The sequence below is a fragment of the Pelophylax lessonae genome (genome assembly GCF_965119305.1).
Source record: "Pelophylax lessonae genome assembly, chromosome: 13".
Classification (NCBI taxonomy): domain Eukaryota; kingdom Metazoa; phylum Chordata; class Amphibia; order Anura; family Ranidae; genus Pelophylax; species Pelophylax lessonae.
The window spans coordinates 119,471,626-120,454,125 of NC_138780.1; the positions used below are offsets into that span (position 1 = coordinate 119,471,626).

General features: G+C 42.7%; 3 protein-coding genes across 5 annotated transcripts in view; 1 reads left to right on the forward strand and 2 right to left on the reverse strand.

Moving 5' to 3' along the window:
• SLC25A21 (solute carrier family 25 member 21) overlaps positions 1–166,713 on the reverse strand; it is a 611,357-nt gene extending 444,644 nt beyond the window's left edge. The window contains exons 1-2 of one of the 3 annotated variants that reach the window (XM_082275211.1): positions 166,668–166,713; positions 152,320–152,436 (exon numbers count right to left, since the gene is read on the reverse strand). In XM_082275211.1, the coding sequence (XP_082131337.1) occupies positions 152,320–152,389 (70 nt within the window). In that variant the 5' untranslated portion in view covers positions 152,390–152,436; positions 166,668–166,713. Of the gene's footprint in view, positions 1–152,319; positions 152,437–156,301; positions 156,311–166,603 lie in introns of those variants that run through there. The other 2 variants (XM_082275210.1, XM_082275212.1) reach the window with 2 other exon arrangements.
• A 100,960-nt stretch (positions 166,714–267,673) lies between these two features.
• On the forward strand, positions 267,674–858,019 carry MIPOL1 (mirror-image polydactyly 1). Its single transcript, XM_082275213.1, has 11 exons — positions 267,674–267,771; positions 377,785–377,929; positions 381,691–381,793; positions 437,883–437,988; positions 480,012–480,141; positions 502,947–502,980; positions 508,890–509,060; positions 643,746–643,844; positions 724,667–724,761; positions 819,723–819,953; positions 857,802–858,019. The coding sequence occupies exons 2-11, from the start codon at positions 377,796–377,798 to the stop codon at positions 857,866–857,868; spliced, it is 1,170 nt and encodes a 389-aa protein (XP_082131339.1). The 5' UTR covers positions 267,674–267,771; positions 377,785–377,795; the 3' UTR covers positions 857,869–858,019.
• A 117,084-nt stretch (positions 858,020–975,103) lies between these two features.
• FOXA1 (forkhead box A1) lies at positions 975,104–982,463 on the reverse strand. The gene is made up of 2 exons (XM_082275420.1): positions 982,152–982,463; positions 975,104–977,297 (listed from the first exon to the last, which is right to left on the reverse strand). Exons 1-2 carry the CDS (start codon positions 982,221–982,223, stop codon positions 976,071–976,073), a joined length of 1,299 nt encoding a protein of 432 aa, XP_082131546.1. The 5' UTR covers positions 982,224–982,463; the 3' UTR covers positions 975,104–976,070.
• Positions 982,464–982,500: the final 37 nt, after the last annotated feature.

Genomic DNA, 982,500 nt, shown 5'->3' on the forward strand with positions numbered 1-982,500 from the left:
TACAGTTAACTGGATTGCAAGGTGTACCACTCCAAAGGATTTAGTGAGGTAGGGCATTACCAGGGGCCATGTTAATACCATGTTAATCTGTGTTTTTCCTTTCTGTTTTCAGGTAATTTTTTTTATTATTTGGTATTGGTTAAACTTTTTGAATGTAATATTTATGTTAGTTTGTAATTTATTTTATATTTATTTATATTCTGTTTTACAAACAGAAACAAATCCCCCATATATTCACCAAAAAACAAATTTAAAAACCACAGCACAGAAATATACCCCTAGTAGGGGTCTAATACATGCTTCAAGCTGATTTTGGTGCAGAACATATAGGCTCCTGTATTCGTAAGTGTCTTGTAAGCATAAGACTGATAGTGCAGACCAGTCTAGATATTAATCCTTCAGTTAATACAGGTCCCCCGTATGTTGTAATGGTAGTCTTTATTCCCCTCTATATAGGTGTGTCCTCTCGGTGGTTTGAATCAGTCAAAAATGACGCTACATTCTGGCTTCTTGGGTTATTATCAACGGCATAATTATTCTCGCCCAAACTTTGGGCTCCAACATTAGTGGATAAACCTTTTCCCAGCGATGCCACTCAGTGCAGTAATGTGCTCTAGTGTGGTCTGAGGAGGAATATGGAGACAGGACATAAGAAGGTCTCTAGTAAATATCCTTCATCATTATGATCTAGTGTCGCCGGATCATAGACCCAGACCTTCGGGGACGATGGTGAGCAGCTTGTCCTGCCATTTTTGACTGATTCAAACCACTGAGAGGACACACCTATATAGAGGGGAATAAAGACTACCATTACAAAATACGGGGGACCTGTATTAACTGAAGTATTAATATCTAGACTGGTCTGCACTATCAGTCTTATGCTTACAAGACACTTACGAATACAGGAGCCTATATGTTCTGCCCATCAATAATACTACATACAGCAAGAAATATCGGTATTGCTCGGTCTCTTTGGCCCTGACGAAGCCCGATGCGAAACGCATTGGCTCATTGGGACCCTCAAACCGAATAACAACAGAGACTTCTTGCACCAACATCAGCTTGAAGCATGTATTAGCCCCCTAGTATGGGTATATTTCTGTGCTGTGGTTTTTAAATTTTTTTTGGTGAATATATGGGGGATTTGATTCTGTTTGTCCAGTAATCCCTCATATACTACACTATATATTTTTTATGATCTAAATAAAATGTAATTTTTTTTATAAAATGGTTTCTTGGTTTTCCTTTTCCAATTGGGCCCTAAAACTCATACTTTCTCTATTTTTGTGATATATGTAATTTATTTTATTTATATTCAATTCTCTTAATCTTATAAACACTGTGGCCTGCATCATTTCTGATTAAAGAAAATTTGTTTTTGTGTGGCTCTTAAGCCTCATACACGCAATCAGATCATCGGACAAATTTTCTTTAGTTTTTTGTTGCATGCTAGTCTCATATGGAAAGTGAAGAGGTTACTTTCATACGAAAATTCCCGTACGACAGAATTCAACTTCAGAAGTGATGTCATGTGTTGAATTCTTTTTTATGTATTCTTTAGTTTCCGAGCATGTGTAGTCTTGCTCTTACGATTTTTTTTGGACGAAAACTGTACTAATTAAATGAAAATCAGAGTTGTGCTCACATACAATAAAAATTGTATAGCCTGCACATCCAGTTTTTGTCACACAAAAATTCGTAATCGGCTGTCAAAAGCACTATACTTACAATCCGAAAATCGGCAGGTCGTTCATAGGACGAAATTTTACTTCCGATTTTCTTATCGTGTGTACGGGCCTTTAGTTAAGGAGCAACAGATCTGGCTCTACCACTAATCATGTAGCCTAACAACTATATACTAAAAAAACGAAAAGTGTAAATCCTCATAAACTCACCACACTGCTGCAAATATTTTGAAAAGAAAAAGAACATGTGAAGTGGGTAATACAAATTTTTAATATGTATTTAGAGTACCAACTATCAGAACTGTGGACCTCAGAAACTAGGTTAGAAGATTTTGCAGACCAAATAAAAAATTTAGAAAATTTGGTTCAATTTGCTGCTTTTATTTCTTATTTTTTGCAAATTCAGGAGAGGCAAGAGTCAGAACCTAAGAGGGGCTCACCTGTTAATTTAGGAAAGATGTATAGGTTTATCATTAGGCACATGTCTATAGGAAGCAAAGGCAGAGGCTCCCTATATAAATATTGGCCACTCGTCATCTAACACTTGTTACATCATGCACTTGGGAAGCTTGGACCATCAATGTCATGTGTATTACTGATAGAATCACCAGGTGAAAATAAAATAAAAAAATAAAACAAATGCAACCACCACATCTAAGGATTGGTAAGCTGCAATATAAAGTATTAAGATGCTGTTCCTGGGTTTAGATACCCTTTAACCCTTTAACCAGTATGAATGATATAATCAGAGCAATCATGATATTGTCACTTGCACTATATCTACATATTATAATTGGCTATGTGTAAACAAGGTGTATAGATGACTACATTTCATTATAAGGTCATCTATGTTAGTTGCCCGCTATACCCGAACAGTATAGTAAAATATAGTAATTGAGCAGGACATTGCTACTCCAGAGTTCTGGGAGGTTTGCCACAAAGCTAAAAAGGGCACATTTACTGTGAACACTTTCTGCTTATAGTCTGCTCCTCCGAAGAGGAAAGAGGGAGAAATTATGTGGTGTCCTTACAAATTCCTTCACAAATTGTAGCAAAGTCTAACATAACCGTTTTAAAAGCCATGATATCCGCATAATGTACACACAGTGCTCACATCCGTGCCCCCCAGGCATCTTCAATAACTCAATCAGGCTCATGTTTCAGCCACAGAAATCGTGAATAGGAGCCTATACCACCTTTACACTGAAGTGTCCGCTCTATATACTGTTATATGCTTAGTTAAATATGAACTGAAATAAATGTTTTTAGGCTGAAGGCACTTTAGAATAGCAATATGTTCTAAAAAAGCAAAAGGGTATTTAGCAAGATTACCACGTATTATTTAGACTGGCAAGGTGTTAGAACTTTATATATACCGGTATATGACCAATTTCTCTTTCAAAATCTGCCAGGTGGCACTATTAACCTTAACCACTTCTGGACCGGAAGATTTTCCCCCCTTTGACCAAGCCATTTTTTGCAATTCGGCACTGCGTTGCTTTAACAGACGCTGTACCCAAATAAAGTTGATGTCCTTTTTGTGCCACAAATAGAGTTTTCTTTTGCTGGTATTTGATCAACTGTGTGATTTTTATTTTTTGCACTATAAACAATAGAAGAGCAACAATTTTTGAAAAAAAAAAAAAATATATATATATTTTTCCACTTTCTGTTATGAAACACCCCCCCCCCCCCCCAAAAAAAAAAAATCCCAATAAGCGTATTTTGATTGCTTTGCTCAAAAGTTATCGCATCTACAAACTAGGTGAAAGAATTAGGTCATTTTTGATTATTTTTTTTTTTTACTAGTAATGGCAGAGATCAGCAATTTTTAGCAGGACTGCGACATTGCGGCGGAGACATCGGACACCTAACTGACATTTTTGACACATTTGGGGAGACCAGTGACATTACTACAGTAATCAGTGCTAAAAATATGCACTGTTACTGTAATAATGACACTGGCAGGAAAGGGGTTAACCCAGGGCAAGCAAAGGGTTAAATGTGATCCTGGGGGGTGTTTTCTAACTGTGGGGGGGGGGGGGGCTTGTGAAATCAACACAAAGACATATGTTCCTAAATAGGAGGAACACAGGAGCTCTGCATTGATTCCTAAGAGAACAACGGTCTACTGTGTTTACAGCAGCAGACCGATGTTCTCTCTTCACAGGGAGCGATCGCGGGTGCCAGGCGACAACTGCGGCCACATTGGCTTCCCCGCTGGCGAGTGGGCACGCACGTACCCTCTTCCCAGGATTGTGCCCGTGAACTGCCGCGATTCACGAGAACATGGCGCCGTATATAGGCAGCAGCTGGTCGGCAAGTGGGTAATATTCTCCATTTTATTTAAGTGTGATATAACGATTTTCCAAATGTAACATTAAAAGACTATCAGAGGCCAATAAGGGACAGTCTAATCAAGTTCCAAGGAACTGAAGAGGCCTGTGTTGTAGCAATCCTTGAACCTTTTTCACTGGGACCAGCCCCAATGGTCTAAGGGCACTGTTAGGGAAAACGGGTAAGCCACAACAGAAGGTGGGGAGAAACAAACCTCCCTTCCAATAAGGATCACACACAGAACTTCAGTGATTACACTTTAAATGGGTTATTAGCATGGCATGCCCATAACTAGAGAACCAGAGATTGGTTCCCAAAACATAAAAAAAAGGGATTTTTGTACTTACCGTAAAACCCATTTCTCTGAGTTCATCGATGGACACATCGCTCCAATGGTTATATTGCCACCTCCAGAAGTAGGACGAGACAGATCAAAAAACACCTGACTTCGCCCATGGGCCGTCCTCAGCTGGTATATAACCCCCTCTCTGCTCTAGAGAATCAGTTTAGTAGCAAACAGTATTAGAAGTATCAGAACTCCATAGAGGGGTGGGTGCTGTGTCCGTCGATGAACTCAGGGTACTCATAAGCAGAGAGAGAGAGACAACAGGGACCCCCAAGGACTCACACTACCGAAAGGAGGAGCGACGAGAATTCAGACCCAGTATATGTCTCTACGAGCTTTGCACATCTAGAGAGTAAAATGTTTTGCCCATTCTTCTTTGCAAAATAGCTCAACCTCTGTCGGATTGGATGAGGGGCATCTGTGAACAGCTATTTTCAGGTCTTGAGATTCTCAATTGGATTTAGGTCTGGACTTTGACTGGTCCATTTTAACACATGAATATGCTTTGATCTAAACCATTCCAATGTAGCTCTAGCTATATGTTTAGGATCATTGTCCAGCTGGAAGGTGGACACACAAAAGGCTTTTTATCTTAATGCATAGAATGCATTAAGATAAAAAACCTTCTGTGTGTAGCAGTCCTCCCCCTCCTCTAATACTTACCTGAGCCCCCCCTCTTGATCCAGCATTATCCACAAGTCCCTTGGCTGTTTTGGACTCTCCCTCCTGTTTGGCTGAGACACAGCAGCGGCACAATTGGCTCCCCCTGCTGTCAATAAAAGTCAGTTAGCCAATCTGGGGAGAGAGGGGGTGGGCCGAACCACAGCTCCGTGTCTGAATGGATGCAGAGCTGCGGCTCGGCTCAGGTGCCCTCATAGCAAGCTGCTTGCTGTGGGGGGCACTCAACAGGAGGGAGGAGCCAGGAGAGCCAAAGAGGGATCAGAGAAGGGGAGGATCTGGGTTGCTTTGTGCAAAATCATTACACAGAGCAAGTACGTAGAACATGTTTGTTATTTTTGACGAAAAAATAAAAAATAAACAAGACTTTACAATCACTTTAAGTTCCAGTTTAGGGACCCATTTTTCACCCATGCAGTTTGTTCCAATGTGTTAGCACATTATGAATAGGCTACAAATGCATCTCAATTGGCCACTTAACAGTTGTGATGCTTTTTTGCTAACACACTGCAGCACAACACAAACTAATAAAACGTGCTGTGGTGCGCTGTCTTGTGTTACATAGTTGTTGAAAAATATATATATTCCTTTACCCACAGTTGCTCCAGGAGGAAGGCAAAAAACCCAACAAAGCATGATACAATTTGCACCAGTAGGGGAAAAAATTCCTTCCTGATCCCCCGAGAGGTAATTGGATATACCCTGGATCAACTTTACCTTTAGCAGCTATTGTACAGTGAGCTAGGGTTCCACTAACAATGAATGGCACTGCAACGCATAACACATACAATGGATTTAAAAAGTATTTTCTCCACTTGATGAGGACTGTCTTCACTGTGTTCCATGGTATATCTATTGCCTTGAAAATTCTTTTGTACCCTTCTCCTGACTGATACCTTTTAAGAATAAGATTCCTCTTATGCTTTGGAAGCTCTCTGCAGACCATGGCTTTTGCTGTAGGATACAACTAATGCCCCGTACACTCGTTTCCGATAATCGTACGATAAAACTCGCTTTCAAACTGATCGCACGATAATCTGATCGTTAGTACACAGCTTTCAACAGCCAATCACGACAGTTCATCCAACAAAATCTGAAGGGACAAACAGGAAAACTTCTGTCGTACGATAGCCCCGCGAACGACAATAGTTTCATTAGTACACTATGCGTCCGCTAAAAATCGATCGACAAAGACCACGCATGATCAGAAACACTAAAATAGCATGGAAAAAGCCTGGCTGCCATTGTTTTTGTTTTGCACCATCTGATACGTAGCTAGCAACCAGTAAGCTTTTCCCGACAAAAATCATACGGTTTGAAGCACAGATTCCAGACTCTAGCATCTGCCACTAAAACCTTTATACTCTCTTCCCATGCATTAGGTAATTTTAAGCCTTCTGCACAACAGTAATATTTATGGCCTTGTGCACACTGGATGTTTTTCCGTCTCTCCTAGACATGTTTCCTCCTGGGGTGCATTTTGGTAGAAAAAATGCCTGATGCTTGTGAAAGTGTGCAATGCGTTTAAGCGCACTTAGCCAGCATCAAGCGTTTGGGCATTAAACATTTCATTGCCCAGAATAATAATTTATTCTGGCCATTTAAACTATTTAAGCGCTAAACACGCCTAGCGTTAACGCGTGATTAGACTCATTAGGTGTTTTTCTGCTCCTGGACACACTGGCAGAGGGTTTTTTTTTTTTTTTTACCCTGCCCCTAAACTCCTCTAAAAGCTTATGCAAGCATGTACATGCAGAGGAGTTTAGAGGCAGGAGAAAAAAAACTGCTAGACGGCCCCCAGGAGCAGCTGAAAATATGTCCAGTGGGCACAAGGCCTATAAGCAGAGGCGTACCTAGGGTCTCCAGCGCCCTTGGCGAGGAGCTGTATCGCCCCCCCCCTACCCCGAGAGAGGGTTTGACAGAGAGAGAGGGGGGTAACAGAGAGAGAGGGGGGGTGACAGAGAGAGAGGGAGGGGGGTGACAGACAGAAAGAGATAGGGGGGTGACAGAGAGAGAGAGAGAGAGGGGGGATGAAAGAGAGAGAGGGGGTGACAGACAGAGAGAGAGAGGGGGGTGACAGACAGAGAGAGAGGGGGGGTGACAGACAGAGAGAGGGGGGTGACAGACAGAGAGAGAGGGGGGTGACAGACAGAGAGAGAGGGGGGTGACAGAGAGAGAGAGAAGGGGTAACAGACAGAGAGAGAGAGGGGGGGTGACAGAGAGAGAGGGGGGTGACAGAGAGAGAGAGGGGGTGACAGAGACGGGGGAAAGGGCAGAGACAGAGGGGGGGTGACAGAGAGGGATGTGACAGAGAGACAGAGAGGGGGGTGACAGAGAGACAGAGGGGGTGACAGAGAGGGGGGTGACAGAGAGACAGGGGGGGTGACAGACAGAGAGGGGGGTGACAGACACAGAGAGGGGGGTGACAGAGAGAGAGAGAGTGACAGAGAGAGGGGGGTGACAGGGAGAGAGAGAGAGAGGGGGGTGACAAGGAGAGAGGAGGGTTACAGGGAGAGAGAGGGGGTGACAGGGAGAGAGGGGGTGACAGGGAGAGTGAGAGGGGTGACAGGAAGAGAGAGAGAGAGGGGGGGTGACAGGGAGAGAGAGGGGGGTGACAGGGAGAGAGGGGGGTGACAGGGAGAGGGGGGGCGACAGGGAGATAGAGAGGGGGGTGACAGGGAGAGAGAGAGGGGGGGAGAGGGGAGGTGACAGGGAGAGAGAGGGGGGGTGACAGGGAGAGAGAGAGGGGAGGTGACAGGGAGAGAGAGAGGGGGGGTGACAGGGAGAGAGAGAGGGGGTGAAGGGAGAGAGTGGGGGTGACAGGGAGAGAGAGTGAGGGTGACAGGGAGAGAGAGTGGGGGTGACAGGGAGAGAGAGAGAGAGAGTGGGGGGTTACAGGGAGAGAGAGAGAGTGGGGGGTTACAGGGAGAGAGTAGGGGGTGACGGGGAGAGAGATTGGGGGTGACAGGGAGAGAGAGGGGGGTTACAGGGAGAGTGGGGGGTGACAGGGAGAAAGTGGGGGGTGACACAGAGAGCATGAGAGTAGGAGTTGACAGGGAGAGAGAGAGACGGGGTGACAGGGAGAGAGAGAGAGGGAGAGGGAATGACAGGGAGAGAGAGAGGTGTCCCCTGGTCAGTTTGTCCTGGGAGTGGAAAGGAGGTTGAAGGTGCTGGTCGGCGGTATGAGCTCCTCTGACTGCCTCAGTGTAATCCCCATCCCCAGCCTGCCGCAGCTGGGGCTGATTGATGATATCACGGTAATGTGACCGCTGACCTGCCTCATGTGTGGGCGGAGACAGAGTTTCGGAGAGCTCGCACTGACGCCACCTGGAGTGGACACAGGGCTCCAGGATTGGAGCCGCACGCTGCCTGGGGGCGCCGGGGACGCAGGCTGTGGGGAGGGCGCAACAATCACTGCCAACACTTCCAATTTTTTGGCGCCCCTCCCCCCCTGGCCTGTGCCCCCCCCGGCCTGTGCCCCTGGTGGGCGCCAATCTGGCCAACCCCTTGGTACGCCCCTGCCTATAAGATTCTTATACTGTACATAAAAGGGGAAAGTAAAATTAAAGAAGTACAGCCAAACCTCATTTGGCTGTACTCCCACTGTGAATCACAGGAGTGCAGATCCTTATGCACTCCTGTGACTCATTGGCTGACGTCACAGAGCCGGTCCAGGCTTGGAAAGGATCACAACCATATGGTCGGGATCCGCCCACATGCCTGGACCAGCACCAGGCTTAGCCTCTCTCTGCTCTGGGATCTGTGAGAACCGAGCGATCGGTGGTGTTTGATCGCTCAGGTCTCAGTGTTAGAGCAGGCAGGGGACAGATGCAGCATCAGACCGATGCTGCATCCACCTAGGTTAGTATAATTCAAGAGAAAACAAGACAGGGCACGTGTGAATTTTGAATATGCTATTTGCCTTTTGAAATAAAGCACTACAGAACAGTTTCCTCTTACGTACTAATGCAATAATAGCTTTGACTCATTGTGCTCATGTATTTCACAGACGTTCTGCATTTATTTAAGTCAGCGCTGAAAGTTTCAGCATGATTCAGGCCGAATTACTGTATACAGAGGCTATTTTGACCACAAAAAAAAAAAAATAATATAAAACATCTGTAAAAAAAAATCCAGAAGATAAACAGTCTGGTGTACATTTAAGAGGATAGCACATGTATATCATGGTTAGGGAGCTTATAATCGTTAAACATTTAAGGTCTCACATGGCTACTGATTAGATAAATCACGCATGTCAGATCACATACTCAATTTGGTGTTAGATCAACATATATCAAGAAGACTGTACAAAGAATATTGGTAGGATGTAATAAATATTTGTAGTAGTAATAATTTTGACATTATGCAGCAGGAACAAAGCTTTGAGCTTCTTTACACTAGACACGTTGGAAAATGAATGTCAGAGCTTTCGCAATCCCAGCAAGTTTCTCGTGTGTTTAGAAAAATATAATAAAAATTACTACTACTATTAAAGGATAAGTCCACCCTAAAACTAAAATCCCTGCATCTATAGATCTCCACGTTCTCATACTAACCTATCTAGCTCGGTAAAGAAAAAAATCAGTATACTTACCTTTTTTTTAAGCCGATCCGACCCAATCCCACGCTGAGTTGTCAGCCACGGCTTCATTGTGGTGCAGAAGACACAGCCGACAACAGAAGCCCCATAGTAACTCTATGGGTAACGTCACTTCCCGTCAATTCATTTCACAGCCATTGTCTGCCGTGTCCTCTGCAGAGCTTCCGTTGCTGGAGACCGGGTCAGATCGGATTCAAGAAAGGTAAGTATACTGATTTCTTCTTTACTATGGATGCAGGGATTTTAGTTTTAGGGTGGACTTATACTTTAAAGTGCATTAGTTCATTAAACTGGATTCATTTAAATAAAAAGTGTTAAAGTGGTTCCAAAGGCAGAAGGTTTTTTATCTTAATGCATTCTTTGCATTAAGATAAAAAAACCTTCTGTTTGCAGCAGCCCGCCTCAGACCCATCTCCATCTAGCAATGTTGCACGAGAGCCTCGGCTGTCTGGGACTCTCCCTCCTGATTGGCCGAGACACGGCAGTGGGCGCCATTGCCTCCCACTGCTGTGAAAGTCAGTTAGCCAATGAGCGGTGGCTCTGTCTCTGAATGGACACACAGAGCAGCAGCTCAGCTTGGATGTCCCCATAGCAAGCTGCTTGCTTTGAGGGCACTCGGGAGGGAGGGGCCAAGAAGAGGAGGACCTGGGCTGCTCTGTGCAAAGCCACTGCACATAGCAGGTTAAGTATGACATAAAAGTTTTACCCAAGCTTAACCACTAAATGATATATCCAGGAGTTGGAGTCCGGTGCTCTGGCTGGGGCGTTCAATCCCAAGGTAGTAGATAACAATAAGCTTAAAGCTGGTGACTCGGAGTGCTCTTGCATAGAAAACTCTTTTTTGGCTACATGTATAAAAGCATGGTGCAAAAGATGCTAACGCGTTTCAGCTTTTGCAGCCTTCCTCATAGCATCAAGGTAAGTGTGACATGTTTGTTATTTTTAAACAAAAAAAAAAATAAGACTTTAGGATCACTTAAAAAAGTATACGTATTTTAGATGTAATGTTGTGACAAAAGTCTATGCTATAGTCTGGATGATGTTGATGTCATGGTAGATCTTTCCATCACCAGGCTGTCCCCGATTCTTCAAACTGCAATAGCACTTAAGGAGGAGGGGGAGATTTACTAAAACTGGTTCACACAGAATCTGGTGCAGCTGTGCATATAGTCACCAATCAGCTTCTAACATGAGCTTGTTCAATTAAGCTTTGACAAAAAACCTAGAAGCTAAATGGTTACTATTCACAGCTGCACCAGATTTTGTGTGAACCAGTTTTAGCAAATCTCCCCCACAGTCACTTTGCAAATTCCCTCCTGATATTGCCCCCAATTCTCCCCCCAGCAAGGTATAGCTACTCATCTGCACTCCTTTACCGCCTCCCAGCTCCACTGCAGCCCTCATGCCAATGCTCTAATGGAGTGGAGTCTTGGGTATTGAGGAATAGGAATGGGCTCAGGAGAAGTCGTCACTGCACACCACCAATCATGAGCAGTGTGGGGAAATGTCACATTGCTTATGATTGGTGGTGTGCAGTGAGGGCTTCCTGGTGGGATTGCTCAGGTGGGTTGGGACTAAGATCCAAACACGCTTGAGCCCATCCCTACTGAGGAATATGTAACCACACCATGTGACGAGCTCTCAATTACCAGACACACATGCTGTAGGGAGTTAGTGATATAGAGCAGTGTTTTTCAACCACTGTGCCGCGGCACACTAGTGTGCCGTGAGATATTGCCTGGTGTGCCGTGGGAAAAATTAAAATTTCATCCGAAGCGCATGTTAAGGACCATAAATAGCTCCGGTGTCACTGTTACACGGACAGGAGGACAGGAGGAGACAACGCAGTAGATCGCCGATGAGCAGAAGAGCGCCGATGGATCTGGATCTGGAGGAGACATGAGCAGAAGAGCAGAAGAGCGCTGACTGATGGATCTAGATGGAGACATGCGCAGAAGAGTGCTGAGTGTGATGGACAGCGGCTATCTGGAGGAGACAAGCGCAGTAAGTACTGAGTGACAGCGAGATACTGCAGTGATGGACAAGTTTTTGAAAAGGAAAGAACTGGACTCTGAACAAAATTCAGAGCCAGATGAGAGCCCAAGTATGAGTGGGGATCAAAAGAAAGCAAAGATGGTTAGCTCAAGCAAATTCTCTGGCACAAGGCAATATAGCGAAAGCTATATTTCATTAGGATTTACTTTCACCGGAGATGCAAACAAACCAACTCCACTGTGTGTAAATTTTTTTAACATTTTCTAATGGTGGTGTGCCTCGTGATTTTTTTCATGAAAAAAGTGTGCCTTTGCACAAAAAAGGTTGAAAAACACTGATATAGAGTATATTGCTCATGGAAATTCCAACACCATCCAGCTCTGGAGCTAACCAAAGATAGACTCCTGCTGTAGGAAGGCAGCAAGGGGGCATTCAATGTCAGTGGGTAAACCTTCATGCTGTGGTGAGCTATATTGTTGCACTATGCAAAGTGAAATGGGAGTGTTAACCAGTGCTTAAGGCATACTAAAATGACATACAATAATATTAAAAGGCCACACTAACGTGTGCTACTAATGCTGCTTCCCATATCAGGGTCATTGTGCCCATCACTTGAAATAGTATTTTACACATCGGCAAATGTGTCACAAGGGTGACAAGTGAGGCAAAATCTCCCAAGTGGAGTTATAAGAAAACGTTAACGAAACAAACAAACTTTGTCCCAGAACTGGAAAACAGATTTTCTGAGTTACCTGGAAAATCCTTTTCTTGGAGTACAGTGTGCTATGGTACTACCTGCCTACAGTTTTCATGTTCTCCCTGTGCCTGCGTGGGTTTCCTCCCACACTCCAAAGACATGCTGGTAGGATAACTGGTTCCTGTTTAAATTGGCCCTAGTAGATGTATGAATACGAGTTAGGTACCTTAGATTGTAAGCTCCTTGAGGGAAGGGACTGATGTGTATGTACAATATACTGTATATGCAAAGCACTTTGTAAAAATTGACAGTGCTATAGAAGTACCTGCAATATTAATAATAATCTAAACTATAGTCATAACCATGGGTTACAGGCAGCTACCTTCAGGTAAATGGACACCAGCAAAAAAGCTGAAGGCATATAACCCCTTCCACTCCCATATAGCCTCAGTTTTGTCAAGCAATAGGGAGATCATAAAAAAAAAAAACATAAGGCAATGACCTGTGTCCTGTACTATACTCCAAAAACAAGATTTTACAAGGAAAGTAAAAAAAAAACCCTATTTTCTTAATCATACAGCACAGGATCATAGTTACATAGTAGGCGAGGTTGAATAAAGACAATAGTCCATCCAGTTCAACCTGTGTAGGTGTGTGTGGCTGTAATCATCTCACATACCCCTGAATGTTCTGATCATTAAGATGTACGTCTAAGAGTCTTTTGAAAGCCACCATACTTCCTGCAGAAACCACCTCTTGTGATAGAGAATTCCACAATCTTGTAGCCCTAACAGTAAAGAACCCCCCACGTTGCCTGAGGTTTAAACGCTTCTCCTCTAATCGCATTGTATGCCCTCGAGTCCTCATGCAATCCCTTCACCTGAATAGCTGTTTTTCTAAGCTGAGATCCCCATTGAGATATTTATAAATTGCTATCATGTCCCCCCTCAGGCGTTTCTTCTCCAGGGAGAATAAATCAAGCGATTGCAGACGCTCTTCATAATTAAGGTGCATTTTTTCCAAGACAAAATTATCTCCACTTCCCTTTGAGTGGCCTAGTACATCCTTTATAGCTGATGTAGGCTATTACCTACACTGCTGTCTACATAGATTCTGGTCAGACGGCCTTGCAGGCCTTGGAGAAACATAATTGCCTGCAGTTTCAAGACATTGATGGAAAGTCAAGTTTCCTCTGACAACCAAGTCCCCTGCATCAAGAAAACATCCAAGATTTCACACCAGTCCAAAAGGATGGTGTCAATCATATGAACTGTCCACGTCCTTGGAGGAAAAGGTTTCCCAGACTCCAGTTCCTGTTTGAAAATTCAACAAGCCAGGGTGAGTCTGATCTTGCAAGTCAACTGCATGAGGTGGTCAAGATTCTGTTTGTCCTTTGCAGCCTGAATATTGAGTTGCAATATTCTGGAGTGAAACTGGGCATGCAACACTGCCTAGAAAGACAATACCATCAGACCCAGTACTCTTATGCCATTTGAGAGTGTGGGTGCTTTCAGTGGTGCCTTGACAAAATGTCTAGAATTTGCCTAAAAATGGTCTACAGGCCAGTGGGTGGATCAAGCCTGCCTATTACGGTATTTACATGAAGCCACAGGTTATCATTCTGCACCATTACAACCTTATAGCCGCCAGTGTCCCAACAACCGATTACATCATCGGTTGATAAGGAGGATGTCGGGCACCTGCACAACATCCTTTTTTGTCCTTCCTCTTCCCCTCTCCATCAACATTGGGGTCACATTAGCGAGGGAGAAGAGAAACATTGGAATACTAATTAGTATCAATGTGCCAAGGTGTGTTTGCTTTGGAAGAATAAATCACCTCTAATGTTGAGTAACCTACGTACGTGGATGTTGCTGCATTTTGTAAAACTATTAGTTTTGTTTTTTTTTAATTTTAGAATGGGGTGCCATGAGATTTTGTGGAATTTTAAAAGGGTGCATTGACAGGAAAAAGGTTGAGAAACACTGCTCTTTTAACCTCTTTTAACCACCTTAGCCCTGCTCACATTGCTGCTACTGCAGTAATGTGGCTCGTTATCGTCCAGCGACGTAGACCTACGTTGCTGGGCTCCGCCCCTTGTGGGTGGCGCGCGCGCCGCCGGAGGCTCGCTCCCGCTGTTTTCAGTCACAGCGGGAGTCGGGCCAGGGGAGGAGCGGCGGTGATCACCGCCGCTCTTCCCAGATCGTCGGGGAATCGAGTGTGGAGATCCGTCCACTTGTGTAAACAAAGCGGGCGGATCTCCTACGTGACAGGCATAGCTGAACCTGCGATTTGTCCCTGTGTCACTCAGTCACCTCCCCCCACACGTCAATAAGCACCAGGCATACATTAACCCCTCCCACTCCAATAAAATTAACCCCTTCCCTGCCAGTGTCATTTTTACAGTAACAGCGCATATTTATAGCACTGATTACTGTAGTAATATCACTGGTACCACCAAAAGTGTCAAAAATGTCAGTCAAGGGTCCGATCTGTCCGCAATGTCGCGGTCCCGCAAAAACAATTGCAGATCGCCGCCATTACTCATTAAAAAAAAAAAAAACACCAAAAATGACATAAATCTTTCCCTTAGTTAGTAAACGCAATAACTTTTGCGCAAACCAATCAAAATACGCTTATTGCGATTTTTTTACCAAAAATATGTAGCAGAAAACAAATTGGCCAAAAATGATAAAAAATTTTGATTTTTTACATTTTTTTTTGGGGGGGGGGGGGAACTTTGTATAAAAAAATGTGAAAAATATTGTTATTTTTTCAAAATTTTCGCTCTTTTTTTGTTTATAGCGCAAAAAGTAAAAATCTCACAGGTGATCAAATACCACCAAAAGAAAGCTCTGTTTGTGGGGAAAAAAAGGACGTACATTTAGTTTGGGTACGGCGTTGCATGGCCGTGCAATTGTCAGTTAAAGTCGCACAGTACCGAATCGCAAAAAGTGGCCTGGACGTAAGACAGCAAAATCCTCCGGTGGTAAAGTGGTTAAACCAAAAAGCAAATATTTATTAAATTGCAGCTTACCAGTCCTTAGATGTGGTGGCTGAATTTGTTTTAAAACCAATTCATTGGGGGTCAGTGAGAAGATTATATTGTAGTCAGAATGTTAACATTACAGATAGGTAAAAAAAAAAAAACGTTGATGTCATGGCTCTGATATCCTAAGGCGTCTCCATCATCTAGAATGTAGGCACTCTAATATAGAAGGTGTGCTACTGGCTGGATCACCAGCCAAAAATAAAGAGAAAAAGCCTAAAAAGAAAACAAATGCAGCCACCACATATGCGTTTTGGTAAGGTGCAGTATGTTATATTTTTAGTTTTGGATTTATTGCCACTTTAAATATACAGCATTTCTTGGAAAAAAATGAGAGTAGCCAATAGAGGGTTCAGTGTAATCTGTGTCTCTTCCGCTAAACAATTGTTCAGATATCAGACATTGAAAACGCATTGTTTTCAAAGAGTCAGCTAACTCACAGAGTTGAGTTGTGGCAAGAAGCATTAAAATCCACCATTTTTCTCTAACACACTCTCAACAGAGAGAAGACAGTCATGGTTTCTCTCTGCAAAGCAGGAAGCGATGCGTGTCTATGCAATGAGCAGAAATGGCTGCCCCCATGTACTTAATATATGTCATTATTAACCAAACATAGCAGCAATGATTTTTAAAACAAGAACGCATTGATCAGTATACCATCACACTGATCTCATTTACATGTTTATCCAAAAACAGAAAATAAACAAAACATTTCCTCTCCTTGAAATGCTTATTGCCTGGCTGTCTCTAGCCTTGATACATTCTGATTCTCTGATCTGAAACAAGCATAATGATATAAGAATAATATAAGAATTTCCGATCAGAATAACCAGTCAGTAATATAAGCAACTGTTTTTCTCCCCAGTTTTGCTCTGTTATATAGTCTATGGTGTACAGCCAACCTGTGCTAAACACAGTGCCCAACCCTGATCAAAATGCTACACAGCGGAAACATTACATGGCTGTTTAACCACAGATACATTTGTATATCCTGGTCTAAAATTGCCAGTAAACATTGCTCCGTGGTAATGGAAGAAATCTGAACAACATTTTACCAATGTGTATAAGTAGGAAAACAGAGGGAGACTGCAAGGGCAGTTACATCAAATACACTCCACATATACAATATATATATATATATATATATATATACACATACCTATAGAGGTATATACAGTGTGTATGTGTATACACACACACACACACACACACACTATATTATCAAAAGTATTGGGACGCCTGCCTTTACACGCACATGAACTTTAATGTCATCCCAGCCTTAGTCCGTAGGGTTCAGTATTGAATTGGCCCACCCTTTGCAGCTATAACAGCTTCAACTTTTCTGGGAAGGCTGTCCACAAGGTTTAAGAGTGTGTCTATGGGAATGTTTGACCATTCTTCCAGAAGCACATTTGTCAGGAAGATCAGGCCTGGCTCGCAGTCTACACTCTAATTTATCCCAAAGTTGTTCTATCGGGTTAGGGGCAGGACTCTGATGCAGAAGAACACTGGGCTGCAGCACCGGACTGACTGGCCTTGGGCTTACCAGACCAGGGCTTCTTGTGACCACCAGAGGCCTTGAAGGATTTTCCTTTTTCCTGCGCCCCTGAGGAAGGACCCCGCCGCTTGCGGGGTGATTTACCCTTCGCGGATTGGAGTAGGAGGGTACTCTAACCCCCTGTGAGACCCTTGAAAATCTCATCCATGGAGTCCCCAAAAAGACGTTCCCCCAGATAGGGGATATCAGACACCGTATTTTTAGAGGCACGATTTGCCGACCAGCTCTTCAGCCACACCATGCGGCGGAGTGCAACCCCAAACGCAGACAATCTTGCCACCAGGGGAGCCTCGTTCAGGGTCGTGTCACACAGATACACCATGGCCTGGGCCATTTGGTCCATGAGCTCAATGAGATTCGGAGGAACCGACTCAGCCACCAAGTTGCGCCTAAGCACCTTAATCCATTCCGTAACAGTCTGGGAGACCAGCACGGAAGCGAACACCGGCTTGAGGAGTGAGGCCACCACCAAGTATATGTGGCGGGAAAGGGACTCCACGCGACTATACATTGGGTCTTTAAACACTGGGGAGTCCTCCACGGGAACCGCCATGGATTTATTCAACCTGGAAACAGTGTGGTCCACTTTAGGTGACACCGTCTAGTGATTAGAGACAGGGTCCGCAAAGGGGTAACGGCGGTGAAAACGCTTAGGCACCGCCAGCACATGCTTAACGCAATGCCACTGTTCGTTCACGATATCCTAAAAACTCCTTGGGGCAGGGGAAAACCTTCCACTGTCCGCTGCCCAGCTTGATGTGCCACTGTCCGCTGCCCAGCCTGATGTGCCACTGCCTGCTGCCCAGCCTGATGTGCCACTGCCTGCTGCCTAGCCTGATATGCTACTGCCTGTTGCCCAGCCTGATGTGCCACTGTCCGCTGCCCAGTCTGATGTGCCACTGTCCGCCGCCCAGCCTAATGTGCCACTGTCTGCCGCCCAGCCTAATGTGCCACTGTCCGACGCCCAGCCTAATGTGCCACTGTCCGCCGCCCAGCCTAATGTGCCACTGTCTGCTGCCTAGCCTGATGTGCCACTGCCTGCTGCCCAGCCTGATGGCCCTCGGCCCGCTATCCAGCCTGACGATCCTTCACCTGATGCCCAGCATGCCACTGGCGCTCCCCTGCCTGATGTCCAGCTTGCCACTAGTGCTTCCCTGCCTGATGCCCAGCTAGTTTTCGGTCCCAGCGTTGGGACATGTGCTGCATTGAGGGCATGTATATTCCTAATGTTACGCCTCTTCAGGAATTTGATCTGTGGGGTACCTAGACTGCTTCCAGACCCCGGTGATGGGGTGCATGATCAATTACTGGACTCTGGTGGCACACCTTCCAGCAAGTTAAAAGACTTTAGCCTGGAGAGTGCAAGGAAGTCCACAGACATGGAGGGGATACCTTTCTGGACTTTTGGGGTAGAAACACAATGGAGCGTCTGGAGGCCACTCCTCAAAGGGGGGAACTGTCAGGATCAGTGTCATTACATGGGTCACCTGCTGGTGGCACTGTTGTTTCTGGAACTGAGGGGCGCAGTTCCAGGGCCCACCAGCGGGTGTCTCCCAGCAGTTGGATTGTACTTTTAATTAAGCTGCACCTGAGGAGGACTGCTGAGGGAATATAAGCCCGCCCTTCACTGAGGCTCAGTGCTTTAGTATTTTCTCTGCTAGCCATGTCACTGTCTGAGCCGGATCCTGAAACCTGCATCTTGAAACCTGTATTCTGATCCTGCTAGCCGTGTCACTGTCTGAGCTTGATCCTGAAACCTGCATCCTGAAACCTGTATTCTGATCCTGAGTCCTGTTCCCTGTACCCTGCTTCCTGTACCTGGCTCCCTGCTTTCCTTGTCTCCTGCCCCTGTCCTGCTATTGTTTGCTCCATCCTTTTGTATATAGTTAGTTAGGTTTCTATTGGGGTTTTGCACTTACATTTATATTTTGTTTACTTGTTTATTGTCCGCTGGTGTTGCTATTGGAGTGTGTCATTCAGCTTAATAAATGTATTTACACCTTATTCATCTGGGTCCTGATTCCTTAGTGCAGCAAACTGATCTGATCACCCTTGCTGGATGCCTGCATGTGGTATCCCTGACATCCACCTTGCCCTCCTTCCAGGGGACTATAAACAGGTTGAGTAAAACCTCTGAAAACGTTATGCAATCGGAACCGGGACAATCACCCCTTGAAGCAAGAGATCTTGCACTGCCCTAAAGAGGGCCTGCAAGCAGACTGGGGACAGTCACACGTTGGAAGGAAAGAACCTTTCTGGATGGTGAGCACGAAACTCAATCTTGTATCCGGGTCGTATGACTTTGTGGACTCACTTGTCTTGTACCAGGGAAATCCACGGGTCCGATAACCAGCAAAGACTTTCCCCACCCCAGATATGGGTGAGGACGCACCTTCATGCTGGGGGAGCCTTGCCTGCGAGTCTGGAGAAGCCCACCCTCGACTTGCCAGACCAAGTGCGCTTTGATCTATCAGAGGAGGCCCCGAAAGGCATTGATCCCTTGTCAGTCGATCCTGAGGGACGAAAAAAACATCTTATGAACCGAAAAGGAGGGCCCACGACTACGATGAGGGCCTTGCCCTTAGTAGCCTGTGGAAGAAAGGTACTCTTCCCCCAATAATGTTATCCAGGGTAGCTCCAAACAGGCGATCTCCTTGAAAAGGAAGAACAGCCAGGGCTTTTTTAGAACTCTGGTCCACAGACCAGCATTTTAGCAAAAGAACACACAGAAGGATCACTGCCGAAACAGAGAGCCGAGCCACTAGGGGAGTTTCATCCAAAGATGCAGCACAGAAAAAATGGCAGCCCCTGGACCAGCTGGTCCACCAGCTCAGGAAAGGTAAGTGGGAGCTGTTCTCCCTCCAGGTCACGTTGTAAAAGCTTAGCCCACTCAGTAAGGGTTTGCGACACCAATGGTGAACACTGGTCTTAATGACGAGCCAGCCAGGGTGAACATATTGCAGGCCACAGCCTCCGCCTTTGTTGGCAGTCGGGTCCTTAAAGACCGGACACTCTTCAACTGGAATCATGGTTGCTTTGTTTAACCTGGAAAACGGAGAGTCCACCACCGGTGGAACAGACCACTTTTTAAAAAGGGACTCTTCATAGGGGTATTGCCTAGCAAACAGCTTAAGGACCCCAAGGTCATCTTCACTCTTTCGTGACAATTATATCAAATTAGGTGGAGAAAGGAGAACACTTTTTGCCGCTCTGGGTAGTTTTTGAGTGCCAAAGGGAACCTGAGCCCCTGTTGCAGTAGCAGCTGTGTCCCCCATCTTTAGAGGTTCACGCAAAAATACAACCACACAGGGGCAGCGGAAGGGAGGGCGGATGCCAAAACAGAGGGTAGTGGTAATTGGCAGATCGTTCGTCTGATTAAATTTTAAAGCTTGTACACACTATAATAAACTCAGGCGAGAATTTTTGATCAAAGAACCTTGGGAACGATTTTCGTATAGTGTGCACACAACTTGACAGCAGATTCTGAATTTTCGTACGAAAATTCCCGAAGGGACAAAATCCCAAATTTTTCACGTTTGGGAACAGAACGAATGATTTTCATTTAATGTGTACCATTTTCGTACAAGAAAAGACTGCACATGATCTGAAACAATTAACAAAAAAAAAATGGATTTTTGTAAAATCTTACCGTAAAATCCTTTTCTCTTAAGCTCATTGACAGACGCAGTCCTCTTGATTAATATTAAATTGGGTTATACTGCCCTCTATAGGAGTAGGACACTAGGCAGAAGGAAAACGTTCTGGCCACACCTTAGGGGCAGTCCCAGAGGGTATATCCTCTCTCTCCCTGCTACAGGATGTTAGTTATGTCACAAAGCAGTGTCAGAGAATTTAACCCAACCCAACTCAAAAGTAGAGAGTTGCGGGTACTGCGTCTGTCAATGAGCTTAAGAGAAAAGGATTTTACGGTAAGATTTTACAAAAATCCATTTTTCTCTGTCGCTCATTGACAGACGCAGTCCTCTTGATTAATATCAAATTGGGACGTCCCAAAGCAGTGCCACAAATGAGGGGTGGGATAACAGAAATCAAAATCCAATCTAGAAGGCCCAACCGGTGCCAACTAGAAGTTTTAAAGGCTCATCAAACCAAAGGATGAGACTCAACTGAAAACCCAACAGAAAAAAACCCTCGAGGTAGACCAACGGTCTCCTCAAATTGCGGCCTGCAAAACCTTGCGGCCAAAAGAGGCATCCGCCGATGCCAACACATCAACTTTATAAAATTTTGTAAAGGTATGAACCGACGACCAGGTAGCCACCTTGCAAACCTGGACCACTGACGCCTGATGGCGGAAGGCCCATGAAGCACTAAGCGCCCGAGTGGAGTGCGCCTTAACAGGGAACGGAGGCTCTCGACCCTTAATAGAATAAGCCTGTACCACCGTCTGTCTGATCCATTTGGAGATAGTCGCGGCAGATGCAGGCGACCCCTTTTTGGGGCCATCCGTGATCACAAAAAGTGAATCCGTTTAACGAAACAAGTCCGTAGTTTTCAGGTATACCCTGATTGCCCGAACCACATCCAAGGAATGTAACGCAAACTCCCGAGGATGACTGGGCTTAGGACACAGGGAAGGTAACACAATATCTTCGTTCAGATGAAACTTTGAAACCACTTTAGGAAGGAAGGATGGATTCGGACGAAGAACCACCTTATCCCTATGAACCACCAGATATGGGGAACGACAAGATAATGCGGCCAGTTCTGACACCCTGCGTGCATAAGTAATGGCCACCAAGAAGGCCACCTTCTGGGATAACGTAATCAAGGGAATCTCCCTGATATTTTCAAAGGGAGGTTTCTGAAGAACCGACAACACCAAATTAAGATCCCAGGGCGGTAAGGGCGGGCGCACTGGCGGAGCCAGGTGCCGCACCCCCTGGATGAAATTCCGCACCAAGGAATGGGTAGCCAAAGGTTTCTGAAAGAAAATTGCTAACGCTGAAACCTGACCCTTGACAGTACTCAAGGCCAGCTTCTGCTCAACCCCCTGTTGCAGAAAAGCCAAGATTCGGGTCACCGAATAGGCACGTGGAGGAAATCCAAAGGATTCACACCACGCAATATAAGACCTCCATGTGCGATGATAGACTTTTCTGGAAGTCGTTTTCCTTGCTTTAATTAAAGTAGGAATAACTGAAGTTGACAATCCCTTGTCCTTCAGTACCTGAGTCTCAATAGCCAGGCCGTTAAAGCCAGCGATTGTAAAGCAGGATGGAAGATCGTCCCTGAGACCGCAGATCCCCCCTGAGAGGAAGTCTCCAAGCAGCGTCCGCGACCAGCCTGACCAAGTCGGCGTACCCGGGTCGACGAGACCAGTCCGGAGCTACCATGATACTGTCCCCACGGGGCGACCAGCGCATCTGCTGCGTCCGCTCGATGATCTCGGGAGCGGGCTACAAACCTCCGCACCTACCTGTTGAGCCGAGCTGCCAACAGATCCACCTCCGGGGTGCCCCAATGAAGGCACAGCTGGTGAAATATCTCTGGATGAAGAGGCCCCCCTTGATCCAGAATCTGACGGCTGAGATAATCTGCCTGCCGATTTTCCACTCCCGGAGTGAATACCGCGGAGAGAGCCGGAACAAACCATTCCGTCCAACGAAGAATGCTGGCCACTTCGATGGCCGCCAGGACACTCTAGGTGTCCCCTTGGTGATTGACCTAAGCCACGGCCGTGGCATAGTCCGACTGGATCCGAACCGGGCTGCCCTGGAGCTGCTCGGTCCAGTAAATCAGACAAAGTCTGATCGCTCTCAGTTCCAATACATTTATTGGTAGCCTGGATTCTATCGGAAGAAATGACTTCCCCTGGCTGAGCATCGGAGACCGAAGCCACCAGACCAGAGACTCTCTGGTGCTCGCTCAACCGGATCCGATTGTCCAGAGAATCGGGATTCCGATTCCATTTGAAAAGAATCTCCTTTTGGAGAATTCGGGTATGAGACTGGGCATACGGTACTGCCTCTAAGAAGGCCACCATCAGTCCCAGGATCCTCCTGCAAGTCCGAAGGGAAGGCCAGTTGACGGACAGTAACATCCGAATCGTTCACTAAATCTTCCGGAACTTCTTCGTAAGGAGACACACCCTTGCCAAGGATGTCTCCAAAGTTAGACCCAGATAGTTCAATCTCCTGGTGGGAACTACTCTTAAGTCCAGAATTGGACGCACTTTGCCCTCCTTTCTGGGTATTGTGAATAGGTTCGAATAGAACCCCTGAAAACGTTCTGCTCCAGGAACGAAAACTACCGCTCCCTGTTGCATCAAGTCCATTACTGTCCCCCGCAAAGCTTTTAAGCGATCCGGGCATAGTCGAATGTTGCAAGGGAAGAATCACACCGGTAGAAGTGATCGAAACTCGATCTAGTGTCCCGACCGTATGACCTCGCGAACCCCTTTGTCCGGGATTCTGGAAAGCAATGGATCCGGAAACCGGTGAAGACGTCCCCCCACCCCAGAGATGGGTGGGGGCGCACCTTCAGGCTGTATTGGTCTTATCTTCAGGTTTGCCTGAGCCGGACTTTTGTTTACCCGACCAGCGCCCTTTGAAACCCCCTGAAGGGGCTTTGGAAGGCTTCCCCTTATCCCCCGCCCCAGCGGAACGAACAAACTTCTTATGAGCGGAAAAGGAAGGTCCTCGCCTATTACGAGGTCCTTTACCCTTAGCAGTCTGTGGCAAAAAAGTGCTCTTGCCCCCAGTGAGATCTTTTATAATCTCATCCAAGGTGGCCCCAAACAGGCAATCCCCTTGAAAAGGGAGATTAGCCAAAGCTTTTTTGGAACCTTGATCCGCCGACCAGCACTTTAACCACAACACGCGTCTGGGGACCACTGTTGAAACCGATGCACGCCCTAGCAAGGGAGTGGCGTCCAGGGCGGCGTCACAGATGAACTGTAGCCCTTGTATAATTTGCTCCAGCAAATCTGATACTGCCGGGGGGATACTTCTCCCCCTTATGTCACGGCGTAACAATTTGGTCCATTCTGTCAATGTTTGTGAAACTAAACCAATGGCAACCACTGGCCTAAATGTTGACCCTATCAGGGAAAAAAATGGAGCGGGATTCCGCTTCCACTTTTCGATCCACCGGATCCCTAAAGGACGGAGCGTACTCCAACGGAATAACAGTGGCTTTATTTAGTCTGGAAATCGGTGAGTCCACCACTGGTGGTACCGTCCATTTTTTAAGGAGGGATTCCTCAAACGGATAGCGCCTAGCAATGCGTTTGGAAATTGCAGGGGTTCGTTTCGGACGACCCCATTCTTCTTTAATTAGATTACCAAAACATTTGGGCAAGGGAAAAACCTTCGCCATTTTGGTAGGCTTGCTAGTACCAAAAGGAATTTCAGTGTCAGCTACCTCTGCTGGTGTAACCTCAAGACTTAAGGTTTCCCGGACAGACATAACTAGTGCGTCCACCAACGCTTCTTCTTGCGCTATGGCGGAGGCAGAAACGTCCTCCTCACTGTCTGAGGAGACCGTACCCGAGACAGCAGCCCCAGAAGAGGGACCTGCAGCTGCAATGACAAGCTCAGAATCTGTATCTGAAGTGTCAGATGAAATAGGGGTAGGCGGGGGTCGCTTTCTTGCCCCCCGTCCCTGACAGGCCACCTCCACCCGGGATACCAAAGACTCAAAAACTGCTGATAATGCATCAATCATAAGTGGGGCACTGGAGGGTCCTGCGGCCACCTCGAGGGGATCAGGTGGGGATACATGTGTGGCAGGGTCCATGATTAATCCAAGACACTTGCCAGCAAACAAAAAAATAATTGCAAAGAAAAAAACTTTTTTTTTTTTTGTAATCCCCCAGCGCAACAGCGCCCCTCAGTGTTACCTGCTTAGGACCCCACAGAAAGAGAGAGAGACCCCAAGGCTCACCACCTGATGCACAGAAGTTTCTATCAACCTGCTCACAGCGCTGTCTCTTACAGACAGGAAGTCTTTTGGATCGTTTTTCCCGGGTAAAGGAGGCGGCTCCGCCCCTTTCCACGCCTTCCGGAGCTTCCCATGCTGCTCCTCGAGGTAGCTGGTCATCTGCAAAATGGCCGCCCCCATGCCGGAGACACGAGGCTACGCCAAGATGGCGGCCCCGCGCGACCTGCGGGAGGATGGCGGCGGCCCCTGTGGAAAGATGGCGGCGGCCTGCGGAAGGCAAGCATCGGCCTGTGCGGCCTGCGGGAGGATGGCAGCCTGCGGGAGGATGGCGGCGGTGGATGGCGGTAGTCCAGCATTGCAACCTTATGTATCAGGTAGGATCATATCACCCTCTTACATGGCCATCCTAACAGTAATGCCAGCCACTGACTTCAGTCATGGTCCCTTTACAGTGCCCACTCATACAGTGACTTCCGATAGTCAGCTCCCAAACCAAGCCTCCTGGTTCTTATTCACCAAATCACCCTCAAAAGGGGGATCTGTGACACCTGTTATAGGATAGAGGGGGGACCCAGGATCATGAGGGTCCAATCATCCCAGGGAAGGGCCCGCGTCCACCCACAAATCCGTCAGGGGGAGAGGGGGAACATTTTACTCACCATACCGGAACAGGCGGACGCCAACTCCTGACAGAACCCCTCTCCACCGAGGTGGGGGGGCTGTCGACCAATACGGACGCCGCGACTCAGTTTCCAACTGGTCGTCGGCATCCCGGCGAGACGTTTAACTCACAGGGTCAGTCCCCGTCCAGTCGGACTATGTCGCGGCCGACCCAGCGCGGAGCTAGGGCCTGCACACGCTCGTAGGCTGACTGGGGTGACCACTGGATCTCAACATCCAGCCCGTCCCCCAGCTCCAGCATACTTGCTTGAAGATCTCACAGGAACAACTGGAGAAAAAACGCTGCCTAAAAAAAATTTTTCTAAAAAAATCTTGCCAGGACCAAAGATCCCAGCAAGGAACTTAGGTCCTTACTCCTGACTAGACAGAAAAAAACTAACATCCTGTAGCAGGGAGAGAGAGGATATACCCTCTGGGACTGCCCCTAAGGTGTGGCCAGAACGTTTTCCTTCTGCCTAGTGTCCTACTCCTGTAGAGGGCAGTATAACCCAATTTGATATTAATCAAGAGGACTGCGTCTGTCAATGAGCGACAGAGAAAAAGCCTTTTGTCATACGAGAATTTTAGTGCGCATTTTTGTCCATCGGACAATTGTTTTTCCCGATTTTCTTATAGTGTACCCACTTTACTTGAGGATAAAGCTGACCGTACACTGTGGAGTTTTGGCCTGTTCCTGATGAACCAATTCAAAAATTTGAATTACTTTTATTTATGTAAAACCTTTATTCCAAAAAGAGAAAAAAACTGTGGTTGTAACTGTTTATAAAGGCTGCATTCAGACATTGGCGTTCTGAATCGCGGGCAGAATAGCCGTGTTTCTGCCCGCGATTTCCAATCGCACAGGTGTAAATGACAAATCGTACAAGGCACATTTCAAATGCCATTCATTTGAATGGCACCTAAAAACGTGGTGCAGTTCTGCCATGATTGTCACGCTGCAATCATGGCAAACCGCATCGCGTGAAGCATGTCACCCAAAAGAAGCTCCTGAACTTTTTTTGGGTGACAAGCTTGACGTGATTCAGTTTGCCGCAATTTATCGAACGACAATCATGGCAGAACCATACAGCGTTTTTAGGTGCTATTCAAATGAATGGCAACTGAAATGTGCCTTGTGTGATTTGTCATTCAAACCTGAGTGTTTGAAAATCGCGGGTAGAATTTCGGCTATACTGTTTGTGATTCAAAACGCTCATGTGTGAATGCAGCCAAAGTGTTAGCTGTAGTTTGGCTTCAATTTGTTAGTGTATTTAAATCTACTGGTACATCTAATAACTCCTCTCCCCCCAGATTAATAATGCTGTTGTCCAAAGGTATTTCTGGGCTCCTTCATCCAGAGTGGGGGCACTTTAATACAAGAGGCGTGTTACTGGCCAGATCACCAGGTGAAAACAGGGGGAATAAGCCTAAGACCCCATTCACACCGAATTCAGCTTTGAAATTGTGCAACCTTGCTTGAAATCAAATGATTTCAAAGTTGCACGTCAGTGCGACTTCAGTTGTCGACTTGGCTGACATCTGTGCAACTTCATGCATAGATGTCAATGCAAGTCACACCTGAAATTGCCATAAATAGTGAAGGAACTACTTTTTCTAGGCACCGCAAAGTCGGCGTCCAAACTGATTTAAATAGATCTATTGTCGGCAATAGGGTGCGTCTTGTAATGTGATTTGGACCTGTTAAATTGCATGACAAATCGAACCGGTGTGTAAGGGGGCTAAAAGAAGAAAACGAATGCAGCCATTACGATTAGTAAACTGCAAGATATTACATTTTTTGTTTTAGGTAACACCACTTTAACCAGTCTTTCTGGCCATGCCATTACAAAAGTTCATTTGTTAGACTTCGGCCCTTATTCTTTGGAATCCAAATCAAACTTGTTGATATATGAACTTCATTTTGTAAGGAGGCACCCAGCATGTGTGGGCAAAGCACCTCTATATTAAACAAACTTCATACAACCAACTTGTTTTAATCAAGCACAACAAAAACCTTTATTGGAGTTCATTTTTCAGTTTCTGGTTCACTGAGCTAAACAAAAAACTAATTATATAAACTAAAATACATGAATACTGTAATCAGGGGACAACAGTATACCTCTCGTCTGATCGTGTTACAATGCGCTGATTGCATTCGTAAAGACAGGAGTACAGAAACACACATTTATACTTGAACATGGACGATTTATCGAGCCGTGATCACTTGTATAACCTTCAATCATTGAGGTTTACAAATCACTACTTCCACAAGACGGCACACCACCCATGCACCCAACCTTTACTCGTTTACGCATTCAGACCTCTCTAACTATTCAATATTTTGATATTAGAGTGCGCCTTTAGCCAACAATTTTTTTTTTTTTTTTAATGTCTGGGAAAAATTTTGAATTCGTAAAGTTTTAGTGCTATCTGGAGCTTTGTTTGAGAGATTTGTCCTCACTTCCCGTTTTAGGGACATTTTTCCAGACAGGAAATGAGAAGATCTGCAACAGGAAACAAATAGCAATAGAACACTGGCAGGGGTTCTAGCATTTCCCTGTTTAACTTATGTCTGTGTTACTGTTGGAGAGGATACCTTAGCTCCTGTTTGGTTGTCCTCTTGGGTCCCCCAGGTTTTCTTGCTTCTGCAACACTGGTTTCCACATGATTGAAATATATAGTGCCGTTATTACACACTGAGTTGACAAATGTGCCTTATGCGTTTTTTTTTCCCCCCCTTCACCCTGTTTTATATTACGATAAAAATAAAGAAAAAAATAATAATAATGTGTGTCCTCTGAACAGGAAGTGCGGGTAAAGCTGGCTATACAATAGTAGATTTCTTTTAAAAATTCTCAGTACATTCAAACGGCTTGACAAATGATCAAAAGTACTTTAAAGTTTAATTTGCTTTTAAAATTCAATTTTGTGATAAATGGACTTTACCACACAAAAAACACATATACTTTGTTTACTTCAGTTCCCAGTATTGTGCCCTCCAGTTTCCTCCTGGCCTCCCTGAACTATACAGTTTCCTCCTGGTGCCCCTGAACTGTGCTGTTTTCCTATCCCCCCCCCATACTGTGCTGTTCTCTCTTAGTCCCCCTATACTGTTTCCTCCTGGTGCCCCTGAACTGTACTGTCCTCTCCTGGCCCCCCTGTACTGTTAGCTCCTGACCCCCTGTATTGTTCCCTCCTTGCCCTCTATATTGTTCTCTTCTGGCCCCCTGTACTGTTCCCTCCTGGCCTCCCTGTACTGTGCTGTGCTCTCTTAACCCCCCTATATTCCCTCCTGGCCCCCCTGAACTGTGCTATGCTTTCCTAGTCCCCCACTATACTGTTCCCTCCTGCCCCCTATAATGTTTTTTATGCCCCTGTACTGTTCCCTTTACTGTGCCGTTCTCTTCTGGCCCCCCTATACTGGTCCCCCCTGAACTGTACTGTGCTCTCCTGCCCCCCCCTATACTGTGCTGTACTCTCCTGGCCCCCCTATACTGGTCCCTTCTGGCCCCCCTGAACTGTGCTGTGCTCCCCCCCCCATACTGTGTTGTACTCTCCTGGCCATCCTATACTGTTCTTCTCTAATGGCCCCCCTTACTGTTGCCTCCTGACCCCCTGTACTGTCCCCTTCTGGCACCCCGAACCATTCTCTTCTGGTCCCCCATGTATGGTTCCCTCTGGTCCCCCATGTATGGTTCCCTCTGGCCCCCCTGTACTGTGATCTTCTGGCCCCCTGTACTGTGCTCTCCTGCCCCCCCTATACTGTGCTGTACTCTCCTGGCCCCCCTATACTGGTCCCTTCTGGCCCCCCTGAACTGTGCTGTGCTCTCCCCCCCCCCCATACTGTGTTGTACTCTCCTGGCCATCCTATACTGTTCTTCTCTAATGGCCCCCCTTACTGTTGCCTCCTGACCCCCTGTACTGTCCCCTTCTGGCACCCCGAACCATTCTCTTCTGGTCCCCCGTGTATGGTTCCCTCTGGCCCCCCTGTACTGTGATCTTCTGGCCCCCTGTACTGTGCTCTCCTGCCCCCCCCCATACTGTGCTCTCATGGCCCCCCTATACTGTTCTCTAATGCCCCAGCCGTTCTGTTCCCTCCTACCCCCTATACCGTTCTCTTCTGGCACCCCTGAACTGTGCTGTTCTCTTCTCATCTGCCTGTACTGTTCCCTCTGGCCCCCCTGTACTGCGCTCTCCTGACCCCCTATACAGTTCTTTAATGACCCCGTTCTGTTCCATCCTGGCCCCCCTGTACTATGCTGGGCTCTCTTGGCCTCCCTATACTGTTACATCCTGGATCCCCTGTACTCTGCCCTGCTGACCCTCTCTACACTGCTTATCTCAAGTCTGACCCAGAATTGAGCATCTGTGCAAAAAAGCAAGCACAAAATTCATATTAATGAAGTTAGTTTTAATATTTATTCTATTCCTTAATGTGATTTCTAAGAATAAAAATTATTTCAGGGGTTCCCCGAGCTCTCAGATTTTTGCCAGGAGTTCCTTGAAGGTAAAAAGGTTAAGAAACACTGGTTTAGAAAGTCAAACGTTTGCATCCTGCTCCTTCCAATTTTCTCATCACTGTGGTTGAAAACGAACATCCATTTTACCTCACTGACTATTAGAAAGCAAAACAAACGTTCTTAAAATTGACTTTTTTTGTTTGAAAAATGACTAGTGTAAACCCAGCTCAAAGAGGAGTTCCAGTCAGATGTGCGCAAATTAAAAGTCAGCAGCTAGAAAAACTGTAGCTGCTGACTTTTAATAAACAGACACTTACCTGTCCGGGGATCCAGCACTGTCCTCCCCTGGGCCAGGTTCTTCTCCTGTTTTCGGTCCCCCGCACCCGCATCTTAACTGAGGACAGCCGACTGTGACGTGAGCTGTGCTTTGGGAATGGTCCCGCAGCCTTCTGGGACCTGTGATGTGTCCCAGAAGCTTGCTGGGGGGTGAAGAAGAGGAAGGGGGAGGAGGGCATAAAGTGGATCTTCCCCTTTAGGATGAAGTTCCACTTTAAGCTTGAACAGACCCAAACATATTTCCAAGCCAGATGTTCTGTTAAATTGTGCAGACTGCTAGAGATGCTTCCAAGATGGCTGTGTTGTGCCTTTATTATTCTTATTTTGTGGTTCCAAGATGATTTTTTTTTTTTTTTTTATGAAGGAGCCGTCTCAGTAGTGACTTTCCCTACAGTCCACATTCTCCTGAATTTTCCCTGTTCGTTGTAATCATTAGCCCTCTTGGCACGTCAATAACAAGGGAGCCAACTAGACTTCTTTCTTTCTTTCAAATGTCAGCACGGAGAATTACAAATACTCTTACTACTTGTTTCCAACATGGAAAAGATGAATAAAAATAAGCATTGTGAAATAATACAGAAACATGACCAACTTTTTCCTTCACCGTTCTGCATTTTCTTTCATTTTTTCTTTTTTTCCCCATTAAAGTTTTTTTCTTTTTGGTACTGTATGAGCTGGATGGATATTTGAAAACAATAAAAACTCACATGTAAAATGATTAAATAAAATGACACTAGATATACACAAATCTACCAGCATGGTATATCAATGGGCAGAGGATCTATACGTTACAAAGGATCTGTTTCGAGGAAAAAAATTCTGAGAATTAATACATTTTACTAATTATATTCTTAAAAGGCACTACAATGTCTGTCAGCTTCCAGTTTTTTATATATAGTTGAATTCTAAATGTGCTCACTATAAAGTATGTCAAATGAACGAAAAGCACATTATGGACAATGACAAAGAATTTTGTCAAATAATCGTACACAGTGGCATCTTTTAGTAGCATTAACGTTGGATTTAATGTGAAAAACCAAGCCAGGCAAGTAGCATTCACAAAATGAGTAATTAGCACTGAAAACCTTCACAATGCTCTCAAGAAAGGTTTCCTTAACCACTTGCTTCCCAAGCCAATTCTGACACTCCACTCCTACATGTAAAAATCAACTTTTTTTTTTCTAGAAAATACTTAGAACCCCCAAACAATATATTTATATATATACTGTATATATATATATATATATTTTTTTTTTTGCAGAGACCCAATAGAATAAAATTGTGGGTGTTGCAATTTGTTATGTCACACGGTATTTGCGCAGCGGTTTTTCAAACACAATTTTTTGGGAAAAAAAAAAAAAACACTTTCATGAACTAAAAAAAACAAAACACTAAAGTTATTTCTTTGTATAATGTGAAAGATGATGTTGCGAGTAAATTAATACCTAACATGTCATACTTTAAAATTGCGTCAGCCCGTGGAATGGCAGCAAACTACAGTGCTTAAAATTCTCCACAGGTGACATAAATTCAACATGAACATCAGCTGTTTGTGTGTTCGCTGAACACACGAACAAATAGGGCGCTCGGCGGAAAGTTCGCCCGCCGCACCCACAAAAAAAAACCCTCCTTCACCTCCTGCATCCAGCATAATGAGCGGCTAGAGCTGTGACAGCTCTTTTATAAGAAAGGGACGGGGACACCCGACCCTTCTGATGTGACATCAGTTAATTTATTCACTGCCCCAGCATCATAATGCACTGCGCTGGTGCAGTGAATAAATTACTGACGTCATGTCAAAAGGGGTGGTGACACCGCCGGGTGTCCCCACCCCTTTCTTAAAAAAAGAGCTGTCACAGCTCTAGCAGCTCTTCACAAAGATCTAAGACTTTTTCTATGAACACAAAAGGTCTATTTCTCTCAAATATTGTTCACAAATCTATATAAATCTGTGATAGTGAGCACTTCTCCATCCACCTCACAGGTGTGGCATATCAAGATGCTGATTAAACTGTACACAATTCCTGGAATCTGAAAACATCCCAGTTCTTGCATGGCCAGCATACTCACCGGACATGTCACCCCTTGAGCATGTTTAGGATGCTCTGGATCGGCGTATACAACAGCATGTTCCAGGTCCTGCCAATATCCAGCAACTTTGCACAGCCATTGAAGAAGAGTGGACCAACACTTCACAGGCCACAATCAACAACCTGATCAACTCTATGTAAAGGAGATGTGTTGCACTGTGTGAGGCAAATGGTGGTCACACCAGATACAGACTGGTTTTCAGACCCCCCCCCCCCCCCCCCCAATACAGTAAAACTGCACAATTTAGAGTGGCTTTTTGTGTAGCCAGCCTAAGGCACACCTGTGCAGTAATCATGCTGTCTAATCAGCATCTTGATTTGCCACACCTGTGAGGTGGATGGATTATCTCGGCAAAAGAGAAGTGCTCACTAAGGCTGGATTCACACTGGGGCGGTTTCAAAGTCGCCCGACTCTGAAGCCGCCCGTGCAGCGCAACTTTAGCAGGGCTTGCAAACGACTTCTCCAATAGAAGTCAATGCAAGTTGCCCCCAAAGTAGTACAGGAACCTTTTTCTAAGTCGGAGCGACATGAGTTGCTCCGATTAGAACGGTTCCATTGCACTGAAGCGCGCGACTTGTCAGGTGGCTAAGTTGCCTGACAAGTTACCCTAGTGTGAACCGGGACATACACAGATTTGGACAGATTTGTGAACAATATTTAAGAAAATAGGCCTTTTGTGAACATAGAAAAAGTCTTAGATCTTTGAGTTCAGCTCATGAAAAATGGGGGCAAAAACATAAGTGTTGCGTTTATAATTTTGTTCAGTGTGTGTGTATATATATATATACAGTGGGTACGGAAAGTATTCAGACCCCCTTAAATTTTTCACTCTTTGTTATATTGCAGCCATTTGCTAAAATCATTTAGGTTCATTCTTCTTCCTCATGAATGTACACATAGCACCCCATACTGACAGAAAAACACAGAATTGTTGACATTGTTGCAGATTTATTAAAAAAGAAAACTGAAATATCACATGGTCTTAAGTATTCAGACCCTTTGCTCAGTATTTAGTAGAAGCCCCCTTTTGATCTAATACAGCCAGGAGTCTTTTTGGGAAAGATGCAACAAGTCTTTCACACCTGGATTTGGGGATCCTCTGCCATTCCTCCTTGCAGATCCTCTCCAGTTCTGTCAGGTTGGATGGTAAACGTTGGTGGACAGCCATTTTTAGGTCTCTCCAGAGATGCTCAATTGGGTTTAAGTCAGGGCTCTGGCTGGGCCATTCAAGAACAGTCATGGAGTTGTTGTGAAGCCACTCCTTCGTTATTTTAGCTGTGTGCTTAGCGTCATTGTCTTGTTGGAAGGTAAACCTTCGGTCCAGTCTGAGGTCCAGAGCACTCTGGAGAAGGTTTTTGTCCAGGATATCCCTGTACTTGGCCGCATTCATCTTTCCCTCGATTGCAACCAGTTGTCCTGTCCCTGCAGCTGAAAAACACCCCAACAGCATGATGCTGCCACCACCATGCTTCACTGTTGGGAATGTATTGGACAGGTGATGAGCAGTGCCTGGTTTTCTCCACACATACCGCTTAGAATTAAGGCCAAAAAGTTCTATTTTGGTCTCATCGGACCAGAGAATCTTATTTCTCACCATCTTGGAGTCCTTCAGGTGTTTTTTAGCAAACTCCATGCGGGCTTTCATGTGTCTTACACTGAGGAGAAGCTTCCGTCGGGCCACTCTGCCATAAAGCCCCGACTGGTGGAGGGCTGCAGTGATGGTTGACTTTCTACAACTTTCTCCCATCTCCTGACTGCATCTCTGGAGCTTAGCCACAGTGATATTTGGGTTCTTCTTTACCTCTCTCACCAAGGCTCTTCTCCCCCGATAGCTCAGTTTGGCCGGACGGCCAGCTCTAGGAAGGGTTCTGGTCGTCCCAAACTTCTTCCATTTGAGGATTATGGAGGCCACTGTGCTCTTAGGAACCTTAAGTGCAGCAGAAATCTTTTTGTAACCTTGGCCAGATCTGTGCCTTGCCACAATTCTGTCTCCGAGCTCTTCAGGCAGTTCCTTTGACCTCATGATTCTCATTTGCTCTGACATGCATTGTGATCTGGAAGGTCTTATATAGACAGGTGTGTGGCTTTCCTAATCAAGTCCAATCAGTATAATCAAACACAGCTGGACTCAAATGAAGGTGTAGAACCATCTCAAGGATGATCAGAAGAAATGGAAAGCACCTGAGTTAAATATATGAGTGTCACAGCAAAGGGTCTGAATACTTAGGACAATGTGATATTTCAGTTTTTCTTTTTTAATAAATCTGCAACAATGTCAACAATTCTGTGTTTTTCTGTCAGTATGGGATGCTAGGTGTACATTCATGAGGAAGAAGAATGAACCAAAATGATTTTAGCAAATGGCTGCAATATAACAAAGAGTGAAAAATGTAAGGGGGTCTGAATACTTTCCGTACCCACTGTATATATATATATATATATATATATATATATATATATATATATATATATAAATGGATTTTTGTAAAATCTTACCGTAAAATCCTTTTCTCTTAGCTCATTGACAGACGTAGTCCTCGGTGATACACCACCTTCGGGTTATGTTGCCTCCACAGGAGCAGGACTAGACAGGAAATTAAAAAGCTCTGGCCACACCCTAGGGGCAGTCCCAGAGGGTATATCCTCTCTCTCTCTGCCTCAGCAAATCAGTTATGTGAAAAAGCAGTCTTTAGAGATTTTAACCCAACTCAAAAAAACAGAGGGGCGGGGACTACGTCTGTCAATGAGCTAAGAGAAAAGGATTTTACGGTAAGATTTTACAAAAATCCATTTTTCTCTAGCGCTCATTGACAGACGTAGTCCTCGGTGATACACCACCTTCGGGACGTCCCAGAGCAGTATCACAACTGAGGGGTGGGAAAATGAAATCAAATCCCAATCTAGAAGGCCCAACCGGTGCCAACTAGAAGTTTACAATGCTCATCCTTAATGATGAGACTCAACAAAAAAGAGAAAAATTTTATTTATTTTTTTTTTTTTTCAAACAGAAAAAAACCCTCGAGGTAGACCACCGGTCTCCTCAAATTGCGGCCTGCAAAACCTTGCGGCCAAATGAGGCATCCGCCGATGCCGTCACATCAATTTTATAGAATTTTGTAAAGGTATGTACCGACGACCAGGTGGCCGCCTTACATACCTGGACCACTGACGCCTGATGGCGAAAGGCCCAGGAAGTACTGAGCGCTCGAGTGGAGTGCGCCCTAACAGGGAACGGAGGACTCTGACCCTTAATAGAATAAGCCTGTACCACCGTTTGTCTAATCCATTTGGCAATGGTCGCGGCAGATGCAGGCAAACCCTTTCTGGGGCCATCCGTGATCACAAAAAGTGAATCCGTCTTACGGAAAGATTCCGTAGCTTTCAGGTATACCCTGATTGCCGAACCACATCTAAGGAATGCAACGCATGTTCCCGATGATGCTTGGGCTGAGGACACAAGGAAGGTAGTACAATATCTTCATTCAGATGAAAATCTGAAACCACCTTAGGAAGAAAAGATGGCTTAGGATGAAGTACTACCTTATCCCTATGAATCACTAGGTAAGGGGACTGGCATGATAATGCAGCCAGTTCTGACACCCTGCGAGCAGAAGTAATAGCCACCAAGAAGGCCACCTTCTGGGATAAAGTAAGCAAGGGAATCTCCCTGATGTTTTCAAAGGGAGGTTTCTGTAGAACCGACAAAACCAAATTAAGATCCCAGGGCGGTAAGGGCGCGCGGACTGGAGGAGCCAGGTGCCGCACCCCCTGGATGAAATTCCGCACCAAGGATTTGGTAGCTAAAGGCTTCTGAAAGAAGATTGCTAATGCTGAAACTTGACCCTTGATGGTGCTCAAGGCTAGCTTCTGCTCAACCCCTTGTTGCAAAAAGGCCAATATTCGAGTCACCGAATAGGTACGTGGAGGAAATCCTAAAGATTCGCACCACGCAATATAAGTCTTCCATGTGTGATAATAGACTTTGCTGGAAGTCGCTTTCCTTGCTTTAATAAGGGTAGGAATGACTGAAGTAGACAAACCTCTGTCCTTCAGTACTTGGGTCTCAATGGCCAGGCCATTAAACCCAGCGACTGTAAAGCATGATGGTAAATTGGTCCTTGAGACCACAGACACTCCCTGAGACGAAGTTCCCACGGAACGTCTACGACTAACATGTCCAAGTCGGCCAGGCCGGCTTGAGGAGGCCAGTCTAGAATTTCTAGGACCACTGGCGCTGATAGAATCTGAACCAGGCGTCCCTAGAAGTATCTGGCCCCGACCATCCGAGAAAATCTGGTCGTTTTCTGTTCCCACACATTTATCAGATACCTGATAGTTATCAGGAAAGGTGATCTTTTCTGGTTGAACCTCAGGGACCGAAGTCACCCGACTAGAGGCTACTTGGCCTATCTGGTCAACCAGATCCGATTCCTGTGAGGTATCGGGACTAATCTTAGGAAAAGGTAAAGGAAAAGATCTATTCAGGGAACGGTAACTACCGCTTCCTGTAGTACTTAAATGTTGGAAGGGAAGAATCGCACCGGTAGTAGTGGTTGATGCTCGATCTAATGTCCTGAATACCGGTGAAAACGTCCCCCCACCCTGAAACCGGGTGGGGGCGCACCTTCAGGCTGTGTACTCCTTTGCTTCGGGTTTGGCTGGGTTGGTCCTTTGCTTGTCCGACCAGCCCTTCTTGAACCCTCCTGGAGGAGTCTTGCCTTTCCCGCTAGTACCAGCCGGGCGCCCTTTATGGGCGGTAAAGAAAGGTCCTCGCTTGTTGCGAGGTCCCTTAGCTTTAGCAGCCTGTGGCAAAAAAGTGCTCTTGCCCCCAGTGGCATCCTTAATGATTTCATCTAGGTTGGCCCCAAATAGACGATTCCCCTGAAAGGGGAGATTTGTCAAGGTCTTTTTGGAACCTAGGTCAGCTGACCAGCATTTTAACCACAGCACACGTCTGAGGATCACCGCTGACTTAGATGCATGCCCTAATAAGGGAGTAGTGTCCAAGGCTGCGTCACAGATAAACTGTAGCCCTTGTATAATCTGTTCCATCAAATAAGATGTCTCCTGGGGAATATCTTTTCCCCTAAGATCTTGGCGTACCATTTTCGCCCATTCCGTAAGTGTCTGGGAAACTAGACCAATAACAATTACTGGTCTAAATGCTGACCCTATCAGAGAGAAGATGGTGCGGGACTCTGCTTCCATCTTTCGATCCACCGGATCCTTAAAGGACGAAGTGTCCTCCACTGGAATAACCGTGGCTTTATTCAGCCTGGAAATAGGTGGATCCACCACTGGTGGTACCGTCCATTTCTTAATGATGGATTCCTCAAACGGATAGCGTCTAGCAATACGCTTGGAAATAGTAAAGGTACGTTTAGAATGCTCCCATTCTCCTTTAATCTGATTACCGAAACATTTAGGTACAGGAAAAACCTTCACCGTTTTGATGGGCTTATTAGTACCAAAAGGAATCTCTGTTTCAGTTGCCTCTGCCGGTAAAGCCTCAAGTTTTAAGGTTTCCTGCACTGCCACAACTAGTGCGTCCACCAATGCTTCTTCCTGAATTATAGCAGGAGAAGAAGCGTCCTCCTCACTGTCTGAGGGGGCTTTACCTGGGATAACAGCCCTTGCAGAGGAACCTGCAACTGCAGTGACCACCTCTGAATCAGAGTCAGAGGTGTCAGATAGTATAGGGGTAGGCGGGGGTCGCTTCCTTGACCCCCGTCCCTGACAGGCCGCCTCCACCCGAGCCACCATAGACTCCAAAATTGCTGTAAATGACTCTACACTCTGTGCACCGGCGGGTCCCGTGGCCCCCTCGAGGGAAACAGGTGGGGGAATATGTGTGGCAGGGTCCATGATAATTCCAGTCACTTCCTGGATAATATGATTCAAAAATAAAAAACTTTTTTCTTTTTTTTTTTTTTTTCTTTTTTTTCTCAGACCCCCAGCGCCACAAAAGCCCCTTAGTGTTACCTGCTAGGGATCCCTATCGATCGAGAGAGAGAGAGAGAGAGACCCCCAGGCTCACCACTTGATGCTCAGAGTTTAACTGCAACAGGTTACAGCGCTGTCTTGACAAACAGGAAGTCTTTTGGCTGGCTGCCCAGGAAGAAAGGAGGCGGCTCCGCCCCTCTGCACGCCTTCCGGCGCCTCCCCCAAGCTCCACGAGGTGTTTGGATCACCTCAAACATGGCCGCCCCCATGCTGGAGACACGAGGCTACGCCAAAATGGCGGCTCGTGCGATCCAGCAAAAAAAATGGCGGCGGCCTGTACTGAATAGCGGTGTGCTGCAGTGCACACAACACTCTCTCTGCATGGGGATATGGCGTGGTTGGCGGTACCGGCCCTGGCGGACCGCATGGCCATTCGGGAGGCCTGCTAATAGCTGGAGATCTGATTAGGAAGGCAGTCTACATGTCCGTGGCTTCTGACTGGTAGGTAGCTTATTCTTAACACCGTAAGATTCCCAGAATGCCACAGATTACATCTTTTTAACATGTATACAATTAGATTGTTAGCTCCCAAACCAAGCCTCCTGGCTTTTTGCACATAAAATCACACTCAAAGTAGGAGGATCTGTGTCATGTTATAGGATAGAGAGGGACTCTATCTTACCATACAGAGAGGGGCCCGCGTTCACCACAAGACCCGTCAGGGGAAAAGGGGGAACATACTACTCACCATACCGGAACCAGGCGGGCACCAACTCCTGACAGTACCCCTCTCCACCGGGGCGGGAGGGCTGTCGACCGATACGGACGCCGTGACTCATGGTCTTTGGCGTTTCAGCGAGACGTTTAACTCGCGTGGACAGTCCTTTAATGGGACTTTGTCGCGGCCGACCCAGCGCGGAGCTATGGCCTGCACGCGCTCGTAGGCTGAACTGGGGTGACCACCGGATCTCAACATCCAGCCCGTCGCCCAGTTCAGCTTTCTTGCTTGAAGATCTCACAGGAACACTGGAGAAAAAAAGCTGTCTAAAAAATCCTTTAAGAAAAAATTCTTGCCAGGACCTAAGATCCCAGCAAGGTATCTAGGTCCTTACTCCTAACTAGACAGAAAATAACTGATTTGCTGAGGCAGAGAGAGAGAGGATATACCCTCTGGGACTGCCCCTAGGGTGTGGCCAGAGCTTTTTAATTTCCTGTCTAGTCCTGCTCCTGTGGAGGCAACATAACCCGAAGGTGGTGTATCACCGAGGACTACGTCTGTCAATGAGGGCTAGAGAAATATATATATATATATATATATATATATATATATATATATATATATATATATATATATATATATATATATATATATATATATATACACACACACATACACACACAGACACACACACACACACAATATCTCACAAAAAGTGAGTACACTCCTCACATTTCTGTAAATATTGTATTATATCTTTTCATGTGAAAACACTGAAGAAATGACACTTTGCTACAATGTAAAGTAATGGGTGTACAGCTTGTATAACAGTGTAAATGCGCTGTCCCCTCCAAATAGCCCAACATACAGCCTTTAATGTCTAAACCGCTGGCAACAAAATTAATGTCTAAACCGCTGGCAACAAAAGTGAGTACACCCCTAAGTGAAAATGTCCAAATTGTGACCAAAGTGTCAATATTTTGTGTGGCCATCATTATTTTCCAGCACTGCCTTACCCTATTGGGCATGGAGTTCACCAGAGCTTTACAGGTTGCCACTGGAGTACTCTTCCACTCCTCCATGGTGACATCACAGAGCTGGTGAATGTTAGAGACATTGCACTCCTCCATCTTTTGAGGATGCCCCACAGATGCTCAATATGGTTTAGGTCTGGAGACATGCTTGGCCAGTCCATCACCTTTACCCCCAGCTTCTTTAGCAGGGCAGTGGTCATCTTGGAGGTGTGTTTGGGGTCGTTATGTTGAAATACTGCCTTGCAGCCCAGTCTCTGAAGGGAAGGGATCATGCTCATACTTCCAGTATGTCACAGTACATGCTGGCATTCAAGATTCCCTCAATGAACTGTAGCTCCCCAGTGCTGGCAGCACTCATGCAGCCCCAGAACATGACACTCCACCACCATGCTTGACTGTAGGTAAGACACACTTGTCTAAGTATTCCTCACCTGGTTGCAGCCATACATGCTTGACACCATCTGAACCAAATTCGTTTATCTTGGTCTCATCAGATACAGGATATGGTTCCAGTAATCCATCTCCTTAGTCTGCTTCTCTTCTGCAAACTGTTTGCAGGCTTTCTTGTGCTTCATCTTTAGAAGAGGCTTCCTTCCTGTAGCCCCCACCCTTTCAACCTCTGCAGCAATGCTGGCAGCACTTATGCGTCTATTACCCAAAGACAACCTCTGGATATGACGCTGAGTATGTGCACTCAACTTCTTTGATCGACCATGGCGAGGCCTGTCCTGAGTGGAGCCTGTCCTATTAAACCTCTGTATGGTCTTGGCCACCCTGCTGCAGCTAAGTTTAAGGGTCTTGGCAAACTTCTTATAGCCTAGGCCAATGAGGCCATATTTATGTAGAGCAACACTTCTTTTTTTCAGATCCTCAAGAGTTCTTTGCCATGAGGTGCCATGTTGAACTTCCAGTGACCAGTATGAGAGAGTGAGAGCGATAACACCAGATTTAACACACCTGCTCCCCATTCCCACCTGAGACCTTGTAACATTGAGAGTCACATGACACTGGCGAGGGGAAATGGCTACTTGGGCCCAATTTGGACATTTTCACTTAAGAGTGTACTCACTTTTGTTGCCAGTGGTTTAGACATAGCAGCGGGTGTCAGCGGACAGGTCACCACTGACATCCGCTGCTCCATAGGGGTGCATGGAGCATCCGATCAGGTCCGCCTGATAAACTGACAGGCGGGCCTGATCGGAAACCCCGTGTGAAAGGGGCCATACTGTATATTATATATATATATATATATATATATATATATATATACATATACACATACACACACACATTTACACACACACACACACACATATCTCTATTTCATTACAATTACAAGGAAGCCAACATCATGGGATATTATACAGGCAGAGACATGTACTCTTTAGAGACATGCCTCCAACCCATAAAGATCACGAACAGAGTGGGCTGCCAGTCTCATTCTGAAGGCTCTGTACCCAGAAGCACTCAGAGCGGATCACCTTTGAGGTCTCTTGAGGCTACAGGAGATCAATTAAGTGGGAGATCACCAATCTCCCCCAGTCTAAATACTACTACAGTAGTCCTGGAATCAGAGAGGACATCATGCTGTGCAGAAGCCAAAGATAGTTGGGCATGTCACAGCTTTGAGCCTATCTGCTGCAGCAATAAAAGTAGAAGGCATACTACGCATGCAGAAAAACCAAAACAGTGTTGCGCCAAATCTATAATAACACTTAAATACAAAGTGGTAAGAAGTGCTTCCAGGTGAAAAATAAAGAGTTCACAGAAATCAGTGAAAAAATCTTCAGTGCTTGACACCACTGTGACTGTGCTCACCAACCCTTTACCAGTAAATGTGGCCTCTCACCTCACATTTAGACCCCTGCATCACCAAGGGTCTAAAACAGCTTGTTCCCTCTAATGGGGTATGCACGAGACACTCTGGTGCCACAGAGGGGTAACTGCCAGAATCTCATTTCCTGTGTCACGAAGCATTAGTCTCAAGTGTGAGCAGCTTCTGGTGTCCGGGGTTAAGTGAAATAAGTACGGACCAATCAGAATTGCTTGTGGGCTGGCTTAGCCCTATAATAGATGCAGAGGCAGTGCAATCTCCACCCCTACCGAAGAAGTCAATGCTTATGGGCTGACGTAACGTGTATAGGGGCGGAGCCTGCATGCCTGACATCATATCCTCTCAAGACTAGCATCCTGGATTGTTTGATACCGAATCTTTTATGCTGATTTTATCATTCACTCATGTAAGTGCAACTTTAATAAATATCTGGATTTATTTATCATACGGAGAGCACTAGATTTGTTCCTTTATCTCTCTATGTATGTATTGGACCGATTTTGGATCTGAGCAATCTTCCATATATCGATTGATGTTACCACCTTGTGCATACCCCATTAGAGGGAACAAGCTGTTTTAGACCCTTGGTGATGCGGGGTCTAAATGTGAGGTGAGAGGCCACATTTACTGGTGAAGGGTTGGTGAGCACAGTCACAGTGGTGTCAAGCACTGAAGATTTTTTCACTGATTTCTGTGGACTCTTTATTTTTCACCTGGAAGCACTTCTTACCACTTTGTATTTAAGTGTTATTATAGATTTGGCGCAACACTGTTTTGGTTTTTCTATATTTTCATTGTGTAGTGTGAACACAGTTAGTGGATGCTGCCAATCATTTATTTTAATATTGATTTAATTAATATTAACACAATAATATTATATATATATATATATATATATATATATATATACACACACACACACACAATTATATATATATATATATATATATATATATATATATATATATATATATAATATTATTAAATATGAGAAGTGATAAACAAATAGTGCCCTCAAATATATAAATGCAAATATAGATATATATATATATATATATATATATATATATATATATATATATATACACACACACACACACACACACACACACAATTATATATATATATATATATATATATATATATATATATTTGCATTTATATATTTGAGGGCACTATTTGTTTATCACTTCTCATATTTTTTGCACATTTTATATGCTGCACAATTGTTTTGCGCTGAGATTTTCACTTTGTTTTTGATACTACGCATGCAAGCTGTTTTAACGCCCTGGTGTGGCTACTAGGGGGCACACAATTGTAGCATCTAGCCCAATTGGCAGGATGGAGGGGGATTGAGGGGCTAGCAGTTTTTGCGGAGAATACTCTCCACAGCTGCATGTGTAATAGGAAGAGGTTCAGCACTGGTACATACTATTCAGAAGATATGGAATTGCATAGGCGGATATCTGGAAAATGTTGCTGAAGTTGAACTTGCATTTTACCATGTTCTTTGGTGTTAACCACTTGCCGACCGCCACACGATTATCTACGTCGGCGGTCAGCCCCTCACAGGCAAACTAACGTAGGGCTACGTTGCTTGCTTGTGAGGGTCTAGGGAGCGAGCGCGCGCCGCCGGAGGCGCGCTCCCGCGTGGTCACGGACCCCCCCGCGCGTGTGACCAGCGGACCCAATGTCCGCCGGCCACTCTGCGATCAGCGGGGGAGAGGGAGAATGTCAGGCAGCTTGTGTAAACAAGCCACCTGTCATTCTCCTCGCTGTAAAGACACTGATCACATGGATCTACTATGTAGATCCGTTGATCAGTGTCCTTACAGCTCAAGCCACAGCCAATCACAGTAGAAAGCACGCCCCTAGGGACACACACAGCCCCTCCCTCCCAAATAAAGTTAACCCCTTCACTACCAGTGTATTTTTACAGTAACAGTGCATATATATAGCACTGATTACTGTAGAAATGTCACTGGTAACCCCAAAAGTGTCAAAAATGTCAGTCAAGGGTCTGATCTGTCCGCCGCAATGTCGCAGTACCGAAAAAAAATCGCAGATCGCCGCCATTATGCGTTAAAAAAAAAACAACAAAAATGACAAAAATCTTTCCCTTTGTTAGTAAACGCGATAACTTTTGCGCAAACCAATCAAAATACGCTTTTTGCGATTTTTTTTACCAAACATAGGTAGCATAAAACAAATTGGCCGAAAATGTTAAAAAATTTTGATTTTTACATTTTTTTGGGGGGGAATTTCATATAAAAAAATGTGAAAAATATTGCTATTTTTGCAAAATTGAAGCTCTTTTTTTGTTTATAGCGCGTGATCAAAAAATCGCACAGGTGATCAAATACCACCAAAAGAAAGCTCTGTTTGTGGGAAAAAAAGGACGCCAAATTCGTTTAGGTACAGCGTCGCACGACCGCGCAATTGTCCGTTAAAGTCACGCAGTGCCGAATCGCAAAATACCCCCTGGTCGGAATGGGGGTAAAATCTTCCGGGGCTTAAGTGGTTAATGCTAGTGACAGTCTGCATCATAGATGTCATTTTTTTTATTCTGCCAATTTGTTACACTTTAAAAAGAAATATCATTAGGAAGAAGGTGGTTTGATTGCATTTACAAAGAACCCCCCACCTCCCCCCAAAGTTTTATAAATAACATTACATTTCTCTTGAAAAAATAACTGAAAAATTGTGATCATGGCAGATACACATCTAGTTAGTTCCTGGTTCTTCTTCCCATTTAGAACGAAAGAAAAGAAAACTGGAGAGCAGGAAGGAAGTGGTCCATTGTAGCAAATATTGCATAATGTAATTATCATCCAGCTTCCTCTCTGTGTGCTTATAGGATTCAAGAGCCCAGCCAGTGACAAATGCAATTAACCCTTTTGATAGTAAGAGATGCTTTCCTGAAAACATGTGAAAGTGATCTACGATTAAAATCTGAAAATCTTTCTACCTACTGCATATCTGTCCATCTGTTTACAGGGAGGCGGGATGGAAAAACGGCTGTATAATCACATTGGTAGGCCAGAATACACAAAGTCGACATATTTGCAATACATTTTCCTAAGGCTGAAAAGCTGTATTTGAAAGGCAAGCACAAGAGGCGTATTAAGAAGCAAGCACAGAAGTTTACATGGAAGGGAAACAGTCACGGTCAGGATATTTTTCATTAGAGCTGCCATGCTTAGCTAATAAGTATCAGACATCGGGCAGGAGATCTCCCATAGTGATAGGACACAGGAATCTGTGGCCCAGTAAGTGGATTCAGGAAAGAAATGAAAAGCAAAAGGTATTGCAGAAACCAAAATATGACAATTCCGTGGTTTAAAAAAATAAAACAGGGTATGCGTTTACCGAGGTACGTATTCAGTGAGGTACAGAGCATTGTGGAAAGTGTATCCCACAACAGCCAATCAGAATTGAGCTTTTCTTGATCTGACCTTCCTAAACTGAAACCGGATTGATAACTATGAGTAAATGTATTTTGCTCATCATAAGTGATATTTTGTATGGATTTACTAAATAAGACAAATAGATTGTCTAATAAAGATTTAAATGTGACATACACTGATCAGCAATAACATTATGCCTACTTACAGGTAGTTGAATAACGAGGATTATTTTACTACATTGGCATCTGTAAGTGGCTGGAATATTTTAGACAGCAAGCAAGCGCATTGTCCCTTGAGTATATGTGTTGAAAGCAGAAAAAATGGGCAAGCATAAAAGGATATGAGCAAATTTGACATGGTTAAAATTGTAATGGCTCGACCCATGTTGACCGTATCCACATCCAAAAGTACCTGTTATGGGCGTGTGAGCATCAGAACTGGACCATGGAAGAAGGTGGCCTGGTATGATGAATCATGTTTTCTTTTACATCATGTGGATGGCTAGGTGCGAGTGTGTTTCTTACCTGGGCAAGACATGGCACTAGGATGCAGTATGGGAAGAAGGCAAGTAGGCCAGGCAGTGTGATGGACAATGTTCTACTGGGAAACCTTGGGTCCTGTCATTCATGTAAATGTTACATGACACATACCACCTGCTAAAACATTGTTGCTGACCAAGTACACCCCTTCATGAAAAGGGTATTAGCTGATGGCAGTGGCCTCTTTCAACAGTATAATACTTCCTACCACACTGCAAATTCTCTAGATCTCAATCCAATTGAGCATCTGTCGGAATGGCTAGAAAAACAAGTCTGATCCATGGGGGCCCCACCTCGCAAACTACAGGACTTAAAGAATCTGCTACTGACAGCTTGGTGCCAGATACCACAGAATACCTTCAGAGGTTTAGTGGTGTCCAGGTCGTGATGGATCAGGGCTGTTTTGGCAGCAAAAGGGGGACCTGCCCAAAATTAGGTGGGTGTTTCATCACACCCAGGGGTTCCCTGGTCTCATTTCAGCTATATATGACTCTCTGAATGACAGACCGTCTTCAGAATCCCTCACCTACATGTCTCATTGGAAGCGGACCTCCAGACTTCCATAGATCTTGCAGAGTAAGGCATGGACATCGATTGCCACGTTCTTTCAGTATAAATATGCTCCATGCTGCGTATAAGGTTCTTCTGTGGTGGTATTGGGTCCATGCCCAGGTTGCCCATGCCATCCCAGGGTGTAGTTACAGCTGCTGCTTTTGAAATTGTGGTTAATGGGGGGACGTGTTGCACTCGTGGTGGTCCTGCCGAGATTTTTAGGGTTTTCGACTAGGGTGTTTGGCCTACTTTAAACTCTATTTCATATGATGTTGGGCAAAGATGTCCAGTTGGCCCTTCTGCATTGTCCCATACTTGGCCTGTATGCTGATCAACAAAAGTTGTCCGCCTATCTATTTATCTCTGCTAAATGGACTAAAACCCAGGCCTAGAAGACCTCAAGTGTTGCCTTCCAGGGGGTGAGGATGACTGTTCTGATGATTAATAAGTAGATATCCAGCATTTTGAATGACTTCCACTCTGAAATTCTTAAAGGGATTGTATTTCTTTTTCTTTTTTTTTTAAATAACAAACATGTTTTACTTATCTCCTCTGTCCAGTTTTTTTTTCACAGAGCAGCCTGGATCCTCCTCTTCTTAGGTCCCGCTTCACTGCTCCTAGCCCCTCCCTCCTGTTGAGTGCCCCCACAGAAAGCAGCTTGCTATGGGGGCACCTGAGCCTAACTGCAGCTACATGTATCCATTTGGACATGGAGCTCCGGTTCAACCCTGTTCCCTTTCTCTCCTGATTGGCTAACTGACTTGCCATTGACAATGGCACCTTGGCTGTGTATCACCCAATCAGGAGGGAGAGTCCTGGATGACTGAGGGACTCGTGGACTTCACTGGACAGAGATGGGGCTCAGGTACGTACTAGGGGGTGCATACAGCAGTTGCATTAAGATAAAAAACCTTCCGCCTTTACAACTTCTTTAAGGTTTGGGAACCGTGGATATCCTATGCATTTCCCGTGCTTCTCCTGGATTGCTTGGGCCGTCTAGGACTACCACAAAAAGTTCTTACCTCCTTTTTCTCTTTTCTTACTGATCACCTTTTCTTCTTTGGCTTGCTTTCTTCCTTCCTATGTTTTTGGGTGCCTGTAATCCTCCTGGGGGGCTTTCTCCCTCGGGTAGGTCCTTCCTGAGACACCAGCAACCCTGCCATAGGGTCATGATTTTCCCTATTGTTAGATATCAGTTGCCATCCCTTTGACCCCATGTTGCCTAATCTTAGCTACCATGTATATTATTCTTTCTAGCTCTTATGTTTTTCATTACATGTCTCGCCCCTTCGTGGGCATTTATGCACTTATTTCTGATCTTGTTGAATCACAATAAAAATATTGTAACAGAAAATTAGGTGGTTGTTCATGATGTTATAGCTGATCAATGTTATCAGAATTATGTGATGCTACATTATATACAGACAGCAATGTAAAGCATGTGCCTTGCTTTAAAGCTGAACATTTTTTATCAAATAAAATAAATACAATATGTTTAAATATAAGTAGAACCCTCGTATCTCTCTTCCTTTGTTTCATCTCTCACATGCAAGCTTTTTCTTCTATTCTCAGACTTCCTGTTCTAGGGTGGCTACGTCTGTTCTCCATGCCCCCCTTGTGTATGTGAACTTAGTCAACCCACTCTTGCTTGTCCCCTAGATGTACTACACATCTAACTGAAGATACAATCGGCTCCTTTGGAACTGTAGTACTGACCAGAAATAACGGCACTGCTTGCTCCACACTATTAGTGGTGAGGTTTATTGTTGGAGGACTGAGAGCATGCGCAGGACAGATAAGAAACTTAAAAAAAGTAGACTAAAAAAATAAATGAATAAACAGAACATGGCCATGGTACGCCTAATACTTTAGACTTTTACCCTCTTCATGACCAGGCCATTTTTTGCTATTCAGCACTAGGCTATTTCAAGGTAACTGTGCGGTCCTGCTGTACCCAAACAAAATGTATGTAATTTTTTTCACAGAAATAGAGCTTTCCTATAGTAGTATTTGATCACCACTGGGTTTTTTATTTTTCGCAATTAAACAAAAAAAGTCCAGTAATTTTGCAAAAAAAAAAAAATCCAATACAATTTATTTTTTTTTTTTAAATCAAAATTCTTCATAAATTGGCCAAAATGTATTCTGCTACATGTTTTTAAAAGAAAAAAAAAAACAATAAGTATATATTAATTGGTTTGCGTGAAAGTTATGGATAGCATCTACAAATTACGATCTTAGTATTAGAATTTTTATTTTTTCACTTTTTTTTAATACTACTAATGGCGGTGATTAGCGACTTATATAATGGAACTGCGATAGTGTGGCGGTCAATCTGACACTTAGGGGTTTATTTACTAAAGCTGGAGAGGGCAAAATTAATCACTATTCTGCAGAGAAAGCGATCAGCTTCTAACCTCAGCTTGTTTAATTTAGCTTTAGCAATAAAACCTGGAAGCGGATTGGTTTCTCTGCAGAATTATGAATAATTTTGCCCTCTTTAGTAAATAAACCCCTTACTGACACTAATGGGATCTGACTAACTGCCACTGACATCACCAGTGACATTAATACAGTAATCGGTGATAATATGCCTGCAAACAGATGAGAAACTGACAGATCACTCCCCCTGTACAGAGCTCTGTACTGTTTACTACTAAGAAAATGAATGCAGCCACCATATCTAATGACTGTTAAGCTGCAATACATTGCATTTTTGGTTTTGGGCTTAATGAATGCTTTAATATTCCAGGATGGCTATCCACAAGTATACAATAGATGACAACTGACCTTAGGAAATAGGTATTTCTACCACTACTTGAAATCCCCTGTTCTTCCTTGTATTCAAACATACACTATATTGTCAAAAGTATTGGGACACCTGCCTTTACACACACATGAACACTAATGGCATCCCAGTCTTGGAAGTCAAGGGGCCAAGCCCAACCCCTGACAAACAATCCCATCCCCTTATCCACCTTCCACCAAATGATTTGGACCACAAACAAGGTCCATAAAGACATGGATGAGTGAGTTTGGGGTGGAGGAACTTGACTGGCCTACACAGAGTCCGGACCTCAACCAGATATAACACATTTGTGATGAAATAGAGCGGAGATTGCGAGCCAGGCCTTCTTGTCCATCATAAGTGCCTAACCTTATAAAATGCGTTTCTGGAAAAATGGTCAAACATTCCCATAGACACACTCCTAAACCTTGCAGACAGCCTTCCCAGAGGAGTTATGGCTGCAAAGGGTGGGCCAACTCAGTATTGAACCCTATTGAATAATACTGGGATGCCATTAAAGTTCATGTGCGGGTAAAGGCAGGCATCCCAATACTTTTGACAATATAGTGTAGATAGCACCTCAGACCATAAGGCAAATTTGTCCCATAAAAAAAAAAAAGTTTTCAAAAATGCTTCCCTACTAAAAATGCCTCATCTGCATCCTAAACACTTCTGGGAGTGCTGAATGCTTGCTTCCCCTCTGCATGCTGTGCTTTCTCCCACTGACCCTTACTTCACCACAGGACAGAGTAATACATAGGGGCTGAAGGGGGAGCGGGCACCCAGAACTTTAGGAAGGGTTTTTGATGCAGAAAATCTTTCATCCAGTGTAGCACTAGAAGGCAGTAGAAAGTTGTAACTGTTTTCTTTGCAGGCTTCCTTTTTTTCAATTTTTTTTTTATTTTACTTAGTGTCACTGTAAACTAAAACAAATGTATTATTCTTTTAAAATTAGTTTTGTGTAAAGCAGGAAAGGGTTAAAACCTTTGACAGGTTTAAAGTGGAACATCACCTAAAAAACAGGAAGTTCTGCTCCCCCCCTTAAATAACTTTTGGTAGGAGAGTGGGTACAGTAGGGAAAACTATTTGATCCCCTGTAGATTTTGTAAGTTTGGCCACTTACAAAGAAATGAAGGGTCTATAATTTTTATCATAGGTGCATTTTAAATGATTGAGACGGAATATCAACCAAGTAAAACATGACTTAGTACTTGGTGGAGTAACCCTTGTTGGCAAGCACAGAGGTAAGACGTTTCTTTGAATTGGTTACCAGGTTTTCACACATCTCAAGAGGGATTTTGGTCCACTCTTCTTTACAGATCTTCTTTAAATCCTTAAGGTTTCTTGGCTTTCGCTTGGCAACTCGAAGTTTCAGCTCCCTCCATAAATTTTCTATAGGATTAAGGTCTGGAGGCTGGTTAGGCCACTCCATGACCTTAATGTGCTTCTTCTTGAGCCACTCCATTGTTGTCTTGTGGGTATGTTTTGGGTTAGTGTCATGATGAAAGACCCATCCATGACCCATCTTTAGTATTCTGGCTGAGGGAAGAAGGTTCTCATCCAAGATTTTACGATACATGGTCCAGTCTATAGGCCGCTTAATGCGGCAAAGTCAGCCTGCACCTTTAGCAGAGAAAGAGACCCAAAGCATAATGTTTCCACCTCCATGCTTGACTGTAGGGACAGTGTTCTTAGGGTCATAGTCAGCATTTTTCTTCCTACAAACACGGCGAGTCGAGGTAATGCCAAAGAGCTCAATTTAGGTCTCATCTGACCACAGCACTTTCTCCCAATCCTACTCTGAATTATTTAGCATGACTGTTCATGTGCCTTCTTGAGGGGGATTTGCAGGAGCTGCAGGATTTCAATCCATGGTAGCATATTGTGTTACCAATGGTTTGTTTGGTGACTGTGGTCCCAACTGCCTTGAGATCATTACCAAGCTCGTCCCGTGTAGTTTCGGGCTGATCCCTCACTTTTCTTATGATCATCCTTACCCCATGAGGCAAAATCTTGCATGGAGCTTCAGACCAAGGGCGATTGATAGTTATTTTGTATTTCTAGTAGTATTTGTAGTACTATATTTAGTTTCAGGCCTTTAGCTTTAGGCATTTTGGAGTGGAGATGTAAACCATCACCATAGAAAGTAATTAATTTTTTCTGAATGGGGCCTAAAATGTAGTTTGTGTCCCTGTTGAGATTTTTCTAATAAAATTTTAAAAGTGGTCTGCGTCCCCACAATAGGGATGTCTCTTCTGTTCCTGTACTGTCTGACATCATCTAGTCAGGGATTAAGAGGAAATTTAAGATAGCAGGCAAATTCTGCCATGGGTTAAAACCTTCTTCACGTTACTGAAAATTGTTAATATGAGTGCCTCTGTTCTACTTCTTCCATACCTTTCCTCAAAAAGTTGTGAGCCAGGCATAGCAGACATTAGATTACATTGACTGCTAAATAAAGCTGGCTATAGATGGATGGAATCTCAGATGGTTCAGATTTTGTCCATCTATGGGCAGGCTGATTGCACCCAAGTCAATCCATCAATTAACTTGGGTACAACCAGCATGTCGGATTTTAAACATGCGGTTTTTGCTAGCAGCTATAGCTGCTAGCAGTATTCACTGTATTCTCCCGGCCGTGGCAGCTCCCTGTGAATCGCCCTGCTGTAGCAAATTGGGTCCTGCTTTGCTGTTTTTTTTGTCTTCCTCTGGATCAACTGTGGGTATAGGATTGTGTATATGGATTGTATGATTTTTTTTTTATTCTTTATTGGTTAAACTAGATGGACTTGTGTCTTTTTCGACCTAACCGTGTAAAAAAATAAATAAATAAAAATTACAATACAAGCAATTATAACTAACTTGCAGACCATTATACCTTTGTCTTAAAGTGTATGTCCAGTCAAAATATTTTATTTGAATTTTTTGGTAAAGTGTAAAAGGATTAGGCACTCTATTGGTTTTTACTGCTATCTCGGGATCCAGTAGGATAATTTTCCTGACTTACCCTAGGTTAACACTTCTGCGTCTTGTGTGCGGGCTGTGTTTGTGCGGGCATGGCAGCCCATTCAAATGAATACACTGCCATGCCTGCCTTTACACAAAAAGAATATGCATGCACCTTTTCAAAATCTTGGCCGCAGGGAAATCGCATGGTCTTTTTGACCATACGATTTCCCTGCGGTTGCCGCAAACATGTTGCAAGCTGAGATATGTGTGTGTGTGTGGGCATCCAGAATCAATAGCAGCCCGCGTGTCTCCTAAGCTCAGCGCGATTTGGCTGCGGGTGCGTGGTGACTCCTGCACCCGCAGCCACACGCATAGGTGTGAACCAAACCTACTGCTATTGTAATAATTTCGGCAGGCAGGAAGTAGGGTAAAATATGCAGCAGTGAAATAATAGTAATAAAAAATAATAATGATAATAATAAAAAAAAAAGAGTGACAGGAACTTAAGAATCCCCTTTAAAAATTCTGACTTTGATGCCCCTATATCCAAAACAAACAAACAAGTCCCAAATCCCATGCCCACTTTAGTGAAGGGGACAGATAATACATATAAATTAAAAAACAAAAAATCAAATTTCTATTTTTTAATATTTTATTTATTTCATTCCTTTAAAAGAAGGGGTGTGCTTTGACCTAGGAGTGCTATTTTTATGAAAATATACAGCTGTGCCGCCATAATTATGCCTACATTTTTTCTTGAAAACTAGCTTTACCAAACATACATATCTTTATGACAAGTTTCCAGTAGATGTACTGATGACACGCAAAGGCCTCACAGGTAAATTAGTGTTGGAAACAAAGAGACGTGACTGCCCACCCAACGTGCGCTGTGACTGATTCTGTCCCTGGAGAAATCTTAGTGCGGCTTGGCAGTACACCAGGTATACGTTTACCGTATCTGCATTTCATAGAAGAATGCTGAGATTACTTCAAATAGAATATTGATCAATGCAGAAATAAGGAATATTAATCAGTGACATAATTTAGACAGAAAGAGAGAAACAGCAAAATACAGGGGCATGTTACTCAAACAATGTCACCATATATTTTGAACTCGAGTACACATTTTACTAAATCGTGCAAGTATATTCCAACTATATAATTTTTTTTTTTTTTTCTACAAACAAGAAAAAAAAAATATGTAGCATGGTTATGAAAAAATAGATCAGTGTGGCACAATATGTGAATGATTTGACTGATAAATGTTTTTTTTTTTTTTTTATTACTTTATTTAACAAAGAGTTGCATTGTACAAACACACGTAAGGGTAAGGCTTAATACGGTCATATAAATAGTCATGTTTCAATATCGGTGGCTAAACAAAAGTCTGCCCAGCAATAAAAAATATACAAAATACAACGGACTTCAAATCGGTCAATTGCCAGCAAAAACATAGAAATCTTAGAGAGAGGCAACAGATAGCACCTTCAACATACACATATGAACATTTACATTGAAATGCAACCATGTATGATAAGAAAATAGTAAAAAAATACCGGGGTAACCAATGGAGCCCCAGGGGCCGAATAATCAAAAGGAAGGAATATACCCAGAAAAGCAAAGTACATTTGTCAAGGTAACTGCAGAAAAACTGCAAATGGAATATCTTAAAACTGAGGAAGGGGTGCAAAAAAACAAAAATGAGATAGCTGGAAGGGGAACAGAAAACAGGGGAGGAAAATAGAGGGCAAGTATAGAAAAAAAAACTAGATCAAAGGCCCCCAGGAGGAGAAAGAATGGGAGCCAATGCTAGGCGCCAAGCGGCACGGAAAGGAAACTAGAAAAGGAGCAGAAAAGCAGAACCTCTCAGCCGGGACCCCACAATAGCAGTCCCAGGAACTCAACTAGGTTGTGAGACCTCCTGCAGCTAGGCATCGGTATAACCATAATATTGCCGCGGCCTCTATGTGTCACAAAAGGTCTCCTTTCAGTTACATAGAGTGGCCCTGAGGCCTTCCATGTCCCTGCGTTCATTAACCTTGGAAAACCAAAGAGACTTCAAAGGCGGATTCATATACCTCCAACAGAAAGGGATGCACACCTTTGCCGCATTCAACAGCTGAATCCTAAGGGAGGCCTTATATTATTTAATGTGTCGTTCCATGAGGTGCAGCAGTCATGCCATGGGGTTCCCAGCCACATTGACATTTCTCAGGTGTTTAATGGTGCTGACAGCCCCATAAAATATGTAGCAACGTGCCCCAATCAATGCAACAGCTCCAGCACAAGTCTGATGCCTGTGGAAAAACATGGTGCAGGGTGGGTCGTGGGCACCCTGTACTACCTAGTCAGAATCTTATAGCTGGTCTCTTGGACCTTGGTGGCAAGAGAGGATTTCTGTACAAAATAGATAATTCTTTTTTTTGTGTATCAGTAAAATGCAAAGTGAGATCGGATTCCCACTTATAGAGAAAGGTATGGGTGAAATCCGCTGCCGGTCATATAAAAGCAGCATAAATGGTAGAGAGGCTGTAGCAAGCCAGTTCCCACCTATGGCAAATAATCTCCAGCTCCATGAGCTGACGGGAAACACCAGGGGAATGGGAGCACTAACAAAAAGATTTTGGAGCTGGAGGTTACTTCAAAAGTCCAAAGGTGGGTCCGATGTGTCAGCAAAGGCAGTAGAGGAGAGCTTGCCATGAGGCCCCAAAAATTCCCAAAGGTGAAAGTGACCACCAGACACCAGGCCTTCAAACTGGGGGCATTAAAGGCCGGGTTTGAACTCCAGATTACCCAAAAAAGGGACCATGGGAGAAGGCAGCGGGAAAACTAAATAGCTGTGGAAAGTGTACCGAGCAACCATCCAGGTGCTACCAAGGGTAGGGTGAACACTGAGGTCTTTCAGCAAAGTTAAGGTTATCCAGGGCCAGCTCCTCACCATGCCGCCCAAGTCCTTCAGCTCCATAGCAACCCAATGTTTTGCCTTGACATGACAGTGCCAATCAACCAGCCTTGTGAGATGAATCACCCTATAGTAGAAAGTAGGCCACTGCATCTGGGAGGCCAACTCCACCCTGATGCTTGAAAAGTGCAAAAGTTGGAGATGAGGTTTCCGATCGGACCATACAAAGTCCAGGAACAGGGAATTTACATGTTTGAAAAACAAGGGAGGTAGCCAGATAGGGAGGTCTTGCAACAGATAGAGAACTCTGGGCAGTAGCGTAATCTTGAGGGCTTTACAATGGCAGAATCAGGTTAGGGGGAGCGCATGCCAATGGAGCAGGTCCTCTCGCATTCAGAGTAACAATGTTTCAAAATTGGCCATGTGAAGAGTAGTAGGGTGGAAGGTGATATGGAAGGGTACCATAAGTGTGCAGAGACTGAAGCAAATTCGGTAGAGATGACAACTGGTCTGCTTGGAAGAAAATGAAATCGTCTGCAAAAGCGGCCACCTTGTGGATGCCCGAAGGCTGCGGAATGTTCAATATGATAGGACTGCAGTGAGTGTACAATATGTAAAGCACTTCGTAAGTTGTTGGCACTAAATAAACACCTGAAATAAATAAAATTAAATAAATATATTGCAATAAAGTATCTGTGATTTATCTAAGGGCTCTTTCACACGGGCGATCCGATCAGATCCGCCTGTCAGTTTTTTAGGCGGATCTGATCGGATCCTCCATGCAGCTCTATGGGGCAGAGGGTGTCAGCGGAGAAACCCGCTGCCATCCGCATCCGATCCTGTGCGTGAAATCTGGACGGATGGAAACCCTATTTTTCCATCCGTTCAGTAATCGGATCGGATCAGGTGAGATCGGACAGGCGGTCCGCTCTCATCCGATCCCCCATAGAGGGCAGCGGGGGCTGAGACACCTCCCTCTCCGCTCTGCAAGCGGAGACGGAGCTGTCACCCGCCGGCTCAGCGGGGATCGCGGATCGATCCCCGCTGAGCAGCACGGATCCGCCTACGGAGGCGGACCGTGTGAAAGAGCCCTAAATAGAATTCACAGAAAATGGTTACAAAGTGTGTTTGTATAGCAAAAATCAAGTAAAGCTCACTATTTTCAGGCAATCACTTCCAATATTTTTTTTTCCTCCCACAATAAATAATTTGAAGCTCTATGCGTCACGTGTTATAAAAATGTCACTACTACAGTATATGTGAATAGAAACAAGATTGCAAAGCAATAATGGCACTTTCACAATGCCCTGCTGCAGTTTAGCCACAGAGCAGGTACACGATAGTCAGTGCATCCACAGTTTTCGTGCGGGTTACCTGCGGTTTTCCATACATTTCTATTATGTGCCACATTTTTGTTCTGGATGCTGTATCTTTGGTGCGCTTTCAGTAAACACACCAAAAACGTGCGAAAAAATAGAAGTCTATAAGAAACTGCAGGTACACTGCGCTGCCACTAAACCACAGTGGGGCAGTGTAAAAGCGCCCTAAAAGTACCCAAGACTTTGGGGGTAATAAAGTTATAAATTAGTGATCGACTGATATAGTTTTTTTTAAAGCCGATACTGATATTTTGGCCTTTGAATATCGGTATCGGCTGATATTTTTGTACATTTAAAACATTTTTTTTTCTTGACAGGTACTGTTGTGGAGAGATCTGGGGGTCTAAAGGACCCCAAACCCCTCCTTTGCACTTAAAAGCATTCAAAACGCCAAGTTTGGCTATTTTGAATGCTGTCATTTTTTTTAATTTGGCGCTGGGTACCCGGAAGTGAAGTCATGACATCACTTCCGGGTTTTTACATGGAGACCCGATCAGAGCCAAATGTGGCTTTGATCAGGTCTTCGGCAGCAGTGCAGGCTGGTTACCCGGGTCTCCTGGTGGGACGGGAGACCCGGGCGAGCCGCGGAAGACGACAGGAACGTCCCCTCCCGCTCCTTGTAATGACAGCCGGGCGCCTTCTCAGCTGCATTGGTTGTCATTACAAGACAGCCGACCATCGGCTATGGACGTCCGTACTGGGGTGATGCCTCTAGCTGCAGGCATCACCCCGGTACATGCACTTTCCCAAAATATCGGCAATATCGGTAACCTCGGGGGGAGATTCCGATATATTGGGGAAAGTGCACATCGGCCCCCAATATATCGGCATTGACAATAATCGGTCAATCCCTATTATAAATTATACAAATAAAAAATGAATACATAGATATAAATATAATCCAGAACTGTATAAATTACATTTACAAATTGATGTAACAATAGCAAAAAAAAAGTCAACAGTTACTTGCTTCAGTGAATCAAAAGTTCCTAATTCATTCAATAAAAGGAAAAAAAAAAAAAGCTATTTTGGTATATTAAAATTTCTATTTGAAACAGAGTACATTTATTCCACGTGTCTTGTCGGATGTCAGAATACATTCAGGCTGGTTACTGTATATCCAGAAAAAAACATGAAAAAACACACTATAGGGGTCTGATGTGAAATGATAGAAAAGACTCCCATACCTCTATTACGTAGCCAGGAGAGGTTGCTATTCAGCTAACCAAGTAGCATGTACAGTGCCTTTAAAAACTATTCATAGCTCTTGAAATTTTCCACATTTTCTCATGTTACAACCAAAAACGTTAAAGTATTTTATTGGGATTTTATGTGATAGACCAAAACAAAGTGGCACATAATTGTGAAGTGGAAGGAAAATTATAAATGGTTTTCAAATTTTTTACAAATATGTAAAAAGTGTGGCGTGCATTTGTATTTAGCCCCCTTTACTCTGATACCCCTAAAATCTAGTGGAACCAATTACCTTCAGTCTATCACATAAAATCCCAATAAAATACATTTACGTTTTTGGTTGTAACATGACAAAATGCAGAAAATTTCAAAGAATACTTTTTCAAGGCACTGTAGTAGAGCTAAAGCACTCACAAAGGGAACAATTTGTGATACTGTGTGGTTTGTTATTACTACATGCTATTTTGATTCTTTTTTACATATGCTGTGTCGTAAATGAGTTTTCTTTATGTTTTTGACTGTTGTAGAACAAAGCCAGATTTTTGATAAAGTGGACCTGTCATGATAAAATCAATTGCAAAATGAAAGCAGTATTAAATCCAAAACTAAAAATGTAATTTTTTGCAGTGCTTGGAGGTGTCTGGTTTTCTTTAGTTTTTTTCCCTGTTTTCTCCTGGTGATCTGGCCAGCAACATACCTCCAGTATTAGAGTTCCCCACTCCGGATGAAGGAGTATAGGGGAACCTTTGGACAACAGCTTTGCCAGTCTGGGGGAAGGGGAGTGTTAGATGGACAAGCAGATTTAGATATACTAAAAAAGTGAAGCCAAACTTCACCCCAAACTTTCTAAGCAGTTACAGCAAACAGTTGTATGTCTTTTAACCACTTGCCAACTGCCGGCTCTGTCCGTTAGTGGGAGCGCATGCCCTGATTGGCTATAGGGGGAGCCAATCAACGGGTCCGGCTACCACAATTGCCACCGGGCACCTGCGATCGCTCCCCATGGGGACGGAACGGCGGTTTGCCTTTGCAAACACGGCAGATGGCTGTTCTGTCAGTAATGAACACAGGCATCCTGTGTTCCTCATATTTAGGAACACAGGTCTCGGTGTTAATTCAGCAAGCCCATCCCCCACACAGTTAGAAAGCACCCCCTAGGGACACATTTAACCCTTTGTTCGCCCCCTGGTGTTAACCCCTTCCCTGCCAGTGTCATTAGTACAGTAGCAGTGCATAATTTTAGCACTGATTACTGTAGTAATGTCACTGGTCCCCCCCAAAAAGTGTCAAAAATGTCAGTTAAGTGTCTGATCAGTCCCGCAAAAATTGCTGATCGCCGCCATTACTAGTAAAAAATAAAAAAATTAAAATGGCATAAATCTTTCCCCTAGTTTGTAGACGCGATAACTTTTGCGCAAACCAATCAATATACACTTATTGGGATTTTTTTTTACCAAAAATTTGTAGCAGAATACATATTGGCCTAAAATGAAAAAAAAAATGATTTTTAAAGTTTGTTTTTATTGGGAATGTTTTATAGCAGAAAGTAAAAAATATATATATTTTTTTTTTCAGAAGTGTGGCTCTTTTTTGTTTATAGCGCAAAAAATAAAAAAACGCAGAGGTGATCAAATACCACCAAAAGAAAGCTCTATTTGTGGGGAAAAAAAAAAGAAGGACATCAAATTTTATTTGGGTACAGTGTCGCACGACTGCGCAATTGTTAGTTAAAGTAGTGCAGTACGGTATCACAAAAAATAGCCTGGTCATTAAGGGGGGAAAACCTTCCGGTCCAGAAGTGGTTAAGGTGAAGGTTCTACATAGATAAATAAATAAAAGCAGACCACAGTAAGCCCCCCTGTCAGAGGTAAATGGTTTGTCTCATTGCTCTAACTGCTGCATCTGCTGGACAGCTTGCTCTTTTGAAACACAACAGACTTACTGGCTGTATCACCAGGTGAAAATAAAAGAAAGAAAGCCTAAAAAGAAAACAAATACAGCCATCACATCTAAGAATTGGTTAGCTGCAATATAATGAATGTTTTCTTTTGGGTTTAATAGCACTTTAACATTAGTGGCCAGTAAAAGCACCATAAGATGAGTGTAGATATTAGTGATATTGTAAATTGCCATAAAAGTCACTGTTATGAAAAATTTTATTTTTTATCTCTTACAGATATTCTTATGATTACTGTACTGTGAGTCTCATCCTTAGTCAAAGACATATTTTTTTTCTATCAGAATCAATAGCTGGTGCAAGACCATGGTGCAGGAACCAGAAGTATACCCTTTAAGGCATTTTAGGGATTAAGCTAATAGCTAAATGGTTAAAGACAGGGGGTCGTGGTACAGCGATTAGCTTAGTGATTGGCTGCTAGGTCTAAGCACTGCATCATGGGAGGAGGTCACATGTCCCCCTCCACCCAGAAGCACCGGGTTTTTCACAGGAAAGAAGGGCACGTAAAAGGTGGTCGGGAAGAGGGCAGGGGAGACTCTCTAAATAAATGGCACACAAACGTATTACACAATACATTAAAAAATACAGGAACTCAACAAGGTATGCACTGATAAAAATATTATTTCTAATATAAAATGGAAGCTATTACATGTGAGGATTATATAGAATCTTGTAATCTCACTTAGCTTCAATACTTTTTGAGCATAAAGAATATGATGTAAATGCTGAATGCTTTTGAAAAGCTCAAACAAAGGCTGGACCAGGATAAATACTTAACGCCAACTCAGTTTCTCATTCTTTGGCTCATACTATGTTAGCGTGACCCAAAACAGTAATGAATGTTCATGTTCTGTTCTTCTGTCTTATTAGTCAGAATTGCTGGAGTTTCAAAAGAGCTCTGGAACAGCCCGGGTCTCAGCTGTCCTTAATTTAGGTCATTGTCCTTAACTTTAGACATCAAACTGGGAATGGATTTATGAAGAGTGTAATATTGATGGACATTGTTAGGCTTTGAATAAATCAAGAGTGAAATTTAAATTGTGTTGATCCTAAAACAGAACTTCACCTAAAACGAAGTTCCCCTTTTCCTCCAGCAGCTACAAGATTTGTAGCTGCGGACTTATTTTTTATTCTTTTTTTACAAAACACTGTAAGGGTCCTTTCACATGGGGCAGACTCCAGCTGCAATCTGCTTGCTCAGTAGTTAATTCCTGGTGAGCAGGTGGAGGACAGGTCTGTGTCCACTCTACTTATGCAGCCCGCTCTCCACTATGGGTGGTCAGATGCAAACAGACTACCTGTCCGTTTATACCAGTGTGCAGGCCCGGATTGGCCAATCAGGAGCACCGGGAGAATTCCCGGTGGGCCGGATTGGTCGAGGGCCGTTGTCTTGGTGAAGAGGAAGTCACTTACTGAACTCACTTCCAGGACATGCTGCGTTCCATGCCTCGTCCCACTACAAAAACACGCCCCCGGCCGCTCAGCGCTGCCGATAATTGGCTTGCAGGCGATACACTTCTGGTGGGAGGCGTGGAAGAAGAGCTGGCACCCTATCACAGGATGGATCAGAGAGCGATCATGGAGCCGTCAGCCCTGTGGAGATAATAGCAGGGACAGGAGCTCTGGCCACTCCTCCCTCTGGGGAATTCAGCTGAGGGGCGGGGCTACACATCACTGCCTCGGGTGAGGGAGATGGAGGCTGTAGATTGCAGAGTGGAGCAGAGTCACCTCGGAGCTAAACCAGCTTACCTGCAGTGTGTGTAGCAGCAGGTCAGTGTGTAATAATGACAGCAGTTTAAGGTGTTCTGTGTGTCCAATCACCAGCAGGAGTGCTCCTTCCTTCTTCCCCAGTATAGTGAGTGCCACTCAGTGTACAGATATCAGTGTTATCTATAGGGAATAGCACCTAATGTGTTATTCCCTATATATATATATATATATATATATATATATATATATATATATATATATATATATCTCTGATATGTGTACACTAAGGGCTTTTCCCTAACACTGACATCTGTACACTTCAGCTGGAAGAATGTCTCTTAGTGCCGGTTCACACATATGCGATGCGGGAACCGTGCAAATGCACTGCAGGTTCCCGCATCACATTCAAATCGCAGGCAGCTCACACTGCCATATGCGAATCGCTGGGGGGTGTCAATACAAAGTTACCGACACCCCCAGATCAGTTTGCATATTGCAGTGTGAACTGTCAGTTCAGACATGAATCGGATCGCATAGGTGTGAACACCCATGCAATCCAATTCTGCTGCGGACCCAAAAAAAGGTATCCTGTGCGAGTTGTGTCCAAATGCGATGAGAATTTAGCCATACAATCGGTATGGCTCAATTCGCATCACACAAACATCACATGATTTTCAGAGCAGTGCCCTGCGAATCACATGCAATGTCTGTCATCGCACGAATGTGAACCGGGACTAACATTGGTGGTCAAGTAGGGGTGTTGAAAATAATTGTATAATCGATGCATTGCGATTCAGCCTTAACCGATTCTCCATCAATGCAGGCAACAGCTGAATCACAATTGCATCAATGACGTCATTCTGGGGCGCCCCTGTCAGAGTGCTCCCCTCCTTCCTCCTCTCCTTGTGTATGTCACACAGAGCAGCGATCTCCTGCTGTGTCACGGAACTTGGATCTGAATTGTTCTGCAGCGATGTAACAAAGTCCCGCCTCCTAGACCGGCTCCTATGATAGACGGCACACTGATCCAATGCTAGAAAATTGAATCAGTGTGACGTGTATCATAGGAGCCAGTCTAGGAGGTGGAACTATGGTGACAGCAGCCGCCAGGCAAGTTAAATTTAAGCTCTGTGACACAGCGAGAGATCGCTGCTCTGTGTGATCCAGGCACTGGTGAGGTTGAATTAGATGGGCACTGATAAGCTGCATTGGATGAGCACTGATAAGGCTGCAATTGATGGGTAATGATAAGCCGCATTTGATGGGCACTAATAAGGCTGCATTTGTTGGCACTGCTGATGTTGCATTGATGAGCACTAACATACTGCATTTGATGGGTATTGGTGAGTCTGCATGTGATGGGAACTGATAAGCTGCATTTGATGGCACTGATAAGCTGCATTTGACGGGCACTAATAAGGCAGCATTTGATGGGCACTGGTGAGGCTGCATTTGATAGGCACTATTGATGCTGCATTGATTGGCACTAATAAGCTGCATTTGGTGGGCACTGGTAAGGCTGCATTTGATGGGCACTGATGGGGCTGCATTTGATGGGCACTGATGGGGCTGCATTTGATGGGTACTGATGAGGCTGCGTTTGGGCACTGATAAGCTGCATTTTATGGGCACTGATAAGCTACATTTGATGGGCACTGGTTAGGCTGCATTTGATGGGCACTGATGGGGCTGCATTTGATGGGTACTGATGAGGCTGCGTTTGGGCACTGATAAGCTGCATTTTATGGGCACTGATAAGCTACATTTGATGGGCACTGGTTAGGCTGCATTTGATGGGCACTGATGGGGCTGCATTTGATGGGTACTGATGGGGCTGCATTTGATGGGCACTGATGGGGCTGCATTTGATGGGCACTGATGGGGCTGCATTTGATGGGCACTGATGGGGCTGCATTTGATGGGGCTGCATTTGATGGGTACTGACGAGGCTGCGTTTGGGCACTGATAAGCTGCATTTTATGGGCACTGATAAGCTACATTTGATGGGCACTGGTTAGGCTGCATTTGATGGGCACTGATGGGGCTGCATTTGATGGGTACTGACGAGGCTGCGTTTGGGCACTGATAAGCTGCATTTTATGGGCACTGATAAGCTACATTTGATGGGCACTGGTTAGGCTGCATTTGATGGGCACTGATGGGGCTGCATTTGATGGGGCTGCATTTGATGGGTACTGACGAGGCTGCGTTTGGGCACTGATAAGCTGCATTTTATGGGCACTGATAAGCTACATTTGATGGGCACTGGTTAGGCTGCATTTGATGGGCACTGATGGGGCTGCATTTGATGGGTACTGATGGGGCTGCATTTGATGGGCACTGATGGGGCTGCATTTGATGGGCACTGATGGGGCTGCATTTGATGGGCACTGATGGGGCTGCATTTGATGGGGCTGCATTTGATGGGTACTGACGAGGCTGCGTTTGGGCACTGATAAGCTGCATTTTATGGGCACTGATAAGCTACATTTGATGGGCACTGGTTAGGCTGCATTTGATGGGCACTGATGGGGCTGCATTTGATGGGTACTGACGAGGCTGCGTTTGGGCACTGATAAGCTGCATTTTATGGGCACTGATAAGCTACATTTGATGGGCACTGGTTAGGCTGCATTTGATGGGCACTGATGGGGCTGCATTTGATGGGTACTGACGAGGCTGCGTTTGGGCACTGATAAGCTGCATTTTATGGGCACTGATAAGCTACATTTGATGGGCACTGGTGAGGCTGCATTTGATAAGCACCGATAAGGCTGCATTCGATGGGCACTGATGAGGCTGCATTTGATGGTTACTGGTAAGGCTGCATTTGATGGGCATTGATAAGCTGCATTTGATGGGTACTGATAAGCTGCTTAAGTGTGGGCTGGGACACATGGATGGGGACACAGGGGTCCCCATGATCCCCTATTGCCCTGGGGCCCCATGAGTTGTCAGTCTGCCCCTGAGCCAAACTGCATGTTTTAGTGAACATGAAAGGATTAGTTCATCTTTTCCAAAAACTGCCAATACAGATAAGGGGGGGGGGGGGGGTTAAAATGAAATAGTAAAACTCTGACTAAAGATGAATAAAGCCCTTGTTATAGGTAAAGGCCATTTATATACCTCCTGAAACCTGACTAAAAACCTCCCAGTGATGGTATCCCACTTCCACCATCACATGAGTGACCTTTTAGCTCACACCTACTGCACTAGGGGAGAAAAAGCGCGGAGACGGAGCTCACCATTATGATGGTGGAGGTGAACAGCTGGGAGTGTTGTAGCAAAGTCTTAGCAACAAGGTAGGATGGGATGATGCCATATGTGGGGGTTTTTCAGTCAGGTGAACTAAAGTGGGCCGGTCTAAGGCATGAAACTCCAGGGCTGAAAATGAGTCCCACTCCGGCCCTGCCAGTGTGCCATCCGAACCAGCACGACGGAAGGAGAACCCCATCTGTTTGTTTTTGGTCACACATGTCCCTTTACACCCGTCGCTCCATAGAGGAGAATAGAGGTTCCATTCGGGCCTGCCTGAAATATGGATAGGCGGACCTGATCGGAACTCCTCTTTAATATGGCAAGGAGTTAGCACAGTTAATACTAGTCCTCAAAAATAACATTTATAAATAAATCCAAAAACCACAGGTGTGGCAACCCAATGAAAAAGGACATAGTTGGCAATTCAGATAAATCCTGGTGACCATTTTCACTAGGACTGAATGAGGGAAAATAAAAAAGTTGTCACTAGAACAAGAGCTGAGGAGTAGTGACATACTTATGGGGGTGCAATTTGCACTAGATGCAGACTCAAACACACAACAAAAACAAAATTTGGAAGTCTACACCACACCCAGAGAGTTGCCACCCGCTGTTCCCCTGACAGCAGCAGTTCAGGGCCACTGTAATTCTCCTCCTCTCCAGTCACATGACATCCCCTCACTTCGAACTGCCACTTCATCTGGTCTGGTAAGTTTAGGGAGATGGGAGTTCTTTCCAAGAGGTCTGTACTGTGAATATGGGGGTCTTTACTGAATGGTCTATAGTTATATACTGTGTAATGAGGGGGTCTGTCCTAGGTGGTAAAAGAGAAAGGGGAGTCTATCTATAATGAAAGGCCTGTGTTGCATGGGGGTCAGACTCCGAATTCAGAAGATGAGCAAGAGCAGATGGAAATGTGGGAGATAGAAGTGGAACACTGACCTCAAAGCACAGAAGGTGTCACTTGCATAGTAGGTCTGCCATAATGGGCGAATTTGCTATGTAAACTAGTAGATTATGGCAAACAGCTCTTGGGAAGCCCACACTTTTTATTTTGTCAAGGAGGGTTTACTTCTGTTTTAAAGAGATTCCCTCTGACTTTTCCCATTAAATACACAGGTAAGGAAATAAAGGGAAATATCCACAATGGGGCAAAGACAGAAAAAAGTCTGGAATTTTAATCATTCCCTAGTTTATCCAAAATAAAAAAAAATGTTTGGGCTTCAGCTATGCTTTAAAGATGCTTGGACATTAATCTCCGTTAAATAATAAAATTGTACTTGTTCATACAACAGAGCCTTTCCTGGTTACTAAAGCAAACATATTCATCTCCTGGACTAAAAAAAGTAACGGGTTCCCTTGGCAGCAGGTGCCACGAGAAGTGTACTTACCTTCACCATTCTCCCTAACTGACATGACCCAAAGCTGCAAAAATGGTAGAAAATCTGAACCTGCTCAGGGCTATGCATTTTCTGCCCCCTCCCATTCCCATGCTAGAGTGCTCCTGACTTCTAACTGGCCACTTCAGCACCGAACCCTACCTAAAGCAGAAAGAGGGTCCTATACTGAGAAGTATGCTGGTGGACCAGTATGAGAGAGTGAGAGCGATAACACCAAATTTAACACACCTGCTCCCCATTCACACCTGAGACGTTGTAACATTAATGAGTCACATGACACCGGGAAGTGAAAATCGCTATTTGGGCCAAATTTGGACATTTTCACTTAGGGGTGTACTCACTTTTGTTGCCAGCGATTTAGACATTAATGACTGTGTGTGTTGAGTTATTTTGAGAGGACAGCAAATTTACACTGTTTTACAAGCTGTACACTCACTACTTTACATTGTAGCAAAGTGTAATTTCTTCAGTGTTGTCACATGAAAAGGTATAATAAAATATTTACAAAAATGTGAGGGGTGTACTCACTTTTGTGAGATACTATATATTCATTATCATTATTTACGGGCTCAGATTAGGGTTATAGCTGGGGTTAAGGCCAAAATTATTTAATCCACTAGGAAATAGACAAATTGATGCCACTGTTGCCTCTTCGTCTATCCCCCCATCTCATTAAAGTTGACTGGCAGTATATTACCCATCATCACAAGCTCAGTGATGTTTTCATACAGAAAATCAACTTACAGTATTATGTGACAGTCAGCCTTTCTCCCCAGAGGAATCCCTAAATCATTTTCAGGTCTCAGGGAAACCCTGCTAAGATAAAGTCATTGGGGCCATTGGGAAAATACCCCTTACAATGGTGTTCAGTGGGCAGAATGTCCACGCCCCCTTACAGTGATGATCGAAATGCCAAACTTACAAAGACCGAAAAGATCACTGGTGTCCTGCTGCTGGCTCTGCCAAGTGGTTTTGAACTTGAAACTGGGAAGGCACCATTAAAAGACTACTAGCAATTTCTCTTGCACTGAACCCTAGCGGAGAATGGCAGTAAAGTTGGCTAAGCAGCAGTAGAATTCCATTTAAAATTTTCTTTTAAAAGTTTTAAGAACGTTCATTAAATTTTTGAATGGGTTCAAATTGAGGTTAATTTGCAACCACAGTGACAAGAAAATTCAAAGAAACAGGATGGAAAATGTTTCTCGAAGGAACATATTTCTTACGACTAGTACACACTAGTAATTTTCAACCCATCAGGGCTAAACAAATTGAAAACTGATACTTCAGGAGGAACGAACGTTAGTACCGCAATCTCCCCTGCTGTTCTATTGTGTTTTGAAAGGGGGCAGCCCCCCCGCCAGAGCACTCCGCCATTGGCTAAGAGCGCTGACTGGGAACCGATCGGCAGACCTTTTTCGGTTGTGTCCCTTTGACAGAAGCCGGCTTAACGGCTGGACTGACTGCAGTACACACGGGCCGAATGTTTGCCAGTTCCTATTGAACCGGCCCATGTGAACTAGGCTTAGTAGTGTATGTAGGTTTTCTTTTGGGAAATTACATAAATTCAAAACAAAACGAAATTATAAAGTAATAAAAAAATATAGCTTCAGTATTACTATAGCTATATTTATATATTGGTTCAGTTCTGGGGACAGCTCCCCATATCCATATCCTAGATGCATAGCAAAACAATGGTCAGAGAGGCGGAAAAAACACTTCAAAGGAATGCAGGACTTTAAAGTATATGGGGTTGTCACTGAGGTGAGCACATACACAATATTCATATAAAATAAATTTTATTGTACATAGTTAAAAACCTCCAGTTGGGTATGAAAACATGTATTAATATACAAACACTAGCACAGCGGCTTAAATTGTTGCACATTTCCAGTCAATATATTGATTTGCTTCATTGGTACATTGAGGACCAACACGTTTCACAGAACAATTTCTTCAGGGAACTTTAATGTATATCAACTTAACCACAGTGAAAAGAGAGTGGAAAAGACCCTAAAGAGAGGTGGTATCATGCGACCCCAAATGGTATGTTAACTTTAAACATTGTACATTTATTGGACTTGTTTACATTAAAGCATACTTAAAAAAAAAAAAAATCACAAGTATCAAAAACCGCCCACACACCGTAATAATGTTGTTATTCATTAAAAGTTACAAAACATAGTCTATTGTTTGAAGCAAGATTTATAATAAAGTGGTATATTAAAGGCACACTGGTGAAGCGATACAACTCCTCTATATCAATCTGGATTAAAGACCAGTTCCTAGACAGGAAAATGCCTGAAACAAAATCGAAAAGGAGTTGCTTGCTAAATTTATCAGATAATAGTGTTACTGTCCTGGGTACATCTCCAGATGCTTAATCATAAGGGACAGGATTCTGCTGGACATGCAAAAATGCTAGTGGTGACTTTGCCACACATGCAGTTTGGATAAAAAAGTTATCTGGGTAAAAACCTGGTCCACTTGGTCCCTCGATTGTATGATCCAATCTCCATCAGATTTGGTCCCAGAATCAATACTGGGGGCCAAACGGTCACCTTATAGCTAGGGGTGCACTGATCCGATATTAGGATCAGATATCAGCCTTGATACTGCCAAAATAGCTGGATCGGTAAAATTTACAGATCCACGGGCCGATCCGGTTTCGTAGCAGCAGAACCTACCGTGGCTCAGCCCTCACTTACACGGAGCCGCTACTTCCTGTATAGGTCCAGCTCACAGGGGGAGGTGATATCAGATGCACTCCGCCTGTGAATGGAGGAGCCATACACAGGAAGCAGTGGCTTTGCTCTGTACAGCAGCCACATGCTTCCCGGGCTCAGCCACAGACAGTGCCTACAAGCAAATCCCTGCAATTACCTTTATACTGTATACTGTGTGTTATATATCTATCTATCTATATATATATATATATATATATATATATATATATACACACACACACACACACACATATATATATATACACACAGTATACACACACACACATATATATATATATATATATATATATACACACACATTTTTACATGTTTACGGTTTGATTGCTATTGTATGTTCAAGCAATAAACTGTTTTTTTTTCTTGTGGCTACATTTTATTCTTTTTAATTTTGAGTTTGATTACATATATTTTAGATTTTGAATGCACAATTGTTACAACAAAACAATAGTTCCGGATCGGTATCGGCAGATACACAAAGCCAGGTATCGGGACTAGAAATGTCGGATCGGTACACCCCTACTTATAGCCCTGGTCCTGTTTCATACATCTGGAGGTCTAAACAGTTGCACTGTGGTGAAGTTGATATACATTAAAGTTCCCTGAAGGAGCAGAAAAATTGCTCTGCGAAACGTGTTGGCCCTTAATGTACCAATGAAGCAAATCAATGTATTGACTAGAAATATGCAACAATTTAAGTCACTGTGCTAGTGTTTGTATATTAATCCTTTTTTTCATACTCAATTGGAGGTTTTTAACTATGTTTGTACAATAAAATGTATTTTATACCAATATTGTGTATGTGTTCACCTCCATGACAACCCCATATCCTTTAAAGTCCTGCATTCCTTTGAAGGGGGTTTTTCTCCCCCTCTGACCATTGTTTTGTTCAGTATTACTGTAGCTCCTCTTGACTTGTTTATTCAGCCATCAATAAAGCACTGCAAAGGCAGTGAAACATGTTTAAGTGGGGTACACACTAGTAGAAAATCTGCCGAAAATTTCCATCCGAGGTAAAATCGTATGATTTTTCACTAGTGTGTACACAACTTTCAGCAGCCGATGCCGACATTTTCAACAAAAAAAAAAAAACGGAGGGACAAACACCCAAATTCTTATCGTCTGTCCCCAGACAACCAATTTTCGTTTAATGTGTATGCAGTACATCTGCGAAAAATCAGATACGAAAGACTGTGCATGATCTGAAGTTGCTGACGACCCGGAAGTCTAGGAACAAATTTCCCCAAAAAAAAAATAAAAAATCAGACGAGAAATTTTGTGAACATTATGCACTGTCAACTAAAAACGGTTATGACCGCTGAGCATGAGAGAGAAAAATCGGAGGATATTTCGTCTGATTTTCGTCAAGTGTGTACGAGTAGTGTTGAGCGAACACGGACTGTATTATTCGTGTTCGTACCGAATAATTGGATTTTTTGTACCCGGACAACACGGACACGGACACTTTACTGTATGTTCGGGTAAAAATCCGTGTTCGGTCGTTTTATTTCCGGGTTTTGCATGCTTTGGCGCTCTTTTCATGGCGGGCTTTCAACAGCCAATCAACAATCGTTTAACTGGTGTGCCTTAAGCCATCCCAGCCATGCCTGCAAATGTCTCAGTAGCTGTGATTGGCCGTCTGAAGCATGTGACCAAGTCTTTATAAGTTCGAGGCAGCCGCAGCGGCGTCATTATGCTGCTTAGATTCAGGGACAGAGCACACATCAACGTGCTGGCTGCTGATTAGGGAAAGATAGGCAGGAAAAAACCATTTGTGTCCGGATAGAATTGAGGGACAGGTCGGAGTGTTTAGGCAGGGCGAGTTGTAGGCATTTTAGGGATAGAGTCTGCTGAATTATATAGGGTCAGTGTCTTCTACAAACTACAATCGATATTGCTGTGTGGGGGGTGGGGTCTGCACTCAATCCTGATCTACGATCTCTTCTCAATCCTGTTAGGGACAGAGTCTGCTGAATTTTAGGGAAACTGTGTTCTACAAACTACAATCGATATTGCTGTGTGGTGTGGGATTGGAGATAGGCAGGTGTCAGTGATCCACATCCATTTTTCTGTGTGTGAGCTGCAGTGAACACAATCTTTTTGGGCTGCAGTGAACACAATCTTTTTGGGCTGCAGTGAACACAATCTTTTTGGGCTGCAGTGAACACAATCTTTTTGGGCTGCAGTGAACACAATCTTTTTGGGCTGCAGTGAACACAATCTTTTTGGGGTGCAGTGAACAAAATCTTTTTGGGGTGCAGTGAACACAATCCTTTTTGGTGTGCAGTGAACACAATCTTTGTGGGGTGCAGTGAACAAAATCCTTTGTGGGGTGCAGTGAACACAATCTTTTTGGGGTGCAGTGAACAAAATCCTTTTTGGGGTGCAGTGAACAACATCCTTTTTGGGGTGCAGTGAACACAATCTTTTTGGGGTGCAGTGAACAAAATCCTTTGTGGGGTGCAGTGAACACAATCTTTTTGGGGTGCAGTGAACACAATCTTTTTGGGGTGGAGTGAACAACATCCTTTTTGGGGTGCAGTGAACAAAATCCTTTTTGGGGTGCAGTGAACAAAATCATTTTTGGGGTGCAGTGAACACAATCTTTTTGGGGTGCAGTGAACACAATCTTTGTGGGGTGCAGTGAACACAATCTTTTTGGGGTGGAGTGAACATCCTTTTTGGGGTGCAGTGAACAACATCCTTTTTGGGGTGCAGTGAACACAATCTTTTTGGGGTGCAGTGAACACAATCTTTGTGGGGTACAGTGAACAGAATCTTTGTGGGGTGCAGTGAACACAATCTTTGGGGGGTACAGTGAACACAATCTTTGTGAGGTGCAGTGAACACAATCTTTGTGGGGTGCAGTGAACACAATCATTGTGGGGTGCAGTGAACTCAATCTTTGTGGGGTACAGTGAACACAATCTCATACTGAAGGTTTGAGGGTGCTGCCTGTTCCATACTCCCCCTACTCCTCATCTAGCCTTTTAGGGGTACAAACAATAGTAATTGGGGCCTAGTGTGGTTGTGTACGTGTGATATACATACACTTTTTTGGGATCATATTTTCTATTCCGCTATTTAATCAAAAACCTTTGGGGATCAGTTAAATTGGGGGATAGTCTGTGTTGGTACGTGTGAGAGAGATCCACCTTTCCAAGTTGTTGGGGTTCATCTCATACTTCTGAAGGTTTGAGGGTGCTGCCTGTTCCATACTCCCCCTACTCCTAGCCTTTTAGGGGTACAAACAATAGTAATTGGGGCCTAGTGTGGTTGTGTACGTGTGATATACATACACTTTTTTGGGATCATATTTTCTATTCCGCTATTTAATCAAAAACCTTTGGGGATCAGTTAAATTGGGGGATAGTCTGTGTTGGTACGTGTGAGAGAGATCCACCTTTCCAAGTTGTTGAGGTTCATCTCATACTTCTGAAGGTTTGAGGGTGCTGCCTGTTCCATACTCCCCCTACTCCTAGCCTTTTAGGGGTACAAACAATAGTAATTGGGGCCTAGTGTGGTTGTGTACGTGTGATATACATACACTTTTTTGGGATCATATTTTCTATTCCGCTATTTAATCAAAAACCTCTGGGGATCAGTTAAATTGGGGGATAGTCTGTGTTGGTACGTGTGAGAGAGATCCACCTTTCCAAGTTGTTGGGGTTCATCTCATACTTCTGAAGGTTTGAGGGTGCTGCCTGTTCCATACTCCCCCTACTCCTAGCCTTTTAGGGGTACAAACAATAGTAATTGGGGCCTAGTGTGGTTGTGTACGTGTGATATACATACACTTTTTTTGGATCATATTTTCTATTCCGCTATTTAATCAAAAACCTTTGGGGATCAGTTAAATTGGGGGATAGTCTGTGTTGGTACGTGTGAGAGAGATCCACCTTTCCAAGTTGTTGGGGTTCATCTCATACTTCTGAAGGTTTGAGGGTGCTGCCTGTTCCATACTCCCCCTACTCCTCATCTAGCCTTTTAGGGGTACAAACAATAGTAATTGGGGCCCAGTGTGGTTGTGTACGTGTGATATACATACACTTTTTTGGGATCATATTTTCTATTCCGCTATTTAATCAAAAACCTTTGGGGATCAGTTAAATTGGGGGATAGTCTGTGTCGGTACGTGTGAGAGAGATCCACCTTTCCAAGTTGTTGGGGTTCATCTCATACTTCTGAAGGTTTGAGGGTGCTGCCTGTTCCATACCCCCCCTACTCCTCATCTAGCCTTTTAGGGGTACAAACAATAGTAATTGGGGCCTAGTGTGGTTGTGTACGTGTGATATACATACACTTTTTTTGGATCATATTTTCTATTCCGCTATTTAATCAAAAACCTTTGGGGATCAGTTAAATTGGGGGATAGTCTGTGTCGGTACGTGTGAGAGAGATCCACCTTTCCAAGTTGTTGGGGTTCATCTCATACTTCTGAAGGTTTGAGGGTGCTGCCTGTTCCATACCCCCCCTACTCCTCATCTAGCCTTTTAGGGGTACAAACAATAGTAATTGGGGCCTAGTGTGGTTGTGTACGTGCGAGATACATACACTTTTTTTGATCATATTTCCTATTCCGCTATTCAATAAAAACCTTTGAGGATCAATTGAATTGCGGGATAGTCTGTGTCGGTACGTGTGAGAGAGATCCACCTTTCCAAGTTGTTGGGGTTCATCTCATACTTCTGAAGGTTTGAGGGTGCTGCCTGTTCCATACTCCCCCTACTCCTCATCTAGCCTTTTAGGGGTACAAACAATAGTAATTGGGGCCCAGTGTGGTTGTGTACGTGTGATATACATACACTTTTTTTGGATCATATTTTCTATTCCGCTATTTAATTTAACTGGGCCTCCATGCGAGACCTGTGTGCCTTGTTGCGCTGTTTTGAGTACTCCACCAACATGGCCAGTGGCAATGACGCCGTTCTCAGCTTAACTATCCCACTTCCATGCCTCCTTGAAAAAACAATTCGGGCGATGATGGAAGAGGATGTGGCACAGGATGAGGAGGAGGAGGAGGATGAAGAGGTAACATTTCCAAGGCTTTCAGGGCAGTCATTCGCAAGGGGCTCCGAGGGTGGGTTCCTGCACACGCAAACGCCAGGGACGCAATTGTCCAGCAGGGGCACAGTTCTGGAGGATGAGGAGGATGAGGAGGAGGAGGAGCTGGAGGAGGAGATGGAACCATGTTCACAGCAGGGTGGCACCCAGGCCAGCTCATGGCCATCACTGGTGCGTGGCTGGGGGGATACAGAGGACACGGACCATACACCTCCCACAGAGGACAGCCTTTCGTTGCCTCTGGGCAGCCTGGCACACATGAGCGATTACATGCTGCAGTGTCTCCACAACGACCGCCGAGTTGCCCACATTCTAACTTGTGCTGATTACTGGGTGGCCACGCTGCTGGATCCCCGTTACAAGGACAACGTACCGTCCTTAATTCACTCACTGGAGCGCGATCGCAAGATGCGCGAGTACAAGCGCACGCTGGTAGACGCCATGCTGCTGGCATTCCCATCTGACAGCGGGGCCACAGTGGAAGCACAAGGCAGAGGAGGAGGAGGTCGCCAACGCAACCAGGGCACCGCCAGCACCTCAGAAGGCAGGGTTAGCATGGCCGAAATGTGGAAAAGCTTTGTCAGCACGCCACAACAAACAGCAGCACCAGCAGCTCAGATGGAACGTCTTAGCAGGAGGCAGCATTTTACCAACATGGTGGAGCAGTATGTGTGCACACGCCTACATGTAGTGAATGACGGGTCTGCCCCCTTCAACTTCTGGGTCTCCAAATTGGGCACATGGCTTGAGCTTGCCCTTTACGCCTTGGAGGTGCTGGCGTGCCCTGCAGCCAGTGTATTATCTGAACGGGTATTTAGCACGGCTGGGGGCGTTATAACAGACAAGCGCAGCCGCCTGTCCAGAGACAATGTGGACAAGCTCACGTTCATTAAAATGAACCAGGCATGGATCCCACGGGACTTTTCCGTACCTTATGCAGAATAGCAATGGATACCGACCTTACCCACCCATTGTTCTATTTTTGCTCTTTCTCACTCTTTTGGGGTGTACCCTCATTTAAAATTTTTGAAAAGAAGCAGTGTTGGCTACCTCGTCCTCCTCCTCAGGGCCAGATTAATGTAGGGGCTATTGGAGCTGCAGCTCCAGGCCCCTACCTTTTATATAGGCCCCGGGTTGGCCATATTCACTGTTACCGCTCTTCTGTCACTTGTAAACACAGAAGTCTGGCTTCTATGCTCGCTTCCCCAGGCAGCACCCTCAGAACCTCCCCACACAGCGTGAAGGCCGGACAAGGAGGGACAGTTGGCGATGCATGGATGTGTTTATGGGCTTCAGAGACAGCATCCCATGTTGAATTAGGCATGCATGGCTGCACCCTTCCTCCTCTGGGTGCATGGCAAGGCACGGCCCTTAAGGCCCTTCAAAATCCTCAGCACCAAGCCCATGATGCTGTTAATCCGGCCCTGGTCCTCCTCCACCGCCGCTTCCACCTACACCGCCCATAGGTGTGCGCAGCCTATTGCATTAAGGTGTGCACCCCAAAGTTGAAATACACATGCATGTGTTTGCCAGCAGGGAGAGTAATGTATCGGGGCCATGTACCTGTAGGCAAGGAGAAATAGAGCAGAGCAGGTCCCAGGGAGATCTTTCCCATCTCCTCACTGGCAATGCTATGTGCCCTAGGTGATTAGGGTGTGCCCAGGCACACCCAGCACACCCTGTGCGCACGCCTATGTCACCGCTAGGCTTGTGACGGTATCAGATTTTCATGCTGCGATTAATTGATTAAGGTTTTGCCACGGTATACGGTATTATCACGGTATTCTATTATTAAATTTAAATTATTAAATTTCCACCTCACTTCAATTTCATTGCTGAATTTAGGGGCTTTGGTTCACTTATGCACATTATTATATAGTCAGTCAGTACAGACTCTGTGAACCAGGCCTAAAATAGGTCATCAAGCAGTGTCTGGCCTAACTGGTGATAACTGGTTCTGGCGCTCGGCTCCGATCCGATGGCCTGGTCATTAAGAGGGCAAATCCTTGTGGTCAAGAAGTGGTTAAACCTGAAGGAGGTGTTGTTTATAAATTACTTTACTATTGCTTTAGGCCTGGTTCACATGTATGCGGGTTGGTGGTTCACATTTGCACAGGCATAGCAGCCCATTGATTTGAATGGGCTGCTATGCCCTCATTTTCCGCAGAAAAAAGGTGCATGCAGCATTTTTTTAAAATTCAGTGGCCTTGAAATCCATCCTGCTTTTGCACCATGCGACTAACCTGCAGTTCCTGCTCTGGCAAGCTTTCTGCATTTTTTGTATACGTGGGCACGGCATTTAAAAATAAACAGTTTGCGTGTGCAGCAACGGCAGGTAAGTCGCATGGTGCAAAAGAAGGATGGATTTCATGGCCACTGCATTTTTTTAAATTCTGCATGCACCTTTTTTCAGCTGAAAACGCAGGCATAGCAGCTCAAGCCCATTCACATCAATGGGCTGCTATGCCTGTGCAAATGTGGGCCCCCAACCCGCATACATGTGAACCAGGCCTAAAGCAATAGTAAAGTCATTAATTGGTTAAACCTGCAGGAGGACCGGTGTTTTTATCTATTAATGACTTTACTATTGCTTTAGGCCTGGTTCACATGTATGCGGGTTGGGGGCCCACATTTGCACAGGCATAGCAGCCCATTGATGTGAATGGGCTTGAGCTGCTATGCCTGCGTTTTCAGCTGAAAAAAGGTGCATGCAGAATTTAAAAAAATGCAGTGGCCATGAAATCCATCCTTCTTTTGCACCATGCGACTTACCTGCCGTTGCTGCACACGCAAACTGTTTATTTTTAAATGCCGTGCCCACGTATACAAAAAATGCAGAAAGCTTGCCAGAGCAGGAACTGCAGGTTAGTCGCATGGTGCAAAAGCAGGATGGATTTCAAGGCCACTGAATTTAAAAAAAATGCTGCATGCACCTTTTTTCTGCGGAAAATGAGGGCATAGCAGCCCGTTCAAATCAATGGGCTGCTATGCCTGTGCAAATGTGGGCCGCCAACCCGCATACATGTGAACCGCCAACCCGCATACATGTGAACCACCAACCCGCATACATGTGAACCAGGCCTAAAGCAATAGTAAAGTCATTAATAGATAAAAACACCGGTCCTCCTGCAGGTTTAACCACTTCTGGATCGCAAGGATTTGCCCCTTTAAAGACCAGGCCATCGGATCAGAGCGCCAGGACCAGTCATCACCAGGTAGGCCAGACACTGCTTGATGGCTATATAATAATGTAATGTGGGCTGCTAGGCGTGTGTGTGTGTATATATATATTTATTAGAGCTGCACGATTCTGGCCAAAATGAGAATCACGATTTTTTAGCTTGGAATAAAGATCACGATTCTCTCACGATTCTCTGTGTAACAAAAAAAAAAAAAATTGGGATAACTTTACTGTTACGTTTTTTTTTTTTTTTTTATTCATTAAAGTCTAATCATTGCGTTTGAAAGACTGCTGCGCAAATACAGTGTGACATAAAATATTACAACAATCGCCATTTTATTCTGTAGGGTCTCTGCTAAAAAAATATATAAAATGTTTGGGGGTTCTAAGTACTTTTCTAGCAAAAAAAAAACTGATTTTAACTTGCAAGCAGCAAGTGTCAGAAAAAGATCCAGTCTTTAAGAGGTTAAACTTCCTTTCTCCCTGGCAGAGGGAAGGAAAAGATACAAATGTAATCATTTTTGTTTATAGTTAGGAGACTTAATGCTGAAAGGTGTTAGCTGAGTGAGTGAATGAGTCATCCAGCTCACTGAAATGTATCAATTCACAAGTCAGGCAGACTTGACAGAGAAACTCGGTATTTTAAAAATGCCACAATAACAATACCGTGGCTATGCAATACCGCGATATATCGAATTACCGAAAACCGGCATATGTCTAGTCACCGCCACATCCACCACCACCTCAACCTCCCTCCTACTCCATATGGGCCTCGTCCTTCAGAGATGAAGAAGAACATTGTTTTATTTTTCTGTTTTTTTTTGTTGTTTTAAGTTATTTCCCTATCCACATTTGTTTGCAGAGCACTTGCCATGCTCTTAATTACGTTTTGCTGCCATTTGCAGCACTCTAGCCCTTTCCTTTGGTGTTTTAGAGCCATTTTAGTGCCTTAAAGTTCGGGTCCCCATTGACTTCAATGGGGTTCGGTGTCCGGGAAAAGTTCGGTAAAAGTCCGGGACACGGACCCGGACTTTTTTTTAAAGTTCGGCCGAACCCGTCGAACACGGACATCTAGGTGTTCGCTCAACCCTATGTACGAGCCTTTAGGAAGTGTGGTTAATCAGGTGGAGATATCTATAGTATGCATGCAGTGCTTTAATGATGGCTGGATCAATATGCCGAGATAAGCTAATACTGGGGTATGGCTGTTATTTTTATTTCTTAACGGGGAGTGGAGACCACTACAGCAGCTGGCAAATGTTGAAGTTCATTTGAACGACATTCCACCAATCATCGAATGTACAAATAATTATTGCACAAATGTTTGTATGAATATTGGTAATAATGTTTGTTTGAAATTCTACTAGTGTATGAACAGCTTTTAGGCTTTTAGGCATAGACACGTTCTGCTTCCTGGCAACGTATCCACCCAGCACCTCATTGTGCTAAGCACAATGAGAGGAAGATCCTTGGACTAAATCCTTAAGGTATTGCTGACATATCCTCCAAATTAGTGATAAGATGATGTGAAGCATTCGCCAAGTGACAGCATTCACAGCCGTGTCAATATTTCAGAGTGGGGATTCCTAGACATCTTCGTGCGGACTACCTTTGATGATTGCCACCAACACCTGCCATCCAGAGAGTCTGCGGAAGTTCCTACTATCCGGTATTGAGGACATCTTCGCTTTCAGCCTGCATGACCCAATTGCTGTATGGTATTTTGGGTCCATGCCATCTGGTGAGTGAATTTTCAAATTTTGGTGTGGGATCTATCACGGTTACCAGTCAGCACTTTCCTGTGTGGGACCATTTTCTTCAATTATTTATTGGACTTTCTTTTTCTCATAATTATTAATGATTTAAAAGTGTATATTTATTTGTGCACATATTTCTCTTTAGCGCTGCACTATTTATTAATTTTTTACATATGAGCAGCTTTTGTCATATGCTAACAACCCATTGATCCCTCCTACTAGGTTTTGAATTCTGAATCAGGAAGCAGATCAGTGGAGGTTTATGTGACCTGATTTTAGAACATCATTTTTTCCTATAATTTTCAAGGCAAAGTACCTGCATGCACATAGGGAATCAATACTTAACTAATTCTTCATTCTGATGCCTTGACTTACAAAGTTTGCCTAAAGTATTTTTTAATTGTGGATAAAGTGGGGAAGGTTTCCTTTATTGCTGCCTATATCCCCAATGGACAGATTTTCCCTTTCTATTCCCTCTGTGGCTATTGTCAAAGAAACAGACAAGGAAGACAAGGGGAATACAAACTAACAGTCATCACCTAAATAGTAACTTGTACCTATAGGTAAGCCTATGATAAGACTTACCTATAGGTACTGTAAATATCTCCTAAACATGCACCGTTTAGGAGATATTTACTTTGCATGCAACCAGTGACATAACTGGCGCATGCGCTCTAATGGTACGGCCGCCCTGGCAGTTCCTTCAGGGCCCTGTGCCATGAATGGCAGCTCCCATGCACATGCGTGGAAGTAACATCGCGGCTCCGGCCAATCAGATGGAGGGAGGATGCGAACTCGGAAGAAAAAAAGACAGCCGAGAAGTGGTTGCAAACAACACTTTGGTTTATTCATGCCATTTTCTTCAATGGTGCAAGCCTCAAAACAGCAAAATAAAATAAAACACAAAATAAATCCTTGCCACTGTGGGCGGCTACCTTCTCACACTGGAACCTATCTAATGAAGTCTGTCCCCAACCTACTGTTGGGCAGACTTGGCTGATTACACAGCAGACTCTCAATAGTCCATGTTTTATCTCTTCACATTGAACATGTCCCTTTTCCTCTTCCCATTGAACACAGTTCATTTATTTCTTCCACATAGAAATAGTTCAAGACCTCACCTTGAGTAGTCTTCAGTCTTAATTAATTTCCCCTTCACACAGGAAATATCCATTGGTTTCTTTCCACATAGAAACGATCCAAGACCTCACATCGAGTAGTCTTCACACTTTTTACCCTCCTCAGCTTCACATCGCTTCAGGAGGTCTTCCACATGCTCACACAGCTTTCAGGGGGCACTCATCTGTCTGTCCTCCTCTCCCAGCCCACACGGCGACAGGAGGCAGCAATCCTTAGACTTCCTTTGGACAAATTACAGAGGCCTTCATTTCCTCATTCCGAACAGCTGAATGGCCTTCAACTTCCTGCTGGCTATCTCTGCAGCCAACACCCTATAGTAATTGGTGAACTTTCTAAATCAGGTGGAAATGTATCTCCTGTCTGTGACTACATCCACAGATTTACCTGACTTCCTGTCACAGCTAGTATGCGTTGTATACTAGGTCATTATGACTTTGTCTTTCAGCTTGTTTATTTTTCTTTTGTTAGGTTTACAACCTCAACAACCAATAGAGACACCCAGTACAGTAAAAATTGTGTAGGAGGGGATTTCCTGCATTTTGGAGATATTTCATATTACTTTTTGCTGTGTATCAAGGGCAGAAAATCAAAGCTCACTTATGGTACACAGGAGAAAAAAGAAAAATCCTGACAGGGTTTTAACAATTTCCTACTCTATTGCCTAAATAAAAATGAAAAAACAAAAAAACAATGTTTGGGTCTATGTAGACTTAAAGTGGAACTTCAACCAAAAGAGAAAGTTCCGCTTTTCCTCCTCTAAGCTACCCCCTCACACATTTGGAATGTCTTTTTTTAGGGGAGTGGGTATCTTGGGTATTTTGACAGATACCCGCTCCCACTTTCACTCTGACCGCCTAGACCAGTGTTTCTCAACCTTTGTTCAGTTGAGGCACCCTTTAAAATTATGGAAAATCTCAAGGCACCCTTTAAAATCACAGACAGTCTCAAGGCACCCCATTCGAAAACGTGTAAAAAAACTATTCTAATAGTTTTACATAATGCAGCAGCATCAACCAATGTAGGACACCCAACGTTAGAGGTGATTTATTCTTATAAAGTGAATACACTTTTGCACACTGGTACCGACTAGTATTCCTATGTTTCTCTTCTCCCTCAGTTTCTCTCCATCACTTTGCTAATGTGACCCCAGTGTTGACAGAGAGGGGCAGAGGAGGGTCAAACAAGGATGCTTTTCTTATCAAAACTGATGACATCACTGGTTGTTAGGACAACCCTCCAGGGTGGCTGGAGGGTTGTAATGGTGCACAATGAAAACCTGTGGCTTTGTGTAACTAAAAGGCAGGCTTCATCCATCTGCTGGCTTGTATACATTTTTTGGTAATTTTTAGGCATTTTGCCAGGGCCCCCCTGAAGGAACCTTAAGGCACCCCAGGGTGCCTGGGCACCCTGGTTGAAAAAGGCTGGCCTAGACTATTGGAACGGAAGCTGTCCCCCCTCCCACCTTTCATGTCACAGGTCCCAGTTGATTGCGGGACCATTCACAGGGCTCAGTGCATGCAAAGAGTCACAGCCAGCTGCTCACAGTTAAGATGTCGGCACCTGGACCTAAAAACCCGGCAAAGAGGTGGGTTGGATGAGGACATCGCTGGATCCTGAGACAGGTATGTGTTTTTTAAAAGTCAGTTGCTACAGTATTTGTAGCTGCTGACTTTTAAATTACCGGGTCCTTTTTAAGGTAGGCAAACCCAGGGCTCCAACAAATTCTGGAACCAGTTTTCCAAAATATAAGTATTCAAAGTTAAAAAATATGGAGGTGTTTTTTTTTTATTTTAAATGTATTATTACAATACATCTACATTATATTTCAGAGGGTAGAAAAATTATTGTAAGTGTGTCCTAAAATCGACTTTAGGGCATATTTTTTTACTGAAATTTTGAGCTTTGTAAATCATTGTGCTAATATTCTGCAACATAAAAACATTGGAACAACCACTATTTTATTCTCCAGGGTGTCTGCTTTCAGAAAATATACAATATAATGTTTGGAAGTTTTACATAATCTTTAAGCCTAAAATTATTTTTTTAAACATGTGTGCAAAAAATGCAAAACGGCTCTGCAAGTAAAAGGGTTAAAGGATACCAGAATCCTAGAACAAAAATAATAAAGTAATATATTTATATGTTTTATATTGCAGTGTACCAGTCTTTATATGTGTGGCTGCATTTGTTTTCTTTTTTTTTTAGGCTAAGTACACTTTCAGCATGTACAGAAAACACCTGTGGATCCTGCCAGAAATTGTGTCCTTATCACTTCCTCTGAGCTGACCAGTAAGCAAAAACAAACTCATTCTTTTGTAAACTACAAATCCCATCACCACCATGTAATGGAGATGGCACCATTTTTCTTACTAATATGAAGCACTATTCAAGCACTATTCCTCCCAAAGACACCAACAATCAAGCACAATTCCTTCCACTGTCAGTAAAAATTCTTCCCACTGACACCAAGAATGGGGCACCATTCCTCCCACTAGTACCAATTAGGAGACACTATTTCTCCTACTGACGTTATGTAATTATTATTTAACTCCCACTGACCACCAAGCCTGAGGCATTATTTATAACAAACCTGGGACATTTTCTGCTCCCTAATGTCTGAAGGATAGTAAAGTGGCCCGTTGTCTAGAAAGTTTGGAGACCCCTGATCTAAAGGGAGGGCAAAAGATACAAAAAGATAAAAAAAATTCAGTTGGTTGATACAGCGTAGGCATCCCTGAGGAGATGAGTTTTTAGAAATTGCCTAAGAGTGGACAGAGTAGAAGGTAGCCAGACAGATTGGGGTAGGGAGTTTCAGAAGTTGGGAGAGATTTTGGAGAAGTCCTAGATGTAAGCATGAGAGGAGATGACGAAGCAGTTGGAGAGACTGAGCTCTTTGGATGGTTTGGTTGATATTCTAACTTTGTAAATTGTCAATATTTTGAATTTTATTTCTTGTTGGGCAAAGGGAAGCTAGTGGAGGGATTTGCAGAGAGAGTTGGCAGACACTGAGCGATTGGTGAGGTGGATGAGGCTGGCAGCACCATTCAGGATAGACTGAAGGGGAGATTGCCTGTGTAGAAGTAGGCCAATAAGGATGGAGTTGTAGTAACTGAGGCAAAAGATAAAATGTTGATGAAATTATTAGTTTGGTGGTGTCGTTGGTTAAGTAGGGGAAGGAGGCAAGATTTGGACAGGGATTGGATGTGGGTCTGAAAGAAGAGAGGTCAGAACTCAGGAATACACCTAGCACCATGGTATGAAGGGAGAGAAAAATAACTGGGGAGGGGGGGAATATTATGAATGCAGTTATTGCAAGAATATTAAGATGTGGTTTGACATCCATACTGATATGTCAGTAAGTAAATAGTGATGCACACAGAAGCTGAAAGGACGAGCTGAGAGATAGACTTGGTAGGGCCAGCTTAGAGATAGTATTGGAAGCAATGCAAGGATATCAACTGACCAATGGAAGAGGTGTAAATAGGGAATATAGAATGGGCTCCGAGGACAAAGCCTTGGGGAATCCCAATGGAAAGAGGAGTCATCTGAGTTTTTGGGTGACACTGAAGGATCGTTTAGGACAGGTGGGAGAGGAACCAAGAAAAAGTGAAGGCCAAAGGAGTGACGTTTTTTGAGGAGGAGTGGGAGGTCAGATGCGTAAAAGTCAGCAGAAAAGTCTAATAGTAAGAGTACTGAGTAGTGGCAATTGTTTTTGATCCATTAGTAATTTGTTAGTGGGTTTTAGAAGGGCAATTTTTGTGGAGTGTTTCAGACGAAAGCCAGACTGCAAATAATCAGAATTGGTGAGATAGGTGTGCCTATAGTACAATAGTTGATGGGCCAGAACTCTCAAAATGTAAGCAAATACAACTGTAATATAAGATCTATTTCTTTACCTCTTGGGTGGAGCTCTCCTTTAGAGTAGTGTCAATTTCATCAGTACAAATAATGTATTTCTTATATATTTTACAGGTCGTAGGTGAGAAAAAAAAAGCATTCCTAAAGATTTTCCATTTATATTTTTTACAGTTAACAAATCACAGATCTGGAGACAGCAAAGCGTAACAGCATCAAAAGGACACAATCCACCAGCGTGCTAATAAAAAAGAGTGCTGAAGAGCCTACAATGCTGAAAAAAGGTTTAGAGAGCTCAAAAGAGTTAGACTAACGCTGGCCTGGTGTTCTCAGGGAAACAATTTAGGCCAATTAGCATCAACCGGTCCCCCATTCATCATACCACTGTAAGAATATAAACAAACTGTCAGCTCTAACCTAACAAACATCACCCTGCTACTAAGTCGCATTATCCCGGCCTCACAGGCAATATTCCGCTTTAGGGCATCTGTGGAGCCGAGCCGCTGAAATTAAAGACATATGTTCCAGCCTGGGTTAACGAGCAAATTTGTAATCAGCAGACTTCTGACAGGTTTCCGTCAGTGCTGTCAGCTCTCCTCCGCCTCCTACCCGCTCTGCTGTACCCTAAACTGTAGCAGTGAGGAGGGGAAAGAGGGGGATAAAGAGAGGGTGGGGTCAACCTGCTAACTAATGCAGCCAGGTGTGCCCAATTAGGCATCTTGGTCAGAATTATTAACCCCTGCAATGCTGTAGGCCAAAGTTTGGCCCTATCCAGCAGAACATATAAAATTGAAATGAAAACACAACAAAGGCCAAGTATATCCAAACCAGATATTTCATTAATGGGTGGACACTGGCAAGCCTAAAAAAGTGCTGAGAAATGTCAGAAATGCAGGCGTAAAATGATGCGGCTATTGCACTACACCCAAAATTACATATTCTTTATATCTGTACCTAACAGAGCAAAATAATGCACATATATTAAAATAATAAAAATTTGTTTAGGGCTATGGTAAATTACGCCAAGTGTCTAGTGCCTTTTCAATTCAAATTGCTTGCGTATGCCAGCTCTTCTGATACCCCACAATTTTAGGGTTGCTGGTTACCTGGGGCTCAAGCTCTGTATTGCCGAACTTGCATGCTTTTTTTTTTAATGTGAGACCCTGATGCATCAACGCATGCATCAGTGGTTCATAAAAAACATAGGGACAGCATGCTGTATGTGTTAAAGTAAACCTGTCATAAGAGATACAAAGGGGCTAACGTCCTTCTATATATGCTACTTGATTGGCTGTTATGCTGAACCCATGGGTCACTAACCCAGAACTACTATGAACCTGCAGAAAGTCAAAGAAAATCAACAGTCCGTATCTGTATTTGTGTTCCAGGACAGCAACTCAAAGTAGAATGGCAAAACTTTTTTTTCATTTTGGATAGAGTAAGGGAGGGTTATAACCCATCAGGTCTTTGTTGCCATTAGATAGATTTCCCTTCACTCCCTCTCCCATAGACAAAAGAGGTAGTGATAGGAATTACCACCAAAGTGTCGCCATTGGAAGATTTCCCCTTCATTCCTGCTGTAGGGACAACCCAGAATTTGGATTTTCCTTTCACTTTCATTTTCATAACAGTAAACATTACAAATAAAGAGGGTGAATCTCCCTAGACAGCAAAAAAAAAAACCTGACAGGTGCTCAAATCTCTCTCCACTCAATCCAAAGCAGAACAAAAAAAGAACACAACATTTTTCATGCAACATTTGTTAAGTTATCAAATGTACTGAGAATTTTTGTATGAATGTATATTTGGAAATATATCAGTGCTGTGCACCTGTGCCCAGACTACAGACATTAAAGGGCTTGTAAAGGCAGAAAGTTTTTTATTTTAATGCTTTCTATGCATTAAGATAAAAAAACCTTCTGTGTGCAACACCCCCCCCCTCCCCTCAGGCCCTCTAATACTTACCTGAGCCCATCTTTATCCAGCGATGTTGCAGAGTTTCTCAGCTGCCAGGGACTCCGCTCTTCATTGGCTGAGACAGCAGGCCGGTGCGATTGGTTACTGCTGCTGTCAATCAAATTCAGCCAGCCAATCAGGAGTGAGAGGGGGCGGGGCAGGTCACAGCTTTGTGTCTGAATGGACACAGGTAGCTGTAATTTGGCTCGGGTGCCCCCACAGCAAGCTGCTTGCTGTGGGGGCAGTCAACAGGAGTCAGGGGCCAGGAGCACAGAAGAGGGACCTGAGAAGAGGAGGATCTGGACTGCTCTGTGCAGAACCACTTCACAGTGCAGGTAAGTAGAACATTTGTTATTTAAAACAAGTAGTTGAAATAGCTTTAGGATAGGGGATTAAATATAGATTTTGTTAGGGCCCCATGGCCTAGGGCAGAAGAAAAATGTCAGGATGAATATCAGAGCCATTTAGGTAGGCTATGTTCCCTATACCATTTCTTTAGCATTCCCATGTTAAATTATAAAACCCGACATTGGAAGATGCCAACAGATGCCTATACATAAAGTGGTGATTGAAAGTTTGGGCACCCCAGGTAAAAATTTGTATTAATGTGCATAAAGAAGCCAAGGAAAGGTGGAAAAATCTCCAAAAAGCATCAAATTACATATTAGACATTCTTATAATATGTCAACAAAAGTTAGATTTTATTTCCATCATTGACACTTTCAAAATTACAAAAAACAAAAAAATTGTCTGCAAAAGTTTGGGCACCCTGCAGAATTTATAGCATGCACTGCCCCCCTTGCAAGGCTGCCAGTGTCATGGATTGTTCTCAATCATCGTCTGGGAAGACCAGGTGATGTCAATCTCAAAGGTTTTAAATGCCCAGACTGATCTGACCTTGCCCCAACAATCAGCACCATGGGATCTTCTAAGCAGTTGTCTAGAAAACTGAAACTGAAAATAGTTGATGCTCACAAAGCTGGAGAAGGCTATAAGAAGATAGCAAAGCGTTTTCAGATGTCAATATCCTCTGTTCGGAATGTAATTAAGAAATGGCAGTCATCAGGAACAGTGGAAGTTAAAGCAAGATCTGGAAGACCAAGAAAAATATCAGACAGAACAGCTCGCAGGATTGTGAGAAAAACAATTCAAAACCCACGTTTGACTGCACGATCCCTCCAGAAAGATCTGGCAGACACTGGAGTTGTGGTACACTATTCCACTATAAAGAGATACTTGTACAAATATGGTCTTCATGGAAGAGTCATCAGAAGAAAACCTCTTCTACGTCCTCACCACAAAAATCAGCGTTTGAACTCTGCAAATGAACATATAGACAAGCCTGATGCATTTTGGAAACAAGTTCTGTGGACCAATGAGGTTAAAATTGAACTTTTTGGCCGGAATAAGCAAGTTTGGAGAAGAAGGGGCACAGAATTTAATGAAAAGAACCTCTGTCCAACTGTTAAGCATGGGGGTGGATCAATCATGCTTTGGGGTTGTATTGCAGCCAGTGGCACAGGGAACATCTCCCGAGTAGAAGGAAAAATGGATTTAATAAAATTTCAACAAATTTTGGATGGTAACTTAATGCCATCTGTGAAAAAAGCTGAAGTTAAAGAGAGGATGGCTTCTACAAATGGATAATGATCCTAAACACACCTCAAAATCCACGGGGGATTACATCAAGAGGCGTAAACTGAAGGTTTTGCCATGGACTTCACAATCTCCTGACCTCAACATAATTGAAAATCTATGGATAGAACTTAAAAGAGCAGTGCGTGACAAACAGCCCAGAAATCGCAAAGAACTGGAAGACTTTTGTGAGGAAGAATGGGCAAAGATACCTCAAACAAGAATTGAAAGACTCTTGGCTGGCTACAAAAAGCTTTTACAAGCTGTGATACTTGCCAAAGGGGGCAGTACAAGATATTACCTCTGCAGGGTGCCCAAACTTTTGCAGACACCATTTTTTTGTTTTCTGTTATTTTGAAAGTGTAAATAATGGAAATAAAATCTAACTTTTGTTGACAAATTTATAAGAATGTCTAATCTGTAATTTGATGCCTTTTGGAGATTTTTCCATCTTTCCTTGGCTTCTTTAGGCACATTAATACAAATTTTTACCTGGGGTGCCCAAACTTTCGATCACCACTGTACCTTTATCCATCTTCTAGAGTGCCCTGGAAGCTCCCGAAACTGGGCCATTCAGTAAGCATTGGCTACATTCTGCTCAAAGATTGGAGTATCCCTCAATACAATACTTTGTGCTTCTCCAGCCAATGAAAAGGCTTGCTCTGCAGCAAAACAATGACAAACTGCCGGACGCCAGCACACAGCGCTCAACTCAATCTGCCGATGATCTCTCCAGCACTCAGTGACCAGAAGATGTGTCCACATTTACAGTACGTTTACACACTTAAATAAAACCACAAAGTCTTTTGAAGGGGATGTAATGCATATAGGGGGACAGAGCCAGGCCCGTGACTTCATCTCACGGCCATATTGTTTGAGGGAGAGTGGAGTGGTGAGATTGAATCTGAACTGTCTATGTTTATATGCAATTTTCAGAGCATTTGGAGTGCTTGTAACCCTTTTAATGCTAATAAATACTTTAGACAAGTGGTCTCCAAACTTTCTAAACAAAGGGCCAGTATACTATCCTTCAGACTTTAGGGGTTGGACAATGGGAGTAGAAAATGTCTAGGTGTCCAGTGGGATTAAACAATACCATCTCTTTGGTGTCAGTGGGAGGACTAGTCCCCCATCATTGGTGTCAATGGAAGGAATTGTGCCCTTTTGATGTTGCCTGTTGGAGCAACAATACCCCATTGTTGGTGTCAGTGGATGAAATAGTGCCACAAGTGTCAGATAAGGGCAAGCAAAGGGCCGCAGTTTAGAGACCCCTGCTTTAGACGGAGAGCACTCTTGTTCCTATTCTTTTATTTTCCCATGACATATATATCTGAATGGTGCATGCAGTGTGGATAGCAAGTGTGCTCAACATCTGATCTCAAAGATTGCCTAGAGGGTGGCCTAAGGTGTATTTAGACCTCACTATATCTTTAGAGATCAAAAATATAGGCAAGCATTTAATTGACAGCACATTTAATTGACATCATGAGGTGTATACACGCATGGCACCATACATAATTGACCACAGGGACATTTTGTGCACCATTTCCACATTGATGGTTGGAATTGGGTATTTCATATAAAGAATATAAATTATGTAAAGTTGCGATATATACAGTATAATCAAATGATGTGTTTTATTTCTGAGGGTATAGTGAAATCACTGTAATGTTGTTTTAACTTGCAACTTATCTTTCACTGCTTTTATATGTTTTTGATCATTTATGTGCACAGATTGCTTTATTTATTTATTTTGATTTGTAGAAGAGTCCGGGTGCTTAACTGGCCTACCTGCAGTCCAGATTTTTTACCAATTGAAAATATTTGGCTCATCTTCAAATGAATAAAATAGGACAAAAGAAGACCGACCCAATACTGTAGAGCTGTTGGAATCCTATTTTAGGCAAGAATAGGACAACACTCCTTTCCCAAAACTCCAGTCCTCAGACGTTTACAGGATGTTGTTAAAAGAATAGGAGATGGTACACCATGGAAAACATGGCCCTGTCACAACTTTTTTGAAACCTGTTTTTTTATTTTGATATTTTTTGAACATCCATTTAGATGCACAGAATTTAGGTGCTGCTAGTGCTGGAGCAATTGATTACTAATTATTTGCAACAACTCTATTTTGTTTTTTACTATTGTTTGATAGTGGCAGCTGATGTCTAGATTTTTCCCTAATTTAGTTTTATTCCGTGGCACTTGTTTTATCACTTATTTCTATAGTACAGTATCACCGCTGAAAATTTTATTGAGAACAGTTGGTTCCACGCACAGGGAAAAACACATTATAAGTGGAGAATACCTGTGAAGGGGATAGGGAGGGAGTGGCAACAGCTCCTCCAAGTACCCTGAACAAGGTTGTGGGAAGGAATGGATGATTAGCGCCCAGACCGCTGCCAAACAAACACGCTTAGCCTGGTGGCAGGTAAACCAAAGACATACCCAGCTAGAAATGTTGTGGCCCCAAGATGATGTCAGTGCTGGAGCATGCACAGATGCAGGGTGCATTTCGAGGAGACATCCTCTTCCTCAGTTCAAAAAAGGTCTGAGGACTGACTTAAGAACCTGCAATTGCTATTAGCATACAGAATAACCTGGGCTTAGTTCAGGCCTTAGCTAGAGGAACATCCTACAAGATGTTTGAAGTTCTGTATAGGAATCTATTGGGCATATTTCTCTGGTGTGAAGAAAAATATTGTTTTTTCTGTATGACTAGGATGTACCTTCAAAGACATTTACAAGTACTTGTAAGCCTGGAGATGGAGAATGGGCAAGTAGCAGTGATGTGCCGGAGACTCTCTAGATCAGGGGTCTTCAAACTATGGCCCTCCAGTTGTTCAGGAACTACAATTCCCATCATGCCTAGTCATGTCTGTGAATGTCAACGTTTTACAATGCCTCATGGGATGTGTAGTTCCGCAACAGCTGGAGGGCCGTAGTTTGAGGATCCCTGCTCTAGATGATGGGACATAGCCTTGTCTGTTACAAGCTGTGGTTACTGGTCTGAATATTTGGGGTTTATTTGGAGAAAAAAAAGGCACCTGATAGTCAGAGAGATAATGATAGAAATCAGTACTTTTATGCAATGTGAGTAATGATCTGCATGACAGACAACACAAATTCCAGGCATGGTGTCAGCAGGATGACAGCTGTCAGACTGTTATTCTAAGTCACTATTATAATGCCACTTGCAGGCTATTTATTATAAGTAACATTGATGTGTCACTGCTATATTTCAAAGTGCTAGAAATCTTTACCGATACATGTCACTGTCACAGAATGTATTGGTCCTAATGCTAAGCACACCTCCCTGACATTAAACAGGCGAATGTCACTTTTTCTGTAAAATCCAGACCTGGTCTGTGCGTGCGTGTGTGTGCGTAAAACAAAAACAAAAAAAAAAAAACACACACACACATGACTGCTAAAGTATCGCTAAAGCCTGATGAAGTCTTCCTTAAAGCTACAGTTAGAACTGCCATTAAGGCCGTTATTCAATACTCCCTGGTTAAAGATGAAGATTGATTTTAAGCAAGCTGCTCAAACAGTCCAGAAGAGATAAGATGGTAAAATATTGATTTTTTTTTCTTATTAAAATATACAGTATAAAATAAAGAGTTTGAGGGTGACAAAAAAAAAAACACTGATTTGTGGAAATGTCCATATATATGTGCATATCTTCATCCCCCATTAGATAAATCCCAATTAACCACTTCTGGACCGGAAGGATTTGCCCCCTTAATGACCAGGCCATATTTTGCAATTCGGCACTGCGTTATTTTAACGGACAATTGCGCGGTCATGCGATGCTGTACCTAAATAAAATTGATGTCCTTTTTTCTCACAAATAGAGCTTTCTTTTGGTGGTATTTGATCACCTTTGCGATTTTTATTTTTTGCGCTATAAACAAAAAAATGCGACAATTCTGAAAAAAAAAAAACCCCAATATTCTCCTATATAACATTACCCCAAACAAATGTAAAAATCAAAATTTTAACATTTTAGACCAATTTGTTTTCTGCTACGTATTTTTGGTAAAAAAAGAAAAAACATCAATAAGCGTATTTTGATTGGTTGTTGCAAAAGTTATTGCGTCTACTAAATACGGGAAAGATTTATGTAATTTTTACTGTTTTTTTCTTTAACTAATAATGGCGACGATCTGTGATTCTTTTGCGGGACTGCGACATTGCGGCGGACAGATCGGACCCCTGACACTTTTGGGGGGACCAGTGACATTACTACAGTAATCAGTGCTAAAAATATGCTCTGTTACTGTAATAATGGCACTGTCAGGGAAGGGGTTAACACTGTGGGTGATCAAGGGGTTAAATGTGTACCTAGGGGCGTGTTTCTAACTGGGTGGGTGGGCATGGCTTGTAAAATGATCACAGAGGCCTGTGTTCCTATATATAAGGACAACAGGAGCTCTGTGATTATTCCAGGGAGAAGAATGGTCAGGCTGACCGTTGTTCTCTCTCAGCGGGGAGCGATCGCGGGTGTCAGGCGGCAATCGGAGCCGCCTGCCCCGTGCATCGGAGTCCCTGCTAAAGAGCGGGGTGGGAGCGCACCGCCCCCTAGCTGCAGGCATGCAACCGACATATACCTAGGTCGGTTCGCACAGGAGCGGCTGCCTGCCGCAGTATAACTGCAGCGGGCGGTCGGCAACCGGAAAATTTCCTAAAATGTGAAACACAAGATGCCATTATTTTGAACTTTTTGTGTCCAGTTACTCGAAGCATAAACTTTAAACCTACAAAGCTGGTACTGCCTCCCTTTCTCTAGTTCTCTCTCTCTCTGCAGGACAAAGACCTTGTGCAGGCAGATGCTTCTTCTTTAACCCCAGTGAACCAGATATGCAAATGTTTCCTCACCAAAGTGATACAATATTTCTCTCTCAAAAAAAAAAAAAAAAAAAAAGATACACGCACACACTTTAAAATGTCAAGCCCTGAGCCACTAGCCAGGCCTTAAGAGTTACTCTTTACCAGTAGCCCCACTCAACCCCTACCCTGCCCCGCCCCGAAGTCCATCCCTAATAACGCCCTCATAAGTTATCTCATGAAATTACATTGTTAAATGTTTTATGCAGAATAAAATTACAAACATAAATTTATAATAACTTTAACAATATTAACATAAAGCATATCAGTACCCATCAGTGCAGCCTCATCAGTGGCCATCAGTACAGTGCCCATCAGTGCTGCCTCATCGATGGCCATCAGTGGAATCTCATCAGGGGTCATCAGTGGAGCCTCATCAGGGGCCACCAGAGCAGCCCGGCCAGTGCCCATCAATACAGTCTCATAAGTACTGCCTATTAGTGCAGCATATCAGTGCTGCCTTATCAGTGCAGCCTCATTATCTCATGAAATGACACTGTTAAATGTTTTATGCAGAATTAAGTTACAAAAATAAATATTGACAACAATTTTAGCAATATTAACATAAAGCATATCAGTACCCATCAGTGCAGCCTCATCAGTGCAGCCTCATCAGTGCCGCCTTATCAGTGCCGCCTTATCAGTGCCCATCAGTACAGTCCCATCAGTGCAGCTTAAGAGTCCTGCCTCATTAGTGGTCATCAATGCAGCCTATAAGTGCCCATCAGTGCAGCATATCAGTGCCCATCAGTGCAGCCTTATCATTGCAGCCTCATTAGTGCCCATCAGTACAGTTTATCAGTAACTATCATTGCCGCCTCATCAGTGGCCATCAGTGCAGCCTATTAGTGTCCATCAATGCAGCATATCAGTGCCCATTAGTGCAGCTTCTCAGTTCTGCCTCATCAGTGGCCACCAGTGCTGCCTTATCAGTGCAGCTTTATCAGTGCCTATGAGTGCAGCCTCATCAGTGCTCATCACTGCCTATTAGTGCAGTCTATCAGTGCTTATCACACCATAACCAAAGTTCCAGCGCTGACACTGCAGCATTTACACTTGGCGGAAGTCCAGACTGACCAGAGGCCTGAAAGTTTGCAAAAAGAGGGAAAAGCAGCGCTATCCATAGGTAGGTTAGTATAATAGATGCCGTAAGGACAGCCTATGGGAAAAAGTCATGTTTATTGAAGAGTACACATATAAAAGTAAAAATTGTGTATATATCAATCAATAAAAATCATTCCAAACCGGTATCCATCCGGGCTGTGTCCGCTGGTGGTGAGAGGTGATGACCTGCAGAGCCACTGGGTGAGGAGTCCAATCCCCAGGGTAGGATGTAGGAAGCCCCAGCCGAGCTGGGCATCCAGATGGTAGAGCCTAGGAGCAACGCCGGACCAGCCGGTGCTCAGTACGAAGCGCCTCCCGCGATGCAGAGCCGAGTGGAACAGAATCGCCTAAACCGGAGATGACAAAACCGGAAGTGGAACCAGCTTGAAACGCATGAAGGAACAGGCTGCCGTGACATGTTTCGAGCGCATGCGCTTTGTCAAGTCACGGAAGAGACAGGACAATTACACAATTTTTGCTTTATATATATTCTCTTCGATAAACATGACTTTTTCCCATGGACTGTCCTTACAGCATCTATTATACTAACCTTTGGATAGCGCTGTTTTTCTCTATCAGTGCTTATCAGTGACAATCAATGCAGCCTATCATTGCCCATCTGTGCAGCATATCAGTGCCCTTCAGTGCCGTCTCATCAGTGGAGCCTCATTAGGGGCCACCAGAGCAGCATATCAGTGCAGCTTAAGACTGGGTTCACACTATTGTGAATTGGTTGCGGGGAAATCCACATCCAATTTGCAGGTCAGGAGATTGTGACTGGCTCTCTATGGAGCTGGTTCACATAGTCAGGAGTCCTGTGCGTCTTCTGGTCCATTTCAGATCCGAATTCAGCCAAAAATTCGGACTGAAATTGGACCTGAAACAGTGAACATGGACACACCAGATCCCTGCTGTGAGCCGCTTTGTGCGGCAGTGTGAACCCAAACTTATAGCGCTGCCTAATTAGTGGCTATCAGTGCAATCCAATCAGTGGCCATCAGTACAGCCTTATCGGTGGCCATCAATGTAGCCTATTAGTGCCCATCAGTGCAGCATATCAGTACTGCCTTATCAGTGCTGCCTCATCAATTGTCATTAGTGCAGCCTCATCAGTGGCGATCAGTGCAGCATATCAGTGCTGCATTATCAGTCCAGGCTCATTAGTGCCCATCAGTGAAGTTTCTCAGTACCCATCATTGCCGCCTCATCAGTGGCCATCAGTGCAGCATATCAGTGCCCATCAGTGCAGCATATCAGTGAAACCCCATCAGTGCAGCTTATCAGTTCAGCCTCATCAGTGGCCATTAGTGCCGCCTCATCAGTGGCCATCAGTGCCGCCTCATCAGCGGCCATCAGTGCCACCTCATCAGTGCCCATCAGTGCCCATTATTGCAGCAGGGAGGAATCGGGAGGATCTGGCCGCCAGATCACACAGAGTGGGGATCTCCTGCTGATGAGGCACAGCTTGCATATGAATAGCCGGCTCAAGAGGCAGGACTGTTTGACAGCGGCTGGCTATTTATAAAAACGCTGTGTCATAGTGGGAGATTCCTGCTCTGTGTGATCGGGCCACCAGATCCTCCTGATAGGCTCCTGGCTGAAGCGGTGCAGCCTTTTTATCAGGGTAAGTGCGGCCCGGGGGGCAGGAAGCCCCCCCCCCCCCCCCCGGGCCGCTCTGAAGGTCGCATCGCTTGTGCCAGAAGCGATCCGCCAGGAAACTGTCAGCATGGTCCGCCCCTGCTCCACACTCACCCTACATTAATTTCTACTCGCCAAATGTGAGCATGCAGCATAGGATCTGTTACGCCAGACAGGGATACAATCAAGAAAACCCACGATGCCCAGCCTGCATTTTAATTCTACCAAAAGTTTTAGTAGCAGCTGCACTGTGGGGCAATTTAAAGATAACTCTGGCAGGCCCATTTCTAACTGAGACATGGCAGAGAATTCCAATAAGGCACAAATCAACAAAGTCCTAGAGGGGTCAGCTACCATTGGAAGATCCCATCCTGTCAAGTATTGAAGTTGGGAAGCTAGAAAGTAGGTGAGGGAACGTTGGACAGCCATTACTCCCTGATCTTTAGGATATTATGAAGTAGTTTGACCGATGCTACCCAATGTTTCCAGATTAATGCTCGATATTAGGAATCTATCCGGTCAAACCAATATTTAGGAATCCATACATAAGTTGAAGGGCCCACACCATTTTGAGGAGATTGGCTCTACCAGTGACAGACAAGGGTAGTTTACACCAGCTGGAACACTTATGTTTACATTTTTTGTAAAGCATTTGTTCCGGCTTTGTGTAAGTACAGAAAATACCCGTTAATCCTGTCAGAAATTAATTGTGTCTGTAATTTCCTGTGCACAGAAGTAAAATTCTCAAACAATGTTGTTATCAACTTTCCCAGCCATACTGTGGACTAAAACAACTCCTCCTTCTGTAATAAAGGAGAGGGCTAGGAGTTTGTAGTCCAAATCAGAAAGGAACAGTATAGAGTGACAATGCTACTCCTCCATAGATGCAGTACAAGGACTGTACAGTATTGTCACTCTGGGACAGTGGCAGTTCACCAGCAAAAACCGAAAGGAGAAAAAAATAATGCAGCCACGACCAAGAACTTGTAAGCTGTATTATATTGTAATATATTTGAATTTTGTTCTTGGGTTTAGATACCCTTTCATCTCTATCCCAAAATATCCCAATTCCAAACTTTGTTTTCTTTGCGGTTTGTTTTAGCTACAGTACAAATGAGGTGTTCGTTTTTTTTTAGGTCCATTCTTTTGGGAAAGTTCCCTTCATTTCCTGCCTTGGAAGCACTGCAGAAAGTGGGAGGAACTCTCTCCAAAGTGAAAAGAAGTCCCTCACAGCAGCCTAACAAGTGTTCCCACTAGAATTTTTTTTGGACACCTCCTTCCCCACAATGATAACCCTAAAGTTTTTGTTTTACCATCGCTTTCTTTTCCGGTGACAATGATCACAAAGAAACTAGAAGTGTCACACACAGAACCATTCTACACCACAAAACCGAAAGTCCAAACTGTACAAAGATTTATTAAGAATTGGTCATTCTGAATAAAGACACGCTGCACTAAAAAAATAAATGAACTTACCAAATTTCATGTGTCTCCAAACAAATGAACTCAATTAGGGTGCAAAATTACCAAAAATGCAGGCAATGTGAAAATATTGCAGTTGATGCAAATGCAAAGTGCTATCAATACAAAATGATCAGTGTAAAATAGTGTGAATAATATGTATAACCTATCAATAAATGGCAATAAACATGAATAAGTAAAGAACATATACAGTCATATTGACACATAGTCCATGTGAATTTATCTGTGAACAAACAATGTAAAAAGTATGATCAATGTGCACAAGCATTCAATAAAAAATTATAAACACCAATACAAATCAAGTTCATTTAAGTTTGTGTTCACTTGTGATCAATACAAACGTATCCATGGCCAGTGTTGGATTTAAAATTCCAAGTAGAAATATTAATCCAGAAAGGCACACACAGGCTCACCACCAGCAATCTCCAGTGGATGTATGCACCCCTGACATTAAAGGCAATTTTTTTGAAAATAATAAACAAAAGCAGCCCCAATCCTCTTCTTCTCGGGTCCCCAACCAGCGCTCCTGGACCCTCCCACCTGGCGAGTGCCCCAAGAGCAAGCAGCTTGCAATGGGGGCACCCAAGCAGGCACGCACACTGCATGTCCATTCAGACACGGAGCCATGGCTCCCCCCCTGCCCCCCCCTCTCTCTCTCCTCAGCTAGAGTCAATGGCTCCCACTCACTGCTGTCTCAGCCAATGAGGTGGGAGAGTCCCCAAAGAGCTAATGATCTTGTGAAGGGGGGGGCTCAGGTAAGTATTAGGGGGGCTGCACACAGAAGGTTTTTACCTTCCTGCATAGAATGCAGGAAGGTAAAAAACCCGCAGCATTTACAAACCCACTTTAAAACGAAGCTCTTATTACGAGGGCCAATGAAGCCTCAAAACAATCTGGGATCAGAGATGGTGAGGTGAGTGATGGATATGCAGGTAATCACAGCAGGTGACAGGATATTCCAATTGAAAGCAAAGCTTAACTGAAAAAACAGTGGAAAGCATCATAGTGTAAGCTATAAAACACATTTTATTGAATAAAGGCACTCACTTTAAAGCCTAATACACATAAATCGGAAAATGAGATGCAAAATACTGTTTTCTAAGCGACTGTATGATAATCTTATCGTCAGTACATAGCTTTCGAAAACCGATTACAACAATTCGTCTGAAATTTTTTCGAAGGAACAAACACAACATTTTTTGCTCGTACGATACCAGATCATAAGATTTTCATTTAACCACTTCCCACCCAAGGATGTGCCTGTACGCCCTTGGGTTTCAGTGGGTATACTGGGATGATACAGGCATCATCCCGGTACTGGTATTTTCAGGCGGCGATTCTCTACAAAGCAGAAGTGATCTAATTAGCCACTCGATCACTTCTGCTGGTGGTGGAAGGGGGTCCCACCACCTCCTGCTGCCGCCCTCTCCCGGGCTCTCCGGTCACCGGGAGTGATGTGGCCGGTGCCAATGGCTGCCTGGGACATAGAGAGAGTAACTGATGTTGTACCGCTATCTCTGTAGCTCTGTAACCTGGAAGCGACGAGTATTCGTCACTTCCGATTCTGCCCCTTTGTTTACCTGGCCATCAGCGGCCAGAGAAGCAGCCGATCGGACTGATCTCGGTCCGATCGGCTGCATTGGGGACCAGTGGAGAGGTTTGGGGTCTAATAGACCCCAAATCTCTCCATAAAAAGGACCTGTCACTACCCATGCTATCACGCTGCTCCTGATGATATCACTCTGACAAAACACGTAGAGCGTCATGTCTGCCCCGTCACTTCCGGTGTTTAGATTGCATTGCGCTCTGGCACCCGGAACATTGGATTCACGCTGCGGATATACGTTTGTGTCTGCTGATTTTAATGATTACGCCTTATAACGATTGAGAAGCGAGTTACCCTTTTTATATACAAAGTCCCATCTGGGCTGATCGTTGCCATAGTGGTTGGGAACATCTAAACTGGTTACTGGCTGTATACTTTCCACTCCTGCAGGGCTACTCCCATCCAGTGAGTGCAGTCCTATTGGGGGAACACCATTTCACTGTTGCACATAACTGCACGGATTGATTTTGAAAATTACTGACATTTTTTGCCCCTTCCTTGCACTATTTGGAGTATTTGGAATTTATAATCTATTTATTATCTATATGATATTTACTTTGAATTGACATTGTGATTTCTTCTACACATTTGTGTCATCAGATTTATTGATTTTTATTTATGTATTCACATTTATGATTTTGCACACATGATGAATTGGTTTTCAGCACTACGGCTAATTTCTGTATTCTTGCACTTTTGCACATTGGGATTATTGGATTTTATATTTATTTATTTGATATTGATTCAGTATTGGTTTTTATTTATTTATTAGTATCAGGTTTCCATTGAGTGATACTGATTTACTTTTATGAATTTTCCAAGGCACATTAGAGCACATCTTTGTTTGTACACATCACACACAGAATTTACCATTTATTAATTATTTACCGTATTTTCCGGCGTATAAGACTAAGACTAATTTTCAAGTTAAAACATAGGTTTTGGGCTATACTCGCCGTATAAGACTACCCCCCTTCCGAAGCAAGGCAACACCATTGAAAAACATCAGATTTCTCATAGATCTCCAAGGTACCCCAAGTACTGTAATACATGTAATCTCTCATAATATCTCCAAGGTACCCTAAGTATTACCAGTAGATGTAATCTCAAGACGCTGGCTGTGCGGGAATCCTGTACCAGTATACCGTATGTACCGTAGCTTCGGCTACATATAGTATACCGCGCTGAGCCAATCACAGTGAGCGATGTATTCTATTATTGAATGCAAACCCTGCTCGGATTGGCAGAGTCAGAGAGGCGGGCTGAAGTTACTCCACCAATCCGAGCAGGCTTTGCATTCAATAATAGAATACATCGCTCTCCCTGATTGGCTCAGCACGGTACACTATATGTAGCCGAAGCTACGGTACATACGGTATACCGGTACAGGATTCCCACACAGCCAGCGTCTTGAGAGATTACATCTACCGGTAATACTTATACTTAGGTTACCTTGGAGATATTATACTCGGCGTATAAGACGACCCCCCATTTTTGGGGGATTTTTTTGAGGTTCAAAGTAGTCTTATTAGCCATAAAATACAGTATATATTTATATTTTTTTGCTCCTTTATACATATACCAATTTGTCTTTAGGCAGCGCCACCATAGCTTTTTTCTTTTTACAAGGGATGTTGTTCATCCTCTGTGATAGTAATAAAATTTGTACAAAAAACAAAAAAAAACAATAATGTAAAAATTTTTTTGTATTAAAAATAATAATAAAAAAATATTAAAGTGCCCCCCCCCCCCATCCCACTGTGCTTACACATAACCTCTTTCACATTATACAAAAAAAATCGGGCTCACTTCACGCTTTTGTTTTGTTTTTTTTAACTCATGAATGTGTTTTTTTTTCAAACAAAATGCGTTTGAAATACCGCTGCACAAATATCGTGTGACATAAAAAATTGCAACACACACCACCACTATAGGGTCTCTGCTAAAAGTAAAAAAAAAATTATATAATAGATAGATAGATAGATAGATAGATAGATAGATAGATATATGTAGCACCCTCCTAGGTAGGTGCTAGGAAGAAGCATATAGATGGCCCTGTCTGCATATAAGGAGGGCCTGATCATTTTGTACGGCCGTCATGTGCTTCCAAGGGTGTCTGTTGAGTCTGGTGAGTCTCCCCACTGTGCAAAGCTTCCTGGGATAGGGTATAAGTCTGAGGGGGGCACATGACGCAGTGACTTTGGCGGGAAGCAGAGTCCCAGGAGGAGGGTGACTGCGGTCTCTCCTCCTGTCAGCGCAAGTGAGAGTGTCCTGGGTGGTCAGCCTAGAGGACGAAGGTTGAGCTGAGCTGCAGAGGAGGGATCCAGAGTGCTGTGGACCGAGTGGAGCTGCTGGGCAGAAGTTTCGGGGAAAAACAGTATCGCGAGTACCTGAGAATGCCCAGAGGTTTGCCTAGGAGAGGGGACCACTCCAGAAGGTCAAGGGATCCAGGAGCCAGCTAACCTGTGGAGAATGTTTAGAGAAAAGGGGGTGCCAGTGTTTAAGTCCTAAAGATAAGTCACTAGGAAGAGGGTGCCGGAGTGGGCCCTGAAGTGTTTAGCAGCGCAGCAGCATAAGTAGCTACCTATGTAAGGAGTGCCTAAGGGAGCTAAAGAAAGGACTTCTTTATGTGAGAAAGTAGTCTAAGGTCAGTTTGGAGTTAACAGGCATCAAGCCAGCGTTAACCAGTGTCCACCAGCGTTGACTGGCATCTAGCCAGCGTTTTCAGTTGTCCCCAGCAAATTGTGCCTAGTTGAGCCAAAGGAGTATCCCACTCATTCCCTTCTCCCACCCAAGTTCTCAATAAATACAAAAAACCCAAAGATACGCTCATTCATCATACATTGCGTGTAGCAGGCATAAGGAGCCAGAGTAACTGCACAAAGAAGTATCAAGCTGCCACCTCCTCTCACTTCATAATCAGCGCAGACACAACCGTACTGTAGAGAAAGATAACAGAAGCCGGCAGCTTCTGAGAGAGGGATGGAGATAAACAGATATAACTTATGTTGGAGGATTTGCTTTATCCCTGTGCATCACCTGAGGCTAGTCACTTCAGTGGGTTATTGTAAGTGTTTACTATCACTTTCATTTACAGTGGGCATAGAAAAGAATCAAATACATTTAAAATAATCACATTTTGTTTTTTTGCATCCTGAAATGAAGAAAGACACAGTTTTTGTTTTATCCAGCTGTATTTACACAATGCAACTTATAACATCCAAGTGAAAGATATAACACCAACATGTCAGAAACAAAAAAAAAAATCAAAAACAGAATCACTGAGTTGGAAAAAGGATCGCCCCCTCCTAAAAAGGACTTGTAAACTCAAATCAGGTGTAGCCAATTACATTCTCAATGGCACACAAAGCCATTTGACTTTCAACTGTGATCAGCTGTGGTCATTTTGATGAGCTCAGCATAAAAATAGCTTTCCTGGAGCATTTCTGTCCCTTGTATTACAACTGAGATAAACAATTAAAGCGGAGCTCCGGCCACAAAATCGACATAATCGATTTTGTGCCCACCCGCTTGTATTTTCCCACCTGAAACAGAAATGGATAGTTAGGATGTTTTTTTGTTTTTTTTTTACTTACCTTGTTATTGTAGAAAGAAATACTCACCTTTCTTCCACTTCCTCCCTCTGCGGCCCGCCCCGCGCCGTCACTTCCGGTTTGCAATGTTTCCTGGGAGCTGAACGTCATCGCTCCCAAGAATCAATGCGACGGCACCGGCCCCGCTCGTCACTTCCGGTGCGACGCCGCATTCCCTGCTAAACAGCTTCTGGGCATGCCCAGAAGTTGTGGAGGAATGCGGCGCCGCACCGGAAGTGACGAGAGGGGCCGGTGCAGGCGCATTCTGGGAGAAGAAGACACGGAAGAGGACGCAGAAGAGGATCTCGCTGGCTTCAGCTGCCCACAACAGAGATGGCAATGCTGGAGAAGAAATTTTAAAAGTGAGTATTTCTTCTTGCAGGTAAGTGCGAACTGGGACAGATCAGAGGCTAGCCATTGTGGAATGTACTAGCCCTGACTGTCCCGGGGGTATGTTTATTGAAAAAAATTTTTTGTGGCCGAAACTCCGCTTTAACTATAGGTGGCAAGGCACTGTCAAAAAAGAAGTTGTGGACAGGCACAAGTCAGGAGATGGATACAAAAAAAGTTCAAAGACTTTATAAATGCCTAGAAGCATAGTGAAGTCTATTATTAAGAAGTGGAAGGTATTTGGTACAACACTGACCCTCTCTGGATCAAGACGTCACTCCAAACTGGATGATAGAGCCAGGAGGAAACTGGTCAGAGGCTACCAAGAGGCCTACAGCAACTTTAAAGCAGTTGCAGGAATTTATAACAAAGAGTGGTCATTTTGTGCATGTGACAATTCCATAAATTCTCCAAAAATGTGGCTTGCATGGGAGGGTTGCAAGAAAAAAGCCACTACTCAAGAAAGGTCACATGTAGTCACGACTGAGCTTTGCCAAAATGCACCTTGAAGATTCTGAGACCACGTGGAAAAAGGTGTTATGGTCAGATGAGACTAAAATGGATATGTCTGGTGGAAATCCAATACAGCTTACCATTCAAATAATACCATCCCTACACTAAAGCACGGATGTGGTAATATCTTGTTATGGGGGTGTTTCTCTGCAGCAGGGACTGGAGCACTGGTTAGGATAGAAGGAAAAATGGATGGGGCAAAATAACCTCAAATTCTTGAGGAAAATCTGCTGCCCTCTGCCAGAAAGTTGTCAATGGGAAGAAGGTTTACCTTCCAACATGACAATGACCCAAGGCATAGAGCAAAAATGATCACAGAGTGGTTGAAGGAGAAAGAGGTGAATGTCCTTGCAGGGCCTAGTCAGAGCCTAGACCTAAACCCCATCGAAAATCCGTGGAATGACTTGAAGACTGGAGTCAATAAACGGTCATCAAATATAACTGCTTTTGAGCAGTTCTGAAAGAACAGTGGGTAAATATTGCAAAGTCTCAACAAAGTTAGTAGAGACATATCCCAACAGACTAAAGGCTGTAATTAAAGCAAAAGGTGGTTCAACAAAATAGTGATACGAGGGAGTGTTCCTTTTTCCAACTCAGTGATTCGGTTTTTGAATATTTAAAATTGTTTTCTGACATATTACTTATATCTTTCATATCATGTTGTTAGATCTTTCATTTGGATGTTATAAGTTGCACTAAGTAAAAACAGCTGGATTAAACAAAAACTGTGCCTGTCTGGATTTCAGGCTGCATAGCAACAAAATGTGATTCTTTTAAACGGGGTAATTCTTTTCTATATAGTCACTGTATATATGGTGAGTGGACAGCCATGTTAAATCACTAACCTTGAAATTGTGAATAGCCAAACATCCGTTAAACAAGAGAAGCTTTCTGAGAAACAGACACACTGGATTTCCAAATGGCAGAAAAATGGTTCACAAACTTGCTGACCTCTAGAAAAAAAACTGTGGGAAGAAAAAGAGCAGAACTTGGGATGGTGGTCATAAACACAAAAGAAGGGTGAAAACCCAGGGGATGAAAGTATCCAACTGTTAAAGGCAAATTCGGCCCATGTGAGGAAAGAGGCCGATTAGACTTGCAGAGGAGGAAGCCTTCTAGAGAATGGTCAGGGAGCTCGGTTTATCCATTAGATTGCACGGGATATGTGGCAGAGAAGGATAGAGCAATTTCCAACTGGGAACAGAAGGCCTTCTAAAAATGAGAGATGAATTGAGATCCTTCTAAAGAATGTTTCCCACAAGGCCATCACACCTGACGATTAAAAGGGTGGACAATTTTTGGCAGAAGTCAGCTAGGGTAATACAACAAAATGGTCCATCTTGCTAAAACATTCCACCACCATCCAGATGATAGTATTGCCCTCAAATAGATTACAGGGTCATTAAGTATGGGATCTATATGGATTATTTTTGAACAGGATTTTTTTCCTAACGTGAAATCCATATTTCTCTTTCATTCATTGAAAAAGAAGTTAAGCACTGCCTATGGGCAGTCCCAGCTGGTAGTAAACTCCCTCTCTGCTATAGGCAGCTCAGGTTAGTCACAAAGCAGTACCAGATAAGAAAACAAAAAAGGAGGGGTGGGTGGATTTTATGGTGAGTAACAAAAATCCTGTTTTCGCTGTCATTCATTGATGGACACTGAATGACATGTTTTTGACCATAGGGACATCCCAAAGCAGTGTTTCAATGAGGGGTGGAAAATCAAGAAGAACATGCAACAAAGAAGAAACCTCCAGAAGAGGAGCAAGCACTTCAAAACAGCGGCCTGCTGGAGCATTAATGGTGCTCAAGCTAATATTCTGCTTCACTCAATGTTGAAGAAAAGCCAAAAACCCAAGTTACTAAGCAAGAAAGGTAATGCAAGATTGCATCCTCACGCTAAGAAATGTAGGCCTTCCAGGTACAATAAATTCTCCTAGAAGTGGATTTATGCACCTCAAGTATGGTGGTGGTGGGGGGGTCACCAAGCCCAACAAGACCAACAAGTCCCTATCTCTCCTTGAACAAAGTTTTCAATAGTCAAGCTGTCAAAGCCAGCAACAGTAAAGCAGGATGGAAGATCAGTGCTTGGGACAGGGGATCTTCCTGCAGGGGCAGCTGCCAAAGGCTGTCTGCAACTAACCTTACAACGTCAATATACCAAACCGGAGCCACCAGAATGACCAGGATCCCTTCATCCTCTATCCTGTGCAGCAGGCGAAGGAGCACCTTGAGAGGAGGAATCCTCTCCACAGCACCACCAGCACACCCACCAAAGGGTCCTTCATACTTGCCATGAACCTCAACATCTTCCTGTTGAGATGGGAAGCTAGGATATCCATGCCTGGGGTGCCTCAAAGCAGATAAATCTGATGAAACAAACCTGGATGCAGAGCCCACTCTCTTGATCCAGAGACTGAGGTAGTCACCAGTCAGTTTACTACGCTCATAATGAAAATGGCAAAGGGAGCTGCCACATGGTGTTTTGCCCATGGGAGAAGGAACGAGGCCCTTGTCCCATCCTGTTGATGGACAAAGGCCGCAGCCATTGCATTATTCAACCGGATCCTCAAAGCAGCTCCTCCCAATGAGCAAGGCAAAATCTGATTGGCTGCAGCTGCAGGACATTGAACGCTGGAGGTGTCTCAGTTGTCTATCAAACGACCGTGAGCAGACCTGTGCATCGGATACTCCCCTCTCCCAGCTGGGCAGGCTGGTGTCTGTTTTGACCACTGTCCAATGGAGAGGGAGATCAAAGCCACCAGAGTAGGGAGGTCCTGGCCATCCATCTCATGCACATTTTGTTGTCCAATGACGCAGGGACCTGTCCCAGTTGGATAAATACTCCCTGTGCAATCCTAGGGGAAAAAATGAAACCAGAGGTCTCACAGGGTGCCAGGTCCTTACAACTACACTAGGCAGAACAAAACTGAGCTGCCTATAGCAGGGAAAAGGTTTACTACCAGCTGGGACTACTCATAGGTGGTGCTTAGCTTCTTTTTTCTGCCTAGTGTCCTACTCCTGTAGGGGGCAGTATAACCCTATGGTGAAGAATATGCAGAGGCTGTGTCTGTCAATTAATGAAAGAGAAATATGGATATAGTTTACTGTCACTTTAGTGGATATTATTTGATGTCAAGCTTTGGCACACCACCTCCCACACCTACTGATCGGTGAGGAAACTCACTCCATTGGAAAACAATAGTAAGAAAATGGAGGAGAGAGAGGAGTGTCAGTACTTGACTTTATGAAATGCAAAAACCTCACTAATGGAGTCCCCAAGAGACACGAGTTGTTAAATGGTCACCAGCATTTACAAAAAAGTGAAATCTTAGTTTTGGGCGATTGTTTATTTAACATAGTAATACACAGTAAATCTTCCTCTTGGACATCCAAGAATAGCCTGTGGGACTCAAAAGAAAAAATAGATGATGTTCCAGAAACAGCTAGATTTTCTACAAGATAAGAACTAATAGGAAATACCGAGACCAGGCTTTGAAATAGAAATACACAGTATATGCTCCAACCTTCCTATAGGAGTAATTTCTACTTTAAAAACAAGTTGATATACACATAGCTGCCCAAAAATGTCCTTGTAAAAGAAGGCAATGATTAACCCTATTAGAGAACAGAGGGCACTCATAATTCTAGGAAAGTATTCTTTCTCTTGTGACTACAAGATTTGTAACAAATAGTTGTAGTATGTCCACAGGATCTACTGCAGGGCTCAGGAAACTAGTCGAATGTAATGATTAGAATGCAGCCTTCCTGTGCCAACAGCTTCTGAGCCAGACTAATCAGCAACCCAGGATCTGGTCACCTGATCTACCCAGCCCACCCAGTTCCTGGATACCGAATTCTAGTGTAGCACCCTCCTAGATAGGTGCTATGTAAAGGCATCTAATGCACCTGCTGCTTATCGGGGAGCCTGATCTTTAGTTAGGCCTGCTCTCTGTGCTCAGTGTGTATTCATCTGGTTTGAGGGAGTGTCCCCACTGTGTCCAATGGGGAGGCATGTTGGACAGTGGAGGAAACCTGGCCAATGATACATAAGCTTTTGTAACTGTCCCAGTGGGTTGGCACCTGGAGAGGTGCATCATGGGATTGGTGATAAAAGCGGGGAGCGCATGAGGCAGGGTGTCTTTTGGTGGGAGCAAAGTCCCAGGAGGAGGTGGACGGCTATCTCTCCTTCTTTAGGTGTGAGGAAGGTGGTTCAGGCGGTCGGCCTAGTGAACCAGGTGTGTGGAGCTCAGCTGCAGAGGATCCAGAGCACTGACAAGTGGAGCTGCTGGCAGAGACTGTTGTGAAAAACAGGATTGTGAGTACCAGGAGTTCTGCCTAAGGGTCTGCCTAAGAGAGGGGACCACTCCAGAGAAGTCCGGGGATAGAGGCGCTAGCTCACACTGGAAGTTTATACGTAAAGGGGGTGCTGTGTAGTTGACCCTGAAGAATAGGATCAAAGGGGGTGCCAGGAAGGGCCCTGAAGTTGTTCAGCAGTTTAGTACAGATTACTTCAGAAAGCTCATTCACTTATACTTCACTGCTAAGGGCAAAGTGAAGCAGCGGCCTAGCCTTAACGAGCGTTACTCAGCATTTCACGTCATCCCAGCCAATTGTGCATCGTTGTATAAAGTTGGAGTATCCCACTCATTCCCTTCTCCTATCCAAGTTCCAAATAAAAACACAAAAACCAAAAGCTACCTGTCAAACCGTCATGTTGTTGCTAATGGTGACTCAGGGGAACCCGTAATAAGCAGCTCCCAAGGGATTGCTGCTACACCTTGGCTGTGAAATGTCCTGCCCCACTGGCACATCTCATTGGCTGGAAGCTATCAACCCAGGGATCTCATTGCTGGGCAGTTTCTTCAATGACTAAAAGTGACTAGGAGCAAGTGATTATTTTATGGTGATGAGGAGTATGTGGGGCCTCCAAGCCCCCCTTCCCCCCCAAAGGTCACACCCACAGCTTAAAAGTTCAGTGTATAAGAGGAAGACAAGCTGCTACCTGTAGTGCCTCACACCGGTCTGTTTCCCCCCACATGTGTCCACACCTTTGTTATAAACATGTTCATTTCTCAGTTCTACTCTATACATAATGGGGGAGATTTACTAAAATTGGTGCACACAGAATCTGGTGCAGCTGTGCGTAGTAACCAATCAGCTTCTAGGTTTTATTGTCAAAGTTCAACAGAACAAGCTAACGGTAAAGCTGATTGGTTACTATGCACAGCTGCACCAGATTCTGGGAGCACCAGTTTTAGTAAATCTTCCCCATTGTGTTATGCTATGAAACAGTCTGTGAATGGGGGAAATTGGGTAGTCAACTGGTTGATTGCCATCTACCGGTCAATCATATCCATGTAACAAGTAGATAGTAACCCAGCTGTACCGACAGCTCCTGGCCCTGCCTTTCAGATCTCAAATCAGAGCAGCAATTGAAAGTCCTAGGGTCCTCCTTGGCTCTGAGGTGTCACATAACACAGCTTATGGGAGACCTGGGAGGACTTGTGGCACTCTCCTGAGTGCCATTGCATCTAAGCTCTATTGAGTGAATTTTTATAGATGTAGTGAGAATCTGTCCTTATGACTGAAATATGAATTCTGCATTACCTACTTTTGATCCCTGCACTCTAAATTACTTACTTCTGACCCCTGCACTCTGCATTACCTTCTCCTGACCCTTGCACTCTGCATCACCGATTTCTGACCCCTGCACTCTGCATCACCGATTTCTGACCCTTGCACTCTGCATCACCGATTTCTGACCCCTGCACTCTGCATCACGATTTCTGACCCCTGCACTCTGCATCACCGATTTCTAACCCCTGCACTATGCATCACCAATTTCTGACCCCTGCACTCTGCATCACCAATTTCTGACCCCTGCACTCTGCATCACCGATTTCTGACCCCTGCACTCTGCATCACCGATTTCTCACTCCTGCACTCTGCATCACCGATTTCTCACTCCTGCACTCTGCTTCACTGACTTCTTACCCCTGCACTCTGCATCACTGACTTCTGACCCCTGCACTCTGCATCACTGACTTCTGACCCCTGCACTCTGCATCACTGACTTCTTACCCCTGCACTCTGCATCACTGACTTCTGACCCCTGCACACTGCATCACTGACTCCTGACCCCTGCACACTGCATCACTGACTCCTGACCCCTGCACTCTGCATCACTGATTCCTGACCCCTGCACTCTGCATCACTGACTCCTGACCCCTGCACTCTGCATCACTGACTCCTGACCCCTGCACTCTTCATTACATACTTCTGGTCCCTGCTTATTACTGAACACTTTAACCACTTAAAGACCAGCCGCCACAGATATACTGCAGCAGGCTGGCTCTCCTGCGCAAACCGACGTATGGGTACGTAGGCTCGCGGAAGCAGGTCTCGGGCGCTTTCGCCCGCTATCTAGCCCTGCAGCTAAGCAACAGGTCCAGCGGCCGTGATGGCTGCCGGAAACCCGGCGATCACTGCAGGGACTGACAGAAGGCAGTGTGCCGTTGTAAACACGGCACACCGCTCATCTGTCACTGATTGAAACAGTGATCCTGTGGTTCCTGGTATTTGGGAACACAGGAGCTCGGTTTTCATCCACCAAGTCTGGCCCCCACACAGTTAGAATCACCCCCTAGGCACACATTTATCCCTTTGATTGCCCCTGGTAACTCCTTCCTTGCCAATGTTATAATTACAGTAACAGTGCATATTTTTAGCACTGATTACTGTATTAATGTCACTGGCCCCCCCCAAAAGTGTCAAGAGTGTCAGTTAGGCATCGGATCTGTCCGCCGCAATGTCGCAGTCCTGCTAAAAAAAAAAAAAAAAAAAATTGCAGATCCCCGCCATTACTAGTAAAATAATAAATAAATAAAAATTACAAAGCTTTCCCCTAGTTTGTAGACGCAATAACGTTTGCGAAAACCAATTAAAATACACTTATTGGGATTTTGTTTTTACCAAAAATATGTGGCAAAAAAAAAAAAAATTGGCCAAAAATGATGCAAAAATTTGATTTTTACATTTTTTTTATTGGGAATGTTATATAGCAGAATGTGAAAAATACTGCTTTTTTTTTTTTCAAAATTGTCGCTCTTTTTTTGTTTATAGCCCAAAATCAAAAAAACGCAGAGGTGAAAAAAAGGACGTCAATTTTATCTGGGTACAGCGTTGCACGACTATGCAGTTGTCAGTTAAAGTAACGCAGTGGCGAATCAAAAAAATATACAGAAACAAAGAACAAAGAGAAAAAAAATAGCCTGATCATTAAGGGGGCAAATCCTTCCGGTAAAGAAGCGGTTAAAAAGTTTTACTTTTTAATGGGGCCTTGCTAGTCTATCCCCTTAAAAATGTACTGCACCCTGAACTGCATCACTAGATCTTAACCTCTAGTCTATAGAAAGAAAAGATAAAATTGTCCAGATAGTTAGGACTCGTATAGTATAAAACTTGGCAGTACACGATTATAGGGCCCCAAAATGTACATTTTCCTAATAATATTATTTTCCATCCACACAGAAAATAAATGACTCCTAATTGTTGATTAAAATAATTGTTTATTTTAAGATGACTTTTCCTTTACTAATCAGAATTCCCACAGGAAGCATTTAGGTGGAATTCATCCACTGAACTTTATAACCAAACTTCAGGCAAATAGCTAAACATACAGATGAAATACAATTAAGGGGGCTGTTCTACCTGCCAAAGGGTTTGTACTTTTGTATTTTGGTCTTTCCAGCGCTGAGATTTACACAGATCTGCCACACAGCACAGCTTTGTCTAGTAGGAAACAATCTTGATTTTTCTCTTCGGCAGGTAAATAAAAAACGTATGTCTCGTCCCTTCACCAGTCTTTGACTGGATAGTGAAAGGAGAAGCAGCAGACTGATGATCTTTCCTCTTTCACCCTCTCCTCTCCTGATATGTGCAAGCACATATGCGCTGCAACACAATATGGCTCCTTCTACACTGATTGCATTAAAAAATTTTTACACAGATCTGCCACACAGCACAGCTTTGTCTAGTAGGAAACACAATCTTGATTTTTCTCTTCGGCAGGTAAATAAAAAACGTATGTCTCGTCCCTTCACCAGTCTTTGACTGGATAGTGAAAGGAGAAGCAGCAGACTGATGATCTTTCCTCTTTCACCCTCTCCTCTCCTGATATGTGCAAGCACATATGCGCTGCAACACAATATGGCTCCTTCTACACTGATTGCATTTAAAAAAAAAAAAAAAGTGTATATATCTCTTTATGGTACATCAGGGGACACAGAGCCATATTAATTACATATGGGTTATGGGTTACCTTCAGGTAAATGGACACAGGCAACCAATCAGACAGGAAGTCCCCCTATATAACCCCTCCTATACATGAAGCACCTCCGTTTTTTCGTCAATGTTTTAAAGGTAAGGGTCACGGTGGGAAAGCTCTCCATATTTTATGTTTTTTCTAAAGAAGAAGAAAGAAGATTATGCTACATACCCTGACAAAAGATCGCTGAATCTAAGGGGTTAGCAATCTGATTCACCCAAAAAAAGTCAAAGACTAATAATATGGTAAGTGAGCCTCGGGAAAGCAGATACAAGGTTTTCTCTGTAACGTTGTCCTTTATAGGCACCGGACCCTGGGATCCGGACCCTTGGTAAAACCAATCCCAAAGGCGCTCCGGCAGGGTGCTCTACAGGTCCAAGGGGGTGGCCCTTCCAAAACAAGGGGACCCAGTCCTTGAAGGTCAGCAAGTGACAGTAACTCACCGTGATGGGTGAAGATTGGATTCTTGTTACAAAACAGAATCCTGCGGCGGGACTGGTAATTTCACTTTAAAAATATTTGTAAAAGTATTTTTATGCACTGTTCCCTTTAAGAGAACAGATACCATGTGCCATCTGCCAGGGGGATGGAAGAACACAGAGCAGCAGCAGGGTTGCGTTAATCACTGTGGGTTTATGTTTATAGGCACAATCAGGTTCTGTATCTTTGGGATAATCAGTGTTTTGTGTGATAAGCTGTATAGCCTGGCACAAGCCTTAAGTACACTAAAAAGTTAGTACCTCAAGCTTGTCTTGCCTAAGAGCAATGTCCTCCCGAAAGAGGAGTGGGGAGGCACAGTTGGAAGGGGCACTATGGTGCCACCATCAGACCTTGGTCATAGCTGTGCTTCTTCTGTTTCTACCCCCCCCTCCCTAACGGGCCAGAGGCGACTAGCCAATCTGAGCCATTATGGCTGTCAGGCATAGTAGCTACTTCTAGTGCCTACATCACTAATAACGATTTGGCATCAGCGTTAACCGGCCTTGAGGGTAAGATTGGTGACATTATTGCAGCATCACAAGGAGGGAGGAAACCTGATAGATCCCCCTCACCTGAGCCACCACCTGAATTAGTTCAGGATTGGGCAGAGGATGTGGAAGAAGTAGCTGTAAATGACCCTATAGAGCAGTGGTTCTCAACTCCATTCCTCAGGACCCACTAACAGGCAAGATTTTAAGTATCACCTTGGGGAGATGCAGACTAGAATACTGCAATCACTGAGCAGCAAAATATATCACCTGTAATTTATTTCAGTTATCTTGCAAACCTGACCTGTTAGTGGTTCCCGAGGCCCGGAGTTGAGAACCACTGCTATAGAAGGCCAAGCTGAGGTTTCCACTCCTGGGGAGTCAGGATCTGAGGAGTAATACTTGGCCTCTTAATCCCGGAGATTGTTCATTCAATCTCTCACTGAAATGGTCCAGTTTGGATACAAATAACCTCCCTTAGAGATGTCTGAAGTCTCTTTCCTCTCTAGGCTCATTGCACCTTCCTCTCAAAAAGGTTTTCCCTTTTGTATCCTATGGAGAAAAAAAAAATCACAAGAAAATGGAGTATACCTTCTGTGGATGCTGTCATTTCTTCAGATAACAAAAGTTTAAACTTGTCCTGTGGATAATGCCCAGGTTTTTAAAGATCCAGCTGATAAAAAGTTGGAATCTTTACTAAAATTCTCCTTTGCTGTTGCAGGTTCTGCAATACAACCGGCAGTAGCAGCTATAGGAGTTTGTCAGTCTTTAAAAAACCATATTAAGCAACTGTCCAGGGCAGTTCCTTGTCAAAGAGAGTCTGTGGAATATTTGACTAATCAACCTCACACTTTATATTTTGCAGTGGATACCGCAACAAATGTCCCGCTTTGCTTTTTTGACAGTGCATATGGGCAGAATCCTATGGCTAAAAAGCTAGTCTGCGGAATTACTGTATAAAAAGTTGCTGGCTGGCTTTCTCTTTTAGCTAAGAAGAAAAGCAAACACTCTTTTAAGATTCCCAGCACTCAGACTCCCAGTGCTTCTAATCCCAGGCAGTTGCGACGGCCCAAGCCATCTGGATCTAGGACCAAGCCTTCAGGGCAAGGGTAGAAGGAACCCTGGGCCCAGAGATCTACCAAGTCTACCTCCAAGCCTTCCTTGTAAAGGGGCGCCCTCACTTAATCGGCTGGGGGGAAAGCTGCTCTCGAAGGCCTGGGTAGAAATAATTCAGGACAACTGGGTTATTTCCACCACCTCGCAGGGATACAAACTGGAGTTTCGGGTGTCCCCGCATCCTCAGTTTGTAAAGTCAAACATACCTGCATATCCTCTAAAAAGAAGAAGATCTCTCTTTCTGGCTCTGGGCCATTTAAGGTCACAAAGAGTGATTACAGAAGTGCCGGAGGAGGAAAGATTCAGAGGTTTTTACTCAAACCTTTTCGTAGTCCCCGAGCCAAATGGAGACGTGAGACCTATTCTGGATCTCAAAGCTCTGAACCAGAGCTAAGGCACACCTGTGCAATAATCATGCTGTCTAATCAATATCTTGATATGCCACACCTGTGAGGTGGATGGATTATCTTGGCAAAGGAGAAGTGCTCACTAACACAGATTTAGCCAGATTTGTGAGCAATATTTGAGAGAAATAGGCCTCTTGTGTACATAGAAAAAAGTCTTAGATATTTAAGTTCCGCTCATGAAAAATGGGGGCAAAAACAAAAGTGTTGCGTTTATAGTTTAGTTGAGTATATACAGTATCTCACAAAAGTGAGTACACCCCTCACATTTTTGTAAATATTTTATTATATCTTTTCATGTGACAACACTAAAGAAATTACACTTTGCTACAATGTAAAAGTAGTGAGTGTACAGCTTGTATAATAGTGTAAATTTGCTGTCCCCTCAAAATAACTCAAACAGCCATTAATGTCTAAATCACTGGCAACAAAAGAGAGTACACCTCTAAGTTAAAATGTCCAAATTGGGCCCAAAGTGTCAATATTTTGTCCACCATTATTTTCTAGCACTGCCTTAACCGCCCTGGCGGTCTGATTTTGTCAGAATTTCTGATCTCTAAGCGGTACATTGCTTGCATGGAAATCAGTTGTTTTAGATTTCTTAATGAAAGAAGAGAAGATGTTGCCATCCATAATTGCTGTATTGTTGATCGAATTTTGTTCCTTTTCCAGTGTAGATCACTGAATTCCAAATTTAGCCAGTTGACGATTCGCATAGCATGTAGGATTTTACACCAAATCGTGCCCTCTTTGATGCAATGTATTGCACCCAGCTGAGCCTTCCCTTGTAGGCTATTAGACTTTCATCTATGCTGAGGTCTCTTTCTGGCACACAGCTCCGTTGGAAATTCTGTAGAATCATTTGATATACTTAACAAATTTTCTTTAGTTTTGGTGCAAGATGAGTAGTTTCATCAAATTCTTCATTGTTTTCAAAGTGGAGATATTTCATTATGAGGGAAAATCTGTACTGGTTGTCCAATACTACTTCTGCAGGGGTTTTCCCCACCACTCCCTGAAGAATTATTAGGCCCAGAAATTTTCAAATGTCCCATTTGGTCACTGGTTCCCACTTTCTGCATCTTGCAAACTTGATGCATAGCCAATTGTTGCTCTTCGTACCGGTTTGTCTCGGTAACTATTTTTTCAATAACCTCATCGGTCAGAAATAATAGTAGGTATGCCAAGGGGTTCTCATGGTCAACGTCAACTTTCATACCAGGTGCTCCAGTAAATAGGAATCGTGGGGGTGCTGCCTGATCCGTACCACAGCCAATAGAGCACCAAGTTCTCATATCGCTGAGCTCAGTCGCAGAATCTTCGCTGGCATCACTTTCAGTACCTGATGATGAATTTTCCCACGAATCATTATTGCTCAGTTCTTCAAATAATTCAAATAATTCCGATTCACTGTCACCGTTTTCCAGTTCGTCTACGCGCTATTGAGCTAAAAGAATGCTTTTTGGATGCCATGGACGATCTCAATTTTCCAGGCACAACGAACCGCAAAAGTACAGGCAGGGCACTGGAAAAGCCACTAGGTGAAAAGCTGTGGTGAAATGGCTTGATACAAAGTTGTAATCCCCACAGTTTACACTGTATCATGGCATTTGTTTTATTTATTTTATTAATTTCCTGCCGGTTCCACCCCCGCATCATCTGAAGCACACAGTGGGAGGATGGCTGGAGGAGGGCAGGAGGACAGTGGGTGATCCTAGCAGAACGTAAGTTTGATTGCGGGGTAATCTGAGTGTGGTTCGGGGTTCCAGCTTTTGGCACTGTATATTAACCCCGAGCCACACTCGAGAATAACCCCAGGGAGGTTAACCCTCTTGGGCATGGAGTTCACCAGAGCTTCACAGGTTGCCACTGGAGACGTCTTCTACTCCACCATGACAATATCACGGAGCTGGTGGACATTAGAGACCTTGCGCTCCTCCACCTTCCATTTGAGGATGCCTCACAGATGCTCAATAGGGTTTAGGTCTGGAGACATGCTTAGTCAATCCATCACCTTTACCCTCAGGTTCTTTAAGAGGCAGTGGTCATCTTAGAGGTGTGCTTGGGGTTGTTATGTTGGAATACTGCCCTGCGGCCCAGTCTCCAAAGGGAGGGGATCATGCTCTGCTGCAGTATGTCACAGTACATGTTGGCATTCAAGGTTCTCTCAATTAATTGTAGCTCTCCACTGTCGGCAGCACTCATGCAGCCCAAGGCCATGACACTTCCACCATCATGCTTGACTGTAGGCAAGACACACTTGTCTTTGTACTCCTCACCTGGTTACCACCACACACGCTTGTCACCATCTGAACCAAATATGTTTATCTTGCGCTAATCAGACCACAGGACATTGTCTGCTTGTCTTCAGCAAACTGTGGGCTTTCTTGTGCATTATCTTTAGTAGAGGCTTCCTTCTGGGACAACACCCATGCAGTGTGCAGCGTATGATCTGAGCACTGACAGGCTGACCCCCCACCCCTTCAACCTCTGGAGCAATGCTGGCAGCACTCATATGTCTATTTCCCAAAGACAACTTCTGGATATGACGCTGAGCACATGCACTCATGTTTTTTGGTAGACCACGGCGAGGCCTGTTCTGAGGGGAACCTGCCCTGTTAGACCGCTGTATGGTCTTGGCCACCTTGCTACAGCTTAGTTTTATGGTCTTGGCAATCTTTCTATAGCCTAGACCAGTGATGGTGAACCTTGGCACCCCAGATGTTTTGAAACTACATTTCCCATGATGCTCATGAACTCTGCAGTGTAGCTAAGCATCATGGGAAATGTAGTTCCAAAATATCTGGGGTGCCAAGGTTTGCCATCACTGGCCTATGCCATCTTTATATTGAGCAACAAATCTTTTTTTGAGATCCTCAGAGAGTTCTTTGCCATGAGGTGCCATGTTGAACTACCAGTGACCAGTATGAGAGAGTGAAAGCGATAACCCCAAATTTAACACACCTGAGACCTTGTAACACTAAGGAGTCACATGACAACAGGAAGGGGAAATGGCTAATTGGGCACAAATTGGACATTTTGACTTAGGGGTGCACTCATTTTTGTTGCCAGCGGTTTAGACATTAATGGCTGTGTGTTGAGTTATTTTGAGGGGACAGCTAATTTATACTGTTATACAAGCTGTACATTCAATATTTTACATTGTAGCAAAGTGGCATTTCTTCAGTGTTGTCACATGAAAAGATATTATAAAATAATTACAAAAATGTGAGGGGTGTAGGCTTGTGACGGTATCAGATTTTCATGCTGCGATTAATTGATTAAGGTTTTGCCACGGTATACGGTATTATCACGGTATTCTATTATTAAATTTAAATTATTAAATTTCTACCTCACTTGAATTTCATTGCTGAATTTAGGGGCTTTGGTTCACTTATGCACATTATTATATAGTCAGTCAGTACAGACTCTGTGAACCAGGCCTAAAATAGGTCATCAAGCAGTGTCTGGCCTAACTGGTGATAACTGGTCCTGGCGCTCGGCTCCGATCCAATGGCCTGGTCATTAAGAGGGCAAATCCTTGTGGTCAAGAAGTGGTTAAACCTGAAGGAGGTGTTGTTTATAAATTACTTTACTATTGCTTTAGGCCTGGTTCACACGTATGCGGGTTGGTGGTTCACATGTATGCGGGTTGGCGGCCCACATTTGCACAGGCATAGCAGCCCATTGATTTGAATGGGCTGCTATGCCCTCATTTTCCGCAGAAAAAAGGTGCATGCAGCATTTTTTTTAAATTCAGTGGCCTTGAAATCCATCCTGCTTTTGCACCATGCGACTAACCTGCAGTTCCTGCTCTGGCAAGCTTTCTGCATTTTTTATATACATGAGCACGGCATTTAAAAACAGTTTGCGTGTGCAGCAACGGCAGGTAAGTCGCATGGTGCAAAAGAAGGATGGATTTCATGGCCACTGCATTTTTTTAAATTCTGCATGCACCTTTTTTCAGCTGAAAACGCAGGCATAGCAGCTCAAGCCCATTCACATCAATGGGCTGCTATGCCTGTGCAAATGTGGGCCGCCAACCCGCATACATGTGAACCACCAACCCGCATACATGTGAACCAGGCCTAAAGCAATAGTAAAGTCATTAATAGATAAAAACACTGGTCCTCCTGCAGGTTTAACCACTTCTGGATCGCAAGGATTTGCCCCTTTAAAGACCAGGCCATCGGATCAGAGCGCCAGGACCAGTCATCACCAGGTAGGCCAGACACTGCTTGATGGCTATATAATAATGTAATGTGGGCTGCTATGCGTGTGTGTGTATAATATATATATATATATATATATATATATATATATATATATATATATATATATATATATATATATATATATTAGAGCTGCACGATTCTGGCCAAAATGAGAATCACGATTTTTTAGCTTGGAATAAAGATCACGATTCTCTCACGATTCTCTGTGTAACAAAAAAAAAAAAATTGGGATAACTTACTGTTACGTTTGTTTTTTTTTTATTCATTAAAGTCTATTAATTGCGTTTGAAAGACTGCTGCGCAAATACAGTGTGACATAAAATATTACAACAATCGCCATTTTTTTCTGTAGGGTCTCTGCTAAAAAAATATATAAAAGGTTTGGGGGTTCTAAGTACTTTTCTAGCAAAAAAAAAACTGAATTTAACTTGCAAGCAACAAGTGTCAGAAAAAGATCCAGTCTTTAAGAGGTTAAACTTCCTTTCTCCCTGGCAGAGGGAAGGAAAAGATACAAATGTAATCATTTTTGTTTATAGTTAGGTGTTAGCTGTGTGAGTGAATGAGTCATCCAGCTCAATGAAATGTATCGATTCACAAGTCAGACCCAGAAGCAGAGAAACTCGGTATTTTAAAAATGCCACAATAACAATACCGTGGCTATGCAATACCGCGATATATCGAATTACCGAAAACCGGCATATGTCTAGAGGGGTGTACTCACTTTTGTGAGATATTGTGTGTGTGTATATACAGTGGGTACGGAAAGTATTCAGACCCCCTTAAATTTTTCACTCTTTGTTATATTGCAGCCATTTGCTAAAATCATTTAAGTTCATTCTTCTTCCTCATGAATGTACACATAGCACCCCATACTGACATAAAAACACAGAATTGTTGACATTGTTGCAGATTTATTAAAAAAGAAAAACTGAAATATCACATGGTCCTAAGTATTCAGACCCTTTGCTCAGTATTTAGTAGAAGCCCCCTTTTGATCTAATACAGCCAGGAGTCTTTTTGGAAAAGATGCAACAAGTCTTTTACACCTGGATTTGGGGATCCTCTGCCATTCCTCCTTGCAGATCCTCTCCAGTTCTGTCAGGTTGGATGGTAAACGTTGGTGGACAGCCATTTTTAGGTCTCTCCAGAGATGCTCAATTGGGTTTAAGTCAGGGCTCTGGCTGGGCCATTCAAGAACAGTCACGGAGTTGTTGTGAAGCCACTCCTTCGTTATTTTATCTGTGTGCTTAGGGTCATTGTCTTGTTGGAAGGTAAACCTTCGGCCCAGTCTGAGGTCCAGAGCACTCTGGAGAAGGTTTTTGTCCAGGATATCCCTGTACTTGGCTGCAATCATATTTCCCTCGATTGCAACCAGTCGTCCTGTCCCTGCAGCTGAAAAACACCCCACAGCATGATGCTGCCACCACCATGCTTCACTGTTGGGACTGTATTGGACAGGTGATGAGCAGTGCCTGGTTTTCTCCACACATACCGCTTAGAATTAAGGCCAAAACGTTCTATTTTGGTCTCATCAGACCAGAGAATCTTATTTCTCACCATCTTGGAGTCCTTCAGGTGTTTTTTTTAGCAAACTCCATGCGGACTTTCATGTGTCTTACACTGAGGAGAGGCTTCCGTCGGGTCACTCTGCCATAAAGCCCCGACTGGTGGAGGGCTGCAGTGATGGTTGACTTTCTACAACTTTCTCCCATCTCCTGACTGCATCTCTGGAGCTCAGCCACAGTGATCTTTGGGTTCTTCTTTACCTCTCTCACCAAGGCTCTTCTCCCCCGATAGCTCAGTTTGGCCGGACGGCCAGCTCTAGGAAGGGTTCTGGTCGTCCCAAACGTCTTCCATTTGAGGATTATGGAGGCCACTGTGCTCTTAGGAACCTTAAGTGCAGCAGAAATCTTTTTGTAACCTTGGCCAGATCTGTGCCTTGCCACAATTCTGTCTCTGAGCTCTTCAGGCAGTTCCTTTGACCTCATGATTCTCATTTGCTCTGACATGCATTGTGATCTGGAAGGTCTTATATAGACAGGTGTGTGGCTTTCCTAATCAAGTCCAATCAGTATAATCAAACACAGCTGGACTCAAATGAAGGTGTAGAACCATCTCAAGGATGATCAGAAGAAATGGAAAGCACTGAGTTAAATATATGAGTGTCACAGCAAAGGGTCTGAATACTTAGGACCATGTGATATTTCAGTTTTTCTTTTTTAATAAATCTGCAACAATGTCAACAATTCTGTGTTTTTCTGTCAGTATGGGGTGCTATGTGTACATTCATGAGGAAGAAGAATGAACTTAAATGATTTTAGCAAATGGCTGCAATATAAAAAAGAGTGAAAAATTTAAGGGGGTCTGAATACTTTCCGTACCCACTGTATATCATACATACATACAGTACATATATATATACACATTCAAAGTCACCTAAATCCCCTTTGTTCCCCATTTTGATGCTTGGTTTAAATTTCAGCAAGTTGTCTTCACCACGTCTAGATGCTTAAATGCATTGAGTTGCTTCCATGTGATTGACTGATTAGCAGTTTGTGCTAGCAAGCAATTGAACAAGTGTACCTAAATAAAGTGGCTGGTGAGTGTATACATCAAGTATACAGTATTGTGCAAATGTTATAGGGAGGTGTTAAAAAATGCCTTAAAATTAAGAATGCTTTATTTATTTTATTTATTTCAGGTACTTATATAGCGCTGTCAATTTACGCAGCGCTTTACATATACATTCACATCAGTCCCTGCCCTCAAGGAGCATACAATCTAAGGTCCCTAACTCACATACATACACAGTAGGGCCATTTTTTTTTTTTTTATACAGGATCCAATTAACCTACCAGCATGTCTTTGGAGTGTGGGAGGAAACCGGAGTACCCGCGCAGGCACAGGGAGAACATGCTAACTCCAGGCAGGTAATGTCGTGGTTGGGATTCGAACCAGCGACCCTCTTGCTGCTAGGTGAAAGTGCTAACCACTACACCACCAAATCAAATCAATATTTGGTGTGACCACCCTTTGCCTTTAAAACAGCATACATTTTCTAGGTACACTTGCACGCTGTTTTTGAAGGAACTCGACAGGTAGGTTGTTACAAACATCTTGGAGAACTAACTACAGCTATGTGGATGTAGGCTGCATCAAATCCTTCTGTCTCTTTATGTAATCCCACCCTGACAGACTCAATGATGTTGAGATCAGGGGGGCAAACCATTAATTCCAAGACTCCTTGTTCTTCTTTATGCTGAAGATAGTTCTTAATGGCATTGGCTGAATGTTTGGGGTCATTGCCCTGCTGCAGAATAAATTTGGAGCCAATCACATGCCTCTCTGATGGTATGGCATGATAGATACGTATCTGCCTGTAGTTCTAATGATTGATCCTGACCAAATCTCCAACTCCATTTGCAGAAATCCAGCCCCAAACTTGCAAGGTACCTTTACAATGCTTCACTTTTGCCTGCAGACACTCATTGTACCACTCTTTAGCCCTTCTGTAAACAAATTGCCTCCTCCAACAGCGAAATATTTCACATTTTGACTCATCAGTCCAGAGCACCTGCTTCCATTTTTCTGCACCCCAGTTCCTATGTTTCCATGCATATTTGAGTCACTTAGTACAAGTCAGGAGGTATGGCTTTTTGGCTGCCATTCTTCCATGAAGACCACTTATGGTTAGACCTATTTAGACAGTAGATGGGTGTACCTAGGTCCCACTGCTTTCCGCCAGTTCTGTGCTGATGGTACTGCTGGACATCTTCTGATAATGAAGGGAAGTAAGCATGATGCACGTTTCATCTGCTGTATTAAGTTTCCATGGTCGACCACTGAGTCTATGGTCCTCATTGTTGCCCGTTTCTTTAAAAGGACTTGAACAGCACATCTTGAAACCCCAGTCTGCTTTGAAATCTGTGAATGGATATGCAGAGCAATGGCTCGGAAGTGAGCCTGCGTGGGTGCCCCAATTGCAAGCTGCTTATCCTGGGGGAACTTGGCGGAAGGAAGGGGCCCGGAGCGCAGGCAAGGGACGAAAAAGAGAGGGGCTGCTCTGTGCAAAACCATTACAGAGAGCAGGACCAATCTCAATGCATGTGCAGTAGGGGCCAGCTATGAGTCTTTAGGAAGTCACAGCAAGTTCTTGAAGACAAGATGGCAGCACAGTAGATCCACCTAGAGAAGCATTGGCTGCAGGCAAGACAACAGTGGCCTTCTTGGGATTGGAAGTATCTCTTGCTTAAATTTTCTTTAACCACTTGCCGACTTCCTAACGCCGATCTACGTCGGCAGTCAGCCCCTCACAGGCAAAGTGACGTAGGGCTACGTCACTAGCTTGTGAGGGTCTAGGGAGTGAGCGCGCGCCCCCGGAGGCGCGCTCCCGCGTGGTCACGGACCCCCCCGCGCGTGTGACCGGCGGACCCGATGTCCGCCGGTCACTCGGCGATCGGCGGGGGAGAGGGAGAATGTCAGGCAGCCTGTGTAAACAAGCTGCCTGTCATTCTCCTTGCTGTTAGGATACTGATCACTCGGATCTAGTATGTAGATCCGTTGATCAGTGTCCATACAGCTCAAGCCCCAGCCAATCACAGTAGAAAGCATGCCCCTAGGGATACACACAGCCCCTCCCTCCCAAATAAAGTTAACCCCTTCACTACCAGTGTATTTTTACAGTAACAGTGCATATATATAGCACTGATTACTGTAGAAATGTCACTGGTAACCCCAAAAGTGTCAAAAATGTCAGTCAAGGGTCCGATCTGTCCGCCCCAATGTCGCAGTACCGCAAAAAAAAAAAATCGCAGATCGCCGCCATTACACGTTAAAAAAAAAAACAACAAAAATGACAGAAATCTTTCCCTTTGTTAGTAAACGCGATAACTTTTGCGCAAACCAATCAAAATACGCTTTTTGCGATTTTTTTTACCAAACATAGGTAGCATAAAACAAATTGGCCGAAAAAGTAAAAAAATTTTGATTTTTAAATTTTTTTTTGGGGAATTTCATATAAAAAAATGTGAAAAATATTGCTATTTTTGCAAAATTGACGCTCTTTTTTTGTTTATAGCGCGTGATCAAAAAATCGCACAGGTGATCAAATACCACCAAAAGAAAGCTCTGTTTGTGGGAAAAAAAGGACGCCAAATTCGTTTAGGTACAGCGTCGCACGACCGCGCAATTGTCCGTTAAAGTCACGCAGTGCCGAATCGCAAAATACCCCCTGGTCGGAATGGGGGTAAAATCTTCCGGGGCTTAAGTGGTTAAAAAAAACCCTTAATTTTCAAACTCCCGGCAACAGTTCCTCCTAAACTGCCGCACTCCCAGCTGCTCATTTTCTCCTTTCTTTTGCGCTCTTGCTGCTCTGTTTGGCTGTTAGGAAAAATATGCAGAGCTAATGGCTATGAGGAACATGAGTCAGTCATTCTCATTATTAAAGAGCCCGCTGATTGGCTATCTAGGTACTACTGTCACATGATGGACAGTAAGCATCTGTGTAAGCATGAGTCAAGTAAAGCATGCCTGACGAAGGGGCCCTGTGTGGCTCCACAACAATTGCAGTTTACTGCTGTGAAGTGATCACTTTAATACATTTTTGGATGCTATTTAGGAATCCATGGTGTGCTGGCAATATATGCTTTGAGTTGTATAAGCATGAGATCGCAACTTGGAACCTATACTGGGCTTCCTATTTTTCTTCTAGCGGCCAAACAGTGTGATGGAGCAGCAAAGGAGGCATATGAAGGTCCAACTGGGGAGGGCAGCACAGGTTCACTGTAATCATTGCTTCTCTTTATTGAATAGTGCCATCGCTTAGTAATGGTTTCCAGTCTTCAACATAAACTGACCACTTTTGTCTCAGTAATGTGGACATATGTAATGCAGCATAAATCTACAAGCACTGAACACATTTCTAGCTGACAGGTCTGATCTTGATTCCACTAGCTAGTGAAAGTGCCAGAAAGAAAAAAAAAAAAGACGATATGGTGAATTAAATTGTTCTTGGTACAAGATTCATATTTCACCCCTTGGCAAAAATCAATATTTTCCTAAGCAAACTGAAGCTTAGCAGTCAAGTCTTAGAGAAAAAAAGCAAGAACATGACACAGTGAAAACCTAGGCCAGGCTGAATTGCAGGTGCTGTCAAAAGCAAAGAGGGCATGTTTTTTGCAAAGTAGATCAATTCTAGTGCCGGTATCGTTAAAGAGCAGGGGGACGTTGGTCTTCAGAGCAGCAGAATCCAGTGCAACAGAGGTGAGTATGCAAAGAAAGGTCTAAGATAAGGTAAAGAAATTAAAAAGTTCTTGGACAGCCGCACTCCAATGGCAACGTCTTTATTGATGCATAAAATCCATACAGTATCAGTAGATACAAAAGACAGCAGCAGCTGACGCGTTTCACACCTAGCACGGGTACTTAATCATAGCTGATATACATTACACACAGGAGGGAGGATATATATATATATATATATATATATATATATATACAAAAATATAAACATATCAACCATGATTCAATTAGCTTACTAAATAAACCAATAAGCCTTAAACAATTCACTTGAACACCGCTTACAATCATGTGTGATGAGTAGAAACTAGGGATGCACCGATATTCGGATCGGATATCGGCGCCGATATGGCCATTTTAGATGGATCGGGGGATCGGTAACATTGACCGATCCACTGGCTGATCCGGTTTTTGCTTGGTAACGGCACAGCCATCCCTTACTAGGTGCAGTAGTAGTATGGGATGGGAGCCGCTACTTCCTGTATAGGTCGGCTCGCAGGCGTAGTGATATCAGATGCACTCAGCCTGTGAATGGAGGAGCCGTACACATGAAGCAGAGGCTTTGCTCTGTACTGCAACCGCTTGCGTTGTGTGTAGCTCAGGATCGGTTCCGGTATCGGCGATTTCACAACGCCAGATATCGGTATCGGGTCCAAAAAAGTCGAATCGGTGCATCCCTAGTAGAAACTAACACGGATGATAAAAGGGTGAGAGAAAACAGGGCTCTAACTAAAAGCTAGGAGTCCATATCACTACCCAAAACACCAACCATGAAAAATAAAAATAAAAACATTTAAGGGTCCTTTCACACTATCCTCTGTCTGGCGCGGTCTGTTCTCTGCTCAGCGGTGGATCGATCCGCCGATCCCCGCTGAGCCGGCAGATGGCAGCTCCCTCTCCACTCTGTGCGCGGAGAGGGAGCTATAAGATCCCTGCTGTCCCCTATGGGGGAATCGGATGAGAACGGACCGCTTGTCTGTTCACATCCGATCCCATCCGCTGGATGGATGGAAAATAGGGTTTCCATCCGTCCGGATTTCACGGACAGGATCGGAATCGGATAGCAGCGGGTGTCAGTGGACATGTCTCCGCTGACATCCGCTGCCCCATAGGGATGCATGGAGGATCCGATCAGGTCCGCCTGAAAAACTGACAGGTGGATCTGATTGGATCGTTCATGTGAAAGGGTCCTTTTAAGGCTCCATGTACATGGGACGTTAGAAAAAACGTCCTGCAAAGCTATTTCTGACGCCGGGAAAAAGCAGCTGTTAAACGTGCTTTAAGTAGCTTTTTCCATTTGCGTTATTGCACGTTTGGCCACGTTACTTTTAGCAGCGTTTTTCTGCCTCCATTCAAAATCAATGGTTCCCTATGGGAACCTATTGATTTGAATGGAAGTCGCACCGCACAGGAGTGGACAGCAGAATAGCGGACAGCAAAAGAGCAGACAGCAAAAGAGCAGAAGACCCCGGAGAGGAGAACACAAGAAGAGCGGACAGCAAAAGAGCAGAAGACCCCGGAGAGGAGAACACAAGAAGGGCGGACAGCAAAAGAGCAGAAGACCCCGGAGAGAAGACAAGAAGAGTGGGGGGTGCAGAGCTCCCCCTGCCCCAAAGCACCAACACCCCCCCCCCCCCATGTTGAGGGCATGTGGCCTGGTGTGGTCCAGGGGGGGGTGGGGCCGCTCGTTCGTCCCCTCCCCCTTCCTGGCCTGCCGGGCTGCATGCTTGGATAAGGGTCTGGTATGGATTTCAGGGGGAAATTTCGGGGGCGCTTTTTCGGCGTGGGGCTACCCTCAAATTCCATACCGGACCCGAAGGGCCTGGTTTGGAACCTGGGGGGGACCCCCACGCAGTTTTTTTCCCCATTTTTGGCGTGGAGTTCCCCCTCAAGATTCTCACAGTGCAGGTCGCGCCGCAAGTCGGATCCGACTTGCGGTGCGACTTCCATTCAAATCAATAGGCTCCCATAGGGAACCATTGATTTTGAATGGAAGAAAAAAAAAAAAAAACTTATAACGTGGCTGAACGTAGGTTCATCACGTTCAGTCACGTGCGGTCGCGTTTCTGCGTTTGAAACGCCGGGAAACACACGTTCGAACGCAAATAATTGCGTTCTAAAAAAAGTCCCTGAACGCAACTGCCTGCAAATGACTGTAAAGGACCATGTGTACATGGATAGATAAGATAACATGGAGCTGCGTTCAGGGGCTTCTGAAAAAAACGCCCAACTGCTCCTAAAACGGCCATTTCCAGCGTCCCGTGTACATGGACCCTTAGGCCCCTTTCACACATACGGTCCGTTTGTCCGTTTTTCATCCATCCGTTGACGGATGAAAAACGGACATCAATGCATCTCTATGTAAAAACGGATGACAACTGATGATCATCAGTTAACATCCGTTTTCATCCACTTCCGTCAATGTCCGTTTTTTTGAACGGATGAATGCCCTATTTTTCATCCGTCAAAAAAACGGATCGGACGAAAAACGGATGACAACGGATGAAAAACTGATGTCAACTGATGACAACGGATGACAACGGATGAAAAACTGATGTCAACTGATGACAACGGATGGAAAACGGACGACAACGGATGAAAAACAGATGAAAAACGGATAACAACTGATGAAAAACGGATGAAAAATGGATAACAACTGACGAAAAACGGATGACAACTGACGAAAAACGGATGAAAAACGGATGAAAAACGGATGAAAAACTGATACATTTGACGTGACTGAACTGATGAACTGAACGGACTGTATGTGTGAAAGGGGCCTTAGTGTCATAAAAAAATTGGAACATAAATAAACAGAAAAAGGAAAACAAAAATAACATAATATTGACCAATGAAAAATGCAAACATCCCAGGCCATAAATGTGATTAAATATGATGCAGAAACAGTGGTAAACCAATGAAAACCTGTGACTTTGTGTAGCTAAAAGGCAGGTTTCATCCACCTGCTGGCTTGTATACAATTTTTGATCAACTTTTAGACATTTTGCCAAGGCACCCCTGAAGAAGCTTCAAGGCACCCCAGGGTGCCTGGGCATCCTGGTTGAAAAAGGCTGCTTTAAACCACAGTAAATATATACCGAAAACAAGCTCCCTCAAATTCTATGTATTCTATCGTGATACCATACTAAACAGGAGGAAGGGAGAAGGAAAGGGGAGGAAGGGAGCCTTCCCACAGATGTAGGGATGCATGCGAGTATGCACATTGACACAGATGTAGCCAAACCAGGCTCAATCATAACACATATGCACTCATCTATATGACCCCTTAAAACATTAAGCCAATAAAACAATGACCATATATCGTACATGATGTGCCATGTATCAAAGATGGCAAACCAAATACGAAGGGAAACAGCAGACCAAGGAGGAAGATCAAAAAAAAAAAAATCAATCATAGTATACAAGTAAGGGCTCTTTCACACGGGTGATCCGATCAGATCCGCCTGTCAGTTTTTTAGGCGGATCTGATCGGATCCTCCATGCATCTCTATGGGGCAGTGGATGTCAGCGAAGACACCTCCGCTGACACCCGCTGCCATCCGAATCCGATCCTGTCCGTGAAATCCGTGAAATATTTTTACATCTGTTCAGGGATCGGATTGGATCGGATGAGAGCGGACAGATGGTCCGCTCTCATCCGATCCCCCATAGAGAGCAGCGGTAGCTGTGACACCTCCCTCTCCGCTCAGCGGATCGATCCCCGCTGAGCAGCACGGATCCACCTACGGAGGCGGACCGTGTGAAAGAGCCGTAACTACAAATATATAAAAATATGAAAATATTTATCATTTGGTTATCCGTACACAATTAGATTGTCATAAATATCAATTGTAACAATGTGAAACATCCCTTTCAAAATGTAAACCAATTGGCTTTCTATTATTAAGGCTGAATATCCAAAAGACCTCTCTTTTGCACAGCAATCTGAATGTATGCCCCCCTCTAGGTCTAAGATTACATGAGGGACAGTTACAGGGAGGTTTAGTGTGGGATTAGTGTTAGGTTACAGGGGTTAGAATGAAGGTGAGTGTTATGGTTATAGGTATGTCAATTCCTTCCCTGTATTTACATAAGACTAGAAGACTGCCAAGCCACTGCCAGGAGAGGGAGCAGGGGGAACTTAAACTGCTAAGGAACAACCAGAACCCAACTACAGTGCATTTCATGAACCTTAAAAATTAAAGTAATTATTACCACAAGCTATTTTAATTCACATTGTCCCTTCTCTTTCTGTATTTGGATGATGGTAATGTAATTATAAAAAAAAAAAAAAAATCTTCCTTTATCCTAATTGATATACAGATGTCACATGACCCAGATCTTTCCCAGCCTGTCTGTAGGGAAACATAAGCAGGAGGAGCTTCTAGTCCTCTGCTGCTGGTTACAGGTTAAAAAAAAAACAGCCTTTAGAATACAGAGTAAAAATAAATAAACCATTTTAAATTGTCATACAAATATATATTTGAAATCAAATCTTTAATAATTTGTGGAATAAACATGGTGTGTGTAGATTTCTGCCAGTCAGAGGCTGTGTCATGCCCCTCTAGCCTGTGTCCTATAATAAGAGGGAGGTGAAGCCTCCATTAATCTACATGTATTATCCTGCCCCCATTGTGTTTATCTGGTTAGTGGGCATATAGGAGGAGGGAGGGAGTGGGCAGTCATTTACAACTGTGTATACACCCACATGTGTGACTCTGTAGTCACATGGGCTGCTCAGATGCAGAGGAGAGAAAATGCTCAGCATAGAAACTCACTGAAAACTGAGCATGTGCAGAGCAGCCACCACAGCTGCAAAATCCCTAGCTTAATTGGGAACTTGGACAGAGGGTGGAGATAGAGAGCAGCAGGAGTATGAACAGCATGTAATACACCATGTATTGATAGTTTTTTATGATGTGGGTTTATTGATACTTTAATTGCTCCACAGTACCCAAGGCTACAGAGGTCTTGGAGGACTTGTTCTAAAGCTTATTTAATGCTTGTTAATGTGAGCCTGGCCAAAAGTCAAATTTCTTAACATAATTTTACACAGAAGTGATATTTATTTTTTCTTTGTTGATTTTGACAAGCTTACTGTATGTCTCTTAGACTCGGTTCACATCTATGCAGTTTGTGATTGGTGTGTTCTACAGTGCATTTTGCATATGTGATTTTACCACGATTTTGCGTTTTTTTTTTTAATGTTTTTTTTGGCCAACTTGCTGTTGGGCAGATTTAAAAAAAAAAAACGTAACTTGTGGCAAAAACCAACTGCATGCTTTTCTGCAGCTTCTCCGTTGAAGTCTATGGAACAACAAAAGCAAAATAAGCATACAGTAGTTTGCGTTTAAAAAAAAAAGTCCCTGACCCTTTCCAAAAACGCAGCGGCTGAAAAAAGCATAGATGTGAACATGTCCCATGGGAAACCCTATTAAATGGACTGTAGTGCGTTTCTGAAAAAAGCACCAAAAAGGCATAGGTGTGAGCCAGGCCTCAGGCCAAGTTTACATGGGCTATAGCATGTACGTATGGCTAACTTTTGAAAAACATTTCCCGAGCTTTTGGTAAGCTAAACACAGATCTTAATGGGAGTGATCCTAAAGTTTTTTTTTTGGAGAGGGAATAAACACCTGTCAGGATTTTATTGCGGTCTGTATCCCTGTTAGTTAGATTCACCCTCTCCATTTGTCCTGTGACCACTGAAAGTGAAAGAAAATCCTCAACTTTGAGTAGTCACCAGAACAGGAATAAAGGGGAATCTTTCTTATTATGGTGACCCTGGTGACTACCAAGGTTTTCCCTCACTTTTGAGGGATCACCTCTCATTTCCTGGCCTGGCTATGGGACAGAAAGTAAAGGGAAAAAAGGGAAATATCCCCAACTGGACACAGGTGGCAAAAAAAAGAGAAGTCATCATGACAGGCATTATAATTCTCCCTTACTCAACCAAAAAAAAAATAATAAAAAATATTTAGGCAACCTTCAGTTCCATCTTGCTGCTCAAAATGTAAATAAATAGATAAAATTATAAAAGTGACAGAAGCAGTATTAAACCATAGCTCCTAACTGTCCCTGATTTCAAGGGACTATCCCTGATTTGGAACAATGTCCCTCTTTCCCCCTCATCCGTCCCTCACTTTGATTTGATCTGATATAGATATATATATATATATATATATATATATATATATATATATATATATATATATATATATATATATAATAATAATATATAAATATAATATATATAAAATGCACCTTTATCTTTCAAAAAGTGTTTCTCAGTGCTAAACCTTTCTAATTTTTAAATTGCTACATTTGTAAATTTAAAAAGCCAATATAAAAGGAATAGTAGTGGTAAAAAAAATAAATAAAAACGCACTTGTGGGTTTAACAAATCATTTTTGTTGTATAATTCTCTTTTAAGGGGGCGTGGCAGGGGGTGTGCCCTATACCTACTTACTTTTGCTGATAGGTGTCCCTCATTCCAATCTGAAAAAGTTTAGGCTTTTTTCCCCCTCTATTTCACCTTGTGATCCAGACATTAAGGCCTCATGTACACTGATGCAGCTAAACCGACTTTTAAGAGCAGTTGGGTGTTTAGTGGCAATTTTTTTAAAGCAAAAAAATTTGTTCATGGATGAAATTTTTTGGCATTTGATGGCAAATGTTTGAAACACGTGTCTAAAGGCGGTAAAAGTGTTTTAGTTTTTAGGCTTTTCGAATAGGGAAAAACAGATATTCCGGGCGGGATTTTTCCTGCAATGTAATTGTGACGGTACTCACCGTCACTGGCAGTGAAAGACAGATACTTAATGGACACTGGGAATGTGGTTTGGATTGTTTCAAGTGGGACAGTGATGTTTGTCGGCCATGTGTCTTGAGAAGTGTGTGAGGACTGTTCCTGGCCTGTTTGATTCTGAACATGTTCATTGAAAGAGCTAAATCACATTGGCCTCTGTTCCATGTTCTTCAGTGTCAGAGACGGACTGTCACTGGTGGTCTTTTCCTATTGTCTGTGTTTAGAGGTGTGATGTGGATTCTGTTAAGCCTGTCTGTCACATTGTTAATGAACTCACATATTGTTTCTGTCCAGATGGCTAGATAATTAGTTCAGGTTAATTCTATTTCTGTATACAATTTCATCTGCATATGATGATGTAATCAGGCAACCCCTGACCTGATGGGGTAATCTGATCAGGAGGGGGATGTCCATGCTGTATATAAACTGTGTGACTGTTCAATAAAGGAGAAGGTTCCAGAACAAGATAAGTTTTCGGCTAGCTTTGTATGGGGGGCGGCTGGGAAATCTGATATCTATGTTCAAGACTGAAGGTAGCCGTATACTGACGGAAGCCCACAAACACAGTGTGGGTCGCGGTTCCATTACAGTAAGCATTTGAGATAAGTACAATCTGTTATCTGCAAAAACGCTTCTGAACTAAAACGATCATGAACGCCGGAAAACGCGGCATGTAAAAGTGGTAAAACGGACGTTTCCTAACTTTGTTTACTAGCTGTCAACTTCCAGCATTCAGAAGAGCTTTTCAAACGTCCAGTGTACATAAGGCCTAATTCTGCTTTTTTTTTTAACTTAGTTAGACTAAGTGGCAATTAGAGGGTTGAGACAAATCATTTACCGCCGACAGGGTTGCTTACAATGGTCAGCTTTTATTCATTTATGTAAAAACCTTCATCCCAAAAGGAAAAAAAAAAAAACTGTTGCTGTAACTGCTTAGAAAGCCTTAGGCTACATTCACACCGGCGATTAAGGTCCCGTTCACCATAATGACAGGTTTCCAGCAGCTGCAGTTATTCGTGGTTCTCTGCACAGCCAGCGACTACCTGCGGTGCAAAAGAGACATGCAAAGTCTTCCCCCCCCCCCCAAGAATAATTCCCCCTGTATACTGCACAGCGCATCTCACTATAGCCACAAAAGAGTGATTGCAGGCTCAGCTAGAGTGTTGAGAAAAAAAGCAGAGGACTGCAAGCTTGGATCTGTCCCCAACCGCTAGTGGAGGGTACACTAGTAGGTGAGTGTATTATATTGTGCAGTAAAGTACAGCATTTTTTTGCTCAATAAACATAATACATGTGATGGGTGACACAAGGTATGAGGGTAGGCAGGGCCAAGAATAATGAGTCTAGCTGATGTCATTATATGCAGAATAGAGCATCCCAGGATTCTGGCTCATCAGATGCTCCAAAGGTTTTCTGAAAATATTAACAGGCTGTGATTGTATTTCAATTGTGGTGTTTATTTATTATGTGACAGCTTAGTACTAATTCACTTTAAAAGCAGGCCTGAACTCAAAAAATGTACCTTCCACTTTCCCAATCCTCCCCCTTCCACAACAAATACTTTAATTTTTTTCCCTTTGTACTCCAGTTAAACCCGTTCCTTGCTCCGCTCTCAACTAGGTGAGAATGATGAGCCAGCCTCCTGAAATTCCACCGTCACATATCCCAGGAGGCATTGGCTTTCACGCAGACCAGGACAATGTATCTGGCACCATGTCATCAGGGGGCCAGCTGCCAAAGGCAGGAAGAGACAGCTGGCTCCCCATGACACATAAAAAATGGTGACATAGGAAAAGACTTGTAGTAAGAGAACGGTGGAGAGAAGAGTGCTATGATGTAGACAAGAAGGCCTGGCTCACAGTCTTCGCTTGAATTTATCCCAAAGGTCTCCTTTCGGGTTGAGGTCAGGACTCTGTGCAGACCAGTCAAGTTCCTCCACCCCAAACTCGTTCATCCATGTCTTTATGGATCTTGCTTTGTGCACTGGTCCAAATCATTTGGTGGAGAGGGGGGGGGGGGGTTGTGTTTCAGGGGTTGGGCTTTGCCCCGTAGTTCCAGTGAAGGGAACTCTTAAGGCAGAGGTGTCAAACTCAATTTCATCATGGGCCGCATCAGCATTATGATTACCCTGAAAGGGCCGGATGTATCTGTAAGACCAGAGTACCCCCCTCCTTACACCAAATGTCAAGAGTCTTCCACCCTCCCTTACATCACAGTGCTCCTCCTCATCTTGTGCTGCTGCTGAGATAAAGCTGGGGGCATTGCTGGGAAGCAGAAAGTGCAGGGTCTGGGGGGAGGACCAAAGGCAATGCTGGAGCTCTCTTGCAGGTGCAGGAGAGGTGTGAGGGCCACATGAGATAGCCTGGAGGGCCAGATTCGGCCCTCGGGCCTTGTGTTTGATGAGCAAGTTTGATGAGCAAGTTTGGAGTGGAGGAACTTTACTGGCCTGCACAGAGTCCTGACCTCAACCCGATAGAACATCTTTAGGATGTATTAAAATGAAGACTGAGAGGCAGGCCTTCTTGTTCAACATCAGTGCCTGACCTCACAAATGTGCTTCTGGAAGAATGGTCAAACGTTCCCATAGAACACACTCCTGAGAAGCCTGTCCACAAGGTTCAGAAGAGTTGAAGCTGTTATAGCTGCAAAGGGTGGGCCAACTCAATATTGAACCCTACAGACTAAGCCTAGGATGCCATTAAAGTTCATGGGTGTATAAAGGCAGGTGTCCCAATAATTTTGGTAATACAGTGTATATATATATATATATATATATATATATATATATATATATATATATATATATATATATAGACATACAGGGAGTGCAGAATTATTAGGCAAATTAGTATTTTGACCACATCACCCTTTTTATGCATGTTGGCTTACTCCAAGCTGTATAGGCTCGAAAGCCTACTACCAATTAAGCATATTAGGTGATGTGCATCTCTGTAATGAGAAGGGGTGTGGTCTAATGACATCAGCACCCTATATCAGGTGTGCATAATTATTAGGCAACTTCCTTTCCTTGGGCAAAATGGGTCAAAAGAATGACTTGACAGGCTCAGAAAAGTCAAAAATAGTGAGATATCTTGCAGAGGGATGCAGCACTCTTAAAATTGCAAAGCTTCTGAAGCGCGATCATCGAACAATCAAGCATTTCATTCAAAATAGTCAACAGGGTCGCAAGAAGCGTCTGGAAAAACCAAGAATAATAAAAGCCCATGAACTGAGAAAAGTCCAGCGTGCAGCTGCCAAGATGCCACTTGCCACCAGTTTGGCCATATTTCAGAGCTGCAACATCACTGGAGTGCCCAAAAGCACAAGGTGTGCAATACTCAGAGACATGGCCAAGGTAAGAAAGGCTGAAAGACGACCACCACTGAACAAGACACACAAGCTGAAACGTCAAGACTGGGCCAAGAAATATCTCAAGACTGATTTTTCAAAGGTTTTATGGACTGATGAAATGAGAGTGAGTCTTGATGGGCCAGATGGATGGGTCCATGGCTGGATTGGTAAAGGGCAGAGAGCTCCAGTCCGACTCAGACGCCAGCAAGGTGGAGGTGGAGTACTGGTTTGGGCTGGTATCATCAAAGATGAGCTTGTGGGGCCTTTTCGGGTTGAGGATGGAGTCAAGCTCAACTCCCAGTCCTACTGCCAGTTTCTGGAAGACACCTTCTTCAAGCAGTGGTACAGGAAGAAGTCTGCATCCTTCAAGAAAAACATGATTTTCATGCAGGACAATGCTCCATCACATGCGTCCAAGTACTCCACAGCGTGGCTGGCAAGAAAGGGTATAAAAGAAGAAAAGCTAATGACATGGCCTCCTTGTTCACCTGATCTGAACCCCATTGAGGACCTGTGGTCCATCATCAAATGTGAGATTTACAAGGAGGGAAAACAGTACACCTCTCTGAACAGTGTCTGGGAGGCTGTGGTTGCTGCTGCACGCATTGTTGATGGTGAACAGATCAAAACACTGACATAATCCATGGCTGGCAGGCTTTTGAGTGTCCTTGCAAAGAAAGGTGACTATATTGGTCACTGATTTGTTTTTGTTTTGTTTTTGAATGTCAGAAATGTATATTTGTGAATGTTGAGATGTTATATTGGTTTCACTGGTAAAAATAAATAATTGAAATGGGTATACTGTATCTTTGATTTTTATTAAGTTGCCTAATAATTATGCACAGTAATAGTCACCTGCACACACAGATATCCCCCTAAAATAGCTAAAACTAAAAACTACTTCCAAAAATAGTCAGCTTTGATATTAATGAGTTTTTTGGGTTCATTGAGAACATGGTTGTTGTTCAATAATAAAATTAATCCTCAAAAATACTCATTTGCCTAATAATTCTGCACTCCCTGTATATATATATATATATATATATATACACACACACACACAGTGCCTTGCAAAAGTATTCGCCGCCCTTGAACTTTGCAACCTTTTGCCACATTTCAGGCTTCAAACATAAAAGATATAAAACTGTAATTTTTTGGGAAGAATCAACAAGTGGGACACAATCATGAAGCGGAACGAAATTTATTGGATATTTCAAACTTTGTTAACAAATAAAAAACTGAAAAATTGGGCGTGCAAAATTATTCAGCCCCTTTACTTTCAGTGCAGCAAACTCTCTCCAGAAGTTCAGTGAGGATCTCTGAATGATCCAATGTTGACCTAAATGACTAATGATGATAAATAAAATCCACCTGTGTGTAATCAAGTCTCTGTATAAATGCACCTGCACTGTGATAGTCTCAGAGGTCCGTTTAAAGCGAAGAGAGCATCATGAAGAACAAGGAACACACCAGGCAGGTCCGAGATACTGTTTTGGAGAAGTTTAAAGCCAGATTTGGATACAAAAAGATTTCCCAAGCTTTAAACATCCCAAGGAGCACTGTGCAAGCGATAATATTGAAATGGAAGGAGTATCAGACCACTGCAAATCTACGAAGACCTGGCCGTCCCTCTAAACTTTCAGCTCATACAAGGAGAAGACTGATCAGAGATGCAGCCAAGAGGCCCATGATCACTCTGGATGAACTGCAGAGATCTACAGCTGAGGTGGGAGACTCTGTCCATAGGACAACAATCAGTCGTATACTGCACAAATCTGGCCTTTATGGAAGAAGAAAGCCATTTCTTAAAGATATCCATAAAAAGTGTCGTTTAAAGTTTGCCACAAGCCACCTGGGAGACACACCAAACATGTGGAAGAAGGTGCTCTGGTCAGATGAAACCAAAATCGAACTTTTTGGAAACAATGCAAAACGTTTGGAGTAAAAGCAACACAGCTCATCACCCTGAACACACCATCCCCACTGTCAAACATGGTGGTGGCAGCATCATGGTTTGGGCCTGCTTTTCTTCAGCAGGGACAGGGAAGATGGTTAAAATTGATGGGAAGATGGATGGAGCCAAATACAGGACCATTCTGGAAGAAAACCTGATGGAGTCTGCAAAAGACCTGAGACTGGGATGGAGATTTGTCTTCCAACAAGACAATGATCCAAAACAAAGCAAAATCTACAATGGAATGGTTCACAAATAAACATATTCAGGTGTTAGAATGGCCAAGTCAAAGTCCAGACCTGAATCCAATCGAGAATCTGTGGAAAGAACTGAAAACTGCTGTTCACAAACGCTCTCCATCCAACCTCACTGAGCTCAAGCTGTTTTGCAAGGAGGAATGGGCAAAAATTTCAGTCTCTCGATGTGAAAAACTGATAGAGACATACCCCAAGCGACTTACAGCTGTAATCACAGCAAAAGGTGGCGCTACAAAGTATTAACTTAAGGGGGCTAAATAATTTTGCATGGCCAATTTTTCAGTTTTTTATTTGTTAAAAAAGTTTGAAATATCCAATAAATTTTGTTCCACTTCATGATTGTGTCCCACTTGTTGTTGTTTCTTCACAAAAAGTTACAGTTTTATATATTTATGTTTGAAGCCTGAAATGTGGCAAAAGGTCGCAAAGTTCAAGGGGGCCGAATACTTTCTCAAGGCACTGCATATATATATACACACACACACAAAATAAAAAAGGTAAAGGACGCATGAACAAGAGGGAAAAGTTCCTCTATATATACAGTGTCTGTACTTTAGGTAATAGTGAATTAGATTGTAAGTTCCTGAGGGCAGGGACTGATGTGAATGTACAGTATGCAAATACATATACGAAAGTCTCCACCACAGCACTATGCCAGCTTTTGCATCCTTCAGAAGAGAATAATGGCCACATCCTTGTGTTTATAGACAGTGAAGCAATAAACTAACATTAATCCTCCTTGTAACATTTTGGCAGATATCTAACTTATGGCTCTTGTATGCCATCTTGTGGTCAATATAGACAACGACATTTAAAAAAAAAAAAGGGAAATCTGAATTACAGAACTGTTTATGTTGCCTATAGCCACAATTCAGACTTTCTCCTAAATTCTTCCATCACTGATTACAAAAGGAAAAGGATGATCAGACCAATCTGTAGAGGCAACACCCATCATACAGACTTTCCCAAATAAGACTGACCATGCCTCACGGAAAGGGGTGGAAAGGAAATAGGTTGGGTTGTCTACGGAAGCCAGAGCAATTTACATATACATATTTTGGAACAGCTATTTTGTTCTTTTATGCATATTCAAGTTCACAAAGATTTGAATTAGCTGAGTTGTAAAGGATGAAGATGTACTTGCTGCCACGTTACAAACTGTTTAGTAGAACGTTTTACGCCTCATGCACACAGGACATTTGAATTTCTTCTCTAAAGGCCTTTTAACCCTGGCAGGTAAAAGCAGCTTGAAAAAACACACCCAAAGCCATGTATTACACTTGTGTTTAGGCACAACAAGCATTTACAGTCAATAAGTAGAAATAGTGGGGAGCTTTACCTTCATGCAGCGAATGCATTGAGGTAAGGAAACAATTTGGCTTTAGAACCACTTTAACTGGACTTCATCTTTTATTAATCTAAAATAAATGATAAATTATGTAATAAAAGATAAATTAAAGTAAATATATGGCTCCTAGACGTTCTAGTGGAATTCAACTATAGAAATAAAAAATGGAGATAGGAATTTTTCAAAGAAGGCATGCAAAGTTTTTTCAGCCTAAAAAACTCTTCCTCCTTCCCCAGCAGTATTTTATTTTCTGTGTACACAGTACAACACATGTTCCATGCAGTGTTCACCCTCAGCCGGGGTCGGGATGATGTAACTCCTGGTTGCAAATGCAGGAGTTACATCAAGGCCAGATAAATCCAAGGAGCCAGGGGGGTCAATGCTCCTGATTACAGCTGGCGCCAAACTTTTGAGGTTTTCTCAATGGAGCTGGCTCCCAAAAAAAAACCTGCTGGATCCTGGATTGGACAGACTGGATCCTGAATTCTATATAAAGCCTCGTACACACGCAACGATTATCGGCCGACCGATCGTCCGACTTTTGTCCAAGTTGTGTTTTGTTGGTTGGAATGTGCCTAGACTGCACACAAATTTTCTCGGCCAACAAAATTCTACTTCCGAAGTGATGTCATGTGTTGGTTTGCTTTCTTTGTGTTTTTTCTTCTCTGAGCATGCCCAGTCTTGCTCATCAGATTTTTCCCTGTCGAAATCTGTACTGACTGCACGAAAATCGGCCATTGTGTTGACGGCCAACAAAAATTTTATAGTCTGCACACCAGATTTTTTTCGGCCGAAAAGTCGGAGTTGGTTGTCGGAAGCATCATACTAACAAGCCGAAAATCGGCAGATCGGATGTTGGCCGAAAATTCCCTGCCAATTTTCGACGCGTGTGTACGGGGCTTTAGTTTGTCCAACCTTGAGTTCCATCATAATCAGTGGCTGCCCAATGGCTGAAGAGGATGCCTGGGAACCTGAAGTAGGAGAGAAGAAATGTGACAGAACCTGTATCGCACAGCGCTGGAGAAGAGCACACTTGCAATGCAATGTGTCATAATGTGCAGGTTTAAGGGGTACATTATAACAAAAGCCGACCCAGCATACAATTTATTACTGCTTTAAAGTGTATGCAATTTTTTTTTTTTTTAGATAGACTGGTGAAGGGTTAGACCCCCTGTCAGATTTTTATATTGCAGTCTGTGTCCACACTAGGGAGATTACCACCGACTACCCCTTTTTCCTGCTGCCCATTGTCTCGGAGACAGAAAGTGTGGGGAAATCCAGACATTCTGAGTTGCCATCAGAGCAAAAGGTGAGGGAAAACCCTCTAATGGAAACAACTGACGGATCCTGTAATTCTAGAAGATGGGAATACCATTTACTTTGGAGAGATTTCCTCTCATATCATGCTGCATCTCCAGGACAAGAAGTCAATGAAAATCTCCAATGCGGGACACAGACAGCAAACAATAACTTGGCACTACATACACTTTATAGCCTAAGTTTACCTTTCTTAAGAAAAAAAAATAGTCATAAATGCACATATTTTTGGAGGAAAGAAAAATGTGCATTTATAATTTATCATCCGCAATCGGGTATTAGTTGGGACGCACCTTATACCAAATAAAAATGTAAATGTTTTATATATATTTTTAAGCCCAAAAAATACAAAATAATAATAAAAAAAAGCCACTGTAACTGTTTAAAGGTGATAATGGCTTTAAATTGCGAGTCACTTACGAAAAATCTTTAAAAAAATTAGAACAAAATGATTATTATTCTTATAAAGGATTTATATAGCGCCAACAGTTTGCACAGCGCTTTACAACATGACGAGAGACAGTACAGTTACAATACAATTCAATAAAAGGAGGAATACAATTCAATAAAAGGAGGAATCAGAGGGCCCTGCTTGTTAGAGATTACAATCTATAACGTTGCTATTTAAGACTACTTTGTCCACAGGGCGATAACGGTGCTACATGATTTCAATTAAAAATAAACAGTGTGGTCACCATGTTAAAGAAAGTGGAAAAATAATAGATTTACTGTTATTATCATGAAATAATATATATTTATATACACACACACTAAAGTGCAAATGTTTTAGGCACGGGTGAAAAAATTCTGTAAATTAAGAATGCTTTCAGAAATAGAAGTGTTGGATTATTTTTTAATTTAACAGAATAGAAAGTAAATGGACAGAAAAAGAAATACAAATCAAATCAATATTTGGCGTGACCACCCTTTGCCTTCAAAACATCATTAATTCTTCTAGGTACACTTGCACAGAGTCTTTGGAGGAACTCGGCAGGTAGGTGGTTCCAAACATCTTGGAGAACTAACTACAGATCTTCTGTGGATGTAGGCTGCCTCAAATCCTCCTGTCCTCTCATGTCATACCAGACAGACTTCATTAAGTTGAGATCAGGGCTATGTGGGAGCCAAACCATCACTTCCAGGACTTCCAGGGCTCCTTGTTCTTCTGTATGCTGGATTGAAAACATTGTATGTTTGGGGTCGTTGTACTGCTAGAAAAAAAATTGGGGCCAATAACATAGCTCCCTGATGGTATGGCATGATGGATAAGGATCTGCCTGTATTGAGGATACAATTGATCCAGTATTGAGGACACCTTTAAGCCTAACCAAATCTTCAACTCTATTTGCAGAATTGCTGCCCCAAACTTGCAAGGAACCTCCACCATGCTTAACTGTTGCCTGCAGACACTCATTATTGTACCGTTCTCCCGCCCTTCGCAAACAAACTGCCTCCTGCTACAACCAAATATTTACAATTTTGATTAATTAGTCCAGAGCACCTTTCTGCCATTTTTATGCACCCCAGTTCTTATGTTTTCGTGCATAGCTGAGTCTCTTAGCCTTTTGTCCATTTCGTATGGCTTTTTGGCAGCAATGTCCATGAAGACCACTACTGGCCAGTCTTCTCCGGACAGTAGATGGTGTACCTGGGTCCCAGAGATTTCGACCAGTTCTGTGCTGATGTAACTGCTGGATATCTTCTGACGTCAAAGGAAAGTAAGCGTGATGCGTGCATCATGTGCTCCAATAAGTTTCCTTGGTCTACCATTGCGTTTACAGTCCTCAACGTTGCCCATTTCTTTGTGATTCTTCAAAAGAGCTTGAACAGCACATCTTGAAACCCCAGTCTGCTTTGAAATTTTTGCCTGGGAGAGACCTTGCTGATGCAGTATAACTACCTTGTGTTTTGTTGCTGTGCTCAGTCTTGCCATGGTGTATGTCCTGGGATATAAAACTGTATTCCACAGCCTCGCTTTAGAGTTTGGCTGTTCATCGCCCAGATTTAAGCCTCCTACACAGCTAGTTCTGTTTGTTGATGAGCGTGCTTCAGTCTAAATATGAAATTGATGATCATTGGCACCTGCTTGTTTTTTTATCTAATCATACACCTGACTGTAATAAAACAAAAAATCTCTGACTTTGTGTACGTGTACAAAGTGTGCAAGTTGAAGAATCAATGCTGGTTCGAAGTCAAAGGGAAGTCACACCAAATATTGATTTGATTTAGATTTTTCTTCTGTTTGCTCACTTTGCATTTTGTAAATTGATAAAAATAAACAAAATATATATTTGAAAGCATTCCTACTTTACAGTATTTATTTACACCTGCCTAAAACTTCTGCACTATACTGCACGTCCAACTGGGGAGGGCAGCACTGGTTCACTTTAAGCTGTAATCATTGTTTCTCTTTATTGAAGAGTGCCATTGATTGGTATATAATTGTTCCGGCATAAAGTGCACTTGTAATCGTGGTTTTCAGTCTTTAACATAAAATGACCAGTTTTGTCTTGGTAATGTTGTATATACACTGTGGCAGTATGAGAAACGGTCTCTGTGAAATTGGTCACATTATACAACAAGGATGTGCACATTGGCTCACTGCAGGACTTCTTTTGCACCCTTCTCCAGGTTTTGGTATACCTGGATGGGGCTCTGTAGTTTGGAGATTCCATAGTGTCATAGGTGGGACGGAGCCTCCAACCCTGTGTCCATGTTTTGTGCCCTTATAATGGAGGTATAGGAATCCCTCAGGGCTCCCAGTTGGAGACTGCTCCACCCAAGGGAGACAGGGGGTCCCCAGGAGTCAGAGAGGCTGCATGTGGCAGCCAAAGCCTGTGTGTCTGTAAGAGACAGTAAATGGCCTGAGGACTGAGGCTGTGTGCATCAGTGTGAACCTATCCATACTAGAGGAGCTGGGTGCAGTAATTTACAGCTGTCCACACTGAAGAACCTATGGTCTGTGTAACCAGTGAAAAGAGCAGAGGTATTGCTAAAGAGAGCCAGGTGGGCTAGTATTTTCTGTTTATGCCTTTTTTTTCTGTGCGAGACATTAAATGGTGGACTTTTGCTTTGTGTTTTTTGCCGTTTTTAATAAACATGGGCTGCCAGGCCCTTAACCTCCCTGGCGGTATGATTCTGTCAGGAATTCTGTTCCAAAAGCGGTACAATTCTTTTCATGGAAATTTGGCATTATGTATTATAGGCCTACAATTCTTAGTAATTACTGACTTAAACCTGACCAAAACAAGTCTCTAGTAGACATCCCAGATGTGATAAATTTGAAACACAAACAAGTGAATTATAATCGAATCAATAATATTATTTTATTATTTAATATATAATATATATAATAAAATTATATTATTGATTAGATTATAATTCATGCGTTATATATTATATATATATATGTGTGTATATATATATATATATATATATATATATATATATAATATATAACGCATGAATTATAATCTAATCAATAATATAATTTTATTATATATATTATATATTAAATAATAAAATAATATTATTGATTCGATTATAATTCACTTGTTTGTGTTTCAAATTTATCACATCTGGGATGTCTACTAGAGACTTGTTTTGGTCATATACATATGCATATATGTGTGTATATAGGTATATATATATATATATATACATACATACATACATACATACATATATATATATATATATATATATATATATATATATATATATATATATATATATATATACACACATATGTATATATGCATATATATAATATAAAATGTGTTATGTGTTTTGTGCAACGTTTTTTTTTTTTTTTTTTTTTTGACTTTCCCTCCCTAGTTCCGCTCCCATGCAGCATTGCTGCTGCAGGGAACGGAACTAGGAAGTCCTCCTACCGACAGACGAGCGGCGGAGATCTCACTGGCGGTCACAGCAATGAGAGCTCATCGCTGGATCGCCAGGATAAGGTAAGAGACGCTCCGCTGCGCTGTCTGCACGCTCTGCCCATTGACCCCGAGCGTGACTCGGGGATACCGCTAATAGCAGAAAATTCCTACCCCGAGTCACGCTCGGGGATACCGCTAAGGCGGTTAAAATATAGTTCCTGACTACCATGAATCACTTGAAAAATGCATCTGCCACCGAGCTAATGGTCCCCCATGTTACAACACTTATAAAGTGTGTGTGTGTGTGTGTGTATATATATATATATATATATATATATATATATATATACACATACATACATACACACACACACACACACACACACACACACACACACACACACACACACAGTATATTATATATATATATATATATATATATATATATATATATATATATATATATATATATATATATATATATATATATATATATATACACATATATACATATACAGTGGGTACGGAAAGTATTCAGACCCCCTTAAATTTTTCACTCTTTGTTATATTGCAGCCATTTGCTAAAATCATTTAAGTTCATTCTTCTTCCTCATGAATGTACACATAGCACCCCATACTGACAGAAAAACACAGAATTGTTGACATTGTTGCAGATTTATTAAAAAAGAAAAACTGAAATATCACATGGTCCTAAGTATTCAGACCCTTTGCTCAGTATTTAGTAGAAGCCCCCTTTTGATCTAATACAGCCAGGAGTCTTTTTGGGAAAGATGCAACAAGTCTTTCACACCTGGATTTGGGGATCCTCTGCCATTCCTCCTTGCAGATCCTCTCCAGTTCTGTCAGGTTGGATGGTAAACGTTGGTGGACAGTCATTTTTAGGTCTCTCCAGAGATGCTCAATTGGGTTTAAGTCAGGGCTCTGGCTGGGCCATTCAAGAACAGTCACGGAGTTGTTGTGAAGCCACTCCTTCGTTATTTTAGCTGTGTGCTTATGGTCATTGTCTTGTTGGAATGTAAACCTTCGGCCCAGTCTGAGGTCCAGAGCACTCTGGAGAAGGTTTTTGTCCAGGATATCCCTGTACTTGGCCGCATTCATCTTTACCTCGATTGCAACCAGTCGTCCTGTCCCTGCAGCTGAAAAACACCCCCACGGCATGATGCTGCCACCACCATGCTTCACTGTTGGGACTGTATTGGACAGGTGATGAGCAGTGCCTGGTTTTCTCCACACATACCGCTTAGAATTAAGGCCAAAAAGTTCTATTTTGGTCTCATCAGACCAGAGAATCTTATTTCTCACCATCTTGGAGTCCTTCAGGTGTTTTTTAGCAAACTCCATGCGGGCTTTCATGTGTCTTACACTGAGGAGAGGCTTCCGTCGGGCCACTCTGCCATAAAGCCCCGACTGGTGGAGGGCTGCAGTGATGGTTGACTTTCTACAACTTTCTCCCATCTCCATCTCTGGAGCTCAGCCACAGTGATCTTTGGGTTCTTCTTTACCTCTCTCACCAAGGCTCTTCTCCCCCGATAGCTCAGTTTGGCCGGACGGCCAGCTCTAGGAAGGGTTCTGGTCGTCCCAAACGTCTTCCATTTGAGGATTATGGAGGCCACTGTGCTCTTAGGAACCTTAAGTGCAGCAGAAATCTTTTTGTAACCTTGGCCAGATCTGTGCCTTGCCACAATTCTGTCTCTGAGCTCTTCAGGCAGTTCCTTTGACCTCGTGATTCTCATTTGCTCTGACATGCATTGTGATCTGGAAGGTCTTATATAGACAGGTGTGTGGCTTTCCTAATCAAGTCCAATCAGTATAATCAAACACAGCTGGACTCAAATGAAGGTGTAGAACCATCTCAAGGATGATCAGAAGAAATGAAAAGCACCTGAGTTAAATATATGAGTGTCACAGCAAAGGGTCTGAATACTTAGGACCATGTGATATTTCAGTTTTTCTTTTTTAATAAATCTGCAACAATGTCAACAATTCTGTGTTTTTCTGTCAGTTAGGGGTGCTATGTGTACATTCATGATGAAGAAGAATGAACCTAAATGATTTTAGCAAATGGCTGCAATATAACAAAGAGTGAAAAATTTAAGGGGGTCTCAATACTTTCCGTACCCACTGTATATACATACATACATACACATACACACACACACACACACACACACACACACACACACAACACTGAAGACATTTGCTGTCTCCTCAAAATAACTCAACACACAGCCATTAATGTCTAAACCGCTGGCAACAAAACTGAGTACACCGCTAAGTCAAAATGTCCAAATTGGGCCCAATTAGCCATTTTCCCTCCCCGGTGTCATGTGACTCATCAGTCTTAAAAGGTCTCAGGTGTGAATGGGGAGCAGGTGTGTTAAATTTGGTGTTATTGCTCTCACTGGTTACTGGAAGTTCAACATGGCACCTCATGGCAAAGAACTCTCTGAAGATCTGAAAAAAGAATTGTTGCTCTACATAAAGATGGCCTAGGCTATAAGAAGATCAAGACCCTGAAACTGAGCTGCAGCCCAGTGACCAAGACCATACAGTGGTTTAACAGGACAGGTTCCACTCAGAACAGGCCTGGTCATGGTCGACCAAGGAAGTTGAGTGCACGGGCTCAGTGTCATATACAGAAGTTGTCTTTGGGAAATAGACGTATGAGTGCTGCCAGCATTGCTGCAGAGGTTGAAGGGGTGGGGGGGGGGTTTGGGGGGGGGGTCAGCCTGTCAGTGCTCAGACCATACGTCGCACACTGCATCAAATTGGTCTGCATGGCTGTCGTCCCAAAAGGAAGCCTCTTCTAAGATTGATGCACAAGAAAGCCCGCAAACAGTTTGCTGAAGACAAGCAGACTAAGGCCATGGATTCCTGGTACCATGTCCTGTGGTCTGATGAGACCAAGACAAACTTATATGGTTCAGACTGTGTCAAGCATGTGTGGTTGCAACCAGGTGAGAACAAATACAAGTGTGCCTTGCCTACAGTCAAGCATGGTAGTGGAGGTGTCATGGTCTGGGGCTGCATGCGTGCTGCCGACAATGGGGACCTACAGTTTTTTGAGGGAACCATGAATTCCAACATGTACTGTAACATACTGAAGCAGAGCATGATCCCCTCCCTACAGAGACTGGGCTGCAGGGCAGTATTCCAACATGATAACGACCCCAAACACACCTCCAAGATGATCACTGCCTTGTTAAAGAAGCTGAGGGTAAAGGTGATGGACTGGCCAAGCATGTCTCCAGACCTAAACCTTTTGAGCATCTGTGGGGCATCCTCAAACGGAAGGTGGAGAAGTGCAAGGTCTCTGACATCCACCAGTTCTGTGATGTCATCATGGAGGAATGAAAGAGCACTCCAGTGGCAACCTGTGAAGCTCTGGTGAACTCCAATCCCAAGAGGGTTAAGGCAGTGCTGGAAAATAATGGTGGCCACAAAAAATATTGACACTTTGGGCCCAATTTGGACACTTTAACTTAGGGGTGTACTCACTTTTGTTGCCAGCGGTTTAGATATTGATGGCTGTGTGTTGAGTTATTTTGTGGGGACAGCAAATTTACACTGTTATACAAGCTGTACACTCACTACTCTACATTGTTACAAAGTGTAATTTCTTCAGTGTGTCACATGAATAGATATAATAAAATATTTACAAAAATGTGAGGGGTGTACTGACTTTTGTGGATGCGGTTTTATATATATATATATATATATATATATATATATATATAGATATATGGATATAGATATATCTCTCTCTCTATATATATATATATATATATATATATATATACATACATATACATATTAGTAGGTATTAATGTTAGCAACAGTCAGAATCATATACTGTATGTCATTTTTAAATTTGAGTATAGTTCCACTTTAAACCTAATTTCTTTATTTATACCTATCTGCCTCTGTACCAAAGTCACAAGAGGTGCCACATTTAGAGCGCTGACCTTGCCAAGATCAGCCGATACCTGGCACTGAGCAATATCTGTTCCATTAACAGCAAAACCGCTGGCAGACAGTAAACTAAATGGCATTACTAAGGCTGGAATTCCAAAGTCCTAATCATTAGTGAGAGCCAGAAACTTCACGTTTCACCTACTGAGAAAGGTATTGGTTCAGCACATTCCTCCCCAGTGTTCTGTAAATGTGCAGCTTGCTTTAAATTACCACGCTGTTTTATAGAACCAAACACAGTGCCCATGGAATCAAAGAATTATTGTTATAAGAAGCAGATTAAAAAAAAATAATGTAAGAACAAAGAGTGCGATGGAGATGTGAGGCAAAAATAATGAGGTAGAAAGTAGAAGGACTGAAGCAATAATGGAATAAAACCAGGACCACAAACATAAATATAATGCAATTACATTGAAAGCCAATTTGTGACATGAAACGAGATCATTGTGGAGTATTATCAATATTAATAATCACTTTTACATTTCTGCATTATTCTATATTCTTTGTCAAATAATCAGCAGTGAAAAATTTGCACTTCTGTCCAATGATATTAAAGTGACCTTGTCAACTTAAAAAAAAAAAAAAAGTAAAAAAAAAAGGTCCAAGCAATTGAAGAATCCTTATAGTCATCTCTCTGGGCACCCGAGGATCCTACCTTTGCTCTGTTCCAGCTCTCCATCAATCTCTTTAGCAGCACACAATATAGGGAGTGTTGGAAGCCTGTGTACCCCACCCCTGTGCTTTAATGCAGGGTAGATACAAGCAAAAAAAATACTCTAGTTGTCATCTTGGAGATCAGTTAGGGCTCAATCACACTATCTTCATTGAGCTACATAGATCAAAGCAGGCTCTTTAATACTGGTGCCAGTAAAGTCCAATTTCTTTGCTCCTATTTCTATTCCTATTCTGAGGGATGTGGCACCTATACACATTTTGCGCCTAGGCACCCTGCGGCCTGGTAGCGCATTATACAAACTTTTGCAAAGCAGGCTCTATTCAAAAGCATATAGAGAACAATGGTTTTCTATGTGCCCTGTTCATATCACAGTGATGCATTGAGGTGCATTGTGTAAAAATACAGCATGTCAGGAATAAGTTCACTTTCAGACTTAAACAATCCAATCTGCCCCCTGCGCAGATGTATGCCTACTGAGATGTGATGGACGCAGCCTCCATTGTGTGTTTATATCAAGCATCCAAAAATAATAAAATATGCCGCGCAATATAAAGTGCTTAATGAATATATCAATAAATATGTGTATATGATCAAATCACGATTAAATAAACAGATAATATGTAAATAAATAATAAAGTGCCTTATATATAATTAGTAATTCATCAAATAAAATATGCAAATAATATGCAAATATCTTCAATAGTGTCTTTTTTTTTTTTTTAAATGTGAATACATTTTACGCATAAGAGCAATAATCAAAAAGATAAATAGTGAATAAAGTGTCAGGTGCCAATTTCCGGTGCTTTGGTGTTTATAAATCTAAATAGTTCATTATAGACGTGTTTCCATAGAAAACTTCTATAGTGACCTCCACCGCAACACCCTGTGTGCCTGGGTTCTCACCTCCTTTCCTATGACCAAGCCGCTAAGCAAGGTCTCACTGCGCAATTTAACCTCTCAGGGTGGCCTTTTGTGAAGTTGATGGTAAACCAGCTTTTCAGGGGGATAATTCTCCTTAATAGATGTCCATCATTTTACCAAGCGGAGTCACATGAAAGAAATAGGGGGGCCCCAATAGTGCTTATATCTTTCAAACAGCGTTCTTTTATTTAAAAAGGTGGTAAAGTATTCACATGAATTGGGTGCTCATGTGCACCAAACATACAGCATTTTGCATAGATAGGATGTAATGGCAATCAGGTAGGAATATAAACCCTCTTGTGTGCTGCTCCTTGCTTCGTGGCAGTGATACCGTACATCAAGCATCCCTCTCCTGGCTGTGCCTGTGCAGTACACACCATCTATGGGGCATCTATGGGGCATCTATGGGGCTTATCTACCTCTGTCTTACTGTTGCGAGATGGCCCCTCAGAGGTCTATGGGGTTGTAATATGCAGATAAAACATTTGTGTATAGATAAAAAAAAAAAATGTTTTCCCTTTTTTTAATAAGTGATTACCGTCCCTCTGTTCCCAGCTACATAAGAGCTGGGGGTGGAGAAGCAGCAGGACACTGAGCTTCCCAGTGAAAGACTGTGAAGGAGGGCCTTTCAGGACAGGTCTGATTATTGGAGGAGAGCAGGCTAAGTTCCCAGCATACCTAGAGAACTGATCATGGTGTGCTCTCCTGCTTAGTGTGGTCTGTTTTTATTAGGCAGGAACACCAGGGATTTCACACAAAGGAAGCAATACAAAGACAACAGGATGCTTTTTCATACAAGTACAAAATAAAGCAGGCACATATCAGGAATATGAAATGTTGGGGTAACAAATGTTTAAAGTGGTACTCAACTTCCCTCAACCCCCTATGTTTTTTCCCAACTTGCCTGTAGTGCTCTTCAAAGCACATACTCACCACACACCCATCATTGTCCTGCTGTGATCCACTGTGCGACACAGAGGGTCCCGTGCCGCCATCTTGGTTCTCTTCAGGTGGTTGCCTCCCCTGGGTGCAGGCAGCCAGCTCTGATAATGTGTCAGATCCGCCCTCCAGACAGTCCCATGGCTGCTCTGTGTCTGTATTTCAATCCCGCAGCCTCTTGGGAAATGTGATACAAGTATCCCAGGAGTCTTCAGGACCAGGTTCTCGTCATTCTGGCCTAGGCCAGAATGGAGGAGGAGATGGCTAAATATTTTTTTAAAATCGCGAAATTCATCCTGCAATTCTGCTAGGGGAGAGGGAAGTATTTAAGCAGGGACAAATCAAGCCCAAATTCAGACCTGAAAACTGAGCTAAAGGCGCATAGGACCCCTGTGCAACGCACTACTCAGCCGCCACTGAGATGTGTGAATCAGCTCCATTGAGAGCCGGGCACACTCTCCTGTCATGCGAATTGGATGCGGCACAACCCACATCCAATTCGCACTAGTGTGAACCAAGTCTAACTCCCTTTTTGGAATTAGGTTCTGCTGATGCACATTAAATGTGTGACACATACGTTAAAGCAATGCACAAAAGCGGTGAATGAATCCTCAAACTGAAGATCCCACCAAAACATTTTTGTTTTATATAGAGGGTAAAAGCGTAGAACCCTGAGAATTGGCTACAACATGTACTGACTTTATTTCCCCTAATGTCCTGTCCCAGTAACAACATGGTCACCAAGCAAGAAGTCAGCTAAAAATCTCCAACAGGACACAAAAAGGTGATAGGTTTTCATACCTTACCGTAATTTACTAAGATAAAGTGTTTTTATTGGTGTGTCCCAGTTTAGGATTTGCCCTGATTCAGTGCCAATGTTGCCATCTGGACAGGATGTGAAAGAAATCTCCTAAATTGAGCCTCAGATAGCAGTAAAACCCGGGCAGAGTGGAGACACACTCTCGTTTTTGGACCTACTGGGCCACATTTTCATACAAATATTAGATGCCATTATAACAGAACAGAAAGCTGACAAACATGGCACCAGGAAAACGTAGTTTTGTCAATTACAAAAAGTTGTAGGAGGCAAGTGTAAACAGATATCGAGGCATCTGATCAGTGGCAGATTAAACTCTTTGGAGGCTCCTAGGTAGTGGAAACCTTGGGGGTCCCCTCACAGGTTTCTGGAGGTTTCATGTGTGTGGTAATAGAACCTTGAACTAAGTAGTGTACGTATCAGTCACTAGATGGGGATAACCATCACTACTGTACATCACACGTATATAGGGTGCACCAAGATTGATTTACAAACCGACAACTGAAAGAAGATGGGCTTTTAATTGCCTAGTACACATGATGAGAATATCGGAGGAATGAAGGTTTTTTTTTTTTTTTTGTTTTTGGGGGGGGGGGGGGGGGGTTTGCAAATACTAAACTAATTACCCGAAATTAATTCGTTCTGTTGACTTGCGGGGAAATTTTTCATGTTCGTCCCTTTGGATATTTTCAAATCAGTTGTTATTGGCTCCTGAAAGCTGTATACTAACTAATAGATTATCTGACAGTTGCTCCAAATGCGTTTGTCCGATATTCTCATCTTAAGAGACAAACTATAATGTGAACCTGATGTCTATGGTTTATGTATTTTAAAGAGGAGCTCCAGTCAGGGCAAAAAAAAAAAAAATCTAAAATCAGCAGCTACAAATACTGTTATTTTTATTATAAGGACACTTACCTGTTCAGGGATCTAGCAATGTCGGCACCCCGAACCGATTCTTTAACCGTCTTCGGGTGCAGGCGCCAGTAACCTTCACTAAGGGAAACCAGAAGTGAAGCTTTGAGGCTTCACAACCAGTTCCCTACTGCACAAGTCGTGCAATGGTCCCGCCGTCTTCTGGGACCTATGTGTCCCAGAAGGCAGCTGAGGGACAGAGGAGGGGCCCGTCATACTCAGAGATCGCCACGGCGATCTTACCCAGAAGTGGGAGCAGGTATCCGTCAAAACCAGGTACCCGCTCCCACCCCCCCATAAAAAGTGCTAAATGTACCAGTGGAGGGTGTGAACAAGCAGAGCTTCCCCTTGTTTGGGTGGAGCTCCGCTTTAAGTTGTTATTACATGACATTATTACAGTAGTTTCTCTATAGAGTCTTTAATGTAAAGTTTTTTTCAGTTCATTTCAGAGGTAATCTGGCCCATTTGATGGGTTGCAAGGGGGAGAGAAGGAAAAATCTGGCCCATTTGATGGGTTGCAAGGGGGAGAGAAGGAAAAATCTGGCCCATTCTATGGGTTGCAAGGGGAAGAGAAGGAAAAATCTGGCCCATTTGATGGGTTGCAAGGGGGAGAGAAGGAAAAATGTGGCCCATTCGATGGGTTTAAAGGGGAAGAGAAGGAAAAATCTGGCCCATTCGATGGGTTGCAAGGGGAAGAGAAGGAAAAATCTGGCCCATTCGATGGGTTGCAAGGGGAAGAGAAGGAAAAATCTGGCCCATTCGATGGGTTGCAAGGGGAAGAGAAGGAAAAATCTGGCCCATTCGATGGGTTGCAAGGGGAAGAGAAGGAAAAATCTGGCCCATTCGATGGGTTGCAAAGGGAAGAGAAGAAAAAATATGCCCCATTTGATGGGTTGCAAGGGGAAGCGAAAGAAAAATCTGGCCATTTGATGGGTTGCAAGGGGAAGAGAATGAAGGGGGCAGATAGAAGATAGTAAAAACAAGAAAATAAAAAGAAGTAAGTAGGGAAGGGTGTTTCTACAAGGAAGAGAGGCTGCTAGACAAGAGACATGTGGACCTGTTGGGTAATGACAGATTGGGGGTCAAAAAAGTAAGGCAAAAAGTTGGCTACCTATGGGGTTCAGATGGTATGAAATTTGTCCAATATGTTTCTCTATAGGGCAGAACACACTTTTTTTTATTCAGAATCAAAGCTAAAATCGAATAAATAGGTAAAGTAATTTCTACAATAGGAGAAGCTTGTTCCAGTAGTCGGCATTGATTAGTAAATACCATAGTCCCTTACCTGCTGATCCGCCAGCCAGGACTTGCTGAGAGGCCTCTGTCCAGAAACTGACTTTGTGCTCGGCAGGCATGATTGGCAAAGATCGATACAGACGGCTATAACGTTCACTGGCTGGAACTAGAAAATGGAAAGACTTGTGGATAAATCATACATGATACACGGAACTTCATTTAAAGTGTATAGCCAAAGCTTTTTTGTATTTTGGATGGAGTCAGGAAGGGTTAACACCAATGATAGTTTATTTTGCGGTCTGCCATCAGGGAAATTTTACTTTATTTCCTGTCCAAGAGACATAAACAGGGAGTCATAAGAAATCTTCCAAAGTGAGGGGAATTCCCCTCTAAGACAACTGTTCCTAAAACAGATGTCCTCATTGAAAGACATCCTCTTACCTCTGTAAACTGAAACATTTTGGTTTTCCCTTCACTTTCTCTGTCACTCACCAGTACAAATAGTGGAATAATTAGACAAAAAAAAAACACTTGACATAGGGTCTCAGACCACTCTGTAAAAAATGGCTTTGCCTAGAAAAAAACATTTTATCCTCTCTATCTGTCCTGTTTACCGCTATCACTGAAAGTGAAAGAAAATCCCCAAACTTTGGGTTGTCACCAGAACAGGAATAAAATAGAAACCTTCCCAATGGGGGCACTAGATCCAGTAACCCATTGATTCCCTCACTTTGGAGAAATTTCCTCTCACTTCCTGTTTTGGCTATGGGACAGGAAATAAAGGGAATTCTCAATGAGACATAGCTGGAAAAAAAAAAAATGGAGGTTTTAACCCTTCCTTTACTCTACACCAAATGTAAATAAAGGATTGTCTTTAATTCGGCTTTAATCCCCTCATTGGCATTTTTCATACAGTATTTTTTTACAGTTCCATCAGTTTGTGCAGTGCTTTACAATATAAAGGGAGACAGACAACTACAACACAGAAGGAATAGAAGGGCTCTGCTCATGATGCTTATAATCATCAGGACCACAATACTCCTTTTAGACTCCTTTCACACCCAAAAGTCGTGCAATTTTGTCACAATTTTTTGCCGCGATTTTGACTGGATTTGAAGCAATGTCTGTGTAATCTTGAGGGCTATGGACCTCAAAACGCATCAAAGTCAGACCAAAGTAGTGCAGGGACTACTTTGAAGTCGCACAGATATGAATAGTACTCATTGGAAATTATGGACTACAACTTCATGCCACTTTGCAGTCCCAAGTCGAAAAAGTGTGAAAGGGGACTTAAAGCCCAACTCCAGGCTGCTTTTCAAATGTACCCATGAAGTGGGGTCCCTGCAAACACTTCATGGGATACATCCTTGTTTGGCTAGATAGGATGAGGGGGGTACATGTATTTACCGTATTCCTCCCTTTTGCAGGCTTCCTCCTTCTCATGCAATCAGTCCTCCAAAGTTGCTTTACTTTGCTGGCTAGAGGATTGCAGCTTTTCAGCTTCATCATGTACAATGCAGTCCTGTATTTTTTGGGAGGATGCTAGGGGCCCACCCACAACCTGGAGCGCTGGAAATGAAAGAGCACCAGATTCCAAGGGAGCAAGGAATAGGGTAAGGATTTATACTCCCCCCCCCCCCCTCCCGAGCCAAACAAGCATTTAAATGCAGCTCAGTGGTGAGCTTAACGCCAACGTAAAAATTGCCTCCTCCTGCAAGAATGTTGGTCTGTTGGCATGCAAACTTCTGGACACAAAGGGTTAATGTAGGTTTATGCAGTCAAAGCAGTAGTAGAGCACTGTACCATATGACCCTTCCATTAATGCAGAAAGTTTGGATTTAGGCTCTATTCACACTTGTATGACTAAAAAGTATTCAACTTTGGAGTGAAACTTTGGATGGGTGCAACTTGGATGTGACTTGTCCCTCTGCAAAGTTGGACCCACTGTTGCATGTAAAACATTTCCGGTACGACTTTTATGCAACTTTTGAGGGTTAAATCGGAACTTTGCCCTTCTTCACGAGTTTCCTTTTTCTTACGCATTTTGTTTATTTTTTTCATGAAGACTAATATCTTCCCGACCCCTCTTCTGTCATTCGCCTAGACCAGTGATGGTGAACCTTGGTACCCCAGATGTTTTGGAACTACATTTCCCATAATGCTCATGCCCTATGCAGTGCAGTTGAGCACCATGGGAAATGTAGTTCCAAAACATCTGGGATGCCAAGGTTCACCATCACTGGCCTAGACGAATGACGTCAGCGCTCCCTGGTGCCTCTCAGGAAATGTGACGTTGATATCCCGAGAGGCGTCAGAAGTATCCATTCACTAAAGTAGAAGGAGGAGGTACTCCTCCCGATGACATCTTGGAATAAGATGGTGGCGGGGGACCCGAATGCTGGCTACAGTGAAGGGGATCGCAGCAGTACAATGCTGGATCCACTGGGTGGGTGAGTATCCTTCCTGTGCAGAGCAACACATCAGGTAGGCAGGGGAGGAAATTATTATTTTTTTATTTTTTTTAGATGGGTTAGGGAAAGTTCTGCGTTAAAATTGAAAATGCCACACAGCTGTATTTGGAGAGGAGCTTAAGAGCACAATTTTTGTGTGAACGCACATAAACCTGCCTAATGTGTATAAATGCAAGCTGATGCATGTCAATTTATTCTAGTGGTTAGAATTAATGAAAAATCTAGCAAATAGAAAGTTTATACTTAAAGGGTAACTCCAGTTTCCTGGGGCAAAAAAATCAGCAATTAAGGAAAAAACAATAGTGTATACAATTGCAACACAAATCATATTGTAATTGAATGTTATAAAAAATTACCTTTCCTTTTCAATCCGCAGCTGTTGTAATTTTCTGAAAAAGCAATACAATATGGCTACCTGGAGGTGTTCTGTACACAGAATGTGTGCTGACCACACCCCAGAAACATCATTTCCTGCTTGTGTGATTGGCTCACCAATTTTCCCAGATGTTTGCCTTAGGCTAGCCATAAATGTTCAATCTTCTTGTACAATTTCCCTTAGATTTACCAAAAACCATACAATATGAGGTCAAACAAACTAAACAACTTTCAGTTGTATCCAACTAGGCAGGCCCTTGCACTACATAGTTTACGGTAAATCTAAAGGAAAACTGTAGAAGAAAATTGAACATGTATATGTTCAATTTTCTTGTACAATTTTCTGTTAGATTTACCAAAAACCATATAATATAAGGTCAAAACTAAACAACACTTTCAATTGTATCCTATTAGGCAGGCCTTTGTAATACATAGTTGAAGGTAAATGTACAGAAAATTGTATAATGTATGGCCAGCCTAAGATACAAGTCAGATTTCTGGCATCCCCTGCAACAAAAATGTCATTTTTGGTGAGATACTCCCAATAGGAACACATCTAAAGAGATGCAGGCCCAACAGCTTTCCTTATTAGAGCCCTGCAGCTGCCACAGCGGATAAAAAATTATGAAACCACTCCCATTAGACCTACTCAGCACAGAGGAACAAACAATGATTTATTCAGAATAACAAAAGGTAAAAATCTGCAACAACGTTTGTTATAATCCTTGCAATGTACAGAGATCACCCAGAGGGGAATGTTTTTTTCTCAACAAAAGTGGAGTTACACTTTAACCGTCTGTAAACGTGCATAAATGCATGTTTGAAAAACACAACATGAGAGCTGCCCTTTGGGGCTGGTGTGAACGAGTCTTTAAACTCCAAACTGTCTGCTAGCAATCAAGTAACTGTATGTAAAAATAATAGTCATCGCCGCGTCCTGAACACTTCCCAACACATGTATGAAGTAGATGGAACAAGATGAAAAACACAAAATCATGACACTAACAGGACAAAATCCATGGACTTTGTAGCAATTGTATCACATCATGCGACAAAATGTGGGACTGCTACCCGCGTTTGGTGTGCTATTAGAAAATAATGGCACCGCAAGTGTGTTGTGCATTTTTTAAAATGACACTCAGGTGTGCATGCAGCCTAAGACATGTACAGAGGGCTTTGTATTACCAGCTCTCCTCCTGGGCAGACAACGACAGAGTATTCCAGGAGTGTACACAGCTCTGTACTCTGCAATGTCTGTTAAATTATAACCTAGATCCAGAATCATTCCCATACCTCCCCCTACCACCCACACATACAGTAATATAGAGTATGATCAGACACCATTGCTTGGTATTGTGCACATCCAGCACTATTGTCTATGGCACATATACAGTCAGGTCCAAAAATATTGGGACATCAACACAATTCGAATCTTTTTGGCTCTATACACCACCACAATGGATTTGAAATGAAACAAACAAGATGTGCTTTAACTGCAGACTTTCAGCTTTAATTTGAGGGTATTTACATCCAAATCAGGTGAAAGGTGTAGGAATTACAACAGTTTGTATATGTGCCTCCCACTTTTTAAGGGACCAAAAGTAATGAGACAATTGGCTGCTCAGCTCTTCCATTGCCAGGTGTGTGTTATTCCACCATTATCCCATTTACAAGGAGCAGATAAAAGGTTCAGAGTTCATTTCAAGTGTGCATTTGGAATCTGTTGCTGTCAACTCTCAATATGAGATCCAAAGAGCTGTCACTATCAGTGAAGCAAGCCATCATTAGGCTGAAAAAACAAAACAAACCCATCAGAGAGATAGCAAAAACATTAGGTGTGGCCAAATCAACTGTTTGGAACATCCTTAAAAAAAAAAAGAACACATCGGTGAGCTCAGCAACACCAAAAGACCCGGAAGACCACAGAAAACAACTGTGGTGGATGACCAAAGAATTTTTTCCCTGGTGAAGAAAACACCCTTCACAACAGTTGGCCAGATCAAGAACACTCTCCAGGAGGTAGGTGTATGTGTGTCAAAGTCAACAATCAAGAGAAGACTTCACCAGAGTGAATACAGAGGGTTCACCACAAGATGTAAACCATTGGTGAGCCTCAAAAACAGGAAGGCCAGATTAGAGTTTGCCAAACAACATCTAAAAAAGCCATCACAGTTCTGGAACAACATCCTATGGACAGATGAGACCAAGATCAACTTGTATCAGAGTGATGGGAAGAGAAGAGTATGGAGAAGGAAAGGAACTGCTCATGATCCAAAGCATACCACCTCATCAGTGAAGCATGATGGTGGTAGTGTCATGGCGTGGGCATGTATGGCTGCCAATGGAACTGGTTCTCTTGTATTTATTGATGATGTGACTGCTGACAAAAGCAGCAGGATGAATTCTGAAGTGTTTCAGGCAATATTATCTGCTCATATTCAGCCAAATGCTTCAGAACTCATTGGACGGCGCTTCACAGTGCAGATGGACAATGACCCAAAGCATACTAATAAGACCTTTTTAAGGGAAAGAATTGGAATGTTATGCAATGGCCAAGTCAATCACCTGACCTGAATCTGATTGAGCATGCATTTCACTTGCTGAAGACATAACTGAAGGGAAAATGCCCCAAGAACAAGCAGAAACTGAAGACAGTTGCAGTAGAGGCCTGGCAGAGCATCACCAGGGATGAAACCCAGCGTCTGGTGATGTCTATGCCTTCCAGACTTCAGGCTGTAATTGACTGCAAAGGATTTGCAACCAAGTATTAAAAAGTGAAAGTTTGATTTATGATTGTTAATCTGTCCCATTACTTTTGGTTCCTTAAACAGTGGGAGGCACATATACAAACAGTTGTAATTCCTACACTGTTCACCTGATTTGGATGTAAATACCCTCAAATTAAAGCTGAAAGTCTGCAGTTTAAGCACATCTTGTTTGTTTCATTTCAAATCCATTGTGGTGGTGTATAGAGCCAAATAGATTAGAATTGTGTCAATGTCCCAATATTTATGGACCTGACTGTAACTGAGGATTTTTTTTAAGATTAGAATTAAGCTCACCATACATGTACCAATATCATTCAATTGATCATTCTATGCGACTGAAACAATCACCTTGAATAAGAATAACAGAACCTCAGTTTGATCGATTTAGTGGTATTTTAACAAATTTTGACATTAGTAAGTCAAATAACCTTGGAGAAGTTTTAGCATTCACTGCTATTGATTAAATGAATATCTGCATATGAGTTAGACAACTGATGATTAAACAGATTGATTAAAGTGACACTAAACTCTGGTTTAAAAAATAATAATAATAATAATCTATTCAAATTTATACTCTCAATTTAGCAAAGTCCCCTCTACTGCATTCAGCCTCCTCCAAATCCCTTTGTTTTTGCAGCTGTGATCTAAGGATGGTCTCAGGTGTGATCGTAGTCCCAACCCACCTGATGAATCCCACCAGGAAGCCATCACTGCACACCGCCAATCATAGACAGCATGGCATTACCCATACCGCAGCTGCACATACACACGCTGCTCACGATTGGTGGTGTGCAGCGACGGCTTCCTGGCAGGATTGCTAAGGTGGGTTGAGACTACGATCCGAACACGCCTGAGCCCATCCCTACTGTGATCTTATTTTCTGTTAGAGGGTGGGTACATTCCTTCCCAATGGTCCCACTGTATCATGGCTGGATCTAGGGGGTTGCAATTTCAGTTGTGCCTCCCAGGTAAGCCCTCCAGTGGATGTTTTGCCTGGCTGCTGAGCTCCCCCCCTCATCTCTATACTTAGGACTGAGGACAGGGGAGGGCAGCCTGGGGCAGTGAAGTCCAGAAAAGAAAAGTGGCAAAGAGGAGAGAGCCAGGAGGAGGTGCGGGCTGTGCTCTCCCCTCCTGTCAAAACAGAGCTCCTCCATGCAGTTGATGCTACAGGATTGGTCCTACATTGGGCTGTACAAACAGTTTGATTACCTGCCCCCTATCTCCTGCAAGGACTGCTCATCTTCCAGCAGCAGGGCAGGTGAGGCGGGTAATCAAACTGTGTGTACAGCCCAATGTAGGAGGGAACCTATGTCATCTGCCGCATGGAGGAGTGCTGTTCTGACAGGAGGAGAGAGCACAGCACAGCCTGCACCTCACCCAGCTCTGTAGGGGTTTTCCCCCTGTGGGAGGGGGGGGGGCTTACCGGCAAATTGTACTTAATGTGGAAAAGTTTACACAATAAAGGGTGGGGGGAGAGAAAACAATAGTTTGTGTAAGAGGGGAGATGAGGGGCTGTTTGTGCTGGGAAGGGTAATGGGGATTGAGGGGGGATATGTGCTAGAGGGGTTGGAGGAATTTTTGTGCTGGTATGTGTGGAGGAGGGACTTGTGTGGGGAAGGTCATTTGGAGGGGGTTATGCTAGGAGGAGGGATTTGAGGGAAATTGTCCTAGGAAGGGGGATTGGAGGGGGAGAATGCTGGGAGGAGGGATGGGGGGGATTTTGTTTCAGGGTGGGGTGGGGGAAGTTTGGCTAATGAGGGGGACTGGGAGGATTTGTGCTAGGAGGGGAGATGGGGGGGGGGATTTGTGGTAGGATGGAAAATTTGAGAAGAAAAAGCACAGTGATTTTTTTTTGGGTAAAGGAAATTTGTGCTAGGAGGGAGGGAACTTAGGTGAGATTCGAGCTGGGAGGCGGGATTGGGGGGCAATGATTTCTGTAGGGAGGGGGGATTTGGAGGAGATTGTGCTAGGAGGAGGGACTTAGTTACATAGTAGGTGAGGTTGAATAAAGACAATAGTCCATCCAGTTCAACCTGTGTAGGTGTGTGTGGCTGTAATCATCTCACATAGCCCTGAATGTCCTGATCCTTGAGATGTACGTCTAAGAGTCTTTTGAAAGCCACCATACTTCCCGCAGAGACCACCTCTTGTGGTAGAGAATTCCACAATCTTGTAGCCCTAACAGTAAAGAACCCCCCACGTTGCCTGAGGTTAAAACGCTTCTCCTCTAATCGCATTGTATGCCCTCTTGTCCTCATGCAATCCCTTCGAATGAACAGCTTTTTTTCTAAGCTGAGATCCCCATTGAGATATTTATAAATTGCTATCATGTCCCCCCTCAGGCGTCTCTTCTCCAGGGAGAATAAATCAAGCGATTTTCAGACGCTCTTCATAATTAAGGTCCTCCAATCCCCTAATCAGTTTAGTTGCCCTTCTCTGGACTCTCTCCAGCTCCAACACATCCCTCCTGAGGACTGGCGACCAGAACTGGACAGAATACTCCAGATGCGGTCGGACCAGAGTTTTATAAAGTGGAAGGATTATAGTCTTATCTCTGGAATACATCCCTTTCTTTATGCATGCTAATATTCTGCTGGCTTTGGCAGCTGCCGCTTGACATTGCATGCTATTGCCTAATCTATCATCAACCAAGACTCCCAGATCCTTCTCCATTTTTGATTCCCCCAAGGGTTCTCCTCCGAACGTGTATTGTGCTTTTATGTTTTTAGTCCCCAAGTGCAAAACCTTACACTTCTCCACATTAAACCTCATTTGCCATGTCGTTGCCCACTCCGTTATTTTGTCCAGGTCATTCTGTAGGATATCTGCTTCATGCTGTGCAGTTATTGCCCTGGCCAATTTTGTGTCATCTGCAAAAACTGATAACGAACTACTGATCCCGACCTCAATGCTGTTTATGAATAAATTGAACAAGGTTGGTCCCAGGACTGAGCCCTGGGGCACCCCGCTTACAACCTCAGACCAGTCTGAGTATGCGCTGTTTATTACCACCCTTTGGACACGCCCTTTTAGCCAGTTCTGTATCCAAGAGCAAACCCTGCTGTCGATACCTGCAGACCTTATTTTATAAAGTAAGCGCTTGTGGGGAACTGTATCAAAACGCCTTAGCGAAATCCAAGTACACCCCATCCACTGGTCTGCCCCTATCTAGCTCACAGCTCACCTCCTCGTAGAATGTTAGGAGATTGGTTTGACAAGAACGCCCATTTGTAAACCCGTGCTGATTACTGCTGATGATGTTGTTGTCTTTAACAAACTCTACGATATAGTCCCTTATCATCCCCTCCAGAAGTTTACATACTATTGATGTCAAACTGACAGGCCTATAATTTCCCGGGATATGCCTCTGCCCCTTTTTGAATATCGGAATCACGTTAGCTTTCTTCCAATCCCCTGGTACATTTCCTGTCCTAATACTGTCAGCAAAGATCAGAACAGTGGTCTAGATATAATCTTACTGAGTTCCTTGAGTACTCTCGGATGTACGCCATCCGGGCCTGGTGATTTGTTTGTGTTAAGTTTATCCAGCCTTTCCCTGATTTCACCCTCTGTAAGCCATAGTGGCAAGTCCTGTGTATTTCTACTAACCATACAGTCATGGTCAGTGTACCCCTCCATTTCCTGTGTAAAGACTGACGAGAAAAAAGCATTCAGCACGGTTGCTTTTTCAGTGTCCTCTGTAACCATCCTCCCATCATCGTTAATTATGTGTGCAATATGCTCAGCCCTAGATTTTTTGCGGTTGATATATTTAAAGAATTTCTTAGGGTTCTTTTTACTATCCTCCGCTATTTGTCTCTCAAAGTTGATTTTAGCCATCTTGATTTCGTGTTTACTTTTCTTATTTGCCTCCTTGTATTGCTTGAAAGCCGATACTGTGCCCTCTGATTTATATTTCTTGAAGGCCAATTTTTTTCCCCTTATAAGTTTTTAATGCTACAGTTTAGCCAGCCAGGTCTGGCTTTGTCTCTTCTAAATTTATTTCCCATAGGAATGCACTGCAAGATGCATTTGCTTAATATGTTCCTAAAGCATTCCCATTTTTCCCCTATGGTCAGTGATCCCAAGGTTTGGTCCCAGTTTATCCTTTCCATCAATGAGTACAATTTTGGAAAGTTTGCCCTTCTGAAGTTTAAGGTTCTTATGTTCCCCACTTGCTTTGTTATATTGGTATTTACACTAAATCATCCTGTGATCGCTAGACCCCAGGTAGCCCTGGACTCCTACCTCCGAGATTATGTCTGGGTCATTAGTGATCAATAGATCCAGGACTGCGTTTTCTCTAGTCGGAGAGTCCACCAACTGTGACATGTAATTATCCTGTAAGGTTTCCGTGAATAGACAGGCCTTCTGTGAGTGTGTAGTCCCCTGTTCCCAGTCAATGTCGGGATAATTGAAGTCCCCCAATATGATGACTGATCCCAGTTTTGCCACTTTACCCAACAGTGCTAAAAATTCCAGCTCTACCTCCTCCCCTTGTTTAGGTGGCCTATAGCAAACCCCCACAATTACTTTTCCCTTTTCTCCTTCCCTATGGAGTTCTACCCACACAGATTCTAAATCCATGCTCATCCCTTCCGTAATGTCACTCCTCTCTATCACCTTTACAATGTTTACATACCCCTCCCCCTCTTTTTCCTACCCTGTCCTTCCGGTATACCAAATACCCTTGGATATTGGCCAGCCACTCATGTGAGGGGTCGAACCAAGTCTCCGTTATTCCCACAAGGTCAATGTAATCCTCATGTACTAACATTTCCAACTCATCTATTTTATTAGCTAGGATCCTGGCATTAGCATATACCCCTCTTAGTTTTACGGAAGTTAAACGTGATTGGTGATTATGTTTAACTTGGGGGATTTTGTCCTAGGAAGGGGGATTGGAAGAAGAGAAATTATGCTGGGAGATGTGATTGGGGAGATTGTGTGCCAGGAGGGGGTAGGGGAAGTTAGGCTAACAGGAGGGGATTTGTGCTAGGAGGGGGATTGGTGCTAGGAAGGGAAATTTGAGAAGAAAGAGGATGTGTGCTAAGAAGGGTGATTTTTTGGGTGACAGAGATTTGTGCTAGGAGGTGGGATCAGCAGGCAAACATTTGTGCTGGGAGGAAGGGGATTTGAACTCGGGAAGAGGAATTTTTGCATTTTTGTTTTGGGAAGCATTTTGACTTGCAGACAAAATTATGCTTAGAGGGAAATGTGCTGAAAAGTGATTTATTTTTATTTTTTTTCTTTGATGGGAAGGGATTTATGCTGAGACAGGATGCTCACACTTGTGGGGTGCACAAGTTTCTATCTTCGCTGCTAGATTACAGTGTCCTGGTACTGCCCGCACTTCACACAGGGCACTCAAACGATCTTCTCCTCCCCACACACCACATAGCTGAAATATTATTCCCTTACAGAAACAGACTCTCAGTGTGCATAGTGTATAGCTGACTGCTATGTTACAGTTCTGACCTGTGAAATTCCCAGATTGGAATGGCAGTGCAGCTACAGTAGCCAGCTACACACTGTGCAGATTGAGGTTGTATCTGTAAGGGAATCCAATCTCAGCTATGTTCTGCCACCAGTAAACCTGATCCTCTTCTCTGCTGACCCCTGTACACTGACCTTATGACCACTGTCCTGTGCCCTGCTAACCGCCTGTACTATACCCTACTGGCTCTTGTATACTCCCCTGCTGACCTCTCCTCCCCTGCTCCGCTGATCCCCAGTACACTGCCCTGCTGACCCCTATCCTGTTAACCCTTGTACACTGCCCTACAAACTGCTAACCCTATTTTCTGCCCTGTTGACCCCTGTACACTGCTCTACTGACTCCAATACACTGCCCTGCTGACTTTGCATTCTCTGCCCCCCTGATATGTTTTACTGCACCCCAAAATCACTAAGGCAAGATCAAGCCCTGCACTGTATGTAGGAACATAGCCAAACTCTCCAGCTCACTCCCGAGAAGGACTTATGGACTATAGGACTATGAGATTTGTAGTGTGCATGACTTCAGTGACCATGCATGTTCCATACAAATGGAAGTGAGAGGATAAAGGGAAATGGAGGGTTCAGGAACTCATAGAAGTTAAAAAGGAGGCAGAAGGCAGTAAGAAATTATTTCTTACAGGGCCAGTAAAGAAAACTAAAAGGCAAAACTTTTTTTTTTTTTTCCTATTAATATTGGATAGTGTGGAGAGGGATTACAACACTTGTCAGGTTTTCATTGTGTGCCTCTTTCCCTATTAGGGAGATTCACCTTTTATATTTGTCCTGTTTACCATTATCACCAAGAGCGAAAGTAAGGGAAAATCTAAAATTTTTGGCTGTCCCCACACAGGGTGGATTAAAACAAACAAAAAAAAAAACTCTGAGTACAATCTTCAATAGGAGCAAATAGAGGTGCTGCCAGAAAATTCAACACCAAAGGTAAATCCCTCTTCGGGTATAGCGTTTTCCTAGGTGGTCTTAGTCTCAGGACTGCCTTCTCTCTATCAGTGGGTTCAAGGCCCATCTGGTGTCTGTCAGTGCTGATAAGGCTGAGACTTGTACTTTGAGGGTACGAAGCCCCAAACCGAAATCTAAACCCTTCTGCAGAAACAAGAGAATGTCCTGGACACCTGGCCTCTACGGGTTAAACTGGCTGGCCTCTGCAAACTCTGAAACTTTCTGCCAAATTCTATTGTATGAGCGATTAGTGGATGGCTTTCTGGCTTGGAGTAGTGTCTGCACTACTTGTGAAGAACATCCTAATTCCTCCAGCCTTTTCCACTCAACTTCCAAACCCTTAAATCCAAGATCTGTGGATGTGGGTAGGTGAAGTCCCCCTGAGACAGAAGATTGTGCAACTTCGGGAGAATGAATGGGTCGCCAAGAGACACAAGGGTCAAGAGCGTGAAACAAGGCCTCCTCGGCCAATAGGGAATCACCGCCAGGATGGTCACTTCCTCCTCAGTTAGGCGCTGAAGGAATCTCAGAATCGGTGGGGTTGGAGGGAACGCGTACCCCACTTGGAAGGACCAAGGTTGGACTAAGGCATCTACTCCCTGACTTCAGGGCAGGGCATCTTGTGATAAACCCAGGTGTCTTTGCGTTCAGGTGTACGTTTATGAAACTGTGAATTTTTTTCTCACTTCACTTCTCGGCAGTTCTCCGAGGATAATTATCACCTCTGGCACCCTTTTTATGAAGCAGTGAACTTCAGTTCTCACAGGGTGATCAGAGGAGAAGATCTGTGTGGAAGTGAATGGGCCGCCTGTAATCTCGTGAGACAAAGCGAGATTACCATAACTGGTGTACGTTTATTAAGCAGTGATTGTCACTGCTGAGTACACGTGCGTTCGACCCCCCACTAAGTCCCCTTACATAAAAATATGTATATACTGCATACACACACATACATTTTATATATATATATATATATATATATATATATATATATATATATATATATATACACACACAAACATTAAATATATATATATATACGCACATAAATATGGCAGGGGGACATGATTACTGTGTTGGGGGGTCTGAACGAGGAAGAAGGAAGTCAATAATCTTCCCCCTTAGTTCTCCCCCGATTCTGTCTTCTCTCCCCGATTCACCACCTCTGGGTTGGTGAATCTGAGGATGTGAATTCTGGCACAGATCACCAGTGAAGTGCAGAGATCCCAGCTTCATACACTGGCCCTTTCTGTGTCAGTCAATGACAGATTCCCATGTGTAGAGATGATCAGCGGAGAACATGTTCTCCCCCGACCATCTCGGTTTCATAAACCAATAAAGATGGGAAATGAGCTGTGATCAGCAGGATCACTGCTCATCTCGGTTTCATAAAAGGACATCTCAGTGGGGATGCAAATAGGTCAAACTGAGGATTGCTCCACTGATGACCGATTCACTGGAACACCCCATCATCAAGAGACCACTCATTGTTAATGCATTTCCTGGACAAGAGCTCCTTGTCCATCCTGATCCATCCACCAGTAGGATGGTCCCCAGAAATGAGGGGACCTCCTGGGAAGAGGGTGAGGGGGCAGATTTAACCGCTGTGAATCCCCCTGCCTTAAAAAAAGAAAAAACAGGCTCCCATACTTATTAGAAAAATTAGCGGCCTAAGACTCCATACTACAGGGGAGCATGAACCCGTAATGATTACACCAACATGGTGGTGAGGTAAGGGCTGATCCCTGTGATCCTGCAGGCTTGAGGACAGAAAGAATGGCGTGGGGGGGGGGGGGGCAGCTCTTTCTTTATAAGAGTTAAAGGGGTCCTGTGGGTTGTTTGTGGGTGGAGCAACCAACCATATGTATGCTGCCATGGAGACACCAGGAAAATATTTACACTTTCTAGAACTGTAAACAGGACAATCAGAGAGGGTGACTCTCCCTAATGGGGACACAGACAGCAATAAAACCTGACAGAGATTTCATTCTTCTCCACAAAACTAAAAGAAAAAGTTTTGCCTTTAGATGTCACCAGTGACACAGCGATGGCATCTCCAGCTACAAGCCGCCGGTGTTATGTATGTGTAGTATATGGGACTGATCACTACACTGAGCTCCCCCTCCACACATCACATGACTGCTCATTGCCGCACATGGTGCCCATGTCACCCAGAGAATCCTCTGTACCTCCCCAACTACATACACCCAGCACCGACCTCTCCCCGCACTACTCCTACCACCTACCCGCGCCCTATACATACATCAACAAAGGGCTCATTGGCTCCTGTTGGTCCACAGCGGGGCTACAAAATGCATTTCCCCTACCTGATTTGTGATTGGCCTAGTCCCTTGCTGTGAGTTCCAAGCCTCGTTCTTGCAGCCAATAACATCACACAGACACGCCTCTTGCTGATGTCATTAGCCACATGATCTACATTGCGCCTCATGAGTTATGAATGAGCTTGCGGCGTCACGTGGAATGTCTGCAGCTTCGGATTGGGTAGCAATGTGTTGTCACGGTAACGGAGGCTCTGCGCATGCGCAGTGGTAAAGCTTTTGGACCGGTGTAAGGAGGTAAGACTAGAAAGTTGAGTTGTATGATTGTGGAGTGTACTTGTCTGTGTGTGTTTGTTCTCTCATCTAATAAGTGTTATAGAACAGAGAATTATGGGTAGGATGTGTGTTCTCTTCCTATGTCTGGCATATAGTTGATAATTGTGATATCCATTGATGGCAGAAGCTGTGTTCATCTACTCCTCTGTACTGCACAGTGCCAGGACAGGTCATCCGGTGCCCACAGCAAAGATGCCAACCTGTAACACTTCATTACACGTCAGTCAGCGTGCGTCCAATCACATTCTGCAACTGGGATGGCTCTCCTCACCGCCGCCGTCTTCATCTCTATGTCACAGTGCGGCTCCAGGCCAGCCAATCAGGCTTTATGTGTACCTGGAAGTGTGCAGTCACCATGGGGACCTTATCCTCCATACCTCTGCTTTGCCATTCTCTGGCTAGAGGCAAAATTATAGGCATAGTACACATGTGATGAGAGACACCCTCCCCCACCATGAGAACACTGTGCCGGGGGCAGCTGCCCCTCTCTCTCATCCTGGCCCTGATGTTCCTCCATCTGTGTTCCAGGTTGATCGATCTGTAATAATGAGCACAATTACACAATCAGGAGTAAGGTCACACATTGCATTTCCTTCCTATGAGTTTTCATCCTCAAGTGTCCTTGGCCTCAGAGAAAACACAACACAATGGGGAGGATTTACTAAACCTGGAGATTGTAAAATCTGGTGCAGCTCTGCATAGAAGCCAATCAGCTTCCAGGTTTTATTGTCAAAGCTTATAATGGCTGTAAACCACTACAGTTAAAAAAAAAAAAAAAAAAAAAAAAAAAACTGTAAGGCAATTGCATAATGTGCTAGTATGCATCACATACTAACACATTATGAAATACCCTAAAAAGGAGCCCTTCCCAGCGGTGCGCTGTCACCATTGAGTTGGCTTTCATTGTGCCCTAGTCTTTTCTCCAGGTTTGCGGGCTCTGGCTGTATGAGTGGCCAGAGCCGCGATGACGTCACTCCCACGTGTGACACTCAGCTCTGAAGGTCCGGCACCGTATGCGGGACCTTCAGATCGGATGCGCCATTGACGTCACCGGCTGCATCCAGGGTGAATATCTCCTAAATGGTGCACATTTAGGAGATAATCATTTTACCTACAGGTATATCCTGTAGGCTTAGGTCGGGTTCACAAATGTGCGGCTGCGGGTTCGTGCCTGGGGTCCGTATCTGTTCAATGGTTTAGGTGCTATTCAGGTCCCAATTTTCGCTTGAATTCGCACCTGAACGAGACCCAAACATGCGCAGGACCCTTCTGCTATCCAGCCATGGCCGTCCCAGACCTGTGTGAACTGGATCCATTAAGAGCTGGTCACACTTGCATGTCATGCGAATTGGATGCGGAAAAACTGCATCCAATTCCCACACATGTGAACCCAGCCTTACCTGTAGGTAAAAATCACAAATCAGACTTTACTACCGCTGTATTTGAAGTTAAAAGCTGATTGGCTACCATTCACAGCTGCAGCAGATTCCTAATGTTCCAGTTTGAGTAAATCTCCCCTAATTTATCTCTGTATAATAAGAGTTATATGAATGACATTGGAAAATGAATAGGAGCAATGAGGGCAGCTTATGAAATTTGCAAAGCTGCACAGGATTATAATTGAGGCTCCGTTCACATCTAGGCGTTTTGGTGCGTTTTTGGGGAGTATTTCTGCTCTAGGATCAGCTCTCAAAACGCTCAACAAGACAAATCCTATTCATTTCAATGGCCCCTGTTCACATCTGAGCGTTTTGACGCTGGGAGCAAAACGCCCAATGCTCAAAAAAGTACACGAGCTTCTTTTTGGGCAGATTACAGGCGTTTTCCATTGGTCTCTATTCAATCTTAAAACGCCTGCACAAAAAACACCTGAAAAAACACCCATAAAAACGCCTGAAAAAGCACCCATAAAAACGCCTGTAATAGCAACGCCAAGATGTGAACGTAGCCTTAGATTGTACTACCCCAAAGCAGTAAAAAGCTCAGTATACTCTCCCATTGTGATCTGTGAGCCTGGAGCTGCTCTACATATTCCTATCACTGCACTGCAATAATGAGTGTTGGCGTGCAGTAGGGTTACTCTTTGTGAGGTTCGGTAAAGCCGAGCTAAACTCCATAATACTTCCTTCTCCTTCGACTGTCTGACATCCCTTTCTGGCGTCTTCTCCCCGGCTTCTTCTGGAGGCCAGGCTGCAACAATCTTCATTGACCTGTGCAGGAAGAGGTCACTCCCGCAGGAGTGATTCCTCACCACCTGTCAAATGCTTTCTGAAGAGAGACCCCAACATGGGTTTCTCTTCAGAAAGCAAAGCGGATATAAAGAAGCCCTTATACACACTTAAAGTTTGCTGTACACACTGCTTCTTTACAAACTGAAGTGTGTGTGTGTACAAGACCTTGCAACTGAGGGATTTAAAGACTTGTCCAAAGACACAGCAATTGAAAGCACACTGATATCATAATGTTTCTAAAGCGATAACAAGTGGTATTTAACAAAAAATTACAAAAAACACTGACCGGGTGGGTTTTATGATGAGAGTCCATTACTGCCTCTGTCATAAATACTTTCCCTGTCTTTCAGCGATAATGTACACTGAGCTGTGCATGAGAAAGCAGGGACATTAAAATCTTTTTCTGATTTAAAAAAAAAAAAGCAGCTGCACCCTGGTATTTTCTTTTCAACAATTCAATGATGCCGTCACTCCAGGTATGCCATTTTGTTCTGGAAATAAAGGACCTTTTTTTGTTATATTATCAATATAAATATATAGATATACATTTCTCTATATCTAGAGCCCTGAATAATGGCCCGTACACACGATCCGAAAATCGGACGAAAATTAACGCTTGTGAAAGGATCGGACGATAATCAGATCGTTAGTACATAGCTTACGAGAGGCGATCACGACAGTTCACCCGATATTACCCGGTCGTGCAAGCATAAAAATTTTGATCATATTATAACACATCGTACGATAATCGTATTATCAGTATGTTGTTCGTCCGAAAAAAATGGTGAGCAGTAGACAGCGCATGAGCAGTAGACATCATTTTCCCCTCACACGCTACAGCGTGGTTACGCATACCGGAAGCTAAGAATTATCGTCCGAGAAAATTCGTATCGTGAGTAACCTCTCCCGTTAGCGAATATTATTGAGAGCTGCTAGAATACGAAAAATAACGGATGGAACGTCGCCCGATTTTCGGATCGTGTGTACTGGGCATAAGGTGGTCCTTCCTCTCTAAAACACATCTGCATTTTTCCAGTATCAGTAAAAGCTTCTTCAGCCATTGATTAGTTGTCATCCTTATCATTGTTTTGGTGCCATCCTGTCTGTCAAGGTTTAGCCACCTTTTTTTTTTTTTTTTTATCTCCAAGAAAGGTTTAGCCACTCCTATCTGAGCTGCCATAGTATCAGCAGCATATACAAGGTACCAGCCAAGGTATGCTGGGTTTCCTGGCCACCTTTTCATCCTTTGTTAGGGTTTGAAGCCCTCTGGTCTCCCCTACCATTTTCCATTAGAACCTATAGTGGGTAAAACACCTCTGGTCTCCCCTACCATTTTCCATTAGAACCTGTATTGGGTAAAACACCTCTGGTCTCCCCTACCATTTTCCATTAGAACCTGTATTGGGTAAAACACCTCTGGTCTCCCCTACCATTTTCCATTAGAACCTGTATTGGGTAAAACACCTCTGGTCTCCCCTACCATTTTCCATTAGAACCTGTATTGGGTAAAACACCTCTGGTCTCCCCTACCATTTTCCATTAGAACCTATAGTGGGTAAAACACCTCTGGTCTCCCCTACCATTTTCCATTAGAACCTGTATTGGGTAAAACACCTCTGGTCTCCCCTACCATTTTCCATTAGAACCTGTATTGGGTAAAACACCTCTGGTCTCCCCTACCATTTTCCATTAGAACCTGTATTGGGTAAAACACCTCTGGTCTCCCCTACCATTTTCCATTAGAACCTGTATTGGGTAAAACACCTCTGGTCTCCCCTACCATTTTCCATTAGAACCTATAGTGGGTAAAACACCTCTGGTCTCCCCTACCATTTTCCATTAGAACCTGTATTGGGTAAAACACCTCTGGTCTCCCCTACCATTTTCCATTAGAACCTGTATTGGGTAAAACACCTCTGGTCTCCCCTACAATTTTCCATTAGAACCTATAGTGGGTAAAACACCTCTGGTCTCCCCTACCATTTTCCATTAGAACCTATAGTGGGTAAAACACCTCTGGTCTCCCCTACCATTTTCCATTAGAACCTGTATTGGGTAAAACACCTCTGGTCTCCCCTACCATTTTCCATTAGAACCTATAGTGGGTAAAACACCTCTGGTCTCCCCTACCATTTTCCATTAGAACCTGTATTGGGTAAAACACCTCTGGTCTCCCCTACCATTTTCCATTAGAACCTGTATTGGGTAAAACACCTCTGGTCTCCCCTACCATTTTCCATTAGAACCTATAGTGGGTAAAACACCTCTGGTCTCCCCTACCATTTTCCATTAGAACCTGTATTGGGTAAAACACCTCTGGTCTCCCCTACCATTTTCCATTAGAACCTATAGTGGGTAAAACACCTCTGGTCTCCCCTACCATTTTCCATTAGAACCTGTATTGGGTAAAACACCTCTGGTCTCCCCTACCATTTTCCATTAGAACCTGTATTGGGTAAAACACCTCTGGTCTCCCCTACCATTTTCCATTAGAACCTGTATTGGGTAAAACACCTCTGGTCTCCCCTACCATTTTCCATTAGAACCTGTATTGGGTAAAACACCTCTGGTCTCCCCTACCATTTTCCATTAGAACCTATAGTGGGTAAAACACCTCTGGTCTCCCCTACCATTTTCCATTAGAACCTGTATTGGGTAAAACACCTCTGGTCTCCCCTACAATTTTCCATTAGAACCTATAGTGGGTAAAACACCTCTGGTCTCCCCTACCATTTTCCATTAGAACCTATAGTGGGTAAAACACCTCTGGTCTCCCCTACCATTTTCCATTAGAACCTGTATTGGGTAAAACACCTCTGGTCTCCCCTACCATTTTCCATTAGAACCTATAGTGGGTAAAACACCTCTGGTCTCCCCTACCATTTTCCATTAGAACCTGTATTGGGTAAAACACCTCTGGTCTCCCCTACCATTTTCCATTAGAACCTATAGTGGGTAAAACACCTCTGGTCTCCCCTACCATTTTCCATTGGAACCGGTATTGGGTAAAACATCTCTAAATCAAACTTACAGGCAGTTCACAACATATGGAAGTAGCTTTTCCTTTACTGTTTTATGATATGCCCTGGCACTGCTGTCTAAAGACTCGTTCACAAGTGCTACACTACCAGTAGTAGTTGCAGTAGTTATTAATTTGGAACCACTAATCAATATGAGGATAGGAGTTGCCTATCTATAAAATGTCCAGAACAGTAGCTTAGTACACAAGCTTAGTACACGAATGTGCGGCGGCATCAGCCGGTTCAATAGAAACCAGCCAATATTCGGCCCGTGTGTAAAGCAGTCAGTCCGACAGAAGCTGACCATTCAGCTGGCTTCTGTCCAAGGGTCATGACCGAAAAATGTCTGTTGTTTGGCTCCCGATCAGCCCTCTCAGCCAATGGCTGAGAGCGCTGGCCGGAGTGTCCTGGCTGGGGGGGGGGGGGGTCGTCCCTCTATCAGAACACAATAGCACAGTAGTGGAATTCACTGTACTAACATTGGATTGTTAGTACAGCGGTTCTGACCCGAGCTATGGTTGAATAGTCTTCTAAAGTTTCTGAGGTATGGAAATAGTAAGCCTAGGGATACACTGACGATAAAATCTCTTTCCTTTGAAAAGGCTTGTTGGCTTTTATCTCATTAACATTATATTGATTTCAGTTTGCTACAAGTGAGGTAACTACTAACACGCAGTTAATTTTCTCAGTAGCAAATCAATTGAATTGCCAGTGTAGCCCGAGTGTTCACCCTCCCGCAGCGTGGGGTTTGGTGTCAAAGAGCTGTTATATGGAAAGCTGGCGCCATGCCTATACAATTTCAGCAGAAATTCGATATTTACCTAGGCGTTTGGGAAGTTTGCAGCAACACTTGTTAAGAAGCTTATCATAATGGGAAAAGTAAGAACTGGCAGACTGTAGGCACCAAAAGTTGCCAGAAAAGCTAATTTAGTACATTTGTTTTACCTAGCACTGGCACATGTAAAGTACATCTAAAAGCCCCTGTGTGACCGTCAAGGCAGGCCAAATCCTTTTCATTTGTATCTCATGTGCTCCCCCTCCCTAACACTGCAGCTCACAGTGATGGGTTTCAGCAACAGTGCTGTCCATTAATCAGTGGATGGGGCTAGGTACTGACCGACAAGCTTTACCACTGTGGACTAGGCTAATGCGAATGGGCCCTAAAGGATTTGAAAAATTCTTCAATTACTTTAAAGGGGAGTTCCTGCCTGGGGGAAAAAATAAAAGTCATCAGCTACAAATACTGTAGCTTCTGACTTTTAATATAAGGACACTTTCCTGTCCAGGGATCACGCAATGTCGGCACCCTAAGCCGATCCATCCATTGGCTCTGGGTGCAGGCGCCGTCATCTTCACTAAGGGAAACAGGAAGTGAAGTCTCGCGGCTTCACAACTTGTTTCCTACTGCGCATGCGCAAGTCACGCTATGCTTCCTGAATGGTCCCGCTGTCTTCTGGGACCTGTGTATCTCCCAGACAGTGATTGGGGGGGGGGGGGAAGTAGGGGCTGAAAATTTCGTAGATCGCCGCAATCTTATCCAGAAGTAGGAGCGGGTACCTGGTTCTGACAGCTGTCTGCTCCCCTATCCCCCCCCCCGAAGGATGCTAAATGTGGCAGCGGAGGTGGGAGGAAGCAAACAAGCGGAGCTTCCCCTTTTGGGTGGAGCTCTGCTTTAAGACCTCATGCACACAGTAAGTTTATTTAACTCTCCTAGAAGCCAGCAGCGTTTTTGCAGAAAAAAAGCCTGACGCTTCTAAAAGCTTTTACATGCATCAAGCTCTTAGGTGTTAATTAATTTCATTGGCCAGTATAACTAAATTATTCTGGCCAATGAAATGAATTAATGTTCAAGCACTAGCGTTGTGGCATGTTTAGCAGCTTTTAGTAGCAGCCTCAAGCGTTTTTTCTGCCCAAACTCTGCTACTCCTGGACGCACTGGCAGTGTTTTTTTTTTTTTTTCTACCTATAAACTCTCCTGCCACTAAACGTGGCTAAAAGCCTAAGGGTCCTTTCACATGGGCTTTCCGCCCGGTGGACTCTGTTTTGCTCAGCAGGGGAAGGATCTGCCGATCCCCGCTGTGCAGGCGGATGACAGGTCCATCTCCGCTCACTGTGCAGAGATGGACCTGTCAGATCCCCGCTCTCCTCTAATGGAGATCGGATGAAAACGGACTGCCTGTCCGTTTTTTCATCCGATCCGATCGTCCAGATGGATAGAAAATAGGGTTTCCATCTGTCTGGATTTCACAGACAGGATCGAATTGGATGGCAGCGGGTGTCAGTGGACATGTCACCACTGACATCCGCTACTACAGAGGGGTGAATGGAGCATCCAATCAGATCCGCTTGAAAAAACTGACAGGCGGACCTAATCGGAAAGCCCATGTGAAAGGGGCCTATGGGTGCACGGACACACAGGATAACACGCAGGGGCCTTTAAAGGGAGGAAACAAAGATGCCCCTAGGAGCAGCTGTAAAAACATCCGGTGTGCTTGTGGCCTAAAGTGGAACCTCACCCAAAAGGCAATCTGAGTGGAAGTTTTCCACCTTCCCTGCCCCTAACCTTCTTGGACATGTCACAGGTCCAAGCAGTTTTTTTAGGATTTTTTTCTAACCAGAGTTAGGGCCCTTTCACACGGTCCGCCTCCATAGGCGGATCCGTGCTGCTCAGCGGGGATCGATCCGCGAGCCGGCGGATGACAGCTCCGTCTCCGCTTGCAGTGCGGAGAGGGAGGTGTCACAGACCCCGCTGCTCTCTATGGGGAATCGGATGAGAGCGGACCTCCTGTCCGCTCTCATCCGATCCGATCCCCAGGACGGATGGAAAATAGGGTTTCCATCTGTCCGGATTTCACAGACAGGATCGGATGCGGATGGCAGCGGGTGTCAGCAGACATGTCTCCGCTGACATCCGCTGCTCCATAGGGCTGAATGGGGCATCCGATCAGATCCGCCTAAAAAACTGACTGATCGGACCGCCCGTGTGAAAGAGCCCTTAGGCTTTAAAATTAAATTTTTTTTCAATTTAAAATTACTTTAAAAACATTTGTTTTGCATTTTTACTTTTTTATTTTACTATATCATTTTATACTTGGTATTATAGTGACATAAAAAAAAAAAAAAAATACATAAAGTACAACTACCTGAAAAATTGCACTTTAGAAATGTATAGATAGCCCCAAAATAAGTCATTTGCAACCTCTGTGTAAAATAAAATAAACTCTAACCAATAAAATACATGTATGAATTTTATACTAGTTCGGGCCTCACTATTTAGTTGGTGGCATCCTTTCTCTATAGGCCATAGCAGTGCGATGTTGACCCGTCGGAGCGTTTCTGCTGTCGCACACAATTGTTAAATGTTAGCACATTATTGCAAGGATGTCAATCACTGTTGTAAATGAGATATGATTGAATTATATTTGTCAGTATGAAGAGGTTATAGCCATTTGTTGAACGAGGAAGTGGCTTTCTCCTTCCCCCCCCCAGCCATTCTGAGTGGGTTGGGGGGGGGGGGGGGTGAATATGACATTACTTTGTGAACATCTTACATACAAACATAGAGGCAGTTCTAGAAAATTTGAACGTACTTGGGAGCAATGGATAGCTGTTCCAGGGTTGTTAATTCTTTAACAAAAATTATCTGATTGAGAGAAAAAAAAAAAGACATTTGTAGAACAAAAAATAAATCTGGGGTCTATTTTATCAATGTTTCACTCAAGATAATGCTGCGATTGCTGTGTTCTAGAGCTCTGGTAGTGGATCTACTGCCTGATTTTAGTCCAGTTCTAACAGAACTAATGTTTAGGTTTTGCATGTTTGTTGCAGCCGCTTTGTGAAGTTGTCTCTTTGTATCTTCTAAAGATTTATATATAGAGTAGAGTGAGACCCCGTTCACACTGGGGTGACGCTACTTGCCGGGGCGACCTCACAGGTCGCGGTGCGCAGCTCGCACCGCGACCTCGGAGCGGCCGGCACGGACTTCATATCATTGAAGTCTATGCAGGTCGCTCCAGGTCGCCCCAAAGAAGCTTCGGACCCTTTTTCTAAGTCAGAGCGACTTGTGTCGCTCCTATTAGAACGGGTCCACAGCTACTCTATGGCAGGCGACCTGTCAGGCGACCAGGTCGCCTGACAGGTCGCCCCAGTGTGAACGGGGTCTTACTCACAGGGTTTTGGTATTTTGATTTGTTAATATTTTATTTAAAGTAATACTAAACACACACTGTTTAATTTATATTGTCCTTTCTATTTCTGTATGGGAATGATGGCACTGTAATTATTTTAATAAAAAAGTACTTTTTTTTTTTTTCTAATCGATATACAGCTGTCACATGACCCAGGTCTTTCCCAGCCTGTCTGCAGGGAAACATAAGCAGGAGGAGTTTCTAGTCCTCTGTTCCTGGTCTAAAAAAAAAAAAAAAAAAAAGCTTTTGAAATAGAGAATAAAAATAAATATTATCAATAAACTGTTTTATATTGTCCAACAAATATATATTTGAAATCAAGTCTTTATTATTTTTTGGCAACAACATGGTATGGGCGTATTTCTGCCAATCACAGGCTGTGTCACACCCCTTCAGCCTGTGTCTTAGAATAAGAGGGAGGCAAAGCCTCCATTAATCTATATGTAATATCCCACCACCATTGTGTTTAGCTGTTTTTTGGTCATTGAGGAGAAGGAGGGGAGTAGTGGGTTGCCATTTACTCTATAGTCACATGGGCTGTTCAAATGTGATAGGGAGGAAATGCTCAGCATAGAAACTAACTGAAAACTGAGCATGTGCAGAGCTGCCAACACTGCTTTGCAAAATCCCTAGCTTAATTGGGCACTTGAACAGAAGAGGGAGATAGAGAGCAGCACGATCAACCAGGGATTTTGCAGAAGACAGAAAACAAATCTCAGAGTGAGTATGTATGAACAGCATGTAATACCAATTGATATTTTTATGGTGTGGGTTTAGTGATACTTTAAGAGACTGCTCTCTAGAATCCGATTGGTCTGAGGATCTGGATCACCAGCAATATATTTGGTAGGGTAAAGAGGCATATGGTTCGGAGTCCAGTTCAATTTTTATTCATCAAAAGTATTCCAAAGAAATCCATTGTTTTCTATGTGCTCTGTTCACAACATAGCATTGCTGTCATATGATTTTTTTTTTCCTGCGCAGAAACATCTAACATTAATTTCTCTGCAAGGACAATAGGAACACAATAGTACTTTATGTGCCCTGTTCACACCACAATGTTGATCAGTTTTTTTTCTGTGCATAAAACTGCATACATGTTGCAGATTTCTACATGCGATACCTGTGTTGTGGTGTTAGGAGGGCACCACAAGGCCTCATTCACACTTTGTACATGGTGTGAATGAGGCCTTCTTTTCCAGGATGGTGTATTTGTCAGTTAGTACATTGCAGGGCAGGCTGTAGAATGTGTGCAAAATAAAACAAAATGGTGCAAAAGGGAAGCTTAAAAAGTGTTTGGCTGCATACAGTATATGCAAACAAAACCCCATTCATTCTAACATATTATGAAATCCATTTATTCTCATCAGAAATTATCTGCATAACCACCTGTGGCTACACCACACACTTTCCATAGCACACTTGTCACCTGTCCAACTTAAGTCTGTGAGATTCTGCGTATCGATAACATCCCAGGTCTATTTGCTCAGGTGTGACTTCCAGAATACACCTTACTTCACACTTCGTAATGTGACCATTTGAACAGTTACTGAGTTGTTACCTGGTATTGAAAAGGTGTTTGTTTAACAGTACTTAAAAATCATATCCTATTACGCAAAAATAACAAATGTCAGCTAATGTATTCACATATTCCATGTGAAATCTCTAGTCTGATAGTTTGGCTTTATTTACATAATGTGTGGCATCCTAGCCATTGTAAATTTCAGGATGTGATAAATATTAAGCTGAAGGTATTTTCCAGCCTAATTTCCTCCAGCCGTCTGTACATGGTTATACTCCTCAACTAAGCAATATATTCCCTTTCAACACCATAACCAATTTGACATTGTAAATTAAGGGTAATTGGTGTTAATATAAGAGAGGCAGTGGCATAGCTAGAACCTTCAGGGCCCCGATGCAAGAAACTATGAATGGGGGAATGCCAGGGCCTGGTAACATTTTAGACTTTTGTGACCTGGTAGTTCTGCCACTGGTGTCAGTAGTTTTTTATTTTTGTTTTATTTTTTAACTTTTTATTTATTTTTTAGGAGCCCCGTTGGGGAGGCTTTGGTGAGATATCAGGGGTCTAAACAGACCTCTGACGTTCCTTTGAGACAGAGAAAGGAGATTGAGGACAAAGCCCTCAATCTCCTCTGCAGCCTCCAGAATGAATGGACAGGAATAGCTCTGTACAGAGCTTTCCATTCATTCACAAACTGAAGCAGTTTACTATGCCTCAGTTATGAATGGACAAAGTCCGTGATCAGTAGGGACCATTGACTCTCTTTTCAGAAAAGGAAGGGGCTGGTAAATGACACATTTTCTGGCCCTTTCCCCGCTCTCCATCCTGACAGATCCCCCGCAGCAGCTGGCGGGAGAGGGGAGGGGGGAAACCGAAAGAGCTGCGGGGGATGAGGGGGTGATGCAGGTAAAGAGTACAGGGGGATGGGAGAGCACAAGGGGGCAGCAATAAGAAGCTGGATAGGAGGAGCAGCACAGGGATGGCTGCATATAGAGGAAGTGATTTCTTAATTTCCCCCCTGCCGCTGAATGCCCACTTCTCCTCCTCTCCCTCCCGCAGGTATTCAGCGGCTGCAGGGAGAAAATGGAGAGATTGATTCCTCTATGTGCAGCCACCCCTCTTATCTAGGTGTGGGGGGGGGGGGGGTGCACTGGCCCGGGCCGGGTCCCTATTGTGACCCCTGTAGATACACCCCTGGATAGAGGAAAATATCTTGTTAGATAACTTCATATCTTTATCACAAAGTCCACTCTTTATTGAAAAGCTCACATAACAAATGATCACATTTTTTAAAAAATGTTTTAGAGCTCCCAGGACCACTTCAGCAAACATGTGAGGGGGTCCAGTACCACTACTAAACATTTCAGTAAGTGTCAGGAATATCTAGTACTGATATCCTGTGAAACAGGCATGACCAGAAATGCATGGACTTGCATAGAGAACACCAGGCGCAAATATTATACAAAATTTATGTGTTTTTTTAAGGACAATGCAAGTAAAACCACAATATAAACACATGTAGAATACAGCAAGATACCAAAAAAAAAAAAAAATTCTAATGAGTGAGAGTGATCATAATAAACAAACTACCTAAACCAACTAACTAAGCTAACTATATACAGATGGCAGGGTAAGGCTAAGAGGAATAGTCAGTGTCAGAGCGAGGATCAAACATAGAAGATCAGGCAGAAGAAGCAGGGGACAAGCCAGGACAGTTTAAGGGAACACCAGAGCAGAAACAAGCAGGCTGGTGAAGAAACAGGGTAGCAGGTTTCGAGGCACATGGTAGAACACCAAGGCAAGATGGAGTAGCAGAGCAGGGACTAAGTATGTTCCCAGCAGCCAGTTTCAAGTGATGAATAATTGCCAGGAACTGCTGACTGCTGCTGAGAGACGCCCGTTTATGGACACCAAAACTATGACCTGTAGTTCTGGGAACCATAGTGCCACCAGCAGGTGATCCAATTCCTGACAGTAAGATTTGATTGTTTATGTAATCTTTTCAGGTAAAAGAGTAGACTTTGCAACACAAGTCAAGGTGTGTTGGCCACATATTTTCTTCCTGGTTCTTGTACTCATGGTTTAATCATAACTAAGGTTTAGTTATGGGGTAGACTTTTGTGTGCTGAATTATTTCTCTCAAGGATTCCACAAACCAAGCTCTCCCTGCTCCTCTTCTGAGTTGAGCGGCACCTTTTTTTCTCCTTGATATTGCTCTTAAACCTCTGAATGGTGCACTGACACCAGCTCCCTTTACTGCAACCAGCGGGGAGATTAGTGTCCCAGCTTAGAGCGGCACTGCAAGTTTCATTTGGATCACTGGGTAGACAGGTGCTGCTATACCAGCGGCTGGTGTGATCTAGACCAGGGGTCCAAACTTTCTAAACAAAGGGCCAGTTTACTGTCTTTCAGACTTTAAGGGGGCTGGACTAGGGCCAGATGGAGTAGAAAATGTCTTGGTCTCCAGTGGGAGTAAACAATGCCCTATCTTTGGTATGAGTGGGAGGACTAGTGCCTCATCGTTGATATCAGTGGAAGGAATAGTGCCCTATTGCTGATGTCAATTGAAGGAATAGTGCCCCTTTGTTGGTGTCAGTGAGAGGAATAGTTGTTATAGGACAATAAATTGGTTGTATGGAGATATTAATGAATGGATGGAGGCACATCACTGGGTGCACCAGGCCATATTCTTTTTTGCTACATTATTTTCGGTGGAATACACTCTGGTCCATAATGGCCTTTTGCATCATGTGGATGTATTAGAATGACGTTGTGATATATTGATTCAATTCTATTGTATTACTATACAGATTATGTAAACTACTTTAATATGGCATTTCTGATTTGGGACTGATGGCTGGGGTTTGCCTTATCCTGGCATCTGCAATACATTGAGGAAGTTAATGCCTCTTTTTTGCTACCCATGCTTACTCATATGAGACAGGTTGGGTTTGTGCCGCATCAGTACTATGTCTGCACTCGGTGTGTGATTTCAGCGCTTTGCGTCGTCATCATACCGGTGCACCCTGTTTCTATCCTGTTGCAGCCTGGAGGGGTATTGCGCTCACAGTGCCATGTTGCCCATGATGCAGTGGACGCTGACCTGTTGAGTGCTTCCCATCTTTGACTGCACTCACATGGTGTTTGAAAGGACTAACGATTGGCCCCTGGGGATGAATAGTGGAAGTGAAAAGCAGATGGTCGGTGTTTTTTTTTTTTTTTTTCTCTTTTGTTCATTGACAGTCTGGTCCACCTCCCGGGGTGGGAGCAGGGCACTATACTGGCAATGGGGGCTGAGGGGGGCCCCCTGTCCTGCCTGTGCCTGTCCTTGAGGCCTAGGGATCCCTCCTGGGTCCCTGGAAGCCTCGTGGTGGCACACGGGCCCCAATTTTGCTGAAGCCTGTGTGTTTCTATGCACAGCGGCCATGTTTGTGCAGCCCAGGAGCCATTTTGCTGTGGTTTGCCATTGAAAATAGCGGCAGCCATGACAGCAAAACCCTATGGGCAGCAATTTTGGCGGTGGGAGCCGCTCCTTATCCCCTGGTGCTGCCACCTGGATCTTTTCACTTCCTAAATGCGGCACGTGAAGTCCAGATAATCCTCGTGGCTGCAGGTGCCTGTTTTTGCTGGACGGTGGGTCTAGTGGGGTTCTCTCCCTCTCTGCTCAGGATCGATTGGTGCTTTGTGCCTGGCGGCCGTGTGATGCTGCCAGCGTGATGGGGGTTGTCCCTTTGCAGTGTACATTTTTTATTTGGGGTTCCTTTTGGTGACACATGGAGTCTTTGGAGCACATCTCCCAACCTTATCCCCTCTCTGAGGCTGCGGGGCCCTCCGGGTCCCAACTATCCATTGATGCACTGAAGGCGGTCTTGGAGTCCTTTGTGTCCCTGTTGGAGGTGGCTTTCAGGCGATGGGCTAGCAAAAAGCGTCCTCGCCTTCCCCTTCCTCATCTGTCTCATCAGATCCTGAATCTGATTCGGCTGCCGTGGACGTGGGTCACCCTGCTGGGTCTGCAATCACGGACCTGGAATCCTCCAATAGTGAGGATGATTCCTCCACATCTGTAAACCCGCACGAAAAGGCTCTGGTGGAAGCACTGATTATATCTCTGCATGAGACCTTGAAGATGGAGAACGCAGCTGCGGCAAAGGCGCAGGTCCCCTTTGGCACTTACAAGCCATCCAGAGTGGCAAAGGTGTTTCTTTTCCCCGCCTATTTTGACAGAATCATCGCTAAAGAGTGAGGACGACCAAAGCGTCCCCTTGTTGGGGTCCCTAAGCGATTTTCTAGGTGTTACCCCTATGAGGAGTCCCTTATTAAGAAGTGGACTGTTCCACCGGTGGAGGACCTTCCGTTTTCCAGATAGAACAAGGCAAACATGATTCCGGTTGAACAGTCCTCGGCCTTTAAGGATCCGGCTGACAAGAAGGAGGAGGCTGTGTTCCGCAATATGTACACTCTGACTGGTTCGGCACGGTGGCTGGTATTCACCATTGCCCCGGTGTCTCAAACTCTGACCGAGTGGGCTAAGCTTTTACCCCATGACCTGGAAAAGAAAAGCTCCCCCCTGCCTTTGCTGAGCTGGTCCAGGGGCTGCAGTTTATCTGTGATGCCTCTTTGGATGCAGCTCCCCTAGTGGCTCGGCTCTCTTTTTCGGCAGTGGTGCCGTCGCCTTTGCCTCCTTGGGACCTCTATTTGGTGCTCTCAGTCCTCCAAAATCCTCCGTTTGAGAATCTTTGGGAGATTCCCCTGCCTACGCTGTCCCAGAAGGTGGCCTTTTTGGTGGCTATCACCATTGCGCGCAGGGTGCCGGAATTGGCAGCGTTATCCGGACGTTCACCTTACTTGGTGATTCAGAGATAAGGTGGTTCTTCGCCCCGTCAGTCGTTACTCCCAAAGGTTGTCTCTGATTTTCATTTGAACGAAGACATTATGTTGCCTTCCCTTTGTCCCAGGCCTAAACATCCGCAGGAAATTGCCATGCATGCCTTGAATGTGATCCGGACAATTAGGATATACCTGGCAGCTACGGAGTCTTTTAGGAAGTCAGACTCACTATTTGTGCTCACGGATGGGCCTCGTAAAGGGTTGCCACCATTTCCAGATGGATCAGACAGACGGTTATTCTGGCCTATTCCATCAGGGGTCAGGTTCCTCCTTTCCCTGTCAAGGCTCACTCTACTCGGGCGCTTAGTGCCTCCTGGGCCTTCCGTCATCAGGCGTCAATGACGCAGGTTTGCAAGGCGGCCACATGGTCGTCGGTGCACACTTTCACAAAGGTGGATGTGTTGGCATCTGCGGATGCTTCTTTTGGCCGCAAGGTTTTGCAGGCTGCTGTTTAGAGGATCTAATCCTCTTTGAGGGTGTATTAATGGTGGGCTTCAGTTGTTTTTGTTCGAGCTCATGTTGCCTGGTTGGCTATTGTTTAGCCTTGGGAATTTATTTCCTGTTCCCACCCCTCATGTTTAACACTGCTTTGGGGTGTCCCAATGGTTATGAAGATCAGGAGCTGTGTCCGTCAATGAACGAAAGAGAAAATGGGATTTTTGACTTAAAATCCATTTCTCTGATGTTCATTGATGGACACAGCACCCACCCCTCTGTAGATTTTACAGTAAGTCAAAAATGAAATTTTTTCACACCACCAGGTGCAGCTTTTTGTACCTTTTCACAAACTCATCATATGGTTTCTCTAATTACTGCTAGATGGCAGCAGGTGCTGCACTTTATTTTTGTTTATTGCTTATTCTTACGCCAATATTTATTTAATCGTATAATGAAAGTTCTTGGTGATTTATGCTTTGGCTGCCCATATTTTCTCTGTATATTCGGCTTTGGGCACTTGGTGGTCTATTTCTTTTTACTGACACACTCCTTTTTCTGTGGACTGAACTTTGAGACTTCCCTTCCGTATACTACTAGGTGCACCTTTTTACACTTTTCACACGCTCACAATGTTTGCTCTATCACTGTTATTTTCATTTCATTATTCATGTATCACTATAAGCACACTTAATATTATTTTTATAGCAACTTCTTTGGTTGCCTACATGGTTTGCCCAACCACTTAGAATTTGTTTCCTGTTTGTCCCCTTGAGTCCCCTTGAGTTCTCGCTGAGTCATACTTCCACAGCTCCCAAGTGAGACTCCCCTGGAAGTCATCATTTGGAAATATTGTCATATCTATTCTTTTTTTTTTTTTTTTTTTTTTTTTAGTGCAACTGTGATTTAATTTGAATTTCTCTTCAATAAGTTTTTATTAAAGATTTTCAACATACAATAACATATTTCGTTAGCATTGCATAGAACAGGATAATACAACATGAGAAAATATAGCTCATATCACAACTTGTAGATACATTACACAGAGCCCCTCAGAGTTCTAGCCAATTCCCTAGGGAACCTCAAGCCCGCGCCAGGCGACACAGCCGGGTTGCCCCAAAGGGCCCAGGTGAGAAACCCAAGGAGCTCGGCACCCCTTCGGGAGCATACTGTGCCCATGCCCCCCGGGCTCCCACCCCCCCCCCCGGCCAAATCTCCAGCAAGCGGCCATGGGTCCCCAGTACACTAGTTCTATATCCCATATCTCTTCCTCCCGGCTAACCGGGAGCATGGGATAGAACCGGCCTCCGAAGACTCTGCTGTGATAGGGTACATAACAAGAATGGAGTAGATAACACTCAAGTGTTGAAAACCAGTAGACTATCAACTGGACAGTCCAAACAAACAAAACCTCCTGTATTCAGTAAACAATCAGCAATACCAATTCACAAGCAAGTGAATAGCAAACGTGCTCAATTAGGGTATTTATCTAGCCACCCCCTCCATTGCTGCTGGAATGTCTGGAAATTATTTCCCGAGCTAAAAAAAAATTTTTCATATGAGTGAATTATTTTCACTCGGTTGATGACTTCATAGACCGTAGGGATTTTGGTAGACTTCCATGCCGCCGCTACATTAGTTCTAGCCGCCGTTAAAATATGTGAGATAATACATCTATGTTCATTCGGGACGTGCTGAATGCCTAAATTCAGTAGGGCCAATGACGGCGTCATAGGTATTTTTAGTCCTGTAACCGTGGCCACCAAAGCGTAGATGGCCACCCAGTAGCTCCGTAGTTTCCTACATTCCCAAAAAGTATGGAGTACAGTGCCCCTCGCTCCACATTCTCTCCAGCAAGCATCTGAAGAGTCCTCGTACATATGGACCAGTCTGGATGGAGTAAGGTAGCTCCTATGCAATATTTTAAGAGCCCCTTCCCAGTGGTTAGTGCAGTGCGTATATTTAAAAGAGGATTGTACAGCTACCCGCCAATCCCCAATGGAATATTCTGCATCAAGGTCCCTTTCCCATGATAACATACACTTCAGTTTGGGCTGGGCCTTAGGTTGCCTCAATACTTTATAGAACCAAGACAACCCGCCAGCTCTCGGTTTCCCCGAAGTGAGGTACTCCCACACCTCCTGAGGTACCTGAACTCGCAGTTCCGGGAACCTCAGGTGGTAATGTCGCAGTTGTGCCAGAAAAAAAAAAATCATAGGGGGTGGAGGAGGACAGGACCTGGGAATAGGTAAGGGAGCGCTGGGCACCAGGGCTGGGACACCTCAGCGAGGGAATGAGAAATTCGTAGGAAGCCAGTGTGAGGTCTTTAGGCAAGGTAGGAATTCCAGACACCTGTCGCAGAGCCCCCCATCCATGAACTGTAGCCTGAATGGCCGGAACTCCAGGAAGTTGGAGACTCCGCCCAGTTTGAGCCGCTATTAGTAGGGAGGGAAGGTCTCTATTAGCTACCAGGGCCCTCTCAATGATAACCCACAACTTATCGGAGTGGGGAGTACACCATTCCTTAGCCTGATCCAGGAGGGCTGCTGCCTGATAACTTCTAAGATCCGGCATTCCCACTCCCCCCCCAGCTCCTAGGCCTGCGCAGGGTAGAGTAGGAAAGCTTGGGTACTTTCCCATTCCACAAAAACTTCCTAAGCTGCTTGTCCATGTCATTAAAGAAATGTTGCGGAACGATTATAGGTATCGTTCTAAAGTAGTACAATACTTTGGGTAGTACCAGCATTTTGAACGCCGCCACTTTGCCCACCCACGACAGTTCGTGTTGGGCAATGTGAGACAGATCCCTATGCACTATCTTAGTTAATTCAGAGTAATTAATCAAGTATGTAGAGGCTGTTGGAAATGATAACTGTATACCCAGATATAACAAGGACTTAGAAGCCCATTGAAAGGGATGGTCTGTTCTCAACGCCTCTAGATCTCTAGAGGGGACATACATCGGGAGGCACTGGGACTTGGTAGTATTCAATTTATAATACGAGACCGCCCCGTACTCCTCCAGCACCCTAGCCAGGTTGCGCAAGGACGAGGGCGGGGAGGTCAGAGTGAGTATGACGTCATCTGCAAATAACCCTATTTTATGTTCCCTGTCTCCCACCCTAACACCCAATATGGATGGGTCACACCGAATGGCCTCCGCCAGTGGCTCCATAACTAGGGAGAAGATCAGGGGAGACAGAGGACACCCCTGGCGGGTGCCATTTGTGATCGTAAAGGTGTCCGACATAGCTGTGCTAGTAAAGACCCTAGCTGAGGGAGTAGTGTACAAGGCCGAAATGGCCGAGCAGACAGGACCCCGAAGCCCAAATTTCGTTAACGTCGCCTTTAGGTACCCCCAGTGAACCCTATCAAACGCTTTTTCCGCATCGAGCGTCAGGAACACCGAGGGCACCCTGCGACTTTCCACCACAGACAGAAGATCAAACATCCGTCTAGTTCCATCGGGGGCCTGCCTGCCCGTAACAAATCCAACCTGATCACTCCGCACTAGTAAGGGTGTGACCTTCGCTAGTCTTTGCGCCCATATCTTTGCATAAAGCTTCAGATCAGAATTCAGCAAGGATATGGGGCGGAAATTCTGTGGAGCATCAGGCGGCTTCCCCGGTTTTGGCAGCGCCACTATGACAGCCTGGAGTATCTCTGCAGGGAAAAATGATCTGGTCATAGCGGCATTAAACACCCGGCCTAAGTATGGCGTTACGATAGAGCCGAAGATCTTAAAATATTCAGCTGAAAAGCCATCCGCCCCCGGTGACTTACCAGGAGGCAGAGAGCCAATAGCCATCTCAATCTCCTGGTCCGTAATAGGGGCATTTAAGCCCGCCAACATCTCTTCCGAGACCGTGGGCAGGCTCAATCTTGCCAAGAACCTCTGTATGCCCTCCGCCGACGGTTGCGGCGAAGTCGCATCGTCCTTTAGATTATAAAGATCAGTATAGTACTTGGCAAAGGCATTAGCTATCTCAGACGGGTGGTAGACAGTGCGAGAGGTGTGAGGATCCTTTAAAGAGGATAATTTAGCCTGTTGTTGCCTCTTCCGAAGATAGTTGGCCAACATCTTACCCGCGCGATTTCCAGAAGCATAAAACCGCGCTTTAGATCGAAACAGCAAAGATTGGTGTTCCTCCAGCAACTTAGTTCTCACCTGCGCTCTACAATAATTAAGTTCCAGCAGCAATGTAGGTGTAGGAGTGGCCTTATGTCTCGTCTCCAGGTCCTTAAGTTTAGACATGAGAGAGGACATAGCCTTTGCACGTTCCCTTTTAACTCTAGAGGCCAGCTGTAGGAGCAGGCCCCGAACATACGCTTTATGTGCACACCACAAGGTAAAAATGTCTGTGTCAGACCTATCATTATGTTGGAAAAAGTCCTCAATCTGACCCCGCAACCGCTCCCCGTGGCCGGGGTCCCGGAGAATAGAAACGTTGTTCCGCCACAAGTGTACAGGCACCTCATTGTGCTTCTCCGCGACCACCACAGAGACCGGGGCGTGATCAGACCAGGAAATGGTATGAATAGTGGCGGACTCCACCAGACGCAGTACAGACAGGTCTGCCACAAAAAGATCCAGTCTGGAGTACGACTGATGGGGTGCCGAAAAATACGTGTAGTCCCTCTCAGTGGAATTGACACATCGCCACAGGTCATAGAGATCAGAAGAGTGCAAGAACCTCTGTAGCGTGGTTCGTGCATGCCTCTGAGGGAGGGTACAGTCCAATGAAGCGTCAGTTATACAATTGAAGTCCCCACAATATAGCAGGAGACCCTTCTTGACTCGATCCACTTTCTTAACCAGTGATCGTAGGAATTTGATTTGGCGTTGGTTAGGCGCATATACATTAACGATAGTATATGTGACATTGTTAATGTCACATATGAGTACTAAATAACGACCTGCGTCATCCACAATCGTGTCATGCAGCTGAAACGCCACAGATTGAGATACCGCTATTAGAACCCCTTTTCGCTTGGTCGCCCCAGAGGCCGTGAAAATATGGGGGTATCGCTTATCTGAGCATTTAGGCTGTTTAGATTTCGCAAAATGGGTCTCCTGCACACACAGAACATCCCCCCTAAGACTGCGAGCCTCCCTCCAAAGAGACCGCCGCCTAAAGGGGCTGTTCAACCCATGGACATTTAAAGTAACAAACTTTAGTGGCATGAGAATTTAAAATATAAACGAGTAAGGGTCATCCCAAGGATGAGGCCAACGTCATAAAAGAGAAAATGGTCATCAAAAAAAAGCAGGGAGTCACTGAGTATACTCTCACCATACCCAGCAAATCCGTCCACTGGAGCAGAGCCATGAAACCTCCCTACTGCGGGAGTGTACTGAGCACATGAGGAAAGTCCAAAGTCCACGTTCAAGTCGGTGCTTGTAAGGAGGCTGAAAAAACAAAGGAAAACAAAAACACAAGTCCAAAAAACATCACAAAACATAACACAGGTAGAGTATGGGGTAAACCCCATCATGCGAACTCAATCGCAAGTAGTGGGTAGGGGGGAAACAGCTCCCACCCTCCAGTTCCCTCCTGTACACCAGCCCACAGAAAAAGCGAGGATTATCACCCCCTTCTATGCCACAGACCCCCTGTCTTAGGGGTAGTGCAAGATCACTTTACCAAGGACCATTCCGGATCCAAGTGTGAGGGAGAGTTGGACACTTGCATAGAAGCCTCCGGATCAGGCAACAGGCCCCAAGTCTTAGCCAGGCGAAATCCCTCCTCCTCTGTACGGATAGCATAAGTGCGGCCTTCTCGTACGATAAGCAATTTCGTGGGGTACCCCCACGAGTAGACTACCTTGTTGTTCCTGAACAGTTTCGTCAATGAAATCAGTTTCTTGCGGGCAGCCATCGTGTACTGAGAGAGATCCGCATACACAGTGATCCCTTGGTATGGGTCAGGGAGGGGGGATGTCTTCCTAGCCATTCTCATGAGGTCATCCTTCACATGAAAAAAATGGATCCTCGCTATGACATCCCTGGGCACTTTTTCAGGCAGATGCTGGGGCTTGGGCAGGCGATGAGCTCTATCCACAATAACCTCACCAGTTAAGGTGTCAGGCAGCAGGGCCATTATGAAAGCCTGCACATAGGAGCGCAGTTCAGTAGGGGGAACAGTTTCCGCCACTCCCCGCAGCTTAATGTTGTTGCGCCGATTTCTGTCCTCCAAGTCGGCCAATTTAGCTTTAAGCGTCTCCACCTCATCCGATGTGTCGTTGTGAGCGTCCACCAGCTCGTTATGAGCCACCGAGAAATCGGCCATCTTCACCTCCACATGATCTACTCGGTCTCCCAGGCCTGTCACATCGGTTCTGAGATGTGTAACACAGGACATAAGATCTCTGTATAGCGAGCCAGTGAATGTTAGGAGCATTTCCTTCATCCTGGTATCGTTGAGAGGCTGCCCCGTGGTAGGAAAGTCTATGATATGCTCATAAAATTCCAGAGTGCTGTCCTGGGAAATGTCTCCCGCCCTGCTATCCCCCACATAATGATGTTCGGAAGAGCGCCGTGGAGCTGCCTTCTTCGGGCTGTCAGATGGAGAGGGACCCGGGGGAGACCTATGTCCAGAGCCCGGGGATTGAGCAGCCCAGGAAGGAGAGCCCGCCAAGCCACCTCCCCGGGGCTCGTTAGCCCCGCTGCGCTGTGAGCAGGCCGCGGCGCCATTTTGAGAGCGCGGCGTGCTGGTGGAGGCAAAAAAGTCTGTAAGTTTGCGGGGCTTCCCGTGGTTTTTTCGCTTCCCCATGGCCAGCGGGTGTGGAGAGAGGGTTCAGGTGGGTAACCAGGCTGGTGTCGCTTACCCTCGTCGCTTATGCACGCTGGAGAAGAACCGAAGGATACGGAGCTCTACTCTCACGCGGCCATCGTCCTCGGCTGCCGGCCACGCCCCCTCTGTCATATCTATTCTTAGCTGATTTGTAAGTATTATAACTCTTCTGGCGGTTTTTGAGGTTGAAATTATCCTATGTATTGCAAGCTACCATTAGGTATGTTACATGCCTGATGTTGTATCTTATAGGTACTATACATGCATCTACTCATGAAGAGTGAACAAAAATTTTGGAAACGCATTGGGTTTATGGATGCAATTTTTGTGTTAATTGTGTATTGGATTGTAAATGGTCAACACTATATTTATTATGTATAAAATGCCTTACAATGGATTCATTACCAATCAACTTGTTACCATTTCATCTGTTTGTATGCAATAACCATGTAACCATGTTGGAAACTAGTTGTTCATTGGTCGTATGTGCTGTGCCTCATTTAAAGTCCCAAATAAATTGGTTGTATGGAGATGTTAGTGGGAGAAATAGTGAGAAATGTGATGTCCCCAACAGGAATTATGCCCCACTGTTGGTGTCCGTGAATGAAAGCGTGCCCCAAGGGACGGCTAAAGGCAAGTAAAGGGCTGCAGTTGAGAGACCGCTGATCTAGGCATTTATAAAATTATCTTCCTTACAGAATATAGGCCAGTACACACGAGTCGAAATTCGGCCGGGAATTTTCGTCCGACGACCGATCTGCCGATTTTCGGCTTGTTAGTATGGTGCTCTCGACAACCGACTCCGACTTTTCGGCCAACAAAAATCTGGTGTTCAGGCTATAAAATTTTTGTCCACCGTCAAAACACGTCCGATTTTCGTGCAGTCAGTACAGATTTCGACAGGGAAAAATCTTATGAGCAAGACTAGGCATGCTCAGAGATGAAAGAACACAAAGAAAGCAATCCAACACATGACATCACTTCTGAAGTAGAATTCTGTCGTACGGGAAAATTCGTGTGCAGTCTAGAGCTCATTCCAACCAACGGACACCACTCTGGACAAAGGACGGATGACCAGTCGGCGGAAATTCGTTGCGTGTGTACTAGGCTTTATTCAGAGTGAAACCATGCTTCTCCTGTTAGCAGTCTGACAAGCTATAAAAGGGAATACTTTAGAACCCATGAACATGTTGGCTTGTTTTTGTAGACATCTCTAATCTAATAGATTTACTTGGACTTCTAAACATCATTTTGGTGTTCTTATCTTCCTTGCTGTCTGAAAGCTGCCACACTGCAAAATGTTACAAAATTCTCATTGCAGTAGTGCCGAAGCAGTGGCCTGCAACAGCTAACAATGATTTCAATAAAACCCACTAGTGCATTATAAATAGAGGATATTGGACCTTATTTGACTGAACCTCGATTATCTGTGCTTATTAGAAGCACAAATCAATGTAAAAAATTTAGCCGATTAGGTGAATTTCATACTTACTCACCTTTCTCTTGAGCAAAGACCTGGATGATTCACTTGATCCCGTAAAAATCAAGTTGTTAATCTCAGTTGCCTTGATTTATGATTTGCATTTTTTTTTTTAATTCACAAGAAAGGTTTGGGTTTGCCCAATTTGTAGATCATTTCAATTTACTCTAATTTTCAGATTATCAGTGACATAGAAGACTGCACCCGGTCCCTGTGAATTCCAGTGTTCATTTTGACATCAAATTTTAATTTAGTTTAAAATGCCGTTTTAGTTGTATTTTAGTCATCTGAATTGTTTTTAGTTTTAATCGTATGTCAGTCGACTAAAATCTGCAGTGCATTTTAGTCAATTTAGAGTCCAATGTGATTGTGCTCTACAAAGTCACACACAATTCGCATGTAAATCATCCAGGTGCGACTTTCATGTGACTTTTAAAGGTTTAGATTGAAGTCTATGGCCCTCAAGTCACTTTAAAATCAGATCAAAGTAGTGCAGGAACTACTTTACCACTTGCCGACCAGCCACCCCAGTTATTACCTGTACGGCGGTCCGTGGGAGCCATCCTGGGGGTGTGCGCGTGTGCCCACATGCCAGCAGGGAAGCCCATCCATGGGGCTGGCGGTTTGCGATTGCCGCCGGGCACCCGCGATCCCCGTGAAGAGAGAATGACAGGCGGCTGTTGTAAACACGGCAGACCGTTGTTCTCTCAGGAATCAATACAGAGTGCCTGTGTTCCTCCTATTTTTTAGGAACACAGGTCCCTGAGTTGATTTTGCAAGCACAGTTAGAAAACACCCTCTAGGCTCACATTTAACGCTTTGAACGCCCTTGGGTTAACCCCTTCCCTGCCAGTGTCATTATTACAGCATATTTTTAGCACTGATTGCTGTAGTAATGTCGCTGGTCCCCCCAAAAGTGTCAAAAATATCAGTTAGGGGTCTGATCTGTCGGCCACAATGTCGCAGTCCCGCTAAAAATCGCTGATCGCCGCCATTACTAGTAGAAAAAAAAATGACATAAATCTTTCCCCTAGTTTGTAGACGCAATAACTTTTGCGCAAACTAATCAAAATACCACTATTGGGATTTTATTTTTTAACAAAAATATGTAGCAGAATACAAATTTGCCTAAAATTATGAAAAAATTTGATTTTGATTTTTTTTTTTTTTTTTAATTGGGAATGTTGTATAGCAGAAAGTGAAAAAATTACTCTTTTTTTGTTTTCAGAATTGTCGCTTTTTTTTGTTTATAGCGCAAAAAATAAAAATTGCACAGGTGATCAAATACCACCAAAAGTAAGCTCTATTTGTGGGAAATCATTTCTATTTGGGTGCAGCGTCGCACGACCACACAATTGTCCAATAAAATAACGCAATACCAAATCACAAAAAATTACCTGGTCATTAAGGGGGAAAATCTTCCGATCCAGAAGTGGTTAAAGTCGCTGCGACTTTAGGTCACACAGACTTGAATTGTACTCATTGGGAAGGCAATGGTGTGTAACTTGTCATGCGACTTTATGATCCAAAATTGCATGACAAGCCCCAGAAGTGTGAATGAGGCCTACAATCTAATGGGCTTTGTTAAATTGTGATGCATTTCTCTAGAATTGCTAAACTCCTTATACACTCCTAAAATAAAAATCTAATAACATGTTATTTATGGTATTAGGCTAGGTTCACACTGGTGTGATGCAGGAACCACAGTGATTCCTATGCATGTTCTCGCATCAAATCTATTCACACTGCTCTCTGTGAACCGCTGCGGGTGTCATAATAAAGTTAATGACACCCCCAAATTGGTCTGTAAAACGCAGTGCAAACTGTGGAATTGGACGGGAAATGGATCGCATGGGTCTGAACACTTATGTGATCTGATTCCAGTGTGGACCAAAAAAAGGGTCCTGCACAATTTTGGTTTGAATGAGATGCGATTTCAGCCATACATAACTGTATGGCTAAATTTGCATTGCACAGACATTGCATGTGATGTGCACTGCAACTGCGGTTTAAATCACATGTGACTGGCATCGCACAAGTATGAACCCAGCCTTGAGGTTTGAACATGCCCTGCAAACATAGATTTAGCTCTTGTGATATAAAATGTCTTAAATAAATCCAGGTTTCATAAACAAAAATATTGCTTTTTGAAACACAGAAGTGCAACTTTAAAATAAAAAAAATGGAAACTCTATTGGCTGTAATGCCATTGCGCATATTACTGAATATATCCCCAACATTACATTTTAGGAAAAAAATAAGAAAAGCCTTTTTTTGTTTCAGCAACTTAGCAAATGCCCCCTACTATGCGGTAGTGCAGTGTAAATTTTTACTTCAAATTTCAATTTCGTTTTAGTCAGTCTTTTGACTAAAATGCCATTTTAGTTCATCGACTAACCACTTCCCGCAAACCGACATTGGCTTGAAGAAGGGGTTGTACCGGGATGATGCCTGCAGCTGCAGTCAGCCGGCAGTCGGCTATCTGGTGATAACTGATGCAGCTAAGCAGCCGCTTGTCCATTATCCCAGCGAGTGAGAGGGGACATTCCCACCGCTGCCTTCCACCGCTCTGCTCAGGTCTCCTGTCCCACCGGGAGACACGAGCAACCAGCTGGCACGTCCGCCGACTGGTTAGAGTCTCAAACGAAGCCAGATTCGGTTTGGATTGGGTGTCTGATCAAGTAACCCGGAAGCGACGTCACAACGTCACTTCCGGTTTACTCGGCTGCCAACGGCACCATTTGCAATAGACTGACAGTTTTCAAAAATGCAGATTTCGGCATTTTGAATACTTTGAAGTGCATTGGAGGGGTTTGGGATCCCTCCATAAAGAGTACCTGTTACTGCCTATTACTGTCCCAAGGGATGTTTACCAGGGGTGTTGAAAATAATCGATGCATCTCGATGCGGCCTTAAACGATTCAAATACGATGCTGAGGAACGGTCGCATCGATGCATGGATGACTTCATCAAAAAACTAGATTACAAGCGTTTTTGTTAGATGTCAATGCCTGCCTCCAAACAGCTGCAAAAAACGCCCAAAAAAAAGCCCAGTTTTTCAACAAAATTAACACTAGTGAATTCTCTATATACATCTTTATACAAAGTGTGATGGGATCAAGATGTTCCATCCAATAATGCAGATTTAGGGTCCTTTCACACGGCCGCTCCGTGTGTCCGCAAATCATCCTATTTTTTTGCGGATGATTTGCGGACATAATGTAAGTGAATGGCACTGCGGATGTCAGCGGAATACCATCCGCTGACATCCGATTTTCCTCCTTTCAGTTCTGTTCCGTTTTTTGGAACGGAACAGAACCCTATTTTTTCATCCGTGTAAAAAACGGAAAGGAAGGAAAATCGGATGTCAGCGGTGTCATCCGCAATGCCCATATACTTACATTATGTCCGCATATCATCCGCAAACGGATGGGATGATATGCGGGCACACGGAGCGGATGACAGAAATGTCATCCGCTCCGTGGAAAAAAAAAAAAAAAAGTCCCGCAGCGGACTAAAGCAGCGGAGCGGCCGTGTGAAAGAAGCCTTAGACCAACTGCACCAATCAGATGTTGTTGGTACATGCTAGCCAAGCCGTGAGCACACCTGCAACCTTTGCGAAATTGTAATATTCACCCACATATAAGATGAGAAAATGGTAAACTATTTCAGAGTTATTTGCCAGCGTTGGAAAATGCATATTTATTTATCACTGAAACTATGTTCAATATTGCCATATACTTGTATCTTAAGATGTTGTTAAACAAGATAAAGTGTTTCCTTGTATTTTACCTGAGAAATTCAGGTTTACAGGAAGTATTATTAGTGACTTAACTCAATGTCTCAATGAATGTCATGTTACAATCTTGCTGTTCGATTCCGGGTCAGGCAGGTCTAAATCACATGCAATGTCTGTGCGATTGCATGGCTAAAATTCGCATCGCAGTCGGACCAAAGTTGCACAGGCCCGTTTTTTTTTGGTCCACACCAGAATCAGATTCACTGCGATATGCAAACTAATCTGGGGGTGTCTTTAACTTTGTATTGACACTCCCAGCAGTTTGCATATGGCAGTGTGAACTGCCTGCGTGTCGGGTGCGATGCGGGAACCCACAGTGGATTCGCAGGGCTCATGCACCCTGGATCTCAAAGGAGCAGCTCCGACAGGCTTTTGAGCTCTATTTATTTCTGCCTGGAAATTCCCCTCCAGGTTAGCCAATGTGTATATACACACTATGGCTTTTTCAGGAGTTTACAGGCATATGCTCTTACAGGCAGGAAACCCCACCCCCCCCCCCCCCCATCTCGCATTGTTTGAAGAAGCTTTCAAGCAAAAAAGACGCCCAAGTGCCCAAAAATGTGCGGAAAGGTGTGAAAAAGCACATACAAAGCTTAAAAATGCACACAAAAAAAAATAGGAAGCCGAGGGGAGGGTTTGTGAAAAAAAAAAAATGCTTGTGCTCAAAGAAGCTCAATAAAAACTGGCAATAAAAAAGCACAAGCTTTTTAAGGCTGAAATAAAAGCTTAAATGCCTGTAAAAGCTTTTTTTTTTTTTTTTTGTACTTGAGCTGCAGTGTGCATGAGCCCTAAAGCTGAACTCCAGCCTTACCTTTTCCCACACTGTTAGCAAGTCTATTAAAGGATAAGTCCACCCTAACACTAAAATTCCTGTATCTACCGCCCCTCTTTCCTACATCATAAATACGACAAATTCTACCTTGCCAATTCTGACAACAAAACCAAAGGGGTTGCAATCTGCCTTGCTAGACATCTTCAATTTTCCCTCTCCAAACTGGTCACGGACCCTGATGGTCGCTACATTCTTGTCTCGGGCACTATAGATGGGTCTAGCTATACCTTCATCTCATATTATGCCCCGAATAGGGGCCAAGCACAGTTTTTTTCTGAATTAATACTTAAACTCTCACCCCTCTTTGAGGGCTTTGTAGTTCTAGGCGGTGACACGAACCTAGCATTGGACCGCACAGTGGATAACTCGGCACCTAGGGCCCTTAAAAATAAACATCTCCCTAGACAAAGCACGAAACTTGCTAAATCTATCTACGACTCTAACCTCACTGATATTTGGAGAGGGTTAAACCCCAAAACTAAGGACTATACTCACTACTCGGCACCACATCGTACATACTCGCGTATTGACCATATCTTCATTAAAACTTCTACCATCCCTCTTGCTGTGAATTCCACTATCAGAGACACGGCACTTTCGGACCATGCACTAGTTACGCTCACCATATCCAAGACACGGTACTCTGACAACACTTTTCGGTGGCGCCTTAATGAATCTATTTTGAGCAATCAGTCCCATTGCACACTTATTGATAATTCCCTTCGAGACTACTTTCTCACTAACGATACTGAGGACGTATCCCCCACAGTCCTATGGGCGGCACACAAACCCTCTATCAGGGGTCACATAATCCAACTCTCATCACGACTCAAACGGGAGCGTAAACAGCGGGTATCTACTCTAAACTCTGCCTTTTTGGCCTTCTCACAGCAACATAAAGCCCACCCCTCTGCAGCCACCCTTGCCCAACTAGATTCTGCCCGCCTAGAGCTGAATCTAGCGCTCACTACTGAAGCTGAGAAGCAGATTAGATGGTCGGGGGCTCGCCTCTACCATCAACGAGACAAAATAGGTTCAAAACTTGCTGCTAAAATTACCCCTAAACACCACGCCACTTCTATTCCCAAAATCCGCACTAAACTGGGAGACCTTACACAACATCCCCATAAGGTCCTGACTGTATTTCAGGAATTCTATTCTGACCTCTACTCTGCTTCTGATACATCCTCTGGGCTTCTGGAGACCTTCCTGGATGATATCCCGCTCCCCACACTGTCCCCTGATCACTCTAAATCCTTAGAAAAACCTATCTCGGAATCAGAGATCCTTATGGTTATAAAATCCCTGAAACTCCGATCTGCACCAGGCCCTGATGGATTCTCTAACCTTTATTATAAAAAATTTGGCATGGTCCTTGCCCCCTATATGGCCCGTTTTTTTAACTCTCTCCGCGATGGTCACAGCCTAGATAAGGACTTAAACTCTGCTATCATTTCATTGATCCCTAAACCGGGCAAGGACCCGAGCGAAGTCGGTAATTATCGACCCATTTCCTTGATTAACAACGATCTTAAGATCCTTACTAAAGTTTTGGCCAATCGGCTATCCTCTTTTTTATTGCTCGTTATGTCCACATAGACCAAGCTGGATTCATCCCGGGCCGTCAGGGCACTGATCAGATCCGGAGGGCCATAGTCATAATTTCTTTACTCCAATCTCAATGGGATGGGGGTAGCAAACAGGAAGGCTACCTCCTTTCAATTGACCTACACAAGGCATTCGATTCGGTCAGGTGGCCGTATCTTTTTGAGATATTGAAAAGATGGGGCTTTGGTCCAAATTTCAGCAACTTGCTTCAGTCGCTTTACTCCTCACCTGTGGCCCAGATTCGTATGGCTAGTCAGTACTCTACTCCCTTTCCCATCCGGCGGGGTACGCGGCAAGGCTGCCCGTTATCTCCGATTATCTTCGCTATTGCGATAGAGACGTTAGCCATCGCGATTCGGAGGCACCAGGATATTAAAGGGGTCATGTGCGGACACTTGGAACACAAATGCGCTCTCTTCGCGGACGATCTCCTACTGTTCATCACCTCCCCCCTCACCTCCACGCCCAACATACTCAAACTTCTACGGGATTTTGGACATATCTCAGGACTTCAGGTGAATATGCCCAAATCTACGGCTCTAAATATCTCTGTCCCCAACAACCTTGTAGATAACCTTCGTTCATACTTCCCATTTACTTGGACTACTCATTCTATTCCTTACCTGGGTGTTAATCTTCCTAATACTATTGACAGGCTTTATTCAGTGAACTATCCCGGGATGTTCAAAAAATTGGAAGCAGACCTCAGAACATGGGCTAAAATGGAACTTTCCTGGATAGGCAGAATCAACACTGTCAAAATGACACTACTGCCCCGCATCCTCTATCTCTTCAGGTCGTTACCTATCCCTCTTAAAAAATCGCAACTCGCGCACTTGCAATCCGAAATTGTACGCTATTCCTGGGGGAATAAAGGTCATCGTTGCGCGAAATCTATCCTATTCCGTAGGAAAGAAGATGGAGGACTTGGTCTTCCGAACTTGTGGTGGTACTACCAGGCGGCTTAACTCTCCCAAATATCTATGGTATACGTTAAAAGCCCAAAACCGGACTGGGTCCAAATTGAACGCCAAGCGGTTCCACACAATACTATTGATTATCTTTTATGGTGTATTCCTACACACAGACCTCCCGTTCTTGCCCCAACACTATCTCACTCTATTCATCTCTGTGATACACTATATAAGCAACCCTCTCTGGTCTCAGTTCTAAGACCTTTAACTCACTTATTCCACAATCCAAATTTTCCCCCTGGCATGGACATTGGAGCCTTCAAGTGGTGGCTCAATAAGGGCCTCTTTAGAATCGGACACTTCTTCAACAGACTAGGCCCCCTCACGCAAGGTCATTGCACTAAACTGCTTAAAATGCCCCATTCTGAAATTTTTAGATATTCACAAATCTCTCATTTCCTACACTCCCTGTGGCACGACAAAAACAAACCCCCTGCCCTGACACCCTACGAAAATTGGTGCTCTAATATAATGGATCAGAGAGGTGGGATCTCCATCATTTTTGCTTCCTTGGCGGAAGCCACAGACAAACCTTCCTATGTCCGCTCGTGGGAATCTGATCTAGGATCAGAGGCCACCCAGGATATATGGTCCCTAAACTTCTGACGCTCCTTTACGGGCGTCATCAATGTCTCCCTGATTGAGGCTAATGTGAAAGTTTTTCTTAGATGGTACAGGGTCCCGGCCAGGTTGGCTTCCATGTTCCCCAATGCGTCCCCCTTATGCTTCCGAAACTGCGGCTTGGTGGGCTCCATGTTTCACACGTGGTGGTCCTGCCCAAGAATTAGACCTTTCTGGAACAAGATTTTCTACCTGTTGCGGAAAATCTCAGGATTAGCTATACCCCAGGACCCCAAGATTGCTCTTCTCAACTTTAAAATTGACAAGGCCCCTAAACATATGTCTAGGCTCCTCCTTTTTCATTTTGTTAGGAGCCAAAATGACACTTGCTAAGTCTTGGAAGCGGGATGGTATTTAGATTCATGCATTAAAACGTAAAGTCTCATGGATTATGACGCAAGAAAAACTAGCCAGTATCCTTCTCGACAAGGAACATCTATTTGAAGCAGTTTGGGAGCCTTGGGCTGTCTACACTAAGACCCCACTCTTCCCAGGACAATTTACATCCACCCGCGGAGACCCCTGAAGAGACTTGCCCTACCTTCTTCTCCTGCTCGCCTCTTTCCTCTCTCTATTTCCTTCTCTTTATTCACCCTATTTCCTCCCTCCTCAACATTCTTTCCTCCTCTTTCTCTACAATACCCCTGTTCTGAATTTATAACACTTCTGGATTTTTGATATTTCAACTCACTCAGCCGCAGATGACTGCAATCTACACGGCTCCGCTGGCCCCACTAAGGGGCTGCCGGGGGCTTTTTCAATTGCCTCTCGCGGCTGCTTCCTTTACTGTTATGGCGTACAGCTTCCAGGCACGGAATATTCCAACCTTCATGGACATTGAGAGGACTACTTTATTAGTCTCCTGGCACAGTTAGTCCCCAATAGGGGTGCCTGGATCGTTAGAGGGTTTGTTACTTACGTTGTATGTCTTCCTCAATCTCTTAGGTTTGCGGGACTTCACAGTCCAAATTCCTTTTGTTATGCTGTACACGCCATGTTTATACCATGTTATACCTTATTGTTATTCTCAACCTGCTGTGCATTTTGATGCGTTGCTGTTCATTTCTATCTGAAACTAATAAAAATCTTTGACAACTAAAAAATTCCTGTATCTATAGATGTCCATGATCTAACACTAACCTATCTCTCCCTGTAAAGAAGAAATCAGTATACTTACCTTTTTTGAAGCCGATCCGACCCAATCCCACGCTGAGCTGTCAGCAGTGTCTTCACTGTGGAGGCGGGTGCAGAGGAGGCAGCCGACAACGGAAGCCCCATAGTAACTCTATGGGTGACGTCACTGCCCATTCATTTCACAGCCGTTGTCGGCCATGTCCTCTGCAGAGCTTCCTCCGCTGGAGTCTGGGTCAGATCGGCTTCAAAAAAGGTAAGTATACTGATTTCTTCTTTACAGCGCTAGATAGGTTAGTGTTAGATCGTGGAGATCTATAGATGAAGGGATTTTAGTTTTAGGGTGGACTTATCCTTTAAACGTAAATACTTGAAGTTCTCTGCAAACTCGCATCTCTGCAATATTTAAAGCTGTAGTAACTATTTTGAGCCAGTTTTCATTTTCAGTTTTCTATTTTTTAGGCTTTTCCCCTGCTCCTTTCTCCTCGTCTGACATAAACCACAAGGTTGGGTATGAGGATGTAGCAAGTTTATGTGGATCTCTAGACCACTTATTGCAGCTTATCAGGCCTTAGATGTTGTGACTGTATCAGTACCCTTTTTCCATTTTTTTTTTCTCTTTATTAATATCTGATGATCCTGCCAGCAACTTACTTCCTATTCTAAGGTGACAATTTACCCTAGGTTCACACCTATGCATTTTTTAGTGCGTTTTTCAGTTTACAGAAATGCACTATAGTCCGTTTAACATGGTTTCCTATGGTACACATATCTATGCATTTTTTCAGCTGCTGTGTTTCCCACCGCAGATTGTGTTTTGCATGTAACAGATGTCAATGGGCCCGCCCCAAAAATGCCAGTGGTGTGTTTTTTGATGCGTTTTTACATGAGTTTTGCTTTTTTTTGTCCTCCATCACAAACTGTGTATAGCTGGTTGTTAAGAAGCGGGCCGGAAAGCCGGCTGCTGCATCCATAACATCCAATAAATCACCAGCTGTCCCCACTGAAATCTGAATGTAAAAAAAAAAGAATTGCCAACAATCTATTGACAGACCCTTATCTGAACATGCAGGTCAGGAAGGAGAGCGGACAAGCGAGCCCCCCCCTCATTTGAACCATGCCCGGCCACGTGCCCTCAACATGGGGCAGGTGCTTTGGGGCTTTGCTCGCGCCGAAAGCTCCCACCCCTTAGCTATTTAAGAACTGATTATCAGCGCTTATCAGTGCAGCTCATCAGTGCCGCTTATCAGTGCCCTGCAACTTTTTGCCCATCAATGCAGCCTCATAAGTGTAGCCTATGCATGCAGCCTCATCGGCATATATCAGTATAGAAGAAAAATTACTTATTTGCAAAATTTTATAAGAAAAAACTAAGAAAACCGGTTTGTTTTTTCAAAATTTTTTGTGTTTTTTTTTATTTATTTAGCAAAAAATAAAAAACCCAGTGGTGATTAAAAACCACCATAGGAAAGCTCTATATGTCTTAAAAAAATGATAAATGTAATTTGGGTACAATGTTGCATGACCACACAATAGTCATTCAAAGTGCATTAACGCTGAGCGCTGATAATTGGCCTGGGCAGGAAAGGGATAAAATTACCCAATATTGAAGTAGTTAATTAGGACAGAACAGTTGCTTCTGTTTGTCATTATTATCTTCTAAAGGATTGTTTTTAGATGCAGCCATTCCCCTTTTATATCATGGTTGGAGTCCGCAGGTGTCCTGCTCCGTCCTCCAATAACAAGTGAGTGACCGTATGGCTCTTTGTGTGGTATAAACTTTAAGTGGAAGTCTGGGACAGTACATGCCAGCACTGCTCCATGTAGATCCATAATAAAATCTGGGTTCAGAACCTGAGGTCATCTGTATTTGTTAGTAACCACAATTCCTATTTACATTCTTTATGAGTAATACCTATTTTGGCCACTAGATGCAGCTGTTGCATTGTGGCCATTCCTGGAATTGAACGATTTTTCTTGTTCGCCAAGCTGATGTAACATCTTAGTTTATTTTACCAAAAATATGCTGCTGATGTTTTCTGTCTTTTTCGGCGATTAGAAACATTTCTGGATAAGGTAACTGAATTGCACTGCTTCTTTGAAAGCTGATGACAGATTTGGTATCAATGCTCACAAGTTGGTCCCAGAAGCAAATGTTAAGCATAACTCCTGCAATTTAGGGACTCTCTTCCTATTTCCAGCATGCAGGAAAATATTTGTTTCTTCTCTTTAAGTATTTACAGGTGTAATAATCAGTTTTTTTTTTTTTTTTTTTGGTGATGTCAGGCATTTTTGATGCTCTAATTTTTAATATCACAATTGAATTTCAGCAGATATAAGCAATGCAGTTTGCAATGCATACATTCTTTAAACTTTTAAGATGTATTTTAAAATGTTCAAATTGTAGGAACTCAAATCTGATTTAGCTTTCTGTAATTTATACATCAGAAAATTTGCCTTCCCCAAAGATGGCCTGTTTACATACATATGGCTAGGATTCTGCAGCCTGTCTGTAGGTCATAGGGAGTATAAAGCATTGGGCTGCATATTTAATACATAGTGTAAATGTACTCTGCATCTTGGTGAAAATGTGGCTGGTTCTTTTTGAAAACACCTTTTTGCACATATTGTAATAAATCAGTACTTGTTGTTTATTTTAAAGCTAAACTCCGGGCAGACAATTTATGTCCCCTTAGTATTGGTGCTTTCAAGCCTCACTGCCATATGCTTCTTCTTTCTTCTCCCAGTGTATCATCCCTGAGAAATCCAATGTGCATTATTTAAATTATGGCTCCATTTCTTGTGACAACAATATTACAAGACCGGTAACTGCTACGCCTTGTATCCTCCCTGGCCACTGGTCTTTTCTCTGTCCTGCTGTAAGTTCTTTCTAAGCAAACAGAGACACAATTGCGTTGCTGCTTGCTTTAGTGGCGGACCCGGGAATCTGAGGCTCCTGGTCTGAACCGCCCACTGATGCCGCATCACTTGATTGACATTCCAGGAGGCTCCTGGTCTGTCCCGTCTCCTATGACCTCTCACAATGCCTTAAAGGCCAGAAGTCTCCCGGTGTGTCACAGCTCTCTTTGGAGAGTACACAGAAAGAAAAGTGGCACAGCTGGAGGTTTACAGGTGGCAGAACAGGCTCAGTCCCTCGAATAATTACATTATAAGTGTACTCGCCCTCGTGGGTGAAATTTAGAAATGAAACAAGATAATGTTGACCCAAAACCATTTTAGTTTCTATAATGGCTATCACCACTCGGTTTTTATGCCTAGAACACATTAAAGTAGACTGTTAGGCAAATCTTTTTTTTTGGATAATGTAAGGGAGGGTTATAACTAGGGATTGACCGATTTTCAGCAAGGCCTATATATATCGAGGGCTGATCTGCACTTTCCCTCATATATTGGAATCGGCCCCTGAGGTTACCGATATTGCCGATATTTCGGGAAAGTGCTGTACCAGAGTGATGCCTACAGCTAGAGGCATCACCCCGGTACCGGCGTCCATAGCTGATGGTCAGCTGTCTTGTAATGACAACTGATGCAGCTGAGAAGCTGCTCGGCTGTCATTACAAGGAGCGGGAGGGGACGTCCCCCTCCAACTGCCTTCTGTGGCTCACCCCGTCCCACCAGGAGACCCAGGCATCCTACCTGCACGGCCGCCGAAGACCTGATCAAAGCCGCGTTCGGCTCTGATCGGGTCTCCATGTAAAAACCCGGAAGTGATGTCATGGCATCACTTCCTAGTACTCAGCGCCAAATTCAAAATTTTTTTTTTAAATGTCTGAAAATATCGTCAGATATCGGCCGATAAAAATTTGGTATTTTTCTTTTACTTTCAATGATAATGGTAAACAGAACAAATCGAAAGGATGAATCTCCCCTAACGGGGGCACAGACAACAAAAAACCTCACAGGGGTTCCAACCCCTCTTCATTCTGTCCAAAACAGGTTTGAATTTATTCAAGGAAGGTTTGGCTTTAGTTATACATTAATCAAAATATCAAACATGACACATTTAGAATTTTGCACTTTTGGGAACTTGGTGAAATAAGAAATTCTGAAATGCTAAACAGGGCTACATTTTTATTTATTTTTTAAATAAAAGATTGTAATTTTAAAGAGTAAAATTAAGTGTGTGTTTTAAAAATAATTATTGTTAGGCATCAGAAGATCACAACTGCCTTTAGTACATAATGAATGTGGTTGTTTTCCTTCTTTGAGTAATCTTTGCTGGATTTACTCTGAAAGCATGGCGGCAGATGCTTGTACCATCTCAGTATTCCCTTGGTTTCCTCATGTGAAATGTTTCTCTTTCCCTGAGCCAAAACAAAAGTTCAGTCTTGTGTAGGTCATTCGACCAAGAGCCAATTCTGTGCCGACTGACCTTCATGTGTGGATGATTAGCAAACACTTAAGACCAAGATAACATTACTTTAATAGCGTGTTTTAACTTGAAGCCAAATGCAGTGCGATACATTTAAAGTAAAATTATCACTATTTGATCTTGTTTTGTTATACAGCGTATTTGTGTTGAAGGAAGGATTATAACTCACAACATTCTCCCATTCATCTCCAAGCTTCTAATAATCAATCTTATGGAAAGAGAATCATTTTCCTACTCATAAACACAGGTAAAATGAAATGAGTATGAGCAGGGGTGTCCAAACTTTTGACTTTCCGGGGCCAAATTGGAAGAAGAGGAATTGTCTCGGGTCACGCGTAAAATACACTACGAATGTAAATGGATGATCATCTGTTTGCCCATAGTAATGCACTGCTGTTAGTTTTTCATCCATCAACGGACGGATGAAAAATGGACATATGGAACGCCTATGTGAAAGGGGCCTAACAATAAGGATGTACAGAACGTCCATGTGAAAGGGGTCTAACAATAAGGAAGTACAGAACGTCCATGTGAAAGGGGCCTAACAATAAGGAAGTACAGAAAGTCCATGTGAAAGGGGCCTAAAAATAAGGCTCAGCTCACACTAGTCGACTCCACAGTTGCAGAATTTTTAGTGCAACTGTGGAGACCTGATACAACTTTTAAAGAGGAAGTAAACCCTAAAAAAAAAAAAAAAAAAGGAGAAAAAAAAACCTGTAAAGACAAAGGCATAATGAGCTAGTATGCATTGCATACTAGCTCATTATGAAGTACTTACCTAAAAACAAAGTCCCCGCAGTGCCGCCCGCTCAGCGACAGGAAGGAAGAGGCATTGCCTCGAAACGTGTTAGCCATTCACCGTAACAAGAACATTGAACTCCAACATCATGGAGGTTGTTTGATGGAGTTAATATGCTGGTTTACATCGCATGTTTGTGAGTAGACATTTTTAATTAATAAAGGCCTGCTGAGGATAATGCCCTAGGCTGGTGCGCCCTTCTTTTTGTCTTTGTCTACAGTGTTTTGTCGACCACCCCGGTCGTAGAGGGCAGCAAGGCGTAGCCATTAGTGGATGTCAAGTGAGAGTCCCGGGATATAAACAGTCTGAGAACCAGGTTCTGAGTGCAGGAGCAAGGTGCCAAGCATCGCTATTTTCTTTTTGACTGATTCCTCTATGCAGGGAAAAAGGAGAAGAGAGGGAATTGTTAATGTGAATCTTAGCATGGGGTGCAGAGTAGAGAACCCTCACCCAATTGATAAAGTTGTCCCCCAAGCCAAACCAAGACAGAATCTCCAAGAGATGTGGCCACTCAATGCTATCAAAAGCCTTGGCAGCGTCTAAAGCTAGAATGGCCCTACCCTGGATTATCCACCGGTATCTGTAAGTTTAGAAATGGTCGTCTTATATTATCTCCCGTAGATCGTGTTGGGTTAAACCCAGATTGGTCTCGTTGAACCACACGGCCAGTTACCCCAGATAGCCTATTGGCAAGGAAACGGGCAAGGAGCTTAAAATCTGTATTTAATAAATAGGACAGTATGAGCATGAGTCTTTCCTATTATGGTCTCCTTCATGGAATCAGGTAGATGACCTGTTCTAGCCGCCTCATGTAAGGCCCACAAAAGCGGAAGGAGAAGGATCGGCTCATACCTGGAGTACACTTCCACCGGGAGGCCATCTGAGCCCGGTACCTTCTGGTTAGGTGCATTCGCAAGGACCTCAGTTAATTCCTCATTAGTTATCAGGGAGTCCAGGGTGGCTCTTTCATCAACAGACTTCTGGGGAAAGGTACAATCTGTAAAAAATAGCGTTAAGTCTAGAGGCGTTGTATGGGTTTTTGCTGTATATAAGTCAGTGTAGAAAGGTTTGACCTCATATTATATGGTTTTGGTAAATCTAAAGAAAAACTGTACAAGGAAATTGTATAATGGATGGCCAGCCTTAGTGTAAACGTATTTTTACAAAAAAAGGCACCTCCGAAAAATGTACATTTTTAAGTAAGTTTATGATTTTGTGTTGGGTCGCATTCATAGCGGTTTTGGACCGCAGGTTGGACACCCCTGCATTAGAAGTTTGTAAATTTAGAGGAACTGGCATGTTGAGAGCCCATTCACACTAGCACGACTTGTGAGGCGACTTGTGTAGCCCCAGGTCGCTTGACATAACAAAAGCAATGTTAATCAATCACTGCCGTCTTAATTGGCACTACTGAAGTCGCTCCGACTTCAGAAAAGGGTCCTGTACTACTTTGAGGTGACCTGTGATCCGACTGTCCCATATACTTCAATGGGAGTCGCCTCCTTATCTTAATTGAAGTGACTTGTTATCAGACTTTCCAGGAAGAAGAAAGAGATTAGCCAGGCATTCCCCACAGACAAAGTCGCCTGTCTCTTCAAAGTAGTGCACAAGTCTCTTCCAAGTCTCTAAACAAGTCTCTTCAAGTCACAGGGCGACTTTCTGGTCGTGGTAGTGTGAACTGGCTCTTAGTGTTGCATGTTACAGGAATACCTAAATGACAAAAAGTGAACTGTAAAGTGCAGATAAGACATTTATTAATAAAAACTGAATAAAAATATTTGCACTCACAAAAAGATGTGGCATTCCGCTACAAAGAACCACCACCAACCAGATAATTGTGCATAGACATTCCACTCTCCTCCAATAGCAGCCGGCATATGAAGGTCAGAGATGCTGCCTGCAATTAGGGTGTTAACAAAAAAAAGCTTAGTGTTATGCCAGGCAAAAAAACAAAAACCTATTGATCTTAACCAAAATTCAGAGCTTCGCAAGGACACTGGTCAGGGCTGACAAGACACAGTCTACAACATGCTGTATGTTGTCATGTAAAATTCAACCTTGTCTGACTTAAAGTGAAATGTCACCCTGGAGGGGAAGTTCCACTTTATGCCCTCCTCTTCTAGTTGTGGCATTTTTTTTTGGGGGGGGGGGGGGGCAGGTACATGGTTTTGACAGGTACCTGCTTCCACATCTGGTCGGATCATCGAGGCGATCCACTGGAGGTTCACACTTGCTATACATTGGTGTCTGATGATTGCTAATGCTCATTTGGCTACATCCATCTTTGTCAAGGTGTACTGCTTTTACTTGGTAAACTGTTCTGTGAGGATATACTGCTGATTGCAGGAGATGTGATATATTGTTGGTGAGGGTTGTTAGGCTTCTGATATGTAGAGACCATTTCTCTATCGCTCATTGACAGACGTAGTCCTCGGTGATTCAACACCCTCGGGTTATGCCCAGGGGTTCGTTTTGAAACAAACCCCTGTTATTTCCAAACGCATGGCTAGGTGCTATCCGTTTGAGGAATTCCTCTTTATAGGATAGACGGTACCACCTGCTGTCTTGCCACAGACTGTTAGGATAAAAGGACCTCGTAACTAACGAGGACCTTCCTTTTCTGCTCATAAAGAGTTGTTCGTTCCGCGAGGGCGGGCGATAAGGCGAAACCCTCCAAAGCCCCTTTAGAGGGGTTTCAAAGGGCGCTGGTCGGCTAAACAAAAAGTCCGGCTCAGCCAAGCCTGAAGATACAGCCTGATGCGCCCCTACTCATCTCTGGGGTGGGGGGGATGTCTTCACCGGTTTCTGGAGGACACAGGATCGAGTTTTCGATCACTTCCACCGGTGCGATTCTTCCCTTCTAACATTGAACGGTTTCAGGGATTCTATTCAAACCTATTCACAATGCCCAGGAAAGAGGGCAAGGTGCGTCCAAATCTGGACTTGGGAAGAAATAGAGTCCATCCGTACAGTGGTGGCCTCCCTGCATCAGGGGGATTTCCTGGCGTCCATAGACATTTAGGAGGCCTATCTTTATATCCCCATCATCGCAGGACATCAGCGTTTTTTCGCTTTCCCAAAGATCATCCCTGGTTCCCACCAGGAGACTGAACTATCTGGGCCTAAGGTTGGATACATCCTGGGCAAGAGAGTTTCTCCTTGCGGAGAAACTCCAGAAGGTTCAGTCAACGATTCGGATGTTGCTGTCCGTCAATTGGCTGGGACTGATGGTGGCCTTCTTAGAGGCAGTACCGTATACCCAGTCTCATACCCGAATTCTCCTGAAGGAGATTCTTTTTTAATGGAATCAGAATTCCAATTCCCTTGACAATCGGATCCGGTTGAGCGAGCGGACCAGGAAGTCTCCGATGCTCAACCAGGGGAAGTAATTTCTTCCGATAGTATCCAGATTACCAATAAGGGTATCGGAACTGAGAGCGATCAGATTTTGTCTGATTTACTGGATCGAGCAGCTCTAGAGCAGCCCGATTCGGATCCAATCGCATATGGCCTCTTCATCCAGAGGTTTTTCACTAGCTGTCCCTACATTGGGACATCCCGGATGTGGATCTGTTGGCACCTTGGCTTAACAGGAAGGTGCAGAGGTTTGTAGCTCGCGCCGCGATCCTCTAGCGGACGCAGCAGAAACGCTGATCGCCCCGTGGGGGCAGTATCAGCTACGGCATGCCTTCCATCCTCTCAAGTTGCTGCGGGAACTTCTTCGCAGGATAGAGGTGGAGGGAATTCCAGTTATTCTGGAAATTCCGGACTGACCTCGTCGAGCCTGGCACGCCGACTTGGTGAGGCTAGTCGCGGACGCTCCTTGGAGACTTCCTCTCAGGGAGGATTTGCGGTCTCAGGGACCGATCTTCCACCTTGCTTTACAGTCGCTGGCTTAATGGCCTGGCCATTGAGACCCAGGTACTGAAGGACAAGGGAGTGTCAGCTTCAGTTATTCCTACCTCCAGTTAAAGCAAGGAAAGCGACTTCCAGCACATGGAAGTCTTTTATTGCATGGTGTGAATCTATTGGATTTCCCCCACATACCTATTCGGTGACCCGAATTTTGGTCTGTCTGCAACAAGGGGTTGAGCAGAAACTATCCTTGAGCACGATCAAGGGTCAGGTTTTTGGCGTTAGCAATCTTCTTTCAAGAAACCTTTGGCTAATCATTCCTTGGTGCGGAATTTCATCCAGGGGGTGCGACATCTGGCTCCGCCAGTGCGCGCACCCTTACCGCCTGGGATCTTAATTTAGTGTGGTCGGTTCTTCAGAAACTTCTCTTTGAAGATATTAGGGAGATTCCCTTGCTTACATTATCCCAGAAGGTGGCCTTCTTGGTGGCCATTACTTCTGCACGCAGGGTGTCAGAACTGGCCGCATTATCTTGTCGTTCCCCATATCTGGTGGTTCATAGGGATAAGGTGGTTCTTCTTCCGAATCCATCCTTCCTTCCTAAAGTGGTTTTCAGAGTTTTTCATCTGAATAAAAGTATTGTGTTACCTTCCCCGTGTCCTAAGACTAGCCATCCTTTAAAGTTTGCATTACACTCCTTGGATGGGGTTCAGAAGGATACACTTGACTACTACGAACTTGTTTTCGTAAGACGGACTCACTTTTTGTGATCACGGATAGCCCTTGAAGGGGGTTGCCTGTGTCTGTCGCGACCATATCTACATGGATCAGTCAGACGGTGGTACAGGCTTATTCTATTAAGGGTCGGAATCCTCCGTTCCCTGTTAGGGCGCACTTCACTCGAGCGCTCAGTACTTCCTGGGCCTATCGCCATCAGGCGTCAGTGGTCCAGGTATGTAAGGCCTGGTCGTCGGTACATACCTTTACAAAACTTTATAAGATTGATGTGATGGCATCGGCGGATGCCTCATTTGGCCGCAAGGTTTTGCAGGCCGCAATTTGAGGAGACTGGTGGTCTACCTCGGGGGTTTTTTTCTGTTGAAAAATTTCTGTTGAGTCTCATCATTGAGGATGAGCATTGTAAACTTCTAGTTGGCACCGGTTGGGCCTTCTAGATTGGATTTGATTTCCATTTTCCCACCCCTCATTTGTGGTACTGCTTTGGGACGTCCCGAGGGTGTTGAATCACCGAGGACTACGTCTGTCAATGAGCGATAGAGAAAAATGGATTTTTGTAAAATCTTACCGTAAAATCCTTTTCTCTTAGCTCATTGACAGACGTAGTACCCGCCCTTCTGTTTTTGAGTTGGGTTGGGTTAAATTCTCTAAACACTGCTTTGTGACATAACTGATTTGCTAGAGCAGGAAGTGAGAGGATATACCCTCTGGGACTGCCCTTAGGGTGTGGCCAGAACGTTTTCTTTCCTGTCTAGTCCTACTCCTGTAGAGGGCAGCATAACCCGAGGGTTTTGAATCACCGAGGACTATGTCTGTCAATGAGCTAAGAGAAAAGGATTTTACGGTAAGATTTTACAAAAATCCATTTTTTTGACTTGTGCATTGGACCGTGCCTAGTTTAGGTTTCACTTTGTAGATTTGCCTTAGGTTCTTAAATTTATGATGTTCCTGTGACCTAATATAGTACATTAGAATATGGTGTTCCACTGGTGAGCCCATGGCCCCATCATATCTAAAACCAATACTGAATGGTCTTTTATATCTGCCTTCAGCTTTAAAAGCAGGCATTTTACATTCATAAGGAAACTGCCAGGTCTGTAGACCTTGGGTATAGCTTATCAGACACCGTGCATAGTGAGCACATATTGCTATTAATTCACCAGCTTATCTTGCAGCTTCACTCATTGAAGATAATTCAATTGTTTTCTATGCTGTACAAACAGCACTGTGCTAGGTTTCTGGTTTTATCAAGATATAAAGGACATGACTGCTTTTGGGTGCACTGAATAGAGAAGCATGCCCATCAGATACTCCAAATCTATTTGGTCATAAGTAGTAGATTTTTTTTTTCTTTTATCTAGGAAAACATCAAAAAGGGTATGGCGTAAAAGGGGTATGGTATAACCTCCTATAACCTCCAACATGTTTTTAAAATATTTTTTCCAAACTCTTAACTTTTTACTGTGCATAAAGAATACAGGAATGATGATAAAGAAAGTAAAGGTGATTTTAATGGCAGCCAGTTGTATTCCAGCTACCACTTGGGTGAAAGCAGGTATCTCCTACATGCAACTCCTTCCTCTTTCCATTTTTAATGTTTTTATGATTGTGTCCAGTTTGTGAAGATTGCTTTCTAGCATATACAGTGTGGGAGAGAGTTCAGTAATTTTTCAGTTTTTTTCTTTTTGTTACTAGGTCTGTTTGGATGTGTCTGGTATCAGTGAATGCTCTGTCATGGCTGGGCTGTGTAATAGACCTGTGCAATCTGTGCGCTCATATCCTGCATTCGAGCTTCCAGAGATTTTGTTTCTTGGGGGGAAGGGGGCCAGAGGTTGATAGTCACAGGCCTTTACATGAGACTTAAATTGTGATAATATGGTCCCCAAAACAAGCAGGACCTCCTTGGGTACGTACACAGAAGACACCACTGCATTAAACATCATGTTCAATTGAGGCAATATGTGGGCAACTCACAAGCAGTCGTGGTAATATGTGGGCAATATATTGGGATTTGGGACAGTATATGGGCAAGACTTGTTTTTTAAATAAACAAGTCTATACTTACTTGCTTTGTGCATTGATTTTGCACAGAGCAGCCCAAATCCTCTTCTTCTGGGGCCCCCCACCAGTGCTCCAGGCCCCTCCTCTTTATCGGGTGCCCCCACAGAAAGCCGCTTTCCATGAGTCCCGAGTCCCACTGCTGCACCCATTGACAGACAGTGGGACACAGTACCCTGCCTCCGGCTCCCGTGTCACAGCTTTTGATTGACCACAGCAGGAGCCAATGGCTCCTGCTGCTGTCAATCTGTTCAATGAGGAGAGTGACATCCTGTATCGGGCTCAGGTAAGAAAAAGGGGGGGGGGTCTGGGGGGGAGCTGCAGCACAGAGGTTTTTCACCTTAATGCATAGAATGCATTAAAGTTAAAAACCTTAAGGCTTTACAACCACTTTAATTCTTAGGTAAAGAAAAACTTTACTCCCCCTGTACATTTTTGTTTTTTCCTTTCCCCTCTTACCTTGTTGTTGTCCTCAAAATAACATATTCCCATTCCTATCGAATCCAGCATTGCCTGGTGTAAACTGTTGGTGCATGTTGGGTCCCCTACCATCTTCTCATTTTTACATCACCCGGGGGCTGGCTAGCTCTTCCTTGTTTATGCAGGCATCCCCTTGATGATGTGGTGCATGCATAGTGTGGGGAAGATTGACCTGGCCAATGCACAGTGTTGCAAAGATTGCCTGGCCCATGCACTGTGCGGTAATGATTGCCCCAAAGCCTCCTAGGATGTTTGAAGTGTGCATCCCAGAAGGTTTCACGCAGAGGGAGCATCTTCGTCCAGCTGAAAAATGCTGCAAGTGCAGGCTAAGTTGTGAAAAAAAATGTATTTTGTAAAAAAAAAAAAATTAAATATCCAATTGTGTAACTGGGAGAGGAAAAATTATAGAAAGGCATTGAAGGGGGGTGTGGCGACCGCCGAGAAGTATGGCCACATAACCAGGGAGCTCCGGAGCACACCCGGCTTCTAATACATCCACAGCCTGCTACAGTGATTGTCAGAACCCACAAACCTGTCCATCCGACGTCGGAACCACCACTGCTGCCAGTCATCATGACGATGCAAAGAAAAAACAGGCGAAGCGCCTCTAAGTGCAGTACGTTTATGGAAATGAAGGCACACAAGTTGTGGCAACTCACATGATAGTAAATCAAAGTAGGCTCAATCTGGAGTCAATCGGTGAACGTACAGTCCAAATCCTGAGTCCGGGAGAAGAGAAGACGTGACCTAAGGCGGTAGATGGAAGTGGAGGACAGGATAAGCCAGCTGCTGTCTTCCGGAACCGGCTAATCTCCATGTATCAGGCTGGAGCGCAGCGTCTGCAGCGTGACGTCACCAAGGTCAGAAGGGTACACTACGCGTTTCAGAGCATGCGCCAAGCTCGTGGGGAGCATGCACGCTCTTTTTTCAAGTGTTAATACAGAGACTGCTCGGAGCCAAGAATTTATATGAGCGTAATCCATAGGTGGGAGTGTACGGGAAAAACAAACCACCAATGGAAATAGATGGCGGCCATGTTAAAAACGGGCAAACTTATATGAACTGCAATACTATCTGTAACTATAATTAAACAAACATAGAATGAACTCAGACTACTATGAAGGGAAAAATAATATTATATATATATATATATATATATATATATATATATATATATATATATATATATATATATATATATATATATATGCTACAGTAGAAATCTCTCCATTAAATAAGGAAGAATAAGAAGGTCAGGGGATAGAAACTGTGGAGAGATTTGTACTGTAGCATATATATATAATATTATATATATAATAATATAACAGCTTTTGATTGACCGCAGCAGGAGCCAATGGCTCCTCCTGCTGTCAATCTGTTCAATGAGGAGAGTGACATCCTGTATCGGGCTCAGGTAAGAAAAAGGGGGGGGGTCTGGGGGGAGCTGCAGCACAGAGGTTTTTCACCTTAATGCATAGAATGCATTAAAGTTAAAAACCTTAAGGCTTTACAACCACTTTAATTCTTAGGTAAAGAAAAACTTTACTCCCCCTGTACATTTTTGTTTTTTCCTTTCCCCTCTTACCTTGTTGTTGTCCTCAAAATAACATATTCCCATTCCTATCGAATCCAGCATTGCCTGGTGTAAACTGTTGGTGCATGCTGGGTCCCCTACCATCTTCTCATTTTTACATCACCCGGGGGCTGGCTAGCTCTTCCTTGTTTATGCAGGCATCCCCTTGATGATGTGGTGCATGCATAGTGTGGGGAAGATTGACCTGGCCAATGCACAGTGTTGCAAAGATTGCCTGGCCCATGCACTGTGCGGTAATGATTGCCCCAAAGCCTCCTAGGATGTTTGAAGTGTGCATCCCAGAAGGTTTCACGCAGAGGGAGCATCTTCATCCAGCTGAAAAATGCTGCAAGTGCAGGCTAAGTTGTGAAAAAAAATGTATTTTGTAAAAAAAAAAAAAAAAAAAGAAAAATTAAATATCCAATTGTGTAACTGGGAGAGGAAAAATTATAGAAAGGCATTGAAGGGGGGGTGTGGCGACCACCGAGAAGTATGGCCACATAACCAGGGAGCTCCGGAGCACACCCGGCTTCTAATACATCCACAGCCTGCTACAGTGATTGTCAGAACCCACAAACCTGTCCATCCGACGTCGGAACCATCACTGCTGCCAGTCATCATGACGATGCAAAGAAAAAACAGGCGAAGCGCCTCTAAGTGCAGTACGTTTATGGAAATGAAGGCACACAAGTTGTACCCTTCTGACCTTGGTGACGTCACGCGGCAGACGCTGTGCTCCAGCCTGATACGTGGAGATTAGCCGGTTCCGGAAGACAGCAGCCGGCTTATCCTGTCCTCCACTTCCATCTACCGGCTTAGGTGACCTCTTCTCTTCTCCCGGACCCAGGATTTGGACTGTATGTTCACCAATTGACTCCAGATTGAGCCTACTTTGATTTACTATCATGTGAGTTGCCACAACTTGTGTGCCTTCATTTCAATAAACGTACTGCACTTTTTTCTTTGCATTGTCCACAGAATTGTTCTTCCTGTGTGGTGAAGCTGGCCCTTTGTTTGCAGATCGAGACGCATCTTCCAGCCCAATCATCTTCAGTGTTCCCTCACCTGATGGACTTTTATATGCCCACTTTCTATGTATTTTAGGTAATCTGTTTTATCTTGCTTGTTCTCAGTTTTCTTATTTTGTTATACTCTTCACATCGACTCCACCACATCAGACCAGAGCGCTAGCTTATTATTTATTCAGTCATCATGACGAGGAGAAAGACCGAGCCGCCCGCAGTCCGCAAATTGTCTGATTTATTCCGCCCATCGGCCTCGGGGCTTCAACAAAATGGCGCCGGAGCCTCTAATCCTCCGCAGATCGCCCGCCCTCTAGCGCCCGCCCAGCAAGTCGCCGAAATGACGTCATCAGCGTGCCCCTACTGCTCCGAGCAGCCATTACAGATGGGGCAGGCCAGATCTGCAGATTGATCTCCCTCCACGCTATCCACCCAGAGCCCAGCCAAATCACGGCCTCGGTGGGAGGAAGGACGCACTCTGCCTCAGCATTCCTCCATGGAGGTGAGTGACCATGGCTCTGCCGCCACTGCTGCCTGGGCCTATGTTCCCCCACCTGACCCTTTTGCATCCATCCTCACCACGGGACAGCCTGTATCAGACACCGCCCTGAAGGACATGATGTCCATTTTGCACAAATCAATGCAAGCTAATGTCACAGCTTCCATAAAATATTGTCAAAAGGAATTGCATGGTCTTGATGACAGGATCAACACCATAGAACATAAAATGGACGAGTTTTCCGTCTATGACAACACACTGGTGGACTCACACACCGCACAGCAGGATGACATTCACCGCATACAGGCTAAATTGGCAGTCCTGGAAGACAGGTCTCGGCAAAACAATTTGAAAATTTGCGGCATACCAGAATCTGTCCCACCCAACCAGCTTCCAGGCTATGTACGGGACCTGTTCCAGCAGGTTGTTCCTGAACTTACAAATGCGGACCTGACCATCGACAGGATCCACCAGATCCCCAAACCATCGTTCCTTCCGCAAGAGGTACCTAGAAACATTTTGCTCAGGATCCACTTCTTCCAAGCCAAAGAAAAAATTTGGACACCTTCAGACGTAGGGACCGCCTTCCGGAACATGCCACGACAATCCAAGTATTACCAGATTACTCTCAGTATACCCTGCAACAGAGACGTAATCTCAATTTAATCACCAAGGCACTTCGCAATAACAAAATTTTGTATAAGTGGAAGTATCCAGCAAAACGTTGTGTAACTCCTCAGGGCTCCTCAACCCAAATTAATAACATCGACCAAGGTATACGTATGCTCCGACAGTGGGGTATCGTTCCTGATGCCTCTGACTCACCCCACGGCAATGAGATGCCTCCGCTACCTCCCCATGTACAACCAGACTGGCAGGTAGTGTCCAGACCCTCCAATCGTCTGAAGTGACAATCACCACAAGATTTCCCCGGGTGCGCCCAGCCCTCGCTGCTTTGAAGAAGCACACTCCACCGTGCTCCTTACCCCCGCTGCCTTTGTAGCTCCAGCTGCTCACCTGGTCCTGGAGGACCATGTTTTTTTCATCTCTTGAATGTTTCTTCGTTTATTTATTTTTCTTTTATTCCCTCTTACCCATTTTGCCGTACATGTGTTATTGTTCTCTCCTACTTCCTCTGCAGTATGTACCCTCTACTTCAGCTCCGGAACCACCGCCTGGGATACCATCAAAGCTCCGCGCGGACCTTCGTAGGCTGTTAGTTGAACAACATGATAAAATGTTAGCACGCCTCCGCCTGAAATACTATTCCTCTCACAACAAGGCAGGCAAATTCCTAGCCTCCCGTCTTAAAGCCAGAAGTATCAAGACCAAAATAGATTCTATTACACACCCGCACACTAACGAGAAACACACAGAAAATCGCGGATGCATTCGCGGATTATTATAGTGCTCTTTATAATCTGAACCAAGACAGTTCCACTCCCCAACCCACCGACAATGACATTCAAAATTTCCTTAAGCATCTCCGTCTACCGTCCCTATCTGCAGAATCGTTATCCTATCTTAACCACTTAAGCCCCAGCCCTATTTCGGACACTTTTTGTTCACACGTTAAAACCAGTATTTTTTCCTAGAAAACTACTTAGAACCCCCAAACATTATTTATATTATTTTAGCAAAGACTCTGGAGAATAAAATGTCGGTCATTGCAATAATTTTTGTCACGCGGTATTTGCGCAGCGGTCTTTAAAGCGCCATTTTTTTGGAAAAATTTTGAAAAATCACATTTCACTGCAATTAAAAAATACTAAACAGTAAAGTTAGCCGATTTTTTTTGTATATTGTGAAAGAACATGTCACGCCGAGTAAATAGATACCCAACATGTTACGGTTTAAAATTGCGCCCCCCCGTGGGATGGCGACAAACTACGGTCAATAGAGATCTCAATCTGCGACGCTTTAAATTTATTTAACGGTTACCAGTTTAGAGTTAGAGTGTAGCTCTTTTTTTTTAAATGATTGCTAATGCTCTGGCGATCGCGGCGATACCTCACATGTGTGGTTTCATTTGCGGCTCGACTTGCGTATACGTTTTTTTTTGTGCGCGAGCGAACGGTGACGGGGGCGGCTAATTTTTTTTTTTTTTCCCCATTTATTTTTATTTATTTTTTTAACTTTATTACAGTTTAAAAAAAAAAAAATCTGATCACTTTTATTGCTGTCACAAGCAATGTAAACATCCCTTGTGACAGCAATATGTGTGACAGGTACACTTTATGGAGGGATCGAGGGTCTAAAAGACCCTAGACCCCTCCACTACACTTCCCTGTATGCAAAACGCCAAAAACGGCATTTTGCATACAGCCGATTTTCAAATTTGCCGCCTTTTGCAGCACAGTAACCCGGAAGTGACGTCATGGACGCCGCCTCCGGGTTACGTCAATGGAGATCCGATCGATGCCGTTTCCGGCATTCATCGGGACTCCATCCAGCCGGCGGACGCGCCGGCTGGGTGCTCGGGGCTCCCGGTGGGACGGGAGCCCAGAGCAAAGCCACGGAAGGCGGCGGGAGGGGGGGGGACGTCCCCTCCCGCCACCCCGGGTACCGATCGAGCGGCTCCCGAGCCGCAGCGGTCGGTACCGACGGAAAGCCAACCGTCGGCTTCAAACAACGGTACAGGGATGGTGTCTCTAGCTAGAGGCATCATCCCGGTACACTACCGCAAAGTTTACCGACGTAGACCTACGTTAGTATGCGGTAAGTGGTTAATGGTCCCTTCACCCTTCCAGAATTGTCTAAAACTCTTAAAGCTCTTCCCTTAAATAAATCACAGGGCCCCGACTGTTTGACAAATGAGTATTATGGTGCCATGCAGGATATACTATCCCCCCACATGTTAGACCTCTTCTCTCAGGCCGTCACTGTAGGTTCCTTACCCAATGAAATGTTCCAGGCCAACATCACTACCCTCCCTAAACCTGGTAAGCCCCCTGACACCCCAGCCAACTTTAGACCCATCTCTGTATTAAACAATGATGTTAAAATTTACGCTAAAATCATCGCCAACCATCTTGCTACAATCTTGCCAACCTTAGTTGGTGCAGACCAGATGGGTTTTGTCCAGGGCCGCCAGGCTCCTGATGCCACTAGACGTGTAATCAACTTGATGCACTATGCTGAGAAAGGCATTGAATGCTTCAATACAGAAATATAAATGAATAGAAGAATTTAGATTTCATTTTATAAAATAACATAACTTTGAATGTTCATGGAACACATTGTAAATTATTACACAGTTAGACACACTGGCTATGCAGGCCAATATCCATGGAAGTTTTATAAAATTTTACTGTAACTACCCAAAGTGTATGCATTGAGTGGGCACAGAGTATGTACCTGACAAATTATTGGATCTCATAAATTTCATATTCATATGTCTATGGCCAACCTAACCTGTGGCCAGGGTAGAACCAATCAATTTGCTAAATGGTTTCGGTTTTTGCTTATCAGTCATCAGAGATGTTGAAAGTATAATCGCTTCTAATGTTTGTTCTTCTCACTGCAGACTGATTGATGGAGAAGGCATGACTGAAGCAGTTTGTATGCAAGCTTGAATGTCATTAGTATGCAACTGTCTGCCAATGGCTGAGATCTTCGCATCCTAGCTGAGATCCTGTTAGTTAGAACGTCAGGCTGTCATGTCCTGGGATCCATCAGTCACCACAGCCAACTCTTCAATTGCAAACGTTTGTATTCCAGCTACATGCTTTACAACCAAGTATAATAGTGGAAGATTATTAAATGGCAAACTCACCCGCCCAAATGTTCAGAGACTTAAAAGTAGAACAATAGGCAAACTTTTTTATTTATTTATTTTTTTATAGCCCTGAAGGTTATATATAACCCTTGTAAGTTTTTTTTGCCCTGTTTGTTCCAATAGGGAGATTCCCTTCACTTCCGGTACCATAGCAAAAACATGAAGTGAGAGGAAATCCCTGCAAATTAAAAGAGAAGTATGGGCTTTATTAGAATTTTTTTTTTTATATATATTTTTAAGAATCATACTTACCTAGCTGGATGTAGCATTGGTCCCTGCCAGCTCTAACACTGATTGACGGTGTTTGATCGCTCAGTTCTCACAGCTCTCTGAGCAGAGAGCTGGTGACTGTTATTGCAAAGCATTTTACATCCTGAATTAAAAGTACAGCTCTATCACAATAAAGTGTATCTATACCCAAAACACACTTTTAAAATATAGCGGCCTTCCAGTCCTACGATGAAGTGTGTACTTTTTGTTTTTTTTTTCCCCCTTTTTTAGCCAGAAGTTCTGCACTTCCTTCCACTGCATTTCCGGCAAAATTTAAATACAATTTCTGTACCTGCTGGAAAAATTCTTAGCCTGAAAACAAACACAGTCACCATATCTAGGAACTGGTAGGCTGCAATATAATACATTTTAGTTCTTGGGTTATGTTTTTAGGCTTATTCAACAAATCAGAGCAAAGTTCTTTGGTGCAGGATCCCATAGAAAGCAGTCAGAATTCATTTTCTAATAGCTGTCTTTTGTAAAATAAGTTCCAATTGTTATTTATGCTACAGCTGAAAGAGAACTATGCAGAACTGTGACTGAAGAGCATTAGTAAGGTACTTGAAACAGGTGAGAAGTACAAAATGTTTTGAAAGCTCTTGTACTCGAAGGGATCTTTCACACGGTCCGCCTCCGCAGGCGGATCCGTGCTGCTCAGCGGGGATCGATCTGCGATCCCCGCTGAGCCTGTGGATGACAGCTCCGTCTCCGCTTGCAGTGCGGAGAGGGAGGTGTCACAGCCCCCGCTGCTCTCTATGGGGAATCGGATGAGAGCGGACCGCCTGTCCGCTCTCATCCGATCCCCAGGACGGATGGAAAATAGGGTTTTCATCCGTCCGGATTTCACAGACAGGATCGGATGCGGATGGCAGCGGGTGTCAGCGGACATGCCTCCGCTGACATCCGCTGCTCCATAGGGCTGAATGGGGCATCCGATCAGATCCGCCTAAAAAACTGACAGGCGGATCTGATCGGACCGCCCGTGTGAAAGAGCCCCGTTTCAGATTCAGCCAGTGTGAAAGTGTCGGTTCACACTGATCCGACTCGAAGTCGCCCCAACTTCGGGCGACTAATGAAGTCGCCCATGCACCGCGACCTCGGCGCGGCTTGCAACGACTTCCCATAATGGAAGTCAATGCAAGTCGCTCCGACTTTGCAAAAAAATAGTGCAGGAACCTTTTTCTAAGTCGGAGCGACTTGAGTCGCTCTGATTAGAACGGTTCCTTTGCACAGCATTGGAAGCTACTTGTCAGGCGACCAAGTCGCCTGACAAGTCGGATCAGTGTGAACTGTCACTTAAGCCCCGTACACACGATCAGATTATCGAACGATCTGTCGTCCATTTTTTATGGCATGCTAGTCTGACGTGGAAAGTGAAGAGGTTATTTTCATACAAATTTTCCCGTACGACAGAATTCTACTTCAGAAGTGATGTCATGTGTTGGATTGTTTTGTATGTGTTCTTTCATCTCTGAGCATTGCCTAGTCTTGCTCTTAAGATTTTTTTCCGTCGAAATCTGTACTAATGAGATGAAAATCGGACGTTGTTTTGACGGGACGACAAAAAATATATAGCCTGCGCATCAGGATTTTGTCAGCCGAAAAGTCGGAGTTGGCTGTCAAAAGCACCATACTAACAATCCGAAAATCAGCAGATCGGTCGTCAGACAAATTTTCCCTATCGATTTTCTTATCGTGTGTACAGGCCTTTACACCGAACAGTCTTAAAAGGCCAGAACACCAGTAGAAAAATACTGTTTTTATTGCTATTATGTTTTTGATGAGGATACCTGCTTGCAGACCCAGTTTGAAAAGATAGTAAAAATGTTTCTATTTAAAAAAAAAAAAAAAAAATTGCTAAAGTGGTATTAAATCAAAAAGCAAGAAATATAATATATTTCAGTTTACCAACCCCTAAAATGTGGTGGCTGAATACAACATTTTTTTTCTCTTTCCTTCATTTCCTTTTTTTTCTTCATTTTTACCTGGTGATCCAGCCTGTAACATGCTTCCCGTTTTGAAACATTCTCCAATCAGGATGAAAGAGCAATGGAGCCAGCCTTGGACAGCAGTATTGTCTGCAGAGCGGGTAGTTTTAGGGCTGTTCCTGATGTCTTCAAGCCCTGCTCTGGATGTGAGGATGTCAGGAAAAGTGGGGAGCACCGTTCACCAGTGAAACGGAAGATCGGGAGAGAGTATAGGCTTTCTACTCTCCCCTGGACAAAACGAGCAGTTAACCCTTGCTGTGCGGGTACAGGCCTACTGCAAAGAAAAACTTTTTTTTGCCTGGAGTTGGGTTTTAACCACTTCAGCTCCTGAAGTTTTTACCCCCTTAATGACCAGGCCATTTTTTTCGATGCGGCACTACGTTGCTTTAACTGACAATTGCGCGGTCATGCGACGCTGTACCCAAATAAAACAAATGTCTTTTTTCTCCCACATATTCAGCTTTTTTTTGGTGGTATTTAATCACCTCTGCGGTTTTTATTTTTTGCGCTATAAACAAAAAAAGAACCAAAATTTTGAAAAAAAAAAAAAAAAACAATATATTTTACTTTCTGTTATAAAACATTCCCAATAAAATTTAAAAAAATTGAATTTCTCTTCCGGTCATTGACAGACACAGCTCCATAGTCTTCACCATAGGTTTATGCTGCCCTCTACAGGAATAGGACTAGGTAGACAACAGAAAAGCTTGGCTACTCCCTGTGGGCCGTCCTCAGCTGGCATAACCCCCCTCTGCTTAGAGATACTTAGTTTTTGTTTGCCTAGTTCAGGAGTAGGACCTAGTCTTCATGTTGGGCCCTAGGTCCTGGCTTTTCTTGTTTGTTTTTGGATCCCGTTTTTTTTCCTGTGGAGATCTTTTAGCAACTGCTGGGGTGAGTGACAGGCTGGGCTATTGCAGTTCCAGTGGTCCCCTCTGCCTGGCCTGCGAGCGCATGCAGACCGTAGCCCCGTGCCTGGTTGGCTGTGGCATAGCCCCACTGGAAGGGGCTGGCCGTGAGTTAAACATCTTGCATGATCACATACGATCAAGTCTCGGCCTGAGTCACAGCATTCCTTCTGGCCGATAGCCCCCCCCACTTCGGTACCGAGGAGGTTTCTGGTACTCCCTGGGGTAGTTGGTCCCTCCAGGGTTCTCTTCCACCCCCTTGGATGGCATTGAGCTGGCTTGTCTGCCCATGCTCATGGTGGGGGGGGGGTGGCTGGTTCGCAGGCTGTGGGTGCCCCTGGCCTTGGTGCCTGCAGGCGCACTGTCCCCCTGTTGCCCTCGATGGGCCTTCTATTGGGTGGGTGGCCTTTTTGGCTCAGCTGGTGGGCCTAGGGGGTGGGTGGCTTGGGAATCCGGGGGTCCGAGTACCACACGGTCGGGCAGGCCAAATATTTAGGTCGTGGCTATGTCCTACTGTCTGGACCTTCTCTGGTGCAGCCTCAGTTGTGGCGCTAATGTTTCCATTGTACCCTGGGACATCCGTCTCCCTTTTACTCCCTTGGCTGGTCGCGGTTCCCCCACGGATCGAGCTCACATGGCCAAAGATTTAGGCCGCGGCTTTGCGGCCTTCTAGTAGGGCGGCTTATGGGGAGAAGAACAGGGTCCCAGGCAGGTGTAGCTGCCAGGGTGCTGTGAGGCATCCTCCTTCCCCAGTGGCTCTGTGGGGTTAGTCTGTCTGCTGGTTTTCCCCCATTAGTGGCAGGTGGCCCCCCTTATTGGGGTCCATTTGCGGCCTCCTTGAAGAGACCCCCTGGCAGGGTTTTCTCATTAGCCCCCCTTTTTACAGGTCTCAATCGGCGCCCACTGTGGGGGGCTTGAATCGCTGACCCCCTGTGTGGGGTAAGGATAGGGGTTGGCTTAGCGATTGCGCCCTTTCTCATCAGATCCTGCATCTGGTTCGGTCGCTGCGGATGGAACCACCCTGCAGGATCTGAGTCCACGTTTCCCTGAACCATCAGACAGTGAGGATGATTCCTCCATGGCTGCTGCACCACACAAGAGGCACTGGTAGATGCATTGATTGCCTCAGTGCAGGAGTAATTTATTTTAAAGGATGCAGCCGAGGCTGCTGTGGACATATCTGTTCTGTTTGTCACTCATAAACCATCCCATGTGATTATGGTTTTCTCTTATCCAGCTTATTTTGGCAGTTGTGTCTATAAGTGCTGGTGTACGTCAAATACGACCTTTGATGGTCCCAAGATCCTTTGCTGTCAGGTATCCCTTGAGGAGTCTATTTTGAAGCAGTGGACGCTCCCACTGGCAGTGGGTGCCCTTATTTTCCAAGTTGACTAAGGCAACCATGTTTCTGGTGGTAGAATTCCTGGCTTTTAGGTCTCCGGCTGACAGAATCTCTAAGGCCCGTTGCATGTTTACTATGGCTGGTTCCTTATTGGGACATGTTTTGGCCTCCGTTTGGTTGTCTCAGACACGGACGGGCTTTTTCATCTGACCAGGGGGGAAGACCGGTTTCTTCCCGCCTATGGCAAACTGGCAAACCGGTTAGTCCAGGGTCTGTAGTTTGTCTGTGGTGCATCTTTGGATGTGGTTCCTATGAGTCTCTAAGCTATCTGTCTCAGCAGTGGTGCTTAGGAGTATTTTGTGGCTGAAACCATCCGGGGCTACCCTGGATGGTTTCAGCCCACAAGAAGTTTTTCTTTCGTTCCTCAGGGACTTCAGAAAAAGGTTCCAAGCCCTTCAAGGCCTCTTCGAGAGGTTTCTAGTGGCCTTGGTCTGAGATCAAGCTTCTCCAGACCTGCTGACAAGACCTGTTCGGCATGACGGTTTGCCCCCATCCATGTCTGGGGTGGGGGCATGGCTTCACTGGTCCTGGGGCAGTGGACCTCCTGGGTCAGTGATCGGTGGGTCCATGAGGTGATTGTATCTGGTTCCAAGATGGAATTCTGTTTTCCTCCGGAAAGGTTCTTTCCTTCCAATGTGCACCTGCCCCCGGCTCGGGTGCAAGCTCTGTTGTGGGCAGGGCAGAATTTGTTGTCCCAGGGCGTGATTGCACTGGTTCCAGTGTCCGAACGTTTTCGGGGGTTTTTATTCATACCCTTTCATGGATCCCAGGAGGAAGGGCAAGTTTGTCCTTTTCTGGATCTCAAGGTCCTGAACCAGTTTTTGTGGGGTGCAATAATTCATGACATCCTTTTGGGGTGGTGGTGGCGACCCTGAATCAAGGGGGTTCCCTGGCTTCTTTAGTCGTCAAGGATGCCTACCTGCACATTCCTATTTTCAAGAATGACCTCCTCTTGCGAGCAGAGTCTCCGTCAGCTCTGGTGGCCGATGTGAAAATTACTTTCCAGACTTTGTGGGAGATTGGGTGGCTTCTGAATTTCAAAAATCTGCCCTGGTTCCGACCAGGAGATTGGATTTTTTCAGGCTGAATCTGGATTCAGCTCTAACCAGAGTGTTCCTTCCTCTGGGAAAGTTGCAGAGGTGGCATTCTGCGATTCAGCTGTTGTTAGCCCACAAGTGGCTTCCCTTCAGGCGTGTATGCGAGTGCTGGGGCCTGATGGTTTCCACCTTCAAGGTGGTTCTGTCTGCACAGTTCTTTACGATTTTCTTCAAAAGGAGATTCTGGTCAAATGGGACAAGTGTCCCAAGTCGCTGAAAAATGTGATTTGTCTGAGTTGGGAGACAAAGAGTTCTCTGGTCTGTTGGTTGCACTCCCCAACCTTGCTCCAGGGCAAGTCCTTTCTCCCCTTGTAGTAGACAGTGGTCACGACAGATGCCAGCCATTCTCCGGTGGGCAGATCGTTCATTCCGTCGTGCACTTTTCTGGCTTAGAAAATTGGCAGGCAGATTTCCTCAGTCGTCAGGTGTTGGACCAGGGGGAATGATCCCTTCATTCGGATGTGTTTTCATCAGATATGTCTGCGGTGGGGCATCCCCGAGATGGCTCTGTTGGCATCCCATCTCCACGGAAAGGTGGTAAGGTTTATGGCCAGGTCGCGAGATCCTCTGGCAGAGGCCATGCATACTGTGGTGGCTCCATGGAGCTGGTACCATCTGATTTATGCCTTTTTTCGCTCCAGCTTCTTCTGCAACTTCTATGCAGGATCGAGGACAAAATAATTCCAGTCATTCCGGTGGCTCTGGACTAGCCTTGCTGGTCTTGGTACGCTGACTTGGTGTGACTGGTTGCCAACGTCCCCTAGGAGGATTCCTCTCAGGGACGATCTGTTGTCTCAGGGGCCGATCTTCCATCCTGTTTCACAGTCACTGGCTTTAACAACCTGGCTGTTAAGAGCCAGGTGCTAAAGGACAGGGGCTTGTCTGGCTCGGTAATTCCAACCATGTTGAAGCGAGGAAAGCTTTATCATCCGATGTGGAAGGCGTACATTTCCTGGTGTGTGGTTTGCGGAGTCCATCGTCATTCCTTTTCGGTGGTTCAGATTCTGGCCTTTCTTCAACGGGGTTGAATCAGGAACTGGCCTTGAGCACCGTGAAAGCCAAGTGTCTGTCTCAGCAGTCTTTTTTTTTTTCAAAGACCTTTTGGCTTCCCATTCATTGGGGCGTACATTTCTTCAGGGGGTTCATCAAGTTCTCCTCTGTGACCATGGGATTTGAACCTGGTTCTGTCGGTTCTTCAAAATCTCCCTTTGAAACATACGGGCCACAAAAGGTGGGTTTTTTGGTGGCTATCACCTCTGCTCGCAGGGTGTAGGAGTTTGCGGCTTTGTCTTGTCGTTCTCTCTATATCAGGACCTGGGCTCGAAACCTGGGACCTCCTCTGTCTCTGCTATTGATTCTTCTTGCTGAGCTATCTGGGATGATTGGACAATCTTGCCTAATATATTGGACAACCCTGCCTTGTGTCTTGATTGCTATTAAACCTTGAACTCCATGCTCCTTCCAAGAACTTCATATATAAGCCTTGCCTCTGCACTTCCTGTCGCCAGATTATTGTTGTCTGATCCTGCATACTACTTGAGCTACTTCTATTGCTGTTTGAAAAATGACTTTGGCTTGAGACCCCGACTACAAAACTCTCCTTCTGCATCGACCTTGGCTTGTGACTCCCAACACGGATTATTGGTCTAGTAATTCAGACTTTCCTGTCTCTCGCAGAACTGAGAACTGCGCTTGCCTGACGTTGTCGGCCATTGGTCTCCACTCATTACAGGTATTCTCCTAACACTATCTGGTGGTTCACTGGGAATAGGTGGTTCCTCCCAAGGGTTGTCTCTGATTTCCTTTTGAATGAGGACATTGTGCTGCCGTCCTTGTGTCCCAGACCGGCTCATCCCAGGGTATTTGCCTTTTTTTTTTACTCTGGATGATGTTTGAACTATTTGGCAGCCACTGAGTCCCTTCAGGGGTCAAACACACTCTTTGTGATTACAGATGGGCTGCGGAAGGGGATTCCTGCTTCCTCTGCTACCTTTTCCAGATAGATTAGACAGACGGTGACCCAGGCTTATTTGCTTACGGTTCGGGCCCCTCCCTTTCCCTGTGATGACACATTCTACTCGAGCACTTAGTGTTTCTTGGGCCATCTGTCATCAGGTGTCAGTGGCGCAGGTGTGCATGGCGGGCACTTGTCGTCAGTGCGTATTTTTTTTTAAGTTTTACAACATGGATGTTTTGACATCTGCGGTTGCCTCCTTTGGCCACAAAGTTTTTGCAGGCTGTGATTTTAGAGGATCTGTTTTTCCATCTTGAGGATGTGTTTCAGGTTGGGCTCCTGTTGTTCTATTTGAGCTGCTATTACCTGGAATGGCTTGTGTTTTAGCCTTGGGTTTGTTATTCCCATCCCTCATGTTCGGCACTGCTTTGGGACATCCCTATGGTGAAGAATATGGAGCTGTGTCTGTCAATGAATGGAAGAGAAAATAGGATTTTTGTACTCACTGTAAAATTCCTTTCTCTGAGTTCATTGACAGACACAGCGCCCACCCCTCTAAGGAGTTTTTATGCATTTGTAACTGCTTGTTACAAAACTGAGTATCTCTAAGCAGATAAGGGGGTTATGCCAGCCAAGGACAGCCCACAGGGCATAGCCAAGCTTTTGTGTTGTCTGCCTAATCCTGCTCCTGTAGAGGGTAGCATAACCCTATGGTGAAGGATATGGGGTTGTGTCTGTCGATGAACATGGTGAGTACAAAAATCCTATTTTTTTTTTTTCATCAATTTAGGCCAATATGTATTCTGCTACATATTTTTGGAAAATAAAATCCCAATAAGTGTATATTGATTTGTTTGCACAAAGGTTATAGCGTCTATAAACTATGGGATAAATTTATGGACTTTTTTTTTTTTTTGGCGGCGATCAGCGATTTTTAGCGGGACTGTGACATTGCGGCGGACAAATTTGACACTGACCTTTTTAGGGGACTAGTGACACCAATAATTTGATGATTGCTAAAAATGCACTGTTATTGTATGAAATTACACTAGCAGGGAAGGGGTTAACACTATGGGTCAATCAAGGGGCTAAGTGTGCTCCTAGGGAGTGCTTTATAATTGAAGGGGCAGTGCATGTACTAGAGGAAAAAGGAAATCTCTCCTTTCCTCCCTGATAGAACAGCAGTCTGCCTTGTTTACATAGGCAGAAAGCCGTTCTGTCATTCCGCTGAACAATCGGTGGGTCCCGGCAGCCATTGCGGCTGTTGGACCTGCTGATAGGCTACCGCTGTGTCCAATTACAAAATCACATATATGTAGTATATATGGGGCAGGCGGTCCACAAGCTGTTAAAGGGTTTGTAACCTTAAACAGTAATGTCACTGCCAGCCCCATTCTTGTATCCAGCCATAATGCACTGTGTAAGTGTTTTTTTAAAACAAAGCCTCTAAATACCTTTTTTTCAGAGATCTTCAGGTTGGTCACATGACTCCCGGGCACTCTCCTACTCCGATCCAGGGCTACAGCGGGAAGGGTTGAGATCTCCCTCTGACTTCAGTCGGGGAGGTCACATGACTGCAGTGCTGGCTGCTCAGCCCCTCCCGCCCTAGATCATAGTAGGAGAGGGGCTGGGAGTCACCTGACCGGCCTGAAGATCTCTGAAAAAGGTATTTAAAGACTTTGTTTTCAAAAAACACTTACACAGTGCATTAGGGCTGGCAGTGACATTTTTTGTTTACTTTTCTACTAAGATTGGCAGGAGGGGGGCCGAGACACAGACACACGGAGCTGACAGGAAAGGGGGGGGGGGAGGGGGAGAGAGCTGCAGATGATGGAAGCGCATAAACTGCCCACGGTAATCAGGGCTCAGCAGCCATGATTATCGTGGTCAGCACACAAATGGAAACACAGGTACTGACAGGATCAGCCAGGTTTTTTACATCCTAGAAAGGGCAGATTATTCAGTATGATCACTGTGCTGTTTAATCTGCTATAATGGAAAAGGATCTCCTTTTTTTTTTTTTTTTTTTCTTTCACCTTAAAATTGTATCTGTGGGAAGTATTGTCTAGACATCAGGCATCTCCGAGTGACTGCACACAATTATAGCCTCAGTGCAGAGTGCCCTCAATACCCATAAAATATACTTTAGAGTGCACTATAAAGCATATTAAAACGCATCTATTTTGTTACTGTATATATAGCCCTGCTCTTTCCCACCCCCCACAACCTGCTTTTGAACAGAAAAGTGATAGGTAGCTTTACTGGCCAATAGAAAGACTAAATAAACAGATTAACATCCAACCTAATCTCCTGCTGTCCTCGGTCTGCCAGAATAATGCCTCATGATGAGGATTCATTGATAAACATCCTGTGGCCTGAGACCATGCTCAATTTGAGAACTAACCTTTCAAGTAAGGCAATCAAGAACCAATGAGCATAATTCCTGATCATGTAATCACCATAGGCCCTTTTCACATGGGCAATCCTATCAGTTCCACCTGTCGTATTTGGACTTCTGTTCATATACACCCACCTAACTATGGGTCCAATCAGGTTCACAAAAAAAAAAGTAAGGGTATTTTTTCTTTTCCTTCCTGCGTAAAAGAGGCCTATGCAGCCAAGCATGGTGAACACGTTGCTATTTTTACAAACAAGCCACCTCTGGCCAGCTGTTAAAGTGGTATCCAGACTGTTTAAAAAAAAAAAAAAAAATGACAATCATTATTTCAAATTAATTTTCAAAAATATTATAAGCTGTTAAGTATACATGTCATTTTTTCACATTTTTATACAGTTGTCATCTTATAATAAAACAATCTGAGTGGGATAGTAGTTAAATTGTACCAAATAAAAAACGTATACTTACAGTGTAATTAGGTAGACAATTTAGTCAAAGAGTTGTGATCAATTTAGCTCCTAAATTTGACCTGGGCATCAAGGTATCAATGACCCATGGTCATGAAAGGGTTAATCAAAACCTGTTATAAGGGAAACACGGAGGTTAAGCTCTACTTCTGAAAATGCTTACTCGTTGGCATTCATGCTGACTCTCTTGTTTCAGTACTTGCTGATCCGGTTCTGCCCTGTCTACCCTTGCAGCAATAGTTTAAGACTATTATTAGGGTTCATGCACGAGGGCATGTTTTTATGCAGGATCTTGCTGGCACCAAGATCCTGCTTTAAAGGTTATTTGTATGCTGTATTATTATACAGAGTTTATATAGCACCAACATTTTGCGTAGCTTTTTACAAAATGGAGGGAGATGGCATTACAAAACAATTCAATACATGAGGGATCAGATGCTCCTGCTCATTGGGGCTTACAATCAAAAATGGAGGATCAAGTGATTCAAAAGGTAAAAACTGTTAGGAATGAGCTGCTGGAGAAAGTAAAAGCACTGCTTATTAGTTAGAAGTGGGATAGGCCTCCTTGAAGAGATGGGTTTTCAAGGATCACCTGAAGTGGAAGTTCAGCCAAAATCTTTCTAACGCTAAATCTTCTCTCTTCTCTCAGCCACATTCTAAAAGGAATCTATTTAAACCTGTAAAGAAAGAAATTGCTATTCATACAATTTCTGGATCTAATCTGGTCCAGTCTCCAGCAGCGGATGCTGTTTGCAGTAGAGCAGTGGTCCTCAACTCTGGTCCTCAGGGCCCACTAACAGGCCAGATTTTAAGTATTACCTTGGGGAGATGCAGACTAGAATACTGTAATCACTGAGCAGCAAATGATATCACCTGGGATGTATTTCAGTTATCTTGCAAACCTAGCCTGTTAGTGGGCCCTGAGGACCAGGGTTAAGGACCACTGCAGTAGAGGACTGACAACAGCTGACAAATGCCTGGGAAGTGACATCACCCATAGTTACTATGGGGCTTCTGTTGTCGACTGCCTCTCCTGCACACACAAGCTCCACTGACTGCTTAGCTTGGGCCATGACTGGAGCAGCTGCAGGACAGGTAAGTATAGTGATTTCTTCTTTACAGGGCTAGATAGATTAGGTTTAGAATGTGGCTGCGTGTAGGTTTGAATTTAGTTAGGTTTTGGCTGAACTTCTACTTTAAAGGTGGACAAAGTAGGAGATATTCAGACAGATTGAGGTAAGGAGTTTCAGAGGATGGAGAAGGCCCTGGGCAAGACATGAAGGCGAGCATTGGAGAATTGATAATGGAGCTAGAGAGCAGGAAGTCTTGGGGAGGAGCAAAGAGAGAAGTTTGGTTGCTAAATTGAGGCAAGTGTGGTGATATTGCTGGGGTCAAAGTTGTGGATAGTTTGGTAGGATGTTGTTAGTAGTTCTGGATTTTATTATTTTTATGAGCAGAAGCCAATGGGGGAATTAACAAGGATAACAGACACTTAATGGTTGGTAAGCATTCATGATGGACTGAAGGGGGAATAGCCTCTGTAAAGGTAGGCCAACAAGGAGGGAGTTGCCAGGTGGGAGGGAGGGAGATAACAATGGAGTACATTTAGTAGCTTTGTGGTTTGGTTGGTTAAGAATGAGATTTATTTTAGAGATGTTATGAAGGTTAAGGTGTCGATTTGGACAGTGATCGGATGTGGGGCCGAAAAGGACAGGTTAGAGTGCAGGATTACACCTAGCACGTTGGCGTGAGGGGAGGGCCTGATAGTTGTGCCATTGATTTCAAGAAAGGGGCGCAAGGAGGAGTGGAGGAAGGGGCGCAATAGAATGAGCATAGTTTTGGAAAAACTGAGTTTGAGAAAGTGGTGTTTCATCCATACTGATGTGTTAGTAAACTCGTGATGCATGAAAAGACTGATGAGCCATGTACAGAGGAGTAGAAATGTAGATTTAGATGTCATCCGCTTAGAAAAGTCAGTGGAGGGTTTAGGAGGCTGACCCAGCTGTATGCATGTAACACTTTTACATGCATACAGCATACATGGTCCCCATTGGCCGCTGCTGCTGCTTAGGGTTAACATGCAACCCTCAATAATGCGCAGCTAACGTCAGCATGGCCACTAATTACACATTATTGATGTTTACGTCTGCCCCTGAATAAATCATTCATGCAGTGGCTGATTCTTAATGACGATGACCTCCTGGATCTCACCAGGACTGGAATTGAAGGCAAATCCATATTTGACGTTGTCATCTGAACAAGAAGAGAGGGAAATTGTGGACACTTGGTTAGGTGACCACTGCATGAGCGTGCATATTATGCCCCTTTTACACTTGTGCGACTTGAAAGTCGCGCAATTTTACAGCGATTTTGCTGCAATTTTTTTGCCGCAATTTTGACTGGACTTGAAGCAATTTCTATGTCTTTGGAACTTAAAACACATTAAAATTGGGCCAAAGTAGTGCAGGAACTACTTTGAAGTTGCTGCAACTTTAAGTTGCGCATATATGAATGGGTATCATTGGAAAACATGGCAAATGACATGTCGTGCAACTCTGATGTCCAAAGTTGCATGACAAGTTGCACAAGTGTGAAAGGGGCCTAAGAGGTTATTTTCCTCTTCTTTTTTTTTTTTTTTTTTTTTTAGAGGTCCTCACATCTCCTTTTGTTCACCAAACAGAGTGTCAGAAAATTTGGAAACCGATTGAAAAAAAAAAAAACTGACATGGGGTTTAACCATTCCTTGCTCTATCCATCCTAATACATGGTAGTAACAGATGTACGAGGGGAAAGTTTTTCCTCAGCCTTTTGGACCTTGTGGCTAAGCTCCAGGTACCCCTGAAAGTAACAGGAGGTGCCAGGCTCAAAGAAGCATGGGTCAGGAGCTGGGGTTTATTTCAGGGATGTTCTGACTGTAGTGCTGTCAGGTGAAATGTCCAGGTATTCAGCTGAGACACAGAGGTAATGAACGCAGACAGGTGGTGCCTGAGGTAAGTAGCAGGTATCAAGTGGAGCAGGAGACAGAAGAGTAGTCAGTCCAAAGCCAAGGACAGGAACCTGATGTGGACAGAGGTAGTCATAGCCAGGGGGATAGCCAGAGTCATACACAGGAGAGCAGAGTGAGGAAGTCCATTAGGCAACCCAGGGTCAAACCAGGAGGCCGGCAGAAGACATGTCCAGGGGCAACCCGAGTAGATAGCAGGAATCCAAACAGATACAAGGTATCACAGGACAAACACGCTGGAGAGCAGATCAACTAGCACTCGCATAAGGCAGTTAGCTCCCTTTTACAGGCAGTTTGGCCCCAATCTGGGCTGAGAGCGCGTACGGCTGTGTGGCAGTGTGCATCCATGCGCCAGCGTGCATCCATGTGCCTCCTTGCGCATCCTTGTGGCCATGTAAGGTACTGACAGGAATGCCAGGTCTCTTTGAGCCTCTGCTGCGGACTGCATCCTGACAACAAAATACTAGTATGCTTTTCTTTTTTTTTTTTTTTTTTTTGCTTTAGGGAAGTATTTATACTGGCAATCTCTTGTTTATAATTGAGAGTTCCAGTAATTGGCTTTTAGTCAATTTTATTTTTACATTTTGTGTAAAGTTTGCAAGGATAAACTGATGTTTTATGTAGGATTATTATTTGTATTTAAATGATGAATTAAAAACTAAACATTTACCTGTGAATCCTCCGGGTCTACCCCCTAAGCCTTCTGGAATCATTGATCCTGTTAGCCCTATTTTTTTAAAAAATGAGTAAACCCAGACATAAACAAACCAATCTTTGACAAATCCTATACTTAGGGAATGACATGTTACCCCGTGGGTTCTCTTACTCTGGCATCCACACGGATCAGAAAATTGGAACATGGTTTGGCAAACAGTTTAAAATGTTTATAATAACTCTACTTATAACATTTATGTTTTTGTAGTAATCTTTGGACAACATACAGAAATAGTATTTTACTTCTTATGAAATTATACATGATATTCTTTTAACTATCCCGATGTTGAAAACCTTTTAACTTAAAGTAATACTTTGGACAACTTTTACATTTAATTAATAAAAAATAATGAAATATTTACTATCACGTATATTCATGGCAGGTAGTAAACCATGTTGGGTGTTTTGTTGAGATGCTATACAATGCATACTTGGAATGTAAATTTGGAAGCATCCTGCATCTTATCTCCACAATGACAGAGGGATGATCTTGTCTCTACTAAGTTAGAGGGATGGGGTATATCCTTCCCATGTGCGTGACACTGTTTATTTTTTATTATTTTTTTTTAAACAGTTTTTATTGAAAAAAAAAAAAAAAGGAATGCAATACAGAAATGTATAAAAACAGTAAGAGCCCATTCAGACTAGCGCGACACGACTTTGGGGGGCGACCTGTGACGTCACGTGCACCGCTGTGCACCGCGACTTCTGCAAGACTTGCAGAGACTTCACATAATGGAAGTCTATGCAAGTCGCATCCAGGTCGCCCCAAAGTAGTACAGGACCCTTTTTCTAAGTCGGAGCGACTTGTGTCGCTCCTATTAGAACGGGTCCTGTGCTAATCAATGGACCGCGACTTGTCAGGCTGACAAGTGGTCTGACAATTCGGGCTAATGTGAATGGGCTCTAAATGTGCATCTGTCTTACATTTGGCAACAATCCACTCCAAAAAAAAAACATACAGAGAAGTGAGGACATTGCAAATGGTAAGTGAATATCTTTCAAGAAACCCAAAAAGAAATCACATAACAGAACATCATTTTACCATAGTACTATTCTCGTTCACCCTGCCTGACCAGGAGCATGGAATTCAGGTAAGTACAGTATTCATGGCGGCTCCTAGAATGAGATTGGGGGCATATGACATGTACAATCTGCAGGATGATGGGGAATGAATATCAGGTCTAATGAGTGTGGGTCCTGGAGTGAACTCTTGTCCTGGGTAGTATTATCCAACGTGGGGCGGGAAAAGTTGTCTGTAGAGTAAATTGTCAGAATAATAGTGCGCAAATGATGTTGCATAGTCTGTAGGTATCTGCGACTTGTGCCAGACGAGACACTGTTTAATTACATCTGGATGCCAATCAGGTTTGTTTCAAACTTTGCTATGTAATGGGCCTGGTGGCGGCAAGTGGTGAAAATCCATATTTATTTATTTTATTACAGATACTTGTATAGCCTCATCAATTTATGCAGCGCTTTACATATATTTATTATACATTCACATCAGTCCCTGCCCTCAAGGAGCTTACAATTTAAGGTCTCTAACTCACATTCATACATACACTTAGTATATTATGTTAAACAAAACCAAAGAAAAGTCCCAGCTCAACTTACCAACCAGCTTGCAACCAACCAAATTATCCTGTCGAACAGTTTGCATTAGAACCAGGGTTTTAGTTTGCACACATTTGCAAATACATGCGTAAGCTACAGAGCCACTTCACGGCACCTCAGTATTTTCTGCAGTCCTAACTGAGAGCCTCCACATTGGAAGCACATGCATTCTAATGGATAGATACTGGGCAGTTGAGCCTGGAGGGAGCCCACCCCTCCTTAAAGGCATAGGGGCACACTGGACATCCAGCATGTGGCACAATGACAGCAAAGGTGTCCAGTGCATCCCTTCACCAGTAGCATTGGGCTCAGGTGTGTTCGGATACTAGTCCCAACCCTCCTGAGCAATCCCGCCAGCAAGCCATTACTGCACACCACCAATCATTAACAGCATGTTTATTTTCAGTTGCGGGACGGGAAATGCCTCACTGCCTATGATTGGCGGTGTGGAGTGACAGCTTCCTGGCAGGGTTGCTCAGGTGGGTTGGGACTAGGATCTGAACACACCTCAGCCCATCTCTATTACCAGTATTCCAACAGTACAAACACATGGCCACTGCCCCCACCTATAACTGGCCTTTGCGGCAGGGAGCACATGGAAGGGTGACGGTTGTCAAACAAAACCTAAGAAAATTGTTCCTGAACATAGTGTTGATCTTTAATATACGTCATATGAATTAAATCCTTTTAAATGCTCGATTGTGTTAAATGTATTTTCCATGCTCTGATTAAGGTTATAATATTCACACTTTGGTACCTTGACTTTCATATTTTTATATGATTTATTTTCCCGTTATTGCAAACTAAATTTACTATTAACACCTATGACCAAGTTCTGAGTGTCCAAACATTATAAATGCCTTGTTTGGTACACGACTCTTCGCAAGAACCAGGAGCTTTTAACCATCCATAATGTCAGATAAGGGGACTAGTGTGCATCATTGCATAGCAATGTATAATGGAGTTTTATAATGTAGATGAATATATATATATATATATATATATATATATATATATATATATATATATATATAAATATACAGCCTTCCAATTAAACTGTTCAGCCTGCACAATTAGCACTTTGCCCGGTAGCACGAAAATGGCTGTATTTTTCCTGGCTTCTGTATACTAAAGCTGGCTGTTACATCTGAAGGAAATTTTCAGAACCTGCCAATCATAATAGGCAAGTGTTAGTTATTTAGTGCTTTTTAAAGACATGAATAGATGGCTCTACCATGAGCTGCTCATAACGGGTTTTTAGTTTTTTTCCTCTTGTGTTTAGTTCTCTTTTGAGGACCAGAAATAGCTTTGAGAGTTTAGTTGGTGTGTGAAAGTAACTTAATGTTTTTACTAAAGGAAAAAAAAGACTTTCAAATCATGTTGTTTTAAAGGAAATCATCAGTCAAGACAAAGATTTTCAGTAAATCTCTATAAGATCAGGCTATAGCCATTGTATGTTTTAAATGTGGGCTCTAGAATTGACTGTGCTAAAATGTAAAGTGTAGATCTAAGCAAAACTTTTATTTTTTTTTTTATTTTGGATGGAGTGGAGACTATTGAGGGAATAAAGGCAGATAATATCTCAGTAATACACTCCGAGGCACTGTTGTGTACTGTAGTGACGTAGGGTGTCATGGCGGACACAGGCAAAGAACATCCCTGGCAGTGTTGCATACGAAAGAGTCTTCTGGAGGCTGCATTACTGGAAATTAGTGTAAGTAGAAGACGGGCCGCCAAAAGGGAATGTAATTTCCCTTCTATTGCAGGAGACTTCAGTTTGGAATTTGTAAGGCATTTGGCTTTAATATAGTTGTAGAGGCAGAAGGTTTTTTGTTTACCTTACTGCATTCTATGCAGTAAGGTATAAAAAACCTGCATGCAGCCCCCCTAAATACACACCTGAGCATAGGTGTACGGTCCTCATTGACCTGTCACGCTAAGAGGATTGGAAAATTTTGATTGCCCGTTTCTATATGCCAGGTTTTTTAGTGATCCAAGCTGAAATTGTACTCTCATCACTTTTCCGCTTCTTATATGCTTTTATCTTGTTGATCTCTATCCATTTTAGCAAATGACATCCTAGTCACTGGACTTTGTGGGAGTTGTATGTCTGCAACATTTAGTGGTAGTGTGCATTTGTCTGCCATAGTTAAGGTGGAACTGCACTATATTTAGGCAACACAAACCAAAAACGCTATTTCATTCATTTTTAGTATTTAAAACAAACTCCCCCCATCCATCCCTGTCTCCATGCTGAATTTTGCTGAGAAATTATATTGAAAAATGCCTCCTGGCATTTCTGGCTGTGGCCATCTTGAGTAAGGGCAGATGATTCATGTATTATTTTCTTCCTGGAATCCGTCTCAGGCATTGGCTAACCTGAGAACTCTCCCTTCCCTTCTCAAGATTCCTGGGATGTATGACATCATTTGCCGAGGCATGGAAGCCAGGTAGTAACTGAAGAAATGCAAAACAAGTAAATATGATATACTTTCCTATCTATTTACTAATGCTAGCAGCATAAGGATAAGAAATAGTCCGTGTTGATTGAGAGAGTGAAGTTCCACTAGCTGGTAATGTTTGTGTAGTTGCATGTCGAGTCACTCTGCAGACAAGTAGGAACTCTGTAGTAAAAACTTTCCAAGATTTTCAAGTGTTGCAGTCTGAAGCGCTTCTTTAAGACTTTGGTTGAATTTCTTGATTTGCTTAGGGGTAATAAACTGATATTTTATGTGCACAATATTTTTTCTGTCTCAGGAAAGATTCAAATTCATATGAAACAAATTGTAGCCCATTGTCAGACACTAGTTCATTTCTTGCTAAAGACTGTGAAGAAAAGTGTCATTATATCAGCAAATGTTCTATGTTGAGACAAATGCAACTTCTCACTATTTACTAAAATAATCCACTAAGATTGTAGCAAACTACTAGTCCAAAGGTGCCTCTGTAGGGACTACAATAGCAAGCTTCTCCCCAAGCAGAATCAGGAAAGGGCACTGCCTGGAGTGGTGCAGTAATAGCAGATTTCTCATGACTCGGACACTTTTTTTTTCCTTTTGTATACCTACAATAGTGTGTAGATAGATAGATAAAAAACATATAGTAACATTGGGGAATTCAGCTCAGTTGTAGAAGCATTGGTAGTGAGTCCCCACTAGTGTGGTTTTCAAGGCTTTTAAGTTCACTATTATTAAAAAGAAAACTTAAAGTCCAAAAACAGTTGTCAAAGCAGGGGATTTTCACCAGCAAAAACAGATAACAGAAAATGCAGAGCCACCTGGTTTCTGCTTCGGCAGCACTTCTGTTTGTGTCTTAACCAGTGGCGGGACTACCAGGGTCACAAAGGTCTCACTTGCGACTGGACCCAGGCGTCCGGCCACTGTCAGGGGGCCCCAGTGGGGGTGCACTGATAGGCAGCACTAATAGGCGGCACTGATGGACTGCACTGATAGGCGGCAGTGATGAGCACTGATAGGCAGCATTGATGAGCACTGATAGGCGACATTGATGAGCACTGATAGGTGGCACTGATAGGCGGCATTGATGAGCACTGATAGGCAGCACTGATAGGTTGCGCTGATAATTAGGCACTGATGATTAGTGCCCTGATTATCAGTGTAAACTATGTACTGACAGTCTTTACTGACAATGTACTGACTGAAGGGCTCTTCTCTCACACAGACACAGCGTGGAAGGAAAGGACTGCCGATAACTAGCAAGTCTGTTTACATGTGATCAGCTGCTCTGACAAGTAACACAAGATTGAATGGCAGTTAGTACTTCAGCATCTATTCCTGGCCACCAGTAAGTTCCCATAGCCTTTCATTTTTTTCTTACAATTCCTTGATGATACTCATGTGCAAGTTGTATAAGGCACTTTCTCGAGGCTTCTGGTACTAGTAAGGATGGGATCCACAGTCAATATAGGCAATAACTAAAGACAGGCCTTGTCTAATCCTGTACAAAGGTTGTAGAATGAGCAAATTTTATTTTCTGACTTTGTCCATTGTTTTTTGTGGAATGTTCCATAATTGTACATGTACTGGGCATGCAAGACAAAGGTTTTTTTTAATAATTTCTTATAGCGGTATTAAACCCAAAGCAAACGTTTGTTATGTTGCAGCTTAACTAGTCTTAGATGTGTTGGTTGCATTCTTTTTCTTTTTTTGGGGCTTTTTTCCTTTATTTTCACCTAACAATCCTGCCAGTAAGTCTGTTTTTAAACTGAACAAGCTGGCTTGCAGATGTTGCAGTTAGTGTGTTGAGACTAACTGTTTACCACTGACAAGGGTGCTTAAAATGATCAGCTTTGATTTATTTATGTAAAATCTTTATCCAAAAGGAACAAAACTGTTTGCTGTATCTGCTTCTAAAGTATTACCTCTAGTTTGGTTTCAGTTTGATAGTGTATCTAAATCTGCTAGTCCATACAATACTCCCCTCCCCCAGACTGACAAGGCTGCTGTCCAAAGTTGTCTCTCTGTTGCTCCTTCAGAGTGAAGGCATTCTATTACAGGAAGAGTCCAGGTAAAAACAGAAAAATGCCTAATAAAACTAGTGCAGCCAGCACCTCTAATAATTGGTAAGCTGCAATATATTACATTTTTGGTTCTGGGTTTAATTACTGCTTTCAGTTCTTAGGAAACCACTTCCAGTACAATGGTGTCTTTCTTTAGAATGTAGAATTCAGCTTGCACGCTCGTCTGTTTCATACTTTCAAGAGAAAATATATAAGATGAAGGGATTTTAATGGTGCCTACACATTTGACAAAATCATTATATATCAAAAATGTGTCATTTATTTAACAACAGTGCATTAAAATGATTCACTTTTTAAAAGAAGGGTGAAAAGTAATATTATTAAATTCACAGCATATAGTTGGAAGTATAAGTGACTTTATACAAATATCTTCATTTGTGAGTGGATTGAAGCTTCAAGTATTTGCTTCCACATGTTTCGCCATTTTGGCTTCATCAGGAAGAACAATACTACAAGAAATAAGCTGTAGAGATAAAAGAACATACAATCAGGTATACAAACCAGATTTTTAAATACAAATACCGTAAACCTTTTATTGCAATATGCATTCTCCCCACAATAAGCCACTAAGCTGAACCTAGGTCACAGTCACATGCATCTCACACATCACACCTTACACTCCTAAAGGAGAATAGTCTTATGACCTGTACATACGTTTGAAGCGATTGTACGATAACCTGATTGTTAGTACTCAGATTTCTCGTCTGATACCAGATTGTACGATTTTCGTTTAATCAGTACAGTTGTTTTCCAAAAATACAATACAAATACGCTGCAATACATGACATCACTTCCAAATTTTTATTCTGTCGTACAATCATTTTTTGTAAGTTTAGTAAGCACTTTATTTTTGATTTGTGACTATCGTGCAAATAAAAAAACAAATGCTCGTTTGTCTGATAATCTCATTGTGTGTGCCAGGCATTATTCCATTTTTGTAATTATTTGTATATATTTATTCATTTTGTTATCTTTGCTTTTTATTTATTATTGATGTAATAAAATAATTTTGGTAGGTGGATTGTTTTATGTATACCTGTATTACTGTATGTAACACGGTTTGTTATTTAATGTCTATTTCCAACATTAAAGGTTTGGTGCAATCGTCTGGGGGTAATCTGTGAAATGGGCACCTTCCCAGTGTCTATTGAAGGACCTTTTTAGCTGTCCACTACCCTCTGTATTTCCTAGGGATTTTTCTATTTTTGCCATTATTCTCCTTTTTGTTTTTAGTTCCACTCCTGGATATGCCCAGCCAAACTCCTGGTTTGCTTCTGACATCATTACATCAGTGGGTGTACCGCATGGTTTTTGGCTGGAAAGAAGAGAAGAGAGCCAGCATGCCCTCCTCTCTCTTACAGTGGATGTTGGCAGGTAGAGTCGTTCCTATTTGAGGATATACTGCCTTACAGGCTTTTGTCTTACCCAATTGCTGGATGTAAGTTCTGAGGGGCAGAATTTTCATCCTGTATTGAGCTTTTTGGGGGGGCTTTTTACATTCTAGGAATCTTTATATTTCATTGCTTTCTAAGGATGTTTTTCCATGATCTATCCTTATTTCTCTTCAAAGTCACTCCTCAGATCTGGCACCTTATTCCTGGAAAGGAGTTTGTTTGGGAATCTTTTTAAAGTGATTGTAAATCGTCTACTCCTGAAAACGTTGATTACGATACACACGTTCCATATCGGTGAAAACGCCAAAATGAGCGCAATAAGTCTAGCGCCAGACCTACTTCGTAACGCTAAACTGACCTATAGGGGGCTTTTAAAGCGCCACCAATGGAAATTATAGGTGCTAACATGTTTAAGGTTTGACATGTTGGGTATCTATTTTCTCAGTGCAACCTCGGCTTTTTTATATTTTACCAAACAATTGGGTAGTTTATTGCATTTTTGTGCCCACTAAAATTTACTTTTAATGTGTGTTTTTTTTTTTGGTTGTTGAAATGTTTGCAGTAATATTGTGTGAACTAAAAAATTGGAGCTACCACTTTTTTATTCTCTAGTGTGTCTTCTTTCAGGAGCTATATCATGTTTGTGGGTTTTATGTAATCTTCAGGCCTAAAATTATTTTTTAAATGTGAGCAAAAATGGCTCTGCCTGTGAAAGGCTTAAAAGGATACATTTACCTTCAGGGACATGTTAAATCCATAAGATTTGTTGGTTAAAAAAATACTTGTTCCTAACTTTTTTAGCTGGCTCCTAGATTTAAAGCAAACTTGTCAAGCCCTGCTATACACGCTATAAATTAGCAGCTTTTGTATGGTGCTTTGTGAACTATATCATTCAGCATAGAAATGAGTGGCAATTGCCTTCCTCAGTACATTAAGAAACATTAATAAAAACAGTGTAGCACACTGGATAAGTACAAATAAATGCTCCTAAAAAGTCCAAGCAATCAGGTGTCCGAAGCGAAAATCTTAAATGTGATCATTATCACTTCAAGGTGCAGTAGTATGTGCGATAATAATCACTTCAAGGTGCAGTAATGTATATCACTAGTGAGTCACCGCCATCACCAGATATGTTACCCTTGTAACCACGTCCATTGGGATGAAACGCGTCAGTGGACTATTTAGCACTGATGTCCCCGTTGCTCTGCAATTCCAGGTTTGAGTGTTATGTGATTTGCTTTTGTTTTGTACTGGTTATATGGTTGTTTTCAATAAACATACTACACTATGATTGTGCCTTCTGACTCTGGCTGAGCTGCTTCATTCCCAATTGGATACTTGTGTGGTGATTCAGCGGGGGTCTCCTCCATCCAATATCCAGGTCATGTACGTTTAAGGCATTCCAACTACTGTAATGGTAGCCATACCATCTGGTGAGTCTCCAACTTATCTGGTGATGGCGGTGGCTCACGAGTGATATTCATTGCTGCACCTTGAAGTGATTATTGTCGCATATACTACTGCACTTTGAAGTGATAATTATCACATTTAAGATCTTCACTTCTGACACCTAATTTATTTGTACTTATCTAGTGTGGTACACTGTTTTTATTCTTGTTTTACTTTATGTTGGTTGGGTACACCACTTTAGTGTTAGCTTCCTAATTCTAACACACAGCGCAGAAATGTTATTATTACATAAAGAAAATTGAATTGTCCATGGGATTTTAGATGAGGCGCAACACATTTAATGATAAACTCAATAAAGTAAAGGTTTATTGGTAAATTACATTTCAACAGATCGGCAGTGTCCATACATAGATGACAGGAGAAGACCGCTTCCTATTCATTCATCCATCAACATATAGGTGTCTGGGGAAGACTACTCAACGTTCATTTCTATGCTGAGTGGATTCTGAATAGTAGTAGTCACATATACAGCAATTTTCTGAGTGTAAAATAGCCCCTCTCCCTTCTATAATGTGGTATTAAAGTCTACCATAAAAATGTGCCCCCTGCATTTGTATGCCACAGTGTGCTGGATTGTACTGCACATTAGAACAGTATGACAGACCTACCAGTGAAATGGAGCACTCCGGCGCTGCATTATCACTGCTTCTGCTGGTCTCGGTGCTTCCATCTTCACCCGGTCTTCTTTCTGGGTTCTGTCTGTTTGTCCACTTGCATGGCGGGGGTGCGATGTTGTCACGCCAGTGCATGCACATGGGAGTCACATCACTACCGCACAGACTGGGTGCTGTAAATGTGGTCTGAGCTGCGCATATTCTGCTCAGATCACATTGCCACTGACAGGTGGTCTCTTCTGTTATAAAATTCCTGCCTGTCAGCTGTTTTACAAATGTGACTGGTACCAATTTAACCACTTCTGGACCGGGCCTTTTTCTGACGCTTGATGTTTACAAGTTAAAATCATTTTTTTTTTGCTAGAAAATTACTTAGAACCCCCAAACATTATATATATATTTTTTTAGCAGAGACCCCAGAGAATAAAATGGAGATCATTCCCATCTTTTTTATCACACTGTATTTGCGCAGCGGTCTTATGAACGCAATTGTTTGGAAAAAATACATGTTTTTGAAATAAAAAATAAGAAAAAAGTAAAGTTAGCCCAATTTTCTTCTTTAATGTGAAAGATAATGTTACGTTGAGTAAATAGATACCCAACATGTCATGCTTCAAAATTGCACACGCTTGTGGAATGGCGACAAACATTGGTATTTAAAAGTCCCCATAGGCGACATTTTAAAAATTTCTACAGGTTACCAGTTTAGAGTTAAAGAGGAGGTCTAAGGCTCAAATTATTGCACTAACTCTAACAATCGCGGCAATACCTCACATGTGTGGTTTGAACACTGTTTACCAATGTGGGCGTGACTTGCGTATGCGTTCGCTTCTGCACACAAACTAATGGGGACGGGGTGCTTTATTTTTTTTTTCTTCTTTATTTTATCTTTTATTTTTTACAGAATTAAAAAAAAAAAAAATGATCACATTTATTCCTATTACAAGGAATGTAATAGAAATAAGCATGATGATGACACTTCTTTAATGTGAGATCTGGGGTCTAAAAACCTCAGATATCACATCTACACTAAAAAAAAAAAAAAAACATTTTTCTTCATGATGGAAAAAAAAAAAATGGGCTCTTTTAATTCGTTGCTAGGAAGCAATGTATGACGTCGCCCCGATCCTCCAAGGCCATAGAGTCGAGTGAGGGCCATCTTGCACTCACTCGACTTCCTGTCTGAGGGGACAGCTGAACGTATCATTTTCCCTGCTACCGACGGGTCCGGTAAGCAGGGAAAACAACCGGAAGCAGCCACCGGAGCCACCCTTATGTTAAAGTGGACCACCCGCCATTTAGTCCATTGATTTTCTTTAAATATTCTATTGTCATTTGACCTTTGACTGCATATAAACCCACTAATGGTTCCTGGTCCAGGACATAGACCCTCGTCTGTCGTATACCATTAATTTCGCAATTTATTTAATGTTAAACTGATAATCTCCATGTATATGTGTGTTCTTTCTATTTGAACCCTTTTTTTGTAAACATTTACAATTTTGCTAATAGAACTATATATTCAACCTTAAATATTCTATTATCTGTCACCATTTACACTGTGTTCCCATTTTTTGGGGGAAATGTCTTCATTAATGGTTGGCTGGAGAGCACTGATTTGTGGTTTGCATCCTAACCTCTGGAAGAACTACGTAAACTATTTGCTAGAAATCCCAGCTGTGTGAGCTCTGGGGAAGCCGTGCATGCCAGCGCCTGTTCTGCCGCCTTGGAAACCATATATCTCCCGCGTTTGAAAGCCAGGGAACCTTTTATGTGTAGGCAGATTAGCTATTTATATAAAATAAACATTATAAACAAAAGGCACTGCAATGTCTGACCGCTATATGACCTTAAAGAAACTTTTTCTCAGCTACACCCTGCAGAACTTCCCAGGTGCAACAAATGATCCTTTCTACCTTGTGTGTGGTTCCCTGTGTGTGGCGCTTGCCCTGTGGCACCTTCAGAACTTATGCCCTGTGACTCTGCATGTGCCTGCCCTATGACTCCCCACTTTCACTTGCTTTGGGGGAAGAGCCACATTTGCTGGCTTGTATTGTTTTCCTTTTTACTCATCTATCCAGTTTTGTACATTGTGTGGCGTCTTGACAGATTTCTACTGTATAATTGAGAGTGTGTGTGTGTGTGTGTGTGTGTGTGTGTGTGTGTGTGTGTGTGTGTGTGTATATGTGTGTGTATGTATGGGTGTGTATATATATATATATATATATATATATATATATATATATATATATATATATATATATAATACACTCTGTGCACAACTTTAAGAGCCGGTTTACACGGAGGCGACACGACTCCTTACTACTTTCGGGGGCGACTTGTGCATTACCATGCACCACGACTTTGGAGCGACTTGCAGGGACTTCACATAATGGAAGTCTATGCAAGTCGCTTCGATGTCGCCCCGAAATAGTACAGGACCCTTTTTCTAAGTCGGAGCGACTTGTGTAGCTCCTATTAGAACGGGTCCTGTAGCGGTCAATGGACCGCGAGGGAGCGCAACTTGTCAGGCTGACAAGTCGTGCTACTGTGAACCGGCTCTTAGGCAAGTTATATTTTTGAGGATTAATTTCATTATTGAACCACTACAGTGCTCTCGGTCAATCTGAAATGTTACTATACCTCAAACCTAAATATTTAAGAAAGTAAAAGTGAGGTTTTGGCTTTCTTAGGAGAATATCTATGTATGCACAATTATTGGGCAACTATTAGGCCTTATGCACATTGGAAGTTTTTACAGCTGCTGTTTTTGGCATCAGGCGTTTTTTTTTTCCACAGCCAGTAAACTCCTCAGCATGTTATTCTATGTGTCCATGCACATGTAGGCTGTTATCAGCAGATTTTGGCAGGGGGGTTTCTGGCTGGAAAACCCCCCAGAACTAATGGGTTTTAAGAGGTGTTTTTCAGCTGTAAAAACGCTCTAACTCTGATAAAAGCTTAAAAACGCTGAAAAAAAAAAAATTGCAGCTATTCTGCGTTTATCAAAGTTTTTGAGCCATAAGCTTTTATGGAGTAGTGGAGTACTTCGATGCATGCGATGGAGCATTGTCCTGCATTAATATCATGGTCTTCTTGAAAGATGCTGACTTTTTCCTGTACCACTGCTTGAAGAAAGTGTCTTCTAAAAACTGGCAGCAGGTTTGAGCGTTGATTGTAAGTCTATCTTCAACCCGAAAAGGTCCAACTAGCTCATCTTTAATAACTAGCCCATACCAGTACCCCACTTCCACCTTGCTGATGTCTGAGTGGAAATGGAGCTATGTGCCCATTACTGATCCACCCACAGGCCCATACATCTGGTCTGTCAAGAGTCACTCTCATTTAATCAGTCCATAAAACATTTGAAAAATCTGTCTTCAGATATTTCTTGTCCGTGTCTTGGCGTTTTAACTTGTTACTTGTTTAGTGGTGGTTAGGCTTCAGCCTTCCTTACCTTGGCCATGTCTTTGAGCACTGAAGACCTTGTACTTTTGGGCACTCCAGGTAGATTGGAGATCTGGAATATGACAGCACTGGAGGATAATGGGTTCCTGACAGCTTCACATTTGATTCTTCTCAAATCTTTGGCAGTTATTTTGCATCTTTTTTTCCTCAACACATTTCTTGCGACCCTGTTGACAGTTTGCAACAAAATATTTGATGGTTCTGGGATCACGCCCCAATATCTCAGCAATTTCAAAAGTGCTGCATACCCCTTTATACAAGGTTTGACTTTTCAGAGTCTGTTAAATCTCTTTTTTGGCCCATTTTGCCTGAGAAAAAGAAGCTGCCTAATAATTATGCACGCCTTGGTACCTTAGGCCACACCCTCCCTCATTACACTATTACACATAACTTGATATGCTTTAAATCCAATCAGCATTCAAGTTTATACAGCTTGGAGTTGGATAATATGCATAAGAATTTATTTCCTCTTTCGCTCATTGACGGACACAGCTTTTTAGGTTTCTTGAACCATTGGGTCATACTACCGCCTACGGGAGTAGGACACCAGGCAGAAAAAAGTACTTGACTAAGCCTATGGGCAGTCCCTGCTGGTATACTCCCCCCTCACTGCTATAGGTCTTTAGTTATTTTTTCTGCCTAGTCAGGAGTAAGGACCTAGTTCCTTGCTGGGATCTCTGGTCCTGGCAATTTTTTTCTTTTTGTTTGGCTTTTTTCTCCCGTTTTTTTTTTTTTTCTGCGAGATCTACAATCAACTGCCGGACTGGGTGATGGGCTGGATAATCTTGATCCAGTTGTCACCCTAGTTTGGCCATTGAGCGCACGCAGTCAGCTCCGCGCTAGGTCGGCCGCGACATAGCCCCACTGGACAGGGGCTGGCCTGCGAGTTCGCATACGACCAGGTCTTGGCCAGATTCACAGTGCTCCTTCTGGCCAACAACCCCCCCCCCCATTTTGATGGCGAGGAGGTTCTGTCTGGAGCGGTGCCTGGTGAATAGTTGTTCCCCGTATGGCGAATAGTTGTCCCTCCTCTCCTCTTGGGGTTGCCACGGGCCCCTCCCTGGGACGATGGGACCATTGGGTTCCCCTCTTTCCCAATAAACCCCCACCTGTATTCTGGGGGTCCCTGTGGGTCATCTAGCCCCCCACTCACTTTTGTGTCTGGGTGGAGGTGGCTTTTGGGCAGCTGGCTAGCAAAAAGCACCTCCCGCCTTACCCTGCCTCATCTGTCCCATGTGCGAGGTCTGCGGTCACGTATGCTGACTTATCTGATAGTGAGAAGGATTCCTCCACACCTATTGCTGTGCACGAAAAAGGAGCTGGTGGACACACTGATTGTGTCTAAGCTTGAAACTTTTAAAATGGAGGAGTGGCAAAAGTGTTTCCTTATCACTCTTTTTTTTGACAGATTTGTCGCAAAAGAGTGGGAGCGTCCTAAACGTCCCTTTGTGGTTTCTAAACGCTTTGTAGTGAGGTACCCCTTTTGAGGAGTCTCTCCTTAAAAAGTGCACAAAAAAGGAAAAAAAAAAACAGCGCTAACCACAGTTGTTGATATGAACATTAGGACAGCAGCCCATGTGAACCAATAGTATTTATTAAAGAACATATGTTAAAAGAATAGATACCAAACCGGTAATTTGTTGCAAAAAATGCACAATATGGTGGAGAGATTGCCGTAGATGGTAAATTACTCAGCCATCACACCGTCACACAAAGGGGGAGGGAGGGGGGCACACCGAACCTGCCGGTGTCCACTGTAAACTGCCTCCTGCTTCCCCCCACAATGCAGAGTCCAGTGGAGCGGAGCAGATGCGTCTCACCGGAAAAATGTCAATGCCAGAAGTGACGTAGCGGAGATCAGAGCCGGCTTGGACCGCAAACAATGCCCAGTTGCCATGACGACATGTTTCGCGGAAGTATCGCTTTGTCGGCAGGTTCGTGTGCCCCTCCCCCCCCCCCCCATCTACGGCAATCTCTCCACCATATTGCGGACCTCCCATCCAGCGGTGATGTGTACTGTGCACCCCTCATGACCAGCGGTTTCATTGCAACAAATTACCGGTTTGGTATCTATTCTTTTAACATATGTTCTTTAATAAATACTATTGGTTCACATGGGCTGCTGTCCTAATGTTCATATCAACAACTGTGGTTAGCGCTGGTTTTTTCCTTTTTTGCGCACTCTTATGCTGGTCTCAGCATTTTCCAACAGCAGCACCATTGGTTGAGTGATTAACTTTATAGTGAGACTGCCAGAGTCCCAGCGCTGGAACTTTCTGGTTTCTCCTTAAAGAGTGGACTGTTCTACCAGTGGTGGACCCCCCCGGTTTCCAGGTTGAGTAAAGCGACCATGATTCCGGTTGAGGAATCGCCGGCTGACAGAAAAGCGGAGGCTGTGGCACGCAATATGTTCACTATTGCTGGTTCGGCACATAGGCCGGTCTTCTTCATTGCCCTAGTGTAGCAAACTGACAGAGTGGGCTACACCTTTGCACCGTGACCTGGAGGGTGAGCAGCTTCCCCCTGCCTTTGATGAACTGGCGGACAAGTCGGTCCAGGGGCTGCAGTTCATCTGTGATGCCTCTTTCGATGCGGCTCCCCTGATTTCTAGGCTGTCTGTTTTGGCAATGGTACTTAGGCACGTACTGTGACTTAAGTGTTGGTCTGCGGACCAGACCCCTAAAAAAGCTTTGGCTGATTTACCCTTTCAGGGCGATCGCCTTTTTAGAGCTACCCTGGATGACATCATTAAGAGTCTCACAGGGGCGGAGAGTACTTTCCTTCCGCAGGCTGGTAAGGAACCTTGTTGCAGACGCGGCCAGTTCTTCTCGGCTCACAATAAGTTTTTTATCCCTCAGGGTCCATCAACAAGTGTTAAAAGCCTTTCAAGTCCTCCTTGGAAGGTTCCAAGCGGCCCGGTTTGGCAAGCCAAGAGCGCAATTCTCTAGACCTACGCACAAGGCTCATTCAGTATGAAGGTGCGCCCTCATCTGTGCCTGGGGTGGGGGGATGTCTTCACTAGTGTCCAGGCCCATGGACCTCCTTGGTACAAGATAATTGGGTCCACGAAGTGATACGGTCCAGCTACAAGATCGAGTTTCATTCTTACCCTCCAAAAAGGTTCTTTCCTTCAAATGTGCGTCTGTCCCCGGACTGATTTCAAGCTCTCTTTTGGGCAGTACAAGACCTGGTGCTTCAGGATGTGATTGTCCTGGTTTTGGCCTCAGAACGATTTCAGAGTTTTTTTTCAAACCTGTTCACGGTCCCAAAGAAAGAGGACATGGTGTTCCCGATTCTGGACCTCAAGGCCCTGAACTGTTTTGTGCGGGTACAGACGTTCAGAATGGAAAAAATTAAAAAGATGGTCTGGTGTGACCAGTGATACACCTCCATCCCCATAGATACATACAACAAAACAAAATTTTGCCCTGGAACTTTAAATGAGGTGAACAGATGAGGCCAATAGATATATATAAATATATATATAAAGTAAACATGGTTTCTAAATTTATTAAAGGTTAATAACAATCATCATACAAAAAATGCATGACCTTAATTCTAAGCGGTATGTGTGGAGAGAACCAGGCACTGCTCATCACCTGTCCAATACAGTCCCAACAGTGAAGCATGGTGGTGGCAGCATCATGCTGTGGGGGTGTTTTTCAGCTGCAGGGACAGGACGACTGGTTGCAATCGAGGGAAAGATGAATGCGGCCAAGTACAGGGATATCCTGGACAAAAACCTTCTCCAGAGTGCTCTAGACCTCAGACTGGGCCGAAGGTTTACCTTCCAACAAGACAATGACCCTAAGCACACAGCTAAAATAACGAAGGAGTGGCTTCACAACAACTCCGTGACTGTTCTTGAATGGCCCAGCCAGAGCCCTGACTTAAACCCAATTGAGCATCTCTGGAGAGACCTAAAAATGGCTGTCCACCAACGTTTACCATCCAACCTGAAAGAACTGGAGAGGATCTGCAAGGAGGAATGGCAGAGGATCCCCAAATCCAGGTGTGAAAGACTTGTTGCATCTTTCCCAAAAAGACTCCTGGCTGTATTAGATCAAAAGGGGGCTTTTACTAAATACTGAGCAAAGGGTCTGAATACTTAGGACCATGTGATATTTCAGTTTTTCTTTTTTAATAAATCTGCAACAATGTCAACAATTCTGTGTTTTTCTGTCAGTATGGGGTGCTATGTGTACATTCATGAGGAAGAAGAATGAACTTAAATGATTTTAGCAAATGGCTGCAATATAACAAAGAGTGAAAAATGTAAGGGGGTCTGAATACTTTCCGTACCCACTGTATGTCTCCGGTGGGGCACCCCCGAGGTGGATCTGTTGGCGTCCTGGGTCAAAAGAAAAGTTCAGAGGTTTGTGGCACAGTCACTGGGTCCTCTGGTGGACGCCACAGGCGCTCTGGTGGCCTCGTAGGGCCAGTGTTGTCTGATCTATGCTTTCCCTCCTCTCAAGCTTCTGCAGAGGCTCTTGTGCAGAATCGAGGTAGAAGGGATTCTAGTCATTCTAGTGGCCCCGGATTGGCCTCACCGATCTTGGTACGCCGACCTGGTGCAGCTGATCGTTCACGCCCCTTGTAGACTGCCTTTAAGGGAGGATCTCTTGTCCCAAAGGCCAATCTTCCATCCTGCTTTACAGTCGCTGGCTTTGATGGCTTGGCTGTTGAAAGCCAGGTGCTGAAGGATAGAGGTTTGCCTGGGTTGGGGATTCTGACAATGCTAAAAGCTAGGGAGTCTACCTCCAGGAAGATCTACCATCCTATGTGGAAAGCGTACATTTTGTGGTGTAAGTCGATTGGTGTTCACCCTCGCTCATTTTCGGTGGCTCGGGTCTTGACCTTTCTTCAATGGGGGGGGGGATTTAGCCTTGAGTAGCATGGAGGGGCCAGGTGTCGGCCTTGGTAGTCTTCTTTTAATGACCCCTGGCCACGCACTTTCTGGTGCATACCTTTATTCAAGGGGTTCGACATCTAAATCCACCGGAGCAGTCTCCTGTACCGCCCTGGGATCTGAACTTGGTGCTTTCAGTTCTCCCTTTGAAAATATTTGGGAGATTTCCCTGCTTACGCAGTCCCAGAAGGTGGCCTTTCTGGTGGCTATCATCTCTGGCTATCATCTTGTCGTACTCCTTACTTGGTGGTCCACAAAGATAAGGTGACTCTTCGCCCATATCTGTAAATCCTTCCAAAAGTAGTCTCTGATTTTTATTTGAATGAAGACGTGTTGCCTTCCCTGTGTTTCAGGCCCAAACATCCTAAGAAATTTGTGTTGCATGCCCTGGATGTGTTTCAGGTGATTCGGGTGTATCTGGCAGCTACGGAGTCTTTTCAGTGGTCAGACTCACTATTTGTAATCACGGATTGGCCAAGAAAAGGGCTATCCACTTCTTTTGCGACCATTTCAAAATGGATCAGACAGACGGTGACTCAGGCTTATTTGATCAAGGGTCAGGTTTCTCCTTTCCCTATCATGGCTCACTCTACTTGGGCGCTTAGTGCTTCTTGGGCTTTCTGTCATCAGGAGTCAATGTCGCAGGTTTGCAAGGCAGCCACCTGGTCGTGGGTGCACACTTTCACAAAATTCTATAAGGTGGAGGTTTTGGCATCTGCAGATGCTTCTTTTGGCCGCAAGGTTTTGCAGGCTGCTGTTTAGAAGGTCTGTTCCCTCTTTGTGGGTATATTGTTCAGGTGGGCTCCAGTTGTTTTTTGTTGAGCTCCTTTTACTTGGTTGGCTGTTGATTAGCCTTGGAATTTTTCTTTTGTTGTCCCACCCCTCATGTTTGCCACTGCTTTGGAACGTACCAGTGGTTCAAGAATCCTGAAGAGCTCTGTCTGTCAATGAGTGAAAGAGAAAATGGGATTTTTGACTTACCGTAAAATCTATTTCTCTGCGTTCATTGACTGACACAGCACCTGCCCCTCTCTGGAGTTGTAATACTTCTGACACTGCTTGTAACAAAACTGAAGACCTATAGCAGAGAGGGGGAGTATACCACCAGGGACTTCCTATAGGTGCAGTCGTTGTTTTTCTGCTTAGTGTCCTAATTCTGTAGGGGGCAGTATAACCCAACGGTTCAAGAATCCTGAAGAGCTGTGTCCGTCAATGAACACAGAGAAATGGATTTTGCGGTAAGTCAAAAATCCCATTATTCATTCAAAATACTCACCTGATAATTGTGCACAAGGTGTGTGTGTGTGTGTGTGTTTGCGTGCGCATATATATGTGCACTATGATGCCAGCTCTCAAAGATAAAGAGATAAAGCCCAACTCCGGGCAAAAAAAAAAGTATTCCCATGCAGTCAGGCCGTGCCCACAGTTCATGGGTCAACTGCTCGTTTTGTCTAGGGGTGAGCAGAATGCTTATACTCTCACGATTCTTTGTTCCAGTAGAAAATGGTGCGCCCCCCACGATCGAGTGGTGGACTATTCCTGTTCCGTGGAGCCTGCTCTGGGCTTGATGACGTCAGGAACAGTTTACAATTCTTTAAGACTGTTGGAGCATGGGGCTGTCGGGCCAGTCTTGTTCTGGGAGGACCGGAGGATTAGGTAAGTATATCTGCTTTCTCCTCTTCCCTAGACAAAATTGAGCAGGTAACCCATGCAGTGTGGGCACTTCCCTGCTGCATGGGAAAATGCAATTGCTTTAGTAAATATAAACTGCTAAATACCTTTTTCTCATCATCAGGTAGAGCAGTCTTGTGACCTCTATCAGTGTCTGGTTAAAGCTTGTAGGAGGAGCTTTTATTCTACTCTGACTGCCCTATAAGGCTGCAGGACCCCTAAACTGAGCATGTGCAGCTTGCCCCCAAGGCTCTGTTCAATCAAGGGATTGATTGGGGACAGTGGAAGAAGGGGAGGATCAGAGAAGACAGGATCAAATAGCCTATTTACACAGTAACACTTTAAGCATTGTTTGCAAAACTTTACCCTCACCTCCTGAGCTTTGCTATTGGTCAGTGGATCAGCCCACCATATTAAATTGCCAATGGGGAGACTTGAGAGGCAGAAAGGGGTGGAGTAAAGTTCAACTTTAAAGCAGAACTCTATGAATTATATTGTTAGCTATCTTTTATTGGCCCAGCTAGGCACCATGTGATATGCGGAGAGTCACGGCAAGAAATGAAATTCATTGTAGTCTGTGCTACATACAGTGATAGCTTTGATCTTCCAGGTGCACCACCACAATTTATAGAACCCCTTGTATTTTTTCAATGAATATATTTAAAATTATTTGATTGGATGAGATGGTGATCTCGATGTCATCCACCCTTCCACTCCACTTCATACAATCAGATAACACCTTGAATTCATTGAAAAAAAATGCAAGGGTTCTCTGAAGGCTGCATCCCCAGTAGTCCTTCCAAATGTGAGTATCCATATCTTATATCTAAGGCCCCTTTCACACAGGCGGACATGTCTCCGCTGACATCCGATGCCCCATAGAGAGGCATGGGGGGACCGTTCAGATCCGCCAAAAAAACGGACAGGCGGATCTGAACGGTCCCCCCATGCATCGCTATGGGGCATCGGATGTCAGCGGAGACATGTCCGCTGACACCCGATTCGATCCGTCAAATATGGACGCATGGAGACCCTATTTTCCATCCGTCCAGCGGATCGGATGGGATCGGACCAACGGTCCGTTCCCATCCGATTCCCCCATAGAGATGTATGGGGCTGTGACAGCTGTGTCTCCGCACACAGTGCGGAGAACAGTTGTCATTCTCCTGCTCAGCGTGGGATCGGCGGATCAATCCCTCGCTGAGATAAACGGAGTCCGTCCGACGGACGTATAGTGTGAAAGGGGCCTACCACCGAGCAGTCTTAGGCCAGAACACCAGTGGAAAAAAAATGTATTCAGCCACCACATTTTAGGGGTTGGTAAACTGAAATATATTATATTTCTTGCTTTTGGATTTATTACCACTTTAGCGATTTTCTTTTATTTTATTTGAATGACAGCTGTCATTCTCCTCCTGAGAAAAGCGGAGTCCGTTTGACGGACTCTATGTGTAAAAGAGTCCTAATTCCTGGATTTATGCTTGGAACGGCAGCTACAGTTATCTCTCAGTTGTTTGCATCTGCATTTTTTCCATCATATGTTTGAATTACTCAATTTGTAACAGGCTCACTTTAATTTTGTTTGTCCAAAAAAAGTTATAATTCACTGTAGAGAACTAGCCACTGCAGCAACAGTGATGTTTTATGTTATTGTTATATTCATCTGGATAATAATAAACCACAATAGGAACATATTGCTTATCTTAAATTATGAATTACCATATTTTTATGTAACAGGTTATCTCTACCTGCAATACCAATCATTTCCACTGTGTGTCACCTGTAGTCTACTAGGACTCAAAAAAAAATCTGTTTTTGCTGCATTTATAGCGTATGATTCTTGTTTAATGACTTTACCAATAACAGTGTACCATTCACGCTAGTGCTTACCCAATGGAGCTTGCAATCTAATGTCCCTGCCACGCTTACACAAACACAATCTAGTTCTAAAATAAAACTGTTTGTAACAGGCTACATATGCTGTTTTAACTGTGATTTTATTTGATACGTGTTAAAAATTTATGTGAATAGAGTAAATATAGCCAGGTATGAATAGGGACTACACATAATTCCTACCATTAACAGGAAGACAGTTTTGCTAGGTTACCTACAGAGAAAAAAATCACGTTCTATTGCAGAGATCACCAATAGAGGTAAATTTAGAATGAACAGGCTGCATACTTGGCTGGTATTTGCTCTATTTGGTTGATTTCTCTTCGCAGTCAGCAATGCCTTCTGGTAGCCTTTGATCTCTCATCCATGGTTGTACTAATGTTTTATTGCTAATAGCAAGGCTCTATAGGATAGGATAAAGGATGCCAACTTCTAATGAATATGATGGAAACTTTAGGTGTGATTCCAAGAGAACGATTTTTGGGTTTATTAAGTATATAATATTTAATAGAAAATAAACCCAAGCTTCCAGCTGTCTCTTTTATTTTACATTTCAAAAACAATGTTTAAAAAAAAAAAAACAGAGGCTATAACTAAAGCCTCGTACAAACGATGAGACTATCGGATAATTGATGGTCTGTCTTTTTTTTTTTTTTTTTTTTTTTTTTTTAATGCTAGTCACATATCGAAAACTAAAGTTATGAAAATTCTTGTAATACAGAATACAAATTTGGAAGTGATGTAATGTCTTGTAATGTATTGCAATGTATTCTTTAGTTTCCGAGCATGCGCAGTCCTAGTCACTCAATTTTCTCTATCGTTCATTGAAAGACGTAACTCCATATAATTCTTTACCATTGGGTTATACAGGAGTAGAACACTAGGCAGGGAAAAGCTTTTCCACGCCTATGGGGCCATCCCTGAAGGCATACAACCACACACTCTGCTATAGGCTTCAGTTTGTTCCTGCCTAGTTTAGAAGTAGGACCTAGTTCCCTGCTGGGACTTCGGTCTTAGCTGTTTTTTTTTGGGAACCTTTTTGTAAGACCTTATTTTTTAGTTAGTTTTGTTCCTGAGAGAACTACAAGCAACAGCTGGCTGGGTTTCAGACTGAACAAAGACAAAAGAAAAGGTGCACCTAAATTAGAGACTGTTGTGTCCTGTATGAACTGGGCACAGAACCGTCAGGAGACCTATTGGAATTCCAGATAGTCTCACATAGTAAGTAGGGAGCCACCGCAGCCAAAATAGTAAGGGGCCATAGTAAAACCCCTTGGAACGGCTGCAGAAAGGGATGCTCAAACCAACTTTGTTAGAATTTTCAAAAAACTTTATTGAAGAGCAATTGACACATTGTCTAAAAATACCCCAATGCAGGGGAGCAATATACAAATGTTAGAAGGTGCAAAGGTTAATAACCAACAACAAGCAAGACAAATGACATAAAAAACAATGACTCACACTTACAAGGCCGGCCACACATTCATTCCTGAAGATCTGACCAGCAGATACCTGAGCAGGCTACATACATTCCTGAACCGGAATATGTGAATGCTGCTGGCTCATGGGTCTGCTGGTCGGCATGCCACAATTAGTAAAGATATCTGATGAAAATAGTATGACCAAAGACTTCACCAGAAATTCAAAAGGATCGTAGACATCATTAACCACTTTACCACCGGAGGATTTTGCTGTCTTCCGTCCAGGCCACTTTTTGCGATTCGGCGCTGTGCGACTTCAACTGACAATTGCGCGGTCGTGCGACGCCGTACCCAAACGAAATTTACGTCCTTTTTTTCCCACAAACAGAGCTTTCTTTTGGTGGTATTTGATCACCTGTGCGATTTTTACTTTTTGCGCTATAAACAAAAAAAGAGTGTTTATTTTGAAAAAATAACAATATTTTTAACATTTTTTTATATGAAATTCCCCCCAAAAAAGATGTAAAAACCAATTTTTTTAAAAAATTTTGGCCAATTTGTTTTATGCTACATATGTTTGGTAAAAAAAATCGCAATAAGCGTATTTTGATTGGTTTGCGCAAAAGTTATTGCGTTTACTAACAAAGGGAAAGATTTCTGTCATTTTTGGTGTTTTTTTTTTAACGCGTAATGGCGGCGATCTGCGATTTTTTTTGCGGGACTGCGACATTGCGGCGGACAGACCGGACCCCTGACTGACATTTTTGACACTTTTGGGGGTACCAGTGACATTACTGCAGTAATCAGTGCTATAAATATGCACTGTTACTGTAAAAATGACACTGGCAGGGAAGGGGTTAATTTTATTGGAGAGGGAGGGGTTAATGTATGCCTGGTGCTTACTGACGTGTAGGGGGGGAGGTGACTATGTGATTCATGGACAGATCGGATGTCCAGCTATGCTGAACAGTCCGATCTGTCACTCCCTGTCACTATGGAGATCCGCCCGCTGTGTTTACACACAGCGGGCGGATCTCCAGACTCGATCCCCGACGATCGGGTAAGAGCAGCGGCGATCGCCGCTGCTCCTCCCCTGGCCCGACTCCCGCTGTGAATGAAAACAGCGGGAGCGAGCCTCCGGCGGCGCGCAAGCGCCGCCCAGAAGGGGGAGTGTCCAGTCACGTTAATACTACGTGGCTGGACGATAACGAACCACTCTGCCGCAGTAGTATTACTGTGAGCGGTTGCAGAGTGGTTAAATATACTCCCATCTGGTCAACCTAGTACTTCTAAACCAAAAAAAATGGAAAGTAGAATAATTCTGGAGTCCGCATAGCAGGCATTCATATAAATAGGAAGTACTTGTTGATTGTTCAGACACAGACCAGACCGTAACACTCCTGCTCATAGATAGCTAGAATACATTTTAGCTCTTAACTTCCAGTGCAATTCCAATATAGGGGGGTGTATCTGGAGGAATGTCTGCCTACCAACGGAGATGGGCTGTATGTAGTACCAGTCCTACACGATGGACAATGACTGATGTCCTTGAAAGGGTGAAGTATAGGCCCACTAAGATTTGGAGTAGCAATTTCAGACCGACATTGTCACCCTGCAACAGAAAGTCTCTCCTTATTTTGTGGGTGTTAGTGCGGGAGCTGGGGAGAGACGCAGTATAGCTTGATGACTGCGCGGGCTCACACCATGATTAGGCTGTATTTAATATGGGTAAATTGCCATTGGCCCAACGGTGGCCATTCACTGGATTGCATAGAATTTGCTATGTGCCCAATACAGCCAGGTGTTCACTGCCTTTTCTCTATCCCCTACCGTAAATGGGCTATTGCTCACCGTTCACATGTGGCCTCTGATGGAAGGGCTTCTGTTGTTAAGGTCTCCCAGCCCGGCCAGCGAGCGTGAGCAGGTTATAGTCCAGCACTAGGCCTCGCCACGACAGAGCCGCAATGGATGTGGGCTGGCCTGCAAATGAAACCCCTAGTTGGAAAAAAAAAAGAACCACCTTGCCGGGATGCATATGACCTGGGTCGCCCTGAGTCGCAGCGTACCCTCTGGCCATCAGCACCCCCACCCCGGGTAGAGAGGTAGTCTGTTCGGAGTGTTGCCCACCTGATGCCGTTGGTATGGTGATCAAGAATTATATGGAGCTGCATCTGTCAATGAACGATGGAGAAAACTGAGTTTCTCTTACGTCCTCCGACAGTCGCCGCCTCTTCATATTCGTCACATATGGTGTATTAGACTTTGCTCCGAAGGAGTAGCTAGACGAGTTTTTGTCTTACCGTAAAATCCTTTTCTCTGAAGTTCATTGACAGACGCAGCATCCACCCCTCTATCTTGAGTGGGTTGGGGTTTTTCCTCTAAACACTGCTTGCAAATAAAATTAAGCTTATAGCAGAGTGTGTGGGTGTATGCCTGCAGGGACGGCCCCATAGGCATGGTAAAGCTTTTTCCTGCCTAGTGTTCTACTCCTGTATGGGGCAGAGTAACCCAATGGTCAAAAATTATATGGAGCTGCGTCTGTCAATGAACTTCAGAGAAAAGGATTTTACGGTAAGACAAAAATCCAGTTTTTTCATACAATTACTATTAAGGATGCACAAATACCAGTATCAGTGCCGATACGGAGTATCTTCACTCGTACTTGTGAAAATGCTCCTGATACCGAAACCAATACTTTGCAGTTCGATTTGCGCCAATACACAATGAGTGCAGTGTGATTCCTGTCCAAGTCGCATGTGGTTTCTGGCATCGCTCCTGTGTGAACCCAGACTTGTCATAGTGAAGTTTACACAGGAGCGGGAAAACCTCCCTGCATGACAGGTTCCACTAGCTCCGACTCCCATCCCACTGTAGACCTCTGCGGCTCCTTCTGCCTCTCCCATGGCTTTGTTGCCCTCAGCCTCCAGTGGCTCTCTTCCCCCAGCCTCCAGCAGTCTGAGCCATCTCCTTCTAGTGCTGACAGTACAGACTAAAGGGCTAATAATTGGTCAGCACCCTAATATGGACATTTCTGACCAATCAGAAGCCATCTAGCCCGTACTGTCAGGAGAGGAGAGACAGCCGCGGGGATTTAAAATCTCCGGACCAGTGATTTGGCTTTTCTGCCTCTGACAGCAGGCAATCTGGTACAGCGGGACTGGGGGGGTGGCGTTCAGTGGATGGCTCAAGCCACTGGAGGCTGGGGAGAGAGCCACTGAAAATGTGGGGATCAAAGCCATGGGAGAAGCAGGAAGAGCCCAAATCGCAGCCACAGATGTCCACAGTCAGATGGGGGCTGGAGTTGGTGGAACCCGTCATGCAGGGATGTTGCCCCGCTCCTGTGTGAACTCTAACTCAAAAATCACTATGATAAGCCTGAGTTCATACAGGAGTGGTGGGGAAACAGCATGTGATTCGGACAGGATTTGCACCACATTCCTGTTCACATTTCATGCAATTCTTTGCAGGTACACATTTAACCCCTTTCCTGCCAGTGTCATTATTACAGTAACTGCATATTTTTAGCACTGATTACTGTAGTAATGTCACTAGTCCCCTATAAGTGTGAAAAATGTCAGTTAGGGGTCCGATCTGTCTGCCACAATGTCGCAATCCTGCTAAAAATCGCAAATCCCCACCATTACTATAAATATAAATAAAATAAATAAAAATGACATAAATCTTTCCCCTAGTTTGTAGATGTGATAACTTTTGCGCAAACCAATCAAAATACTCTTATGACGATGTGGGGAGGGATGTGGGACACTGTTACACATCTCTTGGTCTTGCCCGAAACTCTCTCTTTTTTGGGATGGACTAAGGGAGCTTATTCGAGAGCTCACAGAATATGAAATCCCAGATACCCCAGCTGTCTTGTTACTCCATATCTCAGATATACCGGTACGAAAATACAAAAAATCAGTACTTCACCACATTTTGAGTGCTGTCAAATCGTGCATCCCATTATACTGGAAGAAGCAGTAGACTGCATGTGCAAACATGAAGAAATTAACAAAATGGAAGACCTTATCCTTATAACTCCGCATAATAGAGAGAAGTATTAAAAAGTTTGGGGGTTGTGGAATGTCTTCCTCATCTCTGACAAAGGGAAAACCCTAATTTGTCCAGCTCGAACGAACAAATAAAATGGGATGGCTTTTCCACACATGCCACAAACTTCACCACTGAACTACAATATGTAAACATACATCCATGTCTCTCTTACCCCCCCACCCCTTTTTTTTTTTTTTTTTTCTCTATGCCCTTTTTCTCTCCTCCCTATCTGTTATCTCATACTCCTTCTTCTGTCATAACTTTACTTCTTTCTAACTGCATATTCTCTCTATACCTCCTTGGTTTCTGAAAATTTCAGGACAGATGGAATGGGTTACCGGAAGTTGGACTTAACTCACTTTTCCTAATGTTTCCATGATACATGATAGTATAATTTTGAAATAGAGCACATAACCGTTATTACGGGTAGTTAGTGGAGACCTATTGTAATGCTTGTTACAGAATTATCATGTACATCTCCACACTGTTATTTGATGTTTATCTGTTCTTGGTCATTGATATATTTGTAACTGCCTGTCCATCTGTCTGTGCTTAAATAAAATATTTGAAAAAAGAAAAAAAAATACATTTATTGGGATTTTTTTTACCAAAAATATGTGGCAAAATACAAATTGGCCAAAAATTATGAAAAAATTAGATTTTTACATTTTTTTTTATTGGGAATGTTATATGGCAGAAAGTGAAAAATACTGCTTTTTTTCAAAATTGTTACTCTTTTTTTGTTTATAGCTCATAATTCAAAAACTGCAGAGGTGATCAAAGGAAAAGAAAGCCCTGTTTGTGGGAAAAAAAAATATTTGTGTACAGTGTCGCACGACTGCGCAGTTGTCAGTTAAAGTAACGCAGTGCCGAATCGCAAAAAATGGCCTGGTCATTAAGGGGGCAAATCCTTTCCGATCCAGAAGTGGTTAACTTTGATTACTATGGCTTACAGCTAGTAAAAACCCAAAGTTCAGTATCTCAGAAAATTAGAATATTACATAAGACCAATAAAAAAAGGATTTTTGATACAGAAATGTTTGCTTACAGAAAGTATTTCCATGTACAGTATACTATGCACTATACCAATGCTTGCTCGGGGCTCCTTTTGCAGAGAGAGACACCAGACCCAACAATGCAGACTAGCCGAAGGCCGCTATCAAAGCAACCTGGGCTTCCATAACACCTCAGCAGTGCCACAGGTTGATCGACTCCATGCTACGCCGCATTGATGCAGTAATTTTTGCAAAAGGAGCCCCGACCAAGTATTGAGTGCATACTATACTGTACATGAACATACTTTTCAGTAAACCAACATTTCTGTATTAAAAATCCTTTTTTCTCTATCGTCCATCGACAGATGCAGCCTCGTCTCCATGAGCTGAGTGGGTTATGCTGCCACCTGCAGGAGTAGTCTAGGCAGTACGTTAGTACAAAACTTTTAACATGTACACGCCCACGGGGCTGTCCCTCCAGGCATAACCCCCACTGCCACAGCCCAGCACATCAGTTTGTTTCTGCCTAGAGAAGAAGTAGGACCTAGGTCTCCTGCTGGGACTCAGGTCTCAGTTTTGTTATTCTTTTCAGAGTATTTCTTTTTATTTCTCTTTACTCACTTGCTAGCTAGTGTTCAGGGAAGAATTTTCCTGGTGATCTACAAGCAATGATCCCTTCTGTGGCTTCGCACTGCATAATCTAGATCCTTATGGTCCCCCCAGTCTGGCCTACGAGCATGAGCAGGTTATAGTCCCGACCTAGACCTAGCCACAACGGTGCCCCTTTTCCGGATGGGGACGAGCCTGCGAGCAGAAGCTTTGCCGGGGTGCGACGAAATGGAATGCCCTGGGTGGGAGGCAGTCTGCCCGGAGCGGAGCCCACCCAGTCCATGGTATGGTGAGTAAATGTGCCTCCCTTGCCCCTGCTGGCCTTAGGGGGATGTGGGCCCTCTCCTGGGAATAATGGGATTTGTGTCTCTTAAGAGATCCCCCTGGCCTGCCCAGTTCCCAGTCTGTGTGTCCTCCCTCTCCCCCTCTCCCCCGTGTGTCTGGAGCTCCTGGTGCCCTGGGGGGGGGGGGGGGTGACATAATACCTTAGGCTTGCTTGTCCCTGTTGTGGTTCCTGAGGCCTTCATGTGTCGGTTCCTGGCCGCATGGCTCGCTGTGGGCGCCGCCATCTTAAGTGTGGGCAATGTAAATTTTCCCCCATAGATTTGTATGGGGCAGCCATTTTCCCTGAAGCTTCCTATTGATGTATGGGCATCCATCTTTGTGTAGCCCCTGTGCTATGCTGAGCAGCGTGACCTTCCTCAGGCGACATCACTTCCTGTGCTTTTGTTTCCTGCTGCTAACCGAGGTCACTTCCTATCTTTCATTCCATGCTGCTGGAAGAATCAGGTGGATGGTTTGTCTGAGGTGGTACAATACTTGGGGATCCCTGCGGGCATATTCCTGTGCATTCTGCTGTCAGTTTAGTTTAAAAGGGGTTCCCTGCAGACCATTGCGATCAGTGCTGGGTGCTACGATCGGCGCTCTTAAAGCGACAGTACTCAGTTTTTTCTACTTGCAATATGGAGTCCCAAACTCAGACCCGCTCCGCAGGAACGCTCTCAAGGTTTCTACTCAAACCTGTTTATGTTGCCCAGAAATGAGGGCAAGGTGCGTCCAATCCTGGACCTCAAGGCTCTGAACCGCTTTGTGCAGGTGCAGAAGTTTTGAATGGAGTCCATTCGGTCCGTGGTGACATCATTGAATCAGGGATTTTCTAGCCTCCATCGACCTCAAAGATGCATATCTCCACGTCCCCGTATTCGAGGGACATCAGCGTTTCCTATGCTTTGCGGTGGCAGAGGAGCACTTTCAATTTGTGTTGTTTCCCTTTGTCTCGCCTCGACTCCCAGAGTTTTTACCAAGGTCCTAGCCCCTGTGCTGGCCTTGTTACGACGACGAGGTATCTCCATTGTGGGATATCTGGACGATCTCCTGTTTGCAAGCAGTCTCCCTTTCAGATATGCTGGACAGCATCCCTATCACCATTCAGACCCTTCAAGAATTTGTTGGACGATCAATTTAAAAAAATCTGCTCTGACGCCATCTGTGTGGGTCCCTTATCTGGGGCTGATCCTCAACTCTGCTCTGGCAAGGGTCTTCCTTCCCTTGGACAAGCTTCTGAAGTTATAAAGGGCGGTCCAGTTGCTGATGGAGACCGATCAGTCCTCGTAGGCCTGCATGAGGGCCCTGGGTCTAATGGTCTCAACTTCGAAGTGGTCCGGTTTGCTCAGTCTCACACGAGACAGTTACAGAAAGAGATTCTGAAAAAATGGAACAGGGATCCTCGGTCATTGGACCGGAAGGTTCGGTTGAGCCATCTCACAAAGTCGGCTCTCTCTTGGTGGCTCAAGTGACCTGTCCTGTGCCAGGGCAAGTCCTTCCTGCCAGTGTTTTGGACCGTGGTCACCACAGACGCCAGCCTGTCAGACTTGGATGGAGTGCTGGGGAAGCTCTGTGCCCAGGGGACTTGGACAACAGAAGAGTCTTTCTTGCCAATCAATATTTTGTAGCTGAGAGCGATCAAGCTCTGCCTGCTTCACTGGACGAGTTGGCTTACATCAATCATCAAGGGGGTACCAAGAGTGCCCTGGCGGCAAGGAGGTGGCCGAGATTCTAGTGTGGTTGGAACACAATGTCCTGGCTCTTTCTACAGTCCACATCCCTGTTGTGGAGAATTGGCAAGCGGATTACGTGAGTCGTCAGGTGTTGGATCAAGGGGAGTGGTCCCTTCATCCGGAGGTGTTTCGTCTCCTGTGTGCCCGGTGGGGGACTCTGGAGGCGGATCTGTTTGCGTCTCGCCTCAACAAAAAAGGTTCATCGTTTTGTGGCCAGGTCTCTGGATTCTCTGGCCGGCGCCACAGAAGCTCTGGTGGCTCCTTGGAGTGAATATTGCCTGATCTATGCCTTTCCTCAGCTCGTTCTCCTGCCGAGATTTCTTTGCTAGGTGGGGATGGAAGGTGTTCCGGTCATTCTGGTGGCACTGGACTGGCCTTGGTGGTCCTGGTACGCAGAACTGGTAAAAATGGTTGTGGATCCTCCATGGCGTCTTCCTCTGTGGGAAGATCTGCTATCTCGAGGACAGATCTTCCATCCTGCTTTACAGTCACTGGCTTTAACGGCTTGGCTGTTGAAAGCAAGGTGTTGAAGGATAGAGGTCTCTCTGATTCGGTGATTCCTACCCTTTTTCAGGCCAGGAAGTCGACATCTAGAAAGATCTCTCATTCTACATGGAAATGGTACATTTCATGGTGTTAATCGCTGCAGCTGCACCCTCGCTTGTTCTCTATAGCTAAGGTTTTTGCCTTCTTGCAAAAAGGGTTTGAGCAGCGCTTGGCGTTGGGCACTATCAAGAGCCAGGTGTCTGCCTTGGCTATTTATTTCCAACATTCGTTGGCTGCTAATTGTTTGATTTGCTCTTTCATTGAGGGGGTGCATCATCTGGCTCCTCCGTGGAGATCCCCGTTGCCACCATGGGATCTTAATCTGGTTTCGTCTGTTCTTCAGAAGCCTCCTTTTGAGATTTTTAGGGAGAGTTCTCTGCTTTCTTTGTCACAGAAGGTTGCCTTCCTCTCTGAGTTGGCGGCGCTGTCCTGTCCTCCGACCTAATCTGACTTTTCTTCCTAAGGTGTTTTCAGATTTTCATCTGAATGAAGACATTGTGTTGCCTTCCTTATGTCCTCAGCCTAAACATCCCAAAGAAGTTGCCTTGCACTCTCTGGATGTGGTTTGGGCGATATGGGTTTATCCGATGGTTACTAAGTCCTTCAGGGAGTCAAACTCTCTCTTTGCCCTTCTGGATGGTCCTCGCAAAGGTTTGGCTGCGTCCGCTGCTACCATTTCGAGATGGATCAGGCAGAAGGTGATTCAGGCTTATTCAATCAAGGGTCAGATTCCTCCTTCCCTGTGAAGGTGCATTCTACTAGAGCGCTGAGTGCCTCTTGGGCTTTTCGCCAGCAGGCCGCTGTTGTACAAGTTTGTAAGGCAGCGACTTGGTTGTCTGTGCAACTTTACAAAATTTTACAAGGTGGATTTGTTGGCATCTTCGGGTGCCGCAAGGTTTTGCAGGTTACGGTTTCATAAGAGAATGTTTTTTTTGTCATTCTCTTAGGGGTTTTTTTTGCCTGGATGAGTTCCTGTTGTTTGGTTGAGCTCCATGGTACCCAGTTGGCTAGGTTTAGCCTCTTGGAGTTGATGTTGCTGTCTGGTTGCATTTTTCCCACCCCACATGCCTATACTGATTTGGGACATCCCACTCAGCTCATGGAGATAAGGCTGCGTCTGTCAATGGACGATAGAGAGAAAATACGATTTTTGTAAGATCTTGCCGTAAAATCGATTTCTTTGATGTCCATCAACAGACGAGGCACCCGCCCCTCTGTATGGGGATGGTTTATTTGTCTTCACTGCTTGCAACTAAACTGAAATGCTGGGCTGTGGCAGTGGGGGTTATGCCTGGAGGGACAGACACGTGGGTGTATACATGTTAAAAGTTTTGTACTACCATACTGCCTAGACTACTCCTACAGGTGGCAGCATAATCCACTTAGCTCATGGAGATGAGGCTGCATCTGTCGATGGACATCAGAGAAATAGATTTTACGGTAACCTCTTACAAAAAAACGTTTTGGGTTTTTTTTATTAATCCTATGTAATATTCTAATTTTCTGAGATACTGAATTTTGGGATTTCACTAGCTGTAAGCCATCATCCTCATCAAAATTTAAAAGAAAGAAATTCTTGAAATATATCACTCTGCGTAACACATCTATATAAAATATGAGTTTCACTTTTTGAATTGAAATACTGAAATAAATTAACTTTTTGATCATTTTCTAATTTTATAAGATGCACATGTATATTGTACATTCACATCAGTCCCTGCCCTTAAGCAGTGGCCAAAGCTTTCTTAGCCTTCTTCTTTTCTGGGTCAGGGGAGTGTACATGCTTGTGCTCTTCTGTGACCAAGAATCAGCCGACCCTGGGCTAAAAAACCTGCTGTTGGCTGACGTCACAGACCTGCTCCAGGCTGTGGAAGGATCCCTACAATAATGTCATGATCCACCTAGATGGCTGATCAGCAGCTGGCTCAGCCTAAGCAAGCTGCTGAAAGCCTAAGTCAGCCACTACCCCCCTCAGCCCGGCACTCCATTGTGCACTGGAGGGGCAAAGCAGAGAGAGAATGGTGACTGACAGTCACCGCTCTCTGCTCTGGGAAGACAGAGAACTGCGTGATCAGTGGTCATGTGATTGCTCAGTTCACAGGCTTAGAGCTAGTGAGAGACAGATGCAGCGTCACTGCAGCATGGATGTCGGTATTAATGTTTATTTTTGTTTCTAAAACCCAACACTTCCCCTTTAACAACATAGACTATTTAGACTTCTGAATATAGTAAACTGGCCACCAGAATTGCTGGGGCTCTGGTCTAGAAAGAGCCACCTGCCAGCTGCAAGCAGAAAATGTGAAACCTATGAATTCAACATTTCTTACATTTAATATATATATATTTTTTATTTCTGAATATACAAGGAAATAATTGTATGAATGAAGTAAACACCTTTTCTGTAAACTCTCACCAGGGACTGAAAATGAGGTGCAATGTTCTCTACAAATGCTTAATGTTTTTATGTGATATTTGTTTATGGCTTCACTTTTTAATGTAAAGTGTGCATACAATTCTGTATCGTCTTATTACTTGTGTTTGCCTTTTAGGCAGAGTTCCAGCTGTTGCAACAGAAATGTATGACAGCATCTCTTCAGAGGAAATTGGCGTTGCTGTATATTGTGAGCATTGAACAATTCATTTTATGGTGAGCTTGTTTCATTTACATCATTTTATACATAGTAATATTGGGTGGACGTACTTTTTAGATTGTTTTCTTTGTCTATTTCATTTGTGATTTACAAGAATGAAAAAATAATAAAATAAATTCTTAGTCCCACAAACCCCTCAAATTATTTTAAAATTTGTAAAATGTATTATAGATTTTACCAGGATCTATTTCTCACACTAAGAAGGGTCTCCTCCAGCTTTTCTTACTGTCCGCTTGTGCAGTTATGCTGCGCCATTGGAAATCCTCAGGATGCCCTGCAGTTTCAGAATAGCCTAAGGAATTATGTCATGAAAAATTGAATATTTATTGGCCCAGTTGTCTGAAAGAACTAAAACATATTTTGAAATTTGACGCCCATGGTTGTTTGTTTTTCAGGGGTTTTTACTGTTTCAAATTGTACTTCTAGTTTATACCTGGTCATTCTAGGTTGTGATGTCAATTGACTTGGACAAAGGTGCCTGGTCTCGTGTCCAGAATGTTGCAACTCTCGTGATTGTGCTTTTTGTGCTTTTCTTCTAGTCAGTGCAAATGATGTGCCTTACCACATCTTTTAAACGCTGGCAAGCGAGTAATACCAATATATTGGAAGTGGGTACATGTTCCTGGTTGCATGATATAGTTTATGAGATTATGTAGGCGAAGGAGTGGGTAGCGACCTGCAGAGGTACATTAGAGCATTTTCATACTACTTGAGCGGCCTGGCGGGAACATACTGCAGTTTCAGACTATGTTCCATCCAGCCTTGACGTTGCCCTCCTGAAATTGGCATACACTAACTTTGGATTACCCACCTGATCTCCGAGTAGTGATCTATCTATGCATATATGTTATCACTTTGTTATATGTTATCACTTTAATTCTTGTCTGTATAATGGTACATACTGGTGTGAGTGGTCTTGAGCAGGTATAAGAAGGCGTCCAATCATTCCCTACCACTTCATTGTTTATTACCTACGTTGCACTTGTGAGATATTAGGTGCTAGGGAAATAATACTCAATTTGTAGAAGACAATCTTATGCTGTATTTTTGGTGGCCCTTGGCACTCGATGAACTGTATCATGGACACCAGGGCAAACCCCTGTGTGGTGTTCCCATTCTATGGTCCACCAATTTATCTTACTGATCACTACTGTGGTCAATATGGCCTCCCTTTGCTGTTGGGTTGGCCTTTGACCAACATGGTTATTTGCAATATCGCTGACTCCTGGTTCCTATCCCAGGCCAGGCTATGCGACACTTTTGAGTTTGTATTATTCTTAAGTATTCTTTTTTATTTTCTGTTATTTTTTTATTTTATACTTCTCTCGTACACCATCAAGGTGATTTGTGATTTATATTATACATATATGCTTGGATTCATAGGAGTGGTGGACGACCCTGATAACCTTGATTTTGTTTATGTATGTTATACAGTGCATCTGGAAAGTATTCACAGCGCTTCACTTTTTCCCCATTTTATTATGTTCCAACTCTATTCCAAAATGGATTAAAGGATTTTTTTTCCCCTCCAAAATTCTACATACAATACCCCATAATGACAAAGTAAAAGAAGTTTGAAATGTTTTCAACTTTATTACAAAAAAACTAAAAAATCACATATATAGAAGTATTCACAGCCTTTGCCATGACACTCAAAATTGAGCTTGATTGCATCCTGTTTCCACTGCTCATCCTTGAGATGCTTCTACAACTTGATTGGAGTCCACCTGTAGTAAATTCAGTTGATTGGACATTATTTGGAAAGGCACACACCTGTCTATATAAAGTCCCACAGTTAACAGTGCATGTCAGATCACAAACCAGGCCACAAAGTCTAAAGGATTTTCTGTAGACCTCCAAGACACGATTTCAATGAGGCAGGGATCTGGGGAAGGGTACAGAATAATTTCTTCAGCATTAAAGGTCCCAATGAGCACAGTGGCCTCCATCATCTGTAAATGGAAGAAGTTTGGAATCACCAGGGCTTTTCCAAGAGCGGGCTGCCCACTCAAACTGAGTGATCAGGGGAGAAGGGCCTTAGTCAGGGAGGTGACCAAGAACCAGATGGTCACTCTGACAGAGTTTCAGCGTTTCTCTGTGGAGAGAGGAGAACCTTCCAGAAGAACAACCATCTCTGCAGCACTCCACCAATCAGGCATGTATGGTAGAGTGGTCAGACAAAAGCAAAAGGCACCTGAAGGACTCTCCGACCATGAGAAACAAAATTCTCTGGATTATATATATATATAAAAAAAAAAAAGTGAGTCCATCCAAAGGTGATGTTTTAATTTGAGCCTTGTGGGTTGAGTCAGTACGTGTCTTTCTATAACGTGTGTGTGTGTCGGATACTCCAACAGTTAGAGTTCCTTGCCATTATTCCCAACTCTCTTCCTGCCAACTTGGGAACTTTGGTGTTCCCACCCATCTTTGCACATTACATCACCTCCTGTTGATTTCTCCATAGAATGGAATAAATTAAAAATTCACATTGACATACCTGTATATCAGTAAGTTGTAGAAATGAAAAGTGACTGTTCTAATTGTGATATAGAGCTAACATATTCTACAGTGCTGCAAAAAAGCTTAGAACTAGGTCACATGGCCATTTGGTATCATGGTTCACCCCTGTAATTATCAATTGTTATCACGTGTGGATGTAATGTGATCAATTAGTGTTAGACAAGCTTTATATGGACCTTTTATGGTCCATGCAAATCTTTATAAATAAATACATGTCACTATATACAGAAACCGCATAAAATAGTTTAAACATAAAAAAATTCTACCTTTTCTGAGTAAAAAGCAATCTCTGAGCTCCAGGCAAGTTCCTTTGCTTAGGCTAAGAGGTGCAAACTCGAAGAATAATGTCATCAGTGTCCTTCAGGTAGGAGGAAGCATTTCCTCAGTCCCCTCTTCTCCAGTGATCCAACTGCAACTTTGTAACTTTGTAATAAGGCACAAGGTGAGATAATAATGCAGGGGCTGATCTGTGTCATACATTTGTGAAAGCAGCCAGAAACTGAAGGGGCACCAGGATTCACATGATAGTGTCATTTCTGAGCGAGCATCTCAGTCCAGGAGTTGGATGATGCGTAAACAAAGAATCACCCTTTCCTTCTGGAGAAAAAAAACGAATTAGAGTAGTATCAGCAAGAGTGTTGTGAACCTTCGGAGAGGTAAATAATACATGTAAATGATAGACATGGTGCACTAAACATGAAAAAGTATATCTAACCACTGTAACCATTGCCTCCAGAGTAATAGAAATGCAATATTAAAAGCTGCTAAGATGCCTCCCATTACTTCTGTATGAGCTGAAAAGCATCTAAGAAGCCCACAATTGTCAGGAAGCATCCATAGGCTTCAAATCAAAGCTCCAGGACATGCCAATCACAATTCTCAAACATGAATGTGTACTCATACATAAACTTATATTTGCAAGATTATGTAAAGCACTTGGGAAGTGTTTGCAGTTCTCCATAGATACCAGCTATTAACGCCTGCACAGTTTTACACACATCTTTGGCCGGAAAGGTAATGCAGCAAAAATAAATACTTTCAAGTAAATTGTTATAATTTTTATCAAGAAATGACTATTTTACTACCTCTAAACTGTTGGTACATCTTTTTTTAAAAAAGCATAAAAAAAAAGGAAAATCATCAACCCACCACCACCACCACCACCACTACCACCACCACTACCACCACCACGACCACTACCACCACTACCACCACCACTCTAGCATCTGTACCATCAGTGGTTAAATCATTTTGTACCTCTGATCACTCTAATAGTGTATTTCCTAGGGGTGCACCGACCTGACTTTTTCAGTCCCGATACCTATGCCTGGGCTTTACCCGATACCGAACCGGTACTATTGTTGAATTAATAATAAACTGTATACCTTCCACCTTATACCTTCCTTGAAGAGACTAAAGGCACCAGACTTTACTAACTAAACATAACTAAGACAAAATAACAGATGTATGTAATGTACTGAATTCTTATTTATTTAAAAAAACAATTGTGCATTCAAATCAAAAATAGAATGTAATCAAGCTTCTTTAAATAAATGTTAAATAAATAAAATGTAGCAGTAGAACTCTTTGGCTTGCTCCCTGTTGATTCTAGCATTCGACACACACGTGAAGCTGATGAATGACAGGTTCTGCTGCGACAAAAACAAAAACCTGAATCGGCCCATGGATCTGTTAATTTTTCAGATCCCAGATCCAGCTATTTTGTCAGTATCGAGGCCGATATCCAATCCTAATATCGGATCGGTGCACCCATAGTATTTCCACACTGCACCATGCCTAAAGGGCAATACACACTATAAGATTTTCTGAAGACTTTTACCTTCAGATTTACCTTTTCTATGTAGTGCAAGGGCCTGCCAGATTGCATACAACTTGAAAGTGTTTAGGTTTGACCTCATATTATATGGTTTTGGTAAATCTAAAGGAAAAAGTCTTCAGAAAATCTTATAGTGTGTATGGCCCATACGAATGGTACAGGTTTTCCTCTGTACTCTGTTTCTATATGCACTTGACCTCCGGAAGATTTACCCACTTTCATGACCAGGACATTTTTGCTATATGGCACTGCTGCGTAACTTTAACTGACAATTGCGCTGTCATGCAACACTGTATATAATTTAAATTTGTATAATTTTGTTCCCACAAATAAACATTTCTTTTATAATGGTATTTGTTCACAACTGGTTTTTTTTAGTTTTTTGCGCTATAAAAAAAAACAACAATTTTGAAAAAATATATATTTTCTACTTTCTGCTATAAATCTATATCCAATAAAAAATGTAAACAAATAAATAAAATGACTTCAAAAAAATAAGGCCAATATGTATTATTCTACATATTTTTGGTAAAAAAAAAATCTCAATAAGTGTATATTGATTGGTTTGTGCAAAATTTATAGTGTCTACCAACTATCAGATATATAATGGAATTTTTATTTTTTTTATACTAGTAATGGCGGTGATCAGAGACTTATAGCGGGACTGTGATATTGCTGTGGACATTCTTAAATTAACTCAAAAAAAGAGTTCTGGCGCTACTCCAACAGGTAGTCTCCTGAAAATTTCATGCAAATATGTAGAACACAAATATCCATAAAAACACTGTTCGCCCAATCCTAAGTTTTGGATAACTTGTAAATGTGATGAAGAGAAATTAAAGGATGGCGCTCAAGTGTGTCAATAGCTGATAATTACCCCAAAGGAGACATAGATAATGATCCAATAAAAGTTTATTCCATGAATCCAAAGATAAAAAGCAATATGTGTTAAAAATAAGTGATTCCTCCTACCAGTCCATGAAGCCTCTGTATATCACTGCTGCCTCAGCACGACTCCCTGATGTGAATCCCAGGGGAAGGAGAAAGCTGGCAGATGGAAATGGATATGGCATAGATCAGTGAGAAAGAGGAGCGGGTCCCAGCGGAGGTAGGGGCTCACACGGTCCGGTGTGCGGCCGCTTCTTGGACCGGAGCCCACGCTGTGCTACACTGATGCCCGCTGTGAGCGCCGAGGGATCGCACACTGATGACGTCACCGCTGTCAGCCGAGTGTGTGTCCGTGGCCGGCGGGGGAATCACCTGAAGGACGGGGAGCTTGGAGGAAGATGTTCGCTCGCTTCTACAGAGCCTCCCGATTGCCACAACGACATGTTTCGCTACATTGGTAGCTTTGTCAATGTTTAAATTAACTGACACTTTTTGGGGACCAGTGACCAGCTTTGTCAATGTTTAAATTAACTGACACTTTTTGGGGACCAGTGATCAGTGCTTAAAGTATCCACTGTCACTGTACTAATGACACTGGCTGGGAAGGGGATAAACAGCTAGGGCAATCAAATGGTTAAATAAATGTGTGACTGATCACAGCAGAAGTGGCGAGCCCCCTACCTGAAAGAGCAGAATCACGTGTGTGTGTGTGTGTGTGTGTGTGTGTGTGTATATATATATATATATATATATATATATATATATATATATATATATATAGTGATTCTGTGCAAAGCGGCCGCCCTGTAGCAGTAAAGCAGTAAAGCTACAATGGGCCTGTCGCCAGGGGGATATACAACCCTATCCACAGACAGGCCACACAATAAAAACATTCTGTTAATATGATTAGAGATTTGAAATTATGTACGTGCTTCATGTGTAGGGCTGGTATTGCTGTGATTTATTTTATTTTTTGTAGATGCAATACTATTAGAAACATCTAATTATTAGACAGAGGGTACTAATAATTTTGGCACTAACGGGTACAAATGCACTTTTATTTTGCAGCCAAAAAAAAAAGGCAAAATAAGTATTTTCACAATATTGGTTGGGAAATTTCGAAAAGGTCAGTGTACTACTATCTTTGTTTAGGCAGTAACCTATAAACAGGGTAAACAGGTTCTTCCCTTATACTTTCTATATATACAGAGTCCAAAAGTTTCAAAATTTAAAAAATATTTCAAAACAATGTTTCTAAGAATAATGAATGCAAAAGGAAATGTAAGTGGTGAAGAAATTACTTTTATTAGGCTGCTGCTGTGCACAGGCTTTCACTATTTAGCAGCTGTCTATATAAACTTGACACACCTTGTGCCAGGACGGCATGGACTTTGTACTCAAACTATAATATTAAGCAAAAGGTAATAAAATGTACTGTTTTTTTTTTTTTTTTTTCATTGTAACGCATAGTATACAGTGGAGAAAATTTATTATTTGATCCTCCTGCAGATTTTGTAAGTTTACCACTTACAAAGAAATGAAGGTTCTATAATTATCATAAGTGTATTTTAAATGATAGAGACAGAATATCAACCAAAAATCCAGAGAAACACATGATACAAATATATAAATTGAGTTGCAGTTCAGAGAGTAAAATAAGTAATTGATTCCAAGCAAAACATGACTTCATACTTGGTGGGTAAACCCTTGTTGGCAAGCACAGAGGCAAGATGTTTCTTGTAGTTGGTTACCAGGTTTGCACAAATCTCAGGAGGGATTTTGGTCCACTCTTCTGTACAGATATTTTCTAAATCCTTAAGGTTTCTTGGCTGTTGCATGGCAACGCAAAGTTTCAGCTCCTTCCATTTTCTTTAGGATTCAGGTCTGGAGACTGGCAAGCCACTCTATGACCTTAATGTGCTTCTTCTTGAGCCACTCCTTTGTTGCCTTGGTGGTACGTTTTGGGTCATTGTCATGCTGGAAGACCCATCCTTGACCTCTCTTCAGTGTTTTTGCTGAGGGAAGAAGGTTCTCATCCAAGATTTTACAATACATGGCCCTGTCCATTGCCCCCCCCCCCCCCCCCCCAATGCGGCAAGGTCAGCCTGTACCTTTAGCAGAGAAACAGCCCAAAGCATAATGTTTCCACCTTCGTGCTTGACTGTAGGGACGGTATTCTTGGAGTCATAGTCAAAAATTTTCTTCCTCCAAACACGGCAAGTCGAGTTAATGAAGAGCTGAATTTTGGTCACATCTGACCACAGCACTTTTGCCCAATCACTCTTTGAATCTTTAAGATGTTCATTGGCAAACTTCAGACGGGCCCGTACATGTGCTTTCTTGAGCAGGGGTACCTTGCAGGAGCTGGAAGATTTCAATCCTTCACAGCATAGTGTGTTACCAATGGTTTTTTCGCTGACTGTGGTCCCAACTGCCTTGAGATCATTCACAAGCTCCTCCTGTGTAGTTCTGGGCTGATCCCTCATTTTTTCTGATGATCATCCTTACCCCATGAGGCAAAATCTTGCATGGAGCTCTAGACCGAGAGCGATTTGTTGGTAATTTTGTATTTCTTCCATTAGCGAATAATCGCTCCAACAGTTGTCTCCTTCTCACCCAGCTTTTTGCTGATGGTCTTGTAGCCCATTCCAGCCTTCTGCAGGTCTACAATCTTGTCCCTGACATCCTTTGACAGCTCTTTGGTCTTACCCATGATGGTGAGGTTTGAATAGAAGAAAGAGATTCTGTGGACAGATGTCTATTATACACATAACGAGTACTCGTTAGGAGCACCTTTTTAAATTGACAGGACTAAACTGTGTACCACATGAGCACATACTGTAGCCAGTCTGCGGGAGACAGAATTATTCTTGGTTGGTAGGGGATCAAATACTTATTTTACTTACAGAACTACAACTCTCTTTATAACATTAGTATCATATGTTTTTTGGTTGATATGTCTGGAGGAAGAAAAATGACTATGACCCTAAGAACCCCCTCCCTACAGTCAAGCAGGTGGAAACATTATGCTTTGGGACGGTTTTTCTGCTAAAGGTACAGGCTGACTTTGCTGCATTGAGGGGCTAATGGACGGGGCCATGTATTGTAAAATCTTGGATGAGAACCTTCTTCCATCAGCTAGAACACTGAAGGTGGGTCATGGATGGGTCTTCCAGCATGACAATGACCCAAAACATACCGCCAAGGCAACAAAGGAGTGGCTTAATCGTATAGAAAATTTTTGGAGGGAGTTGAAACTTTGCGTTGCCAAGCGACAGCCAAAAAACCTTAAGGATTTAGAGAAGATCTGTAAAGAAGAGTGGACCAAAATCCCTCCTGAGATGTGTGCAAACCTGTTAACCAACTACAAAAAAACTTCTTGCCTCTGTGCTTGCCATCAAGCGTTTCTCCACCAAGTACTAAGTCATGTTTTGATTGGGATCAAATACTTATTTTACTCACTGAACTGCAACTCAATTTATAATAGGGATCAACCGATTATCGGCAAAGCCGATATATATCCAGGGCCGATATGCACTTTCCCCGATATATCGGAATCGGCCGATATTACCGAGATTTCGGAAAGTCAACGGGAGACCCGGGCAACCAGCCTGCACGGCCGTCGAAGACCCGATCAAAGTCGCATTCGGCTCTGATCGGGTCTCCATGCAGAAACCTGGAAGTGATGTCATGATATCACTTCCAGGTACTGGCGCCAGATTAAAAAAAATGACAGCATTCAAAACAGCCAAACTTGGCGTTTTGAATGCTTTTAAGTGCATATGAGGGGTTTGTAGTCTTTTAGACCCCCAGATCTCTTCACAATAGTAAATAAAATAAAAAAAATATATATATTTTTTTAAATGTATGAAAATATTGGCCCATATCGGCCAATACCGATATGCAATGGTCAAAGTATTGGTATCTAGGACGAAAACCAATATTGGTCGATCACTAACTTATAACATTTGTTTCATGTGTTTTTTTTTTCTGGATTTTGTGTCGATATTCTGTCTTTATTTTTTAAATTATAGCTATGATAACAATTATAGACCCTTCATTTTTTTTTTTTTTTCATTTTTTTTTAAGGAATAATGTCAGACAGAACAAGAAGTGTGCTGACAAGCAAAACTCAAAAGCCGCATCCATGCAAACAGAAGCAGACAAAATGTTCTCTATTCACCTCAAAACAGTGAACCTTATTCATGTAAGGATGTAAGGCAATTAACAGAGCCACACAAAGTATGAAAAATAGAACAGTTCAGTGTTCTTTTCTATTTGTGTAACATTTGCTGCTAAGATGTATTCCAGGGTAAACCAATATTGTGGGCCCAGCTTTTGAATTGTCTGTCGCTCTTCCTCAACTGTTCCAAGAAGAGCAGCAGTTTTAGATTGTTGTTATAGGCCAGCATAAGAAATTGGTAGGAATTAATAATCTTTCATGATCATGTAATAATTTTAAAGGGGTGGTGGTACAAAGGTGTAACAACTACAGGTCTTTGGAGTCTAGGTGAGGTATTGGCTTCATCACCAATTGTAATCATGTTCCTATGGAAGGGGAGACTCTGAAAAGTTACTCTTAGGACTGGGAACTTCCAGGGCAGTCATGGCTCCCCTAATTATGTGAAGAAGCATGTATTATTTTATTACGGAATTCCTTCACAAATGGACCTTTTTTACATTGAGCCGAAACCGGAAGTGACGTCATGACGTTGCTTTGGTCCTCCTTGGCCATAGAGATGAGCAGAGGTCATCTTTCCTTCACACAGCCGCGCCGCTGTGTTACCGAGTTACCGATTAGCCGAGTTACCGATTAGCCAGGTAAGCCCGGGAACCACCACCACTTCTATAAGTGATCCGCTACACAGCGCCTGAGGAAAAAAAAAATACCAGGGTTATGGCATCTAGCTGCCATAGCGCATTTCCACAGTTATGCAATTGGCAAGTGGTTAGGGAGAGTCACCCTCTCTTATTGTCCTGTTTACCATTATTATTGAAAGTGAAAGTAAAAGAAAATCACTAATTTTGTATTATCCCCTGAAAGATAATGGAAGGTGACCTGGTGACCTGGTGACCTGGGGGGCCCCAAGGAATTCCCTTGATTTGCAGAGAATTCCTTACACTTCCTGTTTGACGATAGGACAGGAAATGAAGGTAGATCTCCCCAATGGGACACAGATGGCAAAAAAAAATCTGGGGTTATAACCCTCCCTTGCTGTAGCCAAATTTGAAAAGAAAATACCATAGTTCTACTTTAATGGATCACAACCTTTAAAAAGGACCCTTGAGCATTGGGCAAGACCCTTGAGCTTTAAAACTTCATTAAAAAATGTCTGAAGTCCTCCACATCAGTTGTAATGGTCTCCTAGAGGCATCTAAGATGGTACCTTGCATGGCAATATTGTCTGTCCATATGTATGGGGCTTTGCAGGTACCAGTCATTGGAAGATACATTTGAAAAAAAAAGCCTTACTTATTTGCCGTTTGAATCAAGACATCTCTTTGATCATACACTTAACCATGACATGCCCAAAGCTTCTGCTTCTTGCTCTGTGCATCTACTTCAATGTAGGAGATTTGAAGATGAGACACAACAATCACAATCTCCATCATGTATTCCTGCTCTATTTTCACTTTTATAAAACGTTTTATACAAAACTTACTCCCACTAAAATTGGTAGGCATTTCTTTGCTGCCTCTATTGGGTCTGAAAAATGCCTCCTGCTTATAGTGTGGTTGCTCATCCCAATACCCCCACCCTTCCCTGCTGCTTCCACTCTTCTCAAGACCTCACAACCTGTTCTTTCTCACTGATATGGGTTTCTACACCCTATAGTTATCACAAATTGTTTTTTTTTTTTTTTTCCTCTCACCCTGGCACTTCTGTTTCCTGTAGCTGTAGTAATGGTTTTTATAAAATAACAAACATACCTATACTTACCTGCTCTCTGTAATCGTTTGGCACAGAGCAGCCCCAATCCTCTTCTTCTGGGATGCCCTGCCGGCGCTCCTGAGCCCTCCTCTTCATCGAGTGCTCCCACAGAAAGCTGAATTTCACGGCATTAACTCCATGCGTGCACAGAGAGCGGGACTCTGCCCTGCCCCCTGCTCCCATGTCAATGGATTTAATTGACAGCAGTGGGAGCCAATGGCTCCTGCTGCTATCAATCTGTCCAATGAGGAGAGCGACAGCAGCTGGAGCCACTGTGCTCGTGCACAGCAGTGGATAGGATCAGGCTCAGGTAAGAAAAAGGGGGGCTCTGGAGGGAGTTGCAGCACAAAAGGTTTTTCACCTTAATGCATTGAATGCATTAAGGTGAAAAACCTTGAGGCTTTACAACCACTAATTTTTTTTATTGAAGTTTTATATGATACATTACGCATAAGAACATTGTAGTGTCTCAAGATAAGAAGGCAGGCACGTCACAGGTAAACGAGAAGCATTGTACATTCCTTTTCTATTCATCTTTTAATAAAATAAGATTGAACAAAAAGCAATCCAGCAAATGCAGAGGTAATTTTTCTATTCTCTCAGGTTATATTTCAATATTTAAACATTGGATGATAAACTTTACAATGAATCTGATAATTAGTATAGAGCAGTGATGGCGAACCTTGGCACCCCAGATGTTTTGGAACTACATTTCCCATGATGCTCAACTACACTGCAGAGTGCATGAGCATCATGGGAAATGGTAGTTCCAAAACATCTGGGGTGCCAAGGTTCACCATCACTGGTATAGAGTGTGGCGCTAAATCCCCCAATAATTCACCAATAAATATGAAATATCAGGACGTTTATGAAAATAAAGAACCAAAGATTTAAAAAAATGCCTAATATGTGATAAATGTATAGAATTTAATCCAGTAAAAATAATCAACTAGGATAATAAAGAATATTTATAAATAATAATATCAATAGCATATTCAAAAATATCTTCAATCAAAGTGCTAAATATATAGATAATCAAATTATAGTAACCGTGTTTATAATACACAGTCAAATGCCCTACTGGGCAGTGATCCCAATCACCAGCACTGTAAATTAATGTTAAAACATACATAAAGTTCATTAGCACATAATGTCCCAGAAAATCCAGTGTCTATATTAGTGTACCAGCAATTTCTTGCATATGTGACTCCTCTCCAGAGTATTCCATGCTCACACCACTGTGCTATAAAGCAGCTTACCTGAAAAGTGGACCCATATTCTCATATAGGTCACACTGCGCTTTATACAATCAGTAAACCGTCTTCATCCACAAAATAGTGATGTTGTGCTCAATCTCCTCTTCTCAGTTCGCAGTCATATGCAATATTAGAAAACCATGTAGTGTAGTGCTTTTAAAAGCATTTTTTTTTTTTAAATAGCAAAAATTCACATTTAAAACACACTCATAAGAGAGTGTAACAGGAAACGGAAATCTCCAAAGCAAGTCACTCTCTTCCAATCTTCCGTCCTTGTCTGCAACCGGAATTTACGTCACTCTGCTCCTCCCGACGCGTTGCGTCACAAGACACTTGACTTCCACAGGGCTGCTCCGGCGCAGTTTCTCTATGTTACAAATACTGTAAAGTAAATATAGCAAAGCAAGCGTAATTGATCGCAGAACCTTCCTAGTTTGCATTTTGTAAATTTAATACAGCTCTGTATTCAATAATACATCATTAGATGCATTGTTTTAAAGGCAAGCAGTGCAAGTAGTTGCGTTTGACTTGATATTAGCATCTTGCAGTCTCTGTACAGCAGAGTTTATAGACGGACCTTGTCTTAATACAAAACATGCTCATAGGCAAAGAAAACAGATTGATTAAGGCTAGGTTCACACCTGTGTGGCCGTGCAGGCCACGGTTTGCACAGTCACAACAGCCCATTCATTTGGATGGGCTTCCATGCTCCGCAACACGCAGGAAAGAAGTCCCTGCACTATTTTGAAATCACAGCGCGCACTGGAACCGTAGAATAGGATTAATGTCACCGGCCCGCGGATCCCGTGTTTCCCTGTGTGGGTGGTTGCAGCTGCGGGAATTTGTGTGGATCCCACAGTGACACCACCTACACAGGTGGGAACCTAGCCTAAAACAAAATAATCACTGTGCTGTTAATTTTTTTTTTACTTTCTATAAAAATGCTGGGTGGGTCTGTGACAGCATGGGCTCAGAGGAACTGGACTGAAAGAGGATGCTGGCGGTCACTCAGCCTGAAAGACTGAAGACTTATAGAAGAAAAGAAGTGCTGCATGGACCACTCCAGACTGAGGGTAAGAATTACAGCTAAAGCTGCTTTTTATTTTATCTTTTAATAGAATCTTCTTTTTTTGACTAAACGTCTGTTTTTTTATTTTTTTGTGCTACCCACACATAACAGCCTTGTAAGAATAGAAAAATTAATTGCTATTCTCTGGTTACTTGGTTAGTTGTATAAATTTCGAGATTTGTGACATTATGCAAAGTGTATATCATGTTACTCAGCCCTGTGTCCTCCATACTGGATGTGATCAGTAGTTGTATGGAATAAAAAACAGGTACAATGTGTCATCACTAAGACTTGGCATCGGCTCTTAGTGCACTAAAATAACAAGCTGTTTGTTCCCTGGGGAAACTCTGCTATGAGCTAACATTGCTTTCATAGGCTGTACCCTTTTAGATTAAGAGGAATTAGTGAAAGTTGGCCAGAGGCCATAGATTTCAGGATATTTTGAAAGATCCTGGTATCTGGTTAATAGCGTGCTAGTGACTGTGCCATTTGAACACCTTCCATTCACCTGCTGGAGGGTGGAGATCTAGTATCTGTTTATAAATTGCTTATACATCCAAAATGTTATACAAATGCAGATAGATAAAGGCTCCAAAGTCAATAGTGGAAGTCAGCTAAGGATTCAGCCTGGACTAAACGAAAGAAAAGTTTTAGAACCTGATATGAAATCAAAGTAAATATACTTGTCAATGTATATTTGACCTAGTGATCATCTCAAAAGGGTAGATTTAGACGTGCATTGAAATCTTCCTTTCCTCTGAAGCCCGATCGGATCGCATTTCAGAGACTACTGGCAAGTGATGAGGATGCACTGTGATGCCTCTTTTAACCCCATTTTTACTGACATATGTGTCACAACTGCATGCATTACACGCGGCTGTGTGGCATTTGTGGCCCTACTCCATTTACCCCACCAGTTGCTACATGTCAGGGAAAACCTAGGCGCAAAGCAACGTGACTACAGCATATAAACACCCCTATCCGCTGCCTATTGTAGCTTAAGAGGGGGCAGTTGGTGAGCGGCAAAAATGCCACACAGCCACACATTTTTGGCGCCCGCCCCCCAACCATACATCTAAATGAAGCTTTTGTGCTGATTGCTTGAGATGTTCATTATTTTTATCAGTTGCAAAATATTTTACTGTGAGAGATAATTTTGATGTGATGAAATTACAAGGAGGACTAATTAAGCCTGTGCAATGGTGGTTCCTCATTTAAAATTTGTATCATTCTTTTTTAATGGGGTTTTCCAGAACAATAAATATCTCTTGCTTATTTGTAGGACATCTGTGTAATAATACAGATGTAAAACTTTATATATACCAATATTTTTGCACTGCGTTTTACAATCACCCAATCACCATAAATGTAAAAGTGCTCACTGTTATACTGAGCCTCAATAAAGGTTACAATCACTACTTGTGCCAAATTCAATCAATCGTCCTTAAAAATTATGTGTAAAACAGTGTCCTTAAATTTGTTACTCTATTGTATGGCGCTTTTTTTGGGGGTGACATCTCTTTTTCTAGTCATCCCATCCCCTTTTTTGAGTATGCTGTTTTGCCATTTGAGTACCGTTCACTTGTGAGCGAGTGGGTAAACTTTTTCATATCCATTTATCTTATTTTTTATTGGTTATACCTTTCCCTTTTTTTGTTTTGTCCTTAAATTCATCCATGATATATCTTATCTGAAATTCCACCAGAGAGTCCCTCCAGCATGTTACACACAGCCCCTTACCGTAACAAAAGCCTTCAAATTCTAGGTGGTCTATCAAGGCTCGGAGGTGCATGGACCTTGTAATGGATCATCCACCATAATCAAACCTGAGGCTCATCCACTGGAGATTCCACTGTATATCCCCTTTACTCCAAAATTGACAACCCAGCAAAGAAAACAAATGACAGCCTCCAATAGTGTAAAACCACTATATTTCTGGAAAAAGCTGTGAATCTACTTACAACATATCCATTACACTATTGGAGGCCATCATTTGTTTCCTTTGCTAGGCTGTCAATTTTGGAACAAATTTTGGAGGGAAGGAGATATACAGTGGAGTCTCATGTTTCCCTATGGTGGATGATCCACTCATATGCACACATACTAAGGTCAATTTATTAACCCCCAGCATGTCTTTGGAGTGTGAGAAGAAAACATAGTACCTGGAGAAAACCCATGCATACATGCAAATAGTGTCCTGGCCAGGATTTGAAATGAGGACTCTAGTGCAAATAGGTATGAGATTGGGCCTCAAGGTGGTTAGAGGCCTGTTGCTCTAGTAGTTTTAGAAGCGTTCAGTGTTTCCACATACCTGTGATTAGTTTCAGAAGCGTTCAGTGTTTCCACATACCTGTGATGCAGGCATGATTTCAAAAGTGATATTGTCATGGAGGGCTTGGAGGAAGCGTTGCAGCAAAGGGAAAGCAAAGAAGAAAAAGATAGGAGAGTTACACATATTCAGTCTGACAGTGCAGCAGAGTGTACAAAGGAGGAGATGAGGGTTCCCCAGTATACATGGGTCACCTCTCTTCAAGAACAGGAAGGATATGTTTAGACCCTACTAGAACCCATTTGGCGATATGATTAAAATCATCTGAAATCATGAACATGATCCATGTACACCAAGCCTGCTAGGAAGTCTTGTATCTGTCCTTAATGTGTGCCGTTAGACTTTCCATCCTTGTTAGGACAGCAGGACAGAGATGAGGGCCACTTCTGAGATTGTCCCGGGTGTGCCAAGGTTCTAGGGGACATCGCTGGATCGAGAGGGGGCTCAGGTAAGTATGGGGGGGAGAGGGGGTTGTGCACACAAAAGGTTTTTTACTTACGATAAAAAACCTTGTGCCTTTACAACCACTTTAAGATCAGTGACAGTATTGTTACAGTTGGCACTGCCAGGCATTACTTAGAAAGGTTGATGGGGACCCCCCTAAAATTTTGCTGTGTGGTACCATGATCTGTAGTTACATCTTGGTCAAGTTATTTTAGTCTTTAGCATTTGCCAAGAAAAATGTGTTTTGAGTGGATTTACCATTTCATAATGAAAAAGAAGCCATACTTTTAATTAATGTCTTCAAATTGTTTTGTAAGCTAAATGATATAATTGGCTCGTTGGAGGAAGTGGTTCTGATCTTTTAGCCAAATTGCATATTACATTTTAATTACCTGTACTTTAGTTTTTATTAAAGTTTAATGTCCTATACATAATGTGATTCTATACAAATAAAATATATGTTGCATAATTTATGGAAACACAGAGAATGATTTTAAATTGCTGTTGAAATTCATATGGAAGTCTGTTGTGTATATTGACCAATCATAAGTGTTTTCTAGTTTATTTTCTAATTCAAAATGTATTCACTTATTTTGCATGTCCAGAGATACCAACAACATTGCACATATAAACTTTGAGCCCTTCCTTTCCTGTGCTTTTTGCTGCCATCACAGGCCCAGGCCAAAGCAAACGTTGCTATGCTACATTCAGCCTGTCTGTGTCTACACTGAAGCTGCTGCCAAGGAGTAAAAAGAAAGGGGTGTGTTGGGCGCTTGTGCCGACAAGTGGGACCCGCACTGGGGTGGGATGGAGAGAACAAAATCCGGATGGTGCAAAGTTCCAATGTTGACTTCCGAGGGCAGCGCTGTAGGCAGGCAGAAGCCAAAATCCCGCTGGCACATGAAACAAAGGAGGACAGGCGCCACTCAGTAAGACAATCAGAGTTTATTGCACAGAGATCATAGCACACTTACATTAGGGCAAGGTGAAGGCTTCTCCTGATAGCTCCTCTACCCCTATAGTGGCATGGCGCTTCCTCCTCTCGGCCGAACCAGCAGCCGGGAGATGACGGTACCTCGATGGAGTCCAATGGCGGAGCAGGATCAAGTCAAAGATGGCGATAAGCCGCTTGTCAACTGGTGATGACGTAACGCGTTTCAGAGCATGAGCATGCGCACAACGCTCCTTCCTCAGACGGAACGCGTTACGTCATCACCAGTTGACAAGCGGCTTATCGCCATCTTTGACTTGATCCTGCTCCACCATTAGACTCCATCGAGGTAGCGTCATCTCCCGGCTGCTTGTTCGGCCGAGAGGAGGAAGCGACATGCCACTATAGGGGTAGAGGAGCTATCAGGAGAAGCCTTCACCTTGCCCTAATGTAAGTGTGCTATGATCTCTGTGCAATAAACTCTGATTGTCTTACTGAGTGGCGCCTGTCCTGCTTTGTTTCAAGGAGTAAAAAGAAGGAAGGCATCCACTTCAGATATCTATATCAATTTCTTTACTGCCAGGAGCCTTACATAATGTCTGTGCTGTACTGCGCCATAAAATCACAGGAGATCACACAATAATAGTGTAGGGTGAATTTGTTTCTGGACCAAAGAAGGTATGAGGGTTCCCTCTAGATGTGCATTCTTCTTTCTTCAATTAGCTGCTGAAATGACATGTAACCAGAGGATAGAAAATGTTCAGCTATCAATAGGCATGGGTGCCTGATGCTAGCAGCTTTTAGTCTCCGCTTCATTACATTAGTGCAATGCAACATACAGTAGAAATCTTCCAGTGAAGACTTCTAGTCGAATGTTGTGGTAATTCCTGCCTTGTCTGGTGATTGGTTATTTTTAAAATAAATAAAGATATAGTATACAGTATATAGCCGAGTGATAAGAAATCCAGTCATACCAGGTAAAGACCCATAAATTAAGGGACACATCAGGACAATATCCAGAAAACAAATAAGGCTGTACACCCAGGAATCATAAAAATGACACAATAGTGTGCTGGTACGTCTTACTCATGACCACATCTTTATCACCGTCTTTTGTCTAATCATAGTATTTGAAAAAAAAAAAAAAAGTTGCATAGTGTTAGAGGGTCCTTTTCACACCATTCGGCACATAAAAAAAACTCACCACATTGCATTAAAAATGCTAACATATATTTTCTTGTGTGTTGTGGTACACTAGATTACCAAAAATATTGGCATGCCTGCCTTTACACGCACATGAACTTTAATGTGGACGAGAAGGCCTGGCTCACAGTCTGCGCTCTAATTCATCCCAAAGGTGTTCTGTCAGGTTAAAGCAAGGTCCATAAAGACATGGATGAGTGCGTTTGGGGTGGAGGATCTTGACTGGCCTGCACAGAGTCCTGACTTCAACCCGATAGAACACCTTTGGGATGAATTAGAGCGTAGACTTCGAGCCTGTCCTTCTCTTCCACATTCAGTGCCTGATTTTTAGGTTACTAAGGAGGGAGGGGACCATTTAGGTAGGTGCAATTTCCCTTAAAGCTGAATTTCAGGCATAACAGGCTTGTTAAATGGAGCTCTGTTTTCATTATTTATCAATAAATGTATTATTTTTATTACAAGCAGCATGAGTACCTAAATTTGACTTGGTATCAGCCTCTTACAGCCCCCTGTACAATTCAACTCAGACTGGGAGAGGACGAAGCAGCACAAGGAGCCAATGAGCTATTCAGAATGCATACTGATAAGAGTAGATAGAGTGACAGAGAATGTGTCACATTGTGTTTTGGAAGGGACAAAACCTGTTAGTGTCACTGTTTGGAAAAAAAAAAAAACCTGTTAGTGTCACTGACTTGCAGCACAGTAAACTCAGGTCTCTTTCCATGCCAGACAGGGTTGTGCTGTATTTACAGAGCTTGGGACTGGATGGATAGAAATACAATCTTTTGGCAGGTAAACCGCTCCCAAATAGGGAATTTCATCTGTGTATTTAGCTGTTGCCTGGAGTTACAGTTTGAACCTTAGGACCTCTTTAAGTTATCGTTCACACCGGTGCGTCTTTTTGTGCAATTTGACAGATCAAATCATATGACAAGTCGCATCCTATTGTCGGCAATGGAACTGTTCAAATTGGTGCAACAGAAATTTTGCAGTGCCGCACGGATTTAAAAAAAGTAGTTCCTGCATTAATTTTGGCGAATTTCAGGTGCGACTTGCATAGACATCCGGGCATGAAGTCGCACAGATGTCAGCCAAGTTGCACCTGAAGTCACACTGTCATGCGGCTTTGAAATTGTGTGATTTCAAGTGAAGTCACATAATTTTTAAAGCCACATTCAATGTGAACCAGGGCTTAAGGTGATCTTGCCAATTAAATAAGCATGATGGATATGATAGGGTGGTGCAGCAAACCTGCTGAAGGAATTTCTTAGAACAAATGGGTTAAAACGGAACCTTAACTGTATTTGATCATCACAAACCAATAATGCTATTTAATTCATATTAAAGTGGTTGTAAAGCTCTAAGGTTTTCACCTAAATGCATTCTATGCATTAAGATGAATATCTTTTTGTGGTGCAGCTCCCCCCCCCCCTTTTTCTTACCTGAGCCTGATCCGATCAAGCGATGTGCATGAGCGCAGCAGCTGTTGCTCTTCTCATTGGACAGATTGATAGCAGCAGGTGCCATTGGCTCCCACTGCTGTCAGTAAAAATCCATGACACAATGGATGCAGCAGCGGGACTTGGGACGTGCGGATGCCCCCAGGGAAAGCGGCTTTTCGTGGGTGCATTTGATGAAGAGGAGAGACCTGGAGGACCCAGGATCGGGGCTACTCTGTGCAAAACTATTTGCAAAAAGCAGGAAAGTATTGGCATGTTTATTTTTATCTTTAACCACTTCTGGACCGAGCCCATTTCTGACACATGTTGTTTACAAGTTAAAATCTGTATTTTTTTGCTAGAAAATTACTTAGAACCCCCAAATATTATATACAGTGCCTTGCGAAAGTATTCGGCCCCCTTGAACTTTTCAACCTTTTGCCACATTTCAGGCTTCAAACATAAAGATATAAAACTGTAATTTTTTTTTTTTTTTTGAAGAATCAACAACAAGTGGGACACAATCATAAAGTGGAACGAAATTTATTGGATATTTCAAACTTTGTTAACAAATAAAAAACTGAAAAATTGGGCGTGCAAAATGATTCAGCCCCTTTACTTTCAGTGCAGCAAACTCTCTCCAGAAGTTCAGTGAGGATCTCTGAATGATCCAATGTTGACCTAAATGACTAATGATGATAAATAGAATCCACCTGTGTGTAATCAAGTCTCCGTATAAATGCACCTGCACTGTGATAGTCTCAGAGGTCCGTTTAAAGCGCAGAGAGCATCATGAAGAACAAGGAACACACCAGGCAGGTCCGAGATACTGTTGTGGAGAAGTTTAAAGCTGGATTTGGATACAAAAAGTTTTCCCAAGCTTTAAACATCCCAAGGAGCACTGTGCAAGCGATAATATTGAAATGGGAGGAGTATCAGACCACTGCAAATCTACGAAGACCTGGCCGTACCTCTAAAATTTCAGCTCATACAAGGAGAAGACTGATCAGAGATGCAGCCAAGAGGCCCATGATCACTCTGGATGAACTGCAGAGATCTACAGTTGAGGTGGGAGACTTTGTCCATAGTACAACAATCAGTCGTATACTGCACAAATCTGGCCTTTATGGAAGAGTGGCAAGAAGAAAGCCATTTCTTAAAGATATCCATAAAAAGTGTCGTTTAACGTTTGCCACAAGCCACCTGGGAGACACACCAAACGTGAAAGAAGGTGAGATGAAACCAAAAATCAAACTTTTTGGCAACAATGCAAAACATTATGTTTGGCGTAAAAGAAACACAGCTCATCACCCTGAACACACCATCCCCACTGTCAAACATGGTGGTGGCAGCATCATGGTTTGGGCCTGCTTTTCTTCAGCAGGGACAGGGAAGATGGTTAAAATTGATGGGAAGATGGATGAAGCCAAATACAGGACCATTCTGGAAGAAAACCTGATGGAGTCTGCAAAAGACCTGAGACTGGGACGGAGATTTGTCTTCCAACAAGACAATGATCCAAAACATAAAGCAAAATCTACAATGGAATGGTTCACAAATAAACATATCCAGGTGTTAGAATGGCCAAGTCAAAGTCCAGACCTGAATCCAATCGAGAATCTGTGGAAAGAACTGAAAACTGCTGTTCACAAACGCTCTCCATCCAACCTAACTGAGCTTGAGCTGTTTTGCAAGGAGGAATGGGCAAAACTGATAGAGACATACCCCAAGCGACTTACAGCTGTAATCGCAGCAAAAGGCGGCACTACAAACTATTAACTTAAGGGGGCTGAATAATTTTGCACGCCCAATTTTTCAGTTTGTTATTTGTTAAAAAAGCTTGAAATATCCAATAAATTTCGTTCTACTTCATGATTGTGTCCCACTTAGTTTTGGGTAGCTCCACAACATGTGGAACAGGGTACTCAATTCCCCACATTCCCTCCAGCACCGTGGGGATAGCTGCGGTGAGAATTTGGCTATGCGGTAAGGGGTGAGGTACCACCTTAAGTTCAGTTTGTGGGTTAATTCCCATAGACTAAAGCATTTTGTTGCCGCATATGTAGTGGTCAAGGCTTATTGCCACTCCAAGATGTGAAATGTCATACCGAAATCTCTTTCCCATTGGATGTAGGGGGTAGTTTTATCAATGGTATTTTTATCATTGAAGGTTCTTCAAAAAAAATTACAGTTTTATATCTTTATGTTTTGAAGCCTGAAATGCGGCAAAAGGTCGAAAAGTTCAAGGGGGCCGAATACTTTCGCAGGGCACTGTGTATGTATATATATATATATATATATATATATTTCTTTTAGCAAAGACTCTGGAGAATAAAATGGCGGTCGTTGCAATATGTTTTGTCACGCAGTATTTGCGTAGTGGTCTTTCAAACGCCATTTTTTTGGAAAAAATACATTTCACTGTATTTAAAAAAAAACTAAACGGTAAAGTTAGCCCATTTTTTTGTATATTGTAAAAAATTTCATGCCGAGTAAATAGATACCTAACATGTTGCGGTTTAAAATTGCGCACACCTGTGAAATGGCGACAAACTATGGTCAATAAAAAAAACTCCATAGGCGACGCTTTAAAAATTTTTAATGGTTACCAGTTTAGAGTTACAGAGTAGCTCTTTGTTTTTAAATGATTGTTCTTGCTCTGGCAATCATGGCGTTACCTCACATGTGTGGTTTGAACTGCGCTTTCATTTGTGGGCCCGACTTCTGTGTATGTTTTCTTTCGTGCGCGAGCCTACTTATTTCATTGAATGTTTTCATTTTAGCACAGTTTCTTTTGCAAAAAATAAATAAAAATCTGATCACTTTTATTGCTGTCACAAACAAAGTAAACATCCCTTGTGACAGCAATAGGCAGTGACAGGTAGTCTTTATGGAGGGATCGAGGGTCTAAAAGACCCTAGACCCCCTCCACTGCACTTCAATGTATTCAAAATGCAGAAAACAGCATTTTTGAATACTGTCACTTTTTTAAATTCGGCACATTTAGCCGCCAAGTAACCCGGACGTGACATCATGAATGCCGCTTCTGGGTTACATCATCTGAGACCCGATCAAAGCTGAATCTGGCTTCGTTCGAAACTCTAACCAGCCGGCGGAGGTGCCAGCCGGCGGAGGTGCAGCGATTCAACAGGGGTTTATATGGATGGTGTGCCTGAAACAAGCAACCATTTGCGAGTGCAATTTTTATTGTTTTTAAAGTTTACTGCACTAGAGCCTGTGCACTCTCTCTTGTCTTTCTGTATGTAGACAGGTTGGTGTGCTTTGCTGAGAAATCCCCTTCTCCCCTCCTCCAGATGAAAGAAATAAAAAAATGCCCATGAAGACTTCTGGGATTTATGACATCATTTTGGCCTAGCCCAGAAACCAGGTAGCAACTGAAGAAATGTAAAAAAAAAAAAAAAAAAGTTTAAAATAAGTCGATATAATATACTTTCCTATCTATTTACTATTGCCAGCAGCAAGGATTAAAAATAGTTAATGTTGATTGAGAGAGTTTAGTTCCGCTTTAATCTCCCTTACAGGGTCAGTCAGAGTACATGAACCAGGAAAGTGGGAAAGGCGTGACTAGACGTGAATGTGTTTCCTGATTGTGACATCATTGAAGAACTTGATTTGATAATAGAAGGGTGAATGAGGGCCTGTTTAAGGTAGACTGAATATGCAAGTTGTCTGAGAAGTGGCTGTGTTGTCAGTAGCAACCAGGCTGCTTTTTTCATTTCTTTGTGTCAATTTGATAGATGTATTAAAATACAAATGCAAATCCTATCAGCACTACTATTGTTTTTAAGTAGGGATAGACTGATATGTTTTTTTTAGGGCCGATACTGATACCAATATTTTGGTCACAACGTGCCGATATGGGCTGATATTTTGTACATTTAATGTTTTAAAAAATAAATTTATATATATATATTATATAAATAAAATTTTTGACACAAATGTGGTATTAAACATTTTAATTTTTGTTTAACCACTTGCCGACCAGTCACGTTGACCGTACTGCAGCAAAGTGCCTCCATATCGTCCAGCGACGTAGATCCACTGACAAAGGAATGATCAGTCTATAATTTTAATGTAAGGTTTATTTTAACAGTGAGAGAATCCAGGAAAACGCATTTCAAAAATGTTTTAAATTGATTTGTATTTTATTGAGTAAAATCAGTATTTGACCCCTTCGCAAAACATGACTTAGTACTTGGTGACAAAACTCTTGTTGGCAATCACAGAGTTCAGATGTTTCTTGTAGTTGGCTATCAGGTTTGCACGCACATTTCTGGAGGGATTTTGTACCACTCCTCTTTGCAGATCCTCTCCAAGTCATTTTTTGAGGCTGACAATCAGTAACTCGAACCTTAAGCTCCCTCCAAATATTTTATATGGGATTAAGGTCTGGAGACTGGCTAGACCACTCCAGGACCTTAATGTGCTTTTTCTTGAGCCACTCCTTTGTTGCTTTGGCTGTTTGTTTTGGGTCATTGTCATGCTGGAATACCCATCCACGACCAATTTTCAATGCCCTGGCTGAGGTAAAGAGGTTCTCACCCAGTTTTTTGACGGTTCATGGACCCGTCCATTGTCCCTTTGATGCGGTGAAGTTGTCCTGTCCCCTTAAGAGTAAAACACCCCAAAGCATAATTTTCCCACCTCCATGTTTGACAGTTGGGATGGTGTTGTTGGGGTCATAAGCAGTAGGGATCGACCGATTATCGGCAAGGCCAATATATCGAGGGCCGATATTGACTTTTGCCGATATATCTGTATCGGCCGGGACTGGCTGATATTGCCGATATTCCAAATATTGCTCATTTGAGGGTAAAATGATGTCACATAGCATAATTCCGTTTACAAATGTTATTGAATATGCCACTGACATATGAACAAATTAAAGATATAAGCAATGAAGTGATGTCATGACATCCCTTCCGGGTACTGGCACCGGATTAAAAAAAATGACAGCATTCAAAACAGCCAAACTTGGCGTTTTGAATGCTTTTAAGTGCAGAGGAGGGGTTTGGGGTATTTTAGACCCCCCAGATCCCTTCACAAGAGTACCTGTCAAGTGATAAAAATAAAAAAAAAAATTTTAAATGTACGAAAATATTGGCCCATATCGGCCGATACCGATATGCAATGGCCAAAATATCGGTATCGGCAAAGAAAAACCGATATTGGTCGATCACTAATAGGCAGCATTCCTCCTCCTCCAATCACGGTGAGTTGAGTTGATGCAAAAGAGCTCAATTTTGGTCTCATCTGACCACAACACTTTCACCCAGTTCTACTCTGTATCATTCAGATGTTCATTAGCAAACTTCAGATGGGCCTGTAAATGTGCTTTCTTGAGCAGGGGTACCTTCCAGGCGCTGTAAGATTTCAGTCCTTCACGGCGTAGTGTGTTACCAATTATTTTCTTGGTAACTATGATCCCAGCTGGCCTTGAGATCATTGACAAGATTTCTCCATGTAGTTCTGGGCTGATTCCTCACCGTTCTCATGATCATTGAAACTCCACAAGATGAGATCTTGCATGGAGCGCCAGACAGAGGGAGATTGACATTTATTTTGTGTATCTTCCATTTGCGAATAATCATACCAACTGTTGTCACCCTCTAACCAAGCTGCTTGGCAATGGTCTTGTAGCCCATTACAGCCTTGTGTACGTCTACAATCTTGTCCCTGACATCCTTGGACAGCTCTTTGATCTTGGCCATGGTGGAAAGATTGGAATCTGATTAATTGATTGCTTCTGTGGACAGGTGTCTTTTATACAGGTAACAAGCTGAGATTAGGAGCACTGCTTTAAGAGAGTGCTCCTAATGTCAGCTCAATACCTGTATAGAAGACACCTGGGAGCCAGAAATATTGCTGATTGATAGGTGATCAAATACGTATTTCACTCAATAAAATGAAAATCAATTAATAGCCTTTTTGAAATGCATTTTTCTGGATATTTTTGGTGTTGTTCTGTCTCACCAGTAAAATAAACCTACCATTAAAATCATACACTTTTGAACCTCCTTTGGATAAGGTAAGTGAGAGAAAAGCACATTGAGATGGCTGGGTAAGAAATGGCATTGGAAAATCCTTCTATTTATTATTAAAAAAAAAAGATTTTTTAATACAGACTTACCTGTAAAATCCATTTCTTGAAGTACATCACGGGACACAGAGCCATTAATCTTAACATATGGGTTATATAGCCACCTTTCGGGGAAGGACACTGGCAACCAATCAGAATCGATGCCCCCTATAGAACCCCTCCCACACAGGAAGTACCTCCGTTTTGTAGCAAGCAATAAAGACCCCATTAAAGAGTGGAGGGACCTCTGTGTCCCGTGATGTACATCAAGAAATGGATTTTACAGGTAAGTCTGTATTAAAAAATCAATTTTTCTTTTCATATATCACGGGACACAGAGCCATAAATCATAACATATAGAATGTCCCAAAGCAATGCATCTGAGGGGAGGGGGACTCCAAAAAATACCGCCATCTGACCCCAAAAAAAGGATTACACTGCTGCCTGCAGAACACTGCGGCCAAATGCAGATTCCTCCTGGGTCCCAAAATCCACTCAATAGAAAGGAGTGATCATATGCACCGACAACCAGGTCACGGCCTTGCAAATGGGAGCCATAGAGGCTTGATAGCGATGTGCCCAAGAGGCACCTACTCCTCTGGTAGAATGTGCCTTTACAGGAAAAGGTGAAACTTTCCCTACTAAATCATACGCCTGGGTAATAACCTGGTGAACCCAAAATGAAATCATAGATTTAGATGCTGCCAACCCCTTTCTGGGGCCTTCTGGCAGCACAAACAAGTTCTCGTTCTTGCGAATTCGAGCTGTTTCCTGTAAGTAAAACTTAAGTGTACGCATTACATCAAGAGAATGCAATAACTTTTCCTCCTCTGAGTGAAGATCTGGAAAAAAAGGAAGGTAGTATAATGTCCTGATTCAAATAAAAGGCAGACTGGTACCACCTTGGCAAAAAACCTGGGTGTGGACATAAAATTACAAGAAAGAGCTGCTAGTTCCGATACCCTTCTAGCTGAAGTTATAGCAATAAAAAAGACCAGTTTTCTGGTCAAAAGAACCAGGGGAACTTGCCCGAGAGGCTCAAAAGGCTGTTTTTGCAAAACGGCCAACACCAAATTTAAGTCCCAAGGAAATAATGGTGGGTTCACAGGCGGAAGCAAACAAAACATTCCCCGGACGAAGGTCTGAACCAACGAGTGGGAAGCGATCGATTCCTGTAAGAAAAACGATAAGACTGAAATCTGCCCTTTGATAGTGCTCAAGGCTAACTTCATATCTACTCCTGCTTGAAGGAAAGCTAAAATTCTCCCGATAATATAATTGCGGGGATGCAATTTCCTGGCCTCACACCAGGCAATGTAGGATTTTCAGATTCTGTAATACATTTTTCTAGAGACTGGTTTTCTAGTGTTTATCAGTGTATGAAATGCAGGACCAGATACCCCCCGCTCCTTCAAGATTAAGGATTCAATAGCCAAGCCATCACATTTTGAGACTGTACAGCAGGGTGGAGTAGCGAACCTTGAGAGAGTAGGTCCGGACGCAGTGGAATGGCCCAAGACCTTATCACTGCCAATCTCTGGATTTGTGCAAACCAAACCCTCCTCGGCCATGCTGGAGCTACCAGAATCACTGGTTTTCCCATCTAGCTGCATTCTGTGCAACAGCCATGATATCAGCTGCACCGGGGGAAAGGCATATGTCAGGGAATACTCCTCCCAAGGAGTCACTAAAGCATTCACTCTGACTGCGAGTAGATCCCTGGTCCTGGACACAAATTTCGTCAACTTTTTGTTGAACCTGAATGCCAACAGATCGATGTCTGGTATCTCCCAGCGTAGACAGATTGATTGAAAAAGCTCGGGGTGTAAGGACCATTCTCCCGGAAACATCTGTTGGCGACTCAAAAAGTCTGCCTGCCAGTTCTCTATTCCCGGAATAAAACTGCTGTCAAGCATGGCACAAACTTCTCTGCCCAAGACAGGATTAAGTCCACCTCTTTCTGTGCTAACCAATGCTTTGTGCCTCCTTGATGGTTTATATAAGCCACAGCTGTGGCATTGTCGGATTGTACCCTGACAGGGTGACCCGAAGCCTGGACGTCCAGAATTTCAAAGCCCGACTGACTGCTCAGATTTCCAAAATCTTGATGGGGAGACTTTTCTCTACCCAAGACCATTTCCCCTGGACAGTGGCTTTCTCCAGAACCGCTCCCCAGCCGGAGAGACTGTCATCTGTAGTGACTAAATACCAAGTCACTGGAAGAAAGGATTTCCCTTTCTCCAGATTTATGGTCAACAACCACCAATTTAGATTCTGACATACTCTTAGTACCAGAGACATAGATCGGTCCAGAGACTAAACCTTTCTGGTCCAGGCAGACAAAGTGTTCTGTAAGGGTCTGGCATGGAATTGGGCATAGGGAATCGCCTCAAATGCGGACACCATCTTCCCCAATAACTTCATGCAAAGACATATATAGAAGGATATCTCAGCCTTACTGCAGACCAAACCCGATCCTTCTGGTCTGCGACCTTTCTTGCTGGCAAGAATATCTTTGCCTGTGCTGTGTCCACAAGAAGACCCAGATATTCCAGACGCTGGACCGGTTGTAATGCTGAATGTACAAAGTCCAGTATCCAATCCAGACGTTCTAGGAACTGTACTGTCTGATGGACATTTTGGCTTAGAGCCAAAGCCAATCGATCTATTAGTAATAGATCGTCCAGATATCCTATTATAGATAACCTTCAGAACCTTGGAACAGCCAATAATGGAGCTAGGATCTTTGTAAAAAACTCTTGGAGCTGTGGCTAACCCAATGAGCAGGGCCACAAACTGAAAATGACGGTTCTCTATTGCACAGCGTAGGAACCCTTGATGAGCCTGGAATATAAGCACGTGAAGATAGGCATCCTTGATGTCTATGGATGCTAGAAATTCCTCTCCCTGCAGGGAGGCTACTACTGAACGAATTGACTCCATCCGGAAAGTACGAACGTTCAGAAACTGGCTTAAACCTTTGGGATCCAGAATAGGTCTCACATTCCCTTTTGGTTTGACTAAAAACCCTTGAACTTTTCGTCCTCCGGAAATTATATTATCACTTTTTGAGCCTTCAGCTGGTCCAATGCCAGAACCTTCTTTTTGGGGGATCTGTTGGTAAACTTGACCTTATAAACCGGGGATACGGAAACACCCTAAATTCCAGTTTGTACCCCTGTAAAATGGTGGAGATAACCCAGTTGTCTTGGATCAATTCCACCTAAACCTTTGAGAACTGCCGCAGCCTTCCCCCCACCCACATGAGTGGGAGCGCCTCTTCACAGAGAGGGCTTAGTGGAAGACTTGGCTGATTTCTGGGTCCAGGGCTTTTTCTGACCCTGCCCTGAAGGCTTGGTTCCGGATACAGATGCTTGAGGCAGTCGCCGCTGTCTGGAAGTAAAAGCACTATTATTATGAGTGCTGGGGATTTTGAAAGAAGGATGTTTGCTCCTTTTTACGGATAGCAACGTACTCTCCCCGCCCCCCCCTCCAAGATCTTTTGGATATACTTATCCAGATCATTTTTTACATGGTAATTCCGCAGACCAATTTTTTAACCAAAGGATTCTGCGCATATGCACTGATATCAGAGCAAATTGTGGCATTTGTTTTATGGAGTCCGTAAAAGCATCCACTGCAAAACATAAAGTACAAGGTAGATCTGACAGATCTTCCACAGACTCTCCTTGAGAAGGAACTGTCTTGGCCACTCGCTTCAAACGGTCTTTCAAAGACTGAAAAACTCCTATGGCTGCTACTGCTGGTTGTATCGTAGAACCTGCAACCGCAGAGGAGACTTTCAATAAAAATTCCAACGTCTTATCTGCTGGATCTTTAAAAACCTAGGCATTATCCACAGGACAGGTTAAACTCTTGTTAACCGCAGAAATGGAAGCATCCACAGAGGTTATATTCCATTTCCTAATAAACTTTTCCTCCATAGGATACAATAATGAAAACCTTTTGGGAGGAACAAAAATCCTATCAGGAGGGTCCCAATCTTTATGCATTTCTTGCTCCAAGAGCAAATGTATGGGAAACGTCTGAGGACTATGAGTAAGAAGCAATGAGCCTAGAGAGGGAAAAAAAGACTTCAGCTGTATCTAGACCAGACCATTTCAGTAAGAGACTGAATAAACAATCTCTGGGTCTGAGAGGTAGATAGACTCCTCTGATCCTGACTCCCCAGAAGTAGAAACCTCAGCTTGACCTCAAGGCTTCCCAATGCCACAGCCAAATTGTCCTTAGTGACGTAGGTTGCAGCAGAAGTACTAGGAGTAGCTACTATGCCTGACAACCGTAATTGCTCAGATTGGCAAGATGCCTCTGGCTCTTACAGAGGAATAGACACAGTGGAAACATAGCTAGGAACTTCAAGGCCTGACAGGTGGCATCACAGTGCCTTTTCTAACTCCTCTGCATTGTATAAAATGGCTGTTTGATCCTGTCTTCCCCGATCCTCCCCTTCTTCCACTGTTATAGAACAGAGCCTTGGGAGCAAGCTGCACACGTTCAATATGGTGTGTTTTGCTAGAGCGTTTTTTTTTTTTTTTTTTTTTTTCCCGTGGGAGGGTGCATGTGATCTGTACAGGGCCAATCAGGATTGTCCAGACAGATAAGGTCATGTGTCCTGCAGCCTCATTGGACAATCGGGAGAATAAAAACTCCTCCTACAAGCTTTACCCAGTGCTCTGCCGGACACTGATAGAAGTCACAAAGCTGCTCTAACCGCTGAACAGAAAGGGTATTTAGCAGTTTATATTTAGTAAAATAATTGCATTTCCATGTTATGTGTACTGTAGGAGACCAGATATAGTGCGTGCAGAGTCCTGGGATTAGGAACTCTTTAAGTCAGGGATTCTCAAACTATGGCCCTCCAGCTGTTGCGGGACTACACATCCCATGCGGCATTGTAAAACTCAGACATTCACAGACATGACTAGGTAGGATGGGAATTATAGTTCCTGAACAAATGGAGGGCCATAGTTTGGAGACCCCTGCTTTAAGTAAATGAGGTGAAGATCTACTGACTTCCATCCAATCATGTACAAGCAAAACTTCAGTTTATTTTATTTTTTTAAATTTTTTTTCCTTGTATGCACTTGGGTATTCTTTGCAAGCTCTAATTTGACCGCATTTAATATGCATGAGAGAAAATTCCATTGCAAAGTGCACACAAGGGAGTTTTTTAAACTTTTTTGGAGTGATCATTGGCCATAAATACACCACATACAATCACTAGCAGCATATAGTAACAATTAATTTGGAATTATAGTGCAAAGCTCTTATAGGTGATTTTAGTAGCACTTGTACCAGAAGAAATCACCTGTGTGCAACCAGCTGTAAGCTAGCCATAGATGGATCAGATGTCTGCTCATTAAGCAAAGACCGGACACATTTCAATCCATATGTACCCATTCCTCTACGATAGAAGTCGATTGTTAGATTGACTTCCGTCGAACAGGAATGATGGCAAATTTTTGTCAATCAGTGGATGTAGCCGAAGATCAGTGCATTCTTTCTGGTCAGTGTATGCTTTTTTCTTTTTTTTTTCTTTTAACCACTTTAGCTCTGGAAGGTTTTACCCCCTTCCTGACCAAGCCATTTTTTGCAATATGGCACTGCGTTTATTTACCTGACAATGCACGGTCGTGTGATGCTGTACCCAAATAAAATTGATGCCCTTTTTTTCCCATAAATAGAGCTTAATTTATGCGGTATTTGATCACCTCTGCGGTTTTTATTTTTTGCGCTATAAACAAAAAGACCGATTTTGAAAAGACAGATTTTGAAAAAGAAAATGATCTTTTTTACTTTCTACTATAAAACACATCCAAAAAAATCTACTTTCTTCATAAATATAGGCCAATATGTATTCTGCTACATGTTTTTGGTAAAAAAAAAAAACACAATAAGTGTATATTGATTGGTTTGCGCAAAAGTTATAGCGTTTACAAACTATGGGATAGATTTATGGACTTTTTGTTTTTTAATTTCTTTACTAGTAATGGCAGCGAACAGCGATTTTTAGCAGGATTGCGACATTGCAACCGACAAATCTGACACTAAGTGACACTTTTTGTGGACCAGTGACACCAATACAGTGGTCAGTGCTAAAAAAAAAAATGTACGGTCACTGTACTAATGACACTTGCAGGGAAGGGGTTAATAGGGGCAATCAAAGAGTTAAATGTGTTCCTGAGAGTGCTTTCTTACTGAGTGGGGCATGGTTGCACTGTAGGAAAACAGGGATTTGTGTTCCAGCTTAGCAGTAACATAAGATTGCTGTCTTCCATACTAGCAGAACGGTGATCTGCCTTGTTTACGGCCATTGTGTATCTCACTGAATGATCACCGGGTTCCTGGCAGACATTGAGTCCGCTGGACCCACTGATTTGCTTCCGCTGTGTCCAATCAAAGCTTGAGTGGGTCTTTCGGCAGCACGCCGCAGACCAGGAAGCAGAAATTACGTACAGGTACATGATTTTGCGCTTAACCACTTTACCACTAGAGGATTTTGCTGTCTTACGTCTGGGCCACTTTTTGCGATTCGGTTCTGTGCGACTTTAACGGACAATTGCACGGTCGTGCGACGCTGTACCCAAACCAAATTTACGTCCTTTTTTTCCCACAGACAGAGCTTTCTTTTGGTGGTATTTGATCACCTGTGCGATTTCTACTTTTTGCGCTATAAACAAAAAAAGAGCGTTTATTTTGAAAAAATAATATTTTTCACATTTTTTTATATGAAATTCCCCCCCCCCCCCCCAAAAATGTAAAAATCAAATTTTTTTTTAAATTTTTGGCCAATTTGTTTTCTGCTACCTATGTTTGGTAAAAAAAAATCGCAATAAGCGTATTTTGATTGGTTTGCGCAAAAGTTATTGTGTTTACTAACAAAGGGAAAGATTTCTGTAATTTTTGGTGTTTTTTTTTTTAACGCGTAATGGCGGCGATCTGCGATTTTTTTGCGGGACTGCGACATTGCGGCGGACAGACCGGACCCTTGACTGACATTTTTGACACTTTTGGGGGTACCAGTGACATTACTACAGTAATCAGTGCTATACATATGCACTGTTACTGTAAAAATGACACTGGCAGGGAAGGGGTTAATTTTATTGGAGAGGGAGGGGTTAATGTATGCCTGGTGCTTACTGACGTGTGGGGGGGGAGGTGACTGTGTGACACAAGGACAGATCGCAGGTTCAGTTATGCTGAACCCTACAATCTGACCCTGCCTGTCACTTCAGAGATCAGCCCGCTTGTGTTTACACAGGCAGGCGGATCTCCACACTCTATTCCCCGACGATCGGGGAAGAGCAGCGGTGATCGCCGCTGCTCCTCCTCTGGCCCGACTCCCGCTGTGACTAAATACAGCGGGAGCGAGCCTCCGGAGGGAGACTGGGGAGTGTCTGACGACGTAGGTCTACGTCGTCAGACGATAACGAACCACTTTGCCGCAGTAGGCTCAACGTGAGCAGACGGCAAGTGGTTAAGGGCTGCCCTGCTGAAGTATATGTACGTGGGGCCGTCCTTCAGCGGTTAACACACTTGATGTCATATGACGTTCATTCAGGATGGGAAAGCCACCGCCCAGCCGTCATTTGTATATAGGCCAGGTATAGAGTGGTTAACACTGTTCTCATGTCCTGTCAGAAACCTGCATCCCAGAACCTGTGTGATGTCTTGTGTGTTTCATCCACCACTTCCCTGTCTGTCACCTGCTTCTGTGATTCCTTACCCCCTTGCCTACAGCCTACTCCGTGAAAACCTGTGCACTCTAACCTGTCCCGTGTACCAGTGACTCCATGTGACTGAGCACTTCTACCCGCTTCCAATGCTCTCTGTGTGGTGTGGTCCGTGCACTCCTGCCTGATTGGACTGTGTTATTCAGTGACCTGTGAATCCAGCAACCCAGTGCGGCAAGGGACTTGCTTACTTGCTCTTAGTTCCAGGAACAGCCTACTTGGATGAGTCAGAGGGCCACAACCTGGATGTCACCTGCAGCAAAACCCATCTCCATCTTCCGGAGCCCTGGGGAAGACAAGGTGGCTCCTCGGACTCTGCACTTTGGCCCTTCTTAGGGCTTTTCTCCCTCACGTTGCATGAGGGCACACTGGGCCTGCCCACCAGTGCCGAAAAGAATCCTTCCTCTCATTCTTAGAAAACCAGTCTGCCCCCTAGTGGGAATGGTCTCCCATCCACTACAGTCCTCCCTCTGCCTTGCCCACATGTTTCTGCTGGCCTTCTGCAGCTTTCCTCTGCCCACAGATTTTTGCTGCAGTGTGTCATTGCCCCTACGATTCTTGGCAAGGTAAAATCACAATGAGTGGTAGGTTGAGTGAGCTTTAAAACACTAATGCATGTTTTTTTCTACCTCTAGGCTCTTTTTGCAGCTTCTGTCATGTATGTTTGGGAGTTAGGCTGAATTCACACTGACTTGGGTTAAAAGGCAGGGACATTTCTATCCATTGTATGCGCGTTTTAATGCACGTTGACTTGTGTTGATGTGTGTTTTGATGTGTGATTTTGCATGCATTAAAATACATTGCATTTTGAAGGATTTCCTGTGACATCACATCTTGTATGTCACAATATAATCACAAAGCAAGTTTTTTTTTTTTTTTTTTGTATTGACCTGCTTTTTACATTCGTTGACCTGGCTTGAGTTGCATTCTAATGCAACACAGGTCAACAGAGCTTTGTAGTGTAAACAGGACACACCAAAAACAATTGCTTTGTTGCGCTGAGATGCAGATTAAGGGTCCTTTCACACAGGTTTTCCACCCAACGGACTCAGTTTTGCTCAGAGGGGATCGATCTGCCGATGCCCGCTGAGCAGGCAAGGGACAGGCCCGTCTCCGCTTACTTTGCAGAGACGCACCTGTCAGATCCCCACTCTCCTTTATGGGAGATCAGATAAAAAAAGGACCGCCTGTCCGCTGTCCGTTTTTCCTATCCGATCCGATCCTCCAGACGGATGGAGAACAGGGTTTCCATCTCTCTGGATTTTATGGACAGAATCGGATCGGCTGACATCCCTTGCTCCAAGCAGCATCTGATCAGGTCCGTCTGAAAAACTGACAGGTGGACCTGATCGGAAAGCTTGTGGGAATATAAGGCCTTCAAAAGAACAACAGCATCAGATAATTTAAATTAAGAGGGACCAGATAAGGCTGTAATCAGAGCGCCTGCCTATTGCACTAGACTGCAAGTTCTGAAAATATTCCTGGCATCTGGACCTTTGAAATCTGCGTATTTGTTCAAGTCATATCCTGTGCCATATTGTAATAACCTTGAGAAGTCTTCCCACAGCAACCAGACCCTTCCATCCTGGGGGGAAAGATGATGTTGTTTTAAGGTGTTATTAATAATTACATTAATTATCATTTCTCTAGTCTCCTCTAAGACTTACCAAATGTCTTGGCTTCTTCCCTGCAGCTGTCCTCTGATCATTGTAATATGATTTTATAATCCTTTCTCCTGCTTTAGCATTCATCAATGTATCCAACTTGAAAGACAGATGTGTTGATTCAAGGCCTGGAATTATTAATTGCCCAATTTATTAACCCACCTAATTTCTTTCTTCAGGAGTAGGGGAGCCAGTATTAAGTCTGTTTTTTCTTCTGGATCTCTCCTGTCCCTCGTTCTCTCCCTTCCCACAGTTTAATGTCTAAATCCAAATTCATAAAGGGACTGCGATCTGGTCTTGTTGAGCTGTGGGATTCGCAGAGCTTTTCCCACAAGCCCCTTTAATCAGAATTACACTGTCATTAATATTCATAAAGTCAGCAGGAACTCTCGTGGACTGACAGAGAACTCCTTGCCCCTCCTCCCCCACAGCTCAGAAGCCTTATTAAAAGCATCTTAAAAAATTAATGGAGTTGGGAAAGTTAGTAAGAAGTAGAGTGTTAACAGAAGGAGGTGGCGAGCCGCGTTGCCTTGAGATGTGCTGTTCGTTGGCCACTTGCGGAGGATATGGGTGGTCATTTAACAGGATTTACATGCATCGGCACATCAAATTTCAAAATTGAATAATAATAAGCAGCCTTCCCAAGTAATTAAACTTACAGTGTACAAGAGAGGAATAAGAAAACAAGGCAATGACATAGAAGGATGCCGGGAATGTGACTGACATCCTAAATTGGAAGCAATGTCTTTAACTCTTCCTATGCTCATCAAGTATATAGGTTATAAAGGCAGTGTAATTGAGCCATCAGCCAGGAAATGCGTTGTGTAGTAAGGGCTGAGGGTGTAAAATTAAACCGTTTTAGGCCTAAATTGATAAAAACAACTCTGCCCTGTGTGAATTCCAGGCAGCCAAAAATATATGTGCAACATACACTCACCGGCCACTTTATTAGGTACACCTGTTCAATTGCTTGCTAAAACAAATTGCTAATCAGCCAATCACATGGCTGCAACTCAATGCATTCAGGCATCTGGACGTGGTGGAGACGACTTGCTGAAGTTCAAAGCAAGCATCCGAAGGGGAAAGAAAGGAAATTTAAATGAATTTGAACGTGGCATGGTTGTTGGTGCCAGATGGACTGGTCTGAGTATTTCAAAAACTGCAGATCTACCTGGATTTTCATGTACCACCTCTAAGGTTTACAGAGAATGGTCCGAAAGAGAAAATATCCAGTGAGCTGCAGTTGTGTGGATAAAAATGCCTTGTTGATGTCAGAGGTCAGAAAAGAACAGGCAGACTGGTTCGAGATGATAGAAAGTCAACAGTGACTCAAATAACTTCTCGATACAACCAAGTTATGCAGAATACCATCTCTGAATGCACAGCACATCGAACCTTGAAGCAGATGGGCTATAGCAGCAGAAAACCACACTGGGTGCCACTGCTGTTAGCTAAGAACGAGGCTACACTTCACAAAGGCTCACCAAAATTGGACAATAGCAGATTGGAAAAAACATTGCCTGGTCCAATGAGTCTCGATTTCAGCTGCGACATTCAGATGGTAGGGTCAGAATTTGGCATAAACTACATGAAAGCATGGATCCATTCTGCCTTGTGTCAACGGCTTCAGGCTGGTGATGTAATGGTGTGGGGGATATTTTCTTGGCACACTTTGGGCCCCTAAGTACCAATTGAGAATCGTTTAAATGCCACGGCCCACCTGAGTATTGTTGCTTACCATGTTAATCCCTTTATGGCTACAGTGTACCCATCTCCTGATGGCTCCTTCCAGCAAGATAATGCACCATGTCACAAAGCTCAAATCATCTCACCACTGATTTCTTGAATATGACAATGAGGTCACTGTACTCCAATGGCCTCCACACTCACCAGATCTCATCCTATAAAGTACCTTTGGGATGTGGTGGAACAGGAAATTCACATCATGTATGTGCAGCCGACAAAACTGCAGCAACTGTCAATATGGACCACAATCTCTGAGGAATGTTTCCAACACCTTACTGAATCTATGCCACAAAGAATTAGGACAGATCTGAAGGCAAAAGGGGGTCCAACCCGGTACTAGCCAGTGTACCTGATAAAGTGGCCGGTGAGAGTATATGGAGGCTGCTGTGTTTGGTCAATACATATGTAAGCTGTGCTTGCTACTTCTTCCTACTTAGTAGTGTCACACAATGATTGTATATCAGCTCAGGTCCGTCATGCTGCTCGCTGTGCTGTGGACATCAGGGAAGCAAGTGAAGTAAAGTACTATATCATGATCATCAAAATGTAGTCAGCAGGTTATGAAGAGGTCACAGCCAGTGATGTTCAGGTAGCCATCGGTCAAGGTTATTCAGGCAAATGCATATTAGGTAGAGGTCAAGCAGGCAGCACACAAATGAACAAGATGAACCAGAAGTTAGTCTGGAGTCCTAATCAAAAGATCTGTGGAGATTCACAAGACAAGTAGTAACAAGCAAAGACCATTATAGCTCCCATACCAAAATAAGATGACATTACATTGGTGACCTAAATAAGGATTTGACAGACCTTTTAATTACCCACTATGTCCAGGAGTAATCAAAACTTCTGTGACCAGAGCAGATTTTGAAAAAGGTTTACTGAAAAATTTAATTTTATACTGCTTTGCGTACCCCATTACATTTCACACTGTTTTTTTTATTTCTGATACATTTTATTATGAGCAGAATAATGTATTTCGTATAATTATTACTATTCCAAATATTTTCACAAAATGTATTTTCTTGTACGTATCCAAATACAGGGATACCAAAATATGTTTAGGTGTTGATGCATATGTCAGCTTTGTGTGTTTGCTAAAGATATGCGTATTTTTTAGATTTCTGGATATTAGGCATTTTTCAATAGAGACCTCTAATTTACCGACCGACCGACCTTAGATAATGTTATTGTACAGGAGGCTCCTTGCAATTGGGGTAAATTGAAAAGATAAGACGTTGTTGACTGCATAAAAAACAAATATATGCATAGATTCAAAATTGTGTATACTTGAAGATACCCAAGATTGCAAGGAGACATCTCATTAAAATCTGTTACAGCCCAATAATTCAGATTCAAGCCTAAAGGACGCTGCAAAAATTCTTCTTCTAACTTTGGCATGCATAGGGATGTCTCTGTGCTGCTTTTGTGAAAGGGGGTAGGGTGGTTTTTATTTATATATTATATTATATTATTTTATATATATATTATTTTCTGATATTTTAACATTTTTTATTTAAACTTTTCTACTATCACAAGAGGGATGATTAGCCCTTAATTTAAAAGTAGTGGTAAGTCCTCTTTACCAAGACATCAGGAAGCTATTAGACCCTTGAAGCCTTCGGTTTCTGTAGTCCAATCAGACTGGGGTGGGAGTTCCTGATTTTCTGTATATCTGGGACTTTGACAGCTGAGATCCCTGAAGTGTTCAACACTTCCAGGTTCATTTTCAGCAGAGGAAATTGTCTATTTTCTGATTTCCTCCACCACTCCCCGTCCTGAACACTGCTGTCCAACCTAAACCTTCTTGCACTGGTATTGGGCCCACAGAGGAGCAAGGTAATCCTAGGAACCAAGAAGTGGGGAGGAATGAAACCTGGATCACTTCTACACTAAATAGAAAATCAGCCCGTTTAATGGCAAAAGCTTGTTTTCATCCCTTCACTGCCCTAACGTAGACAGCAGTGAAAGGATTACTGTTGCCAATCACTTGATCTGTATGCACCCAGGGTGGTAACCAATCAGCTCTGTAGCTCCTCTCTAGGAAATCAGACTTTCGCTGGGAGGGATTTTTTATACAATGGAAGTTGTAAAGGGGTTCAAGGGTAAGTAAAGCCAACACATTTTATTTATGTATACTGTAGATAGGGTTGGAACCTCCTGAAGATGAGAACAGTTTCCACTGCAGTATCTTTATTGAACATATTTTGTCGTGTTAAATCAGAGTGTTGGTGATTACATTTATAGTGCTGCCATAGCCTCATGAATTAAATTCAGTACAGATGAAATGTGCCGGTTATTATATGGAAATATTATGATGCCAATGAGCTTAGGAAGGAGTGTAGAAAATATATGCGCTACTCCTTTTTTTCTTTTAGCTATAAAGGTTTTAATAATATATTTTGGAAATGACATCCTGTACTTGTAAGCCGTGCTTCAATATATGCATGTGACATTGGTTGATAGAGAACTTGATATGACTGCGGTACAGTGTTCGGTTATGCTTAATGACAGATATGCCACAATCCTTCTCCTGGTGCTACCATAGTAATGTGCAAACATTGTGTTTGAGAACTACAGTAAAATTAAATTGTAAGGTTTCTAATCAATGCCAATACCCTATTTTTTTAGAGGAACAAGGTGCCTTATTGATGTCCCTCCCCATGCTCATCATGCGTACTTCTAACTTACAGTTGTGCTTTAGGGTCCATTCACACTAGCGCGACTTGTCAGGCGATTTGGTCGCCTGACAAGTCGCGGTCGGTCGCTCGCCATTGAATAGTACAGGACCCGTTCCTGGAGGCGACTTGCATTGACTTCAATTATATTAAGTCCCTGCAAGTCGTGCCGAGGTCGCGGTGTACGCTGTGCGCCGCGACTTCACAGGTCGCCCCAGCAAGTCGTGTCGCGCCAGTGTGAATGGGCGCTTAGAATTTTGCCTTTGCAGAACTTTGTTTTGCATAAAATACACTGAAAAGTTTTAAATTTAAATAGAAATAATGAACCACTTTGGCCTTTTCTGCTATTCATATTTTATGATTCCTTCTGGTAACCAAAGCCATTATTTAGCCATTATTTAGCCTATATTTCTTTCTTAGTGTTTGTTCAGTCATTTGGTTTAATGACCTTTGTTTAGTTTACAGGTGTGTTTCACGTTGTATTTATTTATTTATTTTTTTGTAACAGCCGATGATATTTGACTTGAGTCATTCCATTCCTCCCTTCTCCACATCTTATAAATGCTGCCCTTTGGATGTTAATTATGTAGAGAAACAAAAGAATGACAGAGAATTGAATTTATGGCAAAGTGTTTTGCTGAGAAGTCCGTTTGTTGTCTGTCAGACGTCAGTTTGTGGTAAAGGAAAAAAAAAAAAAAAAAAAAACCTAAAACGATTTATTATACTGGAATATCATGCTGTCTTATATTGTGTATAGTGAGCCTTGCTGCCATTACTATCTCTGTTTACAGTTGTGTTCTTCAACTCGTGTCCACGTCTTCTAGGGACACTTAAGATCCAGAGAGGGCATCAGTATGGATGTTTTTTAAATTTCAGTCTGTGTTTGACCTAAAATCATATTGCTTGATTTTGCCTGGTGTTTCATCATGTGAGAACCGTGCCAGAAAAGAATACAATCCTAGGTCTCGGGTGGTCTTCTTTCATACGTTTGAAAAGAAAAAAAACAAATGCCTGAACAGACATGATTCAAATCCAAATATCTAATCTCTTTGAAGTTGTCCTAGAGGTACACAGCTCTCGCTTTTTATACTAAGTTTATTGAATACTTGATTATTAAAGGTGTGTTTCTCTTAAGCCTAGTACACACTAGTAGTTTTTTTTTCTTCGTTCAGCCCAGCATCATTGAACGGAAAAAGAACTAACTGCTCAGGAGAAACCACTGTACTGACTATCCAACATTAGTACAGCAACCCTGTTGTTCTATTGCATTCTGACAGGGGGGGAATACTCCGTTCAGCTTTTGGCTAAGATTGCTGAACAGGAGCCATTTTTGGTCATGCCCCTTGGACAGCGGCCCCATAGCGCTACAGCGCCCCGCCAGAGGTCAGGCACGCGCTAATTAACCCCCCCCCCAAAGAGAGAGAGACTACCCTCAGTAACTCACTGTCCCCAGATCCCACTGGTAAAAAGTTCCGGAGAAAAAAAGGCTAGCTAAAAAAAAATCTACATAAAAAAATTACTTTTATACCAGGACCAAAGATCCCAGCAAGGAACTAGGTCCTTACTCCTGACTAGGTGACTAGGCAGATTAAAACTGACATCCTATGCAGGAAGAGAGAGGGTGTACCCTCCGGAACTGCCCATAGGCGTAGCCAGAACTATTTTCTGCCTAGTGTCCTACTCCTGTAGGGGGCAATATAACCTAGTGTCCTACTGATATGGATCAGAGAACTGCGTCCGTCAATGAACTTAAGAGAAAAAGATTTTACGGTAAGTCAAAAATCCAGTTTTTTGGTAATGCCCCTTGGACAGAGGCCGTCAGAAGGGCCAGCTTTTGTCAGACCGACTACAGTACACAAAGGCCGAACATCAGCCAATTTCTGTTAAACCAACTGATGCCACCTGACATTCGGTCTGTGTGTACTAGACTTTAGAGTCCCCTTGTTTTCATCCCATGTACAAATATCTCAAGGAAAGGAATAGCAAAATGCTTGATCCAGTGTTTGCCCATAGAGGATTAGCTTCATCCATTAAGTAAGACTAGTAGGGCCACCATTATTTTGGCAAAAATTTGTTTTTATCCCATATTATAGGGACTTGGTATTCTCTGATCCTAGGCAAGGAGTTCAATAGCAAAGGCAAGATTCTTCTCTGTTTTTGCTGTACAGAGGGATAACATTTTTGGGTCCGTGTTTTCTTCACGGTATGTCAACCTCAAATTGTTGGAATCTCCCACTTGCCTTTGGCACTATCTCTACAAACATTGATACTTGCACCGTTATATCAATCTACCTATTGTATTTAATATTATGGGGACTGTGATATCTCACAGCAAGGAAGATTGAGCAGGAATATTTGTACCAAAGTCCCAGACAAAAAAGAAGATAGCGGCAATCAGCTCATCAGTATGCATCAAACATTGCTCTATTTTTGTCCTTTTTAGCAGTGGTAGTTTGGCTACTATGAACCAAAGAATTTTCATGTTTTAGTTGACCAAAGTATTGCAGTTTGACATTTATAAGTAGCATATAAGGGAAACAAAAGTAATATTTATCCAAGATGGCTTGTGATATTGTTTTCTTCTGCTTAATAGTTATTGTATTTGCCTGAAAAAGACTGAAATTACAATTTATTTGGGTTAGTACAATTATTGCAACAACTACATAGGGATTACCAACAGTGACAATGGAATGGAGTCTTTTATCGTTTAATTGTATGCAACATTAAAGGCAACCCTCTTATTCCAGACCTTTGTTTCTCTATTTAACCTTTACCCATGTAATAGTGTTCAGGTCTAGCAGCCAATCGCTAGGCCCAGACACTGTCACATGATTGTGGGAGTGATGTCAACACACCCCTTAGCTTCTACACCTTAAAAATAAGTGTCTGCTGAAATTGAGGGAAGGAACTGCCAGAGAGGCATTGGTTAGTATAACTAGGGTGGGGTGGGGCTTTACAAGAACACTGTTATTTTTAAATCATTTTTATTGAGGATAATTCTCAGTTTCTAAATTGATCAAAACATCGTATTTTGAACGTTTAGCCATAAATACATTTGTTATATGAAGGCACCGTGTTCATGGTAAGAACACCACATGGGGTGGGAATGGCTACCGTGGGGGTTGTTTATCAGTTTGTGGCTTCAGGAGACCTGGATGGATCCGTTGCATGCAGGAGTACCAAAGTCTTTGGTGTCTTCTGACAGTTTGGCGGTATCTCTTAGTGCCGGTTCACATTTGTGCGATGCGGGAACGCTGCGAATATGCAGCGTAATCCCGCATCACATCCGCACCTCTGGCAGTTCACACTGCCATATGCGATACACAGGGGGTGTCAATTAAAAGTTAACGACACCCCCAGTTGCGATCGCATATCGCAGTGCGATCTACAAGTCCGCACAGAATCGAATCACACTAGTGTGAACCACTATGCGATCCAATTCTGTTGCAGATAAAAAAAAGCCTCATGTGCGAGTTTAGTGCGGATACGGTGCGAATTCAGCCATACAAAGTGTATGGCTGAAATTTGCACCACACATGAGATCGCATGTAATTTAGGAGCAGTGCGCTCCGAATTACATTCGATCTCCGCGATCGCACTAATGTGAACCAGAGCTAAAATGTAATAAAAGGCAATTCTAAACATTTCAAATGACAGCTTGCTGTGACACACATTTTGTATATCATAAATAGTTTAACTCCCTACAGTTCCTTACATAAATTAGATGCACATTACAAATATGTGCCAGCTATTTATTTTTTTTGGCCCCTGTATGTATGAACTCTTTCGCTGCAGACTTGTCTTACTCCCATTATAGAAAAAAAACGCAAACCAGATGGAAGACTTGAGGTATCCAATATCCAACACACCTAGATCCAAGCGAAGGAATAAAACTGGCTTGGTGTGGTATGGGATTTTTGGTGCTACAAGTTTTCTCACACAGATTTCTATTACAGTTTTTACCATTCGTGATATACTGTATGCTTATCACACTTAAAGTGTCACTAAACTCACGTCATACAAATCTATCACTAAATAGTGTATTACATGGTGTTCATACTCACTCAGTCATTATGACTTATGTTTTCTGTATTCTGCAAAAAAACCTGCTTTATTCTGTTGCTCTCTATCTCCACCTTATGGCCATGTCCCTAATTCAGCTAGGGATTTTGCAGCTGTGGTGGCAACTCTGCACATGCTCAGTTTTCAGTGAGTTTCTATGCTGAACATTTTCTCCGTATTACATCTAAGCAGCCCAAGTGACTATAGAGTCACACATGTGGGCATATACACAGTGATAAATGACAGCCCACTCCCTCTTTCCCTCCTCCATGCCCACTAACCAGCTAAAAACCATGGGGTCCGTATATTACATATAGATTAATGAAGGCTTCACCTCCCTCTTATTTTAAGACACAGGGTGAAGGGGCATGACACAGCCTGTAACTGGCAGAAATCCACCCACACCATATTTTTTCGACAAAATAATAAAGATTTGATTTCAAATATATTTTTGTATGGCGATTTTAAACTGTTTATTGATATTATTTATTTTTACTTCGTATTCCAAAGGCTGTTTTTTTTTTTTTTTTTTTTTCATTTTAAACATGTGACAAGCAGCAAAGGACTAGAAGCTCCTCCTGCTTTTGTTTCCTTGAAGAACGGCTGGGAAAGAGCTGGGTCATGTGACCGCTGTATGTCAATTAGGAAAAAAAGGTACTTAGGTTTTTTGTTTGTTTTTATTTAAAATAATTACAGGGCCATCATCCACATACATAAATAGAAGGGACAATGTAAATTAAGCAGTGTGTGTTAAGTATCACTTTAATAAAAAGTTATAGTCACTTTTCTTTCTTAACCTCAACGTAGCTTCTAAACTTAGCCTCTGGACCCTTATGGGCCATACACACTATAAGATTTTCTGAAGACTTTTTCCTTTTAGACTTACCAAAACCAGATAATATGAGGTCAAACCTAAACACTTTCAATTTGTATGCAATCTGACAGGCCCGTCCACCACATAGAAAAAGTAAATCTGAAGGAAATCTAACCACAAAAGTTGGATAGTGTGTATCCAGCTTTAGGCTCCTTTGACACGGGCTGTGTGCCCGACGAGTCCATTCTGCTCAGTGTGGGATTGATCTGACGATCCCTGCTGAGCAGGCGGATGACCGATCCGTCTCTGCTCTGTGTGCGGAGACGGAGCTGCCAGATCCCCGCTCTCCGCTATGGGGAGATCGGATGAGAACGGACCGCCTGTCCGTTCTCATCTGATCTTTTCCGATCCGATCCGATCCTCCAGGCGGATGGAAAATAGGGTTTCCATCTGTCCGGATTTCACGGACAGGATCGAATCGGATGTCACCACTGACATCTGCTGCTCCATAGGGCTGCATGAAGCATCCAATCTGGTCCGCCTGAAAAACTGACAGGTGGATCGATCGGAAAGCCCGTGTGAAAGGGGCCTTAACTTCAACTAAAATGTTATACTATCATGGGAGTACATACTATGCTATAAAAATGATAAATACCACCATTGGGATACTAATGATGATAGGACATCAAGTGATAAATGTGTGATGGAAGTCTTGGGAGTTGATTTACTAAAACTGAAGAGTGATAAATCTGGTGCAGCTCTGCATGGAAGCCAATCAGCTTCCAGTTTTTTTTTTTTTTTTTGTCAAAGCTTAACTAAACGTGCTGAAGTTAGAAGCTGATTGGCTACCATGTACAGCTACACCAGATTTTGCGCTCTCCAGTTTTAGTAAATTAACCCCTGGGTGTCAAGTTGGTGCAGACAATAACCCTAGAAAAATCTGTGCATCAAAATCAAATAATCCAACACTAGAGTTGCAATGGATATTAAAACTAAATGAACTATTGCTTTTAGTTTGTTGACTAGGTTCTACCACCTTTGCAATGTTATTTCTGTTTGGAACCGCAGCTTCTCTTTTGCTGCATTATGTTTTTACTCATGATATATAGACAGTGTTACTTTTAGTCAGCATAACTATAATGTGGACCTGAATTCAAAAAGTTAAGACTTGCTGTTTTATATGGAACATCTAGAAATGTTAAAGTGATTGAAAAGGAAAAATTTTCATAAAAAAAAAAAAATGTATACTTACCTGCTCTGTGCAGTGGTTTTGCACAGAGCAGCCCCAATCCTCTTCTTCTCGGGTCCCCCACCGGCACCCTGGCCTCTCCCCCTTGCTGAGTGCCACCATAGCAAGCCGCTTGCTGTGGGGGCACTCATGCGTGCTCACTCCCGAGCTGGCTCTCTTCGTCTATAAAGAGAGGTACACACTATAAGAAAATCGGCCGAACGATCGTCCGACTTTCCTTGTTACACAGCAAGTCGGAAACCGAGAATGGAAATAAGGTACTAAAATTCTCATACTACAAAGGACTTTTTTTGTTATTTATTGTTTCTTATCATGTGCAGTCTTTTACTTCTGATTTTGTCCCTTTGGAAATTTTCATTCAGAATAGGCTGTCGGAAGTTGTGTACACACTATCAGAAAATCTTACGATCCTTCCTCGGATGAAAATGTTTGCCTGATTTTCTTATAGTGTGTATGAGCCTTAAGACACAGCGAGCACGGCTCAGCCCCGCCCCTGACTCACTGGCTGTGATTGACAGCAACGGAAGCCAATGGCTCCTGCTGCTGCATCTCAACCAATCAAGAGGGAGAGACCCAGGAGAGCCTCGGGTCTTGTCCTCATTGCTGGTTTGAGATTGGTCTTAGGTAAGCATTGGGGGGGGGGGGGCTGTAGGGGGAGCTGCACACTGAAGGTTTCATACCTTCATGCATAGAATGCATGAAGGTGAAAAACCTTCAGCCTTTACAACACTTTAATCATCACTAACCACTTCTAGACCGGAAGGATTTGCCCCCCCCCCCCCCCCCCCCCATTGACAGGCCATTTTTTGCGATTCGGCACTTCATTATTTAATGGACAATCGCACAGTCGTGCGGCACTGTGCCCAAATAAAATTGATGTCCCTTTTATCCCCACAAATAGAGCTTTCTTTTGGTGGTATTTGATCATCTGTGCGATTTTTTTTTTTTTTTTTGCGCTATAAACAATAAAAGAGAGACAATTCTGAAAAACAAAACAATATATTTCACATTCTGCTATATAACATTCCTAAAAAAACAAACAAAATTTTTCATCCTTTTAGGCAAATTTGTATTCTGCTACATATTTTTGGTAAAAATAAAAACACAATAAGCGTATTTTGTTTGGTTTGCGCAAAAGTTATTGCGTCTACATCTAGGGGAAAGATTTATGTCATTCTTTTTATTTATTTTTTTACGAGTAATGTCGGCGATCTGCGATTTTTTTTTTTTTTGCTGGACTGCGACATTGTGGCGGACAGATCGGACCCCTAGCTGACATTTTTGACACTTTTGGGGGGGACCAGTTACATTACTACAGTAATCAGTGATAAAAATATGCACTGTTACTGTAATAATGACATTGGCAGGAAAGGGGTTAACACAGTGGTGATCAAAGGGTTGCGAGCCTAGGTGAGTGTTTTCTAACTGTATGGGGGAGGAACTTGTAAAATGACCACAGAGACCTGTGATCCTATATAGGAGGATCACAGGCGCTCTGTGATCATTTCAGAGAGAACAACGGTTTACAACAGCTGACCAGTGTTTGCTCTCAGCGGGGAGCCATAGCGGTTGCCCAGCGGCAAACGCTGCTGTCGGCCCCATGGATCAGCATTCCCGCTGCCTAGTGGGGACAGGAGTGTGCCTCCGCCAGCGAGCGCTCGCCCCCAACATCGTTCACATGAACCGATGTACACATACGTTGATTTGCACAGCAGAGCCTGCCTGCCGCAGTATAGCGGGCGGTCGGCAAGCAGTTAAAATGTACCCGTGTTTTAGATTTCTCCTGTAAATATAGTGTTGTTCTTTTTGATATGGGAGTGTGCCTAAGGACTCCTGTGCCTGAAGCCTCATAGCTGTATATTTGTAGTGTGAAGCAGTGGCGGCCAGTCAATAAGGGGTGCAGAGTGCTGAAGGCTCTGGCATCAGGAAGTAGAACCCTGCCTCTACCAAGATGGCCACCCTCACACAGAGATACAATGTAGAACAAGGCATGGTATGCCGGTAATGTGGAAATGATCAGCTACAGGGAGACCACAGGCAATACTGATGACTAGTCCTTTCCTTTTTCTTTTTCTTTTTTTTGGACATCTATTTGCAATTCCTCTTTAACATCTTTGTTTGAATGAGTGGACATACCTGTTAGGCCCCATTCACACGGGCGCACCGTCCGACAGAGTCCATGCTGCTCAGCGGGGGATCGATCCGCCGATCCCCCGCTGAGCAGGCGGATGACAGCTCCGTCTCCACTCTGTCTGCAGAGACAGAGCTGTCAGATCCCCACTGTCCTCTATCGGGAGATCGGATAAGAACGGACCGATCGTCCGTTCTCATCTGATCCCATCCGATCCGATCCTCCAGATGGATGGAAAATAGGGTTTCCATCCGTCCGGATTTCACGGACAGGATCGGAATCGGATAGCAGCGGGTGTCAGTGGAGATGTCTCCGCTGACACCCGCTGCCCCATAGGGATGCATGGAGCATCCGATCAGATCTGCTTGAAAAACTGACAGGCGGATCGGATCGCCTGTGTGAAAGGGGCCTTAATCAGTTCAGTTTTTTTTTTTTTTTTTTCTGAATTATTAAATATTTTAAAAGCTCAGAGAATATCAATATTTGCTGCGAGAGTCAAGGTGTTTTTAATTTTTAAGACATCAGAGCGATTTCATGACACAGTACACTCTTTAATTTGCCATGAAATGCATACAATACTTTAGCTACCATGAAAGTCTTTGTGGCATTTACGCTGTAGGATTTAGACTACGGAAATGCTAATGCACTAATCACTATCAAAACAATGAGTTTCAACAGGGTTAATATATGGATAGAGAAGGTCGCTGTTCGGTGTTCCCTGTTTGGGCAGGAGGGGGCACCTCTTCCCCTCTGCAGGTACACAGTCGCTTGTGCTGTGTCTTTTCCGGTAATTACTCCCAGAATATTTGTTGCTTGCTTATGAATTAACTTGCATTTATGGAACTAAATCATTGCAATCATTTAATTACACCTGAGGAGCTGAACTATAATTGCTTGCTGCTAACGAGGATCTGAGATGGCTTGAGCAGTATTAATTTGGTGTTTACTTTTCTGAGTGCTAAAAGCATTAAAATGATTGTGCGATAGGATTACATTTTACTAATTGCTGCCATTCATTAGCTGGGTAAATGGCGAGGGAGATCACACTGAGGAAGGAGAGAATGCTGATGCTGGAATGTTTAGGCACTATTCTCTAGCGGGCAAAGAGACTGCAAAACGTTCACACAAGCCGTCTTCCTGCTCTACAACAGGCTTTACCAAAATGCGGAATATTAACAGCTGTTCTAAAAGCTTAAGGCTGGGCTCGACTTTAATGTTTTCCCTTTTGCTGATTTTATTTCTAATTGACTGTTTGCACCATAGGCAATTACAGGGGGCAGTGCAGTTGTTTTGGGTACTGCATGCCATAATTAGGCAGGGTAGGGTTAATAACCTTGTAATAAAGAACACACCAGAGTTATAGAAATTCTTGTGTCATTTACAAATTATTATACATGATTAAAAACCAATAATTGTTTGTTCCCTTTTCCCCATAAAAGACAATTATGTGTTAATGGACCACTATAGTGAAATAACGGATGTACTGGCAGGAGCAAAAGGTAATAAAACTTTGTTTAAGCGGAACATAGAATAAAACAAAAGTTGTCGTGTTAAAGTGGCTGTAAACCGCACTTAGCCCCCGTTCACACTGGTGTGATTTGTAATGCGATTCGACAGTTCCAAATTGCATGGCAAGTCACACCCTAATGTCAGCAATGGAACCGGTCATGTTATAGGGACTTTGAAAAAGGTTCCTGCGCTACTTTTGCCGATTTAATTGTGGCTTCCATATACTTCTGTTAAACGAAGTAGCAAGCCACAATTAAATTGGAGGTGCAAATCGCACTGATCTGCGGCTTTGTAATTGCGCAGATGTAGCATGATTTCAAAGCAGCACCAGTGCGTCTTCTGCCTCATTCCTCTGCAATCTGCAAGAGCCACTTCTTACAAGTTTTCCTGACACCAAGAGAAAAAAGTTGACGGGGAGGGACCTCCAACAGATTGACAGTCTTAGCTCTCTTCCTGTGTGCTGTGTGAAGGAGGGTGTGTCCCATCCCTCCATTCGGCTCTCAGAGCTCTCCCCACTGAGCTCTGCAGAGTGTAATTTAAGCTCTGCGCCTTCTTTTTTCTGAGAGATTTTAAAATTATGCACTTTAAACAGCTGTAGAGAAGAGATAAACTGGTAAAATTTGCATAGGAGGATTTGTTTCATCTGTGTATCAACTGAAGCCAGTCACTTCACTGGTTATATGTAAGGGTTTACAACCACCTTAATGCTGTTGACAGGCTTCACCTTCTACTGTATATCTCATATGTCATTACAACAATAAACTTCTCTTGGGGCTCATTCACACCTAGTGGATTAAAGTAAATATGAAGGAAAAAAAATAAAAAACCCGTCTATACTTACCTGCTCTGTAGAGTTGCCCCGAACCTTCTCTGTTCGGGTCTCCCACCTGCACTACTGGCCCCTCCTCTCTGTCCAGTGCCCCCATGGGAAGCCACTTTCCATGGAGGCACTCATGCATGCTTGCTCCTGAGCCCCGCTGCTGCCTCCATTGACACAGACAGTGACACTGCTTCCTTGTCACTGTTTTTTAGACCCTGGATGTCTCATTAAAGAGAACCTGCCAGGGGGATCAAAAATAAAAAGTTATTAAAAACGAAAGTTACACTCAAGCACATAAAATCCCCCCCCCCCCCAAATGAAGAATTGAGTCCCCCACATATATGGCCGTACAATCGTAAATGCATGTGGCGGGGCACCTACTCCTGTAAACATCATTTGGGATATACATGTTACATTTTGCCACGCACACTGGGATGCGAGCAATAATTCTAGCATCAGACTTCCTTCGTAACGCTAAATTGATGACCTATAGGTGACTTTTAAAGCGTTGCCTATAGAAAATATAGGGTACTGAAGTTTGTCGCCATTTCATGGGCGCATGCAAATTTTGAGTTTGACAGGTTGAGTATCGTATTTTACCAAAAAAATTTGGTATTTTATTGTGTTTTTGTGCCCCCCTACAATTTACTTTTAAATGTGTTTTTCATTGAAACTTTGTGTTTTCTAGACCTTTGCAGTAATATCATGTGACCTAAAAATTGGAACTACCACTATTTTATTCTATAGGGTGTTTGTTTTTACATAAAACCCCCACTTGTTATATATTTTCTGAAATCTTCAGGCCTAAAATCATTTTTAAATGTGCTCAAAAAATGTAAAAACCGCTCTGGCTGTGAAAGGGTTACCTTCAGGGAAATGTTACACGTTTCCACTTGTAAGATTTGTTATTTAAAAAAATGACTCCTAACTTTTTTTTAGCTGGCTCCTAGATTCAAAGCAAATTTGCTTTAAAGGAGAAGTTCACCTTTGGGAACATGTTACATGTTCCACCTATGTTCCCACTCCTGCAGCATTTACCTGATTCTCTGCACCTAGTGACAACAAGCGGAGTATCTTCTCTCCAAACCCCCTGTCTATTTTTTTTAAAACGCTCCGACCATTGGGTTGCATCATTTATTTACAGAGTTCTGTAAATGGGAAACTATCAGTACTGACAGGCGGCTGTCAACTTGTAGCTCTCACTAAACTTCTACGGCGCTGTTGATCGCTCTGGTAGTTCATTGTCTCTTCCGGTCAGTGTGTAACTACCTGCCTGTATGAAGTACGAGCAGACAGATACACTGACAGTCTGCAGGAGACCTTCATGGCACATGTGATGGTGGGTGCAATGCTTTCCAGGCTCCTAGTAAATAAATAATAAATGCACTTTTTTTACCTGCAAAAAGTTGTATATTTATTCGTTTTTTTTTTAAAAAGATGAACTTATCCTTTAAGTTTGTTATATGTCCCCAAACAGGTGTATTTAGAAAGATATTCCTACTGAAAATGTGGTGAGATCAAGGCAATTGTTTTTTTTTTTGTTAGTCTTCTCCAGGTAATGTTAGTCATAAACTGTAGATAGAACATCCTACAAAGAATTGAAATATACTTATGAGGTCATTTTTACATGCTTTGTACATTTTGTTTAGACATATACATATAAAGAAACTATTCTTAAAGTGGAGCTCTACCCTAAAATTATACTTACCTCCATCTTCTCGCTCCGGGTCACCTGAAAAACAAATGGATAATCGCATTTTTTTTTTTTACTTACCTCGTAGAGAAGAAAATACTTACCTTACTTCCTCTTCATCCCCTCGGCGACCACGGCCCGTCGTCACTTCCTGGCTTTGCAATGATTCCTGGGAGCTGAACGTCATCGCTCCCAGGAATCATTGCGCCTGCACCGGCCCCGACGTCAGTTCCGGGGCGCGTGTCATTTCCTTCTAAACAGCTTCTGGGCATGCCCAGAAGCTGTGGAGGGATGACGCGCGTGCACCTTAAGTGACGGCGGGGGCCGGTGCAGTGCATCGTGGGACCGAAGAAGACAGAAGAGGACACAGAAGAGGATCGCGCTGGCTTCAAGCGGCCCACACCTGAGATGGCAGCGCTGGACAATACATTTTCAAGGTAAGTATTTGTCCTAAAAGGTAAGTGCAACCCGGGACAGATCAGAGGCTATCCATTGTGGAATGTTCTAGCCCTGACTGTCCCGGGGGTATTTTTATTAAAAAAAAAGTATTCCAGGGTGGAACTCCGCTTTAAGGCGGCAAATGATGTAAATTTGCAATGGAAGCACATGGAGGGTTAGGAAGCAAAGAATCTGTTTCCTAATGCAGAACTCCAGAAATGCGCTGAATCCAGAATTTGATGAAATAAGGGTTTGGCAAGATTAGGATACAGAAATTGGCCAGCCAGATTTAAATCCTAAACTAAACAGCAATGATCACAAATTAAAATGCATCTTCTTCTGACTAATTTTAATATGTAAATTAGAGACAGGATTCATTTCACTATGTTTAAAAAAGCGTGTTTGATAATAAACGGAATCATAAAGCCTGAAAATGACAAGCCTGTACATAAGAGATGTATCCAAGAGCAAAATGCAGCAAGAAGTCCATCAAGTTTTTTCAGCCTGAAAGGGTTATTCATCTCTGTTATTTTAGTGAATGCATCCGTTATGAATCTCTGACAAGCGTGAAGTTTGGTGGTGCCATACCTGTGACGAGCGATATATCCTCAAATTACTGCTTTAAGGTCAAGCTTTTTTTGAATTTGTTTTTTTAAAGGGTAACTCCGATCACACAGCTAAGCAAATGGTCATATATTCTGTACATATATATATATATATATATATATATATATGTATGTATGTGTGTGTGTATGTGTGTGTATATATATATATATATATATATATATATATATATATATATATATATATATATATATATATATATATATATATATATATATATATATATATATATATACTTGTAACATGGGGGAACATTAGCTCTAGTGATAGTTGCGTTTTCAAGTGATTCACAGTAATCAGGGACTATATTTTAAGGACCTGGTAGCCAATTTATATTAACAGGCAAATAAAAAGTCTGCAACATAGGTATCCCATGCAGGGGTTTTTCTCTCTAAAGACACAAACAGAAAATACTAGTCCACCTGGCTCTTAAGCTCACTTGGCTTTAGTTGCAGTACCTCTGCTCTTGATGCTGGTCAACCCGACCATAGGTGTTTCTGTGCAGACCGCTTTACCCTAGCGTTTACAGCTCTTCTCTGGCCTTAGTCCTCAGGCCGTTTACTGCCTCTTGCAGACACACACATGCTCTGGCTGCCACCTACAGCCTCTCTGACTCCTGGAGAGAATTGGAGTTCTCCTGACTCCCCATGAACAGACCTCCTGTCTGTTGGATGGAGCAGTCTCCAACTGGGAGTCCTGAGGTATTCCTATAACTCATGATAAGGGCTGTGCACCTGAGCACACACCCTGCTGGTCTTCCACAAAACCCAGAGATAGGGTTGGAGATTCCGTCCCACCCAAGACACTATGAAATCCCCAAACTACAGAGCCACATCCAGGTATACCAAAACCTGGAGAAAACTGCAAAAGCAGTTTTCTCCACTGCACATCTTCACCCTGTAGTCCTGCACTGAGCCAATGTGCGCACCCTGGGTCCTTTAACCATTTTCACTGTGGCAGCGTCTCATCCTGTCACAAAAAAAAAAAAAAAAAATATATATATATATATATATATATATATATACACTATCTTACCAAAAGTATTGGGACGCCTGCCTTTACATGCACAGTCTTAGTCCATAGGGTTCAATATTGAGTTGGCCCACCCTTTGCAGCTATAACAGCTTCAACTCCTCTGGGAAGGCTGTCCACAAGGTTTAGAAGTGTGTTTGACCATTCTTCCAGAAGCGCATTTGAGAGGTAAGGTACTGGTGTGAACGAGAAGGCCTGGCTCGCAGTCTCTGCACTAATTCATCCCAAAGGTGTTCTGTCGGATTAAGGTCAGGACTCTGTGCAGACCAGTTAAGTTCCTCCACCCCAAACTCGCTCATCCATGTCTTTATGGACCTTGCTTTGTTCACTGGTGCACAGTCATGTTGGAACAGGAAGGGGCTATTCCCAAATTGTTTCCACAAAGTTGGAAGCATGAAATTGTCCAAAATGTCTTGGTATGCTGAAGCCTTAAATGTGTTCCTTTCACTTGAACTAAGGGGCCAAGCTCACCCTATGAAAAACAACCCCACACCATAATCTGCCCTCCACTAAATTATTTGGATCAGTGCACAAAGCAGAGCTAAGACTGCAAGCCAGGCCTTCTTGTCCACATCAGTGCCTGACCTCACAAATGCGCTTCTTGAAGAATGGTCAAACATTCCCATAGACACTCTCCTAAACCTTCTGGACAGCTTTCCCAGTAATGTTGCATAAAATGTAATCTAAAACTCCAGCCGGGTTTGGAACTATCTATGGGCCAAGTCGATCCATCCATTGACTTGGTACAACTAGCATGTCAAATTTTTAGTATTCATTGGGGGAGATTTAAGTCAGATCAAAATTGGATCCCCTTCATTAAAGTGTGAACCCAGCCTTAGTGTTTTTTTACTGTTACCAATCCCTGATTTGGACTGCTTTTGGATGTTCCATTGTCTCTAAATAACAGAATCCTCTGTCCCTAATAACTAAGAATCTAAACTGGACTTTTGTACTTACCATAAAATCTGGTTTTTAGAGCTCATCAGGGACACAGGTCCCTCTCCTCTGTGGTTGGGATCTGCTCATATTATTGCTTTTCTACAAAACTGAATCATGATGGGAGATTGATCTATCAGGCAAAAATTCAGTTTGATCAGGATTTATTAAAGTTCTAATTACCCATAGCCTAAGGACTTTCTCAAATACATTGTAATACATGCTCCAAAGTTATATTCATCTATACATTTTGACATATTCAGGTTTCAACAAAAATACTGTTTTTTCTTTGCCCAAAAGGTCTATACATATGCAAAAGCTGGGGATTTGGTTTATGGTTTATAATACTATACAGATAAACAGATAAACTGTCATGTCCAGATCATTGTTGTTCACTAGGATGATTAAATCGTTTTTTATCCGTAGCTCAATAATTTCAGATTCAGAGTATTCTGCCTGCAATGGTTGAAAGCTTTTTATAAACATAAAAACAAAAATGTAATATATTGAGGCTTACAAACCCTTAGATGTGGTGTCTACATTAGTTCTAATTTTTCAGAAAGAACATTTTTAGCAAGTACAGTTAATGTGTTAATCTTGTCAGATATGCCGAAAAGCTCACACATCACACTCAGTTTCTTCTGTAAACTACTTGTCCTGTCAATTCACCATGTAATGGAGATGAAAAGAGAGTCATTTTTAAAGTTGAGCCTGTGTGACAACCATGGCTCCCTCCATCTATACCATGGACAAGTGAGTGTAGAGAAATATCCTGAAGTATGTTATTCACAGGATTACAAGGAGAAAATAAATTAAAAAAAACTTTAAAAAATGAAAACCAATGCAGCCACCACATCTAAGGACTAGTAAGTTGACCTATATTATTTTTTTTTTTTGGAGTATAGATATACTATACAATAAGATAAGGATATTAAATATATTTTTAACAATGTAGTGCTTTTTTCTGCATCAAAAGAGCATGGAAAGTAGGTTATATGGGTTCCAATGGCATAGTTCACACTAGTTTAGTGTGTTCCAGTGTGTTTTAATTCCAGAAAAAGAAATGCAACATGCTGCTTTTTTCCTGCACAGAACTGTACTGCAACAAGTTAAAAAGCATTGAAAAAATGCATCAAAAATGCACTGGACCTCAGTACAGTGAATAATAAAAAACAGGAAAAAAAGACGAAAAAAAGCATGTGGAATGCATTCGAAAATGCATCAAAGACCTGTTAAAAACATGCATTCAGAAACCCATCCAGAACAGGTCTGGAGGACATTTTTGTGGTGTGAATGGGCACTAAGGCTCAATTTACATATGTGTGAATCGTATGTGTTTTAACCCTGTCCGATTCGCATAACATGTGAACCGAACCAGCTTTGGAGCCAGTTCACACATGTCCAGGGCGGCCGCTGTCCGAAAGGGGGCCTTAGGATTTTGGGTCCGGTTTAGGTGTGAACTCAAGGAGAAAAATTTGCACCTGAAACGCATCTGAACCAGTGAACAAAACCGCACCGGACTCCGGCTGCAAACCGCCGGACATGTATTGAACCTAGCATTATTGATATTTTTGCAGTATACAGTGGGGGGAGATTTACTAAAATTGGTGCAGCTGTGCATAGTAACCAATTAGCTTCTAACTTCAGTTTTTTTAATTAAGCTTTGACAATTGGGCCCCTTTCACACGGGCTTTCCGATCAGGTCCATGTACCCCTATGGAACGGCGGATGTCAACGGTGACATCTCCGCTGACACCTGCTTCTATCCGATCCGAATCCTATCTTTGAAATCCAGACGGATGGAAACCCTATTTTCCATCCGTTCGGAGGATCGGATGAAAACGGACAGGCGGTCCCTTATTATCCGATCTCCATAGAGAAGAGTGGGGATCTGAAAGGTTTGTCTCTGCACACAGAGGAGAGACGGACCTATCATCCGCCTGCTCAGTGGGGATCGGTGGATCGACCCCCGCTGAGTAAAACGGAGTCCGCAGGGCGGAAAGCCCGCGTTAAAGGACCCTAAGCCTTCGTTCACATTGAACATGACTTTGAAATCGTGCAACTTCATATGAACTTACACGATTTCAAAGCCACATTTTAGTCCAACTTCGGGCGGCGTCTTGAAAGACATCTGTGCGGGTTCATGCACAGATGTCTATTGACGTTGCCCCCAAAGTCGCCAAAAGTAGTGCAGATGCTACTTTCGGAAATCAGTGCGGCGCTGCAAAGTTGGTTAGTTGCTATGCACGGCTGCACCAAATTCTGTGTATGCCCATTTTAGATAATCTCCCCCCCTGTATGTTTCAGGGCAACAAAAGGGAACTGAAGATCTGAGCTAAGTGGAACAGTATGGAAAGAATTTTGTAAACAAAAAAATATCTGCAAATGCAGGTGTAGAATTGTGCTAAATATATGTTAGATTGTCGGCATTTTTATTACTTAGACAAGTATCCTTTTAAGACAGTCTTCCTTAACCAATATAACATATATAATGTTCTCTTATAACAGTATAGACATGTCTGATAATGGCACCTGTTTACACAGTCAGGTCAGCTGTGTCTCAGAAAAAGAGACCAAGCCTGCGACAGCCACACAAAAGAAAGACTTTTGCTCCCATGAAAAGGGTGGTAATATTTGAGTATGTTCCTAGATCAGTGTTGAGATAAACCCAGGAATTTGAACATTATTGTAGGTCCGGCTCTTGGCCTGGCCAATCAACAAAAGCCATTTCATAAACTTTTTAAGTGTGAAAGGCAACAAGGCCCCTCCTTTCAAAGTCCCATAAATTACCGCAAACTGTTAAGCACACTGTGGTTTGTTGGCTTAGGCTAAATATTTTCAAAACCATTTGTCTTGTAAATTCCCTCTGCTGAATTCACGTAAAGCCTAGGCGTGTTTCATTGTGTCATTTCAGGTTTATTTAACCAGAGCAGGCTTTATTTTACCTGTGAAGTCTTGGATCACTTGCGGAATAAAGGTGCCAGTTTAAACATCTGCAGCCTTGGACTGGAAATTGGTGAGGAAGCCTAGGGAGGTGGTTTGTTTAGGGCGAGGATGGCTTTCATTGGCTATTCGATGTACACCAGCAGCATCAAGTAGCACAAGTGTCGAGTGCTCTTCATATTTTCTCAGGCTGTCAAATTGTCCCAGACAAGTACATTATGATCCATAATGGAATTCAGTTTACAATTCTGTTTCTCAGTCGTGGGAAACCCTTCTTAATACTTCAATAGGTTCTCCTGCAAACTGACTGAGATATGTGACATTGGATACACTTTCGGTGGCTTAGTGGATACCACTTTTACGCTTATGTATTATAAGGCTGCCAAAATACAGATAATAATTGCTAATAATGCAGCTGATTAGAGGACATTTGCTTGCGGTAATAAGACACATAGCTCCCAACTGTCCCTGATTTCGAGAGACTAAGTTGAAACAAAGTCCCTCTTTCCTCCTCATTTGTCCCTCATTTTGGTCTGATGTATATAGTTGCATATACAATGCACTATTTATTTTTCAAAGTGTTTCCCAGTGCTAAACCTTTCATCCAATTTCCAAATGGCTGTGTTTTGTAAATTTTGAAAGTCAATATATGTTTAATCTTTGTTTATTGGTTGTTTTGTTCTACAAATACATACATAAAAAGGGGGGGGGGGTAACAGAAGGCTCATAAGTTTCAGGTTTAGATCCGTATTCGGTACTCTACATATATCAGTAACAGTAGGCTATACATACTAGTACGTAAAGCAAGTCAAAGTACAACATGGTCATTCCCGATAGGTAGATAAAAAGGAGCATAACCACCTAAGTAACCGGGGCCTGAGGTAGGTATTTGCATAGAGTGAAATTTCAGTAGTATGGCAGTACCAGTAACATAGGACACATCAAAGGACCTTCACCTGAAAAGGGCTTTCAACAAGGAGAGCAAGAAGCCAACCCTCCTCAGTTACATACATAACAACAGTATGGTTTAACCAAACATATAGAAGTCTTAACAAAGTTGTAATAACCAGTAAACATGAGTAGAAGTAGAACAAAAATAGGGGGGAAAAAAAGGGGGGGTTATGACCCAAGCACTATAAGGAGAGAAAAAAATGGTTATCCAAGAAAGACTAAAAGCCAGTATAAAGGAATATTATTGGTTAGAATAAAAAAAAAAAAAGCTTTTGGGTTTAACTAATATTTCTCTATTAAGGAGGCATGCTAAGGGGTGTGTCCTATGCCTACATACCTTTGCTAGCAGGTGTCCCTCATTCCCTTCTCAAAAAGTTGGAAGGTATAAAGGCAGCATACTGTCATCTGCTCATGTAAGTGTTGGTAGTGCTCATTTTTGCTCACAAAGCTTTATGGCAACTCTTCCAAATTATTCCTAGAAAATAGATTGACTCCATAATTGTACATTAGATCTGAACTCCAGGCAATAAAAAAAAGTAACTCTGCAGTGGCTTCTCCTCTTCAAGGGTTAACTGCTCGGTTGGCCTAGTATATGATGAGTAAGGTAATACAGTGGGTACGGAAAGTATTCAGACCCCCTTAAATTTTTCACTCTTTGTTATATTGCAGCCATTTGCTAAAATCATTTAAGTTCATTCTTCTTCCTCATGAATGTACACACAGCTCCCCATATTGACGGAAAAACACAGAATTGTTGACATTGTTGCAGATTTATTAAAAAAGAAAAACTGAAATATCACATGGTCCTAAGTATTCAGACCCTTTGCTGTGACACTCATGTATTTAACTCAGGTGCTTTCAATTTCTTCTGATCATCCTTGAGATGGTTCTACACCTTCATTTGAGTCCAGCTGTGTTTGATTATACTGATTGGACTTGATTAGGAAAGCCACACACCTGTCTATATAAGACCTTCCAGATCACAATGCATGTCAGAGCAAATGAGAATCATGAGGTCAAAGGAACTCCCTGAAGAGCTCAGAGACAGAATTGTGGCAAGGCACAGATCTGGCCAAGGTTACAAAAAGATTTCTGCTGCACTTAAGGTTCCTAAGAGCACAGTGGCCTCCATAATCCTCAAATGGAAGACGTTTGGGACGACCAGAACCCTTTCTAGAGCTGGCTGTCCGGCCAAACTGAGCTATCGGGGAGAAGAGCCTTGGTGAGAGAGGTAAAGAAGAACCCAAAGATCACTGTGGCTGAGCTCCAGAGATGCAGTCAGGAGATGGGAGAAAGTTGAAGAAAGTCAACCATCACTGCAACCCTCCACCAGTCGGGGCTTTATGGCAGAGTGGCCCGACGGAAGCCTCTCCTCAGTGTAAGACACATGAAAGCCCGCATGGAGTTTGCTAAAAAACACCTGAAGGACTCCAAGATGGTGAGAAATAAGATTCTCTGGTCTGATGAGACCAAAATAGAACTTTTTGGCCTTAATTCTAAGCGGTATGTGTGGAGAAAACCAGGCACTGCTCATCACCTATCCAATACAGTCCCAACAGTGAAGCATGGTGGTGGCAGCATCATGCTGTGGGGGTGTTTTTCAGCTGCAGGGACAGGACGACTGGTTGCAATTGAGGGAAAGATGAATGCGGCCAAGTACAGGGATATCCTGGACAAAAACCTTCTCCAGAGTGCTCTGGACCTCAGACTGGGCCGAAGGTTTACCTTCCAACAAGACAATGACCCTAAGCACACAGCTAAAATAACGAAGGAGTGGCTTCACAACAACTCCGTGACTGTTCTTGAATGGCCCAGCCAGAGCCCTGACTTAAACCCAATTGAGCATCTCTGGAGAGACCTAAAAATGGCTGTCCACCAACGTTTACCATCCAACCTGACAGAACTGGAGAGGATCTGCAAGGAGGAATGGCAGAGGATCCCCAAATCCAGGTGTGAAAGACTTGTTGCATCTTTCCCAAAAAGACTCCTGGCTGTATTAGATCAAAAGGGGGCTTCTACTAAATACGGAGCAAAGGGTCTGAATACTTAGGACCATGTGATATTTCAGTTTTTCTTTTTTAATAAATCTGCAACAATGTCAACAATTCTGTGTTTTTCTGTCAGTATGGGGTGCTATGTGTACATTCATGAGGAAGAAGAATGAACTTAAATGATTTTAGCAAATTGCTGCAATATAACAAAGAGTGAAAAATTTAAGGGGGTCTGAATACTTTCCGTACCCACTGTATATGACAGATGCTGGACCAGCGCTATTAAACCCACAGTGTGGGTGGAAAATTATAAAAATGAATGTAAACAATAGATATAAAAGCAGATATAGGGAATCAAAAAATATTGATAAAAAAAACACAATAATGATAAATGTTTCAGGTGTATATAGATACAAAGTCCATGGAGTAGAGTCTATGTAGAGATGGATGGCTGGGTGGCCGCTGGCTCTATCAGAGTTAGGAGGAGACTCTGTGCATGGTAGATAAATAAAAGAGAGAGAACAGAGCAGCGCCACCTGAGTGTAGTATTAAAACAATCCTTTATTGGCATAAAAAGTAATGCACTCACATTAGTGATAGGAAAGCAGGCTTTACTGCAAGTCATCCGATCCACTGCAGGGGAGGCAGGAGAGGTGTAGACAGCCCTGGATCCTGGCTGTGTCAGTGGCTTCTGGCACTTCCTGGTGTCCTGTCGGCGTCACAGCTTCTCCCTCATCACATCCGGTGGAAGCGGGGTGGTGCTAGCGGTCGAGGCATGCGTGCCCCTTCATCAGGCATTGTACATACTGGCATTGACAATGACTGATGAAGGGGCACCAGGGCTGTCTACACCTTTCCTGCCTCCCCTGCAGTGGATCGGATGACTTGCAGTAAAGCCTGCTTTCCTATCACTCATGTTGAGTGCATTACCTTTTATGCCAATAAAGGATTGTTTTAATACTACACTCAGGTGGCGCTGCTCTGTTCTCTCTCTTTTGAGTAAGGTAATATACTTACCCTGTTCCTCACTTCCTCAACACCTGGCTCTTTCCTACGCTGTCTGACGTCCTGGGTTGGGTACCGGCATTCTGAATCCTTCTGTACAGTGCACGATTGAGCCTTAAAGTCCTACCAAAGTGACTCAAATAGATAGCAATTCAGACAAGCATTGTACTAAGGGCCTCAGTTTTCATGATACTTCTTCCACCTACCTCTTATAGTAGTTGGGGAGTGTGTATGCTGTGCAGTCCAATTTGCCAGCAACAGAATTGCTAAATAGGTTGCCTGTCTGTCCTTATGGAACCTCTCCCACTGTCACCAGATGCAGCAAGATGTTGCTCTGGTGCTGGCCTGAATGCTGCTGAATATCGATTGTTAGCAATAGGAGGAACATTGTGCTATCTCAGCTACAGAGGGAGTGATTCCATAGATACAAAAAGGCAGCCTCTTAGGGATCCTGCTGTTGGTTCACCCAAATACAGCAGACCTCAAGTATAAATTAGGGGAAATGTAAAGCACAGCTGGTACCTACTGCCACTAGTACTATATTTCTAGTACTAGTACTATATTTCACCTGTCATTTGTGTGTAATTGGTTACTGGGGGCAACATACAAAAGGCTGCCAGGTGAATGTAATTACCCAGAAATCTATACTGCAAGATAGGAGTGGTTATTTGCTTTCAATTAATAGTTAACCAACCTCTGTATCTCATCTGACTGATTTCAGTAATTCTGATTAAAACTTTTGATCCGCTGAAACCTCCTGCAGCTTTTTGTAGATTGATTTATAAAAATCAACAATATATGTATTTCCAGATTTGTGTGTTTTATGCATTTAATATTATAATTAGTAGACTGTTTTCTTTCCCTGCCATTAATTTACGTGAAACTCTAGATTAAAAAAAAAAAAAAGATGTTTCTGAGGGAAAGTAAAAATAAAAAAGGAGCTTATGCTGCAATACTTGCTTTATTACCAAGCATTACCGTAATTCCTTTGTGCCACTAGATGTCAGCAATTTGGCCAGAATCTTTTACCCTACATTCACACCTGTTTTTTTTAGTGCATTTTGCAGTTTGCAGAAACACACTATGATCCATTTAACATAATAAACCAATACTATATACCTGTGCACCCTGGATTAATCAAATAGTCACTGTGAAATCTTATTCGTGCAAAGTAAGGAAAAAATGATATTATGTATATCATGATGTACCAAACTAATATAGTTTTAAACATATTGAATGTTAATCAAAATTACATAACAGTAAAAGTGACAAGTAAAGCAGCAGGATAAAAAGCCAAGTTAAGGTCAAATTATGTGAAAGTATATATTGCTATAAAGTAAACCACACTTAAAAACACAATTTAATGCATGCTGTTAGTGTTATTGTCCATCAACACCATTGTGCTTAAAAATAGTGACGTGTCACGTCACTTCCTCTACTTGGAACGTGGAACGGCGTCCCTGCTGTAAGAATCAGCCTCCTGTTTTACGATCTTGTAAGTGTTTTAATTCATTATGCGCTACCAATAAATAGAATATACTACACTATGAAAGGCCCTTTGTTCTTTACATTACATTCTATGGCACAAACCCTGGAGTCTAACTGGATTTAGTGGCACCAGCGGAGTATATCTTTTGGCATGGGGGAGACCTCATTGATTGTATGCGTATAAATAATTTCATTTCTGGTGAGTAGGCATTTCATTGATCAGTGGTGGAAGGTCACTCATCATAGTCCATGCTTTTCTGGAGAAGTTGGAATTTTCACCAAAATGTTACTATTTTTAAGCACAATGGTGTTGATGGACAATAACACTAACAGCATGCATTAAACAGTGTTCGTAAGCGTGGTTTACTTTAAAGCAATATATACTTTCACAATCCATTTAACTTGGTTTCCTATGATACATGTTCACAAAGGCAAGTGTTGCGTTTGAAATGTGATTTTTGATGCGTTTTACGTTTTTCTTTTCTCTTTTCTCTTTAAAAAGCACTGTATATAGCTGGTTCCTAAGGAGCAGGCCGGGAAGCCGGTCGCTGCGTCGTTAACAACTGATGAGTCATCAGTTGTCATCGAGATTCCCCGCTGACAGCTGAATGTAAAAAGAATTGCCGGTGAAAAAAAACAACATAGGGTCCCCCTCCAGGTCCAAACCAGGCCCTTTGGGTGTGATATGGATTTGGAGGGGACCCACCCACATGCCAAATTTTTTTTAAAAAATGGTGTGGCCTACCAGACCCTTTTCTGAGCATGCAGCCTGGCAGGTCAGGAAAAGGAGGGGACAAGCGAGCACCCCTCCCACCCCAAAGAACTGCCCCCCAATGTTGATGGGGACGAGGGCCTCATCCTGACAACCCTGGGTTCTCCAGGTGATGTCACCAGATGGCCACATAAGAAATGGCAGGCAGCAGAGCTGATACAACGGAGTGGGTCAGTGGCGGCAGAGGAAGAAGACATCACCGGAGTTAAAAGAAACCACTGGAGGAAGAAGACCGAAGGAAGAAGACATGTTCGAGCTACGATGGGGAACATTCTTCATTTTTCATAAAGGACTTGTCACAAATCGCCTCTTGTTTTCTTGTAATAGTACACTGCGTGTTGTTTGGTGAATGGGTAGGAGTACCATGTACCCCATTCTCATTCACATGGGGGATGCAGGGATCTGGAGGCCCCCCCTCCCTTTCCTAAACTGCTGGGTTGCATGCTCGGATAAGGATCTGGTATGTTTTTATTTTAGGGGGCACACACCATTTTCTTTTTTTTACATTTTGGCGTAGGGGGTCCCCTTCAAATCCATACCAGAAACAAAGGAAACCCCGATGACAGCTGATGACTCAGCAGTTAAGAACGTGGCAAAAATGCATCAAGCGCAGCCTGCATAGATGAGATCCTTGACTTAGTCCATATATATAAATATTTAAGCAGATGAGGCAAAGTGCACATCAGTAATCATACAATCACATATACAGCTGCATCTAAAAAAAATAGAATATAATTTAAAAGTTAGATTATTTCAGTAATTCAATTCAAAAAGTGAAACTCATATATTATATAGATTCATTACTTACAAAGCGTATATTCCAAGCATTTCCTTCTTTTAATTTTGATGATTATGGCTTACAAATAGTGAAAACCCAAAATTCAGTGTCTCAGAAATTTAGAATATTGTGAAAAAGTTCAATATTGTAGACTCCTGGTGTCGCACTCTAATAAGCTAATTAACTCAAAACACCTGTAAAGGTTTTCTGAGACTTTAAATGATCTTTCAGTCTGGTTCAGTAGGTTACACAATATTGGGGAATTTTCTATCCAATACAAACATAACCTTTCTTATAATATTGGGGAAGACTGCTGATTTGACAGTTGTCCAGAAGGCAGTTAATGATACCCTCCACAAGCAGGGTAAGTCACAAAAGGTCACTGCTAAAGAAGCTGGCTGTTCACAGAGTGCTGTATCCATGCATATTCATTGAGTTTGAGTGGAAGGAAAGAATGTGGTAGGGAAAGGTGCATAGGCAACAAGAATAACCACAGCCTTGAGAGGATTGTGAAGCAAAGGCCATTCAAGAATTTGGGGTAGATTCACAAGGAGTGAATATATATATATATATATATATATATATATATATATATATGTATGTGTGTGTTTATAGTATCTCACAAAAGTGAGTACACCCCTCACATTTTTGTAAATATTTTATTATACCTTTTCATGTGACAACACTGAAGAAATGACACTTTGCGCTCCTCCACTTTCCATTTGAGGATGCCCCATAGATGCTCAATAGGGTTTAGGTCTGGAGACATGCTTGACCAGTCCATTACCTTTACCCTCAGCTTCTTTAGCAAAGCAGTGGTCATCTTGGAGGTGTGTTTGGGGTCGTTCTCATGTTGGAATACTGCCCTGCGTCCTAGTTTCCGAAGGGAGGGGTCATGCTCTGCTTCAGTATGTTACAGTACCTGTTGGCATTCATGGTACCCTAATAACCTGTAGCTCCCCAGTGCCTGCAGCACTCATGCAGCCCCAGACCATGACACTTCTACCACCATGCTTGACTGTAGGCAAGACACACTTGTCTTTGTACTCCTCACCTGGTTGCCGCCACACACGCTTGACACCATCTGAACTAAATAAGTTTATCTTGGTCTCATCAGACCACAGGACATGGTTCCAGTAATTCATGTCCTTAGTCTGCTTGCCTTCAGCAAACTGTTTGTGTGCTTTCTTGTGTATCATCTTTAGAAGATGCTTCCTTCTGCGATGACAGCCATGCAGACCAATTTGATGCAGTGTGCGGCATATGGTCTGAGCACTGACCGCTGACCCCCCCCCCCCCAACCCTTCAACCTCTGCAGCAATGCTGGTAGCAATCATACGTCTATTTCCCAAAAGACAACCTCTGGATATGACACTGAGCACATGCACTCAACTTCTTTGGTCGACCATGGCGAGGCCTGTTCTGAGTGGAATCTGTCCTGTTAAACTGCTGTATGGTCTTGGCCACTGTGCTGCAGCTCAGATTCAGGGTCTTCCCAATCTTCTTAAAGCCTAGGCCAGGGGTGCCAAACTCAAATTCATTGGGGGCCGCATCAGCAGTATAGTTGCCCTCAAAGGACCAGTTGGATCTGTAGGACTATGTGTCCACTCTTTATTATCATAAATAATTGTCACTGTGTTCGATTATTACTGGTTTTAGTAATAATTTACGTAATAACTAACTCTGAAAGCAGAAGCTTAGAAGGAATAATGGCAAGCCAATATTCAAACGTACAATTATTGTACAATTTATTGAGTGCAGAGTTCAGGAATGTGCTGTGTACAGAGTGACGGTTCAGGAATGCACTGCGTACAAAGTGCAGGGTTCATGAGTGTGCTGTGTATGGAATGCAGGGTTTGAGTGTGCCGCGTATAGAATGCAGGGTTTATGAGTGTGCTGCGTACGGAATGTGGGGATTATGAGTGCGCTGCGTACAGAGTGCTGAGTTTTAAATGCGCTGCGTACAGAGTGTGGGATTCACGAGTGAGATGGGTACGGAGTGCAAAGTTCAGGAGTGTGCTACGTATGGAGTGCAGGGTTTATGAGTGAGATGGGTACTGAGTATGGGGTTCATGAGTGCGCTGCGCACGGAGTGTGGAGTTCAGGAGTGTGCTGGGTACAGAGTGTGGAGTTCAGGAGTGCACTGGGTACCGAGTGTGAGGTTCAGGAGTGCGCTGTGCAAAGAGTGCAAGGTTGCGTATGGAGTGCTGGCTTGCGTGCGGAGTTTTGGCATGTGCTGGGTACGGATTGCGGGGTTCAGGAGTGCGCTCTGCTCCCATCCTCCCACCTGCCTCCACAGCCCTCACCACCCCACCCCGGCCCCGCCAAAAAAACACCCAAAAAAACTCTCATGTCTACTTACTCCTACTTCCTATATGGCCCAGCTCTGGTACAACCCAAAATAGGCGGCTCTGTGCCAGTGTATTGGGCAAAAAGCCCGCTCTCAGGGTGCAGCCTGCTGATAGAAAGAAAAAAAAGCACTGCCACTAATAACCGGCTCTGCTAGAGGGCCTGAGGAGAGAGAGCAGGTATTCCCTTGGAGACTGGCCCGGCCGGCTGGGCATATGCACAACTCAAACAGCCAGCGCCGCTAGAAGGACTGAGAGAGAGCGGGAGATGTTTCATTGGAGACCGGCCGGCCGCGCATGCGCTCACACAAAGCCGGCGCCGGAGGATGTTTTCAATTGTTGCCTGGGAGACAGTAACAAGACAAAGAGGTGGTAGGCAGTGGCCGCTACGCGGGCCGCATGAAAAGGCCTGGCGGGCTGGATTCGGCCCGCGGGCCTTGTGTTTGCCACCCGTGGCCTAGGCGATCTTTATGTAGAGCAACAATTCTTTTTTTCATATCCTCAAGAGTTCTTTTTTATGAGGTGCCATATTGAACTTCCAGTGACCAGTATGAGAGAGTGAGAGTGATAACCCCAAATTTAACACACCTGTTCCCCATTCACACCTGAGACCTTGTAACACTAACGAGTCACATGACACCGGGGAGGAAAAATGGCTGATTGTGCCCAATTTGGGAGGGTGTACTCCCTTTTGTTCCCAGTGGTTTAGACATTATTGGCTGTGTGTTGAGTAATTTTGAGGGGACAGCAATTTTACACTGTTATATAAGCTGTACACTCACTACTTTACATTGTAGAAAAGTGTAATTTCCTCAGTGCTGTCACATGTAAAGATATATTAAAATAATTACAAAAATGTGAGGGGTGTACTCACTTTGAGCTTGGCTCCTTAGTTCCAGTGAAGGGAACTCCTAAGGTGTCAGCATACCAAGACATTTTGGACAATTTCATGCTCCCAACTTTGTGGGAACAGTTTGGGGATGGCCCCTTCCTGTTCCAACATGACTGCACACCAGTGCACAAAGCAAGGTCCATAAAGACCTAAACAATTACATAATGAAAGGCGAGGTGCTTGGGGAGCAGTATGTTTCACCTCACATGCTTTCATTTTTGAGAAACTAAGGTGGAACCCAGTCTGTTTTCCAGGTCATCTTGACAGTGTGGGATCCAAAAAGAGTTTCGCTTCTCACTTTTGAGCAGCAAGTGGGATAAATAAGGAAGGGCTTTGGACTCAGGAAGCCTCCTGAGAGAGCTACATGTGGAAATCATTATGTAAGAAGAGAAAGAAAGGGTTTGCAAAACACTTGTTTTTTGTTGTTGACTGGGAGAAGTTGTTCACCTGTCAGAGAGGAATATGTGCTGTTTAGTTAGTGCTTTTTTTTCAAACCTTTTTTTTAATAAAACTGACTACAATTCAGAATTTGTAACCACTTTCTGAAAGCCCTATAGCAGATTTACTGCTACAGGGTGGCCGTATATATACATGATTCTGCACTTCCACATAGGGGGCGTGTGCTTCTGCTGCGATTAGTCACTGCAGATGCCGGTCAATGGATGTCCGCCGTCACACCGCTGATTGTCGAGGAGAGACACAGAACAGGGCTTTGCCTATGTAAACAAGGCAGATCTCTATACTGTCAGCAGGGAAATGGTGGATTTTGTTTCCCTGCAAAGCAGGGAATAAAGTCTGCCACATCCCTTAGTAAAAACGGCACACTGTGTAAACAAAAACACTGATTAGGCACACATTTAACCCTTTGATCACCCTGGATGTTTAATCCCTTCTCAGCCAGTGTCATTAGTACAATCACAGTGCATATTTTTAGTACTGATCAATGTATCACTGGTTCCCTCAAAATGTCAGTTAGTGGCCGATTACCTCTTGCAGCCCCCCTTTAAGTCGCTGATCGCCGCCATTACTAGTATAAAAAATGAATACAAATTCCAGTATATATACTATACCTTGTAGACACTTTAACTTTTGCGAAAACCAATCAATATACGGTTTCTGAGAATTTGTTCACCAAATATATGTAGCAGAACACATATTGGCCTAAATTAATGAAGAAATTAGATTTTCTCTTACGTCCTCCGACAGTCGCCGCCTCTTCATATTCGTCACATATGGGCTATTAGACTTTGCTCCGAAGGAGTAGCTAGGCAACAGAATATGTTAACATTAAAGCTTTTAACATATCCCACCCTCAAGGGGTGGTCCCCTCAGTCAATACCCTCCTACTTCCTGCAACCATATCTCAGTTTCAATGTCTAGCTTGTCAGGAGTGGCTGGCTCTCTCTGTGCTGGGGCTTTGTGCCCCAGACTCTTTCTTCTTTTTTGATTTTTTGTTTGAGTTTTCTCTCTACCTTTACTTAGCTGTTCTTTTTGTCAGCATTAGTTAGTTCTTCTGATGAAGAGGATTCGTGCGGGCTGGGTCTTGGGCTGATCCCCCTGGTCGCAGGTCATGGGTCAGTGGCTTCCCAGCCTGCCATCGAGCGTTCAGCCAGGTAACGCTCCTGGCACAGTGAACGACCCATCCCTGTTCGGTGCAGGGATGATTGGTGAGGTGGCTACCTCACTGGACGCTGTGCGGTTTCTTAACCCCCATTCTGTGCGTCTTGTCTGCGACTCTCCCTGCCTCATGTGCAGCGGCTTGTTCGCCTGTGCGGGTCCCCCACGCCATTGTGAGGTAAGTGTATCTATGTGGGGACCTGTCTGTCTGGGGGGGGTGTCAGTCTGGGACTGTGTAACCTGCCTCTGTTCACACTGTTTGTCTCCCTATCTCTCGGCTGCATGCTGTGGGCTGCAAGGGGGGGGGGGGGGGGGAGCTGTGTGACACTGTTTGTGTCAGCCTTGTCAGTGTGAGAAGCTGTGTGCTGTGGGGCATGTTTTGTGGCATGTTTGGGCACTATACAGCGATCGCTGCGGCGATCTAACATGTTTTTTTATACATGGATGACATGTGTGCATTACAGTACTGTGGAGCGGCGGTTTCGGCGCCAAACGGCGCCATTTTGCCTACACTCGCTCCGGCCGCATGTTCTACATGCATGGCGGCCATTTTCTGGCAGCAGCACTTCCTCTTCTCCAGGAACACCGATCGAGGCAGCAGCAGCGGCGAGGGTCTCCTCAGGTTATATCCTTCCTATCCATTGCCTGTGTCAGTTTTATTGTCCCTGTGGGGGTCTCATTGTGCTTGTGTGTGGTGCGGTGGGCTGCGCTCGCCGCGCTTGTTAAAGGGGCAGTTAACCCTTTATTATCCGGCATTGTTATAGGGGCAATGGATTCTCAGGAGGGCAAATTTCCTACAGCCTTGGTGGAAAGCCAGGGGACCGCTGTTTCCCCCCCAGGGGGGGATTTAGCCACTATTGTGGCTGGCCTTGCTGCTCAGGTGCAGATGCTGGTGGCTGCTCAATCTACTAAAAGACCCAGAGTTGCTCTTTCCTCTGATTCTGAGGGTGAAGGTGATGGGGCTGTTATGGCGGGGGCCTCCTTATCGGGGTCCCGCTCCTCCCTGGATCTAGTGGGGTCCGAGGTGGAGGTTGAAGTTGAAGGGGTTGATAATTCTCCCCCTGGCTCGCCTGAAGAGCTTGCAATCATGGATGATTTGATTGCTTCCATAAAGCAAACGCTGCGTTTGCAGGATGAAGTGTGTCCCCCCGCTGCCTTGGCGGCTTATGGGACGCAGAGAAAACGCAGGACGCTGCAGGTCTTTCCCTGCAATGATGATTTTCAGCGCGCTGTTAAGGAACAATGGCGCAATCTGCGCAAACCTTTTGCTGTACCAAGTAGGTTCAAGCTGCGTTATCCTTTCTCGCCTTCCACTGATGAAAGGTGGTGTGTGCCACCTCCAGTGGATCACGCGATTGCGGTTTTAAACAAATCCACTGCGATTCCTGCAGAGGATTCCCCTGTGTTCCGTGATGCCACGGATAGGAGATTGGAGTCTCTTGCCCGTCATACTTATTCTGTTACGGGTTCTATGCTTAAGGCTCTGTTTGCCTCTCTCATGGCGGCCCAGGCGGTCGCAAGTTGGACGCAGATGCTTAGGCGCGTCCTGGTGGCCGATTCGGCCTCGCCGGCGACCCTGGATATGGTGGATCAAATCCACCAGGGGGTCATGTATCTGTGTGATGCGGACTTGGACCTAGTCCCGTTGGCTGCACGTGTGTCTTCACGTAAGACCTTAGCCAATCTGCCTTATGATGGGTCTCGCCTTTTTGGGGAGTCCTTGGATGTGTTGATTAAGGGGGATCACCGGAGGTAAGAGCACTCTCTTGCCCCATTTCCCCAAGGCTAAGGGGGCTTCTGGGAAGAAGCATGCTAATTTCCGGCCCCCTCAGGGGTCCTTTCGTGCCTTTCGGTCGCACTACAAGGGCAAACCGTTCAAAGGTCAAGGCTCTCAGAAGAAGCCCTGGTCTGGAAAACAGAAGTCCGGTCCATCCGGATCCGCGGCCCATAACAGTGCGGCCTGAAGGGGCGCCCTCACCCAGTTTTGGGGTGGGGGGACGCTTGCTCGGTTTTCTTCAGCCCTGGTTGGCCCGCGTGCGGGACAGATGGGTTCAGGAGATCGTTCGATCTGGTTACAAGATCGAGTTTCTCTCTCGGCCGGAGAGCAGATTTTTTCCCTCGAATCTTCAACTGTCTCCAGAGCGTTTACGGGACCTGCACCTGGCGGTGCGGGACCTGAGGGCTCAGGGAGTGGTAGTTCCGGTGCCTCATCGGGACAGATTTCGGGGGTTTTATTCCAATCTGTTCACCGTGCCCAGAAAGGAGGGCAAGGTTCGTCCAATTCTGGACTTGAAGGCTCTGAACCGCTCTGTGCGGGTTCACAAGTTCCGCATGGAATCCCTGCGGTCGGTGGTGGCTGCCCTGGTTCCGGGGGAATTCATGGCCTCCATCGATTTGAAGGATGCGTATCTTCACATCCCCATTTTCGAGGGTCACCAGAGGTACCTTCGATTTGCCATTGCGGAGGATCACTACCAGTTCGTGGCGTTGCCTTTTGGTCTCGCCTCGGCTCCGCGGGTCTTCACCAAGGTGCTTGCACCGGTTCTGGCATTATTGAGGGCCCAGGGCATTTCTGTCCTGGGGAATCTGGACGACATTCTGGTTCGGTCTGCGACCAGCCGGGGTCTGGAGAAGGACCTGTCTATCACGATGCAAACTCTGCAGGAGTTTGGTTGGACGATAAATTTTCCAAAGTCGACACTGAGTCCGTCGGTTCGTCTTCCCTACCTGGGAATGATTCTGGACTCGATGCAGGCGAAGGTCTTCCTGCCGGAAGACAAACTCAGAACTCTTCAGGAGGAAGTCAGGTCCCTCAGGGACGTTCCGCACTCGTCTCTGCGGACGTGCATTAGATGTCTGGGATTGATGGTCTCGGCCTTCGAGGCGATTCCCTTCGCCCAGTTTCACACGCGGGGTCTCCAAGCGGAGATCCTGTCCATGTGGGACGGGCGACCTCAATCTCTGGATCTTCAAATCTCGTTGAGTCATCGCACCAGAAGAGACCTTCTGTGGTGGCTCCAGTCCCCGATGGTGTCCGGGGGCAAGTCGTTTCGTCCTATCTCGTGGACGGTAATCACCACGGATGCCAGCCTGTCGGGCTGGGGTGGTGTTCTGGGCGTTCTGTCCGCCCAGGGGACTTGGTCGGAGGGGGAGTCCTCCCTTCCGATCAACATTCTGGAATTGCGTGCGATAAATCTCTGTCTTCATCGCTGGACGGACCGGCTGCAGGGCTGCCCGGTTCGGGTGCAGACGGACAATGCCACGGCGGTGGCCTACATCAACCACCAAGGGGGCACCAGGAGTGCCCGAGCGGCTCGAGAAGTGGCCGACATTCTGTCTTGGGCCGAGACTCATGTCCCGGCGATAACGGCGGTTCACATTCCGGGGGTGGAGAACTGGCAGGCGGACTATCTGAGTCGCCAGACCCTGGATCAGGGGGAATGGTCTCTCCACCCGGCTGTCTTCCAGACGTTGTGCGCGAAGTGGGGTCTTCCAGATGTGGACCTGTTCGCGTCTCGTCTCAACAACAAGGTGAGAAGGTTCGTGGCAAGGACGCGCGACCCTCGGGCAGGCGCGTCGGACGCGTTAGTGGCCCCGTGGCATCAGTACAGGCTGATGTACGCGTTTCCACCGATTCAGTTGCTGTCCAGGTTCCTTCGCAGGTTACACTCGGAACGCAGCACGGTGATTCTTGTGGCACCGGACTGGCCTCGCCGGTCCTGGTACGCAGACCTCGTGAATCTGGCGGTCGACGCCCCGTGGCGTCTGCCTCTTCGAGACGATCTCCTGTCTCAAGGACCGATATACCATCCTGCTTTACAGTCGCTGGCTTTGACGGCCTGGCTGTTGAGACCGAGGTCCTGAAGGAAAAGGGTCTCTCCCCAGAGGTCGTTCATACCTTGATCAACGCGAGGATGTCTTCCTCGGGGAAGGTTTATTACCGTACTTGGAAGGCCTATTTTGCCTGGTGTGAGTCCAGGGGGTTTTCGCCCCGCACGTACTCGGTTTCCCGAGTGCTGTCCTTCCTTCAAACGGGTGTCGCTCAGCGTTTGGCGCTGGCTACGATAAAGGGTCAGGTGTCTGCGCTGGCCGTTCTGTTTCAACGTCCCGTGGCTTCCAACTCCTTGGTTGGCACTTTTGTTCAGGGAGTGCGGCATCTGGTTCCTCCTAGGAGGGATCCTCTGCCCCCTTGGGACTTGAATCTCGTTCTATCTGTGTTACAACGTGCTCCTTTTGAACAGATCAGGGAGATCTCGTTGTCTATGTTGTCCAAAAAGGTCGCCTTTTTGGTTGCGATCACTTCGGCTCGCAGAGTGTCGGAGCTGGCGGCTTTGTCCTGCAAGTCTCCGTATCTGGTTGTTCATTTGGATAAGGTGGTCTTGCGACCTAATCCTTCTTTTCTTCCGAAGCGAGTTTCGGAATTCCATCTTAATGAAGATATTGTCTTGCCTTCGCTGTGCGCGAAGCCTAAACATCCAAAGGAGATGAGCCTACATTCTTTGGATGTTGTTCGGGCGATAAGGGTTTACCTTAAATCGACTGAGTCCTTTCGAAAGACGGACTCCTTGTTTGTTCTTCCAGAGGGTCCTCGGAAGGGCATGGCGGCGTCGGCCTCTACCATCGCCAAATGGATCAGGCAGACCATTGAACAGGCCTATGCTTTGCAGGGGAAGGTTCCCCCTGTGCCTGTGAAGGCGCACTCTACAAGATCTCTGAGTACGTCTTGGGCCTGTCGTCATGGGGCTTCTGTAGCCCAGGTGTGTAAGGCGGCGACCTGGTCGACCGTGCACACTTTCACAAAATTCTACAAAGTAGATGTTCAGGTATCGGCGGATGCTTACTTTGGCTGCAAGGTTCTTAGTGCGGCAATTCCCTAGGGTCCCTTGTTGGGGACCTCTGGCTGTTGGGATAAGTTTTTTTATCCCCTGGTTATTTGTCTTTTCCTGGGTTGTTGCTCCTGTTGAGCAATTATTTTTCCTGTAGCCCAGCTGGTTTCCTTCCTTTGGTAAGGTTCCTTTCTTTGATGCGGAGACTGCGTTGCCTTTCGGCGCGGATGCGTTTCCCACCCCTCATGTTTGCACTGCTTTGGGACGTCCCCATATGTGACGAATATGAAGAGGCGGCGACTGTCGGAGGACGTAAGAGAAAACTGAATTTTTGTAAAATCTTACCTGTAAAATTCCTTTCTCTGAGTCCTCCGACAGTCGCCGCCCCCGCCCCTCTTTTGGGGTTTGGTTGTATACTCTACTGCTATTCCACTGAAACTGAGATATGGTTGCAGGAAGTAGGAGGGTATTGACTGAGGGGACCACCCCTTGAGGGTGGGATATGTTAAAAGCTTTAATGTTAACATATTCTGTTGCCTAGCTACTCCTTCGGAGCAAAGTCTAATACCCCATATGTGACGAATATGAAGAGGCGGCGACTGTCGGAGGACTCAGAGAAAGGAATTTTACAGGTAAGATTTTACAAAAATTCCGTTTTTTATTTTTTTCATTGGATATGTCAGTCTTTTTTTTTTTTTTTTGTTTAAAGTTCAAAATATAAAAAAAACCCAGAGGTGATCAAATACCACCAAAAGAAAGCTATAATTGTGTGTGTGTGTGTGTGTGGGGGGGGGGGGGGTTAAAATGACATAAATTTAGTTTATGGACAGTGTTGCATGACTCCATAATTGTCCGTTAAAAAAACACATTGCCGTATAGTAAAAACTATTGCCTGGTTATCACACACACATTTGTCCTGCACTTCTATTTAGCAAAGAAGCACAAAAATGTATTTTTTACCCAAAAATGATGGTGAGAATAGGCCTCTATTCCTAGGTTTACATCTCACCTGGTAGCCAGACCTTATTAGACTCAGCTGTCCCGGGTATTTATATATGTGGGCTAACTGATGCTCAGTGTTCTCCCTCTCATATTAGGCTTCATGCACACAGGACGTTTATTTAACTCTCCTAGAAGCCAGCAGCTTTTTTGCAGAAAAAAAGCCTGACGATTGTAAAAGTATCTAAAGCTTTAAGGAGCTTTTCAAGCATCAAACTCTTGGGCATTAATTAATTTCATTTGCCAGAATAAATAATAATTCATTCTGCCCATTGAAATGAATTAATGCTCAAGCACACGCCTAGCGTTTATGTGCGTTTAGCAGCTGTTAGTAGCATCAAGCTTTTTTGTTCCCAAACTCTGCTATTTCTGGACGCACTGGCAGTGGGTTTATTTTCCTGCTTCTAAAAGCCAAAGCCCCTGCAACTAAATGCTGCTAAATGCCTAGGGGGTTCATTTACTAAAGGCATATGCATTGTACACTACAAGTGCAGTCGCTGTAGATCTGGGGGGGACATGCAAGGAAACTAAAAAAAAACAGCATTTTTGCTTGCACATGATTGGATGATAGAAATCAGCAGAGATTCCACTCATTTCAGATATTCTCCTCAGATCTACAGCAATTGCACTTCTAAGTGCTATGGTAGTGCACACCGGATTTGCCTTTAGTAAATCAACCGCAATGTGCGTATGGGCACATAGGATAACATGCAGGTTATAGTTTAGAGGCAGGAAAAAAAAAAACTAGGCCCTAGAAGCAGCTGTAAAAATGTCCGGAGTGCATGAGGCCTAAGTTATAGATTTCTATAGAGAAAGGGCTTATATTTCCACAAATGTGTGTTTTGCTCCCCAATGAACAAATGTCTGGTTTTGTGTTTATTTGTAAACCAACAAGTAAACCTTGTCCTTAGCAGGTTCTTTTTGATGAGCTCTTTACCTAGCTTTCATCCCAGCATCTAAGTAGTCTCACCCAGCAGGCTTATTGTTCTTGTCTAATTCATTACCTACATGCGATGAGGACACTGTCCGGTCAAAGCCACTCACACGCTTCACTTGCTTAGATGTTTCAACCTCAAGCAGTGGTACAGTATATCTCCAGAAATGACTGTAAGACAAAGCATCATTAAAGATGGACTGAACTGAAAAACCTTAAAATCCTTCTAACAGACACAGCCTTGTAGATAAAGCTTGAGGAACTATAGAGAAAAATTCTGTGTCTGTGTTCCAATGCAGCGCAAATAGATGGTTGCTTGCAAAGTGCTGTATTGCATATAAACCAATACTATTTTAGTAATCTGAATTTATGTGGGTAAAAGATTGATTCCAATTGTCTGCAGTTGGTCATTGCACTTTTCTTTATTAAATAAACATAAAACTGTAAAATATTTTTGCTGTCCTTGAAAAATCTTTTTTTAATAAGTGCCTGTATACAGTTAGGTCCATATATATTTGGACACAGGCACAATTTTTATTTTTCAGGTATTTACCAAAACATGTTTAAGCTATAGTTCTATAATGGATATGGGCTGAAAGTGCACACTCTGAGGTTTAATTTGAAGGTATGTACATCCAAATCGGAGGCAGGGTTTAGGAATTACAGCTCATAAGAATAGACATCCCCCTTTTCCAAGGGACCAAAAGTAATTGGACAATTGAATCAAAAGCGGTTTCATGGCGAGGTGTGGGCTATTCCTTTGTTATTTCTTCATCAATTAAGCAGGTAAAAGGTCTGGAGTTGATTCTAAGTGTGGTATTTGCATTTTGAATCTTTTGATGTGAACCTATATCAAAGGAGCTGTCCATGCAAGTGAAACAGGCCATTGTAAGGTTTCAAAAATGAAACAAACCCATCAGAGAGATAGCAGCAGGATCCTCTCTATGGTAAAGAAAAACCCACTCACAACATCCAGACAAGTGAAAGACATTCTCCAGGAGATGGGCGTATCATTGTTTAAGTCTACAATCAAGAGAAGACTTCATGAGAGCAAATACAGAGGGTTCACCACAAGATGCAAACCATTCATAAGCCTGAAGAATAGAAAAGCCATATTAGACTTTGCCAAAAAAACATCTAAAAAAGCCAGACCAGTTTTGCGAAAGCATTCTTTGGATAGATGAAACTAAGAATAATCTGTACCAGAATGACGGGAAGAAAGAAGTGCAGAGAAGGCTTGGAACAACTCATGATCCAAAGCAAACAACGTCCTCTGTAAAAACATGGTAGAGACAGTGTAATATCATGGGCTTGCATGGCTTCCAGTGGCACTGGGTTTTGGTGTTTATTGATGATGTGACAGAAGACAAGAAGCAGCTGGATGTATTCTGCAGTGTTTAGAGATACACTGTCAGCCCAGATTCAGCCAAATGCAGCATAGTTGATTGGACGGCGCTTCACAGTACAGATGGAAAATTATCCAAAACACACTGCAAAAGCAGCCCAGGAGCTTTTGAAGGAAAAAGAAAAGGCATATTCTGTAATGGCTGAGTCAACCACCTGATCTCCACCCATGCATGCATTTCACTTGCTGAAGGCAAAAAAGGTAGAAATACCCACGAACAACTGAAGACCGCTGCAGTTAGAGCCTGGCAAAGCATCAGAAAGGAGGAAACCCAGCCTTTGGTAATTCCCATGGGTTCCAGACTTCAGGCAGTCATTGCCTGTAAAGGATTTTCAACAAAATATTAAAAATGAACATTAATCAATAATTATGATTATATGCATTTGTTCAATTACATTTGATCCCCTAAAAATGGAGTATAAAAATGGTTGTAGTTCCTAAAATGTGTAAGCCATTTTCAGCAAAGATGTGCTCTTCCCCAGCTCATTAGAAACTACTGGTCTCTCTAGGTGACATAGGTGTAAGTATTCCATGGCATATATGTCACTTGGGGTACTCTTAGTTGGGCATAAAGCTCTCCTACATAGCACTGCATTTCAGGTTGACTGATGCATGGTCCTGTCTCCATTCCGTCTTCCCCACTGTAACTGCTGTTCATCATGGGCATGAAGATCAGCCTCAGCAGTGTTCTAAACCAGGGGGGTCCAAACTTTTCAAAGAAAGATCCAGTTTACTGTCCTTCAGACATTAGGTGGGCCTGACTGTGCCCAGTGGGAATAAACAATACCTGATCTTTGGTATTATGGGGAGAAATATTTAGTGCCTGTGGAAGGAATAGTGACCCGTTGGTGTTGCTGGCAGAAATTATGCCCCATTGTTGGTGTCAATGGCAAGAATTATGCTGCAAGGGCTGGATAAAGGCAAGCAAAGGGCCACAGTTTGGAGACCACTGTTCTAAAGTTCTGTTTCTCTGCAAAAAATAACCCGGGACAAAGATGAGTCAGTTACCTTCAGCAAACCATTATTTTTCATCTTAAAAAAAAAAGAATTTACTGGTTTGCTGTAGGTAACTGCTCCAGCATTTGTATGTAAACCTTCATGAATATTAAAAATGATGTACACCACAGGTTCTTAAACCTGTTCCTTTAAAACAGGATATACAGTATAGTGCTTATGCGGTATCATTTGTCCCTCTCTATGCTGTAAAATACCTGCTTGATCCTGTCTGTTCCCATGTCCCCCTTAGTATGCTGACCATGGTAATCGTGGCTGCTGATCCATGATTCCGTGGTCAGTTTACGTTCTCTGTCAGCCTGCGGTCTCTTCTCCTTCCCCTCCTTCCCTGCCTGTCAGCTTGGGAGTATGTGTGTCAGCCATCTCTTTTCCGGCCCTCTAACTGCTATGGCTGTGAAATCAGGAATCCCAAATCCTGGAAGCCCCTCTGTTACAGTGCAGTATTTGTGTTTTAAAAATTATGCAGCGAAACACCTTATTTTAGAGTGCCGATGTGTGCTCAGGTGATCTCCTGCAGCTCTTCTCCTCCCGGCTGATGTCAACTCTCAGCCCCTCCCACTGTAGTTCTCAGATTGGGGAAGCTGAGCATCGGGAGGTCACGTGAGTGCACATCAGCTCTCTGAAATAAGGTATTTCATTGCCAAAAAAAAGGATACTGCACAGTATATCTTTCTGTAACAGGTGGGGTTCCAGGATTTGGGATTCGTGACTTTACAACCACTTTAAGGATGGACTGACTGAAGCTTTTTTGATATGCCTAGGGGGTTATTTACTAAAGGCAAAGTGCAGTCACTGTAGATCTGAGGGGGATATACAAGGACAATGAAAAATAGCATTTTTGCTTGCACATGACTGGATGATTGAAATCGGTAGAGCTTCTGCACATTTCAGATCTTCTCCTCAGATCTACAGCGAATGCACTTCCAAGTGCACTAGAAAATACCAAGCCTTGTAGGTGCACCCTTAGTGCAATTTATAGTGCTAAGACAGGGGATGCATTAGTAGTAGATTTCTTTAAAAACAAGTAAAGGTGGTACCTAGTTTTTTTCCTCCTGAAAACGGGTACACTTGTTGCTGTTTGTGTTGTTTTTACTTGTACTTGAATAAGAACTAAACTATAGAGGGCAAAGAAGTAGTCACCTTTAGACCCTGTGGCCTCCCTGCAGCTGATCTTTTCCCATTACTGACTGTATCTTGTTCTGCCTTGTATACGTGGAGACAACCATCTTGGTAGAGGCAGGATTATGCTTCCTTGTGTCATGTCTCTAGCATGGATAACAGTGAACAGCACAGTGGTAACATCACCAACTCTCACAAATCTCCTAAAACTAGCAGTCAGAGGCAGCAGTCCCTTAATTCTTACATTGCATATATACTTTATAGCTTTGAAGATGTAGGCACAGGAGTACCTGGGCACACTCGCATAACCATAACTACAGTGCTGTTTTTCAGGTGGAGCTCAAAACACAACTTGAAAAATAAAAACTTGTGGATAACATGTTTTCAAAGTTGTAAAATTTTAAAACTAATTTCTATGTCTCTTCATCAATAATTTTTATCCATATGGCACTTATAGGATATGTGATGTTTAGTGGTGCAATAATACCTTAAAATGTAAAACTAAGTATAATACCATAATCTATCATTCCAACCACAAGTCTCGTATTCTATTTACAAAAAGCTTGCATCAGAAGTACTAAAAGACTGCTAATTGGTGAACAAATCTAAACTTCACTGAACAGAAATGAACTTTTTAAAGGGAATCTGTTGAGAGATTCATAATGGTTGCAATTGTTGAAATCTCCTTTGAGAGCACTAGTTTGCTGGCTGTCATTGTGATGCTTTGGCTTCGGTTCTGTAATGGACTCAAAAACAATTATTGAGTTCAGATACTTGTCTAATACTCCGATAGAGCATGCTTGTTCTCAGCCTGTGATTTAACTACTGAATTTAGACACAGCCAGACATCTAGAATGTTTAGTAGGTTGTCTACAATAGCAATCCCTCCAATGGCAAGTTGCTTTAAATAGGTTTCCCGTAATTCAGAAATGTTTTCTTCTTCAGACCCCTTTTTTTGTATTTGTTCCACTTTATAAAAGTACCATAATAGAAAGTTTCTCCCCACTTGGCAAATGTTCTGGAAACAATTTGTTGTCATTTGTATATCCTGCAAGCCAACTGGTAATTTAGCTCTAGAAACCTTAATAACATTTAGGAAAATGTTATCGGAACAAGCCTTCCTAGCATTAAGGGGCACCCCCACTTGTCAGAGTGGGGAGATGCTTATCAGCCTCCATAGCCATCTAGGCCCAGAATATTTCAGGTACAAGGGTCCAGAATGTCGTTTCTCTGGATTTTACCTCCATTCCACTTAATGCTGTCAAACTTGCAATTCTTCCCACAGAAGAGGGGGGATCTTCACGCTGTCCACCAGAGCTGCCTTTGCAGCAGGCCTGAACTGCAGTACCATAGGTAGGTAGTTAGATTTCAGGGGTTTGACTTCAAGCAAAAAAGAATAAATCATAGAATGTTTAGATTCTGTCTGACACATCCATTTTTGAGTTTATTAGGGAGTATTATTAACAACAGATCATAACAGCTATGTAAGATAAGTCCTCCCCTATAATTGCGAATTTGTACATAGATTGGGGGGGGATATATAATACAAGGTGCATCTAAAAAAAAAAAAAAAAAAAATTGGAACATCCTAAAAAAGGTAATTTATTTCAGTAATTCAATTAAAGTTAAACTCCCATATTATATAGATTTATTACACACAGAGTGATACAATTCAAACATTTCTTTCTCTTAATTTTGATAATTAAGGTTTTACAGCTAGTGAAAACCAAAAATTCAGTATCTCAGAAAATAGTATTGTAAAAATGTTCAATATTGAAGACTGATGGTGTCATACTCTAATCAGCTAATTAACACAAACTACCTGTAAAGGTTTCTTGAGCCTTTAAATTGTCTCTCAGTCTAGTTCAGTAGCTTACACAATCATGGGGAAGACTCTAACCTGGCAGTTGTCCAGAAGAAATTGCCACCCTCCACAAGGAGGGTAAGTTACAAAAGGTAATTGCTAAAGAAGCTGGCTGTTCAGAGTGCAGTATCCAAGCATATTCATGGAAAGCTGAGTGGAAGGAAAAAGTGTGCACAAGCAACAGGAATAACCACATCCTTGAGAGGATTGTGAAACAAAGGCCATTCAAGAATTTGGGGGGGATTCAGTAGTGTCAGTGCTTCAAGAGCCACCATGCACAGACGTATCCAGGACATGGGCTACAACTGTTAAATTCCTTGTGTCAAACCAATCCTGAACCAAAGACAACGTCAGAAGCGTCTTACCTGAGCTAAGGAGAAAAAGGACTGAACTGTTGCTCAGTGGTCCAAAATCTTCTTATCGGATGAAAGTAAATTTTGCATTTAATTTGGAAATCAAAGTCCCAGAGTCTAAAGGAAGAGTGGAGAGGCACAGAATCCAAGTTGCTTGAGGTCCATTGTGACGTTTCCACAGTCAGTGATGATTTGGGGAGCCATATCTGCTGGTGTTGGTTCACTGTGTTTTATCAAGTCCAACGTTAGCGCAGCCCTCTACCAGTAAATTCTAGAGCTTTATGCTTCCTTCTGCTGACCAGCTTAATGGAGATGCTAATTTTATTTTTCCCCTGCCCACACTGCCAAAAATACCATTACCTGGTTTAATGATCATGGTATCACTGTGCTTGATCGGCCAGCAAACTCGTCTGATCTAAACCCCATAGAGAATCTGTGGGGTATTGTCAAGAGGAAGAAGAGAGACACCAGATCCAACAATACAGACAAGCTGAAGGCTGCTATTAAAGCAACCTGGGCTTCCGAAACACCACAGCAGTGCAACAAGCTGATCGCCTCCATGCCACGCCACATTGATGCAGTAATTCATGCAAAAGGAGCCCTGACCAAGTATTGAGTGCATACTATACTATACATGGACATACATTTCAGTAAGCCAACATTTCTGTATTATTTTTTTTTTTTTTTTTTTTTTTTTTTTTTTTTATTGGTCTTATGTAATAATCTAATTTTCTGAAAAACTAAATTTTGGGTTTTCACTAGCTGTAAACCATAATCATCAAAATTAGAATAAAGAAATACTTGAAATACACCATATCACTCTGTGAGTAATGAATCTATATAACATGAGTTTCACTTTTTGAATTGAATAACTAAAATAAATTAACTTTTTGATGATATTCAATTTTTTTAAGATGCACCTGTATATGTGGCCACAAGTGTACAACATTGACAATAAATTCCTACTTTGAAAGAGTAAAAAAAAAAAAAAAAACTGTTGCTGCAGTTCTTGAAAAAGCAAATCTTTATAAATAATATATTATAGCAATTTATGGAAATATTGATTTATATTAAGGATCCTTTTAAATTATATTATTCAGTCGAATAATTTTATATTATTGATTTTTTTTTTATATACAAAATATATTCTGTTGGTTTAGATTTAAATTCAAAGCAGAACTATCTACCTATCATCTCTAATATATGTCATAACAGATGATTAACAATTTACATATGAATTGATATTAGATCTGCACGATTCTGCATAAAATGAAAATCACAATTTTTTTTTTTCTTAAAATAAAGCTCACGATTCTCAACGTAACATCGATCCATCACATTATACAAAAGAATTAGGCTAACTTTACTGTTTTATTTTCTTGTTTTTCATTCACTGAAGTGTATTTCTTCCCAAAAAATTGAATTTGAAAGACCGCTACACAAAAACAGTGTGACATAACATTTTGTAGCGACTGCCATTTTATTCTCTATGGTCTCTGTTAAAAATAAATATACAATGTTTGGGGGTTCTAAGAAATTTTCTAGCAAAAAATACTGATTTTTAACTTGTAAGCAACAAGTGTCAAAAAAAGGCTTAGTCTTTAAGTGGTTAAACTGACCTAATTTACAGACCAAAGTTCATCCCTTTGATCTAAAAGAACAAAATGATACATTCTTTATCTTTAGCTATCAACGCTGAGCAATGTTGTGATAAACTTTGCCTTCTTTGACAGCTCTGAGCAGAGAATGCCTCTGCACTGTTGCATGAGTCGTGGAAATGCCAGAATAAGATCGTAAGGGGGGTTGAATCGAGATCTCATTTTTTTTAATGATTAATCATGCAACTCTATTTGATATTATGGAATAATGTGAATTGAAATGACCGATTAATAGAATAAAATTTTTGGTATTTATGTACCATGTGTTTTTGGGACATAAACATTTGCCCACACATAGCAGTTTTTATTTTTACTTTTATTTCTATTTGTTAGTTTATACAAAGGAGGAGAGTTTAAACATTGTATAAGGCCTAAAATATACGTTTACCTTTTAGTTACCTGTTACATGTTAGACATGTATTTAGGATGCAACCTGTTACTGTACAGCACTTCCGCTCATGGTGGCCTCCTTAAAGCGGAGTTCCGGGCACAAAATTCAATTTCTAATAATTACTGCATTGTATTCCTTACCCTCCGCTGAGTCAGAATTGGATATTCCCATAGTTTTTTTTTTTTCACTTACCTGTTTACAGAGGTTTGTATACTCACCTTTCAAAGGACTTCCTCCCTCCTGCGCCTCGGCTCTCCTCGTCACTTCCGTGCCGCAATGCGTCCTGGGAGCTCTTCCTGGGCGCTCCCATGATGCACTTTGCAGTCACATGGGCGGCCGACCACTGTTCTCATTTCTTGACTCACAGGCCTACGCCCACTGGAATCAGGAAGAAGGGAAGACATTTCCCCACAACGGACTCGGCAATCCACAACAAAGATGGTGCCGCACATCAGAAATTATATAAAGTAAGATTTTATTCTTGCAAACTCATTATTTCACCATTCTAACCAGGATTAGCGGATGTATCGATGTGTAAGGGTGATTGTTAGGGGGAGATTGAAAAAAAAAAACGATTCTGTGCCCGGAACTCCGCTTTAAAGGTGGTCAAAAACAACTAGAAGCTGTTTATAAAGGCAGCCTACAAGGTATTAATGGACTTTACTGGTATGATGAAGTCCCACTCTCTGGGACGTAACGCTTACAGGGAGGAGATACGCGACGTCACCCACGATCATCCCTTTGTGATATTATGTTATGAATGCTCGTAGGCTGGCAGATGGGTCATAAAGGCTTATGAGAAATGCCTGTAACTGTAAGTGTGTTTCTTTTTACTATTAATAAATCGATATTAGCAGAGAACACTATATGTCCCTTGTTTATTTTCAGAACCCCTGACTATTGGTGATCGTCTGTGTGGGAGTCCTAAGGAGAGTGTCTTGTTGAGATAGCCCTATGTGGATGCGATGTGTTGCACTATTAGTTTAACTTCAGGAGGACTTCCGTGATCGGACCGGTGGAGACATACCCTTTATGGGAAAGCCTTTATGACCCATCTGTTGATTCAAGGGTCTTGGTGTTGAGGTGAGTGGCTAAGTGTGTTTATGGTGGAGGTTACACATCGTCTGTTCCATGGAGTTCGATAGTTTAAAGACACAGCTTTACCTTTTCTGGAATCTTTTGTACTCGCTATTGATGAACTGTTAATTTCATAGCGCAACACTATTATTTCTATGCTGCTTAAAGCTAGGAAATTGACCTCCCCTTCACACCTGTAAGATTTTCTTTGCATGGTGCAAGGCATGCAAGTTTAACCCCAGACAATATTCTGTGGGAAATGTCCTCTCCTTTCCCCAGTCTGAGCTTTAAAACACATTTAGGATATTCCCTTAGCCCTCTTCCCTTTTTTTTTGACTATCACTTCAGCGAGAAGGAAACAGCTGCCTTCTGTTTGAAAGTCGGATTCTCTTTTTGTATTGCCTGTGGGTTCCCACAAGGGGTATCCTATGTCTTTCTTCTCTTTTTTTGGTGGATTAGGCATGTTAACACCAATGCTTATGCTTTAAAGAATAAGTATCCTACATTTTCTGTTACTGATTGTAAAGTCTTGTTTTTTTCCTATAAAAATAACAAACATGTTCTACTTACCTGCTCTGTTGCAGTGGATTTGCACAGAGTGGCTCCGGATCCTCCTCTTTTCGGGTCCCTCTTTTGTAATCCTGGCCCCTCCCTCCTGTTCAGTGCCCCCACAGCAAGCAGCTTGCTATGGGGGCACCCGAGCCGAGTCACAGCTTCCTGTGTCCATTCAGACACGGAGCCCCGACCCAGCCCCACCCCTCTCTCTCCTAATTGGCTAGTTAACTTTGATTGACAGCAGTGGCAGCCAATGGCGCTGTTGCTGTGTCTCAGCCAATCAGGAGGGAGAATCTCGGACGAGTGAGACACTCGTAGACATTGCTGGACAGAGAAATTCCTCCGGTAAATATGAGGAGGCTGCTGCACACAGAAGGCTTTTTATTGTAATGCATAGAATGCATAAAAAAAAAACCTTCTTTACAACCCCTTTAAGGCTCACTTGACTCATTCAGTTGGTACCTTATAAACTTTTCAGCACCAGGTGTCTGTTTCTCAGATTTGTAGAACCACCACCTGATCATCTGTTCACATTTTTTGATTACCAGGTAAGGTTTTATAACTTCATTTTCTTGGAGTACAGTGCAGAACACAAGACACCTTCCACCTCCTGGCTTTGTAAAACAACTTTCTTAGACAGTGTCTTCATCTGAAGGTGTTAGCATATAAATCATAGTTTTGATTAACGGCAGCCTGTAAGTCAAAGTGTTTTCATTCTTTTTTTCTGTATAATCCATTAAGTTACACCTTCTTCTGCCTTACAGAGGGCGATAAATAGAATATTTACCTGGTTCCCTGGAAATGTGATATGTAAATGTACTCAATCTCTGCACAAATATGCCTTCAGCCTCTGCTTAAATACCTTTAGGTCCTTAGTCAAACGCTACAATAATACTGTCTATAATATTAGAGATTGGCTTTTACTAGAAGCTGAACCCAGTGCTGTCTACACAGCTTAGCGAAAGACCTTAGGTGCCCTTTCACACCTATGCACATGTAGTAATGGGCTTTATTCAAACTTTTTAAGGTGCTTTGAAATGTAAACACCCATTAACGCATCTATTGCATTAAGACATGTTTTTGATGTGTTTATGGTGTGTTTTTAACACGTTTGCATTGCATTAAATAACTTTTTCCAGATGCCTCCTCTGTGTTGCTTTTCTATTGTATGGATTTTTGTGCTAACATCCTGGCTAGTAACACTTTCTAAACACATCTCAATAATGCTGTAAGCGCCATAGGGGTATTTATGTCACATGTGAAGTGCCTTTACATGGACATTGATGGAAGCATTTGGGGACTGGTAAGGCCTGCCAAATGACACATGTTGGGTCAGATGCAAAGTGACACAAACATTACCATGTGAACAACATTGGTCACTGCAATATACACATTTTTGATGGGTATTTTTGGGTCTTTAAAAGTGCTCATGAAATGCCTATTTTTGAAGCTAGCTAAAACTTAGCCTTAATTAATTCATTTTCACATGCACTTGTTTGTCTTTACATTTTATGTTTTATATGTATTTTTCATGCATTTACATTAGAGATAATAAAAAATTGCCATGGTGTAGATTTACTAAAAATGTACTAAAAGTGATAATATGTGCGGTTGTGTGGGTCAACTATTCATTTCAAAACAGCCCACTTAATGCTTGTCAGACACCAAAAATGCAGCTTTACTTATTTTAAAAAATTGCTCTGAGCTACGAAGCAAATATCTGAACTAAGCATGCTATAATGATGAAGAAAAACGACCAAGTTTGTAGAGACCTTAAAAGGTGGGAAAGAAGTTACTGGAGCATCAAGTAGATTGCCTGCATAATGAGTACGGGGAACACTAACTGCTGTTTCCCCTCATGCTGCTGAGGATCTACATGGAGATTACCGGTGGCTCTCTCAACGCAACAGGTTTGTATCGAACTTCAAGAACAAAGATCCAGATGTCTTGTTTGTAGATGACTCCATGATGCAGTAATGCAGCAATTAGATATTTAAAAGGAACTGTTCTCCCTGCTACATGCATTAAATGGTATAGGTGGGGCCATCACATGCCAGGCCACTGGAGAATATCAAACCGAAGATAATCACTATTGGATTTGTACCAAGAACCATGAAAAGTCTGAAGATGAAGTGACCAAGGGGTTGGAAGCCATCATAAAACTCATTTACATTTTGCAGCAAGAAGCCAAAATAATTGTCATTGGATTACTGCCACAAATATAGAAGCCAAATCCTCTGGAAGAGATGACTACCCATGTCAACCAGATCATGTTCTTCTGACTCCCATGTTATCCCGGAGTGCAGCTGCTGGACTTTTGGCTTTGTTCACTCAGAAGGTGCTAGCTTTCAAAATCAGAGGTTTGATTGCTTTTACCTGAGGCCTACTAGCTATGCTATGGCATGCAGGTCACTTCATAAACTGATAATGCAACTGCTGAAGGAAAAACAAGCCATCTTGACCTGATGACCACATCACTCATCATTGGCTGTTACCTCACTGCTCGCTAACTACAATTACCTCAGCTTTACATCTGTATGTAATTACACCTGCTCAAATGTAACTTCTGCAAAATCCCTTATTGCCTCCTGTGTTATTGACCACTTAATTCCAGACACTATTAACCACTTAACTTCATAGAGTTCTGTAGGCCATTTAAATCCATTGCTAATTAATTAAAAAGAGAAACCTCCCTTCAGAATGCAGCCATTGTGCAGCCTTTGTGTAGTGTTTACATATAAGCTGGTGTTCAGGATTCCCCTAATGAATCAGGTAATTCCCTATTTCATTCAACATGTTTCCTCTTTGGAATTGCACCTTTCATGTTCCTGTAAAGGTTTCATAGGTTAAGGATGTATGGCAGACAACCCTGATGTGAACGGGGTACCAATACACATGACTAATAGTGGAATGCATTTATTAAAGACAATGTAGCATTACAGCTTCACTATTGTGGATGTAGAACTGTCTGCAATTTAATCATGTCACTACCAGTACAGCCTGTATAAAATTGAAAATCTCCTAATTTAATGTATTATCTTCAGAGTTTTGTTCTGTAACCGTCATATTGTACGTTCATAATCATCTTGGAAATGTTTGTGAATATACAATGGGTACGGAAAGTATTCAGACCCCCTTAAATTTTTCACTCTTTGTTATATTGCAGCCATTTGCTAAAATCATTTAAGTTCATTCTTCTTCCTCATGAATGTACACATAGCACCCCATACTGACAGAAAAACACAGAATTGTTGACATTGTTGCAGATTTATTAAAAAAGAATACTGAAATATCACATGGTCCTAAGTATTCAGACCCTTTGCTCAGTATTTAGTAGAAGCCCCCTTTTGATCTAATACAGCCAGGAGTCTTTTTGGGAAAGATGCAACAAGTCTTTCACACCTGGATTTGGGGATCCTCTGCCATTCCTCCTTGCAGATCCTCTCCAGTTCTGTCAGGTTGGATGGTAAACGTTGGTGGACAGCCATTTTTAGGTCTCTCCAGAGATGCTCAATTGGGTTTAAGTCAGGGCTCTGGCTGGGCCATTTAAGAACAGTCACGGAGTTGTTGTGAAGCCACTCCTTCGTTATTTTAGCTGTGTGCTTAGGGTCATTGTCTTGTTGGAAGGTAAACCTTCGGCCCAGTCTGAGGTCCAGAGTACTCTGGAGAAGGTTTTTGTCCAGGATATTCCTGTACTTGGCCACATTCATCTTTCCCTCGATTGCAACCAGTCGTCCTGTCCCTGCAGCTGAAAAACACCCCACAGCATGATGCTGCCACCACCATGCTTCACTGTTGGGACTGTATTGGACAGGTGATGAGCAGTGCCTGGTTTTCTCCACACATACCGCTTAGAATTAAGGCCAAAAAGTTCTATTTTGGTCTCATCAGACCAGAGAATCTTATTTCTCACCATCTTGGAGTCCTTCAGGTGTTTTTTAGCAAACTCCATGCGGGCTTTCATGTGTCTTACACTGAGGAGAGGCTTCCGTCGGGCCACTCTGCCATAAAGCCCCGACTGGTGGAGGGCTGCAGTGATGGTTGACTTTCTACAACTTTCTCCCATCTCCTGACTACATTTCTGGAGCTCAGCCACAGTGATCTTTGGGTTCTTCTTTACCTCTCTCACCAAGGCTCTTCTCCCCCGATAGCTCAGTTTGGCCGGACGGCCAGCTCTAGGAAGGGTTCTGGTCGTCCCAAACGTCTTCCATTTGAGGATTATGGAGGCCACTGTGCTCTTAGGAACCTTAAGTGCAGCAGAAATCTTTTTGTAACCTTGGCCAGATCTGTGCCTTGCCACAATTCTGTCTATGAGCTCTTCAGGCAGTTCCTTTGACCTCATGATTCTCATTTGCTCTGACATGCATTGTGATCTGGAAGGTCTTATATAGACAGGTGTGTGGCTTTCCTAATCAAGTCCAATCAGTATAATCAAACACAACTGGACTCAAATGAAGGTGTAGAACCATCTCAAGGATGATCAGAAGAAATGGAAAGCACCTGAGTTAAATATATGAGTGTCACAGCAAAGGGTCTGAATACTTAGGACCATGTGATATTTCAGTTTTTCTTTTTTAATAAATCTGCAACAATGTCAACAATTCTGTGTTTTTTCTGTCAGTATGGGGTGCTATGTGTACATTCATGAGGAAGAAGAATGAACTTAAATGATTTTAGCAAATGGCTGCAATATAACAAAGAGTGAAAAATTTAAGGGAGTCTGAATACTTTCCGTACCCACTGTAGCTGTATTGCTTGTATGAAATCTTTAACAATAAAGTATATTGTGATCAGGGGCCAAAAGTGAATAGAAAGAATCTGCCCTGAAGAATCTGATTATCTTCTGGGACACTGGGCATTATGGATTACAAAGTGGCTTGGTACTGAAGCAAATAGCAATATGTTGCCATAACTCCACAATAAAGGGTGTGGTTGGTGGAAGAAAAGGGCCAAAAAAAAGCTAAAATAGGTTATCTTGTAGTGTGGATCTGTGCAGGTTGTCTGTTTGGATTTTTCATCTTCAGATCCTTTGCTTCTGCATAGCATAATTCATAGAAATGTTTCCCCCTTATTATCATGTGTGTATGGAGAGTAGTTATAAAAATATCAGGGGTTAAAAAATAAAAACGCATAAACTCCCCCACTCCATCCATATCAAACTTTTCTTTATTTTGGGTGTGTTTCTTTTTTCCATTTCAGGCAGGAGCACAGAAATACTGAGAGGTAACACGGAAGGGTAGTGCTACCTAAAATATTTCAGCACATTCAGGTCCTGTATAAAGCCCTAATTAGCAGTAGGTCAATTCTAGGATGTACTAGAAGGTAGATTGATGTCAAGAAATGTATTTGGAATTGGGTAGAAGGTAGATCGATGTCAAGAAACGTATTTGGGATTGGGTAGAAGGTAGATCGATGTCAAGAAACTTATTTGGGATTGGGTAGAAGGTAGATCGATGTCAAGAAAAGTATTTGGAATTGGCACGTTCCTGTGGACTAGTCAGAAGGTAATACATAACTGATTTTGTGTTCTTTGTATGTGGCTTTTCTTTGTTTTTGTTTTTTTGGCACAAAAACATAATAGTTGACTTTTTTTAATACTCAGGGGCCATATAAATCCAAGAATTCCTAAAAACGCCAACATCTCTATAATCCCATCCTCCCCCTTTCACCCCAATGCATTTCACCACATTTTTATTGAAATTCCCAATTTGTGTCAAAATGTCTGAGAAATTAAAACTCAGTTCTGATCATCTCTACTAGACGCTTCATTCAACCTCCTATTGAGGGAAGACGGTAGGAACTCCTTTCAGGCTGTACTTCTGTATTCATCTTTAGATGGCACAGTAGGACATTGCCACTTCTGCAAGTGAACACCTTATTCTTGGTTAATGTTTTACTGATATTATTTCATGAAGAAATGCATGCTGGAATGATCCTAGAAATGTGATATTCAAATTATACTTACTTACTCTCCTATATTTTCATAATCATATTGCATATATACATAATACATATACAGTACATGGTATTACTATTCAACTATATGTCAAACAGAGCAGTCAGTATTCTTGGTTAAAAAAAAAAAAAAAAATCCGATAAGTTACTTAGAGTATATTGGTTTCAATACCTGATTTTTATTAGTCTTTCTGAACCTTGGAAGAACTCTTGAAATAATCTTCTGGTCTCAGGGAACCCCTCAATAAAAATGAATTTATCCATGTTAATGGTCAGTGTAGTAGTGCACCCTTACATTGTTGGTTGGCATAGATGTGTCCCCCTGCATTGGTGGTCAATGGTAAAATGCCTACTTACATCGGTGGTCAGTGTAGCTGTACCATCTTACATTGGTGGTCATGTAGACATGTATGGCAGAGTTGTGCTAAATCTCAAAACTGGATGGAGAAAAATAGAATCCTTAGGCAAGTAAAACAGCTCTCATGTATGCATTTTATCTGTGTATTTAGCTGTTTGCATGGCATGCAGCTGTAACTTCCTTTTTTAAAAGTAGAACATACAGTATGTGTATTTTAACACACAATTGCTCATTTATTATTGTGAAGACAACTAAGCAAGTCTTCAAATTTTTATAACCTTTCACCTCTTCACTTTCTCTTGAAGTCCTCAGAGAATAGTACTAGGATCACATTAGATTTACAGTCAGTGAAGCGATTAAGGCTAGGTTCTAGATCTATGCAGGTTGCGGTTGACACATTTTTCAGGCGCATTTTTCAGTGCATTTTTTAACTCTTTTTTTTTTTTTTTTTTTTTTTGACTTATAGGATTATATGACAGTTCTGTTCATGTTGCATCAAAGTGGTGCAGGAACTTTTGTTTCCAAAATTGCATGTTAGAGTTATATATTAGAGTTAAAGTAAAATATTAGGATTAGAGTTTAATGTTAGGGTTAAGGGCTAGGGTAAAATGTTAGGGTTAAGGGTTAGTGTTAGCCGTAATCGCTAGGGTTAATCGGTAATCGTTAGAGTTAGTGTTCTAACCCTAACAATTACCACTATCTCTAACCGTAACATTTAACCCTAACTCTAGACTTTAACCTTAACCCTAACCCTAGTCCTTTATGCTAACATTTAACCCTAGCCCTTAACCCTAACCCTAGTCTTTTACGCTAACATGTAACCCTCATCCTAGCCCTTAACCCTAGCCCTTAACCCTAACCCCAGTACTTTACCCTAACATTTAACCCTCACCCTAGCCTGTAACCCTAGCATGAGACTTTGGACACATAAAGGTTCCTACACAATTTTGATGTGATTATGATGCTACTTGAGTGCCAGAGAGTATAATGTTACATCAAAGTCACTTTACATGAACATAACTGTCATACTTACCTATTAGCAAAAAAAAAAAAAAAACACAAACTGCATCAAAAATGCAACACTTGTGTTTTTGGTGTGGTCCATTAAAGTCTATTACTTGCAAAATGCAATCTGCTGCAGGAAAAAAAGTCTCTGACCCTTTCCATTAATCGCACTGGCTCAAAACGCACAGATGTGAACTAGATCCATAGGAAACCATGTTAAATGGACTGTAGTAAGTTTCTGCAAAACACACTAAAAAACCGCATAGGTGTGAACCAAGGGTCAGCGTGTTTGCTACACTGGAATGGGCTTTGAGCAGAAGAACTCCACGTTTCTTAGAAGGGTGTCTTCTTAATTCTGGATTCTGCTGGGCCTGTAGGTGCCTTTCTGTTGCTGGTAGGGGTGATACTGAGTACTTGCTGTTGTTGGTGTCTGTCTGGGAATGTGTCCTTGGATATGTGCCATGGCATTACTAAATACACTTGTAAGGAATAGCTGATAGCATATCATTAGGTTAACTGCAGCAAAAAGGTTAGATTTACAGGGAAAGGACGTTTAAGCTGATCTTATTTCAGCTGCCTGCAAATACCAAGGTGCGTTCATGCAATGTGTTTCAGAAAGGACATTACTTGTAACCATTTACTAATAATCAGTGGATGAGACCACTGTGGATGAGATGTTCAGGAGCGTATAGCCAATACTACTTACAGCCTAGCAAAACCCTTCTACTCAGAAGAGTTTTGTATTTCACAGATGAACAGTTTCTGCCATACCCCTCAAGCTAATCTCTGTTTCCTGCAACCCTGTAGTGCAGGACTCCCATTTTCTAAGACTTTAAATTATTTCTCCAGGAATTTCTGCTCTGCCGCCCCCAAAACATAAAATCTGGTGCAATCAGAAATTAATAGATTTGTATGTTGATGGCCCCTGCTTTTCTTATTCTTCCATACTCGGTGCAAGCAGTCTCATTCTGATTCTGAAATTTTAGATGGCGAGGAAAGGACAAAGGAAATGTAATATTAAGAAGCAGAAGGATTACACATAATCACACCTATCACATCTACAAGCATCACACATTGTTCACTGTATATACTTTTCAATTAGAAGGAAATGTAGCCTGGAGTTCTTTTAACAGAACTTGAGCTATTTCCCAGAACATCAGCATTTATGAGCTTATTAATTAAGGGAATTTGCTATTTGGAAAGTGCATTAATCTCTCACACCCACATACTTTTTCCTGTTAAAATCCAGTTTCTATGGTTTATTGCTTTTTGAGCATTTTAAGGTCTAGCTGCCATATTTCATGTCACTTTGAACAAGCAGGGACCCCCGGTTTTATTGATAATACATAGAGCAGTCTGCTTCTTATATACTGGAGCTTCCATGTTTTTATCTCAGTTTAAAGCTATGATTTTCAGATTTCATCTACATTGCCACCTGCTGGTTGAATCTAAAATTGTGGCAAAAAACCATAAAATATGTTAATTTTCTATAGAAAATGTACTTTTATTGTTATACTTTAGAATACATTGCATCATTTTGAATGAGCTGGCACAAGTAAGTGGGCAAGGCTGTTCTTTGTTCTAACACGGCTTAGTTGAACACACGGAATGAGCGTTGCCTGCTGCTGCAGTAATTCATTTTATTTTCTTACTATAAAGTTTTTTATTGTGCCACCAAGTAACAGTTTCTAGTTCACAGGATCTCATTTCTGTAACCCTGTGTATTTAAACACCCAAAGAAACATGCTATTTTATTATTGCATCATCCCTAAAAATTATTTTAAACTTAAAGCCGTAGTATACTGTTTTTTTTTCACTTTTAACTACAGGTAAGCCTATAATAAGGCTTACCTGTAGGTACAATTAATATCTCCTAAACCTGCACGGTTTAGGAGATATTTGCAGTGCATGGTTCTGCTCACGCGAGCGGCGCATGCGCTCTGAAGGTCCGGCGGACCTTCAGCTTCTCTTGCCAGGAGCTTGCTGGAAAATGACTCCGGCGCGCATGCGCGGGAGTAACGTCATCGCGGCTCAGGCCAATCACAGCGCCAGAGCCGCCGAACGCGGAAGAGACGCTGTGGGATCATGTCAGCGCCCGCAGCGGTGTCCGGGGGTCCGTGTCGGGGCTTCGTTCTAAGGTAAGTAATTCATAATGAGCTAGTATGCGATGCATAATAGCTCATTATGCCTTTGTCTTGCAGGTTTTTTTTTTTTTATTTTAGGTATTACAACCGCTTTAAAAGTTAGTGTTACTAAACCCAGGACCCTGCATTCACTATATCTGGTCTCCCACAGTACACAGAACATGGAAATGCAATTCTTTTAGTAAATATAAACTGCTAAATACTTTTTCTCATCAGCAGTTAGAGCAATCTTGTGATTGTTTTTGGCCTTTTAAGTACAACCATATAAGGATTAGATGTATATTGGGAAAGGGGTTCTTGGTTTGGGAGATATATATCCCCTTTCCTTAATGCCTTATACAAACTATCTTTCCTTTTTTGTAGTCGGGGTATATACAGAGGACACAGATATCTCCTCTCTGAAATTGGAGTTTACATGGGACCTGACAAGGCTCTTGTGCTGATTGCTTCAATGGGGAATAACAGATTGTTTGCCGGATGGCTACTGGTATGTCAATGGCGCATGGAAATAGGAATTTTTGATGAAATGAAGGAATAGTAGTTGATGTTTGGTTATTTATTACAGAGTGGTAAATAATCCCTGAGGAAGAAAAATAATCAGTCAGTTAAATAACAATAAAATCAGCGCAATCCCAAGTGAATATAAATTTACACCACAGTGGCAGCATACATTCAGTGTCTTCACTAAACACAAATATCAAACCAAATATCAAAATAATGCAGCGCCAAAGATACAATAATTATTAATTAAATAAATAAATGTAATAACCAACACCTATTAATTCCCAATTCCCAGGTGTAAAACAGTGGTGATACAAAAAAAAAAATAAAAAAAATCAATTATAAATGTGCAAAAAAATATTTATGCACATAAATATTCATAAATATATAAATAATTTACATATTAACTATGTGAAAAAAGTCCATAGTGAAATAGATAAATAAATAAAAGATGTATAATCGTTGTCAAATAAACAATCCTTTTATATTAAATATAAAGTGCTGGTGCTCCAATCCACACACAAGTGCTCCGTGTGCTTCAATAAGTGCTCACTAGCAGCTCACCTTACTCTCTGACCCATATATTCCAATGAGTCAGATAGGCTGTTACACTCAATGGTGCTATAGATAAACTAGAATGACCTTCTCCTCCTTCCTCCTTTAGGTCTCAGGGAAGTACAGACGTGAGTACCGTTTAGTATGTGAAGGCAAAAAAATGAATACTTCTAGTGCTCTCTGAATTCAATTTATTCAAACAAAAATATGACAATAATAAAATCAGAAATCCAAGCACTTGAACAGTGCGGGCTTTCACAGGCTCAGAGCAATCAATCTGGATACGGCTTCTGTGCGCAGGCTCCGCCCCAGTACTTGTTTCATCACTCAATAGACTTCGTCAGCAGGGTGTCTGGTTCAGAAATTCTGCTCTGCTTGTCTTATAAAGCTACAGGACCCCTGACCCTCTGTCTGGACAGTGGTGATTGGCCCTGTGCTAATCACATGCACCCTCACAAAAAAAAAAATTCCCTAGCAATACACACTAAACTGAGCTTGTCCCCTAGACTCTGTTCAATCAGGAGATGGATTGGGGACAGTGGAAAAAGGGGTGGATCAGAGAAGACCAGATCAAACAGGCTTTTTACACAATGCATACGATTAACCTCTTAGGTTCCACAGTAAATGTAACAAGCATGTTTTACTCCCTATACAGACTAATTTTACTCCTGTGGGTTTAGTAACACTTTAACTGTCTTTATTAATTCTCCTACAGTAAAGTTTCTCTCCAGTCAAAACCGAAAATTAAATTTTGAGATGCACCCACACGGGATCACAGTCTACGTGGCCAGTACTTCAATCCACCTTTGTCGCTTCTGTCAGTAATCTGGTGGCCTGAGAGTTTGTTTCTGCATAGAAACAGATTCGAATCCCTGAAAGGGAAACGGAAACTATAATGTTTTTAGCTAATTATTTTTAATGTAAAAAATGTTAATTATTTTTAAACATATAAACATTAGGTTTATATGTTTTGAGACTAATGTTTTAGATCTGTCGTTTAGCCCCCGTTCACACTAAGGCGACCTGTGAGGCGGCCTGGTCGCCTCACAGGTCGCCGCAGGTCGCCTTCCATAGGGAAGCTGCGGACCCGTTCTAATAGGAGCGACACAAGTCGCTCCGACTTAGAAAAAGGGTCCGGAGCTTCTTTGGGGCGACCAGGAGGCGACCGCCATAGACTTCAATGTTATGAAGTCCGTGGAGGCCGCTCCGAGGTCGCGGCGCGCTGCTCGCCCCGCGACCTTGGAGGTCGCGGTGCGAAGTAGCGTCGCCCCTATGTGAACGGGGCCTTACTATATAAATGCAAGGTTTGTTTTACAAATAAGTATAGAATGTATATGAGAGTATTCCCAGAGCACTATAAGTTGGCTAATAAGACATATGCAGACATAGTTGACTCAGTCAGACACAATGGGGGACATTCATCAATTCTGATTTGCACCTATATTTGTCAATAGTTTGCTTCATAAGTGTCCCTAAGGTGTCTCTCACTGAAACCTTGGATGACTCGTTCAGAGAATTGGGGAAGGAGTTACTGTTCTAACTCATTCGCTTGTTTGTAAATTGTAGCTTGAGCTATTGTGCAACATAAACTAAGAGCATTTTTCAGCTGGAGTTAGAAGAAAGCGGAAAAACACAGAATAGAGTCAGAGGAGCAGTGTGTTCATATACACAGTACATATGTTGCCATTAGTTCATTTAAAATATGCATTTTCTTGTAAACTGTGCTGAAATATTGAAAGCAGAGTTGTTTTTTTATTGTAACGCCACAAAGCATGTGTGTGAATACACCCCGTACGCAATTTTTTTTAGTATGCATCATACGCATTTTTTTTGCATGCCACACATAGGGCAGTTCATTCACTAGAATGGGCTGGTCTATGCTTGTTTGTCTTGCCAAAGAAGCTCCTGGTCCTTTTTAGGTGATGAGTTTTGCACAATTTTTTCATGACAGTTGCGGCAAAATCGCATCACATTTGGGATGATGTTAACAATGAACGGCACCCAAATGCCCATAGAGCATTTTACTGTGATTGTTCTGTGATTTAAAATCATGCCGTCTCTGCCTGCGATTCCAAACTGTTAGGCGTGAACGGGGCCTGAGAGATTATTTGATGGAGGAATCTGCTAGATTCTTTTTATTCAGCCCATAGGCTGAATGAGAAAACAGACCACGCGTGGCCAGCTTTAGTCTATGTTCACACTAGTGTTTTATCATGCATGCTCGTGTAGTGCTGGTTCAGCAGGGAGTAGGCCGATGTGCATTTCAGCTCATTGTACTGCTTGTTTTCTTTTCTTTTTTTTTAACTTAATTTGAAGTGTGAAATAGTGGCAGTTCATTCATGGCACACATTCAGTACTGTGTGGGAAAATATGCAGACATGCTTCATTTTTCCGCACTTCATCATAATGTACCAGCCTTGTGGTATGAACGGGGCACATAGGGACAACTATATTCTATGTGGCCTATAGGTGACCTGCTTTTATCCAGGGTGGCAATAGTGTTAATGAGCCCTAATTGCTAGGTAAGAGATGATTTCTGTTTGTTTTTTCTTTGGTGGGAAGCAGAAAATGATATTACTCAGCAGCCCTAGGAGAGAGAAGTCAAGATAGAAAGACGGGTATTTCCACTGTTAGGCTGGGTTTACACTGGTGGGATCACATGTGATGTCTGTGCGATGCAAATTCAGCCATACAGTTTGTCACATTCACACCAAAATGGTGCAAGACCCTTTTTTGGTCTGCACTGGAATCAGATCTTATGGGTGTTTAGAGTCAGACCCATGTGATCCGATCCCATCCTACTTCACAGTTTGCACTGCGTTCTGCGAACCCATTTGGGGCGTCACTAACTTTATATTGACACCTGCAGCAGGTTTGCCGAGAGCAGTGTGAACTGCCTGCGATTCAGAACCCACACAGGAATCGCTGTGGTTCCTGCATCGCACCTGTGTGAATCTTGCCATACTGTATTCTAATAGGGGTGGGAGAGCAATGTTTCTAGGGACACTAAATTGATGAGCCCGGGATGGGAGAGCGATGTTTCTAGGGACACTAAATTGATGAAACTGGGATGGGAGAGCGATGTTTCTAGGGACACTAAACTGATGAGCCCGGGATGGGAGAGCGATGTTTCTAGGGACACTAAACTGATGAGCCTGGGATGGGAGAGCGATGTTTCTAGGGACACTAAATTGATGAGCCCGGGATGGGAGAGCGATGTTTCTAGGGACACTAAATTGATGAGCCCGGGATGGGAGAGCGATGTTTCTAGGGACACTAAACTGATGAGCCTGGGATGGGAGAGCGATGTTTCTAGGGACACTAAATTGATAAGCCTGGGATGGGAGAGCGATGTTTCTAGGGACACTAAACTGATGAGTCTGGGATGGGAGAGCGATGTTTCTAGGGACACTAAACTGATGAGCCCGGGATGGGAGAGCGATGTTTCTAGGGACACTAAACTGATGAGTCTGGGATGGGAGAGCGAGGTTTCTGTTTGGCATGCTTAGGATGACAAATACCTGCAGGATAACAATGAGACTGCAGTTTTGCTTGAAGCTGCTGGAAGACTCTGGCAGGTTGTAATTATACAAAGTTCCATAGACACTTCTTTGTGGATTTCATGTCCCTCATACATAGATCTTTGGGGCTATGTGTTCCCCCGTGGTCCCTGGCAGCACCTCCTCTCTTTTTTTCGCCATGTGAACTTTGATTGTTTATGAATGTTTTTTATCATGTTTATTCTTTATCCACCATTAAAGCGATTTTAAACCCAAAAGCAAACATTTATTATATTGCAGATTACCAATTCTTAGATGTTATGAGAAAAGGGAGACCTCTACCTGTGCCACATCCAAATATTTCTTCAATACTGCAAAAATTGCAGGGACTGATCCTGCTAGTGTGAGGATTTTACTGGCACCCACATGACACCAATACAAATATATATACATATAAAAATCTTTATTTACAATGTATTTAAAAAAAACACAATAGTGTATACACATAATTTAAAACCAGTAGTGTCACAATTCATCATATGATACAGCGGTCCCAATAAGGACCCTTTATCCTTTTATAACGTATATACTGTATCTTATATGTAGAGGTGTGTAAAGTCTTGTCCGCTTTTCGACGAGTTTCGTTAATTGCGTATCTTCCTCAGGACCAACTTATTGAGTATTCTTTCATGATATAACATGGTGGAAAGGTCACACATGCTGAATATGTCTGGTGGGCGGACATAGGGGCTCCACTACTCAATGTAGGGAAATCCCCTAAGGGTTTGGGACTTTTTAGGCACTCAAGATAATACAAAAATTTATAAAAAGTATTGATATTTTATTATACAAAAAATACAGAACATACATCATAAATAACAAAGTAAATGGGCAAACAGTTCCATAAAAGAAAAACACAGCACAGAGAAATGCAGAAAAATAACAGCAGAATACCCATCGCGTTTTGAAGCTGTATGCTTCTTCTTCAGGGGTAATTTAGCTAGATACTGCAAGTGAAATTATAGTCTGTGGTTGTGTTGAGTTTATTCTGTTTGCTGGATTAAAACCAAGTATGTAATTTCCAAGCTTGCCTGTAGGCTTCCAAAACAGTGGAGATTGAACTTAACCCCTTGATCAAACAAAAAGGTCCAAAGAAGTCCAAAAATTCATCTGGCCTGAGGTGACGGTGGTCACTTGTGTATGGTCCTCTAAGCTGCATATTGTCTAAGGAATCTGTGTCCTGATACCAACTTATATCTGAGTTCCTACAAATTTTTGGACTCCAGACACATACAGCATATGCACTGGTTATTTCCAATAAACTTTGGTGCTAAATCCACCCCCCACCGAGGGGACCAGTTTTTCTCCCCCTCTTCTTTTCTTCCTCCCCCTTTTTGTTTGATCAAGGGGTTCAGTTCAATCTCCACTGTTTTGGAAGCCTACAGGCAAGCTTGGAAATCACATACTTGGTTTTAATCCAGCAAACAAAATAAACTCAACACAACCACAGACTATAATTTCACTTGCAGTATCTAGCTAAATTATCCCTGAAGAAGAAGCATACAGCTTTGAAACGCGTTGGGTATTCTGCTGTTATTTTTCTGCATTTCTCTGTGCTGTGTTTTTCTTTTATGGAACTGTTTGCCCATTTACTTATGATGTATGTTCTATATATTTTTTATATAATAAAATATCAATACTTTTTATAAATGTTTGTCTTGAGTGCCTAAAAAATCCCAAACCCTTAGGGGATTTTTCTTCTTTTCTATTGCATTTCGGGATGTGGCACCTCCTCTAATAGGGGGCTTATGTCTGTGGACTAACCATGTTCTTCACTCCTCAATGTATATCAAGATGCATTGCAATGAAACAAAGAAGGTAAACCATTCCAGGTATTCAGGTTAGTATTACTGGATCCAAAGATGGGTGTGTGTCTCCAAACAATGTTTGATAGAATCAGGTAGTAGATAGCGGGGTTAATAAGATGGTATATGTGCAGCAACCTTAGAATAAAGCCATACAGCACCTCCATGAGATGATACCACGAGGGAATAGAGACTATAAAGCCAGACTCCAAAGAGATATATACTGAGATCTCAAGAGTGTGCCGTACATCCGCCTAATGCCCTGTCCATCTGCCGTGTCCATCCATTTATATTTGATCTGTTCAATCGCTAGGCCTCGTGCACTCAGGGGCGTTAAAAAAAAAAAAAAAAACGAGCTGCAAAGCCAGTACCGATGCCAGGAAAAAGCGGCTGTAAAAATGCGCTTTTAGAAGCATTTTGTGCGTTTAGCCAAGTTTCTCTGCACTCTTATATTCTACTCCCAAATCCAATTATTTATTACAGCTTAAAACGCCTGATGCGGCTTAACGCTGTATACAGCTTTAACACGCGTTTGGCTGCACCAGGACGCATTTTACAGCTGTAACGTTGTTGCTCCAGAATGCACTGGCCCCGTGTTTTTTTTTTTTTTGCAGCTCGAAAACCCCTTTGCCACTTACAGCTCCTAAAAGTCTATGTGTGCATGGATACATAGAATAGTATAGCGAGGCCTTTTTAAGCTGTAAAAAAAAAAAAGAAAGAAAAAATCTAACGCCCTTAGGAGCAGCTGTAAAAAAGTCCAGTGTGCATGAGGCCTCAGATGTAATGGCTGCATACATTTTCTTTTTTAGGGTCCTTTCATACGGGCAGTTCAGGTCCGCCTCAGTTCCTCAGGCAGACCTGATCGGACCCTCCATTCACCCCTATTGAGCGGTGGAAGTCAGCAGTGACATGTCCACTGACACCCGCCACTATCCGATCCTGTCCGGCAAATCCAGATGGATGGTGACCCTGGTTTTCCATCCATCTGGAGGATAAGATAAGATCGGTTGAAAACGGACCGCCTGTTCCTCCATAGGGAAGAGCAGGACTTTGTCGTCTCTGCTCTGCAAAGTGAGTGGAGACGGATCTGTCATCCGCCTGCTCAGCGAGGATCAGAGGAGTGATTCCCCTGCTGAGCAAAGTGGAGTCCGCTAAGCAGACCACCTGCGTGAAGGACCCTTAGAATGTATTTTCTTTATTTTCACCTGGTGATCTGATTTGTAAGTCTGTTGTTTTTCAACAAAACAAGCTCTCCTGCAGCTGTAGAAGTTACAGAGATGAGACAAACCATTTACCACTGACAGGGGTGCTTTCAATGGTTATCTTTTCTTCATTTCTGTAAAACCTTTAGGGCTCATGTACACTAAAGCTTCTAACCTTGAGTTTTATTAGTTGTTGGCTTTTTTTTGCCAAAGCTGCTAAACTCAACTCAATAAAAGCCTTTGTGTCCATGCATACATAGGCTTTTACAAGAGTTTAGAAGCTGCCGCGGTTAGGGGAAGTTCAACCTCCCCTAACCTCCCTCTCCTGAACGCAAAATATTCACGTTCAAGATAGGAACGTTTTGACCGCTGGCCGCAAAACACAGCAAACTTGCGGTAAAATGCGTCATCACACGGCCAGTGGTCAACCTAGTCTGTGTGTACATTAAGCCTTATCCCAAAAGGTAAAATCTGTAACTGCTTAAGAAGTGTTAGCTTGAGTTCAGCTTCAATTTTGTTAATGAATCTAAATCTGATAGTCCATCTAACACTCCCCTTCCCACAGATTAGCAGTGCTGCTGTCCAAAGGTGCCCTGTGCTCTGGCCAGGAGATGTCTTACTGGCCAGATCACCAGGTGACAACAGAGATTTAAAAAAAAGCCTAAAAAACGAATGCAGTCACCACATCTAAGGATTAGTAAGCTATATATTATACATGTTTGTTTTTGGGCTCAGTGCTACTTTAACTCCTAAAGATTTTGAAAATATTTATTGAAATGCATTGTCAGTTGCTCATCTTTCACCAATAGGGTTGCGATTATACTGTAGACCAGGGGTGTCAAACTCATTGTGGGCCACATTAGCATTATGATTGCCCTTTAAAGGGCCAGTTGTAAGTAAGCCTAGATGTCCAGAGCAACCCCCCCCCCCCCTCCCTTACATCAGATGTCAAGAGCCCAATACCAACAAAAGTCAAGAGTCCCCCTCCCTCTGTTACATCACAGTGCACCTCCCTTACCTTGTGCTGCTGCTGGAAGGAAGTTGGGGTGGAGCTGGGAAGCAGAAGGTGCACGGTCTGGAGGAGGACAAGAGGAGGGCTGGAGTCAGTTGCCTGGAGTTTACTGAATTCTGAGACCAGGAGAGGAGGAGACAAAGGGGTGCTGTGACTCCACAGAGAGGTGGAGGATCTGTAGGAGGAATTTTGTCCTCCTTTCTGCTGCCAACTGCTGAGACAAGGTGGTGGCATAAGCAAGGGGATTTCTGCAGCTGTGAGGGCCACATGAAATAGCCTGGAGGGCCAGATTCGGCCCACGGGCCTTGTGTTTGACTCATGTGCTGTAGACCATGTACTCTTAGAAGATGGGGTTCTCATTAGTTAGAATATTAGACCAGCAGCATGGGGAACTAAAGCATGCTGATAATGGTGGGAGGAACAGGGATAATTGAAGAATTGATTGAGATACCGAACTTGATGTCATAAAATAAAAGCAAAGCAGTGCTTGCTATAACACATAGATTTTAATTTTACATTTGAGAAAGACAGTGTTATGCAACACTGGGAAGTAAAAATTGATCCACATTAAACGAGAAAGAATAAAGGAGCGAATCGCTGTGAATGTCTGTACTGTGTGCTTTAGGATTAGAATGAGAGTCAAGCTTTATGTCACGTCTGTGGCTGTTAAATGTACTTATAGATGATAATATACCTATATGCCATAACTAGCTCATCTTTGTCTAGAGCTAGCTCGTTCTTCAGAGCCAAGTCCCACACAAAGGCTTATTCAGCTAGACAGAGGAAATAGTCAAACCTCAATGTGAAGCACAGTAACCCTTGACAATTAATCACATTTCCCTTTTACAGGAGTGAAATCAGTCAAATATTCATTTGAGTGGTTGATTTGGCTTACTGTACTTGTCCTTCACTTTATTAAATAATCTGGCTGATATATTGCATATGTGTCCACCAGTTATAAAATAAACAGTTTTTTTTGCTTTCACTAAACTTGTTTTATTTTAGCTTGCAGAAAATCTGATGAAGGATATCTTACGATGGCCATACCCTGATATTTTTACTAAATCAACCAAAATATTCCTCCATTTAAGCTATACGGCATGGAAGGAAAAATCGGTCTCTGTAACTATGGTATTCTAACAGCTGATCTGGTTGGATGCACTTTCTATTCAGCCAAAAAAAATTCCAGCAGGCTCCTTTGAAATAGTTGATTGAATGATCAACTTCTGTTGGATGGAGCGGGGCCGCCCACTGAGTGACGCTCTGCTGGCTCCTTAGGAATAGAATCCAGTTGTAAGCTGCATATGCAATAATATATGGTTCTACAGCATCTAGCAACATTTTATACACTCAAGTTCTGACAGAAGTTTTTGGGGATACCAATCACCCTCTTACAAATATAGTGGGAATGCGCTAAGATCAAGAGGCTCTGGACCAGTGTGTACCAGCTCGCATACACAATACTGGACAAGGGTATACAAAAAAGGAGGCATTGCTAAACCTAAAATCAATCTGAATGCACAAACACACTTCTCCATCTTTTAACGTTTCTGTTGATTGCAGCCAAATAAACCCTTGTAATGGCATGGTGGTCTTCTACCCCCAACAATCACTCACATGAAGCAATAGATGACATGATACCTGATCCGTGTAAAAATGGCTTCGGTTCATACTGATACATAATGTAAATTTCAGTGTATATGGTCTCCATGGATAACAAGAAAAATAAATCTTGCAATGATTTCGATACGCCACTGCTGACTTTATGAATTGGACTATCTTTTTGACTACTCAAGTGGTGTTGCTTGCTGACAAGGATTCAATCCCTGGTCCCCCCTCCCCACCCCTACTCTTCAATTAACCACTTCTGGACTAGAAGGATTTGCCCCCTTAATGACTAGGCCATTTTTTTTGCAATTCGGCACTGCGTTTCTTTAGTGGTCAATAGTGCGTTTGTGTGAAGCTGTACCGAAATAAAATTGATGTCCTTTTTTCCCACTAATAGAGTTTTTGTTCAGTGGTATTTTATCACCTGTACGATTTTTATTTTTTGCGCTATAAACAAAAAAAGAGCGACAATTCTGAAAAAAAAAACAATATTTTTCACATTCTGCTATATAACATTCCCCAAAAAAATGTAAAAAAAAATCTTGTAATCCACTCCCTGGTCATCTCTCGTCTCGATTACTGCAACTCCATTCTCATTGGCTTACCTTTAAAAAGACTATCCCCCCTTCAGTCCATCATGAATGCTGCTGCCAGGCTCATCCACCTTGCAAACCGCTCTGTGTCTGCTACCCCTTTTTGCCAATCCCTCCATTGGCTGCCACTCAACCAACAAATTAAATTCAAGCTACTAACCATAACCTACAAAGCCATCCATAACTTAGCGCCCAGCTACATCACTAATCTGGTCTCAAAATACCGACCAACTTGTTCTCTTCGTTCCTCCCAGGAGACCTCCTGCTCTCTAGCTCCCTTGTAACCACTTCCCATGCTCGCCTCCAGGACTTCTCCCGAGCTTCTCCCATCCTCTGGAATGCTCTACCCCCATCTGTCCGACTATCTCCAACTTTGACTACTTTCAGACGATCCCTGAAAACACATCTCTTTAGAGAAACCTATCTGGCAACCACCTAACAACTGTACTCTTATTTTCTCCATCAGCCCATCCCCTACAGTTATCACCTCTTGCATCTCTTGACCGTCCCTCTTAGATTGTAAGCTCTAACGAGCAGGGTCCTCTGATTCCTTCTGTATTGAAGTGTATTGTATTTGTACTGTCTACCCTCAAGTTGTAAAGCGCTGCGTAAAATGTCGGCGCGATATAAATACTATATAATAATAATAAAAATCTAAATTTTTTAACATTTTAGGCCAATTTGTTTTCTGCAACATATGTTTGGTAAAAAAAATTGCAAAAAGCGTATTTTGATTGGTTTGCGTAAATGTTATCGCGTCTACTAACTACGGGAAAGATTCATGTCATTTTTATTTTTTTTTTGGGGGGGGGTTTACTAGTAATGGCGGTGATCTGCGGCAGACTGATTGGACCCCTAAGTGACATTTTTGACACTTTTGGGGGGACCAGTGACATTACTACAGTAATCGGTGCTAAAAATATGCACTGTTACTGTAATAATGACATTGGCAGGGTAGGGGTTAACACAGTGGGTGATCAGGGGTTAAATGTAAGCCTAGGGGAGTGATTCTAACTGTGGGGGGGGGGGGGCTTTTGAAATGATCACAGAGACCTGTGATCCTATATAGAAGGATCACAGGTGTTCTGTGATCATTCCAGAGATGTTTACAACACCTGACCGTTCTCTCTCATCGGGGAACGATCGTGGGTGGCCGGCGGCAATTGGAGCCACCGTGCCTGTGCATCAGAGTCCCCGCTGGGGACGGGAGCGCGCCACCGTCAGGGCATGCTCGCCCCCTAGATGCTGTACAGTTACGTTGGTTGGCGCAGGAGAGGCTGCCTGCCGCAGTAACTTTTTATTTTTATTTACTGCGGCGGGCGGTCCGGAACTGGTTAAGCTTTGGCAAAAAAAACCTGGAAGCTGATTGGTTTCTATGCAGGAGTGAGCCTGATTTTGCACTCTTCAGCTTTAGTAAATGAACCCCAATGTGTTGTAATAATGCATCACACCCCCCTACACAGCATACACCAGTGTGCACTAATTTTAGCATGTAGACTGATGAGAACGAGCTCTCACATTTGACTGAAACCATTGATGTCGGCAACAATATTTGGTAGCCGGTGACGATGTGGCCTAGGCTGGCAAGAGGGAGACTGATGACTTTTGTTCATGCCAGGAAAGAGTTTTTCTTACTTAATCCTGGCATAAGTTGTGTAAAGCATGGATTTAAGGCTCCATTCACTCTTGCAAACGGGGTCGTTATCGATTACATGTAGAAGAACCAGCGGGGGTTCCCATTTATTGGTAGCGGGACTGTCAGTGTCCAGGGCCAATCGTTCACATGTAATCGCTCTATGAGAACATGCGAGCGGCTGTGAATACCTGCATTCTCCCATTGCTTTAAATGGGGCTGCTGCTTTCTGCTAATTGCCAGGAACTCCCGCTGGGTCTCCCGCATGTGATTGGTATTGGCCCCATTTGCAAGTGTCAATGGGGGCTTCATGACGGGTCCATATAAAAAAAAAAAACCTAAAGGCTTGAAAATGAAAATCTGTTATTTATTGATCTCCTGTATAAGGCCTCTTTCACACGGCTGTAAACATTTTTGTTTTCTAGGAGAAAAATTCCTGCGTAATGATCAGTAAAATACTTGCTTATAGATACACTAAGACGCATAAAATCGCCTAGGAGCACAAAATTATTTATTTGTCCACTTTGTTCAGACTTAATTTACACACTTATGAATGTGTATACATGCGTTCATACGCTAAAGTGCGTGTTCTTAGACCGATTTTTGGATTTTATGTTACAGATCTGAATGCAGCACATGCTTACGTACCTGTGTGAATGGCTTCATTAAAAAAAAAAAAATGCAACTGTAGTCAGACCTGTAATTCTAAAACCACTTGTATATGTGTTTTTTTACAGCTGTGTGAAAAAGCCTTTTTAAATATTAAATGTGTCATTATTACATGCTCTGCACAATGCTTTTGCACAGAGCAGCCCTGATCCTCCTCTTCTGGGGTATCTCGCTGGCACTCCTGGCTCCACCCCTTTGGCAAGTGCCCCCATAGTAAGCCACCCGTGCAGGCTCGTTCCTGAGCCATACTGCCTATGTTTATAGACACACACTGCGCGGCTCAGCTCCAACTCTGCTCCCTTGTCATATGATTTGATTGACAGCAGCGGGAGCCAGTGACCCCTCACTGCCATCAGTCTTTCCTGTGAGGAGGAAGAGAGCAGAGAGAGCTGTTGCTCTTGGGCACAGTGCTGGATCGAGATTGGTCTCAGGAAAGTAAAAGAGAGGGCTGGCGGTGGAGGGGAGGTTTGGGTGAGGTTGGGAGCTGCACTCACAAATGTTTTTTACCTTAAAGCAGAGAATACATTAAAATATAAAACCTTAAGTCTTTAGAACCACTTTAAACATGGGTTCATGTACAGTAAAACCTTGGATTGAGAGTTACTTGATTTAAGAGCGTTTTGCAAGACAAGCAAAATTTTTTTATAAATTTTGACTGAATAAACAAGCGATGTCTTGATATACAAGTAGCGTCTAGGCACATCTAAGTATGCAGGCATCCGGGGAAAAGCTGTCCACATAGACCGTCTTCCACACCCCCATCGACGTCATCCCTTCCACGCTGCGCTCCATGAGCGCTTCAAGCCTTGCTTTCAGATCGCTCTTCTGCCGGGTAGTCTTCCCGATCACGATTGCAGACTGATGGCGGTGAGAGCCGGCGGTGAGGAGGATGGTCTGTGGACAGCTTTACCCCGGATGCCTGCATACTTAGATGTGCCTATTTATTCATCAACCATGTGAGTTGCTAAATGTTGAACCTTCATTAAATATAACCATATTGCTACACTTAGAGGCGCCTCTCTTCTCTTTTATACTCTGTAGCTCCTGCTGGATTTTGCTTCTAATCCCCTTGTGGAGGCTGCCATTTGTGGATGGACATTTTATGGTTACACACCCTATCACATTGCTATAATCTTTTTATATGGACTATAAACTGAAGAATTTATGAGTAAATAGTTGTGGAATGAATCATCTGAGTTTCCATTATTTCTTATGGGGAAATTCACTTTGATATAAGAGAGTGCTTTGGATTACAAGCATGTTTCCGGAATTTATTAAGCTTGCATTCCAAGGTTTTACTAAACTGTAATAAAGGAATTCTTGTTTGTTTACAGATAGATTGGTGATGGCTTCCAGTTCATCTCAGGAACTAAGGAGATCTAAAGGAGTTGATGGTGACAATGTCCCGGTACCCAGTCCAAGAATCCTGTCTGCACATAGAACTTCAAGTGTAGAAAAGAGTGATGTTCAGCAGTCAAGGCAAGTTGATATGCTGGAGAGTCGTATGTATTGTGTGTATAAAGCAGCATGCGGGTGTTGATCATAAGAGAAATTTTTTAAAAATACTCTGCAGTTTGGGGGAATCGCAATTCTATCCGACTTTTACACTTGACTTCTAATTGACTTGAATTAAACTGTGCGCTTTCTGAAAGTGCATCAAAGATGCAACATGCAGGATTTTGATGCAATTTCATGAAAACGCACAGTCTAATAGAAGTTTGTGGCTGCGCATGTAAAATACAAACACCCAAACCACAGTGCACTGGTGTGAACCTGCTATAAATAAGAAATATACACCTCATTTTATTTTGCTAACATGGCAATACCTACTGGTTAATGAAGAATGAGTGTACCCCATGTTTCTTTGGCCCACCTCCAATAACTTAAAATGGTTGTAAAGATTAATGCAGTCTCTGCATTAATGTAAAAAACCTGTGCACAGGTTCCCTGCAGCTCGTCTAAAAAATTACCGGAGTCCGGTCTCCGTCCAATGCTGTGCCCAGGAGCAGCAGCTTTATCCGCACTCTCCTGACTGGACATGGAGGCCGCAGCGGGAGCTTTTGGTTCCAGCTGCTGTCAATTACAGACTTCAAGAAGAGAGTGGGGGGCAGGGGTGAGCCCGCGCGAAGGCCCCAATAGCAAGCAGCTTGATATAAGGGCACTTGACATTGGGGAGAAGCCCAGAGTGCTGGTGGAGACCCCAGAAGAAGAGGATCGGGGCTGCTCTGTGCAAAACGATTGGGCAGAGGAGGTAATTATGTTTGTTAAAAAATATGTTTACAGTTACCTTAACTTCCTTTTAAAATTTTGCTTTAATAGCCTGCACTTTATTGGCATAAAAAACAATTCCAGACATTTATTTTTTGTTTTAATGAAGAGGTGATTAACTTAGATAACACTAAAAGCCTGACCGAAGATTTAAAATGGAACTTTAGTTCTACTGTATGTCCTTGTTCTCTGCTCCTCCATTACATTTGGAACATTATTTTTTTTTTTTTTGGGGGGAGCGGGTACCTTGGTTTGATAGGTGCTCAGATTGTCTAGGTGATCCAGGCAGAAGTTTGCCCCCCTCTCTTTGCCTGAAGCCTTCTGGGACACGTGACGGGTCCCAGAAGGCTGCAGGACCATTCACAAAGTAAAGTGCAGCTCGCACATGCGCAGCGAGAAGCCGGGAGTGAAGCTCCAAGGAGTCACAGCCAGCTTCCCGCAGTAAACATGTTGGCACCAGGGACCTGAAGACAAGTGAATAAAAAGCCCTGGTGAGGACAGTGCTGGATTCCTGGACAGGTAAGTGTTCTTTTATTAAAAGTCATCAATTACAGTATTTGTAGTTGTTGATTTAGATTTTTTTTTTCTCTTTAGGGTGGAGATCCTCTTTAACCATTCCTAAATGCATAACTAAAAATATTAAAGTGGCACTAAACTAATTTTTTTAAATCAATATTCAAATCAAATTCACCCATCCATATCTCCAAGCTTCATTTTGCTGAGAAATCACTTTAAAAAACACCCATCATCTAGCATTTCGGCCCATGGCCATCTTGAGTAAGTGCAGATGATTCATGTAACATTTACTTCCTGGAATCCATCTGCCCTTAGCTTAGGAATGCAAGCAGGAGGGTGTGCTTAGCTGAGAGAAGCTGAAGACTCCTGGGATGGATGATATCATTTGCTTAGGCCTGGAAACCAGGAAGCAACGGAAGAAAAAAAAAAAAGTTTAGAACAACTAAATATAATATACCTGTACTTTCCTATCTATTTACTAATGTTAGCAGCATAAGGAATAAAAATAATCACTGTTGTTTAAGAAAGTGAAGTTCTGCTTTAACAAATCACTCGCAGACTGCATTTGTAATGTGCAAAATGTGAAAAGCTTAATCATTCATACACATATGTTGCATTGTACGGTCTTCCTTAAGGCTCGGTTCACACTGCCGCGACTTGGGATCCCACTTGTGAGACATGCAAAATCTTATGTTAGTCAATGAGAGCTGTTTTAAAGCGTTTGTTACCCTAAAAAAATTATCCTGTTCCTTTAAAGCAAGCTATCCATCACAATGCATGTGCTGTGTAATTTGGCCCTTTGTATTACCTGAAATACCTGGCTGATCCTGCCTGGTTCTGCCCTTCCCCCTGTAAACTGACCATAGTTTGTTATTGCCATTGAGCCTTGACACCGTGGTCAGTTTACCTGGTCTGTTTACTTGCCTCCATCATCTGCACATTTCCGCTGTCCTCCTCTCCCCCCCCCCCCCCCTACCTGCCTGTCAGCTAGTGGCAATGGCTGCCCCTCCCCTCCTGCTGCTGAAAATTCTTTTACATTTTCATACTATCCCCAGTGTTTGATATAGCTGTGTGCCCCAGTGTGTGTGCTGTATAAAAAAAATTATGTTCTGTAGCTTATTTCAGAGCACTGCTTGGCGGACACGTGACCAGCCACTTCACTCCTTCCCTTCTGATTGACATCAGCGGGGGATTCTTGGCTCCTCCTGCTGTAGCTCTCCGATCAAGAGAAGGGAGTGGCGGCCCTGTTACGTGAGCGCCAAGCAGCGCTCCGAAATAAGGTATAAAAGAGTATTTTATTTTTTAAAGCACACACACGGGGCACCTATCATTATCAAACCAAGAGGATTGTGTGGAGAGAACAGAGTAGCTTAACAACCACTTAAATTAGCACTACTGAACTTTAGGAAAGTGTTCCTGTACTACTTCAGGGTGACCTCTATCCGACTTGTGACCATAGACTTTAATGGAAGTTGCCTCCATGTCAGATCCTCATCTATATTGATTTTAAGGGGAGTCCCCACGCCAAAATAAGAAAAAATGGCATGGGTTCCCCCCAATCCACTCTAGACTCTTAGCTCTGGTATGGATTTTGAGGAGAACGCCCAAACCGAGCCCCACTCGTCCCTTGCCACCAACATTTTTTATTTTAATTTTGGCATGGGGTTCCTCTTAAAACACTTATTGGGGAGGGCCCCACGCTGGGTTTTTTTTCTCATTAAATTAGTGTTTAAAACTGAAGAGATGTGCGATTCAAATGCGTTCTCATAGAAGGCAATGACCCTGGAATTTGCATCTGAACCGCACCGTAGTGCTCAGAAAATGCACAGGATTCTTTTCAAATTTGCAGCGAGCTTGCCCTGCCGCTGCGCCGTATATGTGAACTGGCTCCATAGAATGCTGGTTTGGTTCACATGTCATGTGAATTGGGTGCGGTTCAAAACACATCCAATTGGCATATATGTGAACAGAGGAAAGTTGCTTCAAAGTTGCTCTCTTCAAAGTCGCATCACGTAGTCGCCTGGCAAAGTCGCACCGTAAGTTGCACAACATAGTCCTGCAAAACTTTAAAGTATATATAATCATTGCATTTTATTAAAGTCCAATTATGTTCTGGAAGAACGTTATTTCCTATGTGCTTTGTAGATAGTATATAAAGTTATATATGATTAATAACTGAAACCAGCTACCTAAGAATAAACTTCTACTCCGTAAACATTAACTGTTTTCTAACATTTGTGTCAGTAAGGCTTGAATAGCAAGAGAACTTTCCTTTTTAACTTGATCCTTAATGCCATGCATTGCTAATGGAACAATTGGCTTAGCCCCAAGTTGCCTGTTTAATATGTAAAGAAGGTGTACAGAACATGACAGCACATGGCTAGTGGGGATAAGCGGGAGACAGCTGTCATGTGATTGGCTCTTGCTGAATAAATATTTCTCTGCTCCTCACACAGTGACAGGCCAGATTTGCAGCCAGCCTCCAGTACCCAGGAATGGGGGAAGCAAGACATGCCATTGTTACAGGAGCTGGATTATCTGAGACAAACCAATAAAAAGGTACAATTCACACTGTTTCCATATTTTACTTACACAGTGAGACCACTTTCTGCCTCTGTTCATATTTTGTGTTTAAATTAAAGAACTGGGGTTGCTTGGTCATCCTTATTTTTGAGTTTAGGTTCTCCTATGTAAGGTGCTGCCAGTACAGGGTTCTGGTTAGGAGAAGTTGTCCCCTAGGAGAGTGAACTTGGACATGTATCATTTTACTGCATTGGGTCGAAAGCACTTTACAATAAGCTACATCAAAACATACAACTGTATAGAATAGAAAACTGCAAAATAATTACCGGTACTCAAGAAATCTGCATGCACCATTGTTTAATGAATTACACTACTGTATATCCACCTAGGCTCGGTTCACACTGGTGTGATGCGGGAACCCTGCGATTCCACTGTGGGTTCCCACATCGCACCCGACTCGCAGGCAGTTCACACTGCCATATGTGAACTGCTGGGAGTGCCAATACAAAGTTAATGACACTCCCAAGTCAGTTCACATATCGCAGTGCAAACTGTCATTTCAGACAGGAACAGCCATGTGAACAACCATTTCTGGTGCGGACCAACAAAAGGGTCCTGCATGAATTTGGTCCGAATGCAATGCAAATTCAGCCATATAATCTGTATGACTAAATTTGCATCGCACAGACATTGCATGTGATTGGCACAGCAGTGCAGTACCAATCACATATGATGTCTGACATCGCTTCAGTGTGAACTGGCCCTTAGGCCTCATGTACACTTCTGCTGATAAACAGACGTTTAGGAGCAGTTGGGCGTTTTTTTCAGCAGCCCCTAAACTCTCCTCTGTTATCCTATCTGTCCATGTACATTGAGTCATTTATAGTCATTTAGAGGCAGTTGAGTTTAGTGCCATTTGAAATTCCAAATGCTTGTAGCAGCATCTAAACCCGGTAACTCGCGTTTAAACAAATATATCAGCCAATCGCTCACTCCGAAGGGGAAGACTGGCGTGCTGCTCTCCTCAGGCAGGGAACTCCAAACGGATGCATAAAAGAAAGGAAAAGGAGGCGCAAACACCTAGTGCATTACCCATGGTACTGTTAAAATAATTTAATAAAATGCTGAATGCATACTCACAAACATGAAGAATTAAAATTGTATTGCAAATTCCCATCACCCATGTGTTGGACCATGTTGAGGAAGGGAGCTTGACTCCCGAAACGCGTTAGCGGTCGCAATTTCCAGGACATGGTCCAACACATGGGTGACGGGAATTTGCAATACGATTTTAATTCTTCATGTTTGTGAGTATGCATTCAGCATTTTATTAAATTATTTTAACAGTACCACGGGTAATGCACTAGGTGTTTGCGCCTCCTTTTCCTTTCTTTTATGCAACTCGCGTTTAGTTTATAGGTGTTTTCAATGGGGATACATTTCTGACTATTTTACAATGTAAAAATGCTTCTAAACCTAAACGGGCATAAACTCTGCAAAACTGACTTTTTTATTCGTCGATTACTAGCTGTCAAGTTCCAGCCTTCAGGAGAGGGTTTCAAACATCCAGTATACATGAAGCCTTAATGCCAAATTACATACATGTACGTCATTTTTCTTTATGTAGTTATACCGGGATGATGCCTGTAACCATAGGCATCATCCGGTATTGTTTTTACAGCGGTCGCCTGTGTAAAAGCCTTCCTAGCTACTAAATAGCCGTTGAATGGCTTTACATGCGACGGCAGGGGTGCCCCCCCCACCTCCGGCCGTCCACCAATGCACCTCTAGGCTCAGTTGTCCCACCAGTGCACCCGCAATGAAACCAAAGAGCTTGTCACGTACCAGAAGATCTCCCATAAGCTCTATGGTATAGGAAACCGGAAGCAACAAGCATTTTTGTAATTTCCAGTTTCCCGTATTAAAACCGCCATTTTTACATTTGGAAAGTATCTGGTCACACTGATTTTAAGGGCAGAGGAGACATTTGGAGTCTAATAGACCCCAGATCTCTCCATAAAGAGTACTTGTCACTGCCTATTGCTGTCACAAGGGATGTTTACATTCTTTGTAAAGTATCTCACAAAAGTGAATACACCCTTCACATTTTTGTAAATATTTTATTATATCTTTTCATGTGACAACGCTGAAGAAATTACACTTTGCTGCAATGTAAAGTAGTGAGTGTACAGCTTGTATAACAGTATAAATTTGCTGTCCCCTCAAAAAAACTGACTACCTCAAAATAACTCAACACACAACACATGTCTAAACCGCTGGCAACAAAAGTGAGTACACCCCTAAGTGCAAATGTCCAAATTGGGCCCAAAGTGTCAATATTGTGTGTGGCCACCATTATTTTCCAGCACTGCCTTAACCCTCTTGTGCATGGAGTTCACCAAAGCTTCACAGGTTGCCACTGGAGTCCTCTTACACTCCTCCATGACAACATCACGGAGCTGGTGGATGTTAAAGACCTTGCGTTCCTCCACCTTCCATTTGAGGATGCCCCACAGATGCTCAATAGGGTGTAGGTCTGAAGACATGCTTGGCCAGTCCATCACCTTTACCCTCAGCTTCTTTAGCAGGTCATCTTAGAGGTGTGATTGAGGTCGTTATCATGCTGGAATATTGCCCTTCGGCCCAGTCTCCGAAGGGGATCATGCTCTGCTTCAGTATGTCACAGTACATGTTGGCATTTATGGTTCCCTCAATGAACTGTAGCTCTCCAATGCCGGCAGCACTCATGCAGCCCCAGACCATGACACTCCCACCACCATGCTTGACTGTAGGCAAGACACACTTGTCTTTGTACATCTGAAACAAAATAAGTTTATCTTGGTCTCATTAGACCACAGGACATGGTTCCAGTAATCCATTTCCTTAGTCTGCTTGTCTTCAGCAAACTGTTTGTGGCCTTTCTTGTGCATCATCTTTAGAAGAGGCTTTCTTCTGGGACAACAGCCATGCAGACCAATCTGATGCAGTGTGCGGCGTATGGTCTGAGTACTGACAGGCTGACCCCCTCAACCCTTCAAGCTCTGCCGCAATGCTGGCAGCATTCATACGTCTATTTCCCAAAGAAAACCTCTGGATAGGACGCTGAGCATGTGCACTCAACTTCTTAGGTCGACCATGGCGAGGCCTGTTCTGAGTTGAACCTATCCTTTTCAACCACTGTATGGTCTTGGCCACCGTGCTTCAGCTAAGTTTTGCGGTCTCGGCAATCTTCTTATAACCTAGGCCATCTTCATGTAGAGCAACAATTCTTTTTTTCAGGACCTCAGAGTTCTTTGGTATGAGGTGCCATGTTGAACTTCCAGTAACCAGTATGGGAGAGTGAGAGCGATAACACCAGATTTAACACAGCCACTCCCCATTCACACCTGAGACCTTGTAACACTAACGAGTCACATGACACCGGGGAGGAAAAATGGCTAATTGGGCACAATTTGGAAATTTTGACTTAGAGGTGTACTCACTTTTGTTGCCAGCCACAGCGAGCATAAATTTAGACATTAATGGCTGTGTGTTGAGTTATTTTGAGGGGACAGCAAATTTACAGCGTTATACAAGCTGTACACTTACTACTTTACATTGTAGGAAAAGGTAATTTCCTCAGTGTTGTCACATGAAAAGCTATAATAAAATATTTACAAAAAATGTGAGGGGTGTACTCACTTTTGTGAGATACTGTATGTATATATGATATATATACATTTGTTTCCTTTTTATTAGTTGAACTAGATGGACTTGTCTTTTTTTGGCCAGATTAACTATGTAGTGAAAGGGCCTGCCTGGTTGCACACAAATTAAAAGTGTTTAGGCTTGAACTCATGTTATATGGTTTTGGTAAATCTAAAGGTAAATTTTATAAGACAATTGTATAATGTATGGCCAGCCTTACTGGGCAAAAAAGTATTCTGATTAATGGTACATACACACTAGGTGTGGACCAGCACAGTCCCACTGCAAGACCATGCAAAATCCTTTGTCTCCTACCTGGCTAGTTCACACCACTGCGTTGTGGTGATATATGCTGAAAAGAAGTACAGCATGCGCTGTGGCCAGTAGAACGTAGTGAAATGTCACTGTAAGCCATTTTAATAAAGTTTGTTTAAAAAAAAAAAAAAAAGTTAACAGTGTGATGTCTTGCGTCCAGCACTGCTGTTATCCCATCACACACCAGCCACTGTTTTCTAATACAGCTGCTGGTTTGTATGCACTCTAAAGGAAGGTACAGTGCCCCTGTCCAAGCTGGAGAAGACCAGGCCCAAATTCAGTGTGCATCCAGGATAGGGTGGCTTCTCAGACACATAATATAGATTTGTACTATAAAATTTACTTGCAGGTTCAATAAGGCAGTAGGGTTAGATTTACCTTTTACAAATCTTGACAAGCTCTCTTTATTCTTTGCTCTTCCTTTATTGTGCGGGATCATGTTATAAAGGTTCTGTTCCATACATTTGTGCATTTAGATATTAAAGGAGTTGTAAAGTCAGAAGGTTTTTTATCTTAATACATTGTATGCATTAAGATAAAAATCCTGTGTGCAGCAGCCCCACTAATGCTTACCTGAGCCCCCTCTCTATCCGGTGATGTCAATGACTGTGTCCGGGACTCCCCTCCTCATTAGGTAAGACACAGTAGAAGCACCATTGGCTCCCATTACTGTCAATCAAAGTCAGTCAGCCAGTGAAGAGAGAGAGGGGGCAGGGCCAGGCCTCAGCTCCGTGTCTGAATGGATACATGGAGCTGTGACTCGGCTCGGGTGCCTCCATAGCAAACTGCTTGCTGTGGGGGCATTCAAAGGGAGGGAGGGGCCAGGAAAGCCGAAGAGGGGCCCGAGAAGAGGAGAATCCAGGTTGCCCTGTGCAAAACCAACTGCACAGAGGAGGTAAGTATAACATGTTTGTTATTTTTATTGAAAGAAACAAGACTTTACAATTACTTTAAACCTAGGTTTACCTTCTTTTCTCGGGGATGTCAAAATTAGATGTGTTTGTGTACTGTATGCAATTTAAATGTGTTTTTCAATGGAAACCAATGGAAACTGGTTGAAGAATGTAATCTATATATTTCTCCAGATAACTTGCTGCTTTATTCAACTGAGCACTGCAAATAGAATGGTCTACATATAGGGACTGACACAAATAAAACTGAAAGCTATGCTCGTGAGAGCTTTCAATTTAGAGATAAAATATATCAACTGTTAAGTTCAGCTGAGCAATACATCCGTGGAAATATAGACTCTTTCACAGGCCTGGAAACAATACTTCCAGAATCCACTGATGTCATAACAGGTTGTCTTGCTTACTTGACCGTGGTAAAAGCAAACATCTAATGCTTTCCTAGATCTGTCAAAGGCTTCACATAATTGGCTGTGTCAAAAACACCTTTATTACAGTTTAGTTTTGCCGGCAGATAATGCCTCAGATTAACCAAAGGATGAAGTGACTTTCTGATAAACCTAATGCTAAATTTGTCAGACTGACTGTAATGATCTAAAAGAGTTATTAATGTGAGAGAGCAGAGCCCAAGGAGTTTCCTTCTCTGCGATGGAGCATTAAAGAAGACCTTTGTAAATATGCAACATCAAGTCCTTGTATAAAGAAACATATAACTAAGGCATCAGGCACACTGCAGCTCAAAGAAGCTGCTTTTTTGAGCGTCTGAGCTTTTTTTTCTTTGCCTGTTAACTCTTCACCATGTTAGTCTTTGTGTTCATGCACACTATGGACGTTTTCTGGTACAATCATTTTTATTGAAGAATTAGCAGTAACAAAACAGCTGGTCACCCACACACGGGAAAGAAGAAAGTGTGAAATAGTAACATAGGTAAAATCCACATACAACATAACCAATTTCATAGGATAGATGTCTATATCTTAACTTTGCAGCACATGCCGTGGGTCTGTGTAGGTGACCTAAGTCCGGGAACTTACGAACGTACATAAGGAGTCAGGGGTGGGGGGCAAGCGTAAGCCAATTACCAAAAAAGAAAAAAAATATATAAAACGCGGGGGTTACATAATTGTTGAGGTTTAAAAAAGTCAACAATCCATTCAGTTCAACCTATGAAGTGTGTGTGTATGTGTTTATGTCAATAGTACATTGTATGCCCCTGTATGTTGTGGTCGTTAACAAGCCTATCTAAAAGTTTTTTTAAACTATTGATGCTCCGTAATGATACGACTGCTTGTAGAATAAAATTCCACATCCTTACCACTGTGACAGTAAAGAACCCTCTACCCAGTTTAAGGTTAAACCGCTTCTCTTCCAATTTTAGTGAATGGACACATGTCTTTTTAAATTCCTTTTTACTGAAACGTTTTTTCCCTATGCTCGGGTCACCAGTACATTATTTGTATATTGATATCATATCCCCTCTCAAGTGTCACTTCTCCAGAGAGAATAAGTTCAATGCTTGTACTCTTTCCCCATAGCTGAGATCCTTTAGTCCAGGGATTTCAAACTACGGCCCTCCAGCTGTTTGCGAAACTACACATCCCTTGAGGTATTATAAAACTCTTTCATTCACAGATATGACTAGGCATGATGGGAATTGTAGTTTCCAAACAACTGGAGGGCCATAGTTTAAATACCCCTGCTCTAGTCCCTTTGTAAGCTTTTTTGCTCTTCTCTGGACTCATTCCAGTTCCAGCACATCCTTCCTGAGGACTTGTGCCCAGAACTGGACTGCATACTCAAGATGCGGCCGGACCAGAGTCTTGTAGAGTGGGAGAATTATCGTTTTATCATGGTGAATCCCCTTTTTAATGCATGCCAATATTCTGTTGGCTTTTCTTGCAGCAGCCTGGCATTGCATGCCATTGCGGAGCCTGTCATCTACTAGGACCCCCAGGTCCTTTTCCATCCTAGATTCCCCCAGAGGTTCTCCTCCTAGCGAGTAACTTGCGTTCGTATTTTAGATAACCAAATGTATACGTCTTTCAACATTAAACCTCATTTGCCATGTAGTGGCCCACCCTATTATTTTTTTTTTTTAGGTCTTCGTGTAAGGTTTCCTCACCCTGCATGGAGCTTATTGCTCTGCTTAGCTTAGTATCGTCCACAAATACTGATATTGATCTGTTTATACCATCCTCTAGATCGTTTATGAAAACATTAAACAGGATTGGTCCCATGACAGATCCTTAGGGGACCCCACTTTCCACACCAGACCATTCCCAGTACTCACCATTTACCACCACCCTCTGGACTTGCCCCTGTAGTCAGTTTTAAATCCTGGTACTCCCCCTATGGTCCATACCTACATACCTTAGTTTGTACAGTAAATGTTTGTGGGGAACTGTATCAAATGCCTTTGCAAAATCCAGATACACCAAATCCACAGGCCTTCCTTTATTTAGATGGTAGCTCACTTCTTCATTGAAGATTATTCGATTGGTTTGGTAAGAACGATTCTTCATGAATCCATGCAGATTACTACTAATAATACCATTTTCATTACTAAAATCTTGTATATAGTCCCTTATAATCCCCTCCAATTGCTAACTGGCCTGTAGTTTCCAGGGATATAGCTGCGCCCTTTTTTATTTATTGGTGCCACGTTGGCCTTTTACCAATCAGCTGGTACCATTCCAGTCAGTAAACTGTACATAAAAATTAGAAACAGTTTAACCACTTTAATACAGGGCACTTCCCTCCCTTCCTGCCCAGGCCAATTTTCCCCTTTTAGCGCTGTTGCAATTTGAATGACAATTGCGCGGTCATGCAACACTGTACCTACACCAAATTTATGTTATTTTCCCCCCACAAATAGAGCTTTCTTTTGGTGGTATTTGATCACCTGTGCGATTTTTTTACTTTTTGCTAAACAAATAAAAAAAGACCGAAAAGTCTGAAAAAAAAGAAAATGTTTTTTTGTTTATGTTATACAATTTTGTAAATAAATAAGTTTTTTCCTGCACTGATGAGCACTGATGAGACTGCACTGACAGGCACTGATGGGGTGGAACTGATGGGGTGGCACTGATATGCGGCACTGATATGCGGCACTGATAGGTAGCACAGATATGCAGCATTGGTGGGCACTGATAGGCGGCACTGCTGGGCACTGATAGGCGGCATTGATGGACACTGATAGGTGGCACTGATGGGCACTGATAGGTGGCACTGACGGGCACTAATGGGCACTGATAGGCGGCACTGGTGGGCACTGATGGGTGGCACTGACGGGCGGCACTGATGGGCACTGATGGGCACTGATAGGCGGCACTGGTGGGCAATAATGGGCACTGGTGGGCGACACTAAAGGATAGCAATGATGGGCACTTGTGGGCAGCACTGATAGGGAGGACACTGGTGGGCATCACTGATGGGGAGGGCAATGGGGGGCTCCCTGAGCCCTGATTGCCATCCCTGGTGGCCATAGTGGGCATCCCTGGGGTCATAGTGGGCATCCCTGGGGTCATAGTGGGCATCCCTGGGGTCATAGTGGGCATCCCTGGTGGATCTAGGTGCATCCCCCCCCCCCTGAGGGTCTGCACTGGTAATCAATGATCTGATTACCAGTGCTGACCCCCCCCCCCCCCCTGTCAGGGGAGCCACCGATCGGCGCTCCTTTGCTCGTGCCTGTCAAGCACGAACTAAGGAAAGCCGATCAACGGCTGTTCCCATTTACTATGTGACCAGCCGTGATTGGACACGGCTGATCACATGGTAAAGAGCCTCCGTCAGAGGCTCTTTACCGAGATCGGAGATGCAGGGTGTCAGGCTGACACCTCGCATCACCGATCGCCGCTCTGCGCGCCCTTGGGGGGCGCCCAGAGCTGTGTTATCCTGCCGCCGTCATATGACGTCCGGTCAGGATAACACAACCACATTCCCGCCGTCAATTTGTAATAGGGCGGGCGGGAAGTGGTTAAGCCATCTGGTCCCTGTGACCCATTTATATTACGTTTTTCAAGTCTATTTCTGATTCTGTCTTCTGATAGCCATGAGGGTGCATTCTGTGATGTGTTATTACCATTAACTTTACAGTCTTGGTTACTATATCCCCCAAATTCATTTGTGAAGACTGAGGGGAAGAATACATTTAAAAGCTTTGCCTTCTCTCTGTCTTTTGTAGCTAAATTCTCTTCATCATCCTTTATGCTACCAATATGTTCTGGGTTCACTTTTTCTTTAGATACCTAAAGATTTTTTTTTTTTTTTTTTTTACTCTCCTCCGCTATGTGCCTTTTCTGTTCTATCGTAGCTGCCCTGATTGCACTCTTAGAGGGTGGAAGGGGGTAATAGGGAGGGTGGAGGGTGGGGAGAGAGAAGGGGTATGGTAGAGTTCCTAAAGGCTTGGGTTTATCTAAAGTCAATTATAAGATGCCCAGACTGGTCAGATGCAGGGTAGGAAGAGCATTAGACCATTAGGAGGTTCCGTACTTTAAGAAATTTGGTGTGAAAGTAATTTAGAATGTTAGCCATCTTTTCATTGACCATAAGGTTAGTCAAAATGCTCTTCACGGCAGCAAGCGAAAATTATGGTCGTTTTCAGGAGTTTAGTGGCAAGGGAGTTTAAAGGCAGAATAAAAAACCCATCACGTGCGTTCTGGAGAAAAACTATTGAGTATAAAAAAAAAAAAAACGCTCAAAAGCTCCATAACGCGCATTAATGCTAGGAGTGTTCCTGCATTAATGCATTCTTTTGGCCAGAATTTTAGCCAGTAAAATGCATTGATGCAGGACGCAGGAATGTACATTAGCGCACATTAACACCCATGAAAAACGCAGCTTTTTACAACGTTTTGCTGCTGATAAACCCCTGTAGGAGAAAAACAATGTGAAGAGCATTCAATGTGCATGAGGCCTAATACAAATACATTTTGTAAAAAAGCAACATACTGAGAGATAGAATTGTACAAAATCAAGTCAATATGTGGAATTAAAACAGTCCAAATACCATGCAAATGGTGAAAAAACATGTCCTTGTGTAATCTTAAGCCCCGTACACACGTACCGATTGTCGGCCGCCGAACGATCGGCCGATTGTCGGCTTGTTAGTATGATGCTTCCGACAGCCGACAGCGCATTTTCGGCCGAACAGAATCTGTCCTGCAGGCATTAAATTTTTTGTACGCCGACAACAGAACGGCCGATTGTGCGTCAGTCAGTACAGATTTCGGCCGACAATCAGCAGATTTGCAAGACTGGGCATGCTCAGAGAAGAAAAAAGACACGGAAAGTTAACCATCACATGACATCACTTCTGCAGTCGGCTGTTGTTGGCTGACAAAATTCGTGTGCAGTCTTTTGCAGTTTTCAGCGGACAGGACAGCCCTGGACAAAAGACGGCCGATCGTTCGGCCGACGATCGTTACGTGTGTACGGGGCTTTAAACTCTTTATTCACCTAAAAAATTGTGTTCAGATAGACCCCACCTTCAGTGCCACCATATTAGTTTGACCTTTGTCTCGAGCAAAATGTGTTCATTTTAACAGCAGTATGATCCAGAGTACCAGGTTCTCCCCCACAACATAGAGTATACAGCCTAGAACACAGCAGATTTGGCATAAAATGTCAACCACATTGAAAACTTGAGGCTAGTGCGAATTGGATGGATGATAGGAGATTGTGACCGGCTCTCAATGGAGCCAGTTCACACATCTCCAGAGTGGCTGCAGAGTAAATTTCACAGGGGTCCTGTGTGTCTTTGCCTCTATTTTCGGTCTGAATCCAGCCGAAAATTCAGGCCTGATTCATCTCTGAAACGGAGAACAGGGAAGCACCGGACCCCTGCTGTCAGCCGCATCTGTCTGCAGTGTGAACCCAGCCTAATGATGTTACCACAAAAGACTTTCTCTACGGGTTTCAATGGACCTCCTTAGTCATGTTTTTAACCATTTCAAGACAGGGCAGTTAGACCCTCTTCCTGCCCGGGCCAATTTTCACCTTTTAGCGCTGTTGCATTTTGAATGACAATTGCGCGGTCATGCAACACTGTACCTAAACCAAATTTGTCATTTTCCCCCCACAAATAGAGCTTTCTTTTGGTGGTATTTGATCACCGCAAGTTTTTTTCTTTTTTGCTAAACAAATAAAAAAAAGACAGAAAAGTTTGAAAAAAAACGTTTTTGGTTTGTTATACAATTTTGTAAATAAATTACGTTTTTCCCTGCACTGATGAGCACTGATGAGACTGCACTGACAGGCACTGATGAGGAGGCACTGATGGGGTGGCACTGATGGATGGCACTGATAGGCGGCACTGATAGGTAGCATTGGTGGGCACTGATAGGCGGCACTGATAGGTGGCACTAATGGGCACTGATAGGCGGCACTGGTGGGCACTGATGGGCACTGATAGGCGGCACTAATGGGCACTGATAGGCGGCACTGGTGGGCAATAATGGGCGCTGGTGGGCGGCACTGATAGATGGCAATGATGTGCACTGATGGGCAGCACTGATGGGGAGGGCACTGGAGGGCTCCCTGAGCCCTGATTGCCATCCCCTGGGGTCATGGGTGGGCATCCCTGAGGTCATGGGTGGGCATCCCTGGTGGTTCCAGTGGCGTCTCCCCCCCCCCCCAAGGGTCTGCACTGGTAATCAATGATCTGATGCATCTGACGGAGATGCGGGGAGTCAGACTGACATGCCGCATCACCGATCGCCGCTCTGCGTGCCCCCTGGGGCGCGCAGAGCGGCTTATCCTGCCGCTGTCATATGACGTCCGGTCAGGATAATGCAACCACTTTCCCGACGTCAAACGCCTATAGGGCGGGCGGGAAGTGGTTACGCAATGTTTCTGTATAAAAAATCTTGATTTTGCATGTTTATAGGATTTATAGTTTCTACTTTCAGCACTTCCTTTAAATGGGGTTCATTTACTAAAATTGGAGAGTGCAAAATCAGGTGCAGCTGTGCTTGGTTGCCAATCAGCTTCTACCTTCAGCTTGTTCATTTAAGAGACCTGGAAGCTGATTGGTTTCTATGCAGAGCTGCACCAGAATTTGAACTCCCCAGTTTTAGTAAATAAACCCCTTTGTGGTTTTGTTTGATATTTAATTTATAATACTGAGGCAGCTGTGTTTTATTTCTATATCACTGGGGTTAGTATTTTAATGGTGTGATGTACAGTATATTAGGTTTATTTATTAAAAAGGATCTGTTAGAATCTGTGACCAAAAGGGCAAGCAGGGGGCAAAGGTCTGGTCCACCTGTATTGTCTGTAGGCTCTTTGCAGGTTATCTATTCCTTTTTACTGACTTAAGCTGGCCATACATGTGCAGATTCCATGGATGCCTTCATAGTGTTGGTAGACGTATTTCGCGCTGCCAGCTATTGTTTTCTGACAAATGGCACCTGTGGCTGTCAGAATACCTAAAAAGTACTGACTGACTTTAGCTGATTCACCCAGCTTCTTCAATTTTGTAATCAAAGTTTGTCTAGTTGGGTGGTGTTGGCAGAGTCACCCACAGCTCAAGCTTCTGATGATTCACAGGAATTGGCCAAATGTAAAGCTGTGTATGGACAAAAGTGAATTTCTTTCCTACAACCACAGGCTCGATTTCACACATCAACATAGACAGTGGCAAACCATTGTCTTTTCCCAGCAGGGACGACTTCCCTTGGTGGGAGAACACCGTGATTATTGTTAGCGTCTATAAGAGCCAATTGCAATAATCGCATGCAAAATCCAGGAGGCTGGTTGTACCCAAGTTGATGAATCGATCAATTTGGGTACATACAGCCTGCCCAAATTGTCTATGAATTGTTTGAATTGTCTATGACTGGCTTAGGAAAAACGTATCGTAATCGTGAAGCCCCGTTTAATAAGGAGGCCCTCAGATCGCATGTTAATGAGTATGGGGTACATAGTACTAGTGATCGACCGACATCGGTTTTTCATTGCCCATACCGATATTTTGGCCAATGCATATCGGTATCGGACGATATTTTCATACATTTAAAAACATTTTTTTTTTTTTTTTTACCGATACTCTTGTGGAGGGTTCTGGGGGTCTTAAAGACCCCAAACCCCTCCTCTGCACTTAAAAGCATTTAAAACACCAAGTTTGGCTGTTTTGAATGCTGTCATTTTTTTTTATCTGGCGCCAGTACCCGGAAGTGATGTCATGACATCACTTCATTGCATATATCTTTAATTTGTACATATGTGAGTGGCATTTCTCCTGACATAATTGTACCCTCAAATGAGCAGTATTTGGAATATCGGCCAGTTCCGGGGCCGATACAGATATATCGGCAAAAGTCAATATCGGCCCTCGATATATCGGCCTTGCCGATAATCTGTTGATCCCTACATAGTACCCCTACTCATTCACCAAAAAAGTGTTAAAAGTAAATAAAAACACAACACAAGTTTTTGTCCTTTGTTAAAAAAAAATTTCCCCTGATGTAGATCCATCATCGATCATGACGCCCACTGCCAACCCCCCCCAAAAAAAAAAAAAACTCTGGCCCCGACGAGTGCTCCCAAGGTCTGCCTGCCTATCCATGTAGCAGCTCTTAAATAATAATTTTTTTGAGTCGGTGGTGGCAGCAGGCCTCGTGATTGATGATGGATCTATATCAGAGGCCTTTTTTTCTTCTTTTTTTTTTAATAAAGGACTTCTGTCATTTTATATCACTACGCTTTTTTTTGGTGAATGAACTATGTACCCCTACTCATTCACAGAGGAGAGGCTGGGATCTGAGGGCCCCCTTTTTAAAGGGGGCTTCCAGATTCCAAGAAGCCCCCGCCCGCAGACCCCCACAACCACCGGCCAGGGTTGTGGGGAAGAGGCTCTTGTCTTCATCAACATGGGAACAAGATGATTTGGGGGGGAGCAAAGCCCCCCCATGTTGAGGGCATGTAGCCTGGTTGGTTCAGGGGGTGAGGGGTGCTTGCTCATCCCCCATTTCCTTACCTGACAGGCTGCATGGTCGGATAAGGGTCTGGTATGGAATTTGGGGCAAACCCAAGCCGTTTTTTTTTTTTTTTTTGAGAGGGTGACCCCACGCCGTCTTTTTTTTTTTTTTTCCATTTCCAGCATTCTTTTCACAAGCCGCAGGCAAGAGATCATAATCACTCTTGTAGCTCTAACCTAAAATCTAATTTTAATCAGACTGATTTTGCCATTTCGTCAATGCAGGAAACAAAAAGCAGATCCTACTATGTACAATGCTAGTCAGCAGGATCTGTCCAAACCAAATGCACAGTGATTTTACAAGTTTTAGTCCGTAGGGTTCAATATTGAGTTGGCCCACCCTTTGCAGCTATAACAGCTTCAACTCTTCTGGGAAGGCTGTCCACAAGGTTTAGGAGTGTGTCTATGGGAATGTTTGAACATTTTTCCAGAAGCGCATTTGGGAGGTCAGGCACTGAGGTTGGACATGAAGGCCTGGATCGCAGTCTCCACTCTAATTCATCCCAAAGGTGCTCTATCGGGTTGAGGTCAGGACTCTGTGCAGGTCAGTCCAGTTCCTCCACTCCAAACTCGCTCATCCGTGTCTTTATGAACTTTGCTTAGTGTACTGGTTGCGCAGTCATGTTGGAACAGGAAGGGGCCATCCAAACTGTTCACATAAAGTTGATAGCATTAAATTGTCCAAAATATCTTGGTAAGCTGACGCCTAAGGAGTTCCCTTCACTGGAACTAACGGGCCAAGCCCAACCCCTGAAAAACAACCCCACACCATAATCCCCCCTCCACCAAATGATTTAGACCAGTGCACAATACAAGGTCCATAAAGACAGGGATGAGTGAGTTTGGGGTGGAGGAACTTGACTGGCCTGCATCTCAACCCGATAGAACACCTTTGGGATGAATTCGAGCAGAGACTGTGAGCCAGGCCTTCTCGTCCAACATCCGTGCCTGACCTCACAAATGCATTTCTGGATAAATGGTCAAACATTCCCATAGACACACTCCTAAACCTTGTGGACAGCCTTCCCAGAAGAGTTTAAGCTGTTATAGCTGCAAAGGGTGGGCCAACTCAATATTGAACCCTACAGACTAAGACCGGGATGCCATTAAAGTTCATGTGCGTATATATGTGTGTGTGTGTGTATATATATATATATATATATATATATATATATATATATATATATATACAGACACATGCAAGCCATGCAGCAGAGAGCAGCTGAACGGACAGGAGATGAGGCTCAGGGGTAGAAAGCAATCGTCATTTTCATTGGATTGGCAGGACAGTAGAAGAATATAGTATTAGGTGTGTTTAAGGTAATTCATGCTGCTTCAGAAATGTTATTATGGTATGTGAACAGCAAAAAAAAAAAAAAAAAAGAAAAAAAAAATGCGTGCAAAGCCAGATTACCTCAATATTGCAAGTATTCACAATCTCCCTTCTTGGAGAAGCAATAAAGTCTGCTTCCAGGAGAGAGGCAAGACGATGTCAGTAAGATGACAGCTAGGTCAACATATACCTTAATAAGAAATAGCACATTTTACCATCAATATAACCTTCTGCCCAGTACAGGTTGGTTTCCATGCCAACATGAAACAATATATAAATAACTTAAGATGCCTAGGGTGTCTGGCTGCCTAAATTGGTAGTTGAGACTTGAACAACCTTTTTTTTTAGATTAATATTTAGTATCATTTTACCAAATTCCTGTTTTATTTCTACATAGGCAATGATTTGTTTAGTATTGCAATAGTACTTTTACTTGCTAAAACACAAAAAGCTCAGCACTTTGCCAAGGAAAAACAATGAGGACACAGCAGTCATTTTTATGGGGCGCCATTATAATAAACTTCACATTCCTAACAGCTTGTTATTGAAATAAATGAATTTTAAGCTGAACTCTGGTATGCAGCAATCTACTGTTTTATACTCCATCTTCCTGCTGTGCTACGTTCTGCCAATATTTTAGAATTTTTTTTTTTTGGGGGGGGGGGGGGGGGGTTTCTACCTTTAGCCCAAGTTCACACTACTGCGGTGCAAGACACCACATGTAATTCGCACAGGAATCACAGCACATTCCTGTGCAAATTACATGCGGTGTCTCTGGGGTTCCATTTAAGCCATGGATTTGTATGGCTTAAATCGCACCGAAAGGGTGCAGGACCCTTTTTTTGTCCACACTGGAATCGGAAAGCATGGGCGTTCACACACATATGATCTGATTCTGCCAATCGCACTGTGTTTTGAAATACGATTGTGGGGTGTTGTTAACTTAACCTACACTCCACAATCAGGTCGCATGGACAGGTTGCGATTTAGATGCTGTGCCTAATCTGCAGCGTATCTAGTGTGAACCCAGGCTTAAACTGAAGGTAAGAAGTGTGTAAATCTAAAAATATACCAAGTCTGACAAGGGAAAAACCTTGCAGACAAGGAAAATTGGGATTATAATGTGCCCAAAAAAATTTCATAGAAGCACAAGTTATAGAAAATATATATATAAATTTTATTGGAGAAAACAGAAGGTGTATCACATAATACAACACATCCTACAGTGCGGTGGATTGACGTGTTTCGCCCACAGTCTGGGCTTCCTCAGGATCCGGATGTGTGACAGATTGTTCAAGAAATATATATATATATATTTCCTGACAGACTCCATGGCAGCACACGTATGGGTAGGCTCCGCCTCCTCTCCTACCCTATAGGACCCCACTCCCATAAATCTTTGCTCCATACCAGGAGCCGTGTTCCTTTTTCGTCCTCCTCCTGCGAGAAGGAAGTCTTACCTTATAGGACGTCTATCGGTTTCAGGCGAGCTGGTGGCGTGTGGACCTTGTTGATGTCAGATGCCTCCTGTTTTATGTCCAGCAATCTCGATATTTATCGGGTGGACCCGGGCAATATTATTTTAAAATGCTGAAGAGGCCGTAAATCCTGAATGAGAGGTGGGCTGCATTGATGGCCAATACGTCCTTGCTATTGAGCGGATAGGCCCTGGTGCCCTGTCACACACGCATGAATTCATCCAGGCCTGAGACTGTTCGTTTATCGTCATGGTGGTAAAGTATAAAACTTTCTTTTGGTTTCATTGTATTTCCTGTTTGTGCGGTGGAGCGCTCCTGCGTTCCAGATCGTCGCTTAGGCTCCTCCCCCTGCCTCGCTGGACCTTCAATTGGTTGTCCAGGATGAGGCTTGGCCCTGGTATCGTCTGCGCATGCGCGCGCATCGCTCCCGATCTCCTATGACGATATTGCGTCGTTTGGGGCGTGGCTTTGCGGCGCCCGGGAGATTTAAGCAGCTGTCATTCCTGTTTACAATGGGATGTCTGCGGGCGTTGCGGTGGCTTCCCCGTGCTGTTTCTCTGCTCTTCAGCGGTGAGTCATGCTTTGATCCAGGTGCCATTTGGGGTAAAAGGGTTGGTGTGGAGACGAAAGTCAGTACATGAATGCTTACTTTCTTCCTGTGCAGGCTTTTGCTTCTATCTGCAAATGGATGCTTCACCACCCCCCGGTGGCCAGTCCCTGCGCAACAGGTGAGCTAGTTTTTCTTAACCCTTACCTGCTTGCGTTGGCTGGTGGAATGGAGCCTAAGTGTGTTTTTCTTTCCCTATTTAGCCCTTTTAGGTCTGACCAACGCCCTATTTCTGGATCAAAGGATCGTTCTCCTTCAGCCCATCGGCATTCTTCATCAAAGTCTGGTCATAGGTCTAGCTCCAGGTCTAAACGACATGAGCACACTTCCAGTTCAGTCGCTCCACGGCAATCCCGCCATTCTGACCGAAGTTCAGGGAAATCATGCTGGGGCTGTCGAGCCCATATCCCTGAGGATAGATCCCTATGTGATACCTGTTATTCCAGGGTTTTGAGGGAAAAGCAAGACACTGCACAACCAGTGGAGGCTATGGTCAGGCGGATTGTAAAAGAATCCCTTAGAGATTGGGATTCGAGCAGGCTTTCGGGTCACTCTTCAGAGGCTCCTGGTTTCCTCCTAAGGGATGAAGTGGAGCCAGGTACCTCACAACCAAGTCGTCTGTCAGAAGATTCTACAGACAGTGAAGATGATTTGGCAGACCAGAATGTAGGTTTTGAACTTGCTATGGTCCCACCGCTAGTTAAGGCGGTTAAGGAGGCATTAAAATGGGAAGATCCAGCTGAGTCCCCAGCTAAACAGAAGAAATACTTCAAACACCTCAAAAAAGAGCGTTCCCATTTTCCCCTCCTAGGGGAATTGGGAGAAATTATTACAGACGAGTGGCAGGGAGTTGAAAAGAGAAACTCTTTGTCATCTAAGGTCTCCAGAATGTATCCCTTTAAGGATGATAAGGTGAAACATCTAGACTCCGCTCCCACGGTGGATGCGGCCTTGATGAGGTTGGTGAAACACGTAACCTTACCATTGGAAGACTCAGTCTCATTCAAAGACGCTCTTGACAGGCGGATTGACACAGATCTTAAGAAGATTTATCTCTCCGCAGGTATGGCGTGTAAGCCGGCTCTGGCTTTGGCAGCCACATCCAAGGCAATGGAAGTCTGGGTAGACAGCGTGGAGGCTACACTTCAGACTGTCTCCGAAGAGGTGGCCAGGAGTTCAGCCATTCAGGAGTTGAGACTGGCAACGGCTTTCTTGGGTGAGGCATCCATTGATATAATCCGCTTGGCGGCGCGGGTCATGCTGTCCTCTGTCACGGCCAAACGCGCCTTGTGGTTGCGCCCCTGGTTGGCCGACCCTGCCTCTAAGCAGGCCTGGTGCAAAATTCCCTTTGAGGGTTCCTCCCTCTTTGGTAATAAACTGGACAGTGCTATTACCCGTGCCACTGGTGGTAAATCTGGTTTCCTTCCCCAGGATCGCCGGTTGATAGATCAGAGAAGACCTCAAAACAGACAAAATCCTGATCGTGCCAGAGAGGCCCGTTTTTACAGGCCCGGTCGTGAGTTCAGGAAGAACTGGAAGCGCCCTCAGTCTACAGGGCAGAAGTTCTCCAAAGGAAAATCTTCAGCAAGCCGAGAGGCGACGAAGTCTTTTTGACATCGAACCTGTCCAGACGGTGCGGGTAGGCGCACGCTTGCTTCAGTTTGCGCACGTCTGGGCAGCCTCGATCGAAGATCAATGGGCCGTCAGAACCGTATCACACGGACATGTGTGGATTTTCGACAGAAGCCCCATTCTTCGCTTCATTCCTACGGCCTTACCCCGTTCAGAAGAGAAGAAGTCAACTCTTCTTACATATGTAGAATCCCTGGTTGCCCAGGGTGCAGCAGTGCCTGTCCCAACCGAGGAACGGTTCCAAGGCATCTACTCTCCGCTCTTCATGGTCTTGAAGAAAAGCGGCTCTTGGAGGCCGGTTATAGACCTAACACACCTAAACACCTTCATCAAGAAAGAGAGGTTCAGGATGGAAACACTTTTTACAATTCGGCAAGTGGTACAGCCAGAGGATTGGATGATATCCATAGACTTGAAAGATGCCTACTTTCACGTCCCAGTCGCAGCAGAAATGCAAAAATTTCTCCGATTCGCAGTGGGTCAGGTGCATCTTCAATTTACCTGTCTCCCTTTCGGGCTTACCACATCACCTCGAATCTTTTCCAAAATCTTACTGGCTGTAGTAGCCCTGATCAGAGCAAAAGGGATTCGTCTTTACCATTACTTGGACGACTTGCTCCTTCTGTCAGAACATCAGGATCAAATTCTGCTTCACAGATCTCAAGTAATTTCCACCCTTCAAGAGTTCGGGTGGCTCCTGAATTTGGAAAAAAGTCATCTGGAACCCACGAAGTCGTTGGTCTTCCTAGGGGCCCTCTTCAACACTTCCAGAGGCACTATCTCCCTTCCATTAGAGAAGATTCCGACAATTCGCAACAGGATTCGTCCGGCATTATCAGCCTCTCATCTCCGGGCATCCCAGTGCATGAAGATAATTGGGACCATGGTTTCCACGGCTCCCATGGTGAAGTGGGCACAGTGGAAGATGAGGCCCTTTCAGATGGGATTCCTCCAACAATGGAATTTCGAGAATCCAGAAGTCCTCATTCGGATAACTACGTCCATGAAGGACAGCCTAACCTGGTGGCTTCAGCGAAAGAATCTTTTAAACTGCCATTCAATCGTTCCAGCGTCCTGGTTGGTCATGACCTCGGACGCCAGCAGGACGGGATGGGGAGCGCATTGCCTGTCGGAGGTGGCCCAGGGCAGATGGGACTTCCCTACATACGGGGTGGTCTCGAATGTGCTGGAGCTTCGGGCAGCGTTCTGTGCTCTCCAGGCCTTTCAGCATCTGGCGACCGATGCCTCGGTCCTCCTAAGACTGGACAATACGACAGCCGTCGCCTACATCAAGAGACAAGGGGGCACCCGCAGTCCTTCTCTTCTGAAAGAAGTGAAACCTATTATGGATTGGGCTCAAAGACATCTGTCCAACTTGTCAGCCGCCTATCTTCCGGGTGCCCAGAACGTCCAGGCAGACTTCCTCTCGAGGTCTGCTCTGGACAACAACGAGTGGTCACTCCATCCAGAGACCTTCATATGGGTCATGTCTCTAGGTTACCATCCAGAGGTAGATCTGTTCGCATCTCCAAGCAATGCCAAACTGGAGAGATTCTACACGAGGTGGCGTTATCCCCAGGCCTACGGGGTAGACGCCCTGACGGATCATTGGAATTTTCAAACGGCCTATGCGTTTCCTCCAGTGCCAGTCATCTTCAAGTTTCTTCACAGACTCAGGACAGAGAGAGTGCAGATCATAGCGATTCTTCCCTTCTGGCCAAAGAGACCGTGGTTTCCTCTGTTGCTCCAGCTGAGCTGTCGGGACCCGATACCTCTGCCAGTCAGGCCGGACCTTCTGTCCCAAGGGCCTATTCTTCACCCCTGCCCAGCACAGCTTCATCTCATGGCATGGCTGTTGAGAGGGAAAGATTGAAAGCGCTCGGTTGTCCAAACGAGGCAATCGCTACAATGATGAGTGCCAGAAGACCCGGCACGAACAAGGTCTATGAAAAAATCTGGTCCAAGTTTAAGGATTATGTGGATAGCAGATCTAGCTCTGTCTCTGACCCAGGAATCCAGGATATTTTGGGCTTCCTCCAGTCCGGTCTGGACCTGTCATTGGCAGTAAGCTCCCTTCGGGTCCAAATTTCAGCCATTTCGGCCTTCACTGGGACTGCATGGGCGAAACACTCCCTGGTTCGCCAGTTCTTCAGAGGCGCTACTAGGTTAAGACCTCCTAGAAAGCCCAGGTTCCCTAAGTGGGATCTTCCTACGGTCTTGGAGTTTCTTTCCTCACTCACCTTGAATCAGAAGGATCCATTCTTCCTTAAAAACATCTCCATGAAAACAGCCTTTCTGGTGGCTATTACTTCGGCCAAACGGGTTTCTGAACTCGGTGCCTTGGGTTACAAGGAACCATTCCTTACGTTTTTCCCTGATCGGGTAGTATTGGTTCCGATGCTTGGCTCCAATCCGAAAGTAATGTCGGTATTCCATGTCAACCAGGAAATCGTCCTACCCACGTTCAAATCTCAAGATGAAAATTCTGTCCATCCTTTGGACGTGGGGGAAACTCTTCGGCTATATCTGGAGACTACAGCTCCTTTCCGCCAGTCAGACCATCTTTTTGTCCTCATCTGTGGAAAAAACAAGGGCAAACAAGCTTCCTCAAGATCTATAGCAAGTTGGATAGTTCAGACCATCCAGTGGGCATATAAAGCCAAGGGACTGGCTCCTCCAGAGGTGGTGACAGCTCATTCCACTAGAGGGATCTCTACGTCGTGGGCAGCTTCTCTTCATGTAGCTCCTGACGTGATTTGCAGAGCGGCTTCTTGGTCATCAATTCATACCTTTATGTCGCATTACTGTGTTGAACCGGCTTCTTTATCTTCGGTCAACTTTGGTTTAAAAGTCTTGTCTGTTGACGGTGCAAATTAAACCTTTTTCTGTTAAACCAGCAGTTACCCGCCCGGGTGTGTATGGCTAGTTATTTCCCATACGTGTGCTGCCATGGAGTCTGTCAGGAAAACGGAAAATTTATATCAATACTTACCGTAATTTTCCTTTCCTGATGGACTCCATGGCAGCAGGAGTCCCCTCCCATCTGCTGGAGTAGTTCTAGTTATGGAACACGGCTCCTGGTATGGAGCAAAGATTTATGGGAGTGGGGTCCTATAGGGTAGGAGAGGAGGCGGAGCCTACCCATACGTGTGCTGCCATGGAGTCCATCAGGAAAGGAAAATTACGGTAAGTATTGATATAAATTTTCCGTTATATATATATATACACCTTCCTAGATAAAAGCACAAAAGTAAATCTCATGCGTCAAGCCACGAGATTTAAAATGACAGACTGGAAAAATAATCTAATGGGTATTAAATACAATCAAGTATTGAAAGCAAATGAACACAAAACTCAGAAAGCATATAGCCTTCCAACATCACTTAGGATGTGTAGTGCATAGCCAGTGAAGGGAACATTTCCACCTGAAAAGGATCGTAGTAACAACAAACATTCCTGCCACCGACAAATCACTGAAGGTAAGAAGTGGTCATGTGACCTTGCTTCTTTTTAATGTTGTGCATGGGCTAGTGGGAGGAGTCAGGTGGAGCCAGCATATCACTGCGGTAACACCCAGAGTAAGTAATTAACATTTTGAAGATATGCCCAGATTTGCCTAAATGTGTACAGTGCAAGACAGTAAACCACTGCTGTGGTTTGCAGTCCATATCACACTGCACAGCACAAGACACTAGTCTGTGCTCCTCTTCTACAGCCGTGGCCAAAAGTTTTGAGAACGGCACAAATATTAATTTTCACAAATTCTGCTGCTGCAGTGTTTTTAGATCTTTTTGTCAGATGTTACTATGGTATACTGAAGTATAATTACAGTAGAAGCATTTCAAAGGTGTCAAAGGCTTTTATTAGCAATTACATTAAGTTTATGGAAAGTCAATATTTGTAGTGTTGACCCTTCTCTTTCCAGACCTCTGCAATTTGCTCTGGCATGCTGTCAATCAATTTCTGGGCCACATCCTGAGTGATGGCAGCCCGTCCTTGCGTATTCAAAGTTTGGAGTTTGTCAGTTTGTGTGGGTTTTTTTTCACCTGCCTCTTGAGGATTGACCACAAGTTCTCAATGGGATTAAGGTCTGGGGACTTTCCTGGCTATGGACCCAAAATTTGATGTTTTGTTCCTTAAGCCACTTAGTTATCACTTTCGCCTTATGGCAAGGTACTCCTTCATACTAGAAAAGTCATTGTTTGTCACCAAACTGTTCTTGGATGGTTGGAAGAAGTTGCTCTCGGAGGTTGTTGTTGTACCATTCTTTATTCTTGGCTGTGTTGTTCTTCTTCTCAGGATGGGTTGTATACTTCTTACTGATCCTGTATAATGGGGATATTACACCACACAATATCACCTAATACATTCAGGAAAATGGTAACCCAGCTGTACTCACTGAGAGAAACAAAGTATCCATTTATAACAAGTAGCCCAACTGCATACACTAATGCCCAAGTCCAGCATTTCAGTTTACACATGGAAGGGGGACTCTGCAGAAAACGCTTTCTCATCCTAATAAAATAAGATGCTGTTACCAGTGTTTGCTGTCTGTATAACACAACCCTTTGGTATAGGATCCCATCAGTTCTCACCAAGCTATTTCTCCAACAAAGTGATCACTGCTGAAGGTGAGGTTCATGCGCGGGCAATCTCTTACACAATTTTTGGGAGTATCCTGTTTTGCGTACATTCTGGCAACCAGTGCTTCAACTTATTCATACATTCACTGACATTTCCCTACGTGATTATTCTGCAGCAGTTTTGCGTAATCGTACTCCTCCATCCAGGGAGCGCTACCATAAGTCTCTACTCAAACACTTGTTAAATGCGGCTCACGCTTGTATCCCTAGTATGTGGAAAAAAACAAGCTGCCCCGATGGTGGCCCAAAGGATCGCAAGAGTAAACTTTGTCGGACAAATGGAGGACTTGACTTCGGCCCTTTGGGGCAAGATTGAGGAACATAAGAGCAGCTGATTCTACTGGGGCCTCAAAGTGTATGAACTGCCTTTTTGTCCCCTCTCCTTCTTGTTCCCATACCCCCCCCCCTCCCTTTTTTTTCCCTTCATTTCTTTACCTTTCTAATTTTTGTTAAATTATTTCTTGGGGTGCACAAATCCAGGCTGATGTGGATAACACCTGGCTATTGCATGCTTTTATTTCGTCACTGCAAGGCACTTTTTGTGTGCTGAATTTTGATCAGCTTTTTGCTCTGTGATCACCGTTAGATCCCTAGAGGACTTTCCCAACTCGATGTGCCAGCTTACATAGTCTTATTTTGCAATTGTCAGATACTATTGTTTACTGTCTTGCACTGACCTGGAATGTGCATTTTACAACGGTATGTGGTCCTTGTACTATATCATTGTTATCTTGTGCATGCCATTAAATAAAAAAAAAAAAAAACACACACACACAAAGACATTGACAGTACTCTAGGCAACATACCAAATTCTGCAGAGGAATTCCTGAGTACCATCATTTGGTGTGCACAGGGAGGGGATGAGATCTTCCGATAACTCTAATTTAGAAGCTAGCTCTTGGGAAGTTGCTGATTGCAAAATTTTCATGACCCACACAGGTAAATTGGTATGGTGTGATGATTGTATAAGCCCAGTTCTCACATTTATATACTGTGACAGAGGGAGGCCCTGTCACTGTGAAAATATGGAAAAATGTGACACAGGATTCGCATTTAGGCTACGTTCACATCTAGGTGTTGCTATTTTTACAGGTGTTTTTTTTCCGGGCGTTTAGAGATGTTTTTGCAGCATTTTTGTGCAGGTAATTTTGGGTTGACAATTGACCAATAAAGAAAAATAAAACCGCCTGTAATTTGCCAAAAAAGAAGCTCATGTACTCTTTTGAGCAACAGGCATTATGCTTAAGGCGACAGAACGCTCGGATGTGAACAGGGGCCATTGAAATTAATGGGATTTGTCTTGTTGGGCATTTTTAGAGCAGAAAATTGCCCAAAAACACCTAGATGTGAACGAAGACTAAGGGTAAATGTGACGTTCCAGTTACTGAGCAGAGAAAGCTGTGTATTTGGCTTTCTCCAAGTTCTGTAGTTCTAGGTCGGAAAAAAATTCAATCCGGTGTACGGGTTTGGTTAGATGCTTGCAACTGTCAACTTCTCATGTACCTGACTGATGAGGCCGATAGTGCAGAGGAAGGCCTCCCTTATGTTGCTGACTCGCAGCCCCTGGTAGAGCAGACAGGTGGAACGGGAGAGCAGAATGGTATGAGGGCCTGGGGGGTCAGCTGTTGGACGGGCAGCTCCAAGGTCCCAGATACTTTAGAGGAGACAAGCAGCTAGTAGGAGGATCCGAACAGCAGGCAGGCTGAAGGCCGGAACGCCACACTCACGCACACCCAGAAGTTGGATCTGGCAGATGGTACATAGTTCAGAGGAGTGTGGGTTCAAGTGGCGGTAAGTAGGCTGGTAGAGCTCAGACGGGAGATGCTGGACCGGAGCCCACAGGCAAATGGACCAGTTCACAGACTGGGTCAACACCTGGCGAGCGGCATGGAATCCAAAGGAGCAGGCAGGTTCAAGGTCAGGAAGGGAAGTCCAAAAGTCAAGCCAGGTCATACAGGAGATCAATCATAGAAGCAGGCAAATGGGAGCAGGGGGTCACAGGAACCTGCAGATCAGACAGCAAAGACACAGTGTTGGTGAGGTGTTTAAATAAGGCAGCCTATTGCCAATCACTGAAATTAGTCTGCACTAAGTTAACCCTTAGGTGGCAGACCCATGACAGCAACCTGGTGAGTACACACGTGTGCAGGGTCGTTATATACTCAAAAGGGTCTCTGTTCCAGGTAGGCTGCTATTGTGGTGTCAGGAGAACCCCAATGCAATGGCCAGAGGTGGGCCGTGCAGCAGGACACTGTGACTAAAGGCTAGAGAGCCAAGTATCCAAGAGAGGCCCTGTCACTGTGAAAATATGGAAAAATGTGACACAGGATTCGCATTTAGGCTACGTTCACATCTAGGTGTTGCTATTTTTACAGGTGTTTTTTTTTCGGGCGTTTAGAGATGTTTTTGCAGCATTTTTGTGCAGGTAATTTTGGGTTGACAATTGACCAATAAAGAAAAATAAAACCGCCTGTAATTTGCCAAAAAAGAAGCTCATGTACTCTTTTGAGCAACAGGCATTATGCCTAAGGCGACAGAACGCTCGGATGTGAACAGGGGCCATTGAAATTAATGGGATTTGTCTTGTTGGGCATTTTTAGAGCAGAAAATTGCCCAAAAACACCTAGATGTGAACGAAGACTAAGGGTAAATGTGACGTTCCAGTTACTGAGCAGAGAAAGCTGTGTATTTGGCTTTCTCCAATTTCTGTAGTTCTAGGTCGGAAAAAAATTCAATCCGGTGTACGGGTTTGGTTAGATGCTTGCAACTGTCAACTTCTCATGTACCTGACTGATGAGGCCGATAGTGCAGAGGAAGGCCTCCCTTATGTTGCTGACTCGCAGCCCCTGGTAGAGCAGACAGGTTGAACGGGAGAGCAGAATGGTATGAGGGCCTGGGGGGTCAGCTGTTGGACGGGCAGCTCCAAGGTCCCAGATACTTTAGAGGAGACAAGCAGCTAGTAGGAGGATCCGAACAGCAGGCAGGCTGAAGGCCGGAACGCCACACTCACGCACACCCAGAAGTTGGATCTGGCAGATGGTACATAGTTCAGAGGAGTGTGGGTTCAAGTGGCGGTAAGTAGGCTGGTAGAGCTCAGACGGGAGATGCTGGACCGGAGCCCACAGGCAAATGGACCAGTTCACAGACTGGGTCAACACCTGGCAAGCGGCGTGGAATCCAAAGGAGCAGGCAGGTTCAAGGTCAGGAAGGGAAGTCCAAAAGTCAAGCCAGGTCATACAGGAGATCAATCATAGAAGCAGGCAAATGGGAGCAGGGGGTCACAGGAACCTGCAGATCAGACAGCAAAGACACAGTGTTGGTGAGGTGTTTAAATAAGGCAGCCTATTGCCAATCACTGAAATTAGTCTGCACTAAGTTAACCCTTAGGTGGCAGACCCATGACAGCAACCTGGTGAGTACACACGTGTGCAGGGTCGTTATATACTCAAAAGGGTCTCTGTTCCAGGTAGGCTGCTATTGTGGTGTCAGGAGAACCCCAATGCAATGGCCAGAGGTGGGCCGTGCAGCAGGACACTGTGACTAAAGGCTAGAGAGCCAAGTATCCAAGAGAACTGGACAACACAGTCTGAGAGACTTGTAAGAGGACGGTACTGCAGTTAAAGCTGAGTGAGTTTATGAGCCAGCTAGCTTGGCACTTCCCAGTTTTTGTATTCTGCTAAAACTGGAGAAGATCCCCTGTGTGGGAAACTTTGTTGGACAGTCGCTTTGCTTTATGCTTGTCTGCCATGGAGTCACAATATAAATGCATCTACCACAATAGCTAACTACCCCAAGTCACATGGGGTAGAGTCCATCTACCCCATCCATTATAATGAATCGATTTAAAGCTTTATTAACCACTTGACCTCCCGAAGATTTTACCCTCTTAATGACCAGACCAGACCATTTTTTGCAATTCAGCACTGCGCTACATTGACTTAATTTTTTTTTTTTCACACAAATAGAGCTTTCTTTTGGTGGTATTTGATCACCACTGTTTTTTTACTTTTTTTTTTTATTATATAAACAAAAAGAAAATTTTGTAAAACGATATTTTCTACTCTGTTCTAAAACATTTTCAATAAAATCAAATTTCTTTATAAATTGAGGCCGAAATATATTCTGCTACATGTCTTTGGTAAAATAAAAATCCCAATAAGTGTATATTAATTGGTTTGTTTGCAAGTTATAGCATCTATAAAACAAACTAAGGTGTATATACTGGAATTTATGCAGCTTTTAAGCAGCTCTGACTTTCTGACTGCCTGTCACATTTCTTGATATTTTAAAATTCTAAGCTATTTGCTAACAGGCATGTTGAGTCAATTGACCATTTTATTTTTTGCCAAAAGTTTTTAGAAGATGACAAAAAATATATATATTTTTTTTTAACACAAAGTTGTCACTTTAATGAGATCTTTCTTACACATGCTGAGCTACACCCTAAAATATATTTTGCTACTCTTCCTGAGTATGGAGATACCACATGTATTAGACTTTTTGGAAGCCGATCTGCGTACAGGGGGACCAAAATCAAATGAGCACCTTGAATCTTTTAAAGGGCATAACTTGCACATTTGATTTCCTGTCTACCTATCACAGTTTTGGAGGCCCTAAAATGCTAGAATAGTACAAATAAAACCCAAAATTACCACTTTTTGGAAGGTAACCACTCAAGGTATTTTCTAAGAAGTATTGTGATTATTTTGCAGATCTCATTTTTGTCACAAGCTTTTGAAAAATGAAAATAGAAAATAAAAAATATCTTTTCTCTGTCGCTCATTGACAGACGTAGTCTTCTTGATTCACAAGAACTGGGTTATGTTGTCTCCGCAGGAGTAGGACTAGGCAGAAAGAAAAAACGTTCTGGCTCCACCCTAGGGGCAGTCCCAGAGGGTATATCCTCCCTCTCTCTGCTACAAGGCATCAGTTTTTTTCTGTCTAGTCAGGAGTAAGGACCTAAGTTCCTTGCTGGGATCTCTGGTCCTGGCAAGATTTTTTTTTAGAAAAAATATTTTTTAGGTAGTTTTTTCTCCAGTGTTTTTTCCTGTGAGATCTTCAAGCAAATACGCCGGACTGGGCGACACTAGTGGTCACCCCAGCCGGCCTATGAGCGCGCGCAGACCATTGCATTGCGCTTGGTCGGCCGCGACACATTCAAGTAAGTATGCGGGGCCGGGCGACGGGCTGGATGTTGAGATCCAGTGGTCACCCCGGTTTCTGCCTACGAGCGCGTGCAGACCAGAGCTCCGCGCTGGGTCGGCCGCGACGGAGTCCCATTGGAGGGACTGACCTTGCGAGTTAAAAGTCTCGCTTGGACGCCAGGAACCAGAGAGTCGAGGCGTCCGGAGTGGTCCACAACCCCCCACCCCGGTGGAGAGGGTATTGTGAAGAGAGGGTGCCTGTCGGTTCGGTATGGTGAGTAAATGTTCCCTTTTTTCCTCGTCATGAGGCAGTATGAATTATGGGCCCCTCCATACATGGTCAGTATCTGTCTGACACTAAAAGTCCCCCTTGTAAATACAGCATGTGTTTGGTGGAAAGTGGACTTGGTTTGAGAGCTAACACTCTACCCAGCAGACTGTAGTATTACAGCAGACATAGGAGGTATAATCCTACCTTAATTGTAGTGTACCTCCTGCAGATCGATAAACCACCATTTAGCAGAGATGCAGGTGGATGTGCTGGGAAAAACGATTTCGGCAGTCCGCCGCCATTTTGCCGTAGACCGGGTGCATGAATGTCCTCAGGTCACGCCGACCGCCATGTTTTTGGAGTCTATTGTCTCCTGTATGGGGGCGGCCATGTTTGATGAGCCCAGCTACCTCGTGGAGAGCTGGGAACGCCGGAAGGCGTACACAGGGGGCGGAGCCACGTCCTTCTACCCGGGAAAACTAACACAGCTCTTTCCAGTCTGTAAAAGACAGACGCTGACTGCAGTTGGTTGGAAACTTCTCTGCATCGGGTGGTGAGCCTTGAGGGTCCCTCTCTCTCTCTCTGTGGGGATCGAGAAGCAGGTACTCTGAGGGGCACTATTGCGCTAGGGGGATACACATAAAAAAAAAAAAAAGAAAAAAGAAGAGATATTTTTAAAAAAAAAAAAAAGTTTTTGTTTTTTCTGGCAGAGGTGTCCTGAATTAACATTGACCCTGCCACTCATGTATCTCCACCGGATCCCCTCGAGGTGTCTGCAGGATCCTCCAGCACCCCACTGATGGTTGAATCATTGTCAGCTATTATGGAAACTTTTGTGTCCCGGGTGGAAGTGGCTTGTCAGGGACAGGGCGCAAGAAAGCGACCCCCGCCTAACCCCTTATTATCTGAAACTTCGGATTCAGAATCTGAGCCTATTTCTGCAGTTGCAGGTACTTCATCTGGGATTGGTGTCTCGGGTACTGTCTCTTCAGACAGTGAGGAGGATGTTTCGGCATCAGCCATAGCCCGAGAGGAAGCGTTGGTAAACGCACTCATTGTATCTGTTCAAGAAACCTTAAGATTACAGGGTATTCCGTCGGAAATAGCTGAAACTGAAATCCCCTTTGGGACTAAAAAACGCATCAAAGTAGCGAAGGTTTTTCCATTGCCCAAATGTTTTGGCAATCCAATCAAAGAAGAATGGAGTCTGCCAAAACGCACTTCTGCTATTTCTAAACGCATTAACAGGAGTTATCCGTTTGAGGAAACCCTCATTAAGAAATGGACAGAACCACCTGTGGTGGATTCACCAATTGCTAGATTGAATAAAGCCACGGTTATTCCTTTAGAAGACGCTCCGTCTTTTAAAGATCCAGTGGATCGCAAGATAGAAGCTATGTCTCGCACCATGTTTTCCTTGATTGGATCAGCTTTCAGACCAATAATTGCTATTGGACTGGTTTCGCAGACTGTAACTGAATGGACCAAGTGGTTGCGCCGGGACTAAGAAGAAGTCCCTCAGGCGGTATCAGATTTGTTGGAACAAATGATACAGGGGTTACAGTTTGTGTGTGATGCGGCGTTAGACGCCACTCCATTATTGGCGCGAGCATCAGTTTCAGCAGTGGTTCTCAGGCGTACACTGTGGCTAAAAGGTTGGTTAGCCGACCAAGGTTCCAAAAAAGCATTGGCTAATATCCCCTTTTTAGGAGAGCGTCTATTTGGAGCCAACTTAGATGAGATCATTAAGGATCTCACGGGATTAAAGAGCACCTTTTTACCGCAAAATGTTAAAGGTAAAGGACCTCGTCAAAGACGAGGGCCTTCTTTCTCTGCTCACAAAAAGTTTTTTCGTCCCGCGGGTGAAAAAATTAAGTCCTCCAAAGCTCCTTCAGGAGGCTTCAGGGGACGTTGGTCGGGCAAGCAAAAGCCCGCCCCCTCCAGACCTGAAGATAAATCGTCCAAAGCCTGAAGGTGCGCCCCCACCCATAACTGGGGTGGGGGGGACGTTTTCGCCGGTTCCCGGATCCATGGCTTTCCAGAATCCCGGACAAGTGGGTTTGCGAAGTCATAAGGTCAGGGTACAAGATCGAGTTTCGATCTCTCCCACCGGCGCGATTCTTCCCTTCCAATATCCGACTATCCCCGGATCGTCTAGAAGATCTACGGAGAGCAGTCACGGATTTACTACAACAAGGAGTGGTAGTCCACGTTCCTTGGACAGAACGTTTTCAGGGGTTTTATTCAAACCTATTTACAATACCCAGGAAAGAGGGCAAAGTGCGTCCAATTCTGGACTTAAGGGCACTCAATTCCTTTCTCAACATAAGAAAATTCAAGATGGAATCCATTCGCACAGTAGCAGCCTTCCTGCATCCAGGGGATGTCCTAGCGTCCATAGACATCAAGGACGCCTATCTTCACATTCCCATTTTCGCAGGACATCAGCGGTTTCTACGCTTTTCCGTAGAAGAGAACCACTATCAGTTTGTGGCGTTACCTTTCGGTCTCGCCACGGCTCCTCGGGTCTTCACGAAGGTGTTGGCCCCAATGTTGGCACTACTGCGCCAAAGAGGCATATCGATTCTAGGTTACCTAGACGATCTCCTACTTCATGCAGAGTCTCCTCAGACCCTGCTACAAAACATAGAAATTACTATAATTTCTTTACAGGAATTCGGGTGGCTGGTGAACCAGCAAAAGTCATTTCTGGTTCCCACCCAGAGGCTCGAATATCTGGGTCTAATTCTAGACACAGTCAGGACAAGAGTTTTCCTTCCGGTAGGGAAACTCCGGAAGATTCAATCAGAAGTCCAGTTGTTACTATCCAACAGCTGGTCTTCTCTTCGAACTTGCATGAGGGTTCTGGGGTTGATGGTGGCTTCCTTCGAAGCAGTCCCATTTGCCCAGTCCCATACCCGAATTCTTCAGCAAGAGATTCTTCTCAGATGGAATCGGAATCCGGAATCCCTGGACAATCGGATCCGATTGAGCAAACAGACCAGAGAGTCTCTGGTCTGGTGGCTTCGGTCTCCGATGCTCAGCCAGGGAAAGTCATTTCTGCCAATATATTGGACGATAGTGACCACGGATGCCAGTCTATCCGGATGGGGAGGAATTCTCGGTCAGTTATCTGTCCAGGGACTTTGGTCCCCGGAAGAATCCAGGTTGCCGATAAATGTATTGGAACTGAGAGCGATCAGACTTTGTCTGATTCACTGGACCGAGCAGCTCCAGGGCAGCCCGGTTCGGATCCAGTCGGACAACGCCACGGCCGTGGCTTATGTCAATCACCAGGGGGGCACCAAGAGTGTCCGAGCGGCCAAGGAAGTGGCTTGCATTCTTCGCTGGGCGGAACGATTTGTTCCAGCGATCTCTGCGGTGTTCATTCCGGGGGTGGAAAATTGGCAGGCAGATTATCTCAGCCGTCAGACTCTGGATCAGGGGGAATGGTCCCTCCATCCAGAAGTTTTCCACCAGTTGTGCCTACGTTGGGGCACCCCGGATGTGGATCTGTTGGCATCACGATTCAACAGGAAAGTACAGAGATTCGTGGCTCGCTCCCGCGATCCTCTAGCAGAGACCGCAGACGCACTGATCGCCCCGTGGGGGCAATACCAGCTAATGTATGCCTTCCCTCCTCTCGGGTTACTGCCAAGACTTCTTCGCAGGATAGAGGAGGAAGGAATTCCAGTAATCCTGGTAGCTCCGGACTGGCCTCGCCGAGCGTGGTACGCCGACTTGGTCAGACTGGTGGCAGACGTCCCGTGGAGACTTCCTCTCAGGGAGGACCTACTGTCTCAGGGACCGATCTTCCATCCTGCTTTACGATCGCTGGCTTTAACGGCCTGGCTATTGAGACCCAGGTACTGAAGGACAAGGGATTGTCAGCTTCAGTTATTCCTACTCTAGTTAAAGCAAGGAAAGCGACTTCCAGAAAGATTTATCATCGCACATGGAAGTCCTACATTGCATGGTGTGAACCTCTGGGGTTCCGTCCACGGTCTTATTCGGTTAGTCGAATATTAGCTTTCCTGCAACAAGGGGTTGAGCAGAAACTGGCCTTGAGTACTATCAAGGGTCAGGTCTCAGCATTAGCTATCTTCTTTCAGAAGCCTTTGGCTACTCATTCCTTGGTGCGGAATTTCATCCAGGGGGTGCGACATCTGGCTCCGCCAGTGCGCGCGCCGTTACCACCCTGGGATCTTAATTTAGTATTGTCGGTTCTTCAGAAACCTCCCTTTGAAGATATTAGGGAGATTCCTCTACCTACGTTGTCCCAGAAGGTGGCCTTCTTGGTGGCTATCACTTCTGAACGCAGGGTGTCAGAACTGGCCGCATTATCTTGTCGTTCCCCATATCTGGTGGTTCATAGAGATAAGGTGGTTCTTCGTCCGAATCCATCCTTCCTACCAAGAGTGGTTTCAGAATTTCATCTGAATGAAGAAATTGTATTACCTTCCCTGTGTCCTAAGCCCAGTCATCCTCGGGAGTTTGCTTTACACTCCTTGGATGTGGTCCGGGCGATCAGGGTATACTTGAAAAAGACAGACTCGTTTCGCAAGACGGATTCACTTTTTGTGATCCCGGATGGACCCAAAAAGGGGTTGCCTGCATCTGCCGCGACTATTTCCAAATGGATCAGACAGACGGTGGTACAGGCTTATTCTATTAAGGGTCGGGAGCCCCCGTTCCCTGTTAAGGCGCACTCCACTCGGGCACTTAGTGCGTCATGGGCCTTTCGCCATCAGGCGTCAGTGGTCCAGGTGTGCAAGGCGGCTACCTGGTCGTCGGTGCATACCTTTACAAAACATTATAAAGTTGATGTAATGGCATCGTCTGATGCCTCGTTTGGCCGCAAGGTTTTGCAGGCCGCCATTTGAGGAGACCAGTGGTCTACCTCGAGGGTTTTTTTCCATTGGAATTTTTATTTGAGTCTCATTCTTTGTTTATAATGAGCCTTTAAAACTTCTAGTTTGGCACCGGTTGGGCCTTCTAGATTGGATTTTGATTTCTGTCAATCCCACCCCTCATTTGTGGCACTGCTTCTGGATGTCCCAGTTCTTGTGAATCAAGAAGACTACGTCTGTCAATGAGCGACAGAGAAAATCGGATTTTTGTAAGATCTTACCGTAAAATCCTTTTCTCTTAGCTCATTGACAGACGTAGTACCCGCCCCTCTATCATTGAGTTGGGTTGGGTTAAATTCTCTGTTGCTGCTTTGTGACAGAACTGATGCCTTGTAGCAGAAAGAGGGAGGATATACCCTCTGGGACTGCCCCTAGGGTGGAGCCAGAACGTTTTTTCTTTCTGCCTAGTCCTACTCCTGCGGAGACAACATAACCCAGTTCTTGTGAATCAAGAAGACTACGTCTGTCAATGAGCTAAGAGAAAAGGATTTTACGGTAAGATCTTACAAAAATCCGATTTTTTTTTTTTTTTTTACAGGCTTGCACGCCTCTAAACTAGGAAATTCTTCCACAATGTATTTGTTAAACTTCTGGTCAGCAGATGTTTAAAGAGGTTGCAAACCCTTACATATACCCAGTGAAATGACTTGCACATTACACAGAGATGAAACAAATGCTCCTACATACATTGTACCTGTTTATCTTCAGTTTTCTTCTCTACATCCCTTTAAAGTCCAGAAGTCATAAAGCTTGTCTGAGCTGTCAGAAAAAAGGGGGCAGAGAGCTTAAATTACATTCTGCAGAGCTCAGCGAGGAGAGCTCTGAGAGCTGATTGGAGGAAAGGGACCCCCCCCCCCCCTCCACACAACTCACAGAAAAACCGAGATTAGGCTGTCTCTCTGCGCTGTCACCTTTTTTCTCTTGGTGTCAGGAAAACATATCAGAAATGATTCATGCTGATATCAGAGGAATTAGGCTGCTGATAGAAATGGCACTTAGTGCTCTTGATGAGACAAGTACACACTATAGAGGGATATGCTTTGTTCATATTTCATGTCTGAGGTTTACAACCACTTTACACACAAGGACCATCAATACATTTTTTTCTGCTTTGGTTTGAGAGATAAAATGGTAATCAATGAGGATTTTGTTGGTTGATAATCTTTTAGGATAAAAACTGATGAGACACTGCTTTGTTTGTTATACTTGCCTAACGTTCAGGACAAAGGTGAATACTAGGTGGTGAAATAAGCTGCAATGAGTGATTGCATGAAAGGCTGTTTACTGCGTTGTATGAACCTTTTTTATTTGTATATTATATTCTGGATATTTCGATTTTTTTTTTTTATTGAGAAATTCAAGAGGGCACAGGATGAATCCTCGTGTAAACCAAAAGGCCTTTTTCAGGCATGTTACAGTTTTTATAAAACCGTATTAATACCAAAACCAAAAATGTATTAATTGCAGCTTACCAATTCTTAGATGTGGTTGCTGCATTTGTTTTCTTTTAAGGCCCCATGCACACAGGGCGTCAGAAAAAACAAGCTGCAAAGCTATTTCTGACGCCAGGAAAAAGGGGAGTCAAAAACGCGCCTTTAGCAGCATTTCACATTGGTGTCAATGCGCGTTTAGGCGCGTCGGCGCTTAGCAGCGTTTTTAAATAAACACAACCCTCTTCTATTTGTGACCAATCACATTTTTCATTTTTCACATTTTAAACGCCTGATGCCGCTAAAAGCCGATATACAGCGTTAAGCCGCGTTTAGGCGCATTTAGCAGCGTCTGGCATTTTTACAGCTTAATGCTGCTGCTCCTGAATGCACTGGCCCTGGGTTTTTTTTGCAGCTTCAACTTCTGACGCTCCTAACAGCAGCTTCAAAAATGCCCTGTGTGCATGGGGCCTTAGACTTTTTTTCTCTTAATTTTTACCTGTTGTCTTTCAACTTCCTTTAACAGACCATGCTTTCCAGCCAAAGTAGCAGTTAGTGGATTGAGGCGAACCTTTTTAAGGAGTTGTAAAGTCTCATGGTTTTCACCTTAATGCATTAAGGTGAAAAACCTTCTTGGTTGCTGCTGCCCCTCAACCCCCCATTATTACGAGCACAAGTCCAGCAGCTCTAGCCGCTGTCTTGGGTCCTCAATGGATAGATTAATAGCAGCTGGAGCCATTGGTCCCCACTGTTGTCAATCAAATCCAGTGACACGAGAGAGGGGGGCGGGCAATGGACGCAGCATCGGGACTCGTGAGCGCGCCTGCACGGGTGCACCCAGGGAAAGCGGCTCTCCTTGGGGGCACCAGATGAAGAGGAGGAACCAGAAGTAACTCCAGGGCATCCCAGAAGAGGAGGATTGGGGCTTCTCTGTGCAAAACCCCTACAGAGAGCAGGTAAGTATAACATATTTGTTATTTAACCACTTACCGCAAACCGACATAGCCCTGCGTCGGCTGCAAGAAGTGGCTGTACCGGGGTGATGCCTGCAGCTAGAGGCATCATCCCAGTACCATTTTTTAGAGCTGACAGTCAGCTTTCAGGCGGGAACGATCGATGCGGCTCGGGAGCCGATCAATCGTTACCCCAGCGAGCGGGAGGGGACGCCCCCTCCCGCCGCATTCCGCGGTTCTGCCTGGGTCTCCCGGTTTCACCTCCGCCGGCTGGTTGGAGTCCCGATCAAAGCCTGATTCAGCTTCGATCGGGTCTCCGATGACGTAACCCAGAGGCGTTGTCCATGACGTCCGGGTTACTCTGCCGCTAAAGGCGCCAAATTGAAAAAGTGACTGTATTCAAAAATGCAGTTTTCAACATTTTGAATACATTGAAGTGCAGTGGAGGGGTCTAGGGTCTTTTAGACCCCCGATCCCTCCACAATGAGTACCTGTCACTGCCTATTGCTGTCACAAGGGATGTTTACATTACGCACAGTAAAAAAAAAATCATATTTAAATAGTTGGTTTTGGGCTGCTCATTCTTAAGAATTACATGCAAAATAATTGTACTGCTTTCAGCACCTAAAATCGGAAAGAATCATACCGCCAGGGCGGTTAAACCTCTTGGGCATGGAGTTCACCAGAGCTTCACAGGTTGCCACTGGAGTCCTCTTCCACTCCTCCATGATGACATCACAGAGCTGGTGGATGTTAGAGACCTTGCGCTCCTCCATCTTCCTTTTGAGGATGCCCCACAGATCCTCAGTAGGGTTTAGGTCTGGAGACATGTTTGGCCAGTCCATCACCTTTACCCTCAGCTTCTTTAGCAAGGCAGTGTTCACCTTGGAGGTGTGTTTGGGGTCGTAATCATGTTGGAATACTGCCCTGCGGCCCAGTCTCCCCAGGGAGGGGATCGTGCTCTGCTTCAGTATGTCACAGTACATGTTGGCATTCATGGTTCCCTCAATGAACTGTAGCTCCCCAGTGCCGGCAGCACTCATGCAGCCCCAGACCATGACCCTCCCACCACCATGCTTGACTGTAGGCAAGAAACACTTGTCTTTGTACTCCTGACCTGGTTGCCACCACACACGCTTGACACCATCTGAACCAAATCAGTTTATCTTGCTCTCATCAGACCACAGGACATGGTTCCAGTAATCTATGTCCTTAGCCTGCTTGCCTTCAGCAAACTATTTGTGGGCTTTCTTGTGCATTATCTTTAGAAGAGACTTCCTTCTGGGACAACAGCCATGCAGACTAATTTGATGCAGTGTGCAGGGTATGGTCTAAGCACTGACAGGACGACCTCCCACCCCTTAAACCTCTGCAGCAATGCTGGCAGCACTCATACATCTATTTCCCAAAGACAACCTCTGGATATGACACTGAGCATGTACACTCAACTTCTTTGATTGACTATGGCGAAGCCTGTTCAGGGTTGAGCCTGTCCTGTTAAACCGCTATATGGTCTTTGCCACTGTGCTGCAGCTCAGTTTCAGGTTCTTGGCAATCATCTTATAGCCTAGGCCAGTGATGGCGAAGCTTGGCACCCCAGATGTTTTGGAACTACATTTCCCATGATGCTCAACTACACTGCAGAGTGCATAAGCATCATGGGAAATGTAGTTCCAAAAAAATCTTGGGTGTCAAGGTTCGCCATCACTGGCCTAGGCCATCTTTGTGTAGAGCAATGATTCTTTTTTTCAGATCCTCAGAGAGTTCATTGCCATGAGGTGTCATGTTGAACTTCCAATGACCAGTATGAGAGTGCTAGAGCGATAACACCAATTTTAATAAATTTGCTCCCCATTCACACCTGAGACCTTGTAACACTAACAAGTCACATGACACAGGGCAGGGAAAATAGCTAATTGGGCCCAATTTGGATATGTTTACTTAGGGGTGTACTCAGTTTTGTTGCAAGCAGTTTAGACATTAATGGCTATGTTGTTATTTTGAGGGGACAGCAAATTTACACTGTTCTACAAGCTGTACACTCACTACTTTACATTGTAGCAAAGTGTAATTTCTTCAGAGTTGTCACATGAAAAAAATAATAAAATATTTACAAAAATGTGAGGGGTGTACTCACTTTTGTGTGTGTGTGTGTATATATATATATATATATATATATATATATATATATATATAACTTTTTTTTTTTTTTGCAGAGGCCCTAGAGAATATATATATATATATGTGTATTGTGAAATGTGGAAGTTAGGTAAATCTGTGGATGTAGTCACAGACAGGAGATACATTTTCACCTGGTTTAGACAATTCACCAATTACTATAGGGTGTCGGCTGAAAAGGTAGCCAGGACGGCTTAAGGAAGTTGAAAGGCCTTCAGCTGTTCGGAATGAGGAAGTTAAGGCCTCTATAATTTGTCCAAAGGAAGTCTATTGATTGCTGCCTCCTGACGCTGTGTGGGCATGGGGAGAGGAGGACAGTCAGATGTGTGCCCCCTGAAAGCTGTGTGAGCATGGGGAAGACCTCCTGAAGCGATGTGCGCTGAGGAGGGTAACAAGTGTGAAGACTACTCGAGGTGAGGTCTTGGATCGTTTCTATGTGAAAAGAAACCAATGGACATTTCCTGTGTGAAGGGGAAATTAATTAAGACTGAAGACTACTCAAGGTGAGGTCTTGGACTATTTCTATGTGGAAAGAAATAAATGCCTCATTTGCTATGTGAAGAGACAAGCAAAGGAATGGTTGCTATGTGAAGAGTGTGAAGAGACAAACAAAGGGATGTTTTCTATGTGAAAGGAAAGTCCAATAAACATGTGCTGTGAGAAGAGAAAATAAATAGACTATTGAGTGTCTGCTGTAGGATCAGCAAAGTTTGCCCAACAGTAGGTTGGAGACAGACTCCGTAGATAGGTTCCTGTATGTGAGAAGGTAGCCGCCCACAGTGGCAAGGATTTATTTTGTGTTTTATTTTTATTTTGATGTTTTTGACGCTTGCAGTCTGGTGAAGAAAATTGCATGAATAAACCAAGCTGTTTGCAACCACTTCTCGGCTATCTCCCTGTGTAACAAACCCCCTCAAGGGGTCATCCATACCCGCCACCGAGCTAATCAATCTCCCACAGTATATATATATATATATATATATATATATATATATATATATATTTTTTTTTTTTTTTTTACACTGTCCCTTTACATTTTTTTAAATCACCTTTATTCCTATTTCAAGTAATGTGAACATCCCTTATGATAGGAAAAAGCCATGAAAGGTCCTCTTTATGAAGAGATCTGGGGTCAATATTACATTGCTGACTGTGTCTCCGCAAGGGAGATTTTCCCTCACTTCCTGCCATGGTGACACAACAGAAAGTAAAAGACTCACCAACAAGGATAACTAGCACAGCCTTATGACAGATTCCGGGGGTAAAGCGATTGTTTTCATCCAATACGGCAAAACATTCAAAGCTCTTGTAAATGAACAAAATTCTGAAGGGTAACTTGCTTCCTATCCATTGTAATTCACACGTACTTTAATCACTTCCATGCATACTGAGATTAAAATTCAACACATTGGCATGGAAATCGAACTAAGTGTTTTAGAAAATAAGTCATAAAGTACCATTGAATGCTCTAATGTGATGATGAATGCTCTAAGGGTGATGAAAATAGGGTGCAGTTTTACCCCCCCCCCTCCCCTTAGGCTGCAAAGGTGGTCAAGGTTTTGCACATGCTGCAGCAAAAGTGATACCCCCCCCCCCCCCCCGTCACATTTGGTGAATGGGGTTTCAATAAAACCGCCACATGTGGCTACAGAGAAGTGGTGTGGGCTTTTAAGAGTTACAGCAGGCACTGAGAAGGCCTCCCGGTCGCATGTCAACCACCTTCTGAAAAGCAACCCCCCAATGGGTTTCTTCTAAGAGGGGCTGCAGAGGTTGCTGCATGTGTAAACGAGCTAAATGAAATGATAATACAATTTTATACATATAGAAAGGGTGGAAATAAAAAATCAATACTTACTGAGAGCTTCCAAGCACCCTGAAGAAGGTAACTGAGAGCTACGGTGGCGGGCAGCATCTTGTCAACCTGTATCTGAAAACTATATGAAATCTCCAAAAGCAATCTGCACCTGCGAAGAGAAAAAAAAATGCAAATTTTTCTATTTTTTCTTAAATATTGCTGAAAATTAACTACAACTAATGTCAATGACGTTGAACAATAAGAGCCGGTTCACATTAGAGCGATCTGACTTGCCGGGGCGACCTCACAAGTCGCGGTGCGCTGCTCACACCGCGACCTCGGAGCGGCCGGCACGGACTTCATAACATTGAAGTCTATGCAGGTCGCTCCGGGTCGCCCCAAAGAAGCTCCGGACCCTATTTCTAAGTCGGAGCGACTTGTGTCGCTCCTATTAGAACGGGTCCACAGCTTCTCTATGGCAGACGACCTGTCAGGCGACCAGGTCGCCTGACAGGTCGCCCCAGTGTGAACCGGCTCTGAGGTTTGTTTATAAAACATTTGTTGGACGAATGTCACATTGGTGGCAAGCTGGATGAATTATCCCTGTATTTTATGCAATAAATTAATTACTATGAGTGCCAGCTCCATCTTGGGGCTAAAATGCAGTATATTTTTCCTGAAATACATTAATGAGAAAATATACTGTATACTAGATGGCAATATCAATTATACCAATTAATGTAATAATATGGGTAAAAAGTGTCTAGCTTGTACCAATTTGTGGCATTTCTCCAACCAATGTTTTACAAATAGACCCCTCACTGGACAACAGCTGATCTCTGTCTCTAAGGCCCTTTTCACACATGCGGTCCGTTCAGTTCATCAGTTCAGTCACGTCAAAATGTATCAGTTTTTCGTCCGTTTTTTCATCCGTTTTTTTTTTTTTTTTTACATCCACTACCAATTATAAAACGGACAATTTGTCCGTTTACATCCGTTTTTCGTCCGATCTGTTTTTTTGACGGATGAAAAATAGGGCATTCATCCGTTCCAAAAAACAGACATTGACGAAAACGGATGTTAACGGATGATCATCCCTTGTCATCCATTTTTACATAGAGATGCATTGATGTCCGTTTTTCATCCATCAACGGATGAATGAAAAATGGACAAAAGGACCGTATGTGTAAAAGGGGCCTAAGGCTTAAAATATGATCTATTGATCCAGAGGAAGACAAAAAAAAAACAGCAAAGCATGATCCAATTTCCTCCAGCAGGAGAAAAAATTCCTTCCCGATCCCCAAAAGGCAATGGGATTTTCCCTGGATCAATTTTACCTGTAAATGTTAGTATCCAGTTAATCTATGTAGATTTAGGAAATAATCCAGGCCTTTTTTTAACCGCTTCCGGACCGCCCACTGCATATTTACTGCGGAAGGCTGGCCCTCCTGCGCAAAGCGACGTAGGGCTACGTCGGTCGCATGCCTGCAGCTTGGGGGCGAGCGAGCGTGCACTGCCATCGGCTTGCTCCCGCCCCCACTGGGCAGCGGGGACTTTGATGCAGGAGGCTGGTGGCCTCGCTGAAAAAGAAGAACGGTAGTTGTTGTAAACACAGCTGACCGTTCTTCTCTCTGGAATGATCACAGAGTGCCTGTGATCCTTCTATATAGGCTCACAGGTCTCTGTGATCATTTCACAAGCCCAACCCCCATACAGTTAGAAACACGCCCCTAGGTACACATTTAACCCCTTGATCACCCACAGTGTTAACCCCTTCCCTGCCAGTGTCATTACAGTAACAGTGCATATTTTTAGTACTGTAGTAATGTCACTGGTCCCCCCAAAAGTGTCAAAAATGTCAGTTAGGGGTCCGATCTGTCCGCCGCAATGTCGCTGTCCCGCTAAAAAGTGCAGATTGCCGCCATTACTAATAAAAAAAAAAAAACAATAAAAATGACATAAATCTTTCCCATGGTTAGTAGATGTGAAAACTTTTGCGCAAACCAATCAAAATACGCTAATTCCGATTTTTTTTTTTACCAAAAATATGTAGCAGGCAACAAATTGGCCTAGAATGTTAAAAAATTTAGATTTTTTTTAATTTGACAACATCATAGGGTAACTAGGTACTGAGACCAACGTATAATAAGTAAACCATGCTGTATTACACCCGACGCGTTTCTGGAGAATTATCCGGCTTCGGGGGTGTTGTACAGTATATTGTGAAAAACAAAGTAGCTATGACATAGATGAGTCATTTATTGAAAGCCATATATTTAAAAGCAAATATGAACTGTCCAGTCTCTGCAAGGTCGGAAGATGGGAATGCATGATCATGCCAACCCCCAGGGGGAAGAGAACGACCACGGAAGCCCAGCGAGACCAATGGTAGGGCACAGGCACACCAAGGTATAGGGTACTACTTGTGAAGGTACTCAGGTAGATGTTAAGTGTGACCAAAAGCTCACAGGCCGCATGCCCAGGGACGCCACCAAGCAGAAGCCGGAATATATTTGTTTATAGCGCATGTTGATCATATCCCTCAATAATCTCCTCTTTTCAAGAAAGAATAAATTCAGTTCCTCTAATCTTTCCCCATAGCTTATCTCCTACTCATTAGTTGCTGTAGACAAAAGTTCTGCTTTGGCTCTGGTTTTCTTTGCTGTAGTCCTAACATATGGATCCCACTTTGAAATTCAAGAGTATCTGTGGTCTTCACAATCCACTGTATGTGAATGTATACGTGTGACTGCATTAATAGAGTTCAACAATAGTCTATGTATCCAGTAAACTTTCTAGTGGACATTGTAGTCCCCCTTTGTATCCTCGTCCTACGTGCCTCTTCTACTAAAAACTTTCATAGTGTTGTTGCCGCCTAGGTTATTGGTTTGATAACCTGTCATCTCTTAGTCCAGAATAGAAAGCCATTAGACCAGCATACGTGTGTTAACCAATGTTACAGGTATTATCACTTTGACAGAAGGTAGGTCATTCAGGCCATAAACCAACCCTCGTTCTTCATAATAGCAAGTGTCATAAACTGCATATTTTTATTGTTTTCAGAAACCTGTCTTCTCGTCTCATTATGAAACCAAGGATGACTTCTCCGTTGCTTTCCTTGGCTCGCACATTTATAACGGCACTTACATGTTTTGACTATACAGTGAGTTCTGTTATTGTAGCATACCTGACAAGACTAGAAGCTATCGCTGCCTGTAACTGGTTCCAATACTAATAATGTTATACAAAGAGCTAATAGTTAACTATTGTTATTTATCTTTATTCATGCACCAGTTGTGGCTTTCAACTTTTACATCTTCCTGGTGCAAGTTTCTAGGTTATCGCAATGGGTGTGAGAGGATAGCAGCAGCTATAAAATGCCAGCCTGCTGATTAGATTCTAGGTGTGATCTTATCGGTCCTGTATGTGCCACCTGACATAGCTTATTGCAGCACATAAGCACCTGGCTGAAATTCCCCACCCTTTTTTCCTTTCCGAACCCAGTGATTAACACTAACATTATTCAGTATCATGGCAGTCACTTGTGAAAAATCATTGAATCATAACACAGAATACCTGAGTAATACATTTCTTATAGAGGTGTGACTGACATCATAGACCCCCATTGTGTGATAACTGGCTAAAAGTAGAACTCCACTTTTTTAAAATTAAATGTCAATATATTTTTTTATATTAAATGGGAGGGGCTCCTGGCTCCTTCCTCCTGCCTGGTGCCCCCAGAGCAAGCAGCTTGCCACGGCACACAGAAGGTTTTTTTACCTTCATGCATAGAATGTATGAAGGTAAAAAACATTGGGCCTTTATAACCACTTTCAGAACAATATATTGCAACTCACCAGCCTTTCGGTATTGTGGCTTTTTTTAGTTTTCACTTTTTAGTTTTCTTTCCTTTATTTTCACTTAGGATTCTGCTAGTAACACTCTTCCTGCTCTAGAGTGACAACGCTTACCATGCTGTATCTATAGAGAAGTGGCTTTGTCATCCCAGGACAGGATTACAGTAACCTAAGCCAATAGGGGAAAAGTTCTGTAGTCCTCTGAGATAAATGGGAACTATGTAACTGATAAAATGTTTGACTGAAATTGCACTGGGCACCAGGGGCTTAGCGTGGGTTGTCAGCACCTGGGGCAAGGCAAGTAATTTGCGCCCCCAAACCCGGGGAGTTTTAGCACTCCCTGAGTCCCTTCCACTAGTACAGTAGTTCTGACCTACCTGATTCCTACACTGACCTACCTGATTCCTACACTGACCAGTATACTTACCTTTTTGATTCCTACACTGACCTTCCTGACCATTACACTGACCTACCTGACCCCTACACAAACCTACCTGCCCACTACACTGACTACCTACACTGACCCCTAGACTAACCTACCTGGCCATTTCACTGGCCTACCTGCCCCCTACACTGACCTACTTAACCCCTACACTAACCTACCTACACTGACCTACCTGACCCCTACACTGACCTACCTAACCATTACACTGACCTACCTGCCCCCTACACTGACCTACTTTACCACTACACGGACCTACCTGACCCCTACACTGACCTATCTGGCCACTACACTGACCCCTACACTAACCTACCTGACCATTACACTGACCTAACTGACCCCTTCACTAACCTACCTGACTCCTTCACTGACCTACTTGACTCCTACACTGACCTGCCTACACGGACCTACCTGACCCCTACACTGACCTACCTGGCTACTACACTGACCCCTACACTAACCTACCTGACCATTACACTTACCTACCTGACACCTACATTAACCTACCTGATCCCTTCACTAACCTACCGGACTCCTACACTGACCTACCTGACCCCTACACTGGCCCTTACACTGACCTACATGACCACTATACTAACCTACTTGACATCTACACTGACCTACCTGACCCCTACACTAACCTACCTGACACCTACACTGGCCCTTATACTGACCTATCTGACCACTATACTAACCTACTTGACCCCTACACTTACCTACCTGACCTCTACACTGACCTACCTGACCACTACACAGACATATCTACACTGACCTACCTGACCCCTACACTAACCTACCTGACACCTACACTGACCTACCTGACCCCTACACTGACCACTACACTGACCTACCTGACACCTGTACTGACCTACCTGACCACTACACTGACCTACCTGTCCACTACACTAACCTACCTGACCCCTACACTGACCTACCTGACCACTACACTAACCTACCTGACTACTATACTAACCTACCTGACACATACTAACCTTCCTTACACACCTATTCCTGCACTACTCACACCCCCCCATCCCCCCTCACAGTACGATGTAGTTGGTGGATCCATCATCTTCCTTACCTCTCCATGGCCTCATCATCCATTTGATCAGAGCTCTCCCCAGCTAGCAGCCACTGCACCTCTCCCATGGCCATGATCTTCTTCGAGCACTGCCTCTCCCCCTTCCTCTCCACTGTTTCATATGCTGCACCAGAGGGACAGGCTGGACCAAATGAGCCCCCGGGATGGGGGGAGTTGGAATAGGGTGCTGCTGAGAGGAATGCCTTAAAGCTGCAGCATAGACCCTCAGGACGGCCAAGGGAATCATTTTGCGCCCCCTAAATTTTGCACCCGGGGCGAGATGACCAAGCTACCCCCCACACCTCCACGCTACATTTTTTTTTTCTCTCGGGAGATCTACAATCAACTGCCGGGCTGGGCGACAGGCTGGATGATCTGGTTCCAGTGCCCCCCTCCAGCCTAGTCATTGAGCAAGAGAAGACCGCAACTACGTGCTAGGTCGGCCGCGACATAGCCTCATGGACAGAGGCTGGCCCGCCATTTAGACATCTCGCAGGGTCGCATAAGTCCGGGCTTGGGTCTGAGTCGCAGCAGTCCCCTGCCCGACAACTCCCCTACTTCGATGGTGAGGATTCTGTTTGGAGCATTACCCGCATCAATGAAAGGCACTTAGTACAGTCCCCCCTCTCCCCTTTTTGGAGTTTTTTTTGGGGTGGACGTGGGTAACCTCTAGGGACAGTAAGATCTGCCTGCAGGTTCCCTCCTCTCATCCTTAAAATTCCGTCAGTGAGCTGGGCTTCCCCCACTTCCTTTCCCTCCTGTCTGGACCTGGAGTCTGGTGGGGGTCCCAGGGCAGAGGATGCAGCGGAGACGTCTGGGGTCTCCCCCCGCTATCCCCACTCTGTAAGGGTCTTGGGATAGTGTGTCCTGCCCTGATAGTCCGGAGGGATCCCAGTGTAGGAGAATCCTAAGTGCATGCCCCACTGTTTGCAGTGTGGGTATAGTGTAGTGGGGGTCCCAGTGCAGAGTGCGCAGCGGAGTCTCCCCTAATGTGTGTCCTACCTTCAGGAGGGGCTCCCCTTGCAGAGGGTGCAGCATTGCAGAGGGCACAGCGAAGAGCCTGGCAGCATGCTGTATCTGATGGCGGCTATTTTCCCCTAGTCTGGCTAGTCTCAGGTTGATAGCCATGTTTGTGTAACCCGATGATGTAATGGGGGCCATTTTCCAATAGTCTGGCTGGTCTCCGGTTGGCGGCCAGGTTTGTGCAGCTGGGTGATGTCACAGGGGCCATTTTCCCTTAGTCTGGTTGGCGGTCATGTTTGTGTAGACCGATAATGTCACGGGGTAATTTTCCCTTCGTCTGGCTGGTCTCCGATTTGGTCGGCCATGTTTGTGTATCCCGCTGTCACAGGGGCCATTTTTCCCCTAGTCTGGCTGGTCTCCAGCTAGCGGCTATGTTTGTGTAGCCGAGTGATGTCACAGGGGCCATTTTCCCTTAGTCTGGCTGGTCTCTGGTTGGCGGTCATGTTTGTGTAGCCCGATGATGTCACGGGGTAATTTTCCCTTAGTCTGGCATGTTTGTGTAGCTCGCTGTCATGGGGGCCATTTTTCCCTTAGTCTGGCTGGCCTCCAGCTAGCAGCCATGTTTGTGTAGCCCAATGATGTCACGGGGGCCATTTTCCCTTAGTCTGGGAGACGCTGGAGATGACCGAAGCCTCGTGGGGATGCCGAAACTCCTTCTCTTACTCCTCAGTTTCCTCTTCCTGTGCCCGGGACATATGAACAGAGATGTACAACATGAAAAACAAACCAGAGGTTTGAAAATATCTCTCATGGACTTTTGGACAGACCACTTGAGTAAAATCGATACAAATTTTTATTAAACATAGATTAGAAAAGATACATCATATACAAAGCAGAAAAGTGTCCCTAGCATGGGTACACTATACACTTGTATAAGAGAACGTAGTAATGGTATACATATCAGATGACAGTGAAGAGATGTCAATTATGCCTAACATGTTTCGGACTTTGTGGGGTATCGTCCTTCTTCAGAGGCTTGATCTCAGTTCACATATGCATCTAAACAGAACAGTATTATACAAATATAAATAAAAAAAAAATAATAACAATGGACAATGCCTGTTAAATGAATGGATACGTGAGTATTGTAATATAAAGGATATAGATCAGAGCATTTAACAGGCACCCTAGCTTCCCATGGTTGCACTGACGGTGGTCCTGCAGTCCTTAGTGTTCCAGGTGGAAGTGTCCCCCACCTTTCCCTGCTCAGTCTGTCTCATCTGATTCTGAGTCTTATGCCGTCGTGGACACAGCCTGTCCAGGGGGGCTTAATATAACACCCCCAGATTTATCCGATAGTGAGGATGATTCCTTCATGGTTTTAGCAGTGAATTAAAAAAGCATTGGTAGACACACTTATCACTGCAGCGCGTGAGACTTTAAAAATGGAGGATGCAGGTGATGTGTGTTTTTTGGTCTACCTTCGTCCTACTACTGGAGGAGGCATTGTAACCCAGTAGGTATGATTTATGGAGCGCTGTGTCCGTCAATGAACTCAGAGAAATGGATTTTATGATAAGTACAAAAATCCCATTTTTGTGCAATCCTCTGATTCTGGTTTTACCTATTGCTTACTTAGGCTGGCCAGGCATTATACAATCTTATACAATTTTCCTTTGGATTTACCAAAACCATATATAATGAGGTCAAACCTAAAAAATTTCAATTTGTATGCAATCAGGCAGGCCCTTGCACTAGATACAGTCCGGTCCATAAATATTGGGACATTGACACAATTCTAATCTTTTTGGCTCACTCTATACACCACCACAATGGATTTGAAAATGAACCAAACAAGATGTACTTTAACTGCAGTCTTTCAGCTTTAATTTGAGGGTATTTACATCCAAATCAGATGAAAGGTGTAGGAATTACAACAGTTTGTATATGTGCCTCCCACTTTTTAAGGGACAAAAAGTAATGGGACAATTGGCTGCTCAGCTGTTCCATGGCCAGGAGTGTGTTATTCCCTCATTATCTCATTTACAAGGAGCAGATAAAAGGCCCAGAGTTAATTTCAAGTGTGCTATTTGTATTTAGAATCTGTTGCTGTCAACTCTCAATATGACATCCAAAGAGCTGTCACTATCAGTGAAGCAAGCCATCATTAGGCTGAAAAAACAAAACCAATCCAACAGAGAGTTAAGCTGGATACACACTATCCAACTTTTGTGGTTAGATTTCCTTCAGATTTACCTTTTCTATGTAGTGCAAGGGCCTGCCAGATTGCATACAAATTGGAAGTGTTTAGGTTTGACCTCATATTATATGGTTTTTGTAAGTCTAAAGGAAAAAGTCTTCAGAAAATCTTATAGTGTGTATGGCCCTATAGCAAAAACATTAGGTGAGGCCACAATCAACTGTTTGGAACATCCTTAAAAATAAAGAATGCACTGGTGAGCTCAGCAACACTAAAAGACCCGGAAGACCACGGAAAACAACTGTGGTGGATGACCGAAGAATTCTTTCCCTGGTGAAGAAAACACCCTTCACAACAGTTGGCCAGATCAAGAACACTCTCCAGGAGGTAGGTGTATGTGTGTCAAAGTCAACAATCAAGAGAAGACTTCACCAGAGTGAATACAGAGGGTTCACCACAAGATGTAAACTATTGGTGAGCCTCAAAAACAGGAAGGCAAGATTAGATTTTGCCAAACAACATCTAAAAAAGCCTTCACAGTTCTGAAACAACATCCTATGGACAGATAAGACCAAGATCAACTTGTACCAGAGTTATGGGAAGAGAAGAGTATGGAGAAGGAAAGGGACTGCCTATGATCCAAAGCATACCACCTCATCAGTGAAGCATGGTGGTGGTAGTGTCATGGCGTGGGACCAAGTATTAGAAAGTGAAAGTTTGATTTATGATTCTTAATCTGTTCCATTACTTTTGGTCCCTTAAAAAGTGGGAGGCACATATACAAACTGTTGTAATTCCTACACCGTTCACCTGATTTGGATGTATATACCCTCAAATTAAAGTTGAAAGTCTGCAGTGAAAGCATATCTTGTTTGTTTCATTTAAAATCCATTGTGGTGGTGTATAGAGCCAAAAAGATTAGAATTGTGTCAATGTCCCAATATTTATGGACCTGACTGTAGTTGAAGGAAAAACTAAAGGAAATTGAATAAGAAAATTGCGTAATGTATGGCCAGCTTAAGGGTACAGCTTTCACAACTTTAGGCCATAGACCCACCCACTCTTCAGCCTCCTGCTCAGTAAAAGTGCATTTACTGGCCACTGAGGGTCTCTCATTGGACACGTAGACAGCAAGCTGAAAACTATAGGATGGGAGAGGGGCAGATGCAAGACCAATCATCCTGCACAAGGGGAGAGAGCAGCAATGACTGGTCTTTATTACAGGAAGCTCCTGCACAGAGGTAAAGTTTCACACTGGATTATACACCGAGCTGGAAGAAATACACAAAGCACACCAAGATTCAAGATGCATGCTTCCGTCTTTAGACAATAATTGCTTATCCCAAAGTTCAGCTTTAACTATAATCAATTAACAGTTTGTATAGTTTCCGGACAATGGTAGGAAGTTATGCAGCCCAACACTGAAAACTGTGGTGTCGGTGCTTAGTCCTCCATTTCATCATTAAGACTGGCAGCAGAGTTTGCACAGATTGGGGGCAGCTCCAGATACATGAAGATAGCAGAGCTTTGTTTTCCTGGTTCAATCCTAATGGTACAACAATCTAAATGAAATGCAGGTCGTGATTTTGAATTCCTGCACATGTGTGGACTTTTAGCAAATACAGTTTCTTCACATAAAGGGGTGTTTTATGGCACATATGTCAAACAAAAGGCCTGTGGGCTAAATCCGGCCCGCCAGGCCTGGTCATGTGGCCGTCGCACCCACTTGTGCAGCCACAACATGGAAGAACTCCATTCCACCACCTCCGGCTCTAACCCTCCTCTCCCACTGCCCTCTGTCACTTGTAAACACAGTGCCCTTCTGTGTTTACAAGGAACAGCTTTGGTCTCAGTGGCAGCAACTAACAGATTCCTGCATGCACTCACGCCAGGGACAGATCTCCAGAATCTGAGAGGGAGAACGATCTCCCTGCAAGACAAGGCAGAGCTGCCTACACAGGGTGGTACTAGAGCCAGGCCAGGTAGGAGAGAAATATGTGAAGATGTGAGCAAGCTTTGGGGGGGGCGGGGGGTCCTTATGCACTGTGCATTGCTCACCCTCAAACCCTGTACTCTGTACACAGCACACCCTTGATCTCAGCAATCTATACGCAACACACTCCTATACCCTGCTATCTGTGCATAGTGCACCCCTAAACTATGTACATAGTGCAGCCCTAAACTCTGTACATAGCTCACCCCTAAACTCTGTACATAGTGCACCCCTAAAATCTGTACAAAGCTCACCCCTAAACCCTGCACTCTGTACACAGCACACCCCTGAACTCTACTCTCTGTATGCAACACACTCCTAAACCCTGCTATCTGTGCATAGCGCACCCCTAAACCCTGCACTCTGTACATAGTGCACCCCTGAACTCTGCACTCTGTGCGCAGGCCATTCCTATAACTGCACTCTGTACATAGTGCTGCCACTGAACCCTGCGCTTTGTATATAAAACACTCCTGAACTCTGCACTCTGTCTATAGCGCACTCCTGAACGCTGCATGTAGCGTAATCCTAAACTCTATACGCAACGCACTCCTGAACCCTGCACTCTGTATGTAGCACATCCCAGATACAACCGGCCCTTTGAAGGCAACCATACTGCTGATGTGGCCCGTGATGAGTTGGTCATCCCTCTTTTATGGGATTGTGCCATATGGGACCATTTTACTTGTTAACATTGTTTAGCACAGTAGATAAAAAATGATGTGCAATAAACTGTTGTTTATAACTTTTTTTACAATTTTGTGTTTTGGGGGTTGGAACTGCAGGTATTCTAAGATTTTGAATTGGGTGGGTGCAAGCGAGCAGTAAATCTACTTATCCCGTTGTCAGTCTGGGCTGCTTCTAGTGCTGTATGGTGGGATTTTCTGTTACTCTGCAGGCGGATGGGTAGGATCGGGTGGCCCTGCTGTGGTGGATGGTGACATTGGGTGGACATCCTAGCAAGGCATATGCCTGCATAGATCTGTTGCTGAACTGCTGACTACTCTGGAGGAATTCAATGATCAGGTTAGAGCATTGTCACCCATTCACAGGAAGTGTGACCATGACAGTAATTCAAGCAGGATCATCATGACATGGCAGGCTTGTTTTGTTTTAATGCTAATGGTTTACTGATACAGACAGGCTTCTAATGTGGAAATACTAATCTCATCTGGAGTTGTATTCAAAGGAATACAGTGTAATGTAGTGCTTTTTGGCACCTTTGTATCATTTGGGAGCTGGAATATCCCTTTAAGTCTTACCATTATGCCTCGTACACACAATCAGATAATCGAACGACTTATCGTTCACATTTTGTTGCATGATACTAGTATCGACATCAACAATACGTACTAAACTTATGATTTTTTTCGTATGATTCTGGAAAAGCTTCCTGGTTGCGTAGCTTTGTATCGGAGTGCAAAACAAAAACAATGGCAGCCAGGCTTTTTCCGGGTTATTTTAGTGTTTCTGATCAAGCGTGGTCTTTGTTTATCGATTTTTAGCGAACGCATACTGTACTGATTAAACGATTGTCGTTCGCTAGGCTATTGTACAACAAAAGTTTTCGTGTTTGTCCCTACGGATTTTGTTGGACGAAACTGTCGTGATCAGCTGTCAAAAGCCGCGTACTAACAATCAGATTATTGTGCGATCAATATGAAAGCAATTTTTTTCTTACGATTATCTGATCGTGTGTACAAGGCATTATTGTAATATAGTTACATAGTTAGTCAGGTTGAAAAAAGACCATCTGGCTCAACCAATAACTAGATGTCAGCATAAACAAAATCAGCACATTAGCAGAGAGGTTCCGATCCTTGCACTTTCCAGGTGTGCCCTGATTATCCCAAATGTATGCCTCGTACAGTTGTGTTCAAAATTATTCAACTCCCACTGAAATTGATTGTTTTGGCCAGTTTGACAATGATTTTGATCATTCAGTCATCCTGCTTACAATTAAATCAAAGAGGCACGTGTAGGTCAGACAAATATAACATAACATTTATAATGAAATAACCATAAATGTCTTTTCTGTGCTCACATCATTATCAGTTTTATTCAACCCCCAAGTGACATTCAATCTTAGTACTTAGTACAACATCCTTTTACAGTTATAACAGCTTTTAAACGTGACGCATAGCTTGACACAAGTGTCTTGCAGCGATCTACGGGTATCTTCGCCCATTCGTCATGGGCAAAAGCCTCCAGTTCAGTCACATTCTTAGGCTTGTGCACTGCAACTGCTTTCTTTAAGTCCCACCAGAGGTTCTCAATCGGATTTAAGTCTGGTGACTGTGATGGCCACTCCAAAATGTTCCAGCCTTTAATCTGCAACCATGCTCTAGTGGACTTGAAGGTATGCTTGGAATCATTGTCCAACGTCTCCCAAGCCTCAGGTTTGTGACGGACTGCATCACATTGTCATCCAATATCTCCTGGTACTGAAGAGAATTCATGGTACCTTGCACACGCTGAAGCTTCCCTGTAGGGAGAAAACAGGCGCCACACTGAGTGCAGTATGTCAGGATCGTATGTTTAATATATCAAATGAACAGGTACTCACAAACGGTATGATAAAAACAGCATAGCAGTTTGTGACAGGGAAATCCCAGTGTCCAGATTCAGGATGGCACTAGCGGTCTCGAAGCCCTGGGTAGTAGCGAGTGGAGAATCGACACTTCCCATATGCTGGGGACACAGCGCTGGCCGTCCTGACGTCACTTCCGGGATACGTACTGGCGCCGGCGACGCGTTGTCGGAGCATGCGCTCCTTCTTCAGGCCGATAATGCGCCATTTTGGACGAGGGCTTAAATAGACAGAAGGGCAGAGCCAGCTGGGTCCTAAAGAGTGCCATAATTCTGACTCAAAAGGAAGAAGCCTGAATTATCAGAATTATGGCACTCTTTAGGACCCAGCTGGCTCTGCCCTTCTGTCTATTTAAGCCCTCGTCCAAAATGGCGCATTATCGGCCTGAAGAAGGAGCGCATGCTCCGACAACGCGTCGCCGGCGCCAGTACGTATCCCGGAAGTGACGTCAGGACGGCCAGCGCTGTGTCCCCAGCATATGGGAAGTGTCGATTCTCCACTCGCTACTACCCAGGGCTTCGAGACCGCTAGTGCCATCCTGAATCTGGACACTGGGATTTCCCTGTCACATACTGCTATGCTGTTTTTATCATACCGTTTGTGAGTACCTGTTCATTTGATATATTAAACATACGATCCTGACATACTGCACTCAGTGTGGCGCCTGTTTTCTCCCTGCAGCTCATCACAAGCCCCTTCTACTTGTTTGCAGAGCAGCCTGCGGAGTGTGGTGCATGGATACGTATGTAGATGGACTCTTTATATAAGGACTCTTCTTATTTAATTTATACCATCTAGTCAGTGTGCTCGTTTATTAGTACAAGTTGGCTATTGGAGTGTGCGGAAGCGTTTGTTGTTATATATTTTTTTGTTTTTTGGACACTTATCTTTTCCCAGTTGTGCGCCAGGTTTAACCCCCTTCCTTTGAAGCTTCCCTGTACCTGCAGAAGCAAAACAGCCCCAAAGCATGATTGACCCCCCGCCATGCTTTACAGTAGGCAAGGTGTTCTTTTCTTCAAAGGGCCTCCTCCAAACATAGCGTTGATCCATGGGCCCAAACAGTTCTAATTTTGTTTCATCAGTCCACAGAACACTGTCCCAAAACTTCTGTGGTTTGTCCACATGACTTTTGGCATACTGCAGTCGACTCTTCTTATTCTTTGGAGACAGCAAGGGGGTGCGCCTGGGAGTTCTGGCATTGAGGCCTTCATTACGCAGTGTGCGCCATATTTTCTGAGCAGAAACTTCAGTACCCACATCTGACAAATCTTTTCTCAGTTCCTCAGCAGTCACACAGGGACTTTTCTCCACTCGACACTTCAGGTAGCGCACAGCAGTCAAAGTCAGCATCTTCTTTCTGCCACGACCAGGTAGCGTTTCAACAGTGCCCTTTGCCTTGAATTTGCGAATGATGCTTCCTATGGTGTCTCTTGGTATGTTTAACATCTTTGCAATCTTCTTATAGCCATTGCCCTTCCTGTGAAGAGTAATCAGCTCTTCTCTTGTCTTCCTGGACCATTCTCTTGACTTCACCATGTTTGTAACCACACCAGTAAATGTCTAGAAGGAGCTGAGTATCACAGTCATTTTAAAGCTGCCTAATTGGTGCTTATTAGGCTTTATTGCTGCTCCCTGACATCCACAGGTGTTTTCAATACCTGATTGAAAACACTTCAATGAACCTCTGTTCTTCAGAGTGGTAGACTTTAAGGGGTTGAATAATTGTGTCAATGAAGAATTCACAAAAAAAACATTTATTACTGTATTACAAAACCAATTGATGTCATTTTAGTTGCATATGGTTCTTTAAGAAGTCCTTGTAGGATTTAATTCTGAATACAATTACAAATGTACACTAAATTCCCTAAAACCCTTTACAGCATTTGGGGGTTGAATAATTTTGAACACAACTGTACACACATTCAGATAATCGTATGTTCGCATTCTGTTGCATGATACTAATATCGAATTCAAAAATGCGTGCTTAGCGTATGATTTTTTTTTTGTACGATTCTGGAAAAGCTCCTGGTTGCGTAGCTTTGTATCAGAGTGCAAAACAAAAACAATGGCAGCCAGGGTTTTTCCAGGTTATTTTAGTGTTTCTGATCATGCATGGTCTTTGTCTATCGATTTGTAGCAGACACATACTGTACTGATTAAACAATTGTCGTTCGCTAGGCTATCGTACGACAAAAGTTTTTGTCTTTGTCCCTTCGGACTTTGTTGGACAAAATGTTGTGATCAGCTGTCGAAAGCTGTGTACTAACGATCAGATTATTGTGTGATCAATTTGAAAGCGATTTTTTTCGTACGATTATCTGGTCGTGTGTATGAGGCATTATTGTTGTAGTAGTAACTAGATGTCAGCATAAACAGAATAAACACATTAGCAGAGAGGGTCAGATCCTTGCACATTCCAGGTGTGCCCTGATTTTGCCAAACGTATCTACCTGCCACCATGGACGCCCCTGCACAATGGAATAGCCACCTGAGGATCCATTCATTGTAATGGTCTTGTTTTTGCATTTAGCAAAGGCCAAAGCTTTGCCAGGGAAACTACTAGCTTTACACTGTCTAAATTCTAAACATTTACATTATAAACTAAATACACAGAGTGTTGGAATAGCGGCGTTGTCTGCTTTAAAGAAGTGTGGGGATAGATAATGTCAATAGAAAGGTTGCAGAGCCAGTTTTTATTGTCATACATTGATCGCTGGGCTTCCCTGTGTATTCTCAGCTGCAGGAAACCCTGATGAGTCGAGAGAGGGATCTGGACACTCTGAAGTTGGATGCAGAACTGCTGGAACAAGCCACGCAGGCCCGGATCGCTGAGAAAACTGCAGGTAACACAAAGCCTTTACGTGGATGAGACATGCGGTTGCACAAGTGACGTGGCTGACTTAATGCAAGCTTTATTTGCTCAGGGAGGGGAAGGAATGACTTTCCTTTCCTGAACTTTTTGTTTGGCGGTTTGGAAGCGCTTGTATGGCTCTGCGATGAAGATCCTGGTACTGGTATTAGTGAGGACTCTACCTTCATTCAGGCTGATTTGGGCATTAAGCGTCTTGTTAGCACCATGTCAATCCAATCACAAAGAGCTTGTTTGTTTAGCTGGTAGGTCTTGAACAAACAGAGCAGCAGAGAGGAGGGAGAGCGAAGAAATAGCAGCTTGTATTGTGCACCAAGGATCTTACACATCACTTTCTGACTCTGTACCATTAGGGTGACACTCCAGTTAGAAAAGAAATGAATGTTCCCTAGCTCCATGGAAATTCTTTATCTGTGTAGCTAGTGCTTGGCTCTGTTAATGTCTTAGGGCTGGAGATACCCTTCAGCCCCAAAAAATCAATTTAAAAATAAAGTGAGCCCAGTGGGAAATTATTAGCCGACCAGTGACTGCATCATATAAGGTGCACTCACAATTCGGCAGTGCCATTGTATTAATGGATGCCAACGGTACTAAAATACAATAGCGGGCAGGGGAGGGTCCTCCATCCAGGCTGTTATTGTGGATGGGGGAATCTATTCATGCCTACCTTTAGGCTATATGCATTTTACTATCCCATTCTCTGATCTTCTGATCCCACACTTATTTACTTAGGTGTCTCAATGCTTCTAAACTCTTCTTGACCTTTCATTGCATGTTATATGACATTATCATAGCTTTAAATAGGAGATTGTTTTAATCATCCCTGATCTACCTGTTCTTCCTATATAAACAGCAAGCACAGGCACTCCCACTGTCAGCTGTGTTTGAAATGTCAGCTGATGTGCCAGACATGGTAGGAATTTAATATAGTTTTAGGTAATTACACTTATAACTGCAGCGATTGTTGGTAGTAGAAACATACCTGCTGTAAAAAAAAAAAATCAGACTCAATTCAGTTGTTTAATGCAATAATTTTTGAGAACCGCCTATATTTTCAGCAATGACAGCCAGTGAGAGCTGCAAATTACACTCAGATTGCTGTAAATAACATATATGTCGATGTGAACTGAGCCCAAAGTGGTAGTAAAATAGCCTTAAAAAATATGGGCCCCCTGGTTTATGCCATAATGGGCTAGTATACATATTATGCACTATATACTAGCCCATTATGACAAACTTACCTTTCAAATGAAGTCATGCAGCAGGGGTCTTTTTCCTACTACTGGGGCTTCCATCTTCACCCGGTCTACCTTCTGGGTTTGCGGGCTTTGACCGTTTGAATGGCCAGGCCGCAATGGCGTCACTCCTGCAGATGTGCGCGGGAGTCACTGTCGCAGCAAGGAGCTCTGTATTCCACAGCATACAATGGAGTTGATTTACTGAAATTGGAGAGTGCAAAATCTGGTGCAGCTTTGCATGGCAGCCAATCCGCGTTTAACTTCAGTTTGTTCAATTAGGGGTCCTTTCCCACAAGCTTTCTGCCCGTTGGACTCCATTCTGCTCATCAGGGATCAATCCTCTGATCCCCGTTGAGCAGGCTGGTGACAGCTCTGTCTCTGCTTACTTTGCAGAGACGGATCTGTCAGATCCCCGCTCTCCTCTAAGGGAGATCGGATGAAAACTGACCGCTTGTCCGTTTTCATCCGATCCAATCTTACAGATGGATGGAAGATGGTTTCCATCTGTCTGGATTTCATGGACAGGATCGGATCGCAGCGGGTGTCAGCGGACATGTCACCACTGACATCCGCTGCCCCATAGGGGTGCATGGAGCATCCAATCATGTCAACCTGAAAAACTGACAGGCGAACCTGACCGGAAAGTCCGTGTGAAAGGGCCCTAAGCTTTGGCAAGAAAACCTGGAAACTGATTGGTTTCTATGCAGAGTTGCACCAGATTTTGCACTCTTCAGTTTTAGGAAATCAACCCCTGTGGGCCCTGATTGCAGAATATCACTGCGAGATGTGAATATCTCCTAAACAGTGCACTTTTAAGAAATATTCATTGTACCTACAAGTAACCCTTATTGTAAGCTTACCTATAGGTACAAGTTCATTTACAGAGATTACTACCGCCTAAAGGTGTCTTCTATTTTGCTGTTGTTTGCTGTTTTTTTCTTTTTAACCCACACTAAGTGGCCCATTTATAAAGCAGCAGTGTGTCCTCCCCATGGCCATAGAACAGAAAACCGGACACATTTATAAAGAACAGTGGTGCAGTGTGTACCTTTTGCTTCGCTTGCTTTGGGACTTTGAAACAAATAAATTCCATTTATTTTTTAAAAAACAGAGAAGAAAAAATTGCCAGAATAGGAAACCAGTCCCTGGACTTTGACATTCTTCTCCTATCCGAGTATTCCCTGCAGTGTTCATACCCCCTGATTAATAGAAAGCTGTAGTTGTGACCTAGCTGGGGTTGTCAGTCCGCTGGAAGAAGACCGCTGCTCTCACACAGGGCGTTCCTTTAGCGTGCTGCCAGGGTAGGGGTTTATTTTGAAGCTACATTTTAGGACAAAAGTAGAGCGATACGTGCTTATTGCTCCTACCTGTTGTAACCTCAAAATTCCTGCAAACTTCTGATGAATACTGTACTGTTCTGATGGTAATATTTGACACTTCTCAATAGTGCCAAAGCTTGCCTGCCCCTCCAGCACCCTACAAATTCCTACTAGCCAATCAGGCAGCCCACCAATAGTGATGGTCCAGTATAAATGTGTGGGGAGGACTGGAGCTAGTAGCAACCTCCAATATTACCTGAAAGTGTCAGAACAACATTGCATTCCAGTTCCCTTTTAATTGCAAACTGAAATATTACATTACCGTGTCTCCCCGAAAATAAGACCGGGTCTTATATTAATTTTGGCACCAAAAGACACAGTAGTGCTTATTTTCGGGGTAGGTCTTATCATGTAATGTGCTGTCTTCTCTCCCCCTTTCGCTCGCTGCCTGTAAGGAATCCCCAGTGTGAACCGAGTAAAACTGGTTGTAAAATCCTAGAATCCACTCTATTACAGTATTATATCCTGTCCATTGTGTGTGTTTCTGTAATATAATTGTGCCAAATACCTTCGTTACAGCGCCGCTCAACGCTTCCGTGACCCGCTGGAGCTCTCTTCCCCGCCCGAGCACTGCAGAGGGGAGGGGCCAAGATCCCCCGCTGACAGCTGGGAGAAGAGGAGGAGAGCAGCGGAAGGTCAGCTGAGCGCCGAGCGGCACTGTAACCGAAGGTATTTGGCAGAATTTTATTACAGAAACCCACTCAATGGACATTATATAAAACAGTAATCGAGTGGATTCTAGGATTTTACAACTACTTTAAACTAGGGCTTATTTTCAGGGTAGGGCTTATTTTCAGGGTAGGGGTTTGCTCGTGATAAGTAATCCAAAAAGTGTGCCACATCCCTAAATTAGAGTACAAGAGAGAATTCCCCTATTAATGGGACTTTTTAGGCACATAAATATACAGATTCAACGATCTATGCAAAAAATTATAGTTTATTAAAGTGACAAACATAGGAGCATAAATGTTATGCTCCTATGTTTGTCACTTTAATAAACTTTATAATTTTTTGCATAGATCGTTGAATCTGTATATTTATGTGCCTAAAAAGTCTCATTAATAGGGGAATTCTCTCTTGTATTTTATTTTCAGGGTAGGGCTTATTTTCAGGGTAGGTTTTATTTTCAGGGTAGATTTTTTTTTAGGGTAGGTCTTATTTTCAGGGAAGGTCTTTTTTTCAGGGTAGGTCTTATTTTCGGGGAAACACGGTATTGTGCTTTCTGTTGCCCAAATGCTCCTGGACCTGCACATTGTATATGTCACTTCACCTGTTAGAAATTACCCAATCTAGAATGCTTTCTATCTAGTTACCACTTGTTTAAAGTAAATGTAACCCATTACCTTGTAAAACAACCTTTTTGTCCTAGTTGACACATATGTGATGTCAGACATTGCATGTGATTCCCACTGCACTGCTCTGCAAATCAAATGCGATGTCTGTGCATTGCGAATTCAGCCATACAGATTGTATGGCTGAATTTGCATCGCATTCGGACCAAAGTTTCACAGGACCCTTTTTTTGGTCTGCACCAGAATTGGATCGCATGAGTATTAACACCGATGGGATACGATTTATGTCCAAACTGACAGTTCGCACTGCGATATGCGAACTGTTCTGGGGTTGTCGTTAACTTTGTATTGACACTCCCAGTGATTTGCATATAGCAGTGTGAACTGCCTGCAAGTTGAGTGCGATGCGGGAACCCGCAGTGGATTTGCAGGGTTTCCGCATCGCATATGTGTGAACCGGCCCTTAAAATAGAAACGAAAGGCAAAACATTTGTGTTTAGCTATAAAAAAAAAAAATGTATGAATATCTTTTTTCCCTTTTTATAAGTGATCAAATTCCCTCTGTTCTTACCTGCATAATCTGATCATTGGATTAGTTCCCAGCACAGCCAGAAAATGGACCACGATGTGCCCTCTTGCTTAGTGAGGTCAGTTTTTATTAGGAAAGCAGAGGGACTGGTGGGAACACCAGGGATTTTACACAAAGGAAGTAATACACAGAGGACAGGATACTTTTTCATACAAGTACATGTTACAACAGACACCTATCAGAAATACAAAATGATGGGTTTACAGAATTTTTTATGTATATGCCTGTTTCTAAAACACTAGCTTCATTGTCCTACCATTGTCCGGTCTGTTTTCTTGTGTTCATCTTTAAATATACCATCAAAAGCATTTTAATATATTAGTCTAATAAGTGCAAAAGATTCCAGTTGATCCTGCCAAAAATCCATTGTGTTTGTGAGCTCCTGTGCTGCACTGAAATCTCTAGCAGTGTTATTAGCCCTACCTAGTTTTCTGTGTGAGCTGCAGAGCATCCCCTCCATATGTTATGGAGATGAGGAGGAAAGGGGAAGGTGTTCTGTAGTCCTAACATACCCGAAGTGTAATCTATTTTTGCATACGTTCCTGCAATCTTCATGCATAGTTTGTTCAGAACACATTTATACACCTTGAAAAATAACAGATATGTGCATATGGCAATTGACAATACTAAAAAGTATATTACATATTAATTCTGAAATTAAATTAAATTAAATCGAATACATCCAAACCACAGACAAAGTACTGTATATTGATATGAACTGGGTCTCTAGAACTTTACATACTAAGAAAACAGAGTAGCTTTGACCAGAAAAAAACCTCCTGGTTTAACCACTTTCCACATGGTCTGTTTTTTCCAAGACGCAAGAAAAGCTTAAGAAAATAATCACATTGAAATCAGCAAGCAGCGCGTATTCATTTTCTACTATAAATTGATTTTAATCCGCAGATTAGACCTTCCTAAAACATCTGGCTTGATGAGGAATCCACATAGAGGTTCTGTGTGTTAGCCTGGGGAAGAGGCAGGTAAACGCAGAGAAATGAGATCATTTTACATCCATCCCATCAATGTACATAGACTAACATGGAGACAAGTGCAGACCTGTGGGCCTGATTTCTGCTTCACTACAAAATACATATGAGCTTTATTTAGAAACATTGTTTGATTTTTCTACCTGGACTTAGCAATGTAGGAATCTAGTATTTTTTGTTAAACCACTTCAGCCCCAGAAAGTTTTACCCCCTTATCGACCAGGCCATTTTTTGCAATACGGCACTGCATTACTTTAATTGACAATTGCGTGGTTGTTCAACACTGTACGCTAATTAAATGTACGTCCCTTTTTCCCCACAAATAGAGCTTTCTTTTGGTGGTATTTGATCACCTCTGTGGGTTTTATTTTTTTTTGCAATATAAACTAAAAAAAGACCAAACCGTGAAAAAAAAAAAACAATATTTTTTTATTTTTTTTTCCTATCAGTTTAGGCCAATATGTATTCTGCTACATGATTTTGGTAAAAAAAAAAACCCAATAAGCATATATTTATTTATATATAGATTGGTTTGCGCAAAAGGTATAGTGTCTACACATTAGGGAATAGATTTATGAAATGTTTATTTATTTTTACTAGTAATGGCGGCGACATTGCAGCGGACAAATCTGACACTAATACCTCGTTTCCACTGAGTGGACCAGTTCAGTACGGTACACTATTTTGAGTGTTTCCATTATGAAAGTGGCACATACAACCAAACCAAACCGCACCATTCCTGGTCCTCCTTCAGATGTAGAGCCATAGGAAATGGTATGGTGCGGTTAGGGCGGAGCTACTGGCGTCACACGATACATTCCACTGATTGGGGGACAGGAAAACGTCAATGCTCACATCAAACAAAAGCGCAAAACAAACACTGCATCGCCGTTCAGCCCAGATAATAGGAGGCTTGCAGTGGAAACCCTTCCAAACTCTACCGACCCGAACCGTTCCGCTCAGTGGAAACGAGGCATAAGTGACACTTTTTGGGGACCAGTGACACCAATTCAGTGATCAGTGCTAAAAAAAAATGCACTGTCACTGTACTAATGACACTGGCAGGAAAGAGATTAACATCAGGGGTAAGTGTGCTCCTAGGGAGTGCTTTCTAACTGTGTGGGGATGGTCTAACTGGAGGAAGACAGAGATCTGTGGTTCTGCTTAGCAGAAACACAAGATCTCCATCTTATTCTCTGACAGAAAGGTGATCTGCCTTGTTTGCAGATATAAAATACACAGGTACATGCAGCTCTGTATATTATATGAATGTAAGCAGTGGAAGTATGTGAATTTGACAAGCCACTTGCAGTCCCCTATAAAACAGACCTCAGACTGGGAGAGGGAGGAGTAGTACTGGGAACCAGTTAGTTGTACTGCAGTGCTCATGTGCTAGCCAGGGCTATGCTGATATGAAGAAAGAGCAAGAGATGCGTTCATCTTTCTAGTACTTCTCTATTCACTGTCCAATCACAGGCTGGGGGATGAACAATACTTGTAATTGAACTTACCTGCACCTGAGAAATATCAGCCAGGCAGGGCTTTACTATGTGCCAGCCCTGTGTAAGTGTCAGAAATGGATGGCCAGAAATACACATCCTTTGGCAGATAAACCTGCTCCCTTATATGCATTTCATTTGCATATTTAGCTGTGGGCAATACAGCTATAAAGGAATAATTGACCCAGTGCCATCTTAAGAGCACTATAGGCCCCGGGCAATTCTGTGCACTGGGGCCCCGCCTACACAATCACCCACGAGAATAAAAATGCAAATTATCGCTAAGGCTATATTTATTGGTACCTCCAACAAAATCAGTGTTTAAACATTAAATTAATAAAAAATAAATAATTTAAAAAAAGGCTATAAAAAATGTAATAAATTAATAAATAATTTAAAAAAAAGGCTAAAAAAATGTATAAATTATTTTTAAAAAACGAAAAAAATAAAATGTACTGATATCCTTATTAATTTGGGCATCAATTGTATACAAAATGAAAGTGACATGCAGATCTTTTGGCTTTCTGAAAATACAATGACAAAATAAATTTCTGCACATAAAAAAAGTTAGTACTTACTCTTTCTGTCTTTCTAAAGCGGCGGGCGGGGGAACAAACCGGTCTGGGGGCCCCACCACCAGGTAAATTAAACTGGGGGGTGATCAGATTGGGGGAAATTGCCACCCTGCGTGGGGTCCCAGGGCAAGTGGGGCCCCTAGGCAACTGCCCAGCATGCCCATTCAGAAAGATGGCCATGAATTGACCCATATGTTGTGATATGTTGAGTCTTCCATTGCCTTCTCAGATATCTGTTGCCCTGCTCTTCATTCGCCCTAGTTCTAGGACATCCGTTATGAACTGGTGACCAAACCTGAACTGTTGTTTCAAGAAATGTAATCTATCCTACTATCCAGTAAATAGTGAGATATTGGCCTTATGTGAACTGACCTTCAGTAAACTCACAGCCAGGCATTTGCCAAAGTATATTTATCGGAATGAAGGCATGTCCTGATGTAGAGAGGATTTGTGATGGCGCTTGTGATATCATAAGCACTAAGCTCCGCCTTTAGTTTGGGTCAATGATGTGTGCCTGTAGCAACCAATTAGAATTGTGGTTTGATTATATGAAATTAATCAAAGATGAATTCTGCCCATTTGCTATTTGTATTGCATTTTACCTGACAGAATACATTTGATTGGGCAAAAAATACAATTACGCACCTCTGCACAGGTAAATGCCCTCTTGACATGGCAGTGGCCAATAGTATGGAAGAATTGCCAGTATTTTTTTGGGTGAGCGCCATTCCCATGAATTTTGAATTAAAATGTATCTAAACCCAGAAACCGGAAAAATATTTTGCAGCTTTAGTTATGGCTGCATTCATTTTCATTGTTCAGATTATTTTCACCTGCTGATTTCTCCAGTCCTAGGGTGACACTCTCACTCTCAGTATTCTATATGTGGAGGAGCAATGTTGTCACTTTAGGACAGCCACCCTTCTCTGTGAACTACAGAACACCTTCGCCTCTTCTTATCTTATATACCATAGGGAAAGGTGTTCTCTAGTGCACAAAGCTAGCTGATAACAGTGCTAACTGATAGTAGTCAGCATAGGCAGAGAGCACAGGGAAGTCAGCTCACAAGATTTCTGGCAGATCTGGTATTTTTTGCATCTATCAGACAGAAATATCAAAATGCTATCCAGTGTGTATTTAACAGAACAAAGGGGAGCAAAAAAGAGAAGTTCATTGCCGGGAATTCCATACACTTTAAAGGAAGTCACGTGAAATCAATGTAAAATCATTACACATTCACGTTGTTTTGTAACCATCAATCATGTTTTAATTATACTGTGTGTATGTATGTGTATATATATACAGTATCTCACAAAAGTGAGTACACCCCTCACATTTTTGTAAATATTTTATTATATCTTTTCATGTGACAACACTGAAGAAATGACACTTTGCTACAATTAAAGTAGTGAGTGTACAGCTTGTATAACAGTGTAAATTTGCTGTCCCCTCAAAATAACTCAACACACAGCTATTGATGTCTAATCTGCTGGCAACAAAAGTGAGTACACCCCTAAGTGAAAATGTTTAAATTGGGCCCAAAATGTCAATATTTTGTGTGGCCACCATTATTTTCCAGCACTGCCTTAACCCTCTTGGGCATGGAGTTCACCAGAGCTTCACACATTGCCACTGGAGTCCTCTTCCAATCCTCCATGGCGACATGACTGAGCTGGTGGATGTTAGAGACCTTGCACTCCTCCACCTTCCGTTTGAGGATGCCCCAGAGATGCTCAATAGTGTTTAGGTCTGGAGACATGCTTGGCCAGTCCATCACCTTTACCCTCAGCTTCTTTTGCAAGGCAGTGGTCTTCTTGGAGGTGTGTTTTGGGGTCATGTTGGAATACTGCCCTGTGGCCCAGTCTCTGAAGAGAAGGGATCATGCTCTGCTTCAGTATGCCACAGCACATGTTGGCATTCATGGTTCCCTCAATGAACTGCATCTCCCACATGTCTGCAGCACTCATGCAGCCCCAGACAGTGACACTCCCACCACCATGCTTGGCTGTAGGCAAGACACACTTGTCTTAGTACTCCTGACCTGGTTGCTGCCACACACACTTGACACCATCTGAACCAAATACGTTTATTTTGTTCTCATCAGACCACAGGACATGGTTCCAGTAATCCATGTCCTTAGTCTGCCTGTCTTCAGCAAACTGTTTGCAGGCTTTCTTGTGCATCATCTTTAGAAGAGGCTTGATTCTGGGATGACAGCCATGCAGACCAATTTGATGCAGTGTGCAGCGTATGGTCTGAGCACTGACAGGCTGACCCCCCACCCCTTCAACCTCTGCAGCAATGCTGGCAGCACTCATACGTCTATTTCCCAAAGACAACCTCTGGATATCATGCGAAACACGTGCACACAACTTCTTTGGTCGACCATGGCGAGGCCTGTTCTGAGTGGAACCTGTCCTGGTAAACCGCTATATGGTCTTGCCCACCGTGCTGCAGCTCAGTTTCAGGGTCTTGGCAATCTTCTTATAGCCTAGGCCATCCTTTATGTAGAGCAAAAATTCTTTTTTTCATATCTTCAGAGAGTTCATTGCCATGAGGTGCCATGTTGAACTTCCAGTGACCAGTATGAGAGAGTGAGAGCGATAACACCACATTTACCACACCTGCTCCCCATTCACACTTGAGACCTTGTAACACTAAAGAGTCAGATGACACCAGGGAGGGAAAATGGCTGATTGGGCCCAATTTGGACATTTTAACTAAGGGGTGTACTCACTTTTGTTGCCAGCGGTTTAGACATTAATGGCTGTGTGTTGTTATTTTGAGGGGACAGCAAATTGACGCTGTTATACAAGCTGTACACTCACTACTTTACATTGTAGCAAAGTGTAATTTCTTCAGTGTTGTGACATGAAAAGATATAATAAAATATTTACAAAAGTGTGCGGGGTGTATTCACTTTTGTGAGATACTGTGTGTATATATATATATATATATATATATATATATATATATATATATATATAAATATTATATACTGTACCATGTTGAACACATATGTGATGTTGCCAGGAGGTGATCTTTCTGGTTTCCTCACTAGGAGCAAAGACCGATTTAAAAAATTCAGTTTTCATAAAACAAAGTACCGGAGTACCTGGCAGAACTTATTCTTGCCTGAGGCAGAAGATTCTCCAACAGACTGTGCTGTACTATGTCAATAGTATTGCTACAACCAGAAACAGGATAATGATCCCATGCTGTTCTTCCAACTATACTACATCTCAGAACGTTCCTCTTCTGCTAGGTTGAAACCTCCCCTTAGTTATATATTTTCATCATTTTTAATTCTAGATCCATTAAGGTAATTCCCTGCGTGAAAATGTGAGAAACTGAAACGTAAAAGAATTAAATCCATATTTATAGAGATACTGTATGTAGGATACATTTTTCATAAATTAGAATAAAACTTTTATTATCCCAACATTATATGTGCCTGCTGTACCATGTATGAAAACGTCTCCTGTTCTCTTTATATTGCTTCCTTTGTGTGAAGTCCCTGGTGTTCCTGCCAGTCCCTCTGCTGCCCTATTAAAAACTGACCACACTAAGCAGGAGAGCACACCGTGGTCAGTTCTCTAGGTGTGCTGGAAACTCGGCCTGCTCTCCTCCAATGATCAGACATGTCCCCCCTCCTCCTTCCCCCACAGCTGGGCCAATTGGAAAGCACAGTGCGCTTTGCGCATGCACAGTAGGGAACCGGCTGGAAAGCAGAAAAGGCTTCACTGCTGGTTTCCCTTATGACAAATGGCGGAGGCAGCACCTGACAGCCGATCCAAAAATCAGCTGGGGTGCCGACATTGCGGGCTCCCTGGACAGGCAAGTGTCTATATATTAAAAGTCAGCAGCTACAAATACTGTAGCTGCTGTATTTTACTTTTTTTTTCCCCAGGCGGAACTTTTCTTTAAAATTAGAGTGACCATTTCCATGAAAAGGAAAAAATATCATGCACACTGTTTTATGCACACAAATCCCATAGTTCATAGTCAATCCCAAAAACAAGAAAGAGCGGGTATCTTTGTTCCTACATATAGTGGGGCCATAGATATAGAACATGGCCACCTTCTAACAGAAGTCAGAGCACAGCAGCAAAAAAATTAATTGGGAACTTGGAGGAGCTTGAAAGCAACAAAAGGCACTTTATTTAGTTACTAATACATATTTGAATACAATTTTTAGTGTCACTTTAATAAAGTTAGATGGAGGCTGTCTATCCTCCCTTTTTTCCTACTCTGATATGACCCTTCTGCTTCACTCACCCAAAAAAAAACAGAAGATATTGATAACTGCATTGATCAGGAGTTTGCATGCATACTCTAAATATGCAGAAATTTTTTACATAGTTAGTGAGGCTGAAAAAAGACACAAGTCCATCCAGTTCAACCTATGATGTGTGTGTGTGTTTGCTTTTAACCGTACATTGTATACCCCTGTATGTTGTGGTCTTTAAGGTGTCCATCCAATAGTTTTTTGAAACTATCAAGGCTCCCCGCTGATACGACTGCTTGTGGAAGAGAATTCCACATCCTTACCGCTCTTACAGTGAAGAACCCCTTACGCACTTTAAGGTTAAACCGCCTTTCCTCTAGTTTTAGTGAGTGGCCACGTGTCTTATTGTATTCCCTTACTCTAAATAGTTTGTTCCTTATGCTAGGGTCGCCAGTACAGTATTTGTACATTGATATCATATCCCCCCTCAATCGTCTCTTCTCCAGAGAGAATAAGTTCAGTGCTTGTAGTCTTTCCTCATAGCTGATGTCCTCCATTCCCCTAATTATTTTTGTTGCCCTTCTCTGGACTTTCTCCAGTTCCAGCACATCCTTCCTGAGGACCGGTGCCCAGAACTGGACAGCATACTCCAGATGTGGCCGGACCAGAGTTTTGTAGAGTGGAAGAATAATCTCTTTATTTCTGGAGTGAATCCCCTTTTTTATACATCTCAGTATTCTGTTGGCTTTGCTTGCAGCGGCTTGGCATTGCATGCCACTGCCAAGCCTGTTGTCTACCAGTACCCCCAGGTCCCTTTCCATCCTAGACTCACCCAGAGGTTCCCCCCCTAGTGAGTAGCTTGCTTTCTGGTTACTGGCCCCCAAGTGCATTACTTTACATTTTTCTACATTAAATCTCATCTGCCATGTAGTTGCCCACCCCGTTATTTTGTTCAGGTCTGCTTGCAAGATTTCCACATCCTGCATAGAAGATATTGGCATGCCTAATTTAGTATCATCTGCAAATACTGAGATTGTACTAGATATCCCCTCCTCTAGATCATTTATGAATAAATTAAACAGGATTGGTCCCAGGACAGAACCCTGGGGGACCCCACTTTCCACACCCGCCCAATCCGAGTACTCCCCATTAATCACCACCCTCTGGGTGGTGATTAAAATCAAAATGAAAATAACATATCAATTTAAACAGTAACTCCACTTTTATTGAGAAAAAAAAAAAACATTCCCCTCTGGGTGATCTCTTTACATTACAAGGATTTTAACAAGCTTTGCTTCAGATTACTACCAGCTGCTGCACCTGCAGGACTTTAATGAGAAAAATTGCAGGATCTGCATCCCTTTAGACGTGATTTCCTATTGGGGGTATCTCATCAAAAATGACATTTTTGTTGCTGGGGATACCAAAAATCTGACTTGTATCTTAATACAGACTTCTGAGAAAAACTGTGAGCCAATCACACAAGCAGGAAATGTTTCTGGGGGGTTGTTCTGTACACAATCTGTGTACAGAACACCTCCAGGTAGCCATATTGCATTGCATTTTACAGAGAATTACAGCACTTGCAGATTGAAACGGAAAGGTCATTTTTAATAACATTCAATCACAATATGACTTGTGTCGCAATTGTATATGTTATAGTATACTACATACTCAAAATATGCTCATGTCTCCTCTGGTGTGTTGTGTTAATTTGCATAAAATATGTCTCACATTCACGTGCATTGTGTTAAATTAGCTCAATAATTTGGTTGCAAAAAATTAAAGAAAGATCTGGTGTGATTAGGGTCCATAACACATTATCAAGACAGTTTTTTTTCATCACAGAGTTGGAAGTGTTAAGATTTAGGTTAACAACAATCCAAAAGCTTAGAGAAATAGAACAGCAGAGATCCTACAGCTTTGTATGGTACTGTACATAGAATAATGTGTGTTGGGTGTTTATTAAAAGCCATTTGTAAACCCACTTAGACATTTGTCACTGGAACAGGTGTCACCATTGGAAAACGGTCCTCTCTTCCTATTCTGGTGAAAATTTTAATATTTTCTATCGCATATCGCTTTCTGTCGCAGTGCCGGTGGCAGTAGCTTCCTGGACGATTGTAGAAGGTGAATCTTATTAACAAGGACAAAGAAAGTAATGAAAACCTGCCAAGAGTTTCACATTTCACTACTCTTTTCAAGACAAAAAAAAAAACAGTAAAAATGATGGTTGTGCTTTACTGCTCCTTCTCACAATGCAAGTCTATGAGTAGGCAAGCTCATTGAAAACAATGCACTCCTCGTGTACCTGATACCTTATCCCAGCAGTTGTTAAGAAAGGCCAAGGGTAACTGCACTGAGCCACTGACAGCTCCCTCTAGCACAGTGTTAATTTCGTCGACTAAAACCGACTAAAACGTTTTCGTCGACTAAATTAACACAATTTTAGTCGACTAAAACACGACTAAAACTAAAACAATTCAGATGACTAAAATACGACTAAAACTAAAATGGCATTTTAGTCTTAAGACTAAAATATGACTAAAACTAAAATGGCATTTTAGTCAAAAGACTATAACTAAAACTAAATCGAAATTTGCTGCCAAAATTAACACTGGTGCATGCTCAAAGCTTAATACCATCAATAATATCATATTAGATTTTTCACTCCAGGACCAGCAGTAGTATATAATGAGTTTGGAAATTGTAGAGAAATGCCTAAATAATGCATTACAAATTACAATTGAACTACACCCATTCGATTATAGATGACTAAAATTAGTTTTAGTCGACTAAAATGTACAGGAGTTTTAGTCGACTAAAATGTACTGGAGTTTTAGTCGACTAAATACGACTAAAACTAAAACACTTGCAGAAGACTAAAATGGGACTAAAACTAAAATGCCATTTTAGTCCTAAGACTAAGACTAAAACTAAATTGTAATTTGCTGCCAAAATTAACACTGCTCTAGCAGCTAAATAAAATTGTCCATCTTTAATGCAGTAAAAAAAATATGTAAATGCTGCAATAACTGCAAATATGTGCTCACAAAAATACACTATACTTTTTTTCTTTACAAAAAAAAAAATGTATTAAGATTAACACAAAAAACAAACAATACAGTGAAGTGGACCATTGTCTCCAGCAAAAATGACAGTTGACGAAGAAAAATGATATACATCCCAGTGTGAGTTCTTACACTGGTCATTGTACAACAGATCAGGCAGAAAAGAGGCTAAAGAAGCATATAAAAAAACAGAATTGTCTAAAATACACTATACTTTATCTGTAAAGGAAACCTGTACTGAGAGAAATATGGAACCTGCCATTGCTGCCCCTACTAGTGCTCAGGCTGACTCCATGTTTTCCCAGCATAGGTTTCCATTAGGCCAGGTTACATGAATTGGTGTGCTGGAGTCGCATTTATTTTGGATGGCATCCCATCACAGTAGGGCAATGCATCTATCCTGCATGGCATTTCTTGTTGTTTTTAAAAAGAAAAGAGCCAGGTGCAGTAATGGTTGGGATCAGGTTCATTGCCCGCCCATTCAATATGAATGGGCTACTTTGTTACGTAAATGGAAATCAACGGTGACCCCCAACCTGGGAGAGGTTATTAGGCTTGTAAAAGAAATACGTGGGCACAAACAGAAAATGGCATATAAGATTGGTGATGTATCCAAGTTTCACAAACGATGGGCCCCATGGGAAATTTTACAACCTTAAAGATGCATGTTCAGGAACTACAATTCCCATCATACTTAGTCAAGTCTGTGAATGTCAGAGTTTTACAATGCCTCATGGGGCGTGTAAAACAGCTGGAGGGCCGTAGTTTGGAGATCCCTGCTATAGATCCTCTTCGTGGACTGTCGACTACTTACCTGTAGCTTTGAGTTCACTAAAGCCCCGTACACACGTACCGATTGGCCGATTGTAGGCTTGTTAGTATGATGCTTCCGACAGCCGACAGCGCATTTTCGGCCGAACAGAATCTGTCGTGCAGGCATTAAAATTTTTGTTGGCCAACACCAGAACGGCCGATTGTTCGCCAGTCAGTACAGATTTCGGCCGACAGACAGCAGATTAGCAAGACTGGGCATGCTCAGAAAAGAAAAAAGACAAGGAAAGTGAACCATCACATGACATCACTTCTGCAGTCGGCTGTTGTTGGCCGACAAAATTCGTGTGCAGTCTTTTGCAGTTTTTAACAGACACGACAGCCCTGGACAAAAGACGGCCGATCAGTACGTGTGTACGGGGCTTTAGTCACTTGTATGTCAGACATTTTAAATAATATGGCCCAATGACACAGATAATCCTATATGCATTTACGCATTTTAATGGGCTCAGTTGGTTCAGTTGATTGATAACACGATAAGTACTTAAACACACCAGACTTGCTCATTGTAATGTTCCTACAATAAACATTGTAATTCTCCTTGATAACACTAACCACCAGAACTGTTCATTTTCTTATTGTTTTGTATTTTATATGAAATCCAATAAAAATCCATTAAAATAAAATAAATGGGCTGCCTTAACGCAATGCATGTTAATGCATATTATACATGTGTTAAGGTTTTGTGTTTCTTTACCTTTCGATCTTGATTCCTTGCCAACATTTGTTATTTCCTTGTATCTACTTTGCATAGGTAATGTTATTTGTCTCTTAACTTGTAGTTGATTATGCAATTTTTTAATTTTTTTATTTGAATGAAACTCTTTAAATCTTTTCAACTAATAATTTACTAGACTATCGATGGGTGCTCAGAAAGAAGTGTGACAGCCACAAAACTGTTGTGCAATAAGCCTGAAGTGTTGCAGGAGTTTAATGCCAACTCCCCGTCGGAGTTTGTACAGGTGCCGCGGGGAGCCAGCCCATTGCCCCAACTGCAAATCACAGCTAAACCAGTCCTGTATCTTCTGGAGTTTACTTATGGAACCTAACCGTAAATAATCACCCACCTTTACTCCAAGCTAACCGAATGAATGGACAGGTCCTGCTGTCAAAAATAAGCTAAATTTGGCAGGAAATATGAGTAGTAGCAGTGTTTTTTGCTTGATTTTATTAGTTTGTAAATACTATGAACACATAAACACACACACATCTTTTTCCCGACTATTGGGATTGGAGAAGGGAGGGGCAGAAGAAGGATAAGGAATGGTAAGAAGGTGGAAGAGCAGACGAATACGGATAAACATATTAGGTGTCCGAGGAATAAGAAACGTTTATAGAATGCTACGGGCATAAATATAAAATGGAACTCCGGGCAAACAGTTAAGTAGACAGTTCAAATACATATATATTTACCATTTTACCTGCCAGAGGAATTTTGGCCAGCCGTTGCTGTGATACACACACCTCTGCTAGTCTCAAAGATTGCTCCACTACTTCCTGATAAATATTACTGTTTCCTAGGTCAGTTCCCTGCACACTGGCCAATGAAAAGGCTGGAGAGAGGTGACTTAAAGTGTAACTATAGGCAAAATAAAAATGACATGCAGTAACAAAAAAAAGAAATGATGCGATCTGTACATATCATTAACACAGCAGTTTTTGTTTTTATTAGTCCCCGTATAACATAATTAAATTAACTGTTGAACCTGTCAGCAGTTCTATTATGTTTCTAATTTTTGTGATGTGACAATGCTGCTAATTCTGCAGTGAAATCACAACAGCAGTCTTTCTGTGGACAATGTAGTCTTAGGTTACTGTATTTTTAAATCGACTTTAAAAGACACTTTTGTTAAAAGATAATATATATATATATATATATATATATATATATATATATACACGTATATATATATTAGGGATTGACCGATTATCGGCAACACCGATATATCGGGGACAGATCTGCACTTTCCCCGATATATCGGAATTGGCTTTTGATTTACCAATATTGCCGATATTTCAGGGAAAGTGCTTGTACCGAGGTGATGCCTGCAGTTAGAGGCATCACCTCAGTACCGGTGTCCATAGCCGACGGTCGGCTGTCTTGTAATGACAACCGATGCGGCTGAGAAGCTGCTCGGCTGTCATTCCAAGGAGCGGGAGGGGACGCCCCCCCCCTCCCACCGCCTTCTGCGGCTCGCCCGGGTCTTCCGTCCCATCAGGTGACCTGGGAATCCTACCTTCACCGTCGCCGCCGTCCATTCCTTTGAATTTGGCAGCGCCGCCGCGTACCCGGAAGTGAATTAAAAAAACTTACACAATTCAAAACAGCCAAACATGGCGTTTTGTGAATGCTTTTAAGTGCAGAGGAGGGGTTTGGGGTCTTTTAGACCCCCAGATCCCTCCACCACAGTACCTGTAGACATTAAAAATATATATTTTTTTTAATGTCCGAAAATATCGGCAGATATCGACCGATATCCGATCACTAATATATATATACCGTATTTATCGGCATATAACACGCACTTTTTCATCCTAAAAATGGAGGAAAAAGTAGCAGTGCGTGTTATACGCCGATATGAAAAAAAAAAAAGTCCAGGAAGCAGCGCCGTGAGGTAGAAGGGGGTGGGCGCGGCCGAGGAGAAGGAAGGACGCACTGTCATCGGAAGTCACGTCTCCTATGCCGATTTCTATCATAGGCGCCGGGACTTCCGATGACCGCGTGCGTCCTTCCGTCTCCTTGGCCCCGCCCGCCCCCTTCTACCTCACGGCGCTGCTTCCTGGACTTTCAAAAAAGTGATTCACATAGTGTCATTGGCGCTGGCGAGGCTGCAATCACAGGCATAGCGCTGGCGAGGCTGCAACTATGGGCACAGCGATGGCGAGGCTGCAAGTATGGGCACAGCGCTGGTGAGGCTGCAAATATGGGCACAGCGCTGGCGAGGCTGCAAGTATGGGCACAGCGCTGGCGAGGCTGCAAGTATGGGCACTGCACTGGCGAGGCTGCAAGTATGGGCACTGCACTGGCGAGGTTGCAAGTATGGGCACTGCACTAGCGAGGCTGCAAGTATGGGCACTGCACTGGCAAAGCTGCAATGATGGACACTGCGCTGGCGAGGCTGCAATGATGGATACTGCGCTGGCGAGGCTGCAATGATGGACACTGCGCTGGCGAGGCTGCAATGATGGATACTGCGCTGGCGAAGCTGCAATGATGGACACTGCGTTGGCGAGGCTGCAATGATGGATACTGCGCTGGCGAAGCTGCAATGATGGATACTGCGCTGGCGAAGCTGCAATGATGGACACTGCGTTGGCGAGGCTGCAATGATGGATACTGTGCTGGCGAAGCTGCAATGATGGATACTGCGCTGGCGAAGCTACAATGATGGACACTGCGCTGGCGAAGCAATGATGGACACACTTCTAAACCTTGTGGACAGCCTTCCCAAAAGAGCTGAAGTTGTTTTAACTGCAGAGGGGGGGGCCAAATCAACATTGAATCCAATGATCTAAGACGGGAATGCAATTAAAGTTCATGTGCATGTATAGGCAGGTGTCACAATACTTTTGGTAATATAGTGTGTGTGTATATACGCACTGTTCAAAATAATTAAAGGAGCACTTTTTAATCAGAGTATAGCATCAAGTCAATTAAACTGCTGGGATATTGATCTGGTCAGTTAAGTAGCAGAGGGGGTTGTTAATCAGTTTCAGCTGCTTTGGTGTTAACTAAATTAACAACAGGTGCACTAGATGGGCAACAATGAAACAACCCCCAAAACAGGAATGCTTTTACAGGTGGATGCCACTGAAATTTTTATTTCTACTCATTTTTTTTTTTACTGTTTTTCACTAGTTTTGCATTTGGCTAGGATCAGTGTCACTACTGGAAGCATGAGGCGATACCTGGACCCTATAGAGGTTGCACAGACAGTCCCAACCCCTTCAGAATGGCACATCAATACGTGCCATTGCCAGGTTTGTTGTGTCTCCCAGCACAGTCTCAAGAGCATGGAGGAGATTCCAGGAGACAGGCAGGTGCTCTAAGAGAGCTGCATGGTGGCGTAGAAGGTCCTTTACCCATCAGCAGTACCGGTATCCGCTCCTTTGTGCAAGGAGAAACAGGATGAGCACTGCCAAAGCCCTACAAAATTACCTCTACCAGGCCACTGGTGTGAATGTCTCTCACCGAACAATTAGAAACAGACTTCACGAGGGTGGCCTGAGGGCCCAACATCTTCTAGTGGGCCCTGTGCTCTCTGCCCGGCACTGTTGAGCTTGATTGGCATTTGCCATTGAACACCAGAATTGGCAGGTCCGCTACTGGTGCCCTGTGCTTTTCACAGATGAGAGCAGGTTCACCCTGACCGACATGAAAGGCTCTGGAGAAGCTGGGGGGAACTTTATGCATCGCTTAGAATGACCGGTTTGGTGGTGGGTCAGTGATGGTCTGGGAGGCATATCTATGGGGGGGCGCACAGACCTCTACAGGCTAGACAATGGAACCCACATGCATGCATAAAAGCACGTGTGGGCCAAACAAACTACAATTTTGAGTTGCGATGAAATTTCAGCAAAATGGTATAGCCTGCTGCATCATTTGTTCACTTTTATTTTCGGTGTGTTTTTGAATTTGGCCCTCTGCAGGTTGATAATTTTAATTTCCATCAAACCATGTGGTATCCTTTCATTCCTAACACATTACCAAGTCCATATCAGTATAGATATCCAGCATGATATTTTTCCCCAATGAGATCTGATATGTTTTCAAAGTGTTTCTTTAATTTTTTTCTCAGCAGTATATATATATATATATATATATTTATTTATTTATTTATTATTATTATTACATTTTTTTTTTCTTCTATTAACAAAAGTGGGGTTGACCTTTTAAAGTCCATTTAAAACTACAGAAACCTAATACTATCTATATATCTTTTCCTTTACAACCAAACAGTTGGTGTACAGAATGTATATAAATAATTTTTTTCTTGTGTGATTGGCTCACTGATTTTCTCAGAAGTCTGCACTAAGACACAAGTCAAATTTTAAGTATCCTCTGCAATAGAAATTTCAGATTTGGTGAGACACTTCCCAACGGTTAAATACTTTTAAAGGGATGCTTTCCCTGCATCTTTTATCGATAGCACACTTAGTAGTCTTAGTTACAGACCTAGTGATCTGCATTTTTACTGCCTCCTAACTGCTCTCTATATAATGTATTGAAACTGGGGTATGCTTGTAATTTTTTTGATTTTTTTTTTTTTTAATAAAATTGTAAGTGCAGTGATCCCTCTCTGTTTTTTTCTAAAGATGGCCCTTGGGAAGGTCTGATTGCTCTGCACTGTGATTCATTATCAATGGGCACTTCATCCTGCTTGCTGGGTTATATGTACAGGAGTACATACAGTGGGTACGGAAAGTATTCAGACCCCCTTAAATTTTTCACTCTTTGTTATATTGCAGCCATTTGCTAAAATCATTTAGGTTCATTCTTCTTCCTCATGAATGTACACATTGCACCCCATACTGACAGAAAAACACAGAATTGTTGACATTTTTGCAGATTTATTAAAAAAGAAAAACTGAAATATCACATGGTCCTAAGTATTCAGACCCTTTGCTGTGACACTCATATATTTAACTCAGGTGCTTTCCATTTCTTCTGATCATCCTTGAGATGGTTCTACACCTTCATTTGAGTCCAGTGTTTGATTATACTGATTGGACTTGATTAGGAAAGCCACACACCTGTCTATATAAGACCTTCCAGATCACAATGCATGTCAGAGCAAATGAGAATCATGAGGTCAAAGGAACTGCCTGAAGAGCTCAGAGACAGAATTGTGACAAGGCACAGATCTGGCCAAGGTTACAAAAAGATTTCTGCTGCACTTAAGGTTCCTAAGAGCACAGTGGCCTCCATAATCCTCAAATGGAAGACGTTTGGGTCAACCAGAACCCTTCCTAGAGCTGGCCGTCCGGCCAAACTGAGCTATCGGGGGAGAAGAGCCTTGGTGAGAGAGGTAAAGAAGAACCCAAAGATCACTGTGGCTGAGCTCCAGAGATGCAGTCAGGAGATGGGAGAAAGTTGTAGAAAGTCAACCATCACTGCAGCCCTCCACCAGTCAGGGCTTTATGGCAGAGTGGCCCGACGGAAGCCTCTGCTCAGTGTAAGACACATGAAAGCCCACATGGAGTTTGCTAAAAAACACCTGAAGGACTCCAAGATGGTGAGAAATAAGATTCTCTGGTCTGATGAGACCAAAATAGAACTTTTTGGCCTTAATTCTAAGCGGTATGTTTGGAGAAAACCAGACACTGCTCATCACCTGTCCAATACAGTCCCAACAGTGAAGCATGGTGGTGGCAGCATCATGCTGTGGGGGTGTTTTTTAGCTGCAGGGACAGGACGACTGGTTGCAATCGAGGGAAAGATGAATGCGGCCAAGTACAGGGATATCCTGGACAAAAACCTTCTCCAGAGTGCTCTGGACCTCAGACTGGGCCGAAGGTTTACCTTCCAACAAGACAATGACCCTAAGCACAGAGCTAAAATAACGAAGGAGTGGCTTCACAACAACTCCGTGACTGTTCTTGAATGGCCCAGCCAGAGCCCTGACTTAAACCCAATTGAGCATCTCTGGAGAGACCTAAAAATGGCTGTCCACCAACGTTTACCATCCAACCTGACAGAACTGGAGAGGATCTGCAAGGAGGAATGGCAGAGGATCCCCAAATCCAGGTGTGAAAGACTTGTTGCATCTTTCCCCAAAAGACTCCTGGCTGTATTAGATCAAAAGGGGGCTTCTACTAAATACTGAGCAAAGGGTCTGAATACTTAGGACCATGTGATATTTCAGTTTTTCTTTTTTAATAAATCTGCAACAATGTCAAAAATTCTTTGTTTTTCTGTCAGTATGGGGTGCTATGTGTACATTCATGAGGAAGAAGAATGAACCTAAATGATTTTAGCAAATGGCTGCAATATAACAAAGAGTGAAAAATTTAAGGGGGTCTGAATACTTTCCGTACCCACTGTACATGCTGCAGCTGTCATGCTTTGCAGTATGGCATAGTAGAGAGTATCCCCGCGCTGCCCGTGTGCAATATATTGTATATATCTGTATTGAGGATTTCCCCTTTGCATAGCAACTCGTGTAATCACACCAAAATATAAAACTATAAAAGTGGACAGGATTCTTCCCTGTGGTGGCTGCATTTGTTTTCTTTTCCAGTATCTTTTTTTCCTTTCATTTTTACCTGGGGATCCTTCTAGTAACAGACTTTCTGTCCTAGAGTGACAACGCTAACTCAAAGCACGGTATCTATGGAGGAGCTGCCATCTTAGGACAGGACTACCAAACACCTCCCTGCATTTTAGAATCTATAGCAGTGATGGCGAACCTATGGCACGAGTGCCACAGCTGGCACACAGAGCCTTCTCTGGGCACACGAGAGCTGCCGCCACTGCCCGCACTGTGACAAGGGGAGAAGCAAACATGGGCTGTCCGTATATTTTTCCCGCTCGCCCCCCTTCTTCTGTCAAGCAGCATGGGACAGGGAGAAAGCAGTTCTTGCAGAGATTGCCGGCCACTCTGATTCCTCCTGCCTCCCTATTGGCTGAAGCCAGGGACCAATGAGAAGCCAGGACAAGTGCACCATGGGACATGTAGTCCCGGAAGACTATGGCTCCTTTTTAATCAATTAAAGAAAAACGACAGCCCCGGCATGCCCGTAAAATAAGAGGAGGGACAGCCTGCAGCCCGGGAAAACAAAGGGCTGAAAGAGAAGAGAGAGCAAGGAGTGTGGAGACAAGAGTGAGAGGAGGCACAGGTCGTTCAGGAGGGAGAGAGAGCCCAAGCCACAACAGCTCCTGGAGTTGAACCAGCCAGAGAGGAGCAAAAGGACAGTTCTGAGAGGACACTTATCAAGAGTGAGGGGGTAATCAAAGGCACCAACAAAAGGAGAAGTTGCTGCCAGGCACACAGGCACTGGATGCCAGGACCGGGTGAGTGCTGAATTGACTACAATCCCTCTTGGAGTGTGAGATCATCACCTGCGTGGCTGGGTGTCTGCAGCTTAATTGCAGTGTTTGCACTTTGAAAAAAATAAGTTGGTTTTGTGATGAAGTTTGGGCACTCGGGCTGAAAAAGGTTCGCCATCACTGATCTATAGAAATTGCTATGGTTTTGTATACAGTTTAACCGTTTTTACTTCGCATTGTAATACTATGGCATTGATTTACTAAAACTGGAGAGTGCAGAATCTGTTGCAGCTGTGCATGGTAACCAATCATCTTCTAACTTTGTTTTGTTCAATTAGACTTTGACAATAAAACCTGGAAGCTGATTGGTTTCTATGCAGAGCCGAATCAGATTTTGCACTCTCCAGTTTTAGTAAATCCCCCCCAATGTGTACTGTATCAAACTGCTACTGTAAAATGCATATAATGACAGTGCTGCACTGTTGTGATTTCACTGCAGAATGAGGTGTTGTCACATAATAAAATTGGAAAAATAATGGAACTGCTAGCGGGATGAACATATATTATAATTCTGTTATATGAGCTCTTTCAGATCTGTGTACCTGCAGCAATGCTCGCCTATAACTGCCCATTGCATTTATGTGTTTTTTTTTGTGCCCCTTAATGCATGTTATTTTCTTATGCATCTAGCAGATTGGAGTTCGGGGTGATTTAAAGAACAAAGTATTTATCATGGTGTATGATATATACTGTACATTTTGTGTGTTACTATTCATTTTTGTTGGCTTTAAAATACCTGTTACCACAACCAAAGGTTCTGCATGTTCTGCTCTAAAAATCATGCTGTGCACTAGCATAAATGAGAACTTGCCACATAAAAATATACACTGCTCAAAAAATTAAAGGAACACTTAAAAAACACATCAGATATCATTGGGGGAAAAGATAATGCTGGATATCTATACTGATGTGAACTGGGTAATAATGTGTTAGGAAGGAAAGACTTGTTTGATGGAAATGTAAATTATGAACCTACAGCGCCTGAATTTAAAGACACCTCGAAATTCAAAGTGAAAAAATGATGCAGCAGACTAGTCCATTTTGCATTTCATTGCAGCAACTCAAAATGGTACTCAGTAGTTTGTATGGCCCCCACGTTCTTGTATGCATGCCTGACAACATCAGGCCATGCTCCTAATGAGACGACAGATGATGTCCTGGGGTATTTCCTCCCAGATCTGGACGAGGGCATCCCTGAGCTCCTGAACAGACTGAGGTACAACTTGCTGGCGTCAGATGGACCGAAACATAATGTCCCAGAGGTGTTCTATTGGATTTAGGTCAGGCGATCGTCGGGGCCATTCAATGGCATAAAATCCTTTATCCTCCAGGAACTGGCGGCATACTCTCGTCACATGAGGCTGGTCATTGTCGTGAACCAGGACCCACTTCCCCACGTAGGGTCTGACAATGGGTCCAAGGATTTTATCCTGATACGTAATGGCAGTCAGGGTTCCATTGTCTAGTCCAGTGTTTCTCAAACTTTTTACTGTCAAGGCACCCTTTAAAATTATGGACAGTCTCATGGCACCTTTTAACATTATAGGCCATCTCAAGACACCCCATTTTAAAATATAAAAAACTATTCTAATAGTTTTACATAATGGGACAGCATTGACCCAGCATGTAGGACACCCATTGTTAGAGGTGATTTGTTATTTCAAAGCAGATGCACTTTTGCACACTAGTACTGACTAGTATTCCAGTGTTTTTATCCTCCTTCCTCAGTTTCTCTCCCTCACTCAGCTAATGTGACCCCAGTGTTGACTGGGAGGGGTGGGGTCAAATAAGGAAGCTGTGCAGGCGATCAACACTCTTCTTATCAATACTGAATACATCACTGGTTGTTAGGATTGCTGGTAGCTAAAAGGTTATAATGGTGCACAATAAAAACTGTGGCTTTCTGTAACTAAAATGCAGGCTTGATCCACCTGCTGGCTTGTATACATTTTTAGGCAATTTTTAGATATTTTGCCAAGGCACCCTGGTTGAAAAAGGCTGGTCTAGTCTGTAGAGGTTTGTGCGTCCATCCATAGATATGCCTCCCCAGACCATCACTGACCCACCACCAAACCGGTCATGCTGAATGATGTTACAGGCAGCATAACGTTCTCCACGGCTTTTCCAGACACTTTCATGTCTGTCACATGAACCTGCTCTCATCTGTGAAAAGCACAGGGCGCTAGTGGCAGACCTGCCAATTCTGTTCAATGGCAAATGCCAATCGAGCTTCACGGTGCCAGGCAGTGAGCACAGGGCCCACTAGAGGTCGTCCAGCCCTCAGGCTACCCTCATGAAGTATGTTTCTGATTGTTTAGTCAAAGACATTCACACCAGTGGCCTGCTGGAGGTTATTTTGTAGGGCTCTGGCAGTGCTCATCCTGTTTCTCCTTGCACAAAGGAGCAGATATCAGTCCTGCTGATGGGTTAAGGACCTTCTTCGGTCCCATCCAACTCTCCTTGAGTAACTTCCTGTCTCCTGGAATCTTCTCCATGCTGTTGACTGTGCTGGGAGACACAGCAAACCTTCTGGCTATGGCACGTATTGATGTGCCAGCCTGGAGGAGTTGGACTGCCTGTGCAGCCTCTATAGGGTCCAGGTATCCCCTCACGCTACCAGTAGTGACACTGATCCTAGCCAAATGCAAAACCAGTGGAAAAAAAGTCAGAAAAAATGAGTAGGTAGAAAAATTCAGCGTCCTTCACCTGTAAAGCCATTCCTGTTTTGGAGGTTGTCTCCTTGTTGCCCATCTAGTGCACCGGTTGTTAATTTCATCAACACCAAAGCAGCTAAAGCTGATTAAAAACCCCCTCTGCTACTTAACTGACCAGATCAATATCCCAAGAGTGTTCTTACATTTTTTTGAGCAGTGTATATGTGCATGCAATGTGCACATATGTGGTTTGCCTCTTACATATTTCTCTTCTGGGAAGACAAAAGAAGCTCCACACTTTCACATTTTTGATCAAATGATCTATATTTCAAAATGTAGAATAAACAAATACTTGGGGAGTTCCTCCATAACAATTTGTTATGGATTTGTGAAGGAGGCACAGACACAAATTCTTGTAGGAAATTTTAATCAATGGATTCTGAAAGTAAGGTGAGAAAATAATGTAAATCACCAGAACTGAAAAAAGTTTTGAGTGGAGATGGACTTAGTCTGGGGCACAGACTGGTATAACCTTTGAAATATGCAAGCGGTTATTTTGAATGTAATTGCTTTATTCGAGTCAGAAAGTACTTTCTGGTTAAAAAAAAAAAAAAAAATATATATATATATATATACATATATGTATATATATGTGTGTGTGTATATGTATGTACAGTGCCTGCGAAAGTATTCGGCCCCCTTGAACTTTTTGACCTTTTGCCACGTTTCAGGCTTCAAACATAAAGATATAAAACTGTAATTTTTTTGTGAAGAATCAACAACAAGTGGGACACAATCATGAAGTGGAATGAAATTTATTGGATATTTCAAACTTTTTTTAACAAATAAAAAACTGAAAAATTGGGCGTGCAAAATTATTTAGCCCCCTTAAGTTAATACTTTGTAGCGCCACCTTTTGCTGCAATTACAGCTGTAAGTCGCTTGGGGTATGTCTCTATCAGTTTTACACATCGAGAGACTGAAACCTTTGCCCATTCCTCCTTGCAAAAAAGCTCGAGCTCAGTGAGGTTGGATGGAGAGCGTTTGTGAACAGCAGTTTTCAGTTCTTTCCACAGATTCTCGATTGGATTCATGTCTGAACTTTGACTTGGTCATTCTAACACCTGGATATGTTTATTTGTGAACCATTCCATTGTAGATTTTGCTTTATGTTTTGGATCATTGTCTTGTTGGATGACAAATCTCCGTCCCAGTCTCAGGTCTTTTGCAGACTGTGGTGGGTAGGAAAGTGCGCTGATTCAATATAGGGTGTGCTGCTACCTTAGAGTGTATGTTGTAGAATAGGTAAAGAAATCAGGTGCGCTGCCCTAGTGCATATGTGCAACATACAAAATGATGTAAACAAATAAACCAAAAATGCAATAATAATGCAAAAAAATGAAAACGTATGCAAATCGTGTAAAACAAAAAATGTCCAGAAGGTGACTAGTGATACACCAATGTGCAATAAACGTCCATATTATAAGTCCATAAATAAAGTGCAAAAAATGGTGACAAAAACTTCCAGCTTGGGGAAAGGTGAACTGTGATTGGAAGGTGCAAAGTCCCACCACCAGCTTGGCCTCTTACCAGAAGTTAAACGTTAAGGGCATATATGAATATGACCGCTCCAAAGGTCATGCAGCCAGGTAGAAAAGTTCCCAGAAATACAGAAGGCACTCTGACACACTCGTGCTCCCTAGACTCTTACCGGACAAAAGCCAAACAAGAAGCCTGGTTCTATGGTGATGAGTGGTCCTGCCGGGGGTTACTGGACTCTAGGATGGCTGATGTAGTTGCTTGTGTCCAAGAGGAACAGACCCAGTCAGAAAGCCTGACGAAAGAAGATCCTGCCAAAGGTGGCTAGACTCTGATTGGCTGCTGTAACTCCTTAGTCTGGTCGACCTCAATAATAGGGGACACAACAGAGGGGACCGCAATGGTGCATTACCAACAGTAGATTTTTATTAAAACAAATGGTTGCACTTACAGTTGTGAAGACAATAATAGCGAGTTCCCTCACGGAGGAGCTGTATGGCGGGGTCCGCCTGCAGTGCGGACCGCTGCCTGGTCTAGATGTGATGACGCGGCGCCTCCTCTCTGACGCGTTTCTCCCGATAGGGCATCCACTTAGATAGGAGGTATAAAATCTACTGTTGGTAATGCACCATTGCGGTCCCCTCTGTTGTGTCCCCTATTATTGAGGTCGACCAGACTAAGGAGTTACAGCAGCCAATCAGAGTCTAGCCACCTTTGGCAGGATCTTCTTTCGTCAGGCTTTCTGACTGGGTCTGTTCCTCTTGGACACAAGCAACTACATCAGCCATCCTAGAGTCCAGTAACCCCCGGCAGGACCACTCATCACCATAGAACCAGGCTTCTTGTTTGGCTTTTGCAGACTCCATCAGGTTTTCGTCCTGTATTTGGCTCCATCCATCTTCCCATCAATTTTAACCATCTTCCCTGTCCCTGCTGATGAAAATCAGGCCCAAACCATCATGCTGCCACCACCATGTTTGACAGTGGGAATGGTGTGTTCAGGGTGATGAGCTGTGTTGCTTTTACGCCAAACATAACGTTTTGCATTGTTGCCAAAAAGTTTGATTTTGGTTTCATCTGACCAGAGCACCTTCTTCCACATGTTTGGTGTGTCTCCCAGGTGGCTTGTGGCAAACTTTAAACGACACTTTTTATGGATATCTTTAAGAAATGGCTTTCTTCTTGCCACTCTTCCATAAAGGCCAGATTTGTGCAGTATATGACTGATTGTTGTCCTATGGACAGAGTCTCCCACCTCAACTGTAGATCTCTGCAGTTCATCCAGAGTGATCATGGGCCTCTTGGCTGCATCTCTGATCAGTCTTCTCCTTGTATGAGCTGAAAGTTTAGAGGGATGGCCAGGTCTTCGTAGATTTGCAGTGGTCTGATACTCCTTCCATTTCAATATTATCGCTTGCACAGTGCTCAATGGGATATTTAAAGCTTGGGAAATCTTTTTGTTTCCAAATCCGGCTTTAAACTTCTCCACAACAGTATCTCGGACCTGCCTGGTGTGTTCCTTGTTCTTCGTGATGCTCTCTGCGCTTTAAACGGACCTCTGAGACTATCACAGTGCAGGTGCATTTATACGGAGACTTGATTACACACAGGTGGATTCTATTTATCATCATTAGTCATTTAGGTCAACATTGGATCATTCAGAGATCCTCACTGAACTACTGGAGAGAGTTTGCTGCACTGAAAGTAAAGGGGCTGAATAATTTTGCACGCCCAATTTTTCAGTTTTTTATTTGTTAACAAAGTTTGAAATGTCCAATAAATTTCGTTCCACTTCATGATTGTGTCCCACTTGTTGTTGATTCTTCACAAAAAATTACAGTTTTATATCTTTATGTTTGAAGCCTGAAATGTGGCAAACGGTTGAAAAGTTCAAGGGGGCCGAATACTTTCGCAAGGCACTGTGTGTATATATATATATATATATATATATATATATATATATATATATACACACTGCCTGGCCAAAAAAAAAGTCGCCACCAAAAAAGAAGTTCACACACTCTAATATTTTGTTGGCTTTGTTTAAGGCACGCATTCCCTGTGGCATTGTTTCGATAAGCTTCTGCAATGTCACAAGATTTATTTCCGTAAAGTGTTGGATTATTTTTTCACCAAGATCTTGTATTGATGATGGGATAGTCGGACCACTGCGCAAATCCTTCTCCAGCACATCCCAAAGATTCTCAATGGGGTTAAGTTCTGGACTCTGTGGTGGCCAATCCATGTGTGAAAATTGATGTCTCATGCTCCCTTAACCACTCTTTAACAATTTGAGCCCGATGAATCCTGTGCAGAGTCCTGACCTCAACCCGATAGATCCCTCCCTAGGATGCATTCGAATGGAGACTGCAAGCCAGGCCTTCTCGTCCACATAGGTGCCTGACCTCACTAATGTGCTTCTGGAAGAATGGTCAAACATTTCCATAGACACACTCCTAAACCTTGTGGACAGCCTTCCCAGAAGAGTTGAAGCTGTTATAGTTATAAAGGGTGGGCCAACTCAATATTGAACCCTACAGGCAAAGACTGGGATGCCATTAAAGTCCATGTGCGTGTAAAGGCAGGCATCCCAATACATTTAGTAATATAGTGTGTGTGTGTGTGTGTGTGTATATATGTGTATATGTATATGTATGTATATATATATAATATGTGTGTGTCTTTTTTTTTTTTTTTTTTTAAATGTGGCTGACAACTTATTTCTAAATTAGTTTGTAATTAGGGAAAACAACTACATTAAACATGATTATTTGAATATAGTTTTATAATATAAAAATAAAATTCTTTATACATGTTTATATAAGATTCCATTTACTTGGATGGCTAAAAAATGATTTCTGAAATTAGCTTGTGATTAGTTCAAGAATTACATTATACATGATTATTTGACCACAAGGTGGCACTGTTCTATTTGCAATTATGGATAATATTTATTTGCGTTCAACACCGGAGCTTTAGGACAGAGTAAGTTATGAACTCGGATTTTACTAAATACTTGGAACTATTCTGCAAATTTTAAGTGTAAATTAGCAATTGAGTAAGTTCTTCTAAGCAGCTAGTGGATATGAGGTGGGCACATGTTAGTATGTTTATAGTGTATTTAGAACTGTACTGTACCTGTGAAAAAATACCAGAGAGTTCTAAAAACAAGTCTGTACAAACTTTGCCCCTCTGATCTGAAAGAGGATCTTATTAGTGGCAAGAGCCTGTTTAGAAGTAAGAGTAGAGTGAATTAAACAGGAGATGCTATCTTGAAGCAGTACCGGTAGACGTTCATGAGATAGTAGACCGAAGCAAAGCTAAATCTATTGCTTAAGCTTTATAGATATAAAGAACTGTAAATAGAAATATGCCACTAAGGAATGTCACAACATCACCATAGTAGCTATAGTTTTAATATAATAAATACATTTGCAATGTAGCATAATTGAGGAAAGCCAGGGCACTGCCACAGTAACCACATTTGTATTGATTTTTTTCTTTTATAACGTTTTGCACTCAATTTCATATGAAATGAAAACAGCAGAAGGTTTTGGACCTCTTGAACACACTATTCTTGAAGTATTTGAAAAACATTATATACTGTACACCCTCCGCATTGTCTGAGCTTACTATTGTGGCTGTACACTGAGACTATTAACTCATGCTTTTTGCTAAATAAAGATTTAGGGAAAAATAACAAGCAGTTTTTTTTAAAAGGCACTTAAAGTACATGTAAAGGGTCATGTACAAATTTATGTCAGTATAGTCCATGCTGAGTACTACATTGATATGCAAGCAATACCTCAAACAAGTCTTCAGAAGTAATGTAAGAGTCAACAGGTGAGAAGTGCATGGATGACATGGATGTCTAATTTAACATTACTGCAGTGATAGAGCGAAAGACATAAATTCTAGAACAAAATATTTTGCATGGATATACACTTGTCCTGGTTCACATTTCTGCGATGCGGGAGCGCTGCGAATATACAGCGTGTTCCCGCATCGCATCCGCACCCCTGGCAGTTCACACTGCCATATGTGATATGCTGGGGGTGTCAATTAAAATTTAACGACACCCCCCAGATCAGATCGCAGATCGATCTGTAAGTTCGCACAGAATCGGATCGCACTGGTGTGAACCATCATGCGATCCGATTCTGCTGCGGACCAAAAAAAGGGTCCTGTGCGTGTTGGTGTGCGATTGCGGTGCAAATTCAGCCATACAAACTGTATGGCTGAATTTGCACCGCACAGCGATCGCATGTAATTTTAGGAGCAGTGCGCTCCGAATTACATGCGAGCTCTGTGATTGCACAAATGTGAACCAGCGTAAACTTGCACTGTCACCAGAAAGAAACGAGTAAAATGATATATATATATCAGGCACCCTAAGATACCATATCTTACCTTGCAAGTACCTCCTCCACCCCTTCCTCAGTGACCCCCCTGAAGATCTTTTCTGACTGCAGAGTAGCTGCCATCAGTTTCAGAACCTTAATTTTTTCTTATAATGGTACATTTTCTCAGCTTAAATATTTTATATGTTTTCTATTGTAAATAAAACCATGATTTACGAGATTTGCAAATCATTGCATTTTGTTTATATGTAGCTTTTACACAGCATCCAAGCTTTTTTTGGAATTGGGGTTGTACTTCGTTTCAGTTGCCCAGACTTTTACCAGGTATGTTTTAAACCATAGTTAATGGTCCTTTAGGAACGTTTACAAAGGTTTGGAGAGAGCAAGGGGTACTTTTAAGGTATTTACCAACCTGAATGTAGTCCAGGACTGTTTGGGTCATTGTTTGCAAACTTTTATTGTGGCCTTAACTGCTGTCCTAGGGGCTGCACAAAATATTAAAAACCGTGAAAGACTGCAGACTTACTAAAAAACTGTTAGAGGCTACAAACATATCAAAGAAGTTATTGGGGACTGGAGATATGCTGTAGGAGAGGGTCAGAGACTGGATTCGTGTTATGAGACTGCTAAAGCTTACTGCCATTAAAATCTTTTTTAGGTAAAAACCTTTTTAAATGAATACTCCCATTGGTGGCAGCTATAGTCCAAGGGCCTTATGGAAAGCACTAAACAACCATGTGCAACCCTCAGTTACCAGTATAGGCACCAGTTATACAGAAGATCAAAGAAGTGCATAACAATTATGTTTATGGTGCCTTTTAGTTTTCCTTAAGCCTAGTATGCACGGGCTGAGATTTGGGTGGCATTGGCCTGTTCAATAAAAAACGGCCAACATTCGGCCCAAGTGTACAGCAGCTGGTCCTGCAGAAGCAAAGCCATAGGCTGAGAGCACTAACCAGTGTGTTCTGGTGGGGGGGGGGGGGGGAGCCCCGGGGGGGGGGAGCCCCCTCTGTCAGAACACATCGGTCAGTTAGTACAGCAGCTCCTCCAGAACTGTCAGGTTTTTTTTTTTTTTCCATTTAGCCTGCTGGGTTGAACAAAAAAAAAAAAACTAGTAGTGTGTACTTGGCTTTATTCAGTTCTGGTATAGAAGGGAACAATATCTACTTACATGAGTGGAGTCATTTTGCCTTTACAGCTGCTTAATAAAAAAACACAAAAAAGAAAACAAGATGGTAACAATGTGTTTCCAGACATCTTATCAATTACAATATCATAAAATACAGAAAGTCAATATGATATTTGTTAAGGGTCTGTTGGCACCTGTGAATATTGTGACTTCTATTCCTCTTCTACTTGGTTGTATACTTTCTAGAACCCAATCTTTATATGCATTATGTGCATGGGTGTTTGTATGACCTTTTTGGGTTTTTTTTTTCCTGTGTTTTTATTGCGATTTTACATCTCTGCTGATTCTTCTATTCCTCTTCAATACTGCACAGACCCATTCATTGTGTTCATTCTCTACTTTCCATTCTTCCCCCTACTCGCAGCCTTCCCTTATTTTTCTTCCTCCCGCTCAGGATTCTGCCTGGGATTAACCCCATAAGGATGAGGAACGAAGATTATGAGCCACACGAGAAGCTCTTTGGAATATTAATCAGATTAGAGCATTTAATTCTGTTTGACTTTTGCAGACACATTTCTTATTAACCTTCTCTACAAAGCCATCTTTCACTGATCTGAAAGAATAGATAAAAACCTGTTTCTCTTGTCATTAAAAAGTCTGGCTACATAATTTGCTTCTCCCATGCTTAATTCAATTATTCCTTGCATGGTGTGGTCTCAAACATTTTGTCAATTTTTGTTTATTGCATAGAGGTTAACCTATTCTGCCACTTTACCGTTATTTGTTAGGTTGGAACTATGCTAAAAATAAATCTAAAATAAAAACGCGCATACAACAATTGTACATTTATTATGTAGTATACACTGGGATAGAAAAGGAAGTGTCCTTAAAATATACATTTCACAAAACTCAATATTGTACCTATCAGCGTTAGCACATAGCATTAGGCTGGGGCTACACAGACTATTATAACTCAATATTGTACATATCAGCATTAGCACATAGCATTAGACTGGGGCTACACAGACTATTATATAAAGGAAAAGGAATTGGCAGCACTCCAGGTTGAGTCAAAATCCAGATTTATTGACTGGACATCCAATTACACCACATTGAGCAGTGAGTTCTTGTCTCTTCAACAGACTATTATAGCTCAATATTGTACATATCAGCGTTTGCACATAGCATTATGCTGGGGCTACACAGACTATTATAACTCAATATTGTACATATCAGCATTAGCACATAGCATTAGACTGGGGCTACACAGACTATTATATAAAGGAAAAGGAATTGTCAGCACTCCAGGTTGAGTCAAAATCCAGATTTATTGACTGGACATCCAATTACACCACCTTGAGCAGTGAGTTCTTGTCTCTTCAACAGACTATTATAGCTCAATATTGTACATATCAGCGTTTGCGCATAGCATTAGGCTGGGGCTACACAGACTATTATAACTCAATATTGTACATATCAGCGTTAGCACATAGCATTAGCCTGGGGCTACACAGACTATTATAATTTGTTGATCACTGACATCAGTGTGCTGCTAATTATAATTTTGAGTGAAGAAAAGCTAAAAACATTTCTTGCTTGCCATTATTAATTAAAAAAGAATCTGCAGCAGATGAGCAAATCTGAGGACTGCTTGCAGTTAGCACGCAGCACAAGCCATAAGCATTCAGCACAATCCATACCTCCTCAGCCATTTAAAGAATGCTTTGCATTAATTCGTGGAATGCAAAGTTTCCTGTGAATGGCTGAGGATCTCTGAGCCCCACTATATTATGTTCTAGGAGTAGGACAGGAAGTCGCCATCATACTGCTGGAACACAGTGCTGTATACTGTAAAATTATAAAAATTCCTGCGAGCAACCTTATTTTTAGGGTGTTTTTTTAAAAATGCCGCAGACACTTCACTTCTCATAAAAAGTGCGATAGAGCCATTAAATGTAAAATAGTGTTGCGCAAAAATAAAAAACCTCTTAAAAGATAATATATAAGTGATAAAATATGTGAATAGAATATTGGATTGAGTTATATTTAAAATAAGGTGACCTCTATGTTTAGGTGAATAAAATAAATGCCTATACGTGTTCAATAAATATGTATAAAGCCAAAGCCCTTAATCAATTGTGGTAATAAATAAATAGTGATTCATAATAATAGTGATACAAAATGTACAATGTCTCCAGTAGAATATTTGTGCCAATACTGATAATAAATATGCAATGTCTCTGATAAAATAATTGTGCAAATGGAAAGCAATATACTACTAATATTACCAAAAAATATGTGCGAACAGTATAATATATAAATAATGGTAGTGTCCAAAAATAGCAAGCAGTATGCTAATAATAATACAATATCACCAATGAAAAAATGTGCAAATAGCAAATAATATAATATAAATAAATAAATAGTGTCCAATAATTCCATGTTATAAAGTGCCAATAAACTGTCCACTATATGTGTTTTAGCCACCAGATATGTGGCTGTGCTCTCAAAAGACCAAGTGAGTGACCAGGGTGTCACAGCTGTTTCCTAATTGTGCACCCCCTTGTGATTGGGCGCTCACCTTGTGTTTAAAATAAATGCGCTCAAATGCTGAATGCCTGACGATTCCAGATGATCTATTCCCATAGATTGACCAATCTCCTCTTTAGCAATCTCGTAACTGATATAATAGTATACAAATGCTAGATATCCGGTGAGTCACAGTGATCTTATCCCCTTTGGTAAACCATTTATCCTCACAGTGATCCGTATACATGGAATAGAAAAAGCTCACAATAGTGCTTATATCATTTGAAATACCTTCTTTATTCCATTAAAAAGCTGTGATACACTCACATTTAACGGTGCATCCATGCACCTTTAGATAGCCTCTTAGGTGATGATCCTCTTTGCAATGCCTTGGTGGTATAGTGGGAGACGCCGCCGCTGTGCACTTATCCCCTGCAGTGGATATCGCTGACAGCCTGACAGTCTCACAACCTCGTTCAGTGAAGTGCTCCGTCCGTCCTTGCCCCTCCCCCAGCGCTGTGTACTGCATGTAGCTAAGCCTACATGCAGTTAATGCGCACAGAATGCCCTACATGCGCACCTGTTAGTGCGGTAACTACTTTGTTTTGGCCAGCTTGGCCCAAATGAACAATTTAAAGGGACATTAAATGTGGAGTTAGGCTCTATCCCCTGCATTGCAGGGAGACGCAACTGCTAGGGTTTTTTTTCTTTCTGGGGACCGAAGGTTCGAAGAACCTGCTTTGCCTCCCCCTTCATACCTCTAACTCCAGCACTGCCAGAATCAGTAATATTATGTGACTAACATCTTTTGGTTTGTGGTCTTTACAGTATAGTATTGTCTATTTTTTTCCATATCTGTGCAGTCCTTTAGCATTCATCTTTTCCTCTGTGCAAGACCTATCACTGCATCTCTATCTTCTTTGTACAGAATAACTGGTCTTGTCTCCACCCTCCTGTAGCTTCCTGCAGGCAACTTATTGTGGATGGACCAGCTGGGTCCCTCCCACCCCTCTGCTTTCTGCACAGGCTATGTACAGTACAGTGATGACATCACTGCTATTTTACCAGATGAAAAGTGGGTTTCTAAAAGCATTACTACTACTTGGTGCTCACAAAGTAAATTTATATCCTTTGTGGCTATGGTGCAATAGATATTCAAATTAACTTTTTTGTGTAATCTTAAAGCAGAAATGTATGCAAACAGCTGAAATACATACATATGCCAATATTCAGAGCATGCAGCACTTTAGCTTTTTTGTGTACTCTCCTTGGTTTTAGCCAACTCACTTGACAATATGCATCCCCACTCTGGTTGCCCCCCCTCCCAACCATGAGCCTACCTACTTTACACAACCACTCGGGCTCATTTAACATGAGCCTGTAACATATGCAAAATTTGCAAACTAACCTTTTTGCCCAAGGGTGTGCACTGAAAGGTACCTTTGAAGAACATGGTAAATATTCTTTAGTACGGTAGAGAGGCGCTTTCATTCCAAGCGCACAGATGAGCCCCCCCACCCCCTCCACAAGCAGGCAATTTGGTGTGTTTACTTGACGATTCACTTTAAAGCCTAATCAAACCTTTACATTTTAAGTCAGAGTGGCTTAAAAGTAAAGAATATGTCTGTTTTTTGGTGGTAATGTTTTAGTGCCCTGTGACGGCAGCACGCAGGGGTTTTAGACTGCTGCTTTCACACAGAGTGCAGCAGTCACAATTACTGTACTCCAATCAAAAACACTCACAATCCTTTGGCAGCGTTGCTGATTGGAGAACTGTAAAGGGGACGTCTCAGACCACTAGACATTGGCACCATGAAATCAGCAGTATGGCTCTCCAGTGTGCTTCTAGCACCGAGAAGTTTGATTACAGTGGTAAAGCAATAACACAAAAAAAATAACTTAAAAAGGCTCTATTCACATATAGGCGTCTCGGATTGTGGGCAGAATTGCCGTGATTCTTCCCGAAAACCCAAATTATTGCAAATTGCGGGACACCAGTGCGATTCCTGTGACTTGCAAAGGTACCCCAAATGCAGCGTGATTTTGCCACGATTGTCGTCTGAAAAATCGTGGTAAAATTGCGCAAATAGAACCGCAGGACGCCTGCCGCCCAAAAGAAGATCATCTACTTTTTTTGAGCGACAGAAGTCCCGCAAGTCTGTTTGCACGATTTTACCATGATTCGTCGGGCGACAATTGTGGCAAAATTGTGCCGTTTTGGGGGGCCATTGCAAGTCATGGGAATCGCGTGGGCATCCCGCGATTTGCAATGATTCGGGATCACGGGCAGAATCAGGGCGATTCTTCCCACGATCCGAGACGCTTATATGTAAATGGATCCAAAAAAAACAGGGCATTCTTCACTTTTAAGCTAGTTTAATAGTTTTTGAATGAATGCATATCTGGATATTTTTTTAGTTTTTTTTTTTCTGAAGCTCTGCTTTAAGCGCAGCGCAGTAGTAGTAGGTAAAAAAAAAAGAAAGAAACAAAAGCCAGATAGCTTGTATGTACAGGACAGCAGCTGGGTAAGTACACGTGCAGCAAGTTTACACTTTCCCTTCTTACTGTGTCCCTACCCCACTTACAACATTTGCTTTTTACTTACATCATATAACAATTAGGTCCCTAAACAAAGTCGTCGTATTTGCCAAAAAAAATAAATAAATGTTCAGCGGAGTGTCTCATTTGACTAAGAATTACCAGATATTTGATAAGCTTGTTTAAAAATGGAGGTATCCAAATAAAACGGTAAACATCTTCTCTTCCACATCAACGGAGGGAGGATTTTCCTCTATGGCTTACACAGCGGGTGATAATATTTGTGAATGTAATGTAACTGCTCTGAACCTTCACTGTGCAAATATTGAAATCTACTGCAAGTCAAAGAAAGGAAAAGAAATCTCGGATGATGCACTTCTATTTGCATCATTCTAATTAGCTTGATTGTCTTGGCGTCATGTTAGTTTGTGTGCAGTGTGTTAATGAGGCACAACTCTAACCAAAATGTTTGTTTTTTAGTGGCGGTGTTACCAGCCCCCAGTAGGTTCTCCAAAGGAACATATGGAAAATTCACTCCAGAGAAAGGTCCAAGGAAGTTCAGCTCACAGCTGAGGACTGGCTGTCACAGCAGGCATGGGGTGAAGGGAAATTTCCCCTTCAGGGTCACAGACCAAAAAATAATATTGGAAGAGGAGATCTATCCATTCTGAACTCCAAATAAAAAAATATTTTTTTGAAAATATTTAAGGTTTAATGATCAAACTGTTTGTAATAGATGTAGTTGCAAGCTGGTCTATTTGCCAAGGACTCTGCTGGGATGTCCTGTTCCCTAGATGATGGAATATAAAGCTGAGCAAAATATGCAGACACCTTAAAGTGACCTGTACTGAAAAAGATTTGCTGTTTTATAGGCAACAAATGGAAATGTTAGTTGTGCCCATGTAGTTCCCTGGAAGATTTGCTTTTTTCTTGAATTCATTTCTGTGCCTACAGTCTGAAAGCTGTATATCTGCAGTGTTAGCCACAGCCATTGCTGCCTCTGAGTGTCAGGCTGGCCATAGATGGATCGAAACTTGGCAGGTTAAGTAGGGATCAGCCAAATTTTAATTGATGTGTGGCTGGCCCTGCTCAACAGAAGTGTCAGGTCACCTGTGGTCAGGTGACAACTGCACTCTGTTGGAGGCAGTGGTGCAGCGCAAGGTAGTGAACCCGATAGCAGACTGCTGCGGATGGACTGGAACGTGAGCCCAAGATTCCCCAGGGCGTGGAGTCTAAGACCCAGCAGGTGTTCACCAGAGCCTCTAGTGGTGAGGATGGACTTGGCTGCAGCTGGGCCCAGGTCGCGGCCCCTGGGGTTCCCCGGGTCACGCTCCATAGGAAGAGAAGGGAAGTAGCCACTCAGGACACACAGAATGGTGATGGGTAAGCCGAGGTCGGGGTAACAGGCAGACGAGGGTAACCAAGGGACAGGCCAAAGGTCAGGGTAACAGGCAAACAGGAATAGTCAGAGACAAGCCAAAGTCGGTACACAGAAGGTAGATCAAGGCACACGGCAGACAGGAAACAAGAAACAAACACTGCTGAACAGAAAAGCAGACCTGCAGTGCACTGGTTAATATAGACTTCCTGTGATGACCTGGGGTGGGGCAGGAACAGGAAGGAGAGATGATAAAAGGGAACCAGAAGTGAAGTCTGCCCTCTAATACAGACATGCAGGAACAGGTAAGCTGCCAAACACTATTGCAATTCCATGACAATATTACCATTTAAAATTCTGACGAAGGAGAATGTCCAAACACTTTTCCTGATCAACAGCTGCAGCCACTGATCAGTTTATTCTGTCAGCAGTGGGTGCAGCTGTCAGAATACAATGTCCTGGCAGGGGTGATTCCTCCATCTATCTTGTTTGTGTGGATTAAGGAATCTGTTTTTTTTTTTTTCCTTTTGTTTTGATGGCTAGCTTTAGTCTTTTGAAATGAGGAGGGAGATTTGGCCATGTCGATACTGTGCTTGCTTTTTGTTTCTTACTAGAGAGAAAGCTGCAATACCGGGATCTCCCTGCTTCTGTGTTATACGTTCTGTGGATCTGTGCATCTTCCACCTGTTTCCTAAACATTACCCTTATCAGTCATCTTTATTGCTAGCTCTTGAAAAGAGGAAGCAAAACCTTCTCCTCTACCAAGATGGTTGCCTCCAGACAGGGGCACAGTGCAGAACAAGTATGGTAAGTTAGTAATGAGGGGAAAGACCAGCTGCAGAGAGATCACAGGCACTACTGGTGACTTTATCATAAGAAAAACTAAAATGGTCTGGCTCCACCTCGTAAATAAGCCACAGTAGAGGAGGAAATGAACTCTCAATCAACCCCCACTGAGCCAATAGACACTCACGAGTATTAAACTAGTGGTGACTTTGCCCTCTTCTTGTCATTTTTGTTAACATGTCCAAAGTTCAAATTCTCTTTAACAGGCAGTTCTATTGGGTGAGCTTTGGCACTTACTTGGGACTGCCACTCTAGGGGTGAGCAACCAGTTGAACGTTGCAGCTGGAACAGAGATCTCTAAAGTTATCTGGAGATACAGAATAACTAGGATCTTCAACAATCAGACAACATCTACAAATAACACTGTAATATTATATTATAAAGAATTTATATAGCACCAACAGTTTGTTCAGCTCTTTACAATATAAAGGAAAACAGTACAGTTACAATACATTAAAATACAAGCGGTTTAAAAGGGCCCGGCTCATAAGAACTTACAATCTGAAAGGGTGGGACAAGTGGTACAAAAGGTTATAACTGGGAAGGATGAGCTAAAGAAAGTGATAAAAGTTTAGTTATTTGGAGGCGTGATAGGCTTCCCTGAAGAGATGAGTTTTCAGGGATCACCTAGGGGCAGCCAGAGTAGGAGATAGCCAAAACAGACTGAGTTAGAGAGTTCCAGAGGATCGGAGAGGCTCTGGAGAAGTCCTGGAGACTGGAATGGGAGGAGGAGACAAGAGAGCTTGAGAGCAGGATGTCTCAAGAGAAGCAGAGAGGATGGTTTGGGTGATATTTGGGGACAAGATTGGTGATGTAACGCGGGGAGTTATGAATGGCTTTGTATGTTATTGTTAGTATTTTCATAGTTGGTAAGGTTGAATAAAGACACTAGTCCATCCAGTCCAATCTGTGTACTTGGTGTATGTGTGTTCATGTTGATTATCATTTCCCATATCCCTGTATATTGTGTTCACTAAGATGCACGTCCAATAATATCAATACTTCCTGCTGACACCACTGATTGTGGAAGAGAGTTTCAAATCCTTATCGCCCTGATATTGAAAAAAATACTCAGAGATCGCCAGGTCAAAAGGGTGCGAACAAGCGGAGCCTTTTGGGTGGAGCTCCACTTTAAGCTTTCCTTGACTCATTTGCCTTGTATTTCTTAATAACAACAGGGTTTGCACTGCTTAGTTCTTGGATCCTATTGTACTTTTAACTGTGCTTACGTCAACTGCAGAAAATTTGTAAAGTTCATTCATTCCCTTCTGTTCCTTCCTAGCCCTTGTGGAAGAAGTATACTGTGCACAGCGTGAGCGAGATGAGGCGATTATGGCTAGACTTAGATTGGCAAATGAAGAACGAGATGAGGCACTGCTCCGTGTGCAGCAACTCCAGTTGGTTCTCCGACAGTAAGTCCTGGCTTCATTTAATTTTGAGTTTACACATCAACTTACAACCCAAATATTCCCCAGAAAACAATCTATTCAGTACAAAAGGCCTTGCAAAGTGTGGCCCAAAGTGGGACATGTATGTATAGCAATAAATAAATTAGGAGTGGGCTTACCTGGAGGTTGCCCCATCTTTCTTAGGCTAAGCTACACTGGCAATAAAATCAGGCATTTGAGAGGTGTTAAAAACGCCCCTAAAAGGCCAATGGTATGCACAAGATACAATAGACAGCACACAGTGCTGTTCACATTACCAAAACATGAAGTGTTAGCGTCAATTTGCTCAAAATTGAAGCCTCATGTTGAGTCTGGAGGCGTTTGAAGCCCTTCAACGCCTTCCATTTAAATCTAAGGCAACGCTCAGCAAATGCTCTGGCAGTCGTTTGCGGCGTGGTTGCGGGGTGTTAAAATGAGTTTATTTCTGTCACTTTCCATTGTGGAGCAGTTTTAACACGCCCTAATGCTCACCAAACACTTCAAAACCATGCATAGGGCGATTAGGGAGCGCTTTTCACTAAAGCTCATTGACGCCAGTCTAACGCCTATACTGGTGCCATACAAACGATATAAGAGCATTTGTTAAGCGTTAGAAATTTAATCAAGTGTGAACAGGCCCTTAAACATATGGCAACACACCAGAGGCCCAGGCACCTGGTGACCCCACACATCAAATTAGGCTCACATTACATGATCTGAACATTAAATAAACTACTAATTTACAGAGTGTGGAAAAGTTATAGCTATTGTATAACTACAGGTGGACAGCAGAGGGTTGCATTGAAATATTTAGGTTTGTGATGTCTGCATTACATGTTTTCTGCTTTGTTACTTGAAATCAATATAAAGTGGTTATTGAGTAAGTGAAATGAATATATCACTGCGCCAACAAACACCCCTGCTTGCGTTCTTATAATAGCCTTGAAAAGTTTGAGCTTATCTTGTACACTGGTAAACACTAACAATGAACTACTTTTGGTCTGTTAAAGTGATTGTAAAGGCTCCCTTTTTAAAAAAAAAAATAATATAACTAATATGTTATACTTCCCTCCTCTGCAGTTGGTTTTGCACAGAGCAGCCCGAATCCTCCTCTTCTCGGGTCCCTTGTTGCTGCTCCTATCCCCTCCCTCCTTACAAGTGCCCCCACAGCAAGGAGCTTGCTATGGGGGCACCCGAGCCAAGCTGCAGCTGTTTGTATCCATTCAGACACGGAGCTGCCGTTCAGCCCTGCCTCCTCTCTCTTCTTATTGGCTAACTGACTTTGATTGACAGCCGCGGGAGCCATTGGCGCTGCTGCTATGTCTCAGCCAATCATGAGGGAGAGTCCCGGACGGACGAGGGACTCGTGAAAATCGCTGGACAGAGATGGGGGCTCAGGTAAATATTAAGGGGTGCTGGGGAGGCGGATACACCCAATGGGCTTTTTATCTTAATGCATAGAATGACTTTACAACTCCTTTAAAGTAGTATTAAACCCTCAGCGTTTTATAGTTTATCCCAATGACCACAATAAAATAAACATTCACTAGTAAACTATTAGTAAGATTCTTACCCCAGCCCTTACAGTTTAAAACTTTCAGTGCTGATGTTTCCTGCTCTCTCAGTGCTGCTTCCCTGAACTTCCTGTCCTCACAGTAAAGAGTTAACAGTGGACAATGTAGTCTCCAGTCAATCTGTTAGCTTTGAGGATGGGGGTGCAGGGGATTGCCTTGCCTTATTAGGCTATTGGGCTGTGTGTTTCTATTTATACAACAGGTGGTTCTAAAGGCAGAAGGTTTTTTTTAACCTTAATGCATTCTCTGTATTAAGGTAAAAAAGCTTCTGTGTGCAGCTCCCCCCACCAGCCACTTCCCCCCTTATACTTACCTGAGCCCGCTCTCAATACAGGACTGTGACCTGTCCACTCTCTCCCTTCTTACAGGGCAGATTGATAGCAGTGGAATCCATTGGCTTCTGCTGCTGTCAATCAAAACCGGTAACCAGGAAGTGGGGGGGGGCGTGGCCAGGCCATGGTGTCTGTGTCTATGGACAGACAATTCGACTCCGGATCAAGCCTGCAGGTGTACCACCATAAGAAGCGGCTTTTTTTTTGTGGCACACTGAGAAGAGGACAAGCCAGGAGTGCTAGTTGGGGACCCAAGAAGAGAAGGATCTGGGCTGCACAGAGCAGGTTTACAATCACTTTAAACGGGAACATAGGCGAAGATTATTCGGTTAAAGATGCTGCATTCTCAGTAAGTGATTAAATCATCAGCTGAAAGTGCTAATAACATTTTTTTTTTATATATGTGTTCGATAATTGCATAAAAATGACCAATTGATCCTGCCATAAATCCAGTGAACTAACAATATATTGCCTCTGCTGCACTATTCATACCTGCTTAGGTCACTTCTACAAACAGCAGAAAACCCCCCACTCCCTGTTCTAGATAGGGGTCTGCGTGCTGTGGTCCTAACACTTCCTTCTTCTCATATTCTTTTTTAGCATTGGTTGGCATTGTATAGCTCTTGATTTGCCGTAATGCTATAAAGTCAAAGCACAGCTACCTGTTTGTAGAGACATCTGCAGACAATGTCAAAGGGACAGTTAAAGAAGAACTAAAGGCAATTTTTTATTTGTATAGAGTTAAGCCTGGTACACACTAGTAGTTTTTTTTTTGTTCAACCCAGCAAGGCTGAATGAAACAAAAACGGACCGCTCAGGAGGAGCTGCTGTACTAACTATCTAATGTTAGTACAGCGATCTCCCCTGATGTTCTCTTGTGTTCTAACAAAGGGAAGCCTCCCCCTGCCAGAACACTCCAGCTGACAGCACTGTTCATGAGCCGATTGGCAGACCTTTTTCAGTCATGCCCCATCAACGTCGGTCAGATTATGTCGGACCAGCTGCAGTACACACGGGCCGAATTGTCAGAGAAATCGCCCGATACCACCCAGCATTCAGCCCCTGTGTACTAGGGCTAAGAAAGGGTTTTAACCCCTGTACATTTTTTGACAACTGTACCCTATTGGTGAGGAGAAATCCCTCGTTGTCGTCAGGGCCTCCATTGGAACATCCCCCCTCTGTTCCTTTTCTGGTGACCACTCAAAAGTTGGGATTTCTTTTGTCTTCATTCTCGGTCATCACTGTCACCAAAACAAATAGAGAGAGTGGATCTCCTTAATAGGGACACAGACAGCAATAGGAACCTGGCAGTTGTCCCAATCCCTCTCTCTATATCCCAAAAAGTTTAATTATACTTTAACCACTTGCCGACCACCAGCAGTACATATACCGCGGCAGGCTCTGTCCCGCGAAATGACATACCTGTATGTCGCTTCGTGGGATTGCGAGTGGGGGCGGGCGCATGCCCATTCGCCACAAGGGAAGCTGATCTACGGGTCCAGCGGCTGCGATTTCCGCCGGGCACCCCCATGGAGACAGAGCGGCAGTCTGCCGTTGTAAACAAGGCAGACTGCTGTTCTGTCAGCAATGAACACAGGCCCCTTTGTTCATTCCATAAGTACACCCCCACACAGTTAGAAAGCACCCCCTAGGGACACATTTAACCCTTTAACCCCTTCCCTGCCAGTGTCATTAGTACAGTTACAGTGCATATTTTTAGCACTGATTACTGTAGTAATGTCACTGGTCCCCTAAAAGTGTCACAAATGACAGTTAGGGGTCCGATCTGTCCACCGCAAAGTTGCAGTCCCGCTACAAATCACCGATCGCCGCCACTACTAGTAAAAAAAAAAAAAAATGACATAAACCTTTTCTGTAGTTTGTAGACGTGATAACTTTTGCGCAAACCAATCGATATTTTCTTATTAGGATTTTTTTTACAAAAAAATATGTAGCAGAATGCAAATTGGCCTAAAATGATGAAAAAATTATTTTTAAATTTTTTTTTTGATAAGGAATGTTATATAGCAGAATGTGAAAAATATATACAGGGAGTGCAGAATTATTAGGCAAATGAGTATTTTGACCACATCATCCTCTTTATGCATGTTGTCTTACTCCAAGCTGTATAGGCTCAAAAGCCTACTACCAATTAAGCATAATAGGTGATGTACATCTCTGTATTGAGAAGGGGAGTGGTCTAATGACATCAACACCCTATATCAGGTGTGCATAATTATTAGGCAACTTCCTTTCCTTGGGCAAAATGGGTCAAAAGAAGCACTTGACAGGCTCAGAAAAGTCAAAAATAGTGAGATATCTTGCCACTTGCCACCAGTTTGGCCATATTTCAGAGCTGCAACATCACTGGAGTGCCCAAAAGCACAAGGTGTGCAATACTCAGAGACATGGCCAAGGTAAGAAAGGCTGAAAGACGACCACCACTGAACAAGACACACAAGCTGAAACGTCAAGACTGGGCCAAGAAATATCTCAAGACTGATTTTTCAAAGGTTTTATGGACTGATGAAATGAGAGTGAGTCTTGATGGGCCAGATGGATGGGCCCGTGGCTGGATTGGTAAAGGGCAGAGAGCTCCAGTCCGACTCAGACGCCAGCAAGGTGGAGGTGGAGTACTGGTTTGGGCTGGTATCATCAAAGATGAGCTTGTGGGGCCTTTTCGGGTTGAGGATGGAGTCAAGCTCAACTCCCAGTCCTACTGCCAGTTTCTGGAAGACACCTTCTTCAAGCAGTGGTACAGGAAGAAGTCTGCATCCTTCAAGAAAAACATGATTTTCATGCAGGACAGTGCTCCATCACACGCGTCCAAGTACTCCACTTTTATACCCTTTCTTGCGTGGCTGGCAAGAAAGGGTATAAAAGAAGAAAAGCTAATGACATGGCCTCCTTGTTCACCTGATCTGAACCCCATTGAGAACCTGTGGTCCATCATCAAATGTGAGATTTACAAGGAGGGAAAACAGTACACCTCTCTGAACAGTGTCTGGGAGGCTGTGGTTGCTGCTGCACGCAATATTGATGGTGAACAGATCAAAACACTGACAGAATCCATGGATGGCAGGCTTTTGAGTGTCCTTGCAAAGAAAGGTGGCTATATTGGTCACTGATTTGTTTTTGTTTTGTTTTTGAATGTCAGAAATGTATATTTGTGAATGTTGAGATGTTATATTGGTTTCACTGGTAAAAATAAATAATTGAAATGGGTATACTGTATATTTGATTTTTGTTAAGTTGCCTAATAATTATGCACAGTAATAGTCACCTGCACACACAGATATCCCCCTAAAATAGCTAAAAAAAAAACAAACTAAAAACTACTTCCAAAAATAGTCAGCTTTGATATTAATGAGTTTTTTGGGTTCATTGAGAACATGGTTGTTGTTCAATAATAAAATTAATCCTCAAAAATACTCATTTGCCTAATAATTCTGCACTCCCTGTATTTTTTCAGTTTTTTTGCTCTTTTTTTGTTTATAGCGCAAAAAATAAAAATCTCAGAGGTGATCAAATACCATCAAAAGAAAGCTCTATATGTGGGGAAAAAAGGACATACATTTTATTTGGGTCGCATGACTGCACAATTGTCAGTTAAAGTAACGCAGTGCCGAATCACAAGAAATGGCCTGGTCATTAAGGGGGAAAACCTTCCAGTCAGTAAGTGGTTAAGGGTAGGGATAGACCGATATGTTTTTTTCAGGACCGATACCGATATTTTGGTCACAACTTATCGGTATCGGCCGATATGGGCCGATATTTTGTACATTTAAAGTTTTGAAAAATAAAGACAATTTTTGACACAAATCTGGTACTGAACATGTTCATTCTTGTTTAATGCTTAATGGTTGGCTTGCTGGCACCCTGTGGTGGGTGGGTGGGTGGCTGGCATGCTGGCACCCTGTAATGGGTGGCTGATTTGCTGGCACCCTGTGGTGGGTGGCTGGCTGTCTGGCACCCTGTGGTGGGTGGGTGGGTGGCTGGCTGGCACCCTGTGGTGGATGGCTGGCTGGCTGGCACCCTGTGGTGGATGGCTGGCTGGCTGGCACCCTGTGGTGGATGGCTGGCTGGCACCCTGTGGTGGGTGGGTGGGTGGCTGGCTGGCACCCTGTGATGGGTGGCTGGCTGGCACCCTGTGGTAGGTGGGTGGCTGGTACAGGGGCGGTGGGTGGCTGGCTGGTACAGGGCCTGTGGGTGGCTGGCTAGTACAGGGCCTGTGGGTGGCTGGCTGGCTCGCTGTCTGGTACCCTGTGGGGGATGGCTGGCTGTCTGGCACCCTGTGGTGCGTGGGTGGGTGGCTGGCTGGTAAAGGGCCTGTGGGTGGCTTGGTTTTTACAGAACCTGTGGGTGGCTGGCTGGTAAAGGGCCTGTGGGTGGCTGGCTGGTAAAGGGCCTGTGGGTGGCTGACTGGTACAGGGCCTGTGAGTGGCTGGCTGGTACAGGGACTGTGGGTGGCTGGGTGGCTCGCTGGTACAGTGCCTGTGGCTGGCTGGCTGGTACAGGGCCTGTGGGTGGCTGGCTGGCCCCGGGCTGCTGTGGGTGGGTGGGTGTGTGTACGGCTGTGATACACTCCCGCGAGACTAGTCCTGACTCCAGACGAAGCTGTCCAAGGCGAGGGAGGTGGTCTAAGAAGGCAGAATGACATCACAAAGATATCGGCAATATCGGCCAGTTCTGGGGCCGATACCAATATATCGGGGAAAGTGCATATCGGCCCCCGATATTTCGGCCTTGCCGATAATCGGTCTGTCCCTAGCTAAGGGTGTCTTCAAAAATTAACTCAGTTTGTGTGCACCTTATAAAATACCTGCTATCCTCCTTTAGGCCCCGTTCACACCAGAGCGTGGCGCAGGAAACCCATGTTTGTGTGCGTGTTTCCCGCACAGTATTTACAATGCACTGAAGATTGGATACAGACTCTTTGCCCACCCTTAGTGACAATTTAAATGGTTTAGAGTCTACAGCCAATTTCCACTCATGCATTCCTCACAACTTAGAGATCCCCTCTACTTAACAATAGTTTTATCAAGTACCTTCCAAGATCCACATGTCAATTCTTTTCCCTCCTTTTTCCCCTCTACTTTACTTACTCTTGTGACATTGTCACCCGCTCCACGCTATGTATTCTTCTTGGTGGTCTAGAGACCTCCTCTGACCACTACAGTGTGATTATTGGAACGTAATGTTATATATAACCCCCCCCCCCCCCCACATGTCTTATTGTTCAACCCATATGTTATGCCCCCCCCGGCTGAGATTTTTTTTTTGAGTTGTACATTGTATTGTTTTCGTGTCTGGTGAGGGGTTGTGTTGTTATCCTCTTCTCCAGACAATGTCACTTCTCTGTACTGCTTTTTATAAAACCAATAAAGGACATATTTGCCTTTAAAATGCACTGCAGTTGCTATCTGTGGCAGGTGTCAATTTTACGTTAATGAAACCTCAAACGCAGGTCACAAATGCAGTGCGTTTACCTGCACTGTATCACATGATACAGAAGTATGCGATCCAGTTGCAGTGAGTTTCCAAAAGTAGCAAATATACTACTTTTCGTGCGATGCAGTGCAATTCAAGCCGGACTGCACTGATCCGCCATTGAATCGCAGAGGAATGTGCAAGACCATTCTGTATGATTCTTAGTGTGAATTGACCCTAAGGCCCCCTTTCACATTGGGCAGATCTGTTTTGATGGACTCCGCTTGCTCAGCAGGGATCGATCCGCTGATCCCCGCTGAGCAGGCGGATGACAGGTCCATCTCTGCTCACTGTGCAGAGACGGACCTGTCTCCTCTATGTGGAGATCGGATGAAAACAGACAGCCTGTCCGTTTTCATCAGATCCCATCCGTTCTGACCGGCTGGATGGATGGCGAACGTGTCGTAATAAGTCTGTTTTCAGCGGATCTTGACACGTCCACTGACATCTGCCTCCCCATAGAGGAAAATGGCATATAGTCCAGATAAATGTCTAGATTTCTTTTCCCATCTTTTTTCACTTTGTACCTACATGTAAGTCTAAAAGCATGTGAAAACATTGGCAGTATGCAGACGCGCCCCAGACTGACTGAAAAATACACAAATGTACAAGTACTGACAATGCTGGATAAACACATTAGATAGTGGCCTTGAAAGATTGACATTCAGGAGATGAAGAGGCTCCCATACAAACAAATAGAACTATGGAGGGCACGAAGTCCTGATGCCTCGCTACCTTCAGCCATAATTGCTCATTGTTAAGCCTGTGAAGACATAGGGGCACCCTGATCACAATGGCTTAATCCAAATTTATAGCAATAACAGGGGTATATATTTACCGTATATAGTATTCTGCTTTTTGGCTTGAGTTTTTCTTAAGAATATGGAATGTACAAGCCCCATTCCAAAAAAGTACAAATTGAGAAAAAAAAACAGAATGCAATGATGTGGAAGTTTCAAATTTCAATATTTTATTCAGAAAACAACATAGATGACATATCAAATGTTTAAACTGAGAAAATTTATAATTTTAAAGGACAATTAAGTTGATTTTAAATTTCATGGCATTAACACATCTTAAAAAAGTTGGGACAAGGCCATGTTTACCACTGTGTGGCATCCCCTCTTCGTTTTATAAGTCTGAAAACGTCTGGGGACTGAGGAGACAAGTTGTTCAAGTTTAGGAATAGGAATGTTGTCCCATTCTTGTCTAATACAGGCTTCTAGTATCTCAACTGTCTTAGGTCTTCTTTGTCACATCTTCCTCATTATGATGCACCAAATGTTTTCTATGGGTGAAAGATCTGGACTGCAGGCTGGCCATTTCAGTACCCGGATCCTTCTTCTACGCAGCCATGATGTTGTAATTGATGCAGTATGTGTTCTGGCATTGTCATGTTGGAAAATGCAAGGTCTCCCTGAAAGAGACGATGTCTGGATGGGAGCAAATGTTGTTCTAGAACTTGGATATACCTTTCAGCATTGATGGTGCCTTTCCAGATGTGTAAGCTGCCCATGCCACACACACTCATGCAACCCCATTCCAGCAGGCTTCTGACCTGAGCGCTGATAACAACTTGGGTTATCCTTGTCCTCTTTAGTCCGGATGACATGGCGTCCCAGTTTTCCAAAAAGAACTTCAAATTTTGATTTGTCTGACCACAGAACAGTTTTCCACTTTGCCACAGACCATTTTAAATGAGCCTTGGCCCAGAGAAAACGCCTGCGCTTCTGGATCATGTTTAGATATGGCTTCTTTTTTGGCCTATAGAGTTTTAGCCAGCAGCGGCGAATGGCACGGTGGATTGTGTTCACCGACAATGTTTTCTGGAAGTATTCCTGAGCCCATGTTGTAATTTCCATTACAGTAGCATTCCTGTATGTGATGCAGTGCCTTCTAAGGGCTTGAAGATCACGGGCATCCAGTATGGTTTTCCGGCCTTGACCCTTACGCACACAGATTGTTCCAGATTCTCTGAATCTTTGGATGATATTATACACTGCAGATGATGATAACTTCAAACTCTTTGCAATTTTTCTCTGAGAAACTCCTTTCTGATATTGCTCCACTATTTTTTGCCGCAGCATTGGGGGAATTGGTGATCTTCTGACAATCTTGACTTCTGAGAGACACTGCCACTACTCTGAGAGGTTCTTTTTATAGCCAATCATGTTACCAATTGACCTAATAAGTTGCAAATTGGTCCTCCAGCTGTTCCTTACATGTACATTTAACTTTTCCGGCCTCTTATTGCTACCTGTCCCAACTTTTGTGGAATGTGTAGCTCTCGTGAAATCCAAGATGAGCCAATATTTGGCATGACATTTCAAAATGTCTCACTTTCAACATTTAATATGTTATCTATATTATATTGTGAATAAAATATAAGTTTCTGAGATTTGTAAATTAGTCCATTCCTTTTTTACTCACAATTTGTACAGTGTCCCAACTTTTTTTGGAATTGGGTTGTATAAGATAGACCTACGTATGGGTTCCCCTGAAGAAGCCACGTGAGCAGAAGTGGCGTAACGCGTAGGGCCATTTGACCGAAAGTGATGTTTGAATGCGGAAGTGAGGATCGTGATCACCTGTTTGCAGCTAAAGGCGCAGTTTTTAATGTCTGTTTGTAAGTGCATTTGACTTATTTTAAATAAAGTAGTTTATCATGGCAATATTGCACTATGTGAGCCTTTCATTTTGAGATTCCTTGGTTACCTGGAGAACGCTGTACCCCGATCCATGTAATACAGACTGAGCACTATCCCTGATCGAAGTATAAGGAAGGAGAGGAGAGGAGTAGTTTATGTATACCAAAAGGCGCATTACCATATACATTGAGGTGAGCAAGTAGCACACCCTGAGGGGGAACGAGTGAGAAGAAGCACCCCACAGTTTTACACGGTGTTAGATGGAGGGTGAACACCTTGTAGAAGAAATACATCACCTTGTTTTTTTCCCTATTTTGGACACTTTAAGTACTTTATAAGGACTATATATCAAGATTGAAAAACAATACACTCACCTGTATATCTAAGCACTGAGCACTTTATTTGTCACTTGTATGAATTTCTTGTTTTTTATTAATTTATTTGGTTGCAAGAGTGTGAGTATTCTTATTTATATTAACTCTATAGACACTGGTGCACTTTATATATTATTTATTTGAAAGGAATTTTTTGAACACATATTAAGATTGGTTATTATGCATTTTATATATATTTAATATTTTAGAAGTGCACATATATATTTGTTGTCAATATATAGATATGGTTGAGCATCATCACAGTTATTGAACACTCGTTTGGTTTGTGTTCACCAACAATTTAAGAGATTAGGTACGATACTTCCCTGAGGCGCGGTACCCCCCCCCCCCCTCCCAAGTATATACTTTACACTGTATGGCTTTCAGTACTGGTACATGCAGCATCTAGGAAGTGTACACTAAAATTCCCCCAGACAGCACGAGACCCATACCAAAACACATATACGTATGGGTTGCCATGTAACAAATAAGCAATTGTAAACTTTTTCAAGGCCCAATCACACCAATGCTTTCTGCGGTGCACATGGTGGGTGTGAAAAGGTCCTTTTAGGTTTCCCTTTAATAACACACTAAACTACAGTGCACATATGTGAACTAGCCACAAATGAAAGTATGAGATTTTTTTATTTTGAATGCATTTTCATGCAGTAAAATCCATGTGTTCTACTGTATAAAAACAGACAAGTGTGAATAGACCTTAAGTGTATTTTCTATTTTTTATTTTCCCATGACATACACTGTAGATATTGCCAATATTATTGAAAGGCTTAACTCAACCAAAACTGATATTTTTATAGTTAGGAGGACACCATTTGCCAAGAAAAGTGTCTGTCTGGACTGGCATCCAGGAAGAATAAAGAGACTTTTTAGGTGTCTACTCCTCCAAGAAATTACACACAAACATTTATAAAATTAGAAATGTTTATTAATGTTTATGACCAATCAGCACAGCATAGAGCTGGTTGATAGTCTTTAAAAACATTATATCCAAAAGGGTAAAAACAACACGCATCAGAAAATATGAACACAACCCCTTATTGTAGTATACCCACTTAAGCTCCTGAAGGTTTTACCCCCTTAATGACCATGGCATTTTTTGCTATTCGGCACTGCACTACTTTAAGTAGGAATTGTGCGGTCATTCAACACTGTACCTAAATTATATTTATAGGATATTTTTCACACAGACAATGCTTTCTTTTGGTGGTATTTGATCACCACTGAGATTTTTTATTTATTTATTTTATTATCTAAATTAAAAAAGACTTAAAATGTTATATATATATATATATATTTTAAGTCTTTTTTAATATATATATATATATATATATATATATATATATATTGTTTTTACTTTCTGTTATGAAATGTATCTAATAACATAAAAAAAATCTAATTTCTTCATATATTTAGGGCAAAATGTATTGTGTTACATGTCTTTGGTTAAAAAAAAAATATATATCCCAATAAATGGATATTAATTAGTTTGCGTGAAAGTTATAGGGTCTACAAACTATAGTATGTATACTGGAATTTTTTTTTTTATACTACAAATGCGGTGATCAGCGACTTCTAGTGGGATTGCGATAGTGCAGTGGGCAATCTGACACCAAACTGACACTGGGTGAAAACGAAATAACTGACATCACCAGTGACACTAATACAGTGATCAGTGATAATACAATTCCCTGTCACTGTACTAATGCCACTGGCTGGGAAGGGGTTAACATCTAGCGGCAATCAAAGGGTTAACGATGTGCCCAACAATGCTTATTGTGTGTAATGTGTGCTGCTTTTACTAATAGATATGGATGTGTTTTCTCCCTGCTTTACCAGGAGAAAAACCTGCCACATCGCTGCTCCTTGTACAGAGCCCTGTGGTGTTAGTAAATCTTTTGCCGGGACGGGCTGACCGTTTTGTGCTGTAGCGAATGACAACACAGATAGGGAGGCGAGCGCAAATGCACCCACCCAGGAATGCTGGAACACGTACATGTACGTTATCTGGGGCTGCCCTGCTGCTGTAAAAGGGGGGTGGGTGGTCCGCAAGTGGCTACCCCATCCACAGTATCTGAATATATAAACATATGGAATGCCTTCAGCATATGAGGGTAAATTACTGATATCCCCCATCATATGTATACCAGTCCATCTGATTGTGCAGCATATACATTAATGCAGTCGTACACTGTGGAGGGGCTACAATCTCTCCACCCATTTCACAGAGATGCTTTCTCACGGAGAGGGGTGTTCATAAGAGATGTTGAAGTTCTGCTGGAGAAATTTCCTTATTGAGTTCAAGTGATAGTTGCCAGGGAGTGGTGAGGAGAGGGAGTAAACACCAAGACAAAGGGATGCCAAATCCCTCAACTATTCCTGACGATGAACTCAAAACTGTACCATATCTATGTCTATACTTCACAGCCGAAGAGAACAAGTGGTGAGAACTGGTTCTTGTTCAAAATTCCCTGATACAGAAAGCAAAAATACGCTGACCGCCAGAGTGTGCACCAGCAGGGAAATCATTTTCTTTGTGTCACGTGCACACTAGAATGAGTGTTTCACTGCGTTCTGGAGCTGTGTGATATTACTGCACAGTAGATAGTAAGATGAATTGTCACTTTGCACACTTTATTATAAAGTTCAGTCTAAAAAAAAAGAAGCTGTGCAATGGAATAAAACATGCAACACACTGCTTCCCAAAATACTTCTTTTGATCTGCGGGGTTATGTTAGCGGGCCCTTAGTGTATCACCTCCTAGTAATTATTACATCTTTTTTTATTACCGATATTTATATAGCGCCCACGATTTACATAGCAATTTATACCCCAAAAAATCCTGCAAGACAATAGCATAATGTGCTAGTACGCATCACCTTAGAATGAAGCCCCACATCGGCACCCGGTCACCGCCGAGGGGACTGACATTTTCCCCCGGTGTTTTTTCCGGGTTTGCGGGCTGTGGCGCTGTGAGTGGCTTGAGCCAGGATGACGTCACTCCCGCACATACGCACGGGAGTCCTTGGTGCTGGGAAGAAGCTCTGAAGTTCCGGGACAATATGCATGACATTCAGAGCGCATGTGCCGCTGACGTCAGCGGCTGCATGCATCGTAGATATCTCCTAAACGGTGAAGGTTTAGGAGATATTTATTTTACCTACAGGTAAGCCTTATTATAGACTTACCTGTAGGTAAAAATAATAAAGCGTTTTTTACTACCACTTTAACATATGTATTTTACATTTATATCCGTCCCTGCTCCAAGGAGCTTACAGTCTAAAGTCCCTAACTCACATTCATACATACACATACTAGGGCCAGTTTAGACAAGGTCCAGTTACTTACCAGCATGTTTTTTGCATATGGGAGGAAACTTATGCAGGCACAGGGAGAACATGCAAACTAGAAGCAGGGGCCGTGACTGGGATTCGAACCAACAGCCCTGTGCTAACCAGAGTGCCTGTACAGTTCTAGGCTGTGTTCAATAATGTCTGGTGCTGATCAGCCCCTTCTGCAGCCTCTCACCTTGTGAGTTCTTGCAAAGTTACAATGTTGAAGTCTGATCACTGGAGTAGTGGAAGCTTTGTGGTTTAATAATTTGAGCCTAGGCAAGATTTTTGCAAAATTATTTTTATTGTCTTAACATGTAATAAAACAAACACATTATAACAAAAAACAATACCATGTACAAGGCACACAACTCACTGTGAACCAGCTACTAGATTAGTCTATACAATAAAACCAGAATTTCTCTTTTGACACCTCATCTTCTTGACTACGTGGGTTATGCTGCCCCCTACAGGAGTAGGACACTAGGCAGGAAAGAACTTAACTACGCCTATGGGGCAGTCCCGGGGGGGGGGGGGGCATACTCCCACTTACTGCTATAGGTACTCAGTTTTTTTCTGCCTAGTCAGGAATAAGGACCTAGTTCCTTGCTGGGATCTCTGGTCTTGGCAATTTTTTCTTTTTAAATGGAATTTTTTTCCTCTTTTTATTATTTTGTTCCTGTGAGATCTACAATTAAGTGCCGGACTGTGCGACGGACTGGATAATCTAGATCCAGAAGGTCTGGGGGGGTCTTGTCATCGAGCACATGCAGACCGCAGCTCCATGCTAGGTCGGCCGCGACATAGCCTCACTGGACGCAGGCTGGCCTGCGAGTTAAATGTCTCGCGAGGGCTCATATGAACTGGCTTCGGCCTGAGTTGCAATGTTTCCTCCAGGCTGACAGCACCCACATTATGATGGAGTGGTGGTATATATGGAGCGGTGCCCACCCTGCTCCTGGTGTGGTAAGTAGCTGTCCCCCCTCTACTCCTGGAGGGTTTTGGGGTGGATGTGGGCCCCTCCCTCCCAGTTACCATTCCCACCTTTCTCGGTGGTCTTCTGCAGGCCCTTGCCCCCCCATTCCCCCCCCCCGGCTGATAGGCGGTCAAAGGCCTTGACCCACCATATGTTCACTGTGGCTGGTTCAGCACTTAGGCCGGTATTTACTATTGCCCTGGTGTCGCAAGCTTTGACAGAGTGGATAAAACTTCTACACCCAGACCTGAAAGGGGAACAGCTCTCCCCCGCCCCCGCCTTTGCGGAGCTGGCAGATCAGTTGGTCCAAGGGCTACAGTTTGTCTGTGACGCCTCTTTGGATGCGGCTCCCTCGATTTCTAGACTGTCTGTCTCAGTGGTGATCCTGTGGCACATTATATGGGTGAAATGCTGGTCTGTCGGACCAGGCTTCTAAGAAGGCCTTATACGACCTTCAATTTGTGGGGGATCGCCTGTTTGAAGCTTCCTTGGATGGCATCATCAAAGGCCTCACAGGGGAAAAGAGTACTCTTCTTCCTCAGGCTTCCAAGGGTAAGAAGTCCCGTTGCAGACGGGGGCCTTCCTTTTCGGCTCACAAGAGGCTTTTTCATCCCTCAAGGTCTCAAGACAAGGAATCTAAGCCCTTCAGAGCCTCCACCAGGGATTCTAAGAGGACCTTATCTGGCAAGCCACAAGCGGGTTCTGCCAGACCTGCAGATGAGGCTTCCTCACGCCCTCACCCGTATCTGGGGTGGGGGGAGGTCTTTTGTGGGTTTCCGGATCCGAGGACCTCCCTGTGGGTCCACAAAGTCATTTCCTCTGGCTACAAGATCGAGTTTCGATTACATCCTCCAGACAGGTTCTTTCCTTCCAACCTGCACTTGTTCCTAGATCGCTTAGGGGATCTCTTTGGGGCAGTGCAAGACCTGTTTCTTCAAGGGGTGATTCTCCCAGTTCTGACATCGGACCATTTTCAAGGTTTTTACTAAAACCTGTTTACAGTTCCCAGGAAGGAAGGCAAGGTGCATCCATTTCTGGACCTCAAGGCGCTAAACTGCTTTGTGCGGGTACAGAAGTTCTGAATGGAATCCATTAGCACGGTGGTGGTGTCCCTACATCAGGCGCATTTCCTCGCCTCCATCGACATCAAGGACACCTACCTACACATCCCAATATGTGTAGGCCACCAGTGCTTCCTCTGCTTTGCCATGGGGAGGAGCATTATCAACTTGTGCCATTACCCTTTTGTCTCACCTCTGCTCCTCGGGTCTTAACAAACTTATTGGCCCCGGTGCAAGCATTGCTGCGTCAGTGGGGGATAGCAGTACTGGGGTATCTGGACGATATGCTTTTGTGAGCATAGTCTTTGACTGCTCTGTTGAACAACTTGAAGATTACGTTGCGAACTCTGAGGAAGTTCGGTTGGATTCTGAATCTTCAGAAGTCTGTTCTGGTTCTGTCCACAAACCTGGACTATCTGGGTTTGACTCTGGACTTGGCCTCAGACAGAGTGTTTATTCCTTTGGAAAAACTTCAGAAATTGCAGGAGGCAATTTAGCTTCTGCTGTCCAGCAGACAGTCATCTCTTCAGTCTTGCATGCAGGTACTGGGCCTGATGGTGTCTACCTTCAAGGTGGTTTCATTTGCACAGTTCCACACAAGTTCTCTGCAAAAAGCGATTCTGGTTAAATGGAACAAGTATCCTCAGTCTGTAGACAATCTGATCCTGTTAAGCTGGAGTACGAGGGGGGCCCTGGTTTGGTGGCTTAGTTCTCTGGCACTTTGTCAGGGCAAATAGTTTCTTTCCATGTACTGGATGGTCACCACCACGGATGCCAGCTTGTCCGGGTAGGGAGGCGTCCTCGGCACAGAGTGTTCTCAGGGGCTACTGATCAATGTAGTAGAACTCCGAGCAATCAGACTCTGTCTGGATCATTGGACATGATGTCCCCAGGGGTGTCCGGTATTAGTTTAAATGGAAAATGCCATGGCTGTGGCCTATGTCACCAAGGGGGCACAATAAGTGTCCTGGTGGCTCGGGAAGTAGCCAGCATTCTAAGCTAGTCGCCGATGCTCCTTGGAGACTTCCTCTCAGGGAAGATCTGTTGTCCCAAGGGCCAATCTTCCATCCTGCTTTACAGTTGCTGGCTTTGACGGCTTGGCTGTTGAAAGCCAGGTGCTGAAGGATAGAGGGTTGTCTGACTCGGTGATTCCTACGCTGTTAAAAGCTAGATAAACCACTTCTAGGAAGATTTACAGTATCTCACAAAAGTGAATACACCCCTCACATTTTTGTAAATATTTTATTATATCTTTTCATGTGACAACACTGAAAAAATTACACTTTGCTACAATGTAAAGTAGTGAGTGTGCAGCTTGTATAACAGTGTAAATTTGCTGTCCCCTCAAAATAACTCAACACACAGCCATTAATGTCTAAACCTCTGGCAACAAAAGTGAGTACATCCCTAAGTGAAAATGTCCAAATTGAGTCCAATTAGCCATTTTCCCTCCCCGATGTCATGTGACTTGTTAGTGTTACAAGGTCTCAGGTGTGAATGGGGAGCAGGTGTGTTAAATTTGGTGTTATCGCTCTCTCAGATACTGGTCACTGGAAGTTCAACATGGCACCTCATGGCAAAGAACTGAGGATCTGAAAAAAATAATTGTTGCTCTACATAAAGATGGCCTAGGCTATAAAAAGATTACCAAGACCCTGAAACTGAGCTGCAGTACGGTGGCCAAGACCATAAAGCGGTTTAACAGGACAGGTTCCACTCAGAACAGGCCTCGCCATGGTCGACCAAAGAAGTTGAGTGCACGTGCTTGTCATATCCAGAGGTTGTCTTTGGGAAATATACATATGAGTGCTACCAGCATTGCGGCAGAGGTTGAAGGGGTGGGGGGTCAGTCTGTCAGTGCTCAGACCATATGCCACACACTGCATTAAATTGGTCTGCACGGCTGTAGTCCCAGAAGGAAGCCTCTTCTAAAGATGATGCACTAGAAAGCCCGCAATCAGTTTGCTGAAGACAAGCAGACTAAGGACATGGATTACTGGAACCATGTCCTGTGGGCTGATGAGACGAAGATAAACTTACTTGGTTCAGATGGTGTCAAGCGTGTGTGGCGGCAACCAGGTGAGGAGTACAAAGACAAGTGTGTCTTGCCTACAGTCAAGCATGGTGGTGGGAGTGTCATGGTCTGGGGCTGCATTAGTGCTATCAACATGATGATGACCTCAAACACACCTCCAAGACGACCACTGTCTTGCTAAAGAAGTTGAGCGTAAAGGTGATGGACTGGCCAAGCATGTCTCCAGACCTAAACCCTATTGAGCATCTGTGGGGCATCCTCAAATGGAAGGTGGATGAGCGCAAGGTCTCTAACATCCGCCAGCTCTGTGATGTCGTCATGGAGGAGTGGAAGAGTACTCCAGTGGCAACCTGTGAAGCTCTGGTGAACTCTATGCCCAAGAGGGTTAAGGCAGTGCTGGAAAATAATGGTGGCCACCAGTGGCGGCTGGTGAAGTTTTAAGATGGTGGGGCGCCAGACCCCGCCCTTCCATTTTGACCCATCACACTTCTCAGAAGCCCCACCCCTTACAGACTCCACCCATTGTGTCCCCTGTATTTCGCTTGCATGAACAAATTCTCCCAATATATCACATATTAAGGGGTCTCTCAGTACTAGTATATCCCATAATGGGGAGCAGAGGCCTTATTATGGGATAAACTGTGAGAGACACCCTATTATGGGATACCAATCAGTCCTATACAATGGCAGGGATTAGTACTATACAGCAAAGGCACTTTTATACCTGAGTGCCCAGAGAGACCCCTGGTCTATTAGGACCCTATAACTACCTCTGAGTTAACTCATACAATAACATATATACATTAGTACCATACAGCACAAAAACTGGTATACCTGTATGCCCAAAGGGGCCCCAGATCTATTAGAACCCTAGAATCAGTCCTATACAATGGCAGGGATTAGTACTATACAGCACAAACACTCTCCTATATAAAACCAGTGGAACAATTGCAACTGCTGTACTGCCTGGAGAGTAGCAGTGTTATATTGTCGGCTTATGACAATACAAAGCAGTTTCCTACACGCTAGCCTCTCCAGCTGTTGTGGGACCGAAAATCCCAGCATGTCCTGATATATCTACAGCAGGTGGTTCTTTCTCCATGTCCGTCGTTCCTTCCAAAGGTCAGTGCTGATTTTCATTTGAATGAAGACATAGTGTTGCTCTCCCTGTGTCCCAGGCCTAAGCATCCTAAGGAAATTGCCTTGCATTCCCTGGATGTGGTTCGGGCAATAAGGGTGTACCTGGCAGCTATGGAGTCTTTTACAAAAGTCAGACTTACTATTTTTCTTCACTGATGGATCTCGCAAAGGGTTGGCTGCTTCTGCTGCGACCATTTCCAGATGGCTTAGACAAACTGTGGTTCAGGCTTATTCCATTAAGGGTCAGGTTCCTCCTTTCACTTTTAAGGTGCACTCTACTCGGGCGCTTAGTGCCTCCTAGGCCTTCAATCATCAGGCGTCAGTGATGCAGGTTTGCAAGGTGGCTACCTGGTCGTCTGTGCACACTTTCACAAAGTTTTATAAGGTGGATGTGTTGGCATCTGCGGATACTTTCTTCGGCCGCAAGGTTTTGCAGGCTGCTGTTTAGAGGACTTGGTCCTCTTTGAGGATGTTTTAATTTTTTCAGGTGAGCTCCAATTGTTTTATGGTTGAGCTCCAGGTTACCTGGTTGGCTATGTTTAGCCTTGGGAAGTATTTTTTTTTTTCTTGCTGTTTCCACCCCTCATGTTTGACAATGCTTTGGGACATCCCACGTAGTCAAGAAGATGAGGAACTGTGTCCGTCAATGAACGAAAGAGAAAATGAGATTTTTAACTTACTGTAAGATCCATTTCTCTGATGTTTATAGATGGATACAGCACCCACCCCTCTATGGAGTTTGTTTTTTTTCTCCTGACACTTCTTGTAGCAAAACTGAGTGCCTATAGCAGAGAGTGGGAGTATACCCCCTGGGACTGCTCCATAGGTGTAGTCCAGTTCTTTCCTGCCTAGTGTCCTACTCCTGTAGGGGGAAGCATAACCCATGTAGTCAAGAAGATGAGGAGCTGTGTCAGTCAATGAACACCAGAGAAATGGATTTTACGGTAAGTCAAAAATCCCATTAAACCTACCTCTCCCCACCAGTTGAATCTTCCTTCAGAACGGATCAAGAAGGATAACAAAAATACAGATAACTAAAAAAAAGTCTGCATGAGGGGGGTATTATCACATAAAGCAGCATAGTACCCATGATGCAGTGATTAGGTAAAATACCAGCAAAATCAAATAAGAAAAGGAAAAGGGGAATCAAAAAGTACTAACCAGGTGTAAGCAGGGAAGCCTTACAAAACAATCACCTATTAAAACCACTATAAACTATAATTTAGGTAAAAATAGAAAGGCAAAACATTTTTGTATAGTTATAAAAAAACATTATAAATACTTTTTTTCCCTTTTTTTGTATACGTGATCACATTCCCTCTGTTCTCAGCTGCATGAGTACTGGGGGAGAAGAAGCAGAAGCACACTGAGCTTGCCAGTGAATGGCTGTGCAGCGGGGGCCTGTCAGGATAAGTCTGATCATTGGAGGAGAGCAGGCTGAGTTCCCAGCATAGCTAGAGAACTGACCACAGTGTGCTCTCCTGCTTAGTGTGGTCAGTTTTTAATAGGAAAGCAGAGGGACTAGCAGGAATACCAGGGATTTCACATGAAGAAAGCAGAATACAAAGAGAACAGGATACTTTCTCATACAAGTACATGGTACAGCAAGCACATATCAGGAATATGAAATGTTGTGGTAACAAACGCTTTAACTATGTGTAGACATAGCAGACAGCCAACTATGCCAAACTTTTTCAAAATAAATTTTTCAGGCAGCCCCTGCTCAAAAAAGTAGCTCTTTATAGAGGCAAGACCTTGTTAATCAAACATTTGCAGAATGATAAAGGGGTCTTAGGTTTTCTCCAGTATGGTAATATAGTCTTTCGGGCATAAAACAATTAAATAGAAGAGTCCTCTGCTAGGTAAAGTTTTTGACTGCGGCTCTAGGATTGCTATTTATTGATTGATTAAAAGTAGTGAGGTTGATAAAATGGTACAGATTGTAAAACACCCAGTGTTAGGGGGAAAAGTGATCACTCATTACACTTTTGCAGCCAAAAAGGAGAAAGAGAGCAAAAAGAAAAAAAAATCAAAGAGGGATAGGCCTGGAAAGTTTTACTTAACTTGGCTGGTGCCTAGTATTTGAAGCATGTGTAAAGCCATTTTTTGGGGGTTTTAGTTTTGAATAGAGCAGAAAATGGTTAAAACCCCTGGCAGGTTTATTTTCTTCTGCCGATGTCCCATTGAGGATATTGTTCTTCATCTTCACTTGATGCCCAGAAGGCACAGCCAAAAGCTGAAAGAAATCTCTTGACAGGTGTTCTATTTTACATCCAAAACTTAATAAAAAAGTTTTGGTTATAAATATACTTTTAAAGAGGAACTGAACTCTGGAAGCTGTGCAAAAAACGGCAAGTAAAGTGTCAAGGACTAGTTTAGCCTGTAGGCTCCCTGCAGGTGATCTTTACGCTGTTATTGACTTACCATGCCAGTTCTAAACAGTGTCTGTGTGGAGGAGGCCATGTTGGAAGATACAGGGCTTTACATTCTGATGTTAGAGACTAAAGCAAAGAGATCTGTGAACAGCAGGGCCACTGATGGGGCTGGCTGTACTGGGCTCAGGTCTCATCAGTTCAAAAGGGGGGCCCGGCACCTGCAAAGCAGGAGAGCCAGTTGTACTGCCTTGTTGCCGACTCTTGTGGCTCACCCTGTAGCGCTGCTGGTTTCTCCTCCTTTTGCCACCTCTGGCTGTGCTGCAGGTGGATCAGTATCTGTGCCACACCGCCCCCCTGCTGTTTCCCCCCCCCTCCCCCCCCATGTACCCCCCCCCTCCTTCAGAGAGCATTTGACAGGTGTTGAGGAGGCATATTGCCTCCTCACTGCTTCTTTTAACCCCATACTAGCACACTGCAACTGTTTGCTTTGTGCTTAGCGTACTTGCAGAGCAGTGCTTTTCACCTAAATGGGTTTTATCCAATGGGTGTATAATTTCTGCCATGGCTGCGATGCATAGCATCTAATCAGTGGCATTTTAGCAAAAATATAATTTGATATTTTCGGGGGGCTGTCAGGTAGGCTGTACGGGGCCCTGTGATTTCTAACAGCAGCCCTAGTGAGCAGGACAGAAATGCAATCACCTCATCTAGCTTCAAAGCTGACCAGACTAGCAATCAGAGACAGCAATGTCTTAGATACAGCTATAAGGCTGTAGACATAGGAGTGCCTAGGCACACTCTCATACCAGAGGTGCACTGCTGTTTTTCATGATATGGCAAAGTGAAGAATGGTGGGGAAAGAAATGTAACTGGAAATGTAAATGTAACTATATTATCGATATACACCAAAAAGGTATTCTTTACAATTTTCAGTGCATGTAATTGCAAGTGGAACTGAGCACTGTAATATGCCCTGGGATCAGCATCATGCTTTATATATATATCATTTACTCACATTTCTTCATCGCAGGAATAAAAAGTAAGGAAGCAAAACCCCTAATTAAAAGAGAAATGATCAATAAAAACATGTGAAGAGCCTGATTTCCTAAACCATCTCAGCACATATGAAGAACTGATCCCTGTAGCCATATATTGCGGTAAACATTAATAAGTTAACAGGCTGCAGCCGAGAAGAGATGAGCTCGGCATTATTGAAAGATACAGCAGAACAGCTGGCGCCATAATGCGCCGGGTGTGCAGGGTGTCCCCTGAAGACACTCGCAGCAAAATTACTTCAACTCCCAAAGATTTGGGAAGAGAATTCATTTTGCTTTTGAATTGAGGAGTAAGTCGCTGACCACTTAGTACTTCGCATTTCTTGTCCTCTCGTGGCTTTGTCTTTACAGCTTCTCATCCTCTTTTCTCTTTTGTCTAGGGTGGAAGATGTTAACCCTGAAGAAGATGATATGGTAAGAATCTTCTTCTGTATGACATGTAGACTAGGCCTGGCTTGTCCGTTGTTATAGTGACTCTACTTGTTCTGGTCTACCATTGACAAAAGCCTTCCATCAGATCCGCCAACAGTAAAATGCTGATTTTGATGGAATAGTCATAATTTTTGGACTCCACTAAGGGGAGAGCCTGGTAAAATGAATGTGGTTTGGCACATATGGATATGGTTATGTGCTTGAGGCAAAAAACAGTTCATATTCCTAATTTTTAAAGACTTACAGTATACCAGAACACTTGATTTAATGGCAGGTAAGCATGCCAATTTTCAGTGATACTTTTCTCAAAATACCAATAACTGTAAAGTTCACGGAATATTCTGTTTCCTATCACTACTTGCTTTCTAGAATTAAAGTATATGTGAACCCTCATCTTGTAAAACAACCCATTTATTAGAAATGAAAGGCAAAACATTTGTGTATTCTTATAAAAAAACCTTATAAATACCTTTTTATTTCTCCTTGTTTTAATAAATGATCACATACCTTTTGTTCTTAGCTGCCTAAGGAATTACTAATAATCCCCTTTTCCCCTCAGGCCTGGAACAACTACAGGAGTTTTCCTGATGGGTCACCCACGGGTTTGCATGTTTCACACTTCTTAACTGGCAGGTCATTCCCCATGTGGGCCGCTCTACGAGAGACCCATAACATTCAACAGTTGGAGTTCTTTTGTTACCTCCAACTCCGACACTGCCTTACCTCACTACATTCCTTACGTTCCGGAAAACGACATTTGAGCATACCTACCAACACTCCGCGGGATTCCGGACCTGATTGCAGCCCTCAACGCGTTCCCTGAATAGTCGTTCTTCTACCCCCCTCTCCTATGTCGTGGGAGCAAGACTTGCCATCTGAGATAAACTGGAACAGGGCCTGGTCTTCTGTAGCTTGATGTTTGTTTAACACTGCCCCCTTGGAGGCGGAGTATAAGGTGCTTTTAAGTTGGTATTGGGTCCCTGCCCTCATTGCCTATGCAAATCTGATCTATAAAAAACATTGTTTCCGGGGTTGTGGCCATTGGGGTGATGTTTTCCACACATGATAGACATGTCCTAGATCAACTGGTTTTTGGTCCTGTGTATTTGGCCTCCTATTTACTCTGTTTTACCTACCTATATGTAGAGAGGCCAAGTTTGCCTTATTGCACTGCCCTATTCCAGGTTATTTTTTTTTCTCATCAGCGGAAGCTAGCTTCTTACCTTTTCCTGTCAACTAAAAGAATGATTGCCCAAGCCTGGAAAAAGCCCTTGGTCTCCTTCCAGGGGGTGAGACACCATATGACCGCGTTGATGCTCAACGAACAGATGCCCAGTATCCGCAACAACTCCCATGCTAAGTTTCTCCCTCAAGCCAGCTTAGGCCTACTCTGATGGGCAGCCTCGTTGTTCCTGAGCATTTGTTTTCCCCTCCCTCTTGGCCTCTGGCCTCCTGGTCTTATCCCCTCTTTCTTTTGTCTCCTCTTCTACCCCTTGCTTTACAGGTGTGAGATTCTTTTTTCCACAGTGCCACCCAGTGCCAGTGTCTATTTCCTCTCATGTTCTCTCTTATTCCCTTACTCTCTTGTATTTACATAGGCTGTATATTGTGCCAACGCATGGCTATTAGCAGGCCTGAGGGGTGTCCCACTGCTGTGGGAAGCCTCTCCAGGGTCTAATTGACTTTTATAGTTTATAAGTTATGATCAATTACCGGTGCTAGGTCCACTGTCTCATTTTTGCCTTCTTTTGCCACTGTATAAACCAACCTTTGTTACAGACATCAAAGCTAGCCCCTGCGTGGGTGGAACTGATGCTCAATTGTTCTTTGTTAAACTTGATTAGACATTATTGAAACAGAAATGTTGGGTAACATATACTCTAACACAAACAAATGGTTACTGCCCACACCTGTAACTGGTCTCTGCAGTAAGGGACATTGGAAGGGCAATGCATGTAACAAGACACAAAAAGATTCCAAGCTCTCCTTACCGATAAGTCTGCGACCAAACAGACTGACCTGTCTTAACAGTATGCGTTAAAAACAGGGGTTTAGTTGTACACATCTGCAGATACATGCATAAGCCACAGAGCCCCAACAAGGCACCCCCTTATATTGGCCAGGCAACGCACTAACAGCTTTGCTGCCATGGTGCTATAGGCTAGGTGTACAGTGTGCCCCTGTGCCTTTACGAAGGGGTTGGCTCCCTTCAGGTATATCTGCCCTACACCTGTCCATTTAAATGCATGTACTTCCATTATTGGAGACTCACAGAATTTAGGACCACAGAAAATGGGGTGCCTTGTCGGGGCTCTGTGGCTTACGCATGTATCTGCAGATGTGTGCAACAAAACCCCTGTTTTTAACGCATACTGTTACACAGGTCAATCTGGTTGGTCACAGATTGGTCGGTAAGGAGAGCTTGGAATCTTTTTGTGTCTTGTAACACAAACTCTAAACCTAGACATTAGATGAATGTCCCATTGTCATATTTTTTACAACAACGGAACAGTATAATATCCAATGTATATAATATACAGTACACTGTATATGTGTTGCAATAATAATAGGAGCATTGATTATTCACAAGAGGACAAACACTTCAGAGGTAACTCCAGTGAAGAAGCTTGGACAATCATAAGCCCCCCCCCCCCCCCCCAAGACCTAAGCTTATTGTCAGCAGGGACAAGATCAATCATACATATTTGTAGCTGTGTGTTATTCCATATAAACCGTAGCTCCCTACTGCCATGTAGCCAAGGTCATAAATACCCATTGTTCTATATTTTCAAGAAGATTTCTCAATTAATAGCAGCAATTTTTTTAATAGTATTCTGAATCAAAATATGTGCATAAGGAGGGCATAAATGGGAGGTAGAAATTGCCTCCTTCCATTTCTATGCAGTGTTCAGTTGTTAAAACGGTTGCTTGATCGTTAGACTTCACTGCTGCAAATTCATTTTTCTACCTTAGTCCAGTGTTTTGCAGCATGAGTAACAGGCATACAAGGCATTTTTAGAATTGTCAGATAGTATGCCAGTTTACTGCGATTCTATTTTTTGTTCATAAGTGCACCTACTGAAGTCTAATGACCCCCCGCTTCATTTTTGAATATTTGAATGGGTATATTTTGTCATAGAGTGGGTCACACTAAAATTGACTTTTCGCTGCATAACCTACCCATTGTTGAAAGGCGCCTTCACCACAGTGCTTACACTGGAGAGATTGCTATTCTTCTTTGTAGCAGTTCCCTTGTGTGTAGAAAAAGATAGAGGGGTTGAAGGACCGGGGAAGGGGTGGAGGGTAGCAGTATTTGTGCTCATATGTTCACCTATCCTTTAACTTCCCGAGTTCACCCTAGTGAAAACCAGTTGCAGTTTTGTGCTACTAAAGCAAACTTGTCAAACATATGGGTTGTTTAAATTGAGGCTTTGATTAAATGAAAGGCAAAGGGCTACCAAAAGTGAAAACAACATGGCAAACCAGTCAAAAGATGTAGGTAGCTGACGTTTTATGGAAAACTCTACTTTTCTTGTAAGTCAGACTTGGCTGCCTTGTACACATCTAAATTCAACCTTATAGTAAAAGTTGACATTTGCATGTACAGTGCATCCGGAAAGTATTCACAGCGCTTCACTTTTTCCACATTTTATTATGTTACAGCCTTATTCCAAAATAGGTTAAATTCATTATTTTCCTCAATATTTTACAAACAATACCCCATAATGACAACGTGAAAAAAGTTTGTTTGGAATCTTTGCAAATTTATAAAAAAAAAAAATCACATGTATATAAGTATTCACAGCCTTTGCTTAATACTTTGTTCAAGCACCTTTGGCACCAATTACAGCCTCAAGATTTTTCTGAGTATGATGCTACAAGCTTGGCACACATATTTTTGGGAAGTTTCTTCCATTCTTTGCAGGACCTCTCAAGCTCCATCAGGTTGGATGGGCAAGGGTGCACAGTCATTTTCAGATCTCTCTAGAGATGTTCAATTGGGCTCTGGCTGGGCCACTTAAGGACATTCACAGAGCCACTCCTTTGTTTTCTTGGCTGTGTACTTAGGGTCATTGTCTTGTTAGAAGATGAACCTTTACCCCAGGTCCTGAGCACTATGTAGCAGGTTTTCATCAAGGATTTCTCTGTACGTTGCTGCATTCATCTTTCCCTCGATCCTGACTAGTCTCCCAGTTCCTGCGGCTGAAAAATATCCTCATAGCATAATGCTGCCACCACCATGCTTCACTGTAGGGATGGTATTGGCCAGGTAATGAGCAATGCCTGGTTTCCTATAGACATGACGCTTGCTATTCAGGCCAAAGAGTTCAATCTTTGTTTCATCAGACCAGAGAATTTTGTTTCTCATGGTCTGAGAGGCCTTCAGGTGCCTTTTGGCAAACTCCAGGCGGGCTGTCATGTGCCTTTTACTGAGAAGTGGCTTCCGTCTGGCCACTCTACCATACAGGCCTGGTTGGTGGAGTGCTGCAGAAATGGTTGTTCTTCTGAAAGGTTCTCCTCTCTCCACAGGGAAAATAATGAATTTAATAAATTTTAGAATAAGGCTGTAACATAACAAAATGTGGAAAAAGCGAAGCACTGTGAATACTTTTACTGAAAGCATTGTTTTGTTTTTGTGTTGTTTTTTTGTTTTTACTATATCTTGAGTTTGAATTTATTAGGTATGTGACTTGATTTATATTTACACTGAAAAACAGTTAGTGGGAATAACACAATTTTATATGGGGATGAATCAGTTCTTTTATAATGCATATATTTTTCTGTTCTGATAAGGGGAAATACCAAATAAGATAATACATTTAATTTGGATGATATTTGTATACTTTATTTGTTCATTTAAGTAGTTTTATGACCTCCCAAAGTCCCACAAACCCTGCCAGTGAAGTCCACCTAATGCAGCTTCCTGTAATAGGGTGGCAACGATGCTGCCCTGCTCCTAAATTCAGAGTAGAGTTGCTACTCATGTAGACTGTGTCTGCTTACACTACAGTGGGATGAAAAAATGTTGGAGGGGGCGTGGCTTTCTGTATAGTCACTGTTGATTCACAAGCTCGTAGCTTGTCAGTCAGCTTCTGGCCAAATCTAGTTCAGTCCATTGCTTTCTAATATGACAGCACTGCCTCAGCTGCAAAAATCCTTCCACTGTGAGCTGCAGTGTCTTGGAGGGAGAGCACGTGAGATACAAATGTAAGAGGATTTAACTCAGGAAAGGTAATTGTGTTAATTCTATGAGGCTTGTGTGTCACATAGTAACTGGATTTTAAGACTTGTTTAGACTGGCATACAGAAATCTTTTAAGGTACTTTAACCTGGGCAGGGCCAAATTACTGCATAGGTAACATCAGTTGTGGCCTAGGGTGACAGGGTTGTCAGGGGCAACATGCAACATCCCACACATCATTTAGCTGACTTTCAGGAACATATTATTCTGAATAATTAAAGGTTCCAGATTACTGCCCTACCTGCCAGTGCAATCCTGCCAGGTTTGTTGAACCTTAAAAGTGGGCTAGTGGGGCAGGAAATATATATGTGGTCTTGAGCATGGGATTAATTATTGAGATGCATAACATTCGAGGTCTTTTAGAGCAGTGGTCCTCAACCCTGGCCTACAGGGCCCACTAACAGGCCAGATTTTCAAGATAACTGAAATACATCCCAGGTGATATCATTTGCTGCTCAGTGATTGCAGTACTCTAGTCTGCATCTCCCCAAGGTAATACCTAAAATCTGGCCTGTTAGTGGGCCCTGTAGGCCAGGGTTGAGGACCACTGTTTTAGAGCATTGCATTAGCTGTAGACATTTTTATTTCTGGCTAAATAGGTTTTATTGGAACTTGTTAGCTTAACATCTGCCTCCTACATTTTCTTCAGACTCTTCAGGAGCTTCTTGGAAGATTGGGAGAAGCAGAAGGAGGCACATCTATTCAGCAGAATGGGGAACTCATTCTTGAGCGTATTAGGAAGAGTCGAGAAAGACGAGAACAAATCACGGCTGAGGAAATGGGAGCTGTCATACAAGAGCGGGATGTGGCTCGTACTCAGGTAAGATTCAGCACTGTGATTATTTGGTCTGGTGTTTTTATGGTAAGGATGATTTAACATATATATATATTGAGAACAATACTTAAAGTGTTTTCAATACAAAACGTTTTTTGTTTTAGATAGGGTAGAGAACAGACACTTCGGGAAAGAAGATTTACTAAAAGTGGGGCACAGAATCTTGTGCAGCCGTGAATAGTAACCAATCAGCTTCTAGGTTTTAATGTCAAAGCTTAAAGTGTTACTAAACCCACATATTAAATTTAGCCTGTGTATGCAGTAAAGCATTCTTGTTATACTAATTGTAGAACGTAAGGGGTTAATCCTCTGCATTGTCTAAAAAGGCTGTTTGATCCTGTCTTCTCTGATCCTCCCCTCCTTCCACTGTCCCCTGGTAATTTCCTGATAACACAGAGTCTATGGAGTCAGGCTGCACATGCTCAGTTTGGTGGAGGTCTTTTTTTTTTTTTTCTTGGGATAGTGCATGTGATTAGCACAGGGCCAATCAGCACTGTCCAGGCAGAAGGTCAGGGGTCCTGCAGCCTCATAGGAAAACTCAGAAAACTCCTCCTACAAGCTTTAACCAGTGCTTGGCTGGACCCTAAAAGAAGTCACATGACTGCTCTAACTGCTGATGAGAAAAGGCATTTAGCAGTTTATATTTACTAAAATGATTGCATTTCCATGTTCTGTGTACTGTGGGAGACCAGATATAGTGAATGCAGGTTCCTGGGTTTAGTAACACTTTAATTGAACAAGCTGAAGTTAAAAGCTGATTGGTTACTAAGCACATCTGCACCAGATTCTGTGTGCCCCACTTTTAGTAAAGTTCCCCCTCCCTGTCTGTGTTTAACTATCTTGGACCACTTCCTGATGACATTCGTTCCACCACACAAGACGTGAGAAAAAGAATATGCAATAGGGACATAAATAAAAAAAAATCTATAAGGGGTCTAGACGCCTTCTCTTATACCAAAAAGCATGTTTATCTCTGTCTGTGTTGCTGTTGGAGCATTCCCCTCATGTCCTGCCTAGTAATATATTGTTTGTAGGACAGGAAGTGAAAATAAATCTCTCTAATAACATTTTTGGCTTGACTTATACAATTGTTGCTGGCACCAGAACAACACATAACATCTGACCGTGGTCCTGCAAAAGTGAAGATGAGTATTAAAACAGAAAAATATTTTGTGTGCAGCCATTCCTATACCCAACTTATGGAGCCGACCAGCCCAAACAGATATATTTTTGTGCAGTCTAAGCTGAGAACTAGATAGGGTCAAATATACTTTTGCTATAATTATTAGGCCTTGTGTATCAATGTATCTGTACTAGAAACTGTTATATTTTTCCATGTGTACATAGAAATCTTTCCCAACAAATCAATGACTGCTCACATACTGTGGGGTTGATTTACTAAAACTGGCGAGTGCAAAATCTGGTGCAGCTCTGCAAAGAAACCAATCCGCTTCCAGGTTTTTTGTCAAAGCTTAATTGAACAAGGGTTAATTTAGAAACGGATTGGCACCCATGCGCAGCTGCACCAAATTTTGCACTCTGCAGTTTTGGAAAATTAACCCCTGTGTGTATTGAAATGGCTCTTGGGAGATGTATTTCTGGGGGCATGAATAGCAAGAATGAGAAGGGAAAAAAAAATTAAATCTGAGACATGGTGTAGAGGAGAAGGTGGTTTGTGGGTAATTAGATAATACTTGGACACTAAGGGCCGGTTCACATTTCTGCGAGTGCGCCGATCGCATGTAATTCGGAGCGCACTGCTCCTTCATTACATGCGATCGGAGGTGCGGATGCGAATTCAGCCATACACTTTGTATGGCTGAATTCGCACTGTATGCGCACCAAACACGCACATGACCCTTTTTTCCAGCCGCATCAGGATCGGATCGCACAGTGGTTCACACTTGTGCGATCCGATCCTGTGCGAACTGTCAGATCGCACTGCGATATGCAATCAAACTGGGGGTGTCGTTAATATTTCATTGACACCCCCTGCGTATCGCATATGGCAGTGTGAACTGCCAGATGTGCGTTTGCGATGCGGGAACAGGCTGCAAATTCGCAGCCTTCCCGCATCGCACAAGTGTGACCCGGGACTAAATCTTTCTGTTTAGGATAACCCATAGTGCTCTATATATCCTGTGCCAAAAGATAGCAAAACTATTCTCTCTGCCCTGAAGGTTACTAATCTGTGTGCTTTTTGGGGTTTCTGTTTCCTCAATTTGCAGGTAAAAGTTAAATAAGTACATGGATCACTACTTGCTCTTCAAAGTATTTTATACAAAGCATAATTGCCACACTTGTTTCTATAAAAAAAAAAAATGGATGCTGTGAGTTTAGGCTTTTTTTTTTTACCAGTTTTGTCAGTGGCAGGGTTAAAACACCATCCTTACACCAATCCCGAAATGTCTCAGATTCCCGTCTGCAGATTGACATCCCTATTCCACTGCTCAGAGGGCCCCGTCACTCTCCTGCGCTGCAAAATAGGGTCACAGATGCTCTCGCAGGTACAAAGCAACCTTAGAATTTTGTAGTCAAAGGTTGCCAGCTCACAGCTAACTGATTTCCCTTTCTAAGGCAATATAAACATTCACTTGTCTTCCTGTAGACCCTGCCAAATTCCATAATTCCAGTAGCAAGGCAGCTTAAATGAGGCTGAATGTCGTCAAAAGGAGGCAGAATTACTGAATCAGTCTGCAGCAAGTCGTTAAAGGAGCAATTCCACACAGCCGGGCAGAAAATAAGCTTCTGTAAATAGCCTAATTGGTTTCCCTAAATAAATCTACCATGCCAATAACACGGGTTGGACTGCTTTGAAATATACAGTCCTTCTGACTAAGTGTCAGTTTATATTTTGCTCTTAACTTTAAGCCTCAATTCGGATCACTTATCATCCCCTGTCAAAAACACAGCAAAAATTCATCCTCAGTTTGTAGGCAACCCTCAAAAAATAAACTTCATTACTACACATCACTTCTTGCCTGGACTTTAAAGAGAAAGCTGAATAGTCGCTAGAATGGCCCATTCTGCTCTATTTACCTACAAAAGTTGTGTTGCCGATGTAGTGCAGATATGTCAGACTGGTGCTTTATGGGTCAGTTGCCTATTTAGAGGGAATGTACTGCCTTTTCAACTATTTTCAATCTTAATATGTAAAATCTGTTTTGTGCAAATAATGTTATCAACATATACTGATGTTTTTTTTTTTTTTTTGAAGAACGGTGTAATTTGTGATTATACAAGGGTTCTTAAAAAGGTTTCTTCTCTTTTGTAAACTAAGTTATATATATAAAAGTGCTGAAACTTTTTGAAGATCGCTCGTATATGTACATGGGGGCATACATATTTTATCATTAAAAGTGCAGGCTCTGCAATGCTATACAATAGTTGCACTTTATTTCTAATAGTCACAATGTACAGTAAGTCTATGAGTCAGCTGGCTTTTTAAAAATAATCCACTGACTGTGTGGCTATCAGCTGATATCTCATTTCAGCAGGTGTGGGGAAGTGAGCCATTGTGATTGAAGTGGATAACTGGTTCTCCATTTACTGGCTACTCTGTGTATCCTTATTGATCAAAAAATATGCTATGCTATTCATACTAAAATTTTGATTTAATTAAAATCCAGCCAAATTGTTAAAAACTTCTGTCATTTTTTTTTTTTTTGCCTTTACCTAATAAAATACAATTTTTTTTCCCGTAATTACTATGGTAAACTCCCGAGCATTTCTCTGCACTGAATGTCTTCCTTTACAAGAGAGAATATATTGCTGTGTGTAAGCATTCTACTTAAAGCGGAGTTCCGGACATTTTTTTTTTTTTTTTACCTAAAAATACCCCTAGAATAGTCATTGTTTGTGCATTTAAACAATGATGTCCTCTAAACTGTCCCCTGCAACATGAATTCCTTACCTTGTGAAGTTCTTGTACAAGCGCGGCCATCTGCGGTGTGGGCAGCTGAAGCCGCAGTGTCTCTCTTCCTGGATTTCACAAGTCTCAGAATGCTATACCCTCGTCACTTCCGGGGCAGGCGCGTCATCCCACAGCAGGTTCTGCGTCATTGCGCATGCCCATATCGCTGTTCTCCATCCATATGCAGAGAATGACGCGCATGCACCGGAAGTGACGAGGGACACCGGTGCAGGCGCATTGACTCCTGGGATTGATGACACTCATCTCCCAGGAGTCAATGCAAAGCAGGAAATGACGTCGGCGGCCGCATAAGGAGGAAGTGGGAGGAAAGGAAGATATTTTTCATTAAAAATAAGGTAAGTGAACATAAAAAAAAAAAAAATAGCCATTTCGATTTTAGAAAGGGATATAGGTAAGAATGAAGTGTAAAATTAGAGTGGAACTCCGCTTTAATTTGCCACTGTGTACCATTGGAGTCCAGCATGCCTGATGAAGTGCATTTATAACACAACATAACTCTAAAAATAAACCTTAGACTTAAAGTATGCTGGCGTTGGTTTTATAATACATTCAGTAAAACAGTAGCAAGGGTGAATATTTGTTCTATAGGGATAGTTCTAGTGGGAACTGAACTTGGTAGTCACAGCAATTCGCAGATATGTTGTTTTACTAGAATGATTTATTTTTCTATTACCTCTTTTTTCTTTAATTCTTATCTATACATTTATGACTGTTCCTCTTCCTTATACAGTATGTTTTTGCTTGTATTCTGTATGTATCAATTGATTCCATAAAGGTCTGTTTATTTAGCTAATTCTCAAATAAATATTGAACTATAGAGTATATAAATATTGAATTATAGATATTGTATTATTAAATCAGTTTTCATTGCATAAAAGTGTAACATTGCTATATGTGAATGATTTCCAATGTATACTGCATAAAAAATCAGTGCTTTTATTGCAGTACAAATACAGTAATAATGTATGGCTAGTTTAACCACTTTACCACCGGAGGATTTTGCTGTCTTACGTCTGGGCCACTTTTTGCAATTCGGCACTGTGCGACTTTAATTGACAATTGCGCAGTCACGCAACGCCGTACCCAAACAAAATTTACGTCCTTTTTTTCCCACAAACAGAGATTTATTTTGGTGGTATTTGATCATCTCTGCGATTTTTATTTTTTGCGATATTAATTAAAAAATTAAATTAAAAAATTTTGAAAAAATAACAATATTTCTCTTACGTCCTCCGACAGTCGCCGCCCACTTCATATTCATCACCAATGGGGTTATGTCCTTTATTCCGTTGGAGTAGCTAGGCAATAGAATATGTTAGTACAAAGACTTTTAACATATCCCACCCCCAGGGGGTGGTCCCCTCAGTACATAACCCTCCACTTCCTGTATCCAACTCAGTTTCATTTGTCTAGCTGTCAGGAGTAGCTGGAAGTTTCTGTGCTGGGGCACCTTGTCTCAGCTCTCTTTCCTTTCTTTGGATTTTATTTGAGTTTTTTTCTCTCTTTCTTGTTAGCTGTTATTTTACCAGCGTTAGTTAGTTCTTCTGATGAAGAGGATAATGCGGGCTGCGTCTCGGGCTGACCCCCCTGGTAGCAGGCTGTGGGTCAGTGGCTTCTCAGCCCGCCATTGAGCGTTCAGTCAGGTATCGCTCCTGAGTTATCTGAACGACCCATCCCTGTTCCGTGCAGGGATGCTAGGTGAGGTGGCTACCTCACTGGACGCTGTGCGGTTTCTCAACCCACCTTCTGATGCGTCCTGGATGCGACTCTCCCTGCCTCATGTGCAGCGGTTTGTTCGCCTGTGCGGGTCCCCCACGCCATGTGAGAGGTAAGTGCATTTATGTGGGGACCTGTCTGTCTGGGGGGTGTCAGTCTGGGACTGTGTACCTTGCCCTGTGTTCACACTATTACGTTTTCCCTATCTCTCCCATTGCAAGCTGTGGGCTGCAGGAGGGGGGGCTGGCTGCACTCTGTGTCAGTTTTCTGTCTGTGTGAACGGCTGTGTGCTGTGGGGCTTGAGTTTCTCATGCTTGGGGCACATTACAGCGCCGCTGCGGCGGTTTACCATGTTCCTTTTTTGGGCAGATGGTGTGTTTTACTTCACCCTCATGGGGTGTGGGAGCGGCGGTTTCGGCGCCAAACGGCGCCATTTTGGCTGCGATCGCTCCGGCCGCATGTTTTACATGCATGGCGGCCATTTTCTTGTAGCCTCCATAGGCTTTCATAGAGCGCCCTGTATGCCAGCATTTCCTTTCCTTCAGGAGCACCGCAGGCAGCAGCAGCAGCACCGATCTCTCCAGGTTCATTTCTTTTTATTCCCTGTATCCTGCCTTGGTATACTTGTCCCTGTGGGGGTCCCTTGTGTGGGATGCTTAGTGTGAGTGGGCTACGATCGCAGCGCTCTCTTAAAGGGGCGGTCACCCATTTATTTTTGCTGCTACAAGGGCATGGATTCTCAGGAATACTAGTTTCCTGCCAATTTAGTGGGAAGCCAGGGGACTGCGGTTTCCCCCCCCCGGGGGGGGATTTGGCTGCGATTGTGGCTAGCCTTGCGACTCAGGTGCAAATGCTGGTGGTTGCTCAATCCTCTAAAAGGCCCAGAGTTTTCAATTTCCTCTGTTTCAGAGGGTGATGGTACTGGGGCTGCTGGGGCAGAGATCTCCTTATCAGGGTCTCGTTCCTCCCGGGACCTTATAGGGTCAGAAATGGAGGCTGAGGTAGAGGGGGTTGATAATTCTCCCCCTGGCTCGTCTGAAGAGCTTGCGCTCATGGATGAATTGGTTACTTCTATCAAGCAAACTCTGCGTTTGGAGGAGGAAACAGGTCCTCCAGCTGCCTTGGCGGCTTATGGGACGCAGAAAAGGCGCATATCATCGCAGATGTTTCCATGCACTGATGATTTTCAGCGCGCTGTGAAAGAACGATGGCGTAATATACGCAAACCTTTTGCTGTACCAAGTAGGTTTAAGCTGTGCTATCCTTTTACGCCCGCTACTGATGGGCGTTGGTGTGTCCCACCTCCGGTGGACCAGGTGTTAGCAGTTTTGAACAAGTCCACTGCGATTCCTGCTGCAGACACCCCGGTGTTCCGGGATGCCACGGACAAGAGGATGGAGTCCTTTGCCCGTCGTACCTATTCTATTATGGGTTCTATGTTGAAAGCTTTATTGCTTCACTTATGGCGGCCCAGGCGGTCGCGAACTGGACGCAGGTGCTTAGGCGTGTCCTGGTGGCTGATTCTGCCCCTCAGGCGACTTTGGTTATGGTGGATCAAATCCACCAGGGTGTCATGTATTTGTGTGATGCGGACCTGGATATGGTTCCGTTGGCTGCACGTGTACACAGTGTGGCGGTGTTATCTCGCCGCCTGGTTTGGTTGAAGTGTTGGTCTGTGGATCAATCTTCACGTAAGACCTTGGCCAATCTGCCTTTTGATGGTTCTCGCCTTTTTGGCGAATCCCTGGATGCCCTAATTAAAGGGGTCACGGGGGGTAAGAGCACGCTCTTACCTCAATCCCACTAGACTAAGACGGCTCCTGGAAAAAAGAATGCTTTCTTTCGGCCCCCTCAGGGGTCCTTTCGTGCCTTTCGGCCACATTTTGGGACAAGCCGTCCAAGGGTCAAGGCTCCCGTAAGAAGCCGTGGGCAGGTAAGCAAAAGTCCGGCCAATCCGGTTCTGCGGCCCACAACAGTGCGGCCTGAAGGGGCGCCCTCACCCACTTCACAGGAAATCGTTCGATCTGGCTACTAGATCGAGTTTCTCTCTCGGCCGGAGAGCAGATTTTTTCCCTCAAGTCTTCTGTTATCCCCGGAGCGTTTGCGGGACCTGCATCTAGCGGTGCAGGACCTGAGGGCTCAGGGAGTGGTGGTCCCGGTGCCTCATCGGGACAGATTTCGGGGGTTCTATTCCAATCTGCTCACCGTGCCCAGGAAGGAGGGCAAGGTGCGTCCGATTCTGGACTTGAAGGAGCTGAACCGCCTTGTGCGGGTGCGCAAGTTCCGCATGGAATCCCTGCGGTCGGTGGTGGCTGCCCTGGTTCCGGGGGAGTTCATGGCTTCCATCGACTTGCAAGATGCGTATCCTCACATCCCGATTTTCGAGGGTCACCAGAGGTACCTTCGATTCGCCATAGCGGAAGATCATTACCAATTTGTGGCGTTGCCTTTTGGTCTCGCCTCGGCTCCAAGGGTGTTCACCAAAGTGCTGGCACCGGTTCTGGCTTTGTTGAGGGCCCAGGGCATTTCGGTTCTGGGGTATCTGGACGATATTCTTGTTCGGTCTGCGACCAGCCAGAGTCTGGAGAAGGATCTGTCCGTCACGTTGCAGACTCTGCAGGAGTTTGGTTGGACGATCAATTTTCCAAAGTCGACATTGTGCCCATCGGTTCGGATTTCTTACCTGGGTATGATTCTGGACTCTGTCCAGGCGTAGGTCTTCCTGCCGGAAGAAAAACTCGCAGCTCTTCAGGAGGCAGTCAGGTCCCTCAGGGACGTTCCATCTTCGTCCATTCGGACGTGCATGCGGTGTCTGGGATTGATGGTCTCGGCTTTCGAGGCGATTTCCCTTCGCCCAGTTTCACACACGGGATCTCCAAGCGGAGATATTGTCCAAGTGGGACGGGCGTCCGCAGTCTCTGGATCTCCAGATGTCATTGAGTTCTCAGACCAGAAGGGATCTTCTGTGGTGGCTTCAATCCCCCTCAGTATCGGGGGGCAAGTCTTTTCATCCCCTTTCGTGGGCGGTGATCACCACGGACGCCAGCCTGTCGGGCTGGGGTGGTGTTCTGGGCGTTCTGTCCAGCCAGGGTGTTTGGTCGACGGAGGAATCCTCCCTTCCGATCAACGTTCTGGAACTGCGAGCGATACTCCTCTGTCTTCGTCGTTGGACGGACAATCTTCACGGCTACCCGGTTCGGGTGCAGACGGACAATGCCACGGCGGTGGCTTACATCAATCACCAAGGGGGCACCAGGAGTGCCCGGGCGGCTCGAGAAGTGGCCGCGATTCTGTCTTGGGCCGAGACGCATGTCCCGGCAATATCGGCAGATCACATTCCGGGGGTGAAAATTTGGCAGGCGGATTATCTGAGCCGTCGAACCCTGGACCAGGGAGAATGGTCCCTTCACCCGGCTGTCTTCCAGATGTTGTGCGCGAGGTGGGGTCTTCCGGAGGTAGATCTGTTCGCGTCTCGTCTGAACTACAAAGTACCACGGTTCGTGGCAAGGACGTGCGATCCTCGGGCAGACGCGTTGGACGCGTTGGTTGCCCCGTGGCATCAGTACCAACTGATGTATGCGTTCCCGCCGATTCAATTGCTGTCCAGGTTCCTTCGCGGAACCGACCACGGTGATTCTTGTGGCACCGGACTGGCCTCGCCGGTCCTGGGACGCAGACCTCGTAAATCTGGCAATCGACGCCCCGTGGCGTCTGCCTCTTCGAGAAGATCTTCTGTCGCAAGGACCGATCTTCCATCCTGCTTTACAGTCGCTGGTCTTGACGGCCTGGCTGTTAAAACCGAGGTCCTGAAGAACAGGGGTCTTTCCCCTGAGTTCATTCACACCTTAATAAATGCGAGGAAGTCTTCCTCGGGGAAGGTTTATTACCGTACTTGGAAGGCGTATTTTGCCTGGTGCGAATCCAGGGGTTTCTCTCCTGACACTTATTCGGTGTCTAGGGTGTTGCCCTTCTTTCAGACGGGTGTTGACCAGCGTCTGGCGCTGGCCACGATCAAGGGTCAGGTGTCTGCTTTGGCCGTTCTTTTTCAACGGCCTGTGGCATCTGATTCTTTGGTTAGCACTTTTGTGCGGGGGGTACGTCATCTGATCCCTCCTAGGAGGGACCCTCTTCCCCCTTGGGACTTGAATCTAGTTCTATCAGTATTGCAGCGTGCTCCTTTTGAAAGGTTCAGGGAGATCTCGCTGTCTTTGTTATCCAAGAAGGTCGCCTTTTTGGTGGCTATCACCTCGACTCGTCGAGTGTCGGGGCTGGCAGCCTTGTCCTGCAAGTCTCCGTGTCTGGTTGTGCATTTGGACAAGGTGGTCTTGCGACCTAACCCTTCTTTTCTTCCAAAAAGGGTTTCGGACTTTCATCTCAATGTGGACATTGTCAAACCTTCGCTTTGCGCGAAGCCGAAGCTTCCGACGGAGGTGTTGCTTCACTCCTTGGATGTTGTCCGGGCGATTAGAGTCTATCTCAAATCGACTGAGTCTTCTCGCAAGTCGGATGCCTTGTTTGTCCTTCCGGGAGGTCCTCGGAAGGGCATGGCGGCGTCGGCTTCTACAATCGCCAAATGGATCTGACGGACCATTGATCAGGCCTATGCTTTGAGGGGGAAAGTTCCCCCTGTACCTGTGAAGGCGCACTCTACCAGATCTCTGAGTACGTCTTGGGCCTGTCGTCATGGGGCCTCTGTGGCCCAGGTGTGTGAGGCGGCGACTTCGTCGACCGTACACACTTTCACGATATTCTACAGAGTAGATGTTCAGGCATCGGCTGATGCTTCCTTTGGCCGCAAGGTTCTTAGTGCGGCAGTTTCCTAGAGCCCTTGTTACGGGTTCTTTGGCTTTTTGGGATTTTTGTTTTTTCCCTGGGTTTTCTTGCTCCTGTTGAGCGAGTGTTTTGTTCTTATGCCCAACTGGTTTCCTTCCTTTGGTAAGGTTCCTTTCTCTGATGGGGAGACGGCGTTGCCTTGGGCGCGGCTGAGTTCTTCCCACCCCTCATGTTTACACTGCTTTGGGACATCCCCATTGGTGATGAATATGAAGTGGGCGGCGACTGTCGGAGGACGTAAGAGAAAACGGAATTTTTGTAAAATCTTACCTGTAAAATTCCTTTCTCTGAGTCCTCCGACAGTCGCCGCCGCCGCCCCTCTTTTGGGGTTTTGATGTACTCTCTACTGCTATTCCACTGAAACTGAGTTGGATACAGGAAGTGGAGGGTTATGTACTGAGGGGACCACCCCCTGGGGGTGGGATATGTTAAAAGTCTTTGTACTAACATATTCTATTGCCTAGCTACTCCTACGGAATAAAGGACATAACCCCATTGGTGATGAATATGAAGTGGGCGGCGACTGTCGGAGGACTCAGAGAAAGGAATTTTACAGGTAAGATTTTACAAAAATTCCGTTTTTTCTACTTTGACAGTTAAAAAATATCCAATATATTAAATTTTTGTCATATATTTAGGACAAAATGTATTTAGCTACATGTCTTTGACAAAAAAATTCTCAATGAGCATATTTTTAACCGCTTTAAGACCGGAAGATTTTACCCCATTCCTGACCAGGCTATGCTGAATCCTGCAATCTGACCCTGCCTGTCACTTAGGAGATCCGCCCGCTTTGTTTACACAAGCGAGCGGATCTCCACACTCGATCCCCAACGGTCGGGGAAGAGCGGCCGTGATTACCGCCGCTCCTCCCCTGACCCGACTCCCGCTGTGACTGAAAAAGCGGGAGCGAGCCTCCAGCGGCACACGCGCGCCGCCGAGAGAGGGGAAAGTCTGATGACATAGGTCTACGTCGCCAGACGATAACGAGCCACTGTGCCGCAGTGGCAGCACAGTGAGCAGTGGGAAAGTGGTTAAAACACTGAAGATAAAATTGACTGAAACAGGGTAATATTATCTATCAAAATAATAAAAGTAAAAACTGGACACACAATCAGATGCAGAAAGTGTTCGCAAAAAGGACCAGTCGGGACAGAAACACGGAAACTGCAGTTGCTGGAACAGTGTCAGAGGTTAGCTGAAGTCTGATCGGAGCTGGTTTGTCAACTGTCTGATCTCACACCCTGTGCTTGCAGCTTGCGAGGTCTAGCATTTGAAAGGCAGCAACCTTCAGATTACAGATGACCCCTGACCCTATGATACTCCAGCTAAAGTGTTAGGGTCCCACAAAGTAAAGTAAGCTAAATAAGGGGGGAAGTCTAAACCTTTCATAAATAAGCTTGCACAGCTTTAATAAGTAAATACCAAATATTCATATTCTTCATAAGCCAAATGCTTATTACATTTTTTTTGTTATGGCACTTTTCCACTGCAAGTACGGGCTCGGCTCTACTCGGCCCTGCTTGGCCCGGTTTGCTTTTCCACTGCTGGTACCGCATGGTACGGTGTTGGAACGGTTCGGTATGGTACGGTAAGGTTTGCTTTTCCACTAAAGTAGTACTAACAAAAAAAGGAAAAGAAAAAGATGGGGCTTTGCAGGCCAATGGGAGTAGAAGGATCAGACTGAAAACCAGTTTATAAAACCAAACAGCATTTTATTAGTATATTGGATAAAAAACATGAACCACCATGCATAATGAATGCAATTGGACTAACATACAATATAAAATCAAGTAGAATGAGTCATTTACAACATAGAAATACGTCCCAAAAGGGGAACAGAATCAAAAAGCCTGTGTAGGATGGAGAGTAGGTCTCACGATGGAATCGGTCAGTGTAGGTACCCAGCAAGCCGACGCGTTTCGCTCAAGGCTTCCTCAGGGCCTGAGAGACCAAGACAGACCGGTATTTCCTTATTGATAATGACTCAAAATAGATGACAAGGTTGTGGCGACACAGCTGCTGAATAGGGTTTACTGCTTCCGTATTCAAAACATACGTTTCATTTTGGCGTGTACATTGTCCCTCCTATCAAAAACAGTGAGACATATATGCATATCCTTCCCTGCCTGGAGCCATTGCTGTATATAAAAATAGGTCTGGAGTATGATGCCGTATTTGACTACATAAAATGTGCCTGCCACTACCTGCTTGAGGCTACCCTTACACCATAATAGATCCCCCTACACCTAATGGTGAGCATCTATAATCTTGAATATATTAGGGAGAGCTTGCGGATAGTCGAGATTGCCAGGATACTCCCAACAGTGGAGACTATAAGGGTCCAAAAAAATGTGTGAATTCAGCACAAATTGAATGTATGTACACGCCAAAATGAAACGTATGTTTTGAATACGGAAGCAGTAAGCCCTATTCAGCAGCTGTGTCGCCACAACCTTGTCATCTATTTTGAGTCATTATCAATAAGGAAATACCGGTCTGTCTTGGTCTCTCAGGCCCTGAGGAAGCCTTGAGCGAAACGCGTCGGCTTGCTGGGGGCCTACACTGACTGATTCCATCGTGAGACCTACTCTCCATCCTACACAGGCTTTTTGATTCAGTTCCCCTTTTGGGACGTATTTCTATGTTGTAAATGACTCATTCTACTTGATTTTATATTGTATGTTAGTCCAATTGCATTCATTATGCATGGTGGTTCATGTTTTTTATCCGATATACTAATAAAATGCTGTTTGGTTTTATAAACTGGTTTTCAGTCTGATCCTTCTACTCCCATTGGCCTGCAAAGCCCCATCTTTTTCTTTTCCTTTTTTTGTTGGTCTCCTTATAGGGGTAAGGGCCAAAAAATACATGGCAACTTTTGTATGTAAAGTAGTACTAAAGTTAAGTAGGTGGGGTAACAACAGGGTGGGTGGGATTCTCTGACCAATCAGTGGCTAGTAGTGACTTCATGCAAAGGATTGTGGGATATGGTACAAGGTATGGTACCTCTTGGAACCACAATCGAGTTGGTACTGTTTTTGAGAGCCGTACCGTTCGGTTCCATGCAGTGGAAAAGCGCCGCCGTACCGTACCGTACCGTACCGAACCGTTCCTACACCATACCATGCGGTACCAGCAGTGGAAAAGCACAAAAGCGAGCCGAACCGTTCGGTTCCATGCAGTGGAAAAGCGCCATATAGTGTTTTTCTTAATAGTGTTTTTATATGTGGGCTAGTTCTTAACATCTGTAATATTTCATCCTAACATTACATACATGTATTAATTTGTAGACAAAACATACATGGTGACAATTTATAAGGGGGTGTCGCAGTTTCAATGATTTTGCGAGTGCAAAATAAAGACCTCACTTTACAAAAGGCCAGTCATTGTAATTAACAAAAAAATAATCACCAGCAAAATAGGTCATGATATTGATGTGTTTGTTACTGTTCGTTCTCAGGGATTTGAAACAACTATCACCCGGTATTTTAAAGAATACCTAGCACAGGGGTTTCTAACCTGTGGCCCAAGACGTTTATGAATGGGGCCCAACACAAAATTGTAAACTTACTTAAAACCTTTGATTTTTCTTAAATTTTTTGGTAAAAATGCATTTCCACTTAGCGAACACATGCGGCCAAAGAAAAAATTGACAGTTTCTCTTTACTTGACTTTTTTAAGTTTTATCTCCCAAAAGAAAAATATCCCCCTCTTCATAATCACGCCTTATTCAGGTCATCGGTTTTCGGCAGCACCTTTATTTGTGAGAAACTGTTTTTTGCCCAGGTAGGGCAAAATTAGAACCAAAATATCTAATGAGCGACTTGAGAATTGGTACTACAATCATCCAACCAGATATATATGTGTCAAATATCGCACTAGTTTTATGTTGCCCTCTTTTACTTTTATAATAAAAAATATTACGAAAAAAAAAAAAGTTGTAATACTCAGATAGGTACATTTTCTATAATAGTGATCGTTACCTTGTGATCTGCCCAACTTTTTCTGCTTATCAGCCATCCCTACTATTATAGATAGGAGCAGTCCGGATCCATAACAATCAACACAGTGGGTCTTGCCTGCCCACACCTATTGTTCGTGTATTTTATGTGTGGCCCAAGACAATTCTTCTTCTTCCAATGTGGCCCAGGAATGTCAAAAGGTTGGACATCCCTGATCCAGCATATGGTAGAATTAGCTGAAAAATATACAATGTTTCTTAAACCATGACAATAGGCTAGTCAGTACAATTGCATTCCAGAAGAGGCACTTCAGAATTATATTGATGTTTTATTGTGCAACTGAACCCCTTAAAGCATGTCCTGGACTGCGTTTGCTATTTAGATTAACTAGGTAACAAACAGGTAGGCCTGATAAAAAAAATAAAATAAATATATATATATATATATATATATATATATATACTGTGTGTGTGTATGTATATATATATATATATATATATATATATATTTTTGTGTGTTTGTATATATAGATATTGTATTTTTATATATATATATTTTTTTTTTTTTTCTTCAATATTTATATATAAAACATACAGTATATTTTTCATATCAGTGCCACATATAATACCAAAAATGTTGAAATGATCCTATCTTCCTGTACACTGGCTTTATGAAGCGTCATGCCTTTAAATATGAGTGATGTCAGTGTAAAAGTTAGCATTTCACAAAAACTAACCTAAGGGGTGGCTTGTCTGTTGTGGGATATTGTTGCGCATAAGACGTGTGAAGGTGATACATCCTCCATCAGAGCTGTTTTATAAATACCCATAGTAGTTGGACAGGAAAATGCTTCTTTCTCATGATAGATTAACTTTTATTTTTGAGATGTTTGTGAACCCCTTACACGCTTTTAAATTACTGTGAAAGAGCTCTTTTCCAGCAAATGTTAGACCTATAGCTCCTACTAATTACATTAGCAAAATCCTGGTGTAATTCAACACATAACCCATTCATTAGAATTTGCAGTTTGTTTGTAGTAGAGATGTGTGATTACGTGTTCTGCACTTCTGACATTTACTACAAGTGATATCTGGCTTCCATTTTGTACTCCTCACCCATTTTGTCATCCTCGCTGTGCTCCTGGGTAGTATAGGTAACGTTTCATACTGTATAAAGTTATAGTGTGTTGTAGAAAATCTTTATGGCTGCATCTGGTTTGATTTGAATTAATTTGTCATTTCAGGGTGCTAAACCTTAGACCTATAAAGTTCTACATTGAAATGCTGTTAATCTGGCAGCTCAGGTCATCAGCAGTCAGAGTGTGTGTGTGAGCAGTACAGAGCAGCACTGTATTCCGAGCTGTGTGCATGGGCGCTGCTTCTTACATATCAGTCTAGCGCAGGAAAAAACAGCAGCACGTATTTTCATAGCTCCCTGAATAAAAATCTAAAAATAAACTGCACATTGTAAGTCCAAAAAGCCCTGGCGTTAACCCTTGGTGACCAGTGCACTGCTATAAGTCAAACAAGCGAGTCACTTTCCCAGTAGTTGTGGTTTCTAAGCAGCTACAGCATGCAGTGTGCACCAACAAAGCACTTATTCTGAATTCAAAACGTTTCTTTTAGAATTAAACAGCTTTTTTATTTTAATACTAAATCCACCCAAAAACAGCCATTTAAGTTTCAGCAATGTTGGCAGCTTATAACACCTGCTGCTGGTCTTTTTGGTTTGCATGCCTGCTGCCACCATTACAGTGGGGGTCTGACGCTTCCTATGGGACCCGATTTTATTTTATTTGTTACCAAGGACACAGCTGCCAGGGTTTTGGCTGCAGCAACAGAGACTCATTGAAGGCGTATGGGATCGCATTGGTTCTGCCCCCGATCCAAAGTCACACTGCAATAGTGGCAAAACGCCTGTTTGGGTGCCATTCATTTTTAATGGATGCTAAAGACGGTGCAGTTTTGTCGTGATTGTCGTGTAATAAATTGCAGTGCAAGAATGGCAAACCGCATAACAGCTTTTTTTTTCCGCTGGCAGCTGTCAGAATACGGTGGGCACTGCCAAGCAGTGACTGCAGCTGATTGGTTGCAGTCACTGTTAGGCAGAGAATTATATGTTTGACTCCTTCTGTATACTGTATATACAGCCTCGTACTTGAGGTGGTTATACCAGGATCATATAAAATAAAAATAAAAAAACTGCGCTACGAAACTTTTATTCCAAAAAGAAATTGTACCATTATCTGTGCTAATAAATTACACTGCTGCCACCATGAATGTGTGTGTGTGTATGTATATGTATCTATATATATATATATATATATATATATATAGATGTATGCAAACATCTAAAGTGCAGTGTGTCACTTTAACAGGCAACCAGAGGAGACACCAAGACGTACATTGGCAGCGTCTACCAGTGGTGTGATTTGATATGGAAACAGCACTTTATGTGATTTATATCAATAACGCCTAAACTGTTATAAACCATGTGAGCAGTACTGTTATCTTTTTAAATAAGATTGTGGTGGTTTGGTTACTATGCCATTGGAAGTTTTCCCTTTTTTTTTCCACATGATATCTGGCATATTACACTGTGTGGAGTGATTGCCTGACATCTGCCCTTGAGTTAATGATTTCAACCAAAAAATCTGTCTTGCCAACCATGATAATGGAAGGCATTTGGAGTTGGTGAGTTTTTCATCTAAAGGGAGAGGGATCACTAACGGCACTTGAGGTGGTGTTTGAAAAAAGTAGAGATTTAGAAAAAGGAGGACTACGCTAAATATATGTTACAGAGCAGTGGCACATTGAAGTATCAGCACGAAGAACAGCACTGGGTGTTTTGCATTATATGAACTTTATTTAGATATAGTTTAATTTCAGTTTGTATTATCGCAGCGCTTCCTGTTAAAGTGACACACTTTAAATTTAGTTGTTTGCATTTATATACCAGGATCAAGGTTGAGGCTACAACCATGATACCGGTACCGTTATTTTTTGGAGGAAATTCTCTTTTATGTAAATTGACCCAAATGGCTATACAGCTGCTGGATCACTTTTACAGACAGCGGAAGGGGGTACTCCCCCTCCTGCTACCTTAACCAGGCCCTAGTGTCCCATTGGGGAGCCCGTTATCGATGTGACCATCGGCTTTGTCTTCCCTGCTCACAGTGAGAGCAACTGATGTCGTTTCTCCCACTGTGCAACATCAGAAAACTGAAGCAACGAGAATTTTATTAACAATGTGGCAAGTGATGGCACCCTAGGTAAAAAAAGTGAGTAGCTGCCCCTTTAAAAGAGTGATATACAACTATTGGATTGGACAACTATTGGATGATATTTGAACTATTGGACTATGAACTATTGGACTATACAACCATTGGATGAAAGAATAGGCAAAGGTATTGGAGCTTGACAGTGTGTACTCATAAACACAGTATATGGTAAATGTAGCTCCAGGTGGTTCTCTAAAGACATGTACGTTTTGTTATAAGTACACACGGTGAAGGCCAATACCTTTACCCTTTCTTTTTCTAGGAGAATTTTAATACTCTTGGTTTTGGTTTGTTTATTTACAAGTCATTATCGGCTTCTACAGCAGCCAATCAAACTGATCTTGGTTTGATTGGCTACTTTGGGGCCATTGGAGAGATATGGAGCCTCAAAGACCATAAAAAGAACCAGTCATGGCCCTTCTGTTCATCCCTTGTGATAGCAATAAAGCTGACCAAAAAATAAATACAGTGCTCAGTATAAATGAGTACACCCCTTTTGAAAAGTAAGATTTTAATCAATATCTCAATGAACAATTTCTAAAATTTTTACAAAACTGAGTTTTATAGAACATTTGTTAAGCTCATTACATGAAAGTAAGGTTAATAATTGAACTTAGATTACACAATCTTCAGTTTTACTCAAATTAGTTGATACAAAAATGAATACACCCAAAAACAAAAACTGCTACATTTAGTATTTTGTATGACCTCTGTGATTTGTAAGGACAGCACCAAGTCTTATAGGCATGGAATAAACAAGTTGATGAGGGTGAACAGGATGCTGGTATGGGGTATGTTGGTGATCAGGACTCTGGTATGGAATATGGCGGTGCTACTGTTAGGCTAGCACTTGTGACAGGGGGCTGGCTGCAATGTTTATTTCCTTTGCATCAGGCATGGATGTCCCATACCTGGATTTGGAGATTGTTCTGGATGTGGAACTCCTCCACTCCCTGAATAAGAGCAAAGTATCCACAGCAGTTTGTTAACATGTAAAAAAAAAATGGTCTCTATCCTAATTTACTTCATTCGGGAACCATAGTTCTGAGCATTTCATAAAGAAATTTGGACACAGAAACAAAATCCTTTAAGCCGTCTACCTCCATCTAGTGGGGAAACCAACCTCAGCATGACGTTTCCCCCCAACCCCCCCCCCCCCCCCCCACCTGTTTACCTCAAAGCTGGGAGGCAGATTCTAGCATTCGTTTAGGACAAATGGGTTTGGGAATTGGTAGTCGGGGGCTACAAAACCAAGTTTCACACCCCCTCTCCGCAGAGGTTTTTACCCCTGCGACCTACACTATTCTCCCCAAAAGGAGATTTGATTTATTTCTGACCATCAAAGGACTCCTGGACCAGAAGAAGTTGAATCTAGTTTCAGCTATGAATAAATTCAAAGGTTTTTAATCAAACCTGCTGATGGTGACCAACAAGGGTGTATGACCTGTCCTGGATCCCAAGATATTTGAATGTTTTTGTACCCAACTACAAGAGCACTAGCAGTTCTTGTGATTTACTGTAGGGCCATAAATTATCAGTTTGTGACCTTGCCTTTCGGTCTAACACTAGCTCCTTGGGGGTTCACCAAAACATTGGCATCAGTCTTAGCCTCCTTAAGGTTGAAAGGGAAACTGATTATGGGGTATCTGGACAACCCTCTGGAGTGTGCAGTGTCTTGTTCAGAACTGGAGTCCAATCTGTCTGTCACCATTTGGACTCTGGACATGTTTGAAAAGTCCTCACTAGTTCTGTCACTTTTCATGTAATATGTGGATTTGATCTTGGACATCACTGGTTCAATGTATTCCTGTCATCAATCTGTTCGATCTGACACACTGACAGCTGCTGGGCAGAGAGAGAGGATTGCTATAGTGCTGCTTCATGCTGGGCTATGTTTTTATAATTTTTATGCGAGTGAAATCTTTTAATAAAATTTAGAAAGCTTTTTACAGTATTAAGCCCCGTACACACGCACAGATTGTTGGCCAACCGATCGGTCGTCTTTTGTCCAGTGTTGTTTGTTGATTGAAATGTGCTCTAGACTTGCGCTGGACTTTTGTTGGCCAACAAAAACCAACTTCAGAAGTGATGTCATGTGATGGTTGACTTTCCGTGTGTTTTTTCTTCTCTGAGCATGCCCAGTCTTGCTCATCTGATTTTTGTCTGCCGAAATCTGTACTGACTGAGGAACAATCGGCCGTTCTTTGTTGGCCAACAAAAATTTTATAGCATGCACACCAGATTTTTTTCGGCCGAAAATTAGCATTTGGTTGTCGGAAGCATCATACTAACAAGCCTACAATCGGCAGATCGGACGTTGGCCGACAATTTACGGCCAACAATCTGTGCGTGTGTACGGGGCTTTACACTATTGTGGCATTTATGTATTTTTTTGGAAAATCTCCACGATGAGCCTGTGAGGAGCTGAAGTGGTGATACACCTGAAGGAAGATCAGAAGGTGCACACCCCGTGATTCTGAAACATGGAGGAGAATATGCTGTGAGGCCTTGTCTTGCTCATCCACCCATTTGGGATTTCTTGCTATTTGAGCACAAATTACCATATTTTGGGCAACATAAGTTGATGAGTTTTCGGATCAAGTCACAGTAGTGAATACAAATATATGAAGCAGGACTGAGGCATATACATAAACCATTAAAGATTTTGTGGATAGTGTTTGGCTAAATGGACACTATAATATATTCTCTACACAGGGACAGTTACGTTTAGTATATTTTCACACTGAATGGCTTTTGGGATGTTTTTATGTACTGATATTAGTTATTAGTTAATTTGTTATTTTATGCTTATCTAAACTATATTATAATATTATTTTATCCTATAACTGGTATATCAGTGTACTACAGGGTGTAGATTCATGCACTGACGGGTCTCTAGTATTTTTATATACTGACATCCACTCTTTTGGCTTGGGTGGTAATTTAGTCATTTTAAAAAAATTTAACAGGTGTATTTCTTTTTACACTTTTTATGTTTTTTTTTTTAGGTATAGTAATTAATTAAGAGCTGTAGTAATACGGGATAGCCTTTTATCTGTTTATGTCATCCAATGCCGGTGTTGTACATACTGAGTTGCGTCTCTATTAAAGGTGTACTGGTTTGCTGCAGGGGCAAGAACCCTTGCATACATGTGGCAGTCAGATTGGTGGTTCCATGGGATTGCTGTATTCTGATATATGCTTACCTGATGGTAAACCTATTTCTGCTGTTTCTAAGCCAGATCAAATTTAAAGGAATTGGGTGATTGTGGTAGCTATGTATTGGTCCCTAAGGTCATTGTGCACAGATCTAACCAGCCTAAAAGTGGACAATCCTTGGCGTCTACCACTTCTAGAAGACCTGTTGCTGTAAGTCATTACCATCAGTGCTTTCCAGCTGCAAGCTTTAATGACTTGGCTGCTGAAAGGCAAATGTTGAGGGAAGGAGGGTTATCAGATGCAGTCATCCTCACTATGCTTAAGTTTCCTAAGTCCACGTCTCAAAAAGTTTATTATCACACTTGGAATACATATTTTGCTGGTATGAGTCCCTAGAAATATACCCTGGTTCCTTCTGTATTGCCTGTCTCCTGACCTTTCTTCTGAACAGAGTAGACATTTATACTGAACACCAGGAATAATCTATTTTACATTGGGCCTGCTTGGTTACATGCAATTATGGATATGTCACATCCAGAGGGCCCCTAGAGATTCTCAAATTCAGCATAGTAGTCTTTGCACATACAGTAATCTCCTGTTATGGGTGCTGCAGTGACTTCCCACCTGGTACGCTGAAGCAGAGAGTTGCTCACTTGGTACCTTGACATTCAGAAAACATTCAGAGTGACTCTCTGTCCTCTGTGTACCAGAGGGGGAATCATTACAGCAGCACTCAGAAAGAGACAGATCGTACTGTTTGCATCAACGACTATTAGAATCCCTGGCAGTGACATATCCATAATTACATGTAACCAAGCAGGTCCAATGTGAATTTTAAAACATATTATTCCTGGAGTTTAACTTATAGCAGAATTAGGGTCAGGTGTCAGCTTTTATAGACCTATTTTAGCATCTTCTAGCATAGCTTCCATTTGTCCACACCTTTATTGAGGGCATTCCACAAATCAACCCTCTAGTCAGGCAACTATCGGATCTTAACTTGGTATTGTCACTGGTAAAAAAAAACATTTTTTGAGAATATTAAGAAGAACTCGGAGCTGGCATTGTTGTCTTTCAAGACTCCATTTTTGGTCCTTCCTAAGGATAGGTCCATTCTGTGCCAGAGACTTTCCTTTCGAATGAAGACATTTTACTTTATTTGCTTTGTCCCAAGCCAATCCACCCCTAGGAAATAGTTTTACAATCTTTGGTATGTACTCAGGGTGATTAGGAAATATCTGAATTTCACATTTGGGTTTTGCAGATCAGATTCCCTGTTTGTTGCAGTAGAAGGCCCATATAAGGGCCTTGTAGCATCCACTGGTACAATTTCATGCTGGATCAGGTAGCCTATTTTCCAAGCGTATGTTATTATGTACCGAGGTACCCTGTTTCTAGTTACAATGCATTCTATGAGAACAGTAATTCCTTCCTTAGCTTTCCACTATCAAGCATTATTTCTCAGCTTGGAAAGCAGCCCCTCAGTAGTCAGTCTATTCGTTCATCACGTTTTGCAGGCGTCATCCTTGTTGGCCTTCACCTTTTCTCTGAAATGGTTAGTCTGGTTTTACATTTTGTATTTTTCCGGGCCTGTTGGTGCTGCTGCTTTGAGATGCCCCAATGGTATTTACCTAAAGCGGCTGTGTCCTCCAATGAGCAAAAGACAAAATATTTAGTTTTTTTCCTCCTTCTCGTGGTAAAAGCCCTAACTCTGTGTTCTTTGTAGGACACGGCACTTCTAGTTCTGTTGCTGTTTGTCTATGAATTTATATATTTTGTGTTCTTGCTGTACTAGAGTCTTACTTCTTAAGGTGAACCTATATCCAGTGGTAATTATCTTAACGGAGTCCTGAAAGGCTTCCTAAAAAAAGTCACTGCATGGCCTGTTAAGAACATCAATCTAAACAAGACCTTTTTCTGTTATTTTAAATGGCAGAGCTGTTTATAGCTCTACATATAACTTAGAGTAGAACTATAGGCATATAGGCAAATCGGGAGATTTCTATTCATTTCCTATCCCATAGCTAACAGGAAGTGAGAGGAAATCCCTGCAAATTAAGGGAATTTCTTGGGGACCCCAAGTTCACTAGAACTAGTGTCCCTAATGATAATGGTAAACAGGACAAATACAGAGGGGGAATCTCCTTAACAGGGGCACAGTGCGCTATAAAACCAGACACCATCCCCCTTTACTTTATCCAAAAATGAAAGTGTTACTAAACCTAGGACCCTGCATTCACTATGTCTGGTCTCCCACAGCACACAGATCCTTGAAATGTAATTATTTTAGTAAATATAAACTGCTAAATACCTTTTCTCATCAGCAGTATATAGCAGCCCTGTGACTTCTGTCAGTGCCCAGCCGGGCATTGGTTAAAGCTTGTAGGAGGAGCATTCACTCTCCTCTGACTGTCCTATGACACTACATGACCTCTGACCCTCTGTCTGCACAGTGCTGATTGGCCCTGTGCAAATAACATGCATCCCCCCCCGCAAAAAAAAAAAAAAACTCTCTACAAATACACACCAAACTGAGCATGTGCAGAGTGCCCCAAGGCTCTGTTCTATTAGGAGATGGATTGGGGATTGTGGAAGAGGGGGAGAAATCAGGATCAAACTGATTTTCTCTTACGTCCTCCGACAGTCGCCGCCTCTTCATATTCGTCACAATGGGGTATTAGACTTTGCTCCGAAGGAGTAGCTAGGCAACAGAATATGTTAACATTAAAGCTTTTAACATATCCCACCCACAGGGGGTGGTCCCCTCAGTCAATACCCTCCTACTTCCTGCAACCATATCTCAGTTTCTATGTCTAGCTTGTCACACTGTGCCCAGAAAGGAGGGCACGGTTCGTCCAATTCTGGACTTAAAGGCTTTGAACCGCTTTGTGCGGGTTCGCAAGTTCCGCATGGAATCCCTGCGGTCGGTGGTGGCTGCCCTGGTTCCGGGGGAATTCATGGCCTTCATCGATCTGAAGGATGCGTACCTTCACATCCCGATTTTCGAGGGTCACCAGAGGTTCCTTAGATTCGCCATTGCGGAGGATCATTACCAATTCGTGGCGTTGCCTTTTGGTCTCGCCTCGGCTCCTCGGGTTTTCACCAAGGTGCTTGCTCCCGTTCTGGCTTTGTTGAGAGCTCAGGGCATCTCTGTCCTGGGGTATCTGGACGACATTCTGGTTCGGTCTGCGTCCAGCCAGGGTCTGGAAAAGGACCTGTCCATCACGATGCAAACTCTACAGGAGTTTGGTTGGACGATAAATTTTCCAAAGTCGACGCTGAGTCCGTCGGTTCGTCTTCCCTACCTGGGAATGATCCTGGACTCGATCCAGGCGAAGGTCTTCCTGCCGGAAGACAAGCTCAGGACTCTTCAGGAGGAAGTCAGGTCCCTCAGGGACAGTCCGTGCTCGTCCCTCCGGACGTGCATGAGATGTCTGGGATTGATGGTCTCGGCTTTCGAGGCGATTCCCTTCGCCCAGTTTCACACGCGGGGTCTCCAGGCGGAGATCCTGTCCAAGTGGGACGGGCGACCCCAATCTCTGGATCTTCTAATTTCGTTGAGCTTTCGCACCAGAAGGGATCTTCTGTGGTGGCTCCAGTCCCCGATGATATCGGGGGGCAAGTCCTTTCGTCCTATCTCATGGACAGTGATCACCACGGATGCCAGCCTGTCGGGCTGGGGTGGTGTTCTGGGCGTTCTGTCCGCCCAGGGAACTTGGTCGGAGGGGGAGTCCTCCCTTCCGATCAACGTTCTGGAATTGCATGCGATAAATCTCTGCCTTCGACGCTGGACGGACCGACTGCATGGCTGTCCGGTTCGGGTGCAGACGGACAATGCCACGGCGGTGGCCAACATCGACCACCAAGGGGGCACCAGGAGTGCCCGAGCGGCTCGGGAAGTGGCCGACATTCTGTCTTGGGCCGAGACTTATGTCCCGGCGATAACGGCAGTTCACATTCCGGGGGCGGAGAACTGGCAGGCGGACTATCTGAGTCGCCAGACCCTGGATCAGGGAGAATAGTCTCTCCACCCGGCTGTCTTCCAGATGTTGTGCGCGAAGTGGGTTCTTCCAGATGTGGACCTGTTCGCGTCTCGTCTGAACAACAAGGTGAGAAGGTTCGTGGCAAGGACGCGCGACCCTCAGGCAGACGTATCAGACGCGTTGGTAGCCCCGTGGCATCAGTACAGACTGATGTATGCGTTTCCACCGATTCAATTGCTGTCCAGGTTCCTCCGCAGGTTGCACTCGGAACGCAGCACGGTGATTCTTGTGGCACCGGACTGGCCTCGCCGGTCCTGGTACGCAGACCTCGTGAATCTGGCGGTCGACGCCCCATGGCGTCTACCTCTTCGAGACGATCTCCTGTCTCAGGGCCCGATATTCCATCCTGCTTTACAGTCGCTGGCTTTGACGGCCTGGCTGTTGAGACCGAGGTCCTGAAGGATAGGGGTCTCTCCCATGAGGTCATTCACACTTTGATCAACGCGAGGAAACCTTCCTCAGGGAAGGTCTATTACCGTACTTGGAAGGCCTATTTTGCCTGGTGTGAGTCCAGGGGGTTTTCACCTCGCACGTACTCGGTTTCTCGAGTGTTGTCCTTCCTTCAAATGGGTGTCGACCAGCGTTTGGCGCTGGCTACGGTCAAGGGTCAGGTGTCTGCGCTGGCCGTTCTTTTTCAACGTCCTGTGGCTTCTAACTCCTTGGTTGCCACTTTTGTTCAAGGAGTACGGCATCTGGTCCCTCCTAGGAGGGAACCTCTGCCTCCTTGGGACTTGAATCTCGTTCTATCTGTGTTACAACGTGCTCCCTTTGAACAGATCAGGGAGATCTCGTTGTCCATGTTGTCCAAGAAGGTCGCCTTTTTGGTGGCGATCACTTCGGCTCGCAGAGTGTCGGAGCTGGCGGCTTTGTCCTGCAAGTCTCCGTATCTGGTCATTCACTTGGATAAGGTGGTCTTGCGACCTAATCCTTCTTTTCTTCCGAAGCGAGTTTCGGCATTCCATCTCAATGAGGATATTGTCTTGCCTTCGCTGTGCGCGAAGCCTAAACATCCGAAGGAGGTGAGGTTGCACTCTTTGGATGTTGTTCGGGCGATAAGGGTTTACCTTAAATCGACTGAGTCTTTTCGCAAGACGGATTCTTTGTTTGTCCTTCCCGGAGGGTCCTCGGAAGGGTATGGCGGCGTCGGCTTCTACCATCGCCAAATGGATCAGACAGACCATTGAACAGGCATATGCTTTGCAGGGGAAAGTTCCTCCTGTGCCTGTGAAGGCACACTCTACTAGATGTCTGAGTACGTCTTGGGCCTGTCGTCATGGGGCTTCTGTGGCCCAGGTGTGTAAGGCGGCGACCTGGTCGACCGTACACACTTTCACAAAATTCTACAGAGTAGATGTTCAGGCATCGGCAGATGCTTCCTTTGGCCGCAAGGTTCTTAGTGCGGCAGTTCCTTAGGGTCCTTTTGTTTTGGACCCCTGGCTGTTGGGATACGTTTTTATCCCTGGGTTATTTGTTTTTTCCTGGGTTGTTGCTCCTGTTGAGCAAGTTTTTTTTCCTGTTGCCCAGCTGGTGTCCTTCCTTTGGTAAGGTTCCTTTCTTTGATGTGGAGACTGCGTTGCCTTACGGCGCGGCTGCGTTTCCCACCCCTCATGTTTGCACTGCTTTGGGACGTCCCCATTGTGACGAATATGAAGAGGCGGCGACTGTCGGAGGACGTAAGAGAAAACAGAATTTTTGTAAAATCTTACCTGTAAAATTCCTTTCTCTGAGTCCTCCGACAGTCCCCGCCCCCGCCCCTCTTTTGGGGTTTGGTTGTATACTCTACTGCTATTCCACTGAAACTGAGATATGGTTGCAGGAAGTAGGAGGGTATTGACTGAGGGGACCACCCCCTGTGGGTGGGATATGTTAAAAGCTTTAATGTTAACATATTCTGTTGCCTAGCTACTCCTTCGGAGCAAAGTCTAATACCCCATTGTGACGAATATGAAGAGGCGGCGACTGTCGGAGGACTCAGAGAAAGGAATTTTACAGGTAAGATTTTACAAAAATTCCGTTTTTTTACACGATGCGGACGATTAACCCCTTAGGTTCCACAGTGAGTATAACGAGCATGCTTTGCTGCATATACAGACTACAGGTCCTTTCACACGAACAATCCGATCAGACCTGCCTGTCAGTTTTTAGGTGGACCTGATCGGATCCTCCATGCATCCCTATGGGGCAGCGGATGTCAACGGAGACATGTCCGCTGACACCAGCTGCTATCCAATCCGATCCTGTCAGTGAAATCCGGATGGATGGAAACCCTATTTTCCATCTGACCAGTGGATCAGATGAGAACGGACAGGCGGTCCGTTCTCATCCGATTCCCTCATAGAGGACAGCGGGGATCTGACAGCTCCATCTCCGCACACCGAGCGGAGACGGAGCTGCCATCTGCCTGGTCAGCAGGGATCAGCGGATCAATCCCCGCTGAGCAGAACGGAGTCCGCCGGCGGATGCGGACAGTGTGAAAGGACCCTCATTTTACTGTTGTGGGTGGACTGTTACAATGCAGTCCCAGAAAACGTTCACATAACCTGCGTTGCTTTAAGATCAGTGGGAGAGTGGCAAATTATGCAGTGAGCCGCAATTGTGCAGTAATGCATGATGATGCAGTGCTATTCATTCTGAATTTCACCCAAACGCCTGTTAACTTTTGGCACTTTTCCACTGCAAGTACCGGCTCGACTCTACTCGGCCCTGCTTGGCCCGGTTTGTTTTTCCACTGCTGGTACCACATGGTACGGTGTTGGAACAGTTCGGTACGGTATGGTATGGTTTGCTTTTCCACTAAAGTAGTACTAAAGTTAAGTGGGTGGGATAACAACGGGGTAGGTGGGATTCTCTGACCAATCAGTGGCTAGTAGTGACTGCATTCAAAGGATTGTGGGATATGGTACCGGGTATGGTACCTGTTGGAACCACAATCGAGGTGGTACTGTTTTTGAGAACCATACCGTTCGGTTCCATGCAGTGGAAAAGCGCCGTACCGTACCGAACTGTTCCTACACCGTACCATGCGGTACCAGCAGTGGAAAAGCACAAAAGCAAGCCGAACCGTTCGGTTCCATGCAGTGGAAAAGCGCCATTTGTGCAGCACTTGGTTCCTTGGTTTGAATTCCAGCCAGGATACTATCTCCTTAGAGTTTGCATGTGCTCCCTGTGTTTGTTTGGGTTTCCTCCCACGCTCCAAAGACATGTTGATAGGTTAATTGACTTCTCTCTAAATTGGCCCTAGTATGTGTGTGTGTGCGTAAAAGGTATGCATGTGATATAGGAACCTTAGATTGGAAGCTCTTTAAGGGCAGAGACTGATCAGAATGGAAGTCATGTAAAGTGCTGTGTAATTTGACAGCACTATGTATACTTGTCATAAATAAATAATAATGTGCATTTATTAAATGCTACATAGTGGACCTTCAGGTATAAATGGGCCCTTAGAGATTTGGGGGTTTCCCAAAACTGTGGTTCTTTTATTGCAAAAACAATTCTATATGCTTTGTGAAATGGCAATTAGGTTATTCTGCCAGTGTGCAGAAATAAATCATGCTCAGCAGAGTTCATCAGTTCAGTGGCTAATCCTGTGTTAGCAGCACTGCTATCTCTGCTGGTGCCTCTCTGTGATAGGCTGCATGCTTACAGTGCTTAGCCCAGATCAGTCACAGCAAAAGACTATATAAATATGCAAACGAAACCATGTCAGTGTATCAACAAATACAGAGGTATAAACTCAAATATTTGATGCTCCTTCTAAGCACATATTTTCAGACGAATAAAAAAACAAATTACTACAGGACGGATAAATATTGACACTCGTCCTTCGAAAGGGAAAAAAAACCTCCATCCAGGCTTCCTTTTGCCAGAGTGTGTGTATGTTTGTGTTCACTGCCATGATATAGCGGAATCCCGTGAACATCACATGGCCTAGGCTGTCCTTGGCACTCTGGCTGAACAGATTCCATCTTATAGTGCAATTATTCAGTCATTTCCTGCAGAGCTTTTCAGGTGTAAAGGTCCTCAAGTATGAGACAGACTCGGGAATAATTTGACCTGGTACTGGAAGACTCCAATTTTAAGGATAACTCACTATGTGGTACAGATGCCATGTTTGGTTTTGATTTTTCCTAGGTAATTATTATTATTTTTTTTTTTTAATTAAACTATTAAAAAAATATCTTTTCACTTGGCCTAAGCTAAACACATACTAGTCTATTAAGTATGAATAATTTATTAATTTGTGGTGTTGGAGAAAATGATTGGCTGCCAAGGGTAGGGAAAGATTGGCGCTACCATAATTTTCTGTATTTTAAAGGTTTTGAGATGTTTAACCCTTTGCGCCTAAGGGTAAAATAAATCTTAAGAGGCGGTTCACACTGAGGCGATCCGACTTCGGGGGCGACCTGTGAAGTCGCGTGCACCGCTGTGCACCGCGACTTTGGCACGACTTGCAGGGACTTCACATTATGCAAGTCGCTCCCGGGTCGCCCTAAAGTAGTACAGGACCCTTTTTCTAAGTCGGAGCGACTTGTGTCGCTCCTATTAGAACGGGTCCTGTACTACTCAGTGGACCGCAACCTAACGCGACGTGTCAGGCTGACAAGTCGCGCTAGTCTGAATGGGCTCTAAAGCCTAAGCCCAATTTGCAACTTTTGAATTTTGCTAGTAAAACTGTACGTATCATCACACCTACAGGTGGATTATACCTTGTTTTTCAGGACAAAGTGGACTTTTATTCGTTGGTAAATGGTAATGGATATCTCCTGATTTTTTTTTTTTTTTTTTTGTATTATCGAAGGAAAACTGACCCAAAGTATTTAAAAAAAAAAAAAAAACATTTTTTTTAAATCTAACTGTATGTTTCTCACTGCTACCGGAACCAACCCAAAACAAATTCTCCTGCTCCTGGCGATCGTAGCAATACCATATACGTGTATTTTAGTTGCTGTTTGTACCCGTAGTACAGCCCAGAAACAATAGTACATATTTTTTTTTTTGTCCCACCTAAAATACACGGACATTGACACTAACTGACACTGATACTAATTAAAAAAAAATAAAAAATCCTGTCCAAAAAATGCTGACCCTGACCTTAATCCAATCACTAACCCTGGGGCTGACCTAGATCAAACCTTGATCTAGGTATTTTTTACTCGAGGTATGGTTTCTAAGCACTAACTAGTATTTATATCAGGTTTCAGTCCTCAAGATCGCCCCACCAGGAGGTGATCAAACCAGGGTCCAGTAGCAGGTACAGTGCACCCGGAAAGTATTGACAGCGCTTTACTTTTTCCACATTTTGTTATGTTACAACCTTATTGCAAAATGGATTATATTCATTATTTTCCTCAAGATTCTACAAACCCTACCCCATAATGACAAAGTAAAAGAAGTTTGTTTAAAATCTTTGCAAATGGTTTAAAAATGAAAAAATCACTTGTAAATAAGTATTCACAGCCTGTGCCATGCCACTCAAAATTGAGCTCAGGTGCATCCTATTTCCACTGATCATTCTTGAGATGTTTCTACAACTTGATTGGAGTCCAACGGTAAATTCAGTTGATTGGACATGTATTGGAAGGACACACCTGTCCATATAAGGTTCCACAGTTAACAGTGCATGTTAGAGCATAAACCAAACCATGAAGTCCAAAGAATTGTCTGTAGACCTCCAAGACAGGATTGTATCGAGGCACAGATCTGGGGAAGGGTACAGCGTTGAAGGACCCAATAAGCACAGTAGCCTCCATCATCCATAAATGGAGGAAGTTTGGAACCACCAGGACTCTTCCTAGAGCAGGCCGCCCTGCCAAACTGAGCGATCGGGGGAGAAGGACCTTAGGGAGGTAACCAAGAACCCAGTGGTCACTCTGACAGAACTCCAACATTTCTTTAAGGAGAGAGGAGAAACTTCCAGAACAACAACCATTTCTGCAGCACTCCCTTAATCAGGCCTGTATGGTAGAGTGGCCAGACGGAAGCCACTCCTCAGTAAAAGGTACATTACAGCCCACCTTGAGTTTGCTGAAAGGCAGCTGAAGAAATCTCAGAAAATTCTCTGGTCTGATGAGACAAAGATTGAAATCTTTGGCCTGAATGGCAAGCGTCATGTCTGGAGGAAACCAGGCACCGCTCATCACCTGGCCAATACCATGCCTACAGTAAAGCATGATGGTCGCAGCATCATGCTGTGGAGATATTTTTCAGCAGCAGGAACTGGGAGACTAGTCAGGATCAGGGAAAGATGAATGCAGCAATGTACAGAGACATCCTTGATGAAAACCTGCTCCGGAGCGCTCTGGACCTCAGACTGGGGCGAAGGTTTATCTTCCAACAGGACAACGGTCCTAAGCACACAGCCAAGATAACAAAGGGTTGGCTAAGGGACAACTCTGTGAATGTCCATGAGGGACCAGCTAGAGACCAGAACTCGATTAAACATCTCTTTAGAGACTTGAAAATGGCTGTGCACCGACACCCAAGCACCTGATGAATCTTGAGAGGTCCTGCAAAGAAGAATGGGAGAAACTGCCCAAAAATAGGTGTGCCAAGCTTGTAGCATCAGACTCAAAAATTCTTGAGACTGTAATTAGTGCCAAAGGTGCTTCAACAAAGTATTGAGCAAAGGCTGTGAATACTTATGTGCATGTGATTTTTTTTTTTTTTTTTTCGTTTTTTATTTTCAATACATTTGCTAAGATTTCAAACAAATTTCTTTCATGTTGTCATTATGGGGTATTGTTTGTAGAATTTGGAGGAATAAAGGAATTTAATCCATTTTGCAATAAGGTTGTAACATAACAAAATGTGGAAAAAAGTGAAGCACTGTGAATACTTTCCGCATGCACTGTCTGTGTATTTATGTATTTTGGGGGTTATTCACTAAAACTGTAGAGTGCAAAATTTGGTGCAACTCTGCTTAGAAACCAATCATTTTCCAGGTTTTATTGCCAAAGCTTATTTGAACAAGTTGAAGTTAGAAGCGGATTGGCTACCATGCACAGCTGCACCAGCTTCTGAGTGCACCAGTTTTAGTAATTATACCCTTTTGCATTCTTGCTGTACTGAGGTTTTTTCACAGTGTATGGGGGTTTCTTTAGTTTTTTTAGTTAAACCTAGAGTCTTGAAGGTGAAGGTGACACCATATACAGTGGTGAATATCTGAACTGTTTACTCCAGTGAACACAGAGAAAACAAATATATATTTTTTATTTGGCAGCACAAAAAAACAATAAAGATAGACAAAGGGCAATTTAACCCAAAGACATCAGACCAATATTCCCCAGTGCACCTGCGTGTTAATACCAGGTTGCAGTCCATCATGCTCCACCAGGAGGTAATCAAGCTGGGGTCTGGTAGCAGGTATAGCAGGTAGAAAGGTTGGTTAGATGTGGTTGTAGGTTGGGATCAAGGAGTCGAGGAACAAGCCAAAGGTCGATAACTAATGTTAGTGGAGATGAGGACAGCTGCATGTAGGGTTGCCATCTCACCCCTTTAAACCAGGACACACATTACTTACACAGGTTCTGTGGCTGATTAAGGTGGTAATTACACTCACTTGGTGCCTTATCTGCATTATATCAGCCTCAGAACCTGTGTAATTATTATGTGTCCTGGATTAAAGGGATGAGGTGGCAACCTTAGCTGCAGGTATGGAAAGAAGAAAGATATCAGCTGGACAGAGCACAATAATCTAACAAACAGGAAGTGCAGAGACATGGCTCCAATCAGGAATTTCATGGGCGGAGCAAAGATTTCAAGATTCACCAGAAACAAGACACAAGGCAAGAGTGTCCTAAGAGATCAGGCAAGGAGCTGCCCAGCATCTCGGATGGCACAGTGAAAAGAGCCACAGCAAGACACCACAGAGGTCACAGGTTAACATGTGGGCCCAGACCTACCATAGTTTTTAAGCCTTGGTTAGAATCAGTGAAGTATATTTAAAGTATACAGTAGAGTAGGGAAGAGTTAAAACCCTTATTGTTTTTTTTTTTTTTTTTTCCATCTGTCTCCCATTGGGGGGGGGGGGGGAGAAATAGGTATTCCCTCCAAAGTAAGGAAACCCCTCTCTTAGAAAGCTTTCACTGCAGTGGGATCAGCTATTGGAAGCTTTCTCTTTTATCCCTGTTCTGGTGACTCCTCAAAATTTTGGATTCTCAATTACTTTTAGTCCATGTGACAGTGGTCACCAGGACAAGTAGAGAGAATGAAAAACAAAACATAAATCCGTGCATCTTAGAGTATCTGTGCATGTATGCACGTTTGGATTTATACTTTTATTGATTGATTTAATAAGGGGGAATTAAACATAATACATCCAAATTGTATGATCATTTTACTGTAATTACCAAATACAACTTCCACCTCCCATACTTTCCTCCTTATCCGTGTGTCAGTACATAAGAGATTTCCATTTTTTTAGCCTAACTTTTTATATCTTCTCTTTCCAATTTAATTGCTGCTAAGGATGATTGACCTCTCTCAAGGTATTCGTTCAACCTGACATACAAATTAAATTAGTCTGAAATGCCACACACGATTTGCATCAGTTTGTCCACTGTAGGCACTGTTTTATGAAATTACACTTCTTTGAGCAAAATGTCACCAAATATTTTGTACTTCTCCACTTTTCTCTTTTTTATTGCTTGTTTATGGTCTTTACAGGACAATCCCTTGTTTTTTTTCTTCTGGTAATCCCCTTCAGCATCCAAATTCTCCCGTTGAGTCGCAAAAGTTACGTCATGTTGCACTCAGGTGATTAATGATGATGACCACTTAAGATTGTGACGGGTAATTCACGGTGTTAAATGTATTATTCCTATCAGTTGTACTGATTGATAGGCTGTGTGCCGTGTAATGACAGAACACGTGTTGTTATTGTGTGCGCTGTGGGAGACTTGTAGAAGTAATCATACCAAGCGATACTTCTTTGGGTAAAACAATGAACTGTAAAGAAATTTGTCCATTTTCACAAAAGTGCTCAATCTGATGTTATACACTATATAGCCAATATTGGTGGGGACCTGATCATCACACCTATATGTTGGACATTCCATTCCGAAAAACATGGGCATTAATATGGAAATGGCCCTCGTTTGTAGCGGAAAGTCTCCACTCTTCTGCTTTTTACAAGATTTTGGAGAATGTCTTTGGAATGTGCACCCTTCAGTCAAAAGTGCAATTGTGAAATCAGGCACTGATGTTGGATGAGAAGATCTTGCTCTCAGTCAATTCCAGTTCATCATAAAGTTGTTAAATAGGTTTGTGATTAGGGCACTGTGCTGGCCACTCACGTCACTCCACATCATACTTATCAGATCTTGTCTTTTTGTTTGAAATTGTAAACAGGGGCTCAGTCATGCTCAAACCGAAAAGACATAGACGCTTCCTTCGGCTCTCTAACTGAAAGCCTATATACCCGTGATACATACAGGGAGCTGGAAGAAGAGTCTGTAGGAGCCTGGCTTTGATCGCGGGTGCAATACTTTGAAGATTCCTATGGAAAAAATATACACATTTTTTCTTGCAAAAATATGTGCATTTATTATTTTTTTTAAGGTGTACCTGGCCTTTAAAAATTGCATTCACATGGCTGCAATAAAGATCCTTCTCCTAGTGCTAAAGCTTTGTGAATTGTGCCTGGGTGCTGGCATTGAATGTCCTAATTTAAAGAGGAACTGCAGTCTGCACACATAATTTGTAATAAAAATATCTTCGCCATTCTGAAGCTTCCCTCCAACTACTTTGCATATTATTTTGTATATACTGTGATTCTGTACTTGCCAAATATGCTACATAAATCTAATTCCACTAAGTCTGGCTGAAGCCATTTTAACTGCGGGCAGCTGAAGACACAGACACACACAAGCACACACACATATATATATATATATATATATATATATATATATATATATATATATATATATATATATATATAGATGCACCCACATTTATACAGACAGACACACTCACACCACTGCTTGCCTGCACATTTCTCCTCTCTTCATGAATACTCATGGATCTCTGCAGTCTCCTGTTATCTCCACCCTCATCCAGCCCCCTCCAGCTCTCCTTGGCTTTCCTCTGACTAATCCCTCCCTCTCTTGCTGGCAAACTCTCAGGAGAGTTAAGGTGGATACACACTATACAACTTTTGTGGTTAGATTTCCTTTAGATTTACCTTCAACTATGTAGTGCAAGGGCCCGCCTGATTGCATACAAATTAAAAGTGTTTAGGTCTGACCTCATATTATATGGTTTTGGTAAATTAAAGGAAAAAATCCAAAGACAATTGTATAGTGTGTATGGCCCTATAGAGAGAGAGCTGTGCATGATGTCATTAGCCTAGGTTTTTTACCAGACAATAAAAAAGAAGTGGGCTGTAAAAGATATTTACTGTCAGAAAAAAATGTTTTACTATCCAATGTAAAACAACAATTTCAGAGGATTTAATAGATGGAAAGATGAAAAAATGACTGAAGATCTGCTTTAAAGGAGTTGTAAAGTCAGAAGGTTTTTTATCTTAGTGCATTTTATGTGTAGCAGCCTCCCCAGCACCCCCTAATACTTACCTGAGCCCCCTCTCTGTCCAGCGATGTCCATGAGTCCTTCGGCCCTCCAGGACTCTCTCTCCTGATTTGCTGAAACACAGCCATAGTGCCAATGGCTCCCGTTGCTGTCAAGTCAGTTAACCAATTAGGAGAGAGAGAGAGGGCGGGGCCGAATTGGAGCTCCGTGTCTGAATGGACACACGAAGCTGCAGCTCCGTTTGGGTGCACCCATAGCAAGCTGTTTGCTGTGGGGGCACTGGACAAGAGGGTCTAGGAGCAGCAACAAGGGACCTGAGAAGAGGATGATCCAGGCTGCTCTGCGCAAAACCAACTGCACAGAGGAGGTAAGTATAACATGTTTGTAAAAAAAAAAGTTAGTACTTCACTCAGGTTTTGTTGTTTTTTTTTGTATTTTTTTTTTTGGTTTAGTTCGGTTTGCTTCTGGACCTTTGTGTGCTTCTGGACCTTTGTGTGGATACATGACATTATATCTGTCTGGTACCTTTTGGTAGTTTTTCCAGCTAGGATCTCTGTAGCAATATTGAAGTGCCTGGCCTGACAGCTGACTTTTATATTTGAACCCAAATGTGCTTATTATCGTCCAAATAAATTTATGGGCTTTAGCTTCACTTTTGCTTTATTTAAAGTAGCTGAGAAACCACAATAGATTTAAAGGAAAATAAGATAAACATGGATTTAGATTTTTTGGGGTTACCCAAAAACCCCAAGTGAAAGTTTCATGTTGTCATTCAAAGACCACAGAAGAATCGCTGGCAAGTAACACTGCTGTAACATCCGTATTCATTACAGAGTCAACATAGCAATTCACATGTACAACTGTAAAAAATTATTGGCAAGCAGTAAACCTAAAATCGTTGCAGGAACTGCACTTTATAATATCACAAGTGCTGTGAGGCCATTGTCCATTAATTGATTTGGACACCCTTGTAAAGATGACGTAATCATGGTCCAGACAACAGGACATATTAATTACATACTGTATATGATATCATTATTTGGTTACTGGACATTTCACTGGCATACAGCCTCTAGTTTTATATTTGGTATAATAAAGACACTAGTCCTTCCATTTCAAAATGAGTGTGTGTGTGTGTTTACATCACTACCATTTTCCATAGCCTTGTACATTAGGTTTGCTAAGAAACACAGTTTTTTTTTTTTTTAATTTATCAGCACTCCCTGCTGACACCACTAACTGTGGAAGGAAGTACAATATATTTCCCAAGGTGTGACTTGAAACCAGAAACCTCCATATTGAGGTGACACTTAAGTTCAAAACTTAGCCGATTCAGCAGGGACCAGCTGACATACGAACCATGTATGGGCAGGCTGATTGTACCCAAGTTGATCAATCAATCAATTTGGGTATGACCAGCATGTCAAAATTTTCATGCGATTATTGGCAGTGGCTATAGTTGTTAGTAAAAATCACTTTGTTCTTTGGCAGGGAAGGCTTCCCACACTCCCCACTGGGAGAACACAATAGCTCCACATGAAGCATTCTCCCGTTAACACTGACTGTTTTGATTGGGGGGATCAAGCGATTTTCTGTAGTTCTTAAGGCACGGGTGCTTAACCTGTGGCCCTCCAGCTGTGGCGAAACTACAAGTCCCATGAGGCATTGCGCGCCTGTGACAATTTCAAGCATGACTCTTAAAGGCAGAGTAGTTCCGCAACAGCTGGAGGACCACAGGTTGAGCACCTATGTATTAGGGCAACTCTAATTTAGAGCATTAGGCATGCAGCCAGGGATGGATTTCTTTCAGTGCAGCCTTTAGGCACACAGCCTCTACAACCCAAAATAACACCCTTCTGCTAGGATCACCACTGTTACAAGGAAAATTTCGCTAAAACCAATATGGTTTACATTAGGAGTCTACCGATATATTTTTTTCAGGGCCGATACCGATTTGTTTTGCTGCCTTTCAGGCCGATAGCCGATATCAGGTGCCTATATTCTGTACATTTAAAGTTTTTATTTTGACACTGTCATTATTATTTTTTTTGATCACTTTTGATGCTGTCACAAGGATTGTAAACATCCCTTGTGACAGTAATAGGCAGTGACAGGTACTCTTTATGGAGTGATCTGGGGTCTATAAGACCCCAAACCCCTCCTCTGCACTCGAATGTATTCAAAATGCCAAGATCAGAGTTTTTGAATACTTTCTATTTTTTAAAACTGGCGCCTTTAGGATGCCAGTAAGCTAGAAGTGATGTTGTGTTGTCGCTTCTGGGTTACTAGATCTGTGACCTGATCAAAGCCAATTTCGGCTTTGTTTGGGTCTCCAGCCAGCCAGCGAACATGACGGCTGGTTGCTCGGGCCTCCTGGTGAGACAGGAGACCTGGGCGGAGCGGCGGAAGGCGGCAGGAGGAGGGGGACATCCCCTCCCACTGCCTGTGATAACAGCCAAGCAGCCGCTTAGCCGCACAGGTTGTTATTTTAAGAAAGCTGGCCAGTGGTACCGGGTTGATACCTGCAGCTGCAGGCATTACCCTGGTAAAACCCCTTGAAGCAGTATCTGTAAAGTTTGTGGCTGATACCGATACTTTGAAAATTCTTGAATATAGGCCATAATAATTAGCCCCTCTGATAATCAGTCGACCACTAGTTTACAGTTCTGTAAAATGTGATGATAAGCTTATATGAGAAGACTGAGTTTCTGCTGTCAAAAATGATGGGAAAAATGTATGGCTAATAACTATATAAGGAAACACTGCCTCTTTTCCATTGTCACCTATAGACACCGAACTACTGTGGCTACTTGCATATACAGTGTTAAATACTGCTTAGTAACCCCGTGCATTTTTTAAGCAGCTGATCTCAGCCGTAGTTGCAGTAACTACATTTATATTTCTATCCATTGTGGATTAGGACTGACCACAGAGAGGCAGGAAGATTACATAATTGTTTCTAACTGCCTGTCTTCAAGTGGTTACCATTCATTGAAACTGTAGTCACTCCTGAATAATACTGCATTGCGGATTGAATGTATTGTGTATACAGTATATAGCAAAAAGTGTGTTAATTTGCTCAAAGAAAAGGACAATGTCACCTGTATGCCACATTCAGGATCAGGTGGTCTTTATTCTCTATGATGCCTGATTTACTGCTGGTAATGGTACAGGTTTCATTATTGGTAAGGATCACATATGCCAAATCTAACAACATACTGTATATATAACAGCAGAACATTCAGTTTGTACTGATATAGTTTACTTATTGCTGCAATGTCTGTACACAATTTCACAGGTTTTTTAAAATAATTGTGTTAGAAAAACAGGAGCAGGGCTATATTTGCCAAAAAGGACTTGTAAGCTCTTGAGTAAGAACAGTGGGACAAGCACCAAAATTCAGCATTTATCATTTCTGGTTATAATTTTCTTTGCTTTACTTTTCTGACCATCTATGAGAATATATAGATCAATCCAGAAACAGAACTGAAGGACAAGGGTATGTGGGCTACTTAGAGGAATTCTTATTAGTTCAGCAGCCATTTTTTCTTTGTCTGCAGGGAATATCATTGTGAAATGTGTGATTTCTGTATATAAAACGAGGAGCAGCTTAACTGAGAAAGATACAGCTCTAATTTTCATAGTCTGATCCATGTAAAATGTTTGGTGACAAAAATGGTAAAAATTGTATAAGAACATGCGTCATTACTTTATTCCAATGGAAACATGAAAGCTAAATACAGCACCGAATTGCAACAGTTATAAGAGCACGCCATTTCAGTGCTATGGTAAGCCCATGGATGAAGTATAATCCATCAAGCAGGTTTCCTCCATTGGGAGAATGCTTTATTTCACATTGCTATTATAACTAGTCATTGAATGGAGTGCTGCAAAAATGTTGCTGTTGTGCTTCCTTTTACCATTTTTTACTGAAGGTTATCTACCTTTTAAGGAATAGTTTTCTAAAGGTTGGTATTTTTTGTGTATCTCCGAGCGAATGTGTCAGTATTGTGAACATGTCATTTTGTTAAAATGTTTTAGTTTTCTTAGTAGTTGTCTAAAATGAAATGCACAGTTGACATACACTCACCGGCCACTTTATTAGGTACAGTTGTTCAATTGCTTGGTAACACAAATTGCTAATCAGCCAATCATATGGCAGGAGCTCAATGCATTTAGGCATCTAGATGTGATGAAGAAGACTTGCTGAAGTTCAAACCGAGCATCAGAATGGGGAAGAAAGGGGATTTAAAGCGGAGTTTCGGCCTCAATAATGACTTTGGGCCATATGCTTGCTGACATTAACCTGAAAAATAAATGGATAGTCACAGTTTTTTTTTTGGTTTACTTACCTTGTTTTTGAAGAAAGTATACTTACCTTCCTTCTGCTTCCTCCCTCTGCGGCCGCGGCCCATGCCGCCACTTCCTGCTTGCATTGACTCCTGGGAGCTGAACGTCCTCGCTCCCAGGAGTCAATGCGCCTGCACGCACAGAAGCTGTGCAGAGATGACGTGCCTGCCCCAGAAGTGACGAGCGGGGCTGGTGCAGGGCATTCTGGGATGAAGAAGACAGGGAAGAGGACACCGAAGAGGACGCCCTGGCTTCAGCTGCCCTCACCTGAGATGGCAGCGCTGGACAAGAAATTTTGCAAGGTAATTATTTCTTCTAAAAGGTAAGTGCAACCTGGGACAGTTCAGAGGCTATCCATTGTGGAATGCACTAGCCCTGACTGTCCCGGGGGTATTTTTTTCTAAAAAAACTTTTCCTAGGCTGGAACTCCGCTTTAAGTGACTTTGACCGTGGCGTGGTTGTTGGTGACAGATGGGCTGGTCTGAGTATTTCAGAAACTGATCTACAGAGAATGGTCTGAAAAAGAGAAAATATGGCAGGTGTGGACGAAAATGCCTTGTTGATGTCAGAGGTCAGAGGAACAGATAATCAAACAATCGTTCCTCGTGCTAAATTTTTCTCCTGATTTTTCATATAGTGCAGGGATCCTCAAACTATGGCCCTCCAGCTGTTGCAGAACTACATATCCCATGAGGCATTGTAAAACTCTGACATTCACAGACATGACTAGGCATGATGGGAATTGTAGTTCCTGAACAACTGGGGGGCCATAGTTTGAAGACCCTGCTATAGTGTGTACCCAGCTTAAATTTTTCATTGTACGTGAACACAACATCTGATTTTTGCTCGATGTGTACAGTAATTATATATAAATAATTGAATAGAGAAAAATGTGCATGATCAGAAGCAAAGAAGGACCCAAAAGAAGGTGGCAGCCAACATAGAAATCATACACAAGAACATTTGCCTTTGTTATTCGATTATTTTCGTACACGTTATTATCATTGTCAGTTACATCATGATACGCACCTTTGTGGAAAATCGGACGAGTGTTTATCTGATTTTCTCATAGTGTGTACCCCACTTTAGTAAGTCTGCTCATCAAATTGATGGGCCTTGAGAAAAACAGGCTTGGTTTGTCTGTAGTGACATTGCGGTGGTTTACACTGGAATTCGGGTCAACCGGTCATCCAATTTTCTCATAGTGTGTACCCCACTTTAAGGGCTTGCACCTTCGTTTTTTTTTTTTTTTTTCATCCAAACAGTTGGAATTGGCTGTATCGAAAACACTGTACTAACGATAAGATTATAGACTGACTGTTCCTCGTTCCTAAATTTTTTTTTCCATTTTCTTAGTGTGTACCCAGCTTAAAATATTAATTGTATGTAAATATGACTGATTTTCGCTCAATGTGTGCAGTAATTGTACATAAATAATCGAATAGAGAAAAAAGTGTATGATCAGAAACAAACAACGACCCAGATGAAGGTAGCAATAAATATAGAAATCATACACAATATAGAACATTTGCCTTTGTCGTTCAAGTGTTTTCGTACAAGTTAGCACCATTGTCGGTTACATCATGATACGTTAGTGGAAAATCAGTCGAGCGTGCGTCTGATTTTCTCATAAAGTGTACCCCACTTTAGTAAGGGTGCTCATCGACTGAATGACCCAAGTGCTCACTCCAATGGGAATAATAGACGTGCCGCTCTCCTCAGACGGGGAACTCCAAAGACTATAGACCTGAAAAAGACAGGAGGCCCAAGCACCTAGTTCATTACCCTTGGACACCTTTAAAATGTTTATTAAAATGCCAAAAACATACTCACAGACATGAAGAGCAAAATGGCATGGAATGAGTCCACCACAATGTGGAAATGGGCATGTCCATGTATTAACCACTTAAGCCCCGGAAGATTTTACCCCCTTCCTGACCAGGGGGTATTTTGCGATTTTTTACTGCGTGACTTTAACGGACAATTGCGCGGTCGTGCAATGCTGTACCTAAACAAATTTCACGTCCTTTTTTTCCCACAAACAGAGCTTTCTTTTGGTGGTATTTGATCACCTGTGCGATTTTTTTGATCATGCGCTATAAACAAAAAAAGAGCGTAAATTTTGCAAAAATAACAATATTTTTCACTTTTTTTTTTATATGAAATTCCCCCCAAAAAAATGTAAAAATCAAAATTTTTTAACATTTTCGGCCAATTTGTTTTATGCTACATATGTTTGGTAAAAAAAATCGCAAAAAGCAAATTTTGATTGGTTTGCGCAAAAGTTATCGCGTTTACTAACAAAGGGAAAGATTTTTGTCATTTTTGGTGTTTTTTTTTTTAACGAGTAATGGCGGCGATCTGCGATTTTTTTTGCGGTACTGCGACATTGCGGCGGACAGATTGGACCCTTGACTGACATTTTTGACACTATACAAATGCACTGTTACTGTAAAAATGACACTGGCAGGTACTAACTGTATTGGACAGGGAGGGGTTAAGTGTGTCCTAGGGGCGTGATTCTAACTGTAGTGGGACATGGCTACTAGTGTAAAAACAGAGATCAACGGTTCTACATAGTAGAACCGTCTGATCTCCATTTTTACACAGGGGAGAATGACAGGCGGCTTGTTTATATAAGCCGCTCTGCCTTTCTCCCGCTCTACCGACGATCGTAGTGTGACCGGCGGACATTGGGTCCGCCGGTCACACGCCCGCACTCCTCCGTGAACGAGCCGAGGCGGGCGCACGCCCGCTATTGGCTCAAAACCCAGTGACAGGCGAGCGACGTAGATCTACGTCACTCTGCCTGGCCGGGGCTGACTGCCGCAGTAAATACACTGTGCGCAGTCGGCAACCGGTTAAGACCGCTGACGTGTTTCGGAAGGCACGGTCCCGAAAGCGGGAGCTCCCGAAGCGTTGCCTCCCGAAACACGTCAGCCGTCCTAATACAGGGACATGTCCATTTCCACATTGTGGTGGACTCATTCCATGTGATTTTATCTCTTGATGTCTGTGAGTATGTTTTTGGCATTTTAATAAACATTTTAAAGGTGTCCAAGGGTATTGCACTAGGTGCTTGTGCCTCCTCTCTTTTTCATGTCTAAAGGCTGCTCATTCAATTGATTGGCCTTGAGAAAACAGGTCTGGCTTGTCTGTAGTGACATTGGGGTGGTTTACACTGAAATTTGGGGCGAGCAAGTTTCATCTGCTTTTGTTCTGTTCTGGAGAGCCTGTTAGCATTCACTAAAACTGAGATGTTTGATTTTAAATGTATTTAAAAAAAACTTACATCAAGCTTTTAGCAACAAATCAGTATGTTTAGTTCTATCAGAGAATAATCATGTGCAAAGTACAGCAATCTGTTGCAGTCAAACTGAAAATATCTTCTAACCAATTTATTCTACAATAAATTGAAATCGAATCAGTTGCTAACGCTTTCACACCTGCTTGCTCTTTTTAATGCGTTTTTGAATAAGCCCTAAAGTGTTTCAGTTGAATTCAGGGAAACAGAAATATTAGATTTGAATAGTTTGGAATTTGTGAATATAAAATGTAGCCAGTGACAAACCACTGAACCAGGGCTTTGGCAGCCTTTCATATGTGTTGGAACTATTAGCTGTTGGTGGGACGCAGGTGGTAAACCTCTACAGAAAGTTAGGGCTTTTCTAACCTGAGTATTTTAATAAAACAGGTATGATTTTAAGCTTGCTGTTATAACTGTTGTTAAGCAACTTTCCTGGTGACAAAGTTGCCTGATAGTGTAACGGACTTGGCAGAACAGTGCCTACTTTTACATCCTGCTGTACAGGAACTGGTTTCCACTGCTCCAGGCAATGCTTGGCTCCTTCCCAGGTTTAGTTCCATTAGGATGAAGGGGTAGAAAATACTCCCTCTTCCTTTATGCAAATAGGTGATTTTTTTGTTTTTTAATCTAATAATACAGCCAGGATTATTGAGGATGGTCGCTGTGTATTATGTTGCAGTTACCATAGACAACTAATCAGATTTCTTTTAAATATTATAGAAAATACAATTTTTATTAAATAAAGGTCAGTATGTAGTCATGTGCACATAATTTAATGATTATATCTTTATTAGAAATTGGAATATACATCCAACATACTCTTCCCCATCACATCTGCCCAAAAAATCACACCTTAGCTGAACCCCATAAGAACATCACATTGCTCCGGCCTGTCCAGTGGAGATACATTGTTTGAGGAATTCTGGCACGTTGTAAAGCCACATGTGCCCTGAAAAAGTGTCTCCCCTTTACATGTAGAAAAGTTTTTCTCTGGGATTGCTCCTGGCTCTGTAGAACTACAAGTTTCAGCACCCTGGGTCTCCACTGCGTTTGCCACATTCTGCTGAATACTTAATGGACACCTAATGACCTGCAGAAAATAATTTTTTTCATCAAAAAATGTATACTTACATTTTAATACTTGTATTTGATTTAGACCAGCGGGCAGAATGAGAAAACAAATAAATGGATTCGCCAGCTGTTGCATTCTGACAGCCGCTGCACCTGTGGTTGTCAGAATACTTGATAAGTGACTGCATCTGATTGGCTGCAGTCTCTGTTTGCACAGGTATTTTCTGCTTAGCTGCTAAGATTTTCACGTCAACGTTTTCCAAGCCAGGTGGTCCCGGCAGGGCTATCCACAGTTTGAATTTTGGCCGATTCAACAGGAATCAGAAGTAGTGAGATTTTTTCTAGTGTTCAATTGGGTAAAACTGTGTGCAGGGCTGAGCCAAAGGGGTAGGCAGGAGAGATGGTCGCCCTGGGTGCTATTGCAGATGAGGTATGTAAAAAGTGGCACATTGTGGCCTTTTTCTCTTGCCTGACTGTGTGTAAAAATTAAGATAGCCATGATGTCTGCAAAATGTCAATGGCTGTTGTGTGGGCATTACTAAAATTATGTGCTGGCTCTACCTGATGAAGGGCAAGAATAGTCATGTGATATTTTTCTCTCCATTCGCAAAGCTGTTGTTAAGTTAAAAAATATTTATTTGGAAAAAAGCTCCAGGGATTTAACTTACCTGTAGACTGATGGTTTTTGGTGGTCTTCATGCGCTAACTGCTTGGCTGCATTGTGTGTGAAGATCCTGTATAGACCAACCTTTTTCAGCTAGGGTGCCTCCAGGTTTCTTCAAGGGTGCCTTGAAAAAATTCCTAAAGGGGGAAGCCTGCCTTTTAATTATACAACCTTCTCGCCACTGGAGTCCTAAGAACTAATGATGTCTTTGGTTGATGAGGTGGACATCAGGCACCTGCACAGCATCCTTGTTTGCTGCTTCCTTGTCTCTCTTCATCATCACTGGGGTGAAGGGGGGTCTTATTAGCTAAGCTAGGGAGAAGAGAAACATTAGAACACTTGTCAGTACCAGTGTGCAAAGGTATTTGCTTTGGAAGAATAAATCACCTTTGTGTGAAAGTTATTGCATTATTCAAAACTATTAGAATAATTTTTTACATTTTAGAATGGTGCTGTCCATAAGAGACTGTCCATAATTTTAAAGGGTACCTTGGTTGAAAAAATTTGAGAAACACTGCTCTAGACTGTGCGCTCCTCTTCCTCTCCCCTGTCTCCACTTCTTTTCAAAGATTGCAAAACATTACTCTGTGAGTGGAGTGGGGGGATTTTGTCATATACCTGCTTCTCCTTCATTCACACATTTTGCATTATTTGAAAAAGAATGCAAGGGATTTTGTGAGCAATGGAGCGGTGCAGAAGAGAAGGCCAAATTCATGGAGTCTATACAGACTCCTCACACGTACGCAGCCAAGCAGTTAACCCACGCAGTTATATCCCTGATGCTTTTTCCCTAGAATTTTTTTTCATTTAACTTTAACCACTTGCCGACCGCTCACGGAGCTGGTACTGCGGCAAAGTGGCTCGTTATCGTCTGGCGACGTAGACCTACGTCACCAGACATTCCCCTCTCTCGGAGGCGCGCTCCCGCTGTATTCAGTTACAGTGGGAGTCGGGCCAGGGGAGGAGAGGCGGTGATCAGCGCCGCTCTTCCCCGATCATCGGGGATCAAGTGAGGAAATCCGCCCACTTGTGTAAACAAAGCGGGCGGATCTCCTATGTGACAGACAGGGACAGATTACAGAATTCAGCATAGCTGAACCTGCCATCTGTGTCTGTGTCACACAACCCCCTCCCCCCACACACGTCAGTAAGCATGAAGCATACATTTAACCCCTTGATCACAAATAAAGTTAACCCCTTCCCTGCCAGTGTCATTATTACAGTAACAGTGCATATTTATAGCACTGATTACTGTAATAATGTCACTGGTACCCCCAAAAGTGTCAAAAATGTCATTTAGGGGTCCGATCTGTCCTCCCCAATGTCGCAGTCCCGCAAAAAAAAATCGCAGATCGCCGCCATTACTAGTAAAAAAAAATAAACAATAAAAATGACAAATCTTTCCCGTAATTAGTAAACGCGATAACTTTTGCGCAAACCAATCAAAATACGCTTATTGTGATATTTTTTTTTACCAAAAATATGTAGCAAAAAACAAATTGGCCTAAAATGTTAAAAAAATTGGGAATGTTATATATCAGAATGTAAAAAATATTGTTTTTTTTTTTGTTTTTTTGTCGCTCTTTTATCAAAAATTGAAAATCGCACAGGTGATCAAATACCATCAAAAGAAAGCTCTATTTGTGGGGGAAAAAAAGGACATAAATGTAATTTGGGTACAGCGTCGCGCGATTGCGCAATTGTCCGTTAAAGTAACGCAGTGCCGAATCGCAAAATATAGCCTGGTCAGGAATGGGGTAAAATCTTCCGGTCTTAAAGCGGTTAAAAATACGCTCATTGAGAATTTTTTTGCCAAAGACATGTAGCTAAATACATTTTGGCCTAAATATATGACAAAAATTGAATATATTGGATATTTTTTAACTGTCAAAGTAGAAAATGCCAATTTTTTCGCAAAATTTTCGCTCTTTTTTATTATCGCAAAAAATGAAAAGCGCAGAGGTGATCAAATACCACCAAAAGGAAGCTCTGTTTGTGGGAAAAAAGGACGTAAAATTTGTTTGGGTACAGGGTTGCATGACCGCGCAATTGCCAGTTAAAGTCGCGCAGTGCCAAGTTGCAAAAAGTGGCCTGGACGTAAAGCAGGAATATCCTCCGGTGGTAAAGTGGTTAAGCTAGAAAACCTTAGTAAGTTAATAGTGAATGAAGTGACTGGACTCAGGTAATTCAGAGATTAAATAAATTCTAGTTCATAAGTTTTACCCATTTAGTGGCAGCCATTTCTTCTCTACAGCCATTCAAAGTTCAGAATTTATACATCTTGTCTGAGCTTTCAGAAAACGGGGATGGGTAGCTGAACAAACAAGGTCCATAAAGACATGGATGAGCGAGTTTGGGGAGGAGGAACTTGACTGATCCTGACCTCAACCTTATAGAATACCTTTGGGATGAATTAGAGCAGAGACTGTGAGCCAGGTCTTCTTATCCAACATCAGTGCCTGATCTCACATATGCGCTTCTGGAAGAATAGTCAAACATTCCCATAGACACACTTCTAAAACTTTTGGACAGCCTTCCCAGAAGAGTTGAAGCTGTTACAGCACAAATGGTGGGCCAACTCAATATTGAACCCTATGGACTAATACTGGGATGCCATGAAAGTTTATGTGCGTGTAAAGGCAGACGTCCCAATACTTTTAACAATATAGTGTATGCTTTGATCAAGTTTTTTACAGCCTGGAGTTAGGTTTTAAGGAGTGCAGTGGTGTCCACTTCCTGTCCACAACCTGCATATGTAAAATTAGGGAGCAGGAACTTACTAATTAGTCATCAGCTATCGTTATTCTTCTTTTTCTGTCTGTTCATTCCCTTTCAAAACATGTGCCTGCAGCAGAGCCCGATTGTCTCCTAGTTCTGCCCTTCTCTCTCCCAGCTGCTGTGGAATGGGTGACACTAGGAATATTTTATCACTGATTCAGTTACTTATGCTCATTGTGTTTAAAAATGTATTTATTTTTAAAGAAACCTCTCAAATGCAAAACATGTTGATATCCTATTGATTTACTGTAGGTAGCTAAACATTTTCTATTTCTATTGGTTCAGATCTAATCCACTGTGCCATTAATGGCTCGTTTCCACTGAGCTTTCTGGTACGGTTCGGTACGGTACGCTATTTATGCCGTTTCCATTATGAATGGTACCCTAATTCCGAAACGTACCGTACCACTTTTTGGTACCCTTTCTTTGGGGTACCAAGCACATTAGTACCGTACAAACAGGGTGGAGCTACACTCTGCAGAACTTTGATTGGTTGACAGAGAATCCTCTATCACAGCTTTCCTGCTACACTACGCCTATCATTAAAGGGTACTATTGGCAGTGGAAACGCAAGGTGTACCGTTCCGAACCGTACCGTACTGAACCGAACCGTTCCGTACCACTCAGTGGAAACGAGGCATTAGAAGAGAATGTACAACACCCATCAACAACCATTCAGATTTGTGTATATGGTCTCAACAAATATATGTTTTTGGGCGCAGTTTGTTTCTATTTTTTTCCCACAGGAGTTATAATTGTAAATTAAATTCTGGTTATGTTTTGTGCTTTAATGTACTTCCAAATCCCATAAGCATTTTTTTGACACAAAGGAAAGATTAAATGGAAAGGGGAATGTTTGTTTATATGAGAAATCCCAGAATCCTCAGGTCTGGCCATTCAGCCTGGGCACATGAGTCATAATTGTAAAGTGATTAATAACATTAAAACCCAGCAACAGGTGAAACCCAAGAGAGGAGTGATAGCAGATTTCATTAGTCTATAGCTGCCTATCTCTTCTGTTACTATTATCTTTCGTGTTATCTCTTTTTCTATACTTATTTTCCTCTTCCGCTCCTGTATACATTTCTAATCTCTACTTATCTGTAACCTATACCAGAACCTATGGAAATCAGATGATTATAGGGCTCTGACCTAATACATAATAAACGGTTAATGGGGAACCAACCTTCTCTAATAAACACTTGTGTTTAGGTATACATACCATTTCTTTTTTTTTTTTTTTTAAGCAAAAGAACATCTTTACGGAAGAGATCATATTGGTACTATGCATGAAGCCACATGCAATCCTACATAGTGTACAAAACACACTGGAGAAGAGTGCAATATAAAGACAGGTGTGAAGGAGCAGCAACTTCTGTCTGACGCCTTCTAGTCCTGGGAGTACAGCTTGCTGTCTTGCGGCCTCTTTTGCCTCCTGTAACTGTTTCTTCACGTTATCCTGTTCTGGGGAATAAACCTCTTTCTTCTGCTTCACAATGTACTCTTCAAAATATTATGATTGATTTGAGATCCAAAACATTGTCACCGGGAATGACAGAGCATCATCAGGAATGGACAACTGGAAAGCTATTGTCTGGATCATGGGGAATGGGCCCTTCACCCAGACATCTTCAATCTGATAAGTCAAAAAATGGGGGACTCCAGATGTAGATATCCTAGCCAACAGATTCAACAACAAACCACCTCTGTACCCTCTAGCCTCAGTCTCGGGTGCATTTATAATTCCTTGGTTTCAATTCAGGCTAATCTATGCTTTCCCTCCAGTGCAAATTCTACCTAGTCTGCTAAAAAAAAAAAAAAAAATGGCAAGAGAGAAAAACTGTGATTCTGATGCAACAAACTGGCCCAGAAGAACCTGATACACAGACATACAACTCCTGGTGGCTTCCAAACAAGTCAGATCTGCTGTCTCAAGGCCCTTTATTTCATCCTGCTTCTCAGGCTCATTGTTGTTGAAGCCCGGGTCTTAAAAGATAGAGGGATCTCTGAGTCAGTAATTCCTACCTTGCATATACAAGAAAACCTGCTTCCAGGAAGATCTAGTATTGCACCTAGAAAACCTTCTTTGCCTAGTGTGAACACAGGCACTTTAATCCCAGAGATTATTCTGTGCTTCGCATTCTTGCCTTCCTACAACCAGGCCTTGACCACAGCTTGGCCTTAAAGCGGAGTTCCACCCGAAATTTATACTTACCTCCATCTTCTCGCTCCGGGTCACCTGAAAAACAAATGGATAATCGCAATTTTTTTTTTTTTTTTACTTACCTTTTAGAGAAAATATACTCACCTTACTTCCTTCTTCCTCCCCTCGGCGGCCACGGCAATTCGTCACTTCCTGGCTTTTGCAATGATTCCTGGGAGCTGAACGTCATCGCTCCCAGGAATCATTGCGCCTGCACCGGCCCCGACGTCGTCAGTTCCGGGGCGCGCACGTCATTCCCTTCTAAACAGCTTCTGGGCATGCCCAGAAGCTGTGGAGGGATGACGCGCGCGACCCGGAAGTGACGTCGGGGCCGGTGCAGTGCATCGTGGGACCGAAGAAGAAGGAAGAGGACCGAAGAGGACGCGGAAGAGGATCGCGCTGGCTTCAAGCTGCCAACACCTGAGATGGCAGCGCTGGACAAGACATTTTCAAGGTAAGTATTTCTCCTGAAAGGTAAGTGCAACCCGGGACAGATCAGAGGCAAGCCATTGTGGAATGTGCTAGCCCTGACTGTCCCGGGGGTATTTTTATAAAAAAAATGTATAACCAGGGTGGAACTCCGCTTTAAGCACTCTAAAAAGACAGGTGTCGGCCTTGTCCAGTCTTTTTTCAAAGACCTCTGACTTTGCTCTCCATTGTAAAACCTTTTCTTTAAGATGTATCTCACATTAATCCTCCATTGCAGCACCCGATACCTCCTTTGGATCTCTGCAGAAACCACTCTTTAAATCCATCAAGGATATTCCCTTAGAAGGTCTATCCTGGAAAGTAGCCTTTTTGGGAGTTATCACATCTGTCAAACATTTCTCTGAGTTGGCGTCTTTCTTGTAAGAGCTTGCTTCCCATACATCACAAAGACAAGGTTATATTTTTGCCCAAGACCATCCTTTCTTCCCAAGGGGATATCAAGTCTTCCACTTCAGTGAGGATATAGTCCTACCATGCGTATGTCTTGCTCCAAAGCATCCAAAGGAAATCAGTCATCAGTAGTTGGACATAGTCAGAGCCATTAGAATCTATCTAAAATCTACAGCTTCAACCAGATAGACAGATCCCCTATTTGCCCTGTCTTCAGGACTTTGCATTGGGCACCCTGCAGTGATCCTTCCAGATTGGTGGGTGTTTCCAGGGCATTTCACCACTAGGCCTCTGTAGCCTAGTGGCATAACACCATCTGGTCCTCTGTTCAGACATTTTTCAAAGTTTTACCAGGTTGATGTCCTGTCTTCTGCAGATGCATCTTTTTGACCCTTGTTGTTAAATCTGTTGGCACAGTTCTGTTTGCCTTGTGGTTGCCCACCCTTCTTATTCATTGCTTGGGGATGACCCAGTTGCTGTGAATACTTTGCCTGTCTCCTGTACTGTATGATTAAAGTGAAACTAAAGTCCCACTTTTAAAAACTGCAAGCAGGCAGGCTCTTTATTAGGCTACACGTACACTAGCCTACCCTGACCGCAGCAAAAACGCAAAACTTGTTTTTTTGCCGTGTTATGCTTTTTCCCGCAGCCGGCGGTCAAAACGTTACTATTCTGAATGCGATTCCTCTGTGTTCAGGAGAGGGAGGTACCTTACCCAACCTTAACCTTACCCAAGCAAGGCAGCTCCTAAACTTTGCTAAAAGCCTAGTGTACATGGACACATAGGCTTTTATAGAGTTGAGTTTAGGAGCTATGGCAAAAAAATACCAAAAGCTCCTAAACTCAAGTTTAAAGAACAAAGAAAACTGCATGATGCTTACAGTGAAACATGGTGGTGGCCGTGTCTTTCTTTGGGACTGCAGGAGTGCTGCTGGTGTCGGGGAGCTGCATTTCATTGGAGGTATAATTTATTCACAGATGTGCTGCTCTATATTGAAAGAGAAGATGCTACCATCACTCCGTAGTCTTGGTCGTTGTGCACTTTTCCAACATGACAATGATCCAAAACACACATTTAAGGCCACTGTTGCATTTCTGAAGAAGAACATTTGAAAGTGATTTAGTGGCCAAGTACTTTGTCTCCTGATCTGAACCCATTCGAACACCTATGGGGAATTCTGAAGAGACAAGTTGAGTATCGCTCTCCATCCAGCATCCAGGCTCTAAATATATAAAGTATAAATTCAACACTCTTTAAAATGTATTGAATGAGATATATAAATATCCAATCGCCTTCGAAAGTAAATGAGAAATATTTTCCATGTATACCATGGGTTAACATTAGACCAATGGGTTAAAACGTGACATTTCTGTTGATAGGAAACTAACCGTCTGATGGTTTTTTGTCATCTGCAGTCCCTCCCAGGTGGTCTGGGATGCCCATACAGAGCACATCAGACAACTTGTATCTTATGTGTATACGGTCTGAAGAAACAGACAAGATCTGCAAAACTGTGGTTATAGGACCTTGTGTATATGGAGGTTTTTATGTAATTATTTTTCTTTTGGTTGAACTAGATGGGCTTGTTTTCAACCTGAGTGTTTAAGGCCAGTGTGGTGCATATACAGTATTTAAACAGGGATCAAAGTCTTTACCAGAGGCGTAACCATCTAGCAATCAAAATAACAAGCAAGTTACAAGATATATTGTACAGTCTGTTTGGTTTAACCTTATTAACATTTTGTCAAGGCTCCCAGAGGTATATAGTAAATGTATGTGGACACCATATTACATATACAGCTGTGGTACTATTAGCAGAAAAACCAAAACCAATTTATATTTTATGGTACTTTTTTGTGCAATTTTATGATATTGTATGCAAATAAAAATCATGTTTTAACAGTAGATTGTATGGATAATGGTGTGACACCTTTAAAGTCCAGATTGCTACAGTAGTCATTGATTTGATTTTCTTGTAGGAAACAACTAGCGAAATACAAATTGTGCAACGTACGATAAAACACATTTACTTTCAAATCCAACTAGGGTAAAATAGGGGTTGTTATCGATTGCAAGGACAATAGCTAGAATGGTGTAAACTTTAGAAGGCTTATTAACATAAGAAAGTCTAAATTTGGAAAAGAATATAACAAGGAGGGGCAATATGCACAGATGGGTTTGAAACAAATACAAGATGGTGAAGTGGTTGTAAAGGCTGAAGGTTTTTTTGCCTTAATGCATTCTCTGCATTAAGGTAAAAACCTTTCTCTTTCGTTCATTGACGAAACACTGCTTCAGATCTTCATAACCGTTGGGTTATACTGCCCCCTACAGGAGTAGGACACTAGGAAGAAAAAAAGTCTGGCTACACCAATGGGTAATCCCAGGGGGTATACCCCCTCGCTCTCTGCTATAGGCACTGCCTAGTCAGTCTCCTGGATTTTTCCTTTGAGATCTACAATCAACTGCCGGACTGGGCGACGGGCTGGATAATCTAGATCCAGTGGTCACCCCAGTCTGGCCAGCAAGCTTGTGCAGACCTCAGCTTCGCACTAGGTTGGCTGGACGGGGGCTGGCCTGCAATTTAAACGCCCCTCTAGGTCACATACGACCGGGTCTCGGCCCGAGTCACAGCGTTCCTCCCGGCAGACAGCCCCCCCCCCATTTCCATAGAGAGGGGTTCTGTCTGGAGAGGTGCCTATCTGGCTCCTGGTATGGTGAGTAGCTGTCCCCCCTCTCCCCCTGGAGGGTTTTTGGGTGGACGTGCCCCCTGCTTGCGACGGCCGGACCCCCAGGTTCCCCTCCTTCTCGTCATCTGTTTCCCATCTTACCCCCCCTCCCTCTCTACATATATATGTTGGGGCTGTTTGGATGGTCTTATAGGTGATAGAGGCTGGGGGGGCGCCACAGGCGACCGGACGATTGACTTGCAGGGAGGTTGTACCTGGTGGGGGCTCCTGCCAGGGCCTCCCCTCCTATCTGGGTCTGTCCTTGAGGCCTGTGTTCCTTCCTGGGTCCCTGTAAGCTTTGTGGTGCTGCGAGGGGCTGGCATTTTGTTGTAGCCTTTGTGTTTCTATACACGGTGGCCATGTTGGTGTAGTCCAGCGGCCATTTTGTGGTGGTTTGCCATTGAAAATAGTGGCGGCCATGACAGTGGAGCCCTGTGGGTGGCGATTTTGGCGGTGGGAGCCCCTCCTCATCTCTGGTGCTGACTCCGGAAACTTTCACTTCCTGATCTCCACGCGTGGGGATGCAGATTATCCTGGTGGCTGCAGGTTCCTGTTTCTGCTGAGTGGTGAGTCTGGTGGGGTTCTCTCCCTCTTCTGAGGATCGTTTGGTGCTTGTGCCTGGCGACCGGGTGGTGCTGCCAGTGCAGTGGGGGTTGCAGTGTTTTACACTTTTTATGGGGTCCCCCTGGTGACTCATGGAGTCTTTGGAGCACGTCTCCCCACCTGATCCCATCTCTGAGGCTGCTGGGCCCTCCCTCCATCCATTGATGCACTGACGGCAGTCCTGGAGTCCTTTGTGTCCCAGGTGGAGGTGGCCTTTGGGCGACGGGCTAGCAAAAAGCGCCCCCCGCCTTCCCCTGCCTCATCTTTCTTATCAGATCCTGAATCTGATTCCTCTGATAGTGAGGATGATTCCTCCACTTTTGCAACTGCGCACGAAAAGGCGCTGGTGGAAGCAGTGATTGTATCTCTGCGTGAGACCTTGAAGATGGAGGATGCAGCTGCGACGGAGGCGCAGGTTCCCTTTGCCACTAACAAACCATCCAGAGCGGCAAATGTGTTTCCTTTCCCCGCCTATTTTGACAGAATTGTCACTAAAGAGTGGGGATGGCCAAAGCGTCCCCATGGGGTCCCTAAGCGCTTTACTAGGCGTTACCCCTATGAGGAGTCCCTCCAGTTTCCAGATTGAACAAGGCAACCATGATTCTGGTTGAAGAGTGCCCGGCCTTTAAGGATCCGGCTGACAGGAAGGTGGAGGCTGTGGCCCGCAATATGTACGGCACTGAGACCGGTATTCACCATTGCCCTGGTGTCGCAAACTCTGATTGAGTGGGCTAAGCTTTTACGCCATTATCTGGAGGGAGAACAGCACCCCCCTGCCTTTGCTGAGCTGGAGGACCAGCTGGTCCTGGGGCTGCAGTTTATCTGTGATGCCTCTTTGGATGCGGCTCCCCTAGTGGCTCGGCTCTCTGTTTTGGCAGTGGTTCTTTGCTGTGTCTTTTGGCTCAAATGTTGATCTGCAGACCAGACTTCTAAAAAGGCCTTGACTGATCTACCCTTTCAAGGAGATCGCCTGTTTGGATCTACCTTGGATGACCTCATTAAAGGTCTCACAGGAGGGAAGAATACCTTTCTTCCGCAGGCTACTAAGGGCAAGGAACCTCGTTGTAGATGTAGGCCTTCCTTTTCGGCTCATAAGTTTTTTCATCCCTCAGGGTTGACTGACAAGGGCTCAAAGCCTTTCAGGGCCTCCTCTTCAGGATCCAAATGAACCTGGTCTGGCAAGCCGAGAGCGGGCTTCTCCAGACCTGCGGATAAGGCTCCTTCAGCATGAAGGTGCGCCCTCACCCGTATCGGGGGTGGGGGACGTCTTCGCTGGTTTCTGGACCTGTGGACTTCCCTGGTGCAAGAAAAGTGAGTCCACTAAGTCGTTTGGTCTGGCTATAAGATCGAGTTTTGCTCTTGTCCCGCGGCAAGGTTCTTTCCTTCCATTTTGCGCCTGTCCCCGGACCGCTTACAGGGTCTTTTTGAGGCGGTACAAAACCTGTTACATCAGGGGGTGATTGTCCCAGTTCTGACTTCGGAACATTTTCAGGTTTTTTACTCAAACCTTTTTTCACTTCCTAGGAAGGAAGGCAAAAAGCGTCCAATCCTGGACCTCAAGGCGCTGAACTTCTTTGTGCTGGTGCAGAGGTTCAGAATGGAGTCCATTTGCACAGTGGTGGCATCAGGGGGATTTCCTCGCCTCTATTGACTTCAAGGTTGCTTACATTCACATTCCAATATCTGCCAGTCACCAGCACATCCTCAGCTTTGCCGTGGGAGAGGAGCATTATCAGTTTGTGGTGTTACCCTTTGGTCTTGCATCGGTCTTCACAAAAGTGTTAGCCCCCGTGCTAGCTTTGCTACGCCAACGGGGGATCACGGTACTGCGTTACTTGGACGATCTCCTTCTGCTCTGGTGGAAAACCTAGAGATCACAATATGAACTCTGTGAGAGTTCGGCTGGATTCTGAATTTTCAGAAGTCTTCCCTGGTTCCATCCACAAAGCTGGTCTATCTGGGCCTGACTCTGGACTTGGCCTTAGCTAGAGTGCTCTTTCCTCTGGACAAACTCCAGAAATTGCAGGCTGCAATTCGTCTCCTGCTGTTCAACAGATGGCTATCCCTCCAGACTTGCATGCGGGTGCTGGGCCTGGTGGTGTCTACCTTCGAGGCTGTTCCATGATGGTGTCTACCTTTTGAGGCTGTTCCGTTTGCACAGTTCCATACGTGGTCCCTGCAAAGGGAGATTCTGACCAAATGGGTCAAGACTCCACAGTCTTTGGACAATCCAATCCGGCTGAGTCAGGGAACGAAGAAGTTCTGATATCGTTGACTTCGTTCTCTGGCGCTTCGGCTGGGCAAAATCATCCTCCCCTTGTATTGAACAGTGGTCACTGTCCGGCTGGGGAGGCGTCCTCAGCAAGCATTCTGCTAAGGAGATCTGGACGCTGGAAGAGTCCAGATTACCGATCAATGTCTTGGAACTCCGAACGATCAGACTGTCTGGACCATTGGACGGATCGTCTTCAGGGTTGTCCAGTGCACATTCATCATTATTATTATACAATGCCACGGCCGTGGCTTATGCCAATCATCAAGGGGGCACAAGAAGTGCCCTGGCGGCTCTGGAGGTAGCCAACATTCTAAGGTGGGCAGAATGGTTCGTTCCAGCCCTCTGCTGTACACATTCCCGGGATTGAAAGCCGGCAGGTGGATTACCTCAGTCGGCCGGCGTTGGACCAAGGGGAATGGTCCCTTCATCTGGAGGTGTTTCATCAGTTGTGTCTCTGGTGGGGAACCCACCGAGGTGGATCTGTTAGCGTCTCGGCTCAACAGAAAGGTGCAGAGGTTTGTGGCTCAGTTAAGGAATCCTCTGGCAGATGCCTCAGATGCGCTGGGGTCAGTATCGTCTGATTTATTCCTTCCCTCCTCTCAAGCTTCTGCCAAGACTTCTACGCAGGATCTAGGCAGAAGAGATTCTGATCATCGTAGTGGCTCCAGATTGGCCTCACCGGGCTTGGTACGCCGATCTGGTGTGGCTGGTCGCCAATGTTCCTTGGAAGCTTCCTCTCAGGGAAGAACTGCTGTCCCAAGGACCGATCTTCCATCGTGCTTTACAGTCATTGGCTTTGACGGCTTGGCTGTTGAACGCCAGGTGCTGAAGGATAGAGGTTTATCTGAGTCAGTGATTGCTACACTGTTAAAAGCTAGGAAATCTACTTCTAGGAGCATCTACCATCGTACGTGGAAGATGTACATTGCGTGGTGTGAGTCTCTTGTGGTTCATCCTCGCTTCTTCTTGGTGGCTCGGATATTGATCTTCCTTCAACAGGGGGGTTGAACAGAAATTGGCCTTGAGTATTATCAAGGGCCACTCACTCCCTGGTGCGTAGCTTTCGTCAGGGTGTCCGACATTTGGTTCCTCCAGTGCAGGCTCCATTGCCACCTTGGGACCTCAATTTGGTGCTTTCGGTCCTCCAGAAGCCTCCCTTTTGAGAATCTTCGGGAGATTCCCCTACTTACGCTGTCTCAGAAGGTGGCCATCACCTCTGCAGGCAGGGTGTCGGAACTAGCGGCGTTATCTTGTCCTTCACCTTACCTGGTGATTTACAGAGCTACGATGGTTCCTCGCCCCTGTCCGTTGTTCTTCCAAAGGTTGTCTCTGATTTTCATTTTGAATGAAGCAGTGTGTTGCCTTGCCTGTGTCTCAGGCCTAAACAGCCAAATGAAATTGCCTTGCATGGCTTGGATGTGGTCCAGGCAATAAGGGTGTACCTGGCATCTACACAGTCTTTCAGGAAGTCAGACTCTCGCTTTGTGCTCATGAATGGGCCTTGTAAAGGTTTGTTCCGCTTCCTCTGCGACCATTTACAGATGGATCAGACAGACAGTGATTCAGACCTGTTCCATCAGGTTCCTCCTTTCCCTGTTAAGGCGCACTTTACTCGGACACTTAGTGCCTCTTGGGCTTTCCGTCATCCGGTGTCAGTGACACAGGTTTGCAAGGTGGCCCCTTGGTCGTCAGGGTATACTTTCACAAAGTTTTAAAAAGTGGATGTGTTGGCATCTGCGGATGCTTCTTTTGGCCGCAAGGTTTTGCAGGCTACTGTTTAGAGGACCTGATCCTCTTTGAGGGAGTATTGTTTTTTTAAGGTGGGCTCCAGTTGTTTTGGTTGAGCTCCTGTTGTCTGGTTGGCTGCTATTTAGCCTTGGGAATTTTTCTGCTGTTCCCACCCCTCATGTTTAACACTGCTTTGGGACGTCTCAATGGTTATGAAGATCTGAAGCTGTGTCCGTCAATAACCGAAAGAAAAAATTGGATTTTTGACTTACCGTAAAATCCATTTCTCTGATGTTCATTACAAACACAGCATCCACCCCTCCTGTGGAGTTGTAATTCTTCTGACACTGCTTGTAACTAAACTGATTGCCTACAGCAGAGAGAGGGAGTATACCCCCTGGGACTGCCCATGGGCGTAGCAAGACAAATTATTTTTCTGCCTAGTGTCCTACTGCTGTAGGGGGCAGTATAACCCAACAGTTATGAAGATCTGAAGCTGTGTCTGTCAATGAACATCAGAGAAATTGATTTTACGGTAAGTCAAAAAACCCATTATTGTCTGCTCCAGCACCCCCAAATACCTACCTGAGCCCGATTTCGTTCCAGCATAGTGCCTGAGAGCAGCGGCGCTGCTCCCCCCCTCCTCACTGGACTCAGTGAGAGCAATGGGAGTCATTGGCTTACTGCTGTCATTCAAACTTAGAGACAAGGGGGTGGGGGGGGGGGTAGAGCTGAGCCACAATGTGTGTCAATGGAAAACACACACAGCGCGTCTCTGGATCAAGCCTGCACATGTGCCAGCATAGGAAACTGCTTCCTATGGTGTGGCACACGGAGAAGAGGAGGAGCATAGAGTGCCGATGGAGGTCCCCAGAAGAGGAGGGTTTGGGATTGCTTTGTGCAAAACCATTGCACAGAGCAGGTAAATATGAGATGTTTGTTATTTATAATGGACACATACAGCACATCTCAGTATCAAGCCCGCATGTGTGTCACTATAGGAAGTGGCTTGCTATGGTGGCATTAGGAGAAGAGGAGGAGCCCAGTGTGCTGACGGGGGACCCCAGTAGAGGAGGAGGATTGGTGTTGCTCTGTTCAATACCATTGCACAGAGCAGGTAAATATGACATGTTTGTTATTTAAAATGGACACACACAGCATGTCTACATGTCTCAGGATCAAGCCTGCATGTGTGCCACCATAGGAAGTGGCTTACTATGGTGGCACATGGAGAAGAGGAGGAGCCCAGAGTGGTAATGAAGGTCCCCAGAAGTGGAAGATTGGGGTTGTTCTGTGCAAAACCATTGAACAGAGCAGGTAAATATGACATGTTTGTTATTTAAAATGGAAACACACAGCGTGTCTCAGGGTCAAGCCCGCATGTGTGCCACCATAGGAAGCTGCTTCGTATGATGGCACAAGGAGAAGAGGAGGAGCCCAGTGTGCTGATGGGGGACCCCAGAAAAGGAAGATTGTGGTTGCTTTGTGCAAAACCATTGCACAGAGCAATTAAGTATAACATGTTTGTCATTTAAAAAAAAATTACTTTACTGTCACTTTAAGTGAAGAAGGAATATTGCAAGTATTTAAGAGGTCTATAGATTGGTAAAGTCATACATGTAAGAGAAAAAGACAAGTAAGAGAGAAAAGGGAGGAGAAAAGTGCAAGAATCAAGAGAAAGAAAGAGACAAAAAAAGGGGGGAGGGGGTGTAAAGACTCCCTTTTTGTTTTGTGAGGCATACTAAAATTGTAATTGATGACTTATTAGAAGAGTTTACTGTCACATAAAAGATCCCAAATCTAATAGATTGCTCCATTGGTGTTCTAACATTCGTCATATTCGGATGTGCTTTTCAATGCTTTATGCAATATGTGTGGGTTGATACTATTCTAGCACATACTGGTCACTACATGCAGTTGGTTTTTGTGATAATGGATTTGCTAAGAGACTTGCTGTTGGAGCCAGCTTTATGCAGAATAACATGGTTCAGTTACAACCACAGCTCTCTGTTGATAGCCAAGTTGTCTGACTCACCTAATGAGGCACAGCAGGTCACTAAGTTGCGTTCTTTTGTACCAGCATATCAGTCACCGTGACTGGGCAGGTGAAGGCACACCCATGTTACTAGGCCATGAGCCCTGAACACAAGCAATGGGTCCATTTGGGTGATTTCCCAGTCTGCTACACTTGGAATGGCACTTTTACAGGTATACAATGGCAGTCTCAAAATGCAAAAAGGCTTTAGGATAAATGACATTCACTCGCAGAATGGTTTACAAACAGCCTTATCGCAAGACAGATTAGGTCATGTTAACGCACACTACAAATCATTTGGTTTCTTAGGAGACAGCAGTTTGAAAATGTTTTTTCTTAGACGGAGTGTGAGGTTGTTCTTTGACCAGGTTTCTTCAAATGGCTTCATATCCTTTAGCGCCCAAAAGGGAGTGCTTGGTGCATGAAACTGCTAGGCATTTTTCAGCTGCTTACCTCTAAACAGAGCATTGAGATTTATGGTTTGTGAGCTTAAAGTGGACTTTTCAGTAAGTTTATCAAGTTTATATGAATATCTCTCTGACATGTGACAATATACAGCAAAAGTAAATGTATGCGAGCGGTTGCAGCAGGGGGCTGATCTGTGTCATTTTTTTTACCATGGCTAAGAACTGCACTGATACTTGCCAATCATAAGCGCATCATCCTCTGAGCCAGCACCCTGGTCTGGGAAATATAGTAGATGCTGACCCTAAATTATGAATGAACAATGTTGGCTCTGTCCTTCTGGACAGAAAGGCAGATAAAGGCGTTGTCAGGGGAAATACTTTGGTCACTGCAAAAGGTAACACAAATCTGTAAGTGTAACACTGACACCTTACTTAAAAAAAAATAATTTAGATGCCACTCAGGTTGAGGGGTACAGTCCAACTAGACTCCTATGGGCGCAGAAAGGGAAGGGGAGCTTGTCCTAGCTCTAAGTAATGCAGGAATGTCAAAGGAAAAGATCCATACTGTAAGCCACACATCATGAAGCAGACCCATGTGCATGAAGTCTTCTCCTGATGTGCAGCTTATGGATCTTTTCTTTTGACATTACTGACACATTACTTATCATTTATTATCTTAACCCCTTCACGCCGGCGGAACGCAAATATGCGGCCCCGGCTTCAGGGGGTTGTAACAGGGTGATGCCTGCAGCTAGAGGCATCACCTCAGGACCATTGTTTAGAGCCGACGGTCTGCTTTCTTGTAATAACAACCAATGCAGCTGAGCTTCCACTCAGTTGTCATTACAAGGAGCAGGAGGGGACTATCCAGCCTTCCATGGTTTGCCCGGGTTTCCTGTCTTACCAGATTCGGCTTAGATCAGGTCTCCAATGTAAAAACCTGGAAGCAATGTCATGACATCACTTTGGGGTACTGGAGCCCTAAAGGCGCCAGATTTTTTTTTTAATTGGATTGAGATTTTGTGCCACTTTACTTCCAGCATTTGGAGCGCAGGTGATGTGCATAGCATCAGTTTTTTTTCGTTGCCGTTGCTATCCAGAGCTATCCAGAGCTATCTCTCCAAAGCACAGATCACGGCAATCCCCGCTTGGGGAAACAAGCAACGGCAACGAACAGGGAACCATATTACCAATACAGAAGCCTTAGAGACGGCTATCTCCCGAATAGCTGGCTGTTCTTTACTATAAGAGTGGCCTTTGCAGCATTTCAATTTCTTGAAAAATAAGCACCAAGGATTGGGAAAACTATTTGTGACCCCTCCTATGAAGTAGGTGCTTCCCTGTTTTCTATGTGCAAGTAGGAATTTACAGAGGGTCCCCTCATTTAATCATGTGTCAAGATGACCTAAAGCCATCTGGATGTGCTGAAACGGAGGGCAACTTCATTTAACTAATCTTAATTCATTTTTCTGGATTCTTCAGACCAGGCAAAGAAAATCCTGTAACCATCTATACTTGGCTCTAGCTTTCCAATCTGGGAATACAGGACATATCCTCGGGGAGAAATTCAGCAGGGTGCAGGGTTCGCAGGAGTGGATTCAAAATCCCTGAAGAAGATACTTTTGTTACTATACACATTATCGAAACGCGTTGGACTATGTATCACTCCATAAGTAGCATCATGCTTTTTGTATATCTATGTATTTGATGGACCAATTATGTATGGTCTTATGTTACACCACTGTATTGAATCTTGAATAATGAGATCACAATTGAGAGAATTTATTAATAAATATTTTAGAAAATCAACTCGTTATATATAATTTATTGTTACCCTTAAAGTCCCACCAAGAAGGGGGTTTTTGTTTCAAAACCTGTGTCTTGGGATTATGGTAACACAATACCTTCCAGTTGTCTACATAACTCCTTAAACAACACAACATAGCTCTCTGATATCTAGGCCAAGTTGGCTCCTCTTACCTTAATTACAGTTGCTGGCTGGCAGGCTGTGGTCTTGCTGGCTACCGCCTGGCAGGCTGTGGTCTTGCTGGCTACCGCTGGCAGGCTGTGGGTATGTGGCTGGCACTGGCAGGCTTGCTGGCTGGCTGGCTGTGGCTGGCTCTGGCAAGCTTGCTGGCTGTCTGGCAGGCTGTGGCTTTCTGGCTGGGTGCTGGCAGGCCGTGGCTTGCTGGCTGGGTGGCAGGCTGTGGGCCTGTGGCTTGCTGGCTGTGGGCCTGTAGCTTGCAGGCTGTGGATTGCTGGCTGGCAGGTTGTGGCTTGCTGGCTGGCTGGCAGGTTGTGGCTTGATGGCTGGCAGGCTGTGGCTTGCTGGCTGTGGGTCTATGGCTGGCACTGGCAGGCTTGCTGGCTGGCTAGCAGGCTGTGGCTTGCTGGCTGTGGGCCTGTGGCTGGCACTTTCAGGCTTTCTGGCTGGCTGTGGGCCTTTGGCTTGCTGGCTGTGGGCCTGTGGCTGGCACTGGCAGGCTTTCTGGTTGGCTGTGGGCCTATGGCTTGCTAGCTGTGAGCCTGTGGCTGGCACTGGCAGGTTTGCTGGCTGGCTCTGGCAAGCTTGCTGGCTGGCTGGCTGGCAGGCTGTGGCTTGCTGGCTGGCTGTGGCTTGCTGGCTGTGGGCCTGTGGCTGGCACTGGCAGGCTTTCTGGCTGGCTTTGGGCCTATGGCTTGCTGGCTGTGAGCCTGTGGCTGGCACTGGCAGGCTTGCTGGCAGGCTGTGGGCCTGAGGCCAGGGGCGGACTGAGTGGTCGGGCACTTTGGACGTGGTCCGAGGGCCTGGCTGGGAAAGGGGGAGCCCGGCTGGCAAAGGGGCCCGTCGCCCAGTACAAAATTAACTCACCCGGCGATACGTAGTGGGAGGAGGGGAGGGGCCCGGCGGCCGGCGCTGCTTCAGTGAAAAGAGGGGCCCAGGCTAGTGCTGGATTTCCATGGTGTCCTGTGTGCAGGTGCGTGTTGGCATTGCATACTGACGATCCCTGGCGGTTTCTGTTTGATTGTGCGTAGTTATTGTAACATATGGCCTCTATGTGAAATCCAGCTCCACTTAATGGTCTCTCCTGTGAGAAATGATGTGTGCATACATTTGCATTACCCCACACAATTTTAATAAAAATATATGATTCATATATTTTTATTAAAATTGTGTGGGATAATGCAAATGCACACATTATTCCTCAGAGGAGACCATTGAGTGGAGCTGGATTTCACATAAAGGCCATGGAGTGATTTACACTGGCTACAGGCACACAGCAGCAATACTGGCCTCCCACCCCCCTTCAAACACTGCTCTCACCCCATCCCTTTCCTTCCTTGCCATCTCAATCCCTCTCCTCAAGTCCCTGCACACAAGTCCCTCCTGACATCTTACAAAACCATGCTAACATCTTCCCACACACACTAAACACACCTGTCACTAAACACATGGAGTGCCGCTAAGTTGATATACCACTGGCCTGTATTCTCCCTCCACCTCTCTCAGAAATTGAATGAACTCCTGCAGCTGGGATCCCCTACCGTTAAGGACTCGGGCAATGAGCTCCCATCTGGCCGGCACAGCCATCACCAATGGAAATCCAGCGCTGAAGCAGCAACGGCCGCCACGCCCCTCCCCACCTCACCTCACACAGAAGTAGTGCCGCCGCCGCCGGGCCCCTCCCCAGCTCCCCTCTTCACACTGAATCATCGCCGGGCCCTTCCCCTCCTCCCACTACTTATCGCTGGCCAGGTGAGTTAATTACTGGGCGGCGGGCCCCCTTGCCGGCCGGGCCCCCCCTTCCTGGCTCTCCGGCCGGGCCCTCAGACCACGTCCGAAGTGCCCGACCGCTCAGTCCGCCCCTGAGTGTCCCATTGCTGGTGTCAGTGGGATGAAATAGTGTCCCGTTGCTGGTGTCAGTGGGATGAAATAGTGTCGCATTGCTGGTGTCAGTGGGATGAAATAGTGTCCCATTGCTGGTGTCAGTGGGATGAAATAGTGCCCCATTGCTGGTGTCAGTGGGATGAAATAGTGCCCCATTGCTGGTGTCAGTAGGAGGAAATAGTGTCCCATTCCTGTTGTCAGTGGGATGAAATAGTGCCCCATTGCTGGTGTCAGTGGGATGAAATAGTGCCCCATTGCTGGTGTCAGAAGGAGGAAATAGTGTCCCATTGCTGGTGTCAGAAGGAGGAAATAGTGTCCCATTGCTGGTGTCAGTAGGAGGAAATAGTGTCCCATTGCTGGTGTCAGTGGGATGAAATAGTGCCCCATTGCTGGTGTCAGTAGGAGGAAATAGTGCCCCATTGCTGGTGTCAGTAGGAGGAAATAGTGTCCCATTGCTTGTGTCAGTCCTGCTGTGTACCCAGGACGGGAAGTTTTGTTTGAAACACATGCCGAATATTCAAAGTAAGGGCTCGTTCACACTAGCTTTGCTCTCTGCAGATTGATCTGTATTCATTGTAACGCCTCCTCACCACCTGGTTTAACCCCTTAATCCCTGCACCGGCATGCCGCATACGCGTACATCGCACATAGTTGTGGGGTGCTTGCAGAGCTGCTCCGTCCACTTGTGGCAGCGTCCACTGAAAGTGACGGGGGGGGGGGGTATAATTCCCCACTGTCTCTGTAGCTAAAATGGAAGCAGTTTGGGGGGGGGGCAGTACTGCTAGCGTGAATGAGCCCTAAATGCAACTCAGGGTTTAACACTACTTTAATTTGCTAATTGTCAACATAGTTTTATTCTGAACGGTACCATGTGTGAGGTAATCTGTAATTCTCCTCCCAAATCAAGTCATTATTGTGCATTCTTTATATTGAATTTCTCTTTTTTTTTCTTTCCCATTGTGCGTTACACATTTTACTTTGTCAACCTTATGAAATAACTGATGTGTTCATGTCAGGTTTTAAAGTGGAGTTTAGTATATTTTTGGCAAGCAGCTGGTTTTCTTCATATGTAAACTCATTGTTATTCATGCATTTGACTTGAGTCTCCGTAGCGCGCTCCAGAAACATCATAGTGCGCCTTGTAATGCATCGTGTCATCTAATGTCATCTAGTTTCAGGGGAAGGCAGGGCAAGACTGCGTCCCTATTGTACAGGCTCTTTGTTCGTTAACTGTCAACATTGAATATTTAGACTTAAGATTTGTGTGTAGATGGATTTAGCGCAAATCCATTGGAAGTCCTTTTAAAGGCTGACTTAAAGGAGGACCTGGCAGCATATAGTGAACCGTATATATAAAAGGTGTCCCTTATCAGCTTACAGTGCAAGCACTCAACTCAAATCTGTTTACATGAGAGCAAATGACTTTCTCGGTGTCTCTTTCCTAACAGTTTAGCAGGTAGTGTTGAGTTCTGTTACTGTGAGCACCTCCGACAACTGTCTTGCAAAAAGATATATTTCCCCCATCCCCGCCTAGTAACTCCATGGTCACCTAACAGTTCTTCCACAACAGAAAGGCAGATAGGAATGTAAAAGTGTGTACATTCATTTTTAAGCAATTGATATCAGTGTTAGAAGTCTAAAGGTTGCCATGTGCACAGTACGATTGTAAAATCAAAACTGACATGGCATCTACTCAATAAAATTCATTGCTAGATGCTTACATGGTTTTCATTGCACAGTTTAGGCCTGGCACTTTAAGGGTTTACAACAACAAGAGAAGGGCGCACCGACCTTGTGCATTACCACACAAAGTTTATTAAAATCGAAATGGGTAGCATACATTATACTCACAAACATAGGATGTGTACATGCATGTGGGAAATGGGAACCACTCACCTCCAGAACACTTCTCTACTGCTGGATGGCGTGAAAGCGTCCACAAAGACCTGGTTTGGCTTACAAGTTTCGAGGGAGAACCCTCTTCCTCAGAGCCAAAATCGCCACTCGAGGAAGAGGGAGGCTCTGAGGAAGAAGATTCTCCCTTGAAATGCGTAAGCCAAACCAGGTCTTTGTGGATGCCATCCAGCAGTAGAGAAGAGTTCTGGAGATGAGTGGTTCCCATTTCCTACATGCATGTACACATCCTATGTTTGTAAGTATAATGTACGCTACCCATTTCGATTTTAATAAACTTTGTGTGGTAATGCACAAGGTCGGTGCGCCCTTCTCTTGTTGTTGTCTTACAGTGTTTTTCGATACCCTTGATCCTGAGGGGGCAGCAAGACCATCTTATCTGTGCTAAAAAGATCATTCAGACCATTCACCTTCCCGCATAACACTTGAGCTCAGGAGAGATCTGTTTTTGGAATCACTTAAAGGGTTTATCCTGAGGGTGGAACTACCGATCAGAGGGCACCATAGGAAAATATTTTTGGGGCCCCTTCACATTCCCCAGCGACTTGTTCTTGTGTACTCTTTTATCACTGGTGACTAATGACCTACTGGATATCTGATGACTGGGACCCTTTTTACTGGTGGTCAGCAGCATTTACTGGCTTTACTTACTGTCTTGCAGTTCTAACAATATTGCCACTTTTACCTTGGTGACCAGGGGCATGATGCAAACCTATGCTACCTATGTTGATGATCAGTGGCCTTTCTATTTTTATCTATAATTTCCCTTTAACATTGTTGACCAGTGGCCCTATATTCAGAGAATTTCTTCCCTTACCTAAATGAACTGTTAGCTATCAAGAGGACACATGCTTGTAGTTGCAGCAGTCATACTGCTCCTGGGGGTAGCAGCCAGCAGAGCAGCTTTGTAACTTTTCTTGGCTGCTCGGTTCCTTCCTTCTCATCTGGGGCCAGACCTAAAGAGGCTCCAATAAGCGAATCGAAGCTTAGACTGCAGACTGACATGCAAACACCAAGTTGGCTTCTCAAAATCGAGGGCTGACCAGCTTCCTGCATCTAGCTATTGATTGTTAACTTGTGCTTTTGCTCGTGCAGGGCAAAGGAAAGAGTTTACAGAAAGTGCAATTCCAATATTGTTCAGAAAAAAAACAACCTCTTTTGAGTGATTTATGCCAGGATTTTACAAATTTTGTTGCAGATTCTTAACATTTGCTGATCTGAAGAAAAAGCAGTTTGTTTCACTATGTCCTTTGGTGATTGAATCTGAATGGGGTTTGGTTTAACCAGTTCTGGACTGGAAGGTTTTCCCCCTTAATGACCAGGCCATTATTTGCGATACTGCGTTAATTTAACTGACAATTGCGTGGTCATGCACTGCTGTACCCAAATAAAATTGATATCCTTTTTTCCCCACAAATAGAGCTTTCTTTTGGTGGTATTTAATCACCTCTGCGATTTTTATTTTTTGCGCTATAAACAAAAAAAGGGCAAAAATTCTGAAACAAAAATATTTTTTACTTTCTGCTATATACATTCCCAATAAAAGAAAAAAAATTAAAAATTGAATTGTGTTTACAAACTAGGGGAAAGATTTATGTCATTTTCATTTATTTCTTTTTTCACTAGTAATGGCAGCATTACGTGATTTTTAGCAGGACTGCGACATTGCGGCGGACAGATCGGACACTTAACTGACATTTTTGACACTTTTGGGGGGACCAGTGACATTATTACAGTAATCAGTGCTAAAAACATTACATTGTTTCGCCGGACAGAGCCGACCTGCTGCAGTATATGTACTGCTGGCAGTCGGCAGGTGTTTAATGCAATACCTGGTGCACTCTGTGTTCTGTTGTAAAAAGCTGCAGTGTCTGCATCCCCAAGTGTTTAACACTTAGGGAGTATCTCTCTAAAACTGAATTTCCTATTGCAAAACTTCACTTGTATCTTAGTGCAGACTTGTGGGAAAATCAGTGAGCCAGTCATACAAACAGAAAAACTACAGAGGTTGCAGATGGAAACAGAAGGGTAAGTGTTAATAACATTAAATGACAGTATGGCTTGTCCTTCAATTGCATATGCCAGTTGTCTTCAGATTGTGGCCCTTTGCATAGTGACACATCAGGGTTGACAAAACAGTGTGTTTACTCCATGCCAGAAATAGTTTTCAGCTTTCCTGCCCACTTTTATTTAAAAGCAAGTCAAAGTTCATACAGGTATGTCTTCCCACGCAGGGGGTTCTCACCATTAACCACTTAAGCCCCGGAAGATTTTACCCCAATTCCGACCAGGGTTTTTTTTGCGATTTTTTACTGCGTGACTTTAACGGACAATTGTGCGGTCGTGCGACGCTGTACCTAAACGAATTTCACGTCCTTTTTTTCCCACAAACAGAGCTTTCTTTTGGTGGTATTTGATCACCTGTGCGATTTTTTTGATCATGCGCTATAAACAAAAAGAGAGCGTAAATTTTGCAAAAATAACAATATTTTTCACATTTTTTATATGAAATTCCCCCCCAAAAAAATGTAAAAATCAAAATTTTTTAACATTTTCGGCCAATTTGTTTTATGCTACGTATGTTTGGTAAAAAAAATCACAAAAAGCGTATTTTGATTGGTTTGCGCAAAAGTTATCTCGTTTACTAACAAAGGGAAAGATTTTTGTCATTTTTGTTGTTTTTTTTTTTTCGCGTAATGGCGGCGATCTGCGTTTTTTTTGCGGTACTGCGACATTGCGGTGGACAGATCGGTCCCTTGACTGACATTTTTGACACTTTTGGGGTTACCAGTGACATTACTACAGTAATCAGTGCTATAAATATGCACTGTTACTGTAAAATTACACTGGCAGTGAAGGGGTTAACTTTTTTTTGAGAGGGAGGGGTTATGTGTGTCCCTAGGGGCGTGATTCTAACTGTGATTGGCTGTGGCTTGAGGTGTAGGAACAGTGATCAACGGTCCTACATAGTAGAACCGTATGATCACCATTCCTTCACAGGGGAGAATGACAGGCGGCTTGTTTACATTAGCCGCCTGCCTTTCTCCCTCTCCACCGATGATCGCGAGTGACCGGCGGACGATCGGGTCCGCCGGTCACACACGCGCATAGGGGTCCGTGACCGGCGGCACGCACTCGCTCCCGAGACCCTCACAGGCGTGAGGCGGTCAGCAAGCGGTTAACGTCAGCACTGACATCTCTGCTGACACCCGCTGCTTTCCGATCCAATGTGGTCCGTGAAATCCTATTTACCATCCGTCTGGAGGGTCGGATCGGATGAAAACACAGACGGTCTGTTTTCATCCAATCTCCTATAAAGGAGAGCAGAGATCTGATAGGTCATCTTAAAGAGTGGCATTGGGTCACCCTACCTAAATAAATATATCTATTTTTTTTATACAAAAATTGAGTTATTATGTGGTCAAATAAATGTTTATTCAATACATTTTCAGAGTATAACAAGAAATAAGGCAACAGTTCGATATACAGGACTGTATAAAACGTTACATTGTAGTCAAAAAGAGTGCCAAGAAGAGAGGCATTCGGGCAATAGACAATAGGCAGCACAGTTGTACCTGTAAGTATATTACAGTGAATTAAAGTCTACGTCTTTGACAACAGAACGACCACAATCATGCATAAATGAATTGTATTAAGGAAATGTAAAAAAGAAATCAGAAATAAGAGAAAAAAGAAAGCCTAACTAAACAATATCAATAGGAGATGATGGAGGTATTATTTAAATGCATAGCTCCCAACTGTCCCTGATTAGGAAGGACTGTCCCTGATTTGGAAAAAAAGTCCCACTGTCCTCCTGGTTTTTCCCTCATTTTGGTCTGATCTACACTATATTGCTAAAATTATTGGGACGCCTGCCCTTACACGCACATGAACTTTAATGGCATCCCAGTCTTAGTCCGTAGAGTTCAATATTGAGTTGGCCCACCCTTTGTAGGTATACCAGCTTCAACTCTTCTGGAAAGGATGTCCACAAGGTTTAGGAGTGTGTCTATGGGAATGTTTGACCATTCTTCCAGAAGCACATTTGTGGGTTCAGACACTGACGTGGACGAGAAGGCCTGGCTAGCAGTCCCTGCTCTAATTCATCCCAAAGGTGTTCTATCAGGTTTAGGTCAGGACTCTGTGCAGGCCAGTCAAGTTCCTCCACCCCAAGCTCGCTCATCCATGTCTTTATGGACCTTGTTTCTGCAAACATCCCTTGTGACAGCAATAGACCTGTGACAGGTTCTCTTTATGGTGAGATCTGTGGTCTATAATACACCAAAATCGGTGTGATCGAATGCTTTTCTTTTTTAAAAATGGCACCGTTTACTTCTGGTTAAACCAGAAGTGATATAAGGTTATCGTTTCTGGGTTATTATATTATAGAGCCAAACAAAGCCGATTTGGTGTTTGTTCGGCTCTGTGATTAGCTGGCAGAAGCGCCGGCTGGTCAATCGGGACTCACGGTGGGACAGGAGATCCTGTTTATGCCGTGGAAGGCAGCGTAGGGGCAGGACGTCTGACTGTTGGCTCTAAAAAACAGTATAGGAATGATGCCTGCAGCTGCAGGTATCATCCCAGTATAACAACTAGAAGTCTAGTGACATTTGGGTACATCGCTTAGCGTCAAGCAGATAAAGTGGTTGTAAACCCTTACATATATATACCCAGTGAAGTGACTGGCCTCAGATGAAACACAGAGATTAAACAAAGCCTCATACATAAGTTGTACCTGTTTATCTGCAGTCCTCTCTTCTGTACACCTATCTGCAGTCCTCTCTTCTCTACACCTGTTCAAAGTGCTGAATTTACAAATCTTGCCTGATTGTCTTCGATTTGGGAAAAAAGGGGACGGGCAGCTGAAATTACACTGCAGAGCTCAGTGAGGAGAGCACTGAGAGCTGATTGGAGGGCTACGCACCCCTTCACACAGTATACAGGAACAGAACTGAGGCTGTCAATCTGCTGTAGCTCCCACCCCTGTCACCTTTTTTTCTCTTGGTGTCAGAAAAACATGTCAGAAGTGATTCCTGCAAATAGCAGAGGAATGAAGCAGCAGGCAGAAATGGCAGTTAGTTTTCTCAGTTGAGACAAGAACACACTATAGAGGGACATGCTTTGTTCATATTTCATGTCTTAGGTTTACAACCACTTTAACTGTTACTGGAAGGCAGATGTCCTACTCAAGGCCCAAATTTCTATATTTCTGAAAGGTGTAATATTCTTGTCCAATTAAATAAATGTCCAGGCTCCTCCACCAGCTACTGGGAAGAGCCTGCGCAATCAAGAATGCTAATTCTGTCATGTTTATACCTTGAAACGAGGAGACGGTTTCCTCTCATCATCCACGAGTGTCTAAACATCACCCCTGAACAACACATACCTCTGTCTGACACCAAAGGCACGCTGTTTGGTCTGGAGGGAGCAGTGTTATTCTTTGTCTGCAGCATCCGAGGGGAGACATTTTTCTCTCAGCAGCACTGCCGGTCTCCGCACAACGAGACGTCTGTTCCTGAAGGAAAAGCGAGAAACACATTTTTCCGAGGGCCAAGCAAGCGACCACGGCATTGGAGAATGAGTCGCCAAGCCAGATTTGCTCACAGTGCTTCTCCATTCATCCCTTCCATGCTAAAGTTCCAAGGAGCACCTCTCGGCTGCTTAACCCTTGCCTGGACCATTTTGCTTTCTTAGGCCAACAAAAATAATTATACTCATGGTTGCTTATTTTGGGCTGCACGGGAGGAAGGTGCTGATACCAAGAAATGTCGTAATTGCTCTTTATGGCTTCTCTTACTCAAATAGCTGCTTGTGTTATTTTTATGTATGGGCTGAAGGAGTAGCATAGTATTAAGGTCACTGCTCCAGAGACAGGGGATCCTACTGCTAAGCCCGACAGTTTTTCTCTGACCAAGACGGGAGTTGTTTTCTTGTCCTGTGTGTCTGAATGAGACCCAGTTTGTACAGCCTCATTTAACTATTGCTTTAGGACATCTGCTAAAATAGTTCTTGCTATCCTGTGAGAGCCTAGTTTTCTGTTTATCCTGTCTGTTTTCATAAAAGTTAACTAGTAAATAATTTATTACAGATATATTTAAAGTGTATCTGTAGCCTAAACTTTTTTTAAAATTTTGGATAGAGTAAGGGAAGGACTAGAACTCCCGGCAAAGTTGTCTGTGTTCCCGCTAGGTAGCTTCACCCTCTGTTTTGGGTCTTCTATCACTTTCTGCTCTTTTGACATTGGTTTTACCGGACAGAAAATTATGGGAAATCCATAATTTTACAGATGGCATGAGAAAAACAGAGAATGGTAAATCTTGGAATGGGGGGATAGCTGTTCCAGTGACAGCTGTGTAAGAGAGGAGTTAACGTGGTTGTAAACCTTAGCTTTGTAATATGAACAAAGCATATCCCTTTATAGCGTGTACTTGTCTCAGTCCAGAACACTAAGTGTCATTTCTGTCTTCTGCCTCGTTCCTCTGCTATCAGCATGAGTCACTTTTGACAAGTTTTCCTGACACCAAGAGAAAAAAGGTGATGGGAGGGCACAGTCTATGATTGACAGTCTCAGCTCTATTCCTGTGCTGTACCTAGGGAGGGGGGGGGGGGGTTGTCCCCTTCCCTTTCCTTCCCTTTCCTTCTCTTCCCTTCCCTTTCCTTTGCTCTCCTTTCCTTTCCTTTCCTTTCCTTTCCTTTCCTTTCCTTTTCCTTTCCTTTTCCTTTCCTTTCCTTTCCTTTCCTTTCCTTTCCTTTTCCTTTTCCTTTTCCTTTTCCTTTCCTTTCCTTTCCTTTTCCTTTCCTTTTCCTTTCCTTTCCTTTTCCTTTCCTTTTCCTTTCCTTTCCTTTTCCTTTTCCTTTCCTTTTCCTTTCCTTTCCTTTTCCTTTTCCTTTTCCTTTTCCTTTCCTTTCCTTTCCTTTTCCTTTCCTTTTCCTTTTCCTTTCCTTTCCTTTTCCTTTTCCTTTCCTTTCCTTTTCCTTTTCCTTTTCCTTTCCTTTTCCTTTCCTTTTCCTTTCCTTTCCTTTCCTTTCCTTTTCCTTTCCTTTTCCTTTCCTTTTCCTTTCCTTTTCTTTTCCTTTCCTTTTCCTTTCCTTTTCCTTTCTTTTCCTTTCCTTTCCTTTTCCTTTTCCTTTTCCTTTTCCTTTTCCTTTTCCTTTTCCTTTTCTTTTCCTTTCCTTTTCCTTTCCTTTTCCTTTCCTTTCCTTTTCCTTTCCTTTCCTTTTCTTCCCTCCCCTTCCCTCCAATAAGCTCTCAGAGCTCTGAATTCTGTACTTTGAATGGATGTAGGGGAAAGATGCTGCAGATAAACATGTACAATGTATGTAGGAGGATTTGTTTCACCTATGTGTATCACCTTAGGCCAGGCACTTCACCGGGTATATATAAAGGTTTGCAGCCACTTTAACCCCACTTCATAGAGATTTCCTCTCACTTCTTGTTTCTCTGGGAAAAATGAAAAGGGTATTAAACCCATAAACAAAGTTTATTTATTACACTTTACCAACTATTAGGAACCAAGTGGAACTAAAGTCCTGCTTTCAAAAACTGGGAGCAGGCGGGCTTTTTTTTTGCAGAAAAGACATATAATGTGTCTTCTGCAATAAAAGAAACCCACCTGCCTGTCTGCAGTAAGCTCAACTCAGTTATTTTCTGGCATAACGCTGTGTGCGGGGATGACTGCAGTCCTCCACATGTGCGGGAGAGACGTCATCCCGTGCGGCCAATGAAGACAGCTTCAACCCGGCACCCAGAAGAAGCCAGGTAGAGGATGAATATGAGGAACATCAGACCATTGAAGAATAGCTAAGTATCTTATTGTTTAGCTCCACTTTAAATGTGGTGTCTGCATTTGTTTTCTTGTGTTTTCTTTCTTTCATTAGTGTTTCTTTTTTTTACCTTTTATTTTCGCCAGGAGACCTGGCCAGTAACTTCCTGTCTTCTATGTCTCCCCTCTGGATGGAGGAGCAGTGGAGACACCTTTGGCCAGTAGTATTGTCAGTCTTTGGAGGGGGTAGTGTTAAATGCAATAGCAGAGTTAAATTAATTTGGCTGACAAACTAAGGCCTAGTTCCAGGTAACACATTTTAAGCATTTACAACAACATTTTTATTTTCTCTTTTGGGATAGTTTTACATAAATGAATAAAAGCTGATCATTGTAAGCACACCTGTCAGTGTTAAGTGGTTTGTCTCAACCCTCTAACTGACACTTTTGCTGGACAGCTTGGTCTGTTGAAAAAGAAGAATCAACAGGTGAAAATAAAGAGAAAAAAAGCCTACAAAAAAGAAAAGTAACTTAGCCATCGTATTTAGGAATTGGCAAGCTTGAATATAATAAACCTTTGTTTTTGCATTTAATACTGCCTTAAGGAAAATATTCCCTATGTAACACAGACAGTAAAAAATAAACTGAAATGAGTTTAAAGGTTTTACAACTATATCCAAAAAAGGTTTGTCTATTCATACATTTTTAAAAAAAAATGAAATATGGAGCTAGAACCATTTAGTGTGCACTCTCTGTTAAAGTAGAACTCCAACCCACAGATTTTTTTGTAGTTTTGAATTGAGTAAGATAGCATAAAAAGCTTTATTGGATTTTGTTTACTGTGTTTCTGTTGGGTGGATCTGACCTCCTTATTTGTCCTTTGAATATTTTGTCGGCCCCCTTAAACTTTTTACGACCTTTTGCCACATTTCAGGCTTCAAACATAAAGATATAAAACTGTAATTTTTTGTGAAGAATCAACAAGTGGGGCACAATCATGAAGTGGAATGAAATTTATTGGATATTTCAAACTTTTGTATGAAGAAATAATTGATCTGAAGCATCACAGCAACCACCTCCATCCCTAGTATTGTATACAACAGGGGGGGGCGTAAGGATAATGGGACTTTAAATGAGGTAGGTTGCTATTGCAAATATCCAAATAAAAATAAAGATAAAATAATTTCAAAATATTTGTTTATTACTTGCTGCACGATAAAAGAATAGATCATGCAGCAATAATCAATAAATAGAATAAATAGAATCTTGCATATTCACAGTACAGATACAGACAATTCAGGTATGGACATACAAAAAGGTAGTAACGGAAATGTCTTGCTAGGCATATACACATAATAAATCCCACAGAAGGAATAGAAGAACCAGTGATTTCATCACATCAGTGACCAAGTTATCTAATCAAGAAAATAAAATTTAAATATATAAAAATGTGTCCAGATTACTTGTCTTTTTCAGATATTAGTGTTGTATGTGATAAAAAAAGGGTGGAAGGACATTAGTAGAAAAAAACTTTGTGCCAGGTGCAGCATAGCTAAGATTCAGCATGCAGCCAGAGAAAAAAAAGAAAAAAGAAAAACACAAAGTGCAGAGCATGGAAAAAGTGGAAGTGCAATAGATGACAGGATAGTAATCTCACCAATAACAAAGTAATTCAAGAGACAACCGTGCTGCAGGGATAGTCCTAGTGCATTCAAACCATGAAAGACAGGTGTCCAACAACTGCACAGCTTTATACCCCCATGAGCCAGGGCGGATCACCGCCAGCGCCATGTAACTGTCACAGAGAGGGGTGGTAAAGGACTGAACATGGTATCCGGCAAAGACCGGAAGCCACTCACCACATATTACACCCCCAGCAACCAGAGATGAAATAGCAGCCCTAACCCAGTGATCCACCCATGGATCACAGGCTGGGCTAATCATGACGCCGATGCTCAGCATGACAGCCCCGCCCTCAGCCCAGGATTATGGAGCAGAGGACAGGGCGGCAGATCGAGCATCGCAGCCCCGGAAACAAGCAGCCACAGTGTGATCTCGATCCCACAAGGGCCGACGGCTTAAAAACAAAAATATAAATATCATATGTAATAAAGTTTGTTGAAAAGATATATATAAAAATAAATAAGTAAATATAAATGTATATGCATCAGGGAAAAAATTAAGTTAACACACCGATGAGTTCCCTCGAAAGTTTTCAAAAAATCTATAACTCTGATACTTATATATTAAAAACAACAAAAAAAGTTGCAGAGAAAAATCGCATAGTCTCCCGTCGCTGAGTACACTGTGGATATACGCCTGATCCGGGGCTGAGGCGGGTAAACGCCACTTGGTCCATAAAGTGGGGGGGGGGGGGAGGAGAAAAAATCCCACAGAAGGTTTTTAATATGTAAGTATCAGAGTTATAGATTTTTTGAAAACTTTCGAGGGAACTTATCGGTGTGTTAACTTTATCCATATATGATCTCTTTAGCCTAAACCAGCTCTTATTTACAGAAAATTTGTACTAAGCTCCTGAAGAGTGGATGATAACTCCACGAAAAGCTTAGAGCCATAAAAATATGAAGATTTATCAGGACATGGATTACGCAATATGTATGAAAGAGCCCATGAGCCACTGGATGTATTCTTGCTATGTATTTGATATATATATGCCGTTGTATGATATTTGTATCTGCTATTATATATCTATTTATTATGTGTATATGCCTAGCAAGACATTTCCGTTACTACCTTTTTGTATGTCCATACCTGAATTGTTTGTATCTGTACTGTGAATATGCGAGATTCTATTTATTCTATTTATTGATTATTGCTGCATGATCTATTCTTTTATCGTGCAGCAAGTAATAAACAAATATTTTGAAATTATTTTATCTTTATTTTTATTTGGATATTTGCAATAGCAACCTACCTCATTTAAAGTCCCATTATCCTTACGCCCCCCCTGTTGTATATTTCAAACTTTGTTAACAAATAAAAAACTGAAAAATTGGGCGTGCAAAATTATTCAGCCCCTTTACTTTCAGTGCAGCAAACTCTCTCCAGAAGTTCAGTGAGGATCTCTGAATGATCCAATGTTGACCTAAATGACTAATGATGATAAATAGAATCCACCTGTGTGTAATCAAGTCTCCGTATAAATGCACCTGCACTGTGATAGTCTCAGAGGTCCGTTTAAAGTGCAGAGAGCATCATGAAGAACAAGGAACACAGCAGGCAGATCCGAGATACTGTTGTGGAGAAGTTTAAAGCCGGATTTGGATACAAAAAGATTTCCCAAGCTTTAAACATCCCAAGGAGCACTGTGCAAGCGATAATATTGAAATGGAAGGAGTATCAGACCACTGTAAATCTACGAAGACCTGGCCGTCCCTCTAAACTTTCAGCTCATACAAGGAGAAGACTGATCAGAGATGCAGCCAAGAGGCCCATGATCACTCTGGATGAACTGCAGAGATCTACAGCTGAGGTGGGAGACTCTGTCCATAGGACATAGGAGTGTGGCAAGAAGAAAGCCATTTCTTAAAGATATCCATAAAAAGTGTAGTTTAAAGTTTGCCACAAGCCACTTGGGAGACACACCAAACAGGTGGAAGAAGGTGCTCTGGTCAGATGAAACCAAAATCAAACTTTTTGGCAACAATGCAAAACGTTATGTTTGGCGTAAAAGCAACACAGCTCATCACCCTGAACACACCATCCCCACTGTCAAACATGGTGGTGGCAGCATCATGGTTTGGGCCTGCTTTTCTTCAGCAGGGACAGGGAAGATGGTTAAAATTGATGGGAAGATGGATGGAGCCAAATACAGGACCATTCTGGAAGAAGATGGAGTCTGCAAAAGACCTGAGACTGGGACGGAGATTTGTCTTTCAACAAGACAATGATCCAAAACATAAAGCAAAATCTACAATGCAATGGTTCACAAATAAACCTATCCAGGTGTTAGAATGGCCAAGTCAAAGTCCAGACCTGAATCCAATTGAGAATCTGTGGAAAGAACTGAAAACTGCTGTTCACAAACGCTCTCCATCCAACCTCACTGAGCTCGAGCTGTTTTGCAAGGAGGAATGGGCAAAAATTTTAGTCTCTCGATGTGCAAATCTGATAGAGACAAAAGGTGGCGCTACAAAGTATTAACTTAAGGGGGCTGAATAATTTTGCACGCCCAATTTTTCCATTTTTTATTTGTTAAAAAAGTTTGAAATATTCACTACATTCCGTTCCACTTCATGATTGTGTCCCACTTGTTGATTCTTCACAAAAAAAATACAGTTTTATGTCTTTATGTTTGAATTCTGAAATGTGGCAAAAGGTCGCAAAGTTCAAGGGGGCCGAATACTTTCGCCAAGGCACTGTATCTATATTCTACAAGGGGTTTGTGACTTTGCATAATATTTTGATCCTGCTTATTCTGTTTCCAACCCAGTAAGGTGCCTCTACACGTATAGTGTTTTTCTAAAGCAGAATTCAAGCTAAAACGTTTTTTAAATGGAAAATACCTCCCAAATCGTCCAGAGAGGTCCTTCCTTACATAGACCCAGGAGGGTTCTTCTCTTTCTCAATTTTTTACTATGTTTATGAAGAGGGATGAGGCTGTGGATGGCTGTCCTTAGAACCGATATCTCCTCATATAACTAAAACGGTTTTTGTTTTGTTTTTTTTCATTGTGGGTTAGAAACTCTATTTGGGGGGGGGGGGTGCTTTGTTTGTCCCCGTTGGGGGATTTTCTCTCACTTCCTTGTCCAATGACACTTATTCCTGACCTCCTTCTACATATGCTAATTTCCTAGCTGTCTCCAGCTTTACTATCTAAAAAAATCACTGGTCTTGCACAAGCACGATCCAATTCAGAAAGCCTGTTGTGCATACTTGTTCCAGATCAGTGGCACAGCCAGGCCTGAAATGTTTAAATCTGCACCATCTGCAGATTTCTAATATTTTCAGAAGGCAGGGTCTGTCAGCCCGATCCCAAATGCACACATACCCGCAAAGAAGTCGAATTGGGAGCAATGGCCATGACCATGCATCTCAGTAGACATGAATGGGACTGCTTTTGCCTGCACAGGATGCACAGGTGTTTCTTGCATCCACGTACAGGCAGTCCCATTCATGTCTGTTGGGACATAGTGGCTGCATGGACACAGCTGCTGGTCCCAATTTTGACATCCATGCGGGAGCTGGTGCACCCAACCCAAACGCACCTGCACCCACACGGTTGCTGAATTGGTAGCAACGGCTTTGTCTGTGTAAGCACTACTTTCCAGTAGACAGGAATGGGACTGTGTTTGCCTGCACAAGATGCACTGGTGTTTCGTGCAACCATTTACAGGCAGTCCTATTCATATCTATTGAGATGCAGCTGCAGATATTTTGACATCCATCCAACCCAATCCCAAACACACCTGCACCCACATGGACATCAAATTGACAGCAATGGCAGCCAACGGTCGGTGCAGCCATAGACATGAATGAGATTGTTTTTGCCTGCACGAGATGCACAGGTGTTCTATGCATCCACCTACAGGCAGTCCCTTTATACCTGTTGGGATGCAGCAGCTTCAAGGACACAGGGGTTGGTCCAAATTTTGATATCCATGCGGGGACAGGTGCACCAAGTCCCAAATGCACCTGCATCCCATTGGATGACGGATTGGGAGCAACGGCTATGTCTGTGCAGCCTCTGCTTCCCAATAGACATGAATGAGACTAATTTTGCCTGCAGAGGATGCACAGGTGTTTTGTGCAACTGTATACAGGCAGTCCCATTCATGTTTATTGGGACGCAGCAGCTGTAGCAACACAGCCATTGTTCCCAATATTGAAATCTGTGGGGGAGTGAGTGCAACAAACCCAGCCTAATCGCAAACACATCTGCACACACAAGAATGTCAAATTGGGAGCAACAGCTGTGTCTGTGCAGCTACTGCATTCCAATGGACATGAGTTGGGCTGTTTTGGTCTGCATGGGATGCACAGGTGTTCAAAAAAATCCACGTTTAGGCAGCCCCTTTCATGTTTATTAGGGCGCAGTGGCTGCAAGGATCCAGCCGCCAATCTCAGTTTTGACATCCATGTGGGAGCAGATGCACCGAACCCAACACAATCCCAAAGGCACCTACACCCGCATGGATGTTGAATTGGAAGCAATGACTATGTCTTTGCAGCTGTTGCATCCCAATAGACATGAATAGGACTGTTTTTTTTTTTTTTTTTTTTACCTTTTATTTAGTAAAAAAGCATCCAACAAACCCCAACCAAACGTTAACCACAAACATACTGTAGTTTGCAAAGTGCAGAGAGCCCCCCGGGCAACATATGCAAAATAGCAACATCAAAGTAAACATGAAAAGACTACAAAACAACATAGCCTGAGGACTAGCTGGGAAGTCCATGTTGAGAAATCTGGACCACATCAAGTCCAGAATTCAGCAGCGTAGAGAACCCCCTACCATTCGGAAGGTGACAACATCAAACCACAGAATCATAACGTAATATAAGCCAGGAGCATCTCCTTACTGCTACAAGGCTCTTTTAAGTGCTGAAGTCCTAGATGTGGGTAGAATACCCCCCGTTTTTTTCTCTTTTAAACAAATAAGAAAAGATATTGGGTAGAGGATAATGGAAGAAGAAATAGGAAAAAGAAAAAAAAAAAGGGTAAAGGAAGGAAGGTAATGTGCAATGGCAGGGCAGTAGGGTAAGGTTTGGGCACAATAAATCTTCAGTAGGGCCCTGCTTTCTTTGGAATACACAAACCTGTTCCAATGTGTCCATGTTTTAGAGTAATGCTCTCGCCTCTAATGAGCAGAGAGCACTGGGTCTTCTAAGGTGTTTATATCCTCCACCTTGTGGAGCCACATTGAGATAGACGGGTGGTGAGGATCCCTTCATCTCAGAGCGATACAGACTTTGGTGGCACCAAGTGAATGATGCAGGACCGATTTCTTATAGGTCCTGACTAGGATCCCTGAGAGTTGAAGGAGAAAAAAGGTGGGATCCTCAGGCATCACATAGTCCACAAACATTTGTGTAAGTCTACACACTTCCTTCCAATGATGTTCTAGGTTCAGACAAGACCAAAAGATGTGAAGCAGCATCCCTCGCTCTTACTAGCATCTCCAACAGCGTTTAGAAGCCTCAGGAAAATAACTTTGGAGAATTGACGGCATACTGTGCCATCTTGTCAAAAGCTTAAAGTTGCCTTTCTGGACGCGTGTGCAAATCGAAGATTTCAAAGCCAATTGAGTAATTTTCCAACTTTGGTCAGGTGTAAAAGTCCTGCCAAGATCTGCTTCCCATTTACAAAGACAAGGCAATGTGAAGCCATCCAACGGTGTGATCAAAAGAGAGTACATCTTGGAATGCATGTAAGGAGAATACCGCTGTCTGTACAAAATGCCTTGAATGTCATCAGTGAGCAGCAATATTGTGCATGGAGAGGAGGCTTAGAGAGTGAAAGAAACTATGCAACTGCAAAGCTTTCCAAAATTTCAAAGTATAATGACCTTCTGAGTGAATTATTGATGGCAATGTAGGCCAAGCATTGAAAGTAAAAAAGCGGGATGCCTGGAAGCAATTAGAGTCCAGAAATGAGTGGAATAGTCCACCGTCCAGGCCTGGGGAGAAGAGTGGGTTACCCAAGACTGGGTAAAGCAGAAAATTGTGTGAAGAAATGGCAAATTCGAAGCGTAGGGACAATCATTGGGTGCGGCTTTAGAGACCGGGGCAGGTCCGCATAGCACCAAGGTGCCCTCCTGAGAGAGACGTTACTGTATTGTTGCTCTGATTGTGCCCATATCTTGATGTCCCTGTGCCTGCACTAGTCAATTACCCTCCCCAAGTGAGCCACCTAATAATATTTCTGGGTATCTGGGACCACCAAATAGTTTAGGCAAAGTTGAAAGACGTTTGCCAAGCCTGGGCTTTTTGTGGGCCCAGATGAACTTGGTGAACAAAGCATTGATTTGTTTAAATTAGAGAGAAGGAATACAGATGGGGCCTGAAAGAGGTACAGAAACTTGGGTAAAATACTCCTCCTATGATGTTACAGTGTCCAAGGAGGACATGGACTCTGCTGAGGAAGGGGAGGGAGATTTAGAGCGTAAACATTGGCCATCGTTGGTGAAACATAAGTGCCCATATATTTTAGGGTGGTAGTGGTCCATTTGAACTTAAAGTTAAACCATAAAGAATGCAAAAAATTGCAAGGTACTGCTACGCTCATAGCCTCAGACTTAAACTTAAATTCATTTTTAAGTTTGAGAGGACCCCATACTGTTTGTATTCTATTAGCAGATTAGGTAGGAAGACATGGGGATTAGTCAAAGAAAAGAGCATGTCATCTGTGTAGGCAAATACCTTGTATTGAGAGTCTCCAGCGCGCAAACTTGTAAAATCCGCATTCAACCGAACCCTACTCAAAAACGGCTTCTATGTTGAAGCAAAGAGAAGTGGCAAGAGGGGGCAACCTTGTCTGGCACTATTTATTGTAGAAAAGGGGTCAGAGAGCACACCAATGGTTTTAACAGAGGCCTTCAGGACCGAGTAAACACTCAAGAGGCAATGGATCATCCTATCTCTATTTTGCATGACTGCAAACATAAAATTCCAATTCACCCAGTCAAAGGCTTTCTCTGCATCAGTACCCACAAAGACATAGTGTGGTTGGCCAGGTACATCAGGTTAAAAACCTTGGTAGTATTTTCCCAAGCTTCTCACAATGGAATGAACCCTACTTGTTCTAGGTGAATTAGTTGAGGGAGGTTGAGCTGAAGGTGCATGGCTAAAATTTTCGTAAAAAGCTTGGGATTGACGTTCAGAAGCGAAATTGGATGATAACTACCGCATGAGGAAGGATCTTTGCCCTCCTTAGGGATGACTTAGATAAAAATGTATTAGTGCTGTCGGGGGGGGGGGGGGGAGAGAGGATTGTCCTAGAGCGTTAAACAGTTTGACTATGTTGGGGCCTAAAAGGGGCAACAGAGTTTTTTAACATTTTATAGTAAAGCCATCCGGGCCAAGGGATTTGCCTGGCTTGGTAGAGCCTACAGCTGATTGTATCTCCTTAATAGTTATTGGAACTTCAAGATTGCATCGCAGCAGGGATGAGAGCTGTGGGAGACAGGAAATATAGTCATCCAATTGTGACTTAGATGGTGGCAGAGTGGGAAGGGTATAGAAAGAGAAATAATAAGTTCCAAATGCCTGAGCTATCTGTTTAGGTAAAGGTAGCCTTCTTGCCATCCAGCTCCACAATATAGCGTATACAGGATGCCACTCATTGGTCATGCAGGGCTTTAGCCCGAAGTCAACCACACCACATATGTCACCGGACTCATATTATACTGTAGTTTTCTAAAAGGTCACATCACCGCCTTAGCCTTGTAGCATAAATGATCTGATGCCTGTCTACATAGGCTCATCAAGACTGCCTCAAGAGAGGAGATGGGAGTACATTTATGTTGCTGCTCAAACTTCTCTATAGCAGTTAACAAGTTTGCCAATTTGGCTTCGTCATCCCTTTCAATGTGGGCACTATGTTTAATCAGGACTCCCCTGATTACTGATTTGTGCGCCTTCCAGACCACATCAGGATTGATCCCAGGGGTGTCGTTGGTCTGAAAGTAAAAAGTGAATTCCTTCATCATGTCTGCCAGGACCGTGGAATCCTGTAGAAGGTTTTCATTTAGGTACCATTGCCACTCCCAGGAGAAAGAAGAGTCTGTAAGAACTAATTTTAACATGACCGGGGAATGGTCAGACCAAGTGATACTACCAATTGTTACATCCACTATAGCAGCTAGATGCTAATGCGGAACCAGGAAAAAATCAATGTGCAATGATGCAGTGAGGCGAAAAAGGTATAATCACATTCCCTAGGAAGTAGTCACCACAGGTCAATCAGTTGATGTCTATGTAGTGCCTGTAGGATGGGAGCAAGGAGGAATAGAGCAGGTGCCAGTAGAAATGTTCAAACCTGGTTCAAAAAGAACATTGAAGTCCCCTCCAAGTATTAATTTACCATCAGCAAATCCCAGGAGCACTTCTAGGGTATTATACATGAAAGAAACCTGGCGGGTGCTAGGAGCACAAAGGGTGACCAGTGTCACCTTATGTCACCAGTAAAGCCTTTAAAATAGAAGTATGGGTTTCTTTTTTTCCCCCCATTTATACCTTCCTAGGTGGATGCAGCATCGGACCCCTGACGCCTCTACATTGAGAACCGAGCGATCGAACAATGCCAATAGCTTGGTTCTGACAGCTCCTCGAGCAGAGAGCTGTTGACTGTCAGTCAGCAGCTCTCTGCCCTGCCACCTCCTCGCTCATTGGAGCGCTGGGTTGTCGAGGGGTGGGGAGCAGCAGGCTCTCGCTGAGAGGCTCTCTCGCTGAGAGGCTGAGCCGGGGGTCAGTCCAGGCACCTGACGGATCCCGATTCCTTGGTCGTGATAACGTGGTGCCTGGACCGACATCTGTGGAGTCAGCAGAGAGTGGACTTCAGACCGCTTTCTACTGAAAACGGGTCACAGTAGTGCAGAACGAACTGCACATCTGTGATCCATAGGAGATGAAAAGCCAAATGAGCTTTGGCTGTACATCTCCTTTAAGAAACAATTATCGGCCAGCATCATCCAAGCATATATCCGTCAGGCACCAAGGGACACAGCAGGAAATCAAGATGGAACACCCTTCAATTTAGCTTCCTGGTTGGAGGCATGATAAGCAAATGGACAGAACCTGTTCTAAAGAAATGGAAGTTCCCCGTCCCTAAATTTCTTATACGAACGCAACTTTGGAGCAGGTGCATTTCAAATCATGTAGGAGCACCTGCCTTTTCTCTGGGAGAAGGAGATGTGTCACTCACACCTACCAGCAGAAACACAAAAAAAAAGGGGGGGGGGGGGAGTTGGACAGGGAAAAAAGGTCCCCAGGTAAAAGAGAGGACCGAAGAGAAGGGGGTGAGCTCGGAAAGGGAAGGGACCAGGGGGAGGGAAAGAGAAGAAAAGACAAAAAGAGGATGGGAGAGAGAAAAGAGGGGAAGAGAAGGAGGCCGCAGGACAAGCCCCAAGACCTTCGCACACGTAATCTACCTAAACTCCAGCACTCATATATTAGAAAGTACAAAGAGGCATATACAGTATCTCATAAATGTGAGTACACCCCTCACAATTTTGAAATTTTTTTTATTATATCTTTTTATGTGACAACACTGAAGAATTTACACTTTGCTACAATGTAGAGTAGTGAGTATACAGCTTGTATAACAGTGTAAATTTGCTGTCCCCTCAAAATAACTCAACACACAGCCATTAATGTCCAAACCGCTGGCAACAAAAGTGAGTACACCCCTAAGTGGAAATGTCCAAATTGGACCCAATTAGTAATTTTCCCTCCCCTGTGTCATGTGACTCATTAGTGTTACAAGGTCTCAGGTGTGAATGGGGAGCAGTTGTCCTCACGAATCTGGAAAGAGAAAAAAGCATTCACATATAGTTTGTATGACTTCCTGACATTGCTGGGTTGGACCAGTTCAGATGTCTTCTTGTTCATGGTGGGGATGGACGGAGTTGGAAAAGATTTTTTACTTTCAACATCCCTGTTTACTGAACCTACTGAAGATCCGTCATTCAGTATTCCACTGTTGATTTTGCACTGTAGATTCAGCCCAAGATTTTTGGATCCACAATGTGAAGCCACCAGAGGCGATGGCTCACTCTTTTTGGATTTTAAAGGTTTTTTGCTCTTTAAGGAGCTGGCAGATAAAGCCAAACATATTTTTTTACCCTTACTGGTGGAAGGAGTGACTGGATTTTGCTGATCCTCCTTAATTACATCCATTTTGGTGAGTTCAATCTCACTAGTGGATGGAACCAGTGTTTCTCACCCTCCATGGTGTAGGAAGTGACCAGGCCTTGCTGGTTCTCCATTGCTGTGTCCAGTTTGGTTATTATACTCTCACTGGTGATAGAAGCCAGTGGAGTTTTCTCACTGTCCTTCGTGGATAGGATGACTCGACATTTCTGGTCTTTCACAGTCACAAATACTGTAGTTACTTCATCCTCATACTTACTGGTAGATTGAACATGTCCAGTTTCCTCCCCCTCCTTGGTTAATGAGGCGAATATACTTTGCTGGTCTTCCACAGTCATTGTTGGTGCTGTTGCCTCGCTGTCACTGGTGGATGAAACCAGTGCAATATTCTCACCCTCAATGGTGGAAGGGATGACTGCACTTTGTTGGTCCTCCACAGTTATAGATTTTTTTGTTGCCTCACTGTTATTGGTGGATGGAACCAGTGCAGTATTCTTACCCTCAGTGGTGGATGGGGTGATTTCACCTTGCTGGTCCTCCACAGTTATAGATGGTACTGTTGACTCGTTGTCACTGGTGGATGGAACCAGTGCAGTATTCTCATCCTCAGTGGTGGAGGGGTGACTGCACATTGTTGGTTAACCACAGCCACAGATGGTGTCATTGCCTCGTTGTCACTGTTGGATGAAACCAGTGCATTATTCTCATTCTCATTGGTGGATAAGGTGACTGCACGTTGTTGGTCCTCCACAGTCATAGATGGTGTTGTTTCCTTGCTTCAACTATTGGATAGAACCAGTGCAGTTTTCTCACCCTCTAGGGTGGTGGTGGTGACACTGGGGGATGGTGGATAATTTTCTCCTGGAAACAGAAAAAAAAATTATTTCTTTTTCTATTTATATTAAACAGATCTGTGGACATTTAAATGTATTTTTTTTTACATATGTGGGTGCCATCCATATCATGAAAATATTTTGTGTTGCACATCTATAGAATATACCTTCTCTCATGGACAATATTGTCATTGTCGCAGTGGGAGTTCATTATCAGCTCATGGCTATCTGTGCCAGGACAAGTGCATGTTAAAGTGCTTCAAAAAGCCCCCATGACATCCCTAACAGCTATTCATCCTCTGACTATCCAGAATTTGTGACCACCAAGAGATAGCAATCCTAATGTGATATTTCACCGTGCTCTTGATGCCAAAGACCACTGATCTGCTACAAGGGAGGGGCGCCATATTTCTTCAGTATCTACGCAGGTTGCGCTGCCTGCTTAGTAGTGATTGTGCTTTAACCACTTGCCGAACAGCTACCGTAGTTTTACTGCGGCAGGTCGGCTCTGTTACGCAAAACAACGTACATGTACGTCGCTTCATGTAGCAGTTAGTGTGGGCACGTGCACACGCCAGTTGGCTAGAGGGAGAGCCAATCATCAGGTCTTGCAGCCATGATGTCCACCGGGCACCCGCGATCTCTCCCCGTAGAGACAGAACGGCGGTCTGCCGATGTAAACATGGCAGGCTGCTGTTTTGTGAGTGATAAACAGGTCTCTGTATTCATCCAGTGAGCCCATCCCCCACAGAGTTAGAAAGAACCTCCTATGCACACCACCTTTAACCCTTTGATCGCCCCTGGTGTTAACCACTTCCCTGCCAGTTTCATTAGTACAGTAACAGTGCATATATTTAGCACTGATTACTGTAGTAATGTCACTGGTCCCTCCAAATGTGTCAAAAATGTCAATTAGGTTTCCCATCTGTCCGCCGCAATGTCACAGTCCCGCTAAAAATCGCTGATCGTCGCCATTACTAGTAAAAAATAAAAAATAAAATAAAAATGACATAAATCTTTCCCCTAGTTTGTAGACGCGATAACTTTTGCACAAACCAATCAATATACACTTATTGGGATTTCTTTTTACCAAAAATATGTAGCAGAGAACATATTGGCTTAAAATGATGAAATATTTAGATTTGTACATGTTTTTTTTTTGGTAATGTTTTATAGCAGAAAGTAAAAAATATTGTCTGTCTTTTTTTGTTAATAGAGCAAAAAAAAAAAAATCGCAGAGGTGATCAAATACCAATCCCAAGAAATAGTCCTCTGCTGTTTGCTGAGAAACTGATGCATGTAGTAGTGTTAGTCTTCCTGGTCTTCCTGGTCCTCCTCTACTCCCACTCTCTCCTATTGTGGTGTTGTCCAAACTGTGGCCCGCAGGCCCGATGTGGCTCTTTGCTTGCCTTTAACCAGCCTTTGGGGCACTATTTGTCCCACGGATACAAGGGACTATTCATCCCACTGATACCAACAGTATCGTCACAGCGATCAAAGTGGGTGCCTGTCAAAACCAAGTACCCGCTCCCCCCCCCCCCAAAAATAAATAACCTAAAGGGAGGAGGGGGGGGGCGGTGTGCAGTGAAGCAGAACTTCCCCTTTTGTGTAAAGTTCTACTTTAAGGTAGAACTATAGACAAAACTTTTTTTTTTTCATTTTTGGATAGAGTAAGGGAGGGTTATAACCCGCAAGATTTTTTATTTTTTTTTGCCTTCTGTGTCCCATTGTGGAGAGTTCCCTTCACTTCCTGTCCCATAGCAAAACAGGAAGTGAGAGGAAATCGCTGCAAGTTAAGGGAATTCTTTAGAGACCCCCAGGTCACCAGAATTAGTGTCCCTAATCTAATCGAAGATTTCTTCTCTATTACTTTTCTGGGGACAACCCAAAATTTGGGATTTTCTTTTACTTTCACTTTCAATGATAACTGCAAACAGGGCAAATATAGAGGGTGGATCTCCCTAATGGAGGCATAGACTGCAATAAAAACTGACAGGTGTGCTAATCCCTCTGCACTTAATTCAAGACTTAAAAAAAGTTTTGCCTTTAGTTATACTTTGTCGTTCCATACCTGTAGAATCTCCTGTGCCCCAGAAGTCATATGAACACCAAACTATGACAGATCTCAATAGCACTTATTATTCTTTCACTCTGGCAGTCATATGTGCCATATTGTTAATGTGAAAAAGAGACCGGGCAGAGTACAAAAATGTTATTAGAATGCATTTATTTGTACCCTAACAACGGAATTATGCCACGTTACCTAGTGTCAAGGCCTTGTATGATACATTGCCAAGCTGTGGTTAACACCAAATTTGCACATGAAGTAGCTGCTACTTTTTCCCTTACATCTGTTTCTCATACTCGGTAGCTTTTTATTTTAGAAGTTTGAGTGCTGTAACTGGTGAACTAAAATGTGGAGACTAATCTGCAGTATATTTTTCTTTTTTTTTCTTTAAACCTTTAGGACACTGTCCCAAAACTGTTTCAGTGCATTTGGGGTTTTCAACACAATAAAGTTTGAGTACTGCTACTAAATGACTGGCTTGTGTAAAAAATAACACCAAACTTTTCATGGCCTAGTAGGGCTTAAATATTGGTACCAATGCAAACATGGCCTTATTTACCTTAGGGCACTTTTAAAATCTGTGATTAGTGTATCACATGGTGGTGCCACTCCTCTTGGAAGTTAGAGATCCCACAAATTCACTTTAAGTTGGCCACAGACTTGAAGTAACAATGGAAATAACAACAAAAAGAGGGCACGCTGACCTAGTGTACTACCACAATAACAATTTATTTAGAAATAAAAAGGTATACTACTTACAAACGTGTGACATGCATTGGCATATAGAAGGCTGCAGACGCAACCGCCTCCAGGCCCACGGTACTCGGCCATTGTTGTTGGAAGAGTAGCATCCTAAGGCTTACGCGTTTCATGAGTCAAGCCCTCTTCTTCAGAGCCAAAGAGAGTCAAGTTTATTTCTAAATAAATTGTTATTGTGGTAATGCACTAAGTCAGCGTGCCCTCTTTTTCTTGTTATTTTTTAAATGTATGCGAGGACACCTACAGTCCTATGAGGGCAGCAAGACCTTTGGCATCATATCTACTAACCAGCTAAGCAGAAAAGTGTTGTATATCCTAAGCATCACATTTAAGAGCAGGAGGTTATAATGACCCGGTCTGGCTCATGTCACCAGTAGAACTTAACCTTTGTTGACTGTTCTAAACCAGTACCTAAGTTATTGTAAAAAAAAAAAAAAATGCCCAGGTATCAACCTCTTGCACATAAAACAACATACTCCTGCGCAAGAGTAAGCTGACTCTATAGGGTTTCTAGTGTCTTGCCAAAGAGTGGATAATTCCTTAGATTCCTTGCTGCCCTCTAGGACTGTTTCGAAGAACTGACTACCTTCAGAGGCACTGAAGAAAAAGGTAGGTCCTTTGAAATGCTACAGCCCAAGGGGTCTCATCCAGGCCCCCCCCCCTCCCTAGGTCCAGTGATTCTAGCAATTGGGGAGAGATCAGCCACTCGTGGCCCAATGAGCGAGGTTTTAGCTTATGTTTTTGAGTAGACATCTTTATGGTTTAACTAAATAATTTTTTTATATATTTGTTGGATAATGCACTAGGCCATTCTCACATCAACCTCTTGCAGACCATGTACAGGAGGAATGGAGTGTGAAGAATCAGTACAAGGAATTACTGTTAATTTTACTGTCAACTAGCATGCTGATAGGAGGAGACAGCATAGTGACAGAGCAATTAACACTGCTTCACTGTTTGGTCACAGGCTGGGGCAAGTCCAGGACAAGCTGGCCTCAGAGGAAGTGGAATAAATCATGTAGGCTATCTGACTGTGGATATCTTTGTGCAGAAAAAAATTACTGAAGGGCAAATCTCATGATTTAGGGTGAATTTTCTAATAAAAACAGTTTTTCTCTTTTAACCTACTAATCATTTTTAGTTTTGGCTGAAGCTGTGCTTAAATGGCTAAAGCCAGTTTCAAAGGGTTAGGCTGTCTGAAATTATTATTTTTTTGGCAGATTTTGGAGAGATGACAGCTTCTATATTACTAAGTGAATCTACTGTTGAGAACACTGGAGTGCTGGGCAATCCCAACTACTGTAGACATTAGGAAGGGGTTCTACTCCCCAATAATAGATATTATTTATATTTTACTGTAGACTAGAGCAACAGTGATTATCTTCAATTTATTAAAGGCTTGACATTTCTAGAGGACTACATAATAGCAGCTTGGTTTCTTGCATTGGAGCACATTGCATTGAGTTAAGGCCCGTACACACGTGCAGATTGTCGGCCGAAAAGATTCGGCCGACGACAGATCGGCCGATTTTCGGCTTGTTAGTATGATGCTTCCGACAGCCGACAGCGCACTTTCGGCCGAACAGAATCTGTCGTGCAAGCATTAAAGTTTTTGTATGCCGACACCAGAACGGCCGATTGTTCGCCAGTCAGTACAGAATTCGGCCAACAGACAGCAGATTTGCAAGACTGGGCATGCTCAGAAAAGAAAAAACACAGGGAAAGTTAACCATTACATGACATCACTTCTGCAGTCGGCGGACAAAATTCGTGTGCAGTCTTTTGCACTTTTCAGTGGACACGACAGCCCGGGGACAAAAGACGGCCGATCGTTCGACCGACGATCGGTACGTGTGTACGGGGCTTTAGGCATCCTATTTAAAATGAATTGGTTGTAACGCACCTAAATGCCCCAACATGTTCTTGCTGAATCTTTTAGGCACACTGAGAAAGTGGGAGTAAAATAAGCCCCATCATATCAGTGGCATTAATTATAACTCCCAGCTTTGGTGACAGTGGCCACAATATTAACCAACAGCACTTGTGGGACTGCAAACATAGCTCCCAGTATTGCTATCAGTGATGGAAATAATGTCTCCCAGCATTGGTGTTAGTGGCCTCGGTAATAACTCCCTGCATTGGTGCCAAGGAATGCATTAAAAACCCCCAGCATTGGTGTCAGTGATGGCACTAATACCCCTGGCACTGGAATCAGTGATAGGAATTATAGCCCCCAGCATTGATGGCAGTAACTGCAGTAATACCCCCAGCCCTTGTCAGTCTCCACAACTTTAAGTCCCACCATTGGTGTCAGTGATGGCACTAATACCCCTGGAACTGGAATCAGTGATAGGAATAATAGCCCCCAGCATTGATGGCAGTAGCTGCAGTAATACCCCCAGCACTTGTCAGTCTCCACAACTTTAAGTCTCACCATTGGTGTCAGTGACCGCAGTAAAAACCTCCACACTTGTGCTCAGTGGGCTGCATCTTCAATTACACAGTTAAGAAATCTTATATAGGGATGTGTTCCCTAATTAACCTGCTGTATTTAAATTGTTCTGGTCTTTTTCAAGGTCTCTTTTGGTATGCTGTGTTTGAGGGTTTTTTCTGTTACATTTTCTGCCAGACTCAGTTGAGTAGTCTTTAGAGATCTGTTACAGGGTGGTAGAATAGGGCAGTGTCTTGAAGCTACAGTCAGAGAAGTAAAACTGAGTGGCACAAGAACCTCAAGTTTTTTGGAAAGTTTTTACAGTGGTAGCTGTATGAGTTGAACCCTGCCCAGCAACTGTTGACTCTGAGAAGTTGTAGGAGCCTAGAAATAGATTTAGGTATTCAACATTCTTGTGCATCCACCTTACATTCTGTAGTTGAAAAGTTGCCTAAAAACTGGTTTGCTACTATTGCAAGATAAGAGAAGATCTAAAGTCACAGCATAATATACACTTTCATTTTTATAACATCCACATTCACCTAGGTGAGTATAATTTATTTATTTTTTCCATAAATCCCATACTTTTCTTTTAAGGCACACATGCATTTGCATCATGCTGCAGTGCTAATAAACAACACCCACATGATTTGGTTTTCTGAGGATTATAATACCTCAGGGTGATATCACTTCATGTGCACTAACATCCTAGACAAATATCGTTTATAGTTATATTATAGTTTATAATATATATAAAAGGGAAAACAAAGATCAGAAACATGATCCTAATGAAGCAAAGTGTGTGTTGGGTGAGGCTGTGTTTCTAATGGTGTTTATAGGCATTAGATGAGTTGATTGGTTCATCAGAACACATTTTTTATTATTTTTCCCAGAATGTTTCTAGGTCTTGGATTCTATGACAGTGTATTCAGGACAGAGATGTATAGTAACTAAGTAGAACTACTTCACTACTGTACTTAAGTACCGAAAGGCAGTATCTGTACTTTCCTGGAGTATAATTCTTTTCTCCTACTACCACTTTTACTTCACTACATTTTTTCGATGATTTCAATACTTCTACTCCGATATTTTTTTTTGTGCTGCATAGTTACTCGTTACTATTATAAAAGTTACCACTGCCAGAACAGTGGATGGCAGGTTTCATGAAGCTCAAAACATGTGTATTATCAGCGCATATGAAAATAAAAGCTACTGTATGCATAAATAAAAGCTGCATTTGAAATAATAAAAGACAATATGATGTTCAAACTTTTGACTTCTTTCTTTAATAACTACATAACACAGTACTTGTACTTTTACTTTCAGCACTTGAGTAGCAATTTTTTTTCAAAACTACTGGTACTTTTTCTTTCAGTACTTGAGTAGCAAAATTTAAAAAAAAACTACTTGCAATACTTAAGTACAAAAAATGTTGAATACTTTAGTACTTCTACTCAAGTCACTTTTTGATCGAGCACTTCCACTTCTACTCAAGTCACTTTTTGATCGAGCACTTGTATTTTTAAGTATGGGTTTCGAGTACTTTATACAACTCTGATTCAGGAGTTGTACATGACACCAGGAGACACATGAAACACATTCTATAACACAGGCTTTCCCCAGCAGTGTTCATTGGAACCTTAGGATGCCTCCAGAGGTTGCTAGAGGTTCCCGGAGCAGTGACAGATTAATCTCCCACCTATAATGACCACCAATATAAGGTGGCAATTTCCCACTGACATCCAATGTAAAGGGTCACTTTTAAATTAATCACCATTGTAAAGGCGCTTCTCTCTATTGACCACCAATGTGAGGGGGCATTTTTCCATTGACCACCAATGTGAGAGGGCATTTTTCAATTGACCACCAATATAAGGGCACACTTTTCCACTGACAACTGGTCTAGGAGGTCACTACAATTTTCACAGTTTGTTTTTATTTTCTGGCCGTTATTTGTTTCCGTATTACCGTATTTATCGGCGTATAACATGCACCTAAATTTTAGGGGAGAAATTTCAGGAAAAAAGCTGATATTTAAAATAAACAGCTTTGAACTCAGAACATTTTTTTTTTAATCAAATGTAGTCTCACCAGTGCCCACGAGTGCAGCCTCATCAGCGCAGTGCCCATGAATGCAGCCTCACCAGCGCAGTGCCCATAATTGCAGCCTCGCCAGTGCCCATAATTGCAGCCTCGCCAGCGCCAGTGCCCATAATTGCAGCCTCACCAGCACCAGTGCCCATAATTTCAGCCTCGCCACCGCCAGTGACACTATCAAAATCACTTTTAAAAATGTCCAGGAAGCAGCGCGGAGAGGTAGAAGGGGGCGGGCGGCGCCGAGGAGAAGGAAGGACGCGCCTAGGATAAATGTCGGCATAGGAGGCGGGACTCCCAATGACAGCGTGTCCTTCCTTCTCCTCTGCGCCGCCCGCCTTCTTCTACCTCTCGGCGTTGCTTCCTGGACTCTTTTTTTTTATATCGGCGTATAACACGCACTGGTACTTTTTCCTCCATTTTTAGGAGGACAAAGTGCGTGTTATACGCCAATAAATATGGTACTTATTATTGCTGCATAGAGCAGAGGAGTGTTGTAAAATAATCTGCTCTGGGTGTCATTTCCCCAGTTTTGCCATTTTCTTTGTTCTTTTATTTAAAATGACCTACAGCTTACTAATCATGCTAATGACCTGTAGATGTAATCATCTTTTAGCAGGGGTTCACAGAGACCTTAGAAACATTTTACAGGTTCATCTGGGCTAAAAAGTGCACCTGTACAGAGTGTATGTTAAGCCAAAACTGGTTACAGCTATTTAACAGAAGAATGCCCTTCACTTTGGAAAGATTTGTCTCTGGGACAGGAAGTGAAGATGAATCTCTCTGATGGGACATAGACGTCAAAATGAAAAAACTCTTTACCAAGCCAACAAAAAAAAAAGGTTTGGCCTATATGCAAAACCAATCACTAAACTCTCATATAAGCTTGAATATGTTAATGTTATGTCAAAGATAATTTTTAATATGTTCAAATGTTTACCTTTCAATAAAAAAAAAAATACCTGATGATCCTACTATGAAGGTTATTGTTCGGGCACTTCCTGTTTATAGTGTGACACCAAGCTTCCACAACCTAACCTCCTTACCGCAGTTATATCTACATATATTCACATTTCTGATATTACTGTTTTTACTTACTGTTTACTTGTACTTGGTCAGGGACACAGAAAGTATTGAAGCCCCAAGATCAATATGGCAGGCAGTTTGCATTTATAGAAGCTCAAAAATGGCAGCCCACATATGTTTCTCATGCCAGTTTTCCTTTCCTTGCTTTTGCCCAAAGATTAACTTTTCTTTTAACACTAACACTCTAAGGTTATTTTTGGTGAATGTTCAGCTTATTTGCTTTTCTAGCATTAGAATTCCATTAATATTTACAGATAACTGTATTTCTAAACTAGTAGAATATACCCTTTGGTCCACTAACATTTACCTAAAGCAAAGGGAATCTAGGTTCAAAAATATTTTTTCATGTGAAGTATTTGCTTTTTACCACTAATCTCAGTGATTACAATACTCTCCCTGACAATTACTCTAATTGTTTTTCTGCCCAGAAGAACATGCCATCCTAATGCAAGCATCATTCATGGTCAGCATCTACTTCCTGGTTCAATGCCGATTCAGAGAGATAACAGTAATTTAAGGCATGAGCCCCTTAAATTAGTGACTACAGATGTTTAGCTTTAACGTAACCCCCTTTTACCCCTTAATATGGGGCCTGCCTACCCACCCAAAAAGACTTGTGGTGGCTTCCTAGCTTACTAGTAACCTCATATCCCCTCTCTTCCTCTTTTGTAATTGCTGCCACCAAGAATGTTGACATCCCTAGTTTGTCTGTTTTTTTAAATGAGTAGGCATCCTGTTCTCATTGCGTTCATTTCTGTCCTCTCCTTTCTGACTTTTCTGCCTACCCTGTATCTTATCCAAATGAATATGACACAACCTCTATTGGTGCATCTCCTTTTTCCAACCTCTCAGGCTTTTTTGTCTCTTGCTTTAAATTCATTTGAAATAGGCTGTATTTTATGATAAACCGCTTCATCTGATGCTGTACCATTATATGACTTGTTGTCCTACCTTTCTCTGATATGCAAATAAATAACTTTAGTTTAAAAAAAAAAAAGAAGTAATTTAAGGCATGGTGCATGTGCTGCTTGATTCTCAAATATCTGACACAGATTAGCCTAGCCCCCTTTTGCAGGCCATCACATTGTGACTTGCTGCAAAGTTACAATGTTGCACTGGCTTCATTGTAGAGCAGAGATCGCCGACTACGGCTGCAGTACCTATGCAATGACGTCACCCATAGGCTTTCTATGAGGTATCCATTGTAAGCTGTCCCTTCTCTACACTGAAGCCAGTGCTGGGACCGATCATGTGATTGGAACAGCTTTGAGAATAAGTAAGGATATGCATCTTTCCTTTTACAGGGTAGATATAATAGGTTTAGAATGGGAGTGGGAGTAGATTTAAGCTGAGTTAGGTTTAGACTGGACATTCACTTTCAGACGAGACTAAGTCAATGTGACTAGACTGTAGTTTAAGGACTGATTTTTAGGTCTGGTTCACACTATACTGTTCGTCTGTGCAGGGCCATGTTTGCCTACAGGGATACACAGGTGTTCTTTCAGTATTTGCTGGCCTCTCATTCTCTGATAAAGGCCTTTATTCAGGAGGCAGCTCACATGGTGTCTCCTTTGAGCCCTATCTGATTATTCCCTTGGCTAACCTTAGTTGCAAGGTGTTTTTTCTTGTTTCTATTACATATGCAATATGGATCTCTGAACTGGCAGCCTTATCTTGTAAAGAACCCTTCCTTTTCCCTGATACATTCCTTGTTCTTTGATCAAGACAAGGTTGTTTTGAGGCCTCAGGCCTCCTTTCTCCCTAGGGTGGTTTCCTGCTTCACGTTAATCAGGACCATCTCCTGCTTTCACTTTGTCCTGCTCCTAAGAACCCCAAAGAGATCTCTCTTCATTGGTAAATGTAGTACGTTTTTATCTCTCACCCACTGCTTCCATCTGAACCTTGTACTCAGCCCACAATGCCCTGTTTGAGCTACCAACTCTGCCTCTTCACTAAAATCCAAAGCAGTATTATTAACCTTGCCTGAGTTATCCCCTTCTGGACTACGAAACACATCCCCCTCACCTCAGGTCATGAGCTCACTGGGTTTCTCCATGGAATAATAGCACATTTCTGTACTTCCAACAAGTCAAAATACGGGAAATTGCGCATGTTCTGATTTTTTTTTTGGCTAGGCCAATTTAGATAGAACAATGTTTTGATTAAAAGTTGGGTTGGTTCCTTCAGAGGTGTGGTTGAGAAATAAGCGGATTTGCAGTACAGTTGTAAAGTAGCAACATTTTCAGATTTTCAGGTATAGCTAAAATATATTTCCTCTCATGGCTCTCCTTGTACATGGCCAGCCCAATGAGCAAAGTTGTACCACTAATGGTTTATGCCCCACCTGTTAGGAAACTTTACTGTAAATATGCTTATCTAAAGACTGCAAGCAGAAAGACATCCTATACCATGTTATGGAGGCTCCATTTGGTCACACTGTGCTCAATATCCAGTAAGAGGAGGCCCTCTGGATAGAAAACAACTAAATTCAACATTGCCCATTCCATTGCCCAAATTTAACTTAAAACCTCCCTCTCCTCCTTGCAGGAATAGATGGTCGGAGATCAGTCCCTTTTCACATATGCCACCACCAGAACTACATCTACATACTTTTCCTACACACATGGGCAGGCTGTTGTGCAGCATTGTGTTGCTGGGAAAGAAATTGTCTGCAGCTGCCAATCAGCAATCATTTTCAACATTTCTGGTCGACAGAAGTCAAATGTTAGATCGACTTCTGTTGTATAGAAACAGCTGTAGATGGATCAAAATGCGCACAGTCCCTGCTGAACCGGCTAAGTTTCAATCCATCTATGGCCAGCTTTAGAGCGCTGTTGGCAAGGGCGTGTCCATAGCTCCTCCATCAAGGGTGGAGACACCCTAGAACAGTAAGGTGGCCAGATCACCAGGTGAAAACAAAGGGGAAAAAGCCTAAAGAAAGAAAAAGTAAAGGTTCCAGCACCAGTTTTTTTTGGGGTTTAGATATACTTTAAGCTTCATTGCGTTACACATGGATGCAATAGGTCTTTCCGTACCTGTTGACAGTTAAGCCAGCATTTTCTTTGATTCTTCATCACTTCAATGTCCTCTTGGTATTCTGAAAGAAGATTAGGGATAGCCCGCTACTCTGCAACTGGTTATAGCAACCAGAGGAAGTGGACAGCAAGTTGTCGTAGTTTTCTGCCGCCAACTACTCCACTTAGTGTTCAGTGAATGTGTGCCAAATGCCCCCCTTTTAATGTGCCAAATGCCCTCCTTTTAATGTTAGACCATACCAGTATTTAACATGCAGATACAGTGACTGCAAACAGTCACCAAGAAAACAGATATTTAGAATGCTCGTCTGAACTAAAACACAGTTACATTATATTCTCATCAATCCGGTATTATGCTTAATGTTTTGCTTGTACCCAACAGGTTAATAGAATAATTAGTTTTTGACTTCGCTGGGACTGTGGCTATGACGCAGGAAGTGCTTCAGCAGAATAGGTGTTGACCACCAGGACTTGATAAAGATCCTGTTTGTGACAGGGAGCCAGGTGGAAAACCTCATTGTGTTTCATACTGAAACTTGCAGGTGACATGTGCTTCTTTTCTTCTGTATATGCCTAGGAAATGAACCTGCCTTTATGGGCCCACAGAAGGGAAACTTTCCCTTTCTACTCTCAACACTTAGCATCTCTGCCGGTTTCAATAACTATTTTTATCAACCTGTTTTAAGAAGGAAGCCCTGGGCCTGACATGTGGTTGTGGGCAGAGGGACAGGAGGAAGGCGACCAATGAAAACACATGTCCTTAAGAAAAAGGAGTGTTTGCATTGGAGCTGACTGGGAACCAGTGACAGCGGGATCTTTGGCATGACTGAACATAAGCAGCTCAGTGTCTAGTGTACGGCTAACTTAAGGATGAAAGAAGCCGAATGTCTGTGGCCGAGGAAGTTTGGTTATTTTAGTTAAGAAAAGCAAAGTCTGGCAGTGCTTAGAGGAAGGAGCACAGATGCTCGGCTCACTGATGCCTAACTAGGATGTTAATAGGAGAACTTATCCAATGCTCCTTGTGTGCGCTCTGCGACTCGTCAATCCCTGGTCTGTGTGCTGCACTGAGTTCCTCTGTGTTTCCTATTTGCTGTATACCTTCCTGCTGCGTGTGTGCTGGGAATGGTCTATTAATGCAGCCAGTGCCTTACTGGTCAGTGCATATATGGCCAGCATGAAATCTGCTGTACTGTGCTATGTTTGCGATCAGATTATTAGTCAATGGGCAGATTTATGGAAACTGAGGCAAAGAAACTAGGAGGCTGTGTATGTGTTCAGCAACCAATGACAGTCCATGATTCATTTTTTAATTGCAGGCTGGAGAATTGAATCTAAAACCGGTACAGGTGCTTATGGGCACTGATCCTTTGCTGCTGTTTTTATAATTCTTCAGGGATGAGGGTTATTAACCACTTTACCACCGGAGGATTTTGCTGTCTTAAGTCTGGGCAACTTTTTGCGATTCGGCACTGTGCGACTTTAACTGACAATTGCGCAGTGGTGCGACGCCGTACCCAAACGAAATTTACGTCCTTTTTTTTCCCACAAACAACTTTCTTTTGGTGGAATTTGATCACCTGTGCAATTTTTACTTTTTGTGCTATAAACAGAAAAAGAGCGTAAATTTTGAAAAAAATAACAATATTTTTCACATTTTTTTATATGAAATCCCCCCCCCCCCCCCCCCCCCAAAATGTAAAAATCTAATTTTTTTTACATTTTTGGCCAATTTGCTTTCTGCTAACTATGTTTGGTAAAAAAAATCACAATAAACGCTGAATACAGTGGGAGCGAGCCTCCGGCAGCGCACGCGCGCCGCCGAGAAAGGGGAATGTCTGGTGTACTACGTCGTCAGACGTTATCGAGCCACTTTGCCACAGTAGTGAGCAGTCGGCAAGTGGTTAAAAGGAGTACTGAGACAGGTTGCTGTGATTTATTTTTTCAGGAAGGTATGTACAGCAATCTGCCAGCCCCCCTTACCCCCCCCCCCCCCACCAGCCAGCATTCCATATTTGCAGAGACCCAGTGATGACATCACTGGATGCAAAAAAAGGTATATGATAAAAAAGGGAAAGGTTTTATTTAAACATTCAATTAGCTTGTTGATGAGGGTGAAGGTAGAAATCAAGGAAAGTAAAATATATTCAAATGAACCTTGAATAAGATAATAACATTAAAGAGGAGCTCCAGGCACCTTCAGAAAAAAAAATAAAAGTCAGCAGCTACAAATACTGTACATATACACAACGTTCGACCTGCGCCAGTGAAAGAGTCAAGTACATTCGATCTTATGAAAAAAGTTTCAACTGTGGCTGTAGGTAGTCTTTTTAGGAGGTATGCAGGATAGTTCAATCCCTGGGGTTAGTGGAGATGGAATGGTGGAGGTGGCTGCAGGCTTCATACAGAGCTAGAGGGACTCTGCAACAGACAAAAAAGGGGTAGGAGAAGAAAAGCAGCGCCACCTCAGTGTAGATTATAAGGTTATTTATTACATAAAAACAACGTAGTAACTCACACAGAGGAAATCGTTGATCAGCAAATGGTGATGGTTCATCTGCAACACTGCAGGGATGTTCGGGAAGTACACTGTGGCGGCCGTGGTCCTGGCTGTGCCGGTGGAGTCCGACACTTCCTGTGGTTCTGGCAGTGTTCAGTATCCAGGCTTACATCCAATAGTGGCAGGGGGGTGCTCGCGTTCGGAGCATGCGTGCTCCTTCCTCAGGTGAGATTGCCTGAGGAAAGAGCACGCATGCTCCGAACGCGAGAACGAATGCCAGAACCACAGGAAGTGTCGGACTCCACCGACACAGCCAGGACCACGGCCGCCACAGTGTACTTCCCGAACATCCCTGCAGTGTTGCAGATGAACCATCACCATTTGCTGATCAACGATTTCCTCTGTGTGAGTTACTACGTTGTTTTTATGTAATAAATAACCTTTTAATCTACAATACGCTGAGGTGGCGCTGCTTTTCTTCTCCTACCCCTTTTTAGCTACAAATACTGTAGCTGCTGACTTTTAATATTAGGGCACTTACCTTTCCAGACATCCAGCAATGTCCCCACCCGAGCCGATTAATCAATCGACTATAGGGTGCTGGCGCTGCCATTTTGACTAAGGGAAACCAGCAGTGAAGCCTTGCGACTTTACAGCCACTTTCCTAGTGTGCAAGTAGTGAAGTGTCCCAGAAGGCTGCGAAGGAAGGAGGGGGCCGAACTCCTGGCTCAGTTTGCCATAGCAAACTGAGCTGGAAGTGGGAGCGGGTACCTGTCAAAACCAGGCACCCACTCCCCCTAAAAGGTGTCAAATGTAGCAGCAGAGGTGGGGGGGTGGAGGCCGCCAAGTTAAACTTCCCCTTTTGCGTGGAGCTCTGTTTTTAATAGAGTGGGGAAAACATGGAAATCTATCAGGTCTACATTGAGCAGATTTTATCTCCCTTTCTGTCCTACCAACTTTATTACTGGGTAAAAAAAAATTGTTCTGAAAAAAAAATGGCCAGAAAAGGCCAAGTAATCAACGTGCACTCACAAAGATGGTAACCAGCTCGAAAACCATAAGTGGTGGCTTAATGTTAGGGATAGACCGATATGGTTTTTTCAGGGCCGATACCGATATTTTGGTCACAAAGTATCGGTATGGGCCGATATATTGTACATTTAAAGTTTTGAAAGATAAAGACAATTTTTGACACAAATCTGGTACTGAACATGTTAATGTTTGTTTATTAACATTTTTAACATTAAAGGCTTGTTCTTCACACCTTACCTGCATGAAAACTGATAGGAAAATCGCACAGCTTTCACTTGCAGGTACATCAGTTTCACATCATGTGATGTGAAACGAGTCCTAGAAGAGTAGACAACTGTGAAAAATAAACTGCTGGGAAAATAATAACTAAAGGCTTCCCAAAACAAAATATACATACACTGCTGCAGTAGTTCACTCACTGTCTGCAATGATTAAATCTAGTAGCTGCAGTGCAAAAGACAGTGAATGGACACTAGTACTACTCACTTTCAATACTCCCAGTTAAATAGAACAATATATCTTCTAGCATGAGAAGCAAGTCTTTCGTAGTGTGCCTCATTTTCTTTCCACCACTGAAGAGGATCACCACTTCCTCTTTCAATTACTGGTTCCTTCAAATAGAGATGAAGTTCATCATCCTGAGTCATTATTGCAGATTCAGAAAAATCCTCTGCATGAGGCCCCAATAAAACACTGAACATGGCATCTATTCGACCACAATGAAGTTTCTCTTCTGTCCGTTGTCTTTTTAGACATTTTTCTATTATTGCAGCATCCTGCTCTTCCAGATTAGAAACCTGCTCTTCCTATGGCGAGGTGCGCTGTGGGAGGTTTGTGCAGGGTCGGGGCCTGGTGTCTTTGAACTGGCTTCACGGAAAGTTTGGTCGTTTCCGTATGGACGAATGGTGCTATAGACAGCTGCACCATTTCATTACTAGCCTTCCTCGAGAGGTTAGGTCCCCGTCTACCATGACCCCATTTGAGAAGTTGTGTATATCGGCTGAACTTATCCCTCACTCCATCTCGCTGTTGTATGGGCTTTTGCAGGCTCTTGGTGCGAGTGGTAGACCCGTGTACATTCGGGGATGGGAGAGGGACCTGCAGCACATGTTTACGGAGACCCAGCTGCGTCGCTTATGTGTTTACTCATAAGAGCTTGGTTGATACCAAGATGCAAGAAAACAGTTATAAGTTGTTAACTAGATGGTATAGGGTGCCGGCCGCCCTGACCAGGATCTTTCCGGCTCTCGGAATCTTGCTGGTGGGAATGCGGGCTCCTTCCTCCACATTTGGTGGGAGTGCCCGGGGCTCCATCCCTTCTGGCGGGATGTTCAAGAGCAAATTAAGGTTATATTGGACATTAAAATAGACGATTCCCCATTGTACTTTTTGTTGCATGTGTCATCCATCCCTCTGCGCCACTACCGAAAGTCGGTCTTCCCTTACTTGCTAAATGTGGCTAGGCACCTGATTCCTGTGTATTGGAAGTCCATTCAGGTCCCAGTACGATCCAAGTGGATCCGCCTGGTCAACAGCATTATGGCAGCGGAGGAGTGGGTCGCAAAATGCAGGGACCGTTATAAGCAATTTTACAGTATCTGGGCCACTTGGATTCATTACGCCTCAGTCACTGTCTCTGCGCTGACACCCCGGGGAGCTCCGGCCACGCCATCTACCCCAGTACCAGTGGACTCTAGGTTCACACCAGGCAAGGCCGTATAGTTTTTGCAGATTTGTATATCACTCAATCGCATATTTCTATCTTTGTACCTCAGTATGTATCGTGGACCCATATGGGAAAGAATTTTAATACTTTGCTGTTACTGCTGGTGCTGCTCTAGGACATTCTATTGGTTGTCTTTTCCCCTCGTTCTTTTCTAACTTTCTTCTTCTCTGTGTTTCCCCATACCCCTCTTTCTTATTCCTCCCCCTCTGGTCCCATGCCCCCCCCCTTACCCTTTTTTCCCTTCCCTCGGTTTCTCTCCTTTCTTTACCCTTTTGTATCCTCGAGTCACACCTTCCTGTCTGGCTGGTTTGTTTAGTTCAAGGGAGCCGAGTTATAACCAGGTGGATGGCCCCCTTAGGGGGGCCACTGCACTCTCTTCTATATTCTTCCTGTACGTTTTTACATTCATTGGCTACCTTCTGTACTGTATTTCTAAGGTTATCAACCTGGTTAGTGCCTTATGTGCCTTGGTGGATGGGCCTTTGTCCAGCCCTCCACGCCCAGCCTACTTGTTTGAATTGACAGAGTTTCATGTTTTCCTTTCTGTAACCTATGTTATTTGCTTTTTTGAAAATAAAATAAAGATTATTCAAAAAAAAAAAAGAAACCTGCTCTTCCTGACTTGTCTTTTCGGGCAGGAACCACCTGCACCTCCTGTTGAATATCTTCTGTCAGCCATTGTTTTTGCCTTGGCCAATACGTCGTCAAAAGAAAAAGCAGGATTCTTGTATCAAGGATCCAAAAGAAATGCAAGCACTACATTTTTATTCTCTTCATGCTTCTCAAAACGTTTGGCGAGGCTGTCCCTCATGGCCTGCCTACATGTTTTAGTGCCATGTGTGTTGGGTCCTTCATTCTCTTGAAGAAGCATCTTCAGCATTCTCACACATGGGATGACAGATGACACAGATGAGTCGTAATGACTCACCTCTCTAGTCACTTCCTCTAAGGGGAGGAGGGTCTCAATGACATTGGCTACAATGTTCCACTGATCAGCAGTAGGACAAGAATATCCTCCATATTCACATGAATAGATGAAAAGAGCTCGCTTTTGCTCCAGCATTCTTTGCAGCATGTGAAGTGTTGAGTTCCATCGTGTTGGAACAGCGTTAATCAAGTTGTTTTTGGGTAAGCCAAGGTCTTCCCGAATGCACTTCAGTCGCTGCTTGGCAAGGATTGAATGGTGGAAATGGCCTGCGCACCTCTTCAGCATGCCCGTTATATCAAGCAAAGCTCTCTGGTTTGACAGACCATCATTTACCACAAGTTGGAGGGTGTGTGCCATGCAAGTGAGGTCTGTCACTTCAGCTGACCTCATTCCTTTCACAATGTTCACTCCGCTGTCTCGAAGCACAAGCATCACTCGGTCTTTGGTGATTCCCCAGTCTTCAAGCATGCCTAGAAACCTTTCTCTAATGTACTCCCTAGTGTGGAATCCTTGCATAACTTCTGTATTCAACACCAAATGCCTTCTTGTCCATCCACTGTGAATGAAGTGGCATGTAAGACTCATTAGTGACTCTGTGTGTCCTGACCAGCAGTCACTCATGAATGAGAGTTGCCAGCATTCTCTGGTTTCAGCATAGCCTTTTACTTTCTCAACAACCTTTTGGTGAATTTTTCCCAGCATTTCAGTTCGATAATACTTGTCACTCTTCAGTGTGTACGGATAATCGGTGGCTGGCTGTATGGCACCCTGTGGTGGGTGGCTGGCTTGCTGGCACCCTGTGGTGGGTTGCTGGCTGGCTGGCAACCTGTGGTGGGTTGCTGGCTGGCGGGCACCCTGTGGTGGCTGGCTGGCACCCTGTGGTGGGTGGCTGGCACCCTGTGGTGCCTGGCTGGCTGGCACCCTGTGGGGGATGGGTGGCTGACACAGGGGCTGTGGGTGGCTGGCTGGTACAGGGCCTGTGGCTGGCTGGTATAGTGCCTGTGGCTGGCTGGCTGGTACAGGGCCTGTGGGTGTCTGTCTTTGCCGATAATCGGTTGATCCCTACTTGACGTCAGCATATTGTTTCGCCCCATGTCATGCCGCCACTTCTGGTTTTGACGCTGGCAGACATCTTTGTGAATGCACTTTCATTTCTTGGCCTATTCTGTTGCTGAATTTCATTATTGAGTTTGGTTTTAATGCCCAGTCTTTGGCTTTAAGTGATTTTAAGAGGCTGTATAAGAGCAAATAAAATAGTACAATATATATTGCTTTCTTTGGCTCCATGTGGTGTGTGATCGCATTATGCAGTGACGAGTGTTGGATGTCACCCCTCCTGGAGGAGTGGTATGGCCTTACATTACCAGAGGAACAGTAACGCTGACTGATGACTATTGCATATGCGCTGTTTGCTGCTCTACTCTGGCAGCTTAGGAGTTGGTGAGTGCATAGTGGTGGAGGTTGGTGTTACATGTGGTGGAACAGAACTTCAAGTTACCCTTGCCAGAATTGCAAACAAGGTAGATCAGTTAAGTCAGTTGTAGCCCTGGTTGACAGTACGGGTTCTTTGACAAAGTCCAAGTCAGGGATCCCTGAAACCGCCAGGTCATATTATGCTAACCTCCTGGGCAGGAGGGAACTTGATTGGACAACCAAGTTTTCTGGATTCTATTCCAGGACTGGGAAATGCCAGTTCTCTTGTGAGTTTGACAGAGGACATCGACTGCATATGAGGTGGTTAAGGCTTTTGATAAGCTTGCCATTAACAAGTCGCTTGGGCCAGATGGATTAACAGCCAAGTTTTATAGGCATTTAAAGGTTACTCTGGCCCTGTGTTTGGTGGAGGTTTTTAATGGCTGTCTGAGAGACGGTTCGCTCTCTCCCTTCATGCCACAATCTGTGGGGATTCTTCTGTCAAAGTGTAAAGATTCTTCAAGAATTGGCAGCCCATTAGCCTTCTCAATGTTGATAGGAAGATACTGGCAAAAATAATTTTCTGGCGTTTATAGTCTGTAGCGGACAATCTACTTTCTCACCAACAGTACTGTGTTTTTCAGGGTAGAAGCACTTTTTCAGCGGTGTTAGCTGTCCGGGAGGCCCTGGAATGGTGCAGGCTGGAGAATGTACTTGCTGGCATTGGATCAGGCTAAAGCATTTGATCGGGTCAATCTTGAGTACCAATGGCTGCTTCTTGGCAAGTATGGTCTGGAGGGGGGCTTTATCGATTGGCTGAATACTTTGTACAGAGGGGCTGAAAGCTTCATGCTTGTAAATGGTTGGATCAAACGGCCCGGGTGTGTGTCAGGGGTGTCTTTTGAGTCCTCTGCTATACATGTTCACAATCGATCTCTTCATCAGAAGGTTAGAAAGTGGGCCGTTGTGCCTTTGTGCATTCCTGAAGAGCCTCCTTTGAGGGTTGTTGCCTATGCTGATGATGTGTCTGTTTTCATCTCTGGGACAGAGGAGACGGAGGAGGTGGTCTCCGTGATGAAGCAGTATGCTGAGGCATCTGGCTCAAAGATAAATCAGGATAAGAGTGAGGTTTTCTGGATGGGAGAGGAAGGCAATGGCTTCAAGCTTCCGGACACCTTCTCAGAGCCCCAGCAGAAAGGTAAAGTTTTAGACATCAAATTTGGTGCCCGCGATTACGGCCTTGCAAATTACGAAAGCAGGCTACAAGATGCTGATGCCAAGGTTGCTAGCTGGAAGGAATGGAAACTCTCTTACAGGGAAAGGATTAACCTTAATAAAACTTACCTAATCTCTGTATTTCTGTATGTCAAATTTGCCTGTGTTTTGCCAATGTCTCTCTATGCGAAGATTTACAGATGTTTCTTCCAGCTGTTATGGGGAACAAACCGAACCTCATTAAGAGATCTGTAACCTACCTTCCAAGGCAGATGGGTGGTCTAGGTATGGTCAACCTGGTGGTATTCCTTTCTCTGATGTTTTTGAAACATAATTTTGGTATGCTGGCAAAGGAACCGCCTGGTTGGGTTGTTATTTTTTTTTCGGTCCTAGTTTAGCCCTTTTCTGCGAAGCTGGGAGAATGGTGGGCCAGTAAAAAGCCTGAGGGTCTGACATGGTAAACTCCCTGCTTACATTGCCCTCTGCATGAAAATTCTTTGGCAGTGGCGAGTGACTTCAAAAGAAAGAAACTCACTGTTCAAGGTGGTATGAAAGCCTGATAACACACACTGGTGCATGCCCCGGCTCGCCTCCGTGGATAATCAATAAAGAAAAAGGAACGGCTGCACTCCAGATGAGGTCAAAATCCAGGTTTATTGACTGGACATCCCAATGTGACAATAGTGACAAGGTAGACGCGTTTCACACACTACAATGTGTGCTTAATCATTACAAAACAATGTAATGATTAAGCACACATTGTAGTGAGTGGCGAGTGACTGCAGAGGAAATTAAGTCTCTTCCTAGAAGGGCCCTGAAAAGGAGGGTTGTTGAATCAGCCTTTAGCGAGCCACTGGCCTGGAGGAATTTCCCATGCCCTGGTATGAGGGAGGGTCTGCGATGGATTAATCTGGAGAGAATGCCTTTTTTTGGGATTTTTTTCGGATTTGGCCTGGCACTTGTTCCATGGCAGACTCGATGTGAAGGGCAACTTGAAGCATCACTCCGCTGCGGAGAACCGTGGCTGTCCAAGAGGGGAGTGTGGTGGGGTGGAGGGAGATGATGGAGCATTTCTTGCTTCAGTGCCCCTTAAATATAGAAGTCTATAAGCGAGTGGGTGGGTATTCCTTTTCTTTCTCGCTTGAGTTATGCAGAGAGGTCGTATGGGTCTTTTGAAACACATTGGGGTTTTGAGATACTTTTTCTAGTTAGCTTAGTAGTCCATTACTTCACGTGGAATGCACCGTGTGGGTTTCCACACAGAATAAAGTTCTTCCTGTCGAGGTGGTGGTGCACAATATTCTGGGTGAAGTTGGGAAGATTTGGGGTCTTGAGAATGACAGGTGGCGGTCCCCGTAGCTGCTGTCTGTCAGTCAGTCTCTGGTTTTGCTTTCTTTCTGTCCATTCATGCCCCCTAGATTTTGATAAGATCAGATTTTTGGATAAAGGCTGCATGCATGGGTTAAATGTGTAATAGTTTCTTAGCCTGGGGGGTGTGTTTAGGTTGAGGTTAGGGATGTGTTTGGCATAATTTTGTAGTTTGCTAGTAATACAATTATGTTTCTTTGTACAGTATCTCACAAAAATGTACACCCCTTAAATTGTTGTAAATATTTTATTATATTTTTTCATGTGACAACTCTGAAGAAATTACACTTTGCTACAATGTAAAGTTGTGAGTGTACAGCTTGTATAACAGTGTAAATTTGCTGTCCCCTCAAAATAATTTAACACAAAGCCATTAATTTCTAAACCGCTGGCAACAAAAGTGATTACACTCCTAAATGAAAATGTCCAAATTGGGCCCAAAGTGTCAATATTTTGTGTGGCCGCTGTTATATTCCAGCACTGCCTTAACCCTCTTGGGCATGGAGTTCACCAGAGCCACTGGAGTCCTCTTCCAGTCCTCCATGATGACATCACGGAGCTGGTGGATGTTAGAGACCTTGCGCTCCTCCACCTTCCTTTTGAGGATGCCCCACAGATGCTCAAAAGGGTTTAGGTCTGGAGATGTGCTTGGACAATCCATCCACCACCCTCAGCTTCTTCAATCAAGGGGTCGTCTTGGAGGTGTGTTTGGGGTCTTTATCACGTTGGAATACTGCCCTGCAGGCCCAGTCTCCAAACGGAGGGGATCATGCTTTGCTTTAGTATGTCACAGTAAATGTTGGCATTCATGGTTCCCTCACTGAACTGTAGCTCCCCAGTGCCGGCAGCACTCATGCAGCCCCAGACCATGACACTCCCACCACCATGCTTGACTGTAGGCAAGACACACTTGTCTTTGTACTCCTCACCTGGTTGCCACCACGCGCGCTTGACACCATCTGAACTAAATACGTTTATCTTGGTCTCATCAGACCACAGGACATGGTTCCAGTAATCCATGTTCTTAGTCTGCTTGTCTTCAGCAAACTTTCTTGTACATTATCTTAAGACAAGGCTTTCTTCTGGGACGACAGCCATGCAGACCAATTTGATTCAGTGTGCAGGGTTTGGTCTGAGCACTGACAGGCTGACCCCCACCCCACCCCTTCAACCTCTGCAGCAATGCTGGCAGCACTCATACGTCTATTTCCCAAAGACAACCTCTGGATATGATGCTGAGCACATGCACTCAACTTCTTTGGTTGACCATGGTGAGGCCTGTTCTGAGTGGAACCTGTCCTTTTAAACTGCTGTATGGTCTTGGCCACTGTGCTGCAGCTCAGTTTCAGGGTCTTGACAATCTTCTTATAGCCTAGGCCATCTTTAGGTAGAGCAACAATTCTTTTTTTCAGATCCTCAGTTCTTTGCCATGACGTGCCTTGTTGAACTTCCAGTGACCAGTATGAGAGAGTGAGAGCGATAACACCAAATTTAACACACCTGAGACCTTGTAACACTAACGAGTCACATGACACCAAGGAGGGAAAATGGCTAATTGGATCCAATTTGGACATTTTCGCTTAAGGGTGTACTCACTTTTGTTGCCAGTGGTTTAGACATTAATGGCTGTGTGTTGAGTTATTTTGAGGGGACAGCAAATGTACGCTGGTATATAAGCTGTACACTCACTACTTTACATTGTAGCAAAGTGTCATTTCTTCAGTGTTGTCACATGAAAAGATATAATAAAATATTTACAAAAAATGTGAGGGGTGTACTCACTTTTGTGAGATACTGTATATAGTTCTATTTATGCTTTTTGGCAAAAGGCTGTTTGCTTTTTTGTTTTCTGCTGATGTAAGCCTGTTTGTTTTTGTTTATTAATGTATATATTCTTTTTTTATTTATTTTTGTATATATGTAAATGTTTTTTAATAACAAGCTTTAAGATTTTTAATAAACAAAAATGTACACCTCTTCTGCTCTCTGGCTTTTTTATTCCTGCACTCCTTAAAGCTAAGAAATCAACCTCGCTATGTATATCATATACCCTAAAAATACTCTGTGTGACTATTTTGTACTTTTTCCAGTCTGGGCTTGAGCAACATTTGGCCTTGAGCACTGTAAAGGTTCAAGTCTCTTTCAGAGAATGCTGGCCTCTCATTCTCTGATAAAGGCTATTGTTGATGGGGTAGCTCGCATAACTCCCCTTGTTCATACATCTGTCTTACCTTGGAGTCTCAATTTGCTCCTGTCGGCTCTATGAAAGCCTCCCTATTAAGCCCATTTAGGATATTTCCTTGACCGACCTTACTTGTAAGGTCCTTCCTTGTTCTTCATTAACACAAGGTGGTTTTGAGGCTTCGGGCCTCTTCTCTCTCAGATGGTTTCCTCCTCCTACCTTAATTAGGACATTACCCTACTTTCTCTTTGTCCTGCTCCAAAGCACCCCAAAGAGATCTTTCAACATTGTTTAGATGTAGTACACACAGTTTAAATTGATGCCTCGGCCATTGTTTCTATCCAAACCTCAAATTCTCTGTTGTTCTGCTTGTGGGCTTTTATAAGAGCTATACTGCATCCTGTTACGCTATCTCTACGTGGAGTAGACAATTTATCATTAGGGCTTACACCTTAAAGCATAGGAATCCTCCTTTCACTGTTAAGGCTAACTCGACTTGTTTAGTCGGTGCCTCTTGGGTTTTTTAGCATTAGGTGTCTATTTCTCAGATTTTCCAGGCTTCCATCTTCTGTTCACACATTTGTAAAATTTTACTGGGTAGATGTTCGGGTCTCTGCTGACACCAGCTTCAGTCGTAAGGTGTTTAAGCCGCTCTTTGACTTGGGTTGGGACTTGATTTTCTTGTTTTAGCCTAGTCAGCATTGTATGCTGTTTTCCCTATTGCTCAGTTTTATTGCATAGAGACGATTAAAAAGAAATCTCTCCCGTGGGGACAAAGACAAAAACACAATTTCAGTAGATTGGGGAAGGGTTTAGAACTTTGCACAATCATTTTCATTTGCATGCAGTTAATTTTCATAGTTTTCTGCACCAGGAAATAAAAAAAAAAAAAAAATACCACAATGTAGTCAGACTAAAAACCGTAATAAAAACACTTTCACATGCTAAATAAAACTGTAAAAAAAATTACCACAAGTTAGGTTTTTAAGTCCAGAATTAGATTTAAAAAAGAGGCCCCAGCACCCACTTTCTACCCCCCCCCCCCAATCGTATTATAAGCTGAAATTCCAAAATTCCCCCATCCAATTCCCCACTTCCCTCTCTCTAAAGATGGCTGCCTCAAGCGATGCTTACATCCTCCATTCAGAAATCTTTTCGGTGAAGCCTTATCATAAACTTCAAATACTATTAGAATACTATAGAATACTAGAATATTATTCTAATACTTTTTGGTGATGCCTACTAATAAACTTCTAAGTATGGGTGTAGCCCATTCAAGCCTTTGGGAAGTTACTGTGCAGGCATGGGTAGTTTCAGAGAATCTGTGGGCTGCTTCTGTCATTGCAGAGAGGGAACTGTGCACCTAGGTGTGGGGGGAGGGGGTATTTTAAAAAAGGTTAGCGGTAGGGAGTGGGGGATGAGGATATTATCAAAACCTGAATTTTATTTTTTTGCCACTTAAAACCACGCTTTTGTGTATTTTAGCCATAATCATGAAAGATCAGAAAAGATCTGGCCATTCCAAGTGTCAGTTACTAATTATACACCTGTGTCCACTATCAAGTAGATATAGGAGGAGTCCCTTGTAGTGCATTAGCACATCTCTCCCAGCAAGGAGTGTTGTCTCCAAGGGTTAGAGAGTCTGGATTCACCCCTTTTTTATGGATAGTGTAGGACCCACTGCTAATGGGGTACTTTGACGTAGTGGTGGGCTTGAGCACGATATGGCCATATGGTGGGACCAAATCCCCATTTTTATTTATGGATTGTCTCCATATTTGATAGTCATTTCTTTTGCATATGTGCGCTATTCTTTTTTAATATACATGTCGCTTGGTTCATAGCTGCACCGGCTTTAGATATACATGTTCAGGGTTTGCTCCCCCAATTTTTTGCTTGTTAATTATACACCTGTAATCTCAGAATTCTAAATGCACAAGTGAGGTAATTCATACTTAATATGTAAAGTGAAAGTTTGCATTCTTTTTAAAACCAGCTAAAGTTCTAGATGACATGTTTATATCCTATGTTCTCTGAATGAATTGTTATGGCCTCCCTTAAACAAGTGCTTGAACTTACAGTCAGTTAAGTCCCAACACAGTCTTCTCAATGCTAGTTGTGATTAAGTCAGAATTGTAAGGAGTCCAAAGAATACATATCTGGTAACCGTGCAAATCCCAAATAATTAACAAGTAGGACACATCCAAGGATGGAATCAATGAATGTGATTGTTTGGAAAACTAGAAAATATGCCTTAAAATTTTAGCATGGTGTGTGTGTGTGTGTCTGTTTGTGCAGAGATGTCTTATCTTGTTATGTTAAAATATTTTTTTAACTATTTATTTCATCAAAGCATCAGTTTAACCAAAATGTATATTTTAGATTGGATTAAATGCTAGGCAGCTAACTACCCAATATCACAGGTTCCTTCCATCTCTCATGGGCTCTGGGTGAAAAAGAGGTCTCTGTTTCTGATGTCTCCATGCCATTTAGTAAGCTCATAGAGAATAAAGCAAGAAGAAAGAGTCCATGGAGGATGGGGTAGAGCAGGGAGATCTCAAGACTGGATGATTAAGCCATCCATCATTTACACATAATCAAGATTTCTATTGTCTGTCTCTTTAAAGGAAAACTCCAGTCTTTTTTTTTTTTTAATAGTTCAAACCTATATAGGCTTGTCAGCACTCACAATTTCCCTGCTAAGAAGACTGCTCCAAATTTTGTCCAAGCTTCATCTGTCACCAACACACAAAGTAAGGAGATATCTCTGTCAAGAGGAACACAGACACCATCAGAAAAAAAAATATTTCTAGTACAGTGGGGAAATGCTAAAATCTTTTTCAGTTTTATATTTCTTTTTGTATCTTCCTTGGAGAAAGCTTTCCTAATTTTCTCTCTCATCAATGGTGGTCTTTAGGTCAGAAAGCAAGGGGAAATATCTCCATTGGGGACACAGTAGAGCAGCAACCTTCCTGAGTCTCTTCAAAAATTGGACGCAGTTAGAAAGTTGCATGTGGAAATTTAATTGTATCTGTCACAATGTCATTGTGATAAAAAGCAAAGATCATGAAATGTCAATGTCTATCAAAAGCCTTTTTGGCAAAGGTACAAATTATTAAGGCTATGATGGTGATCTATTTCACAGTGCATAGAATGTTTGGTGTATGACTGATATGAAGGGAAGTTGATCCTTCTGGATCAAGGAAGGTAAAAACTCACTCAGCCTATTAGGCAGAATTTATTGAAAATATTTAAATCAGAGGCAAAAAGGCTGATTGAATTATTTCTTGTACTCTCTAGACATGTGAAGAATGAAAAAGTTTGTTTCGTTTCCGATGGCTTTATTAAGTTAAACATTTTGTTTAGGTACATTTATTATGTTGAGTTATTTTCGGAATTTGTTTTGTTTAGTTTTCAATTCAAATTTTTTCAGCCGTATTCAAATCAAATTCAATTTAATCTTATTTTGAAATTATATTGATTTGAATTGCATATCAAAAATTATTTAGGTGCTCATATACTGTTTAAATATTTTTGCTTTCATCAAATAAAAAAAACGTTTTCACTACATGGAAAGCCTCCATTATGGGCCCAACAGAATCAGTAACGTGAAATTATAGATAAATTATCATTATAATATATAAAAATTGTTGATCTACAAAAGTATCAACAAATGCTGGTCCCCAAACACCTTGATGCTATTCATAAAATGCCACTAAATTCTTCTATTGGAAATTATGGCGGGAACTTTATGCGTTGTATAAAAATGTATTTCTTCTTACTAACATGAAACCCACATGATCGGAGATCCTATCTTTTTGTATAGCTTAAGACACACATGCATAACAATTAGTGTTGTTCTAAAGGCTCAAGGTTTTTACCTTCATGCATTCTATGCAGGAAGATAAAAAACCTTCTGTGTGCAGCAGCCTCCCCTAATACTTACCTGAGCCCCATCTTGATCTGGCAATGTGCACGAGAGCCTTGACTCTCGGGGGAATCTCTCTCCTCATTGGCTGAGGCAGCAGTGGGAGCCATTGGCTCCTACTGCTGTCAGTCACAGCCAGTGAGCTAATCAGGAGAGGGAGGGGGTGGGGCCGAGCCGTGGCTCTGTGTGTGAATGGACATGCAGAACCATGGCTCGGGAGACCCCAGAGAAGGCTGCTTGCTCTGGGGACATTTGGCAGGAGGGAGGAGAAAGGAGTGCTGGCTGGAGACCCGAGAAGAGGAGGATCCAGGCTGCTCTGTGCAAAAAGGAGAACTTAGAATCTGAACAGATTCCCCCGGCGCTGATTGAGCTCCTGGACCAGATGGCTCAAGCCCTTGTGTTCATGTTTGATGCGTCCTTGGATGCGGCCCCCTAGTGGCCAGGGTGTCTGCAGTGGGGGTTGCCATTAGACGCATTGTGTGGTTAAAAAGCTGGTCGGCAGACCAGGCTTCGAAGAAGGCCTTGACTGACCTTCCCTTTATGGGAGAGAGGTTGTTTGGATCTTCTCTGGATGAACTGATCAAAGGGCTTACGGGTGGGAAGAATACTCTTCTCCCTCAATCCTCTAAGGGCAAGGTGCCACATCATAGGCAGAGGCCTTCCTTCACTGCTCATAAGTGGCTTTTTCGTACCTCTAGGTCGCAAGAAAAAGGAAAGCCGTTCAGGTCTTCTGGGGGTTCCAAGAAGTCAAAGTCAGGTAAATCAAAGACCGGCCAGTCCGGTTCTGCAGACAAATCCGTGTCTGCATGAAGGGGCGCCCTCACCCTCTTCTGGGGTGGGGGGGGACGTCTTCGCTTCTTTCCGGAACCATGGTCTTCCCTGATTCAGGACAAATAAGTTCACAAACTGATCCGATCAGAGTACAAGATCAAATTTTGGTCTCGACCATCGAACAGGTTCTTCCCGTCCAATCTGCATCTGTCTCCAGACCGATTAAGGGATCTACGAGAGGCGGTACAAGATCTGCTTGCAATAGGGGTGGTTGTTGTGAAGAAAAAAGTGCGCTGGTCTGTGATATGCTGCTACCAGATGAAAATGATAAGTGATTAAATAATGGGTGGTGCGCTATATCAATATATTGAGTATATATTCCAAACAATAACAATCAATACAAAAAACAACCTCAAATATAAACAAAATGTATAGGTGCAAAAAGATAAATGGTGAAAAAGTCCCAAGACACAACTGTGTCAATAGTAGGACCACCAACAGTGGTGTGTTGGTGACAGGTGAATATGTATTCCAAACAATACCAATCAATACATAAATAAAATATATATAGGTGCAAAATTATATGGTGTAAGAAGTCCCAAGACACAACTGTGTCAATAGTAGGACCACCGACAGTGGTGTGTTGGTGACAGGTGATAGTTAATTCAATTGGTGAGTTGAAGTTCCCTCCACCTGCTGGAATTCCTCCTTACCGGACGGAATAGAATAAGTGCTTTTCTATGGTGAAAATAAACGATCCTGGTGCCCAAACTGAACGAAGTGCTCCCCACCGTGCATTCACAAGAGCCCGTCAGGCCTCTTACCGGATAAATAGGGTTATCATGCACTGCTCACTGCTCTCAGATCCAACCGATATTGGCAGCCACAATGGATGTAGAAGTCATATACCACTCCACTGTTCACAGTCGGGTAGATTTCTATGTTCAGACAGTACTCATGGCCACTTGTTATAGGTGATTAAGAGGATCGTTTCGCTCTGTATCCTCTGCAGCTAGATGTCCTCAATCTGTGCATAGTTGCAAGTTGGAGTATCCCACTCATCCCTTCTCGTATCCCACTCCAACCATTCCAGATCAGGGACTGGATCCAGCACAATCCTCCCCAGAGAATAAGCAGTGTGTGGAGAGATCCGATGATGAAGGCACAAAGTTGGAAGAACTAGTAAAGAAAGTCCAGCATCCTCCGCACAATAGAGCGTTATTGTGACGGGCTCTTGTGAATGCACGGTGGGGAGCACTTCGTTCAGTTTGGGCACCAGGATCGTTTATTTTCACCATAGAAAAGCACTTATTCTATTCCGTCCGGTAAGGAGGAATTCCAGCAGGTGGAGGGAACTTCAACTCACCAATTGAATTAACTATCACCTGTCACCAACACACCACTGTCGGTGGTCCTACTATTGACACAGTTGTGTCTTGGGACTTCTTACACCATATAATTTTGCACCTATATATATTTTATTTATGTATTGATTGGTATTGTTTGGAATACATATTCACCTGTCACCAACACACCACTGTTGGTGGTCCTACTATTGACACAGTTGTGTCTTGGGACTTTTTCACCATTTATCTTTTTGCACCTATACATTTTGTTTATATTTGAGGTTGTTTTTTGTATTGATTGTTATTGTTTGGAATATATACTCAATATATTGATATGGCGCACCACCCATTAATAGGGGTGGTTGTGCCAGTTCCCTCCCAGGAACGCTTTTAAGGGTTTTATTCAAACCTGTTTACTGTGCCTAGAAAAGAGGGCAAGGTGCGTCCAATCCTGGATCTCAAGGCTGTGAACCGATTTGTGCGGGTACAGAAGATTTGGATGAAATCCATCCGCACAGTAGTGGCGTCCCTACACAAGGGAGACTTCTTAGCCTCCATATATATCAAGGACGCATATCTACACATCCCTATCTACGCTGGACACCAGCGGTTTCTTTGCTTTGCCGTAGCAGAGGATCATTATCAATTTGTGGCATTGCCTCTGCTCCCAGGGTTTTTACCAAGGTACTGGCCCCGGTGTTGACATTGCTGCGCCAATGGGGGATTGTGGTACTGGGGTATCTCGACGATCTTCTATTGAGAGCAGACTCTCATTCAGCCCTGTTGGGCAATCTGTCGATCAAGAGCTCGAGTGGGATATCAATTTCCTGATTCCTCCGTTGAGACTGGATTATCTTGGCCTGACTCTGGATTCTGCCTTGGCGAGGGTCTTTCTTCCCCTGGACAAGCTACAGAAGTTGCAGCAGTCGATTCGGTCGCTGTTGGCAAACAATCTGTGCTCTTTGCGGATATGCATGCGGGACTTGTGTCTCATGGTATCAACCTTTGAGGCGGTTCCATTTGCTCAGTTTCACACAAGACCTTTACAAGAGAGAATTCTTGTCAAATGGAACAAGGATCGAAGTCCTTGGACAATTTGATTCAGTTGAGCCACAACACAAAGTCTGCTATGTTGTGGTGGCTTCAGTCGCCAGCACTAAGCCAGGGCAAGTCTTTCCTGACATTGCTTGGGATGGTGGTGACCATGGACACCATCCTGGCGGGGTTGCTGGGAAAGCTCTGTGACCAGGGAATCCTGACAGCAGAAGAGTCAAAACTAACATTCAATGTTTTGGAGCTCAGAGCAATAAAGCTTTGTCTGAGCCAATGGACAACTCCTCTGCAAGATTGTCCGGTTTGGATTCAATTGGACAATGCCACGACTGTGGATTACATCAATCCCCAGGGGGGTACCAAGAGTGTCTTGGTGGCCAGGGAGGTGGCCGAGATTCTGGCTTGGGTGGAAAAGTTTGTTCCAGTCCTTTCTGCTGTACACATCCCAGGTGGGGAAAACCGGCAAGTGGATTACCTGAGACGTCAGGTGTTGGATCAAGGGGAATGGTCCCTACACCCGGAAGTGTTTCATCTCCTGTGTGTCCAGTGGGGGACACCCGATGTTGATCTGTTTGCTTCTGGTCTCAACAGGAAGGTTCAGAGGTTCTTAGCCAGGTCTCTGGATCCTCTGGCTGACGCCACAGATGCACTGGTGGCTTCTTGGGGTCGGTATCGGCTGATTTACGCCTTTCCTCCGCTGGAACTCCTGCCAAGGCTTCTACGCAGGATAGAGGTGGAAGGGATTCCGGTCGTTCTGGTAGTCCCAAACTGGCCTCGTCGCTCTTAGTACACAGTCCTTTTAAAGTTAGTCACCTATGCTCCTTGGAGACTATCCCCTCAGGGAGGATCTGCTGTCTCAAGGGCCGATCTTCCATCCTGCTTTACAGTCGCTGGTTTTAACGGCATGGCTGTTGAAAGCCAGGTGTTGAGAGATAGAGGTCCTTCTGACTCTGATTCCTACACTTTTGAGGGCCAGGAAGTCGACCTCTAGGAAGATCTATCATGGTACGTGGAAATCGTACATTTCATGGTGTGAATCGCTGCAGGTGCACCCTCGCTTGTTTTCAGTAGCTAGGGTCTTGGCCTTTCTACAAAAAGGGGTTTAAAAGCAATTGGCTTTGGGCACTATCCAAACCCAAGTGTCAGCTTTGGCTATCTATAGAAGAAAATTCCCTATAGGCGGGACTTTTAAGGGCAATGAATGAAAGTAAGTATAATCAAGAAAGTATATATAATAGAATAAAGAGAGAGAAGAAAATCTCAAAAATCTCAAAAAATACAATATTTTATTTACATAAAGTACATAAAACCATACGTGAACCCAGAGACAGCCTCCGGGATAGTTAAAACAATATCTTGCAGTTAAAGAAATACATACAAAACACCTGACAAAGGGAAAGAGCACTGTTCTTAAACATAGGTAGCTGAGACCGAACGCGTTTCGAAAAATAGTTCGATCAATTTCTTTCTCAGGGGTCTATACAAGCATAGCTATGTATACATATCTAAAGAGATAAGAGAATGTAATTACATTGAACAAATATCCATTGTATAACATTAAAATTTTAGAAAATAAAATTCAAAAAAGCATATAAACATTTCTTTTATACACAACTTCACAAGTGCTCAGATGTTTGGAATGATGAAAAACGCATATATTAAAAACCCAAGAATAAATAATTTATGCAAGGCTGAGGTCAGTTCCAGAGTGGGTCGCATCCCAGGATCCAACCGCCCAGTGTCCACAAGAGGCAGAAACAAGGAAACCTCCAACAGTATATAGGATGTTCTAAGAGGTGTGCAATAGATTAAATTATTCATCCAGCAGAGCAAAATTGTAATGCAGAACTTGCCACTAATCAATAACACTTACATATCTTCCACAGATAGAATATAGGGGGATGGGTGGGACGATTCAAAGTGGTCCAGAGGGTTGAACGAGCAGTTTCTACTCCTCCATATAAGACCTAGTATTGAAAGGAAGATAAGGAGATGGGCATTAATATTGGGCGTAAAGGGTACCAGGGATCAATTGCAGACCCCATAAAGACAAGCTACAAATGCTCAACCCATGTAATCATATAATCCAAGAAAGTCTAAACCATCAGTGTGAATAGCAAGCCCATTAATATGTCCAACCCAAAGTCAAAAACGGCAGTGTAAAATAGCAGGCCCATTCCCCCGTGGGGATAGTGAATACAGCCCCTAACAAGTAGAGTAACATCATCCCTAAAGAGTCATACATGTTACCTAGTGGAGAGCATCACGTATAGAATGACCACACTCTTCCAAGGAGAGATAGGGAGTGTTAAGCTGAGTAAGCTATTTATAGAGAGTAATAGCTGTATCATTGCAAACAGCTGATTTAGTAACCAGCCAGCCCCCAGGAAGGGGAAACGCCCTCCCACTATTGCCTGTGTCCAGAGAGATGGAGCAAAGACAACCGGGCGCCGCAGGTGTGTAGTGTGCTGCGCATGTGTGCACTCCCGGCGAACGGGCGTGACGGGCGGCGGCGTCATCCATCCACAACGCAGAAGTAGGAGTCATGGCGACGGGATGCCATCACAAAAGACTCCTAACACTTAGAGGCCGGCAGCCCAAGGACTTTCATTCATTGCCCTTAAAAGTCCCGCCTAGAGGGAATTTTGTTCTATGTAGCGACTTTGGAATGTGGGCACATATTTATCTAATTGGCTCCAGTTAAGGCAAGCTTTGGCTATATATTTCCAATGCCCGCTAGCTACGCATGCCTTGATTCGCACTTTCATTCAGGGAGTGCGCCATATGGCTCCCCCGCGATGACCCCTGCTACGTCCGTGGGATCTAAATTTGGTATTATCTGTTATTCAAAGGCCTCCTTTTGAGAAACCTCCTTTTGAGGGAGATTTCTATGCTTTCTTTGTCTCAGTAGGTTGCCATTTGGCGGCTATCACTTCTGCCCGCAGAGTATCTGAATTGGCAGCATTGTCCTGCCGCTCACCTTATTTGATGGTCCACAAAGATAAGGTGTCTTTTTAAGGAGTCTTTCCTTCCTAAGGTGGTTTCTGATTTTCTTTTTTAAATTAAGACATTTTGCTGCCTTCACTCTGTCCCAAGCCCAAGCATCCCAAGGAAATTGCCTTGCATTCTTTGGATGGGGTTCGGGCAATCAGGGTGTACCTGGCGGCTACTGAGTCTTTCAGAAAATCAGATGCTCTTTTTGTCCTTACCGAGGGACCTCGTAAAGGATTGGCTGCGTCTGCTACTACCATATCCAGGTGGATCAGACAGGTTGATCAGGCTTATTCACTAAAGGGTCAGGTTCCTCCTTTCCCTGTAAAGGTGCATTCTACTAGGGCGCTGAGTATATACTATAATTATATATATATATATATATATTATTTACAGTATCTCACAAAAATTAGTACACCCCTCACATTTTTGTAAATATTATATTATATCTTTTCATGTGACAATACTGAAGAAATGACACTTTGCTACAATGTAAAATAGTGAGTGTACAGCTTGTATAACAGTGTCAATTTGCTGTCCCCTCAAAATAACTCAACACACAGCCATTGATGTCTAAACCACTGGCAACAAATGGGAGTACACCCCTATGTGACAATGTCCAAATTGGGCCCAAAGTGTCAATATTTTGTGTGGCCACCATACTTTTCCGGGACTGCCTTAACCCTCTTGGGCATCGAGTTCACCAGAGCTTCATAGGGCTACCACTGGAGTCCTCTTCCACTCCTCCATAACAACATCACGGAGCTGGTGGATGTTAGAGACCTTGCACTCCTCCACCTTCCGCTTGAGGATGCCCCACAGATGCTCAATAGGGTTTAAGTCTGGAGACATGCTTGTCCAGTCCATCACCTTTACCCTCAGCTTCTTTAGCAAGGCAGTGGTCGTCTTGGAGGTGTGTTTGCGGTCATTATCATGCTGGAATACTGCCCTGCAGCTCAGTCTTCGAAGGGAGGGAATGATGCTCTGCTTCAGTATGTCACAGTATATGTTGGAATTCATGGTTCCCTCAATGAACTCTAGCTCCCCAGTGCCAGCATCACTCATGCAGCCCCAGACCATGACACTCCCACCACCATGCTTGATTGTAGGCAAGACACACTTGTCTTTGTACTCCTCACCTGGTTGCCGCCACACACGCTTGACACCATCTGAACCAAGTAAGTTTATCTTGGGCTCATCAGACCACAGGACATGGGTCCAGTAATCCATGTCCTTAGTCTTCTTGTCTTCAGCAAACTGCGGGCTTTCTTGAGCATCATCTTTAGAAGAGGCTTCCTTCTGGGACGACAGCCATGCAGACCAATTTGATGCAGTGTGCAGTGTATGGTCTGAGCACTGACAGGCTGACCCCCCACCCCTTCAACCTCTGCAGCAATGCTGGCAGCACTCATACGTCTATTTCCTAAAGTCAATCTCTGGATATGGCGCTGAGCACGTGCACTCAACTTCTTTGGTCGACCACGGTGAGGCCTGTTCTGAGTGGAACCTGTCCTGTTAAACCGCTGTATGTTCTTGGCCACCGGGCTGCAGCTCAGTTTCAGGGTCTTGGCAATCTTCTTATAGCCTAGGCCATCTTTATGTAGAGCAACAATTCTTGTTTTCAGATCCTCTGAGAGTTCTTTGCCATGAGGTGCCATGGTTGAACTTCCTGGGACCAGTATGAGAGAGTGAGAGCGATAACACCAAATTTAACACACCCGCTCCCCATTCACACCTGGGACCTTGTAACACTAATGAGTCACATGACACCGGAGAGGGAAAATGGCTAATTGGGCCCAATTTGCACATTTTCACTTAGGGGTGTACTCACCTTGGTTGCCAGTGGTTTAGACATTAATGGCTGTGTGTTGAGTTATTTTGAGGGGACAGCAAATTTACACTGTTATACACGCTGTACACTCACTACATTGTAGCAAAGTTTAATTTATGCAGTGTTGTCACATGAAAATATATAATAAAGTATTTACAAAAATATGAGGGTGTACTCACTTTTGTAAGATACTGTATATGTATATATGTATATATATATATACTTTTTAATGTTTTTATATGCATTGTTTGTTGAAAATTACATTCTGTTTGTCCAATGCACTGTTATGGCCAGGATGTTTTAATGTGTGATTGTGATATACAGTATGTTAAGAAAGAGTTTAACAGTATGGTATATACCTAATAAGCTCATATCTTTTTTTGTGATTGCTCTTGACATAGTCTTATACCAAAACATTTAGGGAGTGGCAACACAGGACACGATGATTCTGGAAAATTCTTTCATATGTGTTTGGCTAAAAAGTTGGGATACGCTGGGAGTGAGTGCACCACAAACAGGTCTGGTGTAGCCACACTCTACACATTGCAAAGATAGTTTTTTGTATTTTACATGAAAAAACATAGTGCTTGATACACTTGAGTGTATTTTGTCTGCTTTTTGGTTACAAGTCCACCCTAACACTAAAATCTGTAAATCTACAGACATCCACAATCTAAGACTAACCTATCTATCCCTGTAAAGAAGAAATCACTATACATACCTTTTTTTAAGCCGCTTTGGTCCAGTCCCAGGCTTGTCAGCTGCGGCTTCTCTGTCGAGGCAATTGCAAAGAAGGCAGGCGGCAACGGAAGCCCCATAGTAACTCTATGGGTGGCGTCACTTCCCATTAATTTCCCAGCTGTTGTCGACTGTCTCCTCTGCAGACCGGACCAGATTCAAAAAGGTATGTAAACCAATTTCTTCTTTATAAGGCTAGATAGGTTAGTCTTCGATCACGGATGCCTGTAGATTTAGAGATTTTAGTGTTAGGGTGGACTTCTACTTTAAACTTTTGATTTTAGTACACATTATTATTCTATGAGCCTGTCTATTTCCATCAATCACAAGTTCATCATCTTCTAAAATTTGAAAAGAAATTCAAAGTAGAAATGATAATACTTCAATGTATTTTCCTGTGCTTTTTTGACCTTCTGTAATAAAAGATACATTAATTCCCATAAAATCTAACTTACAATTAGGTGGAGGGTCATTATCTTGCTGGGTGAATACCCAAGAAAAGTTGAAGACATATTTTTTGTGAACTTTATTTGGGCTTTTTTATATCACAGAATTTTATTTCTCATGATTTATCGATGCCACAGTTACGTTTTATCATTTTGTTATTTATTCAGTTACGATTCAAATTTATATACAAAATAATATGAGGTTAAACACTGCTTTGTGTTGAGCATATTGTACTGTATTTTTCGCCGTATAAGACGCACCCAATTTTAAAGGAGGAAAATCTAGAAAAAAAAGATTCTGAACCAAATACGGCAGTAAAATATTTTATATCAACAGGTGAGGTTATAGGCATGGCACAGGTGATGGTATAGGCATGGTACAGGCATGGCACAGGTGAGGGTATAGGCATGGCACAGGTGATGGTACAGACATGGCACAGGTGAGGGTATAGGCATGGCACAGGTGATGGTATAGGCATGGCACAGGTAAGGGTATAGGCATGGCACAGGTGATGGTACAGGCATGGCACAGGTGAGGGTATAGGCATGGCACAGGTGAGGGTATAGGCATGGCACAGGTGATGGTTTAGGCATGGCACAGGTGATGTTTTAGGCATGGCACAGGTGATGGTACAGGCATTGCACAGGTGATGTTTTAGGCATGGCACAGGTGATGGTACAGGCATGGCACAGGTCAGCTTCAATCACTTACCTTCTCTCCTGGGCTGCCTGCGAGACGTCCACGGCGCTGCTCCTCTCCTCTTGTCCTCTTCTTCTGACGGTGGCGGGATTCCGGGAACCGTCCACGGCGCTGCTCCTCTCGTCCTCTTCTGTCTTCTTTGACGGCGGCTCTCTCGGTCTTCCGATCGGTCCGGCGGGAAGGAGATCGGGCGGTGACGGTGGGTGACTGACGCACGCACCGGCACCGCCCCAATGCGACGTCAGCAGGCAAAATGTGTATTTGTCGTATAAGACGCACCAACTTTTCCCCCCCAGTTTTGGGGAGGAAAAAGTGCGTCTTATACGGCGAACAACACGGTATTTTAAAACTGTTGGAAGGGTTTGCAAAAGAGGACTTTGTTGGAGAGTGAGCCACCAGAGTTCTGTAAATAATGGAATGTGGGTACTATCAAATTCAACAGATCACATTATTCAGACTTTTTTTCCTAACTTCTCCTCTAAAGGAATTAAAAAGGCAAATTGCATCTCTAGGTGTTGAAGAGGATCCACATAGGCATAGCTTGCTTTCTACTGCTTCAGTCTGAGAGCTAACACTAAAATTCTTAGAGTGAAAGCCATTGAGGTTATACAGTCTTGCAGAGGTGAGACTATTCATTGGTGGACTAAACTAAAAAAAAACAGTACCACTTTAATGCTGCAGAAGGTGAGTCCTGTGGCTGGTGACAATGTATGCTTGTGCTGGTCAGAATGTAAGGCTCGTCAGGCTCAGCTTGGACTACAGGAAAATGGCGTCAAGCCACACCCAGGATCAGCAGACTGTAAAGCTAAGATATTAAAAGATAAGAAATGGCTTCAGATCAGTTCTCCACTCATAGAAGAACCCCCCAATGCATTTTGCCCATGTGGGTTTAATCATAGAGGCCTTGGGGGGGGGGGGGTATTTCACAGGTAGAGAACCAAGCTGAAGCGAATTCTCCTCATCCTTTATTACCTTCGCTTTACAGTCTGCTGATTCTGTGTGCAGCTGGGCACCATTTTCCTATTGTTGGATTTATTATTCTATAAATTCTGTTCTGGTGGAGAGGTGATGGAGGGTATTTACAATATACTAATTTCAGAGCTGCAAACTTCTCTCACCTCCTTAATTAGCAGATAAAATTCAATTTTTACTTAGAAAACACCTCACATAAGGTATGTACATACAATATGATCCACCCACTGACATTGTACAGTATGTTTCATCAGTTGGATAATTATTATTTAGATGAAAGCAATACAAACATACTTGTTTGCATGTCCCTTAGGAGAGGTAAGAGGTAGCTGCTTGTTGAAATATCCAGTTCTGGCCTATCTTGGGGAAAACAATAGTAATTGTCAAAAAAAAATTAAACAGGCCTATGGGATCTTTACCTAAGAAGCAGAGAGTGTTAGGAAGGAACATTCTTCGATCTGCCCAAATATGAGCAGATCAGCAGACATTCTCTATTGCCTGTAAGAATCGATAGTACCCCCCAGTAAGTGCCCACTGTGTGTTCCAGATATGAGATTGAGGAGATATCTACACGTCCATTCCTTAAAGGAGTGTAGTAAATGCCTATTTATTGAGTGAGGAGGAGATTCCCTGGGAAAACTGGAAACAGTTTGGGTTTAATGCTGGGCTGGCATGATCAGCAACATGGAGGAACTAAGAGGTAAAAGATGAGGTGGGAAGATCCCACCTTTGGAGTTCCCTTGAGGTTGTAGAGGTTGCAAGTATGTCTGGTCGTCTGCTGATGAAGTGGGCATTGTTCCAAACATGCTGAAAACTAATTAGTGGGTTTTCACAGTTTTTTTTTTTTTCACCAGGGTCTGTCATTCATCACATATAATCACTCATCCATCGGGTTATGCTGGTGATGTTAGTAAACTTTTTCCATTGTACACATTCAAATTTGGCCATTCGAATTAAGGTAAAACAATGGATATCTGTCTGGTGAAAATCAGCGGGATTCGCCTGCTCTATATTTGCTGCAGACCCATCACTTTTATTCAAGTACACATACTGACATTCCTCAAGTAAAACATTTGTCAGCTTCGGTGGGATATAAATATCAGGAATGTTGGCCACAAATGTCAGCGAATGTTCAGTGGATTTGCCCATGTCTTAAAAATAGGAATATACTAGATAATTTACTTCCAAATAAACATGGCAAGTAGTATAACCTGCTTTTGAAAATAGTTTAGTGTATCCTCTGCATCGGAGTATATCATGACATATGACGTAGTTCATTTAGTGACTGTGATATTGAATGGTAAAGGTAATAGCAATGAATCTTATTTCAAACAAGCATTTATTTTAGATCCAAAAAATGTAATTCTTGCCATTTCCAATTAAGTTCAGTGTACAAGTGTTATCCAACTAACTTTACATTTTTACTAGTCATAATAAAATGTTCTTGGAAGAGTTGACAGCCAACGCATTGCAGGGGTTATGCACAAATCCCTGTTCATTAGGTTATAGATTTTTTTGTGCAAGAGTTTTCAAGACGGGGATGGTTAATCCTAGATTTTAATTCCTAATAATCTTTAGTTAGAAGCTTGTCTGGCAGCAGTTTTAAAGAGTATGTGTAGGCAAAAAATATTAAAAATATGTATTACATCTTAGCTTCAAGTTTAAATATTACTAAGCTAACTTTTAATTAAATTTACAAACAGTTAACCCCTGGAACGTGTTGGCCTTCAACACTTTATGGATCCTTTCCAGATGAAAAAAAAATACCTGGAATGATTTCTTTGGCTTTTGCCGTCTCATTCTTTCCTACCACATAAGCTGACTTTTCCAGTGACACCATTGATGTTTCTCTAAGCCATAGAGTTCTGCCACACTTTACCAATCATTTGACTTAGCTATAGTCCTAGCTTAGAAGGACTGTTGTTGGCATAAAGTCCAGCTGCTACTGCTTTACCATCAACAAACTCACTACTAGTTTGCATTAAAGAGACTGTCATTGATGGGAAGGGGAGCAAATGGCTGCAAGTATGAAGTTTGTACCTTCAGGAGCCATCCTTTCAATGCCAAATGCTGGGAAGTGTTGATGCTTACAGCTAAACACTTGTTCTGTATAAATACATGTATGTACTGTATGTATATGGATATATACACATACAGTATATTTGTATGCATATGTATAGTGTGTGTATGCATATTGACTGAATATTTAAAAATATAACCAGCCGGGTTTTGGTGAGATGGGCTGAAAGGAACCAAAAAGCTCTTCAATGAACCAGTGTGAAGCTCGGCATAGGCTTCTGAAAACAGAACATATTTACATGTCTCCATTCCCTTGCAAATAAAAAAAAAATAAGGGGGTCTATTCCTTATTTTAGGAGAGAGTTGTTGCCAGCTCTGAATACCTAAAGTAGTAAAACAAATACAGATCTCTTTCTGTTTGTCTGTTTGCATCATGCTTGTACCATTAATCAACTGCAAGTGCAAAACTGCTATAATTTTGTAATATAAAGCGGCATTAAAGCCAAAAACAAACATTTATTAATTTGCAGCTTGCCAATTCTTAGATGTCGTGACTGCTTTAATTTTCATTTTTTAGGCTTTTTTTCTTTATTTTCACCTGATGATCATTCCAGTAAGTCTGTTATTTTTCAACTTACTTTAACAGACCAAATTGTTCACACAAAGTAGCAATTAGAGGGTTGAGACAAACCATTTAACTTTGAAAGGGGTGCTTACAATGGCCAACTTTAATTCATTTATGTAAAATCTTTATTCAACAAGGAAAAACACTGTTTGCTATAACTGCTTGTAAAGTGTTAGCTGAAGTTCAGCTTCAAACTGTTAGCCAATCTAAATCTGGTAGTCTAAAGCCTAGTACACACGATCAGAAAATCAAAAAATACCGCTTTCGGAGCGATCCTGCGATAATCTGGTCGTTAGTTATCCGAAATCATCCGAAGATCGTACGATTTTCATTTAATCAGTACAGTTTTTGAAAAATTGGAAGAACAAGACTACTCATGCTCAGGAAGGAAATAATACATTACTAAAGAAATACAATGCATTAAAGTCGTACGAGGATTTTCGTTAGTTAAAAAAACTCTTAATTTTCAGAGACTAGCATGCAAAAAACAGACAATTATTTGTCCGATATTCTGATCATGTGTACCGACCTTAACACTACCCGCTTTACTACTTCATCCAGAATTCAGACACCCTAAGCAGGCAAAAAAGTCCCTGACCCGTTCCAAAAAAAAAGCACAGATGTGAACGTGACCCAAAGGAAATTATGTTAAATAGCTTGTAGTGTGTTTCTGCAAACCTGAATGTAAAAAGCATAGGTGCGCACCTTGCCTAAGATAGAAATTTATTGGCAGGGTCACCAGGTGAAAATCAAGTGAAAAAAAAGCCTAAGGCTCGATTCACATTTATGCATGTTGCTTTTGAGCATTTTAGCAGTGCTTTTTGCTGTGTTTTCCTGCATTTTTTCCCTGCGTTTTTACTGTGATTTTGCCACAAATCTTGCTTCTTTTTTTTTGTTTTTTTTAACATTCACTGTATATATCCAGTTGCTAAGAAGTGGGCCAAGAAGATTAACGCCGTTTCCTTAACAACCAATAAATGTAAAAAAAGAAGTGAAAAAAAACAGCATGGAGTCCTCCCCCAGGTCCATAACAGGCCCCTTGGATAAATTTGGAGGGAACACCCCCATGCCAAAATTTTTTTAAAAAATGGCTTGGGGTCCCACCCAATATCCATACCAGACCCTTATCCGAGCATGCAGCCCAGCAGGTCAGGAAAGGGAGGGTACAAGCAAGCTCCTTCCTCCTTCCTGAACCATACCAGGTCACATGCCCTCAACATGGGGGGGTGCTGTGCTTTGGGGCAAGGGGAATCTGCCCCCCACCCCAAAGCACCTTGTCCCCTGGGCTATGGCTGTCGGGGTCTGTGGGCGGGGGGATTATCAGAATCTGGAACCCCTTTAACAAAGGGGCCTCCAGATCCTGGGCACCCCCATATGTGAATGAGTATGGGGTATATTGAACCCCTACCGTTTCACCAAAAAAAGTAGTGTAGTGTGATGAAAGACAATAGACAGTTTTTGACAAATCCTTCATTAAAAATGTCTTATTCCTCCGGTCTTATTCTTCTTCCCCCGCTCTTCTTCTTCTCCCCCCGCTCTTCTTATTCTTTCTCCGCCGCTGCTCCTGCCACCGAAAATAAAAAATGAACCTCCACCAATGCTGCGGATGACATTATTCATATACCCCTCCCCCTTGTGAATGTCACTGTACAGGACATGATGGGTCTGTGTTGTCACAAGCGGGCGGGGTCTTTGTATGATGGCCACGCTCTATAGTTATATAAAGAATGTGTAACATCGATATGGACAGACCAGCGGGGCGTAGCATCAGAGGAGGGTCTATTTTTTATTTTCAGCGGGCCGGCGACGAGAGTAGCGGCAGCAGAGAAATAAGAAAACCAGAGAAAGAATAATATGACCAGAGGAAGAAAAACAATTGTCTATTGTCTTTTCACACCACACTACTTTTTTTGACTCCAAGACATTTTTTTTTAACAATTTTTTTTCTTTTGTTTTTGCTGGTTTTTATTTTACATTGCCCGCTGACCCCTGATGACTCATCGGTTGTTAAGAATGTGGGGGGCGGCTTCCTGGCCTGCTCCTTAGCAGAGGTGGCTCTTTGATAAAGCAAAATAGGCGGTCACCTATGGCCTCGTGCTCATTGGGGCCTCGCAGCCGCCTGATTTGCCTGATGGAGGAAGGGGAGAGCCCAGCATTGGGAAGAATGGCGCTGCCTGTGGATGTGCGGGATCAAACTCCTCATGCTGGAACTCTGTACTAATACCAGCTGGACTGCCCCCTCCCCCCTCTCATCTCTATCATGGGCTGCAAGTAGGGAGAACCGGGGTAAGTAGCTTCCCCTCGGCCTGCTGTAATGCACATAAGAAGGGCCCCACCAGTGATGGCAGGGGAGGAAACCATCTCACTGGCTGGTCCAGAGACCAATGAACTGCAGGCTGCCGGATTGATTGGTAGTTGAAGCCTCGCCCCCCACGTGTATTGTGGTTTCACTCGGCTGCCAGTAGTGATGGTAATCTGATGAGTTCAGGGATTGGGGTGAGTCCAATGAAAGAAAGGTCCATTTTTTGCACACTGACAAATTATTGCTCTGTCCATCACCAAGACCCTGTATGCAAACAACTCCTCTTCCATGTGACCGGACTGACTCCTGGAGCCCGCACACACCCTGAGACATCACAGGTTATCCGGGATCACACACAAGAGCCTTCTTCTGTCTCCTCTCTCTCTCTCACCCCCCTCTCTCTCTTCCGCCCCCTCTCTCACCCCTCTCTCTCTTTCCTAATATCTCTCCCATCCCCCCTCTTTCCCCCTTATCTCTCCCATCCCCTCTCTTTACCACTCCTCTCTCCCACCTCTCTCCCCCTCTCCCCCACCACCCCCTATCCCACACCCTCTCCCACCCCTCTCTCTCTCCCATCCCCACTCTTTACCACCCTCTCTCTCTCCTCCCTTTCTATCTCCTCTCTCCCCCTCTTTACCACCCCTCTCTCTTTCCCACATTTCCCTATCTTCCCCCCCCTTTTCCTCTCCTCTCTCTCCCACCCCTCTCTCTCGCTCCCCCCTAACCCACCACCTCTCTTCCCCCTCTCTTTCTCCCACCCCTCTCTCCCATCCCCTATTTCTCATCCCTTATTCCCCTCCTTCTCCTCTCTCCCCCCTTTCCCTCTCCTCTCTTTCCCTCTCCTCTCTCCCCACCTCTCTCTCTCCCACCCCCTCTTCCACCCCTCTCTCTCCCACCCCTTCTCTCTCTCCCACCACTTCTTTCTCTCCCACCACTTCTTTCTCTCCCACCCCTTATATCTCTCCTCCTCTTTACCACCCCACTCTCTCTCCCCTTCTCTCTCTCTCTCTCTCACTCCCTCTCTCTCCCCCTCTTTACCACCCCCTCTCTCTTTTTCTCTCTCCCCCTTTCTTCCCTCTCCTCTCTACCCCTCTCTCCCCCCTCCTCTGTCCCACCCCTCTTTCTCTCTTCCCCCTCTCTCCCCCACCCCTCTCTCTCTCATCCCTCTCTCTCTCTCTCTCATCCCCTCTCTCCCCCCCTCTTTACCACCCCTCTCCTCTCTCCCCCTCTCCTCTCTCCCCTTCTCTCCCACCCCCCTCTTTCCCCCTCCTCCCCTTTCCCCCTCCTCCCTCCCTCCCTCTCCTCTCCCTCTCCTCTTTCTCTCCCCTTATCTCTCCCACCCTCTCTCTCTCTTCTCTTATCTCTCCCACCCCTCTGTCCCCCCTCTCTCTACCACTCTTTACCTCCCCCTCTCTCTCTCCCCTCTTTCCCTTTCCTCTCCCCCACCCCTCTCTTTCTCTCCCCCTCTCTCCCACCCCCTCTCTCTCTCTCCCCCCCCCCTTTCTCTCTCTCCCACCCACCTCTCCCCCTCTTTACCACCCTCTCTCTCTCCCCCCTTTCCCTCTTCTCTCCCTCTCTCTCTCTCACACCCCCTATCCCACCACCTCTCTTCCCCCTCTCTCTCTCCCATCCCCTTTTCCCCATCCCCTATTCCCCCCTTCTCCTCTCCGCCCTCTTTCCCTCTCCTCTCTTCCCCCTTTCCCTCTCCTCTCTCTCCCCTCTATCTCTCTCTCTCCCACCCCTTCTTTCACCCCTCTCTCCCCCACCCCTCTCTCTCTCTTTCCTCCCTCCCGCTCCTCTCTCCCCTCCCTCCCACCCCACTCCCACTCAACTCCTCTCTCTTCCCTTTCTCTCCCCCCCTCTTTACCACCCCCCTCTCTCTCCCACCCTTTCCCTCTCCTCTCTCCCATCCCCTCTTTCCCACTCCGCCCCACTCCCCCCCTCCTCTGCCTCTCCTCTCTTCCCCCCTCTCTTTCTCTCCCCCCTCTCTCTCTGCCCCCCTTCATTCCCCATAATCTCCTCCCTCTCCCCCTCCCCCACACCCTCTCACATATTATCCTTCTTCCCTCCTATTTTCCTCTCTCTTCCTCACCCTCCTCTTTCCCCTCTTTTACAACCGCCTCTCTCTTTCTCCCCCTCTCCTTCTCCCTCTTAGTAGAGAAGATGGAGAGCGGGAGGTAGGCCGAGTTGCTGCACCATGGGCCTCTGGGATGTACTTGCTCCATGGGCCAAAAGTTGCCAGTCAGCTCCTGCCCTGGGATCATAGGATGTGTGTAGAGGCTGCACAGGGGAGATGATCTCTGGTCCTGCATCCTCTAATGTCTGTCCCTAAACACATTAAATAGAGGATTAGCTCATGCATAAATTAATGATTTCTGTGTTCAGGTTCACTGACCATGATCATGCATTGGCTGTGTCCACAGCTGGTATGCGGCATACAATGGGGGAAATATGTATTTGATCCCCTGCAGCTTTTGTAAGTTTGCCCACTTACAAAGAAATAAAGGGTCTATCATTTTTATCATGGGTGTATTTTAAATGATAGAGACAGAAAATCAATCAAAATCTAGAAAAAACTTTCAGCTTTTTTCTGCCTACAAACACAGCGAGTCCCTCTCCTGAAGAAGGCACATGTACAGGCATGCCAATGAACAACCAAATGATTCAGAGAAGGATTGGGAGAAAGTGCTGTGGTCAGATAAGGCCAACATTTAGGTCTTTGGCATTAACTTGACTTGCCGTGTTTGGAGGAAGAAAAATGCTGACTATACCCTAAGACCACCATCCCTACAGTCAAGCATGGAGGTGGAAATACTATACTTTTGGGTTGTTTCTCTGCTAAAGGTACAGACCGACTCTGCCGCATTGAGGGGCAAATGTATGGGGCCATGTATTGTAAAATATTAGATAAGAACCTTCTTCCCTCAGCCAAAACACTGAAGATGAGTCGGGGATGGGTCTTCCAGCATGGCAATGACCCAAAATATGCCGCCAAGCAACAAAGGAGTGGCTCAAGAAGAAGCACATTAAGGTCATGGAGTGGCCTAGCCAGTCTCCAAACCTTAATCCTATGGAAAATTTATGGAGGGAGCTGAAACTTCGAGTTACCAAGTGACAGCCAAGAAACCTTAAGGATTTAGAGAAGATCTGTAAAGAAGAGTGTACCAAAATCCCTCCTGAGATGTGTGCAAACCTGGTAACCAACTACAAGAAATGTCCTACCTCTGTGCTTGCCAACAAGGGTTTCCCCACCAACTACTAAAGCACGTTTTGCTTGGGGATCAAATACTTATTTCACTCACTGAACTGCAACTCAATTTATAACATTTGTTTTATGTGTTTTTTCTAGATTTTTGGTTGATATTCTGTCCCTATCATTTAAAAACACCTATGATAAAAATTATAGACCCTTCATTTCTTTGTAAGTGGGCAAAATGTGCGGGGGATCATACTTATTTTCCCCACTGTAGGTTAAGGAAAATAGATTATGGATCTATGGCCAAAGTAATGTGAAATGAAGGTATAACAAGTGGCATTAAGTGACAATCACTATACAGAGGGAGCTTGTGTTGCAGTGCATATCCTGTTGTGATATGATCCAATGACATGCTGGACTGGCCATGGGTGAACGACCATCAGTTCATTGTACACTGTGCAGTGCAATGTATCATAAAATGTTATTGCTTTAATTATTTTCCCCATTATGGGGGTGAGTGGCGCCTCATGTCTAAGTTTTGCCTAAGGCCTCACAAAGCCCAGAGCCGCCTCTGCTCCTTAGCAACCAGCTATGTACAGTGAATGTAAAGCCAAAAAAATAAATAAAACACACAAATCGAAAATGCAAATCGTGGCAAATCATGGTAAAAACGTAGTACTTGCTTTTTGGTTGCAGGTCCATTGAAATCTATTACATGCAAAACGCTGCATTTTGTGGGAAAGAATATCCCCTGACCCTTTCCAAAAAGGCAGAGGCACAAAAATGTGTTGATGTGAATGGGTTCAATAGGAATCCATTTAAAAAAAATTAAATACATTCCTGCAAAAAGCATGGAAGACCGCATTAGTGTGAATTGAGCCGTAAAAAGGAAAACTAGTGCAGCCATCACATCTAAGGATTGGTTAGCTGCAATATATTACATTTTTGTTTCTAGGTTGAATACCGCTATAACTCCCCCTATCATTCAGGTGGCATGTATAAATTATTTCCATATAAATTTCATACCATCCCGAGCTCCTGTCTCTTTTTCCTATCAGGCTTCATAACACATAATATTGTAAATTCCTTTCGCCAGCTTGGTTAAAAGCACCTTTTCACTCATTGCCAATAAGCCAGTAGAAAATTTCTTCTTGAAAGATGAATTTAGAAGCGGTTGAAATGATTCATTTCATGATATTCTATTATCCCTCCTCCCCAGTGCAAACATCTGGAAAAGGAGCTTCATCTGCTGAGAGAAAGCAAACAGATCTGTACGGATATTGTAACAACGCAGAGGACCTTTGATCCAGCTTCCAAGGTGAATAACTCTTATGCTGCCCAGTCAAACTCTTATAACTTCTTTTTTTTTTCTTCCATGTCTAATTATTTTCTTGTGTGTGTCAACTGAGAGACTTATGAGTTGTTGTTCTGTCATTGACACTTTGCACATCACACTCTTGGGCTAAGTTTGGCCACCATCAACCCATCCCTTTCATCTCCAAAGCACAAGCCTAATGGTCTAATGGATCTGTGCAGTGTTGTTGGACTCCCAGCACCTGAAATAGTATAATTCGTATTTATTCTGTCTGGAATACAGGCTGTACCACAGACCTATTTTTCATGTAATCTGACGGCCTGAAGGTGTACTATAAATTTGATACAGGCCAGAAATAAAATAGATGTGGCCACAATGTGATATTAGTATGACTAGCGCACCTTATCTGTATGCGTAATTATAACGCATCCTGAGGGAATCAGTGCATGGGACTGTCACAAGACTGCCATGAAAAGTTTTGTTAGTTTTGTTTCCATTAAAATATGTGAAGAGTACACAGTATAAAATAAACACTCTAGAGGGATGAGTTAGGAAAAGTTCTTAAAAGTTTAAAAAACAGAAGATCGCAATCTAGCAAATTAGTGGAATACTTAAAGTGTATCTAAACTCAATAATACAAATTTAATATACCTCATTTTAGCAATCCATAAAGGTGGCTCCATTAATTTTTTTAGGCTTTCTTTCCAGTATTTTCACCTGGTGATCCAGACAATAACATATTTCCTCTCTTAAGATGCCTACGTTCAGTCCTCCACTGTATCTATAGAAGAGCAGTGTAGCCACTCTTGGATAGCATATCTTGGAGAGGGTAGTGTTAGATGGACTTTACATAAGTGACTAAGAAATTAAAGTTTAGCCCCAGCTAATACATTTTAAGCGTTTATAGTAACATATATTTTTGGATACAGGTTTTTAACTATATGAATAAATGTTGACCATGGTAAGCACCCCTATGCTTAAAGTGTCGCTATTTTTTTAAAACAAATTTTAAAATGATATTCAAGTATGTATTCCTAAAAGAGAAGTGTGGGTATTTAAAAAAAAAACAAACAACTATACTCACCTAGGTGGATGCAGCATCTGTCCGGTGTCACATCTGCCCCCCCCCCCCCCCCCGATGCCTTTAAGACCAAGAACTGAGCAATCAAAGTGTTGATCGCTTTGTTTTCGGTCTTCAGTGGGGTTTTGATCCTACTTTCCCTTTTTAAAATGGTTGTCAACCTCAGACATGAAATATGAAAAAACATCTCCCTCTATAGTGTGTACTTGCCTCAATTAAGAACACTTAGTGTGATTTCTGTCTGCTGCTTGGTTCCTCTACTACCAGCGTAAATCACTTCTGAAAAGTTTTCCTGACTCCAAAAGAAAAAAGACCAGTCGATGCTGCTCTCTATCCTTATGCAGATGACTGATCTTGTATCCACCCACCTTTGTGTTCTACAGGCATCCTATAGTGGGAGCACCTGCTGAGTCCCACCCACAATATACTCAAAATTTGGAAAATGTACATTTTGACAGCTGACAGCAGAACTGGTATTCCCAATATTCCAATATTTCTCTTTGGCTTCTCTTCTGGTGACAAGCGTCACTGTGGGATATCTGTCATTAGAACAAAACATGACAGTGAATGTGAGCAATAACAACCTGACATAGGTTCTAACCCCTCCCCATTCTAAACAAAGAACACAAATGTTTTGACTGATATTCCCTTCTTTAAAGTGGTTCTAAAGGATGAAGGTTTTTTTTTTTTTTTTACCCTAATGCATTCTCTGTGTTAAGGTAAAAAACCTTCTGAGTGCAACACTCCCCCCCCCCCCCCGCCCCCGATGATCAATCCATCACTGTACACAAGAGCAGCAGCTCTCTTCCTCATAGGCTCACAGCCAGTGTGGAGGCAGCGGGGGGCATGCCCGAACAGCACTCTTTGTGTCTATGAGCACACAGAGCCTCCTTGGGAGCAAGCCCACATGTGTGCCCACGAAGCAAGTAGCTTGCCATGGTGGGCACTTGGCGGGGGAGGAGTCAGGATGACCAGCAGCTGAGCAGAGAAGAGGAGGAGCAGGGTAGCTCTGTGTAAAACAGTTGCACAGAGTAGGTAAATATAACATGGTTGTTCTTTACAAAAAATAAAAATTAAGGTTTTACACGCACTTTAAATAGTATTGCTTAATCTGCATAGTCAGTGTGTGAGAAATTAAAGTGGTTGTAAACCCTTCCATATACTCAGTAAAGTGACTAACTTCAGGTGATACACAGAGATTAAGCAAATTACCCTACATAAGTTGTAGCTGTTTATCTGCGGTCTTCTATACATCTGTTCAAAGTCCAGAGTTTGTAAAGCTTGTCTGAGCTGTCAGGGAAAAGGGGGCGGAGAGCTGAAGTAACACTTTGCAGAGCTCAGTAAGGAGAGCTCTAACAGCTGATTGGGGGGAAGAGACATACTCTCCTTTACACAGCACAAAGGAACAGAGCAGAGGCTGTCAATCGCCTAGAGCTCCCTCCCCTGTCACCTTTTTTCTCTTGGTGTTGGGAAAACTTGTCAGAAGTGATAACAAAGGAATAAAACAACAAGGAATGTTTCTTTGCAGAGCTGCACCCGATTTTGCACTCTCCAGTTTTAGTAAATCAACCACTTAGTGCTCCTAATTGAGACAAGTACACACTATAGAGGGATATGCTTTGTTCATATTTCATGTCTGAGGTTTACAACCACTTCAAAGTTTTGTAGCTTACTAGATGGCACAAAATTACAAGACAAAGCCACCAACTCAATAACAAATAACATTTTTTTACCTATAGTGAACCTTTCCTTTCCCCAGGCATGTAAAGATTGCGGTATCTTCATAATCCACTGTGAATTCTTTGCTTAACAAATGCAGCCCACCAATACTAAAGAGTGATGTTACTGATTTGTAGATTGTGACTTTTTGTCAAAAGTCAGCATCTACTGTAAGCCATCACCCTCATCTCTATCCACTCCCCCTGGCCATTATTATATTATATACAGGGAGCAGTGTTACATGACAGTCACAGGAAAGGCAGAAGTGACATCCACATGTAAGCTATGGTTGACACTGGTTTCACCTTCGCTGAGCCGGTCTAAAGGCGAGATAGAAGCTCCCAACAAGAGAGTTATTAGGTCTCTGGGGACAGACTGGAGCAGAGTTTTCCTTCACTTATTACGCACTGGTAAGTTGTTTATAAGCCGAATAGTTTATATTTGGCAGCAGTTTCTGTAAACGTTGGCAAAGGGAAAGGGTTCCTTAAAAAACAGTTAAACACATATTTGTATCCTCACCAATGATAACTATGTGCAATGTGTCTGAACCTATGAAATATCAATGAATAGGCCCTGCAAAGCCAAGCTGCTTCTTCCAAGAGGAAAAGATCAGACGGAAGGAGAATGCCCTGGATGGACCTGTTATGGCCTCCGCAGTGCTTCACACATCAAGCTCTGTTTCGAAAGCTAATCTCCATCAAACTCATCTTGTTCCATATAAGCACAATAGGGTTGATTTACTAAAGGCAAATAGACTGTGCACTTTTGAAAGTGCATTTGTTCCAGAGCTTAGTAAATGAGGTACAACTTCCCTTTACAAAGGATACCCAATCACATGCAGGGAAAATAAAAAAACAGCATTTTTTGCTTGTTTGGGGTTGAAGGTTGGAAGTTGGCAGAACCGACTCATTTGCTAAGCCCTGGAGCAAGGGCACGGTGCTCCGCAAAAGTGCACAGTCTGTTTGTAAATCAACCCCAATGACTCCCTCAGTAATAAATTAGGGAACACTAAAATGATTGCAAAGCATGCAAAAGACAATTGTACAAATGGGTATTACAAAATTTAAAGAATATGTTAACCCAAAATTTCATATTCCTGATATGTGCCTGCTGCACCATGTACTTGTATGAAAGTCTGTCCCTGGTGCTCCTTCCAATCCCATTTCTTTCCTTTAAAAACTGAGGACACTAGACATGAGAGCATATCATGGTCAGTTTTCTGGCTGTGTGAAGAACTCAGCCTGTTCCCCTCCAATGGTCAGGCTTTTGCTGACATGACCGCTCCCCCCCCCCCCCACCCCCGCACAACCATTCCCTGGGAAGAGAACCGGTGTACTGCTGTTACTCCTTCTCCGGCTCTCTGGGCTCCTTATACAGCTAAAAACCAAGGGTATGTGATCACTTATTAAAAAATGTGAAAAGGGTATTTATAAGTTATTCGCAAATGTTTTCCCTTTCATTTCTATTTTAAACTAAATGTTTTTTTTTTTTTTACAAGGTGAGGGTTCACATATCCTTTGTAATAAAGTACAAGTGTCTCTGCGTCCAGTCCCTGTGTCCATGGGATTGCGCTACTGCGCATGTCCTCATGGACAGCCGTTTGGACTTGAAGCGCAGAGACTCCGGGCGGCCGGGCCAAACTGTTGAAGCGGCGGGTGTGCGCGGGCACGTGGCGGGTGCGCGCTCGCGTGGACTCACTTTTAAGCGGCAGCGGCCGTTACAAGTGGCGGCGGGCGAGCGATGTCAATCGAGAGCCGCTCGGTCAGCTCTGCGCGTGTCCCCGATGTTGCTAGGGCAACAGGGACGCTATGGGCAGAGCTGGCTACGTCATGCAGCTCTCGCGTTGTTAGAAAAAAAAAAACGAGATAAGCGAGAGCCGCTCAGTCAGCTCTGTCCCCGACGTTGCTAGGGCAACAGGGACGCAGATCTGACAAAGTCATGCGGCTCTCACGTGATAAAAAAAAAAAATGTTACAAGGGAGAGTGGCTCAGTAAGAACTGCGCATGTCCCCGAGGTTGCTAGAGCAACAGGGACGCAGTGCACAGTGCGTGACAGGTCGGACAAGGAGGCTGATGAGGGAGAGACTTAAAGATATTAAAAGGACATTGTATGAGGAAACTTATACTTGGAATTGCATGAAAAAACTTATACTTGGCAAACCCTTTGACTGTAATTATTGTGGTGAAAAAAGCGATTAGAGCCATGATTAATTTTTAAAGGAAAAAAAAATTAGAAAAGTGAAATTTTTCACATTATTCTTCTTTAACATTTCTAAAGAATAAATATGATAAGATAGAAATCAACTGCATGGTTGTCCACTTTTTTTGTACTGGAACAAGTCTGTTTTTACAAATGTTTGACCACATATGTTCTAGCGCCCGTTAATTTAACGGGCTTAATGTCTAGTACTTACTGTAAATAAAGTGATTGCAAAGGCAGAAGGTTTTTTACCTTAATGCATTCTATGCATAAAGGTAAAAAGCCTTTAGGATGCAGCTTCCCCCGAAGCCCCCCCTAATACTTACCCCAGCCGGATTATGGTCCAGTGATGTGCAAGAGAGCGGCTCCTCTCCCGGGTCACTGCCTCCTCATTGGCTGAGAGACAGCAGCAGGAGCCATTGGTTCCCGCTGCGGTCAATCACAGCCAGTAAGGAGGGAGTGGCAGCATGGCTGAGACCCGTTCCGTGTGTCTTATGAACACACAGAGCGGGGCTCGGGAGCGAGCATGCACGAGTGCCTCCATTGCAAGCACTATGGGACCTGCGAAGAGGAGGATCGGGTGCTCTGTGCAAAACCATTGCATGGAGCGGGTAAGTATACCATGTATACCAGGAAAAAAAAAATACCTTTAATATCACTTTATTGTAAAATTCCCAAAACCCCTATGTGTATTGTAATAGTAGAAATAGTTGCAATCATAACAAAATAAGCGTTCACGATCAAAATAATAATATAAATAAGTGTGAAAAATAGGTGAGATACCCATTTCAATTTAGAATAAATTCTGGCAACAGCAATAAATTTATCCTCAGAAAATGAATTAAATAGACTGAATATTACATTTTATCATTTCAAATTCAAACCATTCAAATGATAAAATCTAAATAAACGGTTCCAGCGTAAAAATAAAAAAAAAAATGTTTGGCTACAGAATTCTCACTTATGAGAATTCACACTTATGCGATGCGGGAAGGCTGCGCAGCCTGTTCCCGCATCGCAAACGCACCCTTGGCAGTTCACACTGCCATATGCGATATGCTGGGGGTGTCAATGAAATGTTAACGACACCCCCAGTTTGATCGCATATCGCAGTGCGATCTTTACAGTTCGCACAGGATGGATCGCACAAGTGTGAACCACTGTGCGATCTGATCCTGAGGCGGCTAAAAAAAAGGGTCATGTACGACTTTGCTGCGGGTGCAGTGCGAATTTAGCAATACAAATTGTATGGTTGAATTCGCACCGCACAGCCGATCGCATGTAATGAAGGAGCAGTGCGCTCCGATATTACATCCGATCGCCGCAGCCGCACTAGTGTTAACCGGCACTTAAGCAAAAATATTTTTATTTATTGTTTTGGCTGAAGCAGAGGATAGTTAAAACCCGTAAGTCTTTTTTTTTTTTATCTCTGCCATTGCCATTGGGGGATTTTCTCTCACACTTCCTGTCCCAAATACCCTCATAACAGTTGTTCCCAGTTAAAGTGATTGTAATGTTATACTTACCTGCTCTGTGCAGTTGTTTTTGCACGGAGCAGCCCGGATCCTCTTCTTCTCTGGTGCCTTGTTCCTGCTCCTGGTCCCTCCTATCTAGTGCCCCCACAGCAAGCATCTTGTTATGGGAGCACCTGAGCCCATTCAGACACGGAGCTGCCGTTCAGGCCCACTCCCTCTCTCTCTCCTGATTGGCTCACTAACTTTGATTGACAGCCGCAAGAGCCAATGGCATTGTGGCTGGATCTCAGCCAATCAGGAGGGAGAGTCCCAGGACGGCCTAGGGACTCGTGGACATCGCTGGACAGAGATGGGGCTCAGGTAAGTATTAGGGGGAGCTGGGGGGGGGGGCTACTACACACAGAATGCTTTTTATCTTAATGCATAGAATGCAATAAGATGAAAAAAACCTTCTGACTTTACAACTCCTTTAAATATTTTCCCTTACCTATTCTTTTAGGGCAGGTTCACATTACAGTTTCTATGTTCTAAAAGTGTTTCTGCATGCACATCGTTGATGCGTCCAGTGCATTTTTAATACATTTTTGATGTGTTCCAGTGTGCTTTTCCCTTTTTTTTTATTTTTCTCAGTTGAGAACAATTGACTACCAAGTGTGTCCTGGTGCATTTTTTATACATTTTGCCACATTCCTGATGCATTCCATACAGAAAAAATGTGACATGTTCTACTTTTGTTGACTGCACTTGATAGCACTGCACTGGTGTGAACTAAGGCCATTGGAATCCATGTTCAACACTGTCCATGCCTTTTTGATGCAGAAAAGAAACACATCTGGGGGGGGGGCTGGAGCTCCGCTCTAATATAAGTGTTTTGTTATTTTACATGGTGCAGGTTAGGACTGACAGTGTTTGGGACAGTGCATTTGTTGCCATTGATGTGTAGCACCCTACAAGGTAGGTGCTAGGCAAAGTATAGTGGGTCTTGGCTGCCTAACAGCAGGGCCATGCTTTTCAGCTGTGTTGTCATGTCTCCCAGGTGTGGCTGCTGAGAGGGGAGTCTCCCCACTGGCTCCATGAGAGGATTCTCATTGGGTAGTGGAGTAAACCCAATCAGAGGCACATTCAGTCCTGTATCTACCCCAGAAGGCAGATTCTGCCGCAGAGGATTCTGGGAGTGGGTATAAGTTTGAGGAGAGCGCATGACGCAGCGTCTTTGGCGGGAAGCAGATTCCCTGGAGGGAGAGTATGGCTGTCTCTCCTCCTGTCAGAAGGATCGGGTGGCTTGCCTGAGAGTACAGAGAGATAGCTGAGCTGCAGAGAGGATCCGGTGTGCCGAGGACCAACGGAGAAAGAGGGGTTCAGTTCCAGGAAAGCATTCCAAGTTCGTGTGTACTGTGAACTACCCCTAAGGTTCTGCTAAGCTTAAAGAAGACCACTCCGGTGAAGGTCCCTGGGATCCAGGAGCTAGCTAGCGGTAAAGGGGGTGCCTAGTGAGAGGACCCTGAAGTGTCAGAGGGGGTGCCTAGTGAAAGGACCCTGAAGTGTCAGAGGGGGTGCCTAGTGAGAGGACCCTGAAGTGTCAGAGGGGGTGCCTAGTGAAAGGACCCTGAAGTGTCAGAGGGGGTGCCTAGTGAAAGGACCCTGAAGTGTCAGAGGGGGCGCCAGTGGTTGGGCCCTGAAGAGTTAAGTGTACAGCGTGCAGTGTAAAGTGCTGAGAGTTGCAGCAGCACAAGCAGTTACAAGTAGCTACCTCAGTCAGTGAAGGGCTGGAGGGAGCTGTTCACCAGACTTTTGAGCTAAACAGAGTGTCAAGAGTCAAGTGTATTACAGTCCTGGATCTTCTGAGTTAACCAGAGTGTTAAAGTCAAAGTTCTAGCACATTTCAGCAAAACAGTATCTTCAAGCACCAGGAAGCGTTGGTCGGCATTCAGTTGGCGTCAAGACAGCGCTAACAGGCATTTTTCTGTAAGGAGTCCCAGTTAAACCTAGTTGAACCAGAGGAGTATCACACTCTTTCCCTTTCTCCCGTCCCCATTACAAAATAAACAAAACAAACCAAAGATGCCGGAATGGTCATTGTCTCCAATCTCACACTGGGGTATTCAATTTAAATGTGTTGGAAGTGTTACCGGTAACAATGGCAGACCCATATCAGGCCCAATGCCTGGAAAACCTGCTACAGATGGAAACCTTGTGCAATTCTTTTGCACCTGTGCACTGAAGTCCCATTGGCCTTATTGAGGCACAAACACCACATCTGTAGATTTTTACAGGCCTAAATGTTGACAATACAGGAGGCCACTGTCATCCGATGAAGCAGGTGAGCACCTATGGAGAAGAGGGTAGGAATGTGGGGTGTTTGTTTAGCTAAATGTAAAGTCATCTTGAATTTGTCCTGAACTGTTTCTTCTAAGATGACAATATTTACCGGTCATCCCTGTGCCAAGATGGTCAATGCTAAGCCCTCAAGGGAAGATACCATTTAATTATAATCTCATTCTTTCAAGATTTGAATCCTTAAAACTGAAGTTTTTCAGTGTTGGGGTAAATTTGTGTCCATGAATAAACCTTCTCCTTCCCCTTTCTATCTCCTAAATCCACCAAACAGTTGTGATTTCTACAGCTAAATTGTACAATTAATGCTCATTCCTGGGCAATTTTATTTCCATTCTCTGCTCCTATCCACCCTCTTCCACTAATTAATAAAGTTTTCTTTTTTAAACCTTTTAACAAGGCTTTTTACTATCCCCAAGCCTGACATCATGTGACCTGCTGTGGCATCCGATTTTGGGGTATGGACCAGATATCCACTGCTGCAAGGTGGGGGCTGCCTTGTTGCTGCGCCCTTGCGATGTTATCAAGCCATCACTGGAGTCTTCAGAGCCTGTTCGGAGTTCCCCAGTCAAAAGCCAGTGAACATTGTCCAGGTCACCAGTCAGTAATGTGTGCACCTGAAGAAGAAACCTTTTCACTCCGCGTTCCAGAATAGAGATGTGGGCAGATGACCACAGACATTGGTAATAATTTGGGCCATTTAGATTTTTTTCTTTAATTGCTCACCGACTAGTTAGAAGGGGATGAGAATTTATGTGTGGGGAGGGGGGTCCCTGACTGGACTTCAATTTTAAGCAGAATGAAAAATTTACTGAAGGCTTATTGCCAACACAGTAGCTCAACTCTGGCCTTTGTAATTGCTATCTATAGGCACCATTAGTAGTAAACATCCCATACGATTGTATACATTGGCCGTAGAATATCCTGTTAATTAAAGTAAAAAAAAAATGTTTTGGCATCAGGCTCCCTATATTAACATTTGCTTCTTTTAGTGTAATAAATGCATTTAAGACCTTTTCTGTGAACAGTTTACCCAACTCACTACTATGAGAGGTTGTTGCAGCTTTAATACTTTGTTTATTGGCGCTGTGCTATTAGCCATCAGCGAAAATATTGGCTATCTATTAAGGAAAAACCACCAGGCACCACTTTAAATATTTCATATTTCGGTACATTTGCAAATGAGGGCTTAGTGTCCAAAGCAAGTAGTAAAAAAATGCTCCCGGTACATACAAAGTTGTATTATACATTAATATTTCTTCTAAAATATGGGGTGGCAGGAGGGAAAGCTATGGAGGGAGCCAAACACTGAGAAGAGCTGGCAGAGACAGTGCGGGTTAGGGAATTTATTAGTGAGAGGTACCAGTGTTTGGCTTGAGAAAGAGCAGTGTTGAGACAGAACAGGAGGAATTTACAGGAAAGTTAGTGTTAGTGTGCCACTTCCTGCATGGAAATTGAGACGAGGAAGCGTAAAGCAAAAGAAAGCATGTTTGTGAGTTTAAGCATGGTAGGAGGTTAGAAGTGTTAGCATGATAGAATCACAAGGGAGGAAGGGTCTGCACACAGATTTGAAGATGACTGAGTGGTCCAAACACTGTACCTGGACAAATGTTTAAATGCCGTAATGTTTGTTCAGTCCAGATTTTGTCAATGAGGTTGAGCATTTTTTTTATTTTTACATCCTAAGTGCTCAAATTCTGAACGTGGCCCAAACAGTATGACAGACTTTTTTTTTTTTTTTTTTAAGTTTTTCCCTAAAATATACAGTATCTCACAAAAGTAAGTACACTCTCACATTTTTGTAAATATTTTATATCTTCTCATGTGACAACACTGGAGAAATGACACTTTGCTAAAATGTAAAGTAGTGAGTGCACAGCTTGTATAAAATGTAAATTTGCTGTCTCCTCAAAATAACTCAATACACAGCCATTTATGTCTAAACTGCTGGCAACTCCTAAGTCAAAATGTCCAAATTGGGCCCAATGTGTCGATATTTTGTGTGGCCACCATTATTTTCCAGCTCTGCCTTAACTCTCTTGGGGATGGAGTTCACTAGAGCTTCACAGGTTGCCACTGGAGTCCTCTTCCACTCCTCCATGACAACATCACGGAGCTGGTAGATGTTAGAGACCTTGCGCTCCTCCACCTTCCGTTTGAGGATGCCCCACAGATGCTCAATAGGGTTTAGGTCTGGAGAAATGATTGGCCAGTCCATAACCTTTCCCCTTTAGCTTCTTTAGCAAGGCAGAGGTAATCTTGGAGGTGTGTTTGTGGTCGTTATCATGTTGGAATATTGCCCTGCTGCCCAGTCTCCGAAGGGAGGGGATCATGCTCTGCTTCAGTATGTCACAGTACATGTTGGCATTCATGGTTCCCTCAATGAACTGTAGCTCCCCAGTGCCAGCAGCTTTCATGCAGCCCCAGACCATGACACTCCCACCACTATGCTTGACTGTAACACTTGTCTTTGTATTCCTCACCTGGTTGCTGCCACACATGCTTGACACCATCTGAACCAAATAAGTTTATCTTGGTCTCATCAGACCACAGGACATGGTTCCAGTGATCCATGTCCTTAGTCTGCTTGTCTTCAGCAAACTGTTTGTGGGCTTTCTTGTTCATCATCTTTAGAAGAGAATTTCTTCTGGGAGGACAGCCATGCAGACCAATTTGATGCAGTGTGCGGCGTATGGTCTGAGCACTAAGAGGCTGACCCCCACCTCTTCAACCTCTTCAGCATTGCTAGCAGCACTCATATGTCTTTTTCCCAAAGACAACCTCTGAATATGACGCTGAGCCCATGCACTCAACTTCTTAGGTTGACCATGGTGAAGCCTGTTCTGAGTGGAACCTGTCCTGTTAAACCTCTGTATGGTCTTGGCCACCGTGCTGCAGCTCAGTTTCAGGGTTTTGGCAATTTTCTTACAGCCTAGGCCATCTTTATGTAGAACAACAATTCTTTTTTTCAGATCCTCAGAGAGTTCTCTGCCATGAGGTGCCATGTTGATCTTCCAGTGACCAGTATGAGAAAGTGAGAGCGATAACACCAAATTTAACACACCTGCTCCCTATTCACATCTGAGACCTTGTAACACTAATTTGTCACATGACATCGGTGGAGGAAAATGGCTAATTGGGAAATTTTCACTTAGGGGTGTACTCACTTTTGTTTCCAGCGGTCTAGACATTAATGGCTGTGTGTTAGTGTAAATTTGCTGTCCCCTCAAAATAACTTGTTATACAAGCTGTACACGCACTACTTTACATTGTAGCAAAGTGTAATTTCTTCAGTGTTATCACATGAAAATATATAATAAAATATTTACAAAAATGTGAGGGGTGTACTCACTTTTGTGAGATACTGTATATATGTATATATATATGTGTGTGTATATATATATATATATATATATATATATATATATATATATATAGAGAGAGAGAGAGAGAAAATAATAAAACACCAAATGTTGAAAACTAAGAATGTGAAAGTAAAACCAACCCAAAATCGTTATCGTATCCCTTTAATATAACCTTTGATAAAATAGTGTCTATGTGAAACTACATAAATAGATGAATAAATAAGTAGATATATACAAATATATACCTTTTCATTATATTTAAATAGACATAGCCTTGAACAAACAAATTACTGAGGAGGTGGGAGGCTGGTGTAACCCTGCCAAATGACTCTTTGCATAGGTGATCTTTTTGTTTTTGTATACTTGGCAATGTGATCTGTTTGAACTTCCTTAAGGGTGTTTTTCATCATACAATCAGTCCTGCAGCACATCACTTTCATATTAAGTAGTATGGGAATATTTTTGAACAAATAAAATGAATCCATATTATGTGGTGACTTGATTTAATAGGTAAAGTATGTGTTTAAAGTACCTCTGAACAAAATCTGTGGGCAGTCTTGGCAGTTATACACTTCAGGTCTCTTATACCACTATACAGAGCCAGAAATAACAGAAGTTGTGCTTTCTATAGATCTCTAACCATTGCAGATCATCTTTGCTGTTTGTGTGGCTTTATTATGTAACCCTATATATTTTTACTGATCCCTAAAAATGTTGGAAAAAAACATTTTGACATTTAAAGTATTTTTAAGGGTTAAAACGTTTTTTTGTTTTTTTTTTTTACTTTTTTTACCATCTGTGTCTAATTAACAAGCTTTCCCTCCACATCCTGTTCTGTAGACTCAACAGGAAGTAGGAAGATATCTCCTAACTCTCAGGGAAATCTCCTCCTGGACACTTGTCACAGAAGCAAATGCCCCCATTGGAATATTTGCCATCTGTTCCTGTTCTGGTAGCAACTCAAAAATGTGGATATACCTTCACACAAAGAGTAAAAAAAAAAAAAAAAAACCTTACAGTGGTACCAACCCCCTAACTACACTATCTAAACCAAAAATACATGTTTTTCCTTTAATAATACTAATACGAAGTTCATTTTTTTTTTTTTTTTTTTACTAAATGTCAGCTCCTCTTTGTACCAATATAGAGTTATTCTCACATTATATCTCACATTAAAGATGACCTGTCCTGCTTATTTCTATTACAAGGTATGTTTACATTACTTGTAATAGGAATAAAAGTGATCAATTTTTTTATTAAAAGGGACAGTGTAAAAATAAAAGGTAAAATAAATAAGAAAAAAAAAAATTAAAGTGCCAAGTCCCGAGCTCACGCGCAGAAGCGAACGCATACACAAGTCGCACCCACATATGTAAATGGTGTTTAAACCACATATGTGAGGTATCGTTAGAGCGAGAGAAATAATTCTAGCCCTAGACCTCCTCTGTAACTCTAAACTAATAATCTGTAGAAATTTTAAAGTGTCGCATATGGAAAGTTTAAAGTACCAATGTTTGTTGCCATTTCATGACCGCAGGCAATTTTGAAGCATAATATGTTGGGTATCTGTTTACTTGGCGTAACATTATCTTTCACGTTCTGGAAAAAAATTGGGCTAACTTTACTGTTTTCTTATTTTTTATTTAAAAAGAAGTGTATTTTTTCCCCAAAAAAAATTGCGTTTGTAAGACCGCTGCGCAAATACGGTGTGACATAAAGTATTGCAGCAATCTCCATTTTATTCTCTAGGGTCTCTTTAAAAAAAAAATATACAGTATCTAACAAAAGTGAGTACACCCCTCACATTTTTGTAAATATTTTATATCTTTTCATGTGACAACACTGAAGAAATGACACTTTGCTACAATGTAAAGTAGTGAGTGTACAGCTTGTATAACAGTGTAAATTTGCTGTCCCCTCAAAATAACTTAATGCACAACCAGTAATGTCTAAACCGCTGGCAACAAAAGTGAAGCACCCCTGTCTCATCCCGTTGCAAATTTCAAACTAGGTAGAAAAATTTCCATTAACCTTTACCGATGCTGTTGGACTCCTATACAGTGCTCTTATCCATTGAGTCATCCTCAGGCCAATACCTAGGTCCTCTATTGTTTCCTGCATGAACTCCCAATCAACCCTGTCAAATGCTTTCTCTGCATCTATTGACAGCAATAGGCTTGGGGCATTAAGACATCTAGCTTTATGTAGTAAAAATAATGTTCTAATCCCGTTGTCTTTCCCCTCTCTACCTGGGATAAATCCTGTCTGGTCTACTCTGCATGGATCCACTCTGTCGTTAAGTCTTTTAATCGAGTTGCTAGAGATTTTGCATATACTTGTGTCAGCATTTAGCAGTGCTTTTCCTTCTTTAGGTATTCCTGTTATGTGAGCCTAGAATGATTCTGCTCTCATCTTCCCCCTTTTACCTATCCCGTTCATATATGTGCAAAGTTTTGGTACTAGTTTTTCCTTAAACCTTCTATAATAATGGGTAGTGTACCCATCCGGTCCTGGGCTTTTCCCCATCAGTGCGTTTTTTTAATACCTCCATTATCTCCTTCTGAGAGATTGGTGCTTCCAGGGCTAATAGCTTTTCAGTTCATGATTTAGGTCATTTTGAATCCCTTATGTATTTTTGTATCCTTTGTTTTCCATTTTGTTCTGTTTCATATGATCCCTTTTGCCGTTGTAACTTTGAAATGCTTTAGTTATTTCTCTTGTTGAATGGACCATTTCTCCTCTATTATTTTTTATTTTTTTCTATGTAATTGTTCGACTTTTTGCTCTTTAGTATTCTTGATAAGTATTTTCCTGGTTTGTTTCCCCATTTATATCTTTCTCTGGCAACTCTATAAAAGGTGCGTCTAGTCTCTTCTTCCAGTAGTTCTTTTAATTTATATCTTTTTAATACCAGAGCTTGTTGTATCCCGCCCTCTGGGCTCTTTTTATGTTTCTGTTCTAGCTCCTGTATCTCTGTTGGTAATCTATTTATATTGATAGTTCTTTCCTTTTTTTTCCTAGAGCCTATCGAGATGAGTACTCCTCTAATATATGCTTTGTGGGCCTCCCATATTGCAGCGTCAAAAGTATCTGGGATTTCATTCTCTAAAAAATATCGTTCTAGTTCTTTCTCTATCCTTTTCCCTATTTCTACGTCCTGTATCATTTCTTCATTAATCCTCCAAATATTTATCTTTCTCTGGGATCCTGGAAGTTTTATTTTCATAGTGACTGGGGCATGATCGGATAAGGTCATTATCCTTATTGATGTGTTAATGACTGCTTCTATCAACCTATGTTCTATCATAAGATAGTCTAATCTTGAGTACATAGAGTGCACAGTGGAGAGGAAGGAATAATCCCTCTCCCCAGGATGTTGGACTCTCCAAGCTTCCACCAGTTGAGAATGAAATAGCTTTTTCCATACCGTCCTGAGTTGATGTCCTCCCATCACCTGTGCACTCGATGTACTATCTAAAGGCGGGTCCATACAGAAGTTGAAGTCTCCGGCTAGGATCAAATTACCTTTTTTGAAATACGTCAGCTTCTCTAGTATTTGTTCAAATATCTCTTGGATTTTTATTTGGGCAGTATACGTTTGCCAGAGCACACTCCATTCCCTTTATTTGTCCTTTCAGGAAGATGTATCATCCATCTGGGTCAACCAATCTTTCCTCCAGGGAGAACCTCATGTCCTTCACAAAGCCAATTGCTACACCCTTTGCTCTCTTAGTTGGAGAGTCTCCAGAATACTAGACCGGATAATATTTGTGCAATATGAGTCTCCTGTAAAAATATTATGCTGGCAGAGTTTCCTCTGAGTTCTTCTAATACCTTATGTCTTTTAGTTGGCGCATTTAATCCAATTACATTGCATGTCAATAAATTTAGGGTGTTCATGTTGTCTCTCCTTCTCCTCTCGCCTCCTGAAGTTTACCACCTCTTTCCCTCACTCAGTGTAAACCGAGTGTGGGAGTGGTGGTGTCCTCTAAGAATCCTCTGTGGGGGTTGAAGCCTGAGTTCCAAAGGGGAAACAACTTCAACAAATATTGCCATAGGGTCAGCACACCATTGTTTTTCCCTTAATTCCACCCCAACCTTCCCTAGCCCCTATCTTCCCACCTGACCTCATGTATTCTATTCTGTATTCCATTTTTAAATCTTTCATCTATCTCCTTAGATCTTTTATTGTTTGCATATAGCTGTCTTGTATTTATAGTCTTCCACTCGTGTCAATAGGTGACCCAAATCATTATGTCTTGTTGTCAATTCTGTTTTTAAGGATTTTTCTAATGCTGCAAGCATAACCGCCATTTCGCCCATTGTGGGTAGTTGGTCGCTCGCTGTTTGCTCTGCATTGCGATCCAACCCTGCATCAGCTTCTGAGTCTTGTTGTGATCTTGATTGCCCTGTGGTATCCAAACCTAATGATGGCCTGCTTTGTCCGCTCTTTTCCCTTGCTTCCATTTGTTTTATATGGGTTCCTTGTGGTTTCTCTAGAGTCTGTTTATCCAGGGTATCTTCTTGTATCATAAACTTTTTAATTGTTCCGGGTCTTGAACTCACTTTATGTGACTTTGCGGTTGCTGATTTGCCTCTCAATTTTTTTTAAGCTTAGTTTTCCGGCCCCCCAAAGACTCACAAACCCCAGAGGAGCCTCTATTTCCCAGCAGGTCATATGCTTAATCAAGATCAACAAGCAGTCAACTAGTGCAGTCAATGTAAAGCAAAGTCAGCACCCATAACTGATAAAGGACAGAAAAAAAAAAAAAAAAAGACATGGATTGATCTCACCGCTCTGTTGGTGGGGTCAGCAGAAATATGATTGATGATCGGGTTGGGGTTTAATCGTTTTCCTGATCCTTGGGGGGGAAATCCGCGTATGAGCTTCGGGGTTCGGGGCTACCCCAATTCTTTCCCATCCTTTTATTGCCTTATGTAACTCCAGTTTTCCTCTAATCTCCAGTCTCCTGATTGCTCCTAATTACTCCTGGTCACCGCAATAGCTCTCCTTTGTCCCAAGAACTCTCGTTGCCACCACCGGGTTTCGGTGGTACCCCCTTCTCCTTCCTTCTTGGTGGACACTGTGCTGTGCTCCTGCGCTCCCAAACGCCACACGGCCGTGCTTGGGCAGACCAGACAGACCCACAACCCTCGTGTGTGCCGACTGACAGGTAGGTCAGGTCGGGTAGATCGGGTCTGTTTTGAGTCACCCCGCTTCCGTCCAGCCCCGGTGGCTCTGACCACCACGGCCAATCGCGGCAGCTTGCCAGGCTCCATCTCGGGGAAAGGACTATGCCGGGTTAGTGGGGGGGGGAGGGCGGGACGACTAGGGCACGGAGATCTTCCACCACATAGCAAGATACTGCTGGTTCCTAGCGAGCTCTCAATCACGTGCCATGTAGGCTCCTCCCCCAGGATTAAGGCACTTTTAATACCAAAAGAAGCCACAAAATACATACAGCAGGATTAAAACTTAATCATTTTACTTTTAAAGAGAAAAGTTTGGGTTTAAAAAAAACGATACTCACCTAGGTTAATGCAGCATTAACGCCACTGCTAAGAATAAAAACTGAGCAATCAAAGACCGCTGATCTTTAAGGTTTTAGTCTTCACTAAGCAGAGACGGTGACTAGGGGGTGCCTTTCCTTCAATCAGCTGTCACGTAGTGTATACCTAGGCTCCACACCCAGTGCTGGAACAGAAAGAAACAATTCTAACACAATGTTCACTTTCTAAACAGTGTAGAAAGCTGAAGCCAGCAAATATACAAATAAAACTTATACAGGGAGATTTGTTTCATCTCTGTGTATCACCTGAAGCTGTTCACTTCACTGGGCACATGTGAGGGTTTACATCCACTTTAAACAAGTCTGTTAAATAATTGTGTAGGAACCCTACCATAATCAGAAGTGTTCCTATCCTAAATTTGAGCTGCTGGTCTTTAGCCAGCCTGAATTGATAGTTCTGCTTTCTACAGGTTTTCTCCTAAGTTTTGGTTATTGTTTACATCTGGCTACTGCTGGGAAGTGTACCTGGGATCCAATTAGCTTGGGTTTTGAATATTTATATCTCCCTGGCCATATTTTTATTCAAGTCGAAAGTAAAGCTAGCTCTGAACATCCAGTGCTGCTGCTCTAATACACAGAAGCCAAAGTGGTATTTATATACCCCTTTACTCGACTTGTCTATTCAGAGATCTCATTGTACTCTTTGTTCTTTATTTGTATGATGCTGTTTGTCACACACATTAGAGGTTTCACTGTGGCGTGTCCCAACCTTAAAAAGTTTGGGAAGATCTGTTTTAATGAAATGTTTAAATAGGTAACGTTCCCTTTTAAAAAAGTATGTATGGGAAATTTATGCTGATTCTGTGATTCACAGGAGTGTTTGGAAACACTAGCTGGCAGTTGCAGTAGTGTATGTTATAACCTTTCTTTGAGACGGTAGAGTGTAACTATGGTGCAGGTCTTGTATTTGTCAGTTATCCTCTAGCAGGTTAAAATCATGTATACTGTATGTAAGGCCATCTGTCATTCAGCCTTCCAGCCATCAAACTATTTCTTTTAGGCCTGGAGAAAGTCCGTGTGACCAACTCCTGTTACCCAGCATCCTCTGTGTTTACTGATCAATATTTGCTCTCTGCGTTGCCTGTTTTACAGACCTGGGTTTTGTCGTAGATGTGAACTGCAGGTTTAAGTGTTTGGAAGGTTCTATGAGGCAACGGCTGTCAGTTGTGTTTACAACCTGAAGGCTGCAATGAATGTTTAAATTTCTCTGGAAAAGAAACTACTTTCACACAGTTTCAGGCTTACCACATTTGTCATAGGGCTCATCTTTACTCTGAAAATGAATGGTATTGCTTCTCTTATTGCCATAAGAGGCACAGCTATTTGTCACCTTAGTCTGCTCCACAGAAACAGAAAAATTTGTCTTCTAGTCTCTTTAGTCTCCTCTAGAGAAACAAAACAATTCTTAAAATTGATTATCTTATACAAAAGAGGTTTAGTTTGCTCAACTGAATAATTATATCCATCCTAAAACCTGGACCTCAGCTTCCGGTTCCAGCGGCACCCCATGTGAAAGAAGAAGCCCCAGAACGGTCAGCATACAAAGCCACTCCTTGCAACCGGTGGGCGCTCACTAACCTCTCTGCTCTCCCCCTGGCACCTCCGGAATCAGCGGATGGATAGTTTTTTAGTCCACGGCGGCTCTAGCACTCCCGCTCGGAACTTGCCTCCCCCCCGCCATGCTCACCGCCAATATGGTGGACGGAGACTGCATGAAGGCTAGCAATAAAGAGGTGAGATCCACACCACATACAGCTGCAGATCCCACTCTCCCTGAGGACCAATATACTAAAATAGCAGAGGCTGTAGCTGCTCTGCTTTCCCCCACCATCACAGCTGCAGTTGACAGAGCAATAACAGCAGGGATCTCTCAGTTGAGAAAAGAACTTGGAGACCATGCTAAAAGGCTGTCGGAATTTGAACACTGCATATCAGATATTGAGGATGAGTTGCAGAGCTCCCAGGTGAATGATCAGCAATATGCACAAACCCAGCTGTACATTCTTGAGATACTTGACGATCTTGAAAATCGTTATCACCAAAATAATCTGAGGATAATAGGCCTTCCAGAATCTTTCACTCCCAGCGTCCTACACAAGATTTGCACCTCACGCACTCTGGCTGCCTTGGGGATCACCTGTACATGCTTGGCAGAAAGGGCCCATCACCTGGGTTCACCCTCGAATGATAGACGCTCCCCTCGGCCTGTCATCGTCCCATATTTTAACTACTCCAACAGAGTGGCCCTCCTGCGGTCCTTCCGCAACTCCAAAGCTCTCAAAGTGGATACTCCATACTCCTACCCACATCCAAACTTTAAATGGCACCCAAGGGAAACTCACTTCAACCCCCAAGAATATCAACCTTATCCTCAAGCATTTCTACGCCAATCTCTATGGCCCCGATCCCATTGACAATACTATAGCAAAAGATCTTCTAAGTCAAGTCTCTTTCCCAAAGGTAGATCAGCCACTCCTAGACCGAATGAACGCCCCAATCACGCTTGTCAAGGTCTCCTCTGCCATTGCTTTGTTGGCCAATGGCAAGGTCCCGGGCCCTGATGGGTATACGTCCGAATTCTTCAGATTGGCTTCTGACACTGCCTCTCCGGCGCTAGTAACCGTATACCAGTCAATTCTACACGGGAGACAATACCTCCCCTTTAGGCTATCAAGCCCATATCAAATTTATCCATAAAAAAGAGTAGGACCCTACGGAACCGGGATAATACCACCTGATATCGCTACAAAATATTGATTTCAAAATACTCTCCAAAATCATGGTCAATAGGCTAGCTCTAATATTGCCAACCCTGATTCCCCCAACACAGGCGGGCTTTATAATAGAACATTCTGCCAAGTCCTTATGGTCTTGGAACACGCAAGAACCAACACATCCGGTGATATAGCGATTATCGCCTTCGACGCCGAGAAAGCAATCAATAACGTAAGCCTTCAATGCTTACAGTTGGTTCTTGAGAGTTTCGGATTTTCTGGCCCCTTCCTCCATTTAATCTCTACCATATATTCGAATTCACAATGGTCAATCGTTTTACGCAACAAAGTCTGGCTATCGACCTGTTTAATGGCGGCCAGAAGAGCCATCCTCAAACAGTGGACCTCCATTACCCCTCCGAACATTGCAGATGTAAAAGCAGATTTGTTAGGCTTATTGCGAAAGGACAAGCTGGATATAGCTCTGTCTCACCGGGATTTAATGCCACGCTTCCACCACAAATGGGACCAGTACATCGCCAGCCAAAGTCCTGGCAGCCTCCAACAGAAACCCTGCTACCACCCTAGTAGCGAGCTCACCAAACCTATTACATAATTAAAGGTGTTCGTTTATTTGTCACTAATGGAAGGTCAATTACATCTAATTGTTGTTTGCTGATCTACATTAGTACCCCAAGATACTAGTTCAGGCTCTGTTATTAGTTGTGTACATCTGTTTTACATCTGCACTAACTGATAGCTCTTGGTTTTGGAAGTTCTAAACCTCAGGTGTTTTTGCCTCTTTCCCCTTATCCTCCCCCCTCCTTTCTCCCGCCTCCCTCATCCTATTACTCCTTTCCCTTGTTGTTTTAGTTTGTATGTTCTATTTTTTGCTTTGCATCAATTGATACTCATGCGTGTTTTTGTCTAAGACCTTTACGATGTAAAATAAAGTTTCTTAAAAGAAAATCCTGGACTGTTGTCACAATGAAGCCAAGCTTCTAGCTCTTATTCCCACCTTTCTTTTTCACCTCAACCCTCCTTGAAGCCTATCCTTCTGCAATATGAAAGCAAAGTTTTATGTTGACACACATTGTACAAGCACAGTGCGTCATCGTAACTATCAGGAAGTAAGTCCAGAGCAATAATGTGCAGTTAAAAATAGAGTGAAAACATGTAGACTGGAAGGGACTGAGGCATGTTATAACAAAATTTCTTTATCGACCATTAAGGGATACACGGTCAAAGATAATTCTGAGACAAATGTGTTATACCATCACCTTCAGGAGAATTAGACACTTTCAACAAAGAAAAGGTAATCAGCTCATATAACACCCACACCCATAACACACACACATACTCCCATCATGCTTCAGTTTTTTTTGCTAACCAGACACATTTAGCTTTTTTAATTTTTTTGACATTTTTGTTAAATTCTTTTTCATTTTTTAGCAAAATATATTTCCTAGTTTTCCTGATTGGCTATTCTTGGTGCTGCTTTTGAGGTCCTACTCACCTCTCTTGGTTTTGAAGATGCAGGGCTTGCCTGTAATATTACCTTTGGGCACTGGGCTCTGCTTGCAGCATTCTCCATGCCCCTATTGTCCTGGGTTAGTTAGCCGCAGACAACTTTACAGGTTTAGGGCCATGATACACCTGCTGATTTAATCCTGTCCCTGAGGGACTTCCTTGGCAGTGTGAATACAGGAGGGGTGAAGAATGTGACCTATTTTACTGGGTCCTCCTTGCCACTGCGGTAAATAAGGGGCCTCCCCCCATTTTTGTGGAGCCTGCTATGTGCAATTTGTTTTATTTTGCAATCCCCCCTTGGGGTTAACACTCTGAATATTTTGTGCTATACATCTGTGATACTTTTTAAATGCATTCCATGCGCTATTTGTTGTGCACAATTGATACACTGCAATATGTGCAAATGCTTGCCATTGCTCTGCCTCTCCTGCCCCTGCCTGAGAATATTCACCACGTCTTTTTTCAGGGATAATAGGATCCTCCCTCCTCAATGTTGCCTACTGTGACCTGCTCACAGATGGTCACCTAATCTCTTCTGTTCCTCTCCATTTTCTGCTTGGGTCCACACTAGAGTTGACCGATTTCATTTTTTTAGGGCCGATATTGATTTTCCAGCCACCGTTCAGGCGATAGATGATATTCTGTACATTCAAAGTTTTTATTTTTACACTGTCCTTTTAAATTATTTTTCTTTTCAACACTTTTGTTGCTGTCACAAGGAATGTAAACATCCCTTGTGACAGGTACCCCTATGGAGGGATCTGGGGTCTATAAGACACCAAAACCCCTCCTCTTCACCTAAAAACAATCAACACATCAAGTTTGGCTGTTTTGAATACTGTCATTTTTTATAAAATCTGGCATCTTTAAGGGTTACTACATTAGATACGCAATGAGAGCCAATTCGAGCTTTGTTAGGGTCTTCGGCCAGCCGGCGGGATGTGCTGGCTCGTCGTAGTGGAACGGGAGACCCGGATGGAGCTGTGAAAGGCGGCTGGAGGGGAGAAACGTCTCCTCTTGCTGCTTGTAAAAACAGCCGAGTGGCTGATTAGCCGCATCGGTTATTATTACAAGAAAGCTGCAGGCATCACTCCAGTACAACCACTTGAAGCAATATCGGCTATATCAGCAAGTTTGTGATGAATATTGATACTTAAAAAAAAAAAGTGAAAATCGGCCCCCAATAATCGGTCAATCCCTAGTCCACACACTCCTCTGAGTCATTTCTAGAACCGTCTGGCATGGCTCCCGCCTCTGCATTATTCAGAGTGGACTTTCCAGTGGCCATGTCTGACCTCATACAAAAAATCACTGCCTTAATAGCTGATTCAAAATGCAGGGACTACAAGCCTAATTCTACATATCGGAGTCTGTCTCTGATGTACCCACAGCTACTTCTGAACACTCGTCTATGGATGACAAGGAATATAACCTATCTTTTTTTTTTTTTTTGGATGATTCAGGTCTGCTGGATGAAGTTCAGTCTGCTGACATAGCTCCTAGGCTTAAAAATTCAATCTAAGTTCTTATTGATGTGGTGTGCACATATCTGATATTGATAAATCTGAATTTTCTAAGGTTACAAGTCTGGGCTCCCATAAAAGTCTCCAACTTGTCCAGACTTTCCCAATATACTTGTTACTAATTCTGTTTCGTATAATGCCTGGTCTGCTTCTGACAAGCTGGAATGTTAAGGACATTGTAGTGTTTGAAGAAACAATAGACGAGACACCCTTCTTAAAACTGTCATTGCTGTCTTGTCAATTTGCCAAATTTCGGGTGTATGGGCCAAAAATGGGTCAATCCTAATTGTCCCTTTCATTTTGAAACTATTAGACCTTTTTCCTGTTGCCCTACACTATTTACGAAGGGCTTGTAAATATATTATTTATCACAGGTATTGTATTAATGACATCCAGAATTATAGTCTGTCTGCAGAACAATGGTGCAAAGAATGCTTTCTTTGAACACCCTTGATGAAGAATGTTGAAGACCGGGACTCAGTTCCATCACAAATCTTGGATTCCTAAACATTTGCAAACTGGGAGCAAGTCCTCCTCACAATGAGGAGATGCTCCCACTTCCTCAACTCGGGGTGATATCTGTTGGCCTTTGTGACCACCTGGATCAAAAGCTTTTCTGGTGTCTGGGTAAAGGACTTGGTATCCAGGGGCTACGAGCTAGAGTTTCAAACCTGCCAACCTCTCCACAAAGACTAACAAAATGCCACCCTGCTCTAGCACAACTCTTCTCTCGATAAGTCATTTTTATTGTTCTAGAAAAGAGAAGGTTTCAAGGTTTCTACTCCATTCTGTGCAAAGTCCTCCAAGCAAGAGGAGGCTTACATCGCATTCTGGATCTAAAGCCACTCAACGCCTTTGCATTAAAGCCACCAGGTCAGTCATTGCTTTCCTTTTATCAGGGAAAATTTCTGGCCTGTGTGAACATCAAGGATACCTACTTGTATGTCCTGGTATTTGCAGCTTATCAACGCTACCTGTGTTTTGCTGTGAGCATGCATCACTACTAGTTATTTTGTCTTTACCTTTTGTCTGTCCACTGCTCCTCATGTACTCCTCTAAGTGCTAGCCTGTGCTTGCTCTACTGAATTCACAAGGGTGTTCCCATCAATGGATGTCTGGAGAACCCCCTGTTGAGAAAATGGTCTGCTTAGACCCTATTAGTCTGTGTTCAAAAGACTGTTCAGATGGTACAAAGGTGTGGTGAGATCCTAAACCTTCAAAAGTGGACCAACCCTGGAATTATCTTTTGGAGTTTCTATCTCTCCTGCAAGATCCTGCTCAGTCCAGGTTTTTTTTTCCACAGCAAAAAAACTCCTGACTCTGCTCCCAAGTTCAGACTCGGCCATCCAACTCTCTACAAGACGCTTTGACAGATCAAGTCCATAGACTTTGTAGGACTTTTTACACTTTTTGTTTTATGCATCTGCAATATATTTAGCTGATTTAACCTGAAAGTTTAATTTGGCTTTAATACAGACAGAGAAGCTACAAAATAGGTAATGCTTTTTAATTTAACAATTCAATGTATTCTAGTTCAAAAATGTTGATAATACCTATTACCTTCCATTTACTAAAACTGGTGCGTACAGAATCTGGCAACGCTGTGCAATGTATCCAGTCAGCTTCTAACTTCAGCTTGTTCAATTGAGCTTTGACAATAAAACCTAGAAGCTGATTGGTTACTATACACATCTGCACCAGATTCTGTTTGCACCAGTCTTAGTAAATTTCCTCCACGCTGTCCATATTTCTCTGTCGCTCATTGACAGACGTAGTCCTCGTTGATTAATAACAACTCAGGTTATACTGCCCTCTACAGGAGTAGGACTAGACAGGAAAGAAAACGTTCTGGCCACACCCTAGGGGCAGTCCCAGAGGGTATATCCTCTCACTTCCTGCTACAGCAAATCAGTTTTTTTTTTCTGTCTAGTTAGGAGTAAGGACCTAGATGCCTTGCTAGGATCTTTCGGTCCTGGCAGGATTTTTTTCTTAGATTTTTAGACAGCTTTTTTCTACAGTGTTCCTGTGAGATCTTCAAGCAAGAAAGCTGGAACTGGGCGACTGGCTGGATGCTGAGATCCAGTGGTCACCCCAGTTCAGCCTACGAGCGCGTGCAGGCCATAGCTTCGCGCTGGGTCGGCCGCGACATAGTCCCACTGGACGGGGACTGACCCTGCGAGTTAAACGTCTCGCTTAAACGCCAGTGACCATGAGTCACGGCGTCCGTATTGGTCGACAACCCCCGGTGGAGAGGGGTACTGTCAGGAGTTGGCGCCCGCCTGGTTCCGGTATGGTGAGTAGTATGTTCCCCCTTTTCCCCCTGACGGGTTTGTGGTGAACACGGGCCCCTCTCTAAATGGTAAGGATGGGTCTCCCCTCTATCCTATAACATGTCACAGATCCCCCCATTTTGAGTGTGATTTTTGTGAACAAGAAACCAGGAGGCTTGGTTTGGGAGCTGACAATCTAATGTCCTTTCAAAACTGTAAAGATGACTGAAGTCAGTGGCAGTACTAGAATATTACTGTGGTAGCATAAGGTATCCTACCTGTCAGAGGTGTTCACATGGCGATGTCTATGCATGTATAACTGCAGTCCAGATCACATTCCTCCAGCAAGGGCAGGCTGCCTTCCGACGGCCCACGGACCGCATGCGGCCCACCAGGGTCCGGTACCGCCGGCCAGGCTGATCACCATCCAGGGTGAAGTTTGGGGGGCCGATGCACTCCCGCAGGCCGCTAGGCCGAATACAGCATCCCGCAGGCCGCTGCTAAGCCGCCGCTATTCTACAGGCCGCCGCCATTGTCTTGCAGAGCACACGAGGCTGCCATATTGGCGTAGCCTCGTGTCTCCAGCATGGGGGCGGCCATGTTTGAGGTGACTAAACTCCTCGTGGAGCCAGAGGGAGGCGCCGGAAGGCGTGTTAAGGGGCGGAGCCGCCTCCTTTACCCAGGAAAAAGGGCCAAAGACTTCCTGTCTGTAACAGGACAGCACTGAGCAAGCTGATGAAAACTTCTGTGCATCAGGGATGAGCCTTGGGGTCTCTCTCTCTCTCTGTGGGGTCCAAAAAGGCAGGTAACACTGAGGGGTTTTTTACTTTGTCATTTTTTGTCGCTGGCAAATGTCTTGTATAATCATTGACCCTGTCGCATAGGTATCCCCACCTGATCCCCTCAAGGTGGCCGCAGGACCCTCCAGTACCCCACTTGTTTTTAATGCATTATCGTCAGTTTTGGAGTCTTTGGTATCCCGGGTGGAGGTGGCCTGTCAGGGACGGGGGGTCAAGAAGCGACCCCCGCCTACCCCTATTTTTTATCTGATATTTCAGATACGGATTCGGAGCTGGTCAATGCAGCTGCAGGTCCCTCTTATGGGGCTGTTGTCTCAGGTAATGTCTCCTCAGCAGTGAGGAGAACGTTTCTGCCTCCGCCATAGCACAAGAGTGGTGGATGCACTAGTTGTGTCCGTCCGGGAAACCTTTAGTCTTGAGGTTACACCGGCAGAGGTAGCTGAGACTGAAATTCTTTTTTTGTACTTGTTAGCCTACCAAAAGGGCGAAGGATTTTCCTTTACCCAAATGGGGTCGTTTTGAAACTAACCCCTGTTATTTCCTAACGCATGGCTAGGCGCTATCCGTTTGAGGAATCCCTCTTTAAAGGATAGACGGTACCACCTGCTGTCTTGCCACAGACTGTTAGGATAAAGAGGACCTTCCCTTTCTGCTCATAAAGAGTTGTTCGTTCCGCGAGGGCGGGCGATAAGGCGAAACCCTCCAAAGCCCCTTCAGAGGGTTTTTCAAAGGGCGCTGGTCGGCTAAACAAAAAGTCCGGCTCAGCCAAGCCTGAAGAATACAGCCTGATGCGCCCCTACCCATCTCTGGGGTGGGGGGATGTCTTCACCGGTTTCCGGATCCATGGCTTGCCAGAACTCCGGACTAAGGGGTTCGCGAGGTCATACGGTCAGGATACAGGATCGAGTTTCGATCACTTCCACCGGTACGATTCTTCCCTTCTAACATTGAACGGTTTCAGGGGTTCTATTCGAACCTGTTCACAATGCCCAGGAAAGAGGGCAAGGTGCGTCCAATTCTGGACTTGGGGAAAGATGGAGTCCATCCGAACAGTGGTGGCCTCCCTGCATCAGGGGGAGCTCCTGGTGTCCATAGACATTTAGGATGCCTATCCTTATATCCCCATCATCGCAGGACATCAGCGTTTTCTTCCCTTTCCCAAGATCATCCCTGGTTCCCACCAGGAGACTGAACTATCTGGGCCTAATGTTGGATACATCCTGGGCAAGAAAGTTTCTCCTTGCGGAGAAACTCCAGAAAGGTTCAGTCAACGATTCGGATGTTGCTGTCCGTCAATTGGCTGGGACTGATGGTGGCCTTCTTAGAGGCAGTACCGTATACCCAGTCTCATACCCGAATTCTCCTGAAGGAGATTTTTTTCTAATGGAATCAGAATTCCGATTTCCTGGACAATCGGATCCGGTTGAGCGAGCGGACCAGGAAGTCTCCGATGCTCAACCAGGGGAAGTCATTCCTTCCGATAGCATCCAGGTTACCAATAGGGTATCGGAACTGAGAGTGATCAGATTTTGTCTGATTTACTGGACCGAGCAGCTCTAGAGCAGCCCGATTCGGATCCAATCGCACTATGCCACGGTCGTGACTTATGTCAAGAAAGGGGCACTTAGAGTGTCCTGGTGGCCATCGAAACGACTAGCATCTTTCATTGGACGGAACGGTTTGTTCCGGATCTCCCCGCAGTGTTCACTCCAGGGGTGGGAAATCGACAGGCAGATTATTTCAGCCATCAGATTCTGGATCAAGGGGTATGGCCTCTTCATCCAGAGGTTTTTCACTAGCTGTCCCTTCATTGGGGCACCCCGGATGTGGATCTGTTGGCACCTTGGCTCAACAGGAAGGTGCGGAGGTTTGTAGCTCGCACCCGCGATCCTCTAGCGGATGCAGCAGAAACGCTGATTGCCCCGTGGGAGCAGTATCAGCTACAGCATGCCTTCCATCCTCTCAAGTTACTGCGGGAACTTCTTTGCAGGATAGAGGTGGAGGGAATTCCAGTTATTCTGGAAATTCCGGACTGACCTCGTTGAGCCTGGTACGCCGACTTGGTGAGGCTAGTCGCGGACGCTTCTTGGAGACTTCCTCTCAGGGAGGATTTGCGGTCTCAGGGACCGATCTACCATCTTGCTTTACAATCGCTGGCTTAATGGCCTGGTCATTGAGACCCAGGTACTGAAGGACAAGGGAGTGTCAGCTTCAGTTATTCCTACCTCTAGTTAAAGCAAGGAAAGCGACTTCCAGCACATGGAAGTCTTATATGGCGTGGTGTGAATCTTTTGGATTTCCCCCACATACCTATTCGGTGACCCGAATCTTGGTCTGTCTGCAACAAGGGGGTTGAGCAGAAACTGTCCTTGAGCACTATCAAGGGTCAGGTTTCAGCGTTAGCAATCTTCTTTCAGAAACCTTTGGCTAATCATTCCTTGGTGCGGAATTTCATCCAGGGGGTGTGACATCTGGCTCCGCCAGTGCGCGCACCCTTACCGCCTGGGATCTTAATTTAGTGTGGTCGGTTCTTCAGAAACTTCTCTTTGAAGATTTTAGGGAGTGATTCCCTTGCTTACATTATCCCAGAAGGTGGCCTTCTTGGTGGCCATTACTTCTGCACGCAGGGTGTCAGAACTGGCCGCATTATCTTGACGTTCCCCATATCTGGTGGTTCATAGGGATTAGGTGGTTCTTCTTCCAAATCCATCCTTCCTTCCTAAGTGGTTTTCAGAGTTTTCATCTGAATAAAAATATTGTGTTACTTTCCCCGTGTCCTAAGACTAGCCATCCTTGGGAGTTTGCATTACACTCCTTGGATGGGGTTCAGAAGGATACACTTGACTACTACGAACTTGTTTTCGTAAGACGGACTCACTTTTTGTGATCACGGATAGCCCTTGAAGGGGGTTGCCTGTGTCTGCCGCGACCATATCTAGATGGACCAGTCAGACGGTGGTACAGGCTTATTCTATTAAGGGTCAGAATCCTCCGTTCCCTGTTAAGGCGCACTCTACTCGGGCGCCTAGTGTCTCCTGGGTCTTCCGCCAGCAGGCGTCAGCGATCCAGGTTTTCGAGGCGATGACTTGATCGTCGGTTTATACTTTTACAACATTTTATAAAGTTGATGTGATGGCTGTAGCAGGAAGTGAGAGGATATACCCTCTGGGACTGCCCCTAGGGTGTGGCCAGAACGTTTTCTTTCCTGTCTAGTCCTACTCCTGTAGAGGGCAGTATAACCCGAGTTGTTATTAATCAACGAGGACTACGTCTGTCAATGAGCTTAAGAGAAAAGGATTTTACAGTAAGATTTTACAAAAATCCATTTTTTTGTTCTGTTTGGATACCATCAGATTAAAAGGTCTCTCCGCTCCAAGTTGCTGCGCCTCCTCACTCAAACTCCAGGTTCAGGAAGCAGGCTAATCCATTCATGCTATCTCATTGAAAGTAAAAGAAAAGGCTGCTGTCATACTCTGGATAAATAAAAAGTTAGCATGTTTATTGTAGAAACTGTCCACAGATATGGCAATGGCATTCCCCACCCTAAGACTGCCCCTCTTATGCATTTCACCCAATCCGAGAATAATTGTTTAACCACTTGCCGACCGCCGCATGCCGATCTACGTCGGCGGTCAGCCCCTCACAGGCAAAGTGACGTAGGGCTACGTCACTAGCTTGTGAGGGTCTAGGGAAGGAGCGCGCGCCGCCGGAGGAGCGTGCGCCGCCGGAGGCGCGCTCCCGCTCCCACTCCCGCGTGGTCACGGACCCCCCCGCGCGTGTGACCGGCGGACCCGATGTCCGCCGGCCACTCTGCGATCGGCGGGGGAGAGGGAGAAAGTCAGGCAGCTTGTGTAAACAAGCTGCCTGTCATTCTCCCCTCTGTATGAGAGCTGATCATATGGATCTACTATGTAGATCCGTTGATCACTCTGCATACAGCTGAAGCCACAGCCAATCACAGTTAGAATCACGCCCCTAGGGACACACACAGCCCCTCCCTCTCAAATAAAGTTAACCCCTTCACTACCAGTGTATTTTTACAGTAACAGTGCATATATATAGCACTGATTACTGTAGAAATGTCACTGGTAACCCCAAAAGTGTCAAAAATGTCAGTCAAGGGTCCGATCTGTCCGCCGCAATGTCGCAGTACCGCAAAAAAAATCGCAGATCGCCGCCATTACGCGTTAAAAAAAAAACAACAAAAATGACAAAAATCTTTCCCTTAGTCAGTAAACGCAATAACTTTTGCGCAAACCAATCAAAATACGCTTTTTGCGATTTTTTTTACCAAACATAGGTAGCATAAAACAAATTGGCCGAAAATGTTAAAAAATTTTGATTTTTACATTTTTTTTGGGGGGAATTTCATATAAAAAAAAGGGAAAAATATTGCTATTTTTGCAAAATTGACGCTTTTTTTGTTTATAGCGCGTGATCAAAAAATCGCACAGGTGATCAAATACCGGCAAAAGAAAGCTCTGTTTGAGGGAAAAAAAGGACGCCAAATTCGTTTAGGTACAGCGTCGCACGACCGCGCAATTGTCCGTTTAAGTCACGCAGTGCCGAATCGCAAAATACCCCCTGGTCGTTTAGCAGCCAAATCCTCCGGGGGTTAAGTGGTTAAATACTCTATGATTGTCCCAAATCTCATAAGAAGATGCTCCTGTGTAGTATGTATTATAGATAAGAATACTTGTTTCTCCAAGTTCCTTAGTTTATGATATTCATTAGAATAGTCAGAGATGAATGAAAATGTTTTGATGTAATAACAGATATATTAAATGTGTCTCCGCACAAAAGTATGGTACATAAACTAAATTTCCAGTAACTTGAAAAAAAGTTCATATATGGTTTATTAACTACTGTCACAACACTTTGACTATATTGCTGGCATAAAGTTATGCAGCAGCACCTAAACAGTATTATCTTTTTTGTAATTCTTCTATGTTGTTACTATAACTTCTCTATCATGCAGTAAGTGATGGTGAGATTATATTTTGGGGGTTAAGTTTGAAGGGCGATTGATAGGATTTAACTTTCCAGAACTAATGGGCAGAAAGGTATATGCACATTCTTCATTGTTTTGCTGGTGCATCAAGAAATGCCACAGTACACATCGTTATGCACTATCCTTCCCTCTTCATCTTGTTCAATAACAAGACCTCCAAAAGAAGGACATGCCTATTACTGTCTTCTGTAGAGGTTATGAGGGGTTTGCAAGAACTGACGACCTGCATTTGGAAAGCACTTCTGCTCAACCTTTTATGTCATCAAAGTTAAGGTGCCCATAGACATAATATTAACCTCACTTGATTCATTCAGTTACAGCTTGATAATTAAAGCATAGAATGCCTATGGTCAGTCTACTTATTCTCCAGACATCCCCTGTCTGACTGTACTCAGGGAAGAATTGATCGAAGAGTTAGGTTTGTTCATCCAATTGCTATTTTCTCCTAAAATAAGCCAACATTGTGGATGAGCTCCTCTTCTCTCCTAAATTCTTCACACCTGTTCAGGTGATCCAAACATGCACATTGTTGGCAAGATGTTTAATAGGAATTAGGCAGATTGTGTCTTTTATGAGAGTCCTGGGTGATGGTGGCCTCCTTTTGAAGCAGCCCTATATGCCAGATTCCACTCCAGATCTTTGCAATCCAACATGGTGGCTGCATGGGACTAGAAGATATAGTCTCTGGACCTACCAATGCACCTCACATCCAGGACCAGGTTTCTTGGTAGCTCATAAATCAAAGAAATGCTTCTGTATATTGATCTGGAATGATAGATGTCAGCCTGACAGGCTGGGAAGGATCCTCCGGAGGTGGGCAAACTGCGGCTCTCCAGCTGTTGTGGAACTACATTTTACATGAGGCATTGTAAGACTGATATTTACAAGCATAACTCCCAGAGGCAGATGCGAGATGGGACTTGCAGTTTTGCAACATCTGGAGGGTCGCAGGTGCCCACTCCTGCTCTGGACTTTGCAGTGGATGCTCTGGTGATGAGTTCAGCCTCACATATGCTTTCCTCTGCTGCAGCTAATTCCTTGTCTGCTTTGTACCAAACTGGCCTAGGTTGATGTGGTATCTCATCTGGCTCCTAGAAGACTCTTCCAAAATGCCTGGATCTTTTGTCCCAAGGACCAGTTTACCACTCTGCCTCATGGCATGTCCCAAAGGAGAGGGGCCTCTCAATTCTGCTGTTCCTGTGCTCCTCAAAGCTGGCAAACCCACCTCTTTCAAGGTCTACTATTGCACTTAAAAGCATATTTCCTGTGATGCTTGCCTGTCAGTCTTTGGTAAAGGCCTTTGTATAATTTGTAGCTCACATACTGTAGTTCTACCTGTGTGTTCACCTGTGACTCCAAAGAACCCTAACCTGGTTCTGTTGGCTCTATAAAAACTGCCTTTTGAGCCAATCAGAGGTATCCCTGTATCAATACTTACCCACAAGGTTACCTTCCTTTTTACCATCTATTCTGTTGGCTCACTTCTGAGTTAGCCCTCTTTTATTAAGAATTGTTTCTTGTTCTACATAAAGTTGTCTTGAGTCCTACAGTCTCTTTTCTCTCTAGTTGGTTTTCTCCTTTCACATTACTCTTGAGGTTGTACTTCCATTCCCTCCGTCCTGCTTCAGTACATCCCAAGGAGATTTCCCTTCATTGTTTGGATGTGGTATGAGCTTTTCGATTCAGTTCTTCTTTTAATGCTGATAGACTCTCTTTACGTTGTTCCTGAGAGACCCTGTAAGGGATGCTCTGCCTCTCCTTCCACTGTTTCAAAGTGACTTAGGCAACTCATTACCAAAGCCAAAAGGGCTTAAGGACAAGTTTCCCTCTTTTCTTGTCATGGCACATTCCCCTAGATCAGTAAGTGCCTCTTGAACATCTGTTTCCCAGATTTGCAGGGCTGCCACCTGATCTTCTGTTCACACATCCTCTGTTTTACCAGGAGATATTCATGCCTCCACTGATGCCATCTTTGGACATATGGCCCTTAAGGCATCTCTTTGAGCTGAAACTAGCCCCCTGTCTGTTGTTTGTTGTGTTGCCTACTGCTCAGTTGGACTGCTTTTGAACATTCAAGGTGTTCTTTCTAAATTATCAATCAATAAAGGAAACATGATGTGACTTACTGTAAATTATTTTCTTGGAGATCATTAAGTGATACAGATCCCACCCCACTGTCCTGTAATCACTTCTTCTACTGTTTTTGTACACAACTGAGACATGATGGGAGTGGGAAGAGATATACTAGCAAACTGGCTAAGCAACATTTGTTGTCCAATTCTTTTGACAGTGGCAGTATAACCTGACAATCTCAGAATTCCTTCTGACCCTGTGTCCCTTAATGAAATCCATGAAAAGGATTTTACAATAGGTCAAAAAACCCATTATCTTGAAAACTAGCAATAATTTGTGATACACAGCATATTAAGGGGGTCATTTATAATATATATAATATTTCTATCTGCTCTCTGTTTTGCACGGCTGCAATATGCACACTAAGGTTATTCCCATTGATAAACATTAGGCACAAAAGTGTGTAGACAGCAAAGCCCCACAGAGTTGTAGTTAAAAGAGAGCTGGTCATGTGACTTTGACAGGTCACATGACCAGGTATTCCTCCTGGCTGCTTTTATTCATTTCTGTTGCTCTCATATTCAGAGCCCTGAAGCCGGGTGGACTGCAGAGCACATTTGTAAAGCACATCACTGTGCTTTATAAATCCACATTGATGTTTTTATTTTTATTTTAAAGCAGTGGTATGGCTGCAGTTCAGCCATACCACTGCTTTTGAAATGAGCCCATAAATGTTACTAAATTAGGGGCTATATATACTTTCTTTCTATATAGACAAACAAAGGGTAACCTTTGTAGCTTTAAATACCAGATTTTTGTTCCAGCATTTATTATTTTATTTTTAAACAGACATTTTACAATAAATGTCCATTATCTAAAGACGTCACACCCTGTGACGAAACGTGTCATTTTGGAACGCACATTGGTCACGTGCGAGGCGGAAGAAGCAGGTGGAACACACTGTTTGCATGGCGTTCCTCTGCTTATGCTCCCAGGACAGTCCTGTGAGTCCGTTTTGTCTGCACTCCGGCCCAGTGCCCTTTACCCGTTCAGGAGACCTAGTTATTAATATTTTTTATATATGCCACTGAAATTAAAGAGGAACTAAACTCTGGAGCATGTGCCCAAAAAAGGCAGGCAGAAAGCAAAGGACTGTCACCAGTGTTGCTTTGGTCTCCCTAGAGCTGATCTTTTCCCCAGTACTGGCTTACCATGCCTTGTTCTACACTGTGTCTCTGTGTGAAGGCGACCATCTTGGTAGAGACAGGGCTTTGCTTCCTAATCTCAAAGTTTCCAGGGAACGAAACCGAGGAGCAGTAGTGACAGTACTAATTATTACTCCTGAGATCTCTTGAGACTAGCAGTTATAGGCAGCAGTGCCTTAGATCTCACATTGAATCTATGAGGCTGTAGGAACAGGAGAGCCTAGGCACACTCCTGAAGTTCACCTCTATTTTTAGTTGGAATTACAGGGTCCTGCTTAGGCATAGTTATAAATCCTAGTTTTTCCCTATGACATGACAAATCTTCCCTTTTTTTTTTAAATTTAGTTCCACTATAAAGCTAAAATCTACATGCACAGCTAGGGTAGTGAACAAGCATGCTGTTTGTCGTGTGAAACGCGATTACCATTTCCATTCTGTTGTACCTTGTATCCAGATTTGTACAAATAAAACTTTGCTATTATCAAGTTATCATTTCGGTGTGCGACCACTTTCTCTTAATAGCTGCACAGCAGTGTCTCCTCTTTGGGGTTCTCCTTGTTTTGCTACAGCTCATCCACCTGGAGAATTCCGAGATATTTCAGGCCACTCCACTTGTCCAGAATTCTTTCAAATTTGAAAAAATCCACATACCCCTTGTGGAGCTTACATTTAACAAAACTCTCAACTTTAGTGTAATTATATTTTATAACATGTGTACCCAGTGTACTTGAAAACATGCAGATGTACAGTATCTTTTTGTAACATATTTATTGTAGTTCTGTGAAAGTACTTGATGGTTTTTTTTTTTTTTTTGAGTGTCCCAGCTATTGTTAAATGAAAATCAGCACTGCACCGTCCTGCGTCATACCACTGTATATCTACATCACCTGTGATCCCTGTGCAGCAGGTAATTACAGCTCAGCAGCTGGACAGAGGCTTTAAGATGCATCAATTGTTCTCCTTTGCCAGCTGCTCTGTAGGAAGGACAGTCAACACATCTGTTCCTTTAGCTGTTAATTAAACAAAGCCCAGTGGCTGCTTGTTGTTAACCCCCTCGAGCCCACCTGCAGTGTTCTGGAATCTCGTCATTGTTTGTGCTGTCCGCCATTATTGCACTACTGTAAGTCATTCTGAATTGGCTATTGCTATTGTTTCAGAAACCGGATTAATGCATTTTCAATACTTTGCTTGTTTTATGTTTTTTAGTGAGCAAGTTAAAGCGGATCTCTGGCAAACAGCTAAATATACAGTTGAAGTAATCACGCATGTCAAAGGATTTGTATTTACGTTCAGCCACTTTTGTGATTCACACACCTCTGACAAACAGTAGAACACAGCACAGCAGGGTGACACCAAGGTATCTGTTAGAGTTAGGCCCCTTTCACACAGGCGGACCGTTCAGATCCGCCTGTCTGTTTTTTTTGGCGGATCTGAGCGGTCCACTGACATCCGATCCGTCAAAACTGGACGGATGGAAACCCTATTTTCCATCCGTCCAGCAGATCAGATCGGATGGGATCGGAAGAAAACGGGCCGACGGTCCGTTCCCATCAGATTCCCCCATAGAGATGTATGGGGAACTGACAGCTGTGTCTCCGCACAAAGTGCAGAGAACAGCTGTCATCCTCCTGCTCAGTGGGGGATCGGCGGATCGATCCCTCGCTGAGATAAACAGAGTCCGTCCTACGGATGGGGTGTATGAAAGGGGCCTTAAAGTAAAACTATAGTTACCATCACTCCAGCGTTGCGCTGTCTGGGAACTGCCCTCCAGCCGCTGTCCTCTTCAACTGGGCGGCTTTTAGGTACCGCTCTCAGACCATTTTAAAGGTTGCGTCATTCCCATGCATGCGCAGGAATTCAGTTAGAACGGTATTGCTGAAATTGTGCACTTTCCCAGCTCTGTGTACAGCAGCGGACAGGCAGGTAAAAAATGTGTCTTCTTCATAAAAATCCTGCCTGTTCCCAAACTTTTTTTTAACTTGAAAGTCTTCTTTAAAGCATAACTCCATATTTGTTAATTGAAAAAAAGCACTCCCCTCTGGGTGAACTCTGTACATTACAAGGATTTTAACAAACTTTGTTGCAGATTCCTACCTTTTGTTATTTTGAAGAAATCCCTGTGTTTTTGTCTGTGTCCATGTGGGTAAGTGAGACCAATGGGAGTGGTTTGATAATTATTAATCAGCTGTGCACCTGCAGGGCTTGAATGTGGAAAGCTGCTGGGCCTGCATCCCTTTAGCCGTGATTTCCTACTGAAGGTATCTCACCAAAATTAAATTTTTGTTGCGGGGATGTCCAAAATCTGACTTGTATCTTAGGCAGACTTCTGGGAAAATTGGTGAGCCAATCACACAAGCAGGAAATGATGTTTCTGGGGTGTGGTCAGTACACATTCTGTGTACAGAACCCCTCCAGGTAGCCATAGTGTATTGCATTTTCAGAAAATTACAGAGGTGCAGATTGAAAAGGAAAGTTTTTAATAACATTCAATTACAATATGATTTTTGTCGCAATTTTATACGCTATATTATTTTTTCTTTATTTGCTATTTTTTTCCCCCCACGAAAGTGGAGTTACCCTTTAATGTTGAACTCTAGGCAGATATATAAATAATTGCAGCTCTGTAATCTATAATACATTTTTCATTGTATTTTTTTTTGATGCACGCAGTGTAAATATCTGTATTTGGCCTGGTATTAATCCTTTTGCAGTCCTTTTAGAGGAGGGATGGAGTGTCAGAGGAAGAAGCAATATTAGGGGACAATTCTTGTGCTGACAAAAAGCATGCTGATAGGAGAAGAAAGCAGAGTGAAAGAGAGATGAGATCATCACTGTGCTGCTTATCATTTCACTGTCCAGTCACAGTCCGCGGCAGGCCTAGAACAACCAGGGCTGAGGGTAATTGAGTTAAAAGAAGCTGTCCATTGAAATGAAGATCTCTATCAGCAGAGAAAAGAAGAGGAAATTGAGGCTAAATATTACCGCAAAATCTGCTTTTGTTATTTTATGTTCATCTTGCTATTTTTGGCCAGAGTTCTGCTTTGAGAGTGACAGTAATGCCCCCTTTCCACTCACAACCTTATGATTTGATTAAATCAGATTTAGGTACCATTGCTAACTGTATGTAAACTTAATGTCATTTTGTTTAAGGCCCCTTTCACACTTGTATGACTTGGGACTGCAAAGTCGCATGACAAATTGTACTCCATGTTTTCCAGTGAGTACTGTTCATATCTGTGCGACTTCAAGTTGCAACAACTTCAAAGCAGTCCCTGGACTACTTTGGTCCGACTTTGATGCGTTTTGAGGGTTATAGCCATAGGCATTGCTTCAAGTCAAAGCTAAAAAATTGTGCCAAAATTGGGCAACTTTTAGGTCGCACAAGTGTGAAAGGGCCTCAAAGAACACATGGCTTGGAGTTAATTCTGCTTGTATTTTGACTTCCCTGCTTATCAGGTAGACATTTTAAAATAGAACCTTTCTGTTTTCAATAAATACCTTGTTTTAGACCCAGTGGTGTTATCACTAGGTCTCTTTGCTTTTCTATGAGATGCAGACAGATTGTACTTGGTGGGAGGGGTCAGAAGGCTTCCTGAAAATATCAGTAAATTAAGTTGCGCTAAAAATTGAAACATATAATGAAATAGTCCATATAAATGTCCAATAATGAACGTGAAGTGAGGTAACTTGTGCAGGTACCGCTTACCGGAAACTGAATATAAAAAGGCCAAATAGTGAAAGGTGACTCCAACTGCCCTCAGGGAGTATAGCACAATGGACCTCACGGCTCCGATGTAGATCTCCTCAATGGGACGTTATATGAAATAAAGAAAAGCAAACGCCATAGCGTAAAACCAAAAACAAAAATGGAGATAACAAACATCAGATGACAGGTGCATACAGTGGAGAGGGATAGCAGCCGCCGGCCGGACGGCTCCGCTCGCCCGTCCTTCGTGGACAAATCACCTTTGAGAACATTATCTTTGATGAAACGCATCAGGTCATGGCGTGCTGACGTCACCTTTACGTATTTGTCCACGAAGGACAGGCGAGCGGAGTCATCCGGCCGGCGGCTTCTATCCCTCTCCACTGTATGCACCTGTCATCTGATGTTTGTAAGTGTCTCTCTGTTTTTACAATAAACTACCATTGGGTTTTATGCTATGGCGTCTTCCTCTGTGTTCCCTGGGTAATGCTTACTACTGCATCCTGAGCCCACGGTGGAAGTTCCAGCGGAGGTTACAGCGGAGATTTTGATTTGAACATCTTGCCTGCTTATTATACTACCTGGAGTCGGTAAGGGTACCCACACCCACTGTTGCTCCTTTTGGTCTGCATGATTGGGACCCTCTTTTCTTATGCTCTCCATTAGTGTCTTTCTGGTAAGCGGCAGTCCTACTGGGAGAGGTGTCTGAACTACTTTTTTGGCTATCACATTATCATCTGGTAAGAGGTACCTATTGAGTCTGGTGGTGATTGATTCATCTTATCCACAACTATCCACTATTCACATTTTTCAGCACGGGAACCTTGGTGTTCCTCAGCACTTTGGGTGTTATCTACATTTTTGTTTTTGGTTTTACGCTATGGCGTTTGCTTTTCTTTATTTCATATAACATCCCATTGAGGAGATCTACATCGGAGCCGTGAGGTCCGGTTGGAGTCACCTTTCACTATTTGGCCTTTTTATATTCAGTTTCCGGTAAGCGGTACCTGCACAAGTTACCTCACTTCACGTTCATTATTGGACATTTATATGGACTATTTCATTATATGTTTACATTTTTAGCGCAACTTAATTTACTATTGTTTTTTGGGGTGTCAGTCGCACTTGAAGTTGCTGCTTTTTTTTGGTATTCTTCTTTGAATTTAGCGCAGTTGTTTTCCATTTTTTACATTCCTGAAAACATCACATCACCTTGCCTCAGTTCTCCTTTCAGTCTAGGTTCACATGTATGCGATGTGGGAACCAGTGCGGTTCTATCGCATCTCCCCCCGCAGGCAGTTCACACTGCCCTCTGCGAACCGTTGCGGGTGCCAATACAAAGTTAATGACACCCCCAGATTGGTTCGCAGATTGCAGTGCAAACTGCAAATTCAGACAGGAATTGTATTGCATGGATGTGAACACCCATTCGATCCGAATCCAGTGCAGGGGAAAAAAACTGTTCCTGCACCTTTTTTGTGCGAATCCAATGCGAGTTCAGCCATACAACTGTATGGCTGAAATCGCCTTTGCACAGACATTGCATGTGATCTGCACAAGAGCCCTCAGCCCAGATGCAAGCAGTTTGGTATTAGGCTCTTTGGTGTTATGCAAATATCAAAATGCCTTAATGGGTAGATCTCAGTTTGGAGGAGTGGGTGTGTAACGGATCAACCGGCACCCCAACTGGGTACCTCCGTTGACAGATGCTCCTAGTGCTTCCCGAGGGCTCAAAGCACTCCACCAGACACCATAACTGCCTCAGACCCCACGAACTGCCGCAGCTTGGTTGGGGTCTCGCCGTCCCCTACCCACCCTGGACCTACGCCAAGGCTCCAGGTTCCCGTGGATGAACCTCTCTTTCCCCAGAGACTGAAGCAGGAACAAGCTCTACACAAGCTCTTACAAGAGCTTAGTGATTATCCAAGGGAGTATGGAAGACCATAGCAATCCCTTGTAGCATATTCCCCCAATAAGAGACATTACTCCAGATTGAGGGTGAACTAGATCAACTTTATTGAACAAGAAACTGACTTTTATACAGTTTTCCCCCCAAAAGGTGACCGCCCAGGTGGACCTTGTGGAAAACTGGACGTGACATTCACAATCCAATAGCAACAGGGTTTTACACTCAGTCATTCCCATACAGCGTACATAATCCCTCCCCCCTAACCTAAACGAATTATCTAGCCATCTGGACAGTGTGAGGTCATTAACATTAGACAATGGGACGGCACAATCCACATTCCCTCCCAATACACAAACAATAGGACAAGGCTGCCAGTGACAGTCTGTGTGTCTCTCTCACATTGAAGCTGTAATACACATTATCCCAATCCACAAACAATAGGGAAAACCTGTCTGACATTGAGGGATATGTAATATACACATTATTTAGTAATTACAGATTTCATGGCAATGGGAATAAATCTTCATATTTCTATATGGAGATATTGCTGACAAATATGACTGTCCCATCTGAAGCAATTCAAACCATTAATTATCTGTTTTTCACTTCCAGTGACGGTGGATACCATCACAGGGTGTACCTGCATTTGCAACCAGCTTTGAGCCTCCTATGTAGACTTTACCTAAATCGTGTATAAAGAAAGAAGATTCAGTTCTACAAAGTCATTCAAAAACCTTGCACATAAATATTGTACAAATGCCTATATAGCGTTTAGTGTTTAATAAGTGTTCAATGTCCAGAATACATTTACTTTTAAATGGAACCAAACAAAAATATAAATTCAATCAAAAGGTTAATGTGCTCAAAGAAGGAGTCCGTGATATAGTTAATTGCAAATGAGATATAATGATGAATGAGAACGATCCCACAAACGCTCCTTCAATGAAATTTTACTACAGACAGGATTCCAATGGTTCACACCACACAATTCTCTGGAGAAGAGACTAAAGCCAGGTACACATGAGCCAAATGTCGGGAGACATTGGCCGGTTCCAAAAAAAACAACTGACATTCGGCTCGTGTGTATGTCGGTCTTTCCGACATGCGTGCTGGAAAACCAGCAGCCGATCGACTCCCAATCAGCGCTCTCAGCCAGTGGCAGAGAGCGACACTCTGGGGGGGGGGGGGGGGGACACAATGGTTCAGCAAGGGAGATTGATGTACTAACTTTGCATAGTTTTTCGCTCAACCCCAAAAAAAACATAGTGTGTACCAGGCTTTGTCAGAGCTGTTGACCCTCATGCTAGAAATAGTCAATAGAGCTTATATGTGAATCCTCCTTGGCATTCACCTCCTCCAGTTTCTCTGCACCATGCGGCTTCCCACTTCCCCAGTCACAACCAGTGATATGTAGCACATAAGGAACAGAACACACTGCCCATAGTGTAGTACCGTACTGCTTAAACCTAATAAAAGTGCACTTACTCCGTAACAAGCAATAGAAACGGTGCTGTTTGTATTAAAAACTCTGATAATCCAGCATCAAAGATGGCTGCCTCTCAGCGCACATTCATGGTGACATCTGCCCAGGCTCCTGCCTACGCGTTTTATCACATATGTCTTGTTTCTGAACATTTTGCTAGCAGCTGTAGTAGAATAATTTTTGGGTGATTTAGCGCAGATTTCCTTGTTTTACTGGAATCTACTATCTGGAATCTACTGGAATCTTACCAGTTCTTGGAAGGTGGTGGCTGTTTTAGGCTTTGTTCAGTTCTTGTACTTCTCTTGGGCGACAGACGTCCCACGATTCTGTTTGCGCGTCTTTATCGCGATTCATCGAGTGAAAATCGCTGCAAAATTGCGCCAGGTTTGGGGTGCCATTGAAAGTGACGTAGACCTCACGGGCGTCCCGCGATTTTCCGTGGGGATATTGCCCGCGATCGGGGATGCCAAGATGTGAACATAGCCTAAGTTATAATTTTTCAGGCTTTTCCCTTAGCCATGGTTCACATTATGACATTCCTGTGCAGTTCAAATGCGATTTAATACGGTGCGATTTGAGTCTATTCATTTTGAATGGACTCAGATTTCACCACATTGCACCAAAGTAGTGCATGCACCAATTTTAGAAACACATTGCAACCGGATCGCATGGCCGCTTTGTACTAAGCGATCCGGAGCAGGTAAATGTCCTGCATTTGGGGTGTCGTTAGCATTGACGTTAGACACCCGCTGCAGATCGCAAGGGCAGTGCAATTTGGACGTGGTGCGTGAAATGTGAACGGAATGCGTATTTCCCTCACCGCATTCTAGTGTGAACCAGGGCTTAATTTTCAATCCTGGGAATAACCCACTCCCTCTCTCTTCATGTCTACACTCATTTTTTCCCCATTATATGGCGGAGGCCATGGTTGTCATACAGGTTAGACTTCGAACGTGTTCATCTTATGTTCATCTCCGTTATATGGTGGATTGATGGGACCAGTAGGGTTCTTTGTGTTTTCTCAAAGGAAGTGACAAGGACATTGCAATTCTGGCAAGATCAACAGACATTTTTTGTTAATACATTTTTGGTTTTGGGGTTAGTTACACTTTAGGCGGGACGTGGAAGGAAGGTTGCTATTACACAGCCATTGTCTCTGGCTCGGATAGCGTGACAGGGACACCCTATCAGGGTACATGGAAGTACATAGAGAAAATCAAAATCATGATGAATTAGCTGTGATAGCCGTACTCATACTTGGTAATTTTAAGCTTTAAACTTTTGGACAGGGGTGTCCCCAACAGTTTACTGCTGTCAGTTTTTGTGATTATTTGGTCCTGACTTAGAACTAATGGCAGAGGCCTTGTATAGCCATGAAGGAACAGAACAGGAGCAGAAGATACTGTATATCTCCTGAGGTTACTTTTTAGAAGTTTGGGTTTCAACGCTGAATTAGTGTTTTATTTCAATAATAAATCTGGCAGGATCTCTTAAATCTGTAATCATTTCTAAGCTAGTGTCTTTGTTGTGGGAAAGGTGAAGAGGAATTAATAGACTGCTGCTTATGAATCTATCCCTTGTCCAGCTTACTACACATTTGTCAGTGTGCCACCAATTCACCCTTTCTCAGATTTTGTGGATCACTGACCAGGGAGCCTTGTGCCAAATCAGGGTAATGAAGGAAACGAAGGAAGGTACAGACTTAAATGGAGACTTTGTAGTAGACAAGATGAACCAGAACAGTGTTGGAAACTTTTTTTCTTTTCGCTTTTTATATAATCTGTGAAATTTGAATTGCGTTGATGGTAAACAAGGAAACCCAATAATATCTTGCCTGCTCCTGTACAAAGGCTTTGTTATTTATATAGCTATATGTATTGCCAAAATCAGTTATACTTAGCTGTGCATAGAAAGAAGCAGCTCTGTGCTATCTGTGCCATATGTAGAGTGGAGACCCTTCATAAAAAGGCTTGTCATTCAGCATTTCATGATCTTTCTTGTTTCTGCTATCTCCTATGTAGTCTGGTGTAGGGCCGGAATGGGGGGGGGGGCAGGAGGCCCTGGGATGGTGTGTGGTTCTGTGAAGGAAAGGGTGCAGGGAGCTTGTCAGTGCTCCATTTTACATCTGCCTGAATGAGAGGAGTGATCATGCACCCGTCTCAAACAGCTGGAGAATGGAGCACAGAGCGGGAGTGCAACAGCTGCTTAGAGAGAAACCTTACTCTCGGCGAGGAGAAGAGGAGGAGGTGAGGGTGGCAGGAACTCGCTGGTAACATTGCCCATTATCTCATGCACAGGCCATACCGTGGCTGGTGCGAGTGAGAAGGTGGGAGACACCTGCCATCTAAAGAGGAAGGGATGTGTCATCTGTTTCTCTCCCCCTGCCACTCCCCCGGCCCCCGATCTCCTCCACATCACAAGCGCTATGCCACTACATAAATCTTCGCTGCAGCTCTAACGCTTGCGATGTGGAGGAGATCAGGCATCGGGGGAGCGGCAGGGGGAGAGGATCATATGACACATCTCTTCCTCTCCAGATGACAGCTGTCATGTAACCGGTAACCAGTGGGCACTTTGGTAGCGCCCACTGGTTACATAGTATAGCAGCTGTGGGGTTCAGCTCCCACTGGGATCCACCTCCAGCAGGCAGGAGGTTAACTGTGAAGTAATCCATCTACAAAGAAAATTTGATTGGAGCTCCAAAAACCCTCCTAAAATTATATAGTTATAATGCATGGAATATAAAGTTTCAGGCTGCTATGACCGTTAAATTATACTGTAGCATATACACTCTATTACACGCAAATTCTTTAAAAAAAAATGTATTGCATGTATACTGTACATTTCACCCTAATTTGTGTGTATTTATAGAAGATTATGATTTTTGCATATCTTGATGATATAGTTGGAGACTTTCATTTCACTATAGTGTATTATAGTATATTATTTGTGTATTAATTAAGTGTATATGTTATATTTCAATGGCCTCATTTTTTATAGTTCATGTATTATGAATAGTATGTTGGAGGGGGGGGGGGTTGTTGAGCTATAATTAGGCTTTTTTGTAGTTGGGTTACATATTAGTCTTTACCAGGAGCTCCTACCTCACTTACTACTAATCTCTAAACTCTTCACTTCATCTCTTACTTCTGACCTCTGACTCACTTAACTTCTGATCTCTGACCTCTGTGTCACTTACTACTGACCTGTAAACTCTGCGTCACGTACTACCCCTGCATTCTGCTTCCCTTTTAGCCACAGCCAATATGTGCTACGTACACCGCACTTTTTTTCTCTTGCTGAAAATAACCCAACTTACAATCCTGCACACAGGCCCCATTACTTTTCACATCACTGTTCCCCCAAATGTTACTGCTGGATAGAATTTTACATGTTTTAGCGCAGTGTGCTGCATCCCACTCCCTACTCTTCCAACCGGCCCCCCTTGTTTGGTGCCCGTGGGGATGCAGCTTGGCATCTTCACCTTGGGCACTGAATGAGCATGTCCCGGAACTGGTTGGGAGGACAGAAAATCTATTTACAAGGAAGTGCTTGTAAAATCAATTAATAAAAACACAGATGGAACAGCTTCCAGCAACATTCTGATTGGTTGCTGTAAGTACTTTTTTGTGCTGTTTTTCAGGGGTTTTTTTACTTTTTATCTACTTCATATTGTGAAAATGCTTATGTACAATCCTTATAAAACTATCTGTACAGACCCATAAATACCTACTTTTCTGCTAGTCTGTTACTCACCCATTTTTAAGTACATAAAAGGAAAGTATCCTTATTTCCTATAGTTGGCGAAATGCCGGCAAAAGTCATGACTGTATTGAGTGCACTGCAGGACATTGTTGACCTGCTACTAATGGGACAATCACCCCTTGACTCTTAAGCCATTATGTCATTGTTTGTTTGTTTATTTTTTATTTTTTGCCATGGAAATTTGGTGTGTATAGGAAAATCGGTATTCATACAGTGTCCTAATGTCTGACCGCCATTTATGCCAAAGGACTTGTATAGCTGAGCTGAAGAGCTGCTGTCCTATTCATGATGCATCTGAACACATCTGTTGAAAACGTATGTGATGGTGCCATTATATTGCAGTGCATTCACTGAACTATTATCACGCAATGACCTCAGATGCAAACCTATTGAAATATTTTTTTCATTGGTTCCACATAATTATCCCAAACAGTAATTATATTTTAGGTGCTGCTAGAACTTTGTGTGGTGTGATCCAGTATAAAGAAGTAAGGTGTAAAATCGCATGGCAACTTTGAACAGGAGTGGTCTGGGACTTTACAGTCCACAGCATTAGTAATGAAAAAGGGACCACTATGCCCCCTTTTTGGACATGAGAGGGGCATGGTTAAATAGAGTCTGAGACTACTCACCTTATATACTCTGTAATTACACTGCCACAAGAGATAGTTTTACAGATACATATTAACTTTACAATAGGGCTCAGCAACCATTTCCACATTGTGTCATTTTTACAAGCAGCGTGCCAGTGAACAATAGCGCATCATAGTCTTAGTATGATTTCAATTATTGCACGCATAGTTTCACCACGAGTGTCACTTAAAGCCAATAATAATAACTGATTTTAACTTACTATAGACAGGATGCCTATTATTCAAAAAATAAACGGGTGCACACAAAAACATGTTCATATTTACATGTACTAAAAAGTAGACCAGACAGTTTTAGTGTGATCCCTATCCCTGGTTTTTATGGCTTTGTTGTGGTATGTCTGACCTAGAAGTTGTTAATTTCAGCTGCAAACACTTCTGAAATAAATTATCCCAGCAGTATCACAAAAAGATCTCAGATCGGCCTCAATTTCTGCATCTTTAGACCTCAGATTTGCCCCAATTCACACCTTTCAGACCTCAGATCTGCCCCAGTACACACAGATCAGACCTCAGATCACCAAAGTTCCATACACTTCAGACCTCAGATCAGTCCCATTGATTTCTCAAAAAATATTGGCCATTCTTATTGTACCCCCTGATATAGTGTTTTCATTTTTTGCTATTTTCTGGTTCACTTGCTAAACAAGATGGCCGCTCACCCTAACCCCGTCAAACAGCATTACCAGCCCAGTTCAGAAATAAGTGACCGACCCCCCCACAAAATTATACCACTCTTACTGTGCCCAGCAGGATACAGATTTTTTTTTTTTTCATTTTTATTAGTTGTTCAGCTAATGTAATGTGTGCATGGCTTTTTTAGGAAGCTTTGCGAAATTAACAATTTATTTTTCAGCAGTTCATTTAACATTGAGATACTTACGTATGCGACTAGGAGTGTGAATAGTGATTTCTAAACACTGGAATACAAGGCTACTATACACACAGGGTGTGCCATCTGAAACTCCACCACTACTGCATGAATATAAATGATAGATTTACCTTGAACGCTTTCATTGTAGCCACACGTAGACTGATTTCACAAATGTTTCCTCTTTTAGCACCTGTTCAGTCCGTTTGCAGCTGCTTATATTCAATTACAAGTTTTATTCCAAACTTTGGAAGTTGTGAAAGGCATTGCACATACATTTATATGAATGTGTTAAGTATTCAAAAGAGACCTTGTGCAAGATAGGTCTACAGCCATTATATACAGTATGTAGGGGGGTGGGGTATGTAGAAGGGGTGATTATCAGCTACAGAATAATGTACTGTATTAACAAAATCACCAGGTAGAAAATCCCTTGTAGTACCGTGGGACCTGTATATGGAATATTTCTAGATAAAAATACTTCTAGGAACAAGTCATCACAGCATGGTATTGTTTGCTAAAAAGATTAATACTAGAAGGATCACAAAGGGATCTTGGTAAACAAGTCCCTCTTCTATTATATAAACCTATCTCTAGAGAATACGCTTGACAAAGGGTGATACAGCCCAACATTTTGTGATGATAATATTCAGCTAAATAAATGGATACTCCACGATAACACAGTCCTTGGTTGGACCATATTTGATATCTCTCTGTAAAGGGACCAGACTCTTGTAAAGACCCTTAAAGAAATCTGAAGTGAGGGAAAACCTCTAAACTGCCTCTTCCAGCAAAAAGCAGCCAATTTCAGTTTGCCTGCATACGCAATCCATTTTAACTCCCATCTCCCCTGAATCCAAGGATGCTCCAGTATGCAAATATTGGCTCCCTATCCTATCCCTACCCTTCACTATTGGCCTATCACTTTTATAGCTGGTCTCCCTGGACACTAATAAGGAGGCAGGATGGTGTGGAACCGCATGTCACCTCAGGAAGCTGGGCAGATACTTGTATATTGGAGCACCTTCAAGACTCTTGGTTGTGCCTACTATGTATTGCAGCTTTCTTCTTCAATTTCATTATTATGAAGATAGCATAATACAGCAAGGTATATGCGGTTTATATGTAAAGGAACTTTGCTTCTGTGCAGGAAGGATCTGAAATGAATAATGGTAACGTTTACAGATACCGGGATCACTCCTGTCATGGACTTGCAATAGCGTTGGCAAGCTTACCTGTCCCTTCATGTCTGTATGAGGTCAGACTGCATTTCTGGTTCCTTTTTATCACCTCTACTTCCTGTTCCTGCCCCGCCCAGGTCATCACAGGAAGTCTATATTAACCAGTGCACTGCAGGTCTGCTTTGCTGTTCAACAGTGTTTGTTTCCTGTTTTCCGTGTGCTTGATCTACTTTTCTGTGTACCGACTTTGGCTTGTCTCTGACTATTACTGTTTGCCTGTCCCTCGGTTACCCTTGTCTGCCTGTTACTCCGACCTCGGCTTACCCATCACCATTCTGTGTGTCCTGAGTGGCTGCTTCCCTTCTCTCCCTATGGAGCGGGACCCGGGGGACCCCAGGGGCCGTGACCTGGGCCCGGCTGCAGCCAAGTCCATCCTCACCACTAGAGGCTCTGGTGAACACCTGCTGGGTCTTAGACTCCGTGCCCTGGGGAACCTTGGGCTCACATTCCGGTCCATCCGCAGCAGTCTGCTATCGGGTTCACTACCTTGCGCTGCACCCCTGCCTCCAATAGGGTGCAATCGTCACCTGGCAACTCCCTTGCCACATTCGAGAATTTGAAAACAAAAAGAGCCACTAGGTCGGACTTTAAAGGCAAATTGGACCACACCATTTATATTAAAAATCTATATTTTATTTATACATGGAAAATATAAAAATAATTTGCTTAGATAGAAAACAAAATTTTAGTTAAAAACATGTATTCACATATGTGCAAAATTCAGCCAACAAAGGCCGGGTACTTCCAAAATATTGTTATTGTTTCATGATATCGGGTAAGTGAGCCCCCTGTGTGCAGTCTTTGCAAATTCTTTTTTATATTTTCTATGTATAAATAAAATATAAGTAAAGTTTACAGATAGCAGCACATTAACTATTTATACCAAAAATGTAAAATCTGGCAGCCATTGTAAAGCTAAGAGAAAACATTTCAAAAGTATGTCTTCTATATAAACATTACATTAGGTTATCACAGTCATAAAGAAGAGGTAGAGACCCAATCCTTTGAGTAAACCCCAGGGTAAATGCCGATTTGTAGAGGTGGAAAAGAAAGAGAGAGAGTGAAGAAGAAAAGAGTCAGGGAGGTGAAGGGAATCACAAGGGTCAACCAGGTGGTAGGACCAGCCAGAGCAGGCTTGGAGTCAGATGGTGCAACCATCAGGATTCATCAAAGTCAGGAGGAAAAAAATGTGCCTACCCATGGCTGCCATGTTTTGCCATATTTGTGGACCTTGTGCCAGAGGGTAGCCTCGATCTTTGCATGTATCATTGGTTATGCAACTCTATGCTTAGTGTATTGCAACTTTCATTACAGGTTGTGGCATGGGATTGGGTCTGTTGAAGTTAGTGATATCACAGAAAGAAATGCCAGTGCTGCTGAAATCAATTAAGTATCAAAAGTTGGGATGTGCTAGCAGCAAGGGATAAAATAAAAGCTTCTGGCCAGGTGACTTCATGGCAGGGGACATTTTTTTATAAGTCAAGCTACAAAGAGAAACATCAAGGAGGTATTCTTCTTGCAAAGGCCCATATCATCTGCCAATCCCTGTAAAATATATAAAGCTCAATGTCTTATCTTTCTGTGTAATGAACTGAGATGTGTGTTTAGATAGATGCTTTTATTTCTATCAGTATACCATGTTTATGTTGAGTGCAAAGAGGAAACATTACCAGCTTTCAGTTCATTGCTCTAGGCTTCCCCTTGCAGACATCCATGACTCAGGTAGTTCCTGCCGTTAGCAAATAACACATTTGCCAGAGAGCAGGTAAAGAATATAACAGACCCGCACTGTCACTGTTATTTCTCTTCTGTGTGTAAAGACAGCACAGTCAGTTTATTTGTGTATGTACCCACAGTGTGCAGACTGTACAATCTTGTCTCATTTATATTACGTTGGCAGTGTCCACGGCGTTCTGTTTAAATAGACAGTGCTCACTCTATTGACTGTTTACACGGCTCTGTTTTAATATGCTTATAGATCGGCTGATATGTGTTTTTTTTTCATATATGTGTCAATAGGACCTTAGGTAGCTGAATCCAGTGTTTTTGGCACCGTCATCTCTAGTAGATAGCATTGGCAATATTTTTATGTTGACATTAAAAAGCCATTATTATGCACCTGTAAAAACACAGTTATTGCACTTTCTGTTGACATTATGTGTAGTATTGTGCATTCATCTTCCTCTACTTATTAATTTATCTGTCAAATGTGCCAATCAAATATGACATTATAAGAAGAATCCAGGATAAGTGTTTGTCAATCCGATCATCCTAAAGCTGAGCCTCAGGCAAACCACTGAAAACACAGTTAAAATGCGTATACATTAACCTGTCAAAAGACTGGAATTTTTGTGCAGCCATTCTTCTGATCCAGACACCCCTGTCTGGTCATCTTTTGCGTTTCAAGAATGCTCTTGGTTATCCCACTGCTCCTGCTCCCAGCCTGCTGACTGGGCAATGATACAGCCTCACCATACTGTTTAAATCATCACTCATTTCATTCCCTCCTGTGTTAAGCCCCGCACACACGGGCCTAATAGGCCGAAACCAGCCATTATAGTAGAAAGTGGCCAACTTCCGGCCCATGTGTACAGTTGCTTGTCTGACAGAAGCAAATCTCACAACCGGCTTCTGTCGAATGAGCATGCTGGAAAATCAGTAGCCGATTGGCTGCTGACCAATGTGTTTTGGTGGGGGGGCAGATCCCCCTGTCAGAACACAATAGCACAGCAGGGAGATCGCTGCACTAACATCATATAGATAGTACAGCAACATCCTTCGTTTTTTTTCGTTCAGCCCACTGGGTTGAACAAAAAAAAAAAAATGAACGTGTGTACTAGCCATTAGTAAGCTCCCACCACTACTACATCAATTGGACTGAGTGATAAAGAGGCTGATTTGTTCAAAGATTCAGGTAATTGTATTGGTTGTATTACAAATTACATGTCATGAAATTCTAATTTTGTTACGTGTTTTTGCGTGCCTTAAGATCTGCATTATATAGGCTTTATAGGTATTTAAAGCTGAATATGAGACCATTTTTAGAAATGTAAACTCCTGCTGATATTCATTCAGAGCTTAAACTTCTATAAAGATCACTTGAAGTATCTTGAGTTCATCTGTAAAATCGCTTTCCATGATGCCATGAAATCACCTTTTTTTCTGCCTATCTGTAAGTGGGTTTATGTGACTAAAGCACATCTTAAAGCGGAGTTCCGGGCACAAAATTTTTTTTTTTTGTGCCCCTCCGCTAGGTAGAGCTCACCTGAAAAGGAATTGGATAGTTATTTTTATTTTTTTTGTTTACTCACCTTTTTATTGAAGATCGTAAATACTCACCTCTGACTGCTTCCTCCCTCGGAGCCGCGGCTCACCCCGTCACTTCCTGCCTCGCGATGATTCCTGGGAGCTAAACGTCATAGCTCCCAGGAATCAATGCGACGGCACCGGCCCCGCTCGTCATTTCCGGGCGACGCCGCATTCCCCTGCTAAACAGCTTCTGGGCATGCCCAGAAGCTGTTTAGGAATGCGGCGCCGCACCGGAAGTGACGAGAGGGGCCGGTGCAGTGCATTCTGGGACACGAAGACGCGGAAGAAGACAGAGAAGAGGACCGCGCCGGCTTCAGCTGCCCACAACAGAGATGGAAACGCTGTGGAAGTAATTTTCTAAGTAAGTATTTCTTCTAAAAGGTAAGTGCGAACCGGGACAGATCAGAGGCTAGCCATTGTGGAATGTGCTAGCCCTGACTGTCCCGGGGGTATGTTCAGCAAAAAATCATTTCTGTGCCCGGAACTCCGCTTTAAGCAGAGTGACAGGTGACTAGCATTGATGTACTGAGGGGTCACTAGGCCCACAAGCAAATCTGCAACAACTAAAGCTGGCTGTAGATGTATCAAATTCAGCCAGTTCAGCAGGGACTGGCTACGTTTCGATCCATTTATGGCCGTTCCTGTTCCAAAGAAGTCAATCTAAAGATTGACTTCTATTGAACCAGTTTATTGAAAAATGTTCTTCCCATCAGTGCTGAAGCACTGATCAGTGTTTTCTGGCAGTGGAGAAGTCCCCTCTGTCAGATTACAATAATACAGTGAGGAGGATTCCTCCATCCACCTGACCTGTTTGGATGGGGACTCTGTTCAATTTATTTTTTCATCAGCCCACTGGCTGCAAAAAAACTGATCCATGTATGGCCAGCTTTACAGGCTGTTAAATTGGCACAAACAGATATTATATTTTTACTTTATATGTACAGTACCCTACGGCTTCCCCCTTAGCTTCTCCATGAAAGAGATATGTCCCAACATAGACCTCAGATTAGTGGGTGCACTTTGCCGGGCAGTATTTTATTCTTCCAGTGTAAACATACTCACAGTTCTTCCATCTTCTTTCACATTCCTCACCACTAGAGTGCTAAATATATCAAAGTCCAAAATAAGATTTGACTTACCAGCAAGCACAGAAATGGTATATCAGTTGAATAGAGTTTGGTAAATTATACTTTCAGGGACCCCATCCCTCCCTGTTGTCACCATACCCCAGTTAGCATGTACCTACCTAAACTATAAGGTTCCGGTGATCTTCACTATGCTGTTTGGAGCGAGGCTTTCACAATTCAGCCAGCTGGCAAATGCACCCAACCAATGCCCACCAGGCCAGCTGTCTGCTGATACCTTCCTCTGACCCCAGTGGATGAGCTAGCCATAGCATGATGCTAACAGGATTAGGTTAGGGCACAGCAAGAATGGGGGCAGAGAGTACACATAAAACCAATGACTGGAAGATTAGAGTAAACTGTTACTTTACTGTGGTAGCAGTTTGGTGCTAAGTATACAGATTCTGAGTATATGAACTGTAAGTACACAGCATAGTATTCTACCACCAAAACTGCACAAATTTTGTAGCAACAGTGAAAACCCAGCTGGACTGACCAGGAACATTAACAAGAATATGTAAGTGACTGTTAGCAATATGAAATGTAGTTGGCTACGAGCTGTGCCATCTAAAGCCACAGCCTATGTTGGCTATACATCAATCTGGTCCTGCATCCACCACACATGTGTATAGCAGTTTACATTTATTTCTGTGGCTGGCCAATCTGTAAATCAAGTCAACCTTTAGGTCAAAAACAGTAAAAAAAAGTTTGGACCAGAAATGCATTCTAAAGTGCAAAAATAAAAAATGCCACATGATGCCGTATGTCACTAATATTAACAAAGCAGTGCCCCTTTAAGATTCTTCTTTACCTGTTGGTCCTGCTATAGATCTGTTACTGTTTCACTTTCTTTAACAGTTTGACAGAACAGTCTTAGATAGGCATTAAGTTTTAAACCATGAAAGCCAGCTAACACTTTTTTGTGTGTTATACTAATAGTTTTTTCCCTTTGTTAAAATAGATATAAACTATATGAATAAAAGCTGACCACGGTAAGCATTGTATAAAAGGCCCATGCCTTGGGTGCCATTCTGCGAAAATTGCAGCTGGGACAATAACCTCTCCTGCCCACAAATCAACCTGGCCTACTCCTGCACTGTGCAGACCACATTGAACTTTGCTGTTCGTGTAACAGCCCCCTGCTCTGTATCATAGCATTTGTTTTGCTCCTGATACAAGGAGCAAAGCAAACAGTTGATTGCACCAGGAGAGCTACTCTCTCAGTGTAATTTGCTGTTGGTGCAACAGCCCCTGCTCTTTACTTGTGAATGAAAGCTTCTGGACCACCATGAAGTTCTCTCTTTCTGTGTGAAAGGCAATACCACAGTACCACAGTGTGGAATGCCACAATCATAAACACCCTGGGTCCCTGGCTTTCACTCTAGTGTATTGTTTACAGAAAACCATTGGAATCACTCTATTACCCCTGCCATAGACCTGTATCCTCTAGGGCAGTAGTTCTCAATTCTGATCCTCAGGACCCACTAACAGGCCAGATTTTAGGTATCACCTTGTGGAGATGTAGACTAGAATACTGCAATCACTGAGCAGCAAAATATATTACCTGTGATGTACTTCAGTTTTCTTGCAAACCTGGCCTGTTAGTGGGTCCTGAGGCCCGGAGTTGAGAACCACTGCTCTAGGGGGATTGTTCCCCCCCCCCTTTCACCATTTTTTTTCTCTTTATGTACATCTGTCTTGTTATATTGCAGCTTTAAAATGCAGTGCTGTGGCTCACCACAGGACAACACTGGATTTGCTGGGTGGGTAGGTGTGTGCATTGTGCCAAACACCAGTGTAAAAAAGGTAATAGGGAAAAAAAAAAACATGATAGAGGTCTTTACGCCAGGCTGCTACATACAGACATGGATCTTAAAATTAATGGTATTAAATACAATTGCCTCATGTATACCTGCATGCCTTTGGTATGTCATAGAGTAAAGCAAAGAAAGTGTGGTTATAAAAAATTGGGTCATAATGATATTTCAAGCTAATGTTTTCCTTTAAGCGGAGTTCCGGGCACAGATGTCATTTTTCAATAAGCATACCCCCGGGACAGTCAGGGCTAGCACATTCCACAATTGCCAGCCTCTGATCTGTCCCGGTTCGCACTTACCTTTTAGAAGAAATACTTACTTATAAAATTTCTTCCACTGCGTTTCCATCTCTCTTGTGGGCAGCTGAAGCCGGCGCGGTCCTCTTCTGTGTCTTCTTCCGCGTCTTCTTCTCCCAGAATGCGCCGCACCGGCCCCTCTCGTCACTTCCGGTGCGGAACCGCATTCCTAAACAGCTTCTGGGCATGCCCAGAAGCTGTTTAGCAGGGGAATGCGGCGTCGCCCGGAAATGACGTGCGGGGCCGGTGCCGTCACATTGATTCCTGGGAGCTATGACGTTCAGCTCCCAGGAATCATCGCGAGGCAGGAAGTGACGGGGTGAGCCGCGGCTCCGAGGGAGGAAGTACCCTGAGGTGAGTATTTATGATCTACAATTACAAGGTGAGTTTTAAAAAAAAAAAGACCTAACTATCCAATTCCTTTTCAGGTTATCCAGAACTAGCGGACGGGCACAAAAAAAAAAACATCTATTTTGTGCCCGGAACTCCGCTTTAATAAGTATCACACATGACTTCAACCCTGTAATCAGTCACCCACTCTGCTGTTTGGTATCATCGTTTGAACCACATTAGACATGCAACAGACACCACAAATTATAAAATTGTCAAATTATAGATCACAATGTTAAAGGTAAAGGCTGTGAGATCCTCTCCAAGCAGCTTTATGCTCCTGTGACTACAATTGCAAAAATTATTTAGAAGTTTAATGTCTATGAGAGTTTAGCCAACTTTCCTGGGTGTGGCTGCAAGAGGGTAATTGACCCCAGGTTGAACAGAAGAAGAGTTTTTTGTGTTTTTAATGCTTCGGTGATGCTTTTTTGAAGCTTTAACCACTTACCTACTGGGCACTTATACCCCCTTCCTAACCACGCCAATTTTCAGCTTTCAGTGCTCTCACATATTGAATTACAACTACTCAGTCATTCAACACTGTACCCATATGAAGTTTTTTTTGTCCTTTTTCTTCCATACAATAGAGCTTTCTTTTGGTGGTATTTAATCATCACTGTTTTTTTTATTTTTTGCACTATAAATGAATAAAGCCTGAAAATTTTTCTTTGTATTAGTTTTAAAGTTTTGCAAATTTAGTAATTGTTCTTCATAAATTTTGGCCAAAAGTTATACTGCTACATATCTTTGGTATAAAAAAACAAATAAGTATACAAGTATATATTATATGGTCCTTGTGAAGGTTATAGAGTCTACAAGCTATGGGGCCAATCATTGAAAATTGATCAAACCTGATGTACTGCCGGCCTATCTCATTTCTTGAGACACTAACAAGTCAGGAAAGTACAAATACCCCTCAAATGACCCCTTTTTGGAAAGTAGACATTCCAAGGTATTTACAAAGAGGCACGGTGAGTTTTTTTAGGTTGTCATTTTTTTCCCACAATTCTTTGCAAAATGAAGATTTTGTTTCACAAAATTATTTCTCACACACTGTATAGGCATACTTGCAACTACACCCCAAAATACATTCTGCTACTCCTCCTGAGTATGGCGATACCACATGTGTGAGACCTTTTGTCCATTTATAAGATATTTGTTGTCCATTTATACAATATTTCTAACGCATAGCATGTACATAGCAAAAATTACACCCCAAAATACATTCTGCTACTCCTGAGTATGGGAATACCACATATGTGAGACTTTTACACATTGTAGCCACATACAGAGACCCAACATTCAGGTACTCTAGGGACATAAAATTACAAATCAAATTTCCAGACTACCCATTACACTTCTGTGAGGCACTGTAGGGCACTAATAAGCAGTGCAGTGGCACTGATGTGGCATGGATGAGCACTGATGTGGCACGGATGAACACTGATGTGGCATCGATGAGGCACAGATTAGCACCAACGTGGCATGGATGTGTCTCGGATGAGCACTGATGTGGCTTGGATGTGGCACAGATGAGCTCTGATGTGGCATGGATGAGCACTGATGTGGCATGGATGAGGCACGGATGAGCACTGATGTGGCATGGGTGAGCACTGATGTGGCACAGATGAGCACGGATGTGGCACAGATGAGCACTGATGTTGCATTGATGAGCACTAATGTGGCACGGATGTGGCAATGATGAGCTCTGATGTGGCATGGATGAGCTCTGATGTGGCACGGATGAGCACCAATGTGGCACAGATGAGCACCAATGTGGCTTGGATGTGGCACGGATGAGCACTGATGTGGCACAGATGAGCACTGATGTGGCACGGATGAGCACTGATGTGGCATGGATAAGGAATGGATGAGCACTGGTATGGGTGGGCACTGGTGAGGCATGGCTGTGGCATGGATGAGCACCCATGTGGCATGGACGGGGCACAGATGAGCACTAATGTGGCACGGATGCACACTGATGTGGCACGGGTGAGCACGGGTTAGGTATAGGTGGGCACAGATGAGGCATAGATGTGGCACAGATGGGCATGAATGAGGCACAGTTTGGCATGGATGAGGCACAAATGAGATGCAGATGGGCATGATTGAGACATGGATGGGCATGATTAAGGCACAGATTGGCATGAATGAGGCAAAGATGGGCATAATTGAGGCACGGATGAAGCAAAGATGGGCATGATTGAGGCATGATTAAGCCACGATTGAGGCACGGAAGAGGCAGGGTTGAGCAGTGCTGCAGTCTCCCTCCTTCCCTCGCACGCTGTACCAATCGCTGTGTACACTGTGCGAGGAGAGGAGAGAACTGAACCGGATAAGCGCCAGTTTCTTGACAACTAATCACTCCATCATTGGAGGAAGGGATCATATGGTAAAGGGCAGCTGTCATTGACCTTTTACCACGATCCATGATGCGACAGGACCGGTGAACCCGACACGCATGATTCTGGAAGGACGTCATTGTATGCCCTCCCAGAATAAGCCTACCATGCTGTAGCCGTCATTTGGCTATGGCCTGGTGGGCAAGTGGTTAATGAAGCTTTGCAGATGCCCTTTGTGTGTGTTGATATCTCATACTTGCAATACCGCCAAAAAAAAGGGAAGCCAAAGCTGAATTAAAGCCTCTCAAAAGATGCAGGTGCTTCTGGTAAAATCATTTTTATTGTAAAAAAAAGGGAAGTATAACAGAATAACAAACGTTCACCCACATAGGGGTATGACAAATCGAACTTAACTTCCAGGCATGGGCAAAAAAGACATATGAGCAGTTAATTTTGAAGAATGAGTGACCACTGAGCAACCTATGGGTGCAAGCCGCAGGTCCACATATGTCACCTAGGCCCAAGGGCCTATTGAGAGAGCCCATGTATCAGGTGCATTAGTATGTGTCAAGGGGAAAGGTGTGTATAGGTATATTGGGCACCTCCAGCCGGGGATTGGGATGAGTGACTAATAACAAAGAGGTAGAACAAAAATGCAAAAAGATTTGATGGCATAACCGCAAGTCAACAAAAGTTCCCTAGGTCCAGGGACTTGGGGGTCACACAATAGTAGGGAGGGATTGAGGCCGGGCAAGAGCCTCAAAAAGAGGAAAAGGGGGAAGGTGGAAGAATATAGAGGAGAGGGGAGAAGTCCTGCATTTTGGGGGAATTACATAGCGGACTTTAGGAGAGACCCAAACTGTTCTGATGCAGGGTGGGGAGAGCATAGGACCACCAAGGTGACTACACTTTAAGGAATTTAGGATGAGAATCATGAAGGATGCTAGACATTTTTTCATTGATCATGAGGTCGGTCAAAGGGGACAGGCTCTAGCAATCGTTTGTTTGGTTGCTATGAATAAGTAAGACACTAACTTTTGTTGGTAAGAAAACAATCCTTGTATCGGGCAGTGCAGTAAAGATACTTTAGCGTCCTTGTGGATATGTGTGTGAAAAGCTGAAGGTGCTTCAAGCACGCTTTATCATAGACTTCTATGGAGGCTTTGGAGACGCTTTGAAGCACCACTAAAGCGACATGGGGTATAATTTTTGAAGCAAACAAATGCAAGGTGTAAACAGGACTGTAAGCTGACCATTTTATTTAGCGACAGGTGCTTTCACTGGTGTTCAGAGAGCTTTAAAAAAGTGTGTCCGAAGCCATATTTTGAAGATAGTGTAAACGGTTGTGCAACAGAGCATTAGGAAAAAGGACCAATCATTTTCAATCAACGCCATTTTCCTTTTGTTTTATTTAAAAAAGTATTCTGTTTTATCAAAAATCAAAGAACAATGTAGGATTTTTATTAAATATAAAAAAAAAAAAAACAACAATAATTGTGAATCACATTGGTCAGTTTTAGGGTATTGTTGGCTTTTCTTTTTTTGTGGAAGGGTACCAACAAATGTTTCCACTTCTATTTATGCATACAGCCAGTACTGCTGGGGGTTAAGTTAGTCGATGCTTCCAGCAAAGTTAATTTGCTGCCACTACTTACAATTGATAGCCAGGGATAGGTGCCTGATCATATGATTACTGTGACACACCAACCCCCCTTCCCAATCTTGTCCGGTGGTTCTTGCACCAAAAAGTGGTAATCCTAGGGCAGATGGATAGCAGCTGTCACTTCTGTACCCTGTACCCTGTACCCTGCCCCGTCTCAGTCACTATGTGTGCAGTCATCCAAATTCCATCCATATAGAGTTTTGGCATTAGGAAAGGGGGTGCAGTTTGGCATCCTCAACTCTGTCTCTGAAGTGGTTCACATTCCCTGTAATTGTCACTTTTCCAGGACAGCTTTGTCTGCATGCTAATGAGAAAAAGATAAAAAAAAGGCGCGTTAAATAAAAAAAAATAATTTATATCAAAATACCAGAAAACAGTATTGCTTGCGACAGCATGCTTTTAAGTCCATTTTCTGCATTTCCAGGAAGTGTATAGAGAGTTACTACATATTGGGGTTGGCAGCTGTCCATGGTAGTCAATCAGCTTATAGCTTCAACTTGTTCAATTACACTTTAACAAAAAAAAAAATGGAATCTGGTTTCTAAGCAGAGCTGCACCAGATTTTGCACACTTCAGTTTTAGTAAATCAACCCCCATTATGTGAAAAAAAAAATGAAATCCTGCATGTTATTCTGATGTGGTTACATTTTTGTTTAATTCCTAAAGGGTATGTGAGTATACAATCAATATTTGCTTTATTTATCACTTGTTTCCCATGGAATAGAAATATTGAGATATTTGAGATTAGGAACAGCTTCAAAATTCTTATGAATGCTTCGAAATGTTAAAATGTAGGAAGCTGATGTCATTTATTCCCAATGTCACTAACAGCCCCGGTTTAACTCAGTGGCAGAAGAAAACAGCTTCTATTTCATTTCATTGAGCATATTTACGTCAGTTTCCAACAAGGAAGTCAAAGACTTTTCACATTCCGAGTCACAGAGCTCTGAGTTAGAGAAGAGAGCAGTTGACAGGGTGAGTCATAGTTAGGAGTTACCTTCATAACAGTGTTTTTCTTGTTCATCAGAAAAGGGGAAAAGCCATAATACAGTTCCTGCTGGGTAATAGACTGTAATCCTGACACAAATAGAAGATGCTAAACTGCTATTCTAAAATATTGTACATTTTTGTATATAGCATCAATTATTTTTTATTTTAGTAAGGTGATAATAATATAAAAAGTTTTAAGAACTGGTGTTAATTTACCATTGCTTTCTATAAACCACTTTTAATAATTTTCTTGGATAATAAGTTCATAAAATCAAGAATATCTGTCAAAAAGGGTTATAAGAATAGATATCTCCTGCACACTGCATACCCACTTCCCAAAAACCCACTGGAATAAAGTACCAGATTGCATAGTTGTATGAGTTTACCTTTGAATGATCCACAGGTGGCCAGGTAAGGGACAGCTGGCTGTTTTAACATCTGCTATACACATAAACGGTAAAGCGATAACGTGCAAATCCCTTCCAATCACTCAATCTTCTCTCACATGCAAGCAGTTTTATCTTATCTATTTCATCGTCATACATTGCGGCTGGTTTACTAAGGCCGGCCATACACAAAGCAAATTTATTTTCTGCAACCACGGATTGCAAGAAAGAAATTTGCTTGATTCCCCCATCAACACAGACAGGGTTGATGAAGGAATTCCTCTTTCCAGGCCAGTCTTCTCTTCCCAGGGCGCAGGAGAAGACATTGATCATGCCAGCATCTATAGCAGCCACTAGTGATAATTGCAGGTAAAACCCAGCATGCTGGTTGTACCCAACCCAAGTTCATAGATCGATCAACTTGGTACATTCAGCCTGCCCACACACGATTTGAGTCTTGGCCAGTTTCTGCTGAGCTGGCTGAGATTTGAGCCATGTATGCCCAGCCTAAGGGATTTGAGAATGTTCACCCAACAATTGTGTGACTATTTACTTCAGTTATTCAGTCATATGTAAATGAAAAAAGTAATTTCATTACACATGATTGGATAACTGAAGTGTTTCTAAAAATTCTAAAATCCTTTAGTAAATCCGCCTCCATTTCTTTTAGTGTATAAGTACATTTCTTGCAAGTGTCGAAAATGCCTTTTAATCTTACCAGAGATCCAGTGTCCTTTTAACTTCCTTTGCAATAAACTTAAGGCCCATTCCACACTTGCCGCTCCGTTGGCAGACTCCGTTTTTCTCAGCGAGGGATCGATCAGCCGATCCCCCGCTGAGCAGGCGGATGTCAAAAAAAGGGTTTCCATCCGTCTGGATTTGACGGACAGGATCGGACCGGATGTCAGCGGACATGTCTACGCTTACATCCGATGCCCCATAGAGATGCATGGGGCATCCATTCAGATCCGCCTGAAAAACTGACAGGCGTATCTGAACGGTCCGCAAGTGTGAAAGGATGTGGATGTAAATACCCTCAAATAAAGCTGAAAGTCTGCAGTTAAAGCACATCTTGTTTGTTTCATTTCAAATCCATTGTGGTGGTGTAAAGAGCCAAAAAGATTAGAATTATGTCGATGTCCCAATATTTATGGACCTGACTGTAGGTCTGGACTGCATTTCCCCATTTCCCTCAACCCAGTTTAGCTTTGTAACTGGAGCAGAGGCCCACAGTGAACTCTCGAGCAACAACAGGAGAAGATTTGGAGTTTGTAAAAAAGGGAGTTTAATAAAAAAAATATTTTATTGGTCCTTTAAGGCACAACCCTGCTTTAAGACAAATCCAAGTAATTACTTTTGCTTCAGAAATGTTGCAATTTGCAAGAGGCTTGTGAACACATGGTACCGTCTCCATTTTTGAAGGTAACTCAAACCTTTACTCTTAACAGCAGTTGCATCATTTTCGAGTTCTGTCTTAGGTTTTATTATTTTATTGGCAGGTAACTGAACCAACAGGTGTCTGGGGACTAGGAGCAGGGACGACGCAAGATATCCTACCAGTATATTGCACTATGAACTGTAATGCAAAGAGGGGGGAGCACTTTCTTGGCTGACGGCCCAGATGGAGATCTTCATTTTGACATATGGAGAATGTTTGCTGTTTGGGCTTAACAGGATGTGATTTTCTTTCTTTCAAACAGTCTGCTAACTTGGCAGTGAAATGTGCAGGCAGCAAATGAACAAGTTTTCTACAGAATGTTTACGGCTTAATTGTCAGGGTACAAAATTTCATAAGATTAATTTGCTTGTCTTCTTTGAGACAAAGCTAGTTACAGGGTATGTTTTGATTCCAGAAACCATATATTTGCATTAATCATGTGCATGATATAGTTCCCGAAATGTTTAATGTTATCAATACTGTCCTAGCCCAGTGGCTCGGAAGCCACATGCATCTCCAAAGTCCAGTGTTGCTCACAAAATCTTTCAAGATTGTTTCAGTGTATCCCCTTGTGACCAGGCCAAGAAGTGACTGTAATCTTTCTGGGAATGGCGTGACAACATCAACCTCCTGTGCAGATGATGTTGCTTATGTGAATTAAGGATTACCTATATGAATTACATGCTGGTTCAATGCAATATAATACAGTAATCTGCAGATATCTCCATTTCCCTATTGCAAGTGGAATAGGGGGTTGAAAATTGGGATCAGTTTAGCTTAGAGGCCCTTGTACTTCCTTCAGCCATGGGTAGATTTGCCAGTGAGCTTGGAAATTGTTTGTCTCAAAGTACGCCTGACATGGTCAAAAACATTTCTAATCTAGCATCAGTATTATGGAGCTGCACCTTGCGGTGTCTACAAGTAACAAAGAAGCAAATGTACTGTCGATGCAGCACCTATTCCCTGCGCTCTGAGTGGTGCAATCCTCTTATCCAACCCGACTGTAGGCTTGTAGATGAGAACAGATGACACTGCAACTTGATAATACTTCAGCCTTGCAGCCCCTCGCTGGACCAGGGTGGTCCGGAAAACACTATAAACGACAACAAACACAAGGGCGCACCGGCCTAGTGCATTATCTCTTAGACAGGTTTATTCAAATAATAGATTAAAAATACTCACAAACGAGTTTCTTTATAAAAAGCACATCAAATAGATATAAAATCCTCAGCAACAAGATCGGGATTGAATCTTCCCCTGAAGCTGTGCAGGCTTACACGTTTCGAGGCAGCGCCTCTTCTTCAGAGCCTCTGAAGAAGGCTCTATTATTCTATTATATCTATTTGATGTGCTTTTTATAAAGAAACTCGTTTGTGAGTATTTTTAATCTATTATTTTAATAAACCTGTCTAAGAGATAATGCACTAGGCCGGTGCGCCCTTGTGTTTGTTGTCGTTTATGGTGTGTACAAGTTACTATGTTACTACATGGGGTCACTATTTCTGTTAAGATTAAGCCTTGGATGAAGCCTGAATATACACTTACACAACACCGCAATAGCAACTTTAAAAAACATCCCTTGCATATGAATCCATGCATTATTAACTTTTAAAAATAAGTTTAAAAAACAGTATTGGTATTTTCAAGGAGATTTTAGAGTGTATATCACCAGCAGTATTATGAATGACAGTGAATAACTCATGAAACAGAAAAATATTAAAGTATACAGTAGGTAAAGCTAATATTTTTTATTTTTAGTTTTGGGAAGTGAGAAAATATCAAAACTATATCTTCCTTCCTGCTGTGTCCCTGGGACAGGATTTCATCTTTTTGATGGGACAAACTGCAAAAGTTTAAAACATTATCTGACAGAGGTCCTAACCATTTACTCCTATATCCAGTGCTGCATTTATATTCGCTGTAATCAATTACAGATTAACTATAATGGTTTAAATTATGCAGATTAACTATAATGATGTGTGGTAAAAATCCCAAAAATAATGGTATAATGGTTTTAGGTTTGTTTTATTTTTTTTTTTGCATTAATATGTTATTAAAATTATTAAAATTTTGCAATACTAATGCAATCTTTGTTTTACAAATAAATTAGTAATGCTTTAAAAAGGAATCGCTGAGACATGTTCGAGTTAGAGAGACATTGATTGCTCCCTTACATGGAAGCACAGACATTTTTTTTTCACTGATACTTCATACATTATGATTTTTTGTGAGTAGGGATGCCACCTGTCACAAATTATGATAAAAAAATAGTACAGGAGAATAGGGAGGAGATTATTCTTCCAGAACAGGTGGCAACCCTATTTACGAGGAAAAGCACCATTCATGAGAATTCCACGTATCAGATTATAACAAGCCAGTGAGGTCATCAAAGTATTTTTACCACCTATATATGGTCATACAGTTCAAAGTACTAACTGGCTTTTTGCAAAAATAGGCTTCAATATTATACAGTATCTCACAAAAGTGAGTACACCCCTCACATTTTTGTAAATATTTTATCATATTTTTTCATGTAACAGCAATAAAGAAATGACACTTTGCTACAATGTAAAGTAGTGAGTGTACAGCTTGTATAACAGTGTAAATTTGCTGTCGCCTCAAAATAACTCAACACACAGCCATTAATGTCTAAATCGCTGGCAACAAAAGGGAGTACACCCCTAAATGAAAATGTCCATATTGGGCCCAATTAGCCATTTTCCCTCCCCTGTGTCATGTGACTCGTTAGTGTTACAAGGTCTCAGGTGTGAATGGGGAGCAGGTGTGGTAAATTTGGTGTTATCGCTCTCTCTCTCATACTGGTCACTGGAAGTTCAACATGGCAAAGAACTCTCTGAGGATCTGGAAAAAGAATTTTTGCTCTTCTTAAAGATGACCTAGGCTATAAGAAGTTTGCCAAGACCCTGAAACTGAGCTGCAGCACGGTGGCCAAGACCATACAGTGGTTTAACCACTTAAGCCTTGGAATATTTTACCCCCTTCCTGACCAGGGGGTATTTTGCGATTCGGCACTGCGTGAATTTAACAGACAATTGCGCGGTCGTGCGACGCTGTACCTAAACAAATTTGACGTCCTTTTTTTCCCACAAAAAGAGCTTTCTTTTGATGGTATTTGATCACCTGTGCGATTTTTTGATCATGAGCTATAACAAAAAAAGAGCGTCAATTTTGCAAAAATAACAATATTTTTCACATTTTTTATATGAAATTCCCCAAAAAAAATGTAAAAATCAAAATTTTTTAACATTTTGGGCCAATTTGTTTTATGCTACATATGTTTGGTATAAAAAAATCGCAAAAAGCGTATTTTGATTGGTTTGCGCAAAAGTTATCGCGTTTACTAACAAAGGGAAAGATTTTTGTAATTTTTGTTGTTTTTATTTTTAACGAGTAATGGCGGCGATCTGCGATTTTTTTTGCGGGACTGCGACATTGCGGCGGACAGATCGGACCCTTGACTGACATTTTTGACACTTTTGGGGTTACCAGTGACATTACTGCAGTAATCAGTGCTATACATATGCACTGTTACTGTAAAGATGACACTGGCAGGGAAGGGGTTAACTGTATTGGAGAGGGAGGGGTTAAGTGTGTCCTAGGGGTGTGTTTCTAACTGTGATTGGACATGGCTACTAGTGTAAAAACAGAGATCAACGGTCCTACATAGTAGAACCGTCTGATCTCCATTTTTACACAGGGGAGAATGACAGGCAGCTTGTTTACATTAGCCGCCTGCCTTTCTCCCTTCCCGGCGAACGATCGCGAGTGATCGGCGGACATCGGGTCCGCCGGTCACACGCACTGACTTGTTAGGGAACGAGCCGGGGCGGACGCGCGCCTCAGCGGGCGCGCGCTCGCCGGCTATTGGATCACAAGCGAGTGACAGGCTAGTGACATATCGGTACGTCACTTTGCCTGGCCGGGGCTGACCACCGCAGTATATGTACTTGCGGCGGTCGGCAAGTGGTTAACAGGACAGGTTCCACTCAGAACAGGTCTCGCCATGGTCGACCTAAGAAGTTGAATGCATGTGCTCAGCGTCCTATCCAGAGGTTGTCTTAGGGAAATAGACGTCTGAGTGCTGCCAGCATTGTTGCAAAGGTTGAAAGGGTGGGGGGGTCAGCCTGTCAGTGCTAAGACCATACGCCGCACATTGCATCAAATTGGTCTGCATGGCTGTTGTCCCAGAAGGAAGCCTCTTCTGAAGATGATGCAAAAGAAAGCCCACAAACAGTTTGCTGAAGACAAGCAGACTAAGGATATGGATTACTGGAACCATGTTTCCTGTGGTCTGATGAGACCAATATAAACTTATTTGGTTCAGATGATTTTAAGTGTGTGTGGCGGCAACCAGGTGAGAAGTACAAAGACAAGTGTGTCTTGCCTTCAGCCAAACGTGATGGGAGTGTCATGGTCTGGAGCTGCATGAGTGCTGCCGGCACTGGGGAGCTACAGTTCATTGAGGGAACCATGAATACATGTATTGGGACATACTGAAGCAGAGCATGATCCCCTCCCTTTGGAGACTGGGCTGCAGGACAGCATTCCAAGATGAACACTGCCTTGCTAAAGAAGCTGAGGATAAAGGTGATGGACTGGCCAAGCATGTCTCCAGACCTAAACCTTACTGAGCATCTGTGGGTCATCCTCAGATGGAAGGTGGAGGAGCACAAGGTCTCTAACATCCACCAGCTCTGTGATGTCGTCATGGAGGAGTGAAAGAGGACTCCAGTGGCAACCTGTGAAGCTCTGGTGAGCCCCATACCCAAGAGGGTTAAGGCAGTGCTGAAAAATAATGATGGCCACACAAAACATTGACACTTTGGGCCCAATTTGGACATTTCGACTTAGGGGTGTACACACTTATGTTGCCAGCGGTTTAGACATTAATGGTTGTGTGTTAAGTTATTATGAAGGGACAGCAAATTTACACTGTTATACAAGCTGTACACTCACTACTTTACATTGTAGCTAAGTGTCATTTCTTCATTGTTGTCCTAAGAAAATAAATAATAAAATATTTACAAAAATGTGAGGGGTGTACTCACTTTTAGGAGATACTGTAACTAGACTTTGTATCCATACAGGACCTGTCACTAAATACAAGCTGTAAATGTTTTTTTTTTGTTTTTTTTTTGTTTTTTTTTTTGCTGTATATACCTAAAATACGTTTCAGACGTTTATGTAGAAATAAATTAACAAATGTCACAGTTATGAATATGAGTTAACAACGTATTTTTGGACACAACTCAAACAATACTACAGAAATAGTTTTATAAAAAAAAGTTTCCACATAATTTTGCCATGTACTACAAAATACTCCATAATAAAATATTAGCTAAAATTACCTGTGTGGGTGCTAGCAACTGTTCTAAAGACCAGTGTTTGTAGCTGTATGTTGCACTACCTGGCAAATTGAGTTTAAAGGCAATTTCTCTCTTTGTTCTAAAGGAAAGACGTACAGGGGTAAATATTATAACCATTACAAGCTCTATTAAGAGGGGGCTTCAACAGCAGATGGTTATCATTTCTGTTATATGTAACCCATTCAAGCCCAAATCAAATGTGTGTTATGGTTATGGATACATTTTTTTAAACAAATTGTTTCAGCTAGTATATACATGTAATCTATTTTAACATTTTAGTATTTCAGATTGTAGCAACAAAAACATACGTCAAAAATGCTTGCTCTGTTTTGCTTTCAGGGCATTGCCATAGGATTATCTGGATGACATCATTCTGAGATAAACAGTCATTTTATATGCTGTCAGCCAACATCCAATGGACTGTGCTCACCCTAGAGTGACTTGGGTGGATTCTGTGTCTCCAGAGAACAGCACTGGATCTGTCTCATTGTTTGGAGTATCTGGGCCTGACTTAAAGCCTCGTACACATGATAAGATTATCAGACAGATTTTCATCCATTTTTTGTTGCATGCTAGTCTTCTATCGAACGTGAAGAGGTTACTTAACATACGAAAATTCTTGTACGACAGAATTCAACTTGTTGAATTGTTTTGTATGCATTCTTTCATTGCGTAGTTTTGCTCTTACAAATTTTTTTCGAACGAAAACTGTATTCATTGAACGAGAATTGGACGTTGTGTTCACGTACGATAACATTTTTTTAGCCTGCACATTCAGCTTTTGTTGTACGAAAATTCTTAATCGGCTGTCGAAAGCACTGTACTAACGATCCGCAAATCGTCAGATCGTTTGTCGGACAAAATTTTACTTCAGATATTCTTATCATGTGTACAGGCCTTTAGACAAAGCCCCGTCCAAGGTTTTTTCTCCTGGATAATCTTTGGTCTCTCTGCTACTATGTTCAGACTCTGCAGTCCAGGAGATACCCAACCCTCTATTTCTGCATAACCTCCTTTAAGACAGCTCCATATGCCTGGTTTCTCTACAGACCATTGAAATTCAAAGTTCCGGCAACATGGGGCAAGCAGACTATTTCTCTGGGTCATCCCATGCACTTCATTAGCAGGACCAGACTTGCCTTGGCTTAATAGGTCACAGGTTCAGAATTGGAAATTGCTTCTTCCCATTGGTTTGAAAGATACTTACGGTGGATTCCAGCCTATCGAGTTCTAGGTACCCTCTCAATTCAGGGGAGGTGGTTGTTCAAGGACTTTTATCTCCTGATTGATATTCTGGATTTCAGAGTAAATTGAGTTCCTTCTATGCTTTACTTCTCAACTGCGAGGTCATCCAACCAGGTTTCAGTCAGGCAATACCAGTGGCATAGCCATCTAGGAAGGACAAGATGTCTTGCAGTTTGAAGGAATGAAGATCTGATTCTGGCTTGGGTACAACCTAACCCTTTTTGCAATGCACATGACAGTCATGCAAAATATTAGGATGGACTTCTTCAGTCATCAGCGTTTAAGAGAAAACTACCTTTACCCTGAGGGATCAAGCCCTCTGTTGCAGGTGGGGGACATCAGTCATCCTGGTAGTCTCCATGGGCCCTCTAAGATCATCCAGAAGTTTTCCTAGGGATCAGTTCACCACATTGCATCTCAGTCTCTGGTTTTCATGTCTTGGCTGTTAAAGTGCAAGTTCCGATGGTCAGGGGCATACCTGATTTGGTCTTCTCTATGCTCCTAAAATCATGAAGTCTACTATCTGTCAGGGCTGGGCTCCTGCTACTTAACTGCTCATCTGTCGGTTAATTACCAGCCACTCATTGGTACCACAGTGACTCACCTGGTTACCATTAACCATACGTCATTAGTCCAGCCTAAAGCCAGCCCCGTTTTGCTATTTAAGCAGCTTAGCTTATTTCCTCCTTGTCCTTGCATGGTTTGTGATCTCTACGTGCTTCCTGTAATGTTCCGTTACCTTTGGTACCCTAAATTACACTTTCCACAAGTGTATGCGCCCCACCATTTACTTTTGGAAAGGTGCGCATACACCTTTAAGACTGGAGCTGTCATCACCCAGCGCCGGACTAGATGGCTATTTAAAGCGCCGGTTCTCACTCACATGTGTTCGTTCAAACACCCTTACCTGGATGCTAACCTTGCTTGAAGCTTCCATGCTTGCAAGCTTACCTCGCTGACGGAACCTCGCTGCGCTGATCCCTGTATCCCGCTACTGGATCATCCGCCTCTCCTGAACCACCCTTCGGCTGTATCGCTAATAGTGCTAAGTACCCCGCAGGGGAATTCTCTATAAACTTATACTAAGCTTACACTATCTAGCTCTGCATAGTAAAGACTGTTTATCACATCTGCATAACTAGATTGCTAGCTCTTGAGACTACTGCTACTTTTCTGCACTGGGTTGATCTCTTTTGTATGTCCACCTGCTATTCTGTCATCTGCTACCATACAACATTTCTAAACCTTCCTGCATCCATCTGCTACTGTCTCACCTTCAAGTGTCTATCACCTACCACCTCCACTCAACCTATCCCTCAACCTTCATCATTGTGTTACCACATACCTAAAGTCACTCTAGGAACCAGCTTGCTAATTGTGTGTATTTACTGGCTGAAATAAGACCTTCCACACATGATGAGTCATTGAGGTTGGGAATGGTATCTCAGCATATCTCTTACATGACTACTGACGTGGAACTATTTCTGCAGCTGAAAATCCACACCATATAAGAAACGCAGGAGCGTTACACTTCCTTCCTGCACTCCTGTGTATAACTTGGCCTGGCTGACTTCTCTTCTGATTCCTGTTGCTAATTTTTACTTTTTACTATGCTGACTTCTGGTTTCCTGACCCCAGCTCGTCTGATTACCCGCTCTGGCATCCAAACCCTGGCTTCCGTTTTATGACTACGTAACTGAACTCTGTTATTTTTGCCATTTCATTAAAGGTGTGATTTTACCTGCACTTTTTGTCTCTATCTGGTTTATGAATCCTAACACTATCACACTGGAAAAGTTTATTCCCTTGCTGCAAGGCATGGAAATTCTATCAGAGGAAGTTCTCTGTGTGGTTAATTCTGTCTTTTCTGCAGTCTGGTCTGGATCAGCATATATCCTCGAGTTCCATCAAGGGTCAGATCTAAGCCTTAGCAGTTCTTTTTGAGAGATCCCACTCCCTAGTAAAAGTTTTTGTATAGGGTGTTGTTCACATCCTGCCTCCTATATGCTGCTCAACTACCTCATTGTACTGCAACCTAATTCTGTCAGCTCGTCAAAGACCGCCCTTAGAACCTGTTAGGGGTATTCCACTATCCTCGCAAGGTTGCCTTTCCTGTCATCATCACTTTTGCAAGGTAGTTTCTGATTTGGCAGCCTTCTGTAAAGACCTTTTCCTGTGCTACACAATGACCAGGGTTTTTTTGAAGCTTTGGGTCTCTTTCCCAAGGTGGTTTCTTTCCTGTTACCTTATACATGACCTTATTCTACTGTGTTCTGTTCCAAAACGTTTAAGATGTTTTCCATCCATTGTCTGGATGTGGTACTTGCAGTTTGAGTTTATCTCTCAAGTTTAGCTAAAGCTCCCTTTTGTCAGTCTAAGTCTTTAATTTTTCATTCCTTAAATATCTGAGTAGGGAACAGCCTGGTTTTTGTTCCAATAGCTAGCTAATCGACAGCTCATCTTTGCAGCTTTTGATCTCAAAGGCAGGTTTCCATTTTTTCCCTCAGTCAAAGTACACTCCACTAGAACAGTTAGGTCTTTTTAACTCAGGTGTTACATTTTAACACAACTTTTAATGTGCATTAATGCACCTTTTTTTGTGTTCTTATGCCTTTTAAGTTTTACCAAGTAGATGTTCAAGTCTCAGCTGATACTGGCTTTGGTTTTAAAGATTCTTTAGATGGTTCTGTTGAGTGAACCCTGCTGTTTTTGAGGGCCTGTTAGCCTTGTTGCTGTGTTGTCCTTGGACTGCTTTTGGATGTCACGATGTTCCAGAATACTATTTTATGTAATGTGTGACTAAAAAATAGGATTTGTTTAGTCTTGCCTGTAAAATAAATTTCTTGGAGCACCATACAGGACACACGTCCCACCACTCTGTTCTTATGCTCCCCTCCTATCATTGCTTGCTACTACATTAAGGCATGCTGGGAGTTGGAGGGGTTTTACTGGACTGGCCTTACAGCTTTGCTTGGTCATTGTCCAGTTCTGAAGGCGGCAGTACAACCACATTATCCAGAATACTATGCCATGTCTATAATGTACTTCAAAGAAATAATTTTTCAGGTAAGATAAAAATTCTATCTTTGTACTCCATTGAGGGATACAGCATCCTCCACTGATATGCTATTGTTTCTTTTTGGGTTCCTTGCAAAAACGGATGAGGTGGGAGGGGTTATAGCCGTTAGGGGACTGGACTTTAGTTTTTTTATGTGTCTTATTTCTTTTCTCCTGTAGATGACATTATAACCATTGGTTGCCTATTGCCAATAAAGCCTGTGTCTCTAGTGGACTCGGAAAAAATATTTATTTTACATAAAAACACACATAATCAGCTGTAGTTTATTTTTATATAGTATTAAAATATATTGTGGAGGTGATGAAAGAAAACTGTTTTGTATCATGAGAAAAAACAATAGTTACTGAGAATCCTGTCAATCAAATTAGTATAATAGCAGATCTGTAATGAAAAACAGAAAAATGTTAGAGGAAAATGGAAACCAAGAAGGATAGCAAAAGAAAGGGATCAGGCAGAACAAGAAAAGCAAGAAGGGACCATCGAACTGTGCCTTTTGTTTTGTATGGTTTAAGAGGTCCCTGGGGACCTTAGAAAAAGGACAACAAGATAAACCATTTAGGAATAGGTTTTGTTCATAGGTTGCCTGCTCTGGTTAATATCGCTAAGTATTTATTTGCTAAGTATGTAGGCGACAAACATACATTATGTCTTCTCACTATAAAAAGGCATTGCCCAAAGAACTACTTGGGATTTTCCAGAAGCCTGTTTTTTTATAAATCCCACGTCAAGCCAAGATATTCTACCTATTGTTAAATAGACTGGGGAAAGTTTGGAACCTTTCTCAGTTTCTTTTTATTATTGTTGCATTTTGTTCCATTGAGGAGCTGCCTCCTTACATCTTGTCTTTTGTGACGCTAGGACATAAAATAGGGGCATGTGGTTAAAGTGGACAGAAAATATTAGACACCAATAAAAACAGAGGTTCTAACCTTTCTACACTCTATTGCTACTGCCTCTGTCCCCATTAGAGAGATTTCCCATCACTTTGCCACCCATGACCTACTTTGTTTTACAAACGTTTTTATTCATTTTTAGAGAGTTTGTGAACAATACGTATGAAAATTGCATGCAACCCTCCTACCCTCAGATTTGAAGCAGTAAAGCATTGTATGCATATCATGATTATTAAAAAGCTAACAGCTATTTTGGCAGATTCCCAAGACAATTTTTTTCGAGTCTGGCACTCTTGCATTGACCATGCTCATCTGCCTAGATTTGACCACCTTCTTTTTACCATTTAACGTTTGGCTACTGAGCCCCCTGGGACCTCCTTCTCCCTTTCCCTCATTCCATTCCCCTTCTTTCTGCCCTTGGCTTTTTCTTCCCTCTCTTTCTTCTCTATTTCTCAGAATTTTCCCAATATGTTTTTTGGTAAGATATCTATAAGTACTGGCAGCTTTGTGCAACCTGGCTTCTTGTTACTGACATTTCTGTACTGGTATTTTGTGAAATTAGAAATGTATCTTCCACTGGTTTCCACAAGGCTCCAGTCTGTACGTTTGTTCTGTTTAGAACTTTTTGTGATGTTTTTCAAATGCAATGGATGTATTCCTAATTCCTCTTATGATATTGTTCTTATTAATATTGTGCATATTGTTAATAAAACCCTTTATAAAAGAAAATGGTATGCAACCGATTGCAGTAGGACAGTAGGTTTGGATCAGTAAAATAACGTGGAATCAGGTCATGCTAATTATAACAATGTAAGATGCCAATGACAACAGCAAACTTTTTAGGTTATTTGTGTTTATTGGAATTTCCAGTACAAGAGTACCAGGTGCCAAGCAAAACTGAGATACACAGTATCTCACAAAAGTGAGTACACCCCTCACATTTTTGTAAATATTTTATTATATCTTTTCATGTGACAATACTGAAGAAACTACACTTTGCTACAATGTACAGCTTGTATAACAGTGTAAACTTGCTGTCCCCTCAAATGAATTCACCACACAGTCATTAATGTCTAAACTGCTGGCAACAAAAGTGAGTACATCCATAAGTAAAAAAATGTCCAAAAAATGCCTAATTAGCGATTTTCCCTCACCGGTGTCATGGGACTCGTTAGTGTTACAAGGTCTCTATTGTGAATGGGGAGCAGGTGTGTTAAATCTGGTGTTATCACTCTCACTCTCTCATACTGGTCACTGGAAATTCAACATGGCACCTCATGGCGAAGAACTCTCTGAGGATCTGAAAAAAAGAATTGTTGCTCTACATAAAGATGGCCTAGACTATAAGAAGATTGCCAAGATCCTGAAACTTGGTTATGGTCGACCAAAGAAGTTGAGTGCACGTGCTCAGCGTCATATCCGGAGGTTGTCTTTGGGAAATAGACGTATGAGTGCTGCCAGCATTGCTGAAGAGGTTGAAGAGATGGGGGGTCAGACGGTCAGTGCTCAGACCAAACGCACACTGCATCAAATTGGTCGGCGTGGCTGTTGACCCAGAATGAAGCTTCTCTAAAGATGATGCACAAGAAAGCCTGCAAACAGTTTGCTGAAGATGAGCAGACTAAGGACATGGCTTACTGGAACCATGTCCTGTGGTCTGATGAGACCAAGATAAACTTATTTGGTTCAAATGGTGTCAAGCGTGTGTGGCTGCAACCAGGTGAGGAGTACAAAGACAAATGTGAGACAACAACAAGAGAATGGCGCACTGACCTTGTGCATTACCACTAAAAAGGTTTATTACAATCCTAAGACCAAACGCACACTGCATCAAATTGGTCGGCGTGGCTGTTGACCCAGAATGAAGCCTCTCTAAAGATGTTGCACAAGAAAGCCTGCAAACAGTTTGCTGAAGATGAGCAGACTAAGGACATGGCTTACTGGAACCATGTCCTGTGGTCTGATGAGACCAAGATAAACTTATTTGGTTCAAATGGTGTCAAGCGTGTGTGGCTGCAACCAGATGAGGAGTACAAAGACAAATGTGAGACAACAACAAGAGAATGGCGCACTGACCTTGTGCATTACCACTAAAAAGGTTTATTACAATCCTAATAGGTAGCATACATTATACTCAGAAAGATACTCACATAAGATGTATACTTGCATGTAGGAAATGGGGGCCAGTCGCCTCCAGGACACTTCTATACTGCTGGATGACGTCCACAATGACCTGGCATACGCGTTTCGAGGGAGAACCCTCTTCCTCAGAGCCAAAATCACCAGTCAGATCACTCACCTTCCCACATACCACTTGAGCACAGGAGAGATACTGTTTTTGGATTAACAAAGACAAGTGTGTCTTGCCTTCAGTCAAGCATGGTGTTGGGAGTGTCATTGTCTGGGGCTGCATGAGTGATGCCAGCACTTGGGAGCTACAGTTCATTGAGGGACCATGAATTTCAACATTTACTGTGACTTACTGAAGCAGAGCATGATCCCCTCACTTCAGAGACTGGGCAGCAGGGCAGTATTCCAACATGATAACAACCCCAAACACACCTCCAAGACGACCACTGCCGACCATATAAAGGAAAGTAGCTGGGCCTGTGGTGTCCATGAGGGCCGCATAAATAGCTTAAAGCAAGCCGTTAGGGTGGAGCTCTTTTAGGCAGTGGCCTTCAAAGTGAGTTTACTCGAGCAATCTGTGCAGTTTGTGGTAAGGCTAATCATATAATATTTGATGTAGCGAAACACCTCTGAATTGGGTAGTCCCCATTTTTCTTTAAGCTATAGGGATTTTACACCATCTAGCATCAGGAGATTGTGAACTCATATTCACCTTTTGACTGCCAGCAGATCTTCATAGGGAGGTGAAAAGGGGTTGTGGAAAAGTCCAATTAAGGGTAAATAGGAAGAGATTAGGTGGTCAGAGTATTTTACTAGGTCCCATTGCTTCAGCATACACTATATCATCAAAATTATTGCTACGCCTGCCTTTACGCACACATTAACTTTAATTGCATCCCAGTCTTAGTCCGTAGGGTTCAAAATTACGTTGGCCCACCCTTTGCAGCTACAACAGCTTCAACTCTTCTAGGAAGGCTGCCCACAAGGTTTAGGAGTGTGTCTATGGGAATGTTTGACCATTCTTCCAGAAGCGCATTTGAGGTAAGGCACTGATTCTGGAGAGAAAGCTTGGCTCGCAGTCTGTGCTCTAATTCATCCCAAAGGTGTAAAGGCATTCTGTTTGGCAGACATCCCAATACTTTTGGTAATATAGAGTATGTTGCATAGATGATCATCAGTGGAGAGTCCTTGAGGAGGGGAAACCAGATGGGATTGTATTTTAGGAATGAGTAACAGTCTATAGTGGTAAGGTGGGTCCATATAGGAAGGTCCTGACTGGCATGCAGAGAGACTAGTGGCGTGATCCGGGCTGTAATAAAGTAATTCATCAGATTAACAACTGCTAAACCATCTGCCAGCCAGAAGTTTCTGCTGTTCAATTTGTAGGACATGACTAAGTATCTGTATTGGAAGAACTCTAAAAAAAAAAAAGTAGAGCCATGGCCTACCTTGAAAGTTTTTTTTTACATTTGTTGAGCAACTACTATTACATCAGTACATGCTATGCGAGGCGAGATAGACATTTAAATGAAACAGATGCACACATGCATAAATACATGAATGCAGTGTTTTTTCTGATAACAATGTTAAAAAATAATAAAAAAACAATATTATTGTACAGTAGCATAAGATTGTCAGTTGAACAAAAGCATTTATTAAAAGCAAATTCCATTAAATAATTATCGTGTTTCAGGTATCATTGTTGTTGTGGAAGGCATACAAAACACATGCATACATATAGGTGTTTTTTCAAAGGCAGATGTATCAAAGTGAAATGGACATTAAATATTACAGTTGCCCCCCCCCCCCCCCCCAATTTTATCAAACTCAACAGAACAGGGCTATAAATGGACAAATACCTTAAACACTTAAACATTTAAATGCAAATAGCAATGCAGAAAGAGGAAATTAGGAAATTATGCAGCACAGAGAAGTACACTTCTACTGACCTTGTAAGGTGGTCTGTGTATGCTGCATACACAGCATATTACAGAGAATTTAATCAATAACATTTCTGACTTTTGCACCACTATGTGGAGTGAAATACGTTAGTGGTTCACTGATTGGTTTTCTTTTTGCCTGGATCTGTTCTTGTCGGTGTTAGGGTTATGGATAAATTGAAATTTTCTTTGTCAAATTTAAAAAATGAAAATTACTTTTTGTGGATTTCCATCTTTTTTTTCTTGTGTGAATTGTGTTTTTATTGAAAGGGCTAATTCATGATGAAGCATGCCACACTGCAAAGCACACATTTTGTGCATTAGCCACAATTCGTCACACGTGTTAGCCCATTCAAAATACAGGCGGTCCCCGGGTTACGAACAGGATAGGGTCTGTAGGTTTGTTCTTAAGTTAAATTTGTTTGTAAGTCGGAACAGGTACATTTTTGAAGAGTAGCTCCAGCCAAAAAACATATTTTTAAGTTTTTTGGCTAGCATAGTGAATGGTTACCACCCCTGTAATGTTTGTTTTGTTGTCTGTGCCCCTGTTCAGAATATTTCACCTTACTTGCTATCCCTATGACAATTGGATTTTGAAAATTTTGGGTTGTTGTGGAAATAAGGATTAGTGATAAAGCGTCAGTAGAGACACCTTTATCCTATGTGAACTCTTACAGGTGGGCATTTCCCTTCCTAGGGATAGATTTCCTCTCACTTCCTGTTGTCTCCCTCCATTTGTAAGTAGGAGTCGTTTGTAAGTGGGAGGTTTGTAACCCGGGGACCACCTGTAAATGGACTACAATGCATCTCAGTGCACAGCATAATGCAAAGGGTACCATGTGTGCATTGGGTGCATTGCAGCTCATGTACGTTAGGGTGCCATTCAAAAAACACTTATTTTTACAGGAACTTTGGGCCCATTCACACAACCCACAATGCAGTAATGAACAGTGCGTGCATGTGTGACTGGACCAACAGTTTCTGCGTAAAAACAACTTCACTTTGAAAAATACAGCAGGTTAACTTTTTTACAAGTGGCTTTTCCCTTCTTCTTTGTCTAAATGGATTGAAATACCGAGGTTATTTTCAGATATGGCGTGCTTTGTAGGATTCAGGGAAGGACTGGGTCAGGGGCAGGGGGGCAGTTGCCCCCCCGGACTGCTCTGATGCTCTGTTAAAAGGCTGCACCGCTTCTGACACAGACATGCCTAAAGGATTCCTGGTAAAGAGAAGTAAAAAGTCCCTACTGCTGACCTACTGAGTGCGGGATGAAGACAAGGACAGAGCGCAGGCCTCCCCCCAGCATGAATGGTCTAAACTGTGTGCAAGCAGAGGCTGATTCCATGCCCCACTGGAGACTCTCCTCCCCAGGCAGCCCCGACTGAGCTGTCCCAGCTCCCCCCAACTGCTCCCTGCTAGCCAGGTTGGAAACCCGGATTCAGCCGGTGATTAGAGAGTACCTGGAGCAGAGCTTCTGCCTGGAATGGGGGTCAGGAGGAGGCCGGGAAGAGGGAGAGTGGGAGGGGGCCGAGTCGATGCACCATGGGCCTCTGGTTTGTACTTGCCCCCTGGGCGAAAGTTGACAGTCAGCCCCTGGTGTGATCGGGCCACTTTGTGTTGCCAGAACTACTGGCTCTATACCAGAAGAAAAATTTGAAACACCTTCATTAAACTAAAATTAGAATTCATATAGTGGAATTTTAGTTAATTGTTCCCTATTGACAATGCAGAGATAATTGAGAAGTCGTGGATAAAACACAGGATATAGGCATGAATTTACCTGTAAATGATGGGAAGAACATTTTTTTTAAAAGTTATAAGGACTGGCCCCTTGCATCTGTCCTCTGCTTACGTTGCATGGCCAGCTTTGTATTAAATCTCTGTTTCTATTTGAAACATACACAGTTTAATTTACATTATCAGACTATTGAGGATTCAATTGATTGTTGAGACACTCAAAGCTATTTACTTAGGGAAATGCAGTTGTAAAGTGCAAACCATGTGGTGAAATTGCAGCTATCTAAAAAATTGGCTCTTTAAAAGTAAAGCTGGCAGCGGTAAAGAGTGACATACTGTATATTCAGACCACACATCAAACTTTGTTTTATGAGGGGCTGATAAAAGAGCTGCATTTTTGTGCTTTATGGAACCCGAAGTATTATGGAACTTAATTAAAAACAACATAATTAATAGGAAATAATCCAAACTCAGAAAATCTTTCATATAATCTCGTGCACATTATATATTATATATTTTTTGTTACATTTGTAATCAAAGTACATGCCTATTGCCAAATATTCACTAAAAAGGGTAGTTTATGTATTTTGGATAATATGTTCCTAATGAATCTTTAGATGTGGGATACCCATTGTTTGGTAAAAAAATGTTGACCAGTTTAAATAAAGTTGGGTTACCTGTACCTACCTCCCTTAACTCAATTAAAGCGACTGTCCCTCTTTTTGAAGCAAATTCCTTTGCCTTCCTTCCTTCCCTCCCTACTTCTGCCTCTTTTTGGTCTAATGTAGGGGTCTCTAAACTTTTCAGTACAAGGACCACATCATACATCTTATTCAAGCGCCCAAAAAAAAAAATCCCTTTTTTATAAATGATTGAATCAAACTTAATTTTAACTTTTTATGCAGCATGATATGATTTAGAACAACATCACCAACATCAACAATTTCAGTAAAGTAAAGCGAAAAATAAACTTGAGCCAATTAGAGTCCCCCCCTTACATTGGGGTACCATCAAAGCCCATTTATATCAAGTCCCTGTCAAAGTTCATCTTACATCAAACTCACCTTTACATTAGAGTGCCCCTCACATCAGAGTCCCCATGAAAATTCTCTCTTACATCAGATAAAATCTTGCAGTTAACTGGATCTAGCCCACAGGCAGCAGTCTGGAAAGCCCTGGTCTAATGTATTGAGTTCTATAAAAAAATTATTATTTACCAATGAAAAATGTTTCATTAAAAATTATTTATTCTTTGCAGTCTACATAACTGGAGATGTGTCCTTTGCCTACATATATTGTGCTAAAATGTGTCCCTCTTACTCATTTCAGAAGTAGTTATACCTGTAGTTATGATCCACCTAATATTTCTATCACAGATTAAAAAAACAATACTTCCCATAAATAAGTAAAAATTATGATGTGTTGCACTGATAGATCGCTTAGTTGTTTTGCTCACTTGTTGAGGTACTAGACAATGAGAATCAAACATCCTTGGGCACTCTAGGAATTATATTATTATTCAGAAGTACATTTCTGAACACATGACTTTCAGTCAAATGGCCATTAATAATGTAATTTGTTTCTTGGACATACTACCATTTTATTTCAAGTTAAAAAAATATATTTTTTTTGATGATGTAACTTTGACTCAGAGTTTTAAAGCAAGATTTTCACAAATGTTTAGTGAGGCCCGCAGTAAAATAAAAAGAAAAAAAATAGACGGAGGGCCGGCATGACAAGCATTAAAGAGGCTTGTGAAAGGAGGGGTCTTTAACATTTGTTAGAAAATGAGGTGACCAGGCTTATATAAATAAAGTCAGTGATGTTGCGGCTGAAGGCCTGGTTAAGTGGTACGCAGGTACATGTCTTATTTTGATGCCTAACAGGACCTTGTAGCTCCAATTTTTCTTGCACTGTGATGTTAAGTTATTGATCTGTAATTGTATATATTTATATATGTTATATATGTTAGTAAAAGGCTGCTATGGCCATTTACCTCCAGACTGGTGTAGTGTGGTCAATTGTAGGTGTTAATGGTCTGAGCAGTCCAGAGGCAAGCCATATTTATTACTCTAGTCATGTATCTTTCATAAGCATTATGGGCCAAATATTTTGGATTGTTAAACCCATAAAATCTAATATGCCTTCTTGTTACTTTTTGCCAGGTTCAACTGTCCTTTCTCCAGCATGATGAGAACAAGGTTGTAGAAGACTATAAACGACTGGAAGAAGAGCTTCAGAACCTGCGTGTATACTACAGGTATGATGCTGTTTCAGGAAATGCTATATAAATTGTAGAGAAAAGGCAGCACTTGGTAAAATCTTTTGCACTAGCACAATTCCTTATGAAGCAGAACTTTGCTATAGGGCCTATAGACCTAGATGAATTTTCAATCCAAGACCTATCCTAATTTGTTTGTCCAGAAGAGGCAGGAGCTTGTCAAAAGTGGTTATTACATTAAAGAAAGTGCAACTGTATGTACACCAGCTGTTATGTTTCCATTGAATCATTAATACCTAAAGTATTTTAAAATGATAAAAATGATTATTGTAATTGATTAGTCTAAGCAGACTGATTGACATGTATTGATAGAAAGAAACCATAAAGCACAAATGTTATGTTCTATTACTGAACAGACAATACAGTATGTACTGTACTGTATATGTAACCAGAAAAATAACACAAGTTTCTATAGTTAAAAGCTATAAATGGAAATGTTTGCAAGCATTAATGCACAAAAAAGGTATTTATCTTATATATTAAATCATTGTTAGATTATATTGAGGGATGTAAAGTTATGCGCTTGGGTGCCAAAATACACATACAAAATACACATTAGGAGGGCATCCCCTGGAAAAATCAGTGATGGAAAAGGATCTGGTGTTGTCCACGTAGACTTTATGCCTAATAAATCTACTACCGTCAACCTTAGAAGGTTATATATCAACATGCAAACTCCAGCAGAGAATATGGGAATGAGGGCACTTTTATCTCTAGATGCTAACAAGGCTTTTGATACCGTAGAGTGGTGTTATCTATGGGCAGTGTTGGAGAAGTTTGGCTTTGGCAAAACCTTCATTGCATGGGTGTATCTACTATATCAGAGTCCGCAGATGGCCATTCGGGAGGGGGGGTAGGACTTCTCAGCCTTTTGAGTTAGGAAGAAGGACTAGGCAAGGTCCTCTTTCCCCCCTACTGTTTGCCAATGCTACAGAGCCTCTCGCAGCTCGGATTAAAACGAGTGATTCTGTAAAAGGTTTTCGACTCCATGAAAAAGCACTATTATATGCTGATGACATGCTATTGCTGATGGGAGACACCTGCCATACATTGAGAGCAGTGATGGACATAATTTCTGAATTTGGCAGGTACTCTGGTCTCACTGTCAATTGGATGAAGTCAGCTCTATTGCAATTAGACCAGGTTCTGGACCATCGGCTATATGTCTTCTGCCTGGTACCAGTGGTAACGCAGTTTAGGTACCTAGGAGTTATAATATCATCAACAATTACTGATTTTTTTCACCTGAAAATCTTGGACTCTTATGAAGGTTCAGGGACAATGTTAGGATATGGTCCAAGCTTTGGCTCTCGGTGGCTGATAGAGCGAATTTGGGGAAAATAAAACGAATGCCCCAGTTACTCTACTTTTTACACAATGCTCCAGTGGTTATTCCTCTAAAAAAATATTCCGACAGGTAACTCCATTTTTCGCTCCCTGCTTTGGAAAGTAAGACCTGCTAGAATTAGACTAGAGCAGTTGCAATGATCTAAATCTCTGGATGTATTACTTAGCAGCCCAGTTGCAGCACATGGTGGGTGCCCTGAAAGTCCATGATCCAAGGGAGGGGTTTGCTGGAGATTCAACGTTAAAGGTAGTACTATACTCTGTAGGGGCTCAAACCCTCCTGAAGGTTTGGAGGCCCAGCCCTTTTTAAAATCTAATAAGTCCTATCCCACTTATAGGCTAATGCATAGGATCTGGTCCAAGGTGAAACAGTTACAGCAAGTGATGGGCTTTACAACGTACAGCCCAATATGAACTAACCATGCTTACCTAGAACTGGATACGTTGTTACAATGTGCTACCAGATGGCATGCAGGGGGCGTTACACACCTCCATCATATTTTTGATAATGGTAGGCTACTCACATTCAATCAATTAAAACTTCGATATGGCCTTTCACAGACCATGTTTTTTTTTTTTATTATTTTCAAATACAGCATGCTATTAAGGCCTAGCCCTCTTCTGCTTTACAGGAACAGTCCCCAAACCCTATGTTCTATATGATGCAACATTCCACATCTACTAAAGGTTTCATCTCTAGATGTTAGGCAATGTTGTTAGGGGACTATTTGGAAAAATTCCCTAATACAGCGATGGAGAAATGGGAGAAGGATGTAGGAGCCATTTCTGGAGATCAATGGTCAGAGGCATTGAAGTCTGTTCGTAGCTGCTCACTGAAAGTAACCCAAAGATTGTCACAATTATATATATATATATATATATATATATATATATATATATATATATATATATATTGCTTTCAGTATACCGTACTCCCCTCAAACTGTGGGACTGCGGCCTGATTCACTGTGTGTTAGGTGGAATAGGGATAATGGTGATCTTATACACTTTTTGTGGAGGTGCCCAAAGTTGCATCGGTACTAGACTTCTGTTGTCCGAACTGTTAACAGTGTTTATCAACTAGAAGTACTAAAACACACTAGCAGCGCTAAAATTCATAAATAATAAATGAAGTGCAGTCCATTGGGATAATGTCCATATGTTCATATAATCATGCAATGTGCCCAGAAGCCGTGAATGGATATATTGCACTGGACCCTCCACCGCACCAACGTGCTCCCCCTAATGAGAGACACTCACCAGAAATCTGGTCATACAGGGACTTGTAATGCCAGCCTATCTCAGGCTCAGAAAACGATATCCACAGGAATTTCCCAGGACAAACGGCCCTCGATCAGTCTCAATCGGATCAATTCTTGTGGCCGACCCACAGGAGATTCCAATTACATCAGGGGTAGTACATGTGAAAATAATAGCTCACATAGGGCAATATTGCATGGCTAAAATCAGACTTTATTACCCACAACAGGATCCCCAATAGCTGATGCACTTACAACATATAAAACAAAGCAAGCTTGTCATATAAAGGATGAGGCATAAACCTGCGTGTAGAGGCCAATCCCCGTGGTGTCAGTTCGCCGCCGGTACCAGGCTGTAGCGAGCATCGGGTTCAGCATCAGACGCCAGGTCCTACCTCGTGACCGCGTGACCACGCCCTGTCGGTATAGTCAAATAGCGGTGACCATACACGCGTGACCACGCCCTCAGTTGAAGTTACTTGCTAACGAAACGCGTCAGGGCGTGGTCACGCGGTCACGAGGTAGGACCTGGCGTCTGATGCTGAACCCGATGCTCGCTACAGCCTGGTACCGGCGGCGAACTGACACCACGGGGATTGGCCTCTACACGCAGGTTTATGCCTCATCCTTTATATGACAAGCTTGCTTTGTTTTATATGTTGTAAGTGCATCAGCTATTGGGGATCCTGTTGTGGGTAATAAAGTCTGATTTTAGCCATGCAATATTGCCCTATGTGAGCTATTATTTTCACATGTACTACCCCTGATGTAATTGGAATCTCCTGTGGGTCGGCCACAAGAATTGATCCGATTGAGACTGATCGAGGGCCGTTTGTCCTGGGAAATTCCTGTGGATATCGTTTTCTGAGCCTGAGATAGGCTGGCATTACAAGTCCCTGTATGACCAGATTTCTGGTGAGTGTCTCTCATTAGGGGGAGCACGTTGGTGCGGTGGAGGGTCCAGTGCAATATATCCATTCACGGCTTCTGGGCACATTGCATGATTATATGAACATATGGACATTATCCCAATGGACTGCACTTCATTTATTATTTATGAATTTTAGCGCTGCTAGTGTGTTTTAGTACTTCTGTTTTGATTGTCACTATCATGCACCTTCATTTTATGCGGTTATATTTATAGCAGCAGCTTTTAGATATATCATTTGTTTTAGCATTTTATATATCACTCTATATACTTATAGGTACCTGGTAATAGCGCCGGTTGAGTAAGTAATTGTAGTCCCCACTTGTGTCCGTTTCACTTGCTCCTTTTGGATATTTTTGTGTTTTAAAACCTGGCTGCTATGGATGTCATATCCTTTTTGAAGAATAGGAACCTCATTGAGGAAACTATTTTTTCTGCTGAGTTTATAGAGGAACCATCACATGATCTAACCTTAAATCTCACCTTGTTAGGCAACCTACTTGAGAAACAAGTGAGAACATGGTGGGATATCTGTACCTTTAATCAATATATCAAAGAGGGCATTATAATGAGGAGTTTGAGGTGGGACGTTAGTCCCCAGGATGCCCTCGATGATGAGGTATCTACTAAGGAATGGTTAGATTTTTTCAACAAAGCAGGTACTGACTTACAACAATTAGTACTGAAAAGGAAAAAACGTAAAATGGCTCTTCTTGAAAAAAGGATTGCTGAATTACAATTAATCCTGGAGCCGGATAAAGATCTAGCTCAGGTTATTAAGTTTAATACAGATGTAAAGAAGAAATTAGATAAGATAGATAAGGACACACATAAAAAGAAAATTAAGAAATATAAGAGGGACACGTTAGACTTCAGGACCAGCAATATATATGCTTGGCAAAATCCGCCGGGACAGTCTATTGCACGGCCCATGGAGTCGGTTCCCAATACCCCGCTCCCATCCACCTCTAGTGGTATGGGTGCTAATTACTATGTCAATTCGGCAACATCGATGCCAAATAAAAAGGGAAAGAAAAAGGGAAAGACTAAATCCAATGACAATAACTATCCATCCAACCACGATCAATGGCAACATGTTCCTTTTAGGAATAGTGGGCAAGATGGATCTATATATAGAGGAGGTCTTAATTCACCTAAACCTCTCCCAACCTCTAACAGGTATGATTCATTGGGTGACGCGAATGCGCCATCCACGCCTGTACCCCCACCTCGCCCTTTTTTATGGAGGGGCGGTCGGGGCAGGGGAGGGAGACGGGGTGGCAGACCCTGGAGGGGGAGACCCATGGAATGGGGTCCCCCGAGTTATCCACCGAGGGCCGGCCCATCCTCCCAATATCCTATCCAAGCACAACACGTAGGCGAGGATGTCGAGCAGGGAGGAAGTACCAACAACAAAAAAAGAAGGCTAGTGGATTAACGGGTGTGTACAATTTGGCTGGCATTGTTCTCACGCAAAAAGAGACTAACATTTTAAATGCTGGTTTGAAATGTGCCAAGCATAGACCCCTCAACAAATTTGATGTGTACGTAGATGTGCATAAATATGTGAGAAAAATTAATTTAAAGAGACATTTTCTTAATCCAAATCGAGTTATTAACAACAGTCGATCTTACAGTGTGGATACCACTGTGGGGGTGGATAGTGGTTTAAAAAACCGCTCCCTGTTTAATCCTCCACAGTCCTCCAACCACTGTGTGGATGTGTTTAAAAATCTGGTGCTGCAGGATGTGGCAGCTCTGCAGCCCAGAAAAGGGGTGAACCCTAGACACATCCAACAAGGTTTGGAGGCCTTGGAGGAAAGAAAAAATGTCATAATTAGACCTGCTGATAAGGGGGGAGGGGTAGTGATCCTAAAGAAAGATTTCTATCTGAACCAACTCAGCAGTATGCTTTCAGATACAGAGACCTATGAGGAGCTGAGAAGGGATCCAACCCTAGAGTACAGGAGGATCTTGAAAGACCTGATACAGTCGGGCTATTATCATCGGGTTCTTTCGGATAAAGAGCAGAGATACCTTATGCCCAGTTTTAACAGAGTACCAACGATATATACTCTGCCTAAAATACATAAGGACGCACATAATCCTCCAGCCAGACCCATCGTCAATGGGATCAATTCAGTTACCGCTAGACTGGGTGAATACCTGGACTTCTTCTTACAGGCCAGTGTGGTAAATCTGAGGTCGTACCTTAAGGACACCAAAGATTTCCTCCGGGCCTTGAAGGAAGTCCAGATATCCCCAGATAAAGAAGTTTTTCTAGTAACAGCGGATGTGTCCTCGCTATATACTATAATTCAGCATGAGGATGCATTACTAGCTCTGAATTGGGCCTTCTGTAGTCGTACCGACCTCCCGGACCCCCAAAAGAGATTCTTGAAATGCGCACTGGAGTTCTGCTTAGCGCACAACTATTTCTGGTTTAATGGAACATTCTATAACCAGAAACGTGGCGTGGCAATGGGAGCTAAATTTGCTCCCAGCCTCGCCAATCTCTTTATGGGGGAGTGGGAGGATCGGTATATTTATGCGCTTGCTAAGAACGAGCTGAAGATCTACAGAAGGTACATTGATGACCTGTTTTTCATATGGGAAGGTTCAGAAAGTACCCTGCGAGAATTTGCTGACTCACTCAACTCCAATAATAACGGTGTTAAATTGGAGTTTAGTTGGAGTCAGGAGTCCATCCATTTTTTGGATGTAGAAGTGATGGTAAAAAATCACACACTGGAGACTCGTGTGTACTTTAAACCCACTGACCGTAATGGGTATTTACCCATTTATAGTGGTCACCACCCACGTTGGTTACAAAATATCCCTAAGGGGCAGTTCCTCCGGGTGAGGAGGAACTGCTCCTCAGATACGGACTTTCTGACACAGGCTCAGGTTCTCCGACATCGTTTCTGTGAGAAGGGTTATGATGAACGGAAGCTTGATAGTACCATCATGGAAGTCCTTGGCATTTCTCAGCAGGAATGCCTGGTGGATACTGTTAGACCAACTGATAACAAACAGGAGTGGAGTTTTCTCACACAATACAACTCCCAATATAGAGATGTAGAGGACATTATTAGAAAACATTGGGGTGTATTGAGTGTGGATAGGATTTTGGGGAGCCTTATTCCATCTACACCCTCTTTTGTATATAAAAAAGCGCGCACTTTTGGGGATCAATTGGTGTGCAAGGTCCTTGACCCCCCCACCAAGCCCTCCATGTTTTGGGACGACAGGACGGGTTTTTATGCCTGTCGTCGTTGCAAAACATGTAGACAGGTGCGGACCCATTTGCGAGGATTTTCCTCTTTTAGTTCTTCCGCGAATGGTGAGACCTTTGACATTAAGGATCTCATCACTTGCCATACCACTCATGTGGTATATGGCTTGGAGTGCCCTTGTGGCTTAATTTACATTGGAAGAACGAAGAGAACTATTGCAATACGTGTTTCAGAGCACATTGCAAATATTCGAAATGGTTATAAGGACCACAATGTCTCTTTACATTTTAAAAAGTATCACAATCAAGATCCGAGTGAGTTGAAATTTTGGGGAATTGAAAATGTCAAACAGGTCTGGAGGGGTTCAAACAGAGTAAGAGAGCTTTCCAAGCGTGAAACGTATTGGATATTTTTGACCAACTCTCTACACCCCAAAGGGCTAAACGTTGATTTAGACATCAACTGTTTCATCAGTGATTATTAACTTTTTTAATTTCCCCTGTCTCATGTGATGTTTTTGTCCTCTTGGATTTAGTCGTTTAAATCTTTGTTTCCTGTTTTAATAAGGTTAATTTTTAAATATAGAATGATGTTTTTTATGTATTGTCTTAATGATAATTTTATCTAATTTTTACAATTTTTACAATATGTAAGTGATTATCGTTATGTTTATTGAATGGTAATCACCTTTTTATTTCGATATTCTTGTTGTAATAAGTCGCTATTTATTGTAACATATTGATTATGCATATATAGGCTATATGATCTGCCTGTGATCCGACGAGTGCCAGTTCCCTTTTTGTCCTTAGAGGCGCTGTGGAAAATGGATAGTCTTGATCGGAGATGGCAGTGATTCGCTGTGTGGGCGGAAGCCAATGTTACATGATATGACTTCCGGTAAGGGCGGAAGTGATGACGAGCGGGATGGTCCTGCGTCATCCGGCTGATTGGTGCCCCCGCCCTGTCGGTATAGTCAAATAGCGGTGACCATACACGCGTGACCACGCCCTCAGTTGAAGTTACTTGCTAACGAAACGCGTCAGGGCGTGGTCACGCGGTCACGAGGTAGGACCTGGCGTCTGATGCTGAACCCGATGCTCGCTACAGCCTGGTACCGGCGGCGAACTGACACCACGGGGATTGGCCTCTACACGCAGGTTTATGCCTCATCCTTTATATGACAAGCTTGCTTTGTTTTATATGTTGTAAGTGCATCAGCTATTGGGGATCCTGTTGTGGGTAATAAAGTCTGATTTTAGCCATGCAATATTGCCCTATGTGAGCTATTATTTTCACATGTACTACCCCTGATGTAATTGGAATCTCCTGTGGGTCGGCCACAAGAATTGATCCGATTGAGACTGATCGAGGGCCGTTTGTCCTGGGAAATTCCTGTGGATATCGTTTTCTGAGCCTGAGATAGGCTGGCATTACAAGTCCCTGTATGACCAGATTTCTGGTGAGTGTCTCTCATTAGGGGGAGCACGTTGGTGCGGTGGAGGGTCCAGTGCAATATATCCATTCACGGCTTCTGGGCACATTGCATGATTATATGAACATATGGACATTATCCCAATGGACTGCACTTCATTTATTATTTATGAATTTTAGCGCTGCTAGTGTGTTTTAGTACTTCTGTTTTGATTGTCACTATCATGCACCTTCATTTTATGCGGTTATATTTATAGCAGCAGCTTTTAGATATATCATTTGTTTTAGCATTTTATATATCACTCTATATACTTATAGGTACCTGGTAATAGCGCCGGTTGAGTAAGTAATTGTAGTCCCCACTTGTGTCCGTTTCACTTGCTCCTTTTGGATAGAGTGTTTATCAACTGTCGGTACCCCTAGACCCGAAATCATGCATATTGGGCATCCTGGATGATATTGGACAGGATGTTTATACCAGAGAAGCAGTGCCCGGAAACTCCTTTTGCAGCATTGGATCTCCTAGTTCTCTCCTACATTAGAGATGTGGTTAACTCAAATGGGTGCAACACTACTTTGGGAATGCCTGATCTATCAGCATGGGGGGGGTTCTGTCTAGGTTTGGCAGGATTTGGGGTGGGTGGCTGGCTGTACTCGGCTTGGCTCCAACGGATTTAGTCTTGGAGAGATTGTATTTTAGCATGGTGTTTCCCTTTTTTTTTTTTTTTTTTTTATATATATTGCAATGGGTCGCTGTCATGATACAAATACTGTAGTGTGTGTATCTTTGTACTTTGGCATTTACAAAAATGACATTTAAAAGTCTGTAAAAGTGTGCCATTACTCTTTCTTCGGAAAGTGATTTGACTGTGTATTGTTTTATGGTTTCTAATAAGGTTTCTGATTCAAAATAAAAAGGTAAAGGATCTGACGGTGCAATGGTAAGTTGCGCTTACAAAGCTTGCAAAATGTTCAAAACGTAGTGCAGTTGTGATCCGCAGCAGGTGTCAATGTTAAATTAATGACACCCCAAATGCAGGTCACAGATGCCGTGTGTTTGCCTGCACCGGATCACATGGTACTGCGATCCAGCTGCAGAGAGTTTCCAAGAGTAGCGCATGCACTACCTTTGGTGTGGTGCGGTGTGATTTGAGCTCATTTAAAATGAGTGGGCTTAAATCGCAATGCACTGAACCGCTTGTGAATTGCACAAGAATGTGAAGCACGTTCCTGTGTGATTCCTGAATCCTGATGCATTAAAAAGGGAATACTATCAAGAGATAAATCAATAATTCTACCCTGTAACAAAACATTGGTTCAGCCTCATCTTGAAAATGCAGTTCAGTTTTGGTCACCAATCCTCTGGAAAGATGTTGTTGACTTAGAACCAGTTCAGCAAAGGGCAACAAAATAATTAAGGAAAATGTTGGTCCTCAGCTTTGAGGATCGATTACATCACTCTGGAGAAGAGGCGCCCAAGAGGGGATATGATTACAGTGTACAAATATATCAAAGTAGACTTTAGTAACTGAAATAGTTTACTCAAAAGTCCTGAAGAGGACACATGGCCACATTTGGAGATTAGGAAAGGATGTGTACCCTTGGATTGCAGAAAGGATTTCTTACTATTAAGGCCCCTTTCACACATATAGTCCGATCAGATCCGCCTGTCATTTTTTCAGGCGGACCTGATCGGATGCCCCATGCATCCCTATGGGGCAGCGGATGTCAGCGGAGACATCTCCGCTGACACCCACTGCCATCCGATCCGATCCTGTCCGTCAAATCCGGACGGATGGAAACCCTATTTTCCATCCGTCTGGCGGATCGGATGAGAACGGACAGGCGGTCCATTCTCATCCGATTCCCCCATAGGGGACAGCGGGGATCTGATAGCTCCGTCTCCGCACACAGAGCGGAGACGGAGCTGACATCCGCCTGTTCAGCGGGGATCGGCGGATCGATCCCCCGCTGAGCAGAATGGACTCCGTCGCCGGAACGGAGCCATGTGAAAGAGGCCTAAAACAGTAAAACTATGGAACTCCCTCCCCCAGGAAGTGGTAATAGTTCTGAGAGTGTCCACAACTTCAAAAAACTTTTAGATATCTTCCTTAGGAAACAGAATACATGGGGCTTAGGGAATAAAAATCACACTCATAGGTTGAACCTGATGGACCTTTTTCAACCTTATAAACTATGTAACTACAGTGCCTTGAAAAGGTATTTATACTGCTTGAAATTTTCAACATTTTGTCATGTTACAACCAAAAACCTAAATCTATTTTATTGAGATTTTATGTGATAGACCAGCACAAAGTGGCACATAATTGTGAAGTGGAAGGAAAATGATAAATGGTTTTCAACCTTTTTTACAAATAAATATCTGAAAAGTGTGGCGCGCATTTGCATTCAGCCCCCTTTACTCTGATACCCCTAACTAAAATCTAGTGGAACCAATTGCCTTTAGAAGTCACCTAATTAGGGGGCGGAGCCGGCTAGCGAGGTGAATGGCAGCTTGAGCCTGCAGCTCCTCGCCACGCAGACAGACCGGAGCAGATTACAACGGAGAGGGTCACTCCACAATACCACAACTACACTCCGGACACCTGCGAGCACCGACCGGACATGTCCCACAAGCGGAAAGATCGTGGAAAGCCGGGTAAGATGCTAAACTTCTTCACCCCGAACACTAGGCCGCACAGCCAAGATGGCGCCGGCCCGCCACGCTTATCACAGCCCCAGCGCTTACCTTCCCCAGGCTCCAGAGACAGTGGGAATCCCTTGGGCACGCAAAACAACGAGGGGGGCCACCTGCCACAGTCTTCCCCGACTTCACAGTCCAATAGCCCGGTGAAATCTAAACAAAAAACGGACCATGCCACCACAGTTCCCTCACAGGGCATCACCATCAATGACACCCTGGAATTCCAGGAGACTATGGCAGCTCTCCCTGCAGGTTATCAGCCTGTGATGGCTTCTATGTTAAGGGACATGATGCTCTCACTACGCTCTGCTATACATTCTGACATGCTGCAATTAATGTCTCAGTGCAACACTGCAGTGGTCACTGTGACTGACAGAGTGACAAAAATTGAAGACAAGATGGGGGAGTTTGCCAACACATTTAACGACATGGTAGATGCACATAACGACCATGATGACGACATAATATGGCTTAAGTCTAAAGTGGCAGACCTTGAGGATCGTTCCAGACGGAACAATATTAAAATCAGGGGCATACCCGAATCGGTTAAACCTCAAGACCTGTCTGACTACTTCACTTCCATTATGCAGGACTTGTCACCGAATGTAGCACCCACTGACCTGGCAATTGACAGGATTCACAGGTTACCAAAACCTAAGCATATTCCAGACAAATACCCCAGAGATGCTATCACCAGGATACATTTCTACACTGTGAAGGAGAGGGTCATGGCACGGATGAGGAAGGCAGTGGACCTCCCGGCCAGTGTGCAGGGCCTGTCACTATACGCAGACCTATCTGCTCACACCATGAACAGGAGAAGAAACTGTAACAAAACCCTTGAGAAACCACCATATCCAGTATCGCTGGAACTATCCGGCAACACTTCTAGTCACTAAGGGGGACAAGGAATTCAAAATAACGACCCTGGAATACGGCATTAACCTGCTCCGTCAGTGGGGTATTCTGGACTCTGATGATCCAGACATGCAACGCCAATCTAGGGGTCCTGACTGTTCTCCATCCACCTGATTGAGGACTCCTGCCAGAAAGTATCCACTTGCCTCATATGGGAGTTGACCCTCCATTCACTAAATCGTCAAGTTATAGATGTCCGGCAGTTCTGTTCGGTTGCTTATAGTATTTTCGTACTAATTGCCCCAAGTTAGCAGACTCCATTCTGCTCAGATTTCCACCCGGATATCGTCTATTTTTACTTACAGGCGCCAACTGTTCCTAGCGCCTTGTGTTGTATGTGTTTATCCTTTTTATCATTTTTCATACTTTATTTTTGTTCTTTCTTTTGACTATTTTTGACGCTCGCACTTTGAAGTGCTCACACCGCTTCACACCACCATGTCTTTCAAACTGACATCATTGAACGTTCGAGGTCTTAACAGTCCGTTTAAACGTCATATGCTATGCAGAGAACCTAAAGCGCAAAAATGTGATGTCATGCTCATTCAGGAAACCCATTTCTGTGCTGCTACACACCCCATGCTCAAGTTCCAGCAATTCCCACATGTTTACTATGCCAATGGCCCTAAGAAAAGAGGGGGAGTGGCCATCCTCATTAAAGACTCTGTGGATCATAAATACATTTCGCATCACTCTGACCCTGAAGGTCACTTCATCCCGTTGAAGTGCACAATAAACAACGTCACATATTCCATCATCAACGTCTATGCCCCCAATGCTAACCAAAATTATTTTCTGAAGAAGCTATGGAAAAGCATTAAACCGGACCTCTCAGGATTTGTATTGCTGGGAGGAGATCTGAACTTGGTACCCAATTGTCGCCAGGACACTTCTAGAGACCATCCAAAACATCCCCGCAGAGCAGATTTATCCAAATTTCTGATTTCCTCGGACCTGCAAGACATCTGGAGATGCCATCACTCCTCGGAGAAGGACTTTTCCTTTTTTTCCAAAGTTCATTGCTCATAATCCAGAATTGATGTAATCCTCTCTGATAAATTTTTGCTACAACAGGTAGTGGAATCTACCATAGGCCAAATTACGTGGTCGGACCATGCACCAGTCTCAGTGACTATAGGCCCTCGGGTTTGCTCCACGAGAGCCAACAGATGGAAAAACGATATCAATATCTTTTGTGACCCGAGGACTTCCTCCGAGGTCCAAGTGGCCCTGGAGGAATTCTTCCGCACCAATGACAATGGGGAAACTTGCCCGTTTACAATATGGAACGCTCATAAGGCATTTATGCGAGGCCTTCTCATGTCTAAAAGTGCAGCTAAACGGAGGCAGAGGAGGCAGCAGTTGGAAGACATATTACAAAAAATACAACAGTTGGAATCCCTTAACAAACAAAACCCGCTTTCACGTATCACTGACCAATTGACGCAGGCCCAAAATGAGTTGCGCTTGCTGCTACTTGGACAGCATCAAACTCAAATCCGTAAGCTGAAAGCTAACTTTTTTGCTCACTGAAACAAGGCTGGCAAACTTTTGGCCAACCACCTGAAAGACGAACGCATCCGACAGCGTATATCTAAACTGACTCACCACTCGACTGGACAGACTTTGACCAACCCCAAAGACATCGCAGATGCCTTCAGCCATTACTATGGTTCCCTCTATAATCTGAAAGACGACGTGTCCACTCCCCAACCGACCCCGGAGGACATAGACAATTTTTTAGCGTCAGTCTCCCTACCCAAACTGACTCCATCAGCATTATCGGACTTGAATCTCCCTATTTCCGCGACGGAAATTTCCACTGCGATCCATTCACTACCCTTGAAAAAAGCCCCTGGCCCTGATGGATTCTCATCAGAATACTATAAACAATTTGTGCAGATTTTGGCACCAAGGCTTCAAGATGTGTTCCACAAAGCTGCCTCGTCTGCCTCCTTTCCTCCAGAAATGTTGGAGGCTACTGTGATAACGCTTCCTAAGCCGGGGAAACCCCCCGACTGTGCGAAGAATTTCAGACCCATATCGTTACTGAATGTGGATCTGAAGGTCTATGCAAAAATTATGGCCAACTGGTTGGCTAAGTTCCTGCCTGACCTCATTATGCAGGACCAGGTAGGTTTTGTGCTGGGCCGTCAGGCTACTGACACTACAAGGCGCCTCCTGAATCTCATCCACCATGCCAAATCAACACATACGCCCTCAGTGTTCCTGTCCCTTGACGCCGAAAAGGTTTTTGACAGGATTCACTGGGGATATCTCCATAAAGTTTTGCAACGTTTCGGCATGGTGGGTGAGATTTTGGACGCAATTATGGCCCTATACACTCAACCTTTGGCCTACGTCTACACGGAAGGTATGTTCTCTATGAAATTTGATATCACAAATGGGACCAGGCAGGGATGCCCACTTTCCCCATTGGTCTCCGTTCTCCTGATGGAGCCTCTGGCGGAAAGGATTAGAAATCACCCGGGAATCAGGGGTCTGGACATCCACGGTATCCCAAATAAGATATCATTGTTCGCGGACGATGTTATCTTATCCATGACAGCCCCAAAAACATCCCTTGTTGCAGCTCAGGAAGTTCTTCAGGAATTTCAGTCCATTTCATACTACAAGATCAATGACACTAAGTCACACATGCTAGGGGTGGGACTCAATGATAAAACGCAAACAGAGATTAAACACCTAGTACCCTTCCAGTGGAGCCGGGGCCCCATCGATTACTTGGGAATCAAGCTGACGAGCAATATGAGGGATTTGTTTAAATTTAACTTTACCCCATTTATGGACACCTTGACAGGTGACTTCGACAGATACGGTAAACATTTCCTCTCATGGTCGGGCAGGAATGCCGCATTTAAAATGATAACATTCCCGAAGCTTCTATACCTATTCAGGGCGCTTCCCATCAAGATTCCCCAAACATTCTACTGCAAAGTACAATCCGTGGTCTCTAGGTTCTTGTGGGCCGGGAAAAAACCCCGCTGTTCCCAAAAATTTTGGTCAGACATCCCCTGGTGGGAGGCATGGGGGTTCCAGATGTGAGGGACTACCATATAGCAGCCATCCTCACACAATCCATTCATTGGTTGAAACCGGATCAGGCTCCCAGCTGGATGTGTGCGAGATTCCCCTCCTTTGCCGGGGAGTTTCTCACGTTTCGGAGGGTAACACAATTGATCTCTACTCTAGATAAGACTAGTATCTCTATGCCTGCACAGGTTCACTCCCTATGTTTTGGGCCTGGCGCACGGCTCAAAGGTATAGGCACATTCTATACAGCTCTCCAGGATAAAGGATCATTTGTCAAAAACACCCATCATCTCAAATGAAAGGGCGAACTCAATCAAGAATTCACCACTAAGCAATGGCTAAACTCTTATAAGCTTACTAGAGCACACACTAGGTGCTCCAACTTCAGGGAAGGGCTTCAAAAATTACATCTCAGGTGGTACAAAACACCATACACTTTAGCCAAATATTCTCCAGAAGCATCTAACCTATGCTGGAGAAAGTGCGGTCAAGTGGGCACCTTACTACATGTGATGTGGTCCTGTGTATCTCTGAGAAGTTTCTGGGCCTCTGTATCCAAACTTATTGCTTACATAACAGGAATCCTAAACAGAGTAACGGTTGAACAGGCCATCCTGGGTATTAATGTAGACAAGTACCCCCCCCCCCAATTTAGGACTGTTGTTCAAAATATCCTTTTCGCTGCTAGACTATCCATAGCCCGAAAGTGGAAATGTGCAGATGTTCCCTCTCAGAGGGAGGTCATTCAACTTGTGGGAGACTCTTTTATCTATGAAAAAACCCTAGCCTTCACTGAACTTAAAGTGCGACAATTTCAGGCCAAATGGTCGATCTGGAACGATTACTTCCCCAAACATAGTTTGAGCTGAGCCCAACTGTAAGTGGGCGGCAGTTGGGGGGTGGCCAGGGCGGAGGGAAGCTAGACTCGAAATGGGGGGTGACAGCATGTTCCCGCGATGGGGCACCCCCACCGAGCCAAAAGAATTACTACTTACGGAACAATAGTAGAAATGGGTCGCAAGTCCCTCCGTCCTTTCCCCTCCTGATCAGGTATTGTAGCAGCTTACAATAAGATGTTGGCTAACGTGTTCATTTACTAAAATTATCCCTACAAATGTATCCATTTAGGGGCATTAGGCCTCATACGTATGTTTACTAGATGGCATTATATATTACTTGTTTGTTTGTTGACATTGTAATTCTCCTTTCTATTGAACGTACAGTTGTGATATGTACAATGCTTCGTTTCATCGTACATGTATGTTATTCTTGTGTTTTTTTATTCTCTGAAAACCAAATAAAAAGAATTTTAAAAAAAGAAGTCACCTAATTAGTAAGTCCACCTGTGTGTAATTTAAACTCAGCATAAATACAGCTGTTCTCTGAAGCCCTCAGAGGTTTGTTAGAGAACCTTAGTGAACAAACCGAAAGGCCAAGGAACTTTATCTAAAGCTGAACCGCTTGCCGACTGCCGCACGACTATTTACTGCGGCGGTCAGCCCCGTACAGGCAAAATGGTGTAGGACTACATCGCTAGCCTGTGAGCCTCTAGGGGGCGAGCGCGCACCGCCGGAGGCGCGCTCCCGCCCCTGCTCATTCCCTAACAAGTCCACGCGTGTTGACCGACGGACCTGATGTCCGCCGGTCACTCGCGATCTCCCCGTGGAGAGGGACAAAGGCAGGCGGCTAATGTAAACAAAGCCACCTGTCATTCTCCCTGATCTAACTGCAGAGATCATACGATCCTGCTATGTAGGACCGTATGTCTCTGTGGTTACATCACTAGCCACACCCCTTTACAGTTAGAATCACGCCCCTAGGGACACACTTAACCCCTGCATCACCAATAAAGTTAACCCCTTCCCTGCCAGTGTCATTTTTACAGTAACAGTGCATATGTATAGCACTGATTACTGTAGTAATGTCACTGGTAGCCCCAAAAGTGTAAAAAATGTCAGTCAAGGGTCCGATCTGTCCGCCACAATGTCGGAGTCCCGCAAAAAAAATCGCAGATCGCCGCCATTACTCGTTAAAAAAAAAAACACCAAAAATGACAGAAATTTTTCCCTTAGTTAGTAAACACAATAACCTTTGCGCAAACCAATCAAAATACGATTATTACGATTTTTTTTTACCAAACATATGTAGCAGAAAACAAATTGGCCAAAAATGTTAAAAAATTTAGATTTTTACATTTTTTTTGTTGGGAATTTCATATAAAAATATGTTATAAATAGTTATTTTTTCAAAATTGTCGCTCTTTTTTTTTTTTTTGTTTATAGCGCAAAAAGTAAAAATCGCACAGGTGATCAAATACCACCAAAAGAAAGCTCTATTTGTGGGAAAAAAATGACGTCAATGTAATTTGGGTACAGCATCGCACAACCGCGCAATTGTCCAATAAAATCACGCAGTGCCGAATCGCAAAATAGGGCCTGGTCAGTAAGGGGGTAAAATCTTCAGGGGCTTAAGTGGTTAAAAAAGTTTTAGCGATTTCAATATTGGCATAGAAGCCTGGTACCTCACTTACGGTTGTCCATTGCTGGATCTGATATCTCTAATCTAACCTAGAGTGGCTACTTTTCTCATTTTCTTGTTTCCAGGAAATGCTGAATAGTTGTTTTTTTGCTTGCCTATCTCTAAATTACTTCTGGATATAATGGAGAGGGATTAGAACTCCTGTCCGGAATTTATTGCTGTCTGTGTCCTAGTTAGAGACATTCATCCTCTCTATATGTCCTGATTACCATTATCATTAAAAGTAAAAGAAAATTCTAATTTTGGGTTGACCCTAGAACAGTAGTAGATGGTGTGACAATGTAGGGCTCTTTCACAGTGAGAAGTCAGTAAATTGGTATAGAGATGATACAGGACTCTTAAAGATTCAGCATGAGAAGCCCCAGCAGGTGGTTTTTGAGCAGAGAAAACTGTATCTTAAATTTTCTCTGGTCTGGTAGTTCCAGATCGGGACCTGGAGCTTGAAGGTTCTAGAGCGTCTTGGGTGGGAAGGAACCTTTAGTCCTGTGTCTGGGCTTTGCTAGTTTCCTACAGCCTGTGTGATTGCACAGGTTTGCAGCATCATTATAAACAGGATCTGAGAGTAGCTCAACACATTGCTGCCATTCAGACACACAGTCAGTGTGTGGAGATAGCGGTGGGCTGCAGCCAGGAAGTGTGAAGTTCTCAGGTGATATGGCCTATAGTGAGAGGAATTCTTGCCCATAGGGCTTAGAAGAGTCAGGACAAATATGCGGGTCTGGAGAGACCAAGGAAACTGAGATGGCTAGTGAGTTCACAGAGGGGGCTGGAGGAAGTCCTGTGTTGGGGCCTGTGTGTGCAGAAGTGGCTGCAGGCATAGGTGAAGTGAGTCGGAGGAGCCCATGGTCTGGGAGACTGGAGTGAGCAGCAGTGCTGCTGACAGGAGAGCCTGGTAGCTGGCATTTTGGTTATTTGTATTAGCTGGAGAAAAACTCCTGCATGGAAACCCTTATGTTGTAAGGACCTTCTTTTTTGCTTTTTAATAAAAGTCGGCTGCCAAGTCCTTAACTATATGTTCTGTCTGATGTGAACTCACTTTACAACAGTGTTAATTTTGGCAGCAAATTTCAATTTAGTTTTAGTCTTAGTCTTAGGACTAAAATGGCATTTTAGTTTTAGTCCTATTTCAGTCTTCTGCAAGTGTTTTAGTTTTAGTCGTATTTAGTCGACTAAAACTCCAGTATATTTTAGTCGACTAAAACGCCCTACATTTTAGTCGACTAAAACTCATTTTAGTCATCTATAATCAGATGGGTGTAGTTCAATTGTAATTTGTAATGCATTATTTAAGCATTTCTCTACAATTTCCAAACTCATTATATACTACTGCTGGGTCCTGGAGTAAAAAATCTAATATGTTATTATTTATGCTTTGAGCATGCACCAGTGTTAATTTTTGGCAGCAAATTTCGATTTAGTTTTAGTTATAGTCTTTTGACTAAAATGCCATTTTAGTTTTAGTCGTATTTTAGTCATCTGAATTGTGTTAGTCGACGAAAACGTTTTAGTCGGTTTTAGTCGACGAAATTAACACTGCTTTACAAGGCATCTATCATGAGAGCTAAACATCTCCCATATCACAAGGGGAAATCTTCCAATGGGGACACAAATTCTGGTGACCCTGGTGAGTCTGTCCCAAGTCTGCCCGCAACAGACAATGCAAGAAGCCCAGCCTGTACACCAATAACACTTTGTTAGGATAGACCATGTATCTTAAAAAGGTAAGCCGCATTAAAAAAAAAAAAATAATAATAATAATTGTAAATGATCAGCTTGTAAAACAACCCATTCAGTTTAAAATAGAAATGAAAGGTAAAACATTTGTGTATAGATATGAAAAACATATGATAAATACTCCCCCCCCCCCCTTTTTTTTTTTTTTTTTAGAAATGATCACATTTCCTCTGTTCAGTACTGCATAATTGCTAGGGGAGAGGAGAAGCAACAGCACACTGAACTTTCTAGTGAATGGCTGTGCAGAGGGAGGCGTTTCAGGACAAGTCTGATCATTGGAGGAGAGCAGGCTGAGTTCGCAGCATAGCCAGAGAACTAAATATAGTGTGTTCTTCTGCTTAGTGTGGTCAGTTTTTATTAGGAAAGCAGAGGGACTGGCAGGAACATACAAGTACATGGTACAGCAGGCACATATCAGGAATATGAAATGCTGGGGTAACAAACACTTTGTTATGCTATGTGAAGTAGGTGTTATCCCAATTTGGCTGCTAAAGTAGAAATACGCTTTAACGTCATAAACTTGACTCATTTAGCTTTTCCTGAGTTCTTTGTAATCGCCTTCAGAATCCGCACACATCCCTTTATACAGGGATACTGCTTCTGTGGAGGTTCTGTCATTTACAGCAGACGTGTTCCAGGATTTCCAGACTATAGACAAAAGGAATTGCGGTGGACAGGTGCAGTGCATCTGGAGTGAAATATGAAGGAAAAATACCACACTAGTGCAAAAAACAATAAAACAAAGTGAGCTGCAACTATTTAGTGAGATATGCACAATACAAAAATAGAATAAGTATAAGTTGCGCTAATAGTGAATGTCCATAAAAATCAAAAAACAGTCCATAAGTGAAGTAATAAGGAATCCTTGATGTGATAAACACCACTCTCCGTCACCAAAGGTAGGATCAGATAACTCTGCCACCACCACCAAAGGCTAAAATGGTCTCTTACCAGCTCACATTGACCTAGTTTCCAGAGGTCAATAACACTTGTGGCTTAATACCCAGTCGGGGGTCTTTATGGGATCCAGGGTCCTCTTAAATCTCCACACACCAATAACCAAAAGGAAACATCATAGATATACCCTGAAATATAAAGAGCTCCACATAGTGTAAGATCGTTAAACACCTTTATTCAAATCTAAAATATTGCACATACATAGTGAATGGTGAAAAATTGCCCACACACTAAAAAATGAAAAGATACAGTGGATACGGAAAGTATTCAGACCCCCTTAAATTTTTCACTCTTTGTTATATTGCAGCCATTTGCTAAAATCATTTAAGTTCATTCTTCTTCCTCATGAATGCACACATAGCACCCCATACTGACAGAAAAACACAGAATTGTTGACATTGTTGCAGATTTATTAAAAAAGAAAAACTGAAATATCACATGGTCCTAAGTATTCAGACCCTTTACTCAGTATTTAGTAGAAGCCCCCTTTTGATCTAATACAGCCAGGAGTCTTTTTGGGAAAGATGCAACAAGTCTTTCACACCTGGATTTGGGGATCCTCTGCCATTCCTCCTTGCAGATCCTCTCCAGTTCTGTCAGGTTGGATGGTAAACGTTGGTGGACAGCCATTTTTAGGTCTCTCCAGAGATGCTCAATTGGGTTTAAGTCAGGGCTCTGGCTGGGCCATTCAAGAACAGTCACGGAGTTGTTGTGAAGCCACTCCTTCGTTATTTTAGCTGTGTGCTTAGGGTCATTGTCTTGTTGGAAGGTAAACCTTCGGCCCAGTCTGAGGTCCAGAGCACTCTGGAGAAGGTTTTTGTCCAGGATATCCCTGTACTTGGCCGCATTCATCTTTCCCTCGATTGCAACCAGTCGTCCTGTCCCTGCAGCTGAAAAACACCCCCACAGCATGATGCTGCCACCACCATGCTTCACTGTTGGGACTGTATTGGACAGGTGATGAGCAGTGCCTGGTTTTCTCCACACATACCGCTTAGAATTAAGGCCAAAAAGTTCTATTTTGGTCTCATCAGACCAGAGAATCTTATTTCTCACCATCTTGGAGTCCTTCAGGTGTTTTTTAGCAAACTCCATGCGGGCTTTCATGTGTCTTACACTGAGGAGAGGCTTCCGTCGGGCCACTCTACCATAAAGCCCCGACTGGTGGAGGGCTGCAGTGATGGTTGACTTTCTACAACTTTCTCCCATCTCCTGACTGCATCTCTGGAGCTCAGCCACAGTGATCTTTGGGTTCTTCTTTACCTCTCTCACCAAGGCTCTTCTCCCCCGATAGCTCAGTTTGGCCGGACGGCCAGCTCTAGGAAGGGTTCTGGTCATCCCAAACTTCTTCCATTTGAGGATTATGGAGGCCACTGTGCTCTTAGGAACCTTAAGTGCAGCAGAAATCTTTTTGTAACCTTGGCCAGATCTGTGCCTTGCCACAATTCTGTCTCTGAGCTCTTCAGGCAGTTCCTTTGACCTCATGATTCTCATTTGCTCTGACATGCATTGTGATCTGGAAGGACTTATATAGACAGGTGTGTGGCTTTCCTAATTAAGTCCAATCAGTATAATCAAACACAGCTGGACTCAAATGAAGGTGTAGAACCATCTCAAGGATGATCAGAAGAAATGGAAAGCACCTGAGTTAAATATATGAGTGTCACAGCAAAGGGTCTGAATACTTAGGACCATGTGATATTTCAGTTTTTCTTTTTTAATAAATCTGCAACAATGTCAACAATTCTGTGTTTTTCTGTCAGTATGGGGTGCTATGTGTACATTCATGAGGAAGAAGAATGAACTTAAAATGATTTTAGCAAACGGCTGCAATATAACAAAGAGTGAAAAATTTAAGGGGGTCTGAATACTTTCCGTACCCACTGTATAACTTAAAAAGGCAAAGACTGATTACAATTAAACTGTTATAAAGTGGCAATTTAGGCGTTTCTTTTTGGCTGTATTCCATCAATCCCAAAAGAAAGTGACTTCAGCATTTATATATTTTTTCTTACAAGGGCCACCAGGTTCCCCCCACCTACCTCATAACAGAAAACAAAAAAAAAGTGGCCATTTAAAAAAAAAAAAAAAAATCCCAGAGATGGGCACCTATCCAAATTTAGAAGCCGCGGCCTGAGACAGATAGGTCAAATGAAGTTCACATAGCTGCACCTATGGTAAGAATTAGGCAGTACCTTTTCAATAGGTCTCTTTTATTGCTCATAATACTGTGAATGAGTTATATATCTCTTTTTCTATATAACAGTAACTTGCCTGACTGGTTTATCCTGTTTTTGGGTTTCCATGTATCTCCAAGTATAAAGCAGTTCCTCTTCCTTTGTGTTCAGTTAATTCTCTTTTTTTTTAGTTTGTGCCATTTATATGTCTATATTACTGCTACATTCATTTGATGAAATTTACTTACATGTCCCAAGAAAATATGAAGTGTTATGATTGGATGGCAGATTGTAAAAGTTCTGAAGGGCAGTCATGATGCTGTGGACTTGCATTGGGTATTAGTGTATATAAACCCTAACAATGAACTTCTCCGTTTTGCTATATTTTGGTCTGTTAAATATACCACTGAAAGCATTCTGGTAGATCATGCTGCCAGAAATCAAGCCTGCAAGTTTCTGTGCAATCTACAAATCTCCCAAGCAGCGTTTCCAGGCTTCCCAAGTTCTCCTTTGTGAACTACAGAATACCCCCCATCCTATGGTTTGCACATGGAGGAGGGTCTGTAGTTCTGTCCCTGGGTAACAAAGCTGCTTCTCTAGCTGCAGGAGAAAGTGACCACCCAGAACTGGCTAGCAGTAGGTCAGTTTTAATAAGGGGAATAGACCCCAACCACTTTTTTTTTTTTTACTATTATGATCAAAAGATACAGTGTTGCCGTGCCTGCGAGTGGGAAGGAGCGGACCCCCACTTTTATTTTCTTTTTGTTTTTTGTTTTTCACTTTTCTGCCTACCTTCCCTTCCCTCCTCCCTTTCTCCTTCTTTTCCTTCCTTCCTCTCTTTTCTACCTCTTCCCCTTCCTCCCTGCTTTAGGGCACTGTGCTTGCCCTTTCCTTTCTAGTAAATTATAAAATGTCACGAGGTGTGCTCCAGACAAAAGGTGGAGGGTTGGTCCCGCGGTCCTCCCCGCTTCGGGATGGAGATTTGGTGGGCCCCCTTGCCGGCCATGTGATAGATGCCGGCGGGGATTTCTGTCCCCCTCCACTCGGGTGGGTGACGCTGGACCACCCTCCACATGAACTATTGTTTACGGCAGCATTGCATATGAATGCATCAAAATGGTCGTAAAGACGACATATGAACCCAGGTTACATTACTTGTTGTTGACCCGTGATAGTCTGTTGTGCACATGGTTGTTCCCTGTACTACGTAGACTGCATTTCTTTTACTATCATGCGTTTGTTTGTAGTGTTGTTGTTCTTAATTTTTCATGGCATACCTCTAAATAAAGAATTAAAAAAAAAAAAGATACAGAGACTGTGATTGGTTTACACTATTTCTGCACTTGTTTTTTCTTTTTTTTCCTTTCAAATGATGCAGCAGTGAGCTGCAAACAAAAGACAGCTCCAAGAACAGATGTTTAGCAAGTGAAGGCTGAACTTTAAAAATGCCTTATCAACATTAAAATAAATACCAACATATCCTCAAAAGAAATGAAACCCAAAAACAAAGTACCTTGCAGAAAAAAAAGAAAGAAACAAATGGTTAACATAGCAGCTTAAATGACTCAAAACACAAAAAGGGGGTCATTGCCCAAGAGCTTGTAATCAAACTTGTTACAGAATGTAATTCTAATAAGGATTTTTAGACTAAACTGTGAATACCAGGCAATTTCCCTATAAATTACCTTTTTTGCATTTGCTGGCCATGGTTCAAAGGCCATACAATAAATTTTGGGTTTAAAAAAAAAGAAAACACAGCAAATTCAGGCAAAAATATACTGGGACCCCAGAACTTGAACAACATTTGCCAAGAACACATAGTCTTGGAAAATCCAAACCTCATCTCTAGTGAAAAGTTTACCAACAAGTAGTTATCACAGAGATACATCTTCAAAATGTAAGAATTATAATTTAGGCTATGTTCACATGTTAGTGTAGCGGACCGTGGGCAGAATCACCGCGATTCTGCCCGCGATCCGGAAATCATTGCAAATCGCGAGACGCCTGTTTCGTTGCCGTTGATTTGCAATGTCACCCCAAACGCAGTGCGATGTTGCCGCGATTTCCGCCTGCCGAATCGCGGTAACATCGCGCAAACAAAATCGCGGGTTGCATGAGGCCCAAAAAAGGTACAAGAGTCACCTAGGTTTGCCTAGGCGACTAATTGTTAATTAGCCTACTGTTTAATAGATCGCTGTTTATGTTGTCTGTTCATTAGAGGTACTGATGATATTACTGTTTACAGTTTGCATTGTTTAGGGTAAGGTGTTTAAGCTCTTACCTGATTTTGTGTGGTAAATATTCTGTGTGAAATTGCAATAAAGTCAGTTCCAGTTTGCACCTAAGTTATTGTCATCTAGTTCTTGGGTGTAATGCTCCGCTATAACACCTGGTTCTTGTTTCCAGAGTGGAGGAGTGCTCCTGATTCCAGAGGGGAGTGTATCTTAGCGGGAGTGCCAGGTGGTCCACACATTATATGTTTTTTTTTTTGGTTATTTTTCTCTGGCAAGTGTGTCTGTCGGATCAGCATGTGAAAAAACTGGTTTCTTTTGTCATGCTTCAACAAAATGGTGGCTGCCTACATACAGACACCAACTCCCTGTTGCATAAATGTGAATGAGATGGGTAAAAGATGGCTTTGGCTCCTGTTTTCCACCTGTAGAGGACTCCTCAATTACTTTTTGCTCTTAATCATAGGGGCCTGTTTGCATTTCCCGTAAGCACCAGCGCTTTTGAAGCTAGCTCAGCGGAGCTTTTGAGGGGTTTACATCGGCGGCTACAGCAATCCTCATACTGGCTTTAGTGAAGAACTCCTAGCGGTTATGGCAGAGACACATCCACTGCTCCTCTGATCCTGTATGCAGTACACCGTTACATCGAAATGTGCTTTTGCTGACTGAGCGTTAGTGAGTGCAACTTAAATTAGATTTTATTTATCTCAATAAACTGCACCCTCACTGACTTATTGTAAGACCCTAATTAATAAGGCATTGCCATTTTATAAAGCCACTTACCAAAATAGAGGTTGTCCCAAAAAAATGTAAGAAGGTATGGCAAGGTTGGATTTTTTGACTCATCCACTCTTACTCGAGGCAGTCATAGTTAAACATGGTCACATTAGAAAAATATAGTGCAACGTTTCGGAGCCACGCAGGACCCCTTCGTCAGGCATGTGATCATCTATCACGTGATCACTATCACATGCCTGAGGAAGGGGTCCTGCGCGGCTCCGAAAGTTGCACTATATTTTTCTAATGTGATCTTCTTTGGAATAACTTTTTTGGACTGCTTTTGCAAGATCCTTGGTGTGCTGGCGAATATGTATCTACTTGTAACTGATCCAGTTGCTAGCTGGTAAATGCTTCAGCACCCAGTACACACGTGCCTACAAACCAGGAAGGTGTGCGATAGGAATATGAACTATATAGTTAAACATGGTTCGGGTTGGTTGCCTTCATTAAGAGAAGGGCATGATATCCAACTGTTGAGGTAATCCTGTTGAGTACCTGGATATCTATCCCACGTGGACAGGAGACGTCAGTGTGTTAACATTGCTGTGGGGCTCCTGTAAAGGTGGTATTGTCATGCTGACATTTTCCTAGGATGTATCTCAAATGTAAATGTCTTCATATTCTTTTGTAGGTATTGCACTGGGGGAGCGGGGAGGGGTTGGGGGTTTTAAAGAGATGTTTTGTTGCCTTACTGTTTTTCTTTTGCATCTGGCTGCACCAGTAAATTTTGCTGTATTTTTAATTTTCTGGGAGTTTTTTTCCTGGTTTTTGGTATCTTTAGATTCCCTGTTTTATATGCTTTAACTGGTTTCGGACCGCCCACCGCATATATACTGCAGCAGGCTGGCCCTCCTGTGCGAACCGACGTAGGGCTACCTCGGTCGTGCCTGCAGCTAGGGGGGAAGCACGCCGGGACTCCAATGCACGGGTCAGGCTGCTCCGATTGCCGCCTGTGATCGCTCCCCGCTGAGAGAGAAGAACGGTCAGCTGTTGTAAACACAGCTTACCGTTCTTCTTTCTGGAATGATCACAGAGCACCCGTGATCCTTCTGTATAGGATCACAGGTCTCTATGGTCATTCCATTAGCCCCGCACCTACACATTTAGAATCACACCCCCAGCTCACATTTAACCCCTTGATCACCCACAGTGTTAACCCCTTCCCTGCCAATGTCATTATTACAGTAACCGTGCATATTTGTAGCACTGATTACTGTAGTAATGTCACTGGTCCCCCCCAAATGTGTCAAAAATGTCAGTTACTGGTCCGATCTGTCCACTGCAATGTCGCAGTCCCGCAAAAAAATCGCAGATTGCTGCCATTACTAGTAAAAATTACATAAATCTTTCCCGTAGTTATTAAATGCGATGACTTTTGCGCAAACCAATCAAAATACGCTTATTGCAATTTTTTTTTACCAAAAATATGTGGCAGAAAACAAATTGGCCTAAAATGTTAAAAAAAATGTGATTATTTAAATGTTTTTCTTTTTGGGAATGTTATATAGCAGAATTGTCGCTATTTTTTTGTTCATAGAGCAAAAAATAAAAATTGCAGAGGTGATCAAATACCACCAAAGAAAGCTCTATCTGTGGGGAAAAAAGGACATCAATTTTATTTGGGTACAGCGTCGCACGACCGAGCAATTGTCCGTTAAAATAACGCAGTGCCTAATCGCAAAATATGGCCTGGTCATTAAGGGGGGAAATCTTCCAGAAGTGGTTAAAACATCAAAATCAATAAAAATAATTTTCCAAAAAAAAAATGATCTCAATAAACTGAACTACTACACTATAGGCTGTCCGGTGCCCCTCTCTCTTTTTCCTTACTCTGCTCACAGCCACTGGCTTCCCAGCCAGGATGAGGAGGCAGCCTTGCACATCTAGATAGTAATTAGCTGCTTATTACTTAGATTTTACCCATAACCTCCGGGTTTATAGCTTTAATGCTATTCTATGTTGTTTTTTGCCATTTACTGTTTGGCTTGATCCTCCAAATGTAGCTCTATTTATTAAGAACAATTACATTGTTACAAAACATCTTCACCCGTAAGGGCCAATTCACACCACATGCAGTCCAGTGTTTTTTTTTTCTGCATCAAAAACCTATGGACCGAAGGTTACATGGATGCCAATGGCAAAGTCCACACTATTGCATTTTAGTACAGTCAAAAGAAGAACGTGTTGCATGTTTTCTGCAAGGAACTGTTCTGGAAAGCTTTAAAAGTGCACTGGATCGCTTTGAAATGCATCACACCAATAAAATGAAGAAAATTATATACAAAAATGGAAAAATGCATCTGGAACATGCCAAAAATAAACGGGAATGCATCCAAAACACACATGCAGGATGGCATCCGGACTGCGTTTCTGTGGTGTGAACCGGCTCTAAGAGAGGGCCCATCTGAACCCGGGTTCACACATGCTGCTGCCACAGCAGGGGTCCGGTGCATCCCTGTTTTCTGTTTCACTTTTGAATCAGGTCCGAATTTATGCCTGAATTTGGACCTGAAACAGAGCCAAAGACCCACAGGACCCTTTTCCAGTGCAGACCATGGCTGCCCCGGAGCTGCATGAACCGGCTCCATTGGGAGATGGTCACAGTCCCATGCAAATTTTATGCGGGAAAACCCGCATTCAATTTGCTAAGTGGAACCCAGCCTTATTCTGCACTTGGTATAGTCTTGGTAGACTGGTAGGCTGCCCCATTATTTACTAAACCATATTGCAATGCAGGAAGAGCGCCAAACATCATTTCTCTTCTCTTGTGTCTTTAAATTTAGATCTAAGAAAGAGGTCATATAAGAGAGATAAACTAATTTTTTTTGGCAAAATGAAAATGTCATCCTTTTTCAGTGGATATTTCCTCTTTAGTTGCTCAAATAAATATCACGCTCTATTGTACCTGGCTTCTTGGAGTATTTTTACAACTTTGGTCATCAGGATATTAAAAAAAAAAAATTTCTGGGATACAGACCAAACATCCTACTCAAATCCTGCCATAATGGAGAACACTTCCTGGATTGTTACCATTGTAATTCTTCCTAGATCACTCTTTCACAGAGATGCAGTCTGAATCCACTACATAATGATGATTTATGGTTTCATTTTGTGTTGCTATATTTTAATTGCTCATATGCCAAGTCAGCTCAGTTACCTGGATATTATATTAGCTGGTCTACAGAAAAACAGCTCAATTCACAGATGAAATACATTCAGTAGTTGTTTTTCATGCTAAGGGATTTGCACTTGTATCCATAAGGTTCTGGGAATTACACAGCTATGGCACACAACACAAACCTGTTTTGCAGGGAAGGTGACCTGACTTTTCTCTGCTGCAGTTAACATACACTTACAAGTCTTGACCCTCCCCCAGCCTTTGACTGGACAGTAGCGGAAGCGGCAGACTGATGAGCTTCTCTCTCTCTCTGCTCTATCCTCCTGTCCTCCTACATTTTGCTGCACCTCACCTGATGGACTTCTTGTGTTTCTTTTTCCTCCCCCTCCATGAGCTCCACTTTACAAATTGTACAGCAGCAGCTATGTACTAGAGCACTAATGCCATTGGATTTTTAAAGAACTTTTTTTTTGCCTTCGGTCTAATTCAGGATACTCGTTGAATAACTAAAGATGCTGAATACATGGGTCGGTGGTCATGGACGATGGATTAGGTCCACTTGCCATGAAGACAATTTCACTGGTTGTTTGATGCTTTTAGCTTTACTTTTCCCCAAGGTTTGTCCTAACTCACCATTGCTGTCAATACTAAGTCCGTATTTACAGCTGCAAGAAAAAGTATGTGAACCCTTTGGAATGATATGGATTTCTGCACAAATTGGTCATAAAATGTAATCTGATCATCATCTAAGTCACAACAATAGACAATCAATAGACAGGGATGAGGTTTTGATGTTGGTGTGCTGTGCCTCTTTTTCGCCACACATAGTGTTGTGTGTTTCTTCCAAACAACTCAACTTTGGTTTCATTGGTCCACAGACTATTTTGCCAGTACTGCTGTGGAACATCCAGGGTCTCTTGTGCAAACTGTAAACGTGCAGCAATGTTTTGTTTGGACAGCAGTGGCTTCCTCTGTGGTATCCTCCCATGAAATCCATTCTCGTTTAGTGTTTTACCTATTGTAGATTCGCTAACAGGGATGTTAGCATTTGCCAGTGACTTTTGTAAGTCTTTAGCTGACACTCTAGGATTCTTCTTCACCTCATTGAGCAGTCTGTGCTGTGCTTTTGCAGTCATCTTTACAGGACGGCCACTCCTAGGGAGAGTAGCAGCAGTGCTGAACTTTCTCCATTTATAGACAATTTGTCTTACCGTGGACTGATGAACAGCAAGGCTTTAGGAGATACTTTTATAACCCTTTCCAGCTTTATGCAAGTCAACAATTCTTAATCGTAGGTCTTCTGAGAGCTCTTTTTTTTGCGAGGCTTCTTGTGAAAAGCAAACGCAGAATTGGTGTGTATTTTTTATAGGGCAGGGCAGCTGTAACCAACACCTCCAATCTCATTTCATTGATTGGACTCCAGTTGGCTGACATCTCACTCTATTTTGCTCTTGGAGATGTCATTCGTCTAGGGTTTCACATACTTTTTCCACCTGCACTGTGAATGTTTACATGGTGTGTTTAATAAAAACATGGCAACATTTTATTCTTTGTGTGTTATACGCTTAAGCAGACTGTGATTGTCTATTGTTGTGACTTAGATGATGATCAGATCACATTTTATGACCAATTTGTGCAGAAATCTATATAATTCCAAAGGGTTCACATACTTTTTCTTGCAGCTGTATGTATATGTGTATATATAGTATATGCATGCACACAGACAGTGATTTTTTTCCCAGAGAGTAGGTGCAGGTAGCCCCCTCCCCATTTCTGGCTCGGGTCACCTCTTCATTCTGCCCCCTACTCCCCTCCTAGAAACGTTCTTTGGCTCCACCCCCTACCCTCTTCCTAGATTGGCTCCCGCAACAATAGACTAATCCCAGGAAGAATAGACCCCCCCCCAGCAGCAAAAGATCTGCCCAGCAGCAGTAGATTCACCCTAGCAACTATAGATCCCCCTTGCAACAATAGACCCCTTCAGCAACAACAGACCCCCCAGCAATAATTGGAACTCCCAACACCAATAAACCTAAAGGCTACAAAAGAAGCCCCCAGTAACAATAGACCCCCCACAACAAAATACCTCCCGCAACAATACTGTAGTTCGACCCTAGCAACATTAGACTTCCAACAGCAACAACAGATCTCCCAAAAGCCAGCATCAATAGACCCTTCCCTCAACATTAGATCTCTTTGCCTGTGTTTGTGCGCATGCGCGGCCGGCCGGTCTCCAGGGAGACCTCTCACGCTCCCTCTGTCCTTCTAGTGGCGCCGGCTGATGGAGCTGAGCGTATGCCAGGCAGGGCAGTCTCCTGCTCTCTCTCCTCAGTCCCTCTAGCGGCGCCGGCTATTAGTGTCAGTGTTTTTTCTTTTTTCTTTTTTTTCTGTCAGCAAGCTGCACCCTGAGAGCGGGCTTTTTGCCCAATACACAGGCAGGGGTTGTACCAGAGCTGGGAGAGATGGGAAGAGAAAGAGGCAGAGAAAGCACAGATGTGAGTTTTTTTGGGGGGGCCAGGGTGGGGTAGTGAGGGCTGTGGAGGCAGGTGGGAGGATGGGAGCAGAGCGCACTCCTGAGCCCCGCACTCCGTACCTAGCGCACGCGAAAACTCCGCACGCAACTCCGCACTCCGCATGCAACCCCGCACTCCGTACGCAACCCCGCACTCCTGAACTCCGCACTCCGTACGCAACCCAGCACTCCTGAACTCTGCACGCCGTACGCAACCCCGCACTCCTGAACCCCGCACTCTGTACCCAGTGCACTCCTGAACTCCACACTCTGTACCCAGCGCACTCCTGAACCCCACACTCTGTACCCAGCGCACTTCTGAGCCCCGCACTCTGTACCCAGCGCGCTCCTGAACCCCGCACTCTGTACCCAGCACGCTCCTGAACCCCGCACTCTGTACCCAGCGCACTAATGAACCCCACACTCTGTACCCAGCGCACTCATGAACCCCGCACTCCGTTCAACCGGCCCTTTGAGGGCAACTATATTGCCGATGCGGCCCCCAATGAATTTGAGTTTGACACCCCTGCCCTACACTATATGTAATAATATATATATATATATATATATATATATATATATATATATATAGTTTAAGTGTTACACTATTATGCATGAATGGTCACTTTAAATATAGTAATCTGGAATGTTAATGAATTTATTAGTTATGTTGAAAGATCAAGGACTGTGGTGTGTTTGAAATCATTTACGGTTAATATTGCCCATTTCCAGCAGACTTATTTATCTAAGCAATAAAATTTGAAATAACAAAAATCCTAGTAGCTGCAGTCATTAGTGGTAGGAAGGAAGGGCGGTACTGCTATATTACGCAATAAATTTATCCTGCTTATGCTTATTCCACAATAACTGGTCACTGAAGGAAGATATGTCTTTGCCTCCTTTTTTTCCCTGTTACTACCAAAACTGGGAGAATTGGCTGGTGGCTACTTATCCTAAAGCAAGGCTCGAGGTTCTCAAATTGTATCCAAACTAAATAGCCCTGATGTTTTAAAAGTAAAAAATGCAGATTTGCCTGCAATGCTCACTTTCTTTTTATCGCTCTGCCCTCCACTCACCTGCCAGTCTTCCTCCATGTTGAGTGACTCCCATTGTCATTCATCCCATTTTCTGTGAGGCTAAGACATCATGGACTCACTCTTGGAGGTTGTGACACCCCATCTACTTGGACTTACAGTACATTACTGCAGAGAGAGGCACTGGCGTCATAACATAACTGATCAAAGCTGGATTTAAGATTTTAAAGTATGTATACATAAAACAAAACGCAAAAGAAGACCAGGTATTGGGCATACATTTCAAAATTATAGAATTTTTGTGGAGCTTTAATGAGCACTGGAATAGGATTATACGTCCTTTTGCATGGCCAATTAAGCTTTGCAATGATAAGCTATTTTTGCATTCCTTTCAAAACTTTCTGTAGAAACATGTAAAATTGTTGCATTATTATGCTTAGATCATGTCCGTGTGGCCAGGAAAATTTGAATATATTGAGGAATTACACTTACACTTTGTAGATGTTTTATGTGAATCTTTTGCATGTGCCATAGATCATAGATTTATCAGGTAATAGGAACAATCTGAATAAAATAAAGAAATTAGGCACTGATTCTAAATATACCAATGACTCAATGTTGTGCAAAATACTCAAAAAAAGTGACGTGACTGTGAGTCAAATCAATTGCTAATCATTTAGTGCTCTGAACACTCATATTAAATATAAATTAAAAATTATAATGTGCCATGTCAAAAAGAAAATTCAATGCTGAGAAAATAAAGATCAGTTAATTACTCAATATTGGTGTGCTACATAATAATGTACCATATCAGAAGGTGAATCAAATGCTGTGATTCAAAAATCAAAGGATCAAAATTGGTGTACTACAAAACATAGTGAGGGATAGTAAGTCCAAGAAAATGTCTATAAAAGTGTGTCCAACACTGTGTAGTAACCAAGGATAAGGAAAGCAATCCACCTTGTGAGCTGTGATGTGTAGAATGCTCACCAGAATTCAGCAGGTCCCAGGGACCTATACCGCTTTGCACACAATCCAGGCACAATATGGATGGACACTCTCCTCCTCCTCCTTTGTTTGGTGGATAGCTAACCACTGATGTCACTTCCCCTTAGCCGTTCATTACTACACGGTGTTGGACACACTTTTATGGACATTTTCTTGGACTTACTATCCCTCACTATTTTTTGTAGTACACCAATTTTGATCCTTTGATTTTTGAATCACAGCATTTGATTCACTTTCTGATATGGTACATTATTATGTAGCACACCAATATTGAGTGATTAATTGATCTTTATTTTCACAGCATTGAACTTTCTTTTTGACATGGCACATTATAATTTATATTTTATGAGTGTTCAGAGCACTAAATGATTAGTAATTGATTTGACTTACAGTCACGTCACATTTTTTTTGAGTATTTTGTTTTAGTTTACACATTTAAAGGGGCAGCAGGTCATTTCCAGCCTTTACCTATATTAACAGACCAGGCGCCTTCACATTGTTTCACAATAGGAACAATCTGTTATTAACAATCTGGGATGAGTAACATTTAAGGATGCCTTTGGTTTAGGAAGAATAATATAATTTACTCTTTAAAATCAAAGCAGGCTTAGTGCCAGTTTGCTTCTTTAAGGTTAATGTGGTTAATGAGTAGTTAATGTTGTGACAGGGAATGGGGGATCTTTTCCCCTCGTTCTCTGTCACAATCTGAAAAGAACATGGCCATGCAGAGCTTCGCCCGCCAGGCCACCTCTTCCATGAATGGAAAATGACAATGTCCAACAGCCTTTGTAGCTTCTCAATGAACTAACACAGCACTTAACATTGATCATTGATGCTTCTTGTTAGTGGCTGCAAGGACACAACTGCCCCTTCTAACTTGACAGACATGCATGTGAGCCACCCTGAATGCCCTGCCCTTGATTTATCCACCGCTATATATGGTCCAAGTCAGGGGTTCTGAAAACTACAGAGTTAGGACTGCAGTATACAGAGGAGCTTTGACAGTGGACACTGGCTTCCATGCAAATTTGCGCAACAAAACCCTCTTTTACAGTGAATTGTTAGACAGGGTCAATTTGGAGTTAAAGGTCACAGGCTGCTATAGAAACCTGAATATGCAAGAAGTTCCGAAAGCAGAATGTATAAAGTCCAGATATAATCTTCTTCAGATTCATGCATCAAAAAATGTAATGCATGTCAAGGGTACAAAAGGGTATTTATCAGGGTGTGAAACCATTGAACAAAGTCTGTACTGGACTGATAGACAAGAAGGAATCCTGAGGGATACTTCGTCTTATGATTGCTCCAGATGCAGGTCAACCAGACCGTATATGTTCTGGTTCTCCTCCTTGCACACCCAGTCCCTACTTAACCACCTCCTTCCCAAGCCTATTGTGTCACTTCGCTCCTACATGTAAAAATCTACTTTTCTTTTCGCTAAAAAATTACATAGAACCCCTAAACATTATATATATATACAGTATATATATATATATGATTTTTTTCTTAAGGAGGTCTGGTGCTAGAATTATTGCTCTCGCTCTGACGTTCCCGAAAATACCTCACATGTGTGGTGCAATCACCGTATACATATGCGTGTGGGAGTAACGTATGCATTCGCATTTATGGGTAAGCACAGTGGGACGGGGGCACTTTTACATTTTGTTTTTTTGTAATAACTTTATTTCTGTCACAAGGGATGAACAAAATCCCTTGTGACCGCATGGGCTGTGACAGGTCCTCTTTATGCAGAGATTTGGGGTCTATTAAATCTCTTTTCTGGCCCCCCATGCAGTTGATCAGGCTGGGATCGGTCCGATTGGCTGCTTCTCTGGCTGCTGGTGGCCAGGTAAACAAAGGGGAACCGAAAGTGACAAATACTCATTGCTCTCGGTTTCCAGGGTTACAGAGAGAGGGGACGGACATTAGTTCTTCTCTGTCCTAGCCAGCCATCGCCGCCAGCTGCATCGCTCCAGGCCTCTGCAATGGGACCTGCGAGTCCGGAAAAGGCGGCTATGGGAAGGGGGGTGGGACCCCCTACTGCTACCCACAGAAGTGATCGAGTGGCTCATTAGCCACTCAGATCACTTCTGCATTGTAGAGAATTGCTGGCTGCAAAAAATTATAACGGGATGATGCCTGTAGGTGCAGGCATCATCCCGGTATTACCACTGAGCCCCAAGGAGGTACGGGTACGTCCATTTGGGGGATGTGGTTAATCAAAGAGCCCACCTTCAGACACCACTGTCTTATACCAAGACCTTCTACTTACAGAAACCTGACAAAGGTGCAACAAGCAATCATAAATTCTCCTAAATAAGCATTCAAGCATAAACTAAATTCTGATTGTCTACTCTGTTATGAAATTTTGCATCACTTTACTGCACATATCCAATGTAGTTCTACGTATAAATATACTTATTTTTACTCATAGCAGGCTTTTGCTGCTTTAGATAGATACCATGTCTAGAAAAGCCACATTCCTTTTATTATGAATTGTGCAATCTAAGCGGATGTTAAAAGGATTGTTAATGAATTCACTTCCAAGTTGTAAGATAAGAATAGATTTGTAATGGAGTTGGCAAGAGCGGTTCTAGCCAGTACGTCAGTACGACTACTGCGTGGAGAAAGCGTCACTGCTCAGCCTGCTTCCTGGTATTATATGACAGGATCACAGCAAAAAGAATTTTTCTTATAGCAGGTGTGGCTATGCACAGACACACTAGTGTTTCAGCAATAAAATCAAATTGGTTTCCATTACCTGTGTTTAAAATGCTGCATTTTTATTAAAACCGTTTCAAGAAAAGGGAAGTTTCTGTTTTATGATGCATCTGGTTTTATTGGTTTTGCTTAAAATTACACAGGAAATGAAATAAGAGATGTGGAGATGTCACCTACATTAGACATGATTTATTTTGGCTCAGCTAATTTTTCGGGGAATGCAGACCCTTGGTTTACCAAAAGCCAGGGACCTTGCTTAGAATCCCACCAATGAGTTTTCTACAAACCAGTGACCTCACCGACAGTCAGACTTGTATAAAGTACTCGAAATTTCTACTTGAGTAAAAGTACAAGTGCTCGATCAAAAAGTTACTTAAGTAGAAGTGGAAGTGCTCGCAGAAAAAGTTACTTAAGTAGAAGTACTAAAGTATTCAACATTTTTTTTACTTAAGTATTGCAAGTAGTTTTTTCAAAAAATTTGCTACTTAAGTACTAAAAGTAAAAAGTACCAGTAGTTTTGAAAAAAAATTTCTACTCAAGTACTGAAAGTAGAAGTACAAGTACTGTGTTATGTAGTTATTAAAGAAAGAAGTCAAAAGTTTGAACATCATATTGTTTTTTATTATTTCAAATGATTAACCTGTGTTTGTTAGTAGTTTCTTGATGCACTTTAAGCGCTGTAGCACCATTTATTTGTTTGTTTCATATTTTCTTTTTATTGGAAAGATTTGGTATAGCAGCTTTTATTATACACAGCCTTTATTTTCCTATGCGCTGATTTACAAATGACATTATACACATTTTTTTGAACTTCATGAAACCTGCCATCTACTGTTCTGGCAGTGGTAATTTTTTTAAAAGTAACGAGTAACTATGCAGCACAAAAAAAAAATACTTGAGTAGAAGTATCGAAATCATCGAAAAAATGTAGTGAAGTAAAAGTAGAAGTAGGAGAAAAAAATTCTACTCTAGGAAAGTACAGATACCGCATTTCGGTACTTAAGTACAGTACTTAAGTAGTTCTACTTCGTTACTATACATCTCTGCCGACAGTGCAGCCTGATCAGTTTAGTAGAAGCCAGTAACGTCACCTACCCATCAATTTACTGACAAGCAAGTAAAGTGATGACTTTAGGCCTCTGGACGCATCCTACTGTGATACATTTCAGCAACAGCCTATCAATCAATCACAAGCCGTTGACATAAGTATGAAGCTGGCTTACAATTTGTAAGAAACAAATGAATGCAGAATTAAGCCCTGGATTGCATCAGAAGCTGAGACATACCTGGGAAATAACTGTGATTATGGCATATGAATGCTGAAGTCCGTGAGAATGCAGCCTTCATACAAGGAAATGGTGACATTGCCGAGAACGATTCTCACCGCTTCAGTAGATAGTAGTATTTTCTTATTCAGTGCAGCCTTTATATCCCCAATGTGGGAGATGCAAAGTATACACCGATAACCCCTTCACTTTCCTACTTCAAAAGAAGCCACCTGGGCTAAGTAGAGAATGTCCAAATGTTTTAATAGTGGTCGTAAAAGTTGTAATAGTTGTAAAAATAATTGTAAAAGTTGTAGTTCGTCATCAAAATGTGCATTATCATTTCCAAGGCTTTCTAAGCCTACGACACGGAGAAGATGCTAGTAGTGGCAGGCGGACTAATGAGGAAGAATGCAAGCCTTGCAATGCTGGAGAAGGGCAAGTATGGCATAATGTTGACTTGAACAATGTGGCTTCAGCGCTGGGTAGCCACAGCTCATAGTGTTACGCTTTAGGAAAGTGTGCACTTAAATGATATTTATTTTAAAATAATTCACTGTAATGCTTCTGATCTTTGTTTATTTCCTGAGATTGACGTGCTTTTGAAATACACTTTAAACACAAGTCTGTGAATTCTAACTTACTTTAATGGTGTAGTACGATCAGTGCCATCTTAAGAGCATTATAGGCCCCCGGTCAATGCATTGCAATGGGGCCCTGCCTACACAATCACCCATGAGAATAAAAATGCAAATTGTATATAAGGCTATATTGATTGGTACCTCCAACAAAATCAGTGTTTAAACATAAGATCAATAAATAATTAAAAAAAAAAGGCAAAAATAAATAAATAAATATATAATAAATAAATGTAAAAAAAAATAAATATAATTAAAAAAATAAATAAATAAAATAAAATGCACTGATATCCTTATGAATTTGGGCATCAATTGTATACAAAATGAAAGTGAAATACAGATGTTTTGGCTTTTTGAGCATACAAAGACCATTAATTTCTGCACATAAAAAAAAGTTAGTACTTACCCTTTCTGTCTTTCTTTCCTTTCTGCCATGCTGGCTTCCACTTTAGGCTTCTACAGCAGTGCCCCCTGCTTACAAGTTCGGTGGCTGGGTCCGGTGAACACACACATGGACGGGAGTCAGACTGTCCTGTGTGTGCCTGTTTCCGTGGAGACGGACAGGCATTCCTGCAGATGTGGGCTCCCCCTCCACAGCCCAAGTGGCCTGACAGCAGCGCAGGGCCGACATCCGCTTGTCACCTGCTAAGTTTGGTGGCGGGATGCACACGGGAGCCGGGACTAATGCTTGGCTGGGTCGTTGAGCTGGTGGCGCCCCTGAGCAACTTCCCAGAGTGCCCATGCGGTAACACGGCCCTGAGTACGATTGAAAATCATAGGGGTTTGTTTGACCCGCATTGCGTTTCTTTGAATACAATAGCTCCTAGTTAAAGACATTTGCCTTGCAGCCTTTGCTTCGTTGTGTGTTCAAAATATTTTTTTTAGCCCGGTGTTTATATGCAAAGGGCAGCATTCATCAACAATGCTACAGTCTACATAGGCCATAACAGTGCAGATGTCGCATTTCTAACTTGGAGGAATGTTTTTATACTGAAAATTAGAGCTTTTGAAACCAATGTTCTGTGATAGATTTGTACAATAGTATTCAATGCTATGTCCCAGTGAATTGGCCAATGGGGTTGGAGATAGAGCCATTTCTAAATTTGTTCAGTGTGTGACCCTCCTACCACCGATGAACAGCAAGGCCCATATATCCAGAGTCCCAGTGGTTTTGCAGTATAGAAGCGTGTGATAAAGGGGAGTGGTGACTGTGGAAGTAAGCAAGGAGAAGTGGCAGTGTATTAAATGTCACAAGCTTTGCCTTATTTAAAGTCCTGAACTTGCGTTTGTGAAACAGCCAGCAAAACAAAACATTTCAGGGCTTTTTTATGCCACTCCAGCAGTGACAGGCAGTTTGCATGGGAACCTGCAGTGTGTTGATAAAATGCAAGGTTATCAGTTCACATGTTAGGAAACGAACCTGAGACATTGGTGCAAGATGTGCCGAGCACTCTACATTGGCAGTGTTTGCACTCTGCTTCTTATAAATAGGCCCTTTAGGTATCAGAAAGTTGCTGTGTCCATATAAATTGTCGAAATGAAAGCAAACTGGTGTGAAGTCAGTGTTTAACTGTAAAGCAATGCCATATGCATTCTTTATTATCAAGCTTTTTGTGTGTCACAGTCTAAGGATCGATCAGTCAGTTCACATTAACCACTTCTGGACTGGAAGATTTTCCCCCTTAATGACCAGGCCATTGTTTGCGATTCGGCACTGCGTTACTGTAACCGACAATTGCGTGGTTGTCCTTTTTTTCCCCACAAATTGAGCTTTCTTTTGGTTGTATTTAATCACCTGTGCGAATTATTTATTTTTTTCTGCCCTATAAACAAAAAAAGAGCGACAAATCTGAATATATATATATATATATATATATATATATATATATATTTTACTTTCTGCTAAATAACATTCTCAAAAAAAATAAAAAAATCTTTTTTCATCATTTTAGGCCAATATGTATTCTGCTACATATTTTTGGTTAAAAAAAATCCTAATAAGCGTATTTTGATTGGTCTGCACAAGACGTATCTCGCCTACAAACTAGGGGAAAGATTTTATATCATTTTTATTTTATTTTCCAGAGATAAGGAACAGAAAGAATACTGTAAACATTATTAACAATTCAGTCAAACATCGACCATCACACAAGTAATACGGGATGGAGGTAGGCAAATCCCTCAAACAAGTGCAACAAAAGATACCCTGTCCGGAGTGTTTTCATTTTTCTTTTTCAAGAAGTGAAAAAGAAGGAAGAGAAGAAATGATGATGAAGTACCAGAGAAAATAAAAGAAAAGAGCGGAGAGAGAGGGAATGGGAAAGAGGGAAGAAGGAGGGGGGGGGGCAGGGAAGGAAGTGAGAGGAAGGGGATAGGGGAGGTGCTGGTAAGGGGCCGTCCTGCCTCAGGCAGCCGAGAACAGGATTACCCATCAGTACTGTTGCCAGAGCCGCTGAAACCCAACCTCCGGGACAAAGAGCTACGACCCCAGTAAGAGGGTTCCCTCCCCAGAGGTGATGAATAGACCCCAGAGTCTCCATTTATTGGCGTGTTTATAACTCTTGTGCAAAGACGCCGCAATAAGATTCTCCATTTTGTTGATTTCCTCAATTTTCCAAAAGTAAGTTAACAAGGGGCAGGACAAGAATATGTGTAGTAACATACCTCTGGCAGTCTGACATCTCCAACATCTGTCGGATGTATCGGGAAAGATGTTATGCAAAACCACAGTAGTATAGTACCATCGTGTAAGGAGTTTAAAGCTCGTCTCTTGAGTCTTGGTGCAACGCCAAGCGTATCATTTTCTGTCGCTGTGTCAGTGAAAACTGGCAGTTGAGGTCCGCTTCCCATTTCCCGAACCAGGGTAAGTCTAGTAAGTCAGGAGGTGTCATCAAAAGGCCGTAAGTCAGTGAAAGCGTCCGGATTAGCGTCCCCTCCCCCTCACAGTATTCCTCAAAGCTCGTCAAGGGTCTAACAAAGTCAGCAGGGCTCGGAAGAGAGCTCAAAAAGTGGCGCACCCGAATAGCCGTCCAAAAGGGGAGCGCAAATGAACCCCCCTCTGCCATCAGTTCTGGAGTAGAGGGCCAACGCCGCCCTACCAAAAAGTGTGAGGCTTAGAATACACCAGCCTGCCAAAGCTCCACAAGTGCGTGTTCCGTGGTGCCCAGTGTAAAAGATGGGTGTCCCAGGATCAGGAATAGAGGAGAGGGCACGGGGGCAAGTCGGAGTCGCGTGCACACTTGAGTGGCTGTGTGAAGAGTGACACCTATCAGGGGGTGGCGTTTTAGTACACTAGGGAGAGCTCGGTAGCACCAAAGGGCTCCCCGCAAGGGGATGTCTACCTGAGCCTGTTCCAGTTGTGTCCACAATTTAGTGGCAGTGTGTCTACACCAATCAATAACCCTGCTCAGGTGGGCACCCTGTTTGTACTTGTGGACATCGGGAAGGGCCAAGCCTCCAAAATGTTTCAGTAGTTTAAGGAGGGTGCGCTGTAACTCAGGTTTTTTATGGGCCCAAACAAACTTAATAAAGAGGGAGTGCACCTGTCTAAAAAAATTTGAGGGGATCCTCACCGAGAGAGTTCGAAAGAGGTACAAATATTTGGGAAGAATACTCATCTTGAGTAGATTACATCTACCAAACCAAGAATGAGTACCTTTTTTTGCCATTTATCCAGTAGCAGTTTGGTATGGGTCAACAAGGGAGGAAAGTTAAGAGCATATACTTGTGATAAGTCTGGAGGCATATAAGTGCCCAGATACTGAATCGCTCTATCCGTCCACCTGAACCTAAAATTACTCCTCAGGGTCCATTTTTATTTTTTATTTTTTTATTATTAATGGCGGCGAGTAGCGATTTTTAGCGAGACCTTGATATTGCGGCAGACAGATCGGACCCCTAACTGACATTTTTGAAACTTCTGGGGGGGACCAGTGACATTATTACAGTAATTAGTGCTAAAAATATGCACTGTTACTATAATAATGACACTGGCAGGGAAGGGTTAACCCAGGGCGATCAAAGGGTTAAATGTGAGCCTGGCGTGTTTTCTAACTGTGAGGGGGGTGGGCTTGTAAAATCAATACAGAGACCTGTGTTCCTAAATAGGAGGAACCCATTAGCTCTGAATTGATTCCTGAGAGAACAACGGTCTGCTGTGTTTACAACAACAGACTGCTATTCTCTCTTCACCGGGAGCGATCACAGGTGCCTGGCGGCAATCGTGGCCATCGGCCCCGTGCATTGGCTTTCCCTGCTTGCCAGTGGGGATGCGCCTTTTCAGGATTGCTCCTGTGAACCGCCGTACAGGTACGGGGATTCACGGGATACTTCCACCGTATATAGGCGGCAGCTGGTCGGCAAATGGTTAAACATCTCGGCAAAGATGTAGGCTTTAGATAAGGATACATTTGAGATATATAAGGTTCTTTGGCTAATTTGGCTCGACTTCTCCACCTCAGATACCCTGAAATTGTATATAGTCGTTCAACAACCAGTTCAGTACCATGCCCTGATCATCTCTCTACGATTTGGCTCACAATATTTGCTCAAGTATTATCTCCCTCCCTTTCCCCAAACTTTTCAGGGCTTACCCCCTTCTTCTTCTCTTTCCCTTTTTTTTTTCATACTTTTTTCCATCTCCTTCATCTTTTTGAGTTTTTATCCCTTTTTTTTTTTTGTTTTTTTTAAATTATACATTTGTATTTTTCTATGCCTGATACATATCCCCTTAAGAGTATGTTCCAAATGATATTGTTACATCTGTCATCAACATTCAGCTTGTATTGATGGCTAAGAGGGTATCCCTCTATTGTTATTACATTAATATGTGCAATACGATTATATTTGTCTCTAAACATATCAGCAAACCATAAACTAGCAGATTTCTTTTACATTTTTAAATGTGCTTTTCAGGTGCAGAGACATAATGCTGACTATCAAGTACAAATAGAACTATACCAGTGTACTTATCTTTGGTACTTTGCCTAAAAGATAGAATCCAGTCAAAGAGTAAATTAAAATGTATGCACATGTTCAGGCAAAAACACTTAGCCACCATGCCTAGCCGATTTAAACAATGCAGCCTTCTCCACAACTGCCTATTTATCTGAGTATCACAGCTTGTGTATGAGATCTTCCTTACCATTTGCTGCATCTGCCCAGTTAGCCCTTCCATATCCTGATAGAATAGTCTTGGAGGGATGGTATTGTATATTGCTAGGGTTTTTGTTCTTAGGAGGGTGCATGTGATCAGGGCCAATCAGCACTATCCAGACAGAGGGTCAGGGGTCCTGTAGCCTCATAAGACAGTCACAGGTGAATGCAAACTCTTCCTGCAGGTTTTAACCAGACACTGATAGAAGTCACAAGACTGCTATATACTCATGAGAAAAGGTATTTAGCCGTTTATATTTACAAAAATAATTGCATTTCTATATTCTGTTTACTGTGGGAGACCAGATATAGTGAATGCAGGGTCCTGGGTTTAGTAACACTTTAAGGATTTTTCTTTTTCTTTGTAAATATCTTTATTCACAGTTTACAGAGTACAGCAACACTGACAAAAGAAAACAGATATAGTGTACACATAACAAATGACGACAGATATGAAAGTACCGATCTAGTAAGCAGGAGTCGTAGATCAGAATGAAAAACATAAAATATGTGATGGTTGGCAAATATGAGCACATGCATCCCACAAAAGCAGGGGGGGATGGGCAGGTATCTATAGTAGGAACTCAAGCCTTGGCCAGCTTCTGTCGGACCGACTCCAGTACACACGGGCCGAATGTCAGCCAGTTCGATATTCACCCAACATTCGGCCCGTGTGTTCTAAGCTTAAAGAGGAAGTAAACTCTTCCTTTTTTTTTTTTTGTCTTTTTTTTTCTCCCCTGCAAAGTAAATGCATAATGTGCTAGTATGCATTGCATACTAGCACATTATGAGACACTTACCTGCAACAAAGCCGCGTTGTCGGCCGCATCCATCTTCACCCATCTTCCTTCCGGGTCTGCGGATTCCAGCTGTATTACTGGCCGAAGCCACGTGACGTCACTCCTGCGAATGCGGGCGGGTGCCGCCAGTCACGGCACAGCTCTCTGAAGAAATGCCATGGGCGGCCGTTTCTTCAGAGCGCATGCGCCCGATGACATCAGCTGCATGCAATGTAAATATCTCCTAAACGGTGCAAGTTTAGCAGATATTTACAGACCCTATAGGCAAGCCTTATTATAGGTTTACCTATAGGTAAAAGTCATCATCAAAGTGGGTTTACAACCACTTTAACCACTTAAGCCCCGGAAGATTTTACCCCCTTCCTGACCAGGGGGTATTTTGCGATGCGGCACTGCGTGACTTTAACGGACAATTGCGTGGTCGTGCGACGCTGTACCCAAACAAATCTGACGTCCTTTTTTTCCCACAAGCAGAGCTTTCTTTTGGTGGTATTTGATCACCTGTGCAATTTTTTGATCATGCGCTATAAACAAAAAAAGCGACAATTTTGCAAAAATAACAATATTTTTCACATTTTTTTTATATGAAATTCCCCCCAAAAAAATGTAAAAATCAAAATTTTTTTTAATTTTTGGCCAATTTGTTTTCTGCTACATATGTTTGGTAAAAAAAAATCACAATAAGTGTATTTTGATTGGTTTGCGCAAAAGTTATTGCGTTTACTAACTAAGGGAAAGATTTTTGCCTTTTTTTTTAACATGTAATGGCGGCGATCTGCGATTTTTTTTGCGGTACTGTGACATTGCGGCGGACAGATCGAACCCTTGACTGACATTTTTTACACTTTTGGGGGTACCAGTGACATTACTACAGTAATCAGTGCTATACATATGCACTGTTACTGTAAAAATGACACTGGGAGGGAAGGGGTTAACTTTATTGGAGAGGGAGGGGTTAAGTGTGTCCCTAGGGGCGTGTTTCTAACTGCCATTGGATGTGGCTAGTGGTGTAATAGCACAGATCAACGGTCCTACATAGCAGGACCGAGTGATCTGTGCTTTTACACAGGGGAGAGTGACAGGTGGCTTTGTTTACACTAGCCGCCTGCCTTTCTCCCTCTCTACCCGACGATCGCAAGTGACCGGCGGACATCGGGTCCGCCGGTCACACGCGCCGGCTTCGTCGGAGGGGTGGCGCGCGCTCGCACCCTATTCCCTCCCAGGCTAGTGACGTACCGGTACGTCACTTTGCCTGGGAGGGGCTGACCGCTGCCGTATATAGTCGGGCGGCGGTCGGCAAGTGGTTAAGAAGCATGGATTTAAAGATTTTCACTGTAATGCATTATTCACCATAATGCATTCTCTGCCTTACGGTAAAAAAACCTTCTGTTATCAGGGTCCCCTCAAGCCCCAACTTATACTTACCTTAGCCTGATCTTGATCCAGCACTGTGCCTGAGAGTTCACAGCACAGAGAAGCAGCAGCAGTAGCCAATCAAATTCTGTGACAAAAGAGCAGGGGGGGGGGGGAGGCTAATCCGTGCTGTCTGTGTCTATGGATTTAGATAGCTATGGGGGCAATTGCTAAAGAGAAGGAGCCACGGCGGGGGAACCCACAAGAGGAGGACCAGGGATGCATTGTGCATATTTAAAAAAAAATAGGCTTTAGAATCACTTTTATTACTAAATGAATTCTAAATCTTGAATTAATTCTGATCTTCGAAAGTCCAACTCCAGGTTTATTTTCTTCCTGTAAGAAAGGTGTCATGGGAAGTTACAAAATGTAAATCGGACTGCACTCCTCTCAGTATTCCCTTACAAGAAATATTCCGTCTTCTTGAATGATTCCCAGCCAAACACTGATGATGATGATGTCAGGGCAGAGAGGAAGTGGCTGAAAGCTGATAGGGAGATAAAGCCTCTGACACACCAAGGAGTGTCAAATGCAGTGCTGGAATGGAGGTGAGGTTAGAGGCACGGGCCACCTCTTCCCTTCCAGGGAAATATTCAGCAGTATTTCTTTAGATTCTGACAAGGTTGTTTTACCTAAGCCAGTGGTTCTCAACTCTGGTCCTCAGGACCCACTAACAGGCCAGGTTTGCAAGATAACTGAAATATATCACGTGTGATATCATTTGCTGCTCAGTGATTGCAGTATTCTAGTTTGCATCTCCCTAAGATAATACTTAAAATCTGGCCTGTTAGTTGGTCCTGATTACAGGAGTTGAGAACCACTGCCCTAAGCGAACAAAACATGAATGTAGGGCATGTCAGCAATACCAAATAATATCACATAAATTATACAAAGGATAAACGAATCACAGCACAAGCGGCACACACACAGCACAATGGGTGCGCATGCACTCCCCCCTACTTGGAAAAGCCAAATCACCTATATATACACCTGTATTTGATTCTGCACAGTTGGCCCGCCCTATAGCAGTAAAGCTCCAGTGCGTGATCGGCAAGTGGCTATATAAAATACAGGATTTCAAACTGACACGTATGATAGTGTACATTTGCCTTAGCAAAAACCTGCCATGTCTTTATGTCCAGCTTAGGCAACCTACATCATATGGCAAGTGGCTAATTAAGTGGAGTTCCACCCAAAGTGGAACTTCCGCTCTTTTGTTTCCTCCCCCCCTCCGGTGCCACATTTGGCACCTTTCAGGGGGGAGGGGGGAGCTGGTACCTGTTTTTGACAGTTACCCTTCCCCACCTCCGTGATACGGCGCCGTCCCTCGGAAGTTTGGCCTCCTCCTCTGCCGCCGAGCCAATAGGATTGCGCTTCACACATGCGCAGTAGGGACCCGCCCGTGAAGCCGCAAGGGTTCCCTTACCGGCAATGGCGGCGGCAGCACTCGACAGCCGATGGCAAAATCGGCTGCGGTGCCGCCATCGCCGGACTCCAGGACAGGTAAGTGTCCTAATATTAAAAGTCAGCAGCTACAGTATGTGTAGCTGCTGACTTTTAATTTTTGGAGGAGGTGGAGGGGGAGGCGGAACTCCGCTTTAATAATAGATTAATTAAAATGGTTTTGGGTCAGTTTTTTAATTTTTTTTGCTTTTTTTCCCCTCATTGGTTTTTTAAACTAGATTTGTTTTTAGTACTTGTATGCAATCCTTTGTTTTACAAATAAACTAATAAAACCAAGCAAATGTTTCCCAGGGGACCATGAGTTACCTAAAGAGACAGCGCAGCGGTATCTCTTTGCAGGCAAACTGGGTTGTATTGAACAGATACCTAGACGGGGCTGATAAGGAATAAGTCACTGGGTTCTATTTGCAAATTTCAGATTGAACTGCTGATCTCTGTAAATAACAGGTGATATACAGCAATTAACATATGAAAGGAAGACTAAAGCTAAACTTGCTGGCCCAAAAAAGAATAAAGCAGAACTTTAGGCAAATATATTATAAATAAATATATATATATATTTTTTTTTTTTTTCATTTTTAAGGGTAATTCCACTTTTGCAACCAAATTGGGATAACACTTACTTTATATTTGTTACATGTTCTCATTCACATAGCAGAACTTTACCCAAAATAAAAATTGCTGCATATATTTTACTTGCTCGTTTCTGAAAATCTCTTAACTGAAGGCTAGGTAGTTAATGTTTACTATGTTTGTATTGTGCTGGCAGATCTCGTTATCAATTGTAAACAAGATTTGAATGCCGTCTGTCCTAACAAAGGGTTAAAGCGGTGGTAAAGGTGTTTTTTGTATTTATACCTACAGGTAAGTCTAATAATAAGGCTTACCCACAGCGGGGGTGGTGTCACCGGCGCATGCGCACTGCACTCTCAATGGATGGCGTGCATCACGCATGACAACATAATTTGGTGAAGCAGATGGCCGCAGTTCGCGAACCTGGAAGGAAGACCGGGTGAAGATGAAAGCCCTGGCAGTGGTGACAGCGCGCTGCCGGAGGGCTTTGTTTTCAGGCACGTTTTTCATAATGTACTAGTATGCGGTGCATACTAGCACATTATGACATTAAAGTGTTACTAAACCCAGGACCCTGCATACAATATATCTGGTCTCCCACAGTACACAAAACATGGAAATGCAATATTTTAGTCAATATAAACTACTAAATACCTTTTCTCATCAGCAGTATATAGCAGTCTTGTGACTTCTATAAGTGTCTGGTTAAAGCTTGTAGAGCGAGTTTTCAATATGCACTGACTGTCCTATCAGGATGCAGGACCCCTGACCCTCTGTCTGGTCAGTGCTGATTGGCCCTGTGCTGGTCACATGCACTCTCCCAAGTAAAAAAAAAAAACTCTAGCAATACACTCCAAACTGAGCATGTGCAGCCTGTCTCCTGGCACTGTATTGTCAGGAAATATATTTGGCACAGTGGAAAAAGGTGAGGATCAGGGGAGACAGGTTCAAACAGCCTTTTTACACAATGCAGAAGATTAATCCCTTAGGTTTCACAGTATAACAAGTATGTTTTACTGCATATACAGACTGATTTTTACTGTTGTTGGTTTAGTAACACTTTAACTTGCAGGGAGAAGATTTTCTTTGACTTTTTTTTTTCTTACAGTTTCATACAGCTTTAATTATCTAGAAGCTTGGCTTCTGTAATGTTATGTTATGATGGGACTTTTAGTGTGTTCCTCTTTGTCAGTGGTAATTGAGCTTTTTCACATTTCAAATTGTAAAAAGTGTATCCTGCAGTCTGCCCCAAGACCTTTGCGTTTTTTATGTTTTTTGGACAATGTGTTGTTGGGCAGATTTTAAGACGCAGATAGTGGCAAAATCGTGGTAAAAGCACAATGCTTGCGTTTTGGATGTGGGTCCATTAAAGTCTATCACATGCATTTTGCAGGAAAAACAGTTCCCAACCCTTTTCAAAAACGGAGAGGCACAAAAATGTATTGATGTGAAAGTGTTTGATAGGAACCCATGTTTAGAAAATGAAATACATTTCTGCAAAAAGCTTGAAAAAATGCATTTGTGTGAATGGAGCCTTACGCAGGTCATAGTTAATGTGATTTTTCTTTCCTTCAACCATGGGTTGCAGATAGCAAAATTGCTTGATTCTTCCATCAACACAGTCAGTGTTGATGGAGGAATCCCTCCCGCTGAGCTATTGTGTTCTCCCGGTGGGGGGCCCAGAGAGAGTTTTGGCAAACTTGAATGTACTCTTTACTGTAATATTTGCAGTCATTCATGCTAGGAACTCATTCTGTGCCAGATGAACTGAACCTCTCAAACATCTCTTCCCCCTCCCTCCCCTTGACCATTCACAGACTGCTTTGTGTCTGTGCACATTTCACAGAATACAAAGCATTCTGTGACTAGACAAGGAAAAATAGTGGCAAGCAAACACACTGCGGTTTTCGTATTTATAAAAAACTTCAGCTCTCATGGCCACTCTGGCAATCCTTGCGGCCTCAGTGAATGTATAAATGTTACAGCAACGACAAGCATATTCAAAGTTGCATACATGTTTTAGGACTCAAAGTGGTTGTAAAGTCAGTAATCGCAATAACTGCCAGCCCCTCTTTTATAACAAGCTATACTACACAGTGTATGTGTTTTGTTAAAATAATTGCAGCTAAATACCTTTTTTCACATTGCTGATGTGTGGTCACGTGACCACCCACCACTCTCCTTCCCTGATCTAAGGACTACAGTGGAAGGGACTGATATTCCCCTCTGGCATCAGCTGGGCAGTCATGTGACTGCACATTGGCGCTGTGAAATAAGGTATTTAGCTGCAGAGTAGTAGTATATCTTGTTATAACAGAGGGGCTGGCAGTAATTGTGATCACTAACTTTACTGCCACACGGAATAGATGCAGGAGGGAAGGGGCAGGTTTGCCGATCGGCTTTAACACTAAGAAGTGACAAACAGGGATTGAGGGGGAGAGGGAGAGACTCTAAACTCAGCGGGATGACAGAGGCATGTAAACTGACCACAGTATCATGGATCAGCAGCCATGATTACCGTGTTCAACACACCTAGGGGGACACAGGAACAGGCCGGATCAACCAGGTATTTTACAGCATAGAAAGTGACAAATGACACCGCATAAGCACTATGCTGTTAAACCTGCTTTAAAGGAACAGGTTTTTTTTTTTTGTTTTTTTTTTTAAGATAACAACTTTTTTAATTTTACACTGCAGAGTCCCCGAGTTCTCCTTTTAAAAAAAAAATACTTTTAGAATCCTGACCATTAAAAAAAAGAAAGTCACATTACCTTTCTTTTAATGTTAGAGTCATTGGGCACTTCTCTGAAAGAGTAAGGCTTTACTTCAATTTTTTTTTCAGGGCTGCAGACTGATTTGTTAAATCCTGACTACAGATTGTGCCCCCACCCATCGCATTTCTTTGTTGAAAAAAAGATATGCATTCAATTATATTTTTTTTTATGTGTCTACACCCTGGTGATATCAAGAGTGCTCTTCCGTCTCTTCTTTCTTTAATAGTCAAATGATCATAAATACTGGAGAAAACTGTGTCTGTAGTATGTAACACTCCTGTTCCATTGCTGCTGCTGGTCTCATTCCAGCATCCTGGTTTTGGCTGAGTTGCATTCTTCCGGTCTAACTGTCCACCTGCAGGGTGATTGGTATAGACACAGCCTCTGGGTGAGGTCCAAGCCTGTTTTAAGTCTTCCAAGCCCTTAGTGCCATGCTTGTGATCGTGTTTGCAACACGAACATCAAGCTCCCTATTGGCCTGCTTTGACCTTACCTTCATCTGATCCCTGCCCTGCCAGCTACTTTGGATTTCCTCATTATCGGCATTGGATTGGACTTTGGACTACTTTCTGAACTCTGCCTGCCTTTGGACCACAAATTTGACCCTGACTATTCTCTGAGCGTTGTCTGCCCTGAACCCATTAGACCACTCTGCCTGTCTGCTAACTGCAAGTACCCGTTTACTGTGCCCAGCGTGGTGGCCAGGCACTATAGCCTTGTGTATAAGAAATGGGGACAACTGAGTTCCGGTAGGCCTGCTTGCTTTATGGAAAAGGGGGCTGCTATAGTTGAAGAACAGTGAGCCAGCTATAGTGCCTGACCATCAACGCTAGGGGTAGGTTTGACAGCCAAGTAATCACATGCTTCCGCTCTCTTCAGCATTCTCCTGTTATTTTAGGACAGACCAATGACACTCCCTGGGGGCTTGTCCTTGACATCCTGGGCTCACAGGTAGGGAGTTTAAAGACTGGGCATATCTAGTGATCCAGGGGACTTTCCCTGGGACACAGTGCCTGAGATAGGCACTCCTTTTTTAATTTTGATCTAGTGCTGGGCAATTAAAATTTAAAAAATAACTTAAGCTTAAGTTAGACTTCAATAATATAAAATACTTTATTACACAATGAAATAATAACTGACTTTGTATATGATTTATTACCTTATATTTCTAAACTTGGCTGGGTGGCAGTGGACCATGATATGAGGGAGGATTGCAACAAGTGGTCTTTGGACCTTTGGCCTAGTTCCACTTTACTAAAGTTTTTAATAGGTTGAGATTTTCCCACCTATTTAATTTAGAAGTATAAAATAAAGATTAAAAAAAAAAAAAGTTGAAATGTTAAAAAAATGAATACCTTTATAATTGTTTTTGCTTATTTTAGAGTTCTACAGCCTTGCAAATGTCAGAATGTTCTGTTTGTGACCAGCTTGAAAATAGGATAAGGCATTTTGCTGTTTCACATGTCATTCGGTAGATACGGAGAGCAGACGTGGAAAGCGGTGACAGTTGGTGGATTTGTGGGTGAAATCTTTTAGTAACAGGCACACAAGTTGAGAGAAAAGATAAAGCTGCTTTTAAAAAAAGTGCTTTAGGATATCTGTATGATAACAGGTGAAACACCTTTACTGCTATTAAATATTTACTAAGACTTGGCTGTAGGGCGGGTGCTGTGCGCCTTTGAGTGTGGAGCCATTGATAAGGTATCACTGAGGGGCTGAGTTAATAAGTAACCTGTCAGGGCACACATTCCTTTTAAGTTTCTCTTCCCTCCAGAAAATGAGCTGAAAAAAAGCTGCTGGGAATATATTTCACTTGATATTTTTCAAGAATAGCCAGAGAGCTGTACTATCTACAAGGAGAATTTGGTCCCTCTGTTGTAATGGGATCATGAGAGTTAGAAAAATAAATCAGCTACTTAAAACAATTTATCTAGCCAGCCAGAGATCCTACTTGCTCAGCCAAGTGGTTTCTTAAAACCGGTACAGATTATCCATTGAAGGCAGTTTCTTTAATTGTTCTGTGGACTGAGAATCTTCTGAGGAATTTTACCCTCCTTATCCTCAGTTGATGCTTAAAGAGGAAGTAAACTTCCCTGGTTTGTTTGTACCTATAGGTAAGCCTATAATAAGGCTTACCTATAGGTACTGTAAATATCTCCTAAACTTGCACAGTTTAGGAGATATTTACTATATACGCTGCCAATGATGTAATCGGCACATGCACTTTGAAGGAATGGTCACCCTTGCTGTTTCTTCAGAGCCCTATGCCGTGACCGGCGGCTCCCACGTAAATGCGCAGGATTGAAGCTCAGAGTCAGAGCTCACGAACCCGGAAGAAACACAGAGGAAGCTGGAGGGCTTCATTCTAAGGTAAGTATTTCATAATGAGCTAGTATGCAATGCATACTAGCTCATTATGCCTTTGTCTTTTTTTTCCCAGGGTTTAAAACCTTTTTAAGTGTATGTAAACCCCAATTTTTTTCTTTTAGCTTTGAAGAGAGAAAAGACGGGTTAGAACTTCTGCCAGGATTGTATTGCTGTCTGTATGCCCGAAAGGGAGATTCACCCCCACTATTGTCCTGATGATCATTGTCTCTGTTACAGAAGGTGATGAGAAGTGAAACATTTTTGAGTTGAGAAATATTGTGACTGGATGAAAGTAGTCATGATATGACTTTCAGGTGTTATGCTAACCATTCACAGATAGATCGAATGTAAAGAAATCAGAAAGATTTGTCCAGCCACGCTAAACAGCATGGATGGTCGAACCTCCCCTTCCAGCTATTGTACACACTGGCCGAATGTCAGACATTTGCCACTTCCAAAAAAAACGGCCACCGTATGTATGTCGGCCAAACAGCTGGCTTCTGTCGGACAAGCATACTGGAAAACCAGAAGCTGACCAACTCCTGATCATAGCTCTCAGCCAATGGCTGAGAGCAATGAGCGGAGGATTCTGGCTAGGGGGCCATCCCTCTTTCAGAACAAAACAGCTCAGCGGGGGAGATCGCTGTACTTCGCAAAGTGCGGACACCACTGGGTCGAACGGAAAAAAAAACTAGTGTTTACCAGGCTTTAGCATTCATGGCTGTCTGAATATCTGAATCATTACTCCATCTGATATAATGCACTCACTATTCAGCTGAAAATCTTCCACCTGGCTCTTTAAATTTTTTTAAATTTGACCCCTGTATGAGCAGCTTTACACACTTGTACTGCCTTATTCGTATAATGGTAGTTAATAAACTGAATAGATTTCCATTCAGTGCCTTGCAGTTTGTCTGTCAGTCTTCCTAAACTGCTAAGATTAGGGGACTTAGGAGCAAAACTACCAAGCCGTTGCGTTGTTCTCGGGGTCGAGTCAAGACGCAGGTATCAAGCTGATGCCGTGTCATCTGCCGATGCGGGGACGTAAACCGATGCGGAATCAAGAGCCAGGAAAGTTGTCAGCCAAGCCAGATCATGCATGGAAGCACACAGAGAACAGAAGACTGCTAGCAGTGATGCACCTTGGAGCACAAACACAAGGGCAAGGACTGCAAGTCATCAGGGGATATAAATAGCCAGGTGTGCAACATCCTCCCTGAGCAACGCCCAGGCAGCAGACAAGTGATGATGCAAACAGTTTATAAGAGACAGCAGTCTGTACATGTCCAAGATGGCTGCCAACAGGAAGACAAGGTAAGACCTTGACTGTACCCTCGCCTCAACGGCCCCTACTCCACGGAGCAAAAAAATGGTTTCTGAGGAAAGCGAGCTTGGAAAGCGCGGAGCAGGGCGTGAGCATGAACATCAGTGGAGGGAACTGAGGAGCGCTCCTCAGGACCATAACCCTTCCAGTGCACCAGTTATTGAACCTGACTTCTGAACAGATGAAAATCCAAGATGCTGTTAACCTCATACTCCTCATGATTGCCCACAGGAATGCGACGAGGATAAGGAAGTGAAGAAGTATAGCAATTGAAAACCAGTGGCTTCAAGAGTGACACGTGAAAGATATTGGAGATACACATGTCAGGAGGAAGATCAGGGCCATAGGCCACCGGGTTCACCTTACGGAGGATGCGAAAAAGGCCCAACAAAACGAGGTGCCAGTTTAGGAGTGGGCACCGTGAGGTTGAGATTATGGGTCGACAACCACACACCTTGTAGGAAGGAGCAGATAAACGTCTCCGGTCTGCCTGTAGCTTCTGATGCTGTGCAGAGACCCGTAAGGACTTTTCAATCTGCACCCAAGAGAAACACCACAGCCGGAATGTCCTGTTGCGAGAAGGACTCAGGCAACACAGCGGGTTGGAACCCATAATTGGCCATGAATGGAGACATTCCAGAAGACGAGTTGATGGCAGAGTTCCTGGCAAACTCTGCCTAGGGTAGCAGATCAACCCCATTGTCCTGATGGTTAGAGATAAAGCAGCAGAGAAATTGTTCCAGAGCTTGGTTGGAAAGCTCAGCGGCACCATTGGACTGCAAATGGTAGGCCGAGGAGAAGAAAAGTCAAATACCCAACTGGGAGCAAAAGGCGCGCCAGAACCTGGAGACAAACTGGCTCCCACAGTCCAAGACAATCTCCTTAGGCAACCCGTGTAAGCAGAAAACCTACCTGGCAAACATCGAGGCAAGCTCCTAAGCGGTAGGCAGCCGCTTAAACGGAACACAATGGCACATTTTGGAGAACCAGTCAACAACCAAAGTTCCACAATAAAATCCATGGCCAGGTGAGACCAAGGACGCTCCCCATTGTGAATGGGATGCAGTAGACCGAAGGGAAGGTGCCGCGGAGATTTGTTCTGGGCACAGACCGAACAAGCACCCACATACCCAGCAACATCAGTGTGGAGAGATGGCCACCAGAACTGACGGAAAATAGCCCAGGACATCTGGTTCTTAACAGGATGACCAGCAGTCTTGGAATTTTGGTATGTGTGCAACAGTCTGATGCGCAACCCCTCGGGTACAAAACATTTGCCAGCCGGTCTCTCTGTGAGAGCATCAGATTGGGCAGCCAAGATCTGTTCCCCAAGAGGAGAGGTTAAGTTGGTACAGATGGCAGCCAGGATATGATCCAAAGATATGACTGGTGTCGGCAGGGAGTCCTCTCTGGACAACTCAGAATACTGGTGAGACAAGGCATCAGCTTTAACATTCTTGGAGCCGGGCAAATAGGAGACCACATGGTTAAAACAAGACAAGAATAAGGCCCATCCGGCCTGATGGGGTGTGAGCCTCTTGGCCTCTGAGAGCTACGTCAGATTCTTATGATCGGTGAGAAAGAGAACGAACCACAGAACCTTTGAGCAAGTGTCTCCACTCCTTGAGAGCCAGGATAATCACCAAAAGCTCTCTGTCTCCAATCTTGTAATTGCATTTAGCTGGAGACAGCTTCTTGGAGTAGAACCCACAAGGAAGTAAGCGTCAATCGGGTGTTGACGCTGAGACAGGAGGGCGCCTACTCCCATCTCGGATGCATTCACCTCTAGGACAAAGGGCAAACAAGGATTGGGATGAGACCGAAAGGGAGCCGAAGTGAAAGCAGACTTGAGGGCCTCGAAAGCTTGGATGGCAGCAGGCATCCAATTGTGGGAATCGCTGCCCTTCTTGGTCAGATCTGAGGTAGGTTTTGCCAAAGTTCCTGATAAATTTCCGATAGTAGTTGGCAAACCCAAGGAAACGCTGGATGGAACGGAGACCACTAGGGCGAGGCCATTGTAGAACAGCTGAAACCTTCCGGGGATCCATGGAGAACCCTTCAGCAGAAATTATGTAGCCCAAGAAGGTAATCTGAGACAGGTGGAATTCACACTTCTCAAGCTCACAGAAAAGCCCATTACCGTTGCAGAACCCAATTGACATCTAGGTAGTGTGATTCAATGGAATCCGAGTAAATCAAGATGTCATCCAAATTACTACACATTGCTGCAACATATCACGAAAGACGTTATTGATAAACTACTGGAAGACAGTGGGCACATTGCACAAGCCAAAGGGCATCACTAGATATTATTAATGACCGGTTCTAGTATTAAACGCGGTCTTCCACTCATTGCCCTCCTTGATCCTTACGAGGTTATACGCGGCCCTTAGGTCAAGCTTGGTAAAGACCGTTGCTCCCTTGAGGCGGGCAGTAATCAACGGAATCGGGTATGCATTCTTGACCGTGATGCGATTGGGGCCCCTATAATCAATGCAAGGTCTCAACTCAGCCCCTTCTTTACGAAGAAAAAAACGGCACTTGCTGGAGAAGTGGACTTGGGAATGTGCTCCCAGGCAAGCGCATCCGCCATGTACTCCTCCATGGCCTTATTCTCCGCAACTGAGAGGATAAACCCTGCCATGAGAGGGAATGGCACCAGGTTGCAAGTCTGTGGCACAATCGTACAGACGATGAGGAGGAAGAGTAACAGCGTGCACCTTGTCAAATACATCTTGATACTCAAGATATTCAGTAGGCAACACTGAATTTGAGGAGGTACAAAGTACCTTAACATGCCCATGGATATAAACAGCGCCACACTGTGGAGACCAAGAAAGGATCTTGACTGACTGCCAATCAAAAGTCTGATTGTGTTTCTGAAGCCAAGGGTACCCAAAAACAACAGAGTAGTGTGGGGGCGATCTAACCTGGGAACAGGTTGACTCCCTGTGTATGGCCCCTGTCGCTTTTGTCAACCGGAACAGTCTCGTGGGTAACCTGTGACGGTTGCAGGGGTATGCCATCAGTCGCCTCGATGAGTAGTGGCGAAACACGGGCTGCAAGGGTATGGAATTTGCAGCAGGACAACTTGATTAGCGGTTTATCTTTATGGGAACCCAGGGATGAGGAAATTCCACCTAAGATTTGCCCCCAGCAGCACCTTAGGTGTGGATGTTTCCCGGATGGGTAGGACAAGATTTCCGGAAATGCCCACCAAGGCCCTCCTCCTCACTCAGCCTCGGAAAGGCGAGTGAACCCAAGCTGCATGGGTTCACAGCCAGATGCACCATCCCCAGGAGGCGTGGGAGGTGAGGGAGGAATAAGTGGGAAAGAAAACATAGGAGCCAATCTGGTAGGAGGCCTCCGCAGGCGCTCCTTAAATGATGGTCTCTCCCTCAGCCTGGTATCGATCAATATCAGGAAAGAAATGAGAGCCTCGAGCTCGTCAGGGAGATCCTTGGTCGCAATCTTTTGCTTCAGTGCATCTGAGAGACCATGAAAGAAGACAGCCACCAGAGCCTCATTATTCCAGCCCACCTCTGCTGCCAGATTACAAAATTCGATGGCAAACTCTGCAACAGTTCGTTTACCCTGTTGAATGGACAGGAGGCAGAGTGAGCAGGCACATCGAATACCCTACGAAAGGAGGCAAAAAAACTTGGGTAATCAAGTTTCACAGGATTATCGTTCCCCCATAAGGGATTCACCCAGGCCAAGGCCTTGTCCAAGTGCAACGAGATTAGGAAACCCACCTTGGACCTGTCAGAGGGGAGCCATCTTAAAATGCCCACTTGGTTTAGGAAGCTACGACACTGACTCAGTTTACCCTCATAGTGCTGCAGGAGGGGGGCTGAACCAGTCATCCCTCTGGTAACAGCGACTCCAGCTGCAGAAGCAAGGATGGCAACATGAGCAGCAGCAGGAGGAACCACCAGCCTAGCAGCACCAGGAGCAAGGTGTGCTGTGCATTCAAGCAACATCTGCAACGTCTGAGCAAAGTGACCCAAATGTTGAGATTGTTAATCGAGCCTGGTAACCAGCATGGGGAGCGTAGGAGCACCTGCATCGTCAGGATTCATGGCCCTTGTATACTGTTAGGGTGCCAGGAAACCAGACCACACAAAGATGCAAGTAAAATAATGCAATTTATTAGAGCAACAATAAATGCATAGCAAGAGAGAGGAGTGAAATCGGGAACAGCCAGAGTCAAGTCCAGAAGCGGGTAGTCATCCAAGTCGGGGTTGAGTCCAGACACCGATAGTCAGCCAATGCTGGGTCGTCTTCAGATGCTGGGACGTAAGCCGATGTGGAATTGAGAGCCAGGAAAGTCATCAGTCAGGCCAGGTCATGCACAGAGGAACACGGAGAACAGAAGACTGCTAGCAGTGATGCACCTTGGAGCACAAACACAAGTTACATAGTTACATAGTTAGTGAGGTTGAAAAAAGACATCAGTCCATCCAGTTCAACCTATGATGTGAGTGCGTGTTTGCTTTTAACAGTACATTTGTGTACCCCTGTATGTTGTGGTCTCTAAGGTGCCCATCTAATAGTTTTTTGAAACTATCAATGCTCCCTGCTGATACGATATGATTGTGGAAGAGAATTCCACATCCTTACCGCTCTTACAGTGAAGAACCCCTTACGCATTTTAAGGTTAAACCGCCTTTCGTCTAGTTTTAGTGAGTGGCCACGTGTCTTATTGTATCTCCTTTCTCTGAATAGTTTGTTCCTTATGCTAGGGTCGCCAGTACAGTATTTGTACATTGATATCATATCCCCCCTCAATCGTCTCTTCTCCAGAGAGAATAGGTTCAGTGCTTGTAGTCTTTCCTCATAGCTGATGTCCTCCATTCCCCTAATTATTTTTGTTGCCCTTCTCTGGACTCTTTCCAATTCCAGCACATCCTTCCTGAGGACCGGTGCCCAGAACTGGACAGCATACTCCAGATGTGGCCGTACCAGAGTCTTGTAGAGCGGGAGAATAATCTCTTTATTTCTGGAGTGAATCCCCTTTTTTATACATCCCAGTATTCTGTTGGCTTTGCTTGCAGCCGCGTGGCATTGCATGCCACTGTCAAGCCTGTTGTCTACCAGTACCCCCAAGTCTTTTTCCATCCTAGACTCACCCAGAGGTCCCCCCCCCCCCTAGTGAGTAGCTTGCTTTCTGGTTTCTGGCCCCCAAGTGCATTAACTTACATTTTTCAACATTAAACCTCATCTGCCATGTAGTTGCCCACCCCGTTATTTTGTTCAGGTCCGCTTGTAAGGTTTCCACATCCTGCATAGAAGATATTGGCATGCCTAGTTTAGTATCATCCGCAAATACTGAGATTGTACTAGATATCCCCTCCTCTAGATAATTTATGAATAAATTAAACAGGATTTGTCCCAGGACAGAACCCTGGGGGACCCCACTTTCCACACCCGCCCAATCCGAGTACTCCCCATTAATCATCACCCTCTGGACTCTCCCCTGGAGCCAGTTCTCTATCCAGGTACTCACCTTATGGTCCATACCTACCTTCCTTAGTTTGTACAGTAAGTGTTTGTGGGGAACGGTGTCAAAGGCCTTTGCAAAGTCCAGATACACCACATCCACAGGCTTTCCTTTATCTAGGTGGCAGCTTACTTCATCGTAGAAGGTTAATAGATTGGTTTGGCAAGAACGATTTTTCATGAATCCATGCTGATTACTACTAATAATACCATTTTCATTACTAAAGTCTTGTATGTGGTCCCTTAACATCCCCTCCAAAATCTTGCAGACTACAGATGTTAGGCTGACCGGCCTATAGTTACCCGGGATACATCTCGGCCCCTTTTTAAATATTGGTACCACGTTGGCTTTTTTCCAATCAGCTGGCACCATACCCGTCAGTAAACTATCCTTAAAGATCAAGAATAATGGTCTGGCAATCACCTGGCTGAGCTCTTTCAGAACCCTCGGGTGCAAGCCATCCGGTCCCGGTGATGTATTTATGTTAAGTTTCTCTAGTTTTAAGTCTATCTTCTATTAGCCATGGCGGTATTTCCTGAGGTGTGTTGTTTAGATCGGCCTTACAAGCTAGGTTCGTGTAGCCCCCCCCCCCCCGATTCTTTTGTGAAGACTGAAGAGAAGAAATTATTTAACACTTCCGCCTTTTCTCTGTCCTCAGTGGCCTTGCAAGGGCAAGGACTGCAAGTCATCAGGTGATATAAATAGTTAGGTGTGCAACATCATCACTGAGCGACGCCCAGGCAGCAAGCAAGTTGTAATGCAAACAGTTTATAAGAGCGAGCAGTCTGCACATGTCCCAGATGGCTGCCATCATCCTCCGCTATGGCTTCTTTCACAGTCCCTGCAAGGAATCAAGAGCAAGGATCTTCAAATCATCTTGGTGGTTGTAAACATCCCTTGGGGGGCTTCTTCTCAGAGAAGACCGGTTTCCCAAGGGCTGATCTACCATCCTGCTTTACAGTCGATGGTTTTTATGGCTTAGCTATTAAAAGCCAGGTACTGAAGGATAGAGGTCTGTCTGGATCAGTGATCCCTACTATGGTGAAGGAGAGGAAGTCATCTTCCAGCAAGATATATCATCATACCTGGAAAGTGTAAATTTTTTGGTGTGAGCCGATTGGTGCTCATTCTCGATCCTTTTCTGTAGCTTGGCTCTTAACCTTTCCTCAACAGGGTGTTGATCAAAAGTTGGCCTTCAAGGGCCAGGTGTCTGCCCTGACAATCTTCTTTCAGCAACCCCCTAGCCACGCTCCCTTTTAGTTCATACCTTCATTCAGGGGGGTTCGACATGTGGCTCCACCTGTATGGTGTCTTGGCGCCATGGGATTCAAATTTAGTACTTTCAGTTCTCCAGAAACCTCCATTCGAGAATATTCGGGATGTTCCCTTGCCTACGTTATCCCAGAAGGTGACATTCTTTGTGGCTATTACCTTGGCCCCCAGGGTATCTTAATTGGCGGCATTATCCTGTCGCAGTCCCTATTTAGTGGTCCATAGGGATAAAGTGGTTTTTCATCCCTGTCCATCATTCCTGCCTAAAGTTATCTCTGACTTCCATTTGACATTGTGTTGCCTTCCTTGTATCCCAAGCTGGCTCATCCCAAGGATTTTGCTTTGCATACCTTGGATGTGGTTCTTGCAATTTGGGTGTTTCTGGCAGCTACTGAGTCTTTTCGGAGGTCAGACTCGCTTTTTGTGGTTACGGACGGACCAAGAAAAGGGCTGGCCGCTTCTTCATCTACCATCTCCAGATGGATCAGACAGGTGGTGACTCAGGTCTATTCCATTAAAGGTCAGGTTCCACCTTTCCCTGTCACGCATTCTATTCGGGTGCTGAGTGCTTCTTGGGCCTTCCATCATCAGGCTTCAATATCGCAAGTTTGCAAGGCAGCCACTTGATCATCCATGCATATCTTCACAAAATTCTTTAAGGTAGATACTTTGCCATCTGTGGATGCTTCCTTTTTTGCAGGCTGCTGTTTAGGAGGGTCTGTGCCGTCTGGAGGGGTGTTTTTTCTTTAAACCTTTATTTTTTAGACTGAGCTCCTGTGACCCAGTTAAGGCTCCTGTGTCCTGGTTAAGGGCTCTTATGTTTAGCTTTGGGTTATTTTCCCCACCCCTCATTTTCCTTTTGGCACTGCTTTTGGACGTTCCACTAGTTGTGATTTATGGACCGCTGTGTCTGAACAGAAGAGATAATGGGATTTTTGTACTTACAGTAAAATCAATTTCTCTGAGTTAATCGATGGACATAGCACCCACCCCTGTATGGAGTTTTGATACTTCTAATACTGCTGGCTACTAAACTGATTAACTAGAGCGGAGAGGGGGGTTATATACCAGCTGAGGATGGCCCATGGGCGTAGCCAGGTGTTTTTTGTTCTGCCTTGTCCTACTCCTGGAGGAGGCAATATAACCCACTAGTTGTGCTTTATGGAGCACTGTGTCCGTCAATGAACTCTGAGAAATGGATTTTACGGTAAGTACAAAAATCCTATTTTCTATAAATGCTTATGGGTTAATGTTACACCCAGGCCACTTGATTATCTTTCCCTTAATGTATCACTCTTATTGGGACATATCCATGATAAAGCTAAGGTAAAGGAAAATTATTTTTATGCCACAGATTCTCTATATTTTGCAAAATTCCCCAATGGTTATCCCCCTAAAACTATTTTGTATTATTAACTCCAGGTTCTGTATCTTTCTATGGTTTACTAGGCCCCCAAGGGTTAAATTGAAGTCACTCCAGAAATCCAAGGTGGAGGGCGGCATGGTATTACCTAACCCATGGCTTTACTATCTGGCATCCCAGTTACAACATATATTGCCTGAGCTATGCCTCTGGAACCAGTTGAGGGAGGAGGGAATGATTCCACAATGACCGTCTACATTATGTGACAGGTGTGCATTTTGGGTATTTGGGATGACCTTCCAATTGAAGACCTTCCTAAACAAGCAATCGCTAGAGAACACTTCCTAGGCCGGTGAAATAATTCTCTGACATTGGAAAGCTGTCGACCCACCTTCGCTGAAAGAGTGGATTTCTCCAGTAGACCTAATTTTGGATTGCCTACTTTTTTAAAACTGTTGTGGATATTTCTGGTAAAACACTTGGTTTTGTGATCACATAATGGATTTATGTCGTGGTCAGGTCCGCCCCTACCATGGGTCCTGCTAGGTCCATTGGACCCAGGAGCGGCAAATTTACTCCTAAAATTTTTTTCCCAGCAGTTGTGTGTCATCAGTTTGCGGCGTGTTATGAGCCGCATTTCCCCATCTCATACTGATGAGTATGAGAAGGCCGAGTGTCTCCGGAGACCGTCCCTCACATGATCGTGGTGTGTGCAATGACATCAGACATCAGCGCACTCCATCTCAAGCAGGGCAGGCTGGATCTTCTAGGGCGTTGGCCCCGACAGACACAGGAGTGACAGAAGGACTGAAGACAGACAGTGGTGGACCGGTCCGGTGGTGAGTTATGGAAGAAGACTGTGTGTGTGTGTGTGTGTGTGTGTGTGTGTGTGTGTTTGTGTATATATATATATATATATATACATAAAACATTTCTAAATTTTATATTTTTATAAATTAATGATGCGCGGTTCTTTTGGTGGGCCTGATTTTTTTTGGGGGTGGGCAGTATTTCATTCTTGGACCCAGGCAGCACTATGTCTTGGGCCAGCCCTGGTTGTGGTGTAGCCGATATGGTCTTACAGGTATGTGGTATGGTTTCATTGGTAGAAACTGGAACTATTTCATATGTGTTTGATGTGCAAAAATCTGGAACATGTACCATTTTGTATTGTTCTTATTTTTCCTTTAATAAACTTTTCTTGGAGAAAAAAAAAAAATGAAAGAGATTTGTGTTTGTTTCAGCTTGAATAATGTATTTGGGATGCCACAATATGGGACTTCACATTATTTTCTACAGCTCTAGTAACAATTTTTTAAAATTAATATTTATATACCTTTTTATTTTCATTATTTTATTCCTTGGTCATGTGATCACACAGCCTCCCTTCCTGCCCTTCTTTTAGGTTCAGGGGGCATATCTCTATTTTCAGAGGGCAGGCTGCCTAATGACATCAGAAACAGCAGGGAAATACGTTGTGCACTGGGGTTGAGAAGGGTTTCTCCGCTGTCAATCAAGAGTTTGGGGCATGGCGGCAAAAGTGACTATAGGAGTTCTTCTGTAGCTTTCTGTAGATCTAAATCAGCATGTGGTCAGAATTACACCGAAAAATGGAGAATGCCAGGATCACTAGGCATTGGTTAGTAAATGGGACTGCTTTGACACAAACCGCAACATGTCATAGACATTTGTATAATAAATAAATGTATTCATGCAATGTCATTTTTTAGTATTATATACACTTTAAGGATGCATTAAAGAGCAACTCCACTTTTGTTAAGCAAAAAACATTCCCCTCTGCCTGTTCAATAAATATTGCAAGGATTTAAATAATCTTTCCTGCAAATTCCTTCCTTTTGTTATTCTGACGTAATAGCTGTTTGTTTGTCTGTGTCCATGTGCTGAATAAATGTGAATGGGAGTGATTTTATAATAATCAGCTGCTGCGCTTGCAGGGTTCCAATGAGCAAAACTGCAGGGTCTTCACCCCTTTTAGATGTGATTTCTCATTGGGAGTATCTCACCAAAAAATAACCCATTTCTTTGCAGGGGATGCCCAAAATCTGACTTGTATCTTAGTGCAGACTTCTGGGGAAATCAGTGAGTCAATCACACAAGTAGGAAATTACATTTCTGGGGGCGTTCTGTACACATTCTGTCCAGTACCTGGACTGCTTGCATTTAAGAAATAAATTTAATAGGACTGGCGTGTCCTAATTTCTATTTGTACTACATGGCAGCCATGCTGGTCCAGGCACATGGATGGTTGGTGGCTGATAAGACCAACACGTCCGTGGTCCTGGAGGCGGCGTTTGCAGGCTCGTACAAAACTTTCCGAAATGCTTTGTACGGGGGACCGAAGGCCACACATCCTGCCCTGACTGTCCCCATGCGGACGGTGGTCAGGGCCTGGCATGTCATTATTGTAGTACCCAATCACAGAAGGGCGCTTTGGTCGCCCGACGCCCCATTGTGGTATAACCCTCAGCTTTCGGAGTTTCGCTCTATCCCGGATCCCGCTTTGTGGGCGGGCAGGGGAGTGAAATCCCTGGCAGACATATGTGAGGGGGCGACCCTGTCTACGTTTGATAGGCTTAAAAGTAAATTCCAACTACCTAACTCCTTCTTCTTTCGTTATTTACAACTGTCATGCCCTTTAATACCCAGTTTAGACGACCCATAGCGGGTCTTGAGCGAGACAATTTAGAGATTCTGTTACGTGATGACAACCTGGAAAAACCCCTCTCCTCCGCGTACAAGATGCTCCATCCTTCCATCCAGACTGGTCTTGATGGGCTGCGTGCGACATGGGAAGCGGAGGGAGGGGGGTTGGATGAGGAGGATTGGGAAGAGATCTGGGACAGTCCCTTCGGGGATCTGATTACTACCAGAGATAAGCTGATTAAATTTAAGATATTACACAGAATTTATCTTACCCCTGTGTGGCTGCACCGTATGTTCCCGGCGGTCCCGGCCTCCTGCTGGAGGTGCCCCAGTGATTCTGCGGGGTTCTCCCATATTTTCTGGGAGTGCCTGGTGGTGGGTGGCTTCTGGCGGGAGATGACAGGCTTTGTGTCTGCTCTTGTTAAGAGAGCGGTTCCGCTAACGGTCTCTGTCTGCCTCCTGGGATTGACAGGAGGCAGACTGATACACAGGATTAGCCCCCTGGCTCTTGTGGTGGGTGGTGGGCCTTGCATGTGGTGATGACCATTTTGTGTCTGATGGGAAGGGATGTTGTGATGACTTGTGGGTCCTGGGTGGTGGGAGACTGGGTTTAATGTTCTGCTTACTTATGTACTGCAATTTTCTTTCTCCTGACTTTAGGTGAGGGTGCAACTTCCGGGGCTCTCAGCCCTATTTTCTTTTCTTTTTTTTTGGGGCTGAGATTGCCTTGAGGCCTGTATGTGTTTAGTAGTATGTAGATGTTTAAGTTGTTTTGCGCTGGGGTATGTCCCATTTGGCGCTCTGTTTGTGTCTTTTTTTGTTCAAAATTTTCAATAAACAGAATTAAAAAAAAAACAAAATACATTTAATGATGGATTCATGATACATAGTTGCATTCATTTCTGTTTTTTTAGATGTCTTGAGTTCAGCTTTGAAATAAAAGTAGTCATGGAGCATTGATATACTTTTTTTTTTTTTTTTAACACTATTCAATGTTGTGTCTTACTAACTGCATGTCCGTATGAACATGTGCAAGTTTCCCTTAGTTCACGTCAACTGAAATAGCTGAGAAGTTAGTGACCTCCTCTTTAATGAGGACAAAGAAACATATGGTAGATGCACAAAGCTAGACGGTAACAATGTGTGCCAAATAGGAGGGATGATCATGAATAACTGGGTAAAAGTCAGATAGAAATGAAGTGGTTGGGTAAGACAGGAATTATAAAAGAGGTGGAGTGCACGTAGACAGTTGTGTACGTTGGGTCTTTCAGACAGTTAGACTTTGATATTCCATCAATGTTTGCATTTAATTAGACAGAACACGGTGTGACACCATGTTCAGGCCATCAGTATTCAAACTATGACCAATATTTCTCTTTTTACCTGAGAGTAAAGGGATGCGACACTGTCTCTGCAAACAGAACAAACATTTAAAGCCGGAGTCAGCGTTCTTCTAGCATCTAAAGTGCTTTAAACCTAGGTATACACTAGTATTAAAAATGATAGTAAAATATAAAACTGTAATACAGCACATATGCCTAAAGGGGTGCTGTAGCCCCCCCCCCCCACACGGAAAAATTAAGTCAGCAGCTACACATACTGTAGCTGCTGACTTTTATTACCAAGACACTTACCTGTCCTGAAATCCAGCGATGCCGGCACCCAAGCTGATGTTTCCATTGGCTCTTGGGTACTGCCACCGCCAAAGCCTGTAAGGGACACCAGCAGTGAAGCCTTGTAGCTTCACAGCTGATTCTCTACTGCGCATGTGTGAAGTGTGCTGCGCTTTCTGAATGGAAAGAAGGAGGGGGGGCGAACTTCTGACGTACTTCGCCATGACGGGGTCAGACGGAAGTGGGGATGGGTACCTATCAAGAACAGGTACCCACTCCCCCCCTGCACCCCAAAAGATGCCAAATGTGGCAACAGAGGGGGGAGAGAACAGATAAGCGAAGATTCCACTTTTGGGTGTAACTCCACTTTTAAGTACTGCTAAAGTTTTTTTTTTAAATGTGCTGTGTTAAAGGGTAAATCCACCCAAAAGTAAAACTTTAGTCATAGGTGGCTATTCATGCGCGGAGTCGGTCCCTGGCTCTTTACATGTCTTGGATAAACGTCTGGATCTCCTTGCCATAATTCTATATACCTGGGAATTTTGATTTATTTATTTTTTCCACCCACCATTGTGTGTTAAACCATAACTCCACTTTTATTGAGAAAAAAACATTCCCCTCTGGGTGATCTATGAACATTACAAGGATTTTAAGAAACGTGGCAAATTCCTACCTTTTGTTATTCTGAAGAAATCCCTGTGTTTTTGTCTGTTTCCATGTGCCAAGTGAGTCTAATGTGAGTGGTTTCATAATTATCCATCAGCTGTGCACCTGCAGGGCTCTAATGAGGAAAGCTTCTGGGCCGGCATCTCTTTAGATGTTATTTCCTATTGGAAGTATCTCACCAAAACTGACATTTTTTTTCCAGGGGTTGCCTGATATCTGATTTGTAGCTTAGTGCAGACTTCTGGGGAAAATCAGTGAGCCAATCACACAAGCAGGAAATGATGTTTCTGGGGTGTGGTCAGTACATTCTGTGTACAGAACCTCTCCAGGTAGCCATATTGCATTGCATTTTCAAAAAATTACAGTGCTTACAGATTGAGAAGGAAAGGTCATTTTAATAACATTCAATTACAATATGACTTGTATTACGCTATATTATTTTTTCTTTGCTATTTATTTTTCCACGAAAGTGGAGTTACCCTTTACAGATTCTCCTCCTGCATTTCCCATATTATAAAATATTTAGCAAAATCCTACAATTAGAGTGGGATCATTCATAATGGCCATAGCCGGGGTGCAGAAATGTAAAGTTCATCTAAACTTTGACTTTGAATCAGCTAAAGACATTTCAGGTATTTCAAAACTAAATTTGCACAAAGTCTTAGGCCCCTTTCACACAGGCGGACCGTTCAGATCCGCCTGTCCATTTTTTTGGCGGATCTGAACGGTCCCCCCATGCATCTCTATGGGGGATCGGATGTCAGCTGAGACATGTCCGCTGACATCCAGTCCGTCAAATCTGGACAGATGGAAACCCTATTTTCCATCCGTCCAGCGGATCGGATGGGATGGGATCGAGATGAGATTTCCACCATAGAGATGCATGTGGAACTGACAGCTGTGTCTCCGCACACAGCGTGGAGACACAGCTGTCATCCTCCTGCTCAGCGGGGGATCGGCGGCTCGATCCCCCGCTGAGAAAAACGGAATCCGTCCGACGGACAGATAGTGTGAAAGGAGCCTTACAGTTTGTTTTATTAAGACTCCTTTCACACTGCAACTGCAAAGTCACATGACAAGTCCTAATCCATGATTTCCAATGAGTACCGTTTATATCAAAGTAGTCCCTGCACTAGTTTGGTCCAACTTTGATCCGTTTTGCGGTCCATAGTCCTCAAGATTAAACAGGCATTGTTTCAAGTCCAGTCAAAATCGCTGCAAAATCGCGTGACTTTTAGGTCCCTAGGTAAGTGTGAAAGGGGCCTTAGTAAGTAACCACATACTGAGTAGAAAAGCCTGTCCCCTGCTAGCATGCTGCAGATAAGGATCCTTGCTTTCTGTGTATGGAAGCAGTGATTTCTCTAAGGAGGTTCAAACCCTCTGCTGAGTCAGAGCTAGAGATCTCCAATCAGCAAAGTTCCTGCTAGTTAGACCTCTGAAGAGAGACCATTGCTTATTTTTTCACATATTTTGTAGAAAAACTTTTTGTTAACAATACAGATATTGCCCCGAGGGTGGTAAAAAAATTCAGCATGGTGCAGTAAAGGATTTTTGATTGACCATAGATTTAGTTGATGTTACTTTTGAGTCTTTACTCCATAAAAATGTAAGCTTGTTATAAACATTTATTTTTTAGTCATATGTGGCGATGCAGTTTAACCTCTGAACCTTTTATTTAAATTGTTGCTTTACAGCAGGGGTCTCCAAACTTTCTAAACAGAAGGCCAGTTAACCGTCCTTCAGACTTTGAAGGGGCCGAACTGTGGCCAGTGGCAGTAGAAAATGCCCTGGCTTCAATGGAAGTAAAGAATGCCCCATCATTGGTATCACTGTGAGGAATAGTGCCCCATTGTTGGTATTAGGGGAGGAAATAGTGCCCCATCATTGGTGTCATTGGGAGGAATAGTGCCCCATTGTTGGTAGCAGGGGAAGGAATAGTGCCTGGTTTTATTAGTGTCAGTGGGAAGAATAAGGCCCTGCAGTTGGTATCAGTAGGGTGAGTAGTGCTCCATTATTGATATCAGGGGAAGGAATAGTTCCACATCATTGATGTCAGTGGGAAAAAATAGTGCCCCATTGTTGGTATAAGGGGAAGGAATAGTGCCCCATCAATGGTTTCAGTGGGAAGCATAGGGCCCTGCAGTTGGTGTCAGTAGGAGGAGTAGTGCTCCATTGTTGGTATCAGGGGAGGGAATAGTGCCCCATCATTGGTGTCAGTGGGAAGAATAGTGCTCCATTATTGGTATTGGAACAAGAAATGGTGCCCCATCATTGGTGTCATTGGGAGGATTAATGCCCCATTGTTGGTATCAGGGGAAGAAATAGTGCCCTATCATTGGTGTCAGTGGGAAGCATAGGGCCCTGCAGTTTGTGTCTGGAAGAAATAGTGTCCCTCATTGATGTCAGTGGGAAGAATAGTGCCGCATTGTTGGGGTCAGTGTGAGGAATAGTACGCTATTGTTGTATCAGTGACGGGAATTATACCCCATTGTTGGTGTAGAAGGAACAGTGCTTTGTATCAGTTGAAGAAACAGTGTCCCAATGCCTGAAAAAAGCAAGCAAAGGGCCACATCCGGCCCCCGGGCTTCAGTTTGGTGACTACTGCTTTAAAGAATGTCTAAAGACAATTTTTGTTTTTGGGGGTATAGTATGGGAGGGTGAAAACAGCTGTCGTTTTTCCCTTTCTGCCATTCGTTTATCATTAGGGAGGTTTCCCTTAACTTTCTGTCCTGTAGGCTGAACAGAAACTGAGTGAATATCATTTCAATGTGAGGGAAAGCCCTTCTTAGCCAGTCATCACGGTTATAAGTGTCCCTATTGGGAGACCTCTCCTCTATTCCTGTTCTGGTGGCAACTCAAATTTTTGGATTTACGCTTGCATTCATTTATCAGTAATCAAGAAAATAAGGGGGGCAATCTTCCGAATGGGGACCCGGATAGCAATAAAAAAAACATAAACAGTGGTTCTAACCCCTCAACACTCCAATCCAAATATAAAAAGAAACTTTGCCTTTAGTTAAATTTTAACCTCCTTGTTGCAGTCACCAAGCATGTTTGTTAATGAAATGCAATAAAAGGAGCAGACACTGTCTATTCAGGTGTATATGGGTGTCTACCGACAGAATTAAATCAGCCAGATAAGTGATAAGCTTTCTAAATTGGACTCAAATTTAAAAAAATATCAACAGCTGGTGTACTTTGAAAAACATAAGTACAGCCTTGGCATCAAAAGCTGGTATTGCCCCCTTTTTCCTACTTCTACTTCTTTTAGGCATTTTGTATAACTGGTCACCAGGTTCTGGCATTGACCCAGCCACATTTTTTACCAATTTTCCATGCAAAATATTTTAAATTGCAAGATATTTGTGTGTTCCGGCAAAAACTTCCAATTTTTTAACCCCCTACAAAATGTCAATGGGAATCAAATCAAGGCTTTGACCAATGCAGCCCATAACCCCCTATTTCTTCTATTCGAGTAATTTACTTGGATCATCATCAGGTTAAAAGCCTAATTTCCAGTTCTCCTTCAACTTTTGAATGGATCTACTCGCATTCTCATCAAGCACACTTTGAAATGATGCAGAATTTATAGCTGACTAGATAACTGTGAGCAGCAAAGCAACCCCAAACCATAACATGCCAATCGCCATGCTTCACAGTTGGTATGAGTTTTTTCTCTAGAAATACTGTCTTTGGTTTAAAGAAAACAAGTCTACTGTTACTGTGATCAAACGACTATATGTTTGAATAATCGGTCTTCGGCATATTACTCAAGGGGGCCTAGTCTTTATTCAATGATAAACTATAATCTTGCTCTGATGCTCTTTTTGGACAGTAAAGGCTTTTTACTAACACACCTCTCATGCCGGTTGGTTGGTACAATCTATTTCTGATTCTACAGTAGATGCATGCACTTTGGCCCCAACTGTTGCTAGCGTTACAACAAGACATTTTTGTCATTGGATGACTGCAGCTTAGTAGAGTCGGATAGTCTCGTATCCATTTGGCGCTGACCCCAGTTTATTAAACATGTTGCTAAAGTTACCCGAACACCCCGCAATGTAATTTACAAAAATTGACAAATTAGCAATGTTTGATATCGAAGGCACTTGTACATTATTTTCCTTACTGTGGAACAATTTATTTTTTTTCATTTTTGCCAGACTTTTAGGCATCCACAACTTTCTTTCTGAGAGCCTCTATTGATAGGCAAGATGAAACCACATACATCAATAACACAGAGAACCATAGAGCCTCACTACACCCTGGATATCTTAGGTTTGAAAAAAGACAGGTTCCACCTGTGTACTACCTAAGGAGTTTCTATTTGTTTTCACTTAATTTGAAACACCAGATTCTAATTTAAAGTGATATTAATCCCAAAAGCAAACATTTATTATATTGCAGCTTGCCATTTCTTAGATATGATGACTGCATTTATTTTCTTTTTAAGGCTTTCTTTCTTCTATTTTCCTCTAGTGATCCAGCTACTAAAGCCCCGTACACACGTACCAATTGTCGGCCGAAAATGTTCGGCCGCTGAACGATCGGCCGATTTTCGGCTTGTTAGTATGATGCTTCCGAGAGCCGACAGCGCACTTTCGGCCGAACAAAATCTGTTGTGCAGGCATTAAAATTTTTGTATGCCGACACCAGAACGGCCGATTGTTCGCCAGTCAGTACAGATTTCGGCCGACAGACAGCAGATTTGCAAGACTGAGCATGCTCAGAAAAGAAAAAAGACAAGGAAAGTTAACCATCACATGACATCACTTCTGCAGTTGGCTGTTGTTGGCCGACAAAATTCGTGTGCAGTCTTTTGCACTTTTCAACAGACAAGACAGCCCTCGGACAAAAGATGGCCGATCGTTCGGCCGACGATCGGTACGTGTGTACGGGGCTTTAGTCTGTTGTCTTTCAAAAAAAGTTTAACACTAGCAGGGGGGCTTACAATATTCAAATACCTATAAAAGTGCTGCGCCAGAAATACTTAATCAATATATAAACAGGTGATATTGATGGTGTAATAAATATCAAAAGAGTCTAAAATAAAATCCATAAGTGTCCAAATAAAGGTGAATAGAAGAAACTACCAACAAGGTAGTAAAAAAACAAAGGTGGTAAGAAAATCATAAAAATGTCTTCACAAACACCACTGTGCATATATCCCACCACCGGCTAGATTGGCCTCTCACCTCAGCCACAGACCCATAAAGGGTCAAAGATCGCATATATCAGCTGTAGCAGCCTGGGGATTATCCTCTCCTAGCTCTCTCGGACAGCCCAACATAGATCACTCAGGTGGGGATGGATGAACTCCAATCAAACTCAGAACTCGGTGTATATATAAAACAAAGGGGACATATATATAGTGCTCTCCGTCTGAATACCAATGTCTTTATGAGATATAGTAAAAGGTACTCACATTTAGCGGCACTCAGCGGTGCACGCAATGCAGACAGATACACATGCAGCTGGGACAAAGGGAAAGTACAACGTCAGGTACGCAGGCTCCGCCCCCTATACAATATTCAGCCTTTATTTATTAATATATAGTTTTGTTCATTTTAAACACACATGCATCATCTTAAATCCCCTATTTTGAACGTTTCCCCCTTGCTAACAAAAAATGCATGTTTAATCTACACAAGCATACATGCTATACTATATTACTTTGTACATATATATATATGTTTTATGTGTGATAGGGAGATACATATGTGTGTGGATGAAAGCATAAATTCATCAATTGAAGTTACTGGGCCCCCCATCTCTTATAAGTCTATTTTGATTGGGTACTGATAGTCCGTGTTCTCAGCTTTCATGTGTTCTGCTAATTGAAAGTAAATTATTGGGGGAATCCTTGTACTTTTTAACACTACATTATATATACAGCTATTTTATGTTTGATGTCCTTGGGATAGAATATATTGGTTTACCTCAGTGTTCTTTTGTTTTACTTAACTTTTTTCCCTGTAGGGGTTTCTAGCAACAATATATTTGTTAATTTTTGGAATTATGGCTAATTTGGGGATATTTATGTGGGATGTATAATGGGGCTTAGTAGGCTCCCAGTTGGTTTCAGCCTATGGCCTTTCCTTGCCCATCACATGCTCAGAGGTGTCACCCTAATAAAAGTATACCTGGATGATACATTTTTTAATAAATTTGATTATTTTTGTTAATTTATTTTGTTTATAAGCTAATTGATGGCTCTTGAAGTGGATTATGTCCATTTAATACGTCAGGCCACAAAGAATCAGTCATTTATGACGTAATGTATTGCTTTATCTCAATGATGTTTTAACATCTGTACTATATTTGGATATTCTATGAACTTTTGGGGTACAATATAGAAAATATTTTTATGAATATTGATAATAAATAAATAAGCTGTGTTTTTCGATAAATGTTGTGCCATTCTAGTGCACCTCTTTTTTGTTTGATATGCTTATGGGGATGTGGCACCATTTTTTAACAATTACATTACATGCGATACTACATGTGTATAGGTGCAAAAGCAGTGAACTCTCCCCCAGGTTCCTTGCTCTACCCACCACTGAGTCTTATCCATTTTTCTGCTAACTTCCTCATAATATAAAATATTCACTGGGTACTCAGAAACCAGTATAGTATTTTAAATCCTCAGGAAATATAGGAATCCCAGTGTGGGTCATTGAACTCATTGGCATCCTACTGAAAGCACCATCATTATTTTTGCTGAGGCTATCAAACCTCTGCAAAGTATAATACGGCATGCATTTATTTCTCACCAAATGTTTCTTTGTTTGGTTATCCTAAATAACCAAGGAGAGGCCAACTGGTGTCTGGTACTTCAAGCAAACCATGCACCCTGAAAAGTAAATTTAGGATGAAATCTCAATATACAATATACGGTACTTTAGTAATCTGAACATAATCTATTAGAGGCCTGTCTTTTCCATTGCGTTTCCACAGTGGTCACTGTGCTTTAAGAGCTGCCTGCTCATAATGGAAAATCTCTCATCCTCCAACTGACATAAATAGATGTAATAATGTTAGCACTGTTTTTATGGAGTGAGGAAGGAAGGATGCAAGCAACTGATTGACTGCTGACCCTCCCCCCCCCCCCTCCCCATCTTTCATTGAATGAAACCCTGCACGGCAGCACCTTCATCGCTTTCGTCATTGACTTTGGACAGCACTTTAAAGTATATTACTGAAAACCCCTTTCACATGTTTGTGTAGCAACAAGAAGCTGGGTTATTACTCTCTGTGCTCTCAGCAATTACAGGCAGTAATATATTCAGTGACATTCTGCAGGAATATTACTTTCTAATATTGTGTGCTGTAGCGCGCGTGCATATTAATCTCCCTCGGCGCCGGACTCAGCTGCTGCTGACATTTCATGAGGATGGGTAAACGGCATGTTTCATTTCACAGCTCAGGTCAAACTTTTTCTTTTTTTTTTTGTTGATGGAGGTAAATACTCTGAATTGATAACTAGAGGCAAACTGCGTGCTCACCAGGAATTTGCATTGCCTAGCAAAGAATTGCATTGCATCTGACATTCTGCTATGCAGTATAAAACTTAGTGGGATGCTCCTTTTGTATACAACCCATTGAGCATAATGAGTCACTCTCCATGCTTTCAGCAGTGTAGCAATAGATAACTGCACCCCATAGTAAAGTCATTTTTACCGGGTCATTTCATAAAAGTTTGTAAATGTTTCACACCTCAGACCAGTGGACTCCAAACTGCGGCCCTTTGCTTGCTTTATTCCAGCCCTTGGGGCATTACTTTCATCCACTGATGCCAACAATGGGGCATAATTTCACCCCACTGACACCAATGAAGGGGCAAAATTCCTCCCAATGAGACCAAAGATGGGACATTATTTCTCCCAATGAAAGGACACTATTCCTCCCACTGACACCAAAGATTGGGCATTGTTTATTCCCACTGACATTAGGACCTTTTCTACTCCCAATGGCAACAGTCCAGCCCTCCCTTAAGTTTGGAAGACAGTAAACTGAACCTTTGTTTAGAAGGTTTGGAGACCCCTGGTATAGACTGTGGGTGTCAAGAAGTTTGAAGACTCGCAGTGATTGTCAAATCAGGCAGTTATTGGGGCCAATAGAAAAAACTATATATTGTACATTTAAGGAAATGGCCCCATGAAACCCACTGCACTCCAGTGGATATATAGTATATTAGTTTCAAAAGTCAGAGATTAATAATTAGGTCATTTATTAATGAATGATCATTTTAACCGGTTGCCGACCGCCGCACGACTATATACTGCGGCGGTCAGCCCCGGCCAGGCAGAGTGACGTATCGGTACGTCACTCGCCTGTCACTGACTTGCGAGCCTATCGCGGGCGGGCGCGCGCCCGCCGAGGCGCGCGCCCGCCGCGGCTCGTTCACAGACAAGCCAGTGCGTGTGACCGGCGGACTCGATGTCCGCCGGTCACACTGCGATCGCTCCTGTGAAGGGAGAAAGACAGAGCAGCTTGTGTAAACAAGCTGCCTGTCAGTTCTCCCTGTGTAAAAGTGAAGATCTGACCGTTCTACTATGTAGAACGGTTGATCTTTGCTTTTACACCAATAGGAATGTCCCTACACAGTTAGAAACACGCCCCTAGGACACACTTAACCCCTCCCTGTCCAATAAAGTTAACCCCTTCCCTGCCAGTGTCATTTTTGCAGTAACAGTGCATATGTATAGCACTGATTACTGCCGTAATGTCACTGGTACCCCCAAAAGTGTCAAAAATGTCAGTCAAGGGTCCGATCTGTCCGCCGCAATGTCGCAGTACCGAAAAAAAATCGCAGATCGCCGCCATTATGCGTTAAAAAAAAAACACCAAAAATGACAAAAATCTTTCCCTTTGTTAGTAAACGCGATAACTTTTGCGCAAACCAATCAAAATACGCTTTTTGCGATTTTTTTTGCCAAACATAGGTAGCATAAAACAAATTGGCCGAAAAATGTTAAAAAATTTTGATTTTTACTTTTTTTTGGGGGGAATTTCATATAAAAAAATGTGAAAAATATTGTTATTTTTGCAAAATTTACGCTCTTTTTTTGTTTATAGCGCGTGATCAAAAAATCGCACGGGTGATCAAATACCACCAAAAGAAAGCTCTGTTTGTGGGAAAAAAAGGAAGTCAAATTCGTTTAGGTACAGCGTCGCACGACCGCGCAATTGTCCGTTAAAGTCACGCAGTAAATAATCGCAAAAAAAACCCTGGTCCTTTAGCAGCCAAATCCTCCGGGGCTTAAGTGGTTAACTACAGTGGCAGCTGAAAATAAAACATGTGAGCTGTTTTACTTAACGAAGAATGTGTACATCTGTGCAGCTACCTGTGTGATCCATAAACCCCTGCCAGATCCTTCACTGCAGCAGAACAGCTTGATCACAAACATTCACTTAGCCTGGATAATAAATAAGCAGCAACAAACTGATTAGTCATCACGCTTCCAACTCTGCTGTCTCCTCTTGTCAGAAATTTCCCTGACACCAGTGTATACATTGGAGCCTGATGGTGCAGAGTGCTTTACCTTCCATTTCCTGTCTGACTGCTGCTATGAAGGGGCACATTCATGGTAAATTCACAGGTTGGGGGAATGGAATGCCTCCCTCCCCATTCATACCTACCTTCTACCTACCTTCTCCATGATCACCTGCTGCTCCATCAGAACCCTCAGTAAGTACCCAATGCTTCTGGGTATGAGGGAGCTTGTGACCTACTCTCAGGATGCTGAGCACTGTCATCTGATAAGGAGGAGGAAGAAACCTAAAGCGGAATTAAACCCAAAACCAATAATGTCATTTTTTGCAACTTACCAATCATTAGATGTGAGGGGTTAATTAGTTTTCTTTTTTTTCGTTTTTTACCCTCTGCTTTCAACTGGTAATCTAGCCAGTAGCACACCTCCTGTATTAGAGTGCCCCCACTCGGGATGAAGGAGCACAGGGGCTACATCAGACAGCAGCATTGTCAGTCTAAGGGGAGGAGAGTGTTAGATGGACTAGCAGATTTACAGGCCAGCTCACCGGATGAAAATAGAGGAAAGCCTAAAAAGAAAAGGAATGCAGCCATCACATCTAGGAATTGGTAAGCCACAATATAATGTTTGCTTTTGGGTTTAATACCAGTTTAAAGAAGGGTTACAATTCCTAGTTTAAAGGGGAACTTCACTGCATCTGAGCACCAAAAACACTGTTTAATTAATGTTTAGTAATCCAAGCAGACCCCCCCCCCCCCCATCTGTCCACCCATGCCTCCATGCTTTGTTTTGCTAAGAAATTATGTTAAAAACACTCCCTAGCATTTCTGGCCATAGCCATCTTGAGTAAGGGCAGATGATTCATGTAGCATTTACTTCCTGAAATTCATCTGCCCAGCTCAGGCATACTGGCAGGAGGGTGTGCTTAGCTTAGAAAATCTTTCCTCTCCTCCTGAAGACTCATGGGGCGTATGACATCATTTGCCTAAGCATGGAAACCAGGAAGTAACTGAAGAAATGTTAAAAAAAAGTTTAAAGCAAGTGAATATAATATACATTACTACCTATTTACTAATGCTAGCAGCATAATAATTAAAAATACTTCATGTTGATTGAGAGAGTGAAGGTCTCCAGCAGGGCAGGAGATTACTGGGATGGTGTTCATAGTTAAGTGTTTTTTGCCACTAGAAGACTTAACCCCCCCACAATTGTTTTATACAATTGTGACATTTACATGCAGAAATTCTAAAATATGTGGCAATCCCGGTGATCAGTTTCATCAGCCAGTAAAATGGGCATTAATAAATAATGACTCACCCTGAATATGGTAACTGACTAGATATTTAGGCCTTAGGTAGATGTTCAGTGGGTGCCTCAAGACTGCAAAAGTAAACATTTATTAAAACAACCACCTGTGGCAAGTTCCGTAGTATTTTCCAGTGAGTGTTTTCAAGGTATGATCTCTTGAAGAAATAAACTGTATAATCAAAGTATCATTCACACTAATTATACATGTGAAAACGTAAACCTTAAAATACTGCTGTTGCCTCCTTAGAGTCATCGTCAATGCATCTAGTCTCTACCCTAAGAGTTTCATCCAAACAGACATCCTCAGGGGATGAGGACCCAAATGTTGCTGACAAAGATCTATGCTTGGGTTGATAAAAATGTACAGTATGTGAAGCGCTGCAAAGATTGTCAGCACTATATGGATGCCTGTAATAAAGTAAATACTTCTGTTGTCATCTCTATTACTAGAGGACTATGACATTGATTCAGGAAAATGTAACCTCTTGCCAACCGCCAGCAGCACATTTAATGCTGGTGACAGCCCCAGGCACTGCGACGTACCTGTACGTTGTGATGTACTGCCTGATTTTGAGGTGTGCGTGCATGTGCCCCCTGCTGACCTGACCTGTGCTGTGATTGGACACAGCACAAATTTGGTAGCAGATTACAGACAATCCTTTTGGCTGTATACCTTCTGATGGGCTGTTGCCAATCACAGCCCATAGATTTGTCAGATCTGCCTAGATTTCTCCCTGCTATCAGTTACCATTTAGTACTGAACACAAATAGACCCAGTCAGATAATCTGCGATTAAAAGCAGCACACCTAAATTTGCACACACTTGTTAGGCACACAGGTAACCCATTGATTGCCCTCCTGATCATTCCTGTCACCCAGCCAGTGTTATTAGTACAGTGTACAGTATTATCGATGATCACTGTATTAGTGTCACTAGTGATGTCAGTGCCAGTTAGTCAGTATTTCTCCTAACCATTGTCAGCTAGCACCAGATTGCCAGCCACACTATCACAGTCACAATAGGAGTTGCTGATCACTGGCATTACTAGTATAGTGTCTGTACAGATCATTATCTTGATCACCATCAGAACTATACTAGTGTTCCTAATAGTATAGTGTCCCAAAAAATGCAGTTTGTTTTTTACCAAAGGCACGTAGCAATATTTTGGCCTAAATTTATGAAGAAATTTGATTTTATTGCATATGTTTTCTAACAAAGTAGAAAATATCATTTTTTTTTTTTTTTGTTATTTTTTGGGATACAGTGCCTTGCGAAAGTATTCGGCCCCCTTGAACTTTGCGACCTTTTGCCACATTTCAGGCTTCAAACATAAAGATATAAAACTGTAATTTTTTGTGAAGAATCAACAACAAGTGGGACACAATCATGAAGTGGAATGAAATTCATTGGATATTTCAAACTTTGTTAACAAATAAAAAACTCAAAAATTGGGTGTGCAAAATTATTCCGCCCCTTTACTTTCAGTGACCTAAATGACTAATGATGATAAATAGAATCCACCTGTGTGTAATCAAGTCTCCGTATAAATGCAACTGCACTGTGATAGTCTCAGAGGTCCGTTTAAAGCGCAGAGAGCATCATGAAGAACAAGGAACACACCAGGCAGGCCTGAGATACTGTTGTGGAGTAGTTTAAAGCTGGATTTGGATATAAAAAGATTTTACAAGCTTTAAACATCCCAAGGAGCACTGTGCAAGCGATATTATTGAAATGGAAGGAGTATTAGACCACTGCAAATCTACAAAGACCTGGCCGTCCCTCTAAACTTTCAGCTCATACAAGCAAATCTGGCCTTTATGGAAGAGTGGCAAGAAGAAAGCCATTTCTTAAAAGATATCCATAAAAAGTGTTGTTTAAAGTTTGCCACAAGCCACCTGGGAGACACACCAAACATGTGGAAGAAGGTGCTCTGGTCAGATAAAACAAAAATCGAACTTTTTGGCAACAATGCAAAACGTTATGTTTGGCGTAAAAGCAACACAGCTCATCACCCTGAACACACCATCCCCACTGTCAAACATGGTGGTGGCAGCATCATGGTTTGGGCCTGCTTTTCTTCAGCAGGGACAGGGAAGATGGTTAAAATTGATGGGAAGATGGATGGAGCCAAATACAGGACCATTCTGGAAGAAAACCTGATGGAGTCTGCAAAAGACCTGAGACTGGGACGGAGATTTGTCTTCCAACAAGACAATGATCCAAAACATAAAGCAAAATCTACAATGGAATGGTTCACAAATAAACATATCCAGGTGTTAGAATGGCCAAGTCAAAGTCCAGACCTGAATCCAATCAGGAATCTGTGGAAAGAACTGAAAACTGCTGTTCACAAACGCTCTCCAACAAACCTCACTGAGCTCAAACTGTTTTGCAAGGAGGAATGGGCAAAAATTTCAGTCTCTCGATGTGCAAAACTGATAGAGACATACCTCAAGTGACTTACAGCTGTAATCGCAGCAAAAGGTGGTGCTACAAAGTATTAACTTAAGGGGGCTGAATAATTTTGCACGCCCAATTTTTCCGTTTTTTATTTGTCAAAAAAGTTTGAAATATCCAATAAATTTCGTTCCACTTCATGATTGTGTCCTACTTGTTATTGATTCTTCACAAAAAATTACAGTTTTATATCTTTATGTTTGAAGCCTGAAATGTGGCAAAAGGTTGCAAAGTTCAAGGGGGCCGAATACTTTCGCAAGGCACTGTATATAATAAAAAATAACAAACCTAGTAGTGATAAAATACCACCAAACGATAGCTCTTTTTTGTGTGTCCGTATTCTACAGAACCACTGTGATCAAATATATTTAACCCTCTCAGAGCTTAACATTTCTCCAAGAAATACAGCCCTGAAGAATGGGGGGGCGGGGAATTCCCCGAAATACGCTGGCTTCACTTGTATATTTTTATCTTCACCAAATCACTATAAAAATCATGAAATTAAACTTTTTTGGACAGCGGGCGCTCCTCCTCTTCAAACACCCAAGTGTTCCCTTCGGTAACGGCCCCCTATTGCCATTATCAGAAAGGTAGCAGTCCTAGACCCAAATAGAGTCTATCGCCTACAATTTTGATTTAACCCATTGGAAGCGATTCCCTCTACACTCTCTCTATATAGTAACCTGCTGTTAGGCTTGGTGCCAAAGACATCTAGCAGAATACATTTTGGCCTAAATTTATGAAGAAATTAGATTTTATTGGGAATGTTTTATAGTTTTTTTTTTTCAAATTTTTCGTTCTTTTTTGTTTATATAATAAAAAAAAATCAACCCAGTGGTGATCAAGTACCACCAAAAGAAAGCTCTATTTGTGTGAAATAGATTATACAAATTACATGTGCGTACAGTGTAGCACGACAAGCATTTTTCAGTTGAAGTAATACAGTGGTGAATAGCAAAAAATGGTATGGTCATGAAGGGGGGTAAAAACTTTCCGGAGGTCAAGTGGGGGTAAAGAAAATCCAATTTCTAAAGAATAATGCTAATGTTTCTTCTCATGAGTTCTGATGGCCAGGAGGGTCTGGAGAGGTCTCAGAATGCTCATAGAGATATAATTATTTCCTGATCCAACAATCATCTTAAAGCTATGATTGGTCTAAGTAAATCAACATCAGTTTGATGGCTGGACAGCAAATAGAGATGTAATCTACAGTGACAAATTATTTCATGTCATGGTGGATATTAAAACGACTTTGGTGGAATTGTTTATAAAAAGATGAACCCAGGATCACGGTTCACATACTTTCTATAGTTCCCATTGTTGTTGGGTCATCATCTAAAACATACCATAACTAGGCAGAACATTGTGGTATTAGCAAACTCTACCTGTCAAAGTATTCACTACTGGTTTTGTTTTTTTGTTTTGCAGCTGTAATTTGATTCCTGTCCAATGAAAAGATTGTTTCCTCTTCCACTACTCTTTATACTGATAACACTACAATATAAAAATATGATATATTACTCTTTAAAATCAGGACATAGACCTGAATTTTAAAGCTTGTTTTTCCACTAGATGTGGGACTTTGGACTTGGAGAAGGCTATTCTCTAGTATTGTTTACTCCAGCTAGTGATAAGGTCATCAGATTTATGGACGCCCACTCAATGTCCTAGAATTTGAAACAGTGATAAGGAAGAACAGACATAGGACCCTCTCTGCTCACATTGCACTATTTCCAGTTTCGCAATGCTTAGAAAACTAACCAGCATTGCATTAGTGTCTAAAAATCTGTTGCTAAGAATGGTAGGTGGGGAGAGATCCACACATGATCACCAGATCTTTATACCCAAAAGCAAACTATGGCTTTTTCAGGACTTTACAGGCAAAAAAAAAAAAACCCACCGAACTTGGGTTTTTAAGAGGAGCTTTCGAGTAGAAAAGACACCTAAGTACCCAAAAAAGCTAAAAAAAAGAAAAGAAAAATGAGCTTAGGGAAGGGTTTGTGGAAAAAAAAAAAAAAAACGCTTATGCTCAAAAAAGTTCAAAGAAGCCAAAAAAAAAAGTGAAAAAGAGCACAAAAAACACAAGCTTCTTAAAGCTTTTAGGCAGAGAAATAAAAGCTCAAATGCCTGTAAAAGCTGTAGTGTCCATGAGCCCGTAGGTTGCATCCAGCCTGGCGAGCACTGTTTCTAAAAATCTTCTGCATAACAAAGTCTGACGCACTATTTTTTTATTTAATAAAAGAGCCGGTAAAAGTGGCGTTCCTATTCTTGCTAAACCTGAAAGGAAGAATTTGTTTAGGTACTATAATCTGTGTTAGAGATTATCCTGCTGACCTATGAGGCTGAAGGCACTGGTGGTCATTCTCTCAGCAAATCCACTTATCCCACTCCCTATTACCATCAATGAGTCATCAGCCTTCCAGCCTTCTCATCTCTAATGTAAAAACACAAGTTCTATGGGAGAGGGGAGCAGGAGTTGGTAAACTGCAGAGAAATTAGGACTTTGAAGATTAATTGCTCCAGAGTGTTTATACTTACAGAAGTCAGGAATTGCTTGTTTTAAAGCGTATTCAACACTTGTTAGGAATATATAAATGCATGTTTACTTTAAAGTTCAATTCCACTAGCAGGCTTGGAATACTATCCCTGATCACCTCTGACAGGTTATACATTTACCTATACCCCACAATGCCAAGCCTTCACTTTGTATCTTGCTGACCTCCAAGCCATTCCTTCCACAAATGTGTGCTGCAATCTCTATTCATTCCAATGAAGAGTTTGTAACCTGTTTCATAAAAAGTTCAGCTTGGTGCCAAAGACATGTAGCAGAATACATTTGGCCTAAATGTTATGAAGAAATTTTTATTGGATATGTTTTATAAAATCAAAGTAGAAAATATAGTTCATTTTTTTCATATTTTGCATTATTTTTTCGTTTAAATAATAAAAAATAAACCCAGTGGTGATGTAATACCACCAAAAGAAAGCTCTATTTGTGTGCCGGCAAACTGCTGATCAAATATATTTAACCCTCTCAGAGCTTAACCATTCTCCAGAAAATACAGCCCTAAAAAAGGGGGGGTTCCCCGAAATGCGTTGGATTCACCTGTATACTTTTATCTCTAACAAACAGCTATAAAAATCATCAAATTAGACTTTTTTTTAGACACGGGGCACTCCTCTTCAATGACCCCAGTGTTCCTTGCTGTAACGGCCCCATTGCCATTATCAGAAAGGTAGCAGTCCTAGACCCAATCGGTGTCTATTGCCTACCACCGACAATTGGGAGATAACCCGTTGGAAGCGATTCCCTCTACACCCTCCATATAGTAAGCTGCCATTGGGCAACTTCCAGCTGCACCAGTCCAGTGCTGTTTTCCACCCAATCATAATATTTAAATGTCTGCAACCTAAATTGCTAAAATGCATTGCTGCCTTCTGCTTAGATATTTCATTATTTTGTATGTGTTGTGCAGCATTGCACACTCTGTTTTTCCCACGCCTGTCCTCTGTCCTTTGATTATTCATTTTAAAAAAACCATCAACTTTCCCCCAAAAAATATTTCGATTATAATTCACTACCACCCTCGAAGCCCACAAAAAAAATAAGAAACTGTTAGATGATTAAATTCCTCATTATTGACCAATAACTTAAATTCCATGTTAAAGATATACTGCTCTATACAAAAAGGGCTCTTTAAAATTCATTTTTTTTTTTATTTTTTTTTTAGTTCTTTACAATGTTTTTGATATACACCTCTATGTTCATACTGGAAGCATGCAAATATTACCTTCAGTAGTGAAAAGTCAATAAATGTATTTCAGCAAGATTTTTTCTTTGTTCCGAAGCAAAATAGAGGCAACCTTGGAGTATTATGATTTCACAGACCTTGTTTAGTATGAACTTTAAACTCTTTAGTGACTGAATTAGTGTTGCAATTTCACTAACGGGAAGGCTGAGCTACATCACACGTTCATCAAGGGTAAACTTTGTAACTTCAAATTAGAATGTACTATGCCGATAGAACAAGAGAGATGACTTTTAAGATATGCAGGTAAGACTGCCAACAGAGTAGCATGAAAAATCAATAAAGTATAACAAATTCAATATAATAATACAAAACAATCCACAGCAATCAAAAAGTAAATTAAAAAAAGTAAAACAAAATTGTTACATGGGAATGTTTTAGATTTTTATAAAGTCTAAAAATGGTGCAGGTAACAAACACTAATGCTTATATGAAATGCTGGAGGGTCCATAGTGCCAACCAAACAAAAAATCAAAATTTCTTCTCCTTTGATGCCAAAATGGTTTAGAGCTTGCAGTGGAACTCTCCGGTGGCATAAACCTCTCTCCACTCAGCCACGCCTGCTGAGAGTTTGGCAGAGTAAATCACCTCCCTGTGCCTCTGCAACAATTACAAATCCTATGCTTCTTCTTTTGAAATAGAATGCAGACCAACACAATAACATGACCTGGTTTTAGAAGTTGGCACTATCACAATTTTTTAGAAAGGAAAGTTTTTAAAATATCTAAAATCCACAAAAATATAATATATTGCAGCTTACTAGTCCTTACATGTGGTAGCTGCAATATGTTTTTTCAGGCTTTTCTCTTATTTTCACATGGTAAACCTGCAAATAACACACTTTTGGTTCCTTCATGACTACGCTCACTCCTGTACTGCATCTATGAAGGTAGCCATGGTTGCCACACAGACTGGATTTCTTTCACAATATTTTTATTGCATAAAAGTAAACTCCTAAAACAGTAAACAAATGCTGAGGCTAGTAGTCAACGATGATATACCAAACGGTGTTCATATTACAGACAATTAGGCCCTGGATATACTAAATCTTTTGGCTTCAAACCAGGATTAAGGGTAGCTAGATTGATTTATCTCATTTCTTAACAGCCTAGAATGTATTAACCAATAATATAGGTCTTAGTAGTCCGACTTAGAGGACATGTTAAACAGACATTATTCCAGAAGTCATTGTATGACCAGTTTAGGATGGTATCTGAAGTAGACCCGTGGTAGCATATGAGGTAAAGTCCGAGAAATCTCTCCCGAACTAAAAAAAAAAAAACAAAAGAGGTAAAACCAAAATAAAATAAATTTCAGAATATATCCACTTGAAGATTGGTAAAGGAGAGAATAATATAATCCCAAAATTATGTCCAGAGAGCGATAATCGTCTCTACGCGTAGACCTCTGGCTGTAGTTAACCAGGTAGGAAAAGCAGCAAAAGAAAGAAATGAAAAAGAAAGGAGCGGGGTTTAGATTAAGAGAGCCAAAGAATGAAATTGGTGGAAAGGAAAAAAGAAAGGAAGAAGAAGCCACCCCGGGGGGTTCAAGGCCGCCTCCAGCTGGCTAAGCAAGCCCTCCGCTTAAAGGTCCAAGAAGCGGGATGGTGGGCTCATCGTTGGGAACTAGTCTAGCTAAGGTTGCCAAATCTTACTAAACTTGTCCTTAGTGTCTGTGAGTATCGCCGTAAGTTTTTCGTTCGTCAGTGTACCATGCACCTTTCATTTAACCTCCTCAAAAGAGATGAGGGGTGTTTTCCATGATTTTCCTATGGTTTGTTTCGTGGCCATAAAGATATGTGTTGCCAGGATATGTTCCCGCTTAGTTCAAGAATTGGTTTGTGAAGTAATGCTTCCCATTGATCTTTGCGTATGTTGGAAAATGGAAGAGCGTATTGACCAATGCATACACCCGAATCCATAACCTTTTAACTTTAGAGCATGACCACCATATATGCTTCTTGTCGCCCTGGTCCGAACAGCCCTTAAAGCACAAAGCTGAGTATGTCGGGAGATATCTTGCAATTCTCACTGGAGTGTAATACCATCTAGACATGACCTTAAAGGAATTCTCTAGTGCTATGACATTTCAAAAGGACCGAAAAAGAGCTTCCCACATCTTAGACCATTCCTCTGGAGATGGAGAGGTTCCAAGGTCTGCCTCCCATCGTGCACAGTAGGTAGCCACACAGACTGGATTTCAGACATGTCTGCCTTTGTTCACCTTTATTACATGAATGATAATAGTATTAATAGTTTTTAGAAAAAGGATAGCATTGTTTTGCTTTCTGCTTAGCACACAGGAAGTGATGAGGGCAATGCCTTTTTAGCAGGAACAACAGGTAATTTCTGTAGTTACTGAAAATTTTCTTAGCCTTATAAATGAAAACAAAAGCTGCCCGCACATCTAAGGATTGATCATTTGCAATATATTTCATTTTTTCTTGTTTTTTTTAAAAACGCTTTTATTGCCACATGAATATAGTCATACAAAGAACAGTATATAATTGGCATAATCCAAAATGTACAGCAAACAGTACAAAGTAAAAAATGCAATTCAGTAAAACTTCTATGTGATATAGACCTCGTACCCAACCCACTCTATCATCCCATAACAGGACAGTTAGATTACCAAAACTCCCATATAGCATTTAGTATGTGTGTGTGTGCGTGTGTGTGTGTGTATATGTATGTATATATATATATATATATATATATAAAAAGAGAATCAACCAAAATATAAACCTACACAAACAAAAAGAAAACAGAAACCTACCAAAGTGAACCCATACCATCCATCCTAAGTCGGGAACAAGCAGAGTTGGGGCTACATAGTATACCATACCAGCAAAATTAGTAAGATAAATGGAGCACCCCACCGAGAGAAGGATCTTATAAAACAATACTTTAATTTCTATGGGTCATCAGCCACAGTTGCAGATGAGTTTACCTACCTGGACCATATCTTTTTGAACTTTTTTGGACACCCTGTAGCGTTTTTCTTGGGTTTAGTTATCCTTTAATGCATGTAGCTGGGGTTTCACTACTGATCTTTTCCTTTATTCTGGTGCCCTGTCTTTTGCTTTTGAAGTGAACTTGACCTAGCCTACAATGTTTATAAGGTAATAACAGTGTACTGCAAATGCACTGTGATACCTGTGTTATTTTTAAAATCCACCTTTGTGTCCACCATGGTGCCTCTTGGACTCTAGGCCCAGACTGTCCATAGAAAGGCTCAACTTCTGTCACAGTATAAAATGTTTTTAAGGTAATAAGATTGTTGAACTGCAGACACTTTATGGTACAAGTTCCTTTGTTAAACTTTAAATTAATCCTTGTGTCTTTGGAGATGTTTCTTGAACCCCAGAATAAGGCTTTACATAGTGGCTCAAGTTTTAACCGAATCAAGATAAAGACCTGTCTTCCTTAGGTGCTAAGCCCCACCATCAGTAAAAAAAATTTTTTAAAATGTCAGAGCCTCTACTGTTCTAGGTTTAATGCTAGGCTACATCATGACTTAGGCAGAATTCATGGACTCAGTTACAGCCTGAATCTAAGATCAAAGGGGGCCCGCAGAAACGTTGGGATCTGTTGACAGACTAAAGCTGGCCATACATAATTAAATTTTTGGGGCCCCAAAAATGCTTGTTTGATTTTCTAATGGCTAATGGGCCAAAAGGACAATAATTTTAGACCAAAGCGACAAGAAAAAGGCGAAGTTTGGAAAATAACTGAATACTAATATTTATAGGTAAAGTTGATCCAGGGAATATCCAAATGCCTCTTGGGGGATCAGGAAAGATTTTTTTTCTCTTTTGGTATCTAAACTAACAGAATTCTAACGGTTAATGTGGTCCTCAGGCAGGAAAATTATATGCATGGCAACAAATAAATGTTGGGAAAATTTTAATCTGGAATATGAACTTTTGGGTTGCAAACATTTTTTTAATGACTATGTAGGATATAGGAATGTATGAAAGAACACTGCAAACAAACATTTCTGTAAAGTGTAGGCAAAATTGGATTATAAGCATATGCTATTTGAAATAAAAATATATTCCCCTACAGCCCTATTGGCTGATGAAAATATTCAGCATACTCATGAGTTTGAATAATCTTTGCTTTGCATTTGGGAATCCATTGAAGAAGCAGGTCTAGATAAAAATTTTAGGGCCTTTGAACAAAAATTGGTTGATTCAATGCTGGCATCCTAGAATGCTGATGAACCATTTTTATAGAATTTCTTTATGAACCTTTGAACAAAATTCCGTGTATACACAGCGTAATACTGCTAATTGTAGACACTGCAAGGCATATTCGGGTTAGTGCTTTTGTTCTTGAGGAACATTTTAGGTCTGATCATGTTCACTGATGGCTGTGAATGGTCAAATATTGACGACTGAAATTATCACCTTGTGTGTGGTATTAGAACAACCATAAAAAACAGCAGATGCACAAGAAATAAGTAAGTGGTTTGGAATCTTTTAATTTATTTTTAATGAATGTGTGTTGATAAAGCAGTGGTGAATAGAAACAACTAATATGTGCTATTACCAAATAGGCAGTAATAGGAAAATTGCGTAGCATGCACTGAATTGCAGGCAGATGTTTCATACGACGCAGTTCCTCCTGCAGATGATTTGATAAATGAGGCCAACTATGAGGAAACACTTTGGCATTTTCAGCAAGGTACCTTTAGTGCATAGTCCTGGAAGCCTGTCTCTGTGTCTTAGGTTATAAATTCCTTTACAGGAAGGTATTCATTGTAGTCATGAATAATGCATTGTATTTTATCACCAGACTTTCCTTGCCATAAAAGTTGCATGAACATCTAATGAGTCACTAAGAACACTTGCTAACATACCCTTCTTGGAGACACGTAAAATAATTGTACTTTGCATGCTATTGATATCTGTATGTGGGGGAAAAGCGACCATCCAAAAGGAGCCAGGAGTCTGGAATGACAATATCTTACCTGTTTATTATTAGCCCTGTAGACCTAGATAGTGGACTGCAGTGAGTTTGCTTCTATCTGTGTAATAATAATTAAAGGTTGTGAAAGCCAGTGAAGCAGCCAATGAAGCACATATTATCTATGTCCTGGTATTTCCTCATGTCCCTGCTAACAATTTTACTGTAGTACATCAGACAGAACTATCAGTAACTAATTAATTTTACATTATTTTTTCCATTAGCACTATAACATGTTTTAAAACAAAAGAGCTTGGCTTGCCCAGTAGTTCATTATATCTGTTGTGAAATTGGTAGGATTTGTGCACCTGGGTTCCCAACCCCATCCACCTTTAGTTATTTTTTTTTAATTGGAGGTTCCTTTCATCTTGAACCGACTTTTGGTACGTGTGTACTGGGCTTTAGCTATTCCTTCCTAGTGTGGCCACAGATAGTCTGAACATGCTTTAAAAATGTGCCTGTCCTCAAAATAATTTTTCTTGGCTAGATACCTTGGCAGGAACCACACATACGCTATGAAACATTGTTGTTGAGAAGGATACACACTCTTGTTGCTTACAGTGGAGAACATGGCCTAATTTGGAAACATTTAGGCGCTTGTTCCCTAGTGGTCATCAACTGGAGTCTTTCAAATCTGATAGAAGATGCCTCTCAAATCTTCTGAAATTGCAGCTACCAAAGACTGCGCATAATCAGAAACCACAAATAAAAAAAATAAAAAAAAGCCTTTGTCGTGCGAGAATTTTCGTACTTTATCTCTATCCTCGGTTCCGACTTGCTGTGGAACATCAAGGAATACCGGTCGATCATTCGTCCGAATGTCTCATAATGTGTATGGGGCTTAAGAGGAGAATCCTTCCAAAAAGGCACCCCTGTTTCAGTGACAGCTGTCTAAGAGGGCAATTCCCCTCAAGTAGTAGAGGTTTCCTTTTACATTCTGGTGTGTCTTTGGTTGCGTCAACCAAATATAGACATTCCTAGCTTAGTCAAAGAGGCAGATATTAAAAATAACACAAGAAACAAGGTTCAACAAGAAAAAAAAATGAATATTGCAATTATGTATTTTTAATAAAAATCATTAAATTATTTTTAAATGCAACTTGTGTAATCACCTGAATTTACCTTAATTTCCACCTCTTGTAATCCCTATACAGCAGAACTCAGGATGGGAGAGAAAGGCTAGGTTCCAGTCAGATGTCCCGAAAACAAATCTGCTGACAAGGCAGAGAGATAACTTTATCTGTCCGCTACTGTTTGTTCACTATCCAGTCACAGTCGGTAGGTAGGGAAGTGACCTAGCATTATTGCTTAAATTAGAATTCCAGCTTGTATTTGTTGTTAAATAAATCATTTGGACTTTTGAGTTTGCCGCCATTGAGAAGCCTTGTATTTATATCAACAAATACAAAGCTTCCTTTTATTGGCCAAGGTGGAAATCATGATGTCATTAGTCTGCCTCTTCACCTTAGCCAATCTGAGAAAGTCTTGTATTAATTGATAAAAATACAGGGTTTCTCCTAAATGGCAGAGAAGCCATCAGGTTGATTGTTTTTTTTCAGCGGCAGACTGGAAGTTGCCTGTACTGCTGTGGAACATAGCACTGCTTACTGTATGTAGCTAGTGCTACAATAATATGATACAGCATACACCGCTGCTGCACAGAAATGTAATCAAAATAGTTGGTGCCAGCTTGGCCCAAATAAGCTATTTCAATTCAAATGAAAGCTGAAATTCTACTGTGACTGCACTAGAGAAAAGTCAGTAGACTGGCTAAGTTGTCTGGTAGGGTTGTAAACATCTTAGGATTAGGTGGACAGGTCTTCTTTAGCAGGTAGAACTGTTCATTTAGAGGTCAGTCTCCCTTTGAAAATGCCTATCATAAAATGTATCTGTTGGGCCTAAAGTTTGGGAGGCTCCCCAACCTGGCTGCCTTAGTCCACAAATCCAATTAACAGGATACCTGACTTGGTAAAAAGATCTGGTAAACCTCACAGAAAAAGACAGTGACATAGAAATTTAAAAAGGAAAATTTAGGATGGCGAACTGACAGTTTGTGTGTGTGTGTGTGTGTGTGTGTGTGTGTGTGTGTGTGGGAAACAATTGAATGGTTCACCTTTTAGACTTGCAGTTGTCTAGGGTGAGCTGATTGTAGCCATATTAGTGCACTTGCAACAGAAACAATTGAGTATTTTCTGTGATACCTTTTTTATTTGCATCCAATTTTTCAGGACAAGCTTTGGGGGTGTGCCCCCCTTCTTTAAAGGAGATGTACAGCCAAAGCTCATTTGGCTGGTCATCACCTATGGATCACAGTATTGCAGTTAGTTTTGCACTCCTGCGACCAGTTTTTAGCAGAGAGTGGGCGTAAGTCCGCTCTCTGCTGACGTCACAGATGTCGGTCCAGGCACCGCGTCGTCATGATCACGGAGTCAGGATCTGCCAAGTGCCCTGGACCGACACCCGGCCCAGCCTCTCAGCAAGCCACTGAAAACCTGAGCTGGCCGCTCCCTGCCCTTCCACAGCCCAGCACTCCAAAGAGCGAGGAGGAGGCATAGCAGAGAGCTGCTGACAGTCAGCAGCTCTCTGTTTGGGGAGCTGTCAGAATCTAGCGATCGGCGGTGTTCGATCACTTGGTTCTCAGTGCAAAGGCGCCAGGGGACAGATGCAGCATTGGACCGATGCTGCATCCACTTAGGTAAGTATAAAGGAGGAAAAAAATAGAAATCCATACTTCTAAGCTGTTCTAATGCACAAAGTTTAATCAGAGTGTTAGACAGTGATGAAGGGGGCACCCCCTGAAAGCTGGTCCTGAAAAATTGGATGTTAGTGCAAATAAAAAAAAAGTATCACAGACATTACTCAATTGGTTCCAGGGTTAGCAAAAGCCCAGTGAATGGACTTGGACGCATCTGCTGAAGTAAGCAGGACTTTGTTTTGTTTTTTTGCTGAAGCATTTTTCTCTTTTCCTGGTATGTAGAAATAAACCTGATATCAGTAACCCTTTATAGAGACTGCATTGTACGGTGTCATTCTACCTGTCTCAGGATTATAATGTATTTATAATTTAAATTCATATATTTTAATATATATATATATATATATATATATATATATATTAAATGTTTAGTAAGCACTCAGCTTTATTTAGTAAGTTTCACAGGTTTGTTCAGTTTGATTTTAAGTGTCAACCTTTTGTTCATCGATGGACACAGCTCTCTAGGATTCTGAACCATTGGGTTATATTGCCCCCTTTAGGAGTAGGACACTAGGCAGAAGAGAGAGCTACTGATATACTCCTTCTCTCTTCTATAGGTCTTCAGTATTTTTCTGCCTAGTCAGGAGTAAGGACCTAGCTCTCTGCCGGGATCTCTGGTCCTGGCAATTTTTTTCTGTTTAAATGCCTTTTTTTTCTCTTGGTTTTCTCCTGCGAGATCTACAATCAACTACCGGACTGGGCAACTGGCTTGAAAATCTAGATCCAGTAGTCACCCTAATCTGGCCAGAGAGCATTCACAGACTACAGATCCGTGCTAGGTCGGCTGTGACATATCCCCCCTGGACGGGGGCTGGCCTGCAAGTTAAACGCCTCGCGAGGTCGCATATGACTGGGTCTCGGCCTGAGTCGCAGCGTTCCTTCTGCCCGACATCCCCTCATCTTGAGAGCGTAGTCCTCTGCTGTTCTAATGGAGGGTGTGGAGATCACTATGCAAACCCAGATCGAGTGCGGTTGGCTTCTAAATTACCAGAAGTCAGCTTTGATTCCATCCAGAAAATTGTATTATCTGGGTCTGACTCTGGATTCAGCTCTAGCCAATGTTCCTTTCTCTGGACTAACTCCAGAAGTTGCATGCTGCAATTCATATCCCGCTGTCCAGCTGATGACTATACCTCTGGACTTGCAGGCGGGTGCTGGGCCTGATGGTGTCTACCTTTTTGAGGCAGTTCCGTTTGCAGAGTTCCACACGAGGTCCCCTTAAAGGGAGATCCTGGTCAAATGGGACAAGTGTCCGAAGTCTCTGGACAATCAGATCCGGCTGAGCCAGGAAACCAAGGGGTTTCTTGTCTGGTGGCTTGGCTCTCCGGTTCTTTGACAGGGCAAATCCTTTTCCCCCCTTGTATTGGACAGTGGTCACCACGGATGCTAGTCTGTCCGGGTGGGGAGTCCAGACAGCTGATAAATGACTTGGAACTCCAGGCGATCAGGCTGTGCCCGGATCACTGGATGGATCAACTCCGGGTGCAAATTCAGTCGGACAATGACGGTGGCTTATGTCAATCACCAGGGCAGAACAAAGAGTGTATTGGCAGCCCTGGAAGTAGACGGCTTCATTCTGGCCCTCTCCACCGTACACATTCCTGAAGTGGAAAAATATCAGGTGAACTATCTCAGGTGGCAGGCGTTGGACCAAGGGGAGTGGTTCCTTCAACCAGACATGTTTCATTAGATATGTCTCCAGTGGGGCCCCCCCCCCCCCCGAGGTCGATCTGCTGGCGTTCTGGCTCAACAGAAAGGTACCGAGGATTGTGGCATGGTCACGGGATCCTCTGGCGGACTCCACAGAAGCTCTGGTGGCCACGTGAGGCCAGTTTCGTCTGATCTACGCCTTCCCTCCTCTCAAGCTTCTGCCATGGCTCTTGCGCAGAATCAAGGCAGAGGGGATTCCGGTCATTCTAGTGGTCCCAGACTGACCTCATCTGTCTTGGTACACTGACCTGGTGCACCTGGTCGCTGATGTCCCTTGGAGACTTTTCCCATGGGCCAATCTTCCATCTTGCTTTACAGTTGCTGGCTTTGAAGGCCTAGCTGTTAAAAGCCAGGTGCTGAAGGATAGAGGTTTGCCTGGGTCAGTGATTCTGACAATTCTGAAGGCTAGGAAATCGACCTCTAGGAAGATCTATCATCATACGTGGAAGCGTACATTTCATGGTGTGAGTCAATTGGTATACATCCTCGTTCTTTTTCGTTGGCTCGGATTTTGACCTTTATTCAATGGGATGTTCAGCAGAAATTTGCCTTGAGTACCTTTAAGGGGCCAGGTGTTGGCCTTGCCGGTCTTCCTTCAGTGACCCCTGGCAACGCAGTCTGGGGCGTACCTTTGTTTAATGGGTCTGACATTTGACTCCACCGGTGCAGTCTCCCTTACCGCCGTGGGATCTGCTTTCAGTTCTCCAGAAGCCTCCCTTTGAGAATTTGGGAGATTCCCCTGCCTTTGTTGTCCCAGAAGGTGGCTTTTTTGGTACTATCACCTCTGTTCCCAGGGTATCGGAACTGGCGGCGTTATCTTGTCATGCCCCTTACTTGGTGGTCCACAAAGATAAGTTGGTTCTTCGCCCATGTCCGTCGTTCCTTCCTAAGGTAGTTTTTGACTTCCATTTGAATGAAGATATTGTGTTGCCTTCCCTGTATCCCAAGCCCAAGCATCCTAAGGAATTCTATGCTGGATGTTCGGGGCAATTCGGGTGTATCTGTCAGCTACAAAGTCTTTTCGACGGTCAGACTCACTGTTTAGGATCCCGGACGGGCCAAAAAAAGAGCTGTCCACTTCCTCTGCGACTATTTCCAGGTGGATCAGACAGTGACTCAGGCCTATTCAATCAGGAGTCAGGTTCCTCCTTTCCCTGTCACAGCACACTCTAGTCGGGCGCTTAGTGCTTTTTGGGCCTTCCGTCATCAGGCGTCAGTGGCGCAGGTTTGCAAGGCAGCCACTTGGTCGTTTTGTGCACACTTTCACTAAATTCTATAAAGTGGATGTGTTGGCATCTGCAGATAATTCCTTTGGCCACAAGGTTTTGCAGGCTGCTGTTTAGAGGTTCTGTTCCCTCTTTGGGGTTGTATAGTTCAGGTTGGGCTCCAGTTGTTTTTTGTTGAGCTGCTGTTTACCTGGTTGGCTATTGTTAGTCTTGGAATTTTTTTTTGTTGTTGTTCCACTCCTCATGTTTGGCACTGCTTGAGGATGTCCCAATAGTACAGAATCTGGGAGAGCTGTGTCCGTCAATGAACGAAAGAGAAAATGGGATTTTTAACTTACTGCATAATCTATTTCTCTGAGTTCATTGATGGGCACAGCACCCTCCCCTCTATGGAGTTGTAGTATTTCTGATATCGCTTGTTACAAAACTGAAGACCTATAGCAGAGAGGGGGAGTATACCACCTAGGACTGCCCATAGGTGTAGCCAAGTTCTTTTGTTCTGCCTAGTGTCCTACTCCTGTATGGGGCAATATAACCCAATGGTTCAGAATCCCGGAGAGCTGTTTGTCAATTAACTCAAAGAAATAGATTTTACAGTAAGTCAAAAATCCCATTATTCAAAACCCACTAAATATCCTGACATTATCATGTATACTTAATGTTTCCTCAGTTTGCACCAGTCCCTTTCTCAAGAAGTAAATCTAAAGGAGCAGTTCTCTCGGGCAATGACTCTGTACGACGAAGCTCTGCAGAATCGAGAGGAGCTCCTCAGCATCAACCAGAAACAAAATCAAGAGTTGGGCCTCCAACTGCAAGAATTCCAGACCCAGAATGCGGAGTTGAAAGAATCCCTGCGCAGGGCATCTGCTACACAACAGGAAATGGAAGAGAGAGAGCACAAGTAAGCCAACTGATACTTTTATATTTTTTTAGTATATAGGTTTGGTAGTGTTTCACAAACATACGTTCAAAGTAGAGTAAGAATTGGGACACTGTGTTTTGAATTGTTTAAATGCCCTTTTTTATAGCTAGTGCACATGTATTCTGCATAAAAGGTGTCCATTCTTGTATTTCTCAGGTTTCAAGCTAAAATTTTAAAGCTTAACTCTAAGCAAATTTAAACACTCAAATTAATGCAACTCTGTAATCATTAATACATCATTAAAAGTATATTTTACTGCAAGCATTGTAAGGACCTGAATTTGAGCAGGTATCTGTCACTTGCAGTCCCTGTTTTGAAAATGGGGTAAAGGATTAGGAATCAGCAGAAGGAGCCAATCAGCTCATGTGCTGACAAGGAGCATGCTAAAAGGAGGAGAAAGCAGAGTGAGAGAGATGAGGTGTCACTTTTTAATAACAAGGTGGGGCAAGTCCATAACAACCTTTGATCAGAGGAAGTAGGTTGGATGATTCTCTGGATTGAAGCTCAATATTACAGTACACACCGGTTGTAGTATTTGATTTTTTAATGGGCTATTCATTTTTATTGTGTTTTCTTTTTGGCTGGAGTTCAGCTTTAAATTAGTCACTATTATTTTCAAGATTAAAACACATTTTTGCACCATCCCAACCATAAATAGTTTTCTTTAAGAGACATTATTTTGTGAATCTTATAAATAGGCTTATTATTAATCAGTCAATATTTTGAATGTTCTGTATTGAATGAGGATATATTTAGTTATTGAAAAATTCAATGTACAGTTGAAATTCTTTGTTTTTTTTACATTATTTCTGAAAAACACAAATGAGCAATTCCAATAAAATAAAACTTACCTGGACCAAAATGTGCCTAAGATAGGCAACAATACTGAAGAGCAGGCACCTTGTTATTCTTAAATGTGAGTATGTTGATTTTAAAATCGGTCTCTGTGTGCCTCTGTGGGAGCCCAGGCTGTATAAGGGGCACCCACTCACTGGATGCACCTGACACCCCAGCGGTAGGTAAAACAGTACTTATAAATTGGGAGCAAATAGCTTCTGCTGCTTATCTTTTTACTGGAGCATCTAATAAATAAATAAAAAAAACAATCAGTCTTCTTTTTGATTGTTTGCTTTGTGGATGATGCTAACTGGATAAGGCTTCTTCAAGGATATGACTAAAAAAATGATACAGAAAAAAATAACCAATCACTGGAAGTCCTGAATAGAGGTGGCCATCATCCCTGGGAATTCGCAAAAAAAAAGGATTACCTCTTAGGTGAATGGGATTATAAAGGGGACCGCTATCCAAAATAAATAAAAGTATATTTTATTTGTTACATAAAAAATATATCACATGAATAGTGTGTGTGAACATACAAGTACAATGACAATCATAAAAATATCACAGCTATGAAAGTAATCTTAGCAAAAAATGTGTTACAGCCTTATTCTTGGGGGTAAGTATTCCTCCAGTACCCAACGTGTTTCAAGTGATCACCACTTTTCTTCAGGGGTATATAGGTTGGAGGTTACGAAATTCCCTAAAATTAGGATATTAAATGAGAAGATAACAAGCCGTGTATGTTAAAAACCAAACAGAGATTTTGTAATAAGTCAGCAAATCTCACAGCAGATATGTACATTTAGAGGACTCATAAAACATGACAGATAAACCAATACACCACTATTTATATTACCTTTTGGCCCATCTTTGAGGACCGTTGTGGGATCATATGTTACTGTTGACAGCCGAGATATCTCCATTCTAGACCACCTTATTCCACCACCATATTACCATGGCACTCCTATTCCCAAATCTCTTTTTGTTTTTTAACATACACGACTTGTTGTCTTCTCAAATAATATCCTCATTTTGGGGAACTTCGTAACCTCCATCCTGTATACCCCTGAAGAAAAGTGGGGATCACTTGAAACGCATTGGGTACCGGTGGAACACTTACCCCCAAGAACGAGGCTGTAACACATATATTTAGCTAAGATTATTTCCATAGCCGTGATATTTTTATAATTGTCGTATGTTCCAACACACAGTTCATGTGATATATTTTTTATGTAACAAATAAAGTATACTTTTATCTATTTTGACTAGCAGTTGCCTTTATAATCCCATTCACCTTGGGGGATAATCCTTTTTTTTTTTGCTTAAAAAATGATACAGGTAAATCCTTACGTAACTGATGTCATTAACCACTTGCCGACTGCTCACAGTATATTTATTGCGGCAGTCGGCCCCGGCCAGGCAGAGTGACGTAGGTCTACGTCGCTCGCCTGTCACTCCTAGAGCCAATAGCGGGCGAGCGCGCGCCCGCCGAGGCGCGCGCCCGCCGAGGCTCGTTCACGGAGGAGTGCGGGAGTGTGACTGGCGGACCCGATGTCCGCCGGTCACACTACGATCGCCGGTACAGCGGGAGAAATACAGAGCGGCTTATGTAAACATGCCGCCTGTCAGTTCTCCCTGTGTAAAAATGAAGATCAGACGGTTCTACTATGTAGAACCGTTGATCTTTGTTTTTACACCAATAGCAATGTCCCACTACAGTTAGAAGCACGCCCCTAGGACACACTTAACCCCTCCCTGTCCAATACAGTTAACCCCTTCCCTGCCAGTGTAATTTTTGCAGTAACAGTGCATATGTATAGCACTGATTACTGCAGTAATGTCACTGGTACCCCCAAAAGTGTCAAAAATGTCAGTCAAGGGTCCGATCTGTCCGCCGCAATGTCGCAGTACCGCAAAAAAAATGCAGATCTCCGCCATTACTCGTTAAAAAAAAAACACCAAAAATGACAAAAATCTTTCCCTTTGTTAGTAAACGCGATAACTTTTGCGCAAACCAATCAAAATACGCTTTTTGCGATTTTTTTTACCAAACATAGGTAGCGTAAAACAAATTGGCCGAAAATGTTAAAAAATTTTGATTTTTACATTTTTTTTGGGGGGGAATTTCATATAAAAAAAAGTGAAAAATATTGTTATTTTTGCAAAAATTACGCTCTTTTTTTGTTTATAGCGCGTGATCAAAAAATCGCACAGGTGATCAAATACCACCATAAGAAAGCTCTGTTTGTGGGAAAAAAAGGACGTGAAATTCGTTTAGGTACAGCATCGCACGACCGCGCAATTGTCCGTTAAATTCACGCAGTAAAAAATCGCAAAAAACCCCCTGGTCTTTTAGCAGGAAAATCCTCCGGTGGTAAAGTGGTTAAGTAAAGCACCAAAATAGGAAATTAATGTAAAGACCGTTATTTTACAATGTTTTTAGCCAAACACAATATTATAGTCTAATATTTTAATCTTGAAGTTTTTTTAGATATATGTTTGGGTCAAAAATGTGTAAGAGCTATGTATATAAAGCTCTTTTATATAATGTTTGAAGGAAAGAGCCATGTACATGTAATTACTAGCTCACTTTTTCCGCTGCAGACATGGACTGTCATCCCCTGCCTGTCTTCTTCCTTAAACTCTTTTACCAGGGTGGTGACACGTATTGAGTTAGGATACTTAAAGAGATTCTGGTGTAAAGTATAGAATTCAAGAATTCCAACTTTCATTTGCTTCATGTTTCTCCCAGGTCTGTGACTCACAAGTATTGAAAGCAGGCGTAGGTAGGCAGCTATCAATTTAAGTAGAAGGCTAGCAATGGCAGCAACCATATCGCTTTCATGACAGGTGTACTTTAAAAGTAAAATGTGTCATAGCAATAATTGCTTCTGCATGTCTGAAGTGCTGGATGCTGAAGATATTATCAGCCAGTGTAGCTCTACAGGAAGTGAACACTGGAGTCACCAACAGTGTGCTTGGTAAGTATTATTAGGCTCCATTCACATTGTGCAATAAAGGTAAATTTGTTGGACACAGAAGTAGTAAACCATGTGAACTACAACATTTATATATATGACATTTATGTACTATGCACATACTGTATGTAGCACTACCCTTGTAGGAGCTTCTGGATAGGATGGGTCCTCTGTTCTTTGCCTTGATGTTTTCCAAAATAACTCAGCTTCTTGAACACACCAAAATGATTGTACAAACATACAATATAACAGGATATTTACTGAAAATAATACTTAGTACCTGGTAGTAGCGGTATATCAACTGGGTATGCACTTTCCAAAAGAAAAAAAAGGATGGTAGCAGAGGGGGCGGGGAAACAAAGGAGCTTGCAGAATAATTATTATGGGAGGAGCAGTCCTTTGAGATGTTCCTCTGCCGGATATCTGTAGGCATTCCCAGTTAACTTGCATGCAGTATAGGTACAGTCTTGGCACAAGTGCAAGGTAGATGTGGTTCAGATGTGGTAAAGGTTTGGTATAATGCAGCATAGGGTTGTTATAGGTGCAGTCTAGATTTGGAATAAGTGCAGTATGGATTGGGTACACTTGGTGTCCTGCTCTCAGTGGCCCAGTTCCTTCTAGCAGTTTACGCAATGGGCAAGTAGCCCTCTCACCGGTCCCCTGGATGCTGCAGTGGCCTCTTGCTGTAGAAAAGGGGCGTCCTCAGTCTCCGGTGATCATCAGTAGAAAGCAGAGGGTAAGTGGATGCTCCAGTCTCCTTGCAGCAATGGTGCAGTTGCTGTGATGTGAGAGGTTCTATGCTGCCCCTGGGTGTCCTCACTCCCAGTCTCAGGGTCAAATCTCTGCTGGTATGGTCTCCCACTGCTCTCTCTCTCTCTAACTCCCTCAGGTCCGAGAGGAAGAATTTTCCTGGGCAGTTGTATAAAAATCATCTCTCCACTCCTTCTACTGCACAGTATCTATTGGGATCTGTAGTGTAAGGAGTGCATTCATCCCATCATATGGCTGCTGTCTCAAACTACAACTCCCAGAATTCTTAGCTCTCTGCATATAAGTCTATAGGTGTCTTGCTTGTTTTTAGCTCTCCCCCTTCTGGCCGGAGAAGAATGGTGCAGCATAACATCAGTATTTCAGTAGAGGGAGAGAAAAAAAAGGCAATGTCTCCTTCTCCATATTGCTGTAGCCCAACATCTGGCTACATGTAGATAGGTGAGAATAAGGCCTGCATGTATATTTTGATGTTAGAATGGTATTTTTGCTGTCTTACTTCCTTTTTTGATGTCAGTAATATAAGAAGCTGATAGCTGCAAATGTCTCTCCAGACCATTGTAGGGGTACATTGGCTATAGTCATAGTAGTACCAACAAAGAATAATTTATATTTCATTAGCGCTTGAAGAGGCGTCCTTCTTTAGAACCAAATCTCTCTTTCCTCCAAAGTTGTCCTTCTTCTTGATCTCCTTTATATATCTCTTTTAAAATGTACTGTTTAACTACATTCAACCTTTATCTAACATCTATAATATTACATTTGTTATGCTGAGCAGCCAGTATAAAGTAAAAGAAGTGATGAGAAAAGCACTTGTACATCTAACCAATTATTTTTGCATATTCGTTTTTTGTGGCCCATGTAACTGGGAGTGTTGCAAGTATGCCTTTTGCCTAAATAGTTTGTACTTTGGAGGTTAGTAAATATATAAGTAAAATGAGGCCAAAACTCTCCAGAAAGGAGTCCAAGCACCCTATTATAATAGGCTAATGCCCAATAAAGGCAGTAACGTGCACATCTGTCTTAGAAAAGAGCAGTGTCCTGAAGATATATAATGTGCCATTTGATTAGTCATTGGATAAGTGGAGCTAAGATTGCCAATGGTAAAAAATGTGAAAAGCTAGAGGGGAAAAAAAAACACTTGCTGGTAAGTAGTTATACCATATTTAACAATGCAAGTCTCACCAGGGGATTGAAAGAAGTGACAGCTCTCATCTACGCTACCCCCTAAAACACACATAGTAAAACAAAGCCCACCCACCGTCAAACTCACATAATCATGGTAAGGCACAAAAATGTAGCTGTCTTTTAAATGTGGAACCCTGCCTTTAGGATCGAGATGTGCAAACACACAGAAACATCTGTTCCGGGGGAGCTTTTAACATGCAGGACAGAAGAATAGCGACTGTGAGACACGTCAGCTGAGTGTGAGGTGGATACAGCTTGGCAAAGGCACATCAAGAGGGGGCCAGGCAGGTTAAAACCTGGTTACCTTTCCCTAACACAGCTGTGACAAGTATGCTGCTGCTGAGAAGAATCAGTGTAGGAAGCTCATAGAAAACACAAAGAATTTAGCACTGGGGTGCGAGAGGGCCGAGGGTCTGTTCAGAGTCTGTGAAGTACAGGGATTATCGTAGTGCTGAGCAGAGAGTACACAAAACTCTTTTCAGCTGGCCTGGCAGTTAGCGCAGTCACATTGTGCCTCTTTCTTCATCAATCTTCTCTCTCTATAATATGAGTGGAACAATGTGAACACTTAGTGTGGAGAAAGTACCTCTTGTCTGGGCATGAACAGTGCTGTGCAATCTCTACAATTTCCAGATGGATACTGTTAGAACTTCATTATACGTTGCTCAAGAGAGTAGCATCAGGAAATGTTTCAAACAACTGAGAAAAAAGCGAGGGCGATCTGGCCAGTTGATATAAAAGTTTTCCAGTCTCGCCATTTAAACTTGGGCAAAGATCTAATTTCTGTAGGCAGACATGCATTGGCCAACAGAATCAGGGGAACATTGCACCTTTTGGGCCTTAGGCAAAAATCTGACCATTCTAAGGCCAGCAAATCGTCTGTGTGTCTGACCACCTTATAAACCCTACAGCAGGGTGTGTGTAGACAGCCTTTGATTTTGTGTTGACCTCTATGAGAATGTAAAAGCTATTTTATGCAAACAGCGCTAAGGCTAACTCATGTGACAGTGGCCAATCCTCCCTTATATAACCAAGATCCGGATTAACATTTTTTTTCTGTGACAGATTTGAAAGATATGTACAGTACCTGGAAAAGGCTTTCAGCTCATTATTGTGTTTAATTGATCTAGATATTGATATAAATGGGGTAATCATGTACAGCCTATGTTCAGATTTAACATTGGTGCACATTTAACATTTTGGTGCACATTTAACATTGGTGCCAATTGGTGTTTGTCTAAAAAATATTTTTACCTTTATTTTACATTGGCCGTCCTTCAAATAAACATTCCAATTAATATGCAGAATTCAAATTCAGACTAAAAACATACCACTTTCAAACAAAAACAAAGAAAAATTCCCAGCTCAACTTACAAGCCAGCCTGCAACAAACCGAATAGTCTTGTCTAACAGTTCACGTTAAAAACAGGGGTTTCGTTTGCACACATTTGCAGATACATGCATAAGCTGCAGAGGCCACGTCAAGGCACCCCAGTATTATCTGCAGTCCTAACTCTAAAAATTTTGAGAGCCTCCATATCATGTTTCCCCTAAAATTATACCAGGTCTTGTATCACCTTTTGGCTACAAAAAAACACACTAGGGCTTAATTTCAGGGGATGGCTTATTTATTTACGGTATGTATAATAATCTAAATTTATTAAAATACAGTTATGTCATCATGACAATCCTAAAAATAAAAAGAAAAAATCCTGATCCTTTAAAGCGTGATAGACAGCACAGTGCTTGTGCTGTGTAATTTACCCCTCTCTATGTTCTAAAAAACCTGGAATAATATAAATTATAAGATGATAAAATGTTTTTTTAAAAAGTTCCTATATCCTCTGTCTTCTCTCCCCCTCTCTCCCTGTCAGCTCAGGAGTCAGCATTATGACATTCTGTAATCCCAAAATGAAGCCTTGGTTAAAGTCTTTGCCAAATTATATAATCCATTTTGTAAAAAGATTATATAATGTGCAGTGTGTCTCCTTTTGTAACTTTATAGTGGAAAATACCTTATTTACAGCGCCGCTGGGTATCCACGTGAGCCGCCAAAGCTCTTCTTCCTCGCCCCAAGCACTGCAGAGGGAGGGGCAGCTGACATCAGCTGGGAGGAGAGGAGAAGATCTCCGGCGGGTCACGTGAGCGCCCAGCGGCCCTGTATATAAGGAATTTTCCACCATAAAGTTGCAAAAGGAGACACACTGCACAATATATAATCTTTTTACAAAACAGATTACATGTTTTTACAATGTTTAATACTAGGGCTAATTTTCGGGGTAGGGCTTATTATGCAGCCACCACCAAAAATATAGATAGGTCTTATGTTTGGGGTAGAGCCTATTTTTGGGGGAAACAGGGTAGTAGAAGCACATATATAGTAATGCATGGATTGAGGGCAGGTATGCCTGGAGGAAGCCCACCCCTCCTTAAAGGCACAGGGGTGCACTGTATAGCGCACAATGGCAGCAAAGGTATCCAGTGCGCCATTCACCAAATAACCAATAGTACAAAAAAAACGCAAGTGCCACCACCTATAACTGGCCTTAACAGCAAGGAGCACATGGAAGGGTGACGCATGTCAAACAAAAACAAAGAAAAATTTTCAGCTCAACTTACCAACCAGCCTGCAGCAAATCGAATGATTCTAACGGTTTATGGTAAAAACAGGGGTTTAGTTTCCACACATTTGCAAATACATGTGTCCCCTGACACCCGCCGCCATCTGAGCCAATCCTGCCTGCTAAAAACAGACAGATGGGAGATCCATTGCCCGTACGTCAGGCAGCTTGGATCTTATGACAGTTGGATGGAAATGGACAGGTAGTCGGCTCCGATCTGACAAAAATGAAGAAAAAAGGGGAACTAAAAAAGGTGTGTGGAAAACAGCCAGCCCTTAGCTTTATATACGTAGTCCGCTTTCATATGACTGTCCTATAGAGTACAGCGGGCTGTTTTCGTGTCCACTCTGTAGAGTGGAGCAGACACAGACCTGTCATCCACTTGCTCAGTGAGGATCAGCAGGGAGGTCCCCCGCTGAGCAAGTGGATCCCCAGGCGGATCAGCCCCGTGTGAAAGGGGCCTTAGGGCTGTGTGGGGTGCCAAGTTCACTTGCTGCAGTGTACAATGGTGTGCTCGAGGGGTGCAGAGGTGTGTGGGGGGGGGGGGTACAGAGGTGTGGGGGGTGCAGAGATTTGTGGCAGAGCACATAGATGTGCAGGGGATGTTGGGGTGTGCTGGGGAATACAGAGGATGCTGGGGGGTCCCTGGATCAGTAGGATAGGCCCCAGGACCATGGTTTCTTGCATTGGGCCCTGAAGGTTCTAGTTACGCCTCTGGATGGCACTGTACTACACTGGTGACAGTATGTAAAAAATTGAGAAAAAAAAACATTTTTTAAATTTCTTAATTTTCCAAAAAACAGTGACAAAAAAGTACATCTTCAAAAAACAGGCCATGCCTCTTACTAAATACCTTAGACCAGTGATGGTGAACCTTGGCACTCCAGATGTTTTGGAACTGCATTTCTTATGATGCTCCTGCACTCTGCAATGTAGTTGAGCATCATGGAAAATTAGGTTCCAAAACATCTTGAGTGCCAAGGTGCACCATCACTGCCTTAGACTGTCTACTTTCCAAAAAGTGGTCGTTTGGGGGATATTTGTACTGTTCTGGCATTTTCGGGCCTCAAGAAATGAGGCGGTCAGTACATTAGGATTGATCGATTTTTCGATATATACCATAGTTTGTGGACTCTCTAACTTTTCTACAGACTAAATCATTTACACTGATTTGGGTTATTTTTACCAAAGAAATGTAGCAGAATATAAGTTGGCCTAAATTTATGAAAAAAAGGTTATTTATTTGCAAAATTTTATAACCGAAACGAAGAAAAATGTGTTTGTTAAAATAAAGTAATGGTCCTTTTAATTTTGCAAAAAAAAAAAAACAGATGTGATTAAATACAACCGAAAGAAAGCTCTATTTGTATGAAAAAAATGATAAAAATATCATATGGGTTAAGTGTTGCACAACCGCGCAATTGTCATTCAAAGTGTGACAGTGCCAGTGCTGAAAGCCAAAAAATGCCTATTTATAAAACTGAGTTTTGATTTTTTTTTTTTCTGGCCCTTAGTATTTGTTATATATACGAAGTGGCAGGAAAAGGTTAAAAGTGCCCAGTATGGAAGTGCTTAAAAAACTCTTAGATGGACATCTTAGCAAACGCAATATACAGGGATATGGGAAATGATAGTGACATAAACAGACCCACATAGGTTGGACTGGTGTCTTTATTCAGCCATACCAACTACTGTATGTAACTATGTACTATTTTTTTATGGCAAACAACATATTTTATTTTTGACTATAAGTATAATTTAAATAATGAATACCATACTTATAATAAAGAATCAATAAAAAACTATATGCGTAACCTATGTTAGACAGCACTTACTATACTACAGTCAACAAACCATAAAAGTCTGTTATAGTCTTTGTTTAGCCTAAGAGAAGTGTATAGAACCTATTATATGGAGCATTTTCTTAAACCTAACATCTGTCAACACTTTTTACTTTGCTTAGTAAACAGTTAGCAGAATTAACTGTTGTTTCTTTAAGCCACAGATCCCGGCCGAAGCTTTCTGCTTTTTATGAATACATATTCCTTTTCTAATCTGTAAGTGAGCAGTTTGCTATGGAGAGGCTGTTGTATACTTTGAAATACTATGTAAATATGCTTTTTTAATTCTGGATGAAGTCTACGATTGCTAGACCTAATTTGTTTGTGCTTTCGGTCTTACTAAATATTAGTCTTGACTTTCCAGCTATTTCCCTCTGCCAGACATTCGCTTTGTGTCTGAAAATATCCCACAACAATTGCCTCCCCGACCATTTCCCTCTGTAGAGTTTACCCAAGTATACTCCGTATATTTTGTTACTGATAAATCAATAGTACTGTGTTGTAATGTGTAAACTTCCAGCTGTAAACGACTTATAAGCAAACTCTAACCACGGGTCTAACTTGTCACCCCTGATCCTGTTGGCTTATAAAACATTTGGCTTGTTTGAATACAGTGTGTTTGTGTCAGAGCTCAGGAGAGGAAGCAGCAGAAAATATAGTCACGTTGTCCTCACGCCTTACCTATGATGACAGGCACAGGTCATCTGACTGTAGAAGAAAACGAATAGCAGGACACTGAGGTCAGTATTCATTTTCTTCCACATTGAGGTGATCCTACCCAGATCTTCTGTGGGAGCTGCAGAGTTCTCAGTCTCGGTCCATTCTCCTGTTCATCCATCCATCCAGTTGCCTCATCCATACCTCTAAACTGTTGATGGTCTACAGCAGGGGTCTTTAAACTATGCCCCCCCAGATGTTCAGTAACTACAATTCCCATCATGCCTAGTCATGTCTGTAAATGTCAGAGTTTTACAATGCCTCATGGGATGTGTATTTCCGAAACAGCTGGAGGGCCGTAGTTTGAGGATCCCTGGTCTACAGATACAGATGAAATTTCCAACGGACCAAGGGACTTTGCACTCCTCCTAGGAGTGCCATCCGTACTGTCTCCGAAGACGTCACCGGATGCGACGAAACGCGTAAGATTTGGAAAGCACAGCGTACGTGACGTGTGACGCAGGTGGAACGCAAGCCGGAAGTCTTCCCGCTCGCTACCCTGCAATCGGTTTGCACCGGTACACACGCTCACGAGCTGACGTTTTTCGGTCTTTTTAATTGGCAAATCCTTTTATACTTAATTTTTGTTGCTTATATTGTTCTATATTACCCTGTATTATTCTTACCCAAATAAAAATTATATCAAAGATACTACACTATCCGGAGCTATTTTTTTATCTTCCCTCATATTTGGCCTGAGGTGAGAGGAGAGAGAGGGGGAGCCCGCCTCCTACCCACCCAAAGAGAGCCACGAGGAGACTCCATCACAGCCTGGAAGGCGACCTAAGCTTGGCTGGTCTTGGTGCCATAAGGCATACATGACCTACGCTATTTGGTAAGTGATTCAATCTTACCATTTGTCACGGTGGAAATAAAAGCTGCACTGAGCACTACAGAGCGGATTGAGAAATCACTACGCTGAGCACTTGCACCTATGGTTTGGAAATAAGCACCGTTTGCACAAGAGACTCACTTTATTTATTTATTGAATTTTTCATTGGATCTCTAAACCCTAAAAAACATTTTTTGGACTTGTTTTTTTCCAATATTTCACGACAGTCACTATATGGAATTTCTTTATATGAATTTTTTACATGAATTTTATATGGAATAATTTGTATTTATCACTTTATTGTCACTATTATCACCTTATGTAATTTTATGTATGAATTTTTTGTATAACATTTCTTAATCTTTTATTAATATATATTGTAATTAATTTTAGCAAGCGCTATAGGTAGCCATTTTAGACTACTTACCTGCAATACGTACTGTGTACTTGTACACTCTTTGGATTTGCTATACAGGTCATCTGACAGCTGATTATAGAAAAACTATGCTCATGTGTCTAATTTGATATCTTTAGGTTCCTAATTACATCCCATGCCTTTCCCAGGGCATGTGATGCAGCCAAGGTACTGAATATTCCAAAAAGCCCAAATCCAGCCAAAGCTTTTTTTTTTCCTTTTAGGCCCCTTTCACACTGTACACTCCATTGGGGGACTCTGTTTTTCTCAGCAGGGGATCGATCCGCCGATCCCTTGCTGAGCAGGCAGATGGCAGCTTTGTCTCCACTCTGTGTGCGCTGTGTCCCCGCTGTCCTCTATGGGGGAATCGGATGAGAACGGACCACCTGTCTGTTCTCATCCGATCCGCCTTATATCTAAGGGTTTCCATCCATCCGGATTTGACGGACAGGATCGGATCGGATGGCAGTGGATGTCAGCGGACATGTCTCCGCTGACATCCACTGCCCCATAGAGATGCATGGGGCATCCATTCAGATCCGCCTGAAAAACTGACAGGCGGATCTGAGGGGTCTGCATGTGTGAAATGGGTCTTAAGGTGAATGTGAACCTCTGACGGGTTTTTAGTGCTATCTGATGTCATGTTCTGGAGATTTAGGCTGGGTTCACACTAGTGCCGATTGGATGCGGGTTTCCCCACATCCAATTCGCATGACAGGAGAGTGTGCCTGGCTCTCAATGGAACCAGTTCACACCTCTCCGTGGTGGCTGAGGAGCGTATTGCAAAGGGGTCCTGTGCGTCTTTGGCTCAGTTTCAGGTCTGAATTCAGGCAAAAATTCTCCTGAAATGGAGAACAGAGATGCACCGGACCCCTGCTGTGAGCCGCATTCGATTTAGGTGTGAACCCAGCTTTATCACCACTTCAGTCCCCTGGATGCACAGACAGCACTTAACAAATAAAGTCCTCATTATGTTTTTTAATTTGTCGCATGTCTTAGAAATATTATGCCTTATTGTTCATAATATGTTGATTATTTCTATATCTGTTATAATTTTAACCACTTTACCACTAGAGGATTTTGCTGTCTTACGTCTGGGCCACTTTTTGCTATTCGGCGCTGTGCGACTTTAACTGACAATTGCGCGGTCATGCGACGCCATACCCAAACTAAATTTACGTCCTTTTTTTCCCACAAACAGAGCTTTCTTTTGGTGGTATTTTACAATCTGTGCAATTTTTACTTTTTGCGCTATAAACAAAAAAATAGCGTAAATTTTGAAAAAACAACAATATTTTTCACATTTTTTATATGAAATTCCCCCCAAAAAAATGTAAAAATCTAAATTTTTTTAAATTTTTGGCCAATTTGTTTTCTGCTACCTATGTTTGGTAAAAAAAATTCACAATAAGCGTATTTTGATTGGTTTGCGCAAAAGTTATTGCGTTTACTAACTAAGGGAAAGATTTCTGTCAGTTTTGGTGTTTTTTTTTTAACGAGTAATGGCGGCGATCTGCGATTTTTTTTTTCCGGGACTGCGACATTGCGTTGGACAGATCGGACCCTTGACTGACATTTTTGACACTTTTGGGGGTACCAGTGACATTACTGCAGTAATAAGTGCTATATATATGCACTGTTACTGTAAAAATGACACTGGCAGGGAAGGGGTTAATTTTATTGGAGAGGGAGGGGTTAATGTATACCTGGTGCTTACTAACGTGTGTGGGGGGAGGTGACTGAGTGACACAAGGACAGATCCAGGGTTCAGCTATGCTGAACCCTGCAATCTGACCCTGCCTGTCACTTAGGAGATCCGCCCGCTTGTGTTTACACAAGCAGGCGGATCTTCACACTAGATCCCCGACGATCGGGGAAGAGCAGCGGCGATCGCCGCTGCTCCTCCCCTGGCCCGACTCCCGCTGTGACTGAATACAGCGGGAGCGAGCCTCCGGCGGCACACGCGCGCCGCCGAGAAAGCGGGGTGCCTGATGACGTAGATCTACGTCGTCAGACGATAACAGACCACTTTGCCGCAGTACTATCAACGTAAGCAGACAGCAAGTGGTTAATGTCCTTGTCCTATGACATGAAAACTAATAAAAAGATTAAACTTAAAAAAAGCATACTGTATATGGAGCAGGAAAGTGTTATAACCTTTATTAGATTTATATTGTTTTTTCTGTCCCGATGGGGGCATTTTCCTGACTTCCTGTTGTTTCTTTGGAATAGAAAGTGAAGGGAAATCTTCCCAGTCGGTCACAAACAGCTAAATAAATAAAAAAAATGGACAAGGAATTTAAGCATTCTCTGCGCTATACAAAAGTAAACCATTGTGGCTGTAAAAACACTTTAAAGTGTTACTAAACCCACAAGAGTAAAACAAGTCTGTATATGCAGTAAAGCATGCTTGTTCTACTCACCTTGGAACCTTTAGGGGTTAATCCTCTGCATTGTGTAAAAAGGCAGTTAGATCCTGTCTTCTCTGATCCTCCCCTTCTTCCACAGTCCCCAATCCATCTCCTGATAGTACAGAGCCTTGGGGGCACTCTGCACATGCTCAGTTTAGTGTGTATTGCTGGAGAGTTTTTTTTTCTTGGAAGGATGCATGTCATCGGCACAAGGCCAATCAGCACTGTCCAGACAGAAGTTCAGAACCAGGCATGATCAGGCTCTCACCTAATTACGTTTGATGATGCAAGTTTCAGGCAAGGGATGCCCGAGTGTTGCCGTTTTTCGTTTATATTTGCTCTCTTGAACACAAAATCTTTATCATTGTATGGCCATGCACCTGTTAATTGTTTGCTGAACCTTTAATGCTTTTTTCTTATTCTTTCTATGAAAAACTAATAAAACTTTTAATTAATTTAAAAAAAAAAAGTTCAGGGGTCATGCAGCCTCATAGGACAGTAAGAGGAGAATGAAAACTCCTCTTGCAAGCTTTAACCAGATTCACAAGACTGCTATATACAGTACTGCTGATGAGAAAAAGTATTTAGCAGTTTATATTTATTAAAATGATTGCATTCCATGTTCTGTGTACTGTGGGATATCATATATAGTTAATGCAGGGTCTTAGTAACACTTTAAAGTATTTTTCAACTTTGGGGACATTTCTCCAGAAAAAAAAAAATGTCTAGAGTTGGGATTAGAAATACTTGGTGTATCTTCGCATATCTTTGTTACCTTCGCAGCTGTAGGTTGTGTTGAAAAAACCCTTGCTGCATCTGTTGCAAATTTCGCACTGAATGAAAAATCTGGCTTTTAATTTCCTCCATTTCCCATAAATTTCACTGTGTGTTATATAGAAAAGATATTCATAGAGACAACTGTTTTGAAAAGATTGTTGTTTCACTGTATATCATTAGTTGTCAGGAATCGAAGGAAAATATATTCCAAGGAAATAAAACATTATACGAAAGAACTGCTGATAAAATCTATAATTGTTTTTGTATAAGTACTAGTTACTTATTGAGTAATTGAGATATTTGACTTTTACATAACCATGAAACCTTTTGCTCTGCTAGCTGCTATTTCAGGTGAATGGAGACACTTAAAGCGGTAGTATACTCACTCCGCTTTTTAACTTTTACCTACAGGTAAGCCTATAATAAGGCTTACCTGTTGGTAAAATTAATATCTCCGAAACCTGCACGGTTTAGGAGATATTCACCCTGCATGCAGCCGCTGACAGCAGCAGCGCATTCGGACCTTCAGAGCTCCTTGCCGGCTCCCTGCTGGAAAGTGAACTCCCGCGAACATGCAGGAGTAACGTCATCGCGGCTCCGGCCACTCACATCACCGGAGCCGCCAAACCCGGAAGAGACGCCGAGGGAAGATGTCAGCTGCCTCAGCGGTGTCCGGGCGACCGTGTCGGGGCTTCATTCTAAGGTATTTTTTAATGACCTAGTTTGCGATGCATACTAGCTAATTATGCCTTTGTCCTGCAGGGTTTGTTTTTTATTTATTTTTTTGTTTTTTTTTTGAGGATACAACCGCTTTAATGTTTTTTTCTATGGAAGGGCAATCCAAACTACGGCTTTTGTACCACATTTAGCCCACTACAAGATTTTATCAAACCGGCAGCTGGGGTCTGTGACATATCCTCAACTCAGAGCACATACTGAGGATTCAGATCAGTTGGTCTCTGCTTCTGATGGGGACCCTGATGTATAGGGAGAATTAGCGACCATGATGTAAGGGTGATCCCTGATATGCACATGTCATAAAGAGGTTTCTGATGTGAAGGGTGTGACCTCTGGTATGATGGGTTGCTTCTGATATTAGGCTATTTCTTGGAGCGCATTTATTTATAAAACTGATTTTTGATTTTTTTTTTTTTTTTGGCCCTTAGTATAAGTTATATATACGAAGTTGCCACTAAACTAAAATGTTTAGGGTCACCTCTTCTATGGGAATACTGGAAAGTAAAGTGACACAGTGTTTGAAAATAATGTGCTCTGCTATCCCGCCGTACCATTCTGATGATCTCCTGACACCTGTTCATGTATGCTGTTATCAACTTCACAGAAATCAACCTGCCCTTTAATAGGTGACTCTTTATGATCATTGTAAAGATCAGCCTCCCCCTCACAGAACCTTAGTCTTTTTACCTTTTGCATATATAGGATCTGATCATTTGGCTTTCCTGGTGAACTTTGAAACATTTATTAAAAAGGGAAGAATGAAAACAGGTTCACATCACCCACGCATGAGTTCATAGTGTCATTGTGACAGACTACATCAGGGCCAGATTTACATTTCAGGAGCCTACAGGCACAAATAAAATTGGCACCCAGATCACACCCCATTCTATGCTCCTGTTGGAGTGCTTAAAACATTTTACCTTAAAGCGGAGTTCCACCCTGGAATTTTTTTTTTTTTAGAAATACCCCCGGGACAGTCAGGGCTAGTGCATTCCACAATGGCTAGCCTCTGATCTGTCCCGGGTTGCACTTACCTGTTAGGACAAATACTTACCTTGAAAACTTCTTGTCCAGCGCTGCCATCTCAGATGTGGGCAGCTTGAAGCCAGCGAGATCCTCTTCGGCGTCCTCTTCCGCCTTCTTCGGTCCCACGATGCCCTGCGCCGGCCCCGCCGTCACTTCCGGGTCGCGAGCGTCATCCCTCCACAGCTTCTGGGCATGCCCAGAAGCTGTTTAGAAGGGGATGACGCGCGCGCCCCGGAACTGACGTCGGGGCCGGTGCAGGCACAATGATTCCTGGGAGCAATGACGTTCAGCTCCCAGGAATCATTGCAGAGCCAGGAAGTGACGACGGGCCGCGGCCGAGGAAGGAGGAAGAAGGAAGTAAGGTTAGTATATTTTCTTCGCTACGAGGTAAGTAAAAAAAAAAAAAAAAAAATGTGATTATCCATTTCTTTTTCAGGTGACCCGGAGCGAGAAGATGTAGGTAAGTATAAAATTAGGGTGGAACTCCACTTTAATCACTATATACAGAGTGTGCAAAAAAAAAAAAATTGACCATTAGGCTTTGTTTACAGGGGCATACTATTCATGTCAATTGGGATGCATGGGTTTCACTGTGTCTGTAAATTCTAAGCTCTCCCCATCCAAAACCTCAATACAAACTTCTTTAGTCTCCGTTCACACTGATGTGATGCAGGAAACTTACATGAATTGCTGCATTTCTTACATCGCACGGCATAGGAATTGCACTGTTTATGCAATTTGCTGTTGGTGTTAATTAATTGTACCTTAGTTTCTGAACTAATTTCTCCACAGTATCTATGTGGACAGTCATGGTTGTCACACAGGCTGGGCTGCAAACATGTCTGCCTTTGTTCCTCTTCATTACATGGTGGATTGATGGGATTAGTAGTTTACACAATAAAGATAAGTTTCACAAGGACATAATTTGTATATTAGAGACACAGGTTGAAGTATTCAAGTACTACTGCCTTTAGAAGATTGGACACAGAAAAGCTGAAAAGGACAGCCCTTTTCTTCCTTTTTTTCATAGTTCTTTTTTTTTGTATCTAGCAAGTTTCTTCAGAAGGGGCTCATCTTGCATTTTTCCAGATTGGCTGATCCTTGGCATTGCTACAGAAGCCTACCCAGACCCCCCTGAGAAAATGGAGCGTGACCAGCCTGTAATGTCTTTCTGGCACTGGACTCTGCTGGCGGCAAACCCCAAAGTCCTTCTGTGAAATGTGAGACTCCTTAGAGCACATGCCCGCCAGAGGGGTGAAGACTGGTGAAAGTGGCATGCTGCCTGGATCCTGTTTCTCTATCCCCAAATGTCCCTTTGGGGGTGACACGTGGTCTTCTTAGGACCTCATCTGCAGTGAGAAGGGCTTTTGCCCTTTCTGTAAGGGAGCCTTCTTGGTGCTTACATAACTGGTTTTCTACCAAGGATGGTCCTGTAATTAGTGGTGGGAAGGGGGAGCCGTGCCAGATTCAAATCTGAGGCTTGAGTGGCCCATTCTGGTAAGACCACCAGGAGGAGAGGACTTCCTTATTCCTGAAGTACATTAGGGGACACAAGCATAAAGTATTTGGGTACATTGGGTAAAGCTGCTGACTTGCAAATTGAAAACTGGCAGACAAGTTTGAAAAGAACAGTCTAGTATAACCCCTCCAACATCTAGCAAGCTATAGAATTATAGCAAGCCATAGTAGGAGTGGAGCATAAGAGCAGAGGGGGGGGGGAGGGGGGGACCCATGTCCTTAATGTACTCGAAGAAAGGAAATTTACAGCATGTCATAAATCCTATTTACTTGATTGAACACGAAGGGACATAGGGCGAAGTGTACAGGTACATTGGGACGTCCAAAAGCAGTCCAACTGAAAGGTGGGCAACAGAGAAAACAAAAGCAAACAGGCGCACAAAAAAACAGAAACACCAAGGTTAACAGACGCACCTGAAGAATCTTACTACTAAAGCCAGCATCAGCTGAGGCCTGAACAAATACCTGGTAAAAACATAACAAAAATGTGAATAGAAGTCCAGGCAGCAGCCTTGCACATTTGAGAAACTGATGCCTGAGGCTGAAAAGCCCAAGAAGTACTAACCGATCTTGAGATCACAAGCCTAAAATATAAGCAGTTGAATACACTTAGTTATAGTCAGGGCTTTTTTTCAGCAGGAACGTGGGGGAACGCAGTTCCGGCACCTCCGGCACTGAATGTATGCAAGGGGTGCTGGGGTGTGCTGAAGGGTTTACTGATACTGGCTGCTAGGGGATGTATTGTAGCTGTAAGGAATCCATATTTGCACTGCAGTGCAGGGGGGTCTTTTGTTGCTGGGGAAGTCTATTGTTACTGGTGGGGGATCTATTGTTGCTGGGGTTTGTCTTATGTTGCTGGGAGAGATCTACTGTTAAGGGGGGTCTATTGATGCAGGCTGTGGGGCGATCTGTTGTTGCTGCCAGGGCTTTGTTGTACTCTGGTCTGTGGGATATTTTTCTTGTGGGTGCTACATTGTTGTTGGGGGGGATCTATTGTTGCTAAAGGGTGTATTGATGTTACTGGCTGCAGGAGATCTATTTTACTGATTTTCTTGTTATCATTAACAATCATTAACAAATTCCATACCTACTTGGTACCAAAAATAGTTCTGTATTCTCTATAAGGGGCAGTACTGGGAGGTGGGCAGGTGGTGGAATTAGGTAACGGTCCTCGGAGGTGGGTAGGGGCGGGGAAAAGGAGTGAGTCAGAAAGGGGGAGTTCCTGCACCTATTCTTCGAGAAAAAAAAGCCCTGGTTATAGTGGAACAAGAAGCAGGATCAACAGACAGAGTTAGACTGCCTAAAGGGAGCTGCAGCTGTGAGATAGTAAAATTGGGCACATAGGACTGCCTTGAAGAAGGCCACTATTAACACCAAAATTCTCATGCAAAGCAGAGGGTTGGTTGGATCCTGGAGTGGAGAGTCTGAAGTTGGTCCAGGGGAAGGGCCATATCAGACTCAGGTATTCCAAGTAAAGAGAGAGCCTCAGCGCTGATTTCTAGAGATCTGGAAGGTGAAAGAGATGGGTAGCAAATTGGTAATGTTACACACAGCAAAATACTAGTAGCATTGATGTGCTGGAAGGATGGGGACATGCAAGTAGGAGGTCTTCTTGTTAACAAATACCAGAAAGTTTCTCTAAATGAGGGAAGCAATACCAGACCTGGCAAAAGTAAGAGGCTGGTGCTTGCCTTGGGGACAGTCATCTGCTAAAGATACTAAAGCTGGTAAAGGATACTAAATGTTTGCATTTAGGTTTAGACCTTTAAAACTGAACTACACTCAAGAGGGTAAGTTCAGCTTATCTGCTTCCTCCTCCTCATCCTTGGGTTAATTCTCCTCCCCAAAAAAAAATATCCAGTTTTTGTCAGGTACTTGCTTCCAGTTTTGCCCAGTTTGCCTAAGCGATCCAAGGGGAAGTTTGCTCACCCACCCCCTGCCCTCAGCCTCTTGGGACATGTCACAGGTCCCAGAATGCTGCGGGACCATTCACACAGTGCAGCGCAGTATATGTTGCTGCTGATTTTAACTTTATTTTTTTAGATGGGGGGGGGGGCTGAAGAACCGCTTTGTTGTCAAGGCAACATTGGAAATTGTTGTTTAACTTCACAGTACATGTCTCTGTTTTTAGGGCTTTCATCTCTAAAACATAAACCTTTTATTAGCTCTAGTATATGTTGCAGTATTTGAAAACCAAAATGTTCTCCACCCAAAGCCTAAAATATGACAGCTGCAGATTTTACATGTGTAGATCTGCAGATTTAACACGTATATGTGCATAAAAGCGAGTATTTAAGCCACATATTTTACACAGGATCTTTTAGTACTGACAGCAAGAACCTTTCTTTCATGCAGAAAAGAATGTACATGAATGCCGTGTGATAAAGCCTTTATAAACATTATTTATTAATAGTATTATAATTATTTTAAAGGGTTAAACAGAAAGATAACTGTACCTTAAGCTAAATTTCAAACACACTGTTTAAATAAGCAAAATTACAACTTAAAAATTGAAGAAATATTTAATTCATATAGGAAAACGTGCATGTGTTGAAATAATGGATTATAGACGCAGACACAGAAAAAGCACTGATGGAATTTGCAGTGAAGCGAAACAGAGATTAAGAACAGCAAAAGCCATAGAAAAAAAAAACATTTTTTTTGGATGGAGTGCTGTAATGAGGTTTAATATTTTTTATTTTTATATGTTCTGGCGCATTTTTGATGCCTTTTCTATACATGAAATGTTGGTGCATGCAGTGGCATGTGGTTCTTCTGTTCCACTTTCAATAGGAGTTTGACTTTAAGAAAACTTATCCGTTCAAAGATGAAGGAAGTTTCTAAATCTGTGCAGAACTTGGCAGACTTCTCTGACTCTAAGATGACTGTGATCTTTACAACATTTGTATTTGTGAAGTGTAATTTAACCTTATTGCTTAATGTTGAGATTCTTTAGCTGTCATATGTATTTTTATTTTTTTTTTTTTTGCTTCAGAAGAAAAAGGGGTATTTCATATTAGGTGTTTAGGCGTGTTCAGCAAATGGTAGTGAATAGCAACCGGTCAGCAACAATTCCATCAGTAATGTGGCTACAGTAAACTTAAATATGTTTGCTATTGGTTACTACCCTCTTAACACCTACAAAACCCATAAATTGGCCTTACAAGTGTTAATCGCCCGTCAACTACAACCATTTTTGAGCCACCAAGAATTGCATACATGGTCACAAGTAATCATCAGAAACATGTTAATCTACCACCCAGGAGTCCAGTTGACCACCAAAATTTGGTCAATCATCAGGGGCGTAGATAAGGGGGGTGGTCAGGGGGGTCCAAACCCCCCCAGAGCATCGGTCAATTTCACAGCAGCTAGGCTAGTGTAGCCTATCAGCTGCGGGAGCCGCACTGCCACTGGGAAGACCACCTGTCTCATCCACGAGGCTGACAGGCAGGGCCCAGCTTACATTGAAGCCATGTTTACTATTTTCTTCACTAACAGATGCGCCTGCTGGGGGCACTGTATATACTGTATATATTTACACACCACAATTTGTCACAGCGTGGCAGGCGTCATAACTATTGTTCTCTGGGTACTTAAGACTGAACCCCCCCCCCAGGAAAAAAAAATATCTACGGCCCTGTCAATCATGTAGCCAAAACTGGACAACAAATTGAAAGCATTAACAGTATATTGAAAGGTAAAGTGAAATTGAAATTTTTAAAAAAATGTCTACGTAATTGGATGATCGGGCACTTTTAATTCCATCTGCTTGTGGACAAATGAAACACCCAGTTTGTGTCAATTGTTTGGTTTGGTGATTTCTACAAAATTGGAATCAAAATTATTATTCAGATTGTCCAGTGCATGGCCAGATATGGAGATATTCAATACTCCTGTTGATCAAAATAATTTTAAACGTTAGTTTAAATATATTTAATACCCACTTTAAATGTGAATTGGCAGGGCTACAAAATTGCACACATCAGTTGATAACTATGAGTGACATTAGTACCCAGGTAAAGTACAAGTTCAGCTTTTGTCAAAAATTTCCCTAGACTCCTCAATACATGTATCATATTTCAATACATCAAGACCTTGTGAATTTTATCTGTCATTGAAATAGTTTACATAATGATATTTATTGTGTATAAAGTAGGACTTAATGCAATAACTAAAAATAGGTGTAAAAATTTGAGAGATAATGTATATTTTCAGCCTACACCTTGCTTGGTTTGCATAGAGTGGGAAGGGTGCAAATCCTTGTCTAGTATTTATTGCTGTTTATTCCAATCGGAAATATGTCCCTGCACCTCCTGTCCCCAGAGACAGAACAGAAAGTGGCAATCCCAACAAAAAGAGGGCCAGTTGCCACCAGAACAAGTATCCACACTGAAAGATATAATGTCTACTGATGTTCTGGTGACATCTTTAAAATTTTGGATCTCACCCTCACCTTTTCTTTAGGTGACAACGGTTCCCAATACAACTATTGAGGTTGGATCTTCCCACTGGGGAACAGTCAGCAATAAAACCTGACCGAGATTCTAACCTTTCTATACTTTAATTAAAAAGCTAAATTTTTTGCAGAAATTATACTTTAAAGTAAAGCAAGTAGGTAAAATAATGTGTTTTACTTGAGTATTTTTAATGTTTGTAACATAACCTGTTTGATTGGTGAAAAGTAGATAATATGTGGCAGCAGTTGGAACAAAAGACAAGTCTCCAATGAGGGTCTTTGGGACATTTCACAATTCCAGTGGCAGACACATGAAGCCCAGATGCAAGTTATGTGACAGACTGGAGAATTACTTGTGGTTATTGGCCTGGTTAGCCCTGTTTAGGTGTAATACCAGACCCAGTCATTGCAAGTGCTTGTTTTTACACGTCGGTAGTTTCCAGGATAAGGGAAAATCTTTGCGGCTGATGGTAACCTCTTCTCCAAAGAAAATAGAACAGACCTTTCACTGCATCGGTTTGTTGGCTGTGTCAGGAAGAAAAAATCACAACGTGTCCCTCAATTAGGTAGCTTGTATAGAGAGTGGCATTTAATTTAATCTTAGATTTAATTCTCCGATATGTAATAAACTATATATATAATTGTTAATAAACACAGTACTTAGAGAACTAATACTAAGTATATACTGCACCAAATTGTTTAGTGTAAGCCAAACACATGCATTGGTTGGACACAAGCGCACTGAATTACCACGTTGCAAACATGCCTAAAGATTTTAAGAATTTCTCAAAGACATTAGGATTTATAACTGAGAGGATGTTGCTTACTTTTTTCGTGAACATGCTTGTTGGCCATTATGCTGCTTCACTGGCTGCAATCTTTTTTAACACTGACTCGCAGCAAGGTTGTGGGTTAGAAAAGGCAGAAGATCTTATCTTGACACTTGTTCTGGAAGAGTGTTCCAAAGAACTGAAGCAAGAGAGACAGTATGAGAGCCAGGAATTTAGTATTTTTGAAAAAAGTTGTAGTATTAAATCCTCCTTCTAAATCAAGTTCTCTATTTACTTGCATTTAATGTTTTTAATATTGCCTTTATTATTATTAAACTCAATTTCTAAAGGTTTGAGTGCCACTTCTTATAGAATAATACACCTCCATCTTCCAGGAGCAGTACCCCCCCCCCCCAAAAAAAAAAAAAAAATCCCCATTCAAGGAGCTTGCACCCTCTCTTTCCTCCATGCCCATTAGCAGGACTACATCTCACATTATTACTCATGTGTACCATCACTAATGCGCATGCGTAATGCTGAACTGTCATCATAGTGGGTGAGCAGGGAGATGGTCCTTAGACCCTTTTTAGTCCCAGCCCCCTATGTGTGTTGGCGAACAGATCAGCTGAGCATATCAATGTAGTAGTGTAGTCCTTAGGGGACACTGTGAATGCAGCAGTGGTGTCTTCATTGAAACAGCACTAGTGAAGCCACTAAAAAATGCCACTGCTGGAAACAAATGATTCTAGGCTGACTTAAAGAATATGTAAACCTAACACTTCATATTCCTGATAGGTGTCTGCTGTACCATGTACTTGTATGAAAAGTATCCTGTTCTCTTTGTATTGCTTCCTTTATGTGAAATTCCTGGTGTTCCTGCCAGTTTCTCTGCTTTTATATTAAAACTGACCACACTAAGCAGGAGAGCACCATGGGCAGTTCTCTAGCTGTGCTGGGAACTCCACTTGCTCTCCTCCAATAAATATGACCTGACACCCCCCTCCATGCACAGCTATTTACTGGGAAACTTAGTGTGCTACTGTTTCTCCTCCCTCGGCTCTTATGAAGCTGAGGATGTGCTGGAACTGGAGAGAGTCCAGAGAAGAGCAACAAAAATAATTAGGGGAATGGAGGACATCAGCTATGAGGAACGACTACAAGCATTGAACTTTTTCTCTCTGGAGAAGAGATGCTTGAGGAGGGATATGATGTCAATGTACAAATACTGTAGTGGTGATGACCCTAGCATAAGGAACAAACTTTTCAAAGAAAGGGAATACAATAAGACACGTGGCCACTCACTAAAACTAGAGGAAAAACGGTTTAACCTTAAAATACATAGGGGGTTCTTTACTGTCAGAGCAGTAAGGATGTGGAATTCTCTTCCACAAGCAGTGGTATCAGCAGAAAACATCGATAGTTTTAAAAAACTATTAGATGGGCACCTTAAAGACCACAACATAAAGGGGTATACAATGTACAGTTAACAGCAAACACACACACACCATAGGTTGAACTGGATGGACTGATGTATTTTTTCACAAACTATGTAATATGTAACTATGAGATTGTGATTACTTATAAAAAGGGGAAAAAAGGGATTTATAATGTTTTTTATATCCATAGAAACATGTTTTGCCTTTAATTTCTGTATTAAACTGAACATGTTATTTTAAAAGATAAAGGTTTACATATCCTCTAAAGTGGTTGTAAACCCACTTAAAATACTTTTACCTATAGGTAAGCCTATGTTAAGGCTTACCTATAGGTGCTATAAATATCTCCTCAACATGCACCATTTAGGAGATATTTACAGTGCATAAAGCCGATGACGTCATCGGCGCATGCGCTCTGAAGGAACGGCCACCCGTGCCATTCCTTTAGAGCCCTGTGCCATGGACGGCGGCTCCCGCGCATGTGCGGGAGTGATGTAATCGCACCTCTGGCCAATCAGATGGCCGGAGGATGCGATCCAGGAAGCAGGACGGCCGATCATGTCAGCCGTCCTGTCGGCACTGCGGGGGCTTTGTTTTTAGGTAAGTACTTCATAATGAGCTAGTATGAGATGCATACTAGCTCATTATGCCTTTGTCTTTACAGGTTTTTTTTTTTCACATTTTTTTTAAGAGGGTTTACTTCCTTATTAAAGGGTCTGAAATCATCATGTAACAAGCTTAGATGCAAGTGTTGCCATGTGATCTTAGTTTTAAAGTACAACTAAAGGCAAAACGTTTTTTTTATTTTGGATACAGTGAACAGGGATTAGACCACCTGTGAGGTTTTATTGCACTCTGTCCCTCCCATTAGGGAGATTCACCCTCCCTATTGGTCCTGTTTACCATTATCATTGAAAGTGAAAGTAAAAGAAAATCACACATTTTGGGTTGTCCCCAGAACAGTAATAAAGGGAAAATCTACCAATGGGGACACTAGTTCTGGTGACCAAGGGATTGCCTTAAAGTGGAGTTCCGGCCTTTTTTGCAACTTTAGTGATGCTGATCAACAATTGGGCATTTTCAATTTTTTTCGGGGATCCCTTACCTTATTTTCAGGGCATTTTTGATTGTACTTCCTCCTTGTCCCCCCTCTGTGGCCACGGCCACCGACATCACTTCCGCCTTTGCATTGCAACCTGGGAGCTGTTTGTCTTCACTCCCCGGAGGCTGGAATCAGGAAGAACTCCCAGAACACTCTCTGGAATCAGGAAGAAGGACACAACAGATTACACTGTGGCTTCAGATGCCCACATCCAAGATGGCCGCGCCCAGACAGTGTTTTTAAAAGTAAGATTTTGACTAAAATCCAATACTGCACACCTTGTAAGTATGAGAATAGCGGTTCTGTAAAGGGCGATGGATTAGTATTATAGGGGTATTTTTAGTTAAAAAAGGTATTTGAGGCCGGAAATCCGCTTTAATTTGCAGGGATTTCCTCTTATTTCCTGTTTTTGTTATGGGACAGAAAGTGAAGGACAATCTCCCCAATGAGACATGGCAAATAATAAAAATGGGGGTTATAAGTAACCCTCCCTTACTCTATCCAAAAAAAAAAAAAAAAAGTTTTGCCTATAGTTCTTTAACATTTGTGCTTAATAACACTTAAACAGGGCAGAAGTTTCACATGACTGCCAATACAGGTTTTTGTTTATTAAAGCAATATGACAACTGCTCAGGTCAATGTATAACAAGCAGGAAAGGTGTGCATGGGCATACACAGAAGGATCGTGCTAAAATTTCCCAGCACACAGTTTAGCTAGTGAGTAAAAAAAAATAATTTTAAAATGTTTCAATATTTTAGGTGCACACATTTGCAAATTCATCTTTTTTCAACCTGAAATGTTCAAATAGTCCTTTTCTGCTGACTAGCAGGAGGGTGTGATGGGAAATATATGTGTAATTGCATTTTTGTATTGTTTTTTTAGTTTCGTTTTTTTTTTTTTTTGTTATACTAATTACTAGCTCTAGTCCAAATCCAGCTAAAAATTGTTTTATTAGAGTGGGAATAGTAAAACCCATGTCAGGTTTTCATTGTGTCTGTGTCCCTGTTAGAAAGATTTCACCTGGATTTCAGTCCTGATGATCAGGAGATCTTCCCAACGAGGGCATGTATGGCAACAAAAACCTAACTAAAGCCTGGTATACACTATCAGATCAGAGCCGCTGTACTAACAATCCGACATGAGTACAGCGATCTCTACCGCTGAGCTGTTGTGCTCTAACAGGGGTATGCCACCCCCACCCTACCCACACCAGAACACTCCAGTCAGCGCTAAGCGGGAGCCGGTCGGCTGGTTTTCCAGTATGCATGTCCAACAGAAGCTTGTTGACCAGCTGCCATATACACGGATCAAATGTTGGCCGGTTTTCATTGAACCGGCCAATGTCTCCTGAGTCCTGACATTTGGCTTGTGTGTACTAGGCTTAAAGTGCTTGTAAAGGCACAAGGTTTGAATGCATGAAGGTAAAAAACCTTCTGTATGCAGCAGCCTCCCCCCCCCAATGCTTACCTGAACCCCCTCTGGATCCAGTAAAGTCCACAAGAGCCTTGCCTCTCTGGGGACTCGCACTCCTGATTGGCTCCCACTGCAGTCAATGAAGCCAGTGAGCCAATCAGGAGATGGAAGGGGCGGGCCAAATTGCATTTTCGTGTGTGAATGGACACAGAGCCACGGGTCAGGAGCCAATCTGCATGGGTGCCCCCAGAGCTGTGTGGGCACCCAGCAGGAAGGAGGAGCCAGGAGTGCTGGCGTGGGACCCGAGAGGAGGAGGATCTAGGCTGCTCTGTGCAAAACCAATACACAGAGCAGGTATGTATAACATGTTTGTTATTTAATAAAATAAAAAAAAAGGAGACTTTATTATCACTTTAAGGGTTCAACACTTTTCTACTCTACGTTAAAAAACTTTTATCTGTTCCCTTTTTTTTTTCCTCCTTTCCTCTTAGTGAACGCATAGGAAATGAGGGGAAAATTACACCAATGGTTACAGGAGTTGCAAAAAAAAAAAAACTCAAGAGAAGCTCCAATGCTTTTGCATTTTGTCCAATGGAAAAATGATGATTGAAATGGTGCTTTAAAGATAGGGATGGCTACACTTTGTTTAATTTTATTGAATTATCAGTGCTGTAAATGAAATGCACCTGTGTTCATTGTGATCATCAGGAATCCACATCTAAAGTCCAATAATTGGCATTTACATACAATGAAATTAGGACAATACATGTAGAGATTTTAAAGTGCACTTGTATATTCACAGAACACATATTGGGGACCTTTAGGTACTTATTATACAAAGTGGGAGTTAAGCCCTGGGCTATATGGGACCGTTTGGAAATGAACAGTGTGACACCCTTTGCAGGTTTATAGACAAAAAAGTGTCTAATTACACCCAAGGCAAACTGTTTCTTGCTTTTCACACAGAGCCTGCGGTCTCTTCTCATTTGCATGTGATCTGCAATGGGCTAAATATTTGTATAAACTGTTACAGCTAGAGGCAGATACAGTTTAATATCTATGAAAATCATTAATTTAGCCCATGGGTGCTATTAATTTCTATAAAATATAACTTAGTTGACTCCTATGGAAAAAGAAACATTTTTATTTTTTAATGCTGCGATGCATTTTAAAATATAGAGTCAATTAGAATAGGATTTGCATTTGTGATATATAACATATTTAATTATTTATTTGTAATTGGCCATTTAGGGGTTTGAACTCCTAAAGGTTATCTAAAATTAAAAAAAAACGGTTGCATTTGTATTCTTTTCCTTGGCTGTTTTACTCTATATTTACATGGTGATCCTACCAGTAACATGCTGCCTGCGCTTGGATGATAATGTGTAGAGGAGCAGCATTATCACCCTAGAACAGTGTTTTAGGACTACAGAACACCCCCCCCCCCTCTTCTTCATAACATTAAGGAGCTATTTTGAAGACCCCAAAGACTATTGAGAACAATAATAGCAACAAAGATAGAAACACAGACAGTTATCAACTCACACTATTTGTGGCAGGATCAAAAGGTCTTTGTTTGCACTCATCGTACAGACAAATACACTTTTAGTGGTATATTTAAAGAATATTTAAAGTATATTTAAAGGTTCACTCTGGATAAAAAAAATAAAGGTCAGCAGTTACAAATCCTGTAGCTGATGACTTTTAGTTAAAGAACACATACCTGTCCAGGGATCCAGCACCGTCCTCACCTGGGCTAGTTATTCACTAGCCTTTGGGTTCCCAATGTATTATAACTTTGGGGAGCCGGCTGTACTGCTTACATCTTCACAGCCGGATTTCCACTGCTCTTTGTGAATTTCCCCCCCTCTTTGATGTGTCCCAGAAGACTGCAGGGAGGGAGGGCAAGAGGGGAACCTCTGCTCAAATCACGTAGGCGATCCGAGCAAAACTAGGAACCCACTCCCCCATCCCCCCTAAAAATAAGACATGCCAAATGTGGCAGGGAAGGAGGACCTAAACCGAAACTTCCCCTTTTGGGTTAAGTTGCACTTTAATAAATTGTGTCCAATAAGAGCAGTTTTTTGTTAGGGTTTGCATGCCCTTTAAATTGTTGATGCAGACCAAAGCAACAGGCTCTTGTGTTGAGACAAACGTGGAGGCTGTCACTGCTATCGTTTTCTTCTTAAAATGCTGGTTGCCTGGCTACCATGCTTATCTATTGTTTGCAGTGCTTTATGAGCCTCTAATCTGGAGTAAGTTTGTAGATCAGATCATTTATTGCATGATTGTTCTAGGTTAGTGTAATGTGTTGAAGTAAAAGAATTGGCATTACAGCCAGGGAACCAGCATTTTTAAGGTGTGACAGGTTTCTGTCAGCATTGGTTTTATTGATGGCAGCACCAGCAGCCTATACTTCTATACTCTTTATTATACTTGTAATCTTGTTTAATGGTCCTTATACTCTCCTAAATCAGTTTGTTTTAATCCCTTTGTGTTGTAACCTCTAATGACCTTATGCCAAATCATAAAATAACAGCAAGGTACAAAATTAGAAATTTGAATGGTGACTTTCCACTTTTCAGTATTTAAAATGTAACTCACTAATAACCAATGTTAAATTCTATCTTTTTAAAGGCTGAATAAAGTGCTATTTTACAGAAAAGTGTTGCTTGAGATAGATAGAGTAGCAGGCTAATGCTTGGTGCACAAGGCCATATAGGGGCCTTCAATGTGCAGAGCCTGCGTAATGTCGTTCCCAGGATTTGCTGCTGCTGCATACAGCCACCCATTGAGATGCATTAGAAGGGGCGGCTACACATGGTTAAGGGTCAAAGTTTGTGTAAGGCTGGTCATAGTTTGAAGTTTGGCTGGTTCTAGGAACCAACCGAATTTCAGTCTAACAGTGGGTATGCTGGTTGCACTGAAGTTGATCCATCAGTTGACTTCAGTACAACTGGCTGCCATCAGTGATCACTGAATTCTGCTGGTCAGAAAAAGGCTCCCCACCAGCAGAACACAACAGCACTGCAGGAGGGTAATCAAATGCATTTGGTTAAATGGTTGAAGGAAAGAAAATTGCATAAAATATGGCCTGCTTTAGGAACCCACAAGTTGCTTAAAGCTATGTCTTGAACCCACATAGCTTACATTCGGATCATACGTCAGTGTACATGTGGGTGGCTTTACATTCCTGGCGCACAACCACATTCGTTTTAGTGGGCGGCTGTACACAACAGGTCCCAGAGATTTTATTGCAGGCTCTGCACTCTGTTCTACTGTGTTCAGTCTTTGTTCAAAGGCAGGCAGCTTCTAGTCTGGTATACTCGTGTGATAAAAAAATCAAAATGTTTAGACATAAGATTCCTGTTGATGGAGAGAAGCAGCCAACTGGCACTTTGTTCCTCCAGTTACACAGATCACATGACCAAATGCCTAGCGTTTTTAAATGGGAGTAGCACTGGAGGGAAGCTGCAACAACACTTTCTCCAGAAAAATGATTACACTCTAGATAGAGCTTAATAATATTACACGCTATAGAGCTTTGCTTGTTCCAAATTAATCATTAGGAAGAGCACTCATTCTGTCCAGAATTCTTGTTTTAAAAGAAAGTCTGTCATGGGGAAGTATGAAGGTTGCCATTGCTGACCCCTCCAGTCTGAGCTATTAATTTGGATAATTAGTTGCACAATGACTTTATACTGGATAAAGCAAGCAATATCTGGATCAATCCATATATGGGCAGGCTGGTTGTACCCAAGTTGATCTATTGATCAACTTTGGTGAAACCAGCATGTCAGATTTTTAACATGCGGTTACTGCCAGCCGCTATAGGCGCTAGCAGTAATCAGCGCGTTCTGCCTGCTGGGAAGGCTCCCTGTCAAGAGAATACAATAGCGATGCAGGAGGGGTTCCCCATCAACACTTAGTGTACATAAGGGAATCAAGTGATTTTCTTTCTGTCCACCCATGGTGGAAGGAAAGAAGATTGCATCTATGTGCTGCTTTTGTAACTATACATGGCTCAGTTTTCTCTTGCTAAGCCCTCATCAGATAACCTCATGGAACAAAGTAATCTCCACTGGAAGGCTGTTATATTCGATAGCTGGTGCCGTGGCTGCCTGAATACAAAAAAGCTGACGCAAAGTGCTTTCATCTAATTGGATGCAGCCACTGCATTGCAAACAATTTTTTAATGGGTTTTTGTGGAGCCCACTGGTGCTTGCAGGGTCACCCATGGCTTGATATTTTGCTGATCTAGCAGGAATCAGCTGAAATGTGAACTGTCTGTGGCCAGCTTTTGAGAAATTGAGATGGGCATTACTCTGATAACGCAGCCAATCTGATTGAAATACTGAGTTTTGTTAATTTTCATGTGCAAAGGCACACTTCTCCAGCTTTTTGGGTTAAACATTATTTCCTTAATTCCAAGGTAATAAAACTTTTTTAATATTTAAAATACTTCCTTGGGTCAAACAGTCAATATGTTGAAGATATCTTTACCTCATTGGCTAGATTAGGAAAAAAGAACATTTTGTTTTATAAAATGCCATCATGTGCAAAAGCGTATCTGTGTTATGCCACTTGCTGTGATATATCCTCCCATAACCCGGACTCTTCTTGATGGCCTGAGGCAATGCTATGTATTTCAATTAACCGCAGTGAAAGTGACTCAACCGGTTTTAAGAAATGCTATGCCCAAGTACTCATCTACACCATGTCTTACGGAATACTAATATATATCACCTGCCAGGGAGCATGACTTCATTTACACTACATCCTAGCAACTGGTTACACCAGGGCCCATAGCAACCAATAGAATTCTAGCTTTTATCTACATTGTTACCTGTGTCGTGGACCCTATTTATGAACAATTCTTAATAAAAATATTGAAGCAAATTTCCAACTTTAATCTTTATTAAACGGGTTGTAAAATAAGAGCAGACTTCTCACTGGTTGTTACAGGCAATGTTTGTACAAGAGGTTAACTTTTTTTTTTATTTTTTACAAAGGCTACACATAGGCATTAGGTGTTTATTGTCAGATGCTTGCAGTTTTGGCAGGGTTAGACAGCAGTTAGGATGATCGTTAAAGTGTGTGTCTTAGTTAATTAAAAAAAAAAAACATTCAGTACATCTCTAAACGATCTGTTGCATGCGTATTTCAGCATGTTTTACCTCTTTAAAAATGCTGCAAATATTGGAAAAATACTTGTTGATCATGCCAGAGAACCCAGTAAGCTTCTAACTTCCTGCTCAAGTCTGAATTGGGCTGAAAATGCTTGAACTGGATTGAAATTCCAACTAGCATGGTCAGCCCTGCCTCCTAGACTTCATCTATCCCCACACTTTCTGTACCGCATACATACAGAACAGTAATTTATTTCCCATCAAAACAATACTCCTGCCCCCCCCATGCTGTTTGTAGGGAAAGGGCTTATTGGAGATGTTCCTCCTGGGGTATGCCTACATCAGTAGGAACTGCTTTCCCAACAGCTGCCCCTAAAAAAATGTATAAGCCTGATAATGATGTCATAATCTGTAATAAAATAGAATCTGCTAATAAACAAACCCAACTCCTGATAATATGATCGCAGAATCTTGTACTAAGCTGAAAACACTACAGAACCAACTGACACTCCAACTTTGGGATAAAACTCATACTGTGTTTTACCAACAAGGCAATAAACCAGTACATCCCTTGGTGAGAGCCATAGACTCCCTTTACCTTCAATACAGACTTCAGACTCCTTCTGGTAAGATAACGCACGATCCCAAAAAGATTTCTAAGACATTTCATACATTATACTTGAATCTCTATATTATTCCTACTAAATACTCAACCATGGACCCCACAGCTTTTCTTCAAAAGGTGTGTGTCGTTATGTTCTAGATACAATCCTACCACGGTATCCTTAAAAACAGTAGAAGACCTGGAACAAGACTTTTCACTGGAAGAAATTCAGGGGGTCAGACGGATTCACACCTTGTTTTTATAAGACTTACAGAAATCATCTCTCCCATCCTGACCAAGACTTACAACTCTATCAAAATATCTCAGCCCTTCACAACGCAAGGGATGGAAGCTCATATTTCTACCATCCCAAAACCCAATAGAGACCCCGCAATTTGTGCTAATTATCGCCCAATTTCTCTAAAAAAAATATACACTTCGCCTCTACTCCAAATGATTGCGCTAGGCTCACCCCAATACTCCCAGCCACTATACATTTAGATCAAGCTGGCTTTACCTTGGGCAGCGAGGCTTGAGATAACACTATGAAGACCCTTACGGAATATGCTCAGAGAAGCTCCATCCCATTCTTTCTCTTTTTTGTAGATGCTGAAAAGGCATTCGACAGGGTAGGGTGGTGCTTCCTGGAAGAGACACTTCGACAGCTGGGGATTGGCCTCTGATTTCTGCTAAGGATCATGGCTTTATATGATTGCCTGAGTGCTAGGGTACAAACAAATGGCATACATTCACTTCATCGCCATTTCGAATGGCAGCAGAATAGCTGCCCTTTGTCTCCCAATCTCTGCATGTTAGTCGTGGAACATTTAACTAAGACCATTTGTACAAACTCCAATATACAGGGTATTATTGTCAAGGAAAACAAATAAAAGATGTCAGTATATGCAGATGATCTTTTATTTTATATATATATATATATATATATATATATATTTTTTATACTTGTAAAGATTACTAAGCTCGGTCATAGACGGAGCAATTTTCTTTCCTGCAAACATGGGTTGATTTTGGAGACTTTTGTCAAATATATCAGCAGCATAGGAATTTTGACTGAATATACTATTGATTGGCTATATATTGCAGAGATGTTATTGTCTTTGTTGTTGCATTGTTTTCTAAATAAATTATTGATGGAAATCAAACCATTTTCAAGCTGCCCTATCTTGCTGCAATGGCCAAGTTATGAAGCCCTCTTTAGATTTAAAATTTTGATGGCAACAGTCTATGAGATCTTTACCCACTAAATAATTCCTACAAATTTTTATGGGTCTGTGGCTCAGATGTGTTAGGACCAGTCAATATGCCTATTACTACAACATGTTTACTGGCTTCAACGTGTCTTAGTCACAGACCCAAAACAAGCACATAGTAATTGAAAGTTTGGGAAAACAAAAAATTCCTTTTACTTATTTATACATGAAGTCAGCGACTTGAAGAAACCTCATTGACAGACCATTTATTTCAACAACAATCATCCAATAAGATTATACAGCATGTGCATTTAACATTTTGTATGCATATTATTTACCTGTAAACGCCTCCTTAGTTTAGATATCCAAAAGCCCTTAGATTCTTGCTAGGTGCTGCCACATGTGATGCCTGAAGCCCTAGCAGACTAGGAGTTTTCACTTGTTGGACTCCTTCAGGAGAGAGGGGTGGATAAACTACCCTAGCACAAAATAAAATTAGATATTCCCAGAATATGGGAGGATATTGGCTTGCAAGCAAGAAGGGGCTGTGCTTACACTGCAAGGGTTCAATGTTTGCAGCAATGCTGCATTGTTAAATGTTTGTTAGGTCCAGGGGTAGAGGAATAAGTTGTTATACAAAGTTTATTCTTCACTCTGGGAGGCCTCCACCACACTGTGTGACCAGTCCACCAATGCCACTTTTCTTCGCTAGTTGCAGGCTTTCTGTCCACGTCACATACAGTACAGGACCGGCATTCCTGTACTGTAAGTGAGGACAGCAAGGGCCCACATTCAGGAGCTTTAGAGAGAAAGGGAGAGCCATTTTCTCGGAAAGCTATGGATAAGGTGAGTATTACTGTATATTTTCTTCCTCTACACCTAAGCTAAATGAGCATTTAACCTTTGCAGTGCAGGGTTGTCCTACTGCAAGGGAAATATGTATTTTAATATCCTGGAGTTCAGCTTTAACGTTTCTTTGTCATAATTACATTCATTGGTATGGTACAGAGAAAAGAAGATGACCTTTTGTCTTTGACGCTTACATTCACTTGCTTGCCAAGGCAAAGACAACCTAAATGTTTTTTTTGTTTCTTAAAGAGATCTGACTTCAGGACTACAGACAGTACAGTCAACACAGCATCCTGTTGCTCCCAATTTAGGAGAAGGGACACAAGTTGACCACACTAGAATGGATCTGTTTTTGTGCCTAGCAACAAACAGGAATGGGTAATATCCTAAGGGGAATGACAGGATCACTGGGTATTTTATGACTTTACAACATTTGCTAGAGTCAAATCATACCTTTCTAATGCAAGGTGTCACTTTGCGGTAATGAGCATGTATTCATTTCAAATTGCACCCCAACACTTCCAACACTAATGCATTGCAGCACATTTGCATTACCAAAAATAGAGTATGTCCATTTTTTTTGGGTGTTTTGGTATGTTACCAACCTATAGGCAGCTTTAACACAATAGTTTACTAAAACTGGAGAGTGCAGCTTTGCTTAGAAACCAATAAGTTTCCATTTTTTTTTTTTTTTTGTCAAAGCTTAATGGAACAAGCTGAAGTTAGAAGCTGATTGGCTACCATGCATAGCTGCACAAGATTTTGCAATCCCCAGTTATAGTAACTCAACTCCAATGTGTGTCAACACATGAAAAAACATGCATTATTACACTTGCATTAATGCTTTGCACCAGGATGCTAAGGTTTGAATGGGCCCTTGGAGAATGCAGAGATTGGTCTGAGATTACAGAGCTACTTGGTAACGTGGTCCCCAACTTTCCTAACATACAGGCGGCACCCGAGTTACGAACATGATAGGGATTGTAGGTTTGTTCTTAAGTCGAATTTGTTTGTAAGTCGAAACAGTGCATTTTTAAGTGTAACTACAGCTTTTGCAGTGATGTGGGATGTTCCAGGCGCTTTGGAGCATGCAGTTGTGTTATCTAGGGCTCTTGTGGCCATGCAGTACTGCAGTGTGGGATGTGTCCGGCGCTGCAAGATGGCTGCTCAGCGGTATCCGGGACCAGCGTGGAGCACAAGCAGCTGGCATTGACGTCCATTCGTAAGTAGGAGTCATTTGTAACTCGGATGTTCGTAACTCGGGAGCTGCCTGTACACTTTAACTAATCAGCTATTATGAAGCCTTTACCATTTAAATGAGTGCTACCACATATTCTTGCATTTGTTTCCTGCAGCCATCTAAAAGGGAGAAACTTACATAAAAATAATCAGGTCTCTGTCACAGTAGCTCACATATGGGTAATGCACATTGTGATAAGTTTTCACATTGCAATGAAGGATCCCATTCAACTGGCTTGAATTTTTCTATCATTCATCTACATGTTTTGCCTTTATCCAGACAAAATCTGTGAGAGGTTGAATGTGATGATAAATATTTTTTTTCACACTCATTAACTGTTTCACATGTTTTACCTTTAAATTAGTCCTTTCTGGTACCAATTCCTAATTCTGCAGTTATATACTAAACCAAAGGGAGATAAAGTAGCATTACTTTAGTTCATTACTTCCTTAATATGGATATGTCTTGACTGCATTTAGAAAAACACTGGATATTTTCATTATCAGGTTATAACGCAAGTCATGTACTCATTGGACCAGTCGCCACTTTAAAAGACTGAGGCTGGCCATACATTATACAATTTTCTTACAATTTTCTGTACAATTTTCTTGAAATTTACCTTCAACTATTTTGTACAAAGGCCTGCCTAATTGGATACAAGTGAAAGTGGTGTTTAGCTTTGACCTCATATTATGTGGTTTTTGGTAAATCTAACAGAAAATTGTACAAGAAAATTGAACATATATGGCCAGCCTAAGTCTATTACATGCATAAAAGGGTGTCCTCATATGCAATGCACGTACGTGTATATGTATACTAGTTTGTTAATCCTTGTGTCATGGTGATTGAACCTAAGGTTAGACTTTAAACTTGCCCCTTTTGATGTTTAAAGGTTCAGAAATGTTCAAACTATGATTTTAACATCTTTATTTCTATGTCTTTACAGGTTGGAAAGACTGGTTGATGTATTACGGAAAAAGGTTGGAGCTGGCAATGTCCGTACAGTCATTTGAATGCCACCCCTGAACATATGTTAGCCCTGCTGGGAAAACATTACACTGCCTGAAACAAAGAAGTTGTGGACAAACTCGGAAAATATGAAGTGATGGGTAAAGGGGAGGGTTTTTTTTTCACACAACTAAGTTTACAAATAAAGTTATTTAAAATACAAAAATTTAAAATACAAATTAAAATGCTGCTCCAAGCCTATAGAAAGGAAACAGGTGGCCTTTTCCAGACCCTCAGTTCTTGTACACTGAACAAACACTGCCACTGCACACCTCACTACAAAGCCACCTGAACCTGTCGCTCATCCACACCTCTTGTCTGCAGCCATAGAGATACCAGTAGTGATAAGATATTTTTCTCGCCGAGACCTTGAAACATCACAAGCATTGTTCTGTTCATAGACACCTAGTTGTTGAGTAAAAGAAGACCCACCATGTTGGAAACAGAAACACATTAATTTCCAGAGGAGGAACTACAGTGAGCATCTTTAAAAGAGACAGCAAGATTCCGATGTTTACCCCTTGTGAAACCATTGAGTGGAGGTCCAATGCATCTATTTGTAGGTTCTGCATCAGACAAGTACATATGTTATAAGACTGGGACTGGAGTCTTAAGAAACAAAATTCAGACCTGAGCAATTGTGACTACACATCCTTTACTTGTGCACATTGCAAAGGATAGCATATTATCGATGACCCACATGTTTTGGACAAACCTAGAAAACAGTATGATATGTAACACTATAGTAATTAAATCCTGTTCTTGAAACAAATAAATGCAATATATCGGTTGGTCCTTGGTAAACAGTTGTATTAATATGTTTGATTCCCAAACTGCACATATAACATTTCTTGCATCCCCATTGTTGTGTTCTTTAGATTTATTTATAATAATACCTCCTTTAAAGCTGAACTTCACCCTACCCCCTATCCCCTTATAACTAATTTATGGCATACAAAAAAAAACCCTATCTAAATCCCCTTTTTACTCACCTAAATCCATGGTCATCCGTTAATCATTCACTTGTCTTTGTCACTGGGGATGTCAGCAATTAAGACTCATGATACTGATTTCTGCCTTTCAACAATTTTTATTTGAATTTGAGCAAGCTCGGGCTCCAGCTACCCAAACCCCATGTCAATTGTACGCAAACAAATTCGTTTCATATGGAACCAATAAAAAAGCTGTTTTTGCTAAGCTGTATCTGCTAGGAAGTCAAAGAATCTGGACTGTGCTATCAAAGTAATGTTTGATGAGGATTTTAGTTATGAAGTCAGTCAAAGAGGTTGGAACTTTATTTCTGAATCTCTGTCATGAAAGCTGTTCTACCTGGTTCTGTGTTCATCTAAAAATACTTCTTGTGTTATAGCATTAGGCAATGAAAGGGCCTGTCAGGCAAGCTAAAGCCTAGTACACATGGGCCGAATATCGGGCGGCATTGGCCGGTTTAATAGAAAGCATCCGACATTCAGCCTGTGTGTACTGCTGCCAGTCTGACATTTTGGCTGGCTTCTGTTGAAGGGGCATGACCAAAAAGGTCTGCCCGTCAGCTCCCGACTTAGAGCGCTGACCAGAGTGCAGAACACATTAGAACAAAAGGGGAGATCTCTGTACTAACATTGGATTGTTAGTACAGCAGCTCCGACCTGAGCTGTCAGTTTTTTTTCTTTCTGGTGTGTATCAGGCTTAAGAATCCTTTGATAGCTGGTTTGTGTGTTATCTACCAGAATAAATGGGTTATCACAGACATCAGATCCGCTAAGGATAGAGAGCACTGGAACATCACATATCTCAGCCGATATTTCTCTAGGGAACAAGGTTATCGCCATGTTGGATATTTTTGCTTGACAGTATAGTTCCTCTGGGATTAGCATGGTACTGGTACACTGGTATACCTTTTAGACATGCCCAGCTGCACAGTCTTTATGGAACCAAAAGCCTGTTATCCTTTAGCATGTTTGCTGCTCACCCATTACAAATCAGCTTCAATTATTAAGTGTTCAAAGACCAGGTGCAGCTGAGACTCTTCTGTAGACTCTCTGTTCACTTGCAGGGAATAAGATAATACATATTTTTTACCATTGGAAAGTCTCTACCTTTGACATTACTGCAGGTAAAAGAATACATTTAACTCAACTGACACCAACACCCAACTGCATTTCAAGTGAATGACAGTTCCCCTCTCATTAGAGATTAAATTAAATTAAATCTCATTAGAGATTAAAGGAACACTTTGTAATCAGAGTATAGCATCAAGTCAATTTAACTCCTGGGATATTGAGCTGGTTAGTTGGGTAGCAGAGGGGGTTGTTAATCAGTTCCAGCTGCTTTGGTGCACTAGATGGGCAGCAATAAGACAACCTCCAAAACAGGAATGGCTTTATAGGTAGAGGCAATTGTACGCAAACAAATTCGTTTCATATGGAACCAATAAAAAAGCTGTTTTTGCTAAGCTGTATCTGCTAGGAAGTCAAAGAATCTGGACTGTGCTATCAAAGTAATGTTTGATGAGGATTTTAGTTATGAAGTCAGTCAAAGAGGTTGGAACTTTATTTCTGAATCTCTGTCATGAAAGCTGTTCTACCTGGTTCTGTGTTCATCTAAAAATACTTCTTGTGTTATAGCATTAGGCAATGAAAGGGCCTGTCAGGCAAGCTAAAGCCTAGTACACATGGGCCGAATATCGGGCGGCATTGGCCGGTTTAATAGAAAGCATCCGACATTCAGCCTGTGTGTACTGCTGCCAGTCTGACATTTTGGCTGGCTTCTGTTGAAGGGGCATGACCAAAAAGGTCTGCCCGTCAGCTCCCGACTTAGAGCGCTGACCAGAGTGCAGAACACATTAGAACAAAAGGGGAGATCTCTGTACTAACATTGGATTGTTAGTACAGCAGCTCCGACCTGAGCTGTCAGTTTTTTTTCTTTCTGGTGTGTATCAGGCTTAAGAATCCTTTGATAGCTGGTTTGTGTGTTATCTACCAGAATAAATGGGTTATCACAGACATCAGATCCGCTAAGGATAGAGAGCACTGGAACATCACATATCTCAGCCGATATTTCTCTAGGGAACAAGGTTATCGCCATGTTGGATATTTTTGCTTGACAGTATAGTTCCTCTGGGATTAGCATGGTACTGGTACACTGGTATACCTTTTAGACATGCCCAGCTGCACAGTCTTTATGGAACCAAAAGCCTGTTATCCTTTAGCATGTTTGCTGCTCACCCATTACAAATCAGCTTCAATTATTAAGTGTTCAAAGACCAGGTGCAGCTGAGACTCTTCTGTAGACTCTCTGTTCACTTGCAGGGAATAAGATAATACATATTTTTTACCATTGGAAAGTCTCTACCTTTGACATTACTGCAGGTAAAAGAATACATTTAACTCAACTGACACCAACACCCAACTGCATTTCAAGTGAATGACAGTTCCCCTCTCATTAGAGATTAAATTAAATTAAATCTCATTAGAGATTAAAGGAACACTTTGTAATCAGAGTATAGCATCAAGTCAATTTAACTCCTGGGATATTGAGCTGGTTAGTTGGGTAGCAGAGGGGGTTGTTAATCAGTTCCAGCTGCTTTGGTGCACTAGATGGGCAGCAATAAGACAACCTCCAAAACAGGAATGGCTTTATAGGTAGAGGCCTCTGGAAAAAATAAAATTTCCTACTAATTTTTTCAGACTTTTTTTCCACTGGTTTTGCATTTGACTAGGATCAGTGTCACTACTGGTAGCGTGAGGCGATACCTGGACCCTACAAAGGTTGCACAGGCAGTCTAACTCCTCCAGGATGGCACATCAATATGTGCCATTGCCAGAAGGTTTGGTGTGTCTCCCAGCTCAGTCTCGAGAGCATGGAGGATATTCCAGGAGACAGGAAGTTACTCGAGGAGAGCTGCACGGGGCCATAGAAGGTCCTTAACCTATCAGGAGGACTGCCATCTGTTCCTTTGTGCAAGGAGGAACAGGATGAACACTGCCAGAGCCCTACAAAACGACCTCCAGCAGACCACTGATGTGAATGTCTCTGACTAAACAATTAGAAACAGACTTCATGAGGATGGCCTGAGGGCGCTCAACATCCACTAGTGGGCCCTGTGCTCACTGCCCAATATCGTGGAGCTTGACTGGCATTTGCCATTGAACACCACAATTGGCAGATCCACCACTGGCGGCCTTTGCTTTTTACAGATGAGAGCAGGTTCACGCTGAGCACAAGTGACAGACGGGAAAGGGTCTGGAGAAGCCGTGGAGAACGATATGCTGCCTGTAACATCGTTTAGCGTGACCGGTTTGGTGGTGGGTCAGTGATGGTCTGGGGAGGCATATCCATGATTGGGACACACAGAACTCTACAGGCTAGACAACGGCCCCCTGACTGCCGTTGGGTATTGGGATGAAGGCCTTGGATCCATTGTCAGACCCTACGCTGGTGCAGTGGGTCCTGGGTTCCTCCTGGTGCAGGACAATGCCCAGCCTTATGTGGCGAGAGTATGCAGCCAGCCTGGAGAGTGAATGAAGTAACACTTCTCAATGACCCCCATGCTCATCTGACCTAAATCCAATAGAACATCTCTGGGACATTATGTTTCAGTCCACCCGACGCGCCAGGTTGCACCTCTATCTGTTCAGGAGCTCAGTAATGCCCTGGTCTAGATCTGGGAGGAAATACCCCAGGACACCATCCGTCGTCCCATTAGGAGCATGTCCCAATGTTGTCAGGCATGCATAGGGGAATGTGGGGGCCATACAAATTACCGACTAGCATTTTGAGTTGCTGCAATTAAATTTCAGCAAAATGGATTAGCCTGTTGCATCATTTTTTTACTTTGATTTTGGGGTGTCTTTGAATTCAGCCCTGTTGTAGGTTGATAATATTAATTTCCATCAAACGATGTGGCATCCTTTCCTACCTAACACATTACCCAGTCCATATCAGTATAGATATCCTGCATGGTATTTTTCCCTATTGAGATCGGGTGTGTTTTCAAAGTGTTCCTTTAATTGTTTTGAGCAGTGTATATAAAATGGTAATTGAATTCAGCATGACAGATATACTCTAATTATGTCATATACTGTAGTCAATATTTTTCCACCATGTTGTGATAAAGAGTCCAATTTCAGCTTGATTTTATACATGTAAGAACTGTCCATATTTGCATATTTGACTTTTTCTAGAAGGTAACAACATTTTCTGATTGTTGGTAACCTGTTGGAAAATCTCTGTGTGATAATTCCTCCCTCCTTTACAGAGTAAAGGGAAGGATGCTGAACAGGTATCACAAAGAATCATGGAAGGTCCCAGCAGGTATGAAGATGGGTTGAGCTGTTTATTGTCAGAATTCTTTAAGCCCATCTCTACGTTTCCCCTCCTAGCTGTTCCCTGCAACATTACCCTAAACAGTTTCATAGCTTACCCCACCTAGGGGGTGGGTCCTTGATTCCTTGGGATCATCAGGTGTCATTCAACCCAAAAGAAAGTCAACACAGCATCAAGTTTCTGTGAGTTTGCAAGGGAAAGGACTGCAAAAAAAATCAGTTCTGTACCAAGAGTTGTTTTAACTTTTGCAGGACAATTGATTTGGAAAAAAAAAAAATAAAAAATCTTAACCTGCAGTTAGGCTTTAAAATAGATTTGCAATTACTTCTTAGAAGGCAACTTAAAACTTAGGGTGGACAGCAAGCATTTTCACCTTGCAGCTCAAATATCCCTCCTCTGCAGTCCACTCCCCCCCCCAAAAAAAATACTCTTGGTACAGGATAAAAAGTACACTTATCCCCAGCTCCTGCAATGCAGCGCCTACAGCCGGAGTGATGCCTCACTAGGATGTAGCCCTGGGAGTTCAGGCTGGTGATGTTCTGCCTAAGCCTATGCAAGCAATGATGTTCAGAATGTTGGTATTTACATCTTAAGGAGGTGGTCAGCAATAGTATGTGGTACACTTGAGAAACAACCATTACAGTAAATCAGAACACAGTACTCATTAACATTCCAGTTCAGATATTCAGATAAGTACACTGAAACCCATGTTCTTAACAGCATCATGGAATATCCTAAGTATATGTGTTTGCCACTTTTGTTAAACCTAATTTGAAGAGGAGATTTTTTTTATTAATATTATCTACAGTAAAAAGAGAGGTTTTAAGACATAAGACATTAAAAAATGGTGATCACTCTGTGTTCCCATACCTAATGTGATCAGTTTTTAATAGGAAAGCAGTGGGACTGGCAGAAACATCAGGGATTTCACACCGAGGAAACAATGTAAAGGATACTTTTTCATACAAGTACATGATAAGGCAGGAACATATCAGGAATATGTAATGTTGGGTTTACATATTCTTTAATGTCGGTGGATTGATAAATCACCGGGAGAATTTTTGAGATCAGAGCCATTGGCTTCCCAGACATTCCAGATATACTGTATATTATTGGACTTAGCCTTGGACATACAACAGTGTTTTAAGAAACAAGACATTTGTCTACTGTGTGTGGATAGTTCTTGGAATTTAATGATCTAGCCCTATGAGAGAAAAGTATAACATAGTCTCCCTGCTCCCCAGAAAAAAAAAACTGTTCAGATTCCTCTCCCATTTTTAGATGAAATACCCAGAGCACAGTTGATGTTTATATAAAAGCAGCTGATATTGGTCGAGAGAGTGTACCTGTTATGGCGCTTTGAAGAAAGCATAGATCTTCAAACTGCTTTGCATAACTTTCTGCACTCAGGTAACGGGTCTCAGAAATGGAAGAGTTGGTTTTGTGTCCAGAAACGCAGATCTCCCAGTTCATGTTTGGTTGTGATGGATTAGGGATTACATCATGAATAAGGGATAAAACATTTAGCACAAAATTTTTTTCATGTATCCAGATTTTGTAAGCTTTGTCATCACCCATGGCTAAGTATGAATTGGGGGGGGGGGGGCAATATTTGTTAAGGGTACCCTGGGGTCTTCCACTTTCATGAAAGGTTAGTAAATACTTTTTAGGGCTGATTAAAGGATGTTTACGTAGGGTAGGTATGGCGGGACCTGCCCATGGTGCGCCCACAAGGGAAAGTGGTGCGCAGTTGTATTCAAATGAGACTCACAGTTTGGATTGCAAATTCAGTCAGTTAGAAGGGCCATATGTGTGGATGTGTGATAGAGAAGAAGACCTAATCTGCCTTTGGATTTAAGCCCCGTACACACGTACCGAATGTCGGCCGAAGGATCGGCCGTCTTTTGTCCAGTGCTGTCCTGTCGGTTGAAAAGTGCTAAAGACTGCACACGAATTTTGTAGGCCAACAACAGCCGACTGCAGAAGTGATGTCATGTGATGGTTAACTTTCCGTGTGTTTTTTCTTCTCTGAGCATGCCCAGTCTTGCTCATCTGCTGTTTGTAGGCCGAATTCTGTACTGACTGAGGAACAATCGGCCGTTCTGGTGTTGGCCAACAAAAATTTTAAAGCCTGCACACCAGATTCTGTTCGGCCGAAAAGTCGCAGTCGGTTGTCGGAAGCATCATACTAACAAGCCGGCAATCAGCCGATCGGACGTTGGCCGAATATTTACGGCCGACAATCGCTACGTGTGTACGGCCCTTAAGTTAAAAGAAAAATGAGGAGAATCGCCTGTCCAGATAAATTCTGATCTGAATATATTTAAGAGGCTTTGGGGGGGTTTCTGTTACTTTAATATGTATGTTGCCTCCAGGTACTATATATCATTAGCAGTAATATACTTCAATTGTGAGAGAACAATAGTATCACTGATGTGAGTCTGCCATGCATTTTAGTGTAGGGTTTTGAAACCTCTTCGACAATAAAAATGTTAAGTAGCTTTTTAAGTGTGCAAACAACTCTTTTAGGTGGCTCATTGTCCTTGTTTTTTGGTTGGGTGTGTAAAGTGTTGACCCTTTTTATCATCTTTTTTTTTCCTCCTAAACCCTTCATCTAGTTAGGAGATTTATGGCATCTTAAGTTGTGACCTTAACCCTCTAACCTTCTGATACCTGGATTACCTGTATCCCAGAAACTAGTCCACAAGGAACCCTGACCACTAGACTCTACTAAAGAGACACACTGCCATTACTGACTACTGCTGATTACCAAGCCACATTCTTTATTCATTATTTTGTCTGTAGTGAGGCTAATTAAATGTACTCCTAATATTTCACATCAGTTTATGTTGATAATAAAATTCTAGTTAAAGTTGATTTGTTATTTGTGCCAGGGAAATAGGCTTTTGTATTAAAAACTTTGAATGAAACCTTCACATTTTTGTACAAAGTAATGGTGTATAATGGTGGAATAAGAAACGCCCTGTTGCAGTTTAAAAGGTATGCACACACACTGTATATTCTTTCTTATTCACCCATACTGCATTATTCACCCAAATGATCTATCAAGCTTGCCTGCACCGCTTTAATGTGGAGGAGGCTAATGTAGAGAGGTTAATGAAGTCCTGAATCTTCACAGCACCAAAAGTAGGTCTGAATTAATGACCCACAAAAATGCTGCACAACAGTTATACTGGAACTGCACTAAAAAAAAGCATTTGTACATAATCCTAAGGCCAAACTCCAATTAAATTTTTATTTTTATTTTTTTAAGAATAAGGATGTGTTAGAACCTTGGACAGTTTTTATTACGATTACCCCATTGGAGAGATTCCCTTTCACATTCTGTCACTGTGACACCAGGGCAAGTAATGAGGGAGACGAATGTCACTCAAAAGGAATCACACCAGCAACAATAAAAAGCTGAGACACATTATGCTTTCCCCACTTTTCCCAACCTCTACCCCATAAATGTGTTTTTGTTGCTGTCTGTGTCCCAGTGCAAGATAGAAGGTTAGGGAAAATTTTCTCTGTGGGGATCTAGACCAGTGTTTCTTAACTCCGGTCCTCAGGGCACACTAACAGGCCAGATTTTAAGTATTGCCTTGGGGAGATGGAGACTAGAATACTGCAATCACTGAGCAGCAAATGATATCACCTGTGATGTATTTCAGTTTTCTTACAAACCTAGCCTGTTAGTGGGTTGAGAAACACTGATCTAGACAATTAAAATCCCCAAAACGTCATACTGTAATTAAACTTTTGGCTATAATACCACTTTAAAGTGGTACTAAAGTCAAAAAGTTTTTTACCTGAATGCATTCTCTGCATTAAAGTAAACTCCACACTACTGGCTCCCCCACCATTCCTAAACACCTACCTGCCTCCTCTTACAATCCAGCACTTTCCCAGCTGCAGCGTTGCTCTCTCCCTTCTTCCTGGTCTTACAGGAGACACTGAGGGCAGCTGAAGCCATAGGCTCCTACTGCTGTCAGTCAAACTCCAGTGAGGAGTGAGAGGGCGATGGACTTACCTGCACTATGTGTGTCCAGGGACATACACAGTCTGGATCAGGACTCTTAGGTGGACACTTGTTTTTTCTTAAAAATCAAATATTAGCGATACACGATATTTGAGATAAAGATACGTAATTTAATACACTTAGTTATGTTACATTATGTGCAGAGCCAGATTTACATCTCAGACGTCTATAGGCAGGGAATCCCGAAGCACACACCCCACCAAAAAAAGTAAGACTAACTTTTTTTTTTCTTGATAAATTACTGAAAAGATCTGGGAAACACAACATTTCTGTAAAAAACACACTAAGGTGAATTTAAGGGCAAACAAACACAATAAACTTCCCACATTTTTGGTAAAATAAAAAAGACGAGGTTGCGCCACTTAAATAGATACCCAATATGTCAAACCTTCAATTTGTGTGCTCCCGTGAGATGGCGAAATACTTCAGTACTCTATATTTTCTATAGGTCATCAGTTTAGTGTTACAGAGGAGGTCTTCTGCTAGAATAATTGCTCTCGCTCCAGCGTGCGCGGTAATATTCAACATGTGTATCACATTTAATGTTTTCACGTGTAGGTCCCCCCGACACATGCATTTACGTTCGTACATGCGTATATGTGGGTGTTTTTGCTTTTTTTTTTTTTTTTTTCATGTGATGATTTTTAGGTGACAGGTTCTCTTTAATGAGAGCTCCAAAAAACAATAAGGTGTAGCCACCCTTCTCCTGCGCTTGGTATCCAGACCCTTCGACCACACACTTCACGGGACTGACAACTGGCTTCTCAGATGGCTAAGGTCTTGCTGCCCTTAACGGACTGGGGTAGTCCACCGATACTAAAAGCAAAAAGAACAAAAAAGGGCGCACCGACCTAGCGCATTATCCTCAATGTAGGCTTTATTTAAATGACATTAAAAATGGCTACTCACAGACGTGGATAAAAGTAAAGCATATCAAGCTGGATTGCTCGAAAGTCCGTGTTTAGTCCATATAATCGTCCATGATGAGATGACTGACGCGTTTCGAGCTCTAGCCTGGTGACTCTGATGAAGAGGCTAGACCTCGAAACGTGTCAGTCATCTCATCATGGACGATTATATGGACTAAACACGGACTTTCGAGCAATCCAGCTTGATATGCTTTACTTTTATCCACGTCTGTGAGTAGCCATTTTTAATGTCATTTAAATAAAGCCTACATTGAGGATAATGCGCTAGGTCGGTGCGCCCTTTTTTTTTTTTTTTTCTCTTTAATGAGACATGTAGGGTCTAAAAGACCCTGCATGTCTCCTATGGGCTCCACTGAATGTATTGCAGTGCACATCGCATTGCAATACATCCCTTCCCGGCTATGCTAGCTGGGGAGAGGGACAGGGTGACCCGGAAGTGAGGACATACACGTCGCTTTCCGTGTCACTAACAAGAATGAGAGGAGAACGGACATGTGTCCGCTGTTCCCACCCCCTCAACCTGCCAGCACCTGCTTTGTCGGTCCCGCAGATGGGCAAAAGGAGCGCAGAATACCACCAGTATCAGGGGGGTGGAACAAATCCATGTGGCGGTGCAGCCACCCAAATACTTCCACCTGAATTTCATAATTTTGAGAATTTAAAGAAGAACGGAACTTGGGAAGCTGTGCCTAAAAAAAAAAAAAAAAAAAGGGAGGAACACGGCAAATGACTGATCACTGGCACTGCCTGAAGTTTCCCTTGAGTTGATCTTTCCTCCTAATACTGAGCATGCCTTGTTCTGCACTGTGTCTCTGTGTGTAGATGACAATCTTGGTGGAGGCAGGGCTTTTCTTCCTCATGTCACAGCCTCCAGCAAGAATAACAGTGAGCAAGCAGCACAGTAATGGCATCACTAAATCTCGTCAGACTAGTCATAGGTGTGTGCAGCCTATTGCTTTAGGATGTGCTCCCCAAAGCTCAAACACGCATGCCTTTCTCTGCAGCCTCCACTGTGCAGGCAGGGCTGGGACAAGGGGTGGGCAGATGGTGAAGCTGCCCTTGGCACAATGGTTTATTTGCAGGGATGGACGCTCCCTGTATCATGCTTCTGTTACAAGACTGACAGGAGTAGTGACCGTGACATTACTGATAACCCTAAGGGAGGGAGGGGGGAGCAGTTTGGTATCTTTGCCCTGGGCGCGGAATGACCTTGTCACGGCATGGGTCAGTGAATGAATGGGAAGTGCTCTGTGCTAAGTAACAGTTTACTATGCTCAGAGATGTATAGTAACTAAGTAGAATTACTTCACTACTGTACTTAAGTACAGAAAGGCGGTATCTGTACTTTCCTAGAGTAGAATTTTTTTTCTCCTACTTCCACTTTTACTTCACTACATTTTTTCATTGATTTCAATACTTCTACTCCAATATTTTTTTTTGTGCTGCATAGTTACTCATTACAATTATACAAATTACCACTGCCAGAACAGTAGATGGCAGGTTTCATGAAGCTCAAAACATGTGTATTATCAGCGCATACGAAAATAAATGCTACTGTATGTATAAATAAAAGCTGCATTTGAAATAATAAAAAACAATATGATGTTCAAACTTTTGACTTCTTTCTTTAATAACTACATAACACAGTACTTGTACTTTTACTTTCAGTACTTGAGTAGCATTTTTTTTCAAAACTACTGGTACTTTTACTTTCAGTACTTGAGTAGCAAAATTTAAAAAAAAAACTACTTGCAATACTTAAGTACAAAAAATGTTGAATACTTTAGTACTTCTACTCAAGTCACTTTTTGATCGAGCACTTCCACTTCTACTCAAGTCACTTTTTAAACGAGCACTTGTACTTTTACTCAAGTATGGGTTTCGAGTACTTTATACAACTCTGACTATGCTTCAGTTATAAATGAACACAGTGAGTGAGTGTGTTCATTCACAAAAGGAAGGCACTGGTAAATTACATATTTACTAGCCTCTTACCCAACTCTCCGTCTTAAAACATACCCCCAAGCAGCTGGGGGGGAGAGGAGGAGAGCCAGCAGCACTGTACGGGGGCAACACGGGGGAAGCCTAGCCAGAAGAGGGTATCAGCACTGCACAAAGTGATCAGGGTGTGCCAAGGCACACCTGGCACACCCCCTGTGCACGCCTTTGAGACTAGTGTTATAAATATGCAGCTATTAAGCTTTGTAGGTACAGGAGTGTCTGATCACCCATATATACCAGGGAGTGTACAAATATTTTTCAGGAGGAATTCTAGACAAAACTTTTTGGTACATTTTTTGGGATATTGCTCAGGCACAAATAACATTTACATTTTTTCTCTATAACAGCACATCTTCACTTTATAACATTTCACTTTAATGTCAGTTGACAACTTTATTCTATTTGGATTTGTTTTTACCTTTTTGACTTTACTTTGTTCTGGATTATTTCTTAAAGGCCCTCTGATCTTTTAACTGCTTTGTTTTTAGAGATGTCCCATTAACTTTATACAGAGGATACGTAAGGCTAAATAGCACCACTGTATGATTAGCCGTAGAAGCAGTTATAAACCTACTCCATAAACAAGCCATGCACCACAGTAAAACTATTCATATTAGCCGCATCTTGTAAACCTGTTCCTTTATCACCTTTTGTAGGGAAGAAGCATTATCACACCTGACCTTGCTAAGTGAGTATCCTTTCTAGAAATCATTTACCGGGGCCACAATAGAGCGGGATTCACACACGCCACATGTTTTTTTAAATTTTATCTAAGATCACTTTTTCTGTTTAACTGTTATCAAGCACTGCCTAGAAGAAGATTGTTTTATATGGTGTATTGTCTGATCTTTGGGTCACACTGTCAATAAACAAGCTTTGTGAATACTAAACTATGGCTATTTTGTGTAAAAATGAAAAAAAAAAAAAAAAAATGGAAAATCTGGCCCCATGCACGTAAGCATGATGGAGAAACAAAGTTTACATCACCCTAAATTCAGCTCTTGCATAGTGATGAATGGTGGATATCCTAGTCAATAGAGGCCTGGATATGCAGCACAGATTGACATTGCAATACAAGGGCACTCAGAGTTCTATCCTTGTGTTGGCCAAAGGTTTGTAGCGCTATGTGTGCATGACAACCTCTTACTATCTGCTCCAAGCAACCAGACAAAGGTAAGCAGATAAAAAAAAAAAAGGCTAATTATATTTTAAATCAATTTAAAGTGGATTTACAGACAAAACATTACTCTTTGTTTTGGATAGAATGGGTAAGGGTTTGACTATTTGGCCATTTTTAATTGCTGACTGTGTTTCTGTTGGTGAGCGGTCCTCTTCTGCACAGTGACACTTATGTCTGTGAAGGCAAATCTGCCCAACAGGAATATGGACTGTAGTAAAAATCCGTCTGAGGTTTTAAAGTGTTACAAACCCAGGACCCTGCATTCACTATATCTGGTCTCCCACAACACACAGAATATGGAAATGCAGTTATTTTAGTAAATTTAAACTACCTTTTCTCATCAGCAGTATATAGCAGTCTTGTGACTTCCATTAGTGTCTGGCCGAGGACTGGTTAAAGCATGTAGGGGGAGTTGTCATTCTCTTCTGACTGTCCTATGAGGCTGCATGACCCCTGATCCTCGCTGGACATCGCTTATTGGCCCTGTGCTGGTCACATGCACCCTTCCAAAAAAAAAATAAACTCTCTAGCAATACACACCAAACTTAGCATGTGCAAAGTGCCACCCAGGGCTCTATTCTATCAGGAGATGGATTGGGAACAGTATAAGAAGTGGAGGATCAGAGAAGACAGGATCAAACAGCCTTTTTACACAATGCGGAGGATTAGTCCCTTAGGTTCCACAGTGAGTATAACAAGCATACTTTACTGCATTTACACACTGATTTTACTGTTGTGGGTTTAGTAACACTTTAACCCTTCCTAGCTCTTTGCAAAACTAAAATAAAACCTTTGGCTGGAGCTGAAAATAACTTTAGACAAGGAAAATTGTAATTTAAAGGACTTAAAGCTGCTCTTGAAGCACAGATTTTGTCAACGCCTTAGCTGACGTTATTTTAGATCAACATGCAGTAAGCCTGACAAAACAATGAACAGTGAGCCTAGGGCCCCCCCAATTGCAAGGCAAGAGTTATAAAGCTTTATCCACTGCAAAATTAATATTATTATAGTTTGGAGTGCAAGAGTTATGTTTTAAAAAAGCATTATGTTTAGTGGAAGTGTCATTGTGACAAGGGGGCGTTTGTGCTTGAGGTGTTCATGGAGTTTCTTTGCCATGTTCTCATTTGCATACAGGGAGTGCAGAATTATTAGGCAAATAAGTATTTTTGAGGATTAATTTTATTATTGAACAACAACCATGTTCTCAATGAACCCAAAAAACTCATTAATATCAAAGCTGACTATTTTTGGAAGTAGTTTTTAGTTTGTTTTTAGTTTTAGCTATTTAGGGGGATATCTGTGTGTGCAGGTGACTATTACTGTGCATAATTATTAGGCAACTTAACAAAAATCAAATATACAGTATACCCATTTCAATTATTTATTTTTACCAGTGAAACCAATATAACATCTCAACATTCACAAATATACATTTCTGACATTCAAAAACAAAACAAAAACACCACCTTTCTTTGCAAGGACACACAAAAGCCTGCCATCCATGGATTCTGTCAGTGTTTTGATCTGTTCACCATCAACATTGCGTGCAGCAGCAACCACAGCCTCCCAGACACTGTTCAGAGAGGTGTACTGTTTTCCCTCCTTGTAAATCTCACATTTGATGATGGACCACAGGTTCTCAATGGGGTTCCTTCAGGTGAACAAGGAGGCCATGTCATTAGCTTTTCTTCTTTTATACCCTTTCTTGCCAGCCACGCTGTGGAGTACTTGGACGCGTGTGATGGAGCATTGTCCTGCATGAAAATGATGTTTTTCTTGAAAGATGCAGACTTCTTCCTGTACCACTGCTTGAAGAAGGTGTCTTCCAGAAACTGGCAGTAGGACTGGGAGTTGAGCTTGACTCCATCCTCAACCCGAAAAGGCCCCACAAGCTCATCTTTGATGATACCAGCCCAAACCAGTACTCCACCTCCACCTTGCTGGCGTCTGAGTCGGACTGAAGCTCTCTGCCCTTTACCTATCCAGCCACGGGCCCATCCATCTGGCCCATCAAGACTCACTCTCATTTCATCAGTCCATAAAACCTTTGAAAAATCGGTCTTGAGATATTTCTTGGCCCAGTCTTGACGTTTCAGCTTGTGTGTCTTGTTCAGTGGTGGTCGTCTTTCAGCCTTTCTTACCTTGGCCATGTCTCTGAGTATTGCACACCTTGTGCTTTTGGGCACTCCAGTGATGTTGCAGCTCTGAAATATGGCCAAACTGGTGGCAAGTGGCATCTTGGCAGCTGCACGCTTGACTTTTCTCAGTTGGGCTGTTATTTTGCGCCTTGGTTTTTCCACACGCTTCTTGCGACCCTGTTGACTATTTTGAATGAAATGCTTGATTGTTCGATGACCACGCTTCAGAAGCTTTGCAATTTTAAGAGTGCTGCATCCCTCTGCAAGATATCTCACTATTTTTGACTTTTCTGAGCCTGTCAAGTCCTTCTTTTGACCCATTTTGCCCAAGGAAAGGAAGTTGCCTAATAATTATGCACACCTGATATAGGGTGTTGATGTCATTAGACCACACCCCTTCTCATTACAGAGATGCACATCACCTAATATGCTTAATTGGTAGTAGGCTTTCGAGCCTATACAGCTTGGAGTAAGACAACATGCATAAAGAGGATGATGTGGTCAAAATACTCATTTGCCTAATAATTCTGCACTCCCTGTATATAGGGGACCAAAATGTATACACACTTCAACATGAAAAATGTATGCATAAAAATGTTATTACTAGATTTATATAAACATCAAAGAGTAGCTGTAAGTCATGTTTGAATTATGCAATCGCACTAGGTGCCCAAAGTGGTCACTATTCTAGACACTTGTTTTTGGAGAACTACTCACTAGAGTGTCCACAGGAATTGCTCAGCATGGTGTTTCAACATCTTCCCGTAGTGCAGTCAGTGAAGGTGGTTTTCTACAGTACATCACATCCTTTAGTGTTCCCCACAGATATAATTTGAGGGGTGCAAGGTCCGGGGAACGTGGAGGGAGTTTAACAGCAACTCTACGTTCTATCCAATGTTCTGGCAGAATGTCATCGAGGCTCTCATATCTCAGTGGTAGTTAGGTGGTGTGCCATCTTACTGGAAGTAAAATTGTTTGTCTGCATAAACCCCACAAATGGCATCAAAAATGGATTATGGAAAACATAATACTATACATTGCTGCCATAATTCAATTTGGATTTTAAAAAAGGGCATAGATAACAAATGTTGAACTGTGTATACATTTTTTGGGCCTCTCTGTATACAATTAAAAAAGATGATCTAAAAAAAATAAAACAAGTCTAAAAAGGTATGTCATCATGACTGCATAATTTATAGACTGCAAAATGACTATTGTGTGTGAACTTTTTCTTTCTTTGTACCAATATATACATTTGTGCTCATACGTTTACAAACCTTTAGCAGAATTTGTTAGATGTGGGCCATTTTTAGGAAAACATGAGTGATCAGACCAAACACATATAGTTAATTTCGAATGTGATTCAAAGTATTCGAGAATTGCACAGTTATGGAACAAATCAATAACCATGAAGGAAAACAAGAAAATAGGTTCTTGTTTTCATGCATTGCTGTTTTTAGCATCAAATACATGTAGTCTATTATGATGATTGTAAAGGAAGTCCTTCATTTTCTCACGCTTCTCATTTTTCTTGGCAAAAGCATCTAGGTCCTGTAAATTATTTGGTTCTGTAGCTTGAACTGCATTTTTGAAGTCTCCCGAAAAAGGCTCAATGATGTTGAGATCAGGTGAGTTTGAGGGCCACTCCAGAACTTTCACTTTTTTCTACTTTTTGTGTCATGCTAGAAAATCCAAGTTCACCCAAAGCTCAGCTTCTGGGCTGATGACACATTTTCTAATATGCTGCATTCATCTTGCCATCAATTTTAACCACTTCCCTGTGCTGCTCATGTTTCAGGGTTTTTGTGCTTCTTTTCATGGGCCTTGCTGATCCCTTTCCAAATAAGGCATTTATGAATGTGACCATAATGTTCCATTTTGGTCTTATCATTCCAATTTATTTTATCTTAGAAGTTCTGAGGCTTCTCTAGGTGCTGTTTGGAGTGTTGTAAGCGGGCTGTTTTGTGGCATCGGTGCAGCAAAAATGGATAACAATTTAAAATTCTGCCAGAGGTATGTAAACATATCAGCACAACTGTAAACTATGTGTTCCAACCAACCAGATAGTGTTTGGTCTTCCCAAATCTTTTGTTAAAGTATTTTTCACTACATACATGGCGCTGCCTAATTATGTCTGTACAAGTTCCATTTTTATGGGAGAAGCACTGAATTCTCGCCAGTGTAATACAAAGGTCATGCTCAGCATTAGTAGTTTGGCTTACACTGATTTGCTCTCTTGATTGCTACTGCAAACACTTTTAGAGCTGGGAGATTGGGGAGTCTGCACCTAAGAAAAGAGTGTTGCCTGTACCTGTACATATATCACCTAGTCTACAGGGTAACATGAGATGGGATTTTGGAAAGGTACAATTAGTTCAAATCTGCAAGCTTGAACTTAACAAATGTTTAAAATACTTCAGCTTTTTAGACAGTGCCAAAACAAACCATCTTTTTTTTCTAAAGACTGCATATTATGTTCGTCTCTGGCACTGAATATCCTTCAAACATTTCAAGTATTTCTTCTGAACCTATACAGAACACGTGTTGTAGACTATGACATTAGAATCTGATGTTACCTGCTAGACAGATGCCCATCCCAAACCCTCAATACTGTGCTTTAGCCTAAAATCTTGGATAAAAGAAGCATTATTGTTGTGCTTGGTGCTTAATATGGAATATAGGCATTTGGGAGTTCTGGAAAGTTCTCCTTGGAAAGCAGACTTGGAAGGATAGCCTCCTCCTACCTTCTGTATGAAATACTTCTAATCTTTGCTCTCTCCACTCTACTTATCTCAGCTGTAGCAAGGTCACCTTATGAAAGTGGCAGCTGTGTCAAATGTAGGTGGAAACCAAGAGCCAGCTGACAACTATCAGACAATCTGTTAACAGATGCAGTTGTAAGGTGGCCACTGGCCACAAAGTTTATGTAGTGTATGTACTCTTCAGTGGCCAGATGACCAGTTGCATATAGAGGTGACACAAAAAAAACATATATACAATGTATTTATGTATGTATGTGTATATATATATATATATATATATATATATATATATATATATATATATATATATATATATATATATATATATATATATGAACACACACACACGTATATACACAGTGCCTTTAAGCCTCAGGAATGTTCCAGGGGTTGCATACCTCTGCTCAGCCTACTATTAACAATCATTGTTTTCCTTATTGGAATGCACTTTTAATACTGAAAGAACATCAATGCTGAAAACATCCCTCAAAAGCTCCATCTCAGCATTAGTCTGTTCTCATTCCAGAAGAGCTAGCTATCCTTGCTTTCTGACAGACATTTTGGAGATATATACTGCTCCCATACTCCAGACCCAAATGTTTTAGCCAAGATGCAGAGTTGTATAAAGTACTCGAAACCCATACTTGAGTAAAAGTACAAGTGCTCGATCAAAAAGTGACTTGAGTAGAAGTGGAAGTGCTCGATCAAAAAGTGACTTGAGTAGAAGTACTAAAGTATTCAACATTTTTTGTACTTAAGTATTGCAAGTAGTTTTTTTAAACATTTTACTACTCAAGTACTGAAAGTAAAAGTACAAGTACTGTGTTATGTAGTTATTAAAGAAAGAAGTCAAAAGTTTGAACATCATATTGTTTTTTATTATTTCAAATGCAGCTTTTATTTATACATACAGTAGCTTTTATTTACGTATGCGCTGATAATACACATGTTTTGAGCTTCATGAAACCTGCCATCTACTGTTATGGCAGTGGTAATTTTTATAATTGTAACGAGTAACTATGCAGCACAAAAAAAAAATATCGGAGTAGAAGTATTGAAATCATTGAAAAAATGTAGTGAAGTAAAAGTGGAAGTAGGAGAAAAAAATTCTACTCTAGGAAAGTACAGATACCGCCTTTCGGTACTTAAGTGCAGTAGTGAAGTAGTTCTACTTAGTTACTATACATCTCTGACAAGATGGCAGGGGGCTATGAGCATTGTGTATAAATGGTTCCTTACTTTCAGAAGCAGTGTAACTTGACCGTCATGTTGATATGTTTTGAGACAGGAAAATCCTTAATTTTGTCGTTTTTTTGTTCTAGAGGGTTGAAAAAAAGACATGTCATTCAAGTTCCACTAAACAAAAATAAAAACACTTTGACTCCTCAGAATCCTACACCTTTATCTGATCCAGAGAGGGGCAAGAGACCCTAAAGCCCCTCGCTCATTTTGGAATCTAGCTACTGTGCACACATGGTGTTTTAAGTGACACAGGTTCAGCATTCAGCCCCACTGCCTGCAGCTTGAGAAAGTCTTTGGCAGACTGCAATATGCTGTGGATGGATGGTGATGAATTTTGTACCAGGTGGTGCAAAGGGCCTTATACATTAAGGGATGAATGCCCAAGATGCAGGTATTCTGTGAAAGCAGAGTAGCGCAAATGTTTACTTATTCTAGTCTGTCTTTGTTTTGATGTAGAGGGTGTCAACTGTCTCAGTATCTGCCCCTCAGCCTCAGTGTGCCTTGCATGGGTATGATGCCTATCAGGAACGGGGTAAGGAAGTAGAACTCCAACCCTTGTTACATGCCTGTGCTTTTTTATACTTTACACAGGAGTGAATTTTACTAAACTAGGATTATATTTATATATATATATATATATATATATATACAACTTTTCTTTAATAAGATATACGGTAAAACTCAAAATAACTTCAAAACCTAATGCAATTTGATTTTAAAGTGCTTTTTTTAATATGTTTGGGCCTGGAAAATAACACTAATAATTCCTGGATCGGGGCAAAGGGCCAATCACAGCAGCCCTTTACCATGTGAACATCTGTGTCCAATCATGTAAACAGGTGCTGTGTCAAGCAAGCCTGTCGGCACACTGTTTACACTGATAATCAGTGCCGCCACATCAGTGCCAATCAGTGCAGCCTCATTAGTTCAGTCTCAGTGCCCATCAGTGCAGCTTCATAAGTGCCCATTAGTGCAGCCACATCAGTGCCTACCCATGCCCATTAGTGCAGCCTCATCACTGCACATCAGTGAAGAAGAAAAATTACGTATTTGCATTTTAAAACAGAAACTAAGAAAAACTTTTTTTTTTTTTTTTTTTTTCAAAATGTTGGTCTTTTTCATTTTTTAGCAATAAATAGATTGATTGAAATGCAACAGAGCTGAAAATTGGACTGGGCAGGAATGGGGTAAAAGTGTCCAGTATTTAAGTGGTTAAGAATGCTTTCAGAAATAAAAGTGTTAATAGTTTATTTTTATCAATTAACTTTAATGCTTACCCCTAGCACAGATGGTCAGGCACTATAGCTGGCTAGCTTCTGTGTTCTTCACCTATAGCAGCCTCCTTTCCCATAAGGCAAACAGGCCTACCGATACTCGGTTGTCCCCAGGTCTTATACACAATGCTATAGGGCCTGGCTACCACGCAGGGGCAGACGTGAACTGAGCACAGAAAACAAGTACTTGTGGTTGGCAGACAGGCAGAGTGGTCAGTGACAGTCCGGGTTCAGGACAGGCTGAGTTCTGAGCATATTCAATACCCGATCCAAGGTTGTCAGGAGGGAAATCTGAACCAGCAGGCAAACAGGGAGCTTGGAGCAGGTGTTACAAACACTATCACAAGCTTTAGACTGCAGGCTTGGCTGGCTTAAATCAGGTTTGGTCTCCACCTAGAGACTGGCTACATCAATCATATTGCAGGTGGACAGACAGGGAGAATGCATCACAGCCAAAACCAGGATGCTGGAATGAGACCAGCAGCTGTCATGGAACCTTAAGCTTTACATACTCCTGAAGTAAAGAAAAAAAATAAAAAGTAAATGAACAAAAGAAAAATTCAAATCAAATCAATATTTGTTGTAACCCCCCCTTTGCCATCAAAACAGCATAAATTTTTCTAGGTACACTTGCTCGCAGCTTTTGATGGAGCTTGGCAGGTAGATTGTTCCAAACATTATGGAGAACTAACCACAGATTTTCTGTCGATGTACACTGTCTCTGATCCTTCTGTCTCTTCTTGTAATCCCAAACAGGCTCTATGATGTTGAAATAAGGGCCCAGTTCCATATATTCTCATGCAAAGTTGAGATACTTAGCCTTGTTTTCATGTCTGAGGTATGGTCTTTTGGCTGCAATTCTTCCAATGTTTTCTGCAAGTTTTGTGCTGATGGCACTGTTGGACATTTTCCAACAGGGAAGTAAGCATGATCTGTATTTCATCTGCTGCATTGTTTCCTTGGCTGACCATTGCATCTACGGTTCTAAGTGCCCATTTGTCAGGTCACCTGTGGCCAGGTGACAACTGCACCCTGTTGGAGGCAGCTGTGACATGAAACCTCACCTTAGTAACAGAGTTTGGTTGTTCCTCACTCAGTTTTAAGCCTTCAACCTACATTGATGAAAAAATCTCTGATTTTCTGCAGGTGTACAAAGTGTGCACATGTAAGAATTTATGCTGGTTTTAAGCCAAAGGGTAGTAACACCAAATTTTGATTTGATTTAAAATTTTCTTCTGTTTGCTCACTTTTCATTTTGTAAACAGATAAAAAAATAAGCAAATATTTATTTTTGAAACCATTCTTACTTTACAGCATTTCTTCACACCTTCCTATAACCTTTTCCCAGTACTGCAGATATATATATATATATATATATATATATATATATATATATATATATAGAAAATAAAACGTTAATCAGATAAATAATGGGGTTGCTGTTGCTTACTTCCTATAATGCTAGTTACTTGGCTGCACTCTTGACCAACTGGCTTCAATATTTTTTCAGTTACGAGTCTGGAAAAAGTATTCAGATCAGAAAATTATTCCTTATTTCAATGCTTGTGCTTGGTTAATGACCTAACATATTAAAGCAATGCAGTTAGCATGGCAGCCAAGCAACCAGCATTTTCAGATTCAACAATGGCAGCCTGCCTGTTTATGTCATAAAAGGTTTCCATTACCCTTTTTTGAAACCCCTTTTTCTCTTTGGATTAGCTTTAAATACATACAGTATACAGTACTGTGTTCCAGCAGTGGTACAGGGACTTCCCGTCCCATTCCCAGAGAAAAGCCTGATTGGTTGAGGTGGATATTGTGATGTCTGCCTGCCTCCCCAACTTGGCCAATTAGAAGAAGCCTTGCATTCATTGTTTAAAATACAAGACTTCCTGTGAATGGCTGAGCAGTGCTCAGTCCAATTTGATTTTGTTCAAGCAGCAGATGGGTAGTCCCCGTACTGCTGCCAGAACACAGCACTGCATACTGTATGTGAGGGGGTGGGCAGAGGAGCTGGGCCAGCACAGAGAGTACTAAGACACTCCCCGAAGAGGAGAGGGCTAAAACATTACAGAATATCTGGGCTAAGGGATTCTTCCTGGAGTAGTCAAGTTTTCTAGCATGTTCAAAGGCACATTGCAAGTAAAAAAAAAAAAAATTACTTAAGAAAATTAAAAACACTACAAATAAGTATTTAAAATGCTTGATTTCTCTGTGTTTTTACATGCAGTTTTTTTAAGTTGGTAACAGGGTCTCTTTAAGTCAAGATAATCCAGAACTTTAAGTAGCACCCTGTGGGGGATCTCACCCACCATGCTCAGACCAGTGTATGTACAAACAGAGGGTCTAGTGGTTTATGGCAGGAGACCAGAAGCTCATGAGTGGCTAGCTTTATGAATGTAATAATTGTTATCATATCTATTACTGTCTTTACACTTGTTTATTGCTGTGGATGTCTGTCTGCCATATAGGCTATGTCAATAGAGAAGAAATGAAAGTAAATCCTGCAATTACATATAAATAAATAAGTGCAGTAGGTTTGGTATTACTCACAAACTTCTTTGTAATCTTTCTTCAGTTGTTTGATTTGTGAATCATTCATTGGCCTTGCTGTTACTGAGGCCAGTGACATGTCTGCTCCGACCTTGTCCTATTGAGCACAATGTGTGCGGCATAGTTTTAGGTCAGCTGAGGGACTTACTCTAGTTGTATTCCTGTTAGCCTTTGATTGTTAAGGCCCGTACACGTACCGATCGTCGGCCGAAAAGCTTCGGCCGACGATTGATCTGCCGATTGTAGGCTTGTTAGTATGATGCTTCCGACAGCCGACAGCGCACTTTCGGCCTAAAAGAATCTGTCTTGCAAGCATGAAAATTTTTGTATGCCGACACCAGAGCGGCCGATTGTTCGCCAGTCAGTACAGAATTCGGCCAACAGACAGCAGATTTGCAAGACTGGGCATGCTCAGAAAAGAAAAACCACAGGGAAAGTTAACCATTACATGACATCACTTCTGCAGTCGGCTGTAGTCGGCGGACAAAATTCTTGTGCAGTCTTTTGCAGTTTTCAACAGACACCGACAGCCCTGGACAAAAGACGGCCGATCGTTCGGCCGACGATCGGTACGCGTGTACGGGGCTTTAAAAATAACTTTTGTCCATCATGCACTTCCCTTTGCTATCCCATATACTTCACCTATCAGTAACAGATGTAGAAGCTAGTGCTGTATATTTTACAACACCAGCTTTGTCACATAACAATGGCTCACCTTGGTAGGCAGATGGTGCCTCCAAACTATGTACAAATCTTCTTCTTACCAGTTTTTCCAGTATCTGTACTGGACCCCAATACCATTGAAGCTCCAAAACACCTAACATCGCAAATCCCATGGTTTGTTTGTTGTGCCTGTTCACACCCAATCATAGCTTAAATTTTAACACATGAAAAATACATGAGCTTCTTTTGAGCTTCAAGTGTTTTTTGGTCCCAGTTGACTTCCATGGGAGCACCTAAGAAATAAGCAGAGACAGACATGTTTTATATTTTTTACCCTAAAAAAATAAAGTGATGTTAAAATGTTTTTTTTTTTTTTTTTAACCTCCCTGGCGGTATGATTCTTTTGGATTTTAGGTGCTGAAAGCGGTACCATTATTTTGCATGTAATTCTTGTGAATGAGCAGCCCAAACCAACTGTATACATTATATATATAATATGTATACAGTTGGTTTGGGCTGCTCATTCACAAGAATTATGTATATATATATATATATATATATATATATATATATATATATATATATATATATATATATATACGTGTGTGTATATATATATATATATAATACATATACATATATATATATATATATATATATATATATATATATATATATATATACTGTGTATATATATATATGTATATATATATATATATATATATATATATATACACATATATTTACATAACAAGTACAGTAAAACTGCAGGAAAAGGCACTGGGGGGCAATGTAATGTGATTTTTTTTTATTTTGAACGGTATCAGTGTGTTTGGTGTGTTTTACATTCGAATTTGCCGCCGGTTCCACCCCCCGGCGGACGTCACGTCGCCGGAGACGGAAGCCGGGGCTCACAGAGGATCGGGAGAGAGCTCCGCCGCCGCATACCGCTAGCAGTCTTCGCTGGATCCCGGAGAAAAGGTAAGTAAAACCTCCTCCAGCATCCAGGGATCTTCCTAGCACTACCCCGAGTGTGACTCGGGGTTACCGCTTTTTGCTCTAAAATCTTACCCCGAGTCACACTCGGGAATACCGCTAGGAAGGTTAATACTAAACGTCATACTTACATGCTCTTTGCACAGAGCAGCCCAGATCCTCCTTTTCTCGGGTCCCTCGTCAGGGCTCCTGGCCTCCTGCCGAGTGCCCCCACAGCAAGCAACTTGCTATGGGGTCACTCAAGCCAAGCCACTGCTCTGTGTGTCTATTCAGACATGAAGCCGTGGCTTGGCCCTGCCCCCTCTCTCTCCTCATTGGCTTATGCTTTATCTACAGCAATGGAGTCTTGCGTGGTGAGCGTGCATACAGGCCATAACGGTTGAGTGCTTTACTTATTGTTTCTTTGAAACAATTGTACCTGCTAATTCCAGGCCTTTTTAAAGCTTTTTAAAGCTCTTCACAAGTGGCCCTTGGCTCTTGGACAGCTCTTCTGATAATTCTTTTTACTCCTCTGTCAGAAATCTGCAGAGGAGCACCTAGTCGTGGCCGGTTTTATGGTGAAATTATGTTCTTTCCACTTCCGGATTATGGCCCCAACAGTGCTCACTGGAGAATTCAGAAGTTTAGAAATCCTTCTGTAACCAATGCAGTCAGTATGTTTTGCAACTATAAGGTTGCGAAGGTCTTGAGAGAGCTCTTTGCTTTTACCCATCATGAGATGTTTCTTGTTTGATACCTTGGTAATAAGACACCTTTTTATAACCTGTACTAGCTGATATTAATTTACTGGTATACTTCAATTGGTGTCTTGGCTTTCCATGCCTTTTTGCACCTCCCTTTCTTCATGTGTTTAATACTTTCCCCTGTGTCATTTCATTTTGTTTTTACACAACTTCATTTCTGAACTTATTTGTTTTGGTTTCTAGGTAAGTATGGATTGCATGGGTTATTACCAACGTGGTGAAAATTTAATGTCAATATCGTGAATAAATATTCATGTCACCTTTAGAAATATATTTAACAAGAAAAATTGAGACGTGTTCAATACTCATTTTACCCGATATATATATATATATATATATATATATATATATATATATATATATATTTCTTTGAAGTTTATCCCTTTTGTTACACACAGATTTACTATGTGATTATTTCACCATTTATCTAATGCACAATGTTTATTAAGGTTTAGGTGTCCTTTTATGAACGGGTGAATTTTTTTCTCCATTGGCTTCTCTACAGTTCTCCGGGGAAAATGATCACATCTGGCACCCCTTTTATGAATGGGAGAACTTCAGTTCGCCCAGGGTGATCAGAGGAGAACGGTTTTCTCGGAGATCTGTGTAGAAGTCAATGGAGCGTCTGTAATCTCGTGAGACAAAGCGAGATTACAGTAGTATGAAAATCCCTCGCGCGCTTTAACAAGCAGACATAAATTATCACTGCTGAGTACACGAGGTTATAAATAATAGTCCCCTTACATAAATATGTATATATATACACTGAATACACACACACATACATTGTATATATATATACACATTAAATATATATCTACATGTATGTGTGTATATATATACATGTATATATATACATAAATATGGCAGGGGGACATGATTACTGTGTTGGGGGGTCTGAACGAGGAAGAAGGAAGTCCATAATCTTCCTTTTTCCCCCTCAGTTCTCCCCTGATTCTGTCTTCACTCCCCGCTTCACAAGCTCCAGGCTGGTGAACCCGGGAGTGTGAATTCTGGCACAGTGAAGTGCTGGGATCGCAGCTTCATAGCCTGGCCATTTCTGTGTCTGTCAATGACAGATTCCCATGTGAAGAGATGATCAGCGGAGAACATGTTCTCCCCCGATCATTTCTGTTTCATAAACTGAGAATGATCGGAAATGAGCTGTGATCAGCAGGATCACTGCTCATCTCCATTTCATAAAAGGACACCATAATATGAATTCATTTTATTTTTTCACACATATAACCTTGTATTGATCACTAGAGATATTGATTTTGTGCATCTTTTAGATTATTTTTGTATTTTCTTGTGCCTTGAATTTAGGTTGCTGCATTACTTCTTTTGCACTAAGCACACATTTTTTTCTGTTTATATTTTGCTCATATGATCACTTGCCTAATAATCCCTTTGATTTTGGATTTAGCAGCAGCTTTTCCATAGACAGGACATGTGGACTTCCTCTCACACTACTTCCTTCCTCTGGGGTTTTCAACCCAGCTCCCAGGGAGAGGAAGTGACATAAATAACTCTGTAGCACAGCCACTTACAAATACAGACTGTAGAGAGCAGCAGATCTCTACACGTGAATGCAGATTAACCACTTGCCGTCAGCCAGTAGTACATTTACTGGCTGGGGCTCCCCCAGGGACTGCGACGTACCCGTACATCATGGTAAACGTCCTTTTTTAGAGGCGCGCACGCCACCTGCTAATCTGCTGTGATTGGAAACAGCACAAGTTTGTCAGCAGGTTACAGCTAATCATTTTGGCTGTATACCTGATGAGCGGCTGTGACCAACCACAGCGCAGAGATTTGTGTGTTGGTAAATACAACACACAGATCTGGCTGGATTTCTCCCTGCTATAATTTACCGTACAGACCTGAAATAAAGGAAAGACCATGCCAGACGATGATCTGTGAGTAAAAGCAGCACACATACCATTGCATACACTTGCTAAGAACACAGTTAACCCCTTGATTGCCCTCCTGATAACTGCTGTCACCTAGCCAGTGTCATTAGTACAGTGCACAGTATTACCAATGATTACTGTATTAGTGTCATTAGTGATGCCACTGTCAGTTAGTTAGTCAGTGTCCCTCCCAACCAGTGTTAGTGCCAGATTTCCTGCCACATTATCATGGTTACACTATAAGTCGCTGGTCACCCCCATTACTAGTATAATGTCTGTACAGATCAGTATCTTGATCGCATTCAGAACTATACTAGTGCCCCAATCAGTGTTGCCAACCATGAGTATTTTTACTGGCAGCCAGTTAAAAACAGGTACTTTTCTGCTGCCAGTAAATGCCAGTGACAGGAAAAGGTTGCCAGTAAAAAATATGACCGTGAAGCTTGGTTCAGAACTGTGCATGCAGTTCTGGTTCCGAGCTGACCGAGACCATCCCAGTGCCTGCTACAGTCTGTTTGGGCGGCGCTGGCAGGGGGCAGGTCTGGCGGAGGTGGTGATGTCATTTTGCAAAGGAAGCTGAGTCCTGTCCCTGAGCTACTTACTATATCAAAAATAAAATAAGAAATCTGTTTTTGCCCTAATATCAGCTTTACATTACATTGCTAATTGCATATTGTACTTGTTTGTAGCCTAAATACTAAAAATTGCCCTTAAAATTGTAATTTTGTAACTTTTGGAAAAGCCAGTAAAAACTTTGCTGTGCCAGTAAATTTTGGGTGTCATGTCAGTAAATTTAATTCTGTTAGGTTGGAAACACTGTCCCCAAAAATTGTGGCGTTAGCAGGATCAGCCCTGATAACTGCCAGCACTTGTGACGAGTAGCAAAATACATTTTGGCCTAAATTTATGAAGAAATTTGATTCTATTGAATATGTTTTATAAGAGGAAGTAGAAAATATTTAGTTTTTTTTTGTAATTTTCAGTCATTTTTCCGTTTATATGATAAAAAAAAAAAACCCAGTGGTGATCAAATACCACCAAAAGAAATCTCTGTTTGTGTGAAAAAAAATTATATGAATTGAAATTGCATACAGTGTTGCATGACCGAGCAACTGCCAGTTCAAATAGCACAGTGAAAAATAGCATAAAATGCACGAGCATAAAGGGGGTAAAGCTTTCCGTAGGTCAAGTGGTTAACAAGTGCTAAGGTAGAATATGTGCTACAAAGTAAATACAACATGTATATTCTGTTTTGATTCATTTTTGTATGAATAATCATTTACATTCACTTTAGGCCACATACACACAGGAGGTTGATTTATTTGTGTTACAGCCCGGTTATTGTTTTGTAAATATTTGCAATATTTTATTCCAGTGAATGGTGACCCTTAAAGCCCAACTCCAACCAAAACCTTTTATTTTGTTTTGGAGAAGTGGAGTCTTTCAGGGTCTTACTATTATCCGTGTCCCTGTTGATGGGAGATTTCCCCTCACTTTCTGTCTGGGCAGGGATACACTCAAAAACTAAAACAATGTGAAAGGGTTTAAAACTTTTGATTTTTTTTGCTGACTGTGACTTCATGTCCCGGGTACAACAACACCCCCATTTTTTGGAATGGGCATCACAGGGACAGGAAGCATAGGAAACCTGCCTAAGGTTTTCAGAGACACATAAAAACCTTACATGTTTTTTTGCACAGAATAATCCCAACACTAAGGTCCCAGACCTAGATCTACTGATCTCCAAACAGTCCTCATGGCTGTTCCCTATACTTTTTAGTGGCCATCCTTGAGTACAAAAAAAAACACACCATCTTGTGGCATGGTCCATGCCCAGTTTGTCTTCATTTTCTAATAAAAGCAGTGGGATTATGCAGTATGCTGGATTATGTACAGGATGTGGTGCAGAAGACAAATGACAATAACTGTTTTTACAGTGGTCACATAAAGAGAAAAAATAATAATTTTGGTTGGTTGCAATGAAACATATTGGAGAGTGAAGAAGTGATTTAATTTTTAAGTTGACAAAACTTCTGGAAAGTATTCCACACGTGAAAAATTGTGAAGTAGAACTTTTATAAATAGATCACAGGAAGGATGGTCGGCACTCGGGATACCATCCAAAAATAACCTTTATTAGAAACTAACATACAATCTCTGTACAACATACAACGCGTTTTAGTCGTCAGACCTTAATCATGGCTTACTAAAGGGAGGGATCAATGTTGTTACCACCTAATTGATGGAGTGCAACCAAATAGGGGGAGACTGATAAAGAATAATATACCGATTCTATATACAGATAAGTTGTTGCATAACAAAGGAGTTTGTTTCTGTACTCATCCTGCCCCCCCCCCCCTTCACATTAGCTCCTAGAACCCGGTCATGTTCAAATTATCAAAAGTAATAAGACTTGACTTTCTTATCCAGGTTTATATCATTGTGGTGTTAGCACGTATAAATATTGTAGAGTCCAAAAAACTAATAAGAGTGTTACATCATTCACTACGGGTGAAACATACAACATTTCTTAGTCTATTAATTGTGGTTCAGGCCATGTAGTGGTACAGTGAGAAGTGTGTACGGGGGTTGCACAATATGACCCTTGTCTTTGCGTATTTCAGAACATTTTTATGACATCTTGATCATCAACGCCAGGAATATCTGAAACGTGTCCCAACATTTTACAGACATACACAGAGGAGATATGTCTTCCTTCTCTTTCTGTGGTGTGGAGAGGGTCTTACCTGCAGGTAAGGAAGGGGATAGGTATTGTAGGCTTTTGGAACATGAGGTGTATTGCATTAGGTGGAGGCCCGCATCCCTCAGGGTTTGAATCACAGATGGGATGTGGATCTTTTCCGTAAACCCATCGATTTAATAGTTTAAAAAATAGTTAACATTCCCGGCATGCTGGAAATGCTAGCTGTCACATTGGTTGTACTCTCAACCAAACTGTCAAACCATCCAATGGCTGGTGTCATAACGGATCACATGTGCAGCATCATGGCAGTTGCAGGTTTAACAGTGTCTAAGATGGCAGCTTCCTTGGCTGAAAACGATTGGGGTTTACTTCCACTTTAAGTGATTCCATTTTAGTCTCTAATATGTGAACAGCTTTTGTTCTGCTAATAGGCACACTAAGAATGAGTGCATTTATGTGCAGTTTTATCAATGGGAGCCTTTCATTAATGAATCATCATAAGTTATTGTATAATGCTGGGTCATACAACATAGCCATTTTAGGGATATTCTCCTTTTTGATCTTTCCACTTGCTCTTTGATTGCATGTACTGAGCCATTTTCTTCTCTCAAGCCATGATTAAGGCCTGACGGCCGAAACGTGTTGGGTGTTTTACAGCGATTGTACATACGTTTCTAATGGGGGAAGATTATTTTTGGATGCTTTCTCGAGTGCCGTCCATCCTTCCTGGAAACAATGTGTGTTATAAAGGTGTCAGCAGCCTCAGAGTCTGACCCCTGGGCAGAGCCGATATGAATGAAGGTGGAAGCGCCCATGCACCTGCTTCCGTTTGACGCCTTTATAGTCTTCTCTGTTCAAATATAGTCTACTTAGTATTGAAGAAAACAATGTAGAAGTATTTAAAAAAATTCTACATAAACTTGTTTGCATAAAAGTTACAATATTTGTTTGGTACTGTTCTTCATAGAACATTTTTACAAAAATAAAAAAATACAGATACCAAGTTAAAGAGTATGTCAACCCTTACAATGAATGTCTCTTATTTGATCCCTCATGATCTGTTAAATATATAATTGAGAGGTTTTTTTTGCATGTGTTGGATAAGTCTAAAAATATCTGCTGATCCTGCCAGAATTTTGTCTGCTGAAAACTTCCTGTGTACTCTGCCATTGCTGACTGTTATCAATTACATTTTTCCTATTTATCTCTGAGGACTACAGAACCCACCGCCTCTGTTATGGGGAATGGAAAGTTTCTGTATTCCTGCCTTGTTTCTGTTGTCCTGGCACAGTGCGTGACTGAGCATTGTTATCTTTAAACAGAAAGGGGTTGATTTACTAAAACTGGAGAGTGTAAAATCTGGTGCAGCTCTGTAAAGAAACCAATCAGCCTCCAGGTTTTTGGTCAAAGCTTACTTGAACAAGCTGAAGTTCGAAGCTGATTGGCTACCATGCACAGCTCCACCAGATTTTACACTCTCGAATTTTGATAAATTGACCCTAAAGTGTGTTATTGGTAAAATCACTTGCAGAAAAAAAAAAGAGGAAAAAGCACAAAAAAAAATTCAGAGACTACATATAAAGGCTGGTAAGGTGTGCTCTGTAAAACTTCGGTATCAAGGTCTTGCTTCCTATATTTGCCAGTGACAACACGTATAATCACCAGTAGGGATAAGCAAAATCAACAGTTTCTATTTCCATCAATGTTTTGAAAACCTCTGAAGATTTAATTAAAATGTTGCCATTTTGTCAAAATGCTTTGCAGTCAATTGGGTTGATTTACTAAAGGCCAATAGGCTGTTCATATCACAAGGGAAGTTGCACTTTGAAAGGGAATTTTCAAATCTCAAGCTCTGTTAATTCAATTATGTGCAAGCAAAAATGCTGTTTTTTTGTAAATTTTTCTTGCATGTAATCAAATAAAATTCCACCACATTCACTAAGCTCTGGAGAAAATCTTCTTGCAAAGATAACAGCCTCCACTCTACTGCTACCTGACTCTTTCAGGTGTCCTTGCTTTGTGCACTGGTGCGCAGTCATGTTGGAACAGGAAGGGGTCATCTCCAAACTGTTCCCACAAAGTTGGGAGCATGAAAATGTCCAAAATGTCTTGGTATGATGATGCCTTAAGAGTCCCCTTCACTGGAACTAAGGGGACAAGCCCAACCCTGGAAAAACAACTCCACACCATAATCCCCTCTCCACCAAATGATTTGGACCAGTGCACAAAGCAAGGTCCATAAAGACATGGATGAGGGAATTTTGAGTGGCCGCACAAAGTCCTGACCTCAACCTGATAGAACACCTTTGGGATGAATTAGAGCTGAGACTGCGAGCCAGGCCTTCTCGTCCACCATCAGTGCCTGACCTCAAAATAGAATAGTCAAACATTCCCATAGACACACTCCTAAACCTTGTGGACAGCCTTCCCAGAGGAGTTGAAGCTGTTATAGCGGCAAAGGGTGGACAAGCTCAACATTGATTCCTACGGACTAAGACCGGGATGCCATTAAAGTTCATGTGCGTGTAAAGACAGGTGTCCCAAAACTTTTGGTAATATAGTGTATATTTGGTCATTTTTAAGGGAGCAATGAGCTTTAGATCGGGGGTGTCAAACTCAATTTCATTGCGAGCCGCATCAGCATTATAGTCATGCTCAATGGGCCAGTTGTATCCGTAAGACTAGATTTCCAGAGCTACCCCCTTACATCAGAAGTCAAGAGTCCCCCACCCTCTCTTATAACACAGTGCACCCCCCTTACCATGTGCTGCTCCCGGGAAAAAGTTGGAGCCGATGCGGGGGAAGTAGAAAGTGTAGGGTCTGGAGGAGGACCAGAGGAGGGTAGGAGTCAGCTGTCCGAGTCTGCTGAATGCAGACCAGGGGAGGTGGAGACTAAGAGGCGCTGCAGCTGCATATATAGGTGCAGGATCTGTAGGAGTTCTGTCCTCCTCTCTGCTGTTGACTGCAGAGACGGGGGGGGGGGGGAGTTGGCAGAGACGAACCTCTCTGCAGCTGCATGGAGAAGCGCAGGATACGGTGGAGGAGTTCTGTCCCCCTCTCGACTGCTGAGACAAGGTGGGGAAGGAGACGATTGGGGTGCTGCAGGAGAGGTGCGAGGGCCACATGAAATGGCCTGGAGGGCCAGATTCAGCCCACGGGCCTTGTGTTTGACACATGTGCTTTAGGTGGCTCCTGAGGGTTACAGAAACTCTTTACCTAGAAGTGTTGTTGTAGAGTTACACCCCTCATTGGCCTTTTTATTTATTAATTTAATAATTTATTTAATGACATAAAAAAGACAGTTGGAAAATGCATTTTAAAGTCACAGTATACAACAATTCGATATACACTCACACACGAAAAGAAACACCAATATAAAAATAAATAAACTACCATAAATGCACCCCCTAAAATACATATTTTCTAAAAAGGGGAGAGAAGAAAGTATGTGCAGGGCAAAGCAAAAGTTTATTTTAGGCATAAACATTTTGGATGAAATTTTACAGAGGAAAAGTTCTGTGATTTTTGTTTAGAAAATATTTCCATTTTCAAGACAGAAATATTTTTTTGTTGTTATCAAGATGATGGTTATTATTATTAAATTGAATGGCCCTGTGTGATAATTGTGTTTTTAAAATGTATGCTATGTTTTGAAGCAATTTTTTTAAGCTATACCATGGATATAGCTAGTAATCCATACTTTAAAAATAAATTGTTTGAATTCCTTAAAATTTGAGAAGCAAATTAAACATTTTTGAATATGAGACAAATAATTTTTTTTCGTTTGATGGTTTCTCTTAAGTGGGGGTACACACTAGTAGAAAATCTGCCGAAAATTACCGCCCGATGTAAAATCGTCCGATTTTTGCCTAGTGTGTACACAACTTTCAGCAGCAACGAAAAAAAAAAACGGAGGGACAAACACCAAAATTTTTTTCGTCCGTCCCCAGACGACCGATTTTCGTTTAATGTGTATGCAGTACGTCCGTGAAAAATCGGATACGAAAGACCGCGCATGATCTGAAGTTGCTGACAACCCGGAAGTCTAGGAACAAATGTGCCAAAAAAAAAGAAAAATCAGACGAGAAATTTCGTGAACATTTATGCACTGTCCACTAAAAACGGTAATGAACGCTGAGAAGACAGAAAAAAATCGGAGGATATTTCGTCCGATTTTCGTCAAGTATGTACAGCCCTTTAGAGTAGCCAGTTTTATTTATAAGGCTTGACAAAGTAAAATAAACTGATGAATAGACAATAAAGCAATCATATCTTATTAAGTAGCAATTACTCTATCACTTCAAAATGGAAACCTTTTTTTAAATATTTTGTGAGCTGTAACTGACTGGTTAAATTGAATGATATAGTAGTAAAAGCCAAGATAAAAATAAATAAATAAAAAAATCAAACTGAATCGTATGATTCAACCACAAAATCTTCCCTCTGTTGTAAAAAAAAAAACCTTAAGCGGATGCGGTGTCTTTTTTGAAGATTACTAGTGTGTGAAATTGAGGATCACAGTTGTCAATAATGAGGAGGCAATGATCCCAACTTGTACCTCCTGAAGCTCCTGCTGTAATACATGCTCAGTCCATTGAAGACACAGCGGCAGTGCTGCATTACAGCAGTGGTTGAGGCCCAGATTACTTGTGTCAGATCCACCCCCAGTTGTTGTCCCTCACAAAAAACAACCTGGGTGTCCTGAGCCTGAAAATCCACTACTATATCTCAGCACTAAATCGTACTACGACTAATCCCACTCCTGCCTCCCCAACATATTGTTCCATCTGTTCCCGCAGGATATAAAAGAACGGTTGTTAATATATGTGAGAGTGAAATGGCCAAGCCAAAGAAGGATAGAGGAGAAAAAAGGAAACCAAGACATTGGCAAATAAACACGTTTCACAAATGGATTCCTGCAGTCAGGCCTATGCTGGCTGATTCTCCTAAATAAATTACCACTTCTAAAGCAGAGACCCCTGTGATCTCCAGGCCTCATGTATATCAGCCACTATAAACCAAAAGCTTAATTAGGCTTTCTGACTTATTAATTTACCCCCAAAGTCATCTTTAATGGAGATAAAAAGAAAGAAGTCACTGAGTTAGCTTTACCAAATCAATTCCTGGGAGGGACTGTTATTCGGATTAATTTTTGCAATTTTATATTGCATTTTTTTTTTACTTTATTTTTTACATTAATTTCTAGGCATATACCACAAACAATCAGGTTGGTCCCAGATACATCATGGTAGCTGGATAATGGTAGCTGAACAATCAAGCAGATCCCCACATAGACCTTCACACTTCTATCAAACAAAAAAGCAACGGTGTACTTTCAGCAGAATCTGTACCTGTCAATTTCCATGCCAAGCTGATTTTTCTTTTTCTTTGCAAATGTTGGTTGGCTGAGATGGTGTGCTAGAGTCAAAAGCCTTGAAAGCCATTAGGAAGGTCCATAAAGATATGGATGAGCGAGTTTGGGGTGGAGGAACTTGACTGGCCTGCACAGAATCCTGATCTTAAAGCGGTTGTATCCTCACCAAAAAGAAAAAAAAAAAACCCTGCAAGAAAAAGGCATCGCATACTAGCTCATTATGAAATACTTACCTTAAAACAAAGCCCGGACACCGCTGAGGGAGCTGTCATTTCCCCTCGGCGTCTCTTCCGGGTTCGGCGGCTCCGGCGCTGTGAGTGGCCAGAGCCGCGATTACGTCACTCCCACACATGTGCGTGGGAGTTTGCTTTCTGGCAAAGAGCCGGCAAGGAGCTCTGAAGGTCCACCGGACCTTCAGAGCGCATGTGCCACTAGTGTTAGCGGCTGCATCCTGGGCGAATATCTCCTAAACTGTGCAGGTTTAGGAGATATTAATTGTACCTACAGGTAAGCCTTATTATTGGCTCACCTGTAGGTAAAAGTTAGGTATACTCCGAAACTACCACTTTAGCCCGATAGAACACCTTTGGGATGATTTTGAGCTGAGACTGCGAGCCAGGCCTTCTCATCCACATCAGTGCCTGACCTCACAAATGCGCTTCTGGAAGAATGGTCAAACATTCCCATAGACACACTCCTAAACCTTGGGGACAGCCTTCCCAGAAGAGTTGAAGCTGTTAGAGCTGCAAAGGGTGGGCCAACTCAGTATTGAACCCTAGGGACTAAGACTGAAATGCCATTAAAGTTCATGTGTGTGCAAAGGCAGGCGTCCCAATACTTTTGGCATTCTAATGTACATCTGGCAAGCTCATGGTCCCATAGAACTGTGCCCACTTCCAGCTACACGCTACCAAGTTGTCTGCCTAACCATATCACATATATGAGGCAAGTGTAGAAGATATAGTTCCTACCCCCTACATCTATGTCTTTTTCACCAGAAACCACGTCTTTGAGACCAGATTCCATTAATACTGAAGTGTCAAAAACTTTGTAGCACATTACAATAGATATTGCATGCAGTCTCCATGTTTCACATTTGCCTTATGGGCCATACACACTATAAGATTTTCTGAAGACTTTTTCGTTTAGATTTACCAAAACCATATAATATGAGGTCAAACCTAAACACTTTCAATTTGTATGCAATCTGGCAGACCCTTGCACTACATAGAAAAGGTAAATCTACAGGAAATCTAACCACAAAAGTTGGATAGTGTGTATCCAGCTTTAGGCTGGACATATTGTTGATGGGGCCACATGAGTTCTTAAAACCGTATTCAGACAATTTCAGCCATGTTCTCATTAATAAATCATTAGTAATTATTAGCGTTAATAGGATGTGTGATCCCGCTGCTTTGACAGGGAATGCCTGGTAGAAATTTCATGCTACATTTGATTGAGAGGTAACTTAGCCTGTTCTTGGTGTGGAAATCCCCACATTGTGTCTGAATGCTTTTCTATGCATCAAAGGGAGTAGGAAACGTATTAACCATTTTTGAAACCAAATGGCTGGGGAGTTGAATACAAAACCCCCTGTTCTGCACTTTAATTAAAGTCGTGTTCCTGCAGCCCGGCTGAAAAGGGCTATTGGAGGGAGTTGCTATAACGACACCAAATCTTTCATGCCTTTTCTTGCTAATCCACTCCCCCCGTCTGGCTTGTCACTGATACTTTAGGCAATGTTCTATCTCCTTATTCTTTGGCCATTATCTCTCACTTGCTGTATGATTATTCTCTGTTCTTTAGTTATGTCTTTGTTTGTGTCTTCCCCGTTTTCATTATTCTTTTTTTTTTTTTTTTTTTTTTAGTCCACCACATTTAAAGATACCACTGCTAGTCTCCATGTGCAGGATTAATGGGCTGATTTAGTGAATAAGTTCAAGAAGCAAAGTGTGAGTCTTAATGCTTAAAGCAACCAGTCAATTTCCTTTTGCACTGTTTGGATTTGGTAAAGTAATCTTGTTGCTATGGGCTACTGCACTTTGTCTTTTATTGTAATTCAGAACAGCAAAGTTATGTACCAAAGTAAGAAATGAATGTAAATTTCCTTATTCATTCCCATAGATTCTATTAAACCGCTGGCCCAAGTCTAAGGGGGATAGCATTCATAAATATTGCTTGGACCATATTTACATAGGACTTCAAAGTGTAAAGGGGCTTGCTAGGACTTTAGTAGGGGATAGTATTTGGAGTTCTGTCTCAAAGAAGTCAGCCGGGGTAGGTGGTCTAAGTTCTAAGCCTAAGAGGAGAGCCCCAAAGCCCAGGGGAATTTCTTCTGCAAACACTGACTTCAGTTAGGAAGCTGGCTCTTTGATCTACAAACTTCTACACTTCGCTATTGGTCAGTGAGGCCGCAGATCACAGCAATAGGCTAGCATTAGATAGGGACAGGCCAAAATACCAAATTTCTATTATACACCTGCAGTACATTGCTCCAGTCTCTCCTCTTTTATAATATGCCCACCAAAGGTGCAGGAAGACTCCAGGCTCTACTCATCCCTAAATCCAACATCCACATTACAGACAGAACCCACATACCACGCTTTCCATAACTTCATTTAACAAATGGCCACTCACATCCTGTGAAGCTCCCCCCGACCTCTGCCAGCTAACTGGTTGAGATGTATACAAGTGGACACTAGATTTGTCTAATTTGCAATGGTATATTCATTTGAAAGTGCTAAAACTCATCATGGTATAAATCATTTCATTACAAATGTACAATTGTATATACTATTTAGATCAGATCTATTTAAACAGAAATTATATATACTGTATACATACTTTTATGTTAGGTGTTGTCAATATCGGATGGATAGCCTTTTAGACCCCTTTCACATGGGCAGTATGATCAGGACCACCAGTCAGATTTTTAGGCAGACCTGATTGGATGCTCAATGTTTGGGATTGCATCCATTTACACCTGATGACCTCTGAGTCCATCCAGGTCTGAAAAAAATGGGAACAATCTAAACATGACAGATCAGAGGCAATCTGTTGTAAATTAATGCAAGTCTGTTTACATCCAGCCACCCATAAATCCAAAATGGGTCTGAAAAGCTCCAGTTTGTAAATGCAGAATTCAAAAGTGATGCCCTTCCTGTTTTGCTCTTATTCAGAGGGGAATCTGGATCTCGGATCCCCTGCTGATGTGACCTAAAGGAGTCCATGTGATATGGGGCCTGAAATACAACAGCTTTTCACAAAAAATGTATTATATTTGTAAGCTTTTGTAGTGTAAAAATATGATGCCAGCACTTTAATATACTGTCAGGGGTGTCCAAACTTTTTTCAAAGAGGGCCAGATGTGATGAAGTGAACATGCGTGAGGGCCGACCATTTTACCAGACATTATTTTCTTAAAATTAAATGCAAACTAACTATTTTATGCAAAGTTTATTGCAAACAGCATATTTTTCATTTCATCACATGGATGACAAATCTAAACAGGTGTTAAATCACTCCGCCAGATGAAAAAAAAAAAATCCAGAAAGCTGAAATATATGTCAGGAACATTGTAAAATACATTACATATTATTGGTAATAAAGGTTGTCTGTCAACTTTTAAGTAAAAAAAAAAAAAAAATATGAACAGGAACATAAAACCAAGTATACATGTTGTGTTCAAATATTGTATTGATAACTGATTTAGACCAACTGACATTGCCTGAGATTTTACAATGTATTCATCTCAATTCGGAGCATGCGTTCTCCCTAATCAGTCACACAAGGGTTAACCACATATAAGCGCTATATGAACCCACCGATGATGATTAATGATGGCAGGAAAAAAAATCATGAATGATGCCAATGTATTTTTCCAAATTACCTGTGGGGCCGTATTAAAGCAGCCCGGGGGCCGCAATTGGTCCGCGGGCCGGACTTTGGACATGCCTGCTGTAGATTATATGAGTCTGAGGACTAAAAACAGTCTTTTGCAGCTTGACAAAATGGTAAGGAGCATTATTTTTCTGGAAATAAAAAACCTTCAAAGTGTGAGGGACTAAATAATCCGCATAAGAAAGACATTTTGGTTATCATATGGTCTTGATGTATTTTTTAGTCATCAGCCAACAGCATGACTAGGCATGAGACCCCAGATTATAATACTCTTAGGATGCTTCAGTGTTGCTGTTGTACCTTCTTGAAGCAGGGCTTTATTGATCATTCTATGGACATATTTCACACAATCACTCCCAAAAATCAATATTTTAGTCTCATCACTCCGCATTGCATTATCCATTCTTCAGCTATCCAGGATGGATGTTCTTTGGCCCACAAAACACATCTTTTCCTCTCATTTACATTCAAATATGGCTTCTTCCTTGGTATTCTTTCTTTCTATTTAGCCTGAAATAGATACAAATAGTTTTTTTTGTTTACTGACACACCACTTTTTTGAAGAAGTTCTTTGATGTCATTATGTTTTTCTTCTGTCTTCCAAAGCCAGTCTTTAGATTCTTTTCTCATCATTTGGGATAGTCACCTATTCCGGGTTTGGCTTGGTAATTTCCACAAATCTCATAACTCATTATAGGGTTGATTTATTAAAGGCAAGTAGGATTTTTACTTTGCAAGGGAAGCTGCACTTTGCATGGGAATTGTCCCTTTTGACTAGTGTATGTGGTGAAAGTTTACTTTGGAAAGAATACCCAGTTATGTGCAAGGACAATAACAAAGCAGCATTTTTGGTTGCACATGATTGGATGATGGAAGTCAGCAGAACTTCACCTCATTTACAAACTTCAGGGTAAAATTCCAAAATTCCAAGTTACAAAGTGCAAGTTCCCTTGAAAATTGAACAGCCTGTTTGCCTTTAGTAAATCAACCCCTACGAGCTTCCTTTCTCCAGATTTTTTTGCACCATCACCACCAATCTCATAACTCATTATAGGGTTGATTTATTAAAGGCAAGTAGGATTTTTACTTTGCAAGGGAAGCTGCAGTTTGCATGGCAATTGTCCCCTGAGACTAGTGAATGTGGTGAAAGTTTACTTTGGAAAGAATACCCAGTTATGTGCAAGGAAAATAACAAAGCAGCATTTTTAATTGCACATGATTGGATGATGGAAGTCAGCAGAACTTCACCTCATTTACAAACTTCAGGGTAAAATTCCAAAGCAAAGTGCAACTTCCCTTGAAAATTGAACAGCCTGTTTGCCTTTAGTAAATCAACCCCTATGAGCTTTCTTTCTCCAGATTTTGTTGCACCATCACCACCAATGTATTCCTCATGCTTAAAAAGTATAGCCACACGGCCTTAATGTATCTGCTTTTGTTTGTTTCTTCTGTCATAATAGCTTTTTCTAATAAATTATAATACAAAAATAACTGCAATAAAAAAAAAAGAAAATGATTTTAGAACTACTTTTTTCCCCGAAGGTTTTTTAGAGTTTCTTTTAGTGTTCAGCCATAATAATGTTCTATTCATAGTCTCAGGAAGGATTCAAAATGTTTAAAAGTAGCCATTTACTAAACAGTTAATCCAAAATCACATTGGCTAGTTAAACAGCATCTCCTATTGATCAGTTTGACATTCTATCAACCCTTTCACTAAGCATCAGGAATGTTCTCTGTTTGTTTTGTTTGGTAAAATGCTTTTGTGTTCAACAGTATTGGATGTATAATAAGCATCATTTGATTTAACATTAAATTTAGAATAAAATGAGGTTTAATACATTTTTAGAGGCAGATTTAACATCAAACGGGAAATTTGTTTTTATTTATATTAATATTATTTTGTCCACCAGTATATTCCCATAATATATATTTTTGATTTATGGGTCTCTCAGGTTGTGCCATGAAATCTAAGGTATGTTCCATGGTAATTGTTAATTTCCATCTACATGTTTTATTTTGGAAGATATCACCTAAAACAAATAGCATTCCTAAAACTGTTATTTATTTCATATTCCTATTGCAGAAAAAAAAGTGATAAAACTATGAATTATACATTAAATCAGAATGTTTAGCTTTTTCTGCTACACAATTGATCAGATCCAACAAAGGTCACATTTTGGGGAAAAAAAGGAGAAACTAATATTTTTTTTAACTAAACAAAGGTGAAGGCAAACTAGAAAATGATTTAAGTTGGTTGTCTAAAATTCCTGTTTTCATTCTTTTGAAAATAATCCTAAAGTTTTAAGAAAGAGAATTATCCAACCATCCTTTTATTCTACGCTCGCAAAGGTTACATTTATATAGCAGAACTGATACATTGACATTAGAGAGAGGCTTACCAAAATGTACAATTTTTTTTAAATAGAAACAGTTCTTTGAGTTTAAAATGTATGTATCTGAACACACTTGCTAGTGCACTGCAGTGGTAGTTTAGTGACTTTTTTAGGTTTGCTTTAATCCCCATAATAAAAATAAAAATGGCACTGTTCATAGAGCTCTGCCAGTACACCGGCCTCCTATAGGGAAATAGTGCTTTCCAGGAGGGGAAGACTCACTCTTTCCAAAAAGGGGAAGCCCTACTCTGGAGAACAAGTAATACATCCATAATATCACGTTTTTATGTATTTTGTTTTTTTTTTATAATTTGGGATTTTCTATATTGCTTGCAATAGCATGAAGGACATTGGGAGATGATATTGGTGGGAAAGTACTAAAAACTTGAATACATTTATTTTTACTTTAGTGATTGTTTGCCTGTGTTATACAGGTCATAGGGGGAAACCTTCTTTCCTTTTATTGCTAGCCTTGATATACAGCTGCAAGGAAAAGTATGTGAACCCTTTGGAATAATATGGATTTCTGCACAAATTGGTCATAAAATGTGATCTGATCATCATCTAAGTCACAACAATAGACAATCACAGTCTGCTTAAACTAATAACACACAATCTGTATCTTCCCTGATTGGGCATTCTTCTTTATTACCATTCATTTTATTAATTTATTTTTAATGTTGACATTTTGTTTTTTGGATCTTGGAGTTCTATATGGTTTTGAACATTTCTTTGCAGAGATAGGAAACAGAGGTGTACCATTGCAGTGTCATTTTTTGCCGTTGCTCTAATCTCTTTTTTGGATCTACGAGGTCTCCAGAAAAGTTGCCATAAAACTGTTGAACATTTCTGAAGATTTTCTACAACACATCTCTACTAATGACGGCTACTACAGAATGCTTCAGGAAAATAGGGGATTTTACCATTTATTATGATAAATTGAAAGCATTGTTTTTCTGTTTAGCTCGTAAGATGTCATCTGAAACAAACATTCATTAAACTGTTATTTATTTCATATTCCTAATAGAGAGAACTATGAATTATACATTAAATCAGAATGTGCAGCTTTTTCTGCTACACAATTGATCAGATCCAACGAAGGTCACATTTTGGAAAAAATAGGAGGAACTAATATGGTTAACTAAACAAAGGTGAAGACAAACTAGAAAGTTATTTAACCTCCTTAGCAGTATTCCCGAGTGTGGCTCGGGGTGGAATTTCACTGCCATTAGCGGTAACCCCGAGCCACACTCGGGGTACCTCCATGGAGCATCGCTGGATCCTGAAAGAGAGGGTACTCACCTTTTCCCGGGATCCCGCAACGTGTCCCTGCAGCATACGGGGCCGGATCTTCCGCCCGATACTGTGAGCCCCGACTTCCGTCTCCTGCGAGTGTCACGTCGCAGGGGGGTGGAACCGGCGGCAAAATCAAAAAGTTAAAAACACAAACACACTGATATATTGTAATCCTATTGGATCACATTACTAAAATAAAATAAATTGACCTTAGCTTGCCCCCAGTGCCCTTCCTGCATTTTTCCTGTACTTTGTGTCTGGAAACTGCAGAGCGACCAAAAAAGCACGCTGCCACCTCAAAAGCGGTATATAACCTGCTTGAAAACAGCGACAGCGATACAGAATCGCTTGCAGAATGGAGTGATAGCGATTTGTGGGGAAGTTCGTCATCGGACGCAGAAAGCGATCTCAGCGATGATCCTGCGACTGTGCCCAGCGATGTGCGGACTTGGTGCTCGATTGACTACGGTACGGAGCACGTAGCACCCCCAAGGTTCCCGTTTACTGGAGCACCTGGTATCAAAGTGGATGTTGAGGATGACAACCCCTTGGCATACCTCCAACTCTTTTTGACCGATTAGGTTATTGAAAAGATTGTTATGGAAACTAATCGGTACCAGAAGCAACAAGCTGCTGCACATCAGCGGTTTTCAAGGAGCAGAATGTGGGAACCAGTGCAGTGACCAAAGCGGACATCTGGAAGTTTCTGGGCCTAATTATTCTGCAGGAAGTGGTGAGGAAACCCATGCAGAAGTGGTATTGGACCAGGACCACCAACAAATTACTGGCCGCTCCTTTTTTTGGCACGGTCATGTCAGAATACAAATTTTCGCTCATTATGAAATATTTGCACTTTGCAAATAATGATTAATTTGATGAGACTTCTCATCCAGCTCCAAAACTCAAAAAGAGACATTTATCAAATTATTCTAAAAAATTTCCAGCAGTCCTACTGTATGTACCAGATAGAGACATTCGTATCGACGAAAGTCTAATGGCCTACAAAGGATACAGTATATAGAGTCAAAGAGAGCACGCTTTGGCATAAAATCATTCATGCTATGTGAATCCAGCACTGGTTACATATGGAATTCGGTCCTATGCTCCGGAAAAGGAACCAAATTCAACCAACGATTCAGCACTTATGGAATGGCAACCGCTTCGGTTCTTACGTTGATTAAGCCATTGCTGAATCAGGGGTACTGTGTAACCACAGACAATTTTTATACGTCTCCAGAACTCTATGAGTTCCTTCTTCAAAACAGAGTTAACCGGCGTGACATGCCGCCAACCTTTGCGAATAAAAAGCTCAAGGCAGGAGAAATAGTTGCCTGGCAGAAAGGCAAAATGATGGCACTGAGATGGCGTGACAAAAAAGATGTGTACCTAATGAGTACCATTAACAACACCTCTACTCTCATGGTACACACAAAAGGTGGAAAAGACATAATGAAACCACAACTGGTGATGGATTAGAATAACACCATGGGAGGTGTGGACAGAGCTGACCAGGTAATGACTTTTTATCCGGCAATGCGGAAACAACAAAAAAAATATTACAAAAAAATCTTCAGGCATCTTCTTGAACAATGTTTGTGGAACGCATTCATTCTACTAAAAAAAAAGAGTGACAGGCCTGTGGTTCATGTGGACTTTGTAAATTTGCCGAATTGATATTTCTCAGGCACCAAACACCAACGGCTGTAAATAGATCCGGACGCCGTGCTGCTGGTGTTGTGAACCCGGAACGCCTGACTGGTCGTCACTTTATGGTCTACATTCCACCAACGGAAAATAAGCCTGCACCCACAAGGATGTGTGTGGTTTGCTGCTTTAAACGTGACGACACTGGAAGGAAAATCCGTTAAGAAATGCGGTACTATTGTCCTGATTGTGACGTTGGACTTTACTGAAGCAATATGACTACTAATATTGCATCCTTGTTTGGCCAAGAAAAATGTCAGTGCTTTTGATTATGTTATTTACTATAATTTATTGAATAAAAAGTATTATTATTATTATTATATTATTATTTGTTATTATTTATAGTTATTTATTATATTATAATTTATGGTTTTGTGTTTCAAACTTTATCATATCCAAGATGTTATAAAGAAGAACGCACAGTAAAAAAAATCATATGTAAATACTTGGTTTGGGCTGCTCATCCTTACGAATTACATGCAAAATAATGGTACCGCTTTCAGCACCTAAAATCTAAAATAATCATACCGCCAGGGAGGTTAAGTTGGTTGCCTAAAATTCCTGTTTTCATTCTTTTTAAAATAATCCTAAAGTTTTAAGAAAGAGAATTACTCAACGATCCTTATATTCTACGCTTGCAAAAGTTACATTTATATAGCAGAACTGATACATTGACAATAGAGAAAGGCTTGCCAAAATATTCCAAATTAAATTTAAAAATTTTAAATAGAAATGGTTCTTTGAGTTCAAATGTAGGTAACAAAGGTAAAACCTCAGCCTCCCAGAGGGTGTCAAACATAATAATTAAATCAGCTAAATTTCAAAGCTATAGCTTCATAGGTAAATAAAACATACAATACAGTATGTATTGTATGTACAGCAAAGATATATACAGCAAAGACACTAAGGCTACATTCACACTTGTGCTACTTGTTATGCAACTTTGGACATCAAAGTTGCACGACATTTCATTGCCCATGTTTTCCAATCATACCCATCCATATATGCACAACTTAAAGTTGCAGCAACTTCAAAGTAATTCATGCACTACTTTGGTCTGACTTTCATGCAACTTGAGGGCCATAGACTTCAATGTTAACCCTCAGAAGTTGCATGAAAGTCATACCTGAATGTTATACAATGCAACTTGTGTGCAACAGATGTCCAATAAAACTGGTCAAAGCCAAAGTCGTGTCCAAGTTACACCCATTCAAAGTTGTACTCCAAAGTCGTACAATACAACTTTGGAGTTGTACAAGTGTGAAAGGGGCCTTAAACTTCGAATTAGTTTATGCACTATTTTGGTCTGACTTTCATGCAACTTGAGGGCAAAAAACTTCAATGGTAACCCTCAGTAGTTGCATGAAAGTTGAACTTGAATGTTATACAATGCAACTTGTGTGCATTAGTTGTCCATTATTACTGGTCAAAGCCAAAGTTGTATCCAAGTTGCACCCATCGAAAGGAGCCTTATTACTTCAGTCCATTCAACACTGATATTTAAGCATTTGGTAGATGCTGGAGAGATAAAGTATCTTAATGTTTCTTATATCACTCTAAGGGCTCTTTCACACGGAGCGGACCGCATTCCATCCGCTCCGTATGTCCGCATATCATCTCATCCGGATGATATACGGACATAATGTATGTCTATGGGCATTGCGGATGTCAGCGGATGACACCGCTGACATCCGATTTTGCATCCGTTCCATTTTTTAAACAGAACAAAACTAGGGTTCTGTTCCGTTCCAAAAAACGGAACAGAACTGAAAGGACGAAAATCGGATGTCAGCGGATGGTCATCCGCTGACATCCGCAATGCTAGTGACATACATTATGTCCGTATATCATCCGCAAAAAAATAGGATGATATACGGACATGCGGAACGCCCGTGTGAAAGGGCCCTAAAGCTCCATTCACACTTGTAGGATTCCAAAGTTGGGTTGACTTTGCAGTGCAACTTTGGTGCAACTTTGATGCAACTTTGGATGGGTTCAACTTGGATACGACTTTGCTTTTAACTAGTGATAATGGACAACTGTTGCACACAAGTGGCATTGTATAACATTCAGGTACGACTTTCATACACCTTCTGAGGGTTAACATTGAAGTCTATAGTCCTCCATGTGCATGAAAGTTGGACCAAAGTAGTGCATGAACTACTTTGAAGTTGCTGCAACTTTAAGTTGCGCATATATGAATGGTTATCATTGGAAAACATGGGGAACGACTTGTCATACAACTTTAGGCCCCTTTCACACTTGTGCGACCTAAAAGTCGCGTGATTTTGACTGGTCTTGAGGCAATGCCTGTGTAATCATGATGTCTCTGGACCTCAAAACGCATCAAAGTCAGACCAAAGTAGTGCAGGGACTACTTTGAAGTCACACAGATATGAACAGTACTCATGTCTCCATGCTTTAATTTGTTGAGAAATCACTTTGTGCCCATCTTGGTTAAGGGCAGATGATTCATGTAGCATTTACTTACTGGAATCAATCTGCCCTTAGCTCAAGGATAAATGTCAAAGGGTGTGCTTAGCTAAGAAAACCGTTCCTCTCCTTCTGAAGTCTCGGAAGAGTTTTCCTGCCTTAGCTATACATTTGTCCAATCCTACTTGACTCTTAAATAAATGTATGAGTTCCTATTTGATTGACCGTTCTGTACACATTGTAGTTTGTATTGTTTCTATAGGGTGGTAGGTTGGGCTGCTTGAGCCTAACAATTTGTAGATTGTAGCCTTTCGGTGAGCTGTCCTCCCAAGTGCTTTAACACCTGTTATGTTGCAAAATAATTTTTGTCTAGTTATGTGTCCTCTCGCAAACCAGTTGTCAAATCAATTTTAATCACTTTTATATGGGCGGCACAGTGGCTTAGTGGTTGGTACTTAGGTCTTTGTTTCGAATTTCAGCCAGGACACTATCTGCATGGTACTATGTGGATTTCCCTTGGGTACACCAGTTTTTTGCGACATTTCAAAGATATGTTGGTAGGTTGGTTGGCTGTTATTTAAATTCTGGTCCTAGAATGTTATGGCAATGCACATGTGTTATTATGTTCTGCATGGCATTTCCAAGTTGAACAATTAGATATGGTTAGAAAAAATACATGGACACCTATTTTGGCTATACTTCTGTAGGTCACAGGAGTACAGTTTGCTTTGCATAGTTGTGACCTGTGACGTCACTCAGCAGGTCCAGGCTTGGGAAAGATCCCGACTTTACAGCTGGGATCCACCCAGATGCTTGGACCGGCAGTTAGATCAGCCTCCCAGGGAGCGATCAAAGACCACAGATCACTCAGTTCTCAGCCTTCGGTGAGCAGAGAGCCAGTGATTGTCAGTCGCTGTCTCTCTGCTCTGCCCCTCCCCTCCAGTGCTCCAGTGAGCGCTGGAGGGGCGGGGCAGAGCAGGGAAACCACGACTGACAATCACTGGCTCTCTGCACACTGAAGGCTGAGAACTGAGTGATCTGTGGTCTTTGATCGCTCAATTCTCAGTTTTAGAAGTGGCAGGGGAAATATGAAGCACTGGATCGATGCTGCACCCACCTAGGTGAGTATAAATGTATTTTTTTCTGACACTCCAACTTCTCTTTTAAGTTTATCAGACATGGTACCCAGAGAACTTGACTATAGACTGGCTGATACATACATACAATGACTTACAGCAGTCAATGTTGACCCTTACAATGATGTTGCTTGAGGGAAGACGTTACACAAAATAGATTTGAGCTGTGGCAGCTAAGGATGGTTTTAATAATGTGAATTGGCTTTGGAGTGTAATTCAACCCATATCTCCTTATAGTTTACTACATATACAGTATGTTGCAACATGGTAGGACATAATCCCTTTGTATTGTTTGCAAACAAAAAGCGTGGTATAAGAAAAGAAATTCAACCTTAAAAGTGGAATGCCTGCTAACAACACAGCTGAAATACATAGATGTGCACAATTTTACTTGGTAAAGGATGTGTAATTCTGTTCAGCCAGCCTTCTGATTTAGAATGGTGCACTTTGTAACCAGTCAAATGGTACTAGAACTTTCTGTCTCAGTTTTGAAGCTTACCTTGTCAAATATTTCATTCGAAGAATACAAGGCGATTGTTTACACGCCTGTGTGCATAGGCACATTACAACTAATGGGCTGTATTTTAGCTTAGCAAAAAACAAAAAGCTGTACTGAGCTTTTTCAAGCTGCAGTGTGCAGAGCCCTGAGGCCCTATCCACACTGGGCATTTAGGCTCGGTGCTTGAGGCTCCAGAATTCTGGTGTGGACACAGGGCACAGGTGCACCGTCCGGCCCTGCTGCTGGCACCCAGTAAAAGTCTTTGAGAGGCTGACAGCTGCTGTGACTGGATGGGGCTGGGCTGTACATTGAGTGTTACTAATCTCTAGGGCAGTATGTGCTCAGGGATGAATGCACAGAACACAAACCTCTTGCATTCTGGGTATTCTTCCCAGGGTGCATACTGGCCTAAACATTTGTAGCACTTGGACTGGATGGTGCATCTGTTCCCTGAACCTGCACCTAATCACCAGAACCTCATGCACCGATAGGGCTGGTGTTAAACTCTTTTGCTCCACAGGCAAGACCAGCTACTTGCACCCCCCCCCCCCATAAAAATATTACAGCGACTAGGGTCATCCTGCCCTAGCAATAAGTCCCTGTGTCCAGTCTGACAGATATATACTGTAAAAAATATAATAGCATACATTAGAAATTATATATTCAGAGGGAAATAGGGGCAATAGAAGAGGATTAGTGTCCTGGCAGAGGATGTTTGGAAACGTTGGCACTTGTAGTTCTCCAGCAGGTGGACACGTGACATTACCTGTGCGAAGCACACCAGCCGTCTGGGGGTTCTCTGCTGTTATTATGTCACCAAGGATGTGGGAGCACACACCGCTACATCACCTAGCATCACACCATCGAGGTCAGTGAGGTGATCAGCCTGCCCTGGAAGTGATTTGTCAGTTGGGTGGAGAAGGTGTGCAGATGTGACTGCCGGGAATTGTGCGCTTGGCAGGTGAGAGGGAGCTGTTTCCCTCCTCCCGCTGGACCCCTGGGAGCTGGGTCAGGGTTGCCCTCCTCACACGCTGAGCTGCTCGTGACCTTCTCTACAGCCCCTTTGCTGGGCATCCATTGCGCCCTAGACTGCTGCCTAGTTTGCCTAGTGGTAGCACCGGTCCTGGCACTAGGACTAAATGCCCCCTAGGATGCAAACGAATATGCAAACATATTCATTACAAAGACTCAATCAGTCTAAGAGAAATAAAAATAGACCTTTAAGCTAAATATGTTTTACAATTCGGAGCAAACACTGATTTAATAAGCCTGTTTAAATGGTGTTTTTTTTTTTTTTTATGGTGGTAGAAAATGATGAAAGCATCCCAAAAAATGGTCATATTACCTTTTAGCCAACTAGCAAATGTATAGTTCATATAGTTCAGGTAATATTTAATATTTACAAATTGGATATTACTACTGTTTGCAAGTTCTGTTTTATAACATATAAATATGAATCATATATGTGTGCCCTGACACCATTACTGCAATGTCAAAGCTTAAAGCGGAGTTCCACCCAAAAGTGGAACTTCCGCTTTAGGGAGTCCTGACCCCCCGACATGCCACATTTGGCATGTCATTTTTTGGGGGGGGGAGCAGGTACCTAGTTTTGACAGGTACCCGCTCCCACTTCCGCTCGGAGCGCCGCGGCGCCCTGAGCGGAAGTTCTCCTCTCCCCCTCCCTCCCTGCAATCTTCTGGGACACGTCAGAGGTCCCAGAAGATTGCCGGCCAATCACGGCGCGCAGCGCGACTCGCGCATGCGCAGTGGGTACCCGGCTGTGAAGCCGCAAACTGTAACAGCCGGGTGCCCACAGCAGTGATGCCGGCGCCGAGGGAGAGGATCGAGGCTTCCGGCGGCCGCATCGCTGGACCGTTGGACAGGTGAGTAAATGGCTGGAACTCCGCTTTAAGTGCAGCAATTTTACACTGGGTTTATGCAGGGTCACATGGGGAGTGTTGCTTAGCAACCTAGTAACATACTGTTTGTCGCTAAGCTGTTGCATATGATTATTCATTAAAGCTAATATTAGCTGTTGTAATAAAAATAAATATTGTCAAGTCATGGTTGATTTTTAATAGTATATATATATATATATATATATATATATATATATATACTGTGTGTATGTATGTGTGTGTGTGTATGTGTGTGTATATATATATGTATATATATATATATATATATATATATATATATATATATATATATATAGTTTTTGTTTTTTGTCATTCTACAGGTTAAAATATTATTCTGATAAAAAAAAAAAAACAAGAAAGTAGACAAACAAATTTTAATATAATTAACATTTAAAAGTTTCTATAAATACATTTATGAAAACCGATGAATTATTACGTTTTTATGTTAACAGGAATCATTCAAACTTAACTCCAGGCATTCAACTGAATGTGCCAAATAATATACATATATAGGAACTGTTTGGCCTGCCAAAAGGATTTGTATTTTTGTCCATCCAGTTCTAAGATTTACACAGCTAGTACAGCCCTGCCCGGCAGGAGAGGGGACTGGGTCTTTCTGTGCTGCATTTTCACTTTTTCTTATAAGTCTTCCTCCCATCTGCACTGTGCGCTTGGACAGTGAAAGGATAAGGAGCACACGAATAAGCCTATTTCTCGGTCACTCTGCTCCCTTCTCCTATCAGCATGCTTCTTGCACTATAATGTACCCAGATGACACCTTGTGCTGCTTCTCCTTCCCCCTCTGAGCTCTTCTGTACAGGGACAGTAAGAGGCTGATACCAAGTCAAATTCAGATATTCACACGCCATATATTTAACCACTTCTGGACCAGAAGATTTTCCCCCTAATGACCAGGCCATATTTTGCGATTCGGCACTGCGTTACTTTAACGGACAAATGCGCGGTCGCGTTAGGCAACGCTGTAGCCTAATAAAACTGATGTCCTTTTTTTACCACAAATAGAGCTTTCTTTTGGTGGTATTTGATCACCTGTGTGATTTTTGTTTTTTGCGCTATTAACAAAAAAAGAGCGTCAATTCTGAAAAAAAAACCAATATTTTTCACATTCTGCTATATAACATTCCCAAAAAAAATAAAAAAATCTAATTTTTTTAACATTTTAGGGCAATTTGTTTTCTGCTACATATTTTTGGCAAAAAAAATCGCAAAACGGGAATTTGATTGGTTTGCAAAAAAGTTATCGCGTCTACTTACTACGGGAAAGATTTATGTCATTTTTATTGTTTTTTTTTTTACTAGTAATGGCGGCAATCTGTGATTTTTAGCGGGACTGCGGAATTGTGGTGGACAGATCAGACCCCTAACTGACATTTTTGACACTTTTAGGGGGACCAGTGACATTACTACAGTAATCAGTGCTATACATATGCACTGTTATTGTAATAATGACATTGGCAGGTAAGGGGTTAACAGTGTGGGTGATCAAGGGGTTAAATGTGAGCCTAGGGGAGAGGTTCTAACTGTGGGGGGTGTGGCTTGTAAAATGATCATAGAGACATGTGATCCTATATAGAAGTATCACAGGGGCTCTGTGATCATTCCAGGGAGAAGAACGGTCAGCTGTGTTTACAACAGCAGATCGTCCTTCTCTCTCAGCGGGGAAAGATGACGGGTGTCAGACGGCAATCGGAGCTGCATGACCCGTGCATCGACTTCCTCGCTGCCGAGTGGGGGCGGGAGCACACCGCCGGCGGCACACACCCGCCCCCTAGCTGCGTGCGTGCGACCGACGTAGGTCTATATCGGTTTGCAAAAGGAGAGCCACCCTGCCGCAGTAAAAAGGCGGCGTGTGGTAGCCAACGGTTAAAATATTACATTTAAAGTGGAACTGTAGGATGAATACTTACCTGTCCAACTGTCCCTTGCCCACGCCAGCATCTTCTTCTGAGTGCTGGTCTTCATTGGCCGGCAGGAGATGACGTCACTCCTGAGCATGCTCAGGAAATAGTCATCCTGGAACTCAGTAACCAGCCTGGCACCGCATGCTGTAGCTGCATGCGCAGCTCGGTTTACAGCACCGGAGAAGACAGCACACAGGCAGGTAGGGTAGGGGTGTTTTATTGCAGAAGAGACGCTGCATGTCTCTTCTTCAATACCAGCCTGCCTTCTCCTTGTTTCTTACAGTGGACTTCAGTACTGCTTTCAGAATGTGTTATTAATTACAGAGCTGCATTTGTTTGCCTTTTTATATGCCTGGAATTCAGCATTTACAATGAGCAAACTTTATTGGACAGAGTTATAAGGTTTGTTTGGTTCAGCAATGAAAGTGAAACACATTTGGTAAGACTCCATTCACCAGGTGTTCAGCCACGCTGCAAATCCCAGCAGCAGCTCTTGAGGCTGGGATTGACAGCTGCGTATGGGAAGCTACGGCAGCCGAGTCTGTACACTGCAAGGACAGGCTATCAGTGGCCATAGCTATCAATATATTCACAGAATCAGCGATTACCTGCGGCGATCACAGCTGGATGCCCACAGTGTGCCTGCTTTTTTGTTTCTTTTATATAACTTTTTTCATGCACTCTTAGGCCCCTTTCACATGGGCGTCTCCATGGAACAGATTCTGCTTGCTCAGCAACAAAACCCCGACTCCATAGTCATCCATTTACAGGGCATTTACTCCTCCCCTCTCTCCTCCCCTTCTCCTCTCCTTCTCTCCCGTACCTCTTATAAGCAACCCAGTGAATATGGGGGTAGGTCTGACAAAGTAGTCGCGCTTGCTCTGAAACGCGTTACTGCTCACCACCCTCACCTGACACCACATCGGCCGCATGCGTTCCAGCATGGTTCCTGGGCCGCCTCATTGTCTTCTCACCTCTTCGCTCCTGCACGTCTTCCGGGAATCTGACAACTGCTTAACGGCTCTCTCCAGACAGATGAAGGACCAGCGACTTACATGAGGACTTGCCTTGATATGCCTATTTCGAACCACAATCTTGTATTGTTTTTAACCCCTTGTGCTCCGAATAAACCTTTTAAATACTGTACTTCAAGGGCGCCTTTCTCTCTTCTTCATGATTTTTCAGAGTTGCTTCTCCTCTGATGCCTGAAGTGCCATCTCCTCACCGCTACTGAAGACCGGTCATCCACCCCCACCAGAGCACCCTCATCTCTCTCTCTTTCCGACCGCTCGGCTGATACCCCACTGAGCAGGCCGATGACAGGTCCTGGACAGGACAATGACACAGTCCCGCTCTCCTCTACGGGGAAATTGAAGGGAAATGGACCGCCTGTCCGTTTTCATCTGATCCAATCCACCAGACCGATGGAAAATAGGACCACCATCTGTCTGGATTTTGCAGGCAGAATCGGATCGAATAGCGGCGGATGTCAGTGGACATGTGTCCGTTGGTATCCGCCGCTCCACAGGGGAGAGTGCAAAGTCCGATTAGGTCCGCCTGAAAAACTGACAGGCAAACCTGATCGGACAGCCTGTGTAAAAGGGCTCTAAGTGCGCTGGGATCCTGCATTGTAGCGCCCATAAAGCACACAGATGTAATACAGATTGGAAAGAGTGCAAAATGACCCACTCACTTTATAAGAAAATTGTTATTTTTATAAAATATTTGACTGGATTCAAATGATCATTTTCCAATGTACAGTAATATTGCCAGCCCCTTAAAATCTAAATCTCAACAGAATAAGTGAACAAACCTTTTTTATTTATTTATTTTTTTTAATTTATGCTTGCCCATTTGTTCAGCCCCACACATTTGGGATTGACTAAAAAAAAAAAAAAAAAATACAGGATGTTCACTTAGTACTTAATTATATGTGGGGGAGATTTCAAAAAATAACGAAGAGTTTTTGTTTGCATACGATTGGATGGTTAAGGTGAGCATAACTTAACCTTATTCATTAAGCTAATTAAACGTTCTCTTTTCAAAGTAAACATATTCTATTTCTTTAGTAAATCAGCCCTACTGCGTCTGAATAACAAATAAACAGGCCAACTTGTACAGGGTTCTCAACCTGGAAGTGTAACATTTTTTATTCAATATATTTTTATTCATTTTAATTTTACAAAGATGACACTAACAAGCACAGTATTTCCAGAAAGATAAAGAAGATGCTCACATGAGCAGCCGTATATAACAAAATGTTATGTAAAGAAATAGGAGTGCACACACACAGTGAAAAGGAACTGTGGCAGTGTAAATCGGAATCAGTACTGTAAGCAGGGCCGGGACAATGGGTGGGCAGGAGGGACGGCTGCCCTGGGCTCAATGGTTTATTGCAGGGATGGGGGCACCTTGACACTAACCCTAAGGGAAACGGGGGCACAGTTTGGCATCTTTGCCGTGGGCACTGAATGACCTTGTCCCGGCACTGACTGTAAGAGAAGAGATCAAAGAAAGGTACCCAGGAAAAGGTGTGCCCTCCTGTTCCAGAGTTCAAAATAAAAAGGAGCTCTATGTATTTTAACTCTTCAGAGAAAAAAAAAAGAGGGAGAACTTGGGTATCGGTACCTGCCACTAAGTCCCAATGCCCCCTGCCTGGAAAGAGGGAGAAGAGAAGAAATGTAAAAAAAAACAAAAAAAGGGGGGGGGGAAGGGTCTTGTAAAAAAAGGTAAATATCTCTGCTCACTACACTCTCCCCTTCCTAGAGAATCAGAGATTCTGGATCAAAGGGGGGTGGCAAGTATGATTCAATCTATGGTTCCCAAATTATTTATAAATTTAGATTTCTTATCATTTTGTCTTGCAGTAATTTTATAAATCATTGGCTGGGATCTGCTGACAGACCCCCGCTGTGTACAATCACAGCAGGTGTTGGGGGGAGGGGGGGATGCAGGCAGTATCTCACAGGTACATCACTTTGCCTGCACAGGCCGCCCGCTTGCAGTGCATTGCTGGTCCAAAACTGGTTAAACCTCCACTATTATTTTTCCTTTATTGGGCCCCAGGAGCTTTAAGACACAATGTGCTAGTATGCATTGCAGGGAGAAGGGTTTAGGACAGAAGAGATCAAGAGGGCTTTGTCTGTGATATAAATCTTACCTGTCGCTACGTCACCACCAGCTGGTGCGAGCCCCGGTGCACATGCGCGCAAGAAATTTTTCAGGTCCGATGAAATTTTAACACTTACGAACAGCTGACTGAGAGAAGGAGGGGCTCAGGTGGGACGCACACACCGCCACGGGAAAATTTTACAACACTGCCGCGTCATCGAGCAAGGAACATGTTGCAGAGCCGACTTAGAGGAGGCGGGAAGGAAATGAATACTTATACTAGATAGTAATAATAAAAAAAAATAATAAGAAATACTAAACATATTCATAATAACTATATATATTCACTTCCTTCCCGCCTCCTCTAAGTCATTCGGTATTTAATATTTATCTTTAGTATTTAATTATGTTTAGTATTTCTTATACTATATAGTAATAATAATAAAAAATAAGAAGAAATACTAAACATAATGAAATACTAAAGATAAATATTAAATACCGAATGACTTAGAGGAGGCGGGAAGGAAGTGAATACTTATACTATATAGTAATAATAAAAAAAAAATAATAAGTATTCACTTCCTTCCCGCCTCCTCTAAGTCAGCTCTGCAACATGTTCCTTGCTCGATGACGCAGCGGTGTTGTAAAGTTTTTCCGCGGCGATGTGTGTGTCCCACCTCAGCCCCTCCTCCTCTCAGTCAGCTGTTCGTAAGTGTTAAAATTTCATCTGACCTGGAAAATTTCTTGCGCGCATGCACACTGGGGCTCGCACCAGCTGTCGCACTAGCTGGTGGTGACATAGCGTCACCGGAAGTGACGAGGGTCCGGAATTTTCACGGGTCCAACGAAATTTTAGAACACCGGCTCCACCGCACGTAACTTCAAACTGGTAACCGTTAAAAATTTTGAAAGCGCCGCCTATAGGGATTTTAAAAGTACCGTAGTTTGTCACCATTCCACAAGTGTGCGCAATTTTTAAACCGTAACATATTAGGTATCTATTTACTCGGCTTGATATCATCTTTCACAATATACAACAAAATTGGGCTAACTTTACTATTTATTTTTTTCTAAATACAGTGAAATTTATTTATTTTTTTTAAAAATTGCATTTGAAATACGGCTGTGTAAATACCGCGTGACAAAAAATATTGCAATGACCGCCATTTTATTCTCCAGAGTCTTTGTTAAAAAAATATATATAATGTTTGGGGGTTCTAATTCTCTAGCAAAAAATACTGATTTTGACTTGTAAACAACCAGTGTCAGAAATAGGCTTGGTCCTTAAGTGGGTAACGCAGTGCTGTATCGCAAACAAAATTACCTGGTTAGGAGGGGGGGATATCTTCTGAAGCTGAAATGGTTAAAAAAAATTCTGATTTCTGAGAAAAACAGATTTAACCCCTTTCAGTGCCGGCCCCGTTAGATCTTTCAGCGTAACATAAAAAAACAACATTTAGACTTTTCTGATGTAACCTTAACCATGCTGATTTCATTTTACTGATATGGAAATTTGGATTTGAACCTGTCAGGGTTGGGTAGACCTGACCAGCACTGTTGCACGTTATTGAAGTTGAATCATCCTTAGAAATGATAATTAATGTCATCGTGTATATATGATAGTGAGGAGTAACTGTCACCTCCGCACAGAGAGGTGGCCTGGCACTAGAAGACACCACGTCCGGCACAGCACATGGCAGTACAAGGTGACGCTTCTCTTCATACCCAAACACCAATATACACTGTGCTCTCTGCCTTTCATTCTTTGCTGTCTCCCCTGGGTACAGCCGCCTAGCTCCAAATCCAGGAGATATTAAACCAAAGCTTCTCAGTCATTTTGCAGGAGGTGGAGAGTAAGTCTGAGGCGCTATCTAGAATATCCTCCTCGCAGACAAGGCAATAAAACAAGGATCAGACAAACTGGAGCAATTCAGAGGCTAAAAGAAGAGAACCTTTGAATGAAGTAACCTTGAACTCATCACACTGCAATAACAGAGGGGGAGTCCCACAACAACCGCTAAAAGGCACAGTCATACTTTGTAACCATCGCCGGGCCAAAGATGTGATTGCTTTGCAGCAAATCTGCATTTTAGGCATTCCCTTTACTTAAAGAAGAACCCAAAGAAAGAGAAGATTTTTCTTTATCTTTTTACCGTTTCGTCTTCTCTGGCTGTTTGCACCATATGATACATAACTATTTTTATATTTCAGCAGTGGGTTTATTTTTTTGCTAATCATTTTGTGTCACATATTGTTAATATTATTTTCTTTTATATATTTAAAGGCAAACCTAAATAAAGAATTTGCTTTGTGAGCAGTGATAGTTTTAATTGAAAAAGTACATAAAAAATGTTTATGAGTAGAAATAGTAAATAAAATAATAGTTTGCCAAGGATTAAAGTTGTATTAGTGCCGGTTCACAGTGAAGCGGCACGTCTTCGGGGGCGACTTCACAAGTCGCGTGCACCGCGACTTCGGCGCGACTTGCACAGACTTCATAAAATGAATGTCTATGCAAGTCGCTCCAGGTCGCCCCGAAGTAGTACAGGAACCTTTTTCTAAGTCGGAGCGATTGGTGTCGCTCCTATTAGAACCGTTCCTGTACCACACAATGGACCGCGACGGTGCACGACTTGTCAGGGTGACCAAGTCGCCTGACAAGTCGTACTAGTGTGAACCGGCACTTAAAGTCAAAAAATTTTTTTTTCCTAAATCAGATAAACAGAAAAAGAAAAAACTCACATGCATTTGAATGTTTTGAAAACATTTCCTCCTCCTGAGATTTCTTTTTTTTTAGTTGTCCCCGGACTGTGCCACTATAGAGTTTATTTACTAAAGCTAGAGAGGGCAAAATTATTCGCAACTCGGCAGAGGAACCAATCAGGTTCTAACCTCAGCTTGTTTAACCACATTTGGACCGCAAGGATTTACCCCCTTAATGACCAGGCCATTTTTTGCGATACGGCCATGCGTTACTTTAACTGACAATTGCGCCGTCGTGCGACGCTGTACCCAAATAAAATTGACGTCCTTTTTTCCCACAAATAGAGATTTCTTTTGGTGGTATTTGATCACCTGTGTGATTTTTATTTTTTGCGCTATAAATAAAAAAAGAGCGACAATTCTGAAATAAAAACAATATTTTTTACTTTCTTCTATATAACATTCCCAATAAAAAAAATGTAAAAATCTAATTTTTTCATAATTTTAGGCCAATTTGTATTTTGCTACATATTTTTGGTAAAAAAAATCCCAATAAGTGTATATTAATTGGTTTGCGTAAAAGTTATCGCGTCTACAACCTAGGGAAAAGATTTATGTCATTTTTATTTATTTATTTTTTTACTAGTAATGGTGGCGATCAGCGTTTTTTAGCGGGACTGTGACATTACGGAGGACAGATCGGACATCTGACTGACATTTTTGACACTTTTGGGAGGCCCAGTGACATTACTACAGTAATCAGTGCTAAAAATATGCACTGTTACGGTACTAATGACACTGGCAGGGAAGGGTTTAACACCAGGGGCGATTAAAGGGTTATATGTGTCCCTAGGGGGTGCTTTCTAACTGTGTGGGGGATGGGCTTTCTGCATGAACACAGAGACCTGTGTTCCTAAACAAGAGGAACACAGGATCCCTGTGTTCATAACTGACAGAACAGCGGTCTGCCATGTTTACATGCTTGTGCCCGGCGGAAATCGCGGCCGCTGGACCCGCTGATTGGCTTCCTCTGTGGCGAATGGGCAGGCACGCCCCCGCTAGCAGTCCCACGGGAAAGAGCCGACCTGCCACAGCAGGCAGTTTTTAAGTGGTTAATTAAGGTTTGGCAATAAAACCTGGAAGCTGATTGGTTTCTCTGCAGAATTGTGACTAATTTTGCCCTCTCTAGCTTTAGTAAATAAACCCAGATTTTTTTTTTGTTCTCTCTGTGCTTTCGGGACCTATAGAGTCCTGTGTATGATTGCTGCAGAAATAGGAAGAGATAGCCCGGCTGCTGCACACCTTCCCTGGCCTGAGTAGTTAGCAGGTAAAATCATGGTGACCTTCATGTTTAAACCTCAGGGGTGGGGCAGAACATGATGGGGACGTGGCCTGGATGAATCAAGCTGAGGCTGCTTTTACCTGCTAACCACTCGGTCTAGGCAAGGTGTGTGGTGGCCAGGCTATCTCTTCCTATTTCTAGAGCGTGCTTTGGGTCTGTATGGACCTCTCCTCAGCCTGCACCTGCACTAGTCAGAGGCATCCAACTCATAGGGCCTCAATAGCCTGAGCGAGGACCCTTAAGCATTTATCACGAGTCACATTGTGTAAGATTGGCCATAAATGAATAATTTTTGCATGTGTGGGAGTGATCCCGTGCTGAAAATCAAAATGGCTGAAGACCATCACCCAGAAGAAGCCAGAGAGAAAATGTCAGCAAGGGATCTTAGGGACATGGGACGGTTGGAGTATAGGTGAGTGCTTGTGCCTTTTATACCCCTTTTTTTTCTGGCCATAAACTGCTTACTTTCATCCAAGCCCTCAGCCAAAATTTGAGCCGTGGGTGGCCCTGCTGACACCACCCAACTCAACAAAAATCAGAGAGAAATGCAAAGAGCCAGGGCGGTAAAAAGTCAGCTGAACAGAGACTGCAGCCAAATGGCTGTTTGGGTATTCATAGAACTATGGGTGCCAGCCATCAGAATATAATGTCTGGCAGAGGTAGATTTGTCCAACCATGTTGTTTAGCTGGACTTCTCGGGAACTTCACTTAGTGGGGGGCCATGTGAGCCCCATCCCACCCAACATCCTTCAACTGAAAAATCGAAAGAAGCCGGGCGGACAAATGCTGGTTGAACAGCGACTGCATCCAATCAGATGCAGCCACTGTTTGGGTATTCTGACAGCCTCTGCTGGTGGCTGTCAGAATATGATAGCCCAGCAGGGGTAAATCGTTCATCTGCACTGTTTAGCTTTAATGGGGGAATCTCCTGCAATTTTTTTTTTAACAGCCTGCAGGCTGAATGAAAAAATCTATCATGTAAGGCCAGCCTGAACCTAACTCCTGATATCCCTACTTGTACCAGATCAGTGCCTCAAAAACACTGACACAAAAGGATCAGAATAACAGACAACCAACTGGCATTCGAAAACAGGCCAGGAGCGGTAGCCCTTGAATTTCTCCCATGAAGGTTTACTTTAATGTATAAAAACAGCTGAAACTTTTTTTTTATTTTTTAACTTTGAAAAAACACTCTTTTTTTTTGTTGATGTTTAATAGATTTCCTTTTGCTTCCTGTCCTTTAGACACAACAGGAAGTGAGAGGAAATCTCTCCCCAGTGTTGGAATTCCCCTAGAAAAATGTCCCTGCTTTTCTTTTCGTGGCAACTCAAAATTCTAGATTTGACATGGCTTTCAGTCCCTGTGACAAAACAGCAATAAAAAAAACCTGACAGGGGCTCAAACCCCTCACCATTCAGAGCTAATAAAACATGTTTTAGCTTTTGATATACACAAATCTGTCCCTATATGCAGTATGTGATGATAGGTATCTAGTGATGATCGTGCATGATCCCTCCACTTCAAGACGGTTGCTGTGTTGCTCTGTCACTAACATGAATTCTTGGCTTGGCTAAACATTCATGATAAAGTGAATGGAGATGAGAGGAGGAGAAGAGTAAAGATGCTGATGGTTCTGATTATTACTGTAAGAACAGTAGTGATCTGCACATTTCTAATAACACTTGATTCACTGTTTCCCCGAGAGGATTAACAGAGCGTTATGCTTGGTCCCATAGACATGGGATTGGTGTCCTATCTTTTCAAAAACTGACAGATAATGCAACTCTCATCTCATGTAGGAAAATATAATGACTTATGTAATTATTATGTATTTATGTGATTTTGATGTAATATAATGACTTATTCATTCATTATGTACAGTATTTTGCTGGCCATACACTATACAAAAAATCGTTCAAACTCAATTTCGAATAATGAACTTTTGATCGATAAATTGTTCAAAGGTCATAAATTAATCAGTTTTTCATTTGTTTTGTCACATATGCCGTCGCGGCCTGTCCATTGGGGGTGCGGGGCGCCGCCCCCTATCTATGCATCCTTCCCCCTAATCTACATGCAGGGTGCTGGACGCATGGATTCCAATGGGGTTTTTCAGTGCGCCCTGAGCCCACCCAGTTGTATGACAATAGCGAATGAATATTGGCTATTGTCACATGGATTCTCCTCCTGGCCAATCAGGAAGCGGGTTCTGAGACCCATTTCCCGATTGGCCGAAAGGAGAAGCCATCCTATTGGCAAAGGAGGAGGGAGGAGACGCAGGGGAAGCCTGACCCATGGAGGAGACTGAGGGGGAAGCCGCCGGCACCGCTGCCTGCCCTCCACATATCAGTCCAGGGTGAGTGAGCCGGCAACTGGGGGGGGGGTTATGGTGTGCGGGCTGGAGCTGCTGTGGTCCGGAGGGGGGGTATGGTGTGGTCCGGAGGGGGGGTATGGTGTGGTCCGTCTGCCGTCCCCCAGCCCATAGAGCACCAGCCGCCATTACACATATGCCTAGTGCAAACAGTTCGGATGAGAAACATTTTGGATGGGAAATTTTCCAAGCTTTGGCTCAAAAACGTCACAACCGATTACTGATTTGTCCCCATTAACTGGCCGAAAAATGAACACGCTGTCCGAATGACCGATTTTCAAATTATTTTTCATCCAATGTATGGCCAGCATTAGTTGGTATAGCTCTAATGTTCCAGAATGCAGCCTAGCAGAGGTGCATTGTGCTGTGTTTGTAAATGTCCAGGCATACAGCACGCTTGATGCCAGAGGATTAAACTGAACCCTACCTACATATGTGAGCTGCGATTTACTGCCTGTGCCAATCAGATTCACAAGGAACAAGTCACAGACGCATAGGGCTTGTTTTTCTAAAGCTTATATACGTACACCAGGCCATTGATCATTTATAGATACCAAATAAGCGTGCTTTCATATGACAGCATACATACAGTGCCTTGTGAAAGTATTCGGCCCCCTTGAACTTTGCGACCTTTTGCCACATTTCAGGCTTCAAACATAAAGATATAAAATTTTATTTTTTTGTGAAGAATCAAAACAAGTGGGACACATTCTTGAAGTGGAACAAAATGTATTGGATATTTCAAACTTTTTTAACAAAAAAAATTAAAGATTAGTCGTGCAAAATTATTCAGCCCCTTTACTTTCAGTGCAGCAAACTCTCGCCAGAAGTTCAGTGAGGATCTCTGAATGATCCAATGTTGACCTAAATGACTAATGATGATAAATAGAATCCACCTGTGTGTAATCAAGTCTCCGTATAAATGCACCTGCACTGTGATAGTCTCAGAGGTCCGTTTAAAGCGCAGAGAGCATCATGAAGAACAAGGAGCACACCAGGCAGGTCCGAGATACTGTTGTGGAGAAGTTTAAAGCCGGATTTGGATACAAAAAGATTTCCCAAGCTTTAAACATCCCAAGGAGCACTGTGCAAGCGATAATATTGAAATGGAAGGAGTATCAGACCACTGCAAATCTACGAAGACCTGGCTGTCCCTCTAAACTTTCAGCTCATACAAGGAGAAGACTGATCAGAGATGCAGCCAAGAGGCCCATGATCACTCTGGATGAACTGCAGAGATCTACAGCTGAGGTGGGAGACTCTGTCCATAGGACAACAATCAGTCGTATACTGCACAAATCTGGCCTTTATGGAAGAGTGGCAAGAAGAAAGCCATTTCTTAAAGATATCCATAAAAAGTGTAGTTTAAAGTTTGCCACAAGCCACCTGGGAGACACACCAAACATGTGGAAGAAGGTGCTCTTTTCAGATGAAACCAAAATCCAACTTTTTGGCAACAATGCAAAACGTTATGTTATCAACCCAAAATCCAGAAAAAAAACACATGATACAATTTTTATAAATTTAGTTGCAGTTCAGTGAGTAAAAGAGGTAAGAAGTTTTTTGTAGTTGGTGACCAGGAATGCACACATCTCAGTAGGGATTATGGTCAACTCTTCTTTACAGATCTTCTCTAAATCCTTAAGGTTTCTTGGCTGTCGTTTGGCAACTCAAAGTTTCAGCTCCCTCCATACATTTTCTAAAGGGTTAAGGTCTATGACCTTATTGTGCTTCTTCTTGAGTCACTCCCTTCTTTCCTTGGCAGTATGTTTTGTGTCATTGTCATGCTGGAAGACCCATCCACGACCCATCTTCAGTGTTCTGGCTGAGGAAAGAGGGTTCTCATCCAAGATTTTACAATACATGGCCCCGTCCATTGGCCCCTCAAAGTTGGCCTGTACCTTTAGCAAAGAACCAGCCCCAAAGCATCATGTTTCCACCCCCATGTTTGACTGTAGGGGTGGTGTTCTTAGGGTTATAGTCAGCATTTTTCTTCCTCCACACAGAGAGTCGAGTTAATGCCATAGAGCTCAATTTTGGTCGCATATGACCACAGCACTTTCTCCCAATCCTTCTCTGAATCATTTAGATCAGTGATCCTCAACTCCGGTCCTCGGGGCCCACTAACAGGCCAGGTTTGCAAGATAACTAAATTACATCACAGGTGATCTCATTTGCTGCTAAGTAATTGCAATATTCTAGTCTGCATCTCCCATACTTAAAATCTGGTCTGTTAGTGGGCCCTGAGGACCGGAGTTGAGGGCCACTGATTTAGATGTTCAAACTTCAGATGGGCCTGTACATGTGCCTTCTCAAGAAGGGGGACCTTGCGGGTGCTGCAGGATTTAAATCCATGGCGGCGTATTGTGTTACCAATAGCAAAATCTTATATCGAGCTCCAGACCAAAGGAGATCGATGCTTATTTTGTATTTCTTCCATTTGCGAATAATCGCTTCAACAGTTGTTTCCTTCTCACCAAGCTTCTTGCTGATGGTTTTGTAGCCCATTCCAGCCTTTTGTAGGTCTACAATCCTGTCCCTGACATCCTTTGACAGCTCTTTGGTCTTGTCCATGATGGTGGGTTTGAATGGAAGAAAGAGATTCTGATGACCGGTATCTTTTGTACACATAATGAGTTGTCATAAGAGCACCTTCATAAATTGACAGAACTAATCTGTGTACCACATGAGCACATACTGTAGCCAGTCTGTGGGAGCCAGAATTATTGTTGGTTGGTAGGGGATCAAATACTTATTTGACTCACTGAACTGCAACCCAATTTATAATATTTGTATTGTGTTTTATTTCTGGATTTTTGGTTGATATTCTGTCTCTATCATTTAAAATACACTATATGATAACAATTATAGACTCTTTATTTCATTGTAAGTGGGCAAACATGCAAAATCATTGTAAGTGGGCAAACTTGCAAAATCTGCACGGGATCAAATAATTATTTTCCCCTCCATCTAGGCAGATCGGATTGAAGGGCAGTTGGGTGTAAATGGACAGCTACTTAGTTTACACCTGCTCACCCATGAAGCAGAGTGGGCTCTGTCCATGTCCGCTCTGCATAAACTGAACAGACACAGACCTGTCATCCACCTACTCTGCTCTACACAGCAGGGGATCTGCAGACAGATCCCCTGCTGAGCAAAGTGGTTTTCTCCCCATGTAAAAGGGGCCTAACATGCTGCAATTGTAAGCCCAATATCTGGCTAGTGGTTGTGGCGTGGCCACCTTAAATAGGTGAGTTGAACAGGAGCTGCCCCTGTCAACTTGACAAGCCACGTTAAATTTTCTGCTGTATGTGTACAAACTTCTTCGGCTGTATGTTAGGTCTTAGGTGGGCAGTTTGGGGAAAGTAAAACCGCAGCTCAACCTCCTGTTTTTACTTCTCCCCATGGGAAAGAGGCCAAAGTTGTGTGTGTTAGACGTGAATTACCGCAACACCATGGGATGAAGTCAACCTCAAAGTAAAACTGCCATAGAGCATGATGTGCTGACGTTATGGAATAAAATGCACAATTATGGCTGTAAGGGCCACAAGTGAGATCGTTAAATTCGTTTTTCCTCATTTCATTTATTTATTTATTTATTTTACATAAAACGCACACACATTATCTGAACAGAAGGCACAACAGCAGCATCATTAGAATGTTCAATGTGCAGGGCAAACCAGGAATACAAGTTTATGGATTGCTAATTACATTCAGGGATCACGTTCGCCATCCGTACGTTCCTGCAAGCCCAAAAATGCAAGCCTAATATAGTGATCTCTCCTTGCTCTTATGTGGTACCCTTTAGTAGATCAAACCCATACAGTCTGTCTTTGACTTTCCCTCTTGCTATGCTGAGTATCTAGCTCTGTTCCCCAGACTGAAGTTGTGAGTTTGCTCTTTTCATGGCCCCGTACAATTGTGTTTTTGGAGATAATGAATTCAATCCCCAAGAGCTGAATAGGGGATCTGTGGAGTGAGAGTGGCTTTCCTTGAAATGAAAGAGAGAGCAACACATCTCAGTGATAACTGCTTTTGATGTGAAGGAGGTGATTACTATGCTGGCCATTCTTGGGGCTGGGTGAAGGGGCTTCAATGACAGGCATGGGGAGAGTCATTGGATGAACCAACCATTTATGAGAAGACTTTGTAGTTTTAATTTCATTATAACCACTCCGCCTTTTCCAACATGAGCATGTTTCGTTATGAGGGGAGCTCATTTTAATTTAATGATCAAGGATTGATGGTAGCACTGCTCCTCTTGGTACACATATTCTTACATTATAATACATTTCAGAGACTGCGGTGGGAGACATTTCCAGGTATATGAATTTCCCATACCATTTCCAACTTCATGTTTGTTATTTTTGGGACTAGTAATAAAACAATTAGAGTCAGAAATTAAAGCTGCACCTAAAAGGGGAAGTTCTGCTTTAAACATTTATCCCCCCTCCTATGCAACATTTGGCATGTGATTTTTTTTTTTGTGGGGGGGGAGTGAATATCTAATTTTGACCACACCCGGGCTACCTGGTTGATCCTGCCAGTAGCATATGCTTGTCTCAAAGATTAAGCCATGCACGTGTAAGTACACACGGCCAGTACAGTGAAACTGCGAATGGCTCATTAAATCAGTGGTACCCACACCCACTTCCGCTTGGGCCACCTAGGTGATCCGAGCGGAAGTTCTCCTCTCCTCCCTCCCTCCCTGCAATCTTCTGGGACACGTCACATGTCCCAGAAGATTGCCGACCATTGAGGAGGCACAGTGCGTGTGAAGCCGCAAGCTGTTACGGCAGGGTACCCACACTTGTAATTCCCGGGGAGAGGAGAGTGAGAGAACTGATGGTTCGGGCGGCCACACCACTGGATCCTGGGACAGGAGAGTGTCTCTTTATTAAAAGTTAGCAGCTACATTTTTTGTAGCTGCTGACTTTTTATAAACACAAAAACAAGTGGAAGTCTGCTTTACCTGTGCTCATAATAACTTATTTTGCACTTTTAAATTCTTGTTAAATTTTATCTACAGCCAAACATTTTTTTTTTAAATTGTGGGTAGAGTATATATATATTTTTTTTTTCTGTTAGTGTCCTGTTGAAGAGATTTCCTTTTTACTTCTGTTACAGAAAAAAAAGAGGAAGTGAGAGAATATCTCTCAATCACTTCAACTCTAGAAGATTTACCCCCTTTCATGACCAGGCCATTTTTTGGGATACGGCACTGTTACTTTAACTGACACTTGCGCAGTCTTGAAACACTGTAGCCAAATAAAATGTATATCCTTTTTCCCACAAATAGAGCTTTATTTTGGTGGTATTTGATCACCTCTGCGTTTTTGATTTTTTTTTTTTGCACCTGACAATTTAAAAAAAAAACAATATTTTTTTACTTTCTGCTATAAAACATATCCAAATGTAGAAAATCAAATATCTTCATCAATTTAGGCCAATATGTATTCTACTACTTATTTTTGGTTAAAAAGAAAAAAAATCCCAATAAGTGTATATATTGATTGGTTTGCGCAAAAGTTATAGCGCCTACAAAATTTGGGATATTTTTATTTATTTTGATTTTTTTACTAGTAATGGCGGTGATCAGTGACTGATAGTGGGACTGCGATATTGCGGCGGACATTGTGACACTAATTTGGGAACCAGTGACCCTAATACAGTGATCAATACTAAAAAATATGCACTGTCACTGTCACTGTACTAATGACACTGGCTGGAAAGGGGTTACCAGGGGTGATCAAAGGGCTAACTGTGTGCATAGCCTGTTTTTTTGTGTACTGTGTGAAGTACCTTCCCTAGGACAAGACATGGATCCTTGTCCCTACTTTGCAGGGAACCAGAATCCATGTCTTCCCTCCTGACAGAACGGCGATCTGCCTTGTTTATGTAGCAAGGTTTCCAGGCCTGTGGCCTGATTTGGGTCTGCCATTAGAACCAGTAATCTCTCCAGCCCATGTGAGCTGCGGCCCCGGGTGTGACAACTGAAGCAGCGACAACTCCGGCATCTTTGTGTGTGGTTTTTATTTGATTTAAAGGGGATGGGAGAAGGGAACGAGTGGGATACTCCTTGCGGCTCAAACTAATTACACATGGGACTTTGTTACTGAAAAATGCCCGTTGGCGCTTCCTTGATGCCAGCCAATGCTCACTGACTCTGAGAACTCTCTTTGTAGCTGAAGAAGTGTTGAATCCCTGACTTATAGTACTGTAGATCCAAGACTGAGCTGTAGAACTCCTGACACTGCTATGCTGTGGAAGTCACAAAATACTGTCCCCCCGCTAGGTACAGCTTGAGGTAGTATCTTGTAGACTCTTGTGTAACTGTCGCTTCACTGACACTCTCTGTACAATTCAGGGCCCAGACTGCCGGTACTGCCTTTACAACTTCAGGATCCTCTACCTAGGCACCCCCTTTACAGCTAGCTGACACTGGATCCCAAAACCTCTTCCGGAGCGGTCCCCTCTAACTTCAGGCAGACCCCCAAGGGCAATCCTCAGTACTCATGACCTGTGTAGGCTTTCCTGGCACTGGACCCCTCTCTCTCCGCAGGCTCTCGGCACACCGGATCCCATCAGCTCAGCTCAGCACTCTCTGGATACTCAGGCGACACCCCGAGACATCCACCTTCCTCAGACAGGAGGAGAGACAGCCGTACTTTCCTTCCTGGGACTCTGCTCCCGCCAAAGACAATCTGTCACGTAGGTCAAAATGTTTTCTGCTACATTTCTTTGATAAAATAACCAAAACTAGTGTATATTATTTACTCTGTATCTAAGTTATAGAGTCTACAATCTATGGTGTGTATATATATATATATATATATATATATATATATATATATATATATATATATATGAAAATTGATGTACTCACTACCTATCTCATTTCTTATGGCCCTAAAATGCCAGGACAGTTAAATTATCCCCAAAATAACCCATTTTTGGTAAGTAGACACCCCAATGTATTTAGTAAGATGCATGGTGAGGTTTTGAGGTTGTCATTTTTTGTCACCATTTTTTAGAAAATTAAGAAATTCATCAAAATTAGTTTTTTTTTTCCCCACAAATGTTTTGACATACTGTCACTAGAGCAGTACAGAGTCACCATATGACTGGTGTGACAGTGTACAGTGGCACTGACTGGTGGCAGTATGTTAAATATATATATATATATATATATATATATATATATACAGGTCCCTCTCAAAAAATTAGCATATTGTGATAAAGTACAGTACATTATTTTCTGTAATGTACTGATAAACATTAGACTTTCATATATTTTAGATTCATTACACACAACTTAAGTAGTGCAAGCCTTTTATTGTTTTAATATTGATGATTTTGGCATACAGCTCATGAAAAACCAAAATTCCTATCTCAAAAAATTAGCATATTTCATCCGACCAATAAAAAAAAAGTGTTTTTAATCCAAAAAAAGTCAACCTTCAAATAATTATGTTCAGTTATGCACTCAATACTTGGTGGGGAATCCTTTTGCAGAAATGACTGCTTCAATGCGGCGTGGCATGGAGGCAATCAGCCTGTGGCACTGCTGAGGTGTTATGGAGGCCCAGGATGCTTCGATAGCGGCCTTGAGCTCATCCAGAGTGTTGGGTCTTGCGTCTCTCAACTTTCTCTTCACAACATCCCACAGATTCTCTATGGGGTTCAGGTCAGGAGAGTTGGCAGGCCAATTGAGCACAGTAATACCATGGTCAGTAAACCATTTACCAGTGGTTTTGGCACTGTGAGCAGGTGACAGGTCGTGCTGAAAAATGAAATCTTCATCTCCATAAAGCTTTTCAGCAGATGGAAGCATGAAGTGCTCCAAAATCTCCTGATAGCTAGCTGCATTGACCCTGCCCTTGATAAAACACAGTGGACCAACACCAGCAGCTGACATGGCACCCCAGACCATCACTGACTGTGGGTACTTGACACTGGACTTCAGGCATTTCCCTCTCCCCAGTCTTCCTCCAGACTCTGGCACCTTGATTTCCGAATGACATGCAAAATTAGCTTTCATCCGAAAAAAGTACTTTGGACCACTGAGCAACAGTCCAGTGCTGCTTCTCTGTAGCCCAGGTCAGGCGCTTCTGCCGCTGTTTCTGGTTCAAAAGTGGCTTGACCTGGGGAATGCGGCACCTGTAGCCCATTTCCTGCACACGCCTGTACACGGTGGCTCTAGATGTTTCTACTCCAGACTCAGTCCACTGCTTCCGCAGGTCCCCCAAGGTCTGGAATCGGTCCTTCTCCACAATCTTCCTCAGGGTCCAAATCACCTCTTCTCGTTGTGCAGCGTTTTCTGCCACACTTTTTCCTTCCCACAGACTTCCCACTGAGGTGCCTTGATACAGCACTCTGGGAACAGCCTATTCGTTCAGAAATTTCTTTCTGTGTCTTACCCTCTTGCTTGAGGGTGTCAATGATGGCCTTCTGGACAGCAGTCAGGTCGGCAGTCTTACCCATGATTGCGGTTTTGAGTAATGACCCAGGCTGGGAGTTTTTAAAAGCCTCAGGAATCTTTTGCAGGTGTTTAGAGTTAATTAGTTGATTCAGATGATTAGGTTAATAGCTCGTTTAGAGAACCTTTTCATGATATGCTAATTTTTTGAGATAGGAATTTTGGTTTTTCATGAGCTGTATGCCAAAATCATCAATATTAAAACAATAAAAGGCTTGCACTACTTCAGTTGTGTGTAATGAATCTAAAATATATGAAAGTCTAATGTTTATCAGTACATTACAGAAAATAATGAACTTTATCACAATATGCTAATTTTTTTAGAGGGACCTATATATATATATATATATATATATATATATATATATATATATATTCAATTTTTTAAAACTTTTTTTTTACACTTTTTTTTACATACTGTTGCAGTGCTGTGTCACCAAGCTTTTACACTATGACTGCACATTACAGTGATGATCACTGTATAAGCAATCATTTATATACTGTAAAACTGTGGACGGCATCCATTTGTGTGACATTGTGTGTATAATTGCAATAGTTGTGATTGGCCACAACTATCATATGGTACAATTCCACTGTGTTTGGCCTTGTACTTTGTGATCACTGTGATCAATCACATAGATCATCACAATAGTACACAATGGTTATGAATGAAAGACATTGTTTACAACTGACATGTGATCTCTGTGACTGGTCATAGCAATAATATGGTACCAGAGCCATGCATAGTGGCCCAGTACAGTGATCTGTCATCCACTGTGTCCAGTGGACACTGCAGGTCACAGATTACGCCGCTGTGTGGCCCCTAGGGTGCACATGAGGCGCGCATGAGTGGGAAGATCTAGGAAAGCAGTCCTCCCATCTGGCCGTATTATTAGGATGGGCAGGGCGGGAGGTGGTTAAAGCGCTATTAAACCCAAAAGAAAACATTTATTATATTGCAGCTTACCAATTCTTAGATGTGATAACTGTTATATTTTCCTGTTTGGCTTTCTTTTGTCTATTTTCATCTGGTAATCCAGCCAGCAAGTCTGTTGTTTTTCACAGCACAAACTTTGAGCAGAATGTATCAGTTTACATGGATGAGGCAACCTACTTACCACTGGCAGGTGTGATTAAAATTATCAGCTTTTATTTATTCATGCAAAACCTTTATCCCAAAAGGAAAAAAACTGTTTGCTGTAACTGATTATAGAGTGTAAGCTGGAGTTTGGCTTCAATATGTTAGTAGTTCTAAATCTGCTAATTATTTTAACACTCCCCAGACTGACAATACTGCTGTCTGCTGTGCCTCCTATGCTCATTCCTCCAGAGTTGTGTCTCACAAATACAGGAGGTGTGTTACTGGCCAGATCCCCAGGTGAAAACAGAGTGAAAAAAGCCAAAGAAAAGAAAACTGTTGCAGCCACCACATCTAATGATTGGTAAGCTCCAATATAATACATTTTTGGTTTTAGGTTAAATACTGCTTTAAATTCAGTATCTGTCCATTAGCTACGGTAAGTTCTCTTGGTTATGTTATGAATTTATTTTATACTACAAAAAATGCACCAGAAGAAGGAAAGCATCCAAAGGCAGGAACATACAATAATTCCATTAGGCATGAACTGAGTCAAATCTCAAACCTTTGGCTCTTATAAGACGACATGAAGACTAAGTTCACCTATTCCAGAAACTAGCCTACCCAGTCACAGTCAAAGGGCCCCAGTAGATATTAGAAAACTATGCAGCTATATTTAAAAAGTTCACTGGTTTAATTGTTATCTGTAGGCCATTTGGGTCCCCCCCCCCCCCCAGAAGCCTGTCTGAAAAATTCCCAAGTATCAACTCTTTGCTAGATTATGAAACCGTTGGATGCTCACTCCCAGTATTACAAGATTGAAAACCAAAAGTTTTAATATCTGCTGGGGCCCTTGGACTGCATAGGCTATTTTCTGGAAGGGTGAACTTAGCCCTGAAAACCTTATTACACCCAAAGAGAAATATTTATTATAATGAAGCTTACCAATTCTTAGATGTGATGGCTGCAATAGTTTTTCATTTTTTAGCCTTCCTTTCTTCTATTGTCACCTGGTGATCTTGCCAATAGGTTTTTTTTTTTTTTTTTTTTAAAGAACAAGCTGTCCTGCAGATGTAGTAAGTAAGGGGGAAACATAGACCGCAATAAAAACGTAGAAGGGTTTGGTCAGACTAGGTCCCTGGAAAACCATAGGTTTAATAGTGTCAGCATAGCAGTTAGGCTTCCCCCAAACGTGGGTTTTGCTTTATCCACTAAGGAACCTTGGTTGAATCATTGAGGTGGTTGGGTGAAAATCATTGTTTAAATCTACACATTTTGGGGTAACAGAATCCGCTTTTTTTACAGCGTGGATGTGAAGGAGAATGCTTGACTTGGCAGTGGAAGTCTAATAGAATGTCAAGGTAAGGGTCCAGGGCACCCAACCACCTAATCGATTTGATCATTTTTTCTTAATTGCAAGCAATAAATCTTAAAGGGGTTTCTAACCATTCCCTTCTCTATCCAAAATGTTAAAAAAATATTTTGGCTTTTGATACATTTTCCTATTATTATTTTTAATGTGAGAATGCCATTGGCAATAGGGGTGGCAACATTTGGCCAATAATATATATATATATATATATATATATATATATATAAGATAATAATACCATTTGTACCATAATGTACATTTTGCTAGTACAGCTCCAGGACTTAGTATGGGAGTATGATAAATGTAATGTATAAAAGAAGAGAAAACATGTCCAAATGTTCTGGTAGAAAGGATATGATTTAGGAGAGGCCAATCAATTTGATCAAAAGCCTTCTCGGCATCGTGACTCAGGAGCAACAGTGGTGGGGAAGAAGGATATTGTTTGGCTTGGACCATAGCTGCGATGGCTATTCTAATGCATATGGTAGAATGTTTATTGCAAAGGAAGCTCAACTGATAAGGGGTGAATAATGTTGGTATGAGGATTTGGTTTGGATCTGCCATGACTTTAGCTAGTAGTTTGTGATCTGTATTTAGTAATGATCAGTTTAATTAGTTTATTCAACAAATAGGTAATTGTGTGTTAAAATGTACTTAAATATTTGAAGTCCTAGCAGAGTCTGTTAACTTCTCACTTGTGCTGAAAAGTTGACTTATGTCAAGTTATGTGCACCATGAGTTCTTAGTTATAAACCACAGCAGTATTTCCACACTGGAGATTAAACTTGTATATAAGAGAATATAGGAGTCTGATGCATGGATTTGTGTGTAATAATTAGGACGTGCTTTGGACCCATAAACTAAGGCTATGCGATTTGTCTGCATTGGTTGCTACAGGCCTGAACATTTATGGAACATGTTTTTTTTCTTCCAAAGTGGTGCATTTAAAAAAAAAAAAAAAATGTGTCCGATATTTTCCAGTTACTGACCTTATATACTAAACATTTCTCTGTTAACATATTAATTCAAACAATGCACACTGATCAGCTTAGCAGGCTACTATACCTTAAAATACTATATATTAGAAAATAATAAAATATTCGTAAAACATGCTTAGCGTTTACATGCTCACATAAATCCATTCCTTTTTAGCCTATTTTTGATAAGTGTGGTTTATTATCTTTGTCCTTGTCCGTGTCTGTAGAAGAACAAGCTACAAGCAGGACGTAATAAATTGATCACTTTGTCAGTAAAATAGAGTAATTAGTTGACAGTTTTAGAATCATCTCACTTTTGGTTCCACCCAAGAATAAAAGTCTACTTAGTCATCGTTCATCTGTTTGTAACTTATTAACACAATTGATAACGTTGAAATTGCTCAATTTTCTGTCCATATGTCCTTTGTTTAAAGAAAAATGTACTATATATATATATATATTCATACGTCCACACGCCCCCCAACGAAGCCGGCCGTTTATCCATATGCTGATCTGGAGACTTGCGGGACGCCGCGGTTAGATCCATGACCGGCACATACTACATGCCTGTTTTTGTCTTTTAAATTGTAAGTAGTTTTTTTAATAAATTTACCTATTGGTTTACGGGATTACGCTATGGGCCTCTGTTTCTTTCTACATATGGCTTTACGTTCAATGGAGTATATGAGAAGTTCCAAGTGTGCCACATATTAATGTGATCGGTTTAACAACACACCGGAAACGGCTTTCGGCTTTTGGAGTCTTTCGAAGCACCTGAGCTTGATATCGGTTGACCTACTGGTTTACTACTAGCTGGGAGAGGCTGTCTCATTAAATTGAGCAGCCACGGAATTTCGGTAAGCTGCTTGTTATACCTGAGCACAAGGGTGTCCCCTTCCTACACTTTTCCCTGGTGTCACTGGAAGAAAGTTATTTTGCACGTGGATTCACATCTCTGCACTTAATATTGGGACTATTCATTTGGACATTATCCCCTCTCCTTTTTTGTTTTCTTTATATGAGCTTTTCAGCTATATAATTGTATACTGATTTCAGCGCTGCACTTTTTGGTTTTTATTGTATTTTTTGAATCACTGTTAGTTGATTTTGTGCCAGCTGCTCACTATTGTTCTTAATCATTTGGTTTTCTGTCACATCTAGCGCGGAAATTTTTCTTCTATTTATATTACATTTGTCATAGTTGGCAGGCTAGGGTTACCCAATCTCCCATTGGAGGAATGTATTGAACTGGCAGAGTGGCCACCTATCAGGAAGTGGAGCTGAAGGAGGGTATAGTGGAGTGTCTGCTCAGAGGAATCACGTTTATGGACGGGTTCTGGAGTGTGGTGGTCACTGTCATGTTCAGGTTGCCCTGGCAGAAACCCTTAAAACAGTGGTTCTCATCTCCTTTCCTCAGGACCCACTCATAGGCCAGGTTTGAAAGATACCTGAAATACATCACAGGTTATATCATTTGCTGCTCAGTGCTTGCAGTATTCTAGTGTACATCTTCCCAAGGTTATACTTAAAATCTAGCCTGTTAGTGGGTCAGGAGTTAGAGGACAGGAGCTGAGAACCACTGCTTTAAAACAATGAAGGAGGCCATGTTTGGCAGTCCCTGTGATTCAGTATACAACCCTTAATACTGAGATTTCTGCAGAGGAAAGTACAGCTATGGGGCTGGCAAGTCTCCCATACCTTTGTGTCCTGCCTGCAACTGGTTTAGACTGGTAATAGTGTCATGGGCTCATTGCAAGACCTGCAAATCCTTCCTGTTTGAGGCATTTCTGTGTACTGTTGGGTCAGCAGTGGCAGAGCCCCTGGGTTTTTCTGGCCCCATTCTATTAAGGTCAGAGGTATGCAAATAATTAAAATGAGTCAGTGCTATGGTTATAATAGGCTGCTTGCAAACCATTAGGCTGATATGCAGATCCTATGGGGGTCAAATGCAAATGAATATTTGCAGTGCCAAAAAAGAAATAAAGCATAAACATTAAAATATCCATTACCCCTTGCCGACCGCCCTATAGCCGTTTTACTGCTACAGGACAGCCTCTGTGTGCAGGATCACGTATATATAGGTGATACTGCACTTCCCCCAGTAGGGGACAGCAGAAGCCGATTAGCGAGTACCGCAGATTCAATGTCCACCGGCACTTGCCGATCATCCTGCAGAGGGGCAGAACGGCAGTCTGCCTATGTAAATAAGGCAAATTGCTGTTCTGACAGGAGGAGGCATGGATCCTGAAAAGCCTAAAGAAAAGCACCTCCCACACTGTAATAAAACACAGGCTAGTTACACAGTTAACCCTTTGATCCCCCCTGATCTTAACCCCTTCCCAGCCACTGTCATTACTACAGCATGTTTTTAGCACTGATCACTGTATTTGTGTCAATGGTTCCCCAAAAAGTTTCAAAAGTGTCAGTTAGTGTGCAATTTTCCGCTGCAATATGGCAGTCCCACTATAAGTCACTGATCGCCGCCAATACTAGTAAAAAAATAAATAAATAATTCCATAAATACATCCCATAGTTTGTAGACGGTGTAACTATTGCCAATCAATAAATGTTTATTGGGATTTTTTTAGAAAAAATATGTAGCAAAATACATACTGGCCTAAATGAATGAGATTTGATCTTTTTTATTTTTTCCTTGGATGTGTTTTTTAGTGGAAAGTAAAAACTCTTGTTTTTTTTTTTGTTTTTTTTTTAATCGTCAGTCATTTTTGGTTTACAGTGCAAAAAATAAAAAAAACGCAGAGGTGATAAAATACCACCAAAAAAAAAAGCTCTATTTGTGGAAAGAAAAAGGACATACATTTTATTGGGTACAGTGTCGCGCGCCTGTGCAATTGTCAGTTAAAGTACAGCAGTGCTGTATTACAAAAAAATGGCCTGGTCAAAAAGAGGGATAAATCTTCCGGAGCTAAAGTGGTTATATGAAACCTCACATATAAATCATAAAAATTGTGACAAAAAATAACATAACAAAACAAAAACAAGTGTCAAAATAAGTTTCAAACTATCTAAAAATAAAATAAATTCAAATGTGCAAACGGTGCAAATGATAGGATATACAGTAAAGTGCAGTGTTCTAAGAAAAACACAATACATCTCTATAATTCAAAAGCATGCAAAATCAATTACAGTGTGTAAAAAATTAATATTAGTGCAAACCCATATAGTGCAAATTCACCAGAAAGTGTCCCTATATGTGTTTCACATATGAGAACAGTTCATATACGTTACAAAATGCTTGAATGCTCGAATGCTACTCACAACATGCTTCAAGTTTTTACAATGCACTTTTCTACCTACTTATGTTTTGACATTTGGAACTTTTAATCATGTATAATTTGTATTGGAACCACCATCAATCAGCCTGATATTATTTTATCTGTGTAATGTGACGAGAACTGAACTTATTAATAAATTGTTATTCATGTCTACCTTGTACCCAGTGGCTGTGTGTGTTGCATCTCATTTAAAGTCCCCAGGCAAACTTATGTTTTTATAGATATGTATATTAAGGATGGAGGGGCATCACTGGGGGCACCAGACCACATATTTTTCATGGTCAACTTTTAAGTTTGAGATAAGGAGATTAAAGGAATGACCTCCAAAGCATGCATCCATTTATTTACTGAGAGAATGTCTAAGTCCCTTCTCCATGGGATAACATGCAGCATTATTTATTCTCCAACAATCTCCAGACATGCAAATAACACAATTAGACTTCTTACTGGCAAAACTTTTGGCCACGGCCTTTATTAATTGGTTTTCAAAATATTACACTTTTATTAAACTTCAACTTCACATGAATAACGACATCACTTATAACTTTTAACTTCCAAACCAAATTTCAACTCCGCTAGAGCTGAATAACCATATCACCATATTCTTACACTGTCCCCCTTTTCTTACAAAAAGGTGACCCACCACATTAACAAGGCCGCGACAAGGGGAGGGGGGGGGGGGGTGGGTGAGCTCTGCAGCTTATCATATCCCACGGCGTCTGGCGCCAGTTTTCAGTCAGCACCTAATATTTATAGACCCCAGTGGGCTTCCAGAAGCTTCTAGTAGCCTCCAAAGTTCCCACCTATCAGGTACCACCTTTATGTAACCACGCCCTCACCTGCAGGGGGAACCTAGAAACCTCCCGCTGCGGTAATCCCATGAGGAAAAGGGGGGTCCTTGAAACCCATTCCCCTTTTCCCAACATTCCGCCTTACCAAGGATGACTAAGCTAGCTTGACAAGCTGTAAGTAAAGCTTCATATACTGTACCTTGGCAATAAGACATTTTCTGGTTTCTTCAACTTGAGTTATCATTGTAAAAAATGCAGGCCAACTTTAGAAAAAAGCAGTAGTGTGAATTTGGATTTGAGTTTTACATTAAAGAGAAACCTTGTCTATTCTGGGCAAAGTGACCGGATGTCTTTAACCCCAACCCACTTATAGGCAGGTGCAGTCTATATTATCCACTGCTGGTGGTGCTGCAGATGAGGAAGAAGTCAAGAGGAACCTAGTTCCTCTATGGTTTTCTCGGTCACAGGGAGGAAACTATCTGATTAGATACTGGTACCCCCTGTGAATTTAGTGGCCATCTTTGTTCAGGCAAAGTCTATTTAAGACCCTGGCTCCCAGGTTTGGCATGCATTTTTTGAGTGGCTAGAGTAGGGACAGGTCATCCGACTGTCAGGGACAGTACTTAGAGCCAGGGAAAGGTTCCGGAGGAGTAGGGAAAGCACAGGGACTACGTCAACTATCCTGGGAAGCCTTTCCTTTGGTTACAGACCAGCCAGGCCGCATTCCACTGCTTGTGGCAGATGCTGTCGGCATTCCTGGGTCTACAGTCTTTTGTTCCCTCACTTGTACGCTGTAAGTGGTCTTAGTTAGGTTGCCTCCCTGTCAGGCCAGTTGTGTACTGTTGAACTTTTGGTACAATATACACCTGTTAATACACTTGGCCATTGTGTGTGTTCTCTAGCGGCTGCATCATGCTGCACCTACCCACACACTTTACAGTGCTTTCCTGTCATGGGTTCCGCAAAATATCAGGCGCTAGCTGGGGCTGGAGCTTGAGGGAGCATTGACGGTACCCCCTCTTTCATGTGAAATAAGAGGTCATATGCTCTCCCATACCCCAAATCACCAGGTATATTGAAGTGGCTGTGACAGAAAAAGTGGTGGCAGAGAGCATGGTGAATTGTAAGTGAATAAGGGGTGGGTCTTAAAGAGACCTTATTACTTTGCCCATAGGTGTGGCCAGCCTATTGCATTAGGGTGTGCACCCAAGAGCACAAACACACATGCCTATTTATTAGCAGAGCAGTGGACGGTGTCAGTAGAGAAAAGATTGGTGTCAGTAGGGCAGTGGACGGTGTCAGTAATTTTTTTTTTATTATATTTTTTTATAAATATTTTTACATGTTTTTTTTTTTTTTTTTAGGGGCCCTGTTATGGGGTTTTGGTGAATAATCAAGGATCTAAACAGACCCCTGATGTCTCACTTTGAAAGAGAGAAAGAAACTGCGGACAGAAATTCCCCAGTTAATTTCTCTGCAGCCTGTAGTAAACACAGTTTACTAAGAAGAGCAAGGTTTAGTATTGGGACTTTTAAGGTGCTAATAATTATTTAATAATGGAGGAAAAAAATAATTTTTTTGTAAAAACAAATTTTACACATTTTATTGAAGCAATTTCACATACAAAACTTTTTTTCTTCTTTTAAAAACACATATTTTATGTGATTGAAAACGGTGGTATACTCGCGCCTAGGTATTTATTTATGGTATTTTGGGAAGCAGCAAGTATTCAAGAACGCTACCAAAGTAGTGATCTCATAGGGTAAATGATGGATGTGTAAATGACCGCGCTACCCTATTGATTTTCTGTGGCAGTATAAATATAAATGAAAAGTGCCTGTGCAATTTTATAACCAATGCTCATATAGTATCTTGGTGGGATAAATAAATAATATAAATAAATAAATAATATATTACTGTGAAATACCGTGATTCCTCTTAAAGTGCAACGTGCTGAATAATAAATATATTGTAAAATATACAGTAAATATATAAATGTCCAATGCAATCAAGTCCATAAAGTGAATACAAAAAATTGTGCAAAAAACGTGCTCAAAACACTGCCGGTGTGGGGATGAAAGTGCTGCGTGCCGGTGATCCTTGGGTTCTCACTCTGTGCCCAGGGGTAAGGTAGCACACTTACCGGAAGGTGTGGATTCCAATGGCATACGCCAAAAGGAATCGAAATCGCTTTGTCTGCTGCTCCTATATATCGATAGGTGGGTGGACGGTCTCCTTATGGATATAGGTAAGCGTTCCGCATGGAAGAAAGAAGGTAGAAGCTCCTCATAGTGTAAAAAGGTTTTTCCTTTTATTAGACTTCAACTTCATAAAACAAATCAACATCAATCTTCCCATACAGCTTCCAAGAATAAATCCATAAAAACCCCCGATCGGTGATGCAGACTTTAAAAACACTCCAAATGTGGTAAAAAACACTCCAGATAAAAACGTAAGGTGACACAGCAAATAAAACAAACTCGACCCAAAATGAACTAGGGGTCAATGTAATAGTGAAAAAAACGCTCTTAGAGCTCCTATGGTGCCTCGCGGCTGGGATACCTCATAGGATGCTGGCTGTAACCGCTGACTCGCGCCGAACCCGGAAGTCGGAGCCTCGGCGTGCGGTCCAGCTACTGACTCAGAGCGAGGCAACGTGCGTGCCAACTTGACGCGTTTCGTCAGAGTGTGACGTCTTCGGAAGTGGTCTTTGGAAGCTGTATGGGAAGATTGATGTTGATTTGTTTTATGAAGTTGAAGTCTAATAAAAGGAAAAACCTTTTTACACTATGAGGAGCTTCTACCTTCTTTCTTACATGCGGAACGCTTACCTATATCCATAAGGAGACCGTCCACCCACCTATCGATATATAGGAGCAGCAGACAAAGCGATTTTGATTCCTTTTGGCGTATGCCATTGGAATCCACACCTACCGGTAAGTGTGCTACCTTACCCCTGGGCACAGAGTGAGAACCCAAGGATCACCGGCACGCAGCACTTTCATCCCCACACCGGCAGTGTTTTGAGCACGTTTTTTGCACAATTTTTTGTATTCACTTTATGGACTTGATTGCATTGGACATTTATATATTTACTGTATATTTTACAATATATTTATTATTCAGCACGTTGCACTTTAAGAGGAATCACGGTATTTCACAGTAATATATTATTTATTTATTTATATTATTTATTTATCCCACCAAGATACTATATGAGCATTGGTTATAAAATTGCACAGGCACTTTTCATTTATATTTATACTGCCACATATTTTATGTGTTTTTAAAAGAAGAAAAAATGTTTTGTATGTGAAATTGCTTCAATAAAATGTGTAAAATTTGTTTTTAAAAAAAATTATTTTTTTCCTCCATTATTAAATAATTATTAGCACCTTAAAAGTCCCAATACTAAACCTTGCTCTTTTTTTAATACAATTAAGGGATGTGGTGCTTTTGAAAATTTACTCTCCAGCAATATACAAGAAAAAATAGTTTACTAAGCTTCAGTTAAGAATGAAGACAGGAGCGATCGGTACAGATCACTCACTGTGTTCATTTAGAAAAGGAAAGCCGGTTAATGAAATATTTACCAGCCCCTTCCCTGCTCCTGAGAGGAAAGGAGGGAAGCTGGAAGCACTGCAGGGGGGAGATGGGAAGCAGGGGGAATCAGCACAGTGGGGCGTGATTAGGGTGTGCCCAGGTACAACCGGCACACCCTGTGTGCAAGCCTATGATTTGTCTTAAATTTGCCTCAAATTAAAACAGCTCTCAGGTGTTAAACCGCAGTCATTCATTGTGAAGAGGTAGCTGAAAAATGACTCCAGTGTCAACATCATAATACCAATATATTTCACATGTCATTAGCAGCTGATTATACATATATATTTCTACACTCCTGGTGGTTTCTTTTATCAATTTATATGTCCAGTTATTCATTCTGTTTTTGGTGAGCAATGATGTCATTTGTCTGATGTGACTCATTCTGGAAGAATTTCATCATGGAATGCATAGCTGTCACTGAAAGTAAAACAAACCTTCAGATGAGGATTATGTTCTACCTACTTACCTTGGTTTTACCTGATCTGTGTACATTATAAACTAAAGTCCAAACTATACCATAGTATATAATGAAGAAGTATATTACAAGTCACCCTTGAGTAAAATAACTTTTAAAGGGGGCTTGTCATGTTATTAAAGAAAAAAAAGTAAAATTTCATGTTTCTGTTATCCTGGAGTGAAACTGACGATTGCTACTGCGAGATTTAAAGTGTATGTAAAGCCAAACCTTTTTTTTTAGTTTTGGACAGAGCAGGGAATGGTTTTGCTTCCTCTGTTCCATTAAAGAGAACAGGAAATAGGAGGAAATTTCTTCCAAGAGATGGGAAATCTTATGTGAAACAGGTGTCCCCACTGGAACCCCCCTGTTCCTGTGAAAAAAGTAATATTTAGATTTTTTTTCTGTACTGATGGCAATAATCGTCTGGCAAACAGAGAGAGTAAAGCCCCGTACACACGTACCGATTGTCGGCCGACCGATCGGCCGTCTTTTGTCCCCGGGCTGTCATGTCCGCTGAAAAGTGCAAAAGACTGCACACGAATTTTGTCTGCCGACTGCAGAAGTGATGTCATGTGATGGTTAACTTTCCCTGTGTTTTTTCTTTTCTGAGCATGCCCAGTCTTGCAAATCTGCTGTCTGTCGGCCGAATTCTGTACTGACTGGCGAACAATCGGCCGTTCTGGTGTCGGCATACAAAAATTTTAATGCTTGCACGACAGATTCTGTTCAGCCGAAAGTGCGCTGTCGGCTGTCGGAAGCATCATACTAACAAGCCGAAAATCGGCCGATCGGTCGTCGGCCGAATCTTTTCGGCCGATAATCTGCACGTGTGTACGGGCCTTAAATCTCTGCAGTGGGGACACAGACAGCAATAAAAACCTGACAGGAGATTCAACACTTTCTTAGTCTATCCAAAGGTCAAAACAAGGTTTAGCCAATACATACCGTTTAACTGCTTGCAAACTAGAGAACGGTAATCAAGCTTGTTATATCTTTCAGTAGCAAAAAGATTTAATGGCCCATGAAGTCCTAGCCCTGGAAGTAAAGAAGCGCAAAAAGCAGTTGTGAAATACTTAACTTTGTCTTGTGTGTATTACAGTTACAAACCTCTAGGCACATCATGTGAACAAAGCTGTGGCATTGGTCATGTGGTCTCTTCAAGTGGCCTTTCAGCGAGTTACTTTCAGCCCAAGCCAGCCAATAAGGTGACCCACCCCTTTAACAGATGGCCAGCCCTACTTCTTTTTTCTTTTTTTTTTTTATACTTTTTCTAATTGGGATGATTATAAAAAAAAAAAGTTTTTTTTGACTGTATAAGTCCAGTTAAAATATATATATAGAAATAAGAAATATAAAAATATTGGCGCTATATAATTGAAAAGAACCATAAAAGTTCACAGAAAAAGGAGGTTCAAGCAGCCAGCTAAATGCATAGACAAGAGCATTAATACAGTATAAGGTTACGTTCACATGTGGGCGTAGCGGATCACGAGCAGAATCACTGCGATTCTTCCCGCGATCTGGAAACATTGCAAATCGCGGGACGCCTGTGCGATGCCCGTGATTTGCAATGGCACCCCAAACGCTGTGAAATGTTGCCGCGATTTCCGCCTGCCGAATCACGGTAACATCGCACAAACAGAATTGCGGGACGCATGACGCCCAAAAAAGTACAGGAACTTCTTTTGTGCGTCATGCGTCCCACAATTCTGTTTGCGCGATGTTACCGCGATTCGGCAGGCGGAAATCGTGGCAACATGGCACAGCGTTTGGGGTGCCATTGCAAATCACGGGCATCACACAGGTGTCCCGCGATTTGCAATGATTCTGGATCACGGGCAGAATCGCGGTGATTCTGCCCATGATCCCCTACGCCCACATGTGAATGTAGCCTGAAAGTTTATAAGCAGCGCTTGATAGAAGGGAAAATCCACCACCTTCAGTGCGTCTGATAGCACACACCACCAACATGTGATCTCTCAATCTCCTTACCAGAATGAAGATGAAAAAAGCATGTAGCAAGTGTCAGCAGAGGATCAATTCAATGATATGTCAGTCCCCAATTGCAGCTTTAAACCATCAACAGTGATGGTGTAGTCTGATATAACTCTCCAGCCAGCAACTCAGATGTAAACCAAGAGGGATCAAGGAGATCTCATAGTGCAGTATGTTCAATAACTTTTAAAATTTATTTGCAAACATACTTACAAAAGCAGATAAAATCCAAGCATTAAAATATTTCAGAAATCCCGGGTCATTCAGGGTCATTCAGCATGTGCGTGCCAGCGCGCCTGATGGCTGATTGGCCGAAATGCATCAGGTGGGCATGCTGACACACACATGCTGAATGACCCGGGATTTCTGAAATGTTTTAGGAGGAGATTGAGAGATCCCCTATTGGTGGTGTGTGCTATCAGACGCACTGAAGGTGGTGGATTTTCCCTTCTATCAAGCGCTGCTTATGAACTTTTATAACATATACATATGAAAACATTCTTATTGGACATAAACTTACATTCTTTATAGCCTGTTTTGGGATTGAAGCACCATGCCAGACAACATTGCAAGGCCAAAAACCTAATTTTTTTCCACTGCAGTTACACAATAGAGTTCAGTCGATGACACACACCCAGCCTGCTAGCTGTATTGTATTGATGCATCAGCATAATGAAGAGGTCATCACACTTCCTGCCTACATGGACTGTACAGTAGGTGTAGGGTTTCCTGATAGTGAACCATACCTGCACCATGAGTATCAGCATGTCCAAATGCAATCTCCACTGGAAGGGCTTGTTACATGACGACAATGCAGCAGAGCAACTGGGAAACAGGGACAGAGCGTTGTCACCCTATAACAGGAAATGCCTCAACAAGGACCTTCATGGCCATTATTTTAATGAATGCTTCAGATTTAAAAAGATTGGATGAATGTTTTTATAATATTTTAGTGATTGGGTTTACATGTACTTTAATTGCTGCCTTCCCTATGTACAGTGATTGTATGTATCACAATTCTTAAAAAGAACCACTCATGCCTATGCTCATACAAGAAGCAGATTGTTCAATTAAATTATTACAATGTCATAGGTTATTTATACATTATTAAAATATGTGTCTTTATTATTTAAAGAGGAAGTAAACCCTCCCCAAAAAAATGAAAAAAAACAAAACAAAACCCTGTAAGACAAAGGCATATTGAGCCAGTATGCATCGCATACTAGCTCATTATGAAATACTTACCTTAGAACGAAGCCCCGCAGTGCCGCCTGCTCAGCGACATCTGATTGGCCGGAGGTGTGATTACTTCACTCCCACGTGCATGCACGCGGGAGCCGCCGTTCACGTCACAGGGGTCTGAAGGAACGGCACAGGTGGCCGTTCCTTCAGAGCACATGCGCCGATGATGTCATCGGCTGCATTAAAAGTAAATTAGTCCTAAAAGGTGCAAGTTTAGGAGATATTTACAGTACCTATAAGTAAGACTTATTAAAGGCTTACCTATAGGTACAACTTCCAAGAGAGGGTTTACAAACCTCTTTAACTATGGTTACCCTGTCATAAGCAACTCTTTAACTTGAAAGTAAAGGTTTAGAAGTCACTTGAAACTGGAAAATGCTGTCTTGTCAACTGCCTGACCATACAGTATCTCACAAAAGTTAGTACACCCCTCACATTTTTGTAAATCTTTTATTATATCTTTTCATGTGACAACACTGAAAAAATGACACTTTGCTACAATGTAAAGTAGTGAGTGTACAGCTTGTATAACAGTGTAAATGTGATCCCCCTTCAAAATAACTCAACACACAGCCATTAATGTCTAAACCGCTGGCAACAAATGTGAGTACACCCCTAAGTGAAAATGTCCAAATTTGGCCCAGAGTGTCAATATTTTGTGTGGCCACCATTATTTTCCAGCACTGCCTTAACCCTCCTGGGCATGGAGTTCGCCAGAGCTTCACAGGTTGCCACTGGAGTCCTCTACCACTCTTCCATGATCACATCACAGGGCTAGTGGATGTTAGAGACCTTGCGCTCCTCCACCTTCCGTTTGCAGATGCCCCACAGATGCTCAATAGTGTTTAGGTCTGGAGACATGCTTGGCCAGTCCATCACCTTTACCTTCAGTTTCTTTAGCAAGGCAGAGGTCACCTTGGAGGTGTGTTTGGGGTCGTTGTCATGTTGGAGTACTGCCCTGCGGCCCAGTCTCCGAATAGAGGGGATCATGCCCTGCTTCAGTATGTCACAGTACATGTTGGCATTCATGGTTCCCTCAGTGAACTGTAGCTCCCCAGTGCCGGCAGCACTCATGCAGCCCCAAGCCATGACACTCCCACCACCATGCTTGACTGTAGGCAAGACACACTTGTCTTTGTACTCCTCACCTGGTTGCCGCCACACACGTTTGACACCATCTGAACCAAATAAGTTTATCTTGGTCTCATCAGACCACAGGACATGGTTCCAGAAATCCACATCCTTAGTCTGCTTGTCTTCAGCAAACTGTTTGCGGGCTTTCTTGTGCATCATCTTTAGAAGTGGCTTCCTTCTGGGACGACAGCCATGCAGACCAATTTGATGCAGTGTGGGGCGTATGGTCTTAGCACTGACAGGCTGACCCCCACCCCTTCAACCTCTGAAGCAATGCTGGCAGCACTCATGCATCTATTTCCCAAAGACAACCTCTGGATATGATCCTGAGCACATGCACTCAACTTCTTTGGTCGACCATGGCGAGGCCTGTTCTGAGTGGAGGCTGTCCTGTTAAAGCGCTGTATGGTCTTGGCCACGGTCCTGCAGCTCAGTTTCAGGGTCTTGGCAATCTTCCTATAGCCTAGGCCATCTTTATGTAGAACAACAATTCTTTTTTTCAGATCCTCAGAGAGTTCTTTGCCATGAGGTGACATGTTGAACTTCCAGTGACCAGTATGATAGAGTGAGAGCGATAACACCTAATTTAGCATACCTGCTTCCCATTCACACCTGAGACCTTGTAACACTAACGGGTCACATGACACCAGGGAGGGAAAATGGCTAATTGGGCCTAATTTGTACATTTTCACTTAGGGATGTATTCACTTTTGTTGCCAGCAGTTTAGACATTAATGACTGTGTGCTGAGTTATTTTGAGGGGACAGCAAAATTGACACTGTTATACAAGCTGCACACTCACTACTTTACATTGTAGCAAAGTGTCATTTCTTCAGTGTTGTCACATGAAAAGATATAATATAATGTTTACAAAAATGTGAGGGATGTACTCACTTTTGTGAGATACTGTATATGCGTATATAGAAAACACATTTATCAGACCCCCATATATTTACTCAATTCCCACCTCTTGACCCCTATGGTGGGGTCACTACCTTATTTTTTCCCTACCCAATACAACACAAAGGGTCCACAGTACTACTTCAATGCTAAGTAGAGTAAAGTTCTTCTTAGGGTGTATATGGATACTAGACTTTACTCATTCTCATCACTCATCTTGGTATCATATGTATCTGCTAGATTGACTATCTGGTAACACTCTATCTCTTCCTTGGGGTCATCTTCCTCAGTCCTAACTGCCATTGTAGTAATCTTTTGTATTCCACATTTAGCACACATGAAAAACAAATAAGCAAGCAATCCAATGACAATAATTCCAATTGATTCCAATTACTATCCTTTTCACAAGTGGTGAGATCAATGACCTGTTTCCTCAGTTTTACCATCTTCTGGAGATGGGCTTCTATCATGTCTTGTGTCTCAGGGCTTTCAAACCAGGTGCAGAAGGCAGTATAATTTGCAAGCACACATAGGCCTCCCTCTTTGGCCAACAGGTAGTCTAAGACCAATTTAATTTGCATGGTAGGCTTGTGTAGTAATCTTAGATCTGCAGCTATTTACTTGATTGCACTTTCAGTTTCATTAAACATCTGGTCAACCAATTCACTATAATTGAAAAGAGCTTTTTCCATTTTGTCTACTATATTTATGCCTCCCCCTAGTATTACTAGAAACCATGCCCATACCTTATCTCCAGTATTAAATACAGCTTTACATTTTCATACAGGCATGGGTTAATGGTGGTCCTCTAGATGACTCATTGCTATCTTAACCACTTTACCACCGGAGGATTTTGCTGTCTTACGTCCGGGCCACTTTTTGCGATTCGGCGCTGTGTCAATTGCGCGGTCATGCGATGCCGTACCCAAACGAAATTTACGTCCTTTTTTCCCACAAACAGAGCTTTCTTTTGGTGGTATTTGATCACCTGTGCGATTTTTACTTTTTGCGCTATAAACAAAAAAAGAGCGTTTATTTTGAAAAAATAACAATATTTTTAACATTTTTTTATATAAAATTTCCCCCCAAAAAAATGTAAAAATCTAAATTTTTTTACATTTTTGGCCAATTTGTTTTCTGCTACCTATGTTTGGTAAAAAAAATCACAATAAGCGTATTTTGATTGGATTGGTTTGCGCAAAAGTTATTGCGTTTACTAACTAAGGGAAAGATTTCTGTCATTTTTGGTGTTTTTTTTTTAACGCGTAATGGCGGCGATCTGCGATTTTTTTTGCGGGACTGCGACATTGCGGCGGACAGATCGGACCCTTGACTGACATTTTTGACACTTTTGGGGGTACCAGTGACATTACTGCAGTAATCAGTGCTATATATATGCACTGTTACTGTAAAATGACACTGGCAGGGAAGGGGTTAATTTCATTGGAGATGGAGGGGTTAATGTATGCCTGGTGCTTACTAACGTGTGGGGGGGGAGGTGACTGAGTGAGTCAGGGACAGATCGCATGTTCAACTGTGCTGAACCATGTTATCTGTCCCTGCCTGTCACTTAGGAGATCCGCCCTCTCTTTTTACACAAGCGGGCGGATCTCCAAACTAGATTCCCCGACGATCGGGGAAGAGCGGCGGCGATCGTCACCGCTCCTCCCCTGGCCCGACTCTCGCTGTGACTGAACACAGCGGGAGCGAGCCTCCTACGGCGCGTGCGTGCCGCCCACAAGGGGCGGAGTCCAGCGACGTAGGTCTACGTCGCTGGACGATAACGAGCCACATTGCTGCAGTAGCAGCAATGTGAGCGGAGTTCAAGTGGTTAAATATGTCCTGATGTAATTTTCCTCAACCACAAAGAGGGATGGGGCTAATGTCCCAATATGGCAGGTATCATAACTATGGGGAGGTATCCACTTATAAGCCTTTTGACCAAATATAAGGTAGTAAGGATCTATTAGTACATATGGTATAAAAAAGCTGTGAGCAGGCCAACGTATACCGTATACTCCCTGGTCTGGTGATTGTAACATCTGGCTGCAGAAACGTTTCCCTTCCTGGGTTATTGCCACATTCTAGCATGGATTAAACAATACAGATTCTGATCAAACAGTGGGAAATTATCCACTTCAGCTTGAGTATAGCCCAGTGAGGGCTTTATAGGATTTATAGATAAACGGATAATCTTGGCCCCATATTTTCCTGGGTATATATGTTCCTGTGTAGTCCTTGGGGGCTAGAGACCATTCTGCTGATTTAATGTATTTACCATCTCTATACAAAAAGTAATCTGGGTTTGACATATTTTCTATTTTAATACCACATTGTATACCCTTTGTCTGTGCCAAGCAAGGGGATGTTCCCAAATGTCTTTTGTTATATTTACCATAAGGTGTATGTTCAAAATAGCAAAACATTTGTGGCATTTCTGGACACACTGGTATTTGGGGAGCCTTGTATTGTTTAAAATTAGAGTGAAGGCAAATTGGTTTAACATATGGCGCCCTATCAAGGCCAATTTTTGGCTTGGTACATAAAGATACAGTTTTCCACGTGGTTACATTAATGGGAATGGTTATCAGGTGTATACCTTTTGAACTGTCTGGTTTATGTGAACAGATCCAGCAAAAACTAAGGTTACCACTTATGCCCACCAACATGTGCCAACAGGTGGTTTTCTTCTATAGCTTTGACTGCTAGGATCAAGCAAAGGCATAACAGCAATTTACTCATCTTTAAGAGTGGCTGTACTTTTTTGCAATGGCTGGCATGTATCCACATCTGGTTTCCTTCCAACTTTACAGCTGTGGCAGTTGTCAGGAGTACTTGGTAGGGTACTTTAAACTTTGGTCCCAAGGTGACCTTTCACATGTTCTTTTACTAGGACCCAATCAACTTGCTGTAAGTCATGTGTTCCAGTTACTTGATCTGGAATAAAATCAAAAACAAGCTTGTGCATCGTAGTTAATTGCTTGTACAAGGAAATTACATATGCAGCAAGATCATTATACATTTCAGCAGTCTGATGTGGAAAATACAGTCTTGTCTTAGGTAGAACCCCAAACAAAATCTCATAAGGACTAAAATTCTCTGTCTTATAGGTTGGGGTAGTCCTAATGCTGTAAAGAACCAGTGGCAACAGTTCTGGCCACTGTTTCTTCACTGGCCCTTCCTCTCTTTCCTGCATTCGTTTAGCTAGCCTGTTCTTTATGATTCCATTGTATTTTTCTACCTTTCCTGAACTCTGAGGATGATAAGGGGTATGAAAGGCCTGCTCAATTCCCAAGTTTTTGCATATAATTTGCATGATCTGTCCAGTGAAATGTGTTCAGCGGTCGCTCTCTATGGTTTCAGGGACTCCAAAACAGCATATTACTTCAGAAAGGAGCTTCTTTGCTATCATCTTGCCATTTGCTTTAGTTACTGGCCAGGCTTCCACCCATCCTGAAAACATGTCCACACACACCAAAACATATTGGTATTGGCCTGATTAAGGTAATTGGATGTAGTCAATTTGAAGTCTTTAAAAAGGAATAGTGGCTTGACCAAATGTCTTTGTGTCACTCTATTTGGCTTTCCTGGGTTATTTTTAGCACAAATTATGCATCCCTCAACAAAGTGTTGACATACATTCCTGGAGTATTTAATAAACCATCCAGCCCTCTTAATTTTTCTCTCCATTGCTTTAGGGCCTACCTGACCTGGGCCATGGCCTAATTGCATGATTATTTTGGATAATACAATGATTTTAAACCCGCGCTTAGGAATTATTGAATAATATATAGTTAATAAAATGCAGCTGCTGCCCGCTAAGTGAAAAACTTAGGACCATAAGTGAATAACCAAAATTGGATTAATTTATACCCATTTGCACCAAGCACCAAGCACTTTATGTATATGTATAGCATTATTACTATGAATTGTTTTGTTTGATTGATTTTTATCTTCATCATACATGCACTTTAGGAAATACTGTGATATTTGGTCCTCTATGGGATATTTAGTGTTTTGCACCTCATTGGATCACTATTAACTATACATTTCAGCAATTTTTGCACATATGGACTTTGTAATTTAAAATGTACTGATTAGATTTATTATTTACTGTGCGAGCGCTGCTTTTTTTGGTTATTCACTACATGATCATTTTGTCCGTTTGGGGTTTGGACACATGTTCCATTTTCCTTGCACAAGAGTCCATCTTGGTCTTTCCTTGTTCCATCCCTTTCCATGATTTCATACCAGTTATCGTGTGCATATTCTTGCAGTTTCCTGATTAGTTCTTTCGCCTTCTGTATTCACTCTCTACTTTCCTCCAATCTTTTTTGAGCTTATTTTTCTTCTTTTGAAAAATCAGTGACTAGGGTCATAATTTTCTCCATTTATGTTTTAGCGGTTTTCCTGGCAGTATAATCAGCCAACTGGTTTCATTTTTCTTCTATTGTTTGTCCACCAGTATGTGCCTTGACCTTCAGAATAGCAACTTCCTTTGGGAGGGTGACTGCTTCAAAAAGCTCTTGAACATATTTTCAGTTTTTAATTGGTTCTCCTGCAGCAGTTGTGAATCTGTTCTTCCATATGGGTCCAAAGTCATTAACTACACCTAGAGCATACCTGCTATGGGTATAGATGTTAGCTGATTGATCGTTTGCGGTCTCACAAGCTCTAGTGAGTGCTACCAACTCAGAAACTTGCGCTGAGAGTGTTGTAGGGAGTAATTGGGTCTCAACCACTTCCTCTGGTATTGTCACCACATATGCCATTCTTGGGACTCCATCCTTGTAAAAGTGTGAACTGTCTACAAACAGGATCAGATCAGTATTTTCAAGAGGAGTGTCCTTTACTGGGGAGATTTGCTGCATTTCTTCTTCCATGAGTTCCAAGCAATTGTGATCACCCTCCTCTTCAAGGTCTTCTTCCCTCTCTGGGAGAAAGCTGGCAGGGTTGATTGTAGTACATCTTCTCACTTCTATCTCTCCTGATTCAAGCAGGTCTGCTTTATATTTGCTCAGCCTTGCTGATGAAAAATGTTTGGTCTTTGCTCTTTTCAGGATTTAATTTGCTGCATGTGTTGTGTAGACTGTCAGAGGCTGATTCATCCTTACAATGGCAACCTTCTCAACTAGTACTGCAGCAGCTGCAACTGCTCTTACACAGGTTGGTGTTCCTTGAATGATTGGGTCCAATAGTACACTTTCATAGCCCACTATGTGTGTTCCTGACCTCTGAGTAAGGACTCCCTTGCGTGTGGCTACCTTGACAGAACAATATAATTGAAAGGGCTTGTTTTGGTCAGGCAATTTGAGAGCGTGCTCAATCTGGATATCAGATTTCCACTGGTTTAAGGCATCCTCCAATTCCTTTGTCCATTCAAAGGGTATAGTTAGGGCAGCATACAAGGGTTTCAGCTTGGTGTTAGCATCTGGTATCCATTGCCTCACATATGAAACCATCCAGATGAATTCCCTGAGTTGGTTATGGTTTTTCGGCTGAGGCATTTTAATTATTGTCTGTTTTCTTTCAATGTCAATGTGCTTGGTTCCAGGGCCTAGACAGTGACCAAGGAATTTCACATGATGCCTACACCATTGTTCTTTTTCTTTTGACACCCTGCAATTCTGTTCACTGAGATATTTCAACAGAGAAAGACAGTCTTGTTCAAAATGTTTTGTGTCTGCACATAGCAAGATATCATCAATGTACACTTTGATCACTGTGCCTTCATGTGCTGGTTACCATTCGTTCAGGATTGTCATCATGGCCTTTGAGAATTCACTTGGGGAGGAAACCATTTCTTGTGGAGTTCTTGTCCAGGTGTACATTTCTCCCTCAAACTGGAGTTTTTGGCTTTCTTCATTCAGGGCAACACTAAAGCATTGGCCAAGTCTATTACGGTGTACACCCTTGTTCCTGTAGGTAGATCATTGAGCAAAAGTGCTAGGATTAGGGACAACAGGAGTGTCTTCCTAAATGATCTGATTGATGGCCCTTAAATCATATACCATTTGATATACTGGCTTCTCTCCCCTTTGACCTTTTTCTTTACAGGAAACAATGGTGTTTGTGCTCTGCTCTCTGTTTTCTTTATAACACCTGCCTCAAGTAGTTATTTTATTTGTATTCAATTTGTATACCGGTGAGAGGATCTACTGATAGTGGGGTTTGTGGTATGCGTGGAATTCGGGCTTCTGCTTTTATTTAACTTTTACTGGAGGGACTTGTAGAAGCCCAACATCATACTTTCCCTTGGCCCAGAGAGTATCAGGTATTTGGGCAACAATTTCAGGTGGGATATTACCTTCAAGCTCTTCCTCTAGTTCCATTGCTGTCAATCCACATATCATTTCCTCATCTAATTTTCCAACATTTACTTGTACTCCATTGGGTGTCTACTGTATGCAGGCTGGTAAGCGATACCGTAAGTCTCTTCCCAGTAAATTACATGGTACAGTGTCCGAGACAAGCAGCTTATAAAACATATTGTGATTTCCAATCCCTATTTGTATGGAGGGACCTTTCCTTGAGAGGGGTGGACTTTCCTCCCACTCCAATTGCTAGTGGCCCAGATGTAAGGGGGATGTCCTTTGGTAGGCAGGGCTTTTGAATTCTAGTCTGTGCGGAGCCAGAATCAACTAAGCATAACATTTCCTGGTCTGTTAATTGTGGAAAGCGTAATGTTACAAAAGCGTCCTTACCATCTGTCTCAGAAATGCACAAGTAAACCTCTGTGCTCACAGAGAATTAGTGATGCTTTGCTAGTCATTCATCACCTTCCCGCTCTTTCTTCTGCTTACGTTTATCAGGCAGTCTGCACCTTCCAGCAAGATGACCAATCCTGCCACAATTAAAGCACTTCCTTGTTTCTCTTTGAAAATTTTTAGCTCCTTGAGCCTGATCTTGGGCCACAAAAGCATTAAACCTCTTCTCTTTTTTTTTTTTTTCTTCTTGGGCCTCAATACTGCTGCACACTTCCCTCAGCAAAGCCCATTTATATCCCTTCCACACCGGCAGATGACGTCATCGACAATCGACAATCGGCTCACAGGAATCCATGTCAAGCTGCCGGAAGAGGTACGAAGGCAGCTCCACAGTGCTGACGAAGGGCTTGTCCCGAAACATGTAATCTCCTCATTTCCACTCCCCCCCCCCCTTGTAGCGTTCAATTTCAAACCCCACTACTATCCCCTTCAACTCCTGGATATGCCCGTTGGCGTGCGGCACACATAGCACTGTCGAGCTTCCTTCACACCTCTTCTGGCAGCTTGGCATGGATTCCTGTGAGCCGATTGTCGCTTGTCGATGACGTCATCTGCCGGTGCCGCTCGAGATCGCGGAGGAGAAGAGACGCCGGATTGCTGTGATCCTGCTGCCGATTTTACAGGATGATTGCCTTTCTCACCACTCTCAGGCTACGGATCCCCTTCTCCCTCACTCCCCGTGTGTGGTCGCTCCCTGGGCTGTTTCCACAACATTGTGAGACCCATGAGATGTTCCCACCTGTCTCCCTGACTTCCATCACAGGTACCGCCAATCATTTGGACATATCCTGTTGACAAGCATTTTATGCCAAGTTTTTGCATTTATTAAATGAGATTTATACCATTGAGACATCTTATCTGTGACTCCTGTGCCAACTTGTACTTGTTGTGGGGAGCTCTTACATTCCCATCCATTTGTTGTGTTCCTGTATTTTTCTCAGCCGGATCTGAGCATTGGACAGCTGCACCCCTGACATGGACTAACTGGCATTTTTACATATGGTCGTCCATCCCATTCAGTTTCACACCTCAGGTGTTTGGGTTTTCTTATTATTCAGTTTTTAGCGCCAGGATTTTCTTGTGTTTTTTCTTTATACCACTACAGTTCTCTGGTCAAACCTTTTCACAAGTCTCACAAATCTATTGACACCCCAAGCATAAAAACAGAACATTACCAATCCACCGAAAATAATATTAATAGGTTCTATTATTTCTGCAACAAGTGAAGTAGAGGAATAATTTGGGTCAGACTGTGTAACATTAACAAAATTCTGGCTTACAGTGCATTGCGAAAGTATTCGGCCCCCTTGAACTTTTCGACCTTTTGCCACATTTCAGGCTTCAAACATAAAGAAATAAAACTGTAATATTTTGTGAAGAATCAACAACAAGTGGGACACAATCATGAGTGGAACGAAATTTATTGGATATTTCAAACTTTGTCAACAAATAAAAAACTGAAAAATTGAGCGTGCAAAATTATTCAGCCCCTTTACTTTCAGTGCAGCAAACTCTCTCCAGATGTTCAGTGAGGATCTCTGAATGATCTAATGTTGACCTAAATGACTAATGATGATAAATAGAATCCACCTGTGTGTAATCAAGTCTCCGTATAAATGCACCTGCACTGTGATAGTCTCAGAGGTCCGTTTAAAGCACAGAGAGCATCATGAAGAACAAGGAACACACCAGGCAGGTCCGAGATACTGTTGTGGAGAAGTTTAAAGCCGGATTTGGATACAAAAAGATTTCCCAAGCTTTAAACATCCCAAGGAGCACTGTGCAAGCGATAATATTGAAATGGAAGGAGTATCAGACCACTGCAAATCTACGAAGATCTGGCCGTCCCTCTAAACTTTCAGATCATACAAGGAGAAGACTGGTCAGAGATGCAGCCAAGAGGCCCATGATCACTCTGGATGAACTGCAGAGATCTACAGCTGAGGTGGGAGACTCTGTCCATAGGACAACAATCAGTCATATACTGCACAAATCTGGCCTTTATGGAAGAGTGGCAAAAAGAAAGCCATTTCTTAAAGATATCCATAAAAAGTGTTGTTTAAGTTTGCCACAAGCCACCTGGGAGACACACCAAACATGTGGAAGAAGGTGCTCTGGTTAGATGAAACCAAAATCAAACTTTTTGGCAACAATGCAAAACGTTATGTTTGGCGTAAAAGCAACACAGCTCATCACCCTGAACATACCATCCCCACTGTCAAACATGGTGGTGGCAGCATCATGGTTTGGGCCTGATTTTCTTCAGCAGGGACAGGGAAGATGGTTAAAATTGATGGGAAGATGGATGGAGCCAAATACAGTACCATTCTGGAAGAAAACCTGATGGAGTCTGCAAAAGAGCTGAGACTGGGACGGAGATTTGTCCTCCAACAAGACAATGATCTAAAACATAAAGCAAAATCTACAATGGAATGGTTCACAAATAAACATATCCAGGTGTTAGAATGACCAAGTCAAAGTCCAGATCTGAATCCAATCGAGAATCTGTGGAAAGAACTGAAAACTACTGTTCACAAACGCTCTCCATCCAACCTCACTGAGCTTGAGCTGTTTTGCAAGGAGGAATGGGCAAAAATGTCAGTCTCTCGATGTGCAAAACTGATAGAGACATACCCCAAGCGACTTACAGCTGTAATCGCAGCAAAAGGTGGTGCTAAAAAGTATTAACTTAAGAGGGCTGCATAGTTTTGCACGCCCAATTTTTCAGTTTTTTTATTTGTTAAAAAAGTTTGAAATATCCAATAAATTTCGTTCCACTTCATGATTGTGTCCCACTTGTTGTTGATTCTTCACAAAAAAATACAGTTTTATATCTTTAAGTTTGAAGCCTGAAATGTGACAAAAGGTTGAAAAGTTCAAGGGGGCCCAATACTTTTGCAATGCACTGTATATTCATTAAATCTCACCATCTCATCAACAGCATAAAACTCCTCCAGCCAGCAGAGCTCAGACACCAACTGCTACTTGCCATGGAGGGCAGAATAAGTAAGAAAAAAAGGTCTTACCATGGCCACTTGATCTGCCCTGCGTGGGTTTCAAATCTCTCCATTCGGCGGTCCACTGGATTGGATCCGAGTCACGGCACCAGCTGTTGCTTCTGGTTAGGAAGTCTTCAAACAAGACCTTTAAGTTGAGATAGTGAGTCCAAATTGATGAAAGAAAGGGTGCCTTTATTCACTGCAGTGAAGAGATGCAATACACAGAGGCTCAATTCATGTGAGATGAGCAAAAAGGAAAAGTATCTAATCTAGCTAACAAGCATTAGGCTAACTAATTTATAGTAAAGAATATGCATAAGACATAGGCGTGTTCTAGGTTGTAATCTAGGTGTGATCGTAAAGTCAATCCAATCAGTGTTTATTTCTTCTGAATAGCAAGCTAATAGTTAAATGGGCGTTAACATCATGTGACTGACACAAAAAGGGAACTAAGCAGCAGTCCGCCATGACAGTTGTTGGTTCAAACTGGTTCTGACCACAAATGTCTATTCTTTGATCAAAGAGGAAGGTAGGTAGTTGGTTTTCATCAGGCGGTGAGTGTCATCGCAGGCTCAAACTATGTTTCCTACAGTTAACAGAAAAGTGTACATTAGCTCTTAAAATAAAAAAAAAACAGTGAAAATGCAGAAGTAACAGTGTATATATATATATATATATATATATATATATATATATGCGTATATAGAGAAAACATTTATCAGACCCCCATAAATTTACTCAAGATGTAGCGATTTTAGTGTTAGGGTGGACTTCCCCTTTAAGTAAGAATAAGCATGGCTCTTATATTAAAGCGGAGTTCCACACAAAAGTGGATCTTCCACTTTAAGTACTCCTGACCCCCTGACATGCCACCTTTTTTTGGGGGGGGTGTGTCTCTAGTTTTGACAGGTACCCACTCCAACTTCTGCCCGGGCCACCTAGGCGGCTCACGCGGATGTTCTCCTCTCCCTCTCCCTCCCTGCATTCTTCTGGGACACGTCAGAGGTCCCAGGAGATTGCCCGGCCATTCAGTACACGCAGCGCGACTCCCGCATGCGCAGTGTGCACCCTGCGCACTAGTGATGCCTGTGCTGCCGAGAGGAGAGGGAGAGAACCGAGGCTTGGGGCGGCCGCATCGCTGGATAGTGGGACAGGTGAGTGTGTGTTTATTAAAAGTTAGCAGATACACTTTTTGTAGCTGCTGATTTTTTATTAAACACAGAAATGGCTGGAATTCTGCTTTATGATAATATTTGTTTAGCCCAGAGTTCAGCTTTAATTTAAAGTATGTCAACTTTAACAATTAGCTTCTCATATTTCCTCCTTTTGGTCTGTTAAATATACAGTTGAAGTCATTTTGTTATGGCTATCTGATAAATGCAAAAAAAGGTGTTGATCCTGTCATGAATTCAGTCAGTTCCTAACTTCCCTTAGTGAGCTGAAAATGCTGCATTAAAATCTGAAACATTGTTCTTAGCCCTATTTATTGAACTATAAAACACCTCCCCTTAGGCTATGGAGAACAGAAGACAGGGTAACAGCACCTCTCCTCTAAAGCTACAGTGCAATCATCCTAGGTCAACAGTATTAAATTTAGGCTCCGTTCACATGTGAGCGTATGGATCGCGGGACGCAATACGCTCCAAAGAAGTACAAGAGCTTCTTTGGAGCTTATTGCGTCCCGCGATTTTGTTTGCGCGATGTTGCCGCGATTCGGCAGGCGGAAATCGCGGCAACATCGCTCGGCGTTTGGGGGGCTATTGCAAATCAACGGGCAACGCTAGGCGTCCCGCGATTTGCAATAATCTCCGGATCGCGGGCGGAACCGCGGCGGTTCTGCCCGCGATCCAAACGCTGACATGTGAATGCAGCCTTAGAGTTCTGTTGTTGTTTATCAATCCTCTTAGGGTGCATGTAAACCTTAAAAAAGAGCTTCTCTTATTTGGGCCTATTTGGTCTGTTTAGTCTGTTGAAAGTGTTTTGTTAAATCTTTTTGAAAAAATAAAATAAATTAAAGGACACTCACCTGTCCAGGTGTTCAGTGCTGTGCTCACCTGAACCCCTTCTCCGCTGGTCTTGGGGTCTTCTGAAGCCGGCGTTTTTACTGTGAGCAGCCGGCTGTGATTCCTTGTGGCTTCACAGTCAGCTGCCCGCTACACATGTGGGGGTATGCCATGCCTTGTGAATGGTCCCACAACCTTCTGGGACCTGTAAATTGCCCCAGATGGTTGTGGAGGGGGGGGACTACAAATGAATCGCCTCTGTGATCCGATCAGAAGTGGGAGCAAGTACCAGTTCCCCTCCCCCCAAAGAAGTGCCAAAAGTAGCAGAGGAGGGGGGAAGGCATAAAGACCCTTAGGGTGACGTTCAGGTACCAATTGATCTTGCAAAAAGTTTTGTGGGCTGATAACTTTCCAATCTCTCTGCCTGTGTTGACTGTGATAAATTGGATTGTTCTCTGAGGACTATAGAACTACACTCCATGTTATGGTTAGTAGGAGAAGGGTGGGGTTCCATAGTCCTTTCTCGTTTCGGTTTTCCTGAAACAGAAAAGCAGGGAGTGTGTTAAAGACAGAATCACCAGTTGAAAATAAAGGAAAAAGAGCTTGAAAAAAGAAAACTAACACGGCCATCACATTTAAGGACTGGTAAGCTGCAATAGATTACATTTTTGTTTATGGTTTTGGGATTCTGGTATTTAAAACCAATGTGTACTCTAAGAAGTTGAAAGTATGTGTATGGTGGTGGTGGTGGTGGGGGGATGCCTGGGTTCAATTCACTAAGGGTCCAGTTTGAAAGTAGGAAAACTCAAAATTAGCAGCAAATCTCATTGAAGTCTAATGGGTGCATCATATTGGAAAATTCTGGGGCTAATAGGCACACTACTGTCATAAAAAGGCACTGCCATGTACAAATACAAAAAAAAAGAAGATACTGCACACCCAGCAAAGGATCTTTACCCAGCAAAGGATCTTTTCATGTGGCTTCAAGAGCATCATAAAAAATACACAAATCCTCTAAATTGCATGCTTGGGGAATGCTGTACATAGTGGGACAGAACGGTACATTTCTCATGAACACTCAAAGTAATAGTTTACCCTGGAAGCACATACAGTATTTCAAAGTGGAAAGTTTGGCTTACATACAGCACCAGAACCACAATCATATTCATTTTGCTTTAAAAGAAAGGCTTTTTTTTAAGGTAGTTCTATTAGCAACACATACCTTTTTCTAAAACAGTAATAGGTGTACTGTGACTGGCAGATAGAAATTGGCCGTTGGTTTATGGTGACTGTCCCTGTTCTCATTAATGCAAATCTGTCCTGCTATTGGCCAATTTATATTAAATCTCATTAGGTATTAAAGTACAACTATAGGCAAAACTTTATTTTCTCATTTTGGATAGAGCAAGGGAGGGGATATCCCCTGTCAATTTTTTTTTTTTCGCCATCTGTGTCCCATTGCGGAGATTTCTATTTACTTCCTGCCCATAGCCAAACAGGAAGTGAGCGGAAATCCCTGTAAGTTAAGGGAATTCCTTGGTGACCACTAGATCAGCATAACTTGTGTCCACATTGGAATATTTTCCTCTCTGCACAGGCAGCAATAAAAACCTGACAGGTGTCCTAATCATTCTGCATTCTATCCAAAATGTAAGAAAAAAGTTTTGCCTTAAAGCAGAGGTTCCAGCCTCAAAAACCACTTTGGGCCATCCGCTTGCTGCCAATCTCCTGAAAAAGAAATGGATAGTCCCGATTTTTTTTTGTTTACTTACCTTGTTATTGAAGAAAATATACTTACCTTTCTTAAACTTCCCCCCTCTGCGGCCGCGGCCCGCGCCATCTCTTCCTGCTTGCATTGACTCCTGGGAGCTGAACGTCATCGTTCCCAGGAGTTAATGCTCCTGCACCGGCCCCGCTCGTCAGTTCCGGTGCAAGCGCGTCATTTCCTGCTAAACAGCTTCTGGGCATGACGCTCCTGCCCTGGAAGTGATGAGCAGGGCCGGTGCAGGGCATTCTGGGACCAAAGAGGACACGGGAGAGGACACCGAAGAGGATGCTCTGGCTTCAGCTGCCCACACCTGAGATGGCAGCGCTGGACAAGACCTTTTCAAGGTAAGCATTTCTTCTAAAAGGTAAGTGCAACCTGGGACAGTTCAGTGGCTATCCATTATGAAATGCACTAACCCTGACTGTCCCGGGGTATTTTTATCTAAAAAACTTTTCCGAGACCGGAACTCCGCTTTAAGGCCCCTTTCACATATACGGACCGTTTGTCTATTTTTCATCCATCCGTTGATTGATGAATAACAGACATTAATGCATTTCTATGGAAAAACGGATGACAATGGATCGTTATCCATTTACATCCATTTTCATCTGCTTCCGTCAACATTTGTTTTTTTGAACAGGTGAAAGCCCTACTTTTGATCTGTCAAAAAACGGATTGGATGAAAAACGGATGAAAATGAATGAAAAACGGATAACAATGGATGGCAACGGATGAAAAACAGATGACAACAGATGAAAAACGGATGTGAAACTGATGTTGACTGAAAAAAACTGATGACAAAAAAACATGATTGAACTGATGAAATGAATAGTCCATATGTGTGAAAGGGGCCTCAGTTGTACTTTAAGAGATCACAAATGATACAGCTGTGTAAACTAGCCAGCAACAGGAGATCTTTAATGAGGAAGAATTGCCGGAAATGTTCTGGAGACGTCTTTTACTAACAAAATTAAGAGATTGCAGACAAAGAGTGCAGGCTGAGGCTTTACTACAAGAGTTTAAATACTGCAGAGGATACAACAGTGTGAAACTGGCCAGTAGCAGGACAGTTTTAATGAGAGATAATAGGCCTAACTGCTGTATGTCTAACTTTTATTTAATCTATAAGGAAATGGGGTTTGATGAGTCTAAGTAACATAATTTGTATTGTTTTATTTTCTTTTAAATGATGCAGCAATGTGCTGCGAACAGAACCTAAAAAAGCCTATTAATTTAAAAAAAATTCCAATTTACCCCAAAAGTAAATGAAAGCCCAAACCCACCCCAGAAAAAGAAGCCTACATTTTTAAATGGAACCCCCTGTCCTCTTTTTTAGTGAGGGGGCTTACTTAGCCAAAAGCCAACTTATTGGCCCTTCTAAATCTGCTAACTATAGATCAAAGGCAACGCAGTGCATTATGGTTTTTGAAAAAAATGCTGTCAATAAATTTTCTGCAACCATGAATCTCAAACCTGCAGAATTCTCCTCCAATCCATGATAGTGCCGAACCTGAACCTCATCCCTATTGCTCATGAACCCCTATGGAGCGGCAGATGTCAGAAATGACATGTCCTCTGACACCCACCGCTATCCAATCCTTTCCTGTCTGCCAAATCTAGACGGACGGTGACCCTATTTTCCATCTGTCTGGAGGATGTGATCGGATGAAAACGAAGAGGCGGTCCATTTTTATTCGATCTCCCCATAAAGGAGAGTGGGGCTCTGACAGGTTTATCTCTGCACAGTGAGCGGAGACGGGCGTGTCATGCACTTGCTCAGCTGAAATCAGTGGATCGATCCCCGCCGAGCAAGTGGATTCCGTCAAACAGATCCGCCCAGTGTGAAAGGGCCCTAAGACTGTGTATTTAGTCTTAAATTAGAAACAATGTTTTTTCCTACATGGGGCAGATTTTCATAGTCAGCAAAGATTTGACTAACTCAAATAACAAATGTAACATTGTAGGTACCAAAACTATTTCTAATGACTAATAGGAATGGGGATATCAGAAGAAATTATTTTACATTTTTTTTTGCACTTGGGGGGCTGCCATTGCTGACATTTTTGTGAAGTGCAGACTTCTTGGATGGTATAATTATATTTGCTTCTCTGCCTAGTGAGTAAAGGATCTGCCTGTTTCTTTTATTGCTGCCTGTATTCAATTTGAAAGATTTCCATTTACTTCCTCCTATTGCATTAGGACGTGTGGGTGAAGAAAATAAATCCAAAAGGGACACAAACCGCCCAAAAAATAAATTTTCTTAAGATATTGGGAAAGGGTTAGACCCAATAAGTATTGCTGTCTTTGTCTCCAATAGGGAGATTACCCCTGATCATATTTTCTACTCTTGATGGGCCACTGGGGAAATTGGAGATTACTGTCATAGTTTGTGCTACTACGTTGAAAGTTGCGATATTTCAAGTCCTGTTTAGGTTCTATGTTAGCGGCTGCCCCACTGCATATTGACCACAGGGGACCATTCGCTTGGCTCCGCTGCCATGTATAGAATGCCTTGTATTTTTATCCTGTGAATACTAGGCATTCTCTGATTTGACGAGATGGAGAGGTGGGAGTGGTGATTTTGCAATCTCCTCTTGTCCAATAACAGAATTTATTGTATTTATTGACAAAAATGTTTTTTTTTTCAAGCCCGCGGTGTGTGAAACACACTCAAACTGACACCCGGTGCAAAAAAAAGTGCACACACAAAAGTGAGAACACAAATAAGTGCACAGGGCATACACATGAACCTCCTCCAAAGGGCCCTTACCCTGATCCCCTGGGGTGCAAGGCTCCTGACAGGGACTGAGGTACTAGCGGAAAGCAGGCAGACCCTGTTCTCTGGGAGGTCTGCCAAAACAGACCAACCCCAAGTACTAGGTGGGGCTTCCCGAAGGGAGACACCATGAGAGAGGGTGAACCAAGCCAGAAGGTCATATCCACCCCCTCTCAAGACTTTCAGGGCAGGCCCAAGGACCTACACCCTACTAATCAAGCTGTGATAAAGTGTACCTGCCACAAATAAATGACAAATGTGACAAAACACACACAAATAAGTGGGGAAAAGGTAAGTGGAGAAGTGCATAGGACCGTAGTACAATACCATGGCAGGCCTTTCGGCCAGGAATAAAGGATTCCTCCGGTCCTGGCCAAAAGGCCTGGCCCTAGAGGCAGGTGCGAAAAGTGTGTGTAGTGCAGGGACCTTGGTGGCAATAAACTCAAAGTCCAAAAAAAAGGGAGGGGGGTTGGGACTTTAAATGTTGTCCATATTCTTCTTTTATAGTCATATATAAAGGCACCTGCTCCTGATGATGTGGAGTACTATCCACGAACGCATCAAGCGAATTGTGATGCATTTTTCCTTAATTATCATGTGATGTGACTTTTAATGGGCAACTTCGGCTGATTTTTCATCAATATTGTACTGTTTGATTAATTGTTTGTTCATTTGACTATACAATACTTGTTATGTTTCAACCGTACCATTGACCAGTGCAGATATTTGTCTGTATGTAGCAATAATGTGTACTTTTAGTCATCTATTGATGCATTTTAATACATTTTGTCTTCATGCAATGTTATTCTTGGTTATTTAGAGATCTGTTGCAGACTCGCCCATTTTTATGCCAGATCATTACATGATATTAGTTTGCCAGTTAATGTTATGCACCTCATTTAAAGCGTACCTCCACTTTTGTTGAGAAAAAAGCATTCCCCTCTGGGTGATCTCTGTACATTTCAGGGATTTTAACAAACTTTGTTGCAGATTGTTATTCTGGGTGGGTCAAATCGGATTGGTTTCATAATTATATATCAGCTGTGTTAGCTGCTGAGCTCTAATGAGGAAAGTTGCTGGGCCTGCATCCCTTTAGACGTTCATAGAAAGTTCATATTGGGAGTATCTCACCAAAAATTACATTTTTTGTTGCAGGGAATGCCAGAAATCTGACTTGTATCTTAGGCAGACTTCTGGGAAAATTGGTGAGCCAATCACACAAGCAGGAAATTATGTTTCTGGGGTGTGGTCAGTACACATTCTGTGTACAGAACACCTCCAGGTAGCCATATTGCATTGCATTTCCAGAAAATTACAACAGCTGCAGATTGAATGGGAAAGATAATTTTTAATAACATTCAATTACAATATGATTTGTATCTCAATTGTATACGCTATTTTTTTATTTTATTTGTTTTTTTTTTTCCACACAAAAGTGGAGTTACCCTTTGAAGTCCCAACCTCCTCCTTTGATCTGTATATAAACTCAAAGTGAAGCCAATACACAGTGAGTATACGGCACCCCTGGACTGCCACCCCAGGGGCACATGCATCACAGGCTTCTTTCGGAGCCCAGCCTTGATCAGTGTACAATGGGGCAGCTGCTCCCATAGAACCAGAGCAAGGCCCAGAAGATTGCGGCCATCCCTGTAGTAGCACTGACTATTACAGTGATTTCCAGCTTTGTCAATGACTCCTCTGCTCTGTCCAACACTAGAAAAGAAAATTGACCAGAGCTAGGCTTAAATATTTGAATGTACTAAAATTCTGAAAATAAGCTTTTCAAAGAATGCTGAACAGTCTATAGAACCTTTTTCTAAACTCCCTGCGGTTGCGGCGTAACACTCCTAGGCTATAGAGAATGGGATTTTCCTCTCAGGTTTTATAGATGAATGTTTTAGGGAACTATTTGATTAAAGCTTTTTGACAAAGAGAGGGCTGGGACCTTAATCTGAGCAAAGTTCAGACCTGTGAACTCTGCCTGACTTGTGTGAGCTAACAGAGAAAGGGAAAGACATACAGGCATTTACATACCCTGACACCCAGGTACAGACAGACCGCAATAAGCACAGCCATGCACAAACATAGGAAACACTACAAGATTCCACTGTCATATTGACATACAAACTCATTCAGCACAGGCTCACACATGGATAAAATAAACAGTAGCGAGGAAAAAAAAAAAAAGAAAGGCACAAAAATACTAGCATGTAAATAATTCAGCATATGAGCTGCAAGCTAAAGCAAACACACAAAATCCCAGCATCAGATGTGCAAGTGTTTAAATATTATGGAATACTGCATTTACATATATATATATATATATATATATATATATATATATATATATATATATATATATGAAGGCTACGTACATATGTATGCGTGTTTAACATGGTACAGTTGTAGCACTGTACGTTTAACATGCACCTTTTACATATTAACATTTATTCCTAGAGAAGAATTGATTTCCAGCAAACTGCATTAGGCTAAATGCACAGGGCTGTAAGAATTTTACTCATGATATAGGTGTGGTGTTTCTGGTTCCTACTTAAATGATCAGCAAAATTCTTGCATTTAAACATAAAGATGTATATGCATTTAAATGTGTAAAAATCTAGTTTCATATTCTTCTGCTCTGTTTTAATCCCAGCGTGTAATTTTTGCATCTATGCATATGTATATACATGCGTACGCACATAAAAAACATGTCCTCAGAAGCAGATTTTTCAATTTATGGCTACAGATCTGAAAGCAGAGCATGTTTGCACACCTGTGTGTCTGTCCATTCAAAACGGCATACCTACATGCAGATCTGTAAACTGAAAAAAAAAAAATTATATATATATATATATATGTATGTGTATATGTATATATATATATATATACAGTGGGTACGGAAAGTATTCAGATCCCCTTAAATTTTTCACTCTTTGTTATATTGCAGCCATTTGCTAAAATCATTTAAGTTCATTCTTCTTCCTCATGAATGTACACATAGCACCCCATACTGACAGAAAAACACAGAATTGTTGACATTGTTGCAGATTTATTAAAAAAGAAAAACTGAAATATCACATGGTCCTAAGTATTCAGACCCTTTGCTGTGACACTCGTATATTTAACTCAGGTGCTTTCCATTTCTTCTGATCATCCTTGAGATGGTTCTACACCTTCATTTGAGTCCAGCTGTGTTTGATTATACTGATTGGACTTGATTAGGAAAGCCACACACCTGTCTATATAAGACCTTCCAGATCACAATGCATGTCAGAGCAAATGAGAATCATGAGGTCAAAGGAACTGCCTGAAGAGCTCAGAGACAGAATTGTGGCAAGGCACAGATCTGGCCAAGGTTACAAAAAGATTTCTGCTGCACTTAAGGTTCCTAAGAGCACAGTAACCTCCATAATCCTCAAATGGAAGACGTTTGGGACGACCAGAACCCTTCCTAGAGCTGGCCGTCTGGCCAAACTGAGCTATCGGGGGAGAAGAGCCTTGGTGAGAGAGGTAAAGAAGAACCCAAAGATCACTGGCTGAGCTCCAGAGATGCAGTCAGGAGATGGGAGAAAGTTGTAGAAAGTCAACCATCACTGCAGCCCTCCACCAGTCGGGGCTTTATGGCAGAGTGGCCCGACGGAAGCCTCTCCTCAGTGTAAAACACATGAAAGCCCGCATGGAGTTTGCTAAAAAACACCTGAAGGACTCCAAGATGGTGAGAAATAAGACTCTCTGGTCTGATGAGTCCAAAATAGAACTTTTTGGCCTCAATTCTAAGCGGTATGTGTGGAGAAAACCAGGCACTGCTCATCACCTGTCCAATACAGTCCCAACAGTGAAGCATGGTGGTGGCAGCATCATGCTGTGGGGGTGTTTTTCAGCTGAAGGGACAGGACGACTGGTTGCAATCGAGGGAAAGATGAATGCGGTCAAGTACAGGGATATCCTGGACAAAAACCTTCTCCAGAGTGCTCTGGACCTCAGACTGAGCCGAAGGTTTACCTTCCAACAAGACAATGACCCTAAGCACACAGCTAAAATAATGAAGGAGTGGCTTCACAACAACTCCGTGACTGTTCTTGAATGGCCCAGCCAGAGCCCTGACTTAAACCCAATTGAGCATCTCTGGAGAGACCTAAAAATGGCTGTCCACCAACGTTTACCATCCAACCTGACAGAACTGGAGAGGATCTGCAAGGAGGAATGGCAGAGGATCCCCAAATCCAGGTGTGAAAGACTTGTTGCATCTTTCCCAAAAAGACTCCTGGCTGTATTCGATCAAAAGGGGGCTTCTACTAAATACTGAGCAAAGGGTCTGAATACTTAGGACCATGTGATATTTCAGTTTTTCTTTTTTTAATAAATCTGCAACAATGTCAACAATTCTGTGTTTTTCTGTCAGTATGGGGTGCTATGTGTACATTCATGAGGAAGAAGAATGAACCTAAATGATTTTAGCAAATGGCTGCAATATAACAAAGAGTGAAAAATGTAAGGGGGTCTGAATACTTTCCGTACCCACTGTATATATATGTATATGTATGTGTGTGTGTATATATATATATATATATATATATATATATATATATATATATATATATATATATATGTGTGTGTATGTATACATACTGTATATATTTGTATATAGAAAGAAAGAAGAGAAGGGATACAATCTCCAACGCAAAAGTTTACTGAATACTATTCTTCATACAATAAGTGAAAATAAACAGCAACTGTACAGTTTCAAGCATACCCTGCTCTTCATCAAGCTGTGTGTCGAAGAGCATGGTATGCTCAAACTGTTCAGTTACTGTTTATTTTGACATATTGTATGGTGAATACTATTCAGTAAACTTTTGCATTGAAGATTGTGTTCCTTCTCTTCTTTCTATTGAAACTGGTGAATGATTGGGAGCCCACCATGGTACTCCCCCTTGAAATTACACAGATACAGGAGGAGTGACTCACCCGATTAGTGGATATATATATATATATATATATATATATATATATTTGGATATATTTATATTATATATATATATATATATATATATATATATATATATATATATATATATATATATATATATACACACACACACACACACACACACATGTGTCTATTTTTTACAGTTGTGTGCATTAGTGTGTGCATGCCCAAGATCCTTCCTGTCCACATGAATTGGAGGAATGTGTAGAGCTCCAAAGATTCCACTGCTTCAATTTTTCAGGGGGTCAGCACTTTCTTATACCAAGTAGAATGCAGAGAGGGAAAAAAGTATTTGATCCCCTACTGATTTTGTACATTAACAGTGTTTATTTTAACAGTAAGAGATAGAATAACAACAAAAATATCCAGAAAAATGCATTTCAAAAAAGTTATAAATTGATTTGCATTTTAATGAGTGAAATAAGTATTTGACCCCTTCATAAAACATGACTTAGAACTTAATGGAAAAACCCTTGTTGGCAATCACAGAGTTCAGATGTTTCTTGTAGTTTGCTATCAGGTTTGCACACATCTCAGGAGGGATTTTGCCCCACTCCTCTTTGCAGATCCTCTCCAAGTCATTAAGGTTTGATGTTTGGTAACTCGAACTTTCAGCTTCCTCCACATATTTTCTATGGGATTAAGGTCTGGAGACTGGCTAGGCCAATCCAGGACCTTAATGTGCTTCTTCTTGAGCCACTCCTTTGCTGCCTTGGCTGGGTGTTTTGGGTCATTGTCATGCTGAAATACCCATCCATGACCCATTTTCAATGCCCTGGCTGAGGGAAGGAGGTTCTCACCAAAGATTTGACGGTACATGGCAGTCTTTTATACAGGTAACAAGCTGAGATTAGGAGCAATCCCTTTAAAAGAGTGCTCCTAATCTCAGCTTGTTACCTGTATAGAAGACACCTGGGAGCCAGAGATCTTGCTGATTGATAGGGAATCAAATATTTATTTAACTCATTAAAATGCAAATCAATTTATACCTTTTTTGAAATGCGTTTTTCTAGATATTTTTTTTGTTATTCAGTCTCTCACTGTTAAAATAAACCTACCAATAAAATTATAGACTTATCATTTCTTTGTCAGTGGGCAACCATACAAAATCAGCAGGGGATCAAATACTTATTTTCCTCGCTGTATATAACAAAGACATAAACGTATGAATTCCTAATTATGTATTTTTTTGTTTTGTTTGCACTAAGACTTTAGATAACATTGTTTCAAAATATTTTTTAATAACCCTATTTTAACCACTTGCCGACTGCCTAACGCCGATCTACGTCGGCAGTCAGCCCCTCACAGGCAAAGTGACGTAGGGCTACGTCACTAGCTTGTGAGGGTCTAGGGAGCGAGCGCGCGCCGCCGGAGGCGCGCTCCCGCGGTGTCACGGACCCCCCCGCGCGTGTGACCAGCGGACCCGATGTCCGCCGGTCACTCGGCGATCGGTGGGGGAGAGGGAGAATGTCAGGCAGCTTGTGTAAACAAGCCACCTGTCATTCTCCTCGCTGTAAAGACACTGATCACACGGATCTAGTATGTAGATCCATTGATCAGTGTCCTTACAGCTCAAGCCACAGCCAATCACAGTAGAAAGCACGCCCCTAGGGATACACACAGCCCCTCTCTCCCAAATAAAGTTAACCCCTTAACTACCAGTGTATTTTTACAGTAACAGTGCATATATATAGCACTGATTACTGTAGAAATGTCACTGGTAACCCCAAAAGTGTCACAAATGTCAGTCAAGGGTCCGATCTGTCCGCCCCAATGTCGCAGTACCGCAAAAAAAATCGCAGATCGCCGCCATTACGCGTTAAAAAAAAAAACAACAAAAATGACAAAAATCTTTCCCTTTGTTAGTAAACGCGATAACTTTTGCGCAAACCAATCAAAATACGCTTTTTGCGATTTTTTTTACCAAACATAGGTAGCATAAAACAAATTGGCCGAAAATGTTAAAAAATTTTGATTTTTACATTTTTTTTTGGGGGAAATTTCATATAAAAAATGTGAAAAATATTGCTATTTTTGCAAAATTGACGCTCTTTTTTTGTTTATAGCGCGTGATCAAAAAATCGCACAGGTGATCAAATACCACCAAAAGAAAGCTCTGTTTGTGGGAAAAAAAGGACGCCAAATTTGTTTAGGTACAGCGTCGCACGACCGCGCAATTGTCCGTTGAAATCACGCAGTGCCGAATCGCAAAATACCCCCTGGTCAGGAAGGGGGTAAAATCTTCCGGGGCTTAAGTGGTTAATAGAGAGAATTATATTGTAGTTGACTTACTGAAGGCAAATAGGTTGAAGTTTCATTTTTGCAAAAAAAATACCCAATTACATTCTAGAAAAATAAAAAAACAGCATTTTTGCTTAAATTAGTTTGAATGATAAAAGTCAGCAGAGCTTTATCTCATTTACTAAGATCTGTGGATAATTTTTTTCCAAAGTGCAACTCTCCTTGCAAAGTGCACAGCCTGTTTCTTATTAGTAAGCCAACTCCATTGTCTCCAGTGATTGTAAAAGATCACCTTGTAAAACAGCCCATTCTGTTTAAAATAGAAATGAAAGGAAAAACATTTTGTACAGATATACCTGTATATATATATATATGTATAAAAAAATTATAAATATCTATTTTCCCTTTTTTAAAGGTGATCACATTACCTTTGTTCTCAGCTGCATAAGAGCTAGGGGGAGGAGAAGCAGCAGCTCACTTCCCAGTGACAGGCTGTGAAGGGGGGGGGGTGTTATGACAACTCTGATCATTGGAGGAGAGCACACTGAGTTCCCTGTATAGCTAGAGAACTTACCACGGTGTGTTCTCCTGCTTAGTGTGGTCAGTTTTTTTCATTAGGCAGGAACACCAGGGATTTCACACAAAGGAAGCAATACAAAGAGAACAGGAAAAGTTCTTATACAAGAACATAGGCAGGAGACATGTATCAGGAATATGAAATGTTGGGGTAACAAATGCTTTTAATAGTCACCAGTTCTGTCTATCTGGATAGCAATATATGACAATTGTTCATTTAGAAAAGTTATTGATGCGGGAGGAGGTTTTGTATTCCAAATGCTGACAAATGTCCATGCATTGTATTTTCATTTTGAAAATAAACAATCTGTATTTGGCAAAAGTTAAAAAAGAGGCTAGGTTTTAAAAAAAAATTATACAAAAATGTTTGAAAATAAAGAAGAAATATCAAATTACAATAAGTTTTTAAAAGTGTTTTATTAAAGCCATTAAACTCCAGCCAGATAGTTGAAATAGATATATATATATATATGAATTGTTTATTCTGCTAAAATATCTGTAATTCAGTGGCCATTACTAAGCTGCACAATCAGCATGGTGACCCCACTGCTCCCTATGGCACTTCTATGTCAACTTCTATGTCACTTCTATGCTTCCTATGTCACCAACCTGCTCACTGGAGAAGAAGTCTGACTGCTGATGTCAACCCTGTGCTCCCCAGTTCTTATATGCTCTCTTAGAGTCTTTTTCTCCAGCCCCCAGTGCCTGAAAACACATAACACTGACAACAATGTGCCATGCAATGCAATATACTGCACTCACAACACATGGGAGTTGATTTACTAAAGGCAACTAGACTGCAGGTGCACTTTGCAAGTGCAATTGCTTGAGAGATTAGTAATTGAGGTAAAGCTTCATTTTGCAAAGAATTGGGGGATTGTGGAAGGATAACAAATGATGTTGGACACTTAGGGTACATGCACATGACTGTAAAAAAAAAAAAAAAAAAACACAATTCAAAGTGTTTTTAATTTTGGATCTAAATGCAGGTTTGTTGTTTTTAATGGGGACATGCACACAGATGCGCAAACATGCTCTGCATTCAGATCTGTAACCAAAAAATTAAAAATCTACATCTGATGACATGCAAGTATTTGTGTAAACACATGTATATGCATACACAAATATGCAAAAAGTGCATTCTATGATTGAGAACAGCAGGAGGATATAGAGCTAGAATTTTACGCATCTAAATGCAACCATTCATTTTAGTGCCATAAGACTATACCTAAATGATCAGTACAACTCTCATGGCTGTGTGCATGCTGTTATATACTAGCAGGATGATTATTTGTGTTTCAGTTTTGTTGCTATGAATGTATATCTGGACTAACCTGTGGCTTTTATATTTTTGGGGATCTCCACCTTTTCTGCATGTATCTGTATGTGCTACTAATATTAAGTAAAGCCTGAAAATACTTGTGTTTAATGTTGTGTGTGTTGTAAACGTCATTTGACTTTTATTATACAGTATGTGTAGTGCTTTTCTATATAAGTATACACTGTTATGTGTAACACTTTCCCTACAGGCACAGTTTTACATATGTGACATTTATATATACTGTTTTTTCAACATGTGAACAAATGTAAGTAACATTACCTTATTTGTTTTAAGTTTGTGATAAATTATCTATTTCAAATAAATGAAAGCAGAAATAATAATAATAATAATATTAATAATAATAATAAAAAATATTAATACACTCTGATTGCATATAAAATAAGAAATGGCAGGGTAACTGTTTTTGTCCATGCTGCCTTGTCATATTCTTCACCAATAAAATATTTCAAAATTTAAAAAAAAAAAGAAAAAAAAAGAAGAAAAAGGCAGCAAGCAGTAGAAAAATATAATTATGCAGATCTATTATACATATTTCAGAATTCAAAGCTCAGTAAGCACTATGGGAAGGGTCTAGTTGCTATTTTGCTTTCTGCATACATATGTTCATTATTAAGAGTATTTGAGGGTGTGAAAATGTTAATAGTCTATAGCAATTATATTTGCTGCTTCATATCTTTGCTCTTTCTCATTGAGTAAGCACCACACCTTGCATTGCTTTATGAAGTGAGAAATGTAGCATGCAAATATAAATTCATAAAGTAAGCAAATCAACAATTTTCATATATATATATTTATATATATATATATATATATATATATATATATATATATATATATATATATATATAGACCTAGCTTTCCTATGTATACGTTTACAATCAGTACAATCATAACTTAGACCTATATAAAACAAATACATAATGAATTGGTATTTATATAGTACAATTATGGAATGCACACAATAAAATAAGCAAAGAAATATAAAGAAATAAAAGTATTCCTTTCAAAGTGGTACAGGAGGATCCTCAGGCTGTCCTGAATAGTGTAGACAGGTACTCACACTAGTTTATGTACTGGCACAGCATTGTGTTGGTGTAAAGGGCTTCCATTACAACAAATAAAACTTGGGTAAAATGTTTCCTGAACAATCTCTGATAAACGGCTTCTTTTTCTCCTCCTATATACTAGAATAATATTTACCATCCACCCTCTGACTGCTGGTGTCATTGGATCTAACCACCCAGCTACCCTCTTGCTCACAACTGTCTCATTATTTGTTTAAGCGAAATGAGAGCTCCAAATTAGAGCGCTATATAGCTAATTAAAATACCTGGCTGGCTGCTTTGTTTGCATTAATTATTTTGTGAGAGTGAAGGCCAGCTGATGCCGGAGAAACTCAAACAATAGCAGCTAGAGTCGCTTTTATAGGACGCAGCACTATATGAAATGTCACAAGAACAGAGGGCAGTGGGACGTCATTGATGTTCTCTACGTCATCATGGTTCAATAACTTTTCCTGCATAGGAGGGTCAATTGCTTTCTGGTTTTTCCTGACACTCCTTTTAATAGTAACTGATGTGTTGTAAACCTTCATAGAATATTCCCAGTATGACTTCTGCTTTGTACAATGTGCAGTGACAGCTGGATTCTATCGAATAACATGGTGCAGAAGCCCAGTGCAAGCAATTCCATTTCATTTTCCTAACTGCTCTGTACTATTAAGCTTCGATTTCTTATTGGCTGCTGGGAATACTGTGCATTGTTGCTTTTTTATATAGGATGTATAATAATTACAACATATAGGTTAGACCTTGTAGCACCCCCCCCCCCCAACTGCAGTCTAAAAAAGGGTACCCTATTACTATGACCTTATTATTATTATTTTTACTGTTATTATGTTTATTATTTTATTGTTATTATGTTTATACATAAATTTCAATAAAAACGATTGAAACATTATTATGTTTATATTGGTGTCATTATTATTTTCTTGATGTTGTTTTTCCAATTTTAAGTTATTCAATTATGGCAAAAATAATATTCATTATTATTTCTATATTTATGTCGTTATTATTTTCTTGGTGTTGTCCTTTTTATTAATATGTTATTGAATTATGGCTAATAATAATATTTTTATTTTTATTATTATGCTTGTTTTTGGATTATTTTCTTGTTGTTGTTGTTATTTTATGCAATTATGGTTTCTAAATATTATTGGTATTTTGATGCTTTTTTGTTATTATGATTTTGTTGTTATTATTATTTATGTTCATCATTGTTTTTATTTATATTATTATTTTAACAACGGAGTTAAAGCACTTGTTTGCCCACTGTTTGTATTGTATAGACATCTGTTTGTATTAAATATCCATGTGTATCTACCTGTCAATCATTTTATATATTTTTTGTTTGGTTCATTTTTTTTTTCACTTTCCCTATGAGCACTATAAATACTTCTGAAAACAATCGGTGCATTGTTATTTGAACGGTATTCAGCAATGTATGGATAAGTACTATAGGAGACCAAGTGGCTGGAACTTTTCCTGAACTTTACAGGAACCAACACGAAACTTCAATTATTTGCTGAACTGGCTGAGATGGAAATCCTGGGCCCAGCCTTGAGATCCACACATTCTTCTATGTACTCAGAGTCCCATATAGAACAAAAAGGAAGAAAAGCTCTCTTAGAGCAGGATCAATGCAATGAGCTGGCTCTTTGTCTTTGCTGCTCTAGAAGATAAAGCTCCGGCTGTTGCAGTCACTTTCAGTATACTAATAGTGGTAAAAATGTGAGGGGGAAAAGAAATTCACATTATGCTTCACTGTCAGCTAAAACACCTTTTATCTTATTATACTGATCATCATTCCAGAGACCTGAGATCTAGAATATTTATATTGCGATGTTTCCCATGACCTATAGCAAACGCTATTGTATTATTACAGAATTCAAGTGGTGTGTGTTGTTTTTCCATCCCTTCTCCTTCTGAGGTCACTTCTGGTTAATGAAGTAGGGGTGAGTGTCATTTACCAAGGGTTATTATCTAGGATCTATAGTCTATACAGAGGATCCCCCGACAATATGTCCCATCTTACAACCAGAAGAATCAGCAATAAAATTATGTATGTATGTATGTATGTATATATATATATATATATATATATATATATATATATATATATATATATATATATACACACTCTTATGCTCCAATAGATTTTACAAAATTAAACTGAATGCTCCACTAATATTTAAAGTTCCTAATTAGACAGCAACACACCATGCATATGGGAAAGGCGCTTTTATATCCAGGTTATGACCAAACAAATTAAAAAATAATATTGCTAATAATTTAAAAAATCTGTATATATATATATATATATATATATATATATATATATATATATATATATATATACACACACACACATACGTGTATATATATATATATATATATATATATATATATATATATATATACACATACATATATATTTGCGCATATATATATACACGTACATATATATATATATATATATATATATATATATATATATATATATATATATATATACATATAAATAATACATATGATACATATATATATATATGCATATATATGTGTGTATATATATATATATATATATATATATATATATATATATATATAAATGCATATATGCTTTGCAATGCAATCTTTCTCTATGGATATCCAGAATGCATTAAGCAACGTTGGAGCTTGAGTATGGATTTGGAAAAATACATATATACATACACTAACATTATCTAAGTGAGATGGGCATATGAATGTATATATTAAAAATGTACATACAGTCACACATGCTGTATTGGAGATATCTATGTACACACCAAAAAAACATAGTCAAATTCAAGACTGATTTTTTTTTATTTTTTTCTCTTTAAAAATCAAAATCTTTTCAATTACAATTACATTTATAAAATTAAATTCATTTGAAACAATTTGCATTTTTATCGAACCATTATTTAAAACCTTTTCATAAGAAACCATAAGCAGGGGAACCATGCAATAAATTACGGATATACGGGAAGAGGAAAAAAAAAAACTTAAAAAATGACAAAAATAAACACACAGAAAAGAATCCCAGTCCAGCTTCTCCCCAAATGATTGAGACCCTCTATTTTAATTGATGCAAAGGGGACAAGCCGGAGAGGGTATGACCCCAGCAGAAAGAGAATAAACAGCCACTATGAAATCGTACCCTTTTTTTCTTGTAATGACCTATGTTTATCATTTAACACTATCAGAAAAAAAATAAAATGTAAAAAAAAAAAAAAAAAAAAATCGTATTACTAAGCTAAACAAAGAATGGGTTCTGTTACTGCCATCGGGCTCTTCCAAATTGGTTCTCTTCTGCTAAATGATACAGCAAAGTTTTTTTTATCCATGAAGAAGTAACAAAGGGACACCCCAGTCCCTGTCACAGTAGTGACCCTGGTTTGAAGAATATGGAAATGTAACCTTTTTTTCACAGCACAATTGTCCTTCACAAATTTGGAGTATATAAAAAAAAGAGTATTTTCTTCAATTGTTTTTCTTTTATTACTGCCCAAACCCCTGACGTGTAAACTTGCCTATAGGAAATTGAGAGACATATAGCAATATATATATACAATAAACAGTTCTTTTAAATACACTCCTCTGCAGCTTAGTTGACCTTTGTGCTTTTATATTACATTGAAAGATCTCCAAATCTGCATGTGTTTTCCATTCGTGTGTTTAAAATAACTTTTTCTTTTTCTTGCGTTGTAATACATAAGTACATAAGTAACAGTCAGGGACAGGATATCTTCCTCTGAGATGAATGGGGTCTTATTAGGATGTGTTAAGCACCGGTCTAGAATAGACCCCTTGGTAATACGTTGGCTCTAGTGCTGATGGCTCTATAGTCCCTCTGCCAGCCATGGTTGTGCTGCCAAGGGGCATTGCAGGAAGGGAACTCCCATAGGAGGAATACTGCTGCAGAGCCTGTTCATAAGCCTTGAAGTCCAGTTTGTGTTGTTGCTCAGATGAAGACATCAGGTTGTTGATAGAGAACGGGTGGTTAAAGGAATAGTGGGGATCTCCTTTCAGGTGGATGTGGGACTCATGGACTAAAGAGTGAGATGTGTGAGCCGGGTGAGAAGATAAAGGAGATGGGCCACCATTGCCTGCCACCTGTGGTTTCAGGTCTCCAGTAGAACCATTGTGATCTAAGGATTGGGGGCTATTGGAAGGATTGGACATGGAGGAACTGCTGTCCATCTGGCTGGACTTTCCATGTCCTCGGTGTAAAGGTGATGAGGAATCTGACTGATCCTTCCTGCTGTCATGGCCTCCTTTGCCCCCTTGGGTCTTCTCGCATTTAAAGCGCTTCTGCCTGCGGAGGTAGCAGCCATTCTCAAACATGTTCCCGGAATCGGGGTGCAGAGTCCAGTAAGATCCTTTGCCAGGCTTATCTGGAGACCTGGCCACCTTAACAAAGCAGTCATTGAAGGACAGAGAGTGCCTGATGGAGTTCTGCCACCTCTGCTGGTTCTGCCTGTAGTAAGGGAAAAGGTCCATGATCCACTGGTAGATCTCACTGAGGGTCAACATCTTACTGGGAGCCTGTTGGATGGCCATGGTGATCAATGAAATGTATGAGTAAGGGGGCTTAGCATGGGGGTAACTTCTCCGGAAGGTCTTAGTGTCTCTGGTCCTGTTGATATTGGAAGGGGCATAAGCCATGGGGCTCATTCCTGAGTTCATACTGGAATAAGGGCTCAAACTGTTCATGGAAGCTTGTTGGGCAGACATGGCGTTCATGCTACCTGGGCTCATGGCGCTGCCCATAGATGCCACTCCAGATGTCATTCCATTCATAGCAGAACTAGAACCAGCAGCACCCATTCCTGACATGCCACTGGGGCTCAAGCCAGCTGCTAGCCCTGAGTTGGCATAGGACATGTTGAAGGAGCTTGGGGTGATGTTGTTGCTGGAGCTCATGGTGTTCATGGTCATGTAGGTGTTCATGGGGGCCAACCCTTGAGCCATGTTGTTGACCGGGACAGAGGAGTAAGCCTAGGGAGATAGACAGCAATTAGAATTTATCCACACTGTAACATAATATAACAACCAGACATTTCTGTGTTATGCTCACTTTGGTGGTGGCTTATCAAGGCTTAGTTATAGGCTGCTACCAGGACCTTGTAGGGTCTTCAAATATCAATCAGGCTTAGGGGAAATGTATTTTCTTTTTTTTTTCTATTGCCCCCTGAAAAGATTGGCTGGCTGGACTAAAGCAAAAACTGATTCTATAATGTTTCTTTTAAAATGGATTGTAGCCAGAAAGTGTGACAAGTCCCAGTACTGAGACTTCTAGTCCCACAGAAGATCGCACACCTGTCCGAATATCAGTCTATTGTTACTATAGTACTGACATTCTGAGGTGGGGATACGTTTAGAGAGAAAAGTACTATTATCACTGCGATTATTATTATTTCATTCTTAAATGCTTTTAATAAAAAGACGGATATTAAATGCTATTATTTAGATAATCAGGATTATTCTCTCATTTCAGAACACCTACAATTCCTCTCTGACCCATGTACCTGCTCCACACTTCAGAACATACCTTCGATCCAGGACGATCTGCTACCAATTTCACACCAAACCCCCAAAATTTAGGAGTGCAAGCCAATTCACAATGGGTCAATCACAATTAAGATAATCAATTGTATTATATAAATCACTAATATATTGTAGTTGGTCGCTTATTCTATTTTGTTATTATTAAAGTAGTTGACTGTCACTTGTATATTACGAAAAATAAGAACCTTCAATAAAAGTAAGTAAATGATATATAGTAATATTAAAATTTAGCTAATTTCCTAATGGAATATATTTTAGACCAGTCAGCCTGTACTTTACTGAAGCATCTGATCCTCATCACTGAAATAAGTATACGTCACTCCTGTCCCTTTGGGTCAGAATATAATGATCTTTTAGCAATGAGCCCCATAAAGGGACCTGTTATTTTTTTTCTAGATTCTCTTGTCCTTATAATCAGCAAAAAATCATCCTTTAGCAAAGTATAAAACCCCCAACTAACCCATTTTAAACTGCATGTATGAGAAAATAATTGACAATAAAACGTTTGGACTGTTTCTGTACATACGTTTATTGCTACAACCTAGTATATGATGTTATGGACTTATTAGGAGTCATTATACAGTATATAGCTTATTAAGATTTCAGAAACAGTTGGTGAATATTGATATTAATCTTGGACATGTTTGTTGTAACTATAATATGTAACATTTATTAGGGATCTCTAGTCACACACAGGTGCCCAGATATTAGGGATCTCTAGGCACACACAGGTGCCCAGATACCCCATGCTGTAACTGCAGCAGAAATATATTTGCACTCTATAGCCAAAATAAAGCGAATGGCCAAGTTACTGCATTCTCCCTGAGATAGAAGAAGATCCAGTTACCTACATGCCACCTTCCCCAGACAATACCTATATGCATTCAATGTCCTATTGTTAGCCAATCCCAGAATTTACAATGTGTAATCTCCAAACTTCAAGTCAATGTTCATTAGACATTGTCGTACAACAACTGTCCTATTGTAGTTCAATTAGCATAAAAAGTATATAGTTTACTAAAGTCTGTATGGGGGGACAATGGGCTCTAATTAATAAAGTATGTTATAGAGTATAGTATACTATAGATTGCAATCTGTATGGAGAGGAGGCAATGGCATCTAATTAATAAAGTGTGCTACATACTATAGATTAAAATATGTTGAGGAAGGGGGTCTAAATAATAAAGTATGCTACAGACTATAGAACACTATGGTGTCAATCTGTAGAGGGGGCAATGGCATCTAATTAATAAAGTATGCTACATATATACTATACACTAAAAATCTGTATGGAGGAACAATGGCATCCAACTAATAAAGTACATTACGGACCTATGGCACAATATAGACCTAAATCTGTAAGGGGGGGAATGGTATCTAATTAATAAAGTATATTACAGACTATAGTATACTATAGACTCAAACCTGTATGGGGAAAAATGGCATCTAATTATAAAATATCCCACTGACTATAGTATACTATAGACTGAAGTCTGTATGGGGGAAACAATGATTTCCAATTAATAAAGTAAGCTACATAATATAGTATACTATAGATCAAAATCTGTACAGGAGGCGTTGGAATCGAATTAATAAAGTAAGCTACATACTATGGTATACCATAGACTGAAATCTGTTCAGGAGGCATCTGTAATTAACAATAAAGTAAGATGTATAATATAGACCAAAATCTGTACAGGAGGCATTGGTATCTAATTTATAAAGTAAGCTACATACTATAGAAGACTATAGACCAAAATCTGTACAGGAGGCATTGGTATCTAATTAATAAAGTAAGTCACTATAGTATACCATAGACTGAAATATGTACAGGAGGCATTGGTATCTAATTATTAAAGTAAGCTACATACTATAGTATACCATAGCCTGAAATGTGTTCAGGAGACATTGGTATTGAATTAATAAAGTAAGCTATATACAATAGTATACTATAGACCAAAATCTGTACAGGAGACGTTGGTATCTAATTAATAAAGTAAGCTACATGCCATAGTATACCATACACTGAAATCTATATGGAGGGAAATGGAATCTAATAATAAAATATCCTTTCAGACTATAGTATACTATAGACTAAAATCTGTATAGGGGCAATAGTATCTAATTAATAAAGTAAGATACATACTATAGACTGAAGTCTGTATGGGGAAACAATGTATATAATTAATAGAAGGAATCACGGGTAATTTATGTGGAATATAGATATCAATCCATACTTTTAAAAACAATGGTTATGCGGTTTATTCGTTTTTTAATGGCAATGACCACAGAAGATTGGCAGAGAAATGCCCAGATGTTTATGTAGAAAGTTTAGAGGGCCGTCGGGGCCGACTTTAACAGACAGACGTGGGTGGTAAGATTCTAAAAAATGTCATTTTAGCGGATCATCAGCTGCTATATCAGGTCTCTGAGCCCAGCCCTTTGAATTAGCCCCAAAATAGCTCAAATATCAGCTAAATAAAAGCAGAGAAAGCTTGAAGTGTGGTCACAAAGAGGACGTTGGAGATTGTCTGTTGGTGTAATTGGATTATCCCCAGGCATAAAATTAGGAGTTACCATGTGCTGTGACATATGAGCCTCATGTGATAAGAAATAACATACCTGTATGGGGAAAGGTGCTCACCTACTTACAGCACTGGGGCTCTGTCACACAGCCCCAGACACTGGATTTATACATACTGAAGATTGTACAACTTCTATCATATAATATTTAGAGTTTAAGAGGACATGACAATCAGCCAGAGGAAAATTAGAATAATCTTTCTCCCAAAAAATGACCTGAAAGGGACCCATTCTTATGTATGTGACTAGAACTATAGGTACAATTCTTATGTATGTGAGCATAACTGTAGGTACAAATTCTTATATATGTGAACAGAACTATATGTACAAATTCTTATGTATGTGAACAGAACTATAGGTACAAATTCTTATATATTCGAACAGAACTATAGGTACAAATTCTTATGTATGTGAACAGAACTATAGGTACAAATTCTTATGTATGTGAACAGAACTATATGTACAAATTCTTATGTATGTGAACAGAACTATAGGTACAAATTCCTATTTATGTGAACAGAACTATAGGTACAAATTCTTATATATGTGAGCAAGACTATAGGTACAAATTCTTATATATGTGAGCATAACTATAGGTACAAATTCTTATGTATGTGAACAGAACTATAGGTACAAATTCTTATATATGTGAACAGAACTATAGGCACAAACTTATGCCGGAGTGTCCAATCTACTCCGACTTGACACTTTTTAGATAATATCCCTTAAGGGGAGACATTTTAAGACTCGATCACCTGGTAGAACTGGTTCCAGTGTTTCTCCCCTTCTACAGAAGTCAATGTTTGAGGACTATTACTAGGTAACATTATTACTGCGATCCTGAAATGTATTACTCATTTCCATTGTAGAAGTCAATGTTTGAGGACTATGACATCTCTCTTATGAGTGATACATGTTGTTATAATGGTAAAGGAATACGTTATAGGAATTAGAAGGAAAACCATCAGGAGTACACCTGGGGTACAGGTACAGATAGCTGAGAACTAGGTATTAAAAGAGACTTCCCAGGTCTGTCCCCTTTATGTCCCCAGGAGCAATGTTCGACGACTTCGATGTCTCCTATTTGTGTGCTACATGTTGTTATTATGGTAAAGGAATAAGGAATTAGAAGGAAGCCAATCAGGAGTACAAATTGTGTACATAATATACAGAGAGCTGAGAACCAGGGATGGAATTAGATCCTTCCCATGTCTGTCCCCTCTAAGTCTCCAGGAGCAATGTATAATGACTATGATGTCGCATGTTGTTATAATGGTAAAGGAATAAGTTATAGGAATTAGAAGGAAACCAATCAGGAGTACACCTGGGGTACAAGTACAGATAGCTGAGAACCAGGGATTAAAAGAGCCCCATCCCAAGTCTGTCCCTCAAGTCTGTCCCCTCTATCCCCAGAATCAATGTTTGAGGACTTTAATGTCTACTATATGTGTGATACATGTTGTTTTAATCGTAAAGAAATGAGTTATATAAATAGGAAGGAAATCAATCAGGAGTACACCTGGGGCACACGTTTAACTAGCAGAGAACCAGGGATAAAAAGAACCCCTTCCCATGTCTCTCCCCTCTAAGTCCCAAGGAGCAATATTCCCCTGGACTCCAGTATGGAAGAGAAGTTCCTGGCAGTGTTTGGAGAGTCACTTACTGGAAGTGCCAGCAAGGTTTAGGAATGTTCTCTCTTACCTCTTGGGTTTCCTGGTAGTAGTTGCTCCAGTCTGTAGTCTCATGTCCTTCCATTTTAACAATTCCTAACATCCTGGATCTCAGGTGCCCGAGAGAAACATTCAGCCCACTAATCCAAGAAGTGGTGGGGTCAGGGGGGGACCCGGGGAGGGGAGATGACTGGGAGGACAGCACCGTGTCCCCTCAATCAGGCAGCAGCAGGAGGGGGACTGGGAGAAAGCAGACTGAGCTGATGTGGATCTTACGTGCAGGCAAGGCACTTCCCTCTTCCTTCTTCTCCTCCTCTTCTTCACTCACTCCCTCCCTCCCTCCTCTCACACACCTCCCTCCATTGACTGCCAGCACAAGG

Excerpts from the sequence above, each read along its gene's own strand:
- MIPOL1 (XM_082275213.1), top strand. The coding sequence starts at position 377,796 with ATGGCTTCCAGTTCATCTCAGGAACTAAGGAGATCTAAAGGAGTTGAT. Across the intron at positions 381,794-437,882 it reads TGAGACAAACCAATAAAAAG|CTGCAGGAAACCCTGATGAG; the intron begins GTACAATTCACA and ends GTGTATTCTCAG. Across the intron at positions 502,981-508,889 it reads ACCCTGAAGAAGATGATATG|ACTCTTCAGGAGCTTCTTGG; the intron begins GTAAGAATCTTC and ends CATTTTCTTCAG.
- FOXA1 (XM_082275420.1), bottom strand. The coding sequence starts at position 982,223 with ATGTTAGGAATTGTTAAAATGGAAGGACATGAGACTACAGACTGGAGC. Across the intron at positions 977,298-982,151 it reads ACTACCAGGAAACCCAAGAG|GCTTACTCCTCTGTCCCGGT; the intron begins GTAAGAGAGAAC and ends CTATCTCCCTAG.